The sequence below is a fragment of the Myxocyprinus asiaticus genome, chromosome 12 (genome assembly GCF_019703515.2).
Source record: "Myxocyprinus asiaticus isolate MX2 ecotype Aquarium Trade chromosome 12, UBuf_Myxa_2, whole genome shotgun sequence".
NCBI classification, from domain to species: Eukaryota; Metazoa; Chordata; class Actinopteri; order Cypriniformes; family Catostomidae; genus Myxocyprinus; species Myxocyprinus asiaticus.
In genome coordinates, this window is record NC_059355.1 from 12,010,100 (window position 1) to 13,163,532 (window position 1,153,433).

General features: G+C 41.2%; 4 protein-coding genes, 1 long non-coding RNA gene and 1 pseudogene across 11 annotated transcripts; 2 read left to right on the forward strand and 4 right to left on the reverse strand.

Moving 5' to 3' along the window:
- Nucleotides 1-986: 986 nt before the first annotated feature.
- LOC127448691 (neurturin-like) lies at nucleotides 987-66,571 on the reverse strand. The gene is made up of 4 exons (XM_051711419.1): nucleotides 66,162-66,571; nucleotides 35,391-35,461; nucleotides 11,372-11,549; nucleotides 987-2,080 (listed from the first exon to the last, which is right to left on the reverse strand). The coding sequence occupies exons 1-4, from the start codon at nucleotides 66,190-66,192 to the stop codon at nucleotides 1,656-1,658; spliced, it is 705 nt and encodes a 234-aa protein (XP_051567379.1). The 5' UTR covers nucleotides 66,193-66,571; the 3' UTR covers nucleotides 987-1,655.
- Nucleotides 66,572-116,878: 50,307 nt separating this feature from the next.
- On the reverse strand, nucleotides 116,879-261,827 carry st3gal3a (ST3 beta-galactoside alpha-2,3-sialyltransferase 3a). 4 transcript variants are annotated; one of them, XR_007898568.1, is made up of 12 exons: nucleotides 261,173-261,816; nucleotides 246,502-246,650; nucleotides 232,504-232,546; nucleotides 227,115-227,207; nucleotides 202,735-202,829; nucleotides 184,021-184,084; nucleotides 183,728-183,823; nucleotides 183,281-183,467; nucleotides 141,338-141,484; nucleotides 140,640-140,786; nucleotides 122,900-123,045; nucleotides 116,879-119,335 (listed from the first exon to the last, which is right to left on the reverse strand). XR_007898568.1 is itself a non-coding variant. In XM_051711407.1 (11 exons), the coding sequence occupies exons 2-11, from the start codon at nucleotides 246,608-246,610 to the stop codon at nucleotides 123,037-123,039; spliced, it is 990 nt and encodes a 329-aa protein (XP_051567367.1). In that variant the 5' UTR covers nucleotides 246,611-246,650; nucleotides 261,173-261,815; the 3' UTR covers nucleotides 116,879-123,036. The 4 variants fall into 4 exon arrangements, 3 of the variants coding, with proteins under 3 accessions (XP_051567367.1, XP_051567366.1, XP_051567368.1); XM_051711407.1 differs by having other exon boundaries at nucleotides 116,879-123,045; nucleotides 261,173-261,815; XM_051711406.1 differs by lacking the exon at nucleotides 122,900-123,045 and having other exon boundaries at nucleotides 116,880-119,335; nucleotides 261,173-261,818.
- Nucleotides 261,828-262,276: 449 nt separating this feature from the next.
- On the forward strand, nucleotides 262,277-263,907 carry LOC127448695 (uncharacterized). The gene is made up of 4 exons (XR_007898569.1): nucleotides 262,277-262,665; nucleotides 262,754-262,937; nucleotides 263,282-263,369; nucleotides 263,597-263,907. It is a non-coding gene; the product is annotated as an uncharacterized LOC127448695 (long non-coding RNA).
- An 11,661-nt stretch (nucleotides 263,908-275,568) lies between these two features.
- Nucleotides 275,569-302,367, reverse strand: kdm4aa (lysine (K)-specific demethylase 4A, genome duplicate a). 2 transcript variants are annotated; one of them, XM_051711355.1, is made up of 22 exons: nucleotides 302,255-302,367; nucleotides 299,805-299,964; nucleotides 299,484-299,659; nucleotides 298,590-298,704; nucleotides 298,255-298,448; nucleotides 298,100-298,149; nucleotides 297,907-298,010; nucleotides 296,471-296,608; nucleotides 295,946-296,358; nucleotides 294,063-294,235; nucleotides 292,021-293,735; nucleotides 291,857-291,947; nucleotides 291,456-291,637; nucleotides 290,634-290,829; nucleotides 287,289-287,365; nucleotides 287,123-287,178; nucleotides 286,861-286,969; nucleotides 286,053-286,241; nucleotides 285,218-285,388; nucleotides 283,456-283,575; nucleotides 281,229-281,321; nucleotides 275,570-281,135 (listed from the first exon to the last, which is right to left on the reverse strand). In XM_051711355.1, the coding sequence occupies exons 2-22, from the start codon at nucleotides 299,949-299,951 to the stop codon at nucleotides 280,998-281,000; spliced, it is 4,647 nt and encodes a 1,548-aa protein (XP_051567315.1). In that variant the 5' UTR covers nucleotides 299,952-299,964; nucleotides 302,255-302,367; the 3' UTR covers nucleotides 275,570-280,997. The 2 variants fall into 2 exon arrangements, with proteins under 2 accessions (XP_051567316.1, XP_051567315.1); XM_051711356.1 differs by lacking the exon at nucleotides 283,456-283,575 and having other exon boundaries at nucleotides 275,569-281,135.
- Nucleotides 302,368-325,517: 23,150 nt separating this feature from the next.
- Nucleotides 325,518-841,704, reverse strand: ptprfa (protein tyrosine phosphatase receptor type Fa). 3 transcript variants are annotated; one of them, XM_051711351.1, is made up of 34 exons: nucleotides 841,412-841,704; nucleotides 684,690-684,861; nucleotides 647,996-648,141; nucleotides 640,618-640,759; nucleotides 578,788-578,976; nucleotides 559,044-559,061; nucleotides 554,824-554,934; nucleotides 538,757-539,026; nucleotides 534,544-535,125; nucleotides 534,150-534,283; nucleotides 532,561-532,705; nucleotides 524,576-524,881; nucleotides 514,928-515,121; nucleotides 470,455-470,572; nucleotides 466,384-466,965; nucleotides 463,326-463,423; nucleotides 462,893-463,149; nucleotides 456,039-456,120; nucleotides 436,385-436,597; nucleotides 430,833-430,990; nucleotides 429,728-429,840; nucleotides 424,288-424,320; nucleotides 423,607-423,704; nucleotides 397,570-397,693; nucleotides 397,278-397,453; nucleotides 389,473-389,592; nucleotides 388,796-388,950; nucleotides 388,246-388,531; nucleotides 357,442-357,620; nucleotides 340,159-340,285; nucleotides 339,764-339,889; nucleotides 339,511-339,665; nucleotides 327,977-328,112; nucleotides 325,518-327,837 (listed from the first exon to the last, which is right to left on the reverse strand). In XM_051711351.1, exons 2-34 carry the CDS (start codon nucleotides 684,778-684,780, stop codon nucleotides 327,769-327,771), a joined length of 5,733 nt encoding a protein of 1,910 aa, XP_051567311.1. In that variant the 5' UTR covers nucleotides 684,781-684,861; nucleotides 841,412-841,704; the 3' UTR covers nucleotides 325,518-327,768. The 3 variants fall into 3 exon arrangements, with proteins under 3 accessions (XP_051567311.1, XP_051567313.1, XP_051567312.1); XM_051711353.1 differs by lacking the exon at nucleotides 524,576-524,881; XM_051711352.1 differs by lacking the exon at nucleotides 424,288-424,320.
- Nucleotides 841,705-853,017: 11,313 nt separating this feature from the next.
- On the forward strand, nucleotides 853,018-853,531 carry LOC127448693 (translationally-controlled tumor protein homolog; annotated as a pseudogene).
- Nucleotides 853,532-1,153,433: the final 299,902 nt, after the last annotated feature.

Sequence of the window (1,153,433 nt, forward strand, 5' to 3'; positions counted from 1 at the left end):
AGTTTAGATAGTTAACAAATTTTTTTTTTCAACATTTAGTTTTCTGGCTAGTTGGGTATGTGTGTGTTTGTGTTAGTGTGTAATACAGAAAAAGGTTGTGACATTCACACCAAGTCCTAACTTGGCGTGACGCAATAAAACAACAATCAAAAAAATGTCTTCCATGTAAATCTGCATTTGTGTCCTAACCAGCTGCAACTCTGATGAGTGACAGAACATTCTGTCAGTAGCCCCACCCAAAGTAGAATCTTATTGGTCCAAAATCCTGCTCACATAGCTGTATCAAGAGAGCAACAGCCGGGAGTTAAATCTCATGAATTTTCTTCATAGACAAACTAATTTTTAACAGTAACTTATAAATCTTTAAAGACAGACCTACTGTGAGCTCCGAGGTTGTTAATCAATGCTATATACTTCTGTTAAAGCCATTAATCTGTGTTATCTCAACTTTTTCTCATTTTTTTTTTTTAATTCATGTTTAATAGCAGAATTCCAGACTAAGAGCAGTCCAAGCCATGATCCTTAGGGGAAAAATCCACCAATCAGAGAGTCGTTGCAAAGCAGGCAAAAAGAGCTCTGCAGCGACCGCCCATTCCCATGACAAACTGCGAATTATGCAATCGAGTCACTATCCGTACACTCTCAAACTACTTATATATGAATAAATATTTGAATATTTTGCCATAAAATTGAAATATATTGTTTCTTCACTTATGATAAACAACTTTAAATAAATAGTTTTATATATTTCCATAATTTCCGATACGATAACATCATTCGCAATGCTTCATGGGATTGTAGTTCATTCCCTCATGAAAAACATTATGTACACAGTCTTGTACCTTTGTCTTTTTGTCTAATTTTCAAATACTTGTTTACTTCAAATCGAAGTTTGTAATGTTGTGATTCACCTTGGAGCTGGTTGGTTTGGGTCATGGCTTATAACTATTTTATGAAATTCCTATGAAAAAATGAATGGGAAAAATACTTCTGGAACCAAAACTGCTGAAAAAGTTGGTGGGCACTGTTGCCCTCTAAACATCAAACGCCTTCTGATTGACTGCAATTGTGTCAAGTTGCGCAGCAGCTTCGCATTCAGCATGTACAGGAAATTTGCTGGAAACTTGTTGCATCGTGCCTGGTTTCGACATGATGTTTCTTGATAAACCATAAATGATGAGCACCTTCTGTTCTATTAAAATGAACCTTCATGGTATCCACGTTATTCTTAAAATCTCATAATGCCTTATAAGGGGCAGAAATGTGAAATGTAGCCCTTCAAGTTACTTCAATTCTAAAACTCCAGTTCGGAGCAGATATCTGGAGGACTCCATCAATGTTTATCAGCTCTCTAATGGAGATGCTGAGGTCAGAGAACGGGTGGCATCTCCTCTACAGTCTCAAAACCAGTGTTCATGGCAAAATGACCTCTACCCTGCAGGTCATCCCTTGTTCCTGTGGTTCCTCATGGTACAAGAGCCACTGTGTTTGCACCCTAGCCACACTAGCTACATCCGCACCATCCATCCGGGCATCACCAGCAGCACAGCATCGCTGTTTCCCTTCAGAGTAATTCCAAGGAACATCTAAGGAACCTCTTTGGATTGAAGCGTAGCTTTGGATTGACTTTACCAGTTGTGTTTCCTCTACCTCTGTCATCCCACACAGCTGCAGTTGGCTGCTGAAAGCCATTTGATGGTCTGCCAACTTGTCTGGGCATCCATGAACGAGACAGTCTCAAAGCGTGTCGGTCTGCAGCAGGGATGGGTGCTCACCTTGCGGCTTGGAACACTGCCATTATCTGTCAGCACTTTCAGGGCCAAGTCGTAGTTCTTGCGGGCACTCATGCATGTCCCCACACAGTACTTGAAAATCACGATTTCATCTGAGTCATATCCAAGCCCAAGATCACGCACCCTCATCTCCTTCCTCTCCAAATGACAGTCCTGGCTGCTGCGACCTCGTGTCCGGTTACGACGTTCCTTGCGGTTCTTAGGGGATTTCCTTGAACTGGAGGCATTTGTAGAGGAACGCTGCCATCGGATTCGATGCCCCTCACCCTCCTCGGCCAGGGATGAGTCTAAAGAGACAGAAAACATGCAAACTGAAGTGACCATGGGCAGTGTTAATCTCGTCACGGTACGACTTACAAAAATATTCCTTGATGAAGTGTTTTTTTATTTTGTCAAAAATAACTAAGACGAGACAAAAAAAAAAAAAAAAGATGCAACGTGACAATCAGACGGTTTCAATGTAAAACATCCACTCAAACACATCCTATATATGTGACATTAATCAGCTATATCCACAACATAAACATAATATTACAACTTACATCTGCACAGACAATAAAGGGAACGAACAGGTGAACTTAAACTAACTTGCGCACCGTTTCCTTAAAAATGTGCTACACGTAACGCAATATCCGAAACTGTCTAAATGTGAGAAATTCACAACATAGTAAATTCTAATTACTCTAATACTGGTAGCTAATACTTCAGTATATGCATTATGCTATTCTTTCAAGAGCTCAGGTTTCTAATGTTGTTAATCTTACATATTAATACATAATAATCTTTAATATGTCTGATGCATGTTTAAATGCTTGTTAGTAGTTTATACAGTGCATTTCTCAAAATATTTGAATATCAGTTTGGTCTGTTACAGTTTGATACATGTTTGATACATTTTGCATATCATCTTCAACTTTTTTTTTTTTTTTTTTGTCAATTACAATTATATGCCATTTAAGTAAAACTGACTAAAGTTAATTAATATGGCATGAAGAAATATTGACTAAAGTTAAAGGACATTTGTCAAAAGACAAAATCATGAATAAAATTAAAAAACTGTGTGAAAATTAACACTGACCATGGGAAGTGTTAAAGGAATACAGTAAATTGCACAAAAATTTAAATTCTGTTATTTAATTGTTTAAAATCCCTAGTCTTATTTTTTTCATGGCACACAAAATATTTGAAGAATAACCTGGCTGATCTTTTCCATATAATGAAAGGGAAAGCTGTAAAGCTCTAAAATGACCACAAAAACAAAAAGCACCATAAAAGTGTTATAAAAATTGTCCACATGACTTTTGCTCTATATTCTAACTCTTATAAAGCCATATTGTCATGTCATTATTGTCATTATGTCATGTCATTATTCCCCAAAATGTTCTTTCTTTGCTGTAGCTCTCAAATCAAATATACCACTGTTACTGTAGATGTGTCACATCAAGCTTGACATCAATAACTTTCGGTCACAAGACACATAAGGACCAATGATACAGTATTTGATCTCATTAAAATATTTGATGTTATCTTCTAAAGCTACAAAATAGTTTTGTGTGAGAAACAGTCCAAAATGTAAATTGTTATTCGACGAAAATTCACATTACGTCAGGTTTGATGTCAGTAGTTGGGTTTTTATCCACATATTTGTATGCAAATTGTGCGATATTTCATAAAAAATGCTGGATGGAAACACTAAGATGCGAAAACAAATCTCCAAAATGCACATAAAAAACGTGTACACTCAATTGAGTTTGATTAATTTTTTATTTGAAAAGAAGAAATGCGCATAAACTACACTGGAAAGACAGATGTGCATAAAAAAAAGTCACGTGTCTTTGCCTCAACAAGCCATGTAAATACATAATTTGTTCAGAGAATTTTTTTTATTTAATAAAAGAACGCACCGTGTCTTCAACTTCCATTTTTATTTCCATTTTGTGCCAATTTCCCCAGAAGTGATGATTTTGTTCTCTTAAACACATGGGATGGAATCGCTGCTTTATTTGCAAATAGTTTTTTGTGATATTCAGATCGCATAAGTTCAAAACCTGACTAATGACGTCTAGTGTCATTGGTTTTCTCGTGACCAAACATCATTGTCGTCAAACCTGACACAACACCATATTTTCAGTGAATAATTACGTAAATTTCAGTCTGTTCCTCACACAAACCCATCAAACTACATCAATATATAACGCACAAGAAGTAATATGGTGGGGTGTTATTTTTTGTGTGTGTGTCATTTTTAAATCTTGATAACCCCAGTCCCCATTCACTTATATTTTGTAAAAGATATACAGTACTGTTGTATTTCCAATAGAAAGAAATGTTTGAAACAACACAAAGATGAGTAAATGATGATAGAATGTTATTTTTGGGTGAACTATTCCTTTAAAAGCTCATTTCCAGAGAGCACAGTTGGTAGCACGTGTCTCTAAAGCATTAAAATAGCCTTTTTGACTGTATAAGCCACATCCGCCCACTGCAATGTAACACTGACATTTAAAAAGGTGATAACATTAGTGGCCCTGGTTCACACATCAATAGCTAATCATGTAACAGCGAATGCCTCTCAACCGAGTTCACACCAATGTGAAATTCTTGCTGTTATTTGCAGGACACTATATCGCCATGACTCTTGTCTGTTATCATCCTGTATAACTCATGCTGCAGAAGTATACAGCTTTGAAAACATCCCCTGACATGTTACATCACGTTTAAAGAGTTTTTATTTTCAAGTCACTAGGTGAGGAGAAACTGGGAATATGAATTAAAATTTTCTTCAGGCAAAGATTGGGGTAATTAGCTTCCAAGAGAGCAATTTGCTGTGTCAAAACCTGCACAGCAGTAGGTTTTATTATTTGAAGTGGAACACTAAATTGATAAGAAGAGTGTGCTGAGATTATTCCTATTCTATTGTATGCATGAGCTGGGAACAAACATATGTGTGTGAAATACTGTATATCTACTGAAAGCATTCTTTTTTTTAAAACATTCTGATCATGTTTACCACATTGCATAACTCAACTGATGGCGTCATGTTAACGCTGCATTAAAAGGGTTGTCTAATAAAATAATAAGGAATCTATTTTTTTTTTCTTCTGTTTTTTTAGATAAAAGAGCTTGGTGTTCTATGAAAACATACTGTCATTTTCAGAACTCAAAACTGCAAAACAAACTCGTTCTGAAATCCAGAAATTCAAAACATCAATACAACAGCCCACATTTAAATGTCAACAATGCCTATAGGGTGTTCTGAAAACTGGTTCCCCCAGCCACGGTGAGGTAATATAAGTAGAATAGATGCCATTTTCTTAAACACCAAAAGAATTAATAAGAATTACATATGACTCTCTCACACCTTGTACTGTTTCAGACTTTGTGTATCACCTACTGCTCTGCATAAACTTCTGAAGAATAGCAATGTTGGAAACAAGTGGCATACTTAAATTTTTCCTTTGAATTAAACTTTGATCATGATCATTTCAGTTTGATCATAAGAGTTTGACTGGCACATTAGAGTGTAGATTGTTGCATTCAGTAGTTTGCAAATTAATGTAATCCTGCAATGAGGATAGTGTAAACGTGTTTGGCTCACTGTCCCTGGAGAAGGGCTCGAGGCACGAGACTTGACTTGCTGTGTCAAAACCTGCATGGAGTAGGTTTAGATTATTTGAAGTGGAACACTAAATTGATAAGAAAGGTGTGCTGAGATTAGGATTTGAGTTATTACTGAATAGATGGGAGGAGCTGGGGTGGTGGAGGGATGCTGGAGGATTCGTCGCAGCATGGGTGTAAGCAGCGGTTATATACACTTACTCTGGCATGTGACTGGTCGGATTAAATGAACATGCTCCTCCTGAACTTTGTTATGAAATTCCAATCATTGCAAAGAGACTATTATTGAAGGATGGGGCAGTTAAACTATATTGGACTTGACAGCAAACCCGCAGCTCGCAAGTAAGCAGTGAAGCATTGTTTGTCATTTCACATTTGAAGAGCGCATTTAGACAGAGCAACAAAAAATTACCTATTTAATTTTTAGGGTCAGAGACAGGTTAATGGTTGTGAAAAACTAAATTATGATTGTTTTTGGCACAATACAAATAACGCTAAAATAATTATATGACATGACCCTTTTAAATGTCAGCAGATCCCAAAATATAATTAAAAAGAGAAAATGCAGGGCCTGTATGTACAGTGCATGTCCTCACAAGATAACCCACTTTGCATTCCACAAGTTTTTTTGTTGTTGTTTTTTTTTGCATTATTATGTACACAGACACTTCATTTGCACAGAACGTAAGGAATGAAATACTGTAAAAATAGAAGAATATGCAAGGAATTTACCTTGAAGCAGGTGCTAACTGTCACAGTGACATAACATAGAACTAATTCAGAAGATAAATGGTGACTTTAATGTGTAAAAAAATTCCAGGTCAAATTTTGCCCCCCCATAATGGTGACATTATTGTTATCTCATCTGACTCTGGTGCACTCAGTCTCCTAGTCCTCTTAGACCTTAGTGCAGCCTTTGATACTGTTTGCCATTCCGTACTCCTTACTCGCCTATCTGCTACTGGTATTACTGGTACTGCCTTTCAGTGGCTAATTTCATATCTCTGTGACAGGCAACAATACATCAGTATTAACGAACACAAATCTCGCTCTGTCTCTGTCTCATGTGGTGTACCTCAAGGATCGGTTCTTGTTCCGCTTCTTTTTATTATCTACATGCAGGGTTGGGAGAGTTACTTTTGAAATTTTTCCACTACTGATTAAAAAATACATGCTGTAAAATGTAATTTGTAACATATTTCATTAGATTACTCAAGGTCAGTAATGTATTCTAAATAATTTGGATTACTTCTTCAGCACTGGTAGATTTTTTAACTTGTTTTGACTATAAAAACTCTGCCAGTACAGTAAGACAAAATACACGTTAAAATACATTCTATGAAAAACCTAAATATCTTATGCAGTGTTGTTTCTAAAACAAGATAAATCAAACTGATCTTGTTTTAAGGAGTTTTAGATATTTTTAGAGGAAAACGATGCAAAAATTATCAAGAATATGATTTTTCCCCTAATATCAAAGGTCTTACTAGAAAAAAATAAATTATGATCCAATGTGAATTTTCTTGATAAAAAAAAATATGATCATGCCTGGTAATGTGTGTTGTGAAGACACCGAGGCAGTAATGTTAAGATCCATATGCAGTTTAATAAAAGTATAAACAGTACAACAAAGCAGCAAATCAAAGGGTAAACAAAAAGCAGGCAAGGGTTCGGGACACAGGAAGACAGTCCAAGAAAGGCAAACCAGTAAACAGGTAATAGGTCCAAAAACACACAAGCAGGCTTGGAAATATGATGAACAGGCAAGAGTCAAAACACAGGGAAAATAGTAATGGTAAATAACGCTCAGAATTGCAGACTAGGCAGAACAAGACTTTGCACTGAATGGTGTAAACAGGGAACTTAAATAGACAGAGATAATGTGAAACAGGTGGGTGAGTAATCAGTCTGAACGGAGGGTTATGTGAAAGTTCGTGAAGTAAGGGTTAGTACTCTGGAGATGGCGACCTCTGGCGGCGTTCAGGAGAGATAGCAGGTGCTGCCGGTGTAACAATGTGCATGTAAAATGGCTAGAAATAGCATTTTAGCTTAGCATAAAGCTGACAGTTTACACAAGGTTTATTTCTATTTCTTGTACTCCAAAGTTACTTCATACTTACTTCTCTGTCTGCTCGTATGAATGTAACACATCATAAGAAAGTGTTTCACTGCTGTTCAAATGCACTTTGGATCACATCATTTATATGTATAAATTTTTCCATCTGAAAGGACTAAATATTAAATGAAACAAATGACAATAAAATGCAAAGTAATCTCTTCAGTAATCAAAATAAATTTTGAATGTAACTGTATTCTAAATACCAATGATTTAAATTGTAACTGTAGTGTAATACATTTACTTATATTTTGTATTTTAAATACGTATTCCCGTTACTTGCATTTCGTTACTCCCCAACCCTGTCTACATGCTTCCGCTTGGCTAGATCATCCGTCACCATGGACTTAACTAACAAAATTTTGCAGCCATCTAAACTTTAAGATCTTGGAGGCAAGCAGTAATGGAAGTGGGTGGAAAAACAGATTTGGACCAGGACGCGATAGAGATTTGCGTGTCATCGGCATAACTTGTTAGTTTAGATGGCTGCAAACTTTCTAAAACTGAACACAGACAAAACTGAAATTTTGTTAGTTGGTCCAAAATCCAAAATGGTTTTCTGGTTAGGTCTTCAACCACTATACGATACCTGGGTGTACTGTTTGACCCTACACTGTGTTTTGAGGCCCATATTAGCCAACTTGTTAAATCCTTGTTAAGTGCCCACCTACATTCTTCACTAAGCTTTAAAGATGCTGAAACTGTCATCCATGCTTTCATGACCTCTCGTTTAGATTTCTGTATCTCTCTGTTTGCCGGTTTACCTGCAAAATGCTTCACTGCTTACCACTTGTTAAAAACTCTGCTGCTCATGTTCTCACACATAACAAGAAATCAGCTCAAATCACTCCTATTGCACTGTTGCACTGGCTCCCTATTACCTATCGCATACAGTTAAAATTCTTGTCTTAGACTTTAAAGCCTTTCATGGATTAACACCTTAATATCTGACAGAATTAACCCATCCTTATGATCCCATCCGCACTCTTAGATCCAGTGCTGGAAACTTGCTTGTCATACTTAAGTTTAGATTGCCTACTGTTGGTGGTAGGGCTTTCAGCATTGCTGCTCCTAAGCTCTGGAATATACTGCCCCAAAACCTCCGTGAAACTACACCACTCAAGATCTTTAAGACCCAGTTAAAAACTCATTTATTTTCACTATGTTTTTCAACTGACTGATTCCCCGTAAATCTGTTGTCTTTGTATTGTACATGCATTTTTTTGTGTATGTGTGTGTGTTTTGATTGATTATGTGTGCTTGCTCACATGCTTGAAATTACTTTATATGTGAATTTCTGTTTTTGCCTATGCATTGTAAAGCATCCTTGGGTACAACAAATACTGCTATGATGTATAAACATTTTAAACATCTTAAATGATCCAAAAAATAGGCTTTGTTTTCTCTAAGCAAAATACAAAGTCATATTTCTTTCTTTTAATTTTGTGATGAAATGTGACCCGGACATGCTCTCGACTGGTTTAGCTTCACCCGTTAAGGCTTTGTGGAGTATTTTAGCTTTTGTTTGAATAGACAGAAAATGAAAAGCATCAGTCCCAAAGGATTCAAAGGATTCAAAGCTCTGACAGGTGTGACTGGAAAGCGTTAGAAAATCTAACAGCTATAAAGCTTGAAAACACTTCAGATAAAATAGGAGAACCTTCTGAGACAAAGTTGATACTTTAACGAAACAACTATGATCTCCATTAAGACTCCTGAACTATAAAAGAGAAACATCTACAACAGCTTGGTGAACACCCATTAGGCTACAGAATTGGCTAGATGGTTTGCAACACAACCTTTAAAATACACTTTATGACAACATATCATTTGGAAATCACTCACATCTATCATCACACCTAACAGCAAGTGTTGTTGATGGGTTAATTTTACTGTGAGTACAGACGTAAAGTCTCCAATTGTTATAAAAGGTTTTGCAACTATGGATGTGGCTTCTTAACTTAAAGGTGCAATATGTAACAATTTTCATGTAATATTCGCCTTTATTTTTTTGCCAATGTGTGAACGGCTTGTAACGCAACTTAAAAAATGAGCCCTTCCCGGACTTTCTAGGTTGCCTATTAAAGCCTGTAGACTCATTTTCATGTGAAGGGAGCGGGTCGGTTTTGCCAGGAAAATCCAAAGGATGTGACGATTATGCGCGCTCCCGAGAGCCTTGCCTCAGTAATAGCTTCTCTTCCGCTATTCAACAGCATCAACAGACAGTCTGCAACACTAGGTAACATTATCTTAGAGATGGAATCCAGCAAACATCCGGCTCCCAGCACAACACCGACTCCTACACAAACTCAAGAGTAAGCCAACAACAACAACAACAACAAAAAAACATTTATCTACTGAATCCCTTCTGGCTAAGCGGGAACATGATCGTGGTCGAGCGAAAACTAGAGTGAACATCGGCAGGACATTTCATTCCTGGAGAGACCTTTGTTCCCTGAATTTGCATTCCCCTTATTGGACAGATAAGCTTACATAACTACAAATAATGTGAAATATAGTGCCATAAGGATTGATCTGTGTAATTTTAGCTAACTTGATCTTGCCTGCTAACACTGAGAATTGCAAACTACCTTGTTTCGTAACTTTCAAATAATTTCAACGATATACTCTTTATACTAAAAGTCAGGTATACAGAATAAATTTAAGCAAATACGCTGGTTTCTTGATCGTAGTACAACATATGACATACAAAACATACAATAGTGCAACATAACAGTGCAGTGCAACAGTAAACTATCTGGTATAGTTCGGTAGTATGTAGCTGTATGTGTGTATCAGTAAGCAATGTTAGCTGATACGTAGTTTTAGTTTAGTCTCAAAGTTTGTAGTAAAATGATCATAACTGTGTAATTTTAATTATGCTACCTCATCTATCAGTATGATGCCAGGGAATCACATTCAGTCTCTTTGTACGTTACGTCATTGTTTTGGATGCTCGCTCGCTCACGTCCCTATGGAGTGTGTGCACGAGCACGAGCTGGCTGCAGTTCACTTAACGGCCACAGGGGTCATTAATAACAAGGGTTTCTGAATCTTACATACTGCACCTTTAAGTGAAAGGTAGTTATCATCACATGGGACAGTTGCCAAAAAGGTTATATTTAAGTAAGTTTTTGGATGAAAAGTCCAATTGAACAAAAGCTTGTTTTTTTAAGCAGTAGGTATCCATGATGGTTTCAAACACATTGTTCAATTAAGATCTGATTCAATTAAAATTCTGAATTCGGTCCTCCAAACAAAAAAATCCAATATCATTGTGTTTTTGTAATAGCTTTTGGATAAAAAAGTGAACACAGCAAAACCATACTGGCATAAAAGTAACACCATATTCATGATTGGGGGGGGGGTTACCAAATGTAATGATCAAAGGATTATTCATTTTAAACCCTATATTAATCTTGCATTTTGCTGATTCTAGATTTGCTTTTTAGTTCCATAATTGTTTTATTGCTGAAATGCCATTCAATAGCCATCATACATGTTAGAAATGTTGTGTTAGATGGTAGACTTTTTTTTTTTTTTTTTACTTTAGATAGTATTTCATTATTCAAAAAAAAAGGTTTTCATCTCAAACTAATGTCAACAACAGCAGGTTCCCTTTGTAAAAACATGCCCCACTACTGGATGTGTTCAATAAACTGTATATTTTTCCTGGCCAATAATGGTGTAAATGTTTCTGAGCTTTTTTATAGCCAAGACTTTACATTATGTGCATATACAGAAATTGACTTCCAAAAACAACCCTCTCCAAAGAATTATTTACAGGAGTAAAAAGTGTGACGACCTTATATGCTTTGAGATACAGTGTCTATTGGGTACTGACCATGCAGTCCTGCCCAGGATGCTTTGCTCTGCCTCTGCTCTGGGTTTTTCTGGAGTGGGTGTCGGTCTGGAAAGGTTGAAGGGGGTCTCAGTATGTTGGTGTGGGATTCTTCCATCTCATCCTGCAAGTAATGCCCATCAATCAGACCCAGAATACACACAAACACCAACATCATCACCTACAAGCACAAGAAGAGAACAAAAGCTGTCAGAATACAGATGTAAAGTATATATGAAGTAAAGTGAATTGTTTTAAAGACTGAGAAGACAATAATAATAATATAACATTATTTTATATGGTGCCTATAAAGGTAGTTTCTCAACGCACTTTGGGTACTATATCGGTAATGGAAAATAAGGTGTCCAGGATGATAAAAATGAGAAATCTTTAAAAATTCTATTTTAAGACACAAGTGTCAAGTTTGTTGAAATGTAATCTTTGTGGCCATGTTGGTTTCATATTTTTTTTTAAACATTTAATGCATTTTCTACAAAAAAATTATTTAATGACTCTAAAAATGTCAAGTAGAGTAACCATCTAGTAAAAGGTATTAAAAAACATTCCTTGCACCTTTAATAGATGTAAGGGTAACTTAATTATTCATTTAAAAATGTTTAAAAAAAATTAAATAAAAATCCACATATGAATTTGTCACATATGAACATACTGCACTCCACTTGACCTGAAAACAAAAGAAATTTACCTTTTCATTTAAAATATATTTTAATATATATATATCTATATCTATATATATATATATATATATATATATATATATATATATATATATATATATATATATATATATATTTATTTATTTATTCAGAAACTTCACATAGTCATTAGGGTCTGAAGAGGTCCTCCCTGTTTTACTTTCTGTCACATAACAACAGAATGGCTACTTGCATGCTGGTTGCACAACCTGACTTTGATTTAGTGGACAAAAGTTTTTTAAATAATATTTTAAAACAAATTTGTTTCACTGCTTATTTTTTAAGAGATATTAACTGGAAGATTATTCCAAACTACTTATGGCAACATTTATTTTTTCAAACATTTCAGCTTTTAACAAGACTTGTTTTTTACTGACCTTGATTTGGTGGACAATTTTTCTTAAATATTAATAATATTTTATATTTTATTTATATAATAAAACTTTTTTTTAAAAAATCTATATTTTATATTGTTTCAATGCTCATTTTGTTTAAGAAATAATAAAAGATTGTTCCAAACTACTTGTGCCAAAATTATTTATTTTATTTTATTTTATTACTGTCTCCGGAAGGTTCCACTTAGACATTTTTTACTTTAAATCCCAGAAAAAATATAAAAATGACTTGGATCTGAATTTTAAAACATGTTCATCATAGTTGAGGTGTATTCAAGAAATTATTTTGTGTAACCATCCGAGACAGTAAAAAAAATACAAAAGTCTTGTTTAAAGCTGAAATTCTTGAAAAAAGGGTACCTTGGAATAATCTTTATTATTATAATTATTATTTCTTTAAAAAAGGAGTTAAATTATTATTTAAAAAATATATATAATTAATATTTGAACAACTTTTGTCAGCTAAATCAAAGTCAGGTGATTTCCCAAAACATTTAAGCAGGCTCAAGAAACCTGCTTAAGAAACCCAAACTATACCTTGCACTCCTAGAAAGCTACAGGCCGGTCTCTCTCCTCTCATTCATAGCAAAAACACTTGAATGAGTCATGTTCAACCAAGTGTCCTCTTTTCTCACCCAGAACAACCTGCTAGACAGCAACCAGTCTGGCTTCAAAAGTGGAGACTCTATGGAAACGGCTCTGCTGTCTGTTATTGAAGCTCTATGATGGGCAAGGGCTGCATCCAAATCATCATTCTGCTGGATCTGTCTGCTGCTTTCGACACAGTAAACCACCACATTCTACCGTCAACCCTCCTCTGGTTTGAGTCTTACCTCACAGGTAGATCTTTCAGGGTGTCTTGGAGGGAAGCTGTGCCTAAGTCTCACCAACTAGCTATTGGGGTACCCACAGGGTTCAGTGCTTGGACACCTCTTCTCCATTACATCTCATCATTGGGATCTGTCATTCAGGCACATGGCTTTTCTAATCATTGCTGACTCACAACTCTACCTCTCATTCCAGCCTTACGATCCTACGGTAGCTGCTCGGATCTCAGCCTGCCTGGGAGACATTTCAAACTGGATGAAAGAACACCACCACCAGCGCAACCCTGCAAAAACTGAGCTTCTAGTGGTTTCGGCGAGCCCAGCGGTTTATCATAATTTCACCATTCAACTAGACTTGTCAATGATTACACCATCAAGGACAGCCAGAAATCTAGGTGTTGTGTTCGACGATCAGTTGAACTTCTCAGACCACATTGCAAGGACTGCCTGATCATGCAGATTTGCTATGTTCAACAATAGGAAGATCAGACCCTTCCTCTCTGAGCATGCTACACAACAAATTTACCAGGCTCTTGTTTTACCAAGACTGAACTTCTGCAATGCTCTTCTGGCGGGTCTTCCTGCATGTACAATCAAACCTCTGCAATTGACCCAGAACGTGGCGGCACGATTGGTCTTCAACGAGCCCAAAAGAGCGCACGTCATGCCTTTCTTCATCGAACTGCACTTGCTGCCAATGGTTGCTCAAATTAAGTTCAAGGCATTGATGCTTGCTTACAGAACAACCACTGGCTCCGCACCCCCCTATCTTCACTCTCTTCTTCAGGTCTATGTGCCCTCCAGAAGCTTGCGTTGTGCGGGTGAACGGCGCCTCGTGGTGCCATCTCATAGAAACACAAAATCACTTTCCTGGACTTCCACTTCGACTGTGCCCCGCTGGTGGAACAACCTAACGAACTCCACCCAAGCAGCTGTTTCTCTAGTCTCTTTCAAAAACACCTTAATTTAATAGTTTACCCAAAAATGAAAATTCTCTCATCATTTACTTACCATAATGCCATTCCAGATGTGTATGAATTTCTTTCTTCTGCAGAACAAAAATGAAGATTTTTAGAAGAATATTTCAGCTCTGTAGGTCCATACAATGCAAGTCAATGGGTGAAGCTCCAAAAGTGCTCCAGACGACTCTGGTTGTTAGGCCTCAATCCATATCTTCAGAAGTGATATGATAGGTGTGGGTGAGAAACAGATCAATATTTAAGACCTTTTTTTTTTTACTATAAATTCTCCTCCCTGCTCAGCCAATCTCCACTTTACTTTCACTTTGACTTTCTTCTTCTTCTTTTGGTGATTCACAGTCTTCATGCATATCGCCACCTACTGGGCAGGGAGAAGAATTTATGATAAAAAATGACTTAAATATTGATCTGTTTCCCACCCACACCTATCATATTACTTCTGAAGATGTGGATTAAAACACTGGAGTTGTATGGATTACTTTTATGCTCCCTTTATGTGGATTTTGTAGCTTCAAAATGTTGGCACCCATTCACTTGCATTGTGAGGACCTACTAAGCTGAGATATTCTTTTAAAAATCTTCATTTGTAATGTGCAGAAGAAAGAAAGTCACACACATCTGGGATGTCAGGAAGGTGAGTAAATCATGAGAGAATTTTCATTTTTGGGTGAACTATACCTTTAAGACACAGCTTTAGCACTTGACCCCTCCCTAATAATGCACTCTCTGCTTCAACAACAAAAAATCTTTCCATTCTTCCTCTGTCTCTCACCTTCCTCGCTACGTGTACTCTTCTAAGCAATTTTTGAAACATATAAAAGCACGTTGCTACATGCTGTCTCCCTTAGGATGAATCGCTTCTATTGTTCTCCTCATTTGTAAGTCGGTTTGGATAAAAGGGTCTGCTAAATGAATAAATGTAAATATAAATGTAGATGGTGTAAACAACATGCACTTAGCCATTCTGTTGTCATGTGACAAAAACAAAACAAAACAAAACATAAAACACAGAGGACTCCTTTAGACCCTCATGATTGTGTGCAAAGCTTTTTAAATATATCAGATATTTTGACATTTTTTAAGAAAAGGCACATTTTGATTAGCTCAAATCCTCAAAAAACCCTAAAAGACCTCTTGATATACACTCAAAACAAGGTGAGACAGCGTTCAGCTATAATGCCACCAGCAGCTGGAACTCCATCCGATGTGCTCCAACAGTAGCCACATTCAAATCCAGACTGAAAACACATCTGTTTAACTGTGCATTTACTGACTGATTTACTTTTTTTTTTTTATTATTATTATTCATTTTATTACTTTTAATCAAATTTCTTGTTCTTAATTGGTTTTAAAATTAATTGTATCTTGTATTTTCTTTATCATTTATATGTAAAGCACTTTGAATTGCCATTGTGTATGAAATGTGCTATATAAATAAACTTGCCTTGCCTAATATTGGTAAATCACAAAATAAAAAAAATAAAAAAAAAGTAAGAAAAGTATTTTTTATATTTAAAAATATGTATGCATAATTTGTATGCTTTCACTTGATGGTTACACCACTTGACATTTTTAAAGTCATTAAATAATATATATTTATTTATTTTTAATTAATAATTCTATACTTTTTAATTCAATAATTGTTTTTCAAAAATTTATGAAATTCACATGAAAATAATATTACATTTCTACAAACGCACATATGTTTCTAACTAGATTTTCAAAAGGTTTTCTCGTATTATCATCTGGGACAACCTTATTTCCAATGACCCTTACATAAATGGAAATATATTAATTGAAGTATCCAAATACTTAAGCACAGTCATGGCCTGCTCATCGTTCCTGTGTGTTATATAAACACTGTGTGTGTGCGTTAGACTGAGCTTGATAGAGAAAACTGATCTTTGATGCACGATCAATCCATTCACATAGATTTATCCTCCCCACTCCCAAACCTGCACTACAATCGACCTCCACCCTGCTGTAACTGATCTTACACCGCCAACACTTCAACCTCTTTATTTACTTAAGTAACACTGAACTCCAATGTAGATCCCCGCTGAGTAAATATTTTAGGGTGACTTTCATGAATGAGTGTCTGTGGAGTGTCTGTCTGTAAATGATCTGATGAAGTGCAGTAAAAATCGACCGCGTTGACACACAAACAAGCCCAAACCGACATGTTCATTTGGTCATGGGTCAGTCCATCTAAAGTGGTCCAATAATTGTAAAGTTGGTTGCTTGACCATTTTTTATTTTCTTTTTTCTTCATTTTTTCTTAAAAAAATAAAAATAAATTGAGTGATTACCTCTGTGTATTGGTATTGCAAAACCACCAGTTTTTTTATTTATTCATTTATTTATTTTTATTTTACTTGGTTTAACCATGGCGGCCATCACAACCTGGCCACTAGAGGTCGCTAGTAGGTTTAAGACTTTTAGTTTGAAGTTTGGATTTTGGTTTTTGCTGTGACTCTGTTCTCTGTGCTCCCCTTTATTGCTCCCAGGTGTGTCTTGTTAATTAATCTTGTTAACCTTGTTAAGTCTTGTGTATATAATGCCCTCATGTTACCTGTGTCTTTGTCAATTCTTTTCCTTTTTTAGGCTGTAGTGTTTTCTGTGTTCTGGTTTCTTTTTCTTTTTTTTTTTATAATTTTTTTTTTATTGATTTGTAGACCTATAACAAAGAAAAAACACAACATATATACATTGAATCAATATTTAACCCCCACTATTACCCCTGCCCAATCACCACCCTGATCCTCAATGAGTACCCCTGTGGTCACAAATAAGAATACACACACACACAAACAAAAACAAAAAAGAAAATATAATAATCATACATAATTAAAACTAAACTTCTCTCTCCATAGCCCCTCCCCGGGAGTCCCCCAAAAACACGAAATAATTGCCCCATTTCCTATCAAACAAATTCCGAACCCCCAGCCTTCTGCTTGACACCTCCTCAAAAGCTGCCACTCTCCCCATCTCTGCACACCACTCCGGAAAATGAGGGCCCTCCATCTGACTTCCATCCCCTTAAAATAATCTGCCTGCCAATCATAATACTGGTCAGAACCCAATTTTTTTATGTTTATCCACCAAATTTATGACCGCCCAAAATACAGAGTCTGAGGTTAAATGAAATTTGAGTGCCCAAAACGTCACACATAAAACTCTGAACCTTCAACCAAAATTCTTGGATCTTAACACACCCCCAAAAAACATGGGCTGTCTCTCCATCTTCTGATTGGCATCGCCAGCAGGTGGGTGTGACTTTAAGACCAAGCCTATACAATCTAGAGGGGGTCCAATAGAATCTATGTAAAATCTTGAATTACATAAGGCGAACCATTGCATCTCTAGATGCAGACTTGACATTTTTTTAAATCCTAGACCACACTCCCTCCTCCAATACCAAGTTTAAATCTTTCTCCCATAATCTCTTTAAATAGAAGTTAAAGCTCCGACCCCCAGACTCTGAATTAGCATGGAGTAATACAATGATGTCCCATGACCTTTTCCAAAAGCAGTAATCACCTCTCCCAGAGTATCTGCCGCTTTAGGGGTGTGTGTGCTACTCCCAAAAACAATACAGAGCAGGTGGCGCAGGTGGCGCAGCTGTAAATACCTATAGAACTGAGATCTGGGAATCCCAAAATGTTGAACCAAATTTTCAAAAGATCTCAACACTCCACTCTCATATAAGTCACCGAGTGTAGTAAACCCCACACAATCCACTCTGACCAGCAGAAAGGGGACTTATTAATACATAATTTAGGGTTCAGCCATATGCTTGAGGCAACATTTAAATAAATGTCCGAATTAAACACTCTGGACACTTTTGTCCATACCAAGTGCAAATGCAAAATAATGGATTAGTTTGATAGAAAAGCTTTACAATGGCGAAATAGGGACTGACTGTTCAATACAAAACCAGGGAGGGGCTCTCTCAGGTGGAAGCGACCAATGAGCCAAATGTCTGAGACCGAATGTATAATAATAAAACAAAATCTTGCATAGGCCTAGCCCACCTTTATCAATTGGCCTATGTAACTTAATAAAATGTCATCTAGGATGCTTACCATTCCAAATGATAGCTATGCTATCAAATTGCTTGAAATAAGAGAGGGGGACATCTACAGGGAGAGATTGTAGCAGGTAGTTACATTTTGGAATACAATTAATTTTTAATAACATTAACCTTCCCAATCATAGATAAATGTAATGAAGCCCATCTTCCCACATCGCTAGAAAACATTTTACTAAGGGGTCAAAATTAACTCTAACTAAATCAGACAAATTTGCTGAGAATAAAATGTCCAAATACTTAATGACCTGTTTGGGCCACTGGAAGGCGCCCAGTTGGAAAGCTATTACTGGGCAGTACGCTGTCAGAGCCAAAGCTTCAGATTTAGACCAATTGACTCTGTATCCTGACAACTTAGAAAAAGGAATTAATAATTCTGTGGAGGCAAGGCATAGATCTAATGGGGTCAGAGACAAATAATAAAATATCATTTGTGTAAAATAAAAGCTTATGTGCCATACCTCCCACCACCCCTGGAAAATCATCTTCCTTTCTTATCGCGGCTGAAATGGTTCCAGGGCAAGTCAGAACAATAATGGGGAAAGAAGGCAACCCTGCCAGGTGCCCCTGTCCAGAGTAAAATAGTCTGAAATTAATCCATTTGTTTGTACCGCCGCTACCATGTGTCTATAAAGTAACTTAATCCATCCAATAAAAGTATTTCCGAACCAGTATATTTCCAAAATCTTACAAAGATAATCCCATTCTGCCATATCAAATGCCTTTTCGGCGTCAAGTGAGATGGCAGCAACTGGAGTCTGATCATTTGCCACTGACCACATGATATTGATGAAACGCCTAATGTTATCAGAAGAGCTGTGGCCCCGAATAAACCCCACCTGATCTATATGTATAAGAGATGTCATAACTTTACTTAATCGGTTAGCCAGAATTTTTGACAATATTTTTACGTCTAGCTGGATCAGGGAAATTGGACGGTAACTCTTACACTCGCTTGGATCTTTGTTCTTTTTAAGAATCAGACTGATCCGGGCTTGTGTCATGGTTGGCGGAAGCTTTCCATTCTTTAATGATTCCATATAAACTTCTAACAAAAGTGGAGCCAGTTCTGTAGCATAAGATCTAAAATATTCAGCGGCAAAGCCATCTGGCTCCAGAGCCTTGCCTGTAGGCAAGGCCTTAATTACCTCACCAGGCTCCTCCAAGTTTATCTCAGAATCAAGAGAATTTTTTTGCTCAGTTTAGGGAATTCTAATGGTTCCATAAAGTTTCTAATATCTTCATCAGTAGATGAAGATGTGGAACAATAAATGTCAAGATAGAATTCTTTAAAAGCATTATTAATATCAATGGCCGAGGTAAGAATTTCACCAACAGCAGATTTCACTGAGGGAATGGTACAAAAAGACTCTCTCTGCTTAATATATCTAGCCAAAAGCTTCCCTGCTTTGTCTCCTGATTCAAAGTATGACTGTCTTGCCCTGAATAGCCAAAGCACCACTTTCCGTGACAAAATAGTATTATATCTGTATTTCAATCAGGTCAATTCTCTGAGGAAATCAGACAACATTCGATGCTTCAGCTCCGCAACAACAAATGCGCATTAACCCCATGCACAACAGTGCCAACCGGAGTCCATCTCTCTAAACTCAAACAGTCTATGTACGCCTACGAGAGCCCCTGCGACAACTTCGCCATCGGATAGCTCAAGTCCGGTGTTTCTATAAAAATTTTGTGAGACAGAATTACATAACAGAAGAAAATCTATAAAACAAACTCCATCCAATAGGCAGGATAAACACAAAGAACGTGTAGATTCATCCACATAACTGTCCCGAAAGAGTGTTCCTCCACAAAACAAGCTTCAGCCGCTAGCGGAACCAGCACAAAAACAAAAAAACAAAAAAAAGCTGTTCAGATTCCTCAGGCAGTCAAACGAATGTTCAGTGAGCCGGCCCATTCGACTGTTACATGAGTGCAACAAATGACCTAATCACTCCAATGTCCAGCAAGAAATACTCCACAAAACAAGCTCCATCCAATAGGAGGCATAAGCACAGAGAACGTGCAGATTCATCAACAGCACTGTCCCAAAGGAGTGTTATTCCACAAAACAAACTCCAGCCCCTGAACCAACACAAAAAGAAACACAAAAGGTGCTCAGTCCCCTATCTGTCACTCACTCGATGTTGTGTCGATGTAGTGACACTAGGGGTCAATCTTGGGAGCCCGAGACACCTCTGGTCTTTGATAAAAGATCATCGCGACCACCGTCCACCACACTATTTGGCAGGTTTGGCGCTCCAGCGGCGGTCTCCCGCCCCTGAGTGCCCAGCTGTGGCACAAATCCGCCCCCGATGTGACAGTCTCCACGGGTCACAAGGACAGGCCTTTTCCTCCCCCGTCCCAGGCTGTTCCGGGGTGGTCACAAGGAGCCAGGTAAATGCTTCGATGTCCTTAGACTCAGCACGGCCACAACATGGTGTGGCACCTCGAGCTCCACCCCGCATGAGGCCCCACCTGCCGGTACGTCTGATGACGTTGTCCCTTTGGTCCCCCTTGCGTGGAACTTGGACACATGCCTTGCGCTTGCCAGTCCGGACCATCCGACTCGGCTGTGCGATTCACTTCGCCGGGCGTCCGCCCAGGTTCAGCGGTGTCCACTTCACCTTGGTGAAGGACGAAAATGCTGCTACCTTACGCGGAGATCGCTACCCTCCTACGGAAGGGCGCGATAGAACTTGTCCCTCCAGCCGAGATGAAGAAGGGGTTTTTCAACCCCTACTTTGTCGTACCGAAAAAAGGCGGTGGGTTGCGGCCAATCTTGGACCTGTGAGTTCTGAACTAGGCTTTACACAGACTCCCGTTCAAGATGCTGATGCAAAAATGCATTCTGGTGAGTGTCTGGCATCAAGATTGGTTCGCGGCGGTAGACCTGAAGGATGTGTACTTCCACGTCTCGATCCTTCCTCGACACAGACCCTTCCTGCGGTTTGTGTCCGAGAGTCAGGTGTATCAGTACAAAGTCCTCCCTTTTGGCTTCTCCCTGTCTCCTCGTGTCTTTACGAAGGTCGCAGAGGCTGCCCTTGCTCCGTTAAGGGAGGTGGGCATTCGTGTTCTCAACTATCTTGATGACTGGCTAATCCTAGCTCATTCTCGAGACATGTTGTGCACACACAGGGACCTGGTGCTCTCACACCTCAGCCAACTAGGGGTTTGGGTCAACTAGGAAAAGAGAAAGCTCCTCCCGGTTCAGAGCATCTCTTTTCTCGGTTTGGAGTTGGACTCAGTCTCCTTGACGGCATGCCTTACAAACGAGTGCACCCAGTCGGTGCTGGCCTGTTTGAAGGTGTTCAAACAGAAAACAGCGGTTCCACTGAAACTTTTTCAGAGGCTCCTGGGGCATATAGCATCCTCGGCGGTGGCCACCCCGCTCGGGTTGATGCATATGAGGCCGCTTCAGCACTGGCTCCAGACTCGAGTCTCAAGATGAGCATGGCACCACGGGACATGTCGCGTGGTCCTCACGCCGGTCTGTCACCGTCTTTTCAGCCCTTGGACCGATCTTTTGTTTCTACGGGCAGGTGTTCCTCTAGAACTGGTCTCCAGGCATGTCGTGGTCACGACAGATGCCTCCAAAATGGGCTGGAGCGCTGTTTTCAACGGGCACGCAGCCGCCGGCCTCTGGATGGGTCCGTGAATGCATTGGTACATCAACTGCCTCGAGTTGTTGGCAATTCTGCTCGCCCTGCAGAGGTTTCGGCCATTGATCCAGGGCAAGCAAGTGTTAGTTCAGACAGACAACATGACAACGGTAGCATATGTCAACCGCCAAGGCGGTTTGTGCTCTCGTTGTATGTCACAACTCGCCCGCCGTCTCCTCCTCTGGAGTCAGCAGCACTTCAAGTTGCTGCAAGCCACTCACATCCCGGGCAACATCAACACTACAGCGGACACGCTGTCATGACAGGTTACCCTCAGGGGAGAGTGGAGACTCCACTCTCAGGTGGTCCAGCTGATTTGGAGTCGATTCGACAGGCACAGGTGCACCTGTTCGCCTCCCAACAATCCTCCCCACTGCCCGCTCTGGTACGCCCTGACCGAGGCCCCCCTCGGCACAGACGCGCTGGCACACAGCTGGCCCCCTGGCATGCGCAAATATGCATTTTCCCAGTGAGCATGCTTGCACAGACCCTGTGCAAGGTCAGGGAGGATGAAGAGCAGGTCGTCCTGGAAGCACCCCACTGGCCCGCCCAGACATGGTGCTCGGACCTGCGGTGGTAGACACGATCACTCAGGCTAGGGCCCCCTCTACGAGGCGCCTGTATGCCTTTAAGTGGCGTCTGTTCGCTAAGTGGTGTTCTTCCCGTCGGGAAGACCCCCAGAGATGCGCAGTCAGATCAGTGCTTTCCTTCCTGCAGGAGAGGTTGGAAGGGAGGCTGTCCCCTTCCACCTTGAAGGTGTACGTTGCCGCCATAGCAGCACACCACGACGCAGTTGACAGTAAGTCCTTAGGGAAGCACGAACTGATCATCAGGTTCCTAAGAGGCGCCAGAAGGCTGAATCCCTCCAGACCGCACCTTGTTCCCTCATCGGACCTCTGTAGTTCTTCAGGGTCTACAGAGAGCCCCCTTTGAGACTTTGCAGTCAGCCGAGCTTAAGGCACTCTTCTTGAAGACTGCCCTCCTGACTGCGCTCACTTCCATCAAGAGGGTAGGAGACCTGCAAGCATTCTCTGTCAGCGAAGCGTGCCTGGAGTTCGGTCCAGGTTACTCTCACGTGATCCTGAGACCCTGACTGGGCTATGTGCCCAAGGTTCCGACCACCCCTTTAGGGACCAGGTGGTGAACCTGCAAGCACTGCCCCAGGAGGAGGCAGACCCAGCCCTGTCGTCGCTGTGTCCGGTGCGCGCTTTACACATCTATTTGGATCGCACGCAGAGCTTTAGAATATCTGAGCAGCTCTTTGTCTGCTTTGGTGCACAGCGGAAAGGAAGCGCTGTCTCCAAGCAGAGGATTGCCCACTGGCTCATTGACACCATAACTATGGCATATGTCGCCTAGGACATGCCGCACCCGGTAGGGCTACCAGCCCATTCTATCAGGGGTGAAGCGGCTCCCTGAGCCCTGGCCAGGGGTGCCTCTCTAACAGACATTTGCAGAGCAGCGGGCTGGGCAACACCCAACACCTGTGCAAGGTTCTACAACCTCTGGGTGGAACCGGTTTCGTCCCAGGTAGTGGCACGCAACACAAGCGGATAAGCCCGGGATAGTTGGCCAGGTGTATCGCTTGCACATAGCGCCTTCCACCTCCCTTGGAGCTGAAGACGTACACCATTAATTTCCAGTAGTGTTCACAAACTATGTTCGCTGGTTGACTTCCTCCGAGCCCTGTGGCAGTTGAGTTTTCAGAGAGACTCGCTGCCGGCCCAGTACACGCACTAAGAGCCCTGTTCTGGGGTAGGTGCTCCGCATGTGGCGGTTCCCTGTAAGGCTAACCCCATGTGATATATATCTTCGCTATTTAGTTTCCCTGCTGGCAAACTGCGTCTTCCTTGGGCAGAACCCCTCTGCCCCAGCCTCCATGTTTGTAGTAACTCCTCCCCCATTGGGCAGGATCAACCTTGAAGGCACTCCACATGGTTGGAAAGACCATGTGACGTATTCTTCCACTTAAATATCCCCCCCTCTCTTTGGGCGAGATGTGGTCTCCACGGTGTCTTCCCCTTGGGAGGGACACCCCCCGACTAGACCTGGTGGCCCAGTCGGATAATCCCCCTTCTTTTTTAGGGAGTGGAAAAAGAGAAGGGGAAAAGAGGCCATGACTGGGTTAAGCCTGTCTCTATCTTTGGGTAGTCGACTTGTCCCCAAAAAGGGCCGTTCGACACTCATAACTATGTTGGGGGAGGTTACGTGTCGACCTGGTGTGCTGGCTATGAGGCACACAGCAGTCTGCCCACCACACACCGCCAGTTCACATAACACAGTTCAGCCAGTTGTGGCGTTTCGTATAAGGACCCCTAGTGTCACTACATCGACACAACGTCGAGTGAGTGACAGATAGGGAACGTCATGGTTACTGGTGTAACCTCCGTTCCCTGATGGAGGGAACGAGACGTTGTGTCCCTCCTGCCACAACACTGAACTACGCACTGAAATGGCCGGACCTTATATCGGCTCCTCAGCATAAAACCTGAATGAGTGGTTGCATACCAGCTCCTTTTATACCCGTATGTCCGGGGGAGTGGCATGCAAATACCACTCGCCAATTTTCATTGGCCTTTTATCAAAGACCAGAGGTGTCTCGGGCTCCCAAGAGTGACCCCTAGTGTCACTACATCGACACAACGTCTTGTTCCCTCCATCAGGGAACGGAGGTTACACCAGTAACCATGATGTTTTCTTGGACAGTCAAGTGAATGACTGAATGTACATTGAATGTTGCCACGGAGGCCAATCCCCAGTCGCTGCCAGTGCTCCCGGCCACGGAGGCTGATCCCCAGTCGTTGCCAGCGCTCCCGGCCATGGAGGCCGTTCCCCAGTCGCTGCCAGCGCTCCCGGCCATGGAGGCCGATCCCCAGTCGCTGCCAGTGCTCCCGGCCATGGAGGCCGACCCCCAGTCACTGCCAGTGCTCCCGGCCATGGAGGCCGATCCCCAGTTGCTGCCAGCGCTCCCAACCACGGAGACCATCGACAAGTCTGTCCAGTCCCCTGTGACCATTAACAATCATGTCCAGTCCCCTGTGACCATGACTATCCTTTCCAGTCAATAGCAGCCGTCGACCAGCCCTTTGCTCAGTCCAGTGGCCAGCACCCATCAGACACCAGCTACCAGTCTGTTACTCATCTCAGTAGCCAACACCTATCAGACACCAGCGACCAGCCCTTAGTTCAGTCCAGTGGCAAGCACCCATCAGACACCAGCTACCAGTCTGTTACTCATCTCAGTAACCAACACCTATCAGACACCAGCGACCAGCCCTTTGTTCAGTCCAGTGGCAAGCACCCATCAGACACCAGCTACCAGTCTGTTACTCATCTCAGTAACCAGCAACTATCAGACACCAGCGACCTCTGTGGCTCAGCCCTCTGAGTTTCCCGCTGCCTTGCTCCCTAGTGCCTTGATCCCTAGTGCCTTTGCTGTCTGAGATCCCTAGTGCCTTGCTCTCCGAGTCCCCCCAGTGCCTTGCTCTCTGAGTCCCCCTGGTGCCTTTCTCTCCGAGTCCCCAGCTACTCTGAACTCTGAACCCTTTGAGTCCCATGTTGATGATCTCTGAGACCTCTGAATCCCCAGATGCCATAACCTCTGAGCCCTTGCCTCCTGTAGCTCCATCTCCTGAGCCTCCTGTGGCTCCACCTCCTGTGGCTCTGCTCCCTGAGCCTCTGCCTCTTGCGGCTCCACCCCCTGAGCCTCAGCCTCCTGTGGCTCTGCCCCCTGAGACTCCATTCCCTAAAACTCCTTCGGCTCCACCCCCTGAGCCTCTGCCTCCTGTGGCTCCTCCTCCTCCTGAGCTTCCTGTGGCTCCGCCTCCTGCAGCTCCGCCCCTGAGACTCCATTCCCTGAGACTCCTTCGGCTCCACCCCCTGACCCTCCACCTTCTCCAACTCCGCCCCTAAACCTCTGCCTCCTACAACTCCGCCCCCTGAGCCTCTGCCTCCTGTGGCTCCACCCACTGAGCTTCCACCTCCTGCTCCTCCCATGAATTTTTTTTTGTTATGTGTTAAGGAATTTCAGGAGCTGCTCCTTAGATGGGGGCTCTGTAATATATTGGGGACATTTTCCCTAGTGGCCACTAGAGGTCACTAGGAGGTTTGAGACTTTTAGTTTGAAGTTTGGATTTTGTCTCTGTTCTAACGCTGCGATTAGATCCACCTTTCTTACCTTGGCATTCATAACAAGGGTCCTAGCTCCTTGGACAAAAACTGATCTCTAGATCACATTACAATGTACATGTGTATATATATATATAAACATTTTTCACATTCTTGTTCCTTAGATTTAGAACTTAAGTCCTAATGTAATGATCAAGATGGCTGAAAGTTCCACTTTAGGGTCAATTTATGATGGGAAGGGTTCAAGTCTCAGTCTTTAATTTTTTTAGGGGGTACCTATGTAAGAATAGTGTGCATGCAGAACATTTCAGGTTTGAGACCTCTCTTTTTTATGGGGGTGAGAAAGTGCAATTTTACATTTCCCTTCAATTTCGGGTTGATTATCTCTGGTGGGGGACTAGATAGAAACCTGAAATTTTCACAGATATAAGTTGTCTATGGTAGCATTGTGCTGTAAAAAGTTTGAGTTTGAAATTCCACTGGTTACAGAGGTAGGGCTAGTAGAAATCTAGGGGGAAAAGCCTACTTTATTCATGTGTTTTGAGATATGAACAGATGTAATATAAGCATTACAAATAATCAAATTAACACACAACACAGTTGCAGTTCACACATTCCAAAAGAAGTTCTTGGAACACATCACTGAGACGCTCCCCAGGACAGAAAAGATTATCTATTTTTCTGATGTATCTGCAAGCCAAAATAAAAACAAGAAGAATTTTGCCAATCTGTGCAACCATGAGAAGGACTTTGGTATAAAAGCCGAATGGAACTTCTTCACAACGTCCCATGGCAAAAATGCTTGTGACAGGGTTGGAGGAACAACTAAGCGGGAAACAACAAAAGCCTGTTTGCAGAGGACAACAGAAGGTAAAATCCTCACCCCTGAAGATATGTTCCACATTTGCAACGAAAGATTAAGAGGGTTACATACATCTGTCAAAAGCGAGGAAGTAACTGAACTTCATGAACTGAAACTCAAAGACAGGTTCGATAAGTTTGAGAGAATTCCGGGTACAAGAAAATATCACCGTTTTGAGGCTGCATCAGAGAGTACCATCAGGTTCTTCTTTACATCCAGGGGTGGTGCTAGGGTCAGTGGACATTCAGGGCTTAGCCCAGACCTCTGTGGATATGGGGCCATACTTTGATGAAATATCGGATTATAATACACTTTATAATACAAATTTGAATACATCCATGAGGTGTCATTTATATAGTAAACTAAAAAAGTCTCTCTCACTTTTCTCTCAGCCTTAGACGTGCTCAAAGATCTGAAATTGCATGCTTTTAACACCTATACATTAAAACGCTATTTAAAAAAAAGATTTTGTCCCTTTCGGCTTTCCGTAGTTTGACACACATTGTGTATGGCTATATACAGTTTTCATTGATTCGTTGAGTGCTTAAGTTAATTTACAATAAAGCAGATTGAAAATAAGCTAAATAGGTACTAGAGATGATAGCTAGATCTGTTAAAATTGGCAAGGTTTATTGCATCATGTCTTAATAAAGAATATTTAATTAAATATTTATATATCTAAATATTTGGTCACACAGCCGCAATCACATGCCGCAAGCTCTCTTCTTGCATGCGCACACAAAGGCTACATGAGAGCTGGAAAGCAGTTGCCAACAAGACAGCGGGTGGGTACTGAATTGAGTCTGTATTTGGTGGTATGAACACTATAGAAAGACAGGAATTACTAATTGATATATATTACCCTAACTTTAAAATGTAATGTTAAAATAATAAAATGTAATGTGTTTTCATATCAACTTAATACCTAAGCATTAGTACTTCTGACATCACTACAAAAAGATTATTAAAACATTCGGGGCTTTAAGAAAACATTCATGGCTTAAGCCACTGCAGCCGTTCATGTTTACATCTGCATCGCAAGAGTTTGAAGAACATGCAGTAGGAATGGAGTCACGTGACGCTATGTGAGTGGAAGTAGCCAAGTGGCGAGCTCTGTTACACTTTATTACAATTATCCTTTCAGTCAACATTACTCGGTGAGAACTAATTTAGTTTTGATTGTTAAACTGTGCTGGGAATGCAGGATGTCGAAAAATTTGAAATCAATGGCCTGTGGGGACATTAAAAAGCATTTACGGTCGCACACGCCTGACCCCTCTCAAGAGCAAGATGGCGGGTTCCGGTTGGGAATGACAGTGCACCTCAGGATGTAGGTCAAGATATTGCAAATATTTATGCAGTGCTAACGAAAATCTGGACCAACATGGAGGGCCTCGCAGAAATAACCTGGGAAGTTCTCTGCGGGCATAGGTGCACCGCGAGTGCCTTTATCCACTGGGGGGATTGCCGAATAGCCCTTGGCCGCCCCACCATCAAGGGTAGTGAGGGCGGGGAAGCTGAAAGCTTGGGACCGGGCAGTAAAAAGTGCCTCCCATGACTTTGTCAGCTCTTCATGCACTTCCAGGAAGAAAGGAACGGGGCGGGGCGTGGCTTTGAGCAGCGCCGCGAGCCCAGGAACCAATCATCGAGCCACGAAAGTTCAGGGCAGAGTGGAGGGTTCCACTCTAGCCCGATGCTTGCGGCTGCCCGGGAAAGCATGTTGTCATCTCCATGTCAGCCTGTGACTGGGCGACCGCACCCGAAGGGAGGAGCCCAACTGAGGCTTCCGCGTCTGACTGGACGAGCCCGCTCTCCGATGTTGCGCTCGAGAGCTCATCACTTTCACGGGCTCCGAATAAGAGGTCAAACTCGCCGTGAGACGAGCCGGTGGACTCATCCGGAAGCCCGATCAGGGCAGATGAGCGTGCTGGGGAATGGGAGGTCCATGGGGGGATACCTGGTGGAGGTGGTCCCATTGGAGTACCCAAATTGCCCCCAGTGCTAGCCGCACTGGCCTCATACCCGTAGGTAGAAGGACCGAGGCGGGGTGCCTCTGGGGTGGCTTGCTTTCTTGTGAAGGTAAGCCGCGACCGCATCGTTGCCATGGAAATGTTCCCGCAATGAGTACATGACCCATCCACGAACGCTGTCTCCACGTGAGCAGTGCAGAGACACGAAAGACAGTGATTGTGACCATCAGAAGGCGAGAGATAACGAGTGCAACCAGGAATAACACACATAGGAAAGGCGTCTTTAAAAAGACTCGTCTTTAAAAAGACGTTCCGTGTGTGCCGCTCTTTTAGAGAAATATACTCTTTTAGAGAAATATACTCTTTTATTTCTGCCGAAGCGCCCAGGGGCATTCTCTGCAGTGGACCAGTGCAGAGGAGGGAGAAGCCGCTGAAATGCGCCGTCAGATCCAGCAGTGGTGAATGAACAGTCGTGGAAATTCAGCTCAGTGAGCACGACCGTTCGGCTCCGAAGAGAAAATCTGAATGAGTGGTTGCATACCAGCTCCTTTTATACCCATATGTTCGGGGGAGTGGCATGCAAATACCGCTCGCCAATTTTCATTGGCCTTTTATCAAAGACCAGAGGTGTCTCGGGCTCCCAAGTGTAACCCCTAGTGTCCCCTAGTGTCACTACATCGACACAACATCGAGTGAGTGGCAGATAGGGAATTAGTTTTACGTGTGGCGAGGAATAAAGGCAAGTTGTGCTGGGAGGATTACAACATTATGGTTTTTCCGGACTTTGCCAATGTAAGAAGTTACTTCATACACAGGATGTGTGCTTCGCATTTTTTTACTCGGCTAAGCTGAGAATTGATGCCATGGATGGACGTAAGACTTTTACATGCCCATGAGAAGCTATGGCCTTCATTTAATCAGTGGAGTGAGTGGGTGGCTTTGCTCGCGCTGAATCAGTGGTATGGACTACACATCGTGCATTTTGCTGATGCGGTCTGAGAGGGTTTGTTATTCGGTTGGTTGCCCACTGTCCCTCTCCTCTATCTACTTTTTTTAACTGTTATTTTTCTTTTCCTTTATTGGCTTATTGTTGAGTTTATTTGTTCATTTTGTGGGTTCGATGTTGTTATTTGCTGAGGCCTATTTCATTGAAAACTTTCATGTGCAGTAGAATTGTACGTTGTATGTATATATATATATATATATATATATATATATATATATATATATATATATATATAAAAACACCGGACTGAAGTAATCTTGTCGCAAAGGGTCTTGTGAGCATGCATGGACTGTTGGATTTCCATGGGATGGACACCAGTTGGGACTGTTATGCGCGAGGCTGAAGCACATTTTTTTTCTTGGGTTTTTAAGGATTTTATGGTTACATCAATGTAGATTTGTGGTCTATAAAATGTAGCCTTATGTACACAATTTTTCTTTGCATGTCAATCTGCCACACTTTAATACAGGTAAAATGTTTCTCTCCAAGTGGAATGTTAATGGGCTGGGGCACCCTATAAAAAGAAGGAAGGTAATATCTTTTCTTAAGGGTAAAAAAATGTTAGACCTTCAAGAAACATACCTTACTTCACAGGAAGCTGAAAAACTTGGCAGAATATGGGGTGGGAATATGTTTTGCCATGCTGGTTTGAGTGAGAGCAGGGGAGTCATCACATTGACAAGTAAGCATTTACAATTTAATTGTCTCAAAGAGATTAAAGATAATTTAGCAAGAGTCATTATTGTTTTGGCTGAAATACAGGGGCAAAAACTTATTTTGGCTAACATTTATGCACCCAACGCTGATGATCAGGACTTTTTTATAGATCTTGAGGGAAAGTTACAAGCAGCTGGGATCCTTTATGATATTGTTTTGGGTGGAGACTTCAATCTTTTAATGGATCTGGTCCTTGATCATAGTGATGCAAGGGTGTGTAGACCCTTTAGAGACACTTCAGAGGATGTGTAAAAATCTTGGCTTTACAGACATTTGGAGACTTCTGAATCTTTCTGGGAGGGACTACACCTTTTTTCATCAGTTCATAAGATTTACTCTAGAATTTTTTATATATATATATCTAAGTCACTTATACCATTTGCCACTGATTGCTCAATTGGGAACATTTTAGTTTCAAATCATGCTTTGGTGTGTTTAGAGATGTTGCCGCATATAGAGAAAAAAAAATCATATAGATGGCGCTTTAATACATCCCTTCAAAAGGACACAGAATTTCAACAAATGTTAGAGACAGAAGTTAATGTTTATGTGGAAGCCAATTGATCCTCATTGTCCTCTGTGTGCACGGCATGGGAGGCGCTTAAGGCAGTTCTTAGGGGGCGGATCATACAATATGCCTCATTCATTAAAAAGATCAAAGCACAGGAATTCACGGAATTGGTAAAGAGTATTAAAAGTGCTGAAACAGAGCTGAAGCGCCAAATGTCATCCAACAGCCTTAGAGAGTTGACTCAGCTAAAATATAGGTTCAATACTATTTTGTCACAGAAGGTAGAGTTTTGCTTATTCAGGGCAAGACAGACATATTTTGAGTCGGGAGACAAGACAGGGAAACCACTTGCCAGATACATAAAACAGAGAGAGTTTTTTTCCACCATTCCTTCAGTGAAGTCTTCTGGAGACAACATATTTACCTCTGCCACAGATATTAATAGGCCTTTAAAGAACTCAATTTCAATCTTTATAGTTCCATGTCTTCATCTACTGATAAGGATATTAGCAACTTCGTAGAGCAATTAGAACTTCCTAAACTGATGAATGATCAAAAAGACTTTCATGACTCAGATATTACTTTGGAGGAGCTTGTTGAGGTAATTAAAGCCTTGCTAACATGTAAGGCACCAGGGCCAGATGGATTTGCCGCAGAATTTTTTAGATCTTGTGTCACATAACTGGCTCCACTTATGTTAGAAGTTATCGTCCAATTTCCCTGATCCAGTTAGATGTAAATATATTGTCTAAAATTCTGGCTAATTGATTAAGCAGAGTAAATACATCTCTTAAACATATAGATCAAGTGGGGTTTATTCGTGGTCATAGTTCTTCTGATAATATTAGACGTTTTATTCTAATATTATGTGGTCAGTAGCAAGGATCAGACCTCGATTACTGCCATCTCACTTGACACCGAGAAGGCGTTTGAAAGGGTGGAAAGGGAATATCTTTTGAAGATTTTGGAAATTTATGGGGGAATACTTTTCTTGGGTGGATTAAGTTACTCTATAAACATCCTTCAGCGGCAGTGCAAACTAATGGATTAATTTCAGATTATTTTTATCTTGGTAGGGGAACCTGGCAAGGCTGTCCTCTCTCCCCACTGCTGTTCTGTCTTGCCCTGGAACCATTAGCAGCTGCAATAAGAAAAGAGGATGATTTTCTTGGTGTTGTAGAAGGAGGTGTGGTGCATAAACTTTTTTTCTACGCAGATGATATATTATTATTGGTCTACGACCCTAGATCTGTGACTAACCTCCACATAATTATTCATTCTTTCTCTAAATATTCAGGATACAAGGTGAATTGGTCTAAATCAGAAGCTCTTGCTCTGAAAGCATATTGCCCTACCACAGCTTTCCAACCTGGTGCCTTTCAATGGCCCAAGCAAGACATTAGGTGCATTTTATTTCCAGCAACTGAGAGATTTACTTAGTTAATTTTGACCCATTAATTAAAAAGTAATTGTGTGATGTTGATTGGTGGGCTTCACTACATTTGTCTATGGCTGGGAAGGGCAATGTTATAAAAATTAATTGTGTCACCAAATTCAATTATTTACTGCAGTCTCTCCCTCTTGTCACGTAGGATCGTGGAGTGGAAGAGAGGAGACGCAGGAGTAACTTTTCAGTCTTTTAATGGTAGATGCTGGTGTGGAACAAATGGCGTACAAGGAATCAATCTAGGAAATATGCTGGAGTGGAACACTACAAAGTAACAACTCAATATAACAATACATAACCAACTAGTAACAATTCAAGAACTGACAAAGGAATGGACAAAACTAGAGGGTATTTATACACAGGTGCTAATGAGGGAATGGAGGACAGGTGAGGAGGATTGTAAACAGATGGCAGTGATGAGGGCAGTGCATTATGGGAAATGTAGTTGGGGAAAATTGAAGACGTAGGACAAAAACCATATAAAAATAAGAGTCCTTGGAACAGAACGGTTAATAACTGTGACAACCCCCCCCCCCTTTAAAGGGCGACTCCTGGCGCCCCAAACACGGATGAGGAGGGTAGGATGACGCAGAAGGAGAGGAAGGATCCAGGAAGACGATCAGGTGGCCAGGGAGGAGACCCCAGGGCAAGGACTGGTTCCTGAGGTTTGGGGGGCAGCCTCAGGGTTGGGATAGAATTGGGAGGAGGTCTGGGAGGCGACCGCATGGCAGAGACTGGGTCAGGGGGCCTGGGAGGTGGCCACAGGGCAGAGACTAGGTCGGGGGGCCTGGGAGGTGGCCACAGGGCAGGGACTGGGTCAGGAGGCCTGGGAGGCAGCTCTAAGAAGGGAACGAGGTCCAGCAGTTTGGCCGCAGGAGGTGGAAACATAGCGGGTGGAGCCATAGGCAGATTCAGAGGTGGAGCACCAGGAGTAGGAACTTGAGATCCCAATGGAGGGGCCGGAGATGGGTCCAGAGATGGAGCCACAGGAGGCTCGAGGGACGAGGCCGTGGAAGGCTCGAGGGATGAAGCCATGGAAGGCGTGGAGCAAGGAGCTGTGGAAGGCGTGGAGCAAGGAGCCGTGGAAGGCGTGGAGCAAGGAGCCGTGGAAGGCATGGAGCTAGGAGCCGTGGAAGGAATGGAGCTAGGAGCCGTGGATGAGAGCACAGGGGGAATGACCTCCATTGTCGTGAGCACTGGCAGCGACTGGGGAACGACCTCAGTGGTCGTGAGCACTGGCAGCAACTGGGGAATGACCTCCATGGTTGTGTGCACTGGCAGCAACTGGGGAACGACCTCCGTGGACGTGAGACACTGGCAGCGACTGGGGAGAAGGTGTCCATTTCCTTTTCCTTTTCCAGACAGCTGGGAGTGTTGTTACGGGAATGGTCGAGGCTACAGGCATTGGCTCTGGGACGGTCGAGGCTACAGGCGCTGGCTCTGGGACGGTCGAAGCTACAGGCACTGGCTCTGACTCGTTAACTGTGGCAGGCATGGGCACTGCCTCATTAACCATGGCAGGCATGGGCACTGGCTCGTTAACCGTGGCAGGCATGGGCACTGGCTCGTTAACCGTGGCAGGCATGGGCACTAGCTTTGGCCCAGGGTTCCCACCATAATTCAGTATATGGGGGAAATGCCACCTCCGTGGTCGCTACCACAGACTGCGGCGGGAAATTGTCCAATGGAGCTTGGAGTGGGTGAGCCCCCCCCAAAACATTTATTTAGGGGGAATGTATGGAAAGGAGTTATCTTGGAGACAGGGACCATGGCAGGCCTGGAGATAGGGACCGTGGCAGTCTTGGTGACAGAGGCTGTGGCAGGCTGCGAGGGGTGATGGATGGACAGCGTGGCTCGGACGTATTCCACAAAGGGAAGATTCTCCACTTCCGGAAGAGCTGTGGAACGATGAAAGTTCAAGCCCATTCTGTAAATGTTAAAGAGGTAGGGGTCCGAGATAGTGGTGGAAGTGACAAGTTGACAGAACTTGACGGTGTATTCCAGGAGAGGAAGGTCTTGTTTGAATAATTCCATAAATGAACTGGTCAGCTCCATGACTCTTGAATGGAAGTCAATTGGTGTTCCTACATTTCAACAATGGTTCACCGAATTGGGCAGGGTAGGGTAGGGTAGGACTTATATCTGTAATAATTTCAGGTTCCTATCTGATCCCACACCAGAGATAAAAAAAAAAAAAGAAGTCTCAAACCTGAAAAGTTCTGCATGCACACTATACTTACCTAGGTACCCCCTAAAGAAACTGGACTGAGACTCGAACCCCTCCCATTATAAATTGACCCTAAAAGTGGAACTTTCAGTGATCTTGATCATTACATTAGGTCTTAAGTCTAAGGAACAAAAATGTGCAACATGTTTATATATGTACATGTACCTTGTAATGTGCTCTAGAGTTCAGTTTTTGTTCCAAGGAGCTAGGATCATCCTGAGCTATTGAGGTTTTCATAAACATCTGTAGAATCCAAATTTGTCGTGCGCTATGACACAAAGATGGCCGCCGTGGTTAATCCAAGTAAAATAAAAAACTGGTGGTTTTGCAATACCAATACATAGAGGACCACATGAGATGGATTAACCCTCAATGTAAACACAAACAAGCCAAGCCCAAAATGGAATAGAGATGTAATATCAGGCAGCATCAAAGTATGTGTTTATTAGCAGGTATCCTAAATTATATGAGGAATGCTTACCTTCCAGTTTCTCAGGTGACATCGGGCAGACGTTGCCATGGAATTCTCCGTCCTTCTCCACCCTTTGGCATCTAGAAAATAAAAAAGTAGCAGTCGCTAATCAAAGACAGTTTGTTTGATATGCATGCAAATGCAAGGACACTAAAGATACAGCCTAACCAGTGGTGTTACAGGATACCATCCTGGGGTGGGCATTTGGGGTGGGCAACATAGTCAATATAAGAAATACAATTTAAATACCATTTTTGACATTTAAAAAAATTCCAAAACACTACCGTCACAATGCAAAATCATTTACTTGAACATATAAGTGTCACTTTGTTTTAAAGGATTATTCTGGGTTCAACACAAGTTAAGCTCATTTTTATAAAACAAAATTGTAGCTGAATGTCAGTGGATGTATATCAGTAGCAGGCCTGCCTTTTATTTTGTGATATCACTGGAATGGAGAGCGGACTATGGACATGTGGAAAACTTCAAATTCCTGTGCCAACATCACCGTTATTTAAATTTTTTTTTTTTTTTTTTTTACTTAAACAAGTTTGAAGTTTTTATTTAACAAAGATAGGTATACAAATACATGGTAGGATTTTTTAAACAACTGCAGTGCAGATGCAAATGCAAGTTTAAAGTTAATTGTTTAAGTCTGGATGGTTAGCATGGTCCAGTAATCCACTGCTGGCAGATGCGTTAACTACACCATCTGGGGACAAAAAACGTATATATTTTTTTTATTATCTACAAATATTTCATTATATTGAAGTAGATGTTTTGCAAATGATTAATATTGAGTGAGTGAGTGTTCATAAAAATGAGAAATGGACTTAGGAATTTTGTCTGCTGCCTTTGAAGTCACAGCTCAGGATAGTCCAATCTAGTCTAATAGAATGAACGTTACTATAATTAACTTTTTGCAAACTGAGTTTTACGTACCTCGTTTACGTTTCGTTACAGTTTCCTGGTGAAATTAACACTAGAGGTGCTACAACAACTGTGCATTTTATTCACTTTCACATAAATCACGAGTACAACGGCTGATTATGACTTTATTAACACTTATTTTTCTCTCTTTTGCTCACATGCTGCTATATTATGATATCAAAACACTTTTACTATAACACATAATTTAAAAAACAACACATTTAAAGCTAGAAATACAGACTTACCTACATTTAAATACTTGTTCTAGTGTGATTAGCTTGTGTGGTAGCTCAACTGATAGAGTGTTGGACTTTGGATTTGGAAAGCCTGGGGTTCAAGACAACACTAGCATGCAAACTAACATGTGAGATGAAAGTGTTATAGAAGTGACTCAAAATGATGTGTTTTTTTTTTTTTTTTTTTTTTAGAAAATGTGCTTTTAATTTCACATTTAGTTTTTGGACACTATCGGTTTGGGTGTTGGTTAAGGGTAAGGATGTCTGTTTTGTTCACCTCTCATTTGATTTTTTAGGACACTATTGGTTAGGTTTAGGTTAAAGTATTACAGTTGCAATCGAAATGATTCAACCCCCCTGACCAGCAATACATTCTGGTGATATGAATTAAAACACATCAACTAAAACTTCAGTAAACAGTCAAAGTAAGTTTTTAATACACATTTGAGTGATTTTGAGAACAAAGAGTTCAGTTTACCCAAATTTTAAAATAAAAAAGAACTGATTTTCTCCACAAATGTCATGTCAAAAATATTCCACCCCCAAAGTCAATCATTTGTGGAGCATCCTTTATCCTTAATAACAGCAAATAAATGTTTCAGGTAAGTGTTCTCAGGCTTCGGACACCTCTCTATTAGAATTATTAGAATTTCTATTAGAAGCAAAAGCTTCCAGCTCATTGACATTCTTTGGTTTCTGTGCTGCCACTGCTTCCTTGAAATCCTAACAAAGGTTTGCAATGGGATTTTAATGATGGACTGAAAGGGTCATTTAAGGACATTCCACGACCTATCCCTGAACCAGATTTTGGACAATCTCATTTTAATTTACAGACCTAAAGTCTGATAGCATAAAATTAGTAACCTAATGTATCAAATCTACAGTAGCCTAATAATCATTCTGTTGAGACAACTTAAGAACAATTATGAATTTCACTTTTACCTGTTATATTTTTCCTGGTATCTGTCTATGTTTTCATTATTGCAATAAACGACTCAAACAAACTTTAAAGTTGGAAAGATTGTGTTTTCTGGGTCGGTTGTGTCACTCAGATCCAGTTTAAACTGAAAAGTGTGAATTTGCGCAACTGTGAGTTTCCGCGCGAAAGCACATATGTTTTATCACTTGTAGAGGCATGTTTGATGACTTGTTTAAAGTAAATAAAGGTAATTGATAACTGAAAAAAAAATGTTAAGGCATTATTTGAAGATGTTCAGTGGCATATGTGTTAACAGAGAAATATTTGACTGATTACAAATGATAACGAAGGTCTGGTAGACCCAATTATCTAACAGCCGTTGTAAACCATTACAAAATAAACAGCTAAATGTTATATACTAAAACACAACAATACAATCACATAATTTCAGATGTGTACGTTACTAAGCATTTCATAATATAATAAATGAGACATTATTCAATGACAAATGGGTTGTGGGGATCTTGTCTTTGGACACAAATAACATGGAACAACTTTTACTCTCAATACACAGTAAAAGGATCTCGCTACTCAATACTTCACCACTATACTACACAATAAATGGTGAGTGAAATCTAAACATTTACTAGCCAGTTGCCAAATATAACAATTTTAGTGACAGCAAGAAATTTGTTTGCAAATGTGAGTGATTTCCTATCACTGTAGTGGAGGGTTGCTCATAGAGTAAAAGATTGATCTTGAGATTTCAAAATCGATATCAAGATCGTTCAAACGAAGATTGCAATGCATCATAAAATCTAAATTTTTCCTACCCCAACTCTCCGGTGGTCATGTGCCAGCCAAGCAACTGCCAGTGAAATGAATGGGAATGCTAACAGTTCTCTTCAAGTATTATAGACCTCCTAGGTTTTGCCCCATGTCTCAAGAAAGTTTACCTGCTTTATATCTGTTGCTCTTATTGTGTTTGTCACTACAAGTGTGTGATGAGGTTCAGACAGCATGAAAGGAACTTTATGCAACAGGTGACGCAAATGAAACATTTTTGAGAAGGAATAAAGATTGTTTTTTTTTTCTTTCCAGACAATTTGTTCTTTAAAAAGAATAAATGTATTCTTTTGTTGTCAGTCTGTTTCAATAAAGCATTCCAGTGTAATCACCTAAAATTCACATTATATCATCCTTAATCACACTGCTCAACATGCACACTTAATCACAAGTATAAACATGCACACACTGAAAGGCTCCCATGTGTTGCACAAAAACTGCACGCATTTAAAAGTGGCAGCTAAAATAGTTAAACAACAGGACATGATATAAGTAGCATTGTAATTCAGGTGATGGTAGTGTCGCAGACAGCAGAGCAAAAACAATGATAAATGCAAATAATAAAATGCAATGAACTGTTTAATTGTACATGATTAGGATAGCAAAGGAAGAACACACCATGGCCTTAGTTGTTGACACTGACGGCTGTGCGTCCAATCAGTCTCTACTGTATTTTGGTGCAGATTCATCTGCCACTTGGCAGAAGTGAGCCAAATTAGACAGATGCCAACACGAAAACCATGAACAAAACAAAACAAATACGTTTAGGTTTGGTACAATGTTGGGTTGGCACTTGATGTCCAATAAAAAAAAATCTGCGCTCTCAAGTAAAACTAGTTGAAATCCACTGGACTATCTACAAAACTACACGCATATAAAACAATCAAAACAAAACTACACAGACCACATTATGAGTTACAAGGAGTGCGACATTTTATATATATATATATATATATATATATATATATATATATACACAGTTGTGCTCAAAAGTTTGCTTACCCTGGCAGATATTGTGAAATTTTGGCATTGATTCGGAAAATATGACTAATCATGCAAAAAAAAACCTGTCTTTTATTTAAGGATAGTGATCATATGAAGCCATTTATTATTACATAGTTGTCTGGCTCCTTTTTATATCATAATGATAACAGAAATCACCCAAATGGCCCTGATCAAAAGTTTACATACCCTTGAATGTTTGACCTTGTTACAGACATGAAAGCTGCGCATGGGACGCTCTTGCACTTTCCAGCATGACAATGACCCTAAGCACAAGGCCAAGTTGACCCTCCAGTGGTTACAGCAGAAAAAGTTGAAAGTTCTGGAGTGGCCATCACAGTCTCCTGACCTTAATATCATCGAGCCACTCTGGGGAGATCTCAAACGTGCGGTTCATGCAAGACGACCAAAGACTTTGCATGACCTGGAGGCATTTTGCCAAGACGAATGGGCAGCTATACCACCTGCAAGAATTTGGGGCCTCATAGACAACTATTACAAAAGTCTGCATGCTGTCATTGATGCTAAAGGGGGCAATACACAGTATTAAGAACTAAGGGTATGCAGACTTCTGTACAGGGGTCATTTCATTTTTTCTTTGTTGCCATGTTTTGTTTTATGATTGTGCCATTCTGTTATAACCTACAGTTGAATATGAATCCCATAAGAAATAAAAGAAATGTGTTTTGCCTGCTCACACGTTTTCTTTAAAAATGGTACATATATTACCAATTCTCCAAGGGTATGCAAACTTTTGAGCACAACTGTATATATATATATATATATATATATATATATATATATATATATATATATATAAAATATTATTATTTTTCAGTGAATTTTGTTTTAACCTTCAGAGAATCACCAAATTAAATAATATATTTTTTATTATACAGTGCTGCTTGAAAGTATGTGAACCTCTTGAGCATTTTGGAGTTTTCAATTTTTTTACCATTATTTCTTTACTTAAACAGAACCAGTATTTTTTATATGAAATAACAGGTGTATGTTTATCAATTCCATATAATTTGTTTGAGAAAATCTATTGTGTAGTCAAAAGACTAAATTAAACATATTTTTATGTAAACTTTTGTAGGTGCAAAAGTTAGTGAACCCTGAGCTGCACTGCTTAAAACGAGCAGGTAAATACAATTAGGTGGGACAAAATAGGTGGCTAAATTAACCAATGATATGAGAGATCTTTAGGGAAGAAATTGGGCAGCACTGATGGAAACAGAGATAAAACCAGGTCAGTTTAGTCTTACCAAAGTGAACCCATACAGGTAAATCATGCTGAGAGGAAAATAAATCTCAGAGGACCTCAGGAAGAGGGTAGTGACAGCACATTTGTCTGGGGAAAGCTATAAATTCATCTAAAAAAAATATGAGCTCCATCGGTCCACCGTGAGGCAGATCATCTATAAATGGAGAGCACTGAAAATTACTGCAACTCTGCCTAGAAGTGGACGACCTTATAAAATAAGAGCCGCAAGAAAAGTGTTAATTCAGGTAAAAGCCAACCCAAACATAACATCTAGGGATTTGCAGACCTCTCTTGCTGCATCTGGGACACATGTGCATGCTTCCACAATAAGAAGAAAACTCCATCAACATGGCTTTCATGGGAGCGTTGCTAGGAAGAAGCCTCTGCTCTCAAAAAAGAACAAAGCTGCCCATCTCAACTTTGCCAGAGAGCACCTGGAGAAACCTGAAGCTTTCTGGAAGTCCATTCTGTGGACAGATGAGTCCAAAATTGAACTGTTTGGTCACAACCAAAACCGCCAAGTTTGGAGAAAAGTCAACACTGCATACCACCTGGGGCCTGGGTAGCTCAGTGGTAAAGATGCTGGCTACCACCCCTGGAGTTCGCTAGTTCGCTAGTTCGAATCCTAGCGCGTGCTGAGTGACTCCAGCCAGGTCTCCTAAGCAACCAAATTGGCCCGGTTGTGAGTGGTGAGTTTAGCGTGGTTGCCACGGTGGATGCCGTGAAACCTCCACATGTGCTATGTCTCCGCGCTCAACAAGCCAAGTGATAAGATGCTCCAACTGGGATTCGTCCAACGTGAATCACTACACGACCACAAGGACTTAAAAGCACATTGGGAATTGGGCATTCCAAATTGGGAAAAAAAAAACAAACAAAAAACACATACCACCATAAGAACCTTCTCCCAACAGTGAAGCATGGTGGTGGGAACATGTGGGTTGTGGGGCCTGCTTTTCATCCTCAGGACCTGGACAACTCCACATAGTCCAGAGAATCATGAATTCTGAAGAATATTGTAAAATCCTGGAACATAACCTCAAGCCATCAGTTGTGAAGTTAAAGCTTGGCCGAAAATGGATCATGCAACATGATAATGATCCGAAGCATTCCAGCAAAACAACCAAAGAATGGCTGAGGAAGAATAAGATTCGTGTTTTGGATTGGCCCAGTCAAAGTCCGGACCTGAATCCAATTGAAATGCTGTGGCGGGACCTGAAGCGGGCAGTTCATGCCAGACGCCCATCCAACTGGCTACGTTCTGCAAGGAGGAGTGGGCAAAAATCCCCCAAAGCAGATGTGAGAGACTGATTAGTCGCTACAGATACTGTTTGGTTGAGGTTATTGCTGCGAAAAGAGGTGCAATACCCTATTATCTGAAAGGGTTCAGATATATTTGCACCCATGAAATCTGAGTTTTTGTTAAATCAACCACTTTAGTTAAATAAACAATGACAATATATCATTTTCTTTTGTCTGAGTCCATTATTTGGTATGTCAGTATTATGAATTGGGGTATAGATTAACATTTAATAAGGTTATTTTAGTATTTTTTACAAAAATACTATCTCTGTAGGGTTCACAAACTTTCGAACAGCACTGTATATACACTACCAGTCAAAAGTTTTGAAACACTTGACTGAAATGTTTCTCATGATCTTAAAAATCTTTTGATCTGAAGGTGTATGCTTAAATGTTTGAAATTAGTTTTGTAGACAAAAATATAATTGTGTCACCATATTAATTTATTTCATTATAAAACTAAAATGTAATAAAAAATTTTTTTGAAATTGATGACTTGGACCAAATAATTAAGAAAAGCAGCCAATAAGTGCCCAACATAGATGGGAACTCCTTCTAGACTGTTTAAAAAGCATCCCAGGGTGATACCTCAAGAAGTTGGTTGAGAAAATGTCAAGAGTACATGTCTGCAAATTCTAGGCAAAGGGTGACTATTTTGAAGATTCTAAAATATAACACAGTTTTGATTTATTTTGGATTTTGTTTAGTCATAACATAATTCCCAAAGTTCCATTTATGTTATTCCATAGTTTTGATGACTTACTATTATTCTAAATGTGAAAAAAACAAAAAACATGATAAAGAATGAGTAAGTGTTTCAAAACTTTTGACCGGTAGTGTGTGTGTGTATATATATATATATATATATATATATATATATATATTTTTTTTATTTTTATTTTTTTTTAATAATTAATGGCTTACTAAAAACACTTCCAAGGAGCGAAAAAACAAAAACAAAACAAAAATCATCAATGCCAATATATTGGGTCTCTAAAGGGTTAATAATAAGTCCCTAATTATATGATCAATAATAATAGTAAAGTTTAATAATAGTGACTATTAATTTATGACCCCAGGAAATGAAAGCAAGGTCTCAAGGCTGGCCCTCAACCAAACATTACAAGCAGCAAATCACACACACAAGCCTAGAGTAGATCAAAGGTAGTACATAACTTGAAGGTATGATTCACGGTTGAGCAATTGACTTTTCTTCAGCTTCAAATTAAGAAATTCATTCATCACTGTGAACACTTGTCAAAACATGGACTCTTTAGTTGTGACAAAATCTGTCCTGATGACACAGCAGGAACATTAAAAAAACAAAAACAAATATACCATAAAAATCAAATGATAAGAAGCCTAAGTCAGTATCATTTTGACACATCAAAAAGAACATGTACATGCAAAGTCAGATTGTTAAACTGATATGATAGATACCAGTTTCAAAATACAATCATACCAAGATACTAGTACTGTACTATATTTAATTCTTTAGATGAAAGTATATATTTGGCACCAATAATGTTACATAAGGGGGCAAGTTTTCCATCAATTTTTAGCATGGAAGTACTAAATGAAAACTTTAAACTTGACCTAACATGTCTTAATGAAATGTAGAAAGTGGCACTAAAAGCATTTGAACATGTATGTCACACTTAAAATGTCCAAGTGCAACTCAAAACAATGCATTAATCTGACTCACCTGCTATGCTTGTTGGTTCTACTTAAAAAACAGAGTATATTATATTAGAAAAGCTCCATCAAGATGCATTATTTAAGTTCTTGAAAGTTGCTAGAACTTCAGAATAGAAAGTAAAAAAAAAAAAAAAAAAACATTTATTCATGCTCCTGTTGTTCCAAACCTGTATTATTTTCTTTCTTGAAACACAAAAAGAACTGGAGCTTTCACGTTTCATAAAGGATGCAAAAGCACCATGAAAGTATCATAAAAGTGGTCCATGTGACTTCTCTTCTTAAGTCATATGATAATTTAAGGTGGAAAAATAAGCCAAAATGTAAGTTGTTATTCACTAATAATCTTCCCCTTCAGTGAGCTGTTTCCTCGAAAAAACGCTGTGACCAAATCATCAAGTCAAGGGGTTGAACTGGAGAACTAGAGCAATCAGATTTGTAAATAAATCATTCACAGCGTTTTTTTGAACTGGATTAAACAATTCACTAAAAATATCTGACTAACAAATTGTTCGAAAATCAGACATTCCTACTTTTCTCATGAACCCGCCAAGGAGAGCTAAGGCATATGTTGAGCGAACAACAACTTAAATTTAGGTCTGTTCCTGACCTAAAGCTATACTGTAAGACTTACGAGAACATGAAGGTGAGTAAATGATGACAAAGGTTTGATTTTTGGGTGAAATATTTTTTAAGTTCCCATGAAATCTCTTGGCGAGTGTCGTTTTCTTTCCTGTGTTGACAAGTTTCCAACCAGTATAGGAAGTTGGGATACCAAAGGGCTCGTCCATTTAAAAATAAATAAATAAATAAATAGCCAATAGCCTTTAGTTTATGCCACAGCATGAACATGAGTTGCTTCTTGTCAGAAATAGGCGGTATCCGGGGAGGGACATTCTCATTCTAGAGAGTAATTTATTGGACAAAATGACTAAGTGCGGAATGAGTCATCAATATTTTTGGTCCATATTTCCAAAATGAAAGACTATATACATTTTAAATGCGTATATCTGTGATCTGAATTTCATTTAGTGTCAAGTGCACTAGCATATAGATGACCATTTGGACTATCAAAAAGGCTGAGAAATTTAATTAGAATTTTTCCCTTAAATATAGCCAAAATTAAAATTTTCTTTTCAAATTATGTTTGAATAAAAATAAATAAAAATAGGGAAAAATATACAAGATGAAATGTTTATTATGTAAATAATGACCGTCTGACTGCTCACAACTATTTTGAAAGTTGAAACAACAACATTTAAATAGCATATCTGAGTTAAGTCTACTTGCATCTAGTTACCTTAACTTAAATATTTCATTAAAGTTTATTCTATATGAGCACCAAGTTAAGTGAACTTAATTACACAAGTTTTGGAGATGCCATTACTCAATTCAATTGAGGGAGAGTTTAATCAATCAACTGAGTAGTCAACTTATTAGGGTTTTTTTTGTAGACGTAGCGCAACATAAACAGAACGCGGGGATCTCGAGACGCGCTTTCCGATATTGAACTCTTTTTAACTTGACAAAACCATTTTAAAATGCACTGCTTATAGGGGCCATTCAGGCCGACCATGTTCTTGCACTAGACAAGCTAGACACAATGCATATCAGGGGTCAGAATTCAGGGATCTCAAGATGCACTTTTAAAAGTTAACATTCTTTTTACCTCACACAGCATGTAAAAATTTGCCGCTCTTGCATGTGATGCTGAAAAAACAGCTGGACACGGTGCAACGGTCAAAGACATCCATCTAGCGCATGTTTACATAGAAATACAATGAGAAAAGAGCACAGACAGTCACATAAACGGTTCTGTGTAAACGGCCCCTTATGCTGCGATACACTGATGAGAGAGCATGACACATTGGCCAAAGACCTCCATCTTTGTAATCACCGATACTGTTAGATACACAGGTTTTACATTCAAATGTGCAGCTTTATTTTTAAATTTGATGAATATTCAAATTTCGAATTTTACATATTGCATAAAGCAAACAGACATATTGGAGCCAGAAAACTCTAGGGGTCTTTAAGCCCCATTTCTGGTCTGAGAGAGATCAGCTGTTGTGGAGGGAACAGTTTGACAGTTTTTAAACATGTTCCTGTATCTGCAAATGAAGAGGCGTCTGTTTGGATTCTCTACTGAGAAACTTCTGTGCGAGCGTGACAGTGGAGAACCAGATGTCCAAATGTGAGCCGCCTCAAACACACACACACGCACAACACATCTATCACTCATCTCCTTGTTTCTCTGTGGTGTACACAGATACACACATCTGTCAGCTCCATTAAGACAAATGAACTTGCTCACTGACATGATGAATCAATAACATTTGGCAAATAATACAATCCAGTGCGTGTGTGAAGCGAATCAGAAACACTTTTTGGGAGTGTGTGTGCATTCTCTGTGGGGTCCGAGCTGTCGGTTTTACCACTTACACCTCATGGGAAAACTGGGGTGGGTAACATTTCTTAATGAGAGTAATGGTGAAACGAACAAGAGCACAACAACAGTGACAGAGAGAAAGAAAATGAAGATAGAAAGACAGAAGGAAAGAAGTATTCTGGAAAGAAAGAGCTCGCACTGTTTTCTCTAATGCCAATATAGAACATTCCACATCCCTGTGTTTGTAACTCATGAACCATATTCATTTACAGTCTCTGAACGTCCTGCATGCAAGCACAACAAAGTTCATTTTTTAAAGCTGCAAAATCATCGTTCAATTTTAAATTATTAAAGGTTTGGAAACAGACCTGTTTGTTTAAGTATCAACTTTGCTCCCATAAAAATCATTGGGAGGAGTAAAAATGGAGATAATTGTTGACATACAGTAAGAGTATAGATGCTATAAAATTATTGCAGATAGTAGAGCTCAGATATTGTGATCTTGGAAGAATTTGATGAGCAATGTTTTACGTCATATTGAGATCTCAAATCAAATCAAATCCCTTTATTGTCACTCAACCATATACACAAGTGCAACAGTGGGTGAAAGCCTTGGGCGCGGTTTCAAGCAACATAGCAGTATGACAATTACAATTAACATCTGATTTACACATAACACAGTTTACACATCTTGTTACACAACACAATATACAACATACACCTAATAATAGACAATATACAGTATACACAAAATAAGACTGTATACAAAAAAAAATAATAATATAAAATATACAGTATACACAAAATAAGAAGACTGTATACAGTCCCCCCCACCCCCCAATATAATCAGTGGAAATAAATATGAAGTGTTGTGCTGACATTCAGCTGTCGGTTGATAGTCAGTTGCCAGTGAGTTCTTAAGTGAAGTATAAAATGTGGGTCCAGTCTGAGGCTAATAAAGTGTGGTGCTGATATATGTAACGTGAGCGATCAAGAGTTCAAAAGTCTGATTGCTTAGGGGAAGAAGCTGTCATGAAGTCGGCTGGTGTGGGTCCTGATGCTGCGATACAGTCTGCCTGATGGTAGCAGTGAGAGCAACCCATGGTTCGGGTGGCAGGAGTCTCTGATGATCCTCCTAGCTTTTTTCACACACCGCCTGGTATAGATGTCCTGGAGGGAGGGAAGCTCACCTCCGATGATGTGTCTGGCAGTTCACAACACCCTTTGTAGGGCTTTGCGTTTGAGGGCGGTGCTGTTACCGTACCAGCCGGTGATGCAGCCAGTCAGGATGCTCTCTACAGTGCAAGTGTAGAACCGTGTGAGGATGTGGTGGTTCATTCCAAACTTCCTCAGCTGTCTCAGGAAGAAGAGGCGCTGGTGAGCCTTCTTCACAACGGCCTCAGTGTGGACGGACCATTTGAGCTCATCAGTGATGTGGACACCGAGGAACTTGAAGAAGCTGACTCTCTCCACTGGTGCTCTGGTGGAGAGGTGGAGAGTGTCTCTGACTTTTGATTGCAGACTTTGGTATCTCTGCAAATCTGAGCACAGCTATTCTCACAGATCTCTTCTGAAACTCCTTAGGAAACACTTTTTTTTTCTGTGGAGAAACATCTTGTTGCTGTCTAGGAAGAACAATTGCGATATTAAAGAAATTTCATTTGAGATTTTTCTTTTTGCAATTACTCGAAAATACCTCTACTCTGATGACCATATAATGTTTTTGTTTTTTTTTCACCCAATTTGGAATGCCCAATTCCCAATGCACTTTTAAGTCCTCGTGGTCACGTAGTGACTCGCCTCAATCCGGGTGGCGGAGGACGAATCCCAGTTGCCTCCGCATCTGAGACCGCCAACCCACGCATCTTATCATGTGGCTTGTTGAGCGTGCTGCCACGGAGACATAGTGTGTGTGGAGGCTTCACGCCATCCACCACGGCATCCACGCTCAACTCACCATGCGCCCACTGAGAACGAATCACGTTATAGCGACCACGAGGAGGTTACCCCATGTGACTCTACCCTCCCTAGCAACTGGGCCAATTTGGTTGCTTAGGAGACCTGGCTGACCTGAGTCACTCAGCACACCCTGTGATTCGAACTAGCGAACTCCAGGGGTGGTAGACATATAATGTATTTTGATGTTTTATTATCAAAAAGTTTTTTCAATATTTTTATATATTTTTATTTGTGTGTGTGTGTCTAAGTTGTGTAACCGTTCGGAGACAACAAAAAAAAAAAACAATCTGAAAAATCTGAAAAAAAATACAAATGTGAAACAATTCTTAAAAAGCAATACTGGCATAAGTAGTTTGGAATTTTTTTTTATTATTATTATTTCTTTATAAAAACGAGCAGTAAAATAATTTGTTTTAAAATATTATTAATATCTTAAATATTTATATATATATTTTTTATATCAGATATTTTTACATTTTTATGAAAAGGCACATTTTGTTCATTTTGTTCGGATGAAGTAACCCTAAGAAAACTTCCTACATAGGTGTCTAAAAATACATGATATTTGTACAAAAAAATATTTTTACATTACTTTTTCTGAGTTGCAAGGAAAGTAATTTAATACATTTTACATGATGGTTACACCACTTTACATTTTTAAGTCTTATTTTTATTTTATTTTATTTTTTGTAGAAAAAGATATAAATTGTTTCCCAAAATGTATGAAGCCAGCATTAACACAAAAAATGCATTTCTACACATGTGTTTGTGTTTTTAACAAGATTTTTAAAAGATTTGACATTTTCATCATCTTGGACCAGTGTTATTATCGTTAACGAAAAATATAACAAACTAAATGAAAACATTTTCATTAACTAAAATAAAAAAAAAATAACTGAAAAGATTGTAAAAACTAAACTGCAAACTCCAAAACTAACTAAAATGAATTAATTAAAATAAGTGAATTAATGAATACATTTTAGTTTTTTATACACAGTAGGGTGAATATGGGCAAAGTGGGACACTTTTGAAATGGTTACTTTTTTGTCACTTTTAATTATGATCCAAATGCCACATAACCTGACATTATCCCTTTATAGAATGCTTAGGATGACTCCTACCTTAGTCTAAATCAAAAATTAAAAATTACTCAATACTGGGAAGAAGAACTTTTGGAGACCCTCTTTTGACCAAATCCCACATTATTTTCAGGCAGTGTTGGTAAAGTGGGACAGAAGAAAAATGATTGTATAGAAAATACCTACAAATTATTTGATATTATTATTATTATTTTTTTTAAATATATTTTCTTACTTTCACATCACAAATCATCATATGCAACATTTACAAACATTAAGTGAAGTTTTACTTTTTTATCATCTAAAAAGATTTGCCTAAAATTTTTGTCATTTTCTTTACCATTGCTTTTCCCACCAGTGGAAATGAGCTCTGCCACATTGCATGATGTAAAATCATCAATTTAAAACCTCAAAAAGTTGATTGTTTACTTTTACTTTTTACTTTTTAATTTTTAACCATTTAAAGAAATACAGTACATATGGATACAATGGAAATCAAGCTTAACTGTCCCACTTTACCCGTCTTTAACCTATATTATAAAATTTGAATTATTTACAATCTACCTTAATTAAACATGAAATGCCATGCCTCTGGTTAAATGCACTTTGACACCAATAGGGCAATTCGCGCCCTGCAATTCGTAAGTGAGGGTGATCGCATCAACAATCCAGCGAGAGAGCCTTTGTTTGGAGGTGGACATTCCTTTTGTGCATCCTCCATAACAAATAAAGAGCTGATCCAACAGCCTAAACTGACAGGTGCATTCAACATATGTATGCAATGCCCTCACCGGGCATAACATATGCATAGATTGCTCTTCATCTGAATTAAATGGTGGGGGAAAGAAGGCTTGTAAATGAACCACCTGAGCCCTGAAGGGCATTGATAAAACCTTAGGCACATAGCCTTTTCTAGGTTTAATGGTGGCTTTTGACAGATCTTGACCAAATTCCTGGCATGAGCTGTCAATCGACAGTGCCTGCATGTCACCCACCCGTTTAAATGAGGCCAATGCCAATAGGAGTGCGGTCTTTTAGGAAAGCACCCGCAGCTCAACAGATTCCAGTGGCTTGAACAGGGAGTTTGTGAGTGCCTTCAGCACCAGATTCAAGTCCCAAGTCGGCACCATAGCAGGGCGAGGGGGGTTCAAACGCCTTACTCCCCTAAATAACTTTATGACTAGATTATGTTTATCTATCAAAGAGCTAGCCTCCAGGGAGTGGTATGCTGAGATAGTCGCTTCATAAACCTTGAGTGTTGACGGGGTAAGACCAGCATCCAGCCGCTCTTGGAGGAATGTCAAAATCTCGGGTATGGGGCAATTCACCAGGTCTTTACCATGTGAAGAGCACCAATTTGCAAACACGCACCATTTAAGTGCATTGAGGCGTCTCGTAGATGGTGCTCTAGCCTGTAAAATGGTATTTATCACCGACTGAGCCAATTCTAGCTCGTCCGATGTGCTCCGTTCAGGGGCCACACCTGCAGGTTCCACAGCTCTGGCTGGGGATGCCAAATCATGTCTTGTGCTTGAGAGAGATGGTCTCTCCTCAGCGGTATTTCCCATGGAGGGCCGTCTAGTATTTCTATCATCTCCAGAAACCAGGACTGATTGGGCCATTTCATGCAATTAACAGAACAGTTTCCATGTCCTCTCGGACTTTGCTGATGATACAATGGAGGCGGCGCACCTGGGAAAACACATGCTTGCATTTCGTCGGCCATTTGTGAGCCAGGACGTCCACTCCCAGCGGGGCTTGGGACATGGAGTACCAGAAGGACAATGGGCGTTCTCCGCGGAGGTGAATAGGAGGACTTTCGCTTTGCTGAATATTTCACAAATCCTCATCACTGTCTGAGGATGAAGTCTCCATTCCCTTGGTAATACTCCCTTGCATGACAACAGATCCGCTCCGAAATTCAGACGGCCCGGGACATGTGTCGCACGCAATGAGAGGAGATGACGCCCGCTCCATTGGAGGAGGCGTTATGTCATGCTCATTAAAGCTACACTATGTAACTTTTGTCCCTCTAGCAGTTAAAAAATAAAACTGCATGCGTCTTGTGGAAGGACATTATTTTGGTCATGCTTCGGCTCTCCTCCTCTGTGTGGATGAATGTGGTTTGAGGCACCGATGTACACTGAATACAGGACATCTTATCAGAGCGAATTAATGAATAAATAACGAAAGAAAGGTAAAGACGGATATCCGAAAACATGTCATCTGAGCAAGTAAGTGCCATATCTTATGCTGTTGTTTTGACTTATTGGAAACATTGATGTTTTTAAATAAATGACATTATAAAAGTTAGGCAACGTTTTTTAACATTAGACACAATGATTGCTAGTCTGATAAGGTCAAACGTTGTAAAGTTTTTATAACTGCAGGATATTCTGGCCAAATAGACCAAGGTAGTAATAATTTATAGATTGTTATTGTTACCAACCAGTGGTCAACATCATTTCAAGACTCACAAATCCTTGGCAAGCCTAGGACTAAAGGATTTATTTATATAAATTATTGCCTTTATAAAGAAAAATACACACGTGTGCTAGCAAGTGAAATGTTCTGCACTGATTACAGTATAATTATTGTATTTCACCACACACACACACACACACACACACACACACACAGACGTGTGTGTGTGTGATTACACAACTATACATAAACCATATCAATCAAATATCTTACCAGCTGAGCAAGAAAAAAGCCATCTCTGGTTTGCTTTTAAATCCTTACAAATCTCGGAGTTGTCACCACCTCTGAAAAGCCAAGCTGATGTTGATTCGGGTTTTATTATGGACTCTGTCACTTTGCTCTGTTTAAGGTTTCTTTGTTTTTACAAAGTGATTCCCTGGAGGTTTTGAATGATCCATGGTCAATTTTTCTCATTCGTTGTGACAACAAACTTTCAGCTTTAGCTACTCCCACACGCGCGCTACAGTAGCCGGATCTTATTTTCTCTGTGTATGGATATGACGTCAACACGCACAGGCGAATGACGTATGTATGCAATTTCCCGAGAAATCCGTCCCGACAGCTCTAAAATATTTATAATATAATATAATTATTATAGGTTTATCAAAGTGTATTTGGGTAAAGACATAGTTTGGAAGATGGATTTTTGTTGCACTCTCTTATTAATAACATTTTATTTTTTAACAAAAAAAAGTTACATAGTGTAGCTTTTATTGTGGCAATCAGAGTCCACCCTGGCAATTTATGTATGCCACTATTGTTGTTGTCCGAACGAATCAGAACGTGGTGATTCACAATGTCGGAATGAAAGGCTCTCAAAGCTAGAAAGACAGCCAGTAGTTCTAGGCGGTTGATGTGCCACGTTCATTTCGCACCTGCCCAGGTGCCAAAAGTCAGGCGTCCATCGCATACCATGCCCCAACCGGTGTTGGATGCATCTGTGGTCACCACTTTTCTTCTGAAAATTTGACCCTGCATAACACCCTGTTGGTAGAAGGCCGGCGCTGTCCATGGTGCTAGAGCAGCCAGACAGCAGCGAGTCACCGCGATGCGCATGTGCCCGAGGCTCCAGGTGCAATGTGGAACATGCCGCTTGAGCCAGTACTGGAGAGGTCTCATGTGTAACAGACCTAACGGTATAACGGCAGATGCTGCTGCACTAAAACCCAGCATTCTCTGAAATTACTTCAGTGGCAATGTTTTCCCCAGTTTGAACTGAGACAGACACCGAAGAATGGTCTGTATGCGCTCGTTCGTGAGGTGCGCACGCACCGTTTATTTTCAATGGGGCGAGCACTGCACTGATAATTATGTATACGTGCGGCGAGACAGAGACAGACCGAAAGGAAGGACTTTGAATTGATACGCAGTTTCCTCGAACGCGAATCTCAAAAAACGCCTGTGATGTGGCGCAATTGGTACATGAAAGTACACGTCCTTCAGATCTACTGATGCAATCCAGTCCTGAGGACGGATGTGCGATAAGACCTGTTTCTGAGTTATTATTTTGAATGGCTGTTTTGTGAGCGTGCAATTCAAGCATCTCAGATCTAGAATGGACCAAAGCACTCTGCCTTTCTTCGGAATGAAAAAATAACGGCTGTAAACCCCGCTGTGTGTGTCGCAGTCTGGGACAGTCTCTATCGTGTTTTTTGTGAGGAGACAATGAATCTCTGTGCAAACTGAATCGTATAACCGTGCTCAATCGTTTTTAAAACCCAGTCTGACACACCCCTGAGGGCTTATTGATTCGATAGGAGATATAGGAGATAGAGCATCGCTCACTATAGGGAAGCGGTTGAGCATAGTGTGTGGGGTGTATGATACATGAAGAGGAAATGGCCCTTTTTCTGAGATTGTGTGAGTGTCCCGTGTTTGTACAATGGGCACTTTTTTCTCTTTTGTGAGAACAACCGCTATTTGAGTAATACACACAGAAGCAACATTTTGAACAATGTCCCGTTCCTTATGAACAGTATTGGGGAAGAGAGGAGAAACACTGTGTGCCTCGAATCGAGCCATCTTCGGCTCTGGGCCTTGAATAACGGCGAGCTCTGGGCTCCTCTTCACGGGGCTGGGCATGTCAGGAACATTTCTGCTGCCCGGCTGGGGTTTATTCGTCTGCGCGTTTTTCACAGTTAGACAGGGTGTGCTTACGCTTAGGCCACCATTTGCGTGGCTTCACAGATGGCTCAGTAGTAGCTTCCAGCTGCGCTGGGGCAGCGAGAAATGGATTCTTTGCCAGGCGCTGACCGGAATTAGATCGGGAGCGTGCCAGGAAAGGGAAAGTACTACTTCTCTTTAGCAGAAAATGTTCCATCGCTTGAGACTGCTTATGCGCCGCGATGAAGCACTATAAAAAGCCTTCCAAGACATTGCCAAAGGGACCATCGGGCAACACCGGGGTGTCGAGGAGGGCGGCTTTCTCTGTGTCACGCATCTCTTGTGAGAGTTAGCCAAATATGTTGGTCCAGAACCACCAGGCTGCTCATCGCTTTGCCGATGGCCTGATCGGAAGCTTTCGTGGCTCGCAGCGCCAGATCTGTAGCAGTGCAGAGCTCTTTCAAAAGCTTTGGATCAGGGCCTTGCTCATCCATTTGTTTGAGGAGCTTACCTTGAAAAACCTGGAGCACTGACATGCTGTGGAGTGCTGAACTAGCTTGGCACGCTGCTATATAAGCTCTTCCAGCCAGTGTGGACGTCAGTCGACACAGCTTGAAGGGGTGCGCAGGACGGGATTTCCATTCCACGGCGGTTTTATGGCAGAGATGAGCTGAGACCGCCTGTTCCACCGGGGGAAGCTTTGAGTAGCCTTTTTCCTCTGCGTGGTCCACTTTAGTGAGGACGGCAGCATCCCCGACCTGAGTGTGTGAAAAGTAGGGTGCAGGCCTGTTGATGATGGACAGTTTGCAAAAACAATTCATCCAGGTGAGACTTTTCTGGCTCTTCTGGAGGGGACCACTTAAGACCGAGCTCTTCAACCACCCTTGTGAGGATGCGAAGAAGCTCCTTGTCCATGGTGTGTGCACATTCTTCACCCTTGCTGGGGGAAAGAGCTTCAACATCCTCCATGAACCACTTGTTTGAAGCTGCGAGTGACACAGCATCAACCCCATTGTCAGAGTCAGCAAACGTAATGAGGCTGTGCACTCCAATAGAGGGCCAGAGCTCATCACGCACATATTGCACAAGCGAGGACGTTAGATCAAAGTTCGGGAGGCTCGCAGGGCTTGCACGGCATGAGATCCTCCTCTAATTTTTCCAGCTCAACCTCACTGCCGTGCCTCCTCATGTGGTCCCTCGAGACTTAACACAGAAGAGGCGGGTGGGAGGGCACGAGAGGCCGGATCGTCCCTCAGAACGAGGTCGATCCTAGAGCGCAATGTCCGGAGATTCTGGTCTGTCTGTCTCTATGAGAGCTGCTTGTGCGTGGATGCAGTCCAGGCAGTGAACACAGCTCTCGTGCTCATCAGGCGGTGGGATGTGTCATTCGCTTAGGAAACACTTATGGAACGACATCTTTAAAAAGACGTGTATCACGCAAGCGGCTTTTTAGTTAATATTTTGTATTATATAAAAAGGATACAGTAATTCCAGCCGGAGTGCTGTGGGAAGCAGGTAGGAGTTTTGCTGAAGCACTGCGTTGATCAACGACGAGCGTCTGAAGTGAAGAACCCGTTCACAGAGAGCGTCTTTGACGGTGATGTGGGGAACCCTTCACTGGAACACACAGAGGAGCGGAAAGCCTCTCGGTGCAGGCACTGATCACAGGTGACGAGTCGTCCTGTTTGTGTCTTGCTGAGAAGTTCCGTCCGCTGTAAGTGTATATCGATGGTGAAGCAGAAAGTGTTCCAAGATGAACACAACGTTTGCAGTCTTGAAGGAAGAAAATTCAGAAGAAATGGTGGCTGAGTGCCCACTTATATAGTGCGCACCTAAAAGGGCGGTTTCAGACACCATTGCCAATCAGAAGATTGGCGTGACTGTATAAGGGTTTCAACAAGATCGTGTAAGGACACTTTCCCCATAGTGGTTACAACAATGTCAAGTGAACTGAATTTGAAAGGGAACTATAATAACCCTGTCTCCAAAAAAGGTTGGGATGACTTTATTTGACAATACTCATTAATAAGCCTCAGACGGCATAACAACGGAACATACACAGTCCATTCACAGTCTCATGCATATTGCACACAAAACTGTAAACACTTTCTCGATCTAGTAAGCTCTAATTTGATTGGTTGGATTCACATAACTTGTGAGAGTAAGGGCAAAATCAGTACTTACTATTTTTGGATGGACAGAAATTCTAATATTAACATAAAAACACAGTGTTTTCCCTACACTATTCACAGAGACTGCCACACTATTATTTTGATAATTTTTTTGTTAAAATGAACTAAGATAGGTCACTTTACATGTTATACAGGGAGTCTCTACTTGTCTAAGTGGGCGGTTCTAGGCCAGAATAAGCTGCAATGTGGACCAGCCATCGTGCTGATAGTCAAAAGTCAAATTAAGCGAGAATACTATTTCACTTTAGCAATACGGATCAGACCCCCTCTTTGTGGTCTCTAATGTCCTTCTGCGCGACTCTGACCCTGGATAAGGTGTTTCTCATTATTGCAAATCTAGCCTGTTCATTAGTGCAGCCTGTAATAAATTATCCAGCGGTTAGGCTGCCACACAATGACTGCGGCCCATAATTCTAACTCACACTACAGAACTCCTGTGTCCCCTGTGATGCCTGATACTCAAATACTTCCCTGTTTTCATGCAAAGAGAGTCATGAAACCAGCACTTATGTAGGAGCTTCATTAAAATTAAATGGACACTCAAAACAGTGCTCTAATAGTGAGAAAAATTTTCTCTCAAACAGATTAGGTTTTTAAAGGGTTAGTTCACTCAATAATGACAATTCTCATCATTTACTCACCCTTATGAAATTCCAGGTGTGTATGACTTTCATTCTTTAACAGAACACAGTTGAAGTAAAAATAGTATATATCTTAGTGGGGCCTGGGTAGCTCAGTGGTAAAAGACGCTGGCTACCACCCCTGGAGTTCGCTAGTTCGCTAGTTCAAATCCCAGGGCGTGATGAGTGACTCCAACCAGGTCTCCTAAGCAACCAAATTGGCCTGGTTGCTAGGGAGGGTAGAGTCACATGGGGTAACCTCCTCGTGGTCGCTATAATGTGGCTCATTCTCGGTGCGGCGCATGGTGAGTTGAGCGTGGATGCCACGGTGGATGGCGTAAAGCCTCCACACGTGCTATGTCTCTGTGGCAATGAGCTCAACAAGCTATGTGATAAGATGAGTGGGTTGGCGGTGACGTAGAGGCAGCTGGGATTCACTATGTGACCACGAGGACTTAAAAGCATTCCAAATTGGGTGAAAAAGGGGAAAAATAAAAAAAGTGGATGGTGATCCAACATTTGAAGCTCCAAAAAGAACAGGCATTTAGCATAAACATCATCCATACAACTCCAGCGGTTAAATCAATGTCTTCTAATGTGACACAATTGCTTTTGGTGCGAAAAAGATCAATATTTAAGTCCTTTTTAATTCTAAATCATCGCTTTAGGTCAGCAGCTGTATGCGCCTGTGACGTTATCACGTTGGCACATGAGACATGCAATAACTGACACACGTGCTACACACCCGGAAAAGAGCAGCGCTGTTTACAAATGAGTAGAAGGAACGCTGTACAGAAGCTTTGTTGGTTTGGGTTTAGATCTGTATTTGTATCTGCGAGAGAAGAAAGTGAAATTATGTCCGTAACATGCCAACGCAATTACATCGGACGAGAGACCACGTGAACTCAGCCCTCTCGTGAAGCTTACCGGAAGTGATGGTTTATAGTTAAAAAGTACTTAAATATTCATATTTTTCACACCAAAAGCTATTGTTTCACTTTATAAGACATTCATTTTACTGCTGGAGTCATATGGATGACTATTATGATGACTGTCTGCTCTTTTTGGAGCTTCAAATGTTGGATCACCATCCACTTGCATTTTAAAGACCTACTGAGCAAAGATATTTCTCTATTTTTCTTCAAATGTGTTCTGCTGAAGAAAGAAAGTCATACACACCTTGGATAACATGAGGGTGAGTAAATGAGAGAATTTTAATTTTTGTGTGAATTATCCCTTTAAGGTTAATGCTCTATCAAGTTTTAAATCAATAAAACCAACCTCCTTACCCTTAACCTGAAACCTAAACAATGGCAAAAAAAAAAAAAAAAAAAAAAAGTGAGATAAAAACTAAATTGCTGAAGCAGCCACATCATTTTGTGGTGCTTTTATGACACTTTCGGCCCCTGTCATTTGCATTGCAAGTGCAACACTCGATGAGTTAAGCTACCGCACAATCTGAATGCAATTGAGCAAGCTTCTAAATGTAGTTGGTTATGTAAATGCAATTGTTAAAATGAGTCATGTGCTACATAAAAGTGCTTTAATGCCATAAAATAGCATTGTGTGAAAAACAAAGCAAAAAGTAGGTGTTTATGATGATCTGATAATCTGATATTTGTGTGAAAGTGAATGAAAATAATTGTTTTTGTAGTGCCTCTAGTGTTCGTAGCGATGCGTACAATGATGAGCCACGTAAAAATCCTTTTGAAAAAAAAATTGTGGTAAAACAATGTGATTCTATGAGACCACTTTTCAGGGAAATCATATTAATAAGCTGTGATAGGAGGAAGTATTTTAACATTTTATTACACCCACTCGCTTAAAATTATTAAAAAAGTAAAAACTCAAATATTGAGCAAATATTGAGCTATCTTCCAAAAATAGGAACATTTTAGAAGTGATTAAATGGCATTATAGTTTTCACCAGACAGTATAAATGAAAAAGGTTGGGTGCCTGCACTAACCCTAATCAATCATTCCAGCAGGAAAATGTACAATATTAAAGACATGACTAAATGGCATGTCATAAATTAAAGAGATCACATAAACTCATTTATGATTCGACAGGGGTTCCACAAAACTCCATCAAACTCTGTTTGGTGACACTTTACTAAAGAGCACATGGTGAAAATACACCAATGGTCAAAAGATTGGACATACCCTCTCATTCTTTATATTTCACAATTTAGAATCATAGAAAAGTTAACTGCAACATGGTCTCATAGAATTGCGTTACTATACATACAAGAGCTTTGCACTTGTGATGCAAAGGACAGGGGTGCGCATCCTGAAGACCACGCGAGTCGACACATGAGCCCAAAGTGTCATAGAAGCACCTCAAAGAAAATCCTCATCTGTTTGGGAGAACATCTAACTCGCTTTTAGTGCCGCACAGTGGACATTTCACCTTGAAACTGCCGTGATATGTGCAATGAACCATGTAACAACATTTTGCAAAAATGCCACAACAGTTACATAATTTTCATGAGATCAGACTGTAAATATGAAAAAACAAATGGAAGCATGGGAATTATATAGTGACCAAAACATCTTCAACAAATCAAAATCTTATTTTGGCTTCTTCAAAGTCGCCACCCTTCGTCTACATTCCAGCTCTACAGCAACTTCATGATGTACATCCTGAGATGCTTTTTAAACCTTATTAAAGGAGTTCTTATTTACGCCTGTTTACTGCTTTTCCTTCACTATCTAGTCCAGGTCACCCATTAAACACATATGCAGGCACAATTATTATTTGACTAAAATACTAATACTAACATTTATACATAAATCTTTAGATCAAAAGGTTAATAATATTATGAGAAACATAAATTCACTCCAGTGTCTACAAACATTCGACTGGTAGTGTGTACACCATAAAAAAAAAGAGAACACACAAATGACTCAGCAATGCTATTTTGTCTTTGAACATGACATAACAAACAACCTGAGAGAAAGCAATTCCACATGACCACGCCAAAACCACACCAAAAGACAAATGCATTAGATAATACTGATCCCTGGATTACGCTTATATTAGCAGGGAGTAGCCTGCAAATGACTCAAATGCAATATTACCTGGCCAACACACAAGCTGGTGTCCTGAAAATATATGCTACCTATCAGGATGTGCTACCAATGCTATATTCACATAGTTTTAGGGTTGGGGTTAGGGGTGGGGTTAGGGTTAGGGCTTAGTACAGTCTCACACCATATCACACTATCTGATGCTGGTAGCACATCCTGATAGGTATTATCTGCCTGACAAGATGTGCTACCAAGGTTTTTAACATATTTCATGCTGTTGTAGTTAGGGTTGCAAAATTCCAGGAATTTTCAAAGTTGGAAACTTTCCATGGGAATTAACAGGAATATATGGGAATAAACTGGAAATTTGCAAAATTGCAAGTTAGCCTATAACAGGGAACTTAAATGTAGTTAAAAACAAAACAAAACAAAAAAAGAAAAACATCTTGCATCATAACCTTAGTTAAAACAACCAGATTTAATGCAAATTCATTTTAATTTCTACCCTGCGCATTTCTCAATCACATGCACACTACTTACTGCAGGCTACTTACTACAGCAGAACTATTGAAGCCACACTACTGCATTTGAGCCCAAGGACTACATACAGTCAAGTAAGTTTTGATGATATTACTAGGGTAAATATATTTGATCTATGGTATTAAAGTTTAACTAGCATATAACAAATCAAAATGTGTTTATACAGTAGCTAGCTTGCCAGTAAATCAGATATGCTAAATGTAAGCTAGCTAACACTATTTCATTGACAATTTAAGAGGCTAGCTATCATGGTGCTAGCTAGCTCAACTGTGATGCTGCTTCTTCAGTGCCTTCAGCTAGCCAGTTTTCTGTTATCATACAAGAACGTAGGTTATAGTTTGATTTAGCATGCTGATTGAGGAGTGTTCATCTATTCATCTAGCCTACAGTGCATCCGGAAAGTATTCACAGTGCTTCACTTTTTCCACATTTTTTTATGTTACAGCCTTATTCCAAAATGGATTAAATTCATTATTTTCCTCAAAATTCTACAAACAATACCCCATAATGACAACGTGAAAGAAGTTTGTTTGAAATCTTTGCAAATTTATTAAAAGTAAAAAACGAAAAAAATCACATGTACATAAGTATTCACAGCCTTTGCCATGACACTCAAAATTGAGCTCAGGTGCATCCTGTTTCCACTGATCATCCTTGAGATGTTTCTACAACTTGATTGGACTCCACCTGTGGTAAATTCAGTTGATTGGACACGATTTGGAAAGGCACACACCTGTCTATATAAGGTCCCACAGTTAACAGTGCATGTCAGAGCACAAACCAAGCCATGAAGTCCAAGGAATTGTCTGTAGACCTCCGAGACAGGATTGTATTGAGGCACAGATCTGGGGAAGGGTACAGAAACATTTCTGCAGCATTGAAGGTCCCAATGAGCACAGTGGCCTCCATCATCCGTAAATGGAAGAAGTTTGGAACCACCAGGACTCTTCCTAGAGCTGACCGCCTGGCCAAACTGAGCGATCGGGGGAGAAGGGAGGTGACCAAGAACCCGATGGTCACTCTGACAGAGCTCCAGCATTTCTCTGTGGAGAGAGGAGAACCTTCCAGAAGAACAACCATCTCTGCAGCACTCCACCAATCAGGTCTGTATGGTAGAGTGGCCAGACGGAAGACACTCCTCAGTAAAAGGCACATGACAGCCCGCCTGGAGTTTGCCAAAAGGCACCTGAAGGACTCTCAGACCATGAGAAACAAAGATTGAACTCTTTGGCCTGGAGGAAACCAGGCACTGCTCATCACCTGGCCAATACCATCCCTACAGTGAAGCATGGTGGTGGCAGCATCATGCTGTGGGGATGTTTTTCAGCGGCAGGACTGGGAGACTTGTCAGGATCGAGGGAAAGATGAATGCAGCAATGTACAGAGACATCCTTGATGAAAACCTGCTCCAGAGCACTCTGGACCTCAGACTGGGGCGAAGGTTCATCTTCCAACAGGACAACGACCCTAAGCACACAGCCAAGATAACAAAGGAGTGGCTACAGAACAACTCTGTGAATGTCCTTGAGTGGCCCAGCCAGAGCCCAGACTTGAACCCGATTGAACATCTCTGGAGAGATCTGAATATGGCTGTGCACTGACGCTCCCCATCCAACCTGATGGAGCTTGAGAGGTCCTGCAAAGAAGAATGGGAGAAACTGCCCAAAAATAGGTGCGCCAAGCTTGTAGCATCATACTCAAAAAGACTTGAGGCTGTAATTGGTGCCAAAGGTGCTTCAACAAAGTATTGAGCAAAGGCTGTGAATACTTTATATACATGTGATTTTTTTTTTTTTTTCGTTTTTTTTTTTTTTTATATACATTTTCAAAGATTTCAAACAAACTTCTTTCATGTTGTCATTATGGGGTATTGTTTGTAGAATTTTGAGGAAAGTAATTAATCCATTTTGGAATAAGGCTGTAACATAACAAAATGTGGAAAAAGTGAAGCGCTGTGAATACTTTCTGGATGCACTGTATTTCTATTCATTTGTCCAGCATCAATTGTAAAATATTTTTACCATTCCAATTGTTTAGCTAACTATTTATATATATGTGCATGGCATTGCATTAGTGTTTTTTACAAGCTTTTTTCTAATCTTATTCTACAGAACAATGCTACGTGCGCCATCTGATGTGCGGATACATTTCACCTCAGCCAATGTAGAAGGAAAGGCTGTGTACATTTGCAAATACTGTGCAAAGACCTATGATAAGAATGCCACAAAGATGCAGCAGCTTATAGCCAAGTGCCCAAAGTTTTTTCCAATGTTTCAAAAATTCCCCAGTTTAACTTCCCATGGAAAGTTTCTGGAAAGTTTCCGGAAATCTTCCACCCCTTTGCAATCCTAGTTGTAGTACATTCCGACAGGTTCTCCTGTGCCTCTCGGCATTTGCTACCCATGTTTTAACTTTACATACAGTTGAAGTCTACATACACTTAGGTTGAAATCATTAAAACCCTTTTTTTTTTTTTAACCACTCCACAGATTTTATATTAGCAAACTATAGTTTTGGCATGTCGTTTAGGACATCTACTTTGTGCATGATATGAGTAATTTTTCCAACAACTGTTTCCAATAATTGTTTAGATTTTTTCACTTTTAATTGACTATATCACAATTCCAGTGGGTCAGATGTTCACATACTCTAAGTTAACTGTGCCTTTAAGCAGCTTGGAAAATTCCAGAAAATTATGATATCAAACCTTTATGCAATTAGCCAATTAGCTTCTGATAGGTTAATTGGCTAATTGGAGTCAATTGGAGGTATATCTGTGGATGTATTTTAAGGCCTACCTTCAAACTCATTGTCTCTTTGCTTGACATCATGGGAAAATCAAAAGAAATCAGCCAAGACCTCCACAAGTCTGGTTCATCCTTGGGAGCAATTTCCAAATGCCTTAAGGTACCACGTTCATCTGTACAAACAATAGTATGCAAGTATAAACCATGGGACCACACAGCCATCATACCACTCAGGAAGGAGACCCATTCTGTCTCCTAGAGATGAACGTAGTTTGGCGTGAAAAGTGCAACTCAATCCCAGAACAACAGCAAAGGACCTTGTGAAGATGCTGGAGGAAATAGGTAGACAAGTATCTATATCCACAGTAAAACGAGTCCAATAGTGACAAAACCTGAAAGGCTGCTCAGCAAGAAAGAAGCCACTGTTCCAAACCACCATAAAAATGCCAGACTATAGTTTGCAAGTGCACATGGGGACAAAGATCTTACTTTTTGGAGAAATGTCCTCTGGTCTGATAAAACAAAAAATTTACTGTTTGGCCATAATGACCATAGTTATGTTTGGAGGAACATAAAGGGTGAGGCTTGCAAGCCGAAGGACACAATCCCAACCGTGAAGCATGAGGGTGGCAGCATCATGTTGTGGGGGTGCTTTGCTGCATGAAGGACTGGTGCACTTCACAAAATAGATGGCCTCATGAGGAAAGAAAATTATGTGGATATATTGAAGCAACATCTCAAGACATCAACCAGGAAGTTAAATCTTGGTCACAAATGGGTCTTCCAAATGGACAATGGCCACAAGCATACCTCCAAAGTTGTGGCAAAATGGCTTAAGGACAACAAAGTCAAGGTATTGGAGTGGCCATCACAAAGCCCTGACCTCAGTCCGATAGAAAATTTGTGGGCAGAACTGAAAAAGCGTGTGCAAGCAAGGAGGCCTACAAACCTGACTCAGTTACACCAGTTCTGTCTGGAGGAATGGGCCAAAATTCCAGCAACTTATTGTGAGAAGCTTGTGGAAGGCTATCCAAATCATTTGACCCAAGTTAAACAATTTGAAGGCAATGCTACCAAATACTAATAAAGTGTATGTAAACTTCTGACCCACTGGGAATGAGATGAAAGAAAGAAATAAAAGCTGAAATAAATCATTCTCTCTACTATTATTCTTAAAATAGAGTAGTGATCCTAAATGACCTAAGACAGGGAATGTTTTCTACGATTAAATGTCAGGAATTGTGAAAAACTGAGTTTAAATGTATTTGACTAAGGTGTATGTAAACTTCTGACTTCAACTGTATCACTGTTCAGATCACAAATGACCATAATGATTTTAATCATGTAAATCATTTTGCATATTGATAGATTATGAAATTCATAGCAATATTAAAGGAATGTTCTGGGTTCAATATGTAATAAATTAAGCTCAATTAACAACATTTGTGGTATAATGTTGATTACCACAAAAAACAATTTCAACTCGCTCACGATTACAGTGAGGCATTTGCTGTACAATAAGTTAATGTTAAAGTTAATGGGGCCAATGCATAAACATTAAAATAGACACTGTTTCAAAAGTATAGCCACAAGATATAAACATTATACATGTTAACATGATATTAGTGCAAAAAAATAAAAAATAAAAAAAATAATAATAATAATTAAAAAATAATAATAAATAAATAATTTTGCTTATCCAAAATTACAACTTTGTTGCCATGACATAGCACAGTTAAGCCTATAAATGATTATATTGCACTAAAGTAATTTAGAATAGAGATTTTATCATATTAAAATCACGTAAACACTTATAATGTTTATGTTTTACGGCTATACTTTTGAAACTGTGTGTATTTTAATGTTTACGCATTGGCCCCATTCACTTCCATTGTAAATGCCTTACTCTGTGACTTGCTTTTTTTTTCTTTTCTTTTTTTTCATAAATGGGGGACAAGTCGAAATTAATTTTGGGGTAATCAACATTATGCCACAAATGGTGTTAATTAGGCTTAACTTGTATTGAACCTGGAACATTCCTTTAATACATTTCAGTGTTTTATTTTAAGGCCGTTTTGTTTACTTTCGTACAATAAACTATTCTGGTACTGTGTTGGGTCGCCAATTGAAGTCTAGTGCTAAATCTGGGTTTGAAGCAAAACTAGTTGAGAACCACTGATGTAAATCAAACTTGACTAGCAAAATCTACTTTTAAGTATTAAAGAAGACAGTTGGTATGTAGAAACTCCACTGCTGTTGAGCGATGCTCAAAATATAGACAGTTTAGAGGTGATTAAATGGTATTATAGTTTTAACCAGACATTCAAAAATAAAAAATGGAATGGTGCTTGTACTTGCATTTCTTAAAAGAGTGTAATAATCTCCACAAATTCTGATCAAATCTTTTTAAAAGATACTTGCAAAAGGTGTGGGCAATGGTGTGGTGTTGATTTTTTCCTGCTTTAAAGAACTTTGAGCAAAAACAAATTAGTGCATCTGGACTAATGAAGTGAAGAGGTAGGCATATATGGTACTTTATAGTCTATGGTTAAATTTGCATTAAATAAATAAATAAATACATTCTGATAGTAGTTGAGACTTTAACACCCAGATATGAGATCTTACAAATCACAAATGACCACAATGAGACCCTTAAGTAGAGTAAGGAGTCCCGGCTGCTCCTTTCTAACTCTATCCAGGTTTCATCCCCTTTACAGACAGGAAAACATATCTTTGACAAGTACAATGATTGTCAGTCCCATTATCAATCATAACTTTAGCCAGAAGATCTAAATCTTATTTAATAAGCCAGGGGATACATTTAATTGGCAATTGTGCTATATTTCTCAACTTGTATGTTTAAGATTGAGAAGTTGTTTTCCTACATTAGAAACCATCGCTCAACTGATCCAAGAACAGTTTATAATTATTTGATTACGTTTTATGTAAAACTCAAAATCTCCTGAGGAAATATTCTTACTATAAGATGCAATTTAAATAGTCCTCACAGCTAAAATCAATAGAAAACGTGAACCTAAATGGCTTAATCTTTAATGTAAATGTAAAGACACATCTGACATATTATATTTTAGTAAACTGTTAATCGTGTTTGTTTTTCTAATTTTTCAATTAAAATAAATAAATAATATTTTTCTTCTGTTTCATGGGCTTTTGTGACTTTGCAACAGTTAAAAAATAAAATAAATAAATAAATTAAAAAAATCCAATCTTAGATTATTTTAATCAAACGAAATAATATAGGCCTATCATCAAAAATTGAAAAGTTGTTTGTAATTTATCTAATAATGAGCACGTTTAAGTGGCTTTAATAATCAAAATTTCTGTCACAAAGTTACTCATAGAAATAACAGTTCTATAAAGAAAAGAAAATGTATTAAAATGTATTACATGCATAATCAGGAAATATTAAATAAACCCACCTTTTCTGTCCTGACCGACCTCTCCTGTCATGGACTTAAGTGAAATAAATTAAGAAAAAACTGAGTGAAAATAATCCACAGACAATGAAAATGTATTCCTTAACGTGTCTCTTCTCGACTTCTCCCTTAAGTGATGATACATAATTCTGAATATCCACTTTTATTTGCACATGTGTCCGGAGTGGCCAGAAACTGGCTTTTCTCGACTGACCCAGATGCGTCGCAAACGCAAATCAGACGCGTTCAGATGCGGGACGTTTTGGGTCCAGTAATTCCTCAGGAGAACTTCTCCACTGTGAACGCAGCAGCCTGTGTGTGTGCTAAAATCAAGTCCCATAAACACATGAGAGTTTTCAACCCCTGAGGTGTCGAATTCCAGCCACATGATACACAACAAGCGAGCGACTCGACGAACTAAAACGCTCTCTTCAAGTAAGCGCGTCGCACTTCGCTGATTGTAATGAGTGCGCTCTGATAGGTCCAACATCAGGATTCCATCGTTTCAATGCACGCGACGTTCATTATAATGGGAGCCTTTGGGAGCGTCGCGTCACCAGCTGATGGGGTGTAAATAATGGTGCCTCCATTATCACAAGTGAAAAAACATATGAGCTTTTACTGAGCAAGTTATATGCAGTAAATTCTGGAACAAGGATTTTGACTGTTCTGTTGTATTCTATTATGTACTCTTCAAATGTTCTTAATTGGTTCTCAGCAAAAAAAAAACTTCTTATCAAGAATCGTTTTCACCATATACTGTAGGTTCATGAGCTGTCTAGAACTACAGAAAAATACGTTCTTCGAGGAGCTTAAAGAAGTTTTCCATTGACTTTAGTCTGTAAAACCCTGTGTGGTTTTAACTGGAATCTTTATTTTTTAAGAATTATACCCAAGAACCATTTTATTTGAAAAGGTAAAAATGTTCTTAATGTTAAATTATATTAGTTTAAAAAAAAAAAACTTTATTTTTTGGATTTTATTCTGTCCTGCCATTTCAAATAGATGTAGCTACATTACAAACAATAATAATAATGATACTGTACATTTCATACACAGAGCACCTTTGACACAAGATTGTAGCACAAAGTGCTTTATAGGCAAGTAGAAAGTTAATTAAAAAAACTGTAATTATAAATAAACATACCAACATTTATAGCATATGATCATCATCATTAAGTCTTTATTATATTATAAAATTATGTACAGGTTTCAAGTATATTATCTATGCATTTATATATATATATATATATATATATATATATATATATATATATATAAAATGCTTCAATAAATGCTTCAGTATGCTTCATTTCATTCATTATTGCATCATTGGTGTTCCAAAGTCATGATAAATGAACATTCTCTATTTAAAGACTGCTAAAGAGAAAATTCAAATGATGAATGACGCATTAAATAAACAAAATTGAAACATGCTGATTTGAGCATGTCTGGAGGTCTGACTTTCTGGCCACAAAATTGTGCCGTGAGATGCCGAAGGGCACATCTGAATTTCCAATGTCGGTTTTCTGAATGTGGAGCTTTATCAAGATTGGCGACAGCTCAAATGCTGCTGAAGTGTTTTATTTTACTTATTTATTTTTTGTTATTAAAAGTTTGTATTGATTCCATATATATATATATATATATATATATATATAATAACAGAATATTTGGAATCACATTATATTATTTACAACCCTTCCTCCTGAACATTAATCACCCCACCCCAGCACCCAACACAAACAGATACCCCAGTGGTCAAATACAATTGACAAAGACACACAAACAAACAATAAAACAGAAGAAAATATTTAGAAATACATTTAAAAAAAGTATATGTTCAAAAACAAAAAGGCTACAACATACACATTTAAAACAACACATCTCCCTCCACTGCCCCTCCCCGAGAGCCCTCCAAAAAGGCCAAATAGCTGCCCCACCTCCTGATGAACATATCCATGTTGCCTAGCCTTCTATATGACAACTCTTCCCAAGCTGCCACCCTGCCCATCTCCTCGCACCACTCACTATACAGTATACAATTTAGAAGGGGTCCAATAAAATCTATGTAGAATCTTAAATTGCATAAGGCGCACCCTTGCATCTCTAGATGCAGACTTGACATTTTTAAGAATCCTAGCCCACACTCCTCCAAAAACAAATTAAAATCTTCCTCCCATTATCTTTTGAGGGAATTTAAAGCTCCGTCCCCCAGATTCTGAATTAGCAGGGAGTAATACACTGATGCCTCATGACCTTTTCCAAAAGCAGTAATCACCACTCCCAGAGTATCTGCCGCACTAGGGGGGTGCGTGCCACTCCCAAAAACAGTGCAGAGTAGGTGGTGCAGCTGTAAATACTTATAAAATTGAGATCTGGGAATCCCAAAATTTTGAACCAAATTTTCAAAAGGTCTCAATACTCCACTCTCATATAGGTCACCGAGTGTATTATCCCCCCTCACAATCCAATCTGACCAACAGAAAGGGGACTTATTAATGCATAGTTTAGGGTTCTGCCATATATTCGAGGCTACGTTTAAATAAATATCCAAACTAAACACTTTTGTCCATATCGAGTGTAAATGCAAAATAACGGGGTGTGACTTAACTTCTCTGATTAATTTGATCGAAAGGCTACGCAGAGGCGAGATAGGGGCAAGAGCTTCCTTTTCAATACAAAACCAGGGAGGGGCTCTCTCAGGTGGAAGTGACCAATGAGCCAAATGTCTGAGACTGAACGCATAGTAATAAAACAAAATCTTGGGTAGGCCTAGCCCACCTTTGTCAATCGGCATATGTAACTTATTGAAATTTAACCTGGCACGCTTACCATTCCAAATGAAGGACTTCGCTATGCTATCTAATTGCTTGAAATAAGAGAGGGGGACATCTATAGGGAGAGATTGTAACAGGTAGTTGAATTTTGGAATACAATTCATTTTAATTACATTAACCTTCCCAATCATCGATAAGTTTTATGAAGCCCACCTGTCCACATCATTCGAAAACCTTTTTATTAAGGGATCAAAATTAACTTTGACTAAAACAGACAAATTTGCTGGGAATAAAATTCCCAAATACTTAATGCCCTGTTTGGGCCACTGGAAGGTGCCTGGCTGGAAGGCCGTTACTGGACAGTATGCTGTCAAAGCCAAAGCTTCGGATTTAGACCAATTGACTTTTTATCCTGAGAACTTGAAAAAGGAATTAATAATTCTGTGGAGGAAAATCATCCTCCTTTCTTATCATGGCTGCTAATGGTTCCAGGGCAAGACAGAACAATAATGGGGAAAGAGGGCAACCCTGCCGAGTGCCCCTATTCAGAGTAAAATAATCTGAAATTAATCCATTTGTTTGTACCGCTGCTACAGAGTGTTTATAAAGTAACTTAATCCAACCAATAAATGTACTCCCGAACCCATACATTTCCAAAATCTTAAAAAGATAATCCCATTCTACCATATCAAACGCCTTTTCGGCATCAAGTGAGATGGCAGTGACCGGAGACTGATCATTCGCTACTGACCACATGATATTAATGAGACGCCTGATGTTATCAGAAGAGCTGCAGCCCCGAATAAACCCCACCTGATCTATATGTATAAGATATGTCATAACCTTACTTAATCAGTTGGCCAAAATTTTGGACAACATTTTTACATCTAGTTGGATCAGGGAGATTGGACGGTAACTTTTACACTCGCTTGGATCTTTGTTCTTTTTAAGAATCAGACTGATCCAGACTTGTGTCGTGGTTGCCGGAAGCTTTCCATTCTTTAATGATTCCGTATAAACTTCTAACAAAAGTGGAGCCAGTTCTGTAGCATAGGATCTAAAAAATTCTGCTGCAAAACCATCTGGCCCCAGAGCCTTGCCAGTAGGTAGGGACTTAATTACCTCGTCTAGCTCCTCCAAGGTAATCTCAGAATCAAGAGCGTTTTTTGCTCAGTCTTCAGTTTAGGAAGATCTAATGGTTCCACAAAGTTTCTAATATCTTCATCAGTAGACGAAGACATGGAACTATAAAGATCAAGATAGAATTCTTTAAAGACATTATTAATATCAATGCCTGAGATGAAAATTTCACCACCAGCAGATTTCACTGAGGGAATGGTAGAAAAAGACTCTACTTTATATATCTAGCCAAAAGCTTCCCTGCTTTGTCCCCCGACTCAAAGTATGACTGTCTTGCCCTGAATAACCAAAACTCCACTTTCTGTGACAAAATAGTATTATATCTATATTTCAGGCCATCAGATGACATACGGCGCTTCAGCTCTGCCTCTGCACTTTTAATATTTCCTTCCAACTCCACGAGTTCTCGTGCTTTGGATTTTTTGATGAATGAGGCATACTGTATGATCCGACCCCTAAGAACTGCCTTAAGTGCCTCCCAAGCCACGCCCACAGAGGATACCGAGGACCAGTTGGTCTCCATATAAACACTGATTTCAGTCTTTATCATTTGTTGGAAATCAGGATTTTGCAAAAGGGATACATTAAGGCGTCAACTATATGATTTCTTTTTCTCTGTATGTGGCAACACCTCTAAACTCACCAGGGTGTGATCCGAGACAAAAATGTTTCCAATTGAGCAATCAACAACAGATGAAATGAGGGATTTGGATATTTAAAAAAAATCTATTCTAGAATAATGGACTGATGAAAAAAATGTATAGTCTCTACCAGATGGGTTCAAAAGTCTCCAAATATCTGTAAGACCAAGATTTTTACACATCCTGTGAAGTGTCAATGTTGCTCTAGGGGGCTTACTGAGGACTGAGTCCATCAAAAGATTAAAGTCTTCTCCCAAAATTATATCATGAGGGGTGCCAGCTGCTTGCAACATCCCTTCAAGATCTATAAAAAAGCCCTGATCATCAGCGTTAGGTGCGTAAATATTAGCCATAATCAGACTTTGCCCCTGAATTTCTGCTAAAACAATAATAACTCTTCCTAATTTATCATTAAACTGTTTGAGAAATTTGAATTGTAAATGTTTATTTACCAGTATAATGACTCCCTTGCTCTTACTTGAGCCAGCACTAAAGAAAACATGTCCACCCAATATCTTCCCAAATTTTTCAGCTTCCTGCGGGGAAAGATGTGTTTCTTGAAGAAACACTATATCATATTTCTTATGTTTAAGAAAATAAATAATCTTCCTTCTTTTTATGGGGTGCCCCAACCCATTCACATTCCACGTGGAGAGAGATAGTACACTCATATATAAATAAATTGTGTGCCAAAAGCAAAATTATGAAGACCACATTTCAACATCAATGCAACAATAAAACCCCGAACTTCCCCCCGAACAAAACAAACAGAAAAAAGAAAAATGTGCGCAACCGGCGTCAATCCCTTTAAACTCAAAGAGTCCATGTATGCCTACGAGAGCCCCCGTGACAACTTTGCCATCGGATTGCTCAATTTTGCCTCACAAATTTGTAAGGCAAAATTACATAACATCAAATATTTTGTAAAACAAACCCCAGCCAATAGGCAGAATAAACACAAAGAACGTGTAGACTCATTCATAGTCTCAATGGTGTGTTCCTTCACAAAACAAATTCCAGCCGATATAAAGCCTTTCAGTTTCCTCGGTCAGCAGTGGCGTATCCAGGACATTTTTACTGGGGTGGCCAAGATGGGGCACAGACCTAGTGTGGGGTGGCGATACCAGGAGAACCTTTATGAATGGCACATGATCAAAATGTGTAAATATCGCATTGCTTTGCTTCAACATCTACACATGTAGAATAAATGAATTTTTAAACTCATATTAGCATTCACTGAATTGTTTGTATTCAATATCAGACTGTTGTTTTGACATTTGACAGTTTTCTATTCCTGTTCTATTTCAACCTATTACAGTTTCTGGGAATCTCTGGTTATTTTAACATAACATCCATTTTTAAATCAGTAATTGTTTAGGAAAAGTCAGTTACACATTTTTAAGAGCTATTCTCATTGTAGAGAATTAATCTGCGTGTAACATCAGGTATAGTGTATAATCATAAAAAGATATAAGTACAGGTGATAACTGATTGAGGCGCAATTCAATCAATCATTCAATCAATTATTCATTCATTTATTAGCTATAACTGCACTGTCCAGCAGAAATATTGTTAAATTGGGTACAAATCAGTGTGTGAAATTGGCTATGAGGGCTTATAGGTGTCTGTCTGGAAACCCCAAAATTGCAGATTGAGCTCTGAATACAGTAAAAAACAAAACTCTATTTACAGTGTCTACTCAGGTTTATTTTCCACATGTTCTGATAGCTTCAATTACTTTGAATATTACCAAATAAAATAGTTAGTCAAATCATTTGCGGCATTTAAGTGCAATTTTCCCTGCCTCTGCATATTTAAAATGTCAAATAAGGTATAAAAACTTTGAAGATTTTATTGGTCTGACTGACCAATAATACACATAAAGAGCTCATAAATAACTCATGTAAAGATTTAAAGTACAGTCACAGCACAAACCCTTCCATTTCACACACAGGTTAGCCATATATGTAACTTTAGCTTTTGAACATATACATCTGTAAAACGCTTTACACACCTCCGTCATTAAATCAGAAAACATTGCATTTCATATTTCATGTCAATATAAAGATAACATGCTGAATGTGGTGTAGGGTCTAGCTTACTCTTTAACCTAGCTACTGTAACAATGAAAAAATGTTCTCACATTCACATGGAAATTAAACGATAGGTTACATGAACATACCTCTCAAATAACAGCTTTCTTTTTGACCACAAATCAACATCGTCAACTCATTGGATGTTGGAGGTAGACGCTAGCTCGTGTCAGCTTCGTGCTTCTGATCGACCATTATACTCCAGACCTGGCGCCCGCTGCCCACGACCTGCAGCACCTGCCTGGCCACCCGCGGCCTGCCACTCCCCCCACTGATCAAAGATCAGCTCACACAGCTTCAGTCCCACCACTACTATAATGGTCAGAAATATAAAACTGACCCTGTGACAGTGTGGCTCTAAATCAACAAATGACCTGAGATGTCATCTTTGATTGACAGGTGTTTCTATTGGTTCTTCGTTCTTGTGTTGATGAACATGATGAACTACCAATCAGTTCTGGGGTGGCCACAGGGTGGCCAATGAGATTTCAGGGGTGGCCCAGGCCACCACAGGCCACCCCCTAAAATCATCACTGTCGGTCAGACAAACGAATCTTCAGTGTGCCAGCTGATGAGTGCAGCAGATGAAATAATCATTCCAATGTCCCACGAAAAGACTCCACAAATCATACTCCAGCCAACAGGAGGTATAAGCACAAGGAACTGACAGATTCATCCATAACTGTCCCGAAGTAATGTTATTTAACAAAACAAGCTCCAACAGCTAGGCGGAACCAGCACAAAAAGAAACGAAACACGCATCCGGGTTTCTCGGATGGTCAAGAGTCAATTCACTCGGAGGCCGCATAAAAGTATATCCCATGATTTACACAGTCCGCCAACTTTATAAAAGACATCCTTTGTGTGGGCATGTAGATATTTTGCAGTCATCCGTTCATTGTAAAAGTGATCTTCCATCAATGCAAAAGTTTCTTTAAGGAAAAGTGTTAATCCACAAAACAAAACAAACTCCAGCCGCTCGGCGGAGCCAACGCAATAGGAAACAAAAATGGCGCCCAGCTTCCTCTGAAAGCCAGAGTATGTACAGTGAGTCAATCCACTCACAAGAAAAACACCCAATGGTTACTCACCCATTGTTTCAATAAAAGACATTGCCTGATTGGGACATGTAAATACTTTGCTGCCGTCCTTGGTGTTTATTCTCAGTCTGGCTGGAAACAGAGCAAAAATGATCTTCCGCTGATGTAAGAGTTTCTTGCATTCCTTAAACCAATCGCGTTTCTCTCTTGTCGAGTTCACAAAGTCCGGGAACAAGAAAATATTGTAATTCTTCCAAGAAAGCTTTCCTTTGCTCCTCGCCTGGCACAACACAAAATTTGTCTGGGTTTTCATCTTGAACCCGTAAGTGTCTTTTAATGTCTCCAGAGCCCGAGAATTTTGACTTCTTTGCCATATTTACCTCAAACAGTAAATGTGTAACTGGCTGTATCGAATTTCATCGGATTATATCATGAAAATAATAAAAAAAATTAGCAAAGTGCGCAGAGCTGTCTCTCACACATCTGCCCTTCGCATGGCGTCACTGTCAGCCCTGAAGTGGTTTTTAAGCTGTTCCCTCAGACAGTATTTGTGTTGTAAGCAAATGCCCATGCCATCTACAACAGGCAGAGAAAGAGGATTAAAATACTTTCTTTGGGCAGTGCCACATCGAGATGTGCCTGTGGAGCTTGACCTGATGTTTCCAGACTGATCTCACCATAAAATCGGCGAAAGTAGGTAGAAAGAAATCGGTCTTTGCTTACCGAAATTTGACTGCCCCAAGTGGCCGAAGCTGGAAGCATTTTTGAACATATGGACACATCTGAGCTCCAGTTTATAACTGAAATGTCCACAGAGTGGCGCCAAAAGAGAGTTCTATTTTTAGTTGTAAATGATGTAATACAGTCAACAGGAATGCATATTTTATTAACTTTACTCCCTAACCCAAACCTCAACCCTAAACCTAACTGTCAGTTGAGTAAAAATGTAACTTTAGAATGAAAATGCAACCTCCGAATCGCACTTAAAATTGATAATGTGAATGCAATTACCACTGTTTGGGAGTGGCTAACTAAAAATATTGACGCGACTAACTTTACATTTTTCAGTAGAGTGACAATAGTTCAGTTCAGTTATTTTCACAATAGTGTAGCTTTTCCAGTAACAAGCTATATTTTTAAGTAGCGCTTTAGCGTCACAAAATGCTATATTTGTCATATTGTATTGCGAACGCATCAATGGAGCCGATGGAGTAATCAAAGAAGCTCACATAAACCGTCCTCTCTCTCTCTCTCTCGCTCTCTCTCTCTCTCTTAGCACTAGTAAAACCAAATTATTTAAGTGAATCTGTTTCTTTCTAAATTAACCGCTTAGGCTAAATGATTCAATTATATTAAACATTTGGATCTCAAGATTGTTTTAGTTATTAGGTTCTTTCGTACGGTTCATGTAAATGAACTACCAGTAGCTCACTGATTCACTTGAGCCTCACACAGCCTTAAATGGATTTTGCCTTCTGTTTTGAAGCAAAATAATTAGTTAATAGCTTATGTTTTCAGCCTGGTCTCATGAAATTTACGTGAACATTACAACAATTTTGCAATTCAAAATTGATGTGCTGTACATCACGTTTGGCTGCAGGTTTCTAGTGAAATGTCGTATTAAAAAAAAAAAAAAAAAACATGCCTAAAATAAAACTTTTGCCTGAATCTAACCATTAGTTTTTATAATTTAAATGAGAAGTTTACAAAGACATCCTTACCTTATCAATGCCTAAATCTAACCATTAGTGTTTTAAAATGCAGAAGCGAAATGAAAAAGCAAATTTTCTGAAGCAACCACCTCATTTCATGCAGCTTCTATAATTCTGTAAAGTCATGTGTCAGCTTGAGTTCATGACTGGTCTTGAACTGCAGTCCTCTGACGCTAAGTCCAACGCCCTATCAGGTGAACTACCACAAAAGCAATTCACATTGGAATAATTGTATATATGTAGGCGAGTCTGTAATACAAGCAAGGGTGTAGATTTGGTATGAACATTGGGAGCGTTGTATTGTGAAGCAGGGGGTGGGAGGTGGGTGTTGTTGACTGCAGGGAACTGTACCTAGAGACACGTATAACAAGTATGGCAAAAATGTATATACAGTAGAGTCATGTTTTCACTATGAGACCAGGTTGGATGTTTGTTTTTTTTTTACTATATTTTGATTCAGTTACTGTATATAAAATAGGGTGTTTTCTATAAATTCTAAAAAGTATAACTTTAGGTTGAATTTAATGTTACCATATTTGTTTAACCATTATGAAAATCAGCAATAGTTTTAAAATAGTAATATTGCAGTGACCATGACTGTAGTTACCATGATGGTAGTTACCATGGTTAAATTTGTGGTTACTATGGTTTTACTACAAATATAGTTAAACTATGCTTAATTTTCGTTAGAGAATGTCACTTTAAATAAATATAAATCTATCAGGTGATATTATTTGCAGAATGTTATATTGCAGAGAATGAAGACTTTAAGACATTACAGCTTCATTTTCTGTTACAGCATACTTTTCTGTAAAGCTGCTTTGAAACGATGCATGTTGTAAAAAACGCTACAAATAAAAATTACTTGACTTAAATTCTGCAAACAGAACTGATTACAGAATTCAATAATGTCATCCAATGTTTTCTTCTCTGAATAGCTTTATTATAAACTCAGCAAAAAAGAAATGTCCTCTTTCAACTGCTTTTATTTTCAGCAAACTTAACATGTGTAAATATTTTTTATGAACATAATAAGATTCAACAACTAAGACATAAACTGAACTAGTTTCACAGACATGTGACTAACAGAAATGGAATAATGTGTCCCTGAACAATGGCGGGGGGGCGGGTCAAAATCAAAAGTAACAGTCAGTATCTGGTGTGGCCACCAGCTGCATTAAGTACTGCAGTGCATCTCCTCCTCATGGACTGCACCAGATTTGCCAGTTCTTGCTGTGAGATGTTACCCCACTCTTCCACCAAGGCACTTGCAAGTTCCCAGACATTTCTGGGGGAATGGCCCTAGCCCTCACCCTCCGATCCAACAGGTCCCAGATGTGCTCAATGGGATTGAGATCCGGGTTCTTCATTGGCCATGGCAGAACACTGACATTCCTGTCTTGCAGGAAATCACGCACAAAACGAGCAGTATGGCTGGTGGCATTGTCATGCTGGAGGGTCATGTCAGGATGAGCCTGCAGGAAGGGTACCACATGAGGGAGGAGGATGTCTTCCCTGTAATGCACAGCATTGAGACTGCCTGCAATGACAACAAGCTCAATCCAATGATGCTGTGACACACCGCCCCAGACCATGATGGGCCCTCCACCTCCAAATCGATCCCGCTCCAGAGTACAGGCCTCGGTGTAATGCTCATTCCTTCAATGATAAACGCGGGTCCAACCCTCACCCCTGGTGAGACAAAACTGCGACTTGTCAGTGTAGAACACTTTTTGCCAGTCCTGTCTGGCCCAGCGAAGGTGGGTTTGTGCCCATAGGTGACGTTGTTGCCGGTAATGTCTGGTAAGGACCTGCCTTACAACAGGCCTACAAGCCCTCAGTCCAGCCTCTGTCAGCCTATTGCGGACAGTCTGAGCATTGATAGAGGGATTGTGCGTTCCTGGTGTAACTCGGGCAGTTGTTGTTGCCATCCTGTACCTGTCCCACAGGTGTGATGTACTGATCCTGTGCAGGTGTTGTTACATGGGGTCTGCCACTGTGAGGACGATCAGCTGTACTTCCTGTCTCCCTGTAGTGCTGTCTTAGGCGTCTCACAGTACGGACATTGCAATGTATTGCCCTGGCCACATCTGCAGTCCTCATGCCTCCATGCAGCATGCCTAAGGCACATTCACGCAGATGAGCAGGGACAATGGGCATCTTTCTTTTGGTGTTTTTCAGAGTCAGTAGAAAGGACTCTTTAGTGTCCTAAGTTTTTATAACTGTGAACCTTGCCTACCATCTGTAAGCTGTGAGTGTCTTAACGACCGTTCCACAGGAGCATGTTCATTAATTGTTTATGGTTCACTGAATAAGCATGGAAAACATTGTTTAAACCCTTTACAATAAAGATCTGTAAAGTTATTTGGATTTGTACAAAATTATCTTTAAAATACAGCATCCTGAAAAAGGGACGTTTCTTTTTTGCTGAGTTTAGTTAGCTACTTTTTGTTAGTAACTTGTAGTATTGCTAACTTAAAAAAAAAAAAAGAAAGAGTAGCATAACTGTAGCTAATTTAGGTTTTGTGTAGCTTGTAGCTTGGTAAGCTATAGTTTCAAAGTAGCTTCCCCAACAATGGTGATTACTTCCTGGTTCCAATGGGATGAGTGTAGCATCGAATGGATATGTGTTCACACTTGAATTAATTCAAAAATGACTTATGAGAGATGGCATTTGTCAGTAATTTGGCAGAATGGGGTTGATTTCAAGGTTTGTGAGCTTTCGGAAGCAACAAGTTGATTTTCCGTGTGATCATGTTATGCTGCATTCCATTCAACTCGCAAAGTCGGATTTTCCAACTTCCTACTAGGAAAAGTGCAATGGAATGCCACTTGTCAGAATTCCAACTTTGGAAACTTGTGCGGAAATGTTAAACTCAGATTTTGCCGAGATGCAGGTGCGTGATGCCACACAAAAATGTCGGCACCCAAAGAGATGTACAAAGTAAGTGGTAAACATTTACTTTTATGAAATAAAATCGATCGATGAGCCAAAGTTCCTACATTACATGATATTAAAGCTAGTTCAACAAACACTTGCAGAAACTAGTGTATAAAACACGGTAAATTATACTCTCGTTTGATAATCATACACCTGTAGCACAAATGCTAGCGTTGCAGCGTTGTTTATCAATTGGGTTGCTGGGAGACATCTCTGGTGACAGTAGAACCCCTACTAAGCTAACGGGAGCGTTGCACTTTTGGTTCCTTACACGTCATCTTCCGAGCATCCGGCAATGGAATGCCCTTATGGTCGGAGATCGGAGATATCAAATAGGAAAATCCCACATCCGACATGAATGGAACACAGCATTATTCTATATGTTTAATCACACACCAGGCAAAAATCATTAAATCCAATCCCTTAGAAGAGCAATGACATAATTTTCCTTAAGGCCAAAGTATGCTTCGGTTGTCCGTATTGGTGGTCGCTCCGTGCACAGTATGCCAAAATTTTACCAACATTTCTTCATCAGCACAGTGCGCACAGACTGTCCACACGCAGCCCAGATTAAGTATATTAAGTATATCCCCGGGCCTTCAACAAGCCGTGTGATGTCTGTAGCACAAATGGTGCAGGACAAGTTATGCACCAAAGTTTAATCCTTACGGTTAGGAGTTTGTTCAGATTCCTTACTCTAAATGAGCACCAGCCTTAGCAAACAGCACTTTTGAATGGGAGAGCTGAATAAAGCAGTGTCATGGAAAAGATGAGTGACAAAAGACAGAGGTTTGGTAAGGACACCAGGACTAATCACTACTAAGACTTGCCATCCAGCTCAGTCTGTATAGATGCACAAACATCTCCCATTGCCAAAAAGATTGCACATCTATCAGCTCAGGACTAGAGTCTCCTAGGAGAGCGTGTTTGTTTCTACAAATCTTAGTCTATCATGTTGTCTTTGAAGCTCATCTTCTGAATAGATGATGATGTAAATAGAATGCATGGATAAAAGACCTGAAAGAGTCAAATGGCACATACTGTAGATACAACCTATAGGAAAGAAACATCATAAATGAGATTGCTTTAATATCCTAGACAGCAATAAAACTATATTGTCTCTTCTAGAGTTTCAGAAGAGATCTCAACAAAGTTTTACAACTAATTTAACTAGGAGTCGACATTGGCAACAATTTTAAACTAGACAGCCAGGAGGCAAAAGCCAAGACAGACAGACAGAAATGTTCTTAAGATGGAGTCAACACACCATCCTCCACCGTTTGAAACACAGTAGGGATTTTTGTTAAGCACTTAAAAAGACACACTTTTTCATCACCAAGGGGACATCCCACTCATTAACCCTTAGCTTTAGGCAAACAAGCCAGAACCCACCTGCTCTGTCTAAAGCGACAGTTCGGGAACTGTTGTTCTGGTTTTGGCTACAATAGATACTTGATTACTTGATACCTGAGATGCATGATCACGGTACGTACTAACTTAGTCACTTCATGCATCTTGATTGATCAGATTGCTATGATCACACAAAACAAAATCGACATATAGCTTCCGAAAGTTCACATACCCTGAAATTACTGACAAGCACCATCTACTATCAGATATTTTTGCATCAATTCCAGTTTAAACACATTTTCCTGTTGCGCTATCGATAGCACTTTGCATGAGAAACCTCCGAGACACTTGTTGTGGTACTGTGAGAACCAGAAAGTAATGCCATTCACATAACAATTGGTGAGTGCAATCAGAGGGTGTATCTCAGTCAGCTCCCTAGTTCAGTAGTCAGGGCACTTGATCAGGGAGTCAGCCATTTTTAGGGCTGTCTCAATCGCAAAATCGTTCCAGTGCACTGAAACGTTCGCTCCCTTAAAAAATCCCACAATACACCGTAAAAACCAGGGAGCATCATTGCTTACTATGTTCCCTTACTGGAAACATTGTCATGTCTAAGCCTTATTTTCTCATTAAAAGAGATCTTGTTAGTAATGTCTTTCATTCATTATTACCATGAAAGTGAAACAATCTTTTAAATACTTGAGTTGTTAAAAGGTTTAAGATACACTCCTATATATTGTTATTTCTTTATTTATGCCATTTATCTGTTATTATAACACTGTACGTTTGAATATCTTCATCGCAAATGAATGATAGTGTTCATATATACAGCGGTGTTGCTGATTAATAACAGCTGCGCTTCAGTGCGTGAGCTCGTTATCGCGTGCAGGTGATTGAGTCACAAGTGTCCCAGTGTTCAGTGGATGAACACCCTTGCCAGTGCCCGAAGTCGTGTTCACGATATACTGATTCATGACATAGGGAGCTAGGGAGCTGATTGAGACACAGGGAGAGACTATTTAGCAGAGACGGCCACTTCTACGTATAAAAGAGGAAATTGGAACGGCTAAACGATGAAGAAAAAGTCCTGCCTTCCAAAGGTTTGAAATCACCTTTTAGATACACACATCGCATGTACATTAGCTATACAAGCTGGGAAAATTTAGTTTTTTAAGGAACACATCTTACAGTGTGCGTGAAATTCAGTCCCTGCAGTATGATCACAGAGCCGCAGCATGCAGTTCACTCAGGAAGCCAGACTGCGTGTTTTCAGAATACTGGATACACAAAGTTCCCCTGAAAAAACATTTAGTCTGGATAGCATCAAACTAATTAAAACAAAAAGCGTACTGTTTTTCTACAAGAACATGCTCAAATTTGGTATATTTTGTTTAGCCTCAGACAAAGTGTACCAGAATTTGACACGCTAGTGACCAGATATGCAATCAGGGCAATGAAAGAATAATTTACATTAATAAATGGCTGGGGAAAGAAATAACTTGAGATATACTGCCTCTGAGCCTGTATGAAATTGCATTTGATGACCAACACCATCAATCTAATCCACACAGCAAAGATGCAGTTTAATACACTAAAGTGCACTTGATGTGGACCTGCCTTGTTTGTTCGCACATGTCCAAGTAGTCAGTTAGATTGTAGATTGCAAATGCCTTGCTCAAAAGGAGGGACGAGTTGAACTTATTTTTTGTGGTAATCAAAATCATGCCACAAATGATATCGTTTGATCTTAACTTGTTTTAAACATGAAATATTCCTTTAATTCAAGACACCCAAAAGTGAAAATTCTGTCATTAATTACTCACCCTCATGTTGTTCAAAACCCATATGGCTTTCTTTCAACTGCAGAACACAAAAGGAAATTATTTAATGAATGGCAGTGCATAGACTCACTTAAACACAAAGCACCAAAACGTTGCATAAAAATAGTCTATGGGTCTCATGTAACTTTCCAAATCTTCTGAAGATATACGATCACTTTGTATGATAAACAGACCAAAATGCAAGCCATTAATCACTTTCAAATCAAATCAAATCACTGATTGTAACATCTGAGGTTGTTACCCCTCCTACCAACCACCAGAGGGAGGCCTCTCCCAAATACTAACTCTGTACCATTTCTTCACTGGTTACTTCCTGTCTGAACTATATAAATACCGTGCTGTTTCCACTGTCACGTTGCAAAGTATTGCCAGCTTACCCTGCCTTACCAAGCGTTTTTCCATTGCCATTGCTGATTGTTTATTTGTTATGACCTTTGCCTGATTCCTGGATTTTATGCTTTTTGGATACCCCTTTGTTTTGTTTGCCTTGTTGGACTGTCTTTTTGGTTTATTGGATTATACCACCTGCATAACGACTATCTCTATTTGCCTGCCGATTTGGATTGTTTGCTTGTGTTCTAATAAACTTCCAGCACATGGATCTTAACACTTGTCTCCATGGCCAGTTCATTACAGATTACATTGCCTAACATGGATCCAGCGGAAGTTCCCTATCTGTCACTCACTCGACGTTGGTGTCGATGTAGTGACACTAGGGGTCACTCTTGGGAGCCCGAGACACCTCTGGTCTTTGTATTTGCATGCCACTCCCCCGAACATACGGGTATAAAAGGAGCTGGTATGCAACCACTCATTCAGATTTTCTCTTCGGAGCCGAACGGTCATGCTCATTGAGCTGAATACTACTGTTCATTCACCTGCTGGATCTGACGGCGCATTTCAGCGGCTTCTCCCTCCTCTGCACTGGTGCACTGCAGAGAATGCCCCTGGGCGCTTCGGCAGAAAAACTAGAGAGTATATTTTCTGAAAGAGCATTTTTCCCCTCTAAAAGAGTATATATTTCTCTAAAAGAGCGCACACACGGAACGTCTTTTTAAAGACGCGTCTTTTAAAGATGCTTTTCCGATTGTGTGTTATTCCTGGTTGTGCTCGTTATCTCTCGCCTTCTAACGGTCACGATCACTGTCTTTCGTGTCTGGGCACTGCTCACGCGGAGACAGCGTTCGTGGATGGTCACATTCTCATGGTGAGAATGTGTCCATGGCAACGTTGCGGTCGCGGCTCGCCTTCGTAAGGAAGCGAGCCACTCCAGAGGCTCCCGCCTCGGTCCTTTTACCCACGGGTTTGAGGCCAGCGCGGCTAGCACTGGGGGCGATTTGGGGACCCCAATGGGACCGCCTCCGCCGGGTATCCCCCCGCGGAACTCCCATTCCCCAGCACGCTCGTCTGCCCCGATCGGGCTTCCGGGTGAGTCCGCCGGCTCGTCTCACGGCGAGTTCGACCTCTTATTCGGAGCCCGCGAAAGTGATGAGCTCTCGAGCGCAGCATCGGAGAGCGGGCTCGTCCAGTCGGAAGCCTCGGCTGGGCTCCTCCCTTCGGGGTCGATCGCCCAGTCACAGGCTGACGCGGAGATGACGACATGCTTTCCCGGACAGCCGCGAGCGTCGGTTAGAGTGGATTTCACCGCTCTTCCCTGAACCCTCGCGGCTCTGTGATTGGTTCCTGGGCTCGCGGCGCCGCTCAAAGCCACGCCCCGCCCCGTTCCTTTCTTCCCGGAAGTGCATGAAGAGCTGACAAGATCGCGGGAGGCACCTTTTACTGCCCGGTCCCGATCTTTTCAGCTTCCCCGCTCTCACTACCCTCGATGGTGGGGCGGCCAAGGGTTATTCGGCAATCCCCCGGTGGATAAAGGCGCTCGCGGTGCACCTATGCCCGCAGAGCGCCGCCACCTGGCGTGGGTGCCCAAAGCCCCCGTCCAAGGCCTGTAGGTTTACGTCGTCTCTGACGGTCAAAGCCTACGGCGCTGCTGGACAAGCCGCCTCCGCCCTGCACGCCATGGCTCTCCTGCAAGTCTGCCAAGGCGCTAAAGGAACTGCACGAGGGTAGTTCCGCCCCGGGATTGATGCAGGAACTGCGCTCGACGACCGACCTCGCTCTCCAAGCGACGGAGGTCACGGCACGGTCTCCCGGGCGGACGATGGCCACACTAGTGGTCCAGGAGCGCCACCTTTGGCTCAACCTGGTCGAGATGGGTGAGGCCAACAGGACACGATCCCTTGCTGCCCCCATTTTTCCAGGCGGGCCTATTCGGCGACACTGTCGAGGACTTTGCCCAGCAGTTCTCGATGGTAGAGCAGTAGATGGATGCTAGCCGGCTTGTCCTGCCCTGGCGTGGCTCAAGATCCCCCCATCTACTCATCGCCGAGGGCGTCCCCCTGCGGTGACTGCACCGGCTCCGCCGCAGCCCGCCCCTCCGGCCCGGCCCCGGCGTGGAGCCCACCGCAGGAAGCCGACGCCACCCGTCTCACAGCCGGCACCGAAGAACCCACGGAGGTCTTCGAAGCGCCCCTGAGACGGGCGACCCAGGGACAACGAAACCCGCTGCTCTGGAGCTGGTAAGCAGATCTTCTTTTTGTTACCTTTTGCATTTAATTGCGCTGCATGCCCAAGTGGCTGCAGTACTCAAGAGCTCCGCAAGAGTGGTTTCCTTGTTCCCTGGGTCACATATTCGGTGTGTACGGCTGGCATCACGACCACCGTCCACCACTCCATTTGGCAGGTTGGCGCTCCAGCGGCGGTCTCCCGCCCTGAGCGCCCAGCTGTGGCACAAATCCGCCCCCGATGTGACAGTCTCCACGGGTCATGAGGACAGGCCTCTTCCTCCCCCGTCCCAGGCTGTTCCGGGGGTGGTCACAAGGAGCCAGGTAAGTGCTTCGATGTCCTCGGACTCAGCACGGCCACGATGGGGTGTGGCACCTCAAGCTCCGCCCCGCCGCGAGGCCCCACCCGCCGGTACATCCGATGACGTTGTCCCTTTGGTCCCCCTTGCGCGGAACTCGGGTGCATGGCTTGCGCTTTCCAGTCCGTCGCGAGGGCTGGTCCGGACCGTCCGACTCGGCTGCACGATTCACTTCGCTGGGCATCCGCCCAGGTCCAGCGGTGTCCACTTCACCTTGGTGAAAGATGGAAACGCTGCTACCTTGCGCGGAGATCGCTACCCTCCTACGGAAGGACGCGATAGAACCTGTCCCTCCAGCCGAGATGAAGAGGGGGTTTTACAGCCCCTACTTCATTGTACCGAAAAAAGGCGGTGGGTTGCGGCCAATCTTGGACCTGCGAGTACTGAACCGGGCCTTACACAGACTCCCGTTCAAGATGCTGACGCAAAGACGCATTCTAGCGAGCGTCCGGCATCAAGATTGATTCGCGGCGGTAGACCCGAAGGATGCGTACTTTCACGTCTCGATCCTTCCTCGACACAGACCCTTCCTGCGGTTTGCGTTTGAGGGTCAGGCGTATCGGTACAAGTCCTCCCTTTCGGCCTGTCCCTGTCTCCTCGCGTCTTTACGAAGATCGCAGAGGCTGCCCTTGCCCCGTTAAGGGAGGTGGGCATTCGCATTCTCAACTATCTCGATGAATGGCTAATCCTAGCTCACTCTCGAGACGGGTTATGCGCACACAGGGACCTGGTGCTCTCACACCTCAGCCGACTAGGGCTTCGGGTCAGCTGGGAAAAGAGCAAGCTCCTCCCGGTTCAGAGCATCTCTTTTCTCGGTTTGGAGTTGGACTCAGTCTCCTTGACGGCGCACCTTATGAACGAGCGCGCCCAGTCGGTGCTGGCCTGTTTGAAGGCGTTCAAACAGAAAACAGCGGTTCCACTGAAACATTTTCAGAGGCTCCTGGGGCATATGGCGTCCTCGGCGGTGGCCACCCCGCTCGGGTTGATGCATATGAGGCCGCTTCAGCACTGGCTCCAGACTCGAGTCCCGAGACGGGCATGGCGCCACGGGACACACCGTGTGGCCATTACGTCGGTCTGTCACCGTCTTTTCAGCCCTTGGACCGACCTCTCGTTTCCACGAGCAGGTGTTCCGCTAGAACTGGTCTCCAGGCGCGTCGTGGTCACGACAGACGCCTCCAAAATGGGCTGGGGCGCTGTTGGCAATGGGCACGCAGCTGCCGGCCTCTAGACGGGTCCGCAGCTGCGTTGGCACATCAACTGCCTCGAGTTACTGGCAATTCTGCTCGCCCTGCGGAGGTTCCGGCCGTTGATCCAGGGCAAGCACGTGCTAGTTCGGACAGACAGCACGGCAGCGGTAGCATATGTCAACCGCCAAGGCGGTCTGCGCTCCCGCTGTATGTCATAACTCGCCCGCCGTCTCCTCCAACGGAGTTAGCAGCACCAAGTCGCTGCAAGCCACTCACATCCCGGGCAACCTCAACACTTCGGCAGACGCGCCGTAACAACAGGTTACCCTCAAGGGAGAGTGGAGACTCCACCTTCAGGTGGTCCAGCTGATTTGGAGTCGATTCAGTCAGGCACAGGTGCACCTGTTCGCCTCCCAAGAATCCTCCCACTGCCCGCTCTGGTACGCCCTCACCGAGGCCTTCCTCGGCATAGACGCGCTGGCACAGCTGGTCCCCTGGCATTCGCAAATATGCGTTTTTCCCCAGTGAGCCTGCTCGCACAGACCCTGTGCAAGGTCAGGGAGGACGAGGAGAAGGTCGTCCTGGTAAGCACCCTACTGGCCCGCCCAGACGTGGTGCTCGGACCTCACGCTCCTCGTGACAGCTCCCCCCGGGCAAATTCCCCAGAGAAAGGCCCTTCTTTCTCAGGGAAGGGGCACCATCCGGCACCCGCGCCCAGACCTCTGGAATCTCCATGTCTGGCCCCTGGACGGGACACGGAAGACCTAAGCCGTCTCCCACCTGCGGTGGTAGACACATTCACTCAGGCTAGGGCTCCCTCTATGAGGCGCCTGTATGCCTTTAAGTGGTGTCTGTTCGCTAAGTGGTGTTCTTCCCATCAGGAAGACCCCCAGAGGTGCGCAGTCAGATCAGTGCTTTCCTTCCTGCAAGAGAGGTTGGAAGGGAGGCTGTCCCCTTCCACCTTGAAGGTGTACGTTGCTGCCATAGCAGCACACCATGACGCAGTCGACGGTGAGTCCTTAGGGAAGCATGATCTGATCATCAGGTTCCTAAGAGGCGCCAGGAGGCTGAATCCCTCCAGGCCACGCCTTGTTCCCTCATCGGACCTCTGTAGTTTTTCAGGGTCTACAGAGAGCCCCCTTTGAGTTTTGCAGTCAGCCGGGCTTAAGGCACTCTCCTTGAAGACTGCCCTCCTGACTGCGCTCACTTCCATCAAGAGGGTAGGTGACCTGCAAGCGTTCTCTGTCAGCGAAATGTGCCTGGAGTTCGGTCCGGGCTATTCTCACGTGATCCTGAGACCCCCGACCGGGCTATGTGCCCAAGGTTCCCACCACTCCTTTTAGAGACCAGGTGGTGAACCTGCAAGCACTGCCCCAGGAGGAGGCAGACCCAGCCCTGGCGTTGCTGTGTCCGGTGCGCGCTTTGCGCATCTATTTGGATCGCACGCAGAGCTTTAGACTCTCTGAGCAGCTCTTTGTCTGCTTCGGTGCACAGCGGAAAGGAAGTGCTGTCTCCAAGCAGAGGATCGCCCACTGGCTCCTTGACGCCATAACTATGGCATGTCTCGCCCAAAACATGCCGCCCCCGGTAGGGCTACGAGCCCATTCTACTCGTGGTGTAGCGGCTTCTTGGGCCCTGGCCAGGGGTGCCTCTCTAACAGACATTGCAGAGCAGCGGGCTGGGCAACACCCAACACCTTTGCAAGGTTCTACAACCTCCGGGTGGAACCGGTTTCGTCCCAGGTAGTGGCACGCAACACAAGCGGATAAGCCCGGGATAGCCGGCCGGGTGTATCGCTTGCACATAGCGCCTTCCACCTCCCTTTGAGCTGAAGACGTGCGCTGTTAATTCCCAGTAGTGTTCACAAAGGTTGTTCCCTGGTTGACTTCCTCCGAGCCCTGTGGCAGTCGAGTTTTCGGAGAGACTCGCTGCCGGCCCAGTACACGCGCTAACTAAGAGCCCGGTTCTGGGGTAGGTGCTCCGCATGTGGCGGTTCCCTGTAAGGCTAACCCCATGCGATCTATATCTTCCGCTAGTTCGTTTCCCTACTGGCAAACTGCGTCTTCCTTGGGCAGAGCCCCTCAGTCTCCATGTTGTAGTAACTCCTCCCCCATTGGGTAGGATCTACCTTGAAGGCTCTCCACATGGTTGGAAAGACCATGTGATGTATTCTTCCACTTAAATATCCCCCCTCTCTTGGGGCGAGGTGTGGTCTCCGCGGTGTCCTCCCCTTGGGAGGGACACCCCCCGACTAGACCTGGCGGCCCAGTCGGATAATCCCCCTTCTTTTTTAGGGAGTGGAAAAAGAGAAGGGGAAAGAGGCCATGACTGGGTTAAGCCTATCTCTATCTCTGGGTAGTCGACTTGTCCCCAAAAAGGGCCGTTCGACACTCATAACTGTGTTGGGGGAGGTTACGTGTCGACCTGGTGTGCTGGCTATGAGGCACACAGCAAGTCTGCCCACCACACACCGCCAGTTCACGTAACACAGTTCAGCCTTGTGGCGTTTTGTATAGGGACCCCTAGTGTCACTACATCGACACCAACGTCGAGTGAGTGACAGATAGGGAACGTCATGGTTACTGGTGTGTTTCACAGCTCCATGCCACATTCTCGCACCAGTGCGAGGTATTAAGGGGTTACCAAGACCAGCTGAACAAACTATGAGCTGCTAACGAATGTTTGACACAATACATTCACTCACTGCCAGCTCGCCATGCTAACCCGGTAAGCTTTGCTCTACCTGATAAGTTTGATGGTTCTGCTGAAAAATGCCGGGTTTTTTTACAACAATGTAAGGTATTTTTTCAAAATCAGCCTGAATCATTTGATCAAGATGCCAGGAAATGTTCTTTTTTTTTTATGTCACTGCTTACCGGAAAAGCTCTCGATTGGGCCGCCGCAGTTTGGGATAAAGATACTCAAATCCAGGTTTCATTTGATTATATCGTTCAACAAATCCACGAAGTCTTCGAGTATCCAGCGGGTGGTCAAGATATCTCTGTTCAGCTACTTCATCTACACCAGGGTCATCGATCAGCAGCAGATTATGCAGTTCTGTTCAGGACACTAGCGGCTCAGAGTGGGTGGAATGATGTCGCTCTGAAGACTGTTTTCCACGAGGGGCTTAACCTGAAACTCAGGACGGAACTAACCAAGTGTGAAGGTATGAATATTTCTGAATATATCACTACGGACATCAAGATTGATAACCTGCTTCAGAATGCTTCACGGCCTCAGTTATTTTTCACCCCAGATTCTACAGTCTCAGTACAGGCTCAGACATCCACTGTATCACCCGAACCCAAGCATGTTGCTCACACTCGTGTTTCCATGGAGGAATGCCAATGACAATGCAACGAAAACCTTTGCTTTTACTGTGGTTCACCAAGTCATCTCAATGCTGCATGCCCACACAAGAAATCAAGGTTCCCTGAGTCAAGGCAGCACATGAGTACTATGAACATTAAATCACCCAACTCACATAATTTTCTCTTGCCTGTAGAGATCTCCATTGGTGATCATGTAAGATGTGTTACAGCATTAGTGGATTCTGGGGCTGCTGTTAATCTCAGTCAGGGGATTGTACAAAAACTCAACATACCCACCACTGAATGCTTTCCTAAGCTTAACATCACCACTGTGGATAACGCACCTATTGGTACTGGCATAACCCAACAGACTGTTCCTATAACCATCAAGATTGGACTTTCTCATGTTGAAAATATTTCACTATATGTCATCAACTCACCCAATCATGCTCTTATCCTGGGTCATCCCTGGCTGGCCGTCCACGACCCATCGATATCCTGGAACAAAGGTGAGCTCACACATTGGTCAAGTTTCTGTCATGAACATTGTCTTCATGTTGCTGTTTCCAGGCCTTGCTTTATCACCAGTGTAGAGAGCCCTAAATCACAGAAGGAGACCATGATTCCCAAGGAGTATGCAGAGTTAAGTGAAGTGTTTAGCAAGACTAAAGCTACACAACTTCCTCCTCATCGTCCATGGGACTGTGCCATTGAACTTCTGTCTAATACAGCTCCACCGTGAAGCAAGGCCTATGCATTGTCATACCCCGAGACCCTCGCCATGGAGAGTTACATTGAGGAAGCCCTTGCCTCCGGTTACATCCATCCCTCCACCTCCCCAGCTGCTGCAGGATTCTTTTTCATGGAGAAGGATGGAGGTCTACGTCCCTGTATCGACTATCGAGGCCTGAACTCTGTCACCATAAAATATCGTTACCCATTGCCACATATCCCGTCTGCTCTTGAACAACTCCGTGAAGCCAAGATCTTTACCAAACTGGATCTAAGGAGTGCTTATAACCTCATCAGGATCCGAGAAGGGGATGAGTGGAAGACTGCATTCATCACCACCAGGGGGCACTATGAATATTTGGTCATGCTGTATGGACTTGCTAACGCCCCCTCAATTTTTCAGTCTTTCATCAACGAGATTTTCAGAGACATACTGAACCATTGTGTGGTGGGTTACATTGACGACATCCTCATCTACTCACAAAACATGGAATAACATATCCAGCAGGTCAAGACAGTCTTGTCATGTCTCCAGGAACATCAACTATTCGTCAAGGCAGAGAAATGTGAGTTACATACATCTCATACCACCTTCCTGGGTTACAATATCAGCCATCAAGGTGTAGAGATGGATGTCTCAAAGGTAACAGCTGTCACCGAATGGCCTCAACCTACTAAACTCAAGGAACTACAGCAGTTCCAGGGCTTTGCCAACTTCTATCATCATTTCATTAGGAACTACAGTACCATTGCAGCACCACTCGCGTCATTGCTCAAGGGAAAGCCAAGCAAGTTGCCATGGAACGATGCCGCATACCAAGCCTTCATCTCCCTCAAGTCAAATTTCACAACCGCTCCAATACTGAAACATTCTGACCCCAATCTTCCCTTCATTGTTGAGGTAGACGCTTCAGATTGCGGGATTGGAGCAATCCTGTCACAATGTCATGGAACACCAGGCAAGCTTTACCCTTGTGCCTTCTTCTCCAGAAAGTTGAACTCAGCTGAATGTAACTATGATGTGGGGAATAAGGAGCTACTTGCCATGAAAGCGGCACTCGAGGAATGGCGTCATTGGTTAGAGGGGGCAGTCCACCCATTCCAAGTTATCACCGACCACAAGGATCTTGAATATATCAAGGCAGCCAAGAGATTGAATCCACGCCAAGCCCGATGGTCATTGTTTTTCACCAGGTTCAATTTCACAGTCACTTACCGCCCTGGCAGCAAGAACAGCAAGGCAGATGCTCTTACACACAGACACAATCCACCTCACCTCCAACCTCACCCTGGGTCCATCCTGCCACCATCTGTCATCATAGCATCGATTAGCTGGGACATAATGGAAGAAATACAATGAACACAACAGCGTGAACCATCACCACCTAACTGCCCCCCAACCAAGCACTACGTACCCCAAGCTCTACGTCAGAGGACGATCCAATGGGTCCACACTTCCTTGAGCACAGGACACCCTGGCATCCAAAGAACAATCACTCTGGTACGTAATTCCTTCTGGTGGCCATCTGTGATTCATGATGTGACTAATTATGTGAAGTCTTGCCAGGTGTGTGCCCAATCCAAGACCCCCAGAGAACTGCCCACGGGGTTGCTTCAACCACTGCCCATACCTCAAAGACCATGGTCTCACCTGTCCATCGACTTCGTCACAGACCTGCCAAACTCCCATGGATACACCACCATTCTGGTAATCATTGACTGATTTTCCAAATCATGTAGACTTGTCCCTCTCAAGGGTTTACCCACTGCCATGGAAACCACTAATGCTTTATTCCACCAAGTCTTTAGGGTCTATGGATTACCAGAATACATCATGTCTGATCGAGGTCCACAGTTCACGTCACGAGTTTGGCAGGCGTTCTGCAAACAGTTGGACATTAATGTGAGTCTCGCCTCTGGTTATCACCCTCAGGCCAATGGACAGGTGGAACGTCTGAATCAAGAGATTGGCAGATACCTTTGAAGCTATTGTAGCCATGAACAGGAGAAATGGAGCGACTTCCTGCCCTGGGCTGAATATTCACAGAACTCCCTCACCCATACTTCTACGAGTCTAACCCCCTTCCAATGTGTGCTGGGCTACCAACCCCCGATGTTCCTTTGGTCAGGAAAACCTTCTACGGTGCCAGTGGTGGACGATTGGATTAGGTGAAGCGAGAGGGTGTGGGACAGCGCACATGTCCGGTTACAGTGAGCTGTCAGAGCTCAACGTTTCCAGGCTGACCGGTGGAGGCATCCCCATCCCAACTATCAGCCGGGACAGAGGGTCTGGTTGTCCACAAGGGATCTCAAGTTGCGGCTACCCTGCAGGAAGCTTGGTCCAAGCTATGTGGGTCCTTTCAGAATTATCCATCAAATAAACTCAGTTACTTACCGTTTAGAGCTTCCTGCTAATTACCGTATCTCTCCTTCTTTCTATGTGTCCTTGCTGAAACCTGTCCACCCGGCATCTGGCTCTGGAACTATGGATTCTGAGCCTCCACCTCCATTGGAGGTAGATGGAGCCCCAGCGTTTATGGTCAGAGAGATCATGGACTCAAGATGACGAGGGAGCCAGATGCAATACTTGGTGGACTGGGAGGGTTATGGACCAGAGGAGAGATCATGGGTAGCTGCTAAGGACATATTGGACCGGTCCCTGATCCAGGAATTTCATCATGCCCATCTGGATCATCCAGCACCATGACCAAGGGGACGTCCCAACAGAAGAACACCAGGACTTGTTCGTGGGGGGTGGGGGTTCTGTAACATCTGAGGTTGTTACAGAAGCTTACCCTGCCTTACCAAGCGTTTTTCCATTGCCATTGCTGATTGTCTATTTGTTATGACCTTTGCCTGATTCCTGGATTTTATGCTTTTTGGATACCCCTTTGTTTTGTTTGCCTTGTTGGACTGTCTTTTTGGTTTATTGGATTATACCACCTGCATAACGACTATCTCTATTTGCCTGCTGATTTGGATTGTTTGCTTGTGTTCTAATAAACTTCCAGCACATGGATCCTAACATCGTCTCCATGGCCAGTTCATTACACTGATAAAGTCCGTAAACAACACAGAAATCCAATACGATGGCTTAAGCCCAAAGTATACAGTACTTCGGTTAGACGTGAATGCTAGGCATCTGTGTACAAGAGGTGTGATGCACATTTTTTTCCATCAGCATAGAGCTCAAACACTGACCTCGTGTGGCCCGATATATTATTATTTTTTTTTTTAACCACACGTACTCTGAACGCACAGAATGTGCATGCTTCTGGAATTATTTGCACTAATTAGTGGGTCCACAAGGTGACAACACTCATGTGACGAGGAGGAGGGCGTGGCCGGGCCATGATGGAGCATGGCCGGCGCTGAATCAGCTGATCAGCAGGAGAGCGAGATAAGGGGCAGCAGGAGACGCCGGTTTGAGAGAGATGCATGTGGCCGCGTTGTATGTGTGCCTGTTTGTTTATGCTTTATGTTGTGTTTTATCATTAAATGATATGTTTACTGTTCAGCAGGTTCCCACCCCCTCCTTGCCCAACCTTTACCTGTTACAGTGGTGCTGAAACTCGGGAGGGAGGAGGGATGCGCTGTCATGGAGTCCTTGCTTCTGCCATCCGCCAGGGGAGCAGCCACAGCCTGGGGATGGAGGGGTCGCTGCCAGCCGTTGAGAGCCGGAGGAACCGCGGCCGTCTGCCTAGAAGGGGTGGACTGGTTCTGTCCGCCAGGTGCCGGAGGACACGCTGCTGTCCGCCGGGGGAGGAGCGAAATGGCATCCGCCAGAGGGCGGAGGAGTGGTTGAGGACCAGGTGACAGCACTTCCGGGAGCCGGCGAGCAAGTGCTTCTCTCTCTCTCTCCCTGCAACCTCTCCTCTCTCCTCACTGTGTGTGTCTCTGCTCATCCTTTTCCTCTCCCCACGCCTCCCTTCGTCTCTTCCCCCAGATTCACAGGAGGTGGGGTGGACCACCGGCTGACAGAATTGCCGGAAGGGCAGCGTCTCCCCCCCAGAGATGGGGGGAGTTAGTCAGACCGGTGGCGCCCCGGACTGAATCGGGCAGGGGAGAAGTGTGACAAGGAGGAGGGCGTGGCAGGCCATGATGGAGCACGGCAGGCACTGAATCAGCTGATCAGTGGGAGAGCGAGATAGTGGGCGGCTGGAGATGATGCTTGGGTGGTCACTGCAGGTCTGTGGCTCCAGGATCAGACTCCTGTGGTTTAGGTCAAGACGGTAAAGAGTTCCTCTTAAGCATTGCCATTCCATGTGTTTAAAAGAACAAAATCATTGCTTCTGGGAAAATTGGCACAGATTAGAAATGAAAAGGAAAGTTGGAGCTGCACTTGTATGCAGCTATACATAGGAAAATAGCCACCAGAGAGCATTCAAAAGATGCCCAACGGGTGAACTGACTTGCTAAACAGACTTTGGTGCAATTCAGAGGTTGTATTTTCACTCTAAAATTACATTTTCCCCCCACTAACAGTTAGGTTTAGGGTTGGGGTTTGGGGGTTGAGTTAATAAGGGCTGTCAATCGATTAAATAAAAAAAAAAAATTACATGTGATGACGATTGATTAATCAAATTAATCAAATAATATTTGCTGAGAAAGGCCCCCAAATAAAGATAATTCAATATATGATAATCTAAATAATTATGTAATAACCAAATAATTATATATTGTGGTGGAACGACCCATCCCTCCCTCTCGTTATTGTCGCTCTGCCTCTGAGGGCCGTCCTTCAGCCAGGCTCGCAATGGGAGTGGGCTGGAGAGAGAAGAGACACAACTTTGAGCCTTGTTTGGATGATGAGGCACAACTCATGTGAGTGAAGCCTCATCACGCTGACATTTAACGCAGAGCACACCTCTTTTCAGGGAGCTGGCTTCTATCTCCTAGTGTACACATACTGGCGTCCTTGCAGGTCCAGGAGCAGAGGCGGGAAGGTCCGCTTGGAATTTGCTGCGACTCACACTCCTTAACATACAGTAAGAGGGAAGCGCGAGCCATCGCCGGACCCCCCACCATCCTGGACCATCCCATGGACACTCCCCTTTCCTACAAAGAGCCCAGATTCACAGCGAGGGTGCCAGATCCCCCTTTCTTTTGGACACTATTTCCCCATGGACACTTTATTCCCCTTTTTGGACATTTATGATTATTTTTATTTCAAATAAATACTTCTCTGCGGGCTGCCCTCTCTGGGGGGAGTTAGTCAGACTGGTGGCGCCCCGGCCTGAATCGGGCGGGGGAGAAGTGTGACAAGGAGGAGGGCATGGCCAGGCCGTGATGGAGCATGGCCTGCACTGAATCAGCTGATCAGCAGGAGAGCGAGATAGTGGGTGGCCGGAGATGCCGGTACGAGAGAGAGATGCACGTGGGTGCGTTGCATGTGTGTCTATGCTGTTTTATCATTAAACGTTATGTTTACTGTTCAGCCGGTACCCGCCTCCTCCTTGCCCAACCTTTACCTGTTACAACTCACAACTGAGTTGTTGCTGTCACAAAGAAGCGCTAGAAGATGTAATCGCCACTAAACAACAGAAGATGAAGGTGGAAACATCAACAGCAGATGTGCACATCAAGAGCGCATGTGTAAAGAGGTCAGGAGATACCTGCATTTGTGTAACTCGAGTCTGAAGGAATATAAAGATCTTAATGGGGATAAATTCTTGTATAGAAACAGTCAAGTATCTCTTAACAATTGGGACAAGAATTTTAAGACGCTCGTTGGTTATTCCATGTCTCGTGACCAAACATCATGACATCAGGTCGCTAGAACAAATGAGGTTTGATGTTATTAATGTGTCAACATATTTGAATAATGACTTAAATTTTACTTTGAATTAAATTAATATTAATTTTTTTATTTAGTAGTGCAACAGAGTTTGGTGTTCACTCTTTTTGTTTAAACAAATATTAGTGGCCATTTATTGTACAGCAATTTTTAGCTGTTGCTCATTAAATTGCTACATTTAAACAGCAAGCTTATTCTGGACCATATTATTATGGGTTACCCCTATAGGGCTGTTCTAGTGAAGAATGACAGAATCAAAAACTGCGAAAGAGTTCTGTACACCTCAGATTTGTTTTAACATAGTTTTCACTACTGTAAATAACTGAAATCTGTGTGCACAGAACAGTGTCTATGTTTGTAACCTCAGAGCATGACCTTTGCTCTGAGATACTCTCTCCTGGTGAGACCCTTGTGTGTGTCCAGATTTCCCATGGAGATCTGCTCTCACTCTGGTTTCTATTGTAAGGAATATCTCAAGTAGAACAAGAAGACAGTGGTGTTGAACGAGACTCCTTATAACTGCACTCATCAGACCACTGAGCCCTGGATGTACCACCTTGACATCAGAGTGGTCAGATGATGCTTGGGTGGTCACTGAAGGTCTGTGGCTCCAGGATCAGACTCCTGTGGTTTAGCTCAAGCCGGTAAAGAGTTCCTCTTAAGCATTGCCATTCCATGTGTTTAAGAGAACAAAATCATTGCTTCTGGGAAAATTGGCACAGATTAGAAATGAAAAGGAAAGTTGAAGCCACTGTGGCTCTTTTATTAAATGTAATAAATTACTTGGGGCTTAGAGTGTGCTGACAAAACGCTACGACGCACTTCATGTTTGCTAGTTTTCAGTGGCAGATGCCATATGTCTAGGAGTAAAAACGTGTCAGACAGTTCTGGGAGGTAATAGTTGCCAATCGTTTTGGCATAGCAGAATAACCAGAGCAACATCTCTGATGATATGTGATGATGTTGATCATATTCGCTGAGCGAATTATGTATTCACATGGCTTGAGTCAAAGCTATAAGACTTTTTTGATGTGCATCTACAGTATATTCCTACATAAATGCAATAGGAATATATTTAGTAAATGCATTTCCATCGTAAGATTGTATGCATGTTTCTTCCCGATTTATCCACCTCGAGTGAGCACATACATTTTTTATGCACAGTTTGGAGATTTTATTTGAATATTAAGGCCAAAGTATACTTCGGTTGTCCGCGTTGGTGTTTGCTCTATGCATAGTATGCATAATGCAAATTTCGTCATCAGCACAGTCCACACGTACTCGTATTCGTTTGTAGTCAGGTTCGTGGTCGACCAGGAGCGATCCGATCTGGAAAGCACAAAAAACTAAGTAAACCTGGGCCTTTAGTGTTTCCATCCAGCATTTGTTAGCATTCAACTGATTCGCTGATGAACCATTCGGACTGTTTTGTGAAACATTTTGACCAAATAACTGCAAAGAAGTGACTCAAAAGAAGGATTTGCTCGCAAATCAGACAACGCTATAGGTGCATCCCCAAACTGAACTGCAGTTCACCTGCCCATATAATCTTTGAGTGGTAAAGGGCAAACGTATGTGGCTTGCTGTCCACAAAGGAGGTGCTCGAGGAAGAGGCTCAGCTCGAGCTCTAAACTGACAGTAAGCACATGGAAAGATCATAAGTGCTTTCAGATAAATATTTATAGAATATTATCTCCTTAGACATGTATGTGAACATAACAAATAATGCTGTAGTAGGACAGTTTAAGCGCAATGTTTAACCTCGGCTAACGGAAGAACTAAATCTTAGTAAACTGCACCGAAGCAGCCGGCTTGAGGAGGCAGCCTCGCGCAAGGGCCTGCTCCAGGTAGAAGTTGGTTGTTTTTTTTTTTTAGACGAAGGACCTTTATGCAGCTATAGGGGACAGTCCCATATGTATAGTGCAGCAATGCAGCCAGCATGCGGAAGCAGCCTCATGCAAGGCACTGCTCTGGATGGTAGGTTTAGACAAAGGACTTTTATGCAGCAAAAGGGGGCTGTACCATGGAAATATTGCACAGAAGCAACCAGTTTGCGGAGGCAGAATCACGCAAGGGGATGGGAACCATATCTGTAATGCTTATTGCAGCTGGTGTAAAGCGAAGACTAAGGGTTTCAGTAGAAGCATTGTAAAATACTGGTGGGACTCCTGCAGGAGCAGAGTTTAGACGCTACTATGGCAGTAGAGTTGAGTATTTGAGCGTAGTGAAGAAGCTCCTGTGGGAGCACTGCTCTGTTTCAATTGTTGTAGCGCTTCGATAAATTTATTGAACTTTTAACACTGCTGAAAACTATTTGGTTCGTTAAATGAAGCTTAATGTCTTTGTGTTTGTTTTTGAGTTGCCACAGTATGCAATAGACTGGAATGCCTAAAGGTCAATATTAGGTCAAAAATGGCAAAAACGAAACAGCTTTCTCTAGAAACTCATCAGTCAATCATTGTTTTGAGGAATGAAGGCTATATGTTTGAAATTGCCAAAAAAACGAAGATTTCATACAAAGGTGTACACTACAGTCTTCAAAGACAAAGGACAACTGGCTCTAACAAGGACAGGAAGAGAATTGGAAGGCCAGATGTACAACTAAACAAAAGGATATGTACATCAGAGACTCTAGTTTGAGAAACAGACGGCTCACATGTCCTCAGCTGACAGCTTCATTGAATTCTACCCACTCAACACCAGTTTCATGTACAACAGTAAAGAGAAGACTCAGGGGTGCAGGCCTTATGGGAAGAATTGCAAAGAAAAAGCCACTTTTGAAACAGAAAAACAAAAAGAAAAGGTTAGAGTGGGCAAAGAAACACAGACATTGGACAACAGATAATTGGAAAAGAGTGTTATGGATCGTAACCCCATTGAGCTTTTGTGGGATCAGCTAGACTGTAAGGTGAGTGAGAAGTGCCCAACAAGACAGCCACATCTATGGCTAGTGCTACAGGAAGCGTGGGGTGAAATGTCACCGGAGTATCTGGACAAACTGACAGCTAGAATGCCAAGGATCTGCAAAGCTGTCATTGATGCACATGGAGGATTTTTTGATGAGAACTCTTTGAAGTAGTTTAAGAAGTTCTGAATTTTAGTAGTTTTTCATGTTATTAATGTCCTGACTATACATTGTGATCAGTTGAATGCCACTTTGGTGAATAAAAGTACCAATATCTTTCCATAAGAGCAAAATCTGTACATTATTCCCAAATTTTGGCCACCAGTGTACCTGTAAGGGAAGCAAAAATTTAGTTAGAAAAACATGGCACTTATAAATAAGAAATGTCCCTTTTTCAGGACACTGTATTTTAAAGATAATTTTGTAAAAATCCAAATAACTTTACAGATCTTTATTGTAAAGGGTTTAAACAATGTTTTCCATGTTCAATGAACCATAAACACGGTCATTAAGACACTAACAGCTTACAGATAGTAGGCAATTAAGGTCACAGTTATAAAAACTTAAGACACTAAAGAGGCCTTTCTACTGACTCTGAAAAACACCAAAAGAAAGATGCCCAGGGTCCCTGTTCATCTGTGTGAATGTGCCTTAGGCATGCTGCATGGAGGCATGAGAACTGCAGATGTGGCCAGGGCAATAAATTGCAATGTCCGTAATGTGAGACGCCTAAGACAGCGCTACAGGGAGACAGGAAGGACAGCTGATCGTCCTCGCAGTGGCGCAGACCACATGTAACGACACCTGCACAGGATCGGTACATCCGAATATCACACCTGCGGTACAGGATTGCAACAACAACTGCCCGAGTTACACCAGGAATGCACAATCCCTCCATCAGTGCTCAGACTGTCCGCAATAGGTCGAGAGAGGCTAGACTGAGGGCTTGTAGGCCTGTTGTAAGGCAGGTCCTTCCTAGACATCACTGGCAACGTCGCCTATGGGCACAAACCCATCTTTGCTGGACCAGACAGGACTGGCAAAAAGTGCTCTTCACTGACGAGTCGCGGTTTTGTCTCACAAGGGGTGATGGTCGGACTTGCGTTTATCATTGAAGGAATGAGGATTACACTGAGGCCTGTACTCTGGAGCGGGATCGATTTAGAGGTGGAGGGTCCGTCATGGTCTGGGGCGGTGTGTCACAGCATCATCGGACTGAGCTTGTTGTCATTGCAGGCAATCAACGCTGTGCGTTACAGGGAAGACATCCTCCTCCCTCATGTGGTACCCTTCCTGCAGGCTCATCCTGACATGACCCTCCAGCATGACAATGCCACCAGCCATACTGCTCGTTCTGTGCATGATTTCCTGCAAGACAGGAATGTCAGTGTTCTGCCATGGCCAGCGAAGAGCCCGGATCTCAATCCCATTGAGCACATCTGGGACCTGTTGGATCGGAGGGTGAGGGTTAGGGCCATTCCCCCCAGAAATGTCTGGGAACTTGCAAGTGCCTTGGTGGAAGAGTGGGGTAACATCTCACAGCAAGAACTGGCAAATTTGGTGTAGTCCATGAGGAGGAGATGCACTGCAGTACTTAATGCAGCTGGTGGCCACACCAGATACTGACTGTTACTTTTGATTTTGATCCCCCCTTTGTTCAGGGACACATTATTCCATTTCTGTTAGTCACATGTCTGTGAAACTTGTTCAGTTTATATCTTAGTTGTTGAATCTTTTTATGGTCATACAAATATTTACACATTAAGTTTGCTGAAAATAAAAGCAGTTGAATATGAGAGGACATTTCTTTTTTTGCTGAGTTTATTTGTACACACCTTTAAGGGAAGCAAAGTTTAGTTATTAAACATGATGATTACAATTACAGCAGTATCAGCTCCGACTGAAGAATTTTTAAACTTGAAGATGAAGCACTTCCCTCCACTACCTCCACAACAAGGAGACTGTGAATCATATCACATGAGGCTCGCAATGTTGCAGAAGCGGCGAAAGCTTCTAACCCTTGAGGGAACGGTCCCAGTGACACCCAAGCAGAGCCCCCCCCCCCCAATGGTGGGAAGAGGGAATCACGAAATAGATGAGGTGATCCCACCTCCCCCCATAGAGAGGGTCTGAATCCTAGCCCTGTGAGGCTAGATAGGTGGCCGAATCAAAATCCCTTGGAAGGTGGTAGTAAAGTCTTGGAAAGATGCCTATAGAGAAAAGTGGAAGAAAACCTGCATACAATCCTGTGAAAGAAATGTAAATTTACTCTCGCAGACACCTGCTGGACGTAATATTGGTGCTCATGAGGATGGCGCAGTTGCAGGAGTTTCCTGTAGAAAAGACAATTTAGTCACATGAAGGTGAACCTATTGGAGTCATCACAAATCTGTTAAATATGGAACATTTAGGAACAATAATGTGAGCGACAGAATACAATTATCTATCAGTAAAAGAGCTGCAGCTCTGTACTTATCTCAGTAATGTTATATGAATACCTTATTTACCTGCTACTAAGTGTTACTGCCCCGACCACGAGCACATACTGTATGTGGTGAATGGGGCAAAATGACAAAATTGCATTGATAACTTGAAATAATTGTAATGTTGTTAAACTAACAGAGAGCATTAATGGGTCACTTATATTTTGACCATCATACAGTATGCAGAAAATTAACTGTATGAAGAAACTTCAGTAATGAAGCTTGAATTTCAAACGTTTGTTATAAATCCCCATCGTTTAGAAGGCCCCATTGTTTAGAAGGCTTCATAATCCTATACTAATAAAAAGAGTTAATAGCTTTAGTAACACATAAAATACAAATCTCTAAACTGTAATGATGTCAGAATCAATCTAATAAAGTGAAATATGCAACATAGCTGGATATAGGAATTTGTACCTTGATTTATCTTGAATTAGAGCAGCAATCTTCTTTGTGTGGTTAATGAAATACAGAAATGTAATGAGCAATGGATGGTACTTCTTTAGGTGAACAGTGGATTTAGACATATGAAGTCAAGTAACGCTTTGTGATTTGACGTGCGATAGCAGCGAGCGACATCATCTCAATTTAATGGATGTAATCAGACGCTGTACACAAAGGAACTCATGCATAATGACGAGCATGAATATTTGAACCTGATTCCCGTTAGGGAGAACACTCAGGCATGCAAACACTGTGGTAAACAGACCAACATTTGTGAACCATAACTCAGTCGCCATGCTGGTGGAGTGCACTATCACCAAGCATGATCGGTGTGAATCTTGCAACATAAAATATTGCCGCTTGAGAAGCTAAATTGATGCAGTATGAGGGATATGATGAACGGATAATTGAGAAGATTGATTGCACATGCCTGAAACCCCATCCACTACCGGCTGTAGCCTACAGTATTGACGACTTCTTGGGAATACAGCTTTAGGAACAATTTAATGTGAGCAACAAAATACATTTATATAATGGCACTTTTCCACTGCACGTTACGGTTCGACTCGACTGCTCGCTTTACTTTTCTGAGCTTGCTTTTCCACTGCAGTTTAGTGCAGCCTCAACGTGGGTGGGATTATAGGCTGATCGTCATAGTTGTGCCACCTCTACTGCAGTGATATCATCTTGAACGCGACACAAACACACAACAAAGGAGCAATGGAGGATATCGAAGGAATGGTGTTCTTGTTTCTCGGCATGTGGCTGTTTTCACAGTAAGACGACAAACTTTGTTTCAAAAGAGGCTGATGGCAGCAAGACAAAATACCACAAAAAAAACAGGAGTGTTTGGGAAATCATACACCAAAGCACAGACGAGGACATCACTGTGCTAGCTCAAAGACGACGCATGAGGGTAAGCTAACCTGCCATCTAGCTTATAGCAATGATGCTGGTAGTGACGATTTTCTCTGACCAATCAGTGATCTGCAGGGTTTTGACATCACATTTAGGGGCCGTTTACACGACAACGTTTTCAACTAAAAACGGAAAACTGTTTTATGCTTTTTGGCTATTCGTTTACATGACAACGGTGTTTTCGGGCCTGAAAACACAAACTTTTGAAAACGGGTTTCAAAGTGCAAGTTTTTGAAAATGATGCCGTTATCATCTCCATGTAAACATACAAAAACGAATTTGTGAAAACGATGACGTCATGCGCATGCGTATTATGTGTTCAGTCTATAGGCATGTGTGCGAATACTTCAAAACAATGCGTGAGACATTAAAAACTACAATGGCGGTGCTCAAGATTTTGAGTTTACTGACGTTTCTCCAGCAAAGTGCAGATTTACTGCATCACTTCTACGACCAGCGATCGCCATCTTCATTGTTTGTATTCACCACTCTGTGGAAGAATGCTTATGTGCGCAGGCGCGTAGTGTTTCTTTACAAAGTGACAACGCCAACTACTGGCCTGGCATGCATAATACAGCGTTTTTAGTCGTTTTCGCGGATCCGTGTGAACAGGGATCGTTTTGACAACGTTGTCGTCTGTACGCGAAACTTTTCAAAAACGTTGTCGTGTAAACGTACCCTTAGTATCGGCTCGGCTCGCTTGGAACCTCGACTGAGGTGGTACTAAAAAAAGGACCAGGTACCAGGTACTAGGTACTATCCACAGTGGAAAACCCCCAAAAAGCGAGCAGAGTCGAGCCGTACCGTGCAGTGGAAAAGCCCCATAAGAATAAACAAGTCTGCAGCTCTGCACTGCATACCGAAATGCAGGAGAAATGGTCTAGCTGGGAATTACAGCTTTAGAAACAATTATGTGAGCAACAGCATAAAATTATCTGAGAATAAAAAGAGCTGCAGCTCTGTGCTGCATACGGATATGCAGGACAAATCGATTTACGATCAATATTGAATGGATTTATTCAATATTCAGTGAAAAAGACAGCTGAAGCGCATTAATTATGCTGAGTGGAACCACCTGTGTGGTAGAACCGGATTGAAGCACTGGAGTGCGTGGGAATAAAATGCCTCCTTACATTGAAGCTGCAATTGAAAAGACAGGTTAGAATCTAGGGTTACCAGATGTCTCTGTTTTTTATGGTCTGTCCCTGACTGGAGCTGTCCCCGTTTTTACTGTGTTCAAAACAGTCTGCAATAAAAAGCCTACCGGCAACAAGGTTGATTGTGTGCTGTTTATTTTGACCTTGCTATTGCAGCTTTAAGTCATTCATCTTCCTTTACTGATAACTTGTATGGGCCAGTTTTGCCTTTAAGAACTGGACCAGAGAGCAAGCGCAATTGAAAATAATTATATATATATATATATATATATATATAAAAAAGAATCATCAGCTTCAAGGTGAGGCACATACAGGTGCATCTCAATAAATTAGAATGTCATGGAAAAGTTCATTTATTTCAGTAATTCAACTCAAATTGTGAAACTCGTGTATTAAATAAATTCAGTGCACACAGACTGAAGTAGTTTAAGTCTCAAAAAATTAGAATATGGTGACATGCCAATCAGCTAATCAGCTCAAAACACCTGCAAAGGTTTCCTGAGCCTTCAAAATGGTCTCTCAGTTTGGTTCACTAGGCTACACAATCATGGGGAAGACTGCTGATCTGACAGTTGTCCAGAAGACAATCATTGACACCCTTCACAAGGAGGGTAAGCCACAAACATTCATTGCCAAAAGGCTGGCTGTTCACAGAGTGCTGTATCCAAGCATGTTAACAGAAAGTTGAGTGGAAGGAAAAAGTGTGGAAGAAAAAGATGCACAACCAACCGAGAGAACCGCAGCCTTATGATTGTCAAGCAAAATCGATTCAAGAATTTGGGTGAACTTCACAAGGAATGGACTGAGGCTAGGGTCAAGGCATCAAGAGCCACCACACACAGACGTGTCAAGGAATTTGGCTACAGTTGTCGTATTCCTCTTGTTAAGCCACTCCTGAACCACAGACAACGTCAGAGGCATCTTACCTGGGCTAAGGAGAAGAAGAACTGGACTGTTGCCCAGTGGTCCAAAGTCCTCTTTTCAGATGAGAGCAAGTTTTGTATTTCATTTGGAAACCAAGGTCCTAGAGTCTGGAGGAAGGGTGGAGAAGCTCATAGCCCAAGCTGCTTGAAGTCCAGTGTTAAGTTTCCACAGTCTGTGATAATTTGGGGTGCAATGTCATCTGCTGGTGTTGGTCCATTGTGTTTTTTGAAAACCAAAGTCACTGCACCCATTTACCAAGAAATTTTGGAGCACTTCATGCTTCCTTCTGCTGACCAGCTTTTTAAAGATGCTGATTTCATTTTCCAGCAGGATTTGGCACCTGCCCACACTGCCAAAAGCACCAAAAGTTGGTTAAATGACCATGGTGTTGGTGTGCTTGACTGGCCAGCAAACTCACCAGACCTGAACCCCATAGAGAATCTATGGGGTATTGTCAAGAGGAAAATGAGAAACAAGAGACCAAAAAATGCAGATGAGCTGAAGGCCACTGTCAAAGAAACCTGGGCTTCCATACCACCTCAGCAGTGCCACAAACTGATCACCTCCATGCCACGCCGAATTGAGGCTGTAATTAAAGCAAAATGAGCCCCTACCAAGTATTGAGTACATATACAGTAAATGAACATACTTTCCAGAAGGCCAACAATTCACTAAAAATGTTTTTTTTATTGGTCTTATGATGTATTCTAATTTTTTGAGATAGTGAATTGGTGGGTTTTTGTTAAATGTGAGCCAAAATCATCACAATTAAAAGAACCAAAGACTTAAACTACTTCAGTCTGTGTGCATTGAATTTATTTAATACACGAGTTTCACAATTTGAGTTGAATTACTGAAATAAATGAACTTTTCCACGACATTCTAATTTATTGAGATGCACCTGTATGTTATAATAAAGAAGTTATATTGTTATGTATTACATACAATTAATGCATTTTAAAATATGAATACAACATTAATAACATGGAAAAATAAATGAAATGTATACTAAAGTATCTGCAATAAATGTAAGTCAGCACATTACAGCATAGATTACATTGCACCTTGCTGGGAAACAAATGATGGAAAGAAGCATCTTAATGCATGAGTTGCTCAAAAAAAAAAGGTATAGGCCTAATTAAGAAAAATAGGTCCATAGGAGATACCATATGAAATAACTGATATAAACAGTTAGGTGAAATACTGTAATAATAATCATTATTATTATACAATATTGAATATCTTTGTATCTTTGTAAAAATTCCCAAAAATATGAGGCAGGGGGTAATATCCCCTTCAGAAATGAATTTCAGGCCCTTATTCCCGCTAGCGCCATCTTTGATTTTTAATGGGAATGACAATGAGGCTTTGAGGGATAGACTCCCCATCACTTCAATGGCACGAAAGAGATAAAGCTTTATAAAGCTCCTAGATCACATCTGATTTTTCACAACTCATGTTGTCTGTAGTTCTTTGTATACTGAATGTTCTTGGACAGATATTTTATCAATGTTTTGTCCGCGGAACGACCCAAAAATAATATGGTTCAAAACAGTGTTTCTATGAATGCAAACTTTAATACAGTGAAAAAGATACTACTAGGCCATGGAAAATGAAGCGATGTGATAACAATTTTACCTGGTCGCAAAAAGTAGTCCGTTAATTTACCTGATGAACTTTCACCTTTTGCTGACCCTTTATGTTTCGTAGAGCTAATGTGTGCTAATGTGTGTCAAGTAACTGTTTGATGCCGAACACAACAGCGCTTCGCGAGTTTGCGGAGAGATTGACAGGCAGGAATTTGGCCAATAGTTTCTGCAAGCCTCTTATAATCGACCAATTGGTGTGTGGGAAGGTGGGACTTACAAGACGGTTTAAAACAATGCAAATATGCGCGCACACACAATGAAGTATTAGACCAGATGAACATCATAATGCAACTAAAGCCGAATCCCGCTTTTTTAAGGTCTGAAAAAGAGGACATGTCCGGGAAAAGAGGACGTATGGTCACCCTAACGTTTGCTGCGGTCCGAATCCGAGCGCGATTGTTCCTGGCAGCATTATTTCAGATTCATGTATAATTCTGTCGAAACCTGTGATTTTCCATCATCAACTTGCTCTGTTTCGGACCAAACTGCCAGTGTGAAAGCCCCCTTAAGTCTATCCCTCACAGCCTCATTGCCATTCCCCTTAAAAATCAAAGAGTGAATTAAGGTCTATAGTAAATAGTGTACAGTAAGTGTTTCATACAATTTCAGTTGTAATGCTGAGGGAAATGGTAGTCAAGCGAGTAAACGAAAGTTAGCCTATGGGTCTGCAGTCTTACATTTTTTATATTAAATTAGACCGATCTAAGTTTTTATGAAAAAGTTACGACCAAAATTTTAGACAACTAACTTGTAAGACTAGTCTAAAACAGTTTTATGCAACCGGCCCCAGGTCTCTCGCTGCATAGATCTGTTGCGGAAAGTGCATAGGTCATCTGTCGAATGCATCTGTCATGAGTATGAGGGCGTGGCCAAATGCCGGAAAGACTGTCGCTAGAGTGAGGTAAGCGGCTGCTTATACACTGTGCAGCCTGCAGATTGATTGGCTGATTAGATGAGCAAGCTTCTCCTGAACTTCAGTTTAAGAACTCCATTATGTAGTGTAAGTAGTGCGAGTAGTATGCTTACACTGAAAATGGAACAAAAAGTGTATTATGTGTACCCGGATGATGCACATCTTCAACCATCAAAACAGAGTGTGAAATGTTGCACACTTCATGCACTCAGCGCTTGAGCCTTGCCGTACGTAGCGGAAGGTGTGGAGTTATCTGGTTGAGTTGCTGGTCTGACAGCAATTATAAATAACGAAGAATGTAGCAACTAGTGAAACTTCACTGAGACAGCACCTTACAAATGTAAGTTGAATGCTTTACAATCATTCCACACTGTGAATTTGTACGTTGTTTGAGATACAAGTGTTGAACTAAGGTTGGCTAATGCGCTAAAGCTAGCGGCAACACATGCAAGTGTTTGAAATGTCACTTCCGTCAGCTGTAAAATAGCGAATGCTTCCGTGTATTAAAAAAACATTAAGTGTTCCATTTGGTTCAACACTACACTTTTATACATTGTACACTACATGGCTGAATGCATGATGTAATAGAAGGTGCACAGTGTATAGTGCTTCATTTGGGACACAGCTTATGAGTTTGTGAGTAAGTTCTACTCTACACAGGCTTTAACGTGGTATTTCAATTACTTTTAAGAATGTATTAATTTCAATAACTTTTCCAGGCCTTGAAAACAAATATTTTTTTATTCCCTGATATTTCTAGGTTTTCAATGACCTGGGAAACCCTGTTAGTACAGCTAACAACAGGTGCGTGCGCAGACGTCACGCACAGACGAGGACTGTCTACATGTCTAGCAAAACTGGGCTGATGACAAAATTAGTGGCATGTGCATAACCAAAAGTAACCTTTATTTTTTGTTGGATTTTTCCCCTTTTTCACCCAATTTGGAATGCCCAATTCCTAATGCGCTTTTAAGTCCTCATGGTCGCGTAGTGATTTGCCTCAATCCGGGTGGCGGAGGACGATTCCCAGCTGCCTCCACATCTGAGACCACCAACCTGTGCATCTTATCACATTGCTTGTTGAGTGCATTGCCACGGAAACATAGCGCATGTGGAGGCTTCCACCGTGGCATCCACACTCAACTCACCACACGCCCCACCGAGAACGAACCACATTATAGCTACCACAAGGAGGTTGCCCCATGTGACTCTACCCTCCCTAGCAATTGAGACCTGGCTGGAGTCACTCAGCATGCCCTGGGATTTGAATTAGCGAATTCCAGGGGTGGTAGCCAATGTCTTTTACCACTGAGCTACCCAGGCCCCCAAACCAAAGTATCCTTTGGCCTTTAGAGTTTGTTAATATATCTAACCTTTGCAAGTTTGCCTTAGCAAAGCACCACTAATGAGTAGGAGTAGACAGATTGATCCTACAGTATCGATACTTGCAATACTGATGCATTGAGAGGACTGATACTCACATAAAAATATTGATACAAAAGGTTTTTACTAAACTATTGATTTTATTATTTCATGAAAACTATTGCGTTCCATAAGACTCAAAGTGAAAAAAGATCAAACAGCGTATGATTAGATCTATTTCTCCTTCCGCACAACTTAATGTGCAGAAATGCTGAGACACATGCAGTCGCAGACAAGGCTCCTTTGATAAAAAATTATTTAAAATAAATATATTTTTATTTGATTTGATTTGGTGCGCAAAAGATTTTCAAATATTAATAATATTTTGAAACAAAATAATTTCATAACTTATTTTGTAAAGAAATAAAAATGTCAAACTACTTATGCAAACATTTCTTTCAAGAATCTTAGCTTTTAACAAGACTTTTATTTTTTACTGTCTCCAAGAAGTTGCAGACAGCATTCATTTGATATTGATTTATTTAAAATGTATTTTAAATAAATCTATGTAAAATTTTAAATCTATTAAACAACTGAAAATGATCTGTTGTGAAAAATGATGAACTGATAAAATATATATTTCTGATGTTTTGCAGTTTAGGCCTATAAATAAAAAAGTGATGGCTTTTAATTATACTGTTAAATGACTAAAGTTACCCATTTTATCCTCAGAAAAAAAAAAGAAAGAAAAAAAAAGAAATTTAATAGAGGTATTGGTATCCGATCAAATACAGATCGGGCACTCATGTTGGAGGACAGTACATGCTGGCCTCATTAAGACAGAATGTAAACTGACAATATAGCAAACAAAGCTGTCATTTATAGTTAGTGAAAAAATGATTCCCTGCTTCAGCAAATATTCCTCATTAAAATAAACAGATTTTACTGAAAACGTAATGCTGTCAACTTTCCTTAATTATATATTATATGTGTGACACAAGATACTGAGAGTATGCTGTACTCATAATAATAAAGAAACATTGCTAATTATTTTGAGTAAAGCGACAATAATCTGAAGTTTAGTAAACCCAGCCTAATTTTTTAAGATTCCATGGGAAACCACGTGATGCAGAATATTTTTTTTTTCTCTCTTCAAAAAAACAAAAAAAGAAAACGTTTTTTTCTCTCTTCAAAAAATTTTTTTTTAGATCCTTCAGATAATGAGAATGTTTCTTTCACAAGTTAAATGAATATTCCCGGGAACATATATTAAGCATTTGTGGCATTAATGTTGATTACCACAAGTGAAAGGCGCCAATTTTTGGAGGGTTTAAAGGCACTATGAAGCTTATAATTTTCTAAAAGCACTTACTGTACATTAATTCCTCTGTTAAAATTTGTGTATTATTTGAGCTGTAAAGTTTAAATCATTTAATCAGTGTTATGTCATAATGGCAACACATTTTTAAAACTGGATATAACTTTACACAGAAAAGTTTGGCAAGTGATTTCATCACACTAAAATCATGTTAACATGCATATAGTTTACGTTGTGTGGCTATGCTTTTGAAACAGTAAGTATTTTAATGTTTACGGATTGGCCCCATTCACTTCCATTCCAGAAAATGAGCGACAAGTTGAAAATTTTCTGTTGGAGTCAACATTATGAGCCCGGAATATTCCTTTATTGGCAAGATGTAGTTTAACAGTGCATTTTGCATTTTACTATTATGATTCACATCCACCATACACATAAGATAAAATTAAAGGGTTAGTTCACCAAAAAACACTCCACACACTATTCTTATTGTAAATCTCATTGAGTGAGGGGGCATTAGGGGCTGTAGCTCTGTTGATGGCATGGAAGCTGTTGTAGGTGTGTTTTGTGTTGGGGTTTTATAAGAGAAGGTGGGAACTGACAAAGTGTCGGACATAATAAAGCCAACGGAGAGTGATTCTTCACAGGCACACACAACCTTTAGTCAAAACTCACATTTAAAAAAAAAAAAAACCTGCTCAACTCTGCTCCACAGAGTGTGAAACTTTCAGGATATGATCTCTCCATCACAAGTGTGTCACGATGGCCCACCTCCATGGAGAAAGACCTGTCAGAGTGAATTCCACCCCCTCTATACACTTCTTCACCTCTGGAAGCCAGTAATGCTCTCGCTACATCCATTGTCACAAACTCTGTCGCAGCATATGAACAGGTCAAGGATTGTCTTGATAGAAGACATCTGCCTGTTATGTTCATAGCTCAGCTGTCTGTGATCTCACACTGCTTTCTAAATCTGTTTGCTATTTACTGCAGTCTGGGCACATTAAATGTTTTAGCACACAGGCAGAGAGGGAAGTGACACAGGTTGAAGGCAAAGCCACGAGACAGCATTGACATCCAGGAACTGTGGCTCTGAGCACCACATAGTTGTGGAAATTGTTTTAAGGCTTGTGTCTGAAAGATTTACATTCCAAAATGTCACTGTTAATATGGCAATTAAAAAAACAAACAAAAATCTGGTAACATTCATTATTGAAAGAACCACTGCTTCATTACATACTGTAAGCTTAACAAAAAAAAAATATATTTAGACACTTTTGGACACTTAATGTAAGTCATATGGAGAAGGACCAAATTACTCAACATTTACATAAAAAATAAAAAAAACAATAATGAAAAACAATGAAATTATGTAAAAAAATAAAATAAAAGTAAAATAATTTATTTTTAAATGGGAAAATAAATCAATAAATGTCCCTTGTGTCCGAGCTGTGGTGCAGTGGGCTGTGCTGTGGTGCTCAGGACATATAAGAGCTGTTTGCTCATGGGGACCCAGGTTTGAGTCTGACCTGGGTCATATCCTGATCCAACTCCCCCTCTCTCTCAACCCTACTTTCCTGTTAAGCTCTACTGTCCTATAAAAAAAAAAAGATTACTTTAAAAAAATAAATGTCCCTTGTATTTCATTTCAATTGAAATTGCAGTTTCCTTTTAGCATTATCTTAGGGTTGATTTTTCATTCAAGCATGAGCTTCGTGTATTTTCATTTTCAGGGTTACGGTTATCAGCGCGTCAATAATGGAGAGAAGACATGAAAAAATGGGGATTATGTTAGGTAGCAAGCTAGAATCAAACTCACATCGCCCAAATGAGCACCACTGTGCATTATGTTGAAACACCAACCACTAGACCACTGTGCCAATGTAACTGCAAATCAAAGTTAAAATTAACTAAAAAAAAAACCCCAAACAAAACAATTGGTCAATGCATTAAGAAAAATAAACTTAATTCACTTAAAGCACATTTCTGCTTCTCATGTAAATGTATTCATCATAGTCCATGACAACTCATAATCATTCGTACGAGATGGCGAAATTGTAAGATATTGTACGACTTGGCTTGTACAACTTTTATTAGCATGTTAGAGATCACCCAAGCAACAAACAGAATTTCAAAACTATTTTGATGACATACAGGCATCAAAGTTTGGCTAGCCCCCTATCCAATGATTTATTTTAAGAAAGGAAACATCAATGTATGAATCTGGTCAATTTTTCCGAATTTATTTATGCAATACAAATGACTGATGTCGATAACCTGTAATGCGCTTCCCTCGTCTCATTCCATACACCATTGTTTTCTTTCTTCTGTGGTACACTAAAGTTATTTTCCAATTAAAATCATGTTTTTTATGTATTTTTTTTTTTTATTAACAATTTTTATTGATTCCAGTGACAGATTAAATAAACATGACAGAAAATACGGAATCAAATAATATGAATTTAAACCCTTCCCTCTGAACATTCCCCCCGACACAAACACGCACCTAAGTGGTCTGATAGTAAATTAATAATGACACATAAATCAACAGAAAGTAAAAAAAAAACAAAAACAAAAAAACAAAAATTTTTGTGAGACAGAATTACGCAACAGAAAATAATCTATAAAACAAACTCCAGCCAATAGGCGGGATAAACATAAAGATGTGTAGTTTCATCCACATAACTGTTCTGAAGGTGTGTTCCTCCACAAAATAAACTCCCGCCGCTAATCGGAACCAGCACAAAAATAAACAAAAAAGGCGCCCAGTTTCCTCGGACAGTCAAGTGAATGTTCAGTGAGTCAGTCCCACTCGTCTGTTACATGAGTGCAAAAAAATGCCCTAATCACGCCAATGTTTTGCAAGAAATATTCCACAGAACAAACTCCAACCAATAGGAGGCATAAGCACAAAGAATGTGCAGATTCATCCACAAACTGTCCCGAAGGTGCGTTACTCCACAAAACATACTCCAGCCGCTAGGGGGAACCAGCACAAAAAGAAACAAAGAAGGCACTCAGTTTCCTCGGACAATCAAGTGAATGTTCAGTGAGTCAAGCCCACTTGGCTGCATAGGCAGTATCACACAATGACTTACTCATTAAAATTGACTTTATGAAGGGCATCACTTGCTGTGGACATTTTGAGGCCATCCTTAGCATCTATTCTCAATTTGGCCGGGAACATCAGTGCAAAAGTGACCTTCCGTTGATGTAAGAGTTTCTTGCATTCCTTGAATCGATCACGTTTCTCTCGTCGAATTCGCAAAGTCTGGGAACAAGAAAATGTTGTGGTTCTTCCAAGAAAGCCTTCCTTTACTTCTTGCCTCGGGATACTCAGGAAGAGCCCATCTAGGAATTTCACCATATCTTGGCCTTCTTCATCTTCAGGAATTCCAACAATTCGGACATTGTTTCGCTGGTTACGATTCTCAAGGTCTTCCAACTTTTCCCAAACACGCTCCAAGTCCGTCTTGGCCGCTAGCGGATTAGCAGCTAATTCCCTCTCCGATGACTCCAGATAATCGATCCGCTTCTCAACATGCAATGCTCTTGTAACCAACTCAGTGAATTTCGTCTCCATGGCAGTGATCGATCGACGTATTACAGCAAGCTCCTCCAAGTCAGCAATGACCTTCGTCAGCATTGCCATCATGTTCAACAGTTGACGCTGAATCTCTTTTCCGCACTGTCCAAATTGAGTCCCGGGCTTTCGGCCTGTTTTTCAGGAGCTTCAGCTTGAGCACATAAGTGTCTTTTAATGTCTCCAGAGCCCAAGGATTTTGAGTCCTTTGACATATTGTCTTCCTGGAACAGTGTAGAGTGTATCGTATCTCACCAGTTTATGACCTAAAAAGTATTAAAACTAGCAAAGTGCGCAGAGCTTGCTGTTCACACGTCCGACCCTCGCATAGCGCCATGTGACCCCCTAAAATCATGGTCAAGTTTAGGTTTGAGTTAGACGTTAAACTTAGGAAAATACGTAATAACATAATTCTATGGGAGGAAAAAAAATTTTTTTTAGTACGAGCCAACTTACAATTTCGCCATCTCATACTAATTACCACATGTCGTTTATGTTCATGTTTAGATATTTTTACAGTAAAACAAGAAAAAATACAGTGCAATGATCTGCTGCCTGATACAGTTGGATACTGCAGTCAAGTAGAAACGTAACAATACAGAAACTCGACAACTTCCAGTGAAAAAGTTAGACCACTGCATCAACAGTAAACACACAGTTGGAAAAATAGCATTAACCATCAGACCTACAGCTGATGTACCTTACGTGAATAACCATAATCATTATCTGATATGTTGCTACATGATTCTGGAGGAGGCTGGGCACCTTGGAATGAAACAATGCCTGAGTTGTGTTCTTAGGTCATATGGACGGTTGGCAGGAGACAGGAGCGGTACCTCAAAAACCAAACAGAAGGATTTCCAGGAATGATGCCTGACTCCCGGCCTTTTAAACAGATCCTTTAAAAATTCCTGATACTTTACATTAACTTTTTGGCACAAGGATCCAGAAAATCCCCTCAGCACGCCGGTGAATCATGAGACAAACAGCCAAAGTGTTTGCATCCGCCACACACGTAAACATCCAACTGTTTCTTGGGAAAAACATGGCAGGTTGATCTGGTGGGAGTTTAAATGCTGACAGCAGAATAAACATAATAAATCACAAATATATTTAGACCAGTGATAGACTGTTATATCAACCAGGCCAAAGAAACGGCCCGATGTTTGGCCATTTTGAGTTTTTTGCTATTGGCCGATAACTGTGTCCAAAAGGGCTGATTGATTGGTGTTAGCTACCTTGCCTCCAAAAACCAATAGTAGCCTTACAGATGGATAATGCACATTTTAAGTTTTTTTTTTTCCCAAACGCTTTTAAGATAATATTGAGAAAATGTTGTGTAAAAGAAATGTTCATGTATGTTGGCATTTTATTGGCTGAATGATAAACCCATATTGGTCGACTACTAGTTTAGACACCATACAATAGGTGGTGGAGCTTGTCTTTTCAGAAATTGTTAACAAGCTAATTTGATTTAGTTATTTTTCATTTATTTATCTATTTATATAATTTTTTTCCCCAAATTCTGTTGCTGTAGATCACTAAATCACTAAACAATATCTATCTATCTATCTATCTATCTACAGTTGAAGTCAGAAGTTTACATACACTTAGGTTGAAGTCATTAAAACTCATTTTTTAACCACTCGACAGATTTAATATTAGCAAACTATAGTTTTGGCAAGTCTTTTAGGACATCTACTTTGTGCATGACACAAGTAATTTTTCCAACAATTGTTTACAGACAGATTGTTTCACTTTTAATTGACTATATCACAATTCCAGTGAGTCAGAAGTTTACATACACTAAGTTAACTGTGCCTTTTAGCAGCTTGGAAAATTCCAGAAAATGATGTCAAGCCTTTAACAATTAGCCAATTAGCTTCTGATAGGAGGTGTACTGAACTGGAGGTGTACCTGTGGATGTATTTTAAGGCCTAACTTAAAACTCAGTGCCTCTTTGTTTGACATCATGGTCAAATCAAAAGAAATCAGCCAAGACCTCAGAAAAGTAATTGTGGACCTCCACAAGTCTGGTTCATCCTAAGGAGCAATTTCCAAATGCCTGAAGGTACCACGTTCATCTGTACAAACAATAGTACTCAAGTATAAACAATATGGGACCACGCAGCCATCATACCGCTCAGGAAGGAGACGCATTCTGTCTCCTAGAGATTAATGTAGTTTGGTGCGAAAAGTGCAACTCAATTCCAGAACAACAGCAAAGGACCTTGTGAAGATGCTGGAGGAAATAGGTAGACAAGTATCTATTTCCACAGTAAGAAGAGTCCTATATCGACATAACCTGAAAGGCTGCTCAGCAAAGAAGAAGCCTTTGCTCCAAAACCGCCATAAAAAAGCCAGACTACAGTTTGCAAGTGCACATGGGGACAAAGATCTTACTTTTTGGAGAAATGTCCTCTGGTCTGATGAAACAAAAATTTAACTGTTTGGCCATAATGACCATTGTTATGTTTGGAGGAAAAAGGGTGAGGCTTGCAAGCCGAAAAACACCATCTCAACCGTGAAGCATGGGGGTGGCAGCATCATGTGGGGGTGCTTTGCTGCAGGAGGGACTGGTACACTTCACAAAATAGATGGCATCATGAAGAAGGAAAATTATGTGGATATATTGAAGCAACATCTCAAGACATCAGCCAGGAAGTTAAAGCTCGGTCGCAAATGGGTCTTCCAAATGGACAATGACCCCAAGCATACCTCCAAAGTTGTGGCAAAATGGCTTAAGGACAACAAAGTCAAGGTAATGGAGTGGCCATCACAAAGCCCTGACCTCAATCCGATAGAAAATTTGTGGGCAGAACTGAAAAAGCATGTGCGAGCAAGGAGGCCTTCAAACCTGACTCAGTTACACCAGTTCTGTCTGGAGGAATGGGCCAAAATTTTAGCAACTTGTTGTGAGAAGCTTGTGGAAGGCTGCCAAAAACATCTGACCCAAGTTAAACAATTTAAAAGCAATGCTACCAAATACTAACAAAGTGTACGTAAGCTTCTGACCCACTGGGAATGTAATGAAAAACTGAGTTTAAATGTATTTGGCTAAGGTGTATGTAAACTTCTGACTTCATATCTATCTATCTATCTATCTTATATACAGTAAGTACAGTGTATATATATATATATATATATATATATAAGGCTGTCAGGATAATACAATTCTGCCCGGCAATTAAATGGTATACAATCATACAATGCAATAAAATCTAAGTGTAAGCTTAATTTCCTGTAAGACTTTGTAAACAAATCTAACAAAGTGTAGAATGACATGTATAATTACTTCCCAAATATTAAACCATTTTAAATGATTCTGTAAATATTGTACAAATAAATAAATAATTTGTGGTCCACTTTAGCTGTGATACAGTCCATTTTTTGTTTTGGAACCCAGCACACCTGAATATTATATTTTAGTAATAAAACATTATTATTGTATTTATTTGTATCTATAATTTTATTTAGTATTATTATTTTTATTACAATGAATATTAGATTAATATTATTGCATCTAATAGTATTATTATGCAACAGTAATACATTTCTTTCATAATTTCTCTTAAGGTGATAAATATAAAACAAGTATTTCATGGGATTTATATTCCCTTAAAATGATTTTAAATTTAGATGGCAGTTTGCAATTACAAGTGCATAATGATCATGGTTATCTTAAATAATGTGCAAATTGGTACTTAATACACTTTAATTGATTGATTTTCATCAAAACATACAATAATCAATCTGAATATAATCAGATTATTTTACTTTATTAAGTTTCAGATTACATTTCAGAAGTAATTTACTCAAAACTGCAAATTAAACAGAATGCAGTTATCTCAGGGCACGTTTCTAAAAGTTAACTTGATATAGTCTTAAAAATCGGGTGCTAAGGCACACAAGACTAAAAAATCAGCAAGACATATTACAATGTCAAAGATGTCCATCAAGTGCATATTTACACAGACAAACATTCCCGAAACAGTGCAGACAGATGCAAATATGTGTTCTATGTGAACAGCCCCTTATCCAATATTTTCGAACGCATCAGTCTACAACTGAAATGAAAACCTCCTTTTGGACTCAAGAACTTATAAACCTTGATAATACTTTAATAGACCCAGTCTCCTATATCTCACGTTCAGATTACACACAGAGAGGAATACACATGTGCAAGCTGCAGGAAACAAGTGAATGCTGATTAATGGCACAGTTCTGAACAGAAGAGCAGCAGGAAATCAAAGTCGACAATCATTTGTTCTGTGGTGTTGTGCAGTAGTGCATAGCCTGAGATTGAAGAGAACAGTTTTAAAGCATTAAAGTTTACCTGGCTTAAAAAATAAAGCATCTTAATAATGGTGATTAAAATACTGTCTAATAAATACTAAGTACATGTACACAAACATTTCACATCAGAAACCACTCCCGTCTCTACTGTGGAGTAAAGGAAAAACAGGAGAAAGTAGCAGAGGTGTCAGTCTTGATCACGCTGCGGCGCGCAAAGACAGACTCGTTCTCTCCTGCGTGGCTTGCATCTTAAAGGAATAATTAACAATACAAATTTAAATTCTGTCATTACTTCTTCACCCTCAAATCGTTCCAAACCTGCTGTTTCTAGTTTTTTTTTTCCACTGAAAAAAGTTTGTAGAATCTTCTGGTAGCTCTTTTCCATTTGATAGTGTGACGAGGAGGAGGGCGTGGCCGGGCTGTGATGGTGCACGGCCGGCGCTGAATCAGCTGATCAGCGGGAGAGCAAGGTAAAGGGGAGCTGGAGGTGTCAGTTCGAGAGTGTGAGAGAGAGACGCATGTGGCCATGTTGCACGTGTATCTGTGTTTGTTTATGTTTGTTTTAAGTTAAGTTTAACATTAAAACTTTGTTTACTGTTCAGCCAGTTCCCGCCTCCTCCTTGCCCATCCTTGAATTGTTACAGACAGTTTATAGTGACCACATCTATCAAGCTGCAAAAATGACAATGAAAACATTCATAAAAGTAGTCCACATGACTAATTCCAAGTCTTCTGAAGTCATTCAATAGCTTTGTGTAAGAAACAGACTGGAATTTAAGTCATTATTCACTCGAGAACCGCTGCAACTGGATCAGTGTCTCAGATTGGTAAACTGGATCACAGTCATTGAAGAGGATGTTTCAACAGGGCATTGAAAAGAACTGGTTCTGATTCACTGATTCATTCATGAATCGGACTGATTCGATTCACGAGCTCAACTTACTTGACACAATGATTCGGCTACCGAATAAACAGCTAACAGGAGGGCAAGATTGTTCGTGATATAAATTAACTAAGTTAGCTGGTAACCAAATTAACTGACCACAAACAAATAAAATTAATAAAATCAGCGAACTTCAAGTTGGCTCCCCCGAGCCCATGTTTGATTCCAGTGTGGGTCATGTTCTGATCCCATTTCTCTTCTCTCATCCCTACTTTCCTGTATACACTCCACTTTTCTCTAAAATAAAGACTACAAAGCTATCATATGACTTCAGAAGACTTGAAATATAGCGCACAAGTCATACAGAATACTTTCATGGTGCTTTTTTGCCACTTTTTGGAGGTTAACAGATGTGATTGCCAGAAAATACATTTGCATGAAATTTCTCCTTTTGTGCTCCACCAGAAAAAAAAATTACAATAGGATTTGGAACAACATGAGGATGAGTAAGAAATGACAGATTTCTTTTTAGGTGAACTATTCCTCTAATTAAAGCTTAGTGTTTGAGGTTAGGTTGCCATAGATACTGTCAGCATATGAGGCGAGGACACTTCCTCCAGAGGTACCATGTGATTGGCTCATACATCTCTTGCTTTATGACCTGCGATCGCTCACATTAACAAGTCTGTCAGCAGGGATTTCCACACTGTCCACATGGGAGGATGGTGAATACGGTCTGTCATCTGTATGACGAGGGAGTGACGTCAGATCCCATTGGTCAGGTCCTGAATAACTCCGCCCTTCACCAGCTTCCGGAGAAACTCTTTCTCTTTGGATATGTTGTGTGTCCACGACTGGGTGTGTGTGAGAGAGGAAAAAGAGACACAATAGGGTAAATGTTCAGAAATAGACAAAAAAAATTCAAATGGTTATCACGTGCCGCTCTAAAAAGCACTGTGACATTGTTTGCTTTTGATTTCAGAAGCCATAATAGCAGACATGTACAACAACAGAAGAGCTCTACTGAGTAAAGTTCTTTCAACACACTGCACATGAGAGAAAATGACATAACAATGAAATACAGTGCCATCAATACCAATGCCAACGTTACAATATCAGTTGTACATGCTAAATACACAAAACATGAGAAATATCAACAACTACACTGAGTGGTCTGCAGGCACAAACAGTTTGGACCTAATATAGACAGAATTACCCTACAGAAGAGCTTCACCACATCCGATTACTGCCTTTCTAGATAGCCAACAAGCATTGAAACAGTGTTGTCAAAGTTAATGGCACTGAATTAACATTACTATCTGATGTTGATTCTACATCACATTTGCACTCTCAATTAATGCAGAAACAATATCGAAAAAAATAAATAAATGTTAAGACATTAAATCAATGGTAGAATCCGATGTTGATTCTACATCAAATTTGTTGAAACAACACTGAAATGTAACAAAATTTCAAAGATAAAATTCTCAAAGATAAGTTGCGTGCCTTTAAAAAACAACTCTGGTCCCTTTCGTCTTTCCGTAGTTCGATGCACATTGTACAATTGACAAGTTTGATAGGCTATTATTGATTTGTTGGGTGTTATTGATTAGTTTAGAAGACAGAAACCGTAACTAAGCTAAAACAGGTGATCATGAAAAAAGTAGTTGGTAGATTTGCCAAAGTTTGCGAGGTTCATGGCATCGTTTCTTAAAAAAAAGAGTTTTGCAAATGTCCTTGTTTGTAACTTAACATTTGCAAATTCTTCAAGCACATCTGTATGTATTACTCTTTGTTTTCAGGGTTACATATCTTAATATTTGGTACTTGCTGCATCTGGATGGACCAACTCAACAAAATCTCCAAAACCTCACCAAGACCATTTTGACCATTCACATACAGCTGCAATCGCGAGTCATGAGCACTCGTCTCGCATGCACGCAGGTATGCATGAGTGCTGTAAAGCAGCTGTCAACAAGACAGCACGTACATGGCATTATCGATACCAAGACCGGTATCATTAACTTATACAGTACATATATTCCTATTTAATGTCAGTTAGATAAAGAGTTACTGGTGCTTTTGACATCACTTCAAGATTATAAACACATTCGGGGCTTAAACCCCAGTAGCCCAAACCATGCATCACCGATGGTTAACGTTGCTGAATCAACTTGTTGTTTCCACATCACTTTTGCACCCTGCATTAATCTTGAAACAAAATTGAAATGTAAATAAAAAAATCAAGTTATGTCATTGAATCGATGTTAGAATCTGATTCTACATCACTTCTGTTGAAATTTCAACATATATTCAAGAAATTTGGTGCAAAGCAATTATCTAAATAAAAACAACTTTCGCACAGTTTCTAGAGTTTATTTATCTTCGTCACACAAAAAAAATAACAGCAAAAAAAAAAAAAAAAAGATGTAGTTGGAGGCAGGGGCGGATTATGACTAGCAAGGGCTCAGGGGCCAATTTTCTTTTAAAGTTGAGATCTACGCAATCGATTTTCATTGATTTAAGTCTCTTTTAATACCTGTTCTGTTATTTACAGTCAGATTAATTCAAACACACGTCTTTCAAACACATGGCTGTGATAAAGAAACCACTCAGCACATTTGCTGAACAGCCACTGTTCAAGAGACAGTACCAATTTAAAATATTTTATACATAATGTAAACTCAATGTAAATACTACAAATTATGCATACAAAATGCATATATTTAAAGGGGCCAAAATAAATTATGAAATATTTTAACTTCATCAAGCACTTTAAATATTGATGAATTTAACAAAAACAGTTGGCTCCTAAAGTATCTATGCAAGGGTTTGGTGAAATTTGGCAGAGTTCAGGTAGTTCTGGCTTGCGCTGCTATATCTTTTCTAACTCATCTGAATGATGGGGTGCATTCCATTCAGAAGTGATCATCCCTATACCCTATTTCCTTCAAAGACTTTACCCTCCATTGTGAGAGCTTTGAAGGGTTGAAAGGTGTGGGGCTCAAAAATAGTGGTCATTTGGTCATTTTTTAGAAAATTCTGTTTGGAAAGACCCTACAGTTTGGCTACCATTATTATTCTTCCTTCAAAAAGCCCTGGGAAGGCATAATTAAGCCGTTTCAAAGTGGCCAAAAATCCCCTAGACTACATTACATTGACAGAATATTTAAGTACATGTACAAACAGAGTTGGGGGCCTGGGTAGCTCAGCGAGTATTGACGCTGACTACCACCCCTGGAGTCGCGAGTTCGAATCCAAGGCGTGCTGAGTGACTCCAGCCAGGTCTCCTAAGTAACCAAATTGGCCCGGATGCTAAGGAGGGTGGAGTCACATGGGGTAACCTCCTCGTGGTCGCTATAATGTGTGGTTCTCGCTCTCGGTGGAGCGCGTGGTGAGTTGTGCATGGATGCCGTGGAGAATAGCATGGGCCTCCACACATGCTATGTCTCCGCGGTAAGGTGCTCAACAAGCCACGTGATAAGATGCGCGGATTGATGGTCTCAGATGTGGAGGCAAATGAGATTCATCCTCCGCCACCCAGATTGAGGCGAGTCACTACGCCACCACGAGGACTTAGAGTGCATTGGGAATTGGGCATTCCAAATTGGGGAGAAAAGGGGAGAAAAAAAATAAAAACTGAGCTACGAGTTTTGGAATGTTCTTAATTTCAAACTTCAGCTGTCAAAATTTACACACAAGCCCTTTAATCTGCTTTAAGATGCTCTCTTCTTTCTTTCTTTCTTTCTTTCTTTCTTTCTTTTTTTCTGTTAAACCTGTAAAAATATCTAACTTCAAGCATTTGTAAACATAATAAATATCAATATTTATTAAATATCAGTAAAATATCAATATTTTCTTTTCCCCAACCACCTATAAGCCAAGTTATTTTTTGTAATGTAAGGCAAACATGCAGTTATAGCAATGAATAATAAACTTTTTTGTACGATAGCCCATTTATACAACGAATAAATCTTAACCATATAAAGCGTAACATATTAAATAAAAGTCAGAAAATTATATATTTTTAAACCTGTTTAAACCTACTTTTTTTTATTTATTTTTTTATAAAATAATAAACACGTTGCTTGAATTCAATAAATACTACTTTTGAAATATCATTAACAATATAAACGTTATTGTTAATTTTATTTTTTCAAAATCAGCAAAGATTTCACATAAAAAAGATGAGTGCATCAAATATGAAGGTAGCTATTTTGGAAATTATTTTACAAGGTCTTCTACTTCCAGAAGAGTATGGGAACTTTCACCAGGTGGCGTTATAAGATTAAAGAGTGGCTCAGAAACAGAAAGTCAAAAGGGTCCTATAAGAGGGCTCAGGGTCCTCATAGTCACAGGGCCCCGTTGAGGGGGCCTTGTATAAGCTGTTGGGCCCATATATTTAAGCATTTACAAACATTTGTTTTCAAAGTTGATGGGCCCACCCGGGCCCCTAGTAGTCAAGGGCCCCTGGGCACTGGCCCCATTGGCCCAGTCCGTAATTCATCTATGGTTGGAGGCATCCAAGTTACTGCTCCCACACTCATTTGCTGAATCAAAGCATCTAAAACAGATCAAATCAAAGAGACAACAACAGTGTGTTAAAAATCAATGGAGCAGAATAATAATCTTAGTAATTCACAAGTGGAAATTTAGTTTGTACAGTCTAGGAGTGCCACGTTTTGACAAATCGATCATGTTGGCTAGTCCAGTTTGAATTTGGTGTGCCAGATCAGAAAAACATCCATAATGTGCAGTCTGTAGGAACAAAAGATTATGAAAATATATGGTTTGTCTAGATTGTTTAAACAGTTTCTGGTATTTTTACAAGAATATTGTTAGAAATTGCCAAGGATACTATGCAAGCTAAAGGCTACTATCAATAATATATTTTTCATCTCTTTCAATTAAGAGAATCCACAAAATCAAAAACATTGTTTTAGACACTTGGTGATGTTACACGTAGGACAGATTGTGCAGCTTGTCATGTAAGAGAATCCATGTAAGATCACCAATGTTTTAGCAAGAACCATTGATTAAAAGGTGCATTAATCGCCCAATATTTGATTATATCATTCATTCTAATAATTGTTAGAGTACTCAATTATCAAAATAATCGTTAGTTGCCGCCCTACATGAATGCCAGGTGGTTGAAAATTATGTGGATAAAAATAATGAGACTGAAGTGTGTAATTACTGTGCCACTAGCGCCACCAAACGTATTTGCAAAATATGTTTTCTAAGCGCAACAGAGACACAGTGTTTACAGTTTTCAAGAAAATTAACGTATGAATGGCTTATTATAGTTGTCTCTACACATAAAGCTGGGATAGGAGAAAGTTCTTTAACACAAAAAGTTACATCAGCTTAAATTCACACAATGCAGTGCATAAACAATCTGTTTTGAAAACTACTCACTAATAATCAGTTTGCAGCAATTCATAATTGAAAAACTTCATTTTGCAAAATTGTAATACAAATTTAACCCTTTCCTTATCTGATTTAACAGCAAGGATGTGAGGTGCTGTCTGGTCCTTTCAAGATCCCGGATGATCACACGGTCAACTACAGAGCCTTTTTTTAATTTTTTATGAGCCCGTTTACATGCACACCAATACGCTGATTACTCTCTAAAATCAGTTTTTTTTTTTTTTATCTGACAAGGCAAGAAATCCGCATTTACATGACATTTGAAATAATCGATTCTACTTTTGACATCAAATCTTGAAGAGGCATGTGCTCAACATATATGCACATTGGATGAGCCGGTAAGAACACGGGGTAAGGTTTTACATGTCACGTGAAATCGGCATAAAGGGCAAAAATCTACCTGTGTCGACCGGGTTATTCATAAGCCTTTATGGCCTTTACACCGATAAAGGAACGCGGTTTATTGCGTTTACATGACCACATGCTTTGTCAGCTTATTAAGCATAATCGGTGTAAGAACGTGCATGTAAACACGCTCATTGTCACTCCATCATGGGGTGCTTCTCATTTCTTTAATTGTGTATCCTTATTTTTTCTTTGTCTTTTTCTTTATTTTTCTTAACTCCTCCCTCATAAGAAAAAAGAATGCAAGGATGCTATGCAAGAGTAGAATCAAAGTATATAATGAAAGCAGTACATGTGAAAAATCTTATTTCCTTGCTCACTCGATAATTCGGATGAAAAATCTAAATTTTATCAACTATCAACACATTGCCATCTTAGTTGGCTCATAAACAATGAAGAAATAAATGATTTCACAGACTGTTAAATCAGCAAGGCCAATTATTTGACAAATATTTGGCCATTTTGAGAAGTTTTGATTATCAGCGGACTATTAACTGCACCTACTTGGACAGTTAACAGGACCATTTAAAGTGTTTGCAACCATTTGTGTAAAGATCTACTGACAGCCTTGTCAATGCATAATTTGAAAACATAAAATGCATTTTAGTGAAGAGTGAAGTTTGAGTAAATACTCTGTTTAAGAAATGTTCATACACAGTATGCAGTCATAATATCAGCCAATATCAGCATTTAGACAAAATAAAAGATTTGTGCCTTGTATCATAACCAGTGAAAAAATAAAATATTTTAATCAGAAAATTTTACAGCAGTTTAGTACTCATCATTTTGAGTATTCTTTGGTTTGGTGTATTTATTAAGTATTTTAGTGTTTAGTCAGAGGAAAATTGGGTTTGGAGAAACAAGCAAACAAACATTCATTCAGTTCTCTTGATAAGCATATTCCAGTTTAAAGAAGCCATTTTTAGCATTTAAGTTTTTTTCCATGAAGTCCACTAATAATGTTAATGAATGCATAATTTTGTTGATCATGTCCATTTTCCACCTTCTCTCTGACCCCTACAATTAAAGGTTTTTGCTCTCTTTTGACCTCTGTGTGTGGGGAAATAAATCATAAAAACAAATCATAAACGAACCTGGTTATCACATGTTCCCAATTAATGTCCACTGTGGAAAATAAAGATATGAAAATATAAAATATATGAAATAAGCATTTGGCTATTTTAGGAATGAAAGACAAGACTAAATTTGTTGTGTGGTTTTTAGTACTTGACAAAGGAAAATCCATGTAATTAATTCTTATTCATATTAACAGTAAAAAAGAAACCTGCTGCAGATACACTTGTTTAGGTGTGCATTACCACTGGCAACTCTGACCACTTTGTTGCTGAATTGCTCATTCTCACTGCAGAGTTATATATTATGATAACTTATTTTATTCTGTTAGCTGGTGGAATGAAAATGTATGCCGTCATCCTAACAGAGAGCAACAGTCTGGTTCTGGAAGTAAAAATCCCATTAATTTTTCCATAAAGGAATTATTAATTTCAACTTAAAAAAAAATAGTGTTTATTAGTGGATGGTGAAGAGCTACACTCCCCATGAACCTCCAGAGAAAAATCCACAAATCAGAGAATTGTGGCAAAAAAAAAAACCTTCAAGTCAGTCTCCCTACACTCTCAAAACTATTTAAATATTTGTACATATCAGAATATTTTGCAATATACTTTAAATACACTGTTTCTATACCTATAATCAACAACTTTAAATCAATAGTTTTATATTTTCCCATTTTTAATTCAATTACGTCATTCGCAATGCTTCATGGGATTGTAGTTCATTCCCTCATGAAAGAAATTGAGTACACAGTCTTGTGCCTTTTTCTTTTGGTTCAATTTCAAATATTATTGGCTTTACATCAAAGTTTGTAATGTTGTGATTCACCTCGGAGCTGGTTGGTTCATGGCTTAAAACTCTTTTGAGAGATTTTATGAAATCCCTATAGAAAACAAATTATGGGAAAAATACTAGTGCTGTCAGCGTTAACATGTTCACGCATGTGATTAATTTTAAATGTGTAACGCGTAAATTTTTTCTTAATCGCGGTTAAGGCATGTACCGATTTGACATTAGATTCTGACATTTTATTCAGCTCCGTGTGAGTTGTAAACACTGTTAGAGGGCGGACCCTTGCAATGTGTGCAGCGAGGACATTACACTCGGTTACACACTACAAACAAACATACAACAGTGAGTCCGTGCCAGAGAAAGGACCTATTATAAAATAAATGCCTATGGGACTTGTGACAAAAGTTCTTTGTGTCTTTTGTAAGTCAGCATTTTACCACATAAGTATGTAAATTCTTACAAGCCTGCTCTGCAGCTTGTTCTCCCGTGGAGGGTCTGTTGACGCTCCGCTCAGATTTAACATAATTTAAACTTTTTACCAATTGCCGCCGAGCTTCTGAAACGTCAGCTAATAATTACCAGACAATTCGGATTATTTATATTTCCATTGGCAGTGCCAGCACTAAAAGCACAACAAGATGCACTTTTCATATCACAAATCATGTGCATTCCATATTCAAAGTGATAAGACAGCCTGATGATGATAAATATTGTGGAGGATGAGGATTTAAGATATTTAATCCACATTGCAATGAATATGAGTCCTATCAATCAGTCAACATCCCACTTAGACTTTGGTAAATGTTTAATGTTCCTTAAATTGGTGCTATTTTAGTGAATTTCTATTTTTTAATGTGGAGTTTGGAGATATATATATATATATAAATGGTGCATTTAGAAAGTATTCAGACCCCTTCATTTTTTCACATTTTGTTGTTGCAGCCTTATGCTAAAATGCTTTTTTTCCCCCTAATTAACATTTTTTATTGCTTCATATAGATAACAAAGAAAAGCAAAACAAATATACACAGAATCAACATTTAACCCCCACTATTACCCCTCCCAATCCCCAATCCCACCCTGACCCTCAACAACATCCCTGTGGTCACACATGATTATAGACATAAAATAATAATAATAATAATAATAATCACACACATTTAAAACTAAACTTCTCTCTCCACTGCCCCTCCCTGAGAGCCCTCCAAAAATGCCAAATAGCTGCCCCATTTCCCATCAAATGAATCCCAATTCCCCAACCTTCTACATGATGCTTCCTCGAAAGCCGCCACCCTCCCCATCTCCATGCACCATTCTTGAAATGAGGGCACTCCAGCCAACTTCAATCCCCTTAAAACAATTTGTCTACCAATCATAACACTGGTTAAGACCCAATTTTTTATGTGTTTATCCCCTATCCATCCCATCGCCTAAAATACAGAGTCTGGGGAAAAATTAAATTTGAGTGCCCAATACATCACACATAAAACTCTGAACCTTCAACCAAAATTCTTGGATCTTAACACACCACCAAAAAACATGGGTTGTGTCTCAGTCTTCTAATTGGCATCACCAGCAGGTGGATGTGTCTTTAAGACCAAGCCTATACAATCTAGAGGGGGTCCAAGAGAATCGATGTAAAATCTTGAATTGCATAAGGCACACCCGTGCATCTCTAGATGCAGACTTGACGTTTTTAAGAATCCTAGCCCACACTCCCTCCTCCAATACCAAGTTTAAATATTTCTCCTATAATCTCTTGACAGAAGTTAAAGCTATGACCCCCAGACTCTGAATTAGCAGGGAGTAATACACTGATGCCTCATGACCTTCTCCAAAAACAGTAATCACCACTCCCAGAGTACCTTCCGCTTTAGGGGGTGTATGCTACTCCCAAAAATAGTACAGAGCAGGTGGTGCAGCTGTAAATACCTAAAGAACTGAGATCTGGGAATCCCAAAATGTTGAACCAAATTTTCAAAGGATCTCAACACTCCACTCTCATATAGGTCACTGAGTGTATTAACCTCCCTCACAATCCACTCTGACCAGCAGAAAGGGGACTTATTAATTCATAATTTTGGGTTCAGCCATATGCTCGAGGTAACATTTAAATAAATGTCCGAACTAAACACTCTGGACACTTTTGTCCATACTGGGTGCAAATGCGAGATAATAGGGTGTAACTTAATTTCTCCGATTAGTTTGATAGAAATGCTTTGCAATGGCGAAATAGGGGCAAGAACTTCCTGTTCAATACAAAACCAGGGAGGGGCTATCTCAGGTGGAAGTGACCAATGAGCCAAATGTCTGAGACTGAATGCATAATTATAAAACAAAATCTTGGGTAGGCCTAGCCCACCTTTGTCAATCGGCCTATGCAGTTTACTGAAATGTAATCTGGGACGTTTACCATTCCAAATGAAGGACTTCGCTATGCTATCAAATTGCTTGAATTAAGAGAGGGGGACATCTATAGGAAGAGACTGTAGCAGGTAGTTGAATTTTGGAATACAATTCATTTTGATAACAATAACCTTACCAATCATAGATAAATGTAATGAAGGTCAAAATTAACTCTAACTAAATCACACAAATTTGCTGGGAATAAAATACCTAAATACTTAAAAGCCGATACCAGGCAGTACGCTGTCAGAGCCAAAGCTTCGGATTTAGACCAATTAACTCTGTATCTTGAGAACTTAGAAAAGGAATGAATAATTCTTTGGAGGCAAGGCATAGATCTAGTAGGGTCGGAGGCGAATTATATCATCATGATGGCGCCGTGGATGGCTGCCTCAGTGTGGAGCTCCTCAGTTCTTTTGTTGTTTTTGTTTGTTTGTCCTGTGTTTAGTAATCATTTTCCAGTCAGTTTTAACATTTTTCAATGAAAGTTGGTGTACAGATGTAACAATGTTAAAGAGAATGTGCTGTCCTAATTTGGAAGTGCTCTTTATTAACTGTAAGCCTTTCTACTCGCCATGGGAGTTTTCCTCGTTTATTCTGGTGAGTGTGTATATCGTGTGTATAACACAGCGCTGCAACAGCTGGCTGATCAGATCACAGACATGGAACAACAATACCCAGACTCAGTTATTATTATTCTTGGGCATTTTAACAAAGCAAATCTCACACGTGAACTGCCCAAATACAAACAGCACATCACATGCCCCACCAGAGACAGGAACATACTGGATCATTGTTACACAACAATAAAGGATGCATATCGCTCTGTCCCTAGAGCAGCTTTGGGACTCTCTGATCACTGTCTGGTTCATCTTCTTCCAACCTATAGGCAGAAATTAAAATCAACCAAGCCAGTAGTAAGAACTATAAAGAGATGGACCAATGAAGCAGAGCGGTAACTACAAGCCTGCTTCGATTGCACAGATTGGAGTGGTTTTGAGGCTGGAGCCACAGACCTGGACGTGCTCACAGATACTGTTACATCATATATCAGTTTCTGTGAGGATATGTGCATTCCTACTAGGACTTATTTAAAGTTCAACAACGACAAACCATGGACAAACCAGAACTCAGGTCAGCTTTGTCAGGCAAAAGAGGATGCTTACAAGGGTGGGGATAAAATCTTGTACAATCAGGTCAGGAACACACTGAATAAGGAAATCAGAGTGGCTAAAAGAAGCTATTCTGATAAACTGAAAAACTAATTTTCAGTTAACAACCCTGCATCAGTGTGGAGTGGCCTGAAACAATTTACTAACTACAGGACTCCTACCCCCAACCCTGTAGGGAACCAACAACTGGCTGATGACCTGAATGTGTTCTACTGCAGATTGGAAAAGCCAAATCTCACACCCCACACCCACTCTGACCTTCACTTCACACAAACACCAACACCTCCTGCAACCCCCCTCCTCCCCCCTCCTGCTACTCAACCTGCACTTAAGATCTGTGAAGATGATGTGAGCCGCGTCTTTCGGAAACAAAAGACGAGGAAGGCTTCAGGCCCAGATGTCATCCTGTGCTAACCAGCTGGCCCCCATCTTCACACAGATTTTCAATAGATCACTGGAGCAGTGTGAAGTCCCATGCTGCTTCAAATGCTCAATCATTATTCCTGTCCCAAAGAAACCAAAAATCACAGGACTTAATGAATACAGACCTGTCGCCCTGACGTCTGTGGTCATGATATCATTTGAGAGACTGGTGTTGGCCCACCTGAAGAACATCACTGGACCCTTTCTAGATCCACTTCAATTTGCTTATCGAGCAAACAGGATAGGATTGCATCAAGATGGCGCCAAGTATGGCTGCTGCGTTGCGAGCTCCGACACAACATAGTAGTGTTTTGTTTGTTTTGTTCACAATTCTTATGGTTTTTTTGTCTTGGATGTTGTCTGCCTTATTGTCTACAACAGACAAACACTTTTGGACATTGGTTCAGCAATTCCACACTGTAAACCGGACTTCAAATTTCTCAATGCCGACCCGTTGTTTACAAACACGCAAGCGGAGCCCTTTGTCTGGGCTGCATGGCCGCGGAAACGCAAATGGAAAAGGGGAAACAGAGCCGGCGTTCTCATCAGAGTAAGACGCCGTGCAAATCGACCCCCGCTACCCACTATTCTACTGGCAAATGTTCAGTCTCTGGATAACAAGCTCTGCGAGCTGAAAGCGCGGATCTCTTTCCAACGAGATACAAAGGACTGCTGCATTATCTGCCTTACGGAAACTTGGATGTCTGCGGAGATTCCAGACTCAGCCATTGAACCCACGGGGTTCTCTGTGCACCGAGCGGACAGAGCCAAAGACCTCTCAGGTAAAAGCAGAGGAGATGGTGTATGTTTTATGATCAACAAATCCTGGTGTGATCAGAGGAATGTACATTCTATCAAGTCTTTCTGCTCTCCTGATCTGGAATTTCTTATGCTTCTGTGTCGACCATTCTGGCTACTGAGGGAATTCACAGCGGTCATTATCACAGCTGTGTACATTCCCCCACAAGCCGACACAGACTGGGCACTCAAGGAACTGTATGGGAGTATAAGTGAGCAGGAAACCTCGCACCCTGAGGCCGCGTTCATTGTGACCGGGGACTTTAATAAAGTCAGTTTAAAATCAGTTGCACCAAAATACCACCAGCACATTAGTTTCAACACACGAGGGGACCAGGTTTTGGACCGTTGCTACTCTCCCTTCCGGGATGGCTACAAATCCCTCCCCCGCCCACCATTTGGCAAATCGGACCACTCTTCCATTCTGCTTCTGCCCGCTTACAGGCAGAAACTGAAACAGGAAGCACCCACCCTCAGAATGATCCAGTGCTGGTCGGACCAATCAGACTCTATGCTACAAGACTGTTTTGATCACACGGACTGGGAGATGTTCCGGTCCGCCTCTGATGACGACATCGAGCTTTACGCTGACAGCGTAATGTGTTTGATCAAAAAGTGCGTGGAGGACGTGGTTCCGACCAGAACAATACGGATCTATCCGAATCAGAAACCATGGATAAATAACGATGTTCGCGCGGCACTTAATGTGCGGACCTCCGCTTTTAATTCTGGGAACGCGAAGGAGCATAAACAAGCCAGTTATGCCCTCCGAAAAACTATCAGAACCGCAAAACGCCAGTACAGGAGCAAAATTGAAGGACAGTTTAACACCACCAACTCTAGAAGCATGTGGCAGGGAATTAACATCCTCACGGACTTTAAAGGGAATAAAAACTCCGCCATGAACACTGCTGTCTCTCTCCCGGATGAGCTAAATACTTTTTATGCTCGTTTTGAGGGAAATAAGACCACCCTCGTGGAGAGAGCTACAGAGAGGTTAGTTCACTCTGTAGCGGATGTAACCCGATCCTTCCAACGGGTGAATATCCGCAAAGCCACGGGCCCAGACGGCATTCCGGGCCGCGTCATCAGAGTGTGCGCGAACCAGCTGGCTGGTGTTTTTACGAACATTTTCAACCTTTCCCTCTCTTTGTCTGTAGTCCCCACATGCTTTAAAACATCCACCATTGTGCCTGTTCCAAAACAATCAAAAATAACTTGCTTAAATGACTGGCGTCCTGTTGCTCTGACCCCCATCATCAGCAAATGCTTTGAGAGACTAATCAGAGATTACATCTGCTCTGTGCTGCCTCTCTCTCTTGACCCGTTGCAGTTTGCTTACCGCAACAACCACTCCACTGATAATGCCATTGCATCTACACTACACACTGCTCTCTCCCACCTGGGAAAAAAAGAACACTTATGTGAGAATGCTGTTTGTAGACTACAGCTCAGGATTCAACACCATAGTGCCCTCCAGGCTAGATGAGAAACTCCGGGCTCTGGGCTTGAGCAGCTCGCTGTGCAGCTGGATCCTGGACTTCCTGTCAAGCAGACACCAGGTGGTTAGAATAGGCAGCAACATCTCCACATCACTGACCCTCAACACTGGAGCCCCGCAGGGCTGTGTTCTCAGCCCACTACTGTATTCCTTGTACACACATGACTGTGTGGCAACACATAGCTCCAATGCCATCATTAAGTTTGCTGATGACACGACGGTGGTAGGTCTGATCACTGACAATGATGAAACAGCCTACAGAGAGGAGGTGCACACTCTGACACACTGGTGTCAGGAGCACAACCTCTCCCTTAACGTCAGTAAGACAAAGGAGCTTGTGGTGGACTTCAGAAGAAAAGACAGAGAACACAGTCCCATCACCATCAGTGGAGCACCAGTGGAGAGAGTCAGCAGCTTCAAGTTCCTGGGTGTCCACATCACTGGGGAACTCACATGGTCCATCCACACTGAAGTCGTTGTGAAGAAGGCTCATCAGCGCCTCTTTTTCCTGAGACGGCTGAGGAAGTTTGGAATGAACCACCACATCCTCACACGGTTCTACACCTGCACTGTAGAGAGCATCCTGACTGGCTGCATCTCCGCCTGGTACGGCAATAGCACTGCCCACAACCGCAAAGCACTGCAAAGGGTGGTGCGAACTGCCAGACACATCATCGGAGGTGAGCTTCCCTCCCTCCAGGAAATACAAGGCGGTGTGTGAAAAAAGCTCGGAGGATCATCAGAGACTCCAGCCACCCGAGCCATGGGCTGTTCTCACTGCTACCATCAGGTAGGCGGTATCGCAGCATCAGGACCCGCACCAGCCGACTCCATGACAGCTTCTTCCCCCAAGCAATCAGACTTCTGAACACTTGATCTGCCACGATCAAAATACATCAGCACTGCACTTTATTACCCTTACTCTTATATCTCACACCGGACTGTCATAAATTATATTATTATTATATTATATTCTCTCCTAACAACTGACTATCAACCGACAGCCTGAATGTCAATACAGTACAATACTGTACATTCTATATATACTATATATACTTTTTTTAATATATTTTTATTTTTTATTTTTATTGAATAATGTGTATCTATATAGTGCGTATTGTATACTGTACAGTGTATGTTATTATTTGTATATTGTTGAGTGTAGTTATGTGTATATCAGATGTTTAAATTGTGCTGTGTTAATTTGATGTTATTGTAAATTGGTACTGTCTCATCACTGTCATGACTGCTATGTTGATTGGAACTGCACCCAAGAATTTCACACACCATTGCACTTGTGTATATGGCTGTGTGACAATAAAGTGATTTGATTTGATTTGATTTGATATCCTGCAACATCTGGACAGACCAGGGACATATGCAAGGATCCTTTTTGTGGACTTCAGTTCAGCTTTCAACACCATCATCCCAGCTATACTCCAGAATAAATTACGCCAACTCTCTGTTCCCATGTCTATCTGTCAGTGGATTATCAGCTTTCTGACGGACAGGCAGCAGCTTGTGAGACAGGGGAAACTCACTTCTAGCACCTGTGCAATCAGCACTGGTGCCCCCCAGGGATGTGTGCTCTTCCCACTACTCTTCTCCCTCTGCACCAATGACTGCATCGCCAAGGACCCCTCTGTCAAGCTCCTGAAGTTTGCAGACGACACCACTGTCATCTGCCTCATTCGAGATGATGATGAGTCTGCATACAGAAGGGAGGTTAACAGCTGGCTGTCTGGTGCAGTCAAAGCAACCTTGAGCTGAACACGCTCAAAACGGTGGAGATCATTGTGGACTTTAGGAGAAACACCCCAACACTGACCCCCCTCACCATTCTAAACAGCACTGTGGCAGCAGTGGAGTCATCAGATTCCTGGGCACTACCATCTCACAGGACCTGAAGTGGGAGACCCACATTGACTCACTGAGAAAAAGGCCCCGCAGAGGTTGTACTTCCTTCGCCAGCTGAGGAAATTCAACATGCCACAGGCACTGCTGATACAGTTTTACTCAGCAGTCATTGAGTCTGTCCTCTGCACTTCAATAACTGTCTGGTTTGGTTCAGCTACGAAATCAGATATCAGAAGACTACAAAGGACAGTTCGGACTGCTGAGAGGATTATTGGTTGCCCCCTGCCCCTCCTTCAAGAACTATACACTTCCAGAGTGAGGAAAAAGGCTGGAAAAATCACTCTGGACCCCACTCACCCTGCCCACTTCCTTTTTGAACAGCAATTCCTAAAGCATCATGTCTGGAGGAAACCGGGCACCGCTCATCACCTGTGCAATACAATCCCAACGGTGAAGCATGGTGGTGGTAGCATCATGCTGTGAGGGTGTTTTTCAGTGGCAGGGACTGGGGGACTGGTCAGGTTTGAAGGAAAGCTGAACATAGCAAAATACAGAGATCTCATTAATGAGAACCTGGTCCAGAGCACTCAGGACCTCAGACTGGGCCGAAGGTTCACCTTCCAATAGGAAAATGACCCTAAGCACACAGCCAAGACAATGCAAGTGTGGCTTAGGGACAACTCTGTGAATGTCCTTGAGTGGCCCAGCCAGAGCCCGGACTTGAATCCAATAGAACATTTCTGGAGAGACCTGAAAATGGCTGTTCACCAACAGTCCTCATCCAACCTGACAGAGTTTGAGAGGATCTGCAGAGAAGAATGGCAGAAAATCGTCCTGGTTACTTGCGTAACCTCCGTTCCCTGATGGAGGGAACGAGACGTTGTGTCGATGTAGTGACACTAGGGGTCACACTTGGAGCCCGAAACACATCTGGTCTTTGATAAAAGGCCAATGGAAATTGCCGAGTGGTATTTGCATAACACTCCCCTGGACATATGGGTATAAAAGGAGCTGGTATGCAACCACTCATTCAGATTTTGTGCTGAGGAGCCGAGACAAAGTCCTGGCCATTTCAGCAGGTAGTTCAGCATTGTGGCAGGAGGGACACAACGTCTCGTTCCCTCCATCAGGGAACGGAGGTTACGCAAGTAACCAGGACGTTCCCTATCTGTCACTCACTCGACGTTGTGTCGATGTAGTGACACTAGGGGTCCCTATACAAAACGCCGCAACTGGCTAAACTGTGTTACGTGAACTGGCGGTGTGTGACGGGCAAACCACTGTGTGCCTCGTAGCCAGTGCACCAGGCCGACACATAACCTCCCCCAACGCTGTTATGAGTGTCGAACGGTGCTTTGGGGACAAGTCGACTGCCCAAAAGATAGAGACAGGCTAGCACAGTCGTGGCCTCTTATCTTCTTTTTTTCCTCCCCCCCCAAAAAAAGGAATTAACCGACTGGGGCCACCAGGTCTATGTCGGGGGGGGGGTGTCCATCCCAAGGGGAAGATACCACGGAGACCACACCCTGCCCAGGGGGGGGGGGTTTGAGTGGAAATACGTCACATGGTCTTGCCGAACTTTGTCGGAAGTATGTCATGTGGAGAAGTCCCATGGTAGGTCCTACCCTACAGGGGAGGAGTTTCTACAAACATGGTGACTGGGAAGACACAGTTTACCAACAGGGAAACAAATTTGCAGAAGATATAGGTCGCATGAGGTTACCTATGGGGAACCACCACATGTGGAGCACCTACCCCAGTACAAGGCTTAGTTAGCACATGTACTGAGCCGGTAGCGAGTTTCTCCGTGAAGTGATACACCCGGCCAGCTGTCCCGGACTTACCTGCTTGTGCGTGCCACTACACGGGACGAAACCGGTTCCACCCGGAGATTGTAGAACCTTGCAAGGTGTTGGGTGTTGCCCAGCCCGCTGCTCTGCAAATGTCTGTTAGAGAGGCGCCACTGGTCAAGGCCCAGGAGGCCGCTACACCCCTGGTAGAATGGGCTCATAGCCCTGCCGGGGGCAGCACGTCCTGGGTGTGATATGCCATAGTTATGGCGTCAATGAGCCAGTGGGCGATCCTCTGCTTGGAGACAGCGCTTCCTTTCCGCTGTCCACCAAAGCAGACAAAGAGCTGCTCAGAGACTCTAAAGCACTGCGTGCGATCCAAATAGATGCAGAAAGTGCCAACCGGACACAGCAACGTCAGGGCTGGGTCTACCTCCTCCTGGGGCAGTGCCTGCAGGTTCACCACCTGGTCCCTAAAAGGGGTCGTGGGAACCTTGGTCACATAGCCCGGTCGGGGTCTCGGGATCATGTGAGAGTAGCCCGGACCAAACTCCAGGCACGTTTCGCTGACAGAGAACGCTTGCAGGTCTCCTACCCTCTTGATGTAAGTGTCTTCAAAGAGAGTGCATTAAGCTCAGCTGACTGCAAGGGCTCAAAGGGGGCTCTCCGTAGACCCTGAAGAACTACAGAGAGGTCCCATGAGGGAACGAGGTGCGGTCTGAAGGGATTCAACCTCCTGGCGCCTCTCAGGAACTTGATGATCACTGTGTCGTGGTGTGCCACTATAGTGGCTACATACACCTTCAAGGTGGCGGGAGACAGCCGCCCTTCCAACCTCTCCTTCAGGAAGGAAAGCACCGATCCGACTGCACATCTCTGGGGGTCTTCGCGTCGGGAAGAACACCACTTAGCGAACAGACGCCACTTAAAGGCATACATCAACCCAAGCGGAGTGGCCACCGCTGAGGATGCCATATGCCCCAGGAGCCTCTGAAACAGTTTCAGTGGAACCACTGTCTTCTGTCTGAACGCCTTCAAACAGGCCAGCACCAACTGAGTGCGCTCGTTCGTGAGGCGTGCCGTCAACGAGACTGAGTCCAACTCCAAGCCGAGAAAAGAGATGCTCTGTACCGGGAGGAGCTTGCTTTTTTCCCAGTTGACCCGAAGCCCTAATCGGCTGAGGTGCGAGAGCACCAGGTCCCTGTGTGCACACAACACATCCCGAGAGTGAGCTAGGATTAGCCAATCGTCGAGATAGTTGAGGATGCGAATGCCCACTTCCCTTAGCGGGGCAAGGGCTGCCTCTGCTACCTTCGTGAAGACGTGAGGGGACAAGGACAGGCCGAAAGGGAGGACCTTGTACTGATACGCCTGACCCTCGAATGCAAACCGCAGGAAGGGTCTGTGTTGAGGTAGAATCGAGACGTGGAAGTACGCGTCCTTCAGGTTTACCGCCTTGAAACAATCTTGATGCCGGACGCTCGCTAGGATGCGTTTTTGCGTCAGCATCTTGAATGGGAGTCTGTGTAAAGCCCGGTTCAGTACTTGCAGGTCCAAGATTGGCCGCAACCCACCGCCTTTTTTCGGTACAATGAAGTAGGGACTGTAAAACCCCTTCTTCATCTCGGCTAGAGGGACAGGCTCTAACGCATCCTTCCGTAGGAGGGTACCGATCTCCGCGCGCAAGGTATCTTCTTGCCCTTCACCGAGTTGAAGTGGACACCGCTGAACCTGGGCGGAGCCTGGCGAACTGAATCACGTACCCGAGTTGGACGGTCTGGACCAGCCATCGTGACGGGTTGGAAAGCGCAAGCCACGCGTCCAAGCACCGGGCGAGGGGGACCAAGGGGACAATCTCGTTGGACGTACTCGGCGGGTGGGGCCTCGCGGCGGGGCAGAGCCTGAGGTGCCACACTGTGTCATGGCCGTGCTGAGTTCAGGGACATCGAAGCACTTACCTGGCTCCTTGTGACCACCCCCGGAACAGCCTGGGACGGGGGAGGAAGAGGCCTGTCCTCGTGACCCGTGGAGACTGTCACATTGGGGCGGATTTGTGCCACAGCTGGGCGCGGGAGACCACTGCTGGAGTACCAAACCTGCCAAAATGGAATGGTGGACGGTGGTATGTGACCCAGGGAACAAGGAAAATGCTCTTTTGCTGAACTCTTGGGTACCGCAGACACTTGGGCATGCGGCGAAATTAAATGAAAAGGCAACAAAAGATTCTCCTCCTGGCCCTCCACCGGGGCATGGAGTGGTCTGCTTACCAGCTCCAAAGCAGTGAGTTTCGTTATCCCTGGGTCGCCCTTCTCAGGGGCGCTTCGAAGCCTTTTGCGGGTTTTTCCTGTGGTGGGCCCTATGCCGGGGCCGGGCCACAGGGGCGGGCTGCGGCGGAGTAACCGCAGGGGTATTCCCTTGGCGACGAGCAGGCGGGGTGCGGGATCTTGAGCCGCGCCGGGGCAGGATGTGCCGGATAGCCTTCATCTGCTGCTTCACCGCCGAGAACTGCTGGGCAAAGTCCAGCAAGGAACCGTGCCTTGTCGGCCTCTCCCATCCCGACCAGGTTGAGCCAAAGGTGGCGCTCCTGGACCATCAAGGAGGACATTGCCCACCCGAGAGACCGCGCCGTGACCTTGGTCGCACCTTGACTTTGTGGACTTGCAGGGCGGAGGCGGCTTGTCCAGCGGCACTGTAGGCTTTGGCCGTCAGGGACGACGTGAACCTACAGGCCCTGGACGGGAGCTTTGGGCGCCCGCGCCAGGTGGTGGCGCTCTGCGGGCATAGGTGCACCGTGAGCACCTTATCCACTGGGGGGATTGCCGAATACCCCTGGCCGCCGCACCATCGAGGGTTGTGAGGGTGGGGGAGCTGAAAGATCGGGACCGGGCAGTAAAAGGTGCCTCCCATGACCTTGTCAGCTCTTCGTGCACTTCTGGAAAGAAAGGAACTGGGGTGGGGTGGGGCGTCTCTCTCATTAATTCACCAATCATCGAGCCGCGAGGGTTCCACTCTAGCCTGACGCTCGTGGCTGCCCGGGAAAGCATGTCCATCATTTCCACGTCAGCCTGTGACTGGGCAACCGTACCCGAGGGGCGTTGCCCGGCTGAGGCTTCCGCATCCGACTGGACGAGCCCGCTCTCCGATGCTGCGCTCGAGAGCTCATCACCTTCGCGGGCTCCGAACAAGAGGTCGAACTCGCCACGAGACGAGCCGGTGGACTCATCCGGAAGCCCGATCAGGGCAGACGAGCGTGCTGGGGAATGGGAGGTCCGTGGGGGGATACCCGGCGGAGGTGGTCCAATTGGGGTCCCCAAATCGGCCCCAGTGCTAGCCGTGCTGGCCTCATACCCGTAGGTAGAAGGACCGAGGCGGGGAGCTGCTGGGGTGGCTTGCTTTCTTACGAAGGCAAGCTGCGACCGCAATGTTGCCATGGTCATGTTCTCGCAATGAGTACGTGATCCATCCACGAACACTGTTTCCGCGTGGGTCACGCCCAGACACGAAAGACAGCGATCGTGACCATCAGAAGGCGAGAGATAATGACCGCAACCAGGAATAACACACAAACGGAAAGGCATCTTTAAAAAGACACGTTCCATGTGTGCCGCTCTTTTAGAGAAATATACTCTTTTATTTCAGCCGAAGCGCCCAGGGGCGTTCTCTGCAGTGCACCAGTGCAGAGGAGGGAGAAGCTGCTGAAATGCGCCGTCAGATCCAGCAGAGGTGAATGAACAGTCAGCTCAGTGAACATCGACCGTTCGGCTCCAAAGAGAAAATCTGAATAAGTGGTTGCATACCAGCTCCTTTTATACCCGTATGTCCGGGGGAGTGGTATGCAAATACCACTCGCCAATTTTCATTGGCCTTTTATCAAAGACCAGAGCTGTTTCAGGCTCCCAAGAGTGACCCCTAGTGTCACTACATCGACACCAACGTTGAGTGAGTGACAGATAGGGAACCCCAAATCCATGTGTGCAAAGCTTGTCGCATCATACCCAAAAAGATTTAAGGCTGTAATCACTTCCAAAGGTGCTTCAACTAAGTACTGAGTTATGGGTCTGAATACTTATGTCAATGTGATATTTCAGTTTTTTATTTTTAATAAATTTGCAAAGCTATCAAAAATCAGTTTTTTAGCACAAGGCTGCAACACAACAAAATTATTTCTGAATGCACTGTATATACAATCATATATATATATATATATATAGTATATACAGTATATATATTGTACATTGTATATATACAGTACTTTGCAAAAGTCTTAAGCACATAAGATGTTTCACACAAGCATTTGTCTTCAGATGGTTATTTATATCTTCAGCTTTAATGTGTCAATAGGAAAATGGACTTTACTGGACTTTGTATGACATTAAGTGATAAATGAAAACTATTTATTTCAATATTTTTAAGACATCCTCACTATGCAACATTTTTCACAAGTGCCTAAAACCTTTGCACAGTACATTATATATACAGTATATACAGTATATGTGTGTGGTGTTGTTACCTCTTTGATTGCAGACATCTTGAGTTTCTCATAATAGTGCAGAGGAGCAAGAGGTGAACTCATGTCATATCCAAACCCAGCCAATGCCACCTCATCACAGTTATGAAGGGCCATCGTGATCGCAACGGTCCCCAACGTAGGAATATTCTGAAGAAAACAAAAAACACTTTTACTTCCTTGAAGTATATTTATAAAGTACTGTACTCAATAGTCACACTTGAGTATGTATTGTAGGTAAATATACTTATACTTCGTGGAAATTTCCTTAAGTAAAAGTTAAAATAGAAGTTTTACTCTGTACATCTCCAAGACTGGAGATGGGGGTGAAATCTGTTGTGCACTAACCACACTCAGGCTACTATTTAGTTCTTTGTTCAAACACTTCAGTTCAGATATTGTACCCAGTGTGACTGATTGTATCAGAGAGAGATGTGTGTCTATGTGTGTGTTTATCTGCAGGTCACTGTGGTTGGAGTCTCATGGTTTTATCTCCACAGAGAGACACTCTCTTGGCTAATCCTGCACCAGACACTCCTGTATGCTGATAATACAAGAAACACATCATAACTAGAGTCCTGTGGCTTGCACCAGCTTAAACTACTGTTTACATGGCAGCAGAGCTCAAACAGACTCTGGATAAGGCTGCTGAGTCAGAACATCGGGCAAAGATATGAGTCCGAGTACACAATGCTCCTCACCCCTCTTCCCATGAGGCCGTTGTTGTGTGGAAGGCCGATGAATCTGAAGGCTGCTTCTTGTATGAAATATGGATTGAGGATACGCATGTCCTTGGGTTCTCTAGGAACGACACGTGCCACAGACTTCCAGAAGCCCTCCATACTCCGCTGAAAGGGACAGTCAAAAACATACACATGAAACAAATGAAACGACTAAACCTGCGTGACTTTACTGACGATCTTTCCTATGAGCTGAAGCAGCTCTATGAATGAGCTATTATAAGTGCAGAAAGGGTTGTAAGTGAAGCTGACACAGTACACTGACTCGTGGCTGCTGAATAACACACTCAGCTGAGTAAATAAGCCACTCACTTTGATATTCAGAATAAGGAGAGTGACACGAACACACCAGAAATGGCGTTGAGCCAAAAGCATGCCCAAACACAGGCCTCTCTCTGTCCTAGTAGGACGCCCACTTCACCTGCACCCAATAGTAAAGCTGGGTAAAGCTGGGTGATCCATTGAATATTTACAATATTCGTTTGTGCCCAAAATTGAATATGTAAGGGATAGTGTACAGTCAGCCGGTTATCACAAAATAATTTTGCATTAACAACCGGCTGACAGTACTTTATCCAGCTTATTACATGGCTACTATCCAAATAAATAAATACATGAACATAAAATATTGATTTACATTGAAATAACGTAAATAAGTGGGAAGAAATAAATTGCGGGACAGCTGAAATCCACCTCCAGTTTGAGTTCTGTTGATGTTTATTTTATAATTAATGACTGTCTGACTGCTCTTTATGCATCTTATTACAAGACTACTTGCCAAATAAAATAAATAATTGCACATGAAACATTGATTTGAGTTTAAATTATTTTATTAGCTTATTTGTAGAGATTGCACAGTGATCAGAGAAACAGGAATGATGGCTCGCAATACCCGGATGTGCGGTTGTTACTGAGCAATATCAGATCACTAGATGGCGTCATTGACAAATCAGAATCGAGTATTCCAGAGAGCCGTGTAATAAACATGATTGGTACTTTCATGCTCCAGGGGTCAATTTTTATTATCTAAAATGAACAGATTTCAGGGCTCAACAATAAGGACTGCCCGATGGCCCAGGGCCACTGTGAGAGAGATTTGGGCCAGTGCTGCATTTATAACGTCAGTGCAAGCAGACAACAAGCGAGAGAGCACAAAAATTACACTGAGCAAACACAGTCTTCTAAATGAAGGCTGAAAGATGAGCGAGCATGATTATATATTTAGCTCGCAAACATGCACGAACGCATAATAAACTGGGCACGCCAAGGCATAATCGTGTGAGCGCTCAAAAGCGTGCAGACACAGAGCACGCTCTCCTAGAACTGTCCTTGCTCTTTTCCAAGTGTTCTAGCAGCATCAATTACCAATGTGTAGAAAATTGCAGGGAAAAAACCCACTGCAGGAATTTCAGAGCGGGATTGTACATCTTACGAAACCTTTTAAGTATCCCTGCACATTCCATGTTAACAGCGCACAAAATTCCCACTTTTTTTTCGTTTTAACATGTTGGTGAAAAGTAGTAATACATACATTGAAACACAATAAATCCACAGTGTCTTTCTGTTGGACTGTAATTTCATCTCTCTCATCATCTCTCCGTGCAGCTTAGATGCTGTTTAACATGCATTCGTAAATGGACAGAGCGCAAGTTTTGTTATCACAGTAAAAAAAAAAAAAAAACGAAAAAAAAAACACATTCTCTCTCATTAATTCACCTGAGATGAAGAACTGAATGAAACCTAATAAACTTTGTTAAACCCCAGTTATACATGTGGCTGGAAATCTGAGCTGCTCAGTATCCAAAATGCAAGTAGGCCTATACATTTAGGTAATGTTTTTCAAAATGGCGTTTGATATTAATAGAAGCAAAATCACTATGGCTATTATTATTATCAGAGCTGTTCAGCTGCAGAGTGAAGATGACTATTTAAAACAGTCTACTTTATATCATCCATAACACACCTGTTACATTTCTCATTTCTGGACTGTACATGTATTTTCTTTCTGTGCTTTGTGTATCAGTCTTGTTCGGGTTGTCTAATTTCATGTTTATAACCACACTCGTAATTCACAGATGAGGTCAAATATCTACCTACTGTATATTACACGTCACAACCGATTTAGAAGCATGGTTTTCTCTCAGGGATTCAAATGTTTATTAAATTTAGCCAATAATCAAATCTTTATCTGAGTGATTTGATCCTGCTTGTGAAAACTACACAGAGCATAAAAGTTGACAGCATGACTAAACAGTTGACCGAAAACCCATCAGTTGCTCTACAGAACTATTAGCTTAAAAACACATGTAAATGGCAAGACAGCTGAGGTTAATATGATGTATTTATCTGTAAAGCACTTATATGGGGTTACATAAGGCATAAATCCTATCTTGCTAATTATAAATGTGATACTTTTTTGGGTGAAATTGTCTTAAAAATGTAATATATATATATATATATATATATATATATATATATATATATATATATATATATATATATATATAAAATATTTAGCTTTGGACACTTTTTAAAGCCTATTTTTACAGCTATTTTTCATTTTTGTGTTGGGGCCAGTGAAAAATTTGGCAGGACAAGTACAAATCTGAATCACTGGCACAACCAGGCCAGTAGAAAAAATCCTTAGCATTGAGCCCTGGATTTTAAAATTTTTATCGCAATGTGAAGGTCTCATTAAAACTTTCTTAGGTTTCTTAACCAGGCCTTCAACATTTATTTTTGGTTTTACTGTTTCAGCCTTGTCCCAGACTTTCAAGATTATTCTGAATGAGTGAAACAGAGATAAACCATTTCAAAATGTATTGTGTAAAACTAATTTCTATCATTTTTTTCAAAAATGACAACTGTCCCACAGTTGTGGCGTCATTTCCACCACACCAAACAATTTTGCTCCAAATCGGGTAGGCAAAGAAGAGCATGCTTGAGATGAAATATGAGACAACTGATGTTTGAAGAAAAAAATTAAATTGATGGTAATTTCACTTATGATCAGAATATTTTTTTATTGAGTGTCATTTCCAATTAAGCTGCAACTCTGCCTATGCAAATTATCGGCCGATGCAGATCATTATAAAATTCTGAATTTCGGCCGATTTATCTGTTTCTGCAATATATCGGCCGATGACTAATTCGATTTCAGCGCTCGCAGGCTCACCACTTGATCCCTAAAAGGGGTCGTGGGAACCTTGGGCACATAGCCCGGTTGGGGTCTCAGGATCACGTGAGAGTAGCCCGGACCGAACTCCAGGCATGTTTCGCTAACAGAGAACGCTTGCAGGTCTCCTACCCTCTTGATGGAAGTGAGCGCAGTCGGGAGGGCAGTCTTCAAGGAGAGTGTCTTAAGCTCAGCTGACTGCAAAGGCTCAAAGGGGGCTCTCTGTAGACCCTGAAGAACTACAGAGAGGTCCCATGAGGGAATGAGGTGCAGTCTGGAGGGATTCAGCCTCCTGGCGCCTCTCAGGAATCTGATGATCAGGTCGTGCTTCCCTAAGGACTTACCGTCGACTGCGTCATGGTGTGCTGCTATGGCGGCAACGTACACCTTCAAGGTGGAAGGGAACAGCCTCCCTTCCAACCTCTCCTGCAGGAAGGAAAATACTGATCCAACTGCGCATCTCTGGGGGTCTTCCCATTGGGAAGCCTGAGTGATCGTGTCTACCACTGCGGGTGGTAGACCTTTTAGGTCTTCCACGTCCCGTCCAGGGGCCAGACATGGAGATTCCAGAGGTCTGGTCGCGGGTGCCAGATGGTGCCCCGTCCCTGAGAAAGAAGGTCCTTCCTCAGGGGAATTCGCCGGGGGGGGGGGGGGCTGTCGCGAGGAGCGTGGGGTCCGAGAACCACATCTGGGTGGGCCAGTAGGGTGCTACCAGGACGACCTGCTCCTTGTCCTCCCTGACCTTGCACAGTGTCTGCGCAAGTAGGCTCACTGGGGGAAATGCATATTTGAGCAGGCCAGGGGGCCAGCTGTGTGCCAGCGCGTCTATGCCGAGGGGGGCCTCGGTCAGGGCGTATCAGAGCGAGCAGTGGGAGGACTCTTGGGAGGCGAACAGTTCCACCTGTGCCTGTCTGAATCAACTCCACATCAGCTGGACCACCTGAGGGTGGAGTCTCCACTCTCCCCCGAGGGTAACCTGCCGTGACAGCACGTCCGCTGTAGTGTTGAGGTTGCCCGGGATGTGAGTGGCTCGCAGTGACTTGAAGTGCTGCTGCCTCCAGAGGAGGAGACGGCGGGCGAGTTGTGACATACAACGAGAGCGCAGAACGCCTTGGCGGTTGACATATGCTACCATTGCCATGTTGTCTGTCCGAACTAACACGTGCTTGCCCTGGATCAATGGCCGAAACCTCCACAGGCTGAGCAGAATTGCCAAAAACTCGAGGCAGTTGATGTGCCAATGCAGTCGCGGGCCCGTTCACAGGCCTGCGACTGCATTGGCACAGGTCTGTCATGGGGTGCATGCCCATGCAGGTCTGTCATGGGCTGCATGCCCATTGCAAACAGCGCCTCAGCCCATTTTGGAGGCGTCTGTCATGACCACGACGTGCCTGGAGACCAGTTCTAGGGGAACACCTGCCTGTAGAAACGAGAGGTCGGTCCAAGGGCTGAAAAGACGGTGACAGACTGGCGTGACGACCATGCATTGTGTCCTGCGGCCCATCTCAGGACTCGAGTCTGAAGCCAGTGCTGAAGCGGTCTCATATGCATCAACCCGAGCGGGGTGGCTACCGCTGAGGATGCCATATGCCCCAGGAGCCACTGAAAAGTTTCAGTGGAACCACTGTTTTCTGTTTGAACGCCTTCAAACAGGCCAGCACCGACTGGGCATGCTCGTTCATGAGGCGCGCTGTCAAAGACACTGAGGAGGAGCTTGCTCTTTTCCCAGTTGACCCGAAGCCCTAGTCGGCTGAGGTGTGAGAGCACAAAGTCCCTGTGTGCACACAACATGTCCCGAGAGTGAGCTAGGATTAGCCAGAGATAGTTGAGAATGTGAATGCCCACTTCCCTTAACGGGGCAAGGGCTACCTCTGCAACCTTCATGACATGAGGAGACAGGGACAGGCCGAAAGGGAGGACCTTGTACTGATACGCCTGACCCTTGAATGCAAACCGCAGGAACTGAATCGCGTAGCCAAGTCGGACGGTCCGGATCAGCCATCGCGATGGATTGGAAAGCGCAAGCCACGCATCCAAGTTCCACGCAAGGGGGACCAAGGGGACAACGTCGTCGGACATACTGGCAGGTGGGGCCTCGCAGCAGGGCAGAGCTCGAGGTGCCACACCACGTTGTGGCCGTGCTGAGTCTAGGGACATCGAAGCACTTACCTGGCTCCTTGTGACCACTCCCGGAACAGCCTGGGACGGGGGAGGAAGAGGCCTGTCCTCGTAACCCGTGGAGACTACCACATCGGGGGCGGCTGTGTGCCACAACTGGGCACTCAGGGGCGGGAAGACCACCGCTGGAGCGCCAATCCTGCAAGGAAAAACCCGTGGAAGGTAGTTGTGATGACGACCATGCACACTGGGTATGTGACCCAGGGGAGAAGGAAACTGCTATTTTGTTGGGTACAACAGCCACTTGGGCATGAGGCAAAATCAAACAAAAATTTAAAAAAAGATTCTCCACCCGGCCCTCCACTGGGGGATGGAGTGGTCTTCTTACCAGCTCCAGGTGAGTGGGTTTCTTCGTCCCTGGGTCGCCCGTCTCAGGGGCGCTTTGACGACCTCCGTGGGTTCTTAGCAGCCGACTGTGAGATGGGTGGCGTCTGCTTCCTGCGTTGGGCTCCACGCAGGGGCCGGGCCGAAGGGGCAGGGGGATTGCAGGGGGACGCCTTTGGCAACGAGTAGACAGGGTGCAGGATCTTGAGCCGTGCCGGGGCAGAATATGCCGGATAGCCTCCGTCTGCTGCTTCACCCCCAAGAACTGCTGGGCAAAGTCCTCGATGGTGTCGAATAGGCTAGCCTGGTAAATGGGGGCAGCAAAGAACCGTGTCTTGCTGGCCTCACCCATCTCGACCAGGTTGAACCAAAGGTGGCACTCCTGGACCACTAATGTGGCCATCGTCTGCCCGAGAGACCGCGCCGTGACCTTCGTCGCTCGGAGAGCGAGGTTGGTCATCGAGTGCAGTTCCTGCATCAAATCTGGGGTGGAACTACCCTCGTGCAGTTCTTTTAACGCCTTGGCTTGGTGGACCTGCAGGAGAGCCATGGCGTGCAGGGCAGAGGCGGCTTGTCCAGCAGCGCTGTAGGCTTTAGCCGTCAAGGATGACGTGAACCTACAGGGCTTGGATGGGAGCTTAGGGCGTCCACGCCAGGTGGCGGCGCTCTGCGGGCATAGGTGCACCGCGAGCGCCTTATCCACCGGGGGAATCGCCGTATAGCCCCTGGCCCCCCGCCATCGAGGGTAGTGAGGGCGGGGGACCTGAGGAATCGGGGCCGGGCAGTAAAAGGTGCCCCCCCACGATTTCGTCAGCTCCTCGTGCACTTCCGGGAAGAAAGGCACTGGAGCAGGGCGTGGCTGCTTTGAGTGGCGCCGCGAGCCCAGGAACCAATAATCGAGCCACGAGGGTTCAGGGGAGAGCAGAGGGTTCCACTCTAACCCAACACTCGCGGCCACCCGGGAAAGCATGTCCGTCATTTCTGCATCAGCCTGTGACTGGGCAATCGTCCCCGAGGGGGGGAGCCCAGCTGAGGCTTCTGCGTCCGACTGGACAAGCCCGCTCTCCGATGCTGCGCTCGAGAGCTCATCATCTTCGTGGGCTCCGAACAAGAGGCCAGACTCGCCGTGAGACGAACCGGCGGACTCATCCGGAAGCCCGACTGGGGCAGACGAGCGTACTGGGGAATGGGAGGTCCGCGGGGGGATACCCGGCGGAGGCGATCCTACTGGGGTCCCCAAATCGCCCCCAGTGCTAGCCACACTGTCCTCAAACCCGTAGGTAGAAGGACCAAGGCGTCGTGAACCATCAACGAACGCTGCCTCCGTGTGGGTCGCGCCCAGACACGAAAGACAGTGATCATGACCATCCAAAGTTGAGAGATAACGACCGCAATCTTTAAAAAGACGCGTCTATAAAAAGACATTCTGCGCTCAGGGGCGTTCTCTGCAGTGCACCAGTGCAGAGGAGGGAGAAGCCGCTGAAATGCGTGTCAGATCCAGCAGAGGTGAATGAACAGTAGTAATTCAGCTCAGTGAGCATGACCGTTCAGCTCCGAAGAGAAAATCTGAATGAGTGGTTGCATACCAGCTACTTTTATACCCGTATGTCCGGGGGAGTGGCATGCAAATACCACTCACCAATTTTCATTGGCCTTTTATCAAAGACCAGAGGTTTCTCGGGCTCCCAAGAGTGACCCCTAGTGTCACTACATCAACACAACATCGAGTGAGTGACAGATAGGGAATTGATGTTTATTTAGCTATTTATTTGATTTTTATTTATTCTTTATTTTAATGGTCAGCATTTGACTGATACTAAAGAGTAATACTGATATTTATTTAGCTATTTATTTTATTTTTTATTTATTTTTTATTTTAATGGTAAGCATTTGACTGATACTAAACAGTACTGATGTTTATATAACTATTTGTTTTATTTTTATTTATTCTTTATTTTAATGATCAGCATTTGACTGATACTAAACAGTACTGATTTTTATTTAGCTATTTATTGTATTTTTATTTATTCCTTTTTTAATGGTCAGCAATTGACTGATACTAAACATACAGTACTGATGTTTATTAAGCTATTTATTGTATTTTTATTTATTTATTTAAATGGTCAGCAACTGACTGATACTGAACATATAGTACTGATGTTTATTTAGCTGTTTATTTTATTTTAATTTATTCTTTATTTTCTCAATGTTCATTTCTAGAATTTGTTAACAATGTATAAAAATAATGTCAAATATTCTTTGATAAAAATATTTGTTTAAGAAAGCAGCCTTCTGAGTACCTTTGCATAGTCATATCGGTGCAAAATCGCTGAACAATCCACATAGAAAAGGTCAATTTTCATTTCAGCTCAAAAATTAAATATATCAGCCACCATATCGGTCAGGCTCTAGAGGTAACCCTCCCCAATAATCAAAACAAGCAATTATTAAATATTAAATAATTAAATATCAGAAATACCAGGAGAAACCACAGTTAACAACATATTCCACAGTTAATGTAGCCTACAAATTCAGCTTCATCTAGTAAGAAAAAAAAGAATAAAATAATATTTTTTAAAATAATAGTTGTATAATAATTAGAATAATAATTATTATTATTATTAGGGGCCAAGCACCGAAGGTGCGTAGGCACCTATTGTGTTTGTTAGTGTTCTTTTTAGTAATCATTAGTGTTCTTATTATTCTTTTTTTTTTCTGCCATGGGAGTCTATGGCAGCCCATAGAACCGTTCACAGGAAAGTTATGAAATTTGTACACAGCTAGAGGACAGTCTGAACTGATATCACAGCAAATTTGGAGTCTGTAACTCAAACCCTTTAGCGCCACCAACAGGTCAAAGTTTCACTCATGTTTATGCTAATAACTTTTGAACTGTAAGTCCTAGAGACAAAATTAGACCTTACTAGATTTTCCGCCATTTTGAATTTTAAGGAAACACGTTTTTTCTCTACTCATACGATTTTTGTCCGATTTCCACCAAAATTATTTTAAAGCGATCGTGAGATAGAGCTACACAAAAGTTATCACTTTTTTTTCGATATTTGAAATCATTCCTGAGAAATGGCTTCACGAAGTTGACAGCGAGCACGCTAAAATAGACTTCATGCTGTATCTCCGCAACACTTTGAAGGATTGTGACAAAACTTGGTATGTGTCATTGCCATCATGCCTTGAGGTCACCTGCAGCGTTTCGTCACACTGCCCCCTACTGGTGAGGAGATAGAAAAAACGGATATTTTGGCTTATAACTCTTGAATGCTTTGGCCAAAAATTATAAAACTGGTCACTTTAGATTCAGTGAAACATTCCAAGTCAAACGATACCCAATTTTCTCATGTCGGCCATTTTGAATTTAGTCACAAAATGCTTTTTTCTTTTATGAAAGCATTGGCGTATCGTTACAAAACTTTGTATGTGTCATCAGGCCCATGCCCTGAAGGTGCTCAGGACGAATATAACGAAATATATAAAAATGCTAATAACCTTTGATAATTTTAGCCTATTGTTATGACTCTGGTCTTGATAGATTCCTTGGGTCAATCCAAGTTTAACGATACCACATTTGTCACGGTCGGCCACACTTCCTGTCGGCCACTATTAATTTAATTAAAAACGTACTTTTTCTAACTCCTCCTAGACAGTTGGACCGATTTTCACCAAATTTGGCTCAGATCATCTTTAGACCATGCTGACAAAAATTTGTTCAAAGGTTTTTGAAAGACCAAACCTTTCTTGAATAACTCACAAAGAAATTTGATGACGAGCACTCCAAATCAATTGTTAGCCTATATCTCCGCAACGCTTTAGCGTATTCAGACTCAACTTGGTGTGTGTTATGACAACCATGACCTGAGGGTACTTGAGCAGATTTGGCACAGTTCCACCTACTGGTTACGAGATACAAAAAATAAATGGCTATTTTAACTTATAACTTCTGAACGGTTTGTCCTAAAATTACGAAACTGGACACTTTAGATTCTGTGGGGCACACCATGTCAAATTATACCAATTTTGCCTATGTCGGCCATTTTGGATTTTGTTGTAAAATTCTAACATTTATTTTGTCAGCTAAAATTTTAAAATGCTTTACAAATGCTTTGGCGTATCGTTACGAAACTATGTGCCATTGGCACAATGCCCTGAAGGTGCTCAACAAGTTTCAGGACAGCACTAGCTTGTAATAACTTTTGATAATTTTAGCCTATTTTTATGACACTGGTCTTGATAGATTTGTTGGGTCAAGCCAAGTTTAATGATACCATATTGTAGTGATGGGGCGTGGTTGTGTGTCTGTCTGTGGGAGAGAGGGAGTGGTGTGGCTCGTCAAGCTGGTTGACATAATTTCTAACAGCTGTTTCTCATTACAGTGATAGCGGAGAGACGCTTTAAAACAGCTGAATGCCAGAGGAAGGCAGAGAGAGAACGACACCAGAGCGCAGTGACTCGCGTGCCCTATTGTGTGTTTTATATAATCATCATCATTATTATTGTTGTGAAGCTGAAGTGTTCAAAAAACTATTTTTGATTTTTTTGTTGCTTTAAACTGAGGAATAAGAAAGCCCTGAGAAGGCGGCACTCAAACGAACTGGAAAGAGAGAGAATAAAAGCTACCTGAAGCATGTCACTGCTCCCCGTCTCCTCCTTTTCCATACCCGAACCCGTTGATCCCTTACAGTGGTGCCAAAACCCGGGAAGGAGGAGGGATGTGCTGTCACGGAGTCCTCACCACTTCTGTCCACCAAAGGAGCAGCCGCGGCCGTCTGCCTGGGGACGGAGGGGTCGCTGCCTGCCGCCAAAGAAGGGGAGGAGCGGTTCCATCCAACAGGGGCCGGAGGAGTCGCTGCCGTCTACTGGGAGAGGAGCGAACTGGCGTCCGCCAGAGGGCGGAGGAGCAGTTGAGGACCGGGCCACAGCACTGTCGCTCTGCCTCGCTCTTTCCCTCTCACCTTTCCCTCCCCTCATCCCTCCCAGGGCTCCAGAAAGGCAGGGAAGACCTGCCGGCAGGTACGGCCGGAAAGGCAACGCCCCCCCTCCAGGAAGTGAGGGGAGTGCGTCATGCCAGGGGTTTCTCCGACCTGAGTCGGATGATGGAGGAGTGAGACGAGGAGGAGGGTGGGGCCGGGCCGTGAAGACACACGACTGACCCTGAATAGGGCTGATCAGCTGGGAGGGGCATAAAGACGAGCCGGAGGCACCAGTTCGAGGGAGAGAGACACATGCGGCCATGCTGCATGTTTGTTTATGTTGGTTTTAAGTTAAGTTTGATATTAAAACATTGTTTACTGTTCAGCCGGTTCCCGCCTCCTCCTTGCCCATCCTAATACTGTTACACACATTTGTCATGGTCGGCCAAACTTCCTATCGGCCATTATTAATTTACTTGAAAACCTACTTTTTTGAACTCCTCCAACAGCGATAATTGAATTTTCACCAAATTTTCCTCAGATCATCTTCAGACAATGCTAATCAAAAGCTTTTGAGAGCTTGCAGTCTAAACTGAATGTAACAACACCAAAAAAAAAAACAAAAAAAAAAAACACATACCACCAAATAATACCAAAAAACACTCCTTTCTTGTTGTCATTTTCACTTATTCCACTGAATTTACTCAAATTTAAAAAATTACTCTATAGCATCGCCATAATTCACTCTTACTCACAAACTTGCATGTTGATTCAGTCTGATAAATCATTCAACTAAATGAATGAAATCATTCAGGTCTGTTAACCAAAAGCATTTTTTTTTTTTTTTTTTTAAAGACCAACGGTCTTTAAGAGCAACTTGGGCTAACAATGCTTTTGGGAAACACTGCCCAGAACAGTTAATAAATGAACATCTGACTCACTGCACTGCTTTTCTTTACTCTCAGTCATGTCTGACTTCAAAATAACAAATTTTAGGTTAACTGGCGCTCCCCTTTTTTAGCATTTAACAGAAAATTTAATTTTCAGCTTTACTATTGAATGCTTGGGACTAGAGACCTAATTTTGGTAAAGTAAAATAAGTTATAAAATACCAAATTTTTTAGAATTATTGTAGATGCAGTACCAAATGTTGCCACATGATGTCATCAAAGCTCCATTATTCCAAGAGTGGCATACTTTGATTTAAATGCCTGGGTCTACAGACCTATTTATGGACTCTTTAAAGAAGACACATGGGAGATTATTGTGCAAGTGAAATCAGTTAAGTTAATAATAAAAAAATGAAAATAATTTATTTCGTCATGCAATGCCTTCATTTAACACCAAGTCAAGCGGATATTTCAAGATTAAAATTGCAGGTCCAACTTAGGGCAGCACGTTGAGGTAAGTTTTGGTTCTAATGATAATGCAGGCATTTCTGTGACATGGTGATGGTCATTTTCAGGGTGATTCTGTAAATATGGGCTCTTGTGACATCAGTTTTTAAGTGTACATTTTAAAATCTGCAGCAATATATCAATGCGCTTTGTCCTGCATCCCAAAGGTCATAAGCAGTATTTATGCATTTACCCCGCGCCCTCACAGGGATACTGGAAACTATTGCAGCTATTTCGGGCGGATTAACTGTATAAATCCATGTAAAAATCCATGTTACGTGTAAATGCCTTTTGCTCTGCCGATCGCGTTATTGACAACTGGAGCACAAACAGACAGCATTTCACAGGCTGTGTACTCTTCGTTTAGGGAGCGACGGTACTGCTGTACAGAACTAATGATCTAAATTCTTCGACACTGAAAACTGTAACTACACAGAACTAACAAAAATAAGCTATGAAATAGCAAAAGTAGGCATTAATTAAACATGATATTGCTTTGGGTTATATTTCCCTGTGGGACATTGTTCACGTTTTCACTGTAATTACTAGAAAGGTTTCCAAACCTCTCTTCTTATTGACAAATTCCTCCTGATCTGACAAGAGCCCTTAAAGGGATAGTTCACTATCATTTACTCACCCCTATGCCATCCCAGATGAGTATGACTTCCTTTCTTCTGCAGAACACAAACGAAGATTTTTAGAAGAATTTCTCAGCTCTTGGTGATTCACATTCTTCTCTGCATATCACCCCCTGCTGAGCTGGGAGAAGAACTTCTAGCAAAAAATTACTTAAATATTGATCTGTTTCTCACCCACACCCATCATATCACTTCTGAAGATATGGATTTAACCACTGGAGTTGTATGTAGTACTTTTATGGTGCCTGAATTTGCTTTTGGAGCATAAAAATATTGACACCCATTCACTTGCATTGTACTGACCTACAGAGCTGAAATATTCTTCTAAAAAACTTCATGTGTGTTCTGCAGAAGAAAGGAAGTCACTTGAGTACTCTTTTAATTGGACACTTTCTTACTCTTAAGTAATTATTTATGTTAGCACTTCTACTTCTACTTGAGTAATTTTTTTAAAGTAATTGTATTTGTACTTGAGTACAGGTTTTGGCTACTCTACCCACCTCTGGTAATTGTAGCCTTAGGTTCTCTATCCAAACAAACACTAGGATGATGTCATTGTTCTGGAATGAGCAAGGCCAACCCCTTTAACCACAGAAACGTCATACCAATGGCTACATGACCTGTCAATCAAATCTTGACTAGCGATCCATTGGCTGCATCTATTCACTGAAACAGCCAATGCGCATTTTGGAGAGGCCATGGAGCCTTTGATCTGGTTTGATTGACAGCTCCACCTGTGAATTACAGACAGACTCGTTCGTGGGCTCAAACAATGCAGACGTTTCACCAGAATAGCGGAGACCTCAAGACCTCGATGCTGATCGAGTTTTATAATCAATATGTTATTGATAATAGACATTTTAATTTACATGATGACACAAGCAAAGGATGTTCAGTCGGTTTTTTCCTCAATTTTCACTGTTTTGGATAAAATGGTCAAGTCTACTTTCAATTGTGGACATTTACCATGGATTGTATTCTTGAATTTCCTGCCATCATCTGATCAGATCAGAACCAGAAGATATAAAAGATAAGTAATACCGCTCACATGTTGCATGTTTTAAAATCCATTCTTTCAGTATTTTAATGCATTTCTGTAATGATGTCATTCAGATCGCAAAACAGTGGGGATATTTCGAAGCAAGAGACTTGTAGGTTTCGAACAATATAAGGTTTGTCAAGATTAAAGTCAGATATGAAGGTAATATAGTCCAATAAACATACAGTTGAAGTCAGAAGTTTACATACACCTTAGCCAAATACATTTAAACACAGTTTTTCACAATTCCTGACCTTTAATTGTAGAAAACATTCCCTGCCTTAGGTCAGTTAGGATCAATACTTTATTTTAAGAATGTGAAATGTCAGAATAATAGTAGAGAGAATTATTTATTTCAGCTTTTATTTCTTTCCTCACATTCCCAGTGGGTCAGAAGTTTACATACACTTTGTTAGTATTTGTTAGCATTCCCTTTTAATTAAACATTTTGGGTAGCCTTCCACATGCTTCTCACAATAAGTTGCTGGAATTTTGGCCTATTCCTCCAGACAGAACTTGTGTAACAGAGTCAGGTTTGTAGGCCTTCTTGCTCGCACACGCTTTTTCAGTTCCGCCCACAAATTATATATCGGATTGAGGTCAGGGCTTTGTGATGGCTACTCCAATACCTTGACTTTGCTGTGCTTAAGCCATTTTGACCAAGCTTTAACTTCATGGCTGATGTCTTAAGATGTTGCTTCAATATATCCACATAATTTTCCTTCCTCATGATGCCATCTATTTTGTGAAGTGCACCAGTCCCTCCTGCAGCAAATCACCCCCACAACATGATGCTGCCACGCCCATGCTTCACAGTTGGGATGGTGTTCTTCGGCTTGCAAGCCTCACCCTTTTTCCTCCAAACATAACGATGATCATTATGACCAAACAGTTCCATTTTTGTTTCATCAGACCAAAGGACATTTCTCCAAAAAGTAAGATCTTTGTCACCATGTACACTTGCAAACTGTAGTCTGGCATTTTTATGGCGGTTTTGAACAGTGGCTTCTTCCTTGCTGAGTAGCCATTCAGGTTATGTCAGTATAGGACTCATTTTACTGTGGATATAGATACTTGTCTACCTGTTTCCTCCAGCATCTTCACCAGGTCCTTTGCTGTTGTTCTGGGATTGATTTGCAATTTTTGCACCAAACTATGTTCATCTCAAGGAGACAGAATGAATTAATTTAATTAATTATATTTATTTATCACACATTATACATTTGCACATATACAGTGAAATTCTTTTTTTTCACATATCCCAGCTAAGCTGGGGTCAGAGTCACTTTCCTGAGCGGTATGAGTCTCTTTCCTGAGCAGTATGATGGCTGCGTGGTGCCATGGGTCCCATGGTGTTTATACTTGCGTACTATTGTTTGTAAAGATGAACGTGGTACCTTCAGGCATTTGGAAATTGCTCCCAAGGATGAACCAGACTTGTTTTTTGGTCTTGGCTAATTTCTTTTGATTTTCCCATGATGTCAAGCAAAGAGGCACTGAGTTTAAAGGTAGGCCTTAAAATACATCCACAGGTACACCTCCAATCCAGTACACCTCCTATCAGAAGCTAATTGGCTAATTGTCTTGGCATAATTTTTCTGGAATTTTCCAAGCTGCTTAAAGGCACAGTTAACTTAGTGTATGTAAACCTCTGACCCACTGTCTGTAAATAATTGCTGGAAAAATTACTCGTGTCATGCACAAAGTAGATGTCCTAAATGACTTGCCAAATCTATAGTTTGCTAATATGAAATCTGTGGAGTGGTTAAAAAATGAGTTTTAATGACTTCAGCCTAAGTGTATGTAAACTGACTTCAACTGTAAAAAGTACTAAAAAAGCATATATGGGACGATGCCAGTTAACAGGCTAAACTACCTCTTCATTATACTTACTGTCTGATTGTTCATATGACAACTAAAGAAGAAAATATTTGCAATATTTTGTAAGGAATTTATTTTATTTTAATTTATTGTATTAATATGTTTTATCAATTTTATTATGAAATGAAAAAAGAGTTTATATTTATCTGAGTGTGTATTTTGATAAAATAATTGAAATACGATAAGATGTATCATGGTGCTTCAAGGCTTATTTTGTAATCAAATCATGATGTTTCTAAAAATACTAATAACTTTTGATAATTTTAGTCTATTATCATTAATAGACTCTTTGGCTGATGCCAAGAACAATGTACAGTTGTGCTCAAAAGTTTGCATATCCTGGTTTGCAATTGTGAAATGTTGGCATTGACTTTGAAAATATGACTGATCATGCAAAAAAACTGTCTTTTATTTAAGGATAGTGATTATATGAAGCCATTTATTATCACATAGTTGTTTGGCTCCTTTTTAAATCATAATGATAACAGAAATCACCCAAATGGCCCTGATCAAAGGTTTACATACACTTGAATGTTTGGCCTTGTTACAGACACACAAGGTGACACACACAGGTTTAAATGGTAATTAAAGGTTAATTTCCCACACCTGTGGCTTTTTAAATTGCAATTAGTGTCTGTGTATAAATAGTCAATGAGTTTGTTAGCTCTCATGTGGATGCACTGAGCAGGCAAGATACTGAGCCATGGGGAGCAGAAAAGAACTGTCAAAAGACCTGCGTAACAAGGTAATGGAACTTTATAAAGATGGAAAAGGATATAAAAAGATATCCAAAGCCTTGAAAATGCCAGTCAGTACTGTTCAATCACTTATTAAGAAGAAATTAAAGGTTAATTTCCCACACCTGTGGCTTTTTAAATTGCAATTAGTGTCTGTGTATAAATAGCCAATGAGTTTGTTAGCTCTCATGTGGATGCACTGAGCAGGCTAGATACTGAGTCATGGGGAGCAGAAAAGAACTGTCAAAAGACCTGCATAACAAGGTAATGGAACTTTACAAAGATGGAAAAGGATATAAAAAGATATCCAAAGCTTTGAAAATGCCAGTCAGTACTGTTCAATCACTTATTAAGAAGTGGAAAATTCAGGGATCTCTTGATACCAAGCCAAGGTCAGGTAGACCAAGAAAGATTTCAGCCACAACTGCCAGAAGAATTGTTTGGGATACAAAGAAAAACCCACAGGTAACCTCAGGAGAAATACAGGCTGCTCTGGAAAAAGATGGTGTTGTTGTTTCAAGGAACACAATACGACGATACTTGAACAAAAATGAGCTGCATGGTCGAGTTGCCAGAAAGAAGCCTTTACTGCACCAATGCCACAAAAAAGCCTGATTACAATATGCCCGATAACACCTTGACACACCTCACAGCTTCTGGCACACTGTAATTTGGAGTGACGAGACCAAAATAGAGCTTTATGGTCACAACAATAAACGCTATGTTTGGAGAGGGGTCAACAAGCCTATAGTGAAAAGAATACCATCTCCACTGTGAAGCATGGTGGTGGCTCACTGATGTTTTGGGGGTGTGTGAGCTCTAAAGGCATGGGGAATCTTGTGAAAATTGATGGCAAGATGAATGCAGCATGTTATCAGAAAATACTGGCAGACAATTTGCATTCTTCTTCATGAAAGCTGCGCATGAGACACTCTTGGACTTTCCAGCATGACAATGACCCTAAGCACAAGACCAAGCTGACCCTCCAGTGGTTACAGCAGAAAAAGGTGAAGGTTCTGGAGTGGCCATCACAGTCTCCTGACCTTAATATCATCGAGCCACTCTGGGGAGATCTCGAACATGCGGTTCATGCAAGACGACCAAAGACTTTGCATGACCTGGAGGCATTTTGCCAAGATGAATGGGCAGCTATACCACCTGCAAGAATTTGGGGCCTCACAGACAACTATTACAAAAGACTGCACGCTGTCATTGATGCTAAAGGGGGCAATACACATTATTAAGAACTAAGGGTATGCAGACTTTTGAACAGGGGTCGTTTCATTTTCTTCTTTGTTACCATGTTTTGTTTTATGATTGTGCCATTCTGTTATAACCTACAGTTGAATATGTATCCCATAAGAAATAAAAATAAATATTACCAATTCTCCAAGGGTATGCAAACTTTTGAGCACAACTGTATATTACATTACAAGTGATTCTATTCATTGCTTTTCGAGCAGTTTGCCTAAAATCTTCACAAATATGCAATTTTCAAATTCCTGTGCTTGGCCCCGATAACTGCTGCTTGCAGCTATATTTATTATTATTATTATTAGGCTGTTATTATGAAAAGGCATATACAAGGCATATGTTATTAATAGAAACTATAAATGTAAGAATAACATTTAAAAATGGGCATTTCATTTTGTTTTGACGCACTTCCGGTTTAAGCCCCACCCACACCCGGTTCTATCCGAATACAAAGACAGATACAGATAATTTTGTCATATGAACAGATACAGATACAAATACAGATAATGGCTTCGCTGAACACCCCTATTTCATATCCATTTATTTATTTATTTGGTAAGCAGTTGTGTAATAAGCTGGATAATGTGCAGTCAGTTGGTCATTATCGAAAAATAAAACCCCTTCAGGGTGATAAAGATATAGTACGGATAGTCTGCTATACAAATGTATTTTATGTGATTAGGAAGTAGTTACCCAGGTGCGGTAAGTCCCTGACAAATGTATGCCACACCATGTATATCTCTACCTCTGTTGTAAGATGCTGAGTTTTCAGAAAAGTGAGCACTAAAGCAGATGTAAATTGTAGCAGCATTATGTTGTTCAGTGTTGAACTCAGCAGTTTGCTTGAAGAGGGTGAGAGTCACAAATACACAGGTGAAAAATGTGATGTGGTTCAGGCAGAGAGAGATGAACACAATACCCTGCGCCATAAGAGGAGAGCAGCCATTTAAAAGCCCTATGAAAAACAAGGAGAGCAAACAAAGCCACAAAGAGAAGGAAGGCCCTGTATCATTCACCCTGTGGCAGGATCCACATCCTGCATCGCACACGACCTTTGTGTGCAGAGCTTCTCTGGTACCTGTCGCCGAGCTGCTTGAAATAGATCAACAGGTAAAAAAATAGCCAACAAATGACTACGAACTCTGAACTCTGGCTGATGTGTGTCCCCTTGATGCAGCTGACTGTGCTGTCTACATGAGTCATTGTGCTGTATTACACACACGGTCACTCAACACTGCCGTAGCAACAAGCGGGTAACTAATCTCACAGCAGTGTTTCCCACACCACTGCTGAATCTACAGCACCACAGCAACAAATGTTGAGTATTTTCTTCAAATTCGGCACTTTTGGCACTGTAGACTTGGTCTTGTAAAAACATTTTTCATGCTATCACTCTTTTTTTTCCATTTGTCTACAAACAATGTTCAACAGTGTATGTACATGCATCACAGGACATTAATATAACTTTTGTCATTTTTTTCAGAAAACATTTCCGCAGTTTCCAGCACATCTCAAATTCTGTCTTGTGTTTAATAGAAATGTGTGGTGGAAATGACGCTGATGGAAATGGCATTTAAAATGTTTTTGAAATAAAATGTCCTAGTCATTTGTCTTGCTAAGGCTAATTTCATAGCTAACATTTTATGTATTCTGAATTCACACAATTAATTTTTTTTTTTTAATTTCCAATTATTTGGCAAAAGTACAGCCTTACTTGAAATGACACCAAATAAAAATATAATTGATATTTACCTTGATTTTTCTTCTTTTTTTTAAACATCACTTACAGTATCTCATATTTCATCTCAAGCATACTCTTCACTGACACTTTTGTCCACTTGTTTAACAGGTACACTACCTTTAAAAAAATGTTTTAATAGAGGCAAAATTATTGGGTGAGGTGGAAATGACGCCACACCTGTGAGACAGTCATAATCTTTGAACAATTGATAGAAATCATTTTCACACAATAAATATTGAATAGTTTATATTTATTTCACTTCTGTTTGGATAAAACATTTGGATCTAGAGATTTTTAGCTGATACCGATTTTAACGAAAAACTATAGGCCAATACCGATATTTTGTCATCAGATCATTGTTTTGCTCAGGAATTACATTTAAAACTTGTAAAAAAGAGGTACAAAAGCTTTTTATTGTTCTAACACTAAATAATTTCCATTGAACATGGATTGGATCTGTTGAACACATGACATGACAAAATTTTAAAGAGAGCCACAATTGAACTTTTACATCTTTGTACTGTATACAACAGAACATCACAAAATCAAATTATGTATATGTTGGGCAATTTCACGGAAATATCAACCACATCATGGAAAATCATTTGATCATTTTAATAAAATAACATTTTAAATGTAATAAAAATCAACCCCTGGGACACGTAATTGCCCAAAGTTAAAGAAACACCTAGTCATATTTAAGCCGAGTTGTGAGCTTGCAGTCTGTTTTCAGTGTAATGAAATAAAAAAGACTGAGTGTTGCAAAATAAATACAAAGACGTATTTCACTACAGCTAGATTCATTTTTCAGCGACATTAGTTCTGGAAATGAATCGGTCAAAAGACAAATATATTATAATTTGAATTAGAGGTGATGGGAAGAAAAATTGTACTGCAATATTATAGAATTGTAAAATTTTACTGCACAATAATGTTTCGATTTTCTGATGGCAAGAAAAAATTATTTTAGTTACAATTTTCGCATTAATATGTTTTGAGACAAAGAGATTAAGCTACATTCAGAGCAAGTGTGTGAAAACACAAAAGTATTGCCACATGCACGTCTTTTTTTACTGATACTGATGTGCCTATCCTCAATGCTAATTCTATGGCTCTATGATAAATAAAACTGGAGGTTCAGCACTTATTGTGCAAAGCACAAAAGACGTGGAAATGAAATAAAAACAAGTGAGTAAAAGACAGTATTATAGTCACAATATATTGAAATAAAGTACTGTAATATTGCTCTACTGATTTATGAGCATGGTCTCAAAACAGCAACCATTACTTTTGGTCATATCTGACTCAACCGCTACAAAAACACAATTCTGAAGGAAACACCAGCAAATACACACCCTAGGTCACATACTTTCCCTAATTGGTAATCCTCCCCTTCCTTTAGTTAAAAGGGTTCCTGACACATTTTTGTGTGATGATGCTGGCCTGTAACCTGTAGGCGTGCTGAGAAGGAGTGCTGGATGTTATTACAGCTCGTTCACAACAATGGTCACTCTCAGTCTCTGTGACACTCTGGAGGTTCGATTCGCAGACTGTATCACAAAATCTGTCAGTTTCCACTCCGCGACACACACTGCTGCATTCATAAACCATTGCTGTCTTCAGCAGTGGTCTGATCTGTGGTAGAGGGCCCTGACCCTGACCTCCATCCCTCTGTCTCGTCATGTCTGAATCATTGACTCAAGCACACTTGACGGTCATACACATCATTGTGTTTGAATGTGTAAGAATAACGTGTCATACAAAGCATGTAATGATTCACAGACATGGGCTCTGTTCCAAATCCTAGTGAGCTGCCTACCTAGGCTGCATTTTTATTCAACATAGGCTTGCTTCGGATACAAAGGCCATTCCAAATATTTGGTTCCGCCTTAAAAGAATTACCTAATTTTGGCAAAAATCTAAGGCAGTATCACGTGTATCCTTCACGGATAAGGCAAACCAAGAATGCACCGTGACAAACTTTTCATCCTAGATGGCTGACAGATGTGAGGAAAATTATCATTATAAATATACTGAAAATCAGGCCCAGATGCAATTTTCACACACAAAACTCTGCACATTCATAAAAGTTCTATGCATTCCCCATCCCTTGCATGTTTGTTTATGGAATATTTCAGCTAATTTCATGATGCTTTTGCCTTCCAATAGGAGTGTAGTACTGTCAGGTCCATTTCACAGAATTACACATTTTCCCTAAAATCAGTGCAGTAAATGCTAAAAAAACCTGGGCCTGATGAAAAGCATCAATACAAATAGTTCCTAATTACCACAATATTTGTGTGTGCTGTTTTTGTACTTAAAGTATCAAGTCATTAGCTTAGCAACATGCTAATGTCAGACTTTATTGGATGAGTGCAAGTCGAGTCTGCTATTTGTTTGACTAATCTAAGTGACCATTAATGATGTTGCTACCCATGTAAATCAGTCACTAATTAGGTTCCATTTTGTTACCCAAAATGGCAACTGCCTTTGTAAACAGGCTGAAGCTAACTAGGGTTTGGAATAGGGCAGATTTCCTGATTTGATTCGATTCCAATTTTGATTCGATTAAGATTAATTTTGGTGACATCCTCTCCAGCCAATGCTGTGAATTATACAGGGGACTTTCTAACTTGGTACATTACGAAATATAAATTTAACAAATGCAATTTTATAATACATTTTTCATAATTTGTCTCACACCCCCACATGGCTTCTTTACCGCATCTGTGCTATGTGTGATTACAATTAATGTTTCTATTTTTGTAGTTTTTGATCAACAACTGACTGTAAAGAACAGAAAGTATATTGAAAGCGACATAATTCAATGACAAATGGATTGTGTGGATCTCGTCTTTGGACACACATTACACGAAACGAGTCAAACCAATCTTTTACTCTCAACAAGCAATGAAAGGATCTCAGTGCTGAACTTCTTTGCCTCTTTACTACTCAATCACTGGCAAGTGAAATCTGAAAATGTATAAGCCATTGGTTAACCAAAGACATTTTTAGTCACATAATGCAAAATTTGGTTGCATATGCGAGTGATTAAATTGCATTGCAGAAGGTTGCCCATAGAGTTAAAAAAAATATTAAGAATTGATTTCGGGTTTGTTCAAATGAAGATCGCAATTAATCTGAAAATCAATATTTTTACCCAACCCCAGATTCGAACAGGGTATATCTTCAGAAAAGAAGGATGCACTAAATGGTTTTAATGCATTTCCAATTGAGTATGTTTCACAAAAATGATATGAAACCCTGATACATTCTCTAAACTCTCATATCACAATGTATAAAGTGATCTGGGGAAGAGAGCTACAACTAGGATCACATTGACAGGTGATCCCTGATTTCCCTTACGCTCACAGTCCATACTGTGACACCAGCACACCTTTGGTAACTCTGTAGTAATTTGCCCCTCTTGTCTTCTCTTCTCCTCTCTTCTTTTCTCTTCTCTTCTCTTCCCTGTCACTCAGAGCAGCTAGAAACGACACATTACACCAACAGTGGAAACAACAGCAACTAATTTATTGACCCCTCGCCCACCTGTTCATATTTACCTTTGTGTAAGGCCGCTTTAGAAGCTAATTTCAAAGAGACCAAGAGGAGACAAAAGCAAAGGGACAGCTACAACAGTTGACACGACCAAAACCTCCTTGGCAGAACTTTGGCTAGGCTAACATCTCACATATGGTGGCATTAGTCTAAATAGACCGCATTAGGACCACAAACACAATGATGATTTAGCTGTTTTGACGCATCATTTACGACAAAACATCTTGGCCGCTCTTTTGCTTTTAGAATACATAGCTGCCATTTTATTCTGAATCAACAGAGATGAAAGTATTGAGTGTGTTTCAGAGTCTGAATGGCACGGCAAGATTACCGCCAATAAACACACATGAAGGAAAAACATCTACTTTACCTTTGACCTCTTAATTATTCTCATCAGTATTCCTGTTTGAATGTTTTGAATGGAAGGATTTTCCCTAGAGAGTTCGGTTTAAAATCCGCATACTTCAAAACCTTCACTGCAAAAACAAGTTCCACTTAATTTCATTTGTAATTAAGACTAGTTATTGAAGCATGCAGGAGGAAGGGTCAGTGACGGATAATGCTTTCTAAGTGGAAGAGACATTTAAACTGAAAACAATTATCTTAAAAAATTATTGTGTTGGTCTAAGCAGTGGTGTTTTTTTTTTTTTTTTGTCTGTTTATCATTATGCAAAATTACAAGTACATTCTACTTAAATTGGCTAATTTATTGTTCAGTTTGTTCAGTAAATCACTCTTATGGGTGTAAAAGGTAATGTAGCTACTTTTAATGCATGCTATGGCATGCTGTAAGACAGAAAAGATACAACTTGTGTCTACATAAAGCACTTGAGACCTAATGGTCGGTGGGATTCCATGGCAGTCTTCTCAGTACATACAATCCTCTCTTGATCTTAATGGCTTTGGTGATGGGAATTCTAATGGAGTAGGATATAGAGGGTGGAAGGCACGTTATCTCAGGCAAGTGTTTTTAGAATAAGAAAGAGTCAGTCAAGTTACCTATGGGAAATAGTGCTGTATAAGGTCTTTCAAAAGACACAGTAATGAATCTGAGCCACCAACCTTATCAGGATACAGTGAGATACTAAACTGATCTTTTACAATAAGACGGTCTCTACAGAAGATGTTTGTTTTGTGGAACTCGTTTTGAATGAATTTCTACTATGAGACTAGTCGGATTGACTGTCAGCATAAAGTCTGGTCCAAACTGCAGTTTATTCTCTTGGACATTTAGTGTATTTAGGACTAGGCATGTGCCGGTTTCAAATTTTCATATTGTGATAATTGCTGAAGCTTGTGTCACGGTATACAGTATTACTGCAGTATTGTTACACATTACAAAACAGGTTGAAATAAAAACTTAATTCTTGTTCCAAATGACAAGAGTAATTGCTTTTTAAAACACTGAATACATGTTATAAATTAAAAGATCACAAAAAAGAAGGTAACTTTGAAAAGAACCTTGAACATTTAAGAAATGAAATTAACTAGAAGTAGACCGAAATATCAGTTTTGCAGATTAATCGGTGCCGATAGTTGCTTTGTGGAAATATTGGTTATTGGGGAAAAATCAGCACCAACAGTTGCTTTTTTAATTTCCTAGTGGGGATTTTCTATGTCTAAATCTGTCATAATTGACAATATTCACCCATATTTTTATCCTCTCCTCAAAGCATATTTTGTTATTTTATTTAGATACTCTAGTATCCTAAATGTAAACAATGTGGAAACGTGCCCTGTCAGCACATCGCATCTCCAACTTCATATCTTGTGAATAATGATAATAAAAAAACTGTACAATACTGTAAAGGTTATTAAAAAAAAGCTTAATTTGGTGAATACTTACATATATAACATTGTTACAGAGTCAATTCTCCATCACCGTCACAGTTTATGGACTAATGCACAATTATCAATACAGGATGTTATATAAAAAAAGACACATATGAAGTAAAGACACTGAATGTGTATTTACATAACATTTATTGATTGTGGATTTCATGTTGACTTTGTGTGACAGTGACCCTAGAGAAAAAAGTTTTTATAACCAAACGATCGATGATGTCGTAATGAATGAATTACTGAGCTCATACTGTATTTATTAGCCTATTTGACAATGTTTACTTTATAGTGTTTCTATTGTAATCCATTGTAGATGTTTGTAAGAGTGCTTGTTTTGTTTCTTTTATGTTTATGTGAGCTGGAAGCACAGACAAGTCAATAAGAGTCCCTGGTGTATTTCAGGCTTGTTTATAGTTGAAAGTCACACTTTATGCACCAAATCTTCATTTTTTTCTGGTTATTATTGGGATTTTGGTTACACAATAAACTTCATCTGGGATTTAATTAATTTTGTACTCTTGTAGCCATTATATATATGTGCCCATCACAGTAAAGAAAGACTAAGAAAATGATGAAACATTTAATAAATAGATTTTAAAAACTATCAGCAAATTAATCGGTTTTCTGTCTTTTCCACTACCTTAGTGATCTTGTTGTTAATTTAAAATGATCTAAATTCCTTAAAACAAGATACATTTACTTGAGAAGCAACACATAAGATATTTAGACTTGCTTTCAGAGAATATATCAGAGAATGTATTTTGAATATGTGTATTCTTTCACTTGTTCATACTTTTCCCAGTGCAGTAAAGACAAAATATACTTATATTCAAGATACAGTCTCTTAAAGGAAGTCTAAATATATAAATATATATCCAGAGCAGCTGGAGGTAGTGAAATAGCAGTACAAAAGCCAGAGTGGGTGGAGGAAGTTACAGAGACGATCCAGGGGTTGGATGTGCCCCCACCCACACGCCAACAGACAAGAAGCCGTCTCTGCTGGGGGTGTGGTCAGCCGGGACACTTGGTTAGAAACTGCCCTGCATTAGCAAAGGTGACGGGAAACAAAATGGGGTCACAGTAGGCAGGATGCTACAGGCCCCCACACCCATGTCCCGCCCATCGGAGGTGCAGGCAGCACCCACCATGAACAGCAGGACTAATGAACCTGAAACTATGGTGGTGGTGGGGAGGACTTCAATCTCAGACTTTTGTCATATTCCCGTTTGCATTGAAGATGTTTTGTACACAGCCTTGGTAGACACAGTGTCTATAGTTACAGTGTTTCCGCCTGAGGTGGTGCTAAAGGGAATGCACCTGGAGGATACAGCAGTTCAGCTTCGCACAGTAACTGGTGTGCTAGCACCAATGAGGGGGAGGGGACTGCTGACATTGATGGTTGGGGGAAAGAAAATGCAGCACATTGTGTGGATAGCAGAGGTACAAGAAACATGCTTTCTGGGTTTGGACTTTTAGAAAGACCATGGCTTTCAGTTGGACCTGGTGAGGGCCACGTTGAGTTTCGGCAGCAATCATGTAGTGAAGATGAGGTCACCGCATATCTGAAAGAGATGAACTGACAGCTGGTGCCCTGACATGCAGAGCGGGGGATACTGAACAATCATTCACTGCAGCGCCACACAGTATGCCCCAGCCCAATTTCCAGGTACACACGCACAGTTTCCACAACATGGAGAGCCTGAAAAGGGAAAGGTCCTGAATAGCTTCCAGGAGACAGCTGACTGAATACAGAGGTATTGTGTGACACGCCGGGAGCATTTGGCTGCAATCTCCACCATCAGACATTTCAAGTATTACCTGTGTGGCCGACATTTTACCATTCACTCAGATAATGCCTCCTTGCAATGGCTGATGTCGTTGAAGGAGCCAGAGGGCCAAGTGGCCCATTGTTTGGAGGAACTGCAAAGTTATGAGTTCACAGTGACCCACCGTGCAGGAGAGCACCACAGCAATGTGGACGCGCTGTCCCGATGGCCATGCAGCAAACAGGAATTTAGGTACTGTGAGCGCAGAGAGATCAAGGACTGTGAGCTAAGCCACAGGGCGGCCATGCATGTGTCCGGTCACTTTGGGGTGACAAAGATGCTCCGCCGTCTTGTCAGCCTTTTATTGGGGTTGGGTGCGGCGGAACGTAGATGATTTTTGTAAACGCTGCGACTTTTGCACAGCACGCAAAGGACCGCAGGGCCAGTTCCGGGCTCAGCTGCAGCAATTTCCAGTGTAGAAGCCGATGCAGAGGGTTGGGGAGGACGTTTTGGGGCCATTTCCCAGCACCGCACAGGGGAACCGTTTCATCTTGACCGCTATGGATTACTTGGCCAGAGGCATACGCATTGCCCAACCAGGAAGCTGAGACTGTTGTTAATGCCCTGGTCGAGGGGATGTTTAGTTGTCTTTGTGTCCCCCAGAGTATCCATAGCGATCAAGGGAGAAACTTTGAGTCCAGGGTATTTTCCACCATGTGCGAGTGGCTGGGAACTGCAAAGACCTGCACCACTCCCCTCTACCTTCAAAGTGACAGACTGGTGGAGAGATTCAATAGGACCTTGTTGTCCATATTAATGTCCACGCACCAGCATGACTGGGACACTCAATTACCCCTAGTCCTGATGGCATGCTGCTCTGCAATCCAGGATTCAACCTCTTGCACACCTGCCCTGCTCGCAGAGTTGGCCTATGGGCAGCCACCAGATGCTCCGCCTGCCCCGGCAGGACCTGAGTATGCAAGACAGCTCCAGTACCGCTTAGAGGCTGTGCATAAATATGCCAGAAATCAGCTGTTGAGTGCAGGGGTGCGACAAAAAAGGGCCTATGACCTCCATGCCCATGGTCGCCACTTCACTGCTAGGGAACTTGTTTGGGTCTACAGCCCAGTCAGAAAAAGAGGCAGGTGCCCCAATCTGGATAGCCACTGGGTAGGGCCGTGTAGAGAGGTTGTGTATCGGGTGCAGTTGCCTCCCCGTGGATGCAAAGTGGTGCTCCATCGTGACCGGCTGGCACCCTATAAAGGCTCTGCAACACCTCAGTTAAACCATTAAAGTGAGTCTACATCGCCCTCATCCAGCCCCTCCAGGAGGAGGGCTCTGACAATCAGCCAGAACAAGTGACTGTTTGCCCAATGGATATGCCTCGGAGAGGGCGTCCTAGGAGAGAAAGATTTCGGGATTTTGTCCTTGGGGTCAAGGATTCAGTATTGGGGGGGGGGGGTGTGGGGGTTTGGGTAGTATAGTGTGTTCAAAAATGGTTTATTGTTTTTGTTACATTCTTATTGTTAGAGAAATGTTGGTTGTGCATTTTGTGTTGTGCATTTCTTTCAGAGCTGTTTTCAATGTTGGGTGTGTGGGGGGAGGCGCCACCCATCCCGGTCTAACGGGGGCAAGAGAGAGACTGTGGGTAGTTGGGGTTTACACTGTTTCAAGTAGAGTTCTCCAGTTAGAGTGTGAGGTGTGGATGTGGCCGTCAACAGTCATTAATAAATGAAAACGTTATTGAGATCGGTCTCCTGCATTATCATTGCACGCTACAGTATTTTTGTACTATAATTCCCTAATATTTTGCGATCTACATCACCTTAATCTGTTTGGAAAGTTTGGAGTGCATCTGGACTAAGAGTTGTGTTTTCTTCCTCTCCTCAGTCAAGCATGAGCTTAAGTGCTGCTCTCCTGCATCATCATTAGCATTTCAAATTATCTCATGTTGCGTTAAATTAGATCAAACGACTATTCTACATCGGAAATTTCTGTCTAAATTTTTTTATTGTCGACATTGTCGATAACGTGGTGCATTTTCTCCCTAGTTCAGTTTGTTTAGGCATATGCGAACATGGCAATCGCACTCGGATCCACACCAAAACAATCGGTCCGAGACCTCCTGGACGAGGTGGTCTCAGATTGATTGCAAACAAACTCTGGAGTGGTTTGCTTGTGGTGAGAATGCAATCCAAACCAACGGACCAAGGGACCAAACAATATCTCTATAAAAATCATGAACATACCAGATTGATCTGCAGAGGTGAAATCTGTAGGTCAGCAAGTCACTGTAATAAATACACTGTAATAAATAGTAAATATGAGTTGTTTTATTATTTCTGAGGTAATTTTAGTACAATCGATTCTCTCTTTTGGATAGCGGGCGGCAAAACACAAGTAGGACAGCGTTAGCAACCTTTTGACAGAAAAAAACTTTTGTATGTGTGTATGTGTGTGTGCAGGAGAGAGGGAGAGCTGGGTGAGCATGAGAATAGGCACTTTTCAATGCAAACATAATGAGAAAGCAACTAATGATGGACAAAAATATAAATTAAAACAGTTACAACTCATATCCATCCAAGTGATGGATAATGTTTATTTGCAGAGCAACCTTTGACTGGAACGTGCATTCTGTACCATGTGGGTACATGTTGCACAACTGTGACCTAAACGGTTGACATTTTTTTACAGGTATATCTTTTTAACCTGTATATTAATGTATGAGCTAAATCATGGAACAGCGCACAAACATTCTGTGACCAGTGAGGTGACAGCTTGCTCACATGTGACTTTTATTAACACCATTTTGAAATATTGCCTTGTGAAAGCAAACTGAATCAAGAAGAAGATGCAACATTGTAACAAATTGAGCCCCTGTTTCGGAACAAATCAAACAAGCAACAAGTCTGAAAATGCCCTCGGTCTCCGTCTCTCTGTGAAACGGCACTTGACACAAAAACATAAAGACACATTTTGATTTTGTGAGGAATTTTTAAATATTCCGCATATGTGTCGCTATGTGGAGTTCTGGAGAAAAACTTTAGGCCTAGATAAACTTCTGATGATAAATATTTCACAGAGGTAAGCTGTTAGAAGACATGCAACTCACATCATTTTTTTAATAGATGGTTTAATTGTCTTCCTTTTGAATAACTTGCGTCACTTACATCAGTGAGGTTCATAAGCAAGTGATGTAAATCTTACATTTTGATTCAAACCATTATATTGTACTCCTTTAGACAATTTGACTTATGCATTATGTTGTAATATATCGTTACCATTAACTGTTTTATTTACTTATCAGAGCAAATAATTACTTGCATTTGACACTTGGCGAGTGTGAATTTTGGTCCCTAGTTGTGGATGGAAATGAAGCTATTGTGTATTCAGAATAATACAGTAGGTTATCTGGATTTTTTTCACTGTATTTTGAAGCATCCTCGATAACACAACCGGGCAAGTTATCTATTGCAGCACACCGTATTAAGGAATACTGGCACATGTCTACTGCTGAATGCATCAAACAAAATTCTTGAGTACCTCTCAAAGACTGGATGCTACACTAGATCTTCCTCAAAAGAGTTCATGGAATCAGCCTCTTTTAGCCAAAGCTTGCCATTGTTATTTGCAATATGCATCCGACAGTCAGTGAATGAACTGTGTGCATGCCATATGAGTACAGAGTCATTAGAGACTGATTTTACCAGCCATTTGCCTCTAAGAGGTTCCAAAGAATACAAGTCCTTGAGTGGAAACTCAAGTTACACGCCAGTGACTTTTATTACAGTGCAGCGATGTGGGGATCCAAATAATACAGAACTGTCCTTGAGCTGACAGAATCAGAGTTAGCTTTCATCATGTGAGAAGGTCCTCTATCAGAAGAGAGGCCATATGTGAGTGCCATTTTCATTAGCATTCTGGATATAACACACAAAAAGAGCTGCTTGACTGAACCTAAACCTAGGAGATAAGAAGCCCTTTCTGCATCCCGGACCACACAGTTAATCACACCATTGAGCTCCAGTCAGTCACCTGAGTGAAACACTACACTGCCTTTCACACAAAGACATCAGCCACACACACACAGCTGCCTATCAAAGACGTAAGTAACACAAAACCCACATCCTCCACAACTCTCCACCAGCTGACCACAATATCTCTGCAGTTTCCTGTGTATACCTGTGGTGATAAACCTCTGCTACACATTTCATACATTGGTTTTGTAAATTGTGTTTTCACATTGTCAGAATGAAAGGAAATGAATGGATGGTGTGCTTACAGAATGCTGAGCTTAAGCGGATGGACAAATTGCACAGTAAAACCCTCTCACAAAAGTTACGTTTAAATTTATTTTTAAAGTACCATTGCTACAGCCATGCACATTCACTTTGGCTGTTGTATCGCATCTTGCGCTGCTATTTGAGCATCCTACTATGTGCATTGACTAATAGAAGGCCTTTTTAAGTTAAAAATAGCCCAACTTTTAAACACCCCTTTTAGAAATGTGTCCGTTCATGGTCAGGTGAAACCAAAAGCACTTAACGATACAGGGCTTCCTTAGTAACAATTAGTCAAGGTCACATGATGCCATGCGAGGAGCAGATGTGTGAGCGACGAGCTCTGCGCACTTTGCTAGTTTTTAAATTATTTTCATGTTATAATCCAGTGAGATTCGATACACCTAGTTACATATTTGTTCTTTGAGGTAAACATGGCAAAGAAGTCAAAATCCTCGGGTTCTGGAGACATTAAAAGACACTTACGTGATCAAGCTGAAACCCCTGATGGGCCTGCAGACCGGGGACTTGATTTGGATGGCGTGGTGGGAGAGATTCTATCGCCAACTGTCCAACATATCTGTGATGCTAACGAAGGTTGTTGCTGACTTGGAGGATCTCGCAGTAATACGTCGATCGATTACGGCGATGGAAACAAAATTATCTTAGTTGGTTACAAGAGTGGCCGATGTTGAGAAACGGATTGATTATCTGGAGTCATCGGAATGGGAATTATCCGCTAATGCGCTCGCGACCAAAATAGATGTGGAAAACATTTTGGAAAAACTGGAAGATCTCGAAAATAGGAGCTGAAGAAACAATGTACGGATTGTTGGAATTCCTGAGCATGAAGAAGGCAGAGATATGGTGAAATTCCTAGACGAGCTCTTCCCGAGTCTGCTCGACATAACAGGCCATAAGCTGGAAATTAAGCAAGCTCACAGAGTCCCAGCTCGCAGATCGGCTGAGGTCCCGATCAATTCTGGACACATTTTGTAGATCATCCAATAAAGATCTCGTGTTGCGCGAGGTGAGGAGCAAAGGAAAGCTTTCTTGGAAGAATCAAAGTATTTTCTTGTTCCCGGATTTTGAGAATTCGACAAGAGAGAAACATGATTGATTCAAGGAGTGTAAGAAACTCTTGCATCAACGGAAGATCGCTTTTGCACTGATGTTTCTGGCCAAAATGAGAATAGATACGAAGGATGGCCGCAAAGTATTTACGTGTCCCAATTAAGCACTGTCCTTCATAAATACATTGGAGTGAGTAAGCCATTTGGTGTTTCTCATGTGAGTGGACTGACTCGCTGAACATACACTCGACTGTCTGAGGAAGCTGGGCACCATTTTTGTTTCTGTTTGTGTTGGTTCCGCCTAGCGGCTGGACTTTGTTTTGTGGAATAACACTTCTCCTTCAAGAAACTTTTGCAGTGACGGAGGATCGCTTTTGCACTGGGGTTCCCGGCCAGATTGAGAGTGGATGCTGTGGATGACTGCAAAATATCTACATGTCCACACAAAGGATGTCTTTTATAAAGTTGGCGGACTGAGTAAATCATGGTGTATTTTTTCATGTGGCCTCAGAGTGAATTTGACTCTTGACCATCTGAGGAACCGGGACGCCTGATTTGTTTCTTTTTGTGCTGGTTCCGCCTAGTGGCTGGAGTTTGTTTTGTGGAATAACACTGCTTCGGGACAGTTGTGGATGAATCTGTTTGTTCCTTGTGCTTATGCCTCCTGTTGGCTGGAGTTTGTTTTGTGGAGTAATTTTGCGGGACATTGGAATGATTACGTCATCTGCTGCGCTCATAAATAGCTGGCTCACTGAACACTTGTTTGTCTGTCCGAGGAAACTGAATGGCTTTATATCGGTTGGAATTTGTTTTGTGGAGGAACACACCTTCGAGACAGTTCTGTGAATGAATCTATATGTTCTTTGAGTTTATTCTGCCTATTGGCTGGGGTTTGTTTTACAAAGTATTTTCTGTTATGTAATTTTGCCTTACAAAATTTGTGCAGAAGAACCAGACTTGAGCAATCCGATGGCAAAGTTGTCACGGTGGCTTACTAAATGAGATATAGTGTTTCTTCAAGAAACGCATCCTTCCCTGCAGGAAGCTGAAAAAAATTGGGAAGATATGGGGTGGGCATGTTTTCTTTAGTGCTGGCTCAAGTAAGAGTAGGGGAGTCATTACATTGATAAGTAAACATCTACAATTCAAATCTCTCAAACAGATTAAAGATAAATTAGGGAGAATCATTATTGTTTTAACAGAAACTCAGGGGCAAAGGTTGGTTTTGGTTAATATTTACGTGCCTAACGTTGATGATCAGGGCTTTTTTATTGATCTTGAAGGGATGTTGCAAGCCGCTGGCACACCTCACGATATAATATTGGGAGGAGACTTACATTTTTTGATGGACTCAGTCCTTGATCATAGTGAAGCAAAAGTGTGTAAGCCCCCTCGAGCACATTGATGCTTCACAGGATGTGTAAAAATCTTGGTCTTGCAGATATTTGGCGACTTTTGAACCCATCTGGTAGGGACTATAAATTTTTTTCATCAGTCCATATGATTTATTCTAGAATAGATTTTTTTTTATATATATATATCTAAGTCCCTCATTTTATCTGTTGTTGATTGCTCAATTGGAAACATCTTAGTCTCAGATCACGCCCTGGTGAATTTAGAGATGTTGCCACATATGGAGAAAAAGAAATCATATAGTTGGCACTTTAATGTATCCCTGTTGCAAAATCCTGATTTCCAATAAATGTAAAGACTGAAATCAATGTTTATATGGAGACCAACTGGTCCTCAGTATCTTCTGTGGGCATGGCTTGGGAGGCACTTAAGGTGGTTCTTAGGGGTCGGATCATACAGTATGCCTCATTTACCAAAAAATCCAAAGCACGAGACCTCGTGGAGTTGGAAGAGAATACTAAAAGTGCCGAGGCAGAGCTGAAGCACCGAATGTCGTCTGATGGCCTCAGAGAATTGACCCGATTGAAATACAGATATAATACTATTTTATCGCGGAAAGTGGAGTTTTGGTTATTCAGGGCATGACAGTCATACTTTGAGTCGGGGGACAAAGCAGGGAAGCTTTTTGGCTAGATATATAAAGCAGGGAGAGTCTTTTTCTACCATTCCGTCAGTGAAATCTGCTGGTGGTGAATTTTTTACCTCGGCCATTGATATTAATAATGCCTTTAAAGAGTTCTATCTTGATCTCTATAGTTCCATGTCTTCGTCTACTGATGAAGATATTAGAAAATTTGTGGAAGCATTAGAACTCCCTAAATTGACGACTGAGCAAAAAAATTATCTTGATTCTGAGATAACCTTGGAGGAGCTTGACAAGGTAATTAAGGCCTTACTACAGGCAAGGCTCCAGGTCTAGATGGTTTTGCCGCTGAATTTTTTAGATATTATGCTACAGAATTGGCTCCACTTTTGTTAGAAGTTTATACAGAATCATTAAAGAATGGAAAGCTTACCCCAACCATGACACCAGTCTGGATCAGTCTGATTCTTAAAAAGGACAAAGATGCAAGCGAGTGTAAAAGTTACTGTCCAATTTCCCTGATCCAGCTAGATGTAAAAATTTTGGCAAAAATTTTGGCTAACCGGTTAAGTAAAGTTATGACATCTCTTATACATATAGATCAGGTGGAGTTTATTCGGGGCTGTAGTCTTCTGATAACATTAGGCGTTTCATCAATATCATGTGGTCAGTAGCGAATGGTCTCCGGTCGCTGCCATCTCACTTGATGCCGAAAAGGTGTTTGATATGGTAGAATGGGATTATCTTTTTAAGATTTTGGAAATGTATGGGTTCGGGAGTACATTTATTGGTTGGATTAAGTTACTTTATAGACACCCTGTAGCAGCGGTACAAACAAATGGATTAATTTCAGATTATTTTACTCTGAATAGGGGCACTCGCCAGGGTTGCCCTCTTTCCCCATTATTGTTCTGTCTTGCCCTGGAACCATTAGCAGCTGCGATAAGAAAGAAGGATGATTTTCCAGGGGTGATGGGGGAGGTGTGGCGCATAAGCTTCTGCTTTACGCAGATGATATTTTATTATTCATCTCTGACCCTACTAGATCTATGCCTTGCCTCCACAGGATTATTCATTCCTTTTCCAAGTTCTCAGGATACAAAGTTGGTCTAAATCCGAAGCTTTGGCTCTGACAGCATACTGTCCAGTAACGGCTTTCCAGCCGTGAGCCTTCCAGTGGCCCAATCAGGGCATTAAGTATTTGGGTATTTTATTCCCAGCAAATTTGTCTGATTTAGTTAGAGTTAATTTTGACCCTTTAATAAAAAGGTTTTAGAGCAATGTGGACAGGTGGGCTTCATTACATTTATTGATGATTGGGAAGGTTAATGTTATTAAAATGAACTGTATTCCAAAATTCATCTACCTGATACAAGCAATTTGATAGCATAGTGAAGTCCTTCATTTGGAATGGTAGATATCCCAGACTTCATTTCAACAAATTACATAGGCCGATTGACAAAGGTGGGCTAGGCCTACATAAGATCTTGTTTTATTATTATGCGTTCAGTCTCAGGCATTTGGCTCATTGGTCGCTTCCACCTGAAAGAGCCCCTCCCTGGTTTTCTATTGAACAGGAAGTCCTTGCCCCTATTTCGCAATTGCAAAGCCTTTCTATCAAACTAACCGGAGAAGTTAAGTCACACACCGTTATCTCACATTTGCATGTGATTTGGACAAGAGTGGCCAGAGTATTTAATTCGGACATTTATTTAAATGTTGCCTCAAGCATATGGCTGAACCCCAAATTATGTATCAAGTCTCCTTTCTGTTGGTCAGAGTGGATTGTGAGGGGGGTTACTACACTCGGCGACCTGTATGAGAGTGGAGTGTTGAGATCTTTTGAGAATTTGGGTCATCATTTTGGGATTCCCAGATCTCAGTTTTATAGGTATTTACAGCTGCGCCACATGCTCTGTACTGTTTTTGGGAGTGGCACACACCTCCCTAGAGTGGCAGATGCTTTGGGAGAAGTGATTACTGCTTTTGGAAAAGGTCATGAGGCATCAGTGTATTACTCCCTGTTGATTCAGAGTCTGGGGGATGGAGCTTTAACTTCTATCAAGAGATTATGGGAGAAAGATTTGAATTTTGCATTGGAGGAAGGAGTGTGGACTATGATTCTAAAAAATGTCAAGTCTGCATCTAGAGATGCAAGGGTTCGCCTTATGCAATTTAAGATTTTACATAGATTTTATTGAACCCCCTCTAGATTATATAGGCTTGGTCTTAAAGACAGACCCACCTGCTGGCGAGGCCAATCAGAAGTTGGAGACACAACCCATGTCTTTTGGGGATGTGCTAAGATCCAATATTTTTGGTTAAAGGTTCAGAATTATTTGTGTGACGTTTTAGGCACTCAAATTTTACTTTGCCCCAGACTTTGTACTTTGGGCGATGGGGCAGTTATAAATTTGGGGGACAAATATATAAAAAATTGGGTTCTGACTAGCATGATGATTGGCAGACAAATTATTTTAAGGGGTTGGAAGTCAGACGGAGTTCCACCATTTCCGGAGTGGTGTGCGGAGATGGGGAGGGTGGCGGCTTTTGAGGAGATGACAGATAGAAGGCTGGGGTTGGGGGACTTGTTTTTCAGGAAGTGGGGTAGGTATTTGGCGGTTTTGGGGGACTCTCGGGGAAGGGATGAGGAGAGAGAAATTTAGTTTAATTATGTATGTTTATTATATATTTTATTTTCTTTATTTTATTTTATTTTTAATCTATATATTTTTTTGTGTGAGTGTGTATTATTTTATGTGACCACACGGGTGTTCTTTGGGGTTGGGTGGGGTTGGTGTTTGGGGAGGGATATTAGTGAGGGTTAAAAGTTAAATGTTGATTTGGTGTGTATGTGTTGCATTTTTCTCTGTTGTGTTATTTTCTTTGAATCAATAAAAAATGTTAATAAAAAAAAAAAAAAAAAAATTGTCGACTAGTCGTTCAGGCAACCCTGAAAAGCGGTTTTGAAAACGCATAGTTTTGCACATCCCTAATATCAAACCATGTGGTGTCTGCTACACTTCCTCATGCTTGTCACATGCACAGAACACTGTACACGAGGAAGCAAGGAAGAGTAATCAAGCTTCTTTCATGAACACGCCAAGGAGACTGCTGATGTCAAGGTTTATAGTGAAAAAGGAGTTACATTTTGATCTGTTTCTCACCCAAAATAAATACAAATAAACCATCCGAGTCTTATGGATTACTTTTATACTGCCTCGTAATAACAACTAAAATATAGTTGTAATCAGCTAAAACTAAATGTAATTAATAATGCCAATTTGGCACAATGTTGAACTTGCAGTTATTATATTTGTAGCTAGCACCTATCAATATATAAGCAAGAAAAATAAACATGCATACTATTGTTGCAGCCTAGTAGCTGGCTTGATAAAATTAGTCTAGCCTTACTTTAACATTAACCTCAACAAGACACGATCTATACTGACCTGTAATCATCATTGACCCCACGGCATAATGACTATTTAAATATTAAGACATCAACTAAATGTTATATTTGGTTATGTATCTATGGTAGTTTTTTAAACATTCAAGGTTCTTTTCAAAGTTCATTGTTATCTGTTAATTTAAAGGCCAGTTTGGTATTGGAAAAGTAATTCAACTTGTTATTAAGAGAACAACAATAAAGTTTTTTTTGTTTTTTTTCTGTTTTTGTAATGTAATTCAATATCTCGATAATACATTTTACCGTGATAAAAGCTTCTGCAATTATAGTGATGTGAAAATTGATTGATACCGTCACATGGCTACCCCATATACATATTATATCCTTCAAAATATCTTTGCACTCTAAACTTTCACAGCTTCAGATGATGTAGATCACAAAGTATGAGGGAATTATACAAAAATACCAAATAATTAAATACAGAAGCACTCTCGTTGTGGAATAAGTGGAGCCGTCGCTCCTCTGAAGCAAAACTTGCGTGTTGAGTGTCTTTAAATAAACACCCCTGTGTTACATCTTTAATGCAGTTATATTTAATGCGTTTTATCTTTATTAAAGTTCAAATAATAAGGAAGCAGGTCATGTAAATAACTACAAATTCCGAAACTGGCATTTCTCTGTGCGGTCAGTGCCTCGTCTATGATTTGCAAGAAGTTTCCCGATCTAAGGGGGAGAGATTGAAACTGCATGCGGCTGATGCACACTCTGTCACGGGGACTCTTGTCCCTCGAGCGAGCATGCTTGCTGCAGCTAGATTATAACGTGATGATTCACGACTTATTGTATCATAATACAGTATATGTGTCACTGTGCATTTCTTATCGTGAAGAAAATTGGCAATACGCAGTTTTATTAATAAGAGAGAGTTTGTTTTTTTGTGAGATAAAGATGGACTGAAGTGAACAAAAATGTGAGAGAGGGTAATCTTCGCCCCATTATACACTGCAGCAAAATATGTTTTTGATTTGTTTTTGTTTTGGCTTGTTTTCCAATATAAATATCTAAAACTCCTTTAAAACATGCAGAAGAAAAAATTGTTATCTAAGAATGTTGAATATAATATTAAAAATGCAAATATTTTCAAATATCTAAAAATCCTTTAAAAAAAGATGCATTCACCTGAGAAGCAGCATATAAGATATCTAGATGTGCTTTTAGAGAATAGATCTTGAATACAAGTATATTTTGTCTTTACTGCACTGGCAGAAGTATAAACAAGTGAAAAAATACAATTATATACAAAATACACTTGTATTTGTCACTTAAAGCAAGTCTAAGTATCTTATATGTTGCTTCTCAAGTAAATGTATTTTTAGACCATTTTAAATGGAAAACAAGACAAACACTTGATAACAATAGGATTTTTTTGCAGTGAATTTTTTACTGAATAATACTTAAAAGTATTTTTTTCCTTTAATTCAGTGAATGTCATTTAGAGGTATTTTTAAAAGATGATTTTGTCCTCTTTATTGTTAGCAAGCACATTTAATACAACCTTTTAATTCGGGAACAAGCTGAATAGTCGGTTAAGAGTTAATAATTAACCGTTGCAATAATCGGCCGAATAGTCGAATAATCGTTATAATAATCGTTAGATTAGTCGATTATCCCATGGTGTTTATACTTGCGTACTACTGTTTGTACAGATGAACGTGGTACCTTCAGGCATTTGGAAATTGCTCCCAAGGATGAACCAGACTTGTGGAGGTCCACAATTTTTTTCTGAGGTCATGGCTGATTTCTTTTGATTTTCCCATGATGTCAAACAAAGAGGCACTGAGTTTGAAGGTAGCCCTTAAAAGAATAGTTCAGCCAAAAATTTCCATAATTTACTCACATTTTGGATGGCCTGAGGGTATCTGAGTTTCTTTCTTCATCAAAACAGAATTTAAGACTTTTAGGATTTCATTTCAGGCCTCCTCCTCTAAACAATGCAAGTGAATGTACTCCATTTTTTGATGGTCCAAAATGCATATTAAGGGTGCATCAAAATAATCCACACGACTCCAGTCGACAAATAAAGTTCTTCTGTACACAAACGATTGATTATTTTGAGAAACAAAACAATACTTATATACTTTTTAGCTACAAATGTTCGCTTCCGTACATCTCTGTGATGTGCGCTCATGAGAGGGATGACGTAAGCTCGTTGGTCAGGTCACGCATCACGTGGAGGAGGAATCAGGAAGCACGTCATTGTTTACATATTTTTCTTTTTTTTTTATTATTTGGAAATAATTTTTTATTTTATATTGTTTTGAAATTGTTTTGGACTGTTTTGGTTTGTGAACAGCACTTGGTCTGTGCAAGTTTCTATTGTAAACAATGATGCGCTTCCTGCCTCCTCCTCCACGTGACCTTACCAACGTGCTTATGTCATCCCTCTCATGAGCGCACGTCACAGAGATGTACGGAAGCGAACATTTGTAGTTAAAAAGTATATAAGTATTGTTTTGTTTCTCAAAATAATCAATAGTTTGTGTTCAGAAGAACTTTATTTGTCGACTGGAGTCGTGTGAATTATTGTGGAGTACATTCACTTGCATTGTTTAGAGAAGGCCTGAAATGAAATCCTAAAAATCTTAAAGTCTGTTTTGATGAAGAAAAAAACACAGATACATCTTGGATGGCCTGAGAGTAAATTATCAGCAAAATTTAATTTTTGGGCAAACTACTCCTTTAAAATACATCCACAGGTACATCTCCAGTTGACTCCAATTAGCCAATTAGCCTATCAGAAGCTAATTGGCTAATTGCCTAAAGGCTTGACAACAATTTCTGGAATTTTCCAAGCTGCTTAAAGGCACAGTTAACTTAGTGTATGTAAACTTATGACCCACTGGAATTGTGATATAGTCAATTAAAAGTGAAACAATCTGTCTGTAAACAATTGTTGGAAAAATTACTTGTATCATGCACAAAGTAGATGTCCTAAAAGACTTGCCAAAACTATAGTTTGCTAATATGAAATCTGTGGAGTGGACTTCAACCTAAGTGTATGTAAACTTCTTACTTTAACTTTAAATAGCATTGCAACTTTTATTTAACTACCGGTGCTCCCATCACTGGTGAACGTTACATCTATTATATTATAATTTCAAACCTAATAAAGTTCTTTTTGATTCATGTTTTGCTTGAAAAGTGTGCTTGGGCTATCGTTCTTTAAAGGAATATTCCAGGTTATTCATTTGTTGCATAATATTTATTTCCACAAAAATTAATTTTGAAATGTCCCTCCTTTTCTTAAAAAAAGTGAATGTGTAGCTTATAATTGTATAAAAGCACTTACATTAATTAACTAAATGTAAGTTACTGTAAAATTCATGTATATAAACTCAACTCATTATTTGAGCTGTAAAGTTGTTTAAATTGTAATTTTTACAGTCATTTTAGAGTTTTAGGTTACGGCAATGAAATTGTAAAATTGGCTATAAGTTTACACAGAAAAGCGATTTTATCACAATAAAATCATGTTTATGTCTTGTGGCTATAATTTTGAAAAAGTGAGTATTTTAACATACAAAAATTGGCCCCCATTCACTTCATTGTAAGTGCCACTCTGGAACCCAGAGGCGGAAGTCAAAATAAATTTTTGTGATAATTAATATTATGCCACAAATTATGTCGATTGAGCTTTACTTCTATTGCGCCCAGAATATTCCTTTAAAATAAATGACACTTTGTGTGATATTTTAAGTACGGCTTTAGTGATACTTTTTTAACTATTGTATGAAAAAACGTTCACAGTGACCCAGATCTAAATCGCACGTCATGTCCCAAACCCATTTCTTCCCTCTCTTCCTTAACTTTCTTGTCTCTTTCCACTGCTCATGCATAAAATAAATATAAATTGCAAACTCATGTAACAAATGCAAAGGTCAGCATTGCTAACTGAAATCTCTTTCACAGACTGGCAAACACTTGTCCCATGTTTCGCAAAAAGAATGCTACAAAAGTTAAAGGAATTCTGAACCAAGGGAGCATTCATTTACTCATCAGCAATACCAGTGTTTAGAGTGCACACCATACTGCCCCCTACTGGTACATGTATCGACTGTCAACATTTGATGAACCATTTTATCTTTTTAATAGACTGATAACTATTTGACAGAAATAACTGACAACTTTGCATTTTCTGTGTTGATATTAAGGGGACAATCTGTGGAATTCAGATGAATGATTTAAGTATAGTAAAATGTGTTAAAGATAACTGTGAGTACTACACTCCTATTAATAGCCAAAAACATAATCAAATTAGCCAAAATATTTTATGAAAGAAAATGCATGGGGAATCTAACACAGATTTTGTGTGGTTTTGCCAGCTTATGCCACAGATGGAATATGGGGTTTTCTGCACTGATTTTGAGGGAAAATCTGCGGATTTCTGTGGAAGGGATTTACACATACTAAAGTTTGTTAAATGGATCTGAAAGCGCTATACTATACTATACTACAAATATTCAATAAACAAACATGCAAAAGGTGGGAGATGTGCAGAACTTCTGTGAATGACAGAGGCTGCAATTCTGTGGAAGTCTGTGGTGTTTTCTGCACAGTTTTGCGTACACAGATTCCATTTTTAAGGTATGAGAGCATACAAGTTGTTGCATGAACAGCAAACATCATACCAGTCTCTCCTTGGCCACCATATGTAGGAACCATTTGAAGTCCATTGGTTTAAAGGCAGAGAAGACAAAAAGCGAGTCCTTTTCATAGTGTTCTGGTTTCTGGATGGCTCCTTCAGGATATGTGATACGCATGGTTGTCTTTGAGCCCACATCCTTCTCGAACCCACTGACAGGAGCCTCATTCAGTCTAAACCCAATGGACAACATTTATTAATACATGTTCCTGTTCTTATTAATGAGTCTTTGGTTTATGTTATCCCAAAGAAAAACATGTTCATCTTTTATCAAAATATAATAATTTGTCATGCAGCTCGCTTTCATGTTTTGAATTTGTTAATTTGGCATGTCATATACTGAATTTGGAATGATTCTGGTGCAAGTTTCTGTCTTTGACCAAGATTAAATTACGTGATCAAAATCAATAAAAGGACATTTTTAACAACGTACCGTACAACAACATCGTATTCATCGATTTTGGATCCCAAGGACTTGTTGAACAAAATGCCTCCATTGCCAATAATAATACACCTCTTACAACTCAAACTGCAAAGGAGAAATACAGGAGAGAGAAATTAAGGGAAATTAATCAGTTGTAGAGCATTACAGGTTGAAAGCATGAAAATAAAATGCTTCTATAAATGATAATACAGTATATCAATGAAGTTTTTGGCAGATGGTCTTTGTAAAAGAAAAGAAATAAGTGCTGTTGCACTTCAGTGTTTATTTTATACATAAATTACCTGTCCAGTTCTGGGTCCAGTAAATATCTCTTTGTAGCTGCTAAAATAACATCGATGATTTTTTCTGTGGACAGAGCAAATAACTAAGTCACTCATCAAGAGAGGATTAACATTGATGAAGTACACTTCAGAGCTGTGGTCGATGTTGGCCTAAACACAGGAACAGAACAGCAACAGGAGGTCAAGTTAGCATCTAGCAAAATGTGTTACTTGTTATTCATTATCACTTCATTTTACTATCGCAACTTAATGTTTAGATACAACTATACTGAAAGTCAGCCATGTGTAGGTTGAGTTTCTGAAGAATGTAAACACTGTTGCTGTTTCAAAATATCCATCCTTCCCTACTCTTATAGTATGCCAAAAACAGTGTGCCAAAGGATTAGTATGGCCGAATCCTCAGTTTTCATGAAGCAATAAGCTAGAAAAATCTGGATGACCTACTCTTTCCCGTGAGATTCTGAAGTGCAGATCAACTGTACCATTTACAACCCCATAATCCCTCAGGAGCTAGAGTGACGTCACGCTGGTTTTAAAAGAACGGCAGAGAACTGCGAGTCAGATGGCTCTTCTCAACCGTAAGTGATAAATATATAGTATATACACTACCGTTCAAAAGTTTGGGGTCACTTGCCTGAAATGTTTCTCATGATCTTATTTTTGATCTGAAGGCATATGCTTTATTGTTTGAAATTAGTTTTGTAGACAAAAATATAATTGTGCCAACATATTAATTTATTTAATTACAAATCTAAAATTTTATTAAAAAAAAAAAAAAAAAAAAAGTTTTTGAAATGGGTGACTTGGACCGAATAATTAAGTAAAGCAGCCACTAAATGTCCTGCATATAGATGGGAACTCCTTCAATACTGTTTAAAAAGCATCCCAGGATGATACCTCAAGAAGTTGGTTGAGAAAATGTCAAGAGTACATGTCTGCAAATTCTAGGCAAAGGGTGGCCACTTTGAAGATGCTAAAATATAACATAGTTTTGATTTATTTTTTATTTTTTTAGTCGCAACATAATTTCCATATTTCCATTTCTATTATTCCATAGTTGTGATGACTTTATTCTAAAATGTGAATAAAAAAAAAATAAATAAATAATAAAGAATGAGTAAGTGACCCTAAACTTTTGAACGGTAGTGTGTATATATATATATATATATATATATATATATATATATATATACCACGAAGGTTGTTTCTTTTGCTTAAATGGTGCTTGTTTAACAAAACCAGAGTGGATTATTTCCATGGTTGTTGTTCTTACAACATATATTCGGGTAATGGGTCAATGCCCATATCCCTGTATAAAGTATGTCAGAAATCGCAAAAATACAGAAAAGAACGTACTGTTTTACAGGCAGAGAAGTGCATCCTTGATCAAATACAGTAAATATGTAACAGTACGCGTTTCAGACGCAGGACGAGAGACTCTCTGACGTTTTGAATATTGTTCTGTTTGTTTGAGCAGTCTCACGTGAGAACTTCTGACTAAACAAATGGAGTTAGTTTGGGGCAGAACTACCTCTTGGGTAGCAGACCTACCTCTTGGGTAGCAGGCCTGTTTGAAAACTTTTAAAACTGATGTGGCAGCTTCAGACTTGAACAACTGAAAAAGTTTAATACACACTTCAAAAATCCACCTTTGGCATACTATGTCCCTGTACAATACTGCACATAGGATGGACATTATGTGAATTAGGATGCAGCAAAAGAGACTAGCACAGTCTCACACTGCCATGAACAATGTTTTATCCTCCTGGGAAAGAACTTACTTCACGACTTCAAACACACTTAAGCTTGAGTTTACAACACCCTTTATCCTCTGCAATATCCCCTGTGCTATTTTTAGTAAAACATAAAGGCCCTGTACTGGGAAAGAAGCTCTTTAATACAAATGGATTTCAATGTTAAGTCTACAATAACAAAATTATGGATCTGATTCACTTTAAAAACATCTATCTATTCTAAGTAAGCAAATGTTTTTTGTTTAGAATGGTATCTCACTCAATCAAATAATCTTGTGGATCAGAGCCTGTTTGGCGTGCTTTGTTTTTGCCATGATTCTCTGATTGGTGGATTTCCCCCTCAAGATTGTGGGTAGTGTAGTTATTTACCAAAAAAATTCATTATTAAAGTTTTTTCTTTTTTAATGAAGGTGATATAATGTGGACTGATGGCTTCAACAGAAGCATAAAGTGATTAACAACCCCGGAGCTCACGGTAAGTCTGTCTTTAAAGGTTTATAAGTCATAGTTAATATTTCCATTGGAAAAAATGAAAAGCATTGATACTTCTGGAACCAGACTGTTGCGCTCTATAGTTAAAAACATAATTTTAATTGTGTACATCCAATTTAAGGATACTATGACAACAGTAATTCTCACACATATTTATTGTCTTGACATAAGCGTTTTTGCTGAACGACATTGATTAAAAAATGTCAGAGACACTGACAGCTCTGTTCAAAACACCCAATGGCATCTGCTCACTCACTAAAGTGAAAACCAAAGTAAGCTAAGTGGAGTCAGAAGAACATCAATCACTTAACATATAATTGAGTGATTCAATCAGGCTGGAAGGCAATTAGACACAAATCTCTAAGGCAGGACTGAATGAAGGTGAGTGGAAAGGAGAAATGGCTCGTGATTTTGGTTTGAACATCTGCAATTATCTGGAAATGGTAAATGTGGACTTCAACAAAAAAATGGCTTCCACCTCAATCCTAAGGGGCCCCTGGTGACTGGTTAAGTAGACATTAGTGTAACATGTACAAACCATCTAATTAATATTTTCATTTGGCTCTTTTATTCTAATTAGTCACATTGGATAAAAACGTACACTAAATGAATAAAACCCAACCCCATTGTGAAGGCTATAAATTGTCTAAATTTATTAAATCGAAAGTCCAGTTAAAGGAATATCCCGGGTTCAATACAACTTAAGCTCATTCGACAACAATTGTGGCATCCAGGGATCACCACTTTGTGAACACTACTGGGAGTCAACAGCGCACGTCTTCACCTCAAAGGAGGGAAAGGCGCTATGCGCAAGCGGTACACCCGGCCAGCTGTCCCGGAACTTACCTGTTCATACCTGACAAAACACGGGACAAAATCGGCTCAACCCGGAGATTGTAGAACCTCACTAAGGTGTTGGGTGTTGCCCAGCCTGCTACTCTGCAGATGTCTGCTAGAGAGGCGCCACTGGTCAGGGCCCAGGAGGGCGCCACACTCCTAGTAGAATGGGCTCGTAGCCCCGTGGGGGGTGTCACATGCTGGGCGTGATATGCCATCACGATGGCGTCAATGACCCAATGGGCAATCCTCTGTTTGGAGACAACACTTCCTTTCCGCTGTTCGCCAAAGCAGAAAAAGAGCTGCTTGGAGTTTCTAAAGCTCTGCGTGTGATCAAAATAGATGCGTAAAGCGCGCACCGGACACAGCAATGCAAGACTCCTGAGACAGCGCTTGCAGGTTCATCACCTGATCCCTAAATGGGGTCGTGGGAACCTTGGGCACATAGCCCGGCTGGGGTCTCAGGATCACGTGAGAGTAGCCCGGACTGAACTCCAGGCACGTTTCTCTGACAGAGAACGCCTGCAGGTCCCCTACCCTCTTGATGGAAGTGAGCGCAGTCAGGAGGGTAGTCTTCAGAGAGAGTACCTTTAGCTCGGCTGACTCCAACAGCTTGAAGGGAGCTCCCCTTAGTCCCCGAAGGACTACAGAGAGATCCCATGAGGGAATGAGGTGCGGTGTGGGGGGGTTCAACCTCCTAGCGCCTCTCAGGAACCTGATGATTAAGTCGTGCTTCCCCAAATACTTACCATCCACTGCATTGTGATGTGCCGAAATGGCGGCTACATACACCTTCCAGGTGGAGGGGGACAGCCGCCTCTCCAACCTCTCCTGCAGGAAGGAAGCACCGATCCGACTGCGCATCTCTGGGGGTCTTCACATCGGGAAGAACACCACTTAGCGAACAGGGTCTGTGTAAGTAGCTTCACTGGGGGAAACGCATATTTGCATAGTCCTGGGGGCCAGCTGTGTGCCAGTGCATCTATACAGAGGGGTGCCTCGGTCAGGGCATACCAAAGCGGGCAGTGGGAGGATTCCTGGGAAGCAAACAGGTCTATCTGTGCTCGACCGAATCGACTCCAAATCAGCTGTACCACCTGGGGGTGGAGTCTCCACTCTCCCCTGAGTGTATCCTGTCGTGACAGCGCATCCGCTGCGGTGTTGCGGTTGCCCGGGATGTGAGTGGCTCACAGCGACTTGAGGTGCTGCTGACTCCAGAGGAGGAGACGGCGGGCGAGTTGTGACATGCAACGCGAGCATAAGCCACCTTGGCGGTTGATGTATGCCACTGTTGCCATGTTGTCTGTCCGAACCAACACATGCTTGCCCTGGATCAACGGCCGAAGCCTCTGCAGGGCGAGCAGTACTGCCAACAACTCGAGGCAGCTGATGTGCCAGCGTTGCCACGGGCCAGTCCAGGAGTCGGCAGCTGCGTGCCTGTTACATACGGCACCCCAGCCCGTCTTGGAGGTGTCCGTCGTAACCACAATGTGCCTGGAGACCTGCTCTAGGGGAACCCCTGCCCATAGAAATGCTAGGTCGTTCCAAGGGCTGAAGAGGCGGCGACAGATAGGTGTGACAACCATGTGATGTGTCCCGTGGCGCCATGCCCATCTCGGGACTCGAGTCTGAAGCCATTGCTGAAGCGGTCTCATATGCATCAACCAGAGCGGTGTGGCCACTGCTGAGGATGCCATATGCCCCAGGAGCCTCTGAAAGAGTTTCAGTGGAACCGCTGTCTTCTGCCTGAACGCCTTCAGACAGTTCAGCACCGACTGTGCACGCTCGTTCGTGAGGCGCACCATCATCGAGACTGAGTCCAACTCCAAGCCGAGAAAAGAGATGCTCTGAACCGGGGAGAGCTTGCTCTTTTCCCAGTTGACCTGAAACCCCAGCCGGCTGAGGTGCCTGAGCACCAGGTCCTTGTGTGTGCACAGTAAATCTCGAGAGTGAGCTAGGATCAGCAAGTCGTCGAGGTAGCTGAGTATGCGAACACCCACTTCCCTTAGTGGGGCAGGGGCTGCCTCTGCGACCTTCGTGAAGACGCAAGGGGACAAGGACAGGCCGAAGGGGAGGACCTTGTACTGATACACCCGTCCCTCGAAAGCAAACCGCAGGAAGGGTCTGTGTCGAGGTAAAACCTTGCATAGCCGAGTCGGACGGTCTGGATCAGCCATCGCGATGTGTTGGAAAGCGCGAGCCACGCGTCCAAACTCCGGGTGAGGGGGACAAAGGGGACAATCTCGTCGGACGTACCGGTGGGTGGGGCCTCACGGCGGGGCGGAGCCTGAGGCTCCACATCGAGGGGGCTTGAGCCCCGTGGCCGTGGTGAGTCGAGGGACATCGAAGCACTTACCTGGCTCCTGATACCCACCAAAGGATCGGTCGGGGAGGGGGGAAGAAGTATATCATCCCTGCAGTGCGTCAGAACCATCCTGGTGTGGGCATGCTTCTGCCACAGCTGGGCATGCAGGAGCGGGGGGCCGCCACTGGAGCACCAAACCTGCCGAAATGGAATGGTGGATGGTGGTCGTGATGCCGGCTGTGCACACCGGATATGTGACCCAGGGAACAAGAAATCCACTCTTTTGTCCACTCGCAGCCTCTTGGACATGCGGCGAAAATAAATGAAAACGAAACAAAAGATTCTCCTCCCGGCCCTCCACCAGTAGATGGAGTGGTCTGTTCACCAGCTCCAGAGCAGCGGTCTCCTCGTCCCTGGGTCTCCCGTCTCAGGGGCGCTTCGAAGCCTTTCTCATGTTCTTGACGGGTGGCGTCTGCTTCCTGCAGAGGGCTCCATGCCGGGCCGGGCCGTGGGGGTAGGCTGCGGCAGAGCTGGTGCTGTCACTGCAGGAGGACACCCTTGGTGATGAGCAGACGGGGTGCTGGGTCTTTAGCCATGCCGGGGCAGGATATGTTGAATGGCCTCCGTCTGCTGCTTCACCGCCGAGAACTGCAGGGCAAAGTCCTCGACGGTGTTGCCGAACAGGCCAATCTGGAAGATGGGGGCATCAAGGAACCATGCCTTGTTAGCCTCTCTCATCTCGACCAGGTTGAGCCAGAGGTGGCGTTCCAGGACCACCAGGGTGGACATCGCCCACCCGAGAGACCACGGCGTGACCTTTGTCGCCCGGAGAGTGAGGTCGGTCACTGAGCGCAGTTCCTGCATCAATGCAACCAATCGTCGAGCCGCGAGGGTTCAGGGGAGAATGGAGGGTTCCACTCTAACCCGACACTCACAGCTGCCCATGCAAGCATGTCGACCAGCTCCGTATCGGCCTGTGACTGGGCGACCTTACCCAAGGGAGGAAGCCCAGCCGAAGCCTCCGTGTCAGACTGAACGAGCCTGCTCTCCGATGCTACACTTGAGAGCTCATCATCTTCCAAGGCCCCGAATATGAGGTCGAAATCACCCTGAGACGAGCCGGTGGTCTCATTCGAGAGCCCGACCAGGGCAAGCGAGCGAGGAATGGGAGGTCCGCGGGGGGATACCCGGCGGAGGTACTCCCATTGAGGTCCCCAAATCGCCCCCAGTGCTAATCGCCATGGCCTCATACCCGTAGGTAGAAGGACCGAGGCGGGGAGCCGCTGCCATGGTCATGTTCTCGCAATGAGTACAAGACCCATCCACGAATGATATCTCCGTGTGGGCAGTGCCCAGACACGTAAGACAACGATCGTGGCCATCAGAAGCCGAGAGATAACAACCAGGAATAACACACCTTATTATTGTGTGTTAGGAGAAGCCGCTGAGGGGGAGAAGCCGCTGAAATGCGGCGTAAGAATCTAGCAGAGGAGGTGAATGAAAATCGCGGAGAATTCAGCACAATGAATAGAACCGCTCGGCTCTGAAGAGAAAATCTGAATGAGTGGTTGCATACCAGCTCCTTTTATACCCGTATGTCCGGGGGAGTGGCATGCAAATTCCACTCGCCAATTCCCATTGGCCTTTTTTCAAAGATCAGAGGTGCTTGGGGCTCCCAAGAGTGACCCCTAGTGTCACTACATCGACACAACGTCGAGTGAGTGACAGATAGGGAACTGGAAAAGATATGTGGGGAAGGTAATCAGAAGATGGTGTGGAGATTTTAATGCACACAGTACATTGTGGGGCAGTGAAAACACTGATCATAATGGGTTTGCAGAGGAGGAACTGCTAGATTTGAGAGGATTAGTGTGTATAAATGATGGGTTGGACACAAGAATAGATATACACTACCGTTCAAAAGTTCAGGGTCACTTACTCATTCTTTATTTTTATTTTTTTCACATTTTAGAATAATAGTAAAGTCATCACAACTATGGAATAATAGAAATGGAAATATGGGAATTATTTTGTGACTAAAAATATCCAAAATAAATCAAAACTATGTTATATTTTAGCATCTTCAAAGTGGCCACACTTTGTCTAGATTTTGCAGAAATGTACTCATGGCATTTTCTCAACCAACTTCTTGAGGTATCACCCTGGGATGCTTTTTAAACAGTATTGAAGGAGTTCTCATCTATATGCTGGGCACTTAGTGGCTGATTTTCTTAATTATTCGGTCCAAGTCATCCATTTCAAAAAAGTTTTTTTTTTGTTTTTTTTATAAAATTTTTGTTTTGTAACTAAATATATTAATATGTTGGCACAATTATATTTTTGTCTACAAAACTAATTTCAAACATTTAATCATTCTCCTTCAGATCACAAGATTTTTAAGATCATGAAAAATTTTCAGGCAGGTGACCCCAAACTTTTGAACGGTAGTGTAGGTCGTGGAAAGGTTTCTGCGATAGATTTAACATTGGTATCAGATAATTTAGCAAGGAAGAGTACATGGAAAGTACTGACTTGAAGCAATATAGGAAGTGATACTTTTCCAATTTTATGTCAAATAGAGATTGATATTCAAAAGGAAGGTAGAGAGAATGGAGAGATGGAAGTTTAAAAAGGCTAATTGGGATAAATTTAAGGAGATTTGTAAAAATAACATGGAAGGGTTTTTGGATCAAATGGAGGATGTAGATGAATTTAATACAAAAATAAGTGAAGTGATATGGAGAGCAGCAGAAGATGTAATTGGCAAAAAGTAAGTATGAAAAAGGAAAAAAGTGGTTCCTTGGTGGAATGAAGAATGTGGTGAGGTAGTGTCAAAAAGAAATAAAGCTCTTAGGAAAGTAAGAAGAAGCCTTATCTATATTGACTTAATAAGCTATAAGAGGTCACAAGCAATAGTAAGGCGTGTAATAAGAATAGCAAAGAGAAAATATTGGAGGGAAGTTTGTGAAAGCATTGGAGAAGACATTGAAATTAATGATATATGGGGGATGATTAGGAAGATGAGTGGGATTCAGAGATATAGCAGTATCAGTTTCAGATAGCGAAAAAGCAGAAGTATTAGCAGAAACATTTATGAAGGTGGATAGTAATGACAATATTTCTGAAGAAATTAGAAAATATAGGGAACAACGTGTAAGAGAAAATCCTAAAATTTTGGAAAAAAGAGGGTATGAAGGTAGTATAATAGAGGCAGAGTTTACATTATATGAAATGAAGAGAGCGCTCACGGGGGTTAGACAGACCTCTCCAGGAAAAGATGAAATTTGTGTTGAGATGATTAAAAATCTATCGGAAACATAATTAAAGACAATACTGGGTTTGTTTAATAAAATATGGAAAACAGGTAAATTACCGCCTGTGTGGAAACACAGGATTATAGTGCCGATTGTTAAGCCAGGGAAAGATCAGTATCAACCAAGCAGTTATAGGCCTATAGCACTGACCTCAAACTTGTGCAAACTTATGGAACGAATGGTAGTGTCAAGACTGATGTATTTAATTGATGAAAAAGGGTTATTTTCCCAATACCAGAGTGGTTTCAGGAAAGGGAGGAACACAATGGATTCTGTAATTAGTTTGGAGGCGGCAATAAGAAAGGCTCAAGTGAATAAAGTTATTTTTATAGAATAAAGTAATAGTTGGAGAATTTGTCTATTTAGAAAAGGCATACGATATGTTGTGGAAGGAGGGTTTGTTAATGAAACTTGATAAAATGGGAATTTCAGGAAAGATGTATGATTGGATCAAAGACTTCTTATTTTAAAGGACCATACAAGTAAGAGTTGGGACTTCATATTCCCAAATATATTCTATAGAAAATGGAACTCCCCAAGGTAGCGTATGCAGTCCAATAATGTTTAATATAATGATCAATGATATTTATTCACAAATAGATAGGGGAGTAGGTAGATCATTGTACGCAGATGATGGTGCATTATGGAAGATGGGAAGAAATGAGACATATGTAGTGAAGAGCCTGCAGGGGGCAGTAAACAAGGTTGAGAATTGGGCAAATACTGTACGTGTGGTTCTCGGTTCTCAGTAGGAAAACGCAGGTCATTTGTTTCACAAAAAAGAGAAAATATCCTAAAGTGAGTGTTAAAATGTATGGACAAGAGCTGGAACAAGTAGCAGTAATAAGATTTTTAGGTATGTGGATGGACTCAAAATTGACATTTGGTGTACACATTCAAAAGTAAGTAGACAAATGCAAAAAAGGAATAAATGTAATGAGGTGTTTGGCTGGTGCCGAGTGGGGAACTAGTAGACAATCACTAAGAAGAATTTACAATGCATTGATTAGATCTGCAATGGATTATGGGAGTTTGATATACAGTTCTGCATCCGCAACATGACTTAAAAAGATCGAAGTAGTTCAGACTCAAGCTCTAAGGATAAGTTGCGGAGCATTTAGAACATCTCCAGTGTCATCAGTTCAAGTGGAGATGGGGGAAATGCCTCTAGAAATTTGTAGGAGAAAATTGAGAATGAGATATTGGATCAATGTTAAAGGGCATGAAGTAAGTCATCCAGTTAAAAAGGTACTGGAAAACTGTTGGGAATATGAATATGGAAGATTAAAAAAATTTGGTTGGATAGTCAACAAGGAGGCACAGAAAATGGGGCTGAATGAGACAGAAGTAGCTTTTCTGTGATAATTCCAACTATACCCCCATGGCTATACCCAATGCCAGAAATAGACCTATATTTACATAAAGAGATACACAATAAGGAACAAAATATGCCATTGAAAATAATTGTTCATCAATACATTAATCAAGCATATAACAACATGACTCAAATATATACAGATCGATCAAAAGACCCAAAAATCTGGTAGAACAGCAGCATATATTCCTCAGCACAGAGTTAAAATAGCAAAAAGAGTGACTGATCATATATCGGTATTTACGACAGAATTGATAGCTTTATCCCTGGCATTACAGTGGGTGGAAGATAAACAGCCTGAAAGTTATGTGATATGTACAGATTCACAATCAGCACTAGTAAGTTTAGCATGTGGAGTACCTTCAGCAAGACAAGACATTTTATATGAAATTCTACAGAGCTTATTTAATATTAAGCGATTGGGAGTTAGGGTTAGTTTTTTGTGGGTTCCAGCGCATGTTGGAGTAAAAGGGAACGAGGAAGTAGATAAACTGGCCAAGGAGGCATTGAAGGATCCAGATATTAATATCAGGGTAAAGATGAGTAAAGCAGAAACTAAGGGACTGATTTTAATAGAAGTAAAAAAAAATTGGCAGAGAATATGGGACAAAGAAATAAGAGGAAGGCATATGTATAGTATACAAGGAAATGTAGGGGTGGAAAGAAGAACAATTAATAACAGGAAAAAGGATGTGACAATGACTAGATTGTGAATTGGGCATACAACACTAAATCAAAGTTTATTTACAATAGGGAAACATGAAATGGGTGAATGTGGAAAGTGTGGACACCCAGAAACAGTAAAACATGTATTGCTAGAATGTACTGCATACAATAGAGAAAGAGTGCAATTATTCCAAGCACTTAAAGAATGGGGAGAAAGTAATTATTCAATCAAGGATATATTAGGAGAAGAAACAGATTATAGAATTCATAGGGAATTATTTAGATTTTTGAATGTTACAGGACTGGTAAATAGGATTTAATAGTATTTTTTATTTTTTTCTCAACCAAGTTGTGCTCCATACTCCAGTTCAATAGGTGGCGGAAATGCACCTTCTAGTTGGTTTGCCAACCGCCATATAAACAACAGAAGAAGAAGATTGCTCCAGTATGAATGATGCAAATTTCGTCGCGTGCGGCGAAGGTTTTCTCGACACATGGACAGTCCTCGTCTTTGCACATCAACGGCGCATGTGCCTGCCTTAACTGTACTAAAAGAGTATCGCAAAGCAGTCGTAGTGTGCATGCATGCGTCGAATGCATACGTATTTGCTTGTGGTCAGAAGAATATACTTTGAAAGACAACACGGTCGACCAGGCGCAAACTAATCTGGAACCTAGAAAAACAAAGTATACCTGGGCATTTAGACAGAAATTTGTGGCCATTGTGTTGTGTCTCACTAAGTTTCCATCATCTTTCCATCATGAGCGTTACATTTTAGCCCCATTGGCAAGTAATTTTATTTAATTGTTTTCGTGTTACAAGCATAAGTCTTCCAAAAGTTTAAAACAAGAGAAAATAATTTGCCAATGGGGTAAAAGAAATAAACATATTTCAAGATATATCCTCTAAAAACAAGGCTTACTATTGTACACAATTTGGCTTTTCAATCTTCTTTTAAGGATGTTTAGATATTCTTACTGGAAAATAAGACAAAAAGTACTGATTAAGAAAATAATACAAGTAACTGTTTTATTGTATTTGTATTATTGTGTATTTGTGTCCCTCTTTACAAGGGTTTACTGAACTGAACTATGGTTACTTGGTTAATGTTATTGCTGTAGATGTTTATAAAGCTACATGAATGGAATCTTCTCAGCTGAAGGACACCACCACTGCCAAAGGATAGATGGATGACACAAGCTGTTGAAAACCAGCTGTTAATGTGAACAAGAACCTTCCAAATGAGACTGCTAGACTTATTTCTCTGTGTTAAGGCAGTACATACACACATCTGCCAAAAGAATCCAGATCTGAATCTGAATGTACTGGATTGAGGAATAGAGTGCTCAAAGCACAACACTGCCTTCACTTTATACTGTATAGTGCACTTCATCATTGTGACCACAGGTCAGTCTGACTGCAGCTAGAAACATACTTGAAGAAGAGAAAAGATAAAGTAGACAGAGCGAATAATGACTGTACGTGAGAGAATAGAAGCTGATTAAATTATTTTGTTTTGCAGAATAACACTTTACATGTGCAGATCATGTTGAATTCTTGTTTGAGCTTTATATTCTGGTTAGATGAGCTATGTTCAAAGCTGTTGTTAAATAGCCAATATACATTACAACTGTTCCAGTCCTCGAATTTGATTGCCCAAGCAGCGTTCCAAGATATTTAGCATAACAAAATATTTGTATCCTTCACTATTTGTATCACTCTGCTTGTCAGTGTTTGCGACTTTCCAAATAGTGGTGGGTATTTTGATTCATCCCACTGAGTCTTTTGAATGGGTTCAACAAATAGATTTGTTCAAATGTTCAGTGAAAGTTTCTGGAGATTACAACTTTACAGCCATAGGTGGTGACAAATGAGTATGAGAGCAGTGCAGACAGAGAGTTGCACTTGACGCTTGGCTTCTTTTTAAATATTTCTGATGACAGAGAAGAAATGCACAAACTAACTGGCCAATTTTTGTCTGAAATGTAAATTATTCATCATTATTTAATTGTTTGTGGATTATTATCATTAATATAAGTGTATGTAAATACATTATTGTATGAACACTAGTGTCATATTGCAGTTTCTGATTTTAATAAAAGCAACAAGCCACTAGAGGCCATATGTTATATTGATTTTACCATAGGTAAAGGGCATTCAGAGCCTCTAAACTGTGGGAAAATGATTGTAACACATGGGCGTGGCATATTGCTTTAAAATGGAAGCAACTGCAATATGACAAAAGACACAACGGTTACATTTATTAATAATGATAATCCCACTAAGCAATGTGGCTTATCACCCTAACCAGGCAGTTTATGGTTACCAAGCAACACAGCAACTTGGCACATTAATGTAAAATGTGTGGTCCCAGGTGAACATATATCATCATTTTTAAAACGGCTTTGAATGTGACTCATCCAATCAGAATTCAGAACTATGCGTTTTATATGACCTCTTGTTTGACACGACACTAACGGCTTCTCATGGTTTTACTGCTTTATCTTTGTATATCAGGTTATGGGATTGCTTTGCTATATTTAAACAGAGTATCAAGAGTAGTCATTAGGGGCATGATAACAGTACAAAGTACTAAGAGTCTGCTGGTTGGCAGGGCAGCACTGGATCACATCCACAAACAGTAAGATATCCTGTTGAATCAGCGATCATAGTCCTAACTCTTTAACCTTACCATCATGGAGTCCTCCATGCAGAATTGCTTAAAAGTATTGAAAAGAAAATAATGATTGACATCTGAAGATTGTGCAATATTGTAAATCTCATGGAATTCGCAGTGATAGCTTTTAGTGTGTATGTCTAGGAGTTTTCTTCTTTTATTTGAAAGGGGACATTTTTAAAGGGATGGTTCACCCAAAACAGAAAATTCTCTCAAAACTTTGTCGTTCCAAACCTGTTTTACTTTCTTTATTCCGTTCAACACATATGGGTCTTAGTTATTTGGTTACAAGACACAAGAACTGTACGTACCCAGTTTAAAAATTAATGAGCACAAATTAGATTTGAGAGCTACTGTAGAGTGGAAGATTTTCTGTAAATAATTACTTACATATTAGTCTTTTCATCACAAAAAACAATCATATGGCTTCAGAAGAGTTGGAATATAGCGCACAAGTTGTATGGACTACCTTAGTTTTATAATGCTTTTTTGACCTATCTGAAGCTCAATAACCTTAAGTCACAGTGTGCTTTTACTTTATGGAAAGCAGCAGCATGGACATTCTTATAAATATCTCCTTTTGTGTTCCACAGAAAGAAGAAACTCATACAGGTTTGGAATGACATAAAAGTAACTAAAGGATAACAACATTTTCATTACGGTTGAACTATTTTGATTAAGTGTCAATATATTAAATTGAATTACCTGTAAATAAAACGTCATGGTTACTTCGTAACCTCCGTTCCCTGATGGAGGGAACGAGAAGTTGTGTTGATGTAGTGACACTAGGGGTCACTCTTGGGAGCCCCAAACATCTCTGCTTTTTTGAAAAAAGGCCAATGAGAATTGGCAAGTGGAATTTGCATGCCACTCCCCCGGACATACGGGTTAAAAGGAGCTGGTATGCAACCACTCATTCAGGTTTTGTGCTGAGTAGCCAAGACAGGTCCCGGCCATTTCAGCGTGTAGTTCAGCGTTGTGGCAAGAGGGACACAACATCTTGTTCCCTCCATCAGGGAACGGAGGTTACGAAATAGGGACAGGCTAGCCCAGCCGAGGCCTCTTTTCCTCTCTTTTCTCCCCAAAAAGAGTGGAATTTGTTAACCAACTGGGAGCCATAAGTGCCAGATGGTGCCCCGTCCCTGAGAAAGAAGGTCCTTCCTCGGTAATTCACCGGGGTGGGGGGGGGGGGTTGGACTGTCGTGAGGAGCATGAGATCTGAGAACCACGTCTGGGTGGGCCAGTAGGGTGCTACTAGGATGATCTGCTCCTCATCTTCCCTGATCTTGCACAGGGTCTGTGCATGTAGGCTCACTGGTGGAAACACGTATTTGTGTAGTCCAGGGGGCCAGCTGTGTGCCAGCACATCTATACCGAGGGGTGCCTCGGTCAGGGCGTACCAAAGCGGGCAGTGGGATGATTCCTGGGAAGCAAACAGGTCTACCTGTGCTCGACCGAATCGACTCCAAATCAGCTGGACCACCTGAGGGTGGAGTCCCCACTCTCCCCTGAGGGTAACCTGATGTGACAGTGCGTCCACTGCGGTGTTGAGGTCGCCCGGGATGTGAGTGGCTCGTAGCAACTTGAGGCGCTGCTGATTCCAGATGAGGAGACGGCGGGCGAGTTGTGACATGCAATGGGAGCGTAGACCGCCTTGACAGTTGATGTACACTACCGTCGTTGTGTTGTCCATCCGGACCAACACGTGCTTGCCCTGGATCAATGGGCAGAACCTCTGCAGGGCAAGAAGCACTGCCAGCAACTCTAGGCAGTTGATGTGCCAACGCAGCTGCGGGCCAGTCCAGGAGCCAGCGGCTGTGTGCCCGTTGCACACGGTGCCCCAGCTCTTCTTGGAGGCGTCTGTTCCACGACGCGCCTGGAGACCTGCTCTAGGGGAACCCCTGCCCGTAGAAATGCAAGGTCGGTCCAAGGACTGAAAAGGGGGCAACAGATCAGCGTGATGGCCACATGATGTGTCCCGCGGCGCCATGCCCATCTCGGGACTCAAGTCTGAAGCCAGTACTGAAGCGGTCTCATATGCATCAACCCGAGCGGTGTGGCCACCACTGAGGATGCCATATGCCCCAGGAGCCTCTGAAAAAGTTTCAGTGGAACCGCTGTCCTCCGTCTGAACGCCTTCAGACAGTTCAGCACCGACTGCGCACGCTCATTCGTGAGGCACGCTGTCATCAAGACTGAGTCCAACTCCAAACCGAGAAAAGAGATGCTCTGAACCGGGGAGAGCTTGTTCTTTTTCCAGTTGACCCGAAGCCCCAGTCGGCTGAGGTGCCAGAGCACGAGATCCCTATGTGTGCACAGCAACTCTCGAGAATGAACTAGGATTAGCCAGTCGTCGAGATAGTTGAGGATGCGGATGCCCACTTCCCTTAGCGGGGCAAGGGCTGCCTTTGCGACCTTTGTGAGGGGATAAGGACAGGCCAAAGGGGAGTACTGGTATGCCTGGTCTTCGTAGGCAAACCGCAGGAAGGGTCTGTGTCAAGGTAAGTCCGAGACGTGGAAGTATGCGTCCTTCAGGTCTACTGCCGCGAAACAATCTTGATGCCGGACGCTCGCTAGAATGCGTTTTTGTGTCAGCATCTTGGACAGGAGTCTGTGCAAAGCCCGGTTCAGTACTCACAGGTTCAGGATTGGTCGCAACCCACCGCCTTTCTTCAGTACAATGAAGTAAGGGCTGTAGAACCCTTACTTCATCTCGGCTGGAGGGACAGGCTCTATCGCACCCTTGCGCAGAAGGGTAGCGATCTCCGCACGCAAGGTAGAGGCATTCTCGCCCTTCACCGAGGTGAAGCAGATGCCACTGAACCTGGGCGGGCGCGTGGCGAACTGAATCACGTAGCCGAGTCGGAAGGTCCGGGTCAGCCATCGCGACGGGCTGGAAAGCGCGAGCCATGCGCCCAAACTCCGGGCGAGGGGGACCAAGGGAATGATCATGTCGGACGTACCGGCAGGTGGGGCCTCGCGGCGGGGTGGAGCTCGAGGTGCCACGTCGAGGGGACTCAAGCCTCGTGGCCATGCTAAGTCCAGGGACATCGAAGCACTTACCTGGCTCCTGCCACCCACCATAAGATTGGCCGAGGAGGGGGGAGGAGGAATCTCGTCCCCGTAGTCCACCAGAACCAATCCCGTGTGGGCGTTTTTGTGCCACAACTGGGCATGCAGGGGCGGGGGGTCCGCCACTGGAGCGCCATACCTGCCAAAATGGGATGGTGGTTGGTGGTCGTGACGACGGCCGCACGCACCGGACATGTGACCCAGGAGACGAGGAAACCATTCTTTTGTCAGGCTTTGGCATGCGACGACAAAAGATTCTCCTCCCGGCCCTCCACCAGGGGATGGAGTGGTCTGTCGACCAGCTCCAGAGAAGCGGGTCTCCTCGCCCCGTGTCACCCGTCTCGGGGGCGCTTCGAAACCTTCCTCGGGTTCTTAGCGGCCGGCCGTGAGACGGGTGGCATCTGCTTCCTGCGGAGGACTCCACGCCAGAGCCGGGCCACGGGGGCGGGCTTTGGCGGAGCCAGTGTTGTTGCTGCAGGAGGACATCCCTAGGCAACGAGCAGACAGGGTGCGGGGTCTTAAGCTGCACCTGGGCAGGATATGTTGTAAGGCAAAGTCCTCGACGGTGTCGCCAAAAAGGCCAACCTGGGAAATGGGGGCGTCAAGGAACCATGCCTTGTCCGCCTCTCCCATCTCGACCAAGTTGAGCCAAAGGTGGCGCTCCTGGACCACCAGGGTGGACATCGCCTGCCCGAGAGACCGCGCCATGACCTCTGTCGTCCGGAAAGCGAGGTCGGTCGCTGCATCAATCCCGGGTCAGAACTACCCTCGTGCAGTTCCTTTAGCGCCTTGGCTTGGTGTACTTGCAGGAGAGCCATGGCGTGCAGGGCAGAGGCTGCTTGTCCAGCGGTACCGCAGGCCACAGTCGTCAGGGACAACGTAAACCTACAGGCCCTGGACGGGAGCTTCGGGCGCCCGCGCCAGGTGGCGGCGCTCTGCGGACACAAGTGCACTGTGAGCGCCTTATCCACCTGGGGGATCACCGAATACCCCCTGGCCGCTCCACCATCGAGGGTAGTGAGAGCGGTGGAGCTGAAAGTCCAGGACCGGGCAGTAAAAGGTGCCTCCCACGATCTTGTCAGCTCCTCATGCTCTTCTGGAGAGAAAGGGACCGGGGTAGGGCGTGGCCATGGGCAGCGCCCTGAGCCTAGGAACCAATCGTCGAGCCGCAAGGGTTCAGGGGAGAGTGGAGGGTTCCACTCTATCCCAATGCTCGCAGCTGCCCGGGAAAGCATGTCCGTCATTTCCGCGTCAGCCTGAGACTGGGCTACCATTTCCGAAGGAGGAAGCCCAGCCGAAGCCTCTGCGTCAGACTGGACGAGCCCGCTCTCTGATGCTGCGCTCGATAACTCATCGTCTTCCCGAGCTCCGAATGATAAGTCGAACTCGCCCTGAGACGAGCCGGCGGTCTCATCTGAGAGCCCGACCGGGGCAAGCGAGTGTGCTGAGGAATGGGAGGTCCGTGGGGGGATACCCGGTGGAGGTGGTCCCATTGATGTCCCCAAATCGCCCCCAGTGCTAACCGACGCGGCCTCAAACCCGTAGGTAGAAGGACCGGTGCGGGGAGCAAGCCGCGACCGCAACGTTGCCATGGTCATGTTCTCGCAATGAGGACATGGCTCATCCACAAAGGATGTATCAGCGTGGGCAGTGCCCAGACACATAAGACAGCGATCGTGGCCATCAGAAGCGGAGAGATAACGACCACAACCAGGAATAACACACAAACGGAAAGGCATCTTTAAAAAAACTTTCCGTGTGTGCCGCTCTTTTTGTGAATGAAAATATACTCTTTTAGAATATACTCTCTTATTTTCGCTCTGCCGAAGCGCCCAGGGGCATTCTCTGCACTCCATGGGTGCAGAAGGGGAGAAGCCGCTGAAAATGCGCCATGAATCCAGCAGTTCTGAGGTGCGTCTTTGGAGGGAATTGAATTCAGTGCACTGAATACAACCGCTCGGCTCCGAAGAGAAAATCTGAATGAGTGGTTGCATACCAGCTCCTTTTATACCCGTATGTCCAGGGGAGTGGCATGCAATTCTCATTGGCCTTTTTTAAAAAAACAGAGGTGTTTGGGGCTCCCAAGAGTGACCCCTAGTGTCACTACATCAACACAATGTCGAGTGAGTGACAGATAGGGAACCATTCTTAACAAATTCAACTTTACCAGAGTAGTTTTCTAGCTGGTGTGAAATAAAAATAGACCCAAAGAAAGAAATACCTTGCGTTCTTACTCCAAAGGGAGGGGGGTAACTGCTGATCCTTGACAGTCGCTTAAAATTTGGATCGAGGAACATGGGGGCTGGTTTTGAGAACCTAACAGAATAAATGAAAGAAGAGAGAGAAAGAGAAATCAAACGTTAAAACAAGCAAGAGTAATAAACATCACAGCCTGAGAATAAAAATCACACTCATCACTTTGCAGCCTACATGAGAAACGGGCATAAGAAAGATGACTTGATAACCAGTGGAATATTTGAAAGGATTATACGGTTTGTATTAGCCATAATCCACTAGCTACCAGTATGTTTATCAGTTCATAAGAATGAGGATGAGCACTGGAATGTCTAAAAAATACAAAGATGGACCTGACATTACTTCAAACCAAGCTGAAGCAAATAAAGCCCATTTAGAATTATAAGTAGGTGCCCTAACAGTTTATAAGCAACAACAAAAAGTAGCAAACCACACTGAAGCTATTTAAGAGGGCATTTTTTTTAAATGTATGGGTGTTTCTTCAACTTTGGGCACTTTCATATTCCAGGGGTTGATTTTTATTAAAAAACTAAAATATTTAAAGTTTTTTTCTTTTTGTTATATGAAGGTCTCAATAAAACGGAATCGGCAACTTTTTTACCAGGCCTTCATCATTTATTTTTTGGTATATATATATATATATATATATATATATATATATATATATATATATATATATATATATATCGTAAAATTGTTTTAGCCTTCTCTCAGACCCAGATGCTCAATATTAAACTATGAAAATCCATTACGAAAATACAATAACATGTTTTAAACTAAGATAATCTAATCAAAGAGAGGAATAAACATGAACCATTTTAATACAGTATTTATTGTTTGAAAATTATTTCTTAGTTTATTTTAATTTTCTAAATAATTTGTGGGGTCATTTCCACCACACCAAACAATTTTGCCCCTAATAAAGTTTATTTAAAAGCTAGTGTACATATTAACTAGGGGTGTAATGGTTTATCGTGGCACGATACATCGCGGTTCAAAAATGTGATGATGCGCATCGTGGAGATGGGACGTTTTTTTTTAAGTTCTATTTAAAAATATTGTAGCGTCTGTTCTATCCAAAACATGTGACGTCCTAAGCCTATGTAACACGGGCATACAAATGGAAATCACTTCATTGCACACAAGGAGCTCTAAAATATGATTGCACACTAGCAGACATTGGTGTTGTACGAGGAGTTTGGCTAAAACTGCGAAAACTGAAACTGAAACAGAAAAGCAAATGTAATACAGGGAGCACCAGGAGCTTGAGAGAGACGCGCCTTTACAGCTTGAGGGATCAAATGTCCATTTGAAGCTCAAGAGTGATCTGCTCTGACTGCATGCGAGAAAATTTAAGTTTACACAGGTTTAATGATAGTGCCATATTAATCTACTAAATACTGTGTAATGCTGAATATTATGTATAGTAATGCTACGGGGAGATATAATCCTAAAGTCAAATGTCATGTCTGATTTGATTTCATCATTAAATTATAATTATTTAACTGGATAAGCATGCTGTGGAGGTGGGGGAGATGAGTGGTGAATGATTTCCACCTGTGCGTAACACCTGTTTTGTGTTCCAGTGAGAAGTGACGGGGCTTATAAGGAGGGGAGACAGCGGCCAGGGAGAGAGAGCCCGCTTGCAAGCTGTTTGTGTGTTGGCTGATGCCATTAGACTTAAAGCTGCCATGATTTTGTTTCCTCTTTTTAGTTCAGTAATATCCTTATTGGTTACATTTGTCACTGTTTAGCGGACGTTTTGTTTAAATAAACGATCTACCCTGTGTTGGAAACGCCATCTCCCGCTTCCTCGTTCACTGAATCAAAGATCTTGTTACACATGCACTTCATTTTTTTTTTTTTATAATATTTAGATGTAATCAGACTATATTTTAGAAAAATACTATTTTAATTTAAAATATTTTAAAGGTAATCAGTGACAGTGTGTAAGCAGCATGTGTATCTAACATAATTCTGTATTTTCAATAAGCAGAATTATTTGCTACTATTTCCATTTAGTGTCACCATTGTCCCTTTCTGGGCTAATTTTTAGTCCCAGGTACTAATCTCTAAAGGATCATTTAACACTTTTATGGATAGTACTTTTAGCTTAATTTTAAAGAAAAGGCACATTTTTGCATATGTCTTTAAATAAATAACTTTTACAAAAAACTATCATAACTTTTTTTATTCAGGCTTAGTTTAAAGAATTGTTAACCGAACCAAATTGTGAGTTCAGTATTGTGAAATGAACAGAATCGTGAGATGAGTGAATCATTACACCCCTATTGTTATTTTTTGTTTGTTTTTTTTGGATTTTTTCCCCTTTTTCACCCAATTTGGAATGCCCAATTCCCAGTGCGCTTTTAAGTCCTTGTGATCATATAGTGATTTGCCTCAATCCGGGTGGCGGAGGACGAATCCCAGTTGCCTCTGCGTCTGAGGCCATCAACCCGCGCATCTTATCATGTGGCTTGTAGAGCGCGTTGCCACGGAGACATAGCGCGTGTGGAGGCTTCACGCCATCTACCGCGGCATCTGCGCTCAACTCACCACGCGCCCCACTGAGAACAAACCACATTATAGTGACCATGAGGAGGTTACCCCATGTGACTCTACCCTCCCAACCAGGCCAATTTGGTTGCTTAGGAGACCTGGCTGGAGTCACTCAGCACGCCCTGGGATTCGAACTAGCGAACTCCAGGGGTCGTAGCCAGCATCTTTTACCACTGAGCTACCCAGGCCCCCCTACACCCCTATTGTTAACCAAGTGGACAAAAGTGTCAGTGAAGAGCATACTTGAGATTAAATAAGTGATGTTTGAAGAAAACAAAGAAAAATCACCTTGTGAGCATGGTATTGCAATATGTTGCAAACCACATTATTGGAATTCTCTGCAACAAATACACACAAGCAGAGTGATACAGTGAAACACTCCAAGGCCGTTTAATGAAACTTGGAAACTATCTTGGAACGCCACTAAATTGTTAATGAGAGAGACCGAGAGAACATTCTAAGAAATTGTGTTTGCTCAGCTGTAAAGCTGCATGCACAATACAATGTGATGTAAACAAAAACAGCAGTGTAGCATTTTGGCATGTTTTACCACTACTTCTTGAAAAAAATAGTTAATGGAAAAGCCACACTATTCTTAAAGCAGCTGAACTACTGTCACACTACTGATAAATGGGCTACACTTTACAATAAATTATAATAGTTAACATAAATTAACAATAAACAATACTTTAGCATTTATTAATCTTGATTAATGTTCATTTCTACATATACTAATACATTGGATAATTGGTTGGGTTAACATTAGTTAATTAGCAATATGAACTAACACAAACTAACAATGAACAATGGTATATTTATAAATTAACATCAACCAAGAATAATAAATATTGAATTGTTAGTTCATGATACAAAAAGCATTTACTAATGTTAACATATAGAACTTGATTATAAAGTGCTATGGCTAATTGTTCTGTGTTATATATCAAACACCAACAACTAACTTGTTATACAAACCATCAGTAACATTACTAAAAAAAACTCTCTCCATCTGGCCAGGAACACCGCCCGTGGTGTAGCCGTAAAGCTGTATTTCATGGAGAAACATCTACCCAACATACACACACCTGACTTGATAGCACTATCCACCACAAACATACACATGCTTTCAAAAACAACGGCTGCACACTTCGGTCATGTCGCACAGAGCCCAAACCCTGGTGTAATGTACTACTGACACAGGTGGTCCAGTGTATTAGTGTTCTCGTGAACACAGGATTCTGGGCCTTCTCATGTCCAACCATATAAATGAAGGTGAAACACACTCCCCTTGTTTCTAACCAGCTCTGACTTCCAAACACGTACACTTGTGAAAAAAAGTCTGTGAATCGCTCATAATTTTCTGAATAACTCCACATATGGCTACAAAACTGTGATTGGATATTTTCAGTCATAATAATAAAAGTGATTTGATTTGAACAACACAAATCTCACAGGGCCACATTTTTAGCGAATAAATGCTTTAAACAATAAAGTTCATCAGAGCAAATATATGAATCTTAAGGATAATTATCTCCTGAGAAGGTTTTCAGAAAGGTGTTAAAAAAAAAAATCAAGTACAGTACCAGTCAAAAGCATCTTAAATGCTTGAAATTAGTTTTGTAGTCAAATATAAACTGTTCCTGATGCCTATTTATGGACACCTTAACGAATCAAAATTTTAGTGTGTAAGGTGTCCCTTTTACTTGTATAGTTGAGCTGGAGCAGGAAAAGCAGTCAACAAGAGTCCAGCACACATAGGACCCCTTTAATACGATTTAAAAAGTATCCCAGGATTCACTTGATGTTGGCTGAGAAAAAGTCCAGAGTGTGCGGAGCTGAAAACTGGACAAAGGGTGGCGACTTTGAAAAAGCTCAAATATAAGGTAGTGCTGATTTGTTACACATTTGTTGGTCCCTATATAATCCATATCCCTCCATTTGTGCTAGTTCAAAGCTAAAAATGAAATTTCCATTCTAAATTATGGCAAATAGTAATAAGTAGGTGTGCCCAAACTGTTTGATCTGCCCTCAAAATAATATTTTAGCTTATTTTTAAGATTTACACATTTCAATTTCATTCAGTTTGATGGAATTTTGTTATGAAACAGAAATATGTAAATCTTATTTTTTTGTTGTTATTTTTGTGTGTGTGTGATCTGCCATACAAATAAGTCATCAAAATGCCAACAATTAACCTGTAGGCTGCTTTTTGGTCAATGAGTTCCACATTATATAAGGAAATCCTATATGCTCTTTTTTTATAGAATGGCACAAAATATCTTGTACCCACTGCCAAGGTAAGTGTTTCTCACAGATTACTGTCAATAAAAGAGTTCCACAAGATACTAAATTACTCTAGGAATTTATATACTTTGTCGATCAATCATTTTCCATCTTAAACCATCTGTTCAAATTATGACACTAAAATGTTATGTTATTTGTTCAAATTTAGGCACAATAGATTTACAGGTAGTTCAGCTAGAGTGAATTAGGGTAATCTGGGACATTTTAGAGAGAAGCTTACAGTATGTTACCAACTGTAATGACTGAACATTGCAATAATATAAAATAGTATTAAAACAATGGTAACACTTTACAGTTAAGTTCCATTTGTTAACATTAGTTAACAACATTAGTTAACAAACTAACAATGAACAATATTTTTTACAGCATTAATTAATCTTAGTTAATGTTAATTCAACATATGCTAATACATTTTTTAAATCAAAAGTTGTATTTGTTATTAATTAATGCATTATGAACTAACATGAACTAACAATGAACAATTGTATTTTTATTAACTAACATTAACAAAGATTAATAAACACTGTAAAAAATATATTGTTCCTTGTTTGTTCATGATACCTAATGCATTTACTAATGTTAACGAATAGAACCTTATTGTAAAGTGTAACCAAAACAATCTGCATTGAATAACTATAGTATGTATGTTGCAAATTAGATTTCCTTTCCTGAAACATATCTTAGAATAGCCAAACCATGCCTCCCACTTTTTGAAAAGCATTTGATTTGAAGTGGGACAACTGAAAACTAAATGCGTCTACATGGACACCAGAAGTGCCACTTTTAATGTCTTAAGTACTGTAGCTTTCTTGCAATAAATGGCTTTCTGGTGTCCATGCAAAAGTGCCTAATGTTTGAAATAATAAGGAATTAAAAGGGAGAAACCTGGTACATGGAATATACAGTAGTGGTCGGAGGAAAGTACGGGGGAACTGAACTTTTGTTTTGCCATGACAGATTGGCAGCTGTTCTTTGACTCAAGTAGATGTTCACGAACTTACAGATGTTATTATCTTATTTTTACATCTTATTTTACATCGTATATAAAGTTTTGTGAAGAAACTATAATACCTGTAAAGGCCATCAGAGTTTTTCCTAATAATAAGCCTTGGTTAACCAAAGAGTTGAAGAGCTGTTTAAATGAAAAGAAGTTTGCTTTTATTAAGGGAGACACTATGAAAGCTAGAGAGAAAGAGAAGGAATTTAGAACTAAAGTAAGGATGGTTAAAAAGAGTTCAGCAGAAATTTTATTCAGGAAATGTCAAACAGGCCTGGGAGTGACTGCATGTAATGATGGGGAGAGAGAGGGTAAGACAAAATGTACAAACTGATGACTGTGTAAGGTTTGTTGATGAATGTAATTATTTTTATAGTAGATTTAATAGATGCTAAAAGGAAAAGTGAAGAGGTCCTTTAAGGAATAGTTCACCCAAAAATGAAAATTTACTCACCCTCAGGCCATCCAAGATGTATCTGAGTTTCTTTCTTCATCAAAACAAAATTTAAACTTTTAGGATTTCATTTCAGGCCTGCTCCTCTAAACAATGCAAGTGAATGTCCTCCATTTTTTTGACGGTCCAAAATGCATATTTAGGGTGCATCAAAATAATCCACACGACTCCAGTCAACAAAGTTCTTCTGAACCCAAACGATTGATTATTTTTAGAAACAAAACAATACTTGTATACTTTTTAACTACAAATGTTTGCTTCCGTACATCTCTGTGACGTGCACTAATGAGAGGGATGACGTAAACTCGTTGGTAAGGTCACGTGTCACGTGGAGGAGGAGTCAGGAAGCGCGTCATTGTTTACAAGAAAAACTTGTGCCGTTCACAAACCAAAACAATCCAAAACAATTTCAAAACAATATAAAATAAATAAAAAATCATTTCCAAATAATAATAATAAAAAAACAATGTACTCCTCCTCCACGTGATGCGTGACCTTACCAACGAGCTTACGTCATCCCTCTCATGAGCGCACATCACAGAGATGTACGGAAGTGAACATTTGTAGTTAAAAAGTATACAAGTATTGTTTTGTTTCTAAAAATAAGCAATCGTTTGCATTCAGATAAACTTTATTTGTCGACTGGAGTCGTGTGGATTATTTTGATGCACCCTAAATATGCATTTTGGACCGTCAAAAAATGGAGGACATTCACTTGCATTGTTTAGAGGAGGAGGCCTGAAATGAAATCCTAAAAGTCTTAAATTCTGTTTTGATGAAGAAAGAAACTCAGATACATCTTGGATGGCCTGAGGGTGAGTAAATTATCAGCACATTTTCATTTTTGGGTGAACTATTCCTTTAAGAATATTCTGACAGATCCAGCACCCCTGCTGTTAGAGCAGGAGGTAGCTGCGTGTTTAGCCCGTATTAAAGTTAATAAAGCACCAGGCCCTGATAGTTTAAAGGGGAGGGTGTTAAAAGTTTGTGGCTATCAGCTCAAAGGGCCCCTTACACTACTATTTAAGACATTACTTAATGAGTATACTGTGCCACATATGTGGAAAGTATCTACAGTAATACCCATTCCCAAAACACCAGGGGCAAGATTACCAGAAGATTATAGACCAGTTGCTATGACCTCAGTCCTGGCTAAATGTATGGAAAGAATTGTGAGTAAACACGTGATGTTATCAGTTAGTAAGGTTTTAGATCCATTACAATTTGCATATAGACCATACAGGGGGACAGAAGATGCTACACTTACATTAACTGATTTTATAGCAAAGCATATTCATGATTCCAATTCTTATGCACGGGCACTTTTTATTGATTTAACCTCTGCTTTTAATACTATGCAGGTTCATATGCTTCTATTACATCTCTGTAATTTAAATGTAAACTCTTCTTTGTTATATTAGATCAAAGATTTTCCCTCAGATCGACCACAGAGAGTTTTTATGAATGGCATATTTTCAAATGAATTGGTTATAAATACAGGGGCTTCACAGGGTTGTGTATTGTCACCACTTTTATTTTCAATATACACTGGTGGCCAAAAGTTTGGAATAATGTACAGATTTTGCTCTTATGGAAAGAAATTGGTACTTGTGTCACCAAAGTAACATTCAACTGATCATAGTGTATAGTCAGGATATTAATAATGTGAAAAATTACTATTACAATTTGAAAAAAATTCAGAACTTCTTAAACTACTTCAAGGAGTTCTCATCAACGCTCAGCAGTGACAGCTTTGCAGATCCTTGGCATTCTAGCTGTCCGTTTGTCCAGACACTCAGGTGACATTTCACCCCACGCTTGCTGTTGCACTTGCCAAAGATGTGGCTGTTTTATTGGGCACTTCTCACACACCTTACAGTCTAGCTGATCCCGCAAAAGCTCAATGGGGTTAAGATCCATAACACTCTTTTCCAATTATGTTGTCCAATGTCTGTTTCTTTGCCCAAAGGGCCCCTTACACTACTACTTAAGACATTACTTAATGAGTATACTGTGCCACATATGTGGAAAGTATCTACAGTAATACCCATTCCCAAAACACCAGAGGCAAGATTACCAGAAGATTATAGACCAGTTGCTATGACCTCAGTCCTGGCTAAATGTTTTTGTTTTTCTGTTTCAAAAGTGGCTTTTTCTTTGCAATTCTTCCCATAAGGCCTGCACCTCTGATTCTTCTCTTTATTGTTATACATTAAACTGGTGTTGAGCAGGTAGAATTCAATCAAGCTCTCAGCTGAGGACATGTGAGGTGTCTATTTCTCAAATTAGAGACTCTGATGTGCTTATCCTCTTGTTTAGTTGTACATCTGGCCTTCCCCATCTCTTTCTGTCCTTGTTAGAGCCAGTTGTCCTTTGTCTTTGAAGACTGTAGTGTACACCATTGTATGAAATCTTCAGTTTTTTGACAATTTCAAACACTGTATAGCCTTCATTCCTCAAAACAATGATTGACTGATGAGTTTCTAGAAAAAGCTGTTTCTTTTTTTGCCATTTTTGACCTAATATTGACCTTAAGACATGCCAGTCAACTGCATACTGTGGCAACTCAAAAACAAACACAAAGACAATGTTAAGCTTCATTTAACAAACCAAATAGCTTTCAACTGTGTTTGATATAATGGCAAATGATTTTCTAGTACCAAACTAGCAATTTAGCATGATTACTTAAGGATAAGGTGTTGGAGTGATGGCTTCTGGAAATGGGGCCTGTCAAGATTTGAACAAAAATGATTTTTTTCAAATAGTGATGGTGCTGTTTTTATATCAGTAATGTCCTGACTATACTTTGTGATCAGTTGAATGTCACTTTGGTGAATTAAAGTACCAATTTCCTTCCGAAACAGCAAAATCTTTGCATTATTGCAAACTTTTGGCCGCCAGTGTATACCAATGAGTTACAGATTAAGAGTAACACAGCTGGTCTTTTTAAGTATGCTGATGATATGGTCCTGCTGCAAATCTGTTCAAAGAGCCAATCACTGAATTAGCAAACCTATTTTAAAAATATTAGTGTCCTTGAGGATTGGTGTAAATTGAGTGCTTTGCAAATGAATGTAAGGAAAACCAAAGAGCTTTTCCCCAAATCTCTAACAAATTTTTATAAAAATATTTTTTTACCAATGGCAGAGTACTGAATAAAAGGAAGGGAAGCTTTTATGTGATCATGATTATTATTTGTATGTATTTATTTATTTATTAGGTGCTTGTGTTTTAATGTTGTATTATGATTATTGTCCATATCCTACTTGTGTATGTGTACTACTTGTTCTTTCTTGTGAGAAGCCTAAGGAAAATTTCCACATTTGTGGATAATAAAGTTCAATCAATCAATTCAATCAATCGATCAAACAATCAATCAATCAAATAAAAAATCTCAAATGTAGTTTCACAGTTGTAATCCACATTTGTCTTCAGAATACATCACAAGCATCATCTGTCACGGTTGGTGAGTCGCCGGTTTTTACTGTGTGTTTGTTTTACTTTTTCCCTCGTGTGTGGCCAGCTGACGCTGATCCGTCGTATCACCGGTGCCATGACTACTCTGGCGCTTCAGCTGGGCGGCTGATTAAGGACAGCTGTTGTTCATTTCCCCCGCTCTATTTTAACCCTGCTGTGTTTCTGTTTTGTTGCCAGATTATAGTGTTATGTCTCTGTACCTCATGGCATCTAGCCTCAGTCTGTCCATCTTTGACTGTTGTGTGTTTCCCTCCAGTGCCAGTCTGACAGTAGGTCTGTCTTCGCCAGTTCAAGTGGATTACTCTTTGCTTTGCTCTGCCCGCACTTCCTTGCTACGCCAAGGGTTCCAGCCTTCCCTCTCTTCTCTCACCTACGGTCAAGTGCATAGTATCCTAGTCACCAGCCAAGCCCTGCTTCATTGCCTCTCTTCAACCCCGCTGCAGTCGATGCCTGTTGATCCCATAAACTCTGCCTGCCTTGATTATTGCCTTGTGTAAATATATTGACTCTGGTTTTTCTCTGCACCATGGGTCCTTCATTGATTTCTGTTACATCATCAGAGTTTGGAGCATTGCTTTCTTTTGGACTGATATTTGTGTCCTTAACAATAATCAAAACGCATATGTCTCTGACCATTGGGTCCTTTTTTCTCCTGGGACTTCCACACTTTGATATTTACCCCGCTCCCCTTAGTGACATCAGAGCCATGAATTCTTGGTTGAGATCACATAACAACCCAGCTAGAATTTGGTAATGTTAACATGGATTTGCTTGGGGGTCACGTGACGCCATGCGAGGAGCAGACGTGTGAGCGGCTAGCTCTGCGCACTTTGCTGTTTTTTTTAAATTATTTTCACGTTATAACCGGTGAGATTCAATATATCCAATTACATATTTATTCTTTGAAGTAAACATGGCAAAGAAGTCAAAATCCTTAGACTCTGGAGACATTAAAAGACACTTACGTGTTCAGGCTGAGGCCTCTGACGGGACTGCGAGCCGGGGACTTGATTTAGACGGCACGTCGGGAGATGAAATCCAGCGTCAACTGTCCAACATCTCGGTGATGCTGACGAAGGTTGTTGCTGACTTGGAGGATCTCGCTGTAATACGTCGATCGATTACGGTGATGGAAACAAAATTCTCTGAATTGGTCACAAGAGTAACATAAGTTGAAAAATGAATCGATTATCTGGAATTATCGGAAAGGGAATTATCCGCTAATCCGCCCGCGTCCAAAACAGACTTGGAACACATTTTGGGAAAACTGAAAATTTCGAAAATATGAACCGATGGAATAACATACGAATTGTTGGAATTCCTGAGCATGAAGAGGGCAGAGATATGGTGAAATTCCTGGATGAGCTCTTCCCGAGTCTGCTCGACATGGCAGGCCATTAGCTGGAAATCAGGCGAGCTCACAAGAGTCCCGGCTCGCGGATCTACTGGGGGAGACAGGCCCCGATCGATTCTGGCCAGATTTCTGAGATCATTCGATAAAGAACTCGTGTTGCGCCAGGCGAGGAGCAAAGGAAAGCTTTCTTGGAAGAATCACAGTATTTTCTTGTTCCCGGACTTTGCAAATGTGACAAGAGAGAAACGTGATCGGTTCAAGGAATGTAAGAAACTCTTACATCAACGGAAGATCACTTTTGCACTGATGTTTCCGTCCAAATTGAGATTAGACACCAAGGACGGCAGCAAAGTATTTTTATTCCCCAAAAAGGCACTGGCCTTCATACAAACTATGGGTGAGTAAAACATTGGGTGTTTCTTATGTGAGTGGACTAACTCGCTGTTCCATGTCTCGATTGTCTGAGGAAGCTGGGCGCCATTTTTTTTCTTTCTGCGTTGGCTCCGCCTGGCAGCTGGAGTTTGTTTGTGGCATGACACTCCAAGAAACCTTTGCATTGATGGAAGATCGCTTTTACACTGAAGTTCCCAGCCAGATTGAGAATGGACACTATGGATGACCACAAATTTTTACATGCTCATGTCTTTTATAACGTTGTCGGACTGAGTAAGTCATGAAGTATTTTTTTAGGTGGCCTCCGAGTGAATTTGACTTGCTCAATACACATTTGATCATCCGAGGGACTGGGATGCCTGTTTTGTTTGTTTATGTGCTGGCTCCGCCTAGTGGCTGGAGTTTGTTTTGTGGAATAATACTCCTCCGGGTCAGCTGTGGATGAATCTGATCGTTTTTTGTGCTTACACCTCCTGTTGGCAGGAGTTTGTTTTTGTGGAGTATTTTTAAGGGACATTAGAATGATTACATCATCTGCTGAACTCATAACAGCCGGCTCACTGAACAATTGTCTGTCTGTCCGAGGAAACTGAACGGCTTTATATCAGCTGGAGAAACACACCTTCAAGACAGTTTTGCGAATGAATCTACACGTTCTTTGTGTTTATTCTGCCTATTGGCTGGAGTTTGTTTTACAGAGTATTTTCTGTTATGTAATTTTGCCTCACAAAACCTGTGCAGAAGCACCGGACTTGAGCAATCCGATGGCAAAGTTGTCACGGGGGTTCTCGCATACGTACATGGACTCTTTGAGTTTGGAGGGATTGACGCCAGTTGGCGCTGTCGTGTGCGGGGTTTATGCGCACGTTTTTCTTTTTTCTGTTTGTTTTGTTCGGGGGGAAGTTCGGGGTTTGATTGTTGCATTAATGGGAAATGTGGTCTGCATAATCTTGCTTTTGACACACAATTTATTTTTTTTATTATATCAATTTGTCAAATGTTAATGTGAATGGGTTATCTCTCTCCGCATGTAATGTGAATGGGTTGGGGCACCCCATAAAAAGAAGGAAGGTTATTTCTTTTCTTAAGCGTAAGAAATGTGATATAGTTTTTCTTCAAGAAACGCATCTTTTCCCACAGGAAGCTGAAAAATTTGGGAAGATATGGGGTGGACATGTTTTCTTTAGTGTTGGCTCAAGTAAGAGCAGGGGGGTCATTATATTGATAAATAAACATTTACAATTCAAATTTATCAAACAGATTAAAGATAAAATAGGAAGAGTCATTATTGTTTTAGCAGACATTCAGGGGCAAAGGTTGATTTTGGCTAATATTTATGCACCTAACGCTGATAATCAGGGCTTTTTTATAGACCTTGAAGTGTTGTTGCAAACCTTTGGCACCCCTCATGATATAATATTGGGAGGAGACTTTAATTTATTGATGGACTCAATCCTTGATCATAGTGAAGCAAAAGTGTGTAAGCCCCCTAGAGCAACAGTGACACTTCACAAGATGTGTAAAAATCTTGGTCTTGTAGATATCTGGTGACTTTTGAACCCATCTGGTAGGGATTATACATTTTTTTCATCAGTTCATAAGATTTATTGTAGAATAGATTTTTTTTATTTCTAAATCCTTCATTCCATCTGTTGTTGACTGCTCAATTGGAAACATTTTAGTCTCAGATCATGCCCTGGTGAGTTTAGAGATGTTACCATATACAGAGAAAAAGAAATCATATAGTTGGCGCTTTAATGTATCCCTTTTGCAAAATCCTGATTTCCAACAAATGTTAAAGACTGAAATCAATATTTATATGGAGACCAACTGGTCCTCAGTATCCTCGTGGCCGTGGCTTGGGAGGCACTTAAGGCTGTTCTTAGGGGTCGGATCATACAGTATGCCTCATTCATCAAAAAATCTAAAGCACGAGAACTCATGGAGTTGGAAGGGACTATTAAAAGTGCCGAAGCAGAGCTGAAGCGCCGAATGTCATTTAATGGCCTCAGAGAATTGATCCGACTGAAATATAGATATAATACTATTTTGTCACGGAAAGTGTAGTTTTCCCACCTGAGAGAGCCCCTCCCTGGTTTGTTACTGAACAGGAAGTTCTTGCCCCTATTTCGCCATTGCAAAGCCTTTCGATCAAACTAATCGGAGAAGTTAAGTCACACCCCGTTATCTCGCATCTGCACCTGGTTTGGACGAAAGTGTCCAGAGTGTTTAATTCGGACATTTATTTAAGTGTTGCCTCAAGAATATGGCTGAACCCTAAATTACACATTAATAAGTCCCCTTTCTGTTGGTCAGAGTGGATTTTGAGGGGGGTTACTACACTTGGTGACCTATATGAGAGTGGAGTACTGAGATCTTTTGATGATTTGGTTCAACATTTTAAGATTCCTAGATCCCAGTTCTTTAGGTATTTACAGCTGCACCACTTGCTCTATACTATTTTTGGGAGTAGTTTACACCCCCTAAAGTGGCAGATACTCTGGAAATGATGATTACTGCTTTTGGGAAAGGTCATGAAGCATCAGTGTATTACTTCCTGTTGATTCAGAGTCTGGGGGATGGAGTTTCGTCTTCTCTCAAGAGGTTATGGGAGAAGGATTTAAACTTGGTATTGGAGGAGAGAGTGTGGGCCAGGATCCTAAAAAGCATCAAGTCTGCATCTAGAGATGCAAGGGTCTGTCTAATGCAATTTAAGATTTTGCATCGGTCCTACTGGACCCCCTCTAGATTGTATAGGTTGGGTCTTAAAGACACACCCACCTGCTTGCGGTGCCAAACAGAAGACGGGGACACAATACATGTATTTTGGGGATGTGTAAAGATCCAAGAATTTTAGTTGAGGGTTCAGAACTTTATGAGTGAGGTGTTAAACACTGAACATTCATTTAGCCCCAGACTCTGTATCCTGGGTGATGGGATGACTCTGGACATTGGGGACAGTTATTTAAAAAGTTGGGTCCTAGCCGGAGTCATGACTGGTAAAAAAAATCATCCTCAGGGGATGGAAGTCGGCTGGGGCACCCTCATTTAGGGAATGGTGCGGGGAGATGGACGAGGTGGCGGCGTTTGAGGAGAAGTTTTTTAGAAGGCTGGGGAAATGGGATTTGTTTGTCAGGAAGTGGGGGGGTTATTTGGATTTTTGGATGGTTCTCAGGGAATGACTGTGGAGAGGGATTTGTAGTTTAGTTGGGTATGTGTTTTATTGATTTTGTTTGAATGAATATCTTGTTTGTTTATGTATTTTTTGTATTTTATTTTGATGATTTAATTGTTGGTGACCACAGTACTGCATGTTTGGGGTGGGGGTGTGATAATGTTAATAATTTATTCCATTTTTTATGTTGTGTTTGTATTTTTATTTTTGGAATCAATAAAATTGTTAATAACAAAAAAAACATGGATTTGCTTGTGAGAAATGTACATATCAAAGATTAGGTGTCCCACATTACACAATGACTCAGATAATGCTAATTCACCCTATTTTAAAAGGGAATAAAAGATATCCCTCACAACTGTACACTCCAAAGTGTACTTACAATAAACCTCAACCCAACCCAAATTAATGCTGGGAATCATAAGGAATTTAACGATTCCGGATCCGTAACGATTCCAGTAATTCTTTTAGTACCTTTTTTAAAATAATTACTTGGAAATGAGAAATGCAATTCTTATTGTATTTACTACCCTCTGCTGTCTGTTACCAAATAATGAGATAATTTCAGATTTCGGGCCAAAATGCATTTAATGAATTTAAGAGTGCTATTTGCAAAAACTGAACAGTGAAATGTGCGAGACCTTGCAACAGATTAATACATTTAGAAAAATCTGAACTGAGTGGAACATTTGCCAACTCAAATCTAGCTGGTGAGTGACACTGCAGTTCTGAGCATTGAAATGCATTATGCCGTTTTTTGGCCATTACTAGTATTTGGCTGAATTTTTGCTTTTATTTCCAGGGCAGCGGCATTCATCTGACGTCAGATTGTAAGGGCTCCCAGGGCACGTTCAACAATGCATGTCAGATGCTAATTACATGCCTAACTAGATGCTGTAGGTTCAGAGTCTTAACAAACATTAAATATGTCATGGTCTATTTAGTATTCCCATCTGACTCCATTTACACTGGATACTGTTGGTTCAGTATCAAGGGCACAAAGTCAGACCAACCTGAGTCAAGTGATCTTAGTTGCCCCTTGTTTCGCAACTCATCTTTATTCAATAGAGCAAACATTCATATGAATGCAGGGTCAATTCTGAAGATAGAAACAAACATTAAAGGTTGAATTTTAGCCTTTATCCACAAAAATGTTGTTATAAAATGAATAGTTCTGTATCTAAATTCTGACTTGATGAGTTGCCTTCAAAGGTGACCGAACATCAATAAAGCTACACAATGTAAGATATTTTGTTAGAAATAAACAAAATTTAATTAATGAGCAAACCATCAGATTCATCAGTAAAGAAGAGTAGAGCCTAAGCCCAACTGACGTAACTACCAAAACAGTGTGCCTCAGCAAGTAACTTGCAGTTCTATGCTTCAACCTCTAGAAGGCCAAAAGTTACATAGTGTAGCTTTAAATTCTATATTCATTTGCCGTTAATACGGTTGCTTGTAACTTGGTGGAAGAACTGTTCCCTATCTGTCACTCACTCGACGTTGTATCGATGTAGTGACACTAATGGTCACTCTTGGGAGCCCGAGACACCTCTGGTCTTTGATAAAAGGCCAATGAAAATTGCCGAGTGGTATTTGCATACCACTCCCCCGGACATACGGGTATAAAAGGAGCTGGTATGCAACCACTCCTTCAGATTTTCTCTTTGGAGCCGAACGGTCGATGTTTACTGAGCTGACTGTTCACTCACCTCTGCTGGATCTGACGGTGCATTTCAGAGGCTTCTCCCTCCTCTGCACTGGTGCACTGCAGAGAACGCCCCTGGGTGCTTCGGCAGAAAAAAGAGAGTATATTTTTCTAAAAGAGTATATTTCTCTAAAAGAGCGGCACACACGGAACGTCTATTTACGCGATTCAGTTCGCCAAGCATCTGTGCACACATAGGGATCTCGTGCTCTGGCACCTCAGCCGACTGGGGCTTCGGGTCAACTGGAAAAAGAACAAGCTCTCCCCGGTTCAGAGCATCTCTTTTCTCGGTTTGGGGTTGGACTCAGTCTCGTTGACAGCGCGCCTCACGAACGAGCATGCACAGACGTGGTTCTCGGACCTCACGCTCCTCATGACAGCCCCCCCGTGAATTCCCCTGAGGAAGGACCTTCTTTCTCAGGAACGGGGCACCATCTGGCACCCGCGAGCAGACCTCTGGAATCTCCATGTCTGGCCCCTGGATGGGACGTGGAAGACCTAAGCGGTCTACCACCCGCGGTGGTAGACACGATCACTCAGGCTAGGGCCCCCTCTACGTGGCGCCTGTATGCCTTTAAGTGGCATCTGTTCACTAAGTGGCGTTCTTCCCGTTGGGAAGACCCCCAGAGATGCGCAGTGGGATCAGTGCTTTCCTTCCTGCAGGAGAGGTTGGAAGGGCGGCTGTCCCATTCCACCTTGAAGGTGTATGTAGCCGCTATAGCAGAACACCACGACACAGTGGACGGTAAGTCCTTAGGGAAGCACGACCTGATCATCAGGTTCCTGAGAGGCACCATGAGGCTGAATCCCTCCAGACCGCGCCTCGTTCGCTCATGGGACTTCTCTGTAGTTCTTCAGGGTCTACAGAGAGCCCGCTTTGAGCCTTTGCAGTCAGCTGAGCTTAAGGCACTCTCCTTGAAGACTGCCCTCCTGACTGCGCTCACATCTAACATGAGGGTAGGAGACCTGCAAGCGTTCTCTGTCAGCGAAATGTGCCTGGAGATCGGTCCGGGCTACTCTCACATGATCCTGAGACCCAGACTGGGCTATGTTCCCAAGGTTCCCATGACCCCTTTTAGGGATCAGGTGGTGAACCTGCAAGCGCTGCCCCAGGAGGAGGCAGACCCAGCCCTGACGTTGCTGTGTCCGGTGCATGCTTTACGCATCTATTTGGATCGCACGCAGAGCTTTAGAGTCTCTGAGCAGCTCTTTGTCTGCTTTGGTGGACAGCGGAAAGGAAGCGCTGTCTCCAAGCAGAGGATCGCCCACTGGCTCATTGACGCCATAACTATGGCATATCATGCCCAGGACGTGCCGCCCCCGGTAGGGCTACAAGCCCATTCTACCAGGGGTGTAGCGGCCTCCTGGGCCTTGACCAGGGGCGCCTCTCTAACAAACATTTGCAGAGCAGCGGGCTGGGCAACACCCAACACCTTTGCGAGGTTCTACAACCTCCGGGTGGAACCGGTTTCGTCCTGTGTAGTGGCACGCACAAGCAGGTAAGTCCGGGACAGCCGGCCGGGTGTATCGCTTGCACATAGCGCCTTTCACCTCCCCTGAGATGAAGACGTGTGCCGTTAACTCCCAGTAGTGTTCACAAACTGTGTTCCCTGGTTGACTTCCTCCGAGCCCTGTGACCGTCGAGTTTTCGGAGAGACTCACTGCTGGCCCAGTACACGTGCTAACTAAAGCCCTGTACTGTGGTAGGTGCTTCGCATGTGGCGGTTCCCCGTAGGTAACCCCATGTGACATATATCTTCCGCTAATTTGTTTCCCTGTTGGCAAACTGCGTCTTACTTGGGCTAGCCCGTCTCTATCTTTTGGGTAGTCGACTTGTCCCAAAGGGCCGTTCGACACTCATAACAGTGTTGGGGGAGGTTACATGTCAGCCTGGTGCGCTGGCTACGAGGCACTCAGTGGTCTGCCCGTCACACACCGCCAGTTCACGTAACACAGTTCAGCCAGTTGCGATGTTTGTTATCTGCAAACACAGATAGTTTGGTGGTTCTGCTACTTTATGCTACTTTGCTTTAAATCAGTGATAGTTAATTACACAATTTCAAAAGAAATTGAAATAACTTAAATCTCTATGACTATACATGTCTTCTGTAACTGGTCTCAGTATAAACAAAACACTAAAACAAAAAGCAAATTATTGAGTAATGTTAAAATTCTTAACTCTCATCGATTTAATTATGAATAGCCTTCTGTCAGGCTCACATTAAGCAGCTTAGAATTCTTCTTTTTTATGTTTTTAACTCATATTAACTGAATTCTTTTTTTAATTAACATTTTTATTGATTCATAGACTTAACACAAAGAAAAAACCACAACATATATATATATAAAATGAATCACATTTAACATTAAACCCCCACTATAACCCCTCCCTAGGCCACCTTTGTCAATCGGCCTATGTAACTTATTGAAATGTAATCTGGGATGCTTACCATTCCAAATGAAGGACTTTGCTATTGTTGGGCCTCATGTATTCAGACAGAAGACAAAGGCAGGCCTTACACAGTCATAAAAACCTAACTCAAGCCCCCACATTCCAAGTTGTAAATTATACTGATAAAAACCGCGCCAAAATCAAACAAAGGGAGTCCAAAACAGACTACAAATCCCATGAAGTCTTGCTCACTAAAGGATCGAGCTCTCAACCCCTATTGGGTGAGGCACACAACAGAACGTCCCTCAAATATGACATCATCAGGAGTTGAAATACCTCTGAAATGCTTCTGGGATTTGCTTCCAGCAACTTTGTTTGCAGTGTGTAGAAGCAGCTCATCGCTGCTCTCAGGTGCAACCTCATGGCACAAGGAAGTAACGTCCGACTTGAAACTGTGGCCATACAATCTCCATCTCGCTGGACAAGTTGAGATTACTCTGTGTTCAACCGAACACTCTAAAGCATCCGAAGGAGACCGCCGAGCAATCCACATCTTCATCCGTTTGCCTGCAGAAGTGAAGAGATTAAAGATTTCTCTTCCATCTTCAATCAAGTCGACATTTCTGAGTTCTCCGCCAGCCCGCCGAGAATCAACAGCCGTGCCCGCCAACAGAGCGAGGAAACGGCCTCCCGTCATCACACGAGCCTCAACGAACCGGGTCGGAATTAAAGGACGGATGAACACACATTCTGTCCTCATGCGATTCAAGTAAGAGGTTTACGTCTGGGCAGAGATAGAATATTATAGTGTGTTATTCTTGTGTTTCAAGGTTTTTGCTTGTACAGATTACAGACCGCCATGTCCGCTCATTATTAATACTCAGGGTATTAATTATCACGAATTTGTTTTGCTGTATTGTGGTCCAACCAAATTGGACTGTTGTGCATTTTCGCCATCGCGGGTGAAACCAGCAAACTGAGTCATCCATTAAAGAGTCAAAGAACGCGGGACTTTTACGAGCCGTCCACCGCGTCTCTGAGTGATAAACTAACAGCTGCTTTCTCTCCCACGATCGCGAAATCGGCTTTAGGGCCGTCACTTAATTCTCTCTCTCTCTCTCTCTCGTACTAACCACACACACACACACACACACACACACACACACACACACCTTATGTGTTATAGGATTATTTTTATTTCCATATCTAAACATATCACTGTTTAGTTTGTAGTTGTAAGTCGGAATTTTACTGACTGCATTGTATTAATTATTCATTGATATTACTGCATAAATAAACTTTGTTTATATTACAAAGAGAAGTGTTTTGGTTTGTTTTGCATACACTTGTGTCATGCTGACGGGATGTCAGTCCTCGGATTCAAGCCTTCATTCATTGTTTTTTTCCCGAAAATTGATATTCTTCGAAATGTCGATTTTCCTAAGAAAACAATCTAATATTGAGACTGTTTTACTATCTGGTTATTAGTCCCTGATTCCAGGGTGGTGCCCCGTCAATGTTAATCCTTATTAATATTCTTTTGATTTTTGATAATTGATAATTATCTTTGATGATTGTTGAATTTGAATGATCAATAAGCTAGTGTTAATTTTAATTAATGTTTCATTGATGTTAACAGTTAACGATTATCTTTGATAATTGTTGATTTAAAGGATTAAAAAAGCTAATATTGATTCTCATCAATGTTCTATTGATTTTAATAATTAATAATTATCTTTGATAATTATTAATTATTGCTAATAACCAAACCCGCTCCTAAACATAGCACACTACATTTACTGGAGCCCCATATGAGGTTTTAATGAGTTAGATTCAATTAATTAATTTAAATATTAATTAATAACTAAAGAAATAATTATTAATTATTTCTGATAGTAACACTGATCTAAACAACCAGTAAAGCTCTACACTATGCTATCAAATTGCTTGAAATAAGAGAGGGGGACGTCTACAGGAAGAGATTGTAACAGGTAGTTAAATTTTGGAATACAATTCATTTTAATAATATTAACCTTCCCAATCGCTCGAAAACCTTTTTATTAAGAGATCAAAATTAACTAACTAAATCAAACAAATTTGCTGGGAATAAAATGCCCAAATACTTAATGCCCTGTTTGGGCCACTGGAAGGCTGCCGGCTGGAAAGCCGTTACTGGACAGTACACTGTCAGAGCCAAAGCTTTGGATTTAGACCAACTGACTCTGTAAGTCTCCAAAGTTTAAAAGTCTCCAAATATCTGTAAGACCAAGCTTTTTACACATCCTGTGAAGCATTGCTCTAGTGGGCTTACACACTTTTGCTTCACTATGATCAAGGACTGAGTCCATCAAAATATTAAAGTCTCCTCCCAAGATTATAACATGAGGGGTGCCAGCGGCTTGCAACATCCCTTCAAGATCTATAAAAAAGCCCTGATCATCTGCGTTAGGTGCGTAAATATTAGCCAAAATAAGACTTTGCCCCTGAATTTCTGCTAAAACAATAATGGCTCTTCCTAATTTATCTTTAATCTGTTTGAGACATTTGAATTGTAGATGCTTACTTATCAAAGTAATGACTCCCCTGCTCTTACATGAGCCAGCACAAAAAAAAACATGTCCACCTTATATCTTCCCAAATTTTTCAGCTTCCTGCGGGGAAAAATGCGTTTCTTGAAGAAATCATATTTCTTATGTTTAAAAAGAGAAATAACCTTCCTTCTTTTAATGGGGTGCCCCAACCCATTCACATTCCACGTGGAGAGAGACAATCCACTCATATTAACATTTGACATATTGAAATATATCAAACCCCGAAATTCCCCCCGGACCAAACAAACAGAAAAATGAAAAACGTGCACATTAACCCCATGCATGACAGCGCCAACCTGCATCATCCCTCTAAACTCAAACAGTCCATGTATGCCTAAGAGAGTCCCCGTGACAACTTTGCCATCAGATTGCTCAAGTCCGGTGATTCTGTAAAAATTTTGTGAGACAGAATTACACAACAGAAAATAATCTATAAAAACAAACTCCAGCCAATAGGCATAATAAACACAAAGAACATGTAGATTAATTCACAAAACTGTATCGAAGGTGTGTTCCTCCACAAAACAAGCTCCAGCCACTAGCGGAACCAGCAAAAAAAAAAAACTTTCAGTTTCTTCGGACAGTCAAACGAATGTTCAGTGAGCCGGCTGTTCATGAGTGCAGCAGATGACCTAATCCTTCCAATGTCCTGCAAAAATACTCCACAAAACAAACTCCAGCCAATAGGAGGCATAAGCACAAAGAACAAGCAGATTCATCCACAACTGTCCCAAAGGAGTGTTATTCTACAAAACAAACTCCAGCCTCTAGGCACCCAGCTTCCTCGGACGGTCAAGTGTATGTTCAATGAGACAAGCTCACTTGGGAGCAACGTGAGAAACACACCATGGCTTCCTCAGACAGTCAAGTGTATGTTCAGCGAGTCAACACCAATGGCTTACTCACCCCATTGTCTCTATGAAAGACAATGCTTGCTGTGGGCATGTAAATATTTCATGGCCATCCTTAGTATCTATTCTCAATTTGGCCGGAAACATCAGTGCAAAACGATCTTCCATTGATGTAAGAGTTTCTTGCATTCCTTGAATCGATCACGTTTCTCTCATTGAATTCGCAAAGTCTGGGAACATGAAAATGCTGTAGTTCTTCCAAGAAAGCTTTCCTTTACTCCTCGCCTTGCGTAACACAAGATCTCAGAAATTTGGCCAGAACTGATCGGGGCCTGTCTCCTTCTGCAGATCTGCGAGCCGGGACTCTGTGAGCTCACTCAATTTCCAGCTTATGGCCTGTCATGTCAAGCCGTCCAGGAATTTTACCATATCTCGACCTCATGCACAGGAATTCCAACAATTCGGACGTTGTTTCGCCAATTACGATTCTCAAGGTCTTCCAACTTTTCTCAAACGCGTTCCAAAACTACTTTGGTCACTAGCGGATTAGCAGCTAATTCCCTCTCCGAAGACTCCAGATAATCGACCCGTGTCCCCAATTCTTGTAACCAACTCAGAGAATTTCACCTCCATCACCGTAATCGATCGACGTATTACAGCAAGATCCTCCAGGTCCACTACAACCTTTACCAGCATTACAGACATGTTGGACAGTTGCCGTTGAATTTCTCCCACCGCACCATCCAAACTGAGTCCCTGGTCTGCGGCCATGTCTGAGGTATCAGCTTGAGCATGTAAGTGTCTTTTAATATCTCCAGAGCCCGAGGATTTTGAATTCTTTGACATGTTGACTTCATAGAACACTATGTAGCAGGGGTGTATCGAATCTCACCGGTTTATGACATAAAAAGAATGAAAAACTAGCAAAGTTTGTCCATTTCTTGCTGTGTCGAGCTTTAAGCTGAGTAATTAAATGAGTTGTGTGAAAAGTTTTAAAGGTAATTCCACGTCATGAAATTCTAGCAGTGCGGAGCTTACAAATTGCAATTCTGCTGTCATTGTCACCCAATTCAATGAAATTCCACAAAAGAGAAATATTTTTTTTTTACACACAGCATGAGTTGTAGGCCAGTTGTCTGACATGTTATCCTTTCCCCTTTAGATTGACCAGGAAAAAAATCAGCCCTGATCATTGGCTGTTTAATTGGCCGATATACGATAGTACAGATAATTGCTTTTAACAGTTGATAAATCGATGCAGAGCTAGTTAAAACCAATGTATCGCTGATTACTGGTATGTTTTAGGCACTTTTATGCTTGTGCTGGTAATGGACCAGCATTGCCCAAATAGAACCAATTATGAAAATCTTGGAATTTCAAGTCAACATCAAAATCCTACACACTTTCTCTGTCTCATTGTGCCTGATTTTTCAGTCCACGTTATTTGAAAGAAGTTTTTTTTTTCTTAGTTAAATGGACTAGCTTGCATCTGAAACAATTTTCCTTTTCAGCTGGTGTCACCAGGCCCTGTGTTTTTCAGCCCCTCCTCTCCAATCATCAGTCATATAGAGACCACTTTTTACCATTCAATCAATTCCTGATGTGTATGATTAAGTCTAGTCCTAAAAAAATTTATCTTTGAATATACTGTTTCACTCCTAAATATGTCACATTGTGGAATAAAAAAGGATTGTGAATGCCTTTTCATGTTGAGCTGTTTAAGGCCATTCTCAGACTGGTTAAAGATGTTATTTTTAAACATTTCTAAACAAAAATCTGATATCTTCAGGTGAGAACAGCTAATGTATTTTGCTACCTTTTAAGGCCTTTTCGGGTTACATCTTAGAGGGTATATATGCCATGCTATCCAAAACAAGACTGGAAGAATGAATGATGCTCTATAACTCAGTGTCTTAATGAAGGCATCAAGAATTTATTTAAGTGATCAGGCCAAACAATATGCCATTAATGAACTATACAGTTAAGAGTCATTCTTCAGCAGAAGAAAAAAGTGTGAGTCAGTAAGTGCATTGAAGAATTTGGTACAGTGAACTTCCTCTATTTCACAATGTGGGCTGAGATTGGCTTACTTTGGATAGATTGACATCATCTTGGCTTCAGCGTAGCCAGGTTTACACTCTCCTTTACTGAGATTTCCATACTTATACTGGAGCTCCAGGGGCCTGTGAACCAATGACAAAGGATGAACTTCAATGACAAGGACAAAGAGAGAGTGGAATCAAGACCTCCAGTTATAACAAGGCTTCATAGGTCTCCCTTTTTTTATGCTAGTATTGCGCAATAAAATTATTATAAATATACAGTCAGATTGCTTGTTGAATCTCTCGAAAGGCTGTGCATGCAGTGTTATTTTGCATGTTATTTTTTTAAATGTTGGTTTATGTACACATGCAGATAGATGTCTTTAGCCATTGTGCTACGTCTTGCTAGTTTTATTTTATTTTTTAATTTTTTTTTATGAGCATTGCGTTTTTTTAAGGTGGTCAATTTAAAAATAGTTTAACTTTTAAAAATATGTTTCAAGACCCCCGCACCCTACACCATCTAGACAGAGAAAAAGCTGCAAGAGGAGAACCAATCTGTGGTGTTCTCAATCTATCCATAGTATCTACACCGATAAAGGCTGCTCTATGAGATGACTAGTCATTTGAGGTGTAGTTTATTTTATAAAATTGCCAGTATAAACCCACTAATTCACAGGCCAGCAAATGGAATCCCTCTAGTACGTTTACATCAATACTGTGAGTGCTAGACATGAAAAACAGACCTGTTGACAGTGCAATTTATACAGGTGGGCATTAATGGTAATAGGAGAGGTTGTGCCGTGTTTTCTTTCTTTTTTCTTTTCTTTTTTAAATGGACCTCCCATGTAGATACAATCAGGATGGTGAAACAGGACAAGGCCGGGTGAGAGCCGTTGAGTGCCAAGACATCATTAATTAGAGAGGCTTTAGGGCTCCATTTATTATCCTTTCAAAGTAAAGCTCAAATAAACAACAAGCCAATTTATTAAGAGAAACCCACACATACATGCACAGATTTTAGCTCTGTTCCAAAACCTAGTGAGCTGTCCTGCTGTCTAGTGCCTACATAGGCAGCTGCCTTCTAAAACAACATCCTAACTGAAATGAATCATCAGTGATTGATTTGGAAGGCTCTACTTAGGCAACAACTATGTGCATCATACAAATAGTGCACCAGAGACTAGACTCACAATTGTTTCTATGTGAGTTTAATTTGAGCATGTTGCTAAGCTAAAGACGCAAAACAAATACCCAGGTGAAATACTTAATTTTTAATTATTTTATTGCTCTTTTACGATACTTTTCAGTATTGAATGAATTAAGCATATATAATCAGCATTTGTCTTGCATTCTCCACCATCTTTGACAGATGTTTTTCGCTAAGCTTGTTGCAATATGTTATGGGATTACCCTCTCTGTGAAGGATATGGACTGGTGCATTGAAGTCCTCCTGGGAAGTTCGTACTTATGAGGTCTGAGATCGTAAATACGATGTGATGTGCGTTCAAGTGATTTTAATCTGAAAGAACGGACCCGTTTTGCAATATCATATTTTTCTCTTTTTCAATTTCTTGCAAAGGCAGGAAGCTTTTTAGCACCAATGCATCAAAGAAGAGAAAGCCGCACATCAGGTGTGCAATTTATGCTTTATCTATCTATTTTATCATTCTCATGTGGCAACATACAATGATGGGAATCCAGAGTTTCCCACTCGTAATTATGACTTTGTGGTGCTGTTCATGTGCTCTCAACTAAATACGGTCATTCTGACTTAAACGCACCATTTCTTGGCAAAGCCGAAACATCATAACATCATCTATGCAAGCTCAATTTCCTGTCACAAAATGTGTTTTCTGTTTCAAGTCAACTACTGCCATGGTGGAGCAACAGCTTAAAGAGAATATTGTTGAGCATGTAAGGTAAAGTTAATTTATTTATGGCCACTTATCTGAATAACAACAAACGTCATGGTTACTGGTGTAACCTCCGTTCCCTGATGGAGGGAACAAGACGTTGGTGTTGATGTAGTGACACTAGGGGTCACTCCTGGGAGCCCGAGACACCTCTGGTCTTTGATAAAAGGCCAATGAAAATTGGCGAGAGGTATTTGCATGCCACTCCCCCGAACATAAGGGTATAAAAGGAGCTGGTATGCAACCACTCATTCAGGTTTTACGCTGAGGAGCCGATATAAGGTCCGGCCATTTCAGCGGGTAGTTCAGCGTTGTGGCAGGAGGGACCAACGTCTCGTTCCCTCCATCAGGGAACGGAGGTTACACCAGTAACCATGACGTTCCCTATCTGTCACTCACTCGACGTTGGTGTCGATGTAGTGACACTAGGGGTCCCTATACAAAACGCCACAAGGCTGAACTGTGTTACATGAACTGGCGGTGTGTGGTGGGCAGACTTGCTGTGTGCCTCATAGCCAGCGCACCAGGTCGACACGTAACCTCCCCCAACACAGTTATGAATGTCGAACGGCCCTTTTTGGGGACAAGTCGACTACCCAGAGATAGAGACAGGCTTAACGCAGTCGTGGCCTCTTTCCCCTTCTCTTTTTCCACTCCCTAAAAAAGAAGGGGGGTTATCTGACTGGGCCGCCAGGTCTAGTCGGGGGGTGTCCCTCCCAAGGGGAGGACACCACGGAGACCACACCTCGCCCCAAGAGAGGGGGGGATATTTAAGTGGAAGAATACATCACATGGTCTTTCCAACCATGTGGAGAGCCTTCAAGGTAGATCCTGCCCAATGGGGGAGGAGTTACTACAACATGGAGACTGAGGGGCTCTGCCCAAGGAAGACGCAGTTTGTCAGTAGGGAAACGAACTAGCGGAAGATATAGATCGTATGGGGTTAGCCTTACAGGGAACCGCCACATGCGGAGCACCTACCCCAGAACAGGACTCTTAGTTAGCACGTGTACTGGGCCGGCAGCGAGTCTCTCCGAAAACTCGACTGCCACAGGGCTCGGAGAAAGTCAACCAGGGAACAACTTTTGTGAACACTACTGGGAATTAACAGCGCACGTCTTCAGCTCAAAAGGAGGTGGAAGGCGCTATGTGCAAGCGATACACCCGGCCAGCTATCCCGGGCTTATCCGCTTGTGTTGCGTGCCACTACCTGGGATGAAACCAGTTCCACCCGGAGGTTGTAGAACCTTGCAAAGGTGTTGGGTGTTGCCCAGCCCGCTGCTCTGCAAATGTCTGTTAGAGAGGCACCTCTGGCCAGGGCCCAAGAAGCCGCTACACCACGAGTAGAATGGGCTCATAGCCCTACCGGGGGCGGCATGTTTTGGGCGAGATATGCCATAGTTATGGCGTCAATGAGCCAGTGGGCTCCACGCTGGGGCCAGGCCGAAGGGGCGGGCTGCGGCGGAGCCAGTGCAGTCACCGCAGGGGGACGCCCTCGGCGATAAGTAGATGGGGTGCGGGATCTTGAGCTGCGCCGGGGCAGGATAAGCCGGCTAGCATCCATCTACTGCTCTACCATCGAGAACTGCTGGGCAAAGTCCTCGACGTTGTCGCCGAATAGGCCCGCCTGGGAAATGGGGGCAGTAAGGAATCGTGTCCTGTCGGCCTCACCCATCTCGACCAGGTTGAGCCAAAGGTGGCGCTCCTGGATCACTAGTGTGGCCATCATCCGCCCGAGAGACCGCGCCATGACCTCCGTCGCTCGGAGAGCGAGGTCGGTCGCCGAGCGCAGTTCCTGCATCAATCCCGGGGCGGAACTACCCTCGTGCAGTTCCTTTAGCGCCTTGGCAGACTTGCAGGAGAGCCATGGCATGCAGGGCGGAGGCGGCTTGTCCAGCGGCACCGTAGGCTTTGACCGTCAGAGACGACGTAAACCTACAGGCCTTGGACGGGGGCTTTGGGCACCCGCGCCAGGTGGCGGCGCTCTGCGGGCATAGGTGCACCGCGGGCGCCTTTATCCACCGGGGGATTGCCGAATAACCCTTGGCCGCTCCACCATCGAGGGTAGTGAGAGCGGGGAAGCTGAAAAGATCGGGACCGGGCAGTAAAAAGTGCCTCCCGCAACCTTGTCTTCATGCACTTCCGGGAAGAAAGGAACGGGGCGGGGCGTGGCTTTGAGTGGCGCCGCGAGCCCAGGAACCAATCACCGAGCCGCGAGGGTTCAGGGAAGAGTGGTGAAATCCACTCTAACCGACACTCGCGGCTGTCCGGGAAAGCATGTCGTCATCTCTGCATCAGCCTGTGACTGGGCGATCGACCCTGAAGGGAGGAGCCCAGCCGAGGCTTCCGACTGGACGAATCCGCTCTCCGATGCTGCGCTCGAGAGCTCATCACTTTCGCGGGCTCCGAATAAGAGGTCGAACTCGCCGTGAGACGAGCCGGCGGACTCACCCGGAAGCCCGATCGGGGCAGACAAGCGTGCTGGGGAATGGGAGGTCTGCGGGGGGATACCCGGCGGAGGCGGTCCCATTGGGGTCCCCAAATCGCCCCCAGTGCTAGCCGCGCTGGCCTCAAACCCGTGGGTAAAAGGACCGAGGCGGGAGCCTCTGGGGTGGGCTTTCTTACGAAGGCGAGCCGCGACCGCAACGTTGCCATGGACATATTCTCGCAATGAGAACGTGACCATCCACGAACGCTGTCTCCGCGTGAGCAGTGCCCAGACACGAAAGACAGTGATCGTGACCGTTAGAAGGCGAGAGATAACGAGCACAACCAGGAATAACACACAATCGGAAAAGCATCTTTAAAAAGACGTGTCTTTAAAAAGACGTTCCGTGTGTGCGCTCTTTTAGAAAAATATATACTCTTTTAGAGGGGAAAAATGCTCTTTCAGAAAATATACTCTCTATTTTTTATGCCGAAGCGCCCAGGGGCATTCTCTGCAGTGCACCAGTGCAGAGGAGGGAGAAGCCGCTGAAATGCGCCGTCAGATCCAGCAGGTGAATGAACAGTAGTATTCAGCTCAGCGAGCATGACCGTTCGGCTCCGAAGAGAAAATCTGAATGAGTGGTTGCATACCAGCTCCTTTTATACCCGTATGTTCGGGGGAGTGGCATGCAAATACCACTCGCCAATTTTCATTGGCCTTTTATCAAAGACCAGAGGTGTCTCGGGCTCCCAAGAGTGACCCCTAGTGTCACTACATCGACACCAACGTCGAGTGAGTGACAGATAGGGAACCCAGTTTAATTGCATATACATTTAAAGGTAACTCTATTGCCCTCTAGTCTAGATTACTGAGGTTTGTTACCACCACAGCAATGTAAGAATGCATATTATGTATGTTCAACCAGAACGCACATTAGCAATGCGCAGGCCAAGTGCCTGCACCTAAAATAGTCATCATGTTGGCAGTGTGTCTATGCTGCTTTTAAAATGCTGCCTATGTAGGCAGTTCACTGGGGTTTGGAACAGAACCTTACACTTATGGCGAACTACACACTCAGTAATGTGTTACTTACAGTTTTCCATCAAGCTTGGTAAGGAAACCCTGCTTGTCGTACTCTGAAGAGAGAAGAAATACAAGAAATCAACAGAGTTTCCAAACCTGTAAGAGAAACGAGAGGAGAGAGATACAGCATAATATTCTCGCTGTGCCAACAGGAAGGGATCAGAGGTTGCGCTACAAATACAACGGATACAAATGATCCATCAATTTGATGGATTGGGTTGTACATTTTTCATCATGCTTTATTTTATCTGTCAGTAAAATATTGTAACATTTGGTCTTTTTAATGGAGCATTGAGCATGCTTACATGCATGATTTTACACAGATTATGTTTAATAAGCTGACAACATGTAAGGTTATATAAACGTCTCTCCTTTTCCTTTACTGGGGTAAGTTCAAAAACGGAAAATTTAAAAAACGAACAGAACAAGTTAACCAAATTTCGTGGTGCTCTTTCCAGCTTAACAAGCTCATTTTTGGTAGTTATTAGCTTATTAGTGTGCATGTAAACACACTCATTTAAATTACAAGAACTTCTGTTGTAAGAGCACTTTAAGTCTTACCAAGCAATATGTTGCTGGTTCTTGGCTTTTTCTTTTTCTTTTGCACTCAAAATGAGAAAAAGACAAGACACTGCGGCCTTGCGATCTGGATTTAACAAAAATATCCAATTAATTATTCCACAAACTCTCCCAAACTGTTTTTGCAGGGCAACTTTTTTTTCTTCAAAACCCTATTACCATACTTAAGAATGTTTCAAATGTAGGTCAACACAGTAGACCAGACACCTTTTTTTATCTGTCAAAATGATGGAAAGCTTTTTGAATTATCTGTTATTGATTGTAGAATTTGGTAAATGATTAAAAAGTTTCTGTCAACGCAACCTCTGGAAGTGATGAAGTTAGTCGACAGAAAAGTTATCTAATAAATATTGTAAAAGGAAGAAGGTTATAAAGGGAGGAAATGTTCTTGTTGTGTCATAGAAAGGAATGTGAGAAGCTATAATTGTTTACAGCCCAAAATGGACAGTAAGAATGTGTTAGCAACTGTCACACAAACATTAAATTAAACATTCGATTGTATATACCTGTCAAGTCATGTGCGTCTGTGACCTGTGATTCACTTGAACGCTATATAAAAAAGGAAGCAAAGCACTTCACAAACTCTCATTTCATGAAGCCATGAGTCAAACAACATTTGAAATTGGGTCAGTGGATATTCAATTTCTTTTAAAAGCCTTTTCAAAGAGTAAACGGGTCAAGGGTTTGTTTTATAACCTATAAATGAACAAGCAGCCAGGCAGATGTCATGTACAAATAATAAGTTAGTTGGCAGTAAATAAAATCAGACTGTGATAAATGAAGGCTGGTTGACATCAAGTAAAAGAAAAAAAAAAAATCAACAAATTTTGAGACTCAAGATGCTAAATGGAAAAGGAAAAGGAAGTAGAAAAATAGATGGGAGAAATCACAATGAATGCTAAATATATCGTCTGTAGGAATGGAAGTCTCACCTTTCAGTTAACAAGAAAATTTTCTTGACAATTTTTCTAACTCAAGGTGGAATGATCACTTCTGCTAATCAAACAATAAGGCTCTTTATTGACCAATGCCGAAAATCTCAAAATAGCCACATATTCGCCGATTAATCAGCCAGGTCACTTTATCAGTCTACAGCTAGCTGTGAGCTCCTGTGCTAAAAATCCAGCAAAAAACTGCAGGGCTGAATTAAAATATGATTAACATTGAAGCGAGCCTCTGACCTGGCGAGGAGATCTGCCAGGAGGAGTTTGGAGAGAAGCCGAGAAAATTCACAGAAAAACGCACCATATCTGGATGAAGAACGCAAAAAGAAAAACTTAAAAAACTTAAACCACACACTAGCACACAGAAAAGCCTGCATTGTTCTGGGCAGAGGGAAACTAGTTTCCTGTTCCTGCCTATATGAGACTACGAATGAGCTGAACTATAAGCAATATGGTAGCATTTGTGCTTCATTTCCTTATCAATTTGATGCTGCCTGGTAAAGAGAAACTGTCCTGAAGCTTTTGTCTGTTGTACAAGCCAAAAAGCACAATGAAGCATGCTATGAAATTCTGATTACTAACAAATGCTGATCAGACTCAGTTACAGAGATTATTTCCAGTTACACAGTACATGAAAACTGACGAAAGAGAGAGATCTCATTTATATTGGCAGGGTAAACAGGCTCTAATTACTTATGACTTTATTACCTAAAATACATAAACAACTGTATGGCATGTTTCCACGATGATAAAATCAAAAAGCATTCTTACTAAACTTTAAAAAGTGTTTTGTCAGGTAACCTTAAACAGGGGTTTTTAAATTTTTTGATGCCAAGGATCCCCAAATATGATGACTGCCCTTTGAGGGACCCCCCTCCTAAAAAATACATATTTTGCTATTTATTTTCATGTATAAAGATCAATTTAAACTGTGTGAGAAACACTGAAAGTGTGATACTTAAAAGATAACTTAAATATTTTGCTTTTATATTGTTTTGTACTAGTCAAAAAATTATTAAAATATTATCTGAAAAAATGTTATCCTACTTTGCATTAAGTTGACAGCATGTTTTTTTCAACCCAATGTTTGAGTGACGTTAAAACCCGTTTATTTTTTTACTAACTTTATTAACCCTTTTTTTCCCTAGAAATTTCCCATGGATCCCCTAGCACCCCCTTCCAGCACCTTGAAATACATTCACTAAAGAAATTTCCAATCTTATTTGGGGGGGGGGGTTTACATGGAATCTACGCCCCTGATTATGATGAAACTCTGGTCTAACTTTAATTTCTGACTGGATAAGCCAAGTTCAAAGCTGTTGTACAATCTGTGACAGGACATTCTATATTAAAGTGCCAAGTTGCTATACTACTTGACAACTGTAAATGCTCTCCAGTTACGCTATTACTTTGCAAAAGAATTTAACAATATGCCATGAAAAAGCCAGTGGATAATCACAGACATTTTTAATCGCATACCACAAAATTTGGTTGCACATGCAAGTGATTTACGTGCATTGAAGAGGGTTGCGCAAAGAGTAAAAGGTCGATCTTGGGATTTAATAATCGATATTGAGAAAATCATCTGAAAATCATTATCTTTACCCAACCCTAAGAGGCAGTGAGTTTCAGTCATTGTACCACAATTAAAGAGACTTTATCCTAGTTAAAGGCATTCTTCTTGTCGTGCATAACCCCTACCCATGGTAAAATTCAACACATGGCCTCTCGTGGTTTATTGTTTTAGTATCAACTATTTAAATCAAAATACAAATCGAAAATATGTTACCATCCAGCAATAATCAGCTATTGCTTTCAGGTTTGCTTTGTGTTTCTCAATTCTCTAATTGTTTTTGAGAAGTGAAAATAGTATCAAAAGTAACCAGAGTTTCCTTTTAATTTTACACTGCGACAGATGATCTGGTTAATGCTGCACAGCTGTGAAACTATAGTACAGCTTGCACAAGCTGAAGTACAAATGAAGCCTTCTACAGAACAGATTAAACCTAACAGAGTCTTGCTTACCTCCAAAACAGCAGAAAATCACTGCACATGAGGTGCTTTCATGACACATAAATTATTTGAGAATATAAAAAAAAACTGATTTGCTTTCACTTGCTTTTCAAGAGGAATATACTGATTACAACTGTATACATTTTAAGCATACTTTAATCATAGTAATGATCAATTTGTTCATTATTATCTCAGAGACATTGACCTTTAACTTGGCTTGCCTGCTACTTTGTTGACTGATTCCAGGAGGCCAACACATTCAGTGATGGGGTCTTAGCTTCCTCATCTGGCCACAATAACACAGAAATCTATTTATACTTGAGGGTCTGTCCCATTTTAAAGTGTGACCACACACGTCATCTTTTGCCAAACAGGAAATCTTGGTTAAATAACATACAGTGAGGTGGGTTGTGTGGCTAAACCAACATCCTCAGCTTTAGGTATGATTTATTGGGGGAAAACCAGATAAGGTAAAAAGGGTTGCGAAAGTTTGTGACATTTTACTTGAGAAATGTGGAAGAATAACAAACACAAAAGCATTTGCATCGTTAAACATTTTTCTCATTGTAAACCTTTACTCTAATAACTTTGTTTACCAAATGAGGGGTGTGGTATTTCTGCACAAAAGTGATATTTGTGTACATGCGTATATAAATCAAGTGATTGTAGCACTAACATACCTCCTTTCTATGTAAATGAGGTTTCTTATAAAATGCTAAATTATTCACAAAACTGCAATTTGTCTGGCGCAGTTAACATTGCACTATTACTGTCTGCAGAAAACTATTTTTAAGGACCAAAATGGGATGCGCATAAGGGATAATTTTTTATTTTTTTGGATTTACTCCCCTTTTTCTCCCCAATTTGGAATGCCCAATTCCCAGTGCGCTCTAAGTCCTTGTGGTGGCATAGTGACTCGCCTCATTCTGGGTGGCGGAGGACGAACCTCAGTTGCCTCCACATCTGAGACCGTCAATCCGCGCATCTTATCACGTGGCTTGTTGAGTGCGTTACCACGGAGACATAGTGCGTGTGGAGGCTTCATATTATTCTCCACGACATCCACGCACAACTCACCACGCGCCCCACTGAGAGCGAACCACATTATAGCGACCATGAGGAGGTTACCCCATGTGACTCTAGCCTCCCTAGCAATCAGGCCAATTTGGCTGCTTAGGAGACCTGGCTGGAGTCACTCAGCACAACCTGGATTCGAACTCACGACTCCAGGGGTGGTAGTCAGCGTCTTTACTCGCTGAGCTACCCAGGCCCCCTGCAAAAGGGATAATTTAATCATTCAACTTTTGACTAACTAGATGCTACTGCATTTTAAATCATATCAGAATAGAACAGCATTAAGATTAATTTGCAAAACTCATGGAAGTCAGGATCTATAATGTTCTGATCACTTGTAGCCTGCCCTTCGAGACCTGAAAAATGTAATGTTTGCTTGAACATTTATTTGAGTTATATAGTTGTAACATGTAACATGCTGAACCCAATTTTTAGCAGCTTAAAGAAATACCCTGGGTTCAATACAAGTTAAGCTCAATCGACAGAATTTGTGGCACAATGCTGACTATCACAAAAAATAATTTCGACTCATCCCTCCATTTCTTTAAAAAAGAGCAAAAATCGAGGTTACAGTGAGGCACTTACAATGGAAGTGAATGGGCCCACTTTATGGAGGGTTTAAAGGCAGAAATGTGAGGCTTATAATTTTATAAAAGCCCTTTTTAACTGTCAGTAAAAAATATTTGTTCTCTTTACAAAAAAAAAAGAAGAAAAAAAAAGAAGATTTTTACCATATAAAGATTTTTAATTTGCAATAATAACAAGAAATTCTACAGCTACAATGTATCTTCATGACATCTATATCATAACCTCATGCGACCCCGCGTCTACATTCATGGACGTTGTATCTTGGTTTCGCTATACACAACGCATAATTTAATTTAAACTAACTGAATACTGTTCACAACAATCTAGACTGTCATTTAAGGGTTAAACTTCTGTCGCACCACGTCATGTGACACAACGCAATGGCGTTGATTTCCGTGAAGCGCTTCGTTGGGCGCAGAACCAACAAAAGTACCTCTGGTAAGAAACCTCTTTAAGTTTTTTAATTGAAACCTGTTTGGGTGTAAAGAGTAGCGTCTCTAGTTTTGTTTGATATGCCGCTTTAAAAACTGTATTCATTTTTCGCGTTAGCACGCTGATAAACATGGTGTCTACATATGTGGATGTTGGGACATTATTCCCTCAAAAGTTGAAAAAACATGTTAATTATTTTAAATAATGTTCAACATTAACACATTTGTAGGTCATTTCGCTTCATTTTAAGCACTGAAAGTGCAAGCCCTATTGTTCTTCTAAGGATTTTTCTTAAATCTTCTTCTTTTCAAGGTTTTCTGTACTTTTGGGGTACTTAACGTGTGAAAACTCTTGAAAGTTTGCACATACATCAGAGTCGTCAGCCATTAGGGTTGGGCAAAGTTGCAGGGTGGGGGGGGTGTGCGCAGGGGCAGCTCTGTAGCGCCACCTAGAAGATGGGCATGTTCAGGGGGCTCTGTAGCACATCCCTTTTGAGCTACTGTCACCAAACTTGTACACATATAGATCTCATCAAGCCGGACAACTTTCACTCTGACAGTCATAAGCTCCACCCAACAGGAAGTTGGCCATTTTGGATTGTTTGAAAAATGCATGCTCTGTAATTTGAAATACTCCTCCTAGGGATTTCATGTTACAGGTACCAAATGTGGGTGACATCATGCCAAGATACTGACAATGCTAAATTGATTTAATATTTCACCACATCAAACTCCAAATGCAAAAAACATAAAATAAATGTCTGTGTTTGTGTTGCAAATTATGATTTGTTTATAGGCTATATGTGACACTGCAGAACAAAGCTGTACATCATGTTTATATAGGATAATTATTCCAAGTTTTTTCACAAGTAAACAGCCACAGTATTCAGCTCTGAAATCATTTATTAGTTTTAATTTAACTAGAAGCTGGCGAGACTTGTGTTGACAGTGTTTGTGTAATTGCATAGTCCTATATGTTAGCTAATATTCAAAATATTTGTTTGAAAACATGTTAGGTGCCGTTCACATGCTGGAATGCATTGTTGTTGCACTAAAATTACACGCAACGCCACAAAAGAGCAAAACGTAAGTGTCTCGAGACGTTTAACAGTTTAGGATCTTTTTAACTTGACATGGCATCTAAAAACATGAACAAGCTGTCAAATACATCTATCTAGCACACATTTACATTGAAATCAATTATAAAACAGCGCGGACGGACACAAAAACGCGCTCAATTTGAACGGCCCCTCAGTGTAAGACTAGAACTCTTCAGAAAAGTTTGATCACACTTGCCTATTCTTTATTATTTGTTACTGCACATTTTAGATTTTAGAGTATAACATCATCAAAACTAAGAAGTAACACAAAAGTATGGAAATTATGCAGTGACTAAAAGAAATTAAATCAGAAACATCTTCTAATTGAACTTCTTTAGTGTAGCCTTTTGTCTATTCCAGCTCTGCACACAGTTCATTTTCTCAATCAACTTCAGGTGCATCCTGGGATGCTTTTTAATATTTCATATACAGTTGTGCTCAAAAGTTTGCATACCCTTGGAGAACTGGCAATATATGTACAATTTTTAAAGAAAACATGAGTGAGCAGGCAAAACACATTTCTTTTATTTCTTATGGGATTCATATTCAACTGTAGGTTATAACAGAATGGCACAATCATAAAACAAAACATGGCAACAAAGAAAAAAAATTAAATGACCCCTGGTCAAAATTCTGCATACCCTTAGTTCTTAATACTGTGTATTGCCCCCTTTAGCATCAATGACAGTGTGCAGTCTTTTGTAATAGTTGTCTATGAGGCCCCAAATTCTTGCAGGCGGTATAGCTGCCCATTCGTCTTGGCAAAATGCCTCCAGGTCATGCAAAGTCTTTGGTCGTCTTGCATGAACCACACGTTTGAGATCTCTCCAGAGTGTCTCGATGATATTAAGGCCAGGAGACTGTGATGGCCACTCCAGAACCTACACCTTTTTCTGCTGTAACCACTGGAGGGTCAACTTGGCCTTGTGCTTAGGGTCACTGTCGTGCTGGAAAGTCCAAGAGCATCCCATGCGCAGATTTCGTGCAGAAGAATGCAAATTGTCTGCCAGTATTTTCTGATAACATGCTGCATTCACCTTGCCATCAATTTTCACAAGATTCCCGTGCCTTTAGAGCTCACACACCCCCAAAACATCAGTGAGCCACCACCATGCTTCACAGTGGAGATGGTATTCTTTTCACTAAAGACCTTGTTGACACCTCTCCAAACATAGCACTTATGGTTGTGACCATAAAGCTCTATTTTGGTCTCATCACTCCAAATTACAGTGTGCCAGAAGCTGTGAGGCGTGTCAAGGTGTTGTCGGGCATATTGTAACCGGGCTTTTTTGTGGCATTGGCGCAGTAAAGGCTTCTTTCTGGCAACTCGACCATGCAGCTCATTTTTGTTCAAGTATCATTGTATTGTGCTCCTTAAAACAACCACACTGTCTTTTTCCAGAGTAGCCTGTATTTCTCCTGAGGTTACCTGTGGGTTTTTCTTTGTATCCCGAACAATTCTTCTGGCAGTTGTAGCTGAAATCTTTCTTGGTCTACCTGACCTTGGCTTGGTATCAAGAGATCCCCAAATTTTCCACTTCTTAAAAAGTGATTGAACAGTACTGACTGGCATTTTCAAGGCTCTGGATATATTTTTATATCCTTTTCCATCTTTATAAAGTTCCATTTCCTTGTTACGCAGGTCTTTTGACAGTTCTTTTCTGCTCCCCATGGCTAAGTATCTAGCCTACTCAGTGCATCCACATGAGAGCTAACAAACTCATTGACTATTTATACACAGACACTAATTGCAATTTAAAAAGCCACAGGTATGGGAAATTAACCTTTAATTGCCATTTAAACCTGTGTGTGTCACCTTGTGTGTCTGTAACAAGGCAAAACATTCAAGGGTATGTAAACTTTTGATCAGGGCCATTTGGGTGATTTCTGTTATCATTATGATTTAAAAAGGAGTCAAAAAAACTATGTGATAATAAATGGCTTCATATGATCACTATCCTTAAATAAAAGACAGTTTTTTTGCATTATGAGTCATATTTTCAAAATCAATGCCAAAATTTCACAATTTCTGCCAGAGTATACAAACTTTTGAGCACAACTGTATTTCATATGCTGGACACTTGTTGGCTACTTTTCTTTAAAATAAATAAATAAATAAATAAATAAAACAAATAAATAAAAGTTTTGTATAGACATCTATAATTAGGCACAATTTATTTTTGAGTGCAGAAATAATCCCAAGCCATAAGCCATAACCATAAGCCTTTAGATCAAAAGGTTTTAAGATTATGAGAAACAAATTAGTCAGTGTCCTTTGGATTGGTTGTGTAGGCTATATTCATTTTATATTTATAAGTTCTTGAAATGAATTGTATTTACTAACTTTTACTATTGTAGGGCTTTACTGGTTGTTTAGATCAGTGTTACTATCAGAGATAATTGATAATTATTTCTGTAGTTATTAATTAATATTTAAATTAATCAACTGAATCTAACTCATTAAAACCTCATATGGGGCTCCAGTAAATGTAGTGTGCTACGTTTAGGAGCAAGTTTGGTTATTAGCAATAATTAATAATTATCAAAGATAATTATTAATTATTAAAATCAAAGAACATTGATGAGAATCAATGTTAGCTTTTTTAAATCGTTTAAATCAACAATTATCAAAGATAATCGTTAATTGTTAACATCGATGGAACATTAATTAAAATTAACACTAGCTTATTGATCATTCAAATTCAATCATCAAAGATAATTATCAATAATCAAAAATCAATAGGATATTAATAAGGATTAACATTGACGGGGCACCACCCTGGAATTAGGGACTAATAACCAGATAGTAAAACAGTCTCAATATTAGATTGTTTTCTTAGGAAAATCGACATCCGAAGAATATCAATTTTCGGGAAAAAACAATGAATGAAGGTTTGAATCCGAGCACTGACATCCCGTCAGCATGACACAGGCCTATGCAAAACAAACCAAAACACTTCTCTTTGTAATATAAACAAAGTTTAGTTATGCAGTAATATCAATTAATAATTAATACAATGCAGTCAATAAACTTCCGACTTATAACTACAAACTAAACAGTGATATGATTAGATATAGAAATAAAATAATCCTATAACACATAAGGTGTGTGTGTGTGTGTGTGTGTGTGTGGTAAGTACGAGAGAGAGAGAGAGAGAGAGAGAGAGAGAGTGAGAGAGAGAGAGAGATGATTAAGTGACAGCCCTAAAGCCGATTTCGTGATAGTGGGAGAGAAAGCAGCTGTGTTTATCATTCAGAGACGTGGTGGGCGGCTCGTAAAAGTCCCGCGTTATTTGACTCTTTAATGGATGAACTCAGTTGCTGTCTCACCCGCGATGGCGAAATTTGCACAACAGTCCAATTTGGTTGGACCACAATACAGCAAAACAAATTTGTGATTATTAATACCCTGAGTATTAATAATGAGCGGACATGGCGGTCCGTAAACTGTACAAGCAAAAACCTTGAAACACAAGAATAACAGACTATAATATTCTATCTCTGCCCAGATGTAAACCTCTTACTTGAATCGCATGAGGACAAAGGTAGAATGTGTTTTCCTCCATCCTTTAACTCTGACCCAGTTCCTTGAGGCTCGGGTGATGACGGGAGGCCGTTTCCTCGCTCTGTCGGCGGGCGGTACGGCTGTTGATTCTCGGCGGGCTAGCGGAGAACTCAGAAATGTCGACTTGATTGAAGATGGAAGAGAAATCTTTAATCTCTTCACTTCTGTAGGCAAACGGATGAAGATGCGAATTGCTCGGCGGTCTCCTTCGGATCCGTTAGAGTGTTCGGTTGAACACAGAGTAATCTCAACTCGTCCAGCGAGATGGAGATTGTATGGCCACAGTTTCAAGTCGGACGTTACTTCCTTGTGCCACGAGGTTGCACCGGAGAGCAGCGAAGAGCTGCGTCCACACACTGCAAACAAAGTCGCTGGAAGCAAATCCCGGAAGCATTTCAGAGGTATTTCAACTCCTGATGATGTCATGTTTGAGGGACGTTCTGTTGTGTGCCTCATCCAATAGGAGTTGAGAGTTCGATCCTTTAGTGAGCAAAGCTTCATGGATTTGTAGTCTGTTTTGGACTCCCTTTGTTTGATTTTGGAGCGATTTTTATCAGTAAGATTTACGACTTGGAAGGTGGGGGTTTGAGTTAGGTTTTTACGACTGTATTAGGCCTGCCTTTGTCTTCTATCTGAATACATGAGGCCCAACACTATTTTTTATTTTATTTGCATTGTATCTTGCTGTGTTTTGCTATTGCTGTAGATAAATCAAGGATAACTGAGTTTCAAGTTTTTAGTTTAAGATTTTTTTTTATTTGTAATGATTTTGTAAGTTAGTGGAGAGGAGACAGGAAATGACAGGGGAGAAGAGTGGGAATGGACTCGAGCTCGGGTCACCCGTGATGCATTAGCACCACATGTCATGAGCGCAGCCCACTAGGCTTCAGCTCTGACAAGTTTTTAAGCTTAAAGTAACCATTTAAAGTGATTTTAATAAGGACAATTTTGAAATTTTACCAAAGAATTTGGTCAAATTAGCTTCAGAAAAAGTGACTTTAGCTGAAAGATGAGTAGTTTGCATCCCTGGTTTAAATATCAGACCAAATCTGATATTTCCTGATAGAGAGATGTGTTTGAGTTTGATGTGGTGAAAGATTAAATCTTTGCAAAAAATGAATGCTTCAACAATACCAAACACGGCACAAACCAGAAGCGAGAACAAACGATGAAGACAGGTGAGATTGATTGACATGGGGTTTAGCCTGTGCAATTTCATGGCTCCCAAAAGCTATTTTGCTAAATACAAAGAAAGGAATATGTTATGATGTTTCTTTTAACGGCACAAACCGGCACAAATCGAGCACAAACGAACAACACCGGTTTGGAGTGATTTGGACCACACGGCATGTAAGACGGCCTCTTTAGCACCCCTATTTTCACCTACAGTCACCAAAATTGGTACGTATATAGTCCTCATCAAGCCGGAGAACTTTCATAATTATAGTCATTAGGTCCACCCAACAGAAATATTTTGCAATCTCTGAACTTTTAAATACTCCTCCTAGGGGATTCATGAGACTGTCACAACATTTAGACAACATTATGCCAAGACATTGAAGATGCTAAATTCTGAACAGATTTTTCATATACTGAACGGTGTTGTCATGGCGAGGCATTAAATTAATGGTGAAAATGGGAAACAGGAAGTGTCTCATATCTTCTGTGTTCAATGTGTGATTTACATAAAAAATTAGATGTATGTTTAGTCTTGGGGGCTAAACACATGGATGTGACTATTTTGGAGCATGGCCATAGAGATGTTAAATAGTACTCTTGTATTTACCCAAATTGCTTCAGAATTGTTTAGGATAATGTTAAATGCATGGGTCCATTTCCACCCGGTGGCTTTCGGAAAACAATACATGCATTTGGCATTTAACTTTAGCATATCTTCTGTGTGCATTGTGTGATTTAGATCTAAATAGACCTTTTTCACACTCAGGGTTTGGGAACGTGGAAGTAAATGTCTGCAGGGTAAATCCTTCGACAGCGGTGAATGGGAGTGAATGGTAGATCACAGCAAATATTATTTTCACTTACCCATTTGCTCCAAGACCAAAAGAAAAAATCCACTATTATGTTTGAATGATTAAGACAGTAAAGTGGGAGAAGATGCCAAATTTACTGTCACTCTCTCAGCACCTGCAATAGAAACCCCCTCGCAGCTGTGGTAATTCGTTTTTAAAACTAATTCCAGGGTAATATAACAAAAAGCATAATGTTATAAATTTACACTCAATATTTAAAAAAAAAAAATTATAATATAAAAAACTGTAAGATTTACACTGATTAATAAGGCGGAAACGCGCCATCACAGTCTGTGAAAAAGGTCTATTGAGCTGCATGTTTGGTAATGGGAGATTATCACAAGGATTTGGCTATTGTGGGTCACGGTCATAGCGCCACCAATTGGCAACAGAAAGTGTGGCACTTAAAACAGTCTTTGAAATAGTCCTCTTACATTTACCCAAATCGCTTCAAAATTGTTTAGAATAATGTTAAGACACTGCTGATGGAAAACTGTGAAGGGATCCTTGATATCTTTAATAGTATTGTCATGGCAACAGATTAAATTACATTATGTTGTAGTCAAACTGGAATGGTGGCATATATCTGTTATGCACTGTATGATTAGGGTCAAAGTTTACATGAATGTTGAGTTGTTGTGGTGTACATCATGCATTGTTTTCCGAAAGCCAACGGGTAGAAATGGCCCCATGGTGCTTGGGCTCGTCATCGCTGCTTTCAGCTATATTGTATTTTGTTATCACTGTACAATATGGTTCTATTCATTAACATTAGTAAATACATTCCTATATTTACTGCATTTCACACTGAGAATCAGTGGGTTCATCCAAAAGCTGAAAAATCTTGCTTTCAGCGGCTTTATATGGAGTTAGGATGAAATTAAGGTGCATTTCAAACTGTTCTGAGGCCAATGCAGACAGACAGCACAGTGGAGGTTAAGTCAATCACTAAATAGGTAGCAAGGGGTCATCCTATAGCTTTCTATGCAGCCAAGTGCATTCACTCCTAAAATCTGACCAAAAGTCCTGTTTCAGGCTGCAGATGATGTTTGGACCACTAAACATGTTTGGCAGACATGGGACAATGGTAATCAATACTTAGATTCAGAAATTATAATGCTAAGTTTTATTTTAACATCGCTGGCAGTGATTGGATGATGCTGGCCATTACTTTGAATAAGAATTATTTACTGTATTTAGCTTTATAGAAAATCAGCTGTAATGTCTCAAAAACATGACTAACCAACACTTTTTGCTTGTTTATTAAGGTGCTACTAGTTACAAATCAAAAGGGGAAATGGAGGGTAAACACACTTTTACTGGAAAATGTTCGCTACAAAACATTACCGATTCTTACTGATGCTTCTAAGACTATATCAAAAACCTTGTCAGTTGGCCAGCTAGATAATGTTATCATGGTTACAACTTTTAATTGTAGAAGACAGCAGAAGCAGTATTTGCAACAACAATAGTACTGTACAACACACAAAACCAAATGTGTGAGTTTTTCTATCTTCGTGTACGTGTATATTTATGAATGGCCTCGGGCCAGCAGGACATCCTTATTGTTGAGCCCTGTTTCTCCTAAAGAATTTTAGGAGAAACATCTGAGACAAAGCTGGTACATAACAGAGAATGCCTTCAAGTCTCCTGAGCAATGAAACTTTCCTCAGGATATACTCACGAGATTTCTGGACCAGGGTCCGTAAGTGCAGTCTTCCAGAAGAATAGTAGAGGAACCCCAGCACCAGCATGGGACAAAGAAAAAACATGAAGTTCCGTGTGGACTTCATCCTTGCTATCTCACACGAGGCTTCATGTGCTCTAAAACACCTGAGAACACAAAAACACACACACCACAATGACTCATCTGTAATCGTCTACATTGCGTAACACAGATGTGTACTTGAGAACACATGGACAATGTTCTCAGCTGATGATGATAATATCATCATGTCCAAATATCAGCCTAGCTTGTATATAGACTGGTACAGTCCTTACATACAGTGCATCCATAAAGTATTCAGACTCCTTCATTTTTTTCACATTTTGTTATGTTGCAGTCTTATGTTAAAATGCTTTAATCTACACTCCATACCCCATAATGACAAAGCAAAAAGCTGATTTTTGATAACTTTGCAAATTTATTAAAAAGAAAAAACTGAAATATCACATTGACATACTGTATGTATTCAGACCCTTTGCTATCACACTTGAAATTTAGCTCAGGTGCATCCCATTTCTCTGGATCATCTTTGATGTTTCTACACTTTGATAGGAGTCCACCTGTGGCAAATTCAATTGATTGGACATGAAAGGCACAAACTTGTCTATATAAGGTCTCACAGCTGAAAATGCATATCAGAGCAAAAACCAAGCCATGAGGACAAAGGAACTGCCTGCAGAGCTCAGAGACAGGACTGTGTTGAGGCACAGATCTGGGGAAGGCTACAAAAACAATTAGGCTGCATTGTAGGTTCCCTAGAGCACAGTGGCCTCCATAATTCTTAAATGGAAGAAGTTTGGAACAACCAGGACTCTCAGAAGGGCTTTGGTAAGAGAGGTGACTAAGAACCCTATGGTCACTCTGGCTGAGCTCCAGAGATCATGTGTGGAGATGGGAGAAACTTGCAGAGGGACAACCATCACTGCAAAACTCCACTGATCTGGTCTGATGAAACAAAAATTGAACTGTTTGGCCTCAATTCCAAGCGACATGTCTGGAGGAAACCAGGCACTGCTCATCACCTGGGCAATACCATCCCAACAGCGAAACATGGTGGTGGTAGCATCATGCTGTGGGGGTGTTTTTCAGCGGCAGGGACTGGGGGACTGGTCAGGGTTAAAGAAATCTGAACACAGCTAAATACAGAGATATCCTTAATGAAAACCTAGTCCAGAGTGCTAAAGACCTCAGACTGGGCTGAAGGTTCACTTTCCAACAGGACAATGACCCTAAGCACACAGCCAAGACAACACAAGAGTTGTTTAGGGACAACTCTGTGAATGTCCTTCAGTGGCCCAGACAGAGCCCAGACATGAACCCAATCGAACATCTCTGGAGAAACCTGAAAATGGCTGTCCACCGTCATTCCCCTTCAAACCTGACAGACCTTGAGAGTATCTGCAGAGAAGAATGGCACAAAATCCCCAAATCCAGGTGTGCAATGCTTGTCGCATCATACCCAAAAAGACTTGAGGCTGTAATCCCTGCCAAAGGTGTTTCAACTAAGTACTGAGTTAAGGGTCTAAATACTTATATCAATGTGATATGTGATAAATTATCGAAAATCTGTTTACTTTGTCATTATGGGGTATGGAGTGCAGATTGATGTGGGGAAAAAAATAATTTAAAGCATTTTAGCATAAGGCTGCAACATAACAAAATGTGAAAAAAATGAAGGGGCCTGAATACTTTCTGTATGCACTGTAGATGTAAATACATGTATATCTTCATGTATAACTTTATCAACCAAAACTTTTAAGAATATCTATATAAGGGAGTCACGTGACGCCATGCGAGGGGCGGACGTGTGAACGACGAGCTCTGCGCACTTTGCTAATATTATTACTATTTGTGTCATAAACCGGTGAGATTCGATACACCCTGATTCTTAACTGTACTAGTAAGACAATATGTTAAAAAAAATTAAATCCTCGAGCTCTGGAGATATTAAAAGACACTTACGTGTTCGGGCTGATTCCCCAGAGCAACAGACTGAAAGCCTCAATTCGGACGGTGAACTGAAAGAAATCCGGCGTGAACTGATGAATGTGTCAGCAATGCTGATGAAAGTCATTGCAGATTTGGAGGATCTTGCTGTAATACGTCAATAGATTACTTCCATGGAGATGAAATTCATGGAGTTGGTTACAAGATTGTCGGACGTCGAGAGACTGATCATTATCTGGAGTCATCGGAGATGAGTCAATTGGTGAATTAGCTGCTAATCCGCTAGCGACCAAGGTGGATTTGGAACGTGTTTGGGAAAAACTGGAGGATTTGGAGAATCGTTATTGATGAAAAAATGTCTGAATTGTTGGAATTCCTAAGGACGAAGTAGGCCAAGATATGGTGAAATTCCTAGACAAGCTCTTCCTGAGTCTGCTCAACATAACAGGCCATAAGCTGGAAATCGAGCAAGCTCACAGAGTCCCGGCTCACAGATTCGCTGAGGGAGACAGGCCCCGATCAATTCTGGCCAAATTTCTGAGGTCATCCGATAAAGATCTCATGTTGCGCGAAGCCAGGAGTAAAGGAAAGCTTTCTTGGAAGAACCACAACATTTTCTTGTTCCCAGACTTTGCAAATTCGAATTCAATTGCAAGAATCTCTTACATCAACGGAAGATCGCTTTTGCACTGATGCTTCCGGCCAAACTGAGAATAGATATTAAGGATGGCCGCAAAGTATTTACATGTCAACAGCAAGCGATGTCCTTCATAAAAACATTGGAGTGAGTAAGCCATTTGGTGTTTCTCATGTGGCCACCAATTGAACTTGACTCGCTGAATATACTCTTGACTGTCTGAGTAAGCTGGGCGCCATTTATTTTCTTTTTGTGCTGGTTCCGCCTAGCGGCTGGAGTTTGTTTTGTGGAATACAACACCTTCGGGACAGTTATGGATAGGGCTGGGCGATAAAATGGTATCTGTATTTATCGACGGTACACCTTTATGATAACGATATAAAATTTGATATAACGCTCGATAGTTTCACATAAATGCAATAAAATTTAAATAGAAATGAAGTTTGGTTGCATGAACAACCCTCAAGCGTGCGCCGTCCCTGGATCATAAACAGCCTATCATATGGCTTGATAAAGGAGCGCTCTACGAGTGACAAGCAAACAGCCAATAACAAGTTGTGTTGCTGTGGGGTTCGGTTGCGCCATCGCCATGTGACATCAGAACACACGAACATATGCGACAATGAGTGCCATGCCTGCCGGCGATGAGGAGACTGTGAATAAAAAAGGATATGTCAGCTCGCCAGTGTGGCAGTTTTTTGGTTTCTTTACGTCTGACCAACATCAGAACACAGTTGTGTGTAAGCTTTGCAAAGAAATGTCCCGGCCAAGTATGGAAACACAAGCAACTTATTTCATCACCTTAACCGCTCCCACCCTTTGGAATATGCAGCATGTCGTCCGCCATGACCTACATCTACCTTACCTCAACAAACAACCCACAAGCAGTCCACGATGGAGAGGTACTCGGCAACAATGCCTTATGAGAAATCCTCCAAACGATTTTTGTAACATTTTATTTATTAAGTTCAAGAGTTTCTTTAACACTTATTTATTTAATCTTCATATAAGATATAAGAAAGAAGATATTTGTTTACATTTAATTTTGCTTTTGACTGTTAAAACAAATTATTTTTTTGTTTGCCTTAATAGAGTGGGTAAATTAAAAATACAGTGAATTTTAAACCTTTTTCTACTGGTCTTTGTTTAAAAAAGGTTATTAAAATGTATCAGTAATTACCGATACCGAATGATATGAAACATTATACCATAATACATTTTTTAGCTGTATCTCCCAGCCCTATTAGAAATTTTGTGGAACCATTAGAACTCTCTAAACTGAGGACAGAGCAAAAAAATTATTTTAGATATTATGCTACAGAAGCTGGCTCCACTTTTGTTAGAAATTTATACGGAATCATTAAAGAATGGAAAGCTTCTGCCAACCATGACACAAGCTCGGATCAGTCTGATTCTTAAAAAAGAAAAAGATCCAAGCAGGTGTAAGGATTACCATCCAATTTCCCTGATCCAGCTAGACGTTAAAATATTGTCAAAAGTTCTGGCTAACCAATTAAGTTATAACATCTCTTATACATATAGATCAGGTGGGGTTTATTCAGGGTCATAGCTCTTCTGATAATATTAGGCGTTTCATCAATATCATGTGGTCAGTGGCGAATGATCAGGCTCCAGTCGCTGCCATCTCACTTGACGCTGAAAAGGCGTTTGATGTGGTAGAATGGGATTTTTAAGATTTTGGAAATATACGGGTTTGGGAAAACTTTTAGCAATGGCAAGAGAGGAATAGAGTATTTTTTTAATATAAATTCTGCACCTGCATTCCAATCTACATCTTGATGTAATCATGATCACGCAAAGTGTTTTTATGAGCTGAATGGGAGGCTAAACAAGAAGTTAAAATGTGATGAGACTGCAGTATACCCAACAGACTCGTGCATCACGTGCAAGCCATTTTCGCATCAAGAGCAGGTAGCGCTTCACTTTCTGTTAATTGCACGAGTAAACGCGCCCGCTTTGCTTCGGTCAGACTGCACGGATGACAGCCTACATTCCATGTTTCATTTGTTTCCTTTTGCTTTCAGAACAACATGTAATGCAATAAGAAAAACACCACTATTAATCCTTGAGATTTCCAACCCAGTATACAGGTACACCCTCCTTAAACCATGGACATTCAAAATTACATTAAACGATTAAAAGAGAAAACATAAAACCACATGGTGGGGTTCAGAAATCTGAGTCTATTCAAAATATAAATTGAACCTGGAAATAAAGTTTTAGGATTTTGCAGGTGCGATTAACTGAAAAGGGCTAAATAGTTGATATGCTTGTGATGCGCGAATGGCTTGCACGCGCAGCGCGAGTCTCATCACACTTTAATACTGTTTAGCCTCCCATTCATCTGATGAAAACACGCTACGTGATCATGAGGAAGGATTAGGCTACTTCAAGATGTAGAATGGAATGCAGGTGCGAAAAACGTCATATAAATAAAATAGCCTGCTCCTCTCTCGCTGTTGCTTGCGTGCAAGTGTTTAAATGATTACAGTGACATAATAAAATAAATATTTAAGATTCCACACAATTTCGTGATCAGTCATCAAATAAGCAAATTTGTGACATTAACTTTGTTAACTCATAACAAAAAAGGACAAGTTTACTTTCATTAAAGCACTTTAGATGCTCTGAAAATTCACATGCAGGATCATGATTATATCTTAAATCATCGGGTTTTGCACAAAATTTTCACTCAAACTGTTTAATATCATTTGTAATGAAAAATATCATAGGCACAGCCATTGACCAGGAAAATAAAAAATGGCACTCCATGTCAAAAAGGTTGCCGACCCTGCTTTATAGACACCCGGTAGCGGTGGTACAAACAAATGGATTCATTTCAGATTATTTTACTCTGGATAGTCTTTCCACATTATTGTTCTGTCTTGCCCTGGAACCATTAGCAGCCGCGATAAGAAGGGAAGATGATTTTCCACGGGTGGTGGCGGGAGGTATGGCGCATAAGCTTTTGCTTTACGTAGGTTATATTTTGTTATTTGTCTCCGATTCTACTAGATCCATGCCTTGCCTCCACAGAATTATTAATTCCTTTTCTAAATTCTCAGGATACAGAGTCACTTGGTCTAAATCCGAAGCTTTGGCTCTGACAGTGTACTGCCCAATAGCGGCTTTCCAGTCGGGCGCCTTCCAGTGGCCTATACAGGGCATTAAGTATTTGGGCATTTTATTCCCAGCAAATTTGTCTGATTTAGTTCATTCTGATCGCTTAATAAAAAGGTTTTTGAGTGATGTGGGCATTTATTTATTACATTTATCTATGATTACTCCCTGTTAATTCAGAGTCTGGGGGACGGACCTTTAACTTCTAACAAGAGATTATGGGAGAAAGATTTAAACTTGGTATTGGAGGAGGAAGTGTGGGCTAGGATTCTAAAAAATGTCAAGTCTGCATCTAGAGATGCAAGGGTTCACCTTATGCAATTTAAGATTTTACATAGATTCTATTGGACCCCCACTAGATTATATAGGCTTGGTCTTAAAGACACACCCACTTGCTGGTGATGCCAATCAAAAGATGGAGACACAATCCATGTTTTTTGGGGGTGTGCTACACTCTTAAATATTTTCTCATCAAAAAACAGTAAAGAACTGGCAGCAGAGTTGCCAGCATGTTACTGTAAAATTAACGGTGTCTTGCTGTTGCTGAAATTAACAGCTAGATACTGTTTTTACAGCTACAGCATAAAGCTGTCAAATTACATACTATCTACTGTTATTGAAATTAACAGCTATGTTCCCAGCATGCACTGCGGCATGAAGAAATTACTTCGATTTTTACCATTTACTGGTTTATTTTGACGTTGTTTTTGTTGTAGTCTAAGTTACTTGGATTTTAATGTTCAGCACTTTCTTATTTACGTAAAAGTATGTTTGTTAATTGTCACCACTGTTCCATTTTGTATGCCGAGATTTGATATCTGTGTGTCTTGATAACAACTCGAGTTATGCTGTAAATTCATCAAACGCGAGTTATGCTGTTAATTCATCAAAAACATCAAACACTCAATTTGCTGATATAATTTTGCTGAAATATCCTTTACTGTTTTTGCTTTTATGGTTTTATGTGTAATGCATCACTATTGCCACATATAGTGCCATTTGCAAGGTAGTATCAGACATTCAGGCTGACCTTAGGTTGTGTCTTCAAGGTAGCACAGTGCAATAACATGTGTTTTACTTAAACATAAATTGACTGGCTGGAAGAACATAATATAATAATAAAGAAGGTCCAAGGTGCCAGCTCAAGAGATCACTAATCACCATAATGGTGACTTCAATCAAAACACAACTACTGATAACAAAACAATAACACTAATTACACTTTAAAGACTTCTATTAAGTCTAAATAAAAACTGTAGTAGTTTTTTTTTTTTTTTTTACAATTTTTGTAGCTCCAATTCATTTGCCAAAGCATACATACTTATTCAAGTGCAAAGGCTTATGGGTATTTCACCATTATATAACCCACAATGCAGTGCTATACTGTTATTTTATTGTGTACAGGTTGTTGTTGTTTTTTTTTTTTTTTTGGTTTTTTGGTTTTTTCATAAAAAATACACTGTTCAATCCTGGCAAAATTGTACATTTAATATGTACATTGCTTCAAAGGTTGATTTTTTTTATTTTTTATTTGACTTCTAATTAGACAGACAAGTGAAGGCTGATGTGAGATGATAAAGAACAGAGGAGTTGGTCAGAAACATCATGAACATTAACCATGTGCCACAAACTAAAATTTTCATGGGGTGGGGGGGGTTAAAATATACGTTTCAAAATGTCACTATAGCTTTCACCAAGATGAAATCGTGATTTTAAATGTTCATTTTCCCCTAATGCCTTGCATAGAACAGCTATTTACCGTAAAACTAGTCACTTCACAGTGAGCCTGCTCTTGATCTCCCAGAATGCAACATTTTTAACAGCAAATTACTGTATTTAAGAATCACAGTAGATTGCTGTAGGAATTTGGCCGTAAATTTACAGCAATTTTTTTACAGTGTAAGATTCAAGAATTTTGGTTGAAAGTTCAGAGTTGTATGTGTGACGCTCTGAGCAATCAAATTTTACTTTGTCCCAGACTCTGTATTTTGGGTGATGGGGCGGTCATAAATTTGGGGGATAATCACATTAAAAATTGGGTTCTGACCAGTCTCATGATCGGCAGGCAAATAATTTTAAGGTGATGGAAGTCGGATGGAGCACCCTCTTTTTCGTAATGATGTGTGGAAATGGGGAGGGTGGCTGCTTTCGAGGAAGTGGTAAGTAGAAGGCTGGGGTTTTGGGACTTATTTGTTAAAAAATGGGGCAATTATTTAGTTTTTTAGGGGGGCTCTCTGGGAGGGGATGTGGAGAGTGTAGTTTAATTATGTATGTTTATTATATTTTCTTTTTTGTTTTTTTGGTTGTGTGTGTGTGTTATTATGTGGGACCACAGGGGTGTTCATTGGGGGTCAGGGTTGGGTTGGTGAATGGGGAGGGATATTAGTGGGGTTTGAATGTGAAATGTTGATTCATTGTATATGTGTTGGGTTTTTCTTTGTGATGTATATATGAATCAATAAAAAATGTTAATTACAAAAAGAATATCGATATCATTTTTTGCTTATCGCCCAACTCTATCACATGGATATTTATTCAAGTTTTTTGCTTATTTTCCAAAAGAAAACAAAAACTATATTGTGATATATACCATTACCGTGATATAAAATTATTTATACCGTGATACAGAATTTTGGTCATATCGCCCATCCCTACATGGTATTACCAAGATACATGTCCAAACAACATGGTACTAAGATGGTAAATGTCCACAAACATGGCATTACCACGGTACTTTTTCTTAGTGTACCCAATTCAATGGTATCATGGTAATAATAACATGACAATATGTTGATAATTACCATGGTATTTAAAAGGAACTCCAAGGTACTTTAAAGAATACTATGGTATTACCATGATGTGAAGGATGGGTATACCATGGGGTACTATCCTAGGACTCAAGGATGGCGCCGAGTATGGCTGCTGCGTTGCGAGCTCCGACACAACATAGTAGTGTTTTGTTTGTTTTGTTCACAATTCTTATGTTTTTTTATCTTGGATGTTGTCTGCCTTATTGTCTACGACAGACAAACACTTTTGGACATTGGTTCAGCAATTTCACACCGTAAACCGGACTTCAAATTTCTCAATGCCGACCCACTGTTTACAAACACGCAAGCGGAGCCCTTTGTCTGGGCAGCACGGCAGCGGAAACGCAAAAGGAAAAGGGGAAACAGAGCCGGCGTTCTCATCAGAGTAAGACGCCGTGCAAATCGACCCCCGCTACCCACTATTCTACTGGCAAATGTTCAGTCTCTGGATAACAAGCTCTGCGAGCTGAAAGCGCGGATCTCTTTCCAACGAGATACAAGGGACTGCTGCATTATCTGCCTTACGGAAACTTGGATGTCTGTGGAGATTCCAGACTCAGCCATTGAACCCGCGGGGTTCTCCGTGCACCGAGCGGACAGAGCGAAAGACCTCTCAGGTAAAAGCAGAGGAGGTGGTGTATGTTTTATGATCAACAAATCCTGGTGTGATCAGAGGAACGTACATTCTATCAAGTCTTTCTGCTCTCCTGATCTGGAATTTCTTATGCTTCTGTGTCGACCATTCTGGCTACCGAGGGAATTCACAGCGGTCATTATCACAGCTGTGTACATCCCCCCACAAGCCGACACAGACCGGGCACTCAAGGAACTGTATGGGAGTATAAGTGAGCAGGAAACCACACACCCTGAGGCCGCGTTCATTGTGACCGGGGACTTTAATAAAGCCAGTTTAAAATCAGTTGCACCAAAATACCACCAGCACATTAGTTTCAACACACCGGGACCGGGTTTTGGACCATTGCTACTCTCCCTTCCGGGATGGCTACAAATCCCTCCCCCACCCACCATTTGGCAAATTGGACCACTCTTCCATTCTGCTTCTGCCCGCTTACAGGCAGAAATTGAAACAGGAAGCACCCACCCACAGAACGATCCAGTGCTGGTCGGACCAATCAGATTCTACGCTACAAGACTGTTTTGATCACACGGACTGGGAGATGTTCCAGTCCGCCTCTGATGACGACATCGAGCTTTACGCTGATAGCGTAATGTGTTTCAACAGAACGTGCATAGAGGACGTGGTTCCGACCAGAACAATACGGATCTATCCGAATCAGAAACCTTGGATTAATAGCGATGTTCGTGTGGCACTTAATGTGCGGACCTCGCATCTTTTAATTCCGGGAACGCGGAGGAGCATAAACAAGCCAGTTACGCCCTCCGAAAAATCAGAACTGCAAAACGACAGTACAGGAACAAGATTGAAGGACAGTTTAACACCACCAACTCTAGAAGCATGTGGCAGGGAATTAACATCATCACGGACTTTAAAGGGAATAAAAACTCCGCCATGAACACCGCTGCCTCTCTCCCGGATGAGTTAAATACTTTTTATGCTCGTTTCGAGGGAAATAACACCGCCCTCGCGGAGAGAGCTCTCGCGGCTGAAGCTACAGAGGTTAGTTCACTCTCCATCACTGTAGCAGATGTAACCCGATCCTTCCGACGGGTGAATATCCGCAAAGTCATGGGCCCAGACGGCATTCCGGGCCACGTCATCAGAGCGTGCGCGAACCAGCTGGCTGGTGTATTTACGGACATTTTCAACCTTTCCCTCTCTTTGTCTGTAGTCCCCACATGCTTTAAAACATCCACCATTGTGCCTGTTCCAAAACAATCAAAAATATCTTGCTTAAATGACTGGCGTCCTGTTGCTCTGACCCCCATCATCAGCAAATGCTTTGAGAGACTAATCAGAGATTACATCTGCTCTGTGCTGCCTCTCTCTCTTGACCCGCTACAGTTTGCTTACCGCAACAACCGCTCCACTGATGATGCCATTGCATCTACAATACACACTGCTCTCTCCCACCTGGAAAAAAAGAACACTTATGTGAGAATGCTGTTTGTAGACTACAGCTCAGCATTCAACACCATAGTGCCCTCCAAGCTAGATGAGAAACTCTGGGCTCTGGGCTTAAACAGCTCGCTGTGCAGCTGGATCCTGGACTTCCTGTCAAGCAGACGCCAGGTGGTTAGAATAGGCAGCAACATCTCCTCATCACTGACCCTCAACACTGGAGCCCCACAGGGCTGTGTTCTCAGCCCACTACTGTATTCCTTGTACACACATGACTGTGTGGCAACACATAGCTCCAATGCCATCATTAAGTTTGCTGATGACACGACGGTGGTAGGTCTGATCACTGACAATGATGAAACAACCTACAGAGTGGAGGTGCACACTCTGACACACTGGTGTCAGGAGCACAACCTCTCCCTCAACGTCAATAAGACAAAGGAGCTTGTGGTGGACTTCAGAAGAAAAGATAGAGAACACAGTCCCATCACCATCAATGGAGCACCAGTGGAGAGAGTCAGCAGCTTCAAGTTCCTGGGTGTCCACATCACTGAGGAACTCACATGGTCCATCCACACTGAAGTCGTTGTGAAGAAGGCTCATCTTCCTCTTCTTCCTGAGACAGCTGAGGAAGTTTGGAATGAACCGCCACATCCTCACACGGTTCTACACCTGCACTGTAGAGAGCATCCTGACTGGCTGCATCTCCGCCTGGTACGGCAATAGCACCGCCCACAACCGCAAAGCACTGCAAAGGGTGGTGCGAACTGCCAGACACATCATCGGAGGTGAGCTTCCCTAAATCCAGGAATTATATACAAGGCAGTGTGTGAAAAAAAGCTCGGAGGATCATCAGAGACTCCAGCCACCCGAGCCATGGGCTGTTCTCACTGCTACCATCAGGTAGGCGGTATCGCAGCATCAGGACCCACACCAGCCGACTCCATGACAGCTTCTTCCCCCAAGCAATCAGACTTCTGAACTCTTGATCTCCCACGATCAAATACATCAGCACTGCACTTTATTACCCTTACTCTTATATCTCACACCGGACTGTCATAAATTATATTATTATTATATTATATTCTCTCTTAACAACTGACTATCAACCGACAGCCTGAATGTCAATACAGTACAATACTGTACATTCTATATATACTATATATACTTTTTAATATATTTTTATTTTTTATTTTTATTGAATGTGTATCTGTATAGTGCGTATTGTATACTGTACAGTGTATATTATTATTTGTATATTGTTGAGTGTAATTATGTGTATATCAGATGTTTAAATTGTGTTGTGTTAATTTGACGTTATTGTAAATTGGTACTGTCTCATTAGTCACGACTGCTATGTTGATCGGAACTGCACCCAAGAATTTCACACACCATTGCACTTGTGTATATGGCTGTGTGACAATAAAGTGATTTGATTTGATTTTGATTTGATGATACATGTCCAAACAACATGGCACTACAATGGTAAACATCCACAAACATGGCATTTCCACAGTTTTTTTAGTGTAACCAAGTCAACGGTATCAGAATCAGAATCAGCTTTATTGCCAAGTATGCTTACACATACAAGGAATTTGTCTTGGTGACAGGAGCTTCCAGTGTACACCAATACAAAAACAGCAGCAAGACATAGATAATAATAAAAAAGAAAAGTAATTATACACATACGTACATACACACACAGACACACACATACATACATACACGCATACACATACGTAGTGCAATCTAATACAATCTGTTATCTGTTATGTACAGTGCAAATACAAATCTGTTATGTACAGTGCAAATGTGTTTTTGTTGGGGGATTTTTTGGGGGTTTTTTTCCAGAGGAATGAAATGGCAGAAGAGGTTGGATGTGTTGGATAAATATAAAAAAGACTAAACTGTGTACTGCACATAGTTATTGCTCAATGGGGCAATTTAACTTCATGAGATGGATAGCCTGAGGAAAAAAACTGTTCCTGTGCCTGACGTTTCTGGTGCTCAGAGCAACAGTTCAAAAAGGTAATGGGCAGGGTTTCCCGCCTTTTTCCTCACTCTGGAAGTGTATAGTTCTTGAAGGGGGGGCAGGGGGCAACCAATAATCCTCTCAGCAGTCCGAACTGTCCTTTGAAGTCTTCTGATGTCTGATTTCGTAGCTGAACCAGTTATTGAAGTGCAGAGGACAGACTCAATGACTGCTGAGTAGAACTGTATCAGCAGCGCCTGTGGCAGATTGAACTTCCTCAGCTGGCGAAGGAAGTACAACCTCTGCTGGGCCTTTTTCACAATGGAGTCAATGTGCGTCTCCCACTTCAAGTCCGGTGAGATGGTAATGCCCATTAACCTGAATGACTCCACTGCTGTCACAGTGCTGTTTAGAATGGTGAGGGGGGTCAGTGTTGGGGTGTTCCTCCTAAAGTCCATAATCATCTCCACCGTTTTGAGCGTGTTCAGCTCAAGGTTGCTTTGACTGCACCAGACAGCCAGCTGTTCAACCTCCCTTCTGTATGCAGACTCATCGTCATCTCGGATGAGGCCGATGACAATGGTGTCGTCTGCAAACTTCAGGAGCTTGACAGGGGGTCCTTCGCGATGCAGTTATTGGTGTAGGCAGTCACTGGTGTAGAGGGAGAAGAAGTAGTAGTAGAAGAGTGAGCACACATCCCTGGGGGGCACCAGTGCTGATTGTACAGGTGCTGGAAGTGAGTTTCCCCTGTCTAACAAGCTGCTGCCTGTCTGTCAGAAAGCTGGAAATCCACTGACAGATAGACATGGGAACAGAAGTGGTAATAACATGATATGACAAATGCCATGCCTATTTACAATGAAGTACTTGGTATTTCAAAGACTGCCATGGTTTTACCATAATACATGTCCAAACAACATGGTACTATGATGGTAAATGTCCAAAAACATGGCGAAACCATGGTACTTTTTCTTAGTGTACCCAATTTAATAGTATTCGATAGTAATAGTATGATAATACGTTGATATACCATATATAAAAATTGCCATGGTATTTAAAAGTTACTCCAGGTACTTAAAAGAATACCATGGTATTACCACGATACATGTCCAAACAACATGGTACTACTACGGTAACGTCAACAAACATGGCATTACCATGGTACGTTTTCTAAGTGTACCAAATTCAATGCTATACTGAGACCTCAAACCTCAAATCAAATATTTAATTGTGACTAAGCATTTATAAGTAACCTTGCACAATCACATGCGGTACTATGTAAACACTACAGATCATTAAGTAACACTTTGGAACAAGAGGGTAACCATTAGAAGTTAGAACTGCTTATCGACTGCTCGTGAAGTGGGTATAGACCTTTTTCCCATCCTGGGTTTTGGAAAGCGGAAGTAAAAGATTGCAGGGTAAACTTCGACAGCAGTGAATGCGAGTGAATGGAAGACCACAGCAAATATTATTTTCACTTACCCATTTGCTCCAACAGCAAGAGAAAAAAAAATCCACTATTACTTTTCAATGACTTTCCAGAAGTGGAAAAAATAGAGAGCAGTGGATTAAGACAGTCAGACAAGAGAAAATGCCTAATGCACTGTCATTCTCTCAGCAGAAACCCCCTCGCAGCTGTGGTAATGTTTTTTTGTTTGTTTGTTTTTTTACTAATTCCAGGGTAATATAACACAAATCATGATGTTATACATTTACACTCAATCTTTCAAAAAATGCTAATATAAAAAAGTTTGCTAGATTTACGCTGCTAAATAAGGCGAAAACGCGTCATCACAGTCCGTGAAAAAGGTCTATTGTGGCCATATAACGTTAACGGAAACATCCGGTTATCACATTAGCGCTCCAGCTAACTCATGCCACAAAAAAAATAAAAAAATAATAATAATTATAATAATAAAATAAAATAAAAAAACACCATTAAAACGCGTAAATAACACAATCACACTGTCACACATACACACACACCTTTTGTCAGAAACACGTGAAAACACTGCCATCATGTCAAATGATTAGGCACAATAAAACACAGTTAGCGTTACTCTGACTGACTGTCCTACCTGGCAGAGCGAGAATAAAAACATGTCCATAAACACGCCGCTATCTCGCCCTTCTGTCCGTGTAGTTCTGCTGGAGAGACTGAATAAACATGTGTTTTATCGTTCGACTCCGCTTATCAGCTCGATTACCAGGCTAAAGTGAAATGAAAGGGGGAAACAGATTTAATTATTGAGGGAGGAGGGACCCTGAACTGCTGTTGGCCCTCACACACGCGCGTGCACGCACGTTTACATTAATACACGCATAATGACAATGCGTAACATCTATAAATAGTCTAATATCTTGCGTTTTCTGTTTTCCGTTTCTCAAAAAATAAAACAAAATACATCTAGGATACTTGCATATTTTTATATGTAGCAACTGTAAATACATCTCTAGAATATTTATTTTGCAAGTTAGATCACATGCATTTCGAAGTGCCGTATCATTAATGAGATTCCGCTTATCTTTCTGTTTCCCATCATCGACGAATAGTGTTACACCTAAACTTGCAGTCTAAATAAGGCCATCACTTCACAAAGAAGCAACACAAAGAACACACTGACAGACTTCCATTCATAATTTTTCCTGTTTCCTTGCAGCTGCAGTTTCATAACATTATTATTGTAATTGTTTATTACTAACATGGAACTTGGCCATCTCTGAGCACTAATAAAGGTTTCCTCAAATAAATGTGTTTGTTTGTTTGCTTGCTTGCTTGTTTGTGAGTGCCAGGCTGAAGCTTGTGGTGACAAAAGCAAAAAGACAGAAGAATCACTTGTGTTGTAGCATTCTTTGTTTGTAAGTCACTTTAGATAAGTGTCAGCTAAATAAATAATGTAAAATGCAAGTTCTTGTGTGTGGAGGGACAAATTACTTCAAAATGTAATCATTAAATAATTATTTCAATAAATTATTAAATATAAAAATGAAATTGTTGAAAAATGATAAAATTATTAAATTAATAATTAAATCACGAAATAAATCAACAATTTCCCCTTGTATTTCATTTTAGCATTAATTTGCATCCATTTTCATTTTAGCATTATCTTTGAGTTGATTTTTCCTTTAAACGTGCACTCAGTAATTTTTTACTCATTAAAAAAAGATATCGCTCCAGCAATATCAGTAACCATATAAAAGCTGTTTTATTCTACATGGAGGGTCCCCTCATGGGGGCTGTCATGTTGGGATCACATGACCAGCTGAATACTACTCACTTAACCCCAGTAACTGCTTTATATTGGACACTTTCACTCATGGATTAAATTAATCATGGCTGAGCCGAGTATCACAGCCGAGTTGACTTTTCAAAGGACTGTGAATGTTGAAAGGCAGCTTGATGCGGATGCTTGCCAAGAGGCAATGTCTTTGCTCAACCATACCACAGACAATTCCCTGATTTTCCAGAAGATGAGAGACCTTTCAGCACCGTCATAAGCTTGTTAATGACCCAGGCAGAAGTGTTCATATCCTCTCCACCTTCCCAAAATTCCTGGATACTAAAGGATTGGTAAGTTTGGAATGAGACATTTAGAATGGCTTGAAATTTGAATGTATTTCCTGTAGTAGTAGTGTAATATCTTCATTTTTTTAAAAAGGTGGATCAAGACTTCACTCTCCTATATGATGAAGAGACATCCTCCAGGCTGCTTCAGAAATGGGATGTGTTCTTCAAGCCAAATGTCATAAAAGAGGCTAAGCGGCTCACTTCAACACCAGAGTTGCGTCGCTTGGTACAGTCAGCTGAAAGTCCCCCAGGAAGCGATCTTGATGAGGCAACAAGTGAGTTGTATTTGTTTTGCTTGTTTTAAAGCATTTGCTATAATTGCTGTTACAGTTGCTTCATTCATTATTTTCATGACTATATGATTAAAATTAGGAAATGAATGCACCTGTGAGATAGTCTTTTACCAGATTTAATTTGTTTATTTTGTGTATCTCTGAAAGTTGATCTGATTTTTGGGATAAATATGAACAATAGATGGATGACTGTTTAAAACGATCTCATAATGCCTCCCTGTTCTCATTCAAACTTGAAAAGTATTAAATTTGAAGAGTTTTCAGTTAATTCTTGTGACTCTTTGTCCTCGGCCTACAACCAAGAAATGGCCTCTTTGTTGTTGCAGATAAATCTCCTTCCACCAACACCAGGAGAACTGAAGTCTCCAAAAATTAGTGTGTGATGCAGTTGAAAGACTTGTAGTCTTTCATAAGGTAATTATATTATTAAGGTGATTATAATAATTTCTCACATGTCACCTTCTTAGCCACATGTAAATGAAGTTTGTTAAAATGTGGATGAAATTGAAATGAAGTTTTCATAGGCATTCCCATCTTGCACTAGCCGGTGAGATGATGTTTGAATAATTGCTTCTATAATGTAGTTTTCTCTGTGGCTGCATATTATTCTTGTGTCTGATGTTCAATTTCTTTATCTCAAGTCATGCTGCAGTTTGGAGGAGCATCTCTGCCACCAGGAGGGTCAGCAGGCGTACCTCGTCACTGCTGGGCATCAGAAGAGCAAGATTGACAGCTTCTACATCACCATGGATAAGCATCTCATCCCATTCTAGGCAAACAGCTTCCTCGGGGCATTTGATGAACTTTTCAAAGCAAATTTTGTGTTTAATTTGTCTTATGATGTTGCATTCAAAACATGATATTCAAAGCTCATACAACATCACAAATGAAAGTTTGTACATTATACCTTCATTCATAATTTTTAATTCAACTGTATGGATGACTGCATGGGTGAAAAGGCAAAAATAAATGTTATTTTTGAAAATTATTTTGTTTATTGGAATTAATTCTTATAATTAATAAAAAAAAAAAAAAAAAATCAGTGTAAATAGTTTTACACTTTAGGGAGTGTAACACTACCCAAATAGTAAAACTTTTTTTTTAACTCAGAGCAGTGTTATTTGTCTAATCCCTTAGTGTTACTTTAACTCTGTTTTACGAGTTAAAGAAGGAACTCTGGCATAGTGTTAAATATTTAACTATTTTGAAAGTGTTACTTTAACTCTAAAGAGTGTGGAGTTATATAAACCCTGAAATTTTTTTGAAATCAACTCTGTGGGAGTTAATTCAACACTGGACTTTTTGCTGTGTAAGTTATCTATAAGCCCAAAACTTGACATTTCAAAAAATGTTTAATTAAGACAACTTGATTTTTCCAGTAATGACAACATTAGGGTTTACAGTGTAAACTAATACCTTTTCATCACTCTGAAACTATAGTTATAACTAAAGTCATTAAAAAATAACCATAAATAAATTTTTCTTTTTGATACATACTATATTTTATACAATTTTAAATCTTTACACTACGCCTTCATTAAACATGACAATGCAAGCAAGAAAACATTAGACAACCCAGAGAAATTTAACAGCATTAGACATATTTAGTTGATATCAGTTGTAAGGGGGAAGTCACCCACTGATCCAAGGATTGTATCCAAAGGCGTGGCTGAAGGTCTTCTGCGTGTTCTGTCTTATCGTGCGCGACATTAAATAATACTTTGATTATTTGATATGAGTTCCATGCTTTATTAATCTTATCATTAATTATTTTCTTTATTTCATCTGACTCCAATTATGAAAAACCTTGTTGATGTATCTATGCTCTGAATTTTAGTAATTCTCTCTTCTAGACTACATTTGTTATTTCAATGTTATTTGGGTCCTGTGCCAGTGGACACAGGTCCTTTAACTACAAATTCATCAGTTTCAGATATTAGTAAGTTTTAGACTAAGTCCTTATAGATTCTCGGCTTTATCCGTTTAGTCTGATTTGGCTAAGTTCATATAGATTCTTGACTCACCGTTAGCCCCAGTCAATGAAGTTCTGTTTTACAGATTCTCGGTCCTTCTCTTAGTGATTCCCATTTAATTCTACTTGGCTAAGTTCTATTATAGATTCTAGGTTCGCCGTTTAGCTTTTTAGTACATACTTAACTAATGGTTTACTTCTGAAGTAGCTTAGTTAATCCAACTCTGACCATAGATTTGTAGTTAATAAGAAATATACTAGAAAACAGTCCTTGAGAATGAATCATAATAACAATTTATTTACCAGGTAATAGTAATACATTCAAACAATCCAATTAAAATAATAAATCAAACTCAAAGCTATCAGCGAACCAAGCATAAAAATATAATTAAAGTTGCATTCCATTCAAACATTTACCAAACATAAGAAATTCAAATTGCAATTACCTGTTAGAGAAAAAACTACATAAAATGTTTACTGTGTGGATCATCTGGCTACAGAGACCCTGATTCCTTTGTCATCTCTCCTTAAATACCAGAACGATTCTATTGTTATTTCAGATGTGTGTGTTTGATGTTATCCAGGATTTGGTTTACAATTTAGGGGTTTGAAGGTAGACATCTGAAACTTGTGATTGAGTGTTTGATTGATGTTTACAAAGAATGCACCTAATCTGCATCTGGTCTGGGAGAGACCTGATAGGGATCATGCCCCTGAAAGAATACAGTATTTTACTTAGTTCTTAAATCTTACTTGTGATTTGACTTTGCTGAAAGGGAATGAGACCGTTTTACCAGTTGCACTGAGACCTCTTGAATGATACCAAACATGTATGATCAGAAAACTTTTTACATTACAGAACAGGATAAGTCATAACTTAGTTTTTGGTGTCCTTAAAGTGATCTGAGGTGAGAGAGAGAGAGCAGATGTTGAGTGTGATTTGCGTTTTATGGTCCCCAGTCAGTGGGGTGTGTTTTCTCAGGTGGAGATGCTCCTCTGTGTGAGAATTTTATGACGTTGGTTCTTGCAGAGTTCTTTGACTTTCCCGGAAGTGATGCAAACAATTTTGTGCCAGTCTTACACAGTTAACATATTAACTTTGGCAGCACTAGAATACTAAAACTAAGTCACAGACTAAATTGAAAGGATAAATTGAAATGACCATTTTTTATTTAAATATTCTACACTATATTAAACCTTGTATTTAAAAACATTCACTCAATGTAATTGGGCATTTATTTGTCTCGAATCAAGCAAAACTGTCCTATATCACCTATTTACAGCAGTTTGGGGCTCAGCATTGCTTAAGTACATGAGACTGAAGTGAACTACAACTACAAACACATACCATCACAAATAGTATTACATTATAGAATGTTGAACAGTCACATACTGGAGGACCCAGTAGCTCTGTATACAGTTGTGCTCAAAAGTTTGCATACCCTTGGAGAGTTGGTCATATATGTACCATTTTTAAAGAAAACATGAGTGAGCAGGCAAAACACATTTCTTTTATTTCTTATGGGATTCATATTCAACTGTAGGTTATAACAGAATGGCACAATCATAAAACAAAACATGGCAACAAAGAAAAAAATGAAATGACCCCTGTTCAAAAGTCTGCATAAACTTAGTTATTAATACTGTGTATTGCCCCCTTTAGCATCAATGACAGCGTGCAGTCTTTTGTAATAGTTGTCTATGAGGCCCCAAATTCTTGCAGGTGGCATAGCTGCCCATTCGTCTTGGCAAAATGCCTCCAGGTCATGCAAAGTCTTTGGTTGTCTTGCATGAACCGCATGTTTGAGATCTCCCCTGAGTGGCTCGATTATATTAAGGTCAGGAGACTGTGATGGCCACTCCAGAACCTTCACCTTTTTCTGCTGTAACCACTGGAGGGTCAACTTGGCCTTGTGCTTAGGGTCATTGTCGTGCTGGAAAGTCCAAGAGCATCCCATGCGCAGCTTTTGTGCAGAAGAATGCAAATTGTCTGCCAGTATTTTCTGATAACATGCTGCATTCATCTTACCATCAATTTTCACAAGATTCCCCCATGCCTTTATTGCTCACACACCCCCAAAACATCAGTGAGCCACCACCATGCTTCACAGTGGGGATGGTATTCTTTTCACTATAGGCCTTGTTGACCCCTCTCCAAATATAACGCTTGTGGTTGTGACCATAAAGCTCTATTTTGGTCTCGTCACTCCAAATTACAGTGTGCCAGAAGCTGTGAGGCGTGTCAAGGTGTTGTCGGGCATATTGTAACTGGGCTTTTTTGTGGCATTGGTGCAGTAAAGGCTTCTTTCTGGCAGCTTGACCATGCAGCTCATTTTGTTCAAGTATCGTCATATTGTGCACCTTGAAACAACTACACCGTCTTTTTCCAGAGCAGCCTGTATTTCTCCTGAGGTTACCTGTGGGTTTTTCTTTGTATCCTGAACAATTCTTCTGGCTGTTGTGGCTGAAATGTTTCTTGGTCTACCTGACCTTGGCTTGGTATCAAGAGATCCCCGAATTTTCCACTTCTTAATAAGTATTTGAACAGTACTGACTGGCATTTTCAAAGCTTTGGATATCTATTTATATCTTTTCCATCTTTATAAAGTTCCATTACCTTGTTACGCAGGTCTTTTGACAGTTCTTTTCTGCTCCCCATGGCTCAGTATCTAGCCTGCTCAGTGCATCCACGTGAGAGCTAACAAACTCATTGACTATTTATACACAGACACTAATTGCAATTTAAAAAGCCACAGGTGTGGGAAATTAACCTTTAATTGCCATTTAAACCTGTGTGTATCACCTTGTTTGTCTGTAACAAGGCCAAACATTCAAGGGTATGTAAACTTTTGATCAGGGCCATTTGGGTGATTTCTGTTTTCACTATGATTTAAAAAAGAGCCAAACAACTGTGTGATAATAAATGGCTTCATATGATCACTATCCTTAAATAAAAAACAGTTTTTTTGCATGATCAGTCATATTTTCAAAATCATTGCCAAAATTTCACAATTCCTGCCAGGGTATGCAAACTTTTGAGCACAACTGTACATTACAAATAAATTAGATGGCAAATACGATAAACAAACAAAGAATTAAAGGATAACCCTTAAGAATCGAATATTCAATGACAAACATTTATATGGGGAGTTATTAATGTCGAGTTCAAGAACAAGACAGTGTCTTGTTATCAAAATTATTTAAACATTGAAGGTGTGATACAAGGTGAAATTAAAAAAGTAACACAATGTATTTCTTACACATAAAAAACTGAACATTAGCCAAGTTTTTAGATTTATCATTTAAATTAATTTGACCTTACATCAAACTGTCATCACAATGTGTGTAATGAACATGTGTGTTTACATACTGCTGTTGAAGATCCACTTGATGGTTCCGCCTGATTACTGCAGAACAACTTCATTTCTAGTTCAAATGACTATTATTAAAAATGTCAATAGCACTTTATTTTACAGTAGTGTTCTACATTTACGTTCTATATAATTACAAAAACTACAGTAATTACTAGGTACTAACCCTAAACCTAACCCCAACCCTAACCTTAACCCATATTAAGTAAATGTAGTTAACTGATATTACTCATTACTTTCTTGTGTAAGTGAACTGTAAGTATACTGAAGGTACACATACTGTAAAATAAAGTGCAACCAAAATTTCATATCAGACTAAAGGCTCAGGCTTATATAATTCATTAGTGGATGTCACCCCAGCAACAGGGGTTTGTCTGAAAGTGCCAGATGAGTTGCTGTAGATGTGGGCTCCTTTATCAGTGTTTTGTGTCAGCAAATACACTAATGATAAAACTTTTTTTATAACAAAAAAGTGCTATGGTATTAGAAGTACCTTGAAGTATCAAATATCATGATACAGGAATATAATAGTCATTCAGCACCACAGTGTATATCAAAGTAACACAGTATTACCTTCCGATACTATATATGAACAAAGTAATACTGTATGCTAATGCTCAATTTCAGAGAGATCAAGTAAACGTCATATGCCAAGTGTACTAAACAATATTAAGCAAATAATTAAGTCTAATTAGTATAAGCTTTACAAAGCTGTTACTAATAAATTACTACATTTTCTATTAAATACAACTGGACTCCCTGTTCTAAAGTGAAAAGTGTACTTTTTCAAGCTATATGTTTGTTTTGCATTTATTAGGTGGTATTTTTAAGTTTACTGAGCTATAATAAGACAGTAATTATGACTAATTAGTATTTGTTTTACTAAATTGTTACTAATGAATTGCTAAAATCCTAAAATAAAGATAATTTGACTTACAAACATTTGCTTGCACAAGATATTAATTTTTTGACGCATTATTAGGCGATTACAGTATCTGTAGGAAACTTATAAATGGTTTTATTGTAATTGAAACGTGTAAAACAAACCAATTACTTGAATAGGTAAAACTTTTACTTAAGTTGTCTTTAATAGAAGATTTTAGTATCTTTTTAGTTACAGCTTTGTAAAGCCTTAATTACTGGCTTAACAGTGTTAAGTAAACTTGATGTAATTGAGCATTGGTTACATTATTTATACACAAAAATAAGATGTTTAATGAATTAGCCTATTACCTGGCAGAGAAATACTTTATTCGGATAATGAGGATGATTAATAAATGTAACTTTTTTATTGAAAATTGGTTTGTTTTACATTTTGTTATTGTCAGCGTTTCATAAACGCGTTAGTTAAGGAGGACGCCCGTTATTGGTGGTAAATTAACTGTAACGCATGGTCAGATGCTCACCAGTATCATATTTAACAGCAAATGTGGTACCTGTAGGCATTTATGCCCTATATATGTTCTTTTGCATTGGAGCAAATTTTTACTTTAGTTTCAAGCCTCTGTTCTTGAGTCCAAATTACCTTTATTCATTGACACGCTGGTAGGAAACGATTCATGGAGTAACTTTACCATGTGAAAGTGTGTGATTGTGTATTTATCCCCCGAGGCTTGCCATAGAATGCAATGTCCATATGCAGCTTTCAGTGAGTAAAGAAATTACGTTCAATAAAAACAGACTGCTGTGCCTCCACTTTCTGCTGGAAAAAAAGGGAGGAAAAACTCTTGGTGACAGAATCACTATGGATTACAGTCAGCATTTGTGATGAAAATATTCAGATCAGCATCATGTTTTGTCAGTTCTTCAGTAAAAGAAGAAGCTCATTGGTCACTTGGAGAACACAAGAGCTCTCCTCGGCGACCGAATGATTTTTTTCAAGCAAGCTTGATGTGCTTTTTCAGTTTCTGAAGCCATTAACTCCCGATGGTCAAGTGATTAACACCTCCCGCCGAGAGACGCTAATCCACGCTTCCTCTCCCTCCCGAATAATGAAGTTCACACCTGAAAATAACCGGAAAATAACCGCCTTAACCAACAGCTTTAGTATTTCTCGCCTCATGATTTGCCGTTTCAAATCTGTCAGAAAAATGTGAAACCCATCAAAGATGTCCATATTGTGCCTTTTCTGTGAGGAAAACTTGTAATGAATGCAGATCAACAAATCAGTTCAGATATACGAGTTTACTTCTTCTTAATTATTACCAAAAGTGCCAAGAAGTCGACACAAAGGATGTGGAAATGTTGTCTCACGGACAGCAGTTGAATAATAACACAGAATTCAAACACGTAATTTGCTTCCATATTTGTGTCACATTCTGAAGTATTTATCATGATGCAAGTGTTTGAACATTATGGAAAAAAAGTCAGTTTTCATTTTTAAACATAAAATTTCTCATTATTTCAAATAAAATGTGAAACTTTGTGCAACCACTCATGTTTTTATTAAATTAATCTGTGCTTTTTTCAATCGCTGATATGAGTGCAGATAAGTACCGATAGAGCAATTTAAAAACAATAAATATAGCACTAATAGCAATTAAAGATGTACATAACTATGGTGAATTAAAAAATGTAATGAAATAAAATAAAATAACTTTATACTAAATATTTGAAAATAGAAATCACATATTTTCCACTGAATGATACTTTGTCTGCCAAGCGGGCACGGGCCGTTAATTATAAGATAGTAAAATATCTTCGGATTTCGGCATTCCTGCAGTTCTGTGTTTCCTTAGGGCTATATGTTTTGTATGTTTCCTGGTAAAAGGGTTCCCACATTTGTCACCAAAGCATACAATGTTTTCCAGTCGTTATGATTAGGCCTACTAAGGATTTTTTTATATATAATTTTATACCAGAGCAATTTCAAGCTGTTGAAATATTTTACAGCTGAACATTATGAGAATTTTTTAAATAGGCCTATACACTTGTAAAAGATCTTAGTTTGGGGCAGCGGAGGAGTCAGGAGATAACAAAGCAGGTTCAAGGTCAGTCCTTTTATTCTTCTCTCTTTAAGCATATAATCGACGGTAACCGCTGGTAACAAAGAAATGGTAAATAAATGAAAGCACTCAAAATAATAACACTCGCTAAATAATAAACTCTCTCTTGGTTCGAGGCTGTCGTGCTCTCATGGTCACTCTCTCCCCTCTCTGACGCTCTGGCATGCCTTTCAGGTCTCCCTCCGCCATCACTATAATGAGAGACAGATGTTAGAGATAATTATGACCCAGGTGATGAGCCTTAATGCTCTCCCTCTCCCGCAGACCGACACATGACCACGCACCCCATGCCACAACACTACAGTATTGTCCCATGAATTTTAAAGTTTTATTAATTTCCATCAATGTTCCAGGGCTGGAAATCACAATTTTAAAGTTTCCTGATATTTCCAGGTTTTCCATGACCGTGGGGGTCAGTGCATCTGAGCTCAGCCTGCCTTGCCTCTGATGAACTGCCACCAGTGCTGTAAGTTTGTTTATTAGGGTTGGTCCAGAAAATGGTCCAGAAAAATGGAGGTTTATAGTACTTTTCCTACACAATTGTATTATTGTTCTATGCCTCATCACTAACACCTTGTACAAATTGATAAGCATTTCGGTGAATATTTAGGGGTCGCTCATGAGCATAAAAAACTGAAGAAAAATCTCAAGAGCACGACATAATTGGAGTCACGTGACGCCATGCGAGGATCGGACATGCGAATGGCAAGCTCTGCGCACTTTGCTAGTTTTAACACTTTTAATGATATAAACCGGTGAGATTCGATACACTCCATAAATGTTCTAGGAGGACAATATGTCAAAGAATTCAAAATCCTTGGGCACTGGAGACATTAAAAGACAATTATGTGCTCAAGCTGACACCCCCGAGCGGGCCACGACGGCAATGATGTCGAAGGTCGTTGCTGACTTGGAGGATATTGCTGTGATAAGTCGATCGATCACTGCCATGGAGGCAAAGTTCTATGAGGTGGTTACATGGGGGATGTCGATAAATGAATCGATTATCTGGAGTCATCGGAGAGGGAATTATCTGCTAATCCGCTAGCAATCAAGGTGGATTTGGAGCATGTCTGGGAGAAGTTGGAGGACATGGAGAACTGTAGCCGGCAGAATAATGTCCATATTGTCGGAATTCCTGAGGCCGAAGAGGGTCAGGATATGGTGAAATTCCTGGATGGGCTCCTTCCGACTCTGCTCGACAAAACAGGCCATAAACTGGAAATCGAGCGAGCTCACAGAGTTCCTTCTCGGTGAACCGCGGAGGGAGACAGGCTCCGATCACTTCTGGCCAAATTTCTGAGATCATCCGATAAAGATGTTACGCGAAGCGAGGAGTAAAGAAAGGCTTTCTTGGAAAAACCACAGAATTTTCTTGTTCCCAGACTTTGCGAATTCGACCCACAAGGTCACTTTTGCACTGATATTCCAGGTCAAATTGAGAACAGATGCTAAGGATGGCCGTAAAACATTCACATGCCCACACCAAGCGATGTCCTTCATAAAGTTAATGGAATGAGTAAGTCATCTTGTGGTACTCATGTTGCAGCCGAGTGGACCGACTCACTGAACATTCGCTTGACTTTTTGAAGATTCTGCACGCTCTTTTTGTGCTGGTTCCGCCTAGTGGCTGGAGTTTATTTTGTAGAGCAACACACCTTCGGGATGGTTTTGTGGATGAATTTACATGCTTTTTGTGCTTATTCTGCCTATCGCCCTCCTCCTTGCCACAATCAGCTTGACAGTTTGAGGAACCTGCACGTTTTATTTGTTTATCGGCTGGAGTTATTTTGTGGAGTATTTCTTGCAAAGTCATTGGAGCAAGTCATTTGCTTGTACTCATGTTGCAGCCGAGTGTAGCGGCTGGAATTTATTTAGTAGAATAACACACCTTCAGGACAGTTTTATGGATGAAGCTACATGCTCTTTGTGTTTATTCTGCCTATTGGAGTTTTATAGATTATATTTTGCTGTGTAATTCTGTCTCACAAAATGTGTATAGAAACTTGAGCACCTGACTTGACTGGACTTGAACAATCCGACGGCAAGGTTGTCGCGGGGGCTTTCAAAGGCGTGCATGGGCTGTTTGAGTTTGGAGGGATGGCGCGGGGCTAATGCGCACATTTTTCTTTTTTCTGTTTTTGTTTTTTTTTCTAGGGGATGTTCGGGGTTTGATTGTTGCACTAATGTTGGAATGTGATCTTTATAATCTTGTCTTTGACACACAATAAATCTTTTCTTATATGTCAAAATGTCAGATGTTAATATGAGTGGATTGTCTCTCCCCACGTGGAATGTGAATGGGTTGGGGCACCCCATAAAAAGAAGGAAGGTTATTTCTCTTCTTAAACATAAGAAATATGATATAGTGTTTCTTCAAGAAATGCATCTTTCCCCGCAGGAAGCTGAAAAATTTGGGAAGATATGGGGTGGACATGTTTTCTTTAGTGCTGGCTCAAGTAAGAGCAGGGGAGTCATTACATTGATAAGTAAGCATCTACAATTAAAATGTCTAAAACAGATTAAAGATAAATTAGGAAGAGTCATTATTGTTTTAGCTGAAATTCAGGGACAAATAAGACAAAGTCTTATTTTGGCTAATATTTACGCACCTAACATTGATGAACAGGGCTTTTTTATAGATCTTGAAGGGATTTTGCAAGCCGCTTGCACCCCTCATGATATAATATTGGGAGGAGACTTTAATCTTTTGATGGACTCAGTCCTTGATCATAGTGAAGCAAAAGTGTGTAAGCCCCCTAGAGCAACAGTGACACTTCACAGGATGTGTAAAAATCTTGGTCTAACAGATATTTGGAGACTTCTGAACCCATCTAGTAGGGACTATACATTTTTTTCATCAGTCCATAAGATTTATTCTAGAATAGATTTTTCCCCCCTCATTTCCCTCATAAGTCCCTTATTTCATCTGTTGTTGATTGCTCAATTGGAAACATTTTAGTCTCAGATCACACATTGGTGAATTTAAAGGTGTTGCCACATACAGAGAAAAATAAAATCATATAGTTGGCGCTTTAATGTATCCCTTTGCAAAATCCTGAATTTCAACAAATGTTAAAGGCCAAAATCAATGTTTATATGGAGCCCAACTGGTCCTCAGTATCCTCTGTGGGCGTGGCTTGGGAGGCTCTTAAGGCGGTTCTCAGGGGTCGGATTATACAGTATGCCTCATTCATTAAAAAATCCAAAGCACGAAAACTTGTGGAGTTGGAAGGGAATATTAAAAGTTCCGAGGCAGAGCTGAAGCGCAGAATGTCATCTAATGGCCTCAGAGAATTGACCCGATTGAAATACAGATATAATACTATTTTGTCGCGGAAGGTGGAGTTTTGGCTATTCAGGGCCGGGGGGACAAAGCAGGAAAACTTCTGGCCAGATATATAAAGCAGAGAGAGTCTTTTTCTACCATTCCCTTAGTGAAATCCGCTGGTGGTGAAATATTTACCTAAGCCATTGATATTAATAATGCTTTTAAAGAATTCTATCTTGATCTCTATAGTTCCACGTCTTTGTCTACTGATGAAGATATTAGAAACTTTGTGGAATCATTAGAACTCCCTAAACTGACGATGGAGCAAAAACAAATTCTCTTGATTCTGAGATAACATTGGAGGAGCTTGGCGAGGTAATTAAGGCCTTGCCTACAGGCAAGACTCCAGGGCCAGATGGCTTTGCCGCTGAATTTTTTAGATCTTATGCTACAGAACTGGCTCCACTTTTGCTAGACATTTATACGGAATCATTTAAGAATGGAAAGCTTCCGTCAACCATGACACAAGCCCAGATCAGTGTAATTCTTAAAAAGGACAAAGATCCAAGAGAGTGTAAGAGTTACCGTTCAATTTCCCTGATCCAGCTAGACATTAAAATATTGGTAAAAACTCTGGCTTACGATTAAGTTATGACATCTCTTATACATATAAATCAGGTGGGGTTTATTCAGGGCCGCAGCTCTTCTGATAACATCAGGCGTTTCATCAATATCATGTGGTCAGTGGCAAATGATCAGTCTCTGGTCGCTGCTATTTCACTTGAAGCCAAAAAGATGTTTGATATGGTAGAATGGGAATATCTTTTTAAGATTTTGGAAATATATGGGTTTGGGAATACTTTTATTGGATGGATTAAGTTACTTTATAGACACCCGGTAGCGGCGGTACAAACAAATGGATTAATTTCAGATTATTTTATTTATTTATATTATTTTACTAAAGTGGCAGACACTCTTGATATGGTGCTTCACTTCACTTTTATTGTCACACAACCATATACACAAGTGCAATAGTGGGTGAAAGTCTTGGGTGCAGTTCTGAGCAACATAGCTGTCATGAGTGATGAGACATAAACCAGTTTACAATAAACAGATTTACACATCACATTTTACATAACTAATATACACATAATTACACACAACACAATATACAAATAATAATATACAATATACAGTATACAATACACACAATATAGAATATTGTACAGTATACAATACACACAATATAGAATACACATTATACAATAAAAAAAAGTATATATAGTATATATAAAATATACAGTAGTTTGTATTGTACTGTATTGACATTCAGGCTGTCGGATGATAGTCAGTTGCTAGCATGTTGTTAACAGAGAATATTATTTAAGACAGTCCAGTGTGAGATAATAAGATTAATAAAGTGCAGTGCTGATGTATATTGATCATGAGAGATCAAGAGTTCAGAAGTCTGATTGCTTGGGGGAAGAAGCTGTCATGAAGTCGGCTGGTGCGGGTCCTGATGCTGCGATACCGTCTGCCTGATGGTAGCAGTGAGAGCAGCCCAAGGCTTGGGTGGCTGGAGTCTCTGATGATCCTCCGAGCTTTTTTCACACACCGCCTGGTATACATGTCCTGGAGGGAGGGAAGCTCACCTCCGATGATGTGTCTGGCAGTTCGCACCACCCTTTGCAGGGCTTTGCGGTTGTGGTCAGTGCTATTGCCGTAACAGGCAATGATGCAGCCAGTCAGGATGCTCTCTACAGTGCTGGTGTAGAACCGTGTGAGGAAGTGGCGGTTCATTCCAAACTTCCTCAGCCATCTCAGGAAGAAGAGGCGCTGATGAGCCTTCTTCACAACGGTCTCATTGTGGCCATGTGAGTTCCTCAGTGATGTGGACACCGAGGAACTTGAAGCTGCTGACTCTCTCCACCGGTGCTCCATTGATGGTGATGGGATTGTGTTCTCTGTCTTTTCTCCTGAAGTCCACCACAAGCTCCTTTGTCTTGCTGACGTTGAGGGAGAGGTTGTGCTCCTAACATCAGCGTGTCAGAGTGAGCTCCTCCACTCTGTAGGCCGTTTCATCATTGTCAGTGATCAGACCTACCACCGTCGTATCATCAGCAAACTTGATGGCTTTGGAGCTATGTGTTGCCACACAGTCATTTGTGTACAGGGAATACAGGAGTGGGCTGAGAACATAGCCCTGAGGGGCTCCAGTGTTGAGGGTCAGTGATGAGGAGATGTTGCTGCCCATTCTAACCACCTGGCCTCTGCTTGACAGGAAGTCCAGGATCCAGCTGCACAGTGAGCTGTTTAAGCCCAGAGCCCAGAATTTCACATAAAGCTTGGAGGGCACTATGGTGTTGAATGCTGAGCTGTAGTCTACAAACAGCATTCTCACATAAGTGTTCCTTTTTTCCAGGTGGGAGAGAGCAGTGTGTATTGTAGATGCAATGGCATCATCAGGGAGCGATTGTTGCGGTAAGCAAACTGCAATGGGTCCAGTGATGGAGGCAGCACAGAGCAGATGTAATCTCTGATTAGTCTCTCAAAGCATTTGCTGATGATGGGGGTCAGAGCAACAGGACTCCAGTCATTTAAGCAAGTGATTTTGGATCGCTTTGGTACAGGCACAATGGTGGACATTTTAAAGCATGTGGGGACCACAGAAAAGGAGAGGGAAAGGTTGAAAATGTCCGTAAAAACGCCAGCCAGTTGGTTCGCGCACACTCTGATGACGCGGCCCGGAATGAAATCTGCACCTGTGGCTTTACAGATATTCACCCGTCGTTAGGATTGGGTTACATCCGCTACAGAGATGGAGAGTGAACTAACCACTGTAGCTTCGGCCGCGAGAGCTCTCTCTGCGAGGGCGGTGTTATTTCCCTCGAAACGAGCATAAAAATTATTTAGCTCATCCGGGAGAGAGGCAGCGGTGTTCATGGCGGAGTTTTTATTCCCTTTAAAGTCCGTGATGATATTAATTCCCTGCCACATGCTTCTAGAGTTGGTGGTGTTAAACTGTCCTTCAATCTTGTCCCTGTACTAGCGTTTGGCTGCTCTGATAGTTTTGCAGAGGGCATAACTGGCTTGTTGAATTAAAAGCAGAGGTCCGCGTATCAAGTGCAGTGCGAACATTGCTATTTATCCATGGCTTCTGGTTGGGGTAGATCCGTATTGTTTTGGTCGGAACAACATCCTCTACGCACTTTCTGATGAAACACGTTACGCTATCAGTGTACACCTCGATGTCGTCATCAGAGGCGGACCGGAACATCTCCCAGTCTGCGTGATCAAAACAGTCTTGTAGCGTAGAATCTGATTGGTCCAACCAGCACTGGATCGTTCTGAGGGTGGGTGCTTCCTATTTCAGTTTTTGCCTGTAAGCGGGCAGAAGCAGAATGGAAGAGTGGTCTGATTTGCCAAATGGTGGGCGGGCAAGGGATTTGTTGCCATCCCGGAAGGGAGAGTAGCAATGGTCCAAAACCCGGTCCCCTCGTGTGTTGAAACTGATGTGTTGGTGGTATTTTGGTGTGATTGATTTAATATTGGCTTTGTTAAAGTCCCTGGTCAAAATGAACGTGGCCTCAGGGTGTGCGGTTTTTTGCTTGCTTATAATCCCGTACAGTTCCTTGAGTGCCCGGTCTATGTCGGCTTGTGGGGGGATGTACACAGCTGTGATAATGACCACTGTGAATTCCCTCAGTAGCCAGAATGGTCGACACAGAAGCATGAGAAATTCCAGATCAGGAGAACAGAAAGACTTGATAGAATGTACGTTCCTCTGGTCACACCAGGGTTTGTTGAGCATAAAAGATACACCACCACCTCTGCTTTTACCTCAGAGGTCTTTCGCTCTGTCCACTTGGTGCACAGAGAACCCCACGTGTTCGATGGCTGAATCTGGAATCTCAGCAGACATCAAAGTTTCCGTAAGGCAGATAATGCAGCAGTCCCTCATCTCTCGTTGGAAAGAGATCCGCGCTCTCAGCTCGCAGAGCTTGTTGTCCAAAGACTGAACATTTGCAAGTAGAATACTGGGTAGCGGGGGTCGATTTGCACAACGTCTTACTCTGATGAGAATGCCGGCTCTATTTCCCCTTTTCCTTCAGACAAAGGGCTCCGCTGGCGTTTGTAAACAGCGGGTCGGCATTGAGGAATTTAAAGTCCGGTTTTCTGTGTGCTATTGCAGAACCAATGTCCAAAAGTGTTTGTCTGTTGTAGACAATAAGGCAGACAACATCCAAGACAAAAAAAAAACATAGAATTGTGAACAAAACAAACAAAAAACTGCAGTGTTGCGTCGGAGCTCGCAACGCAGCAGCCATACTCGGTGCCATCTTGAGTCAACTGAAAAAGCTTGCTGCTTTTGGAAAGGGTCACGAGGCTTCATTGTACTATTCCTGGCTAATTCAGAGTTTAGGGGATGGGTATTAACATCTCTTAAGAAGTTATGGGAGAGAGACTTGAATTTAGTACTGGAAGATGGAGAATGGGGTAAGATTTAAAAAAATGTCACAATTGTTAATAATTGATTGTTTGTTTAAATTTGTATATGCAATAAAAAAAATTTTTTAAATAGCAATATCATGCATTAAAAACTATAAATAATGTGCTATTGGAAAAAAGTGGGTTAAAAACCCAAACCCTAATCCTTCAACAGGAATAAAACACACACTGCAATGTAAGAAACATTACGGCCCACATCTTTTAATGACGTACCTTAATGATTTTTACAAAATACATATGGAAGTCTTAGAGCCTCTGCATTCACATATGTAGTGAGAACGAGACTCATTTTTGAAAGCAAAACAAGAGGCAGCAGAAATGTGCTAGCCTGGAACTTAACATTTTTAAATTAACTACATACAACTCTATCTCACAGTATATGAACAATAAACAGGTATTATAAAACAAAGCAATAAAATAGGCTTCTTAATACAAAAAGAAATCTTTTATAATTCTTTTATAATGAATATTAGCCCTCTATTGAACAAATGAGGGACTCATACAACCTTACTTTTCTAAAAGCTGTCTGCTAGACGGCCTGACAGATAAAGACTGTTTACAAGACAAGCACTAACAGACCTTTTTAACTTTCCTAAGTGCATTTGTCTCTGGAGCTTGGCTACTGCAAGGGAAAAAAAGAGAATTCATAAAAGTACAGCTCAGAAGTGCAAAAATAGCTTATTAAAACCTTGGGGTTAATAAAATGTTGACAGCAGTAAGCTACATTAATGAAAATGTCTTGAAAAAGAGTACAAGGTGAGAATGGGAGAAAGATCCTTGGCATTTCAGTACGAGCTTTGCATTTATGTGATTCTCATTCTTCAACAGGACTTTGACTCACACATATTATATTGCAAAAGTTGCTTTTGCAAAGCACCAAGTAATAAATACGCTTGAAAAACTATTAAAAGACGAAACAAGCTAAATTCATTATGTTCCAAATTATGTACAATATTCAGGATCAATTGCTCAATTTATGACTGTGTACATCTTTAAAAAGGAGATCTGTATCCATTAAATGGCAATGGCACCTCCGTTAGGTAAAATACGGGTAGAAACAGCACCCTGAATTAAAGGAATAGTTTATCCAAAAATGAAAATACTGTCATCATTTACTCACCCTCACATTGTTCCAAATCTGTATGATTTTCTTTCTTCTGTGGAACACAAAACAAAAAGTTTAGCAGAAACTTGACGCTACTGTTTCCATATAATGAAAGTGAATGGTGACCAGATGCTGTCAAGCTCTAAAAATTATAAAAACACCATAACAACAGTCTATATGACTCATGCACACTTTATGGTGCTTGACAAACCTTCCCAACACCATTCACTTTTATTGTATGGGAAAAAGCAGTGTGAATATTCTTCCCAATGTGTCCTTTCAAGGTTTACGGAAGGAAAGAAAGTCATACAGATTTGAAACAACATGAGGGTGAGTATTTGATAACAGAATTTAATTTTTGGGTGAATATCCCTTTAAGTAAAATAAATTAATGCAAATTGATAAAAGTAAATATTTTATGAAATGAAGGTTACAAATAATCTTTATTAAATGAATGTGTATTAGAAAGACTCCACAAACTACTGCTTTCATTGATAATTCATTTAGAGACCAGGTGATGCTGTTGATGTTGAGACTTGTGGCACAGTTTCAAAGCATTGAGGTTAAATATGTGTCATCACACACCCTGCAAAGCTGCATCGTCTGAGAAAGACACTGTGAGAATGCCCTGCCAAAATCAGAAAAAGTGTGTTGGACAAATCAGGGTAAGTGCGAGTCCTTCCAGGGAGGGTTCAAACCCATCCAGGCATTTGATTCCTGCAAACTGAACACTATTGACATGAGCAGGCTGTGCTAGAGTCCCCTGGATGGGTGCTGGTGGTTTTGGGTGAAGGCTGTGCTATCGCTGGCTACTCCATGATAGCTCTGTAGATGACTGGTTCGATATAGTCCCCTCTGTACCTGGAGTTGATCACTCTCTGTCTCTTGCTGTCTTGGACCTTCTTCTCTCCGAAAATCCCATCAAAGCGCATGTCCGATGCCTTAGACTGAATCACACACACACGCAGAATTCAACACAGATAAGGCTTTACATTTTTAATGATTGTAAACCTTCCAAACTCAATGAGTATGGAGCTCACCAGACGAGACTTGACTCTCTTGGGAAGTTCTTCATCTAGCGTGTAGACGTCATCTCTCTTCGCTGTGAGCTGTGATCCGTCCTCAAACTCCACCTGAAACAGAAGCAGCAATTCAACTCAACCCATGAATACCGTATTTTCCAGAAATAAAGTCGCACCTGAATATAAGTCGCACCTGGTCAAAATCATGTTGTTGAGAGAAAAAACAAAACACAGATAAGTCACAACTGTGTACAAGTCGCACTGAGAGAGGTTGCATCCAGCAGGCACCTCCATTCAGTCGTTCAGCAGAAGGTCAGACGCACTCCTCGGAGATTCCCTCAGGATTGACGCATCTGATTTAAGTAATCATCTATAACAGTTTTTTCATTTAATGTTTCATGAAAAATATGTGACAAATAAGCCACATTTGTTTTAACTATGCTGAGCACAAATAAACAGCTTTTAGTCTGTGAGTAAAACAATCTGCCTGTTGTATTCTATTTATTTATTAACTTTAGCAACTGTATATCTGTGAATATTTCTGATGTTGGAAACCCTGTTTCTATGCATTATTTATCCTGTTCACTGACTGAATGTTTTTACTATGGGTGTGATGAAACGTCATTTTGTGGGCATGAGGATTTGCGTTTGACAGCGCGGACTTTGTTAGAACATTAATGTCATGATGGGGCAGAATATTTAAATTGGGTGTATAAAATTCTTTGTAAAGGCAAAATACTCAAAATAGGGAACTTTAAAACGCTATACTACCGTCTCTATAACTGATGTTTTCATCTGTTTGTGTGTAAGCTTATGTGTTTTATTGTGCAGCGTGTTTGACCATCCGACATCAATTACTAATAAATAGGCATTTTTCACACTCTGGATTTTAGAACGTGGAAGTAAACATTTGCAGAGTAAACTTCGACAGCAGTGAATGGGAGATCACAGCAAATATGATTTTCACTTACCCATTTGCTCCATGACCAAAAGAAAAAATCCACTATCACGTTTGAATGACTTTCCAGAAGAGGAAAAAATAGAGAGCGGTGGATTAAGACTTTGGTGGTTTACTTTGTCACTCTCTCAGCAGTTGTAATAGAAACCCCCTCGCAGCTGTGGTAATTCGTTTTTTAAAACGAATTCCAGGGTAATATAACACAAAGCATAATGTTATAAATTTACACTCGATATTTAAAAAATTTATAATCTAAAAAAAATGTGCAAGATTTACGCTGATAAATAAGGTGGAAACGCATCATCACAGTCTGTGAAAAAGGTCTATTATGTATGTAAGTCAATTAGTACCATATTTTCCGGAATATACACTGGGGCCAAAAGTTTGGAATAATGTACAGATTTTGCTCTTATGGAAAGAGATTGGTACTTTTATTCACCAAAGTAGCATTCAACTGATCACAATGTATAGTCAGGACATTAACAACGTGAAAAATTACTATTACAATAAAAAAATTTTTTTTTAAAAAGACAGCGGACATCCTCCACGTGCAGCAATGACAGCTTTGCAGATCCTTGGCATTCTAGCAGTCAGTTTGTTCAGATACTCAGGTGACATTTCACCCCACACTTCCTGTAGCACTTGCCATAGATGTGTCTTGTCGGGCACTTCTCATGCACCTTAGTCTAGTTGATCCCACAAAAGCTCAATGGGGTAACGATCCATAACACTCTTTTCCAATTATCTGTTGTTCAATGTCTGTTTCTTTGCTCATTCTAACCTTTTCTTTTTGTTTTTCTGTTTCAAAATGGCTTTTTCTTTGCAATTCTTCCCATAAGGCCTGCACCCCTGAGTCTTCTCTTTACTGATGAAACTGGTGTTGAGCGGGTAGAATTCAATGAAGCAGTGATTTTTCTAGTACCAAATTAGCAATTTAGCATGATTACTCAAGGATAAGGTGTTGGAGTGATGGCTGCTGGAAATGAGGCCTGTCTAGATTTGATCAAAAATTACTTTTTTCAAATAGTGATGGTGCTGTTTTTTTATATCAGTAATGTCCTGACTATACTTTGTGATCAGTTGGATGCCACTTTGGTGAAATAAAGTACCAATTTCCTTCCGAAACAGCAAAATCTGTAGATTATTCCAAACTTTTGGCCGCCAGTTTAAGTTGCATTTTCTTCATCTTCTGAAAGGTCCTGCGACTTATATTCTTGAAAGTATGGTACTAACCGGGTAAAAGAGACAAAACAATTTAATTAATTGATTTCTCTCCCAGACAATTACCTGGTACATCTGAATGACATGAGCGGCAACAAATTTGGCTCCATAGACAAGACCATCTGTCCATCTGACCTGAACCACCTCACCCTGTGGTGGTGGACCCAGCTGAGCACAGTCCCGGTTCTAGATAAACAGTTAAAACCCCATCAGAACATGTCATGAAAGAAAGAAGACAGACAGACAGACAAGAAAGAGTGATAGATAAACAGACATGATAGACAGATAGATAGACAGACAGACAGACAGACAGATAGATAGATCGTTAGATCGTTAGCAGCCTGTCTTCCCAGGCCCAAGGCAGGTGTGAGAGAAAGGCGGTTTGGCCTCTAGCCCGTCGGCCGCGGCGCGTGCTGTTCTCCGCCGACAACACATCTAACTCGCGCAGGGGTCCGAGAAGCGGGTTCAGCGATGCATCTATCTCGGCCAAAAACTCCCCGCTCTGATCCTGAACCTGAGAGGATGCAAGTGCATGCACACATGGAGAATAGAAGCCGGCTCCCCAAGAAGAGGCGCGCTCTACGTTTACAACGAGTGTGCCTCGTTCCACCCCTCTGCCCAAAACGAGGCTTACTAACTATGCACCTCTTCTCTCTCCTGCCCAATCCTGTCGTGAGCCTGGCTGAAGGACAGCCCTCAGAGGCAGGGCGATGATGACGAGGGGAGGGGGCGGGTCGTTCCACCACAGTAGATAAATACAAAAGAAAGAGTGATAGAAAGACACAGACAGACAGACAGACAAATAGAATTCTGCCAAAATAGATAGATAGAAAAGAAAGAGTGATAGATAGAAAGACAGAGACAGACAGCTGATAGAAAGTTAGATACCAAGCCAACATAATGGACTCTATGCACGGCACATAGCCGACGTATTTCCGTTAAAATCTCAGGGCGATAATGGTATAGCCATATATCAGCCATAGCGAAAGTGTCAAGAGAGTTGTTGCAAACTACTCTTCTTTCTAAAATAAAACGACTGACCTCAACAAAAGTAATTTATTTAGTATAAGTATAAAAATGATCTCATTAATGAGCTCTAAAAGTATAAATACATATGAATTGAAGCTTGCAGAACGGCCGAGCACTGCTATACCATTGTGTAAGGCTTCCTATGTTCAGTTCGGCAGAGCTCTGCACGCACATGACAAATTCCTCAGAAATGGGACACAGTTTTTTTTTCCGTAAATTATACTGAAAGTGAGATTTATATTATACTGCATAAATATCATAAAATCAACTAATATTGACCACTATTAGACAAATTGTATGGTTAAGGAAACTAGTCACTATTTTAAGAAATAAATTATTGTTCACTCCTGCATTTGCTGTGAAGCAAATTATTGTCAATTGTCATATTATATTAACTTGTAATATCACAGGGCTATACTTTATCTAGCAAAATGAATCAAAATAAGTGCATGAGTAATACAGTCGGAAACAGGGATCTTGTTAAGCCAGTAATGGTCTATGTCTTGTGAATATTCACCCTCATTGTTTTTATTTATTTTGAAATATACTGGATGGAGCAACAGCTCTGTGTCTCAATGTGAGTTGGATATTGTCCAATGTCATCCGCAGAAACATTTGTAAATAACGTGTCTTGACAGCGCAGAAAGAAATAGTTTCCGGTACTGTGCCGGATGTAAGTGCACCCCCTGAAGCAAAACGCGGAAGTGACCATGCATAGAGTCCATTAGTATAGCTAATTAAAATGATACTAACTGTTTAAAGAAATAATACATAGATAAAATCTCTTTAGCCCCCTTACCACAATGTCCTCTGGGAAAAGGTTATCACTGAAGGAGCCGTCATCAAAGTTGACCTCATAAAACGTCTCTTTTGACAGCTGTATCACTTCACACTGATAGTAACGTCCATTTTTGTGCTTGCAGATGACCTTCTGACCCACACTGAGCTCTATCATAGCTGCTTTATTACGCTACAGGAAGAGAGAAAGATAGATCAGAAACTAAACTCATATTAATGTCCATATCACATATCACTGCATGAGCCTAAGTGGTCTTAAAGGACAAGTTCATGCAAAAATTAACTATTGACGTCAATGATGATGAATGCCATTAGTTCTCGCATCACATGACTAACTGCATTGTGAGTTTAACGTTGTAAATCTGAATATTTGTAAGTGCAAATTAGATTAATGCCTTTAGTTTCAGTCTGTTCCCCACAGAAAGCTATCGTATGACTTCAGAAGACTTGGAATTCAAGTGCCTTTTTTGAACTTGTATGATAAGAGGAGCGTGAACATTCATGTTTTGTGACAGCTCGCTAACGCAAACTTTCATTTAAAACCTCTCATTTTGTGTTCCACGGAAGAAAGAAATTCAGATGGGTTTAGAACAACATAAGGGTGAGTACATGATGACAAAATTTAAATTTTTTAGAAACTATTCCTCTAAAAACTACTGCAGAATGTGCAGATAAAAAAGAACTTGCTATGAACAGAGAAAAATGAAGGGGTGCTTTGTATTCTGCTCTAAAAGAAAACAGGATGAGACTATAGCTGCATATCGGATTGTAGTGCAATAACGTGCGAAAGAACTGATGAAGCAGATCTACGTGACAACGTGTTTCAGAGGCTATACCTCTGACTGGACCGGCCCTTTGTGGCGGCAGCAGGTGACGTAGACGATGAAGGGCCAGTTGTCCGGGTGCATGATGACACCGGCGGCCTGAGCACAGGTGGGGTGGTATGAGGTGGGGCACCGGCCGTGAGAACACTGCACACAACAGCCTGACATTTTCTTCATTCGCCGTTTGCAGTAGTAGCATTTCTGCAACACACAGGAGGGATCAGCTCACAGTAAGTCAGTTCAGAGGAAGTGAGACAGGAAATGTGATAAATATCATTATGTCTGCTTACAGCATCCTGGAGCCATCGCAACTTAAGTTTTCAACCACGTGTGCATGAAAAATACGTTTTTCAAAGAAATGTCCTTCAAATAAATGATGAAATGCATTAATAGTATGTATAATGAAATGTATAGGCCCAACAATATGTGTTGTGGCTCATCTTGAATTTTGAGCTACTGTCCTAACGGTTTTATTTTAAATCTATTTGATAATGTAAAATGTGGAAAAACTGTGTTATCCTCCCTTTTAAATGGTGAAAACCCGATTTATTTTGCTATCCTACTTATTATATATGGTTAGTTGCATTTTAGTGTATTCATAAAAACAATTATAGCATTGTTATTTCCCTCCTGTCCACAACCCTGTCAGAACAGACCTGTGACCCATTTCTGGGTCATGACCCACCAGTTAAGAGCCACTTATGTTACACACATTTCAAACTGTTGATTTATAAGGGTTTGGGGAAAGAGATATATCCTTGAGAAAGGGATTCAACCCCTTTTTAAAGGGCAGCCGTGGGTAAAGGGCACATAAACTTACCAGTTTAAATCTCTGTAAAGGAATGCCACTGAGATCCACAGGCGATCGTTCACTGATGTTTATAAAGCGAGCCTCAAGCACTGCCACTGCACACAGGACGTGAACCCATCTGCATAACCAGATACATATTGTTCCACTTTAGTAACATGGGGTGGTAGTTTTTTGAATATGAATAACATTAATAGATCCTGAAGAAAACAGCAAGGCACTTCAAATTATGCCATGTTGGTGCTGCCCTCTAGTGGAAATTCAACGTACTTACTTGCCATTATTGGCTCTGTGCAACGCACCACCTCTCAACGAACATAAACAGCAATTCTGAAAGTCAACAATGACAGATTAAGACATCATCAACCTACACTTCAGACAGAGAATGGAGAAATTACCGATTTTGTATGCGAATAATGCAATGTGAAGACAGTGGGTACCTCTGTGAGTGCGTTGGCTTTACAGCGGGCACATTTCCAGTCTTTGGTAACTCTCGCCGGAGTGATACCATAACAACCTAGAAGACAACAAAGAGCTTAAATGAACCAAACTTCTCATTATTTAACACAACACTTCTTGAAACAGCTTTATTTTTCATACTTACACCGCTTGCACTATGGACACTGATGATACCTCAAACTGTATGGCTTCTTGCGGAGCGGTGTGCTTATTTTATTCTAAGCAATCAAACACGATTTTCATGTGACTAAATATAGGTATATTTCTAGTTTCAATATTATTTGTACTTCAGACGTTTGTTTTGTTGGACAAGAAAAACTAGCTTCATACCATGTGACCCACATTTGGTTTTCAACCATTGAACCATCCAAAATTTACACATGGAGAGCCATCTCTGGGATTTAACCACAGAGGGCCTTAAGTATGCAGATACCAAAAGGAAAGCTTGTTCTAAAAAAGAATCTAAAAGGATATTGAGATATCTTTAATACTTCTGAAGTTACGAGCACTCCAACTTTGGAAAAACAACATAAACATTTTTTTCCACATTTTTGGACTCACACCATTGGTCAGCATCAAGGGGTGCTGAAATAAACTGATTTTAGTAACAGACCTACTTATCTCTACTGTATGTACCAATAAAATAATGATATTGCCACCTTTCTAAGGTTATTTTTTTTACCTGTATTTTTGCCCCAAAACAATGCAAAAATTGTCATTTTGTCCCCCATCTACAAAATAATGTAATATTTTGGCTTTGACCATCATATATGTTTATCTTTCTTCAGAAAAAATTATTAACAAAACCAAACATTTGAGCAGGGGAAATTTCTGAAATTTGGTTGATTTGACATGGAAGAACCCTATAGACTCATATTAAAGGAGCCATAACAGAATATCATGGCACCGGTATACTTCATACGAAATCAAAGAACAAATGAGTGTGACACCATTTCAAACAAATCTGGCTAAAACTAAGGTGTTTTTGAGTTTGTTTCTGTGTTTTGTGACAGCTCGCCAGCGCAAACTTATTTAAAATTTGTACTGGCTGCTAATCACCTTCATACTGCCATTGGTCCACGTCATCGGTGGATGTGACCTGGAGCTTCACCTACTTTGAGCTCAGCAACTAATTCCGGTTACATTGTTCAGTCAGTTAAGGTCAGTCAACATGAACACATCGCCGTGCAGAGTTATTAGCGAGCTGGTGCAAACTTTCCTAAATGTGTACGATCATTCGCATAGACACATATTCCAAGAACATGTCATGCGATTTTATTTTTAACTAGACTAAAAAAGGAATGAAATGTACTTAAATACTTTTAAATGCCCATTCACTCTGTTGTTTGATCTGCTGCTTCACTCTTGTGTCTCCTGCAGCCAAAAGCCATTCACACATCTGCCCAAAGTGAGATTTGCCTATCATCATTATTCTTTTGTCTGCATTGTATCCATTAACATTCTTTTATACATTAATCTTTGCAGTAGTATCAGTGTCAGCATAAATTACAATAAAAGATCGTAACCGGTGCATAGTATTGCCTTGCATTAGCGCCATGAATGCAGAATCAGGGTTGCTGCAGAAGTTCTAAAATCAAATTTAAGATTTTTAAGACCTTTTTTAAGACCTATTATATTTTATAAATAAAATGAATACCGTATCCCCATACAAAAACAAACACACACAAAAATAAATCATGTATCACAGACTATTACTTAAACAGGCTGGTGCACACATTCAACATGGCCTTAACATTGCTTATCAGTAAAAAAGTGTAGGCTACATGCAAGTTTAAAATACTCAAGACATGTTTTCCACATATACTGTATCACATTAAAATTGGTTTATTTACCATTGTATAAATTAATACAAATAAGAGGTCAACCAATATTGGATTTCACTGATATGATAATGTGTTGAAAGGAAGGCAATTAATCTGCCAAAGGTTTTTAAAATTGGCAGCCTATATGAAATGTTCTTAGTCTTTCCTTCCTGTGATGGGGAGGGCTAGACAGAGGCTACAAGATTTCAAACTGAATTAAATTCCAGATGCAGTTTATTTTGCAACCAATATACCAATAACCAAGAAAAATAAATAAATAAAATAAATAAAAAAGATTTGATTCATAGCGCAGAACTTTTAACTTTAAAGGCTGAAACACACTCTTATTTTGAAATTATGCGCTTCACTGCTTCTAGTTGCTCCTTCAAACAGATAAGGGAAATAAAATGTATACTCCTACAATTATCTACAACATATTACAATATAAACAATTAAAAGTAAACATTGTCATATTTCATCAACAACGCTTGTCATAAATTTCCGTTATGTCCTAATAATTGTGAACTGCTCTGCAACAGCTTAAAACACTCACAAGCCCCCGCGTTTTCACTCTGAAGGACGCAGCGCATGCGTTTATTTAATTAAATCATATTCTTTTGATAATCACATTAGGTTATATCAGGATTCCTGTTTTCCCGCCTCCAAATTTAAGACATCTTTAAATGGTAATTAAGACTTTTATTGTATCATTTAAGATATTTAAGACTTTTTATGACCTTAAATTTTGGAAAACTGAATTTAAGACATTTCAAGACTTTTTAAAGATCCGCGAGAACCCTGAGAATGCAAACAAGACAAATTACACATTATCTACTGCACATATATTACTCTAAATCATCATCGAGCAGTTAAAACAACTTCTTTTACTAATTTTGTGTGAATTCTACTCATAGAATAAAGCATGAAAACATTGATAACACATTTTAATATCAAATTAGTTAAGGTTTTACATGTAGTCTTGAACATCCTCATATTTACATGCTCCTCTAAACGCCTCCCACAGTGGTGTGGCCAGTATCTGAATGTTCGTATATTTTGAGCGAGGAATGAAGAAGAACTTTTCTGTGGGTTTGCCGGAGCCTTTAAAAGTGTGTTCCTTTGCTGAATGACCCAGAAAACACTGGGAATGCCCTAGGAACTACAGAACACCTCAGCAATGTCAGGCCAACTCCAATATGCTGGTGGTGAGTATTGCACGGGCATACACCATTCATAGTTTCTTTTAAAAAAGTACAAATCTAATTCTGTCTCTATCTGAGAACTTGAAACACATCACATATTTTGGCCTCTTCTTGATATCTTTTACAAATGTAATGCCATGCATTAACCTTTGTAAACTCTTGCAACTAGTTTAGAAGCCCTCATTGAAACAGCCTGGGAACTTGGAAACTAGGACTTTGTGCATCCTGACTTTTGCAAATTGCATAAAGCCTCAACAGATTGAAGCTTGTGTTTTTTAGCTCCTGAGAAAAGTATACTCACTGGTGTGCACACGGACGCTACACTGTGTGCAGCTGATGAGCAGGCTGGTGCCATCCTCCTCCAGGTGAGGTGTGGTCAGGTGGATGTCAGTGCTGTCTTCTGTGGTCGTGGTGAAACACATCTCTGGAATCAGAGGCTTGCTCCTCATCTGACCCCCTGACAGCAACACAGCTGGCTCACTTTCGCCCCCTTCAGACTAAATACACACATTACACTTCAATGATGGGAGAAGAATATACACATATCTCTGATGCACACATTTTTTTCAACACAAACACGCCCTCTTTTCTAGGTAAATGAGGCCCATTACAGTTTGTGGCTTAGTGTTTTTTCACAACACTCTGAGCTATCTGCCTGGTGAAATTATTGTTGTGCTATTACCGACGTGGAAATTAGGCAGTCAACGGAATGTAATTTAAAAGTGATGTATGTGTACATTCCCTTAATATTTGCATATTTTCCATTGATCATGCCAGCATAATTTATCAAATGATGACCAAATGATGGAGAAGAGTGTTATAACTAGGCATATACCCATATATGCGGTAGGGTTGGGTATCGATTCACAAGCACATGAATTCTGATTCATTTGGGTATATTTAATTTATAATGTCCACTTTGTTAAAATATGTAGGAAATTCTCTCATTAAATGTTGTAAATTATGCAGGGAAACTTTTAACTTGGTACAATATGAAAATATTAACTTCTTAAATATTAAATTAACAACAAAAATAGCTAAAATGCAGTTCAAATGCAGTCTTGCTATTGTTCTTTAATTTGTTACATTCAAATGATATGTTTGGTAAGTTGATGTGCCTTACCCGTTGGTGTGCCTGGAAGAGCATGCACACAGCACAGTATGGTGGCAGCAGACCCATCTCTCTGTTGTATTCCCTCTCTCTCTCTGGATTATACGGTCTGTTCTGCCATAACTGGGACAGAGGTCGAGCCCAGGCCTCCCCATCCAGACCCTCCTCCTCTGATGCTGCCTGATCCTGCAGCTCTGCAAATACACACACAATTTATCACTTTTTTGTTTATGTTGCATTGACACCTAGTGGCACCGATGCCAGTGTAAAAATGAGGTAATCACAGTCAGCCATGATTAATTTATTCCATGAGTGAATGTGTTGTACAACAGGGTGATTAACAAAAAAAAAGAGACTCTTATTTGGCTTGTCATGTGATCTCAACATGGCGGCCCCTATGTAAAATAGCTGACCTTCATCACTGATGCTGTCCTTCATCAGAGGATGGTGTCTGGGGAGTCTGGGCAGCCTCTGCTGAACATCAACTGGACAATCATCTGATTTCTACAGGACGACACAAACACTTATTATACACAGCCACACACAGCAGTATGCGTGTTGTATGTGGTGTACACACCTTGCTGTCCTCTTGAGATTCACTGTCAGAGTCACTGTCTTGGTCTCTCTCAAGCCTGCTACGCGTTTCCAGCTCGCTGTAATCTCCCTTTGCGTAGCTGTGGACATGCAGCACCTCAGCAGGACTCAGCGTCCTCTGGAAGATGTGCTGGGCTGCAGGCTGGCTCACCTGACTACTGCTCGCCAACAAAGAAATACACCGTGACTCAGCGAGTTCACGTTTGGGGCTGATGGTGCTGTCGCTGGGTTCTGGGGTAACATCATAAGTGTGGGTGGAGCTTACGCTGGGTTTGCATTTAGGGCTGAAAATGTGGGTGCTTGGTTTTGTAGTGACATCACAGATAAGGGTGGTGTTAACGCTGGGCTTACTGGGTTCTGTGGTGAGATCATTGGTGTGGGCGGAGTTAATGCTGGGCTTGCATTTTGGGCTGATTATGCTGTCGTCGCTGGGTTCTGCGGTGACATAAAAGGTGTGGGCGGAGCCAATGCTGGGCTCAAATTTAGAGCTGATAGAGTTGGTGCTGAGATTTGTGGTGACATCACAGATGAGGCCAGAGTTAATGGTGGGCTCACTTTTAGGACTGATGGTACTCTTCTTTATGGTGTTGTTGCTGGGTTCTGTGTTAACATCATAACGGTGGGCGGAGTTAATGCTGGGCTCACATTTTTGGCTGATGATGCTATTGCTTGGTTCTGGAGTGAGATCACAAGTGTGGGTGGAGTTAATGCTGGGCTTGCTGGGTTCATTGTTGACATCATAAGTGCAGGCGGGGTTAATGCTGGGCTCCTTTTTAGGACTGATGGTACTCGTATTTATGGTGTTGTTGCTGGGTTCTGCGATGACATCATAACTGTGGGCGGAGCTACTGCTGGGCTCACATTTCAGGCTGATAGTGTTGGTGTTTACTGTGTTGTTGCTGTGTTTTTTGGTGACATCAGAGATGAGGGTGGAGTTAATGCTGGGCTCGCACTCTGGGCTGATGATGCTGTTGCTTGGTTCTGGAGTGAGATCACAAGTGTGGGTGGAGTTAATGCTGGGCTCGCATTTTTGGCTGATGATACTGTTGCTGGGTTCTTGTGTGACTTCACAGATGAGGGCGGAGCTAATGCTGGGTTCTGTGGTGACATCATAAATGTGGGCGGTCTTAATGCTGGGCTCGTGTTTTGGCCAGATGGTACTGTTGCTGGGATCTGGTGTTACATCATAGATGTGGGCAGAGTTAATGCTGGGCTGAGCAGACATACTGCTGGTATGCAGCTCTGATGTGATGTCAGTGGATTGGTCTTCATCAGTGATGTCACTGGAACATGAATGTGGCGTGATGTCACTTGGCCGTGCATCGCTGAGCTCCGTTTTGAGTTTACCGATTTGTGTGATGTCTTCCGGTTTGCTATGGACATCACAACTTTGAGTGACATCACCGGACTGAGAGGTGACGTCACTGCTCTTTGCCATGACATCACTACTCTGCGCCACATCATAGCTGGTTTCATCACTGATGTTGTTGGATTGTGAGGATGAGGTGACATCACTGGTTTCAGGAGGAGGGATGTCATTGCTTGGTTGGGGTTGAGTTGTGATGTCACTGCTTGAGGTGGGGTGTGGCTGCTGGTTGGATGAAGAGAGCTCCGCCTCCGTGCAAGGATGGGCTTGATTCCCTTGCTGGTTTGGAGGGGGCGTGTCTGTCTCCATGGTTTCCTCAGCTTTCCCATCACCTACAGAAAAAAAAAAAACAGGATGTTTATGGTATTTAAAAAAAAAAAAAACTACTTCCATGTACCATATACTGTAAAAAAAATAAAGGCATCTTTATGTACTCAAAGAACTTATATATATTAAAGCGCATCAAAGCTTTTCGCTTATGAGGGAGTTCCATTGACAGTCCTTAAAGTTCTTGCAGGAACTAAGCGTACATTTCCAAAGAACTAAATAGGTTTCTGGAGGATCTCCAGAGGGTTCCACCAGTGTGAAAGCTGAGAAAACCCAAAATGGTGCCTCAGGTAACTATTTTTACAGTGCATACTGTATATGAAGGTCTCTACCTGGGATGGATTGTTCTTTCATGTAGTCTGTCTTAGTCTGGCCGAATTTGGCTTTCTTCTTCTCAACTTCCTCCTCTTCTGCCTTCAACTGATTATCCACATCTTTCTCTCCAGTCTCAGCACTGGGTCTAAGTCGTTTCTGGCCCAGCTTCTGCTTTGGACTGCTGCTATTGCTGATATAAGAAGAAAGATGACATCAGAGGGATTAAAAACAGCATCCTGTAAGGTTGCAGGACCAAACCCCAGAAGAGGTGATCCATTATTATAACTGTGTTCTTCAGAAGGAATGACCATGAAAAATGTTTTACTGCAAAATCACCTTTGGTATGTGTCTGATAAATGACACATAAGTAGCTCTGACCAAAAGTAGATTTCTGCAGAATTTGAACGCCCGTCATTATTAAAACTTTAGACATGCTTCGCTCTTCTGTGGTAATTTATTAAATACTTTAAATTATTAATAATAATAATAATAATAATAATACATTTTTATTAGTATAGGACCTTTCATACATAAAATGCAGCTCAAAGTGCTTCACAGTTGGAAGTATAAAATCACAGAATTCAACATTTCAGGGAGAGTAAAACAAATCATAGCAATAACATTTAAACAGTACACAGCTCCCAATGAATTTGTATTACTCTCAGCTTGGTTTAACATATTTTACCATATTTCAATGCATTCAGCATGATTCTGCAAATTTTTCCTCACACAACATGCCTCATTCATGAAGCACGAGCAGAACGAATTTGTGTAAATCCCAATCGCCCAATCACCACAGCCTAATCATTAGCTGTTATAAAATAGTGTCCACCTACTTTTTCAGCTGTCTTTGTTCTGGAAGTATTTTTCCCATTAGAATTTCATAAAATACTTCATTAAAGAGTTTTAAGCCATAAACCAAACCAACCAACTCTGAGGTGAATTACAACAGTATCAGATTTGATTTGAAGCAAAAAAGTATTCTAAATCGGACAAAAAGACAAAAGGAAAAAGACTTTTTCATGAGGGAATGAACTACAATCCCATGAAACATTAAAAATGACGTAATCGAATTAAAAACGATGGAAAAATATAAAACTGTTGATTTAAAGTTGTTGATTATAATCATTTAAACAATATATTTGCAAAATATAAGTAGTTTGAGAGTGTACAGCAACGAACTCGAATGCATCAGGGGAGTGGGCATTTGCTGCAGAGCTCTTTTGGTGCACTTTGTTAGCAACAATTCTCTGATTGGTGGAGATTATCTCATGGGTAGTGTAGTTTTTCAACCAGAAATTCTGCTATTAAACTCTTTTTTTTTTTCTTTTTTTTTATTTACAAAGTTGAAATAACGTTGACTGAGGATTCAACAGAAGCATTTACCATCGATTTACAACCTCAGAACTCACAGTAGGTCTGTCTTTAAAGGTTTATAAATTACCATTAAAAATTAATTGAATCTATGGAGAAAATGAATGGGATTTTAACTTCCGGAAACAGACTGTTACGCTCTACTGCTAAAGCAAGCAATGGTATTTTCTGTACTTAAGGTTAGAGATTTGAACAAACCCCAGTATGCTACAGACATGAATGATACATCATGCCGCTTGTTAAAGTGTGCTATTACTTTGTTTCTCAGTGATCACACTTTTGATTCACAATAAAATTGTTCAGAAAAAAACAACAACAAAACAACATAGACTTCCCTTGAAGGAAGGACCCGAGCCATATCTGAGAACTTGAATATCAGAGACTTGGTGGTGGGCTCTTTTGACTCTTTTGGCCTGTAACCAGAACACCTCACAACCACCAAGAACACCCTAACAAACGGTCTTGTATGTTTCGTACTTGCTGAAGTACAATTCACAACAGACAATGTACTCTTTCTTCTACACACCTGCTGTTTTGCTCTGAAGTGCTGCTGGGCTCCTCAGTGCTAACAGTCTTCTTCTCTCCTTTCTCTGCCTTTCCACCATCTGTATCTGCTTTCTCCGTTTCTCCTTTAATTTCCTTTCCAGACAAACTTTCAGCATTCTCCTCCTCTCCACCTCCTGGCTTTGCCGTCTGCTCCTCTTTATGCTCTGTTTCTCCTTTCTTCACCTCGGTTTGTGTTTTGCTGCTTTCGCTGAGTTCTCCCTTTTCATTTTCAGTCTTTGCATCAATAAGGAACTCTGCTGCCTCGGGGGTGGGCTTTGAGTGGTCAATGGGCACAGTGTCCTTTCCTGCTTTCCAAAGTTTGTAACGTTCTGGCTGAAACATACGGACAAACACATCCATGGAGATCTTCACCATGTCTTTCCGACAGGAACACTAAAATGAGAAAGAGACAAACATTGCCAAACAAGATGACAAAAACATCCATTATATTCTGAAGTACCATACTTATTCAGCATTGACTTTTTACTATGTAAACCAAACATACTAATGTTGCCTGTTTGCCATAATCGATCCAGCGCTGTGTGGCAAAGTTTGTGGATTCTGCACAGTTAAATCCATGGTTAAATCCAGCATGATATCCATATGGAAAGGTCACAATGAACTCGCCTGCTTCCTGTGTCACCTGATGTGTTAAGCAGAAATGTACATAAAGTTTTTTTTTCCATACATCAAGGTGATGATCACATTTGTATTTGTAGGCATTCATATGTTAAGTGAACACATACTGTATATTTTAGTATGTTTGGACAAACACTGAAATGTATTGACAGTATCTAAAATGAAAACCCATTTACATATGTACAACTCTTAAAGGGATAGTTCACCCAAAACAATCTCTCATCATTTACTCACCACCATGCCATCCCAGATGTGTATGATTTTCTTTCTTCTGCAGAACACAAACAAAGATTTTTAGAAGAATATCTCAGCTCTGTAGGTCCATACAATGCAAGTGAACGGGTACCAAAATCTTGGAGCTCCAAAAAGCACATCAAGACAGCATAAAAGTAATCCATACGATTCCAGTGTTTTAATCCATATCTTCAGAAGCGATCCAATAAGTTTTGGGTGAGAACAGACCAAAATGTAACTCTTTTTCACTGTACATCTTGCCATTGCAGTCTCTAGGCATGATCATGATCGATTACACTGCCTCGTGCTTGACGCATGCAGAGAGCGCTAGGAGACATCTGATGTCAAGATTTATAGTGAAAAAGGAGTAATATTATGGTCTGTTATCACCCAAACCTGATTGGATCACTTCAGAAGACTGGAGTCATATGGATTACTTTTATGCTGTCTTGATGTGCTTTTTGGAGCTCCAAGATTTTGGTACCCGTTCACTTGCATTGTATGGACCTACAGAGCTGAGATTTTCTTCTAAAAATCTTCATTTGTGTTCTGCAGAAGAAAGAAAGTCATGCACATCTGGGACGGCATGAAGGTGAGTAAATGATGAGAAAATTTTCAATTTTGGGTGAACTATCCCTTCTACTGGATTGAGTTGTACTTGCCAGAACCTTTGTGAGCGTATCCCCGTAGTAAATAGTAAACAATGGGGAAATATTTTCAGAGAAAGACCTTTTCAATGTCAAATATTTTTATAAATGAATCCAGATGAATTAGGATCAAATGAGTTAAATGCAATGACTAAGTTATATAAATATGACTATTAACATTTATCATTCAGATTAATATTAATATTTAATTTCATTTATTATAAATATATATTGTATATTTAATTGTCCAATCCAACTGTGCGCAAACATACATTATCTAGAACCACAACTTTACATAATAATTTGTTGGTAACCTAAAAAAAAACATTTCCCTCCAGAAAATATTAAAAGTATGCAAAATATTTTCAGACCAGAGAAAAAACAAAGCTTTGCATTTTTACGTAAAATAGACACAACTCACCTTCTCAAATGGTATGCCATACTTCCTCAGAATTGATGGTGAAATTAAAGTCATTTTGTGTCGCAAGAAGGCTTCACAACTTTGAGCGCTTCCGGGAAAAAAACCTGCATGAATGCAGATCAGAAGTGCCATGAATTAGAGAGCTGATCAAGAGGAGTAGGAAAGTAATAAAATCTACAGAACACCACCATACCTTTAGCAAGACGCTCCAATCGTTTCCCATGCTCTGGAGGCACCACATACCTGTAGAAAAGCTTGTTTTGAATTTAAGACTAAGTAGTAATGCCTTTAAAATCTCTTTAGAATAAGAAGTGTAATATGAATATTAAACATGTCCTGTGACAGTACCAGGACTTGGGTTCTCCAAAGTGAAGGTAATTAATGCTGTAAAGATCCATGTCCTCTGTGTGCCAGGCAAACGTGCTCTTCCACATCCCGAAATACAGATACGGAGTGTTTACACCTTTTATTGTGATTCCACTCTCTCTCTCCACAGTGTCCAAAATACTGTTTAGATGGCCCATATTCCACTCCGTCACATCCTTTTAGGAGAATAAAGCCACAAGTATGGTTGCGATAATTTTATGGCACCATCATGACACAGAACAGGAATGGTTGTGACTAAGAGATTATAGTGAAAAACATTAATAAATCAGGCAAAAGATAAGTTTAAATTAACTCACTGGATCATAGAGAGTTCCACTGACATCTGCCCCATATAATGGTGGGTTGAACGTTAAATTCTTCCAAAATTTTCTCTCAAGTTCATCAAAATCTGCATATCTGGGATTACAAAATCTGCAATGGCAGAGTGAGAGAACCCTTTATGTCAACATGAAACGACACACAAAATAATGCATTGAAAGTCCATAAATTCACGTATTTCTGATTGAATCAAAATATTTAAAGGGCAGGACTTCCCATTATCCACTGGGATTTTATTGGATTATGAAAAATGTGCATTCAATATTAATGGTTATTATTATTATTTTATTTCTCCCCAATTTGGAATGCCCAATTCCCAATGTGCTCTAAGTCCTCGTGGTGGCGTAGTGACTCGCCTCAATCCAGGTGGTGGAGGATGAATCTCAGTTGCCTCCGCATCTGAGACCATCAATCTGTGCATCCTATCACGTGGCTTGTTGAGCGTGTTACCGCATCCACGCTCAACTCACCACACGCCCCACTGAGAGCAAGAACCACATTATAGTGACCACGAAGAGATTACGCCATGTGACTCTACCCTCCCTAGCAACCGGGCCGATTTGGTTGCTTAGGAGTCCTGGCTGGAGTCACTCAGCACGCCCTGGATTCAAAGTCACAACTCCAGAGGTGGTAGTCAGCGTCTTTACTTGCTGAGCTACCCAGGCCCCCAATATTAATTGTTATTAATATTTTCCCCCATCACCGTGGCTTTGGTTACTTGATGATAAAAGTTATTTTAATAAAAAATTATAAAAACAATAATTTGTTTTATTTACAATAACATTGTACTGACAAATTGTGCACAATAAGTTCAGGGACTTAAACAAGAGTCATTTTTGATTTCATGTTGTCTGGCACACTTTGCTCCTCACTTGTCTGTGTTGGCAGTTTTGCGAAACTCGCGGACAGTCATTGGCTTTTTCTGGATGTTGTACTGTGTGAAGAGCCCTGATTGGCCAGTCACAACCTGTTGAATCGGGGTGGAAATCACCAGGTCGTCGATGTCATCATACGTACGCCGCGGCTTCCAGTCCTTTGGTGGCACCACCTACACCAAACAGGCACACTAATGAGCTATGCATACTTCCAATGCTCATCCAGGACACAAAATAAGAACGTTCTATGTGAAATTAAAAATAAACCTGAAAAAGATGCTGACTAAATCTAACGCCTGTAAACAAAAAGCCGCTAACCTTTGCCATCCCGGCTCTGTGTGCCCCCTGTGACTCCACATATGCGATGTATCTGTTGAAGTCTTTGAACTCGTCTTTTGTGGGATGAAAGGTCATGATCCTAGCCCCAGGACTCTGGGAGCTCTGAGAGGCTGAGTCCGAAGCCATTCTGACGATTGCACTGTAAGAGAGAAACTTAGGACATTTTTGCAACAAAACAAAATCCATAATATTGCATGTTTAGAAAAAATGTAACAACATTTTGCTACCTTTATAAATAATTAGTAGGCATGCAGCTTTTATGAACTCAGTTATCCACACTTAATGACCAGTGAAGGCAAATTAGGTTTTTTAAAAATGGTGAAAAACATAAAATAAATGGTGACCAGTTGCAGGACACAAGACATACAGTTTCCTTTATATGCACTGATATAAATTTACCACTTCTACTACTATTTTTAGGTCAGTTTATTTATTTAGCACATTCCATTTAGAATGGTAATTGAAAGTGCTTTACAAAGGCATAATACAGAAAACAAAATATGTAAGACTCAAATTTAAAATAATTTTAGAACATACAAAAGAAAAAGAAATAAAAGTTTAGTTCAAAATGGATTAAAGTTAACGAAAGATAACTAAATACAAGCAATAATTGGGGGAAAAAACACCAATAAAAATTAGTGATTCAGACCCCTAATTAATTAGATTCCTACTAATTTGCATTGGAAAAATGTAAGTAAAATTATTTTTTGCATGCTGACACGCTCACAGATTTTACAGAGCGAAATAAAGTCAGAATAAATGAAAAATGAAATCAACTCACTGTACTGATTTTTCAAAGCAACCGCATATGACAACAATACAACTACATGCAACTTTCATACTTTTGAAAAATAGTCCCTACATACTGCATACCTGCCATCATCGGATTGTGTAAAATAGGGAGATTTTTGGGGGGAGGGGGTGTTACGTGGTTCGTATATGCGAGGAATGGCAGCCAGTGGAGTTTCTGGTGCCCCCCAGGGTAAGATGGTGCCCCCGTAAGGAGTAGGTGCACTACGCAGACTGCATAATCTGTGTATAGGGAGCGGCAGTACCGATCAGTAATACTACATTGAAGATGAATAATATCAAGAAATTGACCATCTATTCAGATGGTCCCTTACCACATCCTTCACAGTTTTAGCAATAAATGCTGTTTGAGTTATTAATACTAAAAAGTGTATATCCTTTCTTATATGCTGAGAACTTTCCTGACCCATGACTTCTTCAATTATTTATCTTTATTTTATTTATGTATACATCTGTGATCTGTGTTGGTTTATGTATATTTTTTTATTTGATTTACTTTATTTGATTTATTTTTTTCCTTCACCTTCTTGTCTTTATGACTCAGTGATAGTATTCATACATTGTTGGATCTTATATCTTTATATTCACCTTCAGTTTTTCAATTAAAAAAAATTCCAGTTTTAGCACAATGTGTGGATATTTCAGACGGTCCCTTACCGCACCCTCCACAGTATTAGCACGTTTCAGCACAATGTGTGGACTTTTCAGACGACCCCTTTCCCACCATATGAAAAATATCCAATTTATATCAACGATGTTAAATTAACGATCTGGAACGATTTCGCCGTGACGCCATCTGACCAGTTTACGGGACAAATCTCGTCCCGTATTGATTCGATACGGGACGCATCATGTTATACTTAAATACAAATGCAAAGTGTAGATGTGGAAAATCGCGAGTTTATCGGGAGAAATTGTAAATCGGAAGTACAGCGGGAGGAGGGGTGGAAAAACGGGAGAAACCCGGTAAAATCGGGAGTGTTGGCACGAATGATATACTGTTTTATTCAAACTGATAGAATAGAATATAAGCACATGTAACCATTTTACAGTCTTGAAAGACATAAACTCAAAGCAAATTAAATTAACCTTTTGCTGTGTGTAATTATTGTTATTAAGACGAATATGTAAAAACACCTGTAAACTCAGACCCTACACTAGCATGCTAGCAAACATTAGCCTGATAAACACAATATCTGATAATTAGATGTGTTTAACCAGACAGAATCAGATCCACATCTCTCATTGTCAGCATTTCATAAGGCTCAGTTAAAGTTCTGACCCAAAAATCTCTCAAACTCGCACAAAACAACAACAACAACAACAACATAACCAACATACACACGGCTAGAGCTGCTAAAACAACACAAACTCACTCCTGTCACACAAACAAACACATTCAGCTCAACACACATGCGGTTGTATTCATTAACACACGTTATTAACAGCTCTGATGAGTGTATAACTGTGTTATTACATGAATTATTGATCCGCTCCAAACTTTGATGAGCTGTGGTGGCTAACTACTGTAAACACCGACATGCAAGCACCGAAACACACATTAAATCACTCCACACCCGATAGTTTCTGTCAGGAGAGAAGGATGTAAGTTTACTCACGGGTGTTGACGGCTCGGCAGAGGGCTGCTGATTGCACAAACGCAGAGAAACAGCGCATAAAAAGACGATTATACAGCAGACATGTCCACCATTAGAGTGCAGCGCTTCTGCGCATGCGCACAAACAATATTTATTTAAAAAGATGGAAGGCGTTCCCCTGCGCGCCCCCTAACTCACTCCACGTGACCCCTGTGGGGCAATTTAGGTATATAAAATATCCATAATTAAGATACATCATACACTTGCATCCATATAGATCTAAAATAAAGTGATTGTTTGTAAAACTCACTCTTTATTTACATTTGAGAAGCATAGATATATTGATCCTATAGATAATGTAGATTATTTGTAAAACACTTGATGGGACCCCAGCCCCTTTCCATTCATCTCATATGGATTATATACTGTAGATGTGAATATGTCAAATAAATAGAATAAATATTTTAGATTATTTGGATTACTTCATACATATACTGTGTGTATGTGTGTGTGTGTGCGTGTGTGTAAGTATAATAGTTGATAGTTACAGATGATATACACATAAAAAATAAAAAAAATATAAAAAATAAAAAAGTGTATAAAAAAACGGTCATTTTCTGGCAGCAGGGGTGCAGGAAAATGTCAGTTGAAAAACAGAAAAGTACTGTCGGATTAAAAACAGATAAACTGTAAAAAAAAATAATAATAATAAAACAGTAATTAGCTTTACCATCATTAACATCTATTACTGTAATTCTACAAGAAATCTCCCTATAATTCCATGAAATCTGTCATATCCTCTCGATCTGTTCCCACAATTTCCCCTTCCCCGAGTACTAACCTCAACCTACACTTCCCAGAATACCCCTCTTCCCGCCATTGACTCTCACACCTGATCTTCATTCACTAATCAACTCCCTGTGTATATAAACTCTCACACACTTCTCTGCAAAGTCTTGCCAATTCACCCTGTTGTCTACTGCCTGCCAGTTATTGATTACTGCCTGTCCCTTGGATTACCCCTTTGTTTACCTGGTTTTGACCCCCGCCTGTTTGATTACATTTATTATTAAACTCTGCACATGGATCTTCACTCTGTGTCTGACTCTGACTCGTTACAAAATCTTTTACTTTTAACATATGTTAAGTTAGCACACGGTATGAAACTAATCTATTTATTGGAAAAAAGTTCTGAAGTTTGTTGTACATACCACATTCAAAGCTTAAGGGAATACAGGTTCAATACAAGTTAAGCTCAATCGAAAGCATTTGTGTCAGTGTTGATTACCACAAAACTATTTTGACTTGTGTGGCACTTACAATGGAAGTAAATGTACTGTAAGTGAGGCACTACAATGGAAGTAAATGGGGCCACTTTTTGGAGGGTATAAAAACACTGTAAACACATATAAGTTCTACTAACTTAAAAAAAATTGAGGCAACTGATTGACTTTACTTTTACAAGTTTCAAAACTTAAGTCTCAAGTACGCATAACTTGTTTTTCACAGAAACTATACATTAAAATAATTATTTTGGTCCGGTCAAAATATGCAATTACTAATGTTTATTTTAATTAACCACAACTCAAAATTTAAAGTTCTGCGAACTTAATTAATATATTTATACAACTTAAAAAATATGTTTTTGAAATCATGAATATGATTTGTATTAACTTATTTTTTAAGCCATGTTAACAATAATTAAACTATTTAATTGAAATGTGCTAGTAGTATTACTTAAAAATGTTTTGCAACTGCCTTGTTTTTTTTAATTATTTTTTTTTAAGTTTCCTCAACTTAAATGTGAAAATGTTGCAACTTAAATATAAAAAAATAAAATAAAAAATAAAAATAAGCAAACTGCATGTAGTAAACATATTTAATATAAAAAGACAAGGTACAATTATTGACAGAACATGAGGCACAACAATGAAAAAAAACACATTTGACAGCGACAGGATAAATTGTCTTCAGCTGCATTAGTGTTGCACATCCTTCAACATTAAAACCTTATAAAGCCACCTTTCTTTAAAACTCATTTGGGTAACTCAGATTCAATGCATAAATCAGTCCAAATAAATATGAAAAGCCTAGGCAGGTGGGTGATGACTTAACTTTTAAGAACACACATTTCTGACCAGATTGTAGTGAATTGCAGCATCTGTGAGTTCTCTGACCGCTTTTAACAGGGCAACTGGTGAATATCCAACATTTGGCTCTTCTGAATCTTCAGCCCTAAAATACAGAAATAGAAAAAAGTGGCAAAATTAAAGAACAATTGATTGGAGTCACGTGGCGCCATGTGGGGGTCGGACGTGTGAACAGCGAGCTCTGTGCACTTTGCTAGTTTTTAATTATTTTTATGTCATAAACCGGTGAGATTCGATACACCCTGCTACATAACTGTTCTATGAAGTTAACATGGCAAAGAATTCAAAATCCTCGAGCTCTGGAGATACTAAAAGACAAGCTGATATCTCTGACAGGGCCTCAGACCAGGGACTCAGTTTGGACGGTGCGGCTGGAGAAATTCAGTGGCAACTGGCGAGCATGTCTGTGATGCTGACGTAGGTCGTAGCTGACTTGGAAGATCTTGCTTTAATATGTCGATTGATTACTTCGATGGAAACAAAATCCTCTGAATTGGTTACAAGAATCGGGGACGTCGAGAAACGGATCGATTATCTGGAGTCATCGGAGAGGGAATTAGCTGCTAATCCACTAGCGACCAAGATAGATTTGGAACGCGTTTGGGAAAAGTTGGAAGACCTTGAGAATCGTAATCGGCGAAACAACGTCTGAATTGTTGGAATTCCTGAGCATGAGGAAGGCTGAGATATGGTGAAATTCCTAGACGAGCTCTTCCAGAGTCTGCTCGACATAACAGGCCATAAGCTGGAAATCGAGCGAGCTCACAGAGTCCCAGCTCACAGATTTGCTGAGGGAGACAGGCCCCGACCGATTCTGGCCAGATTTCTGAGATCATCCGACAAAGATCTCGTGTTATGCGAGGCGAGGAGCGAAGGAAGGCTTTCTTGGAAGAACCACAGCATTTTCTTTTTCCCAGACTTTGCGTATTCGAAAGAGAGAAAAGTGATCGATTCAAGGAATGCAAGAAACTCTTACATCAATGGAAGATTGTTTTGCACTGAAGTTTCCGGCCAAATTGAGAATAGATACTAAGGATGGCCGCAAAATATTTACATGCCCACAGCAAGCATTGTCTTTCATAGAGACAATGGGGTGAGTAAGCCATTGGTGATTTTCATGTTGCCCCCAAGTGAGCTTGACTCACTGAACATACACTTGACTGTCTGAGGAAGCTGGGTTTCTTTTTGTGTTGGTTCTGTCTAGCGGCTGGAGTTTGTTTTGTGTAGTAACACTCCTTCAAGAAACTCTTGCATTGACAGAGGATCCCGGCCAAATTGAGAATAGATACTAAGGATGGCCGCAAAATATTTACATGCCCACAACAAGCGATGTCTTTCATAAAATCAGTGGACTGAGGAAGTCATAGTGTTGACTCGATGAACATACACTTGAATGTCTGAGGAAGCTGGGCGCCTTTTTTGTTTCTTTTCGTGCTGGTTCCGCCTAGCGGCTGGAGTTTGTTTTGTGGAGGAACACACCTTCGAGACAGTTTTGTGAATGAATCTACATGTTTTTTGTGTTAATTCTGCCTATTGACTGGAGTTTGTATTATAGATTTTCTTCTGTTATGTAATTCTGTCTCACAAAATTTGTATGGAAACACCGGACTTGAGCAATCCGACGGCACATTTGTCACGGGGGCTCTTGTAGGCATGCATGGACTGTTTGAGTATAGAGGGATAGATGCCGGTTGTCGCTGTCGTGCGCGGGGTTAATGCAACATTTTACTTTTTTCTGTTTGTTTGGTTCTGGGGGAAGTTCGTTTTTTTTTTGTTGTTGCTCTAATGTTGGAATGTGGTCTTTATAATTGTATTTTTGACACACAATCTAATTTTTCTAATATGTCAAAATGTAAAACTGTTAATGTGAGTGGATTGTCTCTCTCCACGTGGAATGTGAATGGAATGGAATGTGAATGGGTTGGGGCACCCCATAAAAAGAAGGAAGGTTATTTCTTTTCTTAAATGTTAGAAATATGATATAGTGTTTCTTCAAGAAACGCATCTTTCCCTGCAGGAAGCTGAAGAATTTGGGAAGTTATGGGGTGGACATATTTTCTTTAGTGCTGGCTCAAGTAAGAGCATGGGAGTCATTACATTGATAAGTAAACATCTACAATTCAAATAAAAGATAAATTAGGAGGAGTCATTATTGTTTTAGCAGAAATTCAGGGGCAAAGGTTGATTTTGGCTATTATTTACGCACCTAACATTGATGATCAGGGCTTTTTTATAGATCTTGAAGGGATGTTGCAAGCCGCTGGCACCCCTCATGATATAATATTGGGAGGAGACTTTAATCTGTTGATAGACTCAGTCCTTGATCATAGTGAAGCAAAAGTGTGCAAGCACCCTAGAGCAACAATGATGCTTCACAGGATGTATAAAAATCTTGGTCTTACAGATATTTGGAGACTTTTAAACCCATCTGGGAGGGACTATAATTTTTTTTCATCAGTCCATAAAATGTATTCTAGAATAGATTTTTTTAAAAATATTTAAGTCCCTCATTTCATCTGTTGTTGATTGTTCAGTTGGAAACATCTTAGTCTCAGATCACACCTTGGTGAGTTTAGAAGTGTTGCCACATATGGAGAAAAAGAAATCATATTGTTGGCACTTTAATATATCCCTTTTGCAAAATCCTGATTTCCAACAAATGTTAAAGGCTGAAATCAAAGTTTATATGGACACCAACTGGTCCTCAGTATCCTCTGTGGGTGTGGCTTGGGAGGCACTTAAGATGGTTCTTAGGGGTCAGTTCATACAGTATGCCTCATTCATCAAAAAATCCAAAGCACAAGAACTCGTGGAGTTGGAAGGGAATATTAAAAGTGCCGAGGCAGAGCTGAAGTGCCGAATGTCGTCTGATGGCCTCAGAGAATTGACCCGATTGAAATACAGATATAATACTATTTTGTCACGAAAGGTGGAATTTTGGTTATTCATGGCAAGACAGTCATACTTTGAGTCGGGGGACAAGGCATATATAAAGAAGACAGAGTCTTTTTCTACCATTCTCTCAGTGAAATCTGCTGGTGGTGAAATATTTACCTCAGCCATTGATGTTAATAATGCTTTTAAAGAGTTCTATCTAGATCTCTATAGTTCCACATCTTAGTCTACTGACGAGGATATTAGAAATTTTGTGGAACAATTAGAACTCCCTAAACACATATAATGCATTCGGTCTCAGACATTTGGCTCATTGGTCGCTTCATTGGTCGTCTTTTGAAAATTTGGTTAAACATTTTGGGATCCCCAGATCTCAGTTTTATAGGTATTTACAACTGCACCACCTGCTCTGTACCATTTTTGGGAGTAGCATACGCCCCCCTAAAGCAGCAGATACTCTGGGAGTGGTCAGGGATTACTGCTTTTGGAAAAGGTCATGAGGCATCAGTGTATTACTCCCTGCTAATTCAGAGTCTGAGTGATGGAGCTTTAACTTCTGTCAAGAGATTACGGGAGAAAGTTTTCAACTTGGCATTGGAGGAGGAAGTGTGGGCTAGGATTATAAAAAACATCAAGTCTGCATCTAGAGATGCAAGGGTGCACCATATGCAATTCAAGATTTTACATAGATTTTATTGGACCCCCTCTAGATTGTATAGGCTTGGTCTTAAAGACACACCCACCTGCTGGCTATACCAATCGGAGGATAGAGACACGGCCCATTTTTTTTGGTGGTGTATTAAGATCCAGGAATTCTGGCGGAATGTTCAGAGTTTTGTGTGTTACGTGGTAGGCACTTGGGTTTCGTTTTGCCCCAGACTCTGTGTTTTGGGTGATGGGGCGGTCATCAACGTGGGGAATAGTCATGTAGAGAATTGGGTTCTGACCTGTGTGATGATCACCAGGCAGATTATTTTGAGGGGTTGGAGGTCAACTGGTGCACCCCAATATCGGGAGTGGTACACGGAGATGGGGAGGGTGGCGGGTTTTGAAGAGGTGTCATTTGAAAGACTGGGTAACTTAGATTTGTGTGTTAGGAAATTGGGCAATTATTTTGAGTTTTTGGAGGGTTCTCGGGATGGGGAGTGGAAAGAGTATTGTAGTTTTGGTTGAGTATGATTATATATATATATACATATATATATATATATATATATATATTTTTTTTTTTTTTTTTTTTTGTGTGTGTGTGTGTGTGTTTGTTTGTTTTTCTATATATTTACTCATGTGTGATCACGGAGATGTTTGTTGGGGGGCGGGGTTTGGGAGGGGGAGGGGTGGTTGTGGGGTTTAAATGTTGTTTTTATATATATATGTTTTTGCTTTTCTTTATTATTGTAAGATTTAATAAAAAAAATTAATTATAAATAATATGGAAATAAAAAATATTTTGGATTCTAAAGCCAAAAAAAAAAAAAAAAAAAAAAGAACAACTGATTAAAATTCACACAAAAATTATGTCATTATTTACTCACATGTTTTTTAGAAATCCCCCAAAAATGAAAGTTCACTCATCATTTACTCACCCTCATGCCATCCCAGATGTTTATGACTTACTTTCTTCTGCAGAACACAAATGAAGATTTTAGAAAAATATAGGTCTATACAATGCAAGTGAATGGTGACCAAAACTTTGAAGCTCCAAAAAGCACAAAAAGGCAGAATAAAAGTAATCCTTAAAACTCTAGTGGTTAAATCCATATCTTCCGAAACAATAAACAGATCAACAGATCAATATTTAAGTCCTTTTTTATTACAAATCTCCACTTTCACTTTCAGATGTGAGAGTGAAACTAAACAGGCTTTCTGATGCAAATGTGAAAGTGGAGATTTATAGTAATAAAGGACTTAAATATTGATCGGTTTCTCACCCACACTAATTATATAACTTCAGAAGACATGGATTTAACAACTGGAGTCATATGGATAACTTTTATGCTGTTTTTAACTGCTTTTTGGAGCTTTAAAGTTCTGACACCCATTCACTTGAATTGTATGGACCTAACAGAGCTGAAATACTCTTATAAATATTTGTGTGTGATCTGCAAATAAAAGTCATACACATCTGGGATGGCATGAGGGTAAGTATATAATGAAAGAATTTTCATTTTTGGGTGAGGTATTCCTTTAAGTTTCAAAAATAGTTAAATGATTTAGAAATGTGTAAATCAAGTAATTTACCCCAAGTTTTGAATAATCTTGAGGCGTCTTGCCTCAGCAGCACAGGAATTGCACGAAGCACAGTGGTTCGACTTGTGTGGACACTATGTTGATCCTGAAAGTAAATTTTTAATCTAGTATTTAAAAAATGTTGAGCATGTTGAATGTGTTATTCAGCCTAAACATTGTGAATTATCTAAAACCCTTCAGTTCTCAAACCAAATTCATAGCTTTTGTAACCTTCACAATAGTCTGAAGATAGGAAAACTTAGGCCCAGATGGAATCCTTAGACATTTTTGGCTCTTAGCAAGCAGATTTTTTTGGGAAAATCTGCAGAATTTTGTGGATGGGATTTAAACATGGTAAAATGTGTTAAATGAACTTGATAGTACTGTACTCTTAATGGTTGCTCACACAATTAGCAAAACTATTTCACAAACAACATGCAAAATGGGGAATTTGTAGAACATTTAAGAAGTGAGAAATGTTGCAATTCTGCTAGAGGTGTGCAACCCGACCCAGGCCCGACGGGACCCGAGAAACCAGCGGGTTTCGGGCCGGGTTCGGGTCAGTTTTTCAAGCAGGACTTCGGGTTCGGGTCGGGTTTGTAATTAATAAAATAAATAAATAAACAGGTTTGCCGAACTTGTTATGCACGCTCACAGACACGCGTGAACGGACGACTTATGGGCCATTCACACCGAATGTGTTTTTGTGCGCCTCTGTTCTGTTTTCCCATTGTTTAAACACATGCTGGACGAATGTATTTGACATTTGCACTGCGTCTTGCGCAGGACCGGCACATTTTAAACACCACGTCAAGTTAAAAAGAACTTAAAATGTTCAAAAACGCATGTTGCGCCAGCGCAGTTGTCACAAAGATTCAGCATCCTAAACAAGTTCAGGTTGCATAGAGGGGACTGTTGCATTGTTTCATATTATTCCATACTGTTCTGCACCAGGTGAAGTTTCAGCGCATAAACAGGTAATGCACTGCTTTTGTCCCTTATAATCTAGTGTACTAAGGGGGCTGCCCTGCCTTGTTAACTGTGTAGGCTATGTTTACTGTTTCAATACTGTTACGAATGTTGCCTATATGCTTACATAAAATATAGCCTATTGCAACAGTACTTGCTAGGAGAAGAAATGAGATAGTTAGCGTTTTCGGGTTTGGGTCGGGTTCGGGCTTAAAATCTGACGGTATCATTCGGGACGGGTAGGGTCGGGCCTCATGGTCTCGGGTATAGGTCAGATTTCATTCTAAGGCTAAATTCTGGGTTTTCTGTGCGCACAGATTCTGCCTGGGCTTATAACATAAACATATTCTAACATAACACGTGAATACAACTTTTCAATACACTCACCATTAAAGAGATAGTTCACCCAAAAAGGAATCCCAGATGTGTATGACTTTCTTCTGCTGAACACAAACAAAGATTTTTAGAAGAATATCTCAGCTCTGTAGGTTAATTCAATGCAAGTGATTGGGGACCAAAACCTAAGCTCCAAAAAGCACATAAAGGCAACATAAAAGGTAATCCACTCCAATAGTTAAATCTATATCTTTTGAAGTGATCCAGTTGGTTTTATTGCAGATGAGAATAGACCAAAATAGAATGAATTTTTTCACTATAAATCAAGTTCATGATTTCAAGCTCGATTACACTTCATATAGCGCCACCTAGCGCTGTACAAATGCATTAAGCACCAGGAAGTGCAATCGAGCTTGAAATCATGATTGTGCTTAGAGATTGCAATGGCAAGATGTACAGTGAAAAAGGGGTTTTATTTTGGTCTGTTCTCACACACAAACAACTGGATCACTGCAGAAGACATTGATTAAACCACTCGAGTCAAATGGATTACATTTATCAACTATCATTCACTTGAATTGAATGGACCAACAGAGCTGACATATCCTTTTAAAAATCATCATTTGTGTTCTGCATTAGAAAGAAAGTCATACACATCTGGGATGGCATGAGGGTGAGTAAATTAGAGAGTTTTTGGGTGAACTAATCTATATGACTCCAGTGGTTAAATATATATCTTCTGAAGCAATAGTTAAAAAAAGGACTTAAATATTGATCTGTTTCTCACCCACACCCATCATATCGCTTCTGAAGACATGGATTAAACCACCAGAGTCTTATGGATTACTTTTATGCTGCCTTTATGGGCTTTTTGGAGTTTTAAAATTTTGGTATCCTTTCACTTGCATTGTATGGACCGACAGAGCTGAGATATTCTTCTAAAAATCTTGTGTACAGGAGAAAAAAGTCACACATCTGGGATGATATGAGGGTCAGTAAATGAGAGAGGTTTTATTTTTGAGTAAACTATCCCTTTAAGTTTGGGACAGGCTCAAATTATTCGGTGTAAAATCAAGGTCTGTTGAACCACAGAACAATATTAAACAACTAAGACCATAATACCTTTAAGTAACGAATCAAGAGAATCTCAGCAAGTTCACCAGTAGTCTTTTCCGACTCCAATGCCTTCTGACGAGGTATAAAGTCATCAGTGAAGACTGTGCAGATCAAGTTCTGCTTACGTGTGTTTGGTAGATTCTGGTTGAGTGCTACTCAGCAAACACCTGAAACAGAGAGATAAGAAAGGCTAGTTACATTCACAATGGATTGAAAGACATCCCTACAAATTATCAAACTATTTTCTTTTGTTTGAGTGTCCTGCATCACTCGATACAACCTATCTTTGATAGTTGAAAAATATGGGTATGTGAGTACGATGTCAGGCTGGAGCTGTTGACCATTTCTGATTAACAGTTTTTATTGATTCACACACTTGAAACAGAAAAGCAAAACATATATTCATTCACATAATCAACTTTTAATCCCCATTATTCCCTTTCCCCCTCCCAATCCCCAACCCCACCATGACCCTCAATCGTTTTTTGTTTTTTGTTTTTTTTTAAATAAAATAACATTTTACATTTAAACCCTACTAATACAATCCCCCCCCAAAAAAATGTATATATATATATATATATATATATATATATATATATATATATATATATATATATACACACAAATAAATAAATAAAATAATAATAAACATACATGATTAAACAAAACTACACTCTCCACATCCCCTTCCTGAGAGTCCCCCCAAAAAACTAAATATTTGACCCATTTTTTAGCAAATAAATCCCTAAACCCCAGCCTTCTACTTATCGCCTCTGCAAATGCAGCTACCCTCCCCATTTCCACACACCACTCCGAAAAAGAGGGTGCTCCACTTGACTACCAACCCTTTAAATTGACTTGCCTGCCGATCATGAGGCTGGTCATAACCCAATTTTTTATATGATTATCCCCTAAATGCATGACCGCCCTATCACCCAAAATACAGAGTCTGGGACAAAGCAAAACCTGAGTGTTCAAACCGTCACACAAATACCACTGAACCCTCAACCAAAACTCCTAGATCTTAACACACCCCCAAAAGGGTGGTGTCTCCAACTTCTGACTGGCATCGCCAGCAAGTAGGTGTGTCTTTAAGACCAAGCCTATATAATCTAGAGGGGGTCCAATAAAATCTATGTAAAATCTTAAATTGCATAAGGCGAACCCTTGCATCTCTAGATACAGACTTGACATTTTTAAGAATCTTAGTCCACACTCCATCCTCCAATACCAAATTCAAATCTTTTTCCCATACTCTCTTGAGAGAAGTCAAGGCTTCATCCCCCAGACTCTGAATTAGTAGGGAGTAATACACTGATGCTTCATGGCCTTTTCCAAAAGCAGCAATCACCTCTCCCAAAGCACCTGCCGCTTTAGGGGGTGCGTGCCACACCCAAAAATAGTGCAGAGTAGGTGACGAAGCTGTAAATACTTATAAAACTGAGATCTGGGAATGCCAAAATGTTGAACCAAATTTTCAAAAGGTCTCAATACTCCACCCTCATATAGGTCACCAAGTGCATTAACCCCCCTCACAATCCAATCTGACCAACAAAAAGGGGACTTGTTAATACTTAGTTTAGGGTTCAGCCATATGCTCGAGGCTGCGTTTAAATAAATATCCAAATTAAACACTCTGGACACTTTTGTCCATATCAAGTGCAAATGCAAAATAACTGGGTGCGACTTAACCTCTCCGTCTAGTTTGATCGAAAGGCTTTGCAGTGGCGAGATAGGGGCAAGAACTTCCTTTTCAATACAAAACCAGGGAGGGGCTCTCTCAGGTGGAATTGACCAATGAGCAAAATGTCTAAGACCGAACGCATAATAATAAAACAAAATCTTGGGTAGGCCTAGCCCACCTTTGTCGATTGGCCTATGTAACTTATTGAAATTTAACCTGGGGCGCTTACCATTCCAAATAAAGGACTTCGCTATGCTATCAAATTGCTTGAAATAAGAGAGGGGGACATCTACAGGGAGAGACTGAAGCAGGTAGTTGAATTTTGGAATACAATTCATTTTAATAACATTAACCTTCCCAATCATCGATAAAAGTCCACCTGCCCACATCGCTCGAAAACCTTTTCATTAAAGGGTCAAAATTAACTCTAACTAAATCAGACAAATTTGCTGGGAATAAAATCCCCAAATACTTAATGCCCTGTTTGGGCCACTGGAAGGTGCCCGGCTGGAAAGCCGTTTCTGGGCAGTACGCTGTCAGTGCCAAAACTTCGGATTTAGACCAATTGACTTTGTATCCTGAGAACTTGGAAAAGGAATTAATAAGTCTGTGGAGGCAAGGCATAGATCTAGTAGGTTCAGAGACAAATAATAAAATATCATCTGCGTAAAGCAGAAGCTTATGCGCCACACCTCCCGCTGTCACCCCTGGAAAATCATCCTCCTTTCTTATCGCGGCTGCTAATGGTTCCAGGGCAAGACAGAACAATAATGGGGAAAGTGGGCAACCCTGTTGAGCCCTATTCAGAGTAAAATAATCTGAAATTAATCCATTTGTTTGTACCGCTGCTACAGGGTGTTTATAAAGTAACTTAATCCAACCAATAAATGTACTCCCGAACCCATACATTTCCAAAATCTTAAAAAGATAATCCCATTCTACCATATCAAACGCCTTTTCGGTGTCAAGTGAGATGGCAGCAACCGGAGATTGTTCATTCGCCTCTGACCACATGATATTGATGAGACGCCTGATGTTATCAGAAGAGCTGCGGCCCCGAATAAACCCTACCTGATCTATATGTATAAGAGATGTCATAACTTTACTTAATCGATTAGCCAAAATGTTTGACAATATTTTTACATCTAGTTGGATTAGGGAAATTGGACGGTAACTTTTACACTCGCTTGGATCTTTGTCCTTTTTAAGAATCAGACTGATCCGGGCTTGTGCCGTGGTTGGAGGAAGTTTTCCCTTCTTGAATGATTCAGTATAAACTTCTAACAAAAGTGGAGCCAGTTCTGTAGCATAGGATCTAAAAAATTCTGCGGCAAAACCATCTGGCCCTGGTGCCTTGCCAGTAGGTAGGGACTTAATTACCTTGTCAAGCTCCTCCAAGGTTATCTCAGAATCAAGAGAGTTTTTTGCTCAATCGTCAGTTTAGGAAGATCTAATGGTTCCTCAAAGTTTCTAATATCTTCATCAGTAGATGAAGGCGTGGAACTATAAAGATCAATATAGAATTCTTTAAAGGCATTATTAATATCATTGGCCAAGGTAAATATTTCACCACCAGCAGATTTCACTGAGGGAATAGTAGAAAAAGACTCTCTCTGCTTTATATATCTAGCCAAAAGCTTCCCTGCTTTGTCACCCAACTCAAAGTATGACTGTCTTGCCCTGAATAACCAAAACTCCACTTTCCGCGACAAAATAGTATTATATCTGTATTTCAATCGGGTCAATTCTCTGAGGCCATCAGCTGACATACGGTGCTTCAGCTCTGCCTCGGCACTTTTAATATTTCCTTCCAACTCCACAAGTTCTCATGCTTTGGATTTTTTGATGAATGAGGCATAATGCATGATCCGGCCCCTAAGAACCGCTTTAAGTGCCTCCCAAGCCACGCCCACAGAGGATACTGAGGACCAGGTGGTCTCCATATAAACATTGATTTCAGTCTTTAACATTTGTTGGAGATCAGGATTTTGCAGAAGGGATACATTAAGGCGCCAACTATATGATTTCTTTTTCTCTATATGTGGCATCACCTCTAAACTCACCAGGGCGTGATCTGAGACTAAAATGTTTCCAATTGAGCAATCAACAACAGATGAAATTAGGGATTTGGATATAAAAAAAAATCTATTCTAGAATAAATCTTATGGACTGATGAAAAAAATGTATAGTCCCTACCGGATGGGTTCAAATGTTTCCAAATATCCGAAAGACCAAGATTTTTACACATCCTGTGAAGCATCAGTGTTGCTCTAGGGGGTTTACACACTTTTGCTTCACTATGATCAAGGACTGAATCCATCAAAAGATTAAAGTCTCCTCCCAATATTCCTAATTTATCTTTAGTCTGTTTGAGACATTTGAATTGTAGATGTTTATTTACCAATATAATGACTCCCTTGCTTTTACTTGAGCCAGCACTAAAGAAAACATGTCCACCCCATATCTTCCCAAATTTTTCAGCTTCCTGCGGGGAGAGATGTGTTTCTTGAAGAAACACTATATCATATTTCTAACGTTTAAGAAAAGAAATAACCTTCCTTCTTTTTATGGGATGCCCCAACCCATTCACATTCCATGTGGAGAGAGATAGTACACTCATATTAACAACTGACATATTGATATAATAAAAAAAAAAGTTTGTGTGAAAAACAAAATTATACAGACCACATTCCCCATTAGTGAAACAATCAACCCCTGAACATCCCCCGGAACAAAACAAACAGAAAAAAGAAAAATGTGCGCATTAACCCCGCTCAAGAAAGCGCCAACCAGCGTCAATCCCTCTAAACTCAAAAGGTCCATGAATGCCTACGAGAACCCCCACGACAACTTTGCCATCGGAATGTGAGGCAAAATTACATAACTGAAAATACTTTGTGAAATAAACCCAGTCAATAGGAAGAATGAACACAAAGAATGTGTAGATTCATTCACAGAACTGTCTCAAGGATGTGATCTTCCACAAAATAAATTCCAGCTGATATAAAACCATTCAGATTCCTCAGACAGACAAACGAAACTTCAGTGAGGCGGCTGTTATGAGTTCAGCGAATGACGTAATCATTCCAATGTCCCGTAAAAAAAAACTCGACAAAACAAACTACAGCCAGCAGGAGGAATAAGTATGAAGAACGAACAGATTAATCCACAGCTGTTCCAAAGGAGTGTTATTCAACAGAACAAGCTCCAGCCGCTAGGCGGAGCCAACACAAAAAGAAACAAAACCGGCATCCCGGTTCCCTGGATGATCGAGTCAATTCACTCGGAGGCTGCATAAAAGTATATACCATGACTTACATAATTTGTCAGCTTTATTAAAGACATCCTTTGTGTGAGCATATAGATATTTTGCGGTCATCCGCAGTGTCCACTCTCAAGCTGTCCGGGAACTTCAATGCAAAAGTAATCTTTCATCAATGCAAAAGTTTCTTTAAGGAAAAGTGTTATTCACAAAACAAGCTCCAGCTGCTCGGCGGAGCCAACGCAAAAAACCTAAAATTTCGCCCAGCTTCCTCAAGAGTAAGTACAGCGAGTCAGACCTACTCACGTGAGAGACATCCAATGGTTTACTCAGACATTGATTCTATAAAAGACATTGCCAGATTTGGACATGTAAATACTTTGTGACCGTTTTTCGTTTCTATTCTCAGTTTGGCCGGGAACATCAGAGCAAATGAGATCTTCTTCTGATGTAAGAGTTTCTTACATTCCTTGAACCGATCGCATTTCTCTCTTGTCGAACTCGCAAAGTCCGGGAACAAGAAAACATTATGGTTCTTCCAAGAAAGCTTCCCTTTGATCCTCGCCTGGCGCAACACAAGATCTTTATCGGATGATCTCAGAAATCTGGCCAGAATCGGTCGGGGCCTGTCTCCCTCAGCAAATCTGTGAGCTGGGACTCTGTGAGCTCGCTCGATTTCCAGCTTGTGGCCTGTTATGTCGAGCAGACTCGGGAAAAACTCGTCTAGGAATTTCACCATATCTCTGCCCTCCTCATGCTCAGGAATTCCAACAATTCGAACGTTATTCCTGCGGCTTCTATTCTCAAGATCTTCAAGCTTTTCAAGGAGATGTTCCAAATCAACTTTGGTCACGGGTGGATTAGCGGTTAATTCCCTCTCCGAAGATTCCAGAAAATCGATTTGTTTTTTCAACATCAGACGCTCTTGTACCTAACTCAGAGAATTTTATTTCCATCGCTGTAATCGATCGACGTATTACAGCGAGATCCTCCAAGTCAGCAAGAATCTTCGTCAACATCACCGACATGTTGGACAGTTGACGCTGGATTCCTTCTCCCGCCACGCCATCCAAATCGAGTCCCCGGTCTGTAGGCCTGTCGGGGCTTTCATCCAGAACACATAAGTGTCTTTTAATATCTCCAGAGCCTGAGGATTTTGACTTCTTTGCCATGTTTTGCAACAAAGGGCAAATGTGTAACAGGGTGTATCAAATTTCACCAGATTATAACATGAGAATAATCGAAAATTCAGCAAAGTGCGCAGAGCTCGTCGCTCACATGTCTGCTCCTTGCATGGCGTCATCGGCTTCGGAGCTGTTGACCATTGATTACTCTCACTTGGTCAAATGCGTGTTTGAGAGACTTGTCACGTGACTGCTCTAGAGGGAAATCCTCCTCAGGGAATCCCCTGAGGATGGGAACTCCCCTGCATCATCATGACGTGGAGCAGATGTAGATGGCCCTGGCACCACCTCTCCAGCCATAGCATCGCACATCTTACACCGAGACAACATTTTACAGGACCCATCCACACATATTTCCCTTAATATATTCTTAAAATCAGGCCAATTCGTTCCCAAAATCAGTGGATGTGTCAGGTGGGAATTAACCGCGGCCTCTACTCTATACTTTTTCCCCTGAATAGTATCTCAATGGTAACCACTGGTGAATATCCCCGTGCACACACCTCACCCTCACCCTTTATCCATGCCCAATGCCCCGTCTTGCACCAAACGTTGGAGAATGGAGGTTTGAGAACAGCCTGAATCCACCAACGCGTGGTATGTATCCCTTTTAGACTCACCGGTATACGATTCCGGCCTGTGGAGCATCAGGGATCCAGACCAGTGTCACCACCTCCATCGCCGAGCACTGATCCTGGAAGTGCCCGGCTTCCCCACAGCCCCAACCGACCAGCCCTGGCCTCCCTACCTCATTCATGGGGGTGATCCCTTCAACCTGGGGAGGAGAGCGGAGAGAGACAGGAGAAGTGGGGGACACAGATACAGGGGACCTTAGTTTGGGGAAGGGGTTTGGGTGGGGTTCTGGAACAGGATGGAAAGCGGAGGGGTGGGGGGGGGTCGGTGTTTGAGATGCAGGAGAGAGAGAGAGAGAAGAGAGAGAAAAAGAGTCTGCTTCGCTTCCTCCCGGAAATAACCCAGTGGCACTGGACACACTTGGCCATACCACGAGGAAGCTGGGCGATGAACTGCTCCAGTACCACCAGGTCAACGATTTCCACAGTGCTGCGGGTCCCCCAGCCAGCAACCATTTCCAGCAGGCATCCCGGAGCTGTTGGGCAAAGGCAAATAAGTGGCCGTGCCTCCTGAACTCCAGGGATCAGAATTGCTGGCGGCTTTGCTCTGGACTACGACTGACCCACTGCAGGATGGCTTTCTTGAGGTTGGGGTAATTGAGGAGGCTGGCGGTGGGAAGTTGGGCTGCTAGCTGCGCCTCCCTGGAGAGTAACAGCAACAAGCGGGCCGCCCAACCACTTCCACACCTCTGGGGTTTTCGTCATTTGGCCCCAGCTTCATGAGGGTCACAGGGGAAGTGGCCTCCATGGGGGGGGGGGGTTGGGTGTCCCAACACCAGCCCCTCTCTGTCGATCAGGCTCCGGAACACATCCCGGTCCTCCACTTGGGCCTGGGGCAGGAGATGGAAGCGTCGTTCCTGCTCCAGGCGTAACTCCATGAGGGCTTGATGCTGGGTCTGTTGGAGGCTGGCAATTTGATAACTTCGCCCAGCGGTGAAGACTCCATAACGGCGTTATCCTCCAAATTCCCGGGTTTCGGCACCACTATAGTAGGGACAGTTTTTTTGGGCAATGGAGGAGTCAGGAGACAATGAAGCAGTGCAGGCAAGTCTTTTATTTTCTGCCTTCAGGTTTCTTGGATTTCTTTAGTGTACTCAATTCACGTAGATTCACAACACTCAATAAGATAACAAAAAAACTTTTTCAAAACACTCTGTAGCGTGTGTTCGTGCTCTCAGGTCGCTCTCTCTCTCCCAAACTTATGCACTGGTCTGGTGCGGCTTTTAAGTCTCGCTCAGCGATCACTATAACAAGAAACAGGTGTGATATGACAGGTTCAGATAATTACAACCCAGGTGACGAATCTTACAGCTCTCTCTCTCCCGCAGACAGACACACAACCACGCCCCCATCACCACAGGTACTTACCTCAGAAACTTGTACCATGCGAAAAACAAAATACATCCACCTTGTTCAAACTAGGGCGGGAAACTAGTCCAAACAAGTCCTTTAAGCTCTCAATATTCTTTAGAATGGGGAGTAAAATGAATAGCATATACAGTGCCTTGCAAAAGTATTCAGACCCCTGACCAATTATCTCATATTACTGAATTACAAATAATGAAATTAAATTTTATTTTAAAACACTGGAACTCAAAACCAATTATTGTTAGGTGACATTGGTTTTATGTTGGGAAATATATATATATATATATTTTTTTTTACTGATATAGCTTGCTTGCAAAAGTATTCAACCCCTGTGCTGTGGAAGCTGCCAGGTTACACCGATGAAAGAAATTGCCCTAACGAGGACACAATTACTTTACCATTGGCATCCACCTGTGAATAATTAAAGTTGGAATCACATTTTCTGGATAAAAAAACCCATTGTTGAAGGATCATTGGTCAGGCTGTGAATCTGAAGGAAAATGAATACCAAAGAGCATTCCACAGAAGTTAGAGATAAAGTAATAAAAATGCATAGATTAGGGAAAGGGTACAAAATAATATCCAAATGTTTGGATATCCCAGTGAGCACAGTTGGATCAATAATCAGGAAGTGGAAGCTGCACCACACCACCCAGGCACTGCCAAGAAAAGGCCATCCCTCAAAACTCAGTGCTCTAACAAAAAGGAGACTTGTGAGAGAAGCCACAGAGAGCCCAACAATCACTTTGAAGGAGCTACAGAGTTCAGTGGCTGGGAGTGGAGTAATGGTGCATCAGTCAACCATATCAAGAGCACTGCATAACGCTGGCCTGTATGGGAGGGTGGCAAGAAAGAAGCCGTTACTCAAAAAGTACCATCTGAAAGAACGTCTGGAGTTTGCCAGAAAGCATGTGAGTGACCCAGCTGCGATGTGGGAGAAGGTTTTGTGGTCAGATGAGACCAAGCTTTTTGGCCAAAACTCAAAGCACAAACCTAATGTGTGGTGCAAACCTAACACTTCCTATGCCTCAAGTCACACCATCCCTACAGTGAAGTATGGTGGTGGCAGCATCATGCTGTGGGGATGCTTCTCATCAGCAGGGACTGGGCATCTTGTTAGAATTGAAGGAATAATGGATGGAGCAAAATATAGGGAAATACTGCAAGAGAACCTGCTTCAGTCCGCTAAAAAACTGAAGCATGGGAGGAAATTCACCTTTCAGCATGACAATGATCCCAAGCACAAGGCCAAAGCAACATTGGAGTGGCTCAAGAACAAAAAGATAAATGTCTACATGTGGCTAAGTCAAAGTCCTGATCTCAATCCTATTGAGAATCTGTGGCACTATTTGAAAATTGCAGTCCACAAGTGTCACCCAACCCAACCTAAACAACCTGGAGCAAATCTGCTGAGAAAAATGGGCCAAAATCACTTCGTCACTGTGTGCAATGCTGGTATATATGTACCCCAAAAGACTAAAAGCAGTTATTGCAGCAAAAGGTGGCTCGACCAAATATTAATATGTGGGGGTTCAATTCTTATGCAAGCAAGATATTTCAGTTTTTTATTTTTCATAAAAATATTTCCCAACAAAAAAACCATGTCACTTTACAATAATTTATTTTTGAGTTTCAGTGTTTTAAAATAAAATATCAGTCAGAATGAAATTTCAGTGTACCATTTGTAATTCGGTAATATGAGAGAATTGGTCAGGGGTCTGAATATTTTGCAAGGCACTGTATGTCTTTCAGTTAAATTACACAACAGTAACCTTAAAAAACGTAATTTAAAATAAAGAATCACAGGCTAACTCCACTAATCAAAAATTCCTCAATGTTAAAATGCTTGTAAAATGTAGAAATTGTACCTCTGTCGATACACAGAGGAGCTGCTTAAATTAAGCACACGCTGCATCATTTAAAATAATATCCTGTAGATGAACAAAACACTCTTTAGATAACTGTTGCTGTTCCTTTTGTATTCTACATATCCTAAACTATCATAAATGTATTTATTTTTAAAATTTTATCCCCTAACACACAACTGAATGAAACAGGCTGCATGACTATGATAAATGATTACCGCAAGAGTTAGATTAACATACAGGTGCGAGGGACTTCAACATTTCTAAATTACACAAATAAAAAATACATATTCGTCTCTCTCTTGCTTTTGCTCGCTTGTCAATGATGCCGAGATCTACTTTTATATTTAATTTCATCACTGAAAAGGTTTACCTGAAAACTTAATAGCACTAAACTTCACAAGCAGCCTCAAGAATGGACACAGAGTGGCCGTATAACACATTTCCTTGAGAAGTTTGTTCAAAGGGGAAAACGAGAGCAAGAAAGAGTGTACTCCCATGCATGGTTGCCAGATTGCACAAAGTAAGTATAACATTATACTTTAACCTCCTCGTGGTCGCTATTATGTGGTTCTCATTCTCGGTGGGGCGCGTTGTGCGCAGATGCCGCGGAGAATAGCGTGGGCCTCCACATGCGCTAGGTCTCCGCGGTAACGCGCTCACTACATGATAAAATGCACAGATTGACAGTCTCAGACACACCCAGATTGTGGAACGCATTGAGAATTGGGCATGCCAAATTGGGGAGAAAAGGGGAGAAAAAAATAAATCCTCCACCTGCAGCAGTGACAGCTTTGCAGATCCTTGGCATTCTAGCTGTCAGATTGTCCAGACACTCCGGTGACATTTCACCCCACACTTCCTGTAGCACTTGCCATAGATGTTGCTGTCTTGTCGGGCACTTCTCATGCACTGTACAGTCTAGCTGATCCCACAAAAGCTCAATGGAGTTAAGATCCATATCGCTCTTTTCCAATTATCTGTTGTCCAATGTCTGTTTCTTTGCCCACTCCAACCTTCTCTTTTTGTTTTTCTGTTTCAAAAGTGGCTTTTTCTTTGCAATTCTTCCCATAAGGCCTGCACCCCTGAGTCTTCTCTTTACTGTCGTACATGAAATGGTGTTGAGCGGGTAGAATTCAATGAAGCTGTCAGCTGAGGACATGTGAGATGTCTATTTCTCAAACTAGAGACTCTGATGTGCTTATCCTCTTGTTTAGTTGTACATCTGGCCTTCCACATCTCTTTCTGTCCTTGTTAGAGCCAGTTGCCCTTTGTCTTTGAAGACTGTAGTGTACACCTTTGTATGAAATCTTCAGTTTTTTTTTTTTTTGACAATTTCAAGCATTGTATAGCCTTCATTCCTCAAAACAATGATTGACTGATGAGTTTCTAGAGAAAGCTGTTTCTTTCTTGCCATTTTTGACCAAATATTGACCTTAAGACATGCCAGTCTACTGCATACTGTGGCAACTCAAAAACAAACACAAAGACAATGTTAAGCTTCATTTAACGAACCAAATAGCTTTCAACTGTGTTTGATATAATGGCAAGTGATTTTCTAGTGCCAAATTAGCAATTTAGCATGATTACCCAAGGAAAAGGTTTTGGAGTGATGGCTGCTGGAAATGGGGCCTGTCTAGATATGATCAACAATGTCTTCTTTCAAATAGTGATGGTGCTGTTTTTTACATCAGTTTTAGTCATCCTGACGATACTTTGTGATCAGCTGAATGCCACTTTGGTGAATTAAAGTACCAATTTCCTTCCGAAACAGCAAAATCTGTACATTATTCCAAATTTTTGGCCGGCAGTGTAGTTTTTAACTGTCTTATAGGATAGTCAATACCTGTGTTTTTTCATTTTATGTATGTAAAGTAGTGGTTAAGAGAAAATTATGCTACTTTTGTCAATAAAGAATACTTTATTTTTACAGTTAGTTTTGTTGAAATTGTCATTTAAAAGCTGTTAAAAAACAGATATTTAATGTATTCCATTTATACAGAATTTTTTGGTTAAATCACGTGACACATTTCGATAAACTGTTTATTCTGATATTTTGAAATATGAAATTATATTTTTTTTTTACAGTGTAGATATAATAGTTGATAGATACAGTATCTATCTATCTATCTATGCCATAGATGATTAGTATAACTGACTGTAAATCCATATGGGGTCACTTAGTGCACGTGCAAAATATAGAGGCTATATACACACACACACATACATATATTCAGTATATTGTATATAAAAGTGGACCTTTCATATATTCTAGATTCATTACACATAAAGTGAAATATTTCAAGCCTTTTTTTTGTTTTAATCTTGATGATTACGGTTTACAGCTCATGGAAATCAAAAATCCTGTATCTCAAAATATTAGAATAAAGAATTTATAATACAGAAATTTCGACCTTCTGAAAAGTATGATAATTTATGCACTCAATACTTGGTCGGGGCTCCTTTTGCACGAATTACTGCAAATAATTATTGCTCAGTAGTCCAAAGTCCTTTTTTCAGATGAAAGTAAATTTTGCATTTCATTTGGAAATCAAGGTCCCAGAGTCTGAAGGTAGAGAGGCACAGAATCCAAGTTGCTTGAAGTCCAGTGTTAAGTTTCCACAGTCAGTGATGATTTGGGGTGCCATGTCATCTCCTGGTGTTGGTCCACTGTGTTTTCTCAAGTTGAGAGTCAATGCAGCAGTCTACCAGGAGATTTAAGAGCACTTCATGCTTCCATCTGCTGACAAGCTTTATGGAGATGCTGATTTCCTTTTCCAGCAGGACTTGGTACCTGCCCACAGTGCAAAAACTACTAGTAACTGGTTTGCTGACCATGGTATTACTGTGCTTGATTGGCCAACTTTTCCACGATATTCTAATTTTTTGAGATGCACCTGTATAATATGTACTGTATATATATATATATATATATACAGCAATTATGAATATTTCAGTATCTCATTTGCGCATGAAGAAACAAACCAATGCCTTGCACTGCAATGCGGATCTTAAATCTACAGTTTCTGAATTCAGCATCTAAATAAAAATTCAGTACACACTTAAAATTAATGTTCGGACATTTGAGCACAGCAGTTTACAAACCACCAATTAAAAATGTGTAATTCAATTATTTGAGGACCTCAGCAGTAAACAGTGACATTGATTATTGCATCCAAAGTGATAACTGGGCCTAATTATGTGTTAATTACCATGTTCAATCTGAACCAGCAACTCTGACCTTAGACAAAAGGTATAACTTTTGCTTAATTGGCTAAATAATTAGCTTTCAGTATAATTAGTACACTTTTCTGTCAATATGTTAACCTATTTAAAGCAGGACTAATTTTTCCAGGTGTTCCAAGCCAAATTAATACGTAAAACAAGCAGAATCCAGTTCAAACAATGAATGCCTTCACATTCCACTGCAATGGTCGGTGTGTTGGCTTGCTTTGGCTGTGTAACTCAAAGTTTCTGGCAAAGGTACAGACACACGGGAAAGGAACAAACCATCTGTTCACCAGGAAACGTGACAAGGGAAGGAGGATACAGCGATAGAGCAAAGCCCCACAATAAGAATGTACAAACCACAATTAGGCATTTTATTAACATATTTCTCTCCTTTTTTATTAACAAATAGAAAACAGACTGGCTGTACAACAGATTGAATGTGCTTTTGTCTCTATGTGAACACAAAGTGTAATGAATTCTTCCCATCTTACTTTGTGCTCAGGCAATAAGAGAAAAGAAACACTCGTCTCGAGTATGCACATATTTTCAGTCCAATGATGCAGTTGTGACGTTACAGGAGATTTGTCTTTAAGAGCCACAGTGAGAAATAATCGGATGTCCGTTAATACCACATATAAAGAGTTCAGGACTGTTTTCAGTCTGAGCAGGTGAGTTGAGTCGTTTCACTTCACTTTCAGCCAAAACATTTCAGCTGCTAGTCTGAACTGATGATGGATTTCTGAGGTTCAACTGGATATGCGTGATGGCTGTACATGTGCGTGCAAGTTTGTCAGGTCAAGGCCTGGCCGTTAAGATGGGTTGACTTTTGACCTCGGCTGACCCCTGATTGAAAGAAAGACTTTTCTGTGGCATCAGGCCTTCAGAATGGAGTTTCCAGAAAATGACAGTTTACCGCTATTTCAAGCAGAATTTCTTTTCTCATTTCATTGGTTTATTCAGTTTCCTTAACGGCAGCAGGTCCTTTCAGGTCGCTAACTCTGGTTCATCTTTTGTATTTGTTTATATTGTTTTGTAAAGAATCAGGAGGTGAAAAGTTTATATATATATATAAGTTTCCCCCTTTCCCATCTAAATAAAAGATCATTAAAATATCATAATAATGATAAAAAGTAAGAAATCAGCAGCAGCTCTTAATACACCTCTTTTAGTATTAGTAACTTGGGTCATGTGAAAATACATGTCCACGTGTGCTAAAAATAATTGAACATATAAAAAAAATTTCATAAAGGAATAATAATAATAATATAAGAAGAAATAAACATAAAACGAACCCCTTAGATATACAACGATCAGCAAATAATACAAATATTGTACTTTCTGAAAGACATACTAACAGAAATGGCCACAATAATAATATTAAAAATAATAACAAAACTACAAAAAATCATTTTCTCATTCAGTACTTTTGTCTTGTCTTCTAGTAGAAACATCTTTAAAACAAGCCAAATTTACTTAAGAAGCAAATTTAATTATTTACTTAATATATCTTGAATTGATGCAGCCTCCTCAGTCAAAAATATCGTAATTACGAGTTCCAAGCATGTGAATGACCAAGCGAAGTCGTATTTACCAGTTGGAAAATTCTGGAATTTTAGATGATACCAGAGTTGCTGAGATGTTGGAAGTGGCGTTTTGACATGCAAGATGATGTAAAGCAATAATTTTGCAAAATTATTTCAGTTTCAGTGCTTTATTTCAATAATATTGATTTATTATATATGACAGATCTAATGGTCAACTAAAGTAAACTTAATGACTCACCCTTTGAGGTTTTGTGCACTTTGTCTAAGTCAAATGAATTAATAATTTGTTACATAACATGCAGTAATAAATCGTATCCACTGTTGCAACTATTGCTCATTGTGTGTTTATTTTAGTTTGGCATCTTCCATATTTTGTTTCTCACTTGAATGCAGGACATGTCGTAATAACAAAAATTATTTGCACTTGAAGGCAGCACAAGTCTGTTTTTCTGAACTCAATAACCAATAAACCATTGAATTTTGTTCGATTTATACTTAAAAACAACAAGAAGAAAAAAACTATCTGCCAATGGTTTAAGAAAAATATTAAGTATTCATTCATATAAAAATATTAAGTATTTATTTATAAATTAATATTATAAGTATTTATAATATCAAGCCATTTTTCAGAGAATATATCTTAAATTAAGTTTTAATCAAAATATATTCTCTGAAAAAAAGTCTTAATATCTTATGCAGTTTTGCTGCTCAACTAGATATTCGTAAAAGAAAAAAAGAAAGGCAAAATTACTGAATAAGAAAATCGCAGACGACAATGATAATCACCAAGAGAATGATGAAATGTTTACAATAAAAAAAGTGGTAATGTAATACACTCAGCAATGTACAAAAACTGGAGCTGTGCATATATAGAGACCAGAATGAAATGTTTGAGTCTGTATTCAGAGAGAAGAACACAAATGCAGTGAATTATCTCCCTGACCATCTCTCTCCTTCTGTCTGTCTATCTGTCTCCCTCCAGCAGTGTTGACTGAATAGTTAGGATGGCTATGGCTAAGAGAGAAGTGGCGGCTCTGCGGAGGTGGCGTTCTGAGGAATTCTGGGAGTGGTTACGTTGCATAGTGATCAAAGCTGCCCAGGTACTCTAGAGCTGCTCGGTAACACAGCTGGTACTGGTCCTGTGTCAGACACACACACAGAACACACACGGATATAGATTAAATGTTTACAGAGTAAACAATGACAGAATTTACATTTTTGGGTGAACTGTTCCTTTAACACAAAAGATGTGAGAATACCAAGCTAGTGTGACTTTACCTCTGTCTGTACCATGGCAGGTCTCTGTGTGCGCAGCGTTTTTACGGTCTGGAACATGTCCACCACTCCTTCATACCTCATCCGCTCCAGCACGATACTCAGAGTGATAAATACTCCTGTTCTGCCCACACCAGCACTGAGACACACACACACACAGACAGAGATGTTCAGTACACACAAACAGGCAAACAGTGTAAAAATCTAGTTATTAATAACCAGGGCATTTTTTTTCCCAGTTTTTCACTGAAGGAATACAAAGAAGATTATTATTCAATACTGTTCATTTATATGCACTTACAGTTGTGCTCAAAAGTTTGCATACCCTGGCAGAAATTGTGAAATTTTGGCATTGATTTTGAAAATCATGCAAAAAAACATCCTGGTTAATTTCGTAACCTCCATTCCCTGATGTTGTGTCAATGTAGTGAGACTAGGGGTCACTCTTGGGAGCCCCAAACACCTCTGCTTTTTTTAATAAAGGCCAATGAGAATTGGTGAGTGGAATTTGCATGCCACTCCCCCGGACATACGGGTATAAAAGGAGCAGGTATGCAACCACTCATTCAGGTTTTGTGCTGTGTGCCTCGTAGCCAGCGCACCAGGCCGTCACGTAACCTCCCCCAACGCTCTTATGAGCGGCGAACATGCTTGTCCTGGATCAACGGCTGAAACCTCCACAAGGTGAGCAGTACTACCAACAACTCTAGGCAGTTGATGTGCCAACGCAGCCGCGGGCCAGTCCAAGAACCGGTTGCTGTGTGCCTGTTGCATACGGTGCCCCAGCCCGTCTTGGAGGCATCTGTTGTAACCATGACGCGCCTGAAGATCTGCTCTGGAATGATCACGTCAGACGTACTGGCAGGTGGGGCCTCGCGGCGTGGCGGAGCTCGAGGTGCCACATCGAGGGGACTCGAGCCACGTGGCCGTGCTGAGTCCAGGGACATCGAAACACTTACCTGGCTCCTGCCCCCCACCATAAGATTGGTTGAGGGGGAGGAGGAATCTCGTCCCCGTAGCCCACTGGAACCAATCCTGTGTGGGCGTGTTTGTGCCACAGCTGGGCGCACAGGGGCAGGGGGTCCGCTGCTGGAGCACCATACCTGCCAAAATGGGATGGTGAACGTGACGACGGCCGTGTGCACCGGATATGTGACCCAGGAGACAAGTGAACCATTCTTTTGTCAGGCTTTTGGGTGCTGCAGCCTCCTGGGCACGCAGCGACAAAAGATTCTCCTCCCGGCCCTCCACCGGGGGATGGAGTGGTCTGTCGACCAGCCCAGAGAAGTGGATCTCCTCACCCTGGGTTGCCCATCTCGGGGGCGCTTCGAAGCCTTCCTCGGGTTCTTTGTGGCCGGCCGCGAGATGGGTGGCATCTGCTTGCTGCGGAGGGCTCCACGCCTTGTTGCTGCAGGAGGACGCCCATGGCGACGAGTGCTGGGGCAGGATATGTTGTAAAACCTCTGTCTGCTTCTTCACCGCCGAGAACTGCTGGGCAAAGTCCTCGACGGTGTCGCCAAACAGGCCAACCTGGGAAATGGGGGCGTCAAGGAACCATGCCTTGTCCACTTCTCCCATCTCGACAAAGTTGAGCCAAAGGTGGCGCTCCTGGACCACCAGGGTGGATATTGCCTGCCTGAGAGACCATGCCGTGACCTTCATCGCCCGGAGAGCTAGGTCGGTCGCCGAACGCAGTTCCTGCATCAATCCTGGGTCAGAACTACCCTTGTGCAGTTCTTTTAGCGCCTTGGCTTAGTGTACTTGCAGGAGAGCCATGGCTTGCAGGGTGGAGGCGGCTTGTCCAGCGGCACTGTAGGCTCTAGCCTTCAGGGACGACGTAAACCTACAGGCTTCGGACGGGAGCTTCGGGCGCCCGCGCCAGGTGGCGGCGCTCTGCGGACACAAGTGCACCGCGAGTGCCTTGTCCACCTGGGGGATCACCGAATACCCCCTGGCCGCTCCGCCATCGAGGGTAGCGAGAGCGGGGGAGCTGAAAGACCGGGACCCTGCAGTAAAAGGTGCCTCCCACAATCATGTCAGCTCCTCATGCACTTCCGGGAAGAAAGGAACGGGGGTGGGGCGTGGCCTGCGCCCAGTGCCCAGGAATCGATCGTCGAGCAGCGAGGGTTCAGGGGAGAGTGGAGGGTTCCACTCTAGCCCGACAGTCGCAGCCACCCGGGAAAGCACGTCCGTCATTTCCACGTCGGTGTGAGGCTGGGCAACCGTTCCCGAAAGAGGAAGCCGAGCCGAAGCCTCTGCGTCAGACTGGATGAGCCCGCTCTCCGATGCTGCGCTCGATAACTCATTGTCTTCCGGAGCTCCGAACGAGAAGTCGAACTGGCGCTGAGACGAGCCACCGGTCCCGTGCGAGAGCCCGATCGGGGCAAGTGAGCGTGCTGGGAAATGGGAGGTCCGTGGGGGGATACCCGGCGGAGGTTGTCCAATTGATGTCCCCAAAAACATTTTCTTATGAAAGCAAGCCGTGACCGCAACGTTGCCATGGCCATGTTCTCGCAATGAGGACATGACTCATCCACAAACGATGTCTCCACATGGGCAGTGCCCAGACAAGTAAGACAGCGATCGTGGCCGTCGGAAGTGGAGAGATAAAGACCGCAACCAGGAATAACACACAAACGGAAAGGCATCTTTAAAAAGACACGTCTTTAAAAAGACGTTCCATGTGTGCCGCTCTTTCAAAAAGAAAATATACTCTTTTAGAATATACTCTTTTAAATGTTCTGCCAAAGCGCCCAGGGGCGTTCTCTGCAAACCAGTGGAGAAGCCGCTGAAATGCGCCGTAAAATCCAGCAGAGAGAGGTGAATGAACTCGGCGGATGAATTCAGCTCAATGAATAGAACCGCTCAGCTCTGAAGAGAAAATCTGAATTAGTGGTTGCATACCAGCTCCTTTTATACCCGTATGTCCGGGGGAGTGGCATGCAAATTCCACTCTCCAATCCTCATTGGCCTTTTTTCAAAAAAGCAGAGGTGTTTGGGGCTCCCAAGAGTGACCCCTAGTGTCACTTAATCGACACAATGTCGATTAAGTGACAGATAGGGAACTGTCTTTTATTTAAGGATAGTGATCATATGAAGCCATTTATTATCACATAGTTGTTTGGCTCCTTTTTAAATCATAATGATAACAGAAATCACCAAAATGGCCCTGATCAAAAGTTTACATACCCTTGAATGTTTGACCTTGTTACAGACACACAAGGTGACACACACAGGTCTAAATGGCAATTAAATGTTAATTTCCCACACCTGTGGCTTTTTAAATTGCAGTTAGTGTCTGTGTATAAATAGTCAATGAGTTTGTTAGCTCTCACGTGAATGCACTGAGCAGGCTAGATACTGAGCCATGAGGAGCAGAAAAGAACTGTCAAAAGACCTGCGTAACAAGGTAATGGAACTTTATAAAAATGGAAAAGGATATAAAAAGATATCCAAAGCCTTGAAAATGCCAGTCAGTACTGTTCAATCACTTATTAAGAAGTGGAAAATTCGGGGATCTCTTGATACCAAGCCAAGGTCAGGTAGACCAAGAAAGATTTCAGCCACAACTGCCAGAAGAATTGTTCGGGATACAAAGAATAACCCACAGGTAACCTCAGGAGAAATACAGACTGCTCTGGAAAAAGACAGTGGTTGTTTCAAGGAGCACAATACGATGATACTTGAACAAAAATTAGCTGCATGGTTGAGTTGCCAGAAAGAAGCCTTTACTGCGCCAATGCCACAAAACACCTTGACACGCCTCACAGCTTCTGGCACACTGTAATTTGTGGAGTGACGAGACCAAAATAGAGCTTTATGGTCACAACCATAAGCGCTATGTTTGGAGAGGGGTCAACAAGGCCTATAGTGAAAAGAATACCATCTCCACTGTGAAGCATGTTGGTGGCTCACTGATGTTTTGGGGGTGTGTGAGCTCTTAAGGCACGGAGAATCTTGTGAAAATTGATGTCAAGATGAATGCAGCATGTTATCAGAAATTACTGGCAGACTATTTGCATTCTTCTGCACGAAAGCTGCGCATGGGACACTCTTGGACTTTCCAGCACGACAATGACACTAAGCACAAGGCCAAGTTGACCCTCCAGTGGTTACAGCAGAAAAAGGTGAAGGTTCTGGAGTGGCCATCACAGTCTCCTGACCTTAATATCATCGAGCCACTCTGGGGAGATCTCAAACGTGCAGTTCATGCAAGACTACCAAAGACTTTGCATGACCTGGAGGCATTTTGCCAAGATGAATGGGCAGCTATACCACCTGCAAGAATTTGAGGCCTAATAGACAACTATTACAAAAGACTGCACACTGTCATTGATGTTAAAGGGGCCAATACACAGTATTAAGAACTAAGGGTATGCAGACTTTTGGGGTCATTTCATTTTTTTCTTTGTTGCCACGTTTTGTTTTATGATTGTGCCATTCTGTTATAACCTACAGTTGAATATGAATCCCATAAGAAATAAATGTGTTTTGCCTGCTCACTCATGTTTTCTTTAAAAATATATTACCAATTCTCCAAGGGTATGCAAAATTTTGAGCACAACTCTATGTAACAATCTGACCCTAAGCAGAGGGGTCTTGTATCACCATGAAGGGGTTTATTTTGTGGTAATGGCCGATTAACCATAAATAATCCTGTATATTACATGGCTACTTGCCACACAAGTAAATAAATGGAGGTGAAATATTGATTTGAGTTTAAGTTATTTAATTATGTGACCAGAAAGAGATTGCAGACATGAAATGAACACACTATCGGAGATTGGTTGCAGGGACAGCGGTCAACTATACAGTTTATTGGTCATTATAATTTATGCAAAACTTTTTGACCATTTAGAATCAAGTGTTCCAGAGAACCGTGTTACCTACATGTACTTTTACTAGGGCTGTCAATCGATTAAAATTGTTAATAGAGTTAATTACATGATATGCTGATTAATTAATCAAATTAATCACAATTAATCGCATATATAAATATTTGGTGAGAGAGGTTTTCAAATAACAAAAAATCTAAACATAATGATTAAATAATTATAAATAGTTATATTTAAATAATTATAAATATATATTATAGATATAGTAATTCAGATAATTAAAATGCATTACATTATTGTGGCAGATGACTGCACTGAAGCATTGAGGCAAAACAAAGAGTGGCTTTAGAAGGCATTATATTGTTTACAGTTGAAGTCAGAAGTTTATATACACCTTAGACAAATACATTTAAACTCAGTTTTTCACAATTCCTGACATTTAATCGTAGAAAACATTCCCTGTCTTAAGTCAGTTAGGATCACTATTTTAAGTATGTGAAATGTCAGAATATTAGTAGAGAGAATAATTTATTCCATCTTTTATTTCTTTCATAACATTCCCAGTGGTTCAGAAGTTTACATACAATTTGTTAGTATTTGGTAGCATTGCCTTTAAATCATTTAACTTAGATCAAACATTTTAGGTAGACTTCCACAAGCTTCTCACAATCAGTTGCTGGAATTTTTGCCCATTCCTCCAGACAGAACTGGTGTAACTGAGTCAGGTTTGTAGGCCTCCTTGCTCGCACACGCTTTTCCAGTTCTGCCAACAAATTTTCTATCAGATTGAGGTCAGGGCTTTGTGATGGCCACTCCAATACCTTGACTTTGTTGTCCTTAAGCCTTTTTACCACAATTTTAGAGGTATACTTGGGGTCATTACCCATTTGCGACTGAGCTTTAACTTCATGGCTGATGTCTTGAGCTTCAATATATCCACATAATTTTCCTTCCTCATGATGTCATCTATTTTGTGAAGTGCACCAGTCCCTCCTGCAGCAAAGCACCCCCACAACATGATGCAGCCACCCCCATGCTTCACAGTTGGGATGGTGTTCTTTGGCTTGCAAGCCTCACCCTTTTTCCACCAAACATAACGATGGTCATTATGGCCAAAAAGTTCAATTTTTGTTTTATCAGACCAGAGGAACTTTCTCCAAAAAGTAAGATCTTTGTCACCATGTGATACAGTGGGCAAAGAAACACAGACATTGGTCAACAGATAATTGGAAAAGAGTGTTATGGATCTTAACCCCATTGAGCTTTTGTTGGATTAGCTAGACTGTACAGTGCATGAGAAGTGCCCAACAAAACAGCCACACCTATGGCAAGTGCTATAGGAAGCGTGGGGTGAAATGTCACCTGAGTATCTGGACAAACTGAAAGCTGGAATGCCAAGAATCTGCAAAGCTGTCATTGCTGCACGTGGAGGATTTTTTGATGAGAACACTTTGTTGTAGTTTAAGAAGTTCAGATTTTTTTTCAAATTGTAATAGTAATTTTTCACATTATTAATGTCCTGACTATACATTGTGAATAAACGTACCAATTTCTTTCCACAAGAGGAAAATCTGTACATTATTCCAAACTTTTGGCTGCCAGCGTGTGTGTGTGTGTGTGTATATATATATATATATATACAGTGGTGTGAAAAAGTGTTTGCCCCCTTCCTGATTTCTTATTTTTTTGCATGTTTGTCACACTTAAATGTTTCAGATCATCAAACAAGTTTAAATATTAGTCAAAGATAACACAAGTAAACACAAAATGCAGTTTTTAAATGAAGGTTGTTATTATTAAGGGAAAACAAAATCCAAACCTACATGGCCCTGTGTGAAAAAGTGTTTGCCCCACCTGTTAAAACATAACTTAACTGTGGTTTATCACACCTGAGTTCAATTTCTCTAGCCACACCCAGGCCTGATTACTGCCACACCTGTTCTCAATCAAGAAATCACTTAAATAGGACCTGCCTGACAAAGTGAAGTAGACCAAAAGATCTTCAAATGCTAGACATCATGCCGAGATCCAAAGAAATTCAGGAACAAATAAGAAAGAAAGTAATTGAGATCTATCAGTCTGGAAAAGGTTATAAAGCCATTTCTAAAGCTTTGGGACTCCAGAGAACCACAGTGAGAGCCATTATCCACAAAACATGGAACAGTGGTGAACCTTCCCAGGAGTGGCCGGCCGACCAAAATTACCCCAAGAGCGCAGCGACGACTCATCCAAGAGGTCACAAAAGACCCCACAACAACATCCAAAGAACTGCAGGCCTCACTTGCCTCAGTTAAGGTCAGTGTTCATGACTCCACCATAAGAAAGAGACAGGGCAAAAATGGCCTGCATGGCAGAGTTCCAAGATGAAAACCACTGCTGAGCAAAAAGAACATTAAGGCTCGTCTCATTTTTGCCAGAAGACATCTTGATGATCCCCAAGACTTTTGGGAAAATACTCTGTGGACTGATGAGACAAAAGTTTAACTTTTTGGAAGGTGTGTGTCCCATTACATCTGGCGTATAAGTAACACTGCATTTCAGAAAAAGAACATCATACCAACAGTAAAATATGGTGGTAGTAGTGTGATGGTCTGGGGCTGTTTTGCTGCTTCAGGACCTGGAAGACTTGCTGTGATAAATGGAACCATGAATTCTGCTGTCTACCAAAAAATCCTGAAGGAGAATGTCCGGCCATCTGTTCGTGACCTCAAGCTGAAGCGAACTTGGGTTCTGCAGCAGGACAATGATCCAAAACACACCAGCAAGTCCACCTCTGAATGGCTGAAGAAAAACAAAATGAAGACTTTGGAGTGGCCTAGTCAAAGTCCTGACCTGAATCCTATTGAGATGCTGTGGCATGACCTTAAAAAAGCAGTTCATGCTCGAAAACCCTCCAATGTGGCTGAATTACAACAATTCTGCAAAGATGAGTGGGCCAAAATTCCTCCACAGCGCTGTAAAAGACTCATTGCAAGTTATCGCAAACGCTTGATTGCAGTTGTTGCTGCTAAGGGTGGCCCAACCAGTTATTAGGTTTAGGGGGCAATCACTTTTTCACACAGGGCCATGTAGGTTTGGATTTTGTTTTCCCTTAATAATAACAACCTTCATTTAAAAACTGCATTTTTTGTTTACTTGTGTTATCTTTGACTAATATTTAAACTTGTTTGATGATCTGAAACATTTAAGTGTGACAAACATGCAAAAAAATAAGAAATCAGGAAGGGGGCAAACACTTTTTCACACCACTGTATATAAGCAATATCACATGTGCAAGAGTGCGATATGGCCCTACATCAGCACTGCTGTAATTCGGCCACAGGCATGAGGCCACATGCCATGTGCCGTAGGTAATCACAGGTGGTTTAGGGCCATATAGCACGATTGCGAGTGTGATATTGCTTATATACAACAGTTCAATGAACAAGTACATTTTAAAAAAATGAAGAAAAATTGAGTCGGTCATAAAAACACATTTGTGCATGGAACTACTTTCTTACGCGGCGGATCAGAATCTGTCGTTGCTGGTTCAAAACAAATGATGTGTCCAAGCCTTCGTTAGTAATTCAAAAATTTCACTTCAGAAATTGTATCATGGCTTGTGCTGTTTCTAACAAGTTATTGGATAAACAAGGATGGATGGATGGATGTGTGTGTGTGTGTGTGTGTGTGTGTGTGTGAGAGAGAGAGAGAGAGAGAGAGAGAGAAACGGAGCGTGTGCGATCAACTGTTGCCACTCCCAAGCAGAGATGCTGTCAGCTTTCTGAAGATCAGCTTTCTCAGTGGAAAAATAGCCGTCCAAGCAGGGGTATTTCTCCCTATTTCGCGGTAGCCGGTGTGCAAGAGCCAATCACTACAGAAACCGCAATGTCCTCCATTTTAAACAGTGTGTCTGCTCCAATGTGGAAAGTCCGATAACAGGTAAGCGCCTTCAGTTTGTGTAATTAATCAGTCTGTTGTGTCTCTCAGCTGTGATGAGCCGTAATGCTGAAATTGTCAGTTTAAAGCCATTTAAAGCTATTTCCTAGCTTTAGTAGTAGTAATACAAGCGATCATATAGTGCTGTTTGTAAACACTTGCTGACGTGGATTCACTTTGCGTCACCTAACTGGCTCATATTGCACATAAAAATGATCTTTTGCCACCACCTGCTGGCTAACATATGTAATGTAAAAAACAAACAAACAAAAAAGACAAACAGTAGCTCTTAACACATCTGCACTGCTCTAACACTTTAGTTTAGAACTGCACAAACACAAGCGGAGTGATACACACACAGTGAAGCAGATCAGACCATCAGTGCTCATGGAATGTCTCTCGTCCAATCAGATTCAAGGACCGGAACTAACTGTTTTATATATATATATATATATATATATATATATAAATTCGGCAAAAAAATAAACGTCCTCTCACTTTCAACTGCTTTTATTTTCAGCAAACTTAACATGTGTAAATATTTGTATGAACATAAAAAGATTCAACAACTAAGACATAAACTGAACAATTTTCACAGACATGTGACAAACAGAAATGGAATAATGTGTCCCTGAACAAAGTGGGGGTCAAAATCAAAAGTGTGGCCACCAGCTGCATTAAGTACTACAGTGCATCTCCTCCTCATGGACTGCACCAGATTTGCCAGTTCTTGCTGTGAGATGTTACCCCACACTTCCACCAAGGCACTTGCAAGTTCCCAGACATTTCTTGGGGGAATGGCTCTAGCCCCAGATGTGCTCAATGGGATTGAGATCCGGGCTCTTCATTGGCCATGGCAGAACACTGACATTCCTGTCTTGCAGGAAATCACGCACAGAACGAAAAGTATGGCTGGTGGCACTGTCATGCTGGAGGGTCATGTCAGGATGAGCCTGTAGGAAGGGTACCACATGAGGGAGGAGGATGTCTTCCATGTAACGCACAGCGTTGAGGTTGTCTGCAATGACAACAAGCTCAGTCCGATGATGCTGTGACACACCGCCCCAGACCATGACGGACACTCCACCTAATCCCGCTCCAGAGTACAGGCCTCGGTGTAACGTTCATTCCTTTGATGATAAACGCGAGTCCAACCATCACCCCTGGTGAGACAAAACCACGACTCGTCAGTGAAGAGCACTTTTGGCCAGTCCTGTACAAACCAACGTCCAACGAAGGTGGGTTTGTGCCCATAGGCGACGTTGTTGCCGGTGATGTCTGGTAAGGACCTGCCTTACAACAGGCCTACAAGCCCTCAGTCCAGCCTGTCTCAGCCTATTGCGGACAGTCTGAGCACTGATGGAGGGATTGTGCATTCCTGGTGTAACTCAGGCAGTTGTTGTTGCCATCCTGTACCTGTCCTGCAGGTGTGATATTTGGATGTACCGATCCTGTGCAGGTGTTGTAACACGAGGTCTGCCACTGCGAGGATGATCAGCTGTCCTTCCTGTCTCCCTGTAGTGCTGTCTTAGGTGTCTCACAGTACGGATATTGCAATTTATTGCCCTGGCCACATCTGCAGTCCTCATGCCTCCATGCAGCATGCCTAATGCACGTTCACACAGATGAGCAGGGACCCTGGGCATCTTTCTTTTGGTGTTTTTCAGAGTCAGTAGAAAGGTCTCTTTAGTGTCCTAAGTTTTTATAACTGTGACCTTAATTGCCTACTGTCTGTAAGCTGTTAGTGTCTTAATGACCGTTCCACAGGTGCATGTTCACTAATTGTTTATGGTTCATTGAACAAGCATGGAAAACATTGTTTAAACCCTTTACAATAAAGATCTGTGAAGTTATTTGGATTTTTATATATAATGTATGTATACACAGTATATATATACTGTATGCAGTATACTGTATATATATACAGTATATTTTTTCAAAGCATTTTCAGAAGTTCAGTCTACTAAGAATATACTGTCTAATCCCTAAATTATAATTATTCTAATGTGCTAATTTAGTACCCAATAAACCTGTCTTATTAGAATGGATTGTGCTACTTACTGGAGTGTGGAAATTGCAATAGATTGTATTTTTTTAGTTGCTGAAGTATTGAGTTCACTTGGATTTCTTACAAGTTGTTTTACACTTAAGTCAAATTTTGGTTTTAAAAATGGCCAAAAAGACTTTCTCTTGAAATTCATCAATCTATTTTTATTTTTTGAGAGATGAAGGACTTTCCATGCACTACTTCTTAAAGATATCAAACTAGATCTAACCAATATAAGAGAAGGAAGTGGATGGCACACGTGCAAAACAACAAGGAGACAAGCACATCACAGGTCCTAAACTAGCAGCTTCAATGAGCAGTACATGCCAAACACTTACACTGCTGCAAGTAGATGATTCTTGAATGAACAGAAAGTTTAAAAAATACAGCATTTCTTTTGATAAAAATAGTCATTTGTAACATTGTAAATGTCTTTAATGTAATTCTTGATCAATTTAATGCATCTTAGGCGAACAATGATTGTGAAAATGTCCCCGCCCCCCAAAAAAACTAAAACAAAAAAATGGTAGTGTATATTAAAACATCTCTGTTTTAACAGTATCCTACTTGCAAGTCGCGAGACAAGGAAGGATTGCACAACTAGTCTAATAACAAGATTATTCCTAAAATAATTAATCCCAGCAAAATCATCGTGAATATATCTTAAATATTTTATATATCGGCCAGCCCTACTGCTTCAAATACACACGTAAATAACAGTGTTTGTTTGTTCTCACCTGCAGTGAACAGTGATTGGTCCATCCTGTCCGAACTGCTCCTTGGTTTTGTGGACTTGGCCAATAAAATCAATGAAGCCCTCTCCTGTCTTTGGCACACCTTGTTCCGGCCAATCAGTGAACTGGAACTGGCGGATCGTTCTGGACTGGCCATCCTGAGTCAGAGAGCGAGAGGAAGAGTGTTTTAAAGAACGTTTGTAAAAAAAATAACAGCACAGCTCGAGTTCCATTATAACATTCTGGCGAAACCTACCCTGGCGTCTGTGACTTTAAACTCTCGTAAGATGTACTGCGGCATGTTGTATTCAGCCATGGGGTCCACGACAAAATACTGGTATCGAGCAGATCTCTCGGCAGGCCAGTACTGATGACACTTCTCCTGTAGAGCGCAAAAACACATGCTTGTAAGGGCCTTTTCACACTTTACTTACATTATTTTCATTGCTCTGTCCCAACGTGAGTTTAATTCCACCCATCCTTTCTGAAAATCTCTTTTTGAATGTTTTTTTTTTTTTTTGACAGGAAAATGATGAGAGTAGTAGCACCTGTAATTGGAAAACAGCTTTTACACCAACTAAATGAACTAAACAATGTCGAACAGACTCTGGTCGGCACCAGAAGCTCTAGTGTGAATAAGTGTGAACTCACCCGTCCCATCTCTCTGAGCTTTGTCAGCATTACTATGATGGTGGAGTTGTGCTCCCACAGCATTCTCCAGAAGTCTTCTGTGGTTTCAGCAAGAGGACCCTGTGTGGCTATATATGCCTTCTGCTGCCTGAAGGAACACAACACGTGAAGATACCATTTAAATACACAAACAACAAACACACATTTACTCAGAGAAAGCGGTCTGAGATCTGATTGCTTTAAGGGATAAGTCACCAAAAAATGAAAATTCTGTCATTATTTACTCACCCTCATGTCATTCCTACGGAGCTCATTAGAGGACAGAGAGGGATTTAAAACAATAGTTTTGCATTCCCTTGCAATACATTTACAATGGTTTTAATATCCTAATACTGTGGTAACTGTGATTGTAGTAACCACGTTTTTTGGTGGAAACCATGGTTCTACTAAAGTAATATTGTAGTTACCATGACTGTAGTAGGCTAACCATGTTTTTTTTGGAGGAAACCATGGTTACTGTAATAAAACCATATAGGGACCATATAGCGTGATAGGGACCAAGGCAATCACAAGGAGAATCACACCATGTAGAAGGAATGGTATTCCAAAAAGATGTTCATTTCATCAGAGGTACAAAATGTGCAAATAAATAGTGTTTAAAAGCAAACATAAAACCAAGGTTACAGACAAAAATAAAATAAAATAAAAAATACAAATAAACAGTCTAAAAGCTAGACAGTTTTTGGTACTAAGAGCAGAACCTTCTCCCCTTCCTGAACTATGGAGGCCAGAGTTAAAACAAACACTAATTACTACAATAAGTAGGACAGATAAAAACATTTGCAAAATAAAACAGTAAAGATCTCTTTAAATAGCTAAAATAAGTGGTTCCCACAGGTGGGCGCTTCCAAATATTTACGCACACTTGCAAAAAACAGAAAATTTGACATATAAGAGGTCATTGTACTATAAAAACATACTGTAAGTTTCAGAACTCAAAACTTCCTCCTCACTGCAAAAAGAGCATTAGTTGAAACCAAGCTGCCAAAACGACTTATTTTCTACTTCCTCCACACTGTGATGTCACACTGTGGTAGACATTTGGTAATGCCTAATTTACCTTATTACTTCCGTAGCCCCGCCCAGTAGCGGTGAGCAGTGAGATGGCAATGAGAGAGCAGGTAAGTCAAGCCAATCATAAAAGTGGGCATTTACTGTCAAGTCTTAAAGGAGAGGAGCACCAAAACTGAACATTTCTGACAGAAGGCCAGAATGAGAGTGGAAAATTATCATGTTTTACAAATATATGACTGTTTTTGTGCTGTACTTACTATAAGTTAGCCATTCAAGAACATTAAAATAATAAAAAAAAGGCATGTCATGACCCCTTTAAAATAGCAAAACCCCAATAAATATAGCAAAATGATGAGTAAAACAACAAATACGTCCTTTAGACATTAAAATCCTGTGATGGAGACTGACTCACAGGCTCTCTATCATACATAGTAACCACAAAATATTTTTTTTTTTTTTTTTTTTTTACCATAGTTTTACCATTTTCCTGTATTATTACTATGGTTTCACTATGAATATCATGGTTATTTATTGTGAGGGAACGCCCTGGTTACTTTCGTAACCACCGTTCCCTGATGGAGGAAATGAGACATTGTGTCGATGTAGTGACACTAGGGGTCACTCTTGGGAGCCCCAAACACCTCTGATCTTTGAAAAAAGGCCAATGGGAATTGGCGAGTGGAATCTGCATGCCACTCCCCCGGACATACGGGTATAAAAGGAGCTGGTATGCAACCACTCATTCAGGTTTTGTGCTGAGGAAACGAGACCAGGTCCCGGCCATTTCAGCGGGTAGTTCAGCATTGTGGCAAGAGGGACACAACATCTTGTTCCCTCCATCAGGGAACGGAGGTTACGAAAGTAACCAGGATGTTCCCTATCTGTCACTCACTCGACGTTGTGTTGATGTAGTGACACTAGGGGTCCCTATACAAAACGGCACAACTAGCTGAACTGTGTTATGTGGACTGGCGGTGCGAGATGGGCAGACCGCTGTGTGCCACATAGCCAGTGCACCAGGCCGTCACGTAACCTCCCCCAACGCTCTTATGGGCGTCGAACGGTCCTTCGGGAACAAGTCTCTTTTCTCCCCAAAAAGAGTGGAATTTGTTAACCGACTGGGGGCCCATAAATGTCTACGTCAGGGGGGTGTCACTCCCAAAGGGAAGACACCACGGAGACCACACCCCGCCCAGTGAGGGGGGGGGGGGGGTATTTTGAGTGGAATTACGTCACATGGCCTTACCGAGTCTTGTCGGAAGTATGTCAAGTGGAGAAGTCGCATGGTAGGTCCTACCCGAGAGGGGAGGAACTCTACAAACACAGTGACCGGGGGCAGAGGAACCTCTGCCCAAGGAAGATGCAGTTTACCAACAGGGAAATGATTTAGTGGCAAATATACATCACATGGGGTCACCTGTGGGTAACCAGCATATGTGGAGCACCTACCCCAGTACAGGGCACATGTACTGGGCCGGCAGAGAGTTTCTCCGCAATCTCATCTGTCACAGGGCTAAGGAGGAAAGCCATCCAGGGATCACCACTTTGTGAACACTACTGGGCATCAACAGTGCACATCTTCACCTCAAGGGAGGGAAAGGCGCTATACGCAAGCGGTACACCCTGCCACCTGTCCTGGAACTTACCTGTTCATACCTGACAAAACACGGGACGAAACCGGCTCAACCCGGAGATTGTAGAACCTCGCAAAGGTGTTGGGTGTTGCCCAGCCCGCTGCTCTGCAGATGTCTGCAAGAGAGGCGCCATTGGTCAGGGCCCAGGAGGCCGCCACACCCCTGGTAGAATGGGCTCATAGCCCCGCGGAGGACGGCATGTGCTGAGCATGATATGCCATCACGATGGCGTCAATTATCCAATGGGCGATCCTCTGTTTGGAGACAGCGCTTCCTTTCCGCTGTCCGCCAAAGCAGACAAAGAGCTGTTCAGAGTTTCTAAAACTCTGCGTGCGATCCAAATAGATGCTTAAAGCGCGCACCGGACACATCAATGCCAAGGCTGGGTCTGCCTCCTCCTGGGGCAGCGTTTGCAGGTTCACCACCTGATCCCTAAATGGGGTCGTGGGAACCATGGGCACATAGTCCAGTCGGGGTCTCAGGATCACATGAGAGTAGCCCGGGCCGAACTCCAGGCACGTTTCACTGACAGAGAACGCCTGCAGTTCCCCTACCCTCTTGATGGAAGTGAGCATAGTCAGGAGGACAGTCTTCAAGGAGAGTGCCTTAAGCTCAGCTGACTCCAACGGCTCGAAGGGAGCTCCCCGTAGTCCCCAAAGGACTACAGAGAGATCCCATGAGGGAATGAGGCACGGTCTGGGGGGGTTCAACCTCGTAGCGCCTCTCAGGAACCTGATGATCAAGTCGTGCTTCCCCAAATACTTACCATCCACTGCATCGTGATGTGTCGAAATGGCGGCTACATACACCTTCAAGGTGGAGGGGAACAGCTGCCCCTCCAACCTCTCCTGCAGGAAGGAAAGCACCGATCTGACTGCGCATCTCTGGGGGTCTTCGCGTCGGGAAGAACACCACTTAGCGAACAAACACCACTTCAAGGCATACAGGCGCCTCGTAGAGGGAGCCCTAGCCTGAGTGATCATATCTACCACCGCGGGTGGTAGGCCACTTAGGTCTTCTGCGTCCCGTCCAGGGGCCAGACATGGAGATTCCAGAGGTCTGGTCGTGGGTGCCAGATGGTGCCCCATCCCTGAGAAAGAAGGTCCTTCCTCAGGGGAATTCACTGGGGGGGGGGGCTGTCTCGAGGAATGTGAGGGTCAGAGAACCATGTTTGGGTGGGCCAGTAGGGTGCTACCAGGACGACCTGCTCCTAGTCCTCCCTGACCTTGCACAGGTTCTGTGCAAGTAGGCTCACTGGGGGAAACGCATATTTGCGTAGTCCTGGGGGCCAGCTGTGTGCCAGCGCATCTATACTGAGGGGTACCTTGGTCAGGGCGTACCAAAGCGGGCAGTGGGAGGACTCCCGGGAAGCAAACAGGTCTACCTGTGCTTGACCGAATTGACTCCAAATCAGCTGGACCACCTGGGGGTGGAGTCTCAACTCTCCCCTGAGTGTGTCAGCACATCCGCTGCGGTGTTGAGGTCGCCCGGGATGTGAATGGCTCGCAGCGACTTGAGGTGCTGCTGACTCCAGAGGAGGAGACGTTGGGCGAGTTGTGACATGCAACAGGAGCGTAGGCCACCTTGGTGGTTGATGTATGCCACCGTTGCCGTGTCGTCTGTCCGAACCAACACATGCTTGCCCTTGATCAATGGTCGAAGCCTCCGCAGGGCGAGAAGTACTGCCAACAACTCGAGGCAGTTGATGTGCCAACGTAGCCGCGGGCCAGTCTAGGAGCCAGCGGCTGCGTGCCCGTTACATACGGCGCCCCAGCCCATCTTGGAGGCGACCATCGTAACCACGACGCGCCTGGAGACCTGTTCTAGGGGAACCCTGCCCGTTGAAATGTCAGGTCGGTACAAGGACTGAAGAGGCATCAACAGATTGGCGTGATGACCACGCGATGTGTCCCGTGGCGCCATGCCCATCTCGGGACTCAAGTCTGAAGCCAGTGCTGAAGCGGTCTCATATGCATCAACCCAAGTGGCCACCGCTGAGGATGCCATATGCCCCAGGAGCCTCTGAAAAAGTTTCAGTGGGACCGCTGTCTTCCGTCTGAACGCCTTCAGACAGTTCAGCACTGACTGTGCGCACTCGTTCGTGAGGTGCACCGTCATCGAAACTGAGTCCAACTCCAAGCCGAGAAAAGAGATGCTCTGAACCGGGGAGAGCTTGCTCTTTTCCCAGTTGACCCGAAGCCCCAGCTGGCTTAGGTGTGTGAGCACCAGGTTCCTGTGCACACACAACACGTCCCGAGTGTGAGCTAGGATTAGCCAGTCGTCGAGATAGTTGAATATGCGAACGCCCACTTCCCTTAGTGGGGCAAGGGCTGCCTCTGCGACCTTCGTGTAGACGTGAGGGGACAAGGACAGGCCAAAGGGGAGGACCTTGTACTGGTACGCCCGGCCCTTGAAAGCAAACCGCAGGAAGGGTCTGTGTCGAGGTAAAACCAAGACGTGGAAGTACGCGTCCTTCAGGTCTACCGCCGCGAACCAATCTTGATGCCGGATGCTCGCTAGAATGCGTTTTTGCGTTAGCATCTTGAACGGGAGTCTGTGCAAAGCCCGGTTCAGTACTCGCAGGTCCAAGATTGGCCGCAACCCACCGCCTTTCTTCGGTACGATGAAGTAGGGGCTGTAAAACCCCTTCTTCATCTCAGCCGGAGGGACAGGCTCTATTGCACCCTTCCGTAGAAGGGTAGCAATTTCCGCGCGCAAGGTCGCGGCGTTCTCGCCCTTCACCGAGGTGAAGCGGACGCCTGGCGAACTGAATTGCATAGCCAAGCGAGCGTGCTGAGGAATGGGAGGTCCGTGGGTGGGGATACCCGGCGGAGGTGCTCCCACTGAGGTCCCCAAATCGCCCCCAGTGCTAACTGCCGCGGCCTCATACCCATAGGTAGAAGAACCGAGGCAGGGAGCCGCTGGGGTGGCTTGCTTTCTCATGAAGGCAAGCTGCGACCGCAACGTTGCCATGGTCATGTTCTCGCAGTGAGGACAAGACCCATCCACAAACGATGTCTCAAAAGTTTTGAAACACTTACTCATTCTTTATTATATATATTTTTTCTTCTTCACATCTTAGAATAATAGTAAAGTCATCAAAACTATGGAATAACAAATGGAACTATTATGTTATGTCTAAACAAAATCCAAAATAAATCAAAACTGTGTTATATTTTAGCATCTTCAAAGTAGTCACCCTTTGCCTAGAATTTTCAGAAATGTACTCTTGACATTTTCTCAACCAACTTCTTGAGGTGTCACCCTGGAATGCTTTTTAAACAGTATTGAAGGAGTTCCTATCTATGTTGGGCACTTATTGGCTGCTTTTCTTTATTATTTGGTCCAAGTCATCAATTTCGAAAACTTTTTTTTTTTTAAATTTTAGTTATATAATGAATAAATTAATATGGTGGCACAATTATATTTTTGTCTACAAGACTAATTTCAAACATTTATACATATGCCTTCAGATCAAAAGGTTCTTAAGATCATGAGAAACATTACAGTCAAGTGTTTCATAAGTTTTGACCGGTAGTGTGTATATATACAGTTGTGCTCAAAAGTTTCCATACCCTGGCAGAAATTGTGAAATTTTGGCATTGATTTTGAAAATATGACTGATAATGCAAAAAAAAACTGTCTTTTATTTAAGGATAGTGATCATATGAAGCCATTTATTATCACATAGTTGTTTGGCTTCTTTTTAAATCATAATAATAACAGAAATGGCCCTGATAAAAAGTTTACATACCCTTGAATGTTTGACCTTGTTACAGACACACAAGGTGACACACACAGGTTTAAATGTAAATTAAAGGTTCATTTCCCACACCTGTGGCTTTTTAAATTGCAATTAGTGTCTGTGAATAAATAGTCAATGAGTTTGTTAGCTCTCACGTGGATGCACTGAGCAGGCTAGATACTGAGCCATGGGGAGCAGAAAAGAACTGTCAAAAGCCTTGTGTAACAAGGTAATGGAACTTTATAAAGATGGAAAAGGATATAAAAAGATTTCCAAACCTTGAAAATGCTAGTCAGTACTGTTCAATCACTTATTAAGAAGTGGAAAATTCGGGGCTCTCTTGCTATCAAGCCAAGGTCAGGCAGACCAAGTAAGATTATAGCCACAACTGCCATAAGAATTGTTCGGGATACAAAGAAAAACCCACAGGTAACCTCAGGAGAAATACAGGCTGCTCTGGAAAAAGACGGTGTGGTTGTTTCAAGGAGCACAATATGATGATACTTGAACAAAAATGAGCTGCATGGTTGAGTTGCCAGAAAGAAGCCTTTACTGCGCCAATGCCACAAAAAAGCCCGGTTACAATATGCCCGACATCACCGTGACGCCTCACAGCTTCTGGCACACTAATTTGGAGTGACGAGACCAAAATAGAGCTTTATGGTCACAACCATAAGCACTATGTTTGGAGAGGGGTCAACAAGGCCTATAGTGAAAAGAATACCATCCCCACTGTGAAGCATGGTGGTGGCTCACTGGTGATTTGGGGATGTGTGAGCTCTAAAGGCACGGGGAATCTTGTGAAAATGTATGGCAAAATGAATGCAGCATGTTATCAGAAAATACTGGCAGACAATTTGCATTCTTCTGCACGAAAGCTGCCATGGGACGCTCTTGGACTTTCCAGCACGACAATGATCCTAAGCACAAGGCCAAGTTGACCCTCCAGTGGTTACAGCAGAAAAAGGTGAAGGTTCTGGAGTGGCCATCACAGTCTTCTGACCTTAATATCATCGAGCCACTCTGGGGAGATCTCAAACCTGTGGTTCATGCAAGACGACCAAAGACTTTGCATGACCTGGAGATGAATGGGCAGCAATACCACTTGCAAGAATTTGGGGCCTCATAGACAACTATTACAAAAGACTGCATGCTGTCATTGATGTTAAAGGGGGTAATACACAGTATTAAGAACTAAGGGTATGCAGACTTTTGAACAGGGGTCATTTTATTTTTTTCTTTGTTGCCATGTTTTGTTTTATGATTGTGCCATTCTGTTATAACCTACAGTTGAATATGAATCCCATAAATAAATGTGTTTTGCCTGCTCACTCATGTTTTCTTTAAAAACCGTACATATATTACCAATTCTCCAAGGATATGCAAACTTTTGAGCACAACTGTGTGTGTATATATATATATATATATATATATATATATATATATATATATATATATATATATATACACACACACACACACACACACACACACACACACACACCGATCAGCCACAACATTAAAGCTACCTGCCTAATATTGTGTAGGTCCCTCTTGTACCGCCAAAACAGCACCAATCCACATCTCAGAAAAGCATTCTAATAGTATCTGATTATATACCCGTATATATGATTTTATGCACTGCTGCCACACGATTGGCTGATTAGATAATCGCATGGATGATTGTTGGTGCCAGATGGGCTGGTTTGATTATTTCTGTAACTGCTGATTTCCTGGGATTTTCACGCACAACATTCACTAGAATTTACTCCGAATGGTGCCAAAAACAAAAAAACATCTAGTGAGCGGCAGTTCTGAGGATGAAAACGCCTTGTTGATGAGAGAGGTCAACAGAGAATGGCCAGACTGGTTCGAACTGACAAAGTCTATGGTAACTCAGATAACCGCTCTGTAAAATTGTGGTGAGAAGAATATAATCTCATAATGCTATTCTGAGATGTGAGTTGGCACTGTTTTGTCGGCATGAGGGGGGCCTACACAATATTAGGCAGGTGGTTTTAATGTTGTGGCTGATTGGTGTGTGTATATATATATATATATATATATATATATATATATATATATATATATATATATATATATATATATATATATATACATATATTGGGGTGAACTATCCCTATATATATCAGGGACCCCCCAACCCCCCGAATTAAGTCATACAAGAAAAAAACACTTTATAATAAGGTTGTATTTGTTAACAGGAGTTTTATGCATTAGCTATCACAAGCTAATTTTGACAAATTTATCTTTTTTTACAGCATTTATTAATCTTGGTTAATGTTGATTTATGAAAATAAAATCATTCAGTTTTACCCAATGTTAACATTTACAACTTTTATTATTAAATAGTATTAGTGTATTTTGAAATTTACATGAACTAAGATTAATATGTGCTGTAAAAGTATTGTTCATTATTAGTTTATGTCAACTAATGTTATTGTTATAAATTATTGTAAAGTGTTACCAGACAACCATCCTTAGTAATATTATAGACTCCAATAAGAGCTAAAAAGGATAGACTGATGCTGACTTGTGTACAGTACAAGTTTTACTCTACACAAACAATCAAAAAGAGCAATATTTAGTCAATGTAATCTTTTATAGCAGAACAAACAAGAAAAATGTATATATTCACAATGGAAATTGATATGACATTTCCAAAGACATCTTACTAATTTTCTGTAAATCAAAAATTTTGCATGATGGCAGAGGCCCTGAATAATGCGTTAAGAGTTAGAAGTGATGTGGAAGGACTTAAAGAGGTGCGATTCCACTACACTGACTGCAGGGGGCTCTGTGACTCCATAGGTGAGGTCCGAAAAGCATGAGAAGACAGACAGACATACAGAGGGTGAGATAAAGACCCAGTGGGAGAAAAGAAACATTGCATGGAGAAGATGTAGACAAAATCAGTAAAAGAGAGTGAGAAACACAGACAGAGAGAAAGACAGAAGCTGATGTTACTTGCTGACAGCCTTGGGTGGTGGAACAACAGAAAGAAGCATATTTTAGGCAGGCCCACACAGCACATAAGTTTACATCACATGTGCTATGACACATTTAGCTGTGCGAGGACACTAGTAGATGTTTCTAGCACTCATGTGCTGACCCCTGCTGTGAGACCCGCAGGTGTCAGTTGAAGGTTTTTAGAGATAAACTAACTTAATGCATCTCTGAAGTGGTTAGATGTCTAAATCCAACTTCCTCATCATTCTCCTCAGGCGCCGTTCACAGTCACAGCGATTTTACACCCCAGTGGTCAAAAGTTAAACTGACAATGACACACAAACACAAAAAAAAAACAACAAAAAAAACATGAAAAGTATACTTCCAAAAAATAATAAGGTTGTACACATTTAAAACTACGCATCACTCTCCACTGCCCCTCCCCGAGCTGCCCTATAGGCTAAATAACTGCCCCATTTTTTTATTAAATAGACCCAGGTTGCCCAGCCTTCTATACGACATCTCCTCAAATGCCGCTGCCCTGCCCATCTAGGTGCACCACTCTCAAAATGAGGGCGCTCCAGCCAAATTCCATCCCTTAAGAATAACCTGTCTACCTATCATAACACTGGCCAGGACCCAATTCTTTATGTACTTATCCTCTCTCTCTCTCTCTCTCTCGCTCTCTCTCTCTATATATATATATATATATATATATATATATATATATATATATATATATATATATATATATTTTTTTTTTTATCCCCTTTTCTTCCAATTTGGAATGCCCAATGCCCACGAGTAGGTCCTCGTGGTTTCATGAATACTTACCTCAATCCGGGTGGCGGAGGACAAGTCTCAGTTGCCTCTGCTTCTGAGATGGTCAGTCTGCGCATCTTATCACATGGCTCGTTGTGCATGACACCGCAGAGACTCTGCATGTGAAGGCTCACGCTACTCTCCGCGATCCACGCACAACTTACCACGCGCCCCACTGAGAGCGAGAACCACTAGGAGGTTACCCCAGGTAACTCTACCCTCCCTAGCAACCAGGTCAATTTGGTTGCTTAGGAGACCTGGCTGGAGTCACTCAGCACACCCTAGATTCCAACTCTTGACTCCAGGGGAGGTATTCAGCGTCAATACTCGCTGAGCTACCCAGGCCCCCACTTATCCCCTATATTAAAGGAATACTTCACCCAAACAGGTTTTTTGCAGGCCATCCAAGATGTATCTGAGTTTCTTCATCAAAAAACATTTTAACTACAAATGTTCGCTTCCGTACATCTCTGTGACGCGTGCTCATGGCTGACGTAAGCCCGTTGGTAAGGTCACGCGTCACGTGGAGGAGGCAGGAAGCGCGTCATTGTTTACAAAAGAAACTTGCACAGAGCACAGACCAAGCGCCGTTCACAAACCAAAACAGTCCAAAACAATTTCAAAACAATATAAAATAAAATAAAAAATAATTTCCAAATAATAATAAAAAAAGACGATGTAAACAATTACGCACTTCCTGACTCCGCCACGTGACGCGTGACCTTACCAACGAGCTTACGTCATCCCTCTCATGAGCGCACGTCTCAGAGATGTATGGAAGCGAACATTTGTAGTTAAAAAGTATATAAGTATTGTTTTGTTTCTCAAAATAATCAATCGTTTGCGTTCAGAAGAACTTTATTTGTCGACTGGAGTCATGTCGATTATTTTGATGCACCCTAAATATGCATTTTGGACCGTCAAAATATGGAGTACATTCACTTGCATTGTTTAGAGGAGGAGGCCTGAAATTAAATCCCAAAAGTCTTAAATTCTGTTTTGATGAAGAAAGAAACTCAGATACATCTTGGATGGCCTGAAGGTGAGTAAATTATCAGTAAATGTTCATTTTTGGGTGAACTATTCCTTTAAAAGTGCAGCATGTAAGATTCAGAAACCCTTGTTATTATTGAACCTGTGGCCGTTAAGTGAACTGCAGCCTGTTGCTCGTGATCGCGCGCACACCCTCCATAGGGATGCGAGCGAGCATGACCAAAACAAAGAGACTGAACGTGATTCACCAGCATCATGATGACAGATAAGTTAGCATAATTAAAATTACACAGTTATGATTGTTTTACTACAAACTTTGAGACTGTATATTATATTTGACTCTCCAGTGCTGGAACAGGGCTAAAACAAAGTGTGGATATAGGTCTGACTATGCGAGACTGTAGTTTGAAGTAATCACTTTTCTTTGCATGATACATTGACTGCATTTATACGACAGCCTATGTCGGTGTTAGCTAGCTAGCCAGCTTTATCAATAGCTGTTAGCTAAATTTGGTGGATGATGACAGTAGCTGTTTATAAAATAGACTGTACATTATAAATATGTTGACACAATTCAGTATTGATGTGATTCCATCATAACTGTCATTTTGATATATCGATATGCTATTGTTTTATAATAACAGAATGTATATTTTTTCTGTATAACCAAGTTACGTTACACTAATGAATGGGTTTTTTGCATTATCTTGAACATTGTCTAGCATTTATTTCATGTGTTATTGTAGTTTACCTTGCTGAATAATTACAGATTAACATTATGTCAGTTACTGTGAATCAGCATACCTGACATTTAGTATAAAGAGAAAATCGTTGAAATGATTTGACAGTTAAGAAGCAAGGTAGCTTGCCATTCGTCAGCGTTAGCAGGCAAGATCAAGTTAGCTAAAATTACACAGATCAATCCTTATGGCACTATATTTCACATGCTTTGCAGTTATGTAAGCTTACCTGTCCAATAAGAAGAATGCCAATTCAGGGTCAGTTCTGATCCCCAAAACCGAATGCCCTCCAGGAATCAAATGTCCTGCCGATGTTTACTCTAGTTTTCGCTCGACCATGATCACATCATAAATGTTTTTTTTTTTGGCTTACTCTGAGTTTGTGTAGGAGTCGGTGTTGTATTTGGAGCCGGCTGTTTGCTGGATTCCATCTCTAAGATAACGTTACCTAGTGTTGCAGACTGTCTGTTGACACTGTTAAATAGCGGAAGAACTGAGGCAAGGCTCTTGGGAGCGCGCAAAACGTCACATTCTTTGGAAATTTCCCGGCAAAAGCGACCCTCTCCCTTCCCATGACAATGCAGGTGGCGCAGCTGTAAATACCTAAAGAACTGAGACCTGGGAATCCCAAAATGTTGAACCATATTTTCAAAGGATCTCAACACTCCACTCTCATATAGGTCATCAAGCGTATTAACCTCCCTCACAATCCACTCTGACCAGCAGAAAGGGGATTTATTAATACATAATTTTGGGTTCAGCCATATGCTCGAGGCTACATTTTAAATAAATTAAACACTCTGGACAATTTTGTCCATACCGAGTGCAAATGCGAGATAACGGGGTGTAACTTCTCTAGTTAGTTTGATAGAAAGGCTTTGTAATGGTGAAATAGGGGCAAGAATGTCCTGTTCAATACAAAACCAGGGAGGGGCTATCTCAGGTGGGAGCGACCAATAAGCCAAATGCCTGAGACCGAATGCATAATAATAAAACAAAATCTTGGGTAAGCCTAGCCCACCTTTGTCAATCGGCCTATGTAACTTACTGAAATGTAATCTGGGATGTTTACCATTCCAAATGAAGGACTTCGCTATGCTATTCAAATGCTTGAAATAAGAGAGGGGAACATCTAAAGGGAGAGACTGTAGCAGGTAGTTGAATTTTGTAATACAATTAATTTTAATAACATTAACCTTCACAGTCATAGATAAATGTAATGAAGCCCATCTACCCACATCGCTCAAAAGCCTTTTTATTCAAAATTAACACTAACTAAATCACACAAATGTTTAAGTATTTTATTCTGCTGGGAATAAAATACCCAAATACTTAATGCCCTGTTTGGGTCACTGGAAGGCGCCTGGCTGAAAAGCCGTTATCAGGCGGTACGCTGTCAGAGCCAAAGCGACCGGAGTCTGGTCGTTCGCCACTGCCCCCATGACATTAATGAAACGACTAATGTTACCAGAAGAGTTACGGCCCTGAATAAACCCCACCTTATCTGTATAAGAGATGTCTTAACTTTACTTAATTGGTTAGACAATATTTTTGACAATATTTTAACTTCTAACTGGATCAGGGAAATTGGACATTAACTCTTACACTCGCTTGGATCTTTGTCCTTTTTAAGAATCAGACTGATCCGGGCATGTGTCATGGTTGGCGGAAGCTTTCCATTCTTTAATGATTCCGTATAAACTTATAGCAAAAATGGAGCAAGATCTGTAGCATAAGATCTAAAAAATTCAGCTGCAAAGCCGTATGGCCCCGGAGCCTTCAGCCATCAGTTTGGGAAGTTCTAATGGTTCCACAAAGTTTCTAATATCCTCATCAGTAGATGAAGACATGGAACTATAGAGATCAAGATAAAATTCTTTAAAAGCGTTATTAATATCAATGGCCATGGTAAATATTTCACCACCAGCAGATTTCACTGTGGGAATGGTAGAAAAAGACTCTCTCTGTTTTATATATCTAGCCAGAAGTTTTCCTGCCTTGTCCCCCGACTCAAAGTATGGCTGTCTTGCCCTAAATAGTAAAAACTCCACCTTCCATGACAAAATAGTATAATATCTGTATTTCAATCGGGTCAATTCTCTGAGACCATTAGACGACATTCGGTGCTTCAGTTCTGCCTCGGCACTTTTAATATTCTCTTCCAATTCCACGAGTTCTTGTGCTTTGGATTTTTTGGTGAATGTGGCATACTGTATGATCCGGCCCCTAAGAACCGCCTTAAGTGCCTCCCAAGCCACACACACAGAGGATACTGAGGACCAGTTGGTTTCCATATAGACATTGATTTCAGCCTTTAACATTTGTTGGAATTCAGGATTTTGCAAAAGGGATACATTAAAGTGCCAACTATATGATTTCCATTTCTCCATAGGGACTTAGATATTTAAAAAAAAATATTCTAGAGTAAATCTTATGGACTGATGAGTCCCTCCCAGATGGGTTCAAAAGTCTCTTTTTTTTTTTACACATCCTGTGAAGCGTCAATGTTGCTCTAGTGGGCTTGCACACTTTTGCTTCACTATGATCAAGGACTGAGTCCATCAAATGATTAAAGCCTCCTCCCAATATTATATCATGAAGGGTGCCAGCGGCTTGCAACATCCCTTCAAGATCTATCAAAAAGCCCTGATCATCAACGTTAGGTGCATAAATATTAGCCAAAATAAGACTTTGCCCCTGAATTTCAGCTAAAACAATAATGACTCTTCCTAATTTATCTTTAATCTGTTTGAGACATTTGAATTGTAGACGTTTACTTATCAGTGTAATGACTTCCTTGCTCTTACTTGAGCCAGCACTAAAGAAAACATGTCCACCCCATATCTTCCCAAATGTTTCAGCTTCCTGTGGGGAAAGATGCGTTTCTTAAAAAAAAACTATATCATATTTCTTACGCTTAAGAAGAGAAATAACCTTCTTTCTTTTTATGGGGTGCCCCAACCCATTCACATTCCACGTGGAGAGAGACAATCCACTCATATTAACAATTGACATTTTGACATATAAGAAAAAATAAATCATGTCATAAACAGGATTATAAAGACCACATTCCAACATTAGTGCAATAATCAAAACCTGAACTTTCCCCAGAACCAAACAAACAGAAAAAAGAAAAACGCGCACATTAACTTGTCCATCCCTCTAAACTCAAACAGTCCATGAACGCCCACAAGAACCCCCGTGACAACTTTGCCGTTGGATTACTCAAGTCCAGTGTTTATATACAAATTTTGTGAGACAGAATTACACGGCAAAAGATCATCTATAAAACAAACTCCAGCCAATAGGCGGAATAAACCAAAAGAACGTGTACGTTCATCCACAAAACTGTCCCGAAGGTGTGTTACTCCACAAAACAAACTCCAGCCGCTAGGTGGAACCAGCACAAAAAGACAAAAAAAAAAGCGCTCAGTTTCCTCGAACAGACAAGTGAATTTTTTTTTTTTCAGTATTTCTTTGTTCAGTAAGCCAGTCCACTCAGCTGCAACGTGAGTACCACAAGATGACTTACTCCATTGACTTTATGAAGGACATCGCTTGCTGTAGGCATGTGAATGTTTTACAGCCATCCTTAGCATCTATTCTCAATTTGGCCGGGAATATCAGTGCAAAAGTGACCTTCCATTGATGTAAAAGTTTCTTGCATTCCTTGAATCGATCACGTTTCTCTCTTGTAGAATTCGCAAAGTCTGGGAACAAGAAAATGCTGTGGTTTTTCCAAGAAAGTCTTCCTTTACTCCTCGCCTCACATAACACAAGATCTTTATCAGATGATCTCAGAAATTTGGCCAGAATTGATCGGGGCCTGTCTCCCTCCGCGGCTCACCGAGAAGGAACCCTGTGAGCTCGCTCAGTTTCCAGTTTATGGCCTGTTATGTCAAGCAGATTCGGAAGGAGCCCATCCAGGAATTTCACCATATCCTGACCCTCTTCGGCCCCAGGAATTCCGACAATATGGACGTTATTCCGCCGGCTACGGTTCTCCATGACCTCCAACTTCTCCCAGACACGCTCCAAATACAGCTTGGTCGCTAGCGGATTAGCAGATGATTCCCTCTCTGATGACTCCAGATAATCAATACGTTTCTCGACATCTCTGACATTTCGCCTCCATGGCAGTGATCGATCGACGTATCACAGCAAGATCCTCCAAGTCAGCAACGACCTTCAACAGCATTGCCGACATGTTCAAAATCTCTCGCCGCATTTCCCGCTTCTCTCCGACTAAATCGACTCCCAGGCTCGGGGCCTGCTCGGGGGTGTCAGCTTGAGCACGTAAGTGTCTTTTAATGTCTCCAGAGCCTGATGATTTTTAATTCTTTGACATATTGTCCTCCTAGAACAGTTATGGAACAGAGTGTATCGAATCTCACCGGTTTATGCCATTAAAAATGTTAAAACTAGCAAAGTGTGCAGAGCTCGCCGTTCACACGTCTGATCCTCGCATGGCGTCACGTGACTCCCCACATTTTTTTTTATTAACATTTTAGTTGACAACAATAATGAGCAAAATGACAAAAACATGTATCAAGCTGTAACAGACCAAACTTTAAAAAAAATCAAAACCCTTTGTCAACGAATATTTTCGTCAGTAATTTGTTGACGAGATTAACACTAATGGGGTTTCTATTACTGTTGGTGAGGGAGTGACAGTAAATTTGGCATCTTTCTCACTTCTCACACTCGTAATCCATCTTTCTCTATTTTTTTCCTCAACGTAACGTATTTTTTTCTTTACTGTTCGAGTAAATGAAAACAGATCACTTTTTAGGTGTATGCTTAAGGTTTTCATGTTGTTTGGAATAAATAAATTTGGGGTAAAGGTGCTATTCCATCATGGTCCATAAAAAGTATGTTAATTGATTAAATATAATGAAATACTGAATATAAACAGTAAAAAAAAAATCTACATATTTCATCTATAATGTTCTGCTTAAATTAATGCATTAATTTCTATAACAGATGCTATGAAACTATTTATATTGTGAAAAGCACTATACAAATACAATAACTTGTCTAACATGTACACACTACATGTTTGAGTGTTTGACAGCACGTGTATGATTAATTAATACTCAAAAAATAAATGTATTTTTAAAAACAACATTTCAAGCAATTTCAATAATTTTTTTTTATTTGATTCCATTTGAATCCTAATTCCTTAATTCAAATTAGCATTACAATTCTGCATCCTGTTTCAAATTCAATTTAAATACAGGAATTGAACAGAATTTGAAAGGCATTCTCAAATCAGTTCTGAACGGTGCACAAACCTGATTTATTCACTGAAAGCACACATACGTACCTGTATCCATCAATAAAGCTGGCGTTAATGTAGTCGGACCCCTCCACGCCTCTGATTGGCTGCATACACACACGGCTGGACTCAAAGGGCATGATGTTCACCAGTCGGTTCTTAAACTTGTTGCATGGTAGACTAGCACTGATGAATCTGGATGTGTGTGCTTTAGAGTTGGCCAGTTTCTGCAGTGAGAAAAGAGACAGAACTTTATTGCAAAATGTTTTGACAGGTAACAAAAATGTGCTTCATAAGGCAATTAACCTGACGACATCAGGTCAAACCAATGAAATACACCTGTAATGGTCAAATCAAGTGCACTGAAGAAAAAAAAAACTAATTGTGGCTCAGTAACATCACATATAAAAATAAATCGGTTCTACCCAGAAACATACACATTTATAACATTTTAGCGTTACTTAATTTGCATTAATGTGTACAACAAAAAATATGAATTAAAAAACAAAAATATGGATAACCATTATCACATGGCTCAATACAGAAGTTAAAACAGCTCTCCTACTCGTTTCGGCATGAGACTTCCTCAGGGAGAGTAACAAACAAGCTTCAAACAGGTGAGACTAATATCACTAATTTAGTAAGTCACATGATCAACTTGTTAACTATAGTGTTAAACATTCACTATTGTTACTTGTTTTTGTTCTCAAAGACAATATTACAAATAATACACTAAATAAAACATACACAAAAAACACTTACAAAAATACACTACAGTATATATATTCTGAGATGCTATTCTTCTCACCACAATTGTACAGAGCGGTTATCTGAGTTACCGTAGAGTTTGTCAGTTCGAACCAGTCTGGCCATTCTCTTTTGACCTCTCTCATCAACAAGGCATTTCCATCCACAGAACTGCCACTTGCTGGATGTTTTTTGTTTTTGGCACCATTCAGAATAAATTCTAGAGACTGTTGTGCATGAAAATCCCAGAAGATCAGCAGTTACAGAAATACTCAAACCAGCCCATCTGGCACCAACAATCATGCCACGGTCCAAATCACTAAGATCACATTTTTTCCCCATTTTTCCCTTGATGGTTGATGTGAACATTAACTGAAGCTCCTGACCCATATCTGCATGATTTTATGCACTGCACTGCTGCCACACGATTGGCTGATTAGATAATCGCATGGATGATTGTTATTGCCAGACGGGCTGGTTTTAGTATTTCTGTAACTGCTGATCAACAGTCTCTAGAGTTTACTCCGAATGGTGCCAAAAGCAAAACTCATCCACAGAGGTCAACAGAGAATGGCTAGACTGGTTGGAACTGACAAAGTCTACGGTAACTCAGATAACCGCCCTGTACAATTGTGGTGAGAAGAATAGCATCTCAGAATGCTATATAGAATATAAATAAGAACTAAAATACAAATCCTCATTCAATCCAGGATATTTCATAGCATTTAACTTGTATATCCAAAAGTTTTTGTTATTTACCTTTCCTAATTGAAATACTATGGTCAATACCTTGTATTTTAAGAGTAGATGGATTACAGTTGCGCATTAATTTAAAATGTTTAGCCATAAGATACTCTTCATTACCCCTCCTAATGGCATTTTTATGCTCAGCCAGACAGTCTTGCAATCGTCTTTCTGTTCTACCAATATAGAAAAGCTTACATTGTGGACATTCCAATGTGTCGATAACATGAGTAGTTTTACAGTTAATGAAGTGTTTGACAGTCAAGTTATTTTTATTTGTATAGCACTTTTCACAACACACATCATTTCAAAGCAGCTTTACAGAAAATCATGCATTAACAGTGTGACGAGGAGGAGGGCGTGGCTGGGCCGTGAGGGTGCACGCCTGGCGCCGAGTAGCCCAATCAGTGGGAGAGAGATAAGAGGAGAAGCTGGGGATGCCAGAGAGTGAGAGACACGGAGCTGTGTGTGTGTGTTCGTGGTCAATGTCTGTTATTATGTTCCAGTTTGATGTTATGTTATAATTAAAGTGTTGTTGAGTGTTGATCCGATTCCCGCCGCCTCCTTTCCCAAACCCCGTTACACTGGTGCCGAAACCTGGGAATGGAGGAAGACGTGCCGTCAGAGAGCCCATACTGCTGACTGAGGATCGCAACGCCAAGGAGGTATGATACGGTGGTACTGGAGCGGTTTGCCCGAAGGCAGAGGAGCCCACTGCCGTCTGCCAGGAGACGAAGGAGCTGCTGCCGTCCGCCAGGAGGCAGGGTAGCTCGCTGCCGTCTACCAGGAAGTGGAGAAGACACTGCCAGTACCTAGAGGGCGGAGGAGCCGCTACTGTCCACCAGGGGGAGAGGGAGCTCGCCGCCATCCGCCGGGAGGTGGAGCAGCTGCTGATATCTGCTGGGAGGCAGGGAGCTCGCTGCCGTCCGCCAGGAGGCGAGGTCCAGTGCCATCACCAGGCATTACGGAGCTGTGTGTGTGTTCGTGGTTGACATCTGTTATTATGTTCCAGTTTGATGTTATGTTATATTTAAAGTCTTGAGTGTTGATCAAGTTCCCACCACCTCCTTTCCTAAACCCCGTTACAAACAGAAAATGAAACTGTAATATCTATAAAGTCTTAAAGTGATCATTGTGTAGTTTGATTAAATATGATTGTTAATTGTGTATACAGATTTAATAATTAAATAAATAAATAATACTTGTATTTAGAACCCCTGTGAGCAAGCTGAAGACGACTGTGGCAAGGAACACAAAACTCCATAAGATGTTGGTTAATGGAGAAAAATAACCTTGGGAGAAACCAGGCTCACTGTGGGGGCCAGTTCCCCTCTGGCTAAACAACATGAATATAATGCCAATATTAAGTGTTAAGGTCAGTGTTTAAAAAAAGATTTTTTTATGAACTACAAGATTAATGACTTATGTCTTTGAAGTCCATCCTGGATTTACTGCAGAAGTTCACATAGATGCATTGTCCTTTGTTAGTTGGCTAATGAAGGCTTTTGTTGGCAATTAATTGATAGTCTGTGTATTCTATTTCAAGAGTGTAATCCATCAATAGAAACCGGCAGGTCATTTCGGTGAGGTTTGGTGGGGTCCATCCTAAGCCCAAGGTTCAGGCAGTGGCATATGAAGTATCCAATGTCTTACAGTTGAAGTTGGCATCAGTTCATCCTCTGAAGTCCATCGTAAAAGAATTAAGTGATGTCTGGCTAGCACCGGCTGTAGTTTGTCATCATCACTCAGCGACACGTAGCAGTGGAGTCCAACACCAAGCAGGAACGGAGCTGGATCTGGCTGGGTCTGATAACCTCAGGATATGAATCCCGAGGCTGAGGCATGGAAACAAATAGAATAATATTAGCGTAGTCTTTAATATAGACTTAAACTGAGTGAGTGTGTCTGCATCCCGAACAGTGATACAGAGACTATTCCATAGTTAAAGCGCCAAATAGGAAAAGGATCTACCTCCTTTTGTGGATTTTGATATTCTAGGAACTATTTACAAGCCATAATAGCTAGACCATTCAAAGCTTTATATGTAGTTAACAGAATTTTAAAATTAATACCAGGGAAACTGTGGGTCCTTAAAAAGTCTTACATTTACTTTTTTTTTTACATTTATGGCCATAAAAAGCCTTAAATATCTTAAATAAATTACAATAAGTCTTAAATTTAGTTCGCTGAGGGCTTAAATTTAGGGGCGTGAATAGAGGAGATGCTTAAAACTGCAGAATCTGCACAAGTCAAACCCCCCAACCCCCTCTCATGCAGCCAGCATTTAGGGAAGTGCAATAATGTTTATGTCCTGTTTATAATCGACAAAGCTGTCAACGTTGCAATCTGCAAGCACAAGAGGTTGGAGCGGTCTTTTGATGCCTTTCAAATTGTGGCGCTTCCTTATTTTCCGTCACCTTTGACAAGAACCGTAAAGCTAACAGAACTACTCAGCTGCAGAGTTACACCTGTTACATCTCTCATCTCCATCTCTCTAGAGCTCCATCTGACATATACAGGTATTTTCTCTGCCATCTGAATCAGCCAATAAAATTAAAATTTTTTATAATATACAAAACAATAATATCCTGACCCGTATAACATTATAATATTAATAATATATATAATATGAAAATATATTATCTATATTTAATATTTAGTATATAATCTGTTTTCAGTATACATCATAACTAATTATGCAGCACAGTTCTCTTTCATAATTTAATCTGTTAACATTTTCAATACATCTTGTCAACTTTAAATAGCCATGTTTAAGATAACTGACGAGTTTTGACTTTTACTTAAGATATTTCACACAAAAATGAAAATTGTCATCACTTACCTTCATGCTGTTGCAAACCTGTATGATTTTCTTATTTCAGTGGATTTCAAAAGGAGCTATTAGGGAGTTCCAGTCTCCATTCACTTTCATTGAGTGAATAAAAGATGCACTGACAGTGAATGAGACTAAACGTTTTGCTTAACATCTCCTTTTTTGTTCCATGGCAGAGAAAAATTCATACAGTCTCAAGGGTGAGCAGTGATGACAGAAATTTCATTTTTAAATTAACTGCCCATTAACTACATGTTAAAGTATTTGTTAAAGGTATCTGCCAAGAAAAAAAATATAAATATTATTCAGCACATGCTAGACCTTATTCACAGCAGTGCCATATTTTATTTTTTTACGAGAATGACAACGAGGCTGTGAGGGATAGATGTACAGTCTCTTCGATGAGATGTACTGCAGTTTAAAGTGTTTTTGGATCTTTCCACAGACAAAACATTGAAAAAAAAATATCTTTTCAAGAACAAAGAACAAAAAACTCCAGACAACATGTGTTGTGGAAAATCAGATGTGATCTTCAAGCTTTTTACAGATTTATACTGTGCATGCTATTGAAGAGGCTGTAAGTTTATCCCTCACAGCCTCGTTTCCATTCCCAATAAAAATTAAACATGGCGGTAATGTGAATAAGGTCTATTGCGTCACGTCTTGCTGGAAAACAAGTGACTAAAGAGAAGGGTCACAATATAGGCTACATACTTTAGGCTACATGCATTCATAATGAATTCATTTAGAGTTTTAATGTTGTATTATATTATTTTTAAAAAGAAAACACATAAATGCACAATAAAATATAAAAAATAAACATGTCCATAGACATCCAAGTAGCCTCAGTGGTTTTGTATTTACCTGCTAATTAATTATTTAATTTGTTTATTTATTGTGAAAGTGATCATAAATTTCTCTTTTATTTGGCCTTAAAAAGTCTTAAAATTCAATCCTTTGAACCTGCATATACCCTGAAAACGAAATTTAACATGTAGCCAATGTAATGTACAGGTGCATCTCAATAAATTAGAATGTCGTGGAAAAGTTCATTTATTTCAGTAATTCAACTCAAATTGTGAAACTCGTGTATTAAATAAATTCAATGCACACAGACTGAAGTAGTTTAAGTCTTTGGTTCTTTTAATTGTGATGATTTTGGCTCACATTTAACAAAAACCCACCAATTCACTATCTCAAAAAATTAGAATACATCATAAGACCAATAAAAAAAAACATTTTTAGTGAATTGTTGGCCTTCTGGAAAGTATGTTCATTTACTGTATATGTACTCAATACTTGGTAGGGGCTCCTTTTGCTTTAATTACTGCCTCAATTCAGCGTGGCATGGAGGTGATCAGTTTGTGGCACTGCTGAGGTGGTATGGAAGCCCAGGTTTCTTTGACAGTGGCCTTCAGCTCATCTGCATTTTTTGGTCTCTTGTTTCTCATTTTCCTCTTGACAATACCCCATAGAGTCTCTATGGGGTTCAGGTCTGGTGAGTTTGCTGGCCAGTCAAGCACACCAACACCATGGTCATTTAACCAACTTTTGGTGCTTTTGGCAGTGTGGGCAGGTGCCAAATCCTGCTGGAAAATGAAATCAGCATCTTTAAAAAGCTGGTCAGCAGAAGGAAGCATGAAGTGCTCCAAAATGTCTTGGTAAATGGGTGCAGTGACTTTGGTTTTCAAAAAACACAATGGACCAACACCAGCAGATGACATTTCACCCCAAATCATCACAGACTGTGGAAACTTAACACTGGACTTCAAGCAACTTGGGCTATGAGCTTCTCCACCCTTCCTCCAGACTCTAGGACCTTGGTTTCCAAATGAAATACAAAACTTGCTCTCATCTGAAAAGAGGACTTTGGACCACTGGGCAACAGTCCAGTTCTTCTTCTCCTTAGCCCAGGTAAGACGCCTCTGACGTTGTCTGTGGTTCAGGAGTGGCTTAACAAGAGGAATACGACAACTGTAGCCAAATTCCTTGACACGTCTGTGTGTGGTGGCTCTTGATGCCTTGACCCCAGCCTCAGTCCATTCCTTGTGAAGTTCACCCAAATTCTTGAATCGATTTTGCTTGACAATCCTCATAAGGCTGCGGTTCTCTCGGTTGGTTGTGCATCTTTTTCTTCCACACTTTTTCCTTCCACTCAACTTTCTGTTAACATGCTTGGATACAGCACTCTGTGAACAGCCAGCTTCTTTGGCAATGAATGTTTGTGGCTTACCCTCCTTGTGAAGGGTGTCAATGATTGTCTTCTGGACAACTGTCAGATCATCAGTCTTCCCCATGATTGTGTAGCCTAGTGAACCAAACTGAGAGACCATTTTGAAGGTTCAGGAAACCTTTGCAGGTGTTTTGAGTTGATTAGCTGATTGGCATGTCACCATATTCTAATTTTTTGAGATAGTGAATTGGTGGGTTTTTGTTAAATGTGAGCCAAAATCATCACAATTAAAAGAACCAAAGAGTTAAACTACTTCAGTCTGTATGCATTGAATTTATTTAATACACGAGTTTCACAATTTGAGTTGAATTACTGAAATAAATGAACTTTTCCACGACATTCTAATTTATTGAGATGCACCTGTATGTTATGACGATAAAATGGGGCTAAAATTATCATATTTCTTGGTTCTAGTCAGCACTCCGGCAGCTGCATTTTGAACCAATTGAAGTTTGAACTTGCTGGACATCCTCCCAGTAATGCATTACAATAATCTAGTCTTGAGGTCATGAACACATGAATTAGTTTTTCGGCATCAGCAACAGAGAGCACGTGTCATAACTTAGCAATATTTCTGAGGTGGAAGAATGCTGTTCTACAAGCATTGGAAATTTGATTTTCAAAGGACAGATTGGCATCAAATATAACACCTAAGTACTTCGCTGTAGAAGACGACATAACAGTACATCCATAGAGAGTAAAATTATATTTTAGCAGCTTATTTTTAGAGGTTTTTGGTCCAATAATTAGTACCTCTGTTTAGGCGGAATTAAGTAGAAGGAAATTTCTGGCCATCCAAATGTTGATTTCATTGATTCACCCTGCTAATTTGGAGAATTGTGAATTTTCATTGCGTTTAGAAGAAATATTAAGTTGGGTGTCATCGGCATAACATTGGAAACTTATTCCATGATTCCTGATAATATCTCTCAGGGGAAGCATATATAAGGACAAAAGCAGAGGCCCTAGAACTGATCCCTGTGGCACTCCATACTTAACTTTTGTTTGATTTGACAATTCCTCGTTTACACATACAAAATGGTAGTGGTCTGATAAATAGGACCTAAACCATGCTAATGCAAGTCCACTAATACCAACATAATTCTCCAGCCTATTCAAGAGAATGTTGTGATCTATTGTGTCGAAGGCAGCACTAAGATCTAAAAACACTAGAAGAGAAATGCAGCCGCAGTCAGATGATGAGCAATTCATTTGAAACTCTGATAAGTGCAGTCTCTGTACTGCGATGGGGCCTAAATCCTGACTGAAATTGTTCATAAATACCATTTCTCTGTAGAAATGAATATAGTTGGGAGAACACTACCTTTTCTAGTATTTTTGACATAAATGGTAGATTTGAAATCGGTCTGTAATTAGCCAGTTCTCCAGGATCAAGCTGTTGCTTCTTCATAAGCGGTTTGATAACTGCCATTTTAAAGTTTCTTTGGACATGTCCTAAGGATAGCGAGGAGTTAATATTAAGAAGAGGTTCTGAGATTACAGGTAATGCCTCTTTTATGAGCTTAGTTGGTATTGGATCTAACATACATGTTGTGGCTTTTAATTTTTTTGTTAAGTTTTGTTAGCTCTTCGTGACCTATGACAGCGAAGGACTGAAGCTGCTCGTGAGGAAAATTATGAGACACTGTTTTGTGAGGTGCTGTGACAGTTGATTGCATAATTCCAATTTTTTTTCTGATTATTTTAATTGTATCAGTAAAGAAAATTATGAAGTCATTACTATTGTGCTGCGACAGAATATCTGGTTCAGTCGATGCTTCATTCCTAACCAATTTAGCTACAGTACTGAATAAACACCTAGGATTGTTGTGGTTATTTTCTATGAGTTTGCTATAATATACTGACCTGGCTGCTTTTAGTGCATGTCTGTAGTTACAGACACTATCCTTCCATGCACAACGAAATACCTCTAATTTTGGGGACAACACTATAAAGGGGGGCGACAGTATCAAGAGTGCTAGAGAAGACTGTATTTATATTTTCTGTTATTACATCAAGTTCTTCTAGACTTTTCTGAGACAATTCTGGAAGATTATTAGTGAAGCTATCTTTAGTGGTTGAAAGAATAGTTCTACCTGAAGGATAGTGTGGTGTAGATTGAGTGACATTAGCTGATCGCAGCAAACAAGAGACGAGGTAATGATCTGGGATATCATCGCTCTGCAGCAGAATTTCTATAGTATCAACATCAACTCCATATGACAGAATTAAATCTAGTGTATGATTATGGCAATGAGTTGGTCCTGTCACATTTTGTTTGACTCCAAGACAGTTGAGAATATAAATAAATGCTAATCCCAATGTGTAATTTTCATTATCTATGTGAATGTTGAAGTCACCAACAATTAAAGCTCCATCTACAGTAACTACAAGATCTGATAGAAAATGAGCAAATTCACCAAGGAAATTTGAGTATGGCCCGGGTGATCTATGTACTGTAGCAAGGGCAAAAGACGACAGAGATTTTTTATTTATATCTGATGGTGTCACATTAAGCATTATTAGTTCAAAAGTCTTAAACTTATATCCTGTCCTCTGAGTAACACCAAAAACTTCACTGTAAATTGTAGCAACGCCTCCTCAACCCTTCAGACAAGGCTCATGTTTATAACAATAACCTGGGGGAGTAGATTCATTTAAAATAATATATTCATCTGGTTTAAGCCAGGTTTCAGTCAAACAGAGCACATACAAACTATGATCTGTAATAATTTCATTTACAATTAGTGCTTTGGTTGAAAGAGATCTAATGTTTAGTAGCCCTATCTTTATATGATGTTTATCTTCAATTATAATTTTTTTTATTTTTTTATATTACAGTGTCTGACATCGTTTTCGCAAGTTCACACACCTCTTTAACATTATCTTTAGTGATCTCCAACTGGCAAAGCCTGACATCGTTAGTGCTGACATGAATAACAATTTTAGAAAATCTCCATTTAGCATTAGCCAGCACTTGTAAATTTGATCTGATGTCAGACGTTAGAGCCCCGGAAATGCATTTAACAATGATGGCTGGAATCTCTATTTCCACGTTCCTTACAATAGAATCACCAATTATTAAGGCTCTTTCAAAATGATTCTCAGTGGGTGCATCACTGAGTGGTGAGAATCGATTGGAAACCCTAACAGGAACGGGAGAATGGTGTCACTTTTCTGAGCGAGTATGCCGCTGAGACGTCACCCAAATGCCCTGCTGCGGGGGCTCCACAGCCGGAACCAAAGTGTGTGTTGCTTGCTGTTCTACCCTTATCCGAAACAGTATCTACTGGCTTCTCGTTCTCACTGACCTCCACTAGCGATCGGATGCGTGTCTCTAACTCATCAACCTTTTCCGTCAGCCTGACTAATTCCTTACATTTATCACATGTGACTCCCTCACTGCTGATGGAAGAAGCTATAGTAAACATGTGGCATGCAATCCAGGAAGAAATAACATGAGAGGATGCCATGACTTACCGCAGTTGTTTATTGTTGTTGTTGTTGTTATGGTTGTTTTTGAGCGGCGAGGGTTTGAGATCGATGTGATTCCTGATCAGCAGTGGATTGAGATTGATGTAATAATCTGTGTAAAACACAGTGGAGAAAACGAATCCACGCAGTGGAGATGCGAGATGTAGACAAGCGGGGGAAAAATAAAAGAAAAAAGAGAGAAAACGGGTGCGCGCGGTAAAATACACGCAGTTGAAACAGTAGAAAAGCGGAATTACCCGAAGCACACGGTAAAATGGCAGAGGATCTTAAATCTTATTCGTTTTTCCATTTAGAAAAGTTTTTCCTTGTACTACATTATCACATTGATCTCAACGATGACATTTAAAACAACCTCTAAGCAATGATTTTGTGAGTGTGTGGTAGATAACTATGACTAATCTGTCACCTAAGGTAGTGCTTTTCTTAAAACTTATCATTGGAAGGTCTGGGAATGTATCTCTTAAAAAATCATCACTCTGTATAATGCCCCAATTTTTGCAGATAATCCGTTTGACTTTTTAGCAATCGTGCTATATTGTGTAACAAAATAAACTATTTGATGTTTTGGATCTCGTTTTCCTTTTAAACAAATCAGTCCTTGTCATATTTTTCATACATGTTCTTGCTTTTTGGATAGTTTCGAACTTATACGCTCTGTTTAAATGCGTTTTTCTAAGTCCTTATATTTATCCTCAAAATCTTGCTCTTTGTCATAAATCCTACGCAGTCTTTGAAACTGTCCAAAAGGTATGTTTTGTATCAATTTAGGAGGATGGAAACACTTAGCATGAAGAACCATATTTCTATCAGTAGGTTTCCTAAATACTGATGTATGTAAAAAGCCATCTTTATCTTTACTGATTTCAAAGTCCAGAAAATTAAACTTTTCCTTATTGTACTCTAGGGATAGTTTAACATTTGAGTTGGTACTATTAAGATATTGGTGAAATGATACTAGATCTTCCTCTGAACCCGAAGAAAAATAGGATAATGTCAATGTAATGTCCCCACCAGATGATGTTATCTAGAAAGTGATTTGTTCTAGGATTCAATACATATTCATGTTCCCATTTACCTAAGAATAAACCAGTGAAGGAAGGACTGTAACAAGCGCCCACAGCACATCCTTTTACTTGTTTAAAAAGCTTTTCTTGGAAAACAAAGATATTATTATTATTAAGGGTTCATTTAGTAAGATTCAGTATGAACCCTGAAGTTGGTAACTCTGTTTCAGGTCTAGTATTCAGAAAATATTCCAAAGCCAACAATCCATGCTCAATGTTAGTGTATAAAGACTCTACATCCATAATTACTAGATTAGAAGAAATACCAATGTTATTCAATTCTTGAATTTTTTCAATAAATCTGTAGTGTCTTTGATGTATGCAGGTAATGAAGGTAAAAAAAGGCTTGATAAAATAGTCAATATACTTTGAAATGGGTTCAGTTAAGCTACCATTACCACTAATCACTGGTCTACCTGGAGGATTTTCTAAAAAAAAAAATATATATATATATATATTTTGGGGAGCAAATAAAATGAGGCTAATTGTATCTTTTTATTTTTTATTATTGAATACAAATTTAAGTTAATTATCAGAAATCTAACCACTATCCACAGCCTGTTTCAGAGAATGTTCCAACTCCAACTAAAGGATATCTGTAGGATCAAAGGTAACCCATTGATAGTATTCTGTATTCTCCAATTGCCTTTTAGTTTCATCTATGTACAGTATATATTTTTACCCCAAATTACGATTGCACCTCCTTTGTCAGCTCTTTTTATGACAATTCTATAATTTTTCATCAAACTTGTAAGGGCCTCATTTTCCTTTTTAGATAAATTAATGTTATGAAATGTCTTGTTCTTCTCATTAAAAAGCTGCACCACATCAAAATTAACCTTCTTTACAAAAGTATTCAAAGTAGCATTTTGAACCAAAGGACAAAAAGTGGATTTAGGCTTAAAGATAGTGCCTGGTCTCATAGTAACATACTTAGTTGTACTTGTATTGTGACTTTGACAAGGATTTGATTTATACCACACTTTCAAATTCAAGTTTCTATAGAAATGGAAAAGGTCTATTTTTGTATCGAATTCATTAGAAGTAGATGTCGGGGCAAATGACAACCCCTTGGATAAGACTTTTATACTGTTCTCTGAAAGATGTTCATCTGAGATATGGATCACAGTTTCAGTCTGTTCCTGCTCCGTGTATATGGGCGATCTAGGCTTCTTTCTCCCTCTCCGGGTAGGTCTCTTACTCATCTTCTTTCTCTTTTGCTCCACTCTCTGTGTGTTTTCCTTCTGGGTGCTAAAAAAGTACTGGAAGAGGCTTCATTGTTTCTAGAGTGCTCCTCATCCTCACTACTAGTAATGCTGATGGAAACTTTCCTAGATTTGTTTCGAGACGAATTAGGAATTGTAGTCAAGCAATTTTATAAGGTTATTATAAGGTGACCTTAGAGTGATACATAAAGTAAATGAATAATTGTGTTTCTTGAACTGATTTGGCTTAAAAATCCATAAAATTAAGATTTTAAGTACTACCAACTCAAATGATTGAGTACAAAATTGAGGTAATGGGGAACAGCCATAAGCCCTTGCGTTTGAATGTTTTAAGCATGTTTGTTTGGTCAAAAGGAACTTAAAGGTGCAATATGTAAGATTCAGAAACCCTTGTTATTAATGACACCTGTGGCTGTTAAGTGAACTGCAGCCTGTTGCTAGTGATCTCGCGCACACACTCCATAGGGACGCGAGCAAGCATGACCAAAACAAAGAGACTGAACGTGATTCACCGGCATCATGATGACAGATAAGGTAGCATAATTAAAATTACACAGTTATGATTGTTTTACTACAAACTTTGAGACTGTATATTACATTTGACTCTCCAGTGCTGGAACAGGGCCAAAACAAAGTGTGGATATAGGTCTGACTATGCGAGACTGTAGTTTGAAGTAATCACTTTTTTTGCATGATACATTGACTGCATTTATATGACAGCCTATGTCGGCGTTAGCTAGCTAGCCAGCTTTATCAATAGCTGTTAGCTAAACTTTGTGGATGATGACAGTAGCTGTTTATAAAATAGACTGTACATTATAAATATATTGACAATTCATTATTGATGTGATTCCATCATAACTGTCATTTTGATATAGCGATGCGCTATTGTTTTATAATAATAGAATGTATATATTTTCTGTATAACCAAGTTATGTTACACTAATGAATGGAGCTTTTTGCATTATCTTGAACATTGTCTAGAATTCATTTCATGTGTTATTGTAGTTTACCTTGCTGAATAATTACAGATTAACATTATGTCAGTTACTGTGAATCAGTATACCTGACTTTTAGTATAAAGAGAAGATCGTTGAAATTATTTGAAAGTTACGAAGCAAGGTAGCTTGCAATTCGTCAGCGTTAGCAGGCATGATCAAGTTAGCTAAAATTACACAGATCAATCCTTATGGCACTATATTTCACATGCTTTGCAGTTATGTAAGTTTACCTGTCCAATAAGAAGAATGCCAATTCAGGGTCAGTTCTGATCCCCAAAACCGAATGAAGGTCCCTCCAGGAATCAAATGTCCTGCCGATGTTCACTCTAGTTTTCACATCATAAATGTTTTTTTGTTTTTTTTTGGCTTACTCTGAGTTTGTGTAGGAGTCGGTGTTGTGTTTGGAGCCGGCCGTTTGCTGGATTCTATCTCTAAGATAACGTTATCTAGTGTTGCAGGCTGTCTGTTGACACTGTTAAATAGCGCACTAAAGAAGCACTGAGGCAAGGCTCTCAGAAGCGTGCAAAACGTCACATCCTTGCAAAGGCGACCCGCTCCCTTCGCATGAAAATCTACAGGCTTTAATAGGCAACCTAGGAAGTCCGGTCACACATTGGCAAAAAAAGGGTAAATATTACATGAAAAATGTTACATATTGCACCTTTAATGGGGCATTTAATTAGTTATTAATAAGAATTCATAGAGATTTGAGCTCTTTTTAGTATTACTGATGTTGTTTTACTGTAATTAGTTGTTTTGTGTAAAGTCACCATTAGGGTGATTAGTGTTCCCTTTGGTAAAGTTGGATTCTGTTCAATTCATGTAATTTTTCCATGCGCATGTGAATATGCATTGCTGAAGTGCAGCTTTATCTGCACTCCTTTAGGGAATCAAGTTTAATGACTGACCTCAGTCATTATTTTTTATGAGCCAATTAAATAAGATAGAAATACTATAAATATTCATTTGAAACAACATGCTATTAGTTTGTTAAATCTTACTTGTTTGACATTTTGTAGCTTTTTAAGTAAATAAAGTTTAATGAACTGATACATTTGTGTGAATAAGGTTTTCTAGTTGTGCTAACATAAAATGACCATAAGCTGAATTTACTTAAAAAGCGTGAAGCAAAAATGCTATAAAATAGAAGGATAATTATATATCTTGGGTCCAGCAAGTTGCCACCATTTCTTTTAAGTTCTTCGCCATTTTTGATCACTTTTTATCTTCACTACTTTTTATTTATAAATGGTCCTGTGGTGTGACAAACACATTTTTAAAAGTACAAATATCGCACAATCATTATAAAAGAATTAGCTCAATGCTATTTAAAAAGTTTGACATGGAGTATAGCATGTCACACCGCAGGACTTTCCAAAAGTATCTCCTGTCACCTAGCCACTTACGTGGGTGCTTTTGAAAGAGTTTCCACTGTCAACATTTGATGTGTTTCTTGGCAGAGAATGAGTTGTTTTGAGTGGCTTTGTTCTCAAACTTCAAATAAGTCTCCAGATTCATGCTCTTTGAAACTAAGCCTAAGCGAAGCATCATGGGAATAAACAGCAGGGAAACCCAAACTAAACACAGTTCTCAAAGCACTGGCCCTTTTGCATGTTCTAATAATGGATCATATCATTGTCATGCAGCACAAAAGCCCATGTCAGTTTCACAAACTGTTGCAGAAACAAATTTGCACAACATCAAGCATCAAAACCCTGATTACACCCTGTACAGATCTATGAGGATTCTGCAGGCAGAACATCTCTGATCCTCATCATCTGAGCTGTGAAGCTGCTGTGTTAAATCCCAGACATTCACAAAAGGCTCAGAAGCATTTTAATGGATACAGCAGCTAAAACACAGATACAGACTGTCGGCTTCTCATTCAGCTCCTTGTTTACTGTTTAAGAAATTGTCACATAAACAATCTGCACCTTCTTGCTTCGGCAAAAAGGTTTCTGCTAAGAATTTAAAATTACATGTCTTCTCTCTGTCAACAGCAGTTTTTCTTGTTTTTGTTACAGTGTACTATTATTAAATAGTATATTATTAAAAACCACTATTGTTATCGAAAAAATGTTGATACCACAATTTTGATACCACTGAATAATTCTGGTTCCTTAACAGTTCCATTAGTACTTCTGAGTAAACACTGAAACTCACCAATTTACATTAAACAAAAATACTATACAAAAACAATGTTATTGCTACCTTTATTTTATTTTATTTTATTTTTTTATTAAAGTACCATTTATTCCAACATGTTAAACATAAGAATGTGAATCTTTTAACTACTTCAGTAATTACACCGACACACGTTTTTGTAAAAACCTTACAAAAATGTAACTTTTTTTTATTTTTTATTTTTTACTTTATTTTAATTAAAGTGCCTTTTAGTAAATGCACTGACCGACGTTTCCTTTTTTTTTTTTTTTATGTTACAAAAACTTACCTTTTTTTGGGAAACTTTTTTTTAATAAAAGTACCATTTATTATGTTAAACATACGAATGTGAATCTTTAACTAATATCTTGACACACATTTAAAAATAAATTGCTTAACTGTCTAGAAAACAATCTCTTAGAAATAGTAAATGCGTCACTTCTTTCAGGCATGTTTTCGAAGTCCCTAAAAACTGCAGTTGTTCAGCCCCTCCTAAAAAAAGAGCAATCTGGGTAACTACAGACCAATTTCAAATCTTCCTTTCATAGGCATGAATCATTGAATAGGTTTTCAATCAGCTGAACAAATTCTTAAGCACGAATGGCTACTTGGACAATTTCCAGGCTGGTTTCCATACGCATCACAGCACAGAGACGCCGCTCTAAAAGGTACTTAAAGATATTAGCTTAAATACTGATTCAGGCAAAATATAAGTGCTGGCATTACTTGATCTCAGTGCTGCCTTTGACACCAACGACCACAATACAATCCTAGACAGACTAGAAAACTGGGTAGGGCTCTCTGGGACAGTCCTCAGCTGGTTCAGGTCATGTAGATGAGAGTTGTGTGGGGCCACTGTATGATAGCCCCTCCACCCCTCTGAATGTTGAACGGTTGTTGTTAGATGATGACACAGGTCCAGCACAACCATTCCTGGGTGTTCCTCTCATCAGTTCAGGCAGGCAGGCAGATGAATTGACTATTTTTGCTCAGGCAATTGAGTCACTTAAGATTGTATTTGTGGATACTGCGTCCTGGCAAAAGAAATGGTTTGAGGAAAATACTAAACTTTGTGCTTTTGATATTTCTAAAGAAACATTGGCAGCATTTGAAAAGGCCAATACTGGTTTCTTAGAGGTCATTAGTGAGCGCATGCAATTCTTTGCTAATCGGACAGTTGAAGCCATCCAGTGGAATTCAAAACAGTCACATAGTGAGTTGAAGGAACTGCTTGATGATGCTAACAACTCATTACTTTTTTCTTTTAAAGCAGCCATAGAAGAACATAGTGTAGGTGGTAAGGAGTTGCAAGAAGAAGTATGCAGTCTGAAGCAGCAGCTACTTACCGTAAAAACTACTCTTGACTCCCTTGTGCGAAAAAGCCACCCCCTTGACAGTAAGGCAGCTGAACAGCCTGACGCTATCCCTTCTCAGGTAGGCATAAATTACCCTTCACATTCTGATAGTAGTGAAAGTAGTGATTTTTTGGCACATGCCGCCATTCCATCCAATTTGGCCTGTGGCCATGTGCTGCCTATTAAAATGGTATTTCCGTCTTTTGGAGGGGTTCAAGATGAGACTGATCCACTAGTGTATTTAGAAAGATGTAAAGACTTCCTAGCTCTTAGACCAATGTCAAATAGTGAGATACTTGCAACTATGCATAGTGTCCTCCATGCTTCTGCCTGTGACTGGTGGGAGATTATGAGGTTCAAAGTTGAAACATGGGAAGCGTTTCAGAAGGCTTTTTTAGCTGTCTTTCTTCCGGAAGATTATCAAGAGGTATTGGAAGATAGAGTGCGAAGTCAGTTGCAGGGAGCAAATGAAAGTGTGAAGGACCCCAAGTTTATTGTGTCGGAGATGTAATGAATTTCAAAAGCTTCTTTGGGTGGTAAAATTTCTGGTGGGCCGGCTCAGGGTACTAAATAACTCCAGTATTGTAGTCAGCAATGAGGCTCAGTGTCTACCTATGATACCCAGTGTCCTGGACAAAAAGAACAGCCTGGTAGTAAGCAGGACGGGAGCATTGGCCCTACAGTTCTTCTGCGGCAGTTAGTAGTTCCTTTAACCGTGAGGAACTGTAGTGGAAAAGCGCTTGTTGATACTGAGTCTACCTAGACATTACTGCATGTTGACCTATGGAATAAGATGAAGAGGCACAAGGAACAGCTTGATGCATGGCATGGGGGTCCACTTTATTTAGCTAATGCCGATTCTACTACTCCTCTTGGTATTTTATTTTTACTTGTTGGAGTTGCACTTCCAGGCCGCTACAGTAGTCCTTCCAGCTCAGAACCTTGTCTACTCAATGGTGCTAGGTTTGGACTTCATAGCATTGACTGGCTTGCAGCTTAATATCCAAGATCAGCAGTACAGTTGCTTAGGAGACCAGCAAAATCGTGTCTTCCCCTTCCAGCCACCAATTACCCCAGGAGATTCCTGGAGGTACTGCAAACCACCTGCGAATTGTAGACCTACCGCTTCACTTTATTCTTCTGTTCCTCCTATTCAGTTTGAGTGGTCAGAGATTGAGGTTACTGGAAATTGCTTTCAAGAGGATACAAACCTAAATCTTATAGAGCTATTACAAAGCAAGTTCTATGAAAGTAGTCTACCAGAAAAAGAATCTCATGTCCTTTTCACTCTTTTGTATGACCACAAAAAGGAATTAGTCAGGGAACAAATTGACGATATGCTCAAATGAAACATTATCCAGCCATCTCATTCCCCTTAGGCATCTCCTATTGTATTGGTCCCCAAAAAAGAGGGAGGGCAGCAGTTTTGTGTTGACTATCGTCGACTAAATGCTATTAGTGAAAGTGATGCACTCCCCCTTCCTATTGTGGGTGAAATCTTGGGAGTTCCTTTGGCCAGTGTGTTTAGTACTCTTGATCTTAATAGCAGATACTGGCAAGTAGGAATGGACCCAGACAGTGTAGCTAAGTCTGCCTTTGTGTCCCGCTTTGGTTTATATGAGTTCCAGGTGTTACCTTTTGGCCTAAAAAATGCCCCAGCTACATTTCAAAGGCTTATGAGTAAGTATGTGGCATATGCGAGCCGTACCCTGAATGGGGCAGAGAAATATTACTCCCACCACGGAAAGGGAATGTTTAGCAGTAGTCTGGGTGATTGAAAAGTGGAGGCATTATCTAGAGGGGAAGCCTTTTGTTGTTGTGACTGATCATGCGTCCCTGCTCTGGGTGTTCAATACTACAAAAGCAAACTCTTGCCTTATTCACTGGGCCTTAAGGTTACAAGAATTTGAATTCACCCTAGACTATTGCAAGGGAAAACTTAACAGTGCCCCAGATGCCCTGTCCCATGTCAGTAGCTTGGATTCTTCTCCTATAGTAGCTACCTACACACATAGGCAGCCACCAGATAGTCTGGTCTCACTGTTCCCTCTCTCTGATGAGGATATCTGGGCAGCTTAGCAGAAAGGATACAGAGGTCCAGAGAATATACCAGAGCCTAGCTAACAGTAAACGGAGTCAGGAAGATTCTGACTCTGGGTTTGTTATTTTAGAGGACAAGGTTTACAGGAAAGTGAGTCATACTATAAGAGGAACTAATTTCCAAGTGTATGTCCTTCCGACCCTCTGACAATCTATGTTGGAGGCATACCACTCCAACCCACTAAGTGGGCACTTTGGCCATTGTAAGACACAAAAAAGGCTAAAGGAAGTTGCCTTTTGGCCAAATATGTGGAGGGATGTCTCAGAATTTGTAAGGAATTTAAGATTTTCTAGGGTTTTAATAGTTTTTGAGAACATTATGCCCCAGGTTGTCTTATTTTCCATATTTTTAGAGTCAGTGTACTTTTTTTTCTCATAATCATGTACTCTGTTGCTGGAGGGTCTACATGTTTTGTGGTGTTTGGGAATACTATTCTGTTCATGATCATCTGTAGTTTGTAATATCTCAGAAACCCTACAGGCCCTTTCTCCCTGGGGGTTGGGGGGGGGGCATTGTGTGACAGTTGTCAGCAATTGTTTTTTTCTATGACCAGTTGTTTTCCCGGTAGGGCGCTGTTGAGCGTTCATACGGGATACCAGGGAGGAAGTTATTTTAGGAAGCGCAAATGCGACTGCTGTCTCTCCTTTGTTGTCGGGGTGTGCAGGTCATCCCAGGTTATGCTGCCGGGTGTATGACAGAGAGTCGTGGCTTGAGCGTTGCCTCGGCCACAACTCCGCATTTAATGACGAAGTACTAGGCTTGTGTTTTATAGTTGTGGTGCTTGCAATTCTTACCTTAGACAGGGTTGATGTCCCGCATTTGAATTTGAGTGCTTGTAAATCCCTGGTTGTGAGAGCAGATCACGCAGTCGGGTAGCATTGCGTCGGTGATGGGCATGGATGTATCTTTCATTCTTTAAATTAAGCAGGGAGTATTGCAGTTTAATCGAGGATACTCAGTGTTGTTTGTTTATAGGGAGGGTATTTTTTAGGGATGTAATTTCTTTTTATTTGGCGCTCGAGTTGCCGATTCATTTCCTTTATTGTTTTGTAAATATGGTGATTCGACTGCTGCGCTACAGAAGTGCTTTATTTTTTTGAACTGATTGTCTTGGCCCAGTAATTCAGCGGCTGATTTGGTAAGAGAATAATATTGTTTTGTAATTGTTTTGTCAATAATTTGTCTAACTGTTGTTGTTTGTATATATGCATGAACTAAAGACTACTACACTGATCGTGCCTGGAGTTTTTAGTTTATTTTTTGGTATGGCAAGGATTTTTCTCATCCTTTTTTCCCCTTAACTTTTGAGCCTGAAGACCTTTTTATCCATTTTTATGAAACAACGTCTCATAATTTTATTTTTTTTGCCTTCATTAGAATTGTTTCATTGATATGAAATTCTTAATTGTTGCATTTATTTTATTATAACCCACAAGGCATTGATGAATACTGATTTATTTATTTTGGTATACTCACCCATTGTTGTTGATGTTGTAAGGTATTAAAAGGTAAATGTTCCTGGGCCTAGAATATAATTCGCTGCGTTCAAGTTTTTTGTACTACTGAGTCACGTTATGAATGTCTGACTGTGATTTGAATTGATTGAATAATAGAGAAAAGTTCAAACATTATCTTTCTGTTCCTTGTGTTATTTTAAATTTATAAGATAACTATTTGTCTATTATATTTACACAGACTGTCTTGTTAAGGATAACTGAATTTAATTTAATTTAATTTAATAACTGTGGTGGTTTTAACCCCTGGCACCCAAACCCAACCTATTAAGGCCAACACCACTACATCTAGAAGGGAGGGTGTTAGGTAACTATGAGTGGACATCCATGACACATGGAGTAACACAAGGCTCAATTCTTGCACTGCTCCTGTTCAACCTCTAGATGCTCCCACTAGGCCAAATTATGAAAAACAACCAAATTGTGTACCATAGCTATGCAGATGACATCCAGATTTACCTAGCCCTATCGCCAATTGACTACAGACCCATCGACTCTCTGTGCCTGTGCATTGATGAATTTAACAATTTGATGCAGCAAAAATTAAATAACGGCAAGACAGAGGTCATTGTATTTGGCAATAAAGTCGAAATTCCCAAGGTGCATACCTTGATTCCAGGGGACAAAAAAACAAGTCAGTAATCATGGTGTCATTTTGGAGTCAGACCTTAGTTTCAATAGTCCAATCAAAGCAATAACTAAATCAACCTACAATCATCTTAAAAACATAGCGAAAATCAGATTTTTTTGTATCCACTCAAGATTTAGAGAAACTTGTTCATGCATTCCTCACCAGTAAGGTTGACTTCTGCAATAGACTTCTCACCAGCCTTCCCAAAAAGACCATTAGACAGCTACAGCTCATTCAGAATACTGCTGTCAGGATTCTAACCCAAACCAAAAACTCTGAGCATATTACTCCAGTCCTCAGGCATTTACACTGGCTTCCAGTTACATTTAGAATTTATTTTAAGGTACTATGACTATTTTATAAATCACTCAATGGCCTAGGACCTATATACATTGCAGACGTGCTTGTTGAATATAAACCTAAAAGAACTCTCAGATCATTAGGATCAAAACAAGGTGAAACAGCGTTTTGCTATTATGCCACCCGCAACTGGAACCAGCTTCCAGAAAAGGTTAGATGTGCGCAAACAATATCCACATTCAAATCCAGACAGAAAACACATCTGTTTAGCTGTGTTTACTGACTGAGCACTGTGCTGCACTCACTGATTGCACTGTATCATTTTATTCATTTAAATTATAATTTTAATAATTTTTAAATGGATTTTTTGTAATTTATTTTACTCATTTTTATTCTCATTACTTTTTCTTAATTGCTTTCAAATAGATTTTTATGTATCTTGTATATTATGTAAAGCACTTTGAATTAACATTGTGTATTGCTTTAGTCAATTATTACACTGACACACCTTTTTTTTTTGTAAAAATGTAAAAAAGGTAAAAACAAATTTTTTTTTTTATTAAAGTACCATTTATTATAACATGTTAAACATACAAATGTGAATCTTAAACTAAACTAAAGTCAGTAATTACACTGACAAATATTTTTGTAAAAAAGTTACAAAACATAACTTTTTTTGTTGACATTTTAAAGTACCATTTTACCAAACATAATGTTTTTTTAAGGTTTATACAGTTTTTTTTTTTTTTTTTACAAAAATGTAACCTTTTTTGTTGTCGTTTTTAAGTACCGTTTTAACAAACATGTTTTTAATGTTTTTAAAAAATATGTGTCAGTATAACTACTGACTTGAGCAGTCACATTCGATTCACATTCATGTGACACAACGTAACATTTTTCAGTAAAAGTTTTTAAAAGTAACATTCATTATAACGTTAAACATACGAATGTGAATCCTTATGGATTCATATTATTTGCATACCACTCCCCTGAACATACAGGTATAAAAGGAGCTGGTATGCAACCACTCATTCAGGTTTTGTGCTGAGGAGCCGAGACAACGTCCCAGCCATTTCAGCGGGTAGTCCAGCGTTGTGGCAGGAGGGACCATAGAAGATATAAGTCGCATGGGGTTACCTATGGGGAACCAACCCATGTGGAGCACCTACCACAGTACAGGGCTTAGTTAGCACATGTACTGTAGATGTCGATGTAGTGACACTAGGGGTCCCTATACGAAACGCCACAACTGGCTGAACTGTGTTACGTGAACTGGCGGTGTGTGACGGGCAGAACACTGTGTGCCTCGTAGCCAGCGCACCAGGCCGACACGTAACCTCCCCCAACGCTGTTATGAGTGTTGAACGGCCCTTCGGGGACAAGTCGACTGCCCAAAAGATAGAGACAGGCTAGCCCAGTCGTGGCCTCTTATCCTCTCTTTTTTTCCTCTCCCCAAAAAAAAAAGAGTGAAATTTGTTAACCGACTGGGGCCACCAGGTCTATGTCAGGGGGGTGTCCCTCCCAAGGGGAAGACACCGCGGAGACCACACCCCGCCTGGGGCGGGGGGCGGGGTATTTTGAGTGGAAATACATCACATGGTCTTGCCGAGCTTTGTCGGAAGTATGTCATGTGAAGAAGTCCAATGGTAGGTCCTACTCTACGGGGGAGGAGTTTCTACAAACATGGTGACTGGGGCAGAGGGGCCTCTGTCCAAGGAAGACGCAGTTTACCAACAGGGAAACGAATTAGCGGAAGATATAAGTAGCATGGGGTTACCTATGGGGAACCAACCCATGTGGAGCACCTACCCCAGTACAGGGCTTAGTTAGCACATGTACTGAGCCGGCAGCGAGTTTCTCCGCAAACTGGTCTGCCACAGGGCTCAGAGGAAATCATCCAGGGAACACAGCTTGTGAACACTGCTGGGAGTCAACAGCGCATGTCTTCAGCTCAGGGGAGGTGAAAGGCACTATGCGCAACCGATACACCCAGCCAGCTGTCCCAGACTTAACTGCTTGTGCCTGCCACTACACAGGACGAAACAGGTTCCACCTGGAGATTGTAGAACCTCGCAAAGGTGTTGGGTGTTGCCCAGCCCACTGCTCTGCAAATGTCTGTTAGAGAGGCGCCACTGGTCAAGGCCCAGGAGGCCGCCACACTCCTAGTAGAATGGACTCATAGCCCTGCTGGGGATGGATTGTCCTGGGCGTGATATGCCATTGTTATGGCGTCAATGAGCCAGTGGACAATCCTCTGCTTGGAGACAGCGCTTCCTTTCCGCTGTCCACCAAAGCAGACAAAGAGCTGTTCGGAGTTTCTAAAACTCTGCGTGCGATCCAAATAGATGCGTAAAGTACGCGCTGGACACAGCAACATCAGGGCTGGGTCTGCCTCCTCCTGGGGCAGCGCTTGCAGGTTCACCACCTGATCCCTAAAAGGGATCATGGGAACCTTTAGCACATAGCCCGCTGGGGGTCTCAGGATCACGTGAGAGTAGCCCAAACCGAACTCCAGGCACGTTTTGCTGACAGAGAACGCTTGCAGGTCTCCTGCCCTCTTGATGGAAGTGAGCGCAGTCAGGAGGGCAGTCTTCAAAGAGAGTGCCTTAAGCTCAGCTGACTGCAGGGGCTCAAAAGGGGCTCCCTGTAGACCCTGAAGAACTACAGAGAGGTCCCATGAGGGAATGAGGCACGGTCTGAAGGGATTCAACCTTCTGGCACCTCTCAGGAACCTGATGATCAGGTCGTGCTTCTCTAAGGACTTACTGTCCACTGTGTCGTGGTGTGCCGCTATAGCGGCTACATACACCTTCTAGGTGGAAGGGGACAGCCGCCCTTCCAACCTCTCCTGCAGGAAGGAAAGCACCGATCTGACTGCGCATCTCTGGGGGTCTTTGCGTCGGGAAGAACACCACTTAGCGAACAGACGCCACTTCAAGGCATACAGGTGCCTCATAGAGGGGGCCCTAGCCTGAGTGATCATGTCTACCACCGTGGGTGGTAGGCCACTTAAGTCTTCCGCGTCCTGTCCAGGGGCCAGACATGGAGATTCCAGAGGTCTGGTCACGGGTGCCAGATGGTGCCCCGCCCCTGAGAAAGAAGGTCCTTCCTCAGGGGAATTTACCAGAGGGGAGCTGTTGCGAGGAGCGTGAGATCCGAGAACCATGTCTGGGTGGGCCAGTAGGGTGCTACCAGGTCGACCTGCTCCTCGTCCTCCCTGACCTTGCACAGGGTCTGTGCAAGTAGGCTCACTGGAGGAAACACATATTTTCACAGTCCAGGGGGCCAGCTGTGTGCCAGCGCATCTATACCGAGAGGTGCCTCAATCAGGGCGTACCAGAGCAGGCAGTGGGAGGATTCTTGGGAAGCAAACAGGTCTACCTATGCCTGCCTGAATCGACTCCAAATCAGTTGGACCACCTGAGGGTGGAGTCTCCACTCTCCCCTGAGTGCAACCTGTTGTGACAGTGCGTCTGCTGCAGTGTTGAGGTCGCCCGGGATGTGAGTGGCTTGCAGCGACTTGAGGTGCTGCTGACTCCAGAGAAGGAGACGGCAGGTGAGTTGTGACATACAACGGGAGTGTAAACCACCTTGACGGTTGATGTATGCCACTGTTGCCGTGTTGTCTGTCCGATCTAACACATGCTTGCCGTCCAGGAGCCTGCGGCTGCGTGCCTGTTGCATACAGTACCCCAGCCCGTTTTGGAGGCGTCTGTCGTAACCACGATGCGCCTGGAGACCTGCTCTAGGGGAATGCCTGCCCGTAGAAATGTGAGATCGGTCCAAGGGCTGAAGAAGCGGTGACAGACCGGCGTGATGGCCACGTGATGTGTCCCGCGGCACCATGCCCATCTCGGGACTCGAGTCTGGAGCCAGTACTGAAGCAGTCTCATATGCATCAACCCGAACGGAGTGGCCACCGCTGAGGATGCCATATGCCCCAGGAGCCTCTGAAACAGTATCAGTGGAACTGCTGTCTTCTGTCTGAACGCCTTCAAACAGGTCAGCACCAACTGTGCGCGCTCGTTCGCGAGGTGCGCTGTCATCGAGACTGAGTCCAACTCCAAGCTGGGAAAAGAGATGCTCTGAACCGGGAGCAGCTTGCTCTTTCCCCAGTTGACCCGAAGCCCTAGTCGGCTGAGGTGCGAGAGCACCAGGTCCCTGTGTGCACACAACACATCCCGAGAGTGAGCTAGGATTAGCCAATCGTCGAGATAGTTGAGGATGCAAATGCCCACTTCCCTTAGCGGGGCAAGGGCTGCCTCTGCAACCTTCGTGAAGACACAAAGGGACAAGGACAGGCCAAAAGGGAGGACCTTGTACTGATACGCCGGACCCTTGAATGAAAACCGCAGGAAGTGTCTGTGTCGAGGTGGAATCGAGACATGGAAGTACGCGTCCTTCAGGTCTACCGCCATGAACCAATCTTGATGCCAGATCCTCGCTAGAATGCGTTTTTGTGTCAGCAAGATTGGCCGCAACCCACCGCCTTTTTTCGGTACAATGAAGTAGGGGCTGTAAAACCCCTTCTTCATCTCGGCCGGAGGGACAGGCTCTATCGCACCCTTCCGTTGGAGGGTAGTGATTTCCGTGCACAAGGCAACGGCATTCTCGCCCTTCACCGAGGTGAAGTGGATGCCACTGAACCTGGGCGGACGCCTGGCGAACTGAATCGCGTAGCCGAGTCGGACGGTCCGGACCAGCCACCACGACGGGTTGGAAAGCGTCCAAGCTCCGGGTGAGGGGGACCAAGGGGACAATCTCGTCGGACGTACCGGCCGGTGGGGCCTGAGATGCCACGCCGTGTCGTGGCCGTGCTGAGTTCAGGGACATCGAAGCACTTACCTGGCTCCTTGTGACCACCCCCGGAACAGCCTGGGATGGGGGAGGAAGAGGCCTGTTCTCGTGACCTGTAGAGACAGTCACATCGGGGGCGGATTTGTGCCACATCTGTGCACACAGGGGCGGGGAGACTGCCGCTGGAGCGCCAAACCTGCCAAAATGGAATGGTGGATGGTGGTCATGATGACGGCCGTGCGCCCCGGGCATGTGACCCAGGGAACAAGGAAACCGCTCTTGGGTTCCGCAGCCACTTGGGCATGCGGCGAAATTAAATGTAAAGGTAACAAAAGATTCTCCTCCCAGCCCTCCACTGGGGAATGGAGTGGTCTGCTTACCAGCTCCAGAACAGCGGGTTTCGTCGTCCCTGGGTCGCCCATCTCAGGGGCGCTTCGAAGCCTTTCACGGGTTCTTGGTGGCCGGCCATGAGACGGGTGGCGTCTGCTTAATGTGGTGGGCTCCACGCCGGGGCCAGGACGCAGGGGTGGGCTGCGGCGGAGCCGGTGCAGTCATTGCAGGGGGATGCCCTTGGCGACAAGCAGACGGGGTGCAGGATCTTAAGCCGCGCCGGGGCAGGATGTGCCGGATAGCCTCCATCTGCTGCTTCACCACCGAGAACTGCTGGGCAAAGTCCTCGATGGTGTCGCCGAACAGGCCAACCTGGGAAATGGGGGCACCAAGGGACCGTGGCTTGTTGGCCTCTCCCATCTCGACCAGGCTGAGCCAAAGGTGGCGCTCCTGGTCCACCAAGGTGGACATCGCCCGCCTGAGAGACAGCGACGTGACCTTCGTCGCCCGGAGAGCGAGGTCGGTCACCGAGCGCAGCTCCTGCATCAATCCCGGGGCAGAACTACCCTTGTGCAGTTCCTTTAGCGCCTTGGCTTGGTGGACTTGCAGGAGAGCTATGGCGTGCAGGGCAGAGGCGGCTTGTCCAGCAGCACCATAAGCTTTGGCCGTCAGGGACGACGTAAACCTACAGGCCTTGAACGGGAGCTTTGGGTGCCCACGCCAGGTGGCCCACGCTTTATCCACCAGGGGGATCACCGAATAGCCCTTGGCCGCCCCCCCCCCATTGAGGGTAGTGAGGGCGGGGGAGCTGAAAGATCGGGACCGGGCAGTAAAAGGTGCCTCCTATGATCTTGTCAGCTCCTCGTGTACTTCCAGGAAGAAAGGAACTGGGGCGGGGCATGGCTGTGAGCGGCGCCACGAGCCCAGGAACCAATCATCAAGCCGTGAGCGTTCAGGGGAGAGCGGAGGGTTCCACTCTAGCCCGACGCTCGCGTCTGCCCGGGAAGGCATGTCCGTCATCTCCGCGTCAGCCTGTGACTGGGCGACAAGGCATCCGCATCCGACTGGACGAGCCCACTCTCCGATGCTGTGCTCGAGAGCTCATCACCTTCACGGGCTCCGAACAAGAGGTCGAACTTGCCGTGAGACGAGCCGGCGGACTCATCCGGAAGCCCAATCGGGGCAGACGAGCGTGCTGGGGAATGGAAGGTCTGCGGAGTGTACCCAGCAGAGGTGGTCCCATTGGGGTCCCCAAATCACCCCCAGTGCTAGCCATGCTGGCCTCATACCTGTAGGTAGAAGGACCGAGGCGGGGAGCCACTGGGATGGCTTGCTTTCTTATGAAGGCAAGCCGTGACCGCAACGTTGCCATGGTCATGTTCTCTATATGATCCATCCACGAAAGCTGTCTCTGCGTGGGCAGTGCCCAGACACGAACGACAGCGATCGTGGCCGTCAGAAGGCGAAAGATAACGACCGCAACCAGGAATAACACACAAACGGAAAGGCATCTTTAAAAAGACTCGTCTTTAAAAAGACGTTCCGTGTGTGCCGCTCTTTTAGAGAAATATACTCTTTTTTAGAATATACTTTTTTATTTCTGCCGAAGCGCCCACGGGCGTTCTCTGCAGTGCACCAGTGCAGAGGGGGGAGAAGCCGCTGAAATGCGCCATCAGATCCAGCAGAGGTGAATGAACAGCCGTGGGAATTCAGCTCAGTGAACATCGACGTTCGGCTCCGAAGAGAAAATCTTAATGAGTGATTGCATACCAGCTCCTTTTATACCCGTATGTTCGGGGCAGTGGTATGCAAATACCACCCGCCAATTTTCATTGGCCTTTTTTCAAAGACCAGAGGTGTTTCGGGCTCCCAAGAGTGACCCCTAGTGTCATTACATCGACACAACGTCGAGTGAGTGACAGATAGGGAACTACTCATATTAACATTTTACATTTTGACATATTAGAAAAAATTTATTGGGTGTCAAATATAAAATTATAAAGACCACATTCCCCATTAGTGCAACAATCAAACCCCGAACTTCCCCCAGAACCAAATGAACAGAAAAAAGAAAAACTTGCACATTAACCCCGTGCACGCCAACGCCAACCGGCATCAATCCCTCCAAACTCAAACAGTCCATGTACGCCCGCGACTACTTTGCCATCGGATTGCTCAAGTCTGGTGCTTCTGTACAATTTTGTATAACAACAGAAAATAATCTATAAAATAAACTCCAGCCAATAGGCAGAATAAACACAAAGAACATGTAGATTCATTCACAAAACTGTCTCGAAGGTGTGCTCCTCCATAAAACAAATCCCAGCCGCTAGCAGAACCAGCATAAAAAAATAAATTAAAATAAAATAAAATAAAAAATAAATAAATAAAGCCATTCAGTTTCCTCGGACAGTCAAACGAATGTTCAGTGAGCTGGCTGTTCATGAGTGCAGGAGATGATCATTCCAATGTCCTGCAAAAATACTCCATGAAACAACCTCCATCCAATAGGAGGCATAAGCACAACGAATGAGCAGATTCATCCACAACTGTCCCGAAGTAGTGTTATTCCACAAAACAAACTCCAGCCGCTAGGCGGAACCAGCACAAAAAGAAATAAAAAAGGCACCGAACTTCCTCGGATGGTCGAGTGTAAGTTTTGTGAGACAAGCTACTTGGAGGCAACGTGAGAAACACCAAATGGTTTACTCACCCCATTGACTTTATGAAAGACAATACTTGTTGTGGGCATGTAAATATTTTGCAGCCATTCTCAGTTTGGCCGGGAACATCAGTGCAAAAGCAATCTTCTGTTGATGTAAGAGTTTCTTGCATTCCTTGAAACTATCACGTTTCTCTCTTGTCGAGTCCGCAAAGTCTGGGAACAAGAAAATGCTGTGGTTCTTCCAAGAAAGCTTTCCTTTGCTCCTCGCCTCATGCAACATGAGATCTTTATTGGATGATCTCAGAAATTTGGCCAGAATTGATCAGGGCCTGTCTCCCTCAGCCGATCTGCGAGCCGGGACTCTGTGAGCTTGCTCGATTTCCAGCTTATGGCCTGTTATGTTGAGCAGACTCGAGAAGAGCTTGTCTAGGAATGTCACAATATCTCTGCCTTCTTCATGCTCAGGAATTCCAACAGTTCGGACGTTGTTTCGCCTACTATGATTCTCCAAATCCTCCAGTTTTTCAAAAATGCGTTCCAAATCTATTTTGGTCTCTAGCGGATTAAGAGCTAATTCCCTCTGTGATGACTCCAGATAATCGATCTGTCTCTCGTAGTCCGACAATCTTGTAACCAACTCAGAGAATTTCATTTCCATCGCAGTAATCGATCGACGTATTACAGCAAGATCCTCTAAGTCCGCAACAACTTTTGTCAGCATCACAGGCATGCTCGACAGTTGACGTTGAATTTCTCCCGCCACACCGTCCAAACTGAGTCCCTGGTCTGCAGGCCTATCTGAGGTATCAGCTTGAGCACGTAAGTGTCTTTTAATATCTCCAGAGCCAGAGGATTTTGAATTCTTTGCCATGTTGACTTCAAAGAACAGATACATAGCAGGGTGTATCGAATCTCACCAGTTTGACAAAAAAAAAAAAAATCATTAAAAACTAGCAAAGTGCGCAGAGCTCGCTGTTTACACATCTGCTCCTTGCATGGCGTCACCGAGGAGGACCAACTTTTTTTATTTGATTAAAGTACCTTTTATAATAACATGCTAAACAAGCAAATGTGAATCTTTAACTTCTAAAGTCAGTAATTACACTGACCAAAGTTTTTGTAAAAACTTTACAAAAACGTAAAAAAAACTTTTGGTAACTTCTTTGAAATTAAAGTACCATTTATTACAAAATATTAAAAATACAAATGTGAATCTTTAAATCAGGCCGATTCAGTGAATTGTTAGATTCAAACCGATTAAAACAGCTCTTAAAAGTCATTCGTTCATGAATTGGACTACACTTGCCATGCTGTATGTTTGCTGTTATGTGCAATCAGAGAAGATAATACGATGGAAAGTTGTGTTGTCTTGGTGTTATTTCATGCTGCTAAGTCTTTCTTTGTCATCACATTGAATTCAGACTACAAGTTCACAAATTAACTAAAACATCATTACTTTTGTCGCGCCGTTGTTAATTCAATAACATATTAAAACCAATTATTTTCCGATTGGCTGTGATATTCTTGCTTCGTGCTGTGTTTTGCTTTTACAGAGGAGAAAAAACAACAACTTTGCATTGGAATCTTGTTGCACAGTGCATGGTTAAGCCAAGATGTGAAATGGATATATACTGTATGTATACATGTTCTGACCTTAAACTCCAGCTCCATGGTGGTGACGGTGTCTCCAGGTGGCACCTGTGTGAGTTTTTGGATATGCGTGTACAGGCTCCGTGCAGGGACCTCTGAGTTCCCGCAAGTGGCGGCCTCCAGCAGAGCTTCATGAATGAAGATGTACTGATCTTCAGTCTGCACCATATAGTTCCTCTGAGCACGCATGCAGGTCACATGACCATAGATATCCACAGACTTCTCGTGTTTTATGCGCTCTAGCATGGCCTCTATTACGATAAAGCAGCCTGTCCGACCTACACCAGCACTGCCATGGAGAAACAAAAGTTAAGAATTACATTTAGAATTTCAATTTAAGATTGAAAGTGTATGTTCAATTGCAGACTCATATTTTTTTTTAGGAAAATCACAGTGGTGCCAAAGTTAAAACATGCAGTGATTACTGATGAAATAAATGTAGAAAATTGCATAAAATCAAGTAAAAAAATAAAAATTTATATATTTTTACAGTGTGTCCACAGAAACACGCACACACTAACTGATAAGTGAGCTTAGTTATATCAAGATATACCTGCAGTGTACCACCATGGGTCCAGCGTCAAGTGGGTTGCATGCCTTGACTCTACGTAGAAAGGCTAAAATCGGTGTGGGGTATTCTGGAACTCCGTGATCGGGCCAGACCATGAACTGGAACTGTCGAACTTCCCGTTTCTCGCTGGATCCGTTCTGTTAGAACACAATTCAGGGGTCTTATAATGGACAATAGGGTTTCATTGCTCTTTATAAATGAGTTAATGCACTACATAGGCAACATTCACAGTGCAAAGCCTCCTATACAGTCCAACCTGTTTTATTGAAAATAAGCTGCAAAAACTAGTCATTCAGAAGTCATCATGATTATGACAGCACAACCATGAGCACATTAACATACATCAGCTTGTATTTATACTGTATGTATCACTGCCTATTTCAAATGCGAAAAGGTTAGCCAATCATACCAGAAGTCAAATAACACATAGAAATCTTAAAGGTACATGAGGAAAAACAGCCTGCTTTATTCTGACGGTTAGAGAGAGGGTGGAAAATGGTCAAGAAAAGCTAAATTGACCATTTTTGGTGAGTGAAAAATGAAAACAAATAAAATGCTACAAAAGTGCAGCATACCCCCTTTTAAGCAGTTAATATACTTTCCCTTCTGAAAAACAGCCCAATTTTCTTTATCTCTGTGATAATGAAAGTGACTCTGACCTTATACAGGGCGAATGTTCTGACGCTGTAGGTGGCTAACTCCACTGTGTCCAGCATGGATACCTGAATCATGCCGTATGTTTCCGTTCCACGGCTCGGCCAGTACTGATCACACTTCACCTATAACGAGGAACACACAAATACTGTGAAGTTATGATTAGAGGTCTGCACAGGCCTTAAAATGAAACCCGACCCTACCCGGCCCGAACAATACCGTCAGATTTTAAGCTCGAACCTGACCTGAAATCGCTTACTATCTAATTTCTTCTCCTAGCAAGTATTGTTGCAATAGGCTGTATATTATGTAAGCATATTGGCAACATATTGAACAGTATTGAAACAGTTTTAACAAGGCACAGCAGCCCCTTAGTACACTAGAGCAGAAGGAAAAAAAGCATTGTATTACAGTTTATTTGATGAAACTTCACCTGGTGCAGAACAATCTGGAATAATATGAAACAATGCAACAGTCCACTCTATGCAACCTGAACTTGTTTAGAATGTTGAATCTTTGTGACAACAATATAGATGCAGATCAAAGAATGAAACTGAGTGCAGGTGTCTCAACATGTGTTTTTGAAAATGTGAAGTTCTTTTTAAATTGACATGGTGTTTAAAATATGCCGGTCCTGCGCGAGACGCTGAAGAAAAAGCGAGATATGTTGCAAATGTCAAAGACATTTGCATACCAGCATGTGTTTAAACAATGGGAAAACAGAACAGATGCACACAAAAACATGTTTGGTGAGAACAGCCCTAACTCGTCCATTCATGCGTGTCTGTGAGTGACAGCGCATGCGTGAAACAAGTTTGGTAAGCCTGTTTATTTTTTCATTAATTACAAACCCGTACCCCAACCTGAGGTCCTACTTGAAACCCGTCGGGTTCTCGGGTCCTGTTGGGCCCGGGTTGTATTGCAGACCTCTAGTTATGATACACACTGCAATACATGTGTCATGACAATTGTGATGCATAACAATATAATAACTAGCTTGTTATTGTGACTGCAGCAAATGGGTGAGAGAGGCTCATCATGGAGTCTCTTAAGGGAATATTTGGGTACGTCCTAAATTTAAAAATCAATTCATAAAGCAAATACTTCACTGATTCTTGTGATAAGGGACAAAACATGTCCTACACTCAAAACTACTGTAAAAGTTAAATATAAAGGAAATGTGTATATTCAGAGCATTTATTAATTATATTTTTAAATAATTTCATTGAATTTTTTTAAATGCATGCTCTATACTTGGAAGCACATGTAACTTAACCTGTCCTCATCAAGAGGTCACAATGTTAAACTGACAAACAAAATGTTTAAAAATGCAACAAATTCATAAATGTAAATATCAAATTAAAGGTAGAGGTCTGTAAGATATCAAACAATACATAAAGTAAACTTTAAATTACATTTTCCATAAAAAACTGTCTATCAAAGTTGTGCCCTCACTTTGCGTCAGCTCTGTCAGATTGTTTTATAATCCTGGATAAATCAGACAGGGTCAGCTATAAGTCTGAGGACCCCTTTCCCACTTCCTGCACATGAGGGACGCAACAGTAGGACACATGGTCTGGTAAGTTTTGCATTTTTTTTCTATTTCAAACAAACAATATTTAAGTATCTGCAGTCACAGTTTCAACATGCCTACTCCATCTTCTCATTTTGCTAATTTCTGTTAAGAATTGTGGAATAATTTTGGCATTTTAGTTTATATTAAAGAGGCAGCTTTTTTCTTAAATGTGAATGTAAGACAATTTCCTAAATGTTTCTATGAACGATTTATAAAACGTCCGTATACATGAAGAAATGTTCCTTAATGCATCCCACTTTATAAATCGCAATTCAACTTGCAAACATGCAAATGTGAATGAGCACATGGACTCCAGCTACAGAACACCCACAAATATCCTAATATGGTGAGATAGAATACAACTTAAAACGTATGCGTAAATTATTCATTTGTAAATTATATTCATTCATGCATATGGAATGTTCTTGTGTGGTAGACCAAGGTTTTTTTTGTTTTTTTTTTAAGTGAATGCAGCTACCTGTTTCTGCCCATATAATGCAGCATATTCAACAACTCATCATCAGTTATTCATGTTCATTATCAATAATAAATACATTAATTGACTGCATTTACTGTAAATCCACACCATTCTTCAACCAATGCCCATGTTCTTGCTAAACCTTTATTCCAAAGAGGTTTACATGTTTGTTTAAATATAATTAAATATGCATAGTCTAGCTACATTACAATTAGGTTCTGTATAAATTACATGCGCATTATTTTCCCACGGTTCTCTTCTGTTCGATTTTGCCATTGAATATGCTACATTTTAGTCAAATCATTTGTTTTGAGAGTCTTCCAGGCACTGGGGGTTGCGTCAGGAAGGGCATCCGGCGTAAAACGTGTGGCAAGTCAAATATGTAGATCATGGATAGTCCGCTGTGGCGACCTCTAACGGGAGCAGCCGAAAGAAGAAGACATTTTCCTCAACAGCAGACGAGGCTGAAGGACTAATTAAAAAAAATGTAGACTATTGCTGTGCTTTTTAAATCTGTAAACTGATTTAGCGATGTTTTATTTTCTCTCCTCCTCCTCGCTCCAAGAATGTGCTGAACATATTACATACCGTATATTATACCGGCCTATTATCTCGTAGGTCTCAAAATTGATTTATTATGGAAATGTGCAGATAGGGCTAAATAAATAGTCTGTTACAGCAGATTTCCAAAATAAAACATTTCTATTACAAATAATATATAACACCACATTCTGAGTCATTCTGAACTATTCTTGTACATGTAAACATGCTCACTCATTTATTAATAAATTCAGTCAGTCACTGATTCAGATTTGCATCAGTAAAAATAAGAAAATCAAGTCAGCACACACTGGCACAAATGTTTTTGGAACACATGCTTGTCAGTTTACGTATATACATAAGAACATTTTCACATCAGTTTCTGCCTTTATAAATCACGATTTGTTCCACACTTTTGACGTAGGATCAAATCCATGGAATTTCAGATTAAATCTGATTGTATGTACGTTTTATAAATGAGGCCCAGTTTCGTGTTCTTTAACGCTTTCAAGTTTCATTTTTTTGGTCTCTAAAACAAACAAATATCTGATTAGCTCCCATCGCTTACAACAGAACAGCTAACCAATCACTGATCTCTTTTTCAGTACACGACTTACTATACTATACTATAATTTGATTAGCTTATGTCGGATAAATAGAAACAGTGAAGGTCTGACTATCTCTCTTTAAAAACTGATTTTAAAAATCATTCTCACAACCATGCATTGTTACAATTCATAAAAAGTTACCGGCCAACTGGCAAGTAACACCATATCATATACTCGCCAACACCAATTTTGACTTGCATTTGGCACTTGGTGAGTGTTAACTTTGGACCCTGTGTACATACATACTGTAAGTGTTTCACAAATTTGTACCCAGTAGTGAGCTAAATCTGACAAAACTTCCCTTTGGGGACATTTTGGGACATCTACAGTATACTTGGAAAAATTATCCATACATAAATTATATTACAAAACATTAAATAAATAAATTACACACGCACGCACGCACGCACGCACACACACTGTATAAAAGGACTGTCAAAAATTTTCATTAAATGATTTACATGATAAGCCGATTAATCACAATTAATCATGTATATTATTTAGAGTATTTGCCAAAATAGGCCCCAAAATAAAGCCCCAAAATGTAAGTATATATATATACACAAATAGGATAATTTAAATGGACCTAATACTGTATATACAATAAATATAATAATTCAGTTAATTCAAAGACATTACATTATTGTGGCAGATGGGTAAAGCAATGATTAGACAATACAAAAAGTGGCTTTAATATATTGTTTGGTTTACATTTATATCATTGAAATCTGTAGACTTTCTCACTGTACTTGTTCTTGCTTTCTGTCTGTACATGTGTCAGATAGATGCTTTTGGAGCATCTCACTGTGGTTGCGTCACATTTTACTGGTTTTCAGCATCTCTAAATGGGTTTTTAGGATGTTGTGTCAAGTGTCAAACAATGCTTCTCAAAACCACTGCATTCTGTTCTGTCTAGCTGTCATTGATCAGTTGTCGGTGTGTTGCCTGTATAGCTGGAGGTGCGCTTACTGGCCCCTGCTGACTGAGACTCGCAAAAAAATGGAAGTTGTAATTGCTCTGAGGGTAGAGAATTCCTTTTAATGGAATTTAAGTATGTTTTAACACATCATTTTTTATATAATTAAACACACTTAACGTGCTAAATCGACAGCCTAAATACATATATTTAATTCTAAAAATGAAAAAATAAAAAATTAGGGTTAGGGCTAAAGGCCTTATGAAAAAAACCATAGAAGTCTATAGTATGACCTAAGTGTGTGTGTGAGCTGAGGTACCAGGCCTGGGGGTCTCTCTCTGGCACTGATCGGGCATATGGGGGCATCATGCATCACAGAGAATTCAGAGATGGGGCAGAACCTCAGACTCTGATCTCACACACACACGCACACACACAGAGCACAGCAAAGCACAGAGGGGTGTTTGAGTAATGGCCAGTGGGCCTGGGGTTGAGTCCGACCCATCTGGGCTTCCATAAACACTGCTGTCCTTCCTTTACTATGAACAGGTACAATCTGTGCTCTCACACGCAACCAAACACACTCTCACATGCATGGGTACTTGGCTCTAAATGGGGACATACTATAGACTTCTGCTGTTTTTGTACAAAGTCATTCACTTATTTCAAGACTACTTGCCAAATACAGAATTATATGAACATAAAATAATTATTTGAGTTTAAATTATGAGAGCACATAGTCTCCTTATAAAAACTGAATTATGCCTCCAGAATTGTGTTTTGCAAAAATGACTGACTGCTCATTATCCGGCTTATTACAAGACTACTTGCCTATAACTAAATAAGTACATATTAAATATTGATTCGAGTTTAAATTATTTTATTAGCTTTCTTGTTGAGATCGCAAACGGATACGAGCAGTAGGAAAGATGACTCGCAATACCCGGATGACCAGTGAAATGTCACTCTATCCCAGGATGTGCTCTCATTATTCAGAAATACCAGCTTGCTGGATGGTGCGATTGACCGATCAGAATCAATTATTCCAGAGAGACGTGTAATAAAGATGTATAATTATATCGGTTAGTGACCATAAAGAAAAATAATAACCGGCAATTAGCATTGGCAAAAATTTCAGTGTAGTCAAATAGTTGATGTATAGCCTTCTTAAGCCCTTTTTGTATGTCTTTCTGTTTGATAATCTCCAAGAGCGAGGTACAATATTTCAGTCCCATTAGAAAGCTCGCATAAGATCACATTCACATGCATGTTAATGCAGACTGCCCCTGTGGAATAAAACAGATTGACCATCTGGCAACCCGTCAGGTGAGAGAACATACAATGCCTCCCTCTCTCACAAACACAGATGCGCACACATCACTTCCTGTTCAATAAACCTGCAAAGACCCTTACTGTCACTGCTTTTGTGCTGTTTTATCCAGGGATAGGGTGTGAGTTCAAATGTGTGCATGTGAGTTGTTGGAATATTGAATATTTTAACATATACACTATATTCATTTGTGTTGTAGGGTAGCCCTGCCCACAGTGAAGTATAATTGGTTCAGAATACCGCTACACATAGCTGTGTATTAAACATCAAATACTTACTGACCGGCTATTATGGTTTCGCTTTGCACAGCATTTTGCCAGAATGTCTTTCCATATACAAGACAATATTCACTGGCCCCACAAAACACTAAAAGTTACACTCTCACACTTGAGCAGGCACGCTTTTTTTTTTTTTTGCCTTGTTTCCAGTAAAATATCTTAAAATCCTTAAAACAAGACACATTTACCTGACAAGCAAAATTACATTTTGCATTATTTTCAGAGAAATTTAACACAGTTGAATGAGGTCTATGCTTAAAACAAGAACAAATGTGGTAAGAATTGCCAATGTGGTAAGAAAAATAACCTTAATTCTAGTGGTCGACCAATATATTGCAGAGGCCAATAAATCGGCAAATGCTATAATTAAAAAAGTCAGAATATCGGCTGATTTATCGGCCTCAGCAATACATCGGTCGACCACTAGAATAAAGGTTATTTTAAATACATTTTCTTGTTTGGCCGATTTTTTTCTCGTGGGTGCCAAAATCGCCTGCTTGCATGTGAAGCGTTTGAGACATGTAAATGACCAGTCATCGTGTTACTACAAGAATAGACTGGTGTGCATCAGTCTCATTTAAACAGTCCGCATATCAGAGCCGCGGCAGACGCGTTTGAGCTCATAATGTTGAAGTGCTCGCCTGTTTCATTCTCCCTCTCTCTCCTCAACAATTCCCTGTAACTTTTAACTGTCTTGTCTAATGATAAAAATGCAATATCAATAAAACTAATATCATATACTGTCTACAAATATGCGCATATCTCGTTTAAACAGATGTAATAAACCAACCTCACACAACTTGAGCAGATCCAGCGTCCTGTGGAGCGCTCATATATCTTCCTCTGAAGCACATATTCTAACAGTCTCTCCTCAACAGTTCCCTGTCACTTTTCTAATGATAAAAGGCAAATATCAATAAAACTTCTATTATATATCATTTGCACATATGCAGATCTCATTTAAAAAGATGTAATTCATGAACCTCACGAAAATCCAGCATTTTCTTCCAATCGAGCGCTCATCTAATATCTTCCTCAGAAGCGCGTATTCTATCAGCCAGTATCAAAAACTTCAGGATCAGGATCAAAAGTGCCTCTCATTCACAAAACACACAACCATCTGTGACAATCCAAGTAGGCGATCCAGGCCGTTTAAACTGTCAGGAGATTGAGGCTCACGCTGGATCCGCACGAGCACGTGAGTCATCGGGCTGTATATGGAGGTACAATGAAAATAAGGTGCTTTATATATAAGGACTAGTTTGCTTGAGAGTTCCATTCATTCAAAACATATGTCAGTTAAGCCATTAACTGATTAGGCAGCAAGGTATCAAGTCAGCTGCCTATGTTTTCGGATGCAGCCCAAGGTGAAAGCGCTTCACATGTGCTATACGTAAATGTCTTATTCACTATGCACTGTATGTACAATTGGTTTGATTTTATATTTTTTGTGAGTAAATGCGATTGCTAACGTGGACATGCCATCCAAGGTTGCTGGACTACTGTGTGCACTGTATTTCCTTCTTTCTAATATATTAACAATTTCTTCATGTGCAAATAAATTACAAAAATTTGATGACTAAACAGAAATCTGAAGAAACTGCTATCTACCATTTAAAATACAATATTATTTTTTAGTTTTGTGTGAAGTTGAGTAAATATAGTGCTAAATAAGAGTTTATTATATATATATATATATTAGCAATTTTATGTTTGTTATTTACTATAATAAATTGTGTGATGTATCGGCGTTGTATCAGCCTGTCGGCCACAATGCTCTCTGGATATCGGCATTGGCCATTAAAAAACCCATATCGGTGGACCACTACTTAATTCAAAGGGAAAACAAGTTTATTTTTCTTACCGCATTGCCACATGGCAAATCTTGTTTTATAAGAATAAACCTCACAAAATTTTGCAAGATATTTTAGAAAACAAGCTCTAATAGCATGCCATTTAGCATCTCAAGGAATGTATCATGTTTTAAAGATGTTTTAATGATTTTTAATGGAAAACAAGACAAAAATCCAATTACAAAAATGATTGTTGCACCAGACAACACGAGATAACGTGTAAACTCTCACCCTGCTTTTCTCCTCCAGTCTGGTCATCATGACGATGGTGTTGGTTCTCTGCTCCCACACCATCCTCCAGAAGTCACTGAGTGTCTCGGGCAGAGGACCCTGAGTGGCGATGTACGCGTTCTGCTTGCGGTAGCCATCAATGTAGTTGGCATTGATGTAGTCACTTCCTGGTACATCTGCAGGGCACCAGTGCAGAATGAAGACACGTTTACACACTGCTACTGAGCATGCATCACACATAGAGGTGAGCCTCTTTTTATTTTGTGAAAATATCAGGAGTTTTTGGACTAACCATCAACAGGTGTCAGCACGACTCTGGAGTGGTCGTAAGCGATGACGTTTGCATAGCGGTTCTTCGGCTTGTTGACCTCTAGGTTGGAGTTCTCCCAGGTGAACTGCTGACCAGGGTCAATAGACTGCAAAACAGAAAGACAAAATATGAGCAATATCGTTAGAAAACTAGATCAGCACCATTGAAAAATTATATTTGGGTGAATAACGTGACGTTCATTTTTGATATTTAAAGTTAGTCAAAAATGCATTAAAAATGCCATTCACACAATACAATTACCTGAATGCACCTCCTACTACTATGATGAACATGCTTTCAATTTAAGAGTTCAAAGTCATTTTGATATTTTTTTCTGGGGCTTAATGATGAAGTATGTAATTCCTGTGCCACCAAATGGAATTGCAAAAATAAATGTTTTTTTTTTCCTTACAGTTTTTGAGAAAATTAACCTATGAATGGCTTTCTTATAGTTGTCTCTGCATATTATGCTGGGATAGGAGAAAAGTGTTTTAACACTGAAAAAGTTACATACTTCAGCTTTAAAGTCAGAAATGTCTAACTGGTGTAACTATCTGGAGAGAGTTCGAAAATAAAATACAATTATTATTTTTATTTTTTTTATTTTAAATAAGGATTTTTTTCTGCTGGCCAGGTAGGGTCAGTAGCTCAGATTTTGGCCCTGCCAAGATTTTCACTGGCCCCACACCAATAAATACATAAATAATTACATAAATAAAATAAATGAATACCTTTTATTTTTAGCTTGAGGCAGATTTTTTTTCCAGTTTTATTACAAAATTTAGGATTTGAATTTGAAATAGCCGCTGAATATTAAACAGCTATAATGTAACTCAATGATAGTGATAATCTTAAACACAATTCACTAAATTTTTGAAAATTCTCATCTATTTTAAAAAGCTAGATAATACCTTTTTCAAGTCACTATAATTATTATTCTTATTATTTGTATAAAATGGTATGAATGTTGTTTAAAAATTTATGAACCCAACATGGACACAAAAAATTAATTTCTACGAACTTGATGCGTTTTAAACTATATGTTTAGAAGATTCTTTGGTCAACCTTATTTGTCAATGACCCATTTAAAAAGAAAGAAAATTGGCAGAGCCAGAAGTTGACATGTTGGACTGTTCAATTATAAAACAAAGCAATGTTTTGATAGCTCCACAGAGCAACACTGCCCTACAAAACTTAAAATGCAGTAACTACACCAACACTGAACAAAGAAAAATGGCTTCAAAGTTTTTCCAGACAAATTTGTTTATAAAATAGTCTCACTGAAATCAATCATGTTTTCTCTGAATAGTAGAGCCAAACCCACCTGTCACAGGACAACTCATAGTCTAAGAGACCTAATTTTGGTTTTAACTGAATTTTGCCATAGTACATTGTTACTACGTTCAGGAAGTCGACACCTACATGGCCTACTTATGCTTGTCAATAAACTGGGACAGGAGAAAGTATTTTAACATACTGCCAACTGCTTTCTACACAATCACGCCAGCATGAATCACCACAGTGTTTTAGAGACCTCCCTAAAAAGCCTACACTGCTTTTGCCATAGTGATGCAATAAAAGGTCTTCGGGGTGAGATGTATATACTGTACGCCTGTTCACTAGTCTCTCTGTATGCCATTACTGCTGTTCTTGGGATACAATGATGGTGTATTCCAGCAGGGAACTGAACACTTCATTTCTATAAAGCACTTATTACACACTGAACCATATGAAACGTGGAAATGTTAAAGCTTTTAAGGAGGCAATGTGTCCCATGGGTGGTGGCATGTTCAGTTTGTTGTAAGGGCAATGTGACATTTTTCTAAAGTAGATCACATACAGCAAACCGGGGGCTGATATTCTCTCTGCCAACACATGGATTGTGAAGAACTGCCCATGAATAATGACAAAATACATCTAAGAATTTGACCTTTGTCTTTGTGCACTACTGAAGACTGTATTAATTGCTGGCAAAAACAGTATTAACACATAAATACATGAATAAATAAATACAATACAAAAGTGGCTTTAGAAAGAAATATATTGTTTATTTCCACATTATATTGAACATAAGCCTATCATTGGCCCACAGTCCACAGCAATCCATTTCGCAACTGAATTGGTCAATCTGTCTGAGATACATTTATTATAAGGGCTTTTCTAAGAACAATTTAATGTACACATGCGTCAGATGGACACATTTGGAGTGTCTCAATTTGGTTACGTTGCATCATAAATACAGCTTTTCAGGTTGCTGTATTAAGTTAAACATAGCTCAAGATCCCTGCATTCAGAATTGCGTTCTGTCCTACAGTTTGAATGTAAGAAGAATGCATTCTCATATTTTGATGTCTCTAGTGTCAAGAAAGTTTGAGTGAGGTTTGTTGTCTGTACAGCTGCGTGTTGCCTATAAAGCTGGAATTTCGCTTTTCTGGCCCCTGCTGAAAACAGGAGTCTCAAGTGAGAGATTTCAAAATGAAGAGAGAAGGGACACATGTCTTAACAGTGTGTTAAGTCATCTAATTGTCACACTGAGTCTTTAAAGGGGTCATGACATGCCTCTTTTTATTATTCTAAAATGTTCCTTGAGGTTGACTCATAATATTAGTTTAATTTCTTACACAAATAATCAGATATTTGTAAAACATGATTCTTTTCCAGCCTCATTCTGAACATCTGTCAGAAACGCTCTGTTTTGGTGCTGCTTCTCCTTTAAGACTTGACAGTAAATACCACTGTTATGATTGGCTCTCTGCTCTTGACTGACCTGCCATCTCACTGCTCACCTCTACTGGGCGGAGCTATGGAAGCGATAAGGTAAAGTGGCTGTTGATGTGTTGTGGATGTGGCTATCACAGTGTGACATCACAATGTGGAGGAAGTAGAGAATGAGTTGTTTTGGCAGCTTGGTTTCAGCAAATGCTCTCTTTGCAGTGAGGAGGAGGTTTTGAGTTCTGAAACCTACAGTATGTTTTTATAGTACAATGACCTCTTTTATGTCAAAAGATCAAGGAAAATTGTATTCCTCATGTTATGAGTGTATGTGACTGATGGGAGGATGTGTTATCCCTGAGTGTTGACTGTGAATCTCGGGTTGCTTTCCATAATAATTTTTTTTTTTTTTTTTTTTTTACAAAGGCATTTTGGAATTTTATGTATCAGAAGTTTCAATAAGCTCAAATGAATAAATTTTTTCATCACATGGTAACGTATCTGACTTTGGGTTATTTTTGTTTAATCATTCTGAAGCATGCTGAACTGTAAGATGTTGTGAGTAATGACTTCCTGTCAAAGACTCTGAGAGAATCACTTTGAATCCCTACCTCAAAAGTCACACACGCACACACACCCATGTGCACGTCTAACACATTATACATTATCTTTTAAAAAGTTAAAAACAGTTGCTGTCACTCAATTTAAATAATTTGTCAGTGAAAATGTTAATGTCCACTGCATATTTGTGAGAGCATGAGAGAAGCTTTTTCACAGTGGCACATGTTCATGTGGGAACTTGCATTGTTTTTAGCACTAAATAAAGATCTCATAATTAAATATTATTTACATTTCTGGTTGTTTCTCACTGAACCCTATCTTATGCCTTCAGAAGAATTGCAATATGATGCATGAATCGTATGGACTACTTTTGGGTCCTTTTTAAGCTTTTAAGTGAGCCAGTATCCACTGTCATTGTATTGAAAAGACGGACAGAGATATTCATTAAAACATCCCCATTTGTGTTCCACATAAAAAAGAAAGTCAAATGGGTTTTGAACAACATGAGGGTGAGTAAATGTTAACAGAATTTTTTGGGTGAACTATTCCTTTAATGCCATCATGAGCTAGCTTTGATTTAACCATCAGAGGTTATTTTAAATGCATAACAAATAAAATTCATAGCAATTCACACATAATATATTTTTAAATAAAAAAAAAAAAATTCCTGAAAACATGGGAAATAAAGTGGCTGGAGTAGCTGTCAAAATAAAACAAAAAATGTCAAAAATATCTGAATGCACTTGAAATGTAGACAGCTTTGTTGATTAAGTGGGAATTTATACTTGGTCACTTCATGAGTTTTTGCTGATCGGATTTCTATCCGATCATGAAAAGACCAAGTGTAAATGCCCTCCAAGACAGATTTGAGGTTGTTTTGTCACAAACCCTGCCAAGTGTAATTGCATCTGGCTGTTCAAGCCACATATGCAAACTTTACTTCACCCAAACAGCACTATATCAGCATAGGGAAAATCCTAAATATAACAGCTGCTACCGAGTATTTGCATTGGGCTCACGTCACAAAATAAATAATAACAAATTAAGAAATGGATGAACGTTGTTGGAGAGACAGAAGTTTTTCTTCATTTATTTGATGCAATTGCTGACAAAACCGAAACTAACCACTTGCAAAGCTGATGTATAAAATACACAGCACACACAAACACAGACGTGCACTGTTCAAAGTTACTTAGGATTAAATAATAAATCACATCTTTTAAATTCGCTGCCCAGCAGTAGCATAATCACAGGAGTGAACCCCGATTTATTTGCATATAGCGTGGGAATTGAAGATCTGATTTATATCTGTTTGGTGGAGACACATTGATGTGGATGTGTGTAAATAGAACTTGCTTATTTAATCAGATAGCAATCTGATCAGTAAAAACACATGAAGTGACCAAGTGTAAATACTCCATGGATTATAGACCAAATTAATAATGATCTCCCTCACAGAGAGAGAGAGAGAGAGAGAGAGAGAGAGAAAGACCTCACACCTTTTGATGACTGCTACTGGACAGGCTCACCTCTATCTGTTTCTTTCTTTTTATTTACCTACATCTCAAAATCTCATTCTCTCCATCTTTGAATACAATCCCCTCCCCGAATTAAAACTAAACTAAACAAATTAAACATTTGATTGTTTTAGCTCTTCTACGAGCTGGCCGCCATGCAATAACAATTCATGCAGGCAACAGAGTATCGCCCCTTACTCCATAAACACACACACTGCAGGTTTAGATGTCTAATATACCAGGTGGCTGTTCTCAAGATTTAATTTCAAGCTCTGGCGATCTGGGTACTGCCTAAGATGCTTATGTGGCCGTATGCAAGTTTTGGCCTGAATGTGTGTGAGTGAAGGCTGCTGTATTTATGCATGTTTACATTACAGTGGCTATGTTTGCATGCACTAATTTTCGTCAATCCGAATAAATTCAATCCGATTGCAGATTCCGAATGTACTGTTTATATGTCCCCTAAACTTTGCAATCTGATACAAATTTTCGTTTAAATGTGCATTACATGTATTCCAAACCAAACGTCTGCACATGCGAAGAGCGTCAGTCGTTGCATTCTGAAGAAGCGGAGAAAGGCTGATAAAGTGAGAATAGCACCAAAGTCCTTAATTGGTGTTTTTGTTTTGAGATATCTAAAAAATATGCCAGAAAAGCTTTCTTCTTATGTAACTCACTCTACTCGGCAAATGAAGTATTAGAAGCAGCATCTAACACCCTGTCTGACTTTTTTACCATGAATTTGCCTCCTGCCCATTCTTCCTCCAATCTAACCGCAGACATCTCTGGATGTGAGTACAAAGTAAAGACATGTGGGTGAGAGTTGTCCTTAAAGGAGTTTACAGATGTGGAATGGAAACAAAATAATAGGGACTTTATGCAACATCTGCAGATGGGACGCTACGCAAAAGTCACTAAGCAATAATGACGGCAGGACGGAGCATTTAATCATTCAAAGAAAAAAGTTAGGCTATTTAAAACAGCAAGAGAGGGGATGCTTGTGTTAAATAACTGTCTGAAGAAGAGCTTTACTCTTGTACGATATAAACAGCCTACGTCTAAAACCAAGATGTTATTATTAATAGTCTACTGATATTTTTGAGGTTTTTTTATTCAAAGCCTATAACCGTGTGTAATTTAACATAAGTTTTGAGGAGGATGTTTTCGCTATTTACTGTGTTCACATTGCATCATATCTTGTAAAACAATCTAATATTTACTTTCCTAATCTGTCACATACGATCGATCGACTGTCACTATGGCAAAGAAGAAATGCTTTAGAAATTATGGTTTCGACATCAGGAAGTGAGTGAAGTCTCGTACATGCAATGCAGCATAGAACATCATAACTGCAACTGCTGCTTAAAGTTCCTAAGAATGACACAACGTTATTTTTGCTTTATGTGATGTCATGGAAGAACATACACTATATTGCCAAAAGTATTCGCTCACCCATCCAAATAATTTAATTCAGGTGTTCCAATCACTTCCATGGCCACAGGTATATAAAATGAAGCACCTAGGCATGCAGACTGCTTCTACAAACATTTGTGAAAGAATGGGCCGCTCTCAGGAGCTCAGTGAATTCCAGCGTGGTACTGTGATAGGATGCCACCTGTGCAACAAGTCCAGTCGTGAAATTTCCTCGCTACTAAATATTCCACAGTCAACTGTCAGTGGTATTATAACAAAGTGGAAGCGGTTGGGAATGACAGCAACTCAGCCACGAAGTGGTAGGCCACGTAAAATGACAGAGCGGGGTCAGCGGATGCTGTGGCGCATAGTGCGCAGAGGTCGCCAACTTTCTGCAGAGTCAATCACTACAGACCTCCAAAGTTCATGTGGCCTTCAGATTAGCTCAAGAACAGTGCATAGAAAGCTTCATGGAATGGGTTTCCATGGCCGAGCAGCTGCATCCAATCCATACATCACCAAGTGCAATGCAAAGCGTCGGATGCAGTGGTGTAAAGCACGCCGCCACTGGACTCTAGAGCAGTGGAGACACGTTCTCTGGAGTGACGAATCACGCTTCTCCATCTGGCAATCTGATGGATGAGTCTGGGTTTGGCGGTTGCCAGGAGAACGGTACTTGTCTGACTGCATTGTGCCAACTGTGAAGTTTGGTGGAGGGGGGATTATGGTGTGGGGTTGTTTTTCAGGAGCTGGGCTTGGCCCCTTAGTTCCAGTGAAAGGAACTCTGAATGCTTCAGCATACTAAGAGATTTTGGACAATTCCATGCTCCCAACTTTGTGGGAACAGTTTGGGGATGGCCCCTTCCTGTTCCAACATGACTGCGCACCAGTGCACAAAGCAAGGTCCATAAAGACATGGATGAGCGAGTTTGGTGTGGAAGAACTTGACTGGCCTGCACAGAGTCCTGACCTCAACCCGACAGAGCACCTTTGGGATGAATTAGAGCGAAGACTGCGAGCCTTCTCGTCCAACATCAGTGTCTGACCTCACAAATGCTCTTCTAGAAGAATGGTCAAAAATTCCCATAAACAAATTCCTAAACCTTGTGGAAAGCCTTCCCAGAAGAGCTGAAGCTGTTATAGCTGCAAAGGGTGGGCCGACGTCATATTAAACCCTATGGATTAAGAATGGGATGTCACTTAAGTTCATATGCGTCTAAAGGCAGATGAGCGAATACTTTTGGCAATATAGTGTATGTGCCCTGCAGAATATTCAGTGAGAGTCTGCATACCCTTAATAATGCATTTTGTCATTGCTTTGTAGGTTCACGCGAAGAGTATTATGTATACATACGCACCACATATCTATGCATGAGCGCAAGGTATTTTGAATACGATTGAAAAAGTAGTCGGATTCAAACGTTTACATGGCTAATATTTTTATTTTAATCTAATTATTTTAGGTCTACAACACCCCCTTCAATCGGATGGAAATTTCATTCGGATCCAGCTCAATCAGATAATTTTTGTTTACATGAAGGCTTTTCAATCCAATTGAGCTATCAGTCAGATTCTAAATGGATTATTTGGTTGCATGTAAACGTGGCCAGTGTTGTGTACTTGCGAGTGCTCTTGGATACAGTGTTATATCAGCAGATTTAAGCAATGTTCATTTTCACAGAGTCTGTTATTTTAGTCTTAATTTTTGTCTTTTGACTTGAGTGTCCTTTACATTTAGTCAATATTTCATCATGTCATATTCATTCACTTTAGTCAGTTTTACTCTAACTAAAATGGCATATCATTTCAGTTGACAAAACATGAATTTTAGTTGATGATAAAAACAGTGCAAAATGAAGACACATGTATAGTATCAAACTGTAACAGCTCAAACTTAAACCAAATATTCAAATATTTTGAAAAATGTATAAACTTCTTACAATTATTTAAACCTGTATCAAACGTTTTAAAGATGAATATGTTTAATAAGCAAAATCAGGGCTCCAGACTGTGACTAAAATGGTCGAAAATGCGACCAAAAATAATTTATTGCGACTATAATTTAAAATCTAGTCACCACTGTTGACAGTCGGGTTGTGTGTGTTCATATGCGGTTTCATCAGATATCATCTTGAGAGTTATTGAATATACTTTTAGATATATGCGCACCACCAGTGTGTCTCAGGCCGTTTTTCACTTGTTCTGTTTCTGACGAGCTCGCTGCACCGCACGCATCAACAAACCCAGTGCGAGAGAGTCGTGAACAAATTACTCTTTTGAACCGGATCTTTCTTCTTCTTCGTCTTGTTAATGGCCACTCACTACTCAGGAGTATTACCGCCACCTACTATATAGCTTACATGGGTAATACATCTGTATTTTGTTTTTATTATTATTTTAAAAATTTTTTATATATGAGGATGTAATGCCCCACCCACCCCAGAGGATCAGAGCCCAAGCTTCAGCTAGCTCCTCCAGCTTCCACACTGGGCTTCTCAACCTCCAGTATGGGTAGAAGCACCACGATCACCATACATTATATCCTATGCTCTAGTCCTGTATTCTTTAAAAAGGTTAAAACAGCCCTATATGTCTGAGAATCTCTCAAACCCTTTCCCAAGAGGTCCGTGACATTTACTGGTCTATCCTTTATATTATTAAAAAGACTACTACATTGATCATCATATTTGTTACATTTAGAAAAAACATGCTCTACTGTTTCTAAAACATCACATTCATCACACATACCATTTTCATGCTTCCACATTATTGCAAGTGTTGAATTTAATCCTGTGTGTCCCAGTCTTAATCTAGAGACCATTACTTCTTCCTTTCTATACCTTCCATAAAATTGTTCTTTTCCTACTAATTTTGCAATATTATAATACCATCCCCCCGTGCTGCTCTTTTCCCACCTTTGTTGCCATAAATTTACTAGTTACTTTTTAATTACTGATTTTACCTCACTTCTTCCCAGGGGTACTATAATATCCACCAAGTTTTTCTTTAATGCTTTTTTTTTTTGCTAATTTATCAGCTATTTCATTCCCTGCTATCCCAGTGTGTGCTGGTATCCAATAAAAGTACACTGTTGTACCCTCTGCTTTCAATCTGTACAATAATGTATAGATTTCCATCAGTAGATCTTCTCTCAGTTCTTGTAGATATTATACTTTTAAGAGCTTTGTAAAAATCATATATTGAGTCTTTGGTACTGAAACTTCACTTATTGTTTCTTGTATTCCTTTAACTACATTTCTTAAATTCCTTCCTCTTTTCCATACTGCTCCATCATCGGCGTATAATGCCTTTCCAATATTTGGTTTAATTTTTTCAAATATATCATTAATCATTACATTTAATTAAATTGGACTGATGACACTTCCTTGTGGAGTCCCATTCATAATATCATACGGTGCTGACATTTCTTCCCCTATTCTTACCTGGAATGTATGTTCAAATAGGAAATCTAATATCCAGTTATACATTCTCCCCCCATTCCAAGTTTATTTAGTTTAATTAAAAGTCCTTCCCTCCATAAAGTATCGTATGCTTTTTCAATATCAAAGAAAACTGCAACAAGATATTCTCTCATTATAAGTGCTTTTTTTGCATAATTTTCAAATAATATCAGAGCATCCATTGTAGATCTCTTTTTCCTACAACCACTCTTATCTGGTGATAATATTTCTTTTTTCTCCAAAAAGTAATTCAACCTTCTTACTATCATTTTCTCCATTACTTTCCACAATGTAGATGTGAGTGCAATTGGTTAGCTGTTAGATTTTGTTGCATCTTTCCCTGGTTTAACTATTGGTATCACTATTGCACGTTTCCAATCTTTGGGTAAAAGTACCTTCATTCCATACATGATTATATAAATCCAATAATGCTTTAATGGCTATCCCTGGTAAGTTTTTTAACATACTGTAACTGACCATGTCTCTCCCTGGTGTTGTATTCCTTGAATTGTTAATGGCTATTTTTAACTCAAAAGAATTAAAATCTTCATCCATATTGCTATCTACTACTTTTCATACAGACATTCTTATATATTTTGCTTATTTCATGTCTTCTTTTTAAAAACTTATCATCCAAGTTTTCAATACTGTGGATTTTAGTGAAGGTTGTAGATAAAAATTCTGCTTTTTCCTTATTTTTAATGGCCATTTTCCCTTTCTCTTCTATTACAGGGATCTGCTTATAGTTATTAATACCATTCCTTTTCCTAATCATTCTCCATACCACATGCATTTCAGTCTCTCTCCCAATTGTACTGCAGAACTCTTGCCACGCTTTTCTTTTTGCATTTTTAATTACCCTTCTTGCAATTGCCCTTTTCTTCTGATACTCTACGATTGTATCTTGAGTTATTAATCTTTTTAAAATTCAAAATGCCTTATTTCTTTCTGTAATTGCCACTGTGCATTCTTCTGACCACCATGGTACACTTTTCTTTTTCTTTCCATTACCTCTTATTAAAGGAATAGGCTGTTTTTCTGCAAAGATAATTCCTTCTACTATTTTATTATATTTTTCTTCAACACTTCCTTCAAATTTAATATTATTTAAATTTTCTTCACACAACATATACAATTCCTTCCATTTTGCCTGTTTAAATCTCCATCTAACACATTGATTAATATTTAGTTTTTGTACTGCATTTTGAATTTCACATATTACTGGCCAGTGATCACTGCCCATATTATCTTCATGCAAGTACATTTACCAGCTAATGCTGCTGACATTATAGTGAGATCTAAACATGACGTGCTACCTCTTGTTATATCCATTTTTGTTGGCTTCCCATCATTCAAACAAACCATTGAATGTTCTTTTATAAATTCTTCTATTATTTCCCCGTTATTATCAGTGTTTTTACTACCCCATAAACCATTATGTGCTTTAAAATCCCCACACATAATAATTTTGCCCTGTGTGTCACCCATCACCTCTTTTAAAATAATATTACTTATTTCTTTACATGGATTATAAACATATATAATTCTGATTACTTCATTCCCATTATTTCTATATGTATGTATTCTGCATTACTATTTTTATATATTATTTTATATGCTATACTTTCTTTAATAAATGTTGCACACCCTCCACCTCTGCCATTTTCTCTGTCTTTCCTCTCTACTACATATCCATTGATCTTAAATTCCAAGGAGCTATTTAACCATGTCTCATGGATTCAAATAATATCTGGTGATTTTCCCATTTCTGTGATATATTTTTTAAATTCTTGCCCATTTGCTATTAAGCTCCTGGCATTCCAATGTAATAGAAGGAAAGACATTATAGAATTACGTATTGTTACTCTGAATCATGACCAAAGCAACAGTTCCTTCTTTCGCTTTTAAAATCTCATGAACTTCTTCAGCTGAAATTCCTGTTAACTTTAGGAATTTATTAGCACATGCTACAATTATCTTTAACTTGTCCGACTTCCTTTCTACTTGCGCTGTACCATTTACCACTGCACAAATAAATGCCACAAAATCAATTTTGTTATCACAAGCAGAACATCTGATTCATTTCTTGCAGGATTTACATTATTCTGGATGGAAGATTCCACATTGATTCCTTGCACATTTATTCTCTTTGATTCTGCTATACCTTAACCTTACGGGTAGCTTCTGCATATGTTATATTTTGCACTGTCTTTATTTTTTGTATTTCCCAAGCTTCTTGTTGTGTGGGGTATCCTGCATATGCAGCGCTATGGCCTCCCCCACAGTTACAACATTTGATCTCTGTTCCCTCCTCACACTTGCCATACTCATGTTCTCTTCCGCATTTTGCACAGTGCATTTTCCCTTTACAGGTATTTGTAGTGTGTTCCATGCATTGGCATTTAAAACATCTCAGAGGTGGGGGTATATACTCTCGAACCGAAAAGCTTACAAATCCTAGCTTCACTTTTGTCGGTAGGGTATTTCCTTCAAATTGAATCAACTTGCTCATGCTGTCACACCTTTTATTGTCTTTCCACGTCTGCAATCTTCTAGCAGAAATGACTGTTCCACAATCCAAACTTCCTTTGATGTCATCCATACTTACGTTAAGAGGTACTCCTGAAATGACCCCTCTAGTTTTATCGCCTATTTCTGTGCATACTACCTTTCCTCCTGCTAGTGTTTTCATTTTAAGAATCTTTTGTTTCTGCTTCTTGTCCCTGCATTTGATCATTATTCTTCCGTTACCAAGAAGGATACAGCTTTCACTATTCCTACTCTTTCTCAATTGCTTTTGATAGCTTAACAGGATGCTTTTGTTGTTCTGATTGTTTAGCAAAAGTAACAATCACTTTGATTTCTCTTTCAACCATCTCCTTACCAGCTTCATTTCTTATATTTCTCAATTTATTAATTGTTTGCTCACAATCAGATCCATCACCCATGCTGCTTTCCTGTTTCCTTTTGGTATATCTTACTTCCTGATAATCCATGTCTTGATTATTGTCACCATCCAAAATGTCTCCCCACGCCATTCTCCCTTCCACCATCCTCCGATTTCCGAACCGGATCTTTTTCATGAATTACCCGAAAAGAACTGAGGGTTTGAACTCAGGAGCCAGTGATTTTAAAAGAAGTGGGGATGAGAAATCTGCACACAATCTGTATTCTTAGAAATAAAGGTTCTTTTTGTCAATTTTTGTCAATTACAGATGATCAAAAACAGGTTGCATAAGAGTCCAATGTGTATTTCAGGCTTCTTTACAGTTAAAAGTCCCGTATTATTTACCATTTTTTTCTCCTGGTAATTATTGTTTGGGATTGGAGTAGCACAATAAACTGCATCTGAGATTTCATTCCATTTGCACTCTTGTAGTCTCTGTGTCTGGGCCATCTGGTAACAGTAAAAGACTAAGGCAATATTATAAAACAATTTATATACTGTATTTATATACTACAGGACGTTTCTTTTTTTTGCTGAGTTTATATATATACAGTATCTCACAGAAGTGAGTACACCCCTCACATTTTAGTAAATATTTTATTATATCTTTTCATGTGACAACACTGAAGAAATGACACTTTGCTACAATGTAAAGTAGTGAGCGTACAGCTTGTATAACAGCGTAAATTTGCTGTCCCCTCAAAATAACTCAACACACAGCCATTAATGTCTAAACCGCTGGCAACAAAAGTGAGTACACCCCTAAGTGAAAATGTCCAAATTGGGCACAATTAGCCATTTTCCCTCCCCGGTGTCATGTGATTCGTTAGTGTTACAAGGTCTCAGGTGTGAATGGGGAGCAGGTGTGTTAAATTTGGTGTTATCGCTCTCACTCTCTCATACCGGTCACTGGAAGTTCAACATGGCACCTCATGGCAAAGAACTCTCTGAGGATCTGAAAAAAAGAATTGTTGCTCTACATAAAGATGGCCTAGGCTATAAGAAGATTGCCAAGATCCTGAAACTGAGCTGCAGCACGGTGGCCAAGACCATACAGTGGTTTAACAGGACAGGTTCCACTCAGAACAGGCCTCGCCATGGTCGACCAAAGAAGTTGAGTGCACGTGCTCAGCATCATATCCAGAGGTTGTCTTTGGGAAATAGACGTATGAGTGCTGCCAGCATTGCTGCAGAGGTTGAAGGGGTGGGGGGTCAGCCTGTCAGTGCTCAGACCATACGCTGCACACTGCATCAAATTGGTCTGCATGGCTGTCGTCCCAGAAGGAAGCCTCTTCTAAAGATGATGCACAAGAAAGCCCACAAACAATTTGCTGAAGACAAGCAGACTAAGGACATGGATTACTGGAACCATGTCCTATGGTCTGATGAGACCAAGATAAACTTATTTGGTTCAGATGGTGTCAAGCGTGTGTGGCGGCAACCAGGTTAGGAGCACAAAGACAAGTGTGTCTTGCCTACAGTCAAGCATGTTGGTGGGAGTGTCATGGTCTGGGGCTGCATGAGTGCTGCCGGCACTGGGGAGCTACAGCTCATTAAGGGAACCATGAATGCCAACATGTACTGTGACATACTGAAGCAGAGCATGATCCCCTCCCTTCGGAGACTGGGCCGCAGGGCAGTATTCCAACATGATAACGACCCCAAACACACCTCCAAGACGACAACTGCCTTGCTAAAGAAGCTGAGGGTAAAGGTGATGGACTGGCCAAGCATGTCTCCAGACCTAAACCCTATTGAGCATCTGTGGGGCATCCTCAAATGGAAGGTGGAGGAGCGCAAGGTCTCTAACATCCACCAGCTCCGTGATGTCGTCATGGAAGAGTGGAAGAGGACTCCAGTGTCAACCTGTGAAGCTCTGGTGAACTACATGCCCAAGAGGGTTAAGGCAGTGCTGGAAAATAATGGTGGCCACACAAAATATTGACACTTTGGGCTCAATTTGGACATTTTCACTTCGGGGTGTACTCACTTTTGTTGCCAGCGGTTTAGATATTAATGGCTATGTGTTGAGTTATTTTGAGGGGACAGCAAATTTACACTGTTATACAAGCTGTACACTCGCTACTTTACATTGTAGCAAAGTGTCAATTCTTCAGTGTTGTCACATGAAAAGATATAATAAAATATTTACTAAAATGTGAGGGGTGTACTCACTTCTGTGAGATACTGTATATATATATATATAAACTCAGCAAAAAAAGAAACGTCCTCTCAATTTCAACTGCTTTTATTTTTAGCAAATTTAATGTGTAAATATTTGTATGAACATAAAAAGATTCAAAAACTAAGACATAAACTGAAAAAGTTTCAGACATGTGACTAACAGAAATGGAATAATGTGTCCCTGAACAAAGTGGGGGTCAAAATCAAAAGTAATAGTCAGTATCTAGTGTGACCACCAGCTGCATTAAGTACTGCAGTGCATCTCCTCCTCATGGACTGCACCAGATTTGCCAGTTCTTGCTGTGAGATGTTACCCCACTCTTCCACCAAGGCACTTGCAAGTTCCCGGACATTTCTGGGGGGAATGGCCCTAGTCCTCACCCTCCGATCCAACAGGTCCCAGACGTGCTCAATGGGATTGAGATCCGGGCTCTTCGCATATGAGCAGTATGGCTGGTGGCATTGTCATGCTGGAGGGTCCTGTCAGGATGAGCCTGCAGGAAGGGTACCACGAGGGAGGAGGATGTCTTCCCTGTAACGCACAGCGTTGAGATTGCCTGCAGTGACAACAAGCTCAGTCTGATGATGCTGTCACACCACCCCAGACCATGATGGACCCTCCACCTACAAATCGATCCCGCTCCAGAGTACAGGCCTCAGTGTAACGCTCATTCCTTCGAAGATAAATGCGAGTCCGACCATCACCCCTGGTGAGACAAAACCGTGACTCATCAGTGAAGAGCACTTTTTGCCAGTCCTGTCTGGTACAGCGAAGGTGGGTTTGTGCCCATAGGCGACGTTGTTGCCGGTGATGTCTGGTAAGGACCTGCCTTATAACGGGCCTACAAGCCCTCAGTCCAGCCTCTCTCAGCCTACTGTGGACAGTCTGAGCACTGATGGAGGGATTGTGCGTTCCTGGTGTGACTCGGGCAGTTGTTGTTGCCATCCTGTATCTGTCCCGCAGGTGTGATATTCGGATGTACTGATCCTGTGCAGGTGTTGTTACACGTGGTCTGCCACTGCGAGGTTGATCAGCTGTTCTTTCTGTCTCCCTGTAGCGCTGTCTTAGGTGTCTCACAGTAGGGACATTGCAATTTATTGCCCTGGCCACATCTGCAGTCCTCATGCCTCCATGCAGCATGGTTAAGGCACATTCATGCAGATAAGCAGGGACCCTGGGCATCTTTCTTTTGGTGTTTTTCAGAGTCAGGAGAAAGGTCTCTTTAGTGTCCTAAGTTTTTATAACTGTGACCATAATTGCCTACCGTCTGTAAGCTGTTAGTGACTTAATGAACATTCCACAGGTGCATGTTCATTAATTGTTTATGGTTCATTGAACAAGCATAGAAAACATTGTTTAAACCCTTTACAATAAAGATCTGTAAAGTTATTTACAAAATTATCTTTAAAATACAGTGTCCTGAAAAAGAGACGTTTCTTTTTTTGCTGAGTTTATATACACTACCGGTCAAAAGTTTTGAAACTTTCACTCATTCTTTATTATTATTTTTTTCACATTTTAGAATAATAGTAAAGTCATCAAAACTATGGAATAACATAAATGGAACTATGGGAATTATGTTGTGACTAAACAAAATCCAAAATAAATCTAAAACTGTGTTATATTTTAGCATCTTCAAAGTAGTCACCCTTTGCCTAGAATTTGCAGAAATGTACTCTTGACATTTTCTCAACCAACTTCTTGAGGTATCACCCTGGGATGCTTTTTAACAGTATTGAAGGAGTTCCCATCTGTATGCTGGGCACTTATTGACTGCTTTTCTTTATTATTTGGTCCAAGTCATCAATTTCAAAAACTTTTTTTTTTAATTAAATTTTAGATTTATAATGAAATAAATTAATATGGTGGCACAATTATATTTTTGTCTACAAAACTGATTTCAAACATTTAAGCATACGTCTTCAGCTCAAAAGATTTTTAAGATCATGAGAAACATTTCGGTCAAGTGTTTCAAAACTTTTGACCGGTATATATATATGCAATCAAGTTTTTGACACTTAGGACAGTTGAGGGACTCATACACAACTATTCCACAAGGTGAAAACATTCATTGATGCTCAAGAAGACAGCACACTACTATATGCATACTATACTTAATGTAAATATCTCAAAAGCAGTATTAAATAAAAAAATATTTTATCTTTTATATTTGTATAAATTATGAATGTGGTGTGAACATTTATGAGACAAAGGGGAATGTAAACTTATATTCTCAACTATATATACTGTTTATTAAACCTCCGATTAATTATCAGCTGACTTCCTTTTCTTCTGCTTTCTATCTTGTTTCTGAACAGCAATCTAAATCGAAATTCTGTGATTTGGCATTTAAAAACAGCCATTTGGCTCCTTAATGTTTGAGTTTAGGAGCCAATGGCTCCTTAGTAATTTTTTTAGTCTAGAACCCTGAAAATTAAATAACATGAGAAAACTGTCCAGCAAACCTGAGCTCTTGAAAGAATGGTATACAGTATAATGCAGTGTTTCCCAACATTTATTCTTCCACGGCACACTTTTTACGACTAAAAAAATTCTATGGCACACCATTATCCCACATAGGCTAACCATCGTCAATATTTTTCCTTTTCAAGAACTTGTCAATGTTTTCTATCCATCTTAGTAGTGTGTTGTAATGTTTGAAATTCAGCTATGCAAAAAAAAAAAAAAAAAAAAAAAAAATCACATAGGTAGGCTACGCTGTGTGAGGTCACAGCTGGCAAGAGCACTAAATGGGTAATGAAAAAACAACAAATTTGCTTTTCTAATTTGTAGATTTGTTCTTGCAATGCTACAACAAATTACAGGGATGCAAACTCATGAGGCGCCAAAAAGGTAAGACAATCACTGGCCCATGAAAATTTTTTCTGGGGATATTTTTTTTTAAAGAATAAGCTAAAAGCACCAATTCCAGCTATTTTAGTGATTCAAGTTTATTCAAGTTTACAATTGTGCAGAATTAGCTGCAGAATAAAGAGTATTTTGGTGAGGCTTGCTTCTGTTTCACAAATTTGTTCAATTTTATTAACTGATTAGTTCAGTGACCCCTTCTGGAAATGTCACTAGGTGGCGACAAATGAGCGTCTTATGTGCTATGAGTGAGTCAGTGAATCATTTTGGTTCGTTCATGACCGAAATCTCCAAAGAGACTTTATAGTGTTTAAGCATTAAAAGAACAAAGCAGATCTATAGTCTTCAGTCTGATCATTATTTTTCATCCAAAAAGACAACAATAAAAGTCTAATAATAGTGAGTTTCAATAACGTCCTTACCTTCTCCTTTATTAAAACTTGCATGGCTACAAATCTACTGACTTCAGTATAAGAATTATAAACACAAAGAAAATCTATGGTATCATTTTCCTACAGTAGCCTATTTAAACTGCTAAGCATGGCTTTTATCAGAAAAGGCAACAATAATAGACAAATAATAATAATTTTGAGTTTCAAAAATGTTCTTTCGTCATTGTAAAGCGCATTTCACATGAGTTGAGTCGAGACGTCAACGCTCCGTTCAACGCCAGCGTCAAGCGCCGCATTGCCCTCCACATGACAAGAGTTGCAGAAAGTGTCGCAGAGGGGTGATTTTACGAGTTTGCCACATAAAAAAGAGGGAGGTGTGCACAGTAAACATTGAAAACGTGTATTTGGAAGAGAGAAATAAAGCTTGCAGTTGCTTTGATAGCAGAAAGTAATAAAAGGACTCGTTTATGTTTAGGTCTAAGCGTTTTCTTGGTGAATTTAAATTAGTTCAATAACTGGGGTCTCTGATATTCGTAAACGATAAGGTAATATTTAATTAAAAGAAATGAGACATTCAATATCTCTTCACAAATTTGGACAGTTTTTAAATATTTCTTGTTGCTTAGTACTCTCAAAGACATTATTGGTAAGCAAAAACGTGCGTAAAAAACACTTTAGTGAAAAGTGGCGTCACTTCATAGACTTCAGTGTAGTCTGCAGTGCTGACGCGAGTCATGTGAAAGACCCTTAACACGTATAAATATCAGTCACTTTTGCACATTAATCATTGCTCTTCACAATCACAAAAGTGACCGATTATGGTTTGGATCCCTGAAATTATAATTTTTTTTTTCATGCATTTATTTATTATGTGGAATTTGATAATTTTCCACGGCACACCTGACAATCTTTCACGGCACATTAGTGTGCCGCGGCACAGTGGTTGGGAAACACTGGTATAATGAATACACTGAAGTATACGGCAAGCTACTTTTTAGAAGTTACTGTTGTGAATTGCTCACATTTAGACAGTTAAGGATATCACGTTAAGTGTAGCACATTTTAAGACGATGTATATTTCTCAACGCAAGTTATGCATTCCGATTAGCACCTAACTTAGTTCAAGTTCACCTGTCCATTCCCTTCAAAAGCCTTCGTCAAAGAACATTTGCACCAGAGATTTAGTTGACCAGATTAACAATGAGTTTGAGATTTCACGATTGTGTAATCTTTTAGAACAGATCTGGATTAGGCTGAAACAGCACAACTAGGGGCTGTTCAGACCAAAAAAATAAAAAATAAAAATAAAAAATAGAGTAGCGCAACGAATGGAACAGAACGCAAGTGTCTTAAAAATGTAGCATAGATGGAAAAAGTGTGTCCGGTGTGAACAACCTCTTAAGGAGCACCCACAGTTTGTTCCCTGACCGTATGATGCATCACAGAAATGTATTTAGCAAATAAACTAGGTATCAATGAACAGAATTTAAATTCAACCTGGTCTCATAGAATAATGTCTTTATGCCTATATTTTTGCAAAATGCTTTTTTGTGGCACATTGTACGTATTGTGACAGTTTTCTGGTGAAATGAACACTAGCGGTGCTAAAACAATGACTTTTATTCACTTTCACAAAAATCACAAGAAAAACAGCAGACTATCCGCTCATAAACACTTTTCGCCCTGTTCCTCACACAATGCTCTCTTATGACATTATTACAACATATTTACTATCGCGCATAACTTGTAAGGCGATACATTTTAACGTTTGCATTACATAAATAACTACATTTACTAGCTTGCTCTATCACGATTAAATTGCACGGTAGCTCAACTGATAGAGCGTTGCACTTGTGATGCAAAGGAAGAGAACATGAATCAACATGTGAGCCGAAAGTGTCATAGAGCAGCTTCAGCAGTTGCGTTTTTCAACCCACATTTGCATTTATTACACTATCGGTTAGGTTTAGGTTTAGGTCTAGGGTAGGGAGTTTGATTTTGTTGATTTAATACTCAATAGAGCATTTACCTTAAAAAAACTAATCTGTTTGGGGGAACATTTAACTTATTAGGTGATAAGAGTTCTTTTATACTTTTGAACATATATAATAAGTTAAAACATTTCAAAAGTATGAAAGAACTCTTATCACCATGTCGTAAATGTAAGTGGAGATGCAGCTGTTTAAATATCTGTTATTCATTTCAAAACTGCATCTAAAACTTCTCTTCAACCTTACAGATTACTTTACCCATTTCTTCAGTCTCCTGTCCTATAATTAAAAATGTGCAGGCATGTAGATGTAGGTCAGATGTAGCACAAAACACATTTGCACTGTTTTCTAGCTACAGAAGTCATTTATAATAGATCTGCTCTCCTCCTCTCATTGTCCTGATTTATCATTGTAGAAACACAAAATATTTCATACAAATCTCTTGTAGGACGTCAACAAGCAATAATCCCTCAGTGATTAGTTCACCCAAAAATTAAAAAAACCAAAAAATAAACAGCATTTTGGTTTGAAACGACATGAGCTTTATATCTGAATCACTTTTAAAGGATTTCTGATACACCTCACATCATTTCGGAAGCACTACCTCATATTAGTGCCCGACCGATACATCGGTTCAGCCGATATTAGCCTTTCACCGATATATCGGTATCAGCGTATATTTTACCAATATGCACCGATATGAAAACTTTTTTTCAGAACATATAATGCAGAAAACAATGCTATAGAATTGGTGTTATAGCATAGTTTGTCCACAAGAGCGCGCTCCAATTCCATTGTTTACAGAGCTGACTCTGAGCTGATGATGGGTCTGCAGACAGGGCGGAGTTGTGCTGTGTCTCGGTAAGTTAACTAGTTTGTGAAATACATACTGGAAACTTAAAACAATGACCCCATCATTTTCCCTTTTCAATATAACTAATATAACATTAACCTTGTCCCTGACAACCATGTCACTCATCTCTGTTTGCTGTTAACCAGCTATAGTTTGTCAGTGCAGTCAGTAATGTAGCAGATTGAAAGGTAAACATCAGAGCATCTATTTACAACTGCAGACAACGGGTGCGGTGGTGGATTGTGTCAGATGAGTGTTGATTTCATGCTATGCTGTTACCTAGTTGGTGAGACACGATGCTGGAAAGTAAAATAAACAACGTCCGTCTTTTACTCTCCGTGACAACGAGCTTATAGCTAACTAGCTAATCAGGTAGCTACTTTCATTGTTGTCAGCTGAGTGGAAGCTAATGAGTAAACATGTATTCACCAAACTGTTTTGTTCAGGATTCACAGTTTGGTACCCCCTTCAACCGAACAATTCCAGTTGTTGCATTTATAAAATGTAATATTTAAAAGTCTGGTTCCCTATCTGTCACTCACTCGATGTTGTGTCAATGTAGTGACACTAGGGGTCACTCTTGGGAGTGAATTTCAGCGGCTTCTCCCTCCTCTGCACTGGTGCACTGCAGAGAACGCCCCTTGGTGCTTCGGCAGAAAAAAGAGAGTATATTTTCTGAAAGAGTTTATTTCTCTAAAAGAATATATTTCTCTAAAAGAGTGGCACACATGGAACGTCTTTTTAACGATGTCTTTCCGATGGTGTGTTATTCCTGGTTGCGGTCGTTATCTCTCAACTTCGGATGGTCATGATCGCTGTCTTTTGTGTCTGGGCGCGACCCACACGGAGGCAGCGTTCATGGATGGTTCATGTTCTCACTGCGAGAACATGACCATGGCAACGTTGCGGTTGCAGCTTGCTTTCATAAGGAAGCATGCCACCCCAGCGGCTCCCCGTCTCGGTCCTTCTACCTATGGGTATGAGGCCAGCGTGGTTAGCACTGGGGGCGATTTGGGGACCCCAATGGGATCGCCTCTGCAGGGTATCCCCCCGTGAACCTCCCATTCCCCAGCACGCTCATCTGCCCCAGTCGGGCTTCCGGATGAGTCCGCCGGCTCGTCTCATGGCGAGTCTGGCCTCTTGTTAGGAGCCGACGAAGATGATGAGCTCTCGAGCGCAGCATCAGAGAGCAGGCTTGTCCAGTTGGACGCAGAAGCCTCAGCTGGGCTCCCCACTTTGGGGACGATTGCCCAGTCACAGGCTGATGCAGAGATGATGGACATGCTTTCCCAGGCGGCCGCGACCATCAGGCTAGAGTGGAACCCTCCAGTCTCACCTGAACCCTTGCGGCTCGATGATTGGTTCCTGGGCTTGTGGCGCCGCTCAAAGCAGCCACGCCCTGCTCCAGTGCCTTTCTTCCCAGAAGTGCACGAGGAGCTGACGAAATTGTGGGGGGCACCTTTTACTACCTGGTCCCGATTCCTCAGTTCCCCCGCCCTCACCACCCTCGATGGCGGGGCGGCCAGGGCTATACGGCGATTCCCCCGGTGGATAAGGCGCTCGTGGTGCACCTATGCCCGCAGAGAGCCGCCACCTGGCACGGATGCCCAAAACTCCTGTCCATGCCCTGTAGGTTCATGTCGTCCCTGATGGCTAAAGCCTACAATGCTGCCGGACAAGCCGCCTCTGCCCTGCATGCCATGGCTCTCCTGCAGGTCCACCAAGCCAAGGCGCTAAAAGAACTGCACGAGGGTAGTTCCGCCCCAGATCTGATGCAGGAACTGCGCTCGGTGACTAACCTCACTCTCTGAGCGACGAAGGTCATGGCGCGGTCTCTCGGGCGGACGATGTCCACATTCGTGGTCCAGGAGTGCCACATTTGGCTCAACCTGGTCGAGATGGGTGAGGCCAACAAGACACGGTTCCTTGCTGCCCCCATTTCCCAGGCTGGCCTATTCAGCGACACCGTCGAGGGCTTTGCCCAGCAGTTCTCGAGGGTGAAGCAGCAGATGGAGGCTATCCAGCATATCCTGCCCCGGCGCGGCTCAAGATCCCGTACCCCGTCTGCTCGTCGCAAAGGGTGTCCCCCTGCGGACGCCACCTGTCTCACAGTCGGCTGCTAAGAATCCACGGAGGTCGTCAAAGTGCCCCTGAGACGGGCAACCCAGGGTCAAAGAAACCCAGTCATCTGGAGCTGGTAAGAAGACCACTCCATCCCCCGGTGGAGGGCCGGGTGGAGAATATTTAATTGCCTTTTTGTTTGATTTTGCTGCATGTCCAAGTGGCTGCGGTACACAACAGTTCAGCAAAAGAGTGGTTTCCTTCTTCCCTGGGTTACATACCCAGTATGCACGGTCGTCAATACACCTACCGTCTACGGGTTTTTCCTTGCAGGATTGGCGCTCCAGCGGTGGTCTTCCCGCCCCTGAGCACCCAGCTGTGGCACACATCTGCTCCCAATATGACAGTCTCCACAGTCTCTTCCTCCCCCGTCCCAGCCTGTTCCGGGGTTGGTCACAAGGAGCCAGGTAAGTGCTTCGATGTCCCTAGACTCAGCACGGCCACGACGTGGTGTGGCACCTCGAGCTCCGCCCAGCCGCGAGGCCCCACCTGCCGGTATGTCTGACGACGTTGTCCCCTTGGTCCCCCTTGCACGGAACTTTGATGCGTGGCTTGCGCTTTCCAATCCGTTGCGATGGCTGGTCCGGACCATCCGACTCGGCTACGCGATTCAGTTCGCCAGGCGCCCGCCCAAGTCCAGTAGTATCCACTTCACCTTGAAGGACGAAAATGCTGCTACCTTGCGCACGGAGATCGCTACACTCCTACGGAAGGGCTTTTTACAGCACCTACTTCATCGTACCTAAAAAAGGTGGTGGGTTGCGGCCAATCTTGGACCTGCGAGTACTGAACCGGGCTTTACACAGACTCCCATTCAAGATGCTGATGCAAAAACACATTCTGGTGAGTGTACGGCATCAAGATTGGTTCCTGAAGGACGCATACTTCCACGTCTCGATTCTACCTTGACACAGACCCTTCCTGCGGTTTGCATTCGAGGGTCAGGTGTATCAGTACAAGGTCCTCCCTTTTGGCCTGTCCTTGTCTCCTCGTATCTTCACAAAGGTCGCAGAGGCAGCCCTTGCCCCGCTAAGGGAAGTGGGCATTTGCATTCTCAACTATCTCGATGACTGGCTTGGACTTGGTGCTCTCACACCTCAGCCGACTAGGGCTTCGGGTCAACTGGGAAAAGAGCAAGCTCCTCCCGGTTCAGAGTATCTCTTTCCTCGGTTTGGAGTTGGACTCAGTATCTTTGACAGCGTGCCCAGTCGGTGCTGGCCTGTTTGAAGGCGTTCAAACAGAAAATAGCGGTTCCACTGAAACTTTTTCCGGCCCAGTACACATGCTAACTAAGAGCCCTGTTCTGGGGTAGGTGCTCCGCATGTGGTTGTTCCCTGTAAGGTAACCCCATGCGATGTATATCTTCTGCTAATTCGTTTCCCTGTTGACAAACTGTGTCTTTCTTGGGCAGAGCCCCTCTGCCACAGTCTCCATGTTTGTAGTAACTCCTCCCCCGTTGGGTAGGATCTACCATGAGACTCTCCACATGGTCGGCAAGACCATGTGATGTATTTTTTCCACTTAAATATCCCCCCTCTCTCTTGGGCGAGGTGTGGTCTCTGTGGTGTCCTCCCCTTGGGAGGGACACCCCCCGACTAGACCTGGCATCCCAGTCGGATAATCCCCCTTCCTTTTTAGGGAGTGGAAAAAGAAAGGGAAAAGAGGCCACGACTGAGTTAGCCTGTTTCTATCTTTGGGTAGTCGACTTGTCCCCAAAGGGCCGTTCGACGCTCATAACTATGTTGGGGGAGGTTACGTGTCGGCCTGGTGCGCTGGCTATGAGGCACACAGTGGTCTGCCCATCACACACTGCCAGTTCACGTAACACAGTTCAGACAGTTGTGGCGTTTCGTATACAGGGACCCCTAGTGTCACTACATCGACACAACGTCGAGTGAGTGACAGATAGGGAACGTCCTGGTTACTTGCGTAACCTCCATTCCCTGATGGAGGGAACGAGACATTGTGTCCCTCCTGCCACAACGCTGAACTACCCGCTGAAATAGCCGGACCTTGTCTCGGCTCCTCAGCATAAAACCTGAATGAGTGGTTGCGTACCAGCTCCTTTTATACCCGTATATCCGGGGGAGTGGCATGCAAATACCACTCGCCAATTTTCATTGGCCTTTTATCAAAGACCAGAGGTGTTTCGGGCTCCCAAGAGTGACCCCTAGTGTCACTACATCGACACAATGTCTCATTCCCTCCATCAGGGAACGGAGGTTACGCAAGTAACCAGGACGTTTTCCACCGTTGAAAGTTTCCCCTGAACTGAATACGGTGTAACACCGCTGCTTATCTGTTTATCTTGACTCAGCAGTATTAATAGAGTCAGCATATGACTGATACTTAAGAGTAATACTGATGTTTATTTAGCTATTTATTTATTCTTTATTTTAATGGGCAGCATTTGACTGATACTAAACTACTGATGTTTATTTAGTTTTTTATTTTATTTTTATTTATTCTTTATTTTAATGGTCAGCATTTGACTGATACTAAACATAACTGATGTTTATTTAGTTATTTATTTTATTTTTATTTATTCTTTATTTAAACGGTCAGCATTTGACTGATACTAAACATACAGTACTGATGTTTATTTAGCTATTTGTTTTATTTTTATTTATTCTTTATTTAAATGGTCAGCAATTGACATACTAAACATACAGTACTGATGTTTATTAAGCTATTTATTGTATTTTTATTTATTGTTTATTTTCTGTGTTCATTTCTAGAATTTGTTGACAATGTATAATAATAATGTCAAATATTCTTTCATAAAAATACCTGTTTAAGAAAGAAGCCCAGCTCTTAAGAAAGAGTAACTTTGCATAGTCATATCTGTGCAAAATCGGTGAAAAATCCACATAGAAAAGGTCTGTTGTCATTCCAGCTAAAAATGTATTATATATCGGCCACCATTTCGGTAATTGTTGACTTTTCCCTCTCTAAAATTGGTATCGGTCTCAAAAATCCCATATCGGTTGGGCTCTACCTCATATTCCTGTGAGAAGCGCAGGCCATCATTGGCTTTTAGCTGCTCGATGTGGTCAGCCAAAGCACAGACAGAAACTGGAGGGTGTTCCCGCATTCCTGCAGGGAAAAAAAGAGAGAATGAATCGATAACATATATATTTATCAGCTTGTTTTGTTTTGGTTGGCTGAATTGTGAGGAACAAACACAGTTTGGCTCACACAGTTTTACATTTTCTGAAAATAGGTATACTCACAGAAATGTTTGTGCAGTGAGGTAGCATGAAAAAGAGAGAGATTGAAGGCAAAAGAGAGAGAGCACAAAGCTTGATGCACCATGCTATGTGCTAAGACTAGCAGAAGTGATGTCAGCAGTGAATGGACATGCTCATTGGCTGGTCAAGGTGGCATAAGCTGTCCTGATACAACCATATTGGCATGTTAATGACATTGTGCACAGAAGGACAATGACCTGACCACATATTTCTGATAAAACAAACAAACAACGTTTATTATGTTCCCCACAGTCCTTATCTTCTGTAAGGAATGCTTTAGCATGTTTTTAGACAGACAGCCTGTGGAGAGGACATGAGAGATGGTGAAGCTGAGAGCAGCCAGTGTGGTGGAGTGGTCTTGATGGACAAGTGGGAGGGAGGTGGGGAGGTAATCAAAGATCATACAGCAAAACAAGAGTGAAACTAACTTGTAGTGTTGGGGCAGCTAAAGGCACTTGTACCTGCAGAGAGAAAATGAGGAGGGACTGTGATATCTGTCGTTTATAGAGGAGAGAACAGGAGAGGAGATTCCATTATTTGAAATTGTTTGGTGTGATGTAAATGACGCCACAACTGTGGGACAGTTTTTGAGAAATGTATTGAAATCATATACATATATATATATATATATATATATATACACACTATATTGCCAAAAGTATTCGCTCATCTGCCTTTAGACGCATATGAACTTAAGTGACATCCAATTCTTAATACATAGGGTTTAATATGACGTCAGCCCTCCCTTTGCAGCTATAACAGCTTCAACTCTTCTGGGAAGGCTTTCCACAAGGTTTAGGAGTGTGTTTATGGGAATTTTTGACCATTCTTCCAGAAGCGCATTTGTGAGGTCAGACACTGATGTTGGACGAGAAGGCCTGGCTCGCAGTCTTCACTCTAATTCATCCCAAAGGTGCTCTATCGGGTTGAGGTCAGGACTCTGTGCAGGCCAGTCAAGTTCCACACCAAACTCGCTCATCCATGTCTTTATGGACCCTGCTTTGTGCACTGGTGCGCAGTCATGTTGGAACAGGAAGGGGCCATCCCCAAACTGTTCCCACAAAGCTGGGAGCATGGAATTGTCCAAAATCTCTTGGTATGCTGAACCATTCAGAGTTCCTTTCACTGGAACTAAGGGGCCAAGCCCAGCTCCTAAAAAACAACCCCACACCATAATCCCCCCTCCACCAAACTTCACAGTTGGCACAATGCAGTCAGACAAGTACCGTTCTCCTGGCAACCACCAAACCCAGAATCGTCCATCAGATTGCCAGATGGAGAAGTGTGATTCGTCACTCCAGAGAACGCGTCTCCACTGCTCTAGAGTCCAGTGGCGGCGTGCTTTACACCACTGCATCCGACGCTTTGCATTGACTTGGTGATGTATGGCTTGGATGCAGCTGCTCGGCCATGGAAACCCTTTCCATGAAGCTCTCTACGCACTGTTCTTGAGCTAATCTGAAGGCCACATGAACTTTGGAGGTCTGTAGCGATTGACTCTGCAGAAAGTTGGCGACCTCTGCGCACTATGCGCCTCAGCATCCGCTGACCCCGCTCTGTCATTTTACGTGGCCTACCACTTCGTGGCTGAGTTGCTGTCATTCCCAATCGCTTCCACTTTGTTATAATACCACTGACAGTTGACTGTGGAATATTTAGTAGCAAGGATATTTCACGACTGGACTTGTTGCACAGGTGGCATCCTATCACAGTACCACGCTGGAATTCACTGAGCTCCTGAGAGCGGCCCATTCTTTCACAAATGTTTGTAGAAGCAGTCTGCATGCCTAGGTGCTTCATTTTATACACCTGTGGCCATGGAAGTGATTGGAACACCTGAATTCAATTAATTGGATGGGTGAGCGAATACTTTTGGCAATATAGTGTATATATATATACACAGGTGCATCTCAATAAATTAGAATGTCGTGGAAAAGTTCATTTATTTCAGTAATTCAACTCAAATTGTGAAACTCGTGTATTAAATAAATTAAGTGCACACAGACTGAAGTAGTTTAAGTTTTTGGTTCTTTTAATTGTGATGATTTTGGCTCACATTTAACAAAAACCCACCAATTCACTATCTCAAAAAATTAGAATATGGTGACATGCCAATCAGCTAATCAACTCAAAACACCTGCAAAGGTTTCCTGAGCCTTCAAAATGGTCTCTTAGTTTGATTCACTAGGCTACACAATCATGGGGAAGACTGCTGATCTGACAGTTGTCCAGAAGACAATCATTGACACCCTTCACAAGGAGGGTAAGCCACAAACATTCATTGCCAAAGAAGGTGGCTGTTCACAGAGTGCTGTATCCAAGCATGTTAACAGAAAGTTGAGTGGAAGGAAAAAGTGTGGAAGAAAAAGATGCACAACCAACCGAGAGAACCGCAGCCATATGAGGATTGTCAAGCAAAATCGATTCAAGAATTTGGGTGAACTTCACAAGGAATGGACTGAGGCTGGGGTCAAGGCATCAAGAGCCACCACACACAGACGTGTCAAGGAATTTGGCTACAGTTGTCGTATTCCTCTTGTTAAGCCACTCCTGAACCACAGACAACGTCAGAGGCGTCTTACCTGGGCTAAGGAGAAGAAGAACTGGACTGTTGCCCAGTGGTCCAAAGTCCTCTTTTCAGATGAGAGCAAGTTTTGTATTTCATTTGGAAACCAAGGTCCTAGAGTCTGGAGGAAGGGTGGAGAAGCTCATAGCCCAAGTTGCTTGACGTCCAGTGTTAAGTTTCCACAGTCTGTGATGATTTGGGGTGCAATGTCATCTGCTGGTGTTGGTCCATTGTGTTTTTTGAAAACCAAAGTCACTGCACCTGTTTACCAAGAAATTTTGGAGCACTTCATGCTTCCTTTTGCTGAAAGATGCTGATTTCATTTTCCAGCAGGATTTGGCACCTGCCCACACTGCCAAAAGCACCAAAAGTTGGTTAAATGACCATGGTGTTGGTGTGCTTGACTGGCCAGCAAACTCACCAGACCTGAACCCCATAGAGAATCTATGGGGTATTGTCAAGAGGAAAATGAGAAACAAGAGACCAAAAAATGCAGATGAGCTGAAGGCCACTGTCAAAGAAACCTGGGCTTCCATACCACCTCAGCAGTGCCACAAACTGATCACCTCCATGCCACGCCGAATTGAGGCAGTAATTAAAGCAAAAGGAGCCCCTACCAAGTATTGAGTACATATACAGTAAATGAACATACTTTCCAGAAGGCCAACAATTCACAAAAAATGTTTTTTTTTTATTGGTCTTATGATGTATTCTAATTTTTTGAGATAGTGAATTGGTGGGTTTTTGTTAAATGTGAGCCAAAATCATCACAATTAAAAGAACCAAAGACTTAAACTACTTCAGTCTTTGTGCACTGAATTTATTTAATACACGAGTTTCACAATTTGAGTTGAATTACTGAAATAAATGAACTTTTCCACGACATTCTAATTTATTGAGATGCACCTGTATATATATATATATATATATATATATATATATATAGTTAGTGTACTTGTTAACCAAGTAGACAAAAGTGTCAGTGAAGAGCATGCTTGAAAAGAAATATGAGACAAGTGATGTTCAAAGAAAACAAAGAAAAATCAATATAAATACCACTTGAAATTTTTATTGGGCATCATTTTCAATTATGATGTAATTTTGCCAAATTACGCAAAAAGTGTGAAAATATTATTTAATTGTGTTTATTTAGGATGCATAAAGTGTTAGCTATGACATTAGCCTAAGCAATGCAAAGGAGTATGACATTTTATTTAATGTTTTATTTTTTTTTAAACAAAACTTTACTTTATAGAAGTTCTCAGTGCTAAAAGTGCCCAAAGTTAAAGAAACACCTGAGAATGAACAAAATAAATGACTGTTAGAGGGGCAACTCTGCTTCATTCTACCCCATTCTCTCAGTTTCTTTGGCCCACATCACCCTTCCAAAGGATCGGAACTCTACATCTGAATGGCACTTTGTCATCCTCTGGTTCACATGAAAGCTCTCTGGCTCAGAAATCAAGGTTGTTTGGATTTGAGCATATGTCAACACAACAGGAGGTTGAAATGGCACGTTTGTGTATTGCATTATTTACTGTTACTATGAGTAAGAGGCCTAAAGTATAAACTAGAATGCATTTGCTATCTGTCAAGGATATCTTTTCAAACATTCTTACTTTCATGTTTCCCTGAAAAGAAGGCAAACATGAACATTAAAAACTCTAAAGGTAAGAGATTCTTTTTATTCTTCCATTTTTCAAAGTGTCCTGAAGCTTTTTGAGACACAATTTCTGAACTTTTACAAGTAAATAATAAAAAACAACACTGGTTGTCTGGTTCCCCAGTTCCTCATATTAAGATTTCCCAGGCAAAGAAAATCAGTTTTCATGGCAGGGAAGTTGGCATGAATATTTCTCCTAGTTTTGCCAATGGAAACATCTTGTATCTGTGGACTGTGTGCTCACAGCGGAACAATCTGACACAAGAACATGAGTCACTTTGCAACTGAACAAAAGCAGATTCTTATTGAAGTCATCAAAATGTCTGTGCGTTCAGAAATATCCCTTGAGAAGGAGAGATAAATAGAAAGAGAGACAGACAGAGAGAGGTACAAAGTGGAAAATATGGATGGATTGGAGGAAGAAAGATATAGATTTTCTCCTGTGAATCATTCTGTTTAATTTTTTCAAAGCTCAAAGTTCAAAGCTCAGTCTGAACAGAATGGAGGAATATGATCTGATAGTACAGCATCTATGTGTGTGCGTGTTTGAGATTAGCTGGCAGGTTCTACTCTTTGGTGTGTCCTTCACCTGACACTGAGGATCTGTGTCTGTGTCTGATCTGTTTTGTCTTCACACTGAAGCATCTGTTTAACTTTACATCCATAAATCCAGCAATCAGTTTTCTCTTTCTGACATCTCCATCCAAACAACCCAAAACCTAATTTATTTTGTAGAAACTTACATGCTGGTCTGCACAAATCCTGTCCAGATCATATTTTACCCCAAAATCAAAGGAAAGAAATAAGAAACTTTATTTTGCAATTTAAAAAAGCAATTTACAGACCATTAAGATTTTTTCATTGTAACATTTAAGCACATTTTCTGCTAAATTCTTGTTATTGGAATTTTTTAAATATATATATAAGTATATACAAAATAAAAAAACAAATTTAATAAATAATTTATTTTATTAAATAAAAATCAATATTTTATTAATAATTATAAAATATTAAAATATTCTATTAATTATTTTCTAAATTATAAAGATAACAACATTGTTTATATTACTTATAAATTATTAATATTATTTAAATTGTAAAGTATTATTACATTATGGTAGTTGTACTGCTTTTAATTTATCTTAATTAAAAAAATTAATCATTACATTACAGTACTGAGAATTTAACGAATGTCACAAAAAAAATAAATAAATAAAGAATTACAAAGAAAGTCAAAAGCACCTACTAAATATAACAGTAATGCTAATATACATATTTTTTATATATTGCAGTCATTACAATTTTGGGGTAAAATGTGCTCAATTGTTAAGAAATTAATAATAATCCCATCTTAATTGTCCTTAAAATAGGCTTAATTTCCTTTAAATAAAATAAAACTTCTTCTCTAACCATGCTGTTCAACAGTAAAATTAGGTGGCCAACGTTTATATTCCTAGTAAAGCCGGTTGACCACGAGATCTTTCTTTTTAAACTAGACACCAGCACACAAGCATTTAAAACATAATACATCCTCATTACCAGTCATGCTTGTGTTTCCTGTGTTGTGTAAATGAGTATGTTTGAAATGTGTGATATGTTTGTGCCTATGTATAATGTTAATGTGTGTATGGTGTTGTACCTTGTGTCTGATAGTTAAGTCTCCTCATTTCCACTGGGTCGGAGGAACGGGCCAGTAAGTGATCTTTAACTCCAGCTGAGTGCTGATCTTTAGCTGAGGGAGAAGTGCGCTTCCTGTGCAGACAGGAAATGACATCAAACATGAGCATATGAACACACACAGTTCAGGTGGATGTGAACAAACATAAGATAATTCCTCTGTGTGTTTGTATCTGTTAGTAGCAATAGCAATGATCTGAGTTCAATGAAACTGATTTTCTGTCATTAAACACAAGCACAGATAAACTTGAATTACTGGATCAAAGAGAATGAATAGAATTGCTCAATACGCACCTCTCCTGTTTGCTGCATCCCACAGAAAAGGAGGGAAGGGGGGGGGGGGGGATGTCAGAGACAGAGAATGTCAAAGAAAGAAAACTGCAAAGAAAATGTGTGTAGAGCAATTTCTGACAGAAATACTGAGCATCAGTTTTTAATGTGGAAATGCCATGTCTACTAATGAGCTAAAGTTCTGTTCTGACAATTGGAAAACGAGCTCTCTTTTCACTCAATAGGCTTCTAGCATGAACCTTGGATATATTATTCTCCAACATTTTTCAATAAGAAAGATTTGGTTATAATTGAAGGGTAAATTTTTATCTTCAGCTTTTACATAACTTCACAGTATATTTCGGTAGGTCAACTATAATTACTTTCTCAATTTGTTGGATTTTCATTGGAGATTTGGGTGAGGGAAAATAACATTTCAGATGTCTAGTTCAATAAATATAATACAATTTACTCATTAAAGTTCTGTATTAAAAAAGACTTTCCTAAGGACACTGTTAAGTTGCTGACTGTCATATACACACTTGAGTTACACTAAAAAAGGATTCCTTGACTGAAATTAAATTACTTTTTCAGATTTTCGACTTGTACAGTGAGTCAGCAATGTCTATGGTCTGGTCTGATGAGACTGACAAGAAGAAACACAGTAGACTCGCTTGAAAACAACAAGGAATTTGACCACTCCTGCAAAACCTGAAACATTTGATATTTTTCTGGGAAAGTAGACAGTTAAATTCCTTGTGCATCTATATAAAAAGGAAGCGGTTTCTCTGATGTACCTCTTGAAGAACAGGATGGCGATGACGATGATGATGATCAGAACGACAGCCAGCACAGGTCCCATCACCCACAGCATCTCTGGGTCTTCCACATGACGAGACATCCCACTGTGGAGCTTCACCATCATGGGATCAGAGTATGGACTCACCGTAAACATCTGCAAATGAATCAATCAAAAGGGACACATTTAAATCTAGCTCAAGAATAATAAAAATTATTGCAGTATATCTTACTTGTGTTGTATATATATATGTATACACAGATATCTCTTAAAGGAACGTTCCGTGTTAAATACAAGGTAAGCTCATTGGACAGCAACAATCAGCAACCTGATCTCAGGAAAATTACGTGATCATAGCAACATTTTTGCAAAATCAAATTAGACATCTTTACCCTAAACCTAACCAATAGTGTTATAAAAACAGCAACATTAAGAGCACATTTTCTGAACTGACCAAGTCATATCGTGTCACTTCTATTACATTTTCGTTTCATGTGTCAGCTTGTGTTTTTGGCTGGTCTTGAACCCCGGACTTCTGAGTTCAAAATTCCAACGCTCTATCAGGTGTTTTACCGTGCAAGCTAATAAGTGTGTTAATGTAGGTGAGTCTGTAATTCAAGCATTTAAATGTAAGTGTTTTTCAAATGATGTGTTATAGAAAAAGTGTTTTTATATTATAACATAGCAATGTGTGAATAAAAGTGCAAAAAATAAGTTTTTATAAAGTCATAATCAGCCGTTGTACTCGTAATTTGTGTTAAAGTGGATAAAACGCACAGTTGTTGTAGCACCTCTAATGTTCATTTCACCATGAAACTGCAACAACACGTAGAATGTGGCACGTGAAAGTCAGTCTGCAAAAATGTAGTTATAGTAAATTTCAAAAGGTTGAAAGGTTGAATAACAGGTTTAGAGTAAGGCACTTACGATGGAAGTAAAGAGTGCCAGCATTTGAAGGGTTTAAAAGCCAAAATATTTTGCTCATATTTTTGTTAAAGCACTTACATAAATTATTCAGTGAAAAAAAAAACATTTATTTGACCTGTAAAGTTGTCTAAATCTTAATTTTTGTGGTGGCACTAGTTCAAAGTTGATGAACTAGTTAGTCGTCACCAACATAATTTCAATGGGTGTTGTCATTTCACCAACAGGAGTGGGGCATCATGCGCCTAATACCAGGTAAATACGAAGCAGACAGCTTTTATTCAGATCTTTTCTGCCTTTTTTTGTCATCGGACATCATTAAAATATGCAGACAACAGGAGTGAGGGGCAAGTTTATGTTCTTCTGCTGATTTAAAACAACGCTACGGCAAAATACACAGGGTCACATCATGTAAAACTCAATTTTGCTTGCTCATTTAAAATAAAAAGTTTAATTTGCTATGTAGAAATCTAAACAAAGATATTTTTGAAACTAAGTTACCATGTAGCAAAACTGGCAGTAACCAGTTTACACATCTGGGGCTGTTTACACATCAACACTTATTTAGTATTTGGGTCAATAACATTTTGAATTTACTTGAACATACCTCTACTATAATGAACATATTTTCAATTTCTTTTTTTTTTTCAAAAGAGTTTAAAATCATTTTGATATTTTGGGTGGATTAAAGTGGTGTAACCATCTGCAGGTGGTTAAACAAAATAAATAAATAAATAAAAAAATCTTATTAAAAGCTGAAATTCTTTACAAAAGAAATGTTGGCATAATAAGTTTGGAATAATTTTTAATTATTATCTCTTCAAAAATAGGCAGTTAAACAATCTTGTTTTCAAATATTATTTATATTTTAAAACACTTTTGTTCACCAAATCAAAGTCAGGAGGTGTAACCAACATACAGGTTCTGTTGCATTCTGTTGTCATATGTAAATAATAATAGTAATTATTATTATTACTAATAATAATTAGTAATTGTAAACCAAAAACCAAAAACAAAAAACAAAACAGAGAGGACTCCTTTAGACCCTCAAGACTGTGTGTGAGTGTTTAAAAAAATCTGATATTTTGATAATTTTATGAAAAGGTACATTTTGTTCAGGTCAGAAGGACTTTGTGAAAAATGTTTTAAAGCTTTTTTAATTAAAGATTAAGTTGCGTACAATCACATCTATTCAAAGAGCAAGGACTGTATATAAATTCTTATAATTGATTTACTTGATCATTTCACCACTTGACATTTTTGTAATTAAATAAATTATGTTTTAACTTTAATAATTATGTTTTAATGTTTTTTCAAAATGTATAAAATAAACATGGACACAAAGATTACATTTCTATGAACTTGACAGATGTGTTTTGAAAAGCCAATCAAAAGAGAGGTAATTTACATACAGAAATCTTGAAGGCAAGAAGAAGACTTCGAGGGTCAAAATGAAAGTACTAGAAAAGTATTAAATAGGACCCCTTTAAAATGGTTAACAAGTGAATTTTGTGAAAGAGGCGTCCCCTTAGTATATAGATCTGTTTTTAATGAGATAGGACCCAATAGGTGCTGGGTGGCATGTCAACTGCATATCACCTGTACCTAAACGTAGTGTGTATTCTACAGTATAACTGGGTCTAAATGTTATGTTTAATGACATCTAGTGATAACATATGAGTGGATCAGAGGAAGCCCTTCAAATCTTCAAAGAAACACAGAAGTTGGTCTTCTTCAACAAACGCTGGAAAGTAATCATCTTAATAACACCTTTAAGACACCACAGCAGGGTGTGGTGGAGAGAGAGGGATGGAAACAAGAAGACAGCAAGAGAAAAGGTTGAGGGATGAGAAACTTTTTCCATCCTGCTGAGAAGTGGAGGATAAAGCATCATAAACAAATCCCATCAGCACAACACCTTCTGCATTCCCTCCGGAAACAACAGCATGAACCAAAGTACCCCTCACTGCCCAGAAATCATGAAAGGCATTACGGTAGCTCCGCACAAACAAGGACTCTCAATGTTCCTCCAAATTTACTGTTTGCTCAGACTGCTGGGAGGAACCAGGTGAGTTATATAAAGACCAATATAACAGACCTCTAAAGACCTCAGAGTAGAAGGCATATTCGATTTAACATAACCAAAAATAAGGGTGAGTAAATGATGACAGAATTTAGATTTTTGGGAGAACCATCCCTTTAACTGCTAAGCTATTATCTCCACTAACATCTCTCTTTCTCTCTTTCCAGCAGGTGTCAGAGAGAAACTTTTGAGTATTGAAGCAATCTTTCTTCCATGACAGCGGAGTGAGGAAGCATCTAAAAGCCCTGTGGGACACTTTCATAGTGATCAATTTACATCCCACAGTGAGAGTAATTCATCTCTGCCTGGCTCCAACCACTGTTTACTAATGCATATTCATATGTGTGTGTGTGTACGTCACAGTTGCACACAAGGCATGGATCTTTGTTTTCATTTGTCTTTAACTCTCCTTTATCTTTTCATCTTTTGCACTCAGTTCTTCACTCTCTTTCTTCTGCTGCGACATCTCTCTTTCAGTTTCCCTCTCCTGATCTAGTGCGCTCCTGCATATGATGTCTCTATCTGTCTCTTTCTCCTTCTCTTTCATCTTCTCCTCCTCTAATCTGTTTTTCTTTTCTTTAAGTGCTGCAGTAGTTTCGCAGGCTGCCTCTTTCATCCAATTTCACACTCTCCAGTTTGTTTGCCAGCCAAACACTGACTGGCCTCTCACCAGCTCTCCTTCCACTTCTCCCTTGCTTTTAGTAAACTCAACTTTAGACACAGTGTGAGCTCCGAGGTTATTAATCGATGGTATATGATACTGAAGCCATTATCTGCGTAATTTCAAATACATTTAAAAAAAATCGTGTTTGATAGCAGAATTTCTGGTTAAGACCTACACCACCCATGATCCTAATGGGGGAAATCCACCTATCAGAGAATTGTGGCAAACAAGGCATGGCAAAAGAGCTCTGCAGCAACAGGTCACTCCCATGACACAATGCAAATGATGCAATCAATGAACACTATCAACCTACTTATATATTTGTATATGTCCAAATATTTTGCTATATACTTTAAATATATTGTTTCATTACTTATAATTAACAACATAATTAACAAGTTATATATATATATATATATATATATTTTTTTTTTTTTTTCTTTTTTTTTTTCTTAATTATATTTTTAATTTGATAGCATCATTCACAATGCTTTATGGCACTGTATTTCATTCCCTCATGAAATTATTTGATTCAAATCAAACTTTGGTTCATGGCTTAGAAATCTTTTATGAAATCCCTATGGAAAATATGTATGGGAAAAATACTTCCAGAACCAAGCTGCAAAAGTGAAGATTACAGTATCTCAGAATCTACACATCACATCACTGTGTTTTTGGACTTGTTTTAAATAAGAGAATTTGCTTAAAGTAGTCGCGTGTAACAGTTTCTCATAATTTTTTATGTTTCATGAAAGAAATGTGACAAGTAAGCCACATCTGTATATAACATCTTTAATACTATGCTGTGAACAAATAAACAGCTTTTAATCTGAGAGTAAAATAGTGTGCCCGTTGTATTCTATTCAATTATTAACATTAGCGACTATGGATATTTCTGATATTTGCAACCCTCTTTACAATGTATTCATTATGCTGTTCACTAACTAATGTTTTTACTATGAGTGTGATGAAACTTCATTTTGTGGGCATGTGAGGAGTTGCGTTTGACAGCAGTCTAGTGTTTGTTATAACAATAATGTTATGATGGACAAATTATTTAAACTGGTTACATAAAGTACTTTGTCAAGGCAAAATATTCTGAATTGGCAACTTAAAAACACTTCTACCGTCTCTATGACTGATGTTTTCGTCCGTTTTGGTGCGCTTGTGTTTGACCAGCTGGCTTCAGTTATGTATAAATTATGTACATAAGTCGCTTCGGACTATAAGTCGCAGGGCCTTTCAGATGATGAAAAAAATAACACGACTCATATTGCGGAAAATATGGTATACAGTACATAAGAAAATTATGATTCTAGGTCAGCCATTAAATAAATAAATAATGATTCCCCACAGATGTGTGCATAAGACTTTACCTCAGCTATGAATGTTCATGTGCGCATGAAATTACATGTGTTGAACAGGGTCTAACTTGACAAGTGGGAACACCTATCACCCTAACAGTGACTTCATACAAAATTATTTACAATAAAACAACATTAATAAGACTAAAAGAGCTAAAACCTCTGTGAATTCATAATAACAGCTATTTAAATGCCACATAAGTTTTGATTAAGCAAACAAATAAAATGATTGAAATGCAATATGATTATTCCCCACTCCTTTGATTTTGTACTTGTTCATTTGAGTTAACATTTAAAATCTTAATTCCATGAATATTCAAATGAAAGAAGTTCAAGGAACATCCTTGAACATATTTGAATTATGACTTAGGGTTAGAGTAAAGAACTGAGGGAGCTCTGAAGGCCTCAGCTGTCTGAATCTCTCATCTCTCAGCACTGATAACAGCACTGAGTTCTGTTTTTTTCTGATCACAGCACATAAGAATCGCGTTTGTATGTGATTGTTTTTAACTCACTGAGTCTCGATCTTTCAGTGCTGCTAGTACAAATGTGCGATACTGTTGCTGGCCAGGCAGAGGTTTGTTGTAGAAGCCGTTGTAAGTTTTCTCATCTCCTAACACAAAGGTCTCGGGAAGATCTTCCAACTTGGCAGCGATGTACGGTCGCAGGACGTCCTGAGCTTGCCTCTTCCTCCTCCTCACGTCTGAGTCTCTGCTACCCTCCAAAAGCTAATTAAACACAGAAAATCCAGTGCATTAAACACATTAGCACAATCTCAAACCAACATGCCAATGCACAGGACAAAATCATACAAGTACACAAAGTGTGATTAGCATAGCATGTTTCTTAAATGTATTTTTGGTGCTGCAACGGAGGGCATAGCGATATATACTGTAAATTTACCCTTTGCTAAGCTCCGATGAGATAATCAAGTATATACAAAATAAAAAAACAAATCTGTATATACACTGTATATGCATATACTGTTGTGCTCAAAGTTTGCATACCCTGGCAGAAATTGTGAAATTTTGGCATTGATTTTGATCTTTTATTTAAGGATAGTGATCATATGAAGCCATTTATCATCACATAGTTGTTTGGCTCCTTTTGAAATCATAATGATAACTGAAATCACCCAAATGGCCCTGATCAAAAGTTTACATACCCTTGAATATTTGGCCTTGTTACAGACAAAGAAGGTGACACACACAGGTTTAAATGGAAATTAAAGTTTAATTTCCCACACCTGTGGCTTTTTAAATTGCAACTAGTACCTGTGCATAAATAGTCAATGAGTTTGTTAGCTCTCACGTGGATGCACTGAGCGGGCTAGATACTGAGCCATGGGGAGCAGAAAAGAACTGTCAAAAGACCTGCGTAATAAGGTAATGGAAATTTATAAAGATAGAAAGATATCAAAAGCCTTGAAAATGCCAGTCAGTACTGTTCAATCACTTATTAAGAAGTGGAAAATTCTGGGATCTCTTGATACCAAGCCAAGGTCAGGTAGACCAAGAAAGATTTCAGGCACAACTGCCAGAATAATTGTTTGGGATACAAAGAAAAACCCACAGGTAACCTCAGGAAAATACAGGCTGCTCTGGAAAAAGACGGTGTGGTTGTTTCAAGGAGCACAATACGACGAAAACAAAACAAAAATGAGCTGCATGGTCAAGTTGCCAGAAAGAAGCCTTTACTGCACCAATGCCACAAAAAAGCCCAGTTACAATATGCCCGACAACACCTTGACATGCCTCACAGCTTCTGGCACACTGTAATTTGGAGTGACGAAACCAAAATAGAGCTTTATGGTCACAACCATAAGCGCTATGTTTGGAGAGGGGTCAACATGGCCTATAGTGAAAAGAATACCATCCCCACTGTGAAGCATGGTGGTGGCTCACGGTTGTTTTGGGGGTGTATGAGCTCTAAAGGCACGGGGAATCTTGTGAAAATTTATGGCAAGATGAATGCAGCATGTTATCAGAAAATACTGGCAGACATTTTGCATTCTTCTGCACGAAAGCTGCGCATGGGACACTCTTGGACTTTCCAGCATGACAATGACCCTAAGCACAAGGCCAAGTTGACCCTCCAGTGGTTACAGCAGAAAAAGGTGAAGGTTCTGGAGTGGCCATCACAGTCTCCTGACCTTAATATCATTGAGCCACTCTGGGGAGATCTCAAACATGCGGTTCATGCAAGACGACCAAAGACTTTGCATGACCTGGAGGCATTTTGCCAAGACGAATGGGCAGCTATACCACCTGCAAGAATTTGGGGCCTCATAGACAACTATTACAAAAGACTGCACACTGTCATTGATGCTAAAGGGGGCAATACACAGTATTAAGAACTAAGGGTATGCATACTTTTGAACAGGGGTCATTTCATTTTTTTCTTTGTTGCCATGTTTTGTTTTATGATTGTGCCATTCTGTTATAACCTACAGTTGAATATGAATCCCATAAGAAATAAAAGAAATGTGTTTTGCCTGCTCACTCATGTTTTCTTTAAAAATGGTACATATATTACCAATTCTCCAAGGATATGCAAACTTTTGAGCACAACTGTATATATACAGTTGCAATCAAAATTATTCAACAGGAACCTTCTTGGGTGTGGAAGAAAGCAAATCTTCACCAAGGGAAATGTTGACTTGAATATTGAAGAAGGAATTTGGAAAGACCTGTGAAGTCCTGGAAGAAGGTTTTATGGATGTATGACACTGTAACAAAGTTCAATGGAAAGGAGGAGGCGAGAACTGGCTTAACAATATAAATAATATTTAATGGTTAACTTAAACAAAAAGGCAAACACATACAGGGCTGCCCGTAACTCTCTCTCTCTCGAACTGCCGCCTCCGGTCGCCTTTATCCCTCTCGAGGGCTTGATTAGCCTGATTATGGGCTCCTCCCTGCCACAGACACTAGTGAATATATAGGCTATAAGAAGCTTAATTTGGTAGATAGCCTACCTAAATAGAGCATTGTAATGGAGCTAAGTCTACGTCATTTCAAAATAAGTGTCCCCTGTATTTCGGGCTTGCACAAAATCTTTCTTTTTTCTGGTTATTATTGGGATTTTTTTCAAATTGTAATAGTAATTTTGCATGTTATTAATGTCCTGACTATACATTATGATCAGTTGAATGCCACTTTGGTGAATAAAAGTACCAATTTCTTTCCATGAGTGAAAAATCTGTACATTATTCCAAACTTTTGGCCACCAGTCTATGTATATATATATATATATATACACACACACACACACACACACACACACAGGGTTACTTTTTAAATGTATTCCACTACAGATTACAGAATACATGCTGTAAAATGTAATTTGTAACGTATTCCTTTAGATTACTCAAGGTCAGTAACATATTCTAAATACTTTGGATTACTTCTTCAGCATTGGTAGATTTTTTTCACTTGTTTTGACTATAAAAACTCTGCCAGTACAGTAAGATAAAATACACATATTAAAAATACATTCTCTGAAAAACCTAAATATCTTATGCAGTGTTGTTTCTAAAACAAGATAAATAAAATTGATCTTGTTTTAAGGATTTTTAGATATTTTTACAGGAAAACAATACAAAAATGATTATCAAGAATACGATTTTTACCCTAATATCAAAGGTCTTACTGGAAAAAAGAAATTATGATCCAACGTGAATTTTCTTGATAAAACAAATATGATCATGCCTGGTAACATGTAAAATGGCAAGAAATAGCATTTTAGCTTAGCATAAAGCTGACAGTTTACACAAGTTTTATTTCTATTTCTTCTGCTCCAAAATTACTTCAAACTTACTTCTCTGTCTGCTCGTATGAATGTAACACATCATAAGAAAGTGTTTCACCGCTGCTCAAACGCTCTTTGGATCGCATCATTTATATGTATAAATGTTTTCCATCTGAAAGGACTAAATATTGAATGAAACAAATGACAATAAAATGCAAAGTAATCTCTTCAGTAATCAAAATACTTTTTGAATGTAACTGTATTCTAATTACCAATTATTTAAATTGTAACTGTAGTGGAATACAATTACTTATATTTTGTATTTTAAATACGTAATCTTGTTACATGTATTCCGTTACTCCCCAACTCTCTCTCTCTCTCTCTCTCTCTCTCTCTCTCTCTCTCATATATATATATATATATATATCTCAACAAAACCATTCATCTGGTGAATATATAGGCTATAAGAAGCTTAATTTGGTAGATAGCCTAGCTAAATAGAGCACTGTAACAGTCATTTCTTCGTCATTTCAAAATAAGAGTCCCCTGTATTTCGGGCTTGCACAAAATCTTTTTTTTTTTTCTGGTTATTATTGGGATTTTGACTGAACAATCAACAGAATCTGGCATTTATTCATTTATATCATTATTCATTGTCTATGTCTGTGCCCATCATATTAAGGAAAGACTAGGCCTGTTCACACCAAATCCGTGATGATTTTGTGAGATGAACTTCCAGCGGAATGTCTATTCACACCAGGTCCGTAAAAAATGAAACTAAAAATGATTTCAGCCCCTGTACAGTAGGTGGCGCTGTTGCTGTTCTTTTAACCCTCAACCATCAGCTGTCAATGCTAGAGATTCATATATTTAACTCCGTTAAAGCATTTATTTACCTAGTTTGGTATAATGGTTACTTTATGTTCTTTGCATGGTGTTGATGCATTTTGAGGAGTATATAATCTGTGTTTTTATGTGAGTGAGATGAGAAAAGAGCGCTGTTGGATATTTATTTGCACATGTATTTTGCTACGAGTATATTAAAAACGAACACCTGAAGTCAGCATCTCTTTTTATAATGCCTAGGTTAATGCCTGGATAATATAACACAAAGTAAAGTGATGTAAATGCAAGTGGAATAATGTACATTAAGAAAAACAGGTATATTATAAAATATGATACATAATATTAAAATAATATAAAATAATACACTGGCTCTCTGTCTTTTCTTTTTTTTTTATATTGCAATACTTTTTATATTAAACTTTTAATAAAAATAGCAGCGTGGTTCTGCAATTAATTTGTGTACAGTAAAATATAGCATGTAAAGTGTCTTTTTCATGGATTTTACTATGAGTTTAGTCCAAACTAATTGCCGAACCTCCTGCTATTTTTTTCAGATTAACACTTTTTTATTGATTCACATAAATGAACATAGAAAAACAAAACATATATACACAGAATCAACATTAACCCCCACTATTACCCTTCCCCCTCCCAATCACCAATCCCACCCTGGCCCCAACAACATCCCAGTGGTAAATGATACAGTCAAACAAACACACACACACACACACACACACACACACATACACACAAAATAATAATAAATAAATAAATAAATAAATGAAAAATATAATAATAATAATCACCTATCCATAAATGACACATTCCCACCCCATTTCTCCAAGAACAAGCTATACTTCCCAATTCTTCTAAATGTCCCCTCTTCAAAGGCCACTACCCTTCCCATCTCCGAGCACCACTCCTAAAAACAGGGTGCTCCAGCTGACCTACATCCCCTTAAAATTATCTGCCTGGCGATCATGACACTGGTTAAGACCCAACTCTTTATGTGTCAATTTTCAATATCGATGACAGCCCCATCGCCCAAATACAGAGTCTGGGGCAAAATGATACCTGAGTGCCCAATACACTGCACACCAAACTCAACCAAAACTCCTGAATCTTAACACACCCCCAAAAGAGATGGGTTACGTCTCTATCCTCTGAATGGCATCGCCAGCAGGTGGGTGTGTCTTTAAGACCAAGCTTATACAATCTAGAGGGGGTCCATTAGAACCGATGTTAAATCTTGAATTGCATAAGGCACACCCTTCTGTCTCTAGATAGAGACTTGAAGTTTTTTAGAATCCTAGCCCACTCTCCCTACTTCAATTCCAAGTTTAAATCTTTCTCCCATAATCTCTTGAGAGTATTTGAGGCTCCATCCCCCAGACTCTGAATTAACAGGGAGTAATACACTGATGCCTCATGACCTTTTTCTGGGGATCCCAAAATGTTGAACCAAATTTTCAAAGGATCTCAACACACTACTCTCATATAGGTCACCGAGTGTATTAACTCCCCCCCCCCCATCCACTCTGACCAGCAGAAAGTGGAATTATTAATACATAATTTGGGGTTCAGCCATAAGCTCGAGGCAACATTTAGATAAATATCCGAATTAAACACTCTGGACACTTTTGTCCATACCGAGTGCAAATGCGAGATAACGGGGTGTAATTTAACTTCTCCGGTTAGATTGATAGAAAGGATTTGCAACGGCAAAATAGGGGCAAGAACTTCCTGTTCAATACAAAACCAAGCAGGGGCTCTTTCAGATGGAAGCGACCAATAACACAAATGTCTGAGACTGAATGTATAATAATAAAACAAAATCTTGGGTAGGCCTAGCCCTCCTTTGTCAATCGGCCTATGTAACTTACTGAAATGTAGTCTGGGATGCTTACCATTCCAAATGAAAGACTTCGCTATGCTATCAAATTGCTTGAAATAAGAGAGGGGGACATCTATAGGGAGTGACTGTAGCAGAAATTTGAATTTTGGAATACAATTCATTTTAATAACATTAACCTTCCCAATCATTGATAAATGTAATGAAGTCCACCTCTCCACATCGCTCGAAAACCTTTTTATTAAAGGATCAAAATAAACTCTAACTAAATCATACAAATTTGCTGGGAATAAAATACCCAAATACTTAATGCCCTGTTTGGGCCACTGGAAGGCACCCGGCTGGAAAGCCGTTACTGGGCAGTACTCTGTCAGAGCCAAAGCTTCGTATATAGACAAATTGACTCTGAATCCTGAGAATTTAGAAAAGGAATTAATAATTCTGTGAAGGCAAGGCATAGATCTAGTAGGGTCAGAGATGAATAATAAAATATAATCTGGGTAAAGCAGAAGCTTATGCTCCAAACCTTCCGTCATCACCCCTGGAAAATCATCCTCCTTTCTTATCGTGGCTGCTAATGGTTCCAGGGCAAGACAGAACAATAATGGGGAAAGAGGGCAACCCTGCCGGGTGCCCCTATCCAGAGCAAAATAATCTGAAATTAATCCATTTGTTTATACCGCTGCTACAGGGTGTCTATAAAGCAACTTAATCCATCCAACAAATGTACTCCCAAACCCATACATTTCCAAAATCTTAAAAAGATAATCCCATTCTGCCATATCAAACGCCTTTTCGGCATCAAGTGAGATGGCAGCGACGAGAGTCTGATCATTCGCCACTGACCACATGATATTGATGAAACGCCTAATGTTATCAGAAGAGCTGCTGCCCCGAATAAACCCCACCTGATCTATATGTATAAGAGATGTCATAACTTTACTTAATCGATTTCCAAAATTTTTTACAATATTTTAACATCTAGCTGGATTAGGTAAACTGGATGGTAACTCTTACACTCGCTTGGATCTTTGTCCTTTTTAAGAATCAGACTGATCTGGGCTTGTGTCATGGTTGGCGGAAGTTTTCCATTCTTTAATGTTTCTGTATAAACTTCTAACAAAAGTGGAGCCGGTTCTGTAGAATAAGATTTAAAAAATTCAGCAGCAAAGCCATCTGGCCCCGGAGCCTTGCCTGTAGGTAAGGCCTTAATTAACTCGTCAAGCTCCTCCAATTTAGGGAGTTCTAGAGGTTCCACAAAGTTTCTAATATCTTCATCAGTAGACGAAGACGTGGAATTATAAAGATCAAGATAGAATTCTTTAAAAGCATTATTAATATCAATGGCTAAGGTAAATATTTCACCACCAGCAGATTTCACTGGGGGAATGGTAGAAAAAGACTCTCTCTGCTTTATATATCTCGCCAAAAGCTTTCCTGCTTTGTCCCCTGACTCAAAGTATGACTGTCTTTCCCTGAATTACCAAAACTCCACTTTCCATGAGAAAATAGTATTACATCTGTATTTCAATCTGGTCAATTCTCTGAGGCCATCAGACGACATTCGGTGCTTAAACTCACCAGGGCATGATCTGAGACTAAGATGTTTCCAATTGAGCAATCAACAACAGATGAAATGAGGGACTTGGATATAAAAAAATTAATTAAAAAAATCTATTCTAGAATAAATCTTATAGACTTATGAAAAAAATGTATAGACCCCACCAGATGGGTTCAAAAGTCTCCAAATATCTGCAAGACCAAGATTTTTACACATCCTGTGAAGCATCAATGTTGGTCTAGGTGGCTTACACACTTTTGCTTCACTATGATCAAGGACTGAGTCCATCAATAAATTAAAGCCTCCTCCCAATATTATATCATGAGGGGTGCCAGCGGCTTGTAACATCCCTTCAAGAACTATAAAAAAAGCCCTGATCATCAGCGTTAGGTGCGTAAATATTAGCCAAAATCAACCTTTGCTCCTGAATTTCAGATAGAACAATAATGATTCTTCCTAATTTATCTTTGATCTGTTTGAGATAATTGAATTGTAGATGCTTACTTATCAATGTAATGACTCCCCTGCTCTTACTTGAGCCAGCACTAAAGAAAACATGCCCACCCCATATCTTCCCAGATTTTTCAGCTTCCTGTGGGGAAAGATGCATTTCTTGAAGAAACACTATATCATATTTCTTACGTTTAAGAAAAGAAATAACCTTCATTCTTTTTATGGGGTGCCCCAACCCATTCACGTTCCACGTGGAGAGAGACAGTCCACTCATATTAACATTTGACATACTGACATATTAGAAAAAATAGATTGTGTGTCAAAAACAAGATTATAAAGACCACATTCCAACATTAGTGCAACAATCAAACCAGAACTTCCCCCTGAACCAAACAAACAGAAAAAGAAAAACATGTGCATTAACCCCGCACACGACAGTGCCAACCGGCATCCATCTCTCTAAACTCAAACAGTCCATGTACGCCTAAGAAAGCCCCCGTGACAACTTTGCCATCGGATTGCTCAAGTCCGGTGTTCTATACAAATTTTGTGAGGCAAAATTACATAACAGAAAAAATCTATAAAATAAACTCCAGCCAATAGGCAGAAAAGTATGTGTAGATTCATTCACAAAACTGTCTTGAAGGTGTGTTCCTCCACAAAGCAAGCTCCAGCCTCTAGCAGAACCAGCACAAAAACAAAAACAAACAAAAAAAAAACAAAAAAATCCGTTCAGTTTCCTCGGACAGTCAAACGAATGTTCAGTTAGCCGGCTGTTCATGAGTGCAGCAGATGACCTAATCCTTCCAATGACCTGCAAAAAATACTCCACAAAACAAACTCCAGACAATAGGAGGCATAAACACAAGGCACGTGCAGATTCATCCACAAACTATCCCGAAGGAGTGTTATTCCACAAAACAAACTCCAGCCGCTAGGCGGAACCAGCACATAAAGAAACAAAACAGGTGCCCAGCTTCCTCGGATGGTCCAATCTATGTTCAGCGAGACAAGCTCACTTGGAGACAAAATGAGAAACACACCATGACTTCCTCAGTCCATCAATTTTATGAAAGACATCACTTGCTGTGGGCATGCAAATACCCTGCGGCCATCCTTAGTATCCATTCTCAATTTGGCTGGGAACATCAGTGCAAAAGCGACCCTCCGTCGATGCAAAAGTTTCTTGAAGGTGTGTTATTCCACAAAACAAACTTCAGCAGCTAGGTAGAACCAACACAAAAAGGAACAAAAAGACACCCATTTTCCTCTAGTGTACGTTCAGCGAGTCGAGCTCACTCGGGGGCAACATGAAAATCACCAAATGGCTTATTCACCCCATTGTCTCTATGAAAGACAATGCTTGCTGTGGACATGTAAATACTTTGCGGCCATCCTTAGTGTCTATTCTCAGTTTGGCCAGAAACATCAGTGCAAAAGCGATCTTCCACTGATGGAAGAGTTTCTTGTATTCCTTGAATCGATCACGTTTCTCTCTTGTCGAATTCTGGGAAAGTCTCCCAAAAGTCTGGGAACAAGAAAATGCTGTGGTTTTTCCAAGAAAGCATTCCTTTACTCCTCACATAACACAAGATCTTTATCGGATGATCTCAGAAATTTGGCCAGAATTGATCGGGCCTGTCTCCCTCAGCCGATCTGCGAGCTGGGACGCTGTGAGCTCGCTCGATTTCCAGCTTATGGCCTGTTATGTTAAGCATATTCTGGAAGCATACTCAGAATTTCACCATATCTCGGCCTTCCTCATGCTCAGGAATTCCAACAATTCAGACGTTGTTTCGCCGATTGCAATTTTCATGGTCTTTCATCTTTTCCCAAACATGTTCCAAGTCTACTTTGGTCACTAGCAGGTTAGCAGCTAATTCCCTCTCCAGATAATCGATCCGTTTCTCGACCTCCTCAATTCTTGTAACCAACTCAGAGAATTTCGCCTCCATGGAAGTAATCGATCGACGTATTACCGCAAGATCCTCCAAGTCCACCACAAACTTCTCCAGCATTACAGACATGATGCTGCCGCTGAATTTCTCCCGCCGCATTGTCCAAACCGAGTCCCTGGTCTGCGGCCCTGTCTGGGGTATCAGCTTGAGCACGCAAGTGTCTTTTAATATCTCCAGAGCCCGAGGATTTTGAATTCTTTGACATGTTGACTTCTTATAACAGTTATGTATTGAATCTCACTGGTTTATGATGCAAAAAGATTTAAAAGCTAGCAAAGTGCGCAGAGCTCGCGATTCACTTGTCCGACCCCCGCATGGCGTCACGCTACTCCTCCTCGCTGCTATTTTTAATGCCATGAGAATATGACAGGCACTAAGATGTACATATTAAATCATGCATACTGAAAAAAAAAAAAAAAAAAAAACATAAGCAGACTTTCAAAAATAGACCGGATTTATGTTTTCAGTACAAAGGGTTAATGAACTGCAAGTAGTTATTTTTAAGTATATAATTTTCGGGGGTGTATCAGCTGCACGTCCAATGCCAGTTGCCAGCTGATTAGCGCCACCAACACGCTGGATTGAGCAGCTGTCCAAAAGCTCTTATTTCATTGGTCAGTCAGTTTTCATCGCAGTCCAAAGAAAAAAACTAAATTGGAACACTCTCCGTAAAAACCTTCGGATTGTCAGCGGACGATTTGTCGGACCTGATGTGAATTGCGACATCAGAATCCATTGTTACCATACAAAATCTTGTTCAGAACGACTTGGTGTGAACAGGCCTTAAGACATTTTTTTTTTACATTCTATAAATCCATTTTAAAAACTATTGGCCAATTATTAGTTTATCAGCCTTTTCAACCACCTTAGTTATTGGTCTCGACAAAATCCACTATCGGTCAAAATCTATTTTATATATAGTGATAGTGTCTCAATTTTATACAATTTTTTACATAAACATCTCAATATTTATGTATTTGTTTTGACATATATTACATATATGGTAATAAACATCAATATTTACCAACATAAATATTTTCATAGTTTTTAAATAATTATTGTATAAAAATCTTTTTTTTTTTGGAAGAACTGATTCACAGAAATCAATCAGACAATCTCTATCACAACTCTTGCTACTGAGCTTACTGGACTTAGAGATCCTATGAACATATCTCTGTTTTAACACACACAAAGCCTCGAACTTTGGGGAAATTGACTGCCCAAATTGAAAGCACATTAAGATCAGTGCTATAGTCACAAATTTGCTTAATTTTATAATAACAAAAAATATATAATGAATATTCTATGTTTCACCCAGTCCTGCTCTTGGTCTATGCTGGTTGGCACATTCAGTTCATGAAACAGCTACATTGTGATCCAGCAGTCAGAGGGCAGATACCAGCCTCAGGTGCCTCAGTCAGAGAAATCATTAATTTAAAATGACACAGGCCAAAAACACACACAACCATCACAATTTCCTACCCCAGAGCTTGACCTCTCTCTTTATAGACTACTTCCTGTCTTTTTCCATACGTCAACCTCTTTCTCTCTCTCCACTAATATTTTAATGTTTGGAATGAGGTCACAAGAGCTGGATTTAAGTGCGGCTAAAAGAGTCTAATGAAATGAATTAAACAAAGTACAAAATAACAGGGTAAACAAAGGAACAAAGGAAACATACACAAAGGGCACTGGTCATACACAGGAGGTCAACACACATAACAACTCACAAGGACTAAGCAAACAACAGGGCATTAAATACACAAAGACTAATGAGTTAATGAAACACAGGTGAGGACAATCAAGGACAGCAGGAAGTGATGAAGGCAGGGAATTATGGGAAATGTAGTCCGGGAGGAACAGATGACAGGGGAGAAACACAAGGCAAACAACAGTGAATCATGACAAATATAATAACCAACAAATCATAGCTTCTTTGACTTAACCCAAAACACTTTTGGTCGAGACTGGATCCAGGACGCAGGATTGCAGCTGAACAAATCGAGTATAGTGACAGAGAGAATGAGGATCGCAGACACACTGAGACAGCGATCATAATATCAGTGTGGTGAATAATGCCAGTACAACACAGCTTATAATACACCTCTCAATAATACACCTCTCATGTGACTGGCCAGTACTCATAAATAAAAGGACAGCTCAAGGGAAAACTGCTCTTTACTGTAGAAATGATGCCGGGCTGTTTGAAAACGCTGGTGACACCGTTGTGCAGTTTTCTCGGATCCCGGGGTATTTGCTTTACAGACCAGATGCTTTTTAATATTCAAAAGGCAGCACTAGAAAAGTTTTTCCTTTCTTGCAGACAATGGATTACTGAGAGCAAGCAAACTCATGAGAAAGCAGAACAGTGTTGAAACAGAAAGCTCAGTATTAATAACAAAGCAGAAAAATGCCAAGAGAGCTTTTTAAGATGCTTCAAACTGCCTGTGAGTTTGAACAGCTGCTGCAGAGATACAGAAGAACTAAGACGCTAAAGTGAGGTGAAAAATTAGAGTGGAATGACAAAATATTTTCATTATACTAACATATTATAGAAAAGAAAACAGAAAAACATCACAGGCCTGACATCCTGTGTGAATGAAAACATAAAGAAAAGAATAATAAAGTAATGTAAAGTAAGGTACCAGAGTGAAAGACAGCCTTTTATTTTATTTGTACATAATACAATACAAAAACACAAACATACACAAGATAATTATGTTTTTGCAGCAGACTGACTAGATACTAAACTACATACTAGGCACAACAATACTATTTTTATAACACATGTTCCTTTTAAATTAAAATAACAATTAAAACAACTAAACTCCTTTGTGATCTTTAACTTCACATTTTAATCCTGTCAGTAAATCAGATGTTAATTCAGTAATCCATTATGCCAGGGGTTTTTAAACTGGGGTCTCGGGACCCCCAGGGAGCTGCAAGAGGGTTCTAGGGGATACACGAAACAAAAGTATACGTTTTACATTAACAAATTTTACATAATTAGTGTTTCATTCTGCTTTGTAAAGACTGATTGGAAATCATGCAGTTATTCCTGATTATTTTATTCCATTGACAGCTGTAGTGTTTTTTAGGTTCCCAATCTAGGGGTACCCTATCTATACACTAGGGGTCACTCTTGGGAGCCCGAGACACCTCTGGTCTTTGATAAAAGGCCAATGAAAATTGGCGAGTGGTATTTGCATGCCACTCCCCCAGACATACGGGTATAAAAGGACCTGGTATGCAACCACTCATTCAGATTTTCTCTTTGGAGCCGAACGGTCATGCTCACTGAGCTGAATTTCTACTGTTCATTCACCTCTGCTGGATCTGATGGCGCATTTCAGTGACTTCTCCCTCCTCTGCACTGGTGCACTGCAGAGAACGCCCCTGGGCATTATTTTCTGAAAGAGCTTTTTCCTCTAAAAGAGCAGCACACACAGAATGTCTTTTTAAAGATGCGTCTTTTTAAAGTGTGTTATTTCTGGTTGCGGTCGTTATCTCTCAACTTCGGATGGTCATGATCGCTGTCTTTCTTGTCTGGGCGCGACCCACACACAGGCAGCGTTTGTGGATGGTTCATGTTCTCACTGCGAGAACATGACCATGGCAACGTTGCGATCGCGGCTTGCTTTTATAAGAAAGCAAGCCACCCCAGTGGCTCCCCACCTCGGTCCTTCTACCTACGGGTATGAGGCCAGCACAGATAGCACTGGGGGCGATTTGGGGACCCCAATGGGATCGCCTCCGCCGGGTATCCCCCCGCGGACCTCCCATTCCCCAACAAGATCGTCTGCCACAGTCGGGCTTCCGGATGAGTCCGCCGGCTCGTCTCACAGCGTGTCTGGCCTCTTGTTCAGAGCCCGCGAAGATGATGAGCTCTCGAGCGCAGCATCAGAGAGCGGGCTTGTCCAGTCGGACGCAGAAGCCTCAGCTGGGCTCCCCCCCTCGGGGACGATTGCCCAGTCACAGGCTGATGCAGAAATGATGGACATGTTTTCCAGGGTGGCCATGAGCATCAGGTTAGAGTGGAACCCTCCGCTCTCCCCTGAACCCTCGTGGAGCGATGATTGGTTCCTGGGCTCGCGGCGCCACTCAAAGCAGTCACGCCCCGCTCCAGTGCCTTTCTTCCCGGAAGTGCACGAGGAGCTGATGAAATCATGGGAGGCACCTTTTACTGCCCGGCCCAGATTCCTGCTGTTCCCCCGCCCTCACTATCCTCGATGGCGGGGCGGCCAGGGGCTATACAGCGATTCCCCCAGTGGATAAGGCGCTTGTGGTGCACTATGCCCGCAGAGCGCCGCCACATGGCGCGGATGCCCTAAGTTCCCGTCCAAGCCCTGTAGGTTCACGACATCCCTGACGGCTAAAGCCTACAGAACTGCTGGACAAGCCACCTCTGCCCTGCACGCCATGGCTCTCCTGCAGGTCCACCAAGCCAAGGCGCTGAAAGAACTGCACGAGGGTAGTTCTGCCTCAGATTTGATGCAGGAACTGCACTCGGCGACCGACCTCGCTCTCCGAGTGACGAAAGTCACGGCGCAGTCTCTCGGGCGGACGTGGCCACATTAGTGGTCCAGGAGCGCCACCTTTGGCTCAACCTGGTTGAGATGGGTGAGGCCAGCAAGACACGGTTTCTTGCTGCCCCCATTTCCCAGGCTGGCCTATTCAGCGACACCGTCGAGGACTTTGCCCAGCAGATCTCGGCGGTGAAGCAGCAGACGGAGGCTATCCGGCACATCCTGCCCCGGTGCGGCTCAAGATCCCGCACCCCGTCTGCTCGTCGCCAAGGGCGTCCCCCTGTGGTGACTGCACTGGCTCCGCCGCAGCCAGCCCCTTTGGCCCGGCTCCGGCGTGGAGCCCACCGCAGGAAGCAGATGCCACCCATCTCACAGTTGGCAGCTAAGAACCCATGGAGGTCGTCAAAGCGCCCCTGAGACGGGCGACACAGGGACGATGAAACCCACTCACCTGGAGCTGGTAAGAAGACCACTCCATCCCCCAGTGGAGGGCCGGGTGGAAAATCTTTTGTTGCCTTTTTGTTTGATTTCACCGCATGCCCAAGTGGCTGCGGTACCCAACAGTTCAGCAAAAGAGCGGTTTCCTTCCTCCCTGGGTCACATACCTGGTGTGCACGGTCGTCATCACGACTACCGTCCACGGGTTTTTCCTTGCAGGATTGGCGCTCCAGTGGTGGTCTTCCCGCCCCTGAGCGCCCAGCTGTGGCACACAGCCGCCCCCAATGTGGCAGTCTCCATGGGTTACGAGGACAGGCCTCTTCCTCCCCCATCCCAGGCTGTTCCGGGGTGGTCACAATGAGCCAGGTAAGTGCTTCGATGTCCCTAGACTCAGCACGGCCACAACATGGCACCTCGAGCTCAAGCCCCACCACGAGGCCCCACCTGCCGGTACATCATCATACCGAAAAAAGGCGGTGGGTTGCGGCCAATCTTGGACCTGCGAGAACTGAACCGGGCCTTACACAGACTCCCGTTCAAGATGCTGATGCAAAAACGCATTCTGGCGAGCATTCTGCCCCGTTAAGGGAGGTGGGCATTCGCATTCTCAACTATCTCGACAACTGGCTAATCCTAGCTCACTCTCGGGACAGGTTGTGCGCACACAGGGACTTGGTGCTCTCACACCTCAGCCGACTAGGGCTTCGGGTCAACTGGGAAAAGAGCAAGCTCCTCCCGGTTCAGAGCATCTCTTTCCTCGGTTTGGAGTTGGACTCAGTCTCTTTGACAGCGTGCCTCACGAACGAGTGCGCACAGTCGGTGCTGGCCTGTTTGAAGGCATTCAAACAGAAAACAGAGGTTCCACTGAAACTCTTTCAGAGGCTCCTGGGGCATATGGCATCCTCAGCGGTGGCCACCCCGCTCGGGTTGATGCATATGAGACCGCTTTAGCACTGGCTTCAGACTCGAGTCCTGAGATGGGCATGGCGCCGTGGGACACATCATGTGGTCATCATGCCGGTCTGTCACCGTCTTTTCAGCCCTTGGACCGACCTCTCATTTCTACGGGCAGGTGTTCCCCTAGAACTGGTCTCCAGGCGCGTTGTGGTCATGACGGATGCCTCCAAAACGGGCTGGGGTGCTGTTTGCAATGGGCACACAGCCGCCGGCCTGTGGACTGGCCCGTGACTGCATTGGCACATCAACTGCCTCGAGTTGTTGGGAATTCTGACTCCACCCTCAGGTGGTCCAGCTGATTTGGAGTTGATTCAGACGGGCACAAGTGGACCTGTTCGCCTCCCTAGAATCCTCCCACTGCCCGCTCTGGTACTCCCTGACCGGGGCCCCCCTCGGCATAGATGCGCTGGCACACAGCTGACCCCCTGGCCTGTGCAAATATGCGTTTCCCCCAGTGAGCCTACTAGCACAGACCCTGTGCAAGGTCAGGGAGGACGAGGAGCAGGTTGTCCTGGTGGAACCCTGCTGGCCCACCCAGATGTGGTTCACGGACATCACGCTCCTTGCGACAGCCCCCCCCCGGTGAATTTCCTGAGGAAGGACCTCTGGAATCTCCACGTCTGGCCTGCGATGGTAGACACGATCACTCAGGCTAGGGCCCCCTCTACGAGGCGCCTGTATGCCTTTAAGTGGCGTCTGTTCGCTAAGTGGTGTTCTTCCCGATGCGAAGACCCCCAGAGATGCGCAGTCAGATCAGTGCTTTCCTTCCTGCAGGAGAGGTTGGAAGGTAGGCTGTCCCCTTCCACCTTGAAGGTGTACGTTGCTGCCATAGCAGCACACCACGACACAGTCGACGGAAAGTCCTTAGGGAAGCACGACCTGATCATCAGGTTCCTAAGAGGCGCCAGGAGGCTGAATCCCTCCAGACTGCGCCTCGTTCCCTCATGGGACATCTCTGTAGTTCTTCAGGGTCTACAGAGAGCCCCCTTTGAGCCTTTACAGTCAGCCGAGCTTAATGCACACTCCTTGAAGTCTGCCCTCCTGACTGCGCTCACTTCCATCATGAGGGCAGGAGACCTGCAAGCGTTCTCTGTCAGCGAAACATGCCTGGAGTTCGGTCCGGGCTACTCTCACGTGATCCTGAGATCCCGACCAGGCTATGTGCCCAAGGTTCCCAAGACCCCTTTTAGGGACCAGGTGGTGAACCTGCAAGCTCTGCCCCAGAAGGAGGCAGACCCAGCCCTGTCGTTGCTGTGTCCGGTGCGCGCTTTCCGCATCTATTTGGATAGCACGAAGATCTTTAGGATCTCTGAGCAGCTCTTTGTCTGCTTTGGTGCACAGCAGAAAGGAAGTGCTGTCTCCAAGCAGAGGATCGCCCACTGGCTCAATGACGCCATAACTATGGCATATCACGCCCAGGACATGCCGCCCCCGGTAGGGCTACGAGCCCATTCTACCAGAGATGTAGTGGCCTCCTGGGCCCTGGCCAGGGGTGCCTCTCTAGCAGACATTTGCAGAGCAGCAGGCTGGGCAACACCCAACACCTTTGCAAGGTTCTACAACCTCCGGATGGAACCGGTTTCGTCCCAGGTAGTGGCATGCAACACAAGCGGATAAGCCCGGGATAGCCGGCCGGGTGTATCGCTTGCACATAGTGCCTTCCACCTCCTTTTGAGCTGAAGACGTGCACCATTAATTCCCAGTAGTGTTCACAAACTTTGTTCCCTGGTTGACTTCCTCCGAGCCCTGTGGCAGTCGAGTTTTCGGAGAGACTCGCTGCCGGCCCAGTACACGTGCTAACTAAGAGTCCTGTTCTGGGGTAGGTGCTCCGCATGTGGCGGTTCCCTGTAAGGCTAACCCCATGCGATGTATATCTTCCACTAATTCACTTCTCTGTTGGCAAACTGCGTCTTCCTTGGGCAGAGCCCCTCTGCCCCTGTCTCCATGTTTGTAGTAACTCCTTCCCCATTGGGTAGGATCTACCTTGAAGACTCTCCACATGGTCGGAAAGACCATGTGACGTATTTTTCCACTTAAATATCCCCCCCTCTCTTTGGGCGAGGTGTGGTCTCCGCGGTGTCTTCCCCTTGGGAGGGACACCCCCCGACTAGACCTGGTGGCCCAGTCGGATAATCCCCCTTCTTTTTTAGGGAGTGGAAAAAAGAAGGGGAAAAGAGGCCATGACATTGGTTAGCCTGTCTCTATCTTTTGGGTAGTTGACTTGTCCCCAAAGTGCCGTTCGACACTCATAACTATGTTGGGGGAGGTTACGTGTCGACCTGGTGTGCTGGCTACGAGGCACACAGTGGTCTGCCCGCACACACCGCCAGTTCACGTAACACAGTTCAGCCAGTTGTGGCGTTCATATAGGGACCCCTAGTGTCACTACATCGACACAATGTCGAGTGAGTGACAGATAGGGAACGTCATGGTTACTTATGTAACCTCCGTTCCCTGATGGAGGAAACGAGACGTTGTGTCCCTCCTGTCACAACGCTGAACTACCCGCTGAAATGGCCGGACCTTGTCTCGGCTCCTCAGCATAAAACCTGAATGAGTGGTTGCATACCAGCTCCTTTTATACCCGTATGTCCGGGGGAGTGGCATGCAAATACCACTCACCAATTTTCATTGGCCTTTTATCAAAGACCAGAGGTGTCTCGGGCTCCCAAGAGTGACCCCTAGTGTCACTACATCGACACAAAGTCTCATTGCCTCCATCAGGGAACGGAGGTTACACAAGTAACCATGACGTTTATATTCTGTGTGCAATACAAGTTAAGCTCAATCGACAGCATTTGTGGCATAATGATTACCACAAAAAATGAATTTTGAATTGTCCGTCCATTTAAAAAAAAAAAAAAAAAAAAAAAAAGAAGATGCAAAAATCAAGGTTACCGTGAGGCACTTATAATGGAAGTGAATGTGGCCATTTTTGCAGGGCTTAAAAGCAGAAAAAAGAAGCCTTTATTAAAGCACTTACAATAATTCTTATGTTAAAATTAATGTATTATTTTAGCTTTAAAATTGCTTAAATCATAATTTTTACAGTCACTTTAGAGTTTTAGGCTTTGCTGACATTACATCGTCATGGCGACAAAGTTGTAAAATTGGCTTGGTAAAAATAACTTTACACATAAAAGGTTAGTAAGCGATTATATCACTACATGTTAACACACATATTGTTTACGTCTTGTGGCTATACTTTTGAAATAGTGAGTATTTTAATATTTACTGACTGGCCCAATACACTTTCATTGTAAGTGCCTCACTGTCACCTTGATTTTTGCTTTTTTTAAAGAAAAGGAGGGACGAGTAAAACATTTTTTTGTGGTAATCAACATTATGCCACAAATGCTGTCGATTGAGCTTGTATTGAACCCAGAATATTCCTTTAATAGTGAGAATAAGATGATAAGAAAAAATATTGTAAATTGGAAATAAATATTTTTGGATATAATATGTTACAGATAATATTTTAATCATATATTTTGGCTTTACTACAATGACAATATAAAAGCCAATTATTTTAATTTCACTGACATATTATCTTTATAATATCACATTCTTTTTCTAACACAGTAAAATTGGGTCTTTATACTGTAACTGCTAATATAAAGCTGCTTTAATATTTTAGGAAGGGGGTTCCCAGCAAGAAAAGCATCATATCTGGGGGTCCCTGGAATCAAAAAGTTTGAGAACCCCTCCATTAATCGACCAATCTTTCTATCTGATAATGAAATTCAGACTGCAAACTCACAAATCTAGACACATTATTTCTTTGGGTGATTTACTGTAGATTCAGCAGTGACGCAGAAACACACTCACCTCATCTAGATCCATATCCTCTGGGCTCTCCCAACGGCGTAGATGGGATGTAGTAACTGGCACAACCACCATGTAAAACCACCTATAAAGAAACCAGAAACACAAAAGATACAGAACTATCAACTGAGCTGCCTGATGATGAATAGAATGATTATGAAAAGCATGACCTTCTTCACCTCTGCCCTCTGTTTAAAGAGAACAGATCTGAGTCCACAAATAGAGGGCAAATATTTCTAGTTTTTTCACAGGTTCAGTGCTGGTTTATTAGAGAGTTTGATAAATAGGTCTGGTTTGACATTACAGCACTGATTGAGTTTCTAAATGATTTTGTGACAGCTCAGAACCCTGTGGCCCATTCAGTGACTGTAACAAACACTTGAAATCCAATTAAAGCCTGAGTAGTTTACCCCAGTCCACTGTTTGATATGTGTGATAGAATGGCTTCAAACAATACCATTTGGCTTTGATGAGAAAGTATTTCTGGTAATAGAAAAGGATTTTTGCTCTGTTTTTGGTCAGTATTAGTCCTGTAGGTATTGGTATACACGTGGGTATTTTCAGACTGCACTGCATTATGGCAAATCCAAACATCTTCTGGAAACTAAACCCATGTGAGACCGCTGCTCCTAGCTGGGATATGCATTGTTTGAGCATTAACCTTTGGCCTCAGTCTTGCTAAAGCAAAAAGATCCAATATTTGCCCACTGAGGGATAGGATTCTTGCCTATGTGCGCTGGCTAATCTCTGAGACTCAAGCAAACATTGCCCTGAGAGCCACAAACATTTAGTCTTTGGGTTGCTTGAAGATAAACAGTGAGGAATAACACTGCTGCAACAGAGTGCTTTGGACTGCAGGTAGACAAACATTGATTAGAGTTACCATAACGATAATAATACTAACATGACCATGGAAATGTTGATGACCACAGTCACAAAGCAAATACAAGATTCAAGGGCAATCAAATTTAGCAGGGTGAATCTAACAAAAACATGTCTGAGCCACCTAAAATTGTTTTAATAAAAATAATAATAAAAAAATAATAATTATATTTTGTTTTTCAGAAAATGAATCGTATTTTTAGGACCATTAAAATATTTTTGCATTGTGACATTATTTTCATATTAAGCATATTTGCTCTCATTTTCATTACTGTAGTGCAAAAAATAAAATAATAATAATAATAATAATAATAATAATAATAATAAAAGATACATATAACTTAAATTAAGTTTAAAAAATACTTTACAAGCACTTTAAGGCATTAACACATCATGAAAGCATTTGCCATATTGCCTTCAGATACTGATTCAAATGGAATAATAAGAATTGGGCTGTTTTTGTTTGAATTTGTGATACTTTTAACTTCTTTGATTTTGCCCTACTCACTTTAACCCGTTTTCGACTCGCTACAATTGGTGGTTGATCTTTTGCTGTCATGGCTCCCAAACAATGGAATTTACTCCCACAGTCCCTCTGTGACATCACCTCTATCTCTACATTCAAGACTGAAAACTCACCTTTTCACCCAGTACAACTCCTCTGATAGTTAATTTTGTCTCCCTGTTTGTTTGTTTTTTTCCTGAAATTATTCTTGAGTTGATACTATTCTTTAATTTGTACTGCCTGTTGTACTGCATTTTTTTCTGCATTAATTAGATTGATTTTAAAGTGTCCTTGAGCTGTGGAAATTCGCTATATAAATAAAAAGTATTATTATTATTATTATTAATTATTATTCTTATTATGTTGGCTTGACAAAGACAGAAAATCATAGAGATTTCCGGGTTTACTTATTTTACTCAGGATGGCAAGGAGCCATGTTAAGTTTCACCCTGGTAACTGCCTAGCAACCAGATGGGGTAACCCTAGCAACCAAGTAACAAATCACATATCTCTGCAACAGAACATTGTAGAGACTTCCGGGTTGACTTATTTCACTCAGGATGGCAAGTAGCCATGTTAAGTATCACCTTGGTAACTGCCTAGCAACCAGATGGAGTTACCCTAGCAACCAAGTAACAAATCATATATCTCTGCACCAGAACATCGTAGAGACTTCCGGGTTGACTTATTTCACTTAGGATGGCTAGTAGCCTTGATAAGTATCACCCTGGTAACTGCCTAGCAACCAGATGGCGTTATCCTAGCAACCAAGTAACAAATCACATATCTCTGCACCAGAACATCGTAGAGACTTCCGGGTTGACTTATTTCACTCAGGATGGCAAGGAGCCTTGATAAGTATCACCCTGGTAACTGCTTAGCAACCAGATGGGGTTACTCTAACAACCAAGTAACAAATCACATATCTCTGCACCAGAACATCTTAGAGATTTCCAGGTTGACTTATTTCACTAAGGATGGCAAGGAGCCATGTTAATTATCACCCTGGTAACTGCCTAGCAACTAGTTGGGGTTACCCTAGCAACCAAGTAACAAATCACATATCTCTGCACCAGAACCTCGTAGAGACTTCCGGGTTGACTTATTTCACTCAGGATGGAAAGGAGGATTGATAAGTATCAACCTGGTAACTGCATAGCAACCAGATGGGGTTACCCTAACAACCAAGTAACAAATCACATATCTTTGATCCAGAACACGTAGAGACTTTGGGTTTCTTTCATTTAACTCAGGGTAGCAAGGAGCCTTTTGAGTATCACCTTGGTAACTGCCTAGCAACCAGATGGGGTTACCCTAGCAACCAAGTAACAAATCACATATCTCTGCACCAGAACATTATAGAGATTTCTGGTTTTGTTTATTTGACTCAGGGTAGCAAGAAGCCTTTTGAGTATCACCTTGGTAACTGCCTAGCAACCAGTTGGGGTTACCCTAGCAACCAAGTAACAAATCACATATCTCTGCACCAGAACATTGTAGAGACTTCTGGGTTGACTTATTTCACTCAGGATGGCAAGTAGCCATGTTAAGTATCACCTTGGTAACTGCCTAGCAACCAGATGGAGTTACCCTAGCAACCAAGTAACAAATCACATATCTCTGCACCAGAACATTATAGAGATTTCTGGTTTCATTCATTTGACTCAGGGTAGCAAGGAGCCTTTTCAGTATCACCGTGGTAACTGCCTAGCAACCAGATGGGGTTACCCTAGCAACCAATTTTCCATTTAGGAAAACAAGCAAGGGGTAGGGTTGCATAGGACTTCTTGCAGCTGGCTGTCTATCTGTATGATGTTCCTTCTGTCTGTCTGACTTTAAGACCTTCAAACTTCCAACTCTTCAAACTATTTTAAACTTTCAGACAAGGCTTTGTCAAGCCAACATAAAGTTTGTCTTCAAACTTTACTATCTAGTTCTTTTTTGTTACTGTACAGTATATGAAGGTCTCATTAAAACTGAATTTGAAACTTTTTACCTGGCCTTCATTATTTATTTTTGGGTACTTTTCAAATGCCTTTTATTTATAGATTTTACTGTTTTTGCCTCATCTTGGACACATACTTATAAACTATAGTTATTAAACTACAAAAATCCATTATAAAAATACAAATTATAACATGTCTAAACCTATGATAATATAAGTGAAATAAATACAAAACATTTCAATATTAATTGTGTGAAAATTATGTATATCATTTCTTTCAAAAATGATGACTGTCTCACATTGACACCACACCAAACAATTTTGCCCCAATAATTTATTTTCAAAAGTTAGTGTACTTGTTGACCAAGTAGACAAAAGTGTCAGTTAAGAGCATGCTTGAGATGAAATACGAGACAAGTGATGTTTGAATAAAACAAGGAAAAATCAAGGAAATATCACTTGTGAACAGAATATTTTTATTGGGCATCGTTCCAATCAAGCTGTAATTTTGCCAAATTTGCAAAAAAAAAAAAAAAAAATATATATATATATATATTTTATTGTATTTATTTAGGATATATAAAATCTTTGCTATGAAATCAGCCTTAGCAAGATAAAGGAGTTGGCCATTTAAAAACGTTTAAAATGTCATTTCCATCAGTGTCATTTCCAGAACAGAATTCTATTAAACACAATAAAGAATTTGAGATATATTGGAAATTACATTGTGATGGGAATTTTCATGACTTTGAGAGAAATGTATGTAAACTGTTAGACACTGTTAGCAGACAAATAAAAATAAAAAATAAATAGTGAGAGTTTGAAAAAAATTTTAACAAGATTTTTTTTTCTAGTAGTCCACAGTAGGGATGGGTAAAAATATGGATTTTAAAATGCATCAATTATTAAATACCAAGATCAATCTTTTATTCTTTGCGCAACCCTCCACTATAATGCGAGGCAATCGCATGCATTTGCCACCATATTTTGCGCTATGCTACTTAGGGCAGCAACTAACGATTTTTTGATTATCGACTAATTTATTATTAGAACGACTATTCGGGCTTATTGCAACGATTAATCATTAGCTCTTAACGGACTATTCAGCTTGTGCTTTGACTTAAAAGGTTGTATTAAATGTGCTTACAAACAATAAAGAGGACAAAATCATCTTTTAAAAAAATCTCAAAATGACATTCACTGAATTACAAGGGGGAAAAATACTTGGCTTTTTATTGTTTAATTCATTAAAAAAAATCACTGCAAAAAACACTTATCAAGTGTTTTGTCTTGTTTTCCATTTAAAATGACCAAAAAATTCTTAAAACAAGATACATTTATAATACAATAATATAAGATATTTAGACTTGCTTTCAGAGAATGTATCTTGAATGTAAGTGTATTTTGTATATAAGTGTATTTTTTCACTTGTTTATACTTCTGCCATTGCAGTTAAGACAAAATATACTTTCAAGATATATTTTCTGAAAGCAAGTCTAAAAGACTTTTTTCTCCTAAATTAAATGTGCGTAAGGAGTTTTAGATATTTATATTGGAAAACAAACCAAAAAAGACAAATCAAAAACCATTTTTTTTGCATTATATAATGGGCTAAGACTACACCCTCTCACCTTTCTTCACGATAAAATACACACCGTGACATATGATTCACTAGGTCGCGAGCCATCACGTTATAATCTAACTGCAGCAAGCGTGCACGAGGGATGAGCGTCTCCGTGCGAGGCAGTGTTTCAGCCGGGAGAAGTTTGAAACTCTTGCGCTCTTTTTCATGCGACTCATATAAGTGACTTTGATCACACAGAGAAATGGCAGTTTTGGAATGTGTGCTTATTTATACAAACCGCTTCCTTATTATTTGAACTTTAATAAAGGATGCATTAAAGATATAATGCTGTAGTGTTTCCTTTTTATACGCTCTGACAGTCAAGTTTTACTCAAGCGAAACGCCTGGTACGGCTCTGCTTTATTTCACGTCACGGCGGCACTGCTTCTATATTTACTTATTATGTATTTTTGTATTGTAATTCCCACATACTTTGCAATCTACATCACCCTAATCTGTTTAGAAAGCTTGGAGTGCGTCTGTACTGTGAGCTGTTCTTTCTTCCTCTCCTAAATCAAGCGTGAGCTGAAGTGCTGCTCTCCCATGTCATCATTAGCATTTCAAATGATCTTATGTTGCGTTAAATGAGATCAAACGACTATTCGAGTTGTCGATAACGTTGACTAATCATTTCAGCCCTAATGCTACTAAAATGTACTGTATATATTTGGCAACTGGCTGGTAAATGTTTCAGTTTCACTCACAAGTGATTGGGTAGTATAGTGGTGGAGTATTAAGCAGAGAGATCCTTTCACAGCGTGTTGAGAGGAAAAGTTGTTCCGTGTAATTCGTATCCAAAGACAAGACACATATGTCATTGAATAATGTCTCTTTAAATATCCTTTCTGTTCTTTACAGACAGTTGTTAATCAAAAACAACAAAAATAAACATTTAATTCTAATCATGCACAGCAGAGATGATGTAAAGCCCTTTGAATCTCTCTTGTTAACATGCGCTCATTTACAGACGCTCTTTACAGAAATGCCAGTTTTGTTAAAGAGACAGTACCAGTTTTTGGACGTGTTCAACAAATCATTGTAAATACTTGTAAATAGAATTTTTTTTTAACAATAAACGTTACAAAAAATAATATATGTGTCAGAGGACAATTCTCAGTTGCCTCCGCTTCTGAGACAGTTAATCCGCGCATCTTATCACGTGGCTATTCGTGCATGACACCGTGGAGACTCCACATGTAGAGGCTCATGCTACTCTCCGTGATCCACACCCAATTTACCACGTGCCCCATTGAGAGTGAGAGCCACTAATCGCGACCACGAGGAGGTTACCCCATGTGACTCTACCCTCCTTAGCAACCGGGTTGCTTAGGAGACCTGGCTGGAGTCACTCAGCACACCCTGGATTCGAACTCGCGACTCCAGGGGTGGTAGTCAGCGTCAATACTCGCTGAGCTACCCAGGCCCCCCATATCTTATTTATTGATTGAATACATGGATTTGTTCATTTTTAAAAAGCCAAAATGAGACCAAAATAATGAAAAACAAATAAAATATAATTAGTAAAATTAATATTTTAGTAATGTACTTAGTTGGAAAATAATTTCTTTCACATGTTAGCAAAAGGGATATTATAAGTGAAATATACCCATATGAATCAATATCGAATCTAATCGAAATCGTAATTGAATCAAGAGCTTGTGAATTGTAATCGAATTGGGAAATCTTTATCAATACACAGCGCTAGTCCACAGTGTTTAAAGTGCCCAAAGCTGAACAAACACCCAATTACAAAAACTCAAAAGTAAAACGCATTCAAGTTATGAAAATTTGGAAGGCAAATGTAGTTTTAGCAAAATTTTGCTATGAAATATAACCAAAACAAGTTCTTGACAGGTTTTCGTGAGATTCACCTGTAATTTTCTAACATTTCTCTCACTGACCTGACGAGGGCAATGTTGTGCACTTTAGGTGGTGTGATGGTGAGTTTGCCGCCCTCCTCTGGGTCGTGTTTGTAGTGGGCTGGTTTGGTGGTAAACAGATCTGGGGCAGTGCGGATGGACACCTGCTGCTGCAATCCGCCGGCGCTGTTTCCTCGACTCATCAACACGAAAGAATAATCCGTGTCTGGCTGCAGCCGTGTGATCAACTTCCTCTTCAGATCGCCCTGAACCTCCACACTCTGCTGGTTATATAGGATCTGCCATCGGGGGCAAGCAGTTTAGCACAATCGCAGTAAGAGAAACGCACAATACAGTAGAACCTCTCATCCTTTTTTGCTTCATTATATCGCCTACAATCTGTCCTGCCTAAATCAATACCAACTTATAACACACAACCAGTTTCTCAAATTTCATCCTACTGAGAGGATCTCACCTTGAAAGGCACTTGAGACTTGTATGTTTCTGGCACATCCCACGTGAGCAGGACAGAGGTCTTCATGACAGCTTTCACACCAAAGTTTTTGGTGAACTCTGCAGAGGAGGTGATAATAAAAGGCTTTTAGTTACTTGATACATAACAACACTGGAAACCACAGATGCCAGCCACCCCATCTCTGAACAGACTGACTAAGTAAGATGTAGAAGAAAAGAATCACTCTTAACAAAGAAGCGCAGAGTCCTGTGAAATGAGATATGTTTCTAACAGATTAATTGTGTGCAAGTGCGTGAGAGAGTTGTTCAATGTACAGGTGCATCTCAATAAATTAGAATGTCGTGGAAAAGTTCATTTATTTCAGTAATTCAACTCAAATTGTGAAACTCGTGTATTAAATAAATTCAGTGCACACAGACTGAAGTAGTTTAAGTCTTTGGTTCTTTTAATTGTGATGATTTTGGCTCACATTTAACAAAAACCCACCAATTCACTATCTCAAAAAATTAGAATACATCATAAGACCAATAAAAAAAAACATTTTTAGTGAATTGTTGGCCTTCTGGAAAGTATGTTCATTTACTGTATATGTACTCAATACTTGGTAGGGGCTCCTTTTGCTTTAATTACTGCCTCAATTCGGCGTGGCATGGAGGTGATCAGTTTGTGGCACTGCTGAGGTGGTATGGAAGCCCAGGTTTCTTTGACAGTGGCCTTCAGCTCATCTGCATTTTTTGGTCTCTTGTTTCTCATTTTCCTCTTGACAATACCCCATAGAGTCTCTATGGGGTTCAGGTCTGGTGAGTTTGCTAGCCAGTCAAGCACACCAACACCATGGTCATTTAACCAACTTTTGGTGCTTTTGGTAGTGTGGGCAGGTGCCAAATCCTGCTGGAAAATGAAATCAGCATCTTTAAAAAGCTGGTCAGCAGAAGGAAGCATGAAGTGCTCCAAAATGTCTTGGTAAATGGGTGCAGTGACTTTGGTTTTCAAAAAACACAATGGACCAACACCAGCAGATGACATTGCACCCCAAGTCATCACAGAATGTGGAAACTTAACACTGAACTTTAAGCAACTTGGGCTATGAGCTTCTACACCCTTCCTCCAGACTCTAGGACCTTGGTTTCCAAATGAAATACAAAACTTGCTCTCATCTGAAAAGAGGACTTTGGACCACTGGGCAACAGTCCAGTTCTTCTTCTCCTTAGCCCAGGTAAGACGCCTCTGATGTTGTCTGTGGTTCAGGAGTGGCTTAACAAGAGGAATACGACAACTGTAGCCAAATTCCTTGACACGTCTGTGTGTGGTGGCTCTTGATGCCTTGACCCCAGCCTCAGTTCATTCCTTGTGAAGTTCACCCAAATTCTTGAATCGATTTTGCTTGACAATCCTCATAAGGCTGCGGTTCTCTCGGTTGGTTGTGCATCTTTTTTTCCACACTTTTTCCTTCCACTCAACTTTCTGTTAACATGCTTGGATACAGCACTCTGTGAACAGCCAGCTTCTTTGGCAATGAATGTTTGTGGCTTACCCTCCTTGTGAAGGGTGTCAATGATTGTCTTCTGGACAACTGTCAGATCAGCAGTCTTCCCCATGATTGTGTAGCCGAGTGAACCAAACTGAGAGACCATTTTGAAGGCTCAGGAAACCTTTGCAGGTGTTTTGAGTTGATTAGCTGATTGGCATGTCACCATATTCTAATTTTTTGAGATAGTGAATTGGTGGGTTTTTGTTAAATGTGAGCCAAAATCATCACAATTAAAAGAACCAAAGACTTAAACTACTTCAGTCTGTGTGCACTGAATTTATTTAATACACGAGTTTCACAATTTGAGTTGAATTACTGAAATAAATGAACTTTTCCACGACATTCTAATTTATTGAGATGCACCTGTACATGTGCATGTGATAGAAACAGAGAGCAAACAGAGAAATGCAAGGAGCAGATGAAGTGTAATGACGGTCTGCGTCTATTTGCAAGTTTGGACTTGAGTATGAAGACAACATAAATGGCATTCACACATTTAATGTCCTTACTGTAACATATTTCTAAGTAAAACAGAATATTGTGTGGGAAATAATGTAGGGTGAAACTTGATTGGATCAAGACAAGGCTCTGATATTACTGGTTAAAATTATTTTGCCTCACCCATGTGGCCTTGTTTACATCAGAGTCTTTTCAAAGGTGGGTGAAAATGAATAGAGTTTGATGAAAGATTATGAAATGAAACATGATTTCTTTAGATTAATGTGCACAAATGAATATGACCAAAAGAGCGTCGGTGTATGAAGGGGTTGCTTAAGATGTATTCTTTTCCATTTACTTTCCACTGGTATTCCTACAATAAGTGTCATGTAATACAAATTCTGATGTATGAATAGTGATAAACAGTATTCACTGTGTGTGATTCATCTGTGTGTGATACATGATGTTAGCTTATTTTGAAAAGTTTTTGAATGTTTGTGAACAAAACAAAATATAAATTTCACTTACAAATCATACTTGTTATTTTTAACCTACATTTTCATTTATGAGTATTCGATTACTCATTTTTTTGTGGGTTAGAGTACTCGATTAGAAAAATTACGTGAAAATGCCCATACCTGGTTTTGGGTGAGAACAGACCAAAACCAAAACTCTTTTTCACTATAAAAATCTTGACATCTGCAGTCTCCTTTGCATGTTCATGATTTGCAGCTCAGTTACACTTTAGACATGCACATTGTTTGGATCATACATCTATGACAATATCTTTGTTTGTGTTCCGCAGTGGAAAATTATACGAGTTTGAGACGGCATAAGGGTGAGTAAATGATGAAAGATTCCTTTAAAACTCTTGAACTATTCCTTGTATTTTTTTCAAAGTTAAATTACTGTATCCAATCCCAACCTAACGCTAAAGTGTGTAATTTCGGCACCACTAGTGTCACAAAAAGGAACAAATCCATTGTGCAAATCCATTTGGTGATACTAATTTCACAGAAACTACACACTCAACCTAAACAAACTTTTAAGGATGTCAATGTTGTGAGTGGAGCTCTTGTATAAACTCACCAGGCATGGAGGTAGACATGGTTCTGCTCTGGATGCTGGGGCTAATCGGACCTCCTCCCTTCCCTGTAAACGCTCTCACTCTAATGTCATAGGTGGTGTCCGGCTGCAGCCCGTGAATGGTCATTTGCGTCCCCGTGGTACCATTGGTCTGGTTCTGATGGCTGTTGATGTCGCGGTACACCACCACGTAGCGTATGATCTTCCCATTTCTCTCTGGTAGGGGTGGGGGGTCCCACGCCAGTTTGGTCGTGGTGGTCGTGAGCCCCACCACTCTCAGATTCTGGGGGTAGCTGCTGGGAACATCATCTGGGGTGCTGATCATTTTGCTGTACTCCTCCCCATTTCCTGCTCGGTTCTTTGCGCAGAGCTTGAAGATGTAGGTGGCACCCTTGTGCAGGCCAGTGACAGTGTAGTGGCCGTCAGTGCGCCTGAAGTCGCGGTTGGTGTAGGTCTCCTCTTCTTCACGCTTGTATCGCAATCTGTAGCCCATCAGCTCACCCACCATCTCTATCGGGGGCTGCCACTGGATCAGAGCTGTGTTCCCAATTGTGGTGCTGATGATCATGGTGGGCTTGCCTGGCACTGTCAAGAGAGAGAGATTGTATTTGAAGCAATGGCATTTAACTTGGACAATGATAGCTGCTGGTTTGCTCTGTCACCCCTTAAAAAACAGTAGTATGGACCAATTAGAATTTAATAGAGCACAACAGTCTGGTTCTGGATGTAAAAATCCCATTCATTTTTTTTCATAAGGGAATTAATTTTTAAAGCTACACTCTAGCGGCTGAAGCATAGAACTGCAAGTTACTTGCGGAGGCACACTGTTTTGGTAATTACGTCAGCTGGGCTTTGGCTCTGCTCTTCTGTGTGGGTGAATCTGATGGTTTGAATACCACTGGTGTAACAATGGTTACAGGTGATCAACTTATCAGAGTGAATGTCACTAGCAACAAAAAAACTCGCCCCCTACCCTAAAAAAAATAAATATTTTTTTTTTTTTTTTAAATAACGAAAGGAAGAAAAAGACAGATATCTGAAAAATATGTCTTAATAGCAGGTAAGTACCACATCTTCTGCCATTGTTTTGACTTATTGAAAACATTTGTTTTAAATTAAATAGCATTCCAAAACTTAGGCAACGATGACAAACATAATGATTGCTAGTCATATCAGATGAAGTCAAACAGTGGAAACTGTGCAAACGGTGGAAATTATAACTTAGCTAGCAGGCAAATAGACCAAAGTAGTAACTGGTTTAAAGATTGGCATTGTTACCAGCATTTAGTTACTTTTTTTTCCCATTGTCCTTCCTCGAAAATGAAATTGAAAGCATTGCAGTACCACAATCCATAATAAAATGACATTTGAGTGGCTAATGCTACCTAAAGAACTACCACGTTAAGAGACGGTCCAATAAAATGGTACAGACATGCCTCTTAATTTTATCACTCTAATAAAATATCTTACCTATCGAGCGAGCAAAACTCCATCTCTGGGTCAGTTTTAAATCCTTTCTCGGCCAAGCCGATGTTGTTTCGTGTTTTATTAAGGGTTCTGTCTTGTTCTCTTTTGTGCTTGCAGACTCTTCTCAGTTCGAGGTCTCTTTATTATGAAAACAGGTGATTCCCCAGAGGGTTGCCTTTTTGAATTATCCATGGTCAATGCTGCTCATGTGTTGTAGCTACAAGCTGTCAGCTTCAAACTACCACCACGTCTCACACCACACATATACATGTGCTGTAGTAGCTAGCTGGACCTTCTTTTCTTTATTTATGGACGTGACGTAAACATGCACGGATGACTGACAGAAGTATGCAATTACCTGCCAAATCAGTCCCGACAGCTCTAAAATATAAATCATTATTATAGGCTTATAATATAAGGGTAAGGCAAATACATGGTTTGGAAGACGGAGTGTTGGTGTCCTTGCTTATTAATGAAACTTCCAACAAAAATTTTTTTAATGATAACTTATAAACTTATAAATACAGACCTTCTATGAATGGATTTTAATTGTAAAATTAATCCATGTAATAAAAGCAAACGAATAATCTCTGTGACAAAAATACTGTAAACTTACTCCGGCGCCTCTTGAAAACATAACAGAGTGACCTGGCCCTGGCAGTAAAAAGTTTGGGGACCCCTGCACTAAAGCAATATTCCAGATTCAATTCCAGTTAAGCTCAATCGACAGCATCTGCTAATTTCGACTAATCCTTTTTTTTCAGGTTCCAGTGAGGCACTTACAATGGAAGTGAATGGGGCCAATATTAGGAGGGTTTAAAGACAGAAATGTGATGCTTATAATTTTATAAAAGCACTTAAATTAATTCTTCTGTTAAAGCACATGTATTATTTGAGCTGTAAAGTTGCTTAAATTGTCATTTTTACAGTCATTTCGGTGTTTTAGGTTTGATGACATTACATCATCATGGCAACGGAGTTGTAAAATTGCTAATAACTTTACACAGAAAAGGTTAGTAAGTACAGGGCTTGACAATAAGGACTGTCTGATGGCCCAGGGCCAGTGTGAGAGAGATTTGGGCTAGTTGCAAGAACTGTCACTGGTCGGGCCAGTGCTGCTTTTAAAACGTTAGTGCAAGCAGACAAGCGAGAGAGCACAGAAACTACATGGAGCGAACAAAATCTTCTAACCAAGCACTCAGAGATGCACAGGAGCAATTATATTTAGCTTGCAAACACGCGCGAGTGCCTAATATACTGGGCGCACCAAGGAACAGTTGCGTGTACGCCCAAAAGAGTGCAGACACCGAGAGCACTCTCCTAGAACTGTCCTCGCTCTTTTCCAAGTGTCTTAGCAGCATCAATTACCAGTGCGTAGAAAATTGCAGGGGAAAAAAACTCACTTCAGGAATTTCGGGGTGGGGTTATTCATTTTACGCAACGTTTTAAGTATCCCTGCACATTTCACAGATCACCATCACAGTACACGACATTCCCATTTTTTGTTTTAACATGTTGAAAATTAGTAATCCACAAATTGGAACAAGAAATCAACAGTTCATTTCTATAAGATTGTAAATCCATCTCTGTCCATGCATTTCTCTCTCATCTCTCCATGCAGCGTAGACACTGTTTAACATGCGCACACACACTCGTAAAGGGACAGAGCGTAATTATTGTTCCTACAGTTAAAAAAAGCACAGTTTCTCTCATTATTTTGTGTTTAGAGATGAAGTACTGAATGAAACCTAATAAACTTTGCTAAACCCCAGTTCCCTATCTGTCACTCACTCGATGTTGTGTCGATGTAGTGACACTAGGGGTCACTCTTGGGAGCCCGAGACACCTCTGGTCTTTGATTGAAGGCTAATGAAAATTGGCAAGTGGTATTTGCATGCCACTCCCCCGGACATACAGGTATAAAAGGAGCTGGTATGCAACCACTCATTCAGGTTTTATGCTGAGGAGCCGAGACAAGGTCCGACTATTTCAGCGGGTTGTTCAGCGTTGTGGCAGGAGGGACACAATGTCTTGTTCCCTCCATCAGGGAACGGAAGTTACGCAAGTAACCAGGACGTTCCCTATCTGTCACTCACTCGACATTGTGTCGATGTAGTGACACTAGGGGTCCCTATATATAAAACCCACAACTGGCTGAACTGTGTTACGTGAACTGGCGGTGTGTGGTTTCATTCACCTCTGCTGGATCTGACAGCGCATTTCAGAGGCTTCTCCCTCCTCTGCACTGGTGTACTGCAGAGAATGCCCCTGGGTGCTTCGGCAGAAATAAGAGTATATTGGGGGTGCCCAAAGCCCCCATCCAAGGCCTGTAGGTTTACGTCGTCTCTGACGGCCAAGGCCTACGGTGCCGCTGGACAAGCCGCCTCCACTCTCCGAGTGACGGAGGTCACGGAGCGGTCTCTCAGGCGGACGATGTCCACATTAGTGGTCCAGGAGCGCCACCTTTGGCTCAACCTGGTCGAGATGGGTGAGGCCTTTGGCCTTTAACAATAAACTTCAAATGAACTCCTTAGGTCTCCTTATCTTTTATGTTGCAAATAAAAACACATCTGTTCCACTCACAAACATACACACAAACTAACACACCTGCCCCTGTCGTGGTCACCATTTTGGCCTTGCTTCTTGCTCCATCTCCCTTAGAGGTGTATGCTGCCACGGTAACAGAATATGTTGTTTCAGGCAACAGACCGGTGATCAACGCCTCCTGAGAAAGAGAGGCAGAGAGACACAGGTAAGTTACTGTCAATAATACAATGGCATAACAGGCAGAGAAATAAGCCCCTTTTCCATCATCGTGCTGAATGGTTCTTGTTGTGAAAACATGCCGTTTTGTGGCTATCCGGGCAAGTTGGCTGTTGGGTTTCGAAATTATGGTATATACTGTAGATATAGTAGATAGTAGCCAACAAGGAGTTAATAGAGCACAACAGTTTCCACTCACTTTTTCAGCTGTCTTGGTTGCAGAAGTATTTTTTTCTATACATTTTTTTCCATAAAGATTTCACAAAATCCATCATAAAAGCCTTGAAACAAATCAACTAGCTTACTACAAAAAATATATATATATTTTTTAACTAGTAAAACTACCCACACATTCTTAAAATAAGACAAAATTACTTGAGAAACAGAATGACATAGGATATGTTGGACACATTTCACTAAATGTAGCAAAATAAGACAAAAATATAGCCGCAAGTGGCAATCATCGGTGTCCAAGCACATGTGAAGAAATGACCAAAATAATCAGAATTGACAGAAATGATCCAGTGGATGCCAAATAATACAAATTGACAGAATAGATCCTGCCTAAACTAAATTAGTTGAAAAGTGAATTGGGTACCAGAATTTTGAAGCTGCAAAAAGCACAAAGGCAGCATAAAATTTATCCATATGACTCCAGTGGCTAAATCCATATCTTTTGTAGCAAAATGACAAAATGATAGATGTGGATGAGAAACTGATCAATGTTTGTTGATCAATGATCAAAGTCTTTTTTTTACTATAAACTCTTTGGCGATATGCACAATGAATGTGAATGGAGGAGAGGGTCTCTGATTTTATTACTGTATACACAGGTGCGGTAGGTAGGGCAGAGCCCCACCTAAAAATCTATCCATTTGAAAACAAAGATCCACACTATAAATTTCCAATAATGTAATTTGTTAACCCATAATGTATTCAAAATGCTGAAATAGATATTTAAAAGCATGCCTAGAATATTTTTTTAAATCGTAAATAATTTATCTGAAAACTCTCTTACACTTTGTATGATATAGATACATGCATGTGGGGCAGAGAAACTGCTGCCCTCCTGAACACCACAGTGTCAGTCATTTTTCCAATAGAAATCTGTGGTCAAATATGGTACTGCAATGAGCCCTTATTGAGATGCAATGGGGCAGAAATGAGTCTGCCCATAATGAAGTACAAACTAAAGGTAACTTTAGAATTAGTGTGCTCCAGCAGTCTCACAGACTGCGAACATGGCGACCACTACTGATAAACTTGTGCGTAACAGTGTGTCATTCTATTTCAAATTCACACAAACTGGCCATCAAACAACTTGGTCCTGACAAGCCAGACATAATAAAATGGTTTGAAAATCAAAAGACAAGGGCAGGTGATAAGACATTGTATTTATTGTATGATGAAAAATTGTATATCAAAAAGCCTTAGCTCTCTATTTTTCCCATATGTAGCCTAATTGTTTTGTACTTATTTTGCAAGGGGACAGAGGGATGTATACAGTAGCGTGTATACAGTTTAAGCATTTGAAAACATTTCTACTGCAAAACTCTTTACAACTGGAAACTTACTGTGATTTAAAACATTGTTATTATTATTATTAAAAGCATGTTTTGTATTTATTGTTAGCTCTGTGAAAACTTGTAAATGGCATATAGTTCTGTTTATGTACGTAGACAGATATTTATATTCATAGCTTTCTCTGCCTCTTCTCCCTGGGCTTGTTTAATAACACTTAACATAATAAAACTATATTTGATTTAGATTTTTATCTTCAACAAATTAACATTCCATGGTAAATTGTTCTTATTTAAAATAATAAAATCATTATGTTCTTAGAGTGCCACCTTGTGGTGGAATAATGCAAGGATACCACATATTGTGTCATCCACTTGTGTTTGAAGAATGAGTTGAACGAGTTGAAGAAAGAAAACTAGCGCTCAGAGCAAGATCTGCCCCACCTATATCTGTGGTCATGAGCCGGAATACATCAATCATTATGTTACTATGTTACTGCAGGATTAATGTGTTGCTTAAAGTGCAAGCAAAAACAGTATAATAACAAAATGAAAGCGTGGAAAAAACTGGTGCATCGTTTCTGCGCTTGCCATTCAGCAAGTCGCACAGTAAAAAATATGTTACATTTTCTGTTTGGATAAATATTCGTGCTTGATGACAAATCCAAGTGCTATTTGCATATCATATAAAGTTAATATTTATTGCATCAATAATTAGATGAAATGTCATGTGTAGGCAAATAAGATCCATGTTTAAATCGAGCTGAGTCATAGAACGAAAAACAAACTAGAAGCGTGTAAAGACGGTTATACATGGGATTTTAGTATAGTCATACACATTCACGATAAATTTATTGCATCTATTGCATTTATTATTACCTTTCTTCACTAAGCAGACGCTTTTATCCAAAGCAACTGACAAAAAGAAGCTATTCTTCCAAAGGAGAAATTAAGAAGAAATAAGCTGTTTATTTAATAATTTATTTATCTGATTTACAAGGAGTGGCTGAATGGCAAAACATTTCAGTATTAACTGTTAGTACTCTTTGAAGACATTTCTTGTCGTGTGGCTCCCTCTGGTGGACAAAAAGTACAACAGCCTATTTATATACAATTACAGCATCAATTACAGTTTTAAAATAGCTATTTCTTACGTTACAGCTCTGCCAAATTGATGAAAATTGGCATGTTACCTCAGAATGTTCTCTTGTCAATGTGTTTCAAGTTTTGTTAAGTTTGAATTTTTTGCTCACAAGATACAGGCCAATTAGTAATTACAGGCCAAACCAAAAAACTATTCGCTTATATCTTTGGAATGATTTGACATATCAAAATTATTTTGATAACTTTTGTCAGGAGGGTCTGCAGATGATGTATACCAAGTTTTGTGCAAATAGGACAAACGGCCTAAGACAAGTTCGAAAAAGTATGTTTTTCAAAAAAATCTAAATGGTAGAAACAAAAATCCATGTGATCATATCCTTTAGGGGCACTAACGGATTTGGAGAAACAAAAAAATATATTCTAGCCTATAAAGTTCCGGAGTTATTAGCAAAAACTCAAATTAGCTTACTATAGTGCCACCGTATGGCCTATTCTCACAAAATGTAATATACAGCTTCCTGTAGAAACCCTTCTTGTGCATAATACGTTTCAAGACCATCAACCATTCACAATTCAAGTTATTAGGTGCTGAAGTTTGATTGGCTGCTGGCAGACATTTTTGTGAATTTGTCGAATCAGTTTTTTAAGAATATGTTAGCATTTGAACCAAAGAAGATCCATATTTAATTTGAACTTTGTCACTCAAACGGCTGCAAAGTTATCACAGTTTTTAGCTGTAGTGTCCCCTAGGGGTGGAATTCTACGAAACTTTGCTGACATCTTCTAAACGTCCTGCTGACTATGTGTCCCGAGTTTGGTTACATTTGAAGTTTGCATTAGATATTGATCAATTACTCAATTTGCGTTAAACCGAAGGAATTAAAGCGTTAATATCTTTGGAAATATTTTACGTATAGAAATTCTTTTGATAACTTTTTGTCAGGGGAGTCTGCTTATGATGTATACCAAATGTCATGCCGATCAGACTAACGCCTAGGAGGAGTTCGAAAAAGTAGGTTTTTCAAAAAAATCAGAATGGCGGAAAAAAATTATAGAAATGAAATCGGATATACGTTTTGTATGGCTTGACTCAAGGAATCAGAGGAAAAAAGAATTTTGAGTCTAGCCCTTACGGTACCACAGTTATGAACACAAATGCAAAGGTGCTTATTATAGCGCCACCTAGTGTCTGACGGATGTGTGTGTGGGTGCTTTAGTAGTGGGGGTGATTTGGAACCATTCTGTCAAATTTGGAATCACTATGATTTATGGTCTCTGTTGCCCAGACACTTTTAGGGTAGAAGAAATAATAATAATAATAAATATAGCTGCAAGCGACTATTGTCAGGGGCCAAGCACATATGGCGAGATGCCCAAAACAAACCAGTTTGACAGAAAAGATCCTGTGGATGCTGTGGACAGCTATTTTGGTGTGACATTTCACCTGCTTTGAGCACAGTTGCAAAAATAGGATTGTCTTAAGTTATAACTCCCTCTTAAAAAGAATATATTTGCTTATATCTTTGGATCATTTGACACATCAAAATTCTTTTGATTACTTTTTGTCAGGAGGGTCTGTAGATGATATATACCAAGTTTCGTGAGAATCAGGCAAACGGCTGAAAAAAAAAACAATTCTTGCAGAAATGGAAATTCAAGTGACCATATCATTGTGAGGCACTGGTGGATTCAGAGAAGCTACACATTTGTATCCGGAGTTATGAGCAAAATCGCGAATTAGCTAATTATACCGACACCGTGTGGCCGATTGTCACAAAATTTTATATGCAGCTTTGAGTTAACACCCTACTTGTGTAAAGTAATTTCCATAACCCTTGGCCATTCCAAAAATGAGTTATAAGGTGCTGAAATTTGATTGGCTGGCGGCTGCCATTTTTGTTAATTTGTCGAATCTATTTTTTAAGAATATCTTAGCATTTGAACCAAAGAAGATGCATATTTAATTTGAACTTTGTCGCTCAAATGGCTGCAAAGTTATGACAGTTTTTTAGTTGTAGTGCCTCCTAGGGGCAGAATTGTACGAAACTTTGTTGACATCTTCTAAATGTCCTGTTGTCTATGTGCACCACGTTTGGTTACATTTGGAGTTTGCGATGAGTAGATATTGATCAATTACTCAAATTGAGTTAAACCGAAGAAATTTTATCGTTAATATCTTCGGAACGATTTGACATATCGAAATTCTTTTGACAGCTTTTTGTCAGGAGGGTCTGTAGATAATGTATACCAAATTGTATGCTGATGAACAAATACAATAGGGTTCCTGCACCTTCGGTGCTTGGAGCCCTAAATATTCCGTTAGGTGAATCACAACATTACAAACTTTGATTTGAAGCAAAAAAGTATTTAAAAATCAGACAAAAAGACAAAGGTACAAGTGGGAACTTCAATCCAGTAATTCTGCTATTAAACAAGATTTTTTTAAATTATATTAAAATAACTAAACTGATGGCTTCAGCAAAAGCTTTTACCATCCATTAAAGGAATATTCCAGGTTCAATACAAATTAAGCTCAATCAAAAGCATTTGTGGCATAATGTTGATTACCACAAAAAATAATTTCGACTTTTTAAAAAAAAAGCACAAATCGAGGTTAAAGAGACACTTACAATGAAAGTGAATGGAAATATTTGGAGGGTTTAAAGGCAGAAATGTGAAGCTTATAATTTTATAAAAGCACTTACATTATTTCTTCTGTTTAAACGCATGCATTATTTGAGCTGTAAATATGTATAAATTGTCATTTTTACAGTCATTTTAGGGTTTTAGGTTTTTTTATATTACATCGTCATGGCAACAAAGTTGTAAAATTGGCTATAACTTTACACAGAAAAGTTAGTAAGTGATTTTATCACACTAAAATCATGTTAAAACACATATTGTTTGTCTTGTGGCTATACTTTTGAAACAGTGAGTATTTTAATGTAAAAAACAAAATTGGCTTCCATTGTAAGTGTCTCACTGAAACCCAGATTTTTGCTTTTTATTTTTTTTGTTTTTGTTTTTTTTAAAAAAGAAGAGGAACAAGTCAAAATAATTTTTGTGGTAATCAATATTATGCCACAAATGCTGTTAATTGAGCTCAACTTGAAATGAACCCCGAATATTCCTGGACTGTCTTTAAAGGTTTATAATTTATTCTTATGAAGAAGAAGAAAAAAAAAAGGGGGGGGGGGGGGGGGATTATTACTTCTGTGGATGTTAGTGAAATTTTGGACTAAAACTACAGTCCAGCTTAGTAAGCTACTGTTATCTTTGCTCAACAAGGTTTCATAATGGTATGAGCGGACGTTGTAATTTCTAGAATTAAATTGCTTTATAATTAAAGCAAATTGTCTAATTCTATGTTCTTTTTAAGAATTTTCACAGAATTCTGCATATAAGGTCTTCAGCTGATGATTTACCCATTTGGCAAATTCGTGATTAGCTAGTGGTCACCACGGTCCTTTCAAACATATACCATGGTGAATGCAGTATTATGTACTAATACAGCACTACAGTTCTATGGTTACCATGGTGAATTTTGGTATGGGACCTCACAGTCATAAAGGTTAATCAGTTAAATAACAAGTATAAAATATTTTCAGCCAAATTTTAATTGAAATTTCTGCAGGTCTTTCTTTTTATAGCACAAAAGGTGTGTTAATCTCTCTGTTCATTCAGCCCGTGGAACCGACTTTACAGCCAAACCTATTACAGTATGATGAATGTGTGATGTGGTTGGTTCCTAATGTGAACATGTTTTTTATTCCCTGAGATCTGCATTATTTTTGGTCATAAATCTATTTTTATTTAGTTTCACAGCTAGTATGCACGTCTACCCGTCTGGCAGTACCATTCTAGTAGATCTTGTTTTCTCTGACAGATTCCAGCTTGTATATTTGATTTAAAAAAGCTGCAAAACTATCAGTATCTATAGATCAGAGGTGCCCAAACTAGGGCCCACAGGCCAAAGTTGGCCCGTGATTACCTTTGATTTGGCCCACCTTGCCATAGATGACAAGAGTGAAAAAAATAGAAGAAGAAAAAAATATGGCATTGATGCAGCTCTTCGATTTTAATTAATCTTTTTGTTTCAACATTTTTTGTTTTATTTTTGCATTACAAAAACTATAGCTTATTTGAAAAGTAGAGAATATAAATGATTTCATTTTTAAAAATGTATATGTGTACTTCAGTGACCTTTAAATAAGTGCTGTCTGAAAGTTCGCTCCATTGGCCATCCCAGGTGCCACCCCAAAATCTTTACTATGACTGGCCAGCTCCAAAGTTGGAGGTGGGCATTCAATACTGCCAGACAGAATCTAGTTGGTTTAAAATGGAGCGGGAACTGAAGCAGTGTCAAGAAATGACAGGTAATTAGGTGGACTCACGGAACAGTGCGTACAGTCATCCAAAATGAAATATGGTTTGAGTGTGCACTATATGTTGTGCAGCATTTCATATCCGCCTGAACGCGACCATTGAAGTGCACTGTGAAGCGGGCTTGATAAAGTCAGGTGAGGGAGCATTTCAATATAAACAACGGTTCCATTCACTCCAAACATCGCACAACATTACGACAAGCACTATAAGTGAACTGACCAGTACTCTCAAAAATCCCTTTTCTGCCCTGCCAGCATGACAAAACGGTAATGCAGTAAACTAATTCTTCATATTTCATCTTCTTATTCTGACTAAAACCCGTTTTGGGGTGTGTATGACATACTGTAATTTGTTTGTCAAACGTTTCGTTTACTTGCAACTATCTGCCTAAAAACAGTTAGCTGCAAGTTTTTTAATAACCATAAGATACAATGCCATATTTCAGCAGGTTCTTAATCATAATCATATTTTGGAGTCAATGAAATTAAAAGGCCTCTCATTTTTTTATTTGCAGAAATGTGCTTTGTAGCTTTTATTTCCTTTCATAATGTAATGCATTCAGCCTTAATCCATCGCCTCTTAAGGAAAGAAGAAAAAGTACAATTCAAGTTTTTGATATCACAACAGGAAAACAGTTTTCATGTCAAATAAATGAAGGCTAAATGCATTAATTACGCAAAAACATTTTACAGCATTGTTTAATTAAATAATCCTATTACATTTGGCAGTCCCAATAAATGGTAATACTGAATAAAATCCAAGACAATGTGTAGCCTAGGTCTATGATAAGTGTCATGCCTCCACCTGACTTTCTCCCAATTCACCGTTCACTATCCCCTGACTTCTAATCTCCTCCACCTGTAATCAATTTCGCACCTCATCAAGGACTGCATATATACTCACCTCAGCCCAGTATTCATTGTCTAGTCTAACCTAGGACTTTACAGACCACACTACTCAGTGTTGTGTTGTTTACTTACCCGCATAGCGTGTATCTTCATCCTCCCTCACCTCTGCCTTCATTCGTCAGTGTTCATATAGTCTGCTGCAAGTTACATCCTTGTCTACTGTCATCAAGTCTACCTCCAGTTAAGTTTTCTACCTGTTGTGCTTAGCAGTGTTAATAAAGTTTCAGCTTTTGGGTTCATCCTCAGTTCTGGTGTGTCTGCATTTTTACAGAAGATTAGACCGTACACATGGACCCAGCGGAGACTGACCTTCCTCTCTCCCCTGACATGATCGAAAGATTAGTCAATGAGTTTCGTCGAACGCTCACCACCGCAATCTCAGCACCTCTTTCGACGAGACAAATTCCCAGTCGACAAGAGCCGACCGATCCTCAATCATCACTCACTGCATCGCCATCTTCCACTTCTGCCACTTCTTATCCAATGATCTCGACAGGTCCAATCACCACACCAGCACCCTACTCTGGATCGGCGGAGGACTGCAGCGGTTTCCTGTTACAATACTCCCTCGTAATAGAGATGCATCCTCATCAATTCAATACAGAGCGTGCAAAAATGGCATTTATCATCACTCAGCTCTCCGGGAAAGTGTTGCAGTGTGGCACTACTTTATGGGAACATAATGGACCTGTTACACAATCGTATGAGCAGTTCACCAATCATTTCAGAGAGGTTTTCAGCCACCCTGCTGGAGACTCTCACAGCCATGAACAACTTCTCTGCCTAAGGCAGGGTAAGCGCTCCATAAGCGATTATGCAATCCAATTCAGGACCTTAGCTGCAGTCAGCGGATTTAACAAACCAGCCTTACTTACCACTTATCATCGGGGACCTGAACCTGCATTGAGATTACAACTCTCGGGGTATGACGACACCATAGGACTGCAATGTTTTATTCAGCTCTCCATCTGGGTCGCATGCGGTCTTGCCTAGCTGAAGGTTCCTCTTCACAACCACCCTTATCATTCTGCATGCCAAACCGTGACTATGACTCTGCACTCTAACAGATGCAAGTGGATTCCACTAAGTTAATGCCCACGGAGTGCCAATGACGCATTCAAAACCGGCTTTCTCTCTACTGTGGATCGGCTGTTCACCTCTTACTCGACTGCCCAGTTCGTCCCGCGAATGATGGTGAGCTCCATCCAATCATCTCCTACTATTCACTCTCCAATATACACACAAGTCACGATCTCCTTTGCCACCATTCTCTTTCTGTGTCTGCCCTCATTAATTCAGGCTCCATGAGGAACTTCATCTCCAAGGCATTCTGCCAGCAACTCCAGCTCAGCACAGTCTCTCGATCCCCGTCAATCCCAATCCACTCCGTAGTTGGCCAACCCTTGGGTAAAGGCTACATCACCCACCAAACTCCTTCAGTAACACTCCAGGTGGGTGTGTGCCATATTGAAACACTTCCCTTCCTTGTGCTGGATGGCTCCACCACTGATGTGGTTCTTGGCAGACCCTGGTTAATTCATCATGCTCCCACTGTGTCCTGGACTACTGGAGAAATTCTCTCTTGGAGTGACTCCTGTTTTCATGAATGCCTGGTTCTTCCTCTGCATCGCCAGAACAGCTTTATTGCTATTGCGGCTCCAAAACCAGCTCAGTTGTACACCACCTCCATTGAAAGCCCCACAAGTGAAGTCAAGGTTCAGATCCCGTATACATACCAAACCTATCTAGAAATATTCAGCCCTCAGAAAGCCACCCAACTACCTCCCCATTGATCTTCGGACTGTGCCATCGAGTTACTACCTGGAGCACCACTTCCCTGGGGTCGCATCTACCCTCTTTCTCTGCCAGAACAGAAGGCCATGGAGGAGTATATTGAGGAAGTTCTCCAACAAGTATACATTCGACCATCCATGTCTCCTGCTGCTTCATGTTTCTTTTTTGTGGCCAAGAAAGAAGGCTTGCACCCTTGTATTGATTAACATGCCCTAAATGAAGTCACCATCAAGTAGCGCTATCCCATTCCCCTGGGCCCTGCTGCCCTAGAATCCTTATGAGGAGCCACTATGTTCACCAAACTTGACCTGCGGAGTGCTTATAACCTCATCTGCATCCGCCGTGGAGACGAGTGGAAGACTGCCTTTGTCACCCCAACAGGCCACTATGAATATCTAGTGATGCCATATGGCCTGGCCAATGCTCCATCTGTGTTTCAGGGCTTCATGAATGAGATTCTTTAGGAATATCTCCATCGCTTTGTCCTCGTCTATATCGATGGCATCCTCATCTTTTCAAAATCACTTTCTGAGCACACTCGGCATGTTATGACAGTCCTTCAGCACCTCCGTGAACACCAGTTGTTTCACAAAGCGTAGAAGTGATCCTTCCATCAGTCTTCCGTCCAGTTCTTTGGGTATAACATCAGTCCAGAGGCGGTGCAGATGGATCCGGGAAAGGTCCAGGCAGTTCAAGATTGGCCGCAACCCCCCACCATGAAACAACTCCAATGTTTCCTAGGATTCACCAACTTTTACTGCATTCAAGAACTTTAGTTCCATTGCTGCTTCTCATACCTCCCTCCACAAGGCTAAGCCCAAGTCCCTGTCTTGGTCCTCCATTGCCAACCTGGCCTTCCAAACTCTCAAAGGGGCATTTACCACCGCACCAATCCTCAAACATCCTGACCCAGAGTGATAATTTGTGGTAGAAGTTGACGCTTCAACCACCGGCATCAGGGCCATCCTATCTCAGCAGCAGGGGAATCCTCCTAAACTCCATCCATGTGCCTTCTCAAAAAAACTATCCCCCGTGGAGCAAGACTATGATATTGGGAACAGAGAACTACTTGCCATTAAACTAGCACTAGATGAGTGGTGTCATTGGCTCGAAGGAGCACATCACCTCTTCCAAGTCATAACTGATCACCGCAACCTTGAATATCTCCAGGAAGCTCAGCGGTTAAATCCTTGCCAGGCCAGGTGGGCTTTATTTTTCACCCATTTCCAGTTTACTGTCACCTATCATCCAGGGTCAAAGAATTCCAAGGCAGATTCTCTCTCCCACCTCTATTCTTCAGAAACTCCCAACTCCAGCCTGAAACCATCCTGCCTCTGTCCATCATTATCAGCCCCATCCAATGGACGAACAAATTGTGGAAGCCTCGCAAGCCAACCCAGCTCTGCCGGGATGTCCCGCGGGGTGATTGTATGTTCCAGTAAGTCTTCGTCAACCTCTCCTGGAATCCCTCCTCTCCTCCCTGGGCACTGGCCATCCAAGCATAAGCCAGACACACTCGCTCTTCCGCAATCGCTATTGGTGGCCCCGAATGCATCTCCCTGCAGGAAAACTCCTACCACTGCCTGTTCCTTGTCGTCCCTGGTCCCATCTCAGAGTGGATTTCATCACTGACCTTCCATCATCCCATGGCAATACCTGCGTGTTGGTCACAGTCGATCGCTTCTCCAAGGCCTGTCGTCTGGTCCCCCTCAAGGGTCTACCCACTGCCTTGGAGACTGTAGAGACTCTATTCCATTAAGTCTTCCGGAACTTCGGTCTCATGGAGAACATTGTGTTGGACCACAGCCCCCAGTTCATCTCTAGGGTATGGAAGGCATTCTTCTCCCTCCTAGGGATATCGGTTAGTCTCTCTTCGGGATACCACCCTCAAACTAACAGGCAGATGGAATGTAAGATCCAGGAGATAGGCTGCTTTCTGAGAACTTAATGCCACAGCCATCAGACCAGTTGGAGCCATTTTCTTCCATGGGCCGAGTACGCCCAGAACTCTCTTGGCCAACCTACCACGGGACTCACCCCCTTTCAGTGCGTACTCGGCTTCCAACCTCCCCTATTCCCTTGGTCTGGGGAACCATCCAATGTCCCCGCGATCAACAACTGGTTCCAGGAGAGTGAGAGGGTCTGGGATTCCGCCCATGTCCATCTTCAAAGAGCCATTCACCACCAGAAAAACCAGGCTGATACTCGACGTTCGGATCCACCACAGTACCAACCTGGGGAGAAGGTCTGGCTCTCGACCAGAGACATCTGTTTACGACTCCTCTGCAAAAAAAGTCCCCATTATATAGGTCCCTTCACTATAGTCAATCAAATCAATCCAGTCACTTACCGTCTTAAATTACAATGTTCGCATCACACCAACCTTCTATGTCTTTCTGCTGAAATCTCATCACCCCGCTTCCTCTCCTTCCTCCACAGAATCAGGTGTGGTTGATGAACCCCCTCTGCCGCTGATACTCGAGGAGGGCCCGGCGTATTCAGTGCGAGACATTCTGGACTCTCAGTGTCAGAGGGGTCGTCTCGTGTACCTTGAGGCCTGGGAGGGGTACGGCCCAGACGAGAGGTTCTGGGTACCTTGGGATGACATCCTGGACCCCACTCTACTTGCCTACTTCCACGCCATTCACCCGGACCATCCAGCTCCACGTGGGAGAGGTCGTCCATGACGTGGGGGTGCCGGTCCACCTGACTCTCTCCCAATTCACCGTTCACTATCCCCAGACTTCTAATCTCCTCCATCTGTAATCAGTCATGCACCTCATCAAGGACTGCATATATACTCACCTAAGCACAGTATTTATTGTCTAATCTAACCTAGGACTTTACAGACCGCACCACTCAGTGCTGTGTTGTTTACTTACCCACAAAGCTTGTATCTTCATCATCCTCCCTCGCCTCTGCCTTAGTTCGTCAGCGTTCATATAGTCTGCTGCAAGTTACATCCTTGTCTACTGTCATCAAGTCTTCCTCCAGTTAAGTTTTCTACCTGTTGTATTTAGTGTTAATAAAGTTTCCGCGTTTGGGTTCATCCTCAGTTCTGGTGTGTCTGCACCATTACAATAAGAAATATCTTTAATATCTTTGTCACAAAACAAAACAATATCTTACTTTATAGTATTACATCATGCCATTGTATATTCATCTATCCAAAACTGTACAGAACTACAGTGTATTCAATGCTCTGTTCTTAAAGAGACAGTAACCATGTTTTAGAGAGATTCTTACATTTAGTTGTTTAGCAGACATTTTATCCAAAGTGACTCACAAATGAGAAAGAGACACAACATACATATATGCACCATTTACTTTTGGCCCACTGCCTTCAGCCAAGTTTGATTTTTGGCCCTTCATAGGAAAAAGTTTGGGCACCTCTGCTATAGATAGTAATCTAAAGAAAAACAGTGTGCAGAAAAATGGGGAAAATTTAAGCAAGTATTTTTAATTTTTTTCAACATATCTGATTGGAAGGAAATATAGTGTTTTTGTCTGGGAGCCCTGCAGAAGTCTGAAATCAGCTGCTAAAAACCTTCTTAAAGGTGCACTCAGTACTTTTTCCTCATTAAAAAAGTTTTACTAACGAAATTAATAGTCACTTTGAAATTTATGTAAAAATTATGAGCACTGACATGCCCAATATTAAAGATGATTATGAAGAGATGAAAACTCTAGTCATATCAATAACCTTATTAAAGCTGTTTTATTCCACATGGAGAGGGTTTCATCATGGGTGCTGCCATGTTAGGATCACATGACCAGCTGAATACTTCTAGCTTAATCTCAATAACCCTGTTATTGGACGCTTTCACTCATGAATTAAATGAATGGCTGACTGTGAATTGTACATGTTTTACAATGGTAACTGAAAACTATTACGCTTAAATACACCGCAACGTGCCAGCGTAAGTCCAAAATGACACATTTTTTCTCCCCTTTTCTCCCCAATTTAGAATGCCCACTTCCCAATGTGCTCTAAGTCCTCGTGGTGGCATAGTGACTCGCCTCAATCCGGGTGGCATAGGACAAATCTCAGTTGCCTCCACGTCTGAGACCATCAGTCCACACATCTTATGAAGTGGCTTGTTGAGCATGTTATTGCGGAGAAATAGCGTGTGTGGAGGCTTCACACTATTCTCCACGGCATCCACGCACAACTCACCATGTGCCCCACCGAGAGTGAGAACCACATTATAGCGACCATGAGTAGGTTACCTCATGTGACTCTACCCTCCCTAGCAACTAGGCCAAATTGGTTGCTTAGGAAACCTGGCTGGAGTCACTCAGCACGCCCTGGATTCAAACTCGTGACTCCAGGGGTGATAGGCAGTGTCTTTACTCGCTGAGCTACCCAGGACCCCACAAAGTGCACCTTTAAACTTTCACCATTAAATATAGATCTATAGATTTCTAGTTTGCATTTTCATGGGAAACTTCAGTTGCAATACAGAAATAAACTGGTACAAGCAAACACTTCCAAAACATATATACAGACACAAGACTTGTGCATGCTCTGTAGAAGTAGTTTAGATAGTAAATCTATCAAACTAACAATTGTTCATGCTTATAAACACAAAAAGTTTAACTTCAGCTTAAAAGACATGATAAAACTGTCGCTATATATTACATATAATATCTGATTACCTTCCCCTTCAGTGAGTGAGCTCTGAACTCGAGTACAACTGCGACCCAGTCATTGAGTCTGTGAGTTTAACAGATCAGTCTGACAAAATTTTTTTTGGTGAACTGGATCAACTGATCCGCTGAATGATTTGAAAGTATCGATTCGTTCATGAATCAGACATTGCTGCTTCTCTTGTGAACACTCCAAGGAAAAGTAGGGCACATGTTAAGATTTTCCAGTGAATAATGACTTAAATTTTGTTCCCTATCTGTCACTCACTCGACGTTGGTGTCGATGTAGTGACACTAGGGGTCACTCTTGGGAGCCCGAGACACCTCTGGTCTTTGATAAAAGGCGAATGAAAATTGGCGAGTGGTATTTGCATGCCACTCCCCCGGACATACGGGTATAAAAGAAGCTGGTATGCAACCACTCATTCAGATTTTCTCTTCGGAGGCGAACGGTCATGCTCATTGAGCTGAATACTACTGTTCATTCACCTCTGCTGGATCTGACGGCGCATTTCAGTGGCTTCTCCCTCCTCTGCATTGGTGCACTGCAGAGAATGCCCCTGGGCGCTTCGGCAGAAAAACTAGAGAGTATATTTTCTGAAAGAGCATTTTTCCCCTCTAAAAGAGTATATATTTCTCTAAAAGAGCGCACACACGGAACGTCTTTTTAAAGACGCGTCTTTTTAAAGATGCTTTTCCGATTGTGTGTTATTCCTGGTTGTGCTCGTTATCTCTCGCCTTCTAACGGTCACGATCGCTGTCTTTCGTGTCTGGGCACTGCTCACGCGGAGACAGTGTTCGTGGATGGTCATGTTCTCATTGTGAGAATATGTCCATGGCAACGTTGCGGTCGCGGCTCGCCTTCGTAAGAAAGCGAGCCACCCCAGAGGCTCCCGCCTCGGTCCTTTTACCCACGGGTTTGAGGCCAGCGCGGCTAGCACTGGGGGTGATTTGGGGTGCCTAAAGCCCCCGTCCAAGGCCTGTAGGTTTACGTCGTCTCTGACGGCCAAGGCCTACGGTGCTGCTGGACAAGCCGCCTCCGCCCTGCACGCCATGGCTCTCCTGCAAGTCCACCAAGGCGCTAAAGGAACTGCACGAGGGTAGTTCTGCCCCGGGATTGATGCAGGAACTGCGCTCGGTGACTGACCTCACTCTCTGAGCGACGGAGGTCACGGCGCGGTCTCTCGGGTGGACGATGGCCACACTAGTGGTCCAGGAGCGCCACCTTTGGCTCAACCTGGTCGAGATGGGTGAGGCCGACAAGACATGATTCCTTGCTGCCCCCATTTCCCAGGCGGGCCTATTCTGCGACACCGTCGAGGACTTTGCCCAGCAGTTCTCGATGGTAGAGCAGTACATGAATGCTAGCCGGCATATCCTGTCCCAGCGTGGCTCAAGATCCCGCACCCCGTCTACTCATCTCAAAGGGCGTCCCCCTGCAGTGACTGCACTGGCTCCGCCGCAGCCCGCCCCTTCGGCCCGGCCCCGGCGTGAAGCCCACCGCAGGAAGCAGACGCCACCCATCTCGCGGCTGCCCAGAACCCATGAAAGGCTTCAAAGCGCCCTTGAGACGGGCGACCCAGGGACAACGAAACCCGCTGCTCTGGAGCTGGTAAGCAGATCTTCATCTTTTTGTTACCTTTTGCATTTTGCGCTGCATGCCCAAGTGGCTGCAGTACTCAAGAGCTCAGCAAGAGTGGTTTCCTTGTTCCCTGGGTCACATATCCGGTGTGTACGGCCATCATCACGACCACCGTCCACCACTCCATTTGGCAGGTTTGGCACTCCAGCGGCGGTCTCCCGCCCCTGAGCGCCCAGCTGTGGCACAAATCCACCCCCGATGTGACAGTCTCCATGGGTCATGAGGACAGGCCTCTTCCTCCCCCGTCCCAGGCTGTTCCGGGGGTGGTCACAAGGAGCCAGGTAAGTGCTTCGATGTCCTTAGACTCAGCACGGCCACGACGTGGTGTGGCACCTCGAGCTCCGACCCGTCGCGAGGCCCCACCTGCCTGTACATCCGATGACGTTGTCCCTTTGGTCCCCCTTGCGCGGAACTTGGACGCATGGCTTGCGCTTTCCAATCCGTCACGAGGGCGGGTCCGGACCGTACGACTCGGCTGTGCGATTCACTTCGCCGGGCATCCGCCCAGGTTCAGCGGTGTCCACTTCACCTTAGTGAAAGACGAAAACGCTGCTACCTTGAGCGGAGATCACTACCCTCCTACGGTAGGACGCGATAGAACCTATCCCTCCAGCTGAGATGAAGAAAGGGTTTTACAGCCCCTACTTCATCGTACCGAAAAAAGGTGGTGGGTTGCAGCCAATCTTGGACCTGCGAGTACTGAACCGGGCTTTACACAGACTCCCGTTCAAGATGCTGACACAAAGACGCATTCTAGCGAGCATCCGGCATCAAGATTGGTTCACGGCAGTAGACCCGAAGGATGCGTGCTTTCATGTCTCGATCCTTCCTCGACACAGACCCTTCCTTCGGTTCGCGATCGAGGGTCAGGCGTATCAATACAAAGTCCTCCCTTTCGGCCTGTCCCTGTCTCCTCACATCTTTACGAAGATCGCAGAGGCTGCCCTTGCCCCGTTAAGGGAGGTGGGCATTCGCATTCTCAACTATCTCGACGAATGGCTAATCTCAGCTCACTCTCGAGATGTGTTATGCGCACACAGGGTCCTGATGCTCTCACACCTCAGCCAATTAGGGCTTCGGGTCAACTGGGAAAAGAGCAAGCTCCTCCCGGTTCAGAGCATCTCTTTTCTCGGTTTGGATTTGGACTCAGTCTCCTTGACGGCTCGCCTTACGAACGAGCGCGCCCAGTCGGTGCTGGCCTGTTTGAAGGTGTTCAAACAGAAAACAGTGTTCCACTGAAACTTTTTCAGAGGCTCCTGGGGCATATGGCATCCTCGGCGGTGGCCACCCCGCTTGGGTTGATGCATATGAGGCCGCTTCAGCACTGGCTCCAGACTCGAGTCCCGAGATGGGCATGGCGCCACGGGACACACTGCGTGGCCATTACGTCGGTCTGTCACCGTCTTTTCAGCCCTTGGACCGACCTCTCATTTCTACGAGCAGGTGTTCCCCTATAACTGGTCTCCAGGCACGTCGTGGTCACGACAGATGCCTCCAAAACGGGCTGGGGCGCTGTTTGCAACGGGCACGCAGCCGCCGGCCTCTGGATGGGTCCGCAACTGCATTGGCACAACAACTGCCTCGAGTTACTGGCAATTCTGCTCACCCTGTGGAGGGTTCGGCCGTTGATCCAGGGCAAGCACATGTTAGTTCAGACAGACAACATGACACCGGTAGCATATGTCAACCACCAAGGTGGTTTGCGCTCTTGTTGCATGTCACAACTCGCCTGCCGTCTCCTCCTCTGGAGTCAGCAGCACCAAGTCGCTGCAAGCCACTCACATCCCGGGCAACCTCAACACTACGGCGGATGCGCCGTCACAACAGGTTACCCTCAGGGGAGAGTGGAGACTCCACCTTCAGGTGGTCCAGCTGATTTGGAGTCGATTCGACAGGCACAGGTGCACCTGTTCGCCTCCCAAGAATCCTCCCCACTGCCCGCTCTGGTACGCCCTGACCGAGGCCTTCCTCGGCATAGACGCGCTGGCACACAGCTGGTCCCCTGGCATTCGCAAATATGCATTTCCCCCAGTGAGCCTGCTTGCACAGACCCTGTGCAAGGTCAGGGAGGACGAGGAGCAGGTCGTCCTGGTAAGCACCCTACTGGCCCGCCCAGACGTGGTGCTCGGACCTCACGCTCCTCGCGACAGCTCCCCCCTGGCAAATTCCCCTGAGGAAGGACCTTCTTTCTCAGGGAAGGGGCACCATCTGGCACCTGCACCCAGACCTCTGGAATCTCCATGTCTGGCCCCTGGATGTGACGCAGAAGACCTAAGCTGTCTCCCAGCTGCGATGGTAGACATGTTCACTCAGGCTAGGGCTCCATCCACGAGGTGCCTGTATGCCTTTAAGTGGCGTCTGTTCGCTAAGTGGTGTTCTTCCCGTCGGGAAGACCCCCAGAGATGTGCAGTCAGATCAGTGCTTTCCTTCCTGCAAGAGAGGTTGGAAGGGAGGCTGTCCCCTTCCACCTTGAAGGTGTATGTTGCTGCCATAGCAGCACACCACGACACAGTCGACGGTAAGTCCTTAGGGAAGCATGACCTGATCCTCAGGTTCCTAAGAGGCGCCAGGAGGCTGAATCCCTCCAGACTGCACCTCGTTCCCTCATCGGACCTCTGTAGTTCTTCAGGGTCTACAGAGAGCCCCCTTTGAGCCTTTGCAGTCAGCCGAGCTTAAGGCACTCTCTTTGAAGACTGCCCTCCTGACTGCGCTCACTTCCATCAAGAGGGTAGGTGAACTGCAAGCGTTCTCTGTCAGCGAAACGTGCCTGGAGTTCGGTCCAGGTTACTCTCACGTGATCCTGAGACCCTGACCGGGCTATGTGCCCAAGGTTCCCACCACCCCTTTAGGGACTAGGTGGTGAACCTGCAAGTGCTGCCCCAGGAGGAGGCAGACCCAGCCCTGTCGTCGCTGTGTCCGGTGCACGCTTTACGAATCTATTTGGATCGCACGCAGAGCTTTAGAATCTCTGAGCAGCCCTCTGTCTGCTTTTGGTGCACAGCAGAAAGGAAGCGCTGTCTCCAAGCAGAGGATTGCCCACTGGCTCATTGACACCATAACTATGGCATATCTCGCCCAAAACATGCCACCCCCGGTAGGGCTACGAGCCCATTCTACCCGTGGTGTAGCGGCTTCTTGGGCCCTGACCAGAGGTGCGCCTCTAACAGACATTGCAGAGCAGCGGGCTGGGCAACACCCAACACCTTTGCAAGGTTCTACAACCTCCGGGTGGAACCAGTTTCGTCCCATGTAGTGGCACGCAACACAAGCGGATAAGCCCGGGATAGCCGGCCGGGTGTATCGCTTGCACATAGCGCCTTCCACCTCCTTTTGAGCTGAAGACGTGCGCCTTTAATTCCCAGTAGTGTTCACAAAAGTTGTTCTCTGGTTGACTTCCTCCGAGGCCTGTGGCAGTCGAGTTTTCGGAGAGACTCGCTGCCGGCCCAGTACACGCGCTAACTAAGAGCCCTGTTCTGGGGTAAGTGCTCCGCATGTGGCGGTTCCCTGTAAGGCTAACCCCATGCGATCTATATCTTCCGCTAATTCATTTCCCTGCTGGCAAACTGCGTCTTCCTTGGGCAGAGCCCCTCTGCCCCAGTCTCCATGTTTGTAGTAACTCCTCCCCCATTGGGCAGGATCTACCTTGAAGGCTCTCCACATGGTTGGAAAGACCATGTGATGTATTCTTCCACTTAAATATCCCCCCCTCTCTTTGGGCGAGGTGTGGTCTCCGTGGTGTCCTCCCCTTGGGAGGTACACCCCCCAACTAGACCTGGCGGCCCAGTCGGATAATCCCCCTTCTTTTTTAGGGAGTGGAAAAAGAGAAGGGGAAAAGAGGCCACGACTGGGTTAAGCCTGTCTCTATCTTTGGGTAGTCAACTTGTCCCCAAAAAGGGCTGTTCGACACTTATAACTGTGTTGGGGGAGGTTACGTGTCGACCTGGTGTGCTGGCTATGAGGCACACAGCAAGTCTGCCCACCACACACCGCCAGTTCATGTAACACAGTTCAGCCTTGTGGCGTTTTGTATAGGGACCCCTAGTGTCACTACATCGACACCAACGTCGAGTGAGTGACAGATAGGGAACGTCATGGTTACTGGTGTAACCTCCGTTCCCTGATGGAGGGAACGAGACGTTGGTCCCTCCTGCCACAACGCTGAACTACCCGCTGAAATGGCCGGACCTTATATCGGCTCCTCAGCGTAAAACTTGAATGAGTGGTTGCATACCAGCTCCTTTTATACCCGTATGTCCAAGGGAGTGGCATGCAAATACCATTCGCCAATTTTCATTGGCCTTTTATCAAAGACCAGAGGTGTCTCGGGCTCCCAAGAGTGATCCCTAGTGTCACTACATCGACACCAACGTCTCGTTCCCTCCATCAGGGAACCGAGGTTACACCAGTAACCATGACATTCTCTTCCTCAAACAAACTATCATATGTCTTCAGAAGACATGGAAGTCATATGGGCTACTTTTATGATACTATTTTAAGTACTTTTGCATTCTATTTGACTTTTTGTAATTGCACGGAAAGAGAGACCAGTTCAAAATTTCATCTTTTGTGTTCCACGGAAGAAAATAAGTCAAATGAGTTTGGAACAAGGATGAGTATATGAAGACAAAACTGTCATTTTGGGGAGAACACTTCCTCACAAGGGACTTTGCTTGAAAATAAATGACCGTGGCTAAACATGACTTGTTCTTGCTTATAAATCTATTGCACTTTCAATGATCACTTCACAGCTAGTCCTACAATTCCATACTATCTTGCTGTATGAAACATATGAGAGGAAAATGTGAAAATTGGAATCATATAATGCTTTTAAATTCTATTTAAAAGTTGTAGTATGGCAGCAGACTATTTCTTAGCAGTTTCAGCACATTTGCTTTTGCTTTCTTTCCTGTTTGTTAGCAGTCTGTCTTTTCTCTGCCATGCGTTTGGGGGAATCATTGGCTCTTGAGAAGTTGGAAGACTTCAGCGGTCACATTAAGTCATGATGGATGGACTGCCTGTGGCAACAAAGAGTTTACCAGGGTCGACCACCACTGAGAGGAGAATAGACTCTTTATCTGTTTAGAGTAATATCATTGTCACGTCTCATTTATAAAAAAGAAAAGGAAGGGAGACAGAGGGACGGAAAGGGCTGCGAAGGGAGGCCCAGACAGACCCACATACAGATGGAAAGATTTAACAGGGCATAGCTGTAGATGACAGTTGAATATAAGCCTCCATAAATATCTAGAGCACAGGAAAAGGGATACATGCTGGCAGCACAGGCACAGGAGTTGTTAGTCTCAAACGCTACAGCAGGCGAGTGGTCACTAGGTGCCTGTGGAATTAACAATTGCTTTTAGGAATTACATTAACTCATTGGTGATTTGGATCATCTTGCTGTTGGAATCAAATTTTGGTGGATTCTGCAATGATATGTGCAATTACAGTATAGGCCTCAATGGTCTGGTTCCGGAAGTAAAAATGCAATACATTTTTTTTATAGTGAGATTGATTATTAACTGTTTTTGGTTGTTAATCTTTTTCTTCACCAGAACACATTTGAAGAAAAATGTAAAAATATCTTTGCTCAGTAGGTTCTTAAAGGATTAGTTCACTCAAAAGTGAAAATTTGCTGATAATTTACTCACCTCAGGCCATCCAAGATGTATCTGTGTTTCTTTCTTCATCAAAACAGAATTTAAGATTTTTTCAAGCCTCCTCCTTTAAACAATGCAAGTGAATGCACTCCATTTTTTTGATGGTCCAAAATGCATATTTAGGGTGCATCAAAACAATCCACACGACTCCAGTCGACAAATAAAGTTCTTCTGAACCCAGACGATTGATTATTTTGTTGGACCTCATGTATTCAGATAGAAGACAAAGGCAGGCCTAACACAGTCATAAAAACTTAACTCAAGCCCCCACATTCCAAGTCGTAAATTATACTGATAAAAATCGCGCCAAAATCAAATAAAGGGAGTCGAAAACAGACTACAAATCCCATGAAGCCTTGCTCACTAAAGGATCGAACTCTCAGCTCCTATTGGATGAGGCACACAACAGAACGTCCCTCAAACATGACATCATCAGGAGTTGAAATACCTCTGAAATGCTTCCGGGATTTGCTTCCAGCAACTTTGTTTGCAGCGTGTAGACGCAGCTCATTGCTGCTCTCAGGTGCAACCTCGTGGCACAAGGAAGTAACATCCATCTTGAAACTGTGGCCATACAATCTCCATCTCGCTGGACGAGTTGAGATTACTCTGTGTTCAACCGAACACTCTAACGGATCCGAAGGAGACCGCCGAGCAATCCGCAACTTTATCCGTTTGCCTGCAGAAGTGAAGAGATTAAAGATTTCTCTTCCATCTTCAATCAAGTCGACATTTCTGAGTTCTCCGCTAGCCCGCCGAGAATCAACAGCCGTGCCCGCCAACAGAGCGAGGAAACGGCCTCCCGTCATCACCCAAGCCTCAAGGCACCGGGTCGGAGTTAAAGGACGGAAGAAAACACATTCCACCTGTGTCCTCATGCGATTCAAGTAAGAGGTTTATGTCTGGGCAGAGATAGAATATTATAGTGTGTTATTCTTGTGTTTCAAGGTTTTTGCTTGTACAGTTTACGGACTGCCATGTCCACTCATTATTAATACTCAGGGTATTAATTATCACGAATTTGTTTTGCTGTATTGTGGTCCAACCAAATTGGACTGTTGTGTAATTTTGCCATCGCGGGAGAGACAGGTAAACTGAGTTCATCCATTAAAGAGTCAAAGTACACGGGACTGTTTACGAGCCGTCCACCACGTCTCTGAGCGATGAACTAACAGCTGCTTTCTCTCCGACGATCGTAAAATTGGCTTTAGGGCCGTCACTTCTCTCTCTCTCTCGTACTAACCACACACACACGCACGTGAACCCTCACAAACATTCTGGCACACATTTTTGGCTCCTAGATAACTTAATGCTAAAGCCCAGCTTTGTCCCTAAGCTATCGTACAAGCGGATACACGCGGTAACTGGTAGACGCCATTGACTGGTTTCTCGCTGCCTCCATTCGCGGTCATATTCCCTGGCCGGAAGTCTCGCGTGACATACTCTCCATGAGAGTCACGTCCGCCATTTTGTGCGCATCCCTCCTTACACACACACACACACACACACACACACTGTCACACACACACCTTATGTGTTATAGGATTATTTTTATTTCCATATCTAATCATATCACTGTTTAGTTTGTAGTTGCAAGTCGGAAGTTTATTGACTGCATTGTATTAATTATTAATTGATATTACTGCATAAATAAACTTTGTTTATATTACAAAGAGAAGTGTTTTGGTTTGTTTTGCAAACGCCTGTGTCATGCTGACGGGATGTCAGTGCTCGGATTCAAACCTTCATTCATTGTTTTTTTTTTCACGAAAATCGATATTCTTCGGATGTCGATTTTCCTAAGAAAACAATCTAATATTGAGACTGTTTTACTATCTGGTTATTAGTCCCTTATTCCAGGGTGGTGCCCTGTCAATGTTAATCCTTATTAATATTCTATTGATTTTTGATAATTGATAATTATCTTTGATGATTGTTGAATTTGAATGATCAATAAGCTAGTGTTAATTTTAATTAATGTTTCATCAATGTTCACAATTAACGATTATCTTTGATAATTGTTGATTTAAAGGATTAAAAAAGCTAACATTGATTCTCATCAATGTTCTATTGATTTTAATAATTAATAATTATCTTTGATAATTATTAATTATTGATAATAACCAAACCCGCTCCTAAACGTAGCACACTACATTTACTGGAGCCCCATATGAGGTTTTAATGAGTTAGATTCAATTAATTAATTTAAATATTAATTAATAACTAAAGAAATAATTATTAATTATTTCTGATAGTAACACTGATCTAAACAACCAGTAAAGCCCTACAATTTTTAGAAACAAAACAATACTTATATACTTTTTAACTACAAATATTCGCTTCCGTACGTCTCTGTGATGCGCACTCATGAGAGGGATGACATAAGCTCGTTGGTAAGTTCACGCATGGAGGAGGTGGCAGGAAGCTCGTCATTGTTTACAAGAGAAACTTGCACAGACCACAGACCAAGCGCCGTTCACAAACCAAAACAGTCCAAAACAATTTCAAACACTATGTCGGAGGATTTTCATTTTAGAAGAGAAGAGGAGATGGAGTTTTTTGCCCAACCCTACCTATTTGAGCCCGAATACACCAATGAGGAACTGAGGGAGATGGAGGATCACAAGTGGCAGAGACCTATGGAGACATGGTGGTGCACATGTAGTAAATACCAACCAATGCCAACAGAGGCAGAGAGCCTGTGCTGCCATGATTGGACCATAGCAATCCCACCATTGGAAACAATTAGCGAGGCAGCTGGTGAGAACATTCCTAGTCCTAGCTGCATTACCGAACATAAAGGTTTTCCAGCATTACTGAGCCCCAGCATTTTAGAGGTGTTTTTCAGTTTGCCACGAATAAACTGGAAGTGTCGTCCAAGGCCAGAAGGACCCAATGGCACCCTATCAGTAAAGTAAGTATCATGTTTTGTTTGTTGCTATAGCTACTATATAGAAATATATAGGCTATATGACAAAATTTTCACACAAACCTGAGTTCACTGGAAAAACAGCATGGGCATAGCCGATGAATTCAGATATCGACCCTTTGTTTCTTTCGATAGTCTGAAATCCTCAGGGGTAAAATGTTCACTGCACACCCTCCAATATTTGAGAGAATGTAGGGGTGTACCGATATCCAGGTTCAGCGCGATAAGCCAGAGCTTCAATCGCTCATGATCATGTTTAGGCAATCGATGACAAGTTAATATTTTTCCCAGTGTGCCTTTTCTTTGGGGTTTCTGAAGGTTGAAGCATTCAGGATACACACATGAAATGACAATTTTGAACAATACACTTATACAAATACAGCAAAGATAATTAAACTTTTGTACAGCGCTCCTTCTCTTGTAAACAATGACGCACTTCCTGCCTCCTCCTCCACGCGTGACCTTACCAACGAGCTTACGTCATCCCTCTCATTAGCACATGCCACAGAGATGTATGGAAGTGAACATTTGTAGTTAATTAGTATATAAGTATTGTTTTGTTACTAAAAATAATCAATCGTTTGGGTTCAGAAGAACTTTATTTGTCAACTGGAGTCATGTGGATTATTTTGATGCACACTAAATATGCATTTTGTACCGTCAAAAAAATGGAGTACATTCACTTGCATTGTTTAAAGGAGGCCTGAAATGAAATCCTAAAAATAAAAAAAAAGCTCAGAAACAATTGATCTTTTTTTGCACCAAAAGTGATCGCATGGCTTTAAAAGACATTAATTTAACCGTTGTACCGATGATGTTTATGCTGACTCTTTGTGATTTTTGGAGCTTCAAAAGAGAAATCTCTATTCACTTGCATTTTAAGGACCTAAGCCTGAGCCAAGATCTTTTTCTAATTTTCTTCAAATGTGTTCTGGTGAAGAAAGAAAGTCATACACACCTGGGATCATGAGGGTGAGTAAATAATGAGAGAATTTTCATTTTTTAGGTGAACTATCCCTTTAAATGCCCTCTGCATTTGTGTGTGTGACGTACATATAGAGAGAGATGAAGAGTGGAAATCGTCGTATAGATTGTAACACACACACAAGCACGCACCAATGCGCGCACACACACAGTAGCTGATGATTTAGCCCCTCTGTCAGTAAGTGGAGATTAAGTTTCACCTTCAGAGGTTACAGGAGAACTGCTTTTTCAGCACCAAGCTCAGGGATTACATTTTTACCCTTATTCCCCTACACACACACACACACACACACACACACACACACACACACACACGTTGGTGCAGCTATCCTTATGAGGACTCTCCATAGACATAATGATTTTTATACTGTACGAGCTATAGACCCTAAACCTACCCTTAAACCTAACCCTCACAAAAAACTTTCAGCATTTTTAAATTTTCAAAAAACATCGTTTAGTATGTTTTTTTAAGCAATTTGAATTATAGGGACAGTAGAAATGTCCTCAAACAATACCCTTGTACTTACCAATTTGTAACCTAAAAAAAATGTCCTCGCAAACCACCCACACAGCACAAAGAACCTGCCGGTTGCCAGTCAAAGCACTCTTTTCTTGCATGCGTTTGAGTGAGGCAGGCTGATTTCTCTTCTTAATATGTCTAATGCATATATAGTGAATGCTTTGTCTTCCCCCCCAGATGCACATGAACTGCTGCCATCTCACCACTGATAGAGGAATTTATATTCTGCTCCATAACCCTGCTGACTAACAGCAAATAAAAGACATGGTGCCTTCAGACCCCTCGAAAATGCATTAATCATAAAACAGCACACATAAACAAGAGAGAGACAAGAATGCTAATGCAAAAGATGAAAATCAGTGATTCAACGGTGACAGGATGGACAGGTTGCACAAAAACAAACTTCTTATAGTCTTGCAGTCAGACTTTTATCACCAAACTAGATTCATGTGCTGCTTTGTTTGTACAGCATAATAATATATTATTTAATCACTACATAAAATTGTTCTCTATACACTTTTGCAAAATATTTTAAGAAACAGAGATGTTGCCTCATGTAACATTGGATGCTGTATAATAAAATGGAAATATGTGTAGAGGTTTCTATCTGACTACCTTTAGTTTTTGGCTCCCAGTTTGGTTGTTTTTACATCACAATGGTTAAGTGGGAGAGCTTTCATATTACACAATCAACATAAACAAAGACAATGTTGGGAACTTGTAATTATGGTAATCCCGACATGATGTGAACAAAACATGAGTCTACATTTCATATAACCAAGGCTGCTTTAGTCCCTGCAAATCCTTGGAGTGTTTGTGCCAGCGTGTGTGTTTATTTTATGCATATCTCGAAATGCATGTTAAACTGTAGATGAACTCCTGAGCTTAAATCTACACATCTCTGAACTGCATGAAGCTGTCCATCATTTAAGTCTACTGTGTGGAATATCAGGACCCTCGAGGCCAATGATTTAGTTTCATGCAGTCTTCCTATCTTTGCTGTGTTTATAATGGATTGTAGCCTCAGTGTGGACACAAACGGCTGCTCTTACAGAGCAGATGCGCTCTGGTTCTTCAATCCTCATTTACTGGGAATGTTTGAACCACTGAGCGTCTCCAAAACAGTTCTGCAGGTGGTTTGATGTAGATTCAATGTGTATTTTACCAGCTGTGAGAGGAGAAACAGTGCTGAGATAAACATGAGAGTTTGGTCTGTTTCTGAAAATCATTTCAACTGCCAGAAGTCTCCAGTTTGAGGGCCGAATTCACTATAGTGTTGCACCACTTTTGCATCAAAGGATGATCAAATGTTGGAGAAAATTGTTAATAACTGGTTATATATACACTATACATTTTTTTTTATGTAAAATCAACAGTTACTTACTGGCAACAAATAGCCAGCAAGCTCCTGTATTCCATACCACAGTAAAATTAGTGTAAAACTATCTACAGTAGTTTACAGCACACTGTATAGTGATTTACAGTATGTGCTGTACTGTAAAATTAATTACAGTAGTTGTTTGTATGATATATATTAAAATAGAGTATACTGGGGGGCCTGGGTAGCTCAGCGAGTATTGACGCTGACTACCGCCCCTGGAGTCATGAGTTTGAATCCAGGGTATGCTGAGTGACGCCAGCCTGTTTTTATATCAACATGGCATTTAAGCTACAATGAAGAGAATACACTCTCAACAACCAAGGTTGTGCATCATTTAGAAAGGACTGAGATATAAGTTATTTACATACATATCGAAATTTTTGAGCAAAACATTTACATGTTATATTTGAACATAATAACTTTATTTTAGATGGACAGGTCAAATAAAGTTGTTGATATAACTCAGCACATCAAAATAAAAAACGAGGCGTCCAACAAGTTGTGCATGTTCGACCAGTGAAAATACAACAATATTTGTTCACAGACAAGGTAATTTGGTTACTTACTGTAGTACTTCAAAACTTGTAAGCTCTTAAATACTAAACAGAATGGCAGTTACGTATAGTATGTTTGAGAACATAACCTGTATTGCTAGAAAGCTATTTGTCGAAAATGATGTGCAGATCTTCATTGTCAAAGGAATAATGTTTGAAAAAGTTATTATAAACTGCTAAAAGATGTTTTATGCAATTTTTGGTGCTCATCTGGTTCAGTCGAAAAGAGATCACTTCGCTTCACTTCACTTTCTCCAAGCTGAAGTGATGAGGAGTCGAGTACAGGCTCAACGTTCATATTGCCAGGTACATTCCCATACAGTTCTACTTTTTATGCGATTGTATGAGTAAATCCAATGCAGAGAAGACATCTCCAGGGTTTCGTCTTTTTGATAATAGATCACTGAATAATACTACACTTTTCCCCTCTAAATTGTGTATGTACAGGTTTGAGAATGGGCCAGTTCTCATGCAATTTAACAGTAAATTACTATAATTATTTTCCCGCTCATTTTTTCTAAAGAATACAGCTCCGTTTCACAGTAGCATACTGTAAACTAGAGGTTGACCGATATATCGGGTTTGCCGATTAATCGGCACCGATAACAGATAACAGATTTCTGGAACTATCGGTTATCGGCAAACATCCTCACTGATAGTTTTTCCCTGTTGCGTCTGGTGCTGGAACACCTGGGAAGGGTCTGCTGTAGGTAAACATATGAGAGAGGCCTCTAGAGGCCTTCACTGATGCCTTGTGCTGTTTGTTTTGACATGTGAGATTACACTCTGCATGGAGCGGAACACTTCAGATGCGGATTTAAAACATCAACAATGAAATAGTATGTATACAGTACACTACAGTACAGGCTGTCATATCATTATAAAGTAATTCATTTGTTGACTAGATGCTGCATTAGTAGATAAAAGCAGTTTGTTTGCCGACAAGGCTGAGAGGACACTAACGTTAAAGCTAACCTCAAGCGGTTAGAACAATGTGACAAAAATACACACAAGTCCTACCCAAATGTTTAAATGTCACGATTGTTAACATCTATTACCATCTATTTGCATTAGTTTATATCCAGCTAGTCATGTTTATGCATTCATTAGCCAGCTAAGTTGCATATTTAAAGCTAGTGATGTGAGAAAGCAAATGAATATCTTCATGCAGCCGAGAGAAATGTATAAACAAATCAGAAAAGCATCTGATTTCAATAAAAAAAAAATTATCCTCACTGTAATACGATGACTTCAGATCAATCACATTCTTGCACTAAAAAAGGCTAGACACAGCGCAATAAATACAGTTTAACAGAAAGCAGGTGTCTTAATGTGCTTTTAAAGTTCTTTTTAATTAGACACATCATCTAAAAAACAGCGCTCCTGCACGAGACGCTGAATAAACAAAAACAAAGGGAAACAAGGACGTTTGTCTAGCGCGCGTTTACATAGAAAACAATGGATGGTTCTGTGTGAACAGCCCCTTACAGTTGGTGGAGGTCATTGGCCATTGCGTCTTGCTCCTTATAATAAGCGTTTCTCAGATTAAGCAATGAGTTGTTTAAATGCTTTGTCAGGAAAGATGTTAAACTTGGAAATGTGTGTCTCGAGAACCTCGCGTTCGGTTCCAGTCTGTTGTGTTCTGTCTGTTTGAACAGCCCCTGGCCTCTGTTCATAGTCTGAGCCACTTCACCACCGAGTTCAGCCGAATACCACTGCTATCTGTGTATCTACTCTACATACAACTGTACTGAATAAAAAACATGGTATTTCGCTGTTATTATGAAGCTTGAGTCTGAAGTAGTATGAATCAGTGCAAGTGTAACACCATGTGAACTGTCTATTAAAGCATTTTCCCCCCTCATTTTACTTTTGACTTAACATTTGAGAATATGGACTGACTAAAATTTTTATTAATTTATTTTATGCACATTAGTTTAAAATGAAATGCTCTTTTTTTTTTTTTTTTTTTTTTTAACAGCCAGGTTAGAAATGTTCTATGCAATAATACAATGGTGCTGAATGGTTTATGTTATTATTGCACCCTCTTGTGGACTAAGGAAACAACGTCAATTTAGAAATCAGCTGACTTTAAAATTTTAATATTATTTCATATATATATATATATATATATATATATATATAATTTCATTAAAAAAATTACAACACATTTTCATGGTTCAGTCAGTACTGTTTATTTTTGTAATAAAGTTCAGCACTATTTTACTTTGAATGTTATTTTTTCATTCAGTATAAATTTTAAAAACGTCCTGGTTACTTTCATAACCTCCGTTTCCTGATGGAGGGAACGAGACGTTGTGTCGATGTAGTGACACTAGGGGTCACTCTTGGGAGCCCCAAACACCTCTGCTTTTTTGAAAAAAGGCCAATGAGAATTGGCGAGTGGAATTTGCATGCCACTCCCCCGGATATACGGGTATAAAAGGAGCTGGTATGCAACGACTCATTCAGGTTTTGTGCTGAGGAGCCGAGACCAGGTCCCGGACATTTCAGCGGGTAGTTCAGCATTGTGGCAAGAGGGACACAACATCTCGTTCCCTCCATCAGGGAACGGAGGTTACGAAAGTAACCAGGACGTTCCCTATCTGTCACTCACTCGACGTTGTGTCGATGTAGTGACACTAGGGGTCCCTATACAAAATGCCACAACTAGCTGAACTGTGTTACGTGAACCGGGGGTGTGTGATGGGCAGACTGCTGTGTGCCTCGTAGCTAGCGCATCAGGCCGTCAAATAACCTCCCCTAACGCTCTTATGGGCATCGAACGCTCCATCAGGAACAAGTCGACTGCCTAAATACAGGGACAGGCTAGCCCAGCCGAGGCCTCTTTTCCCTCTCTTTTCTCCCCCAAAAGAGTGGAATTTATTAACTGATTGGGAGCCATAAGTGTCTGCATCAGGGGGTGTCCCTCCCAAGGGGAAGACACCGCGGAGACCACACCCCGCCCAAAAGGGGGGGGGGTTTAGTGGAATACGTCACATGGCCTTACCAAGTCTTGTCAGAAGTATGTCATGTGGAGAGGTCCCATGGTAGGTCCTACCCGAAGGGGGAGGAGTTTCTACAGAGCAGGGCGACCGGGGGCAGAGGGGCCTCTGCCCAAGGAAGACGCAGTTTGCCGTCAGGGAAACAATTTTGTGGAAGATATCACATGGGGTCGCCTTCGCGGAACCAGCACATGTGGAGCACCTACCTCAGTACAGGGGCTCATTAGCGCATGTACTGGGCCGGTCAGCGAGTTTCTCCACAAACTCAGCTGCCAGAGGGCTAAGGAGGAAAGTCATCCAGGGATCACAGTCTGTGAACACGACTGGGAGTCAAGAGCGCACGTCTTCACCTCAAGGGAAAGGCGCTATGCGCAAGCGGTACACCCGGCTAGTTGTCCTGGAACTTACCTGCTCGTGCCTGCCAATACACGGGACGAGACCGGCTCAACCCGGAGAACCTCGCAAAGGTGTTGGGTGTTGCTCTGCAGATGTCTGCCAAAGAGGTGCCACTGGCCAGGGCCCAGGAGGCTGCCACTCACCTAGTGGAGTGGACTCGTAACCCCACAGGGGGTGGCACGTCCTGAGTCTGATATGCCTACATGATGGCATTGATGACCCAGTGGGCGATCCTCTGTTTGGAGACAGTGCTTCCTTTCCGCTGACCACCAAAGCAAACAAAGAGCTGCTTGGAACTTCTAAGGCTCTGCGTGCAATCCAAATAGATGCATAAAGCTCGCACCGGACACAGCAACGTCAAGGCTGGGTCTGCCTCCTCCTGGGGCAGGGCTTGCAGGTTCACCACCTGATCCCTAAAAGGAGTCGTGGGAACCTTGGGCGCATAGCCCGGTCGGGTCTCAGGATCACGTGAGAGTAACCCGGACCGAACTCCAGGCACGATTCGCTGACAGAGAATGCCTGCAGGTCCCCTACCCTTTTGATGGAAGTGAGTGCAGTCAGGAGGGCAGTCTTCAAAGAGAGTTACTTAAGCTCAGCTGACTCCAAGGGCTCAAAGGGAGCTCCCTGTAGACCCCGAAGGACTACGGAGAGGTCCCATGAGGGGACAAGGCATGGTCTGGAGGGATTCAACCTCCTAGTGCCTCTCAGGAACCTGATGATCAAGTCGTGCTTCCCCAAATATTTACCATCTACTGCATCGTGATGAGCCGTGGAGGGGGACAGCCATCCCTCCAGCCTCTCCTGCAGGAAGGAAAGCATTGATCCGACTGCACATCTCTGGGGGTCTTCGCATCGGGAAGAACACCACTTAGCGAACAGACGCCACTTCAAGGCATACAGGCGCCTCGTAGTGGGAGCCCTAGCCTGAGTGATCGTGTCTACCACTGCGGGTGGTAGGCCACTTAGGTCTTCCGCGTCCCATCCAGGGCCAGACGTGGAGATTCCAGAGGTCTGGTCGCGGGTGCCAGATGATTCCCCGTCCCTGAGAAAGAAGGTCCTTCCTCAGGTGAATTCACCTGGGGGAAGCGTGAGATCCGAGAACCATGTCTGGGTGGGCCAGTAGGGTGCTACTAGGATGATCTGCTCCTCGTCCTCCCTAACCTTGCACAGGGTCTGTCCAAGTAGGCTCACTGGGGGAAACGCGTATTTGCATAGTCCAGGGGGCCAGGGGGCCAACGCATCTATACCGAGGGGTGCCTCGGTCAGGGCGTACCGAAGCGGGCAGTGGGAGGATTCCCGGGAAGCAAACAAGTCCACCTGTGCTCGACCGAATCGACTCCAAATCAGCTGGACCACCTGAGGGTGGAGTCTCCACTCTCCCCTGAGGGTAACCTGACGTGACAGCACGTCCGCTGCGGTGTTGAGGTCTCCCGGGATGTGAGTGGCTCATAGCAACTTGAGGCGCTGCTGACTCCAGAGGAGGAGATGGTGGGCGAGTTGTGATATGCAATGGGAGTGTAGACCGCCTTGGCGGTTGATGTACGCTATCAATGCTGTGTTGTCCATCTGGACCAACACGTGCTTGCCCTGGATCAACGGCCGAAACCTCCTCAGGGTGAGCAGTACTGCCAACAACTCAAGACAGTTGATGTGCCATACTCTACAGTTTCTACAGTAAGGCAAGGTGGAAAATACAGCAATAATACTGTAAAAACAACAAAATTGACAGCAACAAACTGTAAACAGTACCTACAGTAAGTTGCAGTTGGAAATACAGCAATAATACTGTCAAAACAACAAAAATCATTTACAGTGTATCCAGATGAACGGTGTGGTCAAGCGCACTTTCAGCATTTTATCAAGACAATTCAGGTTCCTGGATCAGAACAGACCTGCAAGATGGGGAATTACGCTGTGCAAAATATGTTTAGCACAAAATTTTAGGCCGTATTTACATTGTTACTAACTTAACTGCATAATTAATTCAGTGAAGCGGGTGCTAAAACCATGCAAACAGCGTATGTAAATAAATTTCACAGTTCCTTTTTGGTGAATTCCCTCCTGAGTGCTATTTCTCTCTCTCTACATGATGCAGATGAGTAGTAATTTGCCTTTGACATTGATGCCTCTTTACAATAGGAGCAGAGAAAGCTGAGTAATGGCGTATTTTACATTCCTTTCTAACCGACAAGATGCTACACGACCACTTTTTGCTCTTCGGGCTGGAACAAATATGAAGAAAATTATGAAAAATGGTGCCATGCCAACTATTTGTGCTGTTAAATTGTTATATCACTCAGCACACATTGAGGGTCATTTTCTGTTTGAGTCTCACCCTTCACTTTGAGCTGATAAAAGCTTCCATTAATCCAACCTCAAGTCTCTCCTAGATCTCTCTCTCATTCGCTCTCACCCACATATGTAATCAGGATTGTTGGATTGGAAGTGTATGTGTTCTTGAATGTTAAATTGGAATGTTGAAGCATGTAAAATCTCAGTGCTGTAGGCTGCTGTGTTTTGGCTCTGGTTTGAAGTGCAGGCTTTAGATGGAATGAAGCAGGTTACAGCTTCTTCTAAATGTGAGCTGCTGGGATCACTTTGATCACTTTGACACTTTTAAACTGCATGATCAAATGCAGAACATCCTTTACATCTAATGCTCATGTGAGCATGTTTTAATGTGAAGAAATATCGAATTCACGCATGACTCCAAATATTCATGCACTCACAGATACTGTACTACGTCCAAATCCAGAGGACATTTTTAATGCTCAGAGGCTGCTTTTTCATACAGTGCATCCGGAAAGTATTCACAGCGCTTCACTTTTTCCACATTTTGTTATGTTACAGCCTTATTCCAAAATGGATTAAATTCATTATTTTCTTCAAAATTCTACTATCAATACCCCATAATGACAACGTGAAAGAAGTTTGTTTGAAATCTTTGCAAATTTATTAAAAATAAAAAATAAAACAATCACATGCACATAAGTATTCACAGCCTTTGCCATGACACTCAAAATTGTGCTCAGGTGCATCCTGTTTCCACTGATCATCCTTGAGATGTTTCTACAACTTGACTGGAGTCCACCTGTGATAAATTCAGTTGATTGGACATGATTTGGAAAGGCACACACCTGTCTATATAAGGTCCCACAGTTAACAGTGCATGTCAGAGCACAAACCAAGCCATGAAGTCCAAGGAATTGTCTGTAGACCTCAGAGACAGGATTGTATAGAGGCACAGATCTGGGGAAGGGTACAGAAAAATGTATGCAGCATTGAAGGTCCCAATGAGCACAGTGGCCTCCATCATCTGTAAATGGAAGAAGTTTGGAACCACCAGGACTCTTCCTAGAGCTGGCCGCCTGGCCAAACTGAGCGATCGGGGGAGAAGGGCCTTAGTCAGGGAGGTGACCAAGAACCCAATGGTCACTCTGACAGAGCTCCAGCATTTCTCTGTGGAGAGAGGAGAACCTTCCAGAAGAACAACCATCTCTGCAGCACTCCACCAATCAGGCCTGTATGGTAGAGTGGCCAGACGGAAGCCACTCCTCAGTAAAAGGCCCATGACAGCCCGCCTGGAGGACTCTCAGACCATGAGAAACAAAATTTTCTAGTCTGATGAAACAAAGATTGAACTCTTTGGCCTGAATGGCAAGCGTCATGTCTGGAGGAAACCAGGCACCGCTCATCACCTGGCCAATACCATCCCTACAGTGAAGCATGGTGGTGGCAGCATCATGTTGTGGGGATGTTTTTCAGTGGCAGGAACTGGGAGATTAGTCAGGATCGAGGGAAAGATGAATGCAGCAATGTAGAGAGACGTCCTTGATGAAAACCTGCTCCAGAGCACTCTGGACCTCAGACTGGGGCAAAGGTTCATCTTCCAACATGACAACGACCCTAAGCACACAGCCAAGATAACAAAGGAGTGGCTCCGGGACAACTCTGTGAATGTCCTTGAGTGGCCCAGCCAGAGCCCAGACTTGAACCCGATTGAACATCTCTAGAGAGATCTGAAAATGGCTGTGCACCAACGCTCCCCATCCAACCTGATGGAGCTTGAGAGGTCCTGCAAAGAAGAATGGGAGAAACTGCCCAAAAATAGGTGTGCCAAGCTTGTAGCATCATACTCAAAAAGGCTTGAGGCTGTAATTGGTGCCAAAGGTGCTTCAACAGAGTACTGAGCAAAGGCTGTGAATACTTATGTACATGTGATTTTTTCCATTTTTTATTATTAATAAATTTGCAAATTTGATTTCAAACAAACTTCTTTCACGTTGTCATTATGGGGTATTGTTTGTAGAATTTTGAGGAAAATAATGAATTTAATCCATTTTGGAATAAGGCTGTAACATAACAAAATGTGGAAAAAGTGAAGCACTGTGAATACTTTCCGGATGCACTGTAGCTCAGGACAGAGCTTCATAGCTTGAGTTCCTAGTTTTTTCTCACTCAAGTATAAACTGTGTCTCAGATATTTCTCATAAAATTAGAAGAAGAATTTGATGTAAAAAGGTTTTATTTTATATTCATATTAAACTGTCTGACTTCTGATTGCAGACTTTGGTATCTTGGCAAATCTGAGCACAGTTTGAGATATTGATGAGGACTGGAAATCTAGAGGAGACATGTGAGAATACTGGGGTTCTTTTAGTTCTCCCTTTAATCTCATATGGGGCATTCACGGTTCACACACCTTTTGACCAATGAATTTTCATGAATTTTAGTTGTTTGTTTTTATTGGATAAGGATTTAAAAAAAATCATTTTATAGCGACTTCAAATCATAAAGAGCCATATCTATCTGATGGAAAAATTTTAATGCAGAGCATGACTACAAAGTATTTATTTAATTAATATTTAATTAAATGTATATTATATAATAATTATATTAGAAATCATAATTTACGATTTATATTATATAAAAATTAAATAAATTCTATTATAGAGTAATTTATATGATTTTACATATAATGTAATATAATAATATAATATAAAATATGTAATATAATATACAAATATGTAATATAATATACAAATATATAATATGTAATATAATATAAAAAATGTATAACTACTAGAAAAAAATTATTTATAATTTACAATTGAAATACATTCCATGAATTTTCCAGGCCTGGAAATCACAATTTTAAAATGTCCAGGTTTTCCATAACTGAGAAAACCATGGACATTGTTGAGAAACTCTTGATGAGACATGTGTGAGATTAAAAGGTTATTTTCCTCAGGAGAAACATTTCAGAAGCAGGAGACTCAGTCTCCATTTGTGATTTGTATTTCCTATGGGAACAAACACGCAATATACAAACAAACAAATTGAATCCAGTTAAAAACCCACTGTGCAACATTCCCTGTATTATATTCAGTAAATATAGGTCATTACGCCTCCATGTGTGGCAATGACAGCCCTGTTTACCACAGGCTGCTCCTCTCCTCCTACACCGAGACCCTCTGTGTTTTCCTTCTCTTTATCTCAGTCTCTGGATCTCTCTTTCCCAGCCTCCCTCACAGTGACTGGGTCACAGCGCACACCCTCTCCTGTGCTGAAGGAGACATAGATCATGTCTTATCTGATAAGATGTGCCAAATGCTTCACAACTCTGCTCTCTCCCTCACACGCAGGGTATCATCGAGTCCTTCAGGTATGAAAACAAAAACAAACCCCGTCCACCCAGCATCCTACTGTACCCAACAGCTCCTGCATCTGTCTAAAACTCAATCCATAGAGAAGTCCTAAGAATTCAAATCAGACCTAAACGTTCTCCAAAAGCCATCGCAAACCAAAAGCAATGCATGGAGTCAGTGTGTTATTACTGTAGTAACACCCACTATAACAGGTATGATTTAAAAGAAATGTTATAGATTCATATTAAAACTATAAAAGAGGAAGGAGAAGTCTACTTAGTTTATACAAAGGCAGTTTTAAGATGCTTCAATTTGTTTTATAGAAACCAGTTACACTGACCTACTCAGTTATAAGCCATCCATGGACAAACCTGTGGTAATTCTTACAAATAAAAAAGTAAATTCAAGGGTTTTAAAGTCTGGACCTCTTTGAATTATGGACCAAGCTTTCAGTTTTTTACCTGTATAAAATCTGTTCTAAATATGTTCCCTTCATTTTATCCACTGGGAAAAGCGGTCTCTCTTTGACAAGTGGTTGGAGGGGAATGGTTGAAAAATAAGAGGGATTCGTGACATCAGCCAAACAGGAATGTCATTGCAGCGGTGACATTTCTTTTTTCTTTTTACATAAAAAAAATTAAAAGAATATTCTTTGAAATAACATGCACTGATGAACTTTTAAATTCCAATCCTGTTGTAGATCTTTATAAATCAATCTATGTTGATGCATTCAAGAACCACAAAGAACCCAGAAATCCATTTCCTGATCTAAAGAACCTACAATATAACACCAAGAACATTTTTCAAAGATCTTCAAACAACCATAAACTGAGATTCTTTTTTTTTTATTATTTTTTTTTTTTACTTTTCTCCTCAATTTGGAATGCCCAATTCTCTAAGTCCTCGTGGTGGCGTAGTGACTCACTTCAACCCGGGTGGCGGAGGACGAATCTCAGTTGCCTCTGCATCTGAGACCGTCAATCTTATCACGTGGCTTGTTGAGCGCGTTACCACGGAGACATAGCGCGTGTGGAGGCTTCACGCTATTCTCTGCGGCATCCACGCACAACTCACCACGCGCCCCACCGAGAGCGAGAACCACATTATAGCGATCACGAGGAGGTTATCCGATGTGACTCTACCCTCCCTAGCAACCGGGCCAATTTGGTTGCTTAGGAGACCTGGCTGGAGTCACTCAGCATGCCCTGGATTCAAACTCACGACTCCAGGGGTGGTAGTCAGCGTCAATACTCGCTGAGCTACCCAGGCCCCCTAAACTGTGATTCTTGATACGAAGTGTTCTAATGTGCTGCAAAGATCCATTGAAGAACCTGTCTCATTCAGAATGAGCGGACAGTGAATATTTCACAGCTTTATAAACTCCCATAAAATTCTGGGAGGCAACAAGGCTTTATGTGGCATAGTGTTTATACTCATGACGTCTTAAAGTTTCACATCATTCTATTCAGTATATTAATTAGTCAAGGGAACAGACAGAAAGACTGGCTATTACAGAGAGACTGCCCACATTACAGCCAAACTCACATCTAAGAAAGCATTAACTGAACTTCAGGTGATGCTGGTTACATAAACATAGCCATCAACTTAAGATTAAGTTTTACAATTAGTCTGACTAACTAAAGAAGTCAGATGCCAGCCTGATGCGTGAAACAGGCTCACAATGAGCGTTTACATGGACACCAGAAGGCAGTGTATTGCGAGAAAGCTGCGTTCCTGTTTACATACTGTATAAGCAGCGTACTCTTAACTCATGTATACATGTGGCTTGGTGAGAAAGCAGTGTTCTCCATAGCAATGTAATATCCCCGTTTGTGTAAATAACAAACACGGCATATGAAAAAGACTTTGCTATTTTAATCTCTGTTGCTTCACTTTATGTACAGATATTCCACAGTTGTTGCTGTGTTTGTTTCCTTAACTTTCTGTTGCGATCTGCAACGGAATTGCGCAGCAATAGTGGGGTTTTCTCTCTTACATAAAACACCAGTATTCCCGCAATGTGCGAGTGCATATACATGGAGGTAAGGGACAGTCGATAATTTACACTGGTGTTTATAAAGTTTATTGTGTATGTACTTTCCCTACTGTACTCCATTCTCGTTCGGCTCCATTCGATGATGTGTGTTACTCCGGTCTGTTCACGCACATGCACACTCTTCAAAAACCTTTGAGAACGGCGCTTATGTGTTTACATGGCCAGATGAGCAGCATTTTCCGGGAGTAACCTAGGTATGTTAAATCATTTTATCTTAATCCCCTAAGAGGCTTAAGGAAACCCAGTTCTCGTTTACATGGCGTTTCAGAACACCGCTTTCTGCAAAAACCCTGATATAAACCGTTTCCTTAAGTGCATGCAAATGGAGTCATTGTCTTTGGTAAGACATTCTAATTCGCATTGCAATGTAGGAAAAGACACTGAACAAATTTAAACAAAACTGTCGACAGTGAGTGCTCGACACTTTAGCTCAAAGAAAACATCTGCATATTAGAGGAATACAATTTTATGTGAAAATAATGCATGGAGTACTTTTATGATACTTTTTTGTGTCTTTTTTAGCTTTGAAATGAGGCACTATCCACTAGCATTGTATTGAAAAGATGGCCCGAGTTTTTCATTTAATTGTCTTCTTTTGTGTTTTGCATTAGAAATTAAGTCATATGAGTTTGGAACAACATGAAGGAAGGTAAATTATGACAGAAGTTAAATTCTAGGGTGAACTATTCATTTAAGGGGTGTAAAGGCACTCCTTGCCAAATAGGTGTTGGGAAGAGAAATGGTGGCTGCGGAACTTAACTGCTGGACAGACTTCATCAGGACGGACAGCGCAGAGCCACTTTATATCCTCCAGACAAGGACATGGTGGCCATAAACATGGGCACGGACGAATGCTTAGGTGCTGAAAGAGAGCACTCATCAGCCTCTGAGACTGACAGAACGGGCCACTCAAAATGATTCAGCACCCGCTGCACAGATTTAATCCATCACGCGTGGGTGTGATGTATGGGTGATCCGGCCCCAGTCCAAACTCATTTCATCTCCTCTCATTTCGTTCCCCGTCGCTGCGGCCCGAATAGTACAGAACATGCTCCATTTGGCATTTCTGAACAGAGAACAAGCAAACTAACCGCCGCTTATGGATTCTAATGTGGAAAATGCGCCAGTGCCAAACTCGTGGTCATTACAAAACACCAGCGGAACAAAAGCAGCACCAACAGTAAAGAAAAAGGGATGATGAGAGAGACAGAGAAAGAATGGGACTGACTGTACAGTGTAAAATATTGCCAGGATTGTACTAGATTTAACAGTAATTTGGTACAATAAAATGCCATACTCAGAATTTTACTGTGAAAATAGTACAAAAAATTAGGGGTTTGTAGAATGAATGAAGTCAACAGTTTGCATGACTTTCTTTAAGTTGAAATACATCTATTTAATTATTTTAAGTACATGTCTTGACTGAACTTAAAATGTAATGTTGCCATGACTTATTATCTGCCATCATTGTAATTATCTATTTAGATTAACACATTTTAAGATGATTTCTCAAGATGTGTCAGTTAAAAAAATAATTATTTGTAAACTGTTTACTTTATTAACATTAAATTGTTCAGTATAATGTCCTTCACCTCATACATTTCTATGAGAATTGTACATACCATGGAGAGCAACATTTTAATTATGAACGTACAGTAATTCACTTTTTAATTATGAACAGTATGTTTGGGAAATGCATTGAGGCTTATGGGGACTTGTTGAAAAGCTGTTTTGATGTTTTGTTGTAAATAGCTGTTTCCTACAATATCACCATTATGGTGATTATTGTTTCCTTTGGCTAGGAACTTGGACCTTATTTTCATTTATTACATTTTCCCAGAGCCAGTGTTACAATAGAAGGAGACTGGTTGCACTGTTCAATGACTATAACTCTGATCATAACTTAGCAAAAATGCATGATATAGTATAGAAATAGCAGCACATTTGATGTGAAATTAAGAAGTGGGAGTTTGCAATACCACTGAGGATTGTTATCTCTGCTGGACATTTCCTTTAATGCTTAAAAAAGGACCCAAAATATCATAAAAGTAGTCCATCATATTCCAAGTCTTCTGAAGGCATATGACAACCGAAAATGTAACAACCCAAAATGTAAGTAATCTTTCTGTAAAAATGTTGACATCTGATCAACATTTAGTATGAGTTATCAACCATGTATGCTCAGATATCAACATTGATGTACAAAACTCAAGAATGGTGAGGGATGAGTCAATCAACGAATATCCTTTTAGCTTAAAGAAAATACTCTCAACATTACAAAAGCAGTAACTAAATGTGACAAAAAAACAACAACAACAACAGCAACAGCTAAATAATCAAAAAATATAAAAATTAATATAAGAAAGCGATCTATAGTTATTTTTAAATATTGAAGATATTACTGTAATGCAGACAGTTAATCATTGTGATTATACAGCACAATGTTGCTACACTGCATTATAAATAAGAAATTTTCAGTCATTTATAATAGTAAAATAGTAATTTATTATTAATTTCCTGGTTCACTGCTAAGTGACAATATACAGTCATTTAATTGTAATAAATAGTAGAACTACTACTGTAAAAATTACTGCAAATGTACGGCAACTAGTAGTCAAAAATATACTGAAGTGTTTTTGCACTAAAAAAAAAGTTAGAAGCAGCACAACGAATAGAACAGAATGCAAATATCTTGAGACCAATCTACATCCTTACCATAAACCTAATCGATTACGTCATAAAAATCAAATGTGTGGTAAAAAACTCTAGCAACCACGTCATTTTGCGGTGCTTCTATGACACTTTTGGCTCCTGTGTTGACTTGCATGTTCTTCAGGACTCTTACCCCAGTTCTTTTGCATCGCATAGTTGTACTCGCGATATGTGCGAAAGGCAAAAAAAGTGGTTGTAGCTTCTCTAGTGCTAATTTCACCAGTAAACTGCCGCAATACGTACAACAAGGAATAGTAACATTAGTCTATAAGACCAGGTTGGAAAAATTAGCGAAATACACCGCAACGGTCAAAGATGTCCATCTAGTGCAAACTGACAACAGCGCATACGGATGGAAAAACGTGTTCAGTGTGTGCAGCCCCTAAGTGTTCATGTGCAAACTGTCATGTTACTGTGACAAATGGATACCTACGTATGAAGGGGGCTGACTTTACGTTTGCGTGAGCGTACGTTTGTGTCTGATAAAAACAAACCTGCAGAGAATCTTCCTCAAGACACCTTGCATTCATACAGATAACACAGGAATGCAGGCGATGAAGGGAAAAAGAGTTGCGAGTTTTATCTCCTCTGGATGAAACGAAAAACAAAATGAATGTGTGTGAACCGCAGCATGACAAGGTTTTCCACCCTTCAGAGGAAAAGAGCAGAACCGAACGGATCACCGTGCGCAGCCAACAGAAACCATGCAGGGCCGTGTCCAGATCCTTTGAGGGCGCATTTGAACTTTTCCACATTTTGACTTGTTCTGTTCCTAGAGTTCTGACACAAAGCACAGGTCTCCAAACACTATGCATGCTGTAAGTCACGCATGCTTTGTGATTCCTTGTCATGTACACACACACACACACACACACACACACACACACACACACACGCACGCTCCTGTAAGCTGAGTGAGTGGCAGATACCTGTAGTCAGGCCTCAGAGAGAGAGCTGGCGTGCTCCTGCAAGCTAAACGCTGAATAACAACCCTCCTCTTGATGCCCAGATCTCGCCCTATAGCGGCTCTCCACGGCCGGCTACACTCTTCCATGAATACTCAGCACAGATTAGAGCACCACTACAGTTCCGGATCCATTTAGTCAAAAATGAATTTCTCTCAAACATATATTAATATTAACTTCCTTGGAATAACACCCAGAGAGTTCAGATCATCCCTTAGCAAGCTGGAATTAAACCGATGAATAAAACACTTCCCTCTTGTTCTCTGAATTCACTCCTTTTAAATTTTCACTTAATTTAACACTTATTTAATGTAAAACTTAGAAAATAAAACAGTAGGTGTGTGTGTGTGTGTGTGTGTGTGTGTGTGTATATATATATATATATATATATATATATATATATATATATATATATATATATATATATATAATGTGCATATTATATATTTATTAATTATAATATTTAAATATTTATTATTTAAAATATTTGAATAAGATATATGTTAAATAAAATAAATTGTATATATATATATATATATATATATATATATATATATATATATATATATATATATAAAATACACTGTACACTGTATATACACTGTGCATACTGTTTATGAATATCTAAATGCATAGTAACAAATAGTGCCTTATAATAAACGTTGTAATATTTTTATACTGTAAATATTTATAACCACAGGTATAATACATAACAATAAGGGCAGTCAAACGGTTAAACATTTTACTCAAATTAATTATATGATATGCCTATTATTTATTCAAGTTGATCGCAGTTAATCGCATGTATCAATATTTGCCAAAAAAGGCCAGATTAAGGTTAGACCTTTAAAAAGTATAATGCATTATAACACATGGTATGACACATTTGGTGGTTATCATAATGCATTATTAATTAGCTCTCTGGAAAACTTGATTCTGACTGGTCAATCGTGGCATTCTACAGTCAAATATTTTGCATAATGACTGCTAAACTATATAATTGCCTGTTGTCTCAGGCAGCTGAATTCCTATATAGCTGTGCATAAGTCTCTTTCTTCTAATCAGTCTTTTTTTTAACAATATTTCATGTGCATTCATTTGTTTATTTGGCGAGCTGCCATGTAATAAATTTCATGTCAGAGTCCCGATCACCTTGTCTGGGTTTATTTTGCAATAAAATGTTTGTATTAAAATGTACTGTATTATAACTGTGGTTAAAATCATTTATGAACATACAAATGACAAGGTGTATTACAAGGGATTATGAATGCATTAAAATCCCTTTTTAATGCCGTATAAAGGTTTTAAGTAAATTGAACACATTCATTTATTTACTTACTTCAAAAGACAATCACAAATATGTACACACATAGTCACACTCACACAATTTCAGCCAAAGTTTTAATAAAATTTTTTACACATTCTAAATTTTATATAAATTTTTATAAACAGGCTTCGGTTGTGAGTAACAATGTCCAGTAATTTTGATTCAGGTTGAGTCAGTACCTGTGCCTCGGGCAGGGCCACATCCAGGATGCTGGGCTGCCCACGTGGCTCTCCATTCTCCAGCCGCGAATACACCACCTGATAGCCGCGGATCTGTCCGTGCTGCTTCTGCTGCAGCGGAGGTTTCCATGACACCCGCAAGGCTGTGGAGTTCACATTGTCCACCTCAACTCTGCGTGGAGGGGCGCCAGGCACTGCGAGAGATAGAGAGGTAAAGTTAACACTTTACATTGTTAAACCACACACTCACATGTCAAGGGTACAAACCTGCTCCCAGGCTACAGCTAACATTTTAACTTTTTAAGTACAGTTACTCACCTCGCCTACTTCCACTTCTTACTCAAACACACAAAAGTCTACAAAAATGTAAGGAATAGTTCTGTCATTATTTACTCACCCTCATGTTGTTCCAAACCGTTATGACTTTCTGACTCCCGTGAAACACACAAAAAAAGATGTTAGGCAGCTTGATGTTGTTTTTTCCATAACAGAGAAGTTTTTTTTCTTTCACTCAGCCAATTCAAAATGTCTATATTACCTCCTAATACATTGTCGCATGCAAATCATACTCAGCACAATACGTTTTTCCCTTTCAGTGACTCATTAGGGGGCACACACTCAGCTGTCACGGAAATGCAAACATGGACATGGGAACCACAAGGGGACATGCAAGAACCAATGGCGTTCTGCATCAATAATGTCAAACCTTCACTATGGTGGAGGCAAGATTTTCAGCAACTAATGGCTTAAAATTTGGTCTGTTCCTCACACAAGACCATTGTATGTCTTGAGAAGAATTCGTCATACAGGCTACTTTTATGGTTTATGCTTTGATTGTATGGAAAACAGCAGTGTGAACATTCTTTAAAAACATTCTTTTGTGTTACACGGACAAAAGAAAGTCAGAGGGGTTAGGAATGACATGATAGTGAGTAAATGATGACAGCGTTTTTGCTTTTGGGTGAACACTTGTTTTGACATACATTTCACAAGTACAAGCTGATGAACACAATATCAGTATTATGGAAGGATTTGGGTGTGTTGCAAATATGAGCCTGGGAGACAGGCTTCACCGAACTCACACACATCTCAAACAGAGAGCCAGCTCAGCTCCCCCTGGAGTTTGGGCTGAATGCAAATCTGCCATGAGTGGAAAAGGGCAGCAGTTCAGTAGGTGTTAATGACAGTCAATTAATACTCAATAGAGGAGGTGGCAAAGGGAGGGAAGACAGCGGTGAAGGTTAAAAAGCGCAGCATTAAGAGATTAATAACCAGACAGGGAAGCACCACCTCCTATCCCCGAAGTAACAGCTCAGAGCACAAGAGGATCTGTGAAAGCTCAAGGGCTGAAAGTCAGCAATATAGCCCTCATTTAATTGGAGTAATTTAACTGTATAAATGTGCTTGGCTGCGGAATTTAGTCTTGACCTTCAGCAGGGGAAAGTCGATAGAGCTGCTGCCGAAAACAGATAAACAGAACTATTGTGTACCAGTGCAGCTCACACAGAAATGAACACACACACACACACACAAACTGTACATCAGTCAAGTAACTATGACTGTACTGTAAAAAACGTGTGATGGTGGAAATGTGTCAACCAGTAGAGATTCTGTTACAGAGCAAGTTCCGCAAGTAAATATCCTTTTCATTTTCTCCAAAGACAAATTTATTATTAACTATAACTTACAATATATACATTTAAAGACAGACCTACCTTGTGCTTCGAAGTTGTTAATCGATGGTATATGCTAGGGATACACCGATACCACTTTTTCTCTACCGTTCCAATTCCAATACCAGTGTTGTTTTTTTCTTAAACAGTTTAAAAAGAATATCTACAGTATACCTCACTGTGTGGATTGGGGGTACTACTCATGTGTATTAAAAAATGGTACACAAACCTACATTATTTCCATATAAATGTGTAGCCTATTAAGAAAAAAATATTAATCGTTAACTAGTCTATTGGATAATGCAGCAGCAAAATTTCAGTGAAAGTCTTCAATAGAAAATAAGTCCGTTTTCTTTACACATTTTTTTGCTCAAGTTGTAACTGGGCTTAAAAGGATTTAGATCTTTTTGTTAACTTTAGTTGTAATATGATTAGGATATAAGTCCACTTTACATACACATAATTATTTTTTGTAACTCAGTCAACTTAAATATTGTTGTAATTTGTAAACAAATAATAATAGTAAATACATTATTATTTATAAATTTTTAGAAATGTATTATATAATAGTGATATACCGTATATACAGCCATGCCTTCTTAACTTTAAAACCCTCTGGCTTTTATTTTGACGGCCGGAACACTCCTGGAAGTCCTGGAGGTTTCACTACGATGTCTCTTGCTCTCTTATCTTTCACTTCCTCTCCAATTTATTTTCTCATTCTCACTCTACAGTATGTCTCCATGGAAACACTGGTGGAGATACGTATGGGAATGATTCACACTAGACTCACTTCATTCAACTCGAGCTCTTAAAGCGCATTACCCACCATTCCAGATGTGAAGGTAATATCACAGGGAAATTACAGTACATGTGTGCTGATGGTGTGAGCGATGAACTGTAATATGACAAAGATAGGAGATCACCCGAGATCACGCTGCTCCCCATGGGGGTGCTCAGCCCAGCCTCATGCAGAAAGTGTGAAGACAGGATGTGGTCTACTGTGACTGACTTTATGCATTACAGACTGCATCTAATTAAAAAAATGCTAATATGCAGCACGTAGCATAGCACCAGTCTGTGTTTTCTTTAGTTTCTCGGATGCACACCTGAGTCAGTCGTTGCTTCTCAGTCAGAATCAGAATCAGCTTTATTGCGAAGTATGCTTACACACACAAGGAATTTGTCTTGGTGACAGGAGCTTCCAGTGTACAACAATACAAAAACAATACAAAAACAGCAGCAAGACATAGATAATAAAAAATAAAAAATAATTATACACATACATACATACACACACAGACACACACACATACATACATACACACACACACACATACATAGTGCAAATCTAATACAAATCTGTTATCTGTTATGTACAGTGCAAATACAACCTGTTACACATTGCAAATGTGTGTTTTTTTTTTTTTTGTTTTGTTTTTTTTGTTTCAGAGGAATGAAATGGCAGAAGAGGTTGGATGTGTTGGATAAATATAAAAAAGACTAAACTGTGTATTGCACATAGTTATTGCTCAATGGGGCAATGTGTATTTTCCCAGCCTTTTTCCTCACTCTGGAAGTGTATAGTTCTTGAAGGGGGGGGTGGCAGGGGGCAACCAATGATCCTCTCAGCAGTCCGAACTGTCCTTTGTAGTCTTCTGATGTCTGATTTCATAGCTGAACCAAACCAGACAGTTATTGAAGTACAGAGGACAGACTCAATGACTGCTGAGTAGAACTGTATCAGCAGCGCCTGTGGCAGGTTGAACTTCCTCAGTTGGTGAAGGAAGTACAACCTCTGCTGGGCCTTTTTCACTATGGAGTCAGTGTGTGTCTCCCACTTCAGGTCCTGTGAGATGGTAGTGCCCAGGAACCTGAATGACTCAACTGCTGCCACAGTGCTGTTTAGAATGGTGAGGGGGGTCAGTGTTGGGGTGTTCCTCCTAAAGTCCACAATCATCTCCACCGTTTTGAGCGTGTTCAGCTCAAGGTTGTTTTGACTGCACCAGGCAGCCAGCTGTTCAACCTCCCTTCTGTATGCAGTCTCATCGTCATCTCGGATGAGGCCAATGACAGTGGTGTCATCTGCAAACTTCAGGAGCTTGACAGAGGGGTCCTTGGCGATGCAGTCATTGGTGTAGAGGGAGAAGAGTAGTGGGGAGAGCACACATCCCAGTGCTGATTGCACAGGTGCTGGAAGTGAGTTTCCCCTGTTTCACAAGCTGCTACCTGTCTGTCAGAAAGCTGGTAATCCACTGACAGATAGACATGGGAATAGAGAGTTAGTGTAATTTATTCTGGAGTATAGCTGGGATGATAGTGTTGAAAGCCAAACTGAAGTCCACAAAAAGGATCCTTGCATATGTCCCTGGTCTGTCCAGATGTTGCTGGATATGATGCAATCCCATGTTGACTGCATCATCCACAGATCTGTTTGCTCAATAAGCAAATTGAAGAGGATCTAGAAAGGGTCCAGTGATGTTCTTCAGGTGGGCCAACACCAGTCTCTCAAATGATTTCATGACCACAGACTTCAGGGCGACAGGTCTGTAGTCATAAAATCAGAAGGCTGCAGCCTAGTTAGGCTGGATATCTCAGCTGCCATGTCATCTAGCACTGTCAAAGGCAGTATCAATTGTGAGGACCCATGGAAGACAGCCTTGTTTCGCAGCCTTCATTTGCCGTATTTTGGAGGATGCATCAAGTGCATTCTTCGCAGCCTTCAGTCACCCAAAATCCCTTGCACATGTCCCAATTTATATATAAAAAAATAATTGTGGAAAACAATTCCTTCTGCGTGCTACTGCACGAAAGTGCACTGTCCTGATTTCTTCCTCCATATCTATGAAGAACTGATAGAGGATCAGCACAACTTCCACATCAAATCATCTCCCATTCCGCTTGTTCTCTCTTCAAAGTTTTCGCGCCGTGATCGCGGAGGCGGAAATCTTTTTGGCGTAGCCATTTGCACTTACAAGACCGTCTCATTCTAGCCTACAGCCTCAGAAGGACTGGTCTAAGAAGGACACAGCCTAACTAGGCTGCAGCCTTCTGACTGAGAAGCACCCAGTGTGTACAAGCGTCTCTCATATGTCACCTTTTCACTATTTCTGACCTCTGGATGTGACTCTCACATTTTTCCCCTAGTGGCAGTCATGATGAACTTTCAAACTCGCAACAGACTGTATTTGCAGCAGCTGAGAAGGCACTCACATATTGCGGTGTCAGTGTACAGTGTACAGTGTACAATTGTGGTGTTATGTCCTTTAAGACATAAAGGAAATCTCAAATGTAAAATAAAGCTTTGAAAAAAGTTTTTTTTTTTTTTTTTTTTTTTAAGTATGCTACCAAACCTCTGAATGACCTAACTGTGTCTTACTTAAGGCAGATATATAAATGTAATTTAATTAATGTTAAATATTCACTAGGTATTTATTAATATGATTTTTGTTATTAATATTATTATTATAACTATAACTATAACTAGTACTAATACTACTTTTACTACTGTTGTTATAATTATTATAATAATAATAACAATAAGAATAACAATTCAGTAAATTGGGAGTACAAATAATAAAGTACAGTAATTATATTTTTAATTACTAATGCCTATTGTGAAAATGATCATTTGTGACTTCTTCATTAATAACAATCCAATCTGCCAAAGAAACAGGATTTAAGACTAAAGTTTAGGAGAAGAAGAAAAAAAAAAAAAATGATATTTGTCACTTTGCGCTGATAATTTTGAATGGAATACATCACATCCAGTAGGCCGGTTGCATATGGTCGAGTCCAACAAGTTCAAATCAGTAGCTCAATTCAGATCTAAAAAAACGACATGAGGATGAGTCAATTATGACAAAATCAAATTTTTGGTTGAACTACTACTTTAGGGTAATAAATTCCCCTGATTTTCCCCCTGAGCTTCTAAAAGAAACACAGCTCTGCTTTCCTGAATTCAAATTCTGCATGTGGTGACCTTGCTCAAAAACTAACCATTCACCCAGTCCAACATGCTTTTATGTGTAACATACATTCATAATTCTGTGGTTAATAAACTATCAGGCTCAGAAAGACTCAAACCAAAGTGTCCGTTTTGATTTATGAGAATACATTTAAGTGCTTCAGAAATGAAACTGGTCAATGTAAATGCACCTGGCTGTTCAAGACGTATATGTAAACTTTACTCCGCCCAAACAGCGCTACGTCAGCACAGGAAAAAGGCAAAATATAACAGCTGATACCGAGTATTTGCATAGGCCTCGTGTCGCGCAATAAATAACAACAAATTAAGACACGGATGCATGTTGTAGGAAAGACAGGACTTTTTTTATTCATTATTTGAAGTATATCACTGAAGAAACTCAAACTAAACACTGGCAAAGAGAGCAATTGATGTGCATGACACATCTTGCATACGAGAAGCCCAGAGGGTGTGAAATACACAGCGCGCACACAAACAGAGACACACACGCCCAAGATGTTTAACAAATGTTATTATGTCAGTCTTCCTAAAACTCCATGAAAGAATAATCCATCCATCCATCCATCCATCCATCTATCTACTGGATCTAGAAAACCCTATCAACCACATTGTATTCAAAATAAATAAGGCTTATATCTTTCAAAACTTCAAATCTCTCTTTAAATTGCACAGGTGTTCAAATTATATAAGGCCTAAACAACCTTCAGACTTCAAGGCATTTTTTCATTTATTCTCTGAAAAGGCTTTGTGAAGCAAATATTAATAGTTTTTTTTATAGCTGTCACTATTTTTGTTGTGCTTCGATAACATAAATGACTCTTGTGTCGCTCAAATGAGATCAATTAGGCTGGTTGTTGATGTTAATTAGCATAACTAGTCTAGTCAACCATGCTGTGCCACACAATCAAAATGTAAAGTGAGCACCAACACAGTGTCTCACAACCTTAATTTCCCTTTAAAGTGTCCTGGTATACGTGTTGGAGAAGAATAAAAGAAACAATGAAGAGTAGATCCTTTCAAAACATGTTGCCTATTTAAAGCACTGATTTGTACGCTGGTGCATGTTCCATGGTCAACGATGAGCCATACTGCCAGTTTGGAATGAAATGAGAAGTAGCTTAACCTCCACTGAAATCAGCACTGTACCACTCTAAAAAACATTACCTCCAGGTACAAGAGAAAGACAGAAAGGGAGCTAGAGACTGTAAGAAAAGGAATGTATGGTTTGATTGACAGCTTTTAACAGACATGGGACATGGTCTTCCAGCATTCATCAACTCATTCACCTGTCAATCAAACTGTTGAGCACAGTGAGCAAACGTACACACATATATACACACACACACACACACAAACATACACACACACCTGCTCACACAGAGACAGTAGTATGATGTTACTGCATTTTTTCATTTTTTGAAGAAAATGTGAGTTTTGCTTGTCCGTGCAAAACACACAGCCAATTGGGTGTTGCTATGCAGTTTATAGGGTTTTCTTAGTGGTTGCTATGACATTACTGGGTGTTTGCTAAGGTGTTCTGAATGGTTACTTGGGCAGTTGCTAGGTGTTTACCTAGTGGCCCTATCAAAAGAGCCCACCCCCAAGGGATGAGCTAGGTGACAAAGTTTAATACTAAGTGTTATGGGTTTGTTCAAATACCAAATTCAACAAATAACGTCAGTGCTGGACCGGGGAATTGTATCTCCACGCTGCACGCCACGGGGCCAGAGTGATGCCAAGTCAACAGGTGAGAGGCCTCTCTCTGAGCAACTCCTAGCACACACACACACATCCATCCATACATTTTGGTAGGACTCTCTCCCATGTTATATTGTAGCACGTAGGGACAGTTGAGTTTGCATGTTGCGTGCGGAAGCCTGTTTAGTGTTTTCCCTAGACATAAACTTTTGTAGCATGTTTGCGGGCAGGGTTCCGCATCATAACATTTGGCTTAGGTGGTAGAGTTAATAAAATATGCCTTCTTGTTCAATATATTACATCATTTAAAACTACCATCACTTACAACTCACTTTTGGTGCCACTCTGTGGACATTTCACCCGGAAACTGGAGCTCACACGTGCCCTTGCATTCAACAACACTTCCAGCTTCGACTTATGGTAAGCACAGACCGATTTCAGCAGCAAAACTTTTGACCTACTGTTGCCGAATTCACAGAGCGATCAGTTTGCTTTCTAACAGATTTAGAGCTGAGCATAGCTAGAAAAAAATATACTGATTATAGTAATTTCCATAACTTTTCCAGCCTTGGAAATAGCTTCAATTTTAAAATTCCCAGATATTTTCCAAGACTGTGGGAACCCTGAATAATTAAAGTAATGCTTGCGTTAGACAACACCACTAATCACAACATAAGAAACGGTTTTCAGACTGCAGTCTAAATTGAGGCTGCAGCAGCTACAAGAACCTTTTGTAGTAAAGTCGGTTTAGGAAGTTTAGCGTGTGGCTGAGTGGCAGCATCTCAATGAGCCAGTGTGAACCTCACTGAAATCCTCCAATCGCCCACTCATTCCCTTTGCTTTTCTCACAGAGCGATGACTGACTCACAAAAGAGTACACCACCTCAGTCCTGAACTTTCACACCGATGTAAAGGCAGAAAGACCTGCTTCTGCTCTCTCATACATGTATTGTCTCTCTCTCTGTCAGGTTTACAGAAGCCACACATTAAAAACCAAATAATGAAGAGCAGCAGGCAGGGAGTCCAGCATAATAGTGAGAAAGAGAAAGAATCGTACAAGGAAGTGTTGATTCAAGCAGTTCACCCCAACCGAGACCAGGTACTGAAAGTAGAGTTAGTTCTGCACTGCAAGAAATAATTTTCAGTATATTCATCTTGTTGTCCAGTGAAATTATCTAAACATCTTAAAATAAGATATATTTACTTGAGATGCAAAATGACCAAATATTAAAGGAATAGTTCCATTAAAAAATAAAAACACTGTCATCATTTAATCCCCCTCATGTTGTTCCAAACCTGTATGAAATTCTTTCTTCCATTGAACACAAAAGGAGACGTTAGAAGAGTGACACCCTAAGTCAACTTTCACTTTCATTGTACAGTAAAAAGACGCAATGAAAGTGAATGGTGATGGAGTCAAATTAACTAACCATTTTTTGTTCCCATAATGTTCAAGAAACATTAGTTTTTGGTTACCATGATATTCCCAGGAATGAGCTTTCAGGTTCTTTTTTGGTTAGCCAGGAAAAAAAAAAATAGAACGTTTGTTTTAGTTTGTGCATAATTATTCCCCTAAGGTTAATGTACTGTACCTCTAAATTCCAGGAACTTTTCTGCAACCAAACTGCAACATTACATCAAAAATCAGTCAACAAGCCATTCATTGTTTTGATCTATTATACATTCGTTATAATCATTAGGTTGTCACACAAAAACCTCCCTCTAATGTTTTAGGAAGGTTAGATTATGGTTAAATACACAAAAATAAAAAATAACATTTCTAGAACATCAGGAGTTGGTTCCCAAAAAATAACCAAAAATGGGAACCATACCCTAACGTTAGGGGAACATTCTGTATTTGCTGGGTAACATTCTATTTAACATATTTTATTTTATTTTTTTGTTACATGGAAGGAATAAAGTCATAGGGGTTTGGAACAACCTGAAATTGAGTAAATGATGACACACAAATCTTGTTTTTTTAGAGTCTTACTTTCAGAAAAAAAAAAAAAAACATTATGAGGTTTATGCTTAAGGGAAAACAAGTCAATTATTCTAACTCTTTTGGAAAATAGTTTTTAGTTTTTTCTTGTTTTAAGTATTATGTATTTTGCTTCATAAGTAAATGTATCTTGTTTTCAGGATGTTAAGAATTGTTTTTACTGGAAAACAAGAGAAAAAGTACTGAGTAAGAAATTGGTGAGTTTGAGGTTCATCAGTAATAGTTAGAAGGTGCAGAGAGCAGTTATGGAGCAGATCGATGGTTTGGCGCTGGAAGCAGAGCATTACCATCCTCTTTGGTTCTGATGCGGGTGCTGCTGCTCTCTGGACCGGGCCCAACATCAGTGTGTGCTTTCACCCACACCACATACTCAGTCCATTTCTCCAGCCCCTCCAGCACATAACTGGACACATTGGCAGGAATGTCCTTCACCTCGTGTCTCTGCTGTTCATCGCCTGACACCGCCTGATAGGCCAAAGTATACCTGACGATGTTGCCATGATGACTACCAGAAGGAGGAGCCGCCCAACTCACCTTGATGCTAGTGGAGCTGAGACTGAACAGGTGAACTTCCTGTGGGGGGGCGGACGGGGCTGGGGAGGGGTGGAGGTTTGTTGAGTTGCATTGGTTTATTTTTGAAAAACACTTGAATTCAAAGAAAAATCCTGCTGCCTGTCTATTCAGTCCTAAAGGCTATGGCAAATAAAACTACATCTGATGATTCTTTGATATATACTGTATATATTTGGAATAATGCACAGATGTTGCTCTTATGGAAAGAAATGGTTACTTTTATTCACAGAAGTGGCATTCAACTGATCACAATGTATAGTCAGGACATTAATAACATGAAAAATTACTATTACAATTTGATTTTTTTTTTCAGAACTTCTTAAACTACTTCAAAGTGTTCTCTTCAGAAAAATCCTCCATGTGCAGCAATGACAGCTTTGCAAATCCTTGGAATTCCAGCTGTCAGTTTCAGTCCAGATACTCAGGTGACATTTCACCTCATGCTTCCTGTAGCACTTGCCATAGATGTGTCTTGTCGGGCACTTCTCACGCACCTTACAGTCTAGCTGATCCCACAAATGCTCAATGGGGTTAAGATCCATAACACTCTGGGGGCCTGGGTAGCTCAGCGAGTAAAGACGCTGACTACCACCCCTGGAGTCGCAATTTCGAATCCAGGGCGTGCTGAGTGACTCCAGCAAGGTCTCCTAAGCAATCAAATTGGCCCGGTTGCTAAGGAGGGTAGAGTCAGATGGGGTAACCTCCTCATGGTCGCTATAATGTGGTTTGCTCTCGGTGGGGCGCGTGGTGAGTTGTACGTGGATGCCGCAGAGAATAGCGTGAAGCCTCCACATGCGTTATTTCTCCGCAGTAACGCACTCAACAAGCCACATGATAAAATGTGCGGGTTGACGGTCTCAGACACAGAGGCAACTGAGATTCGTCCTCTGCCACCCGGATTGAGGCAAGTCACTACGCTACCATGAGGACTTAGAGTGCATTGGTAATTGGGCATTCAAAATTGGGGAGAAAAATAATTTAAAAAAGATCCATAACACTCTTTTCCAATTATCTGTTGTCCAATGTCTGTGTTTCTTTGCCCACTCTAACCTTTTTTTCCTTTTCTTTTTCTTCTTCTTCTGTTTCAAAAGTGGCTTTTTCTTTGCAATTCTTCCCATAAGGCATGCACCCCTGAGTCTTCTCTTTACTGTTGTTCATGAAACTGGTGTTGAGCGGGTAGAATTCAATGAAACTGTCAGCTGAGGACATGTAAGGTGTCTATTTCTCAAACTAGATACTCTGATAAATGTTTCCTCTTGTTTAGTGGTACATCTTGCCTTCCACATCTCTTTCTGTCCTTGTTAGAGCCAGTTGTCCTTTGTCTTTGAAGACTGTAGTATACACATTTGTATGAAATCTTCAGTTTTTTGGTAATTTCAAGCATTGAAATATAACCTTCATTCCTCAAAACAATGACTGACTAATAGGTTCCTAGAGAAAGCTGTTTCTTTTTTTTTTGCCATTTTTGACCTAATATTGACCTTCAGACATGCCAGTCTATTGCATACTGTGGCAACTCAAAAACAAATGCAAAGACAAACTTAATTTAACAAACTAAATAACTTTCAACTGTGTTTGATATAATGGCAAGTGATTTTCTAGTACCAAATTAGCAATTTAGCATGATTACTCAAGGATAAGGTGTTGGAGGATGGCTGCTGGAAATGGGGCCTGTCTAGATTTGATCAAAAATGACTTTTTTCAAATAGTGATGGTGCTGAATTTTACATCAGTAATGTCCTGACCATACTTTGTGATCAGTTGAATGCCACTTTGGTGAATTTGGCAAAGTACCAATTTCCTTCCGAAACATCCAAATCTGTACATTAATCCAAACTTTTGGACACCAGTGTATATATATATATATATAAACATAGGAGAACCGGCATAACACATTGGCTTATTCAAAATCAAGAGTGATGGTGTCTGTATGTACCAGAATGTATATCTGAACTGTGAAGATGGGATAACTGTAACCCCTGTGTTTTGTCGACCAGAGCATGCAGAAATTATTTTTCCTTGAACTATTGTATGTTCTTTGGACAATAAAAACATAGTGTAGCTTTCAGAAGTCAAAACGTCCTCCCAGTCTAAAAAAAAAAAAAAAAAAAAAAAAAAAAAAAAAAAAAAAAAAAAAGGCTGTTTAATTCTTACAACCTGTCAATGCTGGGCGTAGATGCGACACGACGAAACGGCTTGAGGCTGTCTACACTGGATGCATCGAAGCGACTGTTCTACACCATTTATTTGTCTTGTTGGCAGGAGTTGCGCCAGCGCGTGCAGCACAAAATGGAATGCGACATCCTTTTACTGTCACTGCGCCGCAACGGACGATTCCAGTGTAGACATCCTCATTGATTATAATGGGATTTTAATGGGATCCATTTGGTTTTGTGAAGCTCACGTCCAGTGTACACAGAGTGTCAGTGTCAGAGAAAGAGAGTGGAAAATAGGCCTCAGGGAAAAAAATAAATAAATAAATAAAAATTATTATTATATGTATGACATGCCCGCTTTACTGTAAGGAATGATATATAAAAGACTCCACACAGATAAGTAAGAAACACATTTGTAGGTGTGAATCAGATAAAGAAAGAAAATGTTTAACACCTGAGGAGAGAGGATACCAAGAAAAAGAAGAGAGAAAAGAAGATGAACAGCTGGGGAAAAGGTGGGGAACCGGGTGAGAAAACTAGATTAAACAGGGAGACGCAGAGAGAACTTTGTGAAAACAACAGAAACACAGACCAGAGAGACACTGGACACATCTGCATACATTTAAGTGGGTGTAAGAAAAAAAGGAGAAAATTAATAAATAAAGGGAAATGAGAAAATGTGCACATAGATTTGAGAGTGAGGTGAGCGAGAACGAGATCGTCAGCTCTTTGTTCTTCACCAACAGCAGAAGAAAGTGTGAATGAAATACAATAGGAAGAGATAAATATGAAGAGATGCAATAGAGAGGAGGGAGAGAGAGAGAGAGAGAGAGAGAGAGAGAGAGAGAGAGAGAGAGAGATTAGTCAATTGAAAAGAAAAAGGCAAAATAGGAAAGAAAAGATAATGAAAGAATATATATAAAAAGAAGTAAAAACAAAAAAAAAACAAAAGGAGGAGTGCATGGTAATGATAGAGAATGAACTGAGAGAAAGGTATATTATGGGTGAGAGTATGTTATGCAGAGGTTCGAAAGGTCAAAGACAGAAGCTCTGCTCTCAAACACAGTGAGCTGCCTACCCAGACATTTTAATGTCAACATGAAACCAAAATTGATCATATTTTATGCATAATCCTGGTCTTAATATGAATATACAGTATATAGTATCTATATCAGCCACAACATTAAAACCACCTGCCAAATATTGTGTAGGTCCCCCTTGTGCTGCCAAAACAGCGCCAACCTGCATCTCAGAATAGTATTCTGAGATTATATTCTTCTCACCAAAATTGTACAGAGCGGTTATCTGAGTTACCATAGACTTTGTCAGTTCGAACCAGTCTGGCCATTCTCCATTGACCTCTCTTGTCAACAAGGCATCTCCATCCACAGAACTTCCGCTCACTGGATGCTTTTTGTTTTTGGCACCATTTGGAGTAAATTCTAGAGACTTTTGTGCGTGAAAATCCCAGGAGATCAGCAGTTACAGAAATACTCAAACCAGCCCATCTGGCACCAACAATCATGCCATGGTCCAAATCACTGAAATGAATTTTATCCCCCATTCTGATGTGAACATTAACTGAAGCTCCTGACCCATACCCATATATGATTTTCTTCACTGCACTGCTGTCACATGATTAGCTGATTAGATAATCGCATGGATGATTGTTGGTGCCAGATGGGCTGGTTTGAGTATTTCTGTAACTGCTGATCTCAAGCACAACATTCTCTAGAGTTTACTCCGAATGGTGCCAAAAACAAAAAACATCCAGTGAGGGGCAGTTCTGTGGACGGAAATGCCATGTTGATGAGAGACGTCAACAGAAAATGGCCAGAATGGTTCGAACTTACAAAGTCTACTGTAACTCAGATAACTGCTCTATACAATTGTGGTGAGAAGAATAGCATCTCAGAATTATATATATATATATATATATATATATATATATATATATATATATATATATATATATATATATATTTATATATACAGTGCATCCGGAAAGTATTCACAGCGCTTCACTTTTTCCACATTTTGTTATGTTACAGCCTTATTCCAAAATGGATTAAATTCATTATTTTCCTCAAAATTCTACAAACAATACCCCATAATGACAATGTGAAAGAAGTTTGTTAGAAATCTTTGCAAATTTATTAAAAATAAAAAATGAAAAAAATCACTTGTACATAAGTATTCACAGCCTTTGCTCAACACTTTGTTGAAGCATCTTTGGCACCAATTACAGCCTCAAGTCTTTTTGAGTATGATGCTACAAGCTTGGCACACCTATTTTTGGGCAGTTTCTCCCATTCTTCTTTGCAGGACCTCTCAAGATCCATCAGGTTGGATGGGGAGCGTCGGTGCACAGCCATTTTCAGATCTCTCCAGAGATGTTCAATCGGGTTCAAGTCTGGGCTCTGGCTGGGCCACTCAAGGACATTCACAGAGTTGTCCCATAGCCACTCCTTTGTTATCTTGGCTGTGTGCTTAGGGTCGTTGTCCTGTTGGAAGATGAACCTTCACCCTAGTCTGAGGTCCAGAGCACTCTGGAGCAGGTTTTCAACAAGGATGTCTCTGTACATTGCTGCATTTATCTTTCCCTCGATCCTGACTAGTCTCCCAGTTCCTGCCACTGAAAAACATCCCCACAGCATGATGCTGCCACCACCATGCTTCACTGTAGGGATGGTACTGGCCAGGTGATGAGCGGTGCCTGGTTTCCTCCAGACATGACGCTTGCCATTCAGGCCAAAGAGTTCAATCTTTGTTTCTTATGGTCTGAGAGTACTTCAGGTGCCTTTTGGCAAACTCCAGGTGGGCTGTCATGTGCCTTTTACTGAGGAGTGGCTTCCGTCTGGCCACTCTACCATACAGGCCTGATTGGTGGAGTGCTACAGAGATGGTTGTTCTTCTGGAAGGTTCTCCTCTCTCCACAGAGAAACGCTGGAGCTCTGTCAGAGTGACCATCGGGTTCTTGGTCACCTCCCTGACTATGGCCCTTCTCCCCCGATCGCTCAGTTTGGCCAGGCGGCCAGCTCTAGGAAGAGTCCTGGTGGTTCCAAACTTCTTCCATTTACAGATGATGGAGGCCACTGTGCTCATTGGGACCTTCAATGCTGCATACATTTTTCTGTACCCTTCCCCAGATCTGTGCCTCGATACAATCCTGTCTCGGAGGTCTACAGACAATTCCTTGGACTTCATGGCTTGGTTTGTGCTCTGACATGCACTGTTAACTGTGGGACCTTATATAGACAGGTGTGTGCCTTTCCAAATCATGTCCAATCAACTGAATTTACCACAGGTGGACTCCAATCAAGTTGTAGAAACATCTCAAGTATGATCAGTGGAAACAGGATACACCTGAGCTCAATTTTGAGTGTCATGGCAAAGGCTGTGAATACTTATGTTCAAGTGATTTTTTTAATTTTTTAATTTTTAATACATTTGCAAAGATTTCAAACTTCAACTTCTTTCACGTTGTCATTATGGGGTATTGTTTGTAGAATTTTGAGGAAAATAATGAATTTAATCCATTTTGGAATAAGGCTGTAACATAACAAAATGTGGAAAAAGTGAAGCGCTGTGAATACTTTCCGGATGCACTGTATATATATATATATATATATATATATATATATATATATATATATATATATATATATATAATTTTAACTTTTATCAAAATGCAACATTTCTTTTTCTCTGAAACAACTTTTAAGCTGATACTATTCTAGTATGTAATGCCCACTTTTTTACGATCGAATCAATTGATGGATAAAATCAAATCCCTCTCTACATTTTATTCTCATTGAATATCCAATATTTGTGTGCGATGTATTTCTTCTAATAGTATTGTGTTGTTAGCTTAGCAACATGCTAATGTCAAACTCTATTGGAACCCCTTGTTGAGTATCATTAAACATGTCCTGTTTAGCCAATATTTCTGTGCTTTGTATTTTTTTGCACATAGTATCATGATGTTAGCTTTGCAACATGCTAATGTCAAACTATTGGAATGCCTTGTGAGTTGAGTCTCATTAAAAATGTACTATTTTTCCCAATATTTGTTTGTACTATGATTTTATGCTTTTTATCATGTTGTTACCTTATCAAAATGCTAAAGTCAAACTCTATTGGAATCCCTTGTAAGTCAAGTCTCATAAAATATGTACTGTTTTTACCCAATATTTGTGAGAAATGTGTTCTTATCCTTATTGTGTCATTTTGTTAGCTTAGCAAAGTACTAACATCAATCTGTATTGAAATCAATTGAAAGTTTAACGTACTGTGCGCTATTTGTATGAAAAACAGAGTTTCTGCATTTATGGCATGTTCAAAATCAGTCAAGAGGTTCCATTTTAGTTAGGATGCTGACTTAGAATGCAGCTGCAAATAAAAGCAATAAACAGCAAGCGAGAAAGATTATAGAACAGAGCTAGAGAGACAGAGGGATTTCAGTCTTTTATGTCTTTGAGGACAGTGACTCTGTCGGATGCTGAGATGGAAAGAAAAAAACTGCTTTTATGGGAACGAAGCCATGGCTTAGATCAAACCTCTCAAAGCTGACACATCTAACAAATGGCAGTGAATAGCAGGAGCTCTCTCAGAGAAGCTGTCATAAAATTCTGAGCTTTAGTCCATATCTCCAGAGACGGAGGAAGATGAGGACAGAGATTAAGCTGTGCCGCCTGCGTCACTCTGACGCTGCTGAGAATACATATACAATCAGTGTGTGTCACACTCTACAGTCACTGATGCTCTAAACAGACTCTGAACAAACCTTCTGAGCTCTGGATGGTCACAATAGATGGTGTGATCTAGTGGAAATGTTGCAAAGTATGAAATGGACACCAGCACTGCTCTGGAAAACACAGGGTCTTTTGCAAGGCTAGATGTCTAGATAAATAACATTAAATAAACTTGTAATACATGTTAAAATTCAAATTCATGATAAAAATGTAAATGTAATAAAAAATAAAAAATAAAAATTGTAGCATTACTGTATAATGTTAGTCAAGGTTTCTTTTTACGTTTTTGATGACCATTTCCCACTCTCTCTCTGACCCTTGGAAGTTTTGTCACCATAAGTCTTCTATATGTTAATGATATATGTTATGATGGGAGGTCATATTTTAATTTAATTTCTAAATAGGCCATTTTTGCAGTTTCATTTCAATAAATGGTCTGGGTGAACTGGGGAGGAAGCTTTGAGCTGTAAACGTTTAGAGTATGTTTACATAGTACATAGAACTCTTATTTCAAAAGAGCAATATCCTATATTCCATGATATGGCACCTTAAAAATGATCAAAATTATTATCAAGTGGGTGACATAATGCCAAACTTCCCATAAAATGGACTGATATGGTGCAGTATGATTAATAAAACACTAATGGAATAGTTTGGAAATTTGGGATGGTCTACACACATACCTGATTAACAAGCTTCAGCAGAGAGATTAGGCTGGTATTGAGCTGTTAAGAGATGGTCAGAGTTTGAGATGTTCATAGTTTGAGTGAGAGAACAAGTCGTACTTACTTGACTGGGCAGTCCGGGCCTCGATGGGCTGTGTATACACCCCAAGTCCCATCTCAGAGCGAGCAGCCAGAGAAAACTTGTAGAGGGTGTCTGGCTTTAGGCCTTCAACAGTGTAAGAACCAGCCGGGTTAAAGGTCACCTGGTGCTATGAAGGATAAAAGATCAAGACACACAAATAGGCTGTGTTCAGAATAGAACACTACTGCATGTTGCACAGTAACTGTATACTGCCTAAAAAAAAAAGTATATTGATGTTCATTTGTGTTAGTGCATAATTTATAAACTACTGTTCACATACAGTATACAACTTGCAAAGTATTAAATGTATTAAAATATACAGAAATTGATAATAACCAAGATTAATAAATGCTATGCTATAATTATTATACATTGTTGGTTCATGTTTACCATTGCATTAACTAATGCAAATGGTAACTCTTTATTTTTAAGGGTCCACAATAATTCTAGTTGTGCATGAATAGGAAAGTAAATAATAATTAACTAAATGCATAGTAAGGCTATCTTAGCCATAATTTACAACCTACTTTTGTGGGGAAACTAATGTTATTAATGCTCAAGTATCCATTTATCAAGTTTACTAAGCAATAATAAGCCAGTAATTAAGGCTTATTGATATTTGCTTTACAGTTACAATTAAATTACTAATCTTTTCTATTAAAGACATCTTGACCCCCTATTCTAAAGTGAAAGTTTAACCTACTAAGTTATTGGTTTATTTTGCATTTATATGGTATTATTCAAGTTTTTTAAAACTTTATAAAGACAGTAATTATGACTAATTAGTATTGGTTTTAGTAAATTTTGACTAATTAATTGCTAAAATGTTAAAATAAAGACAATTAAACTCCCTGTTCCAAAATGACACATTTACTTGCAGATGTTATTAATTAGTTTGACATTGCTTAGGTGTTTACAGCATTTGCAGTAAACTCAAAAATGTTCAGAGTTTTATTGTAATTGAAACATGTGCAAAATAAACCAATACCTTGAGAAGGTTAAACTTACACTTTAGAATAGGGGGTCAAAATGAGATGTTTTATTAAGTTTAATTAAGTTGTAAATTATGGCTAAGATAGCCTTAGTCTACATTCACTTAAGTATGTATTACTTTCTTATTAATGCTTAACTAGTGCATTATTGTGGACCCTTAAAATAAAGTGTTACCATGCAAACATATACAAACTTACTGTAAATTGTCAGCAAAAAAAAAAAACAGTATTTTTTAGTAGAATTAATAAATGTTTCAAAAAGCAGTATGCTAGATTGTTGTCAGTTGACTTCATAATGATGCATTGATATTATTTCCGGTTCATTCATTACACTAGAAATGGATGGGAAGACAAATACATTGTGTTGTGAGGTACAGTATCTTAAGTTGTGTGCTTTTGGCCAACATAGTCAGTAATCAAGGCACTCAATGCATACAGAAAATTTGTTTACCAACATTTTGCATACATACTGCAGACTTCAAAAAGAGAAAAAGTAGTATGGTAGTATGCTCTTCCGCACAAATCCACCCACCCACATTGCAGTTTCAGTAGATATTTTTGCTGTTTTCAGATTTCTACCTTGTTTTCAGAGTTGGCCTCCCAGTATGTGAGCTCATATGTGGTGATCTGATCTTGGACGGGCCATAGCCATGACAGCATGATCTGAGTGTCGAGTTCTGCCTCTGCTTCAAAACCAGTTGGCTGGGCCGGGACTGTGGACAGAAATGCAGTGATGTCTTACCATTTATTTACAGTTCCCCTCAAGTTCACACAGGTTTCCTGGCAGAGTAACCACAAGTGTAGTACATCACATTAATTATGGACACGTTCCACAAACGTATATTTTATTATTATTTTGTTTTTTTAGATATCAGCCCAACAATGTTTAAAATGTTTAGCATTTTAAGTGTGGCTTAGGTGTCCAAATACTTTTTGTAGCCACTGAACTTATCCATAAAATCACCCAGCTCACCTCCTTGCTGTGTTTTAACCTGCAGTAAGTCTGATGGTGGGCCGTCTCCCACAGAGGTGAAGGCCAGCACGCGGAGACCGTATGTGATGTCCGGCACCAGGCCGGATATGGTGGTCAGGCTGCTGTCCTCTGTGTTGTGTTTCTGCCAGGTGCTGAGCAGCAAGTGAAGATCAGATGTGTAGTACACTCGATATCCTCGTATCTGACCGTTGGGCTCCTCTGGAGGTTCCCACTGGACCAACATGGTAGTGGCGCTCAGCATACGTGCCTGAACCCGTAAGGGAGGAGAGGAGGGGGCCTGTTCACTGGTCCGTGTCTCCACCATACCGCTGGGCGGCCCGCGACCAATGTTATTGACTGCCATGATGCAGAATTCATACTCCGAGTAAGGGCTCAAGCCGCCGATGCTGTAGCGAGTGGAGGCCACTCCGTCAACCTCCTGGAAACCGTTGTCTGAGACTTTGGCCCGGTACTGAATCACATAGTATGATACGGGTTCAGGGTTACCGGAATCCCACGTTAGAGTCACGCTGGTGGCGGTGGTTTCCGTGACAATCAGAGAGGTGGGAGGACGGGGCAAAGCTTAGAAAGTGCAAAGAGACAAAAAGATAAACAAATGTGTATGGGCCTTTGGAGCAATTTGGAGTCAAATGTTTCCCTCCATTTTTGGATATAAGTAAATGTTCATTAGTGAAAATTGTGTTTGATCTTCAACTTTGTCCAAGACTATAATACTATAATAGTTTCAATAGTGGAAAATTGACTTTTCTGGCATGCTAACATTTGCCAACTAAAGGCAAATAAATTATATATATGCAACAGATTTCCTTTTTTTGCAGGGCATTTATGTGGCAATGACCTGGCATTTGACATTTCCAAACTGCAGATAAAATGTAGGAAAATGTGTTTTTCCTTAATGGTAATAGCTGTTATTACCATTATTCTGTCGCTGTATCTTTTACAAGTACGGTCAGGTCGTCCTGTTTTCACAGGCGAGCAGAAAAGTGCCAAAATTGTAATAAAATTGTTTCTGAAAATGACTCTTAACAACTTCAGTGGTATATGCGATTGGACAGCTGTCAGAGTCCAAATAAATCAGCTTGAATAAGCAGCAGCAGTGTGGAAAAGGATAGAAAAATACACCAAAACCTGTGATCGTGTGCTAAAATGACCGTTGGCCATCAATTTCCAGAACATATGATATTAATCTCAGCTAACATGATAATGCTTGATGTAAAATAGTAGAGCAGAGTAGAGAATACGAGAAAAGAGCCACCGTAATGCCAGATATACTCAGAAGATATACAACAATTATTTGCTTTGCTTTAATCAATGCTAATTAACTCAACTCACTTTGACTGAATTGAGCTCTAGATTCTTTAAACACTTTCCTGGATACATCAATAAACACTTGCTGTTTCACTCACCAGTGAAGTTCAGAATAGCACAGATTAGTATACATTTACAAAGTATGTAAACTAGATTTTTACATTAGCAAGCACCACTATAAAGATAAATAGAAAGCTATAGAGTGCAGTCGGCTTGTGGATTTGACAGAAGAATGGTACTGAGTGTATGGTCTCTCTCATGCTAGCGTTTAACATGATAAATTTGGGATAATTAAATGCTTTAAATTAATTCTATATTGTGAGGCAGGCTTAAAAATAATCCTTGATGATTTGGAGCTCAGAGAGTTTGTTCACGCTGTTGAGGCAGAAAAGAGGAGGAGATTGATCTTTCAGCTCCGATGAAACATTGATGAGGTGACAGCATGCACTGTCTGTATGGGAATCCCCAGTGTGTTATTGATGAGACTTCTCTCTCAAAATGTATAGGCTCAGTGTCCAATCTGATAAGAGCAACTTTGTTTATTACTGTCTAGATAATCACACACTTTAAATACACAACTGATATCAGACTGTTTGCTGTAGAGTGACGGATCAGTTAAAAGAGAAATTAAAAATAACTTCATCCTTTAAACTAATGCTTCTGAGCAGCCACAAGTGTAGAAATACTGTTTTGTACTGTACTTAGTAGAGACTTAGTTTTATATATATATATATATATTGCTGTATTAAGTATAAATGTTTGTGTTGACCTCACTACATTTTAAAATTAATATTTTAATTCTGACACATCACTTCTTTTGCGACTGCAAAGCTGCACAATTGGCTCTGTGAAAGCAATGTCTGATTAACAAACAAACTGTTCTTGGTCTATTTCAATGATTTGGTCTAACCAGCTTGTGAATCAGTCTAAATTGAAATCAATTTGTTATTGGTCTCAATCGGACAGAAAAGTCACCTACTTACTAATTCGGTTGGAGCAGTTCTCCACCTAACAACAACTCACTCACCGAATCTGTCGGAACAGTTCTTAACAACTCTTTCACTAACTGAATTGGTCTGAAAAGTTCTTGTGTTAATAACTCACTCACTCACTGAATCAGTCAGGGGTGCGTTTCCCAAAAGCATCCTTAGCCAACTATGGTCGTAAGTTCCATCGTTACCAACACAGTTCAACAATTTGGTGTTTCCCGAAACCCGTAGTTCGAACGAACATTCGCAAACAGCATCGCAAAGTTGTGTGGTTGGTACTACAGCTCTTTACCTGTGGTTAGAAGCATAGTTCCTTGTTAGTTTGCTTTGTGGACATCATTTGACTTCGCTGAGGCTTCTGTATCATTATTCCATATATATATTTCATTCAGCCAAGACTTTGATCACGTTTACATACATAAAAAAAAAAAAAAAAAAAAAAAACGTAAATTAAACATGAATGCAGCCACTTAAGGGATCAAGGCTGTTAAGAGAAAGCGCTTTAACACAAGCGTTTTTTGTTGGCGAACACGACTTCTGTGTCCATGTTAACGCACAAGTGTTCCAAACGGGATAAATCAGCCTCTGAAGGGTGGGAGAACAATCATAATAGATAGCTTCAAAATCAATTTTCAATAAAAATTGCTTAAAAAGTTAATTCTTAATAACCCCACATCTTTCAGCCCTCCATTGCTGTCACGGTGGATAGTAAAGACTTTGAAGGGAATAGGGCATAGGGATGATCTCTACTGAATAGAATGTGCCCATTTGAACAGTGCGCATGTGCATTTGTGCTCAAGCGTGTCGGGGGAACCCCGAAGTCTGATGTCGAGAGAAACACATCTATTGCATCGCAATGCATCTGTCTCATTACGGTGTATGCAGATTTCCTGTCTTCAGCACCTTTCTCACGTTAAACATCTTTCTGGTGTAATTGTAAATGAGCTATTATAGTTAATTTTTCCCATAAGTTTTTACTCCACCCCCTGCATAACATCATTAATGACACTTCTATGTTGTTGACCCAACGTGGTTCGAAATTATGGATGTGCGACATAGTTACTATGGTTTCGGGAAACAGTCGTGACTAGCTAGTTAATTTCTCCAACGATGCATCTTACTATGGTGGTAAAGCAGTGAGTTATGTCTTTGTTTGGGAAACACACCCCAGAACAGTTCTTGAATTAACAACTCATTGTTGTTACTCATTTACACATTGAATTGGTTGTAACGATTCCTGAGATTACAACTCACTCACTCAATCTGTCAGAACAGTTCTTGATTTTATAACTCATATACTCACTGAATCGGTCAGAAATGTTCTTAAATTAACAACTCACTTACTCACTGAATCAGTCTGAATGACTCCTGAGTTAACAACTCACTCACTAACTCACTGAATTGGTCAGTAAAAAGTTCATAAATCAACAACTCATTTACTCACTGAATCGGTTGGAAGGATTCCTGAGTAAATAATTTGTCCACTGACTAAATTGTTCCAAATTAATAACTCACTGAATTGGTCGAAACAGTTCTTAAGTTAATAACTCACTACACACTCACTGAATCAATGAATAAGCCACATATACCAACAAAGACTCTCCACCATTCAAATAGGTTGCCATTCATTATGCTATTTACTTGTACTTTTGATATATTTAAGTGCAATTTCAGTTACTTTAAAACTTTTACTTGAGTATTTCTCACATGGGTTATTTTAGTGACACTTTTTATAATTTTTTTATTATACTCAAATATGACTATTAGGTACTTTAACTCTTCAAGCAACACTCTCCACTTAATAAAGTCACATCTGGAGCTGAAAAGTACAAGCATAAAGTATATCATGGTATCAACAGGTTCTTGTGTAAGATCTGAGGATAGAGGTCTCTTACCTTTGACTGTGATCTGAGCTGTGGTGTCGATCATACCCAGAGAGGAAATAGCCACACAAGTGTAGTTCGCTGACTGTTGAATGTTGGTGAGCTCCAACACGTTTCGGCCAATCGGCATCTCCTCTTCCTTGGTTAGTTCTACATCTCCTGTCATCCACTTGACGTAGGGCATAGGGGCACCCACCGCCACACAGGTGAGGTTAACACTGCCACCTGGCATCACCTCGTGGTTGGTGGGCGGAATTGAGAAACGTGGTGGAACTCGCCGGACTGTTGGAGGAGTGCAGCTAATGTTAACAAAATACAGATGAGAGAAACAGAAAATATGTTTCTATGCTGAGTCAGGCACGGCTCTGGCTCTGGGGTCTTTGTGCAAGTTATTGTGATTGTTTTGTAAATATAAGAGATTTAAGATTTGAATTAGTTTTCTGAACATCTCACTGAAATGCAAAACTAACTAAATGAAGTGCTAATCTACAAAACATGCTATGTATTAATGTCGTTTCTTTTTCTTTTTTTTTTCTTTTCTTTTTTTACATTGAAGTCCCTGTCACAATGTCTTTAAGACTGACAGACACTCGGGAACTCAGAAAGGAGGAAGACAGGTAAACGTCACTTCACAGATCTGAACTTTGACTCTTATTATTGTGATTGTCAGCTCTGCTGTCCAATCAGTTTCATAGATACAGGCAGACCACCATCTCCTGCCCCTTGTTTGTTCATTAATCAAATATTTTATCTAAATGTATAATGCTTCCAGCCATTAATGACACTTTAAAACACGTTTTCCAATGTCAAAAATCCATTCCACAGGATTCTACAGATTTTCGACTTTATGGACTAAACTAAACTAAAGTAGATGAAGAACAGCATCGTACTGTGGTAGAAGTGTATGATTGTCACTTTAAAGGTCTTTATTTTGTGTTCCGTTGAAGCCAAACCATCATGTTTCAGTTGTCCAGTGAATGCACAGCAGATGCACTGTGTTTCTGTTAATAAATGCCATTTTCTCACAGACTTTATGGGCACGGATAAACAAGTCTCACTTCCAAATCTGAACATTACCTGTTAATTTCCTTGTCATTACCTGCTCTTTTCCAGACAGAGGAAATTACTGAGTGAATAAATTTGCTCAGTATTTAATTGCCTTGAATGCATTTTTGGAAAGTAGAGTGCTAGCTATCCAAATAACTCTATAAATATGTTCCAGTCATCCGTCTCTTTCTTAAATGTGCTATTTGGATACACTTATCTATTTCTGCATTGTCAGTGGCATCTAACTGTGTGTTCAGAGCAGCGAGTTAGCAATGCTGTGTCACTAATCTTTAACAAACTGTATGGTTAAAAAAAAAAAAAAAAAAAAAAAAAAAATGCATACTCAGAAACTGTCCATACCACTAGGCTATATCTAAACCAGATGTGACTAAGGCTGGGGAAAAAAAATTATTCTGTTACAAATTGCGATTCTTGAGCCAAATAAATTTAAAATCGTCTCCCTGATGAAAAATAGATTTTTTTATTTAATCATTTAAAAAAAAAAATAGAAAATACATGCTTATCTTAATGCTACAATGATTAATAGATAAATATAGGAAGCTATATTTGTGCAGAGTTCCACATTAACAACGTTTTCTCACTGAGACGTTTTGTCTCTTTAATTCTTTACATTTAGTCCTTTAATGCACAGCTGCTACAGCCATCAAGTGCTGTTTGTTCACTGTCGGATGTCAAAATCCTCTGCTGTGATCAATGTTCCTGTTATTATGCATAATCCAAATGTTTATTTGAGATGTTGTGGAGAGTATTTTTCGGGAGTCATTCTGCAGATTCTGTCTGACACTACTTCAGTAAATAGTTTAGCTGTAAAAAGGCTTATCAAACTGTTGGATGCCGTGAACTACATATCGCGCCCTCCACAACACTTATAATCTAACAGCCAGGGTATTCACGCGCAGTGGTGGGTAATTTCGAAAATGTACCTGCCACTGTCGACAAGAAATGCCACTAGACACAAAGACGCGTGCTTGACGAAACACACCTGATTATATTCTGAAGAACAGATGAAAGAAGTCCCGCGATGCACGTGTCTGATTTGCTTTTATGTTCAGAAGTTCATTTGCGCTTTGAAGAGCTGCAAACGTCTGGCAAACATTGGCTGTGAATCAAAACCTCATTTGCATGTGAAAATAACGAGCGGCAAATTTGCGGCTAGTTTTGATTTTTTGTAAGGGTGAGACATGTAAATGAGCAATCACAGTTCTTTTTGTTATTAGGTGCCATCATGTTGCTACAATAATAGAATGGTGTGCAATAACTTGTTTAAACAGTCCGCATATCTGAGCCGCGACAGACGCGCAGAAGATCCTCATGTTAAAATGCTCACGTTTTTCACTCTTCATCTCTCTCCTCAATGGTTTCTCTCCCTGTAACTATCTTGTCTAATGATAAAAAGGCAAAAATCAATAAAACTGATATCATATACCATCTGAAAATATGCAGCTATCTCATTTAAACAGGTGTAAATTTTCAACCTCACAAAACTTTCTGTGGAACGCTCATATTTCTTCCTCTAAAGCAGGGGTTCGTCAGCCACAAGCGGCTCTTTGTTCAAAATCATTGGCTCGCCGGGTGTCTCACCATTCACCAACACATGATCGTTTGAAATTTTCTAGATATAATTTTCCTGCAGAAAGTGTGGGTGTGATTGCAAAGCTCGAAGTCAATGACACTGTTTGTCTTCCCGACCCCTGCTCTAAAGCATGTATTCTATCAGCCTCTTTTCAACAGTTCCCTGTGACTTTTAAATTCACAGGGAACTGTTGAAAAGAGGCTGATAGAATACATGCTTTAGAGCAGGGGTCGGGAACCTTTTTTCACTGAGGAGACAATTTTTTAATGTTTGGTTGATGCATTTTTTCGAAAGAGCCATAGCACAAACTAATAATTTGCAAATATGCAGATATCTCATTTAAACAGATGTAATTCACAAACATCACTAAAATCCAGCGTTTTCTTCCAGTTGAGTACTCATATAATATCTTCCATTTGAAGTGCGTATTCTGTCAGTATGGATCAAAACTCAGTTCCTCTGATTTAAGAATGTTAAATGACGGTCACTCCGTGACATTCCAAGCATGCGATTCAGGCTGTGTAAGATGAAAGTTGTCAGTAGATTGCTGCTCATGCTGGATCCGCACTAGCGCATGAGAGCAACTTCAAAATAAAAGCGCTTCATATGCGCTATAAGTAAATGTCATATTCACTGTGCAAAGAAATGTACAATTAGTTTGATCCCATCTTTTGTGAGAAAATGCGATTGCTAATATGCATATGCCATCCGTGGTTGCTGGACTACTGTGTGCACTGTTATTTCCTAATATATTAACAATTTATTTATGTTCAAATAAATTACTAAACAGAAATCAAATGAAACTGCTATTTACCGTTTAAAGCACAATCATTTTTTTTTTTAAAGATTAAACTTTAAAGATTTTAAAGTTAAAGATTTGTTTGAAATTTTGAGTATATATTGTTCTAAATAAGAGTTTATTCATTTATATGTTATTTATTATTTTAAATTGTGTGGTATATCGGCTTTATATCAGCCTATCAGCCATGCTGCTCTCTGGATATCGGCATCGGTCATTAAAAAACACATATCGTCGACCACTAATATATAGTATATTTTTATTTGTTGAATACAAATGGACATTATGCAGCCTTATACATGGGTTCCTTTGCACTAACTAGTCGCCTAGCTCAGACAACGCACTGACTGGTCCATTGGTAGTTTTAAATTGATAGTTTTGCACACCCCTACCTTTTAACTGCAAATTATTTATTACAGAGTTTCAGGCACAACTGTTCTTCAATAGACACTTCTTTCTGAGAAAAAGGACTTACCCAAGTTTCTTTTTATGAAGTTTTTATATCAAAACATCTAATTGCAATACTTATATCGAAATGGCTAGGAAATATCATTGTAATATCGAATCAGGAGGTCTGTGGCAATTTTCAGCCCAAGTTTCCAGCGTCAAGTAATTTGTCTGTCCTCACTGAAAGTGAAATACTGATTGAAGCAAGAAAATGTCAGCTAATCAAAATATATTTCATGTTTCATACACAAAATTTTTAAGCTTAGCGTCCATTGGCTTAGAACCTCAGCATACAACCAAGACATTTTGTTCTTAACTATAAAATGTTAGGCCACGTCCATACTAATACTTTTACAGTTGAAAACTTGGTTTTCTAATGTCATAGTTTTCCAAGTATGTAGTACTAAGAGAGCATTTTTGAAAGTCTACAAGTTGAAAAGTCAAAGTTGAATGTCTTGGGAAATGTAATAAGAACATTGGATAGCTCTTTCATCATATCTCTTTTCATGTTTATGTACTTGAAAAGCAGCTGGATTTTACTTAGCAACAAAGAAAACAATTGTGCCTTTTTTGCACATATTGCAGATATACTCTGAGAAGTGGAACATTTTTGGGAAGCTCTTTTTTGATTTCTCCCCTGAGTGCAGTTGAGGCGCTTGCTTTTACAAACAAGCCTACAGTGTTGCTCTACATTCCTTTTAACTAATAAAAATAAAAAGACTTTTATTCTGACCTTTTCTGTAATTAGGATATAGTGTTGAAGTTCAGGTACCCAAATCAAAATTTATTGGGTGTGCTTCACTCAAGTCAGGTAAATATTGAGAAAATAGGGCTTGTTTTGTGATCTGTACTGGCCGTGGCCAAGGGCAGCTCGACTGAGTGTCATTATTGAGAGATCATCACAAAGATTGGACCTTTGGGATTGAGTTTGTTAGCTGGGCAGGAAGGCCTGCAGGTGTAAAGTTATCCATGTTAGTCACTGTATATAGAGTGGATGCTGTAACCCATGGACATGAGGGATGGTTACGACATGATGGCGAGAGTTTCGCTCAGTTAGAGGTTAAGAAAGTTTGAGAAGTCTCTGCTGGCTACTAAAGACAGACCGGCATGAGTGAGTGATGCCAGTAGCTGCGGTGGTGAGGTTAGAGAATGGAACTGACTTTAGTCACCGATCTCATGAGAAGTATTGCTGCGAGTGTTAACAGAGCAATGAAAGCTTGCAGTTAGACATGCAGACAAACAGATGCATGCGATTTGGAGAGAAAGAAAAAGAGAGATATTTCAGCTGCAGGCTTCTGATTGGGAGGATTGGTGCAGAATTTGGAGGTAGCTGGCATGGATTTAATAAAGAAGTGATCTCACACACATACACACACACACACACACACACACATACAAAGATATTTGCAAGCACTTCAATAGCCATGCAAGCATGAAGCAGAGAAGCACATTGGTTACATCAGCAAAAGTCAACAGAGCATGCATGTGTGACCAAAAGACTAAAAAAAAAAAAAAAATCCAAACAAATAAATAAAATAACGTACAAATTAGTGCAAAGAATCCAATTTCAGCTTTTATCTGATCAATGAAAAAAGCATGATTACATTTCTCTCTGAAGCAATCTGTGATCAGAGAGCGATTCCACAGCAAGGGAAGCAAAACAAGTGTTGAAGCTGCCAATATTTCTGCTTTCAGGGCTAGAGACTTCATTCAAATGATTTCTGGAGCTTCCGAGTTCTTGTAACATGTTATAAATGTTCTGGTCTAATATAAAAAACTAGTTAACATTTGAGCAGTACTTTACATACCCATTCAAACAAAAGCCCTATTAAAACACTGGAGAGTAAACAAGTCAAAAAGGAAAAGCCCAAAACGAACACTCAGCAAGCGGCAAATGCGAGTAAAAATGTAATAAATCTTCCTCGTAAATGGGCTTGAACTTTATATGGAACTACGTGACTGTGGCAATATTTGAGCAAAATTATATTACGTGGTTCATTACACATATCATGGTAGTTCCGGAGTGAATTGCACACTGTGTGGAGCTAAAATAGAGTTAAATGCTCTCCCAAACAGATTTTCAAGGTTAATGCTCTATCAAGGTTTTTATCAACAAAACCTACCTCCCTACCCAGAACCTTAAAAGAATATTCCAGGTTCAGTACAAGTTAAGCTCAATCGACAGCATTTGTGACATAATGTTGATTACCACAAAAATGTATTTTGGCCACGTACACACTACAAAGTTTCGGGAGTGACAACCGCATTTAAATGTGGGAGTGAATCAATAAAAATAATGCAAAGTACTGTTTCATGGCTAATTAGAAATATTTATGGATGGTTAATTCTCCCAATATAGCCATCATTAGCAAGAGTGGTAAATAATTAATGTTGGACCTTGTGTGAACTCTTTCGACTGATGGAGACATGAGTGCGTGCTCTCTAAAATTGACAAGAGAAGTCAAATATGCATACTACCAAGATTCTGGAATGTCTCATTTGTGCTGTGTAGGTGCCAATGTAAAAGACTGCAAGACAAGAGAGCTGAAGGTAACACACCTGAGGCTACAGAGATACAGCATAGAGTTGGGAGTGGCGGGCAAAAACCTGGGACATGTTAACCCATTCCTGTCCCTATTATACATTTAAAAAATAAAGGTTCTTCAATGGTCCTTTGTAACACATCAGATTTCGAAAATAACCCTTATCTTATCAAGAACCATTTTTTGACTACATAGGGTTTCTGAGTTGGCAATGTGGTTCTTTGAAAGTTCTTGATTTTAAATATTAGGTTCTTCAGATATATGTTTTGGTTTCTGGGTTATTTAAAGTACCATGACATAGATGGTTTCCTAAATAAGAGTAAAACTGTGAATTTATAAAATCAAAAGAAAGAAAAAAAAAGAAGCCTATTTTAAGGACCATTTAGCTTTTGTTTCCATTGTGACGTAATTTTTTGTGATTTAAGCACATACCATTTCACATTAATGTAATGTGCAAATACAATCTAATTTCTCATTATATGATATAATATACTGATACTGTATAAAAGTATAATATTTTAATTACATTGTAAAGTACTTCTAAAAAAGTACAGTTGTATTTATACATCATGGTAATATTTGTTTTACTGAATCTGATTTACTGTATGTTGATTAAAATCAGTCAATCAATCAATCATATTCATGAATAAATATCATTGTATCCAAACAGGATAATTTTTATTGTTGTGTTGCATAATGAAAATGGGATTTATTTTTCCATATTGCAGTGATGAGAATTTTGGGGGGAAATGTGCTTAATTGTGATGAAAATAATCCTAATGGTCCAAAAACAGGCTTTATTTTCTTTATGAAAATAAAAAAAATATATATATATTTTTTTAATTATTTAATTATTTTGGGGTCAAATATGATTTGTACATTTCATTGTGAGATTCACCCACAAAGTTCGAGGGGTGTTAAAAGGTTCTCTGTTGGTAGTAATTCTATTGTAAAATAGAAGCTCTCTGGCAGTAAAAAGCATTTTTGTGTGTATTTTGTGAGTGAGCACTGAAAGACCAATGTTCACTGACAGCATGTTGTTTTATTTTATTAAACAGGTTTCCACATTCCAAAGAAAAAAAAAGCAAATTTATCAGCATCACCCGATGTTCTTGTCTAAATTAAACAGCTTGTTTCTCGCGAAGAGGACATTGTGTAATTCATCTGTGGAAAACAGATGCCTGGGCTCAACCATTTTGGGTTTCTTTTGAGGGAAAACGCCGCTCTTTAAAACAACTAAAACAAAAAACGTTGGAAGGAAAAACCTCCTATGCTTTCTGCCATCTTATTTGCTCTCTTGATGTCGGAAGTCTTCACCAAATGGCTGATCCCAGAATAAACAAATCAAAGCTGCTTTAGCTGGCTTAAACACTTCAGAACTCAAAAGGATTTCTGGCAGTTAACTGGGATAATAACAGAACAGCTCATCTGAAGCAGGAGCAGAATAGGAAGGGGATTGTTGCTATTTTTACAATTTGAACTGGTTTATAAACAGGTCTCATCCACTAAGCTAAGGGTGGATTCCTCTATTTGTTATTTGACCTCTGAGTTCACACTTTGAATGATGGCAAATAACCCTGATGATTTAGAAAGAATTATGCTGCTTTGTTTTCACAATCACCAGACTACATTGCATAAAATATCCAAAACATTCATGAAAGAGGAACTCCATGCCCTCTCTAAGCATCTAACTAAAATATGACAAAGAAGCAAGTTGGATGAAAATCTTTAAGTACATTTTCACACTAGAGCTTTAGGTGCAGAGTCAATGTGATATCATAGTTTAGCTCATTTGGTTGGTGTAAAAGCTTCTTCAGTTTGTTGAACATGGATGCGTACTAACAAACTGCACAAACAGAGTCTTGGGTACAATTCATGTGTACTACTGTACAATTCACATTTTGTATGAAAGAAATGTGGACTAATTTGTAGAAGTTATCCACTATTGATGACATAATCTGCATATTAGTAAAATGCATTTCTCATTGCTGCTTGTCAACGCATATATTTCCTTCTAGCTACAGTGGTAAACAGCTGCTGCTAGTACTCACAGTGGAGTGATTAGAGAATACAACAAATCGAAAGAAGGAAACACACTAGAGTTTGTTTAAAAAAGTGAGTCTTAGTATAAAAGCAATCCAGCCTAATTTGCGGAAGTGAACAGCTATATGTATAATAGTATAAAACATTTCACATTGCAGAAATTGCTTATAGTGAGCAGCTTGCATTCTTTGCATCTCTTGCAATACATCCGCAATACAAATAAGCACTAGTTACCATTTTTGGTGGAATTTGGTTTTATTTTTTAGAGAATATATCTTGAATTATGTTTAATTATTTATTTTATTACCCCATTTTCCTTGCTTTAAGCATAATTCTAACTAAATTAAAAAAAATCTCACATTCTCTCACTTTCTTCTGCAGAAAACAAATGAAGATTTTTAGAAGTATATTTCAGCTCTGTAGGTCCTCACAGTTCAAGTGAATCGCTAAGGAGATTGCTGTCAAGATTTATAGTGAAATAGGAATTACATTTTGGTCTGTTCTCACCCAAAACCTACTGGTTCACTTCATAAGACTTTGATTAAACTACTGGAGTCTTATGGATTCCTTTTATGCTGACTTTATGTGATATTTGGACCTTCAGAGCTCTGGCCACCACTTACTTGCATTGTATAGACCTACAGAACTGAAGTATTCTTCTAAAAATCTTCATTTGTGTTCTGCAGAAGAAAGAAAGTCATACACATCTGGGATGACATGAGGGTGTGTAAATGAATATGCATTCCTGTTTACTGAGTTACATTATTAACAACTAAAAACTCGCTTTTGGCGCCACTCTGTGGACATTTCACCCGGAAACTGGAGTTCATACGTGCCAATACTTTCAACAACACTTCCAGCTTCAGCCACTGGGGGCAGTGATTTTAATTTTGGTAAGCACATTCCAATTTCAGCTGAAGAACTTGCAACCCAATGTTGCAGAATTCATAGTGAGATCAGTCTGACAAAAAAAAAAAAAAGTTTGAGACAACAAAATGTCCTGAGACATGCAACATTGATGTAAAAGTCCAAGCTGAAATGTAATGCAGCAACACAGCCAGCAGCATGCATGAGTTTGTACAGCAATGACAGGCAGGTGGTGAGGACTGTGTCAGAGATTCAGGTAGAGAAGGGCTTCAGAGACACTGGCACACAACAGGGCAGGAGTTGCCAGCAGGGGGACGGACGCCGACTCCATCCGTTTCCCCCTGTACGAGGTGAGATAGTGAAAAGAACGCACCTTCCCGCTGGTCTGAGAGTGAGGAGTGGAATGATTTTGGATGTCAGGGTGCGATGAAGATGGAGGAAGGGAAACAAAAGAGAAGAGGAGGAGGAGGAGGAAGACAAGGAGAAACAGAGAGAGTAAAACAGGCAATATTCTGCTTATCCATAGAACAGACGTGAGACAATGACAGAAAGTACCAATAAACACGTGAACCACACACACACACACACACACACACACACACACACATACACAAACACACATGTTGGTGTGGCTATCCTTATGAGTCTCCATAGACATAATTATTTTTATACTGTAAGAACTATAGATTCTATCCCCTAACCCTACCCCTAAACCTAACCCTCACAAAAACTTTCTGCATTTTTACATTAAAAAACAAACAAACAAACAAAAAAACATTGTTTAGTATATTTTTTAAGCGTTTTGAATTATAGGGACACTAGAAATGTCACATTCACCACATTTATAGCATAGTACCCTTGTAATTACCAGATTGTAACCTAAAAAAATGTCCTCGTAAACCAACCAAACCCGCCCACACACACACACACACACACACACACACACTTATTGTAAGATATATATATATATATATATATATATATATATATATATATATATATATATATATATATATATATATATATATATATACTGTGTGTAAATGTCCTGTAATATAAATAAAGATGTCTTTCATTACTGCTTATGTCTGAGATTTATTCAGTACACAAAAATCAGTGTCCAGAAACATGCAAAAACACAAATTCATATAGGAAGATTTCATCCAAAAATTTAAATTCTGTCATTATTTACTGATCATCATGTTGTTATAAACCCTTATGCTGTTATTTTTTTTTTTTTTTCCCTTCTTTTTTTTTCTGTGGAACAAAAAAGTCCTTAATACTAGAGTTTAGGTAATGCGGCTAAATGGTACAACACTTACAAATTCAGTGGAAATGCCGTCTTGGTGAGGTATTAACGTAAACATAGTCAGTTATGTCTAAAGTGAACAAACTGCAGGACAAAAAATTTGATTTCTGTAAAAATATTTGACTAAGTGTACAGTAAATGGAACCTAATAATCCTGTTGCTTTCTAGTACAGTAAATGTTGTTAATATTAATCAAATAAATATAACAAAAAAATTAGGAAACAACTCACTGCTCTTTGCTGGGTAACTTCAGTAGCTTTAAAAAGTATTAACATTTTATAATCATAAGGTAAAGACCAGTTATTTTAGTAGTTTTATATTACATATCATTACTTTTATTTCAATTTCTGAATGTTTACTAAAATACTTGATACTGCTGTTAAAAACTTCAAGCATTGTTTTCTTAATGTGTCACTATGTTTCACTGTTTTCTGATTTGTTCTATTTGTTTACTTGTTCTTATTTAATTACTGACTGTTTACTTGTCTTGAATAATTTGATAACTTGAAACAAAGTTTACTCAAACTAGTTCTGTTGTGGAATCAAAATTGGTATTGAGAATCATCAAATTGCTTTAATATGAATCCAAATCGCATTGAAAGCTTGTGAATCTGAATAATATCTGGAAATTTGTATCGATACCCAGCCTCATAGCCAACCATAACTTTATGTAAGGAACAGACCAGAATGAAAGTTGTTATTCTGGTAAAAAACTTCCTCATATTGGAACTGGCACCTAAAGAACAAATAGCAATGCCACTGCTGTCAAACATGGCACAATGTGTTGACACACCATATTGGAATCTGAACATGCACATAAATGAGATTTCAGAGCTTCTATAAAGGGAAAGATTATCAGTAAATAATTATTAAATTGTATTTTTGTTCTTTTTGTCAAGCTATCGTATTGCTTCAGAAGACTTGAAATATAGAGCCCAAGTCATATTGACTACTTTTATGGAGCATTTATGGTGTGGTTCTGCCATTTTTGGTGCTAGACAGCACCTGTGCTCCATTTACTTTTAAATAAAGGCAAAATGTCCATTTTAGGGTGAAATTATTCCCTTATGTATAAAGTCTATCTTCAATAAAATCAATTTCTGTTTAAACCTCATTTACTAATGAGCATGCACATACACACACACATACATACACACACACACACACACACATACACACACACACACACACACACACATACATACACACACACACACACACATACATACACACACACACATACATACACACACACACACACACACATACATACACACACACACACACACATACATACACACACACACACACACATACATACACACACACACACACACACACACAGATTTGTTTCACTATATTAGTGAGGATATCTCAATAGACTTACATTGGTTTCATAGCAGGCTAAAGATATATTCTATCCCCTAACCCTACCACTAAAACCTAACCCTCACGGAAACCTGTGCCTAAACATGATTTGGCTGATATATGAGCATTTTTTTTTTTTACTAGTGAGGACCACATAAAATGTGAGTGAGGACATTTTCAAATATTTGGCACTCACAAGTATACAACAGCCAAACCTGTACACACACACACACACACACACACACACACACACACACACACACACACACACATGTTGGTGTGGCTATCCTTATGAGGACTCTCTATAGACATATTGATTTTTATACTGTACGCACTATAGATTCTATCCCCTAACCCCAACCCTAAACCTAACCCTAACAAAACATTTTACATTTTCAAAAAAAAACAAAAAAAAACATAGTTTAGTATGTTTTTATGTGATTTGAATTATGGGGACACTAGAAATGTCCTCATAAACCACATTTATAGCATAATACCCTTGTGATTATCAATTTGTAACCTAAATTTGTCCTCGTAAACCACCCAAACCCGGCCACATACACACACAAAGACAAACAAGCCTAAACAAGAATGAGGCAGGACCCTCAACAGTGTTTGAGGGTCTCAGTGTGGTAAGGCACATGGGAATGAGAGTGAATGTACACAGCTTTCACATAACAGCAGGATAAGCAATTATGGAATGATCGCTCCCAGTGATACAGAGAGATACTGCACACGTACAAACAGACCTAGTTACAAAGGTGATCTCAAAGACAAAAGACAAAGAAAGAGAGAGAGAAAGGAAATGCACTAAACCTACACACACAGGCCCACACACGCTGTTCAAAAGAAATGTGTTAAATATGTGTCAATGAAGTTTACACACCTCTAGAGAGTTTAGATTTTAAATACGAACAAAACCGCCACACAGCATCTAAATATATCCTACTTAATAGGGCTGAGAGAAATATGATTTTGTTGGCTACATCCAATAAACCAACATTGTAATTCTGATTTTAATGCACTTTTAAATTTCCAAAAGACCATGTTCCTTGACCGTGTCAAGACTCAAGTATGAGTGTGCCAAGACAGTTAAAGAGTTGCGAAGTTTGATTTGGGTCATAACACAGACTGAACACCACTGCGCAGCATTTTACATGCTTTCAAGAGTCAAAAATATACAGAATGTACATAGGTAAATATTGCTGTTTATTACTTTGCATTGTTAAAGTGGTTCATATAATGCTTATGTTTTTAGCTAAATTGCCCAGCCCTACTAAATAGAATAATACGGTGCAAGATACACATACACACACGTAGGCAGTGTTAACTTTCAAAGACAGTCTATGTTAAATGTGAAGACACATCAAATCTCAATCTTGGAATAGAAAAGCAATAAACGTGTGACACAACCAGTGACAAAATCATGGACTAACAACATTTATCTCAAACACACACAAAAAGCAGGAAGAAAAAGCAGATACTCATACATATATATTAAATGCAATTAATCAAAAACCACATCCTGATAGTGTGTGTGTGTGGTCTGTATAAAGATCAAAGGACTCCAGAGAGAATACAGATGATATGATATTTACGATGTATCATTTATAGGAGTTTGTCACTGAGACTCTCTGATTGGTCGAAGGCTTGAGGAAGAAGGCCAAAAGACTTTATGGACAAAGATATGCATCTAGTCTCATTTCCTGTGATTTTATATTGAACAAACACATTTGTACACACAAACAAACACAAAATTCACAGAAAACACACCACAGATCTTCATCTCTATAGATGTACATACACAACTTGTATTAAAAAAACCTCAAAATCCTCAAATTCATCCATAGAGAGAGCATGGAGTCATGGCACAGGCTTGAGCTGTTATCAGGTCATCAAGAAATTATCTGTGCTTTTGACTCCATATGTTTCCTTTTATTCAAAAGACAATTTACCAACACCTTTCTACATTCAGAGATCTTTTAAAGCCAGGAGTTGAAGAGTCTTAGAACAGCTGGCAGTCAGAGGTACAGTAGATGTTAAATAAAAGAGTGGTGTTCTGGTTTTCCTTTGAAACAGGAGTTCAGTGGTCTCTGAATCATCTGTAATAGATCCGAACATTAAAGCGGGAATTTCCACAGCTCTCCTTCACAACAGGATTCTCCAATCCTGCCTGCAAGACTCAACATGGCCATTTCTTGATACCTTGACAATGCTTCAATCATTTTCAATTTTCATGAAAAAAGTTATGGAATGGTAATTTTATGGTAATTTGATCGCTGCAACATTTCGATCACAAACGTTTTCTGCAATCAAAGTTTTACTTGTAAATAATTATTTACAATTTCACAACAAAGATATGCAGTAATTTTAAAGTAGTGATAGCCTCATATATTGGCCAATATTTGTTCATTTTTAGATTATCGGCATTAATCGATAACCGTGTCTGCTTGGCCGATAAACTGAAGTGCAGCCCTTGACCTATCAGTTTCAAATTTTACTGATAGATTTGTCTATGGATGATAAACAATTTTTGCTTTACATTTTTTGTGAATTTTGAGTAGGCCATGTGAAATGTTGTTCATTTCAATAAGCACTTTTGTCTCATCTGTTGTCAGTAAATTTTATTATATACTGTATAAGGGTGTTTCTTCAACATCGGGTAATTTCATGTTCCAGGGGTTGATTTTTAGTAAAACAAACAGATTTCTTTCAAATGCCTTTTATAGAATTGACTGTTTTAGCCTTGTCCCAGACTGAGACTTTCAGTATTAAACTATGAAAATCCATTTAAAAAATATAAAATTATTAAGTTTAAAACTTGAAAATCTAAAAAAAAAAAGAGTGAAATAAACTGAAAGCATTTCTGTGTATAGACATTTCTAACAATAAATAATAAAAGACTGTCCTACAGTAGTGGCATCACTTGTGAGAAGTATATTTTAATTGGGTATAATATTATTTAATTGTGTGTAGTTATAATAGTGAAACAAATGAGTCAGATATTTTATTTTAAAAAACTTTCAGTTTCATTTCCAGCACAGAATTCTATTTAACACAATACAGAATTTGAGATGTGCTGGAAATGACACTGTGGTGGGAATTTCCATGACTTTCAGAAAGAATTACTATAAATCTCCTATGATGTATGTACATGCACTGTTGGACGTTTCTAGAAGACACATTTAAAAAGAGTGTGAAAATGTTTTAACAAGTCCACAGTGCTAAAAATGCCTGAAACTGAAAAGAAACACCCATATACTGACCATCAGCTACGCTGGCCTCTAGATATTGGCTGACATCTCAGTATCAGCCATTGAAAAACCCATATTACCAACTAATCGTTAAGCTGATCACCATCACAGTCGTTAAGCTGATATTTTTTGTAATTTTTTTTCTCCCAATTTGGAATGGCCAATTCCCAATGTGCTTTTAAGTCCTCGTGGTCACATAGTGATTCGCCTCAGTCATGGTGGCGGAGGACGAGTCCCAGTTGCCTCCGCGTCTGAGATCGTCAACCCGCGCATCTTATCACGTGGCTTGTTGAGCGCCATATAGCGAGAGACATAGCGCGTGTGGAGGCTTCACGCCATCCACCGCGGCATCCACGCTCAACTCACCACGTGCCCCACCGAGAACAAACCACATTATAGCGATCACGAGGTGGTTACCCCATGTGACTCTACCCTCCCTAGCAACCGGGCCAATTTGGTTGCTTAGGAGACCTGGCTGGAGTCACTCAGCACGCCCTGGGATTCGAACTAGCAAACTAGCAAACTCCAGGGGTGGTAGCCAGCGTCTTTACCACTGAGCTACCCAGGCCCCCATTAAGCTGATCTTAAACATTTTAAAACATCAAACTGAAGAATAAAGACACAGTTCTCCACTGTAGAACCAGCTAGGTGCCTATTCAGACAAATGGATAAAAAAGATAAATTAATTAAGTTTTTGAGTGACATGTCATGTTCTGGTACAGCCTGAACAGAGAGCAAATAAATGTGAGAGTGGATGGTGTTTTAGATTTGGTTCAGTTGGATCTCCAGTTATGGCAGCATATCTTACCTCTGACGTAGAGGTTAGCCGGCGCCGAGTATCTCGTTCCCGCACTGTTTACCGCCACACACTCATACTTGCCCTGGTCCGATTCCTCGCTGTTCTCGATTTGAAGTGCCCCTGAAGAAACAACATGCACAATCACAAACCAGGCGAAAACACTCTCTCACACTCACGCACACAAACAGTTGTAAACTCACACATTAAACAGGGTCACGCTGCAAAGAGATCTGACATGAGTCGTGCCCAGACATGGGTGCTGGTCAAAACAAGATCTGCAGAGGTGCCGAGGGACAGAAAATATTTTTTGTGTTCTACAAACCTAAAACAGCTAAACCACACAAACACACTTCATTGACTAACAATTGGAAGGTGCATGACCTTTCCTGCCTTTCTAAATATAGAAAGAAATGAGAAACATCTTTCACGCCATAATCCAATAAATCCTCACCAGTAATGGAAAGCAAACAGAGTTATTTATTTATCACAGTAAGTTAAGAGGCTACTCTGTAGGCTACATTGGCTATTACTGTGTATAAGCTCAGATTTCTGCTAGCCGAGACAAAGCTGTGCTCTCAGAGAATGGATCTGTCTGGCTCATGACATAATACCACCACTGCAAATATGTCAATAAAACCTCCACGCATCCATTGGCGAGCATTTCTGCAAAGAAAAAGACATCGAGGTGGACTAAAACTAAAAGGTTGACGATTTCTGCAAACGATATGATGACTGCTCTTCAAGATAAACGTATCTCAGTTCATTAACAGATGTAGTCACTGCTGTGTCTTAAAGGTATATTCTGGGTTCAAGTCAAGTTAAGGTCAATCGACAGCATATTGATTACCACAAATATATTTAGACTTGTGCCTCTTTTTCTTTAAAAAGCAAAAATACACACTGTTTAGAAGTATAGCCACAAGACGTAAACAAAATGAATGTTAAAATGATTTTAGTGTGATAAAATCACTAACTAACCTTTTCTGTGTAAAGTTATAATACATTTTACAACTTATAATTAACAATTTAATGTCAAAAAACACTAAAACCATAAAATGACTGTAAAAATTATGATTTAAACAATTTTACAGCTCAATTAATAAATGTGTTTTAATAGAAGAATTAATGTAAGTGCTTTTATAAAATTACGAGCTTCACATTTCTACCTATGAACCCTCCAAAAATTGGCCCCATTCACTTCCATTGTAAGTGTCTCACTGTAACCCAGATTTGTGCATTTTGTAAAGAAAAGGACGGACGAGTCGAAATACATTTTTGTGGTAATCAACATTATGCCACAAATGCTGTCGATTAAGCTTAACTTGAATTTCAACGCAAATATTGTCATCTTACTATATATATCCAACATGACCAGGCACTATAAGTGCTGTTTTAGTCACTGTTTTCAATGCGAACATGCATCCCTTCTATGCAAATGACCTTCTGCAAATGTATAATAGAATGCGCCTTGTTCACAAAAGTCTGCGTTATTTTCCTGGCACAGGTAATGTTGCGCTATTTAAACTTTATTGTTATTTATATTTATTGAGATGTCTGTGTACATGTTCTATTGATTATGGCAGCAGAAATTCATCGCGTCCATGGGTGAATTCACTTGCAGCAGGTTTAGTGCTGTGCCAGGCATAAATGAAGTCATTTCAGTGCAAACATGAATCCTTTCTATGCAAATGATGTTGTGCAAATATATAATAGAATGTGCCTTGTTCACAAAAGTCAGCGCTATTTGCCTGGTGCAAGAATTTTGTGCTATTTTTATTTACATATTTACATTCCACTATTTTTAGTACATGTTCTATTGATCATGGCAGCAGTAATTAGTTGCATCCAAGGGCGAATTTAATAAACAGTTGTGCACATTAGCATGCGGTATTTTAACACAAAAATCAGCATTTTATTAACTAACCACACGCAATTCAACTTGACCAAGTGCAATATGCGCTGGTTTAGTGCTGCGGCAGGCGTATATTAAACCTTTGTTATTCCTTTCAGTGCAAACACGGCTCCTTTTTATGCAAATTAGGCATATTGTAGAGTGCACTTTATTCACAAAAGTCAGCGCTATTTGTCTGACAATTAACATGTTGCTATTTATTTAAAAAGAGATGTTTGTGTACATTTTCTATTGATCACTGAAGCAATAACTCATTAAATGATGATCAAATGAGCAATGCGCTTGATTAGCATAATTACTATAGTAAATTGAGTGGCAAAACAATGCAGACAGTGTGAGCAAATAACAACGTTATCAGCAGACGCTATTCATACATTGTGAATTCCCTCCAAGTCTTTTCTCCAAAAGACCATCTCATAGTACCACTTACCTGTCCTCAGTGTTCTGGAATATCCATTTTTGATATATTAAAGAATATACATAACAGTACATAATATAACATAAAACAAAATAAAAATACAAATAGAAATGTAGACATTTCATTTTGACAAACAGAGAAATCACTGGATTGTTAGATTATTTAGTATGGCAATGCTGTTCACTGGCGTGATGTAACATACATCATGCAATCTGTGAATGATGGAAGCACATTGAGAGAAATAAAAATGTTGTCAAAGTGTATTTCAGAAATATTCCTGAAATGCATTATGGGGTGAGTTTAAATGTGTGCATTAAAAATTATATACTGAACATTAACCTCACTCCACAAGTAGATTAGACAGAATATTATTCTTTAAAAACACCTAATACACATACACAAATACACAATCTTTCAAACACATATTAGATCTGTTCCAAACCCCAATTTCTTTATAATGCTGTCCAGGTAGGCATTTCAATAGAGTTTGAAACAGAGCTATTGTCTCCTTTGCTTCAATCATAAGTTTTTTTTTTTTTTTTTTTTTGAAGCTCTAGATATTAGACTGATGTTGAAAGATGCCTGGTCTGCCCTCTCAATGTCTAATCTCACTTTCTCTCTCTCTTCTCTTTCCAGTTTGAAGAGGAGTGATTGCAGCTCGCCCTAACATTCTCTCTGAAGAGATGTGGTAACATCAGTTCAGAGTTACAGTAAAGTACCACATTTTTTTTATACATCTCTCCACATGCCAGCTGCCACATTAACGGCAAGCTTTTCTATCCCTCTGACTGGCCGTTCTGGTCTGCCTACCAAAGACTCGTCAGCTTTTGCTAAAAGCCAAGAGCAGAGAGGTGTACAGTTTACAAACTGTCATAATGAATTTAAGCCTTTAAAGACTTTAAAAGAGGAATGTGATGTCATCAAGGTGTCTCACAATTCTGAAAGCTGCACTGTTGCAGTAATTGATCAGTTAGACTGTCAGTCATCAGAATAGGTCAAACATCTTCCAATACAAAGGTCAGTTCAGAAAAAAACGGCATGCACATTTTCCACCAAAATTTTATTTTACATTTGTTTTTGTAATTCTCATTATACTTAATGATGACTCTTATTAGATTCTTTATAAAAAAAATAATAATTAAAAATAAATACATAAATATATATATATATATATATATATATATATATATATATATATATATAAATAAATAAAATGTCATTTCCATCAGCGTCATTTCCACCACAGAACTGTATTAAGCACAATAAAGATTCGAGATCTGCTGGAAATGACAGAGGTAAGAATTTTCATAACTTTTAGAAAAAAAAAAAAAACGACAAAACTATATTAATTAGGATAAAAGCCTAAGTGTTTAAAAACAAATTCACATTACAGGAATCAAAATTATTATATTTTATATTTATTTAATTTTAACATTATTGCAATGAATATTTGGGTGGAAAGTGCCTAATTGTCATGACAACAATGTCACAATTTAAAAAAAAATCTAATGGTCCTAAAAATACGTTTTTACTTACTTTATAATTTCTAGTTAGTTAGTTATTTGTTTGCTTTGGGGTAAAATATGACCCAGTCAAGTTTCATGAGATTCACCCATAAAGACTTTAATTGGATGTACTGTATACTGTAAATGCTAAAATCACTTTTCTTTTTTTTTTTTTTTACTTTGGAGTGATTTATTCTTTTCATGTGGGCATTCATTAGTGAGACAGACGAGTAGAGGTTTATGCACAGAGATGAGGCCGGACTGAAGACAAGGAGGAAGACAAAGACCCAGAATGAGAAAGAAGGTGGGAAACAGTGTGATGGGGGACACTTTGGAGTGAAAGCGGAGTATAGAGATGACATATTTGCTTATTTTCTGTTTTCAGCATTCTTACCTCTGATTGGTGTACCACCTGAGAAGATGAGAGAGAAGATAAGATTTTATTTATTTAAGAATTGTCATGTACAACTTCCCCATTCAGATTTCAAAAAGATGTTTGGCTCTTCTGTTACTGCTATAGGACTTATAGAATCTAAGTGCGTGAGTTATTTCACATCAATAAAATCTGAGAAATTACATTTACTGCTTTAGGCCAGAAACATACTCTAAGCAAGCATGTGAACACGAATGCAAGCGCTTGCATACCCTTGTGGTCAAAAAAGCTAGATGGACACGTCTACTACAACTTCTTTGTGATACTCTTTTTGTAGAGTCAATTTCCGGTGCATGCACCAACGATGTGTACAGACAATGACTGCGTCCGTGAGTCGAGAAAACATGGACAACCGAAGTATAGTCAGGCGTTAATGACTGTTACATACTTGCAAAGCCAGATGTTACTGTTGCGCTGCCATGAAAGTAGAATGAACATAACATTTTATATAGTGCTTTTCTGACACTACACTCAAAGCACTTTACATAGTGAACTGGGGACTCTCCACAACCACCACCAGTGTGCAGCATCCACCTGGATGATGCAACGGCCACCATTGTGCACCAGTACGCTCACCACACACCAGCTATTGGTGGAGAGGAGAGAGTAGAGTTATAGAGCAAATTAGTGGATGGGGATTATTAGGAGGCAATGATTAAGAAGGGCCAATGGGGGGAATTTAGCCAAGACACCAGGGTTACACCCCTACTCTTTATGAGAAGTGCTCTAAGATTTTTAATGACCACAGAGAGTCAGGACCTCAGTTTAACATCTCATCCGATGGATGGTGCCTTTTTACATTATAATGTCCCCATCACTATGCTGGGTCATCAGAACCCACACAGAGCACAGGGTGAGCACCCCCTGCTGGCCTCCCTAATACCTCTTCCAGCAGCAAGCTTAGTTTTCCCCAGGAGGTCTCCCATCCAGGTACTGGTCAGGCTAAACCCTGCTTAGCTTCAGTGGGCAACAAGTCTTGAGCTACAGGGTGATACAGCTGCTGGATGTGTTGAAGAATACAGCTTACGCTAATGAACCCTATAGCAATCTTTGAGGTGATATTGAGAATGCAACTCTTACATTCGTTGCATTATGAATTGTGTTCTGACACATTTTGTAACATGAAAGCACGTGAAATTGTGAAGATTCTGAGTTCACGTACTTGTGTTGAGTATGTTGCGGGCCATAGGATGACTCATTTTTTTAACAGCTCTCAATATTTGAGCCAGTAACTACAATATTTCCTCTCTCTCTCTGCACAAGGGTCTTCTGCTATTTTTATAGAGATAAACATTCTGCCTCCATCAGAACTCTGGTCTTTTGGATCCGACCACAGCTGTGCTAAATAATTACAGGTGGCTGATGCAACATTGAAGAAAACTTTGAGTCTAAATCACCCCAGTGACGGCAGTTTGATTACTTACTATCTTAATTCTATCTCATAATGCATTGCATTGACTGACCCTTGAGTCTTGTTTTGCAGGAAAAATGACTTAGTTTTTAGTTTTTTTGTTGTTTGGAAGGTTTCATATTTTCATATTCATATATGGAGAGACACAAGGAAGCTCCTGTAAAATGTGTGGATTGTGATTTAAAGCCATCAGCAGTTTATAGAGAGCCTGATGTACACTAGGACCCTCAAAAAGCCTATGATGTCCAAACAGAGCATGTTCATCACAAGCGTTCTGGTGATGGGATCAGGGACTTTAAGGTTAGTCTGCAGTGTAACACAAGCATAATGAAGAATAGTAGGACTTTACTATATCTTCACTATGGCTAGAGGGAGAAAACTTTACTATGTGTTACTTTTTCCTCTTTAATAGCAGTTCATGGTGAGAGCTCTCCATTCATCAGCAGTGGAGAGACAGTCACAATAAATCATGTCTGTGCTTAAGACTTTAAACATCAGCTAAGCTGTGCATCCATTACTTTTAGTGAGGAGAAATCAATAATCAAGCGACACATCTCCATTCAAAAAGATCTACTCACCAATCATTATACATCACCTCTGCCTTAAAGCTTAGCTAGAGGTAAGGGTAGAGGTGGGGTTGTGGTTACAAATCTGGCCTTGAAACCAAAAGGTTTTTTGTTCCAATACTGCAAGAGTTGATTCAGGAACTACCATGATTTTGTGTTACTTAACCTCAGGTTACACCAGGTGGATTGTCGCTATAGTAACTGTTATAAATATCCATAGGAGATACCACATTTGGCTGGTCGGGATATGTCAACAGTGCCCCCATCTTTGAATGGTCAACAAGGAGACATGTTTAAATATAAGTCAATGGAGGAGATCCCTCAGGGTGTGTGGAAACAGTTCATAATATAATAAATTGACTGCCTTGGTGCTTCTCTTCAATATGCTTGTCATGATAATGTAATAGAGAACTTTATTTGGAGTTTGTTACCAAAAACAACTGCGGTAATAATAACTACACTGTATAAAGTATTTGTAAAGCTTTAGTTTATAGTTAACTGATCATTTATAAATTATTGTTCCTACATTATTAATACATTAATAAGCTACATATAAATAGTATGTTATTTGTTTCTATTCTAGGCAAAGAATTGTTTTTTATCTTTAGTAAACAACTTGTTAATCATACCTAACTGATGTATTTTAGTTGATACAAACCAGTGGTAAAGAAGTGTTTATGAGAACATTAAGACAGCATAAATTCATAGTTAATAAATATATTAAATATGTAATGAATCGAATACACATTTCTGCTTAATTAATGTATATATTAATGTTTAGGTAGTCTTACTATTCAATGAATTAATGCTTAATAAAGGTCGTAACAAAGCACTTACTAACGGCTAGCTAAGCATTTTGCATGACCTAATCTAAAGTGAGAACTGTATATGCCTAATTAAACATTTATTAACATGGCTCAAGTATGGCCAGCTGGCCCGGTGCCAGTGTGAGAGTTTCGCCCTTTCGGACCAGTACTGCATTATCACTAAATCTTCTAAATGTGTTGTACATGTGTCCAAGTGTGATTATTAAACCACAGCAGCCTGTGATTTCATTTAAGAAATATCCAGTATTCCACTGATGGGCCTGGGTGCTCAGTGAGTACTGACACTGACTACCACCCCTGGAGTTGCAAGTTCGAATCCAGGGTGTGCTGAGTGACTCCAGCCAGGTTACCTAAGCAAACAAATTGGCCCGGTTGCTAGGGAGGGTAGAGTCACATGGGGTAACCTCCTCATGGTCGCGATTAGTGGTTTTCGCTCTCAGTGGGGCGCGTGGTAAGTTGTGTGTGGAGAATAGCATGAGCCTCCACGTGTGGAGTCTCCGTAGTGTCATGCACAGCGAGCCACATGATGAAATGCGTGGATTGACAGTCTCAGAAGCGGAGGCAACTGAGACTTGTCCTCCACCACCCGGATTGAGGTGAGTAACCGCACTACCACGAGGACCTACTAAGTAGTGGGAATTGGGCATTCCAAATTGGGGAGAAAAGGGGATAAAATAAAAAAATAAATAAAAGAAATATCCAGTTCTCTTGTGTTGCACGCTTCAAAGTGACCTGCTAAAATCATCACATTATGACTTCTGTTATCTGTGTATTAGATTACAGAGAGCGAAATGCTCATTTAATTCGAAACGTGCACACATTCCAGACTATTTATTTAATGAAACTGCAGCCTCTTATGGTGTAATAATCAAACGTCCATGTAGCAAACTGCTTATCCAGAAGTGTGAAACTTCTGTCAGATACAGAAACTGACACAGTGCACCATCAAAATAAAAGTTCAGTTTAAATGGATGCGTGAAATTGAAGAAATTATGACAAAAAATATATTATTACTGCATAGTAAAAAATTGTATTCATTTTAATAATAATAATATTATTATAAATATTATTATTATTACTATTATATCAGGAATAATTATATTTTAGCAAATTTCACAAGCAAGTGTGCTGTTGTACTGAATGTACTGTAAGTTTTTAATTTATACAGTGATTCTCTGTTGTGCTCAAGTTATTTGACAAAAAATAACTGTTTAGATTCAGCTGTGAAGATGTTATTGTAGCATTTGATAAAAATTATTTCATTTGATGAACTCTTTATGAATTCATTTGATTAGTCATTGATTTATTGAATATCTAATTTTGCGAATTGAAACGTCATCACTGTGGTGATTTAACTTAAAGATGCAGTATGTAAAATTCAGAAACCCTTGTTATTAATGACACCTGCGGCCGTTAAGTGAACTGCAGCCAGCTACCTGTTGCTCGTGCTCGTGCACACACTCCATAGGGACGTGAGCGAGCGAGCATCGACCAAAACAATGACGTAACGTACAAAGAGACAACGAGAATCACCTGTATCATGCTGACAGATGAGGTAGCACAATTAAAATTACACAGTTATGATTGTTTTACTACAAACTTTGAGACTGTATATTATATTTGATTCTCCAGTGCTGGAACAGGGCTAAAACAAAGTGTGGATATAGGTCTGACTATGAGAGAATGTAGTTTGAAGTAATACATTTTCTTTGCATGATACATTGACTGCATTTATATGATAGCCTATGTTGGCATTAGCTAGTTAGCCAGATTTATCAATAGCTGTTAGCTAAATTTGGTGGATGATGACAGTAGCTGTTTATAAAATAGACTGTACATTATAAATATGTTGACACAATTCAGTATTGATGTGATTCCGTCACAACTGTCATTCTGAAATATCGATGCACTATTGTTTTATTACAACAGAATGTATATATTTTCTGTATAACCAAGTTACGTTACACTAATGAATGGGTCTTTTTGCATTATCTTGAACATTGTCTAGCATTCATTTAATGTGTTATTCTGTAACATGCAGAAGGAGGTCATGGGAGGCTGGATCTAGGTGCAGCAAAACATACTTTAATAAAATAAACAAAGTACAGGATAATGGGTAAAACAGGAACAAAGAAAACATCCAAGGTGAGAAAACACAGGAAATACACGGGAGGTCAAAACACATAACAACTGAAAAGGAATGAGCAAACAACAGGGCATTTAATAGACAAAGACTAATGAGTGAATGGAACACAGGTGAGAAAAATGGGGAACAGCTGGAAGTGATCAGAGCAGGGGATTATGGGAAGTGTAGTCCAGGGGGAAACAGTTGACAGAGGCAAAACACAGGGCAGACAACAGTGAATCGTAAAATAGCCCCCCATCTAATGCTCCTGACGCCCAAGGAAGGCTGGTAAGGTAGGCAGGGCCAAGATGAAGCCGGAGACCAAAGAGACCAGAGTGGATCAGGTGGAGGGCCGGAAGACCAGGGAGAGCAGAGCAGATCGGGCAGACAGCCGAGAGACCAAGGAGAACAGAGCAGATCTGGCGGACAGCCAGAAGACGAAGGAGACCAGGGCAGATCAGGCGGACAGCCATGAGACCAGGGAGGCCAGAGCAGATCAGGTGGAAGGCCATGAGACCAGAGCAGATCAGGTGGATGGACAAGAGACCAAGGGGACCAGGGCAGATCAGGCGGACAGCCTTAAGACTCAGAAGTCCAGAGCAGATCAGGTGGATGGCCAGAAGATCCAGGAGACCAGAGTATATCAGGCGGACAGCCAGGAGACCCAGAAGACCAGAGCAGATCAGGCGGATGGCCAGGAGACCCGGAAGACCAGAGCAGATCAGGTGGATGGCCAGAAGACCCAGGAGACCAGAGCAGGTCAGGTGGATGGCCAGAAGACCCAGGAGACCAGAGTATATCAGGCGGACAGCCAGGAGATCACCTCAGGGTAGAGACGAGCCATGGAAGACTCTGAGGGTGGAGCTGTGAAAGGCGGATCCGTAGGAGGTTCAAGGGGCGAAGCCATAGGAGGTTCAAGGGGCGAAGCCATGGAAGGCAAAGCCGTGGAAGGCTCGAGGGGCAAAGCCATGGAAGGCAAAGCCGTGGCAGGTGGAGCCATTGGAGGCTCGAGGGGCGAAGCCGTGGAAGGTGGAGCCATAGGAGGCTCAAAGGACGGAGCCATGGAAGGCTCGAGGGATGGAGCCATGGAAGGCAGAGCCGTGGCAGGCTCGAGGGGCGAAGCCGTAGAAGGTGGAGCCATGGCAGGCTCAAGGGGTGAAGCTGTAGAAGGCGGAGCTGTGGCAGGCTTGAGGGGAAGCCGTAGAAGGCGGAGCCGAGGAAGGATCAAGACTAAGAGTCCAGGATGACTGGGAAATTACCTCAGTGGTCGTGAACATGAACAGAGTCTCGAGAACTACCTCTGTGGTCGTGGGCATGGACAGAGACTCGGAAATGACCTCTGTGGTCGTGGGCATGGACTGAGACTCGAGAACGACCTCTGTGGTCGTGGGCGTAGACAGAGACTCGGGAATGACCTTTGTGGTCGTGGGCATGGACTGAGACTCGGGAATGACCTCTGTGGTCATGGGCATGGACTGAGAATCAGGAACGACCTCTGTGGTCACGTACAAGGGCAGAGAATCGGAGATGACCTCTGTGGTCGTGAACATGGGCTGAGACTTGGAAACAACCTCCGTGGTCGTGTACATGGGCGGAGACTCGGAGACGACCTCTGTGGTCGTGAACATGGGCTGAGACTTGGAAACGGAAGCCTTTCTCCTACTCCTCCTCTGGGAGGCCAACGTAGGTAACACTGGCTCTGGGACGGACGAGGCTGGTAATGCTGGCTCTGAGATGGATGAAGCTTCCAGCTCGTTGGCCGTGGCAGGCGTGGGCGTTGGCTCGTTTGCCATGGCAGGAGTGGGCGTCGGCTCGTTGGCTGTGGCTGGCATGGACGTCGGCTCGTTGGCCGTGGCTGGCGTGGGCATCGGCTCCTTGGCTGTGCTGGCGTAGGCGTCGGCTCATTGGCCGTGGCAGGCATGGGCTCTGACAGTTTGTGGGGAAGGATTTTCGTGGCCCTACGCACCAATATCAGTGGTGAATAATTCAACTTGGAGATAAGGGCCGTGAAGGGCTTCGAGACAGGGGCCACGGAATGCTTGAAGCAATGAGTCGCAGAAGGCTGGACTGTGACATGGCGTGGAGCTGACTCAGACGTGGATGTGACATGCCGTGGAGCGGACTCAGATTTGACTGTGATGTGGCGTGGAGCAGATTCAGACGTGGCTGTGACATGGCATGGAGCAGGCTGAGGTTTGGCTGTGACATAGCAATGGGGAACAGATGGAAGTGATCAGAGCAGGGGATTATGGGAAGTGTAGTCCAGGGGGAAACACATGGCAGACAACAGTGAATCGTAACATATTGTAGTTTAGCTAAAATTACACAGATCAATCCTTATGGCACTATATTTCACATGCTTTGCAGTTATGTAAGTTTATCTGTCCAATAATAATAACGCCAATACAGGGTCAGTTTTGATAACCAAAACCGAATGAAGGTCCCTCCAGGAATCAAATGCTCTGCCGATGTTCACTCTAGTTTTCGCTCGACCACGATCATGTTCCCGCTTAGCCAGACTGGATTCAGTAGATACATTTTTTTTGGCTTACTCTGAGTTTGTGTAGAAGTCGTGTTGTGCTGGGAGCCAGACGTTTGCTGGATTCCATCTCTAAGATAACGTTACCTAGTGTTGCAGTTTGTTGTCGCTGTTGAATAGCGGAAGAGAAGCTATTACTGTCTGAGGCAAGGCTCGCATAAATGTCACATCCTTTGGATTTTCCCGGCAAATGCGACCCGCTCCCTTCGCATGAAAATCAGTCTACAGGCTTTAATAGGCAACCTAGGAAGTCTGGGAAGGGCTCATTTTTAAGCTGCGTTACAAGCCGTTCACACATTGGCAAAAAAAGGGTGAATATTACATGAAAATTCATACATATGCACCTTTAAAAAAAACAATTCTATGAGAGACAAATGTGTCTTCCTGAATGGGGTGCCTCCCGGCTGAATCCTGAAAGCTGAATTATTCGTTGATCAGCATTCAAATCTTAGGACGTTTTTGTCATACTGCAGACATTTGTATATTAAATAATGTGCTTGTATCTTTTTACTACAAGGATTGGTACCTGAGTTACAAATCCGCTCCTGCAATCTCTGGAAAATTATTACATAAAATGCCCTATTCAGTGTCCACAAAGTACTGTCTGGCCCAGCGCTGAGAAAAGTAACATATACGATGTGACAACGTCACTTGTACACATCAGCAGCATAGTAAGGAAATGTTCTCTGCTGAAGTCAATAATATAATGCTACATACTCTTTCCTATTTCTTTTTTTTGGGGGGGGGGTGGGGGGGTTTTCCCCTTTTTCTCCCAATTTGGAATGCCCAATTCCCAATGCACTCTAAGTCCTTGTGGTTGCATAGTGATTTGCCTCAGTCCAGGTAGTGGAGGACGAATCCCAGTTGCCTCCATGTCTGAGAGAGTCAACCCGCGCATCTTATCACGTGGCTTGTTGAGCGCGTTGCCACGGAGACATAGCGCGTGTGGAGGCTTCATGCCATCCACCGCGGCAGCCACGCTCAATTCACCACGCGCCCCACCGAGAACAAACCACATTATAGTGACCACAAGGAGGTTACCCCATGTGACTCTACCCTCCCTAGCAACCGGGCCAATTTGGTTGCTTACGAGACCTGGCTGGAGTCACTCAGCACACCCTGGGATTCGAACTAGCGAACTCCAGGGGTGGTAGCCAGCGTAGTTCACACAGACTGTAGCGGGATTGTTGGACTTTCCTTCTTGAATCAGATTAAATTGTATGAAATATTTATAGTAGGTCCACTGGTGAAACTGAACTAAACAGTTTTTTAATTTGCAATAATAAGAACAAGTCTGCTCATAAAGCTTAATAGGATGGAAGTTGCATGTGAACAATTAGAGGATCTCTTTTAATAAACTGTGGATTTTCCTCTCACTATTATTCTTGTGCTTTTGTATTGTGTCTGTTTTTTTTGTTTTTTTTTTGTCTGTTTTGAGTCTTTGTGATTGAGATGCTGTGGAGATGGTTATTTCAGGGCCAAGTTTTCAGAGTAATGGATCATTAATAAATGTTTAATTATGCATATACAGTTCTCATTTTAGATTAGGTCACGCAAAATGCTTAGTTAGTAATTAGTCAATGTTTTATTGCAACCTATATGAATCCTGCCATAATATATGTGCCATACAAGTCTATTTAATAGTAACATAGATGTACATGTAAAATATACACAAAAAAATTGCACTGTAATTTTGTATTATCTCAGTTTAAATAATAATTTAGTTTAATAGTTTATTAGCCCAGGTTATAGTTTATAATATATATGAATAGAACTTATAACACTAAGATTTATGCATTTCAATTTCATAACAAAAAATTATCAAATCAAATTTAGTAATCTTTGACACCCCACCCCCCCAAAAAAACTGTTTTATTTATTTAAACTTGTTAAAAAAAATTACATGGAATTTTGTCATGAAATGTATATGCCTAAATCTTAAAAAATTTGAGTGCATCTGAATGATGCTATATGATTTAACAACAAATATTTTATTTAAATAAATAAATATATTATGCATGTTTTTGAGCAAGATACATTGATGGTTATGACCTATCCATCCCGTTGCATGTTTGATCACTGGTCCCACCGCTTTTATAGCTTAAATCATCTGATGATCAATATTATCCATAACAGTGTTTCACCAATATTCTGTTTACATCTATTGAATATTTATATCATCTGCAATATTTTCTGATTTTTATTGCAAATCAGATCTTGTGAAAATTGGCTGGAAATGACTACAGACTACAGCAGACTGCATTGGTCAATTCATTTTTATGTGATGAGTGACAGCTCTTGACCTTTCCAATACGGCGGACATGCCAACATATCGCAGCCCATAGGAACAGCTGCTAATGTGGCATCTATGTATGGATATCTATGATAACAATTCTGTAAGTCGGGGAAAAGAAAAATCTAAACAAAATGTGAGTGGTGCTTGCCACCATGATGTTTGGGTATTGTGGTTGGTTACCAAGGCATTCTAGGGCATTCTAAGTGATTGCTAGGTGGGAGCTAGTGTGTTCTGGGAGGTTGTTTACTAGCCTAAGATAAAAAGACCCACCTCCAAGTCTTTATATAATTCCTGTCTCCAAATATGGCTCAGGTCCTTCCTTAAATTTAAGTCTATGGTATTTTGTTATCATTTTATCGCCCACCAGGCAAAAAATCGACAAACTGATCACTTAGATCAATTCCTCAACAAGCAGCACGATTTGAGCTATCAGTCATGTCCACAGCACAAATGGTGTAGGAAGAGTTAATCGTCTAAGATTAATACTTAAAGCCGGTTCCCTATCTGTCACTCACTCAACGTTGTGTCGATATAGTGACACTAGGGGTCACTCTTGGGAGCCCCAAACACCTCTGCTTTTTTGAAAAAAGGCCAATGAGAATTGGCGAGTGGAATTTGCATACCACTCCCCCAGACATACGGGTATAAAAGGAGCCGGTATGCAACCACTCATTCAGATTTTCTCTTCGGAGCCGAGCGGTTCTATTCATTGAAGCTGAATTCATCTGCAAAGTTCATTCACCTCATCTGCTGGATTCTACAGCGCATTTCAGCGGCTTCTCCCCCCCTGCACCCGTGGAGTGCAGAGAATGCCCCTGGGTGCTTCGGCAGAAACAACTAAAAGAGTATATTCTAAAAAGAGTATATTTTCTTTCTAAAAGAGCAGCACACACGGAACATCTTTTTAAAGATGACTTTCCGTTTGTGTGTTATTCCTGGTTGTGGTCGTTATCTCTCCGCTTCCGATGGCCACGATCGCTGTCTTACGTGTCTGGGCGCTGCCCACGCAGAGATATCGTTCGTGGATGAGTCTTGTCCTCATTGCGAGAACATGACCATGGCAACGTTGCGGTCGCGGCTTGCATTCGTGAGAAAGCAAGCCACCCCAGTGGCTACCTGCCTTGGTCTATCTACCTATGAGTATGAGGCCATGCCGTTAGCACCGGGGGCAATTTGGGGACCTCATTGGGACCACCTCTGCCGGGTATCCCCCCCATGGACCTCCCATTCCCCAGCACGCTCGCTTGCCCCGGTCGGGCGCTTGGACGAGATCGCCGGCTCGTCTCAGGGTGAGTTCAACCTCTCGTTCGGAGCCCGGGAAGAAGACGAGTTAGAGTGCAGCTTTGGAGAGCGGGCTCGTGCAGTCGGACGATCGGGAATGGCCGCCTGGTCCCAGGCCGACATGGAAATGACGGACATGCTTTCCCGGGCGGCCGTGAGCGTCGGGTTAGAGTGGAACCCTCCACTCTCCCCTGAACCTCGCAGCTCAATGATTGGTTCCTGGGCTCGGGGCGCTACCCATGGCCACGCCCATTCCAGGTTCCTTTCTTCCCGGAAGTGCATGAGGAGCTGACAGGATAGTGGGTGGCAACTTTTACTGCCCGGTCCCGGTCATTCAGCTCCCCTGCTCTCGCTACCCTTGATAGCGGAGCGGCCAGGGGGTATTCGGTGATCCCCCAGGTGGATAAGGCGCTCGCGGTGCACTTGTGCCCACAGAGCACCGCCACCTGGCATGGGCGCCCGAAACTCCTGTGCAGGGCCTGTAGGTTTACGTCGTCCCTGATGGCTAAGGCCTACGGTGCCACTGGACAAGCCGCCAACCCATCACGCGCTTTCCAACCCATCACGATGGCTGACCCGGACCGTCTGACTTGGCTATATGATTCAGTTCGCCAGGAGCCTGCCCAGGTTCAGCGGCGTCCGCTTCACCTCAATGAAGGGCACTACCTTGTGTGCGGAGATCGCTACCCTTCTGCGCATGGGCGTGATAGAGCCTGTCCCTCCAGCCGAGATGAAGAAAGGGTTCTACAGCCCTTACTTCATCGTACCGAAGAAAGGCGGTAGGTTGTGACCAATCCTGGACCTGTGAGTACTGAACTGGTTTTTGCACAGACTCCCATTCAAGATGCTGACACAAAAACGCATTCTAGCGAGCGTCCTGCATCAAGATTGGTTTGCGGCGGTAGACCTGAAAGACGCGTACTTCCACGTCTTGGTCTTACCTCGACACAGACCCTTCCTGCGGTTTGCCTTCGAAGGCCAGGCGTACCAGTACAAAGTCCTCCCCTTCGGCCTGTCCTTGTTCCCTCGCGTCTTCACGAAGGTCGCAGTGGTAGCCCTTGCCCCGCTAAGGGAAATGGGCATCTGCATCCTCAACTATCTCGACGACTGGCTAATCCTAGCTCACTCTCAAGAGTTGCTGTGCGCACACAGGGACCTCGTGCTCCAGCACCTCAGCCAACTGGGGCTTCGGGTCAACTGGGAAAAGAGCAAACTCTCCCCGGTTCAGAGCATCTCTTTTCTCGGTTTGGAGTTGGACTCAGTCTCGATGACAGCGTGCCTCACAAACGAGCACGCACAGTCGGTGCTGAACTGTCTGAAGGCGTTCAGACGGAGAACAGTGGTTCCACTGAAACTTTTTCAGAGGCTCCTGGGGCATATGGCATCCTCAGCGGCGGCCACTCCGCTCAGTTGATGCATATGAGACCGCTTCAACACTGGCTTCAGACTCGAGTCCCGAGATGGGCATGGCGCCGTGGGACACATCGCGTGGCCATCATGCTGATCTGTCGCCACCTCTTCAGCCCTTGGACCGACCATGCATTTCTATGGGCAGGGATTCCCCTAGAGCAGGTCTCCAGGCACGTCGTGGTTACAACAGATGCCTCCAAGATGGGCTGAGGTGCCGAATGCAACGGGCACACAGCCGCTGGCTCCTGGACTGGCCCACGGCTGCATTGGCACATCAAATGTTTCGGCCATTGATCCAGGGCAAGCACGTGTTGTCCGGACAGACAACACAGTGAAGGTAGCGTACATCATCCGCCAAGGCACCTCAAGTCGCTACGAGCCACTCACATCCTGGGTGACCTCAACACCGCAGCGGACGCGCTGTCACTTCAGGTTACCCTCAGGGGAGAGTGGAGACTCCACCCTCAGGTGGTCCAGCTGATTTGGAGTCGATTCGGTTGAGCACAGGTAGACCTGTTTGCTTCCCGGGAATCCACCCACTGCACACTTTGGTACACCTTGACCGAGGCACCTCTCGGTATAGATGCACTGGCACACAGCTGGCCCCTTGGACTACGCAAATACACGTTTCCCCCATTAAACCTACTTGCACAGACCCTGTGCAAGGTCAGGGAGGATGAGGAGCAGGTCATCCTAGTAGCACCCTACTGGCCCACCCAGACAAGGTTCTCGGATCTCACGCTCCTCGCGACAGCTCACCCCCCGGCGAATTCCCCTGAGGAAGGACCTTCTTTCTCAGGGATGGGGCACCTTCTGAACAGACCTCTGGAATCTCCACGTCTGGCCCCTGGATGGGAAGCGGAAGACCTAAGTGGCCTACCACCCGTGGTGGTAGACACGATCACTCAGGCCAGGGCTCCCTCTAAGAGGTGCCTGTATGCCTTGAAATGGCGTCTGTTCGCTAAGTGGTGTTCTTCCTGCCGCGAAGACCCCTAGAGATGCGAAGTCGGATTAGTGCTTTCCTTATTGCAGGAGAGACTGGAGGGGCGGCTGTCCCCCTCCACCCTGAAGGTGTATGTAGCTGCCATTTCGGCTCATCACGATGCAGTAGATGGTAAGTATTTGGGGAAGCACGACTTCATCATCAGGTTCCTGAGAGGCGCTAGGAGGTTGAATCCCTCCAGACCGTGCCTCGTCCCCTTGTGGGACCTCTCTGTAGTCCTTCGGGGTCTACAGGGAGCTCCCTTTGAGCCCTTGGAGTCAGCTGAGCTTAAGGCACTCTCTCTGAAGACTGCCCTCCTGACTGCGCTCACTTCCATCAAAAGGGTAGGGGATCTGCAGGCGTTCTCTGTCAGCGAATCATGCCTGGAATTTGGTCCGGGTTACTCTCATGTGATCCTGAGACCCCGACTGGGCTATTTGCCCAAGGTTCCTACGACCCCTTTTAGGGATCAGGTGGTGAACCTGCAAGCGCTGCCCCAGGAGGAAGCAGACCCAGCTTTGGCATTGCTGTGTCCGGTGCAAGCGTTACGCATCTATTTGGATCGCACGCAGAGCCTTAGAAGCTCCGAGCAGCTCTTTGTTTGCTTTGGTGGACAGCGGAAAGGAAGCGCTGTCTCCAAACAGAGGATATCCCACTGGGTCATTGACACCATTGCGATGGCATATCAGGCTCAGGACGTGCCACCCCCTGCGGGGTTACGAGCCCACTCCACCAGAAATGTGTGGCAGCCTCCTGGGCCCTGGCCAGTGGCGCCTCTTTGGCAGACATCTGAAGAGCAGCGGGCTGGGCAACACCCAACACCTTTGCAAGGTTCTACAATTCCTGGGTTGAGCCGGTCTCGTCCCATGTATTGGCAGGCACAAGTAGGTAAGTTCCGGGACAACTGGCCATGTGTACCGCTTGCGCATAGCGCCTTTCCCCTCTCTTGACTCCCAGTCATGTTCACATACTGTGATCTCTGGATGACTTTCCTCCTTAGCCCTCTGGCAGTTGAGTTTGCCCAGAAACTCGCTGACCGGCCCATTACGTGCGCTAATGAGCCCCTGTACTGAGGTAGGTGCTCCACATGTTCCCCGAAAGAGAACCCATGTGATATCTTCTGCTAAATTATTTCCCTGACGGCAAACTGTGTCTTCCTTGGCAGAGGCCCCTCTGCCCCCGGTCGCCATGCTCTGTAGAAACTCCTCCCCCTTCGGGTAGGACCTACCATGGGACCTCCCCTCATGACATACTTCCAAAAAGACTCGGTAAGACCATGTGACGTATTCCACTCATAATACCCCCCCCTTTTGGGCGGGGTGTGCTCTCCGCAGTGTCTCCCCCTTGGGAGGGACACCCCCCGATGCAGACACTTATGGCTCCCAGTCAGTTAACAAATTACACTCTTTTTGGGGAGAAAAGAGAGGGAAAAGAGGCCTCGGCTGGGCTAGACTGTCCCTATAGTTGGGCAGCCGACTTGTTCTGAATGGACCGTTCGACGCTTATAAGGGCATTGGGGGAGGTTACGTGACGGCCTGTTGTGCTGGCTACGAGGCACACAGCAGTCTGCCCGTCACACACCGCCAGTTCACGTATCACAGTTCAGCTAGTTGTGGCATTTTGTATAGGGACTCCTAGTGTCACTACATCGACACAACGTCGAGTGAGTGACAGATAGGGAACATCCTGGTTACTTTGTAACCTCTGTTCCCTGATGGAGGGAACGAGACGTTGTGTCCCTCTTGCCACAACGCTGAACTACCCGCTGAAATGGCCGGGACCTGGTCTCAGCTCCTCAGCGCAAAACCTGAATGAGTGGTTGCATACCAGCTCCTTTTATACCCGAATGTCCAGGGGAGTGGCATGCAAATTCCACTCGCCAATTCTCATTGGCCTTTTTAAAAAAAAAAACAGAGGTGTTTGGGGCTCCCAAGAGTAACCCCTAGTGTCACTACATCGACACAACATCGAGTGAGTGATAGATAGGAAACGGAGGTTACGAAAGTAACCAGGACGTTTCACACTGAATGATTTTGCCCACTATTTTGCCATCCAAGACAAATGTCAGGGATCATAAGATTTCTCTTATTGTAAGAAAAAATTGGCTGTTTTCGATCACTTAGTGTGACGTGCTAATTGCCTTTGTGAAGAATCTTAGCCTCAGATGAAGTTCTGGCAGTGTCACAAATTTTGTATCGCAGTCATGGGTGACTGCTCCTACGATGTCCTGATGATGTAAAACACCTAGTCAACGCTGTCAATCTGGATGATTGGGACCAATGTCTTGGCTACAATGTTTAACATACAGTTAGTGATGGCTTTTACCCAAGATTTCACTGGGATCATATTGTATAGTCTGACAAGCAACAATCATAAAGTACCATAAAAATCATACAGTTGCACCTTATAGAAATGGGTTTGTTCAAATGAGCAATAATATACAGACATTGCCTTAACAAGCTCCAATAATAACTTATATATTAAATCAATTATACCAGTCTTGATAAATAAAACTTCCAGTTACTGATAGCCATCTTTAAATAACGTGTGACTTGATCATGTTAGATCGCAGAGGGCCAGTTGTTCGCTCCACTGTCCGGAGGCTTGACTACTGACGGACATATAGTCTTGTACCTGGTTTACCTGTGAGTGTTTACACTGAGCAGAGCAGTATTGCACTCTATACTAATCCTCTCTCTCCCATCTCACCTTATCAGATTCTGCCAGTAGTTTTCTCATCCCTGCTTGCTTATCACTCAGCCTGTATTGTGAACAGACTGTTGATTGATGTCCAGAGTAGAATTGCCCAGTTTGGCAGGGCTGATGGTAATTACTTGTACACAATAACATGTTTCAGAGAGATTAAGGCTTCACTTTGAAGCAGCAGGTATTGAATTATGAGTGTTTTTCCTATTTGTTCGAAGAAGTTTTGGTAAAGGTCATGAATTTAAAAATTGTTTCATTGGCACTCGTTATGAAAAAATGCCTTCACGCTAATGGGTGAAGAGGAAAGCTAATCTCAGGATCAAATAATGGACTATATCAGAACAAATAAATGATGCAATTGTCTGGTAGCCGCGAGATGGATTGGCCGAGTGGGAATTATCTGACGAATACGAAACTGTTTGATGAATAATGCTGGAAATGTTTGTTGACAAGGGCCGACGAATCTAATCAAAACAAATCATTGTGCTGTCATTTTAATAATGTTTGTGTGTCCTAACTTGAGGGTTATGAATAATAACTGTGAGCCATTCTGTCTTCATATTTTGTTTGTTTAATTTGAGACATGAAATTAAAGTGGACACCCATTTGGAATTAAAACTGTCACTTGCTCTCTTTCCTGTCATCTACAAGCCATGTACGTTGGAAGTTTTCTGTAATTCTAGACACTTTGTGCGTCATTTTATTCTTCTTTAGGGCACTTGGGTTGTCAAGTGTTGGGACAATAAACAAATGGAAACGTTATTAGGTAATATGCAGCGGTGTAGTGTTCCTCTCTAGCAGCTGATGTCAATAGCTACATGGCATATGTTAAGCCGCTAAAGAGAGAAATAGCAGTGTTGCAGAAGTAAAAATAAAACTATCCATTTTCTCCTTAGACAAATAAATTGTTAGCTATAACAACGAAACCATTCGAGACATACCTACCATGAGCTCTGAGGTGGTTAAGTGTAGATAAATGTTCCTGTAGAAGCGAAAAGTGATTTAAACATCCTGTAAACTGCAGCACAAGAGATCAGCAGCAACTGCCCACTCCCATAAGCTGTTGCAAATTACGTAAATTGGTCTCTCTGCACTCTCAAACAATGTATTATTTAGTGCTGTACTATATATTTGAATATTTTACAATAAACTTCAAATACATAGTATTTTATACTTAATATAAATGACTTAAGTAATGGCCGCACTAATTCATTTTCATCTGAAATCTCCATTTACATTTTTCTAATGTCATCGTTTTCTAAAATATGCAGTTATGGAGAGCGTTTTTGAAAATCTATTTTTGATGAAGGAAAACACCATTCCAGTGTGGATAAGAGTCATAAAACAAAGCAAAATCAATGCGCTTTCAAACAAAAATGTATTAGTGTGGATGTGGCCTTGGTCAATTGTTGTATAGTAAAGTTTCTGACTTGATTCTTCAGCATCAGAGATGACATTACGTCAGTCATAATTTTGTGTCATTCTTCATGGGGTGAGCTATTCTTTTCCTCATAAAAGTGGTTAAGAGCAAAGTCTTATACATTTGTCTTTTTTACTGCCTATGGAGAAAATGAATGGGACAAATACTTCTGGAACCAATGGCACTTAGAAAGTGAGCAGTCACTGTTGTGCTCCATTGTCTTTAGGGCTGCCCCCGACCAAAGATTTTCCTAGTCGACTAGTAGGAGTTAATTTAAGCCATTAGTCAACTAGTCGCACGTTTATGATATTAATTTAATTACTTGAATATATTTGTTTGGGGGGGGGGGTCCGGGGCTGAGAAAGAATGTTATAAGTAACATTGCTAACACTGTTCTACATTACAGAGGAATACTAAACCGTAATAATGAGCCTATAAAATATAAATTTTACAAGCGCATGCACAAAGCGAGCCTCAGTGACACCGGCAAAAGCGGTAATGATTCTGAATGTGTCGGAAAAACCAGCAAGGAGACTGTCTGAACATTTTGTTAATTTATAGAGATAAATGCACAATAGTGTTGTGCCAACGGACGATGATTTCAGGATTGACGATGCCTTTGACGATGTCAAGACGATATTTGGCTCGTTTTCCCATGTATTAAATTATTATTATTAGTATTATTATTAGGCTATTATTATAAAATTAATATTACAAATAATTTCCCATAGACACACAGACATGCTCTTGAAGAAACACTCTTTATTACATTATTAAGAACAGATGACAGAAAAGCACTGCTGATATGGAGGCATGCAGTCTCGTGTAACGCGCATCTAAAAGGTTCTCAGTCTTCCGATTTTTTTTTTTTTTTTTTTTTGCAAGAACAGTATCATCTATAAGTGCTGCAAATGACCTCAGACATCTCAGCTCAGGAGGTGCTTTGAGTTCAGTTCACTTTATTTCCACAGAGCAGTTCATTGTGACCAACTCTGCATCCTAAACATCTGTGATTAAAACATAAAATAATACAAAAACACGTTCACCTCGAACCATGATTTATATTTCAGTGATTATTATCATCGTTATAATTATTATTATTACATTTATAATAGTTTTTATGTCTTCATTAGTAATTTTTCAAAGTAATTTTCCGCATGCATGTTTAGACGGATTCTTGCCTGATGATAAATGGAAAGGTGTATATACTGTATACATATATATATATATATATATATATATATATATATATATATATATATATATATATTATTCTTTTATCACTTCATTATTTTAATTGCTTTTTCATTTCTTTTGGAGTGCAATTTGAATTTAGAAATGTATTTGATTTAAGTTTTTCGTTTTTAAAATAAATTAATTAAATTATCAATGCAAAATCACTAAAGCAAGAATATTCACCAGTCCCTCAGCCCCGGGGTTGCCGATGTAATTGGATATAGCGATATCTGTCTATCTATCTATCTATCTATCTATCTATCTATATATATATATATATATATATATATATATATATATATATATATATATATATATATATATATATATATATATATATATATCTATCTCGTGAAGGAGGGAACAAATCGAATTTATTCACACACATGATGTATTTTCCCGGATAAGATAGGTTCTTTGCCAGAGAGATGTTGACAACTGTTGTAAAACAATCTTTCGAACAACACACATTTTAATTGCACTTATTTTTATTTATTTTTTCCAGTTTCATTTGAATTTTTAGTTCAAATAAATACAAAACAAAGTTCTATGTTTGAAATCAAGGTGTCTTGCTTTATTGTGTAGGCTTAACCCTAACCCTGCTTAATGAAAAGCACCTAGCGTCCAACCAGCGCTAATACTGGTTTTACTGCGGAGCTTTTTCTGCGACCAACCGACCAATCAAAACTTGGTCGACCAAGACTCTTCTCATCGACTAACCTTTGGTCGACTATCAGGGGGCAGCCCTAATTGTCTTTATTTGACGTTGAAAAACACCACTTCCTGGATGTACCCCCTCTTTCAATGTATGCAATTATCATCTTTGCAAAAAGTGAGTGGGCCCTTTAAAGTTTTATTCTTAAAGCATAGTCATTCTGGGATGTTGTGTGTTTACAGATTCTTTACCTGAGCGGAGTTGCTTTATTCTTCCATTGCTGCTGTTAATATCGACAGGCAGGAAGTCTTTGAACCAGGAGATCTCTGGGTCAGGGTTACCACTGGCGGCACAAAGCATTGTGGCTGTGCGTGTTCGTTCCACCACCTTCAGCTGTGGGCCCATGTCTATGGACGGGAACCCGTGAGGGATCTGGTCCTCTGGAAAACACAAGAATAAAGCATGAGGATTCTGCACACACACACACACACACACACACACACACACACACACACATGAGTGCGCGCGACATCGCAGATGATTAAATCGCACGAAAAGCAATGCTTTTTCTGTTGTTTTTTCTAAACCCCAGCTCTTACAAATGCTTGTACTCTGGATCACCCAAGGCTGCCGGCCTCTAACATCTGAACATGCGTGACTGTAAAACACAGAGGTGGAGTAGATCTCACGGTGTGAAATCCACTGCTAATGTAAATACGAGCGGGCCGAGGCATGACTAATCCAACCATGGTGTTTCTGGTCATGGATGTATGAGGATGAGGGGGGTGATTTCCTCCTGGCTACAGTAACACCTCAAAACGGCCGGCTCTGCATGACCCCCAGTTAAAGGAGAGCACAGGAAGTCTAATATAAGGATTACTAAATTAAGAACCAGTAGAACTAAAATGCAACTTTTGTATTTCTCTGATTTGAGGTTCTCCGATTTAAACTACGCATAAAGTCTTCTGCATGTTCAGTATGGGTGTTACTTCAGACACTTTTAGCACGTCCAACAGTGTATGTACAGTACATGCATCACAGGAGATTTATGTCATTTTTTTTATTTTTATTTATCAAAATCTCGAAAATTCCCACCACAGTGTCATTTCCTGCACATCTCATATTCTGTAATGTGTTTAGTAGAATTCTGTGGTGGAAATTATGCTTTCCTGACCACTTATAAATGTGGCTTTAGTGAATGAATCAGAATGCACCTTCAGGAAACACTGGACCCCTTTTAAAACTGTATTTCATATAGTTTGATTGTGTAATTTAATAATGAGGAAAATGAGCAGAGCACAGTATGTTTGTGATAGGGAAGTCTGCGAATGTGACCTACCCTCAACGTGCTGTGAGTATTAGTATTTTATTAGTATTTATGTTTGAAATGGGAAATAAGGTGTGGATGAGCATAAATGGAGAGAAAAAACAAACAGGGTCCAGCTTCCACCAGACTCTCACTGCAAGCAGATAATGCGGGGGGGTGGGGGGGGGAACTTAATGCAAATTGAATTTATTAAGAACAGCAGTTGAAGGAAACATAAAAGGAATGAATGGTCCAAACTTTTCTACATAATACTAATTGAGCCTTTCCAATACACTAGAGCTTATCTTTCAGTTTAAAAGTTTGTTATTGTTTTGCTTTTCAGTTTTTCTCCCTTGTGAGAGTTTGTTTTCCCTGTTTGTATGGTTTCATTTAATAAAATCTTTATGTTGCCTCATTCCTGCAATTGGGATGAGTTTTTCTTTTTGTTCACTTTTTCCTACACGATGCAGAGCCAAGCAGGCCTGGAAGTTCCTCAGACTTCATTAGGAGGACAAGTCGGTGAGGGGGTATGCACTGGAGTTTTTGGTGGTGTACACGGGTCTGGGCCAGCCTTATGCTGATCTTTAGGGCTGGTCTGAATGAGCCCATCAAGTCTTGTGTCCCAGAGACGGGTGAAGGGTAAAGTCTTGCCGCTACCATCAAGTTGGCCATGAACTGGGATGAGTTCATCTCAGCCTGTGCCTCGGAGGACTTCCTTCCTTCATCCCAGCCCGAGGTCAACAATACTCCCTCACCGGCAGCAGACACAGCTGACAGCCAGGAGGTGGAGGAGCCCGCTGCTGACTACCAGGATGCAGAGGAGCCCACTGCTTTTTCCATCCACAAGAGGAGGATGAAGAGGAGAGGGTCCCTGCGTTAGGGTCTGCTTCAGCGCTCCTGGAGGGGTTTGAGTCCGCTGTAGCTTGCCACAAGGGGTCCGAGTCCGCTTCAGCTCGCCACGAGGAGTCCGAGTTTGCTTCAGCTCACCACAAGGGGTCCGAGTCCGCTGCAGCATCCCTAGAGAGGTCCGAGCCCACTGCAGCACCCCTGGAAGGGTCCAAGCCTGCTGCTGTCTCCTGGGTGACCACTGATGTTCCTCCACCTGTGGTCATTGACGGGCCTGTCCAGTCCCCCGTGGCTGTCAATGAGCATGTCCAGTCGCCAGTGGCCGTCGCCTACTTTGACCCCTCGCCAGCAGCCATTGCCCAGTCTGTCGTTCCCTGTGGTCACCACTCAGACTGACCCCTGTCCAGCGGTCACTACCCAGACAGACACCTACCCAGCGGCCACTGGTCAGTCAGTCCAATTTTCTGAGGCTGCAACTCAAACTGTCCAGCACCCTGCAGACGCCACCCAGACTGGTCTCAAGTGGCCACTGCCCAGCCTAACCCCACTCCTTTCTGCAATTGGGTCCTCATTCCTGACACTTTCCGTGACACATATAATGAGTACTGTATACTGACATACTGTATAAGCAACTTTTTGGACGTTACTGAATTGTGAATTTCATGCTTTAGAAACATCGTCATGCTTTAATTTTACATGTGTTAAACAGTTTATGACAATGCATGACGTATAGCAGGTTTTTGCAGAAACACTGAAGAGACAAAATCCCCAACATAACACTTTGAATTAATTGTATCAGTTCTTATATTTTGAATCTTCTAAAAACATTGTCAATATCTTGCAGTATTCTTTTTTTCTCATCATATTTTTATCAACATTGGGCCTCATTCATGAAAATTTCGTAAATATACGAAAAAATTGGGAGTAATTTACACATAAAATGGAACTTCCCAAAAACGTTCTGCCGGATTCACGAATCCTTCGTATTCCCCAGATTTGTAAGTAAAACTTGTGAATGTTAATGAATTCCGAACGTCCAAAATTATTTTTTATGGAGTGCATTCACATCATAAAATTTTGATTTAGCAAACACTTGTATGTTCGTTCTAAAAAGAAAGTGAGGAACTTACAGTCATCGCATGCTTTTGCTGTCATCAGAGGTTCTTCTGTGAATTAAACAGTCCAAGAGGTAAATAAAAATTGTTTGCATGAAGCTTTAGTGTAGAAAAATAATCAGTTCGGAAGTCTACCATCGCCAGCGTCATTGGAGAAACTTCGAGTAAATCCAAGACTGTAGCCTAACAGAGGTATACTTCCCTTGCAACAGGAAAAATCTTCACAAAGAAATTAATAGAGTGCCTGAAGAAGGTCTTTGACTGAAACGCTGTAAGATATTACAGATTTGCAAGCTATGTGACATTGTGTAGGCTTCACCCCCCAGCATTACCACTGACCATATGTTATCAACTGAATGATTTACCTACTGATGCTTATACTAAATTATGAAAACTAAATTATAGAGCTCATATCAATAAAAAAAAAATGTACAGGGCATTATTTTTTTCCGAGAAAATCAAACGCAAACTGAGTCTTTCCATGAACCTTCTGTCAAGAACTTCTGCTGGAAAAAACGATACTTGGAAAAATAAATGCAAGCAGCAAAGAAACGTTTCTAAATAAAAGCTTTTTTGTTGTTGTTGTTTTTTTTAATTATTTATGTTATTTAAGGTTAATTCCAATAATTTAATTATAAATTATTATTTTTTTAATTACTTATTTAATTTTACTTCAACCAAAACGTAGTCATGGAAGTTTGTCTGAAAGAACACAACACGTTCGGACCTACTAACTTTCTAACTAAACTTTCATGAAAATTTATGTCAGACCAGCTTTACGAACGATTTACACAAAACTTTGTTTTGCTCGTGTTTCATGAATGAGGCCATTATGTTTAAATAAAAATAGTTTCAACATCTTAATGAAGTGTCTTTTTTGTTTTGAGACTAACACTGGTCTTAATTTGGTTCTTTTAAAGAGGACAAGTGTGAACAACGCTTCTTCTGGCAGTTGAGTGTAGGCAAACCATATTAATTTGGACACAAAAGGTATCATTATCAGTGCTATAATTTTTGCAAGCCATGTTCAACATTTGAGCTGCTCTATCTAATGCCTTTTATTGTTTACATTTAAAATCTGAGCAGCAATAATATAAAATGTTCAATGTTTATCATATCACACTGTTTAAATCGTAATGTCAATATGCCTTTTTTTTTTTTTTTTTTTTTTTTTTTTAAACAAACCATGAAGCCAACATTCCATTTTGGCAGTGAAATAGTTAAAAAAAAAAAAAAAAAATATATGGGTTTTCCTTTGCAAACACAATAATGAAACCATACTCCTCTGCGGTTAAATTATGGTATCACTGCAGCACTAAGGTTTTGCTTTCTCACAGTATGGTTTTATTGCTACACTAATCTGGAGAGTTTCTCTGCAAAACAAAAGCAGGGGAAGTTGGGAAAGCCTTCATGAAGAGCTTAGCCTGAGCCCTGCAATGAGAGAATATCCCCAAATGAGCCGAGGGAGACTCCCCTGAGGGCGCGCTGTCTGTCTCACTCTCTCGCGATGTGTGAGAATGAGCACCTTAGGAAAATGTCGTCCTGCTTGAAGAACTACCTTTGTTGCTGTGTTTGTTTTCTGCTGAGAAAGTACATTTTGGGAAGGACTAGGTAAGGTCACAGCGGGGTCACAAAGATGCAGTGGAGGTCTTTGCGTGACAAACAGATTTTGTAATAGACCCCAGTGGGACTAACTGACACTAGAAGCAGCTGTGAGATACACCTTGAGGTTTTGAAGGAATCCTACTTTCCAGGTCACAGCCACAGGGAAAGGAGGGTTTCAGAGGGATAATATTGTTTTCTATTGTTCTGCACAGCAGTGTGATTAAATGGAGACTTTTGCTGAGAAGCAAGTCTCTGTAATGAAAGAGCAACCTGTGAGCAATAAAATCTTACTCTTGGCAGGGATGTTAACCACAAGATTGCTGGTCCGATTCCCACTAGGAGCAATCCATGATGCATCATCGTTGTGCCCTTGAGCAAGGCAACGTGCTCCAGGGGGATCATCCCTGTACAGTACAGGAAGTGTGGTGTAAGTTGCTTTGGATAAAATTGTCTGCTTAGTTAATATTTACTATATCTATACTGGCACTCTGTTCACAGTATAATATGTAAAGAAAAATCCATGGCTAGGTGTGCTTTAAATGATTTTAATGCATGACGTGGAGGCAAAGAACCACCCGATGCAAAGCATCATAAAAGTAATCCATACGAGCGGTTTAGTGGTTTAATCAATGTCTTCTGAAGCGATCCAATTGGTTTTGGGTGAGAGTAGACATAACTCCTTTTTCGCTGTACAGCTTGCCATTGCAGTCTCTAGGCATGATCATGATTTCAAGCTTGATTACACTTCCTAGTGCTTAACCCATGCACAATGCGGTAGATGGCGCTATAGGAAGTGTAATCAAGCTTGAACTCGTGATCACCAAGGAGACTGCTGTCAAGATTTATAGTGAAAAAGTAATTATATTTTGGTCTGTTCTCACCCAAAACCAAATGGACCACTTCAGAAGACATTGATTAAACCACAGGTGTCGGATGGATTACTTTTATTATGCCTTCATAGTCCTGGCCACCATTCACTTGCATTGTGAGGACCAACAGAGCTGAGATATTCTTCTAAAAATCTTAATTTGTGTTCTGCAAAAGAAAGAAAGTTATACACATCTGAGAAGGTGCTTTGTCCTGTGCAGTGAAGCTACCCACTTTTCTTAAGAAAAATCCCCCAACTACTGTACATTCTTTGGTTTCCCAGAATCTTCTGCACATTTGAGTTCTTCCCAACCATGGCTATATGATATTGACATCAAGCTTTTGACACTTTGGACTCATACACAACTATTACAAAAGGTGCAAACATTCATTGATGATCAAGAAGGCAGCACAAGAAGAACAAAGAGGATGCAAACTTTTGAACAGGATTATTTGTGCATATTAGAGTAAATTTTGTGTTATGTAGATTTTGAAGGGCAGTACTACATAAAAAATATGATCTTTTATAACTTATATTTTTAGACATTCTGAAAGGGTTGTAAAAATGTATAAAACAAAAGGGGTATCCAAATTCGGCACTTAACTGTATATATAGTTTGTGAAAAATGTATATTTTATTTTATATTAGTTTCAAGATTTAACCACATTTAAGCTTTTTTTAGTGTACAAATTACATGTAGCCTGTTCTATCCATATGATGTCATATTGCATGTGTAATTATGAAATGACTTGTCATGACAGGTACACATTTTAACACAAAATTCACAACATTGTAACCAGTGGCATAACTTGGATCTTGTGGGACCCAGTGCAAAAAACTTGATGGGGTCCCCCGCCACCCCCACCCACTCGTTGCCTACAAGAATGAACTTAAAATACAGTATATGACATTATAATGTAATTTTTTTGTGTGTGCAATATTGTTACTAAATATCTCAATAAATTTGATCCTCTCAAGGCAACTTTTCAGAAATTATGAGTAATATCTTTTCATTTTAAAATGTTTTTCTTACATTATTAAAATGGAATTCCACAAATGAGTTGTGCTATTTATTTATTCTGAAAGGCTGCATTTTACTTTAAAAAAAAAAAAAAGCTACATTTAAAATAAAAACCATTATACCAGTAATCCAGCTGATCATAGCCATGTTTTTGGGACTAGATTAATTTACTGTCAGTTTCTTTATGACACTATTATCAGCTTTTATTATCATTATTTCACTGTGAGATCAGGCTGGTTTCTCGGGGAGGGAGAAATCAGTTCGTGACTGCAGAGAGAAAAAAAATGCAGCAATAGTCATGAAAGCTCAGGGCCGACGCTCCGTTCGCACTGAGTAATGACGTCAGACACACCACACTGGCTCAGTAAGATTTCCAAAGTATCCCTACGAGGTCGAACAAAAAATGCAGAGAATCGTTCGATGTATCGCTTAAAATGAGTAATTTCTAATTAAACATTCTAATTAGTGTTAGAGTAAGATGTTATGTTAATAATAAATTATGATTTAGAAGTTTTTAGATAAAAAAAAAAAAAAAAAAAAAAGTGCTGTATGCTGATGAAGGTATAGACAGATTAGACCATTAAACTGTGTAGACAGTTTAATATTTTAATGTAGGGCCCGGTCATCACAGGCCCCCTTAGACCACGGGCCCCATTGTGCTTGCCTCGCCCGCACTGCTGGTAGTATCGCCACTGTTTGTAACCTAACATTCAAAATACAGTCCCCACATCTCCACATTTAAGTGCTTGTACTATGTAAAAAGTGCAGTGTAGCTGTCTAAATGAGACATTGTCTGATTTACCTCTGTGCTCATGGGGAAATGAACATCCTTGCTCACATTTTCATTTTCATTTTACGTGAAGAAATGGATCAGCTTCTTTCAGCTCATTGTTGAAAACATATTTTTATTTGGGCATTTCTAACTTGCGTTGAATGACAGGATGACAAAGAGCATGAGTGCCAAGTGCATGACGTCATTGCCATGGTAACCAGATAAATTTCAGATGATTTGCTGAGCACTAAAATGAAAGTATATTCAAATCAACATGCAACGCAATGAAATTGCTTCTCTTCTTGTAAACGATACCAGAGACAATAGCAAGAAGGACAATATTTAGGATTTGTATTGCTCTGCAATCTTTTTTCATTTTAGTTCTACGTGGTTTGTGTTGTCCGTTATATGTCATTTTAATATTGGTTTCACGCATGCTAAGATATGTAATCATTCGTGTGACTGCGTGTACCGTATTGAAGGTCCTGTATCCATTCAGTTTGGCACGGATACATGTACCGTTGCAGCCCTACTGTACAGTATATCTAATATTACAATGTAGATGTCAAGACAACAAAACCCCGTAATCCCGATATTGGAATATATCCCGGTATACATAACTTTAAACAGAAATGTTAGTAAGCAATTTTATGACACTAAAATCATGTTATCACATATAAATGTTTACGCCATGTGGCTATACTTTTGAAACTGTGTGTATTTGAATATTTATGGACCAGCCTCATTCACTATTTTTGTTAGTGCCTCACTGTAACCTAAATGTTTTCTCTTTTTTAATCAGCGAGGGGCCACAAATGCTTTTGATTGAGCTTAACTTGTTTTGAACCACAAATATTTCTTTACAAACAAAACTAAAATGACATGTTGTCATATGTACAATCAGTCAGTAGTTACATTGATTTAACACACAAACATTAAGTGTTCATGCTTGGTTAACAATATTTGGTTCATTTCAAGTAGGAAATGAGCCAGGTAATGACTTGCCATTCAGTAAATTGTGATTCATCTTTAACGAATTACATTTATTAACATAAAAAATCGGAATAAACTATTTTACGGCAAGTAATATAGTTAAGACTAACCATAGGCTGTTTGCGGTTGCCAAGCAATGTAACAACTTGCCACATTAATATAAAATGTGCGGTTACATGTGTGCGTTTATTGGCATAATGAACGTGGCTCATTCCAATCAGAGTTAAGAGTCAGAAATATATCCGTTTTGTAATCCTTAAATGACAGTTTAGCCCTTAAGAAAGAATCTGGTTTACTGTGCACGTATTTTCACTTGGCAAAGGGAATATTCACTGACACATTGTTCATCATCTGTTTTACAGAGTGTAATGTGTTCAGACTGAGTGTTTGATAATGTCCCTGAGGTGCTGAAGTTATCAGGTGGGACAGGGATGGAAACAGGCAGACAGAATGTTGTCTTTCATTTTATTTGTCTCCAGGCCAGGTTGCCCCTGCACCCACTGATTTGTTTTCCCCGGGTTTGCCATGGTAACAAGTTTCCATGAGTGGGCAGAGATGCGTTGATGGTTCGAGTGAAATGGGTAGGCATGTTGAGACAGCGTCATCTCCATAGCTAATTCTGTCCGACTGATGGGTTGTCAGTTCCGCTGCATTTACAGCATTCAGAGATTACAGGGTGGAGAGAGTAATCCCCAAATTCGCAAATTCCACTGAATAATCGTGGCAGCGCTGGGGTCACGTAATTCCCCCAGACTAATTTGTCTGAGGCTAGCCATTACCGTAGAATTCTGTTTTCATCTACTTGCATAATTTTAATTACCTTTGTGTTAAATTATTGTGGGAAAATCTGCAGTATCATATATGTTGGCGTCATTGCCTTGAGCTGGTCAAAAATGCATTCCTGCTGTCGGTGTGACTGCTAGCTGTCATCCTGTTATTGGAGAACAAATACAGGTTATTGGGTTTCAGGGGTTTTCTTCTATTCTTATGCTTTTTTTCTTCTTCTAGAGATGTTTTCTTCAGCCATCAAATACAACAAAGGGTTTTAAACAAATTTAAGAGTTGGATTTGAAAAGTCTCTTGAGAGAATGAAAAGTTTTTTCATGTGGAGTTTATGCCATTTAATAAAGTCAAACTCTCGTTTGAAACGCACATTCAAACGCTGAGTTCAGAACATTTGGTCGATATTTTCTGTGCTACAAATTTACATCACTGTGGGGCATGAAATTACTGTATTTTGTAGTGCTGTTTGCTAAGGCCATAAATTTAACGTTAAGGGTTTGTTCAAATTCCTAACAACAACTATTGAACTTCAACACCCAACTCATCCTACAAAGTTTGTGTTATGAACACGAATGATGCCTCGTTGAGGAGGGGTGTGCTATTACTTTTTAAAGCAATGAGGCACCATGGAGACCAGAGTATGACAGAGGCTTGGAGGAGGGCTTTTTTGACATCCATCTCTTCTCACAGTCACACTTGTAAACTCTCTCTTGAGCTCTGGATTGACAGGTGGCCTTGCCGAGCTCACAGGTTTCCGGCTCGGAGATCCACTGAGGAAGACAGGCCCCGATCAATTCTGGCCAAATTTCTGAGATCATCCGATAAAGATCTCGTGTTACGCAAGGCGAGGAGTAAAGGAAGGTTGAAAGAACCACAGCATTTTTTTGTTCTCAGACTTTGTAAATTCGACAAGAGAGAAACATGATCGATTCAAGGAATGCAAGAAACTCTTACATCAATGGAAGGTCGCTTTTGCACTGATGTTCCCGGCCAAATTGAGAATAGATGCTAAGGATGGCCGTAAAACATTTACATGCCCACAGCAAGCGATGTCCTTCATAAAGTCAGTGGAGTACGTTATTTTGTGGTACTCAATGCTGCAGCCGAGTGGATTGACTCACTGAACATTCACTTGACTGTTGAGGAAACTGAGTGCCTTTTTCTTTTTGTCCTAGTTCCGCGTAGCGGCTGGAGTTTGTTTTATGGAGTAACACTCCTTCGGGACAGTTTGTGGATGAATCTGCACGCTCTGCGTGCTTATACCTCCTATTGGCTGGAGTTTCACCTGACTTGAGCAATCCGACTGCAAAGTTGTCGCGGGGTCTCTCATTGGAGTACATGGACTGTTTGAGTTTAGAGGGATGTCGTGCGCAGGGTTAATGTGCACGTTTTTCTTTTTTCTGTTTGTTTGGTTCTGGGGGAAGTTCGGAGTTTGATTGTTGCACTAATGTTGGAATGTGGTCTTTATAATTTTGTTTTTGACACACAATCTGTTTCTTCTCATATGTCAAAATGTCAAATGTTAATATGAGTGGATTGTCTCTCTCCATGTGGAATGTGAATGGGTTGGGGCACCCCATAAAATGAAGGAAGGTTATTTCTCTTCTTAAACATAACAAATCTGATATAATGTTTCTTCAAGAATCGCATCTTTCCCCACAGGAAGCTGAACAATTTGGGAAGATATGGGGTGGACATGTTTTCTTTAGTGCTGACTCAAGTAAGAGCAGGGGAGTCATTACACTGATAAGAAAGCATTTACAATTCAAATGTCTCAAACAGATTAAAGATAAATTAGGAAGAGTCATTATTGTTTAGCAGAAATTCAGGGGCAAAGTCTTATTTTGGCTAATATTTATGCACCAAACGTTGATGATCAGGGCTTTTTTATAGATCTTGAAGGGATGTTGCAAGCCGCTGGCACCCCTCATGATATAATATTGGGAGGAGACTTTAATCCTTTGATGGTCTCAGCCCTTGATCATAGAGAAACAAAAGTGTGCAAAATCTTGGTCTTACAGATATTTGGAGACTTTTGAACCCATCTGGTAGGGATGATCATTTTTTTTTCTTCAGTCCATAAGATTTACTCTAGAATAGATTTTATATATATATATATATAAGTCCCTCATTTTATCTGTTGTTGATTGCTCAATTGGAAACATTTTAGTCTCAGATAATGCCCTGGTGTGTTTAGAGGTGTTGCCACATATGGAAAAAAGGAAATCATATAGTTGGTGCTTTAATGTATCCCTTTTGCAAAATCCTGAATTCCAACAACTGTTAAAGGCTGAAATCACTGTTTATATGGATACCAACTGGTCCTCAGTATCCTCTGTGGGCATGACTTAGGAGGCACTTAAGGTGGTTCTTAGGGGCTGGATCAAACAGTATGCTTCATTCACCAAAAAATCCAAAGCATGAGAGCTTGTGGAGTTGGAAGGGAATATTAAAAGTGCCGAGGCAGAGCTGAAGCAGCGAATGTTGTCTGGTGGCCTCAGAGAATTGACCCAATTGAAATACAGATATAATACTATTTTGTCACAGAAGGTGGAGTTTTGGCTATTCAGGGCAAGACAGTCATACTTTGAGTCGTGGTACAAGGCAAAAAAACTTTTTTCTACTATTCCCTCAGTGAAATCTGCAGGTGGTGAAATATTTACCTCAGCTATTGATATTAATAATGCTTTTAAAGAGTTATATCTTGATCTCTGCAGTTCCACATCTTTGTCTACTGATGAGGATATTAGAAACTTTGTGGAACAATTAGAACTTCCTAAACTGACAGCTGAGCAAAAAAATTCCCTTGATTCTGAGATAAACTTGGAGAAGTTTGGTGAAGTAATTAAGGCCTTGCCTACAGGCAAGGCTCCAGGGCCAGATGGCTTTGCCACTGAGATTTTAGATCTCATGCTACAGAATTGGCTCCCTTTTGCAAGAAGTTTATATGGAATCATTAAAGAATGAAAGCTTCTGCCAACCATGACGCAAGCCCAGATCAGTCTGATTCTTGAAAAGTACAAAGATCCAAGCGAGTGTAAGAGTTACCGTCCAATTTCTCTGATCCAGCTAGACATTAAAATACTGTCAAAAATTTTGGCTAACCGATTAAGTTATGACATCTCTTATACATATAGATCAGGTGGGGTTTATTCGGGCCCGTAGCACTTCTGATAACATTAGGCGTTTCATCAATATCATGTGGTCAGTGGTGAATGATCAGACTCCGGTGGTGAATGATCATATCACTTGACGTCGAAAAGGCATTTGATATGGTAGAATGGGATTATCTTTTTAAGATTTTGGAAATGTACGGGTTCAGGAATACTTTTATTGGTTGAATTAAGTTACTTTATAGACACCCGGTAGCGGCGGTACAAACGAATGGATAAATTTCAGATTATTTTACTCTGGATAGGGGCACCCGGCAGGGTTGCCCTCTTTCCCCATTATTGTTCTGTCTTGTCCTGGAACCATTAGCAGCCTCAATAAGAAAGGAAGATGATTTTCCAGGGGTGGTGGCGGGAGGTATGGCGCATAAGCTTTTGCTTTACGCAGATGATATTTTATTATTCGTCTCTGACCCTACTAGAACTATGCCCTACTAGATCTATGCCTTGCCTCCACAGAATTATTAAATCCTTTTCTAAATTCTCAGGATACAGAGTTAATTGGTCTAAATCTGAAGCTTTGGCTCTGACAGCGTACTGCCTGGTAACAGCTTTTCAGCCGGGCGCCTTCCAGTGGCCCAAACAGGGCATTAAGTGTTTGGGTATTTTATTCCCAGAAAATGTGTGTGATTTATTTAGAGTTAATTTTGTCCCTTTACTAAAAAGGTTTTCGAGCGATGTGGGCAGGTGGGCTTCATTACATTTATCTATGATTGGGAAGTTCAATGTTATTAAAATGAATTGTATTCCAAAATTCAACTACCTGCTACAGTCTCTCCCTATAGATGTCCCCCTCTCTTATTTCAAGCAATTTGATAGCATAGCAAAGTCCTTCATTTGGAATGGTAAACATTCCAGATTATATATCCGTAAGTTGCATAGGTCGATTGACAAAGGTGGGCTAGGCCTACCCAAGATTTTGTTTTATTATTATGCATTCGGTTTCAGACATTTGGCTCATTGGTCGCTTCCACCTGAGAGACCTCCCTGGTTTTGTATTGAACAGGAAGTTCTTGCCCCTATTTCGCCATTGCAAAGCCTTTCTATCTAACTACTTGGAGAAGTTAAGTTACACCCCGTTATCTTGCATTTGCACTCAGTATGGACAAAAGTGTTCAGAGTGTTTAATTCTGACATTTATTTAAATGTTGCCTCGAGCATATGGCTGAACCCAAAATTATGTATTAATGAGTCCCCTTTCTGCTGGACAGAGCGGATTGTGAGGGAGGTTAATACACTCGGAGACCTATATGAGAGTGAAGTGTTGAGATCCTTTGAAAATTTGGTTCAAATTTTGGGATACCCAGATCTCAGCTCTTTAGGTATTTACAGCTGCGCCATCTGCTCTGTACTATTTTTGGGAGTAGCATACACCCCCCTAAAGTGGCAGATACTCTGGGAGTGGTGATTACTGCTTTTGGGAAAGGTCATGAAGCATCAGTGTATTACTCCCTGCTAATTCAGAGTCTGCAGGACGGAGCTTTAACTTCTATCAAGAGATTATGGGAGAAATATTTAAACTTGGTATTGGAGGAGGGAGTGTGGGCTAGGATTCTAAAAAACATCAAGTCTGCATCTAGAGATGCAAGGGTGCGCCTTATGCAATTCAACATTTTACAACGATTCTATTGGACCCCCCTCTAGATTGTATAGGCTTGGCCTTAAAGACACACCCAACTGCTGGCGTGCCAATCAGAAGATGGAGACACAACCCATGTTTTTTGGTGGTGTGATAAGATCCAAGAATTTTGATTGAAGATTCAGAGTTTTATGTGTGACGTATTGGGCACTCAAATTTCATTTTGCCCCAGACTCTGTATTTTAGGCGATGGGGTGGTCATCAATATAAGGGATATACACATACAAAATTGGGTCTTAACCAGTGTTATGATTGGTAGACAGATTGTTTTAAGGAGATGGAAGTTGGCTGGAGTGCCCTCATTTCAAGAGTGGTGCACAGAGATGGGGAGGGTGGCAGCTTTTGAGGAAGTGTTATGTAGAAGGCTAGGGAACTTGGGACTCGTCTGATGAGAACTAGGGCAGCTATTTGCCTTTCTTGGAGGGCTCTCGCGGAGGGGCAGTGGAGAGAGAAGTACAGTTTTAAATGTATGTGATTATTATTTATATATATATATATATATATATATATATATATATAAAATGTGTTTTTTTTTTCTGGTATACTCATGTGTGACCACAGGAATGTTTGTTGATGGTCAGGGTGGGGTTGGGAATTGGGAGGGGGAGGGGGAGGGGTAATAGTGGGAGTTAAATGTTGATTCTGTGAATATATGTTTTGCTTTTCTTTGTTAATTGTATGAATCAATAAAAACTGTTAATCATAAAATAAATGAATATAATTTTTAGAAACGATATAAATTATTCATACAATTATACATATCGTCGCTGTCTCATGGAAAGCATGTATCTCCCCAATTTTTTTTTTTCAAAAGCATGGAAAAACTTTTTCACAAAAACAATCTTACAAAATGAATTGGAAAAAACAACAACATAATTAGTCACCTTTAGCACCATAAACAGAATTCTAACATTACACATCTGTTAGTGAACTGTTCGATATTTTAATTGGACTTACATGGATTTTTGTTAGCGAACGTGGACATACATGGTTTGCTTAACATGGGTTCCAATGGCGCATGTTCAGTTACAGAGTCTAACTGTTTGTGTTCCCAGAACTCAGTTGGTAGGTTATCGATCGAGCTTTCACTTACTATTTTAGATTGAAATCATTTTTAAGAATAAGGTTTCTAGTCTGATTGTTGAGTAGACCGTTCAGTTTCGAGATGCGTTTTCTGGTTCCAATGCATATATTGGATGCGTATTCATCAGAATAAGTTTTCACTCGCAGTTTCGCAAAGATGGAAATCTAGCATTCATATATGGCTGGTATAGTCTACTTTTTAAAGCCACCTAACACTGTGTGTGCATGAACGGTTTTGGTTGTCAGGGAAATCACAGAGCCAGAGCAATATAGGCAATCTCTTCACTACACTTCAGCCAGACAGCTGAGGTAAATTAGTTGGTGCTGTTTAAAACAGAAGGGTGGGACATACACAATTTTGATGGACACTTCTCAAGGCCATTGGAGATACTTGATAAACAGATGATTTAACATCTTTTCATTGGTCATTTCAATGCGCAATTCAAACAGTAGGAAGAGGTAATTCGGCACATTCTGTCTAAGGTAAAAAGTCAAAATTGCCAAAAATGGAGATAAGTGTTTTTCATCGCACAGCGAAAATATATAACTTTGGTGTTTTTTATCTAACCTCATGGTTACTGGTGTAGGAATCATGTTGCTCTTCCTAAATTTTTTGCAAAAGAATTTTCACGTAGCTCACTGCACATATCACAGCAGTTTCCTTGTGTAATGAACACTAGAGAAGCCATGGCATTTCTTCACTCATGACAGAAAAACGGCAGATTATCAGTTCACTTAAACACTTACTTTTCACCCTATTCCTCAAAAAATTCTTTCTTATCTATCTTATGACATCTTAACACTTTTTCTATAGCGCATGACATGTAAGGTGATATATTTTAACATTTGCCTTAGCAACTACATTTACAAGCTTGTTTGAGTTTGATCAAATTGCATGGTAGTTTAACTGATAGAGCGTTGCACTTGTGATGTAAAGGACCAAGTCCTGAAGAGCACGCGAGTTGACGCGTGAGTCGAAAGTGTCATAGGAGCACCACAAAATGACGTGGTTTAGGTTTAAGGTTTAGGGCAGGAGGGAGGTCGGTTTTGTTGATTTAAAACTCGATCGAGCATCAACCTTAAAAACCTCATCTGTTTGGGAGAAAATGTTGTTGCTTTTAGCACCATACAGTGGACATATCACCTCAGAACTTCTGAGATATGTGCACAGAACCACGTAATGTCATTTTGCAAAAGTAACAGTCTCATAATTGACTAATATACTGTCACTCAAGGCCATGTGTTACAGTGATTTTACCACGAGCAAGGGGGTTTTAGGCAAAGGTCTTTATGTTATGCACAAGATTACAACTTAACCATGGTAAAATCACTAACATCATGGTTACTGGTGTAACCTCCGTTCCCTGATGGAGGGAACGAGACGTTGGTGTCGATGTAGTGAGGAGCCGATATAAGGTCCGGCCATTTCAGCGGGTAGTTCAGCGTTGTGGCAGGAGGGACCAACGTCTCGTTCCCTCCATCAGGGAATGGAGGTTACACCAGTAACCATGACGTTCCCTATCTGTCACTCACTCGACGTTGGTATCGATGTAGTGACACTAGGGGTCCCTATACAAAACGCCACAAGGCTGAACTGTGTTACGTGAACTGGCGGTGTGTGGTGAGCAGACTTGCTGTGTGCCTCATAGCCAGCACACCAGGTCGACACGTAACCTCCCTCAACACAGTTATGAGTGTCGAACGGCCCTTTTTGGGGACAAATCGACTACCCAGAGATAGAGACAGGCTTAACCCAGTCGTGGCCTCTTTCCCCTTCTCTTTTTCCACTCCCTAAAAAAGAAGGGGGATTATCCGACTGGGCCGCCAGGTCTAGTCGGGGGGTGTCCTTCCCAAGGGGTATAGTTAGCTTCCCAAGGGGAGGACACCACGGAGACCACACCTCGCCCCAAGAGAGGGGGGGATATTTAAGTGGAAGAATACATCACATGGTCTTTCCAACCATGTGGAGAGCCTTCAAGGTAGATCCTGCCCAATGGGGGAGGAGTTACTACAACATGGAGACTGGGGCAGAGGGGCTCTGCCCAAGGAAGACGTAGTTTGCCAGCAGGGAAATTAATTAGCAGAAGATATAGATCACATGGGGTTAGCCTTACAGGGAACTGCCACATGCGGAGCACCTACCCCAGAACAGGGCTCTTAGTTAGCGCGTGTACTGGGCCGGCAGCGAGTCTCTCCGAAAACTCGACTGCCACAGGGCTCGGAGGAAGTCAACCAGGAACAACTTTTGTGAACACTACTGGGAATTAACAGCGCACGTCTTCAGCTCAAAAGGAGGTGGAAGGCGCTATGTGCAAGCAATACACCCGGCCGGTGTATTGCTTGCGAAACCGGTTCCACCCGGAGGTTGTAGAACCTTGCAAAGGTGTTGGGTGTTGCCCAGCCCACTGCTCTGCAATGTCTGTTAGAGAGGCACCTCTGGCCAGGGCCCAAGAAGCCGCTACACCACGGGTAGAATGGGCTCGTAGCCCTACCAGGGGCAGCATGTTTTGTGCGAGATATGCCATAGTTATGGCGTCAATGAGCCAGTGGGCGATCCTCTGCTTGGAGACAGCGCTTCCTTTCCGCTGTGCACCAAAGCAGACAAAGAGCTGCTCAGAGATCCTAAAGCTCTGCATGCGATCCAGATAGATGCGTAAAGCGCGCTCCGGACACAGCAACGACAGGGCTGGGTCTGCCTCCTCCTGGGGCAGCGCTTGCAGGTTCACCACCTGGTCCCTAAAAGGGGTGGTGGGAACCTTGGGCACATAGCCCGGTCGGGGTCTCAGGATCACGTGAGAATAGCCCGGACTGAACTCCAGGCACGTTTTGCTGACAGAGAACGCTTGCAGGTCACCTACCCTCTTGATGGAAGTGAGCGCAGTCAGGAGGGCAGTCTTCAAGGAGAGTGCCTTAAGCTCGACTGACTGCAAAGCTCAAAGGGGGCTCTCTGTAGACCCTGAAAAACTACAGAGGTCCGATGAGGGAACGAGGCCGGCCTGGAGGGATTCACCTCCTAGCGCCTCTTAGGAACCTGATGATCAGGTCGTGCTTCCCTAAGGACTTACCGTCAACTGCGTCATGGTGTGCTGCTATGGCAGCAACGTACACCTTCAAGGTGGAAGGGGACAGCCTCCCTTCCAACCTCTCCTGCAGGAAGGAAAGCACTGATCTGACTGCGCATCTCTGGGGGTCTTCGTGTCGAGAAGAACACCACTTAGCGAACAGACGCCACTTAAAGGCATACAGGCGCCTCATAGGGGGAGCCCTAGCCTGAGTGAACGTGTCTACCATCGCAGGTGGGAGACAGCTTAGGTCTTCCGCGTCCCGTCCAGGGGCCAGACATGGAGATTCCAGAGGTCTGGGCGTGGGTGCCGGATGGTGCCCCTTCCCTGAGAAAGAAGGTCCTTCCTCAGGGGAATTTGCCCGGGGGGAGCTGTCGCGAGGAGCGTGAGGTCCGAACACCACGTCTGGGCGGGCCAGTACGGTGCTTACCAGGATGACCTTCTCCTCGTCCTCCCTGACCTTGCACAGGGTCTGTGCGAGCAGGCTCACTGGGGGAAAACGCATATTTGTGAATGTCAAGGGACCGGCTGTGTGCCAGTGTGTCTATGCCGAGGAAGGCCTCGGTCAGGGGTACCAGAGCGGGCAGTGGGGAGGATTCTTGGGAGGTGAACAGGTGCACCTGTGCCTGTCGAATCGACTCCAAATCAGCTGGACCACCTGAAGGTGGAGTTTCCACTCTCCCTTGAGGGTAACCTGTTGTGACGGCACGTCCACCGAAGTGTTGAGGTTGCCCGGGATGTGAGTGGCTTGCAGCGACTTGGTGCTGCTGACTCCGTTGGAGGAGACGGCGGGCAAGTTGTGACATACAGCGGGAGCGCAGACCGCCTTGGCGGTTGACATATGCTACCGCTGCCGTGCTGTCCGTCCGAACTAGCACGTGCTTGCCCTGGATCAACGGCCAGAACCTCCGCAAGGCGAGCAGAATTGCCAGTAACTCGAGGCAGTTGATGTGCCAACGCAGCCGCGGACCCGTCCAGAGGCCGGCGGCTGCGAACCCGTTGCCCACAGCGCCCCAGCCCGTTTTGGAAGCGTCTGTCGTGACCACGACGTGCCTGGAGACCGGTTCTAGGGGAACACCTGCTCATAGAAACGAGAGGTCGGTCCAAGGGCTGAAAAGACTGTGACAGACCGACGTAATGGCCACGCGGTGTGTCCCGTGGCGCCATGCCCGTCTCGGGACTCGAGTCTGGAGCCAGTGCTGAAGCGGCCTCATATGCATCAACCCGAGCGGGGTGGCCACCGCCGAGGATGCCATATACCCCAGGAGCCTCTGAAAAAGTTTCAGTGGAACCGCTGTTTTCTGTTTGAACGCCTTCAAACAGGCCAGCACCGACTGGGCGCGCTCGTTCGTAAGGTGCGCCGTCAAGGAGACTGAGTCCAACTCCAAACCGAGAAAAGAGATGCTCTGAACTGGGAGGAGCTTGCTCTTTTCCCAGTTGACCTGAAGCCCTAGTCGGCTGAGGTGTGAGAGCACCAGGTTCCTGTGTGCGCATAACACGTCTCGAGAGTGAGCTAAGATTAGCCAGTCGTCGAGATAGTTGAGAATGCGAATGCCCACCTCCCTTAACGGGGCAAGGGCAGCCTCTGCGATCTTCGTAAAGACGCGAGGAGACAGGGACAGGCCGAAAGGGAGGACTTTGTACTAATACGCCTGACCCTCGAACGCGAACCGCAGGAAGGGTCTGTGTCGAGGAAGGATCGAGACGTGAAAGTACGCATCCTTCGGGTCTACCGCCGCGAACCAATCTTGATGCCGGACACTAGCTAGAATGCGTCTTTGCGTCAGCATCTTGAACTGGAGTCTGAGTAAAGCCCGGTTCAGTACTCGCAGGTCCAAGATTGGCCGCAACCCACCGCCTTTTTTCGGTACAATGAAGTAGGGGCTGTAAAACCCTTTCTTCATCTCGGCTGGAGGGACAGGTTCTATCGCGTCCTTCCGTAGGAGGGTAGCGATCTCCGCGCAAGGTAGCAGCGTTTTCGTCTTTCACCAAGGTGAAGTGGACACCACTGGACCTGGGCGGATGCCCGGCGAAGTGAATCGCGCAGCCGATTCGGACAGTCCGGACCAGCCCTCGTGACGGACTGGAAGGCGCAAACCATGCGTCCAAGTTCAACGCAAGGGAGACCAAAGGGACAACGTCATCGGATGTACCGGCAAGTGGGGCCTCGCGGCGGGGCGGAGCTCGAGGTGCCACACAACGTCGTGGCCGTGCTGAGTCCGAGGACATCGAAGCACTTACCTGGCTCCTTGTGACCACCCCCGGAACAGCATGGGACGGGGGAGGAAGAGGCCTGTCCTCGTGACCCGTGGAGACTGTCACATCGGGGGCGGATTTGTGCCACAGCTGGGCGCTCAGGGCGGGAGACCGCCGTTGGAGCGCCAACCTGCCAAATGGAGTGGTGGATGGTGGTCATGATGCCAGCCGTACACACCGGATACGTGACCCAGGGAACAAGGAAACCACTCTTGCTGAGCTCTTGAGTACTGCAGCCACTTGGGCATGCAGCACAATTAAATGCAAAGGGTAACAAAAAGATGAAGATCTGCTTACCAGCTCCAGAGCAGCGGGTTTCGTTGTCCCTGGGTCACCCGTCTCAAGGGCGCTTTGAAGCCTTTCACGGGTTCTGGGCGGCCGCGAGACGGGTGGCGTCTGCTTCCTGCGGTGGGCTCCACGCCGGGGCCACGGAGGTCACGGCGCGGTCCCTCGGGCGGACGATGGCCACACTAGTGGTCCAGGAGCGCCACCTTTGGCTCAACCTAGTCGAGATGGGTGAGGCCGACAAGACACGATTCCTTGCTGCCCCCATTTCCCAGGCGGGCCTATTCGGCGACACCGTCGAGGACTTTGCCCAGCAGTTCTCGATGGTAGAGCAGTAGATGGATGCTAGCCGGCTTATCCTGCCCCGGCATGGCTCAAGATCCCGCACCCCATCTACTCATAGCCAAGGGCGTCCCCCTGCTCTTTTAGAGAAATATATACTCTTTTAGAGGGGAAAAATGCTCTTTCAGAAAACATATTCTCTAGTTTTTCTGCCGAAGCACCCAGGGGCATTCTCTGCAGTGCACCAGTGCAGAGGAGGGAGAAATGCGCCGTCAGATCCAGCAGAGGTGAATGAACAGTAGTATTCAGCTCAGTGAGCATGACCATTCGGCTCCGAAGAGAAAATCTGAATGAGTGGTTGCATACCAGCTCCTTTTATACCCGTATATTCGGGGGAGTGGCATGCAAATACCACTTGCCAATTTTCATTGGCCTTTTATCAAAGACCAGAGGTGTCTCGGGCTCCCAAGAGTGACCCCTAGTGTCACTACATCGACACCAACGTTGAGTGAGTGACAGATAGGGAACACATGGCATCTTGTGGCTTATTGCTTTACTTTGAACCCTGTATGACCTTAAAAAAGCAAGTACATACCTTATCCAAGTGAAGCTGAAAACTACATTACTGCATGACAAGCCTACAAAGCTCTTACAGATTTTAACACCTAGTCCCTGAACTAGAGCAATATTAAAGTATTGATGCAAGATGGAGGGAAGCTCATGCCCCTGGTTAAATAATTTTGCTATCATTTAACCAGAGCTTCTCAGGTAGGACATCCACACCTTATCATGGGCCTGATCCTCACTGAGCCACAACCGGGCAGAGAGCACATCCTCCAGCTACTGCTGTTTTAATTAACACTACATGAACTCCTCTCCACCTGGGAGGAAAAACGAGAGGGACCAAAACAAACAGAACACACCTCTCTTCCTCCCCTCGTTAAGCTGACATTTCCTTGCACGTCCTCTCATCTCCTCTTTAATCAAGGAGCAGTCATGATCTCCCTTGGGGAAATTGAATGCTCTTAATAAAATCATCCTCCTGGCAGATAAAAACAGATTGCATGGGGATGAGCAGAGGAGAAGAAAGGAAACAGAGGTGAGAAGCATAAGAAGGAATTCAGGAGGAGGACAGAGCTGGAATATATTAAATGGAGAGAGTTCTCCCACCTGTCTGTAATGAACTACCACTGTGTGCTGTAGAGACATACTGGACTTGAGAAACTAGTGATTCCTGAACTGGCAAAATAAATAATACTTTAACTGAGTTTGTAGTCTGAATTAAATGTGATGAGCTAAATAAAAACAAGGCCAATAAAAAAACAAAACAAACAAAATAAAAACAGGATTTTTTTTTTTTATTGTGTTGAAATTCACTGACTGCATGCTAAAACAAACATACGGCGGAACCAGTGTAGTCTGATTCATGAACGGATGCCTATTATGTGGTGGTTCCTTTTACGAAATCTGTCAAAAAGACTGTTAAAAGTTTCAATCAATCAAATGAATGTCTCAAAGATACACATAAAAAAATAAAAAAAATAAATAAAATGGCATTTTAATAATAATAATAATAATAAAAACATAACAATTTTGCAAAATACATAGTATTGTTTTGTTAAGTATTTACTATATTTAGGACATTGTGCAATAACGTTGGGAAGTCTTTAGTGAATCGGTTAATTAATTTGCTTGTGTAATCACTTGAAAGTGCTTCCAGAATTTTCTGCAATGCAAATGTATTTTTATGTTTATTTGTTTGTTTTTTACTGAAGTAAATCTAAATTTGTGTTTAGGGTTCCAAAATTTCATTTCTCTCACAGTTTTACTCCAAAAGTTCTCCCTTAAAGTTGAGTGAAATTTAGCAAATTGGGTTCAGATGGTTAGTTTCAATGAGCCAGTTCAAAAAAGATATTCAAAAAATTGTATCACTCAAAACATTTTCCCAAAAGTCCATGCATTGCATTTTACAATAGTTAAACGTTGTTTGTCACTTGTTGTTGAAGATATATAGAGATTGTTGTTTTGTAATGTTTATGGTTCTTGTTTATAGTCAAGTGATTTCAACTGAAAAACAAATGGTGGTGCCTTTTATGAAAAAGACTTTACAAACTTAAAGGTTTTGTTCGTGTCATCACTCAAAAGTGTTTAGAGAATTCCCTGCTGTTGAATACTAAAATATGAAATACTGCAGTTATCACTATTTTTTTTTTTTTTTTTTTCAGATGGTTTGTTTGATCTGTTCCCACAAGTACGTGCACTGCATTTTGCATTTCTTAAATACTGTTTGTTATAGCTATGGTTTTGATTAAATATAAATTGTTATTTAAAAGGTGTGTTGTTTATGGTTCCCACTAATAGTCTTGTGATTTACAAACACTTCAGCAAATCATTTCTACTGAATCATTTAAACAGAATCGCACATCATTACTGTGCATGTGTGCTTAAATATGTTTATGTGAAGACAAGATTTACATGTCCTTCTAATTGTCCATTGTTGAGGATTAGGGTGAACAAACCGCTCAGGACGACATGAAGGAAACATGTTCCACATTCAGCCAAGCAGAAAGCTGCTGTCCAATAACCTCTCATAAAAGAAGTGTCCAGCACAAGTCTTTGACAGTGATGTTGGCGTCAAGACAGAGTAATGTAAGAGGGTGTGGCCACATTATGCCCTACTCGCCTGTGTAAATTGCTCCCGTCAATCCTGCCACCATCGCTGCGGTGACCTTTTCTCTGTTTCATAAATGATAATTAGGCAACAGAAATTATTTTCATAGTTAATTCCCCCTAACTCAAATCTCTCTTATACACATAAACACACATACACACCAACACTATCGCACACAGACACACAGCACACAGTATATCTGCTGCTAATAAGCCTTTAATAGCTGCTGTTTGAAGTTGGGTCTTTGAAGCATCATCCCAGGAGGTTTGGAGAAGTCGGTACACTTTATTTAAGGCTGGCGGTTGGTGCTGTTTGTGACTCAGGGACTCTTTTAGTCTCGGTATAGGATGAATGGATGAGATAGTGTTTCTCTGTGCATTTCTATTGCATACTGTGATCTTATTGGGACAATTTCCATGGATAGGGTACAGAATACGGTTAGGGTTAGGGTGATTTGTGTGGTTTATTTAGTTATTTCCTAGCAATAAACTTGAAATAAACATCAAGGCTCTACTTTCATAACATCGTTAGCACAGGGCTATGCGTTATAACCGTGTGCTATGTCTTAACCAATAATCATGAGACCACTAAATATAAATGCAATTTTCATGCATGGGCATCACACAACTGGACATTGATGGACATGTCCAAGCTATTTGGGGCGTACACGCACAAACTGTGGGTGTATTCACGAACAGATATGGGAAGTTCATGTTAATGAAGCTGCGCAAAGGCTTATAAGCTATATTTGTAAGAAATAAGTTACTACTAGTGGTGCACCGATCAGGAAATTTGAGGCCAATACCGATCTCTGATTTTTTAACACTAACATCGGCCGAAACCGATTTTTTCTTAAAGTGCTCTTTGCCACACTTTTGCAAGTTATATGCTGCAGTTATATGTTTATGCCTCCCACAGTAAAATTATGGTAACACTTTACAAAAAGGTTCCATTTGTTAACATGATTTAACAACATTACTGTAGTTAACATTAACTAATGTTATTTACAACATATACTAATTATTTTTTTTATCAAAAGTTGTATTAGTTAACATTAATGCACTATGAACTTACATGAACTAACAATGAACAATTATATTTCTATTAACTAACATAATGATTAATAAATGCTGTAAAAATATTTTGTTCATTGTTTGTTCATGATACCTAATGCATTAACTAATGTTAAAGAAATGAAACGTCATGGTTACTGGTGTAACCTCCGATCCCTGATGGAGGGAACGAGACTTTGGTGTCGATGTATTGACACTAGGGGTCACTCTTGGGAGCCCGAGACACCTCACGTCTTTGATAAAAGGCCAATGAAAATTGGCGAGTGGTATTTGCATGCCACTCCCCTGGACATACGGGTATAAAAGGAGCTGGTATGCAACCACTCATTCAGGTTTTATGCTGAGGAGCCGATATAAGGTCCGGCCATTTCAGCGGGTAGTTCAGCGTTGTGGCAGGAGGGACACAACGTCTCGTTCCCTCCATCAGGGAACGGAGGTTACACCAGTAACCATGACGTTCCCTGTCTGTCACTCACTCGACGTTGGTGTCGATGTAGTGACACTAGGGGTCCCTATTCAAAATGCCACAAGGCTGAGCTGTGTTACGTGAACTGGCGGTGTGTGGTGGACAGACTTGCTGCGTGCCTCATAGCCAGCACACCAGGTCGACACGTAACCTCCTCCGACACAGTTATGAGTGTCAAACGGCCCTTTTTGGGGACAAGTCGACTACCCAAAGATAGAGACAGGCTTACCCAGTCGTGGCCTCTTTTCCCCTTCTCTTTTTCCACTCCCTAAAAAAGAAGGGGAATTATCCGACTGGGCCGCCAGGTCTAGTTGGGGGGTGTCCCTCCCAAGGGGAAGACACCGCGGAGACCACACCTCGCCCAAAGAGAGGGGGGGATATTTAAGTGGAAGAATACGTCACATGGTCTTTCCAACCATGTGGAGAGCCTTCAAGGTAGCGGAGTTACTACAAACATGGAGACTGGGGCAGAGGGCCTCTGCCCAAGGAAGACGCAGTTTGCCAGCAGGGCAACGAACTAGCTGAGGATATAGATCGCATGGGGTTAGCCTTACAGGGAACCGCCACATGCGGAGCACCTACCCCAGAACAGGGCTCTTAGTTAGCATGTGTACTGGGCCGGCAGTGATTCTCTCCGAAAACTCGACTGCCACAGGGCTCGGAGGAAGTCAACCAGGGAACGAAGTTTGAGAACACTACTGGGAATTAACGGCGCACGTCTTCAGCTCAAAAGGAGGTGGAAGGCGCTGTGTGCAAGCAATACACCCGGCCAGCTATCCCGGGCTTATCCGCTTGTGTTGCGTGCCACACCTGGGACGAAACCGGTTCCACCCGGAGGTTGTAGAACCTTGCAAAGGTGTTGGGTGTTGCCCAGCCCACTGCTCTGCAAATGTCTGTTAGAGAGGCACCTCTGGCCAGGGCCCAAAAAGTTGCTACACCACGGGTAGAATGGGCTCGTAGCCCTACCGGGGGCGATCCTCTGCTTGGAGACAGCGCTTCCTTTCCGCTGTGCACCAAAGCAGACAAAGAGCTGCTCAGAGATTCTAAAGCTCTGCGTGCGTTCCAAATAGATGCGCAAAGTGTGAGCAAAGACAGGGCTGCGTCTGCCTCCTCCTGGGGCAGCGCTTGCAGGTTCACCACCTGGTCCCTAAAAGGGGTGGTGGGAACCTTGGGCACATAGCCCGGTCGGGGTCTCAGGATCACGTGAGAGTAACCCGGACCAAACTCCAGGCACGTTTCGCTGACAGAGAACGCTTGCAGGTCACCTACCCTCTTGATGGAAGTGAGCGCAGTCAGGAGGGTAGTCTTCAAAGAGAGTGCCTTAAGCTCGGCTGACTGTAAAGGCTCAAAGGAGGCTCTCTGTAGACACTGAAGAACTACGGAGAGATCCCATGAGGGAACGAGGCGCGGTCTGGAGGGATTCAGCCTCCTGGCACCTCTTAGGAACCTGATGATCAGGTCGTGCTTCCCTAAGGACTTACCGTCAACTGCGACGTGGTGTGCTGCTATGGCGGCAACGTACACCTTCAAGGTGGAGGGGGACAGCCTCCCTTCCAGCCTCTCCTGCAGGAAGGAAAGCACTGATCTGACTGCGCATCTCTGGGGGTCTTCGCGTCGGGAAGAATACCACTTAGCGAATAGACGCCACTTCAAGGCATACAGGTGCCTCGTAGAGGGGGCCCTAGCCTGAGTGATCGTGTCTACCACCGTGGGTGAGAGGTCAGTCCAAGGGCTGAAAAGATGGTGACAGACTGACGTAATGGCCACGCGGTGTGTCCTGTGGCGCCATGCCCTTCTCGGGACTCGAGTCTGGAGCCAGTGCTGAAGCGGCCTCATATGCATCAACCCGAGCGGGGTGGCCACCGTCGAGGATGCCATATGCCCCAGGAGCCTCTGAAAAAGTTTCAGTGGAACCGCTGTTCCCTGCTTGAACGCCTTCAAACAGGCCAGCACCAACTGGGCACGCTCGTTCGTAAGGCGCGCCGTCAAGGAGACTGAGTCCAACTCCAAACCGAGAAAAGAGATGCTCTGAACCGGGAGGAGCTTGCTCTTTTCCCAGTTGACCCGAAGCCCTAGTCGGCTGAGGTGTGAGAGCACCAGGTCCCTGTGTGTGCATAACACATCTCGAGAGTGAGCTAGGATTAGCCAGTCGTCAAGATAGTTGAGAATGCGAATGCCCACCTCCCTTAACGGGGCAAGGGCAGCCTCTGCGATCTTCGTAAAGACGCAAGGAGACAGGGACAGGCTGAAAGGGAGGACTTGTACTGATACGCCTGACCTTCGAACGCGAACCACAGGAAGGGTCTGTGTCGAGGAAGGATCAAGACGTGAAAGTACGCATCCTTCAGGTCTACCGCAGCAAACCAATCTTGATGTCGGACGCTCGCCAGAATGCGTCTTTGTGTCAGCATCTTGAACGGGAGTCTGTGTAAAGCCCGGTTCAGTATTCGCAGGTCTAAGATTGGCCGCAAACCACCGCCTTTTTTTGGTACGATGAAGTAGGGGCTGTAAAACCCTTTCTTCATCTCGGCTGGAGGGACAGGTTGTATCGCGTGCTTCCGTAGGAGGGTAGCGATCTCCGCACGCAGCGTGGCAGCGTTTTTGCCCTTGACCAAGGTGAAGTGAATACCACTGAACCTGGGCGGGTGCCTGGCGAACTGAATCATGTAGCCGAGTCGGACGGTCCAGATCAGCCACCGCGACGGATTGGAAAGCGCAAGCCACGCGTCCAAATTCCGCGCAAGGGGGACCAAGCGGACAACGTCGTCGGACGTACCGGCAGGTGGGGCCTCCTGGCGGAGTGGAGCGCAAGGTGCCACAGCATGTCGAGGGCGTGCTGAGTCTAGGGACACCGAAGCACTTACCTGGCTCCTTGTGACCACCCCGGAACAGCCTGGGACGGGGGAGGAAGAGGCCTGTCCTCGTAACCCGTGGAGGCTGCCGCATCGGGGGAGGCTGTGTGCCACAGCTGGGCGCTCAGGGCGGAAAGGGCACCGCTGGAGCGCCAATCCTGCAAGAAAAAGCCCGTGGACGGTAGTTGTGGTGACGACCGTACACACCAGGTATGTGACCCAGGGAGGAAGGAAGCCACTCTTTTGCTGAACTGTTGGGAACCGCAGCCACTTGGGCGTGTGGCGAAATCAAACAAAAAGGCAACAAAAGATTTTCCACCTGGCCCTCCACCGGGGGATGGAGTGGTCTTCCTACCAGCGCCACGTGAGTGGGTTCCCTCGTCCCTGGGTTGCCCGTCTCAGAGGCGCTTCGAGGACCTCTGTGGGTTCTTCGGCGCCGGCTGTGAGACGGGTGGCGTCCGCTTTCTGCGGTGGGCTCCATGCCGGGGCCGGGCCGAAGGGGCAGGCTGCGGCGGAGCTGGTGCAGTCACCGCAGGGGGACGCCCTTGGCGGCGAGCAGACGGGGTGCGGGATCTTGAGCCGTGCCGGGGCAGGATGTGCCGGATTGCCTCCGTCTGCTGCTTCACCGTAGAGAACTGCTGGGCAAAGTCCTCAACGGTGCCGCCGAATAGGCCCGCCTGGGAAATGAGGGCAGCAAGGAACCGTGTCTTGTTGGCCTCGCCCATCTCGACCAGGTTGAGCCAAAGGTGGCGCTCCTGGACCACTAGGGTGGCCATCGTCCGCCCGAGAGACCACGCCGTGACCTTCGTCGCCCGGAGGGCGAGGTCGGTCGCCGAGCGCAGTTCCTGCATCAAATCTGGGGCGGAATTACCCTCGTGCAGTTCTTTCAGCGCCTTGGCTTGGTGGACCTGCAGGAGAGCCATGGCGTGCAGGGCAGAGGCGGCTTGTCCAACAGCACTGTAGGCTTTAGCCGTCAGGGACGATGTGAGCCTACAGGGCTTGGACGGGAGCTTAGGGCGTCCACGCCAGGTGACGGCGCTCTGCGGGCATAAGTGCACCGCGAGCGCCTTATCCACCGGGGGAATCGCCATATAGCTCTTGGCCGCCCCGCCATCGAGGGTAGTGAGAGTGGGGGAACTGCGGAGTCGGGGCTGGGCAGTGAAAGGTGCCTCCCACGACTTCGTCAGCTCCTCATGCACTTCCGGGAAGAATGGCACTGGAGCGGGGCGTGGCTGCTTTGAGCGGCGCCGCGAGCCCAGAAACCAATCATCAAGCCACGAGGGTTCAGGGGAGAGTGGAGGGTTCCACTCTAGCCCGACGCTCGCGGCCGCCCGGGAAAGCATGTCCGTCATTTCGGCAGCGGCCTGTGACTGGGCGATCGTCCCCGAAGGGGAAAGCCCAGCTGAGGCTTCTGCGTCCGACTGGACAAGCCCGCTCTCTGATGCTGCGCTCGAGAGCTCATCATCTTCGCAAGCTCCGAACAAGAAGCCAGACTCGCCGTGCGACGAGCCGGCGAATTCATCCGGAAGCCCGATTGGGGCAGACGAGCGTGCTGGGGAATGGGAGGTCTGCGGGGGGATACCCGGAGGAGACGATCCCATTGGGGTCCCCAAATCGCCCCCAGTGCTAGCTGCGCTGGCCTCATACCCATAGGTAGAAGGACCGAGGCAGGGAGCCGCTGGCGTGGCTTGCTTTCGCGCGACCACAACGTTGTCATGGTCATGTTCTCGCAGTGAGAACATGAACCACTCACAAACGCTGCTTCCATGTGGGTCGTGCCCAGACACGAAAGACAGCGATCATGACCATCCGAAGTTGAGAGATAACGACCGCAACCAGGAATAACACACAATCGGAAAGGCATCTTTAGAAAGATGCATCTTTAAAAAGACACCCCGTGTGTGCTCTTTTAGAGAAATATACTCTTTTAGAGGGGAAAAATGCTCTTTCAGAAAATATACTCTCTAGTTTTTCTGCCGAAGCGCCCAGGGGCGTTCTCTGCAGTGCACCAGTGCAGAGGAGGGAGAAGCCGCTGAAATGCGCCATCAGATCCAGCAGAGGTGAATGAACAGTGATACTCAGCTCAAATGAGCATGACCGTTCGGCTACGAAGAGAAAATCTGAATGAGTGGTTGCATATCAGCTCCTTTTATACCCGTATGTCCGGGGGAGTGGCATGCAAATACCACTCGCCAATTTTCAATGGCCTTTTATCAAAGACCAGAGGTGTCTCGGGCTCCCAAGAGTGACCCCTAGTGTCACTACATCGACACCAATGTCGAGTGAGTGACAGATAGGGAACATTTTAATAAGTGTTACCAAAATTACATTAAAATTACATTAATTGTGAATTGCTAACATTTATTTGTATTGAAAACAGTTATTAATAGTTCTGTTGCCAATATCAAAAGGTCAATAACTAAGTTTCCATCCAAGGATTTTTTGCGAAAAAAGTTTTAGCGCATCAAAATAAAGATGATGGAAACGCAAATTATCGCTAAAATTTCACAAGCGTCGACATAATATTTTACGTTTAACTCTAACACATAAACTCTATATCGATACATCAAATGTCGCGAAAAACTGGTTTGGAAACACTTTTTGTCGAGAAAATTGCCATTAATGCAAAAATGTAGCGTCACGTGACAGAATTTACCCCAATCATTACCCTGTGTTAATCAACCCAATTTATTGTACGTGATTATGGATTGATCTTAAACGGCATATAGATCCGATCTGCAAACATGACACTTCCAGGAGTGCCAACACAAATATCTCGTATCATGCACATCGACAAGTGCACGGAGAACAAATGAATGGCCACTGTTTGCGATTAATTTAATCATGGTAGACATCCGTTTATTTATTAAAGTTGCTTTTCCACACCATTCAAAAAATAGATGGCTGTCATGGAATTAGACCACAATACAAAAAACATATCATTTCTGTGCACAAAGATGTTTTAAATTACAAATAAATACACAATAGGAGAAAAACATTAGTGTGCTTTTTTTGGAACACTTACATAGCCCAATTCTATAACATTTTTGTTTATACTTTTGAAAAAATGCTAGCAAAATTCCCTGTATTAAATTAAATAAATTGCCAAATGAAAAAAAAATTATATTTTTAGACCTATATATGCCTTTTCTTTATACAAACTTAAATTAGCTTTACTCTGTTCTGTAGAATAAAAAGTCATCTGAATGACATACTCAGAATGTTCTGCACTTTTTTCAAGACTATAAACTATCAGAACTATTTGTCCAATGCTGAGTTCACTTTCAGAAAATGAGCTTTTGAACATTTTAAAACTTTTAAATATTTTAAAACTAACCCTCTTTACCTCGGATCGCATTTGCTGAGCTTCTTCAGATGATGTAAATTGCATTATGAAACAAACATTTATTTTAGATGACAATCAAGTTCAGTTGGTCGTTAAAAGTTGCTGGACAAATATGCGGGACATAATGTAGTTGTGATGGCAATGCTTTAGATTAGATGATTGTTCAAAATAGTCTCTTGAATATCAGGAATGTATCATATGTTAAACCTGATATTACACTGCATCAATTTTTCTTTAATAGCTGTGCACACAGCATATACACATCAATGGATTGTCCTTATACTAAGACCAAAAGTTTCCCCCACTACTTGGTGCAGGTTGCCAGCTTGAACAGGATCATGAAGATTTGCTTTCAGGTCAGAACCGGTGGCAACCTGCGATAGGCGCAACATCAGGACCAAAATTACAGTCCTATCAGAAGGGCAACTGCTCCCTTTTGATTGCAATTCCTCCTCTTCTGATTGCTGTTATTTGTGAAATTAAAATGACAGTAAGCTGGCTAATTTCAATGAATTGTTTCAATACTCTCCCCATTTTACCAAAACTCCGGAAGAAAAAATTAGGGACATCTGGGAGGCGAATTAGTGATAAACACACATTTCTGTATGGAAACGTCTTAAGGGCAGATTTCTTTTGTGATAAACCAAAACTTATGGGACAAAGTGTTTCCAATTAGTCCTGACATGCACCATCTGCGAATATAAAGAGCATGTTACAGAGGTATATCTGACATTCAAGAAGGATGCAGTTACTGTGCAACATAACGTAAAATAAAAATGGCCAATATTCCAATTGTCTTGTAATGCATTGCATACACCCCATTTACACTACCGACTTCTTATGAATGGGCTATCTTCATTTATATCATTTGCATAATATGCGAGCACAATATCGCGTGTGTGTGATAAACCAAAACTTATGCGACAAAGTGTTTTTTTAGCCATGACATCATCACGCACACCATTTTTATCGATAAAAGGCCATTTGAATGGAAACAGGCAGAAGACGGCATATTTCGCAAACATTTTTTTACGCATTTTCACTTTGTCGATAACAAAATAGCGTGAAAAGTGGATGGAAACTAGGCTATTGTGACATACTGGCAACCAAAAACCATGAGAGCATCACTCACAGCAGAGATACTTTCAAAAATAAGAAAAAATATATAAATTACAAGGTCTAAAACTGCTCCAGTGAGAAATCATTAAAATCTATGATTTGTTTACTGTCTTTGGCGTCTTGTTGTAACACAAATCACGAAGCAAATGTGTGAAGACGTGGTGCCATTATTGAAGGTTAAACAGTTACATCTGTTATTAGTGGTATTGTGACCAACATTAATCTGATTTAAATTGGGATCCTCACAGAATAGCGCTGAGATGAGTGACTGATGATGAGATATTGAGAGCACCTGAAGAGTGTGCATGTTTGATTGACACCAAGAGCACTCATGCTATAGGGAGTGAAGCTGAAAGTGCTCATGATCACTCAAACAGTCTTTATCACTCCACACAACGTCTGATTGTCACGACTCGCGTTACATCACGTGTACTCAGATCTGTATTTGCATTCTTATTTGTTTTTTAATTCATTTTTATATCCATTTGCAGCCTCTTTATCCCTCTTCTTCTCACTGTGCAACGAGTCAGAATAACTACCGTAATGACTAGAAAATGGGCAACTTAATATTCATACATGTAAATCTTACACATTTTTAAAAACAAAACGGCATATTCATATGAATTACATCATGTCTGAAAGTTAAAATTTGTGAATGCTTAGAATTGCCAACAACTCACCCTCCAAAGGCCACTCTGTCATGCTTCAAGGACTGAGCAAGCACTCATTCATTTGAGAAGCAGTGTTTATGTGTGATTCCCTGCGTGCTAAAAAAAATCTAGGCACGATCAGCAAATCACGGATTTAAGATGAATATTGGCTGATTTCGATCGGTGGCCGATTGATCGGTGCACCCCTAGTTACTACATTTAAGACATCTGAGAACCACGGATATTCTTGGCGCAAAGTCTAAATTCTGTCCATGCATATGCAGTTTCCACAAGCAGGTGCTATAAAAGTTCATGTTCACACTCTGGAATTTGAATGTAAAAATATGTCCCTTACAATTACAGTTAATACAAGCCATGATATTGTGTGTCAGGAGATCAATATGATTAACTGTACTTACAGTGACTATAATTTAACAGAGTCTAAATCCAATTACATCCAATTAGTCCTGACATGCACCATCTGCGAATATAAAGAGCGTGTTACAGAGGTATATCTGACATTCAAGAAGGATGCAGTTACTGTGCAACATAACGTAAAATAAAAATGGCCAATATTCCAATTGCCTTGTAATGCATTGCATACACCCCATTTACACTACCGACTTCTTATGAATGGGCTATCTTCATTTATATCATTTGCATAATATGCGAGCACAATATCGCCAACCCACTTGTATATTTAGTTCATGCTTGCGCAGTAATAAAACATTTCTTTGGCCATACCCAGTGAAAATAGGGCCCTAAAATTTGTTCAGTTGAATAACTATGCCAAAATGGACATTTGAATTTTTATGTGTTTTGAATTACCTGTTTCATGCCGTGTAAATCTATAATTTTATGTTAGATTAAAAAGTTTAAATTATCTAATAGTTACCACTACAAAAATTCCGCAGTCCGATTTCACTGTGGTCTACCAACAGTCCATGCAACATCACATTACTAATGTTCACACTTGGAGGAGGATCACAAAGCCTGAGAGTACCATTTTGGGACAAGGCCAATGTAAATATAAAAAGATGGTTCCTTTCTCATTTCCTGCCTAGTGATGTTAATGGTTCAACAAAACTAAGAGGAAAGCTAAGACACCATCTCCAGAACTTTCGCTGTCTGTCTGGGGAAATTCAAAACAAGACACAAAGTTGCCTTGACACAAATTAGGACATCAATAAGCAAACAAAAATTATAAATGAGCAGATACTTTCAATGTCAGCGATATGGAGGATACAGAAGAAAAATATCTGGTAAATAAGTTGGTGTTGTTATTTTTAATTAGAAATCCAGCAGCTTTAATTACTTTATCAGGCACCGACATCCCCATTGAGTTGTGTTGATTGTGTGTGTGAGTGTGTGTTTGCGGCCTGTTTGCTGTAAGATAAACTGCATTTTCTCTTGCGTAATACAGTAGCTACAGCACACAGATGCATCTGAAACTCCAAACACATCGGTTCTCTTGTGGCACGCCTTGAGAGAGGACACAAAAACACACACAAACATTCACTGATATAAAGCTGCTCAAATCTTCGGACAGATCATGTAATACAAAAATTGTCAACACATTAAAAGGACAAATAACCACATCAGCTTAATGTCTGCAGTGCAAAACAGCAAAGCTAAATATGAGTTCTATATGCTAATGCTAAGTATAAGTAGTGTGACACAAGTTCATCTATTTTCACCACAGTTTTTTCAGTAATGAGCTTCTTTTTCCAACATGTAGCATTGTAACATATTTAAAAATGCTCCTTTTTGTCAACACAGTAAAAAGCCCAAGACTTACAATTCATTTTAGTGATTTTTTTTGTGAAGTGAAGTAATTTTGCTCAGAAAGTTCATGTTAATAAACCGGTTACCAATATCTAAATAAAATTATTTACCAATTCACTTATAAGACACGATGGGAAGTTCCCATTCATTTTAGTGAATCGGTTTCTTCAAATGGTTTATGTAAATGAATCATTTCTAATAAACAATTTTAGTGCAATGTTAATAAAATATTAAAATATTTTTTTAGTTTAATTCAGTGTTATTCATAGTCTTAAATTGTATTAAGTTGTATTTTGTATGAATAATTTTGTATTTATGCTCAATTTAAAATTCAACCACTCTTATTGAGATCTTCATTGTTTTTGTGCAAAATAAATACTGTTTTGATTGCAAAATTAAATATTTATTATAAAAATATTTAAAAATACTTTCTTTAATAAGTTAAATGCAGGTAGCTTCTTTTTTAAATAACTTACAGTGCAGCTAATTACTTATTTTTTTAAGTCACTTAACTTTTCTTGAGCTACTTTAAGTTATGAATAGCTTGTAACTTGGGAAGCATCAGTTTCAAAGCAGCTTCCCCAACACTGGTAATACTAGATTAATAAATAGATTAATAGTCTGCAGGTATGCATCCTCAAATACATAGCTGAGAAAGCGAAAAGACTAAGTAAAAGATGAGAGAGAGAGACGGGATCGCTCAGTCTAATGATGAGGTTTAGAGGATAACATGTAGTATTAACCCTGGGTGCTTAGCGTGTGGGGCTGCATACTTCACGTTTGCTCTTTATATATCAGCCTGTGTTAAACAGTGCGCTTGTCCGGTGGCAGTCTCCATGTACCTGAGGTGATCTTTTGCTCTCTCTCTCTAGTTAACACCCTACTACACTGTAAATGAGCCGAGGACACCTTTAATACATAAGTAGGTGATCAAAGCCTGTGGGATTTCAAAAGAATCGTATAAAATTACATTCACTTTGTGCACATGAACAGGTGGCTGTGCTTTACTGTGTGATGCGCTTATGCAATCCCTTATGTGCTCATGCAGTAACAGTGTGTAACAGTATCTAATACACAATGGGGGAAAAGAAGAGACTAAATCTTTCCACCAGATTCTAGCCAGATTTTTAACTTTCTGCATAAGGTCTGATCCACATTGCAGCTTATTCTGGCCAAGAAACTAAGACTGTCCGACGAACATTTAAAGTGACCATTCATAATTAGTTTTGTTTTTAAAGTACAGGTTAGGGGTTGGTAAATCTGAAATTAATGACACCAAAACAACAGACCAGCAAAAAATATATAAATTATTAATTAATTAATTTAAAAAACATGACAAACTTAAGCAATTTCTGTGATTAATTTTTCTTCACAAGCGCTTAAATTACAAATCCGAAACAGCAAGTGACCACTAATGGAGCTACGTACAAAGCCCCAAAAAATTTCGCTCTAGGTTTAACAATCTGTGAAGAATGTTTCTCTCATTCATATGAACACTTTCCAATATACCCTATGGATCTGTATGTAAGTTTTTATTAACAAAGCACTGAGAGATCTGATGAACAATTGGACATTCATATGCATTATGACATCTTGATGAGTAAAACATTAAACTTTCATCTTGATCTTCTCTTAGACAACTTAGCGTGATTATTATTATTATTTTTAATACCCTGTCTTGGTCCTACACTTGTTGATCCATATGTCCATAAAATAAGATAAATTAATATATATATATATATATATATATATATATATATATATATATATATATATATATATAAAAAGACATAATTTCAGAGAATTGACCCTTCGCTAAGCTCCGCCCTCCTTGGCTACAGTCGCGCGCTCTGACAAGCTCTGCGGAACTCCCCATTGGAATGAAAGGGAGATTGCCGTGAACAGTGCGTTTTTTGGCAAAATATTCTCATAAACTGAATGAATAATATTATTACGTGGGCTGGAATGAAGAGTGACATTGTAAAGCATATTTATTTGACATTTTTTGTAAAATAAATTGTTAAATTACACACTAATTTGATTGAAAACTGTGGAGACTGTGAATCAGAATTGAGGCAAACGATTATCACAGTCACTTGAAAAGAGAAAAGCGTCATTTGATAGCGATTACACACCTCATAACATTAGTGTTAGTGAAAATAATTGCTTATAACGTCTCATAACACACTCACTTTGATGCTGTGAACTCTTTATTTACTATTACCTTTACTAAGACCTGAATCAATACTTAAATTAATTAATGTTAAGTTGTTAGCTTTTATTTACCTTGTTTAAATGTAGGTGTCCTAGCTGATGTTATACAAGTTCATTTAGGGATGAGGGCAGACACAGTTTAATCCATAGCATGCTCTTTGCGAGATTTATTTAAAGATTATTTTTAAATAAATAAAAAAACACTGCATGTATCCTCTCTAGGTCCCTCGTGTCACTATTACAAGTGACCCAGCAACAAAGTTTTTTTTTTTACATTTTTTTGGATAATTTCAATAAAATCCCTCTTAAAACTACTCAAACACACATTACTCCTGTAGGCTCTCATTGTAAAAAGGCAAACACTTGTCAGAGAAATAGCGGCGAGTCAATAGTTGTTAAGATAGGATTGGTCAGAAACGCTTTCATGGTGGGGCTTAGCGAAGGGTCAGTTCTCTTCAAAATCTCACTTGAAAAAATTATTTTGAAAAACAATTTTTTTATATTTCTAGTGACATTTTTTGATATTAAGTTATTTTGAATTGAGCATTGCAAAATTTATAAGGAGAACATCAAGACCATTTTTATTAGAAAAGTAACCGTTAGAAAGATCATCTTGTAAGGTAAATGATCAAATTGAGATTCTTCAACATTTCAAAATGTAAAAGTAAGTTATTTGTAAAATGTGTATAGTATTTGTTTTAAGAAACTTTACTAAGATAAAACACCATAAAACACTTACAAAATGTATTTTCTTTTTTCTTATTTTCTAACAGTAATTTTTTGCAGTGTACTAAACAGGGCTTAGGGACAGGTGCATGGTCTGGTCAGAGGTCATTATGACTGCACCATGGCACCACACTGGTGCCTCTGCACCAGACACCCTTTTCTGATATGTGGAAATTAGACACTACATGCACAACATTTTGAATACCATCTCATATGACAGCCATTAACCCTTTTTTTTAAAGGCATTTTTTTCTTTTCTTTTTTTTTTTTTTCCCCACACTTATAAACCATGGTGCTAATTCCTCATATTCCAAATATACAAACTAAAGATGCATTTTCCAGTGAGAATAGTTCACAAATCAGGGTATAACCAGGCTCAAACTGAATCTGCAGACTTTTAATTTTTTTTGCACTAATTTAATCTGTGGAATTTATTTAAACATGGTCAAATATGCTGAACAGGGTCAAATTATTTAATAAATGAACATCTAATGAATGACGAATGTTAAGTTCTGCAGAAAACTGCAAAGCTTTCTGAGAATGTCCATGAGTAAAAATGTTCTTTTGTGCCTCAGTCGTAACACATGATTTGTGTAGCTCTCCTAAAAATGCTGCACAGACAATGACTTGTTGAAACATGTTCAATACATCTGAATGCAGTTGTTATTTGCTGCGTTACTGTAGTGATTCATTTTACATGATGGACCTTTCAGTGTTTATATTTCACTGCAGGTAATGAGCTAGCTAGTTTACTATTCGAACAGCTAAGACATGGTCTATTTCTAGGCAGTTCTGTCTCAGTTAAACAGTTTAACAATTGAAAGACTCCATAGCTAACTGCCTCCATAATAAAGTGCTTCTCCATCAGTCCAATCCCACCCCAGCAGGGCAAATTACTACCCTGGTTATAGTTACCTAATGGACTGCTATGTTGCTACGGTAGCAAAGAAATTAACCATTTCCCCTTTAACTCTTGTACCTTTTATATCTTGGTATATTTGAACTGGGCCTTTTCTTTCCTATATGCGCAAAGGACTGAAAGAAGGTTTTAGAAGCGTAGAGGATGCTCTCAACAATACCATGCAGCCATGCAGAATAACCTGGAATTAAAGACACAAAAAACAGAGAGCAAGACACCCAAGATTTAAATACCCCTGAAGCAACCCACTTTTTAACTTCAACATAAACATTTACTAACGAGAAAACAATAAGAGCAGAACACAGAACAGAGTTCAAAATTAGAATATACAGGTGAATTTCACAGGAAAGGTTTTGAGAAATTCACCTGTATAATCTCATGTATTTCACCCAAAAAATCAAAAGAAAATATATTTTGACTAGGAATGTAATTTATATCGATACAACGATTATTGATCGGCACAATATTTTCTTGATATGTTTTTGAGGCATCTATATATGTACATTAGCTGACATTTGTGTTCTTTCCAATTCACTGTCAGCTGACCTTCAGTTTAATATACAGTAACCGGGCATAAAAGCTTTGGGAGACCACAATGGGGTGATTTAACATTTACTGTACTTAATACTGAAGGACACGTCTTAAGTTGTGAATCTAGTCACCATACACACAAATGTTACAAAGGTTTTTGTACTTCTTCAAAAATGAAAAAGTACATTGGTAAGCTTGCAGGTTAGTGTATGAAACTGGTGTAACTATGCAAACTGAACGATTAGAAATGGCCACATTTATTATGCAATTTCTATCTTCGTAGCCCTGAATACTCAAATTTGTTCAGTTTCAATAATTGGTTAATTCAATGACCACTTCTGGAGATGTCACTAAGTGGCGACAAACGAGCATCTTATGCGCTTCGAGTGAGTCATTGAATCATCGTTCATGACTGAAAACTACCAAGAGACTTTATAGTATTTAAGCATTAAAAGAGCAAAGCAGATCTATATATTTTCTTTTCAGTTTGTGAACTGATGAGAATGAATTGTCATCCAAAAAACAATAGTAGTCCAATAATAATGAGTTTCAATAACGTACTTGCCCTCTTCTTTATCAAAATGTCCATCTACAAATCTAATGATTTCAGCAGAACGTTTAAGATTTTTAAGAACAAAGCAGATCAACTGTATAATTTTTCTACAGTATTTAAACTGCTGAGCATGAATTTATCAGAAGAGACAGCAATAATAGCCTAATAATAATAATTATGAGTTTCAATAATGTCCTTTGGTCAGTGTAAAACGCATTTCACATGAGTTGCGTCGAGGCGTCAAGCACGTCTTTGCCCTCCACATGACAAGTGTTGCAGAAAGCGTCAACAAGGGGTGATTTTACGAGTTTGCCAGGCAAGTAAGCAGGAGATGTGCACGATAAATATTGAAAACATATATTTGAAAGAAGAAAAAAAAAAAAAAAAAACTGGCAATTGCTTTGGTTGCAGAAAGTGAAAAGAGTACTTGTTTATGTTAAGGTCTCAACGTTTTCTTTGTGAAAGTAATAACTGAAGTTCAATAACGGGATTCTCTGGATACATCGAAACGATAAGATAATATTAAATTAAAAGAAATTATGAGACATTCAATATCCCTTCATAAATGTGGACAGTTTTTAAATGTTTCTTGTTACTTTGTACTCTCAAAGACATCATTTGGCAAAAACATGAGTGAAAAATGGCCATTTGGCGTTAAAATTAATTAAAAAACTTAAATGAATAAATAAATACCTCCCTACCCTTAACCTTAAACCTAACTGATCGTGTCGTTATAGCAAATGCGAGATGAAAAACACAATAGCTGAAGCAACCAAGTCATTTTGTGGTGCTTCTATATGATACTTTCGGCTAAATCAGTTGAGCTACCGCACAATTCATGCTTGAAAAAGCTTATAAATGTAGTTCCTTATGCAACTGTTAAAATGTAAAATCTTAAATGTCATACGCTATAGTAAAAGTGTTAAGATGTCATAAGATCATTGAATCATTGAATGAGTAACAGGGCAACAAATGAAGTGTTTATGAACTGATAATCTGCCATTGTACTCATGATTTGAGTGAAAGTTAAGAAAAGTCATTGTTGTTTTAGTGCCTCTAGTGCTTTACCGGGAATAGATTAGGTATTTGCACAAATGTAGGTATAGTAACATGATTCTATGAGACCAGGTAAAATAACACCACAAAGCAAAAACTCATAATCGTACTAAAATAAGCTTAATTTCCTTGCAAAATGTGATCTGGATATGTTGTTGTGATATTCACCTGTTCTTCAACGCTCTGGCCTGAGGGTCTGAACATACACCAAGTGGTAAATGTTTGGAGCAAAGTAGATTCTACTGCAAAAAACTTCCTTGAGGATTTGAAGGATCTCTTTCATCATACAATGACACCAGTGCTTTGGGCGTGAGACAGCTGAGCTTCAGTCTGTGATATGAGGTCATATCTCGCACATCCAAAGGGAAATTAAACCAAATTGCAGCTCTTTTCTCATTTATAACCATGGCTCATGGCAATTGACTCTCTGAGCATTTGAAATTACTGACCAATATAAATACACTTGAAAAGGTGTCTCACGGGTCAAGTGCTTCACCAGCCTGAAACTTGAAGAAGAAAACCCATCATACACACATGCCCATAACTCCAATTCAATTTATCATCATTAACGTCTATCAAGAGTCTTCCGGATTAACAAGATATTAAATTGGTAACCATTTAGGAAGCATGACACGTTCACAAGCAATACGATTTTAACTAGAATTTATGATCTAAATTTATGAATAACATTTTTGTGTCATAAGGAAATCCATTAGGCAACATAATGATTTATCACAAATACTGTATTGTAATAATACACGGGAATATTACGAGCAGCCTAACTGGGGAAAAATTTAAAATAAATAATTCTGGATAGTTCAAGAATTGACATGCTTTGAACAAGATAATAAGTTAATCATATCGTACAGTTTTCTTTCTAGTTAAATATAGTCAAATAAAGTAAAACTCAGTAAAAATTTGTCACATGCCATTTTACCAGCCATTCACATTTCATAGGCTATTATTTTTTTTCATAAATGTATGCCTAATGTAAGCCCTATTGAGCCAATCAAATGTCACAAAATGCCATGTAGCGTATCCAGCAAATCTCAGTAATCTAAATTTCTTGAACCTGTCCCCAAAGATTTTAATCATTTGACTCAAAGTTATATGCTCTTAACGACAGCTGGTCTGACAAACATTGCAAAACCATTTCTGCTTTACTTGTGCACACACTATAAAAGCAACTGAATTATTTAGGTTATGCAGGATATACAGTAGATCATAAGACACCATACTGCATATTAAGGAGGCCTCCTTCCCAATATATTCCTAATGAACACATCTGCATTTATTTCCCTAAAGACACTTCACTATTACATATTTGTCTTAATGCAAATGATCAGTTGGGCATATCATGCTTCAGTGCAATGCAATAATGGAGGTTGCTTCTGACAATGTAATGTTTCTGAGGAAGACCGATCGAAAGAGCATGCATAACTCTTCATCCACGAAAACTCTAATGTGTCCTTTTGAATAATTCATGATATGTGTTAAAAATACCAAAAAAATGCCATCACTGAGCTGTGGCACACATTGTTCTCTGCATATTCAGTCCCAAAGGTGAAGTTTATATCACACAATTACAAATGTTCCTCTGTTTTATCACCTCCAGTTTCATTTACTCATAACACACTTTTAGATTAATTTAAGGTGAAGTATGAAGATAAATCAGTAGCCAAACTTGAGAGCTTGCATATTTGGATTTGAGAACTTATACAATAAATATTTGTACTCGTAAGTTTAAATTTACACTCACAGCATGTGAAAACTTGTAAAATACAAATTTGTAGTTGAGTGTTGCAATCTGCACTCACAGACACTAATTCAAAGCTTGTGTTTTGGATTCACAATTGCAGACAAGTAGTCACAAATGTGTAAAATGACATTCACATAAATACAACTACAGACACAAACTTGCATTACACATTTACTTTTGTACTTTAATTCATTTTCGCAGTACAAACACAAATCGGCACTTACAACCTCTCAAATCTGGCACTGCAACTTTAAATCTTCACGCCTTGACTTTTGTGAAAAACCTGTAGCAAACAGTGTTGCCAACTAGTTTCAATGGAAAGTAGCTAAAGCCTGCTCGAAAAGTCGCTAAATGTCGCTAGATGACGGCATACTCTAATTAGCATATTCGTGACGTCATCGCGTCTCATTTGAATTTTGCATAGTGTCCGCCCTTTACATGTGTTTGCTTCTCTGTCCTTACCGTACATACTGTAATACCCTATTAATTCCCTATATCTATCAATCACACAGAAAGAAAGTTAGAAGCGACAGAAACGTATCTTTTCTCTCACACAGCGCTCAGCCATAACAAACCACTATGTGCATATTAAAAAAAATAAATAAATAAAAAATATGTGTATGTTTACAAAAAAAAAACCCAAAACAATACAGAATCGTGATTGGTCCTTGACCACGCTGTTTGCACATGGTCAGCTCATTCACGTCTGTGTCAGCTGCCGTGCGGTCAACTGATTGTGCTGCTCCGTCTTCTCGCCTGCACACCTCTCTCTCTCTGTCAGTCTCACTGAACAGAGGAGACGCAGAGAGAGGTGTGCCTCCGAGTCCGGGCAGGAAAGCAAGATCACGCGCTCGTGGGGAAGTACTGGCAACTTTCTTCTACGGAAGGTAGCTATGGTTTGTCCAAAAAGTCGCTAGATTTGTCACTAGTTGCTTTTTTGAATATAAGTAGCTAAAGAGGTCTGAAAAGTCGCTAAATCTAGCGACAAAGTCGCTAAGTTGGCAACACTGATAGCAAAACTCACTTGTGCACTTCTGATGCAAGAGAGCAAGGCCAGTGTTCAGCGGGGATGGGGAGGACACAGTGAAGTAGTTTTATTGGTTGATGCCTAGCCAATGAATGCCACCGGTGTGGACTGTGTTAACTGGGGATGTGCATGTGCATGTGAATAAATTCACTTGCCTTTTCAGCAGATTCCTTCAATTTGAATTGCCAAGGAGCAAAGAAAAGACATTTTGCACATTATAAAAAATGTTGGTAACATTATTAACCCGCTTTGTTTCATTGATGTTTGTTCTAATGAATTTGACAGTTTTTGGTTTCACAGGGTAACATGGTTACCTATGATAACGTGGGACATTGGTTTGAATGGGAACTGACGAGTACACTTGTCAGAGCAGTAAATCACAAGTGGAATTATTTTATTTGCAAAATTAATCACATGCACATGCACATCCCCAGTTAACACGATCCCCAGTTGATCCATAACACGGCTCTGCTTTGCCCTAACAAAAAGGTGCAGACTGGCAGTGTGGCATGACGTCATCACATACAAAAACTTCCCATTTCATCAACCAATAAATCAACTTCACTGACCCCTCCCCCACTGAACACTGGTCTTGCTCTCTCGCATCAGGATTTGCAAGTGAGTTTTGCAACAGGTTTTTAGTACAAAAGTAAATGTGTAATACAAGTTTGTGTCTGTAGTATGACATTTTTAAACATTTGTGACTACTTGTCTGCAATTGTGAATTCAAAACACAAGCTTTGAATTATTGTCTGTGAGTGCAGATTGCAACATTCAACTTCAAATTTTTTCAAAGTTTTCACATCAGTGCTGTGAGTGTAAATGTAAACTTGCGAGTACAAATATTTATTGTACGAGTTCTCAAATCCAAATATGTAAGCTCTCGAGTTTTGCTACTGATTTACCTTTATAGAGAGGGGAGTCAAAATGGTTACAAAGGAAAAGATCTAAAACATTCTACATTTGCCTGAATTCTGGATCAAAACATCCACACAAATGGCATAAAGAGATTAGAGATGCTCTACAAAGAAAGTCTATTTAATTGCAATGCAACAGAGGTTAGCATGACTTTCTAAACTTCAAAGACAACATTACAGCAAATAAATAACTGAATAAAAACAAAAAAACAAATGACAGATAACAGCCTGATTTAGCTGCACATTTGCTATGTGCAGTTACAGTACATAAGTGTCTATGGCAGTGGTTCTCAAAGCATGTGCCAAGGCACACTGGTGTACCGTGGCAGGTGTGCTGGTGTGCCATGGAATTTGTAGAGCTCCAGCATTTGCGAGTGAAAATTACTGCGTGTGAATTCGGACAATTATTTGGCTGCACCGGTGCGAGTGACAGCTGATCTTACACCCAAAGTTATGAACTTATTGCAACCTACAATCAGAATAAAAACTCCCTGATGCATCTTGCATCATATACCAAGTACTTTTAAAAGAGGCACGTTAGTTAGTTTTGCATTCAAAGTGCCGTTTTCTCAGTCTCATGCAATGAATCCTTATATTGCGCGATACCAGTAAACAGCATGTCAGCGTCCTCGTCTAAATCATCATTATAAGCAAAATCTCAAAAAAAGAACCATGAAATGTCACTAACAATAAGAGCCCCTTTGCACAACTGAGAGAGGGTGATAGCGCACCAAACCGAATATTATTCTGCTTCTAACGGATGTGCGCATTGTAACATTATATCCACGCACTGTCAGACTGCAAAAACCTATTAAAACTGCATATCCTGTAAATGTTCTCACTTTATAATGACACTACCAAGATGCTGCATGGCATCATGCTTATGCAAATTCCAGGTCAACGCAATTTCCAAAAAAATAAACAAACATTGTTTTATAATCATTATATTATTTGTATCTGTCATTATTCTTTTGCATTTTTTTCCTAAATAAAAATGTTTGCGTAGAGCCCTGATTTGTCCTTACAACCTAAATAACCTTTATAAAATATTCCATGAAATTTGTGTAGTAAATTTCTAATAAAGGAGTGGTGGTGGCGTAGTGGGCTAAAGCACATAACTGGTAGCTGGTTTGATCCCCATAGCCACCAACATTGTGTCCTTGAGCAAGGCACTTATCTCCAGGTTGCTCCAGGGGAATTGTCCCTGTAATAAGTACACTGTAAGTCACTTTCGATAAAAGTGTCTGCCATATGCATAAATATATATATAATTTTTTTATAATTAATTATAATTATATTTATTTATCACACATTATACATTTGCACATATACAGTGAAATTCTTTTTTTTTTTTCACATATCCCAGCTAAGCTGGGGTCAGAGTGCATATAATATATATATAAATATATATATTTTTTTTTTCACAGATATAATTTACCATGGTTTCAAATCCATTTTTAATTTCTGATTTGTGTTTCAGGTTTAATACAGTTTATTTCACATTTACGAGGATGTATGTGTCATTGTATTTTGAGAAAAAAAAATGGTGTGCCTTGGAAATTGTATATTTACAAAGATGTGCCTTGGTTTCAAATAAGTTTGAGAACCACTGGTCTATGGTATGTGTTGTAGAATGTTACAGCTTTCAACAGATTGTCCACTGCTTTAAAAAGCATTGTTCTGAGTGCAGAGAAAGTAATGTAATACATGTATATATTCCTCTAACATGTGCTCAACCGGAACCTCTTCACCTTCCAAAATTTTGGTATCGGAGCAACCCTAGTCTGTAGTGTATACATGACAGCAGTGATTTTACATACCCATCTGGACATTTGCAAATGGTGGCTTTATAGCCAACCACCAATAGATGCACTTTAGGGTGTAATGGTAATACATTTGGATTTTCACAATACACTTGCAATGATTTAGCTGCCGATTTTACATTAAAGGAATAGCTCACCAAAAAACGAAAGGAATAATTCAGCCAAAAAATTAGTCGTAGAACAACATGTGGGTGAGTTAATTTGACCAGAATTTTATTTTTTGGGAATTTATTTTAGCTCTATTCACTGGTTTTATTTGTTATTTTTTATTACTTCTTTAAGCAACACTGTGAATAAAGGAATGATTTTATGCTCTTTTTTATCTAAAATTAATTACTAAAGATTATGCCATTAGACTAGTTTTGCAATACTTGTCTTGCGATGTTTAAATAGCTTCTCTAAATTTAAACAGTGTAATAGTTTGAGCCCTTTTTGAAGAGTGCTAGTGCTAAGTGCAGCACTATGTCAATAGTGCCAGGTCAGTGGGCATGGCCATGAAGTTTTGGTATTTTGTGCAAGCATGCACTAAGTCTAGGCACAAGTGGTTTGGTGAAATTGGTGAAACGTGTTAATGGGCTGGGGCAAGTGCAATTTAATTCTGAGGTTTTTCTCTGGTTATTGCAGCACCTCTGTCCTATGATATAGTCCATTCCCTGTCAAGTAACAGCGATATGAACAAAGATAGCACATTCATAAAAAGTCGGCAGTGTAAATGGACTGGTTAAAGTGAATTAAAAGAATAAAAAATATGGACACGCTCCTTTAATATGCATAGAAAATGTTATTCTCGTCAGGATTTGGATGTATGCTCCTTTAAATTATAGGGAATGTAAGTATTATTAATCATTTACATGTACTGACAAAGTCATGGCTAGTATTAAAGGAACAGTTCACCCAAAAATGCAAATTTGCTGATAATTTACTCACCCTCAGGCCATCCAAGATGTATCTGAGTTTCTTTCTTCATCAAAACAGAATTTAAGCCTTTTAGGATTACATTTCAGGCCTCCTCCTCTAAACAATGCAAGTGAATGTCCTCCATTTTTTGACTGTCCAAAATGCATATTTAGGGTGCATCAAATAATCCACACTACTCCAGTCGACAAATAAAGTTCTTCTGAACGCAAATGATTGATTATTTTTAGAAACAAAACAATACTTATATACTTTTTAACTACAAATGTTTGCTTCCGTACATCTCTGTGACGCGTGCTCATGGCTGACGTAAGCTCATTGGTAAGGTCACGCGTTACGTGGGGGAGTCAGGAAGCGCGTCATTGTTTACAAGAGAAACTTGCACAGAGCACAGACCAAGCACCGTTCACAAACCAAAACAGTCCAAAACAATTTCAAAACAATATAAAATAAATAACAAATAATTTCCAAATATAATAATAATAAAAAAAAACCAATGTAAACAATGACGCGCTTCCTGACTCCTCCTCCATATGACCTTACCAACGAGGTGATTAAAACTGAGGTGTTATTAAAACGTCTTAGTGCAATGACCTATTTTTCAGGAAAAAAGCAAATTGCGCTTTGCACCACTTTATTTACATACAATACACCCACAGTTTGCGAGCATACACCCACAGATAGCACCAACAATTCCACCCCTGTCCTATTGCGCTGGCATTTAAAATTAGAATGCTCACAAACATTGCCGCTTTGTTGCGTGTAGAGCAGCGCTTTGCGGACTCATGAAAATAGAGCCCTTTTTAAGATTGATTCATTTTCATGTATCAGTTCAAAATGACAATTTTAATGAATCGATTAGTAACTCTGATTCAACAAGTAGCTTGCAACAACACACAAAAATGTTTATGGAAGTCTCTGTGAGGCATTTTTCATGAATTAAATAGTTTTAGTAAATATAATTTAGTACATATTATTATATTGTAATTATAGTGTGTATATATATATATATATATATATAATATATATATATATATATGACCCACATAAGTTACTGTTTGCAAACAAACGCTATGCCCCGCCCCGCCCCTTCTGGGTTCTTTTGGTTGCCCAGAAAAGAACTGCTTCGCTCAAATTGCGCTGAAACTGCCCAAAAAGTGCTGTTTGTGAGCTTGAAATACTCCGTTTCCCACAGATTATTGGAGATAAGGGCTTCCTTAAATTTTCACCTGATCGTTGCATCAGGAAAAACTCAAACAAAATATGAAGATATTTCACGGGTCACCGTCATTGTTATCATGTCTGTTCTATTAGACACAACTGACACACAGCAGCTGTTGATGGATATTAACTTTTTTTTTTTTTTTTTTAACGAAGAAATCACGCAAACTCTGAACGCTAAAGTGCTGTCACTGTGACAGATGTGAGGTCAAATATGATCTAATGATGACCTTATATGATCAACACCACCATATAAGGGGGGCCTGGGTAGCTCAGTGAGTAAATAAGTCGCGAGTTCAAATCCAGGGTGTGCTGAGTGACTCCAGCCGAGTCTTCTAAGCCACCAAATTGGCCCGGTTGCTAGGGAGGGTAGAGTTACATAGGGTAACCTCCTCATGGTCACTATAACGTGTTGTTCTCGCTCTTGGTGGGGCGTGTGGTGCCACCCAGATTGAGGCGAGTGACTACGCCACCACAAGGACTTAGAGCGCATTGGGAATTGGGCATTCCAAAGAAAAAAAAAGAAAAAGAAAAAAAGACCACCATATAAGATACAACAGGAGGAACTGGATCTGTCACCACCGCAGCGCATGGACTACTGTTTGTGAAAGGATAAGTGAATTAAAATAATGTCATACAGTGAAAATAATGTCTTTGCATTTATTTTGAATGCAGTAAATAATATTGTTCAATCGAAACGACTGTTATTATGTTTTGATATGGAATATGTTCATATTATAGTAAAATATTATTAATTGTATGTGGGTTAATAATTTAAGCAGTTAAGACACCTATTTTATGTCTGATGGTAGTTTTCATTTCTAAGTACCTAAATTCTTAGGCTTTAGACGTGTGTTAAATGTATGAGGATGTTGACAGAATTTCAGAAAAGAACCCATAAACATTCTTCACTGTAAACCATATATATTCCTTTATAATAACTTTTATTAACATTAAAAAACATTATTACATTCTATAAAGCTTAAAATATTATTAAAACTGCAGAGCTGCCTATTTCCACCATTGAAATCTGCTGCTCAAAAGAACCCGGAAGCACAGTTTCCTGCGGAGTGACAGAGTAATTTCATCTATACTAAAAAATGTTTAGTATGTTTAGATATGTGTAAATTAGGAGTGTAACGGTTCGAATTTCTCATGGTTCGGTTTGTATCACGGTTTTTGGGTGACAGTTTCGGTACAGTTCTGTATTTGCAATGTTCAGAAAAAAATATATATATTTCTGCCAAATCCAAAGAATACACTATGTGGTAAACACTTCATCAGGTCTGCCCTTAATAAAAATCATGGTTTTACTACAGTAACCATAGTTTATTCATGGTATTTGTTGTAATATCATTGTAACCACACTTTTAATTGTATAGGTTAAATTTAAATGTACATAAATATATATATATATATATATATATATATATATATATATATATATATATATATATATATTAACGTTTAGCAGGGAAATAAATATACAATGCAAATTATGGTTACTCCAGAGATGGGGTCAAAGCATCAGCTGGAAATGCCCCGCCCCTTAATGTAATGGAAAATATGATTGGTTAGCAAATATCCAATCATGTCTGAAATTAACGTTCTGATTGGTGGATTTAGATTAGTCGGACTGTCTGTCTTGCCAGTGCCATCAGTTGCGTTCCTGCTGCTCCATGCGGGTTTGGAGAGAATTTCTGTACACTTTAATAAAAACACTAGTGCTGCATTGAAAAAGTTTTGGGTATGTATCATTACTTATTTCAGGTGGGCATATGCAAAATCCTAAGAAAGATAGGTGGGCATACGGCATATGCCTGCGTATGTCCTAGACTACACTACTGGATGTCATCAAGTTGACCAACGTGAAACACAGGTGGAGCATATCCATTTTCAGATCCATTCAGGTGCATTAGCGGACGTTGTAACTGTGCTTGTCTATTGGACGTTTAGTTTTCTTTGCAAAACCTTTGCAAAACTTGTGCTCCAGATGCGTTATTAAACTAGAGGTGAACCGCGGTGCCAATGCTTACCGAACCGTGGATGGCGAACCGTCTGGAACTATTACACTCCTAGTGTAAATATTGCTGTTTATAACTATTTATTGTTAAATTTGGTGCATGTACATGTATATGATTAAATATCATTCTTCCCTGCGTTCATTTAATGATAAACAGTGTTGAAAACATGCATCAATAATTTTTAACTAGATATTAACTTTATCGTATTTAATTTTAGAGTAAATACATACATATCAAGATATACATTAAATGTCAAGATATTTAACCTATATTGCCAATTCCTTTAATGCAAACAGAGGCTTTTACCAAACCATCAAAAGATCTGCTCATTCACATATCCAGTACTCGGATGGTTCCTCATGGCTCCTCATAGTGTTAAATGTCTCCTGCAGGTGTATGTGGCAGGTAGCCCAGTGTGATACTGCAGAAGGAGGGGTGTATTTACCCTGCTGCAGTACATACAGTAGCTGATGGAGAGCTGAGTAATTTATATTTAGCTAAGCTCTAACTCAGCCCAGAGAGGGATGGGACCAGTGCCAGCAACTGGAAACTGAACCAATGCCATGGATCAGCAACTGTGTGTATGAGAGACGCAAAGTGGAAATTGTATATCGTAATTTCCGCACACTGATTTGTTCTATGGATTAGCTGATCTTTAGAAAGGTCTTTCTAATAGCTTCAAAATTAAAGCAGATGAGTTATACACTGACATTAGGAGAAATAAACACATGGAGTCTGTCTGCGGAGCATATTTGATGATAAGGAATGTCTTCAGTGTGGAAAATACTAGTGATTGACCGATATGGGATTTTAAATGGCCGATGCCGATATCCAGAGAGCAAGGTAGCCGACAGGCCGATACAATGCTGATATATCACACAATTTAATATAGTAGAAAACAAAAATGAAATTGCAAAAAAAAAAAAATTATAATAATAAACTCTTATTTAGCACTATATTTACTCAATTTCACACAAAACTAAAAAATAATATTGTATTTTAAATGGTAGATATCAGTTTCGTCAGATTGCTGTTTAGTCATCAAATTTTAGTAATTTATTTGCACATGAAGAAATTGTTAATATATTAGGAAGAAGGAAATACAGTACACACAGTAGTCCAGCAACTATGGATGGCATGTCCACGTTAGCAATCGCATTTTCTCAAAGAAATACAGAATCAAACCAATTGTACATACAGTGATAGTGAATAAGACATTTACTTATAGCACACGTGACATGCTTTTACCTTGGTCTGCATCCAAAAATGTAGGCAGCTGACTTGCTACCTTGCTGCCTAATCAGTTAATGGCTAAACTGACAGCTGTTTTGTATGAATGGAACTCTTAAGGAAACTGATCTCTGAACAGTTTGAAAAGCACCTTATTTTCATCCTACCTCCATATACAGCCTCCGGAGGCAGCATTTTCCTGGTTTCGAAAGCAGCCTTGAAGTTGCACGCACTCTCCTGACAGTTTAAATTGTTACAGACAGACTGTCATGATTTGTGAATCAGAGGAACTTTTGATCCTGATCCTGAAGTTTTTGATTCTGTCTGATAGAATACGCGCTGGATGAAGAAAATGCTGGATTTTCACGAGGTTCGTGAATGACATCTTTTTAAACGAGATAATAACTGCATATTTGCAAATGGTATATAATAGAAGTTTTATTGATATTTGCCTTTTATCATTACAAAAGTTACAGGGAACTGTTGAGGAGAGGCTGATAGAATACGTGCTTTAGAGGTAAATAAATGAGCGTTCCACAGGACGCTGTATCTGCTCAAGTTGTGTGAGGCTGGTTTATTACATCTATTTAAACGAGATACGTGCAAATTTGCAGACACTATATGATATTAGTTTTATTGAAATTTGCCTTTTTATCATTAGACAAGACAGTTAAAGTAACAGGGAACTGTTGAGGAGAGAGGGGGAGAATGATACAGGCGAGCACATGAGCTGAAATGTGAGCTCAAACGTATCTACCGCGGCTCTGATATGCGGACTGTTTAAATGAGACTGTGTTGCACACCAGTCTATTATTGTAGTAACACGATGGCACGTAACAACAAAATGAACAGTGACTGGTCATTTACATGTCTCAGACGCTTCACATGCAAACAGGCAGTTTTCGGCACCCTCAAGAAAGAAAAAAAAATTAGCCAAATGGGAAAATGTATCAGCCTCTGCAATATATCGGTCGACCACTAGAAAATAAATGTGTAAATGTTCATCCATAAAATGACCTGTCCTCTGCTGGTGTGTCGATTTCTGAATGGCAGAGTATGCAGTGCATTCATAGCACAGAATTTCAATGTCTCCCACCACCACACACACCATATTTCCAAGAGGTCTTTAGAAGGCCTTGCAATTTTATTTTATTTTTTAGCTCTATTTACAGTTTTTCTGAATTGCTAAAACACTAAACCCCATTCTCTGAACCAAATGCTCAGTGGCCTAAGCCCATTTGTTGAATCAATCACTCTTTTAGCAAAACGTTAAACAAGTTCAGGTAGTTAGACACCATTTTCAAATCTCATCCACTCTTTTTGCAAAACTCTAAACACATTCTCACTCACTAAAACACAATCTGCACTGTGATGTACTTGTGTTGCAAAACGGTAAACACGGGCAGCAAAAGTTAAACACAACTACAACACAGTTGTCATCGTTTCCACACAATGACTCAAAATTGTTCACACTTGTTTCTTATGATGAGAAGACGTGATGCTGAAGCAGAATGAATCTCTCACGGCTCAACATTTTTGAGTGTAATGTAATGTGCTTTTCATTTAGAGTGTTCTTTGATCTTTGGGGTTTCGCAGTTTGACTACTGTATTTTTACAGTATGCAAGGGCTGAATATAAAGACTATCACTACTGTATTACTTGCAGTATTTACAAAATAAAATAGATTCACTGTACTGCTACTGTAAATTGTGATTACTATACTTTTTTACAGTTTAATTGCAAAATGTGCTTTCTTTATACAATAAACATGTTTTTTTGTTTGTTTGTTTTTTCTGTAACTACATGCCCTGGGCGCTGTGTTCTCCATTTTTGATGTAGTGTCTAATGAATGCTCTGTAGTGTATATATATTGATTGGCTGTGTGTATGATCTGAAAGCATCTTTTGATTTTGAGCACAGATGAAATGGTTTTAAGGCAATTGTTTGATTTTGCCAGAAGAGTCAGGGGTTTTGTGAATGTAGTTTGAAGATTTGGTTTTGTGTTTAAAGTTGTGAGAAAATATGTGAAGCTTTCAAGAAATGTGTCTTAGCAATTGTGAAAAACTGTAAAGATGCTTATAAATTGAAGCAAATAAATCACAGGCTAAGCTGTTCTTTGCTTTAAGGTAAAATCTGTAAAAGAAGAATGCAAAACCAAAAGAAGAGAAGAGATGAGACAAGAAGAGAAGAGACAGATAGAGAAGATAAGAGTAGAGAAGACAAGAGATGAAATAAGACAAATACAGAAGAGAGAAGATGAATAGAGAAGAGAGGAGAAGAGACAAGCACATAAGATTCGAGAAGAGACTAGACAAACTGAGAAAAGACGTGACGAGACGAGAAGAGACAAGATAAGAGATGAGACGAACAGAGAGGAGATGAAAAGAGATGAGACGTGAAGAAAAGAGGCAAGATGCAATGAGAAGAGACGAGAAGAGATGAGTCAAATAGAGAAAAGGCAAAAAGAGAAGAGATGAGAAGAGAGGATAAGAAATTAGACAAGAAGAGAAGAGACTAGATGAATAGAAGACATGAAAAGAGAGGAGAACATAACAGACACCACAAGGAAGAGACAAGAAGAGAAGAGACAAAAGAGACGATACAAATAGAAAAGAGAAGGGACGAGTAGAGAAGAGAGAAGAGAAGAGAAGAAGAGAAGAGAAGAGAAGAGAAGAGAAAGAGAAGAGAAGAAACAAAATGAACAGAGAAAATAAGCGAGACAAGATGCAATGAGGTAGAGAAGAGACGATTGAGAAGAGACAAGAGGAAAAGAGAAGAGAAGAATACCAAAAGAAGTGAGAAAATGAGTAGAGAAGAGACAGAAAGAGAAGAGACGAACAGAGAAGAGAGGAGAAGAGATGAGATTCGACAGGAAGTGATGAGATATAACCAGAAGAGATGAGATGAGATGAGATGAGATGAGATGAGATGAGATGAGAAATATTGAAGAATTGAGAAGACAGGAGAAGAGATGAGATGAGAGGTGATGTAATGTGACAAGAAGATACGGATAGAGAAAAGATGAGAAGAGACAAGATGCATTGAGAAGAGAAGAACAGAGAAGAGACGACTACAGAGGGAAAAAGAGGAGACAACGAGAAGAGACAAAAAAGGAGAAAAGAAACAAGAAGAGAAGTCATGAGATGAATAGAGAAGAGATGAAAGGAGGAGAGATAAAAATAGTAGAAAAGAGAAGAGTACATATGAGATAAGAAGTGAGAAAAAATAGAGAAGAGAAGAGAATAGGAGATGAAGAGTACAGACAAGAAGAGACAAGATGAATAGAGATGAGACTAGATGAATAGAGAAGATAAGAGATATGAAGTGAAGAGATGAGAAGAGAGGAGAGAAAAGATGAGATTAGAGATGAGATGAGAACAGATGAGAAGAAGAGAACAGATAAGACAAGAAGAGTAGAGACAAAACGAATAGAGAAGAGACTAAATGAATAGAAAGGAGAAGAGAGGAGAAGAGAAGAGACAAAACGAATAGAAAAGAGAAGATGAGATGAGAAATGCGAGACAAGAAGAGAAGAGGCGAGAGAACCCATCACTTAAATATACAACTTGATTAAACTGTAAATAAATTACAAAAAACCTTCAACATTAACTGTGCTTACTGACAAAACCTCACTTAGACACAGTATAATTACAGACAATTTATTCTTATTAGCTTGTTTTTCTTTATCTTCATGTTTGATTAATACTATTTGTTACAGTGCACAATTGTCACAACAGTAAATTCATATTCGAGAAAAAACTTTGGTAGATATTTAATTAATGTAAATATAAAATAATTTGTGAACATTTCTGCCATGATTATAATCGGATTGAGGGCGGCACACCTACCCTACAAACCTGATTCCTGCACAAACCTGGTTCCTGCACAGCTTCAGCCCACCTGCTGGTCTGAGGCCCAGAATAGAGATTTACTGGAACCATGGACTGAGGGAACATGAGAGTGTGGCCCACTTTCAAACACACTTGGCATCATAAAGTGATGAAATTTGGTCCTCTAACTGAATTATTCAATTCCCCAGATTAATGCAAACTGCAAAGATATATGACAAAAGACAAATACCCTGATTTATGCCCCGTGGTGCTCTGCCATGGCCAAATGTGCCTTTAGAAAAAGATGTTAAATTTCAGTGAGCTGTAACCGTGGACTAAAGCATGCAGTCATGTTGGCCTGAGTAAGACTGACCCATTCAGACTAAGATTTATTACCATGTAGTACCTCTATATTTCATGTGTTTAAACATGCATTCACTGCTGTGTACAGCAAGCTCACATAAAAGACATGTCATATCTATCTGTGTGTGTGAGCTGTAATATACTGCAGGATCATAGGGCCAGGCATGGAAAGATCACTATATCAGAGCTGCAGGAACAAGTAATCTGCTCAAATGTGCCCTGAAATGAACTTGCATCTTTAAACACAAACACATGCACACACACAATTCATGCTTTGAGCAGTGGCACCACAGTGGGGCTTACAGAGAACAGAGGCAGCTATCAGAGCACTGCACATGTTCCAATCCTGTGGCAAAATAAATGTTTGTGTGTGGCTTCCTTTCACATTCCTGTGAGATGGAGGGCCGATAAGCTTCTCTCAGCAGAATCAGCAGAACTATCAGCAGAATAACAAACCACTAAGAATAAAATGACCGTGTGGCTAACGTCAGTGTGGTTACTGGCAGTCACAGTGTTTGTTTTTCTGCTTTAACCTCTTAAAACTTTCTCTCCTTATGTGTAACGTTGGTGTCTAGGAGTGGAAGAGAAAGAGAGAGAAGACGCAGGAGTGGAATCTTTAAATCCTTTAATTATAAACGCAGGAGTGGAACAAACGATAGCGCTAATTTCACAAAATAACAACGTAACACTTCAATAACTCAACGTAACACTTCAAGGACTGACAAATCACTGAACAAAACTAGAGGGTATCTATACACAGAAAACTAATGAGGGAATGGAAGGCTTTTATGAAAAACTTCAAAATAAGGGTCCTTGAAGAACATGATGGAAACAGACTGTGACATTATGTCCCCTTTTCTCTCTTTTCTAAAAAACAATAAAAATAAATAAAAATAATAATAATAATGAATGTTTAATATACCCCAAAATTTAAATTCTGTCATTATTTACTCTTATGTATGGAGCCCCTTAGAGATATAGTTTTTATTTCCCTCGCAACATGTTTTGCGTGCCCTCGCAATTATTTTGGGTTTCCTCGCAACACCTTTATCCATTACTTAAGAAAATCAAACAGGTTTTTGCTACAGTAACCATATTTTAACCTTGATATCTGTGGTAAAACCTAGTAATAATACAGGAAAACCAAAACTATCGTAATAAAAATCAATAATTCTGCCAAAAACATGGTTAATTTTACTATAATAACACTATGGTTAATAGTGGTGCTACATGTGCCCGCCACAGTCTAATTTGTCCCGCCACAGTTTCATAATAAACCAAAAATATTTTTACACTTCTCGTAAGTATTAATGTATTATAATCATACAGTGAAGACCAGTAGTAGTTTTATGTTGCATTTCATTCTGAATGTTTCCTTGAATACTTGATAGCCTACTGCTGTTAAAAACTTTTAAAGCTGTTAAAAAAGCTTTAAAAAAATCATCCATAAAAAAATGAATTTTCGTCATTTGTATTTTTTGTTCTATTATTTTTTTTATCTAATTCTATTCTTTGCTTTTGTTATTTTATTACTGACTGTTTACTAGTCTTGAATAATTACTTAAGAACTTGAAACTGAAACTGTGTTATTATTTGTTGTGGTATTAAAGCTGGTATTGAGAATCGTCAAATTTCACAACAGACTACTGAAATTTTGGTATTGTGATAATGTATAGCCTTTATTTTACAAGGTAGATAACATGATGAAAAAGTAGATCTCATTACATAGAACTATGAGCATCCCTGCTGTAAATGATGGCGATGGAGGCTTTTCTTTATTTGACTACCATACATAACATAAAATAATTATCATATGACAATAGCTTCCTCCCCTACCCAGTGCAGTTTACATTTTTTGGTGCAGAGAATTGAGTTCATTGCATAAGTATACTGTTAATATACAGCATAAACCTTGATATGTTAATTGAGCATGTAACTTAAATGTCCTTTTTTTCTCTCTGGACAAGTAACTTTTTTACTCAGACAAGTGAATTATCAATTTGCTTAATGTTGAGCCCTGGTTCAAATGTATGCTCTAGTTGATTTTGTGTTTTCAACATTTTTGAACTGTGTTAAACTCCATCCCATTTACCATGCTTTGTGGGTGTGACTTTTTTGCCGTGTCATCACCATTCATATCTATTCAACCAATGTGTTTATAATTAAATTACTACTAGAGCATAAAATAGTTTACAAGAGCACAAAGTTCTTCATAGATCTAGCCTCTTAATTTTGCTCTCAAAGTGCACTAGGTTGATACATTTAACTTTAAAATGTAAAAAAAATATTACAGGGGAGCATGCCCCTGGACCCCTCTAGAGGGTCCGAGGTCCTCCCACCACAGTCTCACAAAATCCTGTGGGAAACACTGTTTACTATAGTGAAACCAAGGTAAATTTGGGTAGGGGCATGTAATTTTTTTATTTTATGTATATTTATTGGAAACCATGGTTTTAAAACCCATACTAATTTACCAAAGTGTTACTATTGTAAAATTATAGTTACCATTTTATTTATTCATTTATTATTAATATTTGTATTATTATTTTATTTTGGAAACAGAATGATTCCGATTTTTATGACCATAGTTTTGGTTTTCCTGTACCATCAATGTTTCCTGCACCTCTTTTCAGCAGCGAGGCTCAGGCGCTACTGAATCTCCAGCGCCACGGCAAAAGAATGATACACAATATCAATAAATAACGCAAAGACAACACGTCTTTAATTTGCATTGTGTTGGGCTGAACAATCTATGAATATAAATCAAGGTCATGATATGACTTAATGTGAACATTAAACCCCAAAGGGCTGTGATTTAATCAAGCAGTCTGCACTCACTGCTCGTGTGCAGCTGCGTTCTGAGCACAAGTAAGGCCGTTCTGCCCACCAAGAATTCCATCTAGTGCACAGAATTACAGATGTGTTGTGTCTGATTCGGTTTGGAAAAATGCGCTGAGCGTGTTATATTTACAGCGTTCCAAATTCACTGTAATTGGCCACTGCATGTTACTATACCAATCTACAGTAAAACAAACCTATGACACCTGGTTTCAGTGGACAGAAGAGGAGATGAGAGCATCTCAAGGGTTTAACCAGATTTCATAGCAATGCAGCGTACACATTAAGATATTATTAAAGAAATATTACTTTTAAAATAACAATGATGATGATGATGATGATGATATAGTTATAATATAAATAAAATTGTAAATAAATTTGTAATAAAATTGTAGGATATTTCTGTAATTTCTTAATATAGTAATAATACCCATTATTATTAATATTGTAAATTGTATTATTATTAGTCAGTTTTATATAACAATTATATAATAATCAAGTTGACTGGGTTCCTAAAAATAATGAGGGAAAATTGGGCCCCATCACAATAATTCTGATGAATTTTTTACTGAATGCACTTTGAATTTTCATATAACAATGTGTAGCTAGCTACAGATTTTTTGTTACTAAATAACTTTAAAGATTCAAATGTTACTAATATATAATTAATAATAAACTATATAAATAATATAGCATATAAATTATTTTATAAACTATGTAATTAATCTAATGTAATATACATGTAGTTTACCAATTTTCTAAGAATTTTATTATTAAATGGTGGGGGAGGGGTGGATGTTTCCCCCCCACTGCAACAGCTGAATTCTCTAGGTTCTCTAGAATTGTTACTAAAGTTTACTAAGAATATCATGGTTAAAATCTGATTACTGGAGAAAAACCATAGCTAATTTTTGTAAGGGATGGATAAAGGTATTATGAGATGCAAAACTATTGTAAGTGGATGCAAAACTTTTTGTGAGAATTCAAAATACATAAAGTACTGAAATAGTTTATGTTTTTGGTTAATTTTTCAGAAGAAAACAAAAGTAGAGAAATATTATGACAGTTTGACAACAACAATGACCAGGAGCTGTCAATCTCCAACAAAGGACAAAAAAACACTTTAAATCGCCATTAAACTAGTCCAAATGACTAGTGCTCTACAGCAAGGGTCTTCAACGGGGGGTCCGTGACCCCCAGGGGGTCCGCGGTGGTACCGCAGGGGGTCCGCAAATTATTGCTTGATCCACCATTGGCATTTGTAATAATCACTCACTCGCATGTGAGTGACAGAGAGAGAGAGAAGTATGAATTTTAGTCTATCCACATGTTGAAGTCCTTCGCAGCTGCATGCCAAATCTCAAAGTGTGACTAAACAGCACTAGTCAGTAGAAGCGCGCAGCCCGGATAAACCCTTCACATGACCTCCGTTCATCACGAGCCGCTCAATGCACGACACACATCAGGTTTAGCGGCAATGCAGTGTAGGGTCACGTGAGTAAAACGTGTCTGCTTTGCGTTGGTCGCTCTGTGCGGCTGAGCAGATGACAGCCTACAGTTTTTTTTTTATTATTATTAGTTGTTTTTTGCTTTCAGAACAATAGCTTACTTGCCTGGTGTAAATAAATAATTAGTTACCGCTGAGATTATCAAGCTGGCATACACGGTCCTTAACGTTCCACATATACAAGACAGTGACTCTGAAATCAACATATTTAAGTCATACATTAAGTCATTGTTTTCCTCATTACAAATTTTTACTAAATTAAATGAACAGCAATTTTGAAATATATGTATAAAATTGATCACTCACATGAGATGAAGACTCCATTTTTGTAACTTTATAAAAGTTGTCTGTTTTTCTTTCTGTCTGTTTGTCTGTCTATCTATCTGTCTGTCTTTTTCTTTCTTTTTGGAGGAGGTTTGGCACAGGGATTAACAGTGGAAACTAAAAAAATGTCACTTCATGCAGAAATGTTGCAGACCCCTGCTGTCCCTGCTGAAACGACCAGCTAAAACCAGCCTAAGCTGGTTGGCTAGTTTTAGCTGGTCGCCTAGCCAGACTGGTCAGTTAGCTGGTTTCAGAGGGGGTTTGAACACTTTTTAGCTGGTCAGGCTGGGAGACCAGCTAGCCTCCCAACTTAAACCAGCTTGGCCAGGCTGACCAGCCAAGACCACCCTGACCAGCTAAGACCAGCCTGACCAGCTAAGACCACCCTACAGCTAAGATCAGCATGGCCAGCCTGACGAGCTAAGACCAGCCTGACCAGCGAAAAAAGTGTTCAAAACCCCTTTAAAACCAGCCTGACCAGCTACTGTATGAGCAGACTGGGTGAGCAGCTAAAACCAGCCAACCAGCTTATGCAGGTTTTAGCTGCTCTTTTCAGCAGGGCATCATTTAATGATTATTTCAATGGCTTTGCAATGTAAACATCATGAAGTATATACATACAATAATATGGTACCGTAGCATCATACACATTTTTATAGGCATTACATGCAACACTCAATTTTATACAATATGTAACAGGGCTCCCGGCTCCATCTCTCTCTACCCACAAAGGGGTACTTGGCCTGAAAATTGTTGAAGACCCCTGCTCTACAGTATATTCCTATGAAGACACAATTTATAACATGCACTGATGAAGCGTGAGCAACAAAACCAGGAATAATTAAAAAGGTAAGAAAAAGTACATAGGGAACATCTTTATTTCAGATTTTCCGCTGTTTATCTCTGAAATGTTTACTTCATTCAACTAGTGAATATTTGGCGAAGCATATTCAGTAATTACAAGCGGAACCTTGCCATTTAAAGGAAACTAGCATTAACATGCCCTCCCATAACTCTTTCTAACCCACCCATGCTCCAGTTAGCCAGAACACCTGCTGAATTTAATCACCTGACTTTCTGCTTGATAAATTCTCTGAACGGTAATCATCTGAGCACCAGGACACAAACTTCAAAAGAAACTGTGAGGAACCAAAATAAATCAGTCTGCAGCCAGTACGGTATGTGATTGTTTATCTGCTCCAACTCTAATTGCACAATTCACTCCTGCAAGACATTGAGAGAGAGCATAATCTTACCTTCCAGTACAATGAGTTTAGCGCTGGTGTTGATTTCTCCCATGCTGTTGGTGGCCGTGCACTCGTAAATGGCCTCATCTCGATGTGTCCGTAACGGCTGGATCCTAAGCACTGAGCCTGAACCATCATCAAACTCTATCACCTAACAAACAGATAAAAATGTGTTCAGCATTTCTGAATGTTTCAAAAGAAATTTCAACATTATCTTAAACTGCGCTCAAAATTGCCAATATCCCAAAAGTCTTCAATCAAATATAAGAGATATCACCAAAAAAAAAAAAAAAATTTAAATTATGGTGCTACGGAATTAATGCTTACTCTAGAGACATTTAATTCATAACAGAAATTTTTCATTTTGGCTGCTAAATGACTTGAGCACCAAAAAGTGATTAACCCAGATGGAAACAAACATACTCACTTTTATATGACAGCAATGTCAAACATATAGCGAGATCAACTCATGTATAAACACACGATCATCATTACACTCAAAGAGACATAGCTGCATTGAGTGTCTGAGACAGAGGGTTTAAGTGAACGGAGATGCTGGTGCTGTCAGACATAGTCTCGTTCACGCTCAAACAGCTTTGTAGACAGTATGAGGGAGGCTTGTCTCAGGTAGCCCTCATGCCTGTGTTGCCGTCAACCTTTCCCCGTTTTTTTTTTTTTTTTTTTTTTTTTGGCTGCCAAATCGAGATCAACCCAAGCACTCCTGCTGCACTGCTAGAGCATCGTACTGTCTATACTGATGGAGAGAACAAATGCAACATTCTCTGGAATGATAATGTTTTAAAAGGGCCAGTTTGATGTTTAACAGCATGTTCAACTTATAATGTCAACATATTTTCATATAAAAATGTTAGACCTTTTTTAACCCTCTCTGTGACCCTTACAATTAAAAGGCTGTTTTTGCTAGTATGCCTTTAAGACTTCTTTATGTAAATGACCTCTATTATAATGGCTATTCTCTGTATACTGATATAGTTGACACTGTTTCTTCATCAGGGCAGGCCAAGTTGCTGAATCCAGAACAGTGTTAATAATGTAATAATCTAATGTAATGTGGGTGGTCAGATGTGGAAGGGATAGTTCACCCAAAAATGAAAATTGTTTCATCAATAACTAACCCTCATGCCATCCCAGATGTGTGAATTTTTTTCTGCAGAACACATATAATTTTTTTTTTTTTTTTTTCTTTTCTCCCCAATTTGGTATGCCCAACTCCCAATGCGCTCTAGGTCCTCTTGGTGGCGTAGTGACTCGCCTCAATCTGGGTGGCGGAGGACAAATCTCATTTGCTTCCGCATCTGAGACAGTCAATCCTACTGTATGACCAGGCTGGGCGACCAGCTAAAACCAGCCAACCAGCTTATGCTGGTTTTAGCTGCTCTTTTCAGCAGGGCATCATTTAATGATTATTTCAATGGCTTTGCAATGTAAACATCATGAAGTATGTACATGCAATAATATGGTACCGTAGCACCATACATATTTTTATAGGCATTACACGGAACACTCAATTTTATACAATATGTAACAGGGGTTCTGGCTCCGTCTCTCTCTACCCACAAAGGGGTCCTTGGCCTGAAAATGGTTGAAGACCCCTGCTCTAGAGTATATTCCTATGAATGACCTCTGAATGACAATTTTTTTTTCTCTCTCCCCTTTTCTCTCCAATTTGGTATGCCCAATTCCCAGTGCGCTCTAGGTTCTCCTGGTGGCGTAGTGACTCGCCTCAATCTGGGTGGCTGAAGACAAATCTCAGTTGCCTCTGCATCTGAGACAGTCAGTCCGCGCATCTTATCACTATTATCGTCGTTACCGCGGAGACCTAGCGCGTGTGGAGGCTCATGCTATTCTCCGCAGCATCCACGCACAACTCACCATGCGCCCCACCGAGAGTGAGAACCACATTATAGTGACCATGAGGAGGTTAACCCAACATGACTCTACCCACCCTAGCAACCGGGCCAATTGGTTGCTTAGGAGACCCGACTGGAGTCACTCAGCACGCCCTGGATTCGAACTTGCAACTCCAGGTGTGGTAGTCAGCGTCTTTACTTGCTGAGCTATCCAGGCCCCCCACAAATTATGATTTTTAGAATAATATTTCAGCTCTGTAGGCCCATACAATGTAATTGAATGCTGGCCAGAACTTTGAATTTTCAAAAAGCACATAAAGGCAGCATAAAAGTAATCCATACAACTCCAGTGCTTAAATCCATGTCTTCAGAAGTGATATGATAGGTGTGGGTGAAAAACAGATCAATAGTCCTTTTTTACTATAAATCTCCACCTTTAACCAGCCCTGACTAGTAGGTGGCGATATGCACGAAGAATGCGAATCGCCAAAAAAACAAAAGAAGAAGAATTTGGAAGAGAAAGTGAAAGTGGAGATTAGTTATGTCAGTGGATAATCAACCATTTGTTTTTTGTAAGAATTTGGAGAAAATGCCATGTAAATTAAGTGTTCATTTCACACATTTTGTGTACATCTTATTAGTTGTAAATAAACTGCATTTTGAAAATTGCATGTATACTGTATATTGCCATTGGTATCCACTGATCAGCCATAACATAAAAACAACATGCCTAATATTGTGTAGGTCCCCCTCGTGCCACCAAAAGAGCACCAACCCGCATCTCAGAATAGGGGGCGGACCTACACAATATTAGGCAGGTGGTTTTAATATTGTGGCTGATCGGTGCACAGCAGTCGATCATTGATCACAATAGGGCTGAATGGTTTGGACAAAAAATCTAATTGCGATTATTTTGAAAAAAAAAAAATGTGATTGCGATTTGAACTGCTATGTGATAAACATGAAAAAAAAAAAAAAATGTGTGTTCTGTTTAACCAAAATTAAACCAGTTTGTGAAAGAGTCAGTTCACTATTTTTTGAAACTCAGTCAACTTGAATATTATATTATTGCAATACAAATAATGTTAAGTTAATAAATTATTATAGAAATATATTATTGTATAATAATAATTATCATTATTACTATAATAATGTATTATTATTATTATTATTATTATTATTATTATTATTCAATAGTCATTTATTTCTTTAATAATTTCTCAACTTACTATGCAGTCCGGTTAAACCCTCAAGCCTGTTTTTCGGCGGAAGCTTTTATTTTGAAAACTTAAGGAAAGGAAGTTTCTGTTGACTGTACTTGAGTTGACAACAGCCTTTTAATGCAGTGAAATGCTCTCATCTGCCTTGCTGTCAACAAAAACTAGGTCTCATAGGGTTATTTTAAATGTGTATAACAAATTGTAACTGCCAAACATAGAGGTATTTGAAATTATGCAAATGTGCAATTAAAGTAAATCTGGGGCGCTTTAAACAATGCGCTAAGCGCACGTTAGCACACCGAACCAAATGCAGAGCGCACCTGTCACTCAGGCAGGGCACCAGGTAGACAAAATTTGTGTGTATGGAGCACAGAATTACTCTGAAACCACGGTGTTATACACTGATCCCGTTTACATGTATTTAAGAAAGCATTTCACACCACAGACAAAGCAGCCGTGCACAAAAGTGCAGCACAGCAGGCAGCGTGTTCAGACTGTTTATTTATATATTTAAATTGCAACCCTCGATGTTTAAAAAAAAAAAAAAAAAAAAAAAACACCGGGTCATATCGCCATTTCGATTTTTATTTTGGTTAATCGTCAGTCCTATTTCATAACCATTAAGATTTCTGAACAAGCTGTTTTTTGCATCTTAGTTTCTATAAATGTTCTTGGTGGACTGGAGAAAGTGTGAAGTTAAGTAGCAGTGAAGTAGATCAAACTCTTGTTTTAAAAGAGCAAGGAAGATCCTGCTTTCCATGATAAGGCCCTTTTAAGCCATATGACCAGCAACGTAGTTTTTGCAGTTTTTAATTGTTAGGTGCCAAAGTGATCGAGGGGTCTTTAGGCATACAGCGGGTTGGCATATTTTGTGGTGCCAGACACTTTATAGCATATATGCTATTGCAATGCACAAGATTTTAAAGCAGACCAGCAGGATAGATGACTGTCCAAGACCCGGTCACCCTACAGTGACCACATCATGGCAGGACTAAGAGATTGTTTCACATTTGCCACCTGTACTGCTGATGAAACTGCCAGCAATGGCAAAAACTGCATGAGTGGCAGGACATTGAGAGACAGGCTCTCTACAACTGGCCAGAGACCAGGGGGACTTTCTCTGCTCACTCCACCAAAATGTCAGATTTGACTGGCTGAGGCCAAACAGAAGCCATCATAGAGTAGTCAGCAGTAGTATCCTGATGTATAAGTCCTGATGTGTCACTCTTCAGCCTGTTCAATGCCAGAGGAGAGAGAAGAGAGGTGCTGATCACTGTGTCCAAGAAAACTGACCACTGGGGTGGACTCAGAGCAATGGTGTGGACTGGCATTCATAACATGGATTGCATTACTGAATAAAGATGACAGTTTGGTATCCAAAGCAACATCACAGTACACTTATTACAGGCACTATTCACCTAGAAAAACCTGACAGTAGGGATCTTGCTCAAGGGCACAAGTGTAATACTATAGTCAGTGTGTCCTGCAACGCTATTTAGGACCAGCACAGCGACACTGCTGAATCTGCAGCGCCATGGCACAATATACTGTATGAGGAAGACCGGGGGATAGTTGTCACACTTTTTTCTCCAGTGACTATTTCTCAGGATAGGTTTTATTTATGAATGTCAATTTTTGCCGAGCCTCATATCTTAAAATCTTGGCAACAAATAAGCTAATGAACATTCCTGCTGTAATTGCCCAGAAAAAAATATACAGTTCATTGAATACAAGCTGACCTCTCTACACCTCTGTTTAAATCTACATCTGCATTAAACAGCCTATTGTAGGCTTCTGAGCAATTTTAAAAATAAAACAATTATTAAGCACAAAACCATTCTTGAAACAACAATAAAAGGACAACGTAGTGTACAAAAGTATTGCCAAAAAATATTGCCCACAATTTATAATTGATAAATTGTAAAAATATATGACATTTAAAAGGCTGTGTTTACTTGTGGTTTTATGGTGCTGAATTGTTTACCCAAGACCTATAATAAAAATATCATGATGGTGGCAATTGGCCCGGTTGCTAGGTTGGGTAGAGACATGTGGATTACCTTTCACATGGTCGTTATATGGTGGTTCTTGCTTTTGGTGGAGCGAATGGATAGTTGTGCGTGGACGCCACGTAGAACAGCGTGAGCCTCCACAGGCGCTAATGCCTGATTCACACATACTATGTGAGCGGGGCGTGAGCACCTCGTTTGTGTTTCAGCGCACATATTAACAGATTACAGTGGGAGCCGTGAGGTGTCTCGTCCCAGAAGTGTCCCAGACGCAGCAGTGAGCAGATAGTTTTGGCATTGAGCCTATTTTTGAAGCACAGCTTATGCTGAACTCAGCGGCTCTGGGTGTAAAATAATCAGGAAATTATAGAAAAGATGTCAAAGCAAATGAAAAATATTTAAACCGAACCTACAAGACACAACAATTTATAGGTCTGCACACAAACAAACACATAATAACTAAATAATGGAAAGAATAAATAAACTGCAAGACTTTTGCCTGTTTATGTACATGTAGGGATATAGTATAGGCTTTACAACATCAACCAATCATGACCAAATACGCTGATAAACATAACTGCACGTGACTGCAGGCCATTGTCGTTGAAGCAACGATTTACCTCATTCGGATTTGCAAGGCCAAAATAATAGATGATACCTGACTGATTGTGGAGGTTGAGAATTACTAAGTGCTGTACAGCCCTCAGCATTTAATATAGCCTACAAGGATTTATTAGCAAAGGAAATGGTATGGGATGCAATAGATTTGCAGTTTTGAGCAGTAAGTTAATGTTTCAATTTACTGTTATATGTTTTGCCTTCATGTCATAATATTAGTCTACCTAACACGGTTTTCTCAGGTGTTTTAACAAAGAAATGGCATTATTTAGTTATTGTATTATTATTATTGTTTACTTATTTCATAAACTATGGGTGGTCAGGCTGGATGCAAACTCACAACTTTCTATTGTGTTGTCCTGGCTAATATGGACATAAATAAATATGTTCTTATTTAACTAATGTCATTGCTTTCCAAAGTAAGCAGTAATGGAGAGCACAACAGTTTCTGTTCTCTGACTGAATGCAGACGATAGAATCACCCGATACTTTGTGGGTTGGGGGTCTAAATTATTTACCATTGTGATGTAAATGTTGTCCTACTCATGTACATACGATTTCATAAAGTCCAAATTTGTTATATTTATTAATTTTATTGAAGAAAATATTTGGCGTAGGAACCCACAGAAAACGTTATTATTCTGCGAAGAGCCGCAGCTGTCTCGTAGAAGAGACGCGGCCAATATGAAAGCCAAACGTGACTGCGCTGCTCATGCCCTGCTCATGCTCCGCACATGCCCCGCTCATAGAGGATGTGTGAATCCGGCATAAGTCTCAGCGGTAATGCGCTTAGCAAGCTACATGGTAAGATGTGCAGGCTAACTGTCTTAGAAGTGGAGACAACTGAGATTCATCCTCTGCCACCCAGATTGAGAAGAGTAACTGTACCACCACAAGGAATTACAGGGCATTGGGAATTGGGCATGCCAAATTGGAAAGAAATAGAGATTAAAAAAAAAAGCATCTCAAGACACCTGTGTTCTGCTCGTGGCATTGTGTTTAGCTTTTTAGCGCAAGGATGTGCTTGGTATGAATGGCTCCTGAGTCTGGTGGAAACTGGCAAAAGTGCTCAAATCACTTTTCAGCAAAAAAGAAAAAAATTCCAGAAAGGAGAGTCCAAGAAGTGGTGCTGAAATTCATCTTTTCGTCACTATAATATACCATTACATATACACCAAACTGCCATTTCAGTAACTTACCTACTGTGTGTTAGGGGTCAGTTTTTTCCTGGGATGGAACCTGCAGTACTTGCAGACCATAGACTTAATTTTAGCTCACTGCACTATATATCTGAGATCCATATATAACACATATGCGGCATAATGTGTCAGTCAGTTCAGCATTATCACAGCTATATGGAACACAAGGAAATACCTGACATTTCCTTGGCATCCTCTGGACCTCAGAGCAGCTCATGATGAAAGATAAAATACCCCACACTTGATCTTAATCAAAGAGTGGTGCTGCATCATTTTGGGATGCCTTACAGCATGTTAAGTTCAGTCATAGTTGAGGAGCAGGAAGGTTCTTTGTTGAGTCTGATGAAATGTTCTGGTAAAAGAACAGCTGGCAGGAAGCAGGCTGATCTCCCACATGATGCACAACATCACATCTGATCAGAGTGCAGGTACAAATCAAGCACATCACTTTAGCATGCACACATACACACCTCAAAGCGCTGTGAGCTGACTTTCTTGCCCTTCTTCATCCAGGTGATGCGTGGTTTTGGCTCCCCGACCGCCTGGCAAACAAAAGATGCCACTCCTCCAGAGATCCCTGTCTGATCTTCAGGAGTCTTAATAAAACTGGGCATGCCTGGGGGAAAGAGATAGAGAGAAAAACATTAAAACACACAACACCACCATTATGAAAGAAAAATTACAAATGTGATCTTTCATATAGAAAATGAAGACTTTTGCTTGAGTCTCCAGCCTCACAGATGTTTCTCCTGAGAAAAAGACCATAGTAATACCAAAGTTTCAGAAAAGTTCTCGATGTCTCAAACTGTGCTCAGATTTGCCAAGATACCGAAGTCTGCAATCGAAAGTCAATGACCAAGCATTTCTCATCAAATTCTTCCAAGACCTATTTATATGAGCTATGCTATCAATATAAATTTTTATAGCTCTTTTTCTTACTGTGTCATTGTGTGTATTATAGCAACAATAAAAAGTCAACACAACTTTCTATTGTGTTGTCCTGGCTAATACTAATATGTTCTTATTTACCTAATGTCATTGCTTTCCAAAGTAAGCAGTAATGGAGAGCATTTTCGAATCACTCCATTTTCGGTGGAGGAAAAGGCTGTTGCAGTGTGCATAAGAGGTGTAAACGCAACAAGCGTTTGAACAAAAACACATTGTTTAACGGTGTCTAAAGGCTGCTTCAGCTAGACCTTGAATTTGATCCAAATAATATTCCTCCAAGTGAGTTAGTCATGTCTCTCATGGTTAGATACTATAAATATGGGTAATATGAGGGAATTCTATTTCCCCTGTTGCCAAAGCTCTCTGGTCGGCTGTACTCAAGATAAGTATTAACTGTTTATATGGCATGAGAGCTCCATCTACGAGGATGTATCAGAAGCATAATTAAATGCTCTAACAGAATACGAGTCGTAGCAACCCAAACAAATTGAGCTCCCCGTCCACCACCTTCACCTGGTGAAAGCGCCTGCAGAGGAACGGAGAGCTGACGTGAGTGTAATTAAAGATTCAAGCCTTCCCTCGCACCACAGAGATGAATAGATATATCATAACACTCTGCCTGCTTTGTTTACCCCAGTCTATGGCTATTGATGCATAATGAAAAGCGCTGCCCTCTCAAGAGAAAATGTTTTCATTTTTTCTTTGGCAGGAACTGTCTTGGTACCGGTTTCTGTGTGTGATAGAGAGAGAGTCAGTGAAACCTTGTCATTTTCCTTTACTCTAATTCTCTTGCTCACTTTGGCTCTCTCTTGCTATTTTCATGGCACTGATGTCAGCAAAATGAATGTAATTATGGTTAGCCTCCTGTGATGCAGTATGCGTTCAGAATGCAGACCGCTGACAGGTTAATTCACATCATATGTTTCTATATATAAAACATATATTGTTTTTATATATATATATATATATATATATATATATATATATATATATATATATATATATATATATATATTATTTTATTTATTTATTTATTTATTTTTTACTTTAGGATTATAAAATATTATTTACTTTATTTATGAATCACTTTTACCTTTGAGCAGGGTTTAGAACTGAGAACCGGTTATATACTTACCACAACCAAATTATTTTCATGGCTTTTGGTTCCGTTAACGGTTCTAGAACATTCATTCTTCCACTGATGAGGACTGGACACCATGCATTCCTGAACTAGCCTAATTACTCTTATGAGCTGGTTCTTTTGAATCTACAGCGCAAAACATACAGCGCAACCAGTGTAATCAGTTTCACGAACGAATGACTCTTGTGAGCCGATTCTTTTGAATCTACAGTGCCAAAGGCAGAGTGTGACCAGTGCAGCCGATTCCCGAGCCAATAACTCTTATGAACTGGTTCTTCTGAATCACCAGCACAAAACATACAGTGCAACCATGTAGTCTGATTCTCAAATGAATGACTCTTGAGTTGGTCCTTTTGAGTCTACAGTGAAAAACATACAGCATGACCAGTTAAATCAGATTCCCGATTGAATGACCCTTAGAAGCCAGTTCTTTTAAATCTACATAACAAAACACACAGTGCTACCTCTCAAACAAATAACTCTTATCAGCCGGTTCATGTACTAAACTAAGAGAAACATTAATTTTGCCATGTCCGTTTCGAAATGAACCAAGAATAGTTACTGTGTCATGTGTACTTAAGGCTTGAGAGAATTAAATCAGAGTAATTGTTGTACAGCAATTAGTGGTATTTAAAAAAAAAAAAAAAAAAAATATTAAGAATTAATAAGTTATCTTAATTAAAAAGTCAGTTTAAACACCTTTTGCAAGAATCTGTTCTGTTAAAATATATAATGATCAAACGACCAGCTTAAACCTTATGTGCTGGTTTGGTGCTCATCTAGTTGGTGAAGCTGGTTAAGCTAGTTAGTGTGGACACCAGTGCTCCAGCATCAAAAACAAAATATTGCTGGTGACCAGCACTGCTAATCTTTTCAGCAGGGTTGATTAAGAATGATTTGCCTTCATGACAGGAAAGGCTCAACTGTGAGTGTTGCCACCTTGTGGACCAACTAACTAGTGCAAATAATTCCAGGTGCATGCACATTCTGCACGTTCAGAGTATGCACGGCTAGAAAAATGTGGCTGAACACGTTCAGTGCTCAAGCACTCTGCTGATGATGAAATTTGCGTCACATGTCCTGTACGTGTAAGCTCAGCGTTTGAGTCTGACCGAAGTATACTTTGGGCTTTATCATGTCACATCTGGTTTGACAAGGTATTAGGATGAAACGTTTTTTTTTTGCTGTAATCCTCATTTGTAAGTCACTTTGGATAAAAGAGTCTGCTAAATGAATCAATCTAAATGTTGCATTTTCAAGGGGCGCAATAACGGCATTTACGTTCCAATTTCAAGTCAACTACTGTCATGGTGGAGCAATAGTAATGAGCAAAAGAATCTTGCTGAGCAAGTTAGTTCCCTATCTGTCACTCACTCAACGTTGTGTCGATGTAGTGACACTAGGGGTCACTCTTGGGAGCCCGAAACACCTCTGATCTTTGAAAAAATGCCAATGAGAAATGGCGAGTTGAATTTGCATGCCACTCCCCCAGACATACGGGTATAAAAGGAGCTGGTATGCAACCACTCATTCAGATTTTCTCTTAGGAGCCGAGCGGTTGCATTCAGTGCACTGAATACAATACCTCTAGAAAAACTCACCTTGCTAAAGACTGCTGGATTTGACGGCGCATTTCAGCGGCTTCTCCTGCTCTGTGCCTGTGCAGTGCAGAGAACGCCCCTGGGTGCTTCGGCAGAGCAAAAAAGAGTATATTCTGAAAAAAGAGTATATTTTCCATTCATAAAAGAGCGGCACACACAGAACGTCTTTTTAAAGATGCCCTTCCATTTGTGAGTTATTCCTGGTTGCGGTCACTATCGCTCCGCTTCCGATGGCCACAATCGCTGTCTTACGAGTCTGGGCACTGCCCATGCGGAGACATTGTTCATGGATGGACCATGTCCTCATTGCGAGAACATGACCATGGCAACGTTCCGGTCGTGGCTTGCATTCGTAAAAAGCAAGCAACCCCAGCGGCTCCCCACCTCGGTCCTTCTACCCATGGGTATGAGGCCATGCCAGTTAGCACTGGGGGCGATTTGGGGACCTCAATGGGACCACCTCAGCCAGGTATCCCCCCACGGACCTCCCATTCCCCAGCACGCTCGCTTGCCCCCGCGTGCTCGGACGAGATCGCCGGCTCATCTCAGGGTGGGTTCGACATCTCGTTTGCGCCCCAGAAGATGATGAGTTATCGAGCGCAGCATCGGAGAGCGGGCTCGTCCCGTCTGATGCTGAGGCTTCGGCTAGGCTTTCTCCTTCGGGAACGGTCACCCAATCTCAGGCCGACACGGAAATGACGGACATGCTTTCCCGGGCGGCCGCAAGCGTCAGGCTAGAGTGGAACCCTCTGCTCTCCCCTGAACCCTCACGGCTCGACAACTGGTTCCTTGGCTTGGGGCACCGCTCACAGCCGCGGCCCGGCCCTGTTCCTTTCTTCCCGGATGTGCATGAGGAGCTGACGTGGTCGTGTGAGGCACCTTTTACTGCCCGGTCCTGATCTTTCAGCTCCCCAGCTCTCGCTACTGTAAGACTGTCACAAAAATTGTCTGCATCACTTCCGGGAAAGTCAAAGAACTCTGAGAAAACACACCCCACTGATGGGGACCATAAAATGCAAATCACACTCACATCTGCTCTCTCTCTCTCTCTGTCTCACCTTAGATCACTTTAAGGACACTAAAAACTAAGTTATGACTTATCCTGTTCTGTAATGTAAAAGGTTTTCTGATCATACATGTTCGGTATCATTCAAGAGGTCTCAGTGCAACTGGTAAAACGGTCTCATTCCCTTTCAGCAAAGTCAAATCACAAGTAAGATTTAAGAACTTAGTAAAATACTGTATTCTATCCGGGGCATGTCCCTTCCAAGTCTCACACAGAGACCAGATGCTGTATGCAGATTAGGTGTATTCTTTGTAAACATCAAACAACCTACTCATTCAAAGATCGACTTACAACTCCCTAAATTGTAAACCAAATCCTAAAAAACATCAAACACACACATCTGAAATAACAATGGAATCGTTTGGTACTTAAGGAAGGATGGCAGAAGAACTCAGGGAATCTGTAAGCCAGATCTCCCATGCTTTGCCATTTGCATGTAGTCTTTCTCTACCAGGTATTTCATATTATTGATAAATGTTTGAAGGAATCTGTAAGCCAGATCTCCCATGCTTTACCATTTGCATGTAGTTTATATTTATCAAGGTCTCTCTGTAGCCAGAAGATCCACACAGTAAACATTGTGTGTAGTTTTTTCTCTATCAGGTAATTACAATTTGTATTTTTTTATGTTTGGTAAATGTTTGAATGGAATGCAACTTTAATTATATTATTATGCTTGGTTCACTGATAGCTTTGAGTTTGATTTATTATTATAATTGGATTGTTTGGATGTATTACTATTACCTGATAAATAAATTGTTATTATGATTCATTCTGAAGGACTGTTTTCTAGTATATTTCTTATTAATTACAAATCTATGGTCAGAGTTGGCTTAATTAAGCTACTTCAGAAGTAACCCATTAGTTACGTATGTACTAAAAGGCTAAACGGCGAACCAAGAATCTATAATAGAACTTAACCAAGCAGAATTAAACGGGAATACTAAGGGTATGACCGATAATCTGTAAAACAGAACTTAATTGACTGGGGCTAAACAGTAAACCGAGAATCTATAATAGAACTTAGCCAAGTAGAATTAAACAGGAATACTAATGGTAGGACCGAGAATCTGTAAAACAGAGCTTAATTGACTGGGGCTAAACGGTGAGTCGAGAATCTATATGAACTTAGCCAAATACGACTAAACGGATAAAGCCGAGATCCTATAAGGACTTAGTCTAAAACTTACTAATATCTGAAACTGATGAATTTGTAGTTAAAGGACCTGTGTCCGGCCAGCACAGGACCCAAATAACATTCATATAACAAATACAGTCTAGAAGAGAGAATTTAAAAATAATAAGATACAAAACTTAAATTCAGAGAATAGATACATCAACGAGGTTTTTTCATAATTGGAGTCAGATGAAATAAAGAAAAGAATTAATGATAAGATTATTAAAACATGGAACTCAAATCAAATAATAAAAGTATTATTAAATGTCGCACATGATAAGACAGAACACACAGCAGACCTTCAGCCATGCCATTGGATACCATCCTTGGACCAGTAGGTGACTTCCCCCTTACACTACCCTCAATGGTGAAGCGGCCAGGGGGTATTTGGTGATCCCCCAGGTGGAAAAGGCGCTCGCAGTGCACTTATGTCCGCAGAGCACCGCCACCTGGTGCGAGCGCTCGAAGCTCCCGTCCAAGGCCTGTAGGTTTACGTCGTCTCTGATGGCTAAGGCCTGCGGTGCCGCTGGACAAGCCACCTCCGCCCTGCACGCCATGGCTCTCCTGCAAGTACACCAAGCCAAGGCGCTGAAAGAACTGCACGAGGGTAGTTCTGACCCGGGATTGATGCAGGAACTGCACTCGGCGACTGACCACAGCGCGGTCTCTCGGGCATGCGATGTCCACTTTCGTGGTCCAGGAGCGCCACCTCTGGCTCAACTTGGTAGAGATGTAAGGTTCCTTGACGCCCCCATCTCCCAGGTTGGCCTGTTTGGCGACACCGTTGAGGACTTTGCCCAGCAGTTCTCGAAGGTGACGAAGCAGACGGAGGCTATAAAGCACATCCTGCCCCGGCGTGGCTCAAGATCCCACACCCCGTCTGCTCGTCACCAAGGGCGTCTCCCTGCAGCAACATCTCCGGCTCCGCCGCAGCCCGCCCCCGTGGCCTGGCCCCGGCGTGCAGCCCATCGCAGGAAGCAGACGCCCCCGTCTCACGGCCTGCCGCCAAGAACCCGAGGAAGGCTTCGAAACGCCCCTGAGATGGGTGACCCAGGGGCAAGGAGACCCATCTCTTTGGAGCTGCATAGACCTCTCCATCCCCCAGTGGAGGGCCGGGAGGAGAATATTTTGTTTCCTTTTTCGCTGCATGCCCCAGAGTCTGTGGTACCCAAAGGTTCAGCAAAAGAGCAGTTTCCTTGTTTCCTGGGTCACATGTCCAGTGTGCACGGCCGTCGTCATGACCGCCGTCCACCTTTCCTTTTTGGCAGGGTTGGTGCTCCAGCGGCAGACCCCCTTCCCTTGGGTGCCCAGCTGTGGCACGAATACCCCCACATGGTATTAGTGCCGATGGACCTATGGGAAGAGACTCCTCCTCCCCCCTCCTCGGCCAATCTCATGGTGGGCGGCAGGAGCCAGGTAAGTGCTTCGATGTCCTTCGACTCAGCATAGCCACGGGACTCGAGTCCCCTCGACGTGTCACCTCGAGCTCCGCCTGCCGTGAGGCCCCACCCACCGGTACATCTGACATGATTATCCCCTTGGTCCCCCTTGCCCGGAGTTTGGACGCATGGCTCGTGCTTTCCAACCCGTCGCGATGGCTGACCCGGACCATCTGACTCGGCTACGCGATTCAGTTTGCCAGGTGCTCGCGGCATCCGCTTCACCTCGGTGAAGGGCGAGAATGCCATTACCTTGCGTGCAGAGATTGCGACCCTCCTGAGCAAGGGTGCGATAGAGCCTGTCCCTCCAGCCGAGATGAGGAAAGGGTTCTACAGCCCTTACTTCATCATACCAAAGAAAGGTGGTGGGTTGGGACCAATCTTGGACCTGCGAGTACTGAACCTGGCCTTGCACAGTCTCCCGTTCAAGATGCTGATGCAAAAACGCATTCTAATGAGTGTCCGACATCTAGATTGGTTTGCGGCGGTAAACCTGAAGGACGCGTACTTCCACGTCTCGGTCCTACCTCGACACAGACCCTTCCTGCGGTTTGCCTTTGAGGGCCAGGCGTACCAGTACAAGGTCCTCCCCTTCGGCCTGTCCTTGTCCCCTTGCGTCTTCATGAATGTCACGGAGGCAGACCTTGTCCCGCTAAGGGAAGTGGGCATCTGCATTCTCAACTATCTCGATGACTGGCTGATCTTAGCTCACTCTCGAGAGTTGCTATGCACACACAGGGACCTCGTGCTTCGACACCTCAGCCTGGGGCTTAGGGTCAACTGGGAAAAGAGTAAGCTCTCCCAGGTTCAGAGCATCCCTTTTCTCGGTCTGGAGTTGGAGTCAGTCTCGATGACAGCGCATCTCACGAATGAACGCACTCAGTCAATGCTGAACTGTCTGAAGGCGTTCAGACAGAGGACAGTGGTTCCACTAAAACATTTTCAGAGGCTCCTGGGGCATATGGCATCCTCAGCGACGGCCACACCGCTCGGGTTGATGCATATGAGACCGCTTCTGACAGCACTGGCTCGAGTCCCGAGATGGGCATGGTGCCGCGGTCGCCGCCTCTTCAGCCCTTGGACCGACCTGGCATTTCTATGGGCAGGGGTTCCCCTAGAGCAGGTGTGGTTACAACAGACACCTCCAAGACGGGCTGGGGCACCGTATGCAACAGGCATACAACCGCCGGTTCTTGGACTGGCCCGCGGCTGCATTGGCACACCAACTGCCTAGAGTTATTGGCAGTACTGCTCGCCTTGCAGAGGTTTCGGCCGTTGATCCAGGGAAAGCATGTGTTGGTCCAGATAGACAACACAGCGATGGTAGCTTACATCAACCACCAAGGCGGTCTACGCTCCCATTGCATGTCACAACTCTCCTCTGGAGTCAGCAGCGCCTCAAGTCGCTACAAGCCACTCACATCCCGGGCGACCTCAACACCGCAGCGGATGCGCTGTCACGTCAGGTTACCCTCAGGGAAGAGTGGAGACTCCACCCTCAGGTGGTCCAGCTGATTTGGAGTCGATTCGGTCAAGCACAGGTAGACCTGTTTACTTCCCAGGAATCGTCCCTGTGCAAGGTCAGGGAGGACTGGGAGCAGGTCATCCAAGTAGCACCCTACTGGCCCACCCAGACATGGTTCTTGGATCTCACGCTCCTCGCGACAGCACCTCCACCTTGAAGGTGTATGTAGGCGCTATTTCGGCTCATCACGATGCAGTAGATGGTATGTACTTGGGGAAGCACACCTTGATCATCAGGTTCCTGAGAGGTGCTAGGAGGTTGAACCCCTCTAGACCACGCCTCGTTCCCCCGTGGGACCTCTCTGTAGTCCTTCAGGTTCTACAGGGAGCTCCCTTTGAGCCCTTGGAGTCAGCTGAGCTTAAGGCACTCTCTTTCAAGACTGCCCTCCTGACTGCGCTCACTTCCATCAAGAGGGTAGGGGACCTGCAAGCATTCTCTGTCAGCGAATCGTGCCTGGAGTTCGGTCCGGGTTACTCTCACGTGATCCTGAGACCCCGACCGGGCTATGTGCCTAAGGTTCCCACGACCCCTTTTTAGGGATCAGGTGGTGAACCTGCAAGCGCTGCCCCAGGAGGAGGCAGACCCAGCCTTGGCGTTGCTGAGTCTGGTGCGAGCTTTACACATCTATTTGGATTGCACGCAGAGCTTTAGAAGCTTCGAGCAGCTCTTTGTCTGCTTTCGTGGACAGTGGGTCATTGACACCATTGCTATGGTATATCAAGCTCAGGACGTGCCACCCCCTGCGGGGTTACGAGCCCACTCTACCAGGAGTGTGGTGGCCTCCTGGGCCCTGGTCAGTGGTGCCTCTTTGGCAGACATCTGCAGAGCAGCGGACTGGGCAACAGCCAACACCTTTGCGAGGTTCTACAGTCTCCGGGTTGAGTCGGTTTCGTCCCGTGTAGTGGAAGGCACAAGCAGGTAAGTTCCGGGACAGCTGGCCGGGTGTACCGCTTGCGCATAGCGCCTTTCCCCTCCCTTGAGGGGAAGACGTGCGCTCTTGACTCCCAGTAGTGTTCCCAGACTGTGATCCTTGGATGACTTTCCTCCTTAGCCCTGTGGCAGTCGAGTTTGCGGAGAAACTCGCTGCCGGCTCAGTAAATGTGCTGGTAAGGCCCTGTACTGATGTAGATGCTCCGCATGCGGTGGTTCCCCATAGGTAACCCCATGTGTTATATCTTCCGTAAAATAGTTTCTCTCTTGTTAAACTACGTCTTCCTTGAGCAGAGGGCCCTCTGCTCCGGTCGCCATGCTTGTAGAAACTCCTCCCCCTTGGGTAGGACCTACCATGCGACTCTCCACATGACATACTTCCAACAAGACTTGGTAAGACCATGTAATGTATTTCCACTTGAAGTACCCCCCCCCCTTTTTTTTTTGGCAGGGTGTGGTCTCCGCGGTGTCTTCCCCTTGGGAGTGACACCCCCCCAACGTAGACGCTTAGGGCTCCCAGTCAGTTAACAAATTCCACTCTTTTTGGGGAGAGAAGAGAAGGAAAAGAGGCCTCGGCTGGGCCAGACTGTCCCTATTTGTTGAGCAGTCGACTTGTCCTGACGGACTGTTCGACACTCATAAAGAGTGTTGGGGGAGGTTATGTGATGGCCTGGTGCACACAGCAGTCTGCCCGTCACACACCGCCACTTCACGTAACACAGTTCAGCTAGTTGTGGCATTTTGTATAGGTACCCCTAGTGTCACTACATCGACACAACATCGAGTGAGTGACAGATAGGGAACATCCTGGTTACTTTCGTAACCTCTGTTCCCTGATGGAGGAAACGAGACGTTGTATCCCTCTTGCCACAACGCTGAACTACCCGTTGAAATGGCCAGGACCTGGTCTCGGCTCCTCAGCACAAAACCTGAATGAGTGGTTGCATACCAGCTCCTTTTATACCCCGTATGTCCAGGGGAGTGGCATGCAAATTCCACTCGCCAATTCTCATTGGACTTTTTTCAAAGATCAGGGGTGTTTCGGGCTCCCAAGAGTGACCCCTAGTGTCACTACATCGACACAACGTCTCATTCCCTGGAAGGTTACAAAAGTAACCAGGACATTATATTGTTGACATGTTTATAGCTAGCTTCCTAAGTAATGCTTGTAAAGCCACAGTAATGCAAGAATATGTGTAGTTTCTGGACTAGGAATGCAGTAAGAGCCGAACACAAACATGCCACCCAAATCCCCTCTGCCTGGTGTGAGGACACTGTTAATCTGTCCTGCTGACAGATCACTATATTAATAAGGATCAACAGCACTGAAAGCAGCAGATCAACTATGCTTGTTTGTATGCGTTATTTTTTTATCTGCAGGATCAAATGTGAGACACACAGTTTACTGCCACTTACTATTAGATGCTAATTTAAGAGCTGTAATATTTACTTGTGACTTGTTAAACATGTTAATGACTATTGAATGAAATTTGAATGAATGAGAAAAAAAAACGATTTAAGTACCTAAAAGTAGTCCATACAGCAAATGCACTATGTTAAAAGTTAAACAACAGCTCTGTGTGAGGAACAGACCGAAATTTCAATCGCTATTTTCTGAAAATCTTCCCCTCCGCTCTTGCTCTCGAATCAAACATGTGCAACAGGATCGGTTACAACCCACATGATAACCAACGTCAAAATTTACGTCAAAATATTTCTGCACCATATTTGAACTCAAAATCAGTGTAAATAACATTTAAGAACTACGGGAGAGGGGAGGATTTTCAGTGAATGATGACTAAAATTTCAGTCTATTTTTCACAAAGCTACCGTATGGCTTCTGAAGACATATATAATGTACAAATCGTATGGACACTTTCATGATAATTTAATGGTGCTTTTGTATCATTTTTGGAGCTGACAGCCCCTGTCCACATTCACTGTATGGAAAAGAGCAGCTTGAACATTTTGCTTTTGTGTTACACAGAAAAAAGTGTCACACAACAATTCTTTTGTAGGTGCAACATGTACATGCTTTTCACTCTGCGTTTCATGTTCTGCTCACATTTAGTGTTATACAGCATAATGGAAATAAGAACTCTTCTCCTTTCTTTACAGATCAGCCCATATAGAACTGACAAGCCCTGCAGCAAGTGAAAAATCCGACAGTTTCCAGGAAGTCAGCCGTGCCCTCTGCCACTGAACATCAACCATCCAAACATAGATCGAGACACAGCAGCATAGCCATTTATTCTCATTCATAATAGATGCACCTCTTACCTCTAGTTGTGCTTTCTTCACATCTGTGAGACAGAATGTGATTGGATGACAGAACACGAAGTGTTAATATGTTCAATACCAGTACTGCTGGTGTACTGCACTGAAGATTACAACATCTTGGTTCAGACAAGATTACCTACAGTAAGTTCTTTGTAATGTCATTGTCTGTCTTTCTGTCTGTCTACCTAAGAATGAGTCTTTCAGACTTACTCAAGCTGATGTACACAGTAAACAAATCTTTTAATCTGTTAACTTAAAAGTGGTTAGAATATTGTGGGCGGTAATGAGGTGACAAGGACACTAAACTTTCAAACCGAGTTAGAGAGACTCCAGACTGAACGCCTGGCCTGTTTTATTATTCAAGAGAGGAGAAAAGAGTAGAGGAGCGAGATAAAACCCTAGAGAAATTGCTTCTCTTTTATTTCCCATTGGGTGGTCAATTACAGTAATGGCTCTGTCTAAATAGCGATAGAAAGGCAAAATGGTGCCCCCATTATCAGCACCATGACCAATTCCTATCTTTCTCATTCTCTGAGGTGTGTTAGCAGGGATGGTTTGGTTCATATTGTTCCTCATGCGATCGTTGAGGAGACTGTTCAATAAACGATGAGTGAAATGCCTACATGAGCAGAGATGGTCTGAAGGTGATTATACAGCAGCGATCAGCACACCCTCTCATGTTTAAAACTCATTCATTGCTTTGAGAAGTATGAATCAGAAAATTAGCTTTCTGATGGCAATTTAATTGCCTTTCAACAGAGTATGAGCAAGCCAAGTTATTTAAACGAAATGGAACAATTGGGTCCTAGCTGTCTGATTTCTGAAACTATTCACAGGAGAAAAGTTTGCACTGAATGGATTTTCTTAAGTGCGACAGGAACATGTTCATATACCATAGTACATATCCATTACAATGAAAGTATTTATTTTTTTTTATTTAATCTTTGGATTTTTCCTTCCCAGAGGAAAGTTTTTATTGCTCAGAGGTTGCTCTTTCACAGCTCATGCAAGAGATGTATTTGAGTTCTCAGCTATGTTTTGCTATGTTAAGTATCATCTTTGTCTGAAATGTTTCTCCTAATATTCCTTAAAGGAAATAAAAAAGACACAAATGAGACAAGTTGTGAGTATAGGGCTTTAAAATTAATAAACCTTATTTTTCCTGCATAAGCATTCTTCTAAGACTATAACTTTCTGCCTAAAATCTCCTACCGTGTTCCACAGAAGAAAAAAAGTCATTCAGGTTTGGAACAGCATGAAGGTGATTCAATTATGAAAGAATTTTCATTTTTTCAAGAGTGCTCCCTTTAAGTTGCAGTGCTATCATATATGTGATGAAGTGTGTCAATGGCCATTGGCCATGATTTAGGTTACAGTGCCGTAAACACTGCTGGTAGCAGAATTTAAGCAGCAGGGATGAAATGACATGATGAAATATAGACTGAGAAACCCACAAACACACACAGAGTCAATCACTGCAGCCAAGTCATTGTCATTCAACACCCTGCTCTTGTCCTACAGGACCTTTCTCTCATCTGGGCTCAGAAAACCAGGGTTTAATGGCATCTAGGCAGAGCGCCAGATAGTCAAATTCTGTCTGAGTCGAGGGAGAGCGGCATTTCACAATGACAAATGACAAAATTTTCAATCAAAGTCGCTGCTTTTGGATTGAAAAGCTCTCATTAATAGTGCGGCAACATTGGATCAGTCATGCACATCGAGAGGAATCATTCACAGGAACACAAAACACAGGCACACAGAGGTTTCAGCAGCCGCAGAGGTGTACAAATTGTCTAAATGGCAGTTAAAAAGAAGATATATTCCCACTCTATTCAGTTTCCTCCTGCATGATAACAGAGCAAAACAGAGAACAAAACGTTCATCAAATCGACTTAAATCTTCATAAAACAGGCCCTTGGATAACAGATAATTTTTTTAGCTCAGGATCCAAAATTATTTTTATTAGTAGTATAATGTCTAGTTATTTTAAGGTATGCTCAGAATAGCATACTACCATACTACTACTACACTGTGCAGAGTGTCAAATTTTGGTATGCATAGAACACACGGATGACCTGCTATACTTGTCGAAATGTAATGTGACAACAACTACTGCACTATAGCTGCTGTGCTACTGTGTTTGTTCCAAAACCCATTTTACACAAAGGGAGGCGTTAGGCAGAACGTTAGCCTCAGTCACCATTCATTTTCATTGTATGGAAAAAAGGATGCAATGAATGCGAATGGTAACTGAGGCTAACAAACACATTTTAGAATAAAATGCAGCTATATATTCAGTCGATAGCAAGCCTGTTCCCTTATATGTGACAGTACATGTGTGTGTGTGTGTGTGTGTGTGTGTGTGTGTCAGAACTGTATGTTCCCAGGTTTGTCTGGGTCAGAGTGTATGTGTGTGCACCCAGGGGGAACGAAGAGCGAGAGAGGTTACAGTGTGTGTGTGTGTTTGAGAGAGAGATACTCAGGCTTTTAAGCTGCCATCTCAGACTAACTCAAGCGTGAGAGAGATCAGAGGTACAAAGACACTGCTCTGGAGAGAGGGAGTGTGTGGTAGAGCGGGTGTTAACATGCATTTACTGTATTATTCTCATCAGTGTTACAATTATGACAGAGCTCTGTAGCAAAGAACGTTATATGTGAAACATTCCGGGTTTAGTGCTAATGCAAAAATTGAAAAAATAGTGATGAAAAAATTGTGCATGTTTATAATACCAAAATTTCAGGCAGTGATGGCAAAATCATGTTACTCAATCCCAATTTTATTAACACTGCAAAAACTAGCAAGCTATTAGCCACACACCTTTATTTAATTTTTTTACTATTATTAGAAATATTAATAAATTATATTAAAGCAATAGCATTTAGCCTTCGAGAATTTCTCAGTTAGGTAATAGCTGCTATAGAGTATAACACCCTGGTTCCAGAAGTAAAAGTTCCATTCATGTTTGTCCATTGGGGAACTGACTCTTAACAATAACGTTTAAACCTTTAAAAACAGACCTATCATAAGAACTGAGGTTGTTAATTGATAGTACATGCTTTTTTTTGAAGCCATCACTCCGCGCTATAACTTGTTTTCATTTTTTTATAAAAACAGTCTGGTTCCGGAAGTAAAAATTCCATTCATTTATCCCACAGACGAATTGATTTTCAACAATAACTTATAAACCAATAAAGGCAGACCTACCGTGAGCTATGAGGTTGTTCATCAATGGTACTTGCTTCCGTTGAAGCCATTCAGTCTGCATTATTTCAACCTCATTGTTTGAAAATCATGTTTGATAGCGGAATTCATGGTAAACAACTCCATTACCCATGATACAGCAGTAAGATCCACTAATCAGAGAACCGCGGCCAATGAAAGCAAAAACGTGCCTCAAGAGCGACCGTCCACTCCCATAACGCACATTGAATGATGTAATCAAGTCACCCTTAAACTACTTATCTATATATTGTTTCTATACATATAATAAGCCTAAATCAATAGTTTTATATATTTCTACAGTTGCAATCGAAATTATTCAACCCCCCTCAAGACAGTAAGGATTTACAAAGGTAAGCTTTTCTGATGACCCACAATTTTAAACTATAACTTTATAACTATAACTATAACTTTCTAATCTATATCAGTTGAGTGACACATTCAAAGTCATAGTGTGAATATATAACCTAATATTTGTAAATAGCAGGATTTTTTTTTAAATACAGCCATGTCATAATTATTCAACCCCTATTGCATGTAGCTGTTTCTTAAATATGTAAGGCTACACAAGTAATTGTTTTAAAACAAAATTAAGTCATCAATCTGCAATGGCACTTTTTTAAGTTTTAAAATGTAAGTTTAGCATTGTAAGCAAAAATTTATTTCTATGCCAAAAATGCAATTAAAAATAAGCTGTCTCAAAAGCTAATAGAGGAGATTATTTCATTACACAAGAAAGGTCATAGCTAAAAGTACATTTCCAAAGCACTTCAATATCCAATAGACAAAGTTGGTAGCACCATTCATACATTTTTTAAATATGGAACAACAGCAACCTTCTTGGGTGTGGAAGAAACCAAAACTACACCAAGTGAAATGTTGACTTGAATATTCAAGACGTAATAGGAAAGAAGGAGGAAAGACCTGTGGAGTCCTGGAAGAAGGTTTTATAGACGTATGACACTAAACTGAAAATGAATTTTAGACCCATGGGTCAGCAGTACGTCTGGAGTAAGATGACAAGGTGATGACAAGAACGACACCATCCCCACAGTCAAGCATGGAGGTGGGTCAGTCCTGTTGTGTTTTGCGGCTGTAGGAAACGGCTATCCTGACTATGTGACTGACACCATGGATTCTTTCAGGTATCAGGCCATTTTGGCATGAAAAATGTGATGCCTTCAGTGTGTAAATTGAAGCTCGGTGATCAGTGGACTTTCCAGCAAGACAATAACACCAAGGATACATCCAAGTTGTCCAAAATCTGGTTCAGGGATAGGTCGTGGAATGACCTTAAATGGCCCTTTCAGTCCATCATTAAAATCCCATTGCAAACCTTTTTTGGGATTTCAAGGAAGCAGTGGCAGCACAGAAACCAAAGAATTTCAATGAGCTGGAAGATTTTGCTCATGAGAAATGTGTAAAAATTCTAATAGAGAGGTGTCCAAAGCCTGAGAACACTTACCTGAAACATTTATTTGCTGTTATTAAGGATAAAGGATGCTCCACAAATGATTGACTTTGGGGGTTGAATAATTTTGACATGACATTTGTGGAGAGAATTAGTTATTTTTTATTTTAAAATTTGGGTAAACTGAACTCTTTGTTCTCAAAATCACTCAAATGTGTATTAAAAACCTACTTTGACTGTTTACTGAGGTTTTAGTTGATGTGTTTTAATTCACATCACCAGAATGTATTGCTGGTCAGGGGGGTTGAATAATTTTGATTGCAACTGTATCATTTTTTTATTCAATGGCATCATTCGTAATGCTTCATGGGATTGTAGTTTGTGCCCTCTTGAAAGACGGTAAGTACCTTTGTATTTTTGTGATTCACTTCGAGCTGTTTGGTTTGGTTCATGGCTTACAACTCTTTATGAAAGATTTAATGAAAAGTATAAGGAAGAAGTGAATGGGGAAATGTGATTATTTTTCCATAGTTTTTAATTTGATTACATTATTTACAATACTTAATGGGACTGTAGTTCATTCCCTCATTAAAGACATTAAGTAACCAGTCTTATACTTCTGCCTTTTTGACCAATTTTTTAAATACTTTTTTGCCTTAAATCAAAGTTTGTAATGCTGTGATTCACCTCAGAGCTGGTTGGTTTGGTTCCTAGGACTCTTTCATGAAATCAGTTATGAAGAAATTAATTGGAAAAATACATTTAGCCAAGGCAGCTGAAAAAGTAGGAGGGCTGTTGTGCTCTATATAAGACACTGACAAACTCTATAAAAAAAAGAAATAAAATAAACAATTCGAAAGCACCATCTTGCTGCTTTTTATGGAGATTAGCTTAATTTTACGCAATAGATGTACAGCTGTATTTTAAAATTTTCAGACAGAAAGAAAATCTAACTTGGATCACTTATTGTTTTAAAAGTGGGATAAACTAAAAAAAAAATCGAGCTGTGAAAGGACAATAATTAGACAAATTTATTTTTTAATGGAATGAAACAGCATGGGATCAATCTTTGTACTTGTTGTTGTTGTTATAGCAGTATCAAGGGTTAAGGTCACACAGCCTCTCGCATAACGTAAGCACATTTGCAAGTTCACGTGAGAACAGATGCATGAAATACGAAAAAATACGGAAGCGCAGTGTTGTGTACAACAGAGGAGCATAGATAATCATACATAGATGCCTCATTCGGCTGGTTTGAATACGTCAACTGAGGCACCATCTTGGAATGGTCAACAAGGAGTGTCACATTCCAGTCTGGCCAGCAGAGGGAAGCAGAGAAGAAGACACTCAATTCCCTTCTGCCTACGTGCTCATTACCTTATTAGTGAAATCACCTGCGCCTTGTTTGTTATGTGTATTTAAGTTCAGACCTGTTCTAGTTTCATTGCTCAGTCTTGAAGTTTTGTGCTGCAAGTAGCCAGTCTTTGCCTTGTCCTTGTTTTGACTTTGTACCTTAAGCTTGGAATATATTTTGCTCAAGAGACCTGTGAACCCTCTTCTCTAACCTGTACTAACTCTGAAGACTCCAAGTAAAGCCTGTTTAAGTTCACTCAAGTCCTGTCTCTTCTGATTCTCTGCACCTGGATCCTAAATGCTCCATAGTGTAGTGGTAGAAACCCTGTGCTTACAGCCACATGCCCCAGGTTCAAACCTTACTGGTGACCATACTTGTGACAGCAAGACTGAGCCAGACAAGATGGATCCAGCAGAGATGAAACATGTCCATGGTGCTTTAACCAGTCATTAAGCCTTGCTTGGAACACACCAAACCCAACTACAACAGCTGGCAGAAACAATAAATAGGATTGCTGATTCCCTGAAACAACTTCATTATCGTCTGCCTCAAACCCCTCCAGCCATGTCATTGCCACCTACAGAGCCACCACAACCAGTGCCCATGTCTGCCCATGAACCCGAGATTCCAGCCCCTCAACAGTATTACAGCAAGCCCAATGCATGTAAGGGGTTTCTGACCCAAGTTTCACTCATTTTTGAATTTCAACCCTCAACCTTCTATTCAGATAAGGCCAAAACTGCATATATAATCTCTCTGTTGTGTAATCATGCCCTGGATTAGGCATCAGCTCCCTGGAGACAGGGCTTACCTATCTTCTCTGATTTAAAAATGTTCACTGACTCGCTACAACAACAAGTGTTCGACTATCCAGTAAGTGGCCGAGAGGCAGCCAGACAGCTGCTTGACCTACGACAGGGGTGCCATGCTGTTACTGACTAAGCTATTGAGTTTCGTACCCTGGCTACAGAGAGTAAGTGGGATTCGGATGCCCCCCTCTCAACGTTCTACCGAGGTCTCTCTGAAGAGGTAAAGGACAAACTTGCTGGTAGAGACTGGGGGTCAAGTCTGGAGGAGCTCATAACCTTGGCTATCCGAATTGACAACCGGGTTCGTGAGAGGAGGAGAGAACATCGATTTCCCCAAACCTCACCTATGTCATCGTCCTTTATTTCACTAGCCTCTGACACTTCCCATTGCAGTCAATCTGCTGACGAGGAACCAAAGCAGCTGGGTGGGACATGGCTGTCACCCAAGGAGAGAGAGACACATAAGAGAGGGACGGTGCTTGTACTGCAGAGCATCAGGACACGTGCATCACCTTGGTCTAATGATGGACTACACTCTTAAAATTGAATACACAGACTATCAATTAATACAGCATGGACTTCAAAGACATTAGTCATTAATCTTACAGTTCATACAAAATCTTTGTTTAAACACTGACCCTTAACACTTAGTTTAATCATTTTAAACCATAACTTGCACTATACATAAGTAACATTGCCATTATATTCATGATGACAGCCAGAGGGGAACTGGCCCCCACAGTGAGCCTGGTTTCTCCCAAGGTTATCTTTCTCCATTAACCAACATCTTATGGAGTTTTGTGTTCCTTGCCACAGTCGCCTACAGCTTGCTCGTTGGGATTCTAAATACAATTATTACTTAATTACTTATTTTTAAAAACATTTCACAATCGTATTTTATCAAACTATACAATGATGACTCTAAGACATTATAGATATTACAGTTTAATTGTCTGTTAATGCATGATTTTCTGTAAAGCTGCTTTGAAACTATATGTGTTGTGAAAGGAGCTATACAAATAAAAATGACTTGACGTGTGTTCATCCTGCCCCAAATTGGGTAAAAGCCAAAGCTCGCTAAGGGATGTGAGGACCTCAGCGAGCTTAGCTGCCCATCATGACATTCCTCACTCCCGCTTACTGCTGTCTTCCACGAGAGAGTGGCTGCACCCCGAAGAGAGAAATCTCCCCTTGAAAGCTTTTGTGGATTCTGGGGCAGCTGACAGTTTCTTCTATATAAATTTGGCAAGGAAGATGTGCGTTCCCCTTGAAGCCTGTCCTTTGTCTTGGAGAGTGCAAGGCTTAGATGCCAGACCTATAGGGTCTGGAATAATTAAGTTCTGAACCAAACCTCTGTTTTTATTGAAAACAGTCATTGTAAAATGATCTCTCTGTATCTCATTGAATCTTCCAAGGAACCCCTAATCCTAGGATACCCTTGGCTGTGGAAGCACAATCCACAGTGTTCCTGGATCTCTGGAACCCTGCTCAACTGGAGCCCCACATGTAAGCACCCTTGCATCTCTCCTGCATCCTTGGTGGCAGCAGTACTAGAGGGGAATCGGTCCAAGGATGAGGAGGTGAGAATGTGCTCTCCAGACAATTCACTAGACCTGACACTTTTGCCTTCTGAATATCATGATTTGAAAGAAGTATTTTGCAAACACTGAGTTACCCCCTCATAGACCATATTATTGTGCTATAGACCTTCTTCCTGGCACCCTTCCCAGAGGCTGGTTGTATTCCCTCTCTGTTCCACAATCTAAGACTATGCATGAATACATTCAAGATGTCCTAAACACTGGGTTCATTCAACCTTCCACCTCACCAGCTAGTGCAGGGTTCTTTTTTCCTTCAAGAAAGATGGCAGCCTTTATCTCTGCATTGATTAACAGACTGAACAAAATTACCATCAAGAACCGTTACCCTCTGTCTCTGTTGTTTGCATTCAAATTGCTCCAGAAAGCTAAGCTCTTTTCAAAACTTGATCTGTGAAGCGCATATAATCTGGTACACATCAAAGAGGGTGATGAATGGAAGACTGTTTAGCACCCCTATTGGCCACTGGGAATATTTAGTAATGCTCTTCTGATTAGCTAATGACCCCACAGTTTTTCGGGCTTTCATTAATGATGTCTTACAAGAGATGCTGAACCATTTAGTTTTTGTATACTTAGACGATATACAGTGCATCCGGAAAGTATTCACAGCGCTTCACTTTTTCCACATTTTGTTATGTTACAGCCTTATTCCAAAATGGATTAAATTAATTATTTTCCTAAAAATTCTACAAACAATACCCCATAATGACAACATGAAAGAAGTTTGTTTGAAATCTTTGCAAATTTATTTAAAAAAAAGAAAAAAAGAAAAAAAAAATCACATGTACATTAGCATTCACAGCCTTTGCTCAATACTTTGTTGAAGCACCTTTGGCAACAATTACAGCCTCATATTTTTGAGTATGATACTACAAGCTTGGCACACCTATTTTTGGGCAGTTTCTCCCATTCTTCTTTGCAGGACCTCTCAAGCTCCATCAGGTTGGATGGGGAGCGTCAGTGCACAGCCATTTTCAGATCTCTCCAGAGATGTTCAATCGGGTTCAAGTCTGGGCTCTGGCTGGGCCACTCAATGACATTCACAGAGTTGTCCCGTAGCCACTCCTTTGTTTTCTTGGCTGTGTGCTTAGGGTCGTTGTCCTGTTGGAAGATGAACCTTCGCCCCAGTCTGAGATCTAGAGCAATCTGGAGCAGGTTTTCATCAAGGATGTCTCTGTACATTGCTGCATTCATCTTTCCCTCGATCCTGACAAGTCTCCCAGTTTCTGCCACTGAAAAACATCCCCACAGCATGATGCTGCCACCACCATGCTTCACTGTAGGGATGGTATTGGCCAGGTGATGAGCGGTGCCTGGTTTCCTCCAGACATGACGCTTGCCATTCAGGCCAAAGAGTTCAATCTTTGTTTCATCAGACCAGAGAATTTTGTTTCTCATAGTCTGAGAGTCCTTCAGGTGCTTTTTGGCAAACTCCAGGTGGGCTGTCATGTGCCTTTTACTGAGGAGTGGCTTCCATCTGGCCACTCTACCATACAGGCCTGATTGGTGGAGTGCTGCAGAGATGGTTGTTCTTCTGGAAGGTTCTCCTCTCTCCACAGTGAAACGTTGGAGCTCTGTCAGAGTGACCATCGGGTTCTTGGTCACCTCCCTGACTAAGGCCCTTCTTGCCCGATCGCTCAGTTTGGCCGGGCGGCCAGCTCTAGGAAGAGTCCTGGTGGTTCCAAACTTCTTCCATTTACGGATGATGGAGGCCTCTGTGCTCATTCGGACCTTCAGTGCTGCAGAAATTCTGTACCCTTCCCCAGATCTGTGCCTCGATACAATCCTGTCTCGGAGGTCTACAGACAATTCCTTGGACTTCATGGCTTGGTTTGTGCTCTGACATGCACTGTTAACTGTGGGACCTTTATATAGACAGGTGTGTGCTTTCCAAATCATGTCCAATCAACTAAATTTACCACAGGTGGACTCCAATCAAGTTGAAGAAACATCTCAAGGATGGTCAGTGGAAACAGGATGCAACTGAGCTCAATTTTGAGTGTCATGGCAAAGGCTGTGAATACTTATGTACATGTGATTTGTTTTTTTTCTTTCTTCTTTTTGTTCACCATGTCCATCAGGTTCTTCAGAAACTACAGCAGAATCATCTCTTCGTTAAGCTCAAGAAATGTGACTTCCATTTGTTCAAAGTCTCCTCCTTGGGTTATGTGATGTAGCATCTGGACCAATCAGACACACAATTATTCATTATTTAATTAATAATCCAACAGATGTCTCAAGACCGTAACAAGCAAAGGTCCAAGTAGGCCCAAGCAGACTCTGAGATATCTGCTCTCCCACTGATCATTATCAGCTTTTACTCCCCCTTTGATGACACTGGTCCAGTAACTAGTGGACCTCAGAGACATTCCAGGTGGGGGAAGGTAGCCACATGCAAAAGCAAAGGAATGTGGGAAGAAGTAACTTACTCCATTCCCCCATAGGAAAGACACATAAAGCCCATCAAACAGACTTTTCTTCATTAATTTATAGACAAACTGTTCTATAAATGAACATGCATATCCCCAGGACATTGTGTGTATGATTATTACTGTCTCGTATAGTGTCTTTTGTACTGTATACTGTTTTATGCATGCTTTATGACAGAACCACTAGATAAGATAAAATGATTGGTATCGTGCTTCCTATCAAATTAATCCTTGTGTGACGCCCTGCACATTGGAGTATAGCACACCCCTTATAGCATGCATTGTATGCTTGTTATATTAATCAGAGCATAAAGGGGTACAAACTGCTAGCTTACTTCAATCATGCAAATGAGTCGCTTCCAAACAAAGGAACTTTCCCACTGGAAAATTGCACCTTTCTCATTGGTCAAGCCAAACTCGAGAGGAGTGACCTCCCTCAGGAGTTAAAGGGCACTGTCGGAGTGACCTCTCTCTCTTCTCTTGCTTCTCCTGGTTGCTGCTCTTGTGGGACCGGAAACAACCGGTCCGACCGCGAGGTCGCGGGCCGGCAGGCCTCAAAACATCAAGCCATGTGTAACTTCCTCAACCATAACAGAGTCAAACTAACACCGCAATTTCATCATCATTTCTTCATTCAATGAGGAAAAAATTGATTGCAACTTCAACACTATCGACTCAAGGAACCATCATGACTTTCTCCAAAGACTGCATCCGGGCGCTCTCTCAACAGCCAAGGCATTGCAAGTATCGTACAATTAACTAACTAAACAGAGGTTTAGTATAAGCTGTGAACCCCTTTGTTAACAAAGGTGCTGAAGTACGAAACTGATGGTTCTTTCAGATGGTTAAATGACACTTTTCATAGCTTCATTCCCCTGTTCTGTTCCGGTTTCATTCACTTTCACTTTTCCATTTCCCATGTATGCGTGATTTGTGTGTATGTGTTTGTTTAGATTAGTTATGTGTTCGTGATTTAGTTAAATAAAGCTTTTGTGTACATTCTTGCGAGTTGATTCTGGTCTGCTTGTAAATCAATGTCAATTTAATGATTTGATCACAGCTACATGCTAAGAGTTATTTTTCTGTGGCCATGAAAAATATCCTTTCTGAGAGTTGATAGACAATCAATACTGAGTGTTCGCTGCACGAACAGATTAATTGATTGTAATATTAATTCAGCTACATCAAGTTAAGTCTATTAACTGATCCAAATATGTATAATTAATTATAACGAGTTATGATTAATTATTCAAATTTCCCTTTTGAGCTAATTTGCTACAGTGATCTCTCCAGAAGGCATACAGATGGATCCAGAGAAGGTGTCAGCCATTACTAACTGGCCTTAGCCTACGACACTCAAACAGGTACAAAGGCTTCTTGGTTTTGCTAATTTTTATAGGAGATTCATCTGCAACTTCAGTAAGATTGCCGCACCAGTCAACGCTCTGACGAAGGGTTCCCCGTCTCATATTCACTGGACCACTGAACCTTCGAGATCTTAAAGAACTGATTCACAACAGCCCCAATACTCATGCACCCAGTGTCAGAGCTTTTGCTTTAATGTTATATATTGGCCACTAGAGGTCCCTATGGTACTCATGTCTATCTTGTGCCTCTTGTAATCAGTGCCATTGTTTTCACATGTGCCTCGTTCTGGGCTGTGTATTTAAGCTGATCACTTCCTTTTGTTTCTTTGCTTGGTTATTGATGTTCCTAGCCAGTTGCTGCCGTAAGTCTGCTCTAGTTCTAAGTACTAAACTTTGAAAGCCTTTTGGATTGTTTTTTCCCTGTGTTTATTGTTGCTGTTTTTGGTGTCTTTTTCCTGAGTTCTTTGGAGATTGTTTTTTCCTCCTTTTGGATCCTTTTTGGACTAAAGATTTTTCTGTTTTGTGGTTGTCAGTAAGAAATTGCTTTTTGTACCCTTCTTGCTATTTTTGTTAAACTCTTCTGAGTTCATTTAAGAACGCGTCTGACTATTGGGTTTAACTCACTTCTGTGGCTCAGTGGTGGAAATTGAGACTCTTGCACCAGAGACCCAAGTTTGAATCCTGGCTCTGACACCCAGGCCCTGAACTGCCTTTCATTGTGGAAGTAGATGCTTCTGAGATTGCTGTTGGAGCTGTCCTCTCCCAAATGTCTATTACAGGGCAGACCCATCCCAGAAAGGGTTCTGGCACGATGTTTGTACCCACATTGTCAAGATCTGAGTTCCTCCAATGGGGTCAGGCCTTTTGCCTTGCTGGTCACTTGGGGGTGGAGAAGACCTTGGAATTCATTAGAAGGAGCTTTTGGTGGCCAAATATGAAAGGAGATGTCAAATCTTTTGTGCAAGCCTGTCAAGTCTGCACACAGCATAAGTCATCTAACCAGCACCCAGCTGGGATTTTACAGCCTTTACCCATACCACAACATCCATGGTCCCACATCTCAATGGATTTTATCACTGGTTTGCCAGTTTCTGAAGGTAACACTGTAATTATGGTGGTGGTGGCCCATTTTTTTTGCTCTGCCTAAACTCCCTTCAGCCAAAGAAACTGCAGATATTGTTCTCCAGAATTCTGTTGTCAGAATTCATGGAATTCCTATTCACATTGTGTCTGATCGTGGCCCCCAATTCATGTCCCGTTAATGGAAGGCTTTCTGGTCTCTGTTCTGCTCTTCTGTTAGTCTCTCCTCAGGTTTTCACCACTAGTCCAACAGTCAGACAGAACATGTGAACCAAGACCTCGAGAAATATCTCCATTGCTTCACAGACTCCCAACCAGCCTCCTGGAGTCGGTTTCTGATCTGGGCAGAATTGGCACACATCACCCTGCAAAGCTTCTCTACAGGCCTATCCCCATTTGATAGCCAATTTGGGTTCCAACCACCACTGTTCTCCAGCCAGGAGAGGAGAGTCGGTTCCCAACTGCTGAGAGGTTAATAGAACAATGTAGAAGAACCTGGAGGAGAGCACGCTCAATCCTTAAACATACCCCAACAAGAAGAGGAGAAGGGCCCAACTCTTCACACTCCAGTCTGGCCAGCAGAGGGAAGCAGAGAAGAAGAGAATCAATTCCCTTCTGCCTACATGCTCATTACCTTTATTAGTGAAATCACCTGTGCCTTGTTTGTTAAGTGTATTTAAGTTCAGACCTGTTCTAGTTTCATTGCTCAGTCTTGAAGTTCCGTGCTGCAAGGAAGCCAGTCTTTTGCCTTGTCTTTTGCCTTGTCTTTTGCCTTGTCTTTTGCCTTGTCTTTTGCCTTGTCTTTTGCCTTGTCTTTTGCCTTGTCTTTTGCCTTGTCTTTTGCCTTGTCTTTTGCCTTGTCTTTTGCCTTGTCTTTGTACTTTAAGCTTGGAATATATTTTCCTCAAGAGACCTGTGAACCCTCTTCTGTTATCTGTACTAACTCTGAAGACTCCAAGTAAAACCTGTTTGATTTCACTCAAGTCCTGTTTCTTCTGACTCTCTGCACCTGGATCCTCACTGCTCCATAGTGTAGTGGAAGAAACCCTGTGCTCACAGCCACACGTACCGGGTTCATACTTGTGACAAGGAGAGCTGTTTGAATCCGTTTGAATGGAGGAAATGCCTCAGACCACTGCATAAACTGCTTTTGTGTGGAAACGATGACTGTTTACATGGACACCAGAAAGCGGCTTATTGCGAGGGAAAACAGCATTCCTGTTTACATGCACTGTTTAAGCGGCATACTCTTTACTCCCGTATACATGCAGCTTTGTCAGTAAGCAGCGATCTCCACAGCAATGTAATTTTCCCATGACGCTTGTGTAAATAACAAACATGGCATCCAAGAAAGACTTTGCCATTTTATTCTCCGTTGCTTCGCTTTATTTCTAGATATTCCAGAGTTGTTGCTGTGTTTGTTTCCTTCACTTTCTATCCCAACCTGCAGCAGAATTACACTGCAATAGTGGGGTTTCCACTTTTATTTAAAACTCCAGGATTCCCCCTATGTACAAACACAAACGCGAACATGAGGGACAGTCGTTATTTTACATTGGTGTGTGTATAAATGGGTATAGTTTATAGTTTTTTTTTTTTTTTTTTTTTTTTTTTTCCCCCCACTGTACTCCCAGAAATGTTGAATTGTTTCCGCTGTGACACGTTGTTGGGCTCCATCCTATGACGTTTGTTATCCCGGTCTGTTCCACGCATGCACACTCTTCAAACACCCATCAGACGCTGCTTATGTGTTTACATGGCCACATTAAGCCTCGTTTTCTGAGAGAAACCTAGCTGTGTTAAATTGATTTCTCTTAATCCCTTAAATGGCGTAAGGAAATCAGTGTTCTTGTACACATGACATTTCAGAATGCCGCGTTCTGCTAAAACCCTAGAATAAACCGTTTTCTTTAAGTGCATGTAAACATGGTCAGTATCGCAGTCCATAGGAACAGCTGCTAATAAGGTATCTACGTATGAATATCTATGGAGAGGATGCTTACACACTTAGGTCATGTGAGAGGCAGTTTAAAGTCCACCCTCGTCCAAAAGTTGAAAGTTATGCAGACGTAAACCAAAAGTTGTCCGTAAGCGAACATTTTTAGTAAAAGTTTTAAATATTGATTTTTTTTTTTTACTTACACCTAGCGTTTCATTTCAGAAGACATTATTTAATCCACTGGAGTTGTATGGATTACTTTTATGATGGCTATTTGTGATTTTTGGAGCTTCAAAGATTTGCACCCATTCACTTGCACTTTATGGACCTACAGAGCTGAAATATTCTTCGTTTGTGTTCTGCTGAAGAAAGTCATACACATCTGGGATGGCATGAGGTTGAGTAAATGATGAGAGAATTTTAATTTTTGGGCGAACTATTCCTTTAAAATCAGCATGAAATCAAAATGGACCCTATTTATTTTATTAATGCATGTTACTGGTCTTATTGTGACTGATTCATCCATACATTTTTGCTTTTTTATAAAAACATTTTAATTAATCTTTAATCAAAATGTCATAACTTGCTCTTCTGGTGATATGACTGACTCTTCTCTGATGTATGCAAGTGCTAGTCATTTTTAACCCTAACTCTTCAAGATTCAGTCATGTAAATACACCTGGCTTCAGAGCAGCAAATGCAGAAATGAAGAGTTGTTCCTTTTGGCTGTTTCCCTAACAAACCCTTTTCCCTACCTCAAACAACCTTAGTTACGGGCCCACTGGCTTGGATTCACATTGTGAAAAAGGGTTGTGTTTGAGGCATTTAATGTGATAATGCTTCCATAGGTGATCGCTTCGCAGCTGAGAAAGTGGCTGGAGTTTATTCATATTTTTTTAACGGAGGCATCTTTTGGAGGTACCTTGGGATGTGCAGCATGAGCAAGTGTTCTTTTTTCCCTTTTAAATTTAGTGTATTGTGATTCAAAACATTGTAATATTGTGATCTTTTATGTGCTCGTTTCTCAACAAATACAGCCTTGTCAAAAATAAAATGTGATTTGCTGTGTGCATTTATGGGCTGGTTATGTTTTAATGTTGTTGATTAGATAATTTGTGTGTTGAGATCGGTGCTCAATTACTCCAGTAACTGGCTCTGGCACGAGCAGCACGGTGGAAGGGGTGTGTGTGTCTGTGTGTCGACACAAACTAACATTCAGATCTGAACATTCTTATTTTGGTATGCACAGCCACTTTTCACAATCCAATCAACAACTGATGAATAAACTCAAGTCCCCACCCTACATTTTTTCTTGTTCGATAAGCCATTTCACTCTGAAATACGTAAAAATAAGGAAGTCGGTCACAACTTCCGTTTCATGCCGACTTTAACTCTTGTGGGGGTCCAGAACCCCCTCAATTTTAACATGGACTCTCTCTCTCTCTCTCCCCAAAAGGGCTCACTGTGGCACAGGGCTGTATTTCTGGCTTCAATGATGTGTGGTGATTTTGCAGATTTATTATAAGACTGACTTTGTTTTCTCTATCAGTTAGTTACTGCTGCTGTGTTTGCATAGGTGCTCTCATCAACCTCCTATTGACAAAAATACACTCTCTTACATTAAGAAATCAAAGCTGAGCTCAACAGTGCTGGAAAAGATAGTCACTTTATCTACCAGTTTATAACATACAATAAACTTCCATTCAGCCCAGTCAAGCTCCTCAGATTAATTTCATTCTGCTCTTCAAAGGCTCTGAAATCACATATGCAAAGAGTTATATGACAAAAAACAAAAAAGAATGAAAATGAAAAGAAAAATCTTAAAAAGTTTAAAGCACGTACAAAATGCTTAATGTTTTCTTTGCATTCGTGCTGGTTTCATATATTTTAGAAAATATGTTATACTACTTTTTTTAATTCTTAGAAATGCAATCTTTGCATTCATGTTGGTTTTATGTTTTTGAATTTTTTTTTTTTTTCTCAAATTCTTAGAAATGTAATCTTTGCATTCATGTTGGTTATATGTTTTTGAAAATATTTTTAACAAACGTTTTGACTCAAAGTCATGTAGTATTCATGTAGTGTAATGTACTATCAAGTACAAATTAACATATTTTCCATGCATCTTTAAAACTTAAGAATGCTAATTATTATTTTTCCAAAAGTTTTCAAATATATTTTTCAATATTTTCAAAAAGTGTTTACAGTTTACCATCAAGCCATTGTCTGTATGAATTGCATTTGTACTTTTTTTTTTATATATATAAAATCATTCTCACCTTGATGTCATAATATTGGACTACATATGTTTCAGTTCTGACATGAAAGGTAAACATAGAGGAGGGATTTCTTCGAGTGCTACTGGAGGTTGATCTTTTACAATTTATTCAGAAAATCCATTCACATCTGCATCTTAGGCTGGACATCAATAGATGGAGGACAGTTAAAAATGGGCTGGTGTCTAACCCAAAGTTCTGTTTAGACACACACACACACACATAATAGCCATGAAATCTAAACAAATTTAGAGACATCATGTTACACAGACCTTTTAACCCCCCCCCCCCCCCTGCACTGGAGCACTACTAATAAGTTTATTCAGACAAAGAGCCTCTTAATCTAATCTGAAGTGATCTGAATAATCAATCTTGTTTGAATCTGTAGTGGTAAAGCGTATTATTGGCTGCTTCATCAGTGAGTGTTTGTCCATCATGACTTCCCATAAGTCTCTCGGCTCTGAGACAGGTCAGGCCTGACTCTGTTGTGGGATGAGGGGTCTCTTTAATTACTAATTTGTCTTTTAGCAGATGCTTTTATTCAAAGTGACATTTACTTCATTTATTCCAGGTTCAGTCACCACTGGAGTAAGCCGAGTTTAAGTGTCTTGCTCAATGGCACAATGGTGACAGTTCATAAATCAGCTCATGTAGAATTTGAAATGGGGGGAATGAAGATACATGCAAGAACATCTTTGTTTACATACAGCTGAAGCAAAGCACACTCACCACCACAGAAGAAGAAACTGCACATTAAACCAACCTTCTACACTCAAACTGTCTGCCATTGGCTAGTAAATTTTTTGTTTTTACTCACCAGGTTTTTGATGACGTAAGCGTAATGCAACTGAAAATATATTTTTATATTATATATATATATATATAAACTGAGAAAGGGGGCCTCTTCATATGTATGTCTTTATGCAATATTGTACATTTTATTTAATATTTCGCCTTATTTTAATCTCATTTTAGCTTTTTAAAAATGTGCAAATTTTAATACTATCAATTTATATGGATGTCATGAAATTGCATTTTTAATAATGATACAAGCTGTTGTCACTGTTTGAAATCTTATACACATTTTTAACCAAAAATTCACAAGGGTTGAAATATAATAATGAAAATCAGGACTGTCACGATTATGAAATCATCAAACAAATAAATGCAATTATGACCATTAATTGTCTGTTTTAGGTCTTTCACAAATATGATGTTTAGTTGTCATACAAACTGTCACTGTGTGCTTCATGCACACAACAAAGTCATTTATAAAAATTTTGCTTGGGTCATATAATAAAATAAGGGTGATTCCCTTTCCAGGCTTCAAAAACGTATGAATGACAATCAAATATAAAATATAAAAGTATAAGTTTTAAAATAAAGTAATATGTATAAAAATATTTCTAAATAACTAATATATATATCTCTCTATTTTTTGTCAGATTTAGTCTTGGTCCATTTAAAATCTTCACACATTTCTTTTTTTTTTTTTTTTACCCAGCCAGTCTGTATAGCTATTATATTATATTATATTATATTATATTATATTATATTATATTATGCAATAGTAAAATATTTCTGCCTTAATTCTTCACTTTCAAACATTATTTTAAAGTTTTCCAATTAACTCACAAGGAGATTCTATTTCTTGCAATTTATCATCTCCACAGAAATTGAGTAGATGGGCATCTCCTCTGTGTCACTGCATGTCATCAACATTCCATGAATGAACCCGCAATGACTACGGACATTTGCCATTATATGGAGTTTTCCAAACTACGTTCGGGTGGAGCTTGTTCATTTAATCCGCCCAACCACATCGACAGAGTAAGCGTATATAAGCAGCTGCTTACCTCTATGCCCGGATGATTCCATCACCCTTGCTCCTCCCATCTAGCCCTGCGCCAGGAACAGCGAGCCAGAACAAGTTTACATTATACTCTTCAGGATTACATTAACATGCGAACTACTGAAACGATTGTTAAGTGAAACTGGAATGCTTTGCATTCAATATTAAATTAATACGTTTATACCTCGTTTATATTTTCACGTGAGTCTGGCGCAAGCCTCTGTAGACGGCGCACACATCTGAGCTCTTGAAAACCAGTTCATCTTCACGCGCTCTAAAGAGAGCTGCTCTGGGTGATGTCCGTGGTGTGGTTCCATGAGATGCTTGGAGTTCAATTGAATGTTACACCCTGTCTACACAGGACACTTAATTTAGTAATATGTGCAGTAGCGCCAGTGCATGCAGTGCTGGAACGTTTCCAGTGTAGACAGCATCATTGATTATAATGGGGTTCTATTGCTATTGATGCAACACGCCGAGCCGCTTGCGTCCATTGAAGACAGGGTGAGACACAAATGCGTTTTCCTGCACGCTCATGAGACACAGCATGCAGGGAAAGATGAGGCTGAATCCAGCTTCTTAATAGCTTGCTTTTCAGTAAAACGATCTCGGTGCTTCGGCACTACACAACTCAACCACTGGCGAGTGAAATGTTAATATTTTACTAGCCAGTGCTAATAACAGACATATTTTAGTCAAATAGCATTAAATTTACTCGCATATGTGAGTGATTTACTCGCTATGTAGAGGACTGTAAATTTCAAGGTGAAAAAATTTGTTGTATTATGAATGTGCCAGTTTGAGCATACAAAAATGTGAGACCAAAAGCTGAAGGCAAGATTTTCAGTAAATAACAACTTAAATTTGTGTCTGTTCCTCACAGAAAGCTATTGTATTGCTTCAAAAGACTTGGATTATAGAGCATAATTTACATGACTACTTTTATGGTATTTTCAAATCTTTACAGTCATTGTCACCATCCACTTTCACTGTATGGACAAAAGTGGCTTTGACATACTGCTAAATATCTTTTGTGCTCTACAGAAAAGAAAACTATGTGTTTTAAAGGTGCAATGTGTAATATATTTACTGTAATAAAGCATACATTTATTATAATATGTTATCAAAGATTTAGGAAACTTGCTAAGCTGAAATACTGGCTTCCATGAAAACAATGCTACAGCCAGTATATTCTACATTGAAATGTCCGTTCCAGGCCGGAATTTTAGTTTGTGTTTTGGTCTATGTGATCCCAACCACTGTCCATTTCCCACTAGTATTTCGACACCCCGGGTTGCCAGATTTGAAACAAGTTAGCAGGCAAACACAGCGCGCTGCAGCCATGGAAGCCAGCAATACATCTAGCTAACACTGACAGAGTTGGGGTTTATTGATAGTGCCATATTAATCTACTACATATAATGCTGAATATTATGTATAATTATGCTATGAGGGATATAATCGTAATGTCAAATGTCATGTCTAAATTGATTTCATCAGTAAATTATTATTATTTATTATTTTAATAATTGAGCTTTTCAAAAACGCAGATACAGTTGATATATTTGAAAACGGCGTCTTCGCATTGTAGTGTGGACTGGGAAAATTAATATATCTGAAAACGATAACGTATTTGTTGTCATGTGATGCAGTCATGTGATCCATTCAACCAAAACAATCAAGATGGTGGCCTGTGTTATAGCGGCACTGTTGTGCCTGATTTTCACTTTGACAGCATTGTTAAAGATAAATGTTACTTTGTACAACCTTCACATTGCATTCCTTCAAAAGCGACTGGAAGTTTACTCAGAATTGGTGTCCAGAGACGGAACACAAGGACAATGCGTTTCAGACTGTACATGCAATGGCGATTTTTTTGCATGCGCAGTAAGAGAATTTAAGCATTTTCAGTGTGGACGAGCAACTTTTGGTGAACACTTAAAAACGGCAGTGTGGACGGAGAGCCTTTAAAAAAATGAAAACACCATTTTCAAATGCATCAGGATGAATGTAGATGTAGCCTAAGTGTTGACATGTAATGTTAAAACCAAATTTAACAAGGGCTGAACAATTAATCAAAATAAAATCAAAACTGTGATATAACCCAGTGCGATTGTCAAACCGTGAGGGCTGCGATATAATTAAATAAATAAATAGTCTCCCTGCCGTGCTTATGTGCACAGCTGTTTTGTCTGTAGCGTGTAGTGCTTTCTTAAATAATTTACATGTAAACGGGTCAGTGTATCATACGTGTTTCAGAGCGGTTCTGCGCTCGATACACACAAATTCTATATATATGTGGTACCCTGAGTGACAGATGTGCTCTGAGATCGGTTTGGTGTACTTATGTGTGCTGAGCGCATTATATTTAAAGCAACCAAGATTTACTTTAATTGCACATTTGCATAATTTCACATATAGGCTACATTCACACAGTCAGTGTTTGGGACTGACAACTGTATTTACATACAGGTGTAAGTCTTGAAATGTCCCGTTCATACAACAGCTTACAGTAGCCATTCAAATACTGTCTGAATGAATGAACAACCGAAGTCACACCCGTATTCTAACATAGTGAAAAAGAGTTCTAACAAAACTAAAAGATGGCGACATCCATAACCCTTTTACAAATTGGACAAAACAATGTACACAGTGTTTTACACTTTTATTTATTTATTTAGTTTGGTTCTTTTTAAGAGTTTTTGTTTCCTTTTCTTTCTAGAACAGTATTTGTAGGCATGGGCCCAACATGGTTTGATTTGGTTAAAAGGAATCACAGGTTTTGTTGTTGTTTGTTTAATGATTATCACATTCGCAGTTCAAATCGCAAGCACAATATTCTGCAAATTAAACACATTTACTGTAGATTTGATTAGGATGACCACTTATATTTATAAGCCAATCCAATGGCAATAATTTAAAAAATGTCAAATTATCAGCCAATCAAATCAGTCCATCACTAGTTTCAAATACATGAGAAACAGTAAATAATGAGAGAATTTTCATTTTTGCATAAGCCATCTCTTTATTCATTAAGATATGCCCCCCAAATTATGAAGTCCACCGAATATAAACGAATCACAGCTGCCTGTCAAAGCACTGAAACCCAAGGGTCTGAAAGGGACATTCACTTTCCTCTGGGGACACAGAGAAAAACAGACAGAGACAGGAAGAAGAATGCAAATGAACAGATCCCAGGCGGTGAAAAAAGAAAGGGAGCAGGCACCATGATTCCTTTAATAAGCTGTATGTTGCTTTAGTTCAAAATGTGAGATGTGAAATCCACCTGCAAAGTCTTTCCTTCAGTGACTGCTGGCATTAATCTCATATTAGCATTAGCAAAGCAGCAGCTTTTGAACACTGATAGAGAACAGCATCAATCAGAACGGGAGGAACTCTATAAGCCCTGGTGATGCTGAAATGGCATGTTACTGTTGCTCATATTTGCCCTCATAAATAAAACATTTTGTACACTGTGCTTAGTCTTCAAGACTGCATCCTGTGCAAAACTGCGAGGAGACCAACACAGAGACTTGAAAGGATAGAAAAACAAAGAGTAAGATGGGGAAAAACAAAAATCTGTTGAGCAGATCATAATGTGGGCACAAGCGAGTGGAAATGCTGGTAAGGACTTCACCCCAAGAAGAGAAAGAGAGAGACTATGACAGTGAGAAAACTGTTCAACTGAAAAACATGCTAAATGCTTTTTTCTCCCATGTATGAGTTCTGCATGAGTGCTCAGGGCTTCATCAGTGTAAAAAGCAAAGGAGATCAGAGGTCAAATTCCGTAACAATTGTCGTCTCCCTATCTACAAGTCTGTCCTTAAGAACTTTTCAGAAATCTCCCACTAGATTCATAATGTCCTAACTGTCATTCTGGGCACTAGTGCTGGGCGATATATTGAATATTTATTATCATATATCAGATTCGGTATGATAATTTTGATAGAAAATTATCATTTTAATGCACTATTAAGTGTTCTAAAGACAGTTGGTTATTTTTATGTTTGCCCGTTCTTTCAAGGCTCATGGGTCTGAGAGATTTAAGACAGTTATTTTAATATGGTCTCTGATTTAAACCTCTGTAGCAAAAATAGAAGAGATGAATGAATTTTGTTGTGTTGTGGCTTAATTTCTTTATGTTGTAGCTTAATGTTGTTGTGTTGTGGCTTAATTTATTTGTGTTGTCGTTTAATTTAGTTGTGTTGTGGTTTAATTTATTTGTGTTGCGGCAAAATTTTGTTGTGTTGTAGCTTAATTTTTGTTGTGTTATGAACTTTTGTTTGCTTTGTACATTGATGTGGCTTAATTTATTTGTGTTGTGGTTTGATTTCTGTGTGTTGTGGCTTGATTTGTTTGTGTTGTGCTTTTATATGCTTTGTACATTCCATTGTGTTGTGGGCCCCAGGGCCAGCAATTTCCAGAATGTTCTTAAATTGCCATAGCCAACAGCTAACTAAACCTTGCCCGGAAAAACAAATACACAGTTTTACTTGATCAACCTTCCAGAAGAGTAGTAGTTGTAAATACTGTTCTCATTCCCCACTATAATTCCATTTAAGGTGAGTCCTAGTTTTGAAATGGAAGCGGTAGGTAAATGATTCATGCAGAAAGTAATGGGCATTAAATCTACTTATTTCGATCAGTTTTTGATTATAAAAAGAAAGCCGTTTACGGCATTTACATAACCACACACATTGTCGGATTATTAAATGGAAACTCTCTCATCATGCCATCCCAGATGTGTATGACTTTCTTTCTTCTGCAGAACACAAATTAAGATTTTTAGAAGAATGTTTCAGCTCTGTTGGTCCATACAATGCAAGTGAATGGTGACCAGAACTCAGAAAGTCCAAAAATTACATAAAGGAGGCATGCAAGTAATCAATACGACTCCAGTGGTTAAATCCATCTCTTCTCAAGCAATATGATAGGTGTGGGTGAGAAACAGATCAATATTTAAGTCCTTTCTTACTATAAATCTTCACCTTTGACCAGCCCCAACCAGTAGGTGGCTGAATTTGAAAGTAATTTTCACAACAGAATGAGAAAGTGTAGATTTGCAGTTAAAAAAAGTACTCTCACTCTCACCCAATCATATTGCTTGAGAAGATATGGATTTAACCACTGGAGTCATATGGATCACTATTCACTTGCATTGTAAGGACCTATAGAGCTGAGATATTGTTCTAAAAATCTTTGTTTGTGTTCTGCAGAAGAAAGAAAGTAGTTACACATCTGGGATGGCATGAGGGTGAGTAAATGGTGACAGAATTTTCATTTTTGGTTGAACTATCCCTTTAAGCATAATAGGTGTAAGAATGTGCATGTAAACACATTCATAAACACACTGCCCTAACCAGATACAACGCGATAAAGCGACAAGGAATAAAATTTTCTCTTCCTTCATCAGAGCTTCCACAACATGCAACAACCAACACTGCATTTTTTTATTTTTATTGCATGGTTTCTATTTCTGCGGCGTTGTGCCAGGTAGTCCCACCCACTGAGAGCTCCTACTGGTCCAAAATCCTGCTCTTCATAACTGTACATTAAACATCAAATATGTTTTGATTGATTGTGATTGTGCCACATCGTGTAGCAGTTTAGTGTTCACTGTGGACAGAAGACTTGCTTGTCGCTGGAATAACAGTCATGTACCAGCAGAGAAGCCAAAAAGCATGTCAGCAGTGTGTGCATTATAAAGTAGGGTACTCACTGTCTGCATGGATTGGCACTGCCAGGCATAGCAGCAGCAAAAGGGATGTGGCACTGCCATGAAAAGAGGCCTGTAGGGTATGTGGCACCATGATTTGTGGTTGGCACTCACCGCAGGGTTTCCCTAAACTCCTGCTGGACAGCTGCACACTCACGCTATCATTTAGTGAGACCTGAAGGAGGACATAAAGAAGAATAACATCAGAAAGCAATGCAAACAGCATGTTTAAAGCATTTAAATTTCATCATCAGCAGCATTTCAAGACCATTACATCACTTTACAAATTCCCTTTGTTTTGCATGACCAACACTGAATTTAAAGGAATGTTCCAGGTTCAATATAAGGTAAGCTCAATTAACAGCATTTGCGGCATAATGTATATTTCCACAAAAAAATAATCCACACAGTGCAGCTTTTTGCTCCCCAATAGTCTGGTGAAACCACATGAATATACGACAAACTAGACAATAGGTGTTGCTGCAGAGGCGTGGGATGTAAAGACGGTGTGTGAATGTTTAGTGTTGTCCAAGCGATCCCAGTTCGATTCTACATTTTGTCCCACTCTTTTTCCCATCCGATTTCCTGTTTTCACTAAATATTTCCTTTAATACAACTTAAAATAATATATAAAACTGAATATAAATGTTGATTTCATCGCATTGATTTGGTCACGGTGAATGTCAGGGAGTGCAGAGAAGCGTTTGATCCAGAGCACTTGTTCCCATGGCTCTGCATCGCTTGTGTGTAGATTGCATCACTGTATTACTATAGTAATATTGTAGTAACCATGTTTTTTGGCATAAACCATAGATTTATGGTGTTAATATAGTAACCATGGTTAATTTTGTGGTTACTGTAAATTTACAGCAAAATCCATGGTGAAACTATGGTTATTGTAGTAAAACCAAGGTTACTTTTTCAAAGGTAAGGTTAGGGGTTTAGGTTTAGGGGTAGGGGTTAATGTAGTGTGTCTGTGGGACTCTTAAAAAAAAAAAAAGAAAAAGAAAAAAAAAAGGGTTGCAGTGATGCCCATATACTGTATGTTAGTATTAAAATATGGGTGCAAATAATATCTGACACTATTTGCACCAGGGTGCAATTAGTATCTACCATTATTTGCACCTGGGTTGGGGTGTAAATAATATCTGCCACAATTTGCACCAGGGTACAAATAGCTTCTGCCAAAAAATAATTTTTACTCATACCTCCTTTATATAAAAACCAAAAAATGCTTACAGTCAGGCACATAGAATGGAAGTGAATGAGGCCAGTACATAAACGCTAACATAATGTATACACTGTTTGAAAAGTATAGCCACAAGATGTAAACATTATAAATGTTAACAGGATTTTAGTGTGATAAAATCGCTACTAACCTACTAACTAATTTGTGTACAGTTGTAACCAGAATTACAAGGTTTCACTGTAATGGCAATGAAACCGTGTAATTCTGGTATTTGAAAACTTAACACAGACAAGGTTATAAATGATCACACTAAAATCATGTTAAAACATATGTTTCAGTCTTTAGTTACACTTTTGAAATGATGTGGATTTAAATGCTTATGGACTGGCCCTATTCACTTCCATTGTAAGTGCCTTAATGTAAAAAAAATATTTTTTTGTTGTTGTAATAAACGAGGGGCCAGTCAAAATAATTATTTGTAGTAATCAATAGTATGCCACAAATGCTGTTGGTTGAGCTTAACTTCCATAAAACAGCATAAACTGGCATAAAATAGCTTTGTGTGAGGAACAGACCGAAATTTAAGTTGTCGTTCACTAAAAATCGCCCTTTGCTCTGAATCTCATTCTCGATTGTGTTCAGATTAAAAAATGGTCCCCCCGACGCTGAAGTTCTTAACACCAAAAAGCACTTGATTTAAATTTGAGTCGTAGGTGAATGCAATGCACCAGTTTGAATGTGCAAATAAGAGAATGAAATTTGAGAAATGTAGGAGGGGAAGATTTTATAGGAATAACGGAATACATTTCAATCGGTTCCTCACACAAAGCTATTGTTTGGCTACAAACGACTTGGATTATTGCCCATGAGTCATATAGATTACTTTTAGAGTTCTTTTATGGTGTTATGCTCCTTTTTTGCTTGACGACCGATCATTATGTGAAAAAGAGCTGCCTTAAATTCACTGAAATAAAAATAACATTATTACAACATAGAACAACATGGGGATGACTACAGTAAATAGTGACTTCATTTTCAATTTCGGGTGAACTATTCCCTTAACACAGTGACATCATTCACACAATGAATGATGCCACTGTGTTCATTTAATAAAATGGCACTAAACAGAAGTAAATGAGCTTGAGCCACAATGAGTCCCAGGAGAGCGTTTCAATGACCGCAGACACCTCTGGCCTTTGGAGAACACACAGAATGTGCCAGATTCACACACTGAGTGCGTGTCTAGGGGTCTGTGTATGTTATTAGCCCATTGGTGAGGGCTCTCAAAAGGATAAATGTGTCAATCTAATGCAGTGATCTCATGCACAGACACGCTCACTCATGATTAAGTTGATGCATTCATCTATTAAGCAGGACTGCTCATCATGTAATTGGCCGAACCCAGGCTAATTAATCATGTTCACACAAAGCAGACATCTGCTTTCCAAAACACCACCTCTGCCATAGAGACAATAATCATGGAAACATCACGGAGAGAGGAACCCACACACCAGCACTAATTACACAGTCACCACAGCAGGAGAGTTTGGAGCCGCTGGCATTTGGCAAACAGTGTTTGATCGGGAGCTGAAGCTCTGATTTCATATTCCTGCAGGCTGCATCTGTCTCTAAAAATGCCTGAGTGTGTTGGGGAGGTACTAACAGTCACAACACTACAATACATTTTACAACACAGTAACAGTAGTTTAACTATTTTAAAAAACAGATTACTTTTCCAGTAACCAAGCTACTTTTTCCAAAGAGCAGTGGTGTACACTCTAAGAAAAAAAAAAGGTATCGTTAAAGGTACGTTTTTTTTTTTTTTTTCCCCAAAGACACAGGGTGTAACTAAAGACTGCAACATATGTTTTAACATGATTTTAGACCCAAAACGAGTTATACATTTGAACTAGAAGTACAAAAGTGGCACCCTTAAAGGTAGAACCCCAGTGACGGCCCTAGTACCTTAAACAGTACCTCTTTTCAGAGAGTGAAGCATGACAAAACTCTACATCGCTGATTTTGATGTCACATTGTTGGCTCATGCAGCTTTACTGCCAAGTGACTTAAAGCAGTAATCAAACATACACTCATTAACTATTTAAACTAGCTAAGTAAACTAATTTGTTTCCATGCACAGCATTTTAGGTCTTTTTCATAGAGGACTATTAAGTAGTAAAATGCTTTACTATGTTTTCGACTCAGTTATGGGTTATTGAAAAATAAGGTTGTCTGAGGTGAAAAAAATTAGAAACCTTATAAACTTTTGTTGAAAACATACGTCAAGTTTGTAGAATCTTTGAGTCAATGTTGGTTTCAAAACTATTTGGAAAACATTTATAGCATTTTCTACTTAAAAAAAAAAAAGACATATTTAATGACTTTACAATTTTGCATGGTGTAACCAAGTAAAAGGTATTAAATATGTTTTATTGCACCTTGAAAACAAATTAGTGTACTACAACTTAGTAGTAACTTAGAAAAAACAAAAAACAAAAACAAAAAACATTTTCAAACAATTTTTTTAAAGATCTTTATTTAATTAACAAATGTATATAAATAAAAAAATAATTTAGTCATGAATGTCAAAAACTTTTCTAAGGGTTCCTTGTTTTGACCTTAACAAAATAGCCTTCTCATAAATGTCAAAATATATATATATATATATTTTTTTTTTACTTCACAAGACATTTATTTTTTTCAAATATTAAAAATGCTTTAAAACAAAATTGTTTCACTTCTTATTTAAATAATAATTTATATTTATGCATTTGGCAGATGCTTTTATCCACAGCAACTTACAATGCATTCAATGTATACATTTTATCAGTTTGTGTTCCCATGTGAATTGAACCCATGATTTTGGCACTGCTAGTGCCATGCTCTACCAGTTGAGCTACAAGAACCCTATTAATGATAACATATAATTACAAACTATGTTATGTTTTTTTGATCAACTTAATAGATTCGGACTAAAAAGAATTTTTTTTTTTTTTCTCTGACTAAATAATAAATTATATCATGGGAGGGTTATACTGTATCCTTAAAAAGATATTGCCCCCTTAAGTAGCTTCAATGTAGTTTGCTACTTTTTGTTAGTAGCTTGTAGTGTAGCCAACTACTTTTTCATAAGGGTCGCTTGACAGTAGGTTAACTAGCTTAAATTATGAGTAGCATGTGGCTTGGCAAGCCACAGTTTGACATTAGCTTCCCTAACACTGAGGGAAACATCTCTAGTCTCCAATCAACCCATTTCTGCCTCTTATTAAGGAAATCATGAGTCTGGAACGATACTGCTGAGCTGACTGGCTCACCAATACTGCATTAAACTCTAAGCATTTAGGGACACAAATTGCAAACACACACATGCACACATTAGACAAACACTCCAGTTAGTGACACTAAAGATGGCTGCTTTTGCTCAGCACACACACGTCTCTATGCTTCAACACACACTGTAATTACAGTAGGCTGCTCCCCGCTCTGCGCCCCACTGTCTTTCCCTTTCTAAAGAACACAGAGACTCTGCTTTTGAGTGGATGTTATAACTGTTCCAGCCAACCGTCTCTGGCGTGCCCAACCTGCAGGCTTTCCTCAACATTCCTACAGGAAGAACACGCTGGCAAACAAAGCAGGGACTGAATGCAGCATGCATTTGTAAAGACCTGAGTCACCTCTGCTGAAAGACAAATGGTCCAGCAGCCAGCCATACTCTCAGTGATGATAAGCATGTGTAAATGAAGGGTCAATTCTCAAATGATTTGCACTGTAGAGTTCTTTGGATAAAGCTTTTTTTTTTTTTTGGAGATAAATAACGTTATTGTTGTTACATTACTTTAAATATTATTGTAGTCACTTATTTTCATTTAAAAAAAATTATATATATATATATATATATATATATATATATATATATATATATATATATATATATATATATAAATCCGTGAAATAACTGGTCATAACTAGCGTTTAGTACTGAGAACCATTTCATCAACAACTGTGTGGGACTGTGTGATTTTCATGACATTTGGTTCAATGAACTGTTATTAATGGTTACTATTTTTCTGTCGAATATGGACGGAACACTGTGGTAAAATACTCTGACAGTGTTTCTTGCTGTGCTACTATTCAATCTATGTAGTGAAACAAGAGGGCAGTTATAGACTGGACTGAACATTAACTATTATAAACATGGTGTACACAGCTTCCACTGCCAGTCTCAACATGTTGTTTCTGGTTTGCTAGAGTTTTTGCAAGACTTTAGAGCAATGATAGCTCAAAAGAGCACTTGTGTTATTACTGCGGGAATTGATGGATAATCTATCATAATCCCAGAGGAGACATTAGTTGCAAGACATTTCCTGTGCCTTGACAGAAAACCCTTTAACGTGGGCCAGAGCGGCGGCAATATCTGGGATACACTTAGAACATCAATGCTCTTTGAATATTAATAAAGAGCTACACTTAAGTCCATCAGTTTGATGTGTGTGTGTGTGCCTTCCTAAGTGGCATTGCCATTTAAAAAGCCCATTTATTGCAGGTATGCCGGATATTCAATTAAATAAATAAATAAAACAAGGCAAATGAGGAGAGAGAGAGAGGCACTTCTGAGCGCTCTTTTATCTGTTTATTTAATCATTTCAAAATTGGTTTAAAGACTACCACTTGCATCTCTACATTTCATTTTAAACATAAAATAGGGGTTAATGCAAATGTCAGGATTCATTGGTGGATTTTAGCTAATTAAATGTGACGTTTCTCAGACATGAGAGTAAAGGCAGGTGGAAATCGGCAGTAAAGCTTTCTGCGTTCTACTGCAGCCAGAGTCTGCCATTCCGGATCAAGATCCTCTAAAAGTGAAACACAATTTGATGTAATAATAAAATCAAAGTGAGGCTTCACAAAACACATATTGCAATGGAGACTTTTGGGACATTGGTTCCATTCCAGACTGTAGTGAGCTGCCTACATTGACAGCATTTGAAATCATCATACAGTAGATTTACTGCTGATGGCTGTTGCAAAGAGTATGCAACAAAAGTATGTTGCCTTATAAGATACCTCCTGTTGGCCTTATTTTAAGCAGCACTGCATATCCCTAGTATGGATCTGCACGACTAATCAAGTAATAGAGTAATCGCTCTGCACTAGCTATTTGAGTATTTAAATCACTACTCAAATATCGCAAATTAATTTTCCTTTCCACATTTGCCTGCCATGAGCAGCGCTGAAACACACTATTTTGCCTCTAAATCACTCACCAAATGTCGCAGTTACTATTGAGTCTACGCAAGGTGTCATCGAGGTGCTGGATGAGAAAAGAAGACGTGTAATGGCATCTGTGCTTCTAAAGCAAAGTCAAGTTATGTTACAAAGTAATACTTGTAATATTTTGATTCTTATTGAATTCTACTCTATTTGTATTTGGTTCTTGTTGGAGACATTTAAACCAACAGATGAGGATCAGCTTTTATTGGCAGAAAGAAAATGTGAAGCAAACTTGGAAGCTTGACAGACCAGTATGTGTCAGGTCTCGACATTGACACTTGTCCGCTTGTCACAAGTGGAAATTTGAACGGGCAAGTTAAAGGGAATTTTACTTGCCCAACCGGACAAGTAGCCTGATTAAAATCTCAATAGCACAGGATTGTGGGGATTAAGCATAATTTGAATCATTCCCGCATGTTTCACATTCAAAATGCGGGGAATCCCCTATATCGCGTCGCCCTCTCTCCCTCTCGCTTCACTCGAGGTACAGCGTTCAGCAGCTTGTGAGTTCGAGTTGTGGGGAAGCGCATATTTACTGTACTTTAGATTTTACATCTATAAACGGGTATAAACCTGTTAATTGGACATGCGAATGATGTTGTGCCATGTCTCTATAAGTGAGCAATGCGATAAAACTATTGCTCCAGTTTATAATCAACAAAGCTGTCTTCATCGCAAGTGCGCAAAGTTGGAGAAATCTAATTTTGTCTTGTCACATCGTGGCACTCCCTCATAATACAGCAAGAAAGGCAGAAATTGCAAAAACACTTTGTGTAATAATACCATCTGTAGAGTGAAGAGAAATGCTTTAAACAGATATTGCACCCGTTAATCTCTCATCTTTCTAGAGCTCCATCTAATGTATGTATCCAAGGTATTTTCTCTGCCATGTGAATCAGTCAATTTTAATAAGTATATAACAATATACATTATATTAATATTAATACTATAACATTAATAAATTACACACAATGAAAACATATTATCTATCTTTAATATGCATATCTGTTTTGAATATACATCATAACTGATTTAGCAGCAAGGTTCTCTCAGGATTTTATCGGTTAACATTTTCAATGCATTTTGTCAATATTAAACAGCCATTTTTAATGCAACTGGTGAGAAATGACTTGAATTCTCAAAGGGTAACACTTTACAAAAAGGTTCCATTTGTTAACGTTAGTTAACTACATCAGTTAACATGAACTAGCAATAAACACCACTTTTATATAATTTATTAAATAATTAATAATTAACTAAATTAATTTAAGCTTGGTTAATGTTAATTCCAACATACAGTATATTAATACATTTTCATACATTAATATAAAAAGTTGTATATATTAACATTAGTTCATGCACTATAAACTAACAATGAACAATTGTATTTATTTTTTTTTTTTAGTAACTAACATTAACTAAGATTGATAAATGCTGTAAAATATTGTTCATTGTTAGTTAATGATAGCTAATGCATTATCTAATTTTAATGAATGGAACCTTAATGTAAAGTGTTACCAAGATGCCACTGTTGGGCCCTTGAGCAAGGCCCTTGACCCTATCTGCTCCAGGGGCGCCATATCATGGCTGACCCTGCACTCTGACCCCAGCCTAGCTGGGATATGTGAAAAAGAAGAATTTCACTGTATAGGTGCAAATGTATAATGTGTGATAAATAAAGAAAATTATAAATTATTATAAAATTATTATTATAATTATAAAAAATTCTGTCATCATTACTTGCCTTTATGTTGTTCCAAACCTGTCTGACTTTCTATCTTCCGTGGAACTCAAAAGGAGATGTTAGAGAGAATGTTAGTTTCAGTTAGGCTCAGCAGTTAAGGCTCTGGGTTACTGATCAGAAGGTTGGGGGTTCAAGCCCCAGCACTGCCAAGATGCCACTGTTGGGCCCTTGAGCAAGGCCCTTGACCCTATCTGCTCCAGGGGTGCTGTATCATGGCTGACCCTGCACTCTGACCCCAGCCTAGCTGGGATATGTGAAAAAGAAGAATTTCACTGTATATGTGCAAATGTATAATGTGTGATAAATAAAGAAAATTATAATTAATTACTTTTTTACTCAGACAAGTGAATGACCAATTTACTTGTCTGAAGGACAAGCACATGGCAATGCTTAATGTTGAGCCCTGTGTGTGTATGTGTGTTAAATCTCTGAAGACTGGCAGAGTGCATTTTATAAAAAGCAAACTTTCACTGCTTGATTTTCTGAATAATAACATGTGAAATTGTAAAAATGTGATAGCCTTTATGCAGACTCAAAGTTTATATACTTGCATTACCCTCATGCCGCCAGTATTGGTTTCTATTTTAAGCTCTGGTGAGTGCAAATGTTTTTTTTTTACTGTTATTTTCCATTTTTATGAATGCACATTGTTCATCCCCCCCCCCACCCATAGTTTGTTGAAATTATCTTATTTTGAAACCGTTCTTGGTAATGTTTGTGAATATTTTTTATTTTTTTTTAAATGTGTCAGGTCTGTTATTTGTAATGTGCATTTTAATTTGCGAGTAATCGGGTACTAGTTTTTTCTAGGTTAGAGTACTCGACTTCAAAATTACTCAAAAATGCCCGTCCTTTATCCCTAGAGGTTAAGTCTATTCCAAAATGCATTGTGACATGATTAGTGCACATTTTCATCCAAGACGGTGGAAAAAATCAAGGAAAATGTAAATTATGTGAGTATATTTTAATAAAATATAAAAATAAGGTATTGCTAAAAATAGTTAACTTAAATAAAAAAGAAACTATTTCACCCAATTTTTGAGACATGTATTTAAGCATATTAGAGTATTATACTGTTAGCTCAGCAACATGCTAATGCCAGCCTTTAAAAAAGCGCAACAGTGCCCACCCACTTTTTCAGCCGTCTTGTTTCCATAAGTATTTTCCCCATTAATTTTTTTTCCATAGGGATTTCATAATTTTTTTTATAAAATTGATTTAAGCCAAATCAACCAGCTCAGAGCAAACCAAAATTACTTGTTTTGAAGCAAAAAAGTATTTGGCAATCAGACGAAAAGCCAAAGGTACAAGACTGTGTACATAACATCTTTAATGAGGGAATGAACTACAATCCCATGAAGCACTGCGTATAGCGTAATAGAATTTATATAATAAATTATAATAGAAAAAAATATACAACTATGGATTTAAAGTTGTTGATTGTAAGTTGAGTATGAGTATTGAATCTACAGTATATATTGAAAGTATATTGAAAAAATTCAGATTAAATTAATTTAATTCAATTTATAGGTAGTTTAGGTAGTTACAGGTGTAGGGAGCATGGAGACCGTGCCTAATGGAATTGAGCAGTTGCTGCAGAACTCTTTTGCCACGATTTCTCTGATTGGTGGATATTTCTTTTGAGGATCATGGGTAGTGTATTTCCTCACCAGAAAATCTGATTTTAAACTTGTTTTTTTTTAATTATTTTTTTTATGAAGTTAAGATAACACAGACTGATAGCTTTAAAAGGAACATATACCATCAATTAACAGCCCCAGAGCTCATAGTAGGTCTGTCTTTAAATGTATACTGTATAAGTTATCATTAAAAATAAATTCCCCTATGGAAAAAAAGACTGTTGAGCTCTACTGGAATCAACTGTTAGTCAAGTCTCTCGTGCGCTTTACAATAGTCAGTTGCTGCCCATAAAGTACATTTCAGTTCAGTCACTTCCATTTTATTTCAGATAGGATGTGGCCTTAAGGAGCATTTACACTGACAGCAATTAAATATCTGGAGATCGTCAAGTCTCTGTGCCATTGGTAATCAACTGCTCTATCCAACTGTATAAGCTGGCCAATCACTGTCTGTCATTTGAAGTTTCCGTATTGCTTCGCTGCTAATTTGCATAAGTTGCTCAACTTTGCTGCATTGCCAACTCTAGCAGCCAGAAATCAACAACTCTATGTAAAAAATGAATGACTTATGTTTGCTTTTTTGCTGCAAACTGCTATCATCCCCTTTAAAATGTAGCTGCCTATGTAGACAGTAGACAGAGAGGCAGCTCACACGGCTTTGAAACAGAGCCATCCTCTCTTTCTTTATGTCACTTTTTCTCTGTCATTGGTGCAGGGGACCAAGCCAGCTGTGTATACAGCGGGAGGGAGAAAGACTCAAACAAAGAAGCAAAGAAGGAATGATATCTTCTCCCAGCAGACTCTGGGGGTGTGAAGGGGAAAGGATGAAATTTTCATCCTGCAGGAGGAGCACCCTCCAGGGGCAACACTCTCTTATCTCCCCCGTTATCCTCCCACTCCCCATGGGAAGGAGACACAGAGTGAGTCATAAACACCAGCTCTGTATTCAGTTCATCCAAATTTCATTAAGGACAATGAGTGCTAGCCAAGACTGGTGGATCTTTAAGAAGGGAACATCTTTCATCAACACTGCTAATGGGGCATGTGTGCTTCATTTAATTCTGGATATACACTACCAATCAAAAGTTCAGACATACAATTTATGTTTCATCATCTAATCAACTTTCTACAATAGAATGAGTAGGTATGGAGGGCCTGGGTAACTCAGCAAGTAAAGACGCTAACTACCACCCCTGGAGTTCTTGAGTTCGAATCCCAGAGTGTGCTAAATGACTCCAGCCAGGTCTCCTAAAGAACCAAATTGGCCCGGTTGCTAGGGAGGGTAAAGTCACATGGGGTAACCTCCTTGTGGTCGCTATAATGTGGTTCGCTCTCGGTGGGGCACGTGGTGAGTTGTGCGTGGATGCCGCGGTGGATGGCATGAAGCCTCCACACGTGCTATGTCTCCACGGTAAAGCACTCAGCAAGCCATGTGATAAGATGCGCAGGTTGACAGTCTCAGGAGGCAACTGAGATTCATCCTCCGCTGCCCGGATTGAGGCGAGTCACTACGCCACCAAGAGGACTTAGAGTGCATTGGGAATTGGGCATTCCAAATTGGGGAGAAAAAGAATGAGTAGGTTTGCTGTATGTGGCATCAAGCTATCCTGCATTGAGGGTGTGACAGGAATGTTAACGCACACACAAAAGTTCATGTCTTCAAGGGTCTAACTTTCATCTCAGAAGCTGATGGCATGCACCAAAAAGGAAGAAGAATCAGTTGTTCTTTAAGAGTGATCACTGGCAGCCAGGTGCATTGCTCGGCTCAACCGGTCACCCTGCAGCTATGCAATTCTGCGAGATTTGTGACTTTAAAGTGCTGTGCGGTGGGGGAAATTTGTGGCACGGCTAGGAGAGATTTGTGCTGCAGCAGAAATCTGAAGAGATTCGAGGCTGAAAATACTGGAGTAAAGGGACCAATGGAGTCTCATTGTCTCGACAGAGCAGAAAAATTGAGGCAGAGAGTCACCTAGAGTGCTTTGGTGGTTTTCCTTTATATTTTTTTAATACAAATGCACACACAAACACAAGTACAGATAAAAAACATGGTTTTGAAACATAACATACAGAAAAAAGGGTGTTTATGAAGTTACTCAGCTTTCAGCCTAAATTTATTCCATTCTAAAAAATATTTTTAAAAAGTACTAAAAAACTCTACCTTTTCATTCAAGTTATTTACCGTACATACACACCATTATGGCCTGTTTCACACATCTCCAGTCTGTAGCACTTAAGCAGTGTATATTTAATTCACCACTTCATATTAAAGGAATAGTTCATCCAAAAATGAAAATTCTCTCATTATTCACTTACCCTGATGCCATCCCAGATGTGTATGACTGTCTTTCTTCAGCAGAATACAAATTAAGATTTTTAGAAAAATGTTGAAGCTCTGTAGGTCCTTACAATGTAAGCAAACAGGTGCCATCAGGCAGCTTGCTATTTAATGGTCCAAAAGGCATATTTAGGCAGCATAAAAGTAATCCACATAGTCTCCAGTCGATCAATGAATGTCTTCTGAAACAAATCAATAGGTTGTTGTAAGAAACAAATTGATAATTAAAACTTTATTTAAAATTAAGGAAATTTAAAATAAACATTAAAAAACTGCTTGCTGCCAGCAGTCGACACACCAGTGACGTAAGTGCAATGGCAGGTTCACGCAGGAAGTCGGAAGCGCACGCTTTGTATACAACAGAGGAACGAGGGGGCCTGGGTAGTTCAGCTAGTATTGACGCTGACTACCACCCCTGGAGTTGCGAGTTCAAATCCAGAGTGTGCTGAGTGACTCCAGCCAGGTCTCCTAAGCAACCAAATTGGCCTGGTTGCTAGGGAAGGTAGAGTCACATGGGGTAACCTCCTCGTGGTCACAATTAGTGGTTCTCTCTCTCAATGGGGTACATGGTAAGTTGTGTGTGGATCGCGGAGAGTAGCATGAGCCTCTACATGTGGAGTCTCCGCGGTGTCATGCACAATGAGCCACGTGATAAGATGTGCGGATTGGCGGTCTCAGAAGCGGAGGCAACTGAGGCTTGTCCTCAGCCACTCGGATTGAGGTAAGTAACCGCGCCACCATGAGGACCTACTGAGTAGTGGGAATTGGGCATTCCACATAGGGAGAAAAGGGGATAAAAATTATAAAAAAATAAAATAAAATAAAAAAAAGAAGAACGAAAATCATGCAAGAGTTATTTCATTTCAAACAGCATCCCAGCGCTGGCAAGAAGCAATTTTTTAAAGTTTAAAACATTTTAATTATCAACTTGTTTCTTACACCAACCTATCGATTTGCTTCAGAAGGCATTCACTGATCGACTGGAATCGTGTGGATTACATTTATGCTGCCTAAATATGCCTTTTGGACCGTCAAAGAGCCAGCAGCCTGATGGCACCCGTTTACTTACATTATAAGGACCTACAGATCTTCAACATTTTTCTAAAAATCGTAATTTGTGTTCTGCTGAAGAAAGACAGTCATACATATCTGGGATGGTATCAGGGTAAGTGAATAGTGAGAGAATTTTCATTTTTGGGTGAACTATTCCTTTAATGGTTCATTGTTCAATCATTGTTTGAAAAAGACTGTCAGGTTTGATTCAAGTTACACAGGCAGTGACAGACACATAAACAGGTTTTGTTGCTGAACCACTTGCATTGTTTAGCACTTAAAAAACAACAGCAGGGCACAAGAACGTGTTATGGATATTATGATTATTTTATTTTTTTTTTTAGGTTGTTTCTCACCATTGTATGCCTTTAGAAAACGTAATACTTTTTTAAGCTTTAAGTGAGTACCTATCAACTGTTGTTGTATGCAAAGAGAGACATATATTTATTAAAACATTTTCTTTTGTGTTCCACATAAGACAGTTAGTCTTAAGGGTTTGGAAGTTAATTATCACAGAATGTTCATTTTTGGGTAAACTCTCCCTTTAAGACCACTAAACAACAATGCAAGCGAACACCTTGATTACAAATCAATGTCACGATACATTGAGGTAGATCTTGACCTTGGCCTGATTCAAAGCAGCAGTCTCAATAGCTGAACTACACCCGTTTGCTCTGTTCCCCGGGGCATTGAAGGAGCTTTCAACTTCACTTCCTGCATACAGAGCACAGCATGCTGCATGATAAACTTTCTTTAATCTTTGTTTGAGGGAAGCACTCTGTGTGGTGTGTGGTGCTTGCGGGATTATGGAGCCCGGGGGGATTCTGAGAAAAAATGACTTTTATCACCCCAGTAATTAATTATTACAGTCCAAAAAGAGAGAGTGAGCAGGAGCATGTGAGATAGAGACAAGAAGAGAAATATAAAATAAAATCTAAAAAGAGAAAGAAGATGAAACCCTCACGACACACTATTGCAACACATCCTGTGGCGTGGCCATAAAAAGATTTATGAAATAACTTTTGCCCCCAGTGCAAAGTATCAACAGTGAAGTTAATAGTGTGATTACACTAATAAGGGGAGAAAAAGAGCTGCAAATAATGACAGGGTGAAAGTGACAGATAAAGAGAATGAGAGAGAATATAAGAGTGTGAGATAAATGCAATAGCAGAATGAGATGGAGACCACACAACAAGATTTTCTCCTGCAAAAATCTGGGTTACAGTGAGACACTTACAATGAAAGTAAATGGGGCCAATCCGTAAACATTTAAATACTCACTGTTTCAAAAGTATAGCCACAAGATGTAAACGATATGAGTGTTAACATGATTTTAATGTTATTAAATTGCTTACTAACCTTTTCAGTGTAGAGTTTTATCCACTTTTACAGCTTCGTTGCCATGACGATGTAACAACGTAAACCCTAAAACGACCTTAAAAACTGTGATTTAATACACAAAGAATTAATGTAAGTGCTTTCGTAAAATTATAAGCTTCACATTTCTGCCTTTAAACCCTTTCAGTTGTCTCCATTCACTTCCATTGTAAGTGCCTCACTGTAACCTATTTTTATTTTTTTTATTTATTTTATTTATTTTTTTTAAGAAAATGAGGGAGGCATCAAAATTATTTTTGTGGTAATCAACATTATGCCACAAATGCTGTAAATTGAGCTTATATTGAACTAGGAATATTCTTTACACAGTCCACTAATGTTCAACAACTATAAATTGTATTTTTGCTTTCATATTGAATAGAATCACTTTTGTTCTATTTCAAACCAAACACTCTTCTTTTTGTCAAATGTTTTGCTTGAAAAGCGTGCTTGTGCTATCTTACTTGAAAATAAATGCCACTTGCTTTGATATTTTCTTATCAAATGCAATGGCATTGAAACATTTGTGGCTTAAGTGTCTAATAAAAAACGTCAACACGATACAGCATTCACAACCCATTTTACTTCTGTAATTTGACATTTCAGAGTGAAACAGGATATTTAACAAGAAAACAATGTAGGCCAGGACTAGATACTATCCAGGAATTCATTGGATAGTGAAAATTCTATAAATATGTCATAAAAAGGTTAAAGATTTTGATTTCTTTTTACAAATTTGAGAAGTTCACTTATTGCTTTAGAGTCAATTGCAAAAATGTATGATGTCATACAAGTGTATCGAGAAATGATTTATGTACAGTACCATGAGGTTCATGAACATGAATATCTCCAGACAAACAGGGTTTAAAAATTAATCAGAAATCAATCAAAAGTTAATAGTGGATTTAATCTAGCTACTGTAGCCAGCAAAGTGTAATCGATGGCAAAGTACAGCAGAACATGATGAGCGACTGGTGACTCGGATTGGTCACCACTAGGCCAGAAAGACTAAGGGCTACTCATGCAATCACATTCCTATAGCATTCCAGGATTCCAGAGTCATAGTGCTTTATTGCTCCATACAGACGTATTATGAAGCCTCCATAAAACCGTCAGATGTCTACATGCACTGGAGTTAAAACTGATATATGGCCTGATACACAATAATGAGTTAATGATTAGCCATGGGTGACCCAACGCTTCAGCGAGCCTGGTCTAAAACGCCCCAGACACCAGCATGTGATGAACTGCACGTTCCACTGACTGGCTCTACGCAACTGAATTCCAGAAATTACATAAATTACAAGCAACCGTCCAGAGTTATACTCCCCTCTTGAGTCTTATTCCAGCACCCCTGATGATTCCTCTTTAAACCCACAGATCATTGGACCGACACCAGACAAATATGACTCTATAATACCAGCTTTGTTAACTGTTTAGATCTTAACAGACAAACTGCAGTCAATTGAAAGACCATAACAAAAACAAAAGTTATGGTTAAAAGACCCAAAAATTAAAAATGCTGACATTATTTATTCACCCTCATGCTTTCTTCCATGAAACTCAGAAGTTTATGAGTTTAAGAAGGAGAAGTTTATTTAGTGTTGTCTTTTTCATACAGTACTATGAAAGTGAAATAGGGACGGAGGCTGTGGACTAGGGCTGCACAATTTACACAGAAAGTCATATTGCAATTGTTTTTAAAAATATTGCGATTTGCTAATTCAATTGTGATATGATAAACTAAAAACGAATAAGTGATTCCTTTTGACCAAATTTTGGTAATGTTTTGCCAGTGTTCTTAGACTTAGTCTAGAGGTCTGGTGGGATAGTTTTTTCTGTCCCGCTCCTGTAAGTTTCTATCCCGCATCTGAACACTCCCGCTGAATTTTACTTTATGTTAACCCACTCTGTGCTCCCAATGATATTCTTCCTGACCGCTCCCGTTCCCGCAACCCCACATTTGATTTCCACATAGAGCAAAAGCCAGACAACAATAAACAACAAGTATACACAAGAAAGTTTTTCCTGTTATTGCTATTATCATATGCCATGAGAAATAATGCCCATCTGACTTGCCTGAGGTTGGTTTCTTAACACTAATTTGTCCATTTTCCACAGTACCACCGCTCCCTGTACGCATATTTCACAGTCTGAGCAGGGCACCAACTCCCTAGGGGAGCACCATCTTACCCTAGGGGGGCACCAGAAACTCCACTTACTCGCATATTATACTCTATTCAAGGACCCGCTAGAAGTCGGGGGACACAGATGATCGCCTCGCACTTTCGCATTGAAATTTAATCGGGTCCCACGGGTCCTGAGGGAGATCCATGGGAATGCAGACCTCTAACTTAAGCCACTCTTTGAGGGTTCACATTTGAGCCCTCTTGAAAAGAACTAAACTTGGACCTTTTTTACTTCAGCCACAAACAAATGAATAAACAGTGAAACAAAGAGAAATAATAATAAAAAATTCTTCTTCATGTATACATTGTACCTTTACCTGTTTTTGTTTACTTTGTAAAAGGGTCTAAGCCCACTATTCATCACGATTATTTTTGGAACCGGGTGAACTTGAATATTATATTATTGTAATATTAGAACATTATATTGATTTTTATCATAATACAATAGTAACATAATTTTCTATAATAAAATTGTAACTTGCACAGAGCAATTCTATGCAATGGGTTCAGTTAAACCAATGAGTTCTAAACCATCAAGCTTTTATTTTGACGACATCTTCATGAAAAGCTTGTGTTCACTCTAGCTGAGTTCACATTTATAAGAGCTGTATAGTTTGCTCCTCATTTTAAAACCTCCTCTGTTTACAAATACCCAGATTTCCAGAGCAGAGAACTGCTCTGAAAACACTGTAATAATGCATTAATACAGACAGTACAGATCAGTGTGCATACATTTTGAAGCAAGCAGCACAAGCAGACTATTTATTTATTTAATTAAATCACAGCCCTTTGCAGTTTAGTACCCTTTGTACCCTTTAGTACTCTTGCGGTTAAACCCTCCCTGTCCACACAGTAAAACATTCAGAGGTCAAACAGGTGAGCAAATAGGCAGCACTCTGCGAGGTCAGATCCCTGCTGAGGTTAATTACTGTTGTGTTCTGGGGCTGAACATTAACCCAAGTCACCTACAGGCCATGGCATTAACACTAGAGCTAACATGAGCAGCTGAAACCTCTCATGTCACATGATCACTGTCACAGCTTCCTAATGTAATGTGCCTATTCCCAAATGAAAGGGTCAAGATATTGATTTATGGCAGGTGGCAGTATTTAATTTATTGACAGCTCTGTCTCTCTCTGGATCCCTGTGTTAATTACATGCAATTCATTATGAGATGAATCTAAAGCCCCAATTAACCAAAACACAATGCAGGGTGTGAGAAGCTCAAACCAGCCACTTAAGGAGGAACTCTTACAATTGCTATGTGACAGAAAAGAACTATGACAAAGTGGTTTTAAACACTTTATGCTTGTTTTACACATATCATTGCATAAAACCTCTGAGCTACTATTTTGTTCTGCAAATAGCATTCTTTTTTAAATGCATTTGGCATTGATTGTTTCAATAAGGAAGGATTAACTGTTAGTAAAATTTCCTTATGTTTGGCTTAACACAACAAGTCTTGGCTTAAGTGCATCCAATTATCTCTCTGCATTATGAAATGGCAAACATTTCAGAATCAATAAAGCTGCAGAATGTCTTTTCAGTGGTGTTTGTAAAGGCAAACATCATTATTGCTCATACTTAAGGTTTGTGAGTTAAACAAACCCTAATCCTAAATATTACATTTTGTGCATTACTCATTCCAAGCTGTTTGTACTATGGACGTAAATGATATCTCAAATCATATGGCTTGTTGAGTAGAGGTGTGCTATTAGGCTACTTTTCTATGTAATCAAAATATGATTATTGCTTCAGAGATGATAAAACAAGTGAAAAAAAATGCATAAACTTAAAGTACTACATTGTAACAGGGACATTTGAAAGGGCTCTACAGTGCAAGCATTTCACACGCATTTGTGTGCATCATTGCGTGCGTACGTGGACAATTATTTGGGTGAACCGGTGCAAGTGACATCAGAATAAAAACTCCCTAATGCATCTATGCTCACATGCAAACAGAGTACTTTTAAAAGTGTCTTTATACGTCAAAATGATGAACAGCATTTTTGAATTGTCCTTTCATGCTTTTAAAAATCAGTAAATTACAGACTTTATCTTCAAAGGACAATGTGAGGTATTTTATAAGTGTGTCTTAGAAAATGTATTGTTAACATTTAATAACTTTCATGAAAATCCATAACAGGTATTATTGCATTACACAATACTTAACAGATTATTAAAACTTAAAATGCATTCAAACAGAATGTCATGAAAGATTAATTAATATATTTCCATATTGTTACACTAATTGGAAAGACGAGGCGAGAGGCGTGGATCCAAATGCAGTACTGTTTATGTTTATTAAACTCAGAAGATGATGAAGAGGAACAACAATGAAAATCAAACACTGGTACAAAAGGAAACAAAACGCAACAGCAGTTTGCTGGCTAAATTGGAATATAACATACATCAAGTAACATACTAAGAACGAACAAGAACCAATGAGTAACAAGAGAAACATGAGGGTATATATACAAATGGGAACTAAAGATATGACAAAGAACAGCTGGGAACAACGATAAGAGGGAATTGGGAACAGGTGTGTGTGATGAGGATGTCTGGAAGGTGCATGAAGGGAAATGTAGTTCGGGGGAAAAACTTCAACCTAAAATTTTCAGAACACAAAAAGATGACAAAAGGAGTTCACACTGTGACAGAACGGGCAAAGCCGCATGAGGAGCAGGAGGAGGAGCCGGAGGTTGAGCGGGCAGAGCCGCAGAAGAAGCAGGGACTTGAGATTCAGGAGGAGGAGCCGGAGGTTGAGCGAGCAGAGCTGCAGAAAGAGCAAAGGTTTCAGTCTTAGGAGGTGGAGCGGGCAGAGCTGCAGGAGGAGCAGAGGTTTGAGTCTTAGGAGGAGCAGCCGGAGGTGGAGCAGGTGGAGACGCAGGAAGAGCAAGGACTTGAGACTCAGGAGGAGCCGGAGGCAGACTGCATGGAACTGCTGGAGGATCAGGGATTTGAGACTCAGGATGTGGAGCAGGAGGCAGAGCCACAGGAGGATCAGGGAATTGAGTCTCAAATGGAGTGGGAGGAGACACTGGAGGAGTCTCAGGAGAAGCTGGCTGAGGCGCTGGTGGGAGATTCACAGGAGAAGCAGATGGGACCGCTGGAGGAGGAGTCTCTGGAGGAGCGGGCGGAGTCGTGGAAGACTCTGAGGGCAGAGTCGTGGAAGATTTAAAGGGCGGAGTCGCCGTGGTCAGGAGCACAGGCAGCGACTGGGAAACAGCCTCCATGGCCGTGGACACTGGCAGTGACAGGGAAACGACCTCTGTGGCCATGAACATTGGCAGTGACAGGGGAACGACCTCTGTGGTCATGAGCACTGGCAGCGACTGGGGAACAGCCTCCGTAGTCATAAGCACAGGCAGTGACAGGGGAACGACCTTTGTGGCCATGGGCACTGGCAGTGACGGGGATGACCTCCGTGGCCGTGAGCGCTGGCAGCGTCTTGGGAGTAGGAGCCCTTCTTCTCCTCCTCCTCTTCCAGATAGCCGTAAGCACTGCTGTGGGAGGCTCGGAATGCGGAGCCATGAAAGGCTTGATGAAGGAAAGCAGAGCCATGGGAGGCTCAATGATGGAGATCTCCAGGACCACCGAGGCTGTGGAGAAAGTGGTCTCCATTGAAGGGAGCTTGGAGGCCACTGGAACCAGAGTAAATTCCTCTAGGGCAGGAGCAGGCATAAAAGCTGGTCCTAGCATGGACACGGCTTCAAACGCTGGCTCTGGGACGGACAAGGCTTGCAACACTAGCTCTTTGATGGACAAGGATTCAAACGCTGGCTCTGGGGTGGACGAGGCTTCAAACGCTGGCACTGGGACGGACATAGCTTCAGGAACAAGCTCGTTGACCGTGACAGGCATGGCCATTGGTTTGTTGACCGTGGCAGGCGTAATGGGATACTCTACTGCATGTGTGTAGTCCTCTTCCATCGCTCTGACAGTAAAGGCTGATCCACCTAATAACAATGCCAGATCAATAAATTGGGCCAGGGTCCAGGGGCTTTTGCCATAAGGCATGAGGGACTTCACTGGCTCATTCAAACCAATCCGGAAAATGTCCTTCAAGGCCACATCATTGAAATCAACCTCGTTAGCCACCTCACAGAATTTACTCACATAATCCTCCAGCGAGCGATTACCCTGATGCAGTCGGAAGAGTTTTACAACTGGATCCATGTTTTTGTGGTTGGTTCTTCTGTTACACTAAAGGGAAGGACAAGGCGAGATGAGATGGTGCACGAAGAGAAATGTACTTCGGGATAAAAACTTCAACACAAAAGTCTCAGAACACAGAAAGATGACAAAAAGGGTTACACTGTGACACATATGTGTTTTGGAACTACTAATCTGTTTAGAAATTCAGTATATAACATTTGTTAATGGATAATGAAAGTATGAAGTGTCATCAACATATTTTTGTTTATCAGATGTTCATAAAGGTGATCAGTCAGGACAGATGTTGTTTGGTGCTTTCTAAAATGTTATCTATAAAAAAAATACTTAATAAATGTTTATCAGAGAAGGTGTCTAATGTCCTTTGTCATGTATCAAGTATCTTTTGTTTTCGATATCTGTAGTAGCCTAATTATTAATGCATTTGGTATGTATGTGACACATTAACAGTTTCATATACAGTTTTTAAAAATCTGAACTCCGACAGTATATCCTAAAAATGTTCACTTATTAGCACAAACGTTCTTAAAATGTTAGCATAGAGCCCTGACATGGGGGTGGGCTCTTTTGCCTAGATGGTCCAGTAAGCAACCACCTAGAAACCACCCTAACACCCACAACGTCCTGGTTACTTTCGTAACATCCGTTCCCTGATGGAGGGAATGAGACGTTGTGTCGATGTAGTGACACTAGGGGTCACTCTTGGGAGCCCTAAATACATCTGCTTTTTTTTAAAAAAGTCCAATGAGAATTGGCGAGTGGAATTTGCATGCCACTCCCCTGGACATACAGGTATAAAAGGAGCTGGTATGCAACCACTCATTCAGGTTTTGTGCTGAGGAGCCGAGACCAGGTCCCGGCCATTTCAGCGGGTAGTTCAGCCTTGTGGCAAGAGGGACACAACGTCTCGTTCCCTCCATCAGGGAACGGAGGTTACTAAAGTAACCAGGACGTTCCCTATCTGTCACTCACTCGACGTTGTGTCGATGTAATGACCCTAGGGGTCCCTATACAAAACACCACAACTAGCTGAACTGTGTTACGTGAAGTGCCAGCGATCTCGTCCGAGCGCCCGACCAGGGCAAGCGAACGTGCTGGGGAATGGGAGGTCCATGGGGGGATACCCGGTGGAGGTGGTCCCATTGAGGTGCTAACCGGCACGGCCTCATACCCGTAGGTAGAAGGACCGAGGTGGGGAGCCGCTGGGGTGGCTTGCTTTCTTACGAATGCAAGCCATGACCGCAACTTTGCCATGGTCATGTTCTTGCAATGAGGACAAGACCCATCCACGAACGATGTCTCCACATGGGCAGCGCCCAGACACGTAAGACAGCGATCGTGGCCATCAGAAGCGGAGAGATAACGACCGCAACCAGGAATAACCCACAAATGGAAAGGCATCTTTAAAAAGATGTTCCGTGTGTGCCGCTCTTTTAGAAAGAAATATACTCTTTTTAGAATATACTCTTTTAGTTGTTTCTGCTGAAGCGCCCAGGGGCATTCTCTGCACTCCACGGGTGCAGAGGGGGAGAAGCCGCTGAAATTCGTCATAGAATCCAGCAGATGAGGTGAATGAACTTTGAGGATGAATTCAGCTTCAATGAATAGAACCGCTCAGCTCCGAAGAGAAAATCTGAATGAGTGGTTGCATACCAGCTCCTTTTATACCCGTATGTCCGGAGGAGTGGCATGCAAATTCCACTCGCCAAATCTCATTGGCCTTTTTTCAAAAAAGCAGAGGTGTTTCAGGCTCCCAAGAGTGACATCGACACAACGTCGAGTGAGTGACAGATAGGGAGCTCCCCAGCATCATGGTCACATTTTGCATGGGCAAGTTCCACACATTTTCTCCAGAAAACGTAAAAAATAAAATAAAATGTACATTTACTTTTTAATATTTATACTTCTCTATAAACGCAAAACATGAAAGCAGTGAAATATTTTCGTGCTACATACACTATGGGTGTAATGGTTCAAATTTATCACGGTTCGGTTTGTATCACGGTTTTAGGGTCACAGTTTCAGTATGGTTTGGTATTTGCCATGTTCAGAAAAAATATATATTACTGCCAAATCCAAAGTAAGAATTCTCTATTTGGTAACAAACGATTGTTAAAAATCATTGTTTTACAGTAACCATAGTTTAACTATGGTATTTGTAATAAAAACATAGTAACCACAAAATCAACATGGTTACTGTCATATTTACAACATATAGTATAATCATGGTTACTATATGGAAAATACAGTATTACTGTTGTAAAACCATGGTTAATTGTATCAAAACCATGATTTCTGCACAGAAAACCATGGTGACAGCAGTCATGGTTACTACAATATTACTATAGTAAAACCATGGTTAATTTTCATTAGGGTCTTTAACTAAAAAAAAAAGCGTTTCTCTAATTACTAAATCAATATTTTAACTTAATACCTGCACTAATACGCTACATGCATCAACATAAAATGCATTTCAAACTCTACTGCACATATATTCAATATTTGGAAGCTGTACATCACTATAGAAGGAACTTTGCTATTAAAATGGATACAAGGAATGTTGTGACGCGGCTCGAGTGTTTTAATTATACGTGGAAATCACACATCTTTGTCAGCGGAGTAGGGAAACATATAGTTGGCAATGAATATCCCAATCACTTTAGTTATTGTTTTATGCCTGTCCGAATTAGCACTGAGTGCCTGCTTAAAAACGAAAGGGAGTGTGTGTAGTTTTGGCTCATCTGCGGCTCTTTCCCTGGTGATTTCGGCATAATTACCAGTATACAGCACTCGCGTCGAGCAATGTTTTCAAAGAGTGCCTGTTTTTTATTTTTTTTATTTTACCATCGCTGTTGTAATTGACTGCAAATAGAAAATATTTCCAGACAGGAGACCTGAATAATGCAGGGGGCTTCTCTATCAGCGTCTCATTTTCTCCACTTACCATTTTCAACCACACACAATGCGTGCAGAACAGTGATGTCATCAAGTTGACCCACGTGAAACACAGGCGGAGCGTATCCATCTACAGATCCATTCAGGTGCATTAGCGGAGGTTGTAACTGTGCGTGTCTATTTGATGCTTTATTTTCTTTGCAAAACCTTATACTCCAGATGCGTCAATAAACCTGAGGAGAACCACGGTGCCAATGCTTACCGAACTGTGGGTGGTAAACCATACGGTTCGTTTTTTTACCGAGAACCGTTACACCTCTAACATCCACAAATGAACCTGCCAGTCACATTTTGAGAGTTCATATGTGCACCATGATACACTTCCTGGGAATAAACACACCACCTGTTCTTGGTTATAATGCACATATGCACATACGTGGCGCATCTATCAGAGTTAGAGTTGGAAGTGTGATGTAACAACAGTGAAAATGGTTGATGTACACCCAGGATGTCCTCTGCTCTGTGCTCTCACGCTCAGTAAAAATACACCTGCATTTTCTCTTATGCACGAGTGCTGTTCTAGAGAAAAGGAAAGTGTTCCTATCGGCCAGCTGGGCTCTAATAGTACAGCAGCTCTGCGGGAGGAACAGCATGAAGCGACTCGTGGGAGGAAAGGCGAGCAAGTTTACGATTCCCACGAGCACATAAAGATGTCCATTATAACAATCTGGTCAGTGGCCATAGCAGGTCTCTCCTCAGAGAAATATGCACCCAGAGAGAGCGCTCGGCTTTAATAGAGAAGACAGCAGGAGGGAGAATTTTTTTTCTCTTCTTCCAACACCATTGCTTTGTTCAAGAACCTAGTGAACTGCCTACCAAAGCATTTTAAGGCATCATAGGTCCAATGAGAAGGCTGTTCCAAAAGGTAGGTAGCAAAATTATGCTGCCTCTGAGATACCACGTTTTGTCCAAATTCAGAGGCAATATTGCGGAGAAATGTTCATTAAGTTTAATAAAAAAATAAAAAAATATTTAATTTTTATTAAAAGTGTCTATTTAGCCCAATACTAGTGTGTGCTAATACTAGTGTTTTTTTTTATTTTATTTTTTTATTAGGGGCCAAGCACTAAATGGTGCAGGCACTTATTGTAATCATTAGTGTTCTTTTTCTTCTTCTTCTTCTTGCGCCATTGAGTCTATGGTAGCCCATAGAAACGTAGAGGGAAAGTTGTGAAATTTGGCACACATATAGAGGACAGTCTGAACATTAACTGGAGCAAACATGGAGTCCCTAACATAAACCCTCTAGCGCCACCAACTGCCCAAAGTTTCACACATGTTTATGCTAATAACTTTTGAACTGTAAGTGCTAGAAAAAAATAGTTTTTTCCTCTGATTCCTTGGCTTGAGACGAATCAATTGCATATGGGCAAAGGCATTGCCTATGTCGTCATTTTCTATCTTGAAAATTTTGAAAAACCTACTTTTTCTAACTCCTCCTAGACCGTTCATCCGATTTGCACGAAAATGTAATCAGATCATCTACAGACCAGGCTGACAAAAATTTATGGAATTCAAGTTGGTTAGTCAAATGGTTACTGAATAACGCGCAAACAAATTCGACATAGAACACGGCAAATTGGACGTGAGGCTAAATCTCCACAATGCTTTAGTGTATTCACACCAAACTTGGTGTGTGTTATGACAACCATGACCTGAGGATATCTGCACAGTTTCGGCACAGCGTCACCTAGTGGTCACGAAATATGAAAAATTCATATTTTTGCTTATAACTTCCGAATGGTTTCACCTAAAATCACAATCATGTCTATTAGATTCTGTGAGGGATGCCGAGTCGAATGATACCAAATTTTCCTATGTCAGCCATTTTGTGTGTCGCCCATTTTGAATTTTATTGTAAAATGCTTTATTTTTCAAACGCATTGACATATCGTTACAAAACTCGTTATGTGTCATTGGCACAATGCCCTGAAGGTACTCAAAACGTTCTGGGACAGCGCCACCTTCTGGTCAAAAGTTATACCAAATTTTCATAAAATGCTAATAACTTTTGATTACTTTGATTACTTTTTTGAACTTGTCAAATTTTAACCAAAATCGAATCAGACCACCTTCAGACCATGCCGACAAATGTTATGGATTTTGTGTTGATAGACCAAAACATTTTCATTAAACACAACAATGAATTTGATGGCATTGTGCCAGAATGGTTTTCAGGCTCTATCTCAGCAACGCTTTGGCATATTATCATGAAACTTTATGTGTCATCATGACCACCTTGACCACACCATATCAATTTGGTGATAGCACCACCTGTTGGTCAAAAGTAATAAGCTTTTATGTCTCATTGCAATTGACAATATTCATTGTTTTTCAACCATTTTGCCTAAAATCATGACCAGATTGCTTTAATGACTTATTTTTTGCCATTGTTGCGCCTAATAATGGTTGATGTGCTTGGCCCCTTAATTGCTGCTTGCTGCTATATTTATTTTTGTGATTCTTAAAGCTGTGGTTCTAAACTGGTTTTGTTTCAGGACCTAGATTTTACATTGGACATCAAGTAGCGACCCAACACTGTACCAAAATTGTTTATCATTAAAAATGCCTGTAAAATGAAATGTATTAATTCATATTACCAAAAAGTGCAAATGCCCAACAATATGAATGACGAATGGTAGCCTCAAGTCACCATTCACTATCATTGTATGGAAAAAAGATGCAATGAAAGTGAATGGTGACCGAGGCTAACATTTCGTTTAACAGCTCATTTTATGTTCCACAGAAGAAAGTAAGTTATTGGAAAAACATAAGATAAGTGTCATGAATCCCGCCTTTGTTCCTCCCGCTCACCACCAGAGGGCTCCATCACCTGGGGATTGACTTTAACTCTCTGGACTCCATTTCCCATAATCCCCATACCTGTCAATGATTACCTGTTCACCTGTTTCCAATCCACTCAACTATTTATGATTCACACTCACTCTCTCATTGAGAAGTCTTGTTTTGCCCTGGCTGACATTTCTGAGCGTTCTCTGTGTTTATTACATTACCTGTGTATGATCCTGGACTGTTCACCCTGTTTTGACCCGTTGCTGCCTGCCTTCTATTACTACCTTGTTTACCTGGTTATAACCTGTGATTGTCTGCCACCTGCCCTGACCTCTTGCCTGTTTATTGTCTACCTCTCTGGATTACCTTGGATATTACTGTTGCTGGTGATTGACCCCTGTCTGTCTGTATTACTATGTTTATTGTTATTAAAAGCTGCATATGGATCTCAACTCCGCTGACTCATCATTACAGAGGACTTCGCCACAAACCAATCCAGCGGCTTTTCTGCAACTCAACACCAAGGTCTCAGCTCAAGCGGATGTATTAGCCGTACACCACCAACAGCTTGACCAGCTGACATCGTTAACAGAGGAGCTTTTTAAAACTTTGCAAAGCCTCCATTTACCAACACCAAACCCTTCAGCCTCTTCATCCAATCCAGCAGCTTACCCGGCCTCGATAGCTCATTCACCACTAACCCACGCCTTGCCTTTCCTGAGAAATTCAATGGGTCACCAGCTAAATGTAAGGGATTTCTGCTCCAATGTTCTCGGTTTGTTAATCAACAACCCACACTATACCCCACTGATGAGAACTGCATTTCCTTTGTTTGTTCACTGCTTACCGGTAAGGCGTTAGACTGGATTACAGCAGTGTAGAACGGTGACCGAACAACATTCCCTTCGTTCAGTTACTTCCTCCAACGATTTCGTGCTGTGTTTGAACATCCAGTAGAAGGCAAAGACGCAGGAGATCAACTGCTTTCTCTTCATCAAGGTAATGCTCCACACTATGTCACAGCCAAGCCTGAATCTGCTCCATGCCATGTCACAGCCATGCCTCAGCCTGCTCCATGCCATGTCACAGCCACGCCTCAGCCTGCTCCATGCCATGTCTTAGCAACACCTCAGCCTGCTCCATGCCATGTTACAGCCACGCCTCAGCCTACTCCATGCCATGTCACAGCCATGCCTCAGCCTGCTCCATGCCATGTTACAGCCATGCCCAGCCTGCTCCATGCCATGTCACAGCCAAACCTCAGCCTGCTCCATGCCATGTCACAGCAACGTCTCAGCCTGCTCCATGCCATGTCACAGACATGTCTGAGCCCACTCCACGCCATGTCACAGTCCAGCCTCCCATGACTCATTGCTTGAAGCCCTTCACTGCCCTTGTCTCCAAGTTGAATTATCCACCACTGATATCGGTGCGTAGGGCCACGAAGACCCTTCCCCACAAATTGTCAGTGCCCTTGCCTGCCACGGCCAATGAGCCGACACCCACACCTGCCACGGCCAACAAGCCGAAGCCCACCCCTGCCACGGCCAACGAGCCGACGCCCACCCCTGCCACGGCCAACGAGCTGGAAGCCTCCTCCGTCCCAGAGCCAGCGTTGCCAGCCTCGTCTATCCCAGAGCCAGCGTTACCAGCCTCGTCCGCCCCAGAGCCTGCACTGTCTACTTCGGCCATCCGGAAGAGGAGGAGAGGAAAGGCTTTAGTTTCCAAGTCTCTGCTCATGTCCACGACCGCAGAGGTCGTTTCCACGTCTCTGCCCATGTTCACAACCACAGAGGTCATTCCCAATTCTCTGTCCATATCCACGACCACAGAGGTCGTCTCCGAGTCTCTGTCCATATCCATGACCACAGAGGTCATTCCCGAGTCTCTGTCCATATCCATGATCACAGAGGTCGTTCCCGAGTCTCTGTCCATATCCACAACCACAGAGGTCGTTCCCGAGTCTCTGTCCATGCCCACGACCACAGAGGTCACTCCCAAGACTCTGCTCAGGTTCGCGACCTCTGAGGTCATTTCCCAGTCATCCTGGACTCTTAGTCTCGAACCTACCACGGTTCCACCTTCTACGTCTCCGCCCCTCGAGCCTGCCACAGCTCCGCCTTCTACGGCTTCACCCCTGAGCCTCCCATGGCTCACCCTTCCACGGCTCCACCCCTCGAGCCTGCAACGGCTCCGCCTTCCATGGCTCCGCTCCTCGAGCTTCCCACGGCTCCGCCTTCCATGGTTTCGTCCCTTGAGTCTCCTATGGCTCCGCCTTCCACGGCTCCAGTCTCTGGTCTGTGGTCACTGTGGCTCTGTCATGAAACCGCCTTTGTTCCTCCCGCTCACCACCAGAGGGCTCCATCACCTGCGGATTGACTTTAACTCTCTGGACTCCATTTCCCATAATTCCCGTACCTGTCAATGATTACCTGTTCACCTGTTTCCAATCCACTCAGCTATTTAAGACTCACACTCACTCTCTCTCATTGAGAAGTCTTGTTTTGCTCTGGCTGACATTTCTGAGCTTTCTCTGTGTTTATTGCATTACCTGTGTATGATCATGGACTGTTCACCCTGTTTTGACCCATTGCTGCCTGCCTTCTATTACTACCTTGTTTACCTGGATATAACCTGTGATTGTCTGCCGCCTGCCCTGACCTCTTGCCTGTTTATCGTCTACCTTTCTGGATTACCTTGGATATTACTGTTGCTGGTGATTGACCCCTGCCTGTCTGTATTACTACGTTTATTGTTATTAAAAGCTGCGTATGGATCTCAACTCTCCTTACTCATTATTACAATAAGTAAATGATGCCAGAATTTTAATTTTGGGGTCAATTATCTCTTAACATTACATAGGCTAATTGGGAAAACTGAAAACCTTCTAAATGCATACATTTTGATTAAAACATTTTTTGTTTTGTTTTTTTTTTCAATTTGCATTTTTGCTCTGTGCAATCCATTTGTTTGGGTTGTCCGGTGCTCTATAAGTGTGCTTCACGCAAGGAGTGCTATTTTTCTAGCGCATGAAATTGCTGTCTATGTAGAGCGGTCCAAATCAGTCACCTAAGAGTTTTCATGGTGGTTACATGCTGTCTGAGGGTACATTTACACGACAACGATGTACTAAAAACTGAAACGTTTTTCCTTTGCGTTTTTGAAAAGGTTTGTGTACAGATGACAACACTGTCAAAACGATCCCCGTTCACACGGACCCATGAAAATGACAAAACTAAAACGCTGTATTTTGCATGCCAGGCCAGTAGTTGCCGATGTCACTTTGTAAAGAAACACTACGCGCCTGCGCACATAAGCGCACATATTCTTCCACAGAGGGGTGAATACACACAATGAAGATGGCGATCGCTGGTTGTAGTAGTGATGCAGTAAATCTACACTTTGCTGGAGAAGCATCAATAAACTCAAAATCTTGAGCAGCACAAACACAGTCCTGTAGTCCGCCATTGTAGTTTTGAATGTCTCACGCATTGTTTTGAAGTATTCACTCGCATGCCTATAGACTGAACACGTAATACGCGTGCATGACATCATCGTTTTCACAAATTCACATTTTTGTATGTTTACACGGAGACGATAACGGCATCTTTTTCAAAAACGTGCACTTTGAAACCTGTTTTCAAAAGTTTGCGTTTTCAGGCCCCAAAACGCCGTTGTCATGTAAACGGCCCCTTAGAAGGAAGCTCCTTTAATAGGCAGGATAAAGCTTGGCAGCAAACTAGCTTTTGGAACCTAGCTAGAATTCACTTTGTATCTTTCTGTCTGTTTTGTGTTCCTCTCAAGAAGCAGTGAAGGGCAGCAGAAGTGCAATACACATGCAGGGGTGGAGCGTCTATCTAACCTGCATAAAGGGATTGTTAACGTAATATTATTCTGTTTAACTCTAGCGCATAAACTCTATGTCGATACTTCAAATATCGCGATAAACTGGTTTGGAAACACTTTTTGTCGAGAAAATTGGCATTAACACAAAAATATAGTGTCACATGACAGAATTTACCCTAATTGTTAGCCTGTGTTAATCATGACGACAAGGAATACATCCTTGAAAGCCAATTTATTGTACGTGACCCATTACTCGCACTGTTATGGATTTGTCTTAACAGCATACCTGCACAGATCCGATGCTGAACCGGTGGCAACCTGTGATAGGTGTAACATCAGGACTGATTTTACAGTCCAATCATAAGGGCAGATGTTCCCTTTTGATTGCAATTCCTCATCTTCTGATTGCATTTATTTGTGAAATTAAAATGACAGTAAGCTGTCTAATTTCAATGAATTGTATCAATACTCTCCCCAATTTACCAAAACTTTGGGGAAAACAATTAGGGACATCTGGGAGGTGAAAGGTACACAATTAGCGATATAAACACATTTCTGCATGGAAATGGCTTAAGGTCAGATTTCTTTTGCGATAAACCAAAACTTATGCGACAAAGTGTTTTTTTAAGCATGACGTCATCACGCACACCATTTTTATCGATAAAAGGCCATCTGAATGGAAACAGGCAGAAGACGGCAAATTTCGCAAAATATTTTTAAGCATTTTCACTTTGTCAATAACAAAACAGCGTGAAAAGTGGATGGAAACTAGGTTACTGATGCCTTGTGTTTGTTTTGATATGTGAGACTACACTCTGCATGGAGTGGAACACTTCAGATGTGGATTTAAAACATCAACAACAAAAAGATATGTATACAGTACACTACAGTACACATTGTCATATCATTATAAAGTAATTAATGTGTTGACTAGATGCTGCATTAGTAGAGAACAGCAGTATGTTTGCCGACAAGGCTGAGAGGATGCTAATATTAAAGCTAACCTCAAGTGGTTAGAAAAATGTAACAAAAATACACGCAAGTCCTACCCAAATGTTTAAATGACACGATTGTTACCATCAATTACCATCTATTTACATTTGTTTATATCCAGCTGGTCACATTTATGCATTTGTTAGCCAGCTAAGTTGCATATTTAAAGCTTTATTTAAATATTTAAACATGAAATCTTCATGCAGCTGAGAGAAACATATAAACAAATCAGAAACACATCTGATTTCAATTAAAAAATGTATCCTCACTGTAATATGATGACTTCAGATCGATCACATTCTTGCGCTAAAAAAGGCAAGACAGAGCGCAACAAATACAGTTTAACAGAAAGCAGGTTTCTCAAGATGCTTTTTAAAGTTCTTTTTAATTAGACACAGTATCTAAAAACAGCTCTCCTGCACGAGACGCTGAATAAATAAAAACAAAGCGAAACAAAGATGTTCGTCTAGTGCGCGTTTACATAGAAAAACAAATGGATGGTTGCAAAAGCATTCGGTGTGAACAGCCTCTTACAGTTGGTGGAGAGCTTTGGCCATTGCGTCTTGTTCTTTTATAAGCGTTTCTCAGATTAAGCAATGAGTTGTTTAAATGCTTTATCAGGAAAGATGTTTAACTACCCCCCCACATTTGAGAATATGGACCAACAAAAACTTTTTATTTATTTATTTTATGCACATTAGTTGAAAATGAAATGTTCTTTTTTTAACAGCCAGGATAGGAATGTTCTATGCAATAATATAATGGTGTTGTAAGGTTTAAAAATAGACTTTAAAATTCTAATATTAGTTCATATATATTAATATTTATATATTTATTTCATTTTAAAAAGTATAATACATTTTTCATGGTTCAGTCAGTATTGTTTATTTTTGTAATAAAGTTCAGCACTATTTTACTTTGAGTGTTATTTTTTTCATTCAGTATCAATTTTAAAAACTATCGGTTGATTAATCGGTTATCTGCAGGTACTGCCCAACTTAGTTATCGGTAAAATCCACTATCGGTCAACCTCTAGCTCTAGGTTTTGAGTGAGTGAAATGAATGCTAAACAACCTGAGAACGAACGAGGGATAGTGAAAACTTAGTCAATTAAAAAAAGCGCCTCAGTGAGTTATCACTGTACAAAATGAGAGAAGATGCCTTATAAAAGCAGACAAGAGAGCAGACTAAAAATATTTAGAAATATTTTTTTCTAAAATATGCTTTATTAATAATCAGATTGAGAGATAACATGTTCTTCCGCTTAGGCAGTCATTCAAGCCAAGTTTCTTCAAAACTGCCACTAGTCGTCATATTTAGAGAATCAATTAAACCTAATGAAATCAGTGTCTTAAAAAATTATTTTAAATTTTTTTAAGAAATTGTGAGTGGTGCTTGACCTTACAAGTGTGGGCTAGGACGTTGTGGGTGGTTTCCAGGGCACTGCTACGCGGTTGCTAAGGTATTTTACTGTAAATTGTTTTTAACACATTGCTGCAATTGCTAGGGCATTACTATGTGGTTGTTAGGGTGTTTTGGGTGGTTGCTTTCTGGCCCAAGTCAAAAGAGCCCAACTCCAAGTCTACAATATTCTAGATATGATTCTGGTCCCTTTTTCAATGTAATATGGAATTTTTTCACCTGTTGCATTGTCCAATATTAATGCATGACACATACATTGTTTTGGAAGACTTTCAATTTCAAATAAAAATGCATTTGTGTCGACTTGGCCTGAATTTCCATGGCTGGTTTATGCTGATTAGTGCTGGTCTGGTGCTTATCAAGTTGAAGAAGAAAAAAAAAACTGCAAAGGAATACTGTTCAGTGAAGCTAAATGAGCCTTGCTCATTAAACTAGTGGAGAAACCAACATACCAGCATCCAATTCAGGAGACCAGCATCAAAAACTCATCATGTTAACCAACTAAGCTGCTCTTTTCATTAGGAAGCAGATTTAGCCTACAGTGTTTTAAGTGAACAGACTCTATTAGAAGCCGACATCTCCTCCCAGGCAGTCGGTTTGTCACTGGCAGGCCCGGTCGGTCCATTTAGCGAGCGGATTATCCCAGAGAGGAGGAGGAGCAGATTGATAGCACACTGAAGACAAACACAGCGCTGCTCTCATGAGCCTCTCGGCATGACCGACATTGGATGTGGGAATGCAGCTCTAATCCCTGAGAGTTACTGTTGTGCAAAGAAACATTCTTTTTTGAGGACTCTATGAGGACCTCCACTCAGGAGACTAAAGCCCACAGAGACAAAGAGCTGGAACTGAGCTAGTCTGTCTGTTTGGACTGTACTGTTGAGTCATTCAGATCAAGAGTATCTGAAGTCTTTACATAAAACGCCTGCAGGCATAAAGCAGCATCAGGGATGTAAAGACACAAGTTCAAGCTGAGCTCAAACAGAAAGCAGAATGTGGAATAATGTATGTTTTTGAGAAAAAAAAAAAAAAAAAAAGCACAAGCATTATCAACAATAATTTCTCAAAACTGTATGTGCAAAGTTTCTTTGCCAAATAAACATCTACCAAGAAAATTAAAGTGTATTTTAAGGAAAATCTTATTGCTCATAATTTACTCTTTTATAGCTCAGTATTTTTCATTTATCTTTCATTATTTCATATTTTTAATTTTGTCTTAAATGTTTTTACTAAAATTCCTTTGGAGGAATAAAAAAAATTGACTTAAATCAGAAAACATGCTCATTATTTCCCAGTGATATGTGTCTGAGTCTCTCTCTCTTTTCCATTTCAAAAGCACTGAAAAAGTATTATCACCTGAATCAGAAGAATAAAGGCTTTGTTATATGTCACCGTATCAGCAGAACTAACTGAAGGATTCAGGATTAAACCCAAGCCAAGACTTGTCAAAACATCTACAACGCCAGTGATGTAAATGAGATACAAGACAGGAACATTTTACTTAAAGGGATAGTTCACCCAAAAATCTAAATTCTGTCATCATTTACTTACTCTGATGTTGTTCCAAATTAGGGGTGTAATTGTTCAAATTTCTCACAGTTCGGTTTGTATCACGGTTTAAGGGTCACGGTTTCGGTACGGTTCAGTATTTGCTTTGTTAAAAAAAATACATAAAAAAAATAATATATATATATATATATATATATATATATATATATATATATATATATATATATATATATATATATATATATTACTGCCAAATCCAAAGAATAATCCATTTGGTAAACACTTCAATAGTTTTGCCCTTAAATAACAATCATTGTTTTACAACAGTAACCATTGTTTTACCATGGTATTTGTAGTAAAATCATAGTAACCACAATATAAACATGGTTATTGTCATGGTTACAATATATAGTAAATTCATGGTTACTATATAGAAACTACAGTATTACTGTTATCAAACCATGGTTAATTGTATCAAAACCATGATTTCTGCTCAGAAAACCATGGTGACAGCAGTCATGGTTACTACAATATTACAATAGTAAAACCATGGTTAATTTTTGTCAGGGTCCTTAACTAAAAAAAAAAATAAACATTTTCTCTAATTACTAAATCAACATTTTAACTTAATACATGCACTAATAGGCTACATGCATCAACATAAAGTGCACTTCAAACTCATTTCATATTCATATTCAGTATTCGGAAGCTGTACGTCACTATAGAAGGAATAACCTTGCTATTAGAATGCATAAGAGAAGTGATGTTGTGATAATGCTGCTTGAGTATTTTAATCATACATGGAAATCCCACATGAACACCCCAAGCTCTTTAGTTATTGTTTCATGTCTGTCCGAATTAGCACTGAGTGCCTGTTTAAAAATGCAGTTTCGGCTCACTTGCAGCTCTTTTCCTGAGTAATGTCGGCGTAAATGATTAATCATGTATCAATGTATTACTATAACGGCATCTTAAAGCCATTAATCAAAACGCATTATTGACGCTTGTGATAGATTACAGCCGCGCAAGGAAACAGGAAGAACTTGCGTGCGCATTTTAAATAAACTCTCATGTACATTATTGACATATATTACCAGTATACAGCACTCATGTCGAGCGATGTCTGCAAACAGTGCCTGTTTTGTAAACATCTTTTTACCATCGCTGTTGTAATTGATCGAATGGGGCTTCTTTATCAGCGTTTCATTTTCACCACTTGCCATTTTCAACTACACACAACGCTTGCAGAACAGTGATGTCATCAAGTTGACCCACGTGAAACACAGGTGGAGCGTATCCATTTACAGATCCATTCAGGTGCATTAGCGGAGGTTGTAACAGTGCCTGTCTGTTTGATGCTTTGTTTTCTTGACCAAAACCTGTGCTCCAGATGTGTCATTAAAGTGAAGAGAACCGACCGCGGTGCCAATGCTTCCCGAACCGTGAGTGGCGAACCGTACGGTTCAGTTTTTTACCGAGAACCGTTACACCCCTATTCCAAATCTGTATGACTTTCTTTATTCCATGGAACTCAAAATGAGAAGTTTAGCAGAGTGTCCATGCTGCTTTTTCCATACAATGAAAGTGAACAGTGACACTGGTGAGCTCCAAAAAGGCATAAAAGCACCATAAACGTAGTCCATAAGACTTGTGCACTATATTCTAAGTCTTCTAAAGCCATAAGATAACTTCCTTAGAGAAAAAGACTGAAATTTAAGTTGTTATTCTCTGAGAGTTACTGCCATAGCTCTTAAATCTCATTTGCACTTTGGCACTTTAAATATTTATAAATAAGTGCAAAAAATAATAATGGCCTGCCTTATTTTCTTTATGCAGAATATATATATATATATATATATATATATATATATATATATATATATATATATATATATATATAAATATCTTCATATTTTATAGTAAAATATGACCAGGACATTTTCTTGACAGGTTTCGTGAGAATCACCCAACTACACTGAGTATACAGTAAATGAAGGGATACGTTTGAATGTCATTTAGACATACATTTCTCTTCAATAAAGCAATATATTCCAAGCTCATACTGTGTGAAACAATAAAAAAATATAGCTGCAAGCAGTGATGACGGGCCCAAGCACCATGGGTCTATTTCCACCTGGTGGCTTTCGGAAAACCATGCATGATGAACACATGCATTTTGTCAAGGAAAGCAAGACAAGTGCCTCAAAAACACATGAATGTAGAAAGAAAAGAATAATAACATTTAATGCGTTGCCATGGCAACATGATTAAAGCTATCGAGTAACCCTTCACAATTTTACATCAGCTGTATCTTGACATTATTCTAAACAATTTTGAAGCGATTTAGGTAAATGTAAGAGGACTATTTCAAAGCATGTTGTAAGTGCCACACTTCCTGACTGTAATTATGAAAGTTGTCTGGCTTGATGAGAACTATATACTGTATGTACCAATTTTGATGACTGTAAGTGAAGGTGCAACAGAAATTTCCTTAAGAAAACATTTACAGGGGGTGCTACAGAGTACCCCCACATGCCCATGTGTGAACTTTTGTTCAGGCCTAATGGCCGACGACTCTGATGTGTGTGCAAACTTTCATGAGTTGTTAAGTATGTTAAGGGACCCAAAAGCACCCAAAACATTGAAAAGAATAATAATAATAATAAATATAGTTGCAAGCAGCAATGACAAGCCCAAGCACCATGAATTAGAGGTCTGCACGGGCCTTAAAATGAAACCCGTCCCATACCCGAGACCGTGTGGCCCAACCCTACCCGGCCTGAATGATACCGTCCAATTTTAAGCCGAACCTGACCCGAACCCGAAATGGCTTACTATCTCATTTATTCTCCTAGCAAGTACTGTTGCAATAGCTGTATTTTATGTAAGCATATAGGCAACATTTGTAACAGTACTGAAACAGTAAACATACACAGTTTTAACAAGGCACAGCAGCCCCTTAGAACACTAGAGCAGAAGGGGAGAAACGTATTGACTTACCATTTATTTGTTGAAACTTTGCTTGGTGCAGAACAATCTGGAATAATATGAAACAATGCAACAGTCCCTCTTTACAGCCTGAACTTCAGAACGTTGAATCTTTGTGACAACTGCACTAAAAACAATCTAGATGTAGCACAAAGAATGAAACAGAGCACAGATGTCTTAACGTGCGTGTTTGAAAATTTGAAGTTCGTTTTAACTTGACACGATGTTTAAAATATGCCGGTCCTGCACAAGACGCTAAAGAAAAAGCGAGACGCAGTGCAAATGTCAAAGACATTTATCCAGCATGTGTTTAACCCTCAGGGGTCGACGGACGCGCCGGCGCGTCCTGCTAGATTTTTTCCTCATAACAGTGGAAACAACTTGAAATATTCCGTCATTTTTGGGCATACAGATAAGTGTAAGGCATCATTAGAGACTATAAAGGGTCTACTTTTATTTGTGTACACTCACAATAACAACAAAACCTTGTGCTTTTGTAAAATAAAGAAAATAAACGGGGCACTTTCAGCTGTCTCTGTCTCTGCGAGCATCTTTCTGAAACACGTCACAAAAATGAACTGAAACTAATATTAAAACAAATATTCTACTGCAATGTAATCTGTATGAAACAAAGCGATGTACAGTTTCTCCTGGCTCAGCTAATTATCGCTAATGTGATCACACCCACCAGCAGAGCGCGCTATTCATACGGTAATGTGCTGAGACGATCAATGCAAATGGTAAACACCCCCAACAGTGCCTTAAAAAGCATCAAGTTCATCATCAGATTCATTCACTTTCCTGCGTGTTTGGAAGATGGCATGCTGCACAGGTGAGGAAGCTCCTACATAGTGACGAAGAGTTCACATTTTCCTCAGAAGAAGAGCAGGAATCCGACAAGGAACGTTTGCATTTTGAAGAGCGACTTGATCCAGCCGATCAAGTTTAGTTTTACTTACATATTAGCTGACATGCTATTTTATATAAACATGTACATATTTTACTAGTTAGACTATTTCCAGACTTGCCAGCCAGTATTCAAAGTATTGAAATTTGAAATATGTCCTAATAGGCAAGTTTTAGTTACATTTAAATGTTATTTCGGCTAAAGCAGATATTTAAATTGTATGCTGTATGACATAAATATGATATGTAATATGATATAAAAATAATATAAATTTTTAGATAATATTTTAACTAGTGTTTATGCTGCCTCATTATCATCAACGAAGCTTGTGCTTGCAAATATCTGTTTGGGTGTAAATGTGTAAAATGTGCTGTAAATATGCCCATATTAGAAAATCAGCATATTAGAATGATTTCTGATGGATCATGTGAGACTGAAGACTGCAGTAATGATGCTGAAAATTCAGCTTTGATCACAGGAATAAATTGCATTTTACAATATATTCAAATAGAAAAGTTATTTTAAATTGTAAAGATATTTCACAATATCACTGTTTTTGCTGTATTTTGGATCAAATATGCAGTCTTGGTGAGCAGAAGAGACTTCTTTTAAAAACATTAACAAATCTTACTGATTTAAAACTTTTAAATGGTAATGTAGGTCTAAAGTTTTTAAGTAAAGTCTTTATGTAAAGAAAATGTATAGTCAGATTACTTCTTTTAACTTAAGCTTGATTTTGTGAATAAGCTACAAACAATACATTCAAGCATTAAGTCTTCTCACATTCATTCACAGGGGAGGGGTCTTTGTCTCCTCAGGTGTGAATCACATCAACAATCATGATCATCCATGCCTCCTCGCATATGGCCTTTCTAACACTAAAAGTATCTTACAAAAGTTAAATGACTATATTGTTTTGTATGAATGAGTGATCAGGTTGGTTTTCACATCATTTTATAGCAAAACCTCTAGGCTACGAGATCCAGTTTCAAAAGTCTTGTGAACAAATGTTTAGTATGTGTTATATGGCCTTATTTCAGTGACATTTTTATTTTCTCAAAAATACAAACATGTACATACATGTTGATCACATATTATTGTAGCCCAGTTTGTGTTGAATACAGTGTTATCAGACGTTAGCCATTAATATGATTTTAAACAACTGAAAAAAGCACAAATGTCAAGGTATGACAAAACTTATCCAGGGCCCAAAACACCCTCAGACCCCAGAGGGTTAAACAATGGGAAAACAGAACAGATGCACACAAAAATAAATTCGGTGTGAAAGGCCCCTAACTCGTCCATTCGTGTGTGTCTGTGAGTTATAGCATGTGTGCAAAACAAGTTCAGTAAGCCTGTTTATTTTTTCATGAATTGCAAACCCGAACCCGAAGTCCTACTTGAAAAACTGATCTGAAACTGGCCTGAAGCCCATTGGGTTGCAGACCTCTACCATGGGACCATTTCGACCCGGTGGCTTTCAGAAAACAATGCAAGGTGGACACATGCATTTGGCATTTGACATTATTCTAAACAATTTTGAAGCAATTTGGGTAAATATAAGAGGACTATTTAAAATTTTGTTGTTAGAGCCACACTTCCTGCTGCCAGGTGAGGGCGCTATGACCGTGACCCAAAATATTCAAATCCATGTGATAAGCCCCCAAGACTAAACATACATCTAAATTGTGACACAAAATCACTGAAGACATGAGACACTTCCTGTTTCCCATTTTTCACCATTAATTTAATGCCTCGCCATGGCAACACTGTTCGGTATATCAAAAATCTGTTACAATTTAGCATCTTCAATGTCTTGGCATAATGTTCTCTAAATGTGGTGACAGTCTCATGAATCCCCTAGGAGGAGTATTTAAAAGTTCAGAGACTGCAATATTCAAAAAATCCAAAATGTCTGACTTCCTGTTAGGCAGAGCTAATAACTATAATTATGAAACTTGTCCGGCTTGATGAGAACTATATATGCACCAATTTTTGGTATATGTACTAATTGTTTTGATTGTAGGTGAAAATGGGGGTGCTACAGAGGCCCCCCCTACACGCCCATGTGTGAACGTTTACCCAGCCCTAATGGACAATGACTCTGATGTGTGTGCAAAATTTCATGAAATTTTAAGAATGCCAAGTGCAATTAATGTGTTGCCATGGCAACATTATTTAAGATATCAAATATCCCTTGACAATTTTACATCAACAGTGTCTTGACATTATTCTAAATTTTGAAGCAATTCATGTAAACATAAGAGGACTATTTCAAAATCTGTTAAAATTGCCATACTTCCTGCTGCCAGTTGGTGGCACTATGACCGTGACCCATAATAGCTGCATCCATGTGATCAGCCCCCATTACCAAACATCAAAATCATATAATGCAAACAGAAAATATAAGGCATTTCCTGTTTCCCATTTTTCGCCATAAATGTATTGCTTTGCCATGGTGACACCATTCAAAATATCAAAAATATGTTCACATTCTAGCATCTACAATGTCTTGGCATGATGTTGCACAAATTTGGTGCCAGTCACATGAATCCCCTAGGACGGGGTATTCAATTAAAGTTCCAAGAGGTCCAGTCTTTACATTTCCTTCCCAGCAAAGGTCCGGACAATAACTTACATGGTGTCAGTAGTCAGTATACTGTAGCTATGAAATGACAGGGAATGCTTAATCAATTTTATGAAATAGTTATTATAAATGTACAAGTTGGCAGCAATAGTACTTTGTAAAAGAAAATGAAAAAAACATAAAGTCAAAACAGTCTCTTCAAAATTAGGCAAAGATTATGACATTGGGGCACAGAGACAAAGCCAAAGTAGTGGGGTTTAGGGAATATTCTACCAAGAGATAAAAATATTTCAATTAGTTCATCAACCGAGTGCACTTTGATATGAATATTAAAATATAAAATCAACTGTTTGTTTTGATGCTGAATGACAGCAGTCTAGTATTTGTGTTTGAATATTTTTTTTAAAAATTCATTTGCAATTTCACAGTTCACAATTTAGCATCTACTATGTTGCACAAATTTGGTGCTACTCACATAAATCCCCTAGGAGGAGTATTTAAAAGTTCAGAGCATGCGATTTTCAGAAAATCCAAAATAGCCGAATTCCTTTTGGGTGGAGCTAATGACTGTTTGAAAGTTGTTCGGCTTGAGAACTATATATGTGCCAATTTTGGTGACTTGGGGGTGCTACAGAGCCCACCTTACATGCCCATTTTCAAGGGGGCGCTACAAATGACTTATCTGAAATTACTGATTTTCATGTGGCAGTGGTCAGCCAGTGGCGAATGAAACACAGAATGAATATGGATAAGAAACGTATTATTTCCTCAAGTGCTTTTGACAGGTAGAAACAAGCCTGTAAATGGAGAACATGATTGCCTTATAAATGACAAGCTTCTCTTTATTTCCAGCTTATTGTGACATAAAATTCGCAATAAGTTAGTTTAAGTTAGGTTAGGTAAGTTAGGTGGAAATCTAGTTTTTGTACACTACATATGGGCTAACAAAATATCTAAACTTCCTTAAAACAATATACATTTATCTGAGAAGCAAAATGACAAAATTCTGAGTCTTGCTTTCAGAGCAAATGGCCTCTGATGCGATCTCTATGGTTTACAGTCACGGATGCCCAGACGCTTTTTTTAGGGCAGAAAACAATCGTAAGCAAATCAGTAGAGTTTCAGCACCTTTGGTGTTTGGACCCCTAATGATGCATTCCAGAGCTTTGCAGATGTACATTTATGAAATCCAAAAACGCCTCGGTTACTGTCGTAACCTCCATTCCCTGATGGAGGGAACGAGACATTGTGTCGATGTAGTGACACTAGGGGTCGATCTTGAGAGCCCGAGACACCTTAAGATCTTTGAGAAAAGGCCAATGAGAATTGGCTAGTAGAATTTGCATGCCACTCCCACAACATACAGGTATAAAAGGGAGGCTGGAATGCGGATTCATTCAGGTTTTTGCACTGAGGAGCCGAGACAAGGTCCCGGCCATTACAGCTGTGTAGTTCAGCTTGTGGCCAGAGGGGACACAGCATCTCGTTCCCTCCATCAGGGAACGGAGGTTATGACAGTAACTGAGACGTTCCCCTCCTGTCACTCACTCGACGTTGTGTCAATGTAGTGACACTAGGGGTCCCTATACGAAACACCACAATGGCTGAACTGTTACGTGAACTGCCGATGCAGGTGTAGGCAAGCTACTGTGAGCGTAGGAACAGATGCACTCGGACTACACGTAACCTCCCCAAATGCCCCAAAATGTCATGTAATTCCCAACAACCCTGAAGGGGGGGAGGAGACGTATCTAGTATGGGAGCCAGCCACGGTCTTTTCTCTCTAAGTTTTTCTCTCCACAGAAAATTAGATTCGGCTGGGGCCTTTAAATGCTCATAAAATGCAGGGAGAAAAGACCCCACGGAGGCCACACCCTGCCCTGAAGGGGAGGGTAAAAAGTGGAAAATACGTCATATGGGGCTAAGGCCACACATGGAAGAGGCACGGCGGTAGGTCCTGCCATTCGTAGGGGAGGAGCTCTACAAATGCAGCGACCGGGGCAGAGAGGGCTCTGCCAAGGGAGACGCAGGTCTACCGAAAAGGGAGAACGTACCGCGGAAGATACATCACAGTAGGTTACCGGGGTAACCGAGACCTGTGGAGCACTTACCCCAGTACAGGGCACGTTAGCACACGTACTGGGTCTGACTACGAATTCCTCTGCGGAATTCGTGAGCCAGAGGGCTAGGAGGAAGGACATCCAGGGTTCACAGGTCGTGAACACGCATGGGAGAGAAGAGCGCACGGCTTCACCTCATGGAGGGGAAAGACGCTATACACAAGCGGTGCATCCGGCCAGCTGCCCCGCATAACGAAACTTACCTGTTCATACCTGAAAGAACACGGGACGAAACCGGCTCAACCAGGAGATTGTAAAATCTCGCGAAGGTATTGGGTGTTACCCAGCCCGCTGCTCTACAGATGTCTGCTAGAGAGGTGCCATTGGCCAGTGCCCATGAGGATGCCAGACTCCTTGTGGAGTGTGCTCGAACCCGCAAGGGGGCGGGCACGGACTGGGTCTGGTAGACCAAAGCAATGGTGTCCACAATCCAGTGGGCAAACCTCTGTTTGGAGACAGCATTCCCTTTCCGCTGTCCGCCGAAGCAGACAAAGAGCTGCTCAGAGCATCTAAAGCTCTGTGTGTGATCCAAGTAAATGCGCAAAGCACACACCGGGCACAGCAATGTTAAGGCTGGGTCTGCCTCCTCCGGGGGCAGCGCTTGCAGGCTCACCACCTGATCCCTAAAAGGGGTCGTGGGAACCTTGGCACATAGCCCGGTCGGGGTCTCAGGATCATGTGAGAGACTTCCTGATGGAACTCTAGGCACTCTTCGCTGAACGCTTGCAGGTCCCCAACCCTCTTGATGGAAGTGAGCGCAGTCAGGAGGGCGGTCTTCAATGAGACGGCCTTTAACTCAACTGACTCTAGGGGCTCGAACGGGGCTCTCCGTAGGACTAAAAGGACAACGGAGAGGTCCCATGAGGGAAAGAGGAGGGTTCAACCTCCTGGCACCTCTCAGGAACCTGATGATCAGATTGTGCTTACCAAGAGACTTACCTTCAACAGCATTGTGATGTGCTGCTATAGCAGCTACATAGACCTTGAGAGTGGAGGGTGACAGCAGCCTGTCCAACTTCTATTGCAGGAAGGAAAGCACTGACCCAACTGCGCACCTCTGGGGGTCTTCGCTATGGGAAGAACACCACTTAGCGAAGATATGTAATTTCAGGGAATACAGCTGCCTTGTAGAGGGAGCTCTGGCCTGAGTGATCGTGTTAACCACTGTGGGCGGTAGACCAGTTAGGTCTTCTGCATCCCATCCAGGAACCAGACATGGAAATTCCAGAGGTCTGGGCATGGGTGCCAGAGGGTGCCCCGTCCCTGAGAAAGAAGGTCCTTCCTCAGGGGAATTTGCCAGGGAGGTGCTGTCGCGAGGGGCGTGAGGTCCAAGAACCAGGTCTGGGTGGGCCAATACGGAGCCACGAGAATGACCTGCTCCTCGTCCTCCCTGACCTTGCACAGAACCTGTGCAAGTAGGCTCACTGGGGGGAACGTGTATTTGCGCAGCCTCCGGGGCCAGCTGTGTGCCAGCGCATCTGTACTGAGGGGAACTCCCATCAAGGCATACCAGAGTGGGCAGTGGGAGGATTCCAGGGAGGCGAACAGGTCTACCTGTGCCTTGCCGAATCGACTCCAAATCAGCTGAACCACCTGGGGGTGGAGGCTCCACTCACCCCTGAGCATCACCTGTCGTGACAGAGCATCTGCTGAGGCGTTGAGGTTGCCAGGGATATGAGTGCCCCGCAGCGACCTGAGTCGCCGCTGACTCCAGAGGAGGAGGTGACAGGCGAGATGCGACATGCAACGAGAGCGTAAACCACCTTGGCAGTTTATATAAGCCACTGTCATCGTGTTGTCCATCCGGACCAAAATGTGCTTGCCCTGGATCAACGGCAATAGCCTCCGCAGGGCGAGCTGTACTGCCAGCAACTCAAGGCAGTTGATGTGCCAACGCAGACGAGGTCCTGTCCAGGAGTCAGCGGCTGCATGCCCGTTGCACACGGTGCTCCAGCCTGTCTTGGAGTTGTCCGTAACCACGACACACCTGGACACTTGCTGTATGGGGACTCCAGCCCGCAGGAACGCAAGGTCTGTCCAAGAGCTGAAAAGGCGGCAGCAGGCGGGTGTGAGAGCCACGTGATGTGTGCCACGGCACCATGCGTACCTCGGGATTCGGGTCTGGAGCCAGTGCTGTAACGGTCTCATTTGCATCAACCTGAGCGGCGTGACCGCAGCTGAGGATGCCATATGCCCCAGGAGCCTCTGAAAGTACTTCAGTGGGACTGACATTTCCCGCCTGGATAAGTTCAGGCAGTTCAGCACCGACTGCGCACGCTCACATGTGAGGCGCACTATCATTGACACCGAGTCTAACTCCATGCCGAGAACAGAGATGCTCTGAACCGGGGAGAGCTTGCTCTTTTCCCAGTTGACCCGAAGCCCTAAACGGCTGAGGTAAGTGAGCACCAGGTCCCTGTGTGCACACAGTAACTCTAGAGAGTGCGCTAATCAGCCAGTTGTCGAGGTAATTGAGTATGTGAACACCCACTTCCCTTAACGGGGCAAGGGCTGCCTCTGTGACCTTTGTGAAGACGTGAGGGGACAGGTACAAGCCGAAGGGGAGGACCTTGTACTGATATGCCTGACCGTTGAACACGAACCATAGGAAGGGTCTGTGTCGAGGTAAAAACGAGACGTGAAAGTACGCGTCCTTCAGGTCTACCGTCGCGAACCAATCTTGATGCCGGATGCACGTCAAAATGTGCTTTTGCGTCAGCATCTTGAACGGGAGTCTGTGCAAGGCCCGGTTCAGAATTCGCAGGTCTAAGATTGGCCACAACCCACCGTCCTTTGAACTTTGAAGTAAGGGCTGTAAAACCCCTGTCTCACCTCGGCTGGAGGGACAGGCTCTATCACGCCCTTCTGTAGGAGGACCGTGAACTCCACCCGCAGGACGGTGGTGCTCTCATCCTTCACTGACATGAAGAGAATGCCACGGAACTGTGGCGGGCGCCTGGCGAATTGAATCAGATAGCCGAGTCGGATGGTTCTGGCCAGCAAGTGCAACGGGTTGGAAAGCGATAGCCACTCGTCCAAACTCCAGGCAAGGGGAATCGCATCCGACGTTCCTGGGGGTGGGGCCTCGCAGTGGAGGGGAACAGGGAGTGCCGCATCAGGGAGTGGTGTTCCAACCTGAGGCAGCCGTGCTGAGGGGACCCTCGAAGCACTTACCTTGCTCCACGCGCCCGGCGTAAGGCTGGCCGGCGACTGAGGAGGAGGGCCTCTCAGGCCGTCCTCGAGACTGGTCACCACCGGCCGGCCGGGGGTGTGGTTTGTGTAATGCAGCGGGGCACGCGAAGGCAGGGGGCAGCGTTCATGAGTCCCAGGCTGCAGGCGATCGGTGTCCGGTAGCCGTGGGGACGGTAACCGTGAGCACTGGCGGTGTGACCCAAGGAGAGAGGAAACTGCTCTTTTTTTGACAATATGGGTTGGCGAACAGAAAGAAAAAGGGAACAAAAGATTTTCCTCCCGGCCCTCCACCGGGGGACGGAGTGGTCTGGCTTCCAGCTCCGAAGATCCCGCAGATGTCTCGATCCTCGTGTGTTCTGTCTCAGGGGCGCTTGGGAGCCCTCCTGGGGGTCTTCGCGGCTGGCCAAGAAGCGGGGGTGTCCCTCTCCTGCGGGGGTCTCTACACCGGGGCCGAGGGCTGGACTCGGGCTGGGACGGAGCCAGTTGAGTTTGTGTCGCCGCAGGGGGACGCCCTCGGCGAACAGACGGGGTGCGCACTCTTGAGCCGCGTCAGGGCAAGATGTGCTGAATGGCCTCAGTCTGTTGCTTCACCGCCAAGAACTGCTGGGCAAAGTCCTCGACGGTGTCGCTGAAGAGGCTGACCTGGGAGATGGGCGTGTTAAGGAACCGCGCCTTGTCCGCGTCCCTCATCTCGACCAAGTTCAGCCACAGATGGCACTCCTGGACCACAAGCGTGGACATCGTCTGCTCGAGTGCACGCGCTGTGACCTTAGACACACGGAGGGTGAGATTGGTCGCCGAGCGCAGCTCTTGTAGCACACCGGGATCAGAACTACCCTCGTGTAGCTCTTTCAAAGACTTGGCCTGATGGACGTTTAAGAGGGCCATGACGTGCAGGGCGGAGGCGGCCTGACTGGCAGCATTGTAGGGTTTAGTCGTCAGAGACGACGTCATCCTACAGGCTCAGGAAGGGAGTGCCGGGCAACTCCACCAGGTGGTGGCGCTTAGTGGGTACAGGTGTGCCGCGATCGCCTTATCCACCTGGGGTAACCCACCGTCTGAAGGATCATGTTCAGGCAGCGAACCCTTCCGGGAAGTAGGGGACTGGAGGGGCGCGTGGCCGCGAGCAGCACGCCGAACCCAGAAACCAGCCGTCAAGCCGCGAGTGCTCAGGGGCGGGTGGAGGGTTCCACTCAAGCCCAACCACTCACGGCAGCCCAGGCAAGCATGGCGGCCAGCTCCGCGTCGGCCTCAGACTGGGCTGCCACACCCGAAGGTGGCAGCCTGGTCGAGTCCTCAGCGTCCGACATCACCAAGGCGCTCTCCGATGCAGCGATCAACATCTCATCCAGCTCATGAGCTCCAAAAGAGACATTAGGCTGGCACTGAGGCGAGCTGCCTGTCTCAACCCAGAACTGGACGGGCGCAAACAAGAATACTGGGGTGTGTGAGGTCCGTGGGGGTTTACCCGGTGGAACCGTACCTATTGAAGCCCCCGAATCGCCTTTAGCATCAACCAGGGCGGCCTCGTACCCGTAGGTAGAAGGACCAGCGGGGGGGACAGCTGAAGTGTCTTTCTCTCGAAAGAAGGAAAGCCGCGACCGCAACGTTGCCATGGTCATGTTCTCGCAATGAACATATTTACTGAGTAAATAATTACTCAGTAAATATTGTTCCATGGCAATTAACATTTTTGCTTTCATCATCATTTATGTTAATCTTTCTTCATAAAAAGTATTCATAAAAATGTAGCTGGGGAAATTCCTGCAATTTGGTTGAATTGACATGGAATAACCCATAAGCATAGGCCTAAACCTCACTAAATTTTGTTAGATTTCTCTAAAAACAGGACTTAATATCTTATGCCGGTTTGTTTCTCAAGTCAGTTTATTTTGTTTAAAGAATGTTTAGATGTTTAAAGACTAAAATTATTTTTGCAGTGTAAATCCAAGACTTCCTCTAGGGTCAATAGGGATAGTATTTGGTGACATTTCTGGTGGCAATAGCTGAGAACTTTGAATCGCTCATAAGCACGCTAAATCCGTACAGTGTTCATTTTGCATGGTGCCAGGGTGTGTCCAAAAAGGTCATTTAACACAAATGGCCATGACATAGAGATGAATGACACCTTCCTTTAAAACCTCCCATGTGGAGAAAAGAGCTTTCAGAGCAGTGGGACACCTGTTGGAAAAACTAAAGCACCTAAATGCATTATACTGTATGTTTCATTGTAGAAAGTTTTAAAGATTCAGTGACTGGGTTTCCTATTGTCGACAAATGGCATTCATATGCCTTTCTTGTCATCTAATCCACTAGTCTGGGGCTTTATGGTGAACAGAATACACACAAAGAATCCTTCCGAAGACACTTAAGGACGAGTGCAGACTTGTGTTATTGCAGAGTAGAATACACAACAGAACATACACACACAGCAAGAAATCAAGAGTCCCTCAAGTACGAAGGCGGCAGACATCCAAGACACAGTATAAAACGAAAGTTTAGAAAAATTTATAAAACTGCATTGCATTAACATAAATTTTCATGTTGTCAAGGAGTATATGCATAATTTGCATTTTCTTGAGGGAAATAGCAGTGCTTGCAAGGCAACAAAACATTAGTATTAACCTATAGTATTTAGGTTTTGATACTGTGATAATTAAATGCCACATCAGAGCCGCTTTGCCACTGTTATGATATATAGCACACATCTTGTTTTTCATCGGCTGTGCACGAGAATCAACACACGTGACACCGTCATTGCAGTGCAAAAAGAGCTATAAATTGTTAAACAGATGCAAGGAAGATAAACGATCAATAAAAACTCAGCATACCAATAGATGTTACAAAATAAATTCAAGTGGAATTTAGGGCTGCAACTAACGATTATTTTGATAAAACGATTATTAGAACAATTATTCTACTATTCGGCGATTATTGCAATGATTAATCATTAGCACTTAACTGATTATTCTGCTTGTGTCCCGACTTAAAAAGTTGTAATAAATGTGCTTACGAACAATAAAAGAGGACAAAATCATCTTTTAAAAATACCTCCAAATGACATTCACTGAATTAAAGGGGGGAAAAATACTTTTTATAAGTTTAATTCAGTAAAGAAATTCACTGCAATATAATCCTATTGTTATCAAGTGTTTTTGTCTTGTTTTCCATTTAGAAATGTCTAAAAATCCTTAAAACAATATACATTTAATTGAGAAGCAACATATAAGATATTTAGACTTGCTTTAAGAGACTGTATCTTAAATATACAGTAAGTGTATTTTGTATATAAGTGTATTTTGTACATGGTTATGCTTCTACGAGTGCAGTAAAGACAAAATATACTTATATTCAAGATCTGTTCTCTAAAAGCAAGTATAAATATCTTATATGCTGCTTCTCAGGTGAATGCATCTTTTTTTAAAGGATTTTTAGATATTTTAAAATATTTGTATTTTTAATATTATTTTCAACATTCTCAGATAACAATTTTTTCTTCTGCAGTAAAGTTGCTAAAAAACATTAACGTTGTTTTAAAGGAGTTTTAGATATTTATATTGGAAAACAAGCCAAAACAAAAACAAATCAAAAACATATTTTGTTGCAGTGTATAATGGGGCGAAGACTACCCTCTCTCACCTTTCTGTTCACTTCAATCTATCTTTAACTCACAAAAAAACAAACTCTCTCATATTAATAAAGCTGCGTATTGCCAATTTTCTTCACGATAAGAAATGCACAGTGACATATTTTATGATTCAATATGTCGTGAGCCAATACGTTATAATCTAGCTGCAGCAAGCGTGCGCGTTCGAGGGACGAGCGTCCCCACGACAGAGTGTGCATCGGTGGGATACAGTTTCAGTCTCTACCCCTTAGATCGGGACATTTGCACAACTCATAGAAGAGACGCTGACCGCACAGAAAAATGCCAGTTTCGGAGTTTGTAGTTATTTACATGACCTGCTTCCATATTATTTGAACTTTAATAAAGCTATAACGCATTAAATATAACTGCATTTAAGGTGTAATGTCGGGGTGTTTCCTTTAAAGACGCTCGACACGCAAGTTTTGCTTCAGCGGAGCGGCAGCTCCAGCTCCACATCATTAAAGTGATCTCATGTTACATTAAAGTAGATCAAATGACTACTTGAAAACGAAAAACTTTGTTGACAATGTTTTATTGTCGATAACGTCAACTAATCGTTTCAGCCCTAGTGGAATTTGGTATCCAAATATTATGATACGGTTACATTTTGAATGCTATATTATATGGGGCAATTCACACAGGATTGCATTCATGTATTCAAAAACATTTAGACATAGCGCGAAATAACGGCATAAGACAGCAAGTCTTAAGCATTTGTACATAGAAAAGCAATTAAAATAACAGCGCAGACATATGCAAGAACACACCCTGTGTGAATGCCCCCTATCAAAGTCAATGGGGATTTTAAATATTAATCTTACATTTCTTAAAAAGAATAATGTTGACACAAGATGAAAATGGCTGGACTAAAATTATCTACAACAAGTTTTAACCTTGAGTCTGCACATTTAGTAGCTTGGGCTAAATTAATTGCATTAAGTTTAATACTTAGGGTTAGAATAAACCCTAACCAGATTGTCTGAGGAATATCTACAGTGCTGCCTTGCAAAATCTGTAATTACTACAGATGTATCCTATTTCATAAGGGGGAAAAGTACAGAGCTGGTCGCCAGTCAAAGTTCTCAGGTCAAAGAAGATCAAAGTTTGCAGTTTCATACATCGGCTTTTGAAGATTTCAAAGGAAGAAAAGACGGTTGATTTTAAAGATTGTATCGCTGCTTTTAAACCAACAAACTGAAAACAGCAGCTCAGAATAATGCTGTTGAATGCTAAACGCCTGGTTTCCACAGCAGGGTGAGATAACAGAAATAACAGACAGTGTGGCGATTTCACTGGATGGCACTGTAAATCACAGTGAACAGAAATTCAAATGCTAATTAAATTTGGTTTATTTTGAACTTCTCTTCAGAGGTTCAGGGTGGAGGGACTTTGGTTTTGAGCTCTCCATCAAAGAGAGCAATAAACAGCAATGCAGTCTTTATAAGCCAAACTTATATAAGCCCCTACAGCTGAATTACATTCACATCCAAGTGAAATGAAACATTTTGAGGAAACCCCCCGGACACAGTTCATGCGTGTTATGTGTCCATCCTATTATGACTTTTAGGGAATGTACCCATGAAACAATACACTATTTATAATATTGCAGACAGTTTTTTTATCCAAAGTGACTTTCAGATTGCGTTTACATCTAATGCGTTTTTGAGCCCATCTACACATTTGTCAATTGTTGTTTTATGTAAACATGCTAAACAGACATTTGACTGGCTGTCTCGCTGTTTTTTTAGCACCTCACACTGGAGCCTTGTGTTTTGATATTTTTTTTACTTTTAAAAATGTGTCTCAAGACACCTGCATTTTAGCTTTTTTTGCAGTTCACGTAAATAGTCCTATAGTCCTTTGCAGTGTGACAAATTTATTTTTAAAAGTACAAATACTCCATGCAGTTGTTCAGTTAATTTAATCTCATAAAACTACATGTTTGATAATTATCCAAGAATAAGAAATATGTTGACTAAAATTGTTTTAGCTTGAAATGTCATATCAACTCCATATGAACCCTTTTCGGTAACCTTTATATAATTGTAACCTTAATTTCTAAAGGAATAGTTCACCCAAAAATGACAATTCTCTCATCATTTACACCTTTATGCCATCTCAAATTATTATGAATTCCTTTCTTCTGCGGAACACAGAAGTGCAGCACTTTATGCGAATGTCAAGTGCGAAGAAGTGATTTGAAGCTTGATTACAAGGAGACTGCAAATGTCAAGGTTTATAGAGAAGGACTTCAATTTTGGTCTGTTTCTTACCCAAAACCAAGTGTACCTCTTCAAAAGACATGAATTAAACCACTTAAGTAATATGGATGACTTTTATGCTGCCTTTATGTCCTTTTTGGAGCTTGAAAGCTTTGGACAGCATTGACTTGCATGGTAGGGATATAGACATATTCTTCCACAGAAGAAAGAAAGTCAAATGGGTTTGAGACAGCATAAGGGTGAGTAAACGATAAGAGAATTATAATTTTTGGTTGAACTATTCCTTTAAGAGTCAAGGGCACAATGGTAGAAACTGTCAAATCCCCCAATATGGAGTTTGAACCAACAACCTTTAGGTTCCCAGACTAGATTTTACACCACTAAGACACACTGTCAGAAAAAAGGGTACGTTTGGGGTCCATTTGTGCACATAGGGTACAGCTTATATGGTTGTACCCTCACTGGGTCAAAGTTACACCTTAAGGTATTAATATGTACCCTTTAGGGATGGATAAGGCACAAATACATTTCTGTCCATCATAGGGTCCCTCAAAAGAAGTACAAAATACTGTGATCCAATGATTTGCCTGGTGGAGGATGGGGTGTTTCAAGGCTGCCAAAGCCAAACCCTTCAAGTGCATGAAATTCACTTCATTGTCCCAAACGTGATCTCAACAATTCAATAAACATGCAATTGAAAACCACCCAACACCAACATAAACTTAAATAATATATGATAAAAATAAAATGGCATACAGTAAAATAGTTCATGTTGTCTGGTCACATACAATAGGTGAAAAAAAATCAATATCAGACCTCTGGATTTTTGTGTTTTTATTTAGAGCGTCAAGATGATGTTTTTTTTTTTTTTTTTTTTTTACATATAAAACAAATTCATTAAATTAAATTACAAACAGGTTTAGAAACAATGCCATTTTATTCCATATAAAATAAATTAGCTGTTTTTAAAAATAAAATTATTAAACTTTGGATCATTTGGACATTTAATTTCTTTAAAGGAAGAGCACAAACTTTTATGCGCAATACAAACTTTTTTAAACAAGAAAAACTGAAGAGCTGCAAGTGCAACAGGTAATTTCACATTGTAGGGCTTTATTAAAATCGTCCAATGGGATTTACTCACTGCACGTGCTGTGTGCATGAAGTTTGGGATGTGCACAGACCAACGCTGGCAACATGATGATGGATATCTGTTGATGGAGGATCTTCTTCTAAAGTTAAAGAACCTGGAAGTCACTGGAGCATCACATAAATTCAGAGGTACGCTTAAATTTAAGTGTTGTTATAATTGGTATTTTGCTTGTACTTCATGTATTTGTCCAATTGTTATGTGTTTGTACGTAGTAATTTTCACTGACATGGCCACTGACGTGTTCGCGTGCAAACCATATTTGCCATTCCACCAAATTACTTTTTTAATTATACAGGCTTGAGAGGGTCAATATATTGTTCCTATCTGTCACTCACTCGACATTGTGTCAATGTAGTGACACTAGGGGTCACTCTTGGGAGCCAGAGACACCTCTGGTCTTTGATAAAAGGCCAATGAAAACTGGCGAGTGGTATTTGCATACCACTCCCCCGAACATACGGGTATAAAAGGAGCTGGTATGCAACCACTCATTCATATTTTCTCTTCAGAGCCGAACGGTCATGCTCACTAAGCTGAATTCCCACAGCTGTTCATTCACCTCTGCTGGATCTGATGGCGGATTTCAGCGGCTTCTTCCCCCTCTGCACTGGTGCACTGCAGAGAATGCCCCTGGGCACTTCGGCGAAATAAAAGAGTATATTTCTCTAAAAGAGTATACTTCTCTAAAAGAGCGGCACACACGGAACGTCTTTTTAAAGACGCATCTTTTTAAAGATGCCTTTCCGTTTGTGTGTTACTCCTGGTTGCGCTCGTTATCTCTCACCCTCTGACGGCCACGATCATTGTCTTTCGTGTCTGGGCACTGCTCACATGGAGACAGCGTTCGTGGATGGGTCATGTACTCATTGCGAGAACATGTCCATGGCAACGATGAGGTCGCGGCTTACCTTCGTAAGAAAGCAAACCACATCAGAGGCTCCCTGCGTCTGTCCTTTTACCCACGGGTATGAGGCCAGCACGGCTAGCACTGGGGGCGATCTGGGGACCCCAGTGGGACCATCTCCGCTGGGTATACACCCATGGACCTCCCATTCCCCTGCATGCTCGTCTGCCCTGATCGGGCTTCCGGATGAGTCCGCCGGCTCGTATCACGGTGAGTTCGACCTCTTGTTCAGAGCCCGCGAAGGTGATGAGCTCTCGAGCACAGCATCGGAGAGCGGGCTCGTCCAGTCGGATGCGGAAGACTCAGCTGGGCTCCTCCCTTCGGGTGCAGTGCCTCAGTCACAGGCTGACGCGGAGCTGACCCATGCTTTCCTGGGCAGCTGTGAGCGTCGGGCTAGAGTGGAACCCTCCACTCTCCCCTGAACCCTCGCGGCTCTATGATTGGTTCCTGGGCTCGCCGCTCAGAGCCACGCCTCGCCCTCATTCCTTTCTTCCCGGAAGTGCATGAAGAGATGACAAGGTCATGGGAGGCACCTTTTACTGCCCGGTCCCGATCTTTCAGCTTCCCCGCCCTCACTACCCTCGATGGTGGGGCAGCCAAGGGCTATTCCTCAATCCCCCGGTGGATAAGGTGCTCACGGTGCACCTAAGCCCGCAGAGCGCCACCACCTGGCATGGGTGCCCAAAGCTCCCATCCAAGGCCTGTAGGTTTACTTCGTCCCTGACGGCCAAAGCCTACATTGCCGCTGGACAAGCCGCCTCCGCCCTGCACGCCATGGCTCACCTGCAAGTCCACCAAGCCAAGGCACTAAAGGAATTGCAAGAGGGTAGTTCCGCACCGGGATTGATGCAGGAGCTGCGCTCGGTGACCGACCTCGCTCTCCGGGCGACGTAGGTCACGGAGTCCAAGAGTGCCACCTTTGGCTCAACCTGGTCAAGATGGGAGAGGCCGACAAGGCACGGTTCCTTGCTGCCCCCACTTCCCAGGTTGGCCAGTCCGGCGACACCGTCGAGGACTTTGCCCAGCACTTCTCAGTGGTGAAGCAGCAGACGGAGGTTATCCAGCACATCCTGCCCCGGCTCAAGATCCTGCACCCCGTCTGCTTGTCGCCAAGGGTGTCCCCCTGCCCGGCCCCGGCGTGGAGCCCACCGCAGGAAGCAGACGCAACCCATCTCGCGGCCGCCAAGAACCCGCGAAGGGCTTTGAAGCACCCCTAAGACAGGCGACCAAGGGACAACGAAACCCGCTGCTCTGGAGCTGGTAAGCAGACCACTCCATCCCCGGTGGACAGCCGGGAGGAGAATCTTTTGTTACCTTTGCATTTAATTGCGCCACATGCCTAAGTGGCTGCGGTACCCAAGAGTTCAGCAAGAACGGTTTCCTTGTTCCCTGGGTCACATACCCGGTGTGCACGGCCGTCATCGTGACCACCGTCCACCACTACATTTTGGCATCCCCCGCCCCTGAGCGCCCAGGTGTGGCACAAATCCGCCCCCAATGTCACAGTCTCCACGGGTCACGAGGTCAGGCCTCTTCCTCCCCTGTCCCAGGCTGTTCTGGGGGTGGTAACAACCTCAGGCTCCGCCCTGCCGCGAGGCCCCACCTGCCGTTACGTCCGATGAGATTGTCCCTCCGGCCGAGATGAAGAAGGGGTTTTACAGCCCCTACTTTGTTGTATCGAAAAAAGGCAGTGGGTTGCGGCCAATCTTGGACCTGCAACTACTGAACTGGGCTTTACACAGACTCCCGTTCAAAATGCTGACACAAAGACACACTCTAGCGAGCGTCCGGCATCAAGATTGGTTCACAGCGGTAGACCTGAAGGACGCGTATTTCCACGTCTCGATTCTACCTCGACACAGACCCTTCCTGCGGTTTGTATTCGAGGGTCGGGCGTATCAGTACAAGGTCCTCCCTTTCAGTCTGTCCTTGTCCCCTCGCGTCTTCACGAAGGTCGCAGAAGTAGCCCTTGCCCCGCTAAGGAAATGGGCATTCGCATCCTCAACTATGTGTTGTGTGCATACAGGGACCTGGTGCTCTCGCACCTCAGCCGTCTAGGGCTTCGGGTCAACTGGGAAAAGAGCAAGCTCCTCCCGATTCAGAGCATCTCTTTTCTCAGTTTGAAGTTGGACTCAGTCTCGTTGACGGCATGCCTCACGAATGAGCGCGCAGAGTTGGTGCTGACCTGTTTGAAGGCACTCAGACAGAAAACAGCGGTTCCACTGAAACTCTTTCAGAGGCTCCTGGGGCATATGGCATCCTCAGCGGTGGCCACTCCGCTCGGGTTGATGCATATGAGACTGCTTCAGCACTGGCTTCAGACTCGAGTCCAGAGATGGTGATCCATGGCCATCGCGTGGCCATCACCCGCAGTGGTAGACACGATCACTCAGGCTAGGGCCCCCTCTATGAGGCGCCTGTATGCTTTTATGTGGCGCCTGTTCGCTAAGTGGTGTTCTTCCCGATGCGAAGACCCCCAGAGATGCGCAGTCGGATCGGTGCTTTCCTTCCTGCAGGAGAGGTTGGAAGGGTGGCTGTCCCCCTCCACCTTGAAGGTGTATGTTGCCGCTATAGCGGCACACCATGACACAGTGGACAGTAAGTCCTTTGGGAAGCATGACCTGATCATCAGGTTCCTGAGAGGTGCCAGGAGGTTGAATCCCTTCAGACCGCGCCTCGTTCCCTCATGGGACCTCTCTGTAGTTCTTCAGGGTCTACAGAGAGCCCCCTTTGAGCCATTGCAGTCAGCTGAGCTTGAGGCACTCTCCTTGAAGACTGCCCTCCTCACTGCGCTCACTTCCATCAAGAGAGTAGGAGAACTGCAAGCCTTCTCTGTCAGCGAAACATGCCTGGAGTTCGGTCCGGGCTACTCTCACGTGATCCTGAGACCCTGACTAGGCTTTGTGCCCAAGGTTCCCACGACCCCTTTTATGGACCAGGTGGTGAACCTGCAAGCGCTGCCCCAGGAGGAGGCAGACCCAGCCCTGATGTAGCTGTGTCCGGTGCGCGCTTTACACATCTATCTGGATCGCACGCAGAGCTTTAGAGTCTCTGAGCAGCTCTTTGTCTGCTTTGGTGGACAGCGGAAAGGAAGCGCTGTCTCCAAGCAGAGAATCGCCCACTGGCTCATTGATGCTATAACTATGGCATATCACACCCAGGACGTGCCGCCCCCAGTAGGGCTACGGGCCCATTCTAGCAGGGGTGTAGCAGCCTCCTGGGCCTTGAACAGTGGCCCCTCTCTAACAGACATTTGCAGAGCAGCAGGCTGGGCAATACCCCAACACCTTTGCGATTTCCGGGTGGAACCGGTTTCGTCCCGTGTAGTGGCACGCACAAGCTTGCGCATAGCGCCTTTCACCTCCCCTGAGCTGAAGACGTGCACTGTTGACTCCCAGTAGTGTTCACAAACTGTGTTCCCTGGTTGATTTCCTCTGAGCCCTGTGGCAGACGAGTTTGCGGAGAAACTCACTGCCGGCTCAGTACATGTGCTAACTAAGCCTTGTACTGGGGTAGGTGCTCCGCATGTGGTGGTTCCCCGTAGGTAACCTCATGCGACGTATATCTTCTGCTAATTTGTTTCCCTGTTGGTAAACTGCATCTTCCTTGGGCAGAGGCCCCTCTGCCCCAGTCACCATGCTTGTAGTAACTCCTCACCCGTAGGGTAGGACCTATCATGGGACTTCTCCACATGTCATACTTCTGACAAAGCTCGGCAAGACCATGTGATGTATTTCCACTTAAATACACCCCCTCCCCTCCCCCCCTCTCTGGGTGGGGTGTGGTCTCCGCGGTGTCTTCCCCTTGGGAGGGACACCCCCCCCGACTAGACCTGGTGGCCCCAGTCGGTTAATTGGGGAGAGAGGGAAAAAAAGGGGACAAGAGGCCATGACTGGGCTAGCCCGTCTCTATCTTTTGGGTAGTCGACTTGTCCCCAAAGGGCCGTTCAACACTCATAACTATGTTGGGGGAGGTTACGTATCGGCCTGGTGCGCTGGCTACGAGGCACACAGTGGTCTGCCCATCACACACCGCCAGTTCATGTAACACAGTTCAGACAGTTGCGGCGTTCCGTATAGGGACCCCTAGTGTCACTACATTGACACAACGTCGAGTGAATGACAGATAGGGAACGTCCTGGTTACTTCCGTAACCTCCGTTCCCTGATGGAGGGAACGAGACGTTGTGTCCCTCCTGCCACAATGCTGAAATACCTGCTGAATGAGTGGTTGCATACCAGCTCCTTTTATAGCCGTATGTCCGGGGGAGTGGTATGCAAATACCACTCGCCAATTTTCAGAGGTGTCTCGGGCTCCCAAGAGTGACCCCTAGTGCCACTACATTGACACAACGTCTCGTTCCCTCCATCAGGGAACGGAGGTTACGCAAGTAACCAGGACGTTTTCCAACTTCAGTTCAGTACAGAATAATTGATGAGAGACCGTCAAATTATTGACAATTATTGCACACACCATATTGGTAATCGTGTTGCAGGCGTTATGCCTCAGGTTTTCATTCATTTTCAAAAATTCGACATTCGAGACAGTCATTCTGCTTATACCAAAGCTACTACACCTCAAAAAGTTTTTTGTCATGTTTTCTTCATTTAAACACTTAAGTCTGTCAAACTGCTTTCTTGCACTACGTATTGAGCATGTAACGGTACGTGTACACTGGCGTGGAAGAAATCCACTCAACGCCACTCACCACGCCAGAGAGCTGGTGCTTTGGGCCGGTGTACAGCAAGTGTGTATCGGCTATGATTGTTTTCAATCCACAAGCAATAATATCATTTTTAACATGCACACTTACAGTTGGAAAGATTCCAGCGTTAATTCTGAATGCCCAACATATTAATTTATTTTTTTTTATTTTTTTTTTTATTTATAACACTTTTGCATCCCCAGCCACAGTATTGTCACAACTGTGAAATCCAAGTATTATGGCATTTATTGCCTGTAATCCATGATCATGCTTATATATGCTTCTCTGTTTTTGTTAGCATACTTGGCATCAATCTCTTGGAGCATGTACCTCTGATTCTCAAGGAGGAGAGGAGTAAGGAGAAATATGGGAACAATCATACAGCCTGAAGAAACTGCAAAGAGCCTGTCACAGGTCTGTGTCAGGGGTGTGTGGATTGCTGTAGTATAACACATCAGCTAGCCAATTGCACAATATGGTTTTACAGGACATATATTTTAAGTCTTCATTTTATTTTATTTGGATAGTGCTTATCACAATACATATAGCTTCTAATCATTGATAGCATTAATACTCTTTACAACTGAAGAGTATCTTTGAGTGGTTGCAAAATTTAAGTTCAGATGGGGAAAATTGTTTTGAGATTGAACAAATATTTTCCTCTGCACTTTTTATATGGCTCCAACAGGAGTTTGCTGTCATTGATGAGGATGCACCTTTGAGGGACATGTAAATATTTTGCATGTACTGTATGGCAAGATGTTACCAGATATGTTATTTGTTAAAGACCAGATGCAGCAAACTTTTCATGGCGGAGAAGGGAGACAGAAGATGGAATGACTGGTGGATAAACACTCTCCAGTGTAAGTAATATCACAGATAATTTAATGCCAATTCTTAGCTTAAAATACATGTTTGATTTCAGTGTAGCACGTGGAACAGCATGTAAGAACTACATTGTAAAGACTAGGGGGACATGAAAATGAGAGGGGCACAGAATTTTTCTGTCACTTGGGCATTTTAATATTTTTATATTGCTGAAAACTTGTTGAATAGTTTACCCAAAAAGGGAAATTCTGTCTTTTACAGAAACTCTTTTCTTTTTTGTAACACAAAAGGTGAATTTCTGGTGGCAGGACATAAACCACAGTAAAAATATTTGAAATAAAAGGTGAAATGTATTCCAAGTTTTCTATAGAGATATAATCACTCTGACGAACAGAACATAATTTAAGCTGTTATTTACTATCAAATTAAAGCAATAAAGCACTGAAAACCTCACTGGTTCTCATTGCATTCTGTGAACAAACTTGGAATATGATTTAAGGAACATTTAACTTTACCATAAAATTCCATAAAACCAGCTTTTACTGTGGTGTATGGTATATTTCCCTCTTTTTAGCTTTTTTTAAGTCACCATCTACTTACATTATTGCCAATAAACACTATGAAGATTTCAAACATTCACCTTTTGTGTTCCACAAAAGAAAAAGATACACAGTTTTGGAGCAACACAAGGGTGAGTTAGGACATCATTTTCATTCTTGGGTGATCTTTTTCTATAAGACTGGTGAAACCACTTTAATATCAATTTAATGTGAATGATTAACTTTACATTACAAATAATAAATAAAAAGAAATAAATCAGTTATGTGATGAAATTGACCAAATCCATTCATCAACTGTCCAGTGCTTCAAGGAGGGATTCACTAGTATTGTGCATGAGCTTGCACCAAGAAAAATATATTTGGCCAAAATATACATTGAAGCAAGAGAGGAGATGCTTGCAGAAGATCTTCCAGGTATTTACTGTGGCATTACTGCAATTTATATGAGTAGTAAATAATGTCAAACAAATGTTTTTGTTTCTTCAGAATGATGTAATACTCTAATAGCAAATTTAGTAAAGCTTGGAAAGTTGTTTTTGCAGACATGGCATGGTTTTAATACTGTTCTATCATTATGTTTTCCTCGTACAGTGTGATGATGATACACCATATGAAAATGGTTTTCACCAGGATGGTTCAAGTCCTGATCAAATGGATGCAGTGCAGGGGAATAAGAATCAAAGAGGGGGTAATATTTTACTCCGCCTCATGATGTTTCAAACCTGCATGACTTTCTTTTCTTATGTGGGGACAGAAAAGGAGATATTTTTAATGAATATCACAGCCCGCCCTTTCAATGCAATGGCAGTGGATAGAGCCTCAATTTAAAGCTTAGAGGACCAAAAAGATGTCATAAAAGTCACTTCCTCGTCTGAAGTCGTCTGAAGGCATACAATAACTTTTTTTGTGAGAAACAACCTGAAATGAGAGAAGCTCCTTCGAAGTGATTTGTGTGTTTATGTGTTCATTTTTGTTCCTATTTTTAAGCTTTAAAGTGAGGTACTGTCAACTGCCATTGTGTTGAAAAGATAGCCTGTGATGTTCATTAAAAACTCTCCTTTTATGTGCTCCTAAATTGTATTTTTGGGTGAGTATTAAAGGGTACTGAAACAGGGTTTAAGGATGGGCAAGGAAGAGGCGGGAACCGGCTGAACAGTCAAAATAATATTTAATGAAACAAAAAGACACAAACATAAACACACACGGCAGCTGCATGTGGCTCTCTCTCTCCCGAACTGCCACATCCGGCTCGGCCTTATCCCTCTCCTCGGCTGATTAGCACGATTAGGCCGGCCGTGCACATTCACAGCCCAGCCCCGCCCTCCTCCCTCCATATATACACACACACACACACACATTACATTAACAATATACTATAAGCTTATTACAGCATTTATTTCAGATACAGGAGTCTGTTATTCACTAGGTGGTAAAAGTTTTTCCTTACAGTGAATATTGGGCTACATATAAGAAAACGGCATGGCCGTATAGACTGAACTGGAGAACTTTTCCTCACCTGTGATTAAATAGCCTATCAACAGTGTCTTTTGGTGACAAGTCAGCAGGAACAAGGCTGTCTGTCTCACTTTGTTCAGCAGGGAAGGCAGTCGTGTCCCCAGGGAGCGATTCTATTTCACACAGGGAGGCTTACGTCTTTCAAGCATACCATTGTCTCATCTAATCCCACAGTCCTCCTGGCCTACTGCAATGACATCCATTCAGTCATCCTCTGTCCCACTTGCTTTCTCACTTTTTGCTCACTCTCTCTCAGTGGCTTGCATGTTGCTACATGGACCACCAACAGCAAGCTCTCGTTAATAATGACAGAGAAGACGACATGCTGGAGAGAAAGGGAGGTGTGGAAAACATGAGTGCATCAGTAGAGACGGTGCATTGTGAAGCAGCACTGTGCCCCTTTTTAGTGCCCAGATGGAACAATAAAAACATTAGAGTTCTTAACCTCTCTGGCCTATTGACCTCAATCTGTGACCTCTGCCATCCCTCCAGTGGTTCGAATGGCCCAGTTGAGTGGTGTTTATTACGACCTCAAGTTCGTCTATTCAGGCCCCTGTGTATAGTAGTGCATTCTGTCTGTCTGGTTTGTGGTTGGGTCTGCTGCACATGCATTTAAATAGGGGGATCTCTACTGTGGCTTTGTGCTGTTTGGTATGAGGATCGCCGTTGTTTGGCCTTTAAAAGTTCTCTTGTAGGTTTTAATTGATTATTTTTGTTATTAAAGTGTTATACTTGGGTGGATGTGAACTGTCAGAAAAAAAGTGCAAAATCTGTACCTTTAGGGGTACAATGGCTTGTCACTGGGGCAGTACCCTCAAAGGTACATCCGTGTACCCTTAAACGTGGGTACATTTTCGTACCCTTACAGCTTGTACCTTTTAACAGACAAATATGTACCCTTGGTGACTAACTTGGACCTCAGTGATATGGTACTATAATGTACCCTTGGAAAAGGTGCAAATTTGGCCTTTTAAGGGTACTGCCCCAGTGGCAAGCACTTTGTACCTTATGAATGGCATATCTGTACTCAATAAAGCATATTAAAAACTGATGTTTAATCACATTTATTTAATAACATTTCACATTTCACATTTCTCACATTTTTGTTCACAATGTCACAGAATTAACACTTTAAATCACAATTTGTCATCAAACACAGAAGGATATATATATATATATACAGTACTGTGCAAAAGTCTTAGGCACATAAGATATTTCACAAAAGCATTTGTCTTAAGATGGTTATTTATATCTTCAGCTTTAGTGTGTCAATAGGAAATATAAATGTTAGACTCCCAAACATTAGTTTTGCAAATAGAAAAGATTAGAATAGAAGAACAGGGAGCCCTGCAACAGATGTCATGGCCCCCACAAAGAGACCCAGATTACATAAAGAGACAGAAGCAATTGAGACAGCCTAAATAGACAGAAGAACTGTGGTGAATTCTCCAAGAAGCTTGGAACATCCTTTCTGCCAACAACCAAGAAAAACGGTGTCCAGGTGTACCTATAAGAATTGGTGCTGTTTTAAAGGCAAAGGTGGTCACACCGAATATTGATTTAGCTTTTTTATGTTTACTGGACTTTGTATGACATTAAGTGATAAATGAAAATTTCATTTATGTCATTATTTTTGAAGACATCCTCACTATGCAACATTTTTCACAAGTGCCTAAAACCTTTGCGCAGTACTGTACATATATATATATATATATATATATATATATAAGTTTTGGGTAGCCTTCCACAAGCTTCTCACAATAAGTTTGGCCCATTCCTCCAGACAGAACTGGTTTGTAGGCCTCCATGCTCGCACACACTTTTTCAGTTCACCCACAAATTTTCTATCGGATTGAGGTCAAGGCTTTGTGATGGCCACTCCAATACCTTGACTTTGTTGTCCTTAAGCCATTCTGCCACAACTTTGGAGGTATGCTTGGGGTCATTGTCCATTTGGAAGACCCATTTGCGACCGAGCTTTAACTTCCTGGCTAATGTCTTGAGATGTTACTTCAATATATCCACATAATTTTCCTTCCTCATGATGCCATCTATTTTGTGAAGTGCCCCAGTCCCTCCTGCAGCAAAGCACCCTCACAACATGATGCTGCCATCCCCATGCTTCACGGTTGGCATGGTGTTCTTTGGCTTGCAAGCCTCACCCTTTTTCCTCCATACATAACAATGGCCATTATGGCCAAACAGTTCAATTTTTGTTTCATCAGACCAGAGGACATTTCTCCAAAAAGTAAGATCTTTGTCCCCATGTGCACTTGCAAACTGCAGTCTGGCTCTTTTATGGCAGATTTAGAGCAGTGGCTTCTTCCTTGCTGAGCAGCCTTTCAGGTTATGTCGATATAGGACTTGTTTTACAGTGGATGTAGATACTTATCTACCTGTTTCCACCAGCATCTTCACAAGGTCCTTTGCTTTTGTTCTGGGATTGATTTGCACTTTTTGCACAAAACTACATTCATCTCTAGAGACAGAATGCGTCTCCTTCCTGAGCGGTATGATGGCTGCATTGTCCCATGGTGTTTATACTTGCGTACTATTGTTTGTACAGATGAACGTGGAACCTTCAGGCATTTGGAAATTGCTTCCAAGGATGAACCAGACTTGTGGAGGTCCACAAATTTTTTTTCTGAAGTCTTGGCTGATTTCTTTTGAAGGAGATGATTCAGGTGTCTGGATCACAATAGTGAACTGATGCTGTACAGTCCAGATTCAGATTGTGTGTAATATTGTATCATGTGTATGTGTGTGTTCTTAGAGCAAACCACCAGGTCAAATTCCTTGTAAGTAACTTTCTTGCCCAATGCACATAAATTCAGAATTTCATTATGAAAGCAATGCACAACTAATTTTGTAGACTGCAAACTGCAACAGATCACTCTCTGCAAAGAATATTCCAGGAAACATAAAGAACTTTCATAACATTATTCTGGTACAGCATTATAAATTATAAATTCAACCAGACATAATTTTTTAAATCTTACATAACAGCCTCTGAGAAATGGCAGATTCTTGGGTTGTTATTGCACTACAAAAGAAAGAATAGAGAGATATGCAGTGGTCAGATACCCCTAGTGAAAATGCTTCTATTTTATTTATTTATTTTTATCAGCATAACAATTTGAGTGAAATGTTGACTTAAAAATTATTTTTTTAGTACATGGTATTCCTCCATTTTTGCTTTAAAAACATGTACTACAGCAGGCATGGACTCCACAAGTTTGTGAAAAACTATATGATCCATGTTATCCCAACATGATTTGAGAATGTTCCAAAGAGCATCTGTTGTATTTGAATGGAAACAAGGAAATTTAACATAGCCAATGTTACAATTTTACTTACATTTGATTACTGACCTAGAAAAATTGTAGAATCTTAAATATTTCTTCATCAATTTACACTCTAACATATATTAATTTATTTATTTATTTTTGAAATCCTAAAACATAGTTTATATTCTAGTTTAAATGAAAAAAAAAAAATAAAATAATAATTTCAATGTCAGAATTCAATGTGGCCTCAGACTTTTTGACCTCAACATACAGGTACATGTACTTGCTGCCAGACAGCTGTGATATTGCTAATGCTTTCTCCTAAGCCCCCCATGTCTTAATGCATTAACTGCAAAAGAACATGCAGACAGTAAAAAGAGGTGCACAAGACAAATGACAGAGAGAGAGTACAGCACTCAAAGACACTTATTTCAGTGCAAGTTTTGCAGCATAGCTGAAATATGACAGAGCATAACAAAAAAGTTCATGTAAAAGTTGAGTAAAAATTATTACCATAATGCCATTACTATTATGGGAAGAAATCTGAGGCACATTTCAATGGCACTTACCCATGTGATGAAAAATTCCCAAAGGAAACTTTAGCAGTTATGTAAATTCCTCAGTAAAAACATGAAAAACTAAAAAAACTAGTGCATCCAAACCCTGCTGTTAGTCCTGAAGAGGAACGATGCAAGTGTACAGAAGGTTTCTGTAAGCAGGAGACTAATCCATATACCTGGCACAGTGTAGACGGCGTTACTCTATCTGAGCTCTTAGCTGGGACAGCGTCACTAGTGCCTCTGGGGACGGCCGGATGATTTCTGAGACTCTGTGTGAACAAGACTAATTCAGGCACAAGCAAAATCAGTCAGGTGTTAAATTACAACAAGGACTGAGGGAGGGGCCTTGTCTCCCTGGCCAATCAGAGAAGTGGGCAACTGTTTGATTTAGAACAGGTAAACGGGGTGTACCCTCTTGTTATTACCTAGCAGCCAACCAACAGGTAAGTTTATTAACAGGGCAGTACTGGCATTAAATGGGTTGGTTTGTTTTTTAGAAAGTAGGTAGACAGACAGGCTGGCTGGCAGAAAAGCTGTTGTTGAGATAAAGAACTCCTTAAGTAGAACATGCTGACTGATTCAGAACACAGGCGAAGTTGTTTGTCTGACCTGCGAGCTGACACAAAGATAACGCTAATAAAACCAACAGGATGTCAAATGTAACACAACTAAACTAGATTGAAATAAATCCTGAAGAACTGGATCTTGGACTTACAGTAGAATTAGAAGAAAAAATCATGATTTAAAAAAGCAGCATTTGAAACTTCAATTTTGCTCATGTGTGCACAACGGAGTGCACTTCCTTCTTTAAATTTGATCAAATATATCAGCTAAATATCGGTGAACATGGAAGCAAATAGATGTTATATTGCACATTCATAATCATTATTCATGAAAAAAATTTACTTGACAGCTTTCCCATTGAATTCTTATTCAGTTACTAAATAATACACAATAATCTGCACAATAGGTCATTTTAAAATGAAACAAAAAATAGGTACTATGCAACAACCCAAAAGAAACACTCAGTTAGAGAAACATTTTATTTACAATCCACACAAAATTGTACGTAGCACTTTTCCACGAGAAAATTTTCTGTCGCACATTTACAAGCTTAGACTGCAGACTGACTGGGGTACCCGGTTTATGCACTGCACACCACTGCCATTTACAGTATTAAATGCAAATGAAAATTAAATTATACAGGGTTATGGGTTTTTATCTTTACATAATTTCCTACTAATGCTGATCTACACATTACTTGTGTTAAATAATGAGTGTGCATTCTAGGGTTCTTCTCTGCGATTGCAAAGGTGTTCTGAGTGGTTTTAATGTGTTGCTATGAGGTTGCTAGAGAGCTTTGGGTGGTTGCTAGGACTTTGCTATGTGGTTTTATGTATTATGTATTATGGGTGGTTGCTTACCATTCCAAGTCAAAAACCCACCAACATGTGTGTGTCTGTGTCTGTGTCTGTGTCTGTGTGTGTGTGTGTGTGTGTGTGTGTGTGTGTGTGTCTGTGTCTGTGTTGGGCAGAAATCACTAAATGCACTTCAAATTACAGTGAACAGTATTAAAGGGGATTTTTAATACTGTACACTGAAAAATACATCAAAGTGTAACTCTATTCATCGCATGAAAGGATTCATTTCAAAAGAACACCACTAGACTACTTAGATTTCCACCAATAATTTAGAATGGCAGCAAATTCAGCCTGCATCAGTAATTTCACAGCTCTAATGCCCAAACCCCAGCACCACCTATCAAACATAAATGTTTCCATTCAGAAACCAATTACCTCTGAACAGGACTGCTGGGTATTCTTGATAAAGTGCATGGACTATTAATTACTGTGTTCTGACTAAGAAAATTAGGCGGAATTAAATTATAGTTGTATAATTTTTCATTAACATTTTGGTTGATGGACAGGCTCTTCAAAGCAGAAATGCTACTGCCAAGGAAAAATAACCTAAAAAAAAATGAATCAATCTCTCTTTTACTGTCTCTTTCTCTCTTACATTTTTGGATAAGTACGCATTCAGTTTTCATTTACCATAGCATGGTTCTTGGAGTACAAATTTTTCCAAAGAAAGGGATTTCATATCTGTATGAAATGTTACTAAATAAAGAGGATTAACCCATTTTTAACATCTACCACCCACAATAAATCTCAGCAACCAGTTCACAGAATTCAGCATTACAGTGAGCATGTGGCTGAATATGTGAGTGTATAATTAGCTTTATATAAAGACTATGGTATGTCAATGGTTGGTCTATATCCTCCAGGGCCTGAAATTCAGCGAGGGATTGTGGGTACTGTACACAATTTTAATAATTCCTGCAAGTTCCACGTTCATAATGCGGTAAATTCCTGCACACATTTATTCAAGTTAACATGTACAGTAGTTGAGAACTTGTAAACGAAACCACACAGATGTACAAATCAAATCAATAATTTTGTCTTTTTGTCGTAATATTAGAATATTCGCGAGTCATTAGTGCTAGTGAGTCTCTCTCTTTCAGCATTCCGCAGCTCATTGGACACGTGTCAACATTATTGGAAGCGCAGGGAGCAGTGCGCTATCGTATACTGTATTTGCAGAACTTATGTATAACCTGTTAATTTGACATGCACATGATGTTATACCGCATCTCTGCAGACGAGCGTCACATTTAAACTATCGCTTTTGTTAAAAAACAATGAAGTTGACTATATAGACCAGGGATGAGCAACTGGCGTCGGGTAAGACTGAGGATTGATTTTATTTCTTTGAAAAAGGGATTATGTAAAGATTGCATTCAGTTTATGATATTATAACAACTATTGACCAGAAGAAGTCGAGGATCACTCTAGGATTCTGGCATGCAACATCTTATACACTTGCTCATCATTCATAAGGTAAATTGAGCTACATTTTACCTCAGCTTGTCAGCGACATAGTACACGCTATTGTTAATGTACGCAGGTGGAACCCATGTCTTTTGTTTGCCTGGATACGAAATCTGTCATTAAAGATGTCAATTTGATTCGCAAATACACCATTGATCAAGTGGTCAAAGAGGCGTACAGTATGAGAGATACATACACCAGAGCTGCTTTCCTCACAAATGTAAAGGGTGAATAAAATACAAGGTTAAAAGGCATCAAAAGTTTTTATGAAATCCGCGACAGTGTGGGAATCACCAAAGACATCTAATGCTGTTTCGCTCGTGCTTGTGAAAAACGAAAAAGTTGTTTTAAGAGGAAGAAACTTTGAAGAATGCGCGACTGAGATGCCTGACTAATTGTTGAAAAGTCTTGCAAATAGAGAGAATGTTCTCTGACGCACGGGACTGTTCGGTCCGTGCGTGTATGTTGTGGTGCTGAAATGTTTTGTATTAATGCACTGAAATGCTATGTTCTTGTATCAAGTACTGTTATTGATGATGATATTTAGATTTTAACTAATACCTATAAGCTGTTTTATGAGGTGGGGTTGAAACTGTTGTCTGTTTATTTGTGTGTTTGTCTGTTGCAAATGTAGACAATTCAAATTAGATACATTTTCTTGAAAATATAAGTCTGAAGTATATTGCTTGTCAATTGAACATGAATTTGTACATGTGAATGGCATGTTTTAGTAAAAATGAAAGTTACAAAATAATTATATTAGTTTTTATAAATATTGTTAAATAAAAATGTTAACATAGGTAACAAAATCTTTAAAAGAACATTGCATTAGTTGTGCATAGATTACCCACAATAATGAGGAAATTGAGTAAAGGGGTGAACATTGTTAGAGTGCGGATTTGTAATTTGGTATTTGGTATCTGTATCATTAACGGATCCTTTAAATAAGGCTCTGAGGTAGCATATATTCTCAAAGAACATCAAATGTTTACCTGAAGTGACTTATCCAGGTGTGTTGTTGATACTGAGCATCTACGTGATTAATATATACATTAATGAATTGGCGAAACTACTAGAGCAATCAGTAGCACCTGACCTCAGACTGTATGACTCCGAAATAAAGTTCCTGCTGTTCGCAGATGACTTGGTCCTGCTGTCCCCAACAGAAGAGGATCAACAGCAGAACCTAGACATCCTGCACAAGTTCTGTCAGACTTGGGCCCTGACTACTAACCCTAACAAAACTAAAATACTAAAATTCCAAAAAAGACTCAGATGTCAGGGAAAGAGACACAATTTCACCCTTGGTATGACCAAAATTGAACATGCCACAAACTACACATATCTCGGGTTAAAAATAAGTGAAACTGGAAACCTCTCCTTGGTGGTGAATGAACTGAAAATGAAAGCAAGAAGGGCCTTCTATGCCATCAAAGATCATAAATTTGACAAATGGGACAAAACCCTGATTGAAACCCTACATTTTGTAAGAGTATCCTCAGTCCAGAGGAACACACCAAACAATGCATGCAGAGCGGAATTAGGCCAGTACCTTCTATTGATTCGCACTGAGAAACGAGCCATCAAATTTTGGATACATCTAAAAATTAGCGACCCCATCTCTTATCATTTTAAAGCCCTTAAAAACCATGAAATGAATATTGAAAAAAGCCCCCACATTCAGATGGTCCTGAGGCTGCAAAAACAGACTAACACGACTAACATGACTAACAACAGTATGCCTCAGGACACTAACACACTCATCCACAAAATTCACCCTATCCAAATTACCAAAGCACAAAAAGAAAATTATCTGATTTATTGGACTAAAACAACACAAAAACAAAGTAAACTTGAATGTTATTTGGCCCTAAACAGAGAATATGCATCAGCAGAATATCTGAGAAAATTAAGAAAAATAATGACATGGTACAAACTGAGCAATCACACTCTAGCTATAGAGACGGGCAGATATCGACAGAACTGGCTGCCCAGAGAAACTAGGATATGCCCATACTGTAGCCAAGGAGATGTACAGACAGAACAACACTTCCTAACCATTTGCCCTAACTATGTGTAAATTCTGAAATAAAATATCCAAAATTTGAAACTAATTGCCCTGACTTCAGACAGCTGGACAATAATACACAACTTCGATATTTATTAGGAGAAATAAGAGATTGCATTTTACTAGCGGCATGGTACATTGATACCTGCCACAAAAAGATGCACGCACACACACACACACACACACATTAATATGTTCATTTATCTTTTATTTAGTCATTTTATAATTTGTTCTCATCTGCTCAAGATTCATTGTAATCATTGCAAATGCTTTGGCAATACGTTGTAAAGTGACATTAGAATCTTTATACATTAGATGGGTTGTTCATGTTCGCCTTGTCATGTGTGTGTTTATTATTTACTGGGAGCTTTTGACACTTGAAGCGCTCAGAAAATCACTTTCACTATTTTTTTTAAACATAAATACCAAATACATAAATACATAAATACCAACAGAAAATATAAACCTATCTAACAGAACATACATGTCACCACAGGGCTCCAGACTACATATGAGAGCGGTGGCACTGGTGCCAACAAGTTCTTCAGATGGTGGCACCAGCACCTGATTTGGTAGCAATAGTGGAAAAATAGATATTTTTTGTCCTTAATTTAAAAAAAATAAAATAATAATTCATGATAGAAACTAATAAAAATTGTGACATTATTATATATTTTATATTATTTTGTAACTGAAATGCACATTAGACAGTATAGCATTGATTTTGACTTGATGCAACAGTAACATCTGTAAAAAAGTTTATTTATATATATATATATATATATATATATATATATATATATATATATATATATATATATATATATATGTATATATATATATATATATGTATATATATATATATATGTATAAGGAGGAGTGGCCGAGGACTGGACTACGGCATATCGGAGAACCGGCAAGTAAATTATTACTTTTTTCTCTCTCTCCCGCTGCCGTTCCGTGTTGGCTTTTTCCCTCTCTTTTTAAATGTTTTGTTAATTTGGCACGATCGCCGTTACGGCGTGTAGGTGCCACTTTTTTTTTTGTTTTGTTTCCCTCCCCATGTCCCCTCTCCTGATCCAGGTAGACGGGGATGACCTGCTGGCAGACGGGGCACAAGGCATGCCCCCCCCCCCCCCACCCCCCCCAGAGAAAGGGGTGGGGGGGGGGGTGTACGTCTTGCTGGGGGCGGAATGTGGGGGGCGGGGCCGGGTCGTGATTCCGCACACCCAGCCTCTAATTGGGCTAATTAGCCCGAGAGGGATAAAGACCGACTGGAGACGGCGGTGCGTCAGAGAGAGAGAGTTACGGACAGCTGTCCGACACCTGTGTGTTTGTTTTTTTGGCAAGATTCGACCATTTAGTCGCAGTCTGGAGCACTATTTTTCTAAGAGTAAGACTTTCCGCTAGAAGAGGTATCATGTCGGGTCTCCTGCTTCTCTGTTGTGTATATGTATACACTCAAAAACAGCCTTTGATTGGCTGCCATACGATGACGTCACTGTGAATATGTGCGTGTATATGGGGGGTGCCTTTTGCTTCATACAAGTGTCCCATTTAACTGCACACAGTATGAGCGGGCAACTGACTGGTGCTAGCAAGTGTTACGTCATGGATATTAATGAACCATGTGAAATGTCAATAGATAATAGCAGCGCTCATAATTCAGCAGCGGCGCAGCGCCACTCCTAAATAGGGGAAAAACTGTGATGTATCCAGGTATTTTCTCTGCCTTGTAAAACCGGTATGATAACGATTATTTGTATGTTTACATATCCAATAACCGATATGCAGAACCGATTTTTTTAATTAATTTAACTGATTTTTTATTTCATCTTTATTTTACAGAGAAAATATTCAACAAAGAAAAACTTTGCAAAAATGTTATATTACAATTACAACCACATACCATGTTTTTTAGATAATAATTAAAACAACAACAAAAATAATGCTAATAATAGGCTAAATAAATTGACAACGTCTGATTTCAAACAGAGAACATAAGTAAACAACGGAGTCATTGCATGAATGTAATCTATTTTAAACTAGGCCTACAGTTTAAAGGTTTAGGTGTTGTTTAATAGGCTAAAGGCAAATAGTTAGCAGGAATAACATTCTCGGGAAAGTGAAAAACAATAAATACATCACTGTGATTACAGAGTCCATCCCAAAAGGCATCAGAATTATTAGTAATGTTTCGTCAGTGTCTAGATTACAGCAGCTGCCTCATGAAACACCTGCTGACAGAGCTGACATTTTATGTTTTATAGTGAGCAGCACATTTACAGCCTATCTTGCAGCGACATGCAAATCTCATCAATGCTCTCATTGTTACCCCACACAAACCTATTTTAGACACATTTATTGTAACATGAGTACATTGCATTTATGCTTAAACTATACATCAAGCATTTATGTAACACATCTCACTAGAGCATGAATTTACATTTAATACAATTCATTAATTCAAGCAATACATTGCAAAAGCAAGTTACATTACCTGTGGACAACCCCCAGCATTGTTTCCTCTCACATGCACTGCTGCAATGGCCGTCTTGCATGCAATTTCAGAAACTCTTATCGGTGGATCCAGTTATCAATGGATCCGATATTACAAAAGCGATACCCGATTAAAGAAAAATGCTTGAATATCGGCAAAAAAATAAAATAAAATCTGATTATCGGTCGGTCTCTACTGCGTACCGATTTACGTAATATAAATAAGATATTAGTAATATACATGCTTAAAATATAATCTTATTAACTATCTTTAATATTATCTATTTTCCATAAACATAATAACTGATTTAGCAGTAAGGTCCCCTATTTTAGGATTCCATCTATTAATTTTCAGTGCATTTTTTCAACTTTAATCTGGTGAAAACTAACTCAAACTCTTAAAGGGATAGCTGACCAAAAAATGGAAATTCTGTCATAAATTACTCACCTAATGTTTTGCAAACCCATATGACTTTCTTTCATCCATGGACCACAAAAAGAGATTTTAGGCAGAATGGTAGTCTCAGTCACCGTTCACTTTTTTTGTATGGGAAAAAGATGAATGCAAGTGAATGGTGACTGGGACTAACATTCTTCCTAACTTTGTGTTCCATTTGAATTTCTCTCATCTATGGGCTTGGAACAACATGAGGTTGTGTAATCATGACAGAATTTTAATTTGGGGGGGGGGGCTATTCTTTTATGACCTGTTTAAGTATTTGTTAAAGGTATTTGCCAAGAACAACAATATAAATGTAAGTCGGTAAACGATTGCATCACGTCTTCCTAGGAAACGAGTCAACAAGGCATTTCCGTCCACAGAACTGCCTCTCACTGGATGTTTTTTTTTATTTATTCTGGCACCATTCTGAGTAAATTCTAGAGACTGTTGTGTGTAAAAATCCCAGGATATCAGCAGTAGCATGATTGTTGTTGCCAAATGGGCTGGTGTGAGTATTTCTGTAACTGCTGATCTCCTGGGATTTTCACGCACATCAATCTCTAGAATTGTCTCAGAATGGTGCCAAAAACAAAAATCCAGTGAGCGGCAGTTCTGGATTCCTTGTTGATGAGAGAGGTCAACAGAGAATGGCCAGACTGGTTCGAACTGACAAAGTCTACAGTAACTCAGCTAACCGCTCTGTACAATTGTGTTGAGAAGAATAGCATCTCAGAATGCCATTCTGAGATGCAGGTTGGTGCTGTTTTGGCAGCAGGAGGGGGACCTACACAATATTAGGCAGGTGGTTTTAATTATTTATATATATATATATATATATATATATATATATATGGGAGTGCATATTTTAAAATGATTTTAAATACACATTGGCAGCCAAAAGTTTGGAATTATGTACAGATTTTGCTGTTTTGGAAGGAAATTGGTACTTTAATTCACCAAAGTGGCATTCGGCTGATCACAAAGTATAGTCAGGACATTACTGATGTAAAAAACCACACCATCACTATTTGAAAAAAATATTTTTTGATCAAATCTAGACAGGCTCCATTTCCAGCAGCCATCACTCCAACACTTTATCCTTGAGTAATCATGCTAAATTGCTAATTTGGCACTAGAAAATCACTTGCCATTATATCAAACACAGCTGAAAGCTATTTGGTTCGTTAAATGAAGCTTAACATTGTCTTTGTGTTTGTTTTTGAGTTGCCACAGTATGCAGTAGACCGGCATGTCTTAAGGTCAGTATTAGGTCAAAAATGGCAAAAAAAGAAACAGCTTTCTCTAGAAACTCGTCAGACAATCATTGTTTTGAGGAATGAAGGCTATACAATGCTTGAAATTGCCAAAAAACTGAAGATTTCATACAAAGGTGTACACCAGTGTTTCCCAACCACTGTGCCCGGCACACTAGAAAATTATAAAATTCCACAAAATAAATAAATGCATGAAAAAAATTTATAATTTCAGGGATCCAAACTCCTCAACTTTCTGAGAAATTCACCATTTTGAAACCATAATCGGTCACTTTTGTGATTATGAAGAGCAATGACTAATGTGCAAATGTGACTGATATTTATACGTGTTAAGGGTCTTTCACATGACTCGCGTCAGCACTGCAGAATACACTGAAGTCTATGAAGTGACGCCACTTTACACCAAAGTGTTTTTCACACACGTTTTTGCTTCACCAATAATGTCTTTGGGAGTACTAAGCAACAAGAAATATTTAAAAACTGTCCAAATTTGTGAAGAGACATTGAATGTCTCATAATTTCTTTTAACTAAATATTACCTTATCGTTTACGAATAACAGAGACCCCAGTTATTGAACTAATTTAAATTCACCAAGAAAATGCTTAGACCTAAACATAAACGAGTCCTTTTATTACTTTCTGCTATCAAAGCAACTGCAAGCTTTTTTCTCTCTTCCAAATACATGTTTTCAATGTTTATTGTGCACACCTCACGCTTTTTTATATGGCAAACTCGTAAAATTGCCCCTCTGCAACGCTTTCTGCAACACTTGTCATGTGGAGGGCAATGCTGCGCTTGACGCTGGCGTTGAACGGAGCGTTGACGCCTCGACTCAACTCATGTGAAATGCGCTTTACAATGATGAAAGAACATTATTGAAACTCAAAATTATTATTATTTGTCTATTATTGTGGTCTTTTCTGATAAAAGCCATGCTCAGCAGTTTAAATAGGCTACTGTAGGAACCTGATATGGTAGATCTGCTTTGTGTTTATAATTCTTATACTGAAGTCAGTAGATTTGTAGCCATGCAAGTTTTAATAAAGGAGAAGTTAAGGACGTTATTTAAACTCACTATTATTAGACAATTATTGTTGTCTTTTTGGATGAAAAATAATGATCAGACTGAAGACTATAGATCTGCTTTGTTCTTTTAATGCTTAAACACTATAAAGTCTCTTGGGAGATTTCAGTCATGAACGACTCAAAATGATTCACTGACTCACTCATAGCACATAAGATGCTCATTTGTCGCCACCTAGTGACATTTCCAGAAGGGGTCACTGAACTAATCAGTTAATAAAATTGAACAAATTTGTGAAAAAGAAGCAAGCCTCACCAAAATACTCTTTATTTTGCAGCTAATTCTGCACAATTGTAAACTTGAATAAACTTGAATCACTAAAATAGCTGGAATTGGTGCTTTTAGCTTATTCTTTAAAATAAATATCCCCAGAAAAAATTTTCATGGACCAGTGATTGTCTTACCTTTTTCGCCCCTCATGAGTTTGCATCCCTGTAATTTGTTGTGGAAAGAAGCAAATTATTTGTTTTTTCATTACCCATTTAGTGCTCTTGCCACCTGTGACCTCACACAGTGTAGCCTACCTATGTGACTTGTTTTTTTGTTTTGCATAGCTGAATTTCAAACATTACAAGTAAACACGCTACTAAGATGGACAGAAAACATGGACAAGTTCTTGAACAGGAAAAATATTGACGATGGTTAGCCTATGTGGGATAGTGGTGTGCCGTAGAATTTTTAAAAAATGTGCCATGGCAGAAAAAAGGTTGGGAAACACTGATGTGTCTGATGAAACACAGACATTGGACAACATTTAATTGGAAAATAGTGTTATGGATCTTTACCCCATTGAGCTTTTGTGGGATCAGCTAGACTGTACAGTGCATGAGAAGTGCCCGACAAGACAGCCACATCTATGGCCAGTGCTATAGGAAGCGTGGGGTGAAATGTCACCTGAGTATCTGGACAAACTGACAGCTAGAATGCCAAGGATCTGCAAAGCTGTCGTTGCTGCTCATGGAGGATTTTTTGATGAGAACTCTTTGAAGTAGTTTAATTTTTTTTTTCAAATTGTAATAGTAATTTTTCACGTTATTATTGTCCTGACTATACATTGTGATCAGTTGAATAATACTTTGGTGAATAAAAGTACCAATTTCTCTCCATAAGAGCAAAATCTGTACATTATTCCAAACTTTTGGTTGCCAGTGTATATATACATATATATATATATATATATATATATATATATATATATATATATATATATATATATATACACACACACTACCAGTCAAAAGTTTTGAAACACTTGTTTATTATATATATATATGTATGTATATATATATATATATATATATATATATATATATATATATATACAGGTGCATCTCAATAAATTAGAATGTCGTGGAAAAGTTCATTTATTTCAGTAATTGAACTCAAATTGTGAAACTCGTGTATTAAATAAATTCAGTGCACACAGACTGAAGTAGTTTAAGTCTTTGGTTCTTTTAATTGTGATGATTTTGGCTCACATTTAACAAAAACCCACCAATTCACTATCTCAAAAAATTAGAATATGGTGACATGCCAATCAGCTAATCAACTCAAAACACCTGCAAAGTTTTCCTGAGCCTTCAAAATGGTCTCTCAGTTTGGTTCACTAGGCTACACAATAATGGGGAAGACTGCTGATCTGACAATTGTCCAGAAGACAATCACTGACACCCTTCACAAGGAGGGTAAGCCACAAACATTCATTGCCAAAGAAGCTGGCTGTTCACAGAGTGCTGTATCCAAGCATGTTAACAGAAAGTTGAGTGGAAGGACAAAGTGTGGAAGAAAAAGATGCACAACCAACCAAGAGAACCGCAGCCTTATGATTGTCAAGCAAAATCGATTCAAGAATTTGGGTGAACTTCACAAGGAATGGACTGAGGCTGGGGTCAAGGCATCAAGAGCCACCACACACAGACATGTCAAGGAATTTGGCTACAGTTGTCGTATTCCTCTTGTTAAGTCACTCCTGAACCACAGACAACGTCAGAGGCTCTTACCTGGGCTAAGGAGAAGAAGAACTGGACTGTTGCCCAGTGTTCCAAAGTCCTCTTTTCAGATGAGAGCAAGTTTTGTATTTCATTTGGAAACCAAGGTCCTAGAGTCTGGAGGAAGGGTGGAGAAGCTCATAGCCCAAGTTGCTTGAAGTCCAGTGTTAAGTTTCCACAGTCTGTGATGATTTGGGGTGCAATGTCATCTGCTGGTGTTGGTCCATTGTGTTTTTTGAAAACCAAAGTCACTGCACCCGTTTACCAAGAAATTTTGGAGCACTTCATGCTTCCTTCTGCTGACCAGCTTTTTAAAGATGCTGATTTCATTTTGCAGCAGGAATTGGCACCTGCCCACACTGCCAAAAGCACCAAAAGTTGGTTAAATGACCATGGTGTTGGTGTGCTTGACTGGCCAGCAAACTCACCAGACCTGAACCCCATAGAGAATCTATGGAGTATTGTCAAGAGGAAAATGAGAAACAAGAGACCAAAAAATGCAGATGAGCTGAAGGCCACTGTCAAAGAAACCTGGGCTTCCATACCACCTCAGCAGTGCCACAAACTGATCACCTCCATGCCACGCCGAATTGAGGCAGTAATTAAAGCAATAGGAGCCCCTACCAAGTATTGAGTACATATACAGTAAATGAACATACTTTCCAGAAGGCCAACAATTCACTAAAAATGTTTTTTTTTATTGGTCTTATGATGTATTCTAATTTTTTGAGATAGTGAATTGGTGGGTTTTTGTTAAATGTGAGCCAAAATCATCACAATTAAAAGAACCAAAGACTTAAACTACTTCAGTCTGTGTGCATTGAATTTATTTAATACACGAGTTTCACAATTTGAGTTGAATTACTGAAATAAATGAACTTTTCCATGACATTCTAATTTATTGAGATGCACCTGTATATATATATATTCACATTTTAGAATAATAGTAAAGTCATCAAAACTATGGAATAACATAAATGGAAATATGGGAATTATGTTGTGACTAAACAAAATCCAAAATAAATCTAAACTGTATTATATTTTAGCATCTTCGAAGTAGCCACCCTTTACCTAGAATTTGCAGACATGTACTCTTGACATTTTCTCAACCAACTTCTTGAGGTATCACCCTGGGATGCTTTTTAAACAGTATTGAAGGAGTTGCTATCTATGTTGGGCACTTATTGGCTGCTTTTCTTTATTATTTGGTCCAAGTCATCAATTTAAAAAAAAAAAATTTATTTTATTTTTTATTAAATTTTAGATTTATAATGAAATAAATTAATATGGTGGCACAATTATATTTCTGTCTACAAAATTAATTTCAAACATTTAAGCATACACCTTCAGATCAAAAGATTTTTAAGATCATCAAAAGATCATTTTTAAGATATTTCAGTCAAGTGTTTCAAAACTTTTGACCGGTAGTGTGTGTGTATATATATATACATATATATATATATATATATACATATATATATACATATATATATATACACACAAATAAAAATTGTTGTCTTTCTTTACTGTGACAAGATGGCCCAGACACAAAGACTACAAGAGTGCAAATTGAATGAAATCCAAGATGCAGTTTATATTGCTACTCCAATCCCAAATAATAATAACCAGGAAAAAAAAATTTGGAACATAACACAAGACTTTTAATTATAAACAAACCCGAAATACACATGGGACTCTTATTTTGAAATGTCTGCGCTCCCAGTTGTGAACTCACTGGCGGCTGATTCTCTGAGAAAGTGACTCGAATTCAAACCGCTAACCTGAGCTCCTGAGTTCAAACGAGCTCTTGTCAGGTGATTCATTATAAAGATGCGGTTCAAAAGAGTCCTTTGTTCACAATTCGGACATCATGGCTGTGTTTGTTGTTGCGTGCAGCCTGAAAAGGGTGAAAAGCGTCGCGAGACACACTGGTGCTCTATAGATATATTCAATAACTCACAAGATATCTGACGAAACCACATATGAAAGCGCCAATGGCGACTAGATTTTAAATATTGTCACAATAATTTTTTTTGGTCGCATTTACGACCATTTTAGTCCCAGTCTGGATCCATGCATATGTAAAAATTCAGATGTTTTAGTATACCAAATTGAATGGTAGTCTTTTTGTAGAGTATTATGGCTCTTTTAGATTCATTTATAGCCAAGTACATGTGTGTAAGTGTGTGTGTACTAGGGCTTGGCAATATATTGAATATTAATTATATAATCAAGATAATTTTGCTGACGAGGTAAAATTTACCAATATCATGAATGTCGTGATGATTTTAATGTGCTTTCATTTGGTCATTATGTTTCATAAAGAGTGCATCAGTAGACTTATTTCACGATCCTTCAGGGCTGCACAATCAAAATAACATCAAAATGGTTAGTTGGTCGTATGTGATTGTTAATCCACAAACAGCTGTAATTTAAAGACAGATAAACGTGGTCTGTGTGTGATACAGAACAAAAAGGTGTTATGCTAATCTGTGTTCATGCACATGGCAGCGTTCTCAGGTGAGTTCACGTGCATTGTGAAATCAAAGTAATGCAGGTTCAAGCATCTGAGCAATTCCAAACATTAGTAACCGCTACAAAATATAATACAAATCTACAAACGCAGCACTATATAACAGAAAAGGAGGAAATTACAGCGTTTCAGGAAATGCGGGACATTGTAAACAGTCAAATACACATAGCCTTTTCTGTCACAATAAAAGCTCCTTGTGAAGTTGAAGTAAATATGACAGCACTTTCGGTGTCAAAATAAAAGTCACAGGATAAGGTGAAGTAAACAGGATAGAAATACACAGTTTTACTGTTGTATAACGCAAATCTAATAATCAGAATAATAATGATAATTCTGCATTATATTATAATAGTAAACCTGATGTGTCCCAGTGATAATTTAGTATTATGCAATGTACAACTGGGGTTTCAAAAATAAGTCAGTGAAGTAGGTTTGCACACATTGTTCATTCACAAAAATTTATTAGTAAACATTTGAAGGTAAATAATGCTTTTTATAAAGCTACTATGTATCATTGTAAATGAAATGTAAATATAAAGTGCATATCAATGAAAATTATTGGATTTCATTCTCCTTTATGTTTATTTAATGACATTTTCAAATAGATTTTTATTTAATGTCTTTAAAATATTGAATCTACTCGGCTACAATAGCTGTTTGGATGAAATGATGGTTCCTCTGATAAACAAAATAAAAATAAAAAAAACACTTTTGAACCATTTCAGAGAAAATATATATTAATGAGATATATATCAAATATTGTCAATATGCTGAAAAATATAGAGATAGAATTTTTTAAGACATATCGCCCAGCCCTAGTGTGTACCTTGTATAATGTAACTTGAAATAGCTTTAAAGAAAAATCGATCTAGGATATAAGACACTAAATACTCTCAATGCAACACACACACACACATACACACACAGGCAATAAGAATGTGCATGTGTAACATAATGAGCAAATTGAAACTGCTCTTCTAGGTTTTGAATTGTTTTGTGGCCATGTCATATAATTCTACAAATACCCTGTTTTGCGTTTCACTTCAAACCACAGCACATGCCCACTTGAGCTGCTTGTGGTGAGTTCAAGGAAGGTGCATATGACCCCACACTCATATTCTCTTTATTCTGGCTGTAGGTTTAAATCTGTAGGACTTTCATCTAAAATATTAGCACCTGCGGCTACTGAAGTTAGATTCAATGGGCCTCATTTATGAAACACAAGCAGGACAAATGTTTGTGTAAATCGTTCGTAAGGCCGTTCTGACGTAAATTTTCTGATTCAAGAAAGTTTTTGTATATTTCAAAACGTTAGTTGGTACGAACAAAATGTATACCTGCTCTCGACCAGGTGTAAATCGTGCATAAGACATCTGACTATGTTGTGTTCTTTCAGGCAAACTGACATGGCTACATTTTGATAGAACTAAATTTAAATATGTAAAAAAACAAAACACACAAAAAAAAACCTTTTATTTAGAAACATTTCTTTGCTGCTTGAATTTATTTTTTCAAAGTAAGCTATAGTTTTTTCCCAACTCTGCTTGTCGTTTTCCCAGCAGAAGTTCTTGACATAGGATGAAGGACGCAGTTTGCGTTTGATTTTCGAGAAAAAAAAATTCATGCCCTCTAACACAGTGTTTCCCAGCCTTTTTTCTGCCACGGCACACTTTTTACGACTAAAAAATTCTACGGCACACCACTATCCCACATAGGCTAACCATCGTCAACATTTTTCCTTTTCAAGAACTTGTCCATGTTTTCTGTCCGTCTTAGTAGCGTGTTTACTTGTAATGTTTGAAATTCGGCTATGCAAAAAAAAAACAAAAAAACAAGTCACATAGGTAGGCTACACTGTGTGAGGTCACAGGTGGCAAGAGCGCTAAATGGGTAATGAAAAAACAACAAATTTGCTTCTTTTCTCATTTTTAGATTTGTTCTTGCAATGCCACAACAAATTACAGGGATGCAAACTCATGAGGGGTGAAAAAGGTAAGATAATCACTGGTCCACGAAAAAATTTTCTGGGGATTTTTTTTTTTTTTTTTAAGAATAAGCTAAAAGCACCAATTCCAGCTATTTTAGTGAAAACGTGTGTGAAAAACACTTTGGTGTAAAGTGGCGTCACTTCATAGACTCCAATGTATTCTGCAGCACTGACATGAGTCATGTGAAAGACCCTTAACACGTATAAATATCAGTCACATTTGCACATTAGTCATTGCTCTTCATAATCACAAAAGTGACCGATTATGGTTTCAAAATGCCGAATTTCTCAGAAAGGTGAGGAGTTTGGATCCCTGAAAAAAAAAAAATTTCATGCATTTATTTATTTTTTGGAATTTGATAATTTTCCACGGCACACCTGACAATCTTTCACGACACACTAGTGTGCAGCGGCACAGTGGTTGGGAAACACTGCTCTAACGTGACTGGCTATTATTTATATTTGATATGAGCTCGGCATCGGTAAATCGCGTTCAGTTGATAACGTATGGCCAATAGTATAATACTGTTAAACCCATAAATAAACACTGTGGCGGAATGATCCGCCCCTCTGGCTCGTCATCGTCACCGCAACTCTTTGGGCCACCCTTCAGCCAGGCTCACGACGGGAGTTGGGTGGGAGAGCGAGAAGAGGTGCATAATTAATAAGCCTTGTTTGGTCAGCGGTGAATGAAGCACAACTGATGGGGATAACACTTCATCACCGCTGTCTTTAAAACACAGTGCACACCTCTTCTCGGGAAGCCGGCTTCAAATCTCCATGTGTGCACACACTGGCATTCTCGCACGCACAGGACCAGAGCTGGGAGGGATTGGACAAGTGGACGCGCTGCCGGACCCATTCTTCGGACCCCCGGACACCATAATGAGTCGCCAGAGGTGAACAGCTTAAGTTGCAACCAACTGGCTTGATGCCGGGCCACCTTCCCCTCACGCTTGCCGCAGGCCTGGGAAGATAGGCCGCCAGTGACGCCGCTACCCCACGTGCCGTGGAATTTGGAGGGGAGCGTGAGTGGCCGACTGACCCAGCCCATGCCTGGGCTATCCTATGGACACTACCCCGCCCCTTTCATGGAGCCCCATTCACCGCGAGGATGCCAGATTCCCCTTTTTATTATGAACACTATTCCCCTTGGACACTTTATTACCCCTTTTGGACACTTACGTTTATTAATGTTTCCAATAAATGCCTCTCTGAAGCTTGATGCCACACCCACTGTGTCTGTCTCTTGCTCACCCTGCCACAACACATCACAGGCAGGTGCGTACACAATACAACAGGGTGTGAGAGAGAGAAAAGGCACGCACACTGTCGTTTAGCTTGCAAATCTGTACTATCTTGCAGCGTTTCGTCAAAGACCTTCTTCAGGCATTCTATCAATTTCTTTAAAGATTTTTCCTGTTGCAAGGGAAATATCACTGTTTCCATCATGATTTACCTGAGAAGTTTTGCCAATGGCGCTGGTGATGCGCTCAACTGAACCAGAGAAGATTAATGGTGGTGGACATTCTCCTGCCGGCGTGAACTGAAAAATTTTAACACTAAAGCTTAAACCAAGAACCCACGGGAAAAAAAAGTGTCATCAAAGCACCCCTGAGACGGGCGACCCAGGGTCGATGAAACGCACTGCATTGGAGCTGGTAGTAAGATCACTCCATCCCCCGATGGAGGGCCGGGTGGAGAATCTTTTGTTGCCTTTTCATTTGATTTCGCCGTACAAGCCCATTCTACCAGGGGTGTAGCGGCCTCCTGGGCCCTGGCCAGGGGTGCCTGTCTAACAGACATTTGCAGAGCAGCAGGCTGGGCAACACCCAACACCTTTGCAAGGTTCTACAACCTCCTGGTGGAACCGGTTTCGTCCCAGGTAGTGGCATTCAATACAAGCGGATAAGCCCCGGATAGCCAGCCTTTCATAGCGCCTTTCACCTCCTCTGAGCTGAAGACGTGCGCCATTAATTCCCAGTAGTGTTCACAAACTATGTTCCCTGGTTGACTTCCCCCAAGCCCTGTGGCAGTCGAGTTTTCAGAGAGACTCGCTGCCGGCCCAGTACATGCGCTAACTAGGAGCCCTGTTCTGGGGTAGGTGCTCCACATGTGGCGGTTCCCTGTAAGGTAACCCCATGCGATGTATATCTTCCGCTAATTCGTTTCCCTGTTGGCAAACTGCTTCTTCCTTGGGCAGAGCCCCATCTGCCACAGTCTCCATGTTTGTAGTAACTCCACCCCCGTTGGGTAGAATCTACCATGAGACTTCTCCACATGGTTGGCAAGACCATGTGACGTATTTTCCACTTAAATATCCCCCCCCTCTTTGGTCGAGGTGTGGTCTCCGTGGTGTTCTCCCCTTGGGAGGGACACCCCCCGACTAGACCTGGTGGCCCAGTCGGATAACCCCCCTTGTTTTTAGGTAGTGGAAAAAAGAAGGGGAAAAGAAGCCACGACTGGGTTAGCCTGTCTCTATCTTTTGGGTAGTCGACTTGTCCCCAAAGGGCCGTTCGACACTCATAACTATGTTGGGGGAGGTTACGTGTCGGCCTGGTGCACTGGCTATGAGGCACACAGTTGTCTGCCCATCACACAACGCCAGTTCACATAACACAGTTCAGCCAGTTGCGGCATTTTGTATAGGGACCCCTAGTGTCACTACATCGACACAACGTCGAGTGAGTGACAGATAGGGAACGTCCTGGTTACTTGCGTAACCTCCGTTCCCTGATGGAGGGAACGAGACGTTGTGTCCCTCCTGCCACAATGCTGAACTACCCGCTGAAATGGCCGGACCTTGTCTCGGCTCCTCAGCATAAAACCTGAATGAGTAGTTGCATACCAGCTCCTTTTATACCCGTATGTCCGGGGAGAGTGGCATGCAAATACCACTCGCCAATTTTCATTTGCCTTTTATCAAAGACCAGAGGTGTCTCGGGCTCCCAAGAGAGACCCCTAGTGTCACTACATCGACACAACATCTTGTTCCCTCCATCAGGGAACGGAGGTTATGCAAGTAACCAGGACGTTTTGCCTGCTGAACAGCAGAGATGCAAAGCTACCTTTCTTTCCTATATCATGCAATAGTTGATCATGAACATGTGGTTTTTATAACTTGAAATTTTTTTTATTTTCTGTGATGTTTAGAACAAATGTAAATACATCACCAAGGTAACTTTATCTAGCTGTCTGACAGATTTTGTAGGTTTTGTCAAAATTCCAAAAGTGATTTGTGATAGTCTTGTAAGCATCAGTTAGAGTGAGTTGATTTTTTTTTAATCAGTAATGTTTTACACATTACTGGTTTCATGTGCAATTATTTTGCAGTAAATGTGTTTATGAAGTTTATATCTGTCATAAAGTTAGATAAAAGCAATAATCTATTATTACAAATTAAAAATAGGATAAATGTTTTGTTGTAAATAGGTTTTTTGCTTTTTGGAAAGGATGCAATGTTTAATGAAAAACAGGGCTGCATGATAAACCAAAATAAAATCAAAATTGCGATATGACCCTGTGCGATTATTAAACCGCAAAGGGCTGGGATTTAATTAAATAAACAAAAAGTCTGCTCACTTTGGAGTTTATGTTCTCTTATCTGTCCAGTCTGTTGTGTTAGAGCATTATTACAGTGTTTTCACAGCGGTTCTGAGCTCCACAACTCCATCTCATGCTCAGAGTAACAAATGTGCTCCGAGTTTGGTTCCATTTGCTTACATGCACTGCCTGGTCGTGTTATTTTTAGGCAAAGCAGGGAAACCGGCGCATCACGGGTTAGCAGTTTTAATTATCCTCTGTGGTAGAAGCATCTTAGTCTCTGCTGGGCAGAGGTATCATAATAATAACGTGGGATAAAAGATGAGGTATAATTCAGACATCTTTAAAATATTGTACAACCAGGCCAGGAACACACTGACTAAGGAGATTAGAGTGGATAAAAGAAGCTACTCTGAGAAGCTAAAAAACAGTTTTCAACCAACGATCCTGCATTTGTGTGGAGAGGCCTGAAAAGCATCACCAAGTACAAGACACCTCCTTCTCGCTCTGTAGAGAGTCAACTAATGGCCGATGAACTGAATGTGTTTTACTGCAGGTTTGAAAAGCCCAGTCTCACATCCCTCCCCCGCTCTGATCTTCACTTCACACACACACCAACACCTCCTGGAACCCCCCCTCCTCGCGCCTCCTGCTACTCATTCTGCACTTATGATCTGTGAGGAGGATGTGTGCCGGGTCTTTTGGAAACAAAAGACTAAGAAATCTTCAGGCCCAGACGGTGTGTCACCTGCCTGTGTGAAAGTCTGCGCTGACCAACTGGCCCCCATCTTCACACAGATCTTCAATAGATCACTGAAGCAGTGTGAAGTTCCCTGCTGCTTCAAACGCTCCACCATCATTCCGGTCCCCAAAAAAATCAAAATCACAGGACTTAATGACTACAGACCTGTTGCTCTCACATCTGTGGTCATGAAGTCGTTTGAGAGACTGGTTTTGGCCTACTTGAAGGACTTCAATGGACCCCTGCTGGACCCCCTTCAGTTTGCTTACCGAGCAAACAGGTCTGTGGATGATGCTGTCAATATGGGACTGCATTATATACTGCAACACCTCGACAGACCTGGCACTTATGCAAGGATCCTATTTGTGAACTTCAGTTCAACCTTCAATACCATCATGCTTGATCTTCTCTCAACCAAACTGACACAGATATCTGTGCCCACCCCAATCTGTCGATGGACCACCAGCTATCTGACAGATAGTCAGCAGCTAGTGAGACTGGGGAAACTCACATCCGGAACCCTCACTATTACCACTGGTATTACCACTCTCTCCACTGCTCTTCTCCTTGTACACGAATGACTGCACTGCAAAAGACCCCACTGTCAAGCTCCTGAAGTTTGCAGACGACACCACGGTCATCGGTCATCTGCCTACAGATGGGAGGTTGATCAGCTGGCTGTCTGGTGTGGTCACAACAACCTTGAGTTGAACACGCTCAAAACAGTAGAGATGATAGTGGACTTCAGGAAAAATCCCACCGCACTCCCTCCCCCCCAAACCACCATTCTGAACAGCACTGTGGCAGCAGTGAAGTCATTCAGGTTCCTGGGCTCTACCATCTCTCAGGACCTGAGAAGTGGGATACCCACATAGACTCCATTGTGAAGAAGGTTCAGCAGAGGTTGTACTTCCTTCACCAGCTGAGGAATATGACTTTTTGTCCAAACCGTGGAGCCCTAATGACAGACAGCTTATCATGGTTTCAGAATGCTGATGGAGAATTAAATTAGAATTTCAAATTATTTTCTTTCTCTCGATCCGTGAGTGTCTTCTCTGTAATCCAAATGCTTTGGGGGATTGCATTCATGAGAATGACCTAATCCAGGAGTAATCTGTTTTACTAAATTGCCAGTTACATTAAATTGTCAAGCATATAAACAAATCCTTCCAACAGTGCTGTGGGACAGCAAGACAATTGTGTTAAAGGATAGTTTACCCAAAAATAAACATTCTGTCATAATTTACTCACCCACATTCCAAACACGACTTATTTTCTTATATGCAACACAAAAGGAGATGCCATTCAACAACAAAAACGGTTTGCTTTTGAGATAAATTGATGTTAGCTTTTGTTAGCTTTTGATGTGTTTGGCCCTGTCCCTGACCATTCAGAGGAAGTATGCACATGCATACAGGAAGACAGAAAATCTTAGCAGGTAGGATACATATCATAAAATAGGTTGATTCGTGTGTGTGTGTGTGTGTGATCAGATAACACAAAACCGCCATCCAAACCCACCACATTCTGCTACTATATGTTATAATTACCCATGTCTGCACTGAAACGCCCAGGGTTATAACTTGCAAAGATATGGAGATGTTGATGATGCAAGTCATGTATTCACAGACTTGCAAATACATTTTACTTATTGCATTTCCATTGTCATTAGCTAAAGAAACATCAATTTTACTCTACTATACAGAATATAAAAATACAGGTGCTTGGTAGCACAACCCAAGAGGATCTTGTTTCTGCAAGATGTAGTGTGACAGTGTGGTGACTTCACATCTGTTCTGATATACAGCTCAGCTCCCCAGGGCCAAAGGATGTAGCACACAGACACAGTGGCTTAATGTTAATCAATGTGAAGGACGACACACCCCACTGTGCGAGAGCAACAGATTCAGCTGATTTATGCCCATGCAGAGCACCAAGACTACGTGCCATTAGTCGACACACAATGCTTTAAGATTTCCCATCCCCCTGATTACACAGGTTTGACATGAAGCTCTCTCGAACACATCAGGGTAATTACAGAGCTCCCAGCCATCCGGTCTTCTGTTTGTACTTTGTCACACACATTGAGTCACATGACACCTCTCTTAGGATGACCAATTTGTTCTTGAAAAAAGAAAAATTTTATCTTAATTTCTTTAAGTGCACATCTCAGGAGAAACAATGTGGTTTGGAACCATTTTAGGAGCAAGGATCTTCCCTATCTCACAATGAAAACATCACTCTACTGACATTTTCCCATGCACCACTAAAGGATTCAGTAAAGCCTTGGTTATCTTTAAATGTCAGTGCATGTTTAAATGAAGAACACAGTAGTAGGAGACAACAATATGGTCAGATAGATTTCATGACAGTACTGTTTGAATTACATTAGTTTGTTTTGGTTGTCGTTCAAACAGCACGCTCATTTTAACACGGTAACATGCAACACACATGTAAGCAGTAAGCTACATAACAAATGTGATACAAACAGGGTCCAGAATTAACACTTGTCAAGCACCATATGAGAGTAAAAATTGGCTTTGGCAGGTAAATAAACTGTTACTTGCAGTAACATGTTCTGGACCCGGGAAGTAGTAAAGTTCACATAAACAATAGTGAGGCTTATTTGGGTTAGGGGTAGTGTAAATGCAGATAATGAACAACAAATTTCATTATCCATTAGTCGGATATGTTTGCATTCTGTAAAAGAAAAAAAAACAGCTGAAAAATTCAACTGTCATAGAGCCAAAAAATTACAAATATATTAAGTTATACAAAATATGGTTCCATGGCTGCCAAGAAACCTTTATGGCTGGCAAATTTACTAAAATTCAATGGCCATTGTTAGACATGGCAAAAAGTAAATTTTTGACAAAGTCATTCAAGGTAAGAGCCAGATAAATTGACAACCGAATTGAGATTTTATGGAAACTTCCTAAACAAAGCTCAAAAATCGGTTAACAATTTAAGCTCTATTAATAGTATTTGAGGTTTAATGTTGATTACCACAAAAAAATAATTTTGACATCCCTCATTTATAAAAAAAAATAAATATAATAAAATCTCTGTTAAAATAAGGCACTCATAAATGGAAGTAAACATTAAAATTAGGACTGTGAATCTATTATAATTTAACTTATTATTCGCAGTTTTCTGTGATTTACTGCGATTAACCTTTGACTCCGGTTAAAGATACTGTAAGCGATTTTAGCTTTCTGAAGCTTTCAAGTGACTGAGCCGTTGGCTTAGCCACGCCCCCTCATTCTAAAACCCCGCCCTCTAAAGATAATTTTGAGACCAAATCCGAGCAAGAGACAGAAACAATGGGTGTAGCGTTTATTATTTATTGAAAATAATAATAAACAAAATGTCCATAAAATGAGAAAATTGTGTCCAGGGGGAGTAGTGTTCAAAATAAAGGGGGAATCTGGCATCTTCGCGGTGAGACGGGGCTCTGTGAAGGGCGGGGAAGTGTTCGTGGAATGGCCCAGGCGTGAGGCCGACGGCCGCACACGCTCCCCTCCTTGGTCTGAGGCGCGTGGGGTGGTGGCATCCTTGGCGACCTGTCTTCCCAGGCCCGTGGCAGGTGAGAGGGGAAAGCGGCCCGGCCTCTAGCTGTCCTCCCCAGCATTGTATCTAATTCGTGCCGGGGGTCTGGGGAGCGGGTCCGGCAATGCATCTAACTCAGTCCAACCCTCCCTGCTCTGCTCTGGGCCTGGGGACTGGGGCCTGGGTGTATGCCAGTGTGTGCACACATGGAGAATGGAATCTGGTTCCCTGAGAAGAGGTGCACTCTACATTTATATGGCAGAGGTGATGAGGCTAAACACACATCAGGTGTGCCTCGATCCCCGCTGCCTGAACGAGGCTTATTAATTATGCGCCTCTTCTCTCTTCTGCCCACTCCCATCGTGAGCCTGGCTGAAGGACGGCCCTCAGAGGCGGGATGGCGATGACGAAAGGGAGGGGAGGGTCATTCCACAACAGGGGGTAGGAACATTTTTTGCATACTTTTCAATTAAAAAATTGCTTACAGCACCTTTAAATGATGGTACATGATAAATTACAACATGCATTAAAAATCATCATAAATATATTTACTTTATACTTATACTTTATAGTCATCATTTATTTTAATGATTTAAATATTTACATGTTAAATGTTTTTTTTTTGTTTGTTTGTTTGTTTTGGATAGAGTTAATTAGACACATTTTTAGAGGTACTGATCTTTGATACAAGTATATGTATACTGTATATGGCTTAAAATCAGTGGACATGTTGTAATTACAATTTGAGCAAATCATCTGCCGTTTTCCAGTGGACTTTTTTAATAATAGTATCAAATGGGCAGGTTCAATTCATATCAAACTTAACTGGCAAGAGAAACTTAAGTGTACATTGTCAATGTATTATTAGACACTATCCATACAGATATAAAACATATTGAGTGCTGAAGTTTAATTTTTTAAAGTTTAATATCTCAAAATTATTATTTTCTCTGGCTTCTGTTGTCTCTACAAGTATATCAGGCAGCAGCTAGATGAACGTCCAAGTCCTTGTGCACACATTGGGTCTCTCTCACGTGGTTTCAGTAAGTAAAAATGTTTTATATGGCTTTAATTGTGTAAATTTTTTAGTGTGTAAAAAAAAAAAAAAAATTATTATTGCAGAAATTAACGCATTAAATTTCCCAGTCCTGATTAAAATACACACCTTTTCAAAAATATTGCCACAAGATGTAAATATTATGTGTTAACATTAAATTAGTGTGATAAGATCGGGGGTTTACCAGCAATATGTCATCATGACAACAATGTGATTTTATCACACTAAAATCATGTTAAAAGTATAATGTTTATGTTTTGTGGCTATACTTTTGAAACAGTGCTTATTTTAATGTTTATTGACTGGCCCCATTCACTTCCATTGTAAGTGCCATACTTCAACTGCAATTTTTGCTTCTTTTTTTTTTTTTATAACGAGGAACAAGTCTAAATTATTATTATTATTATAATAATTATTATATATATTTTTTTGTAATCAACATTATGCAAAAAAAGCTTTCGATTGAGCTGAACTTGTATTGAACCCGGAACATTGCTTTAACAAGAGTTCTTTAAACTGGCTTGTCACCTGGTCTAACATTGCTCACAATTCCTTGTGCATTAATCATATAACAGCATAATGTGGATAACTGGCATCAATGACAATTAAAGTCTTTTTCTTCATAAACCTAAAAATTCATGCTAATTCATGTGCTCCCCACTCCCAAGCAGTGCAGAGGAAGATTATAAGCTCTGATATGGGAGAGAAACCCTGCAGCATCCAGACTCCACACTATAGGTGGGCCGTGAGCATCCCGAGGATGAGCTCCAGTTTCAGCGACACTCATTCCCAGTCTGCATGCACAGGCCTGTCTTTAAAGCTCTCCTTGTGTACACCACTGGAGGGAATGAGGGTCTATTGATGTCAGATTACAGAGATACCACTCATCGGGGTAGTGAAGAGTCATGTCCACCTCTTGTTTTATATTTCATGTGAAAGGAATTGAAAAACACAGCTCTATTTTTCTAAGGAGGCCACCTCTGGTGTGTGAGTAAAGAGAATGGCATTACAGTGAGGATGTGTGGTGTCATAACACAGAGAAGGTGGTGGTGGTGTAGTGCTTAAGATTCTGTGCTGGCAGCACAATAGAAGCCAGGTAAGGCAGACCCATAAAAACTAAAGAGATACAAAGCTCCCCTATCAGCACTGTAACCTTGAACAAGACATTTAATCAAGATTGCTCCAGGGGGACTGTTCCTGCAAGTTGTGCACTGCACAGTAAGATGCTTTGATAAAAACCTTAGCTAAATGCCTAGTAACCAAAAAAAAATAAAAAATACAGGCCACTTGGAATACATGCCCTATTTTCAAAGATTTAGACATTAATAGATAATGACATATGAATATTGATGTTCTCGCTGACCACTTCTGGGAGTTTAAAATTAAATGTTGCTTTAAAACCGACAGTTTGGCTATGAAGTCTAAGTGGGCGAGCTAGTTTAAGGACATTGTAAAATAGCCAATAAATGCATACCTATGATCCATTTGAAATGTAGATATTAATACAGCAACTTGCTACTTTGCTTAGCAACTGTAAACAGGTCACAGTTAACTTGGCAAACTCAATTGCTTGTACTAATAATTGTTTATTGTGATTATAATTACTAAAGGTGGTGTGTGTAATTTTTTCTATGTTAAAATCCTTCTCTTATCCCATTGTAACCCTTGTGTGACCTTCGGGACATTTTTGTCTTTTTCATTTTTGACTTTTCGATCATTTTGGCTGTGTTAATGAAAATGGCATAAATTTAGCCAAAGGTGTGTATTTTGGTGGGAATTTTGATATTTCAACCTCAGTTCCTATAATATATCTATAATACACTGTGTACACAAAATAGTTACACTCAGGACCGTAAGGACAAAAATGTCCCCATTGAAACCCATTAAAACTGCAACATTTGATCCCAGTGCCTTTAAAGCATAAAATCATGAATTCTTTGATATTATGCTTTCATTCCGGAACCATGACTTCAAAATGTAATTTTTTTATATTTTCCACTAGATGGCGCCATTTTTCTCATGTTTAGCCTATGGAGCAAATACATGCTTTTTTCCTATTTTCTGTTTGCTGTATTATAGAGCACTGCAGGCCAATTAATAAATGATGCAGCTAAAATTGTGTGGGTATGTTGGTATGGATGTCAGAGTGTGTTTTGTATGTGTATTGAGAAATTTGTGTGTATCTGTGTGTAAAAAACAACAGTGGCATTATGTAAACAAATTTAAAGCATTTAAAGGGTTAAAATCCTGAAAATGAATGAATATTTGGTAGTTATGATCAGGACTGATGTTGGTTAAAAATATAAGTCAGTGAAAGTGGAAAATAATATTAATATATAATATTATTATGGCAGTTTTTTTGATGTGGACATTTTTGTCCTGTAAGGACCACTGAGTAATTTTTTTTTATTGACGCACAAGGGTTAGTGCTCAGTGACAACTATAAGTAAGCCAGTTGTAGGTTGAATTCCACAAAAACTTACACTAGCTGTGACACTCTATGACATAGCAACATTAGCTCAACCAATTGTTGTTTTTGGAGAAAAATTACCTGTTTATCTAAACAATGATAGACGGGGAGAGTTTTAAAAAAAAAAATAATTTTGTGCACTAGTGGTGCAGAATCCTACTGCATCTTATTGAATATTAACTGAACATTGGTGGCTTTTATCATAGTTGTAGTGCTGCACAATTAAGACAAAAATAATAATTGGTGATTATTTCCCTTGATATGGTAATTGTGATTGATTTTGTTTATTACAATTTACATCAAATTACTTATTTTGGTTGGATCAACTGCAAGCCATGTTTTTCATGTAGGCTACACCAAAACAAGTCAAGAGTTTTTTATTACGTTTTAGCTGTTTTATCATTAAATGAAGACAGTGCCTTTACAGCCTTAACTTCACTTTGGCCATCTTAGCAGCATGAGAAACAAATCTGTTATTTAAATTTTGAATACAATATACACAGAAGCCAGCAATGGACTTGCTCAAAATTTGGGGATACCGCATAAAAATGCTGTATAGAAACACCAAATGCAAATTAAATATCCAAAGTGTGCATAGAAAATGTATGTTCTCTCAAGGTGGATGATTTTTTTTATTTGATAAGAGGACATGTGCATAAACTATGATGGAAACACATTTACCAATTATATACCTATAGGATTCATGTAGGAATATAGATAAAAAGAGTCATGTGACTGCCTCAACAAGCCATAATTTGCTAAGAGAATATCATTAATATCATAACACCGCATTTAACATGTTGCTCAGGTTATTCTAAAATGGGTACAAAGCCTGTCATTAAAATGATTGGCTACTATTACCTCCCAGAACTGTCTGACATGCTTTCGCTCCCAGATATAGACCTTATTCACGCTAGTGCCATCTTTGATTATTTTATGGGAATGACAACGAGGCTGTTAGGGATAGACTTCCCTTCACATCACGAGCGATAGAGATCTCTTCAAAGGCAAGCATGGTATAAAGCTGTAAAAAGCTCCATGATCACATCTGATTTACCACAACTCATGTTGTCTGGAGTTCTTTGTCTACTGAATGTTATTAGAAAGATATTTTTTCAATGTTTTGTCCGCAGAACGATCCACACCTTAAACCGTAGTACAGCCCATTGAAGAGACTGTACATCTATCCCTCACAGCCTTGTTGTCATTCCTATTAAAAATCAAAGATGGTGCTGCTGTGAATAAGGTCTATAAGGCATCTTCCACTGAATGCTAGCAAACATGAAGTGTGTCAGAGCATTTTGTCTGTGCATGAGGTCTGCAACCCAACCCGGGCCAAACGGAACCTGAGAAACCGCTGGTTTTCGGGCCGGATTAAGGTCAGTTTTTCGAGTATGACTTGAGTTGGGTTCAGGTTAGTAATTAATGAAAAAATAAACAGGCCTACCTAACCTGTTTCGTGCACGCGCTCTCACTCACAGACACGCACGAATGGACAAGTTAGGGGCCGCTCACACCGAACATGTTTTTGTGTGTGTCTGCTCTGTTTCTCCATTGTTTTCCTATATAAGCACATGCTGAATGGACGACTTTGACTGTTGCACTGCATCTCATTGTTTCTTTAGTGTCTCGTGCAGGACCGGTAAATTTTTTAGAAACCGTGTTTAGAAAAGTTAAAAAGAACTTAAAGTTTAAAAAACCCATGTTGAGACAACTGCGTTCTGTTTCATTCGTTGCACAACGCCTAGCTTGTTTTTAGCACAGGTGTCACAAAGATTCAATGTCCTCAACAAGTTCAGGCTGCAAAGAGGTGACTGACAGATTATTCCAGATTGGTCTGTACCAAGCAAAGCATCGGCATTTGATAAACGGTAAGACAGTGTTTTTTTTTTCCCCTTTCTGTTCTATTGTGCTGAGGGTGAGAGTGTTTACTGTTACAATACTGTGACAAATGTTGCCAGTGATCCTTACATAAAATACAGCCTATTGCAACAATACTTGCTTGGAGAAAAAATTATGAAGAGAGTGAGTGATTTCGGCTTCGGTCTTACAATCTGACGGTAATACAGGTAACAGGTAACACAGTCTCAGGTACAAGTAGGGTTTCATTTTAAGGCCCATGTAGACCTCTATCTGCACGCTCTAAACCCATAGTATTTTATTACATTTAATAAAAGAGCCACAGTGTCTTCAATTTTCATTTTCATTTCTATTTTGTGCCAATATTAACAGAAGTAATGATTTTGTTCTCTTAAAAACACGGGATGGAAACCTGCTTTATTTGCATACAGTTTATGCGATATTCAAATTTTGTGCATAAATTAAATTTGTAACTTGGACAGAAAAATGGCTAATGTAGGAGACTTTTGGTTTTACTATCTTTGTGGGGACATTTGATCCCCACAATTTGGCAAATCCAGACCCACACACACATTGATGCCTGCTGAGAAACTGTCACAATCTGTAAACTCATGCTCTGAAAATCAATCATACCCACCTAGCACTATTCACTGTTCATGTAACAATGTCAGAGTTTACACTGTCTCGTGCACGAACACACTAGCACACCTGTTGAGGCTGAAAGGTCGACAGGTTTTTTGTCCCTGTGATGTTGACACAGTTGGAGCTGTCAGCAAGTTCACCTAACATGATGGCCACCAGAGCGAGACAAGGAGAGCTGATGTTAATGTGTGATTCAGTAGTTTTAATGAATATCTTAAGTAAAATTTCAGTTTTGTATGTCTGGTAAATATCTTATAATATGGTCACAAAGCTTGTAAATAACAAAAAGTGACATTCATAAGCATGTGAGACAAAATAGCAAATGGCCCTCTCATTTATCCGTGTTGCTGAATGGATTTCATGCATGATTTGATCTCTATAACTCAAACTTCCAGACAAAGCACACGCGCTATGTAGGCCTTTGTGTATGTATTTGATATTATTCAATGTGCACTGGCTTAAATCAGTTTGTTTCCAGATTAAGATGTTTGCTCTGAGTGTAACATTGAAGAAATGTTTGTGTAGATACATGTACCCTTGTGCTACAGATTTGTGCCGCCCTGAAATAACTATCTACCTCAAACACTGTAGCTGACACATGCAGTTTGAAAGGAAAAAACTTTTTGTTCATAAAATATAGGTCATCATTTAAGCAACTGAGATCACAGTGAGCAATTCAATTCATAATCATATTAATAAAAGAAGACTCTAATATCTGAGCTGTAACCTCATATGAATGAAAATCTCAAACAGGATTTCTTTAATATCTCAATTCTCAATTGTTTCTCTTATGCAGCAATGAAAATATATGGAGAACAAATGGAGACATTTTTAAGAACCTAGCAATCTCTGATGTGCCTTCTCTAGAGTTCAAGAGATCTCAACAATGTCTCAAACTGTGCTCAGATTTGCCAAGACACCAAATCTGCAATCAAATGTCAGAGATTTCAATATGGACTACAACATGTCTCATTCATTGTTCTCAATGAGATTTGGCTATTTAGTATCCAGTATACTGTAATTTTATTTAGTAGAGTTTAATAGCTTAATACTCTTAATGTATGTAAACAAGTCTCAATTGTTTCTATTTGTGTTTCTCAGGAGAATTTCTGGATAAACCTTTGAAATCTAATTATCTTGACCTTAAATGAAGCATAAGCACTCATTAAGTCTCCTTAACAACTGAAAGAGCAACCTCTGTGCAATACAAATTCTCAATTTTACATGAAATATTTGTTTCATTTGCCATTAACTACAATATCTTGTAACAAAAAAATTCAAAGAGCCACATTTACCTGATAATTCTACCCTCATTCCCATGACAGCAACAGGGAATCTCTGCTTTAGAGTCAAGACACGGTGCACAAACCCACAGACAATTAAACAGGCTACTTCAACATCTCATATTGTCTTTCAAGGGCTGCCCTTAATTATACAGGTGCATCTCAATAAATTAGAATGTCGTGGAAAAGTTCATTTATTTCAGTAATTCAACTCAAATTGTGAAACTCGTGTATTAAATAAATTCAATGCACACAGACTGAAGTAGTTTAAGTCTTTGGTTCTTTTAATTGTGATGATTTTGGCTCACATTTAACAAAAACCCACCAATTCACTATCTCAAAAAATTAGAATACATCATAAGACCAATAAAAAAAACATTTTTAGTGAATTGTTGGCCTTCTGGAAAGTATGTTCATTTACTGTATATGGACTCAATACTTGGTAGGGGCTCCTTTTGCTTTAATTACTGCCTCAATTCGGCGTGGCAAGGAGGTGATCAGTTTGTGGCACTGCTGAGGTGGTATGGAAGCCCAGGTTTCTTTGACAGTGGCCTTCAGCTCATCTGCATTTTTTGGTCTCTTGTTTCTCATTTTCCTCTTGACAATACCCCATAGATTCTCTATGGGGTTCAGGTCTGGTGAGTTTGCTGGCCAGTCAAGCACACCAACACCATGGTCATTTAACCAACTTTTGGTGCTTTTGGCAGTGTGGGCAGGTGCCAAATCCTGCTGGAAAATGAAATCAGCATCTTTAAAAAGCTGGTCAGCAGAAGGAAGCATGAAGTGCTCCAAAATTTCTTGGTAAACGGGTGCAGTGACTTTGGTTTTCAAAAAACACAATGGACCAACACCAGCAGATGACATTGCACCCCAAATCATCACAGACTGTGGAAACTTAACACTGGACTTCAAGCAACTTGGGCTATGAGCTTCTCCACCCTTCCTCCAGACTCTAGGACCTTGGTTTCCAAATGAAATACAAAACTTGCTCTCATCTGAAAAGAGGACTTTGGAACACTGGGCAGCAGTCCAGTTCTTCTTCTCCTTAGCCCAGGTAAGACGCCTCTGACGTTGTCTGTGGTTCAGGAGTGGCTTAACAAGAGGAATACGACAACTGTAGCCAAATTCCTTGACATGCCTTGACCCCAGCCTCAGTCCATTCCTTGTGAAGTTCACCCAAATTCTTGAATCGATTTTGCTTGACAATCATAAGGCTGCGGTTCTCTCGGTTGGTTGTGCAGCTTTTTCTTCCACACTTTTTCCTTCCACTCAACTTTCTGTTAACATGCTTGGATACAGCACTCTGTGAACAGCCAGCTTGTTTGGCAATGAATGTTTGTGGCTTACCCTCCTTGTGAAGGGTGTCAATGATTGTCTTCTGGACAACTGTCAGATCAGCAGTCTTCCCCATGATTGTGTAGCCTAGTGAACCAAACTGAGAGACCATTTTGAAGGCTCAGGAAACCTTTGCAGGTGTTTTGAGTTGATTAGCTGATTGGCATGTCAAAATATTCTAATTTTGTGAGATAGTGAATTGGTGGGTTTTTGTTAAATGTGAGCCAAAATCATCACAATTAAAAGAACCAAAGACTTAAACTACTCCAGTCTGTGTGCATTGAATTTATTTAATACACGAGTTTCACAATTTGAGTTGAATTACTGAAATAAATGAACTTTTCCACGACATTCTAATTTATTGAGATGCACCTGTATACACAGAGAAAACTGTGATTATTTTCTCTGCTGTGAGATAATGTTTCTTCTTTGCAAAAGGTCTGAGCTTCATTATGTGACTGCAATATTTCAATCAAGCAGGAACAGGAAACATATTTCATTCTTATCCATTTCACTGGTCAGATAAATGGAATTACAAATTCAATATGCATACATACATCTTTCCAATAATATACTGTAATATGTAGAAGGCCCAGGCAATTAAAGATAAACTTTACACTGTAATTTGTATGGATTACAACATGCATCATACACAGAGAAAGTCATTACTATAGTTGATCTCATTTATATTTCCTGTGGTGTAATTGTCTAATGTTTGTTGTGTGTGGCCCTGTCTCATGAACAATGACCTCGGTCTTTCCAGTCTCTGTGCTGTATGACAATGGCTTGTGTGCGGTTGTTTCTGAGTTGTCATCATAGCATTTGATTTAATTCTACCAGTGGTGCCTGCAGCTGTACAGCCATACGCACTGTGCGTACCATGAGTGCTCCGACTGACCTGAGAAATATTTACTCTTAGAATATTTAATCAATCATGAAGTGTGTCCCGTATTTCTGCTGGCTGTTTAAAAGAACTAGCAATGCCCAATTTGCAAATGAATAATTCTTTTGAGTTCTTTTCAGTGAACTGGTAAAATGGTCTGAATAGATTCGTGATTCAATACAATTCGTTCAGAGCGCTCTCTCACTGAATCATTTGGAGCGGTTTCTCACACAGTAAAACAGTATCGGGATATTTACAAATTACAATGCTGATAAACAGCGCTGGATACAGTACAAATTTACCTACAATCAACTGAAACAAAAGGCTGTCTTTTTGAGAGGTAACTTCAGCTAGTGCTGTGTCATGTGAACAAGGGGCTGTTCAAACTGAACGTGTTTTTGCATCCACTCGCACTGTTTTTTAATCATTTTCCATGTAAACATCCCCTAGATAGATGTCTTTTGACAACTGCATCACATTTCACTGTGTTTTTAGCATCTCTCATGGGAGCGCTGCATTTTTAGATGTTGTGTCAAGTTAAAAAGAACCTCAACTGATAAAAACACATCTCGAGACACCTGCGTTCTACTCTGTTCGTTGTGGTGCGTTTTGCTTTTTTAGTGTGAAAGCACGTCTGTCTGAACGGTTATTGGAAGAAATGTTTTAGCCAATAGTTACATGAATGCTACTCATACTTGAGAAAATAAATAAATGCTTATCTCAAAGTCACAACAGTTATACGATTTGGTGCCATTTTTTGCAACAACAAAAAAATCTCACGGGGGAGCATGCCCTTGGACCCCCCCTAGATATAAGATTTATTAGGCAGATTTAGAAGTCTGCAACCTGACCCGGGCCTGAAGGGACCCGAGAACCCGAAAGGTTTCGGGTCGGGTTTGGCCGATTGCACCAGCTATACGTAAGTTACAACTTAGCCTAGTTGTGGCGTAAATGGGGACCAAGACACAATTTACGCACTATTTTATTATAACGCAAATATTTGAGCGTTGCACCATTAAAATTAGGTAGGAAGTAACCCTATGTATGAACTAAATATTTTCGGAAGCCTCTGACCATGAGTAACAGATGGAATAAAAAAGCAGACTGATATTTAATCACATCAATAAGCTCATGTTTTGATTGACAGACTTCAATCCTTTCAACAAACAGTATGATGTTGACATTTACACTTGTTTACATTTATGAGAGAGAGCAAAAAATTTACTTTTAAGCAGCTCTTCAGCATGAAACCGTTATAACGGTGCAGTTTTCAGGGTGCGTCGCCCGGTGTCAAGTTTCAACACATTCAAAATATATATAGGATATTAAAATGAATAAATGTCTATTTTTCCAGCCTGTTGTATTAGTATATATTAATCACCCCTTATTTATTTTAGATACCAGTTCCTATATATTGTTATTTACACAGGGCAAATATACAATTGATCAAATCTACTTTTATTATCCTTTTTTAATGGGGATATAATTTATTACAGCTGACAGTCAACCGTAATAAGATCAAATTGAAGGTCATGGCTTTTTAACACTTCTGTGTACAAATTTGAAGGCTGTTTATTGGATAAATGCAGGTAAATGTCATATTATGCAACTACACATTACATTACGGAGAGCTTAGGACCTACTAGCCAAGTCTTGCCTTAAGAACAGGTGGTGCAACCAATTAAGCACTGACTTAGTTACAAACTAACTAGTAGTTACTAAGCCCTTAGTGTGAACTTAACATCCCAACTTACGTGAGACCTTACACACAGCTGGTGCAACCCTACCCAGGTTTGTAATTAATGAAAAATAAACAGACCTACCGATCTTGTTTCACGCATGCACTCTCACTCACAGACATGCATGAACGAACGAGTTAGGGGCTGTTCACACCGAATGTGCTTTTGCGCACATCTGTTCTATTTTTCCATTGTTTAAAAACTTGCTGGACGAAATGTCTTTGACATTTGCACCATGTCTCGCTTTTTCTTCAGCGTCTCGTGCAGGACCTGAACTGTTTAAACACCATGTCAAGTTAAAAAGAACTTCACATTTTTAAAAACGCATGTTGAGACACCTGCGCTCTGTTTCATTCTTTGCACTGCGCCTAGATTATTTTTAGCACAGTTGTCACAAAGATTCAACATTCTGAACAAGTTCAGGCTGCATAGAGGGGACTGTTGCAATGTTTCATATTATTCCAGATTGATCTGCACCAGGTGAAGTTTCAGCAAATAAACGGTAAGGCAATGCTTTTTTTCCCCTTCTGCTCTAGTGTACTAAGGGGCTGCCGTGCCTTGTTAAAACTGTGTTTCACTTGGGCCAGCAAGTAACCAGAACACCCTATGATACAGCAAAAAAACTACATCTCAATATTTGTCACTCTTTTGTAAAGCTGCACAAATAATCAAATAAATAATTGAGATTTTAATTATAGCTGCCACAATAAACTAATTGTGAAAAGTATCAATTATAGTAGTCCATGTAGGTCTGCTCATGTTGTCAACAGTTTTCTATTTAATGTGTTTCTGTAGTGGTTGAGCATTGCAACCAATCCCAGACAAGTCTGTTGCTCGTTTTTGTTTATAATTCATTCAAAATTTTAATTAAATCTTTGTTTATACTTTGATGTGTTTACACATGCTTTGATGTGTAACTGGCATAAAAAATATGGCATGCAGTTGAGTCACCCAAAATAAGAAATTGAATGTAAATTCTATAAATCAAAATCAATCAATATCAAGGGAAATAATCGACAGTTATTTTAGTCATAATCGTCCAGCACTATCCTCTTGAAATCTGTTCCCAAACTACAATCATTTCTACTAAACAGCCATTGTTTCCAAGTAGATCTAAACTCTAAAGGAATGGTTAGTCCAAAAATGAGTTACATAAACAGCTCTGAAATCCAATATGGCTATGTCAGTAACATCAAACCTCAATGGTTCTTGCACGTCTCACAACCAAACTTCATGACATCATGTCGCAAGGACCATTGAGGTTTCATGTCATCTGCATAGTCACCATACTGATTTTTAATGAGGTTCATGGACATAATTAATTATTTGATTTGATAGTGAATAAGGACTTAAATTACAGTCTGTTCATCATTACTTGGTATATGATGCATGATCAGCAAGGACTGCTTTTATGACACTTTTGGGGGCTTTTTTTAAGTGTTAAAGTGAGTCTATATGTACACCTATTTTATTGAATTCAATTCAGCTAACGGGACATTCATTACATTATTTTCTTTTGTGTTGCGCAGAAGAAAGCCATACAGGATTGGAACAACTTGAGGGTGAGTAAATGATGACAAAATTATTTTTTTTAGGTGAACTATTCCTTTAATGTATGAAATAACTATATAGACTACAAACAACAACACTAGTTTTATTTCATTCGTTTATTTAGGGATAAATGAGATTTGAAATCTGATCGTCCATACTTGCCCTCTATTGTTCTCTATCTCTTCTCCATATGCTGAGGTGTGTGTGTGTGTGTGGTGATGCCACACAGAACTCAAGAGTCCCTTACCTGCATGTTCCTCTGGGGGTGGGAAATTAACTTTACACCTTGAGGCTGTCTGATTAATGGCCTGTCAACACTCTCACTGCGATCAAATAACATGAGGCTGTCATTGTAACAGACCTGAAGAGGACGAGAACCCAGTGAATAAGGGAATGAGGACAGGGTGTGGACAGGATCAGGGGAAGTGGGACAGGGACAGACTCTGAGTCTTCTTTCAGTCTAGCAAAGGGTAGGCAGAGAACTTGTCCTCTGATGAGTCAAACTGTGATGAGCCCTCCGGCGAGCAGCACTGCCATTTAGCTATAATAACAGGGCTCACCATCCCCACTTCACTTTCATCTCTGCACTGCCCAGTTCTCACTAAGTCAATGCGTTATGCTTCTGATGTCTTGCTGGAGCCACAGGGACACTGTGCACCTAATAGCAGGACAAATTTGCCTGTTCACTTTCACAAATGGTCACTTTTGACCATTAATCCTGCAAGCAAACAGATTTGACGATTACCGCAGGGAATTCATACAATGTTTTCTGCTGAATATTACTACACATGCATAGAGTCTCAGATTAACAGTGTTAATTGGGTTATTTTTAACCCAGCCAATTTTAGAGTGTATGCATCAACATGCTGTCGATTACCAAAGATAATAATTTTCGATTCATCCATCAGTTTGAAAAAATGGGGAAAAGCACTGACAGAAGCCTTGCAGGCAAACAGCAGGAGAGTTTAAAAGCAGAAATGTGAAGCATGAAATCTTTGCTTAAAATTTTAAAACAATGTGATAATTCCATATTTTTAGAGTGTTGCCCATTTGCCAGCTAGGATTCCATTTTAAATGTATTACTTTAAACCCACTTGCTTTAAGTTTTTACACACTATTAGATGAACTGGAATTTTGTTCACAATCAACAGTGCTTAAGATTAAAATTACTTAGTATATTTGTTTCTATAATTTTCTCCTGCATCTTTTGTTTAGTTGCAAAAGGCAATGCTTTTAAAAAAAGTTTAATGTAAAGAACATTCTTAATTAAGTATGATTAAATTATGATAAAGCTAACACTTTATAATAACTTTTATTAATAACGTTAACAAACATATGAACTAATATAATGCTAAATGGATCATTAAAGTACACAAATAGTTTAAAATGTCATGATACTTTTACTGATACATTTTTATATATGATGAACACAAACATAAGTACTTTTAAGTACTAAATAAAGTTTGATAACTACTTTTTAATGAAAGTTCTAATAAAGTTTTACTAAAATGTTAAAATTCCTAAGTAAAAAGCTGAAAGAATTGTATTCAGGGTACATTTCCTTTTTTTTGCTGAAAATAACTTTATAAGGACTATTGTTTTCCTTTCTCTCTATGTGTGGTTGAGGAATTTGCTCTTGTAGGAGCTTCTCCCCTTAAGTTTATCCTCAGTGAAGATCCATCTCTCCCAATAATAATCAAGAACAGCTGTTACACCTGCACTGCAATACGGCACAAAGAAAAGAGATCAGCACACAGAACAACATTTCAGGCAGTATACAGTATACTAGAGGTTCAGTTGTTTTTATATATATATATATATATATATATATATATATATATTTGTTTTGTGCCTTCCATTGTGCAGATGTTGCAAAGTCAGTGGCGGATCCTTGCGCCATAAACGTGCACAAAGGGCACTTGCTTCTCACGCTCCACAGTAGTTTGGTGTCGTGCTCGCGCTAAATTACATGACTGTTCAATCCTTTTGTTCAAAATATGCTGTCCTAGTAAGTAACACTGTCTCTCCCTGTGCTATAGCCTACTTACCTGCCCATGGGTTCATCTCACTTATGCATCTCTCTGTTTGAAAAGCCTCCTCACCTGCTAGAAGCCAAAAGTGCGGGAGAGATGGATGTTATCTATTTAAGATAATCAGGTCTGAGAGAACACAAAATACAATGTAACCAAATGCTACAATGTAGTTAACAAAAATAATATCTAGATAAATAGCCTGATGTGAAATAAAATATTATTAATGATACAACAATCATTTTACATTAACCACTTTTAGTGTATGAATCAAATCTCTGACTAATTTTCATTGTGAAATGTTTATTTTTGCATTGTTTTATTCTTATTGACATGAAGGAGTTGCTAAGTTTTTTTAAGCTCCTCATTCAAAATCTGTAGAAATGCTGTCATCTCCTTCTCTATGTCGGTGCATTAGTTTGGTAGGCTATGTTCATTTAATAGACAAAATGTTTGGAAAAATGTGAATAAGAAAAATAAATATTCAGTAACAATGCACATTCTACAATGTACATATCATGCAATTTTGTAATTATTGAAACAAGCCATTTTTCAAATTGAATTAATTGTTTAAATTCTAACATAAAAGGATGACAGGGTCATTTTGTAAGGTTAGAATAGAAAAAAAAATGGCCCAGGAAATCAAATATTGCCCCATAATGAAAAAGTTGATTTCTGACCCTGGTTCCATCAGACCTATACAGGAATTGAGAAAAGTAGCCCCCCGTGAAATTTAGGTGAGTTTGTTGTAAAATTTCCAACGTTTAAGCCATGTAAGGGGTGAATTACCCCTCATTTTCAGAAATTAATTTCAGGCCCTGCCTGATTATAAAACAGTTCCAAATTTAAAATCTGACTGGATGAGCCACATTCAAAGCCAAAAGACAATACAGACACAGCAGTCGTATTCTATATTACACGAATAGTGTAAAAATTACAACTCTCTCATCATTTACTCACCCTTATGCCTTCTTAAACTCTTGTGACTTTGTTTCTTCTGGTCAATCCTTGCACTTGCCGCATGAGCAGAGCACGTTTACAACGTGTGTACATCCACAGAGCTCATGAACAGCGTCTGTGTGTGTTTCAAGTGTGGGGAAGTGCAATCAAGCTTCAAATCATTATCGTGCCTAGGAAACTGCAGATATCAAGATTTATAGTAAAAAAAGAGTAACATTTTGGTCTGTACTAGAGCATGTGAGCGGAGTGGAGCAAGTTGTCACTCCGCTCAAATAATTGCTCATGTACGATCGCTCAACTCGAACGCTCAAGTTCAAAAGTCATCGCTCCGCTCCTCGCTCATGAGCGCTCGCAGCGGACGCCTGCCTCATTAAAAAGAATTCACTCAACCTTCCGCCGTTTTAAATCCTACAGCAACACAAACAGTCTCTCTTAATTCATTAAGAATTCTGACTAGATTTAGTTGCCTGTTGAATATGTTGTTTATCATTTGAATCACTCACTGATAATAAATAGCCTATATTTGATATGAGATTCATTGTGCTTGTTCTATAGACTGTGTGTCACCTCTGATAGAAGTTCAGCTTGTGCAATATTGTGTCAGATGTTTTTAACAAAGTGTGATGACACAAATATAAAACAAAAGGCAAGACAAATTTCTTTATCAACACCCAACATTTTTGTTAATTTGTTTGATTCTCATACAAAAAAACCTCGTCACCACACAACCTAATGTTCGCAAATGAAAAACTGCAATGTCTTGTTTTACTTTAAAAAATAGCCCTTTTCTCTCTGCCCTATTATAATTTTACAATAATTATATTTATTTTTCACACATTATACATTTGCACATATACAGTGAAATTTTTCACATATCCCAGCTAAGCTGGGGTCAGAGTGTAGGGTCAGCCATGATATGGTGCCCCTGGAGCAGATAGGGTCAAGAGCCTTGCTCAAGGGCCCAACAGTGGCATCTTGGTGGTGCTGGGGCTTGAAATCCCAACCTTCTGATCAGTAACCCAAAGCCTTAACCGCTGAGCCACCACTGCCCCTATTTGGATGGGACTCCTTTTATACGGGGATGTGGGGTAGTGTAACAATTGCCAGCGCTTCTCTGTGATTTTAATTTTGTTGTCAGTATTTTTTCCAGACTTTCTATGGACTGCGCATTTCTGCGCCATTAAAGATTACAGTGTCTTTTAACTACTATCGCCCAGTAAAAATAACCCCATGACTATATTTATCCTTTCCAGCCTTTGAGCCTTTTACTATTGTTCTTTCTCAAGTTCTCAAAGTGAACAGGATGCTAGTGAATGAGAAGACGGCAGAAAATGTAAGACACGTTTCAACTTCAGATTTAGCTGTTTTTCAAGCATTTAATGCTGTGGAGTGTTTATTTAATCATGCAAAAGAGGCAAAAAACAGCGGGGTTTCTTTCTATAACTCTTTTCTAAACAAACATGTAATTTTGTCATTTGAGCAGAGTGAATGGGGGAAATTATATTAATATTGATGTTGTTCGGACACTGCATCTGGAACAACAACCAACTCCAGATATTTGTCCGTAAGAAGTGTACACATAACCATGTGGCCGCACGAGAAATGTAGCAGCTGGACCAGAGTGCAGTCTTGTGAAATGCGCTCCTCGCTCCAGTGAAATTCTCCTTGCTCTGCTTCCGCTACGCTATGCTCTGGCCTGTTCTCGCCCAAAACCAATAGGATCACTTCAGAAGACATGGATTAAACTGCTTGAGTTGTACAGATTGTTTTTTTTGTTTTTTTTGAGCATGGAAGTGTTGAACTCTATTGGCTTGCATTGTATGGATATACTGTATTCACATTATATCACTATCAAAATATCTTATTTTGCATTCTGTAGAAGAATATAAGTCATACGAGTTTGAGACGGCATAAGTGTGAGTAAATAATGAGGAAATTATAATTTTTGGGTGAACTATTGCTTCATGTGCCCAACTTGCCATTGCTTGGCAACCATAAAAATGTCAACTCTGCTTTGCGTTGTGCGACATAACACTTAATAACAACCTCATCATATTACCGACTGTTTGTGTTACGGTCTTTATTTTTGTATTACTCCACGTTTCTTCGACACTCTCATCCTCACATGTAAATAACATCAGGCAGTCCTGGTGGATATACAGTATGTACTTCGGTATAAATGACATAGCAGAATCTTGACCACATTTTTTACACATTTTAACTGTTGCATGATACCCTACATGTTTCCTTAAAGTCTTGACTGCTTATGCTTCTGTGTGTTGTAAACTGTCACTGACACATGGGTAAAGCACACGGTGGTACCACCAAGTGAATTACACACAGTTGTATCCCACAGTTCAGTCCAAAGGCTACTGATGAACTGAGAGAGCATGATCAAGGCCAAACTAGCCAGAATCAGATTTGTTTCATGCAAAAATTCAGCCATGGAGGCTCTCCGGAACACTGCTGTATCTTGAACACACCTCAACTGCAGCTCTAGTGAGACTTTTGTCTTGAATTTAAACTCTAAATAAATCATGACATAGATTAAACAAATGGAAGGTGGTGCCGCTGGTGTCGTGAGATATGTTCCATCTGTCTTGTGGACCATCACGGTAGGCCTATGGGGATCTTAATGTTCTCCTCAGCCCCCCGAGCCACTCAATCATGTCCTCTCTACCACACAGGGGACATACTCCCAGTCAGGATGCAGGAGAATAGCGGACTTACATGTCCCAGCTTCCCCTTCCTCCAGCTGTCCTGAAACGATGGCGTATGCTGCTCCACCCAGCACTTTACTCTGATAAAATGTCCAAATTACAGAATATTTGTAGACTTTCCAAATTTCAGACCCCATGAAATCAAATTTGGAGTTAATGGTTTTTAGTCTGTCATTAGCTTTAAGGCCTACTAAATAACAGTGTACACCTGGAAGTTGACCTCCAAGTTGTTAAAAAAAACAAAACCAACTTTTAGCAGATATACACACTAAACCTTTACAGTCTTCCTGCTCTAGGGAAATGGATCGAAAAATATTGATGACTCATGTTGGAGCCTTTTTGAGAAATTAAGATTTGAGATTTACATTGAAACATTTATTTTTTTTATTTTCTCTAAAATCTAATTTGTATTTACAAATAATTGGTTCCAGTTTTTTCCCCTCATATCAATATATGAATTACATTTTTGCAACAAAATCGCCTGGTGAAAGAGAAGTGCATTCAAAATAATCACCAATCGCTCAATCCACATATCGAATTTCGATATATCGCAAACCCAAAAAAAATTACTAACCATATCGAGGCAAAACTCGATATTTTGAAATTTGAAACATTGTTTTCTGTGCATGTGATCATAAATGAAATGACCTGTCAAACATCATAACCTCTCGATCACTAGATTTTACACCTACTGCGCTTTTTTCTACACTGTTTACAGGGTTCGCACAAGGTTCTTGAAGTGCTTAAAGTGCTTGAATTTAGCTCTTAGAAATTTAAGTACTGGAATACTCGGAAAATTGCCTTGTTTTGTTGAAAAGTGTTTGAGATTAAAACGGACCATTTCTTCTGTGTAATATGTGTCCAAAGATGAAATCCTGCATTCCATTTTCATTGAATGTGTCCATTAATATCCTTTCAGTTCTTTACAGTCAGTTAAAATAAATATTTATTTAATCACAAATAGCACGGATGCGCTAAAAAAAAAAACGAGACTATTCTATCCTTAATAAATGACCAGCAACAGCTGTGTTAATCTGTGAGATGCATGTAAAACTTTTAAAGTGACAATACCATTATAGCACTTGTTATACAAATGAATGTAAACTTAATGTTATTACTTGTAAATTGTACACATTATAACACTGACAGCTCATATCCTTATTATATATACAATTTCAAGTAATAATATGAATTGATAGAAAGTAGAATTTTTATATTTTTAAAAAGTTAAAATGTGATTATTATAATCAAGACAAAACAATTATTTAAAAAAATAAATATACACTTTCACATTATTTTTCAGGACGGTTCCGTTCAATTCTATTGCTTGTTCTGCACCTGATCAGCCTGAATGTAGCCCACTATTTTTGAAGGCTCATTTGTTTGTGATCTTTTCTTATAGTGAAAGGTACATGAGAAACTCTTATTATTTAAACTTTGAGCATTTATATTGTGTATTAAAGAACTTGATGAGAAATTATTTATGTGCATTTTGCGCAAACATTTTTCAAAAATAAAAATGTTCTGTTATAGACAGAAACACTGGGCAGTCCAGCCTCTCTCAGCCTACTGCGGACAGTCTGAGCACTGATGGAGTGAGTGTGTGTTCCTGGTGTAACTCAGGCAGTTGTTGTTGCCATCCTGTACCTGTCCCGCAGGTGTGATATTCGGATGTACCGATCCTGTGCAGGTGTTTTTACACGTGGTCTGCCACTGCGAGGATGATCAGCTGTCCTTCCTGTCTCCCTGTAGCACTGTCTTAGGCATCTCACAGTACGGACATTGCCATTTATTGCCCTGGCCACATCTGCAGTCATCATAGCCTCCATGCAGCATCCCTAAGGCATGTTCACGCAGATGAGCAGGGACCCTGGGCATCTTTCTTTTGGTGTTTTTCAGAGTCAGTAGAAAGGTCTCTTTAGTGTCCTAAGTTTTTATAACTGTGACCTTAATTGCCTACTATCTGCAAGCTGTTAGTGTCTTAATGACTGTTCCACAGGTGCATGTTCATAAATTGTTTATGGTTCATTGAATAAGCATGGAAAACATTGTTTAAACCCTTTACAATAAAGATCTGTAAAGTTATTTGGATTTTTACAAAAATATCTTTAAAATACAGTGTCCTGAAAAAGGGACATTTCTTTTTTTTTTGCTGAGTTTATATGAATACTTTATTTAAGTGAATATGACACCTCCTTAATTAACTTAATATCTTTTTCATAACCGTCATTACCGATACCAGTGCAATTTCACGGTTCTCAATACTAGGGATGTCCCGGTACCATTTTATTTTTTAGAACGAGTCAGAGTACCGATACTTCTTTTTTGTTAATCACCAATACCGAATCCGATACATTTTTTTTCTGAAATCCATATCAACAGTTTATTCAAATTAATTCATTTAAACTTTTATCAAATGAAAATATAACAATTAATTTTCAACATAATATTGTATTATTTTTTATCAAATGTAGTGGTTTTATACAGCACAATAGCAATCCAAAATACAGCATTGGAGTTATATTTTTTTTAACTAGTGCTGCATAACAGAGCATCACAGATGTGAGATATTGTTTAAATATAATACAATTTCTATTGATTTATTATTATTAGTAGTAGTAGTAGTAGTAGTAGTAATACAGTGAATATTACATAACTTTACAGTAGAGATATATTTCTGTAATACTTTTTTAATTTAAATTGAGCTTTAATTTTGACAGAGCTTTTATTTTGAAATGTTTCTGTGTAATGATGGTAGCTTTTCAGTCCGGAAAAACCGGTAGTGCTATGCAACTCAAAGTGATTATCAAATCGCAAAAGGCTGCTATTTAATTAAATAAGTATGTACTCTGTATGTGCCTCGCGCTACAAAATGAATTTGAATTTTTGAATTTTCAAATTGAATTTTTGTATGTTCGTTGTCATCTGCTACAAACGTATAAGCAATGCTCATGGTGGTGGTTTCCCTGTATGAGCCAAGGAGGAGCTTTAAAAGGTACGTGCAGCCGGCGTTAGCACAACACTGGCTCCACACATTCACGACAGTTCACATCTGAAGCGTGCCGCACATGCAAACAATATATTTATCTCATTAGATCACAGCATTTGCAGGTAAATAATAATACTAGGACATAATGTGATTTTATTTTGTATGCTGTATGTTTACGTAATAACATCGTATGTCAGATGGTATCGGTTTTTGGTATCTGAGCATTTTTACTAGCACGAGTACGAGTACATGAGCGTGGTATTGAACCCGATTCCGATACCAGTATTGGTATCAGGACATCCCTACTCGATACCAATTTCGATACTACAGCAAAAATATGCTAATATGATAATGTGCTATTGAACACACCAGTTTAGTTATTTTTTATAATTTAATATTTATTTTAATAACTATAGTTAAATAATTATTATTTTCCAGAACTCCATGTTTTAAAGTTTAGTTTCATCATCAAAATGGTCAATTAATTCTTAAAACTCTTAACAAGTGAAAATACAACTTTTCAACACTTCATTGCATTTTTTTGCCAAACTTTTGTCTTACTTGTGATATATTGCTTAATCATTATTATTATTATTATTATGAATATTATTATTACAGTGAATATTACATTTTGCTATACAGTTGTAATATATTTCTGTCACAATTTCTTCAATTTCAGACATCTACGTTTTATTTTGAATCATGCTTTTATTATGACGTGTGTTTTTTGCCGGAAGCTTCTTTTTTCCGGATAAACAGGTCGCGACATGGTCCAGTGTGATCACTAAAGACTTTTAAGTTGCGGCTGAAATCTCAACTCTTTACACTGGCCTTTGAGTCTGACAAATTAAATGTAGGACACAGTTTTGAAGTGTTCGTATTTTAGATTACTGGTGTTTGTGTATGTGGTAATTTTGAAATTTTGTTATATTTTAAATGTTATTACTGTGAAGCACTTTGGTCAGCTCTGTTTATTTAAATGCTATATAAATAAAGTTTAGTTACTGCATTGTCAGAAATTAACTTTTCCGTAAAGGGGTCAATAATTGCCCACTGGATTTAATTTTCAAAGGCATTTTTTCTAAACATATAAAAATTTACTGTGTCATTCTTATATTCAAAACATATTTTATGTCATAATATGCTACTCTTAAAGTAGAATTTTAAGGACCATATCAGATGGTATGAATAATAATAATAATAATAATAATAATAAACAGAATCCAGGGCATTTTTTGCAACCACATTTTGAACTTTAGGGGATTTTTTGTCACTTTTCAGGGGATTTTTGCCACGAGCCCCCCTTAATTTCTGACCCTGCATCACTGTTCTATTGCATTTGTTCTTGGTGAGAGAAATATCCTTTATTAACACAAAATGTCATTAAACCTTGCATAATATTAAGCATACAATATAAATACGATGCAATAGTGCCAATCTAGTTGTATCTAGTTTTAATTATTATTACATCAATTTCTTTTTGCATCTGGCCCCCAGTAGAAAAAGTTTGGACACCCCTGCATTAGAACATGTCACGATTTTAATTTGATTAATTGTCCATTAAGTGTAAAAGGAGTAACAGAGCACACGTTCAAAATTAGCCTGTGAGCATTGTCAAGCTGTCATGTGTCAGTCATACTGCTCGCTGGAATCAGATAGAGTCGGTGATTGGTTCTACCGGTACTGCAGAAACACTGGTATCGTTACATCTTTCAGTATCGACTTGGTACCGAAGTACCGGTACTTTTGACAACACTACTGTGCACAGTATACAGACTTTATTCAGCAGAAATTGTCAGTACATTATGGTAGCATGCTATTACGAACATAGCAAAGGACAACCTCTTGTGTCCCACTTCAACTGGAAATATCACACAAAGAAAGAAAATGGCATTCATCAAAACATTTCATAGTGTATTTCTAAAATGGTGCACATTCAGTTTACATTTCTCTCAAATAATCCTTAGCTGCCAAACTAAATTAAATTATTACTTAAATCCCGGGTCACACACCGTGACCCACTCCTCATTACAGAAAATGGCATGCCTATTTCCTATCTAAATAGCCTTTCATCAGCCCCAGTGCCACTATTATAAACACTCTCATTAAAATTCGTAGTTTTGGAAAAGTAATTATGCAGTGTTAAAAGATAAGAGTGCTGTTTGGCTTGTAAGGATGTTTGTATGCTTTCCATGTCCTGGCATTGCTTTCATGTGGGCTTTCTGTCAGCAGGTGCGTGATAACAAATAACGAATGATGATGAAGAGATGACGAAATGCAAGAATGCACATAGAAACTCTAGTGAGAAATCAAATATGACTTCACATGTGGTGAGAGAACGACAGACACCATTAACTTCTTACTTCTCAACAAATCAATTAGTGTGCACATTCCATGGAAGTTTGGGAGACTACAGTCACCGGCTTCCAAGAATTCCACACACTTCCTGGAAACGTGGTCAGTACTGGGATGCTTGCAAGTTCTAAGATAAACATTCAGCATGCAGAAAATGTGAGAAACTGTATAATAAGTTGCAACAAAAGACATGGTTTATGTTAAAACTGTAAGAATGATAATCTGACCCTCACTGAACGCACGCTCCAATCAGAGGTTGCACTATAAATAATGATTATAATGTATCAAAATCATTAGGAATGTCATAAAACTATCGATAAATCAATTATTTATCAGCACATTATTTTCTCGATACGTTTTTGAGGCATAGATATTTTAAAATTAGCCGACAATTAAATTAGAAGCCTAATTTGTGTGCTTTCCAATTCACTGTGTGGCGGTTAGTGTGCGTACCTTCATAGACAATAATTGTTTCTAAATTTAGAATGTGAAATGTCGTGCACCAGTCACTTCTGGTGTGTGACCCCCTTTAAGTTACCCTGCCACTTACACTGTTGCAAAGTTGTGTTGAGAAATATGTATAAAAAGACAAAGACAATTGTGTAACGAGTAGCTCCTTTTTTAAATCTGAAAAAATGCAGATACAGATCGATAGTCATCGGGGAAAAATTCTGATTATCAAAGCGTGAAAAGTGCATCAATTCCAAGTCTAATGATCATATCTTTTTTCATCCATCATTAGTTACTTTTGCGTTGTTTTGCATTAAAATGTGCATAACAAATTGCATTAAAACGATGCCATGAGATAAAATAGATAAAATACTAAAATTGGATATTTATTGATAAAGTTGTTTCGTGGCAATGGTCATGAAATCAATAAGTAACTTAATTTTTTTGAATCATTTCCCATAAAAATGTGTATATTGAGAGAGCGAGAGAGAGAGAGAGGGAAAGAGAGAAAGAGAGATAACCTGGCCACAAGACCTTTTGGCACAAGGATAGAAAAGGCACTGGTTGTTGATGATTCCTTATCTTGGGCTTAATAAAGACGCCAATTTTCTAATTGCACCTAATCAGCCATGGCAGAGTTCATGCCCAGAGGTTGCCAAACGCAAGCAAACTCATTAACAGCGGGGGTTAAAATGGACGTTTGTGTGCTTTCATCTCACAGAGACAGCGGCAATCTCCATCCACCACTCTTCGATAAAATCACTACTTTATTGCTCATGGCTGTTTAGCAAAGAAAAATTAAATAAGGGACTGCTGGCGATTGTGCCCTGAGGACTACGGATGGGAACAACAAGGATTTTCAACACTCTGTTTCCAATGCCCGTGCATTTTAAGTTTAGGCCTTCAGTGCGATTCATGCCATTAAGAAAACAGTTTCACAATGAATGAGACACTGTATGCACCGTATCATACATTACGAGCCAGTCAACTAATAATACCATTTAACATTTTAAAGACACGTCCACGGACAAAAGCCAGAATCAAGGAGGTGTAATACCAAGAAAAAGCTCTCTAATAATATTTGCAATTTAAATTTTGCTTGCAATAAATTGTTTCATCAGGGTACACGGTTACTTTTCAAAACTTGATCTGACACTGAATGCGCAAGCAGCCTAATTTACACTTAGAAAACTCCTGATGTTGCTATAACAATGCAAAAAGCACTTACCAATTTGCTTGAAGTGAAAATCAGCCTTCATTTTCTGTTTAATTAATCAATCACACGATCATGCAGAACATCTCAGGTTTTTCAATCCATAAGGATCTCTTTCTCAATGGTGATAGTGGCAGTGATGACAGCCGACTCGTCAGCAAGATTTCGCACTCTTCGCTTTCAAATTATGTACATCACTTAAAGCGTGATTGCGTCACTTAATGCCAGCTAAAAGGCCTGGACTGGGATATATCCTAAAGACCACACCCACCAAGAACAATCAGTCTGATTGGCTGATGAATCTGGCAATCTGACTTTAGATGCCTATTCAAAAATTCCATCCGGTGCGTGATTTATCCCATTCGGCACAAGGGGGAAATCATGCAACAGTGAATTCCTTACAATCGACCGATACTCTAATTACAACTTCTTTTCAAACCAATGCAGACATTTTAGCGCAAGCTCGCTGCCAAGCAGCACTCGCTCTAACCATTCCACAGCACACTGCAGTTTTACACAGCCTCTATCCGAGGAAACACGAGCCAAGTTCGGCTCAGGTGCCGCGTCCCCACTCATTCAGAATCATTTTGCAAACTCGCCTCGCCTCCTCTCAGCATTCAAGCTCACTTCACCGCACAGCCCCTATAACATGAAGCAAGCACTGCTATAAACTTCCACTCAGCTCTACTCTATAACATGACTTTCAGTCCTCCCATAAGGACAAACGCTTCACGCAGGTAAAATCAATCTCTTTATTTTACAGACATTCTTCTCTACTTTTGCCCGAATCATTGGATTACAAACTTTTATTTACAAGCTTGATCACACATCTTAATTGCTGCATGTTTTTAAAAATTTTCAACATCTGCCATAATTTTACGCTCCACCCAAGTTTAAAGTAACAGGTTTTAATCTACGCCGAATGACACAGCTTGGCACCTTGCTTTATACTCCAATATTTCAGTTTCCGTAGAATTACTACAAGTCATCAATATAAACAAGTCTTATTCACCACACTACCACAAATGGTGCTCTTATAGTATCTATTAAATCCAAATTTCAGGCACAAACTTCCACAATTTCACCCCGTGCCATTTATAGTATACAGAGTCATGAAATGACTCGCATTACATTGGAAAACAAACCTATAAAGCTCCAAACTATAAGCTTAAGTTAATAAACATCAGTCACAACTAGTCATAAGTTCTCATCCGGGGTCAGGGGGATGCTTGCTTCATCCTCGACTTCCCAGCAGGCCAGCTCCGCCGTTCGGACGCAGTAGGGGTCCACCCCGGCCAGTGCGGAAGCCCCCCGTCCCACTACGCAGGACGGGCCCACCTAAAGAGCTCAAGGGCTCTCCCGTTCAAACCACAGCGAGGACACCCCTGTTCGAATGCCATAAGAGCCCCTCATAGCCAGGAGGAAAGGCTGAGGTCATCCCGAGCACCTAGGATTCACTCCTATACTCGGGGTGACCTTCCCTAGTGGCTAGGATTCATGCCACCGCTCGGGCAGGCCTGGTCCCCCAGCGCAATCCACAAGGGCTCTCCCATTCAAACCGCAGCGGGGGTTCTCCCGTTCCGAACACTGAGTGAGCTATTCACGCTTATTTGTATTGTGGGCTCTCCCGTTCTATGCTCGAAGGACTCTCCCGGTCGAATGCAGCGAGAGCCACCATTCGTTCACAGGTTGGGCTCGCCTGCTCGAGCGGAGCAGTGCTCTGTCCATCGGGATTCACCCACTCGCTGCACCGTCAAACTCACCAAGCCTGGTCTGGGTGGCTAGGATTCTCGCCTCCATCCAAGGCAACCCGGCCCTAACCTGGCCCCCACGTTCGGGCGTAACGATCCCTCCAGTGCTTTTCAGCTCTTGCAGAGCTCATTTCTATGCAGCCGCAACCGCCACTGTCGCTTCAGTGCTTCCACCTAATTTCAATTCTCCACCTCTACCTATTCTATACCTCCCAGTTTCCTATCCCCCGAGCGGACCTTAGTGTGAGGCTGCCTCCACTAGAAACCCTGCTCATTCTATCATACTTTGGCACATCTGGCCACCTCTCACAGGGCTCAGCAAGTGCCTCCCCCTTCCCCAAACTCATTTCATCGCTCCAGGAGAGTACAAGAGGTATCATAAATATTTGTCTCGTCTCAAATGCAAGAGGTATCATAAAATACTTCATCTCGTCTCAAATACAAGACTCCATAGACAACAGCTCGCTGTCCCATTTTGTGCTCAGGTCAAGCCTCGAGCCACAAATGTTTACACTATCTCCTAAGCAGGATTACATTAACTTGCGAACTACTGAATAGGTTTTGGTGAGAAACAAGGCAAAATTGTATTCATTTTTTTGGTCCATTCCATGTCCATTAGCGCAGGAGAGAAGTGACTCACACATTCATATGAGAAATTGCATTGTTTAGTGCTAAAAATTCTTACATGTGCCACTGTGTGCCAGGGTTCTCTCATAACGTGTGTGGACCAGGATATTCATTCAAAGTTCTCTATAAGAAAGCTCTCACTGTAAAATCAAATTAGTTGATCTTACTTAGAAAAAGCATGCAAACCGATTGCCTTGAAATATCTAAGTATATGTACATATTTGGCACAAGTAAACTGAACAATTTTTTTTTATGTAATGTTAACTAGTTACAATTAAACTTAACTCATCTGTGATTAAAGTATCATTGTTTATATTTAAATATTTAAATGGAGTTTTCATGTCTAACAGTAAGGGGGAAATTATGACTAGACACTTGGTTAGCCATATGGCACATTGGATATACTCAGTACTACTTAGTGCACATAAATCTGCACTTTTGTAAAGTTCAATTGAGTAAAGAAGAATGGCTTAAACTTAATAGGCTCCAAGTTCACCAGTGGTAACACTAATCACCCTCATGGTGACTTCACAAAAATCTCAATTATCAACCAGCTACAACAAAACAACAACAACAGTCATAAAAATTATAACTAAATACATTTTCAAATAAGAATTATTATTTTTTCTACATAAGTTCCCTTGTTTTGACCAAACATTCATAATTTATTCAAGCGCAAGGGCTTATGGGTATTCCACATAGCTGCAATTTTGTACTTGATAATTTTGAGTTAGTAGTACATGAAGCCAAAGTTTAAAGAACGTATATATTATTTGAGTTATGATTCCAAAATGTGACATTTCAAGTACTGTTTAATTAGGACCACTTAAATGTTTTTATTAATGACAACTTTAGGGTTAAGAGAGTAAAGGTAACTTAATTAAAACTAGTAAGAATAGTAAAAACATATGCTTAAGTTGAGTAAACTATTTTTACTATTTTTAAGAAAAATACTATTAGTAAGAAAGAAATTCACATATTGGTTTGGAACTACATGAGGGTGAGTAAATTATCACAGAACTATCCCTTTATGTTTCTTTTAGTAGAGACTAACAAAAAAAACAACAAAATATTTTTAACACTTTAATGTTTTCTTGTTGTTTGTTTGTTTGCTGATTCAAACAAAGTTGTTTATAAATTGGACTACACTGGCTGTGTGATCACATTAAATTCCATCACATTTAAATTAGAATGTAGCTCTTTCACAAAAATGTATTTTGCTGTGAGATTCAGTAGTGAAAACACAGAGTATTATGAACCATTAATGGAACTGAACAGAAGAATCATTCTACCAAAATGGAACCAGTTATAAAATAGAACAGGTTCTCGATTCCCATCCCTAGGACCAATTTTTGGTAATTCTATTATTAAATCAAATTCTCTTCCTTTTATTCTTTTTCGGACTGCTGTATTGCACAGTGAGTTAATGGGAACACACATCACTGGCAACATGAGCTACTCACAGTCACTCAGAATATGAACCATCAGGGGGCACAGCACATGGACTGACATGTCACAACATACATGTGGTAACTACAACAAATCTCATATGCTATTAGGCTCCCTGGAGTTGCTCTAATTTAGTTTGCGTTTTTAAATTAATCATTTACACTGTTATTATGTTCTTTTTGTACAAGATACATCACAAGGAGACACAAATAAGAAACACATCGCAAAACCACTTAACAAACACAAAACGCTAAACTGGAGCCTTCTTTTGATAACAGAAGCAGTTCCGTCAGTGTGCGGGCACACCGCCCACAGTGGCAGCAGATTGCACAGAAACTGAGTGGAGCCAGACCACAGCAGGCCACTTCCCCTAATGGGCACAGAGTGGAGAACTCAGTCTAAAACATGTCTGTTATTTGTATGGTACTTAAAGAATGACAGTGAGTAAAGCCTCTGACACAAACTGAAATATAAAATTATCTTTATACTCAAGTAATATTAATTAGAATGCTTGATAATATAACCTGTGAATACATTTTAACATCTGCGTTGATGATGTACAACCGATGTTTTCTGCGAAGTGGAAGCCAGAGCCAGAGGGCTCTATGCTATTGCCTAGGTGATTCAGAATTATGCCTGTAAAATCAGAAATAAAATATGACATGTCTGTCCTCTGCTCAGTGACTAAATAGGTCAGAATTCAAATAGGATAACAATATTGTAATTCCCCCACCAAAGGAAGAACAAAGAATGTTGATTGAATTTACAACATTATTAGCCCTTGGGAGAAGATACATATTGGGTTATATATTTTCTATGCAAAGCAGAGGCACAGAGTTGAGGTATATGATACAGCACTACAAAAAAATAAGCAACAATATCTAGAGAATGGAGCAAGAACACATTAGGCCCTATCCCTCCTACAGTCCTGGTACTTTTCCCTCAGTAACTTTCTAGATGAGAACTCTGACGCCATCTTTACCGACCATTTTTCTGACATTATTTGCACGAGCGTTTCAATGGCAACAACAACAAAATCGACGGAGGGCACCAGGATCGGAGCTACACTTTTGTTTGTTTAGGGCTTTTTTATACGAACTGTGGCTGCATTGGAAAACGTATGCAGCTGCCTTATCAGTTAATGGTTTAAACAACAGTGTTTTTGGATGAATGGAACTCTCTGAACAGTTTAAAAAGCACCTTATTTCATCCTACATTCATCCATCCTTATACAGCCTCCGAAGGCAGCATTTACCAGTTTTTAGATGCAGCTTTTGTCTTCAGGTTACAATTTAAACTGGGCTCACGAGGCGTGTGTGCGGTGCTCCGTGCTGTCTGTAGCCGGAGTGAAAAGATGAGACGAGGCGACGAAAGTGCTCTTTAACCACTGAGCCAACGTTAAACTCGGTGGACAATAGTGTTGTCACGGTACAAAGATTTCTGTAGTCGGTACCGATACCAGTGAAATTTCATGGTTCTCGATACCAATTTCGATACCACAGCAAAAATATGCTAATATTATAATGTGCTATTGAACACACCAGTTTAGTTATTTTTAATTATTTAATAATTATTTCAATAATTATAGTTTTATTATTATTATTTTCCAGAACTTTCCAGAACGTTTTTTAAAGTTTCATTTAGTTTCATCATCAAAATGGTGTCTAATCAATAATATTACATTTTACTATACAGTTGTAATATATTTGTATTAAATTTCTTCAATTTCAGGCATCTAGATTTTATTGTGAATCGTGCTTTTATATGACGTGTTGCCAGAAGCTTCACTTTTCCGGATAAACAGTTCGCAATATGGACTAGTGTGATCACTAAAGACTTTTAAGTCAAGTCTGAAATCTCATCTCTTTACACTGGCCTTTGAGTCTGACAAATAAAATGTAGGACACAGTTTGTAGTGTTTTTATTAGACTACTGGTGTTTTGTGTATATGGTAATTTTGAAATGTTATGTTTTAAATTTTATTATTGTGAAGCACTTTGGTCAACTCTGTTGTTTTAAAGGCTATATAAATAAAGCTGAGATTAAAGAGCAAATGCTGTGATTTTAATTATATAAATATATATTTTACATGTGCTGCGTGGTTCACAATGGATAAGTGCTCTGCTCTGTCATCTGATACAACATGAATGATTCTCAATGTTTGTTAAGTTTCTAGTGTTTGAGCTGTTGGATTTATTCTAAAATACGCAGCTCGTCCACAGTAAGATTGCAGCCTTTAGTGGTTTAATAAATCAACTAGGACATGTCATGATTTTAATTTGATTAATTGGTCATTTCAGTGTACAAGGAGTAACAAAGCACGCGTTCAAAATATGCCTGTGAGCATTTTAAAGCTATTGTGTGTCAGTCATACTGCATGCCGGTACTGGATAGAGTCGGTGATTGGTACTACCAGTACTGCAGAAATACTGATACCTTTACATCTTTTTTATTTTAGTATCGACTTGGTACAGAAGTACCAGTACTTTTGACAACACTAGTGGACAACATGCTGAAAATGTACTATGAACCTATTTATCAGCACAATCTTTTACAATAAAGGCTTTTATGACTCAATTATTTTAAGCATAAATTACTGTAATGAAATATTCACTCATTTACGACGCAGTAACAGGCACTCAATACTTCCCTCATGTAAACTAGATTTAATGATGGTTTAGTGTATAATAAAGTTCAATTACCCACTCTCGATAAACATCTGGGTAGGGTTGCACCAGCTGTGCGTAAGATCTCACGTAAGTTGGGACGTTAAGTTCACACTAAGGGCTTAGTAACTACTAGTTAGTTTGTAACTAAGTCAGTGCTTAATTTGGTCGCACCACCTGTTCTTAATGAAAGACTTAACTAGTAGGTCGTAAGCTCTCCGTAAAGTAATGCATAGTCGCATAATATGACGTTTACCTGTATTTATCCAATAAGCAGCCTTCAAATTTGTACACAGAAGTGTTAAAAAGCCGTCAGTTTCAGTTTTATCTTGTTACGGTTGATGTTCAAACCTTGTTTGCTCACATAACTGTCAGCTGTAATAAATTATGTCCCCGTTAAAATACGATATGTAATAAAAGTAGATTTGATAAATAGTATATTTGCCCTGTGTAAATAACAACATATAGGAAGAACTGTATCTAAAATAAATAAGGGGTGATAAATAAATACTAATACAACAGGCTGGAAAATTAGACATTTATTCATTTTAATATCCTATATATATTTTGAATGTGTTGAAACTTGACACCAGGCGGCGCACACTGAAAACCGCTCCGTTAGATCAGTTTCATGCTGAGAGCCACTTAAAAGTACGTTTTTTTTTCTCTCTCTCGTAAATGTAAATGAGTCAGGGGCGGACTGGCCATCGGGAGGACCGGGACTTTTCCCGATGGGCCGGCCGCGAAACGGGGCCGAATGGACCGCGATAAGCTGAAATGGGCCGCCGCGTTATGCAGAACAGGCCACAAAACGGCGCCGCAATATGCAGAATGGGGCAGCGATATACAGAAAAGGACAGCAACAGAAAATAATTAGCACAATCCTCAGAGAAGCAGGCTAGCAGCTAGTTTCTTTACTAATGGTGGTCTGATCTGAGTTTGTGACCTACATCTCCCAGTAGGTCTGGGTATTGATACAGATTTCCCAATTCGATCAGATTCTGATTCATAGGCTTTCGACCCCGCACACGGCTTCTTTACTGCATCCATGCTATGCGTGATTAGATTTCATGTTCACTTTTTGTTGTTTTTGCTAATTTTTGTTTCAACAACCAACTGTAAAGAACAGAGAGGATAATAAAAGAGACATTATTTAATGACAAATGGATTGCATGGATCTCGTCTTTGGATACTTTTACTGTCAACACACAGTGAAAACATCTCAGTGCAAATGAAATCTGAAAATTTACCAGCCAGTGGTTAAGCACAGACATATTTAGTTGCATAGCGCAAAATTTGGTCGCATTATATGCAAATCATTAACTCACATTGTAGAGAGTTGCCGCATACAAGATTGAATAAAATCTTTTTAATAGATAGAATAAAAGATTGATTTGTTGATTTTGTTTATTAAAAATGTATATTGAGATTGTTAAAATGAAGATCAGGATGCATCAGAAAATCTGTTTTTTTATTTTTTTGCCTCTTATTGGTCAGATATTGTTTAAAGTCTATGGAGTGTTGTCTGTATAACAACAGGAGAAATGTAAAATCAATCAATACCTGGAGTGATGGATATCTTTTGTTTACAATAAACAAGTTTCCATGGAACAAAACACAGTGTGCCAAATCAACAAACACAGTATAGCCACATATATGGCTGTAGCTTATATCCAAAGTGACTTACAATGCATTTAAGATTTACATTTTATCAGAATGTGTGTTTTCTGGGGATCAAACCCATGACCTTAGTGTTGCTAGCACCATGCTCTACCAGTTGGGCTCTAGAAATTCAGCTGGTAAAGTTCCCATAGCTGAGGAGAGGCTGGGGTGAACATTGTTAATATTTTCATCTGACCATGTTAAAGACATTCATTGTTTTCTTTTATGTTGGCTGCAAATATTTACCTTTAATTGGATTGTTTTATTTACCAAAAAAAAAAAAAAAAAATCTATTTCTATTGTCCATGTGTTTGCGTGTGTTTGACGTCAATGCAGAATGCATTTTAGCCTGTCAAGGCTCAAGATAACCTGTGGTTTGTCAAAATTAGGCTTCAGTGATGCGCTCTGTGGAGGTTCCCTGATGACACAGACAATGATTGGTGTCACACAGTGAATTGGTTTGAGCTAAAGACCCAGAGGCTCAACTCAAACATGGCCTTTAACTAACATGTGCAGGTCTGAGTGTACAGAAGTACTACAAAAGCCCCGTTCACACCACCAGCAACATTATCTTGTCACTAGTCTCTGTAATGTGAAGTTGCTAGTGGGCATTCCTTCTGCTGTCACTTTAACGTTATTTTTGGACTGTACAACTGGCAATGGCTAGTAAATCTGTTCACAGATGAAATGCACTGCTGCTGAACTGAGAATGATAACTGAGATATCATTCTAATTTGACAAGGAAGCAGTTCTCTTGCCTCTACGGATAACGTGATCACCGCTGTCTTCACTTTCATTGAGAGTTGCTCCAGAATGTCACTCGTCATTTGCATAAAATGAAACTTTTCTCAACTTTGTCGTGTCACTCGCCAAGCCCACATCTTGTCCAACGGCCTCTGGTGCTTGTGTCACCAGAACTCGCTCTGCTCTCTTTGAAAATGAATGACATCCTGTCGCTTTGTCGCTGGTAGAGTGAACAGTGCTTATGGCTGGTTGTAGGAATTGTATTGTGACACATCCAGTACAACAAAATAGAATACAATGAAGATGCTCAGTTCTTGAGAAATTGTATTTACTGTAGTGTACTTATAAAGTTAGTGAATTACAAACCTTCATAACACTGTTAAATAGAGGGATCAGATCTAGCCAGAATTCATAACTGCAGTAAGAGTTGAAAGGTATAGTTTCACCCAAATTATGAATATTCAGTCGTGTTTACTCACCCTTATACATAGTTCCAAACCCGTATGACTTGCTATGAGTAATGACTTGCTGAATCCTTGGTTGTGAATCGGAATCAAGGGTGAAGGAGTGCTGATTAAAAATAGGAAAAATTTAGAGCGGTGTTTGATACTCTCCAGTTGGGAGGTGGCATAAAGTCAAGTCATAATGTGTATGACCGCATTCTCATGGGCATTGATCCATAAGGTTCAAATGGGTTCCGTAAAGCAATACGTTTCTTTAATTTAGTTGGGACTTTTTGTTGTCCACAAACTATTTGAAACAAAAACGACATGGCTTAATAGCATGGCTTATTAGCGTAGCTTATTCGCATGAGGCTTTCTGAGTCCTTAATGAATTCAGGGTGTCTCACGAACATTAAGCGTAAGGAGTCAATCATACTATAGTGCCACTGAATTTCTGGCTGGCTAATTGGATTAGATTAGCATTTTGCCAATTAGAGAGATATCTGAGTGTTTTCTATAATAATGTGGGTGTAATCTATTTGTAACTGGTGTGGACCCATTTGAAGACTGGCTCTTGGTGTCCCAGTTAATCTTGATCCGTTAGGTGACTGTTGATGTTGATGAAGCCACAGTTCAGGGAGACTTTTGCACAGAGTTCTTGATGTCTGTACAGGACTCTTCAGAGTTTCTGGCATGCTGTCAGTTGTTTCCTCCTGGGTCTACTGAGGGATGTGGTTTGTCCCATGGTTTCTCCCAGTGGTTCTCTTCATGTGTTGTCGAAGAGCTTGGCTTCATTGTGACTCCACATGTCTTCAACTGCCAGCCCTTGGTCTTGACTGGTGAGGCTTGAGACAGATTATATCTTGGAGGCCTTTCCTGATGCCAGCTTTTGTTTAGCATAAGCCTTATAGACCAAGTCACGTAGCTGTTGGGCTGTCATCATGCGAGGGTAGGCTGTGACCCCAAGGTGATAGCCCACCGTGGGATGGAGGATTCTGAGGAAGATGGCTTTGAAGTTCATTTCCTCTTCCATCTCAGGTTCATTTCGTGACCCAAAGTAGGTGTCCCGCAGTCAGTTGTAGTAGACTTGGGAACTTGTCTTTGATCAGACTCTGGGTCTGAAAATTATTTTGTTCGGATCCCTTGTGTCGATCTTGTGCTTCAGCTTCTAGCTGGTCTATGCAGCACATGGCATACGTTAGCACCTTTTGGGTATTTAAGGACTGCAGCTTTAAGTCATTGAAACAAGGTTAAGGATGGGAAAGGAGGAGGTGGGAACTGGCTGAACAGTAAAAATAATACTTAATTTAAACAAAAAGACACACAACACAAACACACAAATGGCAGCTAAATGTGTCTCTCTCTCTCCTGAAATGCAGCGTTCCACTGCACTTAGCCCTCCTCCTCGTCACAGTCATTTACTTCCTGCATCAGATGGCCGTTTTTGTCGCTCAGTTTCATCTGGCCTATGAGGTTGTCAGCCAGGGAGCTGGTGATTTTTTTCCAGCATAACACTCAGTCTCACACCCAAGTCTTTCCAGTGGGACATGGGGTCAGTCTTCAGAGACATGTTGGCACACTGTAGTGGAAGACTAGGGAAAGGGGCTGACACAGATCTGCACAGGGTTAAGAGCCTAGGTGTAGTGTTACAGCTAGGTGTTGGCTTCAGTGTGTGGAGACACAAATGAAATGTAGTAACAGCTAAGTGTTGTTTTCAGTGAATGTGGGCAACTAGTGGAGTGTAATAAAATTTATTTTCAATCTGGCAGGATTTACACCATACACCTGTTTTATGCGGTACACTTGAACTGCTTACCACAGATGCCTAGATACAGTACTTTGTGTTGATAAACACAAAGAGAGAATGGTTACGTGAGAGTCGAAGAACACACTAAATTTGGTTAATGATTTGACATTTCAAGGTGACTCTTAGTCTTACTTATGACAGATATCTTAACCAGAATTGCTGTATTTATGGTAAATTCCACAAAAATGTCAACCATACCTAGAAAACGTTTTAAGCAAATGATCAAAAACTCTTAAGCTGTTAATTTAGGTCTACATTTTACTGTAATATAGTGTATTATAGTATATAATATTAATTTTTTAGGAAATTGCATTGTTTATCCACCTCTTATGAGGAGTGCACCATTTCTAAAACAACATTTTCAACCAGCCATATTTCATGGTTGCAAAAGTGGGGTTTTCCAGAAAGATATGAAGACGAATAATACATATATAGAGTAATTTTTTCATAACAGCACTTTTTGATTAATTTAAGAGCCATATTTATTAGGTCGTTACGTTTCAGCGTTGTGTCATGTCATTTTAACGTAACGTTTCAGAGGTTAAGTTTATATCAATCAAACAATATCCATTCAAATAAGTTTATACTTTCTGTACAAAACTAACCTTTGTCGATGTTAAGGATGACAAGGATTTACTTTAAACACCCATAAAAATGCGTTTTGGACGTGACCGTTATGGACGCTTCATATCAAATCATATGGATAATCAACGGGTGAACAACTAACCTCCGAGCTTCAACACGCATTTTTTTACATGGTGTATTTTGAGTTCTTCTGCTAACTTTGGAGAGAGGGAGAGAGAGAGAGAGAGAGAGAGAGAGAGAGAGAGAGAGAGATGAATGAATAAATAGGCGAATCTAAGCAGGTGCTAACTCGCATGGCTGGTTATTAACATCCTACCGTAAAGGACATGCCTTTCGGATTAATATAAAATGTATACTTGTTTACAGTTCAAGTGTGTGTATAAGGTTGCTTTTATCAACTATTACTTTAAATAGTTATTGATAAAATTATTTCTGAGGCATGTTCAGGTTTAACAAGTAAATTTGAAATTTGAAATGGATATGAATACTTGTTCATATTGATTGGTTTGAAGTTTGATATTCGCTGGACATTCGGTTTGTCTTACCCGTGCTCTCTGCAGGCGTCAATCTTACAAAGCTTTCATTTACACTGTTAGATTAAAGAGTATATAGCTGTACTATACGGGCATAAAACATCATACTCAGAACAGTCAACGCATGCTGTAGCAGCAGAATTATGCCTGTAAGTGCTCCAATGCACTTTCACTAGCTATGTTTCCGTCCAAGTTGTGAATTTAATTTATGTGAAAAACCATATTATTGCAAAAACAATGTGCGAATAAAGCCGCGTTTCCACCCAAGGGTGTTCAAAAGAATGAAATCATCACATCTGGAAAAACTGTAGCCACTGTGAGTGTTTTATGAATAAAATACTGGCGGTTTAGAGCACGCAGAGAAAACACTGTACAAAACTTTTCTCATGGGAGCGACAGCGCGTCACACACATCTGGGAGCGCTATATATGTGCGTTCATCCATCCTTATGAATGTGCGGATCCAGAAAATACTTTTCAAAAGAGTCAATAAACCTTCTCTTCCATACAGTTCAAGTTTGTTTTCGACTTATTTGCTCTGCAAGCTCTTTGTAGGCTTTGGATTTTCTAGACAACGTTATTTCAGGATGACCAGAGCAACATTTCAGATAACTGGTTAGACCAGTTATGAACGAGTTATTCAGTCACATAACCTTTTTGATGCGCATCTTTTATTCGTAAAATATTCAATAGGAGTTTATTCAGTAAATGTGTTTCCATCATAGTTTATGCACATTACTTCTTATCGAATAAAAAATGTATCCACCTCAATACATTTTGGAGATTTTATTCACATCTTCCATCCAGCAGTTTTTATGGATATCCCAAAAAATCTGGAAAATCTCATCTGTAGTGAACTAGTTTATCCACTGGGAACTTACTACAACCTTTGGAATGTGACAATATAATTTTGGTGATTTTTTTTTTTTTAAATAATTGATTACTGTACAAGTATAATTAGAGTTACTGTAAAAATCTCACCTGTAGTAAGTCCGTCTATACACTGGGAACGTACTACAACCATTGCAATGTGTAAAAAGCATTTTGGTGAATTTTAGTGAATTTCTTTATAAAATAATTGAATACTGTACACATAATTGGATTTACTGGAGAGAAAAAAATGCACCTGTAGCATTCTGAGATGCTATTCTCACTGGATGTTTTTTGTTTTTGGCACCATTCGGAGTAAACTCTAGAAACTGTTGTGTGTGAACCAGGAGATCAGCAGTTACAGAATCACTGAGATCTTATTTTTCCCATTCTGATGGTTGATGTGAACATTAAATGAAGCTCCTGACCCATATCTGATGATTTTATAAACTGCACTGCTGCCACACGATTGGCTAATTAGATAATCGCATGGATGATTGTTGGTGGAAACTGCTGATCTCCTGGGATTTTCATACACAACAGTCTCTTGAATTTGCTCAGAATGGTGCCAAACACAAAAAACATACAGTGAGCAGCAGTTCTGTGGATGGAAACACCTTGTTGATGAGAGAGGTCAACAAAGAATGGCCAGAATGGTTAGAACTGGAAAAAAGTCTACGGTAACTCAAATAACTGCTCTGTACAACTGTGGTGAGAAGAATAGCATCTACATAGGGATCTACACAATATTAGGCAGGTGGTTTTAATGTTGTGGCTGATCGGTGTAATTATAAATATATATATATATATATATATATATATATATATATATATATATATATATATATATATATATATATATATATATAGTGGAGGAATGATCCGCCCCTCTGGCTCGTCATCATCGCCCCGCCTCTTAGGGCCACCCTTCAGCCAGGCTCACGATGGGAGCTGGGCGGGAGAGCGAAAAGAGGTGCATAATTAATAAGCCTCATTTGGTCAGCGGTGAATGAAGCACACCTGATGGGGATAATGCTTCATCACCGCTGTCTTTAAAATGCAGTGCGCACCTCTTCTCGGGGAGCCAGCATCCTCGCACGCCCAGGACCAGAGCTGGGAGGGATCAGATGAGTGGATGTGGACCCGTTCTTCGGACCCCTGGACGCCGCAATGAGTCGCCGGGGGTGAAAAGCTCACATTGCCGCCGACGGGCTAGATGCCGGGTCGCCTTCCCCTCAGGCTTGCCACGGGCCTGGGAAGACAGGCCGCCAGTGACACCACCGCCCCACGCACCGTGGACTTTGGAGGGGAGCGTGAGTGGCCCACTGACCCAGCCCTTGCTTGGGCTTTCCTATGAACACTACCCCGCCCCTTTCACAGAGCCCCGTTTACCGCAAGCATGCCATATTCCCCCTTTATTATGAACACTATTCCCCTTGGACACTTTATTACCCCTTTTGGACATTTGTACGTTTATTATTGTTTCCAATAATCCCACTGTGTCTGTCTCTTGCTCACCCTGCCACTATATATATATATATATATATATATATATATATATATATATATATATATATTAGGGGTGTAACGGTTCAAATTTCTCATGGTTCGTTTGTATCACGTTTATAGGGTCACGGTTTAGGTATGGTTTGGTATTTGCTATGTTCAGAAAAAAATATATATTACTTCCAAAGTAAGAATACTGTATTTGGTAACAAACACTTAAACAGGTTTGCCCTTAATAAAAATCATGGTTTTATTACAGTAACCATATTTTAATCATGGTATTTGTAATAAAATCATAGTAACCACAAAATCAACATAGTTACAGTCATGGTTATATAGTAAAACCAAGGTTATTATATGGAAACTACAGTATTACTGTTATAAAAACATGGTTAATTGTATCAAAACCATGATTTCTGCTAAGAAAACCCTGGTGTCATGGTTACTTCAGTCATGATTACTACAATATTACTATAGTAAAACCATGGTTAATTTTCTTTAGGGACCTAAACTATAAAATTAAAAAATAATAAATTAAAAAAAACTTTTCTCTAATTACTAAATCAATATTTTAACTTAATACCTGCACTATTACACTACATGCAATCCACATAAAGTGCATTTCAAACTCAACTTAAAATATATTCAGCATTCGGAAGCTGTACATCACTATAGAAGGAACCTTGCTATTAATATGGATACGAGAAGGGTTCAGGATGTTGCTGCTCAAGTGTTTTAATCCACTGAAATCCCACAACTTCATCAACAGAGTATGGCAACATAACTTCATGGCAATGACCCCCACAAGCATTTTAGTTATTGTTTCATGAATGTCTGAATTAACACTGAGTGCCTCTGTGTGCGCCATGTGCTATCTTTCTCTGGGTGATATTGGCGTACATGATTAAACATATATCGATGTATTACCAGTATACGGCACTCACGTCGAGCAATGTCTGCAAACAGTGCCTGTTTTGTCAACTTTTTTGACCATCGCTGTTGTAATTGACTGCAAAAAGAAAATGTTCACAAACAGGAGACCTGAATAAAGCAAGGGGCTTCTCTATCAGCGGCTCGTTTTCTCCACTTGGCGATTGCCATTTTCAACTACACACAACGCATGCAGAACAGTGATGTCATCAAGCTGACCCACGTGAAACACAGGCAGAGTGAATCCATTTACAGATCCATTCAGGTGCATTAGCGGTGGTTGTAACTGTGCGTGTCTATTTGACACTTTGTTTTCTTTGCCAAACCTTGTGCTCAAGATGCATCATTAAACTTGAAGTGAACCGCGGTGCCAATGCTTACCAAACTGTGGGTGGCAAACCGTAACGGTTCGTTTTTTTTACCAAAAACCATTACAACCCTAATATATATATATATATATATATATATATATATATATATATATATATATATATATATATATATATATATATCCTATATGTTTAACTAACATGGCAATTGAATGAATGATTGGACAACGCCTATGTTTTGGTGCAATGGGTGGATTTTTCAGATGGTCCCTTAAGAACACTAGACAGTGAAAGTGCATTGTAGCGTTTACAGGCACAATTCTGCTGCTACAGCATGCGTTGACTGTTCTGAGTATGATGTTTTATGCCTGTATAGTACAGTACTCTTTAACCTAAGAGTGTAAATGATAGCTTTGTAAGATGACAAGGTCAGCATACATTTAATATTTCATAGTGGGGTAAAGTTGGTTTGAAGTTCGATATTCGTTGGACATTCGGTTTCTCTTGCTCGCGCTCGCCTGCAGAGAGCGCGAGCAAGAGAAACCGAATGTCCAACGAATATCAAACTTCAAACCAACTTTACCCCGCTATGAAATATTAAATGTATGCTGACCTTGTCATTGACATCTTGATGTTATTTCAGATTGTGTTGTTGATTCTTTTTTCCTCTTCTTATAATCCAGAGTGCCGAAAGTGACATCTTGCTTTGTGAGGCATCTAGACTTAACATGATTGGAATAATTTTGACACAAAAGCATAATTGGCTAATGCGTTCTTTTTGACACATGACTGCGACTTAAACTGAGATTAAATATAATAGTGTGATCGTTTTGACACAAAAGCATAGACCATGTGATCATTATGACGCACTCGCAATTAGTTGTTTGGAACAAAGCAAGCAATAGCCTATCATAATAGCAGGGAATATCACATTCTCTAAATTCAGTATTATCTACGTACAACTCTATAAACAAAAACTCATGTCCATGTTAGTCATGTCTGTAATGCACATTCATTTCCTAATCTAAACTTGAAGAACACATGTTTAGCATGAAACTGTTCTGATGTCTGGACTTTATCTGAAGAGGTTTATGATAATACATACAAATGGTTGTATATTCTGGTACTGAGCACTTTCTATGAGAATTTTAAGTTCACGTTATCACTGCAAATGTCACGTCCATAACGCTGGAATTGCAGAAATAATTTTAAGTGTTTGTGTGTTCTGACTGAATGAATAAAACAAAGGAGCTTCTTTAGATTTCTGGAAACCCCAGGTTTCCATGGTCACAGTTCTTTCTCTGGAATGTGCTTGCCAGTTGTGGGGGTTTTAGGTGTTTTCTGGACACCCTCCCTTATTTTGTGACAGTTACATTGGCCAGATGCAGGTCAGCTCATACTCCTTGGCGCCATTCCGAATTTCTAGTTTCTTTTTTTTTTATTTATCCCCTTTTCTCCCTAATTTGGAATGCCTAATTTCCACTACTTAGTAGTTCCTCGTGGTGGCACGATTACTCACCTCAATCCGGGTGGCAGAGGACAACTCTCAGTTGATTCCGCTTCTGAGACAGTCAATTCATGCATCTTATCACGTGGCTCGTTGTGCATGACACCGCGGAGACTCCCAGCACGTGGAGGCTCATGCTACTCTCAGCGATCAATGCACAACTTACCACGCGCCCCATTGAGAGCAAGAACCACTAATCGTGACCACAAGGAGGTTACGCCATGTGACTCTACCCTCCCTAGCAACCGGGCCAATTTGATTGCTTAGGAGACCTGGCTGGAGTCACTCCATTCGAACTCGCGACTCCACGGTTGGTAGTCAGCATCAATACTCGCTGAGCTACCCAGGCCCCCATTTGAATTTCTAGCTTCTTAATGCTTAGAAGAATTTCCCGGAAATATAGTCCATCTTGGTGTAATTCTGTCTTAATTCTTCTTATTTTTCTTCTGCCTGGATACCCAGATCCTACATGTACATGCCTTGGTTGCTTTCTCTGTATTCTTCAGCAGCTCTTACATTCATACAGACAAGATCATCACAGACATTTTGTAATATTTTGACCAATTCAGATCAGAAAATTACATAAAAACATTTGTAACTTCTGAATGAGAGATGTTTATAATGATGTACCAGTAGACATGTGCACTCTCAGGTAACACATCAGACTCGCTGGCATGCGAAAATTAATCGTAGATCAAATATATTTAAATGTCTGCAAAAGTCAAATTTGGCAATATCATATTTGTGCTGATTTCAGACCTGTATACACTTTTCCTGGGACTTGGCATGGATCAAAAGCAATTTTTGATGTTTTTCTTAATATCAGTTATGCAGGTGTTTTTCCATTCACCCCCATTGCTTCCTCCCACTGATAGTCACAAATATGGCAGCTGCGGGGAAAAAGTGACATCACTGAAACAAGTCAATACTGCATTTATGGACATAAAAAGCCCAGAGTGAAAACTATGGAAAAGAGCTACTAAATCCACTAATGCTAAAGATTAATTTAATCAGAATTCACATTCAAAAGGTTGCACATGTGAAAAGCTGGTCATATGAAAAAGAAAATGAGGTATATTTCAAGGTCAACATGAAAGAGAATGCAAATCCAGAAAGGTGTATAATGTCATATAATGTCAGACAATCTGATTTGTTCCACAATGTGAGGTAAATAATTAATAGAAAGGCTCATTTAGCCAGTAAACAGGATCATCGTGTCCATGTCTAATGCGAGGTAAATATTTTCCGCCCCTTGAGACATGCTGTAAAGTGGATAGGAAATGTGATCCTGTCCAGCCAGCTGTGCAGAAGGAGATCAATCACATACATTGATTACAGTTTCTAAGTATTAATGAGAAGAGTGAGAGAGAGAAAAAGAGATAGACCAGAGCTGGAGTGATGTTTTCATTTGCAACCTGCTGATCATTGCCATCTGTGCTTTTCCACTGGTGCGGTACTCTTCTGCCATTGTTCTGCCCTTCACATGCCTACAGTGTGTCAAGTTTAAATGTTAATTGTTCTCTGTGGTGTATAAAACAACTCTTGTTCAAATCATCAGCATCAAAACCACAGCTGTTGCACAATGTATGGCAACATGGCTTGTTAGTCAACCAACTAGACCAGGACCAAACCAGCTTAGACCATCATAGTAAGTACATGCTGGTTAAGGTGGTCTTTTTAGCAGGGAGGTTTTTAACCATTCCTTAACTCTAAGAATTATAACTCCAGTTATTACTCCATGTTATTTTTAAGGTCTTCTGGCAAATGTTCTTGTTTTTTCGCTCAAGCTAAACATCTTTAACAAAGCTTTCAACAAAACAGAAGATAAGAGAATAAAAACACTTGTTCATCCTTGTCCTTGGTGTGTTAAAACAACGCTTCCTGCTGGCTGATTGCAAACAACATCTCTCCTGTCATAAATTCACCATGGCTTTTTTCCTACCCATGTCTACCAGAATTTATATCTGAAATAAACTTGAACTGTGGCCATGAAAATGCTTACATCCCTCTGGTAACACAACTAACTGTTTGCAGCATCATGGCAAATAAATTATACAGCATACAGCCTGTCCTGGCCGAAACGTTTTCAGACCCATTTACTACTGATAATGCCCGCAGTTGGCCGGGTCGGGCAGGTGAGCTCATGAATCTGCTTCTTTCAGCACTGTTCACACAGCTCACCTGCGGGGAAGGTTTAGGGTTCTGCTGAACATTTGGGGAATAAAGGGGGTGCGGAAGCTTCTCATATCTCAGTGCCAACACAGTTACATTAATTATAAAAATTGCCAAACTGGGATAGTGGGATTTGCTCATTAAATAACACCTATTTCATCATGAACACATGAACAGCCTTCCTTTAACTCATCTATCCATCAATCCCTCTACTGTATCCATCTATCCATCTAAACAGGTAACGCTAAATATTTAATGAATAAATTAAGCTATACCACACAAGCAAGACTGCTTTTGTTCTAAATAGGCACAAGCAAAGAGGATAAATCCAGCAAAACTTGAAGGGAGAGATTTATTAGATAAAAAAAATTACGCATTTCTGCACACAAGCCTTCATCAGGGTTTACAAAGTTTGTTTTCATGTCAATTTTTTAGCTAATAAATCTCTCCCTTCAACAAGTGTTGCTGGATTTATCCTCTTCGATTGTACTTTGTCTTCTCCATGCACCTAGTCTGTAGGTGAAGTTGCACCAGACTGATTACTCTAAATAGGCACAAGGCCATAGCACAATAGTGACTGTGACATTGTTTGTATACAGAAGTTTTACAAACAAGTAAATAATATTGAATAACAAAAACTGGCCAGTTATTTCACACATTTCCTCTCCACACACAAAAATATTTCCAAAACAAGCGTAAGCATCAAACAACTCTGCACTGTTTTTTAATAAATCTTTTAAGGTCAGTGTATCATTCTCTTTCATCTCATAGGTTTGGTCAATTCAGTGATTCAATAACTCTCTCAAAACATAAAAGACACTTATCTGTCACCACCTGCTAGCATAAAGATAATCTGCAGAAATGATCTCTGAACGAATCAGTGAATTAATCTGAATGAATCCCCACCATTATTTGGTAGAGTGATATAAATAGTGAAGCTACCCATTGCTGTTATACTAAAAATGCATAATATATACATATAAATGATATTAATGAATAAATAAAGTATAAGATGCACAATAGCGATATAGGGGAAAATGGACGCCATGCAAGGAGCAGACGTGTGAGCGACGAGCTCTGCGCACTTTGCTGAATTTTTGATTATTCTCATGTTATAATCTGGTGAAATTTGATACACCCAGTTACACATTTGTCCTTTGTTGCAAAACATGGCAAAGTCAAAATCCTCGGGCTCTGGAGATATTAAAAGACACTTACTTGTTCAGGATGAAAGCCCCGACAGGCCTACAGACCGGGGACTCGATTTGGATGGCGCAGCGGGAGAGGAGATCCAGCGTCAGTTGTCCAACATGTCGATGATGTTGACGAAGATTCTTGCAGACTTGGAGGATCTCGATGTAATACGTCGATCGATCATGGCGATGGAAATAAAATTCTCTGAGTTAGGTACAAGAGTGTCTGATGTTGAAAAACGAATCGATTTTCTGGAATCTTCGGAGAGGGAATCATCCGCTAATCCGCCCGCGACCAAAGTTGATTTGGAACATCTCCTTGGAAAGCTTGAAGATCTTGAAAATAGAAACCGTAGGACTAACGTTCAAATTGTTGGAATTCCTGAGCATGAGGAGGGCAGAGATATGGTGAAATTCCTGGACGAGCTCTTCCCGAGTCTGCTCGACATAACAGGCCACAAGCTGGAAATCGAGCGAGCTCATAGAGTTCTGGCTCAGAGATCGGCTGAGGGAGACAGGCCCCGATCGATTCTGGCCAGATTTCTGAGATCATCCGATAAAGATCTTGTGTTGCGCCTGGCGAGGAGCAAAGGGAAGCTTTCTTGGAAGAACCATAATGTTTTCTTGTTCCCAGACTTTGCGAGTTCAACGAGAGAAACGTTATCGGTTCAAGGAATGTAAGAAATTCTTACATCAGAAAAAGATCTCGTTTGCTCTGATGTTTCCTGCCAAACTGAGAATAGAAACGAAAAACGGTCGCAAAGTATTCTCATGTCCAAATCTGGCAATGTCTTTTATAGAATCAATGGCTGAGTAAACCATTGGATGTTTCTCATGTGAGTGGGCCTGACTTGCTGTACCTATCTCTTGAGGAAGCTGGGTGAAATTTTGGGTTTTTTGCGTTGGCTCCGCCGTGCGGCTGGAGCTTGTTTTATGAATGACACTTTTCCTTAAAGAAACATTTGCATTGATGGAAGATTACATTTGCATTGAAGTTCCCGGCCAGTTTGAGAGTGGACACTACGGATGACCGCAAAATATTTACATGCTCACACAAAGGATGTCTTTTATAAAGCTGATGGATTATGTAAGTCATGGTATATACTTTTATGCAGCCTCCGAGTGAATTGACTCGACCATCCGGGGAACCGGGATGCCGGTTTTGTTTCTTTTTGTATTGGTTCCGCCTAGCAGCTGGAGCTTGTTCTGTTGAATAACACTCCTTTGGAACAGCTGTGGATTAATCTTCATGCTTATTCCTCCTGCTGGCTGTAGTTTGTTTTGAGTTTTTATTTTTTTTAATTTTTTTTTTTACGGGAAATTTGAATGATTACGTCATCCGCTGAACTCATAACAGCCGGCTCACGGAACATTCGTTTGTCTGTCCGAGGAATCTGAACGGTTTTATATCAGCTGGAATTTGTTTTGTGGAAGATCACATCCTTGAGACAGTTCTGTGAATGAATCTACACATTTTTTGTGCTCATTCTTCCTATTAACTGGGTTTATTTCACAAAGTATTTTCTGTTATGTAATTTTGCCTCACAAATTTGTGAGGCAAAATTGAGCAATCCGATGGCAAAGTTGTCGTGGGGACTCGTGGGCGTTCATGGACCTTTTGAGTTTAGAGGGATTGTCGCCGGTTGGCGCTGTCGTGCGCGGGGTTAATGCGCACGTTTTTCTTTTTTCTGTTTGTTTTGTTTGGGGGGATGTTTGGGGGTTGATTGTTTCACTAATGGGGAATGTGGTCTATATAATTTTGTTTTTCACACACAATTTTTTTTTTTTTATTATATCAATATGTCAAATGTTAATATGAATAAGCTGTCTCTCTCCACATGAAATGTGAATGGGTTGGGGCACCCCATAAGAAGAAGGAAGGTTATTACTTTTCTTAAACGTAAGAAATATGATATAGTGTTTCTTCAAGAAACACATCTCTACCCGCAGGAAGCTGAAAAATTTGGGAAGATATGGGGTGGACATGTTTTCTTTAGTGCTGGCTCAAGTAAAAGCAAGGGAGTCATTATATTGGTAAATAAACATCTACAATTCAAATGTCTCAAACAGACTAAAGATAAATTAGGAAGAGTCATTATTGTTTTAGCTGAAATTCAAGGGCAAAGTCTGATTTTGGCTAATATTTATGCACCTAACGCTGATGATCAGGGCTTTTTTATAGATCTTGAAGGGATGTTGCAAACCGCTGGCACCCCTCATGATATAATATTGGGAGGAGACTTTAATCTTTTGATGGACTCAGTCCTTGATCACAGTGAAGCCAAAGTGTGTAAGCCCCCTAGAGCAACACTGACGCTTCACAGGATGTGTAAAAATCTTGGTCTTTCGGATATTTGGAGACTTTTGAACCCATCCGGTAGGGACTATACATTTTTTTCATCAGTCCATAAGATTTATTCTAGAATAGATTTTTTTTTTTTATATCCAAATCCCTCATTTCATCTGTTGTTGATTGCTCAATTGGAAACATTTTAGTCTCAGATCACGCCCTGGTGAGTTTAGAGGTGATGCCACATACAGAGAAAAAGAAATCATATAGTTGGCGCCTTAATGTATCCCTTTTACAAAATCCTGATTTCCAACAAATGTTAAAGACTGAAATCAATGTTTATATGGAGACCAACTGGTCCTTAGTCTCCTCTATGGGCGTGGCTTGGGAGGCACTTAAGGCGGTTCTTAGGGGCCGGATCATACAGTATGCCTCATTCATCAAGAAATCCAAAGCACAAGAAGTTGTGGAGTTGGAAGGAAATATTAAAAGTGCCGAGGCAGAGCTGAAGCGCCGAATGTCATCTGATGGCCTCAGAGAATTAACCCGATTGAAATATAGATATAATACTGTATTGTCGTGGAAAGTGGAGTTTTGGTTATTCAGGGCAAGACAGTCATACTTTGAGTCGGGAGACAAAGCAGGGAAGCTTTTGGCTGGATATATAAAGCAGAGAGAGTCTTTTTCTACCATTCCCACAGTGAAATCTGCTGGTGGTGAAATATTTACCTCAGCCATTGATATTAATAATGCCTTTAAAGAATTCTATATTGATCTTTATAGTTTGACGTCTTCATCTACTGATGAAGATATTAGAAACTTTGTGGAACCATTAGATCTTCCTAAACTGACGACTGAGCAAAAAAACTCTCTTGATTCTGAGATAACCTTGGAGGAGCTTAACGAGGTAATTAAGTCCCTACCTACTGGCAAAGCTCTGGGGCCAGATGGTTTTGCCGCAGAATTTTTTAGATCCTATGCTACAGAATTGGCCCCACTTTTGTTAGAAGTTTATACTGAATCATTAAAGTAGGGAAAACTTCCTCCAACCATGACACAAGCCCGGATCAGTCTGATTCTTAAAAAGGACAAAGATCCAAGCGAGTGTAAAAGTTACCGTCCAATCTCCCTGATCCAACTAGATGTTAAAATATTGTCAAAAATTTTGGCTAACCGATTAAGTAAGGTTATGACATCTCTTATACATATAGATCAGGTGGGATTTATTCGGGGCCGCAGCTCCTGATAACATCAGGCGTCTCATCAATATCATGTGGTCAGTGGCGAATGAACAATCTCCGGTCGCTGCCATCTCACTTGACGCCGAAAAGGCATTTGATATGGTAGAATGGGATTATCTTTTTAAGATTTTGGAAATGTATGGGTTCGGGAGTACATTTATTGGTTGGATTAAGTTACTTTATAAACACCCTGTAGCAGCGGTACAAACAAATGGATTAATTTCAGATTATTTTACTCTAGATAGGGGCACTCGACAGGGTTGCCCTCTTTCCCCGTTATTGTTTTGTCTTGCCCTGGAACCATTAGCAGCTGTGATAAGAAAGGAGGATGATTTTCCAGGGGTGACAGCGGGAGGTGCGGCGCATAAGCTTCTGCTTTACGCAGATGATATTTTATTATTTGTCTCTGAACCAAGTCCTTTATTTGGAATGGTAAGCGCCCCAGGTTAAAGTTCAATAAGTAACAGAGGTTAAGTCGCATCCCGTTATTTTGCATTTGCACTCGATATGGACAAAAGTGTCCAGAGTGTTTAATTCTGATATTTATTTAAATGTTGCCTCGAGCATATGGCAGAACCCTAAACTATGTATTAATAAGCCCCCTAAGGCGGCAGGTGCTTTGGGAGAGGTGATTGCTGCTTTTGGAAAAGGCCATGAAGCATCAGTGTATTACTCCCTACTAATTCAGAGTCTGGGGGATGGAGCCTTGACTTCTCTCAAGAGAGTATGGGAAAAAGATTTGAATTTGGTATTGGAGGATGGAGTGTGGATTAAGATTCTTAAAAATGTCAAGTCTGTATCTGGAGATGCAAGGGTTCGCCTTATGCAATTTAAGATTTTACATAGATTTTATTGGACCCCCTCTAGATTATATAGGCTTGGTCTTAAAGACACACCCACTTGCTGGCGATGCCAGTCAGAAGTTGGAGACACTACCCATGTCTTTTGGGGGTGTGTTAAGATCCAGGAGTTTTGGTTGAGGGTTCAGAGGTATTTGTGCGACGTTTTGAACACTCAGGTTTTGCTTTGTCCCAGACTCTGTATTTTGGGTGATGGAGCGGTCATGCATTTAGGGGACAATCATATAAAAAACTGGGTTATGACCAGTCTCATGATCGGCAGGCAAGTAATTTTAAGGGGTTGGAAGTCAAATGGAGCACCCTCTTTTTCGGAGTGGTGTGTGGAAATGGGGAGGGTAGCTGCATTTGAAGAGGCGGTAAGTAGAAGGCTGGGGTTGAGGGACTTATTTGCTAAAAAATGGGGCAAATATTTAGTTTTTTGGGGGAATCTTGGGGAGGGGATGTGGAGAGTGTAGTTTAATCATGTATGTTTATTTTATTTATTTGTGTGTGTGTGTATATATATATATATATATATTTTATTTTATGTAAGTGTATGTATATGTATCTGTGTATGTATGTATGTGTGTGTGTATATATGTGTGTATATATATATATACATTATATATATATATATATATATATATATATATATATATATATATATATATATATATATATATATATATATATATATGTGTGTGTGTATGTGTGTGTGTGTATATATACATAACACATGAGTCAATAAAATGTTAATTACAAAAAGATGCACAGTAGCAGCAGTCTTGTGGTGTCTTTTAAATTTAGGAATATGATTGTTGTGCATATTTACTTATTTTTTAATCACATTTATTAATATTCATATCTGTATTTGTTTGACCGAAAGGTATTTCATCCAGAAATCTGCAAACTTTATAACATAATGATAATAAGACAGGTATTGGAAACAGAAATATCTATGATAATATATTTTTATAGATTTTGAAATGGGAAAATGGCATTAGAATTACATTTTTAAAGCCTTAAGGACATCTATGGTAAATGGTTGCTAGTTTGTTTAGAGCTCAGTTCAATTCTTTATAGGAAAGAGTATAAAATCTACTGTAAGCACTGTAAATTGATGATTTAAGATGAAAGCATTTAAAGAAACAATGACTACATCAGTTCTCATGCTTCATAGACATCATCATGCTTCATTTAGATCATCAAGACGGCGCCGCGGATGGCCGCCTCGGTGTGTAGCTCTTCAGTTCTTTTGTTGTTTTTGTTTGTTTGTCCTGTGTTTAGTAATATTTTTCCTGTCAGTTTTACCAGGGATGAACTGCTGAACATTCGGCAGTATATACCAGACAACCTTTTCCCGGTTTTTGAATATTCAGACGTTTTGCTGGACATTTTAGTTGGAGGTGCAGCTGTGTTGTTTAAATGCACTATGAGATGCAGGCGAGGTAGACGAGCAGGCGCACTGGTCAGGCTCCGTCGGCGCAGCTTTCGAACAACGCTGCAGAGCATTCATCTAGCGAATCTACGCAAAACAGACAGACTACATCTCCTCACCCATACAAACAAGGACTTTTCAAACTCTGCTGCCTTGTGCTTCACAGACACCTGGCTGAGTGAAGCCATTCCAGACAGCGTGTTACATCTGCCGGGCTTTCAGCTGTTCAGAGCGGATCGCATTGCGGAGTTAACGGGGAAAACGAGAGGCGGTGGAACATGCTTTTACATCAATGAAAGTTGGTGTACAGATGTAACAACGTTATAGAGGATGTGCTGTCCTAATTTGGAAGCGCTCTTTATTAACTGTAAGCCTTTCTACTCGCCGTGGGTGTTTTCCTCGTTTATTCTGGTGAGTATGTATATCGCGCCAAACGCATGTGTGAACACAGCACTGCAACAGCTGACTGATCAAATCACAGACACGGAACAACAATACCCGGGCTCAGTTATTATTATTCTTGGGGATTTTAACAAAGCAAATCTCACATGTGAACTGCCCAAATACAAAGAGCACATTACATGCCCCACCAGAGACAGGAACATACTGGATCATTGTTACACAACAATAAAGGATGCATATCACTCTGTCCCTAGCTTTGGGACTCCCTGATCACTGTCTGGTTCATCTTCTTCCAACCTACAGGCAGAAATTAAAATCAACCAAGCCAGTAGTAAGGACTGTAAAGAGATGGACCAATGAAGCAGAGCGGGAACTACAAGCCTGCTTTGATTGCACGGATTGGAGTGTTTTTGAGGCTGCAGCCACAGACCTGGATGAGCTCACAGATACTGTTACATCATATATCAGTTTCTGTGAGGATATGTGCATTCCTACTAGGACTTATTTAAAGTTCAACAACGACAAACCGTGGTTTACAGCAGAGCTCAGGCAGCTTCGTCAGGCCAAAGAGGATGCTTACAGGGGTGGGGATAAAGTCTTGTACAATCAGGCCAGGAGCACACTGAACAAGAAAAGCAGAGTGGCTAAAAGGAGATACTCTGAGAAGCTGAAAAACAGTGTGGAGTGGCATGAAACAACTCACAAATTACAGGAGTCCTACCCCCAACCCTGTGGTGGACCAACAACTGGCTGACGACCTGAATGTGTTCTACTGCAGATTTGAAAGGCCCAATCTCACACCCCACACCCACTCTGACCTTCAATTCACACAAACACCAACACCTCCTGCAACCCCCCTCCTCCCCCCTCCTGCTACTCAACCTGCACTTAAGATCTGTGAAGATGATGTGAGCCGGACTTTCGGAAACAAAAGACGAGGAAAGCTTCAGGCCCAGATGGCATCTCAACAGCGTGTCTTCGATCATGTGCTAACCAGCTGACCCCCATCTTCACACAGATCTTCAATAGATCACTGGAGCAGTGTGAAATCCCATGCTGCTTCAAATGCTCAATAATTATTCCTGTCCCAAAGAAACCAAAAATCACTGGACTTAATTACTACAGACCTGTCGCCCTGACGTCTGTGGTCATGAAATCATTTGAGAGACTGGTGTTAGCCCACCTGAACCCTTTCTAGATCCCCTTCAATTTGCTTATCGAGCAAAAAGGTCTGTGGATGATGCAGTCAACATGGGATTGCATCATATTCTGCAACATCTGGACAGACCAGGGACATATGCAAGGATCCTTTTTGTGGACTTCAGTTCGGCTTTCAACACCATTATCCCAGCTATACTCCAGAATAAATTACACCAACTCTCTGTTCCCATGTCTATCTGTCAATGGATTACCAGCTTTCTGACGGACAGGCAACAGCTTGTGAGACAGGGGAAACTCACTTCTAGCACCTGTACAATCAGCACTGGTGCCCCCCATGGATGTGTGCTCTCCCCACTACTCTTCTCCCTCTACACCAATGACTGCATCGCCAAGGACCCCTCTGACAAGCTCCTGAAGTTTGCAGATGACACCACTGTCATTGGCCTCATCCAAGATGATGATGAGTCTGCATACAGAAGGGAGGTTGAACAGCTGGCTGTCTGGTGCAGTCAAAACAACCTTGAGCTGAACACGCTCAAAACGGTGGAGATGATTGTGGACTTTAGGAGGAACACCCCAACACTGACCCCCCTCACCACTCTAAACAGCACTGTGGCAGCAGTTGAGCCCTTCAGGTTCCTGGGCACTACCATCTCACCAGACCTGAAGTGGGAGACCCACATTGACTCCACTGTGAAAAAGGCCCAGCAGAGGTTGTAATTCCTTCGACAGCTGAGGAAGTTCAACCTGCCACAGGCGCTGCTGATACAGTTGTACTCAGCAGTCATTGAGTCTGTCCTCTGCACTTCAATAACTGTCTGGTTTGGTTCAGCTATGAAATCAGACATCAGAAGACTAAAAAGGACAGTTCGGACTGCTGAGAGGATTATTGGTTTCCCCCTGCCCCCCTTCAAGAACTATACACTTCCAGAGTGAGAAAAAGGTTGGAAAATTCACTCTGGACCCCACTCACCCTGCCCATTACCTTTTTCGAACTGTTGCCTTCTGGCCGATGCTTCAGAGCTCTGAGCACCAGAACCATCAGGCACAGGAACAGTTTTTTTCCCTCAGGCTATCCATCTCATGAACAGTTAAATTGCCCCATTGAGCAATAACTATGTGCAATACACAGTTTAGTCTTTTTTATATTTATCCAACACATCCAACATCTTCTGCCATTTCATTCCTCAAAAAAAAAACAAAAAAAACATAACAGGTTTGTTTGTATTTTGCACTGTACATAACAGATAACAGATCTGTATTAGATTTGCACTATGTACTGTATGTGTATGTGTGTATGTATGTATGTATGTGTGTGTCTGTGTGTGTATGTACGTATGTGTATAATTATTTTTTATTTTTTTATTATTATCTATGTCTTGCTGCTGTTTTTATTTTGTTTTTGTATTGTTGTGCACTGAAAGCTCCTGTCACCAAGACAAATTCCTTGTATGTGTAAGCATACTTGGCAATAAATCTGATTCTGATTCTGATTCAGATTCTGACACAGCCTTAGGGTTTCATAGATGGGCACTTCAGACTTAAGAACAAAAGCTTTCCTGCTGACATTTATGATGGAATATTTTATTAACCAGCAGTGGCTTGATATATATACATTTTTGAGTTTCAATCCCCAGAGCATGTCAAGGCCAGAGATGGACCACTTTGTCCTGTGGCATATTATAGCAGTCACAATCTAACACCTATCTATCCACCATCTGGGAGAGGCTCCATAAAACTCCCATAAAATACGAGTGTCTCGTCACTTGCCGATCGCCTTTACAGGACACAGCTCATAAAACACACATGCGCATACATGTTCTCAAATTGGTCAGAGCACCTGCAAAATATGAAGAACTAGAACATCAAACCTGCATTGTACACTCCTCCATCCTAATTTGAGACAGATCACACAATCTAATCAAAGTGGCAATAACCGTGGTTTTCTGCAGACTCAGAGTATGTTAAAGATAGTCTATCGTTCCCTCAAAGTAAACTCACTGCAGGCATCACTGTTAGAGAACTGTCATCGAGATAACATGAGATTGGTGTGTTTGATATACCTTCAAGATGTTTGGCTGTTAAATTGAGTGCATGTAATGTAGCTGATGTATTTTACTGTCACTACAGAGGAGATGTAAGTGGTCTTATGTACTCTACAAGTTCATTTTTAGGTTCATATATCCAGGATTCTTTAAATTACTATAACAAATGCATTAGTCATTCATCTGTATGAGTTAAATAAAAAAATAAAAAATATGTTGTGTGGGAGTTTACTTTTTCATAAAACAAGTAGAGAACGGCACACTGCTATAGTTGCTCCCATGGAATTTAATAGAAAAAACCAAACGGTACATGACACTTGAGCAAATTACGTTGCAAAGAAGTTCATAATTCATAATATTCAAACAAGTAAAGCATCCAAGGAAAAAAAAAAAAAAATTACAGAAAAGGTTTTAAATCAAAATCTAAATTAAGCTCTTTTGGACAGAGGGTATTGAGTGTATAAAAATGCCTCTCTCTGTAAGAGGAGTTTGTTGACATCACCTCCTCTTTTAGATATCTTAACCTGTTCAATCCTGAAGAGTGTTTCGAAGATTAGACAAATTATTATTAAATTTATTAAAGTGAACAGCAATGGGTTTTTTTTTAATCATTAAGTTGAATATTGCTTCTATGTTCGGCAATGCGTGTTTTTAAACGTAAGCCAAACCACACGGACACTTTATCATATAAATTAAATTTCTGGTACTACATGAAATGACTCCTTTTAGTTGTTTACCCGAATGAGGATGACTAAAAAAGTGACATTTTGTTGTGAAACTACATTGGATATATTGTCCACATCTATAGTTGCCATCGGGGACAGATAGAAACGAATGTATCAAGCTTTTGCGTGATTGATCAGCCCTAACAACAAACTGTCGTACTGTATATTGGGCATGCGCTTGTATACTATTTGTGGAGGATCCTTACAGAAACGATTCATTACAGGATCAGAGCTGAGAATATGCCAGTGTTTATGTACAATTTGTTCAAATTCTTTACCTACAGGAGAATATTGTATTATACAGGACAAGCGAATCCAGCTAATTAATCCAGCTATGTGCATATCCTCTTTCCTGAAACCTATGGGTCAAATCATTACATTGCTTTTTATATGTTTCTTCGGCACTACAAATGCGACGTATCCTATAATATCGACTAATCAGAAGACTTCTCTTTAAACGGGTAGGGTGAAAACTATGACCATGTAAAATTTCATTTTTATCAATAGGTTTATCATCTGTTAATAATCTCTCCCCATCCTTTGTAATGAGCCGGTCAAGAAAACTCACCTGAAAATGATTGTAGTTAATTGCAAATTTAAGATTGTCATTTTCAGTACCAGTCCATAAGAGGAAAATGTCATCAATGTATCTACGCCAGAGATTAATTTTAGACACAAAAGGAGTCAAAAACACATTTATGTTCAAAGAGACCCACATATAAGTTTGCATAGATAGGGGCCATAGTGCTCCCCATTGCTGTTCCTTTAATCTGTAGGTAAAACTCATTTTTGTACATAAATAATTTTTTTGTCAGTACCAGTTTAGCAAGTTCCTTTATACAGACAATATCAGGTGTTTTATCAGAAAAACAACCATGTAGAAAAAAATCAATAGCATCAATGCCACCATCACGGGGAATATTTGTATACAGTGACTCAACATCTAAAGTGGCAAGTAAGATGGCATTGCTAGGGAGTTTTACAGATTGTAATATCTTAATCATATCCATAGAGTCCTGCACAAATGAGGGAAGGCTTTTAACGTAAGGTTTTAAAAAAAGAGTCAATGAAAGTAGATATTTTTTCAGTAAGAGAACCCATTCCTGCTATAAAGGTCTCCCTGGTGGTTTTAAAATGTCTTTGTGTATCTTAGGTAATATGTATATCACTGGGGTAATTGGGAATCCGACTTTCAAAAATTGAAGTTCATTCTTAGTGATGTCTCCCCTTAAGAAAAAATATGATAACACTTCATGTATCTCTCTTTTGAATGATGTTATTGGGTCAAAATTTAATTTGGTACAAAAAGAGGAGTTCTTCAATTGTCTATAAATTTCTTGGTCATAGTAATTAGAATCCATCACAACTATTGATCCACCCTTATCAGCGGGTTTTACTACCAATGATTTGTCATTTTTTACATCAAGTAGTGCATTTCTTTGAACTTTTGACAGATTATTAAACACTCTATATTCACGCTTCTTGTAAAAAATGTGACTTACATCTCTTTCAACAAGGCGGCAATATGTCTCCAAAGAAGAGTTTCGGTTTTTAGGTGGGATAAATGTGGATTTACCTCGAAAATATTTAGGGAGTGTCTGAGATGTAGAAGAGCTGACAATAGAAGGGCTCACAATGCTTGGTGATGAGGAGAAGATATGGAGATGTTCATCACCAAGTGCAGGCTCAACATTACTAGAGAAAAATTCCTTTAGGCGTAATGTTCTGAAAAACTTTTGAAAGTCCACATAAGTATTCAATTCATTACAATACGTTGTAGGGACAAAAGATAAACCTTTTTCCAGTGCTAGAATTGGTGGTATTGTATGATCTTTATTGTAGGTCACTTGTGATTGTTTTTTTTAATTTTTATTTTATATATATATATATATATATATATATATATATATATATATATATATATATATATATATATATATATTAGATAGGATAATTGACTTGTTGTATGTCCTCATTGGATAATTTTTTGCTGCCCACACCCATACCCAGGTGAGTTTTTATATAGGCCTTCAATACTTGATGCATTTTACTGCCTGACGAAGGGGTCAAAATGTTTTTTGTTTGTTTTTTTGTATTAAATTACATGCGAGCAACTATAGCAGTGTGCCGTTCTCTCCTTGTTTTTTTATTTTTGTCCCTTTTTTGATCGTGCACCTGCCTTAATGATTGGATGTGTGCATAATTCTATTCTTTAGTTTACTTTTTCACCATCACTGAGCATGAAACTGAACAAAAAGATGCCTGTGCTGTTGTGCCAACAGCCTTGTCACGACAACAAATGATATGCAGAGTGTGAGCAGCTCTCACAGTGCAGAGAGAGAAGACTGACACGTTTCCCTGCTTATATGGCTTGTACAAAGAATTGCACAAGGCTGAAGTAAATAGATCAAATAAAACTGCATCAACATCATTTCATCACATTCAGTCTGCTGTGTTTGTTAATAAATCCCTCAGGACAGGATTTGTATGCTTTGCCTCCGGAGGATAAAAAGAAGTTTCAATATTTTGCAAAAAAAAAAATGACTTGGTTGTTTTCACACTGTTATGTCCTGAGTGAAACAACAACGTATCCTACATGAGGCTAACTCTTTTATCAAGTGATACAGCTGAACAACATCTACAGTGCATACTTAATGCAAATCGAAGTCAATGCAAAAGCCAAATTAAACCCACCACACTTTCACACTTTGTCGGATAGCTAATGTCATAATATTATGTTATGTAAAATGGTCACCATCAACTGAGGTTAGCAAACAAACAATTTGGCAATTCCAGCGTTATGGACGTGACATTTGCAGTAAAAACGTGAACTTGAACTTCTCATAGAAAGTACTCAGTACCAGAATATAGAATTATTTGTATGTATAACTATAAACCTCTTCAGATAAAGTCCAGACATTATAAAATTTTATTCTAGACAAGTTTTCTTCCAGTTTAAATCAGGAATTGAACGTGCATTATGGACGTGACTAAAATGGACATGAGTTTTTGGGAGACCACACACTTTGTAAAAACTCTGTGAATTAAAATTAACAAACCAGAAATAATACTAGTCACATAATGTAGAAGAGTTGGCACTCATAAGAGCATATAATGTTTATTCTTTGTTCATTGTCGTTTTCACATGAATGGGGAAAAACCGTAGTTACGGACGTGACATCTCTCCGTTACGAACATGACCGCTCTGAATGCGGCATCTACATGAATATGGGAAAACATTTAAATTGCTTAGAAAACATTAACAGTGAATTCTATTGGGTCTTTAAACTATAAGATTTGAGACAACGGATTAAGGCTGTAAAATAATGTTAAAATAAAACTGACATTTGCAGTTAAAATGCGATATGATGTTGCGCGATTATTGTGATTATTGGGTTGCTCCGATATACCAAAATTTTGGCAATGGTATGATACCAGCCCTGGTACCTCTGTATCGATACTATCTTGATACTTAGGCAACAAATAAAAAAATTACAAAATCAGATTTTTTATGAAATTACACAGAAAATTATTGACAAAAAGAACTGCATAAACTCTTATAGATAAAAATTATGCCTTTTCTGTTTATTTTTTCTGGATTCCATGTTACATTTTTTAATTAAATGTTATGATAAAATTGTGTTTAATCAAATACATTCTGTACAGCTTTGATAAAAAAAAAAAAAGTATAAATAATTATTTTTGGTAGAAAACAGAGCTTTACAATATTAATGAAAACAATCTGATTACCTGAGGCTGCCATGGCTGAATCACAATATGCTAATGTTCAGTACTGGTATTCAGCTTCTGTGATATTGCTTACAGATAATAATACTAATAATATAAACATTTATTATTATATTATTGTTATTATGAGTATTATTGCTACTACTTTGAATATTACACTTTTGTACAGTAGTAATTGTTTCTGTCATAATGTCTTCAATTTTACAGATCCAGTTAAATAAAGCTCTCATTTCAGCAGGACTTTTATTTTGAAAGACCTTTGAAGTTCTTCCTGTTTTTGAAGGGTTCATTATATCAAACTTCCCGCGACTCGCGAGCTGAAATCTCAGATGAAAAAGGTCATTTGAGAGTTCACAGCCATTTATACACTGAACACACTGCTCTACGGCTCTGCAGATATATACTATTGGACACTGAATGAAAATCAAGCAGTAGTCGTGTGTGTGTGTGTGTGTGTGTGTGTGTGTGTGTGTGTGTGTGTGTGTGTGTATGTGTATGAAGGAGATGACAGAGCAGAGCGGAGCCTCTCATTCATTCTATGGTGCTCAGCACATTTGACTATATATTATTTAATTAAATGACATCCTTCTGCTGTTTAATGATCACACTTTGCCATATCGAGACTTTTTTTAAATTATTTTCAAATAGTCTTTGATTTCATCTCAAAACTCACATTACATTACATTTTGCTAATGACAGTATACTTTAATACGGTATCGAAATTAACAACAAGATGATATCGTACCGTAGAGCTGCACGATTCTGGATAAACTGAGAATCACGTTTTTTTTGCATAGAATAAAGATCACGATTCTTAAGAAAAATGCTTATTTCGGTGATTTACAAAACCTGCACATAAGGGTACTAAACAAAGTAATGTGTAATTTACTAGAGGTTCTGCCAAAATGTTCTCTGCTTCAATCTATGCAAAAATGTATTAAAATTGAAAATCAAATATATACATTTAAAACGTCCACAAGAGGGCACAACTAATACATTATAAACCAAACAGCACCTTGTTATTATTGCAAAAATAGAAAATCCTGTTAAAAAACTGCATAAAACCCCCCGATTTAGCCTGTTTCTCACATGCTAAGTAAAAAGCAAAATGAGCAGAAAAAAATTAACTATTCTACATTAACTTGGTGTTGCACTGGTAAGCAAATATGCAATAAAACACTGTTATTTTACAAAAGTTATATATATATATATATATATATATATATATATATATATATATATATATATATATATATATTAACCATTTAAATTAAAACAATGAGGCCTTCAGTTTTTCTCTTTTAACAATTGCTTCAAGCTTGTAAAGTAATTATTCAAGAGCCAGTAATTAAATAGAGAACAGAGTAAACAGTGCTTTATGTTTTTCAGCAACAGTAGCAATTAAACTTTTGAAAATTATAATATAGAAACATTAAAAAATAATTTAATGCAAAATGAAACTACTTAAATATTTGACGCTTTACTGTGTGATTATTAGATGGTTATTTATACCTTCAGCTTTATTGTGTCAATAGGAAATATAAATGTTAGACTCCCAAACATTACTTTTGCAAATAGAAAAGATTAGAATAGAAGAACAGAGAGCTCTGCATCAGATGCCATGGCCCCCACAAAGCCCCCCACTGAACATTGTGTCAGTCTGAGATTACATATCGGGACAGAAGCAACTGAGACAGCCTAAAAAGATAGAAGAACTGTGGCGAATTCTCCAAGAAGCTTGGAACATCCTATCTGCCAACAACCAAGTTGCTGTTTTAAAGGCAAAGGTGGTCACACTGAATATGGATTTAGCTTTTTTATGTTTACTGGACTTTGTATGTCATTATTATACATCCTCACTATGCAAAATTTTTCAATGTACATTAATACTGATTTGATGCAGTAAAAATGCCTGAATGCCTATCACAGACAGCATGCAGCTTATACACATTTAGACATGGCACAGATCTAACATTTTGAAGAATTTATCCCGTCTGCTTATACATTAAAGGCTGTGTTTGCTTTAGTATCTCACCAAGATGGCGCAGATTTAATCCCATCTGTTTACACTCTCGTAATTCCTTAACAGCTGTGTTTACATTAATATTGCCTAAAGAGGAGTATTTTGATTAAAAGCAGCGCAGAGTCTCGCACAGGAGCACTGCATTTATCACGAGACACAAGCGCACAGGCAGACACTTGCATGTGAGCGTTAGAGAGCAGCCAGCTGTAATCAAACAGTGCAAGGGAAGTGAATTTAGTCAGATCTTGGTAATGCCTGTATTTTTTGGCATTGGTGGCTTTAATATTGAACTGAGCAGAGTATGTCACACTCCTAGCTAATCGTGGCTGCACCCTGCAGTTTGTAAAGCACTGTACTGGACAAACGTCTTTGGCCGTTGCGTTTTAGTTTATTCAGCGTCTCGTGCAGGAGCGCTGTGTTTTGTAGATGCCATATAAAGTTTATCAACATTTAAAAATGTGTCTTGAAGTGAATTTTATAGGCAATATAACCAACTCTTACCAGGTGCTTTTTAATTTGCTATTAGTGTTCCATTTACATAACTTATGAAACATGATTATTTACTGAACACATGCTGTCAAACATACAGTCAAATCATCATGCCGATCGGAAAGTTTGCGAGTAGAATACAAAACATATTATTTCACTCACATATCAAATTAATATCAAGTAAAGGCCCGGAGAAAAAAAAGCTTTTAGAGTTTATAAGCTGTAAACAGATATATTTTGTCACGTTTCGCTTGTAACTTCATGAAACAAAAACAGAGTAAAAAAACAGCAGATGCTCTCGATTGAGACAACTGCTCTAACTGCTTGTCACGAGTCCAATTACTTAAATGTTATATGAGGCATATATATTAAAATAATCTTGGATAAAATGCGATGCTACCTCAGACATCTTTGTTATCATTCTGGGGGGCGGTCTCTAGTTAAATTGGACCAGTCACATCTGTTGTGTTCTGCATCGACACATTTTTGAAGAGGTGCATTTTTGAAGTAGTGCACGTCAGGTCACGCTACGGCGTACGCTACGCTGTAATTGCCGTAGCTACGTGTAGCCTACGCTGTAGGTTCGACGCAGAAATATAAATCGGCCTTTAGAGTCTATAAGAGTCATGCTTGTACAAGCATGTGACATTTGTCCCTGGAAATAAGTTTTGCTGATTGAGTCTGGCCCTTGATCTATGCTGAGATGGAAAAAAGGACAGCCTTCCAGACTCAACAACAAACAAAAGCAAGAGTAATTGAAAACACTGGACACAATGTTATTGTGCATTGTCAGAAAGGAAATGTGACTACCATTACTGGTCAATCTGCACACTACTACACAATGATGGGCCAATTCAGTTGTTTCATCTCATGTCATTTACAAGCTTATAACAGATTCTGAATGTGAAATGCAAAATGATTTCCAAGATATACAGAGCCAGAGATCAGTATGCCGCTGACTGTTGCACTCATGTTTCAATTTCCACATAGACTGACTTCCGCTATGTCATCCAAGCCTTGTACTTCAGACACCATCATTACCAGAGAAATAGATGCTCAATGTATAGTTGCACTTGCTGCTTTTATCAATTACTTTAAGGTGGTTTACCTGCTGTCTCACCCTGTCATGTTGTGGAGAAACTGTGGTGTGTCAAAAATAACAGCGGGGGGAAAACTACCCCTCTCCACATGTTTATACTCCCACTCATTACAGAAATTACACATCATTTATCAGCATGGAGAGCCTAAATGAGCATACGAGTTGCTTAGGTGTAAAGAAGGTACAATGGGAACCTTTTATGGTACTGCCCCAGTGACAAGCTTCTGTACCCATAATGGTACAATTTTTGTTCATCAGGTTTAATATTGAGTGATTAACCTCAAGTTGAGTCAAGACAAGTTGAGGCTGGAGGAGCGAGTTAGACAAGTCGTTATATTAGATCACTTTTAAACTTTATAATAGAATTGTAAAGAAGAACATTTTGCTTCATAAGCATATAACAGCAGATTTGAAGTGAATGACCTCTGGTTTAGAGAAGACCACATCTCGGAGGATTAACTATGCACATTTCATTATTTTTATTTTTTAAATACACCATCAGAATGTGTATTATCCACCAAATTGTAGGGATGTAAGTTTGTTGCCTGAATAAGATCTCCTAACACTCAGAAAACATGGTTTGGACAAGAGGATTATTTTTGACATATTCTTGATTATTCTGACATACAGTACGTATATGTGCCAGAATTATTCATATACTGTATGAATGCATGTGTACTGTATGTACACATGTTATCTGTCCATGAAATGTTTGCACTTTCATTCTACTATAAGTGAATTTCTAACCTGAACCTCCATCCTGACCAAGAACAGTCAAGTTTGGTAACATTCCCCAGGTATTTACTTGGACTAGTTGTTGTTTGTTTTAGTTTATCTCGATAGACTGGGATAGTGATATGCATTTTTTCCCAGTGATTTAGTCCATTAAAACTAAACTAGTATGAACAGAATGTAACAGAGTTTATCAGCTCTTTTATCAGAGAACTAATTATGCTGTTCTTTTTTTGCTGTTGCTTCTAAAGCACCACCAAAATGTGTATTATCCACCAATCTAGGCAGATGACCAACAGACCTAAAGCCAAAGAGCACTGAATAAATTTGCCTGTAGCTCTGATAAGAACATACTCAGAAAATGCTTTGGACAAGAGGACTATTTTATTTCTGACATAATTGAGTATTCTGACGTGTGTGTGTGTGTGGGGGGGGGGGGGGTTTGGTTGGTTTACGACGACATTCTTTTAGGTTACAAACTGGTAATCACAAGGGTATTATGCTATAAATGTGGTTCATGAGGACATTTCTAGTGTCCCCATAATTCAAATCGCTTACAAAACATACTAAACTATGTTTTTTTTAAATGTAAAAATGCAGAAAGTTGTTTGTGAGGGTTAGGTTTAGGGATAGGGTTAGGGGATAGAATCTATATTTCGTACACTATAAAAATCATGATGTCTATGGAGAGTCCTCATAAGGATAGCCGCACTAACGTGTGTGTGTGTGTGTGTGTGTGTGTGTGTGTGTGTCATTACTCCATGAAATGGTTGCACATTTAACCTACCTTTGAATAAGATATAGTGAATTGCTAACATAAACCATCCTGACCAAAACCAGTCAGGTCTGTTATCGTGTATTTGATTTGATATTTTGAAACATCACCCATGTTGTAGCCAACTCCGACACGTTTATAGTATAGAAGTATGGTATAATAGCCAATCTCACAATAGATTGATTGTGATGTTCACTTTCCCTCCAGTTATTAGTCCACTGAAACTACAATTTTATAAACAATGTATTGGTCTGGAACAATCACTCTATGTTGATGTGAAAATATCGTAATTTGAGTACTGAAATTATAATTAGACAAAGAGCCAAAGATATTTGCTCTCTCTCTCTCTCTCTCTCTCTCTCTCTCTCTCTTTCTCATTTACTTGAAGTACCTGCCCATGACTCAGTGCTGCAGCCTTCTAATTCCCTCCAGTTTCTTTCATTCATCCAGTCTTCCAAACTGACAGCTCATCACATAACCAACACGCAATGACATATTTCCATGGCAGTGTCCATGTTACACATACTATACTTTGATATAATTAATAATAACTGCCTTGCGAATAACAAATATTGTAAGCAGCTATATATAAGTACGCTTTAATTAACATGCATGCAGTTCATTCGTATTACTCAGTATTTATGTAAAAACAAAGTATTATTGTATATGAACACTGTAAACTAGAAGCTTGACTAGATTTTCTTGTAATATCTCCTATGAAGAGTTCTATTTCAAAACCAAATTTTCCGTATACTAATGAAACCCAATAAACCTTTATATATATATATATATATATATATATATATATATATATATATATATATATATATATATATAAAACACTTACAAATCTTTAAGCTAAACATCTAACCAAGTTCTGAGATCTGACCGTTACACCAGTTCATACATCCACCTTATTTAAGTCAAGAAAAGCTGTGAGCCATAAGACCGCAGATCTTAAATTATATATTAATATAATTTGTTAATCAAATATTAATCGAATGTGCGACCTATGAGCAAATAAAGAATAATTAAGATGCAACTGATAGGTCGCGCGCAGATATCGGGCACCCCCCCAAAAAAATAAAAAATAACATCGCAACACATCTAAAAGGTAATAGAAATTATATAAACTCAACTTACTCTTTAGTGCCTCAATGGTTAGTGTCGTCTTTATATGTTCTCTTCCCGTCGGCATCAGCTGAGACTCTTTCCTCCTCAGAAGTGAAACAGGATAAAATCCTCCTCAGTTTTTCAGCCCTCTGACTGAAATTTGACTAAAATTCCAGTTTCTCGTTTTCACAAACACCTTACTTGTATATATTCCGTTAGAACGTGTTTGGTCCGGTTTCATGTAATAATACATGTATTTTCGGGACCGGCTTTCCTAGTGGGTCTCTCTCCTCCGCAGCAGGTTTCGCGCTCCTCTCACTAGCTCTGGCTTTGCACTCCAGTCAGTTGCGCGCGCGCGCTAACTGATTCACTCTCGCGCTCACACACGTGCGCGCGCATCATTCTCTACACCGGACACAGGCAGCGTCACGTATACGTGTTCGGTGTGTTTTTCATGTTATTATTATGTGATTTCTAAGGCGTCCCGAGAAACTTTGTCATCACGTCAAGTCAAACTGGTTTGTGTTTTGCCTGGAATGTTTGTCCTCATTCCCAGATATAAAAGACATGCAAACATATTGTGTTGATTATCAGTTGTTTATGTACTTTCAAATATGAATAGGGAATGCTGGGGCTAATTGTAACAAGGGCTGTCTCAATGACGTTTAAGTTTTAAATCAAAAGTCCAATTACACAAATGTTTGTTTTCTTTAGCAGCTTTTTTAACAATGCTATTGTAACATAAATGTCAGGTAGGAAAGGTTGTCACCAGGCCTGGCTCTACAGGGGGGCCTGGGGCCTGGCCCTACAGGGGGGCCTGGGGCCTGGCCCATCCAATCATGAGCTTGGCCTACCCTGACAAACAAACCCAACCCTCTGACTGTTTGGCCCACCCGGAGGGTGCTATGGCCCGTTTTACATCTTAGAGCTGGAGTCGGGGCCTGGTTGTCACGTTTCATATGTTGCAATAAACAAAATGTTTTAATTACAATTTAAGTTGACTGAAACAATGGTTTGATATTTTTGCACCCTTTATATTTTGTGCAGTTTGTGCTTCATAATTGTTTGGTCTTTATGGAGTGTTATGACATTTTTAGCTCTTTTAAATGTACATTAATGCTAACAAATAATTGTAATTGAATACTGTTTAGTAGTGTTATTAATTAAATTTATATAGTGTAACTTGGTTTTCTGCATAACTATAGGGCCAAGTAACAAGTTTTAAACTGATAGATATGCAAAGGTCTGTCAAAAAGACCAGTCACCTCATTCTAAAATGTCTGGGTTATTTTTCAATCCAGAATTCTGGCTTGAGTCTATTGAGTCATTTGTTGGGTTATTTCCACAGTGTTGAGTAGTTTTTAAACCAGCCATTTTAGAGTGTAATTACATTAAGTAAAGTACATGCAACTTCAACACAGTTGTTTCCTTATTCAGTGTTTTAACACTGCTGGGACAGGAATTGCTGGAATTCTTGGAAATGGAGGTGGAATATTACAAGCCCTTTTCTGACCTTATGCAGGGGGTCAGAAAATGTTATATTGTTTCCATAACAAGCCTTGCATGGAATCCAAACCAGATTAGTCATTCAGTCATTTGTTTAAATGTACACACCCAACCTTATCCTATTTAGAATAAATTAATTAAAGATAAATGGCTTATGTTAAATCACATAATCCATGTACACTGATGTATCTGTCTTCACACACCTTTCTCATATTGCATGTACAATCTGGTTCACCATGCACACATGGCACACCTGCTCTCCACATTTGATCGTCGAGGAAACAATTCTTTTGGGGTCTTTGCCTTTTAAATTTACAACCTCTCAAGCATTTCAGATTGGTACAAGCATAATATTTTTGGCAGTGAGCTGTGATATTACAGATTGATTTTTAATACTTCATCCAATTTCCTCCCTTTGGTTTTAAGGGAAAAACAACCCAGATAAAGAGGGGGGTGATTGCTTAGGCCCTTCTTCTTCTTCTTTCGGTTGCTCCCGTTAGGGGTCGCCACAGCAGACCATCCGTGATCTGCATATTTGACTTGGCACAGGTTTTTTCGCTGGATACCCTTCCTGATGCAACCCCCAGTGGCTGGGGACTCTCACTCACACCTCTAGAGCAATTAAGAGTCTCCAGTTCACTTAACCTGCATGTTTTTGGACTTGTAGGGGAAACCGGAGCACCCAGAGGAAACCAGCGTGAACATGGGGAGAACATGCAAACACCACACAGAAAGGCCCAGTTGAGCCTCACAGTTGGACCTTCTTGCTGTGAGGCGACAGTGCTAACCACTGAGCCACCGTGCCGCCCTGCTTAGGCCCTATAGGATATAAATCTTTCATCCACGGTTTCCACAGGGAGAAAGATAAAGCTGAGAAAAACGAGACACTGAATGCCTCATCCAAATCCCAGCAGCTCAGTTCCCCTGAGTGGGCTGATGTGGAGACGAATGTGCCAGCTCAAAAATAATTAAATAAACGTCCTTGCCGCTCTGCTCACAAATAAATAAATATCTAAATATGTAAATGCCACAACAACATTAAGAGCAAACTCGGTCAAGTAAATGCCAGTGACATTGTTCAGATAATGAGACATGAGGAGAATCGTGTTACTGTGAATGTTAATGCTAAAAAATATTTTCACCAAAATTCATTCAATTAAAATACTGTATATGCAGGGAAATACTTCCAGGAATTCACTACAAACAGCTCTCTGATGGTGTACATTTAAAGGGTTACATAATTTTCCAAAAGAGAGAGAAAAAAAAAAAGAAAATTCTATCATAATTTATTCATCCTCATGTTGTTCCTGACTTTCTGTTAGGCAGAATGTTAAGGACTGACAGCCTCCATTTCATCATTCACTTTCAATGTAGGCAAAAAAGATGCAAGAAAGTGAAGTTCCACAGAAGAAAGAAAGTCATGTGGGTTGGAACAACATGAGGGTAAGTAAATGATGGCCAGATTTTAATTTTTGGGTGAACTATCCATTTAAGCATAATCATGTGCATCTAAATCATTGCAAAACACTGTAAAAGTGTAAAATCTACAGTTTAAAATCTTTTAAACTAAGAAGCTTGCCTTATACGTTGCAGTGCAAATGCTGATCCTGTTGGAAATCGTAATTGTATGACCTATAATATTCTAAAGTAACCTATTTTAGACACTCTTATTTAGATTAACGTCAATGTTGCCACTGTCAACAACATGATCACCAAGAAACCAAAAATAACAAACACATAAGAAGAAGAAGAATCAGAATCAGAATGAGAATGAGCTTTAATGCCAAATGTGCTCACGTACACAAGGAATGTTTTTGGTGATAGGAGATACAAGCAAGTGCACACAGAACATTACAGTGAGACACAGAATATAAAACAAAGTAAGAGTATAAATAGACATACAAAAAAATAGGACATAGCATATTCTCCTGAAGTCCACTATCATCTCCACTATTTTCAGCTAAAATTTGTTGTGACCACACCAGACAGCTAGCTGTTCAACCTCCCGTCTGTATACAGACTTGTCACCGTCGTGGATGAAATTGGAAGAAAACGGTCTCAGATCATTTTCAAAGTGAAAGTCAGAGCAAGGAAATGTAGGTGTTGCAGAACATGCATGTACACTAAATGTTTTTTTTTTTTTGTTTGTTTTTTTTTTTTTAAGATTTATGCATTTCAGTTTCATAACAAAATTCCATCAGATTTAATTGAGTTATCTTTAATAAAATAAATTACTTTAATATTAATGTAATTATGTTAAACCTTACACAATTCAATTTGATGGAATTTTGTTATGAAATTGAAATGCTTAATTCTTAAAAATAGGCTAAAATATTTTTTTGAGAGTAATATGGGCAGGATGTCATGCACAGCCCAGATTACATGCTGGAAAACACAAGACAAATTTCCACAGTATAAAATAGACAGATATGCACGAAATGGTTGTATACATGCAGTATTCTTTAAATGTATTTTGTTACAGGCAGCACACTAACAATAACTAGTTGTGCCAGTTTAGTTATTGCAATTCAGAAAAATCTTTTGAGATATAAAGAACAATCGTTCAATAATGACGTGACAAATGCTGGGTCTTTGTGATTTGCAATATGGACTATGAAATGCTTATTGAGCCTGAATACTTTATTGTGAAAAGTGAATTGTTTGAATTCATCTTCATATCATTTAGTTTATTGTTCCTTGCCATACAGCGCCAAAAGCATTGCTTTTTACCATTAGTACCATATCAAACAGGGTTACGCACACTAATGGATTGCACCAGTTATGTTGTCTACGCAGACAGACATATCTTCACTGATTAAAAGTAGGGAAGGTCAGGGCCTCGCTCTAATATGGCTGATTAGTCAGGGTCCACAATGACCTCAACGCATTGTACAGATGGCAAACAATGCAATAACAGCTCGGCATCATTCTTCATGAGCCCTTAGAGACAGTGTCTGGCTTTTGCAGCATGCTGTGCTGTTTGACCTCCAGAAAAAGCTCCTCATTTACTTTATACCTGCTCATGAGGCTGAGTGGGTTCAACAATTCGGTTAAACCAGGCAAACCCACCACTAATAACATCAAGACTGGTAGAGTTTCATTAGCACTTTAGAGTCTTCAAAGCCCTGACTCTTTGTCAGTAAAGGGATGGGCACCTGCTCTTTCATGTGTTAATTAAATTTGAAGTCTCATTGGCTATAAAGAGAGACTCAAGATTGTGATATGGAGGTTGATATTTATTATATATAAAACAATAATTTTCAAAGGAGTATTTTTATGTGATCTGTAAATAAAACTGCAACAGGTGGGGTGATTCTGAAAAAAACTGTCAAGACAATATCCTGATCCTATTTTACTCCAAAATCAAAAGAAACAAGAAATAAATAATATTTTGCTTGTAGAAAATGAAGCATTTTGTAAGGGCCATTGTGAAATTGTTTTCATGAGCTGTCATGATAAGTACATTTTATAAGTACAATTTTCATTACCACAATGCGAAAGAAGATGGCAATTATAATATTCTCATTACTGCAACATGAAAAAAAAAAAGTCAGTTTTAAAGTATTTTATATACAACAGCATCTTTTTTATTGTAATAACGAGAATCTGGCTGCAAAATGTGCTTAAAGGGATAGTTCACCCAAAAATGAAAATTCTCTCATCATTTACTCACCCTCATGCCATCCCAGATGTGTATGATTTTCTTTCTTCTGCAGAACACAAACAAACATTTTTAAAAGAATATTTCAGCTCTGTTGGTACTCACAATGCAAGAGAATGGTGAACAGGACAAAAGGCAGCATACAAGTAATCAATAAGACTCCAGTAGTTAGTTGAGTCCGCCATCAGGTCACAGCCAGAAACCCCCAAACACAATCCGACAAAACGTCATGGTTACTGGTGTAACCTCCGTTTCCTGATGGAGGGAACGAGACGTTGGTGTCGATGTAGTGACACTAGGGGTCACTCTTGGGAGCCCGAGACACCTCTGGTCTTTGATAAAAGGCCAATGAAAATTGGCGAGTGGTATTTGCATGCCACTCCCCCGGACATACGGGTATAAAAGGAGCTGGTATGCAACCACTCATTCAGGATTTATGCTGAGGAGCCGATATAAGGTCCGGCCATTTCAGCGGGTAGTTCAGCGTTGTGGCAGGAGGGACACAACGTCTCGTTCCCTCCATCAGGGAACGGAGGTTACACCAGTAACCATGACGTTCCCTATCTGTCACTCACTCGACGTTGGTGTCGATGTAGTGACACTAGGGGTCCCTATACAAAACGCCACAAGGCTGAACTGTGTTACGTGAACTGGTGGTGTGTGGTGGGCAGACTTGCTGTGTGCCTCATAGCCAGCACACCAGGTCGACACGTAACCTCCCCCAGCATAGTTATGAGTGTCGAACAGCCCTTTTTGGGGACAAGTTGACTACCCAAAGATAGAGACAGGCTTAACCCAGTCGTGGCCTCTTTTCCCTTTCTATTTTTCCACTCCCTAAAAAAGAAGAAGGATTATCCGACTGGGCCGCCAGGTCTAGTCGGGGGGTGTCCCTCCCAAGGGGAAGACACCGCGGAGACCACACCTCGCCCAAAGAGAGGGGGGGATATTTAAGTGGAAGAATACGTCACATGGTCTTTTCAACCATGTGGAGAGCCTTCAAGGTAGATCCTGCCCAATGGGGGAGGAGTTACTACAAACATGGAGACTGGGGCAGAGGGGCTCTGCCCAAGGAAGACGCAGTTTGCCAGCAGGGAAATGAACTAGCGGAGGATATAGATCGCATGGGGTTAGCCTTACAGGGAACCGCCACATGCGGAGCACCTACCCAAGGACAGGGCTCTTAGTTAGCATGTGTACTGGGCCGGCAGTGAGTCTCTCCGAAAACTCGACTGCCACAGGGCTCGGAGGAAGTCAACCAGGGAACAAATTTTGTGAACACTACTGGGAATTAACGGCGTACGTCTTCAGCTCAAAAGGAGGTGGAAGGCACTATGTGCAAGTGATACACCCGGCCTCCCAGGCTTATCCGCTTGTGTTGCATGCCACTACCTGGGATGAAACCAGTTCCACCCGGAGGTTGTAGAACTTTGCAATGGTGTTGGGTGTTGCCCAGCCTGCTGCTCTGCAAATGTCTGTTAGAGATGCACCTCTGGCCAGGGCCCAAGAAGCCGCTACACCACGGGTAGAATGGGCTCGTAGCCCTACCGGGGGCGGCATGTTTTGGGCGAGATAAGCCATAGTTATGGCGTCAACGAGCCAGTGGGCGATCCTCTGCTTGGAGACAGCGCTTCCTTTCCACTGTGCACCAAAGCAGACAAAGAGCTGCTCAGAGACTCTAAAGCTCTGCGTGCGATCCAAATAGATGTGTAAAGTGCACACCGGACACAGCAACGACAGGGCTGGGTCTGCCTCCTCCTGGGGCAGCGCTTGCAGGTTCACCACCTGGTCCCTAAAAGGGGTGGTGGGAACCTTGGGCACATAGCCCGGTCGGGGTCTCAGGATCACGTGAGAATAACCCGGACCGAAATCCAGGCACGTTTCGCTGACAGAGAACGCTTGTAGGTCACCTACCCTCTTGATGGAAGTGAGCGCAGTCAGGAGGGCAGTCTTCAAGGAGAGTGCCTTAAGCTCGGCTGACTGCAAAGGCTCAAAGGGGGCTCTCTGTAGACCCTGAAGAACTACGGAGAGATCCCATGAGGGAATGAGGCACGATCTGGAGGGATTCAGCCTCCTGGCACCTCTTAGGAACCTGATGATCAGGTCGTGCTTCCCTAAGGACTTACCGTCAACTGCGTCGTGGTGTGCTGCTATGGCAGCAATGTATACCTTCAAGGTGGAGGGGGACAGCCTCCCTTCCAGCCTATCCTGCAGGAAGGAAAGCACTGATCTGACTGCGCATCTCTGGGGGTCTTCGTGTCGGGAAGAACACCACTTAGCGAATAGACGCCACTTAAAGGCATACAGGCGCCTCGTAGAGGGGGCCCTAGCCTGAGTGATCGTGTCTACCACTGCTGGTGGTAGACCACTTAGGTCTTCTGCATCCTGTCCAGGGACCAGACATGGAGATTCCAGAGGTCTGGGCGTGGGTGCCAGAGGATGCCCTGTCCCTGAGAAAGAAGGTCCTTCCTCAGGGGAATTCGCCAGGGTGGCGCTGTTGCGAGGAGCATGAGGTCCGAGAACCACGTCTGGGTGGGCCAGTAGGGTGCTACCAGGATGACATGCTCCTCGTCCTCCCTGACCTTGCACAGAGTCTGTGCAAGCAGGCTCACTGGGGGAAATGCACATTTGCGTAGTCTAGGGGGCCAGCTGTGTGCCAGTGCGTCTATGCTGAGGGGAGCCTCGGTGAGGGCGTACCAGAGCGGTCAGTGGGAGGATTCTTGGGAGGCGAACAGGTCCACCTGTGCCCGTCCGAATCGACTTCAAATCAGCTGGACCACCTGAGGGTGGAGTCTCCACTCTCCCCTGAGGGAAACCTGCCGTGACAGCGCGTCCGCTGTAGTGTTGAGGTTGCCTGGGATGTGAGCGGCTCGCAGCGACTTGAAGTGCTGCCGACTCTGGAGGAGGAGATGGCGGGCGACTTGTTACATACAGCGAGAGCGCAGACCGCCTTGGCGGTTGACATATGCTACCGCTGCCATGCTGTCCATCCGAACTAACACGTGCTTGCCCTGGATCAACGGCCGGAACCTCTGCAGGGCGAGCAGCATTGCCAGTAACTCGAGTCAGTTGATGTACCACTGCAGTCGCAGACCCGTCCAGAGGCCGGCGGCCGTGTGCCCATTGCAAACAGTGCCCCAGCCCGTTTTGGAGGTGTCTGTTGTGACCACGACGTGCCTGGAGACCAGTTCTAGGGGAACACCTGCTCGTAGAAACGAGAGGTCGGTCTAAGGGCTGAAAAGATGGTGACAGACCGACGTAATGGCCACACGGTGTGTCCCGTGGCGCCATGCCCGTCTCGGGACTCGAGTCTGGAGCCAGTGCTGAAGCGGCCTCATATGCATCAACCCAAGCGGGGTGGCCACCGCCGAGGATGCCATATGCCCCAGGAGCCTCTGAAAAAGTTTCAGTGGAACCGCTGTTCCCTGTTTGAATGCCTTCAAACAGGCCAGCACCGACTGGGCACTCGTTCGTAAGGTGTCGTCAAGATAGTTGAGAATGCGAATGCCCACCTCCCTTAACGGGGCAAGGGCAGCCTCTGCGATCTTCATAAAGACGCGAGGAGACAGGGACAGGCCGAAAGGGAGGACTTTGTACTGATACGCCTGACCCTCGAACGTGAACTGCTGGAAAGGTCTGTGTCGAGGAAGGATCGAGACGTGAAAGTACGCATCTTTCAGGTCTACCGCCGCGAACCAATCTTGATGCTGGACCTTCGCCAGAATGCGAATTTGCGTCAGCATCTTGAACGGGAGTCTGTGTAAAGCCGGTTCAGTACTCGCAGGTCCAAGATTGGCCGCAACCCACCGCCTTTTTTCGGTACGATGAAGTAGGGGCTGTAAAACCCGTTCTTCATCTCGGCTGGAGGGACAGGTTCTATCGCGTCCTTCCGTAAGAGGGTAGCGATCTCCGCGCACAGGGTGACAGCGTTTTCACCCTTGACCAAGGTGAAGTGAATACCGCTGAACCTGGGCGGCCGCCTGGCGAACTGAATCACGTAGCCGAGTCGGACGGTCCGGACCAGCCACCGCGACGGATTGGAAATTGCTAGCCACGCGTCCAAATTCTGCGCAAGGGGGACCAAGGGGACAACGTCGTTGGACGTACCGGCAGGTGGGGCCTCGTGGCGGGACGGAGCGCGAGGTGCCACAGCACGTCGTGGCCGTGCTGAGTCTAGGGACATCGAAGCACTTACCTGGTTCCTTGTGACCACACCCGGAACAGCCTGGGATGGGGGAGGAAGAGGCCTGTCCTCGTAACCCGTGGAGGCTGCCACATTGGGGGTGGCTGTGTGCCACAGCTGGGCGCTCAGGGGCGGAAAGGGCACTGCTGGAGCGCCAATCCTGCAAGAAAAATCCCGTGGACGGTAGTCGTGGTGACGACCGTACACACCGGGTATGTGACCCAGGGAGGAAGGAAGCTGCTCTTTTGCTGAACTGTTGGGTACCGCAGCCAATTGGGCATGCGGTGAAATCAAACAAAAAGGCAACAAAAGATTTTCCACCCGGCCCTCCACCGGGGGATGGAGTGGTCTTCCTACCAGCTCCATGTGGGTTGCCTGTCTCAGGGGCGCTTCGAGGACCTCCGTGGGTTCTTCGGCGCCGGCTGTGAGACGGGTGGCGTTGGCTTCCTGCGGTTCTTCCACGCCGGGGCCGGGCCGAAGGGGTGGGCTGCAGGAGTGCCGGTGCAGTCACCACAGGGGGACGCCCTTGGTGACGAGCAGATGGGGTGTGGGATCTTGAGCCGTGCCGGGGCAGGATGTGCCGGATTGCCTCCGTCTGCTGCTTCACCGTCGAGAACTGCTGGGCAAAGTCATCAATGGTGTCGCCGAATAGGCCCGCCTGGGAAATGGGGGCAGCAAGGAACCGTGTCTTGTCGGCCTCGCCCATCTCAACCAGGTTGAGCCACAGGTGGCGCTCCTGGACCACTAGTGTGGCCATCGTCTGCCCGAGAGACCGCGCCATGACCTTCGTCGCCCGGAGGGTGAGGTCGGTCGCCGAGCGCAGTTCCTGCATCAAATCTGGGGCAGAACTACCCTCGTGCAGTTCTTTCAGCGCCTTGGCATGGTGGACCTGCAGGAGAGCCATGGTGTGCAGGGCAGAGGTGGCTTGTCCAGCAGCACTGTAGGCTTTAGCCGTCAGGGACGACGTGAGCCTACAGGGCTTGGATGGGAGCTTAGGGCGTCCATGCCAGGTGGCGGCGCTCTGGGGGCATAAGTGCACCGCGAGCACCTTATCCACCGGGGGAATCGCAGTATAGACCTTGGCCGCCCCACCATCGAGGGTAGTGAGAGCGGGGGAACTGCGGAGTCGGGCAGTGAAAGGTGCCTCCCATGACTTCGTCAGCTCCTCATGCACTTCCAGGAAGAATGGCACTGGAGCGGGGCGTGGTTGTTTTGAGCGGTGCCGCGAGCCCAGAAACCAATCATCAAGCCGCGAGGGTTCAGGGGAGAGTGGAGGGTTCCACTCTAGCCCAACACTCGCAGCCGCCCGGGAAAGTATGTCCGTCATTTCGGCATTGGTCTGTGACTGGGCAATCGTCCCTGAAGGGGGAAGCCCAGCTGAGGCTTCTGCGTCCGACTGGACAAGCCCGCTCTCCGATGCTGCGCTCGAGAGCTCATCATCTTCGCGAGCTCCGAACAAGAAGCCAGACTCGCCGTGCGACGAGCCGGCGAACTCATCCGGAAGCCCGATTGGGGCAGACGAGCGTGCTGGGGAATAGGAGGTCCGCGGGGGGATACCCGGCGGAGACGATCCCATTGAGGTCCCCAAATTGCCCCCAGTGCTAGCCGCACTGACCTCATACCCGTAGGTAGAAGGACCGAGGCGTGGAGCCGCTGGGGTGGCTTGCTTTCTTATGAAAGCAAGCCGCGACCGCAACGTTGCCATGGTCGTGTTCTCGCAGTGAGAACCTGAACCATTCACAAACGCTGCCTCCGTGTGGGTCGCACCCAGACACGAAAGACAGCGATCATGACCATCCGAAGTTGAGAGAAAACGACCGCAACCAGGAATAACACATGATCGGAAAGGCATCTTTAGAAAGACGTGTCTTTAAAAAGATGTTCAGTGTGTGCGCTCTTTTAGAGAAATATACTCTTTTAGAGGGGAAAAATGCTTTTTCAGAAAATATACTCTCTAGTTTTTCTGCCGAAGCGCCCAGGGGCATTCTCTGCAGTGCACCAGTGCAGAGGAGGGAGAAGCCGCTGAAATGCGCCGTCATCTCCAGCAGAGGTGAAAGAACAGTGATATTCAGCTAAATGAGCATGACCGTTTGGCTCCGAAGAGAAAATCTGAATGAGTGGTTGCATATCAGCTCCTTTTATACCCGGATGTCCGGGGGAGTGGCATGCAAATACCACTTGCCAATTTTCATTGGCCTTTAATCAAAGACCAGAGGTGTCTCGGGCTCCCAAGAGTGACCCCTAGTGTCACTACATCGACACCAACGTCGAGTGAGTGACAGATAGGGAATGATCATTTACAAGGACATCATCACAGGGGACGAGATGGTCTCGGACATCTACAAAATCAAAGAGTCTGAGAATGGGATGATGATTGAAGTGGAGGGAAAGATGATCAGCAGGTCAGAGGGAGACATAGATGATGCACTGATTGGTGGCAATGCATCAGCAGAAGTTCAAGATGAGGGCTGTGAGTCTTCCCTGTCAGTGGTGTGGATACTGTCCTCAACCACAAACTTCAGGAGACATCCTAAAACAAGGAGTCATACACGGCCTACATCATGGACTACATGAAGGAAGTGAAAGCCAAACTACAGGAAACTGCACCTGACAGGTTGAACCCTTCGTGGCTAATGCACTAGCTGAGGTCAAGAATATTCTAGGCAACATCAAGAACTTTCAGTTTTTCACTAGTAAGTCCACGAACCCAGACAGCATGGTTGGTCTCCTTGACTTCCGTGAGGATGGCATCACACCATACATGCTATTCTTCAAGGATGGTCTGGAGACTGAGAAATGCTAAACTTCAAAAGCATCTAAAATTGCCCCTCCAAATTTGGCCTCTGTTCTGTGGATTGAGCCCGTGGATTAAACCAATCATTCCCCCCTATTCCTTTCCATCAGGACCAGAGGCTCTTTTTTTTTTGATTAACAATTTTTATTGATTCACATATATGCAACTCATAAGACAAAACATATATACATAGAATCAAACTTAACCCCAACTATTACCCCTCCCAATCCCACCCTAACTCCAACAACATAACAGTGGTCCCAAATGACATAGACACACACATGCACAAAAAAATTAATAAATAAATAAACAGATAAACACAACAACAATAATCACACAACCACAAATGACAAATACCTGCCCCATTTCTCCACGGACACTTTAAACCTCCCCGTTCCTCTGAATGTAATTTCCTCAAAGGCCACCACCCTTCCCATCTCTGAGCACCACTCCTGAAAAGAGGGCGCTCCAGCCAACCTCCAGCCCCTCAAAATGATCTGCCTGGCGATCATGACACTGGTTAAGACCCAACTCTTTATGTGTCTACTTTCAATGTCAATGACCGCCCCATCACCCAAGATACAGAGTCTGGGGCAGAATGATACCTGAATGCCTAACACATCGCACACCAGACTCTGCACCTTTAACCAAAACTTTTGTATTTCAACACACCCCCAAAAGTCATGGGTTATATCTCCATTTGCTGATTGCCATTGCCAGCAGGTGTGTATGTCTTTAAGACCAAGCCTATACAATTTAGAGGGAGTCCAATTGAACCGATGTAAAATCTTGAATTGTATAAGGGGCACCCTTGCATCTCTAGATGCAGTTTTTATGTTTTTTTTTAAATCCTAGCCCATTCTCCCTCCTCCAATTCTAAGTTTAAATCTTTCTCCCATAATCTCTTGAGAGTGGTTGAGACTGCATCCTCCAGACTCTGAATTAGCAGGGAGTAATACACTGATGCTTCATGACCTTTTCCAAAAGCAGAAATCACCTCTCCTAGAGTATCTGCTGTGCTATTCCCAAAAATAGTACAGAGCAAGTGGCATAGCTGAAGATACCTAAAAAACTGAGATCTGGGGATCCCAAAATATTGAACCAAATTTTCAAAGGATCTCATCACACCACTCTCATAAAGATCACCGAGTGTATTAACCCCCCTCGCAATCCACTCTGACCAACAAAAAGGGGACTTATTAATGCATTGTTTGGGGTTTAGCCACAGGCTCGAGGCAACATTTAGATAAATATCTGAATTAAACACTCTGGATAATTTTGACCATACTGAGTGCAAATGTGAAATAACGGGGTGTGATTTAACTTCTCTGGTTAGATTGGCAGAAAGGCTTTGCAATGGCAAAATAGGAGCAAGAACTTCTTGTTCAATGCAGAACCAGGGAGGGGCTTTTTCAGGTGGAAGCGACCAATGAGCCAAATTTCTGAGAAATCTTGGGTAGGCCTAGCCCACCTTTGTCAATCGGCCTATGTAGCTTACTAAAATTTAATCTGGGGTGTTTGCCACTCCAAATAAAAGACTTCGCTATGCTCTCAGATTGCTTGAAATAAGAGAGGGGCACATCTACTGGGAGAGACTGTGGCAGTTAAATTTTGGAATACAGTTCATTTTAATAACATTAACCTTCTCAATCATCGATAAATGTAATGAAGCCCACCTGTCTACATCGCTCTAAATCCTTTTTATTAAAGGGTCAAAATTAACTCCACATGATATTGACGAAATGCCTAATGTTATCAGAAGAGCTACGGCCCCAAATAAACCCCACCTGATCTATATGTATAAGAGATGTCATAACTTTACATAATCGTTTAGCCAAAATTTTAGCCAAAATGTTTACATCTAGCTGGATCAGGGAAATTGGATGGTAACTCTTACACTTGCTTGGATCTTTGTCTTTTTTAAGAAGCAGACTGATCCGGGCTTGCGTCATGGTTGGCGGAAGCTTTCCATTCTTTAATGATTCCGTATAAACTTCTAACAAAAGTGGAACCAATTCTGTAGCATAAGATCAAAAAAATTCAGCAGCAAAGCCATCTGGCCCCGGAGCCTTGCCTGTAGGTAAGGCCTTAATTACCTCGTCAAGTTCCACCAAGATTATCTCAGAATCAAGAGAGTTTTTTTGCTCAGTCATCAATTTAGTGAGTTCTAATGGTTCCACAAAATTTCTAATATCATCATCAGTAGATGAAGACGTGGAACTATAGAGAACAAGATAGAATTCTTTAAAGGCATTATTAATATCAATGGCCGAGGTAAAACTTTCACCACCAGCAGATTTCACTAAAGATATGGTAGAAAAAGACTCTCTCTGCTTTATATATCTAGCCAAAAGCTTCCCTGCTTTGTCCCCTGACTCAAAGTTTGACTGTCTTGCCCTGAATAACCAAAACTCCACTTTCCGTGACAAAATAGTATTATATCTATATTTAAATCGGGTCAATTCTCTGAGGCCATCAGATGACATTCAGCGCTTCAGCTCTGCCTCGGCACTTTTAATATTTCCTTCCAACTCCACAAGTTCTTGTGCTTTGGATTTTTTAATGAATGAGGCATACTGTATGATCCGACCCCTAAGAACCGCCTTAAGTGCCTTCCAAACCACGCCCACAGAGGATACTGAGGACCAGTTGGTCTCCATATAAACATTGATTTCAGTCTTTAACATTTGTTGGAAATCAGGATTTTGCAAAAGGGACACATTAAGGCGCCAACTATATGATTTCTTTTTCTCTGTATATGGCAACACCTCTAAACTCACCAGAGCGTGATCTGAGACTAAGATATTTCCAATTGAGCAATCAACAACAGATGAAATGAGGGACTTGGACACCAAAAAAAAAAAATCTATTCTAGAATAAATCTTATGGACTGATGAAAAAAATGTATAATCCCTTCCGGATGGGTTCAGAAGTCTCCAAATATCCATAAGACCAAGATATTTACACATGCTCTAGGGGGTTTACACACTTTTGCTTCACTATGATCAAGGACTGAGTCCATCAAAATATTAAAGTCTCCTCCCAATATTATATCATGAGGGGTGCCAGCGGTTTGCAGCATCCCTTCAAGATCTATGAAAAAGCCCTGATCATCAGCGTTAGGTGCGTAAATATTAGCCAAAATCAACCTTTGCCCTTGAATTTCAGCTAAAACAATAATGACTCTTCCTAATTTATCTTTAATCTGTTTGAGAAATTTGAATTGTAGATGTTTATTTATCAATATAATGACTCCCTTGCTCTTACTTGAGCCAGCACTAAAAAAAACATGTCCATCCCATATCTTCCCAAATTTTTCAGCTTCCTGCGGGGAGAGATGTGTTTCTTGAAGAAACACTATATCATATTTCTTATGTTTAAGAAAAGTAATAACCTTCTTTTTATGGGGTGCCCCAACCCATTTACATTCCATGTGGAGAGAGATAGTACACTCATATTAACATTTGACATTTTGATATAGTAGAAAAAATTAATTGTGTGTCAAAAACAAAATTATACAGACCACATTCCCCATTAGTGAAATAATCAAACCCCAAACTTCCCCCCGAACTAAACAAACAGAAAAAAGAAAAATGTGCGCATTAACCCCACGCACGAAAGCGCCAACCGGCGACAATCCCTCTAAACTCAAAAGGTCCATGAACGCCTATGAGAGCCCCCACGACAACTTTGCCATCGGATTGCTCAATTTTGCCTCACAAATTTGTTAGGCAAAATTACATAACAGAAAATACTTTGTAAATAAGCCCAGTCAATAGGAAGAATGAACACAAAGGACATGTAGATTAATTCACAGAACTGTCTCAAAAGTGTGATCTTCCACAAAACAAATTCCAGCTGATATGAAACCGTTCAGATTCCTCGGACAGACAAACGAATGTTCAGTGAGCCAGCTGTTATGAGTTCAGTGGATGACGTAATCATTCCAATGTCCTGTAAAAATACTCCAGACGCTAGGCGGAACCAATATAAAAAGAAACAAAACCGGCATTCCGGTTCCCCGGATGGTCGAGTCAGTTCACTCGGAGGCCGCATAAATGTATATACCATGACTTACACAATCCGTCAACTTTATAAAAGACATCCTTTGTGTTAGCATGTAGATATTTTGCGGTCATCTGTAGTGTCCACTCTCAAATTGGCTGGGAACTTCAATGCAAAAGTAATCTGTCATCAATGCAAAAGTTTCTTTAAGGAAAAGTGTTATTCACAAAACAAACTCCAGCTGCTCGGCAGAGCCAACGCAGTTTACTCATTGCCTGATTGGGACATATAAATACTTTGTGACCGACCTTCGTTTCTATTCTCAGTTTGGCCGGGTACATCAGAGCAAAAGTGATCTTTTTCTGATGTAAGAATTTCTTGCATTCCTTGAACCGATCATGTTTCTCTTTTGTTGAGTTCGCAAAGTCCGGGAACAAGAAAATATTATGGTTCTTCCAAGAAAGCTTCCCTTTGCTCCTCACCTGGTGTAACACAAGATCTTTATCGGATGATCTCAGAAATCTGGCCAGAATCAATCGGGCCTGTCTACCTCAGCAGATCTCCGAGCAGGGACTCTGTGAGCTCGCTCGATTTCCAGCTTGTGGCCTGTTATGTCGAGCAGACTCTGGAAAAGCTTGTCTAGAAATTTCATCATATCTCTGCCCTCTTCATGCTCAGGAATTCCAACAATTTGAACATTATTCCTGCAGCTTCTATTCTCAAGATCTTCAAGCTTTTCAAGGAGATGTTCCAAATCAACTTTGGTCGCTGGCGGATTAGCGGTTAATTCCCTCTCCAAAGACATCAACATCAGTCACTCTTGTGACTATCTCAGAGATTTTTATTTCCATCGCCGTAATCGATCGACGTATTACTACGAGATCCTCCAAGTCAACAAGAACCTTTGTCAACATCACCGACATGTTGGACAACTGACGTTGGATCACCCCTCCCGCCACGCCATCCAAATCGAGTCCCCGGTCTGTAGGCCTGTCGGAGCTTTCATCCTGAACACGTAAGTGTCTTTTAATGTCTCCAGAGCCCGAGGATTTTGACTTCTTTGCCATGTTTTGCCTCAAAGAGCAAATGTGTAACTGGGTGTATCAAATTTCACCAAATTATAACATGAAAATAATCAAACATTTTGCAAAAAGTGCACAGAACTCGTCGCTCACACATCTGCTTCTTGCATGGCATCACGTGACCTCCACTGTTTTAATTTCTTGATTGGCTTATGTCCACCACATCTAGAAGTGATGGTCCTCTCATGAAAATAAAAACAGGACTTTTTTCCAAGCTAAACCACAAGGTGAAAAGATTGTGGTTGAAACTATTATTTTTTATTTTGTCGTCATGGAGGTGAAGTTGCTGGCTTCTCTATTGCTGTGCATGTCAGCTTCTGGTTTCAGCAGATGTACAGTTTAATTCCCCCTCTTTCCATTGAATCACAGGATTGTATAGGATTTCTTGCACCATTTATGAAAAATAAAAATAAAACCTCCAGTGATTAAATCCAAAATCTTCTGAAGCAATATGATAGGTGTGGGTGAGAAACAGATTAATATTTAAGTCCTTTTTTAATTGTAAATCTACACTTTCACATTCAGCCACCTACTGATCGGGGCTGGTTGGTGGAAATTTATAATAAAAAAGGACTTACAGTAAATATTAATATGTTTCACACCCTCACCTATCATATTGTTAAGAAGACATGGATTAAACCACTGTAGTCGTATGGATTATTTTTATGCATCCTTTATGTCAATTTGGACCTTCAAAGTTCTTGTCACCATTCACTTGCATTCTGAGGACCAAAAGAGCTGAGATATTCTTCAAAACATTTTCTTTTTGTTCTGCAGAAGAAAAAAAGTCACACATCTGGGATGGCATGAGGATGAGTAAATGATGAGAGAATTTAAAATTGTGTGTGAACTATCTCTTTAAGTGTCCTGAAAATAATGTCACAATGACAAAAAAAGGGGTGAAACTCACAAAACCTGCAAAGAATGTGTCATATTTTACTCTAAAATAAAATAAATATGAAATTTCAGAAATTATATTTCGCTTAAAGATAATGAACCATTTCCCCCCAGATTCTCATTACCAATTTTACCAAAAAAATATATACTGTAAAAAATATTCCTATATTAACTATATTTAAAATCACAGTGAAAAATAATCATTTATTTATATTTTATGGGAATAGTTATGTTTATTCTTATTTTTAATATCAGTTCAGTACATTTGGGATGTCCTGTGCTATATTTTATGTAGTTTTGTTAATGTTTATTGCATTATTTTATTGTCACGTGTTTCCGTGATGGTATGTTGTGTTTGTGTGAGTAACACTGTGCATTGTCTCTTCATGTATTAATTACTGCTCATGGAAAGGGTCACTCTAGATGAACTTTAAGTCGTCATGTGGCCTTTTGTAGTTACCATGGTGATTAACAATTCTTTTTAAAATGAAAAGCAGACTTTTATAGTTCCAGAAGTTTAGTTTATCAAGTTTATATAATTTAATAATATAAAGGGTAGTGAACTGTAAAATGTGGAGGCATCAAAAATACATCCTGTAAAGCCTGAGACATGGTTACCGTATTTTTTATGGTAAATCTCTGGCATCCACAGTTGCTGGTATTTTACCGTTTTTATTTTATTTTTATTATTATTTTTTTTAATTTATTTTTTTTTGTGATCCAAAAAAAAAATAAAATAAAATAAAATAATAATAATAATAATAATAATAATATATATATATATATATATATATATATATATATATATATATATATATATATATATATATATTTTACAGTAATTAGGAGGAAAAAAATGCTACAATATAATTTACATATAATTTACATTGTAGTATTTATACATCATGCAAGTATTTGTTGTACTGCCTTCAGTTTATGCTGATAAAAAAAAACAAAAAAACCAGCCATTGTGTTCAACTATAATACAGTTTAAAACCACTGCTTTATGTATGGCAATCTAATGAGAATCAGCTGTTAGAATTAGATTAGATCATATTTACAAAATAAAAAAATAAAAAATGTCCAAATGCAAGGCCGTAACCATTTCTTAAACATTGGGGGTGGAGGGTGGGGGGTGTTGAGGTCACAAATGTAATGGTGAATGTAACTGAATGGCATTGAATGTAAAAACTTTTGGAATAAAGTACATAGTATATTTAATAACATATAATTATAAAAAATAACAGCCAATGTACACACTTCATATTTTTTGCCACAAACTAGAAAAAATAATAAAAAATTACAGCATATAGGTTTGGAATAACAAAAGGGTAAGTAAATGACAGAATTTACACTTTTAAGTGAACTACTCCTTTAAAGGGATAGTTCACACAAATATGAATCATATACTCACCCTCATGCCATCCTAGATGTGAATGACTTTCTTTCTTCTGCAGAACACAAATTAAGATTTTCAGAAGAATATTTCAGCACTGTTGGTCTTCACAATTGGTGAATTGTACCAAAATTTTGAAACTCCAAAATGCATATTATGGCAGCATAAAAGTAATCCGTACGACCAGGGTATGAAATTAACACCCATCACCCGCCAAATGCAGGTATTTCATGTGCAGTGGCAGGTAATTTTGCGGGCAACCTGAAGACGCCTCGGAGTGACATATGACAAGAAATGCTATTAGACACAAAGACGCATGTTTAAAGAAGCACACATGATTATATTTTGAAGAACAGAAGACAGAAAACCTATCAGTGCACATGTCAGATTCGCTGTATTCAGAGGTTTACTGGCACCTTGACATTCACGTGCACAGCACAAGTGTGACTCGTGGAACACACGCATATGACAAGTTCTCACTATTTCTTCTTTGCAAGAATAGTGTCATCTATAAGAATGCTGCATATGATATCAGACCATCTCAGGATGCAACAACATTGGAACTACAAGTGAAATGCCATGTGTGTCATAATTCAGTACAACCTCAGAAATGGTTCTTGAACAAGAAGTTTCTCTTCTGTACTTGTCTACTCTTTAGCCTCCATTTGAATGTTGCAAAATAATCATTATGATTATAATATTTGATACTTTATAATAATTACATTGCATTATATGTTATATTTTATATTCTAAAATAACATTTCTAAAATTATATATATTAAACCAGTTACAGTACATTATAATTTATAATACCATAAATGTTTATTTTATTTTATTTTTTATCCCCTTTTCTCCCCAATTTGGAATGCCCAATTCCCACTACTTAGTAGGTCCTCGTGGTGGCATGATTACTTACCTCAATCCGGGTGGTGGAGGACAGGTCTCAGTTGCCTCCACTTCTGAGACAGTCAATCCATGCATCTTATCACATGGCTCATTGTGCATGACACCGTGGAGGCTCCTAGCATGTGGAGGCTCATGCTACTCTCCGTGATCCATGCACAATTTACCATGTGCCCCATTGAAAGCGAGAACCACTAATCGCGACCACATGGACCAATTTGGTTGCTTAGGAGACCTGGCTGGAGTCACTCAGCACGCCCTGGATTCGAACTCGTGACTCCAGGGTGGCAGTCAGTGTCAATACTCAATGAGCAACCCACATCCCCCAGTACCATAATTATTAATAATTATAATTTACATTATATTTTATTTTATATATATACATTACGAATTACATTACAAAGCAAGTATGGTAATTAAAATGGCGAATTTCACCAGAAGGTGAGTAGTTTGCATCCTTGGAAATTACTGTCAGTCGGTGTAACATATTTATCTTAACAGCAAATACTGTAATATCAGCAGTTTAGCATATTACATGGCACTGACATGCTTAACCTGAACTGCTGACCACAATGATGTTTCACGTAGAGTAATTCACATTTAATGAAACTTCAATGAAATGTGAGTCATGCCTTCTTTCATTTGATTGGCCATCTCAAACAACTGAGTACGCTAAAAATTTTACTTCTTTTTGAAGTTGTGTAATCACTGCATCAACTTAATGACAATTAGACAGTGGTGCATAATGGACTGCAGCAGAAGGGCAACAAGAAATAAGCCTACTTTTATATTTTTATAACAAATTTCTACTGAACTGAATAATTAATCATTAACAAAATAAAATTAATAAACTTAGATATATTTAGGTTTTATTCATTTAATTTTGTTAGTTTACTCATTTCAATTGGATGGAATTTTTTTTATAAAATTGAAATGCATAAATCTTGAATTGTCTTGAAGTGAATGTCTATTTTGGTTATGGCCCTCTCCGGATGCATTACAGAAATTAGAATCAGAGGGAAATATGCTTAACTGTCATGAAAATACTGTCACAATGCAAGACATCTTGATGGTCTTAAAACATACTGGAGGGGCGGTGACCTGGACATGTTTTCGTGAGATTCACCCAAAAAATCTATTTTAAAGCCTATAAGTTAAGTTGCTTTCTTGGAGCATTCGTTTAAGTGAGAGATAGTGAGAGAAAGAGAAAGAGTGAGAGAGAGAGAGAGTGAGAGGGAGAGAGAGAGAGAGCTTAAAGGCAAACAAGCTTCTTGAAGCCTTGCAAATTTCAAATGAGCTCAGGGTAAATTGAAATTCAAAGAAACAGACTGAATAAAGAATGGCAGCTGTAGACAGGGAAATCACTGATGGGGAAAATACTCTGCCTGCATGCCCTCTTTTCAGAGTGATACACCAAACAGCATTTGGTTATACGAGTTCACCTCATTTTATTTCCAGGTTTAAATGAAACAATCCCAGACTTTAAATGTGGTCTCACATAGCCTACTGTATGTAATAATGTAAGCGGAATGATATGGACAGTAATTATATCTAAATGCATGCAGCCCCCCCCCCCCCTCCAAAAATAACAGGAACATATCAAACAGAACATTTGCAGTAAGATATATTTAAAATGCATGTGTATTAAATTCATGCAACAACTGACAAATGTTTACTGCAATTCACTGTGTTGGTTACAAGAGTGTCGGATGTTGAGAAACGGATTGATTATCTGGAGTCATCGGAGAGGGAATTAGCTGCTAATCCACTAGCGACCAAGGTGGACTTGGAACGCGTTTGGGAAAAGTTGGAAGACCTTGAGAATCGTAACCGGCGAAACAACATCCGAATTGTTGGAATTCCTGAGCGAGCAGAGGGTCAGAATATGGTGGAATTTCTGGACGAGCTCTTTCCGAGTCTACTTGACATAACAGGCCATAAGCTGGAAATCGAGCAAGCTCAAAGGGTTCAGGCTCGGAGATCCGCTGAGGGAGACAGTCCTCGATCAATTCTGGCTAAATTTCTGAAATCATCTAATAAAGATGTTGTGTTACACGAGGCAAGGAGTAAAGGAAGGCTTTCTTGGAAGAACCACAACATTTTCTTGTTCCCAGGCTTTGCGAATTCGACAAGAGAGAAATGTGATAGATTCAAGGAATGCAAGAAACTCTTACATCAATGGAAGGTCGCGTTTGCACTGATGTTCCCGGCCAAATTGAGAATAGATACTAAGGATGGCCGCAAAATATTTACATGCCCACAGCAAGCGGTGTCCTTCATAAAGTCAATGGAATGAGTAAGTCATGGTGTGATTCTTACATTTGGGAGGCACTTAAGGTGGCTCTTAGGGGTTGGATCATACAGTATGCCTCATTCATCAAAAAATCCAAAGCACGAGAATTTGTGGAGTTGCAAGGGAATATTAAGAGTGCCAAGGCAGAGCTGAAGCATTGAATGTCATCTGATGGCCTCAGAGAATTGACCCGATTGAAATACAGATATAATACTATTTTTTCGTGGAAGACAAAGCAGGGAAGCTTTTGGCTAGATATATAAATCAAATCAAATCAAATCAAATCACTTTATTGTCACACAGCCATATACACAAGTGCAATGGTGTGTGAAATTCTTGGGTGCAGTTCCGATCAACATAGCAGTCGTGACAGTGATGAGACATATACCAATTTACAATAACATCAAATTAACACAACACAATTTAAACATCTGTTATACACATAATTACACTCAACAATATACAAATAATAACATACACTGTACAGTATACAATACGCTGTTTTTGTTTTTGTTTTTTTTTATTTTTTACTATATAGATACACATTATTCAATAAAAATTAAAAATTAAAATATATAAAAAAGTATAATATATATATATATATATATATATATATATATATATATATATATATATATATATATATATATATTTATAGAATGAACAGTATTGTACTGTATTGACATTCAGGCTGTCGGTTGATAGTCAGTTGTTAAGAGAGAATATAATATAATATAATTTATGACAGTCCGGTGTGAGATATAAGAGTAAGGGTAATAAAGTGCAGTGCTGATGTATTTTGATCGTGGGAGATCAAGAGTTCAGAAGTCTGATTCCTTGGGGGAAGAAGCTATCATGGTGTCGGCTGGTGCGGGTCCTGATGCTGCGATATCGCCTACCTGATGGTAGCAGTGAGAACAGCCCATGGCTCAGGTGGCTGGAGTCTCTGATGATCCTCCGAGCTTTTTTCACACACCACCTTGTATATATTTCCTGGAGGGAGGGAAGCTCACCTCCGATGATGTGTCTGGCAGTTCGCACCACTCTTTTCAGTGCTTTGCGGTTGTGGGCGGTGCTATTGCCGTACCAGGCGGAGATACAGCCAGTCAGGATGCTCTCCACAGTGCAGGTGTAGAACCGTGTGAGGATGTGGCGGTTCATTCCAAACTTCCTCAGCCATCTCAGGAAGAAGAGGCGCTGATGAGCCTTCTTCACAACGACTTCAGTGTGGACGGACCATGTGAGTTCCTCAGTGATGTGGACACCCAGGAACTTGAAGCTGCTGACTCTCTCCACTGGTGCTCCATTGATGGTGATGGGACTGTGTTCTCTGTCTTTTCTTCTGAAGTCCACCACAAGCTCCTTTGTCTTACTGACGTTGAGGGAGAGGTTGTGCTCCTGACACCAGTGTGTCAGAGTGTGCACCTCCTCTCTGTAGGCTGTTTCATCATTGTCAGTGATCAGACCTACCACCGTCGTGTCATCAGCAAACTTAATGATGGCATTGGAGCTATGTGTTGCCACACAGTCATGTGTGTACAAGGAATACAGTAGCGGGCTGAGAACACAGCCCTGCGGGGCTCCAATGTTGAGGGTTAGTGATGAGGAGATGTTGCTGCCTATTCTAACCACCTGGCGTCTGCTTGACAGGAAGTCCAGGATCCAGCTGCACAGCGAGCTGTTTAAGCCCAGAGCCCGGAGTTTCTCATCTAGCTTGGAGGGCACTATGGTGTTGAATGCTGAGCTGTAGTCTACAAACAGCATTCTCACATAAGTGTTCTTTTTTTCCAGGTGGGAGAGAGCAGTGTGTATTGTAGATGCAATGGCATCATCAGTGGAGCAGTTGTTGTGGTAAGCAAACTGCAGCGGGTCAAGATTGGGTGGCAATACAGAGCAGATGTAATCTCTGATTAGTCTCTCAAAACATTTGCTGATGATGGGGGTCAGAGCAACAGGACGCCAGTCATTTAAACAAGTTATTTTTGATTGTTTTGGAACAGGCACAATGGTGGATGTTTTAAAGCATGTGGGGACTACAGACAAAGAGAGGGAAAGGTTGAAAATGTCCGTAAAAACACCAGCCAGCTGGTTTGCGCACGCTCTGATGACGTGGCCCGGAATGCCGTCTGGGCCCGCGGCTTTGCGGATATTCACCCGTCGGAAGGATCGGGTTACATCCGCTACAGAGACGGAGAGTGAACTAACCTCTGTAGCTTCAGCCGTGAGAGCTCTCTCCGCGAGGGCGGTGTTATTTCCCTTGAAACGAGCATAAAAAGTATTTAGCTCATCCGGTAGAGAGGCAGCGGTGATCATGGCGGAGTTTTTATTCCCTTTAAAGTCCGTGATGATGTTAATTCCCTGCCACATGCTTCTAGAGTTGGTGGTGTTAAACTGTCCTTCAATCTTGCTCCTATACTGGCGTTTTGCTGTTTTGATAGTTTTTCGGAGGGCATAACTGGCTTGTTTATGCTCCTCCGCGTTCCTGGAATTAAAAGCGGAGGTCCGCACATTAAGTGATCCATGGCTTCTGATTCGGATAGATTCGTACAGTTCTGGTCGGAATCACTTCCTCTACGCAAGTTCTGATGAAACACATTACGCTATCAGCGTAACGCTCGATGTCGTCATCAGAGGCGGACCGGAACATCTCCCAGTCCGTGTGATCAAAACAGTCTTGTAGCATAGAGTCTGATTGGTCCGACCAGCACTGGATCGTTCTGAGGGTGGGTGCTTCCTGTTTCAATTTCTGCCTGTAAGCGGGCAGAAGCAGAATGGAAGAGTGGTCCGATTTGCCAAATGGTGGGCGGGGGAGGGATTTGTAGCCATCCCGGAACGGAGAGTAGCAATGATCCAAAACCCGGTCCCCTCGTGTGTTGAAACTAATGTGCTGGTGATATTTTGGTGCGACTGATTTTAAACTGGCTTTATTAAAGTCCCCGGTCACAATGAACGCGGCCTCAGGGTGCGCGGTTTCCTGCTCACTTATACTCCCATACAGTTCCTTGAGTGCCAGGTCTGTGTCGGCTTGTGGGGGAATGTACACAGCAGTGATAATGACCGCTGTGAATTCCCTCGATAGCCAGAATGGTTGACACAGAAGCATAAGAAATTCCAGATCAGGAGAACAGAAAGACTTGATGGAATGTACGTTCCTCTGATCACACCAGGATTTGTTGATCATAAAACATACACCACCTCCTCTAGTTTTACCTGAGAGGTCTTTCGCTCTGTCCGCTTGGTGCACAGAGAACCCCACAGGTTCAATGGCTGAGTCTGGAATCTCCGCAGACATCCAAGTTTCTGTTAGGCAGATAATGCAGCAGTCCCTCGTCTCTCGTTGGAAAGAGATCCGCGCTTTCAGCTCGCAGAGCTTGTTATCCAGAGACTGAACATTTGCCAGTAGAATAGTGGGTAGCGGGGGTCGATTTGCGCGGCGTCTTACTCTGACGAGAACGCCGGCTCTGTTTCCCCTTTTCCTCCTGCGTTTCCGCGGCCGTGCTGCCCAGACAAAGGGCTCTGCTTGCGTGTTTGTAAACAGCGGGTCGGCATTGAGGAATGTGAAGTCCGGTTTTCGGTGTGAGATCACTGAACCAATGTCCAAAAGTGTTTGTCTGTCATAGACAATAAGGCAGACAACATCCAAGACAAAAAACAAAAGAATTGTGAACAAAACAAACAAAACATTGCTATGTTGTGTCGGAGCTCGCAACGCAGCAGCCGTACTCGGCGCCATCTTGAGTCCTTTCTAAAGCAGAGAGAGTCTTTTTTTACCCCCCAAATCTGCTGGTGGTGAAATTTTTACCTCAGCCATTGATATTAATAATGCTTTTAAAGAATTCTATCTTGATCTTTATAGTTCCACATCTTCGTCTAATGATGAAGACATTAGAAACTTTGTGGAACCATTAGAACTTCCTAAACTGACGACTGAAGAAGAAAATGTTCTTGATTCTGAGAGGAGCTTGGCGAAGTAATTAAGGCCTTGCCTACAGGCAAGTCTCCGGGGCCAGATGGCTTTGCCGCTGAATATTTTAGATCTTATGCTACAGAACTTGCTTCACTTATGTTAGAAGTTTATACGGAATCATTAAAGAATGGAAAGCTTCCGTCAACCATGACGCAAGCACGGATCAGTCTGATTCTTAAAACTGACAAAAATCCAAGTGAGTGTAAGAGTTATCGTCCAATTTCCCTGATCCAGCTAGATGTTAAAATATTATCAAAAATTTGGGCCAATCGATTAAGTAAAGTTATGACATCTCTTATACATATAGATCAGGTGGGGTTTATTCTGGGCCGCAGCTCTTCTGATAACATTAGGCATTTCATCAATATCATGCGGTCAGTGGCGAATGATCAGACTCCGGTCGCTGCCATCTCACTTGATGCCGAAAAGGTGTTTGATATGGTAGAATGGGATTATCTTTTTAAGAATTTGGAAATTTACGGGTTTGGGAGTACATTTATTGGATGGATTAAGTTACTTTATAGACACCCGGTAGCGGCAGTACAAACAAATTGATTAATTTCAGATTATTTTACTCTGGATAGGAGCACCAGGCAGGGTTGCCCTCTTTCCCCATTATTGTTCTTTCTTGCCCTGGAATCATTAGCAGCTGCGATAAGAAAGGAGGATGATTTTCCCGGGGTTGTTGTGGGAGGTGTGGTGCATAAGCTTCTGCTTTACGCAGATGATATTATATTATTCGTCTCCAACCCTTCTAGATCTATGCCTTGCCTCCTCAGAATTATTAATTCCTTTTCTAGGTTCTCGGGAGTTAATTAGTCTAAATCCGAAGCTCTGACAGCGTACTCCCTGATAACGGCTTTTCAACCGGATGCCTTCCAGTGGCCCAAACAGAGCATTAAGTATTTGAGTATTTTAATCCCAGCAAATTTGTGTGATTTAGTTAGAGTTAATTTTGACCCTTTAATAAAAAGGTTTTCAAGCGATGTAGGCAGGTGGGCTTCATTACATTTATCGATGATTGGGAAGGTTAATGTTATTAAAATGAATTGTATTACAAAATTCAACAACCTGATACAGTCTCTCCCTATAGATGTCAGAATTATGTATTAATAAGTCCCCTTTCTTCTGGTCAGAGTGGAATGTGAGGGAGGTTAATACACTCGGTGACTTATATGAGAGCGGAGTGTTGAGATCCTTTGAAAATTTGGTTCAACATTTTGGGATTCCCAGATCAGTTTTTTAGGTATTTACAGCTGCGCCACTTGCTCTGTACTATTTTTGGGAGTAGCATACACCCCCCTAAAGCAGCAAAAATGTAATCTGAAAGATAAAAAAAATAAATAAAAAAAGTGCACTCAGGACTCCTTTTTCACTATTTCACTGCACACAGCATCATTTGACACTTAGCCATAGTACCGGTCATTTGATATTATTAAAGAGATCTGACTGCCTTCTGTTGTTATGGTGATGCCGCTAATGAGTGGTGTGGCCTCTTTCTCTTTATGAGGTGTTGATGTGATGAAAGTACCTGCTGTTGTGGTACTGCTGACAGCATTGCTGGATGTGTGAAGATCCTCTTCATCATGAGGCTGCACTGGAAGTACATGGAACTGCTAAATAATTAAAATAAATAATTATATAAATTCAGATATCAGTAAATAATTATATACATTCAGACATTCAGATATCAGATCAATTTAGCTTGAATATTCTCATTCAGCATGAACACACAGAATTAGGTAAAATAATTTTTGAGAGAAGGCCATATCGATATCAATAATACCACAGTGTGATACATTGAATTCACATTCAATATGTGCTTGTATGTGGTGTTGTAAAGACTTCAGTAATGCTCTTAGAGAGAGAAAAGAATGCATGGAGCATTTTAGCTACTATCTTTCACTAACATGTATTACTTTTTGTAACATACAGTATAGGTTCAAAAGCTGGCAATGCCATCTCACAACCACCCTTTTCATGAAAAATAAATTATCTAATCTATAGTAGAAGTTGCTTATCTAAACCCAACAGAAAAATAAACTAGCAGTGATGTAATAACTCTCTTTATGTACATATGTAACACACCATGAGAGCAGGGTGACATCGGGTGGAAAATGCCACCCTAAAAAAAGCATTGCCACACCGTCTGCCACCCCAACATAAGTATCCAAATGTATTAAATATAAATGTATTATAGTTGATGTTGACATTGTGTAGGGGTTTATTCATGTCAAACTGCCTAAACTCTCACCGATCACACAAATGACGACAGACCCATAGCGTGATTGATTACAGCAGCGACCAATCCACTGATTGTTTACAGCAGCTGCAGTGTCCAATCACAACATTGACCAATAGCCTACCTACTATTCCAGCGTGTGTACAGTGTTTGGACTCTCGCGGGTTGATGAGCTTATTTCCTCAACAACAATGACCACATGGACAAATACATGGGAAAAAAAAGAATTTGATGAATTTCTCATTTGTTTCCAAGTATTCACCGAATGATTATTAGATACATCGCCGTCAGTTATGGGTTGAGACGGATGAGACGTGTCCTCACGCTTTCGTCAGGTATGTGTATAATCCAGATGAAACATCTCCAGTTCTTGACTAGGAGTTTCTGTTTAATCTGTGTGGGTTTTGCCTGGTGATCTGGTGCTGGAATTAGTTATTTTGAATGTTTTTGTTATTAACAATTTTTATTGATTCCATTCATAAGACAAACAAACACACCATAAAATATGGAATCAATTATATACATTAACACCCCCCCCCAACCGACACAAACACACACTACAGTGGTCACCAACAACATTAAAAAAAAGTTTACTTTCAAAAAACAACAAGAATGCACATACACATCTAAACTAGAAATCCCTCTTCAATGTCCCTCCCCGAGAACCCTCCAAAAAAGCCAAATATCCACCCCACTTCCTATCAAACAAATCCCATTTTCCCAGCCTTCTAAAAATCACTTCCTCAAATGCTGCCACCCCGCCCATCTCCCCACACCACTCCCAAAACGAGGGTGCCCCAGCCTACTTCCACCCCCTGAGGATAATTTGTCTGCCAATCATAACTCCGGCTAGGACCCAACTTCTTAAATGAATATCCCCTATATTAATGACTGCCCCATTGCCTAAGAGTCTGGGGCAAAATGAAAATTGAGTGTCCAATACGTCAACCAAAATTCTTGGATCTTAACACATCTCCAAAAAACATGGGTTATGTCTTCTGATTAGCATCGCCAGCAGGTGGGTGTGTCTTTAAGACCAAGCCTATATAATCTAGAGGGGGTCCAATAGACTCGATGTAAAATCTTAAATTGCATCAGATGCACCTTTGCATCTCTAGATGTAGACTTTACGTTTTTTATAATCCTAGACCACACTCCCTCCTCCAATACCAAGTTTAAATGTTTCTCCCATAATCTCGAAGTTAAAGCTCCGTCCCCCAGACTCTGAAGACGTGGAACTATAAAGATCAAGATAGAATTCTTTAAAAGCATTATTAATATCAATGACGAGGTAAATATTTCACCACTAGCAGTTTTCACTGAGGGAATGGTAGAAAAAGACTCTCTCTGCTTTATATATCTAGCCAAAAACATCCCTGCTTTATCCCCAGACTCAAAGTAAGACTGTCTTGCCCTGAATAGCCAAAACTCCACCTTCCGTGACAAAATAGTATTATATCTGTATTTCAATTGGGTCAGTTCTCTGTGGCCATCAGACGACATTTGGCGCTTCAGCTCTGCCTCAGCATTTTTGTAAGAGCCAAATCAATAATTTGTGTAATTCATGTATATTAATATTATTTGCATGTTGTTTATTTTCTTTACTTTAAGTATTACGGGTTTAAAGTGTATCTTCATTTGTTTCTTTGTTATGTAATATAGGCATTCTTATTTTATGTCTATATGTGTATTTTTGGTTTCGGTTTCAGTTTCGGCTGACCACGCCTGCTGGATGAAAAATGGCAGTGTTTTCAAATAGGTTAAATGTGTGCAAGCAGTATGGAAAGAGAAACAGTTATTTTACCGTGAAAGGCACACAAAAAGATAACTTTGATAGGCTAGAACGACATCCTTTATAAGCTGTAGTTGTATTAAGGAGTTTACAAATACATACTTCAGTGATGTAAAGCCTTTTCTTTTGTTTTTTGTATTTTTTTGTGCTTCTGTCAATTAAACTTGGATGTGTTCACGGACTTCTGGCCTAGTGTGTTTCACGCATACAATCCTGTTCTCTTGCACCACAGGATCAAGGAAAGTGAATTTTCGACTTTGCTCCTATATTCTTAGTAAAATAACCTCTCTTTTTCGATTGGAAATTCTGTATTTTTCCTTTTAACAAGAGGATTAATGAGCGCTTTACGGATCAGCGGAGATGAGACGCATGCTCGAATCGGATTCCGGCTGTGGAGATTCTTTGACATTTATGTTTGGAGTAGGCTCTTCACGGATCTATTTGGTGAAAGATGACCTTTGAGTGGACTTCTGTAAAGGTTTTTCACATTTGGATTAATATTCGACGATTGCGGACTTGATTTTGTTTAACGGAAATGGACATGTTACGTAAGGTACTGCATACTAACGCAAGAGAGTGATCTTGCCCATTTTTCGTGCCTGATCTGTACTAGCGCTGTGAACTTGGACACTAATCTTGATGTGGAGCCAGAGGAAGTGAGCGCTGCTTCAAAAAGTGTGCCGAAGGTGACTGTTAAAGCCCAGGAGGAACGGCTGAACCAGTTAATAGGAACTCAGAGAGCCAAGTTGGGACATTTAACAAGGCAAATGAGAGAAATTGAAGCTTTGCTAGAGGACTCTGTTGATGTGAATAATGTGCATGAATGTATAACAGAATTTGCACAGTCTTTTGTTGTGTTCCAAGAAAATAATAGTGCAGCCAAAGAACTTATGTCTGAAGATGAGGCATACTTAGATCAGTTAAACTGGTTTGAGCCTAAATATCAAGCAGTTAAGCATGTGGATAAGGTCAATGATTGGATTGAAAGAGTGAAGCTTCAATATAAAGAAGCAGAACAATGTGACGCTGAGATTGAATGGGTTGATAGTGTTTCAATGATTATCTCATCCTCACAACTACCTCTCTGTAGGAAAAAATCTGGCAGTCAAGTAGTGTCAGATATTTCATCTACAGCATCTTCTAGACTGAAAGTTGAAACAGAAAGAGTGGAGTTGTTGGCACGAGCTAGTACTTTGAAGCAAAAACAAGAACTTCAGTGGGAAGAAGCAGCACTCCGTGCAAAGAAAGAAAATTTGGAGCTGCAAACTGCTATAGCCGCTGCTGAAGCCAAACTTCAGGTTTTGTCTACGTATGTGTGGCAGCGGTGGCGTGGTCAAGCATCTCTCCGGAGAGAGAGAAAGCGGTAAGGGCGCTTACACCTGAGCTAAATTATGTCTAACACCTGTCTCTAATTTCAGTGAGCACAGGGAGAGCGGCTTAAAAGAGCCACACCGCCAGCAGTCAGGGAGAGAGAGAAACAAGTGTGCAGCATGGTCAAACTGTTTCCGTTACATGTTGAAGCTATTGAGTGTTTTCCTTTCTCCTAAGTGGCCCACCATGGGATTATAATGAGCCGCCTGGAATACCATTTCCCGACGGCTCCGTTGAATCAAAAGTTGTGTTGTATCCTCTTTAGTCTGAGTGTGCTGTGTCACTCTGTACAACCGCTCATTTGTAATCGCAAAATAGGGGTATGAAAGGGCGATGTCAGGCTGAAGTCGTTGACCATCGATGACTCTCACTTGGTTGAAGGCGTGTTTGAGGGTTTCATCTCATGACTGCTCCAAAGGGAATTCCCCCTCAGGGAATTCCCTGAGAAGGGGAGGGGCTGCAGCCTCTCCCCCTCTCTCGTCATTATGGCGTGGAGCTGTCGAGGACGGCCCCGGCTCCACCTCCCCTGCCAGAGCATCGCACATTGCACATCTCCCCAATTTCATACAGGACCCATCCGCACAAATTCCCTTTAATAAAACTCTAAAGTCAGGCCAGTCAGTCCCCAAAATCAGTGGATGGGTGAGGTGGGAACTAACCGCGGCCTCCACTCTATGCTTTTTCCCCCAGAATTTAATTGTCAGGTTCACTACCGGATACTTGTGAATATCCCCGTGCACACATTTCACCCTCACCGTTTTAGTTGTGCCCAAAGCCTCGGGCTGAACCAAGCGTTGGTGGATAGTGGTTTGATTACACCCGGTGTCCACCAATGCTTGGTGAGTACCACCCTTGACACTTACCGGTATCCGGTACACTCCGGCCCGTTCAGGGGGCAGCCTGCGGGAGGTCCAAGACACGCACCACTGTCCCCAGCTCCATCAGAGGGCACTGATCCCGGATGTGGTCCGGGTCCCCGCACCTCCAGCAGGCTGGCCCAGGCGCTACGCCCGCTCTTGCATCGGCGGGCGCCCCCCCTGAGATGGAGAGTGGTGGGGCATCGGGGTAGGGAAGGGTGTTGCCTCCCACGCCCGGGGAGCTGGTCTCGGTGGCTGAAGTCCTCCACATCTGCGTGGGGCAGGAACGGGCCCTGGGGAGAGAGCAGAACGAGAGCAGAGAGCGGAGGAGAATGAGACAGGGGGAGGAGAGAGAGCCAGACGGCTTCCTCCAGCGACGCCAGGTGGTGGCACTGGACCCACTCCGCCGTCCCCTTTGGCAGGCGATGTATTAGTTGCTCCAGTACCACCTGGTCGATGATCCTGTCGACGCCGCGGACCCCCGCTAGCAACCATCTTCTGCAGGTGTCACGGAGCCGTTGGGCAAAAGCAAACGGGCGGTCGGAGCTCTCCAGCTTCAGGTTCCACAAGAGCTGATGAAACTCCTCCGGACTCCGCCCAACCCGTTGTAGGATGGCTTTTTTCAAATCTCCGTAAGCCAGGAGGCTTGTTGCCGGCAGTTGTTGAGCCATGAGCTGGGCTTCCCCGGACAACAGCGGAATAAGTTGGGCTGCCCACTGGCCAAGCGGACAGCCCCAGATCTCGGCGGTGTGTTCAAACAAGTGGAGGAATGTTTCGGGGTCGTCCGCCGTCCCCATCTTCTGCAATGCAGGTGGGGGCAATGGCATGTGGATGTCCGGGGTCGCAGCTGGGGGCGCCTCCTGGCTTACGGAGAATTTGCTCCAAGCTCAAGAACGACAGCGCAGACTGTATGACAGGGGAACTCAGCTAAGGGAATTTGCACTGGGATATAAAGTGCTTGTACTGCTTCCCACATCGAGCTCTAAATTACTCGCCAAGTGGCAAGGACCCTTTGAGGTCACACGATGAGCGGGAGATCTCAATTATGAGGTTAAACGAACAGATAGAGGGGGCGCATGTCAAATATACCACCTCAATCTCCTGAAATTGTGGAGGGAGGTGGTCCCTGTGACGTTAGCTATGGTAGTTCCCGAGAAGGCGGAGCTCAGACCGGAGGTGAGTTCAAAACATAAACAGTTCACCCCGACTCTCACCAAATCAACTCGCGGAGGTTGCTAGGTTGCAACAGGAGTTTGCGGATGTGTTTTCCCCTCTACCGGGCGTACAAACCTCATTCACCACCACATTGAGACCGAGCCGGGGGTCGTGTTATGTAGCCGCCCCTACCGATTACCTGAACACAAGAAGAAAATTGTTTGGGAAGAATTGGATGCAATGCTCGATATGGGGGTAATAGAAGAATCCCACAGCGATTTGGTCCAGCCCAGTTGTTCTAGTGCCTAAGAGCGACGGGTCTGTACAGTTCTGTGTGGATTATAGGAAAGTCAACGCAGTATCTAAATTTGATGCGTATCCAATGCCTCGCATGATGAGTTGCTTGATCGGTTCGACATCATCATTTACAGCAATGATTGGCAGCGGCATATGCAACATCTGAGGGCGGTTCTGAGATCGCTGCGCCAAGCGGTACTCACAGCAAACCCAAAGAAGTGTGCGATTGGGCGGGTGGAGGTACGGTATCTGGGGTTCCACTTGGGCCATGGGCAGGTGCATCCCCAAATTGACAAGACAGCAGTGATTGCGACCTGCCCGAGGCCCAAGACCAAAAAGGGGGTGAGACAGTTCCTGGGGCTGGCTGGCTATTATAGAAGGTTCGTGCCTAATTATTCGGACGTCACCAGCCCGCTGACTGATCTCACTAAAAAGGGAGCTCCAGACCCGGTCCAGTGGATGGAGCAGTGTCAGCGGGTGTTCACGCAAGTTAAAGCTGCACTTTGCAGGGGGGCTGCTTTTACATTCACCTGACTTCTCTCTCCCTTTTGTTTTACAGACAGATGCTTCAGACAGAGGGCTGGGGGCCGTGCTCTCGCAGGTGGTGGAGGGGGAGGAGTGCCCGGTGCTGTACATTAGCCGTAAACTCTCGTTGAGGGAAACTAAGTACAGCACCGTGGAAAAGGAGTGTCTTGCCATCAAGTGGGCGGTCCTCACTCTCCGATACTATCTGTTGGGGCGGGCCTTTACCCTCTGTTCCGATCACGCCCCGCTACAGTGGCTCCACCGCATGAAAGATTCCAACGCGCGGATCACCCGTTGGTATCTGGCTCTTAAGCCGTTTAATTTCAAGGTGGTCCACAGACCGGGGGCGCAGATGGCTGTCGCCAACTTCCTCTCCAGGAATGGGGGGGGAGTGGTAGACAGGCCGGATGCCGCCCCAGCCTGAGTCAGGCGGTGGGGATATGTGGCAGCGGGGGTATGGTCAAGCATCTCTCCGGAGAGAGAGAAAGCGGTAAGGGCGCTTACACCTGGGCTAAATTATGTCTAACACCTGTCTCTAATTTCAGTGAGCACAGGGAGAGCGGCTTAAAAGAGCCACACCGCCAGCAGTCGGGGAGAGAGAGAAACAAGTGTGCAGCATGGTCAAACTGTTTCCGTAACATGTTGAAGCTATTGAGTTTATTTTTGAGAGTAAATAATTGCACAGTGAAAACCCTGAAAGAGTGAATCTGTTGCACAGAAGAGAATAAAATGCCTACCTGAACCAGGAAACCTTGCTTCTTGCCTCCTCCTTCCATTGAGAAGTGTTACAGTATGAAACAGCATGAAGTGGTTCTGTTGTTAGTGGTGTGAAAAAGGCTGCTGTAATCACAGATAAGTGCAGTAAAACAACTGAGGAAGAGGTTGAAGCTGCATTGGATCATGTATTTCGACCAAAGTTGTTTTATCATGAAGCTCCAACTGATGCTGGCACATTTACAAAGTTCACTAGTGTTCAGCAAGGTTTTGCTAATGTGCAGCAGTCGGTGCCTGATGCGACTGTTCCTACACAGGTTGAAGCAGGAAGTTTGTTTAACATCATGCAACGTCAAAATGACATTGCTGAGTTTCTGATAAAACAAGCCTTTACCTACTCTCCCGCCTATGAACATCCCAGTCTATAGTGGTGATCCACTCGAATTAAAAAATTTTATTCGAGCATTTGAGCATGGGGTAGAGAGTAAATCTCTGAATGACAGTGACAGGTTGTATTTCTTGGAGCAGTTTACTCAGGGGCAACCTAAAGTTCTTGTGTGCAGTTGTCAGCACATGCCTTTTGACAGAGGCTACAAAGAGGCTAAGAAACTGCTCTACCAACATTTTGGTAATGAGTACACAATTGCTACTGCGTATATTGAGAAAGCACTGAACTGGCCGGTTATTAAGCCTGAGGATGACAAAGTTTTAACGGATTTTGCTGTTTTTCTTACTGGTTGTTGCAATACTGTATGCAGTGTTGAGTATGTAGAAGAGATGGCGAGCCCAAGCAATATGCACCCCTTCTAATCAAAGCTTCCGTTTAATCTGAGAGAAAAATGGAGAGTGATGGCTTGTGAATATCAAGAAAGAACAGGTAGGAGGTCCAGATTTTCTGACCTGGTTAGTTTTGTGGATAAGCAATCAAAGATTGTTTCACATCCACTTTTTGGCAATATTCAGGATAACAAGCCACCAAAGGACAATGCAAAGTTTAAGGTGAATAGATCGAAAAGCCTACCAGTTCAAGAAAACAAATCCACCTTTGCAACCAGTGCAACGCTCGTTTCAGATTTCAAGAAACAAAGAGTGACAGAAAAGACTGCGGCTAAGTTTAGCCACGGCAAGTTATGTTTGTGCTGTAACAAGGAACATAGGTTAGAATCTTGTGAAGTTCTGCAGCATAAACCGCATAAGGATAAGCTTGATTTTCTTAAGACTAAGGGTTTGTGCTATGGTTATTTGTTGCCAGGGCACCTGAGCAAAGGTTGTTTGCAAAGACTTACTTGTCAGAAGTGTTCGCTGAAGCATCCAACTGTGCTTCATATTGCAGATAAGAGCGCTTTAACCCCAACTCCTCAGAGTGATGAGAGCTTCTCGACTGCTGTAGATTCTAATGTCATATGTGATGAAACTTGTGGCTATACTGGGGCTGGTCAATTGGTATGTGCTCTTGCCATTGTGCCAGTCAGAGATTAGTCAAAGAAGAGTAGTCAAGAAGTGATAACTTATGCATTCTTGGTAGTTCAGCCACATTCTACACTGAGCAGTTAATGAATGAGCTGAAACTAACTGGTAAAAAGTCAAACATTCTGCTACGTACAATGGGTCAGGAAAGATCTGTTGGTAAATATGTTCTCACTGATCTAGAGGTAAGCGGTATGAATGAGAATAATTTTGTGGATCTTCCTCAGGTGTTCTCTCAAAAGGAAATACCTGTTAAGAGAGAGAACATTCCACATCAAGGGGATGTTAAAAGATGGAAATACCTTGAGGAGATACATCTCCCTCAAATTGATGCAGAAGTTGGGTTGTGTAGGTTCTACTGGTTGTTTAGATCAGTGTTACTATCAGAAATAATTAATTATTTATTTATTTATTAATTAATATTTAAATTAAATAATAAAATCTAACTCATTAAAACCTCACACGGCGCACCATTAAATGTAGTGCGCCATGTTCAGAAGCGGGTTTGGTTATTAGCAATAATTAATAATTATCAAAGATAATTATTAATTATCAAAATCAATAGAACATTGATGAGAATCAATGCTAGCTTTTTTAATCCTTCAAATCAACAATTATCAAAGATAATCATTCATTATTAACATCGATGAAACATTGATTAAAATTAAACCTAGCTTATTGATCCTTCAAATTCAACAATCATCAAAGATAATTATCAATTATCAAAAATCAACAGAATATTAATTAGGATTAATATCGCCGGGGCACCACCCTGGAATCAGGGACTAATAACCAGATAGTATAACAGTCTCAATATTAGATTGTTCTCTTAGGAAAATTGACATCCGAAGAATATCGAAAAGAAACAATGAAGGCTTGAATCCGAGCACTGACATCCCCTGTCATCATTTGACACAGGTGTATGCAAAACAAACCAAAACATTTCTCTTTGAAATATAACAAAGTTTATTTATGCAGTAATATCAATTAATAGTCAATACAATGCAGTCAATAAACTTCCGACTTACAACTACAAACTAAACAGTGACATGATTAGATATGGTAACCAAAATAATCCTATAACACATGAGAGGAAAGTGTGTGTGTGTGTGTGAGAGAGAACGGGTGTGTGTGTGTGTAAGGAGGGACGTGCACAAAATGGCGGACGTGACTCTCATGGAGAGTACGTCATGCAAGATTTCCGGCCAGAGAATATGGCCGCGAATGTGGGTGGAGAGAAGCCAAATAATGGTGTCTGCCCGTTTATCGTGTGTCTCCGCTTGTACAATAACTTAAGGACAAAGCTGATCTTTATCACGAAGTTATCTACTAGCCAAAAGTGTATGCGAGAATGTTTGTGAGGGGTCGCGTGTGTGTGTGGTTAGTACGAGAGAGAGAGAATAAAGTGGCAGCACCAAAGCCAGTTTCGTGATTGTGGGAGAGAAAGCAGCTGTTAGTTTATCACTCAGAGACGCGGTGGACGGCTCGTAAACCGCCCCACGGTCTTTGATTCTTTAATGGATAAACTCAGTATGCCGGTCTCACCCGCGATGGCGGAAATACACAACAGTCCAATGTGGTTGGACTACAACACAGCAGATCTGATTCGTGATAGCAGTACATTAAAGTAATACCTTGAGTACTATTAGCAGCAATGAGCAGACTCGGCGGTCTGTAAACTGTACAAGCAATAACTTTGATACACAAGAATAACACACTATAATATTCTATCTCTGCCCAGACGTAAACCTCTTACTTAAATCGTATGAGGACGCAGACGAATGTGTGTTCATCCGTCCTTTAACTCCGACTCGGTTCCTCGAGGCTCGGGTGATGATGGGAGGCCGTTTCTTCGCTCTGACGGTGGGCGGTACGGCTGCTGATTCTCTGCGGGCTGGTGGAGAAATCGGCGACATCGACTTGATTGAAGAGGGAAGATAAATATTTTCTCTTCCCTTCTGCAGGCAAATGGATGAAGATGCGGATTGCTCGGCGATCTCTTTCGGATCCGTTAGAGTGATCGGTGGAACACAGAGTAATCTCAACTTGGAGATTGTATGGCCACAGTTTAAAGTCGGACGTTACTTCCTTGTGCCACGGGGCTACACCTGAGAGCAGCGATGAGCTGCGTCTATGCATGGCGAGCAAAGTTGCTGGAAGCAAATCCTGGAAGTATCTCAGAGGTATTTCTACTCCTGATGACGTCATGGTTGAGGGGCGTTCTGTCATGTGCCTCATCCAATAGGAGTTGAGAGTTCGATCCTTTAGTGAGCAAGGCTTCATGGGATTTGTAGTCTGTTTTGGACTTCCTTTGTTTGATTTTGGCGCGGTTTTTATCAGTAAGATTTATGACTGTGTCTGTGGGCCTCAGTTAGGTTTTACGACTGTGTTAGGCCTGCCTTTGTCTTCTATCTGAATACATGAGGCACAACAGTTGTTAATAGGGATGAATGTACCCAAGGCGCTCAAGCCATGGAAAGTCATCAATAGCAAAGGAGATGGGCCTTACGCTGTCAAGACCATTTTAGGTTGGGTTGTGAACGGACCTTTGGAAAGAGAGGGCATTCGGAAAGACGAGGAAGCACTACAGGTGTTAGCTAACAGGATTTCTGTGGTAAGCTTAGAGAATCTCGCTCAGCAGCAAATGAGGTATGACTTTCCTGAATGTCAGCAGGCTCAAAGGTTGGAAATGTCTATAGAGGATAGATAGTTTATGGAGTCTGTGTCTCAATCCATAAAGCTGGTTGATGGTCACTACTGCATTGACCTTCCGCTAAAAAGAAAAGATGCAGTGTTTCCCAACAACCGTGAGGTTGCTGTGCAGCGTGCTCACTTTCTGATGAAGAAATTCAAAAGAAATGTGGGTTTTCATCAGGAGTATTGCAAATTCATAAATGACATGTTGGAAAAAGTTCATGCTAAGAAAATCAATGATGATGAGGTTAAAGGTATTCCTGGTAGAACTTGGTACCTCCCACATCATAGGGTGTATCACCCACAGAAGCACAAACTTAGAGTGTGATTTGATTGTGCAGCTGCTTACCAAGGAAAATCGCTTGACTCTCAACTGTTGCAGGGGCCTAATTTGAACAGCTCTCTTGTTGGTGTGTTAATTAGATTTAGACAGGAGCCGGTTGCCTTTGCTGCAGACATGGAAGGGATGTTTCATCAGGTTAGAGTTCCCACTAAAGACTCAGACTTGTTGAGATTTCTGTGGTGGCAAGAAGGAGACGCTGCACTGAATATGGAGGAATACAGGATGACTGTTCATTTATCCAGTGCCATGTTGTCTCCAAGTTGTGCAATTTAGGCACTGCAAAAGTGTGCAGAGGACAACAGTGGTCGACACGGGCCTGAGGTGATTAGTGCAGTGATGAGGAATTTTTATGTCAATGATTGTTTAAGGTATGTGGCTACTGAACAGCAAAGCATTGCATTGATTTGTGATCTGTGAGCTGTATGTGCGTTTGGAGGGTTTAATTTAACCAAGTGGATTTCCAACAGTCGCAGTGTGTTGGCATCTGTCTGTGAAGAGGACAGAGCAAAAACATTGAAAGACTTGGATTAAGAAAAGGACAGGTTGCCTATGGAAAGAGCCTTAGGAGTGCAGTGGTGTACAGAGACAGACACTTTTCAGTTCAAAGTGAATCTGCATGGAAAAACCATTGACAAGGACAGCGATTTTTTTCTATGGTCAGCTCCATTTATGATCCCCTTGGAATTCTGTCTCCAGTTATTCTTCTTGCAAAACAAATATTGCAAGAGCTTTGTAGAATGAGACACAATTGGGACGGCAACAATGGGTCATATGGTTGACCGACCTGCAAAAGCTAAATGACTCTCAGGTTGAGAGATGTATGAAGCCACTTGACTTTGGTGAAGTCGCCTCAACTCAACTGCATTATTTTGCAGATGCCAGCGAGCGAGGGTATGGCACTGTGTCATATTTGCTTATGAAGAACAGTGAAGGTAAACAGCACTGTGCTTTTGTTGTGGGCAAAGCAAGAGTAGCTCCATTAAAACCAATTACTTTGCCATGACTTGCGCTCACTGCAGCTGCAATGGCTGCAAAAATGGATATGTTGAAGTCTGAGTTGGACTTGGTGCTTCAGGAATCTGTGTTTTGGATGGACAGTACTTAAGTACTGAAGTATCTCAACAATGAAAGTGCAAGGTTTCGGAAGTTTGTAGCTAACAGAGTAGCTTTGATCAGAGAGCTTTAAAAAATATCACAATGAAGATATGTGAATTCGTCACTGAACCCAGCCGATAGTGCCTCAAGAGGTCTCACTGCAGATGCTTTTCTTAAATCGATGTCATGGTTTTCGGGTCCATCTTTTTTGGCAGATCTAGAAATAAAGTGGCCAGAAATACCAGTTAACACTTTCAAGATGTCTGTCGGTGATCCAGTGGTTAGGGAAACCTCAGTCAACTCCTTGTGTGTTGAAGGGTTTGATTATACTTCTCAGTTTGTTTTGCACTGTTCAGACTGATATGGGTTGAGAAAAGCTGTAGCATGACTTCTTAAGGTTAAGAGTGAACTCAAGTTACTGGTGGAGAAAAGGAAAGAGCTGACTCACTGTGTAGGACAAAACACAATGGCAATCTCTGACGTTGAAAAGAGTATTACATTATCGGTCAGTGACATTGAGGAGGCGGAAAAAGAAATTAACTGCTACAATCAGTCAGTCTTGTTTCCTGAGGAAGTTAAAATCCTCCAGCAAGGAAAAGTTGTAAAGTGCAATAGTGCTCTTTATAAGCTGTCTCCAGTTTTACAGGACCAGATCCTGAGAGTTGGTGGCAGACTAAGCAGATCAGCTATGCCGGAAGAATCCAAGCACCCTGCTGTTTTGGCGAAAGATCATCATGTTTCAAACCTGATCTTAAGATCTATCCATGCTGAACTAGGTCAGAGCGGCCATAACCATATGTTGTCAAGATTGCGGCGAAAATATTGGATTCCTAGAGCGCAAGCTGCCATATGAAAGATTTTGTCTCAGTGTGTGAGTTGTAAGCACTTACATGGCAGTACAAACAAACGTAAAAGTTTATGGCAGACCTCCCTCGTAACAGACTTCTGCTAGATGAACCCCCGTTCACAAATGTAGGCATTGTTTATTTTGGCCCATTCGAAATCAAAAGAGGAAGAACTTTGATTAAAAGATATGGGGTGATTTTTACTTGCCTTACATTTAGATCTATTCATATTGAAGTGGCGAGCTCCCTAGACACAGATTCATGTATACTATTCATGCTCTGCGCAGATTCATAGTAAGACGGGTCAAGTTCAATCAATCAGGTTTGACAATGATACGAATTTTGTTGGTGCAGATAGGGAGTTACGTGAGGCTATACAGGGGTTAGACAAGGACAAGATTCGGAACACATTGCTTTCAAAGGGCATCCAGTGGATTTTCAATCCTCTGGCTGCGTCTCACTTTGGAGGAATTTGGGAACGGCAGATACGTACCATCAGAAAGGTTCTCAATTCTCTTGTAAAGCAGCAATCACTGGATGAGGAAGGTTTGCAAACTCTCTTATGTGAGGTGGACGCGATCATTAACAGCCGTGCCATCACTAGGGTGTCAAGTGACCCAAATGATCTGGAGATTCTTACACCTAATCATTTGTTGTTACTGAAAGGCAAGCCATTGTTGGCACCTGGAGTTTTGGACAAAGTGGATCTGTACTCTAAGCATAGGTGGCACTAAGTTTAGTATATGGCTGATCTGTTTTGGAGGCACTGGGTGAAAGAGTACTTGCCAGATCTGCAAGAAAGACAAATGTGGCAAGGTTTAATGAAAAATCTCAAGCCTGGGGACATTGTGTTGGTTGCAGATAACTCAGCACCACGAAACGTTTGGGTAATAGGTAGAGTTTTGCAGGTGTTTGCGGACAGCAAGTGTTTTGTGAGACAAGCTCAAGTGAAAATGAGTACAAATATTCTTTTAAGGCCTGTTACTAAACTTTGTTTGCTTTTAGAAGCAGATTTATAGTCTCATTTTCTCAAATGTGATGAGTAAAGTAATAAGGGATTACTTAATAAAGTGTATTTTGTTTAATGTTTCAAACTGGATAATTCTGTTTGGCTCTTTAGTTTAAGAGTGTGTTTGTAATTGTTTTGTGAAATCAAAGACAGTTAGGGGCTGGTGTGTAAGAGCCAAATCAATAATTTGTGTAATTCATGTATATTAATATTATTTGCATATTGTTTATTTTCTTTACTTTAAGTATTATGGGTTTAAAGTGTATCTTCATTTGTTTCTTTGTTATGTAATGCAGGCACTCTTATTTTATGTCTATATGTGTATTTTTGGTTTCGGTTTCGGTTTCGGATGACCAAGCCTGCTGGATGAAAAATGGCAGTGTTTTAGAATAGGTTAAATGTGTGCAAGCAGTATGGAAAGATAAACAGTTATTTTACCGTGTAAAGCACACAAAAAGGTAACTTTGATAGGCTAGAACGACACCCTTTATAAGCTGTAGTTGTATTAAGGAGTTTACGAATACATACTTCAGTGATATAAAGCATTTTCTTTTGTTTTTTGTATTTTTTTGTGCTTCTGTCAATTAAACTTGGATGTGTTCACGAACTTCTGGCCTAGTGTGTTTCATGCGTATGATCCTGTTCTCTTGCATCATAGGATCAAGGAAAGTGAATTTCGACTTTACTCCTATAATTTTTAATATTCCTTTCTAACTCCACAAGTTCTCGTGCTTTTCATTTTTTGATGAATGAGGCATGTATGACTGTATGATCCGGCCCCTAAGAACCGCCTTAAGTGCCTCCCAAGCCACGCCCACAGAGGATACTGAGGACCAGTTGGTCTCCATATAAACACTGATTTCAGCCTTTAACATTTGTTGGAATTCAGGATTTTGCAAAAGGGAAACATTAAAGCACCAACTATATGATTTCCTTTTCTCCGTATATGGCAACACCTCTAAACTCAACAGGGCGTGATCTGAGACTAAAATGCTTCCAATTGAGCAATCCACAACAGATTAAATGAGGGAATTATATATATATATATATATATATATAAATCTATTCTAGAATAAATCTTATGGACTGATGAAAAAAATGTATAGTCCCTACCAGATGGGTTCAAAAGTCTCCAAATATCTGTGAGACCAAGATTTTTACACATCCTGTGAAGCGTCAATGTTGCTTAGGGGGCTTGCATACTTTTGCTTCACTATGATCAAGGACTGAGTCCATCAAAAGATTAAAGTCTCCTCCCAATATTATATCATGAGGGGTGCCAGCAGCTTACAACATCCCTTCAAGATCTATAAAAAAGCTCTTATCATCAACATTAGGTGCGTAAACATTAGCCAAAATCAATCTTTGCCCCTGAATTTCTGCTAAAACAATAATGACTCTTCCTAATTTATCTTTAATCTGTTTGAGAAATTGAAATAGTAGATGCTTACTTAACAATGTAATGACTCCCCTGCTCTTACTTGAGCCAGCACTAAAGAAAACATCATGGTTACTTGTGTAACCTCCATTCCCTGATGGAGGGAACGAGACGTTGTGTCGATGTAGTGACACTAGGGGTCACTCTTGGGAGCCCGAGACATCTCTGGTCTTTGATAAAAGGCCATTTAAAATTGACGAGTGGAATTTGCATGCCACTCCCCCGGACATACAGGTATAAAAGGAGCTGGTATGCAACCACTCATTCAGGTTTTATGCTGAGGAGCCGATATAAGGTCCGGCCATTTCAGCGGGTAGTTCAGCGTTGTGGCAGGAAGGACACAACGTCTCGTTCCCTCCATCAGGGAATGGAGGTTACACAAGTAACCATGATGTTCCCTATCTGTCACTCACTCGAAGTTGTGTCGATGTAGTGACACTAGGGGTCCCTATACGAAACACCACAATTGGCTGAACTGTGTTACGTGAACTGGCGGTGTGTGGTGGGCAGACTACTGTGTGCCTCATAGCAAGCACACCAGGTCGACACGTAACCTCTCCCAACATAGTTATGAGTGTCGAACGGCCCTTTGGGGACAAGTCGACTACCCAAGAGATAGAGACAGGCTTAACCCAGTCGTGGCCTCTTTTCCCCTTCAATTTTTTCCACTCCCTAAAACAGAAGGGGGATTATCCGACTGGGCTGCCAGGTCTAGTCTGGTGGTGACCCTCACAACCATGTGGAGAGTCTTCAAGTAGATCCTACCCAATGGGGGAGGAATTACTACAAACATGGAGACTGGGGCAGAGGGGCTCTGCCCAAGGAAGATGCAGTTTGCCAACGGGGAAACGAATTAGCAGAAGATATACATCGCATGGGGTTAGCCTTACAGGGAACTGCCACATGCGGAGCACCTACCCCAGAACAGGATTCTTAGTTAGCACGTGTACTGGGCTGGCAGCGAGTCTCTCCGAAAACTGAACTGCCACAGGGCTCAGAGGAAGTCAACCAGGGAACAAAACTTGTGAACACTACTGGGAATTAATGGCGCACATCTTCAGCTCAAAAGGAGGTGGAAGGCGCTATGTGCAAGTGATACACCCGGCCGGCTATCCCGGGCTTATCCGCTTGTATTGCGTGCCACTACCTGGGACGAAACCGGTTCCACCCGGAGGTTGTAGAACCTTGCAAAGGTGTTGGGTGTTGCCCAGCCTGCTGCTCTGCAAATGTCTGTTAGAGAGGCACCCCGGTCAGGGCCCAGGAAGCTGCTACACCCCTGGTAGAATGGGCTCGTAGCCCTACCGGGGGCGGCATGCCCTGGACGTGATATGCCATAGTTATGGTGTCAATGAGCCAGTGAGCAATCCTCTGCTTGGAGACAGCACTTCCTTTCCTCAATGCACCAAAGCAGACAAAGAGCTGCTCAGAGATTCTAAAGCTCTGCGTGCGATCCAAATAGATGCGTAAAGTGCGCACTGGGCACAACAATGACAGGGCTGGGTCTGCCTCCTCCTGGGGCAGCGCTTGCAGGTTCACCACCTGGTCCCTAAAAGGGGTGGTGGGAACCTTGGGCACATAGCCCGGTCGGGGTCTCAGGATCACGTGAGAGTAACCCGGACAGAACTCCAGGCACATTTTGCTGACAGAGAATGTTTGCAGGTCTATTACCCTCTTGATGGAAGTGAGTGCAGTCAGGAGGGCGGTCTTCAAGGAGAGTGCCTTAAGCTCGGCTGACTGCAAAGGCTCAAAGGGGGCTCTCCGTAGACCCTGAAGAACTACAGAGAGGTCCCATGAGGGAACGAGGTGCGGTCTGGAGGGATTCAGCCTCCTGGTGCCTCTTAGGAACCTGATGATGAGGTCGTGTTTCCCTTGCATCGTGGTGTGCTGCTATGGTGGCAATGTACACCTTCAAGGTGGAAGGGACATCCTCTCTTCCAACCTCTCCTGCAGGAAGGAAAGCACTGATCCGACTGCGCATCTCTGGGGGTATTCCCATCAGGAAGAACACCACTTAGCGAACAGACGCCACTTAAAGGCATACAGGCGCCTCGTAGAGGGGGCCCTAGCCTGAGTAATCGTGTCTACCACCGCAGGTGCTTAGGCTGCTTAGGTCTTCCGCGTCCTGTCCAGGGGCCAGACATGGAGAGGTCTGGTCGTGGGTGCCAGAGGGTGCCCCATCCCTGAGAAAGAAGGTCCTTCCTCAGGGGAATTCGCCGGGGGGGCTGTCACGAGGAGCGGGTGGTCCGAGAACCACGTCTGGGTGGGCCAGTAGGGTGCTACCAGGACAACCTGCTCCTCGTCCTCCCTAACCTTGCACAGGGTCTGTGGACCACCTGAGGGTGGAGTCTCCACTTTCCCCTGAGGGTAACCTGCCATGACAGCGCTTCCGCTGTAGTGTTGAGGTTGCCCGGGATGTGAGTGGCTCACAACGACTTGAAGTGCTTCTGACTCCAGAGGAGGAGACAGCGGGCGAGTTGTGACATACAATGAGAGCGCAGACCGCCTTGGCGGTTGACATATGCTACCATTGCCGTGTTGTCTGTCCGAAATACGTGTTTGCCCTGGATCAATGGCCGAAACCTCCGCAGGGCGAGCAGAATTGCCAACAACTCGAGGCAGTTGATGTGCCAATGCAGTCACGGCCCATCCACAGGCCGGCGGCTGCGTGCCTGTTGCAAACAGCACCCCAGCCCGTTTTGGAGGCATCTGTCGTGACCACGACGTGCCTGGAGACCAGTTCTAGAGGAACACCTGCCTGTAGAAACAAGAGGTCGGTCCAAGGGCTGAAAAGACGGTGACAGACCGGCGTGATGACCATGTGATGTGTCCCGTGGGACTCGAGTCTGGAGCCAGTGCTCAAGCGGTCTCATATGCATCAACCTGAGCGGGGTGGCTACCGCCGAGGATGTCATATGCCCCAGGAGCCTCAGTGGAACCGCTGTTTTCAGTTTGAACGCCTTCAAACAGGCCAGCACCGACTGGGTGCGCTCGTTCGTGAGGCGCGCTGTCAAAGAGACTGAGTCCAACTCCAAACCGAGAAAAGAGATGCTCTGAACCGGGAGGAGCTTGCTCTTTTCCCGGTTGACCCGAAGCACTAGTTGGCTGAGGTGTGAGAGCGCCAAGTCCCTGTGTGCGCACAACATGTCTCGAGAGTGAGCTAGGATTAGCCAGTCGTCGAGATAGTTGAGAATGCGAATGCCCACCTCCCTTAATGGGGCAAGGGCTGCCTCTGTGACCTTTGTGAAGACGCGAGGAGACAAGGACAGGCCGAAAAGGGAGGACTTTTACTGATATGCCTGACCCTTGAATGAAAACCGCAGGAAGGGTCTGTGTCGAGGAAGGATCGAGACGTGGAAGTACGCGTCCTTCAGGTCTACCGCCGCGAACCAATCGTGATGCCGGACACTCGCCAGAATGCGTTTTTGCGTCAGCATCTTGAACGGGAGTCTGTGTAAGACCTGGTTCAGTACTCGCAGGTCCAAGATTGGCCACAACCCACCGCCTTTTTTCGGTATGATGAAGCAGGGGCTGTAAAACCCCTTCTTCATCTCGGCTGGAGAGACAGGTTCTATCGCGCCCTTCTGTAGGAGGGTAGCGATCTCTGTGCGCAAGGTAGTAGCGTTTTTGTTCTTGACCAAGGTAAAGTGAATACCGCTGAACCTGGGCGGGCGCCTGGCGAACTGAATCGTGTAGGAATTGGAAAGCGCAAGCCACACGTCCAAGTTCTGCGCAAGGGGGACCAAGGGGACAATGTCGTCAGACGTACCGGCAGGTGGGGCCTCGTGGCAGGGTGGAGCTTGGGGTGCCACACCACATTGTGGCCATGCTGAGTCTAAGGACATCGAAGCACTTACCTGGCTCTTTGTGACAATCCCCGGAACAGCCTGGGATGGGGGTGGAAGAGGCCTGTCCTCGTAACCCGTGGAGACTGCCACATCGGGGGCGGCTGTGTGCCACAGATGGACACTCGGGGGCGGAAAGACCACCGTTGGAGCGCCAATCCTGCAAGAGAAAACCCGTGGACGGTAGTCGTGATGATAACCGTGCACACCGGGTAAGTGACCCAGGGAGGAAGGAAACTGCTCTTTTGCTAAACTGTTGGGTACCGCAGCCACTTGGGCATGCGGCAAAATCAAATAAAAAGGCAACAAAAGATTTTCCACCCGGCCCTCCACCGGAGGATGGAGTGGTCTTCTTACCAGCTCCAGGTGAGTGGGTTCCTTCGTCCTTGGGTCGCTCGTCTCAGGGGCGCTTTGACAACCTCCGTGGGTTCTTAGGCGCCGACTGTGAGATGGGTGGCGTCTGCTTCCTGCTGTGGGCTCCACGGCGGGGCCAGGCCGAAGGGGTCACTGCAGGGGGACGCCCTTGGTGACGAGCAGATGGGGTGCGGGATCTTGAGCCGCACCGGGGCAGGATGTGCCAGATCGCCTCCATCTGCTGCTTCACTGCCGAGAACTGCTGGGCAAAGTCCTCGACGGTGTCGCCGAATAGGCCAGCCTGGGAAATGGGGGCAGCAAGAAACCGTGTCTTGTCGGCCTCACCCATCTCAACCAGGTTGAGCCAAAGGTGGCGCTCCTGGACCACTAGTGTGGCCATCGTCCGCCCGAGAGACCGTGCCGTGAGCTTCGTCGCTCAGAGAGCGAGGTCGGTCGCCGAGCGCAGTTCCTGCATCAAATCTGGGGCGGAACTACCCTTGTGCAGTTCTTTCAGCGCCTTGGCTTGGTGGACCTGCAGGAGAGCCATGGCGTGCAGGGCAGAGGCGGCTTGTCCAGCAGCGATGTAGGCTTTAGCCATCAGGGATGACATGAGCCTACAGGGCTTGGATGGGAGCTTATGGCGTCGCTCTGCGGGCATAGGTACACTGCGAGCACCTTATCCACAGGGGGAATCACCATATAGCCCCTGGCCGCCCCGCCATCGAGGGTAGTGAGAGCGGGGGAACTACAGAATCGGGGCCGGGCAGTGAAAGGTGCCTCCCATGATTTTGTCAGCTCCTCGTGCACTTCCGGGAAGTACGGCACTGGAGCGGGGAATGGCTGCTTTGAGCGGCTGCCCGGGAAAGCATGTCTGTCATTTCGGCATCGGACTGTGACTGGGGAATGGGAGGTCCGCGGGGGGATACCCGGCGGAGGCGATCCCATTGGGGTCCCCAAATCGCCCCCAGTGCTAGCTGCTTTTGCCTCATACCCATAGGTAGAAGGACCGAGGCAGGGAGCCACTGGGGTGGCTTGCTTTCTTACGAAAGCAAGCCGCAAACGCAACGTTGCCATGGTATGTTCTCGCAATGAGAACATGAAACATCCACAAACGCTGCCTCCATGTGGGTCACGCCTAGACACGAAAGACAGTGATCATGACCATCCGAAGTTGAGAGATAACGACCGCAACCAGGAATAACATACAATCGGAAAGGCATCTTTGTGTGCCGCTCTTTTAGAGAAATATATACTCTTTTAGAGGAAAAAAGCTCTTTCAGAAAATATACTCTTGTTTTCTGCCGAAGCTCCCAGGGGCGTTCTCTGCAGTGCACCAGTGCAGAGGAGGGAGAAGCCACTGAAATGCGCCGTCAGATCCAGCAGAGGTGAATGAACAGTAGAATTCAGCTCAATGAGCATGACCCCTCGGCTCCGAAGAGAAAATCTGAATGAGTGGTTGCATACCAGCTCCTTTTATACCCGTATGTCCAGGGGAGTGGCAAGCAAATACCACTCGCCAATTTTCACTGGCCTTTTATCAAAGACCAGAGGTGTCTTGGGCTCCCAAGGGTGACCCCTAGTGTCACTAGATCGACACAACGTCGAGTGAGTGACAGATAGGGAACATGCCCACCCCATATCCTCCCAAATTTTTCAGCTTCCTGCGGGGAAAGATGCGTTTCTTGAAGAAACACTATATCATATTTCTTACACTTAAGAAAAGAAATAACCTTCGTTCTTTTTATGGGGTGCCCCAACCCATTCACATTCCACGTGGAGAGAGACAATCCACTCATATTAACATTTGACATTTTGACGTATTAGAAAAAATAGATTGTGTGTCAAAAAGAAAATTATAAAGACCACATTCTACATTGCAACAATCAACCCCTGAACTTTCCCCAGAACAAAACAAACAGAAAAAAGAAAAATGTGCGCATTAACCTCGCTCCCGACAGCACCAACCGGCATCCATCTCTCTAACCTCAAACAGTCCATGTACGCCTACATACGTACAGTCCATCAGATTGCTCAAGTCCGGTGTTTTTTTACACAAATTTGTAAAACAGAATTACATAACAGAAGAAAATCTATGAAACAAACTCCATCCCATAAGCAGAATAAACACAAAAAAATCACATGTAGATTCATCCACTTAACTGTTTCGAAGGTGTGTGCATCCACAAAACAAGTTCCAGCCGCTAGCGGAACCAGCAAAAAACAAACAAAAAACAAATGGGCTGTTCAGTTCTTCAGGCAGTCAAACTCACTCCAATGTGCTGCAAGAAATATTCCACAAAACCAACTCCAGCCAACAGAAGGCATAAGCACCCAAAACTAGCAGATTCATCCACAAGCTGTCCCGAAGAAATTATATTACACGATTCCCTGAATCGTTCACGTTTCTCTCTTGTCGAATTCGCAAAGTCTGGGAACTAGAAAATGTTGTGGTTCTTCCAAGAAAGCCTTCCTTTATTCCTCGCCATGCGTAATATGAGATAGTTATCGGATGATCTCAGAAAATTGGCCTGAATTGCTCAGGGCCTCTCTCCCTCAGCAGATCTCTGAGCCTGAACCCTGTGAGCTCGCTCGATTTCCAGCTTATGGCCTGTTATGTTAAGCAGACTCTGGAAGAGCTCGTCTAGGAATTTCACCATATCTCGGCCTTCCTCATGCTCAGGAATTCCAACAATTCGAATGTTGTTTCATCAATTACGATTCTCCAAATCCTAAATTTTTTCCCAAATGCATTCCAAATCTCCCTTGGTCACCAGCGGATTAGCAGCTAATTTCCTCTCCGATGACTCCAGATAATCGAACCATTTCTCGACGTCCGACAATCTCGTAATCAACTCAGAGAATTTCATATCCATGGAAGTGATCAATTGACATATCACAGCAAGATCCTCCAAGTCTGCAACGACCTTCTTCAGCATTGCCGGCACATTCATCAATTTACGCTGGATTTCTTTCAGTTCACCGTCGGAACTGAGTCCGGGGTTTTCGGCCTGATTCTCAGGGGAATCAGCCCGAGCACGTAAGTGTCTTTTAATATTTCCAGAGCCCAAGGATTTTGAATTTTTTTACATATTGTCTTCCAAGAACAGTTAAGAATTAGGGTGTATCGAATCTCACCGGTTTATGACACAAATAGTATTAAAACTAGAAAAGTGCGCAGAGCTCGCCATTCACACGTCCGCTCCTCGCGTGGCGTCACGTGACTCCCTACTCTCCAGTTATTTTGAATGTTATGACAACTGTTCGTTGCGGCTGTTATCAGTGTCATTTAGTGTCTGCAGTTTTTCTGCAGCTTGTGCTGTTTTCTGTGTCCCCCACTGCGATGACTTTCTTGTTTGTGTATGTAGAGTGTGTGTGTGTGGTGTCTTTTTCTCTTTCTTTCCCTCTCTCTTAATCGCTCTCAGGTGTGCGGTATCCAGGTGAGCTGATTGTTGATGTGGCACACATTGTGTTTCCTCCCTATATAAACTGAGTGTTTCATGGCTGGGTTGTGTGATGGGAGACAGCTGTTTGTGAGCTATGTCATCTCGTTCACGGGCGCTCAGGCACATATTGACTGTTTGTGGTTGTCACTATCTTAATTTCGGAGTTCGCTGTTTTTTCATATACAGAACTACCAATAAATGTGTCTTTGTTTCCACAACTCTCGTCTCCCTGCATTTTTTTTAAATTGCATTTTATTTTTAAAGTGTAACACCCATCCACTGAAGTACAGATGCAATCTTTTTTTATTAAAATAAAGTTATATTTGGGTGAATTAGAATCCAAAACCTCTAAAAACTAAAGGCAGAAAGTTACTATTAGATCAATCATTCATGCTCTTAATCAAAGTGCTGATCTATGTATTCATCTACTGACAAAATCCCAAGACTGATAGTGACAGATGTAGATATGAAATAACCATATTATGCAAAATATTCGGGTGCTTGAATTGGTCATTAAGAATGACTGTTGATCAAAACAGGTCATTTAAAAGAATCTTTTACTGTGCATAGCATAATTATTATTCATGATTTTTGCAGCACTGTCCCCCACAGTACGATTTTCTGTACAGATTTTTTAATTTTTTATTTAGGCCTAACTTAGTGTTAATCTTCGCTTTGGATTATTCCAGCTGTTACAAAGGTGATAGGTCTACAGGAATTTATTAGCAGAATAACATGGGATATGCATGCATTTTCCATCCATGTGTACACTTTACAAAATTTAAAAATTGGCTTGCACATGGTGGAGATGTTTAATCCAGATTGCTAGTTCTATATGTGAAGTGTAGATGTGTTTAATAGACAATGTCTTGGTGCTCTGGAGATATTAATTTTATTACTTATTTATTATGCAAAAACTGATTTTTCTTTTTTATGTTGCAAAATGGTTACTATGTGGTTGCTGTGGAAATGCAGTTTTATCACAAATTCATGGGCATTTGTAATATGATAGTGACTCCAATTAATGAACTAGTACTTGTTGCAATGAAGCTTGGTTCCTTAATCCATAAGAACTATACATGGGTTCTTGCTTTGGTGTTGCCACCCCTCATAGTCTGCATGCCACCCCCTTGACACACAATAAAAAAAAATACTAGATCCGCCCGTGCATGAGAGTCACATAATTTAGAGGAAAACTGAATGATAATCCAATCTTTTTAAAAAAAATGTGAAGTAAATTTATGAGAATCCATAAAGGCAGCACATCAACTTTGAAAACAAATGTTTATATATGCTTGAATATGCCCCAAAGCTGTCAGCTTATACAAGGCCCCCTCAATAGGGCTCTGTGACTATGAGGGCCCCCAGCCCGCTTATAGGACCCCTTTTCTTTGCTGTTTCTAATAAAATAATTTTGAGCCACTCTTTAAAAAATTGAATTTTTCTGACAATTATTTCATACTTTAGGCTTTATAGGGTTAAGCTTTATGCTTTGTATGAAAAGTGCTGTTGAACAAAAACATTTATTATACTATTCACTGCATAACTGCAATTCTCCCCAATATAACTGGGCTTAGGTGGTTGGGAAAAAGAAGATATTGATATTTTATTTTGTGTGGTACAAAAGTACTGACCTAGAAACGTAAAGTTTGTCGAGACATCTATAATGTTGGTTTGATAAAAACTTGCCTGAAAGTTTAAAGTAGTTTTAAATGCTTGAAGTTAGAAATGTTTACAGGAAAGAAAGTGCATCTTAAATCAGATTAAAGAGCTTGTGTGTAAGTTTTGACTGCTGAAGTTTGAAATCATGAACATTCAAAAACAGACTCTTAGGCTATGTTCACACAGGCAGAATAAAATCAGATTTTTTGGATGCAGTCACTCAAATCCATTTAAGTTTTTGTAGGTTTGTTAGGTTTTTGTTTTGAACAGGACAACACATTAAATCCGATCCGAAATCCTCATCCAAACCATGTTCGTAGGTGGTTTGGAATCTGATTAAAATCCTTTCTTTCTTAATGCATCTCAGTCTGAATGGTCAGACTGGATTTCATGTGTTTTTTTTTATCATTTGCTGTGCGCGACAGTTGTTATATGTCAGGTTTTGTGATGAGAAAACATACTGTGCTCCGAATGGCATAATTAATGCCTTCACAGGGCACTTCGAATTTAATACAATAATAATGGCTATGCAGTAGAATCATTACAAACAGAATTTTCAATAAAAAATTGTACTCAACAGTGAGTTCAGCCTGTTTTGTGACACATTTCAACCCTACAAAACTCTCACAGTGGAAGGTAAACAGGGCATAGAGATCATCACTTCTGAATGAAACACACCCATATGTTACAGGGCACTGCAAACCTTTTATAATAACACAGACAATGGCTTAACTTATCCAAAGATATGTGCTAAGGTGCAGTAACCCATATCGGTTGTGAGAAACCACAATGCGATAAAGTATTGAATGTCATGCGAATACAGGGCACTTGAGCATTTTATCACAGGACGCAGGTCTTTGTCTCACCGTTCAACCTTTTTATGATTTAATACAGGACACAAAGCCTTCAATACAGGATGTTTCGCTCTCTGGCTAAAATACAGGACCCCAAGATAAAAGGCGTCCCGTATGAGATGTCATAATTTCGGCCAAAATACAGGACATCCCCGCTAAAACGGGCAGCAACAACACTAGCAGTATCAAACATTGCATATGCCACCTCTCCCATTTTTAAGCCCTTGTCTGTGAAGAATGTTCATATTTGGATACTGCCCTCATGAAAAGCATACTCAATGGTAAAACATCCATCACTAAAATCACATGCATGGTGAATATACACATGTTTTCTGCATTACCATGACAACTAATGTGGACATGACAGCAAAAGCGACTGTAGTCTGAACAGAAAAAATCTGATCTGGCCACATATATATGGGTTTGGTTAAACTTAGAAAAGAGTTCAGGCAGTTCACTATGTATTCGCTATATGGCTCATGCTGCTATATAACTCATCTGAATGATGGGGTGCGTTCCACTCAGAAGTGATCATCCCTATTCCCTTTTTAATCAACAATTTTTAATCTCTTGAATGCAAAGTGCTGTAGTGTAGGGCTTTGCACTAATGGCCCCAGATTGGATAACTCATGCGACGCTCTGGAGATAGCAGAGATCCTTTACTGCTGGAATGGGTATGATTACAGGTCAAAAGAAAACAAGATTCTGTCAAACTCCATGGTTGCACAGATACTGCCTGTCTGCAGTCAAAATGCCTTGCTAGCTGCTTTATGCTGAAAAATAGGCTGTCTGAGTTGACATGACAAGTGTGTATTTCTTTTTTGTAGAAATGGAACAAATAGCAAAAATGTCAGTACAAAAGTTTAAGAAACAGGCATGAGATGATTAATAAAATAACATCCCAGTGTAGTACTTTCCAATTAATAGATTTATCCCAAAAGTGAATAAATAAAATCCACAAAGTAGTACAACAGTGGCCCCAAATAGTATTTAAGCACTTTTGGACAGCAAAGTCACACTTAAAAATTGATAGATTTTAATGCATTTTAAAGGTGCTATATGTAAGATTGACAACAAGCATTTGAAATGGGTACTGCAGTTCAAATTCAAAATATTGGAGAGTTGTCTGCCCCGCCCCAGACTTGAAGCTCATACGGGTTGCCAGAATGAGGAAACTGTATTTAAATTGCATTACATTAACTTCCTTAGTTTCAGCTAAATACTTATGTATTCATATTAGGATATACACTTCACAATGGGGGTTGAAAACAAATATCGATTCAGATACTGACCGGTCTGAATGTGTTCCACTTGATAGACATCCAATACTGGACAGTGCCGGGGCCATCAAGTGATGCTTCTTCCCTTTGCTAGGGGTGGAGGTGCGTGGACCCTCGTAGCTAAAAAGAATATGCCATAATCAACCTATGTACACAGAAAATTGTACATCGTTGAACTAAAATATCTACGTAGCAATCTAACGCTAGCGACATTTCACCACATTCATTGATTGAGTCACAAAACAAAATAAACTCTTCAAAAACGGATGTAAGGTTTACATTAGATTAGATAGATAAAAATTGTAGCAAGTACAGTAAGTAAAAATTGCAAATGTACAGCAATGCATGTATATGAGTTACTGGACACATTTTATCTTGTGATTTGATTAACTTGACCTGTACTGTGGGTGCTGTATTTTACTGTATTTCACCATGTTTGGCTTTTAGCAGGTAAAGCTTTTTCCATGGGCAGACCGCTTCTCCTGTTTCAGTGATGTAAACAGATAGCAGGCGAAGTGAGATAGGGAGGTAAAATAAAGCATGTGGAGCCACTAAAACATAATCCAAATCCTTTTTTATTAGGGGGGCGAGCAGAATGGAGAACTAAACTGTTCAAATTTGCTGCATGTCTAATGTCTGCAGAGGGAGCACGGTGGTCTAATTGGGGGGGCATGGCGGGCCCCCCCTTGGATCTGACCCTGGACAAAGGTAATCAATACTTAGATTCAGAATTTATAATGCTAAATTTTATTTTAACATGGTTGGCAGTGATTTGATGATGCTGGCCTTTACTTTTAATCAGAATTATTTATTCAGCTTTATAGAAAATCAGCTGTAATGTCTGTAATGTCTCAAAAACATGAATAACCAACACTTCTGGACAAATAATAAACAATTTGATAAAAAAAAATCTGACGTTCTATAGCTTGAAATTACTTACAATTTCACAACTTAGTCCCACTGTCCATATATGTGGGCATCAATTTTTAGGAAAACTATTTGCTCCCGAAATATACTGTGTGTGTATATATATATATATATATATATATACTGTATATTGCTCGTTTATTAGGTGCTACTAGTTACAAATCAAAAAGGGACATGGAAAATGCACACAGCAGTCACGCGGAAGTCTCAAGAGGTTAATATTCATAATTTAAATTAGCATTAAATAATAATTGTTTAATTTTTTAGGATTATATATAATACATTATATATCAATATAATTTAATAAATATCAAATACAAATTTTCAAGCATAAACATTTAAACCTCTTCAATTTGCAAATAGATCTTTTTGAGAAAAATACAGAGTGTGGAATATAGAAAAAGAGAGAAAGTGAGAAAGAGAATATATTTCCAACCCAACTGGCACATGAATACATCACACTGTGGTCTGCAAATTGCTGACTTTATCAGTTCATCCCCAGTTTCTGCCCTGAAAAAATAAAATAGCTGGGATGATAAAAAACTCCCTGTCTGTGAATCTGACAGGTTTAGCCTATCCTACAGAGAGAGCGGATTATTGTTTTTATAATGTCATAATTTTCTTTGAAATTAAAAGCAAGTGCAGAATGCACTGAGTGACAGCCAGTAATGTGTGGCCATCCTCTACATGCATTAATGAGTGCATGCAGCACTCTGTCCACTGTCTCACCCTGAGCAGAGAGCACACACACTTCAGCCAACAATCTGACTGCGACTCACATTTCACTTATTTGCAAGCACTTTCACATCCCTCTACAAAAACATATTTGGTTTGCAGAATAACAAAAATTCCAGGTGCAAAACTCCACAAATGTTTTCACAGTATGCAAATGACACAGGTTGTTATAGTAATTTATTTTAAGACTCAAAGAGAAAATTCACTAAAATGTTCTTAAAAGAAAATTCAATGGATCAATGTAATTAATCACAATGAATCTCATTAGTATTATGGTAAAGGATGTTTCACTTGTAGGTAATTCCGCAAATATTGAGATTTGATTATAATTACATTTCACCAGGGGCGGTACTACGGTCAGTGGACATTCGGGGCTTAGCCCAGACCTCTATGGATATGGGGCCATCCTTTGATGAAATATCAGAATATAATACACTTTATAATAAAAACCTGAATACATCTATGATGTGTATATTATTATTATATAGTAAACTAAAAAAGTCTCTCTAACTTTTGTCTCAGATACGCTCAAACATCAGAAATTGCATGCTTTTAACATCTATACTTTAAAACGTGATTTAAAAAAACACTATTTTGTCCCTTTTGGCTTTCCGTAGTTTGACACACATTGTGTATGGCTGTATACAGTTTTCATTGATTTGTTGGGTGCTTAAGTTAATTTACAAGAAAGCAGGTTGTGAACAAGCTAAATTGGTACTAGAGATGAAAAATAATAGCTAGATGGTTATACATCTAAATATTTGGTACTTACTGCATCCGGATGGACCAACTCAACACAGTTTCCAAGACACAGACGCAATTGCGTGCCTCAAACTCTCTTCTTGCATGCACACACAAAGTCTACATGACAGCTGGAAAGCAACTGCCAAAAAGACAGCGTGTGGGTACTGAACTGAGTCTGTATTTGGTGTTGTCAATACCATAGAAAGACAGGAATAATTCATTTATATACAGTATATTACCCTAACTTTAAAATATAATGTTAAAATAATAAAATGTAATATGTTTTCATATCAACTTGATACCCAAGCACTGGTACTTATGACATGACTACAAAAAGACATTCAGGGCTTTACGGAAAACATTCATGGCTTAAGCCCTGGTAGCCCAGCCCTGGAGCCGCCCATGCATTTAACCAAATGCGAAGACTGCAAAAGACTTTTTCTCATTTGAATTTGGTTTACTGACTAACTTCCCTGTGATTATCCATATTTCATAGCACTCAGAACAAGAAGATGCCCCACCTATATCTGTGGACACAAGCCGTAGTCCTAGTTCTTATCTTTATCAGAACTAATTAAAATGTATGCATGCATATTACCCAAACTAATCAGGCAAGGTCACAAGCCCATGATCATTTATACAAATCAGTGATTTCACAATCTCCACAGTGGCAATGCTGAGACAGGAGCCGGACAACCATAATATACAACATCCAGCCAAACCCAGAGCCACATGGACAGATGGCTTCCCCTAGGACACTGTCTCCAATGGGATGTGCACTGGGTGAGAGGTTGAAAAAAAAACACTAATATTAGACATTCTTGAGCTTTTCTGAAGGTACTGGCACTAACAGATGGCAACAGAGCACTGACTCACGGCATGAATGCAGAGAGCAGTGGCACAAGGCTCTCTGAGATGATACACCCTGAGAGAGAGAGAGTTAGAGCTGTGAGCAGGAATGGGCCGAGATATCTCAATGGAGCATGGCCTAAGCCTCCTTTGTCAATTGGTCTATGTAATTTACTGAAATGCAACTGAGGTCATTTCCCATTCCAAATAAAATACTTAGATATTCTATCAAATTGTTTAAAATAAGAAAGAGGAACTTCTAGAGAGAGAGACTGTAGTAGATAATTGAATTTGGGGATACAATTCATTTTTAAAACACCTGCCATAGAAAGATGTAGTGAAGCCCACCTATCCACTTCACACGAGAACCTTTTCATTAATGGGTCAATATTAACTAACTAAATCTCTCAAATTTGCTGGAAATAAAATGCCTAAATATCAAATGCCTTGCTTGGGCCATTGAAAGGTGCCAGGTTGGAAAGCCGTGGCAAGGCAATATGCTGTCAGTGCAAGAGCTTTTGATTTAGACCAATTCACCCTATATACTAAAAGTTTGGAGAAAGAATTAAAGAGCCCATATTATGCTCATTTACAGGTTCATAATTTTATTTTGGGGGTCTGCTAGAATAGTTTTACATGCTTTAATGTTCAAAAAACACATTATTTTTCTCACACTGTACATTGCTGCATCACCTCTTTTCACCCTCTGTCTGAAACACTCTGTTGTAGCTCCTGTCTCTTTAATGCCCCCCTTTCTGAAAATCCCAGTCTACTCTGGGTCAGCTGGCCCAGTCTGTTATGATTGGTCAACCGCTTAGAGCGTGTGTTGGAAATGTAACGCCCCTAACCATAACCAATTTTCAGCTCCCGAGGCTTCCTGAGCAGCGCATTCCTGAGGCAGACATTATGCAAATGTGTTACATAGTGACATAGCTATGTCACGGAAGTAATGGAGTTACAGGCAGTTCAGGAGCAGTGTTTTCTGTGGGAGAGAGTAACTCCCTTTGGCGTGGACTTTGTGCTTTGTAACTTTGCAGACCTTTTACATGCACAAACAGCAATATTACACACTAAAGGAAAGGTAAAATCCCAAAAAGCATAATAGGGCCTCTTTAATACTTCTGTGGAGGCTAGGCATAGATCTTTTAAGGTCAGAGACAAATAATAATATATAATCTGCATAGAGTAGAAGTTTATGTACCACACCTTCTGCTACAATGCTAGGAAAATCATCCTCTTTTCTTATTGTGGCTGCTAATGGTTCCAGGGCAAGACAGAACAATAAAGGAGAGAGAGGACAGCCTTGCCAGGTTCCCCTACCAAGAGAAAAAAATCTGAAATTAATCCATTAGTTTGCACTGCAGCTACCGATTGTTTATAAAGTAACTTTCCACCCAATAAAAGTGTTCCCAAACCTGTAAAATTCCAAAATCTTAAAAAGATAGTCCCATTCCACCCTATCAAACGCCTTCTCAGCATCAAGTGAGATTGCAACGAATGGGGTCTGAGCAATGACCATGTATAAACCCTGACCATGTATAAACCCCACTTGTATAATTGATGTAATTACTCTGCTTAATCAATTAGCCAGAATTTTAGACAATATTTTTTACATCTAATTGGATCAGGGAAATTGAATGATAACGTTTACATTCATTTGGATCTTTATCTTTTTTAAGAATGAGACTGATCAGGGCTGCGTCATGGTTGGTGGTAGTTCATCTTTCTTTAATGACTTTGTGTAAACTTCTAACATAAGTGGAGCCAGTACTGTGACATAAGATCTAAAAAATTATGCGGCAAAACCATCTGGCCCCGGTGCCTTACCTGTTGGTAAGGCTTTAATTACCTCAACAAGCTCCTCCAAAGTAATATCTGGTCAAGAAAGTCTTTTTTATCATTCATCAATTTAGGAAGTTCTAATGGCTCTACGAAGTTGCTAATATCCTTATCGGAAGATGTGGATGTGGAACTGTAAAGATCGTAATACAATTCTTTAATGGGTTTATTAATATCTGTGGGAGAAGTAAATATATTGCCTCCAGAAGACTTCACTGAAGGAATGGTGGAAAAAAACACCCTCTGTTTTATGTAACTGGCATGAGGTCTCCCTGCCTTGTCCCCCGATTAAAAATATGTCTGTCTTGCCCTGAATAACCAAAACTTTACACTTTATAATAATAATCCATCATAATAGGTAACTATGCAGGAATTAATGCAGGATTAATGAGTAGTACTACATTAACACTTTAGTTACTAATATTAACTAATATGGAAACATGATTAACCAATCAGTAAGTAATAGCGAACTGATGACTGAGGTAGTTCACTGTTAGGTAATCAGTAATTACTGAATTTGATTTTCCTCATTGAAAACTATCAACGAACTATGGCTAATTTAAAATAACTACTAATTAATTACTAATCAAAACATTAACATGTGTCTAAAATGTGAAAGATTATGTTTTTATTGTGAACATGATCATGAAATGCGCCTTCAGATAAACATTCGCCTCACATGTGTTCTTTGATAGAATTAATTTATGAACATAACAGCTCTCTAAATCATGGCTACAGTGTCTGGTAGAGTATCATAGTCAGTTTACAGATGTATGTGCCCAACCTGTGTATTCCTTGGGAAAGGGCTATCTTTTCTGTTCATTACAAATTATTAACTTCAGCAGGTTTGATATTGATGGAGGTCTTTTTAAAATAATTTTGGTAACCCAAGTAATGAGTCAAGTGTTACCACATAAACATGAAGGAATTACTAATTATTTTAAAGTGAGGGTCATGGTAACGCATTATTAATTAATGAATACACACTTGAATATAGGCTACACAATTTATCTTTTTTTTTTTTTTTTACAAAACATTTTTAAAATGATTTTTTATTCATAGATACTGTAGGTTAATCTTACAAGAAGTGTTTAATTTTATGTGAAGTGCATTTTTTTCTGAGTAACTTAATGTATCCAATGAAAAAAGAATGAATGTCTGGTCCATCAAGCTTCTAATCCAACCAGGGTTCACCATATTAAGTGCTCGCGCTGAAACTGAAAGAAGAGCGAGTGCGACTTTGCTCCGCCCTCCTGTCGATCCGCCTGCACATGGTAAACTTTAACATACATTCTGTTCTGTTCAGACCAAACATAGGCAAAGGAGGGAACATGTTAAATTAATTTGATAAAAACTGTAAGTATTTACAGAGTGGGCTGTCTAGGGTGGGAGTATACATGTGGAATCGGCCTCATGCTGCATGCCGGTTTTCTCTCCGTTTCTGTTGAAGTCTTGTGGAGATCAACACTCTTGTCCTTTAGACACATAATTTTATTATTTTACTTTATGTTAAGAGATAAGACTTTTAAAACATGTAGTAACCGTGAGCACCAGCAATTAAAAGCATTATCCTGCTAAAGGTTTGTAGCCAATGCAATTATGTTCAGTTATTTCAATGATTCATAATTCAATGGCAGATTTTTTTTGAATGTCTGTGAATGTTTGTTAACAATCTGTTTGATTAAATGAATAAAATGTAGGAACAAACATTTGAGTATTCATTACTAACTGACAAGTAACACCTCAGTTACTATTAATGTGTATAATGTGTTTTCACTTTAGATTCAAGATTCAAGATCAAGATGGCGCCGCAGACGGCAACCTCGGTGTGGAGCTCTCCAATTCCTTTGTTGTTTTTGTTTGTTTGTCCTGTGTTTAGTAATCTTTTTCCAATCAGTTTTACCAGGGACACACTGCTGAACATTCGGCAGCACATACCAGACAATCTTTTCCCGGATTTTGACTATTCAGGTGCTTTGCTGGACATTTTAGTCAGAGGCGCAGCTGTGCTGTTTAAGAGACGCAGATGAGGGAAACGAGCTGGCGTGCTGGTCAAGCTTCGTCAGCGTGGCTTTCGAACAGAGGATGCATATCGCTCTGTCCCTAGAGCAGCTTTGGGACTCTCTGATCACTGTCTGGTTCATCTTCATCCAACCTACAGGCAGAAACTAAAATCAGCTAAGCCTGTAGTAGAGACTGTAATGAGATGGACCAATGAATCAGAGCTGGAACTACAAGCCTGCTTTGACTACACTGATTGGAGTGTTTTTGAGGCTGCAGACACCAATCTGGACGAGCTCACAGATACTGTGACATCATATATCAGTTTCTGTGAGGATATGTGCATTCCTACTAGGACTTATTTAACATACAACAATGACAAACCATGGACAAACCAGAACTCAGGCATCTTTGTCAGGCAAAAGAGGATGCTTACAGGGGTGGGGATAAAATCTTGTACAATCAGGTCAGGAACACACTGAATAAGGAAATCAGAGTGGCTAAAAGAAGCTATTCTGATAAACTGAAAAAAAAAAAATTCAGTTAACAACCCTGCATCAGTGTGGAGTGGCCTGAAACATATTACTAACTACAGGACTCCTACCCCCAACACTGTAGTGGAACAACAACTGGATGACAACATGAATGTGTTCTACTGTAGATTTGAAAGGCACAAACTCACACCCCACACCCTCTCTGACCTTCACTTCACACAAACATCAACACCTCCTGCAAAACCCCTCCTGCTACTCAACCTGCACTTAAGATCTGTGAAGAGGAGGTGTGCCGTGTCTTCCGAAAACAAAAGACAAGGAAAGCACAGGACCCAGAAAGGGTTTCACCCACTTGTCTAAAATCCTGTGCTAACCAACTGGCCCCCATTTTCACACTGATCTTCAATAGATCACTGGAGCAGTGTGAAGTCCCATGCTGCTTCAAATGCTCAATCATCATTCCTGTCCCAAAGAAACCCAAAATCACAGGACTTTATGACTACAGACCCATCGCTCTGACATCTGTGGTCATGAAATAATTTGAGAGACTGGTGTTGGCCCACCTGGACACTTACTAGATCCCCTTCAATTTGCTTATCGAGCAAACAGCTCTGTGGATGATGCAGTCAACATGGGATTGCATCATATCTTACAACATCTGGACAGACCAGGGACATATGCAAGGATCCTTTTTGTGGACTTCAATTCGGCTTTCAACACCATCATCCCAGCTATACTCCAGACTAAATTACTCCAACTCTCTGCTCCCACATCTATCTGTCAGTGGATCACCAGCTTTCTGACAGACAGGCAGTAGCTAGTGAGACAGGGGAAATTAACTTCCAGTACATGTAGGGTCAGCACTGGTGCCCCCTAGGTATGTGTGCTCACCCCACTACTACCTGTATACAAATGAGAGCACTGCCAAGGACCCCTCTGTCAAGCTCCTAAAGTTTGCAGATAACACTACTGTCATCGGCCTCATGCAAGATGACGATGAATCTGTATACAGAAGGAGTAAACGGCTGGCTCACTGGTGTATTCAAAACAACCTGGAGCTGAACACACTCAAAACAGTGGAGATGATTGTGGACTTTAGGAGGAACACCCCAACACTGACCCCCCTCACCATTCTAAACAGCACTGTGGCAGCAGTGGAGTCATTCAGGTACCTGGGCACTACCATCACACAGGACCTGAAGTGGGAGACCCACATTGACTCCACTGTGAAAAGACCCAGCAGAGGTTGTACTTCCTTCACCAGTTGAGATAGTTCAACCTGCCACAGGCGCTGCTAATACAGTTCTACTCAGCAATCATTGAGTCTGTCCTCTGCACTTCAGTAACTGTCTTTCCCTATCTGTCACTCACTCGACGTTGGTGTCGATGTAGTGACACTAGGGGTCACTCTTGGGAGCCCGAGACACCTCTGGTCTTTGATAAAAGGCCAATGAAAATTGGCGAGTGGTATTTGCATGCCACTCCCCCGAACATACGGGTATAAAAGGAGCTGGTATGCAACCACTCATTCAGATTTTCTCTTCGGAGCCGAACGGTCATGCTCATTGAGCTGAATACTACTGTTCATTCACCTGCTGGATCTGACGGCGCATTTCAGCGGCTTCTCCCTCCTCTGCACTGGTGCACTGCAGAGAATGCCCCTGGGCACTTCGGCAGAAAAACTAGAGAGTATATTTTCTGAAAGAGCATTTTTCCCCTCTAAAAGAGTATATATTTCTCTAAAAGAGCGCACACACGGAACGTCTTTTTAAAGACGCATGTTATTCCTGGTTGTGCTCGTTATCTCTCGCCTTCTAACGGTCACGATCACTGTCTTTCGTGTCTGGGCACTGCTCACGCGGAGACAGTGTTCGTGGATGGTCACATTCTCATCGCGAGAATGTGTCCATGGCAACGTTGCGGTCGCGGCTCACCTTCGTAAGGAAGCGAGCCACCCCAGAGGCTCCCGCCTCGGTCCTTTTACCCACGGGTTTGAGGCCAGCGCGGCTAGCACTGGGGGCAATTTGGGGACCCAAATGGGACCGCCTCCGCCGGGTATCCCCCGCGGACCTCCCATTCCCCAGCACGCTCGTCTGCCCCGATCGGGCTTCCGGGTGAGTCCGCCGGCTCATCTCACGGCGAGTTCGACCTCTTATTCGGAGCCCGCGAAAGTGATGAGCTCTCGAGTGCAGCATCGGAGAGCGGGCTCGTCCAGTCGGAAGCCTCAGCTGGGCTCCTCCCTTCGGGGTCGATCGCCCAGTCACAGGCTGACGCGGAGATGATGACATGCTTTCCCGGACAGCCGTGAGCGTCGGTTAGAGTGGATTTCACTGCTCTTCCCTGAACCCTCGCGGCTCTGTGATTGGTTCCTGGGCTCGCGGCGCCACTCAAAGCCACGCCCCGCCCCATTCCTTTCTTCCCGGAAGTGCATGAATTGCTGACAAGGTCGCGGGAGGCACCTTTTACTGCCCGGTCCCGATCTTTTCAGCTTCCCCGCTCTCACTACCCTCGATGGTGGGGCGGCCAAGGGTTATTCGGCAATCCCCCGGTGGATAAAGGCGCTCGCGGTGCACCTATGCCCGCAGAGCGCCGCCACCTGGCGTGGGTGCCCAAAGCCCCCGTCCAAGGCCTGTAGTTTACGTAGTCTCTGACGGTCAAAGCCTACGGTGCTGCTGGACAAGCCGCCTCCGCCCTGCACACCATGGCTCTCCTGCAAGTCCGCCAAGGCGCTAAAAGAACTGCACGAGGGTAGTTCCGCCCCGGGATTGATGCAGGAACTGCGCTCGGCGACCGACCTCGCTCTCCGAGCGACGGAGGTCACGGCGCGGTCTCTCGGGCGGACGATGGCCACACTAGTGGTCCAGGAGCGCCACCTTTGGCTCAACCTGGTCGAGATGGGTGAGGCCGACAGGACACGATTCCTTGCTGCCCCCATTTCCCAGGCGGGCCTATTCGGCGACACCGTCGAGGACTTTGCCCAGCAGTTCTCGATGGTAGAGCAGTAGATGGATGCTAGCCGGCTTGTCCTGCCCCGGCGAGGCTCAAGATCCCGCACCCCATCTACTCATCGCCGAGGGCGTCCCCCTGCGGTGACTGCACCGGCTCCGCCGCAGCCCGCCCCTCCGGCCCGGCCCCGGCGTGGAGCCCACCGCAGGAAGCTGACGCCACCCGTCTCACAGCCGGCACCGAAGAACCCACGGAGGTCTTCGAAGCGCCCCTGAGACGGGCGACCCAGGGACAATGAAACCCGCTGCTCTGGAGCTGGTAAGCAGATCTTCTTTTTGTTACCTTTTGCATTTAATTGCGCTGCATGCCCAAGTGGCTGCAGTACTCAAGAGCTCCGCAAGAGTGGTTTCCTTGTTCCCTGGGTCACATATTCGGTGTGTACGGCTGGCATCACGACCACCATCCACCACTCCATTTGGCAGGTTGGCGCTCCAGCGGCGGTCTCCCGCCCTGAGCGCCCAGCTGTGGCACAAATCCGCCCCCGATGTGACAGTCTCCGCGGGTCATGAGAACAGGCCTCTTCCTCCCCCGTCCCAGGCTGTTCCGGGGGTGGTCACAAGGAGCCAGGTAAGTGCTTCGATGTCCTTGGACTCAGCACGGCCACGATGTGGTGTGGCACCTCAAGCTCCGCCCTGCCGCGAGGCCCCACCCCCCGGTACATCCGATGACGTTGTCCCTATGGTCCCCCTTGCGCGGAACTCGGACGCATGGCTTGCGCTTTCCAGTCCGTCACGAGGGCTGGTCCGGACCGTCCGACTCGGCTGCACGATTCACTTAGCTGGACATCCGCCCAGGTCCAGCGGTGTCCACTTCACCTTGGTGAAAGACGGAAACGCTGCTACCTTGCGCGGAGATCGCTACCCTCCTACGGAAGGACGCGATAGAACCTGTCCCTCCAGCCGAGATGAAGAAGGGGTTTTACAGCCCCTACTTCATTGTACCGAAAAAAGGCGGTGGGTTGCGGCCAATCTTGGACCTGCGAGTACTGAACCGGGCCTTACACAGACTCCCGTTCAAGATGCTGACGCAAAGACGCATTCTAGCGAGCGTCCGGCATCAAGATTGGTTCGCGGCGGTAGACTCGAAGGATGCGTACTTTCACGTCTCGATCCTTCCTCGACACAGACCCTTCCAGCGGTTCGCGTTCGAGGGTCAGGCGTATCGGTACAAGTCCTCCCTTTCGGCCTGTCCCTGTCTCCTCGCATCTTTACGAAGATCGCAGAGGCTGCCCTTGCCCCGTTAAGGGAGGTGGGCATTCGCATTCTCAACTATCTCGACGACTGGCTAATCCTAGCTCACTCTCGAGACGGGTTATGCGCACACAGGGACCTGGTGCTCTCACACCTCAGCCGACTAGGGCTTCGGGTCAGCTGGGAAAAGAGCAAGCTCCTCCCGGTTCAGAGCATCTCTTTTCTCGGTTTGGAGTTGGACTCAGTCTCCTTGACGGCGCACCTTACGAACGAGCGCGCCCAGTCGGTGCTGGCCTGTTTGAAGGCGTTCAAACAGAAAACAGTGGTTCCACTGAAACATTTTCAGAGGCTCCTGGGGCATATGGCATCCTCGGCGGTGGCCACCCCGCTCGGGTGCTCGGGTTGATGTATATGAGGCCGCTTCAGCACTGGCTCCAGACTCGAGTCCCGAGACGGGCATGGCGCCATGGGACACACCGCGTGGCCATTACGTCAGTCTGTCACTGTCTTTTCAGCCCTTGGACCAACCTCTCGTTTCCACGAGCAGGTGTTCCGCTAGAACTGGTCTCCAGGCACGTCGTGGTCACGACAGATGCCTCCAAAATGGGCTGGGGCGCTGTTGGCAACGGGCACGCAGCCGCCGGCCTCTAGACAGGTCCGCAGCTGCGTTGGCACATCAACTGCCTCGAGTTACTGGCAATTCTGCTCGCCCTGCGGAGGTTCTGGCCGTTGATCCAGGGCAAGCACGTGCTAGTTCGGACAGACAGCACGGCAGCAGTAGCATATGTCAACAACCAAGGCGGTCTGCGCTCCCGCTGTATGTCATAACTCGCCCGCCGTCTCCTCCAACGGAGTTAGCAGCACCAAGTCGCTGCAAGCCATTCACATCCTGGGCAACCTCAACACTCCGGTGGACGCGCCGTAACAACAGGTTACCTTCAGGTGGTCCAGCTGATTTGGAGTCGATTCAGTCAGGCACAGGTGCACCTGTTCGCCTCCCAAGAATCCTCCCACTGCCCGCTCTGGTACGCCCTCACCGAGGCCTTCCTCGGCATATATATATATATAGATAGTGTATTCTATAAATACTTTATTTTCTATTCACTTTTTATTTTTATACTTTTTTATTATTATTATTATCTCTGCCTTGTTGTTTGTACCCAGACAAATTCCTTGTATGCGTAAGCATACTTGGCAGTAAAGCTCATTCTGATTCTGAATAACTGTCCAGATAACCTTTAACTCCCAAATAAGGAAGCAGTAAGATCTCATTAATTAATAATGCATTACCATGACCCTCACTTTAAAATAATGGTCCAGATCATTAGCAATTTCTTCATTTTTATGTGGTAACATTCATTACTTATGGGTTACCAGAATTATTTAAAAAAAGACCTTCAGCAATATCATTTTTTTAATGAACAAGAGATATCCCAAGGAATACACAGGTTGGGCACATACATCCTTATATTTCTGTAAGGTAAGCTGACTTATGATCATGGCCGTAACATCCACATGCCCCCTCCCAATATTCATAATGTTGGTCTACTGATATGGGTTCTTTCCATGGTTAATTATTACAGTATTAAATTTGGTCCCTATCAGTCCTGAATATGTGGTTACATCCTTGACTATAATACTCTACCAGACACTGTAGCCTTGATTTAGCGAGCTGTTACATTCATCAATTAATTCCCACAAAGAACCCATGCATGATCTTGTTCACAATAAAAACATAATCATTCACATTTTAGACACATGTTAATGTATTGATTAGTAATTAATTAGTAGTTATTTTAAATTAGCATAGTTAGTTAATAGTTGTCAGTAAGGCAGATGAAATTCAGTCATTTTTGATTACCTAACAATGAACTACCTCAGTCATCAGTTTGCTATTACTTACTGACTGGTTAATCATATTTCCATATTAGTTAATAGTAGTAACTAAAGTGTTAATGTAGTACTACTCATTTGTCCTGCATTAATTCCTGCATAGTTACCTATTAATGACAGACCATTATTATAAAATGTTACCCCAAAACTCTATCTTCTGTGACAAAATAGTATTGTACCTATATTTTAGCTGAGTAAACTCTCTAAGACCATTGGATGACATTAATACTCTTTTCCAATTCTATTAATTCCTGTGCTTTGATCTTTTTAATGAATGAGGCATATTGAATGACCCGCCCCCTAACTACCTTAAGCGCCTCCCATGCCACGCCCACAGAGGACACTGAGGACAATTGGTTTCTACTTAAGCATTAACTTCTAACTTTAAGATCTGTTGAAATGCTGGGTCCTGTAGAAGGGAAGTATTAAAGCGCCATCTATATGATTTCCTTTTGTCTATATGTGGCAACATCTCTAAAGACACCAAAGCATGATATGAAACTAAAATGTTCCCAATTGAGCAGTCAGTGGCAAGTGGAATAAGTGACTTAGATATATAAAAAAATCTAGAGTAAATCTTATGAACTGATGAAAAAAAGGTATAGTCCCTCTCAGATGGGTTCAGAAGTCTCCAAATGTCTGTAAGACCAAGATTTTTACACATCCTCTGTAGTGTCAACGTTGCTCTAAAGGGTCTACACCAGTGGTGTAGTCAGGGCCATACCCCGCCCCTGACAACCGTTGTCGCCACCATCATCGACTGAGGGAATTTATGACAGTGAGTGATGAGAGAGAAAGAGAATCCTCGAAGCAGTATCAGGTAAAATAAATTAACAAAATATGCCAAACGTCCTGTAAAATAAGGAATCATCCCGTAATTAAAAAAAAATTAAAAAATTAAAAAATTGCGTTCTGTATGAAATCCATTCGCGATAGCGTTTGTCCCGTATTTTAGTGTCACACACCCAAACTGCTGAGAATGTTTCACAAATCAAGAGAAATTGACCTGAAACACACACCTTTTGCGTGAGTTGTGTGAGATATCGGCTGTTGCTTTACACGGACGCTACACTTGACACAGAAACTGCTGGGGAAAAGATCAGTGACAATCAGCGCGTGTTTTCTGTCAGAAGCAAGATAATTTTGTCAGAATCATATAGCATTCGAGTGCATGTTAATTGTTTCCCCACCATTGAGATTTTAAAACACCAGTAAACGCACCTATTCATGACATGCCATTCAATTTTATTGCATATGTCAGAGCTCGTTCTGGTTGAGAGAGAGAGAGAGAGAGAGTGAGGTAAGAAAAACTGGATTACTGCATTAATTCAAAATAAAAGTACAGTAGTGCAGTGGTAATTAAAACATTTAATGTGATTTTCTTAGATTTCCCTTGTGATTAAACACTATTTACTGTCAAAACAACAACACTATTCCAAGGAGTAATACACTATTTTCATGTTAAGCCTTTTCTCTCCCTTTCTCTCTTCTTCCTGGCTGTTGTATTAAAGCGTTTTTCATTTGACGTTTAGAAGGGGATTTTCGCTCTGAACGTGTTTTTTGCAACCATCCGAGCTGTTTTTCAATGTAAAGCAGTGTCTAGCACAGGAACACCTGTAAATATGGGTCATTCCTACAATTCTGTGTCATTTAAGTCCCCATTACAAGTGTGTGTGGTATTTATATTGTTTAATTTTACCCTATTACAATTTTAATAGGCTTGTTAAAAAGAATAAAGACTTTTTATAATGTTACACACTTCTGTGGGCTTAAAAGTTAAACTTTAAATAATTTGGGTCATTTTCTCATGTCCCAAAAACTGCATGTCAAACATCTTTGACAAAAATAAACGCTAAATCATTGGATTCTATTTTACCCCACATACAGTTAAGAGTTTAGTGTTACATTCTCTCACTAACATGTATTCATTTGTGGTAAATGTGTAATTTAAACACTGATAGTGAAGGTTTTTTGTGTGTCCCTTGATTTATTGCGCACTCTGTTATGTCATGATACTATGACTTTTCATTGAAGATATACTGTATGTTACGAAATTACATGACACACACTGGAGGTGTACATCACCCATTCTGCAAAATTACTGAGTTATTTGAAGTTTATAACTCTATTGTTTTATTTATGTTTTCCTTTATTTTGTGGTGTTAGTCATATGTGGTCAAGCATAACATGTCCACCCTATTATGGGAAGATATATGGGAAATTAATATCATTTAAAATTTCCATATACAGTATTTATGTTAAAAGAAATAAAATCGTAAATATTAGTTTACAAATATGTTTCCTAGATATCAATCACAGATCATGTAGTGGCTAATTTATCCACTGAATGTCCACCCTGTTATTGTCCACCCTGATGCTGCCCAATTAACTGGATGGACATCTGATTTTTTTAGTAATTTAGTTTGACCAATATGACTAACACAATCTTTAATATGTCCCTGTAATGACTATACAAATTTAGAAATATTTTACACTTAAGAAAAGATACAACCTTCCTTCTTTTTATAGGGTGCCCCAGCCCATTAACATTCCACGTGGTGAGAAACATTTGACCTATATTAAAGTGTGACATATTGACATGTTAAGATAAATTGTGTACCCAAGGCTAAATTATAGGACCATTATCCAACATTGATGTAACTATAACATCTTTAACAACCCACAGAACAGAAAAAAATGCACTTCAGCCTCGCGCATAACAGTCCCAACTGGTGTCCAATGTTCAGAAATCAGATGGTCATTGCACGCTCACGAGACTTTCTGCGACACTATTGCTAGTAGATTGCTCAAGTCCGGTGATTTTTACATAGGCCTATATAATATATATATATATATATATATATATATATATATATATATATATATATATATATATATATATATATATATATGTATATATATATATATATATATATATATATATATTTTTTTTTTGTTGTTTGTTTGTTTTGTTGTTTTTTCCCTTTTTTCCCTTTTTTATTTTTTAACATAAACCATGCCATTAAATTGTACATAAATATGTTCAATATAAAAAAAGAAAAAAGAAAAAAAAAAAAAAAAAAGAGGCCCAGTTAACAATAACATCGAACCCATAACATGAGCAAATGAGCTCTACAGCAAATTAACAAAGGGAGAAAAAACAGAGAGGAAAAAAAAAAGAGTCAGGTTGGAGCCAGTGGGCAGACAACAGAACAACAAACCTTCTCAGGCTGCGTCAGCAAAATGCACGATGTGTAGTCTGTATTGTTGATCGAGTGCAGGCAAAGTTACCCACTCACTCCATTGATTCAATGAAGGCCATCGCTTGTCATGGGCATGTAAAAGTCTTATGCCCATTCTTGCCTTCAATTCTCAGCTTAGCCGGATAGAGCAGTGCGAAGCAGTGTTCTTATAGTTAATGAAAACTAAAATAAAAACTAACTAAAACCATTTTCGTTAATGAAAAAAACAAAAATAAACTGAAATTATATATGAAAAAAAAAAACCCAACAACCTAAAACTAAACTAAAATACTTTTTCTTAACTCCAAAACTAACTAAAATAAAAATTAAAATGATCATTTCAGTTTTAGTTTAGTTTTAGTTTTGGGCAAAGTAGGACACTTTTGTAAATTGTACATTTCTTGGCAGTTTTAATTATGATCCAAACACACATAACTTATATGACATTATACCTTTGAAGAAAGCTTAGGATGTCTTCTACCTTCGACAAAAGTAAAAATGAAGAAATTCTTAATACTGAGAAGTAGAACCATTGAAGACCCTCTTTTGACCAAATCCCGAGAAAGAGAAAGAGAGAAAGAGAGATTTTGCCCAAAAATGACAATTCTCTTATTATTTACTCACCTTCATGCCATCCCAGATGTGTTTGACTTTCTTTCTTCTGCTGAACACAAGCAAAGATATTATAGAAATATATCAGATCTGTAGTTCCATACAACACGAGTCAACAGGGTCCAAAGCTTTTAAGCTCTAAAAAGCACATAAAGGTAACAAAAAGTAATCCTTAAGTGGTTTAATTCACGTCTTCTGAAGAAATCTAATCGGTTTTGGGTGAGAACAGACCAAAATGTAACTCCTTTTCAACTGCAGTCTACAGGAAATCACCAATGAGACTGCTGATATCAAGTTCCCTATCTGTCACTCACTCGACGTTGGTGTCGATGTAGTGACACTAGGGGTCACTCTTGGGAGCCCGAGACACCTCTGGTCTTTGATAAAAGGCCAATGAAAATTGGCGAGTGGTATTTGCATGCCACTCCCCCGAACATACGGGTATAAAAGGAGCTGGTATGCAACCACTCATTCAGATTTTCTCTTCGGAGCCGAACGGTCATGCTCATTGAGCTGAATACTACTGTTCATTCACCTGCTGGATCTGACGGCGCATTTCAGCGGCTTCTCCCTCCTCTGCACTGGTGCACTGCAGAGAACGCCCCTGGGCGCTTCGGCAGAAAAACTAGAGAGTATATTTTCTGAAAGAGCATTTTTCCCCTCTAAAAGAGTATATATTTCTCTAAAAGAGCGCACACACGGAACGTCTTTTTAAAGACGCGTCTTTTTAAAGATGCTTTTCCGATTGTGTGTTATTCCTGGTTGTGCTCGTTATCTCTCGCCTTCTAACGGTCACGATCACTGTCTTTCGTGTCTGGGCACTGCTCACGCGGAGACAGCGTTCGTGGATGGTCACATTCTCATTGCGAGAATGTGTCCATGGCAACGTTGCGGTCGCGGCTCGCCTTCGTAAGGAAGCGAGCCACCCCAGAGGCTCCCGCCTCGGTCCTTTTACCCACGGGTTTGAGGCCAGCGCGGATAGCACTGGGGGCGATTTGGGGACCCCAATGGGACCGCCTCCGCCGGGTATCCCCCCGCGGACCTCCCATTCCCCAGCACGCTCGTCTGCCCCGATCGGGCTTCCGGGTGAGTCCGCCGGCTCGTCTCACGGCGAGTTCGACCTCTTATTCGGAGCCCGCGAAAGTGATGAGCTCTCGAGCGCAGCATCGGAGAGCGGGCTCGTCCAGTCGGAAGCCTCGGCTGGGCTCCTCCCGTCGATCGCCCAGTCACAGGCTGACGCGGAGATGACGACATGCTTTCCCGGACAGCCGCGAGCGTCGGTTAGAGTGGAATTCACCTCTCTTCCCTGAACCCTCGCGGCTCTGTGATTGGTTCCTGGGCTCGCGGCGCCGCTCAAAGCCACGCCCCGCCCCGTTCCTTTCTTCCCGGAAGTGCATGAAGAGCTGACAAGGTCGCGGGAGGCACCTTTTACTGCCCGGTCCTGATCTTTTCAGCTTCCCCGCTCTCACTACCCTTGATGGTGGGGCGGCCAAGGGTTATTCGGCAATCCCCCGGTGGATAAAGGCGCTCGCGGTGCACCTATGCCCGCAGAGCGCCGCCACCTGGCGGGGGTGCCCAAAGCCCCCGTCCAAGGCCTGTAGGTTTACGTCGTCTCTGACGGTCAAAGCCTACGGCGCTGCCGGACAAGCCGCCTCCGCCCTGCACGCCATGGCTCTCCTGCAAGTCCGCCAAGGCGCTAAAGGAACTGCACGAGGGTAGTTACGCCCCGGGATTGGTGCAGGAACTGCGCTCGGCGACCGACCTCGCTCTCCGAGCGACGGAGGTCACGGCGCGGTCTCCCGGGCGGACGATGGCCACACTAGTGGTCCAGGAGCGCCACCTTTGGCTCAACCTGGTCGAGATGGGTGAGGCCGACAGGACACGATTCCTTGCTGCCCCCATTTTCCAGGCGGGCCTATTCGGCGACACTGTCGAGGACTTTGCCCAGCAGTTCTCGATGGTAGAGCAGTAGATGGATGCTAGCCGGCTTGTCCTGCCCCGGCGTGGCTCAAGATCCCCCCCATCTACTCATCGCCGAGGGCGTCCCCCTGCGGTGACTGCACCGGCTCCGCCGCAGCCCGCCCCTCCGGCCCGGCCCCGGCGTGGAGCCCACCGCAGGAAGCCGACGCCACCCGTCTCACAGCCGGCACCGAAGAACCCACGGAGGTCTTCGAAGCGCCCCTGAGACGGGCGACCCAGGGACAACGAAACCCGCTGCTCTGGAGCTGGTAAGCAGATCTTCTTTTTGTTACCTTTTGCATTTAATTGCGCTGCATGCCCAAGTGGCTGCAGTACTCAGGAGCTCCGCAAGAGTGGTTTCCTTGTTCCCTGGGTCACATATTCGGTGTGTACGGCTGGCATCACGACCACCGTCCACCACTCCATTTGGCAGGTTGGCACTCCAGCGGTGGTCTCCCGCCCTGAGCGCCCAACTGTGGCACAAATCCGCCCCCGATGTGACAGTCTCCACGGGTCATGAGGACAGGCCTCTTCCTCCCCCGTCCCAGGCTGTTCCGGGGGTGGTCACAAGGAGCCAGGTAAGTGCTTCGATGTCCTCGGACTCAGCACGGCCACGATGACGTTGTCCCTTTGGTCCCCCTTGCGCGGAACTCGGATGCATGGCTTGCGCTTTCCAGTCCGTCGCGAGGGCTGGTCTGGACCGTCTGACTCGGCTGCACGATTCACTTCGCTGGGCATCCGCCCAGGTCCAGCGGTGTCCACTTCACCTTGGTGAAAGATGGAAACGCTGCTACCTTGCGCGGAGATCGCTACCCTCCTACGGAAGGACGCGATAGAACCTGTCCCTCCAGCCGAGATGAAGAAGGGGTTTTACAGCCCCTACTTCATTGTACCGAAAAAAGGCGGTGGGTTGCGGCCAATCTTGGACCTGCGAGTACTGAACCGGGCCTTACACAGACTCCCGTTCAAGATGCTGACGCAAAGACGCATTCTAGCGAGCATCCGGCATCAAGATTGGTTCGCGGCGGTAGACCCGAAGGATGCGTACTTTCACGTCTCGATCCTTCCTCGACACAGACCCTTCCTGCGGTTTGCGTTCGAGGGTCAGGCGTATCAGTACAAGTCCTCCCTTTCGGCCTGTCCCTGTCTCCTCGCATCTTTACGAAGATCGCAGAGGCTGCCCTTGCCCCGTTAAGGGAGGTGGGCATTCGCATTCTCAACTATCTCGACGACTGGCTAATCCTAGCTCACTCTCGAGACGGGTTATGCGCACACAGGGACCTGGTGCTCTCACACCTCAGCCGACTAGGGCTTCGGGTCAGCTGGGAAAAGAGCAAGCTCCTCCCGGTTCAGAGCATCTCTTTTCTCGGTTTGGAGTTGGACTCAGTCTCCTTGACGGCGCACCTTACGAACGAGCGCGCCCAGTCGGTGCTGGCCTGTTTGAAGGCGTTCAAACAGAAAACAGTGGTTCCACTGAAACATTTTCAGAGGCTCCTGGGGCATATGGCATCCTCGGCGGTGGCCACCCCGCTCGGGTTGATGCATATGAGGCCGCTTCAGCACTGGCTCCAGACTCGAGTCCCGAGACGGGCATGGCGCCACGGGACACACCGCGTGGCCATTACGTCGGTCTGTCACCGTCTTTTCAGCCCTTGGACCGACCTCTCGTTTCCACGAGCAGGTGTTCCGCTAGAACTGGTCTCCAGGCGCGTCGTGGTCACGACAGACGCCTCCAAAATGGGCTGGGGCGCTGTTGGCAACGGGCACGCAGCCGCCGGCCTCTAGACGGGTCCGTAGCTGCGTTGGCACATCAACTGCCTTGAGTTACTGGCAATTCTGCTTGCCCTGCGGAGGTTCCGACCGTTGATCCAGGGCAAGCACGTGCTAGTTCGGACAGACAGCACGGCAGCGGTAGCATATGTCAACCGCCAAGTGTGGTAACAGCCAACCAACCCGCTGTATGTCATAACTGCCCGCCGTCTCCTCCAACGGAGTTAGCAGCACCAAGTCGCTGCAAGCCACTCACATCCCGGGCAACCTCAACACTTCGGCGGACGCGCCGTAACAACAGGTTACCCTCAAGGGAGAGTGGAGACTCCACCTTCAGGTGGTCCAGCTGATTTGGAGTCGATTCAGTCAGGCACAGGTGCACCTGTTCGCCTCCCAAGAATCCTCCCACTGCCCGCTCTGGTACGCCCTCACCGAGGCCTTCCTCGGCATAGACGCGCTGGCACACAGCTGGTCCCCTGGCATTCGCAAATATGCGTTTTCCCCAGTGAGCCTGCTTGCACAGACCCTGTGCAAGGTCAGGGAGGATGAGGAGAAGGTCATCCTGGTAAGCACCCTACTGGCCCGCCCAGACGTGGTGCTCGGACCTCACGCTCCTCGTGACAGCTCCCCCCGGGCAAATTCCCCTGAGAAAGGCCCTTCTTTCTCAGGGAAGGGGCACCATCCGGCACCCGCGCCCAGACCTCTGGAATCTCCATGTCTGGCCCCTGGACGGGACGTGGAAGACCTAAGCTGTCTCCCACCTGCGGTGGTAGACACGTTCACTCAGGCTAGGGCTCCCTCTACGAGGCACCTGTATGCCTTTAAGTGGTGTCTGTTCGCTAAGTGGTGTTCTTCCCATCAGGATGACCCCCAGAGGTGCGCAGTCAGATCAGTGCTTTCCTTCCTGCAAGAGAGGTTGGAAGGGAGGCTGTCCCCTTCCACCTTGAAGGTGTACGTTGCTGCCATAGCAGCACACCATGACGCAGTCGACGGTGAGTCCTTAGGGAAGCATGATCTGATCATCAGGTTCCTAAGAGGCGCCAGGAGGCTGAATCCCTCCAGGCCACGCCTTGTTCCCTCATCGGACCTCTGTAGTTTTTCAGGGTCTACAGAGAGCCCCCTTTGAGTTTTGCAGTCAGCCGGGCTTAAGGCACTCTCCTTGAAGACTGCCCTCCTGACTGTGCTCACTTCCATCAAGAGGGTAGGTGACCTGCAAGCGTTCTCAGTCAGCGAAACGTGCCTGGAGTTCGGTCCGGGCTATTCTCACGTGATCCTGAGACCCCCGACCGGGCTATGTGCCCAAGGTTCCCACCACTCCTTTTAGAGACCAGGTGGTGAACCTGCAAGCACTGCCCCAGGAGGAGGCAGACCTAGCCCTGTCGTTGCTGTGTCCGGTGCGTGCTTTACGCATCTATTTGGATCGCACGCGGAGCTTTAGAAGCTCTGAGCAGCTCTTTGTCTGCTTTGGTGCACAGCGGAAAGGAAGCGCTGTCTCCAAGCAGAGGATCGCCCACTGGCTCATTGACGCCATAACTATGGCATGTCTCGCCCAAAACATGCCGCCCCCGGTAGGGCTACGAGCCAATTCTACCCGTGGTGTAGCGGCTTCTTGGGCCCTGGCCAGAGGTGCCTCTCTAACAGACATTGCAGAGCAGCGGGCTGGGCAACACCCAACACCTTTGCAAGGTTCTACAACCTCCGGGTGGAACCGGTTTGGTCCCAGGTAGTGGCACGCAACACAAGCGGATAAGCCCGGGATAGCCGGCTGGGTGTATCGCTTGCACATAGCGCCTTCCACCTCCTTTTGAGCTGAAGACGTGCGCTGTTAATTCCCAGTAGTGTTCACAAAAGTTGTTCCCTGGTTGACTTCCTCCGAGCCCTGTGGCAGTCGAGTTTTCGGAGAGACTCGCTGCCGGCCCAGTACACGCGCTAACTAAGAGCCCGGTTCTGGGGTAGGTGCTCCGCATGTGGCGGTTCCCTGTAAGGCTAACCCCATGCGATCAATATCTTCCGCTAGTTCGTTTCCCTACTGGCAAACTGCGTCTTCCTTGGGCAGAGCCCCTCAGTCTCCATGTTGTAGTAACTCCTCCCCCATTGGGTAGGATCTACCTTGAAGGCTCTCCACATGGTTGGAAAGACCATGTGATGTGTTCTTCCACTTAAATATCCCCCCCTCTCTTGGGGCGAGGTGTGGTCTCCGCGGTGTCCTCCCCTTGGGAGGGACACCCCCCGACTAGACCTGGCGGCCCAGTCGGATAATCCCCCTTCTTTTTTAGGGAGTGGAAAAAGAGAAGGGGAAAGAGGCCATGACTGGGTTAAGCCTGTCTCTATCTCTGGGTAGTCGACTTGTCCCCAAAAAGGGCTGTTCGACACTCATAACTGTGTTGGGGGAGGTTACGTGTCGACCTGGTGTGCTGGCTATGAGGCACACAGCAAGTCTGCCCACCACACACCACCAGTTCACGTAACACAGTTCAGCCTTGTGGCGTTTTGTATAGGGACCCCTAGTGTCACTACATCGACACCAACGTCGAGTGAGTGACAGATAGGGAACGTCATGGTTACTGGTGTAACCTCCGTTCCCTGATGGAGGGAACGAGACGTTGGTCCCTCCTGCCACAACGCTGAACTACCCGCTGAAATGGCCGGACCTTATATCGGCTCCTCAGCGTAAAACCTGAATGAGTGGTTGCATACCAGCTCCTTTTATACCCGTATGTTCGGGGGAGTGGCATGCAAATACCACTCGCCAATTTTCATTGGCCTTTTATCAAAGACCAGAGGTGTCTCGGGCTCCCAAGAGTGACCCCTAGTGTCACTACATCGACACCAACGTCTCGTTCCCTCCATCAGGGAACGGAGGTTACACCAGTAACCATGACGATTTACAGTGAAAAAGGATGCTACCTTTATGTGCTTTTTGGAGCTTCAAGGTTTTGTACTGTGATGACTTGCATTGTATGGAACTACAGAGCTGAGGTAGTTTTATAAAAATCAAAATTTGTGTTCAGCAGAAGAAAGAAAGTCAGACACATCTGGGATGGCATGAGGGTGAATAAATTATAAGAGAATTTACATTTTTGGGTGAACTATCCCTTTAATTGTTTACTTCCCAAAGAGTCATTGAGAAATGATTTATAATCATCTAAGGAAATTCATATGGATACTATGGGGATCAAGTTTAAATGTCCTTTGTCACTTTACCCATATTCACCCTATGTTATAAAATTTGCAATATTTACAATCCAAATTAAACACAAAAATACCAACCCGATTTTGCCGTGATTGTGTGTTGCAACTACAAATAGATACAGGTGACAACAAGACTGCCCTGAGAAATGTAATGATGTTAGACATTTTTAAATGATACCAGTAAATGCTTCTGCTTTAGCAGCCGTGAAAAATACTAAAACTAAAATAACTATAAAATAAAAACTAACTAAACTGAAACTGTGAAAACGAAAACTAAACTAAAACTAACAGACAATCTGTGAAAACTAACGAAATCTAAAACTAATTTTGAATGACAGATTGATATAAAATAGAAATAAAAACTAATTAAAAATCCAAAACTATAATAACACTGGTGCGAAGCTTACCTTCTGTTTTTGCTAAGTTTAAACAGAGCTTGCCTTTAAGTGACCAACCCTCGCGTAGCGTCACACGACTCTCATCGATTTATGCTTTTGTTAAAGAAAAGGAGGGATGAGTTGAAAATTTATTTTTGTGGTAATCAACATTATTCCACAAATGCTATCGATTGAGCTGAACTTGCACTGAACCTGGAATACTCCTTTAAAAAGCAATAAGGCAAACCAATTAAAAGAAAATGAACAAATAAACTTGAAAAGAAAAAAGTATTTTCACTTAGTGGATTGGAGGGGTGTTAATTACAGTGGCAGTTTCTCAGCATTGGCAGCAAATGCACTATAATATCACCCTTACATTTGTAAAACATGAAAACAAGATCAGCAGTACCATTTATCAGTGACTCAGTTACTAATATGACCATGGTGATGTGTAGTCTATTAATGTAAAATATTTATGTGATTAAAATATTGAGAGACATATTGATCATCTCCTTTAGCCAAGATTGAAAATACCCTTAAATAAATAAGTCACATATGGTGTATTAAGTGCCACGAGCAAACACTTACACACTAATGAGTTATTCCATATGTCTGTCATACCTAACATGCTTCTACCACTAAAACACATCGCAATATTCTCTGGTAATTGCTTACTGTGAGAGCAGGTGGCATCTCCGTCTAATGGATGCTTCCATTGTGAGCAGACGAGGTCGAGGGTGCCCATTTAGAGCTGGAAAGATACAACTATAATAAGAAGGAAATCTACTGTTGGAGGTCACAGACAGAGGTCAAAGACTATTAAAGAACTTCCCATTTGGATTGTGCAGTTTTTCATGTACGAGTTTACAACAGCACAGAAGAGACCTTTAAAATGATGGTACAACACACTATATGTTCATGAATATTTAGTCACAATTGCAATGTGGGAGCATTTAAGAACGGGAAGAAGAATCCTATATTGAGTTTAGAGTGGATTAATTAAAACATCTCTCATGAGAACGGATGACTGTCATGATTTAAACTAGAGAATGGGACTAAAGCGAAATCAGAGCAAACGGAATATACCAGGGTCCTGAATCAGAAAAAATCAAGCATATAAAGATCAAGTGTGTAATCTTTGTGATTTTTACAATTCCATTTAAGCTAGTGGCACCGAAATGACCAGCATACACTGTAGTCTCATGACAACTCATAATTGTTGCGAGATTTAAAAATAGTAAGATATTGCATGACTTGGTTTGTACTAAAAGGTAAGACTTTTATTCATAAAATGCCAACTAATCAACAAACTAAGGGGCAGATTCACTAAACAGTTGCACCACTTTTGCACATGGTATTTCAGCGCAAAATCTGCGTCTTATTTACTTTTTAATTTTAGCAGGCGCAATCAGCACTGAAATTGCGCTGCATCTTGAGTTTTTAAATGAAGTCATTGACATTCCATTCTGCGCAAACATGCCTACTTTCTATGTAAATTAGGTTTATTGTAAATTGCACATCATTCGCAAAAAATGCCTTGTGCAATTTAGATGAAAGTAGGTGGTGAAATGAATTTTATTTAAAAGTGATGTTTGTGAACATTTTCAACCAATCATATCAGCAGTACTTAATCAAATAATGATCAAATGATGGAGAAGAGCGTTATAACCTTGCATATTTCCAGACGCGTGGTGTAGTCAAGCACAATTTCAGCATGTTTAAGAGATGATTCAGGTGTCTGGATTACAGTGATGCTGTACAGTCCCGGCAGGGTATGTCAAGTACAGTGGTCTGTGGCATCCTCCTCAATATATCGCTCAGAATCGTCCCGCAAGATCAGAATTGCACGTGCAAATTGCGTTCAGCAGCGATTTTGTGGTTGTGTTTGCGCTGTTGCCTGATCTGCATAATTTCTTTAGTGAATTGGGCGCTAAACCAGTGTGTGATGCTTTTAACAGGCACAATTCATTCTTAGTGAATCTGCTCCACAATATTAAATCGATACAATATGAGTATCAAAACCTACACTTTATTAGGTTTAGGGTTTGCATAAGGGGTTAGACTTTATGATTAGGATTAATCTTAGGTTAGGTGTAAATTTAGGGAAAATCTTAATAAGATTGTTTCCTGGCTCGTTTACTTTTCTTCAAGGGAGCAAAAGTCATACGTTTTTGTAGGAACCAACTTGTAGGCTACAATTTATATAATTTCGCCACAATTTTTATGACTTGTCATGCGATTGGATTTTAAATTACACACTTTACCTTTATTATCATCTAAATTTAATTACAGATGATGAAATATAACATAGAGCAGCTGTTTGGAATGCTCTAGAGCAGTAGTTCCCAACCCTGTTCCTGGAGGCCCCCCAACACTGCACATTCTGTATACAGTATCTCCCTTATCTGACACACCCAGTTCAGGTCTTGGAGTCTCTACCAACGAGCTGATGAGTTGAATCAGGTGTGTTTGATTAGGGAGATATCCAAAATGTGTAATGTTGGGGGGCCTCCAGGAACAGGGTTGGGAACCACAGCTCTAGAGGGTTTGGGAGTGTTTAGTCAATGTTGAGAGAGAACTTCATCAAAATGATTGTTTTCAAATAGGTTTCCCGAAAAACCAGAGTGTCCCACCCCAAACTCACGTCTTTAGTCTAGACAATGTTGCTGTGTCAGGGTGGACAGGATGCAGCATTTTGAAAGCACCACACAAGTGTTTATAGTTTTCGCATGAATCAATCTACATATGGCTTATTAATAGTTGTCTATGAATGTTAAAGTGTAGTAGGAGAAAGTATTTTAACATAAAGAAAAAAATACACTTTTAAATTCTGAGTAGCTTGCAACTTGGGAAGTTTTGAAGTTGCTTCCCCAAAACTGTGAATAACACACACCAGTCAGTGGAACAAGAGGCTAAAAATGTGTTTATTGGTCTGAGATAATTGAGATGAGCAGAGGAAAGTGCATTGCGCAGCAATGATAGAGTCCTTTGTCTCTTTCGAAGACATTAACTGCATCGTTAAATTGAATTACACATCAAAGTTGATTAGAGAGATTATAAGCACCTCGACTAAAACCATCAGATTTGGGCAGTAAAATGTTGTGTCTTTTCATTAAGTTCAGACATTTTTACAGACATAAACAATGATTTGAGATGTTGCATTAAGTGTTAGAAAAGAATAGTGCAATAATGTTTTACTTTTTGCAAGAGCTACAGTCTGTAACTGGCATTGGAGTTGAGTACTGAAAAAAAAAATGTCTTAATGTCGTTCTTTATAAATTTCAGGAACTTTTGAATTACTTAGTTAGCCATTGAATATACAGTAAGCCTATTACTGGCCTACAGTCAACAACAATTCATTTTGCAATTGATTTCATCAATGTCCTGTTCTTATAGGTCTGTGCTATTTTTGTTGGTCTATGTACAGATGTGTCAGATGCTTATGGAGCATCTCACTTTGGTTGTTGCATGTCTCATTCACATCTTCAACATCTCGCACCACAAACCAGGAGTGTAGATAGGCCTGGGCCTCCGGGGCTATAGCCCCAAATCATTTTTCTCTAGCCCCAAACACTTTCACCCTCATTCACGTACCGTGCATATTTCTATATTTCATCAAAGGTACCTTACGTATCCACAGCTGTCTGGGCTAAGCCCTGAATATCCACTGACTTTAGAAACGCCCCTGCCACAAACACTGCATTTTTACGACACTTTGTCAAGGTAGTGCAATTTGAAACTTCATTGAAATCATTTCATTAATAACAATAAAAAACACATTAAATTGTCAGCCCTAATTGGGTTTAAAACATATTTGTAAACTGAAAATACAATTATTATCAAAAGGTAAATGGAAATACTAAAACAAAAAGAGTTTCTTAACATGTGATGCAGGTTAATGTTTACATTTTTGCATTTGGCAGACCCTTTTATCTAATAATAAAGAGGCTAATTCAATGACTGCACTGAAAATGCGAATAATCGCATATTATAATTAAGTATATTAGATATCCTGTTTTTGCGCAACAGACAGGAATACGTGGTTACTTTTGAATGGTCGTCAATGAGGAAAGATTCATAGGTGTGGATGGTGTAGCTACCAAGCTAAACCCTGATCCCTTGGCTGAAATTAACTAAAACAAAACTGAAATTTAAAGTGCATTTGAAAATAGCAATAAATTAAAAATACATTTGAAAAAGTAAAACTATAACCTAAATTGCCATTCTCTTCGAAGTTAAACTGATCTTCAGTTCCAAATAAATGGACTCACAGTGGCAGGACTTTCTAGTGCTTACATGAAACGATGTATGAATTGTTGTATTTATCACGCTGTTAGGAGCAAACTGCAAGAGAGTAGCAAGGTGACCCATAGAATATATGACCAGATGCTGCCAAGACTTCCCCGGGAGTTATTTGTCATCCGCAGGTCTCCTGTACAGAGTTGCAAAGCTACAGTCGCCAGTTGATCAGCTCACACACATATACACACCAACACAGGTGGCCAAACACACACAAACAAATATATATATACTGTATATATATATATATATATATATATATATATATATATATATATATATATATATATATTTTATTTTTTTTTGGCTTGGCTTGGCACTTTTATAAACACACTAGCATACAGTTTGAGCAATGCATCTTTCTTTACATCTGTCTGCGTAAAAGAGCTTATCACACAGCTCTTTGGCAATACTTAATTCTGATTGGTCAATCACAGAATTATGCAGTCAAATATCTGATATAATGTAGCTAAAATTCATGTATTCGCTCTGAAGATTCAAAATATTAACAAAACAACTCGATTCAAATGTTTTCATGCATCTAAAACAGTAAAATGAAGTTTAAAATCACTATCTGAACACAAGGAAGAATTATATTTACTTTGCATTTATATTCACCAACACAACAATAGTACAAAGTCATTAATAGCAACATGTACCAACATACAGTATATACATTTTACTAAAACATTTTAATATATGAAAAATGTCAATAAGAGCCTTCCGTGATTTTTTATATTTTTTTTAATTTACAGTAATGCAAATGAAGACTTTTTAATGGATTTATTATAATTGAGTTTAAACTGATTCACATCGAACTTACCAACAATTTTCATACTTAGGTTCAAAACATATACACCATTAAAAAATATCTTTCTTAATGCTCTTGTACTACTGTGTCGCGAGACAATAAAGGATGGTGAAACTAATCTAATGACATAGTTGTTAGCAAACTTAACTGTCCAAATAAAAATATATAAATCCATTACAATCACTTCACAATGTGGCAACAAAACTTCTCACAAGGAAATTTTGAATATTTGATATTTGATACACAATGCATATGAAAGAATTCTTTAGTGAGGGAAAATAAATTCGCAACATGCATCTGGTCATCTGACTTTACCATAAAACATGAGCAAATCTGCAACTTAAACCTGTGGCCTTCATGTAAGGGTCATTGAAGGGCAGAGCAGATTCTTCAGCTTATTTGTGATGTATTAAGATAACACATCCAGCTGGAGATTTTCTGGGCAGATGGAATGATTGATCATTTTTGGATGCCGGCTGGTATTGGCCGATTAATAATTCAGCCACAGAGGTCAGAGTAAAAGAGTTGGGACCTACTAATATAGATGAGTAAATTACAGCAATCATGTCAATCATTACCCACAGTATCTCCATTGTGATTACATAGAGAATAAATGGAGGTCTTAGCTGAAATCTCCTGCTTCTCAGATATTTCTCCTGAGAAAGATACCCCAGTGATCTCACACGCGTCTCCTCTAGAGTTTCAGAAAAGATGTGTCTGAGCTCAGATTTGCCAATTCCAAAGTCTGCGATCAAAAGAGATCTCAAAATTAACTCAAACATTTCTCATTAAATTCTTTCAAGAGCAATTTAAATGGGTTGAATCTCATGAAAGCATATCCACATTTCACTCCCCCCCCCCAAAAATATTATATTTTTTTTATTATTTTGCATACATTTCCGAAACTTAAAAAAAAAAAAACTTTAAGATTCATACGATTTTTAACATTTACACATTTCAATCATATGACAAATTTCCATAAAACCTAATTAAGTCATTTTTAAATAATGTACATTATTATAAATTACACATAAAAGTGAAGTATTTAAGTTAGAATACTTATTTACATACTATAAATAGAAAACATATATATAAAAAGATAGAATACTATAAAATACTTCATTAAATACTTCACAAGACGCTTAATTAATTTCAGTTGAGATCTCCATTGTTTTGTGCCATACTGGATACAATATTTATGTCATATGGCACAAAATAATTATTTAATATATTAAATAATATAATCTGATATTGTATATAAATGTATATAGGGATGTCAAAGGTACTTGTACTACAGTACCAAGTCGATATAAAAATAAAAAAGATATAACATTACCAGTGTTTCTACAGTACCGGTAGAACCGAGCACCGACTCAATTTGGTCTGACTCACAGACGGCTTATTTGAGAACGTGATTTATAAGTCTCTTTTATACCGAAATGGACAATTAATCAAATAAAAATTGTTAAATGTCCTAGTATGATTCTAAAACTGCAAATGTATGCATTTTATTTAAATAAATATACAGTCTGCATGTAAGTCAGTCTCTCAAGGTAAATCAGTCCACTCAGCGGCCGTATTCGGAACGGCAGTTTGGGCAGCTATTTTTCTATGTAAACAAGCATCATAAAAGTGCAGCTCCTGTCTATTTGAATGGGGAAAGACCGAAATCTCCAAAACGGTTGGTCAAGATTACGATAAAAGAACATATTTCAAATAAGCAGAAAAATCTGACAACACTGTTAGGCCCGGCATCCTGGCCCGTCGGCTGCGACGCGTGCTCCAATCCTCAGAGTCGCATCTGACTTGCGGGGAAATGGGGAAAAGTCACCGCGGGTGATGATGATCCATAGGAGGGGCATGTCGTTCCGTCACAAATGGTGTATTAAATTGTGCGTCTTTAACTCAGTTTACGCTCAGATCCACTGACCGTTGCTGCCGTTGGCGGTTACAATTTCTCCCATTCATATTAATAGAAATGGCCCGTCTCTGCTAAATAGTCTGATTTGACAAGCAGGAAATGTTAATGGAACAATGACGTCACTTGACGTCACCAACGAACTGTCCTTGAAATTGTCTATAGTGAAATGTATTTACTTATTATTGTTATCATTATTATTATTATTGTTATTTTTATATTGAACCATTAATTCACAAACAAGGGTTCTTTTTTACTGAATAAATGTTTTCATCTGTTTTCATTTATGCTGTGATGCTCTGTTGTGCAGCACATCATCTGACAAAAAATGAGACCTGTTGTGTTTTAGATTATGCTGTGAAGATCTAATTTACTGAAGCACTTCATTTGATAAACAAATGCAATGACATGCTGAAAAGTAATTGTTTAATTTTATTTGATCAAAGTTTTGTGGATTTATTTGATTAGAAAATTTTTATGATGAAATTAAATTAAACTTCAAAACACAGAATTTAGAAAAAAACAGAATAATAATAAAAAAAGATTTCATAAATTCCTACTTAAAAAACTTGAAGTAATGTTTACTTAATTGAGAAACACTTCAAGAAAACATTCATTTGTTTTAATGCATTATTTACATTGATATTAACTTTTTAAATAGACTAAAGGAGTGTGTTCAGTAGCATAATATGTACATTTTGTAAAAGATTACTAAATTCAGTCTGATAAAGATTTTTCATACAACTGAAATGTATTAATATTAAAATTTAATGCTAATTATTATTTTTTTAGTGTAATTTCTATTACTATAATGAGAATTACAATGAATTTGTACTTAAATCAACATAAATCTTAGGCAGTACCACAAACACTACTATGTCGAATAAACACATAACAATTTAAATAATATTACATTGTTTTATTTGATACTGTACATCTACAATTGTCTCATTAGTGTCTATTTTTTAACAATTGTCTCATTAGTGTTTATTTTTTTTAAGGAATATTTAAAGAAACATCTTGAGCAATGAAAGAGCAACTAAGAGGAAAAGGAGTGTCTCTAGAAAAACTGCTCAAAGAAACCTGAACAGACTCAAGTGTCACTGGCTTAGCAGAACAACCTGCACACATCCAGTGCTATTGAAGCATTTAGAGCTATCATATAAAGCTGCCACACTTTTTACTCTGTGTGTGTGTATGTGTGTATGGTGTTATGGCCTCGGTGGCTTTCTGGCCGGCAAGCGTGCAGACAGAGCTCATCTGAGCCGCATCTGCTGGTCAGAATTAGACTCTCTCTAGTGACGCAAGTTTGTTCGATATCCGACTCAACCTCTGTGAACAGGGTTCTGCCTTTCATACGCCTGAAAAATGATCTGTCAGAATGTACTGCAAAAATAATGGCTGCTCAGAAGAAAAACAAAAACTATGACTATAATCAAAAGACACTTGCAACAGAATAAAATTATATTTACCCCTGGATTTAATTTCTAAGGAACACACAAACTGATAAAAATGCATGATGAATGTAGTGTCAGTTGCTTTGCATCAAAATCTTAAAGGGATAGTTCACCCAAAAATGAAAATTCTCTCATCATATACTCACCCTCATGATATCCCAGGTGTGTATGACTTTCTTTTTTCAGAAGAATACATTTGAAGAAAAATAGATAAGCTTTCCCTTTAATGTAAATGTATGCACACCTTAAATCTAAAATTAGATAAAGCGAAGCAACTTCTACCTATTTTATTTAGTTAATGAGCAATAAGTTATCGAAGTTAAACCAACCCAGTTAAAGAAATTGTTAGTATCAACTGACTGAACACAACCAGACTTAATTACTGCCATCCTTGATTAACATAAACCTCCCTGCTTGACCCGTACCATCAGAGTCAAGCTATCAGCACACAGATTCAGCAGTCAGATTATGTTGACCAAAGGAAATATGATACCTGATGTAAACCCTGAATATCTGCTCACTAGTATATGTTGTGTTGTAGATGCTGGTCTCCACACCATTCAACCCACACCAAAAAGAAAGTATAAAAATTAAATAAAAACAAAACTTTGGAGGGACCTGAAGAACCAGCTTTTGCAAATTAATTTGAGAAAATCTGAAAGAAAATGCAAGGATATAAGGAGGTATTTACAGTTACAGTATGTCTTCTATATTACACTAACAGTACAGTATTGTTCCAAACACAAGTAAGTTTCTATCTGTGGAACACAAAATAAGTAATAAAATAACAAAATAATGTTCGGCAGAAAGTTATCCTCAGTCCCCAAATGCACACCTCATATCTGTTGCTTTGCGTATTGTGACCAAACATTATGACTTGTGCTTATCGCACATTTTGTCACAAGATGCGATGAGAACCAATGAGGTTTGACGCATTGACATAGCTGCCATATTTGATCTAAGCGCTTATTTAATTTGAGAGTGAATAACAACTTACATTTCATTCTGTTCATCGCACAAAGTGATTGTAACACTTCTGAAGATTTGAAATCATATCAATTACTTTTTTTATTTTTGCCTTTTTCGAGCTTGACAGGCCAGTCTCTATTCCAGCCTGATCACAATTTCTGCAAAAGGAAATTATGTGTTTCATTACACGTTTTGCTGCAGTTTCCCAGTGAAATGTCCAACAGGGGCACCAAAAGCGAGTGAAATGGTGTCCTATGCAGATGAGGTTTTAAAGGTAAATGTAAGATAGAAGTTTTGATGAGTAAAACGTATCTCTCTAACCTAAAAGTTTAACCTAAACCTAACCAATAGTGTCGTAAAAGCAAATGCCACATGAAAAGCAAATTTACTGAAGCAACCACATCATTTCGTGTTGCTTCTATGGCACTTTTGTTTCACGAATCATCTTGCGCATTTGGCTGGGCATGAAACGCGGTCTTCCGAGACCACAGTACAACACTCTATCAGGTGAGCTACTGTGGAAACTAATCACTGTGGAATAAGTGTGTAAATGTAGGTGGGTCTGTAATAAAATAATTTAAATGTATTGTTTTTTTAAATTATGCATTTAAAGTAAACGTTACAATATCATAACAGCAGTTTGTGAGTAAACAATAAGTGTTTGTAAAGTCATAATCATATGTTGTAGTCGTGTTTTGTGTGAAAGTAAATGAAACTTTGTTGTAGTGCCTCTATTGTTAATTTCACCAGGAAACTGCGGCAAAATGTAGAACGCAGCATGTAAGTCAGTTTGCAAGAATGTAGTTAAAGTAACATTCATTCTATGAGACTAGGTAGCACTATTCAGTGTCAGTACGGGAAACAAACCGTGTGAATACATTTTAAGAATTCACCATTTGTGTTCCACGAAAGAAGTTAAAGAAAGCTGCTGAGAGTGAATAAAGATAAATTGGGAACTAATAAAGAATGTTCTTTTAATATATGACCTGGAGAGTAGCTCAGGGTTTTATCGTATCCTTTTATCTTATCCTCTTTGCCTTTGATAGTCAAAACAATATCACAACATATCCAGCTTTAGCGCCTAACTCCGATCAACAAGCAGCTCCTGGCCTGGGTGGACTGGGATTTGTCGACAAGGTCTAAGCTTAGGGATCCGCTCTACAAGGTTTTCCTTGAATGCTGTTGAGAGCGAAGAGTCATAACAGGTCTTAGCTGAAGATAAGACCGTGGCTTATTGTCTTCATACAACCACCTGCTGGTCTGACCTCCTGGCTTAGACCGGACGTGTCACCCATCATTAAACAAAGCAATATGGCCTAAATCCGATTGCCCGCTATGCTTCTCCAAATTGAAGGATTACCAACCAGATTCCAGACCTGCCGTAATGGCTCATATTCCCGCAAGGTTTGGACAAATACGCTCACAGCAAACATTTGGGCTTTTAAGCTGCAGAGGATGAAATCCTTTTAACATCCTGCCAATATGAGTGATGGTTTCTCTCTGACCTGTGGCTGAATGGCTGCAGTTTTTTGCAGTGTTAGTTATCTCATAACAGCACAGTAAGAGGGTTCTCATGCTTTTATTGAATGAGGGCACAAAGTCTCTTAGGGAATCCCTTATATTAAACAGGCCAGTTTACTGCATTTGTTTGGCAAAATGCTCACAGATGCTTTTGTTTGATGTGGATTTATTCAGTCATTGTTTGTTGTGATTTCAGTATAATGTATTTTAGCTTGAATAATGGAGACAGTAATTAATTCTCTCTCCCTTTCTCTCTCTCAAAAGATGCTTTGTGTTTCCTTCTGCAGTTAAATTGAACATTACTTCTTTGCAAGAATCTGAAGGCTGTGAGATTTAGCCATCACTGACTAAGCTGTGATAGATGACTTTCTATCTACTCATCCATCCATCCATCCATCCATCCATCCATTCATCCATCCATCTATCTATCTGTCTGTCTTTGTGTGTCTGTCCATCCATCCATCCATCCATCCACCTATCTACTGTATTTTGTGTCAACTCTTGCTTTTAAATTAAGATTAAACAAACATATCTGACTTTAAAAACTTAATAATATCAAAAAAATAATAGATAGATATAACATTCTCTAGTTGTGCTCAGCTCTCAAATATTTAAACCATAAGAAAATACTCCTTATAACTGCAATCTTTATTAAATGATTTTTAAAGACATCCTTACTCAGTAACCAAGAACAAGACAGGAAAATTTATAAAAATTAATTGGTCAAAAGGCATGAGAACCCTGTTTCATTGATTGGCTTGCAGCTATATTTAGAACAGCATAGCTGTTTTATATTTCATATATCATCATTTAATTTGTAGGGTTTTAATTTTGAGAAGAATCCCCATATACTGTAGTGTTGGGTTCAAGTCCACCTTAGTCGAGTCCGTGTCAAGTCCAAGTTTTTAAACAATCGAGTCCGAGTTGAGTCTGAGTCCAAAATGGGCCGAGTCTAACTCAAGACCGAGTCCATAACAGGCCGAGTCCGAGTCCGAATGAATCTGTTCATGAATTTGAAATACAATTGTAACCGTAAACCGTAAATATTTTATGCTTATTTTAACCTTCACAACTAAGAAAAACAACTTGTCAATATAAATGCAACAAAAACACCTCTGTTGCATTTCATATTCACATTTTATGATTAGTATCCTGCTGAACAAATTTCAAAGTGGTTTCAGAATGAAAGCATATGCTTTAGGTGTATAAAGACAAAACTGTCCTTCAGCACACTTCTTATTGTGTTCTGTTGACCTTATCAGTTATTTGTTGATTTTCCCCCTCCACTCAAACATAGACTAAAGAAAGTGAAAGCTGTTAGTCATTACAACCAGAATTATTATTATTTCGAATTTTAATTTAGTTTTTATTTCTACTTCATTTTCAATTTGTCCATTCAATTTAGTTTAGTTTTATCTAAAATTATGGGTGAAATACATGTAATGTAATTAATTACATACATTTAATATGTTTAATACATTTAAAAAAAAAATGGTAATATTAAAACATTTAATAATACCCATAAAATTACACAGAAAATAAAAAAAGAAAAGATCAGATACCATTAGAAATGTATTGTTATTCTACTACTCTTCATACTTTTCAGTCCTCTTGCTGTGTCCAGTTATATCCTACTTCCCTAAAGTTAAGATCAAATTTTTTATGACAAACTCTCCTTGAGTTGATGTGTTGTTCTTTTCACATTATATTTAGTATGGATAATAAGTGAACAGAGACTTATCCCCTCACTTGTGTTCTTCATTGTATTTTCTGACTTTTTTGCCATTGAAACCATTGAAAACCATTGAAAACCATTGAAACCATTGAAAACCATTGAAAACCATTGAAAAGTGCCAGCTTTAAAGGTAACACACAAAGGTTGCACTACAAATATGTAATGGACTGAGCTGTACAATTTCCATGGTCTATTCCATCCTTTATATTAGTTTAAATATCCCTAATACGAACCATTTTTGATTTTGTCTCGATATAGTCAACATTATCAGTTAGAAATTGTTTTGCGTAGTAACGTGAGTCTGATAAAACATTTGTTTTATTTAATAATTTGCAGAGTTGGGGAACGTACTTTTAAAAGTGTACTTACGTTATTGATGTTTCTGGATGTAAGTGGCAGAGCAAGTGTGGCGATCTCTTTCCCGCACACACATACAGTACGAGCATGCGGGCGAGGGAGAGAAAGTGCTTTAAAAGAGTGCGCGCTGCTGCTCTCAGCCAGAATAATCACACGGAAGGAAATATATGCATGAAAACTGATGTGCAGTATCAAATACACAGAATGTATGATAGTACTAACTGTAGAGAGCACATCATTATGAAGAAAAAGCCAAATCCAGGACATTTAGAGACAATTTTGAAATCCCAGCCAGACGCTTTTTTTTTTCGGGAAAAAGACGATGCATGGTCACCCTATGTTACGTAATTTTTTTGTCATTGCATCACAAATGCCATGGACTCGGCTGGACTCTGACAAAAATCCAGAGTCCTAAAGCCTTGAGTCCGAGTCAAGTCCTAGTAAAAATGCATCCGAGTCCGTGACAAGTCCAAGTCCATTAAAACTGGACTCATGACACACTCAAGTACCCCAACTCTAATATACTGACAATCAAACTCTTCAATCTATACTAAACGTGTAGACCATTTTAAAAAATAGTCTTGTGCTCATACTCTTCATCTTTGCCCAGAGACTTGTAGTACTTTTAGAGCTATTAACCGTCTACAGTACTGTGCAAAAGTTTTAGGCACTTGTGAAAAATGTTGCATAGTGAGGATGTCTTCAAAAATAATGACATAAATGGTTTTCATTTATCACATACTGTCATACAAAGTCCAGTAAACCTAAAAAAGCGAAATCAATATTTGGTGTGACCACCTTTGCCTTCAAAACAGCACCAAATCTCCTAGGTACACCTGGACACAGTTTTTCTTGATTGTTGGCAGATAGGATGTTCCAAGCTTCTTGGAGAATTCACCACAGTTCTTCTATCTATTTAGGCTGTCTCAATTGCTTCTGTCTCTTTATGTAATCTCAGACTGACACGATGTTCAGTGGGGGGCTTTGTGGGGGCCATGACATCTGTTGCAGGGCTCCCTGTTCTTCTATTCTAAACTTTCTATTTGCAAAAGTAATGTTTGGGAGTCTAACATTTATATTTCCTGTTGACACAATAAAGCTGAAGATATAAATAACCATCTTTAGAAAAGTGCTTTTGTGAAACATCTTATGTGCCTAAGACTTTTGCACAGTACTGTATATATATATATATATATATATATATATATCAAAATATCATAAATAGACTTATAAAACTGCAATAATTTGCAATAAGGTTATATTTGTTAGCATTAGTTAACTAGAACTTACAATGAACAACACACAGCACTAACTGATCTTGGTTAAATGCACATTTCAACATATACTAACACCATTTTTTTTTAAATATATATAAAGTTGTATATGTTAACATTAGAATTTTGAACAAACATTATAAATGAACAATTGCAGGGGCCTGGGTAGCTCAGCGAGTATTGACGCTGACTACCACCCTTGGAGTCGCGAGTTCGAATCCAGGGTGTGCTGAGTGACTCCAGCCAGTTCTCTTAAGCAACAAGTGGTCGTGATTAGTGGTTCTCACTCTCAATGGGGTGCGTGGTAAATTGTGTGTGGATCGCGGAGAGTAGCATGAGCCTCCACATGCTGTGAGTCTCCGCAGTGTCATGTACAACGAGCCACGTGATAAGATGCGCGGATTGACTGTCTCAGAAGCGGAGGCAACTGAGACTTGTCCTCCACCATCCGGATTGAGGTGAGTAACCGCGCCACCACGAGGACCTACTAAGTAGTGGAAATTGGGCATTCCAAATTGGGAGAAAATGGGATACAAATTTTTTTTTTTAAATTAACAATTGCATTTGCATATGTCAATAAATGCAGTAAAAAATATTGTTTATCATTAGTTTGATAACAAATCCATTAGCTATAATTAATGAAAAGAACCTTATTGTAATTTTTTTTTTTTTTTTTTTAAGTGATCACTGTGCCATTCTTTGGAATGCACACAATAGAAACAAGTTTTGCTCAGCAACAACAAAAATGATAGGGACTATTGCTTATAATGCTATTGAGTGTTAATTTTACATTTCCCAATGCAAGAGTGGAAAAAACTCCTGAATAAACTAAATGACAAATAACACAGGACAGGTAAGTGTTGTTATTCTGCAGGGCTCATAAGGAGCTGTCAGTGGAGGAGCTCTCTCTCCCTGCACTATCCTTACTGACTGCACCGGAACTGCAATCATGTGACATATCTGTTTCTATGGTTACAAAGTCTTCATTCCTGAAGTGAAGCCCAGCGGTTTTAAATTCAGCTGATGTTGGGTCAACAAATAAGCCATGTTACATTATCAGGGTTGACATCAAAAGATGTCAAATGATTATTACTCTGCAAGCAAATGCGCTGAATTAGCAGCTAGTCTGACAAATACTGATGCTCCATATTGAGATGCATGCTGGAACTCCCAGTGTAAGGACTGTTAGATTATGCTGTTTGACATTTTGATTTTGATGTAACACATAACTAAGCCTAATTCTCTAATTCACTCTTACAGGCTTAAAGATTCAGGATATTGGATCATTATGGGTGGCAGAATGTGTGTGTGTCTGTGTTCATGAAACTTTTATTAAGCTAGCTTAAGTCCTGTCTCAGATGAGGCACATATGAATGCATAATCATTTAGGTCAACCAGTGAAAATTAATGGTTAAAGACCTGGCCTGGTACTGTAAATGAATAAATGAGTTATCGCCATCATGATCTTAAAATAATGGTTCACCCAAAAGGGTATTTCAAAAACGTTAAAAATGTCATTTCTATCAATAGGACCACACAATTCTATTAAACACAATACAGAATTTGAGATGTGCTAGAATCTATGTGGTTGGAATTTCCATGACTTTCAGAAAAAATTTACAAAAATGAAAAATCTATTGTAATGCATGTATATACAATGTTGAAAATTGTGAGAGTGTGAAAATGTTTTAATGAGGCAGTTTAACAAGAAGTTGTTTTTAGCAGATTGCCATGCATTTGCTAGGGTGCTTTCTCTGCATCTTACTGTCAACCAGGTCCCCCACTGTTAAACAATATTAAGATGCACGTCTATCTATGGCACTGAAGGCCAGCCGTGGGGAACAAAATTGCTGGGAAAGCACAGAGCCATGCTGATTCTACTGGAGAGAAGGGCTCCAATCACACAAAATTGAAAGAAATTGAGGGCCAATTGCCTTGAGTGATCCCAATTTAGAGCTAAAGCTATTTGTAGTAGGGCTGTAATAGAGTGTGCAGGCCAAAACTGAGGGTCACTGACTTGTGCACGAAGAGACGGACAGGTGAACTAATGCATTCCGCCAGCGCTACAACTAAGGTTGGCATGTCAATCGTAAACTCTGTCCCCTAGAGCTGTTTCATCACCCGCTTAAGGTGCCCTGATGGCTTGGAGGGCGTGAGCTTGTGAAATATGTGACTTTTATTTTGCCGCTTTAGGATACATGATCAAAGTGCTTCTGATTAAAGGCACTTTGATTCGGTGATGTGAACATATCACACATTTTTGGGCAAATGAAGACTGCAATTGTCTTGTGCTGCCAGAGGTGCAAATTGAGCGACCATCTAGTTAGCATGGTCTGGTCTAGCCCCTGCTGCTATATGCCATAACTGCACCATTTTAGGGGGCATAAACATCATTCTCCATTAGTTCCAGTAGTAAAAATCCCAATCCATTTTTTCATAGAACTAATTATTAACGATATCTTGTCAATCTTTTAAGACAGACCTGCTGTGCTCTGAGGTTGTTAATTGATGGTATATGCTTCTGTTGAAGCCATCAGTCTGCATTATTTCAACTTATTTTTTTAAAACTGTGTTTAATAGTGGAATTCCTGTTGAAAAACTACATTACCCATTATCCTGAAGGGATAAATCCACCAATCTGAGAATCGTGGCAAACAAAGCACAGCAAAAGAGCACTGCAGAGACCGCCCACTTCCATGACACACTGTGAATGACGCAGTCGAGTCCGGTCTCCCACCCTCAAAATACTTATGTATTTTCATATTTCTGAATATTTTGCAATCTACTTTAAAAATTTTGAAATCAACAACTTTCAATCAATAGTTTTACATTTGCCTCAGTTTTTAATTTGATTATGCCATTCACAATGCTGCATGGGATTGCAATTCATTCCCTCATGAAAGACATTAATTACAGTTTTTTTTTTTTTTTTTTGCTTCAAATCAAAGTTTGGAATGTTGTTATTCACCTCGGAGCTGGCTGGTTTGGTTCATTGCATAGAACTCTTTTATTAATGATTTTATGAAATACCTATGGGAAAAATTAATGGGAAAATATTTCTGGAATCAAGAGAGCTATAAAAGTGGGCGGGCACTGATGTGCTCTGTTGACGGCCATTCAAAAAAGCTTTAAATAATAGAATACTATATTATGGTAGAGGTTTTACCAGCAACAAATTTTTGAGGGTTCTTTTTAACAGCCCTGTCTGCTGCCTTTGACATCACAGCTCAGGCTAGTCGCTAGTAAACGACTTGCAACTGTGCGTGTTATTGTGGTGCCATCGGCCAATAATTAGTCACATTGCTTTTATGGCTCAGGTGTATGGCCCAAAAAAAAAAAACAAAAAAAAAAAAACAAAATGCCCAGACAAGCAACTTCCATTGAGATGAATAGAAATGCTAATTGATTGCTTTCTCTAGATATTATAGAGCTTGTTGGTATTGACAGAGGATGCTGATTGTATGTTGTGGCTGTGTACATATGGCTCAATTGCATATGCATTAGCCCCTAAATATTCTGTACATTAAAAAGCCAAAGATGCGACAACATGTCTTGTCAATACAAACTGCACTTGGTCGCTCTATTGAGCCCATTGCAGTCAATAATCTTCCAGTATGTTATTCATGGTGGATACTGATACTAGATGTCTTTCAATATGCATCAGAGGAAGAGAGAGAGAGATTAATTGATGGTGGGTGTTTTTTGGTGCATTTGCATATATTACTAATACAATTCCCATAATGCATTTCTGCACTCTTCAAATGGTTTCTTATCAAGTGCAAACCCACTCAGATTCAATCCTTTGATCTCTGGCTCTTTTAAAGGTGTCAGCTCCTAAATAGACAAACACATACAGACAGTAAAAGACAGAAAACATGATACTATGGTAGCTGACCAGGCTAAATGTAAGTTACTTGAATATGATAATCTAAGAAATTTGAAAGCAACATTCACTTGTATTAGTAGAAAGTGCATTGTGGTTAGAGATGAGATGGCTGGTGGACTTCAGGGCAACCACTTGTTTGTGTGGGTGCCTCGTTCCGCCCCTGGCAAGATGCCGCCTCCCGATTATATAAGGTTAAAGGATAAATTAAAAATTGCATGCATTCTCTAGCAGTGGTTTTGTAGCTAGTTTCAAAAACCTAGAACAAAACTGTCTTAATTTTTGTGAATTCTATCCTCTTAACTAAAATTCCAGTATAACTATGCTCTCAAATTTTATACAGATTATTAATTCCAATTCCTGTCGGCCAATATTTTTTGCATTTACATTTATATTTCTTTTTTTGAGTGAATTGTTTTGTGCTTATTTGTTTTATTATTTAACTTTTGCTGAATAGCCAACTCTATACTGTAATTGGCTATTTAATGGCAGGTTGCTATTATGACAACTTACCCCATATAGTGTCCCACTATTGGGGCATGTTATCACACAAAAAATAAAGTGTGTTAAATTAACTTTATCCTTTTTCCTAGCCAATAATGGTGGAAATGTTCGAAAGATATTTTGAAGCCAATAATTTAAGGTATACAGAAATTAAGTTTGAAAAATAAACCTTCTCTGAGGAATAGGCTATTCATTGGATTAACAAGTGTGAAACTAGCTCCAGTATATCCCAATATCAACAGAAATAAGTAGTGGTTGTTTGACAGAAATTATTTCCCCCTAAAAATTTAAATATTAAACTACATTTCCAACGCCAATCTGCATTTTTCCGTTTTATTAAATCTATTTCAGACAAAAATGTCATATCTAAGTGGGTAGGTAGGGGGTGCAATAGTGGATGAACATTGCATACTTGTAAGAGGCTAATATGGTTATTGAGAGACAGGCAGGTCGGCATGTGAATGCATGAATAATAAAAATAATAACAGCTCTAAAACACACAAGCATTGTTACCAAAAGGCCAAACTCTGCCCCCACCCATTGCTACCATGGTCACGGACAGATTAACCTGGAACCTTGCTTTCTGATCCATATCAAAAGAATATTTATATTTTCAGAAATTTCAGTGCCGCTGAAGAACAAGTGCTGGATCAAACATGACTTTGCAGCATGAAGCCTTCAGGCTGTTTTGCTTTTTTTGAAATTACATGCTTCTAGTTTTCCTACAGTCTTATCATTCTATATCTTGTATGAAATAAAAATTCACCGTTACGCCAACATTTGCTCTTCAGGACCTAGCAAAATTACTGTCCTGGTTACTTGCATAACCTCCGTTCCCTGATGGAGGGAACGAGAGGGTGTGTCGATGTAATGACACTAGGGGTCACTCTTGGGAGCCCGAAACACCTCTGGTCTTTGATAAAAGGCCAATGAAAATTGATGAGTGGTATTTGCATACCACTCCCCCGAACATATGGGTATAAAAGGAGCTGGTATGCAACCACTCATTCAGGTTTTGTGCTGAGGAGCCGAGACAAAGTCCTGGCCATTTCAGCAGGTAGTCCAGCGTCGTGGCAGGAGGGACACAACGTCTCGTTCCCTCCATCAGGAAACGGAGGTTACACAAGTAACCAGGACGTTCCCTCTCTGTCACTCACTCGACGTTGTGTCGATGTAGTAACACTAGGGGTCCCTATACGAAACGCCACAACTGGCTGAACTGTGTTACATGAACTGGCGGTGTGTTACGGGCAGACCACTGTGTGCCTCGTAGCCAGTGCACCAGGCTGACACGTAACCTCCCCCAACGCTGTTATGAGTGTCGAACGGCCCTTCGGGGACAAGTCGACTGCCCAAAAGATAGAGACAGGCTAGCCCAGTCGTGGCTTCTTATCCTCTCTTTTTTTTCTCCCCCCCCAAAAAAAAAAAAAAGAGTTAACCAAATGGGGCCACCAGGTTTACGTTGGGGGGGGGTGTCCCTCCCAAGGGGAAGACACCACGGAGACCACACCCCACCCGGGGGGGGGGGTATTTGAGTGGAAATACATCACATGGTCTTACTGAGCTTTGTCAGAAGTATGTAATGTGGAGAAGTCCCAAGGTAGGTCCTACCCTATGGGGGAGGAGTTTCTACAAACATGCTGACTGGGGCAGAGGGGCCTCTGCCCAAGGAAGATGCAGTTTACCAACAGGGAAATGAATTAGTGAAGATATATGTCACATGGGGTTACCTATGGGGGAACCAACACATGTACAGGGCTTAGTTAGCACGTGTACTGAGCCGGCAGCGAGTTTCTCCACAAACTCGTCTGCCACAGGGCTCGGAGGAAATCATCCAGGGAACACAGTTTGTGAACACTACTGGGAATCAACAGCGCACGTCTTCAGCTCAGGGGAGGTGAAAGCCACTATGCACAAGGCGATACACCCAGACCAAACTCCAGGCACGTTTCGCTGACATAGAATGCTCGCAGGTCTCTTACCCTCTTGATGGAAGTGAGCGCAGTCAGGAGGGCAGTCTTTAAAGAGAGTTCCTTAAGCTCAGCTGAGTGCAGGGGCTCAAAGGGGGCTCTCCATAGACCTGATGATCAGGTCGTGCTTCCCTAAGGACTTACCGTCCACTGTGTCGTGGTGTGCCGCTATAGCGCATGCATACACCTTCAAGGTGGAGGGGGACAGCTGCCCTTCCAACCTCTCCTGCAGGAAGGAAAGCACCGATCCGACTGTGCAACTCTGGGGGTCTTTGCGTTGGGAAGAACACCACTTAGCGAACAGACGCCACTTCAAGGCATACAGGCGCCTCGTAGAGGGGGCCCTAGCCTGAGTGATCGTGTCTACCACTGCGGGTGGTAGGCCACTTAAGTCTTCCGTGTCCCGTCCAGGGGCCAGACATGGAGATTCCAGAGGTCTGGTCACAGGTGCCAGATGGTGCCCCGTCCCTGAGAAAGAAGGTCCTTCCTCAGGGGAATTCGCCGGTCTAAGACAGGGTCTGTGCAAGTAGGCTCACTGGGGGAAATGCATATTTGCATAGTCCAGGGGGCCAGCTGTGTGCCAGCGCATCTATTCGCGGATTCTTGGGAAGCGAACAGGTCTACCTGTGCCTGCCCAAATCGACTCCAAATCAGCTGGACCACCTGAGGGTGGAGTCTCCACTCTCCCCTGAGGGTAACCTGCCGTGACAGCGCGTCTGCTGCAGTGCTGAGGTCGCCCAGGATGTGAGTGGCTCACAGCGACTTGAGGTGCTGCTGACTCCAGAGGAGGAGACGGTGGGCGATTTGTGACATACAACGGGAGCGTAAACCGCCTTGATGGTTGATATATGCTACCATTGCCGTGTTGTCTGTCCGAACTAACACATGCTTGCCCTGGATCAATGGCTGAAATCTCCGCATGGCGAGCAAAATTGAGAGCAACTCGAAGCAGTTGATGTGCCAACGTAGCTGCGGGCCTGTCCAGGAGCCGGCGGCTGCATGCCCATTGCATACAGAGCCCCAGCCAATTTTGGAGGCATCTGTCATAACCATGACGCGCCTGGAGACCTGCTCTAGGGGAACGCCTGCCCCTAGGTCGGTCCAAGGGCTGTAGAGGCAGTGACAGACTGAGATGATGGCCACGCGATGTGTCCCGTGGCGCCATGCCCATCTCGGGACTTGAGTCTGGAGCCAGTGCTGAAGTGGTCTCATATGCATCAACCCGAGCGGAGTGGCCACCGCTGAGGATGCCATATGCCCCAGGAGCCTCTGAAACAGTTTAAGTGGAAACGCTGTCTTCTGTCTGAACACCTTCAAACAGGTCAGCACCGACTGTGCAGACTCGTTCTTGAGGCGCGCCGTCATCAAGACTGGACGCCTGGCGAACTGAATCGTGTAGCCGAGTCGGACAGTCCCGACCAGCCATCGTGACGGGTTGGAAAGCGCAAGCCATGCGTCCAAGCTCCGGGCTAGGGGGACCAAGGGGACAATCTCATCGGATGTACCGGCGGGTAGGGCCTCGTGGCGGGGCGGAGCCTGAGGTGCCACGCAATGTCGTGGCCGTGCTGATTTCAGGGACATCGAAGCACTTACCTGGCTCCTTGTGACCACCCCCGGAACAGCCTGGGACGGGGGAAGAAGAGGCCTGTCCTCGTGACCCGTGGAGACCGTCACATCGGGGGCGGATTTGTGCCACGGCTGGGCGCGCAGGGGCGGGGAGACCACCGCTGGAGCGCCAATCCTGCAAGGGAAAAAAGGTGGATGGTGGTCATGATGACGACCGTGCACACCGGGTATGTGACCCAGGGAAGGAGGAACCCGCTCTTTTGCTGAACTGTTGGGTACCGCAGCCACTTGGGCATGCGCCGAAATCAAATGAACAGGCAACAAAAGATTCTCCACCCGGCCCTCCACCGGGGGATGGAGTGGTCTTACTACCAGCTCCAATGCAGTGCGTTTCGTTGACCCTGGGTTGCCCGTCTCAGGGGTGCTTTGACGACCTTCGTGAGTTCTTGGCGGCTGGCCATGAGACGGGTGGCGTCTGCTTCCTGTGGTGGGCTCCACGCTGGGGCCGGGCCGAAGGGGCAGACCGTGTCTTGTCGGCCTCACCCATCTCGACCAGGTTGAGCCAAAGGTGGCGCTCCTGGACCACTAATGTGGACATCGTCTGCCCGATTGTCCGCGCCATGACCTTCGTGGCTCGGACAGCGAGGTCGGTCGCCGAGCGCAGTTCCTGCAACAGATCTGGGGCGGAACTACCCTCGTGCAGTTCTTTTAGCGCCTTTGCTTGGTGGACCCGCAGGAAAGCCATGGCGTGCAGTGCAGAGGCAGCTTGTCCAGCAGTGCTGTAGGCTTTGGCTGTCAGGGACAACGTGAACCTACAGGGTTTGGACGGGAGCTTTGGGCGTCCGTGCCAGGTGGTGGCGCTCTGCGGGCATAGGTGCACTGCGAGCGCCTTATCCGCCAGGGGAATTGCTGTATAGCCCCTGGCCGCACTGCCATCGAGGGTAGTGAGGGCGGGGGAACTGAGAAATCGGGACCAGGCAGTAAAAGGTGCCTCCCACGATTTTGTCAGCTCCTTGTGCACTACCGGGAAGAAAGGCACTGGAGCGGGGTGCGGCTGCTTTGAGCGGCGCTGCAAGCCCATGAACCAATCATCGAGCCGCGAGGGTTCAGGGGAGAGCGGAGGGTTCCACTCTAGCCTGATGCTCGCGGCCGCCCGGGAAAGCATGTCCGTCATCTCTGCATCAGCCTGTGACTGAGCAATCATCCCCGAAGGGGGGAGCCCAGCTGAGGCTTCTGCGTCCGACTGGACAAGCTCACTCTCCGATGCTGCGCTCGAGAGCTCATCAGCTTCACGGGCTCCGAACAAGAGGTTGAACTCGCCGTGAGATGAGCCGGCGGACTCATCCGGAAGCCCGATCGGGGCAAACGAGCATGCTGGGGAATGGGAGGTCCGTGGGGGATACCCAGCAGAGGCGGTCCCATTGGGGTCCCCAAATCACCCCCAGTGCTAGCCGCGCTGGCCTCAAACTTGTAGGTAGAAGGACCGAGGCGGGGAGCCGCAATGTTGCCATGGTCATGTTCTCGCAGTGAGAACATGAACCATCCACGAATGCTGCCTCCGAGTGGGTCGTGCCCAGACACGAAAGACAGCGATCGTGACTGTCTGGAGTTGAGTGGTAATGACCGCAACCAGGAATAACACACAATCGGAAAGGCATCTTTAAAAAGACGCGTCTTTAAAAAGACGTTCCATGTGTGCCGCTCTTTTAGAGAGATATACTCTTTCAGGAAAATATACTCTCTTTTTTTCTGCCGAAGCGCCCAGGGGCGTTCTCTGCAGTGCACCAGTGCAGAGGAGGGAGAAGCCACTGAAATGCGCCGTCAGATCCAGCAGAGGTGAATGAACAGTCGTGAGAATTCAGCTAAGTGAGCATGACTGTTCGGCTCCGAAGAGAAAATCTGAATGAGTGGTTGCATACCAGCTCCTTTTATACCAGACATACGGGTATAAAAGGAGCTGGTATGCAACCACTCATTCAGCAAATACCATGCAAATACCACTCGCCAATTTTCACTGGCCTTTTATCAAAGACCAGAGGTGTCTCGGGCTCCCAAGAGTAACCCCTAGTGTCACTACATCGACAAAACGTCGAGTGAGTAACAGATAGGGAACAATAGTTTTCAGTTACAGATGCCATTGTAGAAATTCACTATTCACAATAAACCATGATTCATTTAATCCAAAAGTGAAAGTGTCCAATAACAACACGGTTACTGAGATTAAGCGAGTAGTATTCAGCTGGTCATGTGGTTCTAAAATGGCAGCCCCCATGAGGGCGCCCCTCCCCCACGTAGAATAAAACAGCTTTTATAAGGTAACTGATATGACTAGAGTCCTCATCTCTTGTGAGTGGTCATTATTTTATACATGTTTTCAAAATTAATGTAATTTCTTTAGGTGTAAAACTACTTTTTTTCTCTCCCTTTTTCTCCCCAATTTGGAATGCCCAATTCCCAATGCGCTCTAAGTCCTCGTGGTGGTGTAGTGACTTGCCTCAATCCAGGTGGTGGAGGATGAATCTCAGTTGCCTCCACATCTGAGACAGTCAATCTGCGCATCTTATCACGTGGCTTGTTGAGCGCGTTACTGCTGGCATCCACGCACAACTCACCATGCGCCCCACCGAGAGCGAGAACCACATTATAGTGACCACGAGGAGGTTACCCCGTGTGACTCTTCCCTCCCTAGCAACCGGGCCAATTTGGTTGCTTAGGAGACCTGGCTGGAGTCACTCAGCACGCCCTGGATTCGAACTTGCGACTCCAGGGGTGGTAGTCAGCATCTTTACTCGCTGAGCTATCCAGTCCCCAGGAGTAAAACTTCTTAATGGGGAAAGAATTACTGAGTGCCCCTTTAACATTCATAAAAGTGAATGTTTACCATTGACTCTCCCTGGGTGCCGACATGTTTGTGTGACATCACACACCTGCACCTCTGTGAAATCAGAGTTGCAGATTTCAACATGAGTTTCCATGTTGGAAGTCCAACATAAACCAAATGACATACACTATATTGCCAAAAGTATTCGCTCACCCATCCAAATAATTGAATTCAGGTGTTCCAATCACTTCCATGGCCACAGGTGTATAAAATGAAGCACTTAGGCATGCAGACTGCTTCTACAAACATTTGTGAAAGAATGGGCCGCTCTCAGGAGCTCAGTGAATTCCAGCGTGGTACTGTGATAGGATGCCACCTGTGCAACAAGTCCAGTCGTGAAATTTCCTCGCTACTAAATATTCCACAGTCAACTGTCAGTGGTATTATAACAAAGTGGAAGCGATTGGGAATGACAGCAACTCAGCCACGAAGTGGTAGGCCACGTAAAATGACAGAGCGGGGTCAGCGGATGCTGAGGCGCATAGTGCGTAGAGGTCGCCAACTTTCTGCAGAGTCAATCGCTACAGACCTCCAAAGTTCATGTGGCCTTCAGATTAGCTCAAGAACAGTGTGTAGAGAGCTTCATGGAATGGGTTTCCATGGCCGAGCAGCTGCATCCAAGCCATACATCACCAAGTGCAATGCAAAGCATCGGATGCAGTGGTGTAAAGCACGCCGCCACTGGACTCTAGAGCAGTGGAGACGCGTTCTCTGGAGTGACAAATCACACTTCTCCATCTGGCAATCTGATGGACGAGTCTGGGTTTGGCGGTTGCCAGGAGAACGGTACATGTCTGACTGCATTGTGCCAACTGTGAAGTTTGGTGGAGGGGGGATTATGGTGTGGGGTTGTTTTTCAGGAGCTGGGTTTGGCCCCTTAGTTCCAGTGAAAGGAACTCTGAATGCTTCAGCATACCAAGAGATTTTGGACAATTCCATGCTCCCAACTTTGTGGGAACAGTTTGGGGATGGCCCCTTCCTGTTCCAACATGACTGCGCACCAGTGCACAAAGCAAGGTCCATAAAGACATGGATGAGCGAGTTTGGTGTGGAAGAACTTGACTGGCCTGCACAGAGTCCTGACCTCAACCCGACAGAGCACCTTTGGGATGAATTAGAGCGAAGACTGCGAGCCAGGCCTTCTCGTCCAACATCAGTGTCTGACCTCACAAATGCGCTTCTGGAAGAATGGTCAAAAATTCCCATAAACACACTCCTAAACCTTGTGGAAAGCCTTCCCAGAAGAGTTGAAGCTGTTATAGCTGCAAAGGGTGGGCCAACGTCATATTAAACCCTATGGATTAAGAATGGGATGTCACTTAAGTTCATATGCGTCTAAAGGCAGATGAGCGAATACTTTTGGCAATATAGTGTATGTCTGGCATTTATGCACATATACTGTATGTATATGTCTATGAGGATCAATGGGATCAATCTCAGGGTACATGAACTTTAGGTAGCAACATGTCTATTCCCATATAATCATGGTGCACATTTCAACTCCTCCCCTCCAACCACCTGGCTCCACTTTGGTACGTAGCACCCATTTTTCACAATCAAACCAATTCTCACCCTAAATTGTTCTCATTGAATATCTTGTTTCACTTGAAAATACATCAGATTCCGAAAGTAAAATGGGTTACACACAATGTTTCACATTGCCTTGAATCTTTAGGTATAGAAACACATCTATCCAGGACAAATCATCTAAATAAATGAGACATCAAAAGCCTTTGCTGTGGTCTCCACCCACATTTACCATCAGAGTGCCACCTCTGAATTCACTGCAAAATGGAGTGAGACCGACATGTAATTGCCTTACATTACACAATGTCAGAATTAGCCCTGCTTCATTGGAGAGGCTAAAAGCAAGTTGGATAGAACTTCACTTTACTGCTTGATAAATTGCTATCATTAGAACTAGACGCCGAAGATACAGGTAGAAGACTTATCGGAAGAGCTAAAAGAGTGATAGACTCACTTTACAATCAAACACCTATTATGAAGATTTGCTTATAACATGAACTGTAAATAACTGTATGATCTGATTATAAACGTCAGTTTAATTAATCTAGTGTGTTCACTAAGCAAACTTTCTCTGCACCGCTGGCTGGCTTCTGCTCTCTTCAAACATTGTAAATAAAATCAAGGCAAATTAAGCATTTTAAACTTGACAAAACATGGAAATTAAGAACAAAGGCAGTATAGGATCAGAGTGGAGCTGGATCAGAGTGATTACAAAATTTCATTTTCAGGTGAATTTTTTCTTTAATACACACTGTCAGAAAAAAATGAGCAAAAATTGTACATTTAGGGGTAAAACAGCTTGTCACTGGGCCAGTGACCTCAAAGGTACAACCACTGTACCCTTTATATGTTAATTGAAACATATAACTGTGTCAGTATTTGTATAACTGTCACATTAGTACCCTAAGTGTCTTATTTGTCTCTAAAAGGTACATATTAGTACCTTAAGGTGTACAGAAGGTACAGTGGGTGTACCTTTGAGGTTACTGCACCAGTGACTAGCTGTTGTACCCCAAAAGGTAAAATTTTTGCAAATTGTTTCTGACAGTACATGTGAATTCTTTATGCAATGAAACATTCTGAACATGCCATTGCACAGCGATGGTGAGAGGAATATACATTGAATATCCAGAGCAATGTATATTTATAATATTTCTCATGGCTGTCAATACTCCCATGAGAAATGTATTGACTTTATTCTCAGACGCCCCCTGTGGTTGAGTAACGACTCTGCTTAAAGTGCCAATCATCACATTTCAGTAATAGCATCATAAGTACAGTGCTATTGGGTGTTTAATAGATGATGTCGCCCAGGAGAGTGCAGACAGTGTAACTGTCATTAGACTCAATGCTCCAAGGAGGCACTGCTACTATGACTAACCTATCATCCCTAAATGAGAGCCATTACACGAGAACCATAAATTTTCTCCATGGCAAGACAGAGAAATTGAATAATTGAGTGTACTGGCCCAAAAAATGAGACAGCTTTAATGCATATAAAAAGAGTGGACTGCTAAACAGTGTTTTTCAGGCTTTATACCAGCATCCCACACATATCCATTTATGCAAAAGCGTAAATTTAGTCCAACAAACAACCTTATGTAGCACTGAAGAGCTTTTATGGTCAAACAATTAGCCATTCGCACTATAACATTTACACACATGGCAACAAATTTGGCTTCATTGATGCAAAACCTAGTGTGACATGTCTTGATCAATGTTGTTACTCAAAAAAAGTAATCCACTACAAACTTTGAATTATTTTTTTTATATAAATTGTAATCTGGATACTTTACGGATTACTTCATTGGGGAAAGTTATCGCATTACTACTTACTTTTAAGTTACTTTCTAAAACATTTTATGCAAAAGTTTGTTTTTCCACTCAACAAATTCAAAATAATGTCTGTATTTCCTCCTTATTTATTGTCGCATTCTAGTCATACACTCAACACCACAGGTTTCTCCCTTACCGCAGATTGACTCTTCAGCTGTCACAGAAACACAAACAGATGTACATATGTTTTAAATGTATTCTACATATATAACTTCTTAGAAATATATGTAACAGTAGAAATGTAGGCTACTTAATAGTAATGAACTAAAAGACAGTAACTGTAATCTGATTACAAGAATTCAAAATGGAATGTTACACAATGTCTGCTGAGCCTGTGTGTAAGAGGGGCAGAAGTCCCACAGATGAAAGAACAAGCAGTTGCCGCTTGCAGAGTCAGCCTCACGCTAAGGTCTGCTTGGGGGATAGGAAACTGGGAGCTGCAGGTTAGGTAGAGAATGGGTAGAGTGAAAATAGGCAGAAACAAAATCAATAGGCAGAAGTAAAGATGGCGCCGGTGAGGTCAGCTGCCATCACAACTGCTCCAACCACAGTTTGCTTTTTTGCTTTTTTTCTCTTGCACTTAAGTTATTTTAATCTTTCTTACTTCTCACCATGGTTACTATCAATTACGACAGACATACTCTTATCTCTATTGGTCTACAACTTACCCATCGTCATTTTTAACACCGGACCCATGCTGGCCAAGTGAGATTCTAAGGAAGAACAAAGGACGCGACCCGAAACGGCGGCCCCGAGGGAAACGAGCCAGCGTCAGGAACAGACTGAGGACTCGCGTCCACCATGCTCCTCTGCCTAGTATTCTGCTAGCCAACATTCAGTCACTGGAGAACAAGCTGGACAACCTCAGGGCCAGGGTTAAGTTCCAAAGGGACCTTAGAGACTGCAATCAGTGGCCACTCTGCAAGACGCTCTAGATGACGTAGATTGAGACATGTTCTGGCGCAGCTCTGATGACATCAACGTGTTTACGGAAGCAGTTGTGGGACTGATCGGGAAACTGGTTGATGATACAGTCTGCAAAACCACCATCAGGATGTTTCCCAACCAGAAGCCGTGGGTGGATAAATCCATCCCGCATCGCTGCCTATAAAGCGGGGCTCGCCACCGGGAACAAGGACAATTACAAAATCGCGTCTTACAACACATGCAGAGCGGTGGGGTTGGCAAAGCGGCGCTACTAGAAGAAATTCCGTTTCAACAGGGTGGCTCTAGAAGCCTGTGGCAGGGACTGAGAACAATAACGGACTATAAAACACTATCCCCCAAAATCGCGAACGCTGATGCTTCTCTCGCAGACAAGCTGAACACTTTTTATGCTCGCTTCGAGGCTGCAGTTTACTGTGCTAACGGTGCTAACAGCGGCAATAGTGATAATGGCTGCCTGTATGCAGAGAGCATTAACGCTAGAAACGCATTCACCATCACAGAGTGCGACGTGAGAAAGGCTTTCCAGAGAGTGAACATCAGGAAGGCAGCGGGACCAGATGGAATCTCAGGTCGGGTCCTCAGAGCCTGTGCTGACCAGCTAGCACCGGTGTTCACACAGATATTCAAACTCTCCCTGGAACAGTCAGTAAATCCAACCTGCTTTAAACAGTCCATCATTGTTCCTGTCCCGAAGAAACCCCAACCTTCCTGCCTTAATGACTATTGTCCTGTAGCACTTACCTCAATTGTGATGAAGTGCTTTGAAAACTGGTCAGAGACTTCTTCACCTGAGGAGGATACCTGACACCCTGGATCCCTTACAGTTCGCTTACCAGCCAAATCGCTCAACGGACGATGCCATCACAAATCTCCTCCACACAGTCCTAGATCATCTGGACAAGAGGAAGGGAAATTATGTTAATTAATTAATTATGTTTGCTGTTTGTTGATTACAGTTCAGCTTTTAATACTATAATTCCCTCTAAACTCACCACCAAACTGGAGGACCTAGGATTTAGCCCATCTCTGCGTCAGTGGATCTCCAACTTCCTGACTGACAGGCCACAAGCAGTAAGGGTGGGCAGACATGTCTCACCCCCCCCTCACCCTCAGCACTGGAGCCCCCCAGGGTTGTGTTCTAAGTCCTCTGCTGTACTCATTGTACTCTTATGACTGTGTGGCCACTTCCAACTCCACCACCATTGTCAAGTTTGCTGACGACACTGTTGTGGTGGGCCTGATGTCTGATAACGACGAGAGGGCCTATCTGCAGGAGATCAAAGGCCTGGAGGACTGGTGCCAAGAGAACAACCTCCTTTTGAATGTCAGCAAGACAAAGGAGCTGATAGTGGACTTCAGCACAAAGCAGGTGAGGAACTACCACCCCATTATGATCAACGGGGCCACAGTGGAGAGAGTGGACAGTTTCCGATATCTTGGCATATACATCTCACACGATCTGTCATGGACCTGCCACATTAACACCCTGGTGAAGAAGGCCCGTCAGCGTCTTTACCACCTCAGGCACTTAAAGGACTTTAAACTGCCCTCTATGGTGCTAAAAAACTTTTACACCTGCACCATTGAGAGTATCCTGACAGGAAACATCACAGCCTGGTTTGGAAACTGCACAAAACAAGATAGACTGGCTCTACAAAGAGTGGTGCGATCAGCTGAGTGCATCACCCACATCAAACTCCCTGACCTGCAGTCCATCTACAGCAAATTATGCTGGACCAAAGCCAGGAAGATCATATGTGACCAATAAAACTCGAAACACTGAAGAATCAGTGGCAGTTGCTGCCGCATGGAAATGAGGTCTCACAGGAGCTGCTGTTTTGCTGGAGGACTAGCAACCCCAGTGGATGGGAGGCCACCCCCACCCCCTCTGAAGGAAGAGGGATAACCTCCCACAGCCCGGGCAGATTTCTCCAGACGCAAGTCATTTGATGGGAGAGGCCCATGCTGTGAACGGCTAACCCCAAGTGTGTGGGGCTCGGCTGCCACTCGAGCAGATCCTGCGATCAAATGGGGGTCCTCACTGCATTCATACGGGGGAGTTCTCACAGCGGTATGAACGGGAGAGCCCACGATACAAAGAAACACGAGTAAGCTCACACAGCATTAGCATGGGAGAAAGCTCACTGCGATTCGAATGGGAGAGCCCTTGAATATAATTGGGAGGGCCTTCACAGCGGTATGAACAGGAGGGCTTCTGGTCTAGCCGGGGTGGCCCTCACAGCATCCGAATGGGAGGGCCCACCGTGTGTATGGGCAAGGCAGTTTGGAGCTTGACTTGGCAGTTTGACTTGGGAACCTCTGAAATGCAGGTAGTGAGCAAGTGATTGAAAGGGCTGGATGGGGGTTGGCAGGTTGAAAATATAAGTAGAATGCCCTTTTCTGGTTTGATCTGTTTTGCTCTGTTTAATGTGGTATCTGATGGTATTGTTGCTGAGGATGTGCAAATTGGAGATAGTGGGATGAATTTTGCTGTGGTGGTGAATTCAGAGCAGCGGAGGAGACTGAAAAAAGCGAGGATGAACATGGCATCAAGGGTTTTGGTGGTGTTTTCTGAAATTCAACCCCATCAGAGTGTGGTTAGGTGTCTGGTTAAGAGATCAATGGTTAGAGGCTGTCTGATGTCGATTCTGGTGGGTTGGGCTTTGGATGCCCTTGACTAGGAGTGAGATTTGAGGGTGGTTTATTGAAGAGGAGTTTTTTGCCACATATTATTTTATGGAAAAATGGATACCACTCAGGTACCCTTTGATAGTCCCGGCGTAAAGACTTTTGGATTGGTTGAGATGTGAGATGGATGAGACGGAAAGTAGAGAGAAATCTGGGAAGGGCAGTTTGTAGGTTTCGTGAAAAATGTTAAAACATTTCCAGGCTGTCCAGTATGTTTGGTGGGTTCGCGGGGATATGGGTTGGAGAATGGAGTCCAGAGATGCTTGATGGAGGAGTCTGAGTGGGTGGTTTAGTGGAATTTCAGCTCTGAAAAGGGAGGAACTGGGGTTGGAGTCAGGTTTGCCTCTGGAGCCAAGGTTCTGAATCTCTGGAAGAGAAAGCGAGAGAGAGAGAGTCAGTGATCAGATTCTTTTTAGCATGGCACGTGCTCAGCCTTGATTATGAATTGGTTGGGGATGGTGATCAATATTAGGTGTCTAATGGCACTTTTCCACTGCACGTTACGGTTGGACTCTGCTTGCTTTACTTTTCTGAGCTTGCTTTTCCACTGCAGTTTAGTGAAGCCTCAACGTGGGTGGGATTATAGGCTGATCGTCATAGTTGTGCCACCTCTACTGCCGTGACACCATCTTATATGTGACACAAACACACAAAGGAGCAATGGAGTATATCGAAGGAATGGTGTTCTTGATTCTCAGCATGTGGCTGTTTTTCACAGCAAGATGACAAACTTTGTTTCAAAAGACGCTGATGGCAGCAAGACAAAATACCTCTAAAAAAACAGAAGAGTTTGGGAAATCATACAGCAAAGTGCAGACGAGGACATCACTGTGTTAGCTCAAAGACGACGCATGAGGGTACGCTAACCTGCCATCTAGCTTATAGCAATCATGCTGGTAGTGACGATTCTCTCTGACCAATCAGTGATCTGCAGGGTTTTGACGTCACATTTAGTATCGGCTCGGCTCGCTTGGAACCTCGACCTAGGTGGAACTAAAAAAATACCAGGTACCATCCACAGTGGAAAACCCCCAAAAAGCAAGCAGAGTCAAGCCGTATCATGCAGTGGAAATGCCCCATAAGAGAAGGTGCCAATTCTGGAGATCAGGATCTGCCTTTGTTAATGCACTGGATGGTGGTTAGGTTGTCACAATGGACTAAAATGCTTTTAGCGGTCCATTCCGGCCCCCATAGGGAGGCCGCTACCACGTTGGGGTAAAGTTCGAACAGGGCGGAGGAAGCCGAGTGAGGAGGTAAGTTAATTAGATCAGGGGGCCAGGTTGATGCGAAACGGCGGCCCTGTACAAATGGATGTTGTCGGGGGAGGAAATGAAATCATCATAAAAGAAGGTGAGACCGTTCCAGTGGTTGAGAAAATGTAGCCATAGCTGCAAGTCTGCACAGCATAATTTGTTTAGGGTTACGGGGTCGTTTAGTGAATTGACAGATGAGGCTAATGAGAGGAGATGAGAAATGAAAGGGTAGCCTTTAGCCCAGTCAATAAAATTGGGAGAAAGATGTATCAGGATAGTTAGCCAGTTCTTTGGCTAGGACACAAATAATGACCGGAGTGCAGATGTACTTTTTGAGCAGGGCATATGGAGCGAGTGTGATCACCTCCACAGAAATTGCAGATGTGCAGGAAACGGCACTGATCTTTGGCTCAGCCGTAGTCATTAAAATTGTTACAGATTTGTTTACCTGCTGAGTAGTTCACTGTTCTACCATTTAAATCTTTGATCCTTTTCATATTTGGCTCCTAAACTATGGAATAGTCTCCCTAACACTGTTCGAGACGCAGACTCACTCAATCAGTTTAAGTCTAGACTAAAAACTCATCTATTTAGCCTGGCATACACCTAATTTATCCTTCAACTCACAATTAAGCTGCTTTAGTTAGGTCTGCTGGAACCAGAAACAGTGATCATGATCTATTACTCTGCAATAAACTGAATGGCATCTATGCTAATATTATTTTATTTGTTTCCCTGTCTCAACCTCGGGACTCCTATACTGAGGTCACCAGAACCGGCTGGATCCAGCTCCATTCCTGCTTCATGTTGGACTCCACTACTACGTGTCGCTGTGTGATGACTAATAGCAGCTGGTGCCAGCCAAACATCACTTCAGTCTATTACGATGGACTTCAGAGGATGAACTGATGCCAACTCCAACCATAAGACATGGGATACTTCATATGCCATTGCCTGAACCTTGGACTTAGGATAGACCTCACCAAAATTACCGGCCAGGTTGAACTGCGATGCACCTGACTGATCTCTGCCTGCATCACCTCGGTCTAATGATGGACTACACTCTTGATATAGAATACATAGACTTTCAATTAATTGCCAACAAAACCCTTCATCAGCCAACCAACAAGGACAACTGCATCTATGTGAACTTCTGCAGTTAATCAAGGATGGACTTCAAAGACATTTGTCATTAATCTTACAATTCATACAAAATCTTTGTTTTAAACACTGACCCTTAACACTTACTTAGTTTAATAATTTTAAACCATGACTTGCACTATACATAAGTAATATTGACATTATATTCATGATGTTAGCCAGAGGGGACTGGCCCCCACAGTGAGTGAAGTTTCTCCCAAGGTTATTTTCTCCATTAACCAACATTATATGGAGTTTTGTGTTCCTTGCCACAGTCACTGGGGTTATAAATACAATTATTATTTAATTACTTATTTTTAAACACAATTCACAATCGTATTTTATCAAACTACACAATGATGACACTAAGACATTATAGATATTACAGTTTTATCTTCTGTTAATGCCTGATCTTCTGTAAAGCTGCTTTGAAATGATGTGTGTTGTGAAAGGTGCTATACAAATAAAAATGACTTGACTTGACTTGGAGGAATTCGAATGGCTGCTGCTGGGTTGAGGGACATAATTTGATGGTTTGCTCGTAACCGGGATGTCAGAGCGAGGGGGCATAATCATAGAGCAGGACTCGGTTTGGTGTTCGATAGACCAACAGACTGCGCACGAGATGCTCCTGTATCCCAGGAACACCCTGTTGTGTAAATCTAGATCTAGTTCCTGCTTTGGATAAAAGCACCTGCCAAAATGCATAAATGTAGTGCTCCCCAGTACTGACACTGATTCCACTGTGCTTCTTTCGCAGTGCATTTTGCTGAGAACAGCCTATGGTAAGTGTAAAAACAAGGCTACAACCAAAAGAGAGTGAGAGTTTGGCGATTATTGACAGGTAGTCATTCAGCTCGCGGCGTCTGTGTAGAAACATTGAGCAAATGGTGTTGGTGTAGTGTCCAAATTAGATGCAGAATTCAGCGAGAGTGAGCATGCCAGAAGAGCTGGGCGAGGGTTTTTTGAGTGTAACAGAAGACTCACCGCTGTCTATGGATCGGACTGCATTACTGTGAGGGACTGCTGAAAGGAGAGAAGAGAGATCTATGTCTGCACCTGTTAGGATTTGAGTGAGAAGGTGATTGGAGGCTGGTGGAGGCTCTGTAGCGGAAGCATTTGAGGGAATGGCGAGAGGTATGGCTGTTTGAAGTGTAATGTGGGAGGACGAGCTGGAAGAGAGTGTTAGGGGGAAAGAATTCGGAAACACGGTAGTTTGCTGAGGCAGCTTCATGCTAGGATCGGTTCTGAAGAGCGTAGGGGGAATGAGTCGGGAGCAGAAGTCTCCTGCGGAGACAGCCTCATGTGGGATTCCGCTCCGGAAACCCATGGATAGCGAGGGATAGAAGGAGGAACACTGGTAGAGAGAGCAGGTTGCACGGAATAAGCAGATATATTTAGAAGAGCTGTCATAGAAGAGAGGGGAGGATGACTGGTATTTTCCAATCCTGGAAACGGAGGATGATCTGATTGCATATTGGGAGGTAAGTTTGCTGAAAGCCCTGCTGTTGAGCGAGAATTTGCATTGGGAGGTTGGAGATGAAGAGAGAAGGGAGGTAGGGATGGGTAAATGAAGCCTCCTGAAGCTTTTCCCCGATTGCTCCGGGAAAAGATTCAAAGCCTCAGGAGTGTCGTAATAGTGCCATCTGGTGGTTGGTCAAATTTAAAGCAGCCATAATCCCAGGTATGCAGCTCCATTATAAGAAGCGCCTGATGTAGTTTTGATCCAATGTGCACAAATAAAAGCCTAACAATGCTAAGTGAGTTGATTTTCACCTTCTGATAATGTTATTGGCTTATGAAATTGTGGCAATAAATGCCAATGAGTCATTATGATTCCATGTGATAATAATATTAATGAACATAAAAACGACAGAGTTGTATGAGGCAAGCATCTGATGTGCTTATTATTTTTAATAATACTTGTATTGCAGGATATATCATAATGTAATTTTAAATATGTTAGTAAATGGACTTAAACTTCCATAAACCCATAGAGTAAAAATCTGGATTTAAACATTCCGACATGCAAAGTGAAGCGTGCACGTGACTGGACAGAAAGGGAAGCTTAGTTTTTCGTTGATCACGTGATTCTCTGAAAACAATACACGCTCTGATACAGGGCTTTATTGAAAATTGCACTGTGTACTCAATACAGGCTTTGAAGCTTCAATGTCAAACGTTACATCACTACAGTGAGGAGGGAGCTCGGCGGGGGTGGGGACAGTGACACATGTTCCCCAACTGGAGAGTCTTCGCAGGTGCCGAAGTTCCATGTTTACATTGGGAGAAATATGATTTCCACTACCGCTGGTTGGTTGAGACGGAAGGATTGAGGGTGCTTTGGATGTTTTGGCTGGGAGCAGCCGATTTGGAGCGCTTGGAGCATTTAAGGGGGATTAGCGGATGGAGAAGGTGTTGACGGGGTTAGTGAATTGCCGCGTTTTGCTAAAAAGTACAGATCGTAGTACTGCGTTTTGTTTGAACAGCGAGAGAACGGGATGTCTGTGGCTGCTAAAGCGTGTCACAAGCCATTAACGGTCTACATGGACATGTGGGAATAGCTGGGTAATCAGACATGTTGGAGGTGGCAGTCGTGGATGTTTGAGAAGATCTCGAGGGAGGAGGAGATGATGTGTTCCTGCAGTGGTGCTGGAGATCAGCAGTTACAGAAATACTCACACCAGCCCATCTGGCACCAACAATCATCCATGCGATTATCTAATCAGCCAATCGTGTGGCAGCAGTGCAGTGCATAAAATCATGCAATTATCTAATCAGCCAATTGTGTGGTAGCAGTGCAGTGCATAAAATCATGCAGATACGGGTCAGCAGCCATCAGAATGCGGAAACAAATGTGATCTCAGTTATTTGGACTGTGGCATGATTGTTGGTGCCAGACGGGCTGGTTTGAGTATTTCTGTAACTGCTGATCTCCTGGGATTTTCACGCACAACAGTCTCTAGAAATTACTCCGAAAGTTGCCAAAAACAAAAAACATCCAGTGAGCGGCAGTTCTGTAGACGGAAACAGAGAACGGCCAGACTGCTTCGAACTGACAAAGTCTATGGTAACTCAGATAACCACTCTGTACAATTGTGGTGAGAAGAACAGCATTTCAGAATGCTATTCTGAGATGCGGATTGGCGCTGTTTTGGCGGCACAAGGGGGACCTACTCAATATTAGGCAGTTTTAATGCTGTGGCTGATCGGTGTGTATATATATATATATATATATATATATATATATATATATATATATATATATATATATATATATATATATATTAGGGATGTGCGAGACTAGTCGACTAGTCGACTAAACGGTTCTGATGCTGCTAGTCGACACTGGAATTACCAGTTGGTTAATATTTCCCCCCCATTAAACTGATAATAATTTTTACACATTTACGTTTGGCTTTATATTTTTACAGAGGCTGCACTTAAATTACTGTCATATTAATGTTACATATTTTAAATAGAATTAATAATACAAATATTATTTTAAAAAAAGAGGATATCTGGAGCTGATACAGAGTTTAATTTCACTTAATTCTCTATCGCGGCGCACGCAGGAAAATGTCCTCTCGCTAGACAAGCAAACTCAGCAAAGTAGTAATGAAATCACTTCGGTGGTAAGGGAATCGGCTTTCCAAATGTTTGAAAGTCCCTAAGGATGTTTTCACATTTGAGTCTTCTTTACATCTGTGCATGCTTGTACGTTATTTTGAGTCAAGTCCCGTCTTTCACCAGACCATGTCGATGGGTTAATTTCACTTATCACAAAATGTATGATTTTGAGTAAGTAGCCTAGAAAATAACTGTTTTAGACTAGGTATGCCATTTTTTTAATCTGCTGATTAAGAAGGCTATTTTCAACGAGGTGCCGACTGCTTAACGGGTTAAACTATCTTTTATTCTGTGTGCACGTCATGTTTAGAAAACATTAGGTTTATTGTAGGCTACATCACAGGCCTATTTTTTCTATCCTATAGCTATTTTTTTTTTTTTTTTACATCGTTATTGTTATTGATTGACATTCTTTACCGAACAGCTGTCATATTAGATCAATGGCTATTGCACGACTGCACGTCGTGAAATACACTCAACTTTTCAGCGCATTTTTTTCTCTCTCATAGATTTGGCTTAGCCTACCTGTTCATTATTTTCAACAATGTCCTGACTGTTTTAATATGTTAAGTAACTTTTACTTGGTCATTTCTGTTTAGAACAGGCTATTAGGGTTGTTCCGTTGACCCTGCACTATTCATTCAATTGTTTTCTATAAATATGCCTGTTAAATATTCGCAAACATTGATTCAGTGAATGCGTGTCATGTTCTATATTTGAAGTACAATGATCATTATTCAAGGCGAGCACGTCACAGATAAATGCCCCTTTTCAGTAGAATTTAGCATTGGATTTGGAATAGATTAAGTATTTTAAATGGGTTGCATAAAAACATTTTTTTTTTTTACTGTTTTTTACTGTTTTTTGACTGTTTTACTGTTTCTCTTTAGACTAGTCGACTAGTCGGTTACAAAAATCATGGTTACTTTCGTAACCTCCGTTCCCTGATGGAGGGAATGAGATATTGTGTCCCTCTTGCCACAACGCTGAACTACCTGCTGAAATGGCCGGGACCTTATCTCAGTTCCTCAGCACAAAACCTGAATGAGTGGTTGCATACCAGCGCCTTTTATACCTGTATGTCCAGGGGAGTGGCATGCAAATTCCACTCGCCAATTCTCATTGGCCTTTAAAAAAGATCAGAGGTGTTTGGGGCTCCCAAGAGTGACCCCTAGTGTCACTACATTGACACAACGTCTCATTCCCTCCATCAGGGAACGGAGGTTACGAAAGTAACCATGACGTTCCCTATCTGTCACTCACCAATGTTGTGTCGATGTAGTGATGCTAGGGGTCCCTATACAAAACGCCACAACTAACTGAACTGTGTTACATGAAGTGGCGGTGTGTGACAGGCAGACTGCTGTGTGCCTCGTAGCCATTGCCCCAGGCCGTCACGTAACCTCCCCCAATGTTCTTTATGAGCGTCGAACAGTCCTTCAGGAACAAGTCGACCGCCCAATGAATAGGTGGACAGGCTAGCCCAGCTGAGGCCTCTTTTCCTTCTCTTTTCTCCCCAAAAAGAGTGGAATTTGTTAACTGACTGGGAGCCCTAAGGGGAAGACACCGCGGAGACCACGCCCCACCCAAAAAAAGAGGGGGGGGGGGATTTTGAGTGGAAATACGTCACATGGTCTTTACCGAGCCTTGTCGGAAGTATGTCATGTGGAGAGGTCCCATAGTAGGTCCTACCCAAAGGGGGAGGTGTTTCTAAAAAGCATGGAGACCGGGGGCAGAGGGGCCCCTGCCTAACGATTTTGTGGAGCACCTACCTCAGTACAGGGCCTCATTAGCGCACTTACTGAACCGGCAGCGAGTTTCTCCGCAAACTCAACTGTCACAGGGCTAAGAAGGAAAGCATCCAGTGATCACAGTCTGTGAACACTACTGGGAGTCAAGAGCGCACGTCTTCCCCTCAAGGGAGGGGAAAGGCGCTATGCACAAGCGGTACACCCGGCCAGTTGTCCCGGAACTTATCTGCTTGTGCCTGCCACTACTCGGGACGAGACCGGCTCAACCCGGTGATTGTAGAACCTCACAAAGGTGTTGGGTGCTGCCCAGCCCACTGCTCTGCAGATGTCTGCCAAAGAGGTGCCACTGGCCAGGGCCCAGGAAGCCGCCACACTCCTGGTAGAGTGAGCTCGTAAGTCGGAGCCTGATATGCCATTGTGATGGCATCAATGACCCAGTGGGCGATCCTCTGTTTGGAGACAGAGGATTCCTTTCCGCTGTCCACCAAAGCAGACAAAGAGCTGCTCGGAGCTTCTAAAGCTCTGCGTGTGATCCAAATAGATGCGTAAATCTCGCACCGGACACAGCAACGCCAAGGCTGGGTCTGCCTCCTCCTGGGGCAGCACTTGCAAGTTCACCACCTGATCCCTAAAAGGGGTCATGGGAACCTTGGGCACATAGCCCGGTCGGGGTCTCAGGATCACGTGAGAGTAACCCGGACCAAACTCCAGGCACGATTCACTGACAGAGAACGCCTGCAGGTCCCCTACCCTCTTGATGGAAGTCTTCCAAAGAGAGTGCCTTAAACTCAGCTGACTCCAAGGGCTCAAAGCGAGCTCCCTGTAGACCCTGAAGGACTACAGAGAGGTCCCACAGGGGGACGTGGCATGGTCTAGAGGGGTTCAACCTCCTAGCACCTCTCAGGAACCTGATGATCAAGTCATGCTTCCCCAAGTACTTACCATCTACCAAATCGTGATGAGCCGAAATAGCGGCTACATACACCTTCAAGGTGGAGGGGGAGATAGCCGCTGTCACGAGGAGCATGAGATCCGAGAACCATGTCTGGGTAGGCCAGTAGGGTGCTACTAGGATGACTTGCTCCCCATCCTCCCTGACCTTGCACAAGGTCTGTGCAAGTAGGCTCACTGGGGGAAACGCATACTTGCGTAGTCCAGGGGGCCAGCTGTGCGCCAATGCGTCTATACCAAGAGGTGCCTCGGTCAGGGCGTACCAAAGCGGGCAGTGGGAGGATTCCCAGGAAGCAAACAGATCTACCTGTGCTTGACCGAATCGACTCCAAATCAGCTGGACCACCTGAGGGTGGAGTCTCCACTCTCCCCTGAGGGTAACCTGACATGACAGCATGACCCCTGCCCGCAGAAATGCCAGGTCGGTCCAAGGGCTGAAGAGGCTGTGACAGACCGGCGTGATGGTCACGCGATGTGTCCCGTGGCACCATGCCCATCTCGGGACTCAAGTCTGAAGCCAGTGCTGAAGTGGTCTCATATGCATCAACCCGAGCGGTGTGGCCGCCGCTGAGGATGCCATATGCCCCAGGAGCCTCTGAAAGTGTTTCAGTATAACCGTTGTTCTCCATCTGAATGCCTTCAGACAGTTCAGCACTGAATGTGTGCACTCGTTCGTGAGGCGTGCTGTCATCAAAACTGAGTCCAACTCCAAACCGAGAAAAGAGATGCTCTGAACCAGGGAGAGCTTGCTCTTTTCCCAGTTGACCCAAAGCCCCAGTCAGCTGAGGTGCCGAAGCACGCGGTCCCTATGTCCGCACAGTAACTCTCGAGAGTAAGCTAGGATCAGCCAGTCATCAAGATAGTTGAAGATGCGGATGCCCACTTCCCTTAGCAGGGCAAGGGCTGCTTCTGCGACCTTCGTGAAGATGCGAGTGGACAGGGACAGGCTGAAGGGGAGGAAAACCGCAGGAAGGCAAACCGCAGAAAGGGTCTGTGTCGAGGTAAGACAAGACATGGAAGTACGTGTCCTTCAGGTCTACTGCCGCGATGCCGGACGCTTGCTAGAAGGCGCTTTTGCGTCGGGAGTCTGTGCAAAGCCCAGTTCAGTACTCGCAGGTCCAAGATTGGTCGCAACCCACCACTTTTTTTTGGTACGGTGAAGTAAGGGCTGTAGAACCCTTTCTTCATCTCAGCTGGAGGGACAGGCTCTATCGCGCCCTTGCAACGAAGGGTAGCAATCTCCGCACGCAAGGTAGCGGCGTTCTTGCCCTTCACCGAGGTGTAGCAGATGATGCTGAACCTGGGCGGGCGCCTGGCAAACTGAATCACGTAGCCGAGTCGGACGGTCCGGACCAGCCATCGCGACAGGTTGGAAAGTGCGAGCCACGCGCCCAAACTCTGGGCGAGGTGGACCGTGCCTTGTCAGCCTCTTGCATCTCAACTAAGTTGAGCCAAAGGTGGTGCTCCTGGACCACAAGGGTGGACATCGCCTGCCCGAGAGACCGCGCCATGACCTTTGTCACTCGGAGAGCGAGGTCAGTCGCCGAGCGCAGTTCCTGCATCAATCCCAGGTCAGAACTACCCTCATACAGTTCTTTTAGCACCTTGGCTTGATATACTTGCAGGAGAGCCATGGCGTGCAGGGTGGAGACTGTCCAGTGGCACTGTAGGCCTTAGCTGTCAGGGACGACATAAACCTACAGGCTCTGGATGGGAGTTTCGGGCGCCCACGCCAGGTGGCGGCGCTCTACGGACATAAGTGCACCACGAGCGCCTTATCCACCAGGGGATCACTGAGTACCCCCTGGCCGCTCCGCCATCGAGGGTAGCGAGAGCGGGGGAGCTGTAAGATCGGGACCGGGCAGTAAAAGGTGCCTCCCACAATCTTGTCAGCTTGTCATGCACTTCCGTGAAAAAAGGAACAGGGGCGGGGCGCGGCTGTGAGCGGTGCCCCGAGCCCAGGAACCAATCATCGAGCCCCGAGGGTTCCGGGGAGAGTGGAGGGTTCCACTCTAGCCTGACATTCGCGGCTGCCTGGGAAAGCATGTCCATCATTTCCGCGTCAGCCTGGGACTAGGCGACCATTCCCGAAGGAGGAAGCCCAGTTGAAGCCTCTGCGTCTGACTGAACAAGCCCACTCACCGATGCTGCGCTCGATAACTCATCCTCTTCCCGGGCTCTGAATGAGGGGTCGAACTCGCCCTGAGACAAGCCGGCGATCTTGTCCGAGCGCGCGAGCTCCGTGGGGGAATACCCGGCGGAGGTGGTCCCATTGAGGTCCCCAAATCGCCCCCAGTGCTAACCGGCATGGCCTCATACCCGTAGGTAGAAGGACTGAGGCGGGGAGCCGCTGGGGTGGCTTGCTTTCTTATGAATGCAAGCTGCGACCGCAACGTTGCCATGGTCATGTTCTAGCAATGAGGACATGATCCATCCACGAATGATGTCTCCGCGTGGGCAGCGCACAGACACGTAAGACAGCGATCGTGGCTGTCAGAAGTGGAGAGATAACAACCGCAACCAGGAATAACACACAAACGGAAAGGCATCTTTAAAAAGACGTTCCGTGTGTGCCCCTCTTTCAGAAAGAAAATATCCTCTATTAGAATATACTCTTTTAAATGTTCTGCCAAAGCACCCAGGGGTGTTCTCTGCAAACCACAGATGCAGAGGGGGAGAAGCCGCTGAAATGCGCCGTGAGATCCAGCAGAGAGAGGTGAATGAACTCGGCGGATGAATTCAGCTCAATGAATAGAACCGCTTGGCTCCGAAGAGAAAATATGAACGAGTGGTTGCATACCAGCTCCTTTTATACCCGTATGTCTGGGGGAGTGGCATGCAAATTCCACTCGCCAATTCTCATTGGCCTTTTAAAAAAAGATTAGAGGTGTTTGGGGCTCTCAAGAGTGACCCATAGTGTCACTACATCGACACAACGTCGAATGAGTGACAGATAGGAACTTCCATTTAAACGACAGTCAAATTAGTCGTAGCGCACATCCCTAATATATATATATATATATATATATATATATATATATATATATATATATATATATATATATATATATACACACACAAGTTGAAGTCAGAAGTTTACATACACCTTAGCCAAATACATTTAAACTCAGTTTTTCACAATTCCTGACATTTAATCGTAGAAAAACTTCCCTGTCTTAGGTCAGTTAGGATCACTACTTTATTTTAAGAATGTGAAATGTCAGAATAATAGTAGAGAGAATGATTCATTTCAGCTTTTATTTCTTTCATCACATTCCCAGTCAGGGCTGGCCCATGGGTTTGTGGGGCCCTAGGCGAAATTAAGAAAATGGCCCCGCCTATGTGAAAATTGTCGTAACTTTAAAACATTCATAAAACTGCTGCAAACGTGATGAGCAGATTTTTATTTTATTTTATAGAAACCACTAAAAAAGAAGCCCTATACTATATATAGCTCGGTAGATCACAAATAAAGCGTTCCAGTAGTTTTTTCCCAACATGAAGATGTTAGGTTAAAATGTACATGAATGCATGAAGGAATATGTGTATTTTAGGTGCTTTGACAAGTCACCATTTTATCGGCTTATTTTAATCACCTTTCAAAAAATGTTCTAGAAGTACAAATAAACTAGTGTCTCAATTAAGATGGTCATGGAAACTGCAAGTATGATAATTACTGGGTAACGTTTTACAATAAGGTTTGCATTATGTATCATTAACAATGTATAATACAATTTTACAGCATTTATTAATCTTGGCTAATGTCAATTTATAAAAATACAACTGTTTATTGTTTGTTCATGTTAGTTCATATTGTATTAACTAATGTTAAAAATGGACTAGTATATGTAGAAATTAACATTAAGATTATTAAGTATTGTTCATTGTTAGTTCATGTTATCTAATGTAGTTAACTAATGTTAACAAATGCAACCACGTGTTACCCATTAAAGTTATACAAATAAGAAAATGCTGTTTAAAATAGTTTTAGATAGTTTTAATTGTATAGGACACTGCTGACAATGCTTGAAATTCTGCTGAAAATGCTTGAAATGTTTATTTAGAGCAACAAAATCAATGCAAACAAAAAGTTGGTCAGAATGTGTGCAAAAGTTAATAAAAGTTAAAACATCAGGGAAAATAAGGTAACTACAGCAATGTATAATTATTTATAAATAAAATTACATATTTTAAAAAGGCCTATTAACATAACACCTCGAAATATGTATCTGTAAACAAATGTAAAGAAAAGCACATACCTCTTAGAGAGCTGACATCTTTGCAGATAGGATGGTTTGGTTATTTTCTAGAGTAATTGCTCATATTTTCACTCACTGAGAGTTTTTTTGCGTCTTTATATCGGCAGTGTCTGAATTCCTTCCTGTCTAATAATACTGTGAAAAGAAGCTGCGCTCTAATTCCCAGCAATGATTTGCGTTATGAATAAATTATGCAAATTAGTGTGTAGTGCTTAGCTTTACTTCTTGCCGATTTTAGATACACTGCTGTTATTTCATTTGTTGTCACTTTCAGTTATTTGTCTTTTTGTGATTATTCAGAGCTCATTTTATACGTAATATGATGTTTTTAGTTTTCACTGTCATTGTGATTTGTATGTTAAATGATCAGGTCCACGCGCGTTGCACGTTATCTAGCGTGTAAATGCTCTGGAACCATTAAACTGCAGAAAGTTTCAAATTAAAAGTTATCATTGTTTTAAATTCTATGACTTGTTCATATGCTTTTCACGTGTTTGCGGGGCACCATCAGACACGCTGGGGCCCCGGGTGGTCGCCTGTATTGCCTGTAGGACGGGCCGGCCCTGTTCCCAAAGGGTCAGAAGTTTACATACACTTTGTTAGTATTTGGCAGCATTGCCTTTAAATTGTTTAACTTCGGTCAAACGTTTTGGGTAGTCTACTCACAATAAGTTGCTGGAATTTTGGCCCATTCCTCCAGACAGAACTGGTGTAACTGGAGTCAGGTTTGTAGGCCTCCACGCTCGCACATGCTTTTTCAGTTGTCCACAAATTTTCTATCAGATTGAGGTCAGGGCTTTGTGATGGCCACTCCAATACCTTGACTTTGTTGTCCTTAAGCCATTTTGCCACAACTTTGGAGGTATGCTTTGGGTTATTGTCCATTTGGAAGACCCATTTGTGACCGAGCTTTAACTTCCTGGCTGATGTCTTGAGATGTTGCTTCAATATATCCACATAATTTTCCTTCCTCATGATGCCATCTATTTTGTGAAGTGCACCAGTCCCTCATGCAGCAAAGCACCCCCACAACATGATGCTGCCACTCCCATGCTTCACAGTTTGGATGGTGTTCTTTGGCGTTCTCCAAACATAACGATGGTCATTATGGCCAAAGAGTTCAGTTTTTGTTTCATTAGACCAGAGGACATTTCTAAAAAAGTAAGATCTTTGTCCCCATCTGCACTTGCAAACTGTAGTCTGGCATTTTTTTTTTTTTTTTTTTAGAGCAGTGGATTCTTCCTTGCTTGGCAGCCTTTCAGGTTATGTCGATATAGGACTCATTTTACTATGGATATAGATACTTGTCTACCCGTTTCCTCCAGCATCTTCACAGGTACTTTGCTGTTGTTCTGGGATTGATTTGCACTTTTTGCACCAAACTACGTTCCTCTCTAGGAGACAGAATGCATCCCCTTCCTGAGAGGTATGATGGCTGCATGGACCCATGGTGTTTATACTTGCGTACTAATGTTTGTACAGATGAACATGGTTTGGAAGGATGAGTTGTGGAGGTCCACAATTTTTTTTTGAGGTCTCGTCTAATTTCTTTTGATTTTCCCATGATGTCAAGCAAAGAGGCACTGAGTTTGAAGGTAGGCCTTAAAATACCTCCACAGGTACACCTCCAATTGACTCCAATTAGCCTATCAGAATCTAATTGGTTAATTGCCTAAAGGCTTGACATCATTTTCTGGAATTTTCCAAGCTGCTTAAGGGCACAGTTAACTTAGTGTATGTAAACTTCTGACCCACTGGAATTGTAATATAGCCAATTAAAAGTAAAACAATCTGTCTGTAAACAATTGTTAGAAATGGTTAGAAAAATTACTTGTGTCATGCACAAAGTAGATGTCCTAAACGACTTGCCAAAACTATAGTTTGCTAATATGAAATATGTAGAGTGGTTAAAAAATGAGTTTTAATGACTTCAATATATATACACTGGTGGCCAAAAGTTTGGAATAATGTACAGATTTTGCTGTTTCGGAAGGAAATTGGTACTTTAATTAAAAAAAGTGGCATTCAACTGATCACAAAGTATAGTCAGGACATTACTGATGTAAAAAACAGCACCATCACTATATGAAAAAATGTCATTTTTGATCAAATCTAGAAAGGCCCATTTCTAGCAGCCATCACTCAACATTTTATCCTTGATTAATCATGCTAAATTGCTAATTTGGTACTAGAAAATCACATTATATCAAACACTGCTGAAAGGTATTTGGTTCGTTAAATTAAGCTTAACATTGTCTGTGTTTGTTTTTGAGTTGCCACAGTATGCAATAGACTTGCATGTCTTAAGGTCAATCTTAGGTCAAAAATGGCAAAAAAGAAACAGCTTTCTCTAGAAACTCGTCAGTCAATCATTGTTTTGAGGAATAAAGGCTATCCAATGCTTGAAATTGCCAAAAAACTGAAGATTTCATTCAAAGGTGTACATTACAGTCTTCAAAGACAAAGAACAACTGGCTCTAACAAGGACAGAAAGAGATGTGGAAGGCCAGATGTACAACTAAACAAGAGGTTAAGTACACCAGAGTCTCTAGTTTGAGAAATAGATGTCTCATGTCCTCAGCTTACAGCTTCACTGCATTCTACTCACTCAACACCAGTTTTATGTACAACAGTAAAGAGAAGACTCAGGTCTTATGGGAAGAATTGCAAAGAAAAGCCACTTCTGAAATAGAAAAACAAAATGAAAAGGTTAGAGTGGGCAAAAAAACACAGACATTGGACAACAGATAATTGGAAAAGAGCGTTATGGATCCTAACACCATTGAGCTTTTGTGGGATCAGCTAGACTGTAAGGTGCATGAGAAGTGCCCAACAAGACCTCCACATCTATGGCAAGTGCTACAGGAAGCGTGGGGTGCAATGTCACCTAAGTATCTGGACAAACTGACAGCTAGAATTCCAAGAATCTGCAAAGCTGTCATTGCTGCACGTGGAGGATATTTTTGATGAGAACTCTTTGAAGTAGTTTAAGAAGTTCTGAAAATTTTCTTCAAATTGTAAGAGTAATGTTTTACGTTATTAATGTCCTGACTATACATTGTGATCAGTTGAATGCCACTTTGGTGAATAAAAGTACCAATTTCTTTCCATAAGAGCAAATTCTGTACATTATTCCAAACTTTTGGCTGTGTGTGGCTCTCTCTCTCCTGAACTGCTGCATCCAGCTCGGCCTTATCCCTCTTCTTTGCTGATTAATCCGATTGGTGGCACAGCCCTTCCCTGCCCTCCTCCTGGTCACACTCCTCCCTCCTTTGCCTCAGGTTGGGGAACCCCCGGCATGACGTACATCTCCCCCCCCCTCCTTTCCGAGGGGGGGCGTTGCCCTTCTGGCCACACCTGCTGGCAGGCTTTCCCTGCCTTTCGAGACCTGGGAGGGAGACAAGGGGAGGGAAAAGAGGAGCGGGAAAGGGCAAGGCGGAGCGACACTGAAAGAGAGAAAAAAAATTGCTTGCACACCATCGCCTGGTCCTCGACCACTCCTCCACTCTCTCGCAGACAACAGCTGCTCCTCCCTAGGTGGACCAGAGCGAGTCCTCCGCCCCCTGGTGGATGGAACGCCTCTCCGCTTTCTGGCGGCTGGTAGTGAGCCCTTCCGCCCCTGGCAGCGGCTGCTCCTTTGGGCGGAGGGCAGTGGTGAGGACTCCATGACAGCGTATCCCTCCTCCTTCCCGGGCTTCGGCACTAATGTAACCTGGTTAAGATGGGCAAGGAGGAGGCGGGAACCAGACAAACCATCAAAATAATGTTAATGAAAAAAAGACATAAACTTAAACACACACGGCAGCTGTGTGTGGCTCTCTCTCTCCCAAACTGCCGCATCTGGCTCGGCCTTATCCCTTTCCTCGGCTGATTAGCCCGAATGGGTCCGGCAGTGCGGACTCATGGCCCGGCCTCCTCCTTGTCACACTGAATAACCCAGTAAATTTATTTCAGCAAAATTTGTAGAATGGAGGTCCAGAGACAAAGTCACCCAGGGCAACACCAAAGCTGACCAATCAGCATGCACTAAAGCCAGACGCATGGCTCTGTCAGTGACTGGCACAGGCAGAGTGGCATTTCATGAAATTAATGTGTCAGCATCTTTATAATCAGCCATCAATATTTCAGTCTTGCTGCCCGTGGATGTCATGGAAACAATGCAGGAAACAGGAGAATTAAAGATGGCAACAGCTTGGTGACGGAGATCTGGCCCGAGGATAATTGGGGTTGTGGTCTGTATTTAACGATGGCTTTGAGCTCTCAGCTCAGACTGCAGGAAATGGAATGATGATTTGACAAATTAGGAGCTTGATTATCAGCTATTTCATACATCACACGTTTCTTGTTGTTTATGCCATGTGAAATACAGTCTATTATTTAGCCTCTGTAATTGATTAGTTCCATAAACAATAAAGCTTCACGTTACTAACACAGAGCATGATTACATGTACACCAATACCTGATAACTATTAAAAATCATCTCATTTTAAAAACCTGACAACGCAAGAAAACAGTGTTTACATGAGCAGTAGTTTTTTCTACTGTTTTGACATGCGCACAATAAATAAGCTGCCAGAACATCAGCAAACATGTAAAACAACAATACTGTATGTGCCAATCATTTCTGTGTGTGAATTTAAAACACTTCCAGTTCCTAGATTACGCAACGCATGACCACTTTTCTTCTCACTACCCCCAACTATACTATCCTCCATCACAGGGACCCATTAACATACTCTGTTGATAGTGTTACAAACCACCCGGGTCAAGGCAGAGTAACATGAAGGGGAGGCCACAAATGGATAAGATTTAAAGTCGGTATGAAACAGAAGTTGCGACCGACTTCCGTATTGTGACATATTTCCGAGTGAAACAAGAAAAAAAATGTATGCCGGGGATTTGAGTTCATCCATTGGTTGTTGATTTGATTGTGAAAATGTGGGCACTGCATAGCGAAATGGAGGCAGATCTGAATGTGAGTTTGCAGTGGACACACACACCCCTACCACCATGGTGCTCGAGTCAGAACTGGTTATCGGTAAAATTGAGCCAGCTGACCCATAACCAAGGAAGTTTGTGTTAAGGAACGATAGTTTTGAAGGAAAACAAACAAAAATACACCTTGCCATCTTCAACATGTGATTGACGCTTCGTTCAACTCTACTCAAGGTTGTGGTATTTATAAGAAAGGGGCAGGGTTTAAGCGGACTAAATGATTGGAGAAGTCCTGCATACGTCACCAAAGAGAAGTCTGTCGTTTCGCCAGAAGATTGAGTTATTACACTTTGATTAAATATTACGAGGTCAAAAAAAAATAAAAAAATAAAACATGCATGGATGAGTCATTCACAATAAGATCAATAACATGCATTTAGAAAATAGGTGAATTTTCATTTCATGCAGACTTCAAGCAAAAAATATGATTTATTTTAAAGTCAAAGTAACAGTCAAAATATGTAAAAATAAAAATAAATAAAAAGTAACACAAAAAATAAATCTCCCCCTTTAAAACAGAGGCTCCTCGAAGAGGGAATCTGTGACCTTGGATACTGTGAAGGGTTTCACAAGGAGGACACGGGGAATCAGGTTTCTTCCACTCAGGTAAGGGTTTTTAATGGAGTAATGTGGATCTTACAGGGTTGCCACAAGGCCAGCTTCATAAACTTTAACAAAACTCTTTAGCTTTACAGTAACACACTAGCTTCACAGTAGCACTCTAGCTTCACAAAGAGGTTTCTAGACCCAGACTCTCTCTCTCTCTGGTCTGCTGGCAGTGTGGCTCTTTTATGCCGCTCTCCCCATGCTCACTGTAATTAGAGACAGGTGTTAGACATAATTTAGCTCAGGTGCAAGCACCCTTACCGCTTTCTCTCTCTCCGGACGGACGCTTGACCACGTCCCCGCTGCCACAGATACCGAACAAAAAAACTAAATATTCATAAACTTACAAACATTTTACTCAGTTTGCTTGATAAGGCTACTCATCCAATCAAAAATGTAAGATGTTTGTACAGTCGCCAGAACACTCTCAACCAGCTGATGTCAACACAGTCCGCTCTAACTGCTTGCCAATCCACATCCTTCAGCAATTTCTGGCGCCTTGAAAAATACTGAACAAATAAGACATAGAAAAGCAAGAGGAGGGAGAGAGAGAGAGAGAGAGAGAGAGAGAGACAAACTGGCAACATCATTCATTCAGGGAACAGGACCAAAGTATCGGCCATAAAATTGTCCACCCCCCAAACATGACGGATTTCCAGACTGTACGGCTGTAAGAACAAAGCCCAATGAACAAGACACTGATTTGGGATACTCAAAGAATGTAAGAATATGAGTGGATTGTGGTCAGAAAACACCAGTACCGAACCTCCACCCACATACACATGCAAATGTTAAAATGGCAAATCAATGCCAACGCTTCTCGTTAAGTTATTGGATCATTCAGCTGGTTTGTTTTAAATTTCGTGTCCAACTCTGGCAATTTTTCTGAATTACGAAGCCGAGGCTGGACAACATAGTCATCAGGAACATTCCCATCGAGTGCAAGCTGCAACCATATGCGAGGAAGAGGTGGGCACATTTCCTGTGACCAGCGCAACAGACTTCACTTCAGCACCTTGGACAGCGGCTTCAGACCTGGACGCATGACTGTAATAAGGTTTCAATAGATTTACATGACAGAGCTGTGTAGATCTTTTACAGTCAGGGGTCAACAGTACATAATTTTGTTTGGACACCTGACGGACAACTGTATAAGGGCCCACAAATTTCGCTTAAAGGTATGAACCTGTAAATGGGGAGCAACGCAAGCACTTGATCACCATGGCTAAATTCTCTATGCTCAGCTCTACGATCAAACCAGGATTTCATTTTTCATTTGGCCTTACCCAAATTTTCACTGGCCAACTTACCTTCTAAAAACTTGCGTCAAAACCCATTAACACACTCCAACAGGTTCACTGGCGACTCAGATTTTACCAACTCATCTTGCAGAGTTGCTAAAGGACCTCTCACTCTATTTCCAAACACCAAGTCAGAACCACAAACCAGTAAACAAGAACTACAGGTCTTGTGGTAGTGGACTTATGCTTAACTTTAAGCAATGGACATTCATTCTTCCAATGCCCCTTTTCCAGACAGTAGTTACAGGTAGAGTTTGGATCTATTTTTCGACTCTGATCTAACTTTGGTGAAGTTGACCTACCCCCGGCCTCATATCTGCAATATTCCCTGCGGTTATAGTCCCCATTACCTTTGTCTACAGTCAACACAAACTCATCCATATGAACTGCTGCTTCGGCTGCTGTTTTGACCTTGCGTTCGATAACAAATGTGGCAATTTGGTCAGGAACAATGTTTTAAAATTCTTCCAGCACTATCACATCGCAAAGACTCTCAAAATAATTTACACCAACAGAAAAAAAAAGATTACCAGTAAGCTCTCTAGCCACCTTGTTCCCCCTTTTTCCAACCCCTAAAGCTAAGCTTCAAGGTCGAGCTCATTTGCTTTTAAAACAGCATCTTTTACGGTCTTATATACCTTTATATCTGCTGCTGACAGTGCAATAAAAGCCTCTTGTGCTTTACCCTCAACACTTTGCAATAAGAGAGTGTGCTCGGCATCATCACATGCTCTATCATCAGCCACATTCTCAAACAAAAAAAAAAAAAACTAGTCTGGATCTTTTTCGTTAAATTTGGGAAATCATACTTGTGATATTCGATAATCACCCAACATCTGAACTTGACTGGTCACCTGAGGTATCAGCACCCCCGCTTGGCATTTTTCCCACAGCAATCAATCTCAAACTTTCCGCTTCTTGTGCCAATTTAGTTTCTTCAATTCTTTGTTGAGATTTAAACTTTTTGAATTCTAGTTCACGCTCTCGTTCCTGCACTTAAACTTTTCTCCAACAAATGTAGCAGCAAAAGCTTGACCCCGTCAAAATACCAGAACTTTGATTGCAGGACGATCTTGGCGTTCCCGTCTCCAGCACCAGAGGGAAAAAAATGTAACAAAAGGAAAAAATATTTTCAAAGTTAAAAATATTATTTTTTCCCCCAATCAATAAATCCATGCAGCACTCCCCAAACCCAAACAGACCCAACTGACAATCAATCAATTACCATGAAATTATTAAATTGCCAATCTGTAAACAGGCCCTCCAAATATTTCAAACCAACACTAACACAATACATCTCACATAATGTGTTGTGAAAAATATTCCTAAGGGCATTACTGACCTGATCCCAGCTACAAACTTGAACGATGAACCCCATATGTTACAAACCACCCAGCTTAAGGCAGAGTACCATGAAGGGGAGGCCACACGTGGAAAAGATTTAAACAAAAAATATCATTTATTTTCAAGTCAACGTAACAGTCAAAATATGTAATAAGAAAAAGAAATAAAAAGAAAAACAAAGATATAGTCAACGGAAACAAATCAAGGTGCTGGTGAGGGGAGGCAACCACACTGGGGAGAAGGGCCTTTTTTATGGGCTGCTCATTCCTGCTCTCATCTCAGGTATTTCAGAACACCTGATCATAAATCCACCCTGGAAGAGACATCGCCATCTGGTGGACAAAAATAGCATCAACGCCCATGGCCGTAACAATGGCAACACTCTTAACTGACATGTAAATCCTAAAAACCAAATATATTCATGGAGGATGTGTGAATATTATCAAGTTGAAACTTTATCCATTTTTACAAGATTAAGAAAAGTCATGAAGGACCAACCTGTTACTCTATTACTGTACTCTAATACTGTTTTGATATTAAAAGGGCCTTTGGTTCCCAAAAGAGAACCGAAAAAAGAACAATGCGGTTAAAGCAATGCAGGTTGATCTTGAAATAAAAGTCTATCATGCGAATTCTGAAATGAGTGTTAAAGCGTATAATACCAGTTTCTGTTGGTTCAGAGTTCTGGGTGTCTTATAATCTCTAGCCAGCTGTTTGGAGAACTCAACTAACAATAATAGTACAGCATCTTAAAATGGTTCTAGTGTCATCATCAGATTAAAACTTTTCAAAAGTTTGTTTATTGTGCGAGTTCTTATATGAAACAGGCACACAACTTCTCCACTCAAATCCTGTTGTCATATCTACTTCCATTTGCTTCCTGGAACATGTTATAATTCTGATTCTGCATTGAGCTTATCCCGCATTTACTGTGTTTTTGCATGTAACAGATCTACACTTGTTTTGTGAGTGTTAACACATTTTGCACCTTTAACACTTCAAGAAGAAACAAAGAAAAGATCAAAAACAAGAATGTAAAAGCATCACCACATCCTGTTTGTGTGTGTCAAGGTAAGAAACAATACTGGAACAACATCATCTTAAATCAAACCTAATTACAACCTGTTTCTAAACCTTTCTTTCTCTTCTCTCCAAAAAAGTTATTACAAATTTTTAAAAACTTTTTATTTCTATTTTGTATACAATTTGTCCTTGGAATTTTGCTTTATTTCCATTAGTTTTCCCTCCAATTGTAATTTATAGTTTCTTTCAGTGTTTTTTTTTTTTTTTCTGTGTATTTAGTTTTTAATTATTTATGGCTGCCAAAACTGTGAACTTATAATTTAAATATGTTAAACATAAGGCTGTGAATCTACATTTTTTTTTTTTTTTTTTTTTTTTTTTTACTAATTAATCACACAGTTTTCTATGATTAATCGCAATTAAATTATTATACATGATACATTACAACAAACATTTAAAAAATCATCATAAATATATTTATACTTTGTCTCATAGAACTTGCAGGAAATTGGTTAGTCATCATTTATTTGTATTTAAATATATACATGTTAAAATTTTTTTTTTTTTTTTTTTTTTTTTTTGCAGATAGAGTAATTTATTTATTTATTTTTTTACAAGTATTAATCTTTGATACAATTTTATTTACACACATGGCATAAAATCAGTGGACATCAAGTTGGGCAAAATCTTCTGCCATTTCCAGTGAACTTGTTTTTTTTATAATAGGTAAAATGGGCAGATTCAATTGACATCAAACTTATTGGCAAGATAAACTTATCTTTACATTGCCAATGTATTATCAGACACCAAACAAACAGATATTAAACATATTAAATGTATTTAATTTGCTGAAGTTTCAAATCTCAATTATTTTCTCTGGCTTCTGTTCAGTCTCTACAAGTATACCTATCTGCAGGTTTCTGAACGAACAGGTCCTTCTCACGCACATGCTGGGTCTCTCTCATGTGGTTTCGCTGTTGAAACTGGTTCAGAAGAAATTGATTGAGCGTTTTTGGTAGCGGTCGACCGATATATCGCCGAGGCTGATACATTTTTATTTTTGAGGTGCAAATCTTCGTCAGCGCAAAGCAATTTTCTAAGTGTAATTTTCGTGCCAGCACAAAGTGCAATTGGGCGTGGGTGGGAGTGTTTGCGCTCTTGTGGGTGTAGGTGCGCAAACTGTGGGTGTATTGTATGTAAATGAAGTTACGCAAAGCGCAATTTGCTATTTCCTAAGAAATAGGTTGTTACATTTCAGTTCCTGCATTTGCAGTTTGGAGATTCCACCAGCAGGTGGTAATAAAGTTAATGTCCAAATTCTGAAAGGACAGAACATAAAATAATGTCCCTGACAATTGCAAATTTTCAGGGGTAATCACTTGAGATTGTATAAACTTTCAAGATGTTATGGTTTATTTTTTCCCAAATAATTTGTATTATTATTGTTATGTTTATATGTATTATTATTATTATTGTATATTTACAATTATAAATTTGATTTCATTTGTAGCCTAGTAATTTTTCACCTAGTGAGATTGTTGAGATTGATTTTTAAATCACTGCAAAAGGGGCCAGTGGAAGAAGAAGAGACTAAAATGTTTGGATTAGGTATAGTCTTTGTACCACTTCGTTATTTTGATTATAATTTTCTTTAGTTTAAAGTGTAATTCGACCGGTAGAAGTGAAGTGTGTGCCGATACAATCACTGTTAATACAAGCAATGATTTGTGTGTTAGTAGATGAAAATGATTAATAATACTTACATTCCCTATAATTTAACTGAGCGCACATCCAAATTCAGAAGAGAATTACATTTTTATACGTATAAAAGGAGCATGTCACTGTCATAGAAATATGCCTGGCATTCATCAAGAATGCATTTAATGCACATTTTCTATTCTTCTAATTCATTGCATACAGTCCATTTACACTACCAACTTCTTATGAATGTGCTGTCTTTGTTTACATCACTGGTGCTTGACAGGGTATGGACTATAATAGGACGCAGATGGTGGAAATCCCAAAGAAGAACCTCAGAATTCAACTGCACTTAATCCAGCCTATTTGCACGTTAGCGGGCAATTTCGCCAAACCTACTTGCCTAGACTTAGCGCATGCTTGCATGAAAATACCTAAATTTAATGGCCATGCCCACTGACTTTGCGCTTATGACTTATGGCATAGCGCTGTGCTTAATGCTAGTACTCTTAAAATAGGGCCCTTGGAGTGTACTAGGTGTTAGACTAGATTGAAAGTATGCTTCTGTGTACAGCCACTTTTCCACCATCGGGCTGAAAATTTATCATCGCAAAACCATACCGTTCCATGCCAGTCCAGGCCAGTTGGCACAGTTACAGTTTCTTTTTCCACTGTGGTGTGGTGAAATTAAATTATCCGTGAATATACTTCACAGATCTGTCTGTTGGGGATGGCGTGAAAGGTAATCATAGGAGCGAGTGTGGTGCATTATGAAAGATGATTGCATATTCCAGTTTTTAGGAGAAAAATAAATGCAAGGATGTAAAAGGAAAGAAACAAACAAACAGTCTAATCTCAGAGAGGATGGGACTACATCATGTCATGCAGCTGCAGAAATCACACCCTGTCCACCAAAACAACATGCAGTGAATAGATCTGGAGTGACATATGAATTCTCCTTACCATCTGAGAGAAGAGACATGATGAGTAAAGCAAAGCGAAAGTAAAAAAGCACTCTCGAGAAAGGAGGAAGAGACCCACCTGAAATTAGTCTCGAGCATCTAGTTCAGAATTTGTCCTTGTATGCGAGAGATAAGCCTGACCTAACCAAAGCTGAAAAAGCAATTGAAAAGAAATATGGGATCCAGAAACAGGAAGGTGGTCTCTGGTCAACTGATGATATTAAACGAGCTTGGGGGAAAACACAAGGAACGAAAGAAACTCCAAAAGATAGATGGATGTTTGTAATTATGTCTCAGCTGATAAAAACATACGAAAGGGAATTGTCTCAAAGCAATGGCAAGTTGGAGAAGTTGAGAGCTGCCTTACAAACAGCTGAAGAGTTAGTAAAGACAAAGCATGTTGAGCAGCAGTGTGAAGCAGATGTCATTGAAAGGATCATACTGAATAAATCAAATCAAATCAAATCACTTTTATTGTCACACAACCATATACACAAATGCAATGGTGTGTGAAATTCTTGGGTGCAGTTCCGATCAACATAGCAGTCGTGACAGTGATGAGACATATACCAATTTACAATAAACATCAGATTAACACAACACAATTTAAAGTCTAATATACACATAATTTCACACAACACAATATACAAATAATAACATACACTGTACAGTATACAATACACACAATATAGGTACACATTATTCAATAAAAAAGTATATATAGTATATATAGAATGTACAGTAGGTTGTATTGTACTCTATTGACATTCAGGCTGTCGGTTGATAGTCAGTTGTTAAGAGAGAATATAATATAATAATAATATAATTTATGACAGTCCGGTGTGAGATATAAGAGTAAGAGTAATAAAGTGCAGTGCTGATGTATTTTGATCGTGGGAGATCAAGAGTTCAAAAGTCTGATTGCTTGGGGGAAGAAGCTATCATGAAGTCGGCTGGTGCGGGTCCTGATGCTGCCTGCCTGATGGTAGCAGTGAGAACAGCCGATGGCTCAGGTGGCTGGAGTCTCTGATGATCCTCCAAGCTTTTTTCACACACTGCCTGGAGGGAGGGAAGCTCACCTTCGATGATGTGTCTGGCAGTTCGCACCACCCTTTGCAGTGCTTTGCAGTTGTGGGTGGTGCTATTGCCGTACCAGGCGGAGATGCAGCCAGTCAGGATGCTTGACAGGAAGTCCAGGATCCAGCTGCACAGCAAGCTGTTTAAGCCCAAAGCCCGGAGTTTCTCATCAAGCTTGGAGGGCACTATGGTGTTGAATGCTGAGCTGTAGTCTACAAACAGCATTTTCACATAAGGGTTCTTTTTTTCCAGGTGGGAGAGAGCAGTGTGTATTGTAGATGCAATGGCATCATCAGTGGAGCGGTTGTTGCGGTAAGCAAACTGCAATGGGTCTAGTGAGAGAGGCAGTACAGAGCAGATGTAATCTCTGATTAGTCTCTCAAAGCATTTGCTGATGATGGGGGTCAGAGCAACAGGACGCCAGTCATTTAAGCAAGTGATTTTGGATTGCTTTGGAACAGGCACAATGGTGGATGTTTTCAAGCATGTGGGGACTACAGACAAAGAGAGGGAAAGGTTGAAAATGTCCGTAAAAACACAAGCCAGTTGGTTTGCGCACGCTCTGATGACGCAGCCCGGAATGCCGTCTGGACCTGCAGCTTCGCGGATATTCACCCGTCGGAACGATCGGGTTACATCTGCTACAGAGACGGAGAGTGAACTAACCTCTGTAGCTTCGGCCGCGAGAGCTCTCTCCGCGAGGGCAGTGTTATTTCCCTCAAAACGAGCATAAAAAGTATTTAGCTCACCCGGGAGAGATGCAGCGGTGTGCATGGCAGAGTTTTTATTCCCTTTAAAGTCCGTGATGATGTTAATTCTCTGCCACATGCTTCTAGAGTTGGTGGTGTTAAACTGTCCTTCAATCTTGTTCCTGTACTGGCGTTTTGCTGTTCTGATAGTTTTTCGGAGGGCATAACTGGCTTGTTTATGCACCTCCGCGTTCCCGGAATTAAAAGCGGAGGTCCGCACATTAAGTACAGCGCGAACATCGCTATTAATCCATGGCTTCTGGTTCGAATAGATCTGTATTGTTCTGGTCGGTACGACATCCTCTACACACTTTCTGATGAAACACATTACGCTATCAGCGTAAAGCTCGATGTCGTCATTAGAGGTGGACAGAAACATCTCCCAGTCCGTGTGATCAAAACAGTCTTGTAGCGTAGAGTCTGATTGGTCCGACCAGCACTGGATTGTTCTGAGGGTGGGTGCTTCCTGTTTCAGATTCTGCCTGTAAGCAGAATGGAGGAGTGGTCCGATTTGCCAAATGTTGAACGGGGGAGGGATTTGTAGCCATGCCGGAAGGGAGAGTAGCAATGGTCCAAAACCCTCGTGTGTTGAAACTTGTGTTGGTGGTATTTTGGTGCGACTGATTTGAAACTGGCTTTATTAAAGTCCGCGGTCACAATGAACGTGGCCTCAGGGTGCGTGGTTTCCTGCTTGCTTATAATCCCATACAGTTCCTTGAGTGCCCGATGTGTGTCGGCTTGTGGCAGGATGTACACAGCAGTGATAATGATCGCTGTGATTTCCATCGGTAGCCAGAATGGTCGACACAGAAGCATGAGAAATTCCAGATCAGGAGAGCAGAAAGACTTGATAGAATGTACGTTCCTCTGATCACACCAGGATTTGTTGGTCATAAAACATACACCACCACCTCTGCTTTTACCTGAGAGGTCTTTCGCTCTGTCCGCTCAGTGCATGCAGAACCCCACGGGTTCAATGGCTGAACCTGGAATCTCAGCAGACATCTAAGTTTCAGTAAGGCAGATAATGCAGCAGTCCTTCGTCTCTTGTTGGAAAGAGATCCGCACTTTCAGCTCGCAGAGCTTGTTATCCAGATACTGAACATTTGCCAGTAGAATACTGGGTAGCGGGGGTCGATTTGCGCAGCGTCTCACTCTGATGAGAACGGCGGCTCTGTTTCCCCTTTTCCTCCTGCGTTTCCGCGGCCGGGCAACCCAGAAAAAGGGCTCCGCTTGCGTGTTTGTAAACAGCGGGTCGGCATTGAGGAATTTGAAGTCCGGTTTACGGTGTGTAATTGGTGAACCAATGTCCAAAAGTGTTTGTCTGTCGTAGACAATAAGGCAGACAACATCCAAGACAAAAAACATAAGAATTGTAAACAAAACAAACAAAACACTACCATGTTGTATCGGAGCTCGCAACGCAGCAGCCATACTCGGCGCCATCTTGAGTCCAGGTACTCAAGATGTACTGACCAAAAACCAATACTGACCAAAAACATTGTGTCAATACAGCATCAGCAAGTTAACCCGATGAGCCACCAAAGTACTAAAGACCACCACTGCAATTAAATTATCCTCATTAAAACCAAAGAAAAAATCCAATCAGAAGCAATCAACAGTGAGAAACAAAATTAAAACAATTATTTCAACACCATATAAAAAGTGACAACCACCTAAAACCACCTCCTATACCTTTATAAGTATCCCATCCACAAGACTAAACACTGATGCACAAAACTCTAGGAGTAAAAGTTGCAGAACAATATAACAAAAATTCTTCCTATAGATGTACAGATGGAGTTCCCTCCTTTTACAAAAAGTCTTATGTTATGATATATGACAATCGAACCAGGAATGCTGCATGGGTGTTCGAGACAATGACTAAACACGAGACAGAAACAACAGTGGAGGCAAGCAAATCACCTGAAATCCCTACTACAGAACAAATGCGAATGACTATGAACACAGTGGATTTGTCAGAGGTCACCTTGCTGCTGCAGCCAACCACAATTACAGTCAGGAAGCCATACATGACACATACTTATACAGCAAGATGTCACCAAAGGCTCCTAATATAAATAAAGGACAATGGAGAATTTTTGAGAATCGAATTTTTAATGAAACAGGAAATCACCATAAAGTGCATGTGTACACTGGACCACTTTACCAGCCAAAAGGTTTTTCCATCTGTGAAATATTGTCCACATTATGTGAGCCATGACTGAGATTTTGTGAGTTATCGATTATTAGGAGAGCAAAGTCATGCCAACTCACTTCTTCAAGGTGATCATTTTGGAGAGGGGGGATGGGGCAGCAATAATAAAATGCTTCGTGATGCACAATGAGCCACACAGTGAACCGATAAAAGTTGACATTAGTGACATTGAGAAAGCCTCTGGAATGCTCTTCATACATGCTGAAAAGCAAGTGGAGACAAATCATATACCACAAGAGTATTCTCAATAATCCCCTTAGGTCAGGTTTAGAAAGAAGGTGGACAGGAGCCTGAAGCTGGAAGGAGTTAAAGAAAGCCTTTACTCTAAAAAGATTTCATGAATAATATTTCACTCTCCATTGTAGTGTCTAGTAATTGAAAGAACTGTGTTGCTAAAGGTGACACTGTCAACAAATAAAAACAACTAGACAGTTTCTATTTATTATCTGTGTGGACCGGTTCCCACTTTCAAACCTGGTTGCTTGGAACTAGAAAGAAGCAAAAGCTTAGTCCTATTGGAGTAAGTCAGTTCTCATGGGAGCCAAATTTGGTAACATCCCCTGGCAGATGTTCTTCAGTCATGCAAGTGCAGCTTTTATCAAATTAAATGGTGAAAGACTAAAATTGTCAAAACTGTTTGCAAAGCTTGTGTTTCTACACTCAGAACCATCATATCCTGCCGGAGATAGGAGGCAGGGGCGAGGAGCCTACCCCAAAAGAGAGAGAAAGTAGAATACTACCACCAAAAGAGAAGATCCAGTCAGGTACGAACCAGGTCTTGTGTTAGGTGTTCATTCTGGAGAAGAGCAAAAAACAAAAAAACAAAAAAAAAAAAAAAAAGAGAAGTGAACACTTAGATTTGACATGAAATGCGCAATATCTCTGGCATGGTTGTGCAATACCTTTGCAATAGAAAAAGCCGTGCGTTTTCGTCCTTTGTGGGTTGTTTTTTTGTTTTTTAGTTTGATTTTGTCATTGTCTGGGTTTTTTTAGTTTAATTTTATCCTTGTCCTTGAGTGCGATTTTGGGCCCTCCATTGAGGAGCCCCTTGTTGTGCAGAATCTTTGCCAAAGATGAACAACGGGGTATGAGGCTCTACATTATGCCAGCGTTGTTGTGCAGTATCTTTGTTGAAAGATAAACAATGTTTGATTATGAAAACCCTCCGATGAGGGAAGAGTTATTTGAGATATCTTTGCCGAAAGATGAACAACGTAGCATAAAGCCATATGATAATGGCGACATTGCGTGCAATAACTTTCGTTGAAAGAAAACAACATTTGATTATGAACACTCTGACAAGGGCACTCATTGTTTGATGATTATCTTTGCCGAAAGGTGAACAACATGTGTAAAGCCATACGATAATGGTGATGTTGCATGCAATACCCTTCTTTGAAAGATATCCCATGAGGCTCAAGCCCTCCAACGAGGGCGGCCATTGTTTAATGGTTATCTTTGCCAAGGTGAACAGCATACATAAAGCCATACGATAATGGCGATGCTGACATGCAATACCCTGTTGAAAGATATCCCATGATAGTGTGAGCTTTCTGGCGAGGTTGAGCTGACTTGTGCAATACCTAAGCAAAGCAAACCATGCTTGAGATTATGGAAGCCCTGGCGAGGAGGGTAGACATAGTTATGTGTTATCCTTGTGAAACGATGGATGTGCTTGAATTGAATCATTGTGTGGGGAAAGATGTGATGAGAGAGCCACCAACCACCACCAGATAGGTTTGAAAACTTATGGCTGATGGAGAGTTGAGCTTGTTTGATGATTTGGATTAGGTCAACTATATTTCAGATGGGATGAGGAAGACCAGCGGCCGAGCATCTTGAGCGTGATCGATACCCCAAAAATAGGGGTGTGGGCAGCGGGGTGATCGATGAGCAGGAAATCGTTGAGCTGGTGTAGTACGAAGGGGAGCTTAAATTGAGAAGGATCCAGCATAGGCCTTCCGATAAAGAATTAAAATGTGAGGGCTACTTCTGCACCCAAAAGGGAGTCGGACAGCAAAGTCAAATTTTGACTGCCATGTGACACCAGAGAGGGGCCAGTCGGCAGGGTGAATGGGCATGATTTTGAAAGAGTCTTTGATATCTGCATTTTTTTTGTTTTTTGTTTTTTTTTAGCCCGTAAAACTAGCAGACCATGACATGCAGCTCCAGTGGACTGAATTTCGGTATCTATTGTGAGAACACCTATCAGGCACGGTGATGTCCAGAGGAACTAATCCTACTGCCTGCTACTGATGAGAGCTGTCCTGAATGCGATATATATACATATATATATATATATATATATATATATATATATATATACACACATTGAGTGGAGCAAAAACAAAAACATTGATAACTTTAAAATCAGTAAGGCATTTGGCAGCATGGTTGAAGAAATAACAAAAGCATTAAGAGGGAGCTATGACTTACCAGCAGGAACAGAAATTAGCAGCAGAAAGATGAAATTGAGCTTGAATGGCACAGGTTCTATCCACTGATTGCCAAACCTACTTACCTGCTACTGAATGTAACATCCCCGACCACGTGCATTAGAAGTGAACAGCATCATACTGAATGTGTTGAAACTTAAATTAAAAGTAATGTAGTTAGGCTGACATGACTGTTAAACTCATGAGCTTTGAAATTTGGAACATTGATAAAGCCCCAATGCTTGAAGATCCCCATAGATTGAAACATGGTCCGAACAGAGATGAAAGTGAATGATTTATGAAGACATTTGATACCAATTTGTGCACTTTAACGATGCCTGAATTAGTAAAAAAAAAACGTAAATATGCCGTGAAATAAGAATTACCCCCGATGACCTTATCATATAAGGTGCAAAATGCATTACGCTGGTAATGAAATTATCTGATGAATAAGAAATGCAGTGCGGAGCCTACCGCTAGGTGTCAGAGGCACGCCACAACAGTGGTGCTTCCGATGAGAACGTGGAAGTATGTTTAGAGTAAGAAAACACCGCGTTTTCCGAAGTGGCATTAATGCGCACTTGAAGGTGCTCGGGTAGGGAACACTGCTCGAAATGTTGAACCAAACAAAATGAGTTAATTATTTCACTAAGTACCCTTTCACAAGACTTTAGTGAAGGCTATATTAAACTGTGATGCCATGCTCCCTCAGAGTGCCCACTTCATGAGCTCTGCCTGAATAATGATCTTAATTCCCCTCGGGTATCACTCGGGTATGCAACATGGTGAATGACATGCGAATGAACCTGACTGAGTTACCCTCATGTGATCGTGCTGTGGTGCATGTGCGCGTGGTTGCCTGCCGTTTCTATGAGAGCGAATGCGATGTTGACATGAAATATTGCCTTTTGATATTGATGCAGATCTGTTATGATGAACAGACAGCATAGGCAACAGAAGGCCTGGACCCATGACTAAATCTGAATGCATTTGATGGATATGATAAGAACTTAACTTATTTCTGATGGAAATCAGCTGCTGCCTGAGACGATGATTTTGACAGACTTGGCCAGGAGCGCACTCCTTCAGCGCTGGGTCTTGCATTCCGATTGAGGATGCGGTGGCTTGATTGAGGGAGATCTCCTAAGTGAATGAGATATGGATGAAGATCCGGGTTTGCTGATGGTTTACTCCCCATGGGTTTGATGCGGGCAGAAGTTGAGATGAAGAGACGGCGTCATTGGGAAGGAAAGGCAGGCTTCCAGAGATGTTCTGTGCACTGGTTCGCCTGTGGCCTGGAGAGGTCGGAACATGTCTATTATGATTCCGAGAGGGCGCGATCCCACTGAGAATCCGGAAATTTGCGTGTGTTGCGCGAGGACTGCTGATTCTGGATAAAAGGCAAGGAGCAGTGAATAAGTCCGCGTCTATAGCTGGATGTTAGCTAGTCAGATAGTGAAATGGACTCCACGTCAGACAGTGCTATATAATGATGTTGCCGTGTTAGCACACTGAAACGCAATGTGATAGATTGTGAGCAGACTTATAAGGCATTGGCTTACATGTGATTGGCTAGGAGTTACCTAGCTAATGGTGGGATGATCTACAGCTGCTAGTCTTCCTGCTAGTACTACGCTGCGCTTACATTTATTTGACATCTGTTAAAGTTGATTGTACATTGTTATTATTTTTCAGTAATAGGTTGTAACAGTTTCTGTGAGTCTTTAAATGTTTAACACTAGTGGAATAGTGGAATCATACAGTATGTAGAGGTGAAACAAGAATATAGAAGGATAGAAGGATCACAGCATCCTGTTTGGTGTAATGATGTGAAAAACAAGAGTAAATCATATATATATATATATATATATATATATATATATATATATATATATATATATATATATATATATATAAACTAAATAAATATAATTTCATATTTCAGTTACATTTGATGTTTGCATACCATAGTTTTCAGGTGAAACCCATAAATAAATCACAATATATATAAAACACATATGTATGTTCTTGAATCTTTTTCACAGAAATAAAAAAAAATCACATCCTTGTGCATTTAAGCAACAACATATACACTGGCGGCCAAAAGTTTGGAATAATGTACAGATTTTGTTCTTATGGAAAGAAATTGGTACTTTTATCCACCATAGTGGCATTCAACTGATCACAATGTACCGTCAGGACATTAATAATGTGAAAAATTACTATTACAATTTGAAAAAAATGTTCAGAACTTCTTGAATTACTTCAAAGAGTTCTCATCAAAAAATCCTCCACAGGTAGCAATGACAGCTTTGCAGATCATTGGCATTCTAGCTGTCACATCTCTTTCTGTCCTTGTTAGAGCCAGTTGTCCTTTGTCTTTGAAGACTGTAGTGTACACCTTTGTATGAAATCTTCAGTTTTTTGGCAATTTCAAGCATTGTATAGCCTTTGTTCCTCAAAACAGTGATTGACTGACAATCTGTTCAATCAAAATGTTTCTCTTTTTTTGCCATTTGTGACCTAATATTGACCTTAAGAAATACCAGTCTGTTACATACAGTGGCAACTCAAAAACAAACACAAAGACAATGTTAAGCTTCATTTAACGAACCAAATAGCTTTCAACTGTGTTTGATATAATGGCAAGTGATTTTTCTAGTACCAAATTAGCAATTTAGCATGATTACTCAAGGATAAGGTGTTGGAGTGATGGCTGCTTCTATCTATGTAATATATTTCCCAAATCAAAGTTTGAATATATACAGTATGACTAAATATATGAACTATAGTTTAAATGTTCATGGCCATATATCAGATTTCTGTATGGGATAGGATATGGAATACCTTTTAACTTACATATTTACAAGCATACATAATTAATTTCAAAATTAGTTTTCATTTTCAAAAGTTTTCTTTTTTTTTTTTTTTTTTTTTTTTTTAGTCACGAAAATCAAGAAGCTTTTGTCTAGGGTTTCTCCATTTGACCTGAACAAAATGTGCCTTCCATGAAAATGTCAAAATATCTTCACACAGTCATGATGGTCTAAAGAGGTCTTCTCTGTTTTGTTTGTTTCATTTTTTTTTTGTCACAGCAAAATGGCTACATGCATGTTGGTTTGGTGGAGAAAAGGTTTTTCAAACATTAATAATATTTTAAAACAAACTTATTTCAGTGCTTTATTTTTATTTTATTTTTTTATTTTTTCAAGAAATAATAATGAAAGAGTATTCAAAACAACTTAACAACATCTCTTTTTTCAAATTTTCGAATTTCAGCTTTCTCCAGACGGTTACACCACTTAGATGTTTTTTACTTTAAGCCACAGAAAAAAATATCAAAAGTGCTTTGAGCTAAGAAATTGTAGAGTTGCATTCAAGTAATTGTTTCAGTTGAATTCCATTTTTATGTATTTTTGCATTACTTAATGGATTTAGAGAAAATGGTGTTAATATTGTATTATGTACACCGGTGATTCTCAAAGTTTGTTCTTTAAGTATATAAACCTAGTTAATTTTTTTTATTATTATTATAATGTATCAGAAAGTATGCAGAAATAATAGGACAATGATTTTGTCTAGTGATAAAAAGTTAATTTTATATTCAGATTATTATATTAAAATTAAAGTGTTTTCAATAAAGAGTGCAACTTTTTATTATTCAGCAAAACAGTGAAAACTGAAAGAACGCATTCAGTTTTTATTGTATTTTTTAAATAAAACTTTTTCCGTAAAGTTACGTAATTTCAAAGGGGGGTGACCAAAAAAAAAATCTAACCACTGATGAACACTGTAAAAAAAAAAAAATGTTAGGTCAGTTAACCTAAAAAAGTACTTCATTTGGTAACATCTAAAATAAGTGGTTTGATTCTACTAAAAAATATAATTTAGCATGACTAAATCAACCTGACAACATAAGGTTACACCAACAGAAGTAATTTGTTACAGTTAGATCCAGTAGAAATGGATCTTTAAGGTAAAAGCTGCACATTATCACTTTTTAGAGTGTACTAACTAATGCAATAAGGCACTCAAGCATGTGCTGTATTGTGAATATTCACAACTCTGCTGTCTCATGCCTAAAAATGGCATTGAGTCATTACTATTTTCACAATATCAATTAAACTCATCACAATCACAACTCCTTTACTATTGGCAACCCTTTAATATTAAGAATCAAATGAAGCATTGAAATTGTCAAAGTTATAATAACAATAAAATCAACAATTCAAAATATGTTCATATCACTTGTGCTTTGTCAAAAGTTGTGTACACAACATTTATGTGTTTTGCTGTGTGTATGTGTTTAGTCAGCAAATGAAGTCACTCAAACTGCTGTAATTTCACATATCACTCATTACACTCACAATACTGTGAAAACACAGCTGTATTTCTGTGAACACATTTACATGATTACAGTTTCAGATTATTTAAACAAAACACAGCGCTGAGTCAGGTTTCTAAACCCAAGCCATGGTTTTCACACCCTCTCATTCACCTAACCACAAGATTTTGCAAGCTTAACCTTAATAACAAATAAAATTCAGAGAGCTATAATTTGTATTGTCCCTTAGGTTTAAAAATTGCAATGGCCTAAGTCACCATTCACTTTCACGTATGGAGAAAAGATGCAATGAAAGTAAATGGTGAGTGAGACTGACATTCTTCCTACCATCTCCTTTTGTGTTCAACAGAAGGAAGTCATGGGTATGGAACAACATGAGCGTGAGTAAATGATGACAAATTTTTCATGTTTGGGTGAACCATCCCTTTAAATACAGTGTATTATGAATCTTTGAATCATTATAATTTTGATCTGTGTTTGATTCATTGGTAGTTTTATACTCAATAAAGGTATTCTCTTTAGCTCTTCTTGGGCATTGAACTTCACATTATTTTCAAAACTCAAACATCTACCAACAAGTCTAACAACAGAGAAAATAGCACAATCAACTCTACTTTAATCAATGCATAATGTCTTGTTTTTATGGCAGTGAGACCAGGGATTTATTTCTGGAACAGAATGAAGCAGGAAAGAGCCAGTTTGGCAGGGTCTGTGAGACTGAATGCATTAAACTGGGCAGCCCAGTTAATTAATGTGTAGACTGTTCTTCCCAGTGGGTTTTTGGTCCATCTCCATTTGTAGTCACTTTGAATCTGAGAGCTGCCACAATTTAATTGCTGGAAAGTCAAGATGTCACCAACTCAAGATCCCAAACATCTTCTAAATGAAAACAACAGTTCACCCAAAAAGAACACAACATGTGCACCAGGTAACAATGGCTATTATAAAATGGCATGTAAAACAAATAATATCTGTTGAGGTACATAAACCCTTAACTTTGAGGATGCTGCCATTTATTTATTTTTTTAATTTTTTTTTATGACTTTGGGATTTGGGATTACAGTCTCAACAAAGACATGAATGTTTGAATAAGGAAACTTGTAATTGCAGTAATTCCAACAAAGAATCACGACAGCTTGCAGTAATTCATCCGAGATGGTGAAATCCTGTGAATGGGTATGACGTTATTCCCATAGAGACCAACCAATCAACAACCGCAAGCATAAAATTTTAGCAAGTCTCCTATCAAACACTTTATTTTAAGCAAGGACATTTTTGTGAGCGAGTCTTGTTACTCATTACACATTTATTTATGCAATTCAAATGACTGTTGTATGTCAATAACCTTTATCGATTCCCTGGTCTCATTCCTCCTTACCCACTGCTTTCTTCCATGGTATACAAAAGTTAATTCCCTTTTAAAATTATAGTTAGGTTAAGGTTAGGTTTAGGGGTTGGGTAAGGGTTTAGACTGTATGGCTAATTTTATGTCTTGTTTAGGAGTTAAACTTAATAAAAACTGTAATAACATTGTTAGGCAGGGCTGTCACGATTATGAAATTTAGCGGAGGATTAATTGTTAAACAACTGCGATTATGACGATTAATTGTCTGTTTTAGGTCTATGGTGATTAATTGTCTGTTTTAGGTTAGCTATTTTTACATATTTAACTTCAAATTTATAAATCAAGAAATAAAATAGTATATGAGATCTTGTAAGGGCTTTAAAAACTTATGAATGACATGAAGTATAATTTTTTAAATAACAAAATATTTTGGTGCCCAACAAAAATATTTGTATTCTATTATATTATGCAATATTATGCAATAGTAAAATATTTCTGTCCTAATTTATTCACTTTCACACATTATTTTAATGCTCTTTGATTAAACCCACAAGCCCTGATTACTCATGAAGTAAAACCTTTGAGATTTTGTTTCATCATTTTATCACTTCACAGAAACAGAGTAAGCATGCGTCTCCTCCTCTGTGTCACTGCGTGTCATTAACACTGCGTGTAGGAACCCGTTATGACGAGGAGCATTTGCCATTACACGATCGTTAAATTAAAGTGAAACTTTAAACTTTTATTTAAAGTTTATATTTGTTCATCTGTATTTTAGCAGGAGTTTGGTGAGAGCTTCTGCTTACGACGCGAGCATAAGAGCGCTTAAGCACTTCACACACTCTTCAGGACAGGAACTGCTCTGGCTGACATACGCGGTACAGCTCAGTGATGCTTGGAGTTCAACTGAATGACACACAAACATGCTGTTGATGGCATTTATATATTTGCTTAAAATTCCCTTATTTGGGCAATAAAATGTGATTGGAATTTGAAGTGCACAATAATCTCAAATAACTGCGGTTAGACCAAATAACCGCAATCAGACGATTATTTAATAATTGCAAGCCTATTGTTGTGATATATGTTTCTCAATGGAAGTAAAAGTCGTACATATTTGTACAAGCAACAATTTTCTTAAGATTTAGCCATCTTGTACTATTATTATGATTATATGTCATAAGACTGGGTTGGTAATTCTGACATGATGTGAACGCACTATTGTCAGTTACCTGTGCATAGTGCACTGCAGACCCAAAACAGAATGCAGTACAAACGTAGTATAAAACAGGATCCAGATGAAGAGGTCTGACCCCCTTTGAAGCAGAGTGATTTGATTCACTTCACATCCAGAAGAAAGATGTCCTCTGAAACTCCACTGGCTCTGTCAGACACAAGCCATAGCCCAGAGATTAGAGAACTACAAAGGGGAAGTCGGCTGTGAGAGGACCTAAATCCATGTGAGGAGCAGAACCTGGCCTGGAGAGGGATGAGGCCGACTAATTTTGGATAAGAGTAAAGTGAGAGAGCAAAGCTGTGTGATCATCAACCAAACAGTGCTCCTAGAGATTCGGCCACACTCACTAACTCACACTAAACTCTACAAGCTGCTGGTGTCCTGAGATGCCTATACACCCACTAAACAACAACATTTCATCCACTCAACAGAAGAAACAAAACAGGAAGTGTTTCTAGACACAACTTAGTCTTAACTATTTGAAAGAAATGTCACTAATGAGATCTCATTATTTCAATTGTTTCTCATAGACAGCAATGAGATAAAATGAAAAGCACATAGAGACCTATAAAGAGATAGTTCACCCAAAAGTGAACATTCTCTCATCATTTACTCACCCTCATACCATCCCAGATGTGTTTCACTTTCTTTCTTCAGCAGAACACAAACAAAGATTTTTAGAAGAATATCTCAGCTCTGTAGGTCCATACAATGCAAGTGTATGGTGATCAGAAATTTGTAGCTCCAAAAATCACATAAAGGAAACAGAAGTAATCCATAAGGCTCCAGTGGTAAAATCTATATTTTCAGAAGCAATATATTAAGTGTGGATGAGAAAAATATAAAATTTAAGTCCTTTTGTTACTCTAAATTTCCACTTAGAAGTCATATGGATTACTTTTATGTTTCCTTTAAGTTATTTTTGGAGTTACAAAGGTCTGATCATCATTCACTTGCATTGTAAGGACCTACAGAGCTGGGATATTATTTCTAAAAAAATATTAATTTGTGTTCTGCTGAAGAGAGAAAGTCACACATCTGGGGTGGCATGAGGGTGAGTAAAGGATAAGAGAATTTTCAATTTTGGGTGAACTATTGATTTAAGTCTCCTGCTTCTCAGATTTTTCTCCTGAGACCCCAGTAATCCCACATGTGTCTCTTCTAGAGTAACCAATGTCTCAAACTGCGCTCAGATTTGCCAAGTAACCAAAGTCTGCAATCAAAAGTCAGAGATTTCAGTACAAACTTAAACATTTATTTATAAAATTCTTCCAAGAGCAAATGATCTGAGCTAAACCATTCACATCTATATTCTTACTGTACATCAACAAATGTATCCTGTCTTTCTAATTTTATTTCTCCAAGGGAATTTTAGGAGAAACATCTCAGACAAACCTGAATGACATTCTTGAATGAAACAACCAAGAACTCCATTTTGTCTGAAACTATAAAAGAGAAACTTCTGAGCAATATAATTTTCTCTGGGTAGCCTCAGACAACGCTACATTTTCCCCTGACCATCTGATGCATATTAACAATTGTGAGCATTAGAGGACAAATGTTGGGATTTGGAAGTAAAAATCTCATTTATTTTCTCCATAGGTGAATTTATTTTTAACGATAAATTACAAACCTTTAAAGACAGACCTACCATGAGTTCTGAGGTTGTTAATCAATGGTATGTGCTTCTGCTTCTGCCATCAGTACTGGACAGTTTTGGACTCCCTTTGTTTGATTTTGGCGCGATTTTTATCAGTAAAATTTATGACTTGGTATGTGGGCCTGAGTTAGGTTTTACGACTGTGTTAGGCCTGCCTTTGTCTTCTATCTGAATACACGAGGCCCAACATTCCCCCCTTTGGTTTGAAGAGTTGGTTGTTGTCCAGCATCTTTAGAGCAACTGAAGGTCCGAACAGTCCTTGTCGGTTCACAGTAACCTGTGGGTTATGCCATCCATGTATTCCTGATAGGAAAGAAAACGGTTGCACAGTCCATACAGTTCATTAGAGTTCACAGAGGCTTTATCGTCTGGACAGAGATTGAGGCACGCCTGGGAATAGAACTTCTAGCTACATCTAAAACTACATTCATCACACATAAACATTTCAAGTTATTGGAAGGCACAGCATTAACCGTAACACAATCCTTTGTTGTTTTTTGGTCATAACACAAAATCAAAGTAGAACTTGACATTGGTTACTAGGAACAAAATGTTAGAGGAAAGGAGGGTTAAAGGTTAAAAGGCTTATCCTTGGAAATGATTGTGGTTAACCTGTGGGATGGACTCAAACTGGTGTGTAAAACGCGGCTGTACGAGGAGTGAGTCCAGTCTGGCCTGTAGGTGTTGAATGTGCCTGTACATGGGGTGTGAAATAATTGCGATGATGATCCAACCACTAAGGAGGAGCCAGAGGGCAACCAAACTGATAGGGTGTTCTTGGTAAGATGACGATCTGCTTATGTGACTAGGAAATATAGTGGTCAAGCCAGTCAGTTTGAGACTGAACTTCACTAATTTTGTCCCTTCAGCCTGAAGGGTGTCATCATCGGTGAGGCTGTGACCTCTAAATGCGTCCATGATCTCAGTTTCTGCGTCATGTTTGTCGACGTTGAGATGATGGAGGACAATATCGTCAATGTGCACGGTGGCTCCTTGGGGAACTGTTAAGAACACCGTTTGGTTTGGTAGTGTTAGGTTTATGGCTGTATCATGGCGGTTGTATGACATTGGGACTTTGGTGGCTGGTGTGTTAACGAGCCAGCGATTGCCTGCCCACTCTACCCTTGTCTCTGTTCCTTCATCTTTGATGGACATGCTACCTTGACACTTGTTCAGAGAATTCGGCTCTTAGGCCGCAGAGGTAGTTAATCACCTCTCTAACAAAGGGTTTGCGTTTGGACAAACCCAATGAATGTCCTTTGTCTTGGTACACATGTTAAGGTTAGGGATAAGGTAGAGCGAGGGGTCCTCATCATGGTAGGTGAGTGTTGGTGGTGTTTTGAGGTGAATATGTGCATTACCTCTCTGAAAACCAACCTTAAATACGGACTTTAGTCTGTATATATTCTGCCTTTCTATGATGGTAGATTGAGGATAAATCCTATTTTGAGGATCTGAGGATTTACATGGATTGGAATTTCAATGCCAAAACTATATGCCAGGTGTATCTGTGAAGGTTGCACAATGGAGATAGTAGCAGATCTAAGGCTTTGTTCGACAAGGTCTAGGGAGACCAGGTAAGCTGGAATCCTTCCACCAAACAGACTGTTGACTGAGGAGCTAATTTCCCTGAGGAGATCCTGCATTAGATCTCTAACTATATGCACATAAGTTGTCTTCTCTGACAAAGTCCCTAAAGTGTGCAAAGTGTTATTGATAAGAAAGGAGTGCAAATTTACAGTGACTATAGTACCCTGAAGGGTTTTATTCAGGCCCTGTAATTGTTCTTGTTGGAGTCGTCGTCTCTTCCGGATTTTTGGACGATGGCGACTTGTCCATCTGAAGCTGGTGAACTGTTTTCTGGACCAAGTGGTCTCGGTATGTCAACCTGAGCCCACGTGTCCACGATGGCAGTCAATGAGCGGAGCCAATCAGTTCAGTAGGTCCTGGCCAACGAACAGTGGTTCCGTATTAATGGGACATATGTAAACAGGGTCTATTAGCATCATCCCTTGAAAGGTGTCAATCCAGGCCCGTTTTGTGATCGACGACCTATCTTGCGTGTAGCTTGTGATGCTTACGTTGCAGGTCTCTGTCTATAACGGTTTGCCAAGAGAGAGCTTTGCTCTAGCCACCTCTGCGAAGGTGTTGGAACCCATTAAACTTATTTCAGAACCAGTGTCGAGTAGTGCGTGGGAGCTGAATGACCCACGTGTCAGGCGTTGCCCTTACGGAACAGATCGCCCAAGAAGGTCAGAAAAGGAGGGTGTGGCGTGTTAGGAGTGACTGTTTTGGGGAGCAACTTGGACCCTGTTCCCCTTTCCCGACCTACAAAGTAAACTTTGGGGTTAACGGGAGGGGGTACATCGTTTAGTCATACTGATGGGGTTTCGGCTCCGTGTTCCTTTGAGGAGTTCGGCGGACCTGGTGAACAACGGAGCATGTCAAGCTTCGTTACTAACTCAGTCAAGCATCTCCTTATATCCTCCATTTCTTTTCTCAAATCTTGTTCTCTGAGGGGATTTGAAACCTTTTCTACCCACCCACCTTCTTGTTTGGGTTTTCGTTCGAAACGCGCCTTTCCTTTCGGCCGGCGAACGTTTTGTTGTTTAGGCCTCCCATGACCCTGGGGGTGTGTCTGGTCACCACTGGTTCTGGTTCTGTTGCCTACCGTGCTGGCAGGGTGATTGGCGCCTCTGGGGTCCTGTTCTAGCATTCACCTTAACACGAGGCATTTCATTGCCTTCAAGTGCTAGGTCTGCATATTCTGGGGCTCTGGCGTCGCCTTCATGCCCTCGGGCAGGGCGCACGCGTGTCTCCCATGCCAGTTGCACATACCTTCTGATTTCCTGCATGGTGGGGTTGCTCGTTGCAGTGCATCGTGATGTCATATCGCACGCACTCGTGGAGGTTGAGAAGGAAAAGAGACTTGAAAGCTCGTTCCTCCTCCAGACCTGGTTCGTTACTTCCTTGGAAGTACGTGGTTCTCAGGTGTCTATAATACTCACGCGGAGGCTCGGGCCTCTTCTGGGTGATAGCGAAAGCAGCTATGGTAGCGGAGGCTTCATCGATATACAGCGAATACTCCTCGCGTAGGGCTTTACACAGAGCTGAGTAGCGGTTTCGTGTACCAGTCGGTAGCGTTTCCATGAACACATGGACACTCCTTACCGTGGTCTTCCATATAAGCTTGAGTTTTTCACACGACGAAGCATAAAGCAAGTCAAACAGGCAGTGCTCAATTTCCCTAAGATAACTGTAGATGTTTGAATCTCTATTACTTGGGTCAAATTGTTCTATGTCCCCTGCAAGGGACTCGAGTTGTCGGATGCGCCAGCATTGGTGGCGGTATGACCACGGGTCATCCGAGTCATCCAAAACACCATAGTCACTCGGATCCCTATAGCGATGAGGATGACTTCCTCCCCTTCGTGGTGGGGAAGGAGTCCAGTCGACGCATGGGGGTGGACCCCGGGTTGCGTACAGCTCCCTGGCTAATGGGATCTTCAAGCCGCTTACACCACTCTGGGCTTGAAAATAATTGTCCCGCCTCTGTGGTGTGGAATCAGTCAGTTTGAAACGCAAGGTGGAGTGACTGAAAACTGACTGGGGGGGGCAACTGTAAGGAGGGGCACCTGCATCCAAGGTGTCTTGGAGGATGAAGTCAGAGACTGTACCACTAGGGGCAGCTCGGCTTCTAGCGTGTGTCCCTGGGTTTCTCAGGGGCACATTTCTATGCTTAGCGCTAAAGAGGGGGCCCTCTTCTATGTCAGATGTTGTGCTGTGTGTTTCAGCTGCATTTACCTGATCTGACTCTACTCTTAGCTGGGCAGCTTTAAGCTGCCTGCGCAGGGTTTCGTTTTCCACCTGCATCCAGGCATTATCTTCCTGTGCCTGGACTTTCTCAGCTTGGGTGCACCTAACATCTTGGTGCAGGCTGAGATTTTCCCTGTGCACCACTTGGTAGCTGCTCGGCAGCTGGGCAAGCTGGGCCTGGTGCTCTGCGGTTTGCAGTTGGGTTTTGCGGTGATGAAGAAGGAACATTTGGCCCACTAGGTCCGGGATTGTGCGCTTTGGCTTCCCGACCGGGTTGTTGACATAATCAACTAGTTCCTGCAATGCTTCATCACAACGACTAATATTGTAGCCATTAAGGTTATCTCTCGCCTCTACGGAGAGACAGAGGACAGCAGCGACCACATCTTGCAGTGCTGAGTCGACTGACCTCTGTGGAGCTTCAGCTCCAGTCACGCAGGGTGATTGGTGACTCATTTTACTAGGGCAGTAAAAATTCTTGCGACACAGTGGCTCTGATAGCTTGTTGTTTTACAGTTTCTATAATGCTGACACGAACGCACAGGTGAGAGGCTTCGACCTGTGGCTTACGGGCTACTGTTATGTAATGTGCAAATTTCACCGCGTTCTCTCTTTGATGGACGTGAATGAAGTGACTTGGCACCTCTCTGTAATATCTAGGTGAAAGCGTTATGAGTTAAATAACAACAACAGCAGGTTTTAAGCAGACTATCGTACATTTACCAACCCCTAATTCACTCTTAAGAGCACTTTCACACCACACTGGCTTATGTTTGGCAAGTTGTGAGAAAAGTGCATTGTTAAACAGAACCAACTTTGAAGTAAGGATTCAAGTTATTACTTTGGATTCTTATGCATACACACTGTGACAAAACTGGCACGTAGGATGCCTCACACGGGGCACCAATTATTATGTAGGGCTTTACTGGTTGTTTAGATCAGTGTTACTATCAGAAATAATTGGTAATTATTTCATTAGTTATTAATTAATATTAAAATTATTTAATTGAATCTAACTCATTAAAACCTCATATGGGGCTCCAGTAAATGAAGTGCGTTACGTTTAGGAGCGGGTTGGTTATTAGCAATAATTAATAATTATCAAAGACAATTATTAATTATTAAAATCAATAGAACATTGATGAGAATCAATGTTAGCTTTATTTTAATCCTTTAAATCAACAATTATCAAAGATAATCGTTAATTGTTAACATCGATGAAACATTAATTAAAATTAACACTAGCTTATTGATCATTCAGATTCAACAATCATCAAAGATCATTATCAATTATCAAAAATCAATAGAATATTAAAAAGGATTAATATTGACAGGGCACCACCCTGGAATCAGGGACTAATAACCAGATAGTATAACAGTCTCAATATTAGATTGTTTTCTTAGGAAAATCGACATCCAAAGAATATCGATTTTCGGGAAAAAAACAATGAAGGAAAGCTTGAATCCGAGCACTGACATCCCGTCAGCATGACACAGGTGTATGCAAAACAAACCAAAACACTTCTCTTTGAAGTATAACAAAGTTTATTTATGCAGTAATATCAATTAATAATGAATACAATGCAGTCAATAAACTTCCGACTTACAACTACAAACTAAACAGTGATATGATTAGATATGGAAATCAAAATAATCCTATAACACATGAGGGTGTGTGTGTGTGAGAGTAAGTGTGTGTGTGTGTGTAAAGAGGGACGCGCACAAAATGGCGGACATGACTCTCGTGGAGAGTATGTCACGCGAGACTTCCGGCCAGAGAATATGGTCGCAAATGTGGGCGGAGAGAAACCAGTCAATGGCGTCTACCAGTTACCGCGTGTATCCGCTTGTACGATAGCTTAGGGACAAAGCTGAGCTTTATCACGAAGCAATCTACTAGCCAAAAATGTGTGCGAGAATGTTTGTGAGGGGTCGCGTGTGTGTGTGGTTAGTACGAGAGAGAGAGAGAATTAAGTGACGGCCCCAAAGCCGGTTTCTCGATCGTGGGAGAGAAAGCAGCTGTTAGTTTATCACTCAGAGACGCGGTGGACGGCTCATAAACCGTCCCGCGGTCTTTGATTCTTTAATGGATAAACTCAGTTTGCTGGTCTCACCCGCAATGGCGGAAATGCACAACAGTCCAATGTGGTTGGACTACAATACAGCAAATCTCATTCATGATAATTAATACCCTGAGTATTAGCAATGAGCGGACATGGTGGTCCGTAAACTGTACAAGCAATAACCTTGATACACAAGAATAACATACTATAATATTCTATCTCTGCCCAGACATAAACCTCTTACTTGAATCGCATCAGGATGTAGAATGTGTGTTCATCCGTCCTTTAACTCCGATTCGGTTCCTCGAGGCTCGGGTGATGACGGGAGGCCGTTTCCTCGCTCTCTCGGAGGGTGGTATGGCTGCCGATTCTCGGCGGGCTGGCGGAGAAATCAGCGACGTCGACTTGATTGAAGATGGAAGAGAAATCTTTAATCTCTTCACTTCTGCAGGCAAACGGATGAAGATGCAGATTGCTCGGTGGTCTCCTTCGGATCCATTAGAGTGTTCGGTGGAACACAGATTAATCTCAACTCATCCAGCGAGATGGAGATTGTATGGCCACAGTTTCAAGTCGGACGTTACTTCCTTGTGCCACGAGGCTACACTTGAGAGCAGCGATGAGCTGTGTCTACGCACGGCGAGCAAAGTTGCTGGAAGCAAATCTCAGAAGCATTTCCGAGGTATTTCTACTCCTGATGATGTCATGGCTGAGGGACGTTCTGTTGTGTGCCTCAACCAATAGGAGTTGAGAGTTCGATCCTTTAGTGAGCAAGGCTTCATGGGATTTGTAGTCTGTTTAGGACTCCCTTTGTTTGATTTTGGCGCAATTTTTATCAGTACAATTTATTACTTGGTATGTGGGCCTGAGTTAAGTTTTACGACTGTGTTAGGCCTGCCTTTGTCTTCTATCTGAATACATGAGGCCCAACAGTACGCATTATTATTATTTATTTTTTTTAAACGTTTAACAGCAGAATTCCTCCAGTAGATATAGCTGCAACCAGGAGATCTCCAAATGGGGGCAGAATCTCCAAGAGAGGGCAGGGTAACTCTATAAGGGGTGGAGTAACTCCAGAATGGGGTTGGGACAACTACATAGAGGGGCGACTATTCCACACACGGTTACGGTTAGGGGAAGGGTTAGGTTAGGAGACTTTCTGGTAAAGAACTACACTCCCCATTATCCTGAAGAGAAATTATCTACCAATCAGAGAATTGCGGCAAACATTATATACAATTCAAGCCCCAAATGTTTAGTAAAAAACTGTGGTCATTTTACATGTCAGTTTGCGGTTCTTGGCCAAAACAGCTTGCAATGTGGGCCAGATTTTAGGCTGATATTCAAAACCCTATCTGAGACTAGTCACCACTAAGCAATGGTAGTTTGTTACTGCCAGGTTTGAAATGTGGTAAGGGGGATGTTTTAGACTGTGTTGGACATAGACAGAAATGAAGACCGCACACCAGGGGTGTCCAAACGTTTTTGGTTGGGGGTCAAATGCAGAAAAAAATAAGGTGCCGCGGGCCGCATCGCTGTAATAATTAAAAATGATGCTATGCATAATCTTTATATTGTATGCTTAATATTATGCAAGTTCTAATAATATTTGTGCTCTATGGTGTGCTTGTGTAGGCTCTACATGTAAATAAAGGATAGGGTATTTCACTCAAAAAGAACTCTTATAATAGAACAGTGATGCGTCTTATACAAAATATTATACTCATTTACTCAGATTTTTTTCTTTTTGACATCCATTCAGTGGCACTGCAAAGAACATATAGATCTGCTACTGAGTGTTGGGTGTGACCCATCATAATAATCAGAATCAGATTACATTTTATCACTATATGAAGTGATGCAAGGAATTACCCTTTATTTTTCAAGGAATTACTCTTTATAGCTATGCAATTATAACTTATGTTCTGTTGTTACTTGTGTTACAAATATGATTTTTATTTTATAAAAATTATTGCACTTTATTTTATTTTGTAAACGTTCATATGCAAGTGTTTTAAGCATTCCCTTACAGTATGTCCTCACTCAAATGGCACTGGGAAGCCCGTGAATCATTTTTCTTGTTTCAACGAAATATCAAAACGAACCAATTAATTACAGTATACTTCCCAGTGCTTCAGAGGACGTACTGGAAGAGTATGCTCGGTTTACGTGTCTCTGTGCATGCTCAATAAACTCTGTTCAGCAGTAATAGCAGCTGTACTCAACAATAGCAGCTGTACTCAGTTGTATGATGTGAGGTATTGGGCATTTTAACAAGAACAAGTACATGAGTAAAAGCATCTAACCTAATTTCAATCCTTTAATAAATGCATCATTATTTCTGCAGGGCATCCTTGGAAATAAGGAGTATTCCAAGCTCCTGTTGAACTCTACCAGTGGATGAAGTTGGTGATGACACAGAACGCATTAGTAAAGTATCTCGCATCAGAGCAGTAGGAGGGCTGCAGATGGCCCGCGGGCCGGACTTTGGACACCCCTGCCATTCACACTTCAGAGGAGCAAGCAGTTAGCAGTGTTTCTTTGAAGGTGTTGTACAGCTAAAATGATGCATTAGTTCAGCAGCACAAACTCTGCTGCATCGCATGCCAGTGAGCGCCACATCAATATATGATTTATAGTCTCATTAATGGCAGCAAATGGGACTTGGAGATGACACATTCTAAAAACCTGCTGCTCAAATAAACACATGTTAGGACGGCAATGGTGAAGACAGGTGGTTCTGTTCTTTGTAGATCTGATAGAGAAAGGAAGGTCATTCTTAACAGATCCTTAGATTTGGGTACTTTGAAAATCTGGATACTTTGAAGGAAACTTACAAGAAATTGGGTGGGGGAAATATAAATTTTTAACAAAAGATTTGAGAGTATGGACACAGCATTAGTGCATCATAAAAATGATTGAACATATAGGAATGACCACAACTTTCAACATTCAAGTGTGACATAAAAACATATTCATAGTAATTATGAAACATAATGCTTAGATTTAAAAAACTAATGCAAACTGGAATTGACAGCCTCAGAAATGGCTGAATTGCAAAAATGGACTGGAACAATATGATCAGAGCAAAACTACTGCACCCATCCTACTAACATGCACTTGCAGGCTGTCTTTTAGAAAGCCGAAAGTTCTCTGTCTTTGTTCCCCCTAAACAAGGCTTTTCAATTCAATAATAAAACTCTCAGACTGTATTCAGTCCCTGCAATGAAATGCCACCAGCCACGATTACTTGTTTGATGGTTATATCAGTCATGGTCTCTTAAAGTCGAATTCATCTTGGGAATCATCAAATAGAATGTAATTAGCTGAACAAGACATTAATTGCTCGCCAACCTTTTGCCAAAGTACTCTTCCCTTTATTTTCAGTAGATGACAATCACAGTTGGAAAGGTGCTCACAGCTCAAATCGGTCAAAGCTACACTACAAAACCAATAGTCACAGATTCTATCTGATGCATATTACAGCAACCCTCTACGGTCATGTTGGAGAAAGAATCGTCATTGTCTAGTAAAGTTTTTTTCCCTATCTGTCACTCACTCAATGTTGTGTCGATGTAGTGACACTAGGGGTCACTCTTGGGAGCCCCAAACACTTCTGATCTTTGAGAAAAGGCCAATAGGTATTGGCGAGTGGAATTTGCATCCCACTCCCCCAGACATACGGGTATAAAAGGAGCTGGATCACAACCACTCATTCAGATTTTCTCTTTGGAGCCGAGCAGTTGTATTTCAGTGAGCTGAATTCCTCCGCCGATCCATTCACCTCTACAAAATCTGTTGGATTTATGACGCATTACAGCGGCTTCTCCCCCTCTTGCACCGGTGGAGTGCAGAGAACGCCCCTGGGCACTTCAGCAGACTAAAAGAGTATATTCTTCCTCTAAAAGAGTATATTTCCCTTCTAAAAGAGTGGCACTCACGGAGAGCGTCTTTTTAAAGATACCTTTCTGTTTGTGTATAATTCCTGGTTGCGGTCGTAAACTCTCCGCTTCCGACGGCCACGATCGCTGTCTTACGTGCTTGGGCGCTGCCCACGCAGAGACAGCGTTAGTGGATGGGTCATGTCCTCACTGTGAGAACATGACCATGACAACGTTGCGGTTGCGACATTCTTTCGTCAGAGGGAAAGCCACCCCAGCGTCTCAAGTACTGAACCGGGCCTTGCACAGACTCCTGTTCAAATGCTGATGCAGAAATGCATTGTAGCAAGCATTGGGCATCAAGAATGGTTCGTGGCGGTAGACCTGAAGGACACCGGCACCTCAGCTGGCTGGGGCTTTGGGTCAACTGGGAAAAGAGCATGCTCTCCCTGGTTCAGAGCATCTCTTTTCTCGGCTTGGAGTTAGACTCATTCTCGATGATGGTGTGCCTCATGAGTGAGCGCGCACAGTCCGTGCTGAACTGCCTGAAATCGTTCAGGCGGAGAACGGCGGTCCCACTGAAGCAATTTCAGAGGCTCCTGGGGTTTATGGTGTCCTCGGCGGTGGTCACGCCACTCGGGCTGATGCATATGAGACCACTTCAGCACTGGCCTCAGACTCGAGTCCCGAGATGGGCATGGTGCCATGGGGCACATCGCGTGGGCATCACGCCAATCTGTCGCCACTTGTTCAGCCCTTGGACAGACCTGGCATTTCTACGGGCAGGGGTTCCCCTAGAGCAGGTCTCCAGGCGAGTTGTCATCACGACAGACACCTCCAAGTCAGGCTGGGGTGCTGTGTGCAACGGGCACGAAGCCGACGGCTCCTGGACGGGGCCGTGACTGCATTGGCACATCAACTACCTCGAGTTGCTGGCAGTGTTGCTCGCCCTGCGGAGGCTTTGGCTGTTGATCCAGGGCAAGAACGTGTTTGTTCTGATGGACAGCATGGCAACGATAGCATACATCAACCGCCAAGACGGCTTGCGCTCCCGTCGCATGTCGCAACTCGCCTGCCGTCTCCTCCTCTGGAGTCAGCAGAGACTCAAGTCGTTGCGAGCCACTCACATCCTGGGCGACCTCAACAGCGTGGCGGACATGCTGTCATGGCAGGTCAACTCAGGGGAGAGTGGAGACTCCACCCCCAGGTGGTCCAGCTGATTTGGAGTCGATTCGGTCAAGCGCAGGTAGACCTGTTCGCTTCCCGGGAATCCTCCCACTGCCCGCTCTGGTACACCCTGACCGAGGCTCCCCTCAGCACAGACATGCTGGCACACAGCTGGCCCCAGGGGCTACACAAGTATGCATTCCCCCCAGTGAGCCTGTGCAAGGTCAGGGAGGATATAAAAGTATACATTTAAAAATGTATGCGTGTAAGCTACAATCTGATGGGCTGGTATTACACGATTCCAGGGGCAAAGATTCCAGGGGAGATGGGGGGGGGGGGCTGTGGTGCCTTGGTTTGGACGCAGATAGTATGAAGCTGACATTTGTTTAGAACATTTACGTCTGAAAGGAATATGCTGACATTTACCTTCCACATATAGAGAGGATATGAATGAGCTAATTAATCTGCTAACAGAAGATAAGAAATAAAAGGCAAATACCAACAGAGATCCAAAGCATGCTTGCACAGATAAATCCTTTGCCACACAGAATAAATTGAGAGGTCACTTGTTTCAACATGCATCAATCAATTCTAAGAATTCTCATTGGGAGTATACTGTGACCTATTCAGTCACTATAGCAGCGGAGGTCTATAGGTGGAGCATGTTGTAGGACAATGTATATATTTGAGCACAGAACAATCAAATTATGTAATGGTCTGTTCCTCTTTTTGGTAATTAATTTATTTATTAAGAAATTTTGAAGCGTGTACTGGTTGCTCTTTGCTATGCAGTTACAATGAATGGGAACTGGAGCATTCAACTTTCAAAAAGAATGCAAAATCAGCATTAAAGTATCATAAATCTAACCTATTGTAATTTAACATATTGAATTCTAACCTATTGTTAGCTAATATATGATAATATAAAGTATATGTCACCTAAACATTGTTGTACAAATGTATAACACATCTGAGACTCCAAGCTTGATTAATTATAGGATCATATTTGCCCAAAAGGGATTTCAATATCTGCTGATCTAATGGCATTCTGTGCACGATCAGTCAGGGTTGGGAGGGTTACTTTTGAAATGTATTCCACTACGGATTACAAAATACATCCTGTATATTGTAATTTGTAACATATTCCGTTAGATTACTCAAGGTCAGTAACGCATTCTAAATACTTTGGATTACTTCTTCAGCACTGGTAGATTTTTTCACTTGTTTTGACTATAAAAACTCTGCTGGCACAGTAAGACAAAATACACATGTTAAAAATACATTCTCTGAAAAACCTAAATATCTTATGCAGTGTTGTTTCTAAAACAAGATAAATCAAATTGATCTTGTTTTAAGGAATTTTTGATAATTTTACAGGAAAACAATACAATAATTATTATCAAGTATAAGATTTTTGCCCTAATATCAAAGGTCTTACTAGAAAAAAAGAAAATATGATCCAACGCGAATTTTCTTGATAAAAATATGATCGTGGCTGGTAATGTGCATGTAAAATGGCTAGAAATAGCATTTTAGCTTAGTGTAAAGCTAACCATTTACACAAGGTTTATTTCTATTTCTTCTGCTCCAAACGTACTTCAAACTTACTTCTCTGTCTGCTTGTATGAATGTAACACATCACAAGAAAGTGTTTCGCCACTGTTCAAATGCACTTTGGATCGCATCATTTATATGTATACATTTTTTCATCTGAAAGGACTAAATATTAAATGAAACAAATGACAATAAAATGCAAATTAATCTCTTCAGTAATCAAAATACTTTTTGAATGTAACTGTATACTAATTACAAATTAATTAAAGTGTAACTGTAGTGGAACACAGTTACTTATATTTTGTATTTTAAATACGTAATCCCATGATATGTATTCCGTTACTCCCCAACCCTACGATCAGTGTTTGTGGAATGGAAATTGTCCACTAGTTCCTGCACCAGATGCACTGGAGAGCAGAACTGGTTCTTGTGGAGGTCATTCTGAGAGAGTTTCTGCTCTTTACAGCAGTTCAGTCACACCTCCATACAGTGCATCCGGAAAGTATTCACAGCGCTTCACTTTTTCCACATTTTGTTATGTTACAGCCTTATTCCAAAATGGATTAAATTCATTATTTTCTTCAAAATTCTAAAAACAATACCCTATAATGACAACGTGAAAGAAGTTTGTTTGAAATCTTTGCAAATTTATTAAAAATAAAAAACAAAAAAAAAAATCACGTACATAAGTATTCACAGCCTTTGACATGACACTCAAAATTGAGCTCAGGTGCATCCTGTTTCCACTGATCATCCTTGATATGTTTCTACAACTTGATTGGAGTCCACCTGTGGTAAATTCAGTTGATTGGACATGATTTGGAAAGGCACACACCTGTCTATATAAGGTCCCACAGTTAACAGTGCATGTCAAAGCACAAACCAAGCCATGAAGTCCAAGGAATTTTCTGTAGACCTCCTAGACAGGATTGTATCGAGGCAAAGATCTGGGGAAGGGTACAGAAACATTTCTGCAGCATTGAAGGTCCCAATGAGCACAGTGGCCTCCATCATCTGTAAATGGAAGAAGTTTGGAACCACCAGGACTCTTCCTAGAGCTGGCCACCCGGCCAAACTGAGCGATCAGGGGAGAAGGGCCTTAGTCAGGGAGGTGACCAAGAACCCGATGGTCACTCTGACAGAGCTCCAGCATTTCTCTGTGGAGAGAGGAGAACCTTCCAGAAGAACAACCATCTCTGCAGCACTCCACCAATCAGGCCTGTATGGTAGAGTGGCCAGACGGAAGCCACTCCTCAGTAAAAGGCACATGACAGCCAACCTGGAGTTTGCCAAAAGGCACCTGAAGGACTCTCAGACCATGAGAAACAAAGATTGAACTCTTTGGCCTGAATGGCAAGCATCATGTCTGGAGGAAACCAGGCACCACTAATCACCTGGCCAATACCATCCCTACAGTGAAGCATGGTGGTGGCAGCATCATGCTGTGGGGATGTTTTTCAGCGGCAGAAACTGGGAGACTAGTCAGGATCGAGGGAAAGATGAATGCAGCAATGTACAGAGACATCCTTGATGAAAACCTGCTCGAGAGCGCTCTGGACCTCAGACTGGGGTGAAGGTTCATCTTCCAACAGGACAACGACCCTAAGCACACAGCCAAGATAACAAAGGAATGGCTCCGGGACAACTCTGTGAATGTCCTTGAGTGGCCCAGCCAGAGCCCAGACTTGAACCCGATTGAACATCTCTGGAGAAATCTGAAAATGGCTGTGCACCGACGTTCCCCATCCAACCTGATGGTGCTTGAGAGGTCCTGCAAAGTAGAATGGGAGAAACTGCCCATAAATAGGTGTGCCAAGCTTGTAGCATCATACTCAAAAAGACTTGAGGCTGTAATTGGTGCCAAAGGTGCTTCAACAAAGTATTGAGCAAAGGCTGTGAATACTTATGTACATGTGATTTTTTTTTTTCGTTTTTTATTTTTAATAGATTTGCAAAGCTTTCAAACAAACTTCTTTCATGTTGTCATTATGGGGTATTGTTTGTAGAAGTTTGAGGAAAATAATGAATTTAATCCATTTTGGAATAAGGCTGTAACATAACAAAATGTGGAAAAAGTGAAGCGCTGTGAATACTTTCCAGATGCACTGTATGTTAAACACTGCTGTGGATCCATACAGAAGCACTTCTGCAGGATAATCAGGTCACCCAGATACCAAAACCACAACTAGAACATCTGGACAGAGAAAATACTTCAACATCACTTACAATCTGATAATGATGATGTAGAAATGGGAAGGATCCTTGGTTACAAATGCAGTACATAAGGGACTATATGAGCACAACACCTCAATGGTCAACAGGATTGCTGTAGTCTACAAAGAAACATATTCAAAACTGTTTATCTAGTCATTGAGTCTGACCAGTGAGCTTGAGGACATCTATGTGAAACAATCGAGAAATAGAGAATACTAGTATTTTCTCTTTAGGATTGGGCAAAATTTTGAATTTAAGAATAGAGCACAACAATCTGGTTCTGAAAGTAAAAATCCTATTAATTTTATCCATTGGTAAATTTAATTTTGATGATAACTTGTAAACCTTTAAAGACAGACCTTCCGTGAGCTCTGTTGTTTATCAATGGTATACACCGATCAGCCACAACATCAAAACCACCTGCTTAATATCATGTAGGTCCCCTCGTGCCGCCAAAACTGCTCTGACCCATTGAGGCATGGACTCCACAAGACCTCTGTAGGTGTCCTGTGGTATCTGGCACCAAGATGTTAGCAGCAGATCCTTTAAGTCCAGTAAGTTTCGAGGTGGGGCCTCCATGGATCGGACTTGTTGGTTCAGCACATCCCATAGAAGCTCAATCGTATTGAGATCTGGGGAATTTGGAGGCCAAGTCAACACCTTGAACTCCTTGTCATGCTCCTCAAACCATTCCTGAACAATTTTTGCAGTGTGGCAGGGTGCATTATCTTGCTAAAAGAGGCCATTGCCATCAGGGAATACCGTTGCCATGAAGGGGTGTACGTGGTCTGCAACAATCTTTAGGTAGGTGGTGACATCCCCATGAATGCCAGGACCCAAGATTTCCCAGAAGAACATTGCCCAGAGCATTACACTGTCTCCGCTGGCCTGCCTTCTTCCCATGGTGCATCGTACTGCCATCTCTTCCCCAGGAAAACGATGCACACGCACCCGGCAGTCCACATGATCTAAAAGAAAATGTGATTCTTCAGACCAGGCCACCTTCTTCCATTGCTCCAAGGTCCAGTTTTGAGGCTCACGTGCCCATTGTAGGCACTTTAGGTGGTGGACGGGCCAGCATGGGTTACGCAACCCCATATGCAGCAAGCTGCGATGCACTGTGTGTTCTGACACCTTTCTATCATGGCCAGCATTAAGTTCTTCAGCAATTTGTGCTACAGTAGCTCTTATGTGGGATCGGACCAGACGGGCTAGCCTTCACTCCCCACATGCATAAATGAGCCTTGGGCACCCATGACCCTGTCGCCAGTTCACCGGTTGTCCTTCCTTGGACCACTTTTGGTAGGTACTAACCACTGGGAACACCCCACAAGACCTGCCGTTTTGGAGATGCTCTGACCCAGTCATCTAATCATCACAATTTGGCCCTTGTCAAAGTCACTCAAATCCTTACGCTTGCCCATTTTTCCTGCTTCCAACACATGAAATTCAAGAACTGACTGTTCACTTGCTGCCTAATATATTGACAGGTGTGATTGTAATGAGATAATAAATAAATTATTCACTTCACCTGTCAGTGGTTTTAATGTTGTGGCTGATCAGTGTATGCTTCTGTTGAAGCAATCAGTCCATGTTATTTCAACTCAATTTTTATTTTTCAAAAGCAATGTTTAATAGCAAATTTTTGGTGAATAACTGCACTACTCATGATCCAACAAATAAAGATCCACAAATCAGAGAATCGCAGTGAACAAAGCAAGTCAAAACAGCTCTGCAGCAACCACCCATTCTCATGACACACTGTGAATGACGCAATTGAGTCAGTCTTCATGCACTCTCAAACTACATGTATGTTTGCCAACATGATCACATGAAAAATTGGCTTGCTGTTTCCGAGAGTTCCAGTACCCTAGGATTGGCCTCATTATGCCGACTCACTGACAAGCGCCATCTCCAATCAGACATTTTTGCATTGGCTCCAGTGTGTTTACCTTCCCCTGTGGTGTGACCAACACAATGAGGGAGACCCGGGTTTGTAATCACGTTTGCATAATTAGTGACAAGCATGATTTGGAGGTTGCGTTTTTCCCTCTAGCATTGCATTTTTACTCCACTGATGGTTAGGTTTAGGTTTGGAGTTTGGGTTGAGGGGTTCAGTTTATGAAATATGCATTCTTCTTCACAGTATTACAGTCTGTACAGCTAAAAAAACTTGTATCACAACTCGCTTTTGGCACCCCTCTGTGGACATTACACCTGGTTTGTGAATTTGTTGGTTTGGTTCATGGCTTAGAACTCTTTTATGAGGTACTTTATGAAGTCCCTATGAAAAAAAAAAATCAAAAGAAAAATACTTCCAGAACCAATATGATTGAAAAAGTGGATGGACACTGTTGTGCTCTATAGGCTCCTTTGATAATTCTCGAGTGTAAATTTAAATACAATTGGCCACACCCCACAGGATGTTGAATTGGATCTACAGTAAGATATTTCTTTTTTTTTCCAAGACCTTCAACACAGTGACACAACAAAGACATTTTTTAACACTACTTTTGCAACAAAACACAAATAAATACATAATACATTTTGACTTTTAAGTTTTATATGTAGAATAATCTTTTTTTTCTAACAGCCACTTCCGGAAACATCACATATGTTATGAATTTTATAATATGTTTATCATAACATGATTATCCTGTTTAAATATAAAACCTAAATTTAACATTCAAGATCAGTTGAGATGTGCACATTCACTTTACAAATATTTAATGTCTAATGACAGTGTTTATGTCATGGATCCTTCTGACCCACCTGCCACATTCACTCAATCCTCTCACTCCCCTGAGTACTGATCACACACACCTGCCTCCAATCATCACGTCAATCAGCTCCTCTATTTAAACCTCACTCCTCTTCCATTCTGTGTCTGGTCTCAACTTCGTGTACAGACTCACTTACCTGTATCTCCAGTGTTTATCCCAATATGATTCCTCTCCACTCCAGCGACTCCTGTTTCCCTTCTCCTCAACGTAAGCATTGTTGTTGTATACCCACCACCTCAAGGAAAATCACCACCTTTATCAGCATCAGTCTTCATCATGTAATCGATCTACACTTCAGCCCAGAACTGTTACGTCATCGCTTACCTGCTGTCTCTGTTTGTGTTTTTGTCTTGTGTATCAATAAACACCTGCTTGGGTTCAAACATCATCATCGAGTCTGAGTATACATTACAGAAGACCAGAATCATGAACCCAGCAGTTCCAGATCCCTTCCAGGAGCTGGTTGACGCACTACGGCGTGCACTCACCCAACCTGCTAATCCCTCAGCTTCACCCGCTCCCGGCACTTCCGCAATTCCATCGCCGGTCTACTCTGCCAGTCCCGTGGTCAATACAGCACCCTTCTCAGGATCGGAGGAGGACTGCGGCAGTTTCCTACTCTGATGTTCACTCGCCCTTGAGATGCAGCTGGTTCTGGTGGCCCCATATTGTTCGAGATGTCAGAAGGTTCGTCAATGGATGACCGGAATGTGCTATGTCCAGAACACCATGACAACTACCGGCTGGCAAACTCCTTCCGCTGCCCGTTCCTGGTCACATCTAGGGGTCGACTATATCACAGACCTTCCTCTCTCTGAGGGTTACACCTGCATGCTGGTAGCTATAGACCGTTTCTCCAAGGCCTGCAAACTGATCCCCCTCAAGAGACCGCAGAGTCCCTCTTTAACCATGTGTTTCGGAACTATGGGATCCCTGAAGACATCGTTTCCGACCATGGTCCCCAATTCATCTCCAGAGTTTGGAAAGCCTTCTTCTCTCTCTTGGGAGTGTCCATAAGCCTCACATCTGGTTACCAACCGCAGAGTAACGGGCAGACAGAGAGGAAGACTCAGCGTAGACCGGTCCATCTTCCAGGACAAGCGGCTGGGGGGGGTCGTCAACTGTATCAGGTTCTGAGGAGTGAGGAGAGAGAGAGAGAGAGACGGGTGGTAAATGTTTGCATACATCCCACCTTCCATGTTTCACTGTTAAAACCTTACCACCCGTCTCTCTTCTCACTCCTCAGAATCTGATACAGTTGATGACTACCCCCCCCCAGCCGCTTGTCCTGGAAGATGGACCGGTCTACGGAGTCCGAGACATTCTGGACTCCCGACGCCGCAGGGGTCCTCTCGAATACTTCATAGATTAGGAAGGTTATGGTCCCGAGGAAAGATCTTGGATTCCTCGAGACGACATCCTGGACCTGACCCTACTCTCCAACTTCCATGATGCACATCCTGATCATCCAGCTCCGCATGGATGGCGTCGGCCACAGCGTCAGGAGGCACATCCCTCTGGAGCGGTCCGTGGGGGGGGGGGGAAATGCCATGAATCCTTCTGACACATCTGCCACTTTCACTCAACCCTTTCACTCCCCTGAGTACTGATCACCCACACCTGCCTCCAATCATCGCGTCAATCAGCTCCTCTATTTAAACCTCAATCCTCTTCCATTCTGTGTCTGGTCTCAACTTTGTGTACAGACTCACTTACCTGTAACTCCTCCTCTACTCCATACAATTCGTCTCCAGCGACTCCTGTTTTCCTTCTCCTCAACGTAAGCATCGTTGTTGTATACCCACCACCTCAAGGAAAATCACCACCTTTATCAGCATCAGTCTTCATCACGTAATCGAGCTACACTTCAGCCCAGATCTGTTACATCATCACTTACCTGCTGTCTCTGTTTGTGTTTTTGTCTTGTGTGTCAAACAGCTGCTTGGGTTCAAACATCATCATCGAGTCTGAGTATATGTTACAGTTTAACTGTAATGTAATGTACTCTACTGTGCTGGTTGTAAGGACAGGGTGTTTTGCAAATTGGAAATACTTGCATTTTACAGGTAAATATAAGACATGCTCTAGCAAAAAATAAAAAAAGCAGTCGACTGCATTAAAGATGATATCTGTGTGACACTAGCAGCACCAAACAAATGACATGACAGAAAACTTTTTATGTTGGCTTGACAAAACTTTGTTTAAAAGTTTAAAATAGTTTTAAAAGTTTGACATTTTCAGGTTTTACAGTCCCTTTAGTCAGACAGATATTCTAAATGTTGATAAATGTTTTATAAACATTTAATTAAATGTTTCCAACAACCACAGAAAATATAATTAGTAATTAGTAACTGATTACTTTTCTGGAGAAGCTTTCTCATCTGTGATCACCAACTACCTGGAAAGAAAATGCTATTTATGATCCTGTTTAGCTCTTTTTCTACAGTTATTCTGATTATGCAGCAATACTCAGATGACAATGAAAAAAAAAACAACATTCTTAAGTTTGGCGATAACACAGATGTTTGGGCTGAATCTGTGTTGACATTCCTCTCCACAGTATTCCATTTCCACCACCGCGAGCGGCTATACGACATGGCGGCCATATCTGTCGTACCATCTCTGGTTTTGAAGATGAGTCCTAACCTGTGTGTGAAATCTTTGCCTATGAGGCGAATTGGTACATCTCAACAGAGCTGAGGCAAAATTCTGAGTGTTCAGAAATGAGAGAGGGTGTGTGGAATGACAGAGATTGAAGCTTAACGGTGTGGTTGGATGATGAAAATGCAAACAGACTCATTAAGTTGGAATGAAATGACACTGGCTGAGTTCATCCAGACCAGCACTTGAGCATGAGGTGGTATTAAGCACATATATGAACCACACATTTTTTTTTTTATTAGAAGTAATATATGACACTAAAATAAGAATATACTGAGTTCTTGGAGTATCGCAATGCTACGTCATTTCAAACGTATAATCTGTGATGGGTATAAGTGCTTTTCACCAAAGAAAAGTTACAACCATCTTGCCCTTTTTCTTAACCATTGACAGCCTCAGTCCTCGTTCACTTTAATTAAATGAAAAAAAAAAAATCACCTTCTGTGTTCAACAAAAGAAAGTCATTCCAAGGTTCGGAATGACATGAAGGTGAGTATAAAACAACAGAAATTTTTTCTTTTTTTAATTTTTATGTACTATCCCTTTTAACGTGGCAGTCACTACCAAAACTTTGTAATGTGTATGTGGCCTGTCTGCTCTTTCTGTGAGAAATGTTGGCAGTGGAAGGTATTTGTGTCTGTTGAGTAACTCAGCTGCCACTGCTCATGTGTTTCAGAAAAGTAGATGTGTGTGTTTGGGTGTCAAAAAAAGAGACAGCAAAGCCTACCTGCTCTGTGTTGAGTTTAGCCGGTACAATAAACACCCACACACACCAACACACACTCCTGCAGTTATGTGTTTACTTTCATTGCAGCTGTGTTGGCTGCAGGATGAGCTCTCATTGTCAGTGTGTCAGTGCAGAAGGCCTGATGTATTCTATTTTTACAGCTTAAAGTGGGTTTATGTAAAGCATAATTATACAGGATTATTACAGCTATTTTAATCTTCTGCAGCTCTGAAAAAAGACAAATGAACAATTTAAAGTGAATGATCTAGGCTGACAGATATGAAGAAATGAGCTTGAAAGGGAGTTAACTCAGAATCAAGAGCATGAAGTAGTGTTCAAACTCAATGACAAAATGGCTTGCACTTTTTGCCTACAACTTATATTACACATTAAATGTACTACTGACAATTAGTTGAACTTTAAAAAATTAAATGGACATTTTATTTGTTGTCATAACTTTGTTAAATAAGAGACATTATAAGGATGAGAGGTCATTTGCATACTGGGAGATGTAATGTATTGTAATGCTAAATATGACAGCTGTTGGAATGGAACTCCCCCTTACAGCCTTTTTGCAGCATGATCAGTTTTTCCCCTATGCATTAATGAACCATGTAAAATCTCAGCAGCGGTGCTCATAATTAGGCGGTGTGCCACTGCTGGGATTTTACATGGTTCATTAACATTCTTTATGCAACGTAATGCTTGCCAGCCCTAGTCAGCTGCATGCGTTTTACACTGCGTGCATTTGAATATGGCTGGTATGAAACGAGAGGGATCCCACCACATACACAAATACATGCACATAATCACAGTGACGTCACCATATAGCAGTCCATCATGTGTCCTGCAATGGAGAAGCGGATACCCTCAGGGCCTGAAATTCGGTGCGGGTATTGCACACAAATGTAATAATTCCCTTGTGTTCCACATTAATGCGGGGAATTCCCTCACACCTTTATTCATTTTAACATATAGCTGAGCATTGGTAAACCAATACATACAGATTAATAAATCAAATCAATAATCTTGTGTTTGGATCTTTCTCTTTCTCTTCCTCTCTTGTGCTCATTGAGCACATGGTGAGTTTAGTGTAAGCACGCGCAGTGAAGAAATCACATATTACTGAATTTAAGATTTGAAATGCAGATGCCGTTGTACCACATCTCTGAAAGCGAGAGATCCGATAAATCTTTTGCTGCTGTTTATAATCAAGAAAGCAAAGCTGTCAACGTTGCAAGCGCGGACGTTGGAGTTACCAAATAGCGTTCTAATTTTGACACTTGTATATCGTGGCGCTCTCTCACAAAGTCATAATACAGCACAATAGACAAGAAAGGAAGCAACCGCAAAAATGCTTTGTGTAAAATGCTACCAGAACTACTCTGGGGGAAAAGAACCTACTGCAGGATGAAGAGAAACTCTTTGCTATTAACATTTTCTTTGATCCTTATGTGAAACAAGGATACAAAATGGTGCAGAGGCATGGCGACATATTGATTGCTGCTTCTCACAGACTCGTTAATTTTGTATATATTGTTTGGTTGGTGTCACTATTTTTCCAGTCAGGTTATTTTATTATCACTTATGATCGTCAAATACTTCTGGAAATAGGTGAAACAGTTTGAATAGATGCAATTTTTGGAGCTAAAGAGCTGGACTGGCTACCTTAGCTCTCCCGAGAACAACATGGCCGACTCGACTCTCCTGGGAATATCCAGAAGACATGAGATCGGAAACAGGGCCACAGGGCCGGTGTACAGTTGAGGATGAAACGCCGCGGGTTATGACCTCCGATGCCAGCATTTTCCTGTCCAATGTTCAGTCTCTAGACAACAAACTGGACGATCTCAGAGGATGACTTAAATTTCAAAGAGATTTACGGGATTGCTCTGTTTTCTGTTTTAGAAAACGTGGCTTGCCGCCAGCATGCCGGACCATGTGGTCCAGCCCGGGGGGTTCTCAATCTACCACGCATATCGGACTGATTAATCAGGTAAAAAAAGCGGTGGAGGTGTATGCTTTCTCAAAACAATGCATGGTGTATGGAGGTGGAAGTAATATCACAGAGCTGCACTCCGGACATTGAATAACTTATGATCAATTGCTGACTGTTTTATCTGCCCAGGGAGTTTTCGGTTGTGCTCATGGCTGCTGTTTACATCCCACCCCAAGGGAATACACACAATGCTTTGAATGAACTGTATCACATCATTACTAAATACGAGAACAAGCATCCCGAGGGACTTGTTATTATTTCAGGGGAGTTCAACCAAGTCAACTTCAGGAACATCTATCCAAAATACTATCAGCACGTTTTATAGACCACTGCTACACATCACATAAAGGACGTATTGTTCACTATCGCGTCCGCATCTCGGACAGTCAGATCATGTTTCGATTCTGCTGCTCCCAGTCTACAAACAGAAACTGAAGCAAGAGGAGCCTGCAACACATACGGTGCAGTGCTGGACACCAGAAGCAGAGGAAAAGCTTCATGGCTGCTTTGACTCTGTGGACTGGGACATGTTCAGCAATTCATCTTGTGACCTGGATGAGTATGCTACAGTAGTCACGGACTTCATTCATTACTGTATAAATGACTGTATACCCAATAAAACAATTAGTTCATTTTATAATCAGAAACCTCAGAAATTTGAAATAAGATCCGTGCACGTACCTGTGCGTTTCAGTCAGGAGATATGGATGCATATAAAAAATGTAAGTACGACTTCCAGAAAGCCATCACAATTGCGAAAAGGGAATATAGCAGGAAAGTGGAATTACAGTTTAACTGCACTCGAGACGCGCGTCGGATGTGGCAGGGAATTCAAACTTTAATTAAACCTCAGAAGTGGCCATTCACAGCTGCTAGTGTGTCTTTCTCTGATGAACTGAATGCTTTTTATGCCCAGTTTGAGCTCACAAATAAAGATCTTCCATGTCGACTTCCTACAGTGCTGCATGATGACTACAGTTTTACCATCGCTGTAGCAGAAGTAAGAAGAACTTTTACTAGAGTTAACACTCGCAAAGCTGCTGGTCCAGATGGAATTTCAGGACGGGTTTTAAAAACATGCAGTGCACAACTGGCTACTGTCTTTATGGACATATTCAACATCTTTAAAACATCCACCATTATGCCTGTTCCAAAGCAATCAAAAATAACTTGCTTAAATGACTGGTGTCCTGTTGCTCTGACCCCCATCATCAGCAAATGCTTTGAGAGACTAATCAGAAATTACATCTGCTCTGTGCTGCCTCTCTCTCTAGACCCATTGCAGTTTGCTTACCGCAACAACCGCTCCACTGATGATGCCATTGCATCTACAATACACACTGCTCTCTCCCACTTGGAAAAAAAGAACACTTATGTGAGAATGCTGTTTGTAGACTACAGCTCTGCATTCAACACTATAGTGCCCTCCAAGCTAGATGAGAAACTCCGGGCTCACTGTGCAGCTGGATCCTGGACTTCCTGTCAAGCAGATGCCAGGTGGTTAGAATAGGCAGCAACATCTCCTCATCACTGACCCTCAACACTGGAGCCCCACAGGGCTGTGTTCTCAGCCCACTCTTGTATTCCTTGTACACACATGACTGTGTGGCAACACATAGCTCCAATGCCATCATTAAGTTTGCTGATGACACGACGGTGGTAGGTCTGATCACTGACAATGATGAAACAGCCTACAGAGAGGAGGTGCACACTCTGACACACTGGTGTCAGGAGCATAACCTCTCCCTCAATGTCAGTAAGACAAAGGAGCTTGTGGTGGACTTCAGAAGAAAAGATAGAGAACACAGTCCCATCACCATCAATGGAGCACCAGTGGAGAGAGTCAGCAGCTTCAAGTTCCTGGGTGTCCACATCACTGAGGAACTCACATGGTCCATCCACACTGAAGTTGTTGTGAAGAAGGCTCATCAGCGCCTCTTGTTCCTGAGACAGCTGAGGAAGTTTGGAATGAACTGCCACATCCTCACACGGTTCTACACCTGCACTGTAGAGAGCATCCTGACTGGCTGCATCTCCGCCTGGTACGGCAATAGCACAGCCCACAACCGCAAAGCACTGCAAAGGGTGGTGCGAACTGCCAGACACATCATCGGAGGTGAGCTTCCCTCCCTCCAGGAAATATATACCAGGCGGTGTGTGAAAAAAGCTCAGAGGATCATCAGAGACTCCAGCCACCTGAGCCATGGGCTGTTCTCACTGCTACCATCAGGCAGGCGGTATCGCAGTATCAGGACCCGCACCAGCCGACTCCATGATAGCTTCTTCCCCCAAGCAATCAGACTTTTGAACTCTTGATCTCCCACGATCAAAATACATCAGCACTGCACTTTATTACTCTTACTCTTATATTTCACACCGGACTGTCATAAATTATATTATTATTATATTATATTCTCTCTTAACAACTTACTATCAACCGACAGCCTGAATGTCAATACAGTACAATACAACCTACTGTACATTGTATATATACTACTATATATTTTTTTATTGAATAATGTGTATCTATATTGTGTGTATTGTATACTGTACAGTGTATGTTATTATTTGTATATTGTTGTGTGTAATTATGTGTATATCAGACTTTAAATTGTGCTGTGTTAATATGATGTTATTGTAAATTGGTATATGTCTCATCACTGTCACGACTGCTATGTTGATCGGAACTGCACCCAAGAATTTCACACACCATTGCACTTGTGTATATGGCTGTGTGACAATAAAAGTGATTTGATTTGATCTCTTTAAAAAGCTCAATAGCCCCAACCTGCTTTAAAAACATTACTATTATCCCTGTACCGAAAAAACAAACAAACAAACAAACAAAAAACCAGTTAGCTGCCTTAATGACTATCGCCCAGTGGCACTAAATCCAATTACAATAAAATGTTTTGAGAGGTTGGTGATGGGATATATTAAGAACTGTATCTCAGACACTTTAGACCCACTTCAGTTTGCCTACCGTTATAATAGATCCACGGAGGATGCCATATCACATACACTTCATACCACTCTGGCACATCTGGATAATAAAAATTGTTTTGCGAGGCTATTATTTGTGGATTATAGTTCAGCTTTTAACATGGTCATTCCAACCAAGCTGATCCACAAATTATTGGATCTGGGACTGAATGCAATACTGTGCAACTGGTAGAAACATTTCTTCCCTACTGATCCTCAACACTGGCACACCTCAGGGAAGTGTCCTGAGCCTGGTGTTGTATTCCTTGTTCACACATGACTGCGTTGCCAGTCTCAGCTCAAATACTATCATAAAGTTTGCTGACGATACCACCATTGTGGGTCTGATAACCAACAGTGACGAAACAGCCTACAGAAAGGAGGTGAGGCTCCTGTCAGAGTGGTGTAAGGAAAACAACCTGTCACTTAATGTCAGTAAAACTAAGGAGCTGGTGATCAATTTCAGGAGACAAAATTCGGTTCACGCACCAATCTACATCGGAGGGTACATTGTAGAGAGGGTTAACAGCTTTAGATTTCTAGGGGTTACCCTCACTGTCCGAGCTCACATGGACTGAGCATATAGATTTTATTATCAAAAAGGCCGATCAATGCCTTCACTTTCTCAGGCGCCTGAAGAAATCGAGGATGTCCACTGTAGTCCTTACAACTTTCTACAGGTCGGGTGTGGAGTCCGTCCTCACAGGAAGGGAGAATTACATCCTGGGGTGGCAGCTGTTCCTTACATGACAGGAAAGCACTACAGAGGGTGTTTAAAACAGCCCAGAAAATCATCGGCACACAGCTAACAGAAGTGCAGGATATATACAACGCACGCTGCCTCAGAAAGGCAAAGCACATCATGGAAGAATACAGCCACCCTGCACAGGCACTTTTCTCTCTTTTACCTTCTGGTAAGTGACTTAGACCTATTCACCCTATATCCTGAATATTTGGAGAAAGAATTAATAATTATATGGAGGCTAGGCATAGGTCTACTAGGGTCAGAGACAAATAATAATAGATCATCAGCGTAAAGTAGAAGTTTATGCACCACACATCCTGCTACAATACCAGGAAAATAATTCTATTTTCTTATTGCGGCTGCTAATGGTTCCAGGGCAAGACAGAAAAATAAAGGGGTGAGAGGACAGCCTTACTGTGTTCCCCTACCAAGAGAAAAACAAAATCTGGAATTAATCCATTAGTTTGCACTGCCGCTACCGGTTGTTTATAAAGCAGCCACCTCGCACGACCGACCATGGCTCCCTTCCAAGGCCTGTAAGTTCTCTTCCTCATTAATGACGAAGGCTTACAAGGCTGCAGGTCAAGCCGCTTCCACCCTGCACGCCATGGCCATCCAGCAAGTCCACCAGGCCAAAGCACTGAAAGATCTGCACGAGGGTAGAACTGTCCCAGGGCTGATGCAGGAACTGCGTATTGTGACTGACCTTGCCTTACGGGCGATGAAAGTAACGGCATGAGCCCTGGGCCGGACGATGTCCACTCTTGTTGTCCAAGAGCAGCACCTGTGGCTCAACCTTGCGAAGATGCGTGATGCCGAGAAAGTCCACTTTCTCGATGCGGCCATCTACCAAGGGGGACTTTTGGGCGACACCATCGAGGATTTCGCCCATCAGTTCTCGACGGTGATGAAGCAGACCGAGGCGATTAAGCACATCTTGCCATTGCATGATTCGGCCGCCTTCAGGCCCCTGAAGTCCGCACCCCATCTGCTTCTCGCCAGAACCGTTCCCCTGCGGTGCCAGCTCTGGCTCCTTTACCATCGGAGCCCATACGCCGGCCTCAGAGAAAAAGATCCTCCCATGGGAAGTCAGCTCCACCTGCCCGTTAGCCAGCCCCCAAGAACCCCAGATGGGCTTCAAGGTGGCCCTGACACGGGCAGCCCAGGGATGAAGCGACTGCCTCCGACCGGTCTGGCCCGGGTGATCTCTCCAGCCCCACCATCGCCCCTGGGCCAGCGCGTCGTGAGCATTCCATCGCCGAGTGCCCCCTGGGTCTCGGCACCTACATTGTCAATAAAAGAGCAGTTTCCTCATTCCCTGGGCCGGCGCACTTGCAATGGCCAGGCACTGGAAGTCTTTCCGGTCAATCAGGTGAATGCAAGTACCTCCCGTTCCCTCGTTCTCCGTCGAGAGACAGCCGGTGAACAGGTACAGTTGTGCTCAAAAGTTTGCATACCCTGGCAGAAATGGTTAAATTTTGGCATTGATTTTGAAAATATGACTGATCATGCAAAGGATAGTGATCATATGAAGCCATTTATTATCACATAGTTGTTTGGCTCCTTTTTAAATCATAATGATAACAGAAATCACTCAAATGACCCTGATGAAAAGTTTACATACCCTTGAATGTTTGGCCTTGTTACAGACACACAAGGTGACATACACAGGTTTAAATGGCAATTAAAGGTTAATTTCCCACACCTGTGGCTTTTTAAATTGCAATTACTGTTTGTGTATAAATAGTCAATGAGTTTGTTAGCTCTCACGTGGATGGACTGAGCAGGCTAGATACTGAGCCATGGGGAGCAGAAAAGAACTGTCAAAAGACCTGCGTAACAAGGTAATGGAACTTTATAAAGATGGAAAAGGATATAAAAAGATATCAAAAGTCTTGAAAATGCCAGTCAGTACTGTTCAATCACTTATTAAGAAGTGGAAAATTCAGGGATCTCTTGATACCAAGCCAAGGTCAGGTAGACCAAGAAAGATTTCAGCCACAACTGCCAGAAGAATTGTTCGGGATACAAATAAAAACCCACAGGTAACCTCAGGAGAAATACAGGCTGCTCCGGAAAAAGACGGTGTGGTTGTTTCAAGGAGCACAAAACGATGATACTTGAACAAAAATGAGCTGCATGGTCGAGTTGCCAGAAAGAAGCCTTTACTGCACCAATGCCACAAAAAAGCCAGGTTATAATATGCCCGACAACACCTTGACCTGCCTCACAGCTTCTGTAATTTGGAGTGACGAGACCAAAATAGAGCTTTATGGTCACAACCATAAGCGCTATGTTTGGAGAGGGGTCAACAAGGCCTATAGTGAAAAGAATACCATACCCACTGTGAAGCATGGTGGTGGCTCACTGATGTTTTGGGGGGGGGGGGGGGTGAGCTCTATAGGCACGGGGAATCTTGTGAAAATTGATGGCAAGATGAATGCAGCATATTATCAGAAAATACTGGCAGACAATTTGCATTCTTCTGCACAAAAGCTGCACATGGGACACTCTTGTAATTTCCAGCATGACAATGACCCTAAGCACAAGGCCAAGTTGACCCTCCAGTGGTTACAGCAGAAAAAGGTGAAGGTTCTGGAGTGGCCATCACAGTCTCCTGACCTTAATATCATTGAGCCACTCTGGGGATATCTCAAACGTGCGGTTCATGCAAGAAGACCAAAGACTTTGCATGACCTGGAGGCATTTTGCCAAGACGAATGGGCAGCTATACCACCTGCAAGAATTTGGGGCCTCATAGACAATTATTACAAAAGACTGCATGCTGTCATTGATGCTAAAGGGGGCAATACACAGTATTAAGAACTAAGGGTATGCAGACTTTTGAACATGTTTTTTTCATGTTGCCATGTTTTGTTTTATGATTGTGCCATTTTGTTATAACCTACAGTTGAATATGTATCCCATAAGAAATAAAAGAAATGTGTTTTTCCTGCTCACTTATGTTTTCTTTAAAAATTGTACATTTATTACCAATTCTCCAAGGGTATGCAAACTTTTGAGCACAACTGTATGTATGCTGGTCTCTGGGGTCGCTCGCCCGCCCCAGTCACTGGCCACTGTTGCGGGCTTGCAGAGCAGCACGTACCCCTTGGGCTGTCCTCCAGGTGGGGCGCCTGCTCTGCCCTGCCGCGAACCACCCTGCCTGGGCACGGTAAGTCCAGTCGTCCCCTCGGTGCCGCTTTCATGGAGGCTGGAGGCCTGGTTAGCACTCTCTAGCCCCTCGCGGTGGCTCATCAGGACGATTCGCCTCGGTTAAAAGATCCAGTTCGCCATACGCCCACCCAGGTTCAGCGGCATCCTCTCCTCTACAGTGCAGGGCGAGGGTGCCTTCTGGCGAAGGAAGCAATAGAGCCCGTCCCCGTAGCCGAGTTATGCAAGGGCTTTTACAGCCCTTATTTTATCGTGCCCAAGAGAGGAGGAGGGTCGCGCCCAATCTTGGATTTGTGTGCCTTGAACAAAGCCTTACACAGGCTTCCGTTCAGGATGTTAATGCAGAAGTGCATCCTGGTGTCAGTACGACATCAGGATTGGTTCGTGGCCATCGACCTGAGGACGCGTACTTTCACGAATTGATCCTTCCTCAACACAGACCCTTTCTTCGGTTTGCATTCAAGGGACAAGCATACCAGTACAAGGTCCTCCCCTTCGATCTGTCCCTGTCCCCTTGTGTCTTTACCAAGGTCGCAGAGGCTGCCCTGGCCCCGCTGAGGGAGAAGGGCATACGCATTCTCAATTATCTCGACGACTGGCTAATCCTAGCTCATTCGTGAGATCTATTGTGTGCACACAGGGACCTTGTGCTTCAGCACCTCGACTGACTCAGGCATCAGGTCAACTGGGAGAAGAGCAAGCTCTCCCCTGTGCAGAGCATCTCTTTTCTTGGTATGGAGTTGGACTCTCAAGGCACATCTTATGACCGAATGTGCTCACTCAGTGCTGACCTGCCTGAAGACCTACAGGCAGAAGGTAGCGGCACCAGTAAAACAATTTCAGAGGCTCCTGGGGCATATGGCATCCTCGGTGGCGGTTCTCCCCCTCGGGTTGATGCATATGAGACCACTTCAGCACTGGCTACAGACTCGAGTCCTGAGGTGAGCATGGCACCATGGTCATGGCGCCGTGTAACCATCATGCCACAGTGCTGTCAGACTTTCAGCCCTTGGACGGACCTGCCGTTTCTACGGGCAGGTGTTCCCCTAGAGCAGGTCTCAAGGCGCGTCGTGGTCACGACAGACACCTCGAACTCGGGCTGAGGGTCCATGTGCAATGGGCAGGCAGTGTCGTTGAATCCTCCTAGACTGCACCTGATTCCCTCTTGGGACCTCTCTGTGGTCCTACCTGCCCTACCCTTTGAGCCACTGCAGCAGGCCGAGCTCAGCACTTTGTCTCTGAAGAAGGCCCTCCTGGTGGCGCTCACTTCCATCAAGAGGGTGGGGGACCTGCAGGCGCTCTCTGTTACCAGCGAATGCCTGGAGTTCGGGCCAGCACACTCTCACGATCTTGAGACCCCGGCCCGGTTACGTGCGCAAAGTTCTCACCACTCCTTTTCGGGACCAGATGGTGAACCTGCTAGCGCTCCCTTCAGAGAAGGAAGACCCGGCCTTGTCGTTACTGTGTCCAGTTTGCGCCCTGCAAATCTATCTGGACCGCATGCAGAGCTTTAGATGCTCGGAGCAGCTCTTTGTCTGTTTTGGAGGACAGCAGAAGGAGAAAGCTGTCTCCAAGCAGAGACTAGCCCATTGGATTGTGGATGCCAATTCTCTTGCATACCAATCTCAGGACTTGCCGTGCACCTTGGGAGTCTGGGTGCACTCCATTAGAGGTGTTGCATCCTTCTGGGCACTGGCCAGGGGGATCTCTCTAGCAGACATATGCAGAGCTGCAGGTTGGGCTACACCCAATACCTTTGAGAGGTTTATTAACCTATACATAGACCCGGTTTCGACCCGAGCGTTACGCGGTAACAGCAGGTAGACCGGGTAGCCTGTTGGGTGTACCGCTTGCATTGCGCCCTTCCCCTTTTTCAAAAGTGATAAGTCCATGTGAGGTATTCTCCACATGTTATCCTCCCTCTGGCAGGATGTGGTCTTTGTAGTGCCCTCCCTCCTGGAGAGGGAAGAGCACTTCCCAGCGCTATTCTAGAAAGTGCTCGGCAGGAAATTGCTTAACAGCAAATCAGGAAAGGCTCCGCCGGTAGCCTCCTTGGGTAAGTGCCCCCCCCCCCCAATGGGACTAGGGAGATGCCTTACCTAACTCGCTGGAAGGTCACGACGTGGTTGAGCTTGCCCGTGCCCACTCTTCCATCCCTCATGACAAGGTTCAGCACCTGTGCCGTTTCCTATAGGAACCCCTAGTGTCATTACATCGACACAACATCGAATGTGTGACAGACAGGGAATGTCTTGGTTACTGATGTAACCTCTGTTCCCTGACGGAGGGAACGAGATGTTGTGTCCCTCCTGCCATAGCGCTGAACCGGCCGCTGACATGGCTGGGACTCTCCATCGGCTCCTCAGCATAAATCTGAATGAATGGTGCATGCCATCTCCTTTTATACCCGTATGTCTGGGGCAGAGAGTGGCATGCAAATTCCACTCACCATTTCTCATTGGCCTTTTCTATTTTAAGCAAAAATTCTCCATCAGGGAACAGAGGTTACATCAGTAACCAAGATGCTCACCTTTCTTTAATGACTCTGTGTAAACTTCTAACATAAGTGGAACCAGTTCTGTGACATAAAATCTAAAAATCCAACCTGTTGGCAAGGCTTTAATTACCTCAACAAGCACCTCCAAAGTAATATCTGAGTCAAGAAAGTCTTTTTGATCATTTGTCAATTTAGGGAGTTGTAACGGCTCTATGAAGTTGCTAATATCCTTACTGGTAGACGTGGACGTGGAACTGTTAATATCAAAATAGAATTCCTTAAAAGCTTTTTTAATATCTGTGGCAGAGGTAAATTTATTGCCTCCAGAAGACTTCACTGAAGAAATGGTGGGAAAAAACTCTCTCTGTTTTATGTATCTGGGAAGAAGGCTCCCTGCCTTATCCCCCGACTCATAATATGCCTGTCTTGCCCTGAATAACCAAAACTCTACCTTCTGTGACAAAATAGTATTGTAACTATACTTTAGTTGAGCCAACTCCTTTGGACCATTGGATGACATTTGGTACTTCAGCTCTAAATCAGTACTTTTAATTCTCTTTTCCAATTCCATGAATTCCTGTGCTTTGATCTTTTTAATGAATGAGGAAATTGTATGATCCACCCCCTAAGAACTGCTTTAAACACCCCCCATGCCACTGAGGACCAATTGGTTTCTACATAAGCATTAACTTCTACCTTTCAAATGTGTTGAAAAGCTGGTCCTGTAGAAGGAATGTATTAAAGCACCATCTATATGATTTCCTTTTCTCTATATGTGGCAACATCTCTTAACACACCAAAGCATGATCTGAAACTAAAATGTTCCCAATTGCGCAGTCAGTGGCAGATGGAATAAGTGACTTAGATATATATATATATATATATATATATATATATATATATATATATATATATATATATAAATTGTATGAACTTATGAAGATTTTTACACTTTTTTTCTTTCTTTCTTTGTTTTTGTTTCTTAACATAAACCATGCCATTAAATTGTACATAAATATGTTAAATAAAATGAAAAATAAAATAGGCACCAGTAAACAATAACATCAAACCCACAACGTGAGCAAATGACCTTCTTTTCCCTCGGGGATTCCAATGAAACAAACATTATTACATCTGCTCCGATCTTCCATATCCTCTAGTTTTTCCCACCCCAGTTCCACATCAGCTTTGTCTCGCTTCTCAACATCATCAATTCTTGTGGTCAGAGTGGAAAGTTTCACCTCCATAGATGTGATCACTCAACGTATTTCCACAAGGCCCTCCATGTCGGTCGTGCTGCATAAATGTTCGAGATATCCCGACCTATGTCGTGAGGCTCGCTGTCACTATCAACTGGACCTCTGCCATCTTGATTCTGCGAGGCATCCGCCGTGTGAGAACGTAAGTGCTTTTTAATGTCCCCACAGGCTGACGATTTCACATTTTTTGACATCCTGCACTCCCGGCACAGTTAACAAACACAACTATTACAGTTCTCACCAGTTAATATTGCTTAAAAGGATAATTGTAGCAATGTTTAAGTGGAGCTCGCCTTCAAGCGATCAACCCCTGCATAGAACCGTGTGACTCCTTGTGAAGAGAAACTCTTAAACACCTGTTAATCTTCCTAGAGCACCACCAGACCTTTACAGTTATTTTCTCTGCCATGCGAATCAGTCAATTTTAATAAGAATGTAAAAATATACATAAATAATAATAATATAGTAATATAAATACAGTAATTTGAATTGTATACATAATATGAAAATATACATTTTTCTGTCTTTAATATACAGTACATATTATGATGTCACTATGCTGTTAAGGTGTTCCTTAGTTATTTTTAGTGTGTTGCTAAGCAATTATTGGTATTGGTGATTACTCACTCTTCTTAAGCCATACAATAGTTTTGTGTGAGGAATAGAGCAAACTTTAAATGTTTTTACTGTTGTTCACTGGTTATCTTCCCTCTGCTCTGACTCTAAATTTGTGAGATATGGCAGAAGGAAAGATTATCAGTGAATAACAACCTCAATCTAGTCATTTGGACTACATTTATAGTACTTTTTTGTACTTTGAGCTTGATAGCTTTAGTATCCATTCACCTTTGATGTATGTAAAAGTACAACATGAACACTCTGCTGAACTTCTCCTTTTGTATTCCATAGAAGATAGAAAATTATATGGGTTTGGAATGGCATGGGGGAATTTCCATTTTTGGGTAAAATATTCCTTTAAACCATCCTTTTACTCCAGGAGGATGTTCGCATTAATCATTAATGAGAATTGTTTTTGCCAGTAAAACAACTTTTTCCTCATGGACTCTGTGGCAACACCCATTCATGAATTCAAATATATAGGCATTAAATTTGCACTGCATGTTGTGTTAGTAAACTTTTTTATATGACATTGCTGCTATTTTGCACCTGAACACTCCCGCTTGGATCAATTAATCACACCAGAGCTGTCTGTATGTTTGTGTCTCAGGGTTGTGCACTATTACGCATTAAATTGATTATACCTATTAAATTCCAATTAAATTCCTAAATAAATAGTAATAAATAGTATGCAGAATTATAATTTGAATTTAAGTAGAATTAATATGGAATAAAAATTAACTGCTTTAAGTCAAAATAGCTTCATCAATGTCATCCCAAACCAGTTAAGGATTAACTTAATGCTGATTTTTAGTAACGGAAGCATACACACAATGTGTCCCACTTTACCACTCATCCCACTTTGCTGTTTACACCCTAGTATTTTGTATTAATTTAGCTTGAGATGGGTTAGGGTGCAATTTATGGTGCAATTTATTAGAACTTAAATACATTTTTGTCTGAATATTTTAAATAATTACAGAAATGTACTTTTTTTTTTTTTAAATCATCTTGGGAAAAGGCATCCGTTACATAAAATGGTATTGACAAACACCCCACACACATCTCTCTCCCTTGATCGATCCGCTTCAGCCAATATAGAATCAAATGTGAGAAGAAAACAAAAGATCATACTGTGGAAAGGGAGTTTGTGGGTTTTATACTCTACGTAAGAAAAGTAGAGAAAGAGAGAGAAAGATGGACTTTTGTTGTAGTTTTTGCGGCCTTGAACAGAATTGTTTGTGTGACCCACAAGGCAACTGCTATTAGGAAGGAGAAGTGACCCATGACGGTCTATTGAATGCACAGCACTGAGATAGAAAGCAAAAGTGTTTGAGAATCAGGGAGAGAGCGAGAGAACAAGAAAACAAGTGACAAGGAGAGATCAGGATTAATGAACTGTTCGGAGAGGTCAAAGAAGGCTTGGCACCTGGATACAACAGAGCAAACCATTCACACAGCAATGTCTGCTGACTGACCCAAACTAACATCACAAACAACAGAACAGCGTTAGTCAACCAGAGCCAGAGAACTGCACAAACCAACCAGCAATGCCTGCATCGATTATCTGATTACTAGTAGTATTATTCATTTCTGCATAAATCCCAGATTCTTGGAGTCAGGAGTTCCTGATGAGTTGTTTTCTTAAAGGGGCCAAACTATTTTGAAGCATTTAATTTTTTTACCTGAAGTCAAATGATAATATTAGTAAAGGTTTCTTGCATAAAAAGCTTTTGTAATTTAGTTTTATAAGATAATTTTCCACTTTTTCCCCTTGACCCTTGCAATGAAAATGTTTGTAAACTGTTAACTGTTTGTTTAAGATTTCTACTGTAAATGCTTATGGCCATACATATATAGCATGTATATATAAAATTACTTCACATAATTTAGCATATATGTTATGCTATAAATAACACACAGGCAATATGTTACATATATGAAATAGGCCATTTTGAAGTATTTTGAAAAATATGTACAAGTATGTGTTTTATATATATTGCCATTAATCAGATTTTTGGATAAAAGTGAATGGTGACTGCTGTCAAGCAAGATTTTTAAAGAAAGATTTTCAGTGAATAATGACTTCAATACAATACAATAATACATACAATACATACAATAATGACTTGAAAAAGCTATTTGGAATACAGTGACCGAGTGATATGGACTTATTTTTGTCACGATCAGAGTGTAGGGAATGAGAGGCTCAAGACCCAAATGCAAAGTGAAAAAATAACAGGTTTATTTTATACAACAAAAAGGGCAAAAAACAAACAAAAACTCCAACGAGGGATATGTTCCCGCATGGAACCGGCGTGTATGTCTGTTTGTGTTTTCTCTCTCCTCTGTCTCTCGCTCTCTTTTTGCTGTCATCTTCACAGACATTAACCATTGGTCCGGAATTCTGTCAATCATCATTAATCGAGCGATATCATCGCCCTACTCTCGCCAATCAGAGTAGACCACATCGACTATAAAACCCTGCACCAAAGCTAATATGAGAGGGAGCTGACTTGTTTACTGGCTGACTCGTTACTTGTTAATTTTGCTTACAGATATCATTGACAACTCCTCTTTGTTAATTCGCTCACTTTTGTAAAGTTTGCTAATGGTGTTGTCTTGGTATTGTATGTTCACTTACTGTTGTACCATTCTAGTGTTGTGTGATTCAACTTCTTCGACCTCGTTTCTTATAAATCTCCGTCATCACAAATAGGGAAAAGAGGACAGTTTAGAACAGTCACGTGACATACATTCTGCAACACCCAGGGTTGGGGAGTAACGGAATACATGTAAAGGGAATACGTATTTAAAATACAAAATATAAGTAACTATATTCCACTACAGTTAAATCATTGGTAATTAGAATACAGTTACATTCAAAAAGTATTTTTTTGTGATTTGATTGATTTAATATTTAGTCCTTTCAGATGGAAAACATTTATAATTAATGATGCGATTGGGTTTTGTTTAGTGTGAGAATGCGTGGCGTCACTTTGTTTGGCATTGCTACACATTCTCTCGTCTTGTTTGTCGGTCAGCATGAGTGTATATTGCCTTATTGTCTTGGCGATGTGCACTCATGCCATTCGGTTGTTTCATTGTCTTGTGAGAGCACGTGGCTTTGTTTTGCTTCTGCATTGCCACGTGTCTCTCTGTCTTACGTCATACCCTGCCTCCTTGTTTGCTTATTATTAGTTCATTTGTCTCATCTGTCCCCTGTTAATCCATTTGATTTCTCTCCCTATTTTAGCCCCATGTGTGCTGTCCAGTGCCAGTTCGTCTTGTGTACCTAGTCAGTCTTGTGTGTTTGTCCAGTTGGTCCTGTCTCGTTTCGGTCCTGTTTCATCCCAGCCCGGTGTGGTCGGTCCTGTGCCCTGTTTTCCCTACCCCAGCCTGGATACCCTTTTTCCCCCTTCGGGGTAGTTTGTGTTTATTTTTCCTCCTTGTTACGACCCCCTTTTGAGTCTAGGGGTAACAGGGGTATAACATTGATTCAAATAAAGATGGTGAACTATTTGAGTGCTGGGAAGCAAGGGACAGAGCCAAGATGTACCAAAAGTTCAAAGCTGATGAATTTATTATACAAGGACTTAAGTGGTAAGTGCAATAAAGAAATAGGGGAAATATTTACTATATATATATATATATATATATATATATATATATATATATATATATATATATATATATATATATATATAGCATCTTGTTGCTTCTTTTCTAATTTGTAGATTTGTTCTTGCAATGCCACAACAAATTACAGGGATGCAAACTCATGAGAGGCGAAAAAGGTAAGACAATCACTAGTCCATGAACATTTTTTCAGGGGATATATATATATATATTTTAAAGAATAATCACATTTTAGTGATTCAAGTTTATTCAAGTTTACAATTGTCTAGAATTAGCAGCAAAATAAAGAGTATTTTGGTGAGGCTTGCTTCTGTTTCACAAATTTTATTAACTGATTAGTTCATTGACCCCTTCTGAAAATGTCACTAGGTGGCGACAAATGAGCATCTTATGTGCTATGAGTGAGTCAGTGAATCATTTTCAGTCATTCATTACCGAAATCTCCCAAGAGACTTTATAGTGTTTAAGCATTAAAAGAACAAAGCAGATCTATAGTCTTCCTTCAGTCTGATCATTATTTTTCATCCAAAAAGACAACAATAATAGTCTAATAATAGTGAGTTTCAATAATGTCCTTACCTTCTCCTTTATTAAAACTTGCATGGCTACAAATCTACTGACTTCAGTATAAGAATTATAAACACAAAGCAGATCTACTGTATTATTTTGCTTCAGTAGCCTATTTAAACTGCTGAGCATGGCTTTTATCAGAAAAGACCATGATAATAGACAAATAATAATAATTTTGAGTTTCAATAATTTTCTTTCATCATTATAAAGCGCATTTCACATGAGTTGAGTCGAGGCATTGTATACATGCACAAATAGGAAATATTTCACCTTATGTCATACTTAATTTATGCAATCTGGCAACCATGTATACTAAATTACCACTGCATTGAAGTATGGTAAAATAAACAATTAATAATTTTATTCAGCCTTTAGTCAGTTTTACTAGCACATGATAGAAAAGTAGTAGCAAAACTTCAAGCAATCGCAGAATGGTCCCATCAGTATACACTTCAGAAAATTGTGCATCATTTAAATGAGTGCACTACTACTTCTGGGCTTAAAAGATACAACTATGCAGAATTTTTATCTTCTCTCTTCCATGTTCTACTTAACAGCTGATGTGGCCCCTGTACCAAAATAATCGCACACACCTGCTCAGTTGAATATGTAAGACTAATACTGTACATTGGCAAGGAGATTTCCTTGAATCCCAGCAAACACACAAAAATCCCTGCATTTTGTTTAAAGTTTACGATTCTTTAAACTAAGCCTGAATCAAGAAAAGTTACAAATGAAAGTTTTATAACTATTATTATTATTATTGTTGTTATTATTAGTAGTATTATTACTTTAAAGACATATGCAAAACATTTAAAATTTAGCACTGTTTTTAAAAGTGCTATATGATCCATCAGAGATGCACTGGGATTAAAAATCAGCCTAGAACAGGGCAATGATGACACCAAATGGAAATATTAGCTAATAATTGGCTTTGCTGAAAATGTGGAATGATGTTAGATACATATGCTGCTTACACACTGCCACTGATTACATGCATTTAAAATATTATAAATTAAAACAGTATTTTTCTAAAGTAATAGTGTCTCTGATTACATCTAAATATTCTTTTCAAAAAGAAATATTTAATGAAAGTGTATGCTTATCCAGTTAAATAATTTCCCTACTTAAAACCCTGCTTATATGTTCTGATGACATCAAATCCGACATGACATTTTGACATTTAATAACGTGGCATCAATTGTTATTAGACATGGGGCTTGGCTTCGGTTGTTCGTTCACACAGACAGTATTCGAACTGCTACTGTAAACTGTTGTATGAACAGGACATTTCAAGACTCAGACCTTTTAGTAAATACAGTTGTCAATCCCAACACTGACTGTGTGAACGTAGCCTAATTTTCTCTCGCGCATCAGACGGACATAAGATCATACCCAGCTAAAAAGGCGCTTCTCTCTCCCGCACCCTGTATTACATTTGTTACATGGTTTCACTTTCAGTTCTCGCAGATTCAACTAGTAATAGCATTTTAGAGCTCCTTGTGTGCATTGAAGCGATTCCCATGTGTATGCCCTCGTTACGTAAGCGTAGTATGTCGCGCGTAGGCTATTGGATACAGACGCTTGTAAAATAATAATAATTTTTCAACTCCAAGTCCAAACTCCACGATGCGTATTGTCACATTTTGAATCACGATGTATCGTGCCATGATGCACCATTACATCCCTAAATAAGACATAAATGATATTGCATAAACAAGAGAATAAATGATTAAATATACCAAAAATAATAATAATTTTTGAGTGAAATAAACACAATGAATACTTTCATAATTAAACTGTTGTGATATAACCTAGAGAAAGAGTCACTGAATGAATCAGTGAATGAATCTGAGGATAAATTCAGAATCGCATACTACCATACAAATCGTACTATTTCTGATATGGCATAAAAAGTAAGAATAGTGTGGTGGTTTGCAATTACGAATGTAGTCATTTTGGCAACAGAATCAAATATTTGAATAATTGGAATGAATCAAAATTATGAGTGAATAATAAAAAATAAAAAAAACTACAAGTGGCCTTGTAGTGCTGGTAGCGGTTAATTCCCATTTGAATACCCTATATCTGTCCTATCAATAAAATAAAATAAATTGTGGGGGGAAAAAAGCACACACACACACACACACACACACACACACACACACACACAAAAGGAATCTGATTATAGTAACTTTGTAACAGCCCTACTCCCACTTATCTTCATGAGGAGGGAACAGAAGCTCATATCCAGGACCCTTAGGACTATAAAATGAGACCTGAAACTTCAACAAATCAAATGCCCACTCTTACTCTCGTGCTGGGCCCCTGCATAGGAACATCTGAACCAATGGTGAGCTGCTGTTAAAACCCAATCCCCCCAGAACAAATACACTCTATTAGAGCGCTATCATCTGATTACGACCATTCACTGTGGAACAGATGAACTAATTAAATGCTGAAAAAAATAATTAGGAGACATCCATAATTCATCTGTAGAAATGTAAACTCATGAATTTTTCATGATTACACTCTAAGATACCGCTGAAAATCTGTTTTGAGTGAAAAAAATAAAAAGAGAAAACATGGGTTATCTCTAAAAGGTTTACTGCCATGTCTAGGAGCTCCAAATTCTCCTGTGATTTTGCCAGTGAGTGGACATGTTATTTTAGGCAGAAATGGAGATGACGGCTTTCTGAAAGTGCAAATGGAAAAAGCAGCAGACACAAGAGGTCTTAATCAGCGGATCTCTTATAAGGCTAATCCACATATCAGATATCTGCAGCAATGCAAATGTTAAAGGAGGCAGAGTAGATTTGTGTGCTATATCAAAAAATGGCATTATATAGAGGTATGTACAGTATATCATTTTTAAGTACAGTGCTGGAGCACTGAACGCACGTGGCCCGTTTTTTTCTAATCGCACGTACTCTGAACGTGCAGAATGTGCATGCTCCTGGAATTACTTGCCCTAATTAGTGGGTCCACAAGGTGGTAATCCTCACAATTGAGTCATTGCTGTCATGAAGAAGCACTAGAAGAAGATGTAATCGCAGCTAAACATCAGGAGACGAAGGTGGAAAAAACAACAGTGAATGTGCATGTCAAGAGTGTGTGTGTGAGGAGGTCAGGAGATACCTGCATTTGTATAACTTGAGTCTGAAGGAATATAAAGACATCTTTTTGGTTCTAAATTCCTGAAAAATAGTCCAGTATCTCATGGCAGTCGTAGTGTGTATGCATGGTAGCGGTATGGTAACGCAAGAATGCACGTTAAACTTGTTCAACCAGACATGCATTGACAATGCAGTGGCCAAGCACTCACATTGGCATATGCATATAAGTACGTTTCAGCCTTTAAAAGTAAACAGCCGATTTTCTTTAATTTTTTCAATGTTAAAATATTTTTGGTCTCTTCGTCGGACTGGGGTAAGGTGGCTTCCTTGATTGTTTCGTTCAGCATAATTTATATAAATGAAAGTACCCAAACATTTATGCACAACATCATTTTTTAATACGTTTGTTAATGAAAATAAAGAACATCACAACCACGTGTATGATTAATTTTAACAAATCATAAAATTTTGACAAATCATTCTGTTCGAAAAGCCAAATTCTTCTATATCAAGAATTTCAGGGATATACACAAACAGGTGAAACATCACCAAACGAACACCTTAGCAAAACAAAAACGGAAGTGCATTTCGACATAATTTGGTGAAAAGGTGAAATAAAAGTACGATGTTCAGCCAGTAAATATTAATAAGCTTTTAGAAAACAGTCTAAATTTTTGCATATTTTATTTCTAATCGTAATGATAATAAATATTTGCCATTACAGTCTTCAGATCAATACATAATTATTTACCAACTATGTAATCATGTTAAAGTCTTTGAACAAACGTCCAACTGGTGTGTCTGATACGTGTTGTATTATAATTTATGTGATGTCAAAACCAGGTTGTCTATAGTCCTCAATTAAAAAAAAGAAAAGTGTACATGCACACATCCTTGTCTTCTGCAAGGACCCGCGTATAAATACAATACACAGACAATGGCGTAACAAGTGGATGGATCATTTGACTACATTTCGCAAAGCACACTGCAGCGGTTTGATCCCACTCGTGTTTGATCTGTGGCCCCAGTAGAGGGTTCCTTCTATTGTTGTGAGTTTCTTTGATGTTACTGTTTTCTTTGCACACAGATCACAAACAAAAGCATTAAACAAAGTACAGTAAAGTCAGTTTGATTTCTACATATTTAATTCATTTTTACAAAATGGTTGTTGAACAACTACACTACCCATAATCCCAAAGACAGATCCACCAATTAGAGTAGTCACTGCTTCCATGGAATAGAAAATTGTACGATAAGAGCTCAGAGACCACCCCAAGTATTGTGAATGACAAAGATGTCAGTCTCCCTACACTCTCATACAACTTATATTTTTGTATTTTCTGTATAAATAAAAATATGTTTTTATACTTAAAATAAATGAGTGCGTTTACATGCCGCATTTATATAAGATTTGAAATCATTACGTTATTTTCTGCTTTTGACTTCAAAATGTAAACAGGCATGTGCACAACACTTGTACAGATTGGATAAACCTGTAAAAACACTGGTAAAGGTGTTTACATGGAACACGAATTTGGGGTAATGGGTAAAAATGTACATGTGCCGATCGTTTTTTACATCAACCGTTTTTGACCTTACCCTGATAAAGGAAAACCATTTAAGGCGTTTACATGACCACAAACGCTGTCGGCTTATTAAACATAATCGGTGTACAATCGTGCATGTAAAAGCGCTCACTGACTATAAGTAAACACTTTATATTTTAAATAAAAATAAAAAGTTGTTTCTAATTCAATTACGTTATACGCAATACTACATGGGTAGGTCATTGCTTCATAAAATAATTTAAGTACACAGTCTTTTACCTTTATTCAATTTCAGAGCTCATTGTTTCCGTTCATGTCGTTGAAATCACTATGGAGAAAATTTGAAAATGTCCAAAACCAAAGCTGATGGAAAAAGTAGGCTCTCACTGTTGTGCTTTATTCCAGCTTTGCACTAAAAAAAACAAAAGAAAAAATGTACTCCATATGGCGGTGGTCCTTTGTGTGATTTAAGCTGTAAGGAAGCTATTCACTGGAAGCTATTCATTGCGCACTTAACAGGCACTACACTTTATTTATTGAACTATGTCTTTATTTGGCCAAAGATTCAAGTGAGTTGTAATTACATTTGGTAAGCTCGCCTCGAACAATAACTACTTGTTTGTGCCATTCAGTTTTCCAAGAAACACGGAACACAAAGCAAAGCAGGAAAGTTTAATTGAAAACTGATTGGCTGGATTGCCTGCTATTGTGCGGACAGCAGCAGAGCTGTCGGATTAAACAGTGTAATAATGGCGGACATTGTAAAGGAAGAGACTTCGGTTTGATTAGGGGTTCCCTTGGTGACACACACATCAACACGGGAATTCATTGGCATGTCTCACCGCATTCCCTGCTTTCCACAACTATTAGAAGTGAATGTTCCACCAGCTGTTGTGAATGGTGGTGTAGTGGGCTAAAGCACATAACTGGTAATCAGAAAGTTGCTGGTTCAATCCCCACAGCCACCACTATTGTGTCCTTGAGCAAGGCACTTAACTCCAGGTTGCTTTGAGGGTATTGTCCCTGTAATAAGTACACTGTAAGTTGCTTTGGATAAAAGCATCTGCCAAATGCATAAATGTAAAATGTAAACCTTTGAAAGTTCACTGCAATGTTTCATCCCTACAATGTTCAATCTGTTGACCTTCTCATTATATTTCTCTACATGGGACATGTATTTGTATATCTGAATATTTTCAACATTTTGATGCATTCAGTATATTTCTCAATATTCATGCATTTGCTCTGAAATGTTAAAAGGGTATTTTTTTTTCAATCAGAGAAACAATCATTTCAACCAAACTGTTACAATAGATAATAAAGAAGTGCAATACCATTTATTTTCTATTCGATATGATACCAAGTACCAACATCAATACGGATTCCTCTTTTAGATGGAAAATGATCCCCCAGTCCCTAGTATATTCAAAATGTTTAGACATTGGTGAGCTTTTTTAACTTGGGCCAGTAAGCAACCACCAAGCAACCACCCAAAATACCCTAGTAACCAGATACAAATGCACTAAAACCCCACACAGAACACTTTAGCAACACTCTGGCAACCACCAACAACATCCAAACAGTGTGTCTACAAGTTTTTCTTATAAAAGCACCAAGCATATTTTATTACTATGAGAATTCTAAAAGCAGATGTCGATATATAGTTTCAATTTAACATTAATTTTATGAATGTATTAATTGCCTTTTTGCCACATTTTTTGATAGACAGGAGACGAAATGATGGAGTAAAGAGGAGGAAACACGACTGGGAAATATGCTCACTGCTTGGCCGTGACTTTGACTTTATTTTAACTTGAATTTTGTGGTCAATTATCAGTTCGAACTTCAGAATTAGTCTGTTTCTGGGGGTGAAAAATGCTAAAACATTTTCAGTCACTCCATCATAGAGTATGATTAGCATTTAAATGATCACGAACAGACATGGCACTCAAACCGCTGATTGAGTAGTCACTGTCATTACATATGACATTTCCTGTCAATTGCATTTTTTCTGTTAAATTACAGAAGACGACCTCTCATTCAGACCTATTCTGACTGTGAATAACCAGATTCGTAATTCATCAGCAAATGAGGCGGTCTCATTAAAATTTGAAAGAGAAATTTACAAAACTCATGCAAAGGATGAGGCTGCAGACCAGCCATAGGCTGTTTTACATAGTTCAATTTTAATAAATATTATGGGTCATTTTCAAACTAATGTCTATGTATACATGTGTGGCACATTGTGGGTGAGAAAAATTTCAATGCATCTCTCAAAGTGTGTAAATGTTTACTGTAAATAGATGTATAATGGAAACCTAGCAGGCTGTCAGACTTTAAAATAGAACCATAAAAATGTCCATATGACTCAAATGCTGTATTCCAAGTCTACCAAAAATTTTAGTTTTTCATTATAAAACAAAATGCTTGATTTACTATACAAGTAGGCTATTTGTTAGGCTATGGTAGGTTATACTAGGTCACACTATAATAATCAGCAAACTAGCTAATCAGCAAAGTAAATTTATTATTGAACTATGTGGGTTTTTTTTTTTTTTTTAAACATTCTCATCCATGCTTTATGAGGTAGCAAATCTGTTAGCCTATCTCTGTTAACTTATGACTGCTAATCCATTTCTAAAACAACAAACTCACCTTTTGCAGGGAAGCAGTGGATAAATCTAAAGTTTAGCCCTACCTCCATTTAAAAGGACATCGATCTGTTGATTCAATACAAAGTCATGTGATGAATTGTTTGAGATTTGAGAGGAATCTCAGAAGAGGAATAGAAAATTGACTGGGTCTCATAGCGGACAAGCAACACAGACATCAAAGGAGTCCAGAGTTTATGGAGACAATAAGACAAAATTAAACCAAACTGAGCAATACTGCTTCATTTTTCTACTTCTATATGTTTCTATAATATAGAAGAGGAATAGTCAGGGGGAACTTCAAAGGGGGGTGGATGGGGGTTTCCTTTGACAATGGCAATGATCAACAGGAAATGGTGATGTGTCACTGTCCACCTGTCCTCACTTTTGTAACACAATCAAACAATCTCTTCAGTCACATCATTGGCTCATCAAGGTCTTTCACTATCATACAGAGCATTTCCTGTAACTGATACCAGCTCACACTGCTAATCAAAGACAAAGATGAAGTCTGACATGTCAGGGGTCTTGAACAGAGGAGAAATCATCACTGCTCATCTGATGAGTTAAACTAAGTGAGGAAATATAAGCCTCTGCTGTCATTTCATTTATTTAGACTGTCAGTCACTCGATTTCCCAAAGCTTTTTGCATGTAACTTGACTGAACATATGTGAATTGTATGTTATGACACATGAAGGCTGAGTGTGTTAAGCGAGCTTTGATAATGACATCATGTGTATTCGGGATGATATAATTCGTATTTGTCTTGTGTATTGTTTTTGTTTTCAGTTGTAATGGTACATTTACATAGATGTGTTTGCCTATAACTAAATGACCACTTTAAAAACAAATCTACGTGGTGTACATACAATAATTTTCTTTAAAATAATTATAATTATAAAAAAATTAAAATAAAAAAAATGGCCCCTTAAACACTTTCCAGTAACACTCACGACATGTTTTAGCATATTTTAGCCTGTTGCTAGGCATTGCTTACATGTTGTTTGGCACTGCTAGCATGTTGTTAGACATTGCTGGCATGTTTTACCATGTAGCTAGGCATTACTAGCATGTTGTTAGGCAGTGCTTTAATGGTTTAGCATGTAGCTAGGCATTACTAGAATGTTGTTAGGCATTGCTAGCATGTTTACCATGTAGCTAGGCATTGCTAGCATGTTACTAGGCAATGCTTTAATGGTTTAGCATGTAGCTGGGCATTACTAGCATGTTGTTAGGCATTGCTAGTATGTTTTAACATGAAGCAAAGCATTGCTAGCATGTTTAACAGGTAGATAGACATCGCTAGCATGTAGCTAGGCATTGCTAATGTGTAGATACACGTTTGCTAGCGTGTTTTATCATGTAGCTAGGCACTGCTAGCATGTTTTAGCGGGTAGCTAGGCATATATAGCATGTTGTTAAGTATTGTTAGCTTGTTGCTAGGTGTTACTAGCATGTTGTCAGGCATTGTCAGCATGTTTTAGCATGTAGCTAGGCGTTGCTAGCATGTTTAGCATGTGGCATGCAATTAAGTGTTCACAAAGACATCCAGGCATCGGAGGATTGTTGATTTACATTTATTCAATATCACTATGTTTTTAAGGTCTAGAATTGAATTTATCTTGACAAATTATTTGACAACATGTCTAAACCTAAACAGCAATATTAGGCCACTGTTTTACGATTGAAACATTTTATAGCAAAAGCAATTTCTAAATTTGTATCATGCTACACATCAAAGTGTTGATGCATTGATGCAAAATCAAATGTGAAAGCATTTATTATGCAAACTAAGCCACAAATGTATTCAATGACATATACACCAAACTTATCATGAGTAGAGTTCATATAGGGATTTTAGTCTAAAAGTGTGCACATTTAGAGAAGTACTGATTGATTCTCATTTGTATGTACAATTATATACAGTACTAATGAGATTTTATTGCTGTATAAATCTTTTGTGATAGACCATATGCTGATACTTTTTAAAAAGAAAGAGACATGTCATTTTAAACCTGTGGAATGGATGACTTCATAATAACAAGAGAAATACCTAAAATTCAATCTGCCAAAAATGATACTCAGTTAATGTCTTATTAATAGCTCCTCTACTGATTTGCAGACTTAACCAGGCAAACTGAAACCATCTGCCATTCACGTAACAGACTTTCCATACAACAAATAATTTTAACCACCTGTGGCCCTGCTAAGAGAGAGAAAAACCAACTGTTGCTTTAAAAACTGCCAATGCAGCACATAGTTCAAAGTGGAATGTGACTGTTTATATCCTTTCCATATGGACCTTACTGCAGGTAAAGTGACAGCTTCTGAATTCCTAATGAGGAAACAGCCTTTCCAGAAGGTATCTAATGTCAGAGTAAACAGCCCACCTGTGACAGTGTTAAAGATGTGTTGATTTTATCTGCAGGTCTGTAGCAAGATGCAGTTTGGGAAATGGAGGTCTGTGGTCATAGGCTGAAGTTTCTCCATAACTTTATGCTATGTTTACCTACACGTGTGCAAACACAACTCAAACTGGCCTCCAAACATATAAAAGTCACATACATTTCGTTCTGGTGCTAATTTACCTTACCTTTGCTCATACTTGCCTGGGTTACACTTTTGACTTTCATTGATAAATATTTCATAAGATTCAAAGTAACATAAAATTTAACTTTATAATTGTTGCATACTGTATATGATTGTATTTATTTCTTCTTCCGATCAGAAAGTGCTCATTTGTTATACATTTATTTTAATCAAAATCTTCGAAAAGATTGAAAAGTTTCTGTTTGTTAATTAATGATAAATGTAGTTATTAAGAAATAATAAAGAAAAATAAATGTTAGGCAGTTTAGGCCTATGAATTAAAAAAATGATGTCTTCAGAAATAAAAAAATAAAAAGTTGTAATAGAGGTATCTGAATTAGTGTGAAAAAAAAAAGATATTGGAGTTGATACTTCATTTCATATTACAAAGAAAATATTTTGGTTTTATAAACTCTTGATTTTTATTTAGTGGGAAAAATGATTTTCTTTATCCATGATCTATCAGCTCTAAGCACACTGCCCCATTGCCCACAAGTTCCCTCTCTGAATATATTAAGGACATCAACTCATGGATGATCAGTAACTTTATAAAACTCAACACTGATAAAACTGATGTACTGATAGTTGGGTCTCCAAGTGTTTTATCACGTCTCCCTGATCAGTTGGTCAATATAAATGGTGTCCTGGTCAGACTTTCCGCTATTGTTTGTAACCTTGGCATTATCATTGACCCCACACCCTCTTTCCACACTCACATCTCCTCTCTCACAAAAACTGCTTTTGCGCGACTCCGCACCATTCTTAGCACCAAAGATGCAGAAACTCTTGTTCACGCCTTTATTAATTCTCGACTTGATTACTGTAATGCCCTCTTTTCCGGCCTTCCGACTAAAACAATAAACAAACTGAAATACATCCAGAATTCAGCAGCTAGGGTTCTCACCTACTCAAAGAAATCCTCTCACATCATTCCCATACTTTGTAGGCTACACTGGCTGCCTGTCTCCTATCGTATCAATACAAAATTCTCCTTACAACATTCAAAGCTTTACATTGTCTTGTCCCCTCATACATCACCGATCTCGTCCGCCACTACACCCCATCCCGCTCACTCAGGTCATCTGATTTGGGCCAACTATTCATTCCACTTTGCAAGCTGACTTCACTAGGTGGTAGGGCTTTTTGCACACTTGCCCCTTCACTTTGGAACTCTATTCCTCAGTCCCTCTGTGATCACACCTCCATACATGATTTCAAAATCAATCTCAAAACATATCTCATTGACCTATGCTTCTCTGACTCTTAAATTGTGTTTTTTTTTTCTTTTTTTATTCATTGTGTTTACTCTCATCCTGTAAAGCGACCTTGAGTTTGAAGATTGGCGCTATATAAAATAAACGTATTATTATTATTATTATTATTATTATTATTATGAGCTGTCCAAATACAATAAATTACCAGCACTTTCAGACAGCCGCAGTGAACTTTCAGATCCAGTTTGTGTGGCAGGCTCTTGAAGTTAAAGGCACTGGGGTGGAATGATTTGATTGTCTCTCCCAATATTGAGTTGCTCCTTCAAGAGCTGGTGGTGACGGTCAAATTTCTATTGATTAGCAATACAAAAACCAGTCCACTGAGCTGCCACTGGAGTTCATTGGTTTAAACTGCATCACCAGTTCTTCTTAACACCACAGCTGAGAGGAGAGTGAAAGTGTAAAACAATGTGCCAACTTTATAAGAAAACAGTACGTTACAACTTTTTATTGATAAGTCATTAACCAAGATGCTTCACAGATCAGAAGTTCATGTACATATGAATATATGAAAATATATGATTCAAAGTTTCATGACATATCTATCTATCTATCTATCTATCTATCTATCTGTCTGTCTGTTTATCTATCTACAAGTATGCAGTAAATCTATATTATTGTAAATCTGAATATACAGTATATTGATACATCAGAATATATATATATATATATATATATATATATATATATATATATATATATATATATATATACACACGGTATACCAGTCTGGCCATTCTCTGTTGAGGCTGGTTTGAAATACTCAAACCAGCCCATTTGGCACCTACTATCATGCCATGGTCCAAATCACTGAGATCATTTTTTCCCCATTCTGATGGTTGATGTGCACATTAACTGAAGCTCCTGACCCATATCTGCATGATTTTATGAACTGCACTGCTGCCAAATGATTGGCTGATTAGATAATCGCATGGATGATTGTTGGTACCAGACGGCTGGTTTGAGTAATTCTGTAACTGCTGATATCCTGGGATTTTCACACACAACAGTCTCTAGAATTTACTCCGAATTGTGCCAAAAACAAAAACATCCAGTGAGCGGCAGTTCTGTGGATGGAAATGCCTTGTTGATGATAGAGGTCAACAGAGAATGGCCAGACTGGTTCGAACTGACAAAGTCTACGGTAACTCAGATAACCGCTCTGTACAACTGTAGTGAGAAGCATAGGGGTTAGCGCTACACAATATTAGGCAGGTGGTTTTAATGTTGTGGTTCATCGGTGTGTGTGTGTGTGTGTGTGTGTGTATATATATATATATATATATATATATATATATATATACATACACAGGATATAACTGTAAAACTGATTACAGTATATAGTATAGTAAATCTGAATATATAAATGTAAATTCTGAATTTATAGTTGTAAATCTAAATATATCATTAAAGATTCTAAATATATTAAAAAATCTGAGTAAATAAATCCATAATCCAAAATATAATTGTAAATCAGAATATAGTTGTAAATTCAAATATGTAGTTATAAATCCAAATATATAATTGTACATCTGAATATATCGTTGTAAATTCAAATATGCATAAATGTGAATAAATAATTGAAAATCCAAATATATATTTATAAATCTGAATATATATTTGTAAATCTGAATATACAAATCCAAAAATAATTGTAAATCCTAAAATAGTTTTGATTCCAAATATATAGTTATAAATCATGCATATTTATTTTTAAATCTGAATATATAAATGTAAACTGTGAATATATAAATGTGATTCTGAATATTTAAATATTCAGTATAAATAAAGCTAAAATTAATATAGCTTGCGCATGTGGATATACCCACACTCATTTTCCATTTTCCACTATGATGGAATCACAGTTGGCCAGCTATCAAATCTGAGGCAGCGTTTTCAGTTTTAATGAATTGCCATATTTTGAAATCCATAGTTTGAAAGAGGATTAAAACTAATATTGGTCATTCCAATTTTGGACTGACAAGACACACAATACCTATCCCTTCCATTGTTGACCACCCATCACAGTGTTTATTTATGTTACCTTCTCAGTGTTTGTCTTTCATTAAAGTGTGTTTAATTACAGCCTTTAATAGAGGTAAGTAATGGAAAAATCACAAGAACTCACAGCCCTTATCGCTTCAGCAATTTCCTCTCAAATTAACAACCATTACTGGTTTGCACTTTAATGAGATAGCGATGTCACCTGAAATGGCTTAACCATGACCAGACATCCCATCAAAACATTTGTTGTAATTGCCATTTGAATGTCTGCCATGCTTTCACAGAATTGGTTTTTTTTCTGCTGTAGTTTTCCATAAACAAAATGAAAATATTCAAGAGAAAAATCCCTCAATATCACTGTATATCAGTGATGTGCACAGACCTCAGCAGGGATGGGGCGGAAGGATAAAAAGGCACTGATTTTTTTTTTTAATGAGTAGTAATTATAAATACTTAACTAATTTATTTGCCTTTTGAGTATTTAACCATTTTCTTGTGAGTGTGTGTGTGTGTGTGTGTGTGTGTACTTCTGACCCACTGGAATTGTGATATAGTCAATTAAATGTAAAACAGTCTGTCTGTAAACAATTGTTGGAAAATGTACTCGTGCCATGCACAAAGTTGCCCAAAACGACTTGCCAACACTTTTGTTTGCTAATATGAAATCTGTGGAGTGGTTACATTTTTTTTTTTTTTTAATGACTTCAACCTAATTGCATGTAAAATTTTGACTTCAACTGTACAGGTTAACAGGGTTAACCGGAACAACAAATGACAAAAACTGAGCAAATACAAGGACATTATATATACTTGGGCAAACAAGCTAAACGAGAGACAGCTGGGAACAATCCGGGCAGGAAACAGGAACAGAGACACAAGAAGGTAAATACAAAACTTCAAACTAAAAGTCTCTTAACTCTTAGAGACCTCTGGTGGCCGGTAGGGCAAATGTCTCAGGTATTACATAACCCCCCCTCTAAGAAGCGACCCTTGGCACTCCTAAACACCAATAACACCAAAACAATTGTTCATGGGAGGAGCACAGGAAAGCACAGGGGTAAACGAGAGGGGCTGAAGGCCACAAGTGGACCCAGAGAGACCACCAGAGGGCAAGACGGACCAGGGGCCAAGGCGGAGCAGCAAGGGTGTCCGAAGACCAGTATAACAGGGCAGATCAGGCGGATGGTCAGGAGACCAAGGAGGCCAGGGCAGATCAGGCGGACGGTCAGGAGGCCAGGGCAGATCAGGTGGAAGGCCAGTATACCAAGGAGACCAGGCGGACGGTCAGGAGACCAGAGCAGATCAGGCAGATGGCCAGGAGACCAAGGAAACCAGGGCAGATCAGGCGGACAGTTAGGAGACTAGGGCAGATCCGGTGGAGGGTCAGGAGACCAAGGAGACCAGGGCAGATCAGGTGGATGGCCAGGAGACCAGGGCAGATCAGGCAGATGGCAAGGAGACCAAGGAGACCAGGACAGAGCAGGCGGACTGTCAGGAGACCAGGGCAGATAAGGCGGATAGCCAGGAAGCGTAGCCACAGGAGGTGAAGGCTCAGAGGGCAGAGCCATAGAAGTCTCAAGGGGCAAGGTGCTAGGGAGCAAGGACAGACTCGTCGATGGCCTCGGGGAACTGGACAGGCTCGTCGGCGGCCTCCGTGGCCATGAGCATGGGCAGCGACAGGGGAACGGCCTCCATGGCCAAAACTAAAAGTCTCTTAACTCCAAGCGACCTCTGGTGGCTGCTGGGGCAAATGTCTCAGGTATTACAGATAGTAAAACCATGGTATTTTTTAAGTACCTTAGAGTACCATGACATTATCATGAAATATGAACATGATCAATCATTTAGTGCCATGGCATTACCATCGTAATGGCACAGTGTCATTTTTTGTTATAGGGTCTTATGTTCCCTATCTGTCACTCACTCGATGTTGTATCGATGTAGTGACACTAGGGGTCACTCTTGGGAGCCTGAGACACCTCTGGTCTTTGATAAAAGGCCAATGAAAATTGGCGAGTGGTATTTGCATGACACTCCCCCGGACATACGGGTATAAAAGGAGCTGGTATGCAACCACACATTCAGATTTTCTCTTCCGAGCCGAACGGTCATGCTCATTGAGCTGAATACTACTGTTCATTCACCTCTGCTGGATCTGACGGCACATTTCAGTGGCTTCTCCCTCCTCTGCACTGGTGCACTGCAGAGAACGTCCCTGGGTGCTTCGGCAGAAAAACAAGAGAGTATATTTTCTGAAAGAGCTTTTCCTCCTCTAAAAGAATATATATTTCCCTAAAAGAGTGGCACACATGGAACGTCTTTTTAAAGACACATCTTTTTAAAGATGCCTTTCCGATAGTGTGTTATTCCTAGTTGCGGTCGTTATCTCTCAACTTCAGATGGTCATGATCACTGTCTTTCGTGTCTGGGCGTGACCCACATGGAGGCAGCATTTGTGGATGGTTCATGTTCTCACTGCGAGAACACGACCATGGCAACGTTGCGGTCGCGTGGGTCCCTGCCTCGGTCCTTCTACCTACGGGTATGAGGCCAGCGCGGCTAGCACTGGGGGCGATTTGGGGACCTCAATGTTATCGTCTCCTCCGGGTATCCCCCCGTTGACCTCCCATTCCCCAGCATGCTCGTCTGCCCCAATCGGGCTTCCGGATGAGTTCGCCGGCTTGTCTCATGCCTAGTCTGGCTTCTTGTTCGGAGCCCGCAAAGATGATGAGCTCTCGAGCGTAGCATCGGAGAGTGGGCTTGTCCAGTCAGACGCAGAAGCCTCAGCTGGGATCCCCCTTCGGGGACAATTGCCCAGTCACAGGCCGATGCCGAAATGACGGACATGCTTTCCCAGGCGGCCACGAGCATCGGGTTAGAGTGGAACCCTCCGCTCTCCCCTGAACCCTCGTGGCTTGATGATTGGTTCCTGGGCTCGTGGCGCCACTCAAAGCAGCCACGCCCCACTCCAGTGCCATTCTTCCCGGAAGTGCACGAGGAGCTGACGAAGTCGTGGGACGAACCTTTTACTGCCCGGCCCTGATTCTGCAGTTCTCCCGCTCTCACTACCCTCGATGGCGGGGCGGCCAGGGGCTATATGGCGATTACCCCAGTGGATAAGGCGCTCGAGGTGCACCTATGCCCGCAGAGTGCCGCCACCTGGCGCAGACGCCCCTAAGCTTCCGTCCAAGCCCTGTAGGCTCACGTCGTCCCTGACGGCTAAAGCCTACAGCGCAGCTGGACAAGCCACCTCTGCCCTGCATGCCATGGCTCTCCTGCAGGTCCACCAAGCCAAGACGTTGAAAGAACTGCACGAGGGTAGTTCCGCCCAGATTTGATGCAGGAACTGCTCTTGGCAACCGACCTTGCGCTCTGAGCGACGAAGGTCACGGTGCGGTCTCTCGGGTGGACGATGGCCACACTAGTGGTCCAGGAGCACCACCTTTGGCTCAACCTGGTCGAGATGGGCGAGGCCAACAAGACACAGTTTCTTGCTGCCCCCATTTCCCAGGCGGGCCTATTCGGCGACACCGTTGAGGACTTTGCCCAACAGTTCTCAGCGGTGAAGCAGCAGATGGAGGCAATCCGGCACATCCTGCCCCAGCGCGGCTCAAGATGACTGCACACCGCAGGAAGCAGATGCCACCCGTCTCACAGCCGGTGCCTATGAACCCATGGAGGTCCTCGAAGCGCCCCTGAGACAGGTGACCTAGGGACGAGGGAACCCACTCACGTGGAGCTGGTAAAAAGACCACTCCATCCCCCGGTGGAGGGCCGGGCGGGAAATCTTTTGTTGCCTTTTTGTTTGATTTCGCCACATGCCCAAGTGGCTGCAGTACCCAACAGTTCAGCAAAAGAGTGGCTTCCTTCCTCCCTGGGTCACACACCCGGTGTGTACGGTCGTCACCACGACTACCGTCCATGGGTTTTTTCTTGCAGGATTGGTGCTCCAGCGGCGGCCTTTCCACCCCTGAGCGCCCAGCTGTGGACACAGCCGCCCCCGATGTGGCAGTCTCCACGGGTTACGAGGACAGGCCTCTTCCTCCCCCGTCCCAGGCTGTTCTGGGGCTGGTCACAAGGAGCCAGGTAAGTGCTTCGATATCCCTAGACTCAGCACGGCCACGACGTGGTGTGGCACCTCGAGCTCCACCCCGCCGCAAGTCCCCACCTGCCGGTACGTCCGACGACATTGTCCCCTTGGTCCCCCTTGCGCGGAACTTGGACGCGTGGCTCGCGCTTTCCAAATTGTCTCAATGGGTGACCCGGACCGTCCGTCTCAGCTACGCGATTCAGTTCGCCAGGTGCCCGCCCAGGTTCAGCGGTATTCACTTCACCTTGGTCAAGAGTGAAAACACTGCCACCTTGCGTGCGGAGATCGCTACCCTCCTATGGAAGGGCGAGATAGAACCTGTCCCTCCAGCCGAGATGAAGAAAGGGTTTTACAGCCCCTACTTCATCGTACCGAAAAAAGGCAGTGGGTTGCGGCCAATCTTGGACCTTGGACACAGACTCCCGTTCAAGATGCTGATGCAAAAATGCATTCAGGCGAGCGTCCGGCATCAAGATCGGTTTGTGGCGGTAGACCTGAAGGATGCGTACTTCCACATCTTGATCCTTCCTCAACACAGACCCTTCCTGCGGTTTGCATTCGAGGGTCAGGCGTATCAGTACAAAATCCTCCCTTTCGGCCTGTCCCTGTCTCCTCACGTCTTTACAAAGATCGCAGAGGCTGCCCTTGCCCCGTTAAGGGAGGTGGGCATTCGCATTCTCAACTATCTCGATGACTGGCTAATCCTAGCTCACTCTCGAGACATGTTGTGCGCACACAGGGACCTGGTGCTCTCACACCACAGCCGACTAGGGCTTCGGGTCAACTGGGAAAAGAGCAAGCTCCTCCCGGTTCAGAGCATCTCTTTTCTCGGTTTGGAGTTAGACTCAGTCTCCTTGACGGCACGCCTTACGAACGTGCTTGCCCAGTCGGTGCTGGCCTGTTTGAAGGCGTTCAAACAGAAAACAGCAGTTCCACTGAAACTTTTTCAGAGGCTCCTGGGGCATATGGCGTCCTCGGCGGTGGCCACCCTGCTCGGGTTGATGCATATGAGACCGCTTCAGCACTGGCTCCAGACTCGAGTCCCGAGATGGGCATGGCGCCACGGGACACATCAAGTGGCCATCACGCTGGTCTGTCACCATCTTTTCAGCCCTTGGACCGACCTCTCGTTTCTACGGGCAGGTGTTCCTTTAGAACTGGTCTCCAGGCGCGTTGTGGTCACGACAGATGCCTCCAAAATGGGCTGGGGTGCTGTTTGCAACAGGCACACAGCTGCTGGCCTCTGGACGGGTCCGCGACTGCATTGGCACATCAACCCCCTGCGGAGGTTCTGGCCGTTGATCCAGGGCAAGCACATGTTAGTTCAGACAGACAACACGGCAATGGTAGCATATGTCAACTGCGAATGTGGTCTGCACTCTCGTTGTATGTCACAACTCGCCCGCCGTCTCCTCCTCTGGAGTCAGCAGCACTTCAAGTCACTGCTAGCCACTCACATCCCGGGCAACCTCAACACTACACCGGACGCGCTGTCATGGCAGGTTACCCTCAGGGGTAGGATCTACCTTGAAGACTCTCCACATGGTCGGAAAGACCATGTGACATATTTTTCCACTTAAATATCCCCCCCTCTCTTTGGGCGAGGTGTGGTCTCCGCGGTGTCTTCCCCTTGGGAGGGACACCCCCGACTAGACCTGGCGGCCCAGTTGGATAATCCCCCTTCTTTTTCAGGGAGTGGAAAAAGAGAAGGGAAAAAGAGGCCACGACTGGGTTAAGCCTGTCTCTATCTTTTGGGTAGTCGACTTGTCCCCAAATGGCCGTTCGACACGCATAACTATGTTGGGAGAGGTTACGTGTTGACCTGGTGTGCTGGCTATGAGGCACACAGTAGTCTGCCCACCACACACCGCCAGTTCACGTAACACAGTTCAGCCAATTGTGGCATTTCGTATAGGGACCCCTAGTGTCACTACATCGACACAATGTCGAGTGAGTGACAGATAGGGAACGTCATGGTTACTTGTGTAACCTCCGTTCCCTGATGGAGGGAACGAGACGTTGTGTCCCTCCTGCCGCAACGCTGAACTACCTGCTGAAATGGCCGGACCTTAAATGGCTCCTCAGCATAAAACCTGAATGAGTGGTTGCATACCAGCTCCTTTTATACCCATATGTCCGGGGGAGTGGCATGCAAATACCATTCGCCAATTTTCATTGGCCTTTTATCAAAGACCAGAAGTGTCTCGGGCTCCCAAGAGTGACCCCTAGTGTCACTACATCGACACAACGTCTCGTTCCCTCCAACAGGGAACGGAGGTTACACAAGTAACCATGACGTTTTCTTGTCTCATCACTCTTTTCACTTTCTCTCATCTCTGCTCCCTCACTTCACCCTGTCATCTCTGCTGCTTCAACTCTGGCCTCATCATCACCTTTATATAACTGACACTTCTTATATTACTTTCTCTTCATTTCTTTTAATATTCATATAATGTTATTTTCTGTATTCTGTCATTAATACTTATTAATATACAGGACCTTAACCCAATAATATGGCAAAACCATGGTACAAAAAAGCTCGTTCAAAACGAAAGTGAAAAAGATATACTTTTCTCAAAGGGCCCTTCCACAATACTGTTAGGCCTGTAAGGGTACATTCATACAGTAATGCCATTTTTCCTTCAGAGAACCCACTTCAATGGCTCTGCACTTTGGAGTGAGAGGGCATTGGGAGGATCACGTGCTTACTGTAGCGTGCTCTTAAAGGCACCTCCAATTAATTTTCTTTAATATGCCCGCAATTTACAAATAAATCTAATGATAATGCATTATTACTGTTATTGTGAGATTATTACGAGATTTTAATTTTGTTTTATTTAACTATTTTAATTTAATTATTACAATTTCTCCCCTTTTTCTAGATGACCAAAAGGGCACTTTTAGATTTGTGAATGAAAGGGGCAGGGGCTGCCCCCGTTCTGTGCACGCCACAGCCATATATGTTTGGTTTTTCTACAGCAATTACTCACAGCAACAGAAACAGATAAAATATATTGTTTTTCTTTACACCTGATTCTACATTTGAAAAAACACTTTTTTTCCGTAAAACAAAACCATGCACTCAAATGCTGCCAAGATCTAAAAAGGACATAAAAGCACCATACTGTAAATGTAGCCCATGCCACTCATGCACTATATTACAAGTCTTCTAAAGCCGCACGATAAGATAGTGTGAGGAACTGACCGAAACACGACTAGTTTGAGTATAATAAAGTGTGAATGAGATTTGAGAGCTACAGCAGAGGGGAAGATTATCAGTGAATAGTGACCTAAATTTCAGTCCATGACAAAGCTATCATATGACTTCATAATATGTCATATCGAATACCTTTATAATAATTTTATGGTATTTGTGTGGTGTTTTATTTCCTTTTTGGAAACCATGGCTGGGTTTTAATTAAAGGAAATGTTGACGCAAAAATGAAAATTCTGACAACAAAAGGATAGTCTTCATCAGAGATGTATAGTACTTTGTTACTTTACGTAAGTATATTTTTACTTAAGTCGAATATAAATATTTCTGGTGACTGTCACTTTTACTTCAATACATTTGGAAGAAAAAATGTATACTTTTACACCGATACATTTCTCCAAACCATTTTGTATTTCTGCAACTTTTGCAAAGCAAAAAATAACACTGTTGCTCTAACTGTAAACTGCACGTGGCTCAGTGATAGTGATGCCTGATTAGTGAAAAAATTATTTGAGTCAAATCTTTTGAACAATTTGATTCTTTTTAATTGGTAAAATAGGTTGAAATAGCGGTCTAAATGATAGATTTTTTTTTAACCGATGGTCAGCTGGTCAGTGTTGATTCATACACATGGTACCTTGGTTAAATGTAAATTGTAACCAATTTTTCTTCACTTACAGGGTATTTTTCTCATGAGCTACTTTACCTTTTTCTTGAGTCAATTTCCATAAAGGTATCTTTACTTTTACTTAAGTATGACAATTAGGTATACTTTATGCAACACTAGTCTTTATGCAGCTCAAGTTCCAAAACGGACACCACCATTAAAGTAGTCCATTTGACTTGTGTGCTATGTTTCAAGTTTTCTGAAGCCATCTAATAAATTTCTCTGAGGAACAAACATAAATTTAAGTTGTTATTAACTGAAAACCTCATTTGTGACCACGCTCAGGTTCAAAAACACTGCCTTGATGCTTTTGGTTCTTGCGTGTGTCGTAAGTGAACACAAAGAACCAATACATGGAAACAATAAAGTCTAAAAGATGTGTCCCAATCAATGTTCACATGAAACCTACAACACTGTTTAATCGCAGGCTCCATTGTTGCTTGCATTGGGGCAAGTTGTAACAAAAGGCCATGCATGTTAAATGAACTGCATCTTTTTTTTTCTTTGGCAGAATTGGTGAAAAAGTTCAACAGCTTTTTTGCAGCCAAGACTTTAAGGTATGTGGTAATGCAGAAACTGACACAATTATTTACTTATTAAATGACATATATAACCAAAAATAAACATACTTTGAGAAAAATCCACCAGAGTAAAAAGTGTGACATCTAGCCTTGGTCTTCTCTAAGAATTGCATTTATATTAAAAACTTCTCTTAATGTAGCTCACCATAGAGGTGATCGTTACACCAGACTATTCTTTTAAACTCATGGGCAGCTCCGCACAGTTTTCAACAGATAGAGGAACAAATACACTAAAAGCATATGGGAGATAAGCAGACGATATCAGTTTGACATCTTCTGGAGTATACTGTCCGGAGATGTGGTTTTAACCTATAAACTACAGTCAAATACAGAATGTAAAGAATCCAGTCAAAGATATTTCCTGTAACAATGGTTTGTAGGTAGCTGCGGCTTGTCTTGCCTAAAAATATGCATCTACATCACCAGAGCATCAATCATACGGACAGCAGCAGCTGAAAGCAACACGAATCGCAGGATAATCAAAGACTCGTACAATACAAGACAGAACTTACACCCCCATTAAGAATGAGCAGAGACAATCTGTGGAAACACGAATAAAGTAAAATAAACAGAAGGTAATGGTGAAAGAGAGACAGCAAGACGTCATCCCCATTTAAAGTAAATATGAGGATGTATGTCCATTCGGTTTTCCCTCTGTGTATGAATCACCCAGCAGAGACAACACAATGTACAGACAGTTGAGGGGTTATTATGAAGATTTCACTTGTTATGCTAAAAGCATGAATCCTTACAAATCCTTACAAATATGGCAGAATTGAGCTATTCATATGTGAAAAGAAAAAACAGATGTATCCAAGTGTCCTGAATATGACTAGCATCTCATTGCCAGACTGTTGACTATCAGTGTAAAGTTTGATACACATTGTAGCTTGTTCTGACCAAAAATCGCCCACTTAGACAGGAAGATACTATCTTGTCACGGTTCCGGCATGTGTGCCGGCTCTAACTGTTGTTTGTTTTTCTCTCCCATGTGTATCACAGGTGGAGCTGGCATGCGTGATCAGCGTTTCCCGGGGAGACGCTGATCATGGTGATGAATTACATGCACGGTTTCACCTGCTTCCCTCTGATTGCACTCCCTAATTATTCCTTGTGTTTCCCCCCTCCTTTGCCAGTTTGTTCGCTGTTTGCTGTCATGTCTAACATTTCTCTCTTGTGTAGTTGGAGCATGCTCATGTATCTGTTGGTTGCCTGTCTATAGAGGTGCAGTTACCTGCCTGCTTGTGGTCGCTCTCACCAGTTGGTGCCCAGTACTGTGGAGGAGGATTTCTCGGTATCTGCCCGCATCTCGGGAGATTCGTCTGGGCTTTGCTTCGCACCACACCAGCTTCAACGGACTTTCGTCGGATTGCTCCAGCCTACCACAATGCACACACTTTCCTTCAGTCCTTCATCCTCCCCCACCCCCCAACCGTGTCAGAATAAACTTGCCCCACATGGACCCAGCAGAGAAGACAACTCTTCGCTCCGCCCTGTCCCAACAGTGAGCTCTGCTTGGACGACATCAAGATCAGATCTCAGCCTCTAACCGTGCTTTAGAGGCTATGGCTTTGCAGCTCGCAGATCTTACCACGATGGTTCAGCAGCTCCGCTCTCCCTCTGATCCCAGTCCAGTGCAAGACACACCCCCTACTCCTCCGGCAGCTTCCCACACCCCCTGGCGACCAGAGGTATGTGGCATCCCTCCACCGCCATTCTCAGGTGAGGGCTCTGTTAGAGCTTTCCTTTCACGATGTTCACTCTTCTACTCCTTGCAGCCCTCCACGTATTCCACAGACACAATGAAGATTGTGTGTATCATCACACTCCTCTCCGGGAGGGCTGGAGAATGGGGAATGGCGATGTGATGCTGATCTGACATATTATCTCGGCCCTGGTGTATTCTGGGACTGAAGTGAATTTCATGGACACAGACTTGGCTTCCAAATGGTGACTTCCCAGGATCCAATTGGATGAGCCCATCTCCGCCCACATGCTTAGTGGCACACCCTTGTCAGTCATCACACATTCCACTAACCAGTCACTTTGAGCTCCGGAAATCACATTGAACAGCTGTCCTTCTATCTCATCCGATCCCCATCGAACCCAGCTGTGCTGGGACACCCCTGGTTGGTTACGCACAACCCACACATAGATTGGGCAACAACACTGTACTTGCCTGGAGCTCTTTTTGTTCTTCACATTGTCTTTACTCTGCTGTCGCCCCTGTTCAGTCTTGTGTTTCGTTGCAGGATGAGCTGGCAGATATGTCAGGAGTATCGTTGGCATACCACAATTTTAGGGCGGTATTCAGCAGGTTCCGTGCCGTGACCCTCCCTCCTCATCGCCCGTATGACTGTGCTATTGAGTTGCTTCCTGGCACTTCCCCTCCTCGAGGACAGTTGTATTCACTCTCTGCTCCCGAGAGGGAAGCCATGAACAGGTACATTACTGATTCCTTGGCAGCTGGTCTCATCCGCCCTTCCTCATCGCCCACAGGGGTGGGGTTCTTCTTTGTGGAGAAGAAGGATGGCTTGCTTAGACCCTGCATACTGTAGATTATCGGGGGCTGAATGACATCACTGTAAAGAATCGTTATCCTTTGCCGCTGATGTCCTCAGCCTTTGAACTCTTGCAGGGGGCGTCCGTCTTTACGAAGTTGGACTTACGCAATGCTTACCACCTGGTTCATATCAGGAAGGGGGATGAGTGGAAGACAGCATTTAACACTCATAGGGGACACTTTTAATATTTGGTTATGCCTTTCAGATTGGTCAACACCCCCGCCATCTTCCAGGGGCTTGTGAATGACATGCTTAGAGACATGGTTGATTGTTTTGACTTTGTTTATCTTGACAATATTCTGATCTTCTCACAGAATATGCAGGACCATGTGCGGCACATCAGGCAGGTGCTTCTCAAACACAGTTGGTTCTGTTCTTGGGATTCATTTTATCCGAGGGAGTACGTATGGAACCGGTTAAGGTAAAAGCCATCTCTGAGTGGTCAACCACAGATTCTCGCAAGGCATTGCAGAGGTTTCTGGGGTTCACCAACTTTTACTGGAGATTTATTCGCAACTATAGCCAATTTGCTGCGCCGCTGACGGATCTCACCTCCATGCGCACTGACTTTAGTTGGTCCCCGCGGGCTGAAGCTGTGTTTGCTAAACTTAAGAAGCGGTTTTCCACTGCACCAATTTCAATTACCCCCAACCCTGCTAGCCAGTTTGTTGTGGAGATGGATGCGTCCGAGGTTTGTGTTGGAACGGTCCTTTCTCAGTGCTCTCCCTCAGATGGAAAGATGCATCCGTGTGCATTCTTTTTCCACCGACTGACCCCTATGGAATGGAATTACGACATCGGTAACTGGGAATTACTGGCTGTCCATTTGGCTTTGGGTGAGTGGCATCATTGGTTAGAGGGTTCGGGGATACCTTTTGTGGTTTGGACTGATCACAAGAACCTTAGTGATCCATAGCTGCAAACGTCTTAACTCTAGGCAGGCTTGCTGGGCGTTATTTTTCACTCATTTTGATTTCACCCTCTCATATCTTCCGGGTTCCTAAGACATCAAGCCTGACTCTTTATCTCGATGTTTCGAAATCAAGATCTCCACCGCCCTAGTGGATACCATCCTCCCTGCTCCTCGAGTGGTGGGCATGTTATCCTGGGAGGTTGTATCTCCCGCCACCTGCCCAGCAGGCAAACTGTTTGTTCCACGATCAGTTCGAACGCACGTCCTTCAGTGGGGTCAGTCGTCTAATGTCGCCTGCCACCCTGGGGCTATTCGTACCCAAACACTCATTAGATAGCATTTCTGGTGGCCATCGTTTGCGTGGGACATTCACCAGTTTGTTGCTGCATACCCTAACTCTGCAACCAGTAAGACTTCCTGTAACCCCCCAGCCTGGCTCCTCCAACCACCATCAGTGCCTTCGAGACCCTGGTTGTACATAGCCATGGATTTTGTAACTGGTCTCCCCCCCTCCCTTGGCAATACAGTCGTTTTGACTGTTGTGGACCAGTTTTCGAAGGTGGTACATCTCATTCCCTTCTCCAAATTCCCTTCAGCGAAGGAGACAGTGGTAGCGGTCATTAATCACGTCTTCCATATTCATGGCCTCCCGGTTGACGTGGTTTCTGACAGAGGCCCCCAGTTTGTGTCACACTCTTGGGAAGAGTTCTGTCAACAGCTGGGGGAAGCAGTTAGTTTGTCTTCTGGATTTCATCCCCAGACAAATGGGCAGGTGGAACGAGTGAACCAGAAACTGGAAAAGACCCTGCAGTGTATGGCCTCCCGTAACCCTTCTTCTTGGATTGAGAATTTGGTTTGAGTTGAGTATGCTCATAATTCGTTGCCGTCAGCATCTACGGGGTTATCACCCTTCCAGTGTAGCCCGCCCAAGAGCCTGATGCTCAGGTCACGGTGTCACGGTGCCGGCTCTAACTGTTGTTTGTTTTTCTCTCCCTCATGTCTCACAGGTGCAGCCGGCATGTGTGATCAGCATTTCCATGGATCAATCCCAGGGAAACGCTGGTCACGGTGATGAATTACATGCCCGATTCCATCTGCTACCCTCTGATTGCACTCCCTAATTATTCCTTGTGTTTCCCTCCTTATTTGCCAGTTCATTGTTTGCTGTTTGCTGTCATGTCTAAAGTTTCTCTCTTGTGTAGTTGGAGCGTGCTTGTCTATCTGTTGTTTGCCTGTCTATAAAGGTGCGGTTACCTGCCTGCTTGCGGTTGATCTCACCAGTTGGTGCCCAGTACTGTTGAGGAGGATTCCTCGGTATCTGCCCATGTCTCGGGAGATTCGTCTGAGCTTCACTTCGCACCACACCACCAGCATAATAACTTCCAGGAAAATTCAATTATAATAGCTAATTTACACATACACCAGAAAGACATTTAATGCGAGAAAGCTGCTGAGGACACAAAATCGGCATGCACTGTTTAATGCGACAGATGCATTGCGCTGCAATCAATGTGGTTCCCTTTACATCAGACTTCGGAGTTCACCCGGCACACTTGAGCACATACACACATGTACACTCTTCAAGTGTGTGTGTTCTATTCAGAAGCGATCATCCCTAGGCCCTATTCCCTTCAAAGTCATGACCAAAGTCATTAAAGTGCTTAAACGGCTGTTTTAACGTTTGTATGTTTCAGAATGCTGCTTTCTGCAAATCCACAAATATATGGAATATATATATATATATATATATGGAATAAAAAAACCCCCGATGTAAATAGCATTTGCCACACAGGGCAGCTATTTACACCATAATAACCTGGTTGAACCAAATAAATATATTACAAACTTACCAATAGATGTCGTTGCAGTGGCATGGGGTGTAAAGACGGTGTGTGAATGTGTAGTGTTGTCCTAGTGACTGCGGTTCGAGTCTGCGTTTTGTCCCACTCTTTTTCCCATTTATTTCCACACTTAATATTTCCTTTAAAACTAGATAAAAGAATATAAATGTTGATTTCATTGCAGTGATTTGGTCACGGTGAATGTCGGGGAGTGCAGAGAAGGGTGTCAGGTTAAACGCAGAGTTAAAATAAACAAATTTATTAATACAAACAAAAAGGGCAAAAATCAAAACAACAAAGGAAGTAATCCAGGCTGGGGAAGAAGGTAAACAGGGCACAGGACTGACCAGAAAGAACAGGAACAAGGTAGGGGAATAGGACGGACAAGGAATGTGACCAAAAACACATACAGGAATGACTAGATCACAAGACGAACTGGCACTGGACAGCACACAAGAGGAGACTAAAATAGGGAGAGAAATCAAACAGGTTAACTGGGGACAGGTGAGGCAAATTAACTTATAAGCAAACAAGGAGGCGGGGTATGACTTAAGACAGAGAGACACGTGGCGATACAGAATCAAAACAAAGTCACATGCTCTCACAAGACAACAAAACCCCCAAATGGCATGAGCACACATCACCAAGACAATAAGGCAATATACGCCCATGCCAACCGACAAACAAGACGAGAGAATGCGTAGCAATGACAAACAAAGTGATGCCACGCATTCTCACACTAAATGAAACCTGAGCGTACATCGCGAGGCAAACGCCACACGATGCACACAACAGGCGACAAAAACAAGACAGGACACCTGTGTGAGAGAAATTGGAACTCAAGATTGCGCCGAGTATGGCTGCTGTGTTGCGAGCTCCGACACAACATAGTAGTGTTTTGTTTGTTTTGTTCACAATTCTTATGTTTTTTGTCTTGGATGTTGTCTGCCTTATTGCCTACGACAGACAAACACTTTTGGACATTGGTTCAGCAATTTCACACTGTAAACCGGACTTCAAATTCCTCAATGGTGACCCGCTGTTTACAAACACGCAAGTGGAGCCCTTTGTCTGGGCAGTCCAGACGCGGAAACGCAAAAGGAAAAGGGGAAACAGAGCCGGCGTTCTCATCAGAGTAAGACGCCGCGCAAATCGACCCCTGCTACCCACTGTTCTACTGGCAAATGTTCAGTCTCTGGATAACAAGCTCTGCGAGCTGAAAGCGAGGATCTCTTTCCAATGAGAGACGAGGGACTGCTGCATTATCTGCCTTACGGAAACTTGGATGTCTGCAGAGATTCCAGACTCAGCCATTGAACCCGCGGGGTTCTCCGTGCACCGAGCGGACAGAGCGAAAGACCTCTCAGGTAAAAGCAGAGGTGGTGGTATATGTTTTATGATCAACAAATCCTGGTGTGATCAGAGGAACGTACATTCTATCAAGTCTTTCTGCTCTCCTGATCTGGAATTTCTCATGCTTCTGTGTCGACCATTCTGGCTACTGAGGGAATTCACAGCGGTCATTATCACAGCTGTGTACATCCAGCCACAAGCCGACACAGACCGGGCACTCAAGGAACTGTATGGGAGTATAAGTGAGCAGGAAACCGCGCACCCTGAGGCCGCGTTCATTGTGACCGGGGACTTTAATAAAGCCAGTTTCAAATCAGTCGTACCAAAATACCACCAGCACATTAGTTTCAACACACGAGGGGACCGGGTTTTGGACCATTGCTACTCTCCCTTCCGGGATGGCTACAAATCCCTCCCCCGCACACCATTTGGCAAATCGGACCACTCTTCCATTCTGCTTCTGCCCACTTACAGGCAGAAACTGAAACAGTGAAGCACCCACCCTCAGAACGATCCAGTGCTGGTCGGACCAATAGACTCTACGCTACAGGACTGTTTTGATCACACGGACTGGGAGATGTTCCGGTCCGCCTCTGATGACGACATCGTGCTTTACGCTGATAGCGTAATGTGTTTCATCAAAAAGTGCGTAGAGGACGTGCTTCCAACCTGAACAATACGGATCTATCCGAATCAGAAACCATGGATAAATAACGATGTTCACGTGGCACTTAATGTGCGGACCTCCGCTTTTATTTCTGGGAACGCGGAGGACCATAAACAAGCCAGTTATGCACTCCGAAAAACCATCAGAACAGCAAAACGTCAGTACAAGAGCAAGATTGAAGGACAGCTTAACACCACCAACTCTAGAAGCATGTGGCAGGGAATTAACATCATCACAGACTTTAAAGGGAATTCAAATTCCGCCATGAACACCGCTGCCTCTCTCCCGGATGAGCTAAATACTTTTTATGCTCGTTTTGAAGGTAATAACACCGCCCTCGCGGAGAGAGCTCTCACAGCCGAAGCTACAGAGGTTAGTTCACTCTCCGTCTCTGTAGCGGATGTAACCCGATCCTTCCGACGGGTGAATATCCGCAAAGCTGCGGGCCCAGACGGCATTCCGGGCCGCGTCATCAGAGCGTGCGCGAACCAGCTGGCTGGTGTTTTTACAGACATTTTCAACCTTTCCCTCTCCTTGTCTGTAGTCCCCACATGCTTTAAAACATCCACCATTGTGCCTGTTCCAAAGCAATCAAAAATAACTTGCTTAATCATCAGCAAATGCTTTGAGAGACTAATCAGAGATTACATCTGCTCTGTGCTGCCTCTCTCTCTTGACCCATTGCAGTTTGCTTACGGCAACAACCGCTCCACTGATGATGCCATTGCATCTAAAATACACACTGCTCCCTCCCACCTGGAAAAAAAGAACACTTATGTGAGAATGCTGTTTGTAGACTACAGCTCAGCATTCAACACCATAGTGCCCTCCAAGCTAGATGAGAAACTCCAGGCTCTGGGCTTAAACATCTCGCTGTGCAGCTGGATCCTGGACTTCCTGTCAAGCAGACACCAGGTGGTTAGAATAGGCAGCAACATCTCCTCATCACTGACCCTCAACACTGGAGCCCAACAGGGCTGTGTTCTCAGCCCACTACTGTATTCCCTGTACACACATGACTGTGTGGCAACACACAGCTCCAATGCCATCATTAAGTTTGCTGATGATATGACGGTGGTAGGTCTGATCACTGACGATGATGAAACAGCCTACAGAGAGGAGGTGCACACTCTGACACACTGGTGTCAGGAGCACAACCTCTCCCTCAACGTCAGTAAGACAAAGGAGCTTGTGGTGGACTTCAGAAGAAAAGACAGAGAACACAGTCCCATCACCATCAATGGAGCACCAGTGGAGAGTGTCAGCAGCTTCAAGTTCCTGGGTGTCCACATCACTGAGGAACTCACATGGTTCATCCACACTGAAGTCGTTGTGAAGAAGGCTCATCAGCGCCTCTTCTTCCTGAGACAGCTGAGGAAGTTTGGAATGAACCGCCACTTCCTCACATGGTTCTACACCTGCAAAGCACTGCAAAGGGTGGTGCGAACTGCCAGACACATCATCGGAGGTGAGCTTCCCTCCCTCCAGGAAATATATACCAGGCGGTGTGTGAAAAAAGCTCGGAGGATCATCAGAGACTCCAGCCACCCGAGCCATGGGCTGTTCTCACTGCTACCATCAGGCAGGCGGTATCGCAGCATCAGGACATGCACTAGCCGACTCCATGACAGCTTCTTCCCCCAAGCAATCAGACTTTTGAACTCTTGCTCTCCCATGATCAAAATACATCAGCACTGCACTTTATTACTCTTACTCTTATATCTCACACCGGACTGTCATAAATTATATTATTATTATATTCTCTCTTAACAACTTACTATCAACCGACAGCCTGAATGTCAATACAGTACAATACAACCTACTGTACATTCTATATATACTACTATATATACTTTTTTATGTATTTTTATTTTTATTGAATAATGTGTACCTATATAGTGTGTATTGTATACTGTACAGTGTATGTTATTATTTGTATATTGTTGAGTGTAATTATGTGTATATCAGACGTTTAAATTGTGTTGTGTTAATTTGATGTTATTGTAAATTGGTATATGTCTCATCACTGTCCCAAGAATTTCACACACCATTGCACTTGTGTATATGGCTGTGTGACAATAAAGTGATTTGATTTGATTTGATGGGGAGTTCGGCCACACACATATCCAACACCTTAGACCGAAGTGACCGAACCTCAGTACAACACGAAGACAGCTCGCAACCTGGGCATACAATGTGAGCATGATACGAGGCGCACCCGTGTTCGTGAGAGACAGACAAACTATTGACGTGAGTGCATGCTGCCAAGATGGCATAAGCGCAGTGCACCCACAGCAATAACAGACAGATATGGAGTGCGAGTGTCCGGATCCCAACACAGACTGAAACTGAACCAGACAGGAAGTCAGGATCCAGACACCGTGCTCCCAACATGAAACGAGACAGACCAAAGAGCGCACAGCAGGGAATACAACCGAAACTATGCGCTCACACAAAGACAGACAATGAAACACAAGGCAGACATGGGACGATGATGCCACGGTCCTGTCAGACAAAAACCCAGACTGACAGGGTGACAGGACTGTGACAAAGGGTTTGATCTGGAGGAGGGGTCTGTCGATCGCACTCGTTCCCACATGAAACCATGGTTACTGTTGTAAAACCAAGGTTATTTTTTCTAAGGTAAGGTAAAGGTTAGGTTTGTCTGTGGGACTCTAAATAAACACAATAAACACACTAAAGTGATGCCCATATTGTATGTTAGTATTTAAATATGGGTGCAAATAGTATCTGAAACAATTTTCACCAGGGTGCCTTTAGTATCTACCATTATTTGCACCAGGGTTGGGGTGCAAATAATATTTGCCACTATTTGTACTGGGTTTAAATAGCATATATCATTATTTGCAAAAGGGTGCAAATAGCATCTGACACTATGTGTACCAGGGCGCAATTAGTATCTACCATTATTTGCACCGGGGTTGGGTCACATATAATATCTGCCACTATTTGCACTGGGGTCTAAATAGCATATCCTGTACCATTATTTGCACCAGGGTGCAAATAGCATCTGCCATAAAAGATATAGAAGCCTCAGCGAAGTGAAATTATGTCCACACAGCAAACTAACAAGGAACTATGCTTCTAACCACAAGTAAAGAGCTTTAGTTCCAACCAAACAACTTTGCGATGCTGTTTGCGAATGTTCATGGAACTACAGTTTAGGAAACATCAAATCATTGAACTATGTGGGTAACGATGGAACTTACGACCATAGTTGTCTAACAATGCTTTTGGAAAATGCACCCCTGGCTGGTTGCTAGATGTTGCTAGGCTGTGTTAGTTAGTTAGTTGGTTAGATTATGTAGTTGGAGAGACTATTTTTTGAAGGCATGTGGTTTTGAAGAATGTTTTCAAAAGTCTCAATTTTCAGTGCCATTCCAGTGTGGATAAGAGCCATAAACATAGTGAAATCACTTACATGTTCGTCTCATTCGGCGGTTCTAACGCTGGGGATGATGACAATGTCATGTCTCTCGCTGCATCAGGTGAGTGGTCAGTGGATGAGAAGCGTGTAGGTGTCACTGACAAGGAGATGCTTCACATCCTTACAAGGGCAGTCAAAGAGCTTGATATCGAGTGGTCTCCTCCAGAAGAACCTACACAATCTCACCCTGATGAATGGTTCCTGCAGTACGGACACCGTCAAGCGACCGCGTTTCGTAGATCTGCCCCATTCTTCACTGAAGTTCATAACAAACTATCAAAATCCTGACACGCGCCCTATTCAGCTCACCCGCGCAGTGATTACATCCTCTCTAATGTGGATCAAGGGGAAGAAAACAGTTATGCCCAACTACCCCTGTGGAGGAGGAGGTAGAGACACACCTCTGCCCAGTGAGTAGCAGGTTGTGGAAATCACACCTCATTCATCCTCCCAAGCCCTGTCAACTGACATCCACACTGGCTGGAAGAACATACTCAGTGACGGGCCAAGCTGGGTCAGCACTCTACGCAATGGCGGTGCTCCAGGTATTTCAAGCCAAGCTCCTCAAGCATGGAAGAGCAAGGCTACGATCTAGAGACATTCAAAAAGCTCTGCACCACAACATATTTAGAGCTGCGTGCCACGAAAATCACTGCACAGGCCAGTGGCAAGCCAATGGGCAACCTGGTAGTTCTGGATCGTCACATCTGGCCGACCCTCACGGACATACGTGACAAGGAAAAAGCCACTCTGTTGGATGCTCCAGTGTCTCCAGCCGGCCTCTTCGGCTGCTCTGTGGATAAGTTTGCAGAGTGTTACATTGCGATTCAGCAACAATCACAGGCTATGAGACATCTTGTGCCGAAATGGAGTAATGTTTCACAGCCGGTTTGCTCCCGCTCTTTTTCGAGCCAGTTCCCGGCCAAAAGCCCCATGCCCGCAGCCTCAGCACTGCCACCTGCCACCACCGAGCCACCGGTGAGGCCACGCAAGCCGTGGCCCAAACGGAAGCAGCTGTATCAGCACCCTTAAGAGCGCAGGTTGTTCACATTCAAGCTTTCTTCCCTCCTCCAATTAATTCAGATGAGGAACAATCCTTGCATTTGTTATGCCCTGTGCAGGCGCTACACGCATACGTTGAGTGCAACCGCCAGTTCAGACTTTCTGATCAGCTCTTTGTGTGCTATGGAGGGCGCACAAAAGGAATGTCCGTCTCCAAGCAAAGACTTTCTCACTGGATCATTGATGCGATTGCCCTGGCTTATGAGTCGCAGGGTAAGATTTGCCCAATTGGTGTTAAAACACACTCAACTAGAGGCATGGCCTCCTCATGGGCATGGACAAATGGTGTGTCTTTACAAGACATACTGTATGTTTTGCAGCAGGATGGTCTTCTCAAAACACATTCGCAAGGTTTTACAACCTAGATGTAATGTCTCTCTCTTCACAAGTCCTCTCTGTTTAGAGCGCTTGCTATTTCGTTTGCCAAACATATACTTATGCCCCTCCCCTTAAGTATGGGCTCCCATATCATTTTACACAACCGCCTGCATCAGGCCATTGTAATTTACCATAAAGTCACAAGCACTTTCATTATAAATAAACTCCCTTAACGACTGGGTTTGTGAAGGGGTTGTTTCATACTGTATGAGTCACTCACTTGTGGCATACTCATGTCGGTCACCATCCCGTGGGACTGCAGCACCATGATTCCTGTCTGGAAGGTTATGTTGTGTAGTGCGGCGTGATGGGATTCTGTTCCCCATATGCATTAGCATGCAATGTCAAGTGTACTGAGTCATAAGGGAACGTCTCGGTTACATACAAAGGGAACGAGACATTGCGAATGCTGGCCACACTACAAGACTCAGAGTTCTTCTGAGGTGCGAGCGATGCGCTCCTTGTCCCTCAGTCAGAAAATTCTGAGGAATGGTTTTTGTGCACCTGCTTTTATAGCAGACAGCTTTGCGCCTGAAATGGCCGGGCTCAAACACCATAGCCAATATTAGAATAGTGCCGTTATTGTAGAGAGGTTTCAACAAGGTCGTGTGGAAGGACGCTCCCCATATGCGTTAGCACGCACTGTCTCGTTCCCTTCGTCTCAGGGATCTGAGGTTACGTACGTAACCGAGACGTTTTCCAGACTAAAGCATATTAGTGTGGACGTGTGCCTCTCACAAAAATGTTAATTCTTTCAAAGATTTGATGTCACTAACCAAAAAACTTTAACAAATCCAGTGATAATTTCTTTCTTAAAAGAGCTCATTGTATAAACCCGGTACATTGTAAACACAACTTGTAAACTCCAGGTAGACTGATACAAAACCTATGTCGTACTCCAGAACATTCTGTAAATTCAGATCAAAGTCTGCCAGTCAGATTTGCCAAATTAAGAAAGTGCTTGCCATTTTTATGTGTAATGTGTCAAACTGTGAATGGACTGAGTAAGTCCATGGGCAACAGCTCTGACACAAAACAAGATTTCTGAGTAACAACACTCTCGCATTGTAACTAATCCATCGTTAAGAGTGCACTATGTGTGTGTGTGTTTTGCGTGAGACCAAAAAGCAGAAAGAGTTAAATTAACACTCAATATTTCTATAAATCTAGTTTCACTGTGCATTCCATGAATATTAATAAGATTGCAGTAAAAAAAACAACAAAAAAAACAAGCGTTTCATTGATTATTTAATGAATAAACACAATGTGTTGTTTCCTTCCATAATTAAGCACAGCAAAAATTACTGTGCATTTAAACTGTCTCTAACGAATTTTAATTCAATACTTCAAAGACTATCTTATCAAGTTCCTCTTGCACTGAAATTAATAACATAATTGGTCTGATCTGATGTGAAGTTCAACTGCAATAAAGAACTGGTGGGTGACAGACAGGCTTCAGAATTATGTGTTTGAGGTAAAGATGCATTTTTTAAATCTTGACATTTTATACATACTTTAAACTGCAAAAATAATAAGATAATTATGATAGTGTGCTATTCAGAACATAGCCATATCTTTGCACATACAGACAAGGTCTATATCTAGATAGAGGTATTGGGTGATTCTAAGGATACCTGTCAAGGAAATGTCCCGGTCCTATTGTACTGCAAAATCAGAACAATTAGGAAATTATAAGAGCTGTCACTTTAAAGTGTTTATTTTGTGCAATTAATTATATGAAAAGCAATGCACTGAAAATATTTATAATTATATTCATTTGTATAATTTTATAATTTTATATTAATTTAATAATTAATGCCACCTGACATACGTAAATTCTGTAATAAGGAATTTTACAGCCATGAGATCAGTTCAAGCTTGTTGTATCACCTTGATGTTTTTGCAAATATGTGACAATAGGGGACAGAAGCATTTATATGATATAATGTGCTTGAATTAATTGTATTATAATATGTATTAATTATTGTTTATTTTAATTATATATTAAAGGATCTTTGTTTGAGGGCCTTTCTTACTAAATATTGGCACATGCGATTAATCATGTAATTAATCTGATTAAAAATATGAATCGATTGACGGTCCAATAAATTATATTTTGCATATTAAAAATGAAGCCTATTTTTAGGGCCATTATGATTGTTTTTTTGTTTGTTTTTTTACATTGTGTTATTTCATGACACATGGAATTTCAATTCCTTGAATTTTCGCAGACTTAAAAAAAAAAAAATGTACAACAGCATCTTTTTACAGTAATACTGTAAAAAACATTTACTGTTACGGTAAAAACAATAAAAACAATGGGACTGGTTAAAAATATAGCATCCGGATGTGTTGCGGTAATGAGAATTGGGGGGTAATACATGTGCTGAAATGGTCCTAAATTTCAGCTTCGTTTCCTATACGCAAAATTTACCATAATGCCAAAAGGTAATACAGATTTACATCAAAATTTAACAACCACATTAATTTCTAATAACATTGTAACACACTCAATCGAAAGGAGGAGGCAAGAACTGGCTTAACCATATGAATAATATTTCAATCATGAACTTTAAACCAAAAAGACAAACACACACATAGGTGTCGGACAGCTGTCCATAACTCTCTCTCTGTCGCACCGCCATCTCCGGTCGGCCTTATCCCTCTCAGGCTTAACCAGCCTAATTAGGGGCCGGGTGTGTGGAATCACACCTGCCACATTCCTTCCCCGTTCTCTCAGGCCAGGGAGCCCCCGGCATGATGTACATCTCGCAATACTTACACAACCACATGACATAGAAAAGTAAGGTTTTGGACGCACCTAATTATTACTGCATACTGCAAACTATTAAAAAAAATTTTAAACAGTTTGCAGTATACTGTGTATAATGCACTCTTTGCAGTAAGCAGTACGCTAGTATCCCATTATAAGCACAGCTACTCACTTACAGATGCAAGGTTAAAGGTTACTAGCAGCCAGTTTACACCCAATTACACACACAAAAAAGTTGCAATGTCACAAAATAGACTCCAATCCAGTAAGTCATAACAGAGAAAAAGTCATTCCACCCATCGCAGGGAGCTCACGGCAGCCATCTCAGGCCGAGCAGAAAGCCACACGAGGCAGCTTGCCACTCGTCTCCGCACTAATTGGCAGATGTAATTCACAGCTGTGTGCCTCTCAGGTCAGCCACAGTCCGGCGCACATCACTCCGCTGTTTCTTGGACCGTTGCTTGACAGTTCTACACATTTTCCGCCAGCTTCTACAGCGACAAGTGCTTTGCTGTTCTGCAGCCCAGCAGCAACATGGCTTGCCTTCAACTGGATACAAAATCCAATTTCGCACACAGGCCATTGGAGCGTCCAGGCCCTGAGATAGAAAGTGTCTTTATGTGTGCTGGAGTGAATATGAAGCAGAGCAGATATCAAGGTTAAACTACATTAGATGATGATGAAGTCTGAAGAGATATTGTAATTCTAAGGTTCAGGGAAAACATGTAAAATGGTAATGAAAAACTAAATTACTCACTATTAGGGGATAGTGGTTGTGTGGATCCAACACAAGTAAACTAAGCTCCCACCTTGTCTGTTCTCTATTATAAAAACTCCACCCCTATGGGAAATCTGAGGTCCTCTTGACACACTAATTTATAAAAGTGTAATCTAAACAGATGAAGTCATTGCCCAGGATCCCTCAAACTAGAGGGTAATATTGCTGGTTAATAGAATATGCTATAGGTAGACACAGGTTGATCTTTTTTACATTATCTATGAGAGGGAGGGGAAAGTCTAAAGCACATCCACTGAGATCTAATTACTGTTCTGGCATGTCTTCATAAAGCATTATACCTGTCCCAGTCCTCCCAAGGAGTAATTGCACTTACTGTAGAGTGTTGACATACGGCAGGGGGACTTTAAAAAAATGGATAATCTGTGGAGGCATGCAGATATCTAGAGAGAAAGAATCTCGTCATGTAGCTGTGAACACAAGACAACATGAGTCATTCTATGTGATAAAAGAAAAGCTAGTTGGGGGAGCCACGTGACGTCATGTGAAGGGCAGATGTGTGAGAAACAGCTCTGCGCACTTTGCTAATTTTTTTTATTATTTTCATGATATAATCCAGTGAAATTTTATACACCCTGTTACACATTTACTGTTTGAGGTAAACATGGCAAAGAAGTCAAAATCCTCGGGCTCTGGAGACATTAAAAGACACTTACGGGTTCAAGATGAAAGCCCAGACAGGCCTGTGGACCGGGGACTCGATTTGGATGGTGCGGCGGGAGAAGGAATCCAGCGTCAACTGTCCAACATGTTGGTGATGTTGACAAAGGTACTTGTGGACTTGGAGGATCTCGCTGTAATATGTCGATCGATTATGGCGATGGAAAAAGAATTCTCTGAGCTAGTCACAAGAGTGACAGATGTTGAAAACGAATTGATTATTTGGAGGCATCAGAGAGGGAATTAGCCGCTAATCCGCCCGTGACCAAAGTTGATTTGGATCGTGTTCTTGAAAAGCTTGAAGATCTTGAAAATAGAAGCCGCAGGAATAACATTCGAATTGTTGGAATTCCTGAGCATGAGGAGGGCAGAGATATAGTGAAATTCCTAGACGAGCTTTTCCCGAGTCTGCTCGACATAACAGGCCACAAGCTGGAAATCAAGCGAGCTCACAGAGTCCCAGCTCGCAGATTTGCTGAGGGAGACAGGCCCCAATCGATTCTGGCCAAATTTTTTAAATCATCCGATAAAGATCTCGTGTTGCACCAGGCGAGGAGCAAAGGAAAGCTTTCTTGGAAGAATTACAAAATATTCTTGTTCCCGGACTTTGTGAACTAAGAGAGAATCGGTTTAAGGAATGCAAGAAACTCTTACATCAGCGGAAGATCACTTTTGCTCTGATGTTTCCGGCCAGACTGAGAATAAACACCAAGGATGGCAGCAAAGTATTTACATGTCCCAATCAGGCAATGTCTTTTATTGAAACAATGGGTGAGTAACCATTGGATGTTTTTCTTGTGAGTGGACTGGCTCACTGTACATGCTCTGGCTTTCGGAGGAAGCTGGGTGCCATTTTTGTTTCTTTTTGCGTTGGCTCCGCCGAGTGGATGGAGTTTGTTTTGTGGATTAACACTTTTCCTTAAAGAAACTTTTGCATTGACGGAAGATCACTTTTACAATGAAGTTCCCGGGCAGATTGAGAATAGACACAACGGATTACCGCAAAATATCTACATGCCCACACAAAGGATGTCTTTTATAAAGTTGGCGGACTGTGTAAATCATGGGATATACTTTTATGTGGCCTCCGAGTGAATTGACTCTTGACCATCCGAGGAACCGGGATGTGTGTTTCATTTCCTTTTGTGCTGGTCCCGCCTAGCGGTTGGAGCTTGTTTTGTTAAATAACATTACTTCGGGACAGTTATGGGTGAATCTTTCAGTTCCTTGTGTTTATGCCTCCTGTTGGCTGGAGTATGATTTGTGGAGTATTTTCGTGAGACATTGGAATGATTATGTTATCTGCTGCACTCATCAGCTGGCTCACTGAAGATTCGTTTGTCTGACCGAGGAAACTGAACGGCTTTATATTAGCCGGAATTTGTTTTGTGAAGGAACACACCTTCGAGACAGTTCTGTGAATGAGTCTACATGTTCTTTATGTTTATTCTGCCTATTGGCTGGGGTTTGTTTTACAAAATATTTGATGTTATGTAATGTTGCCTTACAAATTTGTGGGGCAAAATTTAGCAATCCGATGGCAAAGTTGTCGCGGGGGCTCTCGTAGGCATACATGGACTCTTTGAGTTTAAAGGGATTGACGCCGGTTTGCGCTGTCGTGCGTGGGGTTAATGCGCATGTTTTTCTTTTTTCTGTTTGTTTTGTTCGGGGGGAAGTTCGGGGTTTATTGTTGCATTAATGTTGAAATGTGGTCTTCATAATTTTGTCTTTGGCACACAATTTATTCTATTATATCAAAATGTCAAATGTTAATATGAGCATACTATCTCTCTCCACATGGAATGTGAATGGGTTGAGGCACCCCATAAAAAGAAGGAAGGTTATTTCTTTTCTTAAATGTAAGAAATATGATATAGCGTTTCTTCGAGAAACGCATCTTTCCCACAGGAAGCTGAAAAATTTGGGAGGATATGGGGTGGACATGTTTTCTTTAGTGTTGGCTCAAGTAAGAGCAAGGGAGTCATTATATTGGTAAATAAACATTTACAGTTCAAATGTCTCAAACAGTTTAATGATAAATTAGGAAGAGTCATTATTGTTTTAGCAGAAATTCAGGGGCAAAGTCTGATTTTGGCTAATATTTATGTACCTAACGCTGATGATCAGGGCTTTTTTATAGATCTTGAAGGGAGGTTGCAAGCCGCTGGCACCCCTCATGATATAATATTGGGAGGAGACATTAATCTTTTGATGGACTCAGTCCTTGATCATAGTGAAGCAAAAGTGTGTAAGCCCCCTAGAGCAACACTGATGCTTCACAGGATGTGTAAAAATCTTGGTCTTGCAGATATTTGGAAACTTTCAAACCCATCTGGTAGAGACTATAATTTTTTTTCAGCAGTCCATAAGATTTATTCTAGAATAGATTTTTTTTTTGATATCCAAATCCCTCATTTCATCTGTTGTTGATTGCTCAATTGGAAACATTTTAGTCTCGGATCACTCCCTGGTGAGTTTAAAGGTGTTGCCACATATAGAGAAAAAGAAATCATATAGTTGGCACCTTAATTTATCCCTTTTGCAAAATCCTGATTTCCAACAAATGTTAAAGACTGAAATCAACATTTATATGGAGACCAACTGGTCCTCGGTATACTCTGTGGGCGTGGCTTGGAAGGCACTTAAGGTGGTTCTTAGGGGTCAGATCATACAGTATGCCTCATTCATCAAAAAAATCCAAAGCACGAGAACTCGTGGAGTTGGAAGGAAATATTAAAAGTGCAAAGGCAGAGCTGAAGCGCCGTATGCCATCTGATGGCCTCAGAGAATTGACTCGATTGAAATACAGATATAATACTATTTTGTTGCAGAAAGTGGAGTTTTGGTTATTCAGGGCAAGACAGTCATACTTTGAGTCAGGGGACAAAGCAGGGAAGCTTTTGGCTAGATATATAAAGCAGAGAGAGTCTCTTTCTATCATTCCCTCAATGAAATCTGCTGGTGCTGAAATTTTTACCTCAGCCATTGATATTAATAATGCCTTTAAAGAGTTCTATCTTGATCTTTATAGTTCCACGTCTTCGTCTACTGATGAAGATATTAGAAACTTTGTGGAACCATTAGATCTTCCTAAACTGAAGACTGAGCAAAAAAACTCTCTTGATTCTGAGATAACCTTGGAGGAGCTTGATGAGGTAATTAAGTCCCTACCTACTGGCAAAGCTCCGGGGCCATATGGTTTTGCCGCAGAATTTTTTACATCCTATGCTACAGAACTGGCTCCACTTTTGTTAGAAGTTTATACTGAATCATTAAAGAATGGAATGTTTCCTCCAAATATGACACAAGCCCAGATCAGTCTGATTCTTAAAAAGGACAAAGATCCAAGCGAGTGTAAAAGTTAATGTCCAATCTTCCTGATCCAACTAGATGTAAAAATGTTGTCCAAATTTTTGGCTAACCAATTAAGTAATGTTATGACATGTCTTATACATATAGATCAGGTGGGGTTTATTCGGGGCCGCAGCTCTTCTGATAACATCAGGCGTCTCATCAATATCATGTGGTCAGTAGCGAATGATCAGTCTCCGGTCGCTGCCATCTCACTTGATGCCGAAAAGGCGTTTGATATGGTAGAATAGGATTATCTTTTTAAGATTTTGGAAATATATGGGTTCGGGAGTACATTTATTGGTTGGATTAAATTACTTCATAGACACCCTGTAGCAGCGGTACAAACAAATGGATTAATTTCAGATTATTTTACTCTGGATAGGGGCACTCGGCAGGGTTGCCCTCTTTCCCCATTATTGTTCTGTCTTGCCCTGGAACCATTAGCAGCTGCGATAAGAAAGGAGGATGATTTTCCAGGGGTGGTGGCAGGAGGTGTGGCGCATAAGCTTCTGCTTTACGCAGATGATATTTTATTATTTGTCTCTGAACCTAATAGATCTATGCCTTGCCTCCACAGAATTATTCATTCCTTTTCCAAGTTCTCAGGATACAAAGTCAGTTGGTCTAAATCTGAAGCTTTGGCACTGACAGTGTACTGTCCAGTAACGGCTTTCCAGCCGGGCGCCTTCTAGTGGCCCAAACAGGACATTAAGTATTTGGGGATTTTATTCCCAGCAAATTTGTCTGATTTAGTTAGTGTTAATTTTGACCCTTTGATAAAAAGGTTTTCGAGCGATGTGGGCAGGTGGGCTTCATTACATTTATCAATGACTGGGAAGATTAATGTTATTAAAATGAATTGTATTCCAAAATGTAACTACCTGCTACAATCTCTCCCTGTAGATGTCCCCCTCTCTTATTTCAATCAATTTGATAGCATAGCGAAATCCTTCATTTGGGATGGTAAACATCCCAGATTGCATTTTAATAAGTTACATAGGCCGATAGACAAAGATGGGCTAGGCCTACCCAAGATTTTGTTTTATTACAGTCTCAGACATTTGGCTCATTGGTCACTTCCACCTGAGAGAGCCCCTCCCCGGTTTGTTATTGAACAGGCAGTTCTTGCCCCTATTTCGCCATTACAAAGCATCTCTATCAAACTAATCGGAAAAGTTAAGTTACGCCCCGTTATTTAGCATTTACATTAGGTATGGACTAAAGTGTCCGGATTGTTTAAAATGGACACTTATTTAAATGTTGCCTCGAGCATATGGCAGAACTCAAGATTGTGTATTGGCAAGTCCCCTTTCTGCTGGCCAGAGTGGATTGTGAGGGGGGTTGCTACACTCGGTGACCTATATGAAAGTGGAGTGTTGAGATCGTTTGAAAACTTGGTCCAACATTTTGGGATCCCCAGACCTCAGTTTTATAGGTATTTACAACTGCTCCACCTGCTTTGTACTATTTTTGGGAGTAGCACACAACCCCCTTAGGAGGCAGATGCTTTGGGAGAGGTGATTGCAGCTTTTGGAAAAGGTCATGAGGCATCAGTGTACTACTCCCTGTTAATTCAGAGTCTGGGGGATGGAGCCTTAACTTCTCTCAAGAGAGTATGGGAGAAAGATTTCAACTTGGCATTGGAGGAAGGAGTGTGGGCTAAGATTCTTAAAAACATTAAGCATGCATCTAGAGATGCAAGGGTGCATCTTATACAATTCAAAATTTTGCATAGATTTTATTGGACCCTCTCTAGACTGTATAGGCTTTGTCTTTAAGACACACCCACCTGCTGGAGATGCCAGTTGGAGGATGGAGACATGGCCCATATTTTTTGGTGGTGTGTCGAGATCCAGAAATTCTGGTCGAAGGTTCAGAATTTTGTGTGCGACGTGGTGGGCACTCAGGTTTCGTTTTGCCCCAGACTTTGTGTTCTGGGCGATGGGATGGTCATCGATGTGGGGGATGGCCATATTGAGAACTGGATTTTGACCTGTGTGATGATCGCCAGGCAGGTTATTTTGAGGGGTTGGAGGTCAGCTGGTGCGCCCCCATATCCGGAGTGGTGCACGGAGATGGGGAGGGTAGTGGCTTATGAGGAGGTGTCATTGGGAAGACAGGGTGATTTAGATTTGTTTGTCCGGAAATGGGGCAGGTATTTGGAATTTTTGGGGGGCTCTCGGGTGGGGTGTGGAGAGAGTATTGTAGTATAGTTTTTAAGTGAGTATGATTATTATGTGTGTATATGTATGTGTATGTATATATATATATATATATATATATATATATATATATATATATATATAGTGTGTGTATGTGTGTGTATGTGTATGTATATATTTACTTATGTGTGACTACAGGATTGTTTTTTTGGGGAGGTGGGGTTGGAGAGGGGGGGTGGGGGGGGGGGTTGTGGGGTTTAAATGTTGTGTGTGTATATATATATATATATGTGTGTGTGTGTGTTTCTTGTTATTATAAGATTTAATAAAAAAATGTTAATTACAAAAAAAAGAAAAGCTAGTTGAACAAAATGTTTAAGCTTGACGGCTATTGTCACTATAGACTGCCCTTGCATCCAAAGAGCTGTGTGAAAAATGAAAATAAAAAATATATATTTTGTGTTCCAAAGGGTGGAAAAAACAGCATGAGTTTATAACAGCATGAGGGTGAATAAATGTCAGATTTTTATTTTTGGGAAAACTGTTCCTTCAATAAAAATCCATATTTTTAGAGCAGGATTGAAATGGACAAGAGATCTTTGTGTTGTATTGTCAAACACAGTGCCAGATTCTAAGCAAATTCAATGTATTCCCTCATGCTTCAGACTACTGGGTTCCTCCACTCATTAATTCTTTACCTTTGGTTACAGATGGGAGGATTTTAATAAGCAACATAATACTGTAGAAGATGCATGTCATGTCAGAGTACTACACCCGTATGATGAACAGACACTCATACTGGTCTGAATTACTGTAACGAAGTGGGTGCTGCTAATGTCAGAAGAAAATTTAGTTTGGACCAGTGCCATCCCTAATGTTATTAGTTGTGACTTAATATAGAATGCATTTTCGAATGCTCATCTTTGCACTTACAATAAAAAAGAAAAAAAGAAAAAGAAAAAGAAAAAGAAAGTGATTCTAAAGCAGCATTCCCCTCACAAATTACCATGATAACTAGTGATGGGAATTTCGAGTTATTTTGTAGTCGAGTACTCTAACAAATAATACACCTAAAAAAAAATGAGTAATTGATTACATGAAATTTAAAATGAGATTTCTGAAGAAATTAGCACTATGCATAAACAAAACATCTACTGTAGATTCAAAGATGACAGAAAACATTTGCACTTACACATAGAAACATACAGTATATTTCAAGTCTTCTGAAGTGATACTGTAACGTAGATGCAGGCAGAAGCAAGATGATGACGAAGGTGAGATGATGTGTGAACCCAAGTGCAGTTTATTAAGAATCCAAAGCGAAACAAGAACAAATGCAAGAACTAAACAAAAAGGCAAGACTAAGAAAACAACAAAACATGACTTGACTATGACTATGAACAGACCATGAAATGACGTTACACCAACAATACTCGGCAAAGGACTAGAGAGCATGAGGGCTATAAACACTCTGACTGGAGTAACAATATAACAAGACAACTAATGACTAGACTGAACTTATAACAAGATAACAAGACAATAAAACAAGAACCACTGATGAGACAAGACTAATAAACCAAAGAACAATCATGAAAGGACACATGAAACATGAGGGTCACATGACAAGACAAAGAAATTAACATGACAAGCTTGGGGAACCAGATGGTGCTGGAGACCACAGGGGACCAGAAGGTGCTGGAGACCACGGGGGACCAGAGGGCGCTGAAGACCATGATGGTCCAGGTGACCAGGGTGGAGCTGGCGGAGGATCCGAAGACCGGGGTGGTCCAGGTGACCAGGGCAGAGCCGGCGGAGGGCCAGGAGACCGGGGTGGACCAGGAGACCAGGCGGAGACACCGGAGGCACAGACTCAGGGGCAGAGCCACCGGATGCGCAGACTCAGGGGGTGGAGCTGCTGGAGGCTCAGGGGGCGGAGCCACTGGAGGCGGAGCTGCTGGAGGCTCAGGCAGTGAGTTCAAGATTGCCGGGGACATTTGTCCAGTGGGGACATTACACTCTGATACAAACTACAAACAAACATACAACAGTGAATCTGTGCTGGAGAAAGGACCTCTTATAAAACAAATGCTGATGGGACTTGTGACAAAAGATAAGTTCTTTGTGTCTTTTGTAAGTTAGAATTTTACCACATAAGCATGTCAATTCTTACAAACCTGCTGCGGTGTTTCTTCTCCCGTGGAGGGTCTGTTGACGCTTTTCTCAAATTTAAAGGGGTCATGTCATGAGGAATCAAATGTTCCTTGATATTTTGATATATAAGAGGTCTTTCTACTATAAAAACATACAGTAAATTTCAGAACTCAAAACTTAATCCCCAATGCAATAAAAGCATTTATTGAAATCAAACTGCCAAAACGCCTCCTCCTCTACATCCGTATATTAGTGATGTCAAAAAGGGTGCTCATTAATTCATGACCACCTCTACAGCAAAAACATCATCACCTACTTTATATCATCGCACCCTTGGCCCTGCCCACTGGGGGGTCAGTTCGTAAAGAGAGAGTGAGTGAGCAGGATATAGGCCTAATGCTCTGCCTCTTGTTGTTTTGTGCATAAACTTCTCAACAAACAAACAACAAAATTGCCTATCTGTGCTAATTTTAATTGTGTATGTAAGCACGCACTAGATGGACATCTTTGACCATTTTGATGCGTTTCTGGTGATGTGCACCTCAGTGCAGAATGATACTTGAAACTGGATGTGTGCATCTTCAGAGTTCTTTGGACTAGGTATGTGCATAATGTGGATGTATCATTGGCGTATTTCAGCGTGGACTGCATGTTTTGTCGACTGATATCAGAGTGCATTGCTTGGCCAAGGAATTGTCATTAAAGGATGGGGCAATTAAAAACACTATTGTACCCGATCAAAAACGTAAGTAAAGAGTTCCATTCATGAAAATTTAAAATGTCATGACTATCTGATAGTTTATGGTGCTGACGCCTTGTCTACACCGGGCACATCCATTTACGCAACACAACACAATGACTTGAGGCTGTTTGTACAGAACGTGTCGACACAAACTTTCTAAACCATTTATTTGTGTTGTTGGCAGTAGTAGCACCAGCGCAAAATGGAACGGGACACCTGTTTACTGTTGGCATGATGTGCTACAACTGACGCTTCCATGGTAGACAGCATCATATAATGGGTTCTATTGCTTTAGACTCGACACGCCTTTCACGTCCGGTGTAGACAGGGTATGAGTGTCAACAGTTGTGCTTGAGATGAACAGTTTAATGTAGACCGGGGGTGAGTGTTAACAGTTATGCTTGAGATGAACAGTTTAATATATTCAGATGCAATGTGTTGGATGTGCATTATGTGTAGATCCTGAATATGTAGTTTTATGTCCTATTGTGGGGTTGTTCATTCTCTGCCGATTGAAATTCAAAAATGGCTGAATTTGAGGGGCTGCACAATGTTAACCAATCAGAACAGTTGGCATTTACATTTATGTTTAAAGGAGGAGCTGAGGCCTGTATGGATTACCCTGGCGACCAGAAGGGGTTGCTATGTATGTTTATTATTCATTTTATGTCCTTTGTTTGATTATGGGTTTTGTAGTTCTTTTTATTGTCTTTGTTTCATTGGTTCTTATGATTATTAGTCCCAGGTGTTCCTTGTTTGCTTGTTTGCCCCTTGTGTATTTAATCCCTGTGTTCCCCTGTGTTCTTTATCAGAGCTTAACCTTTTATGGCTGTAGTGGTTTGTTCTGTTTTTGTGTTTTTAGTTTTTTGTGTTTATTTTTCTGAGTTTATATTAAAAAGCCTGCACTTAGATACTCTTTCTCTCGTCTCGTTCCTGCAAACATCACAAGGCCAAAACCGAGTGTTCAGACAGAGGTCCAGAAAGAGGGTGGAGAATTATAAAATATTACTATTATATTACTAAATTATAACTGTTTTGGTGGGAAAAAAACTTCACTAACATTATCAGTGGATCTCAAGGAAGATAATAAAACTGTAAAAAAAAAAAAAAAAAAATTTCATTTGCATTTCATGACCCCTATAACATAATTTCAACTTTGTACCCATTGCCGCCGAGCTTCTGAAGTGACAGCTAATGATTACCAGACAGTTCGGATTAATTATATTTCCATCGGCAGTGCCAGCGCTAAAAGCTAACAAGACACACTTTTCATATCACAAATCATGTGCATTCCATATTCAAAGTGAAATGACAGCCTGATGACGATATGTGGTGGATGGGGGTTTAAGAGATTTAATGCGCATTGAAATGAGTAGTAGTTCTATCAATCAGTCAACATCCCACTTAGACTTTGGTAAATGTTTAATGTTACTTGAATTGGTGCTATTTTAGTGAATTTCTTTGTGCTGTGGAGTTTGGAAAATGTTTCTGTCACTCACTCGACGTTGGTGTCGATGTAGTGACACTAGGGGTCACTCTTGGGAGCCCGAGACACCTCTGGTCTTTGATAAAAGGCCAATCAAAATTGGCGAGTGGTATTTTCATGCCACTCCCCCGCACATACGGGTATAAAAGGAGCTGGTATGCAACCACTCATACAGATTTTCTCTTCGGAGCCGAACGGTCATGCTCATTGAGCTGAATAGCACTGTTCATTCACCTCTGCTAGATCTGACGGCGCATTTCAGCGGCTTCTCCCTCCTCTGCACTGGTGCACTGCAGAGAACGCCCCTGGGTGCTTCGGCAGAAAAACTAGAGAGTATATTTTCTAAAAGAGCATTTTTCCCCTCTAAAAGAGTATATTTCTCTAAAAGAGCGCACACACGGAACGTCTTTTTAAAGACACGTCTTTCTAAAGATGCCTTTCCGTTCGTGTGTTATTCCTGGTTGCGGTCGTTTTCTCTCAACTTCGGATGGTCATGATCGCTGTCTTTCGTGTCTGGGCGCGACCCACACGGAGGCAGCGTTTCTGAATGGTTCATGTTCTCACTGCGAGAACATGACCATGGCAACGTTGCGGTCGTGGCTTGCTTTCGTAAGGAAGCAAGCCACCCCAGCGGCTCCCCACCTTGGTCCTCCTACCTACGGGTATGAGGTCAGCATGGCTGGCGCTGGGGGCGATTTGGGGACCTCAATGGGATCGCCTCCGCCGGGTATCCCCCCGCGGACCTCCCATTCCCCAGCACACTCGTCTGCCCCAATCGGGCTTCCGGATGAGTTCGCCGGCTCGTCGCACGGCGAGTCTGGCTTCTTGTTCGAGGCCCGCGAAGATGATGAGCTCTCGAGCACATGAACTGCGCTCGGCGACCGACCTTGCCCTCCGGGCGATGAAGGTCACGGCGCGGTCTCTCAGGTGGATGATGGCCACACTAGTGGTCCAGGAGCGCCACCTGTGGCTCAACCTGGTCAAGATGGGCGAGGCCGACAAGACACAGTTCCTTGCTGCCCCCATTTCCCAGGCGGGCCTATTCGGTGACACCGTTGAGGACTTTGCCCAGCAGTTCTCAACGGTAAAGCATCAGACGGAAGCAATCCGGCACATCCTGCCCCGGCGCGGCTCAAGTCCCTGCACCCCATCTGCTCGTCGCCAAGGGCGTCCCCCTGCGGTGACTACACCGGCTCCGCCGCAGCCTGCCCCTCCGGCCCGGCCCCGGCGTGGAGCCCACCGCAGGAAGCCGACGCCACCCGTCTCACAGCCGGCACCGAAGAACCCACAGAGGTCTTCGAAGCGCCCCTGAGACAGGCAACCCAGGGACGAGGGAACCCACTTACGTGGAGCTGGTAGAAAGACCACTCTATCCCCCGGTGCAGGGCCGGGTGGAAAATCTTTTGTTGCCTTTTTGTTTGATTTCGCCGCACGCCCAAGTGGCTGCAGTACCCAACAGTTCAGCAAAAGAGCGGCTTCCTTCCTCCCTGGGTCACATACCCGGTGTGTACGGTCGTCACCACGACTACCGTCCACGGGCTTTATCTTGCAGGATTGGTGCTCCAGCGGTGCCCTTTCCGCCCCTGAGCGCCCAGCTGTGGCACAAATCCACCCCCGATGTGACAGCCTCCACAGGTCGCGAGGACAGGCCTCTTCCTCCCCCGTCCCAGGCTGTTCCGGGGGTGGTCACAAGGAGCCAGGTAAGTGCTTCGATGTCCCTAGACTCAGGACGGCCACGACGTGCTGTGGCACCATGCGCTCCGCCCCGCCGCAAGGCCCCACCTGCCGGTACGTCCGACGACGTTGTCCCCTTGGTCCCCCTCGCACGGAATTTGGACGCATGGCTTGCACTTCCCAATCCATCGCGGTGGTTGATCCAGACCGTCCGACTCGGCTACGCGATTCAGTTCGCCAGGCGCCCACCCAGGTTCAGTGGTATTCACTTCACCTTCGTCAAGGGCGAAAACGCTGTTACCCTGTGCGTGGAAATCGCTACCCTCCTACGGAAGGGCGCGATAGAACCTGTCCCTCCAGCCGAGATGAAGAAAGGGTTTTACAGCCCCTACTTCATCGTACCAAAGAAAGGCGGTGGGTTGCGGCCAATCTTGGACCTGCGAGTACTGAACCGGGCTTTACACAGACTCCCGTTCAAGATGCTGACGCAAAGACGCATTTTAGCGAGCGTCCGGCATCAAGATTGGTTTGCGGCGGTAGACCTGAAGGACGCGTACTTTCACGTCTCGATCCTTCCTCGACACAGACCCTTCCTGCGGTTCGCGTTCGAGGGTCGGGCGTATCAGTACAAAGTCCTCCCTTTTGGCCTGTTCCTGTCTCCTCGCGTCTTTACGAAGATCGCAGAGGCTGCCCTTGCCCCGTTAAGGGAGGTGGGCATTCGCATTCTCAACTATCTCGACGACTGGCTAATCTTAGCTCACTCTCGAGATGTGTTATGCGCACACAGGGACCTGGTGCTCTCGCACCTCAGCCGACTAGGGCTTCGGGTCAACTGGGAAATGAGCAAACTCCTCCCAGTTCAGAGCATCTCTTTTCTCGGTTTGGAGTTGGACTCTGACTCCCTGACGGCGCGCCTTACGAACGAGCGCGCCCAGTCGGTGCTGACCTGTTTGAAGGCGTTCAAACAGAAAACAGCGTTTCCACTGAAACTTTTTCAGAGGCTCCTGGGGCATATGGCATCCTCGGCGGTGGCCACCCCGCTCGGGTTGATGCATATGAGGCCGCTTCAACACTGGCTCCAGACTCGAGTCCCGAGACGGGCATGGCGCCACAGGACACACCGCATGGCCATTACGTCGGTCTGTCACTGTCTTTTCAGCCCTTGGACCGACCTCTCATTTCTACGAGCAGGTGTTCCCCTAGAACTGGTCTCCAGGCGCGTCGTGGTCAGGACAGACACCTCCAAAACGGGCTGGGGTGCTGTTTGCAACGGGCACGCAGCCACCGGCCTCTGGATGGGTCCGCTGCTGCATTGGCACATCAACTGCCTCGAGTTACTGGCAATTCTGCTCGCCCTGTGGAGGTTCCGGCTGTTGATCCAGGGCAAGCACGTGCTAGTTCGGACAGACAGCATGGCAGCGGTAGCATATGTCAACCGCCAAGGCGGTCTGCGCTTCCGCTGTATGTCACAACTCAACCGCCGTCTCCTCCTCCGGAGTCAGCAGCACCTCAAGTCACTGCGAGCCACTCATATCCCGGGCAACCTCAACGCTACAGCGGACGTGCTGTTACGGCAGGTTTCCCGCAGGGGAGAGTGGAGACTCCACCCCCAGGTGGTCCAGCTGATTTGGAGTCGATTCGGTCAGGCACAGGTGGACCTGATCGCCTCCCAAGAATCGTCCCACTGCCCGCTCTGGTACGCCCTCACCGAGGCTCCCCTCGGCATAGACGCGATGGCACACAGCTGGCCCCCTGGCATTCGCAAATACACGTTTCCCCCAGTGAGCCTACTTGCACAGACTCTGTGCAAGGTCAGGGAGGACGAGGAGCAGGTCGTCCTGGTAGCACCCTACTGGCCCACCCAGACATGGTTCTCGGACCTCATGCTCCTCGTGACAGCTCCCCCCTGGCAAATTCCCCTGAGGAAGGACCTTCTTTCTCAGGGATGGGGCACCCTCTGGCACCCGCGCCCAGACCTCTGGAATCTCCACGTCTGGTCCCTGGACGGGACGCGGAAGACCTAGGTGGCCTACCACCCACGGTGGTAGACACGATCACTCAGGCTAGGGCCCCCTCTACGAGGCGCCTGTATGCCTTGAAGTGGCGATTGTTCGCTAAGTGGTGTTCTTCTCGACACGAAGACCCCCAGAGATGCACAGTCGGATCAGTGCTTTCCTTCCTGCAGGAGAGGTTGGAAGGGAGGCTGTCCCCTTCCACCTTGAAGGTGTACATTGCTGCCATAGCAGCACACCACGATGCAGTTGACGGTAAGTCCTTAGGGAAGCACGACCTGATCATCAGGTTCCTGAGAGGCGCTAGGAGGCTGAATCCCTCCAGATCGCCCCTCGTTCCCTCATGGGATCTCTCCGTAGTTCTTCAGGGCCTACAGAGAGCCCCCTTTGAGCCTTTGCAGTCAGTCGAGCTTAAGGCACTCTCCCTGAAGACTGCCTTCCTGACTGCGCTCACTTCCATCAAGAGGGTAGATGACCTGCAAGCGTTCTCTGTCAGCGAAACGTGCCTGGAGTTTGGTCTGGGCTATTCTCACATGATCCTGAGACCCCGACCGGGCTATGTGCCCAAGGTTCCCTCCACTCCTTTTAGGGACCAGGTGGTGAACCTGCAAGTGCTGCCCCAGGAGGAGGCAGACCCAGCCCTGGCGTTGCTGTGTCCGGTTTGTGCTTTGCGCATCTATTTGGATCGCACGCATAGCTTTAGACTCTCTGAGCAGATCTTTGTCTGCTTTGGTGCACAGCGGAAAGGAAGCGCTGTCTTCAAGCAGAGGATCACCCACTGGCTTGTTGATGCCATATCTATGGCATATCTCACCCAAGACATGCCGCCCCCGGTAGGGCTACAAGCCCATTCTACCCGTGGTGTAGCGGCTTCTTGGGCCCTGGCCAGAGGTGCCTCTCTAACAGACATTTGTAGAGCAGTGGGCTGGGCAACACCTAACACCTTTGCAAGGTTCTACAACCTCCGGGTGGAACTGGTTTCGTCCCAGGTAGTGGCACGCAACTTAAGCGGATAAGCCCGGGATAGCCGGCCGGCCACATAGCGCCTTCCACCTCCTTTTGAGCTGAACACGTGCGCTGTTAATTCCCAGTAGTGTTCACAAAACTTGTTCCTGGTTGACTTCCTCCGAGCCCTGTGGCAGTCGAGTTTTCGGAGAGACTCACTGCCGGCCCAGTACATGCGCTGACTAAGAGCCCGGTTCAGGGGAAGGTGCTCCGCATGTGGCGGTTCCCTGTAAGGCTAACCTCATGCGATCTATATCTTCCGTTAATTCGTTTCCCTGCTGGCAAACTGCATCTTCCTTGGGCCGAGCCCCTCTGCCCCAGTCTCCATGTTGTAGTACCTCCTCCCCCATTGGGCAGAATCTACCTTGACGGCTCTCCACATGGTTGGAAAGACCATGTGACGTATTTTTCCACTTTAATATCCCCCCCTCTCTTTGGGCGAGGTGTGGTCTCCGCGGTGTCCTCCCCTTGGGAGGGACACCCCCCGACTTGATCTGGCGGCCCAGTCAGATAATCCCCCTTCTTTTTTTAGGGAGTGGAAAAAGAGAAGGTGAAAAGAGGCCACGACTGGGTTAAGCCCATCTCTATCTTTGGGTAGTTGACTTGTCCCCAAAAGGGGCCATTCGACACTCATAACTGCGTTGGGGGAGGTTACGTGTCGACCTGGTGTGCTGGCTATGAGGCACACAGCAAGTCTGCCCACCACACACCGCCAGTTCACGTAACACAGTTCAGTTTGGCGTTTTGTATAGGGACCCCTAGTGTCACTACATCGACACCAACGTCGAGTGAGTGACAGATAGGGAACGTCATGGTTACTGGTGTAACCTCCGTTCCCTGTTGGAGGGAACGAGACGTTGGTCCCTCCTGCCACAACGCTGAACTACCCGCTGAAATGGCCGGACCTTATATCGGCTCCTCAACGTAAAACCTGAATGAGTGGTTGCATACCAGCTCCTTTTATACCCGTATGTTCAGGGGAGTGGCATGCAAATACCACTCGCCAATTTTCATTGGCCTTTTATCAAAGACCAGAGGTGTCTCGGGCTGCCAAGAGTGACCCCTAGTGTCACTACATCGACACCAACGTCTCATTCCCTCCATCAGGGAATGGAGGTTACACCAGTAACCATGACGTTTTATTCCATTGTTTTGGTCTTTCCAAAGAAGGAAATCAATGCATTTTGACAGGAAATCAAAAAGTTGTTTTAGGGTTTTAGGGTTTACAGCGTTGCGTCATTATGGCAGTAAAGTTGTAAAATTAGGTATAACTTTAAACAGAAAAGATTAATAAGGGATTTTATCACACTTATATCATGTTAACATGCATATTGTTTAATTCTTGTGGCTATACTTTTGAAACAGTGAGTATTTTAACACATTTAATACATTTTTGTGCTAATCAACATTGTCACAAATGCTGTCAATTAAACTTAACTTGTATTGAACACAGAATATATATATATATATATATATATATATATATATATATATATATATAAAAAGGCCTATTATATCTTACAGATAAAGAACAGTGGAATTTTTGCACAGATAATTTTTTACATTTGGTGGCATGTTTGCGATAACTTATGGTGTTGGCATCACTGACGTTAAACCTGACATGTTGCATCTTCACGCAACATACAGTACTTGGATGCAAATGCAGTGCAGAGCTGCAGTGAAGTAACAGCACCTTTTTCTCTTCTTTTTTTTTTTTTTTGCACAAGTCTTATGGACTACTTTTATGGCATGTTTTGTCCATTTTGGAAACTATTCTTTCATTGTATGGAAAAGAGTAGTGTGAACATTCTTCAAATTAATCTTTTCTTTTAAAGAAATGTCTTATGGGAACAACATGAGGGTAAGTAAATGATGACCGAATTTTTATTTTTGGGTGAACTATACCTTTAAATGAGACTAATAAGCAAGAGAAATAAAAATACAGTTATCCGTGTTTTATTTGGTCATCTCAGTCAATTATGTCTCATAGTCAGGTCGGCTTGTAGAAGCTAATGTCAATCCATTCAAGCACCACATGAGACAATTACCTTCTATTGCCACAAACGTGCTTATGATACTACTTATAAGCAGTTTGAGTCTTCTGTTTGTGTTGCATTGGACGGCCTTCATTATTGCACTCTCATTAAAGTAATTTTTAAGCTGTCCAACATTTTCCTTCATTAATAAAAGCTGCACAAGCAAGAATTTAAACAAATGTAACAATCGCCTAATAGACTTTATCAGTGTTTCCTCCTCTTAACTAACACAGACAGCCACTATATCTGCCCACAAATAATACTCATCAACTCTCTCGACCACTGTGAGAGCCAGAAGAAAAACCGTAGCAATGCAGCACCATCAGTCCTGAGAAAGAAAAGGAAAAATAGATAGAAGGAATAGTGGAAAAAAGACAATTCAGCTTAAAGTCAGTTCCTCATGTGATATTACTGAAATTGCTATTGGGTTCAGCTTATTAGTCTGTCGCTTTCACTTTCAGTCTGACAGACTGCATTGGCTGAGATCCACACATATACACCATCAGTCGGAAGGCAGCTGTAACACATCATTGCTATTACTTTTATCTGCACTCACAGCATCACTTACACAGTCTTACACATTCATAGACTTCACTAAGAGGCAATAATACAGTATTTTGCTTTGAATTATGCACTGCATGGGTAACCATCCAACACCGGGTGGTTTTGATGACTTTTCCTTTATTTTTATGCTCCTTAAAGGTTTTTGAAGAGTATTAGATGGTGAGGAATAGTTCCCGAAAATGAAAATTCTCTCATTATTCACTTACCCTGATGCCATCCCAGATGTGTATATCTTTCTTCAACAGAACACAAATTAAGATTTTTAGAAAAATGTTGAAGCTCCCTAGGTCCTTATAATGTAAGTAAATGGTTGCAATGATCAGGCTGCTGGCTATTTGACGGTCCAAAATGCATATTTAGGTAGCATAAAAGTAATCCACATGACTCCAGTCGATCAATTAATGTCCTCTGAAGCAAATCGATAGGTTGGTGTAAGAAACAAATTGATAATTAAAATGTTTTTAACTTTAAATCGTTGCTTCCGGCCAGTGCTGGGATGCTGCTTGAAATTAACTAACTCTCGCATGAATGCGCCATAGTGCTTATGTTTTAATAAGCACTATGGTTTTAAGTTTTAATTATCGATTTGTTTCTTACATTAACCTATCGATTTGCTTCAGAAGACATTAACTGATTGACTGGAGTCATGTGGATTACTTTTATGCTGCCTGAATATGCCTTTTGGACCGTCAAATAGCCAGCAGCCTGATCATTGCAACCATTTACTTACATTATAAGGACCTACAGAGCTTCAACATTTTTTCTAAAATCTTAATTTGTGTTCTGCTGAAGAAAGACAGTCATACACATCAAATGAGAGAATTTTCATTTTTGGGTGAACTATTCCTTTAAGGCGTTTTCACACATGAGTTTTCTTGAAAAGAAACAAACTCAGACCCTTTTAATGAATTTAGTGACAATAGGTCTAAAGTTCTGTGCCCAGTTGCATAAAGCACCAGAAGTTTTTCCCTTAAGTGTAACACTTAAGGCGTTATTTCCACTTAACTAAGGGAATGACTTGAGGATGTTGCATATAATCCCTTAGACACTTCTCTTAGGCAAAGAGTATAGAAGCACAAGAGACAAAGCTCTGGTGCTTTTTTGACAACCGCCACTAGATGGCGCAGCAGTAGCTGTGGGACAATAGTTACACAGCACACAACCTAGTACCGACACCATGAGCTCGAAAGCGAAGTCGAAGTGGAAAAACAACAGAAAGTTATGTTCATCAATTAACTGCAACAACTATCAGTTCGATAGTAAACATAATCTTGCCTTTCACCGTTTCCCTGACAGGTAATTATTCACAAAAGTGTAGAAAGCATTTTCATATTCATTTCGATTTATATGGATATTCCTCTACGTAAGAATGGGGTTATTAAATTAAATACAGTGGCCGAATTCAATTAATTGATAACCTAATATTGTCTGTAAGACATGCTATGGCGGGAGGACACCACTTTGTTATAAGGTGGTAAAGAATGATAACTTACAGTACCCAATCCAAATGTACAAAATCAGTCTTAATAAAATTGAGACTACATAGTCTAGCCTAAACTTCCCCTCCTGCTTTAGAATTAATGTAGCCTTGGTTTTTTCTTCTCAGTAGTTCTTGTTAGTTGTAATATTGAAATTGTAATGTAGCCTACAAGTTAAATGAATGAATGAATTTACAGGTGTGCAAGGTGGGTGCAGAATCTCAGGAATGCATCTTTGATGAGGATAAGCTCTCAGCGGCTCCATCAGAGCTACAGGGTGTGCAGAGCACATTTTCACCCTAGCCAGTTCAAGAGGCCATCTAATGTGTATGTATATACTGAAAAAATATCACAATTAAATAGAAAATACTTTTAGAAAACAAATCAGCCAATAAAAGGTATCAATTTATCTTTTTGATTATCTTGTAGCCATGCTGGATTGAAATGGGATGCAGTGCCCACAAGGGTTAATGCCCCTAACCCACCACCCCCACTGGACTTGGAGTTAAGGAGAAAGCCACCAAAGAAACGTCAGGAATTAAGTACGTAAGATTCTCATTGTATAAATACAGGGATACTGAGTCCATTATCACATTATCCATTTAGGAGTGAGTCTTATTATCTGTTAAATGATAGTAATACCTTGTTGTATTGCTGTAAAGTGATTTTAGTTAATATTTTTCCAAATATGTGTGGGTTTTTTTTTGCAGGCAAAAAGAGTCATGTTGTTCACCCATCAAATGCAGCCTCATCCACTGCAGACAGTGTTTCAGAGACAGACATCACAACACATGATGCTGCTGTAGCAGGACCTTCGATGCCACCAATACCACTGTTGCCACCAAAGTCATTGCCAACAAACCTTGAAGCTGCTGCCAAGGAACGTGCCCTGAAGATGAAGATCAGGAGTCTGAAGTCACAGCTGTGCAAGCTGAAGACAAAAGTGAGGAAACAGAACCTGCTAAAGAAGACCAGCAAGGCAGGTGTTAATAAGAAGTCAGTGATGAAGCAGTTGAAGAAACTCTTACCAGCCAAAGCCTATGCTTTTGTGAGTACACAGATACGCATGTCTCAATGCAAGGCTCTTGGTTTTCGGTGGAACACTCAGGACAAAGCTTTCTTCTTGGCTCTGCTACATGCCAGTCCAAAGTGTTACAGGCTACTGTTCAAAGTGTTTTCTATGCCATCTGTCCGCACACTTCAGAAGCTTATGAAGTCCATTGATTTGAAACCTGGCTTTAACCAAAGTATTCTTGCCACCATGAAGAAAGCTATGGAGACCACAAAGCCCATGGATAAGGTTTGTGCCATCATCACTGATGAAATGTCTCTCAAACAGGCAGTCCACTATAATGAGTCTGCAGACAGGATTGAAGGTTTTGAGGATTTTGGAAAAGGTCAGTGTACTCCATATTTTGCCAACTATGCCTCTGCATTTATGGTAAGAGGGCTGTTCCGGAAGTGGAAGCAACTCTTTGGATATTGCTTCACCAGTGAACCCATACCACACTTCAGTCGTTGCTGCTAGACGCAATTTGTGAGCTAAGGAAGGCTGGGATTGAGTGCTTAGTCTTCATCTGTGACCAAGGTGCTGGTAATCATTCAATGCTCGCTCGTCTTGTGTAACAAAGGAAAAGCCATACTTTGAAGTAGATGCTGTCAGAGTGTTCTGCCTGTGGGCTCCACCACATCTGATCAAGAATATACGCAACAACTGGCGCAAATGTGGGTTCTTACTGGATGGCGATCACATCTTCTAGACCATTCTGCAGGATCTGTATACATATGACAGCAAACAGGACATCCACTTGTGTTGCCGTCTTACTAAGAAACATGTGTATCTCCCCCCATTTGCTTCCATGAGAGTCAGGTTTGCTACTCAGGTCTGCTCTCTCAGATGCATCTGCGCATTTCCCATTCTTGTAAAAAATGTATGGAGTAGCTCCCCCACCTGAAGCTTGTTGGTGCTGGCCCTGGAACCAAGCAGATCCCATGTGTAGAGGGGTGGCAGCACAACATCGTGTGCTTGAAAATGATATGGTGTGATCTCCATGAAAGTCACAGGTGTCCTACCTTTTGACAAATCATTTGAATCAAGACTGCCTTGAGAATGCCTACTCAACCATTAGGGGTATGTAAAATAAGTATTGTATTTCAGTACCTTGCATTGCATGGTATTGTATTGTAACTGTTTATTGTAACTATTTAATATGGTGGTGTGTGTGTGTTTTCAGCTCATGGTGGTAACCGTGAAAGCCCAGACTATGTCCAGTTTGAGTGTGAATACCGGGCTGTGGCTACTGGATTGATGTTTAACAACTCAGAGAAGACCAACTGTGAGCAAGACCTTGACACCTTCCTGCTGCAGTTCAGCACATATGCCTCCCAGGAGAGCCCCCAGGTCATCATCGACACAGACCAGATCTCAGCTGAACATCGCTATACCTCCCAGTATAGTCCCAGGATCACCATCAGTTCTGAGATTATGGACGAACACAGCTATGCTAGAGTGACTACTGATTGTGGAGAAGCTGAGACGGGTTCTGTGTGGGAATATGCAGGTCCAGTAGTCACTGCTAATACAGGAGCCACATCGGACCAAGTGGAGGAGCCAGTGGACTATTCACTAGACAGTCAGTTTGATTCCCACCAAACACCTTCTTGTAGCTCTGGAGATCATGGTAAGTAATCTGTGGTTCTTCTGAATTGAAAAAAGTATACATATATTTATATTACAATCGCTTATGTTTTATTAACCATCAAGAAGAGCCTATGGACAGCTCCATAGTCATCCACTCAATCTGTGAATCAGAGAGTTCAGGGAGAGTGCTCAGCCAGGAGCTACCTAAGTCAAGTAAAACTGAGAATCTCAGAATCCAGGGAGAGTGCTCAGCCAGGCTACCTACAAGAACATGAGATCTAGGCAACTCAGAATCAGAATAGGTTTATTCTCACCAATTATGCGTACACACAAGGAATTTCACCTTGCTTAAAAGACTATAAAATATATATATTCATGCCAAAAAGGAAAACAACCGATAAAATATACATACACCTGCACTTAATCTTAATTAAGATTGTATTTATCATCATAATAAGTCTAATTTTATTTGTGACATATATATCAGTAGTTAGAGCTTATGGCTAATATTTGTTTGTATTTTGTTTTTCCAGAACAGTGATGCTGTGCTGGAGTCTGATGTCAAGCCCCCTGAAGGTGTCCTACCAAAATGTGTCCTGGACCTGCTGAGTGAGATGACGCCACCAGTTTCAGCAACATCTGCCTTTGACCGTGATGGAAGTGTACTGGTTTACATGGCTGGGCATATGGGCAGTAAGGTTGTGGGGAAATTTGCAGACGGTAAAAGGGTCCCTGCAAGGAGAGCAAAATGTTGACCACAGATATCCCTGCTCATCCAAGGTACACATTCCTCAAGGACAAACAGTACACTGACCTCAACTTAGGAGAGAAGGGCCTTAAAGTGCCCAGCGTGGCACTGCTAAACTTAATCATAGCCCTTGAGTCGAACTTCAGAAAAAAGATCAGCTCAGTTATCGACACAGTTGGCCTGGGAAGGAAGCTGTTTATCAGTTGTATGGAGATTGTGAGTGAGTGCAGGGGAGTGGTGTGTGACAAGGAGAAGTGTAAAAAGTCACTTATCTACATGGTTAGACTATATATACGGATCAGAATTCATCACATTTTACGCACCCAAAATCGCAGAATCTCAGAGCCAAATCAGAAGCGCAATAGAAAATTTCTCAAAATAAGTCATCAGTAAATCATGTCATGTTTGTCATTTTTGTTGTTTAATAAAGGAAATTCTGAATGAATGGTTTACACATTTCTGCTTTGATTCTTTAACAAATGTAATAAGCAAGTGTTAGTAAAATATGATTCAGATGCTTTATTCTGTCTTCCTCGCAGTCACTCTTCGATCAGGAGATGAATTCACCAGTGGGAAGAAATACACGGACACAGAATGTCACAAGCAGTTCTTCGATTTATTAAAGGAAAGCATGGGGTTATAACTTTCTCAATCCTCCATATATGGGGTTGTTTCCTCTCGCTTACAGAAGTACATTCTTGCCAAGTTCATTTTGAGATCAAGACAGTGCTGAAAACATACAAAGCAGATAAGCAAGCATCAAGGTCACATTGTTCCATCTGAAGCCTATTTCTCACATTGCCCACTTTTGTCTCAAAGAGACAAGTTCCTCAGATGGCTGTTCAAAAATCAAATCTTGTTTACCTTACATTCTATCTTTTACTCATAACAATCATATTCCTTCCAATGTGTCCCATAACCATTTCTATCAGCATCTTCAAGGTTTATCAAAGCGTAATTAGCATTCAAAGTGTCATCAATGGTGCTTTAGCAAATGGAATCACACAACAAATCAGTAATGATATAACAAGTAAAATTACTCCTATAGGTATTAAAGCATTCAAAAACAGTTTTCTTTTTTTTCAACCATTTAACCATGTCAATAAGTCGTTGACATCATCGACAGTTTCTCTCACTGTCAAGTCCGCTGCTATCTTCATCACGTTTTTCAAGCCCATTTCTATGGCATGTCCATCTTCGTCGTTTCCTGGAATGAAAGTACAGCAACTCGTTCCTATGATAACACATACTCCTCCACTGGCAGCTGTTAACTGGTCAAGGACCAGTCTATTTTGTAGCCCTGTTAATCTTAGGCCTTTTAGTTCTTGGCATATTGCGTCAATCGTTGTTTTTGTCGAATTTATGAATGATATCAGTTCATATCTAGTCATTTTAACTTCTTTCTGTATTACTGCAACACCCACTTGTGGGAACAGTGCTCCAAAGAATTTCTTCAGTACTGTCCATAATCTGTTTTCTCTCGGTGTGTTATTGGGTCTATTTAGACTGTTTCTCCTTCTTCTGTTTGTTGTTTTCTCAATAGCTCAGACCACCATGGTGTGGTCATATAATTCTACTATGGCACATCTACCTGTCCACAATTCTGGCAGAGCAGTGTACCTTTACCGTTGGTGTAGATGCACTATGCAGCATATGCGTACATATATAAAAACTTCCTTTCTTTCCCTTATTTTTTGCAGTAAAGTTAGCTAGTTTCCACCACAAATTGGTAGCATAGGTATGTGGTGCATCAACATCATCTATGCATGTCTCATCTATCCATCTATCCATGTCTTCGTCCCTTCTAATTCTCAAGTTCTCGGTTAGGCACTGGCACTGCGTGTTCTGCTCCTCCAGTACTTTCACCATTCGCTTTCGAAATAGTCAGGATCTCCCCAGGTGCAGGCTTCACGTGGCTTGCGTGTATCCACTGTGGTTGCAGATCTGTCAGTACCCCCATCCTGGTTACCGCTAGAACCATTGTTGGACCCAGATACTTGTGCTCACTGAGCTTCGTTGGTTTCAGACACTTCACTTGGACCTGCTGGTTTTGAACAAATGGGTGAGTGTGCTTTTCTGTGGGCAGAGGGAGAGAAAAAGAAACATCACCATTTATGCTATTCAATGTTTTGACAAGAGAATCCACGTAATCAGCTACTACCACCTCCAAATCACCTGTGGACAAAGAGCATGCGTGGCCTTTGACCCAAGGGGTCGGGAAAGGCCTACCCATTATTATTTCAAATGGAGACAGTCTTGTTGTTGCTGATGGAGTCATTCTTATCTCTGTTAAGACTGCTGGTAGTATATCTACCCATTTTCGGCCTGTTTCCAGGCATGCCTTAGTCAACCTATCTTTTATTGTTCTGTTATTTTGTGCACACACTAAGCATGTGTCTACAATTAAAGAGACTGTGTTTCTCACATCTGCAATGCAATACAATTCATTGATTGTCTGTATCACCTTTTCTTTTGAAATATGTGATATGCTATGATAATGTCTGCACAACAGCACTATTGCTGATGTTGGTAGTGCTAATCGTTTTTGTTTTGTCTTTTAGCAGTCCCCTATCATCTGATACATCATTGGCTGCCCAATGCTCTAAGTCATGTGCTGTTGGGTTTGCTTGTCAAAGTGGAATGCATCATTGGTATGATGCCCACTTTGGTATCTCATTCACCTATGTGTGAGCTATGAATTACTTCTTTTGCTGCCCACTTTGCTACTTCATCTGCAAGCCTGTTGCCCTTTGCTTCTTCTGAGTCACCAGTGGCATGGTCTGCCACTTTGTTATTGCTAATTTGGAAGGCAGCTGTGCTTTTTTAATCAAATCAACTACCACATTGTGATGTGATACTGGTTTTCCATGCGAAGTTTTATAATTTCTTCCCATAATTTTGCAAAATCGTGCACACCCCATATGCATACTTTGAATCTGTATATATATTTATGCACTGGCCTTTTGCCAATTGACAGGCTCTTGTTAACACTACTAGTTCAGCAGCTTGTGCTGATTTGTATGGTAACCAGTATGCTTCAATAATTTGATTGGGTAGCTCTGTAATTGCGAACCACACCAGTACACATTGTCATTTGGTTTATAGCATGAGCCATCTACATACCAGTGTCTCCCCTCTTGCAGAGCGGATGCAGAAACATTCGGTCTGCATGCAGTGGAAACCTGTATTCTCTCCGTACAATCATGTGAGTCATGCTCAAATGCCCTGAACCAACAAATTATGCAGATGGATTGATGGTCCGTGGACCACACTGGTTGGTTTTAGAGTCAAATTAGCAATAGATGTTAAAACAGCTTCATAACCAGACCGTCTTTGTGCAGTCATGTGTTGTGTTGAAATATTGTGCATAATAGCACCTACCTGGTGAGTTGTGTGCAAAGTCAGAGGATGTGAAAGCACAACTCATTCTGCATCCTGTACCATCATCACTGTTGCAGCCACTGCTCGCAGATAACCAGGGAAGCCCTTTGCAACCGAATCCAGTGTTTTAGATAAATACGCCACCGGGCAGTAAGAACCCCCGTGTTTCTGGGCAAGGATTGCAGCAGCAGTCCCCCCAGCCTCATGCACGTACAGATGGAAAGGCTTGCTGTAGTCTGTAAGACCCAGCGCTGGTGGTTTCCCGAGGCATTACTTCAGATGTTTAAATGCCAAGTCCAATTCTGTAGTCCATTGGATTGCATCATCATTGTTCAGTGTTGCGAAATTGTCTTGATTCGATCTGCAGGCATGCATACAGTCCCCTTTGTTAGCACATGTCCAAGGTATTCAACCTAGATGGCGCCGAATATGGCAGCTGCGATGCGAGCTCCGACACAACATCGTAGTGTTTTGTTTGTTTTGTTCACAATTCTTATGTTTTTTGTCTTGGATGTTGTCTGCCTTATTGTCTATGGCAGACAAACACTTTTGGACATTGGTGCAGCAATTTCACACCGTAAACCGGACTTCAAATTCCTCAATGCCGACCCGCTGTTTACAAACACGCAAGCGGAGCCTTTTGTCTGGGCAGTCCGGATGCGGAAACACAGGAGGAAAAGGGGAAACAGAGCCAGCGTTCTCATCAGAGTAAGACGCCGCGCAAATCGACCCCCGCTACCCAGTATTCTACTGGCAAATGTTCAGTCTCTGGATAACAAGCTATGCGAGCTGAAAGCGCGGATCTCTTTCCAACGAGAGACGAGGGACTGCTGCATTATCTGCCTTACAGAAACTTGGATGTCTGCAGAGATTCCAGACTCAGCCATTGAACCCGCGGGGTTCTCCATGCACTGAGTGGACAGAGCGAAAGACCTCTCAGGTAAAAGCAGAGGTGGTGGTGTATGTTTTATGATCAACAAATCCTGGTCTGATCAGAGGAACGTAAATTCTATCAAGTCTTTCTGCTCTCCTGATCTGGAATTTCTCATGCTTCTGTGTCAACCATTCTGGCTACCGAGGGAATTCACAGCGGTCATTATCACTGCTGTGTACATCCCCCCACAAGCTGACAGACCGGGCACTCAAGGAACTGTATGGGAGTATAAGTGAGCAGGAAACCGCGCACCCTGAGGCCACATTCATTGTGACCGGGAACTGTAATAAAGCCAGTTTCAATTCAGTCACACCAAAATACCACCAGCACATTAGTTTCAACACACGAGGGGACCGGGTTTTGGACCATTGCTACTCTCCCTTCCGGGATGGCTACAAATCCCTCCCCCGCACACCATTTGTCAAATTGGACCACTCTTCCATTCTGTTTCTGCCCGCTAACAGGCGGAAACTAAAACAGGAAGCACCCACCCTCAGAACGATCCAGTGCTGGTCAGACCAATCAGACTCTACGCTACAGGACTGTTTTGATCACACGGACTGGGAGATGTTCCGGTCCGCCTCTGATGATGACATCGAGCTTTACGCTGATAGTGTAATGTGTTTCATCAGAAAGTGCGTAGAGGACGTCGTTCCGGCCAGAACAACACAGATCTATCCGAACCAGAAGCCATGGATAAATAGCGATGTTCGTGCGGCACTTAATGTGCGGACCTCTGCTTTCAATTCCGGGAATGCGGAGGAGCATAAACAAGCCAGTTATGCCCTCCGAAAAACTATCAGAACAACAAAACGCCAGTATAGGAATAAGATTGAAGGACAGTTTAACACCACCAACTCTAGAAGCATGTGGCAGGGAATTAACATCATCACGGACTTTAAAGGGAATAAAAACTCTGCCATGAACACCGCTGCCTCTCTCCCGGATGAGCTAAATACTTTTTATGCACGTTTTGAGGGAAATAACACCACCCTCGCGGAGAGAGCTCTCGCGGCCGAAGCTACAGAGGTTAGGTCACTCTCCGTCTCTGTAGCGGATGTAACCCGATCCTTCCGACGGGTGAATATCCGCAAAGCCGCGGGCCCAGACGGCATTCCGGGCCGCGTCATCAGAGCATGTGCGAACCAGCTGGCTGGTGTTTTTACAGACATTTTCAACCTTTCCCTCTCTTTGTCTGTAGTCCCCACATGCTTTAAAACATCCACCATTGTACCTGTTCCAAAGCAATCAAAAATAACTTTCTTAAATGACTGGCGTCCTGTTGCTCTGACCCCCATCATCAGCAAATGCTTTGAGAGACTAATCAGAGATTACATCTGCTCTGTGCTGCCTCTCTCTCTAGACCCACTGCCGTTTGCTTACTGCAACAACCGCTTCACTGATGATGCCATTGCATCTACACTACACACTGCTCTCTCCCACCTGGAAAAAAAGAACACTTATGTGAGAATGCTGTTTGTAGACTACAGCTCAGCATTCAACACCATAGTGCCCTCCAAGCTAGATGAGAAACTCCGGGCTCTGGGCTTAAACAGCTCGCTGTGCAGCTGGATCCTGGACTTCCTGTCAAGCAGACGCCAGGTGGTTAGAATAGGCAGCAACATCTCCTCATCACTGACCCTCAACACTGGAGCCCCACAGGGCTGTGTTCTCAGCCCACTCTTGTATTCCTTGTACACACATGACTGTGTGGCAACACATAGCTCCAATGCCATCATTAAGTTTGCTGATGACATGACGGTGGTGGGTCTGATCACTGACAATGATGAAACAGCCTACAGAGAGGAGGTGCACACTCTGACACACTGGTGTCAGGAGCACAGCCTCTCCCTCAACGTCAGTAAGATAAAGGAGCTTGTGGTGGACTTCAGAAGAAAAGACAGAGAACACAGTCCCATCACCATCAATGGAGCACCAGTGGAGAGTGTCAGCAGCTTCAAGTTCCTGGGTGTCCACATCACTGAGGAACTCACATGGTCCATCCACACTGAAGTCATTGTGAAGAAGGCTCATCAGCGCCTCTTCTTCCTGAGACGGCTGAGGAAGTTTGGAATGAACCGCCACATCCTTACACGGTTCTACACCTGCACTGTAGAGAGCATCCTGACTGGCTGCATCTCTGCCTGGCACGGCAATAACACAGCCCACAACCGCAAAGCACTGCAAAGGGTGGTGCGAACTGCCAGACACATCATCGGAGGTGAGCTTCCCTCCCTCCAGGACATATATACCATGCGATGTGTGAAAAAAGCTCGGAGGATCATCAGAGACTCCAGCCACCCGAGCCATGGGCTGTTCTCACTGCTACCATCAGGCAGGCGGTATCGCAGCATCAGGACATGCACCAGCCGACTCCATGACAGCTTCTTCCCCCAAGCAATCAGACTTTTGAGCTCTTGATCTCCCATGATCAAAATACATCAGCACTGCACTTTATTACTCTTACTCTTATATCTCACACCAGACTGTCATAAATTATATTATTATTATATTATATTCTCTCTTAACAACTTACTATTAACCGACAGCCTGAATGTCAATAAAGTACAATACAACCTACTGTACATTCTATATATATTACTATATATACTTTTTTTTTATTATTATTGAATAATGTGTATCTATATTGTGTGTATTGTATACTGTACAGTGTATGTTATTATTTGTATATTGTGTTGTGTGTAATTATGTGTATATTAGACTTTAATGTGCTGTGTTAATTTGATGTTATTGTAAATTGGTGTATGTCTCATCACTTTCACGACTACTATGTTGATCGGAACTGCTCCCAAGAATTTCACACACCATTGCACTTGTGTATATGGCTGTGTGACAATAAAAGTGATTTGATTTGATTGATTTGACCTTTTGTTTGACCCACTGTAGCTTCAATTAATAATTGATGCTTTTCTGCAATCCTCTGATGTTTCAGCAGTAACCATGATGTTGTCGGCATACTGCAACAGGCATATGTCAGGTGGCAGTTTCGCATCCTGTAATGTATAGTGCACAACAGCTGAGAAGACAGCCGGTGAATCTCTGTACACTTCTCCATGTATATTGTTGGCCCCCGAAGGTGAATGCAAACAATGGCTGGGTCACAGGCGAAACAGGTATAGTGAAAAAGGCAGAACATAAATCAATTACAGTAAAATGACCATGTGTTGATGGTATTAAATTAATAATGGTTTATACATCTGGGACTATTGGAGAAAGTGGTTCAATTAAAACATTCTTGTGTCAATCTCCAAGTTCCGTTAGCCTTTCTCACAGGATTTATTGGAGTATTGTATGGAGAGCATGTTGGTAATAGAATACCTTGTTCAATCAATTGCTCAATGATTGGCCTAATACCTTCTTCCTTTTCAATCGATAGTGGATATTGCTTAGAGTATACTGGAGTGGTTACAGCTAATTTAGCTGTATATGGTTTCACATCTATAAGGCCAGCTTCGTCTTTGTGCTGAGCCCGTAGTCTGTGGTTAATTATTGCTTCATCAACCTCCAGCAGTTGCGTTCGGCTCACTTTCTCCCCCACACCTCCTGTAGGCACCATGACTGAATACACAGCAGGAAACATGAGTTGCAGAGAAGCATTGTCAAAAACTATTTGTGCACCAATTTTTGTAATAGATCTCAGCCAAGTAAACAAAATGGTATGGTATGATTACAAAAGCGTGCATTTTGAACAAATCTGGCAAAAGATCTTGTTTACGGTCTGATAATTTGATTAGAAATTCTGTCATATGTCTGAACATCTGCATGTTAGCCCATTTAAAATCTAGTTCCCTATCTGTCACTCACTCGACATTGTGTCGATGTAGTGACACTAGGGGTCACTCTTGGGAGCCCGAGACACCTCTGGTCTTTGATAAAAGGCCAATGAAAATTGGCGAGTGGTATTTGCATACCACTCCCCCGGACATACGGGTATAAAAGGAGCTGGTAGGCAACCACTCATTCAGATTTTCTCTTCCGAACGGTCGATGTTTACCGAGCTGACTGTTCATTCACCTCTGCTGGATCTGATGGCGCATTTCAGTGGCTTCTCCCTCCTCTGCACTGGTGCACTACACCCCTGGGCGCTTCGGCAGAAATAAGAGAGTATACATTTCTCTAAAAGAGTATATTTCTCTAAAAGAGTGACACACGGAACATCTTTTTAAAGATGCATCTTTTTAAAGATGCCTTTCCGTTTGTGTGTTATTCCTGGTTGCGGTCGTTATCTCTCAACTTCTGATGGTCACGATCGCTGTCTTTCGTGTCTGGGCGCGACCCACGTGGAGACAGCATTCGTGGATGGATCATGTACTCATGTGCTCACATGACCATGGCAACGTTGCGGTCGCAGCTTGCTTTCGTAAGCGGCTCCTCGCCTTGGTCTTTCTACCTACAGGTATGAGGCCAGCGCGGCTAGCACTGGGGGTGATTTGGGGACCCCAATGGGACCACCTCCTCCAGGTATCCCCCCACGGACCTCCCATTCCCCAGCACGCTCATCTGCCCCGATCGGGCTTCTGGATGAGTCTGCCAGCTCGTCTCACGGCGAGTTCAACCTCTTGTTCGGAGCCCACGAAGCTGATGAGCTCTCGAGCGAAGCATTGAAGAGCGGGTTCGTCCAGTCGGACAAGGAAGCCTCAGCTGGGTCCCCCCCTCGGATACGGTCGCCCAGTCACATGCTGACGCGGAAATGACGGACATGCTTTCCCGGGCAGCCGCGAGCGTTGGACTAGAGTGGAACCCTCCGCTCTCCCCTGAACCCTCACGGCTCGATGATTGGTTCCTGGGCTCACGGCGCTGCTCACAGCCACACCCCGCTCCAGTTCCTTTCTTCCCAGAAGTGCACGAGAAGCTGACAAGGTCGTGGGAGGCACCTTTTACTGCCCGGCCCCAATCTTTCAGCTCCCCCACCCTCACTACCCTCGATGATGGGGCAGCCAGGGGCTATTCGGCGATTCCCCCAGTGGATAAGGCACTCGCGGTGCACCTATGCCCGTAGAGCACCGCCACCTGGCGCGGGCACCCAAAGCTCCCGTCCAAGGCCTGTAGGTTTACGTCGTCCCTGATGGCCAAAGCCTACAGTGCCACTGGACAAGTCGCCCTGCTCCTGCAAGTCCACCAGGCCAAGGCGCTAAAGGAACTGCACAAGGGTAGTTCTGCCAGGATTGATGCAGGAGCTGCGCTCGGCGACTGTCCTCGGTGGTCCAGGAGCGCCACCTTTGGCTCAACCTGGTCGAGATTGGAGAGGCTGACAAGGCACGGTTCCTTGCTGACCCCATTTCCCAGGTTGGCCTATTCGGCGACACCGTCAAGGACTTTGCCCAGCAAAGCACATCCTGCCCCGGCACTGCTCAAGATCCCGCACCACACCTGCTCATCGCTAAGGGCTTCCCCCTGCGGTGACTGCACCGGCTACGCCGCAGCCCGCCCCTTTGTCCCGGCCTGGCCCCGGCGTGGAGCCCTCCGCAGGAAGCAGACGCCGCCCGCCTCATGGCTGGCCGCCAAGAACCCGCGAAAGGCTTCGAAGCGCCCCTGAGACGGGTGACCCAGGGACGACAAAACCCACTGCTTTGGAGCTGGTAAACAGACCACTCCATCCCCCGGTGGAGGGCCGGGAGGAGAATATTTTGTTGCCTTTTCATTTAATTTCGCCGCATGCCCAAGTGGCTGTGGTACCCAAGAGTTCAGCAAAAGAGTGGTTTCCTTGTTCCCTGGGTCACATACCCGGTGTGCACGGCCGTCATCACGACCACCGTCCACCATTCCATTTTGGCAGGTTTGGCGCTCCAGCGGCGGTCTCCCTGCCCCTGCGTGCCCAGCTATGGAACAAATCCACCCCCGATGTGACAGTCTCCACGGGTCATGAGGACAGGCCTCTTCCTCCCCTGTCCCAGGCTGTTCCGGGGGTGGTCACAAGGAGTCAGGTAAGTCCTCCCCTGTCCCAGGCTGTTCCGGGGGTGGTCACAAGGAGTCAGGTAAGTGCTTCGATGTCCCTGAACTCAGCACGGCCACAACACGGCGTGGCACCTCAGGCTCCACCCCGCCGCAAGGCCCACCCTCCGGCACGTCTGACGAGATTGTCCCCTTGGTCCCCCATGCCCAGAGCTTGGACGCGTGGCTTTCCAACCTGTCACGATGGCTGATCCGGACCGTCCGACTCAGCTACGCGATTCAGTTCGCCAGGCGTCCGCCCAGGTTCAGCGGTATCCACTTCACCTCGGTGAAGGGCAAGAACGCTGCTACCTTGTGCGTGGAGAACGCTACCCTGCTACGGAAGGATGCGATAGAGCCTGTCCCTCCGGCCGAGATGAAGAAGGGGTTTTACAGCCCCACTTCATTGTACCGAAAAAATGCAGTGGGTTGCGGCCAATCTTGGACCTGCGAGTACTGAACCGGGCTTTACACAGACTCCCGTTCAAGATGCTGATGCAAAAACACATTCTATCGAGCGTCCGGTATCAAGATTGGTTTGCGGCGGTAGACCTGAAGGACGTGTACTTCCACGTCTCGATGGCTAATCCTAGCTCACTCTCGGGATGTGTTGTGTGCACACAGGGACCTGGTGCTCTCGCACCTCAGCCGACTAGGGCTTCGGGTCAATTGGGAAAAGAGCAAGCTCCTCCCGGTTCAGAGCATCTCTTTTCTCGGCTTGGAGTTGGACTCAGTCTCGTTGATGGCGCGCCTCATGAACGAGCGCGCACAGTCAGTGCTGACCTGTTTGAAGGCGTTCAGACAGAAGACAGCGGTTCCACTGAAACTGTTTCAGAGGCTCCTGGGGCATATGGCATCCTCAGCGGTGGCCACTCCGCTCGGGTTGATGCATATGAGACCGCTTCAGCACTGGCTTCAGACTCGAGTCCTGAGATGGCATGGCCGCGGGACACATCGCGTGGACTGAGTCCATCAATAGATTAAAGTCTCCTCCCAATATTATATCATGAGGGGCGCCAGCGGCTTGTAACATCCCTTCACGATCTATAAAAAAGCCCTGATCATCAGCGTTAGGTGCGTAAATATTAGCCAAAGGCAAACCTTGCCCCTGAATTTCTGCTAAAACAATAATGACTCTTCCTAATTTATCTTTAAACTGTTTGAGACATTTGAATTATAGATGCTTACTTATCAGTGTAATGACTCCCCTGCTCTTACTTGAGCCAGCGCTAAAGAAAATATGTCCACCCCATATCTTCTCAAATTTTTCAGCTTCCTGCGGGGAAAGATGCGTTTATTGAAGCAACACTATATCTTATTTCTTACATTTAAGAAGAGAAATAACCTTCCTTCTTTTGATGGGGTGCTCCAACCCATTCACATTCCACATGGAGAGAGACAATCCACTCATATTAACATTTGACATTTTGACATATTAGAAAAAAAAGATTGTGTGTCAAAAATAAAATTATAAAGACCACATTCCAACATTAGTGCAACAATCAAACCCCAAACTTCCCCCCCAAACCAAATAAACGGAAAAAAGAAAAACGTGCGCATTAACCTCGTGCACGACAGCATCAACCAGTGTCAATCCCTCTAAACTCAAACAGTCCATGTATGCATACGAGAGCCCCCGCAACAACTTTGCCATCGGATTGCTCAAGTCCGGTGTTTCTATACAAATTTTTTGAGACAGAATTACACAACAGAAGATAATCTATAAAACAAACTCCAGCCAATAGGCGGAATAAAAACAAAGAACATGTAGATTATCCACAAAACTGACCCAAAGGTGTGTTCCTCCACAAAACAAACTCCAGCTGCTAGCGGAACCAGCACAAAAAAACAACAACAACAAAAAAACAACAACAACAACAAAAAAAGGCCATTCAGTTTCCTCGGACAGCCAAACAAATGTTCAGTTAGCCGGCCCATTCAACTGCTACATGAGTTCAACAAAGACCCAATCACTCCAATGTCCTTCAAGTAATACTCCACAAAACAAACTCCAACCAATAGGAGGCATGAGCACAAAGAACATGCAGATTCATCCACAACACTGTCCCGAAGGAGTGCTACTACACAAAACAAACTCCAGCCGCTAGGCGGAACCAGCACAAAAAGAAACTAAAAAGGCACTCAGCTTCCTCGGACAGTCAAGTGGATGTTCAGTGAGTCGGTACACTTGGCTGCAATGTGAGTACCACAAAATAGCTTACTCAGTCCATTAACTTTATGAAGGACATTGCTTGCTGGGGACATGTAAATAATTTACGGCCATCCTTAGCATCTATTCTTAATTTGGCTGGGAACATCAATGCAAAAGCGACCTTCCATTGATGTAAGAGTTTCTTGCATTCCTTGAATTAATCACGTTTCTTTCTTGTCGAATTCGCAAAGTCTCGGAACAAGAAAATGCTATGGTTCTTCCAAGAAAGCCTTCCTTTACTCCTCACCTCGCGTAACACGAGATCTTTATCGGGTGATCTCAGAATCGGGGCCTGTCTCCCTCAGCGGATCGCCAAGCCGAAACAATGTGAGCTCGCTCGATTTCCAGCTTATGGCCTGTTATGTCGAGCAGACTCGGAAAGAGCCTGTCCAGGAATTTTACCATATCCCAACCTTCTTCGTCCTCAGGAATTCCAACAATTCGGACATTATTCCGCCGGTTACAATTCTCCAAGTCCTCCAACTTCTCCCAGACGCTCTCCAAATCCACCTTGGTCACTAGCGGATTAGCAGCTAATTCCCTCTCCGATGACTCCAGATAATCGATCCGTTTCTCGACGTCCCCCACTCTTGTAACCACCTCAGTGAATTTCGTCTCCATGGCAGTGATCGATTGACGTATTACAGCAAGATCCTCCAGGTCAACAACGACCTTCGTCAGCATTGCCGACATGTTCAGCAAATCTCACCGAATTTCCTTTACTTCTCCAGCCAAATCACTCGTGGCCTCCGGGGGGGAATCTGCTTCAGCACGTAAGTGTCTTTTAATGTCTCCAGAGCACACATTGTCTTCCTAGAACAGGTAACGATCAGGGTGTATCGAATCTCACCGGTTTATGACATAAAAAGTATTAAAACTAGCAAAGTGTGCAGAGCTCGCTGTTCACACGTCCGAACCTCGCATGGCGTCACGTGACTCCCAGAGTATTGGACTTTGAATTCAGAAGACCGAAGCCCGATCCCAGCCAAGCAACGCTCAAAACGGAAGTGAAAGTGAATCAACAGTGCCATAGAAGCGACACAAAATGACGTGGTTGCTTTTCATGTCGTATTTGTATTTTAAAACACTATCGGATAGGTTTAGGTGTTGTTTAAGTGTAAGGATGTCTCTTTTGTTCACCTCTCATTTATCTTTTAGGACACTGTAACAAGACTGTACCAAGGAGGAAGCGAGAGCCAGGAAAACAATCCAATGTAAAGCTTTTTATTTTTATACTCTTCAGTTTAAACATAAATCAAAATGTGCTTTTCAGCATAACACACGAAAATGGTTGCGTGCGTCGCTCTCTCTCCTTCTCATTGGCGTCTGGCTCGCTCTTAAATCCATCTCCAACTCTCACTACAATGACAAACAGCTGTTAGAGACAATCATTGACAGGCGATGATCCTTACAGTTCTCATCTCCTGAACTCTCACTCTCCATTCGCAAGCTGGTGCTCGACCACGCCCCCACCACCACAGACAATATTGGTTAGATTTAGGTTAAAGTTTTAGGTTAGGGAGGTATGTTATACTCATTAAGACATCCATCTTAAATTCACCTTAAAAACATCATCTGATTAAAACATAATTTCATTCGCTTTTTGGTTTGCAAAAATGTTGTTATGGTCACCTAAATTTGATGAGATCAGGCAGGTTAGGGGTGAACTCCAATTTCCAGGTGAAATGTCCACAGGGTGGTGCCAAAAGTGAGTTATATTTTTGGTTGTAAATGATGTAATAATACAGTCAACAGGAATGCATATTTTATTAATGCTACCCCTAACCCAAACCCTAAACTTAAACATCATTGGAGCAAAAATGTAATTTTGGAGCGATTACAATGCTGATCAGTTGGGCTGCAAATCTTGCAATTCAAAGGAATAGTCTCGGTCTGCAGTGAAATTTGAATCTGGCAACATTCCTGCAGGTTTTCTGACTGCGCAGCTGATACACAATCACATTTGACAGAACTGACTGATCTCTCATTTACATGTTCTGCCAGCAGTCAAAATCACTTCTGTGTGAGCAATCTTTTCATTTATATCTCCAAACCTTAAAAACAACATGGACTTGACAATTCTACCAAGAAATAAGGCAAGAACAAGTGAGCAAAACTTTTCATGACTATTTTACACAGGTTAATCTGTCCGGATCACTGCTTAAGGAAATGAGAAAACAGTAGTTGGAACAATCGCTTGGGAACATTAGCGGACAATAAGGGATTTGATGTTGTTCCCAAATGAATGATTCTTCTCAAACTATCATTAAATTAAATGGGCTGTTTTTCTCTGAGGGCAGACTATCATTGTACTTGATATCCCAGCATGACTCATGGTGGTTCTGCTGAAAGCAGAGGAAAACCTCAAACAGCCCATTATTCTATGCTGGAAAAGTTCAACAATATCATCCACCAAACTCCCATAAAACACTACAGCCACACAGGGAGGTGTGGAATCTTTTAAGAGCGGCTAATAATGCTAATTAACTGCATTATTGTCCTTACACAGATCATAAACTACACTCTCTGGATAAGAAAAGGAGATCTTTTGAGAAGTTTTGATGTCAGATTTGTGAATGATTCCTTTTGTGAGCCAGTTCTTTTCAATAACCTGTATTTAACACGGGAAATCGCCATGTATTTCCGGATGTTCATGTATCTTAAAATCAGCCCCATTCAGCCAAATTACTGGCAAGCAGCATCTCCCATTAGACATTTTTGCTAAAATGTTTTACCTTTTCCTCCAGCACTACTGATAGAGCATTGGTTGAGCAATGTCCAAGACACAGGTTCTGGTCCAGTGCTTGAAGTGGAAGAAAAAAAGTGCAGGTACTTTCCTTGTTAGTATTAAACTCTATATTTTTGGTAAATAAATAATACTCTGAGACTGCTTTTGTTCACAACATATGATTATTTAAAAGTTTATTAATTAGTTTGGGGGTTTATACTATACAGCAGGGCTCTTCAACTTCTTTTCTTGCAGGGGCCAGATTATCCAAATGAAAACTCAACAGGGGCCAAAATTTTCCCATATTTATCTTACCTAACACTTTCATTGTAACTAACATGTTAATATGGAAACACAAATCACTGTTAATAATATACGTTTATTTATATTAAAATAGTCAGGGGTATTTAATTAAAAATTTTTAGGTCTGGACATAAATTTCTTCTTATGATAAAGGTTGAGCACTTTTTAACACAATATGTGGACTTTTCAGACGGTCCCTTTCCGTAGGCAATATTACCAACAAATATCATACAATTTCATCTACTAGTAGGCTAAAATATTGAAGTGCAGTTACTGGGTACCGGTGAGTACCAGCCCACTTTAAGCACTGTTCTGGTCCCATAGAAACCAGGAAATAATCATCACATAAATAAAAGTGAGTGCGATTGGAAGGTTGCATTTTCAATCAAAAATGTATTTCGTAACACTATAGTTTAGGGATCCAAAATTAGACAGTAATTCATGACTAATAGTTACACTTGTAAGTAACTAGTTATGGACTTGTTTGGCATTTTAAAGTATTTATTAAGCCTTTATTGGCTAATTTCTTATTCTTGCTTTATAGCCTCTTTATATTTGCTTTTGTAATAACAATGAATTTCTTAGCTAAAAATAAAACATATCAATAGCTAGTATCATGCAAAATACATGCTTTATAAATTCTAAGTACTCTGTGTGAATGTGCAGCTTATAAAGTATGAAATTCATGTAGATTGCATATAGTATTTCAAAAAAGCAGGTAAGGTTAGGGGTAGGGGTTGGTGTAGGGTGTCTGTGGGACTCTAAATATACACAATAAACATGCTGCAGTGATGTCCCTATAGTGTATGGTAGTATGTAATTAGGGATGAAAATAGCATCTAACACTATTTGCCCTTAGTGCAAAGAGGATGCTTTTAATTGCTGTTTACACTAAGCAACAAAAGTCTCTGCCTTCTATATTTATTTTATTACTTATAAGTTGCACATTAACATAGTGTAATGAGAACCTATAAAGGATGTATTTTGCACCTTACTAGCTATTGGTATCTTTTTTCTTTTCTTTTTTTTTTTTACCTAAAAAGTTAATTGTTAGGAAAAACAAATGTAAAGAGGCTATTAGGCAAGGATAATAAATCAATGAACAAAGGCCTAATAAATACTAAATTATAATTCCAAACATGTCCATAACTAGTCCCTTACAAGTCCAATTATTAGTCATTAATTACTGTCTAATTTCTGATCCCAAAAATAAAATGTTACCTTGTATTTTTACTCCAATGAACATTAGGTTTAGGGTTGGGGTTTGGGTTATGGGGTAGAGTTAATAAAATATGCATTCCTGTTGACTCTAATACATAATTTACTAAAACACTCACTTTTGGCACCACTCAGTCACTGAATTCACAATGTGATCAGTCTGTGTACAAATGGGACTAATCCATTCGCAGCAGTTCTAAAGCTATCAACTTACTGATTATATCCATTTGCAGCATTTCTCAGGTTAACAACACACTTCATTGATGTTTTGCGGCTTGAGATGCGCCATTAGGATTAGACTGATGTAAAAAATACGAAACTATACTATGAAAATAGTTACAATAATGGCCAATAACAGCATATGAACAGAAGAGTTTTATTGTTAGCACACATGTGAATTCTTTTTTTTAATTTTTTTATAAATAAATAGCATTTCATTAACAATATGAGAGGCATGAATTACATCCGAGAAATCGTACAGTATTTAGGCTATATATGACTATAAGTTCTTTAAGGTTGGTTAAAGACATAAAGGCCATATATTTCCATGTTGAAATTGCCACCATATGTCACCAAAATGATGAAAAACTAATCATATTTTTTTTGTGTAACATTAATTTTTTTTTTGTAATGTACCAAGTTAGAAGGTCCTCTTTTTTTTATTTATTTATTTTTTTATCCCCTTTTCTCCCAATTTGGAATGCCCAATTCCCACTACTTAGTAGGTCCTCGTGGTGGCGCGGTTACTCATCTCAATCCGGGTGGCGGAGGACAAGTCTCAGTTGCCTCCGCTTCTGAGACAGTCAATCCGCGCATCTTATCACGTGGCTCATTGTGCATGACACCGCAGAGACTCACAGCATGTGGAGGCTCATGCTACTCTCCGCAATCCACACACAACTTATCACGCACCACATTGAGAGCGAGAACCCCTAATTGCGACCACAAGGAGGTTACCCCATGTGGCTCTACCCTCCCTAGCAACCGCGCCAATTTGATTACTTAGGAGACCTGGCTGGAGTCACTCAGCATGCCCTGGATTCAAACTCGCGACTCCAGGGGTGGTAGTCAGCGTCAATACTCGCTGAGATACCCAGGCCCTGAGAAGGTCCTCTTAACGGCATTAGCTACGAAAATGTATTTCATACTGTACAAATCCAAAATCCAAAATCCAAAAAAACTAAAAACTAAATGAGGCATCTTTTAAGGCAGCATAATTTTGTCAACTACTGTTTGGAACAGTTTTTGTTTTGAAAGTGCACCTAAAACACTGTCGAGGTAGGCAACTCATTAGGGTTTGATACAGAGTTATTGTTATCAGAAATTTGCAGTTTCAGGCAGCTTGTGTTCTCTATGATTCAGGTAACTGTCATTTTTCATAGATTAAGCTTTGCCTCTCAGATCCAGATAAGTTTTTATTCAAAGTTTTGAACACTTTTGTCAGAGACGGCCTGTCAGAATCTTGATAGTAAGCTCTTTTTCTTCCTTTCAGACACATCACCAATAAATGTCACATTCTCTTCTATTCCCTTGAATTATGCGGTTCCAGTGGAATTCCTGATAAAAGAGAAAAAATGAGTGTGAAGCAAGTGCAAAGTTAACTGAAAGAGGCCTTTGAAAGCTTGAAGAAAGGGAAATCTCTCTGAATGGATGGCTTTTTTCATCCCTCTTCAAGATGGAGTCCAAAATAAATCCTCTTTTTTTGCCTAATGTGGCCATCTGCTATGAGCGGAGCCCTCTGTTAACTCCCAGAAGGGAGTAAATTCTCTACAATTCAACTTATTTCAATGTTTATGAAGATGTTTCGCTGGTCACTTACCCTACATCAGTGTACAACTGATTCTGACATAAAGATACGAGATGAAACGTTGATGTGAAACCATGCCCAGAATCTTTCATGTGGAGACTGACATCACAGTGACAATCTCTGTCTTTTTATAGAATTTTATTGACCTGCACTTGACCCAAAAGCTTTTGGATTTTCAAAATATTATGATGTACAGTGTAATATAAAGGCTTATGTAATGTACAACCGCTTATTTGTAATATACTAATATCTCAAATGTTTATAAAAATGTCAACAATATTCTGGTGCTCCTGCATGAGGAGAATGCCTTAAACCAAAAGTTAATAATTTAGTGTTTGTTTATCTGTTTATTAGACATTTTGAAAATCCCTACATTTAAGAGCATCAAGGATACCACTGATTTTAAAAAATAATGTCTTTCTTCATATGAGAGTTGTACTTATTAACTGCTTTATTTACTGATAGTTTTTATACATGAGTACATAATGTGAGATTCAGGCATGCAGAGTGCATGCACTGGTGGATCCTCATTAAGTGTTTTTAAATTATATCCCTAAAAGGAACATAGCCGTGACTTAACTATTCAATTACAGTGATTATTTTAAGTGCAGTCTCTCTCTCTCTCTCGCTCTCTCTCTCTCTCTTATTTTGAAAGTCTGTATATTTTTCTGTTCTTCCTGCAATGTTTAATATAATTAATAAAATTAGGCCTATATACTGCCGTGCAAAAAACTACACATTTTGCAGCCTTGTCTTATAAAAAAAATTATGTGACTTACATTTTTGCAAAATTTTATTATGTGCTTACTTTCATGTATTGCGGCAGTTCCGAGGTGAACTGTCCATTGTGTGGTGCTAAAAGTGAGTTAAATGTTCCCCCAAACTCATGAGGTTTGATGTTAATGCTCTATCGAGTTATAAATAACAATATTTAACTGCCTACCATAAACCTAAACCTAACCGATAGTGTCAGAAAAGCAAATGTGAGATGAAAAACAGAACCACTGCATTTTGTGGTGCTTCTATGACACTTTGGGTTCACATGTCGACTCGTGTGCTCTTCAGGACTCATTCCCCAGTCCTTTACATCACAAGTGCAATGGTCTATCAGTTGAGCTACTGCACAATTTGATCACATTCAAACAAGCTTGTAAATGTAGTTGGTAATGTAATGGAATCTTTCAAATGAGTTATGTGCTATAGTAAGTGTTTCGATGTAATAAGATAGCATTGTGTGAGGAAAAGGGCAAAAAGGTAAGTGTTTTTGAACTGATAATCTGCTGTTTAACTCGATATTTGTGTAAAAATGAATAAAAGTCATTGTTGTTGTAGCGCCTCTAGTGTTTATTTCACCAGGAAACTTCCGTGACATGTATACAATGAGCCATAAAATCATTTTTGTAAAATGTAGGTATATTAAAATTATTATATAAGAACAAGTTGACATTTTTTCAAAAAATATGGCCAAAATCAGGTCTCTTATACTGATGTGTTTTGTGAAAGATGGGTTTGGCTCAACTATGCTCAGATTCAGAGAAAATGGAGTATGAATAAGTAGTTTGAAGCCATTATTCTTAGTGTTTTCCATTGTAATTTGTTTCAGTGTTGTCGTTATTGCATTTTGCCTTAGTAGGGCAGTATAAATGTTGTCTGTTTTCAGTGTCACAACCATGAGCTCATAAACATAAGATACTGATAGCGTGTTGCACGAGCAACCTCCGAGACACTGTTTCTGTTCCCGTGAAAACCAGTAATCACATTCACATTAAGGTTGGTGTTTGGGTTAGAGGCTCGAGTTAATAAAATGCGCATTCCTGTTGACTGTATTACATAATTTACAACTAAAAATAGAATTCACTTTTGGCAGCACTCTGTGGAAATTTCACCCAGAAACTGGACCTCAGATGTGGCCATACATTCAACAACACTTCCAGCTTCAGCCACAGGAGAAAGTGATTGAATTTTGGTTGTAGTGGTAATCACTCTTGGGCACCATTTAAAAATGTACACAAGGCACAGAACACCAAAGTACAGTTGTGCTCAAAAGTTTGCATACCCTTGGAGAATTGGTAATATATGTACCATTTTTAAAGAAAACATGAGTGAGCAGTCAAAACGTATTTCTTTTATTTCTTATGGGATTCATATTCAATTGTAAGTTATAACAGAATGGCACAATCATAAAACAAAACATGGCAACATGAAAAAAATTAAATGACCCCTGTTCAAAATTCTGCATACCCTTAGTTCTTAATACTGTGTATTGCCCCCTTTAGCATCAATGACAGTGTGCAGTCTTTTGTAATAATTGTCTATGAGGCCCCAAATTCTTGCAGGTGGTATAGCTGCCCATTCGTCTTGGCAAAATGCCTCCAGGTCATGCAAAGTCTTTGGTCTTCTTGCATGAACCGCACGTTTGAGATATCCCCAGAGTGGCTCAATGATATTAAGGTCAGGAGACTGTGATGGCCACTCCAGAACCTTCACCTTTTTCTGTTGTAAGCACTGGAGGGTCAACTTGGCCTTGTGCTTAGGGTCATTGTCATGCTGGAAAGTCCAAGGGCGTCCCATGCGCAGCTTTCGTGCAGAAGAATGCAAATTGTCTGCCAGTATTTTCTGATAACATGCTGCATTCATCTTGCCATCAATTTCCACAAGATTCCCTGTGCCTTTAGAGCTCACACACCCCCAAAACATCAGTGAGCTACCACCATGTTTCACAGTGGGGATAGTATTCTTTTCACTATAGGCTTTGTTGACCCCTCTCCAAATATAGCGCTTATGGTTGTGACCATAAAGGTTTCGTCACTCCAAATTACAGTGTGCCAGAAGCTGTGAGGCATGTCAAGGTGTTGTTGGGCATATTGTAACCATGCTTTTTTGTGGCATTGGCACAGTAAACGCTTCTTTCTGGCAACTCGACCATGCAGCTCATTTTTGTTCAAGTATCGTTGTATTGTGCTCCTTGAAACAACCACACCATCTTTTTCCAGAGCAGCCTGTATTTCTCCTGAGGTTACCTGTGGGTTTTTTTTTTTTTTTTTTGTATCCCGAACAATTCATCTGGCAGTTGTGGCTGAAATCTTTCTTGGTCTACCTGACCTTGGCTTGGTATCAAGAGATCCCTGAATTTTCCATTTCTTAATAAGTGATTGAACAGTACTGTACCAGTTATGTGCTTTAGCCCACTACGCCACCACTACCCATGGCTCAGTATCTAGCCTGCTCAGTGCATCCATGTGAGAGCTAACAAACTCATTGATTATTTATACACAGGCACTAATTGCAATTTAAAAAGCCACAGGTGTGGGAAATTAACCTTTAATTGCCATTTAAACCTGTGTGTGTCACCTTGTGTGTCTGTAACATGGCCAAACTTTCAAGGGTATGTAAACATTTGATCAGGGCCATTTGCGTGATTTCTGTTATCATTATGATTTAAAAGGAGCTAAACAGCTATGTGATGATAAATGGCTTCATATGATCATTATCATTAAATAAAAGACATAAGCTTTTTTGCATGATCAGTCATATTTTCAAAATCAATGCCAAAATTTCACAATTTCTGCCAGGGTATGCAAACTTTTGAGCACAACTTTATGTAGTGATTTTTAATCACATGTCACTTGAGGTGTTTATGTTTTTGTGTTTATAAATGTCAGATGGCCCCTCCCTCCATCATCGGGGCACCACCTTAAGAATTTCACTTTAACAGTATAAGAATGATCCAAATGGACCATTCAATAAATTATAAATAAGTAAATTGGAGGTATGGGTCATCTGAATTATCTGAAGGATTTGTGAGATTCAAGCTAACCTTTAGAGCCCTTCTGTATCATCAACACAAGGATGACACATTTGTAATAAAACTAATTTTATTTACAAAAAGATAAACCTGAACAACTAACAACAACTACAAAATGGTACTAATATGCTAAAAGATACTACGAATGGAAAAAGTGCGTAGGATGGAAAGATGGTTGAGTTGGATGTAGCTATGGCAGAGTATGGTTTATTTTATGGAAGGATAAACTGCTGTTTCTCTGTAAACTAATAAGGTGAAGACCTTATCTCTAGTTAAACAAATAACTGAGATTATTTGTAAACCATTTGGTACACAGAATATGCAATCTAAAGAACATTAGAAAAACATAAACTGATAGTATACACTAATTACAAACACTAATGCCAAGGTCTATGGAAATAGGTTTTGAAAGTGATATTTGCATTCTGCTTGATCATGTGACGAGCTTGGTGATGGCGAAATCTTCCACTGGTTTTGCTGTTGTGCAATGCAGTGAAGGAGCTTGATTCCATTTCAGCTACTGATCTCCTGGAGCACCATGAGGGTCCTTTGCAATATGGAACATGCAGACTCTTGGCCCTGATACTGGTGCAAAATTCCATAACAATCTGGAACACATAGATGTAGGAAACTTGGAGAAAAGGTTTGCTCGCCAGCGTTTAACCTTGTCGTTGGTTGTCTCTGTTGTTTCTCCCTGGTATAGGGACTACGAACTTGCTGTTGCTATCGTCTCTTGTGGAGCAGAACTTGGTTATCTGTTACAGTCTCCTTCCAAGACTCAGAACATCGGAGACTCAGAACAGGTGTTACAGAAGTGTATCATGTTAACAAGCCTCTGGACGGGGACTTAGGACAAAGGTGTTGCTGTTACAAGGATGCTTTATACCTTGCTGATAAGGAGGAGATTTCAGTTTGGCGCTTTCCTGTTCCAATGTCCTGATTGGCTGTTGAAATCAGAGGTGGCACACACAGTGTGGCCCAACCTTCTTTCTCTCGTTTGCATAGTTTAAAGTTCACAGTTATAAAAGTGTCTTTAAGGTTTTACCTATGCATTGCTCATTTTCCAAACCACTTCCAAACTATTCTTGGCATTGTGCAGAATGCATATGGTCCAAAGATGGTGCTGAAAGATTGAACTTTCACCAATGCATTCATTTATACATTAACAGCTACATATTTGTGAACTATTGTGTCACAAATAGTTGCTGGTAAGCTTATACCATTCTCTGAATGGATATGGAGTTGTTGTGATGTAGTTTTGTGTGTATTTCAGGAGTAAAACTCCTGTGAAACTGTATGTGAAAATTTGTCCTATTTTTGGAGCATCTCTTTTTTCAAGTTGCTTCAAAAGATTGCTATCAAAAGACATTATGTGGTTGTTCACACCTAGGTCTTAGGCTTGACAGTCAGGAAGTGAACAAAAGGGTATCCAGTGATGAGATCAGCTGCTCTGCAGGAACCTTTTATCTTTCAAACAAAAGGTGTCTTTTCAGTCTTATCTGATGACAAAAGACATTTGTTTACTTAAAGCTTGATCATATCAAGAACCTGATCAAATCAACATGAAGATTCATCCCCCAGAGTGGATGAAAGAGCTGTGGAATGCCTTTGTCTTCTTGCTGTCCACTACATGGTAAATAAAGACAGATTTCAGCTGAAGAACTTTCGACCTACATGCGCCAAATTCACAGTAGCTGCATTCCAATTCGCAGGGTCCCAACACAGTGTTTAGTGCTCCCTACTCACTGAGCATGGAATATCTAGTCCACTTCACTTGAAAAAAATTAGTTCATTTGGAATACCTTGCAACATCATCAAACACAGAAAAGTTGCGCTGATTACGGGGTTCAAGTAAGATGACACAATATACTCATGCAAATGCATATAATGTACTATATATAACCTTACATTCATATATCTACATTTATGGTAACACTTTATATTAGGGATCAAAAATTAGACAGTAATTAATGACTAATAATAATTTATCTGGAATTATAAGATATTTATTAGGCCTTTGTTGATTGATTTCTTACCCTTGCCTAATAGCAACTTTACATTTATTTTTTCTAACAATGAACTTATTAGGTAAAAAAAACAACAACAAAAAACAATATCTAGTATGGTGCAAAATAAATAATTTATAGGTTCTCATTACACTATGTGAATGAGCAACTTATAAGTATAAAATAAATATAGAAGGCAGAGACTTTTGTTGCTTAGTGTAAATAGCAATACAAAGCATCCTCTATGCACTAAGGGCAAATAGTGTTAGATGCTGTTTTCACCCCTAATTAAATACTACCATACATTTTATGGGCATCAATGCAGCATGTTTATTGTGTTTATTCAGAGTCCCAGTGTGACGAGGAGCAGGGCATGGCCGGGCCGTGATGGAGCACGGCCGGCGCTGAATCAGCTGATCAGAGGGAGAGCAAGATAAGGGGCAGCCGGAGATGCTGGTTCGAGAGAGAGAGAGACGCACACGGCCGCGTGGCATGTGTGTCTGTGTTTATGTTTGTTTAATTTATATCATTATGTTTGTTTCATTTATATCATTAAAGTTTATGTTGACTGTTCAGCCAGTTCCCGCCTCCTCCTTGCCCATCCTTTATGTGTTACACCCACAAAAACCCTACTCAAACCCCTAAACTTCCCTGTTTTGTTGAAATAATATATGCATTTTACATGTATTTCATACTTATAGGCCACACATTCACACATAGTAGATAACCTATAAAGGGTGTATTTTGCATCATACTAGCTATTGATATGTTTTGTTTTTAGCTAAGTAATTCATTATGACAAAAGCAAATATAAAGAGGCTATAAAGCAAGAATAAGAAATCAGCTAATAAAGGCTTAATAAATACTTTATAATGCCAAACAAGTCCATAACTAGTCACTTACAAATGTAATTAAGTCATGAATTACTGTCTAATTTCTGATCCCTAAACTAAAGTGTTACCAAATTGATACATCCTTCACTATTCTTATAGAAAATGTTTTGCTATATATTTAAATCAATATATTTCTCCAGACTTGTAACACGCAAGTTAAATGACTATTGCTGTTTAATAAAATTTTTTAATAAATGTTATCTCGCACAGCTGCATAGAGAGCACACCTGAGTTGAATTAAGCTTAATTAAAACACCAGTGTCTCAATGCCGCTTGGAGTGCCCTTCCAATTGAACATATAGGCTCCCTTTGGATTGGAATCTCACTTAAGGTGGCTGAATGCCGAGTGAATTCCACTTGGCAGGACCGCATTGGTCAATTGGAACGCACCTATTGTGAATTCCAAAGGTTTGCAAAGAGGGTGGAAAATGGTCATGAAAAACTAAATTAAGAGTTTTTGCTGCTATAAACCTTGATTGACACTTTAAGTGGACTTATAATAATAATACAAATTCTATGAAAGTGTTGAATATGGCTCCTAGCCATTGTACAGAAAAGATCCTAAGTTTAAGATTGTAGCACATGTTTATGGACTGTCGGATATTTGGTTGCTATCAGACTTTGAACTCTAATCGTTGATGTTCTCTCTCCTGCAGTACAACAGTATGGAAGAGGAAAGCAATTATCAGACCTCACCAAGACTCCCTCACCACTGATCACAGCAGAAATTAATTGGACTCAACTGCAAGAGAGGCTTCTAAAACTATTACAGCTGTGCTCGTGATGGAGGGTGTGGTATTCCAGTCATGGAGGAGGCAGGTGAACTACTCGCCCTTAATCTGCCACCAGCTCACAAAACAGAATGGTGATGGATGGATGGGGCAGATAGAGGATGCTTTCTGCTGGAGTAGTGACTGGATATGCTAGTAGTGGATGTGCTGTACTGAATCTACAGGACTTAGTAAGTGAAATCAAGAAAGAACTAAAGGCGAAAAAGCAGCTCTCAGCTCTCAAATTTTTTTGTGCTTTATCAACATGCAGTAATACTCTCTTGTAAACCCTCCCTGAAATCTCATTATAGGAGACAAATTTGTAAATATCAATCATTCTCAGCTGTGAACAGATCTCTCAATACAGGCGTATAGGGTGTAAACAGGGCCTCTAGTTCTGACATTCTATTTTCGCTCTTTTGTGTTACTCTTCTCTCATTAATGTGTGTTCGTTTGCTGTCCCGCTGTTCAGTATTTAATCTGCGTGTCTCTCAAGTTGTAGATTAAAAGTTCAATGCCTCAGTGGGTTTGTGACTTTAACCCCTAACCCAACTTTAAATGAGAACTAATTAGATCTGAATCACAGGCAGGAATACACACACGTGCACAATTTAAAATATCCTGTACATATTTTGTTGCTTCCCTGACTCAGACGGTAGAAACTTTGCACATTCATGACTGTAGAAAAACAACATTGATTTTTAAAATATTTCCACATTCATAATTAAAGCCACAGGGAATTACATCATGTAAAAATGAAAGCCAAATCTGCCTGTGTGAACCAATCAGCAATATATTTATAATCTCACGCAAACACGCTCATACATATGTAAAGTCAAATGTCAGGTGTTGTTTACTCATGAGACTGCCTGTTTTAAACTTACCGTAGGCACACACAGGTCAAAGGACAGGGTCAAGAATTTGATCAATTCCACAAATGTGAGAAGTTTAAATATGTAAGCATGACTCTAAAGGAAGTGCTGAACAGGGAGGTCAATATAATCCAGTTAAAAGTTCGCAGATGTCAATGTGGTAATGTTCAATGTGCAAGCTGTTGCCCTTTAAAGACCTCCTATGAAGTTTTGAAGCTTTTAGTCAATAAAAGTGTCAATAAAATGTCATTTTAACAGAAAAAAAGGATGCAACAATGCTACAGTAAAACCTGTTCATTGGTTAACTGTAAGTTAATTTTAGGCCTATAAGATTAAACAAGTCAATACATTACATTTTACTGTAAAAATACTGTAGTTTTTTTATTTTTTATAAAGTATGAATTATCTTGTAATTTACTGTGAAAATCTATTTTGTATTTAATGAAAAAATACAGTATGTACTTCTATAGCAAAATATTAAATACAGGGGGGTGGGGGTTGTAGATAAAAAGTATTTCACTGTGACTAAGAGGAGGACGTGCATCCTCACGGCCCGGCCATGCCCTCCTCTCCTTACGGCCCAGCCACGCCCTCCTCCTCGTCACAGTCATCTTAAACTTTATGGTTAAAACAGTTCAAATTGTTTTTACTATTTTTCACAGTAAGTACATTTGTTTTGTACATTGGCGAGTTTTGCGACATTTTATAATATTTAGTTAATGTAACAACAATGTAAAAAAAAATTAAAAGGCCAGTTTTGATTTACTTAAGGTGGCCATCTATTTTACCACCTGAACTATTATGATGGATAGTGTGGCAGTATATTAAAGCTATGTAACTTTTGGCCCTCTAGTGGTTGGAGCATAAAACTGCAAGTTACTTGTGGAGGAACATTGTTTTGGTAATTACATGAGCTGGGCTTTGGCTCTGCTCCTCTACGCAGATGAATCCGATGGTTTGAGGAGTACTGGTGTAACCATGGTTACAGGTGATCAACTTATCAGAGCAAATGCCACTAACAACAACAAAACTCATCCCCTCCCCTCAAAAAAAAAAAAAATAACAAAAGGAAGAAAAAGACAGATATCCGAAAAATACGTCTTATTAGCAGGTAAGTGGCATATCTTCTGCTGTTGTTTTGACTTTTTGAAAACAATCGTTTCAAAATAAATAACGTTACAAAATTTAGGCCCGGCCCCGGCGTGGAGCCCATCGCAGGAAGCAGACGCCACCCGTCTCACGGCCGGCCGCCAAGAACCCGCAAAAGGCTTCGAAGCACCCTTGAGACGGGCGACCCAGGGACGACGAAACCCACTGCTTTGGAGCTGGTAAGCAGACCACTCCATCCCCCGGTGGAGGACCGGGAGGAGAATCTTTTGTTGCCTTTTCATTTAATTTCGCCGCATGCCCAAGTGGCTGCGGTACCCAAGAGTTCAGCAAAAGAGCAGTTTCCTTGTTCCCTGGGTCACATACCCGGTGTGCACGGCCGTCATCACGACCACCGTCCACCATTCCATTTTGGCAGGTTTGGCGCTCCAGCGGTGGTCTCCCTGCCCTTGTGCGCCCATCTGTGGCACAAATCCGCCCCCCATGTGACAGTCTTCACGGGTCACGAGGACAGGCCTCTTCCTCCCCCTCCCCAGGATGTTCCGGGAGTGGTCAGAAAGAGCCAGGTAAGTGCTTCGATGTCCCTGAACTCTGCACGGCCACAACACGGCGTGGCACCTCAGGCTCCGCCCCGCAGTGAGGCCCCACCCGCCGGTACGTCTGACGAGATTGTCCCTTTGGTACCCCTCGCCCAGAGCTTGGACGCATGGCTTGCGCTTTCCAATCCGTCGTGATGGCTGATCCGGACCGTCCGACTTGGCTACGCAATTCAGTTCGGGACCTTGTCTCGGCTCTTCAGCACAAAACGTGAATGAGTGGTTGCATACCAGCTCCTTTTATACCCCCGTATGTCCGGGGGAGTGGTATGCAATATATATATATATATATATATATATATATATATATATATATATATATATATATATATATATATAATAAAGAATGAGTAAGTGTTTAAAAACTTTTGTCCGGTAGTGTGTGTGTGTATATATATATATATATATATATATATATATATATATATATATATATATATATATATATATTTGTCAGTGATTCTTCATTGAACTCTGCATTTGTGTTCAAACTGCATCCCTCTCTATGTTCATGCGCGACATAGAGAGGCCAGTGAAATCCGTTGTGGAAACAAACCCAAGACAAAGTGCACAGCATTAAAACGAATGTACAGCGTAAGCTGCATTTAGTAAGTTGCGTATCTTTAAGCTGTCCTCCCATACTAACTTGTACATTTCAAAATCTCTGCCCAGAGCCATCTCTGACAAAATCATCACATAAATACTGGAGGTCTAGAATTTGATGCATTAGTATTCAGGGTGCATACTGTAATTCCTCGAGATCTAATTCTTTTAATGTATTGGGCCCTGGGTTTAGCGCTGCATCACATTACCTTTTCTGTCTGCAGGAACGTGTGATAATGAGGAGCGTTCTGTGAGCTCTGCTGACATTCTGTACAGAGGCGGAGAGAGCCGCAGCCTTAAAAACATCAAACGTAACAACACAAGGATATTCCCACAATGGATTAGCGCAGAGGAAATGTGCGTCTGAAAACCGTTGAGTGCGAAATCCTGCTGCTTAAAAAAGTTGGGCTTGTGCATCTGAGCTTGGCAGGTTCAAAATGGGTGGTTAATTATCGTTTTCATTCTAGGGCCGTGAAGTAGCTGAGCACACTTAATGATGGCTGTTCCCAGAGACAGCTTGAATGAGAGTGCGGCTACGAAACATATAAGTCAAAGAGTGAACTGCAAGTTCGGAGCCATGCATCAGTCCAACCTAATGTCATTATTATATGTAGCTATTTGTACAAAACATTTAATCTTACATATTGGAACTGGACGCTTTGCTGCTCTTTTCCCCCTGATTGGTCTGAATAACTTGCTGCTGCACTGTGCTGCCTGCCCTGTCTTGTGTCTGTGCGCTGTCAGTGTCCTCTTTGCTCTGCGACATTATCACTGCGTGAGAACAGTGTCAGTTGTGTGACTCTCACGCTCAATGCATGAGAGTTAGCAGCCCTGCTGTGTGTTAGACATAGCCGTTATTGTCAAGCTCCAAAAATGGCATAAAAGAACCATAAAAGCAATAGTAAAGCAGCCAAAGATCTCCTGTGTAGAAAAAATATGCAGAACTGCCCTGTTTTCCACTGACGATATCCACAAGAATTACTGTTTATTTTGCTGCAGCATTATTCTGTAGACTAGTTAAAAATGTGTTTCTTAATAAGCTACATATTTATGTAATTCGTTTTTTTTTTTTTTTTTTAACAGTAAAGACCTAATTGGTGCGTTAGGATTGATGCAGAAATATGGATGTATTGACAGCATCTTTTTTTTTTTACGCATTTACAGCTTTTGAAATATAAAATATTAAAAAATACTAATATTATATATTATAATATATATTATAAATATATTAGTATGTGATACAGAGCCTGCAAGTTGGTCTCCATCATGGGATTTTAATGTGTCTAAAAGAATTGTTTCTTGTTTTACTCACCCATTTGCTCACCTTTTTACTCGGGTTGCCATGGATGTGGTAGGCCCACTGGAGAGGAGTGGGACTGGGAATCTGTAAATTTTGGTTGTCTCTGACTCAGCCGCGGCCCGTGCAATTTAAGTCTAGGCCTTCAGTGCGATTCATGCCATTAAGAAAACACAGTTTCACAATGAATAAGACACCGTATGCCTATCATACATTACGTGGCAGTCAAATAATAATACCAATTGAAATTTTAAAAACACATCCACGCACGAAAGCCAGAAAAGTGTTTCATTTGAGTGCAACATTACTACTCCCGTGACTCAGTGGTAGATCTTTCAACCACCACACCAGTGACCAGGTTTCTAGCCCAGCTTGTGACAACATGAAATTATTATGTTCTAGGGGCTGTCAATACATCTGTCAGTATTGTATGTTTCAGTGTTAATTCAAATGTAAGCAAATGTTCATGAGCTAGAACCACACTTTACACAAGCATGAGATGAGATCACGTTGCAGTCAGAAATGTATTGAGAATACCTTATAAGAATTCCTGAATTTCAGTTGAATTTAATCTGAGGTAGCAAACAGGAAGCAGAATTATAATTTGCTTAAATTGAATGAAAATTAAATGGAATTCAAAGAATTGTAACTGTTGTAATTGAAGTTTTTAAAAATACTTTTCATTATTTTAGTATGAAATACCCATGAAATAAGTTATTATACACACAATAGCCTATATGGGGCATTTCCCCAGATGATAGATGGTTTTAATAATAAATGATTGAAATGCCAACATATAAAACATTTTTATTTAATTCATATACTGTTTATTTTATTATTATATTTAGTAATTTAACTTTTATGGACTATGGAGGAAGAACACATCATTTATCAGAATACGCCTAAAACGCTGATCTGTTGCTCATTTAGTTGCTGTGTTGGACTAATAAAATTCCATTGTTGTGTGACTATGATGAATTTATTTGAATTGCACTAAATTCAGTATATGAAATTTTTTCAGTAATTTCCTCTTACTGTCACACCAATCCAAATTCCAATTCAACATTCTATGGAATGTGATCAATTCAACTCAAATTCATTCTCACAAACTGAAAGGTAGACAAGTCTTAAATTGTGAATTTTGCCACACATTGTGAACAGGCCAGCACAAGTTAAAGCTGCTGTGTGTAATCAGAGACTATTTAGCATAGATGGGCCACTTCTATTTAAATTAATGGGAGAAATTGGAAGGCCCAACAAAGAAGCTCTAGCACCCAACGGTCAACGGATGTAGAAAAGTCCTGCCTTACAGGTAAAAGAGCCAATCATCTTTTAGATACAAACATCTCCTGTCAATCAACTCGCTAACAGGCATGCGCATTAGCTATACAAGCTAGGAAAATTTTGTGTTTTAGCATAATATGAGGTAAAGAAGCACAATTTATGATTGTGATTTGAAATATGTTCATTGATCGTAATTTTGATCAACTGTTTTTAAGATTTTGGTGTTCTCCCATTCAAATAGATAGGAGCACTGGCATGACTGGAAATAGTCTCCCGGGAGCGTTCCAAAGATGGCTGCCAGTGGACTGACTTGATAGAAAGACTTTGGTGTAATTCCTGCACCACTAGTGGCACCAAACGCAAATGAAATGGCAATAATAACTATAGAAGTATACAAAAACCACTATTCATTGCTTCACAGGGCATGGAATTATTCATATCTCAGAGATTTAGCAATATACTGCAGATTAAATGTGTATTGTAGATGAAACGTCATGGTTACTGGTGTAACCTCCGTTCCCTGATGGAGGGAATGAGACATTGGTGTTGATGTAGTGACACTAGGGGTCACTCTTGGGAGCCCGAGACACCTCTGGTCTTTGATAAAAGGCCAATGAAAATTGGCGAGTGGTATTTGCATGCCACTCCCCCGGACATACGGGTATAAAAGGAGCTGGTATGCAACCACTCATTCAGGTTTTATGCTGAGGAGCCGATATAAGGTCCGGCCATTTCAGCGAGAAGTTCAGCGTTGTGGCAGGAGGGATACAACGTCTCATTCCCTCCATCAGGGAACGGAGGTTACACCAGTAACCATGACGTTCCCTATCTGTCTCTCACTCGACGTTGGTGTCGATGTAGTGACACTAAGGGTCCCTATACAAAACACCACAAGGCTGAACTGTGTTACGTGAACTGGCGGTGTGTGGTGGGCAGACTTGCTGTGTGCCTCATAGCCAGCACACCAGGTCGACACGTAACCTCCCCCGACACAGTTATGAGTGTCGAACGGCCCTTTTTGGGGACAAGTCGACTACCCAAAGATAGAGACAGGCTTAACCCAGTCGTGGCCTCTTTTCCCCCCTTCTCTTTTTCCACTCCCTAAAAAAGAAGGGGGATTATCCGACTGGGTCGCCAGGTCTAGTCGGGGGGTGTCCCTCCGAAGGGGAAGACACCGCGGAGACCACACCTCGAGAGGGGGGGATATTTAAGTGGAAGAATACATCACATGGTCTTTCCAACCATGTGGAGAGCCTTCAAGGTAGATCCTGCCCAATTGGGGAGGAGTTACTACAAACATGGAGACTGGGGCAGAGGGGCGGGGTGGCAACCGCCGAGGATGCCATATGCCCCAGGAACCTCTGAAAAAGTTTCAGTGGAACCGCTGTTCCCTGTTTGAATGCCTTCAAACAGGCCAGCACTGACTGGGCATGCTCGTTCGTAAGGCACGCCGTCAAGGAGACCGAGTCCAACACCAAACCGAGAAAAGAGATGCTCTGAGCCGGGAGGAGCTTGCTCTTTTCCCAGTTGACCCGAAGCCCTAGTCGGCTGAATTGTGAGAGCATCAGGTCCCTGTGTGCGCAAAACATGTCTCGAGAGTGAGCTAGGATTAGCCAGTCATTGAGATAGTTGAGAATGCAAATGCCCACCTCCCTTAATGGGGCAAGGGCAGCCTCTGTGACCTTCATAAAGACGCGAGGAGACAGGGATAGGCCGAAAGGGAGGACTTCGTACTGATACACCTGACCCTCGAACGCGAACCGCAGGAAGGGTCTGTGTCGAGGAAGGATCGAGGCGTGGAAGTACGCATCCTTCAGGTCTACCGCCGCGAACCAATCTTGATGCCGGACGCTCACCAGAATGCGTTTTTTCGTCAGCATCTTGAACGGGAGTCTGTGTAAAGCCTAGTTCAGAACTCACAGGTCCAAGATTGGCCTCAACCCACCACCTTTATTCGGTATGAAAAAAGCTGGAGGGACAGGTTCTATCGTGCCCTTCCGTAGGAGGGTAGCGATCTCCGCGCAAGGTAGCAGTTTTCGTCTTTCACCAAGGTGAAGTGGACACCGCTGAACCTAGGCGGATGCCCGGCGAAGTGAATCGCACAGCCAAGTCGGACGGTCCAGACCAGCCCTCGCGATGGATTGGAAAGCGCAAGCCATGCGTCCAAGTTCTGCACAAGTGGGACCAAAGGGACAACGTCATCGGACATACCGGCAGGTGAGGCCTCACGGCAGGGCGGAGCTCGAGGTGCCACACCACGTTGTGGCCGTGCTGAGTCTAAGGACATTGAAGCACTTACCTGGCTCCTTGTGACCACCCTCGGAACAACCTGGGATGGGGGAGGAAGAGGCCTGTCCTCGTGACCCCTGGAGACTGTCACATCGGGGGCGGATTTGTGCCACAGCTGGGCGCTCAGGGGCGGGAGACCGCCGCTGGAGCGCCAAACCTGCCAAATAGAGTGGTGGACGGTGGTCGTGATGACGGCCGTACACACCAGATACATGACCCAGGGAACAAGGAAACTGCTCTTGCTGAGCTCTTGAGTACTGCAGCCACTTGGGCATGCAGCGCAATTAAATCCAAAAGGTAACAAAAAGATGGAGATCTGCTTACCAGCTCCAGAGCAGCGGGTTTCGTTGTCCCTGGGTTGCCTGTCTCAAGGGCGCTTTGAAGCCTTTCACGGGTTCTGGGCGGCCGCGAGACAGGTGGCGTCTGCTTCCTGCGGTGGGCTCCACGCCGGGGCCGGGCCGAAGGGGCGGGCTGCGGCGGAGCCAGTGCAGTCACTGCAGGGGGACGCCCTTGGCGATGAGTAGATGGGGTGCGGGATCTTGAGCCGCGCCAGGGCAGGATATGCCGGCTAGCATCCATCTACTGCTCTACCATCGAAAACTGCTGGGCATAGTCCTCGATGGTGTCACCGAATATGCCCGCCTGGGAAATGGGGGCAGCAAGGAATCGTGTCTTGTCGGCCTCACCCATCTCGACCAGGTTGAGCCAAATGTGGCGCTCCTGGACCACTAGTGTGGCCATCGTCCGCCCGAGAGACCGCACTGTGACCTCCGTCACTCGGAGAGCAAGGTCGGTCACCGAGCGCAGTTCCTGCATCAATCCCGGGGCGGAACTACCCTCGTGCAGTTCCTTTAGCGCCTTGGCAGACTTGCAGGAGAGCCATGGCGTGCAGGGTGGAGGTGGCTTGTCCAGCAGCACCGTAGGCCTTGGCCGTCAGGGACGACATAAACCTACAGGCCTTGGATGGGGGCTTTGGGCACCCATGCCAGGTGGTGGCGCTCTGCGGGCATAGGTGCACCACGAGCGCCTTATCCACCGGGGGATTGCTGAATAGCCCTTGGCCGCCCCACCATCAAGGGTAGTGAGGGCGGGGAAGCTGAAAAGATCGGGACCGGGCAGTAAAAAGTGCCTCCCGCGACCTTGTCAGCTCTTCATGCACTTCCGGGAAGAAAGGAACGGGGGCGTGGCGTGGCTTTGAGCAGTGCCGTGAGCCCAGGAACCAGTCACCGAGCCGCAAGGGTTCAGGGAAGAGCAGTGAGATCCACTCTAACCGACGCTCGCGGCTGCCCGGGAAAGCATGTTGTCATCTCCGCGTCAGCCTGTGACTGGGCAATCGACCCCGAAGGGAGGAGCCCAGCTGAGGCTTCCGACTGGACGAGCCCGCTCTCCGATGCTGCGCTCAAGAGCTCATCACTTTCGCGGGCTCCGAATAAGAGGTCGAACTCTCCGTGAGACGAGCCGGCAGACTCACTCGGAAGCCCGATCGGGGCAGACAAGCATGCCGGGGAATGGGAGGTCCACGGGGGATACCCGGCGGAGGCGGTCCCATTGGGGTCCCTAAATCGCCCCCAGTGCTAGCCGCGCTGGCCTCATACCCGTGGGTAAAAGGACCGAGGCGGGAGCCTCTGGGGTGGTTTGCTTTCTTATGAAGGCGAGCCACAACCGCAACGTTGCCATGGACATATTCTCGCAATGAGAACATGACCATCCACGAACGCTGTCTCTGCGTGAGTAGTGCCCAGACACGAAAGACAGTGATCGTGACCATTAGAAGGCGAGAGATAACGAGCGCAACCAGGAATAACACACAATCGGAAAAGCATCTTTAAAAAGACGCATCTTTAAAAAGACGTTCCGTGTGTGCACTCTTTTAGAGAAATATATACTCTTTTAGAGGGGAAAAATGCTCTTTCAGAAAATATACTCTCTAGTTTTTCTGCCGAAGCGCCCAGGGGCATTCTCTGCAGTGCACCAGTGCAGAGGAGGGAGAGGCCGCTGAAATGCGCCGTCAGATCCAGCAGAGGTGAATGAACAGTAGTATTCTGCTCAATGAGCATGACCGTTCGGCTCCGAAGAGAAAATCTGAATGAGTGGTTGCATACCAGCTCCTTTTATACCTGTATGTCCGGGGGAGTGGCATGCAAATACCACTCGCCAATTTTCATTGGCCTTTTATCAAAGACCAGAGGTGTCTCGGGCTCCCAAGAGTGACCCCTAGTGTCACTACATCGACACCAACATCGAGTGAGTGACAGATAGGGAACTGAAACTGTTTGAACACGTTGTCACGTTCTGACACTGCAGTTCAACAGTTCAGGTGTGATGTGTCATATTGTGGTAATGTGGAAGGCCCAGACTTGAATCTCTGCATCATAATGGATTTTGCTCTCCAAAGACTCAGACAAAGAACATGATTCATGCTTTTATGGACCTCTCAGCTTCTTTATTATGATGACTCTGTCATGCCTATCAAAAAATTTAAGAATAAAAAAAATGTAAAAAAAAGAAGATCCACAATCAGCCAATGAGACAACAGTAGCATCCTGAGGTTTCTGAGATGCATTAAACAAATGAAACTCAAGAAACTTGATTAACTCCATGTCAATTAGCTGAGAATGCAGAATGTATTGCATTCGGTTGACAAGTAATCTACTCATAAATTAACAGGCTAAACAGTATTGTTATGAATATCCAGACTCGATGATGGTGTTGAACCCAGATCAGGTGTTTATTGAAACACAAAACAAAACACAAACAGAGACAGGCAGGTAAGTTGTTAGGTAACAGTGCAGGGCTGATGTGAAGATCAATAACGGGATGAAGACAGGTGCTGACTTTGGTGGTGATTTTCCTAGAGGAGGTGGGTACACAACAATGATGCTTACGTGGAAATGGAATCGCTAGGAGCAGACGTTTTGGAGATACAGGTAAGTGAGTCCATATTCAAAGTTGAGACCAGACACTGAATGAATGGGGAGTGAGGTTTAAATAGAGGAGCTGATTGACGCGATGATTGGAGGCAGGTGTGTGTGATTAGTATTCAGGGGAGAGAGAGGGTTGAGTGAAAGTGGCAGGCGGGTCAGATGGATCTGTGACATTAACCCCTCCTCCATGGACCACTCTGGAGGGACGTGCTTCCCGACGCCATGGCCGACCCCGTCCAGGATGTCGTCTCGAGGAATCCAAGATCTTTCCTCGGGGCCGTAATCTTCCCAATCTACGAGGTACTCGAGACGACCCCTGCGGCGTCGGGAGTCCAGGATGTCTCGGACAGCATAGACTGGTCCATCTTCCAGGATAAGTGGCTGGGGGGGGGGGGGTTGTCATCTGGATCTGGTTCTGAGGAGTGAGGTGAGAGAGACGGGTGGTAAGGTTTTAGAAGGGAGACGTGGAAGGTAGGGTGAATGTGATATTGGGGGGGAGTTGATAATAGTTGTAAGTGACAGAGTTGATTTGTCTGGTGATAGTGAAGGGACCAATGTAATGGGGACTTAGCTTTTTGCATGGGAGGTGCAGCCTGATGTCCCTCATGGAGAGCCAAACCTTCTGCCCGGGCTGATAAGTGGGAAGTGAATATCTCCGGGCATCGGCATGGATCTTCTGCCGCACTGCCCGTTGCAGGTGGTGGTGAGCTAAGTCCCAGACCCTCTCGCTTTCTCTGAACCAATGGTCAACAGTTGTTACATCTGAGGGTTTGTTGGACCAGGGGAAGAGAGGAGGTTGGTAGCCAAGTATGCATTGGAAGGGTGTGAGGTTGGTGGATGGTTAACATAGGGAGTTCTGTGCATATTCGGCCAAGGACAGGAAGCGACTCCAACGGTTCTGCCGGCGATGACAGAAGGTTCTGAGGAAACGGCTTATCTCCTGGATCTTCCTCTCTGTCTGCCCATTACTCTGCGGGTGGTAACCAGAACTAAGGCTAATGGAAACTCCCAATAGAGAGAAGAAGGCCCTCCATACTCTAGAGATGAATTGGGGACCACGGTCGGAAACGATGTCTTCGGGGATCCCATAGTTTCGAAACACGTGATTGAAGAGGGGTTCTGCAGTCTCCAGAGCGGTGGGAAGACCCTTAAGAGGGATCAGTTTGCAGGCCTTGGAGAAACAGTCCACAGTTACCAGTACACAGGTGAAGCCCTCTGAGGGAGGAAGATCAGTGATATAGTCGACCCCTAGGTGTGACCAGGGTCAGCGAGGGATGGGCAGCAGAAAGAGATTGCCAGCCGGTAGTTGTCATGGCGTTCTGGACATAGCACATTCCAGACATCCCTGGACAAACCTTCTGACATCTCAATCCATGCAAGGCCACCAGAACCGGTCCTGGATGAGCGAGAGGGTACTATTGGTCTCAGGGTGGCCAGTGCCCAAGGAAGAGTGAATGGAGTCAATGAGTGTCAGTCGTTGGGAAGAGGGTACGTAGGTCTTGTTTGTGGGACACCCCAACGGAGCTGGTTCAGTGGTGGCGGCTTCACAGATGCTATCATCCAGGGTCCATTGGATGGGACTAACGATGGTGTGAGGTGATAGAATGGTGTTAGGTTCCTCTGGGCCTTCCTCGGGAACAAAGAGACGGGAAAGGGCATCCGCCTTGGAGTTCTTGTCACCTGGATGATAGGAGATGGTAAAATTGAAGCGAATGAAGAAGAGGGCCCATTGTGCCTGGCAGGGGTTAGGAAACGAGTCTCTCGAAGGTACTTGAGGTTCTTGTGGTCCGTCAGCACCAGGAAGGGATGTTGAGCCCCCTCTAGCCAGTGCCGCCACTCCTCCAGGACCAATTTGATTGCCAAGAGCTCTCGGTTCCTGATGTCATAGTTTTGCTCCACCGGGGAGAGTTTCCTTGAGAAGAAGGAACATGGGTGAAGTAGAGAAGTTTTCCCCTGCTGCTGAGATAGGACTGCTCCTACGCTGTTGGTGGAGGCGTCTACCTCAACGGTAAATGGTTTGTTAGGATCTGGGTGTATGATGTGTGGAGCGGAGGTGAAGGCTTCCTTCAGGAGTTGGAAGGCATGTGAGGCTTAGGGGTTCCAGGAGAGAGATTTGGGTTTGGATCTGAGAAGTGAGGTCAGCGGAGATGTGAGGGAACTGTAGTTCTTAATGAAATGGCGGTAGATGTTGCCGAAACCAAGGAAGCGCTGGAGCTCTTTGATGGTGGTTGGTGTGGGCCAAGAACGTACTGCTGTTACCTTCCTCTTGTCCATCCGAATGACTTCTGGGCTGATGATGTAACCAAGGAACCGGAGGGATGTCTGATGGAAGGTACACTTCTCAGCCTTGAGGTATAGGTGATATTCCCTCAGCTTTTCCAACACAAGCGCTACATGTTGACGATGTTCGGTCTCGTTCCGGGAGTATACCAGAATGTCGTCGATGTAGATGAGGACGAATCGATGGAGATACTCATGGAACACCTCATTCATGAAGCCTTGGAATATGGAGGGGGTGTTGACCAGACCATATGGCATCACCCGGTACTCATAGTGGCCGGTGGGAGTCATGAAGGCTGTCTTCCATTTGACTCCCCTCTGAATTTGAATGAGGTTGTACGCACTGCGAAGGTCCAGCTTGGTGAAAATAGTGTCTCCTCTCGACAGTTCCAAGGCAGCTGGGATGAAGGGAAGTGGATACCGGAACTTCACTGTGATCCTGTTGAGGGAGCGGTAGTCGATACAGGGTCGTAAGCCTCCGTCCTTCTTAGCCACGAAGAAGAAACTCAAAGCAGCAGGGGAAGTGGAAGACTGGATGTATCCCTGACTGAGGGCTTCCTTGATATAATCCTCCATGGCCTTCTGCTCAGGAATGGAAAGTGGGTAGATTTTGCCATGGGGAACTGGCTCACCGGGGATGAGGTCTATTGTGCAGTCCCATGGTCGATGAGGAGGTAGCTCAGAGGCACGTAAGGGGCAGAAGACCCTGATAGTGGGAATAGCAGGAAGGGATCTCCAGAGGGGTAGAACTGGCAAGGCTCTTGATGGTAGTTGTGTTGATATTGAGAGGGGGAGATTTTCTGGCAGACACACTGGGTTTGGGAGTGTGAAGATTTGGGAAACAGGAAGGAAAACACTGGGTACCCCACTTCAGGATGTCACCGGTAGACCAGGAGATGACTGGAGAATGTTGTATGAGCCATGGGCATCCTAATACGATGTCTGTGGTGGAACTCTCCAGAACCAGTAGGGTAATGTCCTCACATTGTAGCCATCCCACTTGGAGTCTGACAGGGCCCACACAGTGACGAATGATACCTCTCCCTAAGGGCTTGCCGATTATGGAGTGAATTTGGAGCTTGTGATTGCAAGGTCGCCTTTGGAGCTGGAGTTGGTGGCAGAGCCAGAGTTGAGTAGTGAGGGTACTGAAAGAGAGAACCATGAGCAGCAAGCATTACACTGGTAACCAGAGGAGAGATACAGACATTAGTAGCGTTCAGGTGACTCACCAGTGGACGGGGAGGTCGAGTGGGACACGCAGATTACTTGCCACCACCTTATTCTAGGTCAATCATTAAATAAACTTATAATAAACTTATTTCTCCACATAAATACAATATATGCCTGTACTTCAGTTGCACATGCACAAGGAGAACTGAGTTAGTGTTAACACGGTCCAACTTGACCAAAGAGAACACAGATCACTCTAATGGTGACATCACACAAAAGAACATAAATAATACTACAAAAGAGCAAAAACCTCTATGAATTCTTAATAACAACTATTTAAATGCCCCCATACAGTATGTTCCCTTTGATAAAAGGAAAAATAATTATATAAAGCGCAAGGGATTATGGGTATTTCCCATATCATCAATGTTGTACTCAATAGTTTGAGTTATGCTTAACACTTAAAATCTTAAGTCTATGGATTTTTAAAGGAATATTCCGGGTTCACTGCATGTCAGGCTCAATTGACAGCATTTGAGGCATAATATTGATTACCACAAATATTTATTTTGACTAGTCCCTCATTTTCTTAAAAAAAAAAAAAGCACAAATCTTGGTTCAGTGAGGTACTTACAATGGAAGTGAATGGGGGCCAATTTTTTATGTTAAAATAATCACTGTTTCAAAAGTATAGACACAAAACATAAACAATATGCATGTTAACATGATTCAAAATTGCTTACCAACCTAAAAAAAAGTTATAGCCAATTTTACAACTTGGTTACCATGACGATGTAATGTCAACAAACACTAAAACCCAAAAATGACTGTAAAAATTTAGATTTAAACAACTTTACAGCTCAAATAATAGAGTTTTAACAGAAGAATTAATGTAAGTGCTTTTATAAAATTATAAGCTTCACAGTTCCGCATTTAAACTCTCCAAAAATTGGCCTCATTCACTTTCATTGTCCCAATTCACTTGTAAGTGCCTCACTGTAAGGTTGATTTTTACTTTTTTTTTTTTTTTAAGAAAAGGAGGGACTAGTCAAATTGTTTTTATTTTTATTTTTTTATTATTGTTTTTTTATTTTTTTTTATTTTTTGTGGTAATCAACATTATGCCACAAATGCTGTCAAATGAGCTTAACTTGTACTGAACCCGGAACATTCAGTATGTAATTTCTGCACCATCGAATGGAATTGCAAAAATAAACAATGTTTTCAAAACATCTTTCTGAATATGCCCCTCATCTGCTATTGTTCAAACAGTCAGATAGTCCTGCCCCCAACTCATGCCATTGGTAGAATAACGTTGTTGGGGCGGGTCTAAGCGGATTGCTCAAAACAAAAAGAGCAATTTTCATAGAGCATAGAAAGACAGCACTAGCACTTACAATTTTCTAGAAAATTAACCTGTGAATGGCTTACTTATAGTTGTCGCTGACTGTTAAGCTGGGATAGAAGAAAGTATTTTAACACAAAAAATTAACATACTTAAGCTTTAAGAAAAATAAGTTGAAGGAACTTAGATATTTGAGTTATGAACCCAAAACTTGACATTTCAAGTAATGTTTAAGTAAGACATAATAGATTTTTCCAGTAATGACAACATTAGGTTTTACAGTATTGGAAATCATAAGATATTATATCGTCTCTATAGAGACCAACCAATCAACAAACAGAATTTAAAATCAATGCAATACAGGCATAACATTTTTGTTAGCCTCCAATTCAACACTCTTTTTTCTTTTTTCTTCTTTTTTCTTTTTTGAGAAAGGAAAGTTCTGTGAACAAATTTGGTTACTCATTCCATATTCATTTATGCAGTACAAATGACTGATGCACTGCAATAACCTGTTACACGCTTCCCTCGTCTCAGTCCAAACCATTTCTTTGTACACAAAAGCTATTTTGTGTCCATCTCTTTATTCATGATTGTAAAGAGATGGACCAATGAAGCAGAATGGGAACTACAAGCCTGCTTTGATTGCACGGATTGGAGTGTTTTTGAGGCTGCAGCCACAGACCTGGATGAGCTCATAGATACTGTTACATCATATATCAGTTTCTGTGAGGATATGTGCATTTCTACTAGGACTTACTTAAAGTTCAACAATGACAAACCGTGGTTTACAGCAGAGCTCAGGCAGCTTCGTCAGGCCAAATAGGATGCTTACAGGGGTGGGGATAAAATCTTGTACAATCAGGCCAGGAACACACTGAACAAGGAAATCAGAGTGGCTAAAAGACGACCCTGCATGTGGAGTGGCATGAAACAACTCACAAATTACAGGACTCCTACCAACCCTGTGGTGGACCAACAACTGGCTGTCGACCTGAATGTGTTCTACTGCAGATCTGAAAGGTCCAATCTCACACCCCACACCCACTCTGACCTTCACACAAACACCAACACCTCCTGCAACCCCCCCTCCTACTACTCAACCTGCACTTAAGATCTGTGAAGATGATGTGAGCCGCGTCTTTCGGAAACAAAAGACGAGGAAAGCTTCAGGCCCAGATGGCGCCTCACCACCATGTCTTCGATCCTGTGCTAACCAGCTGGCCCCCATCTTCAGACAGATCTTCAATAGATCACTGGAGCAGTGTGAAGTCCCATGCTGCTTCAAACACTCAATCATTATTCCTGTCCCAAAGAAACCAAAAATCACAGGACTTAATGATTACAGACCTATCGCCCTGACATCTGTGGTCATGAAATCATTTAAGAGACCCACCTGAAGAACATCACTGGACCCTTTCTAGATCCCCTTCAATTTGCTTATCGAGCAAACAGGTCTGTAGATGATGCAGTCAACATGGGATTGCATCATATCTTGCAACATCTGGACAGACCAGGGACATATGCAAGGATCGTTTTTGTGGACTTCAGTTCGGCTTTCAACACCATCATCCCAGCTATACTCCAGAATAAATTACACCAACTCTCTGTTCCCATGTCTATCTGTCAGTGGATTACCAGCTTTCTGACGATAGGCAGCAGCTTGTGAGACAGGGAAAACTCACTTCCAGCACCTGTACAATCAGGACTGGTGCCCCCCAGGGATGTGTGCTCTCCCCACTACTCTTCTCCCTCTACACCAATGACTGCATCGCCAAGGACCCCTCTGTCAAGCTCCTGAAGTTTGCAGATGACACCACTGTCATTGGCCTCATCCGAGATGATGATGAGTCTGCATACAGAAGGGAGGTTGAACAGCTGGCTGTCTGGTGCAGTCAAAACAACCTTGAGCTGAACACGCTCAAAACGGTGGAGATGATTGTGGACTTTAGGAGGAACACCCCAACACTGACCCCCCTCACCATTCTAAACAGCACTGTGGCAGCAGTGGAGTCATTCAGGTTCCTGGGCACTACCGTCTCACCGGACCTGAAGTGGGAGACACACATTGACTCCATTGTGAAAAAGGCCCAGCAGAGGTTGTACTTCCTTCGCCAGCTGAGGAAGTTCAACCTGCCACAGGCGCTGCTGATACAGTTCTACTCAGCGGTCATTGAGTCTGTCCTCTGCACTTGAATAACTGTCTGGTTTGGTTCAGCTACGAAATCAGACATCAGAAGACTACAAAGGACAATTCGGACTGCTGAGAGGATTATTGGTTGCCCCCTCAAGGAGCACAATACAACGATACTTGAACAAAAATGAGCTGCATGGTCGAGTTGCCAGAAAGAAGCCTTTACTGTGCCAATGCCACAAAAAAGCCCGGTTACATTATGCCCAACAATACCTTGACATGCCTCACAGCTTCTGGCACACTGTAATTTGGAGTGACAAGACCAAAATAGAGCTTTCCGGTCACAACCATAAATGCTATGTTTGGAGAGGGGTCAACAAGTATTGTGCTCCTTGAAACAACCACACCGTCTTTTTCCAGATCAGCCTGTATTTCTCCTGAGGTTACTTGTGGGTTTTTCTTTGTATCCCGAACAATTCTTCTGGCAGTTGTGGCTGAAATCTTTCTTGGTCTACCTGACCTTGGCTTGGTATCAAGAGATCCCCGAATTTTCCACTTCTTAATAAGTGATTGAACAGTACTTACTGGCATTTTCAAGGCTTTGGATATCTTTTTATATCCTTTTCCATCTTTATAAAGTTCCATTACCTTGTTACGCAGGTCTTTTGACAGTTCTTTTCTGCTCCCCATGGCTCAGTATCTAGCCTGCTCAGTGCATCCACGTGAGAGCTAACAAACTCATTGACTATTTATACACAGACACTAATTGCAATTTAAAAAGCCACAGGTGTGGGAAGTTAACCTTTAATTGCCATTTAAACCCGTGTGTGTCAACTTGTGTGTCTGTAACAAGGCCAAACATTCAAGGGTATGTAAACTTTTGGTCAGGGCCATTTGGGTGATTTCTGTTATCATTATGATTTAAAAAGGAGCCAAACAACTATGTGATAATAAATGGCTTCATATGATCACTATCCTTAAATAAAAGACATGATGCCTGATCAGTCATATTTTCAAAATCAATGCCGAAATTTCACAATTTCTGCCAGGGTATGCAAACTTTTGATGTACAATTCCAGAGTGAGGAAAAAGGCTGTAAAAATCAATCTGGACCCCACTCACCCAGCCCACTACCTTTTTGAACTGTTGCCTTCTGGCCAACACTTCAGAGCACTGAGCACCAGAACCGTCAGGCACAGGAACAGTTTTTTCCCTCAGGCTATCCATCTCATGCACAGTTAAATTGCCCCATTGAGCAATAACTATGTGCAATACACAGTTTAGTCTTTTTTTATATTTATCCAACACATCCAACCTCTTCTGCCATTTCATTCCTCTGAAAAAAAAAAAAAAAAAAAAAAAAAACATTTGCACTGTACATAACAGGTTTGTATTTGCACTGTACATAACAGATTTGTATTAGATTGCACTACGTATGTGTATGTGTGTATGTACGTATGTATTTTTATTATTATCTATGTCTTGCTGCTGTTTTTGTATTGTTTTTGTATTGTTGTACACTGGAAACTCCTGTCACCAAGACAAATTCCTTGTATGTGTAAGCATACTTGGCAATAAATCTGATTCTGATTCTATTTTCATTTTTCATGGTTAGGTTATGTTTAGGTTTGGGTTAGAGGTTAAACTTAGAAAAAATCATTTCATTGATTAATTTCAAAAAAGTGATAAGGTACTCAACAAATTAAAAGTACACAATGACATTCAAATGGCAATCACTACTCTCACTCCTGACATAACACTCCTTGATGAAGAAATGCAAGAACATGGTTCTAATTAAAGATGAATCAGCATTTAATTTGATACGTTAATAATAACCAACCTGTCTAGGATTAAGGGTATTTCTATGTTATTCTAGTTAATTTATATGTATGTGATATGATTTCATTGGTATGTAGTGAATGTTCCCTAACTGCAAATTGTCACCTTTTCTACACATAAGTTTGCTTGAGTCAATCAAAATGTTTTTGGATACCAGCATTTTACCAGCATAAAAAGTGTTTTTAAAAAGAAGGCGAGGGCACATTTATCTGGAATAATTGCTGTTGTCCTTATTTATTTTACCACTTTTATCTTTTCCAACACAGACCTAAAAATAGCATGGATTTCAAATAAAAAAGCATTGTGACCCCCCCCCCCCATCTTGTCAACTTCCCAGAAATGTATTGCTGTATTTCTCAGAAAATAGTTTTCTCCTGCAAAGACCGACACAAACCTGAATCTGTACTTTTCCCACTCAGCCTCAATTATCAAGAGAGAATGTCCTTAGAGAAATGTATTAGGAAGTGTATCACGTTTCCTGCAAGGAACTAATTAGAAACATCTTCAGCATTCTCAACAGAAAGGAACACAGGGTCCTGGAAACATTAACATTCTGTCACTGCGCTCGTGAATGTTAGCCCCTTCTCTCTCAGACAAACAGCCGCATTAATAAATATCAGGTAATTATCTTGAAAGGAGTCCAAATGTTAATCACATTAGAGCCTTAAACAAATCGTGAGTAAAAACACACATTAATGACATCACGCAGAACAAACAGGCAGTCATTGTTTCCTTACAAACCAACATAATTAGTGTGATTATTGTTAGAGTGACGACAAATAAAAGGCCCAATAAATTAATCTTTTTTTTCTTAATTTTCTGTCTCTATACTGAAGTGATGCAGTAATTGCCTGCCTGTGATATTCTCCTCCTGTGTATGAGGATCTCCCCTGCACACTGAGACACTATTGCAGATGTTATGGACACAATACAGTCTTGTGCTATCTGGTTTTTACAGTGATTGCTGAATTATACAGGAACACCCTGTGAAAGGTGTACAGACTGCTGATGTGAATGTATTTTTAAGGTGGGCAATCAATATGATTTTTTAAAAGTCAATGCTGACAATGATAACTAGAGAATGGGGTGGCTGTTTATGTATATACAAATATAAACTAAATATAGGCCAATACAATTATATAATAGCAAATGGGATGTACAAATATATCCAAGAAACATTTAACAAACATTTTCTTTTCCTTTTTTTTTATATTTATTTGAAATTCAATAAAATATTTGGCTAATAAAATACTGACTAAGCTGTTGGTAAATTTAGGAAATGACACAATTAACAATGCTACTGTTCAACTACCAAGTGGACACAGTCATAGGCCGACAGAATAATCTTAAAATGGCCAAATATCGGTTGATTTATCTGCCTAGCCAATGTATTGGTCACTGTAAAAATCGTTTTGCCTTTTAGTTATCATAACTTAAAATATAGAGTTAGAATAACTGCCCTGAATTGATCTTGTTGAGGTAACTAAATTATTTAAGTTTTTTTGGCTGAACTTGTAATAAGTTATTGAATTAAGAAAAACGATTCAGCTGAAATAAAAAATATAACCTAAAAGAACCACGTACATCACTCTCACGTACATACTGTGGCATGAATAAATTATACAAATTCCAGTGTTACTGTCTTACTTTTCATCTTTATTACTGTGTACTGCTTTTATTTATGAAGTTGGTTGTTGTGTTTGTTGTCACTTTCAGTTATTTATCATGTAGCAATAATTCAAAGCTCTTTTTACTCGATGTATTTGATGATTGTCACCATAATTGCGATTTGCATGTAAAGTCTTGAGGCACATACATTTCTCCTTGACAAACTTAAGTTTGAAAAGCATAGTTGGTCTCTGATCATCAAATAGCAGTTTATTTTACCTTTGACAAAGATTTTTCCTATCTGCTTTTATGGTTATCAATAATATTAAATAATAACATTAGTAATTGAAAATGAAGTTGATTGAACTAAGAAAGCCAAGTTTACTTAAAAAAGGTATTAAAGGGGTCATGTCATGAGGAATACATTTTTCATTGATATTTTGATATTTTTACTAGTTTTACTATTATGAAAACATACTGTGAATTTCAGAACTCAAAACTTAATCCCCAATGCAATAAAAGCATTTATTGAAACCAAGGTGCCAAAACGCCTTGTTCTCTACTTCTGTAATATTGTGATGTCACAAAGGGCACTCATTAATTCATGCCCGCCACTACAGCAACAACATCAATGCCTACTTTACATCATCGCACCCTTGGCCACCCCCACTGGGGCTCAGTTAGTACTTAGAGAAAGTGAGAGCAAGACAACAGGCCTAGTGTAGCCTAACTATTCCTGAACACCGCTCATCTGCAAAAAATTTAATTGTTGATGTAAACACACACTAGATGGACGTCTTTGACAGTTTTGATGCATTTCCAGCTATGTGCATTTCAGTGCAGGATGATACTGGAAACTGGTTGTGTGCGTCTTCATTGTGTTTTGGACTATGTGTGTGCGTCATGTGGATGTGTCTTCAGCATTTTTTTAGCATAGATTGCATGTTTTGTCAACTCATATCAGCTTGGATTGCTTGTGAATCAGTCAAAAAATGATTCAAGCTTTGCAAAGGAATGGTTATTGAAGGATGGGGAAGTTAAAACACTTGGACCGGATCAAAAACATAAGTATACAGTTCCATTTATGAATATTTCAAATGACATGACTGTTTGATTGTTTATGGTGTTAAAACACTGTTTACATTGTGCGCGTCCGTTGACACGACTCAACGGCTTGAGGCTGTCTACACCAGGTGCGTTGGCACGAACTATCTAAACTGTTTATTTGTGTTGGCAGTAGTAGTACCAGCGCGTGCAGTGCAAAATGGAACAGGACATCTGTTTAATGTCGGCGCACCGTGCTCCATGGACACTTCCATGGTAGACAGCATCATTGATTATAATGGGTTCTATTGCTTTTAATGCGACTCTCGCGTCCAGTGTAGATAGGGTGTGAGTGTTAACAGTTGTGCTTGAGATGAACAGTTTAATATACATCAATTAGCCGCATATACATTAAAACACACCTGCCTAATATTGTGTAGGTCCCCCTTGTGCTGCCAAAACAGTGCCAACCAGCATCTCAAAATAGCATTCTGAGATGCTATTCTTCTCACCACAATTATACAGGAAAGTTATCTGAGTTACGGTAGACTTTGTTAGTTCGAACCAGTCTGGCCATTCTCTGTTGACCTCTCTCATCAACAAGGCATTTCCGTCCACAGAACTACCACTCACTGGATGTTTTTTTTTGTTTTTGGCACCATTCTGAGTAAATTCTAGAGACTGTTGTGTGTGAAAATCCTAGGAGATCAGCAGTTACAGAAATACTCAAACCAGCCCATCTGACACCAACAATCATGCAACAATCATGATTTTTGGTGCCAGACAGGCTGGTATGAGTATTTCTGTAACTAATGATCACCTGGAATTTTTATGCACAACAGTCTCTAGAATTTACTCCGAATGGTGCCAAAAGCAAAAAACATCCAGTGAGCGGCAGTTCTGTGGACAGAAATACCTTGTTGATTAGATAAGTCAACGGAAAATGGCCAGACTGGTTCGAATTGACAAAGTCTACAGCAGTGTTCCTCAATAGGCAGAGAGACTAATGCTAAAGCCTTGTTTATATTTTCAACTGGCACTGCAGTGCATCTTGCGACAGCAGTGCTGATGTCACTTTGTGCACATGAACCCTCGCGAACAAGCAGCTGCTGGCGCGAAGCAGCTTCATTTACAGTTGACAGCTAAAATATGGCGAGAGTGAAAAAAGGAAAGTGGACACTGAAAACAGTTTTGTCTTATTTTGCCAGACCACCACAATGCAAAACCAACATGTTTGCTATGCATGCAGACCGTGGCAGTCTGTAAGGTTGATAAAATCAAATGCCATTTCAATGCATTGCATAGTAACTTTAACTGCAATTATCCAGAACATTCTGAGAGCCGCAAACTGAAGGTAACACAATTGTTGGCAGCGTACTAGCACTCAGTTTCTGTTATTCATAAAACCATATCAGTGCATGAGAATGCCACACCAGCATCCTTGCGTGTGGCTTGGAATCTGGCAAAGGCCAAACAGGCGTTCACGGATGCCGAATTGATTAAAACCTGTGCAACTGACATGGTGGAAGAAGTTTTAAATCACAATGACAAAACAAAGAAAATGGTCGTGGAGCTATTACAGAAGATGCCATTATCTGATTGCACAGCAACAAGAAGAGTACAGTCACTGGCTGGTGAGTGTCTGTCCAATCTTTTGTCCGACATAAAGCAGAAGTCATATAACTTGCAATAGACTCGTCTTGCGACCGAACCGACATAGAACAGCTGTCAGATTTTTTTTGATGGGAAGGTTTATCATGAAGAGCTGCTTTGTTTGTTGCCATTACAGGGGTGAACGACTGGAGAAATCCTTTTTAATGAACTGATGCAGTTCTTTGAAAAGAATGGTCTGGATTTAAGCAAATTTATGTCAGTTGTGACTGACAGGGCTCAGTCAATGGTTGGACATGACGAGACCTGATAAGCCGGCTAACTGCTGTCAACCCAACACTCATGGCATTTCACTGCATAATTCATAAATTGGTGTTATGCACCAAATTTTGTGGAAAAATGAAAGAGACAGTGGATACTGTGACGAGGCTGGTAAACTTTTTTCGTGAGAGTTCTAGACTGCAACATCACCTTTTCCGAGCGTGGTTCAGTGGTAAAAGACGCTGGCTACCACCCCTGGAGTTCGCTAGTTCGAATCCCAGGGCATGCTGAGTGACTCCAGCCAGATCTCCTAAGCAACCAAACTGGCCTGGTTACATGGGGTAACCTCCTCATGGTCGCTATAATGTGTTCGTCCTCGGTGGGGCGCATGGTGAGTTGAGCGTGGATGCCACGGTGGATGGCGTGAAGCCTCCACATGTGCTATGTCTCCGTGGCAAAGCGCTGAACAAGCTACGTGATGAGATGCGTGGGTTGGCGTTCTCAGACATGGAGGCAGCTGGGATTCATCCTCCGCCACCCGGATTAAGGCGATTCACTACGCGACCACGAGGACTTAAAAGCGCATTGGGAATTGGACGTTCCAAATTGGGTGAAAAAAAAAGCATTAGAACAAGACAAAGGTATACAGTAAGTCACAAAAAACCCTTAGATATTCTGAGTAAAGATTCTACAGTATTCTACAGTATTTGCGATAATGATCACATTGCTTTCATGTACTTTATATAATCTCCATGTATAATATAAGATCCATTTAAAAACATTCAAATAAAGAAACGTTTCCATCCCAGAGTCCGATTACAGAAATTAAGTGGTTAAATTGTTATAAGCGTGTGGTTATATCCTTGTGATTTGAGTATGATGATTGAAGAGTCCACTTGCGAGTCGCGACCGAATTGTCAGGAGCCAGACCTCGAACTCTAAACTGCTATCGTCCATAGACAGATCGATGGCCAGATGTTTGTTTACGCTACTATTTGGAGCCGGATGTGATGACACGTGGACTGTGATAAAGGCCTATGTGCCTACTTTCAATGTTCTCCACTGTTGGGGAAGTGTGTTAGGACTGCTACAACAGAGTATAGCCCCAACATCAGAAATATTGCTTCAGCCAGTCGCTGTCACTTATCTTATTGAATGGTGAGTAGATGTCAGTTAATACAAATACAGTTTGACCCCCATAAATAAGAACAATAACAATATTAATGATAGGTTTTGCAAAAGTGCAGGGAGGAGATCCCGTTTAGAGATGAGCAGAAACAGTTGACTCAGAAGGACAGTTGGAAGACATGGAAAACCAGATGGTTCATTAAAGTTTATTTTTTTCTTTTTTGTTCATTTGTTAATTTTCAACAAAGTTGTTTAGTTTTGTGTGTCTGTATACAAACAAAATGTTTATAATTGTTTAAAGAAATAAAACAGGATACTAATACTAAGAAAAAGAGCCAATAAAAAAATCTGAATATTTATGACATAGAATATGTCTTGTGACTCTTTTAACAACAAAAACAATAACAACAATAAAATAATTATAATAATAGCAGCACAAATACTTTGTCATAACATTGAGTGTAGTGGCCCTTGGCTTTGTATTACTGACAGAATTTGTCCCTTGATGAAAACTAAGTGAGGAACCCTGGTCTACTGTAACTCAGATAGCTGCTCTGTACAATTGTGGTGAGAAGAATAGCATCTCGGAATGCTATTTTGAGATGCGGGATGGTGCTGTTTTGGCAGCACGAGGGGGACCTACACAATATTTGGCAGGTGGTTTTAATGTTGTGGCTGATCAGTGTATTTGGATGCAATGTGTTGGATGTATGTTACTGTAAACCCTGAAAATTAGTTTTATAACCAGCACACCAGGTCGACACATAACCTCCCCCAACATAGTTATGAGTGTCGAACGGCCCTTTGGGGACAAGTCGACTACCCAAAAGATAGAGAAAGGCTAACCCAGTCGTGGCCTCTGTTCCCCTTCTCTTTTTCCACTCCCTAAAAAAGAAGGAGGATTATCCGACTGGGCCGCCAGGTCTAGTCGGGGGGTGTCCCTCCCAAGGGGAAGACACCGCGGAGACCACACTTCGCCCAAAGAGGGGGGGGATATTTAAGTGGAATAATATGTCACATGGTCTTTCCGACCATGTGGAATGTCTTCAAGGTAGATCCTACCCAACGGGGGAGGAATTACTACAAACATGGATATTGGGGCAGAGGGGCTCTGCCCAAGGAAGACGCAGTTTGCCAACAGGGAAACAAATTAGTGGAAGATATATATCGCATGGGGTTAGCCTTACAGGGAACCGCCACATGCGGAGCACCTACCCCAGAACAGGACTCTTAGTTAGTACGTGTACTGGGCCAGCAGCGAGTCTCTCCAAAAACTCGACTGCCTCGTAGAGGGGGCCCTAGCCTGAGTGATCGTGTCTACCACCGCAGGTGCCAGACATGGAGATTCCAGAGGTCTGGTCACAGGTGCCAGATGGTGCCCCGTCCCTGAGAAAGAAGGTCCTTCATCAGGGGAATTCACCAGAGGGGGCTGTTGCGAGGAGCGTGAAGTATGAGAACCACGTCTGGGTGGGCCAGTAGGGTGCTACGAGGATGACCTGCTCCTTATACTCCCTGACCTTGCACAGGGTCTGTGCAAGTAGGCTTACTGGGGGAAATGCATATTTGCGCAGGCCAGGGGGCCAGCTGTGTGCCAGCGCGTCTATGCCGAGCGGGCAGTGGGAGGATTCTTGGGAGGCGAACAGGTCCACCTGTGCCCGTCCGAATCGACTCCAAATCAGCTGGACCACCTGAGGGAGGAGCCTCCACTCTCTTTGAGGGTAACCTGCCGTGACAGCGCATCCGCTGTAGTGTTGAGGTTGCCCGGGACATGAGTGGCTCGCAGTGACTTGAAGTGCTACTGACTCCAGAGGAGATGGCGGGTGAGTTGTGACATACAACGAGAGTGCAGACCACCTTGGCGGTTGACATATGCTACCATTGCCATGTTGTCTGTCCGAACTAACACGTGCTTGATCTGGATCAACGCCCGAAACCTCTGCAGGGCTAGCAGAATTGCCAACAACTCGAGGCAGTTGATGTGCCAATGCAGTCGCGGGCCCGTCCACAGGCCGGCGGCTGCGTGCCCATTGCAAACAGCTCTCCGAAAACTCGACTGCCACAGGGCTCGGAGGAAGTCAACCAGGGAACAAAGTTTGTGAACACTACTAGGAATTAATGGCGCACATCTTCAGCTCAAAAGGAGGTGGAAGGGGCTATGTGCAAGCGATACACCCGGCCGGCTATCCCAGGATTATCCGCTTGTATTGCGTGCCACTACCTGGGAAGAATCCGGTTCCACCCGGAGGTTGTAGAACCTTGCAAAGGTGTTGGGTGTTGCCCAGCATGCTGCTCTGCAAATGTCTGTTAGAGAGGCACCCCTGGCCAGGGCCCAGGAGGCCGCTACACCCCTGGTAGAATGGGCTTGTATCCCTACCAGGGGCGGCATGTCCTGGGAGTGATATGCCATAGTTATGGTGTTAATGAGCCAGTGGGCGATCCTTTGCTTGGAGACAGAACTTCCTTTCCGCTGTGCACCAAAGCAGACAAAGAGCTGCTCAGAGATCCTAAAGCTCTGCGTGCGATCCAAATAGATGTGTAAAGCACGCACCGGACACAGCAACGACAGGGCTGTGTCTGCCTCCTCCTGGGCCAGCACTTGCAGGTTCACTACCTGGTCCCTAAAAGGGGTGGTGGGAACCTTGGGCACATAGCCCAGTCGGGGTCTCAGGATCACGGGACCGAACTCCAGGCAGGTTTTGCTGTCAGAGAACGCTTGCAGGTCACCTACCCTCTTGATGGAAGTGAGCGCAGTCAGGAGGGCAGTCTTCAAGGAGAGTGCCTTAAGCTCGGCTGACTGCAAAGGCTCAAAGGGGGCTCTCTGTAGACCCTGAAGAACTGCGGAGGGATCCCATGAGGGAACGAGGCACGGTCTGGAGGGATTCAGCCTCCTGGCACCTCTTAGGAACCTTATGATCAGGTCATGCATCCCTAAGGACTTACCATCAACTGCGTCGTGGTGTGCTGCTATGGTGGCAACATACACCTTCAAGGTGGAGGGGGACAGCCTCCCTTCCAACCTCTCCTGCAGGAAGGAAAGCACTGATCCGACTGCGCATCTCTGGGGGTCTTCGCATCGAGAAGAACACCTCTTAGCGAATAGACGCCACTTAAAGGCATACAGGTGCCTCGTAGAGGGGGCCCTAGCCTGTGTGATCGTGTCTACCACTGCGTCCCGTCCAGGGACCAGACATGGAGATTCCAGAGGTCTGGGCACAGGTGCCAGAGGGTGCCCCGTCCCTGAGAAAGAAGGTCCTTCCTCAGGGGAATTCACCGGGGGGGGGCTGTGGTGAGGAGCGTGAGGTCCAAGAACCACGTCTGGGTGGGCCAGTAGGGTGCTACCAGGATGACCTGCTCCTCGTCCTCCCTGACCTTGCACAGGGTCTGTGCAAGCAGGCTCAGTGGGGGAAATGCATATTTGCGTAGGCAAGGGGGCCAGCTGTGTGCCAGTGCGTCTATGCTGAGGGGAGCCTCGGTGAGGGCGTACCAGAGCGGGCAGTGGGAGGATTCTTGGGAGGCAAATAGGTCCACCTGTGCCCGTCCGAATCGACTCCAGATTGGCTGGACCGCCTGAGGGTGGAGTCTCCACTCTCCCCTGAGGGAAATCTGCCGTGACAGTGTGTTTGCTGAAGTGTTGAGGTTGCCCGGGTTGTGAGTGGCTCGCAGCGACTTGAAGTGCTGCTGACTCCAGAGGAGGAGACGGCGGGCGAGTTGTGACATACAGCGAGAGCGCAGACCGCCTTGGCGGTTGACATATGCTACCACTGCCGTGCTGTCCATCCGAACTAACACGTGCTTTCCCTGGATCAACGGCCAGAACCTCCGCAGGGTGAGCAGAATTGCCAGTAACTCAAGGCAGTTGATGTGCCAATGCAGTCGCGGGCCCGTCCAGAGGCCGGCGGCTGCATGCCTGTTGCAAACAGTGCCCCAGCCCATTTTGGAGGCATCTGTCGTGACCACGACGCACCTGGAGGCCAGTTCTAGAGGAACACCTGCTCGTAGAAACGAGAGGTCGGTCCAAGGGCTGAAAAGACGGTGACAGACTGATGTAATGGCCACGCGGTGTGTCCCGTGGTGCCATGCCCGTCTCGGGACTCGAGTCTGGAGCCAGTGCTGAAGTGGCCTCATATGCATCAACCCGAGCGGGGTGGCCACCGCTGAGGATGCCATTTGCCCCAGGAGCCTCTGAAAAAGTTTCAGTGGAACCGCTGTTCCCTGCTTGAATGCCTTCAATCAGGCCAGCACCGACTGGGCGCGCTCGTTCGTAAGACGCACCTTTAAGGAGACTGAGTCCAACTCCAAACCGAGAAAAGAGATGCTCTGAACTGGGAGGAGCTTGCTCTTTTCCCAGTTAACCCGAAGCCCTAGTCTGCTGAGGTGTGAGAGCACCAGGTCCCTGTGTGCACACAACACGTCTCGAGAGTGAGCTAGGATTAGCCAGTCATCGAGGTAGTTGAGAATGCAAATGCCCACCTCCCTTAACGGGGCAAGGGCAGCCTCTGCGATCTTCGTAAAGATGTGAGGAGACAGGGACAGGCCAAAAGGGAGGACTTTGTACTGATACGCCTGACCCTCGAACGCAAACCGCAGGAAGGGTCTGTGTTGAGGAAGGATCGAGACGTGAAAGTACGCATCCTTCAGGTCTACCGCCGCGAACCAATCTTGATGCCGGATGCTTACCAGAATGTGTCTTTGCGTCAGCATCTTGAACGGGAGTCTGTGTAAAGCCCGGTTCAGTACTCGCAGGTCCAAGATTGGCCGCAACCCACCACCTTTTTTCGGTACGATGAAGTAGGGGCTGTAAAACCCTTTTTTCCATCTCGGCTGGCGGGACAGGTTCTATCGCATCCTTCCGTAGGAGGGTAGCGATCTTCGCGCGTAGGGTGGCGGTGTTTTCGCCCTTGACCAAGGTGAAGTGAATACTGCTGAACCTGGGTGGGCGCCTGGCGAACTGAATCACGTAGCTGAGTCGGATGGTCCAGATCAGCTACCGTAACGGATTGGAAAGTGCAAGCCATGCGTCCAAATTCCTCGTGAGGGGGACCAAGGGGACAATGTCGTCAGATATACTGGCAGGTGGGGCCTCTCGGCAGGGTGTAGCGCGAGGTGCCACAGCACATCGTGGCCGTGCTGAGTCTAGGGACATCGAAGCACTTACCTGGCTCCTTGTGACCACCCCGGAACAGCCTGGGACGGGGGAGGAAGAGGCCTGTCCTTGTAACCCGTGGAGGCTGCCACATTGGGGGCGGCTGTGTGCCCCAGCTGGGCGCTCAGGGGTGGAAAGGGCACTGTTGGAGCGCCAATCCAGCAAGAAAAAGCCCGTGGACGGTAGTTGTGGTGACGACCGTACACACCGGGTATGTGACCCAGGGAGGAAGGAAGCCGCTCTTTTGCTGAACTGTTGGGTACCGCAGCCACTTGGGCGTGCGGCGAAATCAAACAAAAAGGCAACAAAAGATTTTTCACCCGGCCCTCCACCGGGGGATGGTGTGGTCTTCCTACCAGCTCCACGTGAGTGGGTTCCCTCATCCCTGGGTTGCCCGTCTCAGGGGCGCTTCGAGGACCTCTGTGGGTTCTTCAGTGCCGGCTGTGAGACGGGTGGTGTCGGCTTCCTGCGGTGGGCTCCACACCTGGGCCGGGCCGAAGGGGTGGGCTGCAGCGGAGCCGGTGCAGTCACCACAGGGGGACACCCTTGGTGACGAGCAGATGGGGTGTGGGATCTTGAGCCGCACCGGGGCCGGATTGTCTCTGTCTGCTGCTTCACCGTCGAGAACTGCTGGGCAAAGTCCTCGACGATGTCGCCGAATAGGCCCACCTGGGAAATGGGGGCAGCAAGGAACTGTGTCTTGTCGGCCTCACCCACCTCAACCAGGTTGAGCCAAAGGTGGTGCTCCTGGACCACTAGTGTGGCCATCGTCCGCCCGAGAGACTGCGCCATGACCTTCATCATGAGGTCGGTCGCCGAGCGCAGTTCCTGCATCAAATCTGGGGCGGAACTACCCTCGTGCAGTTCTTTCAGCGCCTTGGCTTGGTGGACCTGCAGGAGAGCCATGGCGTGCAGGGCAGAGGCGGCTTGTCCAGCAGCACTGTAGGCTTTAGCCGTCAGGGACGACGTGAGCCTACAGGGCTTGGATGGGAGCTTAGGGCGTCCATGCCAGGTGGTGGCACTCTGCGGGCATAAGTGCACCGTAAGCGCCTTATCCACCGGGGGAATTGCTGTATAGCCCTTGGCCGCCCCGCCATCGAGGGTAGTTAGAGCGGGGGAACTACGGAGTCGGGGCTGGGTAGTGAAAGGTGCCTCTCATGACTTCGTCAACTCCTCATGCACTTCTGGGAAGAATGGCACTAGAGCAGGGCGCTGCTGCTTTGAGCGGCGCCACGAGCCCAGAAACCAATCATCAAGCTACGAGGGTTCAGGGAAGAGCGGAGGGTTCCACTCTAACCCGACGCTCGCGGCCGCCCGGGAAAGCATGTCCATCATTTCGGCATCGGCCTGTGACTGGGTGATCGTCCCCGAATGGGGAAGCCCAGCTGAGGCTTCTGCGTCCGACTGGTCAAGCCCGATTTCTGATGCTGCGCTCGAGAGCTCATCATCTTCACGAGCTCCGAACAAGAAGCCACGAAAGCAAGCCGCGACCGCAACGTTGCCATGGTCATGTTCTCGCAGTGAGAACATGAACCATTCACAAACGCTGCTTCCGTGTGGGTCGCGCCCAGACACGAAAGACAGCGATCATGACCATCCGAAGTTGAGAGATAACGACCGCAACCAGGAATAACACACAATCGGAAAGGCATCTTTAAGAAGACGCATCTTTAAAAAGACGTTCCGTGTGTGCGCTCTTTTAGAGAAATATATTCTCTTTTAGAGGGGAAAAATGCTCTTTCAGAAAATATACTCTCTAGTTTTTCTGCCGAAGCGCCCAGGGGCGTTCTCTGCAGTGCACCAGTGCAGAGGAGGGAGAAGCCGCTGAAATGCGCCGTCAGATCCAGCAGAGGTGAATGAACAGTGATATTCAGCTCAATGAGCATGACCGTTCGGCTCCGAAGAGAAAATCTGAATGAGTGGTTGCATACCAGCTCCTTTTATACCCGTACGTCCGGGGGAGTGGCATGCAAATACCACTCGCCAATTTTCATTGGCCTTTTATCAAAGACCAGAGGTGTCTCGGGCTCCCAAGAGTGACCCCTAGTGTCACTACATCGACAACAACGTCGAGTGAGTGACAGATAGGGAACTCTCTCTATATTGATTGAACTTCAACTTTGACTCTTGGTCATCATTGTAACATACTGGTCTCTCTCATAGGTATAAATGTATTTCCTTACAACACACATTTTACCCTCCAATTCTCATTATCACAATGCCAAAAAGATGGTCATTATGATATTTTTATTACCGCAATTCAAATATGATATGTTATTTAAATTAAGTATTTAAACATCATATTAGTAGTCCCTTGGTACTGCGTTTCATTTCCATTAATGTATTTTTTTTATTATTATTATTATTGACAACAGCATATTTTTAACTGTAACCCTCAATTTAAAAAAACAACAACCTGACATAATGTAAGTGTTTACCTAATTTGCAGCTGAAATTACTCCTCACTTTCTGGATAAAATTATCATAGATAAATAAGGCTGTGAGATTTGTTTCCAGCAGAGGTTCTCACAAGGTAAAAAAAACACTTGCAGTTTGATCATTACAAGTATACCACATGCTGTGAAGACATACATAACTCACAAAGTGCTCTGAATCACACATGCTCTACTTATCTGCTAGATCTTGGAAATGTTCTGATCACAGCTGCTCTATGACAGAAAAGAGCAATACACTGGCTTCAATTTCAGGTAAAGAGGCAAGAAATTTCATTAATTTCATGAAATAAGAGCAGGGAGGAATTTTCTTGATTGCTGCAATTTTCTATTTCTAACAATACCGGTGTATTTTTCGTTTAAAGTAGGCCAACATGAAGGTGAATAATCTTATTCCGTTTCCAAAACAAAATCAAAAGCACAATGCAGGGCCAGCAAACATGCTTGCAGACTCAGAATAAAGCAAAACCGGGCCTTGTGGTTTCAGGCCCACCCCGAGTCTGACCTCTTCCCCAAGACTTCCAGATACGGTGACTTCAATTTACATTGTAATGAGAGTGGCTTGCACAGCCTGTGGAGAACAGCCACTGATCCAGTGAACGGCTGTGGATGCAATTCAATTCCACCCAGCTGGTTATTAGTCTCCATGCAGCACCAGATGTGAATGTTGCAGCATTACACACAACCACATCCTGCATTTCTGTAGAAACCGCAGGTGGAGAAATAACCAACAGATAGAAAAGGAAGATGTCACAAAATTAGCTGGGATCTCCACTCCTCAGTGATGCTTTATACATCATCCATACTCTTCCATTTAACTGGATTAAAAAAAGTTAACAGGTCAACATCAATCAGTCAGATTTAGACAAGGGCATCCATCACATGTCTGCTGATCTGGCATGTTAAGAAATATGTTAAATTAATCTCACATTTTGACAGCCCACGTAAAAAAGAACATTTGTCTACATTCATCTGAAAGGTTCAAACTATCACCATTATGCCCTTAAATGAGACACCAAACCTCCTGGTTGTTTTGGACTACGGACATGAGATCTGGTCCACTTTGCAGCTTATTCTGGCCAAGAATCGTTCATTAAGGCAAGGCAAGTTATTTGTATAGCACATTTCATAGGTAACGGTAATTCAAAGTGCTTTACGTAGCCATGATAAAGAGAAAGAAAACACATAAAAGTAATTTTAAAATCATTTAAGAATACAAGGATAAATAAGGAAATAGCCCTTGTCATTCCATCATAAGCAATCTTCTGACATTATTGTGTGTGTTTAACAACAATATTTTATTATACTTAGAAATAAATTTGTATAGTTACATTACTGGTATTTGGCAGCCAGAACTTTGAAGGTTCAAAAGCACATAAAGGCAGCATGAAAGTAATCCATATAACTCCAGTGGTTAAATCTGTGTCTTCAGAAGTGATCAATTTTTGAGAAACTGATCAATATTTAAGTCTTTTTTTACTATAAATATCCACTTTTAACCAGCCCTGAACAGTAGGTGGTGATATGCACAAAGAATGCAAACCGGCA

Coding starts and splice junctions, on each gene's coding strand:
- kdm4aa (XM_051711355.1), bottom strand. CDS start 299,951: ATGGCTTCGGACTCAGCCTCTCAGAGCTCCCAGAGTCCTGGGGCTAGG. Junction 298,011..298,099: donor ATTGGAGCGTCTTGCTAAAG/GTATGGTGGTGT, acceptor GCATTCATGCAG/GTTTTTTTCCCGGAAGCGCT. Junction 291,948..292,020: donor AATCTCAAGAGGACAGCAAG/GTGTGTACACCA, acceptor GTCGTCCTGTAG/AAATCAGATGATTGTCCAGT.
- st3gal3a (XM_051711406.1), bottom strand. CDS start 246,610: ATGAAGTCCACACGGAACTTCATGTTTTTTCTTTGTCCCATGCTGGTG. Junction 232,547..246,501: donor GACCCTGGTCCAGAAATCTC/GTGAGTATATCC, acceptor TTCTCTCTTCAG/AGTACGACAAGCAGGGTTTC. Junction 119,336..140,639: donor AGATGTCTGCAATCAAAGAG/GTAACAACACCA, acceptor ACACACACCCAG/TCGTGGACACACAACATATC.
- ptprfa (XM_051711351.1), bottom strand. CDS start 684,780: ATGGTGCCACATACCCTACAGGCCTCTTTTCATGGCAGTGCCACATCC. Junction 640,760..647,995: donor TCAGCTCACAGCGCTTTGAG/GTGTGTATGTGT, acceptor TCTGTTTGTTAG/GTGATAGAGTTTGATGATGG. Junction 524,882..532,560: donor GGCCCGGACTGCCCAGTCAA/GTAAGTACGACT, acceptor ACCCCTCCCCAG/CCCCGTCCGCCCCCCCACAG.
- LOC127448691 (XM_051711419.1), bottom strand. CDS start 66,192: ATGACAGGAGAGGTCGGTCAGGACAGAAAAG. Junction 35,462..66,161: donor GGTCGGTCAGGACAGAAAAG/GTGGGTTTATTT, acceptor TTTATTTTCTAG/ATGCCAAAGGGTGGAGAAGG. Junction 11,550..35,390: donor GTCACCTGAGAAACTGGAAG/GTAAGCATTCCT, acceptor TTGTGCTTGTAG/GTGATGATGTTGGTGTTTGT.